The sequence below is a fragment of the Typopeltis vanoorti genome, chromosome 24 (genome assembly GCF_054136105.1).
Source record: "Typopeltis vanoorti isolate ZY-2024b chromosome 24, IOZ_Tvanoo_1.0, whole genome shotgun sequence".
Classification (NCBI taxonomy): Eukaryota; Metazoa; Arthropoda; class Arachnida; order Uropygi; family Thelyphonidae; genus Typopeltis; species Typopeltis vanoorti.
This window is the reverse complement of record NC_143572.1, coordinates 61,137,592-62,172,500: the sequence shown is the minus strand read 5'-3', so window position 1 is coordinate 62,172,500 and position 1,034,909 is coordinate 61,137,592. Positions and strand designations below refer to the sequence as shown.

Here is a 1,034,909-nt window from a genome sequence, read left to right as displayed (position 1 = left end):
TCATTCTGCAAGGACTGCATATCAGCAGCATTCATGATTACCCTGCCTATCTTTTCATCATCAGCAAATAACTGTATGTTGCTTGTCAAATCCTTCTCAATATCATTAATATACAGGTTGAATAACAGTGGACCAAGCACTGATCCTTGTGGTACACCACTGGTTACTTTAAACCTTGCAGACTCAGATCCCCCATATACCACTTTTTGATATCTGTCAGTCAGCCATCCTCTTATCTATGCTAATACTGTATAACCCAAACCCATTTTCTCCAATTTATGCAGCAGTCTGTCATGTTGTATTCTGTCAAACGCCTTAGCAAAATCCAAAAGGAACATGGTGTATCCATTCCCCTTGTCTAGTTCAATGGTAACATTGTCATAGAATGTGAGCAAGTTGCTAAAACATGACCTTCCCTTAGTAAACCCATGTTGCTCATTGCAAAGTAGAGATTCACTGTCAATCCATTTCTGAATGCGGGCCCTAACTAATTTTTCTAAAATCTTCACCACCACTCCTGAGATACTAATTGGTCGATAGTTGGATACATCCATCTTTGCACCACCCTTGTGCAATGGAATTACCATACATTCCTTCCATTCCTGCGGAATCTTCCCTGTTCTGAAACTCATATTACACATCCTGGTCAAAGGAATGGCCAATTCAGCTGAACACTCTTTTAGCACACGTGCTGATATCCCATCAGTCCCTATTGCTGAATTCTTATTCAGTTTGTGCAACAGCTCTAATACCTCGAACTCACACACCTGCTTTTTTTCGTCTACTGAAGAGGTAACAGTGAGCTGAATGTTGAGTTCACCAGGTTGATAGCTTTTACCAAAATGGGCACTCATTAACTGAACAACCTCTTTTGCATCTGTATCCCTCTCGCCATCTGAATTTAGAAGAGTTTTTCTTTTATATTCATTCTTTCTTTTACTTGCAGCATACCGATAGACTTCTTGTGGGTTGTCTTTAGCACGCAGAGCTAGTATCTTTTCATAATCTCTCTTTGCTTCCCGTACAACAGTTATGACTATTCTAGCCTGTTATAACGTTCACAACGGACATCATCCTTATGCAAACTGTATTCCTTCCACATCGTCCGTTTCTTACAAATCTCTTGCTTAATAAGTTCGAAGAATAAATATTCTATTTAGTCTTCGAACTCTCGGGACATATTCTGATATTGCGTCATTTAAGTATTATTTAAATGTTTCCCATGCAATGTCGATATTCTTTCCATCCAGCAACAGATCCCATTCCATTGAACTCAGTATACTCCTCAGTTGGTAATAATTTCCTACTTTGTAGTTCAGCATGTAACCTTTTCTGAATGGATCATTCATGAACTTAGTCACTTGCCAAGCGAGTACCGCATGATCACTGTCACCAACTGGAGGTTGAATAGTTACGTCTTTAACGGAAACGCCCTCTGACACTATAATCTAATCTAGCACTCTTTGACCTCGAGTTCCTTCTTTCACATGCTGCGTGAGGAAGTTGTTCCGCATCAGCTCAATAAATGCATTTTCACTCTTCTCATGAGATTCTACTTCTACCCAATCAATATTTGGTTAATTAAAGTCTCGCATTATGATTACTCTTTTCGCGCTCACCTTTTCTATTTGGTGATGCATTTCTTCATCACCAGCAACCGATCCACCAGGTCTGTAACAACACTCCCCTATGTAATTTGTCTTATTAGATTCCACCTCACACCAGAGGGCTTCAAACTCACTGCCACATGAAATATTGTTAGTAGTATTACTACAATCATAGGTCTCAACTCTAACTGGATTTAAGTCATCCGATATCATTACCAGCACGCCCCTCCTCTCCTACCCACTCTATCCTACCTAAAAATACTGTACCCATGACACTCGATACCAGTTAATAGCTCTGATTCTGATAGCTAGGTCTCACTAATGCCTACAATCTGAGGTCGCAGCATATTGACTAAGGCAACAAACTCTACCCCTTTGTTTCTGACACTCCTAGCATTCGTGTACAGACATAATAATCTACCTTCATGTTCTTTAGTATACCCTTGTTTGCAGTCCGCCTGACGCAATTGGATGACTTGCAGATCTCTATTCTTCTCTAGTGTCTTACACATATAGACATCTTTGCACACATATGATTGGTCGGAACCGGACGAACACAAACCCGAAATCGTTCTCACCTCGTCAGCATTCCCATGACAAGTCCTTGAGTTATATTATTAATTTTCGCTCCAGGAAAACTCGATGTTATGACTCTCTCATCTATAGCATGTTTTATTATCGAGTCACCTTACCAAATAACTTCTTCCTTTTCATTAACAACGTCACTTACCTGATTTTCGTTATTTTTTGACTTTCCTGTTTCCTTGCTTTGTTGTTTCTTATTTTCCTGTTCATTTTTCTTTTTCTCCCTGTGCTCATTTAAACGTCCCTCAATTTTTTGCAATTCCGGCGTTGTCTCTCTGATGATCTGATTCAACTTCGCTATTTTGGCGGTTAATTCATTTTCGTTAACCTCCTCCATGTGCACAATAACCTCGTTGGCAGGGCAAACCTTGTTCTCGCCTGCGGTGCTTTTTTATAGCATTACCGTTCGTGTCCTTTTTTGGTGCCATTTTAAAAGTATACTAAATATTAAAATGTCTTGATAAAATACGAAAATACTAAACTCTACCCTAATATACTACAAAACACTAATTTTCTAAGGAAAAACATGATAAAAACAGACAAAAATCACCAACTTTACAGAAGCACAAAATTGGCCGATCAACCACTATGTATCCTCGAACCAAAATGTATTAAAAATCAATAATATTATTTATTAAAATCAATAATATTAAAAATTTATAAAAATCAATTTTATAAATGTAAATATTTATAAAATCTGGATAATATTATTCACAAATTATTGTACACCATTTTTATTCTAATATAAATCTTAATAAATAATTTAGTAGTTGAAAAAGCGTTCGACGGATTCATTCAATCCAATACCCTTGGAGGGTAATGGATGGCAATGCTGTAGCTAATGAAGTTCTAACTGAGGCTCGGCTATTGCTGTTACCCTCCTGCCATGATCAGAGCTTTAATTGCTCAATAACCCCTTATCCCTACACTGTCCTCTACAGATAACGGGGAAGATGAAAAGCATTCTTGCCTCGCCCCTTTAAGCCAGTCCTTATAAGGACTAGCGTTCGACGAAAAGTAATATGCTCTTCGTCATCAATAATAATATGGAGGATAGGGGTCGTCAATTTGCGTAGAAGGAGTTCGTTATTTAAGGAACTACATAATTCATGTTGTATTCAATTACGGCCAAGAGAATCAGCCGACGTACTACAAGAAGGAAAATAAGTTGATCGTCTATCAATTGCTGAAATAGTAAAATAAATCAATAACATTAAACAGGTTTTTTGTTTTCAGGTATGACCGAATCAGCATAATATAATTAAATGACAATAACGCAGCCCAAGAAATTACAAAGCACAGCGTCGCGGTGATCTCAGTTTTTAGTGTAAAACTTCATAAAGTAGAGTTAGAAAGAAAACTAAAGAAGAACGATCAAGGGTGTTCAAAATAAGATAAGCTAAATTTATGATTATAGAAAGGATTATGTGGGCGAAATGATAGATCTTAAATTTTCAACTAAGTGCTGTCGATTTGACTGCGGAATAAATGAGTGCGTTGTTATGACAACTCCATCTGGAATCTTACTGACTGCCATGGTTTAGCATTAGTGTTTATAATATATGCATGAATGACTTTGTGATTTCCCATTTTATCAGTTTTTCTTTTTATTGTTAATTAATTAATTGATTTTTCGGTTTACGTGTTTTATGCGGGTCTGCTTGCATGGACGACATGCTTACGTAATATGCTGTTATCGCAATTAAATGTTTCTTTTTTATATTTAAAAAAATAAAAAACCGAACGTTTGACTTTTTTTTTTAAATTTAAACAAAAATGTTGAAATTTACATGAAATACGCTTTAACATTTTAGAATTTTGTCCTAATTCCTTGAGGAGTAGAACAATTGTAACTCATTTGATTAGAATCTATGATATTATTTATTTTATTAGATAAACTTGAGATCAAAATATTGCTCTCAAGTTTATAAATAAAGTGGTTTGTAATTTAAGGCTTGTTTTGGTAATCTTTCTCTTTTCATTCTTTCAACGTGTTCCATCCATTTGTGTTTATGTTTTTTTTTTTCTATTACTAATTCCTAGTTTAATTCTTTCATAATTTCTTCGTTTCTTTTGTGATCAAATAGAGTATATTTTGCAGTTTTTCTCATAAACTTCATTTCTGCTGTTGTTAATCTTTGTTTGTCTTTTTGTTTTATTGTCCAGATTTCGCTTCCATACATTAAGACCGGTAGGGTTAATGTATTGTATACTTTTAGTCTGGTTTGCTTTTGAACTAGGTTTGGTTTAAATATAGAGTTAATTACACCTGTTATTTTTAAATATTTTGCAATTTTTACGTTTATATCTTTTTCATTTTCATATGTGATCATACATCCTAGGTAGCTAAATGAATTCACCTGTTCTAAGATCTTGTTATCTATTATCATTTTAGTTCTTTTTTTTGATCTTGTGCTTTAAAGGCCATAGTTTTTAATTTTTCTGTTGCTATTATCATTCCATAATCTTTGGCTATCTCATTTAAATTTAAAATACCTTTCTGTAAGTTATCTTCAGAATTTCTAGTTATTATTTGGTCACCACAAAAAATAAAGTCTTTAAGTCCACAATAATTTGATGGAAAATTTTATTCAATTTTATTATTATTTCATTTAGGTAAACATTATAAAGAGTTGCTGAGAGTGGACACCTTTGTCTGACTCCTTGGTTTATATCTCTCGTATATGATAGCTCATGATTTAATCTTATTTGTGTTTGATTATTTTCATGTATCATTATGATAGCTTTTAGAATATGATTTGGCTTTTTTTTAATATGTTGAAAAAATGCTTCTTTTAACTTTATCAATATGCTTGCAAATGCTTTTTCAAAGTCAATAAATGTGATAAGTGTTTCTAAATCCATTTTGGAGTAACATTTATATCATTTATGTATACTAGTGCCAGAAGTATTAGGAACAAGAGAGAGGAGTTTTTAGCATTAATTAGTTCCTATGGACGAAAAATTATTCGTATTAGACAGACATGGCTCACTAAGGATTATGTAATTATAGGCAGGGAAAGTGAAAAATGAGGCCAATTCAAGGCACGAAACAATGAGGGGGCCACTGACATAAAATCTGCCCCTCATGCTTTCCCTTCTACTTATAGAAGATGAAAAAGCTAAAGAATTCGATGATTTAACGATGGTTCTAATAGATTTAATTTTCCTTCCTTTTTAATAAAATAATTTTACCAGGGAATATATTTTTATTATAATAAAATATACAATTCTATTTTCCATTCCGTTATATTAATTATTAGAAAACATACATGAAATACATATTACAATTAATTATATTTTTAATTATAATAATTGTTGTAATAGTTTTTTGCAACAATAAATATTTTATTAATTCTAATATCAAGATCATCTTAATCATTTTATCAATATGTTAGTTTCTCATTTATTTATACTTTCAATATTTTATTAGTAAATTTAATATATTAATTAGTAGAATACTCAATTCGTTTAATTTTTTTAAATAAATGAATAATTTTTTAATTTGTTTAAGCACCTTTTATATTTTCGTATGATTTATTCCTTAGGTAAAGGTTTTTGAGTGTTGTGTTATGTCATTTCATCGAAAAATCGATATTTTCGTATGATTCATTCCTTAGGTAAAGGTTTTTGAGTGTTGTGTCATTTGATCGAAAAATCGATAACAAGTGATAATCTTATTTATTTATATCGATAACAAGTGATAATTTTATTTATTTATACTTTCAATATTTTTGTTAGTAAATTTAATATATTAATTAGTAGTATATCTCAATTCGTTTAATTTTTTAAATTAAATGAATAATTTTTTAATTTGTTTAAACACCTTTTATATTTAAGTATGCTTCATTCCTTAGGTAAAGGTTTCTGAGTGTTGTCTTTTGATCGATAACAAGTGATGTTGTTTTTTTACTATATTTTTACTATATACGTACGTCTTTTTCAGTCAGATAATTAGAACGAGCGTTTGGCACACTTCTTAAAACCGCCCCTACAAAATTTCCTAGAATTATCAGTTTGGTGATATTACATTTCCTAGAATTAAATTATTTGTTTTATATTAATAGTTTTACGTTTATTGCATATGCTTCTCTATCTGCTTATGGATTTCAGACCTTTTCCCATTTTTCTTCTATAATGTTGTTAATTTGAAATCCCTGTTCTTAATATTGGTTTGCGTACTTTGAGGTCTGAGAATATTCCTTAATTATGATACTTCAGAAAAACATTTTTATTTCTCATATATGGCAAAACCGGTAGAATAATCATGTGTAATATTATAGCCTAATAAAAATCAATATCAGTTATTTAATTACTTTTCAGGTTGTATTAAATTCCAAGATTCTTATAATATTATGATGACGTTAATTTTACTTTATTCTCTTTGTAGATGTTAAAGAATTCTATTCTCCCAAAATGCTCTCTCTCTCTCTCTCTCTCTCTCTCTCTCTCTCTCTCTCTCTCTCTCTCTGTGTGTGTGTGTGTGTGTGTGTGTGTGTGTGTGTGTGTGTGTGTGTGTGTGTGTGTGTGTGTGTGTGTGTGTGTGTGTGTGTGTGTGTGTGTGTGTGTGTGTGTGTGTGTGTGTGTGTGTGTGTGTTTCATCTCCAAAAGATTCGAATGGCTTTTGCTTATTACTTACTATCAGTAAATGCTTGAACACTGGTAACTGGATTCCCAATGCTCTACAAAAGTAAAGGGAAGGGGTATCGAGTGGAGGAGTCTTCGTCACCAAACCAAAAAAGCTATATCACGAAACCAGTTTTGAAAGCAAATTTGGCAACAACTTGCTTCTTACCGTTGACATTAATCTGAAAATTCAGTGCAAATTCGGTCGAATGAGATAAAATGAATTTAGACACGAAGACTATTCTGCTCGCATTCGTACTTACACATCATTCAACCACTTTTCACGAAATTTAGAATGTCGTCGTCAAAGAACTCAGACAGTCTGTACTGCAGACCAGATTGGACCAACATGGAGGGTCGAGCTGACAGTAAAAGGAGATTAAAATAAAATGCGACAGTAACATGTACACGTCCAACCTTGAACCGATTGCGACAATTTATTCAAATATTACATCTCAAATAATTCATCAATCAAAGGAGTGCCCTTAGTACTCTTCATGCAGGATGTAAAGTGTAATTTGAAATCCGCCATCTGTTTGATTTTTTTTAATTTTTAAAATTCTCAAGAATGAAATTTTTCTTGAAAACACAAACCAATTACCAAAATTGGGAGAGGATCTTCGTATGGGACTTCAACTTTCATAACACAAACTGATATCCCGAGCTTCAGAGAACAAGCTGGAAGGGAAGCTCAATGATTTGCCATCATCCATAACCTAGAAGAAACAGTTAACCTACTAAACAGAATAACTGGAATGAAAGCCCGCATTCTCCATTCTGCTGCAAATCTGGACTGCTATCCAACTCTTGGTTCTCAAAGAAATGCACCTCTTCGTTCCATGATCAAACACGCAGCATGTAACCAATGGTTTAGTTTACCAACTAAGGCTTCTCGTTCAGCTTACGCAACAGACCGAAACAAGTTTAAAAAAGGTATTAGCGATTCAAAAGCCGATTTCACATGATGAAATGTAATAAACTTGTCTCTTGCTCAACTGGAAATCGAGAATTTCGGTCTCTCGCTAAGACGTTTGGGCATAATTTCTGCTATTTCACGTTCCTACTTCTCTTGAGTCCTGTTGCACTATGGTAACCTCGCCCAAGGAAAAGGAGGACCGCTTTGTTTCTGTTTTTTTCTGCAAATGTTTCTTAGAGAACTGGGGAAGGTCACCTTTTGATTTATTACAAACTAACCACTAAAGCCTCCTTCGAACTTGAACTAAACTGTCAGCAGGGAAATAGAATAAATTCGGTACTAACAAGGCCCATGATCCAGATGGAATTCCTCCAGTTGTTTCAAAACGTGTGTCCCGGAATCAATCCTACAATACTTATATAAGTTATCATATTCTACCTTCATCTTACCAACACATAGAGTGATCCTTACATCTCTCTCTCTCTCTCTCTCTCTCTCTCTCTGATTTCAAATCCTATGCAAACTTTTTTCGATCACAACACTTTTCATCCCCATTCCTCATTCGAGCTCTCAAATGTGACGAATTATTTCCATATACGCTGCATTAAGGTTTCTAACTCAGTGGCCCCGCATGTGTACAAACCGTACAAAACAGAGAACCGCATACATCCGGCAAATGTGATTGTCATGCAGAAAGAGGGACTTTGCATCCTCCTGTCTAGATGTCTCGCTAAAAGAGGATGCATACTGAAACCACGTTAGAACAAATCCATATGAGGCAAATTGTTAATTATCTTCTTGTTTGTTCATTATGAACGCTAACCAATTAACCTATAGTCGTATTTCTACTGGCGAAAGTTTGGAAATAGGTTATGATAGACATTAAGTAGCTCAACTCAACGATAAAGCACGCTACTCCTCATCAATTTAATTCCAAATTCTATGCTAGTTCTAAGTGCTGCATTTTCTACATTGTAATTATAAGAATAATTTGTTACATTATTTTTTTTTCATGTTACATAAGAGTATTATATTAATGATATTACCACATAATAATCAGTATCTTCTTTATTGTTGTATACTTTACTGACTGTTTTTATTACATAATCTGCTTCTTTGGTGATAAGGATTATGTGTGGTTGAGTGAGGCGAGTTAATCCCACCTACTTCAAAGCTTGGGTTAGCATTTGTGAAGAGAGTGGGATTTAGGCTTCACTATTTATTTTGTTTCTGCTATTTATGTATGGGATGTTGGCATTTGATGCTGGTGATTTGTGATGTGTATATTGGTGTTAATGGTTTCTTAACTTTGTTGGTATATTTTCCAGAGTTCGTTTTTTAATGTTCTGTAGTTATCTACGTGTTTTAACTTTCTTGGTAGGTTGTTGAATTGCGCGGGTATCTGATGTGATCTCACAAAAGAACCGAATGAGTTGTTGAAGGGTGTGGGGATGTAGAGAGTTGTTGTAGGTCGTTTATACGATATGTGTCTCTGTTGTTTCGATGGGTGATGTTGAAGTAATTCCTTGTTAATGTCATGTAGTGTTTCAGGTTTTTAATGCTCAGAATTCTGTGTATCGCCATGTGCTTGTCGGATATTGGATGTCGGATGCTGAATGTAAGGTGTCCAGATCACTGTTGACACGATTTTCCTGTGTAATGTTTCTAATTTAGTTAGGCGGCTGTTTGATGTGTTTACATAGACTGTTATTCCGTATCTGAATAGGGATTCGCAGATACCGTGATATAGGAGTTTTTTTATGTTGGATGGAATAATGTCTTTAAATTGGAAGAGTTTTGCTGCGATGATCCGGAGTTTCGTTTGTAGGTATTCTATATGTTTTGTCCATTTAAGGTCCATCTATATGGAAACCAAGGTATTGTGCATGTGTTACAGGTTTGATTTTGGGACATTGGCAGGTATTTTTGTTGTTAATGCAGCGGTCTGTGTGACAGTATATCGATAGTTGTGCCCGTTGATTAGAATTGCGTTTTGGTGAAGAATGTTGTGATTTCGTTTAGGTCTTGTTGTGCTTTGCAGAGAGCCGTGTTGATGTCTTTGTGGGTGCTAGTAGTGCAGTGTCATCTGCGTACTGAAATATTTGACTTCTTGCGGATATGTTATGAACATCGTTAATGTATATGTTGAATAGAGTGGGTGATAATATGGCACCTTGAGATACACCGTGTTTTACTTGTATACTCCGACTATGACATGTACCTATTTTTGTTACTTGGGTTCTGTTTGAGAGGTAGTTCTTGAACCATGTATGCAGTGTTCCTCTGATACCTATTTGGTGATTAGTATGTCATGTTCAAGTGTATCAAACGCTTTAGTTAAGTCAAGCAGTATAAGGACGGCGTACTTGTTTTTATCGGGAGCTTTGTTTATTGTGTCGGCGATGTCTTCTAATAAAGTAATGGTGCTTTTTGTTTTCTGAAAGCCATATTGGTTTTGTGAGATGATGTTGTACTTCTGTAAATAGTTCTGTAGTCTGGTGTGTGTGTTATTTTTTCTAGAATTTTTGAGATGACTGGTAGTGTAGCTATTGGTCTGTAGTTCTGAGTATCGTTTCTTTTTCCGTGTTTGTATATTGGAGTAATTACTGCAGTTTTTAGTTGTTGTGGAATAATGCCTGTATCGAATATTATGTTCAGGAGTTTCAAAAGTATTGGATTTATTTGTTCAAAGTGTGTTATAAGGTCTGTGAGTCTTATTCAAAAACGTCTTATTCAAAATTCGATAATGTGAGGCTTTTAGTTGTACGAGTGCTTCTTTCAATTCCTAAAAGAAGCACTCGTACAAGTTTTGTTACGGGTGGAAAATACACAGTTTCTTGTTGACTTTGTGTTAGTAGTTTTTTGTTGGTAGTTTGTCTTTTTTTTGAGTTGTATGATATTGTTTGTGAAAGCATGGTTGAATGAGTCTGCTAGTTCCTCTTGGTTTGTATCCTGACCGAAGCTTTTTGCAATAAAATCATGTGCTGAAGTTTTCTTTTTTCGAATTACTAATTCGTTGAGTGTAGCCCATGTTTGCTTAATGTTGTCATTATATTCCATGACGTTTTGGAAGTAGTAGTGTGTTTTTGCCCTACGAATTTTTGTTCTTGAATAATAATAATAATAATAATAATAACAATAATAATAATCAAATTCCTGATATACACCATCAAGGGGTGTACAGATATGATAGTACTACATGAAAAATTTACATCATTACTAACTTCCTATCTACAATTTTCCTCCAAATCAATTTGTTACCTGTCAAGACTCCAATATTATCAGATCTCATATTTCTACCTTCTAAGTCACTTTTTACTGTATCAACCCACCTATATCTTGGTCTTCCTCTGGGTCTTTTTCCTGCCAACTTGACTTGACAGACAACACTTGTTTTGCTAATCTTTCTTCTTTTATTCTGTTTAAGTGACCATACCACCTGAGATTAGCTCTGCTAATGAATTCATGGATGCTGATGATGTCAAGTTCTTTCCTAATATCCTCGTTTTTAATATGATATTGCCATTGATCTCATCTGTTCACGCCTCTAATCTTTCTCAGGACTCTCATATCTGCGGTCTCTAGTCTTTGGTCAAGTGTTTTACTTCTGACCCAGCTGTCAGATCCATAAGTTAAAACTGGTATGAACGCTGTCTTGTATACAGTTAATTTAGTGTTTTGGCTAATTTCTCTCTTATCCTTATACGTTTATTTAGTTGACTTCCTACCATACCAGCTTTGTTGATTCTGTTGTCTGTTTCCATATTTAATTTACCATCTTCACTAAACATCGTGCCTAAGTAGCTGAAATGTTTTACTTGTTTTTTATCTCCATTCACGATGAAGTGAATGTTGTCAATGTTTCTACCTATTTTCATTATCTTGTCTTGTTATTGCTGACCTTCATACCAAATCTATTACAACAGTCAGTCAATTTAGTCAGGGAATCTTGCAGACTTGTAGCGGATTTATTTAGAAGTATAACATCATCCGCATAAAGCAAAGAGCCGACATTAACATCTCCAATTTTGATATCAGGTTTAATACCACTTTCCTTCATAATGTGATCCATATGGATAATGAATAACAGAGGGGATGATGTACATCCTTGTCTGACACCAGATTTAACATTAAACCACCTTCCCGTACTTCCTTCAATTCTAACTGCTGACTTACAACTCAAATAAAGACTAAGTATTGCTTCATATAATGCCCCATTGACACCATATAACTGTATCGTTTCGAATAGCTACTCTCTTGGTACCTTGTCATATGCTTTTTCCATATCTACAAAACTTAAATGCAGATCTTTTTTATATTCCCATGAATTCTCAACTATCTTCCGTAAAGTGAAAATCTGACACTGACAGCCTCTATTTTGCCCGAATCCAGCTTATTCTTCACCAAGCTTCTCGCCAACAATCCTTCTCAACCGTTTCTCAAGTATACTTGTATGATATATGCAAGACAATACAGTACAAAATATAGTACCCATATTTTTATAAATGGGTACTATGAGAGCTCTACTCCAATCATCTATAATTCGTCGAGGCCTTCTGAACCATGCAGTGGTTTAGAAGGCCTGTAAGACTTTTACTCCATACTTCAGCTTTTCTGGTCGAATATCATCTACTCCTGCTGCCCTTCCACATTTCATGCTTTTGATGGCTTTTTCTACTTCAAGTATGGATGTGTATTCCTGACTGCATGCCTGGTCATTTTTTACCACTGTGCTGTCATCACTGCTTGTTTCATTTAGAAATTTTTAAGTAATTACTCCTAATATTGTACGATCATTTTTATTTTGGTTTAAGTCAATAAGAATATAATTTGATCGACTAAATCCCAAATTGCCAGCCTATCCTCGTTCGTTCAGTATCCAGGTAAATACCTAACAGGGTGCACCACGAGAAGATGAGGATTGGACATTAGGTCGGAAGGGCTGATCGGTTCACCGCATTCCTTTAAAGGCTATGTGGAGGTCTCCTCTCAGTTATATAGCTATGTATAACTGAGCTATATATAGCTCAAAACAAAGTGGATAGCGTCTACGCTTTCAAACTGACACACTGTACATTTATCTCCCACTCCCACTGGTGGCAAAGATGCTTATTGGTATCATTTAAGAGGTCTATACTTTTTATCAGCCGTTTAGATCTCAGTCCTGCTTATTGAAGGCTTGAAGTGGATTGAAACATTTCCTGTTTTACTTCCACCACTCTGCAGCAAGTGAACATTATTGAACCCTAAACAAGTACTATAAAATTACGTCCCTTCCTCGGTGGATTCACATGAAAAGATTTCTTTATGATATACACGTGATATCACACCCATTGTTTTACATATTATCCATTTCTTACTTTCTCTTTCGTGAGAAGTAAGGTTTGATCAGTATGTGACTGTTAATACTATCCTCACAAGTTCAACTGTTTGCTGCCAAATTTTCTTTTTACTTTTCATTTTCCATCACTCGTTTTTATACATTACAAAAAATTTTCACTAGGACTGAATATGAAAACGTCGGAAATGCTATGTTAACACATTTATAAGTAAGAAATTATTCGAAAATATAAAAGGTGTAGGAATATATTAGTAATTAACAAAACAAATTGCTTTCAAAAATTAATACTTATTTCAAATTTTTATGAAGCTTATTTAAGAAAATTGTTTAGTATATATACAAAATAATCAAAATAATTTAAATAAATAATGTGTGTCATGTAGTATGCTATAAACAATTACACTATATTAATTAAATAACGTTGGAGCTTTTGTAGCTCAGTGAAAGTCGTGTTTGCACTTCTCAACGCTAGATCGCCTGGAAAAAGAGAATCGCCAGTTCGATTATAGTTGCAGACTAGAGGCACTTTATCTAAGCCTATTTTCTACCGGTTCCCGAGTTAGCCGATCTCTGACAATGGCAAGCAGCTTTATTTTTTTTTTCACGGAAGCTCGGATTTTCATGTCCTGTAAACCCAAGAAAATTCACCGTAGAACCCACACTATTTCAGACATTAAAAATATTGTGTTAGGCACCACAAGATGGCAGCACTTGTTGAGTCGTCGCTTAGCGGCTGCATGCTTAAATTACTATAGCCTTGTGCAAGATATCTCTCATTGGCTACCAGTGGAGATTGAACTGCCATTAAGTCTCCAAAAAGTTAGATGGGGTAAAATTGACAAATGGGAATAATACCAGAGGGAATAAAAATAGTGTAGCGCGTGGACAAATAATAATAATAATAATAATAATAATAATAATAATAATAATAATAATCTATCATAAAAGCAAACTCTTTCAATAAATGGAATAGCAACAACTTTAAGGCAAATTTGGAAAATTGTGCGTATCCCTAAAAGTTCGTTGTAGTCACGATTGCATGTTGGATAACCCCAAGAGTCTAGCATGCTAAAAGACATTCCCTAATACTAAAGAAAGGGAAAGATGGTTTTTCGTGTTTACAGGAAGTAGACGGTGAAAACAGACTCATTGCAAACTAAGCAATCTCTGGCGGGGGAATAGTTTCACACAAGTGATCAAGTTGTTTTCTTCCCTAAATGTAAGCACAAACATCCATGGCAATGATAGGATTCGTGTACCCTTCCTCGATCGGAGAGTGGATACACTAAGCACCAGGGGCAAATTCTCCATGCTTGCTGCCCAAGCTTATTAATTGAGAAAGAAGTACTATTTATTTGTTAATAAATGCATGCATTTATAAGCATTCCTTTTAGGCTTTTATTTTTGTAGACAGAAGACGTTTTAAGCTTGCGCGGCAATAATTGAGCTTTGCGTTGTGTATCGAAGGCCGATGCTCGCTCGTCTAGTCAAAGCTATCTTGGCTTGCTCAGTTGTAGGAGCTTCTGTGCTTACTAGAGTATTCATTTATCCTTATAAGGGCTGGCTTAAAGGGGCGAAGCAAGAATGCTTTTCATCTTCCCCGTTATCTGTAGAGGACAGTGTAGGGATAAGGTGTTATTGAGCAATTAAAGCTCTGATCATGGCAGGAGGGTAAACGAGGCTTGGCTAACAGCAATAGCCAAGCCTCGTTTAGAACTTCATTAGCTACAGCATTGCCATCCATTACCCTCCAAGGGTAATGGATTGAAAATCAATCACCGCATCTCACGGTCGATTGGTTCCACGAGTTGCCGAGTATTCATATTCATTTACGACATTTACATTTATATATATATATATATATAAGAAATTTGTTTCAAAAGTAAAAGATGTTCTAAATTTATTCTTTCTTTCTTTCTTTCTTTCTTTCTTTAAAGATATAACTAAATATTTTTATTATGTTAAAACTTATATAAATCTTTAATTTATTTTGTTATAGTCTCACAATATATTTGACTAATAATATATTATAATAATAAATAATTATTGTGACTGTTGATCAGAGATAGCCTTCTCGATTTCAGTGCATAGTGAGAACGATGTAGTGAAACTGATTTCACTATAATGCCAAAAAATATTTGTCATTATAGTGAAATGAATACACATTTTAATCCTTAGAGGGATGTAGTAGAGGAATTGCAAATGGGCTGCATTCAATTGCCTAAAACTTCAAATTAGGGAACTCGACCCTTCTAAGGAGGATCGAGAACGGATGGATTAGGAATCGATGATATAATGCCATCTTGAAAAATTCTCCAAATAAAACTAGTTGAGTATTTCCTACCTTTTTAAGGAGTATAAAAGACAAATTTGATTTCTTGAAAAGATTGATTTAAGAGGGAGTTTAACATTAACTTGTTTAAAAGTTAAAGTCATAAAATGTATCAATTAATTCTGTTTCGGTAAATAATATTTATTGTAATATACTGTATGTTCTTTAAATTCTTTAATGGGAAAATAAAGGAGAATAATAACAATCCTCCCATTCCCCCCACATAAGGTGAAAAGAAAGCAACTGTCCAAGGTATCTATAAAATAGTGAAATAATCATAGACAGACGTTTACTCTTTTCCACACCACCTATGAAGTAGAGTAGGAGGCGCGTCTTTTTAGCGTGGGTATCCTCAGTAGGCATATTCCACGAATTAATAAATTTTAAAGTTTGGTAACAAAATAGGTAAACATCGCTTTTGTAGATATGATCTCACTCATTTCTAAATCATCAACGAAGTAATTCATCAACTTTTTTGTAGATGTAGTATTTCATCATATACACTATTCATTCTAGATGCGAAGCTCTTTCCATTTGGTTTTGCATTTTTCGATGGTTTTCATTTTTTTCCAAAACGATCCTGTTTCCAAATAGGACCATTGAGCAGATAGCAGGAGATATTCCTCAGAGAAATTTCCATTCTGTCTTTGAATTTAGCCTTAAGCTCGGTAAGGAAAGTCTTGTCCAGTTTATGCTAGGACAGCTTCGTTTTCAAGTTTCTGGAATAACCTCCGAAAACTTTCACTGGAAAGCCATAAAATCTATTGATGTGGCTACGCCAGATGTTGAAAAACCTGATGAAGCGAAGATCATGAAAGAAATTGTTTTTGTGTTACTTCAGAATTTGTGATATGTTTGACGTAAATATCTTTATAATTCATCTAAAGCACCTCATTTCAAATGCCAGCAACCTCTGTTCATCTTCTTTGGAGAGATTCCAAGTTTTACTTCCATACAGGAGTATCAATAAAATGTACTTTGGTTGTAATTGTAAGTTTGTAATCTGTCGTAGTGGTTTAGATTTCTGTAATGCTTATTATTGTTTTACAATTTTTGTTTGAATATCCTCTTGATCTTCAATCTTCATTAAACATCTTGACTAGGAATTTGAAATGCTTATCTTCTTCCATAGATGTTTCATCAAGTAGAATTTTTCAGTTTCTGCTACATCACTTCCTCGTCAGAGGCACGATATTTGCCATTGCTTTTGAAATATTTTTGTATGCGTATCGTTAATCCGTATGTTTGAAAAGTATGAACTAACTTGTGGCGACTTTCTGATGATCTGAATTGTTTTCTGCAAGCAGATCGATATCCTCAGCAACGTTTAAAAGATTTATTCTTCTAAATTTTATTCTTCCTCCTACTCTCATTCTAATATCACAGTAGTACCCCAGAACTTCATTTACAGCATTTTCGAGGAAACAGTTAACCAGTAAAGATGATAACTTGCGCACCTGTCTCACTCCGGGTTGTATTGGAAAGTAGTGCTATAGCTGCCCGCAGTTTTTGAATATACATCAAACAAATTGAGGCACATTACTTAGGTTGTATATATTTTTATTCAACAATATTGAGTGTAAATATATGTAACATGTTGTACATCTGTTCTTCCTGAATCCAGCCTGAGCATCGGAAAAACAACGTTGGTTAGAAAACAATCAGCGGACGTCATAGTGTGAGGAGCAAATAGCTACGGCACCCACTTTAATAAGATGCAGGACCGACTTTTGCTGAGATAGCTGCCGCAGTCTTACTGCACATACTTTCTACAAAAGTACGATATCGCGATCAATGGGTATTTTGGACCATTCTTCTTGTAGGCATGTAATAAGGCCCTGGACTGTTGTGGGGCCAACGTCCCTTGACCTCACCCGACGCTCTAACTCATCCCACGGATACTCAATAAGGTTGAGATCAGAGCTCTGAGGAGGTCAGTCAAGTGCGGCAACGTTCATGTCCACAAACGACGCAGTTACATCAGCAGCCGTATGACACGTTCGGAAAGGCTTAGGTTCGATACCCTTCCACGAACGTCTATCTGGTCTCTTTCGACTAAAGGTAATTTAACCGGTCTCATACGGAGGGAGTGGAATTTTTCATCCGAAAATTCGAGTTTTTCAAAACAGTTAAACCGGCCCCGTGAACACTCATATCTACACACGTAAAATACTTTCCCGTCCTCCCAGCCAACGTCAGGATCTGCGACTCATCGATTGGGATTGCTTAAAGTCGCATCATTTAAAATGGCCGACCTTAAATAGATGGGATAAGGCACAAAAAAACAACAACAGCATTTGTTTTTGATCGTACATGCAAAGTTTTCTAAAATATCCTTAATTTTCAGTTTATTTATATTGTATTAGTTTCTTTTGCTCCTTGATTCTGGTAAATATCTTGAATTATTTGTTGGAATGATTCAGCTAACGATTTTTTTTATTTTTTTTTTATTCCCCGTATACGGGGAGTAGGCGAGGACATTTAGCCCTATCTAACTTTTGGAGACTGAGTGGGCAGATCAATCTCCACTGGTACCAATCAGAGATAGATGGCCCAATGCTATCACGAATTAAGCGGTACTCAGTGAAGAGAGACGGCTCAAATGTGCAGCCATCTCGTGGTCCCTAACCCTAACACAATATATTTAATGTCTGAAATAATGTGGGTTCTACGGTCGATTTTCTTGAGTTTACAGGACGAAAAATCCGAGTTTCCGGGAGGAAAAACCTGCTTGCCCGTGCCAGAGATCGACTAACTCGGGAACCGGTCGAAAAAAGGCTTAGAAAAATTTCCTCTAGTCGCCGACTAGACTCGAAACCAAGACTTCCTTCGTGCGGCCAAGCGCGGTGGTTGGCAAACGCCACATCCACTGAGCTACACAGGCTCTGGAATGATTTGGAACGATTATTTAATAATCGTTCTAGGAATTCGATCCACTCAAGTGCAGACTATCCCTCCTACACAAATTTCTCCTACCATCAAACTCACACCACACATCCAAAAACCCGTCTTTTACACTCAGCCTGAACATTGAATGATTTGCTATCATTGCTGTTCCTAGTTAACTCATTGCTATCGCATCTCGGTAATAAACCAAACAGTTTTGAATTTTTCAGAAAACAGGACATTCAGTAAATTGTCAATGCTGTTTCTCATTGCAAATATGAAAAAAAAACCGTATAAATTATTTATAGAAAATTCTATATTAAAAACGTTCTGTATATCGGTGTCCTAAGCATCAGTTCTCCCTTCGCGCACGCAAAACAGATGAAACTCAGAAAACGAAAGCAGCAACTCATGACAAATTACAACGTACAATTCGATTGGTTGAAACAATATCCAATCACAGCCACTGAATTCTGGATGCTCTTTTCTCAGCGCGCACCTTGCCTTGAGTTATTACCGGTTTAAAACTACTCTCGCTGGCATAGTATACCATTTCTTAATTGGTGTTCTGTCTCTCCACCCTATTCCAATTTCTCTTATTAATTAAAACAAAACCTGTTCCATTGTACCACATCAAATGCCTTCCCTCACTCTATCAAAGCAATGTACAAATACCAACCACTGAATTAGAAGCCTTTATGCAGATATATATAAACGTCACTTACGTTAAGCCAAGTATTTATGCAAAATACTTGGTCACCTGCATCACCACATTTGTTCTAGACAACTATTTAAGAGAGCTGTTGATCAGCAACCGTCACTAGTGTTGATCTCAATGGGAGAAACAAGATATTTTGGAGTTCGATGAAGGGCTTGTTGTGGATGCCCGTGTGAAGATGTCTTGCCCACGATGTTGGAAACAGCGGAGATGACTGATTTCTTAAAAGGTGAGCTATCCAGATATTTAATCAATGGAAAAATCCCCTGATAATTTTCATGTATGTCGTCTTCGTTTAGGATTACTAACTATAAGACCTTGTTTTATTATTTATTTATTTATTTATTTATTGTTCCCATCCACGAGTGGTTATATGCAATCAGATAGTACACTTGTATCAAGGGAGAGCCAAGGATTTTTAAATATTATATTTACCAGGTGTTATTACTTCCTCTAGTTCAGGGGTCGCAAACTGGCTGCCCACTGGCCTGATACGGTCCGCGAAGGCTTAGTATCCGGCCCGCGATCTTAATGATTTCTTTTCTAAAAATCAATGTTTCTAACATCCTGCGGGGATTAAAACAGAAAAAATTCAAACTTTTAAATGTTTACTTATGACAGCTTTAAACAAAAGTAAAACTTATTAATACAATTCTTTGCACCATGTTTCTATCATCAAATGTTGGCAACACTGAATGGAAGTTACTTGTCACGCAGCCATTTTAAGCCACGTGATACAATGTCAATAAGTTACAGGTTACCATTGTAATATGGAACATAAGTATATGTGTTGAAGTTTAATCAAGCCATATTGAGGTTATAGATCTTTAATTTATATATTTGTTTATTGATGCAATGTGCTGTAAACTCAATTATCGAATATTACCTGCTGGGAATTCTTTAGTTGTTCATTAAAATGCTACAAACCTTGAGTGAATTTTCTTATGTAAATAACGAATATGAAAATTCGTCAGGTTTCTCAACACACCCCCATCCAGGGTTCTACTGGAATGCTAAGGTTTCTTGAAGGTTGACTCAGGAGGTTTAGTTAGGATTTCGTTCCAAGAGACAAAATAATTCTATAGTTTACATGCAGCGTCATCTTTTGAATGAGAAACATGTCACTGATGCATGCAAAAGGGTTCGTCCGAAATGACATTTCGTGCTGTACGTGATTGAGCAAATATGCGCATACGAGCTGTGTTACCAAGACAGTCTAAGAACCAAACAGAAAGCAGACAAATTGTATTTGCAAGTAGTAGAATGAGTGCAAAAGACAGGAATAAAAATTAATCAACAAAAGATAATAATTAATACCAAGCACAATCAGTTAATGAGTGAAAACTGGGAACCTTGAAATGGAAAAAGTGGAACATTTTAAATATTTAGCAGTGATGATCATGGTAGACAACCAAATGAGATGGTAGAAGTGCAGAATTTAATAAAAAAGGATAATTAACCTTTTTATCCTCTCTCAAATAACTTTATGCTTAAATATTTAAAAGCAACTGACCTCGTTTTGGTCTTCTTTGTCTCAATAACACTGTTTGTATAAATATGGTACTCCTGTGTTAGGATCAACTGGAATGGTGTATGTGTTCAGCTCTATTGAGGTAGAGGATTGTTCCAGTAGCTGACTTTTCACTGCTTACCCTTATTCTCTGATGAAACCAGTTGTCGCCTGAATTATTTCTTTATTTCTCTATAACATGATATCTGGTTAGGTTATGGCATCGTGATGTACGAACAGTTTCTAGGAGTCACCTAATCTCAAATGTGAGCACGTCCTCGTTCGTTCTGCATCCAGATCTGCATTTGCTAACACAAATAGAATTGGGCATTGTGATAAAAGTCTCAACTGATTCTCTAAATTCATTATAGACTGGGTGCTACGTCTCCTTCCAGTTATCTAGATTCCATCATCCAAAGAAGATTAGCTGAAGCAACAACGGTGATAAGTTGGTGTAAAAATCTAGTTTCCATGGAAAACAAATACTACAATCTCCACGTGAGACTGTCTCTCCTAACTAGTTGGAGAAAATCAATAAAGGATTTTGAGTTCTCGATTTTAGGCTTCGAAAGATTGGGTACAGCATAGACAGCAAAACCAGTTGTTCAAACACAAATAAAATTCCAACTCAGTCATCTAAGCATAAACGTAATGCATCATAATGAGTGAAAGCCTTGAAAAAATCGGCTCCTAAACTGCTTGAAATAAGCTTTTGTAGAGCATTCAGAAACGGTAACACGAAGTTCTCAGTTTAAACCTTTTATTTCCAATTTTCAAGATATTTTGAATTATTTTTAAATAATTATATCCGATAAAATGTTTTCGATTGTTCTGAATATAATTTATGGTCCATGAAAGCAAACGAAATTCGATTGATTTAACCTGTTTGCTGATGGTGTATCTTCTTTGAATGTTTAGTAACCCAAACGAATCCCCCAATGGAACCGAAAATGATATTCCATGGCCACTCTATGGAGAAAAAATGGCTGTCGTTTCACATCCGGCAATGAAGTTTCTTCATTGAGCGTGAAATCACCGCTTACTGAAGACCTGAAAGGCAGTTGGAAGAAAGACGAGACAATGCACCTTTTGACCGGAAAAAATTATCCGATCTTATACGGATGGAGGTATTTTCTCCAGGAAATTTGGGTTTTTCTTCCAGCATACAGGCAAATCGACCAAAGAACACATGCAGTAAACAGAGAAAACTGTTGGTGGGCAGGACATTTATTAGTGAGCATGTGTGGAGTATGAATTATATTAGCGGGCTCTGCATGGATGGAGGACTCTCTCTCTCTCTCTCTCTCTCTCTCTCTCTGTGTGTGTGTGTGTGTTGTGGAATTGTGGATTAAGTAGAATAGATGGTGGTTTGTGTGGGAGAGTTCACTGTCCTGCGATGAGGCATCACGTAATAATAATACTAATATTTGGAGGGATTTTTCAACTCGAGGCAAGCTACTCAGACTATGAAGAGGTCTTCTCATCCAGGCATCTCAGAATTTTTAACCCACACGAGATCTAAACAGGCTTCAGACTTCCAGTTTACAGAAATTGTAAGCTAATCGCAATGCTGAGCTCCTTGGATGGAATTGAAACACTCAAAGCTATGGTTTTGTGGTACGGTACTGACTTTATGGTTTTTGTTGCTAATTAACCAGAGTTCATTCTGGTATTGGTAATTCTGCACTACCGTTGATGCTTCATTCCATTGCATAAGACATCAGAAGTATCATTGCGGAAATTACCCATAAATCGTGATGCTTGAATGTATTTCGTGTTTAAGAATGGCGAGTTTCTCCTGAAAGAAATTAACCCTAAATTACTTCATGTATATTTTGAATGAAGTTTATTTTAAATTCGTTTATTCACATAATTCACAAATCGGATTCAATGAAAACTGAAATTTAGGAGTTACTGACATTTAATTTACGAAGTTCACTGAAGGAATATGCAAGAAAAAAGTGTTTATTAAAAAAGAATAGAAATGATTAGTAATTTCAAGTATACGCATTTAATATCGAGGAGTAAAATCATCAAAACTCCATACTTTTACACGGCGTGAAATATTTTAAACTACATAGTCTTAGTACCGCTGTTAGTTTGTAATAAAAAAAAGTAATAGATGAGTTCGATGACACATCAACCTTCGAAACCGAGGATACTCAGAGAATGTGCAATCCCAAACACAACTTTCTTCTCTCAATTCCAGACATGATTCGGGAGATGCAGTTCACAAAGTCAAACTCCTCAAATTGCAAGGGTTCATCTGCTGCTGTTTCTCACTTGAACAGCTATTTGGGGGGAGTAAAAATCTTCACATTTGTACTCCGGAGGAAAACTATAAATGTCGTTTATAAAGAGGACAGATTTTGATATAAGCGAGACATAACATTTGAGCTATAATGTGAATGAAATACTTTTATTATTGATTGACCCGACTGGTGTAAACTCACACCGTTTAAAGAACCACTATTTCGACTAGTTAAGATACTACTAACACTAAAGTACTTTACAAAATTTTATTCCGGTGATTATATACTCTTTTATTAAATTATATATCCTTAAGTTTAACCCACGGCGATCCTTCTATTAATTTATTTATAATTGTGTCCTAAAATGTTTAATTTTTTTATGTAGCTCCCACCCAAGAAACATTATTATTAACCTATGTTACATGCGTACCGCGGGTGTGCTAAGTAATTTTCCCTCTTATTAAATTACACGGTACGGCACAACAACAACAACAACATGCACACACACAAAAAAAAAAAAACAGTACTGAACTTCGAGACCCCCATCAATACACGCGGTATAATATAGCTGTAGCAATGGTGTTAACGTTGTGAGAAAAGACCTTTATTGTTGAGCATTATTTTCGTTCATACGGAGTTGGCAAATGCTTGAAGCCTACGAAAAGACCTTTATTGTTGAGCATTATTTTCGTTCATACGGAGTTGGCAAATGCTTGAAGCCTACGACATATTTGTGAGTAGTTTGTTCATCTTATCCGTAAGCGTGACCCAAGCAATAGTGTCATTATTGCCTTAATCGAGAGGTTCCGACGTACCGAAAGTGTTCTGCCGCAATGCAAAGGGAATTCGGGGACATCACAAACTGTTAACACAAATGAGAATTACGGGCGTGTGCTGGAGCAAGTGTTACGGTCTCCGAAACGCAGTCAACGCCGAACAGTGGTAAAACTTGAGATATCGAGGCGGTCAATTCAGAGAATACTTAAGGAGCTGTGTGCCTTTTCGTACGTCATTCAGGTGAGTAAGTATTTAAACAATGGATTACGCTGCACGATACTGCGCAAGCGTGCTGGCCAACATAAATGATGATTGGTCCTTCCTCCAGAATGTCTATTTCTCGGATGAAGCGCATTTCTGTCTATGCGGTCATGTAAACAGACGAATGTACAGGTTTCTTGAATTATTGAGACCTCAATTTGTCCAAGAAAAATCTCTTTGGTCACCGCATGGCATAATTGGGCCCAGGGTATTGAAGAGGGTGGCTTAACCGTGATCTTGGAATAGCGAGAGCTATACCGACAGCGAGTTAGTTCCGTTCACCCAGGATATGCATAAGATATTATTATTATTAGCAGAACGAAAAAAAAAAAAAATTAAAGTTGATTTAAGTAACTTTCCTACCGACAGTTTTCCTCCAAATTAATCTGTTATCTGTCAAGACTCTAATATTGTCGAAACCCATAATTTATAAGATCTAGGGCACTTATGACTACATCCATCCACATAGAGCTTCGTCTTCCTGTAAGTTTGGCTAACCTTTTCTCCCATTCCGTTCATGGGACCATACCATCTGAAATTAGTTCTGCTCATATATTCCTAAATGTGCAATGTCAAGTTTCTTCCTAATATCCCCTCCCCACAAACATGCGAATGTAAATATAACAGTCAGATATCAAAACGAGTTCCACGTAATCCATTTAGTGTGTATTTGTAAGCACTGATATATAATGTTTCAAATTAACACCCACAAACTAATTACGGTGTAAATATTGACAAATTCAAAATTAATAATAATAATAATAATAATAATAATAATAATAATAAATACATAAAATACATAAATAAATATGGAAGAAGGAAATAAAATTTCTCTTTAATTAAGAAACTTCATTTCAAATTTTTTCCCTGTAAATATTGAATGTACAAGTTGAAGCTATATCACAAATGTAAACGTCCGTCGATATCAGAAGACATACCAATTTAAAAATTAACTTATGATGTAATGTAGGTTGCGTGAGGAATTATAATTTTGCTTAATTTTTATAAAATAATAATATATTTCTCTAAGAAACTATAGCGTAGCTTATATGATACATAAATATTTTCAAATATTATTTAAAATATGATAAATTATTTTGAATATTCTAAATATACATTTTACGCCTTTTATTTTTGAATATCATAATATTACAAATAAATTACATGGTTCTATTGAAACCTAAATTTCCTTGTAATGGTACATTTGTCTTTAGCTCTTTGATAGACTTTTATGATAACAAATATGATAACAAATTTTTATTTATTTAAATAAAAATTCATTCGAAATTATCAGAACTGAACTAATTAGCAATGATACCGATCTATTTCGATTATCGTTTACTAGGTTACTTCCACGTAACAATATATCAGTTATTATTGGGAAATACTTGTATGTTGTTAGCTGTTGTATCACACTACTGGGAAAGGGCCTCTTCCTAATTTCTTTGAAGGTAGTCCTCGTCTTGTTCTTCCCTATCATCTCATGTTATCTCTCGACCTCATCTTCTGTCTTTCTATGGAATCCAAACTATAGTAAGGTCTGCTCATCTTTCATCTTGCACCATTGGTACCCCCCCCCCCAGTTCTATTTTAACCAAATGCCAGAACAATATTTTTCACGTGTGGAGGAAGATGAAACTGCGTATGCAAGGAAAGGCCGCTGAGTCCGACGAGGAGTTCAATAGATCGCAGTATGGTGTCTGCTCTTCTAAGCACGACGCCCAGACCGACATGTAAGTCGTCTGTGGACGATTTGGTGCCCACGGGTCACGCTTGAATGGTACGGTGCAAGAAGAAGCGACCGCATAGTCTAAAAGGCTACTTTCACGTTCGTTCTAATGGTGTCAACACCAGAGCTCGAACCGTAACTGTACGAAAGCAACTCTAGCGCTGTCTTTCAACGCGCGAGGCACGAACAGTATCGTTGCAGTGGCTAAACGGGATTCTGACTTAGAGGCATTCAGTTCATGCTTTAACCACAGTATGCCTATTACCCATAATCGCCACTACATATCATTTATAATTTTGCAGACCTGTATTGCTAGGATTATTGCTAGATTATTCGTCACCTCGCTAACGCCAGGTCGGATGCAGTCTCGGATTAGGCGAGTCGAACATTGCACCTTCCTACGATAGTAAAATTCGTCAAACCAGTTCCATTATCTCTCTTAACCTACCTTATATACTCACTTAACTATCTTACTACCAGCCCTTAAGTCTAGTAGCGTTTGTCCAAGAAGAGATATCTGATCTTGCGTGGAAATGTGGATATGATCAAAGGTCAGGGGAGATAATGTATGGTCCGTCTTGAGTGAAATAAGATAGGCCCATCTTTTGGTAGCAATAAAGATGAATAAATTCTTCGCCCTAGTCCAACATAGTAAGGAGATCAGTTGTATGGCATTAACTATGGAAGATCTTGAATTTTTACTGTTTGACCACTACAAGTTTTGTCATATGAATACGATGGGGTGTAGACATCAGCAAAACTATGAATTGGATATCTGGGTAGTGAGAGAAAGCTGTGTTTATGAAGGAGAAATAATACTGACCAAGTAATGAATTCGTAGAGTATTCCAGCATTGGTAGGAAAGAGAAGCAGCCACCATCATGACACGTAGTGAACAACCTGAGAGGAAATTGCCAATCTATCTGTCAAGCATGGAGTTATCAAACCATAAAATTGTAATAATGTAAGTTGGATCTCTAGTGCCAGGACCCATCAAATTCTCTGGAAATGTCTGGAGCTGATAATTGTGTTTCGTTGAACATTTCGTTAGCTTTAATCTCCTTGGATTGACGGTGTTTTCAAGAAGGTGCATCGTGCCGAAATCCATACTAGTAGTCACTATTTAAATGATAGCTTTTTAGGTGATATTGATGAGCTTCTTCACAAAATGACAGACGTTAATTGCATTCAATGGAGATGATAGTCTGGCCGATTGTCTTTTACTTCCTTTCTTTGAAAGGGTTAAATATAAGCTTCTATCAATGCTGTAGGGTAGATGCTTGATGAATATGAAAGATTATAAAGACGATTTAGGATTTGGAGCAAACGTTTTGAGGATAGCCGTTGTGAACGTGGTCAGGGCGAGAACCCTTGTGGGTATCAAGTCTATTCAGTATTATTCAAATTTATTTCTGACGAAACACTACAGAAAGCATGCAGTGAACTGTTGTTGAGAATGTGGTCTATTTTGCGTTTTCATTATCAATGCATGAGTTAGAAGAGAATGATTGTGCCAGTAGATCAAACATATCTTTGGATGTTAGAGCAGTAAATTCAGAATATGAGAAATGTGGAAACTTGAAGAGACAAGTTGCGTCCAATAGCCTTGGCAAAGTACCTAGGATTGATTAGCCTTTGAGCAGGAAGACTCGTTCTGTCTGCTTTTGGTGTATATACACCAAATATATACGTGTGTCGTTAAATGGGATGTGCGGAATTTATCTTGAGTTGTGTTTGCTTGATGACAAAACAAATTTGGTTCTTGGATTTTGATAAACAGACTGTCTTTCTCTTCTGAAGCAAAAAAAAATTAATCTTATATTCAGGGTTTCCTCTCTGTAAAGTTAAAAACGTTTTAGAAATTTGAACAACTAGCAATTCAAACAATAACTGGCGATGTTTAAGTAAAGCCGTCTCTAAAAATTCGGACGATCCCTAGGCTACTCAATTGTGGGCGAAAGACCGTCCATCTCAGTGATGGCCTTTCACCCATCAGCATCACCGAGCAGAACCGCTCAAATTCCGAAGAAAATCATTCACCGACAAAGCCCCTCTCCGGGCCGTGCCAGAAAACACTTTTCCCGGAGACTCAAATTGCTCCCTTAAAGCAAAAACCTTACGAGAGCGAACTCAAATTCTCGAATCTCTGCATCCATTTTAGTCGCCTTTTACGACACGCATGGATTTTCGTCGGCTTTATTCTTATCCCGGCAACCACAGGGGGAAACAAACAACTGGCAATAATACACCTTAACTTGCCTGCCAGACTTAATTAACGATAATAAATAATTAATTCGTAAGTTCTTAAAGGAACCTGGCGATGAACTGAGTCCTTGACTCTTTATCCCGTCATCTGAATGCAGAAAATCTGTGTGAATGGAGTTTATTGTGCTAAAAAGCTCTAGTCATGGCTGGGTAATGGCAATAGCCGAGCCTCAGTTAAAACTTCAGCATTGCCATTTGTTACACTGGAAGTCCTAAAAAGGACTTTTGGCCTCCTTAACTATGTAATTTTTCAAAAAAATAATTAATTCCTTATAGTCCTTATAAGGACTGGCTTAAAGGGGCGAAGCAAGAATGCTTTTCATCTTCCCCGTTATCGGTATCGGACAGTGTAGGGATAATAAGGTGTTATTGAGCTATTAAAGCTCTGATCATGGCAGGAGGGTAACAGCAATAGCCGAGCCTCAGTTGGAGCTTCATTGGCTACAGCATTGCATACATTACCCTCCGATGGTATTAAGTCGAGGTCAAATTCTCAGAATCCAAAATAATTAAGGAATTAATTTAAAATGATATAAATATAATTAAGGTATATGAAAACATCTTTTATTTTTTTATCAAACTATCGTAAAATTTGTATTATTATAATAAAATATTAAATTTTCATTAAAATTATTATTAAATTATGTAAATATCTACATAATTTAAAAAAACAAATAACGTTTCTCACGATATACATTTTCACTACAGTTATATAATGAAATACCCGCAATTGAATGTTTTCATTAAAAAAATCCAAACATAACTTCTGATTTGTTCACAGCGGATTCGGATTACACATTTCTTTCCCTGCAAAAGAAAATAGCATATACTAGAATCCCTTAATTATTTAAAGTAAAAAATATATGTACGATTGGACAATTCATGCTTTTAACATACCTGTGTCATTCCAGAATTTACACTGATTGATACGAAGTCCTTGACCAATTTTCTTCGTATTTAACACAAGCTCTAAGTATTCTCCCCCTTTTGTTGTGTACATGAGCCAGAATATATATTCTTGTTCTCACCTTTTGGTGATTCATTTGGATTCCTGAAGATAATATTTGTTATAATGATAACTTCAAGTAGACTTACATGCAGTAACAATATGCTTACAAGAGGGAAAAAAAAAACATTTGTTTATAAAATTTAATTCAGTATGTTTCGGCCAAATTTCAAACCAAATATTCGGTGCTTCGGCACATACCTATAACGAGTAAAAGATTTGTAACAGACAATTGAACCGAACGTTAAAGAGAATTGAGATAAATAACAGAAAAACGATTACAAAATCGATTTTAGGAACTGTTCTCCTAGATGCCGCTAGCATCGCCCATTAACAATTGGCTCACGTGATCATAACATGAAGGATCGGAGAGATGCCACTTATCCAGAATTGCATCAGAAGAGAGTTAAACTTGACTAGGATTGCACACCTACATATACTTCGCGGAATGTTTTCGACTTCAAAATTACAAAAGAAATTGAACCCTGGGCATAGAGAAAAGCGCTGATTTTTTTTAAAAATAATCTATTAAATTAAAATGAAGATTCTAAAGTAGGTTAACGTGAAAATAAATATTTAATTAAAATATTTTAAACAATATTTAAGTAAAAGATTTAAAGAAATAAATATTTTAATAAAATATTAATTCCATGTCCGTGAAAATCGGCATTATATTATTGTTTTTAATTCATAAATTAGCCCTTCAGCGCTCTAAGATATCACTCATTTAGTTTTTTTTTGTTTTTTGTTCTAATTCGAAATATTTTGTGGCCATAATGAACGCAAAATGATAAAGTCTTCCTGGCAAAACATATACTTCATTACAATGCCACACTGTTGTCATGGATATATTATAGCCACATAATTCTCTTTGCTGTTTGTAATGATATATGTAATAAATTTTATTAGAAGCTTCGGTTTTTCAGCCGAAGTTTCTAATACATACAAAAATCTAAAAGGGAAAAAAAAAGGATCGTGTGTATATTAAAATAACATTGATACCTACCCAGGTTGGCAAAGTTTGACCACAACCTCATCATACGACGTGAGAGGACAATTTAGTATTTCAGTTTTCCATTGACAACCAAGCCCAATAAAAAAAGCGATTTCATCAGTGTGCAATACTCCAGCCCATTTGGGATACGATCTAACGGATGGTCGGTGAGTGAACAAGTATTTGTATACGTTATTACCAGCAGTTGCATAGGCTTGAGCAAACCTATTAAGATTACAAGTAATATAAAAGTCTCCAAATATATCTCCAATAAGATCTCTGTTTCTAAATCCGTTGTTTAGATCGCATCCTTCGGTGTAGTATCGGATTATTGCCTGCTTGGAAACTGGATTGTGGTAGGGATCCATCATACCAACGATCTCTTGAAACTCTTCACGGCTTATCTCTTGATTTTCAACAAACTTGAACGTATTAGGGAAATCAGAGAACAGAAAAAGAGGTCCTCAAATTGGTTCCCAAGAAAACGTTTGTATGTTTGATGTTTCCCTTTTTGATCATCGCAATAGGATGTTCAGGAAGGAAGTTTCCGTCGACTACTGGTGCAAATGGATACTCAATCATGCCCTGAAATAAGGTGGCTTTGTCGATTATTTCTATTGGACCCTTGCTACGTAGGCAAGTGATTACTTCTTTAATTTGAGCAGATACGTCTGGACATCCAACAGCTTTGGCAAGTGCTAGTGATCTGCGAAAAGTTTCTTAAGAATCAAAAAGATCCCAAGAATCAGTGGCTGACCCACTTTGCATGATTCCTTGACTGAAATAATTTCTACTCCATGGAGACAGAAGATGAAAGTGGACGCTTGCAGATCCTGCACTATTTCCAAACAACGTAATATTTCCTCGGTTTCCACCAAAGAATTTTATGTAATTTCTAACCGAATTGATAGCCCATCAGTTGGTCAATGTTTCTAGGAGCATCTGGATGGGTTAAATTCTAAAGCAGATAGCCGATAATTAATTGCTACAAAAATAACTCTTTCTTCTGAGAATAGAATGTGATGGTCACATTCTTCTGAGAATAGAATGTGACCATCATAAAAGTTCATTGATCCGAAGATGAATCCCCCTTCGTGTATCCATAGCAACACTGCCGCATCCTTGGGACGAGGTACGGGTACCCAAATACTCAACTGCAGACAGTCTTCGCCAAGAGCAATTTTTTCGGTTGCCATGTTATCGAATCCTTGAACACAAGCGGATGGTTTACTTGTTGCATTGAAGATATTAGTCCATGGCTTCACTGGTAACGGGTGTCTTAAACGATTTTCCCCAAGTGGTGGTCGCGCATAGGGAATACCAAGGAATACATCAACTGGTTTGCGTGTGTTTATCCTGAATCCCCTCACTGGTCCCGTGTTTGTATAAATTGTTAAATCATCCAGAGTATTATAACCTGGTTGTCCCAATTCACACATCAAGAACAATACAGAAAAGGTGAACCACATATTCACATCCAACAGATTCGGTGCATCTGCAATCAAAACAGTAATAAATAAATAAATAATATATTTACATGTTTAATATTAAAGATTAATATAACAAAGAATATCATATAAAAATTCATTAAAGCTCATTATTAATATTTCTAACTATTTATTCTTTGTAAATAATACTTTAAAATCTACTTTCTAGCTAATTAGATAAAAAATCTAGAAAATATTAATAATTAACAATATTTAATTATTAGTTCATATTGATTGGAGAAATCTCTGACGAATAGTCGGAAGAATAGCATATACCCTTTAGTTTGAGAAACGGGTTCGAGTTAGTCCCGTATAGTCTAAGAGTCTTAGACTATACGGGACGCGAACCCGTTTTCTTATGCACTGTGGAACTGCAGCACTCCCAATTTTTCTAGATATATAAATATATTTATTAATTTATTTATATTTGCTTGTAATATTTAATTTTATCATCAACAATCCTATACAATTCTCTTATTTTGTATAAAAAATAATAAAAATTCATCTTGTAACACTTATCAGGACGCTAGCAGCATGTGTTTACCACAGTGTGATATTGCTACGCGCGCAAGCATATCCGCCATAGTGAGATGCGAGGTATTAGCGTAATGCGGCACTGTCCGTCGCGCAGTTACACTGTTGTTTATATGCAGTTTACGCCAGTACAGTGTTCGTAGTGTGCTTGTCGTGTTTATTCCGTCTCTTTAAATATTTGGACATTACAATTAAAGGATTTAATTGTAATGTCCAAAAATTGTAAATCCATTCCTTTAATTGCAATTAAAGGAATGGATTTTATTTTAAAGTAATTTTGAATTATATTAAACTGTATAATTTTATCGATAATAAACAATATTTTTTCATGTTTATTTATTTTTTTAAATTTTTACCATAATTATGATATATGATATATTTTATCCAAACACGTATACACTGTACTTACAGTGTGTATGTATGTATGTTTCTTCAGCACCCCCATGATTTCAAGCCACGAGCCGCCACTGTCTAAGACATAAGGAACATTTTAATTGTTTTTCAACAGCACGCGAGTCCAGCCGATCTTCTGTGAAGCGGCATAATTTTCTCTCACAGAAGTATGTTTATTTAATCCCCTATAGATAAGAACACATAAAACACATACAATTGAGATTTAGTAAATGAGCGAGAGAGAGAGAGAGAATATTTTGTGTTCTATTAATAATTAAGTCACGATATCCAAGTTGAGTGTTAGTAACAGACTGCTAAGACTAACAGCAATGTTCATAGAAGAAGAAAGAAGCATACACGTGTTTAGGACTACGCATACCTGTTCTTTCATCTCATATAGTTAACTCAGATTGTTTTCAACTGATACTGTTAGTAGCACAGATCATACAATTTGCACCACTAAGGAATTTTTAGTCTGAAAACAAGTAAAATGTGTCCTTAAAGTGTGATACCACACCATGAGAGGACAGTAGATATTTTGTCACGTTTATTTTATTGATTCCATATCTGAAAGGTTACAGAGTCATGGAAAAAGTTGCCGGATACAGTAAACTAAGGTTATTAAGCCAGTGTAACTATGTCTGTTAGTTATGTTTATAATCTAGATAGTTTCTGCTTTGCTCTACCACCCTGCAACGTCCATGATGGAACTACAACCAAATGGCCAGTCGATTTCTATAAAGGCTAGGACCTTAAAGTTTTTGGCAGTATTTGTTTCAATAGTCGAGAAAGTCGGCTAATAAAACCGGTCGGGGAATATTGTAAAAGTGCTCTCATAAAACTATCAGAGCCGCCCCTAAAAATGTGTTGTAGGCAACTAAAAAAATTTCTACTTACATTACTGAGCAATACACACCAGCCAAAACAGAACTCAATACAACAACACGTCATTCTTTTAAACAACTACAATAAATCAAAATAAAGTAGTTCACTTCAAAAATTATAAATCTTTGAAAATTTCAAGATTGATGTGAGGTATTTTTAAGCACTTGATAGCCTTCAATAAAGAAACGATGTAGAACTGCATGCAGAACACAGAACATGAATACCAGTGGGTTACACTTTAATGGGGTACATCAAAAATAGCATAATTTGGCGGGGTTAAGTGGTTTTCCTGATGAAACGAAGTTGCCTGCCAACAGTTTAAAAGGTGTATGTACATAAAACAAATTGAAATTTAGGCAAGTTTGTTGTTTATTGCACAGAAAAATGATTACTGATAAATTTAAAAAATTGGCTTGAATTAAAAAATTACCACGAATATCAATAAATAAATAAATAAATACCCATTGGGAGCCTTCTTTAATAATAACGACAAAGAAAACAATAACAAAAAAATGCCTTTATTTCCATGAATGCAATTACATAAATCACGAAGCATAGAAATATGAAAATCACAAAAACCGTTTTTGCTATTAGACACAATTACGTACAGATTATAAAAATAAGTATACGTATTACACTTAAGGACACGCATTTGAGGAAAAAGGACAAGCTTATAAGCTATTAAAGTCAAATATTAACATAAAAATACGAGAAGGGCATTGAAATTACTATTGAGAAGGATTGTTTCAAAAGTATGAAAAAATCAGTGTGTGTGTGTGTATACACCGAACTATTAAGTGCGATAAACCTATAAAGAAGAGAATATCATAGTTTCCACTAAATAAATCTAGAGAAGCAAATCTTATCTTATCTTCAAGTGTGCCAAGGTCAAATCATGCTACCAGCTTACATAATCAATTTTAATTCACCACATAATACGAAAGTAAGTACCTCATTACTTCACTGATAAGCTCAAAAATTATTTTAAACATTAAACTATTTTTAAGAACGGCATAAACAATAAAAACAATGATAAAATATGCGACATCATGATTCAAAAAATCAACACGTACTTAGAAGTAAGCCATAAGTAGCGCCCTCTAACAGATTTTCCGCACAACAGTCTTCTATTTACGTGATAATAATGTTTCAGTAACTCTGGAAATATGTAAATTATAATTGCTTTTGTATATATAAATATACGTATATATAAATAAATATAAATAAATAGATATAAATATAAATATTCCCAAGTGAAAGAAAAATATTGCTTCCTTATCCAGAATGGGCTAAAAAAGATATTAGATCTCAAAGTTCTATCGCGCCATCTAGTGTTGCTGGTTTGCTTTAATTATTTTAAAATATAATAAATCAGAGCCATTTTGCTAGATGATTTTGTGATCTGTCTGACTTGCGAATACACGAAACTCAAAGACATAACAAGGCAACAAGTATTGTTACAGTCTAAACTGAAGACAGTAGCTTCATCGTGCTAATAAACTTGTCATCTGTCAAAGAATTTTCACCAACAACAATTATTAGTTCCTATTTAATATGCTTTTAAGTATATTACTCGTGAACAATAATCTGGTAAACTAATCGAATACTTAAGGCTAATCCATTACTAATGAGTGGTCTTGGGGAGAACATTGGGGGTTGTTCTATTGGTTTTACATTCTTTGATGTGTGGATGTGATTTAAAATAACGAACTAATAAGGTTATCAAGCATATAATCTTTATATGGACTTTTTTAATTGAAGCTGAGTTAGCCGATCTCGTGCGGAGGTAGCAGGGTTTTTTCTCCCGGAAACTCGAGTTTTTCATCCCGCATACAGACAAATCGGCCCTTCGGAATACACGCAATTTACAGATAAAAAATACTAGCTGTGGTGGTGGTGGTAGTGGTTGTTGTGGGCAGTAGATGGCGTTGATGTAGGTGATTGGTAGTAGAGGTTATGTGTAGTAGTGGAGACGAGAGTTGTACAGTAGGTGTCCTCCCGCGATGAGTCTTCGGACTCTTTGGAGGTGTCACGAATAATAATAATAATAATAATAATCATAATAATAATAATGTGTTACACGTTAACAGTAATAAGTGTTATTACTGTTAACGACAGTAATAATTAATTAACAACATGAATAAATACCATTCCTCCACTGCTAACAAACAATGGTTGTTGAAACATCCTTTCAACAAAGCAAATCGTTTTTACCTTTTTGAAAAATTAAATAAAAAAAGCACATTTTCATGTGATTGCACTTAAGAAAGGTTTACAGCCTTTCTTAAGTGCAATCTTATTTTTCTATGATTGTCATACCTGACAACCATAGGTAGATGGGCCAAGGGCAATTCATATATGGGAAATTCATTATGTCTGCCTGTGGTCCAACCGCAAAGTACTTCCTGAGGCAATGTCCCAATGTATCAAGGCTGCTCTGAAAATTCATGGCCTAGTACGCAATTATTCGAGTAGTTCTTATAAACTGGTCACTTAGTGTATATTCAATATCCAAGGACACACTCACAAACGACTGACCATTAATGCCAACATACCTTAAACACGCGTAATATCTTCCTTTTTACAAAATCCACTTATGAACATCCTCATCTGTAATCATCATCTGTCGTACTATCGTAGTGAGCAGCTATTACAACTGTAATCACTGTTATTGACAACTTGTATAGTTCAAGGAAGTTGTACTTCTATGTAGAAGCGTGTTCTCTGTGAAGAAACCCTCCAAATATTAAACTTGTGCATATTATACTTTGTTCCTTACCTTCTGTGCCATTCCAAAAGTCACCTTATGTTCTTCGTAAACATCAGTATCGTTGATTGAATTATCTTCGTTTTTGTCTGTGTATAGATTTTGAAAATAATCTTTCCATTTATTCAATCAACGTTTGTTCCATTTATATTTTGTTTTAATTCTTTGAGTTTGTATTATTCTCCAGTTTCTTCTTTGAGTACCGCAAAAATCGTGTTCTAATTCTATCTGATATCTTCTTTCAGCCATAGTGTCCACTTTGATTGGTTTTGGTCCTAATCAGTTTACTCTTAATGCATCTTTTAATGTTTCATGGATAATGTCTTTAAAATTCTGTGAAGTTTTCTTTACTGTTTGTTTGTTTTTATCTTGTAATGTTTCCAGTTCATCTAACATTTTTTTCTGCTATAGATATCTTATACTTTCATTCTTGAGGAGTTCTATCTTGCATTTTGTTCCTCTTTGTATGTTGTGTTTTGTGTTATTCTTTCATGTCTTTGATATTTTCATTTTTCCGAGACCTAACTTATGGTAGAACTCCTACGTCAATAGTTTTTTGGCATAATTTCTCTATTAATTATAAGGTAATCAATTACAGTTCTTGTTCCTTTGCAATTTTTAAAAACACAATAGATAGGCGTTTACAGTTCTCTGTATATAGAAGAAAATATTTCTTACCGTTAGCTACACGTATAATTCTTTAAATCATAATATGTTAGAAATTAATCCGCTACCATGAAGATGTGTTCATCTAGCTTGTAGAAATACTTGATGCTGAAGAGATTTTGCATAATAATACGACTCTAGCTACATTAAAACCATATTCTTCTATAATATATAAATTTAACTGTTAATTTTTAATTTCATTGTTATTATTATTATACAAGAACTAAACTCTTTAAAGCAACAATACGAACTCTTAAACCAACATCAGTATAAAAATTATCTCCTCATAAATGGACTCCCGGAAATTGCTACGGAACAACTAAAAGACACCGTAATACAACTAAGCCAAAAAATTGGCTTAGTTGTATTACCACAAAAAAATAAAATAAAAGAGAAAGTAATCCCCGTCCTCCTCCAGTCGTGGTGCGACTCACTAACACCCCAACAAAAATTACACTTATAAAAGCTAGCAGGGTTAAAAAAAAACAATAGTCAAGGATCTGAAAGGAGACCACGACAATACCCCAATATACTTGTCCGAATACTTAACGCCATATTATCAGAAACTATTCTACCAAGCAAGGAAAGTAAAAATAGAAAACAATTACCAGTTTGTATGGATAAGAGAGAGCAAAATATTCCTTAAAATGACACAAGACAAAACCAATCCAAATAAAATCCGTAGAAGACCTCTACAGGCTGCCACATTAAAAGGAATATAGACGGCTCGTAAAGAAGAGAGTCAGATTGTCATTACAATTAAAATGGTCACAACTATTTATCCACTTATAGTCACATACCACTTGGTCTATATTTTTTTACCGAAACATTCTACGTTTCAGTATATATTTCGCACAATTTATTAATAAAAAAAATTGCATCTTTTATTTTTAAGTAAAATGTTTCATATATAAAATATATTTTTTTTAATTTCTAAAATTTTGATAAACCTTAAGACACTTTAAAAATATTGATATCATATTATTTATTATAAATAATACATGAATGAAGGTATCGGGGGGGTGAGACGTGTGTTGATTGATTCATTCAATCCAATACCTTGGAGAGTAATGGATGGCAATGCTGTAGCCAATGAAGTTCTAACTGGGGCTCGGCTATTGCTGTTACCCTCCTGCCATGATCAGAGTTTTAAATAGCTCAATAGCTCAAATTACTTAGGAAGTTTTTTTGATTGATTCATTCAATCCAATACCTTTAGAGGGTAACGGATGGCACTGCTGTAGCTAATGAAGTTCTAACTGAGGCTCGGCTATTGCTGTTACCCTCCTGCCATGATCAGAGCTTTAATAGCTCAATAACACCTTATCCCTACACTGTCCTCTACAGATAACGGGGAAGATGAAAAGCATTCTTGCTTCGCCCCTATAAGCCAGTCCTTATACGGACTTATAAGGAAATTACTTAGGAAACCTAGGTATTGGGAGTGGATCAATCGACCGTGAGATGCGGTGATTGATTCATTCAATCCAATACCCTTGGAGGGTAATGGATGGCAATGCTATAGCCAATGAAGTTCTAACTGAGGCTCGGCTATTGCTGTTACCCTCCTGCCATGATCAGAGCTTTAATAGCTCAATAACACCTTATCCCTATACACTGTCCTCTACAGATAACGGGGAAGATGAAAAGCATTCTTGCTTCGCCCCTTCAAGCCAGTCCTTATAAGGACTATATAAGGAAATTATTTATCGATTTTTCAGGGGAGGGCAATTATTTTTTTTATCGATCTGAAATAATTGATTGATTTTGCAAAATTCGGATCATCAATCTTTTTTCAGCAGATTATTTTTTTATTGTCATGTTATAATTTTTTTCCTTATTTCCAAATTTATTTTGTTTTGTTTTATTCCTTTATCCTTTTAATTAGCCTTTACTTCTTGCTATTCCATATTATGCTGTCCTTCTGTACAATTTTAATGTTTTTTAATAAAATAAAATATTATTCGATTTGTTCTATTTTTCTAGTGTATTTTTTCCTTTTAAGGGATAAAATTTTTCCTTAAATTCTGAAGAACCAAGTGCCCATTTTAGAAGCATCTACTGGATCGACAGGTATATCTATATATATCGAGTTTGGTCATTACCAGAATCTGATCGATACCCTGTCTATGAGCTGTGTATAATTTCCCATTTGAAGGGGGACTAGTTTCGTCTATGTCCTTAAGATTGAGTGGATATTTTCTGATTCTGAAGTAGTCATATACATTGGAAACACGAATAGATTTTATGATCCTAGGGAAAGGAGGAGAAATATAGGAACTGGTTCGAGATATGTAGACAAGCAGAAGAAAATAAAATCCAAACAAGGCATTCCCAACGTTGTATTCAAGGCCACTCTCTTTAAAAATCAAACAGCTATTGTTGAATTGACCTACATACAACTTCGTATACATACAGTGATTGCATATGGGGGTTGTATATTTTGGAAAATCCCTCTTTACTACCTTTTATTGTCGACAGCTGTGTTTTAATAAACCCTTCATTACCCTATTCAAAGTGCATTCCTATTGTTATTTGTCATTTCTGCCAGCCGGCTTGCATAGTTTAAGAACATCCAGGAAGTTCGATTTCTGAAACCAATACATACATTCAATATATGAAGTTGTGTTCGTTGGTAGAACACGAAATGGATATCTAAATCATGAATGTAAACGTTGTCACCTTGACTGACGTTTGAAGGTCGTGGAAAAATCGCCACTTTCAAGTACATGTGTGATTTACATCAATTATTCTCCAAGTCATCCAGCTGCATTTCACAAGAAGTTTCAGGAATTAATTTCTGCTGGATATCTGTTAATTATACTAATTATTATAATTATACATCACGTTGCTGATGTAATAAGAACCACAGTGATCTCACACCGGGCGGTGAAAATCATCTCGCACCTAACGAATTGTTAGCAAACACCCACGAGAGTGTGATTTTAACTCATAGTCTGTTGGTTGGACAATCCACTTTATCCACTGATAAAGTGCATTGTCCTTATTTAATAAAATCTGCTTGAAATGGAACTATTCAAACAGGTTTGAAATTTATGTTAAACATTTTATTAAAATGATATCTATGTTTTGTAAATTATAATACATTACATAATTCATACATATTTTTCGATCTTCTTTTAATAAATCAAGAATTTCATTCAAATATATGAATACACCATTTTGTTTTTTATATATATTTATAAATTTGAATTAAATTCTTCAATTTAATCATCCAAATTATTTTGCCACATTGCATTCAGATTCTATCATAATTACATGTTTCGTTACATATGATTAATGTGACCGATATATGGAATTAAGACTAAGGAACAGTCAAGAGGATTGATAGATGTGTTTCAGGATCTTTCTTTCCAATGAGATAATGTAATCTTACTTGAATGGTGTTTAAAATTTTACGTTTGAGAGTACATCAATGGAGATTGAAAAAAACATGTAATTTGAAAGAAAGAAACGGATAGAGGCAGGGTAGTCGCCAGATTAGATCGCGCCCAGAGGCAAACAATTTAATATCGCTCCTGATGGTTATAAGACAAAAATATAAGAAAATCTCCAATTGCTATTTTGTTTTTATTACAAGAAAAACACAATAAAACTGTTTATAAGCTCTTCTAAATTTAAATTATAAGCTATGACGGCCTCTGTCGATATAGTTGCCAGACCAACCAATCTTTCTTGGGTCATTGCTGTTCGTAAATAATTTTCAAGCTTGGAAAAACGTCTTTCCGCACTTGCTTATGCTAAAAGTTAGCGTAGCGATGGCGGCTACCGCAATATGGCTGAACATAACTTGATAGAGGTAACAAAAGGAGAGAGACATGCCTCCGTTGGCGGTTTTAGTTATTGATCCACCGGATATATTTCTAAAACAGTTCTTTGACTTTTCCTTTTTATGAGGGAAACTCGCAAAACAAGGAAACAAAAATACATTAAAAATCTTAAATAAATACTATAGAAGTTTATAATAGGAAACTAAAAGGATGGAAACCAGGAAAAGTAAATATACAACAAGACGCTATAAAATTGAAAACTCAAGAGAAACGAGATGAAGGAATACGTAGCGAGGGTATGGACACACACACACACACACACACAGGGTGTTTCAAAAGGGTGTATACAATGTTGCAGGAGATGGCCCTTCAAGGTGTTAGGAGGACCACCTTGATCTTGGCCTATACTGCCTGGGATCATTCAGGCCCCTACTTCGATTTAAACAAAAATAAAAATAAATAATTGTAATGAAAACTAACGCAATGAATATTGTGCAAAGATGTAAAAAGTCCCATCAAATCAATCTTGTTTACATAAAAGGCCAACTTTCAATTTTTCCTACTTCTATTCTCAACCTCGTTGGTTGTCTGTGCCATTTCCTTGATAACTGTTCTTCGCCTAAGATGCATTTCCCATGTTTCGTACGTCACACTTACTTTAAGTACGTGTGACGTACGACAGAAGTTTCCAAGATCTATGGATGTTTCGATGACCTCAGCAGTGGGAGGTTGGGTAATTCAATCTTTACCAGAACCACTTTGTGGTCTATCATTGGAATACCAACCGCTATATGTCTTACGATAACAATGTGTTCCTCTACATTACTGGAGATGCAGAAGCAGTCGAGTCTCGTACAGCCCCCCCCCTCCCCTTCGACGATGTCATATCGACACCGCATGGATTTCACCTCCTCCAGATGTCACTGAAGTTGATGTTTTGATGATTGAGTTGCAGTTCCTAAAGCTTAAGGTTCGATGCAAAAACCGTTATCCACATCCATTCTTATGAAGGCGGGATCCATTCTATTGAATGGATATGAATCCATTCTTTTATTTAAAAATTTTGCATCAAAATCAGGCTTGTTGTTTTAGGAATGAAATATGAACCATAGGTCTCCCTCTTATATATATACATATAAGAGAGAGAAAAGAATATTTTCAAGGAGACATCAAATTCGCTTGGATCTTCAACACCTTTTTAAATTCCATATAACTTAATTATACCTTTCTATGGAGCTTTTTCCGAAACCCTTATTACCTGTACATTGAGTGTACTGTTTGATTTATCGCTACTGTTGTATTGCCTTGCAGTACAACATAATCAATTATCAGTCGCTTTACAAGCACTCAAGCGCTTGACTTTCCAATTATCCTTGGATCCAATTATCCTTGGATTTCGTAACCGCAATTCATGGATCATGGATAAGGTGGTTAATCCTATGCCTATAGAATCTATAAATTGCGTGTGTTTCTACTGGTCGGTATGCATGGTTACAGGGTGACTTATTTTAAACGGAAAGGAACTCATAGAAAACTAGAAGACCAAAATCGGTAAACAAAAAAAACAAATTTTGCTTATATACGTGCAGTTATGTATTTTTAAAATAGGTGTCATTACGTATATATTTAATTAAGTACACTAACTTATTCCAAAAGAATTTTTCCCTTTGTGACAGGTAATAGGATTATCTTTTTCCATTTCCAATTCTTAACAAACCATGACGAGATGTTTTGATCCAAAAGTTTGCCGAACTACAATTAAACATCAGGTTAAGATATTAAATCTGTTGACTTGAATACATTAAAAGACACAATCAGCATATATATAAATAGTGTGTATCAGCAAATATATTCATGTTTGATTTTGCACATAAAATAATAATCCTTATGAATAAGCGATTAATTCACGAGATAGCGGAAGTGCATAATATTATTCTCTTAAATATTCTTCATTTATGAAAGCAAAACCTACAATCCAACCAAAATGAAAAAAACCTTTATATAATATTTCCCCATTATATATGAACATCACACTAACTAAAAAAGTTAGGAATTGGGTCCATCTGGATGGAAATTCAATCCGGATTGCATTGTGGCTATCTTTCATTCTTCGTCATTATTAGCAGCAATACGTGTCAATAGGTATGAGGTTATGAGTATCGGGGTGAATAGAAAGACCTACGAGGGTGGTCTGAAAAGTTCTCGGCCTAACAATGAAAAAACGAATTTATAATTTCAAAATTATTTTTAATTTTTAACCTAATCTCCCTTAAGACTAATACATTTATTTCAGCGATGCCCCAGCGCCATTACTCCGTCCCTGTAGGTTCTAAGTAAGATCTGCAAAATACCCCTCTGCAGCTGCAATCACCTCTTGATTCAAAGAAAAAAAGCTGACCAGCGAGGAAGAGTTTTAGTTTTGAGAAGAGATGGAAGTCATAGGGAGCCAAATCTGGGGAATAGAGTGGATGTTCCAACAATTCATAGTGCAGATCCCTTAATTTTCCTATTGCCAAAACACCTTTGTGGGCAGGTGCATTGTCCTGATGAAAGATTATTTTTTTCCTTCTGCAAACCGGGTCTTTTCTCACGAATTTTTTCTAGTCTGGTTAAAAGATCGGAATAATATTCCCAGGTTATTGTTTTACCCTTTCTCAACATAATTAATAAACAAAATGCCTTTAGCATCCCAAAACACCAATGCTATGACCTTTCCTGCTGATGGAACCGACTTTGCCTTCTTTGGCGCTGAACAACCGGCTTCTGTCCACTGTTTTGAATGCTGTTTGGATTCTGGTGTGTAATGGTGAATCCAAGTCTCATTCATAGTAATAAATCGACGCACAAAATCATTTTTATTCTTGTTAAAAACGGTCCTAGCACTGTTCAGAGATTGCCATGCGAGTGCGTTTTGGATCTGCTGTGAGCAAGCGCGGCACTCATCTTTCACAAAGCTTTTTCATTTGCAATTCTTCATGCAAAATATATCCCACAGGTTCTTTTGAAATGCCTACACTCTCGGAAATTTCACGTACTTTGACATTGATTTAACATTGATTCCTAGTGTTCTTTCTTGAGCAAAGAAAAACTAAAGATAATTTAAAAAGCGTATGGTTCTTAAATATAGACAAAATATCTCCGGGAAGTCACTATACACCCCTCACACAAATGTGATTTTGTTATTAGCAATCTTATCTAATACACCACCATTAATCACAAAACAAATGAAATTACGCCACCTTTTTGGCTTATTTGTAGTTTTTTTATCATAAAGTTGTTTATCGTTTCGATTTTTAGCAAATATTGCCATTTATTAAAAACGGTTCGACTGAAAACAAAGTTGAAATATCTGACAGCTTTTAGTAACGAATGTAAATGCCAATTTGTCAATAGCATCAGTAAAATCTGTGTATAACACAAATATTGTATGCATCCTAACGAATAAACAAAGGAGACAAAACGAATATATCGGATGTGTATGCATTTTGTAAAACACTCCTAATAACAGTGCCAAAATACAAAAATTCTTGTTATTTCAAATACTCGCTTTAGTGAGAAGGTCTCGTAGATGTGATGTCATACAAACAGACGTGTACATGCTAATAAAATTCGAACAGTAGAATACGTATTTCCCAGATTTCAGTCCACGTATGGACTGGCCCATTGTAAATGAATCGAGAGAAAAGCGGCGGGTGGATGACGAGAGGGGGGGATAAATACTGATCCGATCCACCAATTGGCTTCTTGTTTCAGTAGATGTAAAAAGGAAGTATTTTTACCATAAATTGTTATCATCCACGCTGGAATGATTTCATATTGCGTGATACAGAAGTAAACAGTCGACATCCTCTGTCTGGAACTTCGTCAACCACATCTTCTACAAGGTGAGTTTGATTTCTGTACATTTTGTTATCCTTGCTGTACCGCATAAAGTACTCAGAAGGTATAGAAAATAAAACAGTCGAGAAAAGCTAATTGCTTCTATGCTGTCATTTAATGCATCGATGGAGACTGTCCGTTTCTCAAACTTTTTAATGCCCTGCTTCCAAAAACAAGCTTTAACTACGTAAGTGTTATGATTTTTAAGAACATTTAGATATGCTAATGATATATGATTCAAGATACCCAGCAACAGTTTGTTATAGTTGTGTCCAGATAAGATGAAGTATTTTCGCGGGGATTGCTCAGGTATTTTCTCCCTTAATTTAACTCGCTGCATTCATCTGCAGAGCCAGTTCCATTTTCTTTTTTTTCGTATTCATGCCTACAATGCGGGTTTTACCAGAATTTGATTTCATATCAAAGGCTTGTTGTGTGATTTGGTTCGGAGAGAATGACATATTCTAGATAGATATAGAATGAATGAGAAACACTGTGGCAGCTGTTGTTTAACGTAATCTTGTCTTACATGTACAGTAAATGCAAAGATCACTGCACATTACTATGTCCTGTCCAGCATTTCATTTTCATATGTTTTATTATACATTTCTTAATTTGTATTTCTTCTTCTTCGTCTTCTTCTTTTTCTTCTTATTATTATTATTAGCAGTAATAGTACTAATAGCAGAAGTTTCCCCCAGATGACACAAAAAGTTTTGGATACGGCTATCTCAAAAACAAACTTTTAAACATCCCCTGGATTTTAATATCAAGGGACCAAGGGATGCGCATAGGATACTGGTTCCTTTATTTTTACGAAATCCCCATTGAGTGTTGGAGATTATATTGATCACTATTCTTTCCATAGATTTTTCTATTACTAATAGCGAGGATACGGGCCTGTAATTGTTGATCCATCGGATTTTTCTTCTTTTTTATATATATATATAATTGGGTTATCACTGCTGGTTTTAGATCTGGTGATATTTTACGTTTCTAAAAAATTAAGTTTAACTATTTTAGTATAACTGGCAATACGGCAGAATAGTGTAACAGTGATAACCCAATTACATTAATAAAAAGAAGAAAAATCCGATGGAATCAGCAATTACAGGCCTGTATCCTCGCTGTTAGTAATAGAAAAAAATCCAGGGAAAGAATAGTGATCAATATAATCTCCAACACCATGCCTTTTCACTATTTTTGTAAATGATCCGTCCCACCTACATCTACATAATCACATTTGCTAGTACGCTGATGACGCACTACTCATATCCGTACACAAAGACCCATCAATAGGGTTACAACATTTTTTTTCTCCCGGAAACTCGGGTTTTTCATCCCGCATACAGAAAAATCGGCCCTTCAGAACACACGCAATTTACAGACATAGAATATCAATTGTGGTGGAGGTGGGCAGTAGATGGCGTTGATGGAGATGATTCGTAGTAGAGGTTCGGTGTAGTGGTTGAGACAGTTGTATCAGTTGAGAAAGTTGAGAAAAACGCGTTGAGTCTTCGGACTCCTTGGAGGTGTCAGGAATAATAATAATAATGAATAATAATAATAACATATACGAACAGACATCATCACTGTTTGGCTCATGCGTAATTCTGTTGTAACAAATAGCAACAAATCTGAACTCATCATATTTGGAAACCCCTCGGATGGCTACAGGTCTTTCATACATATCACCGAAATGTCATGTCTCACATTGTCCTAAGAAAACTTAAACCTGTCCCTACCCTACAACCCAGGAAGTTGCAAACTTTAAATACTTAGGCCTGCACTTTGACTACAATGTGCAATGGAACACACATATTCATTATACACATAAAATACTGGGCATATTATTGTATTAAATGCGCTACGTACAAGACAAAATTCCTTCCAAATACTAGGAAAATTATTTACAAATCCTTAGGTGAGTCAAAAGTGAAATATGTAATATCGTGCTATGTCTCTGCACTGCAATACTTAATGAGAGACCAAAACGCATTAGAAAACAGGCTGATGGCAACAACAGCTCTTGAGTTTGCTCTGCATTTAGTTGAAACAGATGTCCTTTTCCTTGATGTTGATGGGTTAGACTTTCAGAAGGAAACTCCGTGCTGAAAACATTTCAAGCGAAATTTTCCTTTTGGGATTTGCATCTGCATGGATTTTGCTGGTCTTTAAACTCCCACATTGCGTGGGTTTCTGGGAATAACACCTAGTAGATTTGTATTTAGACCACCAGTTAGACTTTCTGAGTACGAGATGACAGAAGATGTCTGTCGTATTCTCTTCCCTAATATCCCTAGAAATCAACGATAGTTTTGGACTCAGCTATCAGTGACAATGAAGAGTGGATAAAAAAAACGTCTCCCTAATACTTTAGGAATAAAGGATCTAAATGGATTGGATTTTTTTATTTATTTTATTCATTTCTATAATACCAACATATTTCAAACTTCGATTTTTAAAAAACAAAAATTAGTATTTCGTGGTTCTAATAGCTGAGATATTTAATAGATGAAATGACTAAACTACTTTTTTCCCTCTTTTACTGTAGGGTATTTGTTACAAGTTCATGATGTTATTCTTTATTATTTTGAAGTTGTTTGCATTGTGGAATTTCGTTCATTGTACGCCTAGTCCAGAGGACGACGTGATCATCCAAACCAATAGTGGACCCGTGAAAGGTTTTACAGAAAAAACACCAACAGGTAAAGAAGTTGACGTTTTCTTAGGGATTCCTTATGCAAAACCACCTATTGGTGAAGATCGCTTTCTTAAACCTTCACCAGTCGAACCCTGGACTGATGTTTTGGATGCCACCAAACAACCGTTCGCTTGCATTCAAATATTTCTAAATAAGAAAACCAATGAAACATTCCCTCTAAGCGAGGACTGCTTGAAGCTCTCTATCTGGGTGCCAAATCCACGGCCAACTGGAGCAGCGGTTTTGCTATGGATACACGGAGGAGGCCTAGTTGTGGGATCTTCAAAAAAATACCCGGGACACATCTTGGCATCCGAAAACGGAGTGATAGTAGTAAGCATTCAGTATCGTTTGGCCGCTTTAGGATTTCTTTACTTAAACCATCCAGAAGCCGCTGGAAACATGGGACTGTTTGATCAGTTTCTGGCAATTAAATGGATTCGAGAAAACATAAAATATTTTGGCGGAAATCCAGCGAAAATTACTCTGTTTGGTGAAGGTGCTGGTGCTGCAAGTGTAAACTTCCATCTATTTTCTCCAGTGAGTATGGACCAGTTCCATCAAGGAATCATGCAGAGTTGGCGGTTTACAGAATCGTGGCCACTTTTAGACAATGCAGTAGCGGTAAAAAAAGGTTTGCAGCTCGCACAATCTGTCGGTTGTGATTCTTCCGATATAAACGAAGTTATTTCATGTCTACGTGAGTCCAATCCGATGGACTTAGTCAATAACGGTGAACTATTTGAGTCCGATATTGGTCCTGGATATGCTCCAATAATCGACAACGATTTCATTGTGGAGAATCCATCTGCTAAAGAATCCCTCGATTTTAAGAAAACAAATCTTATGCTAGGCACAAACATGCATCCAGGAGAATTTTTTCTTTTCATTTACTTCAATAATACTTTTCGTGCAGGAGAACATCTTCAAGTAAGCAGAGACGACTTTGAAGCCACCGTCAAAGTCCTGGATCCATACAATAATCCATGGTCAATGCAAGCCATTATCAAGTATTACACTCGCTGTATAGATCGCGATGATGGAATCAGAAACAGAGAGCTTGCCAGAGACATCATTGGGGATGCATTCACAACGTGCAAAAATATCGCATTTGCTCAGAAATATACGGAAGATGGCGACTCCGTTTATAAATATGTTTTCGATCATAGACCTCCAGTTAGTAAGTATCCCGAATGGGTGGGAGTGGCAGAGAAAGACGAAACTCCTTATGTGTTTGGATTTCCCCTGAAGCCAGAATATAACTATCTAGACGAGGATAAAACCCTTTCTCTTCGAATGATGACTTATTGGTCAAACTTTGCTAAGACAGGGTAAGTAAATGACGTTTTGGTTTTCATTTCCTTGAAATTGTGTTTATTTTGCTATTGTTGTTTTTAAACTATTGCTTCAAAGCGTACGCTCATGAAAATCATTCTACTTCAGCGATAATTATTATAATGACTTATCGCTTCCATTTCAGGGATCCCAACAAGTATCCCAATGGCAGTAATGTACCAATCTCGTGGCCGCGATACACCAAAGAGAACGAAGAATATTTGGTGCTTGCTCCCGTAGATGATACAGTGGGTTCTGGTCCTCATATGCATGAATGTGAATTTTGGAACAAATATCTTCCTGCCCTCATGAAATCCATCCAGAAGGCGTCTGATTTATCATCAGAAATAAAGGAATTCCTGTCTGAAGACCAAGAGGATGAATGTGATATGCAATCCAAGCTTACTTTCTGGTTTCCATCCCTATGATTGTCATGTATCAATTCAGATAACTTAGTGTGATTATTTTTATTCAGTACTTATCACCGAGAATTATTTTTAATAAATTCTTCATTATTATTTTGAGTCGTTTCTATGGCGTAATTTCTACACAATAAACATCTGTGACAAAGAAAAACTTTAAATCTATTAATGGTAGACAAGAATCCTTTTGTAACCTATGAGACAGAAAAATAAATAATTAATTTATAATATAAATATATTAATATATTTATATTAATATATAATCTAAATAGGAATTTGATTTTAAATTTCTGTCAAGTAATTTTGTACTGTGGGGTGTAATGCAAACTTAATACACCATTTTATTTATTGTATTTAAATCTTAAAGAACTTCAGCTGAATAGAGGCAGTGAGGAGGGTAATGGATGGCAATGCTATAGCCAATGAAGTTCTAACTGAGGCTTGGCTATTGCTGTTACCCTCCTGCCGTGATCAGAGCTTTAATAGCTCAATAACACCTTATCCCTACACTGTCCTCTACAGATAACGGGGAAGATGAAAAGCAATCTTGCCTCGCCCCTTTAAGCCAGTCCTTATAAGGACTATAAGGCAGTGAGAGATGCACTTGAAGCACACAGAAACAAATTATGGGAAGACAAGTTGGCCTCCATATCACCCGGTGATCAAACTCTCTGGAAACTGCTGAGAAATATCAAAAACAAAAATAAGCCTCTTTCCCCCTCTCAAATCTGATCTAGGCATTGTTCACTCAGATGCTGAAAAACCCGAAACCATAGTTAAAAATTTAGAAAAGCAGTGCAGCCTTTCGTACGATAAACTTCAATCATATTTATAAAATTCATTGCCACGTCATATACGTGCTAAAACGGTCTGATACCTGCACCAGCCAACTCACACCTACTTCTCCAGAAATGTATGACATTATACAAACCTCCTGTGCCTGACGGCATTCCTAATAAAGTTATTAAACTGCTGCCCCGAAAGGCCATTGTACATCTTACTATAATAATAAATGCCATGTTCAGATTTAAATACTTTCCCTCTACATGGAAGTTGGCAGACGTGGTCCCTATTTATAAGCCTAGCAAGGAGCAGCCTCAAAGTTATCGTCCAATAAGTCTGATTTCTAATTTGAGAAAAGAAAAAGTTATCCTTTCCAGAATTCAAGTTGCTGTAAACAAGTTAAATATCCTTCCTATAGAACAGTTTGGCTTTCGCCAGTTTCACAGCACTACTCAACAAATCCATAGACTAATTGAGTTCATTACGTGAAGCTACATTTGGCACCAATACACCGGAGCAGTTTTTCTTGACTTAGAAAAGGCTTTTGACAAGCTATGGTACTTTGGACTACTATACAAGTTGATTTTAGCCGGAATTCCATTGGATCTAGTCCACCTTAAAAGTCATTTCTTAGTGGTAGACGAATGCAAGTTAAACTAAATGATGTATTATCTACCCAGCGACGGATCCTGGCAGGAATGCCTCAAGGGTCCCTCCTGGCACCGATTTCTCGATTTACATGGCGGACATACCGCACAATCCAATGCCATCTATCATTGCTCTGTACGCTAGTACAGCAATACTAGCCAGATCTCTTAAACCGCATCTTCTCACCAAGAGACTGCAAGAAAACCTGCTGAAACTAGAGCATTGGTTCTTTAATGCTCTAGTTTTACTTGGAGATTGCAAGTAAACCTTCAAAAGAACACCGCCATGCTTTTCACTAAAAACTCAATATCTCCTAAAGAAGACATCTTCCTATTTAATATCAAAATTCCCTGGAAAGCAGAAGCCAAATATCTCGGTGTTCTGCTGGACAGAAAACTAATCTTCAACCCACATACAAAAGCCTCATGTACAAAAGGCATCAAAAGTCATAGCACAGCTCTACCCTCTTATCAATAAGAATAGTAAACTAGATACCAAAATATAATTGCTCCTCTATCAGTTGATGATTTGTCCCATTATTACTTACGTTCCCGGCCTGGAGCCACACTTCAAGCACAAATAAACTGCAGAGAGTTCAAAACAAATGCCTACGCATGATTTTAATGTCTTTCATGGTATATCAGAGATGTTCAACTTCATCGGGACCCAAACATCTCTTATATCTACTCTTTGTGCAGTCTTTAGCAGTAAAGTTCTCAAAATCGTCTTCACAAAAGCATTCGAAAAACATTTCGTTTTTGGAATGCTTTTATTTACGGAAAAATAAAATAAAATAAAAATTTTAGTAATTGATGGATTATGGCGTTCTGTAGACCGAGCAATAAGTATTGTTGACGCTGGGTTGTATGGAGCGCCCTCTCGCGATGAGTCCTTGCACTCCTTGGTTGTCTGATGCAATAATAATAAATAACTTACATTAGTAAATTATGCAAAATTAAACTGTTAAAAACGATTTTCGATGAAAAATACCAAAATTTAGAAAAAATGAAATTATTACTTACATCTAAGCTGGCCTGGTTGGTGGATTGAATGGTGGTGACGGAGAGTTGTAGAGTAGGCGCCCTCCCTTGATGAGTGTTTGGACTTCTTGTAGTTGTCAAGTATAATAATAATCTATCTGAAGTTTGGTTGTGTACTCAATCAAACTTCAGCAGTTCGTTCTCCAGCATTAGACAACGAACTCACTTTATTAATTTTGTATCGCTAAATCATGTATTATTAATAAAAGACTCAGCTTTAAAATCATTTTGCTAATTTTAATGCAAAATTTATTACTATTAAAAATAAGAAATGTGTGCTGGAACATATTAGGTTTAAGCTCTGTATTTCACAAAACCTAAAAATTAATTAACAGACTGTGTAGCTCAGTAGAAGTGGTCGAGTAGAATTTCTGGAGTTTATTTCTCGAGTTTGCTGTCATATATTTTGGGCTTCTAAGTGTGGTGGATGCAAACTCCATTTCTAGAACGTTATTACCCCAAATTTGTTTTAAATTATTTAAAATAAATATTTGGTAGATTTTCCCGAATATGTTGCATCTGATATTATATACTGAAGTTTTACTTTATCAAGATCCCAAATACATCCTTTAGCGTATAACAGTGTTATTACAAATGCATTTAAATCTCAAAAACTTCAATACACAATCCATGATTCAAATAAGAGATTTATGGGACGAGTGAAAACGTGCAAGCAACATTTTCTATTTCTACAGTGTCACATAGTCTTCTCAAAATTGTTATATTTTGATCTAAAAAAAAATCTGAGTCCGCGCGGTTAGCCTAGTGGCTGTGCGCCTCGCTACCATACGCCTGGGGAAGGAGTGTCCTAGGTTCGAAGATCCTTGAGCTCCTCACGTCGGAGACGTGAGGAGCTCAAGGATCTTCCTCGGCCATAGCCCATGGATGTGGACAGTAGGGTTTTTTCCCCAATTTATCCTGGGGGTTTTCATCCTTCAAAGCAGGCAAACCGGCCTTGAGAACTCAACACCACTGTGGACATAGGATACACCGGGCCGTAGGACTACCTTATCCTGTGAACGACTTGAGGTCCGATGGTTAACAAACCCTCGACACCGCAAGGAAAAAGAAGGTAAAAGGAGCATGAGATGAGATGAAAACAATCTGAAAAATGGTTTCGTAACAGAAGGGATCTGCAGAAGACAGACCTTTATACGATCGATTACATCGGCCACTATAAAGATCATTTGTCAGCCGTACCACAAACTACTTGCACAAAACAGTGACTAAATCTGCTCCATAATTCCAGATATGGTTGGGAATAAGAAACGGCAGTGGTGTTTGTGCCTTATTGTCATTCATAAGTCCACAAATCATCTGTAGAACTGAACTCAACTAGTGGCGATGACCAAGGATTTTCTGGGTTCCGATTGAGGTTATAACTGAAAGGGTTCTTTTCACTTCCCTGGAAATTAAAAGGCCCCAGACGATTAATTTGATTTTAAAGATGGTCGTATTTACGTTTTTTTGCACCATTTGTTCTGAATTGTCGCTGTTTTCTGATTTACTATTACTGGTATTAGTAATAGTAACCTATATTTCCTGCACACGAAAACACCCCCAAAAATACTATTCTATAAAGCATTATGTAAAAACATTTTAAGATATGCGCAGATTACACTTTGCACAAATTCTGCACAGATTGCAAACTTAGCAGATTGTTACAATCGTTCCCTGGGAACAAAGAGAAGAGTCCACACTTATACGTGCAGCAAGGACAGACCAGAAAATATTTAAGGTGGAACACTTATGGCACTGCACAGTCATGTTGAAACATTACCTCAGTTCAACCTACAGAGTAACCTGAATAACATATCAAATAACAAGACCACCGTCAACAAACTACATAACATATAAGTACAACAATCACTACGGCAAAGCCGCCCGAAACTTCTACGTACCTGACATGATAAACAAACTGCCGTTCGACGATAGAAACCCAGGGACCTACGGAGAGCTGAAACAGGCGCTATATTATAGCGAGAATGAAAATTAGAGAAATTACTCTCTCTCTCTCTCTCTCTCACACACACACGACAATAACAACCCTCTATCAAACACCATTACAAGATCACAAACACGCCATATTCCAATCCAACCCTCCTCCTCCTTGCAAAAACGTTAAACCATGTGCAAGTAATGATAGTTGGTGGGCGCGTGTACCCGCCTCTACACTTTAACCGGAAAAAAGTATTTATATATACAGAGTGGTTCAAAATTCCACGTACAAACTTTGAGGGGGGGTAGAGAACAGCAAAATCCACCATATTCACATAGGAAAGCATCACCGGAAACGCCACCGGAAGGTACTAACAGGGACACAAAGATACAGAAATAACACAAGGCAGTAAGTAGTTTTAAAAACTTTATGAGGCGTACCTGAACAGTTCAATAGTAGTTGGATACAGAATATGGTAAACGAGGTGCATGTCTGCCATCTTAGCGTTCGTAAAACGACGCATGTTCTTCGTATGACGTCGAAAGTTTGAATGAGGCAGCCCCAATTGCTCACCTGGAGCGGTGGCGAACAGCGCCACCTATCACTTTCGGGTGGCGTTTCCGGTCATGCTTTCCTATGTGAATATGGTTGATTTTGATGTTCTCTACACTCCCCCCCCTCAAAGTTTGTACGTGGAATTTGGTATACACATACACACACAGACACAGCAATCCCTCGATTAATACGCTCCGATTAGTGTGTCATTTTCTGTATACCCAAATTCGATTAGTGCGCCTATAAATACATCTTAAAATAAATGTTACAGATTTTAAAAATTTTCGATCTCTACATTTTTATGACTAACTATTTAAAAAAAAATCATTCACCTGGATGAAATAATTTAGTTACCGATTTAAAACATTTCGCAGAGTTATTTTTAATGGCATACTACACTATTTCCATGTACATTATGTTGCAAATTTACCGCCAACATTTATGTAGTCTGTTAATTACATACGATTTTGCTGATCTCGTGCCTCCTTTGCAATTGTTTTCCTGTCTGCGCGGTTAGCGTAGTGGCTTTGCGCTTCGCAACCATATGCTTGCCAAAGGAGTGTCCTAGGTTCGATTCCCGGTACCATGATTATTTGCAAATGCAAATAATCACGGTACCATCTACCATCATAAATAATTACTATTTGCAAATATTCTGTATATGTAAAGAGGATAATAAACTTTGTCAAAATTTCAAGCCCTCGAAGAGTAGGAGACATAGACGCATGTCCCACAAATAAATTACAAGGAATGACAAGAATACAGTAAAATGAATGGTGGCTCCATCTACGGGATTTATTTGAAACTTCATCTTGAACACGGATATAAGGAATGTGCTTGCAAAATTACTCAGATTCCTTCTTTTATTCTTATGTTAACTGTTGTATCCTGCTATTATATTTTACATTATAATTTAATGGCTAAAGCAACAATTTTAATGTGAAACATGAAATATTTTAATCTGAACGTCATTAATATTTAGTTGTCTAATTATATATTTTTAATAGTTAAGTAAAAATTGAAAATTAGAAATTTTAACATCTTAATGTATAGATTAGGCATGTCAAACTCGTTTACCTCCAAGAACCAAATTAAAAATTATACATCAAGCCGAGGGCCGCAACAGAAACAAAATCTGGAAATAAAGAGAAAACAGATTTTTCAATATTAACATTAGAGTATATAAGTACAAAATACAACCATGTTACAAAAATATGTCTACATATAAAATATAAAGGTTACATATTCAAATAAAATTATACATATCATTTTTTTTGAAGAAATTGACAACGTTTTTCATTAACGAAATCTTCAAAATTTGGTTGAATTTGTTGAGCTATAGTTAATTTCAAGATTGCTTGCACGTGCTGGTCTGTTGATCTCGATCTTTCGCAGTTTTATTATTCTTTAAAGTTGAAAATAGTTGTTGGCATAAATATGTGCTACCGAACATCGATAAAATACGCCTAATTGCACATAACACATTGGGGGTATCGATAAATAATTATAGAACTTTGGAATTCCAACATCCATATATTTTTGTTTCAGCACGGACATCACACTGAATTTCGATTAATTCCAACTGTTAATTGTCATCAACAGTTTCAACATCAATCGATAGAGGAGAAGTAAATGGGTGAACCTGATTTTCATATTTCTTAAAATCTAAAAATCTTTCGAATTCGTTTTCTAATAACTTAATTTGATTGACATATTCTGAAAATTTCAATTTCGGTGATTTTTGTAATAATGATTGACAACATTCAAAATAGGATAAATTTTCATTTTGAATTTTTTTTTTTTTTTGCCAAAGTAATAATTTCTGTTTGAAAATGTTAATATTGTCAAATAACATGGTAATTACTTGATGTTTGCCTTGTAGCTTAAGATTAAGGCGACTTGTAAACGTCAACTGAAAAAGCCAGGTCCTTTCTTTATCCATTGATCATTTTAAAATTCTAAAAAAAAAAAAAATGTTAATTTCGTCCTGCAATTCGAAGAATCTCTTTAACACTTTATGACTGGAAAGCCATCTAATTTCTGTATAATAAGGTAGATCGCTATATTCGCTTTCTATATCTTCTAGAATGTTACGAAATTGGCGATGATTAAGCCCACGTGCACGAATATAATTTGCAATTTTACTGACATTTTTAGGACATGTCCAGTATTTAAACCATAGTGCTTGCTGATGAAAATGCAATGAAAATGTTGAAAATTATTCTTAGCAGTGGTATTTCTAGATAAATTTACATTTTTAAATTTCTTTAATTGATCAGGACACAACACTTCAACTGCTTTAATAATACATTCGCGAATAAATTCTCCTTCAGTGAATGGTTTCGACTTGCTTGCAATTCAACGTGATTACAAATAACTAGTTTTTACCATAGCTCTATTATCTACAATAGACTTGGTAAAGACACTTTGTTGATTTTGAAGTGTCAACTTTAATTCTGACTATTTATCTTCACGAAGTTTCGCAACATATTTGTCATAGTTTTCTTTATATTCTATTCTTTGCAAACTGCAGTAGTTTCTACATATCAGGCATAATTTTTTTCCCTTGAATACAAAAATATTGTAACTCCCATTTTTCTTGAAAATGAGAATAATTAACCTGAAATAATGTTGGATTCAATATTCACTTAATTTGAATAATTTTGTATCGCCGGAGTGAAGCCTTTTGGCTCTCTTTTTCAATACTTCTTTATAATGTGGATATTGCTTCGAAATATTCCAGTGGATTAGTTGAAATCAGTATTTGTGCTGTTATGAAGGATGGCATAACTTAACCCTAAACGAACATCAGACGAATAACAACCAAAATTTGTTCACAAATGAGACAGTGTTTTCACAAACAATGCATAAGCGGGTTTACTTACGGATTAGCTATAAATAACAACTGATTTTCGCACTGTTCATTGAATTCACGCTTACTGTTACCTTCTCTTTTCTTTTACATTGTGATGGGTAACTGGATGTAAACACGAGGTTTAATTTTCGAAAAAGTACCCAACTGCAAATGTTCACAAAAGACGAACAAAGCGCAACTTCGTAACGCACGAGTATCAATTGTAAACCAACTGACAAAAATCTACGATGCACCGCTGTCGCTAACGTGGCGCCTCAGAATCAAACAAGTAAATGTGCAAAAGATGTGCACGAAACAAAAAATCGCTAAAAATTATTACGAAGTTTTAGCTTTTTTCTACAAATCGGTTTTTGGTTAATACGTTTGGCATAAATTGGCTTACTTTTTTATTGTTTATTATTTGTATTATAATAGAGTCCAATGTGCCCCTATTCCTTGATTCCTCGTTCCAGAGTGCCGTTTTCCACTAGTCAATTGTCCAGTTCACACGCTCTTTGCACCAGGCTAGACGAGCCACGTTGTTCGTTGTTGTGATGTTTGGCTTGTGTGCTGCTGCTGATCTTCCATGGAAACTCAGTAAATGGAGTTCTTTTCATACAGTATTAGTGCTCACCATGGTGTTACTGGCGTTCTGGAACTCATCACGGATTGTCTGTGCCGATTGTAGTCGGTTTTTGCCTGGCACCCGTTTTAACACCCTCCTGTCGCTCAGTCATTTCGGCGGCGCTCTCGGAGTTTTCCTGCACTATTGATGCTAGAACGCCTCCATTTGTTGATCACATCGCCAACCGTTGATTTTGGATGCTCCAATTGAGCGGCAATAGTACGTATGGACATGCCACCAATGTGACAGCCCACGATGACACCTCTCTCGAAGTTAATGAGTTCACGTCGTGTTGCTATTCCATCTGAATTCAACTGCAACGACGAAATACTACTTCCTACTAACAAACCGGGAATGTTCCATAATTTCAAATAACAGGGGTGTCCGAACAATTATTGGTGGATAGTGTATAAGGAAAACAATAATATTTTCCCATGTTTCTCTTGAAGTATCGTCGTTATGAAACTAAAAATATTTTTTACATTTGACATTGCATGTTCTAAGGGTGAAGCCAGAGGCTTTTTATACTTCCTGAGCTTTATATGCTCGCCCTGGCAGGGAATGGAGTTTACATATCTATATTGGAAATAAATATGGCTTTTGGTTTTTTGTGTTTGTAGAGATCAATTTCGTTGTAATTTGCAGCTTGCTGTACCAGTTCGTTCGGATGTGTAGATGTTTCTGAGAAGTACTTTGTTGCTAAGGATTGAAGGAAACAGAAGATATAAGGGATATTTCAATCCCGATGAAGTCGAATTATCTCTGACAAACCACAGAGCATTTAGAATCATACGTAGACAACTAAAAATATACGTTTTTTGCGTTTGCTATTTCAGAAGTGCATATAATATTTTAAATAAGCAAATAATAATAATAATAATAATAATAATAATAATAATAATAATAATAATAATAATAATAATAATATTTTACTTACATAATTTTGTTTATTTTAACTTTTTTCTGATTATTTTCGTTTTTAATCTTCCGAATCCTGAAATTTTCCTCATAAAAGGCAAAAAATGCAGAATGTAGATCTTCATTTGAAAAATTGTTTCATTAATGAGAACACTTTGAGAGTGATCTTTCCCATGATGCATATGTATGAAATTATTCTTATGCATCGTGGGAAGGGTCACTACTCTAACTGTTTTCGATCTTTATTGAGGTGAAAAAATAAAGGAGGTGCTCATCATAGGCCTAGAGTAGTTAGTATAGGGGTGCAAGAGAGCCTGATAGTATTAGGAGAAAGAAAGACAGATAGATAGATAGCATGAGAGACAGAGAAAAGGCCTCAGCTCTTTTATAGCATCATACAGCCAAAGGCTATCAGTTTTCCATTTTCCCCAATCTCATATAGATGAACAACCAAAAGACCAATTGAAATTAAAGCTCAAAGATGACTGATACCGAGAATGTCAGTCCCAGAGGGTTAGCCCCATCTGGGTTAACTGCCTTGAGTTGGCCTTCTCTGCCTGGGACTGCTCTCCAGTCATCCCTGCAATTGACTATAAGACCAAATTGAATTCAGGATGGAACTATTTAAAAAACCTCTCATAGCAAGAATAGAGAGAATTTTATCTCCCCCTGGTGAATATTACATAATCTGGATGTTCTAATCTAGTGATAAATTAATTATCTCCTGGAATGCTTCTTTCTAAATACAAAACACGTCTGACTGAACAATAAAATTTCCACAATACAATATTATAAAGCATTTGGATGTCCTATTGCTGGTTTTCAAATCCATGTTTCTTTCCAACCTTCCATAAATGGTATTTTTAATTCATTAATTATAAAAATCAAAATTCTCTTCCCATTGCTGAGAGGGTGGGTATTGTATAAAAATAACTTGTTCTGTTGTAAGTAATGGAATGCCCAACACATTACATAATCTGTTCCAAACACGCAGGGCAATAGGGCAGCTGTAGAATGCATGTTCTACTGTTTCCAATCGGTAACAGATGTCACGGATTGGATCTCCGATGTTAAATTGCTTCCATTTGATGATATTGACTGGAAGGTGTCCATATGCAATTCTCCAAACAAGATCCCTCCTGTTAAGGTATCCTTAAAACTTCAATAAGTTATGAAACAAAGTGTTATTGTTGTGAGTACCAAACTGTAGAAGTTGGCGATGAAAAACATTAAAGATTTCTTTAGACCAAATTTTACTTTTTTTATAATGAAAAGAATGTCATTTCCAGAGTGTTTTAGCAATCTTAGAGTTAAGCACAGAGTGTCGTAGTATTCAGGAATAATCTCAGATTTTGGACGTTTATCATCATTAACTCCAAACAGGGGAAGATGAAAACTCAAGCTGTACCGGAGAAGGTCTGCACATGTGTGATTAGTCTACAATATTTTATGGATTTTAGAAGCTGTATTGCTTAAATAGCAGAACTGTAAGATTGGAAGTCCAAATCCTCCAGCTTCTTTGATAGTTGAAGAAATTCCTTTTTGACTTCTTTGTATTATCGGCTAGACCAAAAACTTGCAGAGGTTCTATATAATTGTTTTTCTTCAGTTTCTCTGATGTCTGTAAAATTTATTATATACAACTGAGCAGCGAAGATTATGGTTCTGAGTACTATGACTTTATAAGAAAAGGAAAAGGGCCTATTTTTCAGTCCTCTAACATTTCAAAGTTCTTGTACGTGGATGGTCTGAAACATTCTCGGCCTAACAATGAACAATTGAATTTATAATTTCACATAACCTCCCATAAGACTAATAAATTTATTCCAGCGATGCTCCAGCGCCATCATTCCATCCCTGTAGCGATTCTCAGTAAGATCTGCAAAATACCCCTCTACAGCTGCAATTACCTATTGATTCAAAGAAAAACGCAACCAGCAAGGACGAGTTTTAGTTTTTGGAAGAGACAGAAGTCAGAGGGAGCCAAATCTGGGGAATAGGGTGGATGTTCCAACAATTCATAGTGCAGATCCCTTAATTTTCCCATTGCCAAAACACCTTTGTGGGAAGGTGCATTCTCCTGATGAAAGATGATTTTTTTCTTCTGCAAACCGGGTCTTTTTTCACGAATTTTTTCGTCTAATCTGGTTAAAAGATCGAAATAATATTCCCCGGTTAGTGTTGTAAAGGATAACTTTTCAAGATAATTAATAAGAAAAATGCCTTTAGCATCACAAAACACCGATGTCATGAGCTTTCCTGCTGATGGAACCGACAATTTTTTTTTTGGCGCTGAACAACTGGCTTCTGTCCACTGTTTTGACTGCTGTTTGGATTCTGGTGTGTAATATCGAATCCAATCTTATCCATAGTAATAAATCGACGAAATAAAAATCAGTTTATTCTTAATCAAACGCTCCAAGCACTGTTCAGAGATTTTCATGGGAGTGCGTTTTTGATCTGTTGTGAGCACGCGCGGCACCCATCTTGCGCAAAGCTTTTTCAAGTGCAATTCTTCATGCAAAATATATTCTACACATCCTTTTGAAATTCCTATAGTCTCCGCAGTTTCACGGTTTGACTCGCCGGCAATCAAATACCATATCGTTCAGTTGATCAATGATTTCTGGTGTTGATCCCACTCTCCAGGTTTTGGACATCCTTGACGTGGATCAACTTCAAGGCTGGTAAGGTCACGTTTAAACTCATTTCTTAATTGCCGAAAACGAAGGACACGACTGCCCATAAACTTTTATGAACTTCGAATGAATTTCTTTTGGCGTTAAACCTTCTTTTACAAAGAATTTTATAACTGCACGATACTCAATTTTTATCCATTTTAAGGGATACTGACAACACTTTTGCTTCAAACAGCTGTATAAAACAAACTACTTGATGGAATGACTTGAAAGTTCACATGGATGCTTATGACAGATGTACCAACGTAGAAAAAAACATCTTGCCGATACTGTTGCCATCTATGACCGAGGGCGAGAAAATTTTCACACCACCTTGTATATTCTTGGACTGGTAATGCTAATTAAGTGGAGAAGGGAATTGCAAGTATAATGAGGGGACCTCTCTTAGTGGTTAAGCCAAAAGGAATGCCTCCAAGATCCCACTCTCCATAAACTTTTAATTTTATCTTGTCTGCATTAATAATTAATTCCCTGGAAGTCCTAAAAAGGACTGTTTCTAAGTCATCATCTAATCCTCTCACCTCATATAAATATAGTCCTTATAAGGACTGGCTTAAAGGGGCGAAGCAAGAATGCTTTTCATCTTCCCCGTTATCTGTAGAGGATAGTGTAGGGATAAGGTGTTATTGAGCTATTAAAGCTCTGATCATGGCAGGAGGGTAACAGCAATAGCTGAGCCGCAGATAGAACTTCATTGGCTACAGCATTGCCATCCATTGCCCTCCAAGGGTACTGGATTGAATGAATCAATCACCGACTGTTTAAGTAAAGGGGATATCTCAAAAATACGGACGATCTCTAGGCCACTCCATATTGGGCGAAAGACCGTCCATATCTCAGCGTTGGTTCCACTCAGTGACGGGCTCCCCGACCACCGAGCAGAACCGCTCAAATTCCGAAGAAAATAATTCACCGACAAAGCCCCTCAGCGGGCCGTGCCGGAGAACACTTTCTCCGGAGACTCAAATTGCTCCCTTAAGTCAAAAACCTCAAGAGAGCAAACTCTCGAAACTCATTACCCAAGGGAGTAACAGCAACAGCCGAACCTCAGTTAAACTTCATTGGTTCAGCGTTGCCATCCGTTACCCTCCAAGGGTATTAATGAATCAATCACCGCATCTCACGGTCGATTGATTCAAGAACCCACCCTTTAAATATAAATATAATATAATCCTTACTCCTTATAAGGACTGGCTAAAAAGGGGCGAAGCAAGAATGCTTTTCATATTCCCCGTTATCTGTAGAGGACAGTGTAGGGATAAGGTGTTATTGAGCTAATAAAGCTCTGATCATGACAGGAGGGTAACAGCAATAGCCGAGCCTCAGTTAGAACTTCATTGGCAACAGCATTGCCATCCATTACCCTCCAAGAGTATTGGATTGAATGAATGAATCACCGACTGTTTAAGTAAAGGTGATATCTCAAAAAATCGGACGATCTCTAGGCCACTCATTCGTGGGCGAAAGACCGTCCAAATCTCCGCGTTGGTTCTACTCAGTGAAACTCGACCACCGAGCAGAACCGCTCATTCCGAAGAAAATAATTCACCGGCAAGTACCCCTCAGCGGGCCGTGCCGAAGAACACTTTCCCCGGAGACTCAAATTGCTCCCTTAGGGCAAAACCAAAGAGCGAACTCATCACCCAGGATAACAGCAACAGCAGAACCAAAGTTAAACTTCATTGGTTCAGCATTGCATCCGTTACCCTTCATGGGTATCTCATATAATCTCATATAAAATTAATCACCGCATCTCACGGTCGATTGATTTTTTCCCTTCCTGCTAATATTATATAGTCCTTATAAGGACTGGCTTAAAGGGGCGAAGCAAGAATGCTTTTCATCTTCCCCGTTATCTGTAGAGGACAGTGTAGGGATGAGGTGTTATTAAGCTATTAAAGCTCTGATCATGGCAGGAGGGTAACAGCAATAGCTGAGCCTCAGCTAGACTTCATTGGCTACAGCATTGCCTTCCATTACCCTCCAAGGATATTAATTACCGACCGCTTCTCGCTAAATATTATATAAAAAAATAGTTCTTAAAAGAACTGGGAGATGGACCGAGTCCTTGAATCTTTATCCCGTCATCTGAATGAAGAAAATCTGTGTGGATGAGGTGTTATTGAGCTAAAAGCTCTAGTCATGGCTGGGTAACGGCAATAGCCGAGACTCAGTTAAAACTTCATTGGCTACAGCATTGCCATTTGTTACCCTGGAAGTCCTAAAAAGGACTTGAGATACTGATCACCATCAGTCATGAGTCCTAAATAGTCCTTATAAGGACTGGCTTAAAGGGGCGAAGCAAGAATGCTTTTCGTATTCCTCGTTATCTGTAGAGGACAGTGTAGGGATGAGGTGTTATTAAGCTATTAAAGCTCTGATCATGGCAGGAGGGTAACAGCAATAGCTGAGCCTCAGCTAGACTTCATTGGCTACAGCATTGCCTTCCATTACCCTCCAAGGATATTAATTACCGACCGCTTCTCGCTAAATATTATATAAAAAAATAGTTCTTAAAAGAACTGGGAGATGGACCGAGTCCTTGAATCTTTATCCCGTCATCTGAATGAAGAAAATCTGTGTGGATGAGGTGTTATTGAGCTAAAAGCTCTAGTCATGGCTGGGTAACGGCAATAGCCGAGACTCAGTTAAAACTTCATTGGCTACAGCATTGCCATTTGTTACCCTGGAAGTCCTAAAAAGGACTTGAGATACTGATCACCATCAGTCATGAGTCCTAAATAGTCCTTATAAGGACTGGCTTAAAGGGGCGAAGCAAGAATGCTTTTCGTATTCCTCGTTATCTGTAGAGGATAGTGTAGGGATAGGGTGTTATTGAGCTATTAAAGCTCTGATCATGGCAGGAGGGTAACAGCAATAGCCGAGTCTCAGTTAGAACTTCATTGGCTACAGCATTGCCATCGATTACCCTCCAAGGGTATTGGATTGAATGAATCAATCACCGCATCTCACGGTCGATTGATTCTTAGTTCTTAAAAGAACTGGGCGATGGACTGAGTCCTTGACTCTTTATCCCGTCATCTGAATGAAGAAAATCTGTGTGGATGAGATGTCATTGAGCTAAAAAGCTCTAGTCATGGCTGGGTAACGGCAATAGCCGAGCCTCAGTTAAAACTTCATTGACTGTAGCATTGCCATTTGTTACCCTGGAAGTCCTAAAAAGGACTTTAACCTCGATTGATTCTCCCCCTCAACCGAGTCCTAAATAATAATTCAAGGTAAATCTTATATAAAGAATAAAAAGGTGTATATCAAATTATTATCATTAAAATTATTTGAATTAGAGATAAATTTATATACAAAAAGGAAAATTGAAAAAAAACGTTACGTACAAACTTTGTTTATACGTAAACAAAGACAATAACACGAAAACGAAAATAATTGGCTAGGTTAATTTAATTCTTCCTCCCTTTTTAAGCGTTTTCGTATATTAAAAAATAAACGCCCCCTGTATCTGTAGAAAGTGTCGTCACCTAGTTACAAAGTAAATTATTCTAGCTAAAAATTATATTTTTGTTTCCAAACTTTCTTTAGAATACCAAAAAGTCACAATGTCATTTGGGTTTATTTAAAATTTGAAATTGAGAGGAAATAATTTATATAGTTTTCATATATTATATTTTACTCCAATTTTTTTTTTTTGGTGTACGAAAATTAGTGGAAAATGGTGTACGAATATTAGTGGAAAATTTTCGTACACCATTTTTATTCTAATAAAAATTTGAATAAATGAATAAGTAGTTCAGATGGAAGAATAAGGAACTTAATTAATTTTATATATATTCGGTTACGATGAAGAGGATCAGCCGCCTTATTACATGAAGGATAATAAGCTTATCTTCAATAAATGGCTGAAATAGTAAAATAAATAAATAACATTAAATAGGTTTTTCATTTTCAGGTAAGACCGAATCAGCATAATACAATTAAATGACAATAACGCAGCCAAAGAAATTGCAAAGCACAACGTCGAGGTGATCTCAGTTTTTAGTGTAAAACTTCATGAAAAAAAGAGTAAGAAAAAAAATTAAAGAACAATCAAGGATGTTCAAAATAAGATTATCTAAATTTAAGGTTATAGAAAGGATTATGCGGGCTAAATGATATAGATCTTAAATTTCCAACTAAGTGTTATTGATTTGAGTGTGGAATAAATGAGTGTATCGTTATGAAAACTCCTACTGGCATCTTACTGACTACCATGTTTAGCAATATGTACACAAATAAACAACTGTGTGATTTGCCATTTCATTAGTTTTTCTTTTTTTTTATTAATTAATTCTTTGTTTTTTTTTCGGCTTTACGTGTTTTATGCGGGTTTACTTGCATGGACGATTTGCTTACATAGTACGCTGCTATTACATTTAAAAAAAAAAAAAAAAAACGATGGTCTCACTTTTTTCTTCGAAATTTAAACAAAAATGATGAACATTTGCAAGAAATATGCTTTAACATTGTAGAATTTTGTCCTAATTCCTTGAGTAGTTGTACCTCATTTTATTAGATTCTATGATATTATTTATTTTATCCGATAAACTTGACACCAAAATATTGGTTAGCCTTAAATTAACTTCAAAGGCGCTTCACGATTTTCATTTTTTTTTGTTCGAAAATATTCTCTGTTTGCAATAATGTCCGGTCTTCCTATGGTAAGGCTTACAAATGTCAAAAGCGGAGAAATTATTAGAATAATTAGTTATTCATATTCTACATTTTTGTATAATAAATGTGTGATGAAAGTTCAAAATTCTTTGATGCAAAATAACTATTCGAAATACCTATCAAGGCAGCGAAGAAAGGATTTTAAGTAATTAAGTTATGTTTTATTCGTTTATTTATTTTAGGAATGACCGTAACTTCCCTTGAATAAGGATGTTCCGAATCGACAAATTAAAGCTAACAAAATAGATTTCAGAAACCATTTTGAAATGCTGGAAGCATCTAGATAAGACACAATCATTGCCATTAAGTGACCTCCGTAATCTCAGATCACGACAACAGATAACGTATCTTCTGATAGAATGCATTCAAATATTGCGTTCAATCCACATAATAAGCAGCCCAGTCTTACCGCTGTGGAATTAGTTGATATTCCACCTCATCACAAAATATCAGCGTTATGCGAAGATGGTGAAAGAATCAATAAACGTTTTGCGTGTGGGGATGCTGAGAAAAAAAAGAAAGAATGGAAGAGGTACTAACGAAGAGAAAGTAATGCCCGTCAACAGTGAGAGCAAAAGTGGAATTTTGTATGGCGATTCTATAATAAGAGTGCTTCGTATGGGAATGAAGAAATGATGTTTTCCAAGTGTAAAGATTAATGATGTTAGTAATGCTCTTGGCGTGCAAAAGGATAAAGTGAAAAAGTGAATTGTTTTGGAAGGTACAAATGATCTGAAGGGAGAAAAGTATGGTATGAGGGAAGACATGAAAAAGTTACTGGCTGTAGCAAAAAGGGAAGAGTGAAGTGTAAAGAAAGAGAGTTCGTTGATGCTGCATGATAGAGCTGAGTTGCGAAGAAGAATTATCATTGCAAGTGACTTAATGTATAGGTTGTGTAAGAGGAAATGAATGAATGAGTGCAGTTTCTGGATGTGGGGGAATGCGTTTCATGGCAGAAAACAGCTTTAAACAGAGATGGTTTGCACTTAAATGGATTTGGTGTTAGGAGACTAGAAAATTAAAATTAAAAAAAATGCTGCTGCCTGTAGCAAGTTGAGATATGCTGAGAAACTAGAGTTGTTAGCGAAGAAGCAGGTGAAGGCGCATGCAAGAATACCCATAAAGCAAACAAGTGTATGTGGGTAAGAAAATGAAGACGTTTGTCTCTGAGGCAGTAAATAAGAATAAGACTGCGAGTACAAAGCATCATTTTAATTATGGGACAATGAAGTCATCATCATCATCATGCTTGTCAAGGATTTAAGCCTAGAGTGGTGTTCCGGCCTTAGAAGTCATCGTTGAATCTCTTTGACGACGTCCTGGTTTTCTTTTTTCCTGATGGTTTGCAATTTAAGGCTTCTTTTGGTAATCTTTCTGTTTTCATTCTTTCAACGTGTTCCATCGATGATTACTGGTTTATTTCTTTCATAATTTCTTCGTTTCTTTTGTGATCAAATAACGTATACTTTGCAGTTTTTCTCTTAAACTTCATTTCTGCTGTTATTAATCTTCGTTTGTCTTTTTGTTTTATTGCCCAGATTTCGCTTCCATACATTAAGAGTGGTAGGGCTAATGTATTGTATACTTTTAGTGTGGTTTGTTTTTGAACTAGGTTTGGTTTAAATATAGAGTTAATTACACCTGTTATTTTTAAATATTTTGCAAATTTTACGTTTATATCTTTTTCATATGTAATCATACATCCTACGTAATTAAATGAATTCACCTGTTCTAAAATTTTGTTATCTATTACTATTTTAGGTCTCACTGGATCTTGTCCTTTAAAGGCAATCGTTTTTTTTTTTATTTTTCTGTTGCTATTATCATACCATAATCTTTGACCATCTCATTTAGATCTAAAATAGCTTTCTGTAAGTTATCTTCAGAATTTGTAATTATTATTCGGTCATCAGCAAAAAGTAAAGTGTTTAAGTTCGCAGTAGGAGAAAGTTTATCTTGATGGAAATTTTTATTCCATTTTATTATTATTTCATTTAGATAAATATTAAAAAGAGTTGCTGAAAGGGGACTTGTCGTACTCTTTGGTTTATCTCTCTCAAATATGATAGTTCATAATTTAATCTTATTTTTATTTGATTATTTTCATGTATAAATAACTTATGATAGCTTTTAAATTTCTTATGATAGCTTTTGGAATATTATTTGGTATTTCTCTTTATTTTAATATGTTAAATAAAATAATTTTAACTTTGTCAAATGCTTTTTCAAAGTCGATAAATGCAATATGTGTTTCTAAATTGTATTCTCTTCTTTTCTCTGTTATTAATTTTAGGCAAAAGGCTGGGTCTATACATGACCGTTCTTTTCTAAATTCATTTTGGAGTGACGTTTATGTCATTAATGTATACTATTACCAGAATATTAGGAACAAGAAAGAGGAGTTTTTAGCATTAGTTAGTTATTATTGGCGAAAAAGTATTCGTATTAATGAGACATGGCTCACTAAGGATTATGTAATTATGAGCAGGGAAAGTGATGATAATCGCATTTCTAGGGCTGATAGAGCAAATACGATGAGGGGAGGGGAAAGGGTCATAATTATGCGCAGGCGCTGAAGTCACTAGATGGGGCCCTCGAAAAATGAGGCCAATTCAAGGGCACAAAACAATGAGGGGCCACTGAACACTCTAGCGCCTCGGGGATCCGCTGGCCTCGGGAAAAGTGTAAGTACGGGCCTGGGGAGGGGGTATTATTGATGATTTCAGATGACTTGCAGCTTAAAAGAATGCTGGCACAACAGGAAGTCAGTAATACAGAAAACAGTGTTTTAAGACTGCTGTGAAATACAAGTAAACATGACAAAGAAAATAATAAAAAAACATGATAACATAAAATTGCATCAGCTTTTCCTTCTACTTATAGAAGATGAAAAAGCTGAAGAATTCAATGATTTAACGATGGTTCTAAAAGATTTAATTTTCTTTCCTTGTTTGTTAAATAACTTTACCAGGGGATATATTTTTATTATAATAAAATATACAATTCTATTTCCCATTCCGTTATATTAATTATTAGAAGGTATACATGAAATAATAATCAAAAGTAATTAGATTTTTAATTATAATAATTATTGTAATAGTATTAATAATTTTTTTTATTAATTCTAATATCAAGATTATATTAATCATTGTATTGATAATATTAGTTTCCCATTTATTTATATATTGTTTTAATATTTTATTAGTAAATTTAATATTTTAATTAATATTTTATGTTAATTTGTTTAATTTTATTAAATAAATTAATTATTTTTAATTTGTTTAAACACCTTTTATTTTTTAGTATGATTCCTCCTTTAGGCAAATCTTTTAGAGTGTTATGCTGTGTCTTTTGATTGATAGATGAGACTGAACGACTTTTTAGTGAGATAAGATATAACAATAACAAAGTAGAAGCATATTGCACGGTCCTTAAAATCGACCCCACAAAATTTCATAGAATTATCAGTTTGGTGATATTATTGCGTACTAAAAAATATTTATTTTTACAATTGTTAATTCTACCTAACTTATAGGGATGTGTTTAGTCATAAGGTTATTTCTAGGAATCGAAGAAATACATGTCAATTATGTGTCTGAGAGACAGAATTTTATTTCATTGTTTTGAGAATCAAAAAAAAAAGCGTAAATTTATCTTCTTAGTTTACGTTTATTGCATATGCTTCGCTATCTGCTGATGGATTTTAGTATTGAGGCTTTTTCTTCTATAGTGTTGTTAAATTCAAGTCCGTCGGATCTTAATATTGGTTTGAGTACTTTGAGGTCTGAGAAGATTCCTGAATTTGTTACGATACTTCAGAAAAACATTTTTAATTCTCATATATGGCGTGACCAGGTCCAATAATCTCGCACTCAAGTCCCCTCCATCACAGGTTGCGAAATTATTGGACCTGCCCATTGGATCAGAAGTGCTATTTATACGTGTTTAGAATCTATTTCATTCCTTCTATATGATTATTTTCCCTTTCAATCTATATCTCCATAGTTGAATCCCCGAAAATATTCATTTGGCCTTCGTTCATTCTGCAACTTTGCTGATGTATGTCTTCAAGATTATTCCTGGGACCTCACGGCCTGCAGCAGAAAGCAGTCGTATATTTTGGGATTTCGGGAACTGGAGTTGGACATTTGAAAAGTGGGAGTTGCCCTAAGTCCTGAGAAGGTGTGTCCCCTAATTTATGATTGAATTTCATTGAAGTTCGCAGCATTTTTTTTCAAGAATGCAGGGAATGAGTATTTATGTAGACATTATAAATTATAATGAAAAAGACCAAAGTATAAAGCCCATAACTGAAGACATTTCCTTAAGCAATACTTAAGACAGTGTGGAAATTTCTTTATAGAATATTTCAAACTTTACATGTGGTTTTCCAGTTAAAAAAAGGTTTTAGACATATTACATTGCTACCAAGGGTAGAACAGAGGTTCTTTTTTAGGACATGCAAGACAATCACAGATTACCATGTATACCGGGCCGCGAAGTTGTAGCTCTTACGTGGAAAGTGAGATCTTTTCAATCTGCATCAAGCAACTGAAAGAACTGATACAGTGACAGAGCATGTCATCTGACACTATAAAATGGAATTTTTCAAGATAGTGGTTTTTCTCACTGAGCGAAGAAATTTATCTCCTATCGCAAGACAATCACAGATTACCATGTATAGCGGGCCGCGAAGTTGTAGCTCTTACGTGGAAAGTGAGATCTTTTCAATCTGCATCAAGCAACTGAAAGAACTGATACAGTGACAGAGCATGTCATCTGACACTATAAAATGGAATTTTTCAAGATATATTAGAGTCCATACGAATAGTGGTTTTTCTCACTGAGCGAAGAAATTTATCTCCTATCGCAAGACAATCACAGATTACCATGTATAGCGGGCCTCGAAGTTGTAGCTCTTACGTGGAAAGTGAGATCTTTTCAATCTGCATCAAGCAACTGAAAGAACTGATACAGTGACAGAGCATGTCATCTGACACTATAATCAAATCTAAAATCCAATACTCTTTAACCTCGAGTTCCTTATATTACATGCTGCTTGAGAATATTGTCTAGCAAACAGCTCAATACATTCAGTTTCATTCTTCTCATGGGATTCTATTGCTACCCAATCAATATTTGGATAATGAAAGTCTCCCATGATGATTACTCTTTAGGTGCTCATCTTTTCCATTTGGCGATGCACGTCTTCATCACTAGCAACCGATCCACCAGGTCTTAACAACACCCCCACCATGTAATTGATCTTGATAGATTCCATCTCACATCCAGATGGCTTCAAATTCATACCACATAAAATGCTGTTACAAGTATAACGATGACAGGTCTCAGCACTAATTGGATTCAAGTCATCCGATATCATTAACAGCATTTCCTCCTCTCCTATCCTTTATCCTTCCTAAAAATACTGTACCCTTTACACTCGATACCTACAATCTGAGGTCCCAACGTATGAACCAAGGCGATGTCATTCGTAAGATCGTCACAATTAGGGTACATTATTGGGTATCTACATCAAAAAAAAAAAAATCAGCTAACGCCTTTTTATTCCCCTATCTAACTTTTGGAGACTGAGTGGGCAGTTCAATCTCCACTGGTATCCAATCAGAGGTAGCTGGGATACCCAAGGTTATCACTAAGTGGCACGCAGTGAAGAGAGACGGCTCTACAGGTGCCGCCATCTCGTGGTCCCTAACACGCGTATTTAATGTCTGAAATAATTTGGATTCTATGGTCGATTTTCTTGAGTTTACGGGACGAAAAACCCGAGTTTTCGGGAGGGAAAACCGCTTGCCCGTGCCAGAGATCGACTAATTCGGGAACCTGTCGAAAAAAGGCTTAGAAAAATTTCCTCCAGTCGCCGACTAGACTCGAAACCAAGTCTTCCTTCGTGCGGCCAAGCGCCGTGCTATGCAAACGCCACATCCACTGAGCTACACAGGCTCTCATTAGATTCCATAATACTCTATTAGAATTCTGTGAAAATGACGCATCTGAAAATATAATCAAAAAACAAAAATATAATTGTTAAAATGTTTATTTTTTTATATCAAAAAGGAAATGGATTTTGAAGCGCATATTAAATTGGTCATCTCTACAAAATATTCTGGCGAAGTCTTTCAACGCGTCACGAAGAGAAAAAGCAAATTCTTTTCTGGCAATGGGGACATTTGAATTTGCTTCCTTCGTCAGTCCCGTGCAAACTGAATACTTCCGTCTGAAACATGAGAAAAATGGAAAATTGTTAAATTAACATTTAGACACATTTTAACATTTCTCTTTAGATGTTGTGGCTTGAATTTATTCAGAAATACCTACCTCCCCTTCTTTATCCGTAGAATGTACGGCATGAAACCACTTCCTCACTAAAGGACTCAGCAGTTGGGATTTTACTTGAGTTTTCTCTCCTGCGTATATACAAATAATGAAAAAACAAACAAATTAAAATGGCGTTAATTTTTTTAATTACAGCTCATTGTATCTATTTTTTTAATATTTTTATTTCAATAATTGTGCTATGAAACCTCACGTATAGCGCATGCGTTCTACAGAACTTTCCCGCATCGCTTTCCACGAGATTTAAAGTGCGATATTATATATCAGAGCAAATTAAAAAATATTTCATGAGCAAAAGAAAATTATGAATCAAAGACGGAAAATTCCATAAACAAATCAATTTTATTAACGAATAAAATTCAGTAGAATTTTATTCCTTCATAAAGTACACCCGTATGATTAGAAGTTAAAACATACTGTCTCAAATATCTTCTCAAAAATGTCGATAGTTAGAAAGAAATCTTTTACTGTAAAATATAACACAATAGAGGGAGCTGCATGCAGTGATTTACAAAATACTGTACTCTAAATATAAATGAACAATGGTAACTCATTTTAATTTAAGATGGTCCACTTTCATTAATATAAAATATTATCTTAAATATATAAAATAATTTTCTATAAAACATTAATGCATCAGTAAAATCATTTTTTATTTAATATTAATATACTAATAATATTTTAGCCCTAAATTTTTATATTGATTATATTGATTATATGATACACCATTTCATAAGACGATCAGGTATACAATCAGAATTATGATTTAGCACATATCGTAATTTTTAATGTAACTATTTAGTAAAATCAAAGCTGAGTGCAAAAATGTTAATTAATTGTACTTACTTTTACACAAACTGAACACATAGCCTAACGCAATTGTAGCTACGAAACTAAACACATAAATCCACATGTACGATACTTGGTAGACTACAAAATCAGCTCTGCAAAAAAAAAATAAATAAATAAAATAATATTTCGTGTGCTGATTGTTTATTATAAAATATTTAATTTCATTTTTAAAAATAAATTATCGACAATTGCTTCAAAAATTTGATTTTTAAAAATTCATTGCGAACTAGAAATTTCGGGTATTAAAAAAAGACTTATAAATTTAATGTTTTTATTTATTTATGTATTTATTTATTTTTAACTTGAACTACACGAGAGGTTATTAACCTCTATAGTAATTAGCACAGTGGGCCGGTTGAGGATTTTGTTAATGGTTTTCTATTTTTACTTTTTTAAATATTCCATATGCACATCAACCCTAGGGACGGATGTGCATCTGGGTGGTGAACGGGGATACAAAGGTCTTGATATCATTATTTGAGAGAGAATACGAATTACTCATAGAAGCTGTACGTACCTGTTTTGGTCAGGGGAAGAATCGGTAATATTGTTGAAACTCAATTCGGTTTCATTGCTGCATCCTCCGGTGTGTAAAGGCAAAGGGGGCGTCCTCACTTTTAAAATCAGTCGTCCAAACCCTACCCAACTGCTTAAGATTACGGCAATTGCAGCCCCTATCAGAGTTCCCTATTGGACACAAAATATGCGCTTCAGTAAGTCAACATCAGTTGTTTACTTCTCATAAAATTCACATCTATAGGTTAAATAAGCTTAGTTAAAATTATACTGTTCATAACGCGATATTAACACACTAAAAATAATTCCATGTTTTTTATACATTTTTTTAATCTTTCATTTTTAAATAGTATGTTTCCTTTGCGCAAAAAAGTATTGAGGTAAATACCTGATATGCAATTCTTTGATTATACGAGACTGAGGAAATAATGTATAGCTGGATTTAGCTATGTTTTGAACATGACAGTATACGGTCTTCCTTTTAAATATTCATGCATTTTTACGAATATTTTTTATGCTTCATTATTTGTTTGCCATTATTAATCTTCAGATTTATCGGAATATAATAGTTAATCAAAAATATTTAGCACAGAATTTCTGTAAAAAAAAAAAAAAAAACCTTCATGCCACCTACTGGAAAAGGGCAGTAGCTTCTGTCAGCTGGTGACTTGATCTAAATCCCAAGTATGTTTTAACTTCTGCCGAACTGAAACGGATGTGTTAAAGGAGCCATGTGTATACATAAACTCGTGTTGTCAATTTGGTAAAATGTCCGCAGAAACAAACTAAATCATTCAAATAAGCATTGTAGAACGATTCTAATCGATTTTATATACGGTCAAGACAAAGTTGATTGTTCATTGAAGCTTCGGATCAGGTACATCAGAAGTTTCTTTTCCAAGGTGAAACTATCACTAAGACGTCAACATACCGCACTCTTCAACACCTTCGAGATACATTTCTTAGGAAACTGTCCCCAAAACTATCTTCCAACATCTGATTTCTGAACTACACAATGAACCATGCAAAGCATCTTTGAGTGTCCAAGAATTCTTAATTAAACAATCACAACTCTTTGGTTCTCTCCCCCAATCCACCTTACAGACATATTTTTGATCTGCGATTTCTTCCTCTTCTTACAGGCTACACAGTTCCATGAAAGAAGAAACAATTTCAAGGCTTCGGGAATAAGCCATTCTGAAAGAAGCTAATCAGACATGCATACACTTTCAAGGAGATAAAATGAAGTAATTTAAATGCACTTAATCGCCTTGAAAAAAATTCTGTCCATAATATTTTTCGTTCCTCCTCGTAATCAGATTATTTAATTATCTGAATTAATTAATTTAATTTAATTATGAATTCAATATAAGTTATGAATGCAATTCATTTGTGGGGTTGTTAGAATGCTGTTTCCATGACAACAGAAATTATTCTTCAAGCATTTTATTCTAAGCTGATCATTAGTGCTTATATAATAGTAGCTGTTACATATTACTGATACCTTCTGAGTGGCTCTGACTGTAAATAAACCAAGGGTGAACATGCCAGCAATGGGAACCACTATCGTACTATTCAGTATAATCAGGGCCTGGTAGATTCCCCCAAACTGGTTGAACAGGTATGCCAACAGGACAGTGATTACCCCGTAGAAGACGGCTATGAGACAGGTAAAAAAAAAAGAGTGAGATAATATGTACAGCCACAAACATTACTGCAAAACTAATACAATTAAAATAATATTAAGTTAAATACACAACATTTTCTTGTGGCAACATTTCTAGTACCATAATGCTAGACCACAAGAAGAAAAACCCATAAGTTAGATTTTAGTGGCCGAGTAGAGAAAGTTCCTGAGTTAGCCGATCTTCGAGTGCCACCGCCGGAACAAACTCAGGAACTTTTTTTTTTAACTAGACACTTGACTTTTAACGAAGGAACTCAGAAAATCGCCCATGGAACTGATATTCAAATGCCGTCAAAAGATGACGGCAGTTGCCTGCAGCACTAAATCCTGATTGTTTCAAAATCATCGGTAGTCATGCCCCCAGCTGTTGGACGTGGTTAAAATCAGCTAAGATCCACTGCCAATGATTATTTCTAAAAGTTTAGAATAAAAATATGATATTTAACGAATAACACAATTCAAAAATATAAGATAATCCAAAACTGATATAATTACCATAATTAAATAAAATACAAACATATGATAGAGATGTAAGATAACGATTGAGAAATACACAAATCTTACATACATATTCCTTTGGCGACCAGCAGTGTTGTGGATTGTGATCTCTTCACTCCTGGGAAGATGGGTTTGATGAAATCTTCTACAGTCAAAGCGCTCAAAGTGTTAATCAACGAAGACGATGTGCTCAACGTGCTGCTTAGCAACCCTCCCATGCACAATCCAACAAGTCCAGGCAGATTTGAAAACGCCTTAACTATGAAGTAGGGCAGAATCTGGAAATAAAATCTCTTGGCTTTAAAAACAAAACTATTGCGTTTCGAAATTAATTTAGTTTACTCGTTATCCATGCAATCACACAAAGAAGTCGATCTGTTTAAGACTTAGGATTATCTTACGTGAGTGGTCTGAAAAGTTCTCGGCTTCTACCATAGATTGCAACACTATCGTCAAGATTTTTTTTTTCTAAGTTGATGCATCTGTCAAACGCATCCGTGTGAAATTGCAAGTCATTCTATCAAGTATTTTTTTTATACAGCTGTCGCAAGCCAAAGTGTTGCCTGTATTCTTTGAAATGGATAAAATTGAGTATCGTGCGGTTATAAAATTCTCTCAAAAGGAGGTTTAACGCCAACAGAAATTCATTCGAAGTTCATTAAAGTTTATGGGCACTCGTCTCCTTAGTTTCCAACAATTAAGAAATGGACAGCCGAGTTTAAATGTAGCCGTACCAGCCTTGAAGACGATCCATGTGAAGGACGTCAAAAAAGTGTAATAACACCAGAAATCATTGATCAAGTGCACGATATGGTATTGGATGACCGGCGAGTCAAAGTTCGTGAAATTGCTGAGACTATAGACATTTCAAAAGAACGTGTAGGATATATTTTGCATGAATTGCAAATGAAACAGCTTTGCGCAAGATGGGTGCGCGCTTGCTCACAGCAGATCAAAAACACACTCGCATGAAAATCTCTGAACTGTGCTTGGAGCGTTTTAACACGAATAAAACTGATTTTGTGCGTCGATTTATTACTATGGATAAGACTTGGATTCGCCATTACACACCAGAATCCAAACAGCATTCAAAGCAGTGGACAGAAGCAGGTTGTTCAGCGCCAAAGAAGAAAAAGTGGTTTCCATCAGCAGGAAAGGTCATAGCATCGGTGTTTTGGGATGCTAAAGACATTTTATTTATTAATTAACTAGAAAAGAGTAAAACAATAACCGGGGAATATTATTCCGATGTTTTAACCAGACTAGACGAAAATATTCGTGAGAAAAGACCCGGTTTACAGAAGAAAAAAATCATCTTTCATCAGGACAGTGCACCAGCCCACAAAGGTGTTTTGGCAATGGGAAAATTAAGGGATTTGCACTACGAATTGTTGGAACATCCACCCTATTCCCCAGATTTGGCTCCCTTTGACTTCTGTCTCTTCCCAAAACTAAAACTTTCCTTGCTGGTCAGCGTTTATCTTCGAATCAAGAGATGATTGCAGCTGTAGAGGGGGGGGGGGGGGTAATCAGCAGATCTTACTGAGAACCACTACAGGGGCGGGATAATGGTGCTGGAGCATCGCTGGAATAAATGCATTAGTCTTAAGGGAGATTATGTTGAAAAATAAAAATAATTTTAAAATTATAAATTCGTTTTTCATTGTTAGGACGAGAACTTTTAGACCACCCTCGTATTTTGATCATAATAAGATAATCTACCTAAATGTATCATATTATGAGAATTTTTAGGCTATTAATAGACTCGTATATTTTCTCTGAACGAGTCATCTTAGACTCGTACAGGGAAAATGCTCGAATCTTCCATCATTTTATCATTTATCCAAGTGTAAGTAAACAATTTTTGTGTGTGAAGTCCCTTCACGATTAGTTTACTTGTATACAGAGGCTGTTGACTTCTCATTAATTGCCTAAGTATCCCGCAGTTCAAAAACATTATGGAAACTGCCACAACCCAGGCTTGTTTTGACCTTTATCGATATACCATTTTACTTTTTTATTTAGAAAATATATGACTTCCGCACTTAATTAACATTAGTATATTCCAAGATATGGTTCCTGCTGATGAGACCTCAAGAAAGATCGAAACTGGACTGGCATATTGCACTATAAAGAATGATTTTATAACTAAATACGAGCAACTAGAGCAATATGAAATGTACTTCTGTAAACCCATGCACATAAAGTCAACCTTGAACACAATCGAATAGTGACAGGGATATTTACGCTAAGTGACCACTTTATTAGGAGCATACCCATTTTCCTATATAGAGAGGTGTTCCAATAATATGGCCACCCATGTATATCTAGGGTAATTCGTGGAGTTCATGCTATTGCTATACTAGATAGACTAATGTCTCCTTTTCAAATTGTTAAAAAAAAGTATACTTCCTATACTGCAAAAAATGTGAACATTGTTCGCATATCATAGTATAATATAATAAATAAAGGGATGATTTAAGTGATAAAAATAACTGTCGAACAAATGACCCTCATATTTTTCTCGTATTTAAAATTCACATCTTCACACATGTGATGCTAAAAAACAAAAGAACCAACAGCATTACAAATGACATAGGGAAGTTAGTTTTATTTATAATTAAAATTATAAAAAAATTAAAGGTGTTACAGTAAACATTTTGCATTTTACTTCATTTCTTAAAATAATAAAAATAACTTAGTTTTTATAAAACTATTCATAAGATAATAATCGTTTATATAAAATAATTTAATTTTGTTATTTTAATATTTACATAAAAGTGTAATTGGATATTTTTGTTTCCCTACGTTAAATGCAGTGTGCCGTATACTATACTCGTAATTATATCTAGTTTTTATTCATCATCATCATAGTTTTTCTTGATCTTAATATTTTCTTGATCTTGATATGATACATGGGAAAAGGGAAACGATATTTACATTAAAAATTAAATATTGCAAATTATGATCTTCCCATTTTTTCTATCTTGAGCTAACTAATAGATGTTAGATGGAGTTTCAGAGTTCTGCCTATTGAGATGGTTTCACAAATGTATTACCAAAATTGTTTGCATGGTCTTCCTCTACTGCGATTGCCATCTTCTGGTTTGTACAGGATGAGGGATTCCAAAAAAAGGGTGAGACTTCAGGATGTCTGAGTTGATGTCCAAGCCATCTGAGTTGTATTTTTTTTTACTATACTGACAAGTAATTCTTAGCCAGATTTAGTACGACTGAGTTAGTGACACTTTCCATCCAGGGATCAGTCTGAGACATGTGGTTCCAAAGGAGTTAATTACATCTGTACTTTTTTGGTGCTTAGTGTCCAGGTTTGAGAACTACACAAGAAGATGGATCTACTGGTTGCATGGTATAGTCTTAATTTTGTCTTTAATGATATTAATGATGATTTCCAGATGGGGGAGTTTGTTATGAAAGACTAGAGCCAGCTGTTTACGTTTTCTAATATCATTTTCTATATTGCTGATGTAATATCCAATATATTGAAGTCCTTTACTGTTTCTAAGAGTTAATTGTTGATATGAAGGATAACGTTTTCATAACCTATTGAAAATACTTTGGTCTTTAGGATGTTGATCTGCAGACTAATAAGTTTAGCCTGTGCCTCTAGTAGACTAAAATGTTTTTGTGTGCATGTTGGTTCTGTATCAATAAGTACAACATCGTCAACAAAGCTAAGATCTGATGTTAAAACCAAGATCTTCTGTGTTGATGGTCTGGAAGATGTAGTCCAAGCATACCAAGAATAAATAAAGTGCTAGTACATCACCTTCCAGGACTCCTATTGCCAAATTTTTCAGAAATGGCTTCTGAAAAAGTTCTCCGTAGATAATAAGCCTTAAACACTGCAAGAACTCCCTGATCCATCGGTTGGATCAACGAAGTAGTGTTTGTAGGGAGAAACATGACCTTGAACTTGGTGAAGATCACCGCTATAAGACGGATGCCTTGGAGCATTATCAAGAATTAATAAAATTTTAAATTCTACATTTTCTTTCACACAATAGCTTTTTATTTCACTCGCATAACAGTTAATTAGGGCATCCTAAAAGTTTTTGTGTCATCCACAACTTCTTATTGCCCCGATAATGAACTGGGTGTATGCGTCCTAATGTTTTTGAAGATTCGTGGATTCTCACTGTGCCATTTCACAAATGGTTTCAGTTTATATTCAGCCACATTACCCGTAACAGAATCGTAACACGGACATTGTGAGCGTTGAAACTAAGTATAGATTTCAGTTTTTTGTGGATGAATGTCCGCTCGGGCATTTTTTTCCGAAACAAGGCCGTCTCATCCATAATAATTTTCCTCAGTAATAATTTTATTCAATTTCTCCACAAACTCCTTGGCAGCCTTCTCATCGGAACTTGCGGATTCATCATACATTTTCACATTATGGGCGCAAAACGCTGCTTGAATCTCATGAACCAACCGGAAGAAGTTGAATTCGTAGTCATAATCGGGTCCTGCTTTCTCCTTCAACATGTTGAAGAGACTTAGTGCCTTAGCGATTATGGTCACAGCGCTAAGGGCTTCTGGTTCAGGTCCTGTATCCATGATGCAAGTAGCTTTTCCATATGACCGATAGGACCTTGTCGTTGCTTTGTCACTATCGTCGATTTAATGGAAGCAGATCCTTTCCCAGCCTCTATGATTTTATCCTTATTTTTCAAAATGGTCGCCACTGTAGAATGAGACCATCGGAAGTCATTTGCGATCACCTTGGACGGCTTACCAGCTTCATGTTGCATTATAACAATCAACTTCGTTTTGCTCTCTTCTGTTTCTGTGATTCTTCACTAAATTTTTTGATTGTGCGTCTAGAGGCCATGTTGCACAAAACATCGCGAAATATTTAACGATAAATACACAAATAATCCACTTCTCAAACACAAAATCAACAGAGGAACTGGTGAAGACACGTGCCGACTGAGTTTGCCTCTGAAAGCACTGTTTGCCACTCTGAAAAACTTGTGTCTTGTTCGAAAGTATAGCCGAAAATGTTATTTATTCTCTTATGGCAGTGATGGCAGTGGTTCCCAACCTTTTTTCCACTTGTGTATTCCTTTTAAACCCATTTCTATAAATTGTACCCCTTGTTTTTACAATTGCTATTTTTAAATACTGACACTTTTGTTCAGTGCTTATCTCAATGTAAAATAGTGGAAATGAGATTTTTCCACCATTACTGATTATTTTTCGTGTACCCTGAATGGCCCAGCACGTACCCACCGGTTAGGAACTGATGCCTTATGGAAACACAGATGTATCTTCGAAAGGAGGTAACTCGAATGGACGTAAGTCGAGGGATGACTGTACATGCACACCATATCCCAATTACCCCCCCCTTTCTTTAAAAAGGTTCAACCGTGCTCATCTACACCTGGTTATCGATGGGTACTGAAACAAAACCACGAGACCACCGCCATCTATCATCTTCCTCAGAGAAGCTCAGGTTTATCTGAGGATTTTGCATCATCCTTGTACAGTATAACTATCATACATTCCTTCCATTCCTGTTGTATCATTCCTGAGCTGAGTTTCAAGTTACACAAACATGTGACAAGTCTAACCAATTCGGTTGAACATTCCTTTAGCAAACGTGCTGATATTTCATTTGTTTCTACTGACAAATTCTTATCCAGGATATGCAACAGCCCTTCAATCTCATGTTCATGCAACTCCAACTCTTCATTCAATGTAGAAATATCACGGTTCACCATGTTACATACACCTGGTTGATATATCTTAGCAAAGTGAGCACTCATTAACTGGACAATCCCATTAGCTTTCGTCACTAGAGTGCCATCTGTATTATTATTATTATATTATTATTATTTATAATAATAATAATAATAATATATTATTATTTTTATAATAATAATTATAGTTTTATTATTTTAATAAAATTTTGCTATAAATATTGTTTGGAAATTAAACATTTGTAAACAAAAAATTACAAATTTTCCATTCAGTTGTGTCCGAAGGTGTTAGATGTTATTTGTGAAATGGCAATTGATTACCTGATCCATTGCGAGTTTAGTACTGGGATTAGAAAGAGGATCACAGTCTTTGAAGTTGGCATATAAAACAATCCCGCTCAGGCAAATAGTCACAAAGATGGAATAGATAATTGCTGCACTTAGATACATAGCCCTAGGGGGTAAAAAGTGCTTTATTTCATAAGTGTAAAGTTGCAAGTACGTTATTTGATGTCTAATTGTTTTATTATGTATTTAGTCTGCAATTCAACACTTATTCCTACCTTTTTGAAGTAACGAGGTTTTTCGCCGATAGGTAGCGCTGAATCTGTGACGCATTAAGGACTACGTGTACAAAACCACTGACGAAATGAAAGCAAATGGTGTTCCACACTGTATGACGTACTGTAGGATCAACGCTAATTCTATAAATATAAATATATTGCATATATTTGAAGAGATTAGTGAACAAAAATGCTAATAAAAAAGCGAATTTGAAAAATTATGAAAGTAATTAATCTTTAACTATTTAAAAAGTGATAAAATATTTTTTTCAAAAGTTTTAATAATCGTACTAATATAATATTATTTTCAAAATTTTCTGTTATGTGAATGCCTGTTATTTTAAGATTAATAATGAAAGAGACAAGGTGGATTTCAAATAACATGTAGGCGCCATCTTTTGATCATAATAGTAAATAATATCCTATCAGTGTTTTTATATTTTATGTATGAAAAAGCTGATATAAATAATAATATTTGTAAAGACATTATTAACTTTATTATTCATATCTACTTATTTACATTATATACATGTGTACATATTAATAAACAAGTACTTTCACATAAGTTATACGCTTCTGCATTATAATTTTATGAACAATGAAAATTTACAATTTCACACTTTACAGTTCTGTACTAACCATCTGTACAATTCAGTACAATTTTATATCACTTTACTTCCACTTTAAGGATTAGCATATATTATTCATGTTGTTCGGTACGTTTTATGGATAGAATATTGGTGTTGGATGCCGAGTGATTTGTGAAGTGTATATAGGTGCTGATGCTATGTTAATTGTGTTGGTATAACTTCCACAGTTCGTGTTTTAACATTCTGTAATTGTCTAGGTGTTTTTAATTTTGTGGTAGGTTGTTGAGTAGCATTGGTATGAGATGTGATCTCACTGCAGAACCGTATGAGTTGTTGAAGGATCTAGGGATGTAAAGAGTTGTTGTGGATAATAATAATGATAATAATAATAATAATTTTAATTTTAAAATATCCTAAAATTTAAAGGATTATAAGAAGTGTACCTACTTTCCTAACTGAGTTCGACCTGTTTCTTCTGCCAATCTCCAAGCAGTTCCTAAACCTCCAACATCAAGACTTCCTTTAATGAACACAGCTAAAATCGTCATAATTATAAGTACAGATTGGAACACATCTGCCCAAATAACTACCTTCATTCCTCCCTAAGAAAAACAATGCCAACAATTAATCAAATCCAAAAAATTCACATCCTTATAAAAAAAGTGCCAGCTACATAAATAAATTCACTTTTATCGTGATGCCCTCTGGTGCACAAAATGCATGATTTCTCTTCTTGCAATAAGAACTATTAATATTTATTTAAATATTTCTCTACGGTATTTTAATAATAATATTATAATATATTTTTTTTAATTTTAATGGCATATATATTTATATAATATTTTTAAAATATCTATTTAGAAAAAATATTAATTTTATCTAGTTATTTTCATATTAACTACGTTTTGATGCACAATTAATTTTGCAATGAATTAGTTATTGTCTTTTATTATTAATAAAATCTCAATATATGTCATTGTTATTATTTATTAATATTAATCAACAATAATATTAATAATAAGTAATTAATTTGTTATTAATAACTATTTTTAATATGGGTTTAGAATAATAAAAATTAAAATTATGAGATATAACTTTGAATTTTTATACAAAACCTGAGAACTCACCAGGAAACTATAAAAAGTGCAAACGATTCCAACAGTTGAAACAGACGTCCATAAGGAGAGTTTCGTAAGCACTTCCAGAGCTAGAGCTGGTGCATAGATCACCACAGCATTATACGCCATCTAGTGGTCAATAACGAAATTAGTATAAAAGAAGTAGACAAAATTCAGTCATTTAATTTATAAGTCATGGAACGATGAGACAGTTTTTACGAGTATAGAATTTTAAAAGTATTAATTTAAAGTACTGATCTGCTTTGGCTCAAAATTTCTCTAGCAAATCAATCCCTGCCCATTTCATATGCTCCATCTATCGCTCTCTCTCTCTAAAGTAAAACTCGACTTTCTGCAGTCAAAATACCCAAATAGTGAGGTCATCCTTCTCTGGGACTTCAATGTCCATAACTCATATTGGCTCCGCTTCTTCAGTTTCACCGATGAATCACGAAAGGATGATGAAGTGTTTGCCATTAGCAATGACTTATCTCAGATCATTAGTCTTCCTATAAGAATACCTGCAGTCCCTTGCCAACACACTTGACCTCTTCCTAACACACTATCCTTCCAGTTATACTGTGGTTGTTGGTTCTCCTCTTGTCAGCTCGGACCACAACCTCATACAAGTCTCTTTTGCCACAGAACAACCTTCACCCATCAGTTCACAGTCTCGTGTCCTTTGGTACTACAGGGATGCCAACTGGGAGCACCTCCGTGACTTCTGTTCCTCCTTGCCATGGTCCGACTACTGCTTCAGTTGTTCTGATACATCTTCTCAGACCAAATAACAGAAATCATTCTCACAAGAATGAAGGATTTCTTCACTTACACTCCAAATTCTCAGCCACCATCCAAGCCTTGGTTCTCAATAAAGTGTGCCAAAGTTGTAAAAGGAAAAAACCTCTGCTTTTTTAAAAAATAATAACTAATTTAATGCAAAATTAAGTGTGCGTCGAAACTTACTAATATAAAAATAACTACAACCTCAAGACCAAAACTCCAGCTACCCATTTTACCTACACTGCACCTCGCAACAGTTGTAGTAGAATCGTCACCAAATCCAAGTCAGCCTCTGAAAGAGCCAAATGCCACAAACTCGTCTCCTGCTCAAAAGGCAGTCCCTCCTTCAAGTCCCTTGCCAAGGACATTGAGCGCAACTTCTGCCTACCCAAGCGTCCACCACTCTCACATCTGTAGTTACCCCACCTAAAGACAAGGCAAACTTACTGGCATCACTCTACTTTTGCAATTGCTGCGAATTGGAATGATGACATGAAAAAACTTCCCATTACTCTATCAGAACGACTCCCTTCATGTTGCCCATAGTCTATCGACAAATATAAATCCGGAGAATCTTTAATAACTTGGACACAAACAAGGCATCTGGTCCTGATGCTAATTGTGTTGTTTTTTAACCTACTAGTATTGTGTTAAAAAATTGTGACCCAGAACTAACACCCGACCTGCATTGCCTCTTCAATCTATCCTATTCAACTGGCATCTACCCTACAACCTGAAAACAGTTCGGCATCCAACCCATCCCAAAAAATGGGCTTAAAGTCCACCAACGAACTACCGTCCAGTTGTTCTCTCTGAGATTATGCAAGTCATCAACAACTCTCCAACCACCTAGATTCATACCAACTAATCAGTGACTAGTAGTGGATTACGACACTCGATAGATATATCTGATGTTCTTGCTTTCACCATCCACCTCTGGACTCAGGCCATGGAGAAGCTCACGTGGTTGTCCTCGACATTTCAGATGCATTTGATCTGGTTTGGCACAGGGCCTACTGAACAGACTGCCATCATATGGTCTGCCTTCCTCACTGTGCAACCGGATCGCAAATCCCTCTTGTATATGTATATAAATGACCTGCTTCCTCAGACTTCCAATCCTGTCCATAGCTTTGCCGATGACTGTACGCTCCATTCTTCCTTTTCATTCGACAGTATTAGAATCCTTAAGATATACCGTGACTAGGGACCTGAACTCACATCTCCTAACTATATCCCAGTTGGACAAGGACAATCTTGTAAAATTCAAGTTTCTTTCCTTGGAGCAGGTCAGTCCCACTGGGACTGACAGTCGGAGGACTCGTCAGTTGGAGGCGCAGGTCAGTGGGACTGAACTGCACCTCCGATCTTTCCTGACACAACCACATTTCGACTAAAACCTCGGCGTACTTTTTCACACAAGACACTACTTCACACTTTCACAGATGCTAACTCTATACAAATCCCAAATCTGCCCAGCCACTGAATAGTTTTCCCATATTTGAGATGGTGCACCAAACTCCTCTCTAAGATTGCTTGATTCTATCCAGAGAGGGCAATGGGCTAATTAATGACCCCTCTCTCACAAACCCACTTCAGTCCCACTCACAGACGTTCAGTTTTTGCCGTGTGTCGTTTTTACAGATACTTTCATGGATGGTGCTCTGCTGAATTGGTCACTATTATTCCTCCACTCTTCTCCAAAATCATTCAAACAAGAGCCACTGCTAACCAGCACCCTTTTACAGTCCATTTGAAACTCACCGGACCAAATTCACTGCCTCCTCTTTAATAATAATCGGTAATCGTCATTAAACTTGTTTTGTATTTTATATATATATATATATATATATTGTAGAAAGTATTTTACCATGAGTATAATAAATGTTAAAGATACCAAGATATTTTAAACCTGGTTTCAATCCATTTCCCAAGTCAGCAAACAGACAAACAAGTCAAGTTTTCGCATGCAAGTGTTGCAAGTCTAGCTGACCATGCACGTAGTGCAAGACCAAGGCAACTCATGGTATAAGTAGAATAAGCTCTGATCACTAATCTTAATATTTACCCTTAATGCAAAGCACATCTGCTGGAGGAGATGTATGATGCTTTGCATTAAAGGCAAGGGGCCACTACCCAGACCGGTTTCGACCTTTATTGAGGTCTCATCAGCGGGAGCCAGGTTAGAAATACGAAGATTTTAGTAATAGTAAAACCAGGTTTAAAATAGCTTGATATCTTTAACATTTATTTTACCCAAGGAGAAATTCTACATTTATACATTTATATCTCCTCCTGAGATTTTTATTTAATAAGTAAAATACTTATGGGCTCTGTATTACTAATATTAACAAATCCCCGTGTGGTTCCCGGAATAAGAATAGCATCAATATAGCTAATGCATGTCGTACGAGGCGACTAAAATTGGTACCCAGGGAGAGTAATGGATGGTAATGCTGTAGCCAATGAAGTTCTAACTGAGGCTCGGCTATTGCTGTTACTCTCCTACCATGATCAGAGCTTTAATTGCTCAATAACACCTTATCCCTACACTGTCCTCTACAGATAACGGGAATATGAAAAGCATTCTTGCTTCGCCCCTTTAAGCAAGTCCTTATAAGGATTGTACGAAGAAATCTTCGTATTTCTAGCCTGGCTCCCACTGATGAGACCTCAATAAATGTCGAAACCGGTGGGGGACTATTATGAGTTTGCTCTCTTAAGCTTTTTGCCTTAAGGGAGCAATTTGAGTCTCCGGGCAAAGTGTTTTCCGGCACGGCTAGGTGAGGGGCTTTGTCGGTGAATGCTTTTCTTCGGAATATGAGCGGTTCTGCTCGGTGATGGTGGTGGGTGGAAGGCCAACTCTGGGATGGACGGTCTTTCGCCCACAAGTGAGTGGCCTAGGGATCGTCCGAATTTTTAGAGACGGCTTTACTTATTCATAAGGTCGAAACCGGTCTGGGTAGAGCATCATACATCTCCTCCAGGAGATGTGCTTTGCATTAAGGGTAAATATTAAGATTAGTGATCAGAGCATATTCTACTTTTACCATGAGTTGCCTTGATCTTGCACTACGTGCAGGGTCAGCTAGAATTGCAGGCGTAAACTTGACTTATTGTTCTGTTTGCGGACTTGGGAAATGGAGTAAAACCAGGTTTAAAATAGTTTGGTATCTTTAACATATTATATATAAAAATTCAAACTGATCAAGAATTATAAGAAAATAGCTTGACGTATATTTATTATGTGATTGAAGGTAGTTCAACAGTTGGCTACGAGATGGCGCAGGTTTTAGCATTGATTGTCATAATAATACATGAAGAATAATCCGTTCCCGACCATTTTTCCGAATGCATATTTTTTATGAAAATATTTTTTATAGTTTTTACTTTCTTAATACCAAGTGTAGCCTTTAGTAACGTAGAGAATCATGACTGATAATCATTGATATGTGTCATGAATAGTTTCCCCATCGCTAAGTAATAGTTGGCTAGAAAATTAATTAAAATTCATGGAAAAAATGCAAGATCAACCTAAGATAATTTCATCAGAGCGAGGAGGGCGGAAACTACTCACTGCTAAATGAATATATTTACTACAAGAGTAAATCTAGTCTACAGGGTAAAATATATTGGGAGTGTAAAAAACTTAGAACGAAAGAAAGTTCGCCAGGAACTATTACAACTATGGATGGTCAAAATATAACAGTTGAAAAGGGGGGGGGGATCGAGCATCTCACTCCCATCGCCCCAAATAGAGAAGAAGCAGAGGCAGAGAATGTAAGAAAAAATTTAAAACGTATTGTCCAATAACATCCAGAGGTTCAACCAGCTCATATACTGCGAAATGAATTGCAGAGGGTGCCCTCGGGTATTTTAAGCTTTTTACCTGAACGAGAAAATTTAAAAACATCCATTAGAAGGAAAAGATTACATGATCAACCAGCCAATCCTGCATCACTTCAGGAGCTATTCCAGATTCCAGACAGATACACTAAAACTCTTCAGGGTGTAAAGTTTCTTCTGTATGATTCCTATGCCGACGACGAAAGTCATGAAATGGGGTTATTGTGTTTGGAACTGAAGAAAATCTACAGATTTTAATGAGCAGTTAAGAATGGTTTCTTGATGGTATGTTCAAAGTCTGCCTTAGTATTTTTGTGCAAATGTTTACTGTTCTGGGAGTACTAAGAAGGCCTGGAGTAAATCCAGAAGATGGCGACAGATGTATTCCATTAATTTACGCCTTATTAGCAAAAGAACAAAATTGCTACACTAAGATTTTGCATAGCATTTTGTCTTCAGCCAATGATTTTGCAATTGATGTTATGCAGCCAACTCGAATAATGTGTGACTTCGAATTGGCCATCATAAATAGCGTAAGTATTGTGTTTCCAAATTTCAACAGTATTTTGTTGTCTTTTCCACTTATCCTAATCTTTGTACAGAAGGATTGAGGTTGAGGGGCTACAAAAACCGTATAACAACCCTGAAGATCGTCGACTAAAGAACGAATTACATAAGCTACGGACTTTAGCGTTTGTCCTTATTGATGACGTTGTCGATGCCTTCAAGAATTGAGAGAAGGGGTCAGTGATGATATCTTAACAATTTTTGATTACTTCCATTAATTCAAAAAATTCAATAAATTCCTTCAAAAACCCCTTCGTTATCCACGTACTTTGTGGAACCAATGAGTCCACTATTCATAGTCAATAACGGACGAACAACCTGAATGAAGGGTTTCATAACCGCTTCCAGTAAGTAGTTGGAAAGCACCACCCCAGTTTGTATTCAGCTATAACAGAGTTACAAAAAAACCAAGCTGACTCTAAAACAATGCTACGTGAGTTCAGAATGGGTAGAATAGTAAAGGCAGCACCAAACAGCAAGTGAACGGTTGTTCTGAAGACGAGGATTAAAACCATTGTCTTAGATATAAAGAAGAGGACCGACGACTTGACTATCTCCGGTATATTGGATGCAATTTCACTTTTTAGTGAGTCAATAAATTCATGTGTCCTAAGTCTAAGTTTATTTATTTAAGCTTATCTATTTTAACATGAGTTGTATTAATATTTTAGATTCTGCTGTTTGGAATTGAACATTCGCAAAAATGTCCATTCGGAAAACTGGTCGGGAATCATTTTGTGGGCAATGCCTACGAAGTCACCTGGATCGGAAACGATTCAAAGGGAAACACCAACCAACCAAAGAATATATCTGTTTACCTCATGTAGCATTATGTTTACGTATGACGAAAGGAATATACATATCAGTAGGTTTCGTTCTAAGCAGGGGTCCCATTACTTATTCCAACGTAGTGCATAAAAGCTAAGAGAAGATTCCACGTTGGCTTAAAAACTTTGATAAAGGAATGTCTCTGGAATGTTAACTTTATCAAAGCATGCAACCCAGCCAGTACGCAAAGAATAAATTTTCCATTCAGGGCTATTACCGAATCTGAATTGTGTGTCACCGATCCCTTGTTAGCAGGCGAAAGCAAATACCAGCGTCATTATAACAAGTTTTACGGTATTATGTAGCTTGCATAAATAGAAAAATACGGAATGTTGCGTATAAAACGTCATAAACCAATGACAAACACGACAAACGAATTCTTAAAATCTAAAGACATATTTGTTAGTAATATAAATTTCGAAATTAAACTAAAGCATGAAGTTTCGTAAATTGGAGAGTTGTAATTCTATGAAAAGTGTACGTCAGAAAGTCCTGACTTGGCATTTTTGCAAGATCAATATTATTGCAGCAGATCACTATCGATATTCTTGTTAACAGGAGCCGTTGTTAAAAGGTAAACAGTGGGTAATAATTCAGCTCCTAAGATTAAAAGCTTTATAAAATATTTATATGAATATATAATACGCATGCAACTATGTACGGTACGTAATATATATATATATATATATGTTAATGATACCAAGCTATTTTAAACCTGGTTTTACTTCATTTCCCCAAGTAAGCAAACAGACAAATAAGTCAAGTTTCGCCTGCACGTAGTGCAAGTCTAGGCAACTCATTGTAAAGGTGGAATAAGCTCTGATCACTATTCTTAGTATTTACCCTTAATGTAAAGCACATCTCCTTGAGGAGATGTATGATGCTATGCATTAAAGGCAAGGGCCACTACCCAGACCCGTTTCGACCTTTATTGAGGTCTCATCAGTGGGAGTTTTACATCTATCTCTCATCCTGAGATTTTTATTTAATATAGTCAAAGCATCTTTTGGTAACTTGCTTTGGTAAAATACTTAAAAGCTCTGTATTACTTAAACCTTGGTATTTCTAAGCCTGGCTCCCACTGATGAGACCTCAATAAGGGTCGAACCTGGTCTGGGTACTGGCCCCTAGCCTTTAATGCATAGCATCATACATCTCCTCAAGGAGATGTGCTTTGCATTAAGGGTAAATACTAAGAATAGTGATCAGAGCTTATTCCACCTTTACTACGAGTTTCCTAGACTTGCACTACTTTTTGGGTCACCTAGACTTGCACTACGTGCAGGCGCAAACTTGACTTATTTGTCTGTTTGCTTACTTCGGAAATGGAGTAAAACCAGGTTTAAAATAGCTTGGTATTTTAAATTTTGATGTAACTAACGGAAAGAAATTTTACTTACTAAATGCTAATAACTGACCTTTAATCTCTTAAGTTATATTTAAGGGGAAAGACATAATAATTTTAAGTAAAGTAATGGATACGTAAAGGGAAATAAGATAGTTTAAAAATAATACATGTAATCAAATCCTTACCAGTAATACAACAGAAGAGACGCAGGCAGCGTATCTAGAGATATTTCCAAATCTCAGCTGCATGTACTGCAATGAAATGAATAACTTTATAAAGTGAACGTATTATGAACTGGATTGATATTTATACTTGGTAAAGAAGGCATTATAAATAAATTTGAAATTTTTGTATTTATCTGATCCCACGGAGATATTATTTATATAAGAGACACGCACAATTTTGTTATGTTTAACTTTTGCACCATTTGCAAATTTAAATATAAATTTTGAGCCTAAAAATAGAAAAAAAGGTAACTAATCTACAGCGATGTCATTCTGTATATATTTTTCTATTTCGTTTCGTTTTATTGTTGAATTTTAACTTTTTCTAAATTTTAGGCTTCATAAGTTTATATTCCAAAACCACGTTATCAATATATAAAAATGCAATAGGTCATCCTTATTATAATCACATTAGAACAAACCAACAATGAGTCACCTACCCGAAATATGCTGGGTGTTCCAATATCATAGAAGACAGGCAAAAAATAAAGTGCTCCAAGTACCATAGCAACAGAGAAGGTGATGGTTCCTACTACTATCTGAATCCCATACATGTACACTTCTGCCATCAAACCCATGATTCCCATAGCGGACCAAGCAGTAGCTACAGAAGAAAGCGCCACTGGAATAAAACTCATGTTCCTACTAGCAAGAAAATAACTGTCGGGGCTATTGGATTTGCCTTGAGTCAACTGATAATAGAGAGCCAGTACCACGGACATCACCAGAATCACTATAAGGAGAGCGTAGTCTGCAGGATGCAGCGTAGGAATGTCATCCATCTTAATATATACGTAGATGAGCAATTGGACCCTGGACAACTTCTTCGGTTCTCTTTAGGTCTATTAAGTCGGGAAAAAAAAGGATAGAAAAAAATCTTTAGTTAATTCATACTAGAATTAACTTAATCAGATTCTATCGATATTAATAATTAATAGACAAAATAGCGATTGGTACTTTAGGAACAAAACAGGAGCATCATGTGGCAATTCACAACTTACCTACGATTAGCAATTTTTGGTGAAGGTGTCCACCAGTGTGGGAACACTTTTTTTTTTATTATGATGAGACGTATGTAGATACTTGAATAACATAGCAAGTTAAGTGATGACACACGTACCGACTCATTATTTTTATTTATTTATTTTAATTACGAAATAATGTACTGTCTTAATCGGAGTTCGATAGAAGGCATTTAATATTTAGTACAGTGAGTATATCGCATAGGATGTGCTTATATGCATCCATTGACCCGAATATTGAAAGAAAGCGAGTGACTCAGCAATTGTACTCTTTCTACACCCCACCCATCCACATAAATATATTTTTAGTAACAGGTCAACTGTCGGCATGCAGTCATTTGGAGAAAAAATAATTGATGACATCCTCTTACATAGAACATTCATTTAGATTCTATACAGATAAGGAAAATTGCTTTATCAAATCTTAATGTGTGAAGATAATCTCTTGTTGAATCGCATTTATCACGCACACACACACACCAAGGGAGAAAGAGAATTTTATTGACAGGTACTGCAGAAGATTTTCACATATGTGAAAATAAAAACCTAAAAAAACCTGTTGGCTGGAAGCAGACAGATAGCGGTGGCGGTGTTCTAATGGATATCACTAGGCCCTCTCATCCCCGCTGAACACATCTTCACCTTGTCTTCCAACAAGACGAGGCTCATATGGTGAGAGCGTAGTTCGAAGAACATATCCAAGTATTCTGTGTACTCCCATTGGTCACCTAATTCTCCTGATTTGAATTCCATCGAACCTTTGTGAGATCATGCGGAACTCAACATCCGCCGATAGCCAGCAGTGTCTCGCCTAGTTGCTGATCTGATTATTCTGTTTAGTTGGTCTACATTATTCAGGGAAACATGAGTATTTAGGAAATGTGATTAGCAGCGATGAAAGATGCACAAGTGACATAAAGGCAAGAATAGCGACGAGAAGAGATGCCTTTAACAGAAAATGGAATTTATTCAGAAGTATAATGGATAGGCATTTAAATAAAATACTAATAAAATGTTACGTGTTTAGTGTTGTCTTATATGCAGCTGAAACCTGGACATTGAGAAAAAAAAAGAAATTAAAATTTTGGAAAGCTTCGAGATGTGGATTTGGAGAAGGATGGAAAAAATAAAATAGACAGGTAAAATAAATAATGAAGAGGTCTTAAAATGAGTAGAGGAAGGAAGGAATCTGTTAAAAAGGATAAAAAGAAGAAAGGGAAATTGGACTGGACATACTCTGCAGTGCCGTGAATAAAATTAGAGCTGTAGGCTTATCACTGATGTCCGTACTGGAATGAATTCATGTGTGTGTTAAAGGCAATTGAACAAGAGAATATCTTCATTAGGGTTTGATAAATCAATTTTCCTTATCTGTATAGAATCTAAAGAATCTATACAGATAAGGAAAATCGCTATGTAAGAGGGTGTCATAAAACTTTTTTTTTTCAAATGACTGCATTCCGAACTCTCGAGCTGTTAGTACAAATATATATATGACTTAGCAGATTTCGACTACTTCATAAAAAACTTCATCGATTACTTCATCAACAACATCCAAAACATCGCAATAAAAACATTTATTGCAGAGTTTATATTAAAAAAAAAAACCAAAACAGTCCTTGGAGCTGTTTATCATCCATCTCAGTTTATTTTTATCGGATTCCCACTCACAAAAGGTAGGTCTGAAATAGTCGTACATTAGTAACACGAGTGGGCTAAGAATTTTTTTTCTATTTTTATTAATTTTATAATTTTTTGTGGTTTTATTTATTTTTTACATATTCCGGAAACCATGACGTAGAGAGGAAACAGATTTGTTTCCAAGCCACTTCAGGCCTCCAGATTGGGAGAGGAAATTCATCTCTCTCCTAAATAAAAACACAAATAAAATATATTATCTAAAGATCAGTGTCATTGGGTCAAACTTTATGCATTCTTTTATTATTTCACCTCAGAAATTGACTTTAATATCTGGACATATTCAGTGGCTACAGAAAATTTACTGGAGGACTGAAATGACTTCAAAAAATGATTCATGCTTGATATCTTGATTCAGAAACAGGAGCAGTGGCGCATCCAGGGGGGAAAGGGGCCCTGCCTCCCCCCCTCCCCCCAAAAAAATAAAAAGGAAAAAACAGCAGAAAATTTTCCAAAAAATCTTTTCCTAATTAATTTTTTTTTAAAATTTACGTTGTGTCGTGTCTTCTATTTTTATACTAATTATAAATTAGCGGTGACATAAGGTGGTAATACCCTATAGCTCTCTGAAATCAAGATCAAGGCCGCTGTGAACGCAGCAACGCGAACGAAGTAGTGCACAGGCGGATTGAGCGTTGCTTCGTTTGCCTGAGCCAGGCCAGAGGAGATCACGGGTTTCATGTATTGGCGATCACTGAAGATGCTCACTCATTGGTGGTATGCAATGTGTAGTGTGTATTCTCAAATCGTCTACTCAACCCCCCCCCCCCAAGATTAAATCCTGAGTGCGCGACTGAGCAGGAGTACTTGACCCTTTCGTGATAATAAATCTGGTTTTAGAACCTTTCAGCATGGGATTTACATAAAAATAGTGAAAAAAAAAAAAAAATAAAAATTATGAGTTGCTGATATACATAGAATCCTATACAGCACATTCTCTTGTGTAATGATCTGTGGAGCTTCCATATTATAAAATCAGGTATACTTGAACTTGTAGAATGAAAACGTGATGAGGAAAACAAAGCAATCATCCACAACACAATTAAAGGAATTCAATTGGACATTGCTGAAGAAGATTGTGTGTTCCTCTCGTCTCCCATCACTCGATTTCCTCAACCCATTTGAACGAATCGGCAGCCATAGTTGTTCCGAGCTATGGCTGCCGATTCTGAAGCGAATTCAAGCCTCCATTGATCTCACACCGGACGATGAAATTAACATCCCATCATCCCAAACATTCATGCTGATCAATCGGCCAACTAGACCGATAATTTCTTCTACATCTTATGTATTTCATTTTGTCCATAATAGATTATGATGATGATAATGTGCAATCATAAAAATTAACCTTTTTCTTAAAGAAATTATGTTTTTTTTTACCTAAATAAAGTGAGATGTCTTTCTGCCTTCTCTTCTCTCTGTTGTTATTATTGTTTATATTGCTGTGATTGCATTTATTTCAACGAAGTACTTGTGATCCAATATATTATTGGACTACAAGTGGTATTGTCACCTTGGTGGAAGCAAAAAAAGTATAAATAAGTAAACTTAAATAATTATTTTAATTTGCAATAAGATTTTTTTACAATGTGCATTATACGGTAGCGATATCCTAGAAAAAAATTCCAAAACTGACCACCAGGGGCGTTGTAAACATCACATGCAATAGAAGGTGCCAGGAAGCAATACTACCTAAATAATTGCAATGCGCGAATTTCGTCGCCTGAAGAAATTTCGATGAACTCCACTATCTCCATGTGCTCTGCGACGAATGATTAATCATTTTGAAATACGGGATTCCTGGATGTTAAACCCGGAAGAACTCGCAAACCAATCAGTTCACAAAACCTGAGTGAATCTGCTACTGCCATTTTGGAGCAGGCCATGAATAACAGCGTTGGTTTCTGCAGTGCACGTGCAATATCAAGACAAATGGATGTAACTTACACAACTGTCGGGAGAATTCTACCGAAGATTCTGCATTTCTATCGATTCACGATAACCCTGACACAGGAGTTGCGCCCGCAGGATTTTGAAAATTGACTGACATTCGCTTCAACATTCCTTGCATGATTGGATTTGGACGTCGCATGGGATTGGATGATTTTTGTAAGGAGATGAGACTCATCTTCCAGAACGGAGCTGTGAATACGCATAATTGCCTAGTATGGACTTTTCAAAATCAGCATACAATCAAAAAACTTCCTTTGTATTCACCCAAAGTGACTTCTGGTGTAAGTTTACAGCTTTTAATTATTGGACCATTCTTCTTTGAGGACATTCGCCAGCTAGGTCCTGTAATCTACCTCAGTTACTGCCGAAAGGTATCGCGATGTGATAAACAATTTTGTTGTGTCACAACTACAGCAGGATTCAATCATTTTCATGCAGGATGGGGCCCCTCCACACATCAATCGATTCGTACTCAATGTTCTTTAAGAACATTTCATTCCCACTGCATGCCCTCCCCCTCATTTATCTGATTTGACACCCCCTGTGACTTCTGGTTCTGGGAACTTCTCAAAAACAGTGTTTATCAGGATCATCCTGATAACTTGCGCGGAAAAACAGCATAATGCAACATGTGCGAAACATCAGTCCAACTAACTGCGTTCTGCCGTCGAACACACTGTGCATTGGATGCAGTTTGTGGCATAGTGGGAAGGGCAGCACGTTGAACAGCATAGCTCGTGAATGCATAATAGAAGTGAATAAACATGTGTTATTTATGCTTGTGCCTTCTTACTCACGCACAAATAAAATTACTATATCTACATTGGGTACATCATACAGAGCTCCCTTGTGGTGAATTTTGGAACTAATTTTTCTCAGATATCGCCTCGACATGGCACACAATGTATTCCTAAAAAGTTTCGCATCACTGGGTGGCACTTGACAAAGTCTTAAACAGGGATATTTCACAAGAAAAAGTACCATCCCAGTTGTCCTCATCAGATATTTATCTTCTTTTTCTTCTTCCTATCCAGGTTCTAGGCCAAGTGGCCTGTTCTGGACTTAGTCCATCGTCTTCTTGTTCCCTCTATTCCTTGTTTCTCTAGGCTTATATGTTAAGATATTTTTTGGTAATCTTTCTCTCTGCATTCTTGCTGTATGATCTAGCCAGTATTTCCTATATTTAATCATTGAGTGTGTTATGGAATTAATTTTAAGATTTTTAATTATTTCACTATTTCTTTTTTTTTTTATCTAATAGGGTTAGTTTTTCTGTTTTTCTAAGGAATTTCATTTCTACTGCTTGAATTCTCTGTATATCTCTTTCTCCGAAGATCCATTTCTCACTTCCATATAATAGTGTAGGTTTGGTTATTGTTTTGTAGACTACAAATCTTGTATGTATTTCTGTACGTAGTTAAGCTTAACGGTTCTATTAATTACTCCAGTGACTTTTATAAAGTTTATCATCTTGAAATCAATATCTTGGAGTCCGCGAGGTTAGTCTAGTGGTTATGCGCTTCGCAACCATATGCTTGGGGAAAGAGTGTCCTAGGTTCGATTCCGTCGACGACGTGAGGAGCTTAAGGATCTTCCTCAGCAATAGCCAAGTTAGCCGGTCTTGGACAACAAGGTTTTTCCCCCAGTTTATCTGCGGTTTTTCATCCCGTAAGAAGGCAAACCAACCCCGTGAACACACACCGATTACAGTCAGGAATATCTAAGACAATCCCTCCAGCCATAGGTCTGAATTGTCAGCTATGCCGGTACCGAGCCCGGATAAAAATAGGGGGGATTGAGGTGGTGCCCTACCTCTCCGTAAAAGAGGATCACGGCCGTTGAATCACCGTACGAAATGAATAGCTTAGACACTATCGATATTATTTACACACTTTACGATCATGAGTCTCTTCTAGAGAGAATTATTATAATCATACCATCCCTCCAAATGATGAGTAAGGGAATTATAAATTTTATCGGTGTCTCACAGACACTGGAATTATTCATTAAGGAGCATTAGAAAGAGCTTTTTACATCCATTCTACATAGTGTGTGAACCGTTTTGCAATATTCAGAGCTCAGTGGAAGTATTGCATTTTAAATCGATGAAATTAAAATATGAAATATTAAAAATATGAAAATTGTGCCTACTAGTTTCATACAAACACCAAAATACCATTACGAGAAAAATAAATCAATTCATCCATTTATTTGTAAAATATTCTTTATAAATAAAAACTAACTAAAGTGTTCTCAAAGATCTCCCTAAAAATGTCAATGTTTTTCCTGCTATGTCAGCATGAAATTGTTTTTAAAAACAGGAACTATATTGAAGTATAATAATAAGTTTAAAATGGTATACTATCCAACTATTGTTATTGTGATTGTAAAAATACCTGAAAAGATTCAGAATAAAGATTGGAGGCAAACTTATGGCAAGTTCGGTTCGAGTCAAATGGAAGTTGTTTGTGCTGAAAGACACAACTGAAAATCATATGAACAAAGCTTACGATAAGGTACGTGGTATGTTTGTACATGCACAATTCAACATAAGAAAGGTTACACATTTTATCTGTTTGGGCATGTTTTAGGAATAAATGGCAAATAAAAATGTTAAGTCACATAATAAATAATAAAGCTGGCATTTATGCGAAGTTATTTGAATAAATTTATAAGACATAAAAGACAAAATATCTAAGAAGACCAGGCTATCAGTATGCAAGTTAGGCTTAAACAATTTTAACTTAGAGATGTAAGTTGACTTAGAAATAAAACAAATTATCAAAGATTAAAATTTATCAAAATATTGCAAGATTTACTAAAAGTATAATAGTAATAATAATAATTTGGCTCAATTCATTCTTAATTTAATTTTATCTTGAAATAATTATGTTAAGATCATTTATAATATCACACACCTTTAGTTTTATCACATGCTATTAAATCAAATTTTTAAATGCTTACCAGACAATCCATGTTGATATAATTATGCCAGTAAGTATATCTTATCTTAGTATATAACTTTAGAATCGCACACATTTAGTTTTACCACATACTATTTTACGTAAAAAATCCCAGACATGATAATCTGCTAAACTTAGCAAGTCAGTCGTTTTTTTTTCAGGATTTTTTCTCTTTCAACACACACTCACTATGCATTTACTGTATTCAGCATAATCTTGTTAGCAGACAGCGTTGGCAAAATCCCAATCCCTTTATTTAGCAACTTGGAAAGCAATGCTAAACATAAGGATTATATGGATGTACATTAGACATACAGTCTACTGCGTATTATCCATGAATTATACTCTTTTTTTTTGTTTTATCGAATCGGATATATATTTGCATCACCTCACATTGCAGTTAAACTTTAATTCGCAATTTATTCCCTGTATAACCAAGAGAATCCCCTGTAAGAAACTCTACTTCGTATTCCTACATGGAAATAATCTATGTCCATTTAAGCTAGAAAATTCGGAGGAGCCTTATTTTTGAATTAATAATATGCCAACGGCATACTGTTCAAGTATCCATTGTTTGTTGAGTATATAACCTCATATATTCTACCAACTATGAAGTGTTAGGAAATTGGTTTCAAGCCAGTCTTTTGACTTTGAATTCTGTTTGCTTCGATTAAGGTTCCACTCTGAAAAATGCTACTTTTCCGTTTCCCGATCATCTTACAGTTTCAGTTGTTGTTTTTTCCCAAGAGTCGAGTCCTATCCTTTTACTGTATTTTTTATGCAATTTTAAGTCGAAATTTCATTTTTAATTCATCACCTATTTTATTTATTTTTTAAGTTTTAGTTTTCTGCGTAATCTTTTAAAAGCAAACATTTATTTTTATTCAAAATTTTCTCAGTGAGATAAAGAATCAAGTAGAATCTTTTGGGAAAGAAATAGTATCATTATCTTAACTTAATCTGGCCTTACCAACAAGATTATTCTCTCTAATAACTCGAAAATGCCCAATACTTCTCGTCTAGACTTCTCCATGAATATATGGCCCACATTATTTCAATGTTCAAATTTTCATTTGAAATTTTGCCTACAGCTTACGTTAACTGGCTCCCACTCAAGGAATTTAATTTCTCATTTTGCGGTCAATATTTTAGCTATTCTCTCCTTTATTTGATCTTCAGTGCCCGAAAAAAAAAAATAATAATTTGGCACGATCTCAGAATTTTTTCCTTCTTATTAGCATTAACACCGTCGTACCATTTCGAGAATAATGCAGAAATAGTACGAACGTCATTTTTTGTTTGTTCCGAATCTTTTCCTTTGAATGCTTCTTCTATTTTGTAGAACTCGTTCCATATCTCGGTTTATTATAATGAAAACCAACGGATTTCTTTAACCGAGCAATGCTTAGCTTTTCTGATAGATTATTATGCAACCGTGTTTTCGACTACCATTTTTAGCTCATAAATTGTCAGCCATTCTTACCTAGTAAATACACACAACTCGATAGGGGAAGATTTGGATCACATTCCCGCGTATGGGTTTCCGCATTTCGCGTACGCAATGTGGAAATACTCCTACATTTCCAGATGATGACAGGACACTAAATACATCCCAAGTTTGCAATTTCTTACACACTACTTGGCAACAAGTCAACGGTCAGCTTGCATAGACAGGGGAGTGCATCGTGCTATGTAACACGTCGTGTGTTTCTAGCGTATAAATTGGAGGAATATGATGCTCCCGTGTAATTACAGGTGTGTCCGATTGGCTGCGATGAAATTTCAAGGGACCCTGCTCCCACAAAAAAAAGGGGAAAAAAACACTAGAAAAATTTCCAAAAATCTTTTCCTAATTAAAATTCATTTTTTTAATTTATGCTGTGTCGTGTCTTCTATTTCTATACTACTTATGAATTAGCGATCACTGCAGATGCTCAGTCATAGGTCGTATGCGATGCGAAGTGTGTATTCTCAAATCATCTACTCAACTCGCCCCCCCCCCCAACTATGAAATTCGGAGGTGGCGGTGTGATTGTATGGTCCTGTTTTGGCCTCGAACTACAAACACTGAACTCTGAGGGAGGGGGGGCGGTATGTAAACATTATAGACAATGCAGTGCTTACATACTCCCATAGAGTAAGATAGGGTTGAGATTAGAACTTTGTGGGGTTTCTACGGAACTGCCCATTGTCTCTTTCAGCAAGACAATGCACACAATTATCATAAGATTGCTGTAACTGTGTGGTTTGTGGATATGAATGTCACAATAATCAATATTATTTAATAAAAAAAAGGCTGGGGGATATAATTAAAAACATCAAGATAGTTGAAACGTTTACATAAGACCTTCAGCAAGTAAAATGTCTACGTAGATAAAATATTTACAATCTTTCTTTATTCCACAAATGGAATTTTCTACAAGTTACTGTTGGCTTCTCTCATACAATCATGCCGAAATTCTTGGAGTTTTACATGCGCCGAATGTTCATTGTTTAGGAGCATTCTGCGCATACAAAATTACCCTAATACAATGGGTTATTGTGGCAACCGAAATGCGTTATATAAGTAGGAATAATTACGCAGAAAAAGCTAATATAATATTTTATAAATTTAGAATATTTATATGTATTTTGAAAATATAAATAAACGAAATTTATTTTTCTATTTCTCTTACTTTTAAATTTAAATTTAAATTTATATAACCATGTTTTTTGTGTACCTATTCTGCTTAATCGAAAGTTGAAAGCGTTCCTGATGTTCTAGCAATTGTAATCCAATAACATTTAGGGCCAATGGTCAACTCACCTACATGCATTCCACATTATATTCCGAAACCATAGTTTCCTGTTTAAAGTGTTAGCAATAATACACTAAACTATTAAAATGGCAAAAATACTTGCATATAGCCACATTAAAACAATAAAATATAACGGTTAGAAAATCTACTTATCCCCATGGGCGCGTTGCTATGAGTTCACCTGTTGACTTACCTTGTGGTATCGAGATTAAAGCATTTGGAAATACGTGACTGAAATCAACAATTGTTTTCTCATTTAGTATCGAATCTGTAGTGACGTCAGTTTATCTAAGAAGCGCACGCAATAAGGCTGTTTTTTATGAGCACACATCGAATTTCAAACCAGCTATGTTCTTCTTATATATTTGACTCTAATATTGAAATTATGGCAGTCACTGATCAAATGTAGCAGCATTGACAATTGTTTGCACTGTGAATGAAAGGCACGCGAATAAAATAGACAAATAACTAGGCTTGTTGGTAAAACCACCAGCTGTGTTGTCGAAGTTCTTTTTTCAAAGACATTAAGACTAGCATGTTACTACCAACAATATTGGTGATAGCTAATGGATTATGAAAAAATAAAATAATAATTAATAGAATATTTTATCAATGACCGTTCTCTATATGGTCATGGATAAAATACACAAAATCATATTTTTCTCCGTTAGAAGAAAAACTATTTTAATAATCTTTCAATGTATAACATCGAATACTTTTTTGTCAATTACACAAATCAGACGTCATTCTTTCATGTTTCCATGGCAACAGTAGGTTCATGCGCAGTGTACTCAGCGCATGATTACATTGCTGCCTGAGATATTTAGTAAAATGATTATAAATTATTATAAAATATTTTCAAAAGTATGGCATTAATTCTCTTGAAGACGATGACTCGGTTTCTGATGAAGACTCAAGTTCAGAAGATGAAGATGTATGGTGATTCGAAAAATAAGACTATATATTATTATGTGTTCGTTTTTTTAATGCCTTGATGATTTTTTAAAGAATAATTGTTTTTTTTTATCTAATAAACGGATATTGCATGTATTACAATTTAAAATTTAAATAATAATAATAATAATATTTATAAGAAATATTTATATTTCTATTGCGAAGAAATATTTTTCTTCCAAATATTCGACATGAAAAATGTAACACGTCCAACACAACGGTGCGTGTTATAAGGCGAAAAATACGGTACTTAAAAAAAGAATTAATACAAAACAAGCATATTTCGTGAGACGGATTGCGTCAACAAAATGAATACGACAAATAGGAAGTTACATAAATAAAAATGGAATAAAAACAAAAAAGTAGGACATCCTTTCCCTGCAATTACTGTAGCAATCCCAGCATATTTATCATACGATAGCGATCACTGAGGAATTTTGGACCATTCTTCTTGTAGGCATGTAATGAGATTCTGGATGGACATCCCTTAACCTCACCCGTCGTTCCCATTCATCCCACACATGTTTAACCCTGCGGAACTCGCATCTGATCTGACAGATACATGCAAAATGTTTAATATAAATATTCTTACACAATTCAGTGTATTGCTTTTAGGTCATGAGCTGTGCATTCATATGTTACGAGTGATATTCCGCACTTTTTTTTTCTGTCAGTTTGGTTTAACACGTGTTATGCAAATGTGTGTGATATTTCATAGTAAATTGTATCTCAGAGATACCGCGACCTCCGATATCAGTATAGTATGATTTAGTCGTTGTTTTTTTATTCTTTGTTCAATAATTTCTAGATTGTAGCTAAAAAATAAATAAACTATCATGTATTACTGAAATAGAGAGCTAAAGGCTTATTTTTGTCATGCCTGTACTCTAGAAGATGTGCTTTACATTTATGAAAATACTACGGAGAGCGCTCTGGAGCTTGCTCCACCTTTACTACGAGTTGCCCATAAGGCACTTCTTACGCTTGCATCCGCCAAAACTTTTAGTTTCTATATATTCGGCACGAAACTCTTGTAGTTTCTATATTCGGCTATGAAATAATGTTGGATTTAATATTCATTTAATTTTTACCATCATATATCATTTTTGCAGTGTTTTTTCTTTATATTTTATTGCAGTTTAGCACATACTAGTAATGAATGTATCTCTCAGATATACCGCGTCGTACGCTGCAAAATTAACGATGCGAGCTCCAGATTGTTAATAGGGTTGAGATCAGCGTTCTGTGGGGGGCTAGTCGAGTGTGATGACGTTCATGTCCACAAACCACCCAGTTACAAAGCAGCGGCCTTTTCACATGGTGCACTATTTCGCGGAAGGAGACAGTGGTCAGTTCCGTAGAAACGCCACAAAGTAGGAAGGATTGCATTGTCCAAAATGTTCAGATACTTCTCGGAGTTTAATGTTTGTGATACCACAAACAGAGGTAAGAAGCCAAACCAGAAAAACATTCCTTCACACAACCACCTCCGGATTTCCTAGTTGTGGACAGATACACTGGTAAGAAACGTTCACCGGACATCCCCCACATCCCTACACTTCCATCTGCTCAGTAGAGGGTGTAGCGTTATTCGTCGTCCCATAACACAGCTTTCCAAGATTCCTACTGTACGCGTTCTTTGCACTGCTGAAGACGACGCTGTATGTTGGTTCGGATAATGTTAGGCTTGCATATTGCGATCCTACCATTCAAACCCACGTTTGAGTCTCGGTTCGGAATGTTGTTGTCGCGCAGATGCGCAGAACTCCGTATTTAACGTATCGACCGACAAATGGCGGTTTTTAGATGTTACCCTTTACATATTGGTGAGTGTGGTGGGTCGTCCACTCACCGATATGTAAAGGTAGCATTTGCAGTTGACTCCATACGCGTCCATCTGAAAACGGTATCGCTTATTGTTGACGATGGCCCAATTTGTGAACAGGCCTGCAACATTCCATGTTGTAGGCCTGTTTTATGTTTTTATGATTGATGATGTATTGAATCCTGAAGAATATTTATTTCAGTAAATGCCATAATAAAATGAATTTCAGTACATAAATCATTTGCCCCTGTCATGAAAGGTTTGCTTACGCTTGGATCAGCCGAAACTTTTATAATTTCTATATTCGGTACGAAACTCTTGTAGTTTCTCTATTCGGATTTGAAATAATGTTGGATTCAATATCTACTTAATTTGAATAATTTTGCATCGCCGAAGTGAAGCCTTTTTGGCTCTCTTTTTTAGTAATTCTTAGTGCCTTTTATGATGTGACACCTTTTTTTGGCAACTCGTATGGTAAAGTATAAGTTCTGCATCACTTCAACCTGAACATTTACATCTGGATCTAGGTCTGGCTCCCTCTTTGTTGACGAGGCCTCAACAAAGGTCGAAACCGTTCGGGTCTGTCTCCGAGAGGCTCTGCTTGGTATTGGGGTGAGTCTGACACCGGGTAGAGCCAATGCTGAGAAGTTCTTCTCGGTGACGGGGTCAGCCTGTCACTGAGTGGAACAACGCTGAGTTGGGCGATTTTTCGGGATCGTCTAATTTTTAGAGCCCGCTTCACCTATACAAAGGTCGAAACCGGTCTGGGTAGTGACTTCCCCCATAATGTATAGCATCATGCATGTCCGCTAGGAGATGTGTTTTGCATTATAGGAAATACTAAGGATAGTGATCGGAACTTGCTCCACCTTTACTAGGAGTTGCACCTGTCATGAAAGGTTTGCTTACGCTTGGATCCGCTGAAACTTTTATAGTTTCTATATTCGGTACGAAACTCTTGTAGTTTCTATATTCGGATTTGAAATAATGTTGGATTCAATATCCACTTACTTTGAATAATTTTGCATCGCCGAAGTGAAGCCTTTTGGCTCTCTTTTTCAGCATTTATTTACGTCAGCTATGCAGACAAAATTTTTGAATACTTCGGGTTTACGGTCATTAATCTACACCAATAAAAGTTATTCCATTTCGGCAAAAAGATTGTGAGGTTTACTTATCTCTGGCATTAACTGGTTAGCACTTTTAAATCTTTTTTTTAGCAACTGTAACAACAACAGTGCGAGGTAAGAGTAGCCTGAAGCCTCTCTCTGTGTTCGATATGCCATCATCATTAAATTTAATCATTTTAACCTGAGAGTGTAATAAGTTTACGTGTCTTCTTTTTACTGGAGCAACATCATCCATACTTTGAATTTTGCATGCCATTATCATCACCAAAGAAATAAAATAATAGCTAAAACAGCTTATACTTTACAGCGAAACATGAAAACAGAGAGATGTAGCAAGATTTGAGGTTTTTATTTTATACTTGTTACATAACTAGAAATCTCAATTCACTCCTGCACATTTTAAGGGGAAAAGAATCACTCCGATGCTAACAAAACTCAAGAATAATTAGCCATCACTGAAGTATGATCTCACGAAGATCGTTTAGTAAAATTATATATTTTAATTACCTAAAAATCACAGTTTTCTGTTGAAAACATTTGAAATTACATTTTAACTTTTTTTTTTCTAATTCGAGATTTATTTAAGCTGTTGATTAAAACCAAAAGGAATCTCTTGCTTAAAGTACAGTAAACCCTCGGTTTAACGGACCTCGATTTAACGGACAAAATTTCCGGTCCGTATGCAACATGTGAAAATTAACACCCATTTTAAAATGCCTTTAATCAATATTTGCTTATAATTAAATTAAATGTTATTTTTTGTTATTAATTTCCTGTTATTTTAAACAACTTTTGGCGAATAGGCGAATATGTTGGAAAAACACTGTAGTAATTTAGCCGACATAAATGAGCTACCGCTCATAAAACATGTTTGGCGAATGATTAGGACGTGATCACACCAATCGCACTTTTAGGGAGTTAATTATAAAAAAAACAGCAGAATTCAAAAGTTCAAAAAAAATCTTGATAGTTTTTTCAAAGCAGGATTGCCTAAACCAAGCGTCTCAACATCGAACATTAACTTCACATTAACTTATCTAAAAGTGTGAGTAAAACTTTTTTTTTGTTATTAGAATGCTAATATTGATAAAATTACAGTATAATGTTACAGATATTTTTATTTTAAAAAATTCGCGATTTAGCGGACTTTTGATTAATGGACACCCCTTAGTCCGTTAAATCGAGGGTTTACTGTATTGAGATTATTTATTTATTTGTTTTCAAGAGTAAAAACTTTCGAAAAAGATGAGCAAAAAACAGAGATGTGGTCCTGTGATAAATCTCTTTGTCTCATATTTGAAATTTGAACCATGTCCTGCCAAAATCAGTGAGCCTCAGAGATCTCATAACAGCTTTAAGTAAAATCCTTCTACCCCATCAAATTCCTGAATATTCCATCAAATATATGTGAAATGAACACGTGCAGACAAAGGAAAAATATATACTCATGAGTCAAAAATTACGACTCATGAGTATACTTCCCTCACTTCCACCAAAAAAAGTAGTTCCTAAATTCACCAATAGGGGCGCTATATGATGTACCAAATGTAGATGTAGTAATTGTTTTATGTGTGTAAGAAGGAGAAAAGTGACAAAAGCATAAGTGACACATTTGTATTCATTTCTATTATGCATTCACGGGCTGTGCTTCCCTTTCCAGTATGTCACAAGCTGCATCCTTTGCACGGTGCGTTCAACGGCAAGACGCAGTTGGTTGGGACTGATGTTTCGTCCATGTTACGTTTTGCTGTCTTTCATAATGATCGGGATGATATCCCGATAAACACTGTTTTGGAGAAGTTTCCAGGGCCAGAAGTCACAGGAGTGTCAAAGCAGGTGAACAAAGCAGCATGCATGGGAAACGCATGACTGGTCACTCTGGCTTCCGTAAATGTTCGCAAAGAACATTCAGTACGGAACGGCCGATGTGTGGAGAGGCCCCATCCTGCATGAAAATGACTGAATCCATGCACAGGCGCTGCTGTAGCTGTGGCCCGACAAAATTGTTTATCATATCGCGATACCTCTCCACAGTAACTGAGTAGGTCAAAGGAGTCGACTGGCGAATGTCCTCAAAGAAGAATGGTCCAATGATAAAAGCTGTAAACCAGCATGAGACAGTAGTTTTGGGTGAATGAAAAGGTATCTGTTAGATTGCGTGCTGGTTTTGAAGAGTCCATACTAGGCATCTGTGGATATCACAGCTCCGTTCAGGTGAAAGTGAGCCTCATCTCCCCACAAAATCATCCACCGCCATGCAATGTCCACCTCCACTGAATCAATGAATGGTAAAGCGAATGTTTGTCGACTTTCAAAGTCTCACGGGCAACACTTCTGTGTCAGGGTTATCTTGAATGGGTAGAAATGCAGAATCTTTCTTGACAGTTTTGTAAGGCACATCAATTTGGCTTGATATAGCACGTGCACTCCAGGAACCTACGCTGTCATTCATGGTCTGCTCCACAACGGTAGTAGCAACTTCATTCGCTTGATTTGGACTGATTTGTTTGCGACCTCTTCCAGGTCTAACTCCCAACGAGCCCGTTTCTTCAAACATGACCAGTCATTCATCGCACAGCACCTGCAAATAGTGGACCTCGTTGGCATTCGTTCAGCCAACGAAATTCGCGGATTCAGCAACATCACTACAGTTGTTTAGCTAGCACAGCTTCACGAGCAAAGCACGTTGGGGAAAGGTTAGTGCCATCACTGTGGATTGTATTAACAACCAGAACGAAGGGAAAATCCCCTGTCCATCTTTTTATACCCTCCTAGCATTTGCCGAGTTGTGATATGCAAATTCCAAGCATTTGATGTTTACAACGCCCCTGGTGGGTGAATTTTGGAACTACTTTTTTCTTAGATATCTCTTCCGCATGATGCACAATGTATTCACGCAAAGTTTCACATTATTTGGATTAAAGGATAGCGCGCCACAAGGCCTTAAACATAGCCACTTTAATTTTGATCTCCCTGTATTAACGTTAAGCGAACTATTAGCGTTCACGTTTTGTCGTCATCATTACCTAGAGATTCAATAACTGTTAACATTTTATTAGGATAAAGTTTCGTGTCTTATTTGATTGCCAACCTTGTTATGCATGAAGAAATACCATTTAAACGATGAGCGAAAAGTCGCCATGGAAACGGCTTACACAGTAAAAAAACAAGCACTTCACGCACTCCTGCACAATGTTGCAATTTTGATTTTATCTTATGTGTCATGAGCTCTAGTTGCCAATCGCACGTTAACATTAATAATACACGCACTTTTCGATTGTATCATGTTCGTGATCTGCAACATTAGAGAGACTTCTCCATTGTTGGAAATCTGAAAACATGATTTTAATTACGTTATTGATGGATTTGCTTTAGGAATTTTATCTGTGTATACAAAGGCTGTTTTTTACAGTCTCATATGGACACTTGACCACTAACCATTTATCTTGGTAATATTTAATAGTCATACGAGGGCAGCAGGGTTTTTACACCAAGTAACTTCGGTTTTTCATCCGCATACAAACAAATTAACCAGAGAACAATTAACTGACAATACTGCTTGTATTTGTTAACTGCTCATTTGGACGTTAGATGGCGCGGTGTGCAGATGATCGACACTAACGCAAAATGTACATGGATGATTACACAGCGTAAACAGTAGGTTGTGGCATGCAGTGCCCTCTACCGTAATGATTATTTATAAGTGTCATGTAATGAAAAGATAAAAACAGACGTTTGATAAACATTTTACAATATTCAGCTTCTAAAATACTGCAAAATGTTTGTTTTTATGGGGTTTGACGGTTAATATTGTCAATAGCTTTGACAAAAATACAAAGTAATGAACAAGTTTTTTTTTTTTTTCGCCATCCGCACTTATTGGTATTATACGTTCGTTTTAGTTATCATGTTACTTATTTTCGAGTAAAATCTAGCAACTAGCACATCTTTTGGGTGACAAATAATGCTGCCATCTGGGGATTAAGAGTATCATTTTCCATTTCACTATGGCAAAAATAAATCCGCTAACGCCTTTTATTCCCTATAAGGGCGTAGCGAGGCCTTTCGATAGCAAAGTACAGATAGCTGGCTCAAAACTATCTCTAATAAATGGCATCCGGCGAAGAGAGGAAGACAAGTGTCGCCATTTCGTGATCCAAAACCCTAACGCAGTATATTATTTGTCTGATAAAGTGTAGGTTCTGCAGTCAGTTTTGATGAATTTATCGGAGACAAAAAAAAATTGGTTTCGGCTAGGGTTTTTTTTGTCAAAAAAAAAACCGCTTAAAAAACATTAATAATCAGCTTTTAGATTTTTTTCATGACATGAAGGAAAATATGGATGATTAACTTTCATAGATAAGTGGATTTTTTTATTCATTCAATTAAATATTCACGCAATTAAAAAGTGATTTATGTTTCAATAAATGATCTTTCTTGAAAGATCATTTTTTGAAAATAAATAAAAAGCGAAATAAAAGCATTAATAATTAATCAATTACTTTTATCAATTTTATGAATAACAAAATGATCTCCAAAATTACTTTTTAAATGTTACTTTTTTGTTAAAAACGCAGAACATGACTGGTTTATGAATATGAAAAGCACTAATGCTTTTCATATTCCCCTTTGTCTTTGAGGGAAGTTCTTTGAGTGGAGTGTTATTGAGCTCTAGGTTCGCCCTGTAAGGGCATTGAGATTAGCGGCATTCAGCTGAGCGTAAGATTGATTTGCGTCTTTTATATTTGTAGTATTCCGCTTCATTGTAGTCCGAAGCTTGTTTGATCAGCGGGTTTGGATGATTACTTGCCTTGATGAAGAACTTTTCTTCTAGAGCGTGGAGAAGGGAGGAAATACAAGGAATGTGGACTTCTCTTTGAATCTGGGAGTTTTTTTGAAACACGGGGCGTCCAGAATCATCCTTGGGCATTTGTTCTGTATTCTGTGCAGTTTTTGAATATTTGTATTCGAGGTATGGCTCCAGGTAGGAGATGCGTAAGTGATGATTCGGGTATTACCATCTTATATATTAGTAGTTTCTTACGTACATCCAGCTTGCTTCTGCTGTTGGTCATGGGGGTATTGCTTTAGATGTCTTCAAACCAATATGTTTTTTGTGATTGCTGAATTGAAAGTTTTTTGTCAAGTATCATGCCAGGGTATTTAACTTCAGTCTGCCATGGAATCTTGACTCCTAATAGGTGTATGTTCTTCTTGCTCTGGATCTTCTTTCTGGAAAACATTATTGCTGAACTTCTGTGGGAGTTTACTTGTATCCTCCAGTCCATCAGCCACTTTTCTAGTATATGAATATTGCTTTGGAGTCTACTGATCCAGTCAGAGGCTGAGTGATCTTGCTAGTAGAGCAGTGGTGGTTGTAGTAGGGTTTGGGGGAATGTTAGCTATGTAAATTGAAAAAGGGGATAGAAGAGAGAGCCATGAGACACACCAGCCAGGATTTTGCGTCTAGTTGATGCAATTTCATTTATTTTGATTTGCATAAATCTGTCTTTGAGGTATGCATCTATTATTTTTATTAGCTTAATTGGCAGATTGAATTCTATAAGTTTATAAAACAGGCCCTCATGCCACACCTTGTCAAAAGCCTTTGCAACATCCATGAAGACTGCAGCTGTATGGAGATTCCAATTGCAGCCTTTTGTGATTTGTTCAACCAGTGTATGTATCTGTTGTACAGTATTATGGTCTTTGCGGATTGCAAATTGTTCATTTGGAATGATTCCTAACTTGTCCGTTTCATACATATTGAAGCCTTGTGAGTATAACTTTTCCAGCGACCTTACCAAGACAGGGTAGGAGACTGATAGGTCTGTAGCTTTCTGGGAGTTGGGGGTTCTTTCCAATCGTTTTGATAGGAATGATGTCGGCAGTCTTCCAGGTTGTGGGAAAGTGCTGAAATCTGAGAGTAGCGTTGATTATGTTGACTAAATGAATTATAGATTCTCTGGGTAGTAATTTGATGATTCTGTTGCTGATGCCATTTAAACCTGGAGCCATTTTGTTGTTCAGATGGGCTATAATACTTGTTATTTCTGTTGGAGAAGTAGGTGTGATTGGTTCTGAATTATCCTTTTGTTGTCCTAAGACTTGCTTGACACAGCGGTCAATTTTGTAGATAAGGTTGATGTTTAAATTTTCATAAGAGGGGTTACATTGTGTTTCCAAGTTATCTATTAGAGCTTTTTCTTTGTTTGTGTAGGCTATTCCTCTTCTTGGTCTGTATTGGGGGTATATAAGTTGCCTTTTAGTGCGAAGAGATCTCAAGAATTTCCAGATGGAGTTGTCCTCTGGGTTCAACTGGTCAGTTTGGTTTCCCAATCATGGTTTCTGCGCTTTTGAAGAGCTTCACGGACTTGCCAATTTAATCTGTTTTGTTTTGTTTTATGATTTTATCTTGTGGAACTCTGGTGTTGTGGTATCTTTTTCGAGCTTTGTTTTTTGCTCTTATTAGGTCCATGATTTCCTCGGGGAAGACGCCTGATTGGGTGAAAGACTGTAGTTTGGGTGACTGTTTATTGCTTTTTTTGATCTGACAGGTTAGGATGTTAACAGCAAAGTCTATCTCCTCTTTATTGTGAATAACAGGAGCTGGGCCGATGTGCTCTGGCAGAATTCTATAGAGTTTGTCCCAAAGTATAAATGGGTGCGGAGGAGTGAGTTGCTCGAACGTACCGAGCTTAAGCAGGATGGGGTTGTGGTCGGAAGACAGTTCGATTAGTGTTTCCAGCTGATACTGGTATCTAATGTTTCTGAGGATTACTATGTCAAGTGCGTCTGAGCTTCCACCTGGGCTGTGATGGGTGGGCTCAGTAGGTCCGGCTATAACTAGTGAGTTTTATGTTGAATAATTGTTTAGTGTACGACCTTTATTGTTGATTATGGAGCTGAACCAAGTTCTGTGTTTGGCATTGATGTCTCCAGCCATAATAATGGAGTCAGTAGAGCCGAGAATGGAGTCAAAATCAGATGCCAACAGTGGGATCCTAGGTGGGTTGTATGCGGCGTAGATTTTGATGCTGCTGATATTGTTAGTATGAACTTCAATACCTTTTATCTCAAGGTTCTTTGTTTGTGGGTTGGTTAGGATGTTATGGATTAAATAATTTTTGATGGTGTATACGGCTGTGCCTCCTCCACTTGCGGTAAGTCTGTCTGTTTTATACATCATGAAGCCCCGTCATTTAGGGCTATTAGCTGGCCTGAGATGTGTTTCATTTACTAAAACTATATCAGGATTGTATCTGTGAGTAAACTCTTGCAGTTCCAAGATTTTGTTGCTCAGACTATTTGCATTTGCATTTCACGCACTGATGATGAGGGATTTAGGCTTATATTTCCTTTTATTCATGATTGAGAGCTGTCAGAATTGAATGGGTACCTTACAGGAATCTTTTAGTGGAGGATGGCGAAGGATTTGTCATGCTGAATTCCTGTAACATGGTAGGTAGTGAGGCAGTTAATACCGATGTTAGATTGGAGCTTATTTGTTCATGAGATGGAATGGCCCTAGCTCGTGTGGCCTCGGCATAAGTTTTAGTCACTGCTGAAGTTTGTTTTCCTTCCTGAGTTGTCGAATTAGAGATTATTTGAACCAGTGGGAGGGGGACCTGTGCACCTGCCTTGAGTGTCGCTGCGGGGTGGTGGAAAGGCAGCTTTTTCTGAACCGCGGTTCTTTGGGTGTGCAATGCACCCCTTGTAGGTCAGGGTGAGGTCCTCCACAGTTAGCTGGCGTGGATCTTGGTTTGGTGCATGTGATAGTCTGGTAGCCCTCGCCGCATTTTAGACACCTGAAGTTGGCCTTGCATAGTTTTTGGGCATGGTCAAACCTTTTGCACCTATTGCACTGCCCAGCTGACAAGACTTTTTCCTTAGCTGCTCAGTAGAAATTCTGATGCCACAGATAGCAGTCAGTTCGTATATCTTTTTTTGCATCTTTTCAATCTCTACCAGCACCAGTGGCATAGGCTGTTTATCTGACCTGAGCATTCTGCTCACTTTGACTGGGGTCAGGCCCTGACTCATAAGGTTAGCGGTGATTTCTTCAGGGGGTGACACCTTCGATGACCCCACGAAGCACCACTTTCAAATTCTTTTCACTAGGTAAAACTTTCACTAGGTATGATAAGGAAGACTTTTGTTGTCCATTAGCTTTGCCATTTGTCTATAGTCAATTATGAGACAGGCTGGATTTTGATTCCTTCCTCCAACTTTTTAGCCCAGAAATATGAGAAGTTAGGTTCCCAAAAGGCTGATGAAACACTGGTCCATTTATCCATGTCTCTTAATATAACAGGGGAGGGACCTTTTAGGTGTTCCTCGGGACATCCGGTGTTGGTGAGTCTTCATCCATTTGGTCTTCTGTAGTTCCGGCTCTTTTGTTTGAATACTCCCCCTGTAAATTCTCCTTGTGTTACCTCCTCTTACTCCCCATCCTAATCGTTAGTTTGAGTGCACTGCTTTATAAAACTCGACCAGTCGGATTCAAGCTTGTCCATTACGAACTTCAGTACCTCTAGTGACTGCTCCTTATTAAGGATCCGGATCTGCTCCTTGATGTTTTCCATATCGAGGTGGCGTCTCCTGCCGGCTGGAACTGTTTGAGAGCAGTAAAGAATGTGGGAGTCTTCGCAGTGAAGTAAACCTTTTGGCCTACTAATTTAATCCCGCAGGGCTAGGGGCCTGTCAGCAAAACATCCTGTAGACTGAGGTGGTCTACTAGCAATGTTTAAACTTGTAATGCCCTACTAAATGGGGAAAGGAGTGTCAAGAACTCACTTGGCCACAGAGTGAAAACCTACCTCCCTAAAATACCATATATCCACCATTGGTCCTCGTTGCAAGTGGGGCCTACACGGCCATCAGACCTCTTGCATGTGTTTTTCATGAAAATAACTTATAGTTCTTATCGGATTTTCACATCTGGAACCATTCTTCTATTTTTTCATATGCACTGTATTCTTTTTTACAAGGTTTTTATTTACACGATTTTTGCTGGAACCAATCTACTATGTAAATGGAGAATTGGGTGTATTGCATATTATGAGCCTACAAATATCACTTGTTCTCGGTACTGAATACTACTCTTCCTTGATGTAGAGGTGACTGGGAATTCATAACCAAGCATAAAAAATACAGATGTGCACAGTTAAAAAAATTAATCTTTCGGTTTAAGTTTCTTAAACCACAATCAGTGTAACAAACTGGAATTGGGAAATTGAAATAATAGCAATGTAGGTGCATGAAGAATGGTATCTTTCTCATGTGCAGTGTCGAGAGAGCGAAGTAAATATAATAGTGTTAGGATCCGAAATAGGTGTGTGGGTATATGTAACTGTATTAAGAGAAACCCATATAAATATAAATTAGCGATAACAATTTCCCAAATTTTGGGCATAACAATCTCGTCATTGAGAATGAGGTTGAGACGGTACGCAACACTGTTTAAAAAGAAGATCTAATTTATGAGGGCAACTGTTCAGCATCATCCCAGAGAATCCTTTGGTTAGTATTGGTAACTGTATGTTAAGGCCAGATTTAGGACTTTTTTTTTTTTTTTTTGGATTCAATACAAATTGGTGTTCAGAAATGCGTTTAGTCACGGATGAGCCCTGTTTGACAGAAATTTAGAAGTGAAACGATTCCAAATAGCAGCAAAGGTTGTCTCCTATTCTTGGTAGATGGCAACAATAAGATTTCGTTTGGTTAATAGGTTTAAACATAGATGAATTATGAAATCTCTTAAGTCTACGAGAAACATTGAATCTTTGATATAAGGGATGGAAGTTCTATGGAAGTCCTCTTGTGGGAATGAATTCTTGAATATTTATTTTGAAAGAAGAATTGGTTCAACCAATTCTTTCAAAAAAAAATGGCTTTTCAAAACGAATTGTTATTATCTGATAAACCAAACTGGATTTTCTCCAGTAAATTAACGATAAAGGCACCATATTTCTTTTCTCTGTGTAGTTGGGAAGATCGTTGGTGGATAGAACATAGTTTATATTTTTATTTTTATTTTTTAAATTAACGTGTATATCATTCAGACGGCGAAGCTTCAAATCCGTAAGGAAGAGCACTTAGGCGAAGAACAACTTGAAAGGAATTAAAAAAAAAAAGTAGAATCCATTCTCTGAACATCGGTGTGATTCTTTAACAAAGCATCTTCAACAAAAACCAGTGCCTTGTATGTACTTCGTGATGATATTCTAGAGGTCTCTAATTCGTTTGCGTGACATACAAGATTAGTTTGGCCAATAACCACCTACAGACAACATAATACAGTAAAAGGAAATGTATAATGTATGCGTTATTATGCTCTTGTATTCATTGTGCGTTGCATTATGGGATCCTAAAGTAATTGGTGTGAAGTCATTAGCATGTATATACAAGTAAATATGTCATTAGCGTATATATACAGTCGTAAAGTTACTTCACATGCGAACTTTGTTTGCTTATACATGAATAAAGGATAAAATAAAGAATACAATTTCTTGGCATCTTTAATTTGTATTAAAATTAAAAAAATATTTTGAATATCTCTCTACAATTCAGAAAAAATTAGTAATAACAGAAGACACCTTTTTATTATTTGTATATAGAAATATGACTTATGCATTACTGTAATCAGCATTGTTTTTGGTGAAATGCGGTGATTGATTCAGTCAGCATTGTTTTGAGTTTTCCCTCTCATGATGTTTTGAGTTTTCCCTCTCATGAAATTTCTATATTTCTAAGTGTGACTGTTAACATGCATTCTACATTTCTATTTCTAAGTGTGACTGTTAACATGCATTCTACAGCTGCCACTTTGCACTACGCATTTGGTACAGATTATGTAATGTGTTGAGCATTCCACTATTTACAAAAGAACAGCTTATTTTTTTAAAATACCCACCACCTGTCAGCAATGGAAGACTTTTGATTTTTATAATTAATGAATTAAAATACCATTTATGAAAGGTTGGAAAGAAACATGGATTTGAAAACCAGCAATATGACATCCAAATGCTTTATAATACTGTATTGTGGAAATTTTATTGTTCAGTCAGACGTTTGTTGTATTTAGAAAAAAAGCATTCTGGGAGATATCAAATTTATGACTAGATGGTGTAGACCACCCACATTATGCAATATTCACCAGGAGAAGATAAAATTCTGTCTATTCTTGTTGTAAGAGGTTCATTAAATAGTTCCATCCTCTTAATTCCACGTGGTCTTATAGTCAATTGTATGTTTCCAATCATATATATTTCCAAATATATGATTGGAAAGAAATCTCAGGCAGAGAAAGCCAACTCAAGGCAGTTAACCGAGATGGGACAAACCACCTGAGCATATCAGTCATTTTTGAGCTTTAGTTTCAATTGGTCTTTTGGGTGTTCATCTATATGAGATTGGTCAAAGGAAAACTGATTGCCTTTGGCTATATGATGATATAAAAGAGCTGAGGCCTTTTCTCTATCTCTCATGCTATCTATCTATCTTTTTTTCTCCTAATACTATCAGGCTCTCTTGCACTTCTAGGCCTATGATGAGAACCACCTTTACTTTTTCACCTCTGAGTCTGACTCTTACTGATGCCAGTTTATTAATACTGAGTGAGAGTTTTTGCTCTCTTAAAGTTTCTGCCTTAGGATAGCTTTCGAACCCCCGGGAATTGATGTTTACCGGGATGGCCTCCATCAGGATAGTGTCGGTCGATGCTTTTCCCTGGAATATGAATGGTAGGGTGATCTGTCACTGAGTAGAACCACCGCTGAGTTAAGTGACCCTTCGGTTCACTCGTTGAGTTTTGAGTGATCTGAAGTTTGCTCCAAAGATACATTTTTGGAGAAGACCCTTTACTTAAGTGTCGTATATAGTGATTCCTACTGATGGCATTTATCAAAGCTTGTCATTGGGTTTTACTCAGTGGCAGGTTTTTACCTGTCAGTGGGTGGAACATTTCTGAGTTTCCTGTCCAGGAGTGATTCAGGTCAGGAGTAATGAGTTTAGAATCGATCCTTTAGGTCACTCAGTGAGATTTAGAGCAATCTTGTAGATCAATCAGTTTTTGGAGAAGCATTCCCGCATTTTAACATACCTCAATAAAGGTCGAAACCGGTTCTGGGATCCTTTCCATGATGCATAGCATTAGACATGTCCGTAAGAATATGTGCGTTGAATTATGGGATACTAAGGCAATTGATGTGAAGTGTTATTAAAAGGTGGCATGTTCCTTGTGAAAATTTGTTTTTTATTCCTCAGAACTTCCAACCACTCCAGAATAACACAATTTTTTTTCTCTTTTATGAAACCATTTCCGAATTTAGCTATCATTTCCATAGAAGTTGATGTCTCAAGTTCATATATTTATCATCTTGATGTTTCTCATCTTGTCATGTGTATAGTTGGAAATAGTTGTAACCAGGAAATTCACTTAGCTCAGGATTATCTATTATACTGCATGATAGCTGATCAATTAGATGAAATGCGAGAAATCAAATTCGGTAACTATGCCACTTCTGATCAAAAGTAAGTTGTCCTCTCTTACTAAAGTAAAGGAAATTATATAACAGAACAGCATCTAAACGATTGGCGAGTAAGTCAAACGGAATAATCTATTCTTTGAGAGGAAACCCATGACAACAAATTTCAGCAAGAGACACAGAACGCTCTAAGGGAGTCTGGCTTGAATCCCATAGCTTCTTGGAGACATTATGTAGCCTGGATGGAATGATAAAAACAATGACAAAGAAGCGAACCAGTTTAATACTTGCACTTAGCAGGTTTATTCGGATTTGACTAAACAAGGGCTGATTGTATGGGATACTGATTTAAATTAACCAAAGAAAGAGATGCATGGATGAAAAGTGAGCTTCTACATATCTTCTCTCATTGGATGCAGACAGTGATCAAGACGGCAGAAATGATCCACTAGCAATTGACCACTGATGGATTTGTTTTGTTTTTTTCACCCTACAAAGTGGAATTTGTTTAGTAGAATTCTCTATTTGTGTCTGAAACCATTTCATCCACTACAACTTCTTGACGACATTTGTTTACCTTGGAATGGTGACATAATTCCATCACCTATTGCTTTGGTGGACAGCACTGAAGAGCTGCTAGCAGAATCTGGATAAATATTGAATGATGTGGAATCAAGTACAGACGCAGTGGATAACATTTCTAATAATAAAGGCTGTTAAGCTAGCATTCATGTGTACAAGATACACAAAATTTAATCCAGGAATAGTAGAGCAATGTGCGGATATTCCATACTCCAATCTGCAACTCAAGTTTACTACTAAAGATGAGTAAAAGGGTATCCGATCTATATATTAGTACTGCCACCCAGAAAAGAGAAGGTAGACAAATATCTTTCTCTTATTCATTTAGAATTAGTTCTAATAACGATAGCAGGAACTAATACGTTTTGGTTATGTTATTAGACTAAAATCTAGTCGAAAATCAGATAATTTATATTAAGCTATAAAGTACATCAAATTTTAAAATGCATAGAGAATAAATTAAATATTTCATTGATTTTATTTTATTAAATAAGTATAAATATAACATAATAATTAAATAATATCATATTTTGTTTAGCTAAACACAGCTTCTTAATGTATAGTTTCAATTGACTTAATTTGAGTCTTAAATCGGGTTCAACATTCAACGTATTCCTGTACTTGTTTTTGATATAAATGAGAGAAGAAATCCCACATTCACAAAGGTAAGTAGTGTTGCAAACACCAACAGAAATTTTACAGCTTTTTATGGGGTCATTGGATATTCATTTCTTCTTGCAAACCAAAAGTCTGTTAAATCCATCCTCTTGATCGTTGGCCTGAGACTTCCGTCGGAGGAGGCTCGATCAGTTTATCTTTTTCCGAAGGAGTTAACATTTCTGGTAAGGTGTCATCAATGGAAAACGGCTCTCTAATCCAAAATTCTTAAGCCAGGTTTTCAGGGAAGTATTCCTTGAAAGCTGTGATTAGACTCCCAAGATGCTTCTTTATATTCACTGCCAGTTCGTTATGAAGAAGAATTTCATTCTCAGTTAAGAAAGCATCCAACAATGGAATGGAACACTATTTCCAGTCTCTATTTCTTTAATGATGAAGCCCGGTTTTTTTTTTTTTCTAAGAGCCGCAGTTTTATCCTGTACCAAGAATAAGGAAGTACCCGCACCCTGCAAGCTCGTGTTCAGATGGTTGAGGTGGCAAAATAAATCTGCCAGGTAAGTGGCTACCAGGCAAGTCACAGTTCATCAGTGAAATAATTCAAGTCAAAGTCTGATTAAATTCAAATTGAATTCTAATTAAATTCAAATTGAATTCTAATTAAATTCAATTTGAATTTAATTAGAATTTAATTTTGTATATTATTATACCAAAGTTTTTAATGATAATGTAAAATTTAATTGTTTTCATTTAGTTGCATGAAATATTTTAAGTAGAACTGTTAAATATTTGTGCATACATTTTTAATTCTCAACTCATGTTGCCAGTAAAAAAAAAATATGTTACTTTACCCTTTTATTTTATACTCTGTTTTCGTACTACCCGGCAGTGGCTCACGTTACGTACCACCAGTGGTACGTGAGCCACTGCCGGGCTCTACACGAACATTGGCTATTTCGGATGTTACTCAACAGCATTTTTGTGTTGATTCCCAACGCCGGCATATTATAGCTAAAGAAATCAAAGAAAGGCCTCCTGTTTTTAAGTTAGCATCTGGATCTCTATGTATTAAAAATCTTATTGTATTACAGAGCTTTGGTTATAAATAATAATAATAATAAACAGATGTACGACGCTTTTTCATGTATTTGCTATGATAGTGATATTTATGGTGTGGAGCAACATGGATGCTTATTAAATAAAGGATGGGTGGATATAATCTCCGAATTTATTTTAATAACTTCTCTTAATATTTTTTTCTTAATAATAATTTCAATAAGATCCATCGTAAGAACATATTAATTACTACATCCACTTCATAATTTTGATTTTATATTAATAATATTTGATTCAATAATTTTATTGGTGTTTTTAAACTTTCTCCAAAATATTTCTAGAATATCTAAAATTATTAAAGTGTTTATTGAAATTAAGAAGATAATTTCATTTTTTATTTAATTTTATATAATAATTGCGTAACTGATGAGGTAACTGTATATTGAAGCTTTGCATTCCAAAATTAAAATTAAAATCGCAAACAATAAATGTATAATAAATAATCGCAAAATACGAATGTGGAAGTAGAAAAATAGAAGGTCTAGGTTCTTTTAATAGCATGTAGTGAGCAAATGAATTAAGCCACCAATAGACATCGTAGGTCCATCACTGGTGACTGCTTTCAAGGAGAGATATGATTCATTGACGGAGCCTACATATACTTTGGTATCATGTGATGCTGCCATCTGGTGGTCATACTACTCATTAAATTAATCTAATTAAATTAATCGAATTATTAGTGGAATGGATGCGAGTTTTTGAACGTGTGGAGTGAGTTTGAGGGAAGATTAGATTTGTACAAGAAGGACGGCCTACACCTGAATGCGTTTGGTATCAGCAGTCTTGAAAAATGAATCACTGGTATAAGACCTAACATCGAGAGTCAGAAAAACTAAATTATAAAAGGAGGAATGCTAAGAATGTGAGTGTAAGAACAACAATGTTATATAACTGTGTTAATGACGGGAATGGGCTTTTCATGGAAATGCTGACAAGGCCAGAACGATTTCGACTTTGTGTTCGTCCGGTTCGGACCCATTAAATGTGTGCAACGATGTCTACATGTGTAAGACACTAGAGAAGAATAGAGATATGCAAGTTGTGCAACTGTGTCATGCAGACCGCAGATATCTCATTATGTCTGTACACGAATGCTAGGAGTATCAGAAACAAACGGGTAGAGTTTGTTGCATTGGTCAATATGTTAGGACATCACATTGTAGGAATTGGTGAGACCTGGCTATCAGAATCAGACCTACTAACTGGTATCGAGTATCAAGGGTACAATATTTTTAGGAAGGATAGAGAGGTTAAGCGGGTACTGCTAATGATATCGGATGGCTTGAATATAGTTCGAGTCGAGACCTATGATTTTGATACTACTACTATTAACAATATTTCATGTGGCAGCGAATTTGAAATCATCTGGTGTGAGGTGGAATCTAACAAGATCAATTACAAAGTGGAGTGTTGTTACAGACCTGGAGGATTGGTTATTAGACGAATAAATGCATCACCAAATAGAAAAGGTGAGCGTGAAAAGAGTAATTATAATGGGAAACTTTAATTATCTAAATATTGACTGGATAGCAGTAGAATCTCATGAGAAGAATGAAAATGCGTTTATTGAGGTGTTGCAGGACAACTTCCTCAAGCAGCACGTGACAGAAGGAACTCGAGGTCAAACAGTGTTAGATTCGATTATAGTGTCAGAGGGCGTTTCAGTTAAAGGTAACTATTCTGTCTTCGGTTAGTGACAGTTGATGACTCACTAGGGAAGTGACTAAGTTCATGAGTAGTCCATTAAGAAAAGGTTAACATGCTGAACCACAAAGCAGGAAATTATGACCAACTGAGGAGTATCCTGAATTCAGTGGAATGGTATCAGTTGCTGGATGGAATGAATATGGACAGCGCATGGGAAGCATTGAAACAATACTTAAATGATGCGATATCACAATATGTGTCCCGAGAGTTTGAAGAATAAATAGGGTAGGAGTCAAATGGATGTGTAATCTTATTAAGCAAGAGATTCGTAAGAAAAGGATGATGTGGAAGGAACACAGTTTGCATAAGGATGGTGTGCATTATGAAAATTATAAGCAGCCGGATAGAAAAGTCACAACTGTTATACGGAAAGCAAAGTCTGGGTATGAAAAGAAACTGGTTCTGCGTGGGCTAAAGATAACTCACAAGAATTCTTTCGATATGCTGTAAATAAAAGAAGGAATGAATATGAATGAATAACTCTTCTGAGTACAGATGAGGGTGACAAATGCAGAAGAGATTGTTTACCTAATGAGTGCCCATTTTGTTAAAAGCTATCTACTTTATGTACGCGAAATTGAGCTCACTGCTACCTCTTCACCGAATGAAGAAATTCAGGTGTGTGAGACCTAGATATTAGAGCTCTTGCGCAAATTGAATAAGAATTCAGCAATATGGACTAATGGGATATTAGCACGTGTGCTAAGAGTGTTCATCTGAACTATTATTCCTTTGACCAGGCTATATAATTTGATTCTCAGAACCGTAAAGATTCAGCATTAATCGAAAGAATGTATGGTAATTCCATTGCACAAGGGTGGTGCTAAGACCGGTGTATCCAACTATAGACCAATTAGTATCTCAGGAGTGGTGATGAAGGTTTTAGAAAAATTGGTTGGGGCTCATATTCAGAAATGGGTCGACAGTGAATCACCAGTTTGAAATGAACATGGGTTTACTAAGGGAAGGTCATGTTTTAGCAACTTGCTCGCATTCAATAATAACGTTACCACTGAGTTAGACAAGGGGAATGGATACACTATGACACCTTTGGATTTTGCTAAGGCTTTTGACAGAATACAGCATGGTAGACTGTTGCATAAATTGGAGAGAATGGATTAGAGTTATAGAATATTAACATAGACAAGAAGATGGCTGTGAATCTGCACTATTTAAGGTAACTAGTGGTGTACCACAAGGATCAGTCCTTTTGCCTCATTACAAGGCCTTGATAAGACCTCACTTGGACTACTGGGTGCAGATCTGGTCTACTGGTTTCCGTTGTGAATCTGATATAGTGAAGAGAGTGAGAAGCAGAGTATTAAAATGATATGAAGATTGTGGAATACTGATTATGAAGAGAGATTGAGAATTTGTGGATTACAGTCATTAGACCACAGGAGAAAGAGGGGGTGATATGATTGAGACTTACAAACTTCTAAAAGGGTCATACAGGATTTCAACTGATGGAATTTTTCAATTTATGGAGGGTGAGGAAAGGACAAGAGGGCATCCTTGAATGCTATCAAGAAGGGGTGAGGGCTATATTTTTCTCTCATAGGGTGGTGATTGATTGGAATGAATTGCCATTGGATACTGTGTGTGAAAGCAGTGCGAATGATTTCAAGAACAAGTATGATAACTGGTGCATGTAAAATGTTAACCCCTTCGATGAGTCCTGGAAATACGTTTTAAATAACCGACGCCAGTTGGTTTGTGCGTTAGTCACATTGCAAGTACTGGGTAGAATCAATATTACCAATGGAATTACTCTTGCATTCTTCAATTTAATTTTAAGCATTAATTTATTACCCATTAGAAAATATGACAACAGCGAGGTATGGTGTTATGTGCAATCTCATCCTCGGCTCATGCCTCTCCTAACAGTTGAATATGGTTGTATGCGTTGTGTTCCCATAAAGAGCTGAACTCAATAGTCAGATGTCATATTGCTCGTGATTCCACATTCCCTGTCAATGGTTCGACTGCATAGTCTCCCGAGATATTTTCCTTTAAAGCCAGTGAGCTTTTTTTTTTCTTATTCTCACCCTCTATAAAAGATGTGAATCATAGAGAAACGTAAACAGTGTCCCAATCTTGCTAGTTAAAATTACAGGTAATATGAAAATGGCACCATCGCATTTCTGTCGATTTATATACTGTAACGTTCACATGTGCGTTTATAAGGTATACATGTATCACGTGTATCTTATAAATATCCACCATGTGCCATTGACAGTATACAAATATATAAGAGATTCTAAGAATATATCTGTTTATTTCATATAGTATTATATTTATATATGACAGAATGAATTACACATATCAGTAGATTTCATTCTAAACAGGGCTCCCATTACTTATTTCAGCGTAGTGCATAAAATCCAAGAAAAGATTCGAAGTTGGTTGGCTTAAAAACTTTGCCAAAGGAATGTGTCTGTAATGTTAACTTTATCAAAGCCATGCGACCCAGCCACGACTAATAAAGTTTCCATTCAGGGCTATTTTCTGATTTTTTGAATTGTGTCACCGACCCCTGGTTAGCAGAAGAAAGCAAATAACAGTCATATTATAATAAGAGTTACGGTATTATGTAGCTTGCATGAATAGAGAAATACGGAATGTTGCGTATATAACATCATAAATCAATGACAAACACGACAAACGAATTCTTAAAAGCATTATCTAAATACAAGTTTGTCAGTAATATAAATTTCAAAATTTAACTAAAGCATGACGTTTCGTAAATTGTGGAGTTGCATGTTAATTGTGGAGTTGAATGTCATCAAAGACAGGAATGGATCATTACTAACAGAAAAGTTGGAAATCAAAAACAGATGGAAAGAATACTGTGAGGAACTGTACAGCAGAGTGGATAAAGAAAATGTGGAGTCCTCCCACCAAGAAAATTTTGATTTGGAACCTCCTCCACTTAGGCATGAAGTTGAAAGAGCAGTTAAGCAGCTCAACAGCAATAAGGCCCCAGGTGCAGATGAAATCCCAGCAGAGTTAATTAAGGCCACAGGAGATGGAGGGATAAGAGTGTTTCATAGATTGATTAAGGATATGGGAGAGAAGATCATGGCCTAGAGACTGGAAGAAGTCAGTTTTCATACCACTACACAAGAAAGGTGATATGAAGGTATGTAAGAATTATAGAACTATTAGTTTGATATCTCATGCAAGCAAAATTTTATTAAAGATCATGCTAAATAGGATTGAGGCCAAAGTTGAGGCAGAGATGCCCGAGGAACAAGCAGGTTTTAGGAAAGGTAAGGGCACCAGAGATCAGATCCTTTGCCTTAGACAGATCATAGAAAAATATAAAGAATTCAGACTCCCTCTGGTAATGTGTTTCTTAGACTACTCTAAAGCTTTTGACTGTGTTGAGCATGTGAAACTGTGAAACATGTGGAAGTAATGAAAAGAATGGGTTTTCCTCAACACACTATCAGGTTGATAGCCAACTTGTATAAGGAGCAAGAAGCCAGAGTAAAAACAGGTGTCGGATTGACTGACTGGCTTCAAGTTGGAAAAGGAGTTAGACAAGGTTGTTTACTTTCTCCTAACTTGTTTAGTATATATGCAGAGGACATCATGCGTGAAGCATTGGATGAGCTCAGGACAGGAATTACGATAGGCGGTAGATTGATCAGTAATCTGAGGTACGCCGATGATACAGTACTCCTTTGTAATGACATGGAAGAACTAGGACTAATTTTTGACAAAGTTAACAAGATCAGTAATAACAGAGGACTTCAACTCAATTCTAGCAAGACAAAGATCATGATTCTCAAAGGAAAAACAAACAAAGAAGCTCTTGAGAAACAAATGTATCTTAATGGAGAAAAAATTGAGGAAGTCAGCAAGTTTGAGTACCTGGGATCCATTATTAATGTGAAGAATTGCTGTTCAGAAGACTTCAGAAGAAGGTTAGGATTGGCTAAAACAACAGTCAGAGACCTGTCTAAAATCTGGAAGGATGGATCTATCTCCATGGGAACAAAGTTGAGGATTCTGGATGCAGTTATTTTTCCAACAGCGACTTATGGATGCGATACTTGGAACCTAAAGAAGTCAGATAAGAAACGGATATGTGCTTTTGAGATGTGGTGTTACACAGAAGGCTGTTGAGGATATCATACACTGAAAGGCGTACAAATGAATGGGTGTTAGAAAAGATTAGTAGTACTTTAAGGCTCCTTAAGGATATTGACAGAAGAAAGTTAAAATATTTTGGACACATAGAAAGGATGGAAGGAGGACTTCTCAGAACAGTAATAGAAGGTAAAGTTTCTGGAAAAAGAGGCAGGGGTAGCACATCAATGAGATGGATGGATGGCGTGTGTGGAGTGACTGATCTTCAGAGAGTTGAGGCTGCCAGAAGGGCAAACAACAGGACTACATGGCGAGGCCTAGTGTGGAACTTCATTGAGCACCGGAGTGACCATACGGCATCTGTAGATGCCCAGTGAACACAGATATTATTCCAGCAGATCTCTATCGATATTCGTGGTACAATATTCTTGTGTAAATAATGGATAATAATTCAGCTCTGAAAATTAAAAGCTTTATAAAATATTTATATGAACATATAATACGCATGCAAGTATGTACGTAATATCTGTATATATATATCAGTGGCTTGGCGTGCCCATTTATATATTTATATATATGACTACTACTATTAACTCGGAGGTTGGATATATTCATTTTAATATAAACTGACTAAAAATCCGAGTATTATAACAAATTGAGATTTATTTGAAAACGCAGCATGTTTCGTCGGGATTGACTTCATCAGGTGTTCAGAATATAGAAAGCTATTAAAAGAAGCTGAAAAAAAAAAAAACATTGAAACACTCTAAAGCTATAATATTCGACTGTAAATTACAGTTATTATGAACTTGAGCTATAGTCCGTGTTAAAGTTCTATTGTTGTACACTTGTGCGTGTGTGGAACCACGCAGTTGTTTATATATATATATATATCATATATTAGGGTTACCAAGTAATTTTATAAACTTGGTTATTTTACTCCTAATCCCAAGTAAGCAAACAGTTAAGTTAGCGCCTGGACGTAGTTCAATTCTAAAGGTGGTGCAACATCACGGCAACTCATTGTAAAGGTGGATAAAGTTCTGATCACTATTCTTAGTATTTTCCATAATGTAAACTTTCTAAATTTATAAAATTACTTGATAACTCTAATATACATTATTCTCAAGGTAAAAAAACTTATTTTCCTCTAAATCTCCTCCAGATATTCTTTTAAAATTAAAACACCTTGCATCAACTTGTATAGGTAAAGTTGATAAGGCTCTGTATTACTAAAACCTTGGTATGAAAGGAGTCTATTATTTAATATAATATATATATATATTTATTATATATATATATATATATATATATATAATATATATTTATTATATATATATATATATATATATAATATATATTTATTATATATATATATAATAAATATATATAATAAATATATATATATATATAATAAATTTTTTAACTTGGGGATATCGTATATTAAGATAACCAAGTTATTTTATAAATAAACTTGGTTATATAAACTCCTAATCCCAAGTATGCAAACAATTAAGTTTGCGCCTGAAACAAAGTTCAAGTCTGAAGATGGCACAACACCAGGGCAACTCATTGTAAAGGTGGGTAAAGAACTGATCACTATTCTTAGTATTTTCCCATAATGTAAAGCACATCTCACTAGAAGATGTATACGGCAATGCATTATGGGTGGGGTCACTACCCAGACTGGTTTCAACCTTTTTTTTGAGGTCTCCTCAGTGAGTAGCTAGACCGTAAGTACCAAGGTTATAGTAATACAGAGCCTTATCAACTTTACCTATACAAGTTGCAACATGGTGTTTTTATTTTTAATAAAAATCTCTGGAGGAGATATAGATGTAATAAATTTTTTTATGTGACCCCATCTTCAGACTTGAACTTTGTTTCAGGCGCAAACTTAATTGTTTGCCTACTTGGGATTAGGAGTAAAAATAACCAAGTTTATAAAATTACTTGGTTATATATATATATATATATATATATATATATATATATATATATATATATATATATATATATATATATATATATATATATACAGAGAGAGAGAGAGAGAGAGAGAGAGAGAGAGAGAGAGAGAGAGAGAGAGGTAAGACTTTGATTTAGTCGCAATTTAGGAATTGTAGTGATTTCTGAAAAAGAAAATACGTCATTGGATTTTAACAGTAGCTATCGCAGAAAGCTAACTTGTGGAAAACTTTTCCAGTTGCATTTCGATTGAGATTCACTCAGCGAAAAGTAAGGTTTCGCTATTAATTCTCAGTTTTAGTAATTGACCAACCCCGAATCAAAACCTACGAGACGTACGACGTAATTATGACTGACAGACAGCGACGCCCTGATAGAAACACTAGACAAAGGTCTGGCGCTTAGCCTACTAAAAAAATTTGAAGTGGAATGGCCAGGCTATTTGAACCTGTACTCCACAACGAGAGATGATGAGGAAAGCGAGGATACTGCTAATACAGAGGAAAAATTGGATTTGGTGGTCTCCAATTCCCACCCCCCAGGATCAAGGAGAGACCCACCCGCGAAAAAAATGCAAAACACAGTCGACAGAACCACACACAGATGAAGGTATGGAGGAAGACGGACACAACTCTGACCCTCCTGCCTCCACTAAAGAGAAATTGCCTCCAATTATCTTAAGAGAAAAGAATAGGTGGACAGAACTAAGGGACACTATGACTATTCTATAGCATACACTACAGCAAAGAATTTAGACGATGGCGTCAAAATCCAACCCGCCACTATAATGGACTACTGCAGATTCACAAAGGCGCTAGACAATAAAAGTGTGTACAATACCACACCTTCACTGTTGACTTCGAGAGGAGCCAGAAGGTGGTTCTCCGTGGAGTATCAGAGCACATACATACAGAAGACATAGCAGCCGATCTCTGCTACCAAGACCTACTACCCATCAAGGTCAGCAGAATGACCAGAGCAGACAAAAGTCGGATGCCACTCGTCTTAGTAGAGATCCACCAGGCATACAAAAACATATATGAATGACCTAACATCAATTTGCGGCCTAAAAATCAGCCCAGAACCACTAAGAAAAAGGACCTCATCAGGATAGTGCCACAGGTGCCAAAAGTATGGTTATGCCCAGAGATAATGTAAAGCAGAATACAAGTGCTTAAAATGCCGGGAGAACCACCCCACATATACCTGCACCAAGCCAAAATCCACCCCGGCTAAATGTGCAAACTGCGGGGGCCAGCATCCAGCAAACTGCAAAGGATGTATACAACACCCAAAAAACAGACTATCTGCTCCCTCTACTAATATACAAAAACCAGGAGCAGTAGCTCCAACTCCTCAACCCTCCAGAGGTCGACAAAACACGACACAAAACCAACTGCCGCAACCAGAAGCCCCGATCGAAGCAAACCACAAACGGCAGACAAGTCCTACGCAGATGAAGTCCGCTCAACAAAGGCCACTCAGAAGCAATACAACTCAAATTTAGCAGCCGTCATCACAAACTCCCTTGCAAATATGCTGCAAGACTTCGGCAAATCTAACCCCACATCGGACTCCAGAAAAAGATTTCTATAAAAAACCCAATCCATTCTAGCAGTTCTCATAAATGCATAAAAATAAAAGCACTCCAGTTTCCCTACAGATCATCGCTTGGAACGCGAACGGACTTAGAAACAAGATTCTGGAACTCCAAGAATTCGCAGTGTCCAAGAATTCAGCAAAGTCAGAGGATACCTCCTCCACAGAAACAACAGAATAAACTACAGAGGAGGTGGCACCGCAATTTTCATAAAAAACCACATCGATCACCACTCTGTAACCAGCCCCTCGACCAAAAATCTAGAGCTCACAGGAATAGTAGTACCCACTACCTCAGCTGGGAAACTAACACTTTACAATGAGTTGCCTTGGTGTTGCACCAATTTTAGACTTGAACTACGTTCAGGCGCAAACTTAACTGTTTGCTTACTTGGGATTAGGAGTAAAATAACCAAGTTTATAAAATTACTTCGTAACCCTAATATACATTATTCCCAATGTAAAAAAAAAACTTATTTACAACCCTAATATATATATATATATATATATTAGAGTTATCAAGTAATTTTATGAACTTGGTTATTTTACTCCTAATCCAAAGTAAGCAAACAGTAGTTTGCGCCTGAACGTAATTCAAGTCTAAAGGTGGTGCAACACCAAGGCAACTCATTGTAAAGGTGGGTAAAGCTCTGATCACTATTCTTAGTATGCCATTTCCATAATGTAAAGCACATCTCACTAAGAGATGTATAGTGCAATACATTATGGGTGGGGTCGCTACCCAGACCGTTTTCACCCTTTTTTGAGGTCCCCTCAGTGAGTAGCTATACCCTAAATACCAAGGTTATAGTAATACGAAGCCTTATCAACTTTACCTATACAAGTTAGCAATGAGTTGCCCTTGTGTTGCACTACCTTTAGACTTGAATTACGTTCAGGCGCAAACTTAACTGTTTGCTTACTTGGGATTAGGAGTAAAAATAACGAACCTTATAAAATTATTTGGTTATCCTAATATACAATATTTCCCAGTTAAAAATTCATTTTCATCTATAACTCCTCCAGAGATTTTAATTAAGAAATATAAAAACACCTTGTAGCAACTTGTATAGTTAAATTTGATAAGGCTCTGTATTACTAAAACTTTGGTATTGGAGGAGGCGGTAAAAAAGCCCTTTTTGGGACTTGCAGGGTAACAAATGGCAATGCTGTAGCCAATGAAGTTTTAACTGAGGCTCGACTATTGCCGTTACCCAGCCATGACTAGAGCTTTTTAGCTCAATAACACTCCATCCACACAGATTTTCTTCATTCAGATGACGGGATAAAGAGTCAAAGACTCAGTCCATCGCCCAGTTCTTTTAAGAACCTTGGTATTTAGTATCCTGTTATCCAGTTACTCACTGAGGAGACCTCAAAAAAGGTTGAAACCGGTCTAGGTAGTGACCCCACCCATAATGTATTACTAAAACTTTGGTATTGGAGGAGGCGGTAAAAAAGCCCTTTTTGGGACTTGCAGGGTAACAAATGGCAATGCTGTAGCCAATGAAGTTTTAACTGAGGCTCGACTATTGCCGTTACCCAGCCATGACTAGAGCTTTTTAGCTCAATAACACTCCATCCACACAGATTTTCTTCATTCAGATGACGGGATAAAGAGTCAAAGACTCAGTCCATCGCCCAGTTCTTTTAAGAACCTTGGTATTTAGTATCCTGTTATCCAGTTACTCACTGAGGAGACCTCAAAAAAGGTTGAAACCGGTCTAGGTAGTGACCCCACCCATAATATATTATATTGCAGTATACATCTCTTAGTGAGATGTGCTTTACATTATGAGAAATACTAAGAATGGTGATCAGAGCTTTGCCCACCTTTACAATGAGTTGTCCTGGTGTTGCACTACCTTTAGACTTGAACTACGTTTCAGGCGCAAACTTAACTGTTTGCTTACTTGGTATTAGGAGTAAAATAACCAAGTTTATAAAATTACTTGGTTATCCTAATATACATTATTCCCAAGGTAAAAAAAACGTATTTACATATATATATATATATATATGACCGTATGCATGGGCGTGCGCCCACAGAAAATTTTTATAATTATTGATTTAATTAAATTGCATCAATAAACGTCTTTTAGCATTTTTGATGTAATTATTTGTCGATGTAAACTATAAATAAATTTTCTATTTACATTGATTTTAATGATTTTTAATTAATTCTTGGAGAAAAAGTATTCAGAATTAATAGTTTTTTTAGCACAATTTCATATATTAAAAAATTGACCGTCATATTTTATTAAAAACAACTAATTAATTAATCCCAAAATCCTAAATTAAATTATTTCAGCAAAATAAAATCATAAAACTAACAAGTAAAATAATATTATTGATGTATGAAAATTTTGAGAGTGCATAGCACATCAGTGCTCATCCCTATTGGTCCAATGCAATTAATTGCAGGATAGGTTTTTGAATACTTCTGCATAGAGTGGGGAAACAATCTGCTTTAGGATTTATTATAAAACAACAATGAAGGAGAATGCTATCTTTGGTTGGCATATACGAAATACACAAAGATGAAAATATGTGAACTATCATTTATAAGACGTGAGAATAGGAAATGGAAGGAAAGAATAAGTGTGAGTAGAAATACTTTCATTTAATGGCAAACGAATAATTAATAATTATCATTTGTGATATTTGTATGTCCTTTAAATTGCTGGGTAGAGCGAATAGCACTAGTCTATAAAGTCTAGACATGAATAAGTGAATTTATGATGGCAAAATTAAAAAAAAAACTTATGAAGAGAGAGAGAGAGAGAGAGTATTGCAGGAATAAATATGGTTTGATGGAGCAGCAAATCACCTCGTAAAAATTTGTTGCATATGTTATGTACATTTCTCTGGTTTATGTATATTTCACTCCATTTTACAAGAATTTTATTTGGTTTACAGGGATTCAGTGTACATAACATCCAATCATTATCGGAAGTATCTACTCTTTCGGGATTCCTAAATTCATTAGTTTTTTTTTTTTTTTTTTAGTATCAGCGGTTCTTCTGTTCTTATGAATCTGACATGTGCTGGTATTTTGTTGTTGATCAACAACGTCTTATAATACACAGAATATTCATTTTTATTCACGAATAGATATTTTTTACTGTCTGTTGTTGCTGAAGACCAGAATAAAAATGTCGCTGTAGCGTTAAACAACTTTGCAACCTCAACAGATGCTATACTGCACAAGAAAAATGAAAAAAAAAATAGCATTTTTCTCCTAACATCCACTTTCAAATTTTCAGTTTCAGAAAATGTGTAACAGCTGTTTGTAATACAGCCATTGGACACAAAAAGCACTCAACTCATGACAAGTGACGACATTCAATTAAATTGGATGACACGATAACCAATCACACACACACACACACACACACACACATATATATAAGCAACATTTGCACAAAAGATGTGAATAAATTAAATGAAAAAAAAAAAAAATATATATATATATATGTGATTTTTCCTAATGTATTATTATCATGAGAATTCTAAAGCATGCACCATCTCGTAGCCAACTCTTGACCTACCTTCAATTACGTGACTAAGAAATATACGTCAAGCTATTTCCTTGTAATTCTTGATCAGTGTGAAAATACCTTTAAATTCTATAGTTGTAAAAACTCTCTCATCATTGCATGAGTTATAAATGAAATAACTGAATTTTGTCTACTTCTTTTATACTAATTTCGTTATTGACCACTAGATGGCGTATAATGCTGTGATGATCTACTCACCAGCTTTCGCTGTGGAAGTGCTTACAAAACTCTTTTTATGGAAGTCTGTTTCAACTGTTGGAATCGTTTGCACTTTTTATAGTTTCCTGGTGAGTTCTCAGTTTTTGTATAAAAATTCAAAGTTATATCTCATAATTTTAATTTATCTTATATCTCATTATAATAATTTATTTAAGTTTATTTGTTTAAGATTTATAATTTATTCATTAAGTTATATCTCGTTATTTTAATTTATTTAAATAATGAGATATAACTTAATTATAAAACAGAAAATAATATTATATTAGCATAATTATTTAAACTTTCAAAAAAAAGAGAAAGATTTTTATGACTTTTTAAATTTATCTCAGAATTATTATTCTGAACCTGTATTAAAATCTGTTATTAATAACTAATTCATTATTTATTAATAATAATTAATATTGTTGTTAATTAATATTAATAAATAATAACAATGCCAAATATTGATAATATTGATATTTTATTAATAATAAAGTATATAACTAATTCAATGGAAATTAATTGTGCGTCGAAACGTAGTTAATATAAAAATATTTAGATAAAATTAATATTTTTTCTAAATGGATAATTTATAAATATTATATGCCTTAAATAAATAAATTTATTTATTTATGAATGTATTTATTTATGAAATATCAATATTATTCATTAAATGTTGTAGAGAAATATTTAAATAAATATTAATAGTTCTTTTTGCAAGAAGTGAAATCATACATTTTGTGCACCAGAGGGAAGCACGATAAAACTGCATTTATTTATGTAGCTGACACTTTTTATAAGGATATGAATTTTTTAGTTTGATTAATTGTTGGCAGGGGCGAATGCTGGTCGTGAAATTCACGCTTGCTCTTGTTATCATTCAGGGAGTGAGAGGTGAATTACTGACAATTTAAAATTGTATACTGAAATTTATGTACATTTAATCATACAAATACAACATTTATTTTACAAATGATATTCTATCTTTTTCAATTTAGCTGCTTGAATACAAATTCTATCCTACGGTTCTTCTTTATGAACTGGTCAATAACATCGTCATAAAAAGTAGTTTGTAACTTAATTTTCCCAAGTAACACGCACACCTGTAAAGGCTGGTTGAAGCTCACTTGATAGAGCTACGTTGATTGTGTATGGCCTGTGATTTAAGCAACAGAGTCAGACGACGTGAAATGGCTATGCGCGCGTATGAAATCACAGTGTTGCGAGGACCTGGTAGCTCCTACAACCGAGCAAGCCAAGGTAGCTTTGACTAGCCGAGAAAGAATCGGCCTTCGATACACAACGCAAAGCTCAATTATTGCCGCGCAAGCTTAAAACGTCTTCTGTCTACAAAAATAAAAGCCTAAATGGAATGCTTATCAATGCATGCATTTATTAACAAATAAATATTACTCCTTTCCCAATTAATGAGCTTGCGCAGCAAGCATAGCAAGCATGGAGAATTCGCCCCTGATTGTTACCATTGTTTTTCTTAGGAATGAATGAAGGTTTGGGCAGATGTGTGCCAATGTATACTTATATTTTTCTGTGTTCATTGAAGGAAGTCTTGATATTGGAGGTTTGGAAATTGGCAGAAGAAACAGGGCCGAACTCAGCTGGAAAAGTAGGCAATGCATACTTCTTATAATCCATTAAATTTTAGGATATTTAAAAATTATTATTATTATTATTTTATTAGTATTATTGGTATCAGTTTTTTCTCACTTAAAATATAAAAGCACTGATGGGATATTGTTTACTATTATGATCAAAAGATGGCGCTTGCATGTTATTTGAAATTAAAATTGTATCTTTCATTATTAATCTTAAAATAACAGGCATTCACATAACAGAAAATTTTGAACATAATATTATATAAGAATAATTATTTAAACTTAAAAAGAGAGAGAGAGAGAGAGAGAGAGAGAAAGATTTTATGACTTTTTAAACCGTTAAAGACTTACTCTCATAAATTCGCTTTTTATTAGCATTTTTGTTCACTAAATTCTTTTTCAAATATATGCAATTTATTTACATAATTGGTGTTGATATTACTCCGTTTGCTTTTATTTCCTCAGTGGATTTGTACAAGTGGTGATTAATGCATCACAGATTCAGCGCTGCCTATCGGCAAAAAAAATCGTTACTTCAAAGTGATAGGACTAATTTTTAAATTACTCACTAAATATATAATAAAGCAATTAGAAATGAAGAAATACCCTTAAAATTTTACACTTATGAAATAAAATACTTTTCTTTCTAGGGCTATGCATCTAAGTGCAGCATTTGAACACTTTAAACACTGTTATTATTATTATTTATAATAATAATAAGTATTATTATAAATAATTATTATAAATATATAAATAATTATATAAATATTATATAAATAATTATAAATAATTATTATTATTTAAATAATAATAATAAGTAAGTGAATGAAGTATAGTTCAAGTAATTGTGTTCAATAATATAATTATATATAATAATTACACGTATACACTCGTAATTATGATATATGATTTACAGTACAGTGCATTTAACGAAGGTAAACAAAATGATCGAAGTACACTTCTATGTAAATAACAGGATATCAGAATTAAATAATTTTATATAAACAATTATGAACCTATTAGTAGTTGTAAAAGAACTACATTTTTTCTATTATTTTCAGTAATCAATTAAAAAAAAAGAAAATATTTTCTCTAACACCTTCAATTTTATTTAGTTTTACGTATTAATAAAGCCAACTTGTAGTTTCCGAAACTAGCTTCACACCATGGAGGATATTTATTTATTGGGAGTAAAGATTCCATGGCAGACTGAAGTTAAATATCTTGGAGTGATTCTTGATAGTAAACTCCTATTCAGCAAACATATTAGTTACATTACCTCTAAGACATCCAACGTCTTAGCACAGCTCTTCCCTATGATCAACAGAAAAAGTAAACTGGATATGCAAACAAAATTAACAATCTACAAGATGGCAATTAGACCGGTTATCACTTACGCATCCCCAGCTTGGAGCCACACCGCAAATTCAAACATTCTAAAACTTCAGAGATTACAGAATAAGAGCCTGAGGATGATTCTGGATGCCCCCTGGTACATAAGAAACACCCAGATCCATAGAGAAGTTAATATCCCTTATATCTCTTCCCTTCTCAAAAATCTAGCTGAGAAGTTCTTTACCAAGACAAGTAACCACCCAAACCCTTTAATCAAGGAAGCCTCGGAATATAATGAAGAAGAAATCAACAAATATAAAAGACCAAAGTCTATCTTAAGTTCAGCTGAACACAACTAACTTCACTGCCCTCAATGGGCGAGCATAAAGCTCACAAACACTCCATTTAAAGTCCTACCATTACAAGACAAAGGGGAATATAAAAAGCAATTTTGCTTCACCCATCTAGCCAGAAATGTTAATGTTAATGTCCGAAACTAGCGGGGGAAAGGATTGGATCAATAGACCGTGAGATGTGGCGATTCATTAATGCCCTTGGAGGTAATGGATGGCAACAATGCAATGCTGTACCAATGAAGTTTAACTGAGGTTCGGCTGTTGCTGTCTTGGGCGATGAGTTTTTGAGTTTGCTCTCTTAAGGTTTTTGCCTTAAGAGAGCACTTTGAGTCGCCGGGGAAGGTGTTCTCCGGCACGGCCCGCTGAGGAGCTTTGTCGGTGAAAATTATTTTATTCGGAATTTCAGCGGTTCTGCTCGGTGGTCGGGGAGCCCGTCACTGAGTGGAACCAACGCCGAGATTAGGACGGTCTTTCGCCCACTATGGAGTGGCCGAGAGATCGTCCGTATTTTTGAGATTTCACCTTTACTTACATAGTCGGCGATTCATTCATTAATGCCCTTGGAGGGTAACGGATGGCAATGCTGAACAATGAAGTTTAACTGAGGTTCGGCCGTTGCTGTTACCCGCTTGGATAATGAGTTTCGAGAGTTTGCTCTCTTGAGGTTTTTGCCTTAAGGGAGCAATTTGAGTCTCCGGGCAAAGTGTTCTCCGGCACGGCCCGGTGAGGGGCTTTGTCGGTGAATTATTTTCTTCGGAATTTGAGCGGTTCTGCTCGGTGGTGGGTTTCACTGAGTGGAACCAATGCGGACATTTGGACGGTTTTCGCCCACTATGGAGTGGCCTAGAGATCGTCCTTTTTTTTGAGATATCACCTTTACTTAAACAGTCGGTGATTGATTCATTCAATCCAATACCTTTGGATGGCAATGCTGTAGCCAATGAAGTTCTGACTGAAGCTCGGCTATTGCTGTTACCCTCCTGCCATGATCAGAGCTTTAATAGCTCAGTAACACCTTATCCCTACAGTGTCCTCTACATATAACGGGGAAGATGAAAAGCATTCTTGCTTCGCCCCTTTAAGCCAGTCCTTATAAGGACGCCAAAACTAGCTGTAGATAATTACAGATAAGTTTCTATGAATTTTTCAATCTTTTCATGTCCCTGAAACACATCACTTTATTTATCTATATTATAATATGTATCTATATTATAATATTAGGATATAATATGCATCTATATTATAATATGTATCCTAGATATTTTTGAGAAAGAAAGAGAACACTCCAGTATACATAATTACAAGTGAATCCGATTTACATAGCCTAAAAATATAAAACACTAACTTTTCACATCCTTAAGAATAAGATTAGAACTCATTTAAAAACTATATAATGGAGATCTCAAACATAGGCGAACATATCCAGTCAGACAACATAAACTTCAAGGTCTTTAACTCTTTGAAGAAATGGTTAGTCAACATTTCCACCAACACCAACTTCACTATCATACACACAAACATAAGAAGTATAAAAAAACACTGGCTTACATTGATAACACAGCTCAATTATATCATGATAAACATAGATGCACTAATACTGACCGAAGTTGCAATAAACGACACAGAAATTTACGCATACAACATAAATAATTATCAAACCTACAACTTATGTAGACCAAACAAAAAAGGTGGTGGCATTGTGGCATTTATCAAAGAAAAATACAATGTGACAGAAAAACAAACTCACTTCGAACATGCGGAAACACTAATTTTGGAACTCACAAATAGCCACAATAGTATCAAATACACAATAAACACAATATACAGACCCCCAGATAATAATCCACTCAGTTTTCTTCACGAGTTAGAAACGTGGCTAAGCGGCATCGAACCGTGTATAACACACAGGCTCAACCGAATAGGAGACATTAACATAAATACTCTTGACCACGCTTCCTCAACCACTAACACATATCTTGATATACTAAGTCAGTTCAACATAAACCCTACCATTAACTCCCCAACAAGAGAAGAAATACTCAATAACTCACTAACACAATCATGCATTGATTATATCAACATACGGGCTCCCATCCATACATATACATCATCAGTAATTAACGTAAAAATTGCCGATCACTACTTTGTCACAACTTCGTTCTATTACGTTTCCCCCCCCCTCCCACCACCACCACAGATGTCGACAAAACTCGATCATACTAAAGAGCATTGTCGATAACCAAGTAAAAAATACAGACTGGAATTCCCTACTTAAAATATTCCCTACTTTTTTGCCTCTATATTATGTATTTACAACACATGTTCTTCTAATATTAACAATGAAGATTATACAGAATTTTTTTTATAATTTTTTTTTTCAAAGTTTGGGAAAGAGTGATTATACAAACAAATTTCTGCATTTGTTTATAAGGATTACTTGTAGATGAGTGAGGCAAGTTAATCCCACCTACTTCGAAGCTTGGGTTAGCTTTTATGAAGAGAGAGGGATTTAGCCTTCACTATTTGTGTTGTTGCTACTGTTTATGTATGGGATGTAGGCATTGGATGCTAGTGATTTGTGATGTGTATATTAGTGTTAATGGTTTCTTAACTTTGTTGGTATATTTTCCTGAGTTTGTTTTTTAATGTTCTGTAGTTGTCTAGGTGTTTTAATTTTTTTGGTAGGTTCTTGAATTGCGGGTATCTGATGTGATCTAACAAAAGAACCATATGAGTTGTTGAAGGGTGTGGGGATGTAGAGAGTTGTTGTAGGTCGTGTTATACGATATGTGTCTCCGTCGTTTCGATAGGTGATGTTGAACTAATTCCTTGTTAATGTCATGTAGTGGTTCAGATTTTTAATGCTCAGAATTCTGTGTATCGCCATGTGCTTGTCAGATATTGTTTGTTGCGTGTAAGGTGTCCAGATTACTCTTGACACGATTTTCCTGTGTAATGTTTCTAATTTTGTTAGGTGGCTGTTTGATGTGTTTGCATAGACTGTTATTCCGTATCTGAGTAGGGATTCGCAGATACCGTGATATAAGAGTTTTTTATGTTGGGTTGAATAATGTCTTTAACTTGGAAGAGTTTTGCTGTGATGATCCGGAGTTTGGTGTGTAGGTATTCTATATGTTTTGTCCAATAATGTACCCTAATGAGAATCTATATAGATACCAAGGTATTTTGCGTGTATTACAGCTTTAATTTCGGAACATTGGCAGTATAGTATTTTTGTTGTTAATGCAGCGGTATGTGACAATGTATCGATAGTGATGCGGGGCGTATGATTCTTGGGCTGTGTATTATCAACATCTGTGTTTTGGTGCCGTTGATTAGAATTGCGTTTTGGTGGAAGTATGTTGTGATTTCGTTTAGGTCTTGTTGTGCTTCGCAGAGAGCTGTGTTAATGTCTGTGTGGATTACTAGTAGTGCAGTGTCATCTGCGTATTGAAATATTTGACTTCTTATGGATATGTCATGAACATCGTTAATGTATATGTTGAATAGAGTGGGTGATAATATGGCACCTTGGGGTACACCGTGTTTTACTTGTATACTCCGACTGTGACATGTACTATTTTCGTTACTTGTGTTCTGTTTGAGAGGTAGTTCTTGAACCATGTATGCAGTGTCCCTCTTATACCTATAGAATAATAATAATAATAAGAAGAAGAAGAAGAAGAAGAAGAAGAATAAGAAGAAGAAGAAGAAGAAGAAGAAGAAGAAGAAGAATAATAATAAACCTTTTAACAATTATATTGTTGTTTTTTGATCATATTTTAAAATGTGTTATTTTCGCAGAATTCTAATAGAGTATTATGGAATGGAATGCAGATACCCAATAATGTACCCTAATTATGACGATCTTGATAATGATATTTTACAACAAAAAGAAATGTTATTAAAATGTACCGTGAAACACTTGAAGAACGAGGAGTCACACAAGGAATCCAAAGTTGAATTGGAAATTGGTATGAATAATTACTTCTAGTTGTTGTTTTTTAGGTTGAAAGAACTAATGACAGAAATACAACACAATCTCGGATAATCACAAATCCATTGAAGTATCTGTAAACGAGGCACAAACCAGAAACTGAGTATTGGTGCTCTAAGGAATCAGTAAACGAAAAGTCCCGAATCAGTCTTATTGCTGTGTATTGAACATTTTTAGTATTTTTGAGAGCATTGTTATTCAAATCCCCGATAAAAATTCAAGTCCTAGAGGGGATTCGAACACATTCTTATCACCCATTGGAACCTCCGTAGCTCACTCAGTATAGACGAAGCCATTTGTTCGGAAAGACCTGGGTTCGATTCTCGTCAGTGACGTGAGGAACCTTTATCTGGTCTCTTTCAACTAAGGGTGAGTTAGTCGTTAAAATTACAACCTCTCAACTGACTTTTGTATTCCTGAAGACTATAACAAATCAAACAAATTTATTGTGTAAACTCACCGACATATGTATAGTTCCAGAAAAGTTACCAGTAAATGATCATGTTCAGTATTCCCAGACTCAACCAACTGAGACTAAAGAAGTTACTATTGTTATTATTATTTCTGAACCCTCTACGGATCCCCGGTAACTCATCTCAGAAGTCATTCCATAGATTTACATTGTTAATTTTCTGTGTTCGTAGATTTATTTACTGACGGGAATTGAAAATCCCCAAGCCTCTAGAAAGAATTGCTCGACCTGAGCGGGTTTGGAGATTAAACATCAAAATTGGAGTTTAAGATGGCTTTTAGTCTTTTATGTTTGAAGTAATCCGTTGCTTCGTTATTTGCAGCTAGTTGAACCAATTTGTTGAAAGTGTAAATATAGGGGGCATCTGTGTCTCGATGGAGTTGCCCATTTGTTACGTACCATGGAGCGTTTAGGATCATTCCTAAGCATTTATTTTGCACTCAGCGGTATGGCTCCAAGCCAGAGAAGAGCATAAGTGAGTATAGGACGAACCATTAGTTTGTAGATAAGTAGTTTGATTCTGGTTCCTGTTGATTAGAGGATAGAGTTGAGCAATGGCTTTTGATGCCTTTACACAGAGAGGCTTGATATGACAGCTGAAAGTTAGCCTTCTTTGCAGTAGTACACTAAGTTTTTTGGCTTCTGTTTGCCACGGGATTTTTGGGTTAAAAAGGAAGATGTCCCCCTTTAGGAAGCATCGGTCTTCTGGTGAATGGCTACGCTTTTCTGGGGACTCACCTGCAGTCTCCATTTGGAGAACCATTTTTCAATCAGTAGAAGGTTTTCTTGTAGATTTTTGATGGCAAGATGTGGCTGTAGAGATCTGGCTAATATTGCTGTATCACCCGCGTAGAGGATACTCTAGCCAAGATATGTTTCTGTGCCGAAACCGCATCGTTGATCTTGATTTGCATGCGCTTGTCAGAAAGGTATGATTTAATTAGGTGAACCATTTCCAATGGTATTCCAGTTGAGATCAGCTTATGCAGTAATCCTAAATGCCAAATCTTATCAAATGCAATGACTATGTGAAGGAAAACAGCCTCAGTGCATTGATGCCAATTGTATCCAATGGAGATGTATTCGAGTAATCTATGTATCTGTTATGTGGTACTATGGAATTGACGGAATCCAAACTGCTCTTTAGGAAGAATGTTTAACTTGTGTACGGAGGCTTGGAGTCTGGTAAGAATAACTTTCTTTGAAATTTTACCCAAATTTGAGATGAGGCTGATTGGCCTATAATTTTGAGGCAGGTGCGAATCTTTTCCGGTGCTTATGGATTGGAATCCACCACCTTCCAACAGGAGGGGAAATGTTTGAAACGAAGGATGGAATTCATTATGTTGGTCAGATGTACAATAGCGATACGAGGCAGCAGCTTTTTCACCTTACTGGTGATGCAGTCAGGTCCAGGAGCCTTTTTGGTTTTTTTAATTTCTTCATTATATCATATATTTCTGCTGATGGTGTGGGTGCAATTTGATTGGAGCAGGTTACAGAAGATTTTAATGAACATCTGCATCGGTAAGGATGAAGCCTAGATCTGTTTGGAGAGGGGGAAGGGATTTGTTTTTGTTTTTGATCTTTCTGATTAGATTCAAAATGCAGAGATTGTCAGGAGTGATAGAAATCAATCTTTCTTCCCAAAGTTGACTTCTATGTGCTTTAAAAGTCTCTCACTGCAGAACTGAGCCTATTCAGGATTCATTTGTCTTCTGGTGGGCGGGAATTGTGAAACCTTTTTTAGCCTTATTTTTCTCCTTGATCAGGTTCATCATATCTTCTGGCAAGTGGGTGGGCCTGAGGGCAGTTGTGGAAGTAGTGACTGCTGTAAAGGTTGTGCTAATTTGTTGGCTCAGGTCTTTAACAGCTGTTTCAATTGCTTCTTTGGATTTTATAAGTGGAACAGGACTTTATATTTCGGGTGTATACTTTGGTCAACCTTTCCCATGATATGAATGAGTGTGTGTGTGAGGGGGGAGACAGCTTTTCTTGTTTTCCCAACTGTAGCAGTATTGGATTGTGATCTGATGAAAGATCATTTAGTGTCATTAAACTGTACTGGAGTCTCACATTCTACAGCATGACTATGTCGAAGACATCAGCAGTGCCATACGTATTATGATGGGTATGTTCAGTGGGACCTGCCACAACCGCGTTGTTGGATCCTGCATTGTAAGCAAGTATGTGGCCGTTTCTGTTGACAGTTCAACTGTTCCGGATGGGATGCTTTGCGTTTAAGTCACCGGCAATGATGACAAGCTCTCTGATGCCCAAGATGACGTCAAAATCCGAAGACAGTAATGTTTTGAATGGAGGATTGTATACTGCATAGATTTTTAGACTACCAACCGAGCTCCTGAGAACTTCTACACCTGTAACCTCTAGATTAATAGTAGGTGGGATATTTACAGAGCGATGACTAATGTAATTCTTGATTAAAATGGCAGTGCCGCCGCCTCTGTGGGTCAGCCTGTCAGTTCTGTACAGATGATATCCCCATTTTGGGGTTGTCCGATAATCTCATATGCGTTTCACTTATCAAAACTACATCCGGTTGATGTCTTTGGGTGAACTCTTGGAGCTCCAAGACCTTATTTCTGAGGCCGTTCGCGTTTCACGCGATAATATGCGGTGAGTCTGGATTTAGTTTATTCCTGTTGATGAGTGAGCACAGTGAGGATGGTTTGTGTATCCTTTAGGAATCTTTTAGTAGAGGATGGTGTAGGGTTGGATCTGCTGAAGTCTAGTAGCATATTTGCCAGAGAAGAGGTGGTGGTGATAGCTGTCAGGTTTGTGTGTGGTACTGGCTGATCCTGTTCATGAGTTATCTGTTTAGAACGGACTACATCTGCATATGTCCTTGTCTGTCGTTGCTGAGTTGTTCTTTTAAAGGCCTTTCACTGCGGCAGATGGGTTTCTGACACTTCTGACAATTTTTGCTGGTCTTTGAGATTGAACCAATCTCAAAGAGTTCAATCCTTATATAAGGACTGGCTTAAAGGGGCGAAGCAAGATTGCTTTTCATCTTCCCCGTTATCTGTAGAGGACAGTGTAGGGATAAGGTGTTATTGAGCTATTATTAAAGCTCTGATCATGGCAGGAGGGTAACAGCAATAGCGGAGCCTCAGTTAGAACTTCATTGGCTACATTGGCTACAGCATTGCCATCCATTACCCTCCAAGGGTATTGGATTGAATGAATCAATCACCGCATCTCACGGTCGATTGATTCCTTCTCTCCCCCGCCCTTTCTTAGTTCTGCTATATAACCTAAATCATACTAAAAATATTAGGGTGTACAATTTAAAAATTAATCCTAAAAAAATGCTGAACTCAATATAAAAAGAAGAGAAAGAATATTGAATACTACCCTTGAGTTCATTCGTTAACATTAGTTTTAAATTGTACACACTTATGTTTTAGTATTATTAGGTTATTTATGTTTTGAAAAAAAATCTAATTTACACTTTAATTCTGACTTTATGATATTCTCTATATTATTCCCAGATTTCAGTTCTTGCTTCATGGTTTTTGCTATACTTTAATTTTTTATCATTTCTATATTTTTTTATTTATTTGTTATTATTTCCGTATTCTGAATTCATTCATTCATTATTTTATTTCATTGTTTTGTTATATTTCTACCTCAATGTTTTCTTTTTTACTTTTAGTTTTTAATATTTTATTCCAAAGAAAATTACAGAATTTTAAATTTCATATTTTTAACGACTTTCTTCAGATAGAAATAAACTGGATCGGGTATATTGTTCTTTTGATAACTAAAAGAAAATTTTAATAACATTTTACTAAACTATTTACCGTATTTCTTAAGATAAAATGAAAAAAAGAACGGTTATTATTATGTAATTTCTTTTCACACCTTTCATTTTTATATATAGAATATTATGTAAATGACCGCAACTTAATTGATTTCAGAATATATCAGATAATTCCATTGATTAGAAAGGTCAATACTGTAAAGCTGGATGATGACATTATCATATCACACTATTCTCATTATCATTATCTCATTAATATAGGGAAATAATGGTTTTTTTTCCTTTTAATAACTTAATTTAAAAGCAATTGTAGCCATGAAAAAAATATCTCATTAATATAGGGAAATAATGGTTTCCTTTTAATAACTTAATTTAAAGCAATTGTAGCCATGAAAAAAAATATTCTTGGGACCTTTATATAGTAAAATAATGGTTTACTTTTTATAACTTAATTTAAAGCAATTGCAGCCATGAAAAAAATATTCTGGGACTTTTATAGCAAAAACATTTGCTTGCTTAGTTAAATCTTAGAATCTACGTGAGCCTATTCTGAACAGAATACTACTCAGAAAATATAATAATTAAATAAAAAATTAACTGAATTGGCATGTTATCATACTAATAATGAAAATAAAATGATTGTAATAGTAGTTCATTAAAAAATAATTAGTTACGGTAAAATAGAAAAATTTATTATTATTATGTCATTTTCTTCCCACACCCTTTTTTATATATATAGAATATTATTTAAATGTTACAAGAACTTAAAATTGCACAATTTGTATTATTCTGCTTTTTCTTTATCGTAAGAGTGATGGTTTTAAAATGGCGTTTTGTCTAGTTCTCATACATATGATTCGCGATTCTGATATGATATTTGATATAAAATGTGATTTAATGAACTCAACAAATATATTTACTGGCAGTGAATAGTTCTACTGGTATAGTCAACCGGTTTGGTTCTTAAATAGGCTCATAAAAACTAATTCAGTAGGTAAGTTAACCTTTTTTCGAAACAACGGCGATACGCTAGGCTTACTGCCATCAGCATCGCCATTGTTTCATTGCATCAATTATTGTTTTAGAAACTATCTATTATCACAATACGGTAGAAATGGAAAACATGTCCTGTTCTCCAGAACAAAACGTGGGTCCAACCACAGATCTGCCGTACGAGGAACTCACCTTCAAACAGCTCCTGGCTATTTTTAAGCATATTGGAAATCTGCTACACACAAAATGGCCAGGTAAGGTAGTAGTTCATGAAATCCAAGAAGTTGATATGGACGACGCTCAACTTCTTGAACTACTCCAAGACAACGCTACTGAAAACACAACAACGGCTGAAGATCATTCCCGTACTGACCACACTGATTTTCAGGAGGTTCGCGCAAGCAAAAAGCGCAAAACTGCGACCTCCGAATCACCAATTATAGATGTCATGGAAGAGGATGGCTCTGCCCCAGACTCACCTACATCCGCAAGGGAAAAGATCCCCCCGATTATTCTGCGTGAGAAGAACAAATGGATGACTCTAAAGAACATAATGAACAACCTAAAGATCTCATATAACAATGCAAAGAATATCACAGATGGTGTCAAAATTCACCCTAAAACTGTCACAGACTATCGTAGGTTAACAACAGAATTAAATTCCAGAGGAATTCTGTACCATACTTTTTCACTCGGTTCGGAAAAAAATCTCAAGGTAGTGATTAGAGGCGTACCTGAGGATGTCTCCACCGACGAAATCATTACAGACCTGCACTCGAGTGATTTACCACCAATCAAGGTCAGCAGGGTGACCAGGAGGAACAAGACTCCAATGCCATTAGTGCTGATCGAGATCAGTCAAACCTATAAACACATATATGACTTGACAACCAGCTTTGGACTGAAAATCTCGGTAGAACCGTTAAGGAAGAGAGCTTCTACTGGGCAATTCCATAGATGTCAAAAGTTTGGGCATGCCCAGAAAATGTGTAGGGCTGAATTTAAATGTTTGAAGTGTGGGGTTGGTCACCCAACGAACGCCTGTTCTAAACCAAAATCTACCCAGGCCAAATGTGCCAATTGTGGCGGTCCTCACACATCCAACTACAGAGGATGTTTGTACAATCCACGTAACAGGAAATCTGAAGAGGGAACATTCTCTCCTTCCATCAGCTCGCCTACATCTGCGGCAACTTCACAGCCTCCTAAAGTTCAGAATAAAGACTCAGAAGCCCATCTGCTGAAAACTGAGGTCCTTCAAAAAACGACTCTAAATTGGCAGTCCAGGATATATGCGGATGTAACCCGCCCTAAACAGACACCCCTAGAACAGTCATCATCACGCCCAAATTTGACAGCTATCATTACGGCGTCCCTGGCAAATATGCTATTAGATTTCAGCAGATCTAATCCTTCACAAAGTTCTACTAACAGATTTCTAAAAGACACTCAAGTCATCATTTCAGCGCTCACTAATGAACGGTAAAAAATTAAAACCAGAAGCCCTAGAAATAATAGCCTGGAATGCAAACGGCTTAAGAAATAAGATCCTAGAACTCCAAAATTTTGCCCACAGACATCGGTCAGATGTTCTATTAATAAATGAAACGCATCTAAGACCAGCAGACAATCCCACATTTTATGGATATCAGTCGTATAGAACTGACAGATCAACCCACAGAGGTGGAGGCACGGCAATTTTCATCAAAAATTTTATCTCTCATCACTCCATAAACATTCCTACTACCTCCAATCTCTAGATCACTGGCATCGAGATTCTCACGAGCTCAGTAGGCAAATAAAAAATTTTTGCAGCATACCATCCACCTCAAAAAGCATTACTACCTTCTGATTTGAACACCATATTTGATACTGGAGAGCCTACCATTGTGGCAGGTGATTTAAATGCCAAGCATTCTACCTGGAATAGCCACTCCACTAACAAAAATGGACAGATACTACAGAACTATGCTGATCTCAACAACCTTCACGTAATAGGCCCTGCTGATCCCACCCATCACAACACCTATGGTAGGGCCGATGTATTGGACATAGCCATACTGCAGCACATCAGACTCCGATACAATTTAATGACAATCAACGATTTATCATCAGATCATAATCCAATACGGTTAAAATTAGGAAATCTTGAAAAATTATCCCCACCCCCTCACTCATTTATTCCTTGGGAAAGGCTCTCCAAGGTGCTTCCAAAATATATTGGTCCTATTTCCATCATTAAATCAAAAGAGGAAATTGACATAGCTGTCAAAAATCTAACAGAACAGATTACAGCAGCCTGTGCAGCAGTTACTACCCCTGCAACCACCCACAAATCCAACCACCTGCCTGAAGATACTATGAATCTGATTAGGGAAAAAAATAAGGCTAGAAAAAGACACCATAACACTAGTGCGCCACAAGATAAACGGATCTTAAATAGGTTAAATTCTGCAGTGAGAGATGCACTCGCAGCTCATAGAACTCAACTCTGGGAAGAAAAACTGACCTCCATCTCCACTGACAGCCACTCTGTATGGAATCTTATCCGAAAGATCAAGAACAAAAATAAACCTCTTTCCCCTCTGCAAACAGATTCAGGTCTCATCCACATTGATGCTGATAAAGCTGAGGCAATAGCGAAGCATCTTGAAAATCAATGCAAACCCGCATACGGTCACCTTGACATTAGTCATATCTACAAGATACACCGTAATGTCAGATATTCGCTCAAGTCTGCTCCCATACATTCTATTCAAATTACACCCACCTCACCTGCTGAAATATATGCTATTATTCAGAAATTCAAAAATAAAAAGGCTCCTGGACCCGACGGTATCTCCAACAAGTTATAAAACTTCTACCTCGCAAAGCTATTGTTCATTTGGCAAACATAATCAACTCCATACTTCACTACAAGTATTTCCCTTCCTACTGGAAATTGGCGTACATTGTTCCAATTCATAAACCTGGAAAGGATCCCACTTTGCCACAGAATTACAGACCAATCAGTCTCATCTCTAATCTCGGAAAAATTGCTGAGAAGGTAATTCTTACTAGGCTTCAAGATTCTGTACTCTGGTTAAACATCCTGCCTGAGGAGCAGTTTGGTTTCAGACAGTTGCATAGTACCACACAACAAATACACAGATTGGTGGAACATATCATTACAAGTTTTAACTGGCGTCAATGCACTGGGACTGTTTTCCTAGACTTAGCCAGTGCATTTGACAAGGTTTGGCATTATGGTTTACTATACAAGCTTATATCATCCGGTGTCCCAATCGGAATCATCCAACTCACAAGACGTACCTCTGCGATAGGCGCATGCAAGTGAGATTAAGTGGAGTAGTGTCCTCACAGAAACACATCTTGGCTGGAGTTCGACAAGGGTCCTTACTAGCACCAATCCTATTCTCCTTATACCTGCATGATATACCACACAACCCATTATCTTCAATTAAAGCTCTTTACGCTGATGACACAGCGATATTGGCCAGATCATTAAAGCCTCACTTAGCCATCAAGAAACTGCAAGAAAACCTACTGCAAATAGAACAATATTTTGCCAAATGGCGACTCCAGGTGAATCCTCAGAAGAGCGTAGCCGTCTTATTCTCTAGAAGATCAGTGCTTCCCAAAGAAGATATTCTCCTCTTTAACACAAAAATTCAGTGGAAAACAGAGATCAAGTATCTCGGTGTAGTAATGGACAGTAAACTGACTTTCAACTCCCATATCAAGACTCTCTGTGCAAACACATCCAAAACCATAGCCCAGCTCTATCCGCTAATAAACAGAAACAGTAAACTGAGCACCAGAATCAAACTTCTCATATACAAACTGATGGTCCGTCCAATACTCACCTATGCCTCACCGGCCTGGAGCCATACTTCAAACTCAAATATCATTAAATTACAACGCATTCAGAACAAGTGTCTTAGAATGATCCTGGGCGCTCCATGGTTCGTCCGAACTGTCCAACTGCACCGCGACACGGAGGTCCCCTATATCTACACCTTCATGCAGACTATAGCAACCAAATTCTTTTCAAAGGCAACTGTGCATCCTAACAGACTGATCCAACTGGCCGCTGACTATGATGCAATGGACTATTCTAAGCACAAAAGACCTAAAGCCATCCTCAACCCCCTCACTGAGGATTAATCTCCCAGCCCACTCAGGGCGAGCAATATAGCTCATAATGTTACTAGTAATTGCACAAATTTCGATTTTTCTCCTAGAAAAATTCTAAAAAAAAAAGTTTTTCGTGAGGCGAAACAGACAAATAGGTAACGCAGGCTTTTAACAGACGTGATGATGCTGTTGGCCTCAGTTACTACAGCATAATCTAAATAACAACGCCAATTTTCCAATGAATTACACACACATGCATAAGGTAATAAAAGGATTATTGCTCGGTTGAATTAAGTGTAAGCCGAAAAATCGTATGATCATATATATTTGCTTCTTTAGTGTTAATCCTAAACAACCCAACCGATCTCTCTCTCTCTCTCTCTCTCTCTCTCTCTCTCTCCCTCAATTTCAGTTCACTAGACACACTTCCACACCCATATTGACCCAGTTTGTTTAAGAAAAAACACGTATACGCCCAATAAAAATAATAAAATTTCCCTTAAAGTTATCAATATTTTAACAAAAATGACCTTGAAAAGAAAAGCTGGCCTCATTTCTCAGTGAGCCCATCTCATTTTCCTGCTCAGATGATTACAAATCCCCCACGCATGCCACCGTCAACAAACGTTTAACAATAACTCATCTCTGCTTGCGGGGAAACACTCCGATTCCACTTCACACGAAAGCGTTACTGATCTGTTCAACCATGAACTGCGATCACGCACCAGTCGTGTTTACTAACGCAACAGAGAAAAATCTCCAGCCGTTTTCCCACTAGAGGCCGCTAGTTGTAGGCAATGTCACAGCTAGATACTTTTTAATAAGAAGACGAGTGTTGTCGCTCAGTAGATACACAGTCATAATGACACAGATTCTTATCTATTAGCTATACTAGCGACACCTGCGGAGATTAATTATGCATTACTTTGAAATCTTAAATCTTTTGGGCTTTTTCAGTCTCAAGTATAACAAGACTAATCTGGCATTACTTGTAAAGTTCTTATAATTGTCTCTTTCCTTCTAGATGGAATTTCAAACACCTTTTTTTTTTTTAATTAAAATGTATGTGTTCTTCCGAGTGTGCTACAGAGGCGCCATCTCACTCAACATAACATTCTATACATTATATTAACTGTTGGGCGCATAATGTTCAGTAGAATTTATTTTAATTGAAAGATAATTTAAAAACGTATGTTAATTCATTCCAATCTTGTTGTGCATATGGTGGGCTCGTTTGTGTATATAGTGGGTAATAATATTTTGCAATTTGAGGGATTTCATGTTCTGTCCGAATATCGGTACTATGGTTGGCACACATTTCTGACAGGTAATGCCTGAATCAGATTAAGGCTTACCGCGAATTCCGATGGAGTGTAATTTTTTCAGTAATATTTGATTGGTGAGAGTATTGAATGTCTTTATTTTTTAATCTAACTTTATAATGATGAATTGGTTTTTAATTACTGATACCATCTACAAAGTGTCAATAATATCTTATAGTAACGTAACGATGCTTGTTTTTGTCTTTTTCAATTGTTTTTTTTTTAAGATTATGTTGTATTTCTGTCAGTAATTTTGCAATCTACCGTATATTATTATCTCTAGAGATTTTGACATGACAGGTAAATTGCCAATAGATCTATAGTTTTGTATGTCATTTTTTAATCCTGTTTGTAGAGAAGTGTAATTACTTCCTATTTTAGTTTTTTTGGGGATAATACCCGTATCGAATGTTGCATTGATCACTTTCAAAAGTACCGGCTGTACCTGGTCAAAATAGATTATAAAATCTGCTGTTGGAACTAGTTTTGGGGTTACTACTACTACTAATAATAATAATAATCAGTGGCGGCTCGTGGCTTGAAATTGGGGGTGATGCAACTTTCGAAATATACATACACACTGTAAGTACAGTGTATACTAGTGTACAGTGTTTGGATAAAATATCAAAATTATGGAAAAAATTAAAAAAAAAAAAAAAACATGATAAAATATTGTTTATGATCGACAAAATTATACAGTTTGGTATAATTCAAAATTGCTTAAAAATTACTGTCACAGAACTTATTTCTTGTGGTTGCATTTCTGAGGTCATAATTGTCAATAACCCTAATAATGTTCTAAAATAAAAACTATAACAAATGTTATGTCTTTAATTGTAATGTCTAAATATTTAAAGAGACGGAGTAAACACGTAAGCACTACGAACACTCTACTACTGGCGCAAACTGCATATAAACAACAGTGGAACTGTGCGACGGACAGTGCCGCATTACGCTAATAGCTCGCATCTCTCTATTATGATTTTGTACTGTAACGAGATTAATCTATTTAGTTTGTAGGGTGCACCGAAAGCATACGTTGTTATAGCGTATCTTAGTATATTTTGGCATAGTGCTTTGTATATTAATGTTTTTAGGCGTGTGGGAACGATGTCTTTTTATTACCTGTAGAGTTTGCCTGTTATCGTTCGGATTTTGTTGTGTAGATGGTTTATGTGGCTATTCCAGTTCATATCTGCATCGAAGTAAATTCCAAGGTATCGTATTGTTTCAATCTGGGTGATTATAGTGGTTTCGCTGTTCTGTGTGTTTTTTTATGTTGGACAGTGGATGTTGGATGGTTATATATTTGTTATCAACTGGTCGAGTAAGTGGATTTCTGAATATCATTAATTTTGTCTTAACTGAGTTTAGGTGTATGGAGTTTTTCGTTAGCCAGTCTGTGATCAGATTTATGTCAGTGTTGCATATTTGTTTGGGCTGTGATTACGTTATTATGGATGGATATTATAGCTGTATCGTCTGCGTATTGGAATATCTTACCTTTGAGTGGTAACTGATTAATATCGTGCGTGTAAATGTTGAATAGAGTTGGGGAGAGTACAGCTCCCTGTGGCACTCCACAGGTTACTGGTAGCTCTCTACTTCGGTTTGACCCGATACGTGTGATATGCTTTCTATTTTGGAGGTAGTTTGTAAACCACCTGTGCAGAGGCCCGTCTATTCTAACATACCTCAGCTTTTCTAACAAGGTTTGATATGTGAGTGTATCAAATGCTTTATTTAGATCAATAAAGACTACCATGCCAATTTTGTTTTTGTCTAAGGCGGTATTAATTAGGTTTGTAAAGTCTTCCAAGAGAGATGTTGTTCTCTTATTTTTCTGAAAACCATTTTGTGTTTTGGGGATAATATGAAAGGTCTCTGTATATGCTGTGAGTTTCTTCAGTACAATCCGCTCCATAATTTGATTGATAATCGGTAAAATGTTGCTATGGGGCTGTAATTGCTGATTAAATTTCTTTTTCCATGTTTATATATGGGCGTGATTATGGCGGCCTTTAGCTACTTGGTATCTATCCTGTTTTAAATATTTCGTTTATTAATTTTAGTAGGATAGGACCTAAGCTAGTTGCATGTTGCTTGATATCCTTTAGTCTTATATCATCAATTCCTGGGCCTTTGTTTGGTTTGATTTGATGTATTGCAGAGAGAAGTTCTGCTTCTTTTATCGTTGGGAACCATAATATCTGTTTTGATTGTTGTCCAAGTGGAGGATCACGTTTTGTGATTGGGGGAATATTTCTGTGCACTTCTTGGATGGAGTCTGCAAAGTATTGGTTAAAGTCATTTGCTAGTCGATAGATAGGTTTTGCGTCCTTCATGAAGCTGTGTTTTATGGTTTCGGAAGCGATGGTGTTGGGAGCTCAATCTAGCATCTCGTTGATCAGATGCCAGGTTTGTTTCATGTTGCTTTGTGCAGAGGTTAATTTGTCTCTGTAGTAGTTTCTTTTTGCATTTCTGATTTGTGTTGTAAGGCGATTCCTTGTTATCCTATATTCAGTTTTTAAAGCTGTGTTATTTGGATATAGCTTTAATTCTTTCCATAGAGCGTCCTTTTTGTGTATTTCTAGGATTAAGTTTTGTGTTATCCTAGGGTTTTTGGGTTGTGTTTGAGCGAATTCTGACTTTCTTTGCAACTTTCTTATATATTTCCTCCAATGTGAGTTCGATGTTGTTGTATAAGAGATCTGCTGAATCTGATGTCATGTGTTCCCAGTTGGTTTTTCTTATTTCGTGGTTGACTATTTCTTCGTCTATTATCGTTTTCTGTCGCTTTTCTTTGGGACATTGCATGGATATTGTCTTGGTGTGCAGGTTAAGAGCGGTGAAGTAATGGTCTGCTACTTTGCATTTTATGACTGATGCAGTGTAACTGTTTGGTGGTGCTCGGACGTTTATATGATCTAGACAGGAGGCAGTGATAGTTTTTCCGAATATTTCTTCTCTAGTACATGATGTTATTGTTGGTATTAGATTATACATGGATAGCGTGTCTAGGTATATATATATCACATTGTAGATTTCTTTGTTGTCTATTTATTATTTGTTTAGTATTTATTATATATATAATAATAATAAACATTAACCTTCATATATATATATATTTTTTTCTTTTTAAATCCTCATCAGAAAGACCAACTTGCTTACATCCTGAAAGAAATGCAAATCATTCAATATCCTGTCAATCCAAAATATTAACCAATAATTCATTCAGATTATGCACAATAATCCAAATGTGATGCTTGCATATTCTTTCTTTCTCTCTCTCTCACATCTTGCAGCATTGAAAATTCTTATAAATTGATGGTTAAAACAGTAGTTCATATGCAGAGTGAATTTTTAGGACTTGACCAAATAATGAAACGAATTTTTTTGGGCTATACTTCTAATTAATTCTCTTTGGAGAGAATAAAAGACATTACAAAAATTCTTTCTGTTTTCACAACAGGCAGTACAAAACACATTCAGGTGGTTCTGGATACCTTTTCTTTCGTTTAAGAACTGTCCATCCATCTTCTGCCACTGAGGTCTCTACTTTCGTGGTTGAACTTTCATCATTTGTTTCTTTTATGGAAAGGGTTTATAAAAGCACTGATACCTGAAAATCTGAAACCTCCTGATCATTCATGGCCATTTACTGCAACAGATAAACAGTTAGCTAACTGTGGTCGAGAAATTTCAAGAATTTTCTTTTCCACATCATCTTCTTTTCCTGTTTGACACCAGTTATAAAACTGGCAAAGGTTTTTTGCTATGCTATCATCTTCAGCAACAGTGTCAAATTCATTACACAAGATTTCAGCAATAAATTCTTCAACTTCATCTGAATATAAATCATCATTCTCTTGGAAGAATGTCTCTAAGGTGTCTACCATCTATATTTCCTTTTCATATGCATGAGGTCCACCCATTCCATGTTATATAGCAAGTTAACACAGTACGACTAGCCACGTGAAATACACATTCGTTTTCCATATTGATATTGTAATAATAATAATAATAATAATAATAATAATAGATAAAAGTTTATCTTTTGAATGATAGAGATGAACATTGCTTCGTCAACAATATATAGGCTAACTAAAATTTACAACGTAAGAAAGTAAAAATATAAAATCAATATATGACAATGATAATGTATAGTAGACATTTACCTAATGGCAACAGATGACAAACAGGAAATGAAGCTAGCGACCTTCAATATATGAGATATATCGATTTCGTCTGGCAGTTCAGAAATATTAACATCAAATCGATCTTGGACTTCATTCAAAATCTTGGCATCAGTCTCATCTGAAACAAATGTAATAGCCAATCCTTTGGTTCCAAAACGACCTGCTCTTGCAGTTCTATGCAGATCAGAATCTTCTGGCATATCATAACCGAATAAAACATTCACTCTTTCAATATCCATTCCTCGTCCTAATAAATTGGTCTCAACCAAAATACGCTTCTGAAAATCATTGAACTGCTGATAACGTGATAATCTTTCTTCTTGTGTCATTTCTCTGTGAATATCAATAGCAATATAATGTTGCTCCACTAATAACTGAGCCAATGCCTTACACCTTGGAACAGTCCGAACAAATATAACTACCTGATTAAATTCAAGTACATCTAAAATCTGAAAAAGTTTTCTGTTTTTTTTTCATTATCTTTTAGCTTGACTTAGTACTGCTGCAAACCATGAAGTGTAAGTTTGGCTTCATCATCCACATAAACTTCCATTGGATCTTGCGTAATGTTTTTGCACATAGACCGAATTTCCCTGCTTAGCGTTGCATTGAACATCACTACTTGCTTCTCATGTGGAGTGTTGGAAGATTTCTTGTACATCCCTGCGCATATCAAATTGTTCTAACATTTTGGCACACTCGTGTAAAATAAAATGCTTGGTGTGACGAAGGTTGAGTTTCTTGTTACTGACAAGTGCTAAAATTTCATCGTTACTTATGGTTAAGCTTCCAAAAGAATACAGCAACTTCAACAGTTACCATATGCTTAGAGAACCGCTCATACTGTTTAGAAATTTGAAATGTCAGTTCTCTGGTATGGCACATAACAAGCACCGACACCTGTCCATCAACAAGCTGCTGTAATGTTGCCAACGGCTGTTTTTCCCATGCCAGACTTTGCTTGACATATTATGTCCATCCCGAGAATGGCTTGAGGAATACATTCATGTTGAATTGGAATTTCTTTTAGCTTAGCTTCAAATATAATTTCTAACACAGAAATATGGCGCACACTTAACAGGAAAACAGGTAAATGAATAAAAATGCAATGCGAATAATAATAATAATAATAATAATAATAATAATAATAATAATAATAATAATAATAATAATAATAATAATAATAATAATAATAATGAGTGTATTGTTTTTATTAAGGTCTCGTTACAATTTCTGATGACATGAAAAGTGAATATTAAACGATGTAAAGTTAAGATTTCTTTTATATTTAGTTAACCTATTCAAACTTGCTGTGGGGAATACTGGTCGGATTGACTTCAAACTTTCACTGCTTCATACACCTTTTGAAGAAATGTTTAATGGTTGACTAAAGAAAATTTCATTTTTTCTAACCTGAAGAATTTTCTAGTCATTGGAAAGACTTGAAATTTGACATATGACGTGTCAGGCTAATTGCGTTGCGTCTTTTAAAGAGAAAGTTTTTGAAAATAATTAAACAAAGCTCAATAGAGTTGACTGAATTTCTTACAAGTCAATGCTTTGTATATCATTTTGCTAATACTGAAGAATGCAATGTCGAAACACACGGTAGACGTTTCAGTAGAATGTGGAAAGTGAGAAACTTACAAATACACTTAGGATATCATTAAGTAAGCGGTGAATTACGTAACTCAACAAATAGTATCCAGAAAACATAGGGAAGAAAATAATGATACGCGTAAAACTTCAAAAAAAAAAAAAAACCTCAGTAGGATATGCGTAAAGACGCATGTACCCTAAGGAATTTTTAAGGATTTTTCAAGTAAAGGTTAACAGGTCTCATACGTAGGAGGAGAATATTCATCCTTCAAAAGAGAAAACTGACTAGAAGAACATACACAATCAACAAACGTACGTGTGATACACAGATTTTGAAGTCTTCATTGATTCAGTTGTAATTTCAATTTACCGAACCACTGCCCACATCATCCCCCCCCCAAAAAAACAATGTAAAAAAGAACGAACAAGTTAAAAGTAAAAAAAGTCATAAATTTAGTTTAATCCTTTATCCAAGTGTAAGCAAACAAAGTTTTTCGCCCGAAGTATCCTTAGGACTGAGGCTCGTGGTAAAGATGGACCAAGCTCTCATCACTCCTTGTATCACTATCTGATATGAAAATACTTCAGGCGCAAACTTTGTTTGCTTACACTTGGATAAAAGATTCAACTAAATTTATTATAGTCTAACCATGTAGAAAAAAAACTTCCAGCAAAACAAAATCACCGATATGAATTTAAGTACCAGTTAGGACTTCAAAAAATGCTGTACATTTACGACATTTGTCGTAAACTGACTGCTATTTCGGATGCTGTCATCTACACATTGACACTCTCATGGAACTTGAGCACAGTTTAATTCAGAAGTATTTTAGCGACCTCAACATTATATTTAAAAAAAGTATCCAAAGTATTTTAATGGCGAGAAATTTAAACTTTTGGAAATTTAAAATTTTTTTCAATTTTAGAAAAGAATTTGAAAACCAGATAAATCAAATGAATAGAGTGCCTCACGGAATTAGACATGTCTTGGAACTCACAGATATTCATATCTATTCATCACTCACTGTTAATCAAGGGAGCTCGAAGAAGGAAAACTAGTTCAAAGATGAGATGCTGCCTCCTGTTGAGAGCAATATTCGCGTATGAAAGGAAGGGTGACTGTGATGAACGTCACTGGGTTAGTGTGTCAGATTACCTGCTGTCCCTCTGCTATTCACTTGGGTTGCTATAAATACTCAGCTAACGTCACTATCCGTAAAATCGCCACTGGAGAGCATTTTCTTCCATCGAACAGTTGAAGATATTACCGTTGATTTTACAAGGAGCTCTAGCAAGTTCTCGTAAGTACCTCTTTATTACATTATAGTTTGTTGATTCTTTTTAAGTGTGTACAGTAAAATATAATCACTTGTTTGGCAGAAGAAATGACAATTGGTTTTGCAATAATCTCGTAAAACACGGATAATTTTTTGGGGAGAAATGTGATGTCTCTATTATTTCATAACAGTTAGTCGTCTAAACGCTCTTGAGATATCAATATCGCGTTTTATTTGCATCAGATATGAGATTAAAATGTCCAAAGAAGAATTGGATTTTTAAGAATATCGACTGGATTTAAGTTATATGAATATAAAACAAATAAATTATTACATTGGTCTGCATATTTTATGGAGGTTTGAAAAGATTCGTCTGTCATTTAGCAATTTAGTTATTGAACAACATGCAAATGATGATAGCATGCATTCTGTTATATATTTGTTTTATAATATTAAAAATTTTATTTATTTAATGTATTTTGTCTTCAAAAATTTGAGAATCGTGTATTAACTTCTATAATGAAAAAACATTGTAGTTTAATAGGTAAAAAAAGGATAGGTCGAGCTAGAGTATACGTATTTTGAATATATGGTCTTTGTTTTATTTTCTATATTCAATTTTCAGCTGTGCATTATGTTACGAAGTCTTGTATAAATAGCCGAATACGTGTACTTTATGTATGTGGGAGTTTTGCAATCAAAAACTGTATGAAAACATTAAAATTAATATAAAAAATAATGTTATTTATACTTCTGGGTGAGACTTAGATCAAGATAACCTGTGACACCAGATGGATACACTTGTTGAGCAACTAAAAATATTAAATCTTTTCCTCGTGCCATTTGAGTTATGTTGACGTCAGTTTAGGTGGTGGAACAACTTCATCGCCTGGTGGTGTGAGAACCATAACCCCCTACTACTGGAGGACTAAAGTGACTTGAAAATGTTCTATTAATATATCCTTATTAAATGATTCTGGCGCATGTGGAATTCGATATTGACTCTTACCAGCCTGAAAACCCTAGAATGAACCAAAACAACTCATATAAAGCCAATTAAATGACCTAGTTAGGTGTTAAATTTGAAGGTTCATTTCGTACAAGTACCCCAGGAGGGTCAGCACGATGGCAGATAAATGTTTAAAAAAGAGGAATTATTAGTGCATAAAAAGGCTCATGGAACGATTAGCTAAAGAGCAAAATATTAAAAAAAATGTTTTCTCAGTAGGCATTTTGTAATAAGCATCGATTTTCTCCTGCTTTTAATTCATTGTCTTTGAATGCTTTCTAACTAATAATATGAGTAATACTCCTTTGGTCACTGTGCAGAAATCCTTAATATGATCCCAAAAAAGTATACCATTTGTGAAATCAGAATCAGAACAGCAAATTTAGGCATAGTAAGTTATTTGAATGCAAACTCTCCAAATACTCACATGATAATATCAATATCTATCAATATCTAATGAGATTTCCTACTACAGTTTACCTGTTGAGAGATTTTCTGCTGAAGTACAACAAGAAGTCAATCACATCATCACATTCTTTTAAATATTTTTATTTAAAAGCCCATCATAATCACAATCGTTCCACGGGTTTAATTATCTTGATATTTAATAAGCAAAATAAAAGGGTGTATTATTACGTTTTCTAAAAGAAATCAAATTTTCAAAGTAATTGATAAATATTTAATTGCTTTATATAGATTATTATAGTTTACAATAAATTGTATTTTTTTTAAACTTTTAAGGAAGATTAATTAAAGATTGAACGAATTTAGGTAGCAATTTCGTAAATTTAAAGAGATTTAACTCTTTTTTGAAACATTGTTTCACGCACTTTCCTGGTAACTTTTATATTTATGTTGTCGGTCTGTGGTTTGTTTAGCATTTTTTTTTACTCGTATATATTGGATGTCATCTGAAAGGTTAGCATGCCAACAACTTAAATTCTTAATGATTTTTTTTTAAGTATAAATTTTGCAACGTTTTTGGTGAGTATTTCTGAAATCCTTGCTGTTTCGGACAAGAGGAATCTTTATAAGGCGTTTCAACTAAAGGTAGCCGGTCTTTGACAGGGAAAGCAGGGTTATTTCTTAAGGAACTTAAGTTTTTAATCCGGCAAACTGGCAGGAGAACACACCTAATTGACAAATATAATGCATTATATTTGTCAATTAGGTGTCGATAAAGCCTTCGTGCGAAAAATAATTTCTTGTGAAAATGATCATTTTCACAAAAATGCGTGAATGAATCTGATTATCTTTTACGAGAAAAAGTACCATATAATTTCATCTGAAAATTTTGAAATTATTTAGATAATAGTGTGGAATAAATTTCCACATTCATTCCTGTGCTTAAAATAACGTAAGACTACTTCAGCTATCTAAAACATGTTTGCGTAGGTCTTGGAAACGTTGACTTAAAGGTCAACTGACTCCATTGTTATTCCAGTTTATTCAGTCTAATCTTGATCTGACATGCTAACGCGGTATAAACAATAGTATAGTTATGAAAACAATACATGATTAACATTTAAACATAGTGGACAGATTGCTTAGCGATCTCAGCGTCCTTCTGAATGACTCAGCTGTTTTTTCTATAAGTAGATGTAGATATAATCAACCGATGACAAGAATTGCAACAAATATATTCTTTGGCAAGTATATATCCTGCTTTCTGTGTATTTTCACGTTTGTTTTTCTGGGTATCACTATTAAATAATAAATAATATAACAGAATGTTAAATAAAACCGGATGAAAGAAAAATGTAATGAAATTGAGGATCTACAAAAAAAAAAAAAAAAACATGATGACGTCAATCTTTACAAAAAAAAATTAACGAATTCTCGGGATTGATGGCAAAACGACATCCTCTGCTACTTAAGACAAATGAAAGAGAGATAATCCTAGAAACATCTAAAAAAGAAACACGTTTGCGTTAAAATACATTGAAGCACTACTCTCTGGTAATGAACAAAACTTAACAAATTCAAGAAATATAGTCACAGGCCCACCTATCTTGAAGTAGTAATGGTGATCAAATTATCAAAAACTGGTAAAGTGTTTGAACCCGATGAACTACCAGCAGAAATTATTAAACTAATGAATGATAAAATTGTAAAATTATAAACCAAAGTCAGTTATTTATTTATGAAATGACTAACATAACTAATAAAGTGTTTGAACCCGATGAACTACCAGCAGAAATTATTCAACTAATGAATGATAAAATTATATTATAAACCAAAGTTAGTTATAAAATTATATAATAAAGTTATAAACCAAAGTCAGTTATTTATTTTTATTTTTATAAAGTGTTTGAACCCGATGAACTACCAGCAGAAATTATTCAAGTAATGAATGATAAAATTATATTATAAACCATTATAAACCAAAGTTAGTTATAAAATTATATAATAAAGTTATAAACCAAAGTCAGTTATTTATTTTTATTTTTATGAAATGACTTAACAATATAGTCCTTATGACTGGCTTAAACGGGCGAAGCAGGAAGTCCTTATCCTTATAAGGACTGGCTTAAAGGGGCGAAGCAAGAATGCTTTTCATCTTCCCCGTTATCTGTAGAGGACAGTGTAGGGATAAGGTATTATTGAGCTATTAAAGCTCTGATCATGGCAGGAGGGTAACAGCAATAGCCGAGCCTCAGTTAGAACTTCATTGGCTACAGCATTGCAATCCATTACCCTCCAAGGATATTAATCACCCCAATCCCGAAGCAGGAATTTCTTTGGTTTGATTATTTAAATATTTTTATAAGTAAAATAAAATGGTACATTATTACTTTTACTAAAAAAAAAAATCAAACTTTCAAAATAATAAATAAATATTAAATGATTCATATAGATTATTATAGTTTACATAAGTTTATAAGTATCATAAACAGAATTCATGATACTGGTAAACTACCCTCTGACTGGATGAACTCAATCTTTATATCATTGCTTAAAAAACAAAGACAAAAACTTTTGATGATTTTAAATTGATTAGTCTAATGTGCTAAACTCTCAAAATATTCCTAAAAAGTATTCATAACATAATATACGAAAAATGTGATTATATCATCAGTGAAACTCAGTTTAGTTTCAGAAATGGTCAAGGAACAAGAGAAGTACTTTTCTGCTTACCTGTCTTAGCACAAAGATGCAGAGAACTACAAACTGACCTTTATATTTGTTTTATTGATTTCGAAAAGGCTCTAGATAAGGTCCAACATAATAAACTCATAAACATCTTAGAACAACTAGGCCTAGTTGATAAGGATGTTGGAATCATTAAAAATCTCTACTGGAGATGGACTGCATCTGTCCTAACAGACAGCAACATCAAAATTGAAAGAGGACTGAGACAAGGATGTGTACTATCTCCACTTCTGTTTAACATCTACTCAGAACTCTTATTTCTCAAGGTCTTAGAACGAAGAAAGGAAGGAGTAATCATAAGCGACCAATTAATAAATAACTTACACTCTGCAGATGATACTGCTTTAATTGCAACAAATATTCAATATCTTCAACTACTTCTGGAATGTGTTAACAAAGAAAGTACAAAAATGGGCATAAAAATTAACACACGTACACAAAAAAAAAAAAAAATCGTGTGTTTTGTAAAATGTTACATATTACATTTTATGTTACATAAAATGTTATTATTAATTATTAATTAAATATTGAAATTCGAGTACGACTAAAAGAAGTTAAAACATGGACGTTAAAGGCAAATACAATCAAACACTGGAAGCCTTTGAAAGGTGGATTTTTAGAAGGATGGTTAAGATCACATGGACAGAAAAAGTGAAGAATGAAGAGGTACTAAGAAGGTTAAATAAAAACCGAGAATTAATCAGTATTGTGAACAGAAGAAAAACTACCTACTACTTAGGACATCTAATGAGAAACATTAATATAACATTCTCCGGATAACACTAGAAGGTAAAATCAATGGAAAGAAGAAATATATCATGGCAAGAGAGTATAAAAAACTGAAGTAAACTGATTAGCTCTTAATCAGCGCCACTGTAGAGAGAAGTAAATTTGCAAAGGTGGTCGCTGAACTCCATTAGGAAAAGTACTTAAAGAAAACAGATGCATAAAAAATTCATTTGGCCATTATGTTATGTCTGAGAGGGAAATCCTGATGTCTTCATGTTCTGACTAGCTAACACACGCCAACTGAAAATAGTTTTGAAAGTCTTCACATCCTGGAAGGGATCTGAATTTTTACAATCAAAGTTCACAATCATCCTTTGTAGAGGCTCTTTTTATATTGGCATAAGACGAAGAAAATTTTTTGTCTGGCAATTGCAAAGAAACCAGTTAGTTCGTTGGCTAGACTTTAACAAAGACCTTTCAAGTTTTTTGGGGGGCGTTTTTGGGCGAAACTCTGTGACACCTATGAATATAAGTGGAGTTCTTGTATAAAAATTCCACTCAGTTAGCCATTTATTCAAATGAAGTATTTAGGATCATGATGAAAAAAATTGCCAGTCAATCTTGATTTCTGATGGCAAAACAAGGAAAAAATAATTCCGAATCATACCGCGTAATAAATGTGTTCTGACTGGTTGCAATATACTTAAATTTCGTTTTTTTTTTGTGACATCCAACCACTAAAGCTTAGCACGTAGGAGAGGTATGAATTATTTTTTCTATTTTTTTATAAATTTGATGTAATCTTTACTTTTTATATACATAATTAAAACATTATTTAATTTCTTGCTAAAAAATAAAAATAAAATTTTTAAGCTGGTTTAAATCTTCAATAATTGGAGTAATATTCTAACACCTGAAATTGAAATCCATCATTCATTTATTATTAAGAGAAAAAAGCGAAATTGTGTGTGTGTGTGTGTGTGTGAACCTAATAGCACTTAGCTTTACTAAATACTGAATATTTCGATTTTGAGCAGCGTAACAAATACATACAAACAAATGCCTTTACCACTAAAAATAAAAGCAAGATACAATAAATCATTTTATTGTGTATTAATGGCAAGTATTATTTTTCATTCAGGAACCTCGCTGTTATATCCCATTATAGACTATGAAGCTTGTTTATGATTACCATTATTTTAAATGGTTTTCTAAAATATGATTTTATGGAATTCTATATAAATAGTAAGTCTGAATAGACTGTCATTTATTAATTAGAAACATATGAAATACAATTTAACACTCATTTGCCACAGCATCCGAAAATTAATTAATATTGTTCTCAACAATGTCATAGAGAGGTCTAGACTCAACGGTGTGTGTGTGTGTGTGTGTGTGTGTGTGTGTGTGTGTGTGTGTGTGTGTGTGTGTGTGTGTGTGTGTGTGTGTGTGTGTGTGTGTGTTCGTGCACGCGTAAGAGGACAAGAACATCAATCATCTGTATCTGGCAAGTCCATTACAAAAGCCATCGTGGCGTATCCTCTGGAAAGTTGTTTGAAAACTCATTCGACGTTTCCCTGCTCTGTAATGGTTACGAAGCATCTTTGGACCGGGGAATAAACTTTGCTTTAGGATGTGTGACTTTAGCCTTCCCGAACTTTCCTGTTTTTCCACTGCTATTAGCTAATTAAACGAAGCGGAAAGAAACACACATTGTATACGAGAGAATGTGTCGCATGATCACTCAGTCAACCTACAGCTCAGTTTTCCTCTTGTTTTCCTATCAAACGCCGTCAACAGTTGGGCGGTCTAGTAGCCGTGCATAAAATGTGTTAAATATTCGCAGTCTGCCTTTTCCTAGTTCCTCTACAAAAAATAAATAAAAAGACAAGAATTTTACGACTCAACTAACTCTTCAAAAATCTTTCTTGTGAGCTTCGCACATTTGACATCAGATGGCGCTGAAATCTCGCATCATCCCAGATGTGAGAACAACACTGGGTGCTTGGACGGATTTCTCATTTGTACAGAATGAATATTTGACAGTGATAAAGTATCACGAGAAAACCTGATTACTTGGATACTGAGGAAAGTTATATGTGACATATTTATGCCAAGAAAGACTGCGCTGTAGGTTTACGTATCAAACATTTTCATTATATTCTTCTACCGTCCACTTTTTTATTATTACCAAGTTTCTGTGTAATGCAAAAGTCGACTATTAATGAATTTAAGAAGAATTTTTAAGAAAGAAAAAAGAAATAAAAACAATAAACTCGTAATTTAATACCCAAGATTTGTCTTGCTTAGCGATTGGTGTAAAATTTCAAAACAATTCGAGAGATTGCTAAATTATTTATGACCAGTTTAAAGAAAAATCAAAGGAAGCATCAAATGCTCTGTATTTAGAATAATGGGTTATCATATGCATTCCTAGATCCTCAGTATAATAATTGAAAGTAAAATAAAATTCTAGAAAATTGGCTTTCTCTATAGGCAGTAATGAGAAGACTTGAAAGCAAAATCACTTCCGGAACTGTTGCTTTTGCAAGCGACTCTAATGCAAGTCATTTGAGAATGGTGCAAATTGAATGTTTTTTCCTTTTGAAAATCAAATTCTATGCCACTTGAAAATATCGGCTTGATTGAATGAATAGCGTCAATCTTCTCCAACCTACAGATCTGTGTATTCTAATCTCAGAGTGGCATGAATCCTGGGATATATCTTTAAGTAGTCAAAGATGATTTTCAAGCATCTCGCATCGCCAATAAACAGGATGCAGTCTTGCATTGGTGTCAAAAAGGGTTCTGTTCCATCGTTTAGCGTTTAGACTGTCCACTGTATTGATGTATTACGCGAATAAAATTCTGTGTCTTATGTGCAAGGAATTTATTATCAGATTCCAGGTTTGCTACTATATAATTAAAATTAAAAATAACTAAAAAGAAATTTGAAAAGATAACTAAAAGTGATTTAAATGGTAATTCATGCTTTTCATTATGAGTTATACTGCAGTATCGGTTGACTCGTGTCAATCCAGTGTATTTCTACCTACTTGCTAAGAAAGGTACAGTTGCTATTCCGGAAGCAGCTATTACGCCTGTTAATTGGATTCTTCTGACATTAATATCCACTAATAAATGAAAATCCATGTAAACAATGTGCTCTACAATGCTTATCACTCCATATTGGCTGTTTGACTTGTGTTTTGATTTCTGGCGTCAAAATACGAAAAAGATGTTTATTTTATTTATACCGGTGGTGTGTTGTGAGTACCTTCCAGCCACCAACATGTTATTCACACTCGTATTGTACAAAATAATGAATGTAACAAGCCAAGCGCAAAAGTATTTGCGACGCCTTCCGAAGAGGAAAACTAACACTCATATCTCGTTCAAAACTATGTCAATTGTATATGATATTGTGTGACAAGGCCCAAGTCTCATCTGCGCTTTGGTTTGCTTATCTGAAATGTATACATTATCTGCTGTAACGTAAGCGAGCCGTATTCCGGGTGGGTCCCAATTTGAGCCTTGATTCTGTTCATAGAATTGGTCTTGACGACGATGAGACAGTAGCATTGGCAAACCATTATTTTTTGTTTGAATGTGGCCTTAAGTTTGAGGTAAGTGACATTTTTATAATTAAAAATATAGCTTTGCTTTCTTTTAATAAAAAAATTTATTCATCACAGTATCATTCGATATTTTTAGGCCTAACTACTCGAATTTTGGTTGTGTTTAGCGTACTTCGTCAACTGTACTCAGTTACTGAATACGTACACCTCATTAGGTTGATCTGTTTCATAACAAACATATATTTTAACGTTATTTTAAGTTTCATTTTACTTGTCTTTGTTTACTGATTTTAATTACCTTCATGAAACATGCAACATTATAAAAAATGAATGAATATTTATCTTTATTTATGTAACATGATTAGTGTTTGAAACAACTATTTGATTAGATTTCTCTCTTTTAACAGGTGGCTATTAAAAGTATATACTAAAATAGATAAACCAAAGTGTCGTAAAAACAGTCGCATCTATACTTCAAATAATAAATTGCAGTGGATGCTTATGTAATATTGACTCTGTTGAATATGTTCATAGGTTAATATTTATTTATTTATTTTAAAATAAATAAATATAATTTTAAAAAATAAGAAGTAGCAAAACATAGCAGAGATTGGAACATAGCCCGATACTATTTTATTCGTTTAGTATAATCCAAGCGGCTTTGATTTTTTTTTCTTTTAAATTTCTGACCGAGTTGCACATATCAATAGGGTGTGGTCTCTGATTTGTCCTTGATCATACTTTTCTCCACACACATACTTCCGTTTAATGAGAATAACCCAATATTTTGTTTGCTTTAGTGCGGTAATAAATTGTTAATCTTCTTCTCTGTTTATTCTAAATTTGTTTAAAAAATGACCAGCAAAATGCTTACACAGACTGCAAATATTTCTATAGTCAATATTATTTTTTTTTTTTAAAAAGCAGCTTATTATACATTTTTTTCTGCACTAATTAACATTTCTTTGCTGTTGTGAAGCGAATATACAGTGAAGTGTGATCTGTTTTCTTTTATTTTCTTGGTTCTGACTATATTTTTATTTCTTCTCTGATAATTTCGGTATCTATATATTTAATTAAACATATAAAGACCGAAATAACATTTTTAAGAAATCATTTTTGGGTTTGATGACCATTTGGGTGGATTCTTTTTTTAGATAAAACAGAGAACAAATTATAAACTGACTGTACAGTTCGCATTAGTCGATCTTCAAAATGTCTGATATTTAGTTATAAACCACCAATTAGTTTTATGCCTACGGTAGGTAAATACATGTTCAACATTAATGTTGTTATTATTGTAATGTTGTTATCAAAAAACAAAACAAAACAAAACAAAAAAATTACGGGTCTCCCAAAAATATTATAAACATATTTAATATAATTTTTGGTGTTTTAAAACATTTGTTGATTTTTTTTATTTTTGAATATTTAAAATGTATTTCTTAAAATTAAAAAAAAATAATTTAAACTTCACTAGTTTATATAAAATGCTTATGGATTTTACTAAGATTTACCCAGACAGATACAGATTTGACATTAATGGATAAAAAAATGGCTAATATTATTAATGACTTAGTAAATATTAGTATTTGTTTCTTTGCAGAAAACATGTCCTGGCAAATTTATCTCTTCCTGCTACTATTTGTTTGCTACGTGCAAGTTCCATCAACCAAAACAGCTCTTATTCCAATTTTCTCAGAGAACAATCCCGTGGACCAAATCCTTCAAATTTTATTTGATCCTTCAGGACTGATAAGAATATTTGTTGCTATGGATCTTGGTAGAAGCATTGCTAGCAGTTGGAAGGACGTCATTCGCACGTTAGTTATGATGCCTTTCTTAGCCACTACGCATATAACCAGACATAAGAGGGCGCTGTCATACGATGAAGAGCAAAATATTAAATTGGATAAATTAGTAGATTTCCTGTATGAAACCTTAAAAGAATTAAATATTCTGTTTAGATCGGCAGCCATTGAGACAAGAAAAAAGCGAAGGCTGTTTTTTAAAAGATTACCTCTTATTGGTAAGTAAAATTAATTATTCAGTTCTAGATGCTTATCTTAAAAAAAAAAAAAAAAAAAAACGTAAAACAAGATTATCAGTATAGAGGTAAATAATAATAAAAAAAATAAAGATAATTTCTTTTTTTTTATTAATATTATGAATGTAAAATGTATAAAGAGTTAGTATTTAAATATAGTTTATGTGGAATTTTAATATATAGGAGTAAATAAAAAATGAAGGTAATTTATTTTTATTAAATGAATGAAGATTAAATGTATAAATATTTAATATTATTTTTCAGCATAGTCCCATCGCTTTTTCTAACATGTTAAATCCTCCTATGGTCTTCATAATACCATCTGAGAATTATTTAATTTTGTCACCATACAAAGAGAACTTTTAAGAGGAACAAAAAACATTCTAAAATTTTTCACTAACAGTGAAATCAAAAATTAAATTGACATGTCAGTCACTGTACTATCACAGGCAACTGGGAAATCACATTTAGCTTACTTACGTAAGAAGTATGATGATCTTGATTTTAAATATTTTTATTCTGCAAGAAAATCGCCTTAAGTTTTATTATTATTATTATTATTTGTATTAACTAATAATTAGCAACAGATTTTGTTTCATATACATTGCTTCATATTTTATTATCAGAAAATTGCCATACAGTTTGTTGACATATGTCAGGGCCGAATTTAGACTTGCTGAGGTCCTAAGTTATAAAAAACCCAGGGGGCCCCCTACTATTTTAAATTACATCAGCTGGTCTTTTTGTTTTTTTATTTGAGGCCCCAGCAGATTGCAAGGCCCTAAGCTGTAGTTTTTTTAGCTTATACGTAAATCCGGCACTGACATATGTACATATTGTTTATAAAATTTCTCCTATTTTGAATTTAAACATAAAATAAATAAATTTTCAAAATTAATTATTTGGCTTTTTCATTTTCAAATACTTAAATGCATTAAAGTTAATATACAGGGTGGCCATAAATTAACTTTCCCTCTTTGGAGGTATCTGTAGCTAAAACTAATACACGGAATGAGATCACATTTTATATTGAGACTTTCGAAGGCATGGGGAGATGAATTCCGCGAAAAAAAGATTTAGTACCAAAATTCTCCGATAGGAGAAATTTTGGCACTGGTGGAACCGAAAGCAGTCGAATATTTGCAGTAAACACAGGTAAAAAGGATTATGCAAATTTCATTGTGCGTACGTGAGAGCAGCGCCACCAATTCCACTTAAAAATGGATTGGGAATGTTCAGGCAATTATTCGAATGACTGACGAATTGTGCTCAGTATGCGTCCTACCTTGCCTCAGCGTGCTTTACTTGTTAAGTTGTTTTACCTTAAACAGTGCAATGCCGTAGCGGCCCTTCGGGAATTTTAAAGGCTTCATAACCTACGTGCAGGTCCTATGTCAGCTGTAGCACTGAAAGCCATGATTAAGAAGTTTGAAGAAACTGGTTCACTAGGAGTTAAACCTGGCAGAGCACTGAAAGCAGTGCAAGAAGAGACAGTAACAGACGTTGCTACTGCGGTGTTCGACGACACATGGACCAGTACTGGTCCAAGCGCTCGTACCATAGCTCTCAAACTTGATATGGCATATGGTACAGTCTGGAAAATCTTACGGAAAATGCTTCACTTCTATCCGTATAAGTTCAGTCGTGTGCAAGCACTAACTACCTTCGCGCTAACGTTTCTTGCCCGAATGGAGGTCGACAATGACTGGCCTTGGAGAATATTGTGGGGTGATGAGGCTCATTTTTATTTAAATGGGTCAGTCAACACTCACAACTGCAGAATTTGGACATCTGAACATCCGCAAGCGATCCAGCAAATACCACTGCATTCTCCAAAAGTAACCCTGTGGTGTGGCTTCACAGCCGATTTCATAATAGGACCATACATTTTTGAGGGTATTATCCCTGCAGGTCCTGTATTCTGCTCTATTACTGGAGAGATTTATCGACGAATGCTGGAAAATTTTGTCATTCCTGCATTTCAGCAAAGAAAATGTACGCCAGCATTTCAGTAATGAGAGGCTTATCAGTCAGTTCTTTCCGACGGCATGGCTGCCTGGACCCCCGGACATCACCCCATGTGACTTTTGGCTGTGGGGGTATTTGAAATCCATTGTGTATGTCGGTGGCGTTCCAAACTTGCATGTCTTCAAAGAGAACATAAAACGGGATGTTATGAGCATCCAATCCGACTCCTCACGCTCAGCTGTAGAACATGTCGCACATTGGATGCAATTTGTTGTACACAAGAAAGGTCAGCACATTGAAAATCGTGTATGTGGTCCAGGGAACCCTGATTCTGATGAATAAAACATTATTTCCTGTGAGTTCAATCACTACATTGTGGTTTTAGTTTAATTATTACAGTAATCCCTCGATTAGTGCGTCATTTTTTTCTCGATACCCAAATTCGATTAGTGCGCCTATATACATCTTAAAAATAAATGTTACAGATTTTAAAAATTTTCGATTTATACATTTTTATGGCTAGCTATTTTAAAAAATCACTCACTAGAATGAAATTTAGTTACCTATTTAAAACATTTTACAAAGTTATTTTTAATGGCCTACTACACTACTTCCATGTACATTATGTTCCAAAATTTACCGCCAATATTTATGTCGTCTGCTATAGTACGTCCACAGATTCGAGACCCTTCGACACTTCTGCGCATGTCACAAAAAAGGGAGAATCCATTCCGATAATAGGGTAATCAATCCGTCTTCTGGGATTAGTTGTTTATTACTATATGTCGGAAAATTAACTTCTCTTTTATGATCATTGTAGTTTTTAAAGTGGTCACTATTTCGCTTGTATAACAGTTGGGAAATTTTACGTGTTTTCGCGTGTTGGCGACCAATTATTACGTCTTTCATTTCTTTCTCCCCTTCAGCATGAATCGACTATTCTTGGCACCAAGACAAGTGAAGCTGTATAAGGGTGTGGGCGTACTATAATTACATAGCGCTTTGATGGTCGTATCTTGTGCCTCCTTTGCAATGTTGTATGAGTGTGTTTTTCTTACTTATTTTTATTTTAACGTATTTTCCCAAGCTTTAATCATGAGTAAAAGAATCAGTGAGCAAAAAAGTGGATGTGTGAAAAAGATTCGATGATGAAGAGAGAAGCAGTAAAATTGGCAGAAAAGTAGAAGAGACAATAGAGCCATACCGTCGGTTGTATGAAAAAAAAAAAAAAAAAAAAAATGCCGCCAAACTACATTAGCTCAATTCTTTGTTAAGAAGTAGAATAATAAATTTATATTCTGAATATGTTTTATTGTCTTTCAGCTTCATGGTTTTCCTTTAACTAGGCCCTGAGATATACCTTAATTCTTTTATTAAAAAAAATTAAGGTTTAAAAAATAAATTTCAGGAACGAATCATACTGTTTCCCATAGGTTATTATGTAATATATATATATTCGATTAGTGCGTTTTCGATTAATGCGCTTGTTTTAAAGAACGCATTAGGCGCACTAATCGAGGGATTGATGTATTCTTATTATTATTGTAACGCCACATATCCAGCTGGAATGAGTGACGCGGCTGTCGCTTACACCGTCGAAATGTTATTATTCCATTTTATCTGCCTTTAATGTAATTATCCGTTTGTTTTTGGCTCCAGAAGCGCCAGAATTTCCCCTATCGGCGAAGTTTGGTACTACATCTTTTTTTCGCAGAAATCATCTTCTCATGCCTTCAAAAGTCTCAAAATAAAATTTGGTCACATTCCGTTTATTGGTTTTAGCTATAGATGCCTCCAAAGAGGGAAAGTTATTTTATGGCCACCCTGTACAGTTAATAATAGTTAACTTTTCTCTACCTTTCTTTCTAAGTAAATATAAATATCTAATTTTTTATTTATTACTTAGAGTAGTTTGATTTGTTGCTGCTGAGGTGTTTAACCTCATTTTTAAAACACTGTATTTAAATAAATTAAATTATTCCTGCAAATAATTGAAATTAAATATTAGTAGATAAGAATAATGCTTGATCATCGTGTATTTCAATAGCTTTGGATTTAAAAGCCACTTTCAAAATTGCGCAATTTTTGTCCTTATAAGGACTGGCTTAAAGGGGCGAAGCAAGAATGCTTTTCATCTTCCCCGTTATCTGTCAAGGACAGTGTAGGGATAAGGTGTTATTGAGCTATTAAAGCTCTGATCATGGCAGGAGGGTAACAGCAATAGCCGAGCCTCAGTTAGAACTTCATTGGCTACAGCATTGCCATCCATTACCCTCCAAGGGTATTGGATTGAATGAATCTTCCTGCGCAATTTTTGAGTCCTTATAGTCCTTATAAGGACTTGCTTAAAGGGGCGAAGCAAGAATGCTTTTCATATTCCCCGTTATCTGTAAAGGACAGTGTAGGGATAAGGTGTTATTGAGCTATTAATTAAAGCTCTGATCATGGCAGGAGGGTAACAGCAATAGCCGAGCCTCAGTTAGAACTTCATTGGCTACAGCATTGCCATCCATTACCCTCCAAGGGTATTAGGGTATTGGATTGAATGAATCTTCCTGCGCAATTTTTGAAAATTGCAAGCAGCAATTTATTTTATAATTGTAGATAAATAAATTTACTGTATAATATAATCATTCATATTAAGTAATTAATTATTGAATATTGAAAATTTTTTTATTATTTATTTAAATGTAATTATTAAATATATGTTTTTATATTTATATTAATTAACTAAACAAATTCATCAACATTTAAATAGGAAAAGATGGAACTCAGTTTCGTTTTGTTTTGCATTTTATAATTTTTTTCTCTTTATTCTAGGCTGAAGGAACAGTAGCAAGAGATTCGAATATACGAATTAATTAATATTTATTTAAATGTAATTATTAAATATATGTTTTTATATTTATATTAATTAACTAAACAAATTCATCAACATTTAAATAGGAAAAGACGGAACTCAGTTTTGTTTTGCATTTTATAATTTTTTCCTCTTTATTCTAGGCTGAATGAACAGTAGCAGCAGATACGAATAGCAAATAATGAAGACAGCAGTTAATGTCTAGTGCAATAATATAACAGATCGCACACTATGACCAAGGCCATCATATACGAAGATGAATATTTACGAGCAGGTCAATCGACATTCGACATATAACGAAAACGAAGTTGAGTGGAACGAAAACCTGGACTGAAATAATGCTAGTGAATGTCTAAAAGCGGTTCCCGTAAATAATATGATATGTAAGTCTAGCTCAGTGGCTCCTTGGATGAGTTATGCACATTCCCGCAAGTAAGCCGAAAATATTTTCCCATCTGGGAGTGTTGGGGGGGATGCTACTCACATTTCTATAAGAAATATATTTAGAATGAAGAACAAGATGAGTCATGAAATCTGAAAACATGAATAACGAAAACAAATATATCTTTTTTTTTTGTTACATTTGAAAACGGTGAGGACTTGTTATCCAGTAGATTTTATGGAAAGAAGCATTTTTTCTTTTTTCTTTTTTTTGGAACCACTAATCTATCTTGAAGTATATATATCGCATATCTTGATTTAAAATAAATGCAGAAATTAAATTATATTGATTTAGACTTAAGGTACATTGAATTTTTAACTATATTTTTTATTTTATATTATGTTATATTTAACTAAATATAACACAAATATAATGTTATTTTGAATAATACCAAAAATAACAATAGACACCATATGGAATTTCAAATATTTATTATTTATATAGATGATATATATAGATAAAGAAAAAAGGAGAGTAATGGATGGCAATGCTGTAGCCAATGAAGTTCTGAGGCTGTTACTCTCCTGCCATGATCAGAGCTTTAATAGCTCAATAACACCTTATTCGTACACTGTTGGCTACAGATAACGGGGAAGATGAAAAACATTCTTGCTTCGCCCCTTTAAGCCAGTCCTAATATATATATATATATATATATATATATTTTTTTTTTTTTTTTAAGAACTTTTGCTAATTTATGTGAAACAGTACTTATGTAAGGAATAGATATATTGCTTTTGAATCTATTTGTTTCTTCTGAGTGATGTCTAGGAGGATTAAGAAGGAATTTGTTAATGATTTTCTTGGAATATCCATTAACTTCGAAAGAAGTTTTCAGATGGTTTATTTCTGTAAGCAGTTCATTTGGATCATCAAGAAGAGAACGGGCTCTATGTCCCAAGGTGGAAATTATTCCAAGCTTATGAGGAGGGAAATGATGGGACTGACTGTGCAGATATCTGTTGGTATGTGTGAGTTTTCTATATATCGATATTTTTAGTTTACCAGAAGAGCGAGTCAGTTTGACATCAAGAAAAGGCAAGGAATTATCTTATATTTAGTTTGTATATATAAAATAATATATACAAACAAAATCATGGACTGGCTATGGGTAATCCTTTATCTCCGGTTATTGCAAATATTCACTTAGAAGATTTTGAAACCAAGGCTATCTCTTCCTTTATTTTAACACCTAAAGTTTGGAAACGTTATGTGGATGACGTCTTCATTGTTTGGAGCCATGGACATGAATCCCTTATGGTTTTCCTCGAACATCTCAATAGCCGACATCAAAGTATTAAGTTTACTGCTGAGCTTGAAACGGATAATTCCTTGCCTTTTCTTGATGTCAAACTGACTCGCTCTTCTGGTAAACTAAAAATATCGATATATAGAAAACCCACACGTACCAACAGATATCTGCACAGTCAGTCCCATCATTTCCCTCCTCATAAGCTTGGAATAATTTCCACCTTGGGACATAGAGCCCGTTCTCTTCTTGATGATCCAAATGAACTGCTTACAGAAATAAACCATCTGAAAACTTCTTTCGAAGTTAATGGATATTCCAAGAAAATCATTAACAAATTCCTTCTTAATCCTCCTAGACATCACTCAGAAGAAACAAATAGATTCAAAAGCAATATATCTATTCCATATATATATATATATATATATGCCGCTTTAAGCCAGTCCTTATATTCGCCCCTTTATATATATATATATATATATATATATATATATATTCGCCCCTTTAAGCCAGTCCTTACATATATATATATATATATATATATATATATATATATATATATATATATATATATATATATATATATATATATTTATATATATAAGGACTGGCTTAAAGGGGCGAATATATATATATATATATATATATATATATAACACCTTATCCGTACACTGTTCTCTACAGATAACGAGGAAGATGAAAAGCATTCTTACTTCGCCCCTTTAAGCCAGTCCTTATATATATAAGGACTAAAAAAAATTCAATGTATGAAATCGTGATAGCATTAAGAAGAATAAGAATATTTGTATAAATCAAAATTTGTATGAAGATTTCAAAACTAAAGATTTTATTGAATGATACCATTCAAAAAGCTTGTTTTCTGTATAAAAAGCATATCCTGTTGTGCAGATTTTTCTTTTTAAAACAATAAATATATATTTATGTTGTGTAGTTATTTTTAACAGATTTTGTGTCGTATCAATTAAAGTCTTCCTGAAGGGGGGCGTGTTGATTGTTTTAAAAATTACCTTTCAATCTTACGAACTGTTACAGATTAAGTACTGACTTTTCCGTTCTAGTATTTACGCATATACATTCATAAATACCAACTGCAGACCCAAAAACACGTGTTTAAGCGTGACGAAAGAAATATTTCAATGTCGTTGATCCAAATACGTTTTATCGAACTTTCCGTGATTATTCCAGTTCCTGATGCTAAGTAGAACATTAAAATAAACTCCTCATTCAACCCACTTTTTCTCTTCTCTCAGCAGAAAGTTTACGGTCCTCCCCTCTGCAGGTATTTACCACTGTGGCCACACAACAGGGATTATGGATGCGACATTTCTATACTGATATCATATTTCACCGGTTAACTAGGTAACCTTTATCGATGCCCAATTACGCACGAAGAAGGTCAAGAAGAAATCAATTCACTTCAATTGGGTGCTCTACCAGCCACGTGAAATTATTATAGGAGTAATTGCATGTCGATTTATTTTTGTTTATCTTTCATTACCCGGAACCAGCGATACAAATAAGGACAGATTATTGGGCTGATGTATTCATTAAATAACCCTATATATATATATATATATATATATATATATATATATATATATATATATATATATATATATATATATATATATATATATATATATATATGTCAGGGGCGACTCGTGCATAGGAACTGCAGCACCCCCAGTTTTTCTCGATATATAAATATATTTATTAATTTATTTATATTTGCTTGTAATATTGAATTTTATCATCAACAAGCCTATACAATTCTCTTATTTTGTATAAAAAATAATAAAAATCCATCTTGTAGCACTTAGGAGGGCGAAGGACGCTAGCAGCACTGTGTTTTCCACAGTGTCATATTGCTACGCGCGCAAGCATATGCACGTCATAGTGAGATGCGAGTTATTAGCGTAATGCGGCACTGTCCGTCGCGCATTTCCACTGTTGTTTATATGCAGTTTGCGCCAGTAGTAGAGTGTTCGTGGTGCTTATCGTGTTTACTCCCTTTCTTTAAATATTTGGACAATACAATTAAAGACAACATTTGTTACAGTTTTTATTTTAGGACATGATTGGGGTTATGATAATGGATTTTATTTGTAAGTAATGTTGAATTATACTACACTGTGTAATTTTATCGATAATAAACAATATTTTTTCATGTTTAATTTTTTACCATAATTTTAATATTTTATCCAAACACGTAGACACTGTACTTACAGTGTGTGTATGTAAATTTCCAAAGTTGCAGCACTCGCACGATTTCAAGCCACGTACCGCTACTGGTAAAGATTGGCAAAGGTTGTAAGTTTTTAGCATAACCATATGTTAGATTACAGAATAGATCCATCTGGAACCCAAGCATCAGTTATATAGAGGATAAAGAACCATTTCCCTATCTCATGTAGTGTGCGACCAGTCAGCAATTTAGCAAAGTGATTGCAAAGTCAGGCAATGGACCAAATAATATGTGCTTCCTTCATAGACCTTTGAGAAATATCCGATCAAAAACATTAAAGATAAGAAGAGCAATCTCATGAAATTCTCCACATTTTTCCACTGTGTGCTCCTATGTTCAAAGATGGGTGACACTTGTAAGCAGATATCCCTTGTTGATGACAGTGGGAGAATATCCATACTGGTGATTGTCATCAAATTATTTCAGAGTCTAACTCGGGATAGTTGAGAGTCTTCATGATCGTCGAGAATCTTCAAATTAGCGTAGGATTTGAATGCTGATGGTTCTTTCCATTACTTTAAACAGATGTAAGATGATGAAACTAATTTAATAACATGCCATTATTATTGCCAAGATGACATTACGACTGATTCTGAAAAATCTATCGTAATATCTCCCACTGATTTGCCAAAATCTCTAACAGAGGTTTTCATTCTATTTTAAATCAGAATATTCTATATTTCCTATCACTATGCTAAGAAATAACTTCTTATTATGATGATTTCGAATGAATTTTCTAAACTTGTAAAATAAATAAATAAATAAAAATAAAAATAAATAACATTTAACTCATCAACGGAAATAGCAAGTCTACTCCAGAGGAACGATATATATGGCCTGAATGTCATATACGATGCATGGCATTTTAAATAAATATCATTTTAAAAAAGCTCGAATACTATAACAGTTTTAGATGCATACACATTGATTCATTTCTTCCAATCCATCCGTACGTATTAATGACTTGACTGAAAAGATTCCAAACTTAGTATCGAAAATAGTATTACATATTAAACAGAACATGAAACCAAAATATGTGTAGATTCAACGATTGGGCTAATAAACGATATCACTATACAAGGACGGTATTGTAAAATGCACTGTTATTATTTGTCTCTGATAATTTCCATACTTATTTATTAACATCACTTTTATGATGCTGCTGTCTGATGAACAAGCTGGAAAAAGGCAGCACAAAATGGTTCACGGAGCCTGTTTGCCTAGATTTCTAGATCAGATCTATTAAGCATCGATTTCCTATAGTCTAAGCCGTGGTTGCTTTTTTTTTAGTTTTATCTCCTATATATCTATTAGAGTAATTCATGATTGTAATAAATTCTTACTAATGTAGAATACGGAATATTATATACCCGTGTTCTACAGCATAAGATAGTATGAACATACAGTAAATTTAGAACTCATTAAAGTTCTTGAAATCCAAAGAAAGAAGAGTTCCAAAGTTCATATAGTTAGGTCATTCCAGCTAGGAAAATTTAGACCTTGAACAGGTCGGTGATGATCAATAAGCAATTCTCCAGGTCAAATCATTCCCGCCTTCTCGAGATGTAACTCATTTTCACCAAAAGGGACTTTGACTCCATCAGGGAGCAATCACGCTACCGAAGGACATCTTCCTACTTGGAGAAATTCATCTTCTAGGAGGAGATGACCGTCAACGCCCAGTAAAATACCACCTTGCTTATTGGAGGCTGATACTTTATTTGGTCCCCAGAGTACGTTTCGGTTTCTGTTCCCCCCCCCCCTTCAATGTTCTAACACGTATCCTTCAATGGCATTCCAAACATACTATTGAAATCCAGAGCATCCACCACTTTCTAAGGTGTGTCAGCAATGCAGTTCTGTAGGCGGGGCATCCTTCGGTTGGAAATACTAGGGTTCGAATCCCAGTCAGACAAACACATGCAATGTATAGATATAACACATTGACTTCGTAGTAGTCTCGCTTGCTTCAGCCGTAAATCAAAACAACTAACCAACCGTAGAATGTTTGTCTGATAGTATACTGAACCGAACCTGCTGTTAAGACGTTTATGAGGCTTCTTGATCAACAGGCATACTTTATACTCCAAGGGGTCTATGCTCTATGCATCGTGCATGGAGAGAAGCCATGCAGTGTTAGGTGAAGAACACTGTCTGTGTCACCTTATGGCATGGAGACCAGATGCTATCTTTATGGAAGATATAGTTGAGTATCTCCTCCCACTGCCTATCCCTCGTTTTCTCAAAATTGAAAAAACTTTATAAACATCTCTTGTACATTAGCTTCGCTAAATTTCGTGGCATAGTCATTAATTTAAACAGTCTAACAGATCTCAAAACCCGATCTTCTCTTTTTGGACTCAACCTCAAATTACTGCGATAACAACTATAGCCTCTTCACTGTTAAAACTACACTCGTATGATCCCTTCAGTGACAAGAGTGGCACTTGTGTTTATGTACGATCCGATATTCCTTGTCGGCGTGTGCCTAATTTTATATCTCCCCTTTTTAACCTTCTGTGGCTTAAAATGTTATTGCCTCATTGTGCATCATTCATCTCTACCGGTACCCTTCCTTGAATTCTAAAAATCACTAGAGATCTCCTGAATGCTTATCCTTCAAGCATGACTTCCTAAAATCCAAGTATCCCAACAGTAGAGTCATCTTCCTTGATAACCTCAATGTCCATAAATCCAACCGGCTCCCTTTTTTCAATTCCACTGAACAAGATGGAAGGTAAGCTCAGGTATTTGTTGTAAGCAATGTATTAAAGCAATTGTTCATCACCCAAGAATATCCAACAATCCTCGTCGCTCACCCACCATTAGTGAATGACTTGAGACAAACATTCCGATTTCATTCACAGCCTACACTTACAAAACCATATCAACAGGATCGTCTGAATTTGAAAGAGATAAATGTAAAAAATTCACCACCTGTGTCGCTGGCGGCCGTTTCTTCTGATCTCTTGCAAAAAGATGTGGGGCGCAATTCTGCTTATCTCTACTTCCCTATCTCCCCCGATGGTAGCATTGTAAACTTCACATAAAAATAAAACTGATGCAAAAAAAAACTCCTGCATGCAATTATCTTTGTATTCACCTCCTCCATAGAGGATCAAGGCAAATTACCTCCTTCTTTACCTGGAACGTTTCATAACATATCTTCTGTGGCTTTCGCCCAGAAACTTCTGAAGAATCTTGAACAATGTGGATAACAAAAGCTTTCCAGTCCTCACAGTTTCCAGCCAATAGTCCAAGATATGCCCTCTTGAAATAATAACTGTATACTATACTCAGGTGGCATCTGCCTCACAGCATGGAAGCAAGCCCATAACACAGTCAAGTCAATAATAATAATAAAAAAAACTTCGTCATCACTTGGAATAATCTCAACTAATTTGTGACCATCAGTATGGATTCAGCCAATCACAATTGTTAGCAGAACACCTTGCCTACATCACCCACCTCTGGACATTTGTAATCAAAAGTTTACAGAATCCTGTTCTAGTGAACGCGACATATCCTAGACATTTGGTAGGGTCAGACATCGAGGGATTCTCAACAAATTTGCCATCTTGTGGTTTGCCTACCTCCTTTTGTAACTACATTCTCAGTTTTCTCTCAGGTGCTACACGTAATGATGGAAAGTGTTCTCTCTTTTTAATGCAAGTGTTGCCCCAGGGCTCTGTTATTTCGCCCGCCCTCTTCTTCATATACAGAAGCGTCCTTTTATTACTTTCGACAGTTTTTTCGATGATAGCACCCACTAGTCATTCGAATCTTGTAGCGATCAAACAGCTTACGAGCTCGTAAGCTTTAGGGTACTTTAAGGGAGGCTTCATGGGGGAAGACTTCCCCATGGGTGTTTTCATTTGAAAGCAATCAGAGTTTTCCCTCAGAAAAATCGAGTTTTTATGCCACATATGGACAGATCGACCAGAGAACACACGCAACTAATAGACAAAAATTCTTATTATTGAACTATAGATGGCATAGCGCGTAGATGGTAGAGTGTGTACTGTTGAGATGTAGGATTAAATTTGCTACTATAGTAATTATTTTACACTGATTGTAATCATTTTAAATATATTATTATTATTTGCATTGAACTTCTAACAAAATGCAGTGATATTGTGTAATGTTAAGAAAAATTAAAATTTTAATAGTATAGTCATGTAATTTCTTTGAAGGATAATAAAAGGTTATTTAAAAATGGATTATTGTTATATTTTTAACGTGATGTTCCAAAAAATCTAATTCCATCTTATGGTCTGTCGAGTATGGATCTTGTATCCGACACAAATATGTTTTCTGTGTAAATAATCTGAAAACAATCTGGAAATCCACAGTCTACTGACTACATAGATCTACCTTATGAAGAACGTATTTCGATATAGGTCTCTGCCTTTTTTTTTTTCATAATGTACTTCCTAAGTTATAAAGAGAGAGAGAGACTTACATCGTATACTGAACATTCATTTTACATCTTCGTCCATAGTCTGGAACTACGTTAGAGAGTTCTGCAACATTCCTGAAGAGTTTAGATATCAAATTACACTTCGCTATTCCACAGAAAGTAGAATAATAACACCAGGAACACAAAAGCTGATAATCTTATCTGTTGTTGTATCTCGCCAAACATGGCATTCTCCTCTATTTGATCCGTGAAATCCTTTCCTTCGAAGTCACTTTTGTTGACGTATATATATATATATATATCCTATATCCTATATATATATATATATATATATATATCCTATATATATATATATATATATATATATATATATATATATATATATATATATATATATATATATATATATATATATATATATATATATCCTATATCCTATATATATATATATATATATATATGGAGTAAAACCAGGTTTAAAATTGCTTGGTATCTTTAACATAACATGCTTGGTATCTTTAACATAACATATATATATATATATATATATATATATATATATATATATATATATATATATATATATATATATATATATATAGGATATATATATATATATATATAGGAAATATATATATATATATATAATGAAAATTCTTCTTGAAGATTCTAATACCTATACACCTTTAGACAGAGATCCCACGTAATATATATATATATATATATATATATATAATATATATATTATATATATATATAATGAATATATAATGAAAATTCTTCTTGAAGATTCTAATACCTATATAATGAAAATTCTTCTTGAAGATTCTAATACCTATACACCTTTAGACAGAGATCCCACGTAATATATAGGAAATAAAAATCAGAAACACGGAACAGGATCCACATTCAAAATATAAAATCTCCTAAACAAGATTTTATTAACATTTCTTATAAAAAAAACTAAAAGGTGTTTTATAAAATTTTGAATGTAATTTCAAATATTAACCCTTAAAGCTATAATATAATTTTTTAATTATAATAATATATATATATATATATTTATTTAAATAAAATTATTAAGATTTTAATCGTCGTGTGATTTATGTCAATTTAAATACAGTATTCCTCCCCTTATCGGGGGGATATGTTCCGAGACATCCTGTGGATACCTGAAACCCCGGAAAGTACCGAACCCTATATATACTATGTATTTTCCTATACCTATGATAAAATTTAATTTATAAATAAGACACAGTAAGAGATTAACAACAATAAAGTTACGTGAATGGAATCTTAGCACCCTCAACACACGATTTTTTTTTTTTTTTTTAGGTTTCTCTTTGGCATATCCGATGGCCAACATCACTACTCTTTGGGGCCATTATTACGTAAAATAAGGGTTAGTTGAACACAAGCACTGTGATATACCACGACAGTCGATCTAATAACCGAGAACTACTCAGAACGACGCGCAATTCCAGATATTCCTGATTTTTGAAAAGGCCGCAAGGTGCGTGCAGCTTTCTCCACCTTTGCAACGAGTTGTCCTGGCGTTGAACTACCTCTGGGATCAGCAGACTTGTCTATTACGAAAAGAAAGAGCATACGGCTTCATTTCGGCGATGTAAAATTACATCGTTAAAGTGGATATTAGATCCAACGTTATTTCAGAGCAGATGTTTGTAAGTTGATCTGAGACCTTACGAGAATACAATCGGTGTGTGTGTGTGTGTGTGTGTGTGTGTGTGTGTGTGTGTGTGTGTGTGTGTGTGTGTGTGTGTGTGTGTGTGTGTGTGTGTGTGTGTGTGTGTGTGTGTGTGTGTGTGTGTGTGTGTAAAATAACCATTTCATATGGAGATGGCAGGGATTTGCTCCAGCAAAAAGCAATTGAATTAGAGAGACCCCGGTGTCTGATGTAAAGTCGCATTTTGGATATCCCTGCCCAAAAGCATTATCAATATGACATGCGATTGAATTTGAATGTATTAATGCTGGTAATTTCCTCCTTCCATAAATAGTTCTTCCACCATCTCCTGGACAATTCATATTTTAGATGCATACATCGGAAATAGCCCTACTAAACTATGCTGGAAAGAAATGATAATATATTATCCATTCGTATTCTCTCTCTCTCTTTCCCCATCAAGAGATGTGCCTGATCGGCCACAGTTGATAAATTATTAATGGCATTCATATACGGTTTATAGCTATCAGTCTTCAAACGATTCCTAGCAAAACATCCCACATACCATAACGCTACCAACTCTTGCCTGTTCCTGATGGGCTGTGACATCGAAGTGATTCCTATTCCGCTGGTTTTCATCTAATCCTTTGCCTGTTCATCAAGATGGCATAGCTGGAAACAAGATTCCTCCAAAAAGGGCAACTTTTTACCACTCTTCTATGGTTCAGTGAGGTCGCTCAGATGCAAACTGCAAAATGAGTTGTCAATGATTAGGCATAAGTCTGATCCGCCTATTTCCGGAGTCCATATGGAAGAACGTACGTTGGAGTGTGGTTTAGGGAATGCCATCGTTCGCTCCTTGGTTGAATTCCATCCAGTAGATCCACAATTCTTGTACAGCTGGTACAAGGCGGAAAACTCGCGCTTGCCATGATATGATCATCGATGATTGTAGACACTCACCATTGACTAAGTGACAGTTATTCTCCCCATTATCCCCCACTCTTCCGACAGCTTAACTACAGCACCTCGCAAAGTCTGTAATATTGTTAGTTTCCTAGACACTCCAACCAACTGGTATCCTACAATCATGTCTTTTGTGAAATCAGTCCAATGACGTTACTTTGTCCATGCATTTGACAAAACACCGTACAAAAAACTATTGCATAAATTGGAGCAAATGGCAATGAATATGAGGCTAATAACATGGATAGGGGGTTGGATGATCGATAGAATGGTATATGGTGCAGTGAATCTAGAAGAATGAGGGTGGCTAATAAACTACCCCAAGGTTTCTGTGCATGAATCACTTCTGTTCAATTTGTACATTAATGACATAGGGAAAGATATTCATTTGTTTGCTAATGACACAAAAGTATTGAGAGCGATAGGTGATAAAGGTGATGTAGATATCCTGCTGGATGATTTAAATAAACTGTATTTTGTGGACGAAGGATAAAGTTTTTCAATTTAATGTTGCAAAGTGTAAAGTTTTGTAATGTAATGTGTGCTCTTCGGGTTGAAAAGGTTACATACTATATATGACGGTGATGGTTCTGGATTGCAGGAAATTGATGAGGCTAGGGACTTCCGGGATGGACAGAAAGTTGAACTTCAGAAAGCCTATTGCAAAAGTTGATAAAATAACTCAGATGATTTACTTGGATGTTGAAGAACACTGTAGCCAGTAAAGATAGGATCCCTCTTTATAAGGCCGTGCAACTGTGCACAGATTTGGTTTCTTAACACAATGGCCAAGATGACAGAGTCTCTTCGGGATCAACAGGCAGAGGAGAGAATCTAAAGGCGAATGAGCAAGCTAGTGACAAGTCGTCTACTTCAAAAGGATCGAAACAAGTCTTTTAGTTATTACAGACATAACCAGGGCTCGAGAAATACGTCTGTCCACTCGTCAGTGGCGAGTAGATTTTTCCAGCTGATGAATACCTGTTGACTGGACTAAATGGAATATTTTTAAATAAGAAATAACGTTGTAAAGTAAATTAACGTTTGTTTAACTTTAACAAATACAGATGAACATGCGAAATATAATAGATTCTAGTAACAATAATAGTAACATGTTACTAATTATATTTTCTTTAAAAAATAATAATTAATGCTGTTTTTACTCTTATTTCTATCACTTCTACTTCCTGGAATGTTCTTACACAAGGAAAACGTTCTACAGTCATGCAGGACCACTAATCACTTTATTGAACTCCTATTGACTTATTGGGGATATCATTAAAAATAGGGGTTAGATCTTGAGCGAATACATTTTTTAGTGCCTAGTAGGATTTTGCGTAATTTGTCGAACCCCGAACATCAACATAAACAAATTATCTTACATTTTAAGAAAAAAAAAAAAAAAACATTCTTTTTTTTCTGGCTAGATGGGTGAAGCAAGAATGCTTTTGATATTCCCCGTTATCTGTAGAAGAAATTGTATGGATGGGGTAATATACAGCTATAAGCTTTGATCATGGCAGGAGGGTAACAGCAATAGCCCAGCCTCAGTTAAAACTTCACTGGCTGCATCATCGTCATCCATTACCCTCCCTGGATACCAATTTTAGTCGCCTCGTACAACATGCATGGGCTGGTATGTAAATAAAGCCCTTTCTAAAAATTAAGACGATTTCCTGGACCACTCCCTACGAGTAGCCGAAAGACCGTCCAACTCAGTGACGGGCTCCCCTCCCCACCACCACTGAGCAGAACCGCTCATATTCCAGGTAAAAGCATCCACCGACATGGCCCCTCACGAGCCGCGCCGGAGAAAACCCTCCCCAGAAACTGAAAATGTTCTCGCAGGGCAAACCCCCCCCCGAAATCTAAGCCCCCCCCCCACCTCACCGGGAAAAAAAATTCCGAAAGAAACCTAAGAGAGCAAAACTCTCGAAATTCTTCGTCCCATTTAAGTCGCCTCTTACGACATGCATGGGCTACAGTGGCACTATTATTAGCCATGGCCACCACACGTGGTAACCAACAGAACTTGGAACTTCTTTGGGAGATGGGCCTAGTCCTTGACTCTTCATCCCTTCATCTAATTTTAACATGTGTTTGAGGGGGATAATTGTGGGTAATTTACCTGCTCATGAGCATTGTAAATTATATATTAGCTTTCTCTTGTGATGGAGGATTTTTTTTTTTAATGTTTGAAGTGATCTGAGGGTTTGTAGTCCGCTGCCTGTCGAATTAGCTGATTTGAGTGATTATCTGTGGATGCGAAGAATTCTTCTGCAATGCCTATCATGTAAGTCTTCATATCTGGAAGGTTGGTGGCTTCTTGGTGTAACTGGAGGTTTCTGATGAACCAAGGGGCATTAAATGCCATTCTGAGGCATTTGTTCTGGATCGTCTGTAATCTGTTGATGTTTCTTTTAGTTGTGTGTCCCCAGGTTGGTGAGAAGTAAGTTACTTGAGGTTTTATGACATATTTGTAGAGAAGAATTTTGTTATTTATGTTTAGGAAGCTGTTCCTATTCAAAAGTGAATATAGCTGTGCTATGGTCTGACTTACTGGAGACACTATTTATGTGTGTCTTGAAATTTAGGCGTTTATCAAGATGAACTCCTACATGTTTATTAGAGTTGTGCCAAGGGATGATTTTTCCAAACATTTGTATGCTTGCGTTCGGTTCTGCTTTACGTCTGGTGAAAAGTACTGCAGAGCATTTTCCTGGGTTAATTGCGATACGCCATTTGGTGTACCAATTCTCTAATTCGTTGACTGCTCTCTGTAGCTTGTTTGTGGCCAAATGTGGATGGAGGGATCTGACTATGATAATTGTGTCATCGGCATAGAGGGCGGTGATGGATGGGGACAATTTGGGGAAATCTGTCATGTATATAGAGAAGAGTAGGGAAGATGGCAGAGTCTTGAGGGACTCCAGCTGTGATTCTCCTCTCTGTGGATCTGATTCCATTGAGTTTTATTTTAAATTTTCTGTTATTTAGGTATGATTTGATGGGTAGAATTAGTGGTAATGGGATTTCAACTTGGTGTAGCTTAAAAAGTAGACAATGTAGCAATACCTCGATTAATGCGCCTAATGCGTTCTTTAAAACAGGCGCATTAATCGAAAACGCACTAATCGAATATAATAACCTATGGGGAAAAGTATAATTCGTTCCTCAAATATCTTTTTTTTACCTTTAATTTTTTTTAAACGAATTAGGATATGTCTCAGAGCCTAGTTAATGAGGAAAACCATGAAGCTGAAAGACAATAAAACATATTCAGAATATGAATTTATTATTCTGCTTCTTAACAGAGAATTGAGCTAACGTAGTTTGGCGGTCATTCTGTTTCTTTTTTTTTTTTTTTCATACAACCGTCAGAAGCAGTAAAATTTGCAGAAATTTTACTGCTTCTCTCTCTCTTTATCAAGGTCAGCCTCTAAGCATTGCTGCTTAAGAACTTCGGTTGCATGAAAAATATTTCAGTTTGTTTCTGTGAAATCTCTTTAGGCTTGTCAGTGATTAAATTTTCTTTATATTCTTTGGGATCTTCCCGCTGTGCATCTAAATTTAGCAGGTCGGAATCGCTCAATTTCTCGGAATTAGATTTAATTGACTTAGATTCATTTGAAAAGCTTCTAAAATTATTGTGGAAGCACAATGTACTTCCAAACGTCTCGCATATTGCTCGCAGTAATTTCATTCGACTTTGCGACTTTATAATAAGGCTGAGAGTTCTCTGATTTGGCCAAAAATGTCTTGGAAGACGTTGACTTCCAAAAAGGCCGGTTTCATCGACATTAAATATTTCTTGTTCACAAAATAGCCTCCTTCTTCCGAAATTTTCTTCAAAATCTCTGGATAATTTGGAGCCCCTTATCTGCACTTGTAGCTTCGCCTGTGATTTGAACATTATTTAGGCTATTTCTCTTTTTGAAACGCTCAAATCATCCAAGCACTAACGCGGAATTCTTCTTCTATTCCATCATTGATAGCCCTTTCTTTCCAGGTTACAAAGAGACTTTTGATTTAATAAGGCCAGTATTTAGCGGGATGGATCCGTTTTAGATTACAATCTTCGATTCATGTAAAAAGAAGTCTCTCTAATTCAATCATTATAATACTTCGATTTCGAGTGCATGTATGATGAACTTGAAGCTGCCTTACCTTTATCTTTGTATTCAGTAGCTTTGATTAAAATTGCTCTTAGAGTTCATTCACCCATTTTTGTCCTATCTTTGCTCTGGACTCGTTTTTCTTTATTTCAAGTTTTTCTTCCAATGAGATTACTTTTCGAATCATTTTCACTGTTTTGCTCACTAATTCTTTTACTCATCGTGAAAGGTTGGAAAAATACTTTAAAATAAAAAAAAGTAAGGAAAGCAATTGCAAAGGAGGCACGAGATATGATCATCAAAATGCTATGTAATTAGCCGACGACATTAATTTAAGCGTTAAATTTGGAACATAGTGTAGATAGAAATAATGTAGTATGTCATTAAAAAATAACTTTGTAAAATATTTGAAATCCGTAGCTAAATTATTTCATCTTGGTGAGTGATTTTTTAAAATAGTTAGCCATAAAAAACGTATAGATAGAAAATTTTTAAAATCGGTAACATTTATTTTTAAGATGTATGTAGGCGCACTAATCGAATTTGGAAAAAAAAAAAAATGATGCACTAATCGGGGGCGCATTAATCGAGGGATTGCTGTATTGCCATATTCTATCAAATGTTTGTGTGATATCCAGGAAGACTGTTCCAGAATGTTGGTGCCATTCGTGCCTTTGTGTGATGTATTCAACGACTCTGTAAATTTGCAGCGTTGTGGAGAGATATTTCCTAAGTCGAATTTCTCGTCTTTATTGACGTGGTTGATATCTGCTGCCTCTTGAATCCGTGTGAGTATAGCCTTCTACTCATGATAGAAGTCTGATCGGTCTCTAATTCTCAGGAAACTGTGTATTTTTTTTTTCAGGTTTTGGAATTAGGAAGTCATTCGCAAGTTTCCATCCCTCTGGGAAATACTTTAGACGAAGGATGGCATTAGTGATGACTACCAGATGCATAATCCCTTTACGGGGGAGCAGCTTGAGCACCTTGTTCGTTATTCCATCCGAAACTGGAGTCTTTTTGTTGTTTAGTTTTCTTTTGATCTCCTATATTTCTGTTGGTGACACGGAATCGTTGTTGGATTGGAGTAAGGCGTTTTCAGTTATTTTACGCACTTGGGTGTGGATTTTTCTTATGAAGTTTAAATCTACATTGGTATAATTGGGGCTGCATTGTCTTTCTAAGCTGTCCGCAAATGCTTCTGCCTTTTCCTCATCACTATAGGCGACTCTATATTCACCTTAGATTGAAGGAAGCGTGTTACGTTTCGAACGAAGTGATCTCATCGTTCTCCACAATGACTGATCCTCTGTGTTTAAGTGATGTATTTTGTTATTCCAAAGGTTAGTTTCGGTGATCCTTTAGGGCATACCGAACCTGGTTTGTTGCTGTGTTAACTGCCTGCTTATCTGCTGGATCCATTGTTCTCTGATATTGTCTTCTTAATCTGTTTTTCCTCTCGGATAAGATGTCTTCTGTTTTCTGGGAATTTATTTGGTGGTGCACATTTGGTTATATTTGTTACCTGTGATATTGCTGTTAGTAATTGTTTTTCAAAGATTTTCACTGATTTTTTCTATACCTTCGGTGGTTGTTATATGTGGTACTGGGCCAAGGTTTTTCTGGAAGGCTGAGAGAAGTTGTTTCCAGTTTATAAAAGTGCTAGTGTTTTCCGTTAAATCTTGTGTGGTGCCTAGTTGTAATATGATGGGATTGTGATCAGAACTTAAGTCGTTGACTGCTTATATTTGAAAGCTGTATGCTATGTTTTTTTAATATAACTATATCGAGTACATCAGGACGTCCGGTTGCTCCGTAGTATGTGGGTTCTGTGGGTCCTATTACTGTTATATTTCGTGAAGTAGTATAAGAGTTGAGTATTTTTCCGTTGATATTTTAGTTTCTGATATTCCAGACTGAATGTTTGGCATTAAAATCTCCAGCTATGATTACTGCTCTGCCTGCATTTAGTATCACATCTAAGTCTGATTCAAGGAGTTTTATTTTTTATTTGGGGAAGGGAAGGGGGGGTTGTAGGCTGCGTATATCCTGATACTGCTTTTGGTTTACATATGTATTTCTATTCCTGTGGTTTCCATGGGTTCGGCTATTGAATTATGCTCTATGTTTCTTTTGACAAAGATAGCGGTACCTCCTCTTTGCATAGGATCTGTCTGTACGGTAAGTGCTATAGCTGTTGAGTCTGATCTTGTCACTTGAACGAAGGTGGATTCATTTATGAGGATGATGTCTGCTTTGGTTTCTGCTGCAAACTCCTGTAGTTCCTGTGTTGGATAGTCCGTTTGAGTTCCAGCTGACAATCTGTAATGATTTAGGTTTTCTATTAGCCTTATCCATTAAGGATTTCAATAATCAGTGACTGTGTGTGTGTCTTAAGATATCATTGGCTTCTTGAGTTGGGTAGGTTTGCCAGAGTTCAGCAAACATTTCAGCTGTGTGGCTTGTTATGTTTAGTAGGATAGGTCTGTTGGTTTGCTGTGACTGGTTTGGTTTTGGATCTTTTAGGTAGGTTGGTCTTGTAACTTCAGCATACGACCTTCCGTCCGTTGTGGAGACTGTGGTTTGATTGTAAAACGTGCGTTCTTGTATAGTTTTGCTGATCTTGAGTTGTGTCTTTTGGAAATACTGTACAGTCTCTGTAGTTTGCTGCGTATGGACCTCAACAATTTGCTGGTTGTGTGCGCGGCTTCTTACATTATGTTTTCCTCCACATTTCATACAACGAAATTCAGCGATGCTGCCTTGCAACATCGTTGTGCGTGCCCAAATTTTTGGCATCTCTGACACTGAATTGTAGTTGATTTATGCTTTAATGCCTCAACTTTTATGACTAGATCACAGATGGTCTGGAGATTGTATATTTGTTTTTGGTCTTTACTAATTTCCACTAGAATTAAGGGGTAGGGTGTTTTATTAGCTCTCCGCATTCTGCTGACTTTAATTGGGCTAAATCCCTTAAATTGGCGGTCTGCTGTGACTTCTTCTATCTGTGTGACATGGCAGGTTGTTGTCGTCTAGGAATTTGGTTATTTTTCTGTAGTCTGTCGATGTTTTCGGCTGTATACGTATTCCTTCTTCCGTGTTAGTAGCTTTCGTGAAGATTTCAGACCGTATGTCCAATGCTCTTTGGCCCTTAAGACGATTGGGGGGCACCCTTTCTTTAGGTTCATTATCTGGTTCTATCTCCGTTATTTTGGGTGCTTCTACAGTAGAGGGGATTTTCCTCTCCTGTTTGACTATTTGGAATTCTGTGTGCGTTTTTAATGACTGCTGGATGTTATCTTGGGATGTAACATTCTGTACATTTGGGGAGTGTCCTAATTCTGATTGAGTCAGCGTTATACTTTCATCACTTAAGTCACCTGTGATTGCTGTATGGGGGGGGGGGGAATGTATCAAACAGCTTTACTTTCCCCGACCAGTTGTCGCTTACTAATTTTCCTAGTCTTAGGAATTCTCTATATACCTCTTCGAATATGGTTTTCATTTAGAGTTTTGTCATGGTTGATAAGTGGTAATAATCTTGTTAGAATAAATATTGAGAAGCGGGTCCTAGAACCCAATGTAAATATCCCTTAGATCGAATCAATCTACCAGCATACAAAGCAAAAAATCAGTCTTAGTAATCGCTTTCATTACAACTATAGTTTTCTGAAGAATAGTACTTACCTAAAACATAAAAACTTTACATATACATATACAGTCAAATATACATCCAAACTTGAAAATTCTAACGATCAAGGATAATACTAAGAAAATCTCTTAAAAAGGAATCACCAACAAAAAATCTAGTAAAGATATGAAATTAATGAAGGTCATATTAAAAAATAAAAGGTGTAATTGAAAATTTTATAAATAATTTAAACTTTTTTAAATCATAAATAAAATTTTAGTATTTTTATTTGTATATAATTCATTACATGTTGTAGTAAATATATTTATTTTATATATTCCTTTCTAACACGTCATAAAAAATCTCAATTTTTAACAGTTCAACTTCCTTAAAGACAAACTGTATATCACTATTTTATTGCAGAACGTTCCATTTAACATTTTTAACAAATACCATCTTATCTGTGTCACCGAGATGGTCATGGTTTTTAGACGAACAAGTAGGATTGACCTCTTACGAAACATTCACCTCCAACATTCTATAGTTTTGATGACTCTCATCTAAACACTGAAAGTTCACAAAAGAAACCAATCCACGCCCTTTTCTTTATCCGCAAATTCCGTTACAAAAGTGTTTTATTTGATAAAAAATAAGATCCGTTTTCTCGACAAAACAGCATTTTCGCTTTTGCCTACCAGTAATGAATGCAGTGAAATCGTTCGTGTAATATCCATTCAGAGAACGAATGAATAAGTTTCTATGGGTCGTTTGGTATGAGATTCACTAATGAACATGAGAATCCTTCATAATAAATAAATAAATAATACAGAGAACGCTGAAGAATGAACTGTCATTCAGAATGGTTAATACTTATAAACAGGATACAGAGAACTATATATATAAGGTATGTCACTCTCTCCAACTTACCACAGTCGACATTATACGACAACAGCTTGTGACACAACAACTCGTAGAAAGGTAAGCGCAAAACTTTCATCTATTTGTATTTGTAGCGTGTGTTTCTGAAACCCCAACAACTAATATTTGTAGCGTGTGTTTCTGAAACCCCAACAACTAATATTTTAAATGGTTTTTTTTTTTTAGATTTCTAAATTGGAATGGAATTGTAACTTCTATTCCAATTTAGAAATATAGTAAAGATATAATATTAATAAAGATCATATTAAAAAATAAAAGGTGTAATACAAAATTCTATAAATAATTTAAACTTTTTTAAATCATAAAGGATTTTTTAGTACTTTTATTTGTATATAATTCTTTATATATTATAGTAAATATATTTATTTTATATATTTCTTTCTAACTTGGGTTTACAGGAATAAATTTACGGATGCAATATATTTTGACCTAGCTTATCTACTTTGCCTGCTATTCCAAACAAAATAATTTATTTATAATTGCAATTTACACAATAGTTTAGAATTTTTATACTACTTTTGTTTAGAATTTCTTGTTGAAACGCCATCATGTACGGCCAAACTCTTCTTGCGCTAACAACTGTTGTCCTAACCACCGCTGCGACTCATCAGCAGTCTATATACAAGACCAATCCGTTAGAAGAAGGTGAACGGGTTCTCACTTCGGCTGGTACCCAACTCCATAATCCATTAGCAAATCCCTTAACTTTGATGCTTCCCGTGATGATGACTGTGGGAGTGATCGCCTTGTTTCTTCCACTGCTTGGAACCTTATTTGCAGGGAATCCAGGACATTTAGCGTTTGGAAAAAAACGTTCATCTGATGAACCTGGATTTTCTGGTCAGAGGTTGGTGGAATTGATCTCTGCTGTAACTAAAGCATTCGAAGAGGCAAGCAAGAAGGATAAAAGTTAGGTAAGAGTATTTTATTGGGTTATAAAAGTCTGAATTGAATTGTTGCATTTGCATTTGTGTTTTTAAGGGCCAGGATATGTCTGTTTATCTAATTCAGGTTTTTTCTCTTTTTTTAAGATAAGATAACCCAGCAAGATGTGAAAAAATAGAAGCAGAATGAAGAATTAAATTTGTTATATATTTTCACGTTTTGAAGTAATTCCTGATACCTGTTTTATACCAACGATTTCAACAAAGTTATGTTATGTAATAATTTATTTAAATAGGTGCATGAATAAAATATCATTTACAATTTTTTTAATGTCAGCTATTATTTAAATAATATTTTATTAGATATAACTTATTAAAATATATATTTTAATATAGTATATTTATTAAAATATACCTTTTTCTTTATTAAAATATGTATTTTAGTAAAGAAAAGTCAAGATAAATAATAGTTTCAAAAGCGTACTGAAGTTTTAAATGGAACCCGTAAAAGGAAGGACATTCAACGGTTGCTAAGCAACCATGTATATGACATATATAGACATATATGAAGTATACAAAGCAATCATATTATCGGACGATTTTTCAATAGGATCTATTTCTCAAAAATATTCACTTAGCAACAGCTATTTAAAAACAGAAAATACGTTTTTTTCTTTTCTTTCTTTCTTTTCTTTTTTTTTTTTGCAAATGTATTTTGCTGGAATATATCTTTTCAAAATTGCATGTTTATCATTTATTAAATTCTCTTTCACTTATTAACCAATTAGTCCTTACGTATAGTTTGTTTTGAACATTTTAAAAAATATTATGAAATTGTCAGCTGCTTGACAATTCCAAAACAATCCCCAACGACTTCAAACCATATCATAAACAAACTATAGGAGAACATGCGAGTAAATACCAAGTAAATCTTGTTCTTCGAGCATGCAAAGATTGTATGTGACAATTATAGGAGAACATACCTATTCATACAGTTCCATGAAACCCATGATTACTTCTGTTTAACTGATGTATTTGATCTTCTATTTAAAAAATTAATAAACGTGACTGGATTTTCTATAAAAATAATAAAAAATAGAAAACTCTGACCTCGTATACCAATCGGAATCTGCCATGAAACCACTTAATAAGGTCAAAGCACCGTGTGGCAACTTGCAGATTGAGGGATCAATCGACCGTGAGATGCGGTGATTGATTTTATATGAGATGCCCATATAGGGTAACGGATGGCAATGCTGAACCAATGAAGTTTAACTGAGGTCGGCTGTTGCTGTTATCCTGGGTAAATGAGTTCGCTCTCTTAGGTTTTGCCCTAAGGGAGCACTTTGAGTCTCCGGGGAAAGTGTTCTCCGGCACGGCCCGCTGAGGGGTACTTGCCGGTGAATTATTTTCCTCGGAATATGAGAGGTTCTGCTCAGTGGTCGGGGAGCCCGTCACTGAGTGGAACCAATGCTGAGATTAGGACGGTCTTTCGCCCACTATGGAGTGGCCTAGAGATCGTCCGTATTTTTGAGATTTCACCTTTACTTACATAGTCGGTGATTGATGATTTTATATGAGAGATGCCCATATAGGGTAACGGATGGCAATGCTGAACCAATGAAGTTTAACTGAGGTTCGGCTGTTGCTGTTATCCTGGGTAAATGAGTTCGCTCTCTTAGGTTTTGCCCTAAGGGAGCACTTTGAGTCTCCGGGGAAAGTGTTCTCCGGCACGGCCCGCTGAGGGGTACTTGCCGGTGAATTATTTTCCTCGGAATATGAGCGGTTCTGCTCAGTGGTCGGGGAGCCCGTTACTGAGTGGAACCAACGCTGAGATTAGGACGGTTTTTCGCCCACTATGGAGTGGCCTAGAGACTAGAGATCGTCCGTATTTTTGAGATTTCACCTTTACTTACATAGTCGGTGACTGATTTTATATGAGATGCCCATATAGGGTAACGGATGGCAATGCTGAACCAATGAAGTTTAACTGAGGTTCGGCTGTTGCTGTTATCCTGGGTAAATGAGTTCGCTCTCTTAGGTTTTGCCCTAAGGGAGCACTTTGAGTCTCCGGGGAAAGTGTTCTCCGGCACGGCCCGCTGAGGGGTACTTGCCGGTGAATTATTTTCCTCGGAATATGAGCGGTTCTGCTCAGTGGTCGGGGAGCCCGTTACTGAGTGGAACCAACGCTGAGATTAGGACGGTCTTTCGCCCACTATGGAGTGGCCTAGAGACTAGAGATCGTCCGTATTTTTGAGATTTCACCTTTACTTACATAGTCGGTGACTGATTTTATATGAGATGCCCATATAGGGTAACGGATGGCAATGCTGAACCAATGAAGTTTAACTGAGGTTCGGCTGTTGCTGTTATCCTGGGTTAATGAGTTCGCTCCTTAGGTTTTGCCCTAAGGGAGCAATTGAGTCACCGGGGAAAGTGTTCTCCGGCACGGCCCGCTGAGAGGTACTTCCGGTGAATTATTTTCTTCGGAATGAGCGGTTCTGCTCGGTGGTCGAGTTTCACTGAGTCGAACCAACGCGGAGATTTGGACGGTCTTTCGCCCACGAATGAATGGCCTAGAGATTGTCCGATATTTTTGAGATATCACCTTTACTTAAACATTCGGTGATTGATTCATTCAATCCAATACCCTTGGGGGTAATGGATGGCAATGCTGTAGCCAATGAAGTTCTAACTGAGGCTCGGATATTGCTGTTACCCTCCTGCCGTGATCAGAGCTTTAATAGCTCAATAACACCTTATCCCTACACTGTCCTCTACAGATAACGGGGAAGATGAAAAGCATTCTGCTTAGCCCCTTTAAGCCAGTCCTTATAAGGATAAGGAGGCAACTTGCATAGGTAAAATCGATAAGCTCTGTATTACTTAAACCTTGGCATTTCAGGGTCTGCCTACTCACTGATGAGACCTCAATAAAGGTGGAAACCAGTCTGGGTAGTGAACCCCCACCCATAATGTATAACATCATACATCTCCTAGGAGATGTGTTTTACATTTATGGGAAATACTAAGGACAGTGATCATAACTTAATCCATCTTTACCACGAGTTGCGTTGGTGTTGCACCACCACCATAGGTCTTGAACCACGTTCAGGTGCAAACTTCACTTACTTGTCTGTTGGCTTACTTGGGAAAAAGGATTAAAACCAAGGTTATAAAATTAGTTGGTATCTTTAACACTTATGAGGTTGTTAGCAAATCTGGTTGAATAGAAGGAATTAAACGATATTATTAGACCATGAGGACACTATGAATAACTATACCTGACAGCTTAATTAATAAATAAACTAATTTAATAATAAATTAATCATTTAAATGTTTAACAAAAAAAATCCAATCATAAATCTCAGCATGTGGGTACTTTCAGCTACACGCTGCGAATATTTTTTCCACTTCTTAAAGATTTTCATGGAGTAAGCAGAAATTTATGTTGACAAGTCTACGATGTTTATATTTAAACACAGAGCCATAATTAACAAAAATTTTCCCATTGATGATATTGAATAAAGATATATCAGATCATGAATCATTAGTTCTTTTCTTGCGTTTATTCCTTTCAACCACGAACAGTCTCGCGTTTCGGAAATTTCAATGGCAATAAAACGAAATTTCTAAAAAAATCATTTATCGAACGATTTCTAAGAAAATTATTTACAGAAACCTCTCTAGATCCTCATAATGTAATAACAACATATTAAAAGAAAAATGGTGTCTAAAATATTACATCTATTTCTAGTGGGATATTTTTAAAATGCAAAATTTTAGAAAACTTTCATATTTTATTTTTTTTAGAAAATAAAATATAATCATTTTTTTATCAAAAAGATTGATATATTTCCATAAATAATTGTAGCTGAACTCCCCGAACTCGATATCATCTCGTTAGAAATAAAGTTGATAAATATTTTCATTTGTCGAAACCCCTTTTCTGTGTAAATTTTTATTTTTTTTATTTAAATAGGTCAAATTTTATTAAAAAACCGAATAAGAAACTCAAAGATTGGTATCAGAGAGTTTCATTTCGGTTTCAGAGAGTTTTATTTTTTTATTTTGATCCTATGAAATGAAATATAAATTAAATTAAAAATGGTAACTAAACAAGAAAACGAATGCAACGGATTCTTTATACTTTTGTTATAATCCAAATAATTTTAATTAAAAAAGTTAATGCTATATTATACAATTCAAACTGTATTTCCAGGAACATAACATAACCCCAGTTAATGACGGTGATTTGGGGGCGGGAATAAGATTAGGTTTCAGACGGCTCACTTAACCACAGATTCGAAGGAAACAATTAGGTCGGAAAATCGGGAGGGTTCTGTCGTACCCCGAACTTCGCAAACGTAAAATCAGCTGCCAGTTAATTGGCAGTGATTTTGGATATGAAAGCTAGAAATGATATCAAATCTACATTTTTTCTTCATTTTTCAAAGCTACAATGACATATATTGTTTGGGAATTAGATACATTTATTAAGAAAATCACAAGTGGTCCTTATCCTTATAAGGACTGGCTAAAGGGGCTAAGCAAGAATGCTTTTCATCTTCCCCGTTATCTGTATCGGACAGTGTAGGGATAAGGTGTTATTGAGCTATTAAAGCTCTAGATCATGGCAGGAGGGTAACAGCAATAGCCAAGCCTCAGTTAGAACTTCATTTGCTACAGCATTGCCATCCATTACCCTCCAAGGGTATTGGATTCAATGAATCAATCACCGCTTCTCATCTGCCGGTCGATTGATCTCTTCTTAATCACAAGTGGTCCTTATTGAGCAATTAAAGCTCTGATCATGGCAGGAGGGTAACAGCAATAGCCGAGCCTCAGTTAGAACTTCATTAGCTACAGCATTGCCATCCATTTTACCCTCCAAGGGTATTGGATTGAATGAATCCATAACCAATATCATCACAAGTGGCATCGCCTGTCTCCTCTTAATGTAATAATTTTATATAAAAAGAAAAATGGTGTATGAAATGTTACATCTACTTCTGATAAATTTTTAAAAATGAATAAAATTGAACAAAACTTATATATATATATATATATATATATATATATACATATACATATATATATATATACATATATATATATATGTACATATATATATATATACATATATATATATATATACATATATATATATATATACATATATATATATATATATATATATATATATATATATATATATATATATATATATATATATATATATATATATATATATATTATTATTATTATTATTATTATTATTATTCTCTTAGAAAATAGAAATGTAACTTATCCTTCTACAAAAAAGATTGATCTATTTTTACGAATAATTGAAACTCAATTACCGAACTTAAGTTATTGGTTACTGTTTTATAGAACGGTTTAGAAAAGCTATAGAAAAATTTATAGTTTGTTTTGGTTTCTCGTGTTTTTCACTGTTCATGCTATGCATATTTATTCTTCAGTCTAATCCACCCTCCCACTCACCCTCCTTTCATGTTTTTCTATTTCTCTTTAATCCACTTGATTACTTTGATCCGTGTAAAGTGTGGAATTATCTTATTTTGTAATCCCACCTTATGGTCTTTACATTTTGTACTTCTATTACCTAACTTTCCATTCAAATTACTAAACTATGAGAATTCTGTCTTTCTCCTACGCTCGCATTGGATTGATCTTCCCATCCCAACACCTTCGCTTACAAGAATCGAACAGTATAAATAGTGTTTTATTATTTTTTAAATATTTCATACTTATATTTTATTTTAAGATCTTTTACAAGAATTAATTGAATGTGAATTAGCCAATCTCGTACCAAGGTAGCAGGATTTCCCCCCTCCACCAGGGAAACTTGATTTTTTTTATCCGCATACAGCAAATCAGCCATAAGAACACACGCAATTAACAGACAACAATACCGTTGGTAGTAGTAGTAGTCGGTAGATGGCGTTAGGTGTTGATGGTACTGTGTCATTTGCTAGTACTTGGTGGAGGATTAAATAGGGGAGACAGTGAGCTGTCTAATAGTGGAGCAGAGCGCCCTCTTGCGATGTTTCCTTGAACTCAAGAGATGTGTCCCAATAATAATAATAATAATAATAATAATATCTTACTTTTTAGTTGGTTAATCAGCTGACAAGTAAACGATCACATTTTGGAACCATGCAATCTGAAGAGAATAACGCAGCTTTAAAAACTAAATATAAGATAACAAGGAATTTCCTTACAGCACAAATAAGAAATGCAAAGAGAAACTACTACAGAGATAAATTAAACTCTACACAAATCAACATGAAAGAAACTTGGCATCTGATCAACGAGATGCTAGATTGTGCTCCCAGCACCACTGCCTCTGAAACCATAAAACATAGCTTCATGAAAGACGCAAAACCTATCCAACAACTAGCAAATGACTTTAACCAATACTTTGCAGACTCCATACAAAAACTAAGCAGAAATATTCCCCCAATCACAAAACGTGATCCTTCACTTGGACCGCAGTCAAAACACATTATGGTTCCCAACCATAAAAGAAGCAGAACTTCTCTCTGTAATACATCAAATCAAACCAAACAAAGGCCCAGGAATTGAGGATATAAGACCTAAGGTTATCAAGCAACATGCAACTAGCTTAGGCCCTTTCCTACTAAAATTAATAAATAAATTATTTAAAACAGGACAGACACCAAGTATGCTAAAGACCGCCATAATCACACCCATATACAAATATGGAAAAAGAAATTTAATCAGCAATTACAGAACCCATAGCAACATTACCAATTATCAATCAAATTATGGAGCAGATCATACTGAAGAAACTTACAGCATATTCTCTGTATATGCTGTAAGTTTCTTATCTACATATTATCCCCAAATAGTATGTAGATAAGAAAAATAAGGGAACAGCATCTCTCTTGGAAGACTTTACAGACGTAATTAATACCGCCTTAGACAAAAATAAAATTGCCATGGTAGTCTTTATTGATCTAACTAAAGCATTTGATACACTCACACATCAAACCTTGTTAGAAAAGCTGAGGCATGTTGGAATAGACGGGTCTCTGCACAAGTGGTTTACAAACTACCTCCAAAATAGAAAGCATATCACACGTATCGGATCAAACCGAAGTAGACAGCTACCAGTAACCTGTGGAGTTCCACGGGGAGCTGTACTCTCCCCAACTCTATTTAACACTTACACGCACGATATTAATCAGCTACCTCTCAAAGGAAAGGTCTTCCAATACGCAGACGATACAGCAATAATATCCATCCATAATAACGCAATCATAGCCCAAACAAATATGCAACACTGACATAAATCTGCTCGTAGACTGGCTCACCAAAAACTCCACATATGTAAACTCAGATAAGTCAAAATTAATGATATTCAGAAATCCACTGACTCGACCAGTTAATAGGAAATATATAACCATCCAACATCCACTCTCAAACATAAAAAAACGCCCAAAACTGTAAAACCACTACAATCACTCAGGCTGAAACAAAACGATACTTTGGAATTTACTTCGATGCAGATATGAACTGGAATAGCCACGTAAACCATCTACACAAAAAACTCCGAAAAATAACTGGAAAACTCTACAGGTTAACACTTTCATTGCCAAGCTGAAAATTGGAATTTCGTGTGGTGGCTAAATTTTTTTAATTGTTTTATTTAGTTAGCGACGCCCACGCGATAACGCGTGATCGGTCGTTTGGTGAGAACCCGCGCGATGCGGGTTCTCACCAAACTAAATAGATTAATGTCGTTACAGTACAAAATGACAAAACTGATCTTTTGGGAACAAAGAGAAAATCACGACCTTATAAACATTGCAATGTCAGAACACAAAATACTGACAGCAAATCATTTATATCACTATGCAGCTTTGCTAAAACATTATTTCGATGCCAACTACAGGACAGTCGGAAATACCGTATAACAAGACCTCAGACTGCTAATAATATCACATATAAATACAATAATCACTACGGAAAGGCCACGCGAAACTTCTACATCCCAGACATGATAAACAAATTACCTTTTGAATACAGAAGCACTACAATAGCCTGAAAAGAGCTCTAAGGACATATTATGAACAAGAAACACGCACCCAAAATACCATACAAACTTAATGAAACACAATATGTGTGTATGTGTTTATCCTTGGAGTTCGCGAATTTCTGAATCAATGGCTGCAGTGGAAATCAAACGTATTAAACATAGGTTTGATTTCGTAACTTCCCAACACAGCAAACAAACCAATAAATAATAACTAACTGCTGTCGTCCTCGGATAAGGTACAAATAAGCTTCGAGGATGAAATCCGAGAAATTACATCTCATCCAAGATTTAAAAAAAAAAAAAAAAAAACAGAATTAAACATGTTGTAAATAGGTAATCACAATATTAATCATAATTTTGATTTAAAAAAAAATGATTAAATTTTTTAGAAAGAAAAATATGTAATTAAGTATCTATCATATGTAAACAAATGCAATGTATCATACGTAATAAAAAATATTTTTAAAAAATGATTATTATTATTAAATTATTGTTAATTTAATAAATTGTTATTAATATTATTTTGATATCAATATAATATTGATAATAATATTATATATTTAATGTTTCAATTTTATATTAATATAATTAATAATAAAATTATTATTACTTCCTTTCTGTTTTGGGGTTGATATGTGCAGAATTCTCAGGAAATTTTATGCAACATGTAAATCGCTGACGATCAAAATTTGGTCGAAATTGTTTGAACGATGCATTTTAAAAATGTCAGCAAAGAACCTCCCGACAGAGAGCGTTTCTGACGAGGTATTTCCTAAAAATAGTTAAACTGAAAAATAGTGTATGATTTCTGTTATTATTGTATTTCGAAGGATTCCAATTTCTGTTTCTGTACAAAATCAGTACGATTTTTGAGCAGGATAAAAAATTCAATTTCATATTAAAAAGAAGAGTGTAAGAAAGTTTTAAAACGAATCAAAATTGAACAGCTTCAACAAATTGAACGAAGGCTTGTAAACTAAAATATATTTGAGTTAATATAAACTAGTTATTTTAAATTGGGTATAATATAATATGAAATATACATAAAATATTACGATAAATTATAATTTAATCTATAATAAAAAATAATTTAAATATATATTAAATACTTTTAAAGAAGATAAAATATTTTTTATATATTTTAATTTTATTTAAAAACTACTAATACACCTTTTATAAATATGCATAATTACAATTAATGAGGAATAATTGTAATTATGAAATTACGAGAGTGAAAATTACGAGAGTGAAAAAGGAGGAATGGAATCAATCGACCGTGAGATGCGGTGATTGATTCATTCAATCCAATACCCTTGGAGGGTAATGGATGGCAATGCTGTAACCAATGAAGTTCCAACTGAGGCTCGGCTATTGCTGTTACCCTCCTGCCATGATCAGAGCTTTAATAGCTCAATAACACCTTATATACCTACACTGTCCTCTACAGATAACGGGGAAGATAAAAAGTATTATTGCTTCGCCCCTTTAAGCCAGTCCTTATAAGGATAAGGATAAATTACGAGGTGAGATGCGGTGATTGATTCATTCAATCCAATACCCTCGGAGGGTAATGGATGGCAGTGCTGTAGCCAATGAAGATCTAACTGAGGCTCGGCTATTGTTGTTACCCTCCTGCCATGATCAGAGCTTTAATTGCTCAATAACACCCTATCCTTACACTGTCCTCTACAGATAACGGGGAATATGAAAAGCATTTTTGCTTCGCCCTTTTAAGCCAGTCCTTATAAGGACTATAAGGATGAAATTACGAAAAGTGAAGAGCTGCCATCCGTTGAATTTTTTAGTCTTGGAATTTTAAAAAAAAAAAAAAGCGAAAATTAAACAAGAAATAATTTTAAAACATCTAAATATTAAACATGAGAAATTATTTTATTATTTTAAAAAATCTAAATATACTGTATATATATATATATATAATAATAAGAAAAAGTATTATTAATATTAAAATGTCATCCTTCTACCAGGAGATCCAAGTTAAAGCTGGCTACAGCATCGATTCTAACTTACTTAAGAAAATGTTCTACCTGCACGGTTTTGAGGGAAAAACTCGGAGAAAAATTCAAACCCAGTTATTCACAGTTGAGCCGTATATTGACTGACATCACTGTAATAACAACTGAAACAAGTTCATCTTCCTCTTCTAAAGAAGATGATTTTTCTTTTATGTAAAAATCATCTTAATTCTCAGTCCTTAAAAGGATTACTCGCGCTTCAACATATTATCAAACTTTATTAAATTATTGTTTTCATGACGAACATATGAACTGCATAAAATTTACTAGTAATAATAAAAATTAGCCATAACCACAACACGGCCCTCATTAATTTACTAATCGAGTACTTCTTCTTCTTGTTATTATTGTTGTTGTTGTTACCAGAAATCTCCAGGGACTCATCGATGGAGGGCCAAATGCCATCCCCAGCAGCTGTCATAAATTTTCTTGAATTCATTTACACTACTCTGCAATCAACATCTCCAAAGGCAAGCCCGCACCCCTGTACGAGAGAAAAATCGAACTCTGACTCCTTGACTCCATTTAATCTCAATTTCCATGGATGCCCTCTCATTCTTTACCCACCCTTCACAAACGAAAATTCTGTTTACTGTTGTTCTGTAAGACCCTTTTAGAAGTTTATAGATCTCTATTATATAGCCGTTGGTTTAGCTTCCACAGTTCTTGTTTTAACGTTCTGTAATTGTCTACGTGTTTTAAATTTTGTGGTAGGTTGTTGAGTAGCGTGGGTATGAGACGTGATCTCACTGCAGAACCGTATGAGTTGATGAAGGATCTTGGGGTGTAAAGAGTTGTGGTGGGTCGTGTTATGCGATCCTTTTCTCTGTTATTATGACAGTTTTTGTTGGAACAATTCCATAGTAGCAATAAAGGGTTTCAGATTTTTTATGCTCAGGATTTTGTGCATCGCCATATAGGATTCGGTTATTGGCTGTTGTATGTGGGATCTCTAAATCACTGTTGAAATAATTTTCCGATGTAATGTTTCTATTTTCGCAAGATGGCTGTTTGATGTGTTAGCATAGATTGTTATGCCATACCTGAGTAGCGATTTGCAGATACCGTGATATAGAAGTTTTCTTACGTTATATGGAATCATGTCTTTTACTTGGAAAAGTTTTGTTGTAATGATGAGGAGTTTAGTATGTAGGTATTCTATGTGTTTTATCCATTTGTAGATAATCTGTGTAAAGGTCATGGTATTTCGCATGTGTTACGGATGTGATTTCGGGATACTGGCAGCTCTTTTTATTGTAATGCAGTGGTATGGGTGACAGTGTAGCGATAGTGGTGTGGGACGCATTATTCTCGGATTATTTATAATTAATATATGCGTTTTGGTGCTAATGATTATAATTGTGTTTTGGTAGAAGTATGTTGTGATTTCATTTAGGTCTTGTTGTGCTTTGAAAATAGTGGGGTTGATGTTTTTGTGGACTATTGCGTATTGATATATTTTACTTCGTGTGGCCAAGTTGTGAATATCGTTAATGTATATGTTGAACAGGATAGGTGATAATATGGCGCCTTATGGCTGCACAGCCTGGGTGTAATGTATGCCAATTTTTGTCACTTGTGTTTTGTTTGATAGTTCCTGAACCAGGTATGCATTGTTCCTCTTATTCCGACTAAATATAGTTTGGTCAACAGTATGTCATGCCCAAGTGTATCAAAAACTTTGGTTAAATCAAGAAGTATAAGAACAGCGAACTTATTTTTCTCGACTGCAATGTTTATGGTGTCGGCAATATCCTCCAATAAGGTCGTGGATTTTTTTATTTTCTGGAAGAAGCCGTATTGTTTTTGTGATATAATGTTGTCCTTTTGTAAATAGTTCTGTAGTCTAGTGTGTGTTATTTTTTCGAGAATTTTGGAGATGACTGGTAGGTTAGCTTGGTCTGTAGTTCTGTGTATCGTTTATTTTGCCATGCTTGTAAATTGGCGTGATTATCACAGTTTTTAGTTGATGTGGAATAATGTCAGTGTCGAATGTTATGTTCATGAGTCTCAGAAATATAGGGTTTATTTATTAAAAGTGTGTTAAAATGTCTGTGAGTCTTATTTTGTCTATTCTTGGAGTGGTCTTTGGTTTTAGTTGTAAGAGGGCTTCCTTCAGTTCCTGTTTTGTTACTGGTGGAAAATACATAGTTTGGTGTTGACTTTGTGTTGGTAATTTTTTGTTGATCATTGGTAGGTTATCTTATTTGAGTTGTGTGCACGGTCGGCTCTAGGCTTAGACACAAGAGGCACCAGCCTAGAGGCGCAATGGCTTTGGGGCCCAACATCGTAAAAAAAAAAAAGTAATAATATTAAAGAGGACCAGAGAGTCGAAGTTGGTGGTACGAGCAGTTCCCCCAAAAATGCTCTATACGTACTTTTTTGGCAATAACTATAAACTGCTTTTAACGATAAAGAATTTTATGATGCCTATCTTGTCTTAATGCGTTGATAAAACTGGCCTAGTGGCACCACATACTTTCGAGCCGGCATTTGTTGTGTGATATGTTTGTGAGGGAGTAGTCGAATAGGTCTGCTAGTTCCTTTTAGTTCATATGCGATAAAATCTTCTGATGAAGTTTTCATTTTTCTAGTTAGTAATTCTTTAAGTTTAGCTCATGTTTGCTTCATATTGTGATTATATTCTATAATTTTGCCCTACGAATTTTTGCTGTTAGTTGATTTCTTGTGTTTTTATATAATCTTTGTAGGGGAGTGTTACTGGGTGACTTTTTTTAGTCTTTTCCATAGATTTTCCTTTACACTAATACTATTTACAATGTCGCCATTTATCCATGGATTATTGTCGGTTTGTTGCCTCGTTTGTGTAGGCTTTGTTGCTGTTTTGTATATTTCTGTGAACATTAGTTGGAGGTTCTCACGTAAAGTTACAGGATCATTTATTTTAAGTAGACAATTCCAGCTGTATTTTTTTACAAGATTGTCGACAATGCTCTTTAATATGATCGAGTTCTGTCAAGTTTTGTGGAGGAGGGGGGGGGACATAATGAAACGAGGTTGAGACAAAGTAGTGATCGGCAATTTTGAAGTTAATTACTGATTATGTATATGTATGGATGGGAGCCCGTATGCTGATATGGTCAATGCATGATTGTGTTAGTGAAATGTTGAATATTTCTTCTCTTGTTCGGGAGTTTATGGCAGGGTTTATGTTGTACTGGCTTAGTATATCAATAATAATAATAATAATAATAATAATAATAATAATAATAATAATAATAATAATAACTAATTGTGAGTTTATCATTCTTGATAAAATCTGGATGACAGTCATTATAGTGTGTAATTCATATTTACATTGAAGGATAATAATAATAATAATAAGAAGAAGAATTTGCGATATTTGCCATACAGCTCTTAAATTTCAACTTCCTATCTACAAAACTTATAAGATCTCTAGCCTGACCAGCAATAATCCTTCCTTCCAAAATTATTAAAACATTAATCCTAATGATATAAACTGCTATATCATCGTATATCAGCTAACACACATACATATACACATTTGTTATTATTAAAATAAAAAAAAAATCAGCTAACGCCTTTTTATTCCCGTATACGGGAGTAGGCGAGGCCATTTAGCCCTATCTAACTTTTGGAGACTGAGTGGGCAGTTCAATCTCCACTGGTACCCAATCAGAGACAGATGGCCCATGGCTATCACTAATTAAGCGGTACGCAGTGAAGAGAGACGGCTCAAATGTGCCGCCATCTCGTGGTCCCTAACCCTAACACAATATATTTAAGTCTGAAATAATGTGGGTTCTACGGTCGCTTTTCTTGAGTTTACAGGACGAAAAACCCGAGTTTCCGGGAGGAAAAACCTGCTCGCCCGTGCCAGAGATCGACTAACTCGGGAACCGGTCGAAAAAAGGCTTAGAAAAATTTCCTCTAGTCGCCGACTAGACTCGAAACCAAGCCTTCCTTCGTGCGGCCAAGCGCGGTGGTATGCAAACGCCACATCCACTGAGCTACACAGGCTCTTTGTTATTATTAAATGTTATCATTTTTATTTACCCTCCTCTCACAGCGTTCACCGTTTTTTCTTAAAGCTATTCACACTGCCTTTATCTACAACGCTTAGGAGAAGATTGTTCCCTAGAAATTTCACCATAATAATAAATAACGAACTCCTTATATTGCATCTAACTTCTACGTTATCTTGCTCTCAAAAAGGTTTAGTTAAGTGCTAGAATGAATGTCATTATGTTTATTATGAACTAAGTTAAGTCTCTTCTTTTCTTGTTAATTAAGCACAACAAATAACAGTTTACCAACTAAGTGTCATAAGTTTTCTATTTAATCCATTTACGATCGTATTCCGGGTGACCAAAGTAGAAAACCAAAATAAGACTTGTATAGCAGTATCAAAACGTTTTCTTTCTGCGGGCGAAGCTACTTTTAGTAAAGTCGACAATCTGCTGTGCTTACCTACTAATTTTACTAATATGATCCTGAACTTAGTATGTAAAGAATTATGAAATTTGAATAACTTAAAAAAACTATTATCGTTACTATTAATTTACATGAATTAATTCTGTTTACTGTAACAAAATGGAAGCAGTACTAGTACTGAAACTTTTGTATTATGTTTCAGTTCTTTTTAGATTCTTTTTCAAAGAAACACAAAAGTGGATAAGTAAAACTTTGAAAAAGAATTTTAAAAAAAATATTGTTTAAAACATATATTTAAGGCTAGAATGAATTTTGACCATAATTTATTTACATTACATTCGAGCAGTGGCTAGGAAAACGAATATTAGTTAATACTTGAAATCCGCTATCCTGCAATTTCTTACTCAAAAAGGGGAAAAAAAAGTGAACTCGTGACATTTTCGTTCTTTAAAACAATTTTGTTGTCTAAACAGAACAGCAAATACATATACATAGTATCTATCAGCAGTAGTAACTAACAATAACAATCACTTCTTAAAGTTCTTAAAAGAACTGGGCGATGGACTGAGTCCTTGACTCTTTATCCCGTCATCTGAATGAAGTAAATCTGTGTGGATGGAGTGTTATTGAGCTAAAAAGCTCTAGTCATGGCTGGGTAACGGCAATAGCCGAGCCTCAGTTAAAACTTCATTGGCTATAGCATTGCCATTTGTCACCCTGGAAGTCCTAAAAAGGACTTTTCCGGGAATCAGGTGTTCATTCCCGCTCCAATAACAATCACGTCCGTTCGCGTAACTTGAAAAAGAAGGAATATATAAATAATAAAAAGGATGTCTATATTTTTGCTATTTTTTTCATTTTTTTTAAAATTTTAATAAAATATTTAATTTTCTTTAGAAAACAAATTATTGTTACGTTATTATTTTTAATATTTTTATTACTTCCTTCAAATACCAAGTTTTATTAAAACTGGCGTACATTTTTCAATGTTATAAATATAAAACGAATATAAATGTGTGAGAAATTATAAATAAAAATTAACTGATCACTGAACAATCTCCTGAATTCGGAGAATGTAACATTCTTAGTTCCAACTGCGATAATCTTATATTTCAAAGAAAATTGCTATAATTGATATTGTTACCAATTTTCATTATTTTTCTCTCACTCAACATACAAATTAGTCTCGGTAGATGATTCTCAAGCCTTCGGAGTAGTGAAGTAGAGCGACATCTAGCGAGCATGAAATGTTTATTGACTATTTAATAGCTGAAAAAAAAAAAAAAAGATGTATTTTCATGTAATTCGAATGTAACTAGGGATAGATATCTAACCTTAACTGTACATAAACATAATCTTGTAGAATTATTTCAATTGAAGTGGTGCTACGCATCTTGCCTTGTTATTTTTCAGATCTAGTTTACGTTGCACAGTGAATTTTCTGACTGTACTAGTACTGTCAAGAACATCTTAATTAAATAAAAATACCAACAATAATATTTCAATGCAACTTGTTTCTCCTCCTGCTATTAAAATCATAATCCCATTTCATCAAATGAACTCGCGAGGTCATTTTCTCACAAATAGGACAATATGATTATCATAAAATGACAAGAACAATACCAGTGATGTAAAAAACAAGAAATAAAAACCGTTAGGATGTAAAGCCACACAAAAGGATTGACAGCATTAATTCAATCGAGACACCCACCAGTATTTGAACTTTATTTTTGTTGAAGATCATGTGAACGTAGGTAACTAGGACGTACTTTAGGGTAAGGTCGGAATAGCGACTCCTACTGGATGTTGAAATGTATTAAAATTCATTCGTAAATTATTAAACGTGTCTGTTTATTCTTCAGAACCTTATAGCCTCTTCCCTGTTTTAAACATTGAACGCCAGAACAAATTGTAGTAAGATTTTCGTTAATAAAATAAAGCCATACCAACCTAGTAAATGGAAGGTGGGAATGAACTACCATCTAAAAAAAAAGTATGGAATTATGATAATTTTTAATGAGAAGGGAAAACGAGTTATATAACCAGAAGGGAATTTATTCCCCTTAGATCAGTATTTCCCAACGTTTTTTGGATCATGCCCCATCTCAACGCCTCAAAGATTTTGATACCCCCCCCCCTAGCATAATAGTCAGCCAAGTTCTGAAAAAGTATAATATAAATATGTACTTAAGTATAAAGAGCTAATAAGCTTCATTTCGGCAACGAAAACATTACTTAAATTAAGGGGACATTAAATCCCACATAGTTTTAAAACCGAATAAGAAACTCAAAGATTGGAATCAGAAAGTTTCTTGCCGAATATAGTAAACTATAAAGTATCGGCGATCACTTAGCGTGAGCTAATGCAAGACCTTTGCAACGAGTCGTCCGGTATTGTACTAGGGTCACTTGCATTAGCTCACGCTAGTGATCGCCGATACTTTATAGTTTACTATATTCGGCAAGAAACTCTCTGATTCCAATCTTTGAGTTTCTTATTCGGTTTTAAAACTATGTGGGATTTAATATCCCCTTAATTAAAGTAATAAATATGTACTTTAAATAAAAAAGGAACGTAGGTAAAACTGTTTTTAATTTGACTTTCTTCAATGAATATAAATTTTATATTACACTTCGTATATTATAAAACATAAATCGAACTGAACTCTGGAAAATAAAATCCAAATGAATGCGATCCTTGAGCTTAATGTCTGCTGCAAAAGAGTTTTTATTTGAGATACTAATTTAGTCATTTTCAATCTCAAATCCCCATGGTTTGTAATATAATATCCAGATGATTTCTTTTTTTTTCAGCAGCAAGTCATTTACAGCACTAAAGCCACATTCAACTAAATATGACGACGGGAAGGGCAACATTTTTTTTTTTTTTTTGCAAAAAAAAAAAAAAAAAAAAAGTTGAATTTTGGAATTTCGTTTCTGCCTCGTCAGAAAGCCATGCCATTGTTCATTTTATGTTAAATAAACTTCTAATAGACTCATTATTTTGTTTTTCTGAGAGTTCTTCTTGATACTGTATTTATGTTGACTGCTATGCTAGTGTGGTCAGCTTTTTTTCTCGGAAAGTCAGGGTTGCAACATCGACAATTTATCGCGGACAAATAGATGTTTTTTGTTTGAGTATATCGGTGATGAGGTAACGAATGTGACGTCATTTTCTAATTTCCCCAAAAATATTCAAATTACCCCCCTTCCCCCCCTCCCCCCTCTGGGGCGTACGCCTCACGTTGGGAAACACTGCCTTAGATTGTTCAGTCTAAAATTCGACATTCATTATTATGTCCAATCGTATATTACTTTTGTAACCAGATAAAAACCTAATAATAAGATAAAAAAGAAAACGTGATTTGGAAAGTAAGAGTTGTAAAAAAAGAGAAGAAAAAACAAGTTGAAAAAACTACCCAGATTAACTTAATCTTTCTTAATAATCCAAGAAATTGATAAAAACAATTTCAAGAAAGCGTATGTTGGAGTTCAAGGAGATTTGTGGCACACATTTGGAGAAGGACATAACGATACAATGTCAGTAGGCTAATACGGTGAGTGATCACCTATTCGGAGGTCATGAAGAGCAGGTCACCCGAGCATAAATTACTCTTCGAGAAGGTGCACAAACACGCGAATGAACAAATCTATTGAAGATCCACACGCATCTTGGCCAACAAATATACACATAAAAAAAAAAAAAAAACTGTCCCACTGTAGATGTCCTGCTCATAGATGGCGCTAGTTCCGCTCTATTAATTCAGTTACGTTTTTGAATCAACACGACGATCTTTGAATGGATCCTGTTCCATGACTAGCTTCTCACTCACGCCCAACCTCTGGTCTAATTATTCCTATGGCATCCACACCCTCCTTGACAAAGAAGACTCTTGTTGAACGAAGATTCTATGCTCTGCCTGTACCCACACACAACAAAAAATATCATTTATGAAAATTTTAAATAAAAATTTGGTAGTCATTTTTTTATCTATTATGATTCTGTTGTGTGTGTGTGGCCTACTTAGCTGTATGGTGGAGGGAAACAAATGGAAAAACCGTGAAAAAGATAAGGGGGGGCGGGATGATTTAAAGGTGCATAAATCCCAGTCTGGCCAACAGTATCTCCAATACGTTGGTGATCACCTTGTGTGTGGAAATAGTGATCCGTTGCTACAGACAGGAGTTACTTGCAGTTCAAAGGTAAGATTTGTAGCGTTACAATTTACACAGAATTTGATGAGTAGAAGTTACTGCACCTGTTTTACTGGTAGCAGCACGATAGCAAATTTTTTGCATTGGCTTCTATGTATGGTATTCATGCTATGATTAATATCTTATAGCGAGTAAATATATTAATGGCTAAATTGCAAGTTAATAGGATGTGACTCAATTAAGTAAGTTTCTTAGTATACTTAACTCAAGAAGAAATATATACGTTAATATTTACGATAGTTATTAACAAGTTTTGGTTGGAATTGTGACTGAAGCAGTTAAGATAATGAGGCCGGGATCTTATACATGTGTGTAGAATCCATGCTTTTTATTCGCGGGAGGGGGGAGTTGCCTCTAGAAACTTTGGGTTTCTTGAAAAGCCATTATCTTTTTTCCTCGGGTCATAGAATCGAACCAATGCCTTTCTATCTTGTTTAAATCACTATATTCGGCAGGTGGGTTGATAGAGTCGTAAAAAAAGTTGATAGTACCCCTGAATACAAACAATGTCAAGTTATATCTTTCATCTTAACATCTTCATTTTAATATCATTGATGTCATCTATTCAATCCTTTAATTTTTCTCAGAACTCGCATATCTGTGGTCTTCAATCTTTCGTCTAGTACAGTATTTCTAACCCATTTCGCAGATCCCTAATTTAAAACCAGTTTGAACACTGTCTTGTATACTGCTAGTTCAGTGTTTTGGCTCATTCCTCTTTTATTCATTATAAATTTGTTCAATTTAGTTAAAGAATCCTGGAGACCTGCACTGAATGTGTTGAGGAACACAACATCATCTTCATAGACCAAAGTACTAAGTTTAATATCTCTAATTCTAATATCAAGTTTGATGCTACTTTCATAATGCAATCCATATACTGTAGATGATGAATATAGCGGGGGTAATGTTGTCTTATCCCAATTTTATATCAAATCATCTTTCTAACTGCTGATTGACAACTTAATATAGACTTAAATATTAAATATCGCGCTGTATATTGTTCCATTTACTCTTGTCTTATAACCTTTTTGAGATCCGCAAAAATTACACACAGATCCTTCTTATATTCCCATGAGTATTATATACTGTGTATATAATTATCTAGTAACGAAGCAGTGTTGAAGTTTGGGTTTATTAAAAATTGTTATTTATTTCTTTATCATATATCATATATATATATATATATATAGAATTATCGCAAATAAGTATAGAATATAATATTTCAAATCGAAATGCATCATAAACATCGCATAATATTAAGACACTTAGGTTTATTTCCATTCACTTATTCACAAGTTTCACACGAGATGGCAGCACAATCTTAGTTGCAATTTAGAACCAACTTTTGGTTATTACTGTTTAGTAATACAGGCGGGAGGGAAATCTTTAATAATTATTAAATAAAAATATTTTAGGTGTTTTATAACTCCATCTTTTATAGTTTATATTTTTTAGGTTGTCAAAGATCTTTAATTATTTCCACCCTATATATTTTTGAAAATTTAATATTTTATATTGATATGTAGTTTATAATTCCAAATAATATAGAATTCTTTAAAAATTTATTTCACTATTCATAACTACTGTTGGCTAGAGCACTTATAAGAAGGAAATAAGACATCCACTTATTAATTCTCATAAATTTTTCCTTTAACTCACGTGATTCAAATTTTACATCTTAATTGCGATCTTGCTTATCATGTTGAATACAATAAGGGAGCGATAGTAAATACCTTTTTATATCCGTATTTTTTTAAATATTTAATTACATTTTAAAAACAATAATATTAACTGAGCCAATTGAAATAAAACCAAATTATGACGGCAATCATAGCAGCGTTATATCCAAATTAAAACTCAATCCTAATGCAATTTTTTTCACTTTAAACATAACGCTTTTCAGTGATTGTTTGCTTTAGATGTTTGGTTTCCTGATGTTAATTCCTTCCTATTGTGTGTTACTATGTCTTTATCCATGAGGGAAGCGCTGAAAAGTAATTTTTTTTGGGGGGGGGGAAGACATTTTCTTGTATAATGACCTCTGAGGTGCTTGACGGAATCTTCAAAGTTAATATAAGTTTATAAGTCACTCACACAGATAGAACTGGAGTGTTTTGTTGACAGAACCAGTCCTCACTGCGGCCTTGACACCAAGGGATTTTCTCTTCGATGTCCAGTTTAAGGGAAAAAAGACAAATCCGATGAAGCTAAGTCCGGTTACGCAGTGGGTGGTCCAATACAGTAAAACCAAGAGGGAAGATTATTTGCTTGTCATGCACCTCTATCACGCTGCATGTTGTCTTGTTGGGGGAAGAAATGGAGGAGGTAAATGAGACTGCACAGTCTTAGGATGCACTTCACCTTCGATTTTTTGTTATTCCAAGTATATTTTTGTTGTTTTAAGTAAATTTGTTGTTCCAATGCATAGCTCAGAGTTAATGGATACCAGTGAATGTGATTTTGAATGCCGTATACCATTCCTGTTCAGGAAAGCATTGCGAGGTTTATATAGCGAATATGTACAGCCCAACATGAACAGTACAGTTCTCTATAAATTGATCCCATTAAACAACTTTATTTGCTTATGAATGCAGTTTAGTTAGTTCCTCCTCCCCCGTTTCTGAATGCAGAGAGTTAATGGCTGTATACTTTTTTTTCAGGGCTGTCGCCAGATTAGATCGCGCCCTGAGGCAAACAGTTAAATATCGCCCCTGATGGATTATAACACAAAAATATAAGAAAATCTCCAATTGCTATTTTGTTTTTATTACGAGAAAAACATTAATACAAAACAATTACATAATAATATTAATTAAATGTTTGCCCTATGGGGATATCAGATGATAAAACTGCTTTTAAGCTCTTCTAAATTTAAATTATAAGCAATGTCCGCCTCTAACGATATAGTTGCTAGACCAGCCAATCTCTCTACGATCATTGCTGTTCGCGAATAATTTTTAATCAGTTTAAGTTCGGAAAAATTTCTTTCCGCACTTGCTATGCTAACAGGAATTGTTAGCGTAGCGACGGCGCCTAACCACAATATGGCTTAACGAGCGCCGTGAGGTAGGCTGCCTCTATGCTACACACTGTCGACGGTGCTGCTTTTTTTTCCATACCTGTGGCGTCCTGTCCGGGATCACTTTGCTGCTATAATTCAGAGGCCTCTAGCGGTAGAAATGTGAAACCCCTCCTAAACACCGGAAAGTCTAATAAATGAGTTCTTAGTTTATAGTGTTATGTAAGTTTTTCTTTAAAAAAATAACAACAAAACGGAGCAATTGTTTCTCAGCATCTCCTGGAACACATTTTATTTCTTTTCCTTGTTATTGTCAATTTAATGCTCTTTCCTATTTGCAGGATGAAGCTCAACCCATTTTCCTGTTTAACCATCGCCTTGCTTATTCACACGACTCTTGCCACTGTCTCGCCGGCCACCAACTATTATGACAAACCCAAGGAGACCAATGATCTTCGACCCTCATCATCCAGACTTGCAAAAGAAGATTACTTTCTTCATCACCATGGCTATCCTCACGGACACCACCACCACGATTATGGGTATGGCTTCTTCCCACCGTACGGCCATGGAGGTGGAGGGTTTGACCTTCTCAGTCTCCTGTTACCAATGCTGTTGTTAGGAGTCGGATTGTTGCCTTTGTTGAGCATGCTCTTCACCGTGTTCGTTAACACTAGCGGAGCTGCTCAGATCCCTACCGTCACTACGACTGCCGGCCGTAGACGTCGACACATGAACGGTAACATCAGTATCACCGATACAATCCTGGATTTATGGGGAAAGGTGGAAAAAGCCTTCGAGACCTACAAAAAAGAATAATGACTACCTCGGATAAATAATAGAAGTTTCCCATACATGAGGCTGCTTGGAAAAAGGCCTAGAATATGCTAAAATAAAAAAAGGAAACGTCAATTAGAAATTGTGTGAAGAATACCACAACATTTCAATATCAAATGAAGTATTCACGTTAAAAATAGAAATGTATGTATATATATATATTTCAGTGTGATTAATTGATAGTATCTCTCAATGTATTTAAGGAGAGCATATTTTTAAGTGATTAAAGAACTTGTATGAAAATTCAAAGTCTTCTGTAATTTAGAAAACGTTCAGTATTTTTGTTCTGTTTAAAATTATCAATATATGCATTGTATAAGTGATTTCTGAAATGGGAACAAACAGCGTCCTCTAGCGGTCCATTATCAGTTATCAATTAAGAAAAAAATTCCAAAATTATTTCACGATATCTTTATCTAATGATTAAACATAAATTAGCTGTAGATTATATAGTATTATAGTAAATTATAATAATAATTAAATTGTAATAATTTAAAGAAGTATAAATTCAGTTTAATTTGAAATTTAATAACATTCGAAATGCTGTAATATACTTACGTAACCTTACATTTATTATAATTTATTGGATACACACCAGATGGCAGAACTGTTGTTCGCAGCACTGGAGCCGATCGATTAACAATTAAATGCCAGGAGATTTAAAAAAATGTACATTTAAAAATTTCGTTATGTAAAAATATTCATATTTATTAGATATTATTTAATGTTCGTAACTCTTAAATTCCTAAATAATTGTTTTTTAAAGGTTAATTTAAAGGTTAACATTAAATATACTTAAGCCATTGAGAAAATGGATCTGTGTTTAGAATAAAGAGTATTGTATCGAGATCGAAAATGTTATACAATTCAGATAATCATTTTAAGAAAAATAAATATTTAAATATTAAAACTGACAGTCTTGGGCTTGAGTCGCGATGTTTAATTGATTTAAAACATTAAATACGATTACAAGAACTCCTAGGTTATACTCTATTAATATTAAAAATTAATACAGCTAATTAAGTTAGTCATATTACTTTTTCTTCTCTCTCTCCATTGCCAGTTTTGTTTATTATTTAATTTGTTGATATCTCCAAACAAACTCTGCAAGTTTGTAACAGCCCGATTTACTTATAATACACGGAAGTGCTGGTCACGTGGTGTGTATTACTGTATTCTGAAATGAGCAAATTTCAAAAATGCAGATTTTAGGAATTTCTTCGTTTGTTATTACTTTTGTTTGGCACAGATAAGAAGACTTCAAGTTAGTTAATTAATTAATGTCATAATAATATCGAAATATTGGAATAGGTTTAATTATATCGCATGATTAAGCATTATGCCACCTTATTTCTGAATAACTTCTCAAAATATGAAGCCAAATTTTCAATTTTATTTTTATTTTATTTTATTTTTTTAATTTCGCATTTTTCGCAACTGATCTTTTGCTAGAATTATTTTAGGTAAATGATCACAGTCCTATCATAAATTATATATTTATAATAAATCAGCTTCATATAATAAACAAATGTATAAACGATATGAGAGAATAATTTAAAATATTTTCGGATTTAGCTTATTCTCTTTTTGGTCTCCACACTGATATTTATGACGAGTAACACCTAGCCTCATCCATGACCTTGATAGAACTAAACAGGAAAGGTATAAACCAACTGAAATAATACGTGGTTAAATTTGGGTCACATATATTATGCGACAATGATACAGCGTTGTTGTTTACGATATTACATTGCAGTATACAAAACTCACCTACGTATTTCGTAAAAAGTACGAAATTTAAAACTTATAATTTTTAAAATAAAAATCTATACTTGTTATTTTACTTTTCGTTTAGTTTGTATACTATCAAAAAATTGTAAGAACACCTTAGTTTTACTATAAAACACATGCTATGAAAACTATAGGTCAATATTGTTTTTAGAAAAGCGTAGGGAGCGCAAAAAGTTTTTTTTTTTTTAAATAACAAAAAAAGGGGACATTTCCTTAAAAAGTTTGAAAGCTTGCATAATAAATACGTCATGGAAGTTTAATTTGAATCTCGGTTCACTATCTCATATTATAAAAATATATTTGTTTATTTTTAAATTTCAAATGAATAGAAAATCCATTACACTACGATATTGATTTTTCTCTAAATTAAGTTATATATTTCTGCCATGTTCGTATGTAACTGTACAATATATTGAAATTTAGTTTTAAATTTCGATTACATTTATATCCCTTTACATTTAAATTTTAAATGTCTGCCTTCGTCAAGAAAATTCAGTTTCTGTTATTCATGTTTATCTTTACTCCAAATGAAAGCTGGTCCTTTTATTTTGGAGGATTATCAAAAACTGTTAAATACGTTTTAGTATTTATATTTTACTGATTTTTGCTCATTTCATTTATTTTCAAGAGTTAAATGAAGACGTATACTACATACTCGAATAGTATTACATATAACATTCTTTTCTCATATTGATTTATTTAGTGCAAACTTTTGTTTAAAAAAAAAAAAAAAAAAACATGTTTAAGCATATCATAGCACCACATAAATAAATATTTTCGTGCATTAATGAAGAAAATTAAATATTATTTCTTCGTAGATTGATGTTGTAATTTACATATTAAATACTTACATATTAAGTTTTAATATGCAAAGATTGTAAACTTGATTATTTTTTAAGGTTTAGTTTATTAAATTTGCTACGAATCATTTATCAATTAACAGCAGACAGAAGCAGACGATAGGTAGCAAATGCTTACTGTGCTTTTATTATGGCTCATAGAGGGCGCTTATACAATGCATAAGAACGATGTATTTTAAATGTACTGTATTTATAAAACTATTACATAAAAATGAGAACGTTTTTAGAGTGTACCATGTATGAAAATAGAAAATAGAATAAAGACTTTCGATTTGCAGTTGGCTGTTTATTTGTGTTAAGATGATAGATACGATAAATCTATTCTAGTAAATGATTTTAAATGTTTATATATCAAGTATAAACCCGTTTGTTCAGATGTAATTCACACAGCGCCATTTTGATTTTGTTCATTGCTTATTATGGAAGCTGAGGTGGAGATTCTAGGGTGCATTAAACCTAAAAAAAAACAAAAAAAAACGTAAGTATTTGCGAGAGAAGAGGGTTGAATACGACAATAACCATTTAGAAGTTTTGTACTTTGGTTTTCAGCATAAAGGGAAGTGTAGTTGGATAGGTCACCAGCGTCCTAATGGCACCATAATTATCCTTAAGTGTTATTAACGTCGATGTCATTTTACGCCGGACTAAGTAAGAAAATTTTCACAAAAGTAGGCGGAACTGGATTATTTGTATCAAAAAGGCGTTGTCAAATTCTCCTGCGAAAAAAAAAAAAAAAAAAAACCAAAGGACTACCGAATTTTAATGAGACTAAATTGTCTTTTCATTGTTAAACGGTGGCCATCAAAGCATCACAAACTATATTCACGTGATAAAAGCCGATTTCTCCAGAATGACTCAGAACACCAGAGAACCCATTTCTAGAAGAAACGTGGGCATCATTCCATGACACCACTAAGTTCTGCAAAACATCAGTTTGTGTGACGTAACTACACATACAGTATATTAGAAAATATCCCAACAGGCTTAGAGTGAACTTTTTTCTTTCTTATTACAAAGTTGCTATGGTATTAAGAATTTAAACAGTGGCATCCATTCTTACACACCCACTCAGACTACCATCATCATCAAACAATGCTCAGGTCTTTGGTGAGTAGATTTCTAATTCACTTAGTATAAGAAATTTATATCTAACTGTAATGATTTGTTTTCCCTTATCATTTAGTAAGAATCTTCTTTCTCATAAAAGTTTTTGTTAAAGAAACTTCTTAAATATTGCTGTTATGTCAAACGTTGTCATAGACAAATTCTAAATAATTCTGAGTATATGGATCTGATAATTGTCATTATTTGCATGTGCACGTTTCATTAAGTGGACTAAGCCTATTTTGTGATGGTAATACATTGATGTCGACAGCGTGAGTACACTTGGTCTGAAGCAACAGGTCTGAAGTGAATTTAAGAAAATTACAATTGTGTTTTGACTCTTGTATGACTCGCGTCTAATACTATGATTCAACAAAGAAAAAATCTCTGGTGAACTACCACATTTCTAGAATTTTAGAATGAGGTGATATCGCATTTTTTTCTTGTACATGAAAATGAAGGTAAGTCAATTAACTAACCTAAATTTAGTATCATTGCTGATCAGAATGGACAGTCTTCTAGAAAAATTAATTACTTATATAATTACTATATAATTAGTAACAGACTAATTGCAATCTCACAATCTTAATCAATTACTGTATATAATGTTTCAAATGAGACAGACGAGTCTCTACGCAGTCTGACTCATTGCTGGGTTTCACCTACTTTACAGAATACAATACTACTTGAGCTTGAACCGATTCAAAGCTGGGATATTTACCACAGTAATGCAATCCAATCACTCACCATTCTCCAAGCAAAAATCTTCCTCTAACTTCTCTGCTCACGAGACAGTTTTATAAAAATCCATGGATGATAGCCCGTTCACTGAACACTTAACTAACCTGTGCAGTTTCTTCCATACATCTGTTTAATATATTAAGTGCCTCTTAACGACCAATGTCTAGATCGTATCATCTCTCCGTGAAATCCCATTCTTTCGATCTGTCTTTATAATCTCCATTTCACAATCAATACAATTTATTATCTCGCCCGCTCAGCGTTTCTTTATCCGTTGAATATTGAACGGATACCACGCACAGCAGAATTCCAGATGCTACCTGATGAAAATAATATGACGTTTTTACCATGAATCAGTAACTATCTTTATATGGCAATAATTCACGGAGATATTCATAATTTTTCGATATTTATATCCGTTCTCCCCCGCGGTTAGCCTAGTGGCTTTGCGCTTCGCAATCATATACCAACGTTATTATTATTATTATATAAGGTGCCTCCATGAAGTCAAAAGACTCATCGCGAGAGCCCAACATTGACATACTAACCGTTATTCACATAATACCTGTCTTACTTCCCCTTAAACTCATTCACAACCACCTCTGGCAACGCATTCCACTCATTTACAACCCTCCAAGCAAAAAAATCTAGTCCTAACATCCTTGTTAACCATACTCTTACACAATCTCCAGGGATGACCCCCTCGTTCTCTCCCTTCCTGCACTAATTAGATTTTCATAATATTTTTATTCTTATACAATGAAAGTAATATATTTATTGATCGGTGGGTAATTTCAGTTTCGTTGTATTTATTCATTTTAACCCGATTCGAAAATCCTGCTCAAATTACATAACCAAACATGTAAACCACTCAAACCACTTCAGGCTTTCAATGAGCAGTACTATAGTCTCACATCAGACCACGAAATTCATCTCTTACTAAAAACAATTACAAATATCCGTGCCCATTGCGAGTTTCGAATCTGCAGCTCATTGGGGGGGGGGGGGGGGGGGGGGTACGTGTCTATTCGGCTGTTAACGTCCTGATATTTGTGATTACAGTTTATTTTTGAACGTTTCACAAGAGAAGTAATTAATTACTTATTTCACTTTGGGAGCATGTATCTATCTATCTATCTATTTTTTTTTTTTTTCATTAAAGAAGACTAAATATAAAATTTAAAATTTCTTAGTATTATAAAATTATTTATAATACTAAGTATTATAAAATACTTAGTATTATAAAATTTCTTAGTATTATAAAAGTATTGGAGGAAAAGGTAAAGACCAGGATTGCACACCCACAGATGGCAATTTAGCTTATGCTGATATATATATAATGATGATAGGATTTACGTAATTTAATTATCATTTTCTTTAATATAATTACTCAAAAGTGCACCTATGATCTTAAACTAGCTCTGTAAACGATAGCAGCGTATGCAGGAAAAGTGGAGTCATTTTCAAAATACACGTGCATTCAATAACTGAAACACGGCACTTTCTGAATTTGTTCAGATAAAAAAATATATCGCACCTGGATGGAAGTCTAAATGCGCAGAACAGAAAAATAGTGAACGGTTAGAAGAATAAATTTCCTTAAATATTGGGCCCTTTCTCCTTAACTATTCCAACTAATATTTATAGTTAACTATAAATATTAGTTGGATATAACTATTCTCCCTAAATATTCTTAAATATGTTGATCTTTCTCCCTCACCATCCTATCCCAGTTCTGTAACAATTGATATTCAATCTACAGAGCTTGTAGTAAGACAGAATATTAATAACTTTATACGGAATAAAAATTTTCAGAAAGCTAAATATAATTGAAATATTAAATAATATATAAAATATTTCTTACATTTTTTTTAATTTTTAAAAGAAGTTTTCTTTAAATATTTCTTATGTGGGAAATATTTCTTTTCTTTTTTTTTTTTTTTTCACATATATCCGCGAAGAATTTTCCCCGCGATGAATTGTCTCTGGACACAATTAAACTAAGATCCTCCAGTTAGCCAAATCAAATTCAGAAAAGTTCAATACCAGAAACTGTACCAGGTGGATGAGTAACAAGGAAAAGTAGTTGTGCGTTTTTGTCATAAATTTCTGCACAGCCAAGCATGATGAGCAGAAGCATTGTAGTGATGTGAAGTCCAAGTTTCAACGTACCGCTTTTCAGGTAGTTTTAGTCGCACATATTCCTATAGCCATTAGAAATGTTTTGTTTTTTTCACAGTTTTACTCTTAGAAATGAATTCATAATGGACAGAGAGTCAAATAAATGAACAAATCATATCTTATTTCTGATTTCATGTATTCTTACTGTCCAGTGGATATGTGTTGTCAAATGTTTCAAAGCTTTTCGTATTCACTAAAGCTATGATCCCCTGCGACTTTGTTTTTCTTAAAACCAAGTCCAATATCACCAGTACAATATCTTTCTTTTGTCCATTAAGGAAAGATTTTATGGCTGATACGATGAACTCCAAAGTTTCCATGGATAAATTTAACTAGGAATTATTTTTAAGATTTACGTTTCGATAATTTCTATATTATAAATTTGAAACATTTTAAACCCCTATGGGCCAGTTAGTAAAACTAAAATATAATCAGAATTCCTCTCGGAGATCGCCCAAAAAAAAAAAAAAAAAAAAAAAAAAAAGAATTTTTCCATAAAAATAAATGAACAAATAATAAAAAATATTTTAAAAAACTATCTGTAAGTTTACTACTGAACCATTACACATTACTCGGGTAAATAAATGCAGATATGTAGATATTAGTGAGTCAAATACGAGACAAATCATCCGCTTAAAAAGAGATATTTCAGTCAGGGCCGACTGTAGAGAGAATGCTGTGCATGAGGGCGCCGCTACGAAGAGAGCCCCGCCGCCGGGGCACGGTTCATAAGTTAATTTTTAAGAAACAAAATTTTTATCATAAAAACAAAAAATACTTAGAATGACCAACATTAAAATAAATAAGGCCGGATACACCGAATAAAAGTAAAGTCTAAAAAGAATTGTATATTGCCGCCTCTTTGATCAGCCGGCTGTTTACAATTTTGCAGCGAGAGCAGGCTAAATGCTTGCCTGCAGAATGTTATGTATACTATAGTGTATCTAAAGTGAAACGGTGAACGGTTTTTATGTGCAGAAACGAATTTTCGTACAAAACATTTGTTGCTAATTAACCAGTTATATGGTACGCATCTCAGTAGGCTACTGACAGTAGCGCAGTGCGGACTATTATTCGTCTCTGTGTCGTGTTGTGTAATAATTTCTTGTGGGTATAAAATAGAAACGGAATCAAAAATTAAAAAAAAAAGTTATCCGGTGCACAAAATTGTAAGCGTCATGCTGCGAAAGAAGCAGATGTTAAGAAACAAACGTACTCTTAATAAATTTGATAAAATATTAAAATATTCTGATGCAGATTGTAACCAACTCGATACATCAGAAATCAGAGTTGAAGAACCGTGCACATCATCCAGTTTTCATGAAAGTACTATTTCAAGTGTTGAACAAGATAACAAGACGCATGATTTAAGTGAAAAAATAGGAGAAGATTTAGTTGTAGTTGACCACGAAACTAACACATTGTTAGTCTCCGTAAATTTAGAAGATCCAGGTGAATGGTGAAATATTGATGAAAAATTACGAGTTGTTTTAATTGAAATGGGGCCTGTTCAAAAGAAAAATATAATATATCTCAGAGATACATATAGTCGTAAATTTGGCGACACATATTATAATAGAAAAATGGAAAACTGGGAGCTCGTGCCAAGAACATGGCTCATTTATTCCGAAACTTTAAAATCTGTTTTTTGCTTTTGTTGCAAACTTTTCGCACCTACTGAATCAAGTAGTCTTGTAGAAGGTTATAACGATTGGAGAAATGTAAGTACAACTTTGCATAGACATGAGATTAGTTTAACTCACATGGAAAATTTCTTAAAATGGAAGGAACTTGATAAAAATTTAAAAAACAAAACTACTATTGATTGCCAGAGTCAAAGCATGTATGAAATGGAAAAGAAACATTGGACGAGTGTTTTAGAACGCTTGATTGAAATTATAAAATTCCTTGGTAGCCAAATTTAGCTTTTCGCGGATCATCTGATAAATTATATGAAAGGAATAACGGCAATTTTTTAAATTAGTCGAACTGTTTGCGAAGTTTGATCCCGTTGTGGAAAATCACGTTGAATGGGCCCTACAACGAAACAATAGAGTACACTATTTGAGTAAAGACAGTCAAATTGAAATATGAGAAACTTTAAGTAACGCAATCAGGGATACAATTTTATTATCAATTCGAAAATCTAAATATTATTCCATAATTTTAGACTGCACACCTGATGCAAGTAAAACAGAACAAATGACCATTATTATTCGCTTTGTTTCCTGTGACAATGGAATTGCCAAGATCAGGGAAAACTTTTTAGGCTTTGCAGATATATCAGATTCCACAGGACGTGGTTTATGTGCAACAATAATGGAACAACTGGAAAAATGGAACATTCCCATTGAAGAACATGCGAGGTCAAGGGTATGACAATGGGGCAAATATGAAAGGGAAAAAATGGGCTCCAAAATTTGCTTTTGAACAAAATTTCTCGAGCTTTTTACATGCCATGTGCTGCCCATACTCTAAATTTAATCATTAACGATGCAGCCAAAATGAATGCAGATATAATTAGTTTATTTGCAATTATTCAAGAAATATGCAATCTCTTTTCATTCTCTTACAAACGTTGGGCAATCCTTTTAAAGTTCGTAAAAAAATTAACATTGAAAAAAGCCATCAGAAATGCGATGGGAAATTAAAATTAATGCAATCCGCTCTCTACAATATCAGTTAGGAGAAATTAAGATGCACTTTTTGAAATTTTAAATAATGAAAATTTTAATAAAGAAACTCAGCATGAAGCACAAACATTATGTGCTAAAATAAAGGACTACACATTTATTTGTTCTCTTATAACTTGGCATGATTTACTTAACAGAATAAACCCTGTGATTAAATGCTTCAAGATAAAAATATGAACATTACACTTGCTTTAGAATCTATCGAAAACTTAAAAATATTCTTACAAGAGTATTGATCAGATACAAATTTTAAAGAAGTTCTAAAAACGGCAAAAGAACTGAATGAAGAGGCGGATGGAGAACAAGAATTTAAAACTGGTACGGAAATTCGACGACGAAAGAAGACACGACAATTTGACTTCGAGCATCATGTCGAAACGCCACAATCGCCAGAAGATAAATTTAGAGTGAATGTGTTTTATACACTTCTAGACGTTGCAATGTGTTCGTTAATAGAACGTTCTGAACAACTAAAAATATATTATGATAATTTCAATTTATTGTGTAGATTACTACAAATTAATAACGAAGATTTACGAAACAATTGTGACGATTTAGAAATTCTCTTGAAGGACGGCGACAATAAAGACGTAAATGCAATAGAACTATATGACGAGTTATGTACTTTCCGGGATATTTTTCGGAAGGAAAATTTAAATATTCTAAACCCTTTCGATATTCTTAATTTTATTGTGTCCATTAATTTATCTTTCCCTAACTTTTCAATTGCTTTAAGAATACTATTAACCTCACCTGTTAGTGTAGCGAACGGTGAACGTTCCTTTTCCAAGTTGAAATTGATTAAAACCTACTTAAGAACAAGTATGTCAAAAAAGGCTTGTTAATTTGTTTTTTTAACGATTATCCAGCTTAGTCAACACCCCCCCCCCCATGGTTCGTTATATTTAGCGAACCAACGTGTGGCTGTTCTGTCAAAATTTATTTAAGAAATTTCAAATAATTTAAATTTTTATTATCGTAAAAGAACCACACACACCCCCAGATCGTTACAGGGGCGCTTAGATAGAAATTACATGGGGGCAGCAAAGACCGCGTGTTACGTGGATACGAAGTTTGTTAGTACAACCCCCAGCCGGCCTGCCGCTGAAAGGGAAATTTATTTTTTGACTGTAGCAGCGTGTGTTCATGGGGCTGGTTTGCCTGTTTACGGGATGAAAAACCCCAGATAAACTGGGGAAAAAAACCCTGCTGTCCACGCCCAAAACCGGCTAACTTGGCTATGGTTGAGAAAGATCCTTAAGCTCCTCACGTCGTCGACGGGAATCGAACCCAGGACACTCCTTCCCCAGGCATATGGTTGCAAAGCGCATAGCCACTAAGCTATGCAGATAATATACTTAATATTGAAAAACATTTGCAATTAAAAAAAAAACCTAATGTTTTCATAAAATATCCAAAAATATTCCTATTTTAATTTTTATAGACCAATAATATACCTACATTTAAAATATATATTTGAAATGTAAGTATATTTTTATCAAAATCCTAAATATAAATGATTATATTTTAAATCATTTAAGGAAGGTTGCAAATTATTCTAACACCTTTTAAGAAATTATATCATATTTATATGTATATCTGCTAAGTAACCATGATTTAATTTTGACGATGATTAATTCATTCAATCAAATATCCTTGGAGGGTAATGGATGGCAATGCTGTAGCCAAAGAAGTTCTAACTGAGGCTTGGCTATTGTTGTTACCCTCCTGCCATGATCAGAGCTTTAATAGCTCAATAACACCTTATCCCTACAGTGTCCTCTACAGATAACGGGGAAGATGAAAAGCATTCCTGCTTCGCCCCTTTAAGCCAGTCCTTATAAGGACTATAAGGATGATTTAATTTTCCTGTGCGGATAGTTTCTTCGAATATTTTCTAATAGTTATTTTTATTTTTAGGAAAGCCGATAATGAAAATAAATCTTGAATTAATTGAATTATATTATATTTATATCATTATATAAATTTATATTTATTTGCAATTTAAAAAACCGCAATGTTCTCATAAAATATCCAAAAATTATCGCTATTCTAATATTATAGAACATTTAGCATATATATTTGAAATATAAGTATATTTTTAATCAAAAATTCGAAATATAAATGATTATATCTTAAATTATTTAAGGAAAATTGCAAATTATTCTAACACCTTTTAAGAAATTATATAATATACGATATAATACACTGACTTCAGAGCTTAGTTGAAATAGAAATTATTTCAAATAGAAATTGAACAACTAACTATAAAATAAAATAACGTCATTTTTCAGAAGTGAGTAAACGAAAAAAAAAGTTGCAGACGGGTTTATTTTGATTTTAGATGTCAACAGAGACTTAATAAATTGATCCATTTTTACGTGCATCAAGTTAGACCATACTTCAACTGGTTCACCTCGATCAAATTTAACTGATGATATTTCCTCATATTCTTGGGACTTCACATGAGTCACTCACATTTATGAATGTAGAATTGAATCCTAATCCTTCTCCTGTGGCCACCTCCTCTTTGAGTTGGTTGCAGCTAATTACTAGGAAAATATGGCGTAAGGTGGTTTCCCATTGCCTTCCTTGACATAAGCATTTTTTATGACTGTAGCCATGTATTCGCGGGACCGGTTTGCCTGTTTTGAGGGGTGAAAATCTTCACAGGGAGAAAAAAACTTCTACCTCCGTATGAGACCGGTTAACTCACCTTTAGTCGAAGGAGTCTTGTAGAAATGAATAAATTTGATAAAAACAAAGTTAAGCATTCATGGTGCATGACATATTTTTTGCAAGTTTAAGATTAAAATTTTAAAGTAAGAGTTCAGAATCAATGTTCTTTGTGAGTGTATGTGTGCAAAATTTAATGAATATTTAAGTAAATACAATGTGCCTTTTTGACTTTTTTTTCATTGCAGTGTCTTCTAACATTGTTACTCTTGCTTCAATCAAACAACAGCGAACGATTAGAACACCAAGAAACTCCTCATCATTCTCCCACCATGACCAACCAACAGATAGCGTTGATGACTTATTTTATGGCCACTTTACCGGCTGGGTTGATGATAACGTTGGCCGCTATGTCTTTAATGATGATTCCAATGATTCTCCAGGATAATAGGAGAACGGAAAACATGTTCAGACGAGAAAAAATGTGGATGGAAGATCTTCCTCCACATTACATGGAGGAGCGGATAATGAGCATACCGTATAAGGTCAAGAAAGCAAAGCGAATGTAATTAAAAAAAAAAATTCAACTCGAAAATATGGGTGTGATGTAATTTTTGAATATTTATTATTACGTGTAATTTATGTCAATATGTTTATCTAAAAATAAATTATTTATCTCTTCTAAAATATATGTGCTCTCTTGGAATACCACATCACAGATGTATCTTAAAAAGTAACTAGTGTTGTCAACTCCAAAAAATATCGTTGAATGAAAAGTATAAACGTTAGTTAAATGTGTTAGTGTTAATGCTTTATATTAACGCTAATACATATAAGAATGTTTTGGTAAAGAGTTTGACCTTTTAAGACGTCTAAAACATTATGAAACTTCTTTATTATTTTTTTCTCTGATGAATTATTAGTTATCGAACAATAAATAGATTTTCCTGTTTTCATAAGATACAATAGTTTAATATTAAAGCGATTGCATCTTATGAAAATCAATCTCACTGTCTGCAAATCGGTAGGCAGCTGGTTACCATCTTTCATCATCGCAGAGTAAGTGCATTTCTGAGGCGTGCTAGACGAACGGCAGTGTGTAATTAATTCTTAGCAACACTTGGTTGAATGTACTTTTATGCGTTCTACGCTCATTTCGCTGATGTTGTGGAGTTTTGGAAGCATCTTTGACACTGTTGTTTCTAGAATGATTTTAACCAATACATCTCATTCGGTCTGCAATAGTTTGTTTTTTTTATTACCAAAACGTTTACTACTATTATCCTTGCTTTTTAAACTCTATAAGCATAAAAAAAAGTAACGCCTGACGCAAGAAGTGAAATACATTCTAACTTAATATGTTTGAGTTAGTTGTAATTCTCTCAATCACATGAGGAGTCGATATCCTATAAACTTTGAGGTCTTTGAGGACACTGTTCACGTCCCCAATCCTAACGATGAGGTAAATATATTATAAAATCCATGCATTTTTATGTATTATGCAATATTAAACAGTCTGCGGTAGATATATTATATATTTTACAGATCCTTGGTAGACTTGGGAATATTTTGAAACAGAACTTGTCCATAAATTGACCAACAGTTATGGAATTATGGAAGGATTGTAGTGCTGTAACAATGGTAAAGGGGGTCTAATGTATTAAGAGGGAGACTTATTGCTGTCTGTGCTACAAATAAATGAAGTTGTTTGTTTCTTTTTTAATACATGAGTATTGCTTCTTAAAGTCCAGACTTTAAGAAAATCCTTACCCCATGGACAGTTTAAAGAGTAGCACTTCGCGCCTTAATCTAAATCTATACATACATCTATTATTCCAGAAAAAAAAAGTGAATATAAATCTGATAATATTCATGTACAATAAAAAAGAAAGAAAATTAATACTTGCATTGAACTGGAATTGTGTGTTCTTCGGTTAGAAAGATTTACCCTCTGAATCAGGAACATTTATAAGACCAGAACCACCATCTTGTTCTAGAGATAAGGATAATGCCAGAAATAAAACTGGATGAAATGAGTTCTGTTTTTGCTACAAATGAGACACGATTGAGACGAGGCCATCGGAACACTAAAAGAATGACTTGGATATGAGTATTTAGGATCGTAAAGGTAGGTAATTCTAGGATTTTTTTTTTCTTACTTGTACTGTACAAGTTCGAAAAATTAGTAAAACTGTGTATTGGATGTGTGTCCAGTTGAAGAAGGTGGCTATATAGAAATCAGCGTGTTCCTCCCAGCAATAGTTGCAATTTTTGAAGCTAAAGGCCATCCCTCTATTCAATAGTAACGTACTTTCATTTGTTACTTGAACATGATGAGGAGATTTTTTGTCTATTTTTTCATTCGTCCCTCTCGAAGTCATATTTGGATTTGGTAATTTTTTTATGACAATTAAGCTAAGTTTGTGTTTCAAGCCATTTGCCATATGCTAAAAATCTCCGGTGGATTACATTATCAAATTTGTTGTAAAACAAGTGCACAAGAATATAAAAATTTGGAGAGAATTATGTTTGTAATTTTGGTGACTCGATCACAGAAAATGTTTGGATATGTGGAATAAAAACAGTGGCCTGAATCATGCAAAAAAGTTGTGGAAGTTCTAGAGTTCGTTCAGCTTGGAGCTTTATTGTAGGGCCAAAGGACACAAGACATTAACAATAAATTGGAACTGAATTTCCCAGAGAACAAATTCCAGGATTTTTAGACCATAATCTCGTATAAAGTTTCGATGTAATCTCGTGTTCTTTGCCAATAAAATGCGTATGTGGTGGCTTTCATAATTTATGTTCTTAATCCCAAAGGGAACAAACTGCTCCCGCTCTCATCCAGATGGCGCTATCGAAACAAAACGTTAATCTTCTGACATTGGTCTTCCCTTCAATTCCCACGCAGATGACCAAACGAATCATCTTCGCTTATAGAAGGTGATTTACGATAGAAAAAGAACACTACACTGCATATCGTTAATATTTCAACAGAAAGAAGTCCGATAAATCTTCAATAATTTAGATAAGTTTTCTTGCTCATATGGTAGAAGATGTAATCCGAAAATAACACCGATCCTATATCTCTACTCTCTTTCGTGGACTAAAATCAAACTGTCATCATCTTATACAAAAGAGAATGATGAAAGTAATCAACAGTCAACTTCTTCAATACTTTGATGGCTCACCAGCTCATCGACATCTAGTGTCGATGTACGGATTTCTTCCATCTCTATTACACAAGATGTTCTAGCTCACCTCTGGACACAGGCAATGAAACGGTTTTAAGTTTGGTCTCTTCTGATATTTCTTAGGCACGGAAGTGCCATCTTACAATGTACCTTCCTCTCTTTGTTATTGGAGAACAGTTTCCTCTCTGGTTATTCACTGTTTGTTTTATGTCTTCTTCTTCTTCTTCTTCTTCTTCTTCTTCTTCTTCTTCTTCTTCTTCTCCTTCTTCAGATATCCTCCTTACTATACCAATAACGGATCGCTTTAACATTCTGTTCTTTCACCTACTTTCTTTTATTTCTCACTGACCTAAAATGTTGTCTACAGTTTGAATGAGAATATTATAATGAGAATATATTCCATTGTTCTTTTTCAGTTAACAAATTTTGCATCGTGCAGTTCTGAAATATTCTTTATGTCAAGATTTTCGATAACTAATACAAAAACTGGCTGCTTTGCAAGATTTTGAAGATATCATGAGGGTTTTTCTTCTTGTTCTGACTTACACTACTAGCTTTTTCAGGCATAAACACATGGCAAAACTGTAGCCATCTCACACAGAAAAAAAAGATTGTCGTCCTTTTCCATTTGTTCTCAAAAACATTACTCTTCTCACCTGCACAGATTGTTAATTCGCTTAAGTTTGAAACACTGTCTCATATTTCAAATGTGCTCCAAAAATGGCCTGAAATTTCTTGAGGTCATCTCGAAAAGAACATTCTACTTACTATCTTTCTTCTCTCAGATACTAATCTGATCACCTTCTCATAGACTTTCTTCGTTTCTTCCTTGAACTTTTTCAGTATTCATTTTCATAGACATGGATAGATGTCGTTTAACCGAACTTGCAACTGTCATTCCTCCAATTTGTTTTAAAAATGGAAAATACACGACCAGCTATCCATCATCCATTTAACGTCAAGCTTCAAACCTACCAACCTAACTCCTTGTCCTCCTCTTTCAGCTTAGTACGACAGAAGCACACGAAACAACAGAGTCTTCGTAGATCGGTTGGCGCTGATGATGATTTTTGATTGGAAAGCCCTGGATTCGAATTTTGTGTGTGTGTGTGTGTGTGTGTGTGTGTGTGTGTGTGTGTGTGTGTGTGTGTGTGTGTGTGTGTGTGTGTGTGTGTGTGTGTGTGTGTGTGTGTGTGTGTGTGTGTGTGTGTGTGTGTGTGTTTCTACCGAATTTCTTTATTTTTTTATCTCACCCCTCATATCATGTGCTAAAGATTCTGCAGCCTATAGTGTATGGGATGAAGATACATGCATATACAAATGTCGCTTGTTTTTGTAAAAAAAAAAAAAAAAAAACCTCCAAATATTTAATGTAACTGATAAACATTTGAAACACTATGACCATGATTTTAAATCGTCTTATTTGTAGGTTCAATGTTTTATCATGACCAAGTAATGTGGCTTTATAGAAATCTAATTAACTGTGACTGGACTGGTAATACTGTTAATGTGGTTTGTGACATCTGCTAAATGCATGTTTTTGTCGGTTTTTCGATTTAAAAAAAAAAAAGACGAGTTTGCGAGAGCAAAAATTCCTTCAATCTCTGTATGAAACTGGCTAATTCCGTATTTTATCCAAATTAAGAAATTATTCAAAATTAAGAAATCAATATTTTAAACATCCCCTCTGTCTAATCATACATTCACTGGGAGGAGGTCTAAACTGTCTCTCTGAAGCTTTATTTCCATGTTGGTTTGCGTAACTGATGAATTTTGAAGAATATGACAAATCTTTTTTTTTTTTTTTTTTTTTTTAGGACATTTTATGGGCTGGTGCTCAAAATATTATTGATGCATTAACTTACGCCGCTGACGAGTTACAGACGTATGAATGCTTTGAGTTCTGATTGGTTTATTCAGAATTAGCCGTCAATGACTTCATTCGACAGATTTAGCAAAAGTTAGTGATTGGTGGAAGCCTGTTCGTGAAGACAAGGTACCGGCAGTTTCGCCACGGCAACCGCGGGTTACTCAACCGATTACCTCCTGTGCATAAGACCACCCCCAATTTTTGGTCTAAAAATTTTAGAAAAAAAGTATCGTCTTATACACGGAAAAATACGAGGGGCGTAGTTACCATTGAGTAATGGAATATCATTTTTTTCCCTTTTTTTCAATATAACTGATCGCGATTTTTTATTAATAAAACAGTTATTAAATGCAATGCATTCAAATATGATAAACTTCAAAAAAAAATTACTACTACTACTAATACTATTAATAGTAATAATAATAATAATAAATAAAAAATATCTTTGGGATATTTTTTTAATTCGGCACAATAATAAAATAATAGATGGCATTAAGACAGTTTTATTTATTTATCTTTTTTTCTTTTTTTTTTCTTTTTTTTTGCTGAATACCACCTGACAGATATGCACACTATATACTGCTGTTTCGATGTAAAATAACAACAACAACAAAAAAAAATAATAAATCATAATTTTCCTAAAATTTATATTGCAAGTAATATTTATTCTTATAATTTTTATATTATTAGAGAAATTATGGAAATTAAGCATAAAAAACGTATTGATAAATATTGACCATATGCAAATATTTTAACATTCTTTGCCTACCAGTTTCGCCAGCAAACTGTCTAGCTTTTTCAAGGCGTTGAAGAAAAATTATAAAAAATACTAGTAAATGCAAATTGTAAGGAACATTAAAACGTTGTAAACACTCTAGTAGCTAAGGTTGCACGTTCGCGTGACAGAGACTAAGTGGACTTATTGTTCTTAATCATTATCACGCATGCGTGTTTGTTGCAAACGCATAATGTAATTACTAGCTAGCTGTAGTTCAGATGGATTTAGAGAGAGGATCAGATTTTTCCATGAACTGTTAAGAATAGTACCCTGGTTTCTGCTGAGGTTTGTGCCAGTTTTTAACACTACTGCGGCTTCCTTGAATAAACGATGTCTATACTCGTCGTCTAAATATAGCATGGAGCTATTTTGCCACTCATCGTGTGGTTAGCGGGAAGAAATACTTCTGTCGTGGTTTAGATCACCAATGTGCTCTCTCTCTGTCTGATCTCCAAACTCCGTGAAATTTGTCCGATGTAGGCGAGACCACAGGAGCAAGAAATGTAATATACTCCTGGATATTTGTAGAATGGCACCTTGTCTTTTGGTGATCCTAAAAAATATTTGATGCTGGTGGTTGGTTTGAAGATCACTCTGATGTTGTGGGCTTTTAGTATTCTGTCTGGTCTCTACACTCCGTGAAGTTTGTCCGATGTAGGCAAGACCACAGGAGCAAGGAATGTAATATACTCCTGGATATTTGTAGAATGGCACCTTATCTTTTGGGGATCCTGAATATTCTGGCTATTTGATAAGAAATTGACTTGATGAAGGGAATCACTACAGTAGAAATGTGGTGGGAGTTTAGTTTTTCTTGTTTGGGGTTGTCACAGTATAGATATTTTTTGATGTTCGGAGGGTATCCATTTTGTGATAATGTTTTGGCTATTAGTGAGATTACAGTCTGTGTATCCTCCTCTTCTGATATAAACTTACGGAGTTTGGAGATCAGACAGAGACGTTGATGATCTAAACCAGTGCTTCCCATACTTCTGGATGTCAGGGCCCCCTTTGCAAAAATTAATATATTACACGCCCCTCCCCTCGAAAAAAAATCGTCATAGAGAGATATATTATTGTAATATTTATTGTATATATATTCAATACAAAACATACACAGCGAATATTGCAAAAATCAAATGCATATATTACATTTTTTGCCTCTTACCGTTTGGTTCTGAAGACGATGCGGGGCTGTTCTGGTAAAATATGAAATACTGTCCTTTTTTTTTAGTCTGTTTCTGATTCTTCTGATTGTTCGCGGGATTTTTTTTTTAATTTTTAATCAGCCACTTATCCATCTCAGGGTTAATTTTTTAACGTAGAATAGATCAAATAATAACACCACTTACCGATACTGGCACACCACAGACTGATAACATGAAATTAGTGAATATTACCTGAATATGGGAATCCCCATACCAGGGACATTTTTCTCTTTTGTGACTTTTCTCCCTTTACGATAATTAAGCCTAACGCGAAACAGACAGCAAAGGCTGGTCATAAAAACGTGCATATGATTGGTGCGGTATTAACAAAAGATCGCGGGTTCTACCGAAAGATAAAAGCATAGCTGACAATTGAGTTGAAATGCTAACTCTCATCAACCGAATTCCATATGTGAAACTGCCATAACATTCATTATATATATATATTGCTTAGTTTTAACACTTTTACGAATTTTAACACGTTCGGTTGAATTTTATTGCTCCCTTGGGAAATCGAACTCACACACATCTAATTAATAACAATAATTTTTAGTTAGATACTGTGTTTGCCCATGCAACATATGGTTTTGTTTCAGTCTATACAGCATGGTTTCTGTATGAGGGGACATGTGATTCATTAATTACTGCATTTTTATCCCAGTTGTCTCTAATTGCACTATTTGTTGAGAAATATATTACACAGACTCCTCATACCTTATTCACTGGCATAATAATAGTACTTGTTTTTATTGCCTCTGCAGTATAGTGTCTGTTACGGAGGGCGTGTTGTTTACCACTGCAAGCGAGTTACTATCTCCGCACATGAACTTGTTTAAGCTTTTTTCATGTGTGAAGTATATGCGAAACTTTTATTGGTAACAGAAAACTAGCTCGGATGGCAGTGATAATATAAAACGAGTTTTGATATGTATATAAAGTCAATATCAACAGTCCCTGATTATGAACGCGTGATGAAAGGGACAGGAAGATTTGGAGCTTCCCTGGAGAGCATTCGAAGTAAATACAATTAACCACTGATTTGAAATGAAACATATCAATAAGCAATATTTACTAATATTCATTAAGCGCCGAAATATGCAGGAAGCAAAGTTTGTCAACCAACGCCAATGTGTGAATTTTTCCATTAAAATATAAAAAATAACAAAAAAGAAATAATAAAAGTTAAATACGTTTCTTTTAAAATAAAAAAAAATCTACTTAGTCTTAAAACATTTTAAATTTATTTTCATTATTTCACTGCCCCCTCAACAAAACCTATGGCCCCCAAGGGGGCCGCGGCCCACAGTTTGGGAAGCGCTGATCTAAACCACAGCAGAAGTATTTCTTCCGGCTAACCACACGATAGAGTGGCAAAATAGTTTCATGCTATATCAGGATGACGACTACAGACATCGTTTATTCAAGGAAGCTGCAGTAGTGTTAAAAACTGGTGCAAACCTCAACAGAAACTAGGGTACTTTTCTGAACAGTTCGTAGAAAAACCTAATCCTCTCTCTAAATACATCTGAACTACAGCTAGCTAGTAATCACATTATGAGTTTACAACAAACACGCATGCGTGATAAAGATTAAGAACAATAAGTCCACTCAGTCTCTGTCACGTGAACGTGCAACCTTAGCTACTAGAGTGCTTACAACATTTTAACGTTCCTTTCAATTTTCATTTACTAGTATTTTTTATACTTTTCCGTCAACGTCTTGAAAAAGCCAGACAGTTTGCTGGCGAAACTGGTAGGCAAAGAGTGTTAAAATATTTGTATATGGTCAGCATTTAACAATACGTTTTTATGCTTAACTTTCAAACGGCCAAATATGTCTAATTTGAACAGAAATTATGGAAATTTTAAAGTTTTTGAGTTATGATTTTTAAAGTAATTTATTTATATAATAGAAATTATATAAAAGAGATAAGATGTGTAACGTAGATTAGATGCTAGTTAAGTTGTTAGGACGCTTCAGCAAAAAGATATAATGATGTATGTTCTTTGAGCTGTGACTTTATACGACAAAAGCTATACAAAAGAACGCCAAGATGAATGAACGATGCTGAATTAGATTACCGATATAGAAAATAGTTCTTTAAAGTCCTAAAAGTCTTTAAAGGACTGGCTTAAAGGGGAGAAGCAAGAATGCTTTTCATATTCCCCGTTATCTGTAGAGGACAGTGTAGGGATAAGGTGTTATTGAGCTAGTAAAGCTCTGATCATGGCAGGAGGGTAACAGCAATAACTGAGCCTCGATCAAAACTTCATTGGCTACAGCATTGCCAACCATTACCCTCCAAATGTATTAATCACCACATTTCATGGTCGATTCCTCTCCTGATTCCTAGTTCTTTACCATTAACCTTTAACGTTACTGACAGGATGGGTGAAGCACAAGTGCTTTTCATATTCCCCTTTATCTGTAATGAGAGTTGTTTGGGAATGGGAGGTTTGTGAGCAATTAAGATCGCCCTCTCGGGACAGTTGTGTTAGCTATGATCAGTTGAGAGAAGAATAGCCTTCAGTCTTTTGTGTTTCTAGTAATCAGCTTCATTGTAATTGACAGCTTGTACGATTAGTGGGTTTGAATGTGAACTTGACTTCACGAAAAACCTTTCTGCAAGATCACGAAGAAGGGAGGAGATATATGGAGTGCCCGTTCTCTCGGTGAATCTGTGAATTTCTGATGAACCATGGTGCATCCAGGATCATCCTAAGGCATTTATTTTGGATTCTCTGCAATTTTTCTTGAAGTGTGACTCCATGCTGGTAAGGCGTAGGTAATGACTGTACGTATTACCATCCGGTAAACTAGCAATTTATTATGTAAGTTCAATTTGCTCTTGCGGTTGACCAATGGGTAGAGCTGTGCTATTACTTTGGAAGATTTGGAGCCAATGAGACTGATGTGCTTGTTAAAAAGGAGTTTCTTATCCATTAATCCATTGGTCTCTGATTGCCATGGGATCTTACGACCAGAGAGCAGGATATCTTCTTTAATGCAGACCTTTCTCCTAGAAAACAGCATTGCTGAGCTTTTGAGGGGATTCACTTGAATCCTGCAATTGGTGAACCAGTTTGCTAGCTCATTGATACTTCCTTGAAGTCTGGTGATTGCTAGGCGATAGCTGAGCGACCTTGCTAGAATAGCGGTGTCGTTGGCATAAAGGGCAGTAGTGGGTGTTCTTGAATTGAAAGGAATATCTGCTACGTAAGTTGTGAAAAGTGAACCCTGAGGTACTCCAGGGTTCTCTTTTCACAACTCTTTGATGACACAATTCCGTTGAGTTTTACTTGCATGCATCTTTCACTAATATACGAGTATATGAGTTTCACTGATTTAATTGGGATATTGTTTTCAATTAGTTTGAAGATAACGCTTTGATGCCAGACCTTATCAAAGGCCTTGGCAACATCTAAAAATGCAGGAGCAGTGTGAAGGTGCCAGTTAAAACCATGGGTGATATGTTCTGTTAGTCGGTGACTTTGTTGTACTGTGTTGTGAGCTTTGCGAAACCTAAATTGCTAATTTGGAATTATTTTCTGTTTGCCCACGGCTGATTGTAGTCTTGATAGGATGACCTTTTCTGTTACTTTACCGAGGCAGGAAAGAAGACTGATGGGCCTGTAGCTTTGGGGAAGCTGTGGGTTATTAACAGGCTTTTTCAGAGGTATAACGACAACGATTTTTCAATCTGTGGGAAAGTACTGGAATCTTAAAATGGAATTGGTCATATTAACCAGGTGAATTATGGCTTTCCGTGGGAGTAGCTTTATTATTCTATTGGTAATGCCGTTAGGGCCAGGAGCCTTTTTGTTCTTCAGATGGGAAATAATATTGATTATTTCTGTTGGAGATGTGGGGATGATGGTTTCTGAATCATCCTTAGGCTGTCTTAATGCTTTTCTAACTTTACGATGAACTTGATAAATGAGATTGATATTTAAGTTTACATAAGATGGGCTGCATTGATTTTCCAGATTGTCAATTAGGGCTTCTACTTTTTCTTCACCTGAGTGTGCAATTCCAAAATTGGTCTTCAAAGGGAGAAGGGGTTGTCTTTTGTTACGAAGAGATTTTACAAATTTCCACATGGAGTTATCTTCTGGTTTGATTTCCATGAGTTTGGATTCCCATTTGGAATTCTTGTGTATCTGGAGGGCTTCTCGAACCGGTCTGTTTAGGTTGTTTAAGGTTGTTTTGTCCTGCGGGACTCTAGTGTTGTGATATCGCTTTCTGGCTTTGTTTTTGGCCCTAATCAGTCCATTATCTCTTCTGGGATCCAGTTGGAAGCGTGGAAGACAGTGGTTTGAGTGACTGATGCTATTGCTGTGTTGATTTGCCTAGTTAAGTTGCTTACAGCTTGGTCTATGTCTTCTTTTTTACGAATGACAGGGGGGGTTGACCGATGTGGACTGGGTGAACCTTAGAGAGCTTGTCCCGTGGTAAGAAAGAATGATGGGGAGAGATGATCTTGAAGTCCTAGCTTGAGCAGGATGGAATTATGATCTGAGTTAAGCTCTTCTAATGTCTCCAGCTGGTATTGATATTTGATGTTTCTGAGGATAACTATGTCTAATACATCAGAACTTCCTGATGGGCTGTAGTGGGTGGGCTCAGTGGGTCCAGCTACTATTGATGAGTTGAGTGACGTGTAGTTGAATAAGGTACGGCCTTTGGAGTTGACTGACGAACTGAACCAAGCTGTATGTTTGGTTCAGTTCGTCAATGCATTGTGGCTCCAATAATTTTTAATAAAAGTAGCTGTGCCGCCTCTACTAGAGTTAAGTCTGTCTGTCCTATATAGAATATAACCTCTTAGTCTTGGGTTGTTTGATGGTCTGAGGTGGGATTCACTGATCAAGATTATGTCTAGATTGTATCTCTTTGCGAATTCTTGCAGCTCAAGAATTTTATTTGTTAAGCCTTTGGCATTCCCTGCTGTTATCATGAAGGAATTCGGTTTAAATTTTTTAAGCATTATAGAGAGCTGTTAATATGGATTGGGTTTCTAGATAAAATCTCTTTCTGGAAGATGGTGAGATACTTGCTTTGCTGAATCCATGCAGCATTGTTGCAAGTGAAGAGGTTAGAGCTGATGTGAGTTTGGAGCTTGTTTGCTCTTGCGATGAAGGAGTCTGAGTTCTTACCGCTTCCGCATATGATTTGGACATGGCTGAAGGTCGAGTGCCTTCCTGTGCTGCCGAATGTGAGGTATTCTGATCTGGAGGGCGACCTGCTTGGAGGAGTGTGGTTCGTTCATGTTGATCCACGGTTTTTTGGATGGAAAAGGCATTCCTTGTAATTAGCGGGATGTGGTCCTCTACAGTTGGCACACACAGGCATGTGTGGATCTGGGCTTGCTGCAGGAGTTGGTTTTTGGTGACCTTCACCGCATTTTGGGAATCTGTAGGCAGCTCTGCACAGTTCTTGGGCGTGCTCGAACCTTTTGCATCTGTGGCACTGCCCTGCCGATGCCTTCTTCCTTAGAGGTTCGGTTGTAATTTTATGCTTACAAATGTCAGTTACTTCATAGATTTGTGTATTGGAGATGTCGATCAACACCAGCCAGTGGCATTGGTCTTTTATCTAACCTCAGCATCATACTGAATCTGATTGGGGTCAATCCTTGACTGATGAGGTCAGCTGTGATGCCCTCAGCCACTCCTCTTAAAACCACTTTTAGATTCTTCTCGCTTGCTAGTGCAAAGGTGTGGAAGGACAATTTAGAGTTGTCCAGCATTTTCTCATCGTGCGATAATCTGTGACACTGGTAGGATGAATCTTTACACCCTCGTCAGTATTTCTTGCCCAGGAGAAATTGATATTTTGTTCCCCTAGAGATCTTGAGACTGAGGTCCATTTATCTTTATCTCGAAGGATAACTGGAGGGACCTTTTCTTTTCTATCTTGGGTAACTTGATTTTCGTGAGTTGTTACACTTCCGATGTTCTGCGTCTTTTATTAGATTGTTCTTCCTGCGAATAATCGAACTGTCGGGGAATCTTTGTAGGTGTAACAGGTGTAAAGTCCCCTTCGGTGTCCACATCATCGTCTTCGGTGTCATTTACTTGAGTGAAGAGATTCTAGCAACCAGGATATTCCGTTTCAAATTTCTTTAGAATGAATTTGAGAATGTCAAGTGACATATCTTTGTTTAAATGAATGGCTAGTTCTTTAACAGCAACGTTACTGGCTTGCTGGGTGAAGAATAAAATGCCTTTTGTTTTCCCCTTTGTCTGTGTCGAGAAGCTTCATGGGGGGGGGGGGTTTGTAAGCCTTATGCTCGCACTTTGTGAACTATGGAGTTCTAGTTCTTTAATAACAACAACAACAACAACAACGTTACTGGCTTGCTGGGTGAAGCATAAAATGTTTTTTGTTTTCCCTTTTATCTGTGTCGAGAAGCTTGATGGAGGGGGGGGGTGAGTCTTATGCTCGCACTTTGTGAACTATGGAGTTAGCTCTGTTCTGCTGAGAGCAGGATTGCCTTGGGTCTTTTATGTTTGTGATAGTCATGTTCACTATAACTGGAAGCTTGTCTGATTAATGGGTTGAGATGAAAGTCTGCCTTGCTGAAGAACTTTTCCGCATGGTCATGAAGGAGAGAATGGATGTCTGGGGTTCCGGTTTCTCTGTGGATCTGCGTGTTTCTGACGAACCATGGGGCGTCGAAGATCCTCCCCAGGCATTTGTTTTGTATCCTCTGTAGTTTCAGGATGTTAGATTTGGATGTGTGACTCCATGCTGGGGATGCATATGTGATTACTGGTCGTATTACCATCTGATATAGTAGCAGCTTGTTGCGTGTATCCAATTTGCTGTTGCGGTGATCAGGGGATAGAGTTGGGCTATGGTTCTGGATGTCTTTGTGCCTATGAGCTTGATGTGGCTGTTGAAATTTAGCTTTTTGTCTAGCTGTACTCCAAGGTATTTGGTTTCTGTCTGCCATGGTATCATTTTTCCGAGGAGTTGAATGTCATCTTGGATGAAGGCTTTGCGTCTGGTGAATAGTATAGCTGAGCTTTTGATGGGGTTTGTTTCTATCCTCCAGTCCGAGAACCATTTCTCTAGCTTTGTAATGGTGTCCTGGAGACGACTGATCGCCGTGTGGGCTAGTTCTTTAGTCCTAATAAGAACTGGGCGATGGACTGAGTCCTTGATTCTTTATCCCGTCATCTGAATGAAGAAAATCTCTGTGGATGGATTGTTATTGAGCTAAAAGCTCTAGTCATGGCTGAGTAACAGCAATAGCCTAGCATCAGTTAAAACTTCATTGGCTATAGCATTGCCATCCGCTACCTTGGAAGTCCTAAAAAGGCCTCATCGTCCGGCTAGTTCTTTAAAATTCTGTTTTTTTTTGGGCTTATATTCAGAGCTTAGTTGAGAATTGAAAAGGTGTCCTTGGTGAGGGTGATAACAATTCATCGAATTTCAAGTCGGTTATACGTTGCATACAATTATAGATATTGTGTTTTAAAATTACTATTTGTGTTATGTAATTTATTCTAAATTGTATTATTTTAAACTGTTTATTTGATGCATTAAAGTGCTCAGAAAATGTTTAAGTCGAATTTTTACGGTTACAATTAGAATGTTTAAGCTTAGAATTAAAAGTTTAAACTTAGAACATAATTTCTAAAGTTTGCATTAAATATTCATATAAATTGAGTCGTTGACAAATATTTTGAGCATTAAACGTCTAACTGCATAATCATATTTCCATCTTACAAGTAGCTGTCATGCAACCCACCTATGATAGTTTGGATTTCGAAAGATCGTTTTCCCCTGAAAGACTTTTTAAAGTTAAATGTACACAAATAAGTAACTGAATGAAATTAAAAGAATTAGGAGTGTTTGAAGGTCATTTAAATTGAGTATTCTGTTTCAATGCCCGTTCTTAAAGGGTGATTTCATATATATTATAAAAATTCAAGTCTCTACTAATGCAGATTTGTGAATAAATAATAGAAACTCAAGAAACTTACATTACTGGTAATACAAACTAAAGAATTCTAGTCTCTATGAATATTTTTTGAAATGCGCAGAATACGTTGCGCACAATACAACATGAAAAAAATTTGCATTCATTCGATCATTTTTATTGGCTATAAAAATGGATTCTGGCATTTATTGGTCATACATTCTTTCAGGAAGAAATGAAGGATTAAGCTGGAGAGAGGGGTTATTTTGCTTTTCGTTCTGCCGGAGTTTCCGCTGCTCGTAATGTCACAAATTCCAATCATAAACACAATTCAACATTTCAATGAACTGTTGAATGGTGTTTATGTTTATTCTCATAATTCTTTGTAAAAACAACGGCAGATTTAAAAACATAAAATTATATCCGGATTTTTATTTGAAGACGTAACGTCTATAAACTAAAGTCACCGGGTCATGAAAGATGGGTCAACAGTTGTTAAGAAATCATTTGTTTCATGGAAGTGTCGCTTGTATGGTATGCGGAACAGATAGTAGAGCAACGAATTCTAACGCTAACACCCTTTAGTACGTGTATGCATCATGCTGTGAGCAAAGCATTGTGGGAATATTTACTAGTCCTCTGCTAACATCGCTGTAATGAATTACAATGCAGCCTAATTAAGTTTCTCTTTACAATGAAGCTATTTTACTTATCATTTCGGGTGCCAATTTATATTTATAATCGATTCTATGCAACTTGTGCTGGTTTGTTTAACTAGACTATTCATTTGTTAATAAGTGTTGAATTAAAAATCTGTGACGTATTATAAAGAAGGGAAGATATATTTACAATAATGTGGTATAATAAAGAAAGTAATAATATTTGTAGAAAAATTAAGCATTTTAAAACTTATTTCTTATGTTTATAAATATTTTACATAAATATTAGAAATAATATTGACTTTTGAATAGTTTAAAATATATTTAAATAGTGTAATACACCATTTCATTTTTTATATACAAAAAGTAGGTAAATATGCAGCCATAAAAATGCTAGAAAGTGTAGAATTTAAATTTATGTTTTTCTCGCTGAAACATTTTTCAGAATACATTGTAGGTATTAAAGGTATTTTGTTAGTGAAAATTAAAATGTTCGTTCATTTGAAAAACATCTAATTGTGTGATTTATGTGATTTATGATTTATATATATATATATATATATGATTATATGTGCTTCAACTCGGTTGTTGTGATACATTTAAAAAAAAGTATATATATATATATATATATATATATATCCTTATCCTTATAAGGACTGGCTTAAAGGGGCGAAGCAAGAATGCTTTTCATCTTCCCCGTTATCTGTAGAGGACAGTGTAGGATTAGGTGTTATTGAGCTAATAAAGCTCTGATCATGGCAGTAGGGTAACAGCAATAGCCGAGCCTCAGTTAGAACTTCATTGGCTACAGCATTGCCATCCATTACCCTCCAAGGGTATTAATCACCGCATCTCTCCATCCAACCTTTCATATATATATTTATTTATTTATTTATATAAATCATACAATTAGATGTTTTACAAATGAACGAACATTTTAATTTTCATTAACAAAATACCTTTAATACTTACTAGGTATTCTGAAAAATATTTCAGCGAGAAAAACATAAATTTAAATTCTACACTTTCCATGAAAGCATTTTTATAGTCCTTATAAGGACTGGCTTAAAGGGGCGAAGCAAGAATGCTTTTCATCTTCCCCGTTATCTGTAGAGGACAGTGTAGGAATAAGGTGTTATTGAGCTATCAAAGTTAAAGCTCTAATCATGGCAGGAGGGTAACAGCAATAGCCGAGCCTCAGTTAAAACTTCATTGGCTACAGCATTGCCATCCATTACCCTCCAAGGATGTTGGATTGAATGAATCAATCACCGACTATGTAAGTAAAGGTGAAATCTCAAAAATACGGACGATCTCTAGGCCACTCCATAGTGGGCGAAAGACCGTTCTAATCTCAGCGTTGGTTCCACTCAGCGACGGGCTCCCCGACCACTGAGCAGAACCGCTCATATTCCGAGGAAAATAATTCACCGGCAAGTACCCCTCAGCGGGCCGTGCCGGAGAACACCTTCCCCGGAGACTCAAAGTGCTCCCTTAGGGCAAATCCTAAGAGAGCGAACTCATTTACCCAGGATAACAGCAACAGCCGAACCTCAGTTAAACTTCATTGGTTCAGCATTGCCATCCGTTACCCTATATGGGCATCTCATATAAAATCAATCGACTATGTAAGTAAAGGTTCAATCTCAAAAATATCGGACGATCTCTAGGCCACTCATTCGTGGGCGAAAGACCGTGCAAATCTCAGCGTTGGTTCTACTCAGTGAAACTCGATTACCGAGCAGAACCGCTCAAATTCCGAGGAAAATAATTCACCGACAAAGCCCCTCAGCGGGCCGTGCCGGAGAACACCTTCCCCGGAGACTCAAAGTGCTCCCTTAAGGCAAAAACCTTAAGAGAGCGAACTCAAAAACTCATCGCCCAAGTGGGTAACAGCAACAGCCAAACCTCAGTTAAACTTCATTGGTACAGCTTTGCGTTGCTATCCATCACCCACAAGGGCATTAATGAACCAATCGACCGCATCTCACGGTCGATTGATTGTTTCCAAAGCATTTTTATAGTCCTTATAGTCCTTATATAGTCCTCATAAGGACTGGCTTAAGGGGCGAAGCAAGAATGCTTTTCATATTCCCCGTTATCTGTAGCGGACAGTGTAGGGATAAGGTTTATGAGCTATTATTAAAGCTCTGATCATGGCCGGAGGGTAACAACAATAGCCGAGCCTCAGTTAGAGCTTCATTAGCTACAGCATTGCTATCCATTACCCTCCAAGGGTATTAGGTATTGTCCAGCTTTTTTATGGCTGCATATTTAGCTAACCTGCTTTTTGTATATAAAAAATGAAATGGTGTATTGCACTATTTAAATGTATTTTAAACTATTCAAAAGTCAATATTATTTCTAATTTTTATGTAAAATATTTATAAACATAAGAAATACGTTTTAAAATGCTTAATTTTTCTACAATATTATTAGTTTCTTTATTATACCACATTATTGTAAATATATCTTCTTAGTATGAGAATGGAAGACCCTTAAGATCAAAGTCCTTTTTAGGACTTCCAGAGTAACGAATGGCAATGCTGTAGCCAATGAGGTTTTAACTGAAGCTCGGCTATTGCCGTTACTCAGCCATGACTAGAGCGTTTAGCTCAATAATATCCCATCCACACAGATTTTCTTCATTCAGATGACGGGATAAAAAGTCAATGACTCAGTCTATCTTCCAGTTCTTTTAAGAACCTTGGTATTTAGGGTCTAGCTACTCACTGAGGAGACATAAAAAAAGGTTGAAACAGTTCTGGGTAGTGACCCCACTCATAATGTATTTCAGTATACATCTTCTGGTGAAACGTGCTTTACATTATGGGAAATACTAAGAATAGTGATCAGAGCTTTACCCACCTTTACAATGAGTTGCCCCCTGGTGTTGTACCATCTTTAGACTTGAACTATGTTTCAGGCGCAAACTTAACTGTTTGCTTACTTGGGATTAGGAGTTAAATAACGAAGCTTATAAAATTACTTGGTAACCGTAATATATATATATATATATGTGTGTGTGTGTGTGTGTGATTTGCATATATATATAGTAAATTTTTATATTTTTATACAGTATGTTTTATGCGAGGTTCATATAATTACAGATTACTATATATATATATATATGTAAATCACACACACACACACACACACACACACAAATATATATATATATATATATATATATATATATATATATATATATATATATATATATATATATATATATATATATATATATATATATATATATTTAGAGTTGTCCTGGTGTTGTACCATCTTTAGACTTGAACTATGTTTCAGGCGCAAACTTAACGGTTTGCTTACTTGGGATTAGGAGTTAAATAACCAAGCTTATAAAATTAATTGGTAACCCTAATATATATATATATATGTGTGTGTGTGTGTGTGTGTGTGTGTGTGTGTGTGTGTGTGTGTGTGTGTGTGTGTGTGTGTGTGTGTGTGTGATTTGCATATATATATATAGTAAATTTTTATATTTTTATACAGTATGTTTTATGGGAGGTTCATATAATTACAGAATACTATGTGTGTGTGTGTGTATGGTGATCAGCTTTTACTCGGTTGTTGTACATTTGAAAAAAATATATTTAATGAAAACCGAGATAACATATAAAGATTTTAATGATGAATACTACTAGTTTCGGCATATAGTAGCCTTCTTCAGGTATTTATAAAGGAAAAGAATACTAATAAACATTGAATTATCTAAACAAACTGGAAATTACAGGTACAAATTGCCTCACATAATCGATACATAAAAACGTTGATACATAAACGATACATAACAACGTTTTTATGTATCGATTTTGTGAGGCAATTTGTACCTGTAATTTCAGTTTGTTTAGATAATTCAATGTTTATTAGTATTCTTTTCCTTTATAAATACCTGAAGAAGGCTACTATATGCCGAAACTAGTAGTATTCATCATTAAAATCTTTATGTGTTATCTCGGTTTTCTAGTCATTAAATCTATTTTTTTCATATATATATATATATATAGTATGTTTTATGCGAGGTTAATATAATTACAGAATATTATATATAGGCTTATGTAATATGTATATATATTTCTATAGTACATTTCATACAGTGTATTACAGAATATATCTCATCTTTTTTTGTGTTAGATTCAATGGTATATCACGGCCAAACTGTATTTCAGTTCATGAGGAATAAAATCAACTCGTTCTACATTCTTTATACCTCATTAATGATATTTTATTTTTTGTTGTAAAATCTTTCGATCTTCAACACAACTACACAGAAATTTCGCCCCTCTTCATGATTATCTCTCTGACCCTTTAGCGGATGTTACGGCATCCTGCACCAGTTAATTTATTGGAAAGCGTCGTTTTTCCTTCCGGGTTGAGAAGACTGGAAAAGCGACCAGGTTACACTTTCTGCTAATCTGTGGAGCAGCACAAATTACTGTGCAATTTTGTTGGAATTCTCTGCTCTTCCCCTGTGGGTTTCACTCGTGAACTATTGCATTCTACCGTGTTGTATGTCGTTGTTTGCTTTCTGGGTTTCCATTCCTTCTATCTTTGGGTGGCTTCGTTCTTGTTGCCACTACTGTCATACTTTGCGTGTTGTAATATACGACTGTAGACGCCGTATGATCTTCATGCACTGTCTCTAAGGTGAGGTCACTCGGTGAAACGTCTAAGGAAATAGGAAGTCTTAGCTGGAGCTATTAAAAAAAAAAAAAAGGATTTAAAAAAAGTGCTCGGATATCCAAGCAGTCACCGGAACAAAGATAATTCTACGCGTTCTCGGATTTTTTTGAAAATCATTACTATAGTGTTAAGGAAGAAAAAAAAACTGTTACAGAGCATAGATAAGAATGATGCGAATAAATAACACTCGCAATGTAGTTAAAAATGGGATAGTAAATAAAGGATGAGAGGGGATTAAGATAGAGAGAATATATAAAAATGGCAATTGAATTAATTTATTTTTTATTTATTCGTATGGCGGTTTCCCTTTTTCCTCCCTCCGTCCCTTAGAACGGGCTGAGTCCTCCTAATTAGAGATTTAGTATGTATTTTATGACTGTAGATCCGTGTGTGTGTGTGTGTGTGTTAAGGCTGGTTTGCCTGTTCTGAGGGACGAAAAATTTGAGTTTCCGGGTGAAAATAAAATCCTTACCAACGTATGAGACTGGCTAACTCACCTTTAGTTCAAAGAGACCAGATAAAGGTTCCTCACGTCACTGAGGGGAATCGAACCCAGGTTTTTCCGACCAAAGGGCTTCGTCTATAACGACTGAGCAACGGAGGCTCTATATTTTGTGACGTTGGCAGATAGGAGAGAAAGAGTATTGAATATATATTAAAAAAATTATAAAAATTCCAAAAATAGCCAAAAAATACCGAGAAATTAATTTGCCTGAAATTTCTTAGTAACTAATTGGCTTCCGAGCCTCCATAGCTCAGCTGGTATCGACAGAGATCTTTGATTGACCTTGGTTCGAATCTATGACGAGAAGAACGTTGATCATGGTTTTTCCGTCAAAGGTGAGTTAGCTGATCTCATACGAAGATGGAAGTTTTTTTTTTTTACTTCTGGAAACTCGCATGGGACCGGTTCGCCTGGAAACAGACGAACCAGTCCCCATGAACATGCATATATGCAGACACAGATACTTCTAGACAAGGAAGGCAATGGAAAACTACCTTGTTATATTAATAATTCCCTAGTAAAATAGCATTGCTACCCCACTAACACGCAGTGGACGGCAGTCATCATTTTAATTATTAAAAATAAATTTTCCTCTTTAATTCGAAATCCTGACTCGAGAAACCAATTTTTTCGAGCCATTTCAAGTCTCCAGTAAGCAGGTAGATCGTGTTCCATCGGGAGACGAACTTCATCTCCCGCCTGAAAACTTTCACAAACATCGATGCCCACGGAGGGATTGGAGAACGTGCATGTTATGCAATCCAGGTAAAATTGCAGTCACCCACCCACTTTCTCAGCTTCTGGTTCACCACTTATTAGGAGTATTTACTAAGCATATAGATATAGATATAGTGATTAGCGTACTTGCTCTCCAGCCAGCAGGCTGCGGGTTCAAATCACTCCTTGGGCATGCATGTTTATGAAAGTCTTTAGGTGGGAGATGAATTTCTTCTCCCGTTAGAAGACGATCTGCTTGCTTACTGGAGACTTGTAATGGTTCAAAAAAAGTTCCATCTCTTTAAGTGAGAGATGGATTTCATTACAATACTGGAGACGTAGAATGCTTCAAAAAAAAAGTTCCATCTCTTTAAGTGAGAGATGGATTTCATTACAATAGGATGTCATGTTTATTTGACATCCAACAATCTTTTAACTAAGTCAAGAAACTTAAAAAAAGCTAACGTAAAGTAAACCCTTGCATCTAGTAAACGCAAGACGCAAGACGTTGCTGACTATAAGGGCGAAGCAAAATGCTTTTTTATTCCCTGCTATCTGATAAGGATTACTGTGTGAGGAAAAGTTTATGAGCTAAGAGCTCTGCCTGAGTGGGTGCGATTCAGAGATCTTCATTTGGAAGTAGGATGGCCTTCGGTCTCCTATATTTTGAGAAGTCTGTTTCATCATAATTTGCTGCTTGTTGCACTAATTCATTTGGATGTGAAGAGGACACTGAGAAGAACTTCACTGCTGAAGACTGCAGGAAAGAATAGATGTAGGGGATATTTGTATCCCGGTGAAGTTGGACATTTCTGACGTACCATGGTGCGTTTAATATCATGCGGAGACATTTGTTTTGCACTTTCTGTAGTTTGAGGATATTTGTACTTGAGGTGTGACTCCAGGCTGGGGATGCGTAAGTGATAATGGGTCGAATCAACAGTTGATAAAGGAGCAGTTTTATTTTGGTATCCAGCTTGCTATTCCTATTGATAAGAGGGTAAAGCTGTGCAATGACTCTTGATGCTTTTGAACATGAGGCTTTTATATGTGAACTGAAAGTTAGTTTTCTGTCCAGCAGTACACCCAGATATTTGGCTTCTGCTTTCCAGGGAATCTTGGTATTAAATAGGAAGAACATCTAGTAAAGTCCTTATAGTCCTTATAAGGACTGGCTTAAAGGGGCGAAGCAAGAATGCTTTTCATCTTCCCCGTTATCTGTAGAGGACAGTGTAGGTATAAGGTGTTATTGAGCTATTAAATTAAAGCTCTGATCATGGCAGGAGGGTAACAGCAATAGCCGTGCCTCAGTTAGAACCTCATTGGCTACAGCATTGCCATCCATTACCCTCCAAGGGTATTGGATTGAATGAATCAATCACCGCATCTCACGGTCGATTGAATCTCATCCTACATCTAGTAAAAATACTCAAAACTAAATTATATATTAAAAGTATATAAGTTAAAAATAAGTAGATTTATAATAATTGTATTCTAACTTTCTTTCCACTTATTATATTTTAATAAAGTATATTTTTTCATAGAAAATTATAAATAACATAAATTATTTTATATAAATATTAATAGTTCTCTTGAGAAAATAGAAACATCAACAATCGTAAATTCAGCTCCGAAATATTTGAAACTATTTTTGTAAACTAAGAAGAGTGTGCTAGTATGTAGGACATAATTGAAATTTCTGAGTGCTTATCCACTCAGCTTAAATATTTATATTATTTATTTATTTTATATACATATTTTATATACTTCTTATACATATTATATTCGAACATTTATAATACAGCAATCCCTCGATTAATGCGCCCCCGATTAGTGCGTCATTTTTTTTCGATTAGTGCGCCTCTAAAATTTGATCAGTGCGCATATAAATACATCTTAAAAATAAATGTTACAGATTTTAAAAATTTTCGATCTGTACATTTTTATGGCAAACTATTTTAAAAAATCACTCACCAGGATGAAATAATTTAGTTACCGATTTGAAACATTTTACAGAGTTATTTTTTAATGGCAACGCTATTTCCATGTACACTATGTTCCAAATTTACCGCCAAAATGTATGTCGTCTGCTTTACATAGCATTTTGTTGATCATATCTCGTGCAATTGTTTTCCGTACTTTTTTTATTTTAAATTATTTTCCTAACCTTTAATCACGAGTAAAAGAATTAGCGAGCAAAAAACAGAAGTGTGAAAATGATTCGAAAAGTAATCTGATTGGAAGAAAAACTTGAAATAATAAAGAAAAATGAACAAGGCGAGTCCAGAGCAAAAGATAGGACAAGAATACAAAAATGGGTGTTCTTATCCTATCTTTGTTTGAATTAGAGAGACTTCTTTTTACATGGATCGAAGATTGTAACCAAAACCGGATCCATCCCGCTAAACACTGGCCTTATTAAATCAAAACCATTGTCTCTTTGTAACCTGGAAAGAAAGGCTATCAATGATGGAAAAGAAGAAGAATTCCGCGTTAGTGCTGGGTGATATGATTCTATAAATATAAAGATGTCTGGCTAACTTTATTAAACCTTTAAGCTATTTTAATTAACTTTCAGCTAATGAAAGCACTATATACTGTTAAATTCCCCTTGTTCAATAGTGAATCATTCATACTATTCCTGTGTTTTAACTTTATGTATCTCATGTCAGAAAATGCTCTCTCGCATAAATACTTCCACATATTAAAATAATTTTTAATCCTAAAAATCTTATATGTTTGGGTATTTCTCAGTGAAGAAATGTTTAAACAATTCTTATCTCCAGTGTCTGATAAAACTGTAATAAGTTGATCTGCTTGAAATTAGTGTAATTCCGTTTGATTAATGGGGTTTGTGATCTCAATGTCCACATTCATTGGTTTACTGAACAGACGTATGCGTAATTTGAGTGCATCAAATTGTTTACATAAAATTCATTATATATATATATATATATATATATATATGCTAAAGATACCAAGCAATTTTAAACCTGGTTTTACTCCATTTCCCAAGTAAGCAAACAGACTAAAAGTCAAGTTTGCGCCTGCAATTGATGCAAGTCTAACTGATCCCACAGGTAGTGCAGGACCAGGACAACTCGTGGTAAAAATACTTTCTACATATATATATATATATATATATATATATATATATATATATATATATATATATATATATATATATATATATATATATAGTAATTGTGAGATAATAATAATAATAATAATTGAGAGTGAATTATTATTATTATTTTACAGCTAAAATTCGTATGAAATTTCGAATCATAAAGTTCGGCGTGAACGTTAGCGATGTTTACATCTCCCATGACTATCATTGGAACTTTAGCCATGCTAATTGTCATTTAAGTGGAGACAGCTATGGACTCTGGTATTTCCTACCTTAATCTCATTGGAATTCGGCACATCTCTGCAAAAAAGTGAGACGTAGGCTTTGGCTAGCTTATAGGTCAGATGATCCACTCTTGCATTCTGCTACGTACTTTGAATGCATATGTTGGTTTTTAGTTTATACATTAGTTCTTGGGTGACTTCATCACTAATTTACCAATGGAATGGACTTTAAACATATCATTATCACTCCAGGAGTGACCGGTTCTTCTTGGTTTGCAACTCCATAGCAAGAAGTGTAAATCTTATCTTCCATTTTGTGTTGAGAATGGCAACAGATCTTTCAGAACTGACTGGTCAAGTCCAGGATAAACTGATTTAAACATGATCCAAAAGTCCATAGAACTTTCTTCCCTATCACCAGCTTTAGCTGCCAGATCCTCAACTCAACATATTTATATCTTCACACACACACACACACACACACACACACACACACACATATATATATATATATATATATATACTGTATATATATATATATATATATATATAGAGAGAGAGAGAGAGAGAGAGAGAGAGAGAGAGAGAGAGAGAGAGAGAGAGAGAATCAAAAGGTAAACTACTTGACAGTCACTATCGTGCCAGTAGGTTTTTACTTTTCTGTACATTCAAGAGGCTTCAAGTAATTTGTCCTTCGACTGCCACCATAGCAGGAAAAATGTTTCGTGTATTCACTTCCCATTTTTTCATAGAAAACTTTAAACATGTGTCCATTCAAAAGACATTTTCATTAAAATGCAAGAATATCTTGTTGAATGGCATGGCAATTTTTGCAGGAAAAAAATGGTTTTGGATGTATTACGAATATTCGGAAACGGTTTACAAATGAAATCTCCCAGTTAACCGCCAAACCAGCTTTGGGATATTCACACGTCTGTTAATGCATAGATGCGAAGTTTCCATTGAGATTGATATAAGATTTGGTTACTATGAGAATAGCATGAATATGAGGCATAAATTATCTGATATATTTCACCGCATAAATAATACTAGTTATGTATTAGTATTAGTAACTATTATAGTAAAACAATTAATTTTAATTCTATTAAATCCAATTTAATATCTGTCTTTCATTACAGGTGTGCGGTAGGATGGCGTTGAGTACAGATTAAGTGAAAGAGTTGTGTTTTGATTTGAATGCTGCCTTCGGCGATGAGTCCTTTGGAGGTGTCACATAATAACAGCCAGCCTGTCTGGCCGCGTGGTTAGCGTATCTGTTCTCCAGCCAAAAAGCTGCGGGTTCGAATCCTGCCATGGGCATGGATGTTTGTGATTGTCTGTGAAAATACTAGTGGTGGTGGTCAGCGGTAGATGGCGTTGGTGTAGATGATTAAGGTAGTTGCAGTTGGTGGAGAGACGGAGAGTTGTAGAGTAGGTGAGTCTTTGGACTCCCTGGAGGTGTTGTGTAATAAAAATAATAACATCGGTACTGACGCAGTCAGAATTTGCTCCACCTTGGTATTGCACTACTTAAAAACTAACACTTTTACGGTTGAGAGTACAGTATTTTAGACGTTTATTTATTCAATGTATTTTTAGAGTTTTATTGAGCTGACCGCGCTGTTTTGAATTTCTTACTTCTATTCAAAGAACCGGGGATATATGCATCTCGTGTGTTTGCTATCACTGCAGATTGAAATCGTTATTTTTCGAACAGATTCTTAAAATGTTATATGGTTAGTATTTACTTGATGGTCTAGTTATTTAAAAGTATAGATGTGGTCATTTAAGGTCGATTCTCTTAATTCCCTCCGCAAAAAAGGCTAAAAACTCGCTAAGCGATCATCATTTTAAGTGGTTTAAGTCTAATTAGCGTTAGTGTAAGGAGCTTTAACTACCTTTGTTCTATCCGCATTGTGCTTAACTAGTTCAAAACAGGATAGTTGGTGGCAAAGGTGGATCAAGCTTCCGACTTCAGCTTTTTCTTTTGGCTTAGTTTCCTCTAATAATTTTTCTTTGTCTTTACGTCGTTGCTAATTTTTAAGTCACTGTATAGTTTAATTTGAACATTATCCGATTTTATGAACTAAAAATATGGGATGTGAAACTACTTGTGTGGTAGTAAAAGGATATTTTTGATCAGAACAGTATTAGGATAATTTAATAGAGTAACTTAAATGATCACGTTTGGGATAAGAAAATATTTAGGGATAAGGATTCATTTTAGGATTTAGGGAAAAAAATAGGATTTAGGATCATGTTTGGAATTTAAAAAATGTAGATTTAAAATTCATCGAGACAGGTTAAAAATTGAAATACGTTGTGCATAAATTTCTCATATTATATATTTAATGTAGAATGAGAGTATTAGACAGGTGGTGTGAATGATATATGACCTCCCACGATGAGTTATTTACTCCCTGGGGGTCTCTGATGATGATAGTAATAATATTAGGACCTGTCACTCTTAACACGCCTGAGATTGGAGTTAAGGCTGACCACAAAACCTGAAAGAAAAATGCAGTGAAATAAGGCCTCGCTACAAAATCCCCAAAGCAAAATGAACGAAGATATCTAACACACCACAGAAATGGGAATAAATTCATCAAATAGGATACCTGGTAACGAACTGTAGTCAATGGTACCTTTGGCTAATTTGGTGGTACAAAAGATCGTGCGGTCCAGTTGTTCTACTCCACTTCCACATGCCATTACTAAAAAAAAAATTGGAAACATAGCATTACTTTTCGTGAGACGAAATTTTCAATAACGCCAGTTCTAATCTAGAGAACTTTAGCTTTATCAAATTTCATCTTCAGCTGGGAACTCTTCGCTGTTTTTGACTGAGAGCAACTGGTGAAAATCTTATATCGCTGTATGTTGGGAATGGCAACAAGTCTTTCAGAACTGAGCTGTTAGGTTCCAGGAAAAGCTGATTAAATTGCAATTCAAAATTCCTTGGAAGTTTTCTCTATACCAACTTTTGCACAGATTCTCTAACTTTTCTGATGAAAGATTTATATTCGACCTCTTCATACAGACCAAGTTTCTAAATGAATTTCCGATCCTTGAATCCAGTTTCTTGAAAATATATCCCAACTAGCAAATGATGGAAACTATAGGTATGCTTTGAAGTCTTCAACAATTTGCGATCAATTTCTTCCTGAAACATAAACAGAATTGGCATGCATTGTGAAATCAAAGAGTCAAACTCTCCTTGGTTATGATAGAATAGAAATAAAATAGACCAAAAACAAAACAAAAGCACGTTTTTTAAATAATGCTTCACTCATACATGAACCATCCTAAATGAGTATTTTTATACCATTTCTGATAATAAAATTATAATACTGACATTGACTCTTCAGGTAAAATGTCATTTTTGGAGAAAAAAAATGATAAGGAAAGGAAGAATAACTGTAATTAGCTGATGGAAGGTGTCAACAGACTGCTAAACCACGGAAGTGAAACCATCGAGTTCTCCTGCTTCAATTATAACGGTTTCCTATAACGCTGACCTCATCATTAAAATGCGATAGCCTTTCGAGGAAAGATGTCATATTTTCAAAATGGCAAATCACGCTTTTGAAATCGTAAATAAAGTCTATAGAATAAAATATAATTTTTATTAATTGATTAAAATAAATAGTTAATAATCAAACATGACAGAAAATATTCCCGTGATTTCAAAAGCGGCTTTTAAAAACGAAATGGAAACATTGTAATTGTAATTATATTTCGATGGATGTGATAAAAACGACATCAGAAATTATTGGAATGCAAAAATCAAAATGCTGTTTGAACGAAAGCTTTTAAACACATCAGAGTAACTGAATTACAATGAGTATGTTCAGTAACTCCTTCCAAAAACTCATTTAATATGATTACAATACAGTACATAATAAACATGTAACCCAATTTTTGAGATAGATAGAGATATTTAATTGGATTTCTTATCCTACCAAATACAATCTCATTCTTAAGTTCTTAAAAGAACTGGGCGATGGACTGAGTCCTTGACTCTTTATCCCGTCATCTGAATGAAGAAAATCTGTGTGGATGGAGTGTTATTGAGCTAAAAGCTCTAGTCATGGCTGGGTAACGGCAATAGCAGAGCCTCAGTTAAAACTTCATTGGCTACAGCATTGCCATTTGTTACCCTGGAAGTTCTAAAAAGGACTTCCTTGTCTAAAGCCTCATTCTCATCACCTTCCTTATCCTCATAAGGACTGGCTTAAAAGGGAGAAGCAAGAATGCTTTTCATCTTCCCCGTTATCTGTAGAGGACAGTGTAGTTATAGGGTGTTATTGGGCTATTAAAGCTCTGATCATGGCAGGAGGGTAACAGCAATAGCCTAGCCTCAGTTAGAACTTCATTGGCTACAGCATTGCCATCCATTACCCTCCAAGGGTATTAATCACCGCATCTCACGGTCGATCAATCCTACTCTTAACGCATAACGGTACTGACTTGATGGGTGAAGCATAAATGCTTTTCATATTCCCCTCCATCTGAAAAGGAAAGTTCTTTGGGTGGAGAATTATTGAGCGTTAAGCTCTCCCTGAAAGGGCAGTGAGATTAACTGTGTTCAGTTGAGCATAGAATTGATTTGGGTCTCTTGTATTTGCAGAAATCTGCTTCATTATAGTCTGAAGCTTGCTTGATCAGTGGGTTCGGATGTTTAATTGTCTTATTGAAGAACTTTTCAGCTAGGTCATGAAGAAGAGTTGTGATATAGGGAATGCTGACGTCTCTGTGAATTTGGGAGTTTCTGATAAACCATGGAGCATTTAAACTCATTCTCAGACATTTATTTTGTATTCTCTGCAGCTTCTGAATATTTGTCTTCGAAGTGTGACTCCACGCAGGAGATGCATAAGTTATGACTGGGCGTATTACTATCTTGTATATGAGCAGTTTGTTCTGAGTATCTAATTTACTTTTTCTGTTGATCATGGGGTAGAGCTGCGCTATTGCTTTAGACGTCTTTGAATTTATGTGTTCTATATGGTTGGTGAATTGCAGTCTTTTATCCAGAATTACTCCAAGCTATTTGACTGTATTCTGCCATGGGACTTTAACACCTAGTAAATGTATATCTTCCTTGATTTGAGGCTTTTTACTAGTGAACAGTATGGCTGAGCTCTTCTGTGGATTGGTTTGAATTCTCCAGTCCATAAACCATCTTTCCAGCGTGTGAATGCTGCTTTGGAGTCTCTTAATAGCCAGTTTTGGGCTGAGAGATCTTGCTAATAATGCAGTGTCATCAGCATATAATGCAGTGATTGTTGAGCTTGGGTTTTGAGGGATATCAGCAATATAGATAGAAAACAGCAAGGGGCGGAGAGTGAGCCCTGCGGTACTCCCGCCAGAACCTTGCGTCTGGTTGATACAGTTTCATTTATTTTGACTTGCATGTACCTATCTCTGAGGTAAGAGTGAATTATTTTAACTAGATTAGTAGGCATATTGAATGTGATGAGCTTGTAGAGAAGACCTTGATGCCACACCTTTTCAAAAGCCTTTGCAGCATCTAAAAAGACTGCAGCTGTATGAAGATTCCGGTTGAAGCCTTCGGAAATGTATTCGATCAGCCTGTGGATCTGCTGAACGGTGGAGTGGTTTTTTCTGAATCCAAATTGCTCATTTGGGATTATATGTAGTTGGTCCGTTTGTGATTGAAGTCTAGTAAGGACTACTTTTTCTGCAATCTTTCCAAGGTTAGACAGAAGACTGATAGGTCTGTAGTTTTCAGGGAGTTGAGCGTTTTTTCCCATCTTTTTGATTGGTGTGACATCTGCTATTTTCCATGTTAAAGGGAAATACTGGAATCTGAGGATGGCATTAATTATGTTGACTAGATGTACAATGGCTTTTTTGGGGAGTAGTTTAATTATTCTGTTTGTAATTCCATCTGGGCCTGGAGCTTTATTGTTGTTCAGGTGGGTTATAATGTTTATAACTTCTGTTGGAGAAGTGGATGTGAGAGATTCTAGATCATCTTTTTGTTCTGTTATGGCCTGCCTAACTCGGCGGTGAATCTTGTAGATAAGATTGATGATCAAATTTTCATATGAGGGGTTGCATTGACTTTCCAAGCTGTCAGTTAGAGCCTCTGCTTTTTCCCCATCATTGTGAGCTATTCCTTTCGAGGTTTGAATTGGGAGAAAAAGTTGCCTTTTGGTGCGGAAGGTTCTCAGAAACTTCCATATGGAGTTGTCCTCAGGGTTTAATTTTGTTAGCCTAGATTCCCACTCTTGGTTTCGATGTGGCTGGGAGGCTTCATGTACTTGTCTGTTTAATTTGTTCAAATTTGCTTTATCTTGAGGGGCTCTTGTGTTACTTTTATAAGGACTGACTTGAAGGGGCGAAGCAATAATGCTTTTCATCTTCCACGTTATCTGTAAAGGACTATGTAGGGATAAGGTGTTATTGAGCTATTAAAGCTCTGATCATGGCAGGAGGGTAACAGCAATAGGCGAGCCTCAGTTAGAACTTCATTAGCTACAGCATTGCCATCCATTACCCTCCAAGGGTATTAATCACCGCATCTCTCTTGTGTTACTCTTAAGTTCTTAAAAGAACTGGGCGATGGACTGAGAACTTGACTCTTTATCCCGTCATCTGAATGAAGAAAATCTGTGTGGATGGGGTTTATTGAGCTAAAAAGCTCTAGTCATGGCTGGGTAACGGCAATAGCCGAGCCTCAGTTAAAACTTCATTGGCTACAGCATTTCCATTTGTTACCCTGGAAGTCTTAAAAAGGACTTTTTTTTCATCAATCACCACCGTGTTACCCTTATAGTCTTTATAAGGACTGGCTTAAAGGGGCGAAGCAAGAATGCTTTTCATATTCCCCGTTATCTGTAGAGGACAGTGTAAGGATAAGGTGTTATTGAGCAATTAAAGCTCTGATCATGGCAGGAGGGTAACATCAATAGCCGAGCCTCAGTTAGAACTTCATTGCCATCCATTACCCTCCAAGAGTATTGGATTGAATGAATCAATCACCGCATCTCACGGTCGATTGTTCCAATACCCGTGTTACCCTTAAGGCGATAAAAATAATATAAATTATTGAATTGTATTAAAATAATAGGTGTATTTATAATTATATAAATATTTATTTTGAAATATGAAAAAATAAAAACAAATTAAATTTTATAAAGTTTTATAACAATTGCAAAAGTTTATATAATAAATATTTTAGTATTTTATGGAAATTACAATAGTAACGAGAGAAAAAAAAAAAAAAAAAAACGATGCGTATTGACACTGATATTCTTGCGATGATCGTTATAGTCAATATTTTTTATACGTACATACAATAAGCATTTTGTGTAACATTGCACCTTATATTTTACAGAGTTCAGCATTAAGTTCTGCAATTCCTATATTAGATTTCAATTAAAAAATTTTAATAATACTTTTTTGCCTTTATATTATGTATTTACAACACATGTTCTTCTAATATTAACAATGAAGATTATACAGAATTTTTTGTATAATTTTTTATTTTTTTATTTTATTTTTATTTTATTTTTTAAAGTTTGAGAAAGAGTGATTATACATACAAATTTCTTCATTTGCTTATAAGGATTACTTGCAGATGAGTGAGCCAAGTTAATCCCACCTACTTCGAAGCTTGGGTTAGCTTTTATGACGAGAGTGGGATTTAGCCTTCACTATTTGTGTTGTTGTTACTGTTTATGTATGGGATGTAGGGATTGGATGCTAGCGATTTGTGATGAGTATATTAGTGTTAATGGTTTCATAACTTTGTTCGTATATTTTCCAGAGTTCGTTTTTTAATGTTCTCTAGTTATCTACGTGTTTTAACTTTCTTGGTAGGTTGTTGAGTTGCGTGGGTATCTGATGTGATCTCACAAAAGAACCGTATGAGTTGTTGAAGGGTGTGGGGATGTAGAGAGTTGTTGTAGGTCGTGTTATACGATATGTGTCTCTGTTGTTTCGATAGGTAATGTTGAAGTAATTCCTTGTTAATGTCATGTAGTGTTTCAAGTTTTTAATGCTCAGAATTCTGTGTATCGCCATGTGCTTGTCGGATATGGGTTGTTGCGTGTAAGGTGTCCAGATCACTGTTGACACGATTTTCCTGTGTAGTGTTTCTAATTTTGTATGGTGGCTGTTTGATGTATTTGCATAGACTGTTATTCCGTATCTGAGTAGGGATTCGCAGATACCGTGATAGAAGTTTTTTTATGTTGGGTGGAATAATGTCTTTAACTTGGAAGAGTTTTGCTGCGATGATCCGGAGTTTGGTGTGTAGGTATTCTATATGTTTTGTCCATTTAAGTGGGAATCTATATAGAGACCGAGGTATTTTGCGTGTGTTACAGGTTTGATTTCGGAACATTGGCAGGTATTTTTGTTGTTAATGCAGCGATGTGTGTGTGACAATGTATCGATAGTGATGCAGGGCGTATGATTCTCGGGTTGTGTATTATAAACGTCTGTGTTTTGGTGCCGTTGATTAGAATTGCGTTTTGGTGGAAGTATGCTGTGATTTCGTTTAGGTCTTGATGTGCTTTGCAGAGAGCTGTGTTAATGTCTGTGTGGATTGCTAGTAGTGCAGTGTCATCTGCGTATTGAAATATTTCTTATGGATATGTTATGAACATATGTTATGAATATGTTATGAAAAACTTCTTATGGATATGTTATGAACATCGTTAATGTATATGTTGAATAGAGTGGGTGATAATATGGCACCTTGAGGTACACCGTGTTTTACTTGTATACTCCGACTGTGACATGTACCTATTTTTGTTACTTGTGTTCTGTTTGAGTGGTAGTTTTTGAACCATGTATGCAGTGTTCCTCTGATACCTATTGAGTATAGTTTGGTAAGTAGTATGTCATGTTCAAGTGTGTCAAATGCTTTGGTTAGGTCCAGCAATATAAGGAAGGCGTACTTGTTTTTGTCGAGAGCTTTGTTTATTGTGTCGGCGATGTCTTCTAATAAAGTAATGGTGCTTTTTGTTTTCTGAAAGTCGTATTGGTTTTGTGAGATGATGTGATGTTGTACTTCTGTAAATAGTTCTGTAGTCTGGTGTGTGTTATTTTTTCTAGAATTTTTGAGATGACTGGTAGTGTAGCTATTGGTCTGTAGTTCTGAGTATCGTTTCTTTTGCCGTGTTTGTATATTGGCGTAATTATTGCAGTTTTTAGTTGTTGTGGAATAATGCCTATGTCGAATATTATGTTCACGAGTTTCAAAAGTATTGGATTTATTTGTTCAAAGTATGTTATAAGGTCTGTTAGTCTTATTTTGTCTATTCTTGGAGTGGTCTTTGGTTTTAGTTTTAGGATTGCTTCTTTCAGTTCCTGTTTTGTTATGGGTGGAAATACACCGTTTGTTATTGGCTTTGTGTCGGTAGTTTGTCTTTTTTGAGTTGTGTGATGTTGTTTGTGAAATCATGGTTGAATGAGTCTGCTAGTTCCTCTTGGTTTGTGTCCTGACCGAAGCTTTTTGCAATAAAATCTTGTGTTGAAGTTTTCTTTTTTCGGGTTACTAATTCGTTGAGTGTAGCCCATGTTTGCTTAATGTTGTCGTTATATTCCATGAATTTTTGGAAGTAGTAGCGTCTTTTTGCCCTGCGAATTTTTGTTGTTAGATTATTACTTGTGTTTTTGTATAAGGTTTGTAAATGTGTGTTACTGGGTGACGTTTTAAGTTTTTTTCCATAGATTTTCTTTTTCAGTAATAGCATTTAGCATGTCGTCATTTATCCATGGATTGTTGTATGTTTGTTGCTTCGTTTGTCTATGTTTGTTGCTTCGTTTGTGTAGGTTTTGTTGCTTTTTTGTATATTTCTGTGAACTTTAGTTGAAAATTCTCGTATAATGTTACAGGATCGTTTATTTTAAGTAGGGAATTCCAGAGTGATCGGCAATTTTTACATTAATTACTGATGATGTATATGTATGGATGGGAGCCCGTATATTGATATGGTCAATGCATGATTGTGTTAGTGAGTTACTGAGTATTTCTTCTCTTGTTGGGGAGTTAATGTTAGGGTTTATGTTGTACTGACTTACTATATCAAAATATGTGTTAGTGGTTGAAGAAGCGTGATCTAGAGTATTTATGTTAATGTCTCCTATTAGGATGAGCCTGTGTGTTGTACGCGGTTCGATGCCGCTTATCCATGTTTCTAACTCGTGAAGAAAACTGAGTGGATTATTATCTGGGGGTCTGTATATTGTATTTATTGTGTGTGTGTATTTGATACTATTGTGGATATTTGTGAGTTCCAAAATTAGTGTTTCCGCATGTTCGAAGTGAGTTTGTTTTTCTGTCACATTGTATTTTTCTTTGATAAATGCCACAATGCCACTTCCTCTTTTGTTTGGTCTGCATAAGTTGTAGGTTTGATAATTATTTATGTTGTATGCGTAAATTTCTGTGTCGTTTATTGCAACTTCGGTCAGTATTAGCGCATCTATGTTTATCATGGTATAATTGAGCTGTGTTATCAATGCAAGCCAGTGTTTTTGTATGCTTCTTATGTTTGTGTGTATGATAGTGAAGTTGGTGTTGGGGGAAATGTTGTCTGACCATTTCTTCAAAGAGTCAAAGACCTTGAAGTTTATGTTGTCTGACTGGATATGTTCGCCTATATTTGAGATCTCCATTATATAGTTTTTAAATGAGGTCTAATCTTATTCTTAAGGCTGTAAAGAGTTAGTGTTTTATATTGGTAGGCTGTGTAAGTCGGATTCACTTGTAATTATGTGTACTCGAGTGTTTTCATTCTTTCTCAAAAATATCTCGGAATTCTTTGTCCACAGAAACTTGTAGTCTTTCTCTGTTTTTGTCTTCCTTGTTTGGTATAGAAGATTTTTGAAGTATGGAGTCTAGTGTTCCGTTATATAGATTGGTGTTGGGAGTTTCTTATCAGTTAGGATCGTTGTTGTCGGCCTTGTTTTCTTGCTTGCTGTAAGAATGGAGTTTTCAAATTTCTGTTGTTAAAACGAGCGATGATTGGTGGCGGTCTCTCTTTATTTTTTTTGTGGGCCTCGGTTGATATAGGTGATATCTGTGGTTGCGATTTGAATTCCAATTTTGCTGCCGATCAGTTGCATTATGTTGCTTAAGTCTTCTGTATTTTCTTTCGTTATTCCCTCAATTCGAAGTTCTTTATTTCTTTCTTTTTGTAGTATGTGTTCCATTTGACACTTGAGTGTGTTTACTTCTTTCCGCAATTCTTGATTTTCGCGTTGGAGTGTTTCTTGCGTTTCTATCGCTACCGTTAATTTCGTCTTTATTTCTCGCACGGTTCCTAACATTTCTTCAGAGGTCTCGTTATTGAACCGTATGTAATGTTCATACTCCTCGAATTTTTTGTTAATTTGTTCCATGTGTGCATTTAATAAGTCTTTCACCATTAGTTTAAATGAATCAAAGTTATCTGTAATTTTAGGATCCGGAAGCGGCTTACCTTGATGTGCGTCGCTACTTTTCTTTGGTGTCTGGTTTTTGTTCTTCGTTTTCTCACGGCACTGTTGACATCGCCATTCGGTCCGTTTCACAGCTCCTTTTGCTTTCCACGTGCATTCTGAGATCCCTGAACAGTGGAAGTGTTGTTTTTTTGTTACATCCGGAACAATGCGGCCCGTCCCCCTTCATCGCTTAATGGCTTATTGCATTTGTTACAGCTCATTTTGCTTGAACTTCGCTGTCTCGGTGACCTTTAGCCTTTCTTCCCGTTAACGACTATAGTCCGGCTTTTAAAATGGCGACGTCCTTTGTTCTTCGTTGGCTGGTGACTGCAGTACACTCTATGAACTTCCAACACTGAAAATTTGAATCTTACTTATCCGATTTTGGTAATTTGAACGTCCCTGTCTTCAGCGTGACTAGTAGAATTAAATAGTAGCACTTTCAAGTTAGAAACATGATGGGAAGATGGGAAGCGTGATGTGAAGATTATTTTGACTCTTGACTTATAACCATTTCTGTTCAAAATCTTACATCTCCTTTTGACAACCTTTATGCAGAGAGAGGCGTTTGATGTTCTTTTTATAACCTCTTCCGAGATAATGTTTTGTTAATAAGCGAAAATTCAAAATCAACTTAAGAATAATTTTCGCAGCACAATTTGGAAAACAAAGCAGAGACCTCAGTGCTTCAAATGACTTCAGGAAAGATCTCATCGACCTTACCTTTTTCATCATCTGGCCAAATAGTCAAATGCTGTTACGTAAATGTTATTCTTCAGAGACAATGTGTGAGAACCACTCCCTATTATTTTATAAATATAATTTCTAAAACTGTATTGAAAACTGTTTTGTAATATTACACGTTGAATCCAGACGCTGAGATAGCCAACTAAATAAATTAGCTCAAAAAGAGTGTATGGGAACCTTTTCTATTTCTTGGTAACCAAATGTTAACAACAACGAATTTCTTTGTTTAAACTTTTTTCCATAATTCTTTGAATCACATTTCTGTATGGTGGTGATTACTTATCGTCTGTACTTTAAAATTCTTTCTTTTCTTTTTTTTTTTCTTTTTTTTTTTTTGAGGGTGTGGTTATTCTTTCCGATCTGTAATGAAAATCTTTTTAGATGATACTGGTAACAAAAGCAAATCTACATTTCTTTCATTAGTCTCTTTCCATTTAATTCTTGAATAAAAAGAGTCACAGTTTTAATTTTAATTTATCCCAAGTAATTATTTCGGATCATAACATAACATAACATCATGGCCAGCAGGGTGAACCAAGATGCTTTTATTCTCCGATGTCTGATAGGGAGGACGAACTGAAGGGAAGATTTATGAGCTGTGAGCTCGCCCTGTGTGTGTGTGGGGGGGGGGGGGGGAACGGAGATTAGTCATTGTCGCTAGTATTTAGGATGGCATTTGGCCTCTTGTATTTGAAGAGGTCAGTTTCGTCATGGTTTGCTGCCTGTTTAACTAGATCGTTGGGGGTGTGTAGAGATCTTTCAGAATTTTTCCGCTGTAGTTAGTAGGAAGGAGTAGATGTAAGGGATGTTTGTATCTCTATGCAGTTGGACGTTCCTTACAAACCACGGTGTATCCAAGATCATGCGCAAACAGTTATTTTGCACTCTCTGTAGTCTGAGGATGTTGGTGTTGGATGTGTGGCTCCAGGCTGGAGATGCATGTCACTATGGGGCGGATCGTTAGCAGGTAGAGGAGTACTTTGATTCTGGTATTTAGCTTGCTTTTTCTATTTATTAGAGGGTAAAGTTGTGCGATGGATTTAGATGCCTTCGTGCATAAGGCTTTGATGTATGGGTTGAACGTTAATCTTTTGTCCAGAATTACTCCAAGATATTTTGTTTCTGTTTGCCAGGGGATTTTGGTGTTGAATAGATAAAGGTCCCCCTTGGGAGTTGCCAATCTTCTGGTGAAAAGTATCGCTATACTCTTTTGGGGATTCACTTGTAATCTCCATTTGGAGAACCATTATTCTAGTTTTAGCAGGTTTTCTTGCAGTTTTTCAGTAACGAGATGTGGTTGTAGAGATCTGGCAAGTACTGCTGTGTCATCGGCATAGAGTGCTAAGATGGATGACATTGGGTTGTGTGGGATGTCTGCCATATATATCAGGAATAAGATCGGTGCCAGTAGGGAACCTTGGGGAACTCCCGCAGAGATCCGTCGCTGACTGGAAACTGTACCGTTTAATTTGACTTGTATGTGTCTGTCCTGCATGTAAGATTTAATTAGGTGGACGATTCTTGATGGTATGCCTGCTGAGATGAGTTTGTGTAGTAATCAAAAGCTTTCGCAATGTCGAGAAAAACTGCTCCAGTGTGATGGTGCCAATTGTAGCCGGTGGTGATGTACTCAATTATCCTATGAATTTGTTGAGTAGTACTGTGATATTGTCTAAAGCCAAATTGTTCCTTAGGAAGGATATTTAATTCGTTTACTGATGCTTGGAGTTTAGAGAGGATGATTTTTTTCGGCAATTTTGCCTAAGTTTGAGATTAGGCTGATGGGTCGATAGCTTTCAGGCAGGTGTGGATCTTTACCTGGTTTATGCACTGGGGCCACATCTGCGACTTTCCAATCGCTGGGGAAATAGTTAAATCGGAATATGGCATTGATTATGGTGGTGAGATGTACGACAGCTCTTCGGGGCAGCAGTTTAATTATTCTATTTGTTATGCCATCTGGGCCAGTGGCTTTTTTATTCTTTAGCTTCTTTAGAACTTCATAGATTTCCGCTGGTGAGGTGTTTGCAGGTTTGTTGTTGCAGGTGTCGGTAAGTTTTAGTGCATGTCTGACATGGAGGTGGATTTTATAGACATGCTTGATGTCCAAATTGTCGTATGTAGGGCTACACTGTTTTTCTGGGTTCTTTGCTATCTCTTCAGCTTTTTCTGTGTCCGTGTGTACTAGGCCCCAGTCTGACTTGAGTGGGGGAAGCGATTTGTTTTTGTTTCTGAGCCTTCTTAATATGTTCCAGATGGAGTGTTCGCCGGGTGATACTAAGGCTAGTTTGGCTTTCCATGTTTCGTTCCTGTGAGCTTTAAGTGCTTCTCTAACTTCATTTTTCAATTTGTTGAGGATCTTTTTATCATGAGGTGCACGTTGTGGTACCTTTTCCTCTTTGTTTTTGTCCCTAATTAAATCCATGATGTCTTCGGGTAGTCGGTTTGGCTTAAGAGTGGTTTTGGTAGAGGTGACAACCTTTATGGCTATGTTGATTTGCTGAGTCAGGCTTTTGAGAGCATTTTCAATTTCTTTTATGTTTTTGATGTGAGGGACAGGTCCAATGTATTCCGATAGTACTTCTGGTAGTTTTTCCCATGAGATGAAGGAGTAGGGGGGTGGGGAAGGCAGCAGTTGTTCTTGCTTTCCCAGCTGGAGCAGGATTGGATTGTGATCGGATGTCAGCTCGTTTAAAGAGTCTAGGCTATTCTGTAACTTAATATTTTATATATATATATATATATATATATATATATATATATATATATATGCTGTAACTTAATATGTAACTTAATATAACTTAATATATATATATATATTAAGCATATATGCTGTATATATGCTGTAACTTAATATATAAACTATATATATATATATATATATATATATAGTTTTATGAAGAATTAAATGACTAGAACCGAGATTTAAGTAAAAAGGTTTTAATATAAACACACTACTGGTTTCGGCCTGTAACAGCCTTCTTCAGGTGATATTATAAAAGAAAAAACACTAAACATTGAGAGTTAAAAGACTATGAACAACACAGACAGTCTTTATACATAATTAGCATGAAAACGTTGTAGTTGTATTTGAAGCTGTTCTTTCGTTTGTTGCATTGTTGGGAGAGTGCGTGTTTGCTGCATCACGTGAACGCCAGTACATGATTACAGCTGAATGACTATCTGGGAGGTTGTAGCTTAAGTTGTTATTTAGATGAACAGGATTGAAGATGATTTCTCTAGATTCCACAATTTTTATCTCTATTTCGTCACTGCAACGGAAGATGTTAGTAGATTTTTCCCAGCAAACTTTGTGACTTTGGTTATCATCATTAGGATTAGCCGAGAAAAGGATATGACTTGATAATGCACTCGCTCGCTGTCTCTTGTGAGTAATGTCTCTCATGTGTTCTTCCATACGCATTTCGACAGATTTGTCTGTCTGCCCGAAATAAGGAATATCGCAGTCACATAATATTTTATATACACCAGGGTATTTGAGTTGATGATGACAAAGTTTTGGGTGGCTAATTAAGGAAAGAATGTTAGTAGATTAAAAATCTACTAACATCTTCCGTTGCAGTGACGAAATAGAGAGAAAACTTGTGGAATCTAGAGAAATCATCTTCAATCCTGTTCATCTAAATAACAACTTAAGCTACAACCTCCCAGATAGTCATTCAGCTGTAATCATGTACTGACGTACACGTGATGCAGCAAGCACGCACTCTCCCAACAATGCAACAAACGAAAGAACAGCTTCAAATACAACTACAACGTTTTCATGCTAATTATGTATAAAGACTGTCTGTGTTGTTCATAGTCTTTTAACCCTCAATGTTTAGTGTTTTTTCTTTTATAATGTCACCTGAAGAAGGCTGTTACAGGCCGAAACTAGTAGTGTGTTTATATTAAAACCTTTTTACTTAAATCTCGGTTCTAGTCATTTAATTCTTCATAAAATTATGTATGTTAACCGAGTCAATGATCATCCTGTCATATATATATATATATATAATATATATATATATATATATATATATATATATATATATATATATATATATATATATATATATATATATATATATATATATATGCTGTAATATATAATATATATATATGCTGTAATATATAATATATAACCGAGTCAATGATCATCCTGTCATATATATATATATATATAATATATATATATATATGCTGTAATTTAATATGTAACTTAATATATATATATATATACAGGGTGTTCGGGATAAATTTGACATATTTATAATTAATTATATTTTTCCGTAAGTTACATGTATTAACACACACTTCTCTTCATTTAAAAGTTTGGACCCTTCTTCATTCATATACAAGATGTCAGAAAGGATGGATAGCTGGAACCCACCTGAATCATGGAAGAGAATAACTTGTATCATGATGATTCGTGCCCGCCATCAAAATAAGGATATTACGACTGCTGCCCAATGCTCCCTGAATACAGTAAAAACAATCAGGCATGAACTAGAGACTTGCAATGGTGACTACGAGGATGTAGCAAGAAGAAAGATCCCTAGCAGACGATCTGATTGCGTTCGTACAGCAGAATTCCTCGCAAATCTGCAGGAACAGGTGTTGAAGAACCCTGGCATTGGAATTCGGGCTTTGTTCGTGGAGTTGCTAACTGTAGTCAAGCCCTGGATAACAAGGGTAGCCAATGGTAGGCCGTATGTATGGCAGCAGGATTCGGCCCCTTGCCACACCTCTGGGAAAAGTCAAAAATGGTTGTCTGAAAATTTCTACGACTTCACCAGTCCAAATGTTTGGCCTCCAAACTCCCCAGACCTTAACCCCATGGATTATTTTGTATGGGGCGCAGTTGAAAAAGACACCAATCGCACTTCCAGTAATACAAAAGCCCAGTTAATGGATAAAATTAAAACAGTTTTTGCGGCCCTTCCCAGGGAGACTGTAGCATCAGCTTGTTCGAGGTTCCGAAGCAGAATTGAAGCTGTGATCGATGCTAATGGTGGTTATTTTGAGTAAATCTTGTTGATAGTATTGTAATTAACTCTGCCTGTAATGTTTTTTTGTCAATTCATTAAATTTAATAGATACAAAGAAGATTTTCTTTTTCCTTACGAAACTGTCAAATTTATCCCGAACACCCTGTATATATATTTCAGACCACTGCGTAGTAACGTTATTTTCTAGATAAAATATCTCAATTCAATTACTGTGTTTAATAGTATTGAGCAATTTCTTAATTTTTTTTATTTATCTGCACTAAAAAATATTGTAATATTAATGATTTTAATAATTATATATTTTGTTATTAAATTTATCTGTCATTATCTTCATATTATTATTGTTGGTATAAGGTTACACAGTAATAATATATATTGCTATTTTCACTACAAAAACAAATTACGTCATCTTCCACGTTATTGTAATCAATCTACTGTCGTTTGTACATTATGGTAGTTATGGCTATTCATTCACTGATCTCAGAACAATATAAATATCTTTTGGGAGCTTTTTATATGTTGTATTTATAGTTTGTGCAATAGAGATATAAAGTTTTTAGTATGAGTTTATAACTTTTTAATGGCATAACAACAGCAGAACCAATAACAACCATTTTCGGCTTCACAAAAACGGGCTCTTTCTACGACATGTTCCATGACAGTAGTCAATGTTTTTGAATGCACTGTTCTAATTTCTGCACGAAAGTTCTCCTTCAGCAGTTGGATTGTTTACACATTTCTGACGACTCCCAACTTCTCCCCATAGGAAGAAGTTGGGAGTCATCAGAACTGAGAACGTGATGGCCAATTAACTAGAGATCTAAATTAAATATGCTTTAGGAGTGTTTGTGCATTAACAATTGTTGGTTCGTTGTTGGGTTGTGAATTTTTCCATGATTAATTTCCCAAATGTTCCTTAGAATACCTGAAAAAAATAAAATAAAATGAAAAATAATCATTCTCTCTCCTTGGACATTGAAAACATATCCTTGTTGTTCTTCCCACATCGCCAGTCCATGTACATTCTAGTGAAATAATCCTATATGCAACCTGCCCCTCCCACTTGCGTCATCTGCAAAACAACTGCATGTTTTCTTTTAAATCAGATGCTGTGTCATTATATAATTTAACTGGCAGGTGTTCCGGCATAGGAACTTGCGACTCTCCATTTGTTACATTTCCTCTGCAATACTCTGCTTCCTCTACACGCAAGAGGATGATAGATATCGTTTAGAATTCCCTGTCTCTCCAATCCATATCACCAATCTGTTAGCAAATTTCCTCGACATTTAAATACTAAATTATAATGTTATCAAATGTCTTTGAAAAAGAAATATCACAGTATAAAAATCATCCATCTTCAATACTGTTTTCACCTTATTATAAAATGTATTCAAAGGATAAAAGCCAACTTAACTCTAAACTTCGATTTTGTTTTATATATTAAATATAAAAATAGCAAAGCTTATTAGGTAATGAAGCTACCCCTTTTGTCGAGCCATCGACTAAGTTAAATGCCGTTTTGCGCTGTTTATCAACTGACGACGATTTTTACGAAACGGCCAGACACCTTCATGTTGCTGGTCCAGTGTATATTTCATTGGTTTTCGCTCCTCTCTGGTCTACATATTTCTATTTTTTATTTATTTTAGTTCTAAATTTTCGAAATCGACAATCCATTGGATTCATCATTTTTCTTGTTTACAGATTGTACTTTGATTTCATTTTCGACTGTCGAATATTTAAGTTCACTTAATTGAATTTCATTTTGAATTTTTCCATACTACAGGCTGGCCTGGTTGACCGAGTGGTTAGCGTATCCGCTCTACAGCCCAAAAACTGTCTGATTCGAAAAGTAACCTAACTCGATCGTAGAACCACGCTAGTGGTGGTGGAGTAGTGGTGTTAAGGACGTTAGTTTTACTAGGTAAAGATTTTACTGCCAGTCTCCTTTATTATATTATAATTTAATTCTTTCTTGCCACATTTCTCGTTTTCATAGCCTATGCTTTATTTCATGATGCAAATTGCTGACCACCTTTTTGTTTAAACCTCCTCCAACGTATTCTTAGGCACGGGAATATCATTACTAATGCACTTCACGCCAACTCTGTTCTACACTCTCGGAAGATAACTACGAAATCAAGTACTATATGTATATATATATATATATATATATATATATACACATGAAAATCCCCAAGTTAAAAATTCATTTTCATGTATATATATATATATATATATATATACATGAAAATGAATTTTTAACTTGGGGATATTGTATATTAGGATAACCAAGTAATATATATATACATATACATATAGTACTTGATTTCGTAGTTATCTTCCGAGAGTGTAGAACAGAGTTGGTGTGAAGTGCATGAGTAATGATATTCCCGTGCCTAAGAATATTTTGGAGGAGATTTAAACAAAAAGGTGGTCAGCAATTTGCATCATGAAATAAAGAATAGGCTATGAAAACGAGGTGTATTTAAGTAAAGACCTCTCTAAAAATTTAGACGAGCCCTAGACCACTCAATATAGTGTAGTGGCCGAAAAACCGTCCAACTCAGCGTTGTTCCACTCAGTGACAGGTGCAGGCTCACCCCACCACCTGCCAGAGCCATAATCTCAGCGGTGGCCCTACTCAGAGACAGGCAAAACTTATTCAATTGGTAAGAAAACAACTTACCTCGAAACTTCGATTTTTTTTTATATATTTGTAATTTGTAATAATATTATATGAAATATTTAAAGGTGCATTATAATTTTATCTAAAATTTCGAATTTTTTAAAAAAATACAATTTTTTCTACAGTAAATACATAAATAATAACATTTTCATAATTATTTTAATTACTTTTATTATTATTTAGGAATATATTTTACGTAACATTTCATAAAGTAAAAATAGGGCGAGAAAAAAAAAAACGATTTCAGAATTTAGGGACAGTCCTTACATGAAACCTTATTATTTTCCTAAATTATTATCCTATTTCAATAAAAATAAATTTGTATGAAATAATTTTCCAAGTGCATTTTAGTAAAAAAATATATGAATTTTATCCTAATAATACTACTAATAATAATAATAAATTCTTGCTCAAGCTCTGATATTATGTACGTAGGCTGTTCAATAAGTAATAAGACTATATTTATACAGAAAACAGATGACCTTTAATCGTCATCATTTACATGGTCTTTTTCGAAGTAACTACCGTGAGACGCGATGCATTTGTCCCAACGTTGCGTCCACTTCTTAAACACATGTGAGAGTCCGTTTTTTGAGAGTTCTTTCAAAACCACCTCCGCAGCTTTTACACATGCTTTGTTGCTTTCGAAATGGCGGCCTCTTAGTGGTTTCTTGAGCTGAGGAAACAGCCAGAAATCGCACGGTGCGAGATCAGGAATGTGTGAAGGGGGTGGTAGGATATCTGTGTTGTTCTTCTGTAAAACGTCCACTACACAACCAGCAATATGTGGCCTTGCATTATCGTGGTGCAATAAGAAGCCATTCTTCAGCAATGGACGCTTCCTTTTGACGTGCTTGATGATAATCGCTGCTGTGTCGATCATGTCTCTGTGATGGACGTTGAAGGTCTTTCCTCACGTTCAAGATCTTCCACATTTTGCCTTCCTTCCTTAAAAGTTTTATGCCAGCGAAAAACACTTGCCCTCGACATTGCTTCATCGTGGAAATCTTAGCGTATCATGTTAAAAGTGTGCGATGCCGATTTTTGCAAACGCACACAAAATTTAATCGCATAACGCTGTTCCAAGGATGCTTCCATTTCGAAGACTGGTCGCGCCTCGTAGGAGCGCCGATGAGCACTTACGTTTAGTCACGTGACACTCTGGCACATCAACCCGTATACGCCATCTATCAACCTCTTTTGTTAATACATACAGCAACATTTCTTTATTCCACAGAAATTAATATTGTGATGAGTGGTTTCGTCACAGTAAAATTAGTCTTATTACGTATTGAACAGCCCACGTATATCAGGGCTTTGATATTCAAATGGTTTTAATGGGAAAACTTAATATATTTACATAACATGCTAATTTCTTTAAAAAATTATATTAAAATTATACTTTAATATTAAATTAAATGATTTATTTTGTTAAAAATTCATAGATCTTTGCTTATGCAAATATTTCAGATCATACCATTAGTCTTAGAAGGCAATCAGCAGACAACTTTGAATATTGAATATACGGCGCTATAACATTAAAGCGGAATAAGTGTAATAATACACAAGAATACTTTCCATTTATCCATCCATTCATTGGACATCATCATCAGATACCATATACTTTCTCAGATACTCAGACATCATCAGATACAATAACTTTCTCCTTGTTTCTCAGCAATTTCGTTGTAGATATTTCCTCCAAGAACTATAGCTTTGGTCTTGCTAGGATTAAGCTGAAATCCTCTGTTCTTGGTGATCTCGTCAAGGATTCATCCTATTTCTTGATTGTCATCACAAAAGACTACTGTGTCATCAGCGTATCTCAGATTACTGCTGACTCTATCCATAGAGTGTTAATAATAATAGTAATGTTACGATAATAGTACTATCATAGTATCCTGCACTCTCCTTGAGAGTACTTATCATATGGTGATGATGATGATTATGATGATAAATCATCATAACTATTTATTAGGTTCTTTTCTAACATTTTAATTGACTTTTCACTCTAAAAAGATAAAGTACACAAAAATGCGAATACTTTGGGGCAAAGTTTCCTTCGCGAAATCCTACATATGGGAAAGTATAAATACTCCCGAATTTAGTAACCAATTTTTCCTCATCTGATAATATGTCTTCTGATGAGTATAAAATGCCTTTTTCAAATGTTTTCCAGATTCTTATTTTGTCTTTTTTTTCCTGAATTACGTGCACGCTAGTTAGACAAAAAAAAAAAAAAAGGGGGGGGGGGGAACTTTACCTCCATATTGTGTAAGTCTTCGAGTGTCTTATAAGTTTTATGTATGGAATCTTTTTTCCACTTCGAAATACTAATTAAGGATTAGTAACGATTATAGAATTATAGAATCTTGTAGTTCGCATTTTGATGGATATGGCCTGCGATTGAAACAGCTATCCCTAATGCTTTTTTTTTATAAGAGAGAATCTCCAATGTCTTTTTATTCTCCAAAAAGGAGCGTCCATTGAAACACTCAGAAGCCAGTTAGCAACCGGTCTTCTTTAAGTTTAAATTTAACTTGTAACTGTTTCAAATAATTAGTTCTATAGTTAATGAATTCATTCCAAGTTCATAAAAGTTTATAAGCACTCTTCTCCTTCGTTTTCGACAATTAACAAATGAGCTGCCGAGTTTAAACATAGCCGTACCAGCCTTGAAGATGATCCACGTGAAGGACGTCCAAAATGTGCAACAACACCAGAAATTATTGATCAAGTGCACGATATGACATTGGATGACCGGCGAGTAAAAGTGCGTGAAATTGCTGAGACTATTAGGCATTTCAAAAGAACGCGTAGGATATATTTTGAGTGAAGAATTGCATATGAAAAAGCTTTGCGCAAGATGAGTGCTGAGCTTGTTCACAGCAGATCAAAAACGCACTAACATGAAAATTGCTGAACAGTGCTTGGAGCGTTTTAACAAGAACAAAACTGATTTTGTGCGTCGATTTATTACTATGGATGAGACTTGGATTCATTATTACATACCAGAATCCAAACACAGTGGCCAGAAGCCGATTGTTCAGCACCAAATAAGAAATAGACAAATAAGAGATTTGAAGAAATTTCTTCATCATAACAAAACCGGACAATTGACATTCATGTCTTTAGGGGTGAAGCAAGATGCTTTTCATATTCCCCGCTATCTGTTGTGGTTACAGTAAGGGTAAATTTTACGAGCAGTTTGCTCGCCCTGAATGGGCATGGAGATTATGCATCGTTATAGGAGGCTAATATAGCTTTTGGTCTTCTATATTTGAATATGTCCGTTGCCTCGTATGCTGCAACTTGCTGAACCAAATTGTTGGGATGTGTGGACGTCTTTAGGAAAAACTTGGATGCTAAGGATTGCAGAAAAGAGAACATATAGGGAATATTTGTGTCTCTATGAAGTTGATTGTTTCTAACATACCACGGGGTGTTCAGAATCATTTTCAAGCACTTGTTCTGCACTCGTTGTATCTTGATAATGTTAGTATTAGAGCTGTGACCCCTCGCCGGAGAGGCATAGGTGATTATAGGACGAATCGTCATCTGGTATAGTTGCAATTTGATTCTGTTGCTGAGCTTGCTATTTCTATTAATTAGCGGATAGATCTGAGCTATGGCTTTAGATGCCTTTGTGCACGCAGACTTGATGTGTTGGTTGAAAGATAGCTTTTTGTCGAGAATTACACCCAGGTAATTTGTTTCTGTCTGCCAGGGAATTTTAGTATTGAATAGTAACACATCTCCTGCAGGAGACATTTGCCTTTTTGAGAAACGAACGGCTCAGCTTTTCAGAGGATTGACTTCCAATCTGCACTTGGAGAACCAACCCTCCAGCTTTAGAAGGTTTTCTTGAAGTTTTCTGGTAATGAAATGGGGTCTGAGAGATCTGGTTAGTATTGCCGTATCGTCCGCAGGGCCAAAATGGAAGTCATCGGATTGTGTGGGATGTCTGATATGTATACAGAAAACAGTAATGGAGCCAGTAGAGATCCCTGCTGCACTCCAGCAAAGATATGGCGCTGGGACGATGTAGAACCGCTGATTTTAACTTGTATTGATCTATTCTGAAGATATGAACGGATTAGATGAACCATTTTTAGTGAGATACCGGCTGAGATAAGTTTGTGCAGGAGTCCAAAATGCCAGATTTTGTCAAATGCTTTAGATAGGTCTAGAAATACCGCTCCTGTGCACTGGCGCCAGTTGTAGCTGGTGGTGATATATTTCACAATTCTGTGGATTTGCTGGGTAGTACTGTGGTGTTGTCGAAATCCAAACTGTTCTTTAGGGAGGATGTTTAGGTCATTTACTGAGGTTTGGAGTCGTGAGAGGATGACCTTCTCTGCAACCTTACCCAGATTGGAGATGAGACTGATTGGACGATAATTCTGCGGTAAGTGTGGGTCTTTGCCTGGCTTATGTATTGGAATCACATCAGCCATTTTCCAGGTGGAAGGAAAATAGTGAAGTCTTAAGATTGCATTTATTATACTGGTCAGGTGCACTACAGCTTTTTGAGGCAACAGCTTGATCACCCTGTTTGAGATGCCGTCTGGTCCAGGAGCTTTATTGTTCTTAAGTTTTTTAATAATATCATATAATTCAACAGGTGATATGGGTGCAATATGGTCAGCACTGGTATCTGGGAAATTTAATACATGCCTGACCTGTCTGTGGATTTTGTACAAGTGATTGAAATCTAAGTTGTCATAAGAAGGTTTGCACTACTCCTCTAGATTCTTTAGTATGGCTTCTGCCTTATCTGCACCTGTGTGGACTAGCCCCTGGTTTGAGATTATGGGGGGGAGGGATCTGTTTTTATTTTTGATGTTTCTCAGTAATCCCCAGATAGATAGGTGAGATAGAGGCTAACTTTTTATCACAAACTTAGTTTCTATGAGTTTTAAGTGCATCTCGTACTGCTCCATTCAGTCTATTAAGCACTGTCTTGTCCTGAGGAGCGCGAGTGTAACGAAATCTCTTCCTAGCTCTGTTCTTCTCTCTGATCAGGTCCATTATATCCTCAGGCAAACGACCAGGCTTGGAGCCAGGTTTGTGGAAGGTTGCAACCGTTATAGCGGACTTAATCTGTTGGATGAGGCTATTCACTGCAGATTCCACATCTTCTGGTGTGCATATGTGAGGGACGGGTCCAATTTGATCCCTAAGCGCTTTAGACAATCTGTCCCATTGTAGAATTGGGTCGTGATCCTACGACAGCTCGTTTAGTGATTTAAGGCTGTACTGTAGTTAAATGTCTTGCAGGATAACTATATCCAGGATGTCAGCAGTGCCAGACGTACTAAGATGATTTGGTTCGGTAGGTCCAGCCACAACAGCATAGTTTGATCCTGTGTAGCTGAAAAGGATGCGACCATTTTTATTGATAGATTTACTGTTCCAAGCAGGATGTTTTGCATTGAAATCTCCAGCGATGACGACCAGTCCTTTTACTTCAAGGATGGCATCCAGATCTGAGGTCAATAATGTCTTTAATGGAGGGTTGTAAGCAGAAAAAATTTTAAGGTTTCCAATTGAGTTTGTGAGGACATTAATTCCTGTGATTTCGAGGTTGGTGGTTGTAGGGTTGGTTATTGAATGATGCCTGATATAGTTTTTGATAAGGTTGGCGGTACCTCCACCTCTATACCCAAGTCTGTCGTTTCTGTAAATCTGATACCCTCTGATATTTAGGGTGTCAGCAGGCCTCAGGTGAGTTTCATTGATTAAAAATATATCTGGGTTGTATCTATTATTGAATTCCTGGATTTCTAACAGTTTATTTGTGATACTGTTGGCATTCCAAGCAATATTCCTAAGAGAATCTGGGGCGATTTTTTTCCTATGCATCAGAGAGTGCAGATAATATGGATTGGGTTTGCTGTAAGAATCTTTTTGTAACACTTAGTGATGGATTTGAGTTGGTGAAATCCTGCGGCATGTTTGCAAGAGAAGAGGTGATAACAGCTGATAGATTTGAATGTGGATGATTCAGGTTCTGGGTTTGTACTATCTGTTTGGAGCGGACCACATCAGCATATGTTCTCGCTTGATGTTGAAGATTCATTTTCTTAAGGGACTCAGTTAATGATGGGCGAGCACTTGTTGTCATGATCTCACTCTTGGAGGATTGAGTTTCAGGAACTCTCGCACTAGATGACTAGGTAGATTGATGATTTGGATCGTTCTATCTGTTTTTGGGGTGATGTATACACCCTCTATAATTAGCAGGGTGAGGATCCCCACAATTAGCGCACTTAGCCGGGGTGGATTTTGGCTTGGCACAGGTGTTTTGCATCTGAACTGAGCTTTGCATAGCTTCTGGGAATGGCCAAATTTTTGGCATCTGTGGCACTGCCCAGAAGCTGCGTTCTTTCTCAATGGTTCTGGGGTGATTTTGAGTCCACAGATTGATTTTAGATTATAGATGTCTTTGTAAATGTTACGAATTTCTACTAAGACTAAATAAGATCAAATAAGAGGCATAGGCCTCTTATTTGATCTAAACATTCTAGTGACCTTTATGGGAAGTAGTATCCTAAGAACCATCATGGCTAACTTATTTATAAGTTAGCCATGATGGTTCTTAGTGTTGTCCATCTCTGCTTTTCCCTTAGGATAATCGGTGGCACCTTTTAATTGGGGGAGGCAGAGGGATCTGAAATGGGAACATCCTCGTCCATACCAACATCGTTTGTTGGCTCAGCAGAGTGAGTTTTTCTCTTCTTACGAGCGTGGATTTCTCCTTGATCAGAAGGATTTGAGGTAGAGACAACTAGATTGAGTTTTTCCTCCATTTGAGGAGAGTCTTCATTTTCCTCACCGTCGACTTCAGGTGAAGAATATACGTTTAAGTAGCTGGGCCAGTCCCGTTCAAACTTTTTGAGAAGCTTTCTAATAAAAGTGAGTGCTAGCCTTTTATCGAGTGACTCGATAATGATGTCGGGGTCGATCATGCTAGCAGGCCATGTCAGCTTGAACTTCTTTTGGAGTTTATCAATAAGTACAAGAGCCGGCTCTTTGTCGAGCAAATCGGTGAATACGTCTAGGTCAGGTACGCTCATATCGTTTTAACTGCGTATGAGCGTTGATAAAAATCCCGCAAGTGTAAAGACCTGCCAGCAGAAATTTTGTAGAATATCCAGCAGCCGCAAAGGACTGCCAGCAATACCAAGCGTAGGCTAAAGAAAGCAATAGCAACAATTAAATTGCATCTAATCAAAGTCTTACCTTGATATTTCACAAAATGAAGAACGCTTCGAATTCATTCATTCACAATCGCCGAAGCGGGTAAAACCAAATCATCTTAACTATTAACTACTCTACAGCAACAAGTACCACCATTCTGCCTCTATATACCTTCAAATTTATTTTACACGCTGTCTATCCTACAAGTAGATGCAGAACTGCATTAATATTGACCTGGCAATTTGAAGCTAGTGCGCGCATATAGATATAGATAATATAGATAACAGATTGACGTGCGGAAAGCAACAGTCCTTATCCTTATAAGTACTGGCTTAAAGGGGCGAAGCAAGAATGCTTTTCATCTTCCCCGTTATCTGTAGAGGACAGTGTAGGGATAAGGTGTTATTGAGCTATTAAAGCTCTGATCATGGCAGGAGGGTAACAGCAATAACCGAGCCTCAGTTAGAACTTCATTGGCTACAGCACTGCCATCTATTACCCTCCAAGGGTATTAATCTTCAACAAAACAGAAGTCCTTATAGTCCTTATAAGGACTGGCTTAAAGGGGCGAAGCAAGAATGCTTTTCATCTTCCCCGTTATCTGTAGAGGACAGTGTAGGGATAAGGTGTTATTTAACAATTAAAGCTCTGATCATGGCAGAAGGGTAACAGCAATAGCCTAGCCTCAGTTAGAACTTCATTGGCTACAGCATAGCCATCCATTACCCTCCAAGGGTATTGGATTGAATGAACCAATCACCGCATCTCACGGTCGATTGATTCAGTCCACCCCTTCAACAAAACAGAAGATAGTCCTTATAGTCCTTATAAGGACTGGCTTAAAGGGGCGAAGCAAGAATGCTTTTCATCTTCCCCGTTATCTGTAGAGGACAGTGTAGGGATAAGGTGTTATTGAGCTATTATTAAAGCTCAGATCATGGCAGGAGGGTAACAGCAATAGCCGAGCCTCAGTTAGAGCTTCACTGGCTACAGCATTGCCATCCATTACCCTCCAAGGGTATTGGATTGAATGAATCAGTCCAAAACAGAAGATACGTTAATGATCTGATCATAAATATCAATTTTATGTAGTATTTCGGAAGGTGCGTATTTTAATAAGCTCTCAAAACTTTTGAAATTTTATAAAGAATTTATATAAAATCTTACTATTTTATATAAATTAATAATGGATATATATTTATTATCATGTTTTAAATAAATTATGAATATTTATTTAAAAATAACAAATAATAGAAAGTTAATAATGTAATACTATCATTAGTATCCTGTAGCTTGTTGGTACTCGAATAGTTTTAGTGATAACGAAAACTATTGGTATTCCAATTTAATATTCATAATGCATATGAAAATTAAAATAAAATCTTATAAAACACAATTATAGTATTTAAGACGGAAGGGGGAGAATTTAAAAAATAAATTAGTTCTAAATAAAAAAATTTGATAGAACAAAGTAATAGTTTTAATTAATGTAGCCTACATTAAATGTAACCTATTAATTATGTAACCAATGTAACCATCATTATGTAACCCATTAATGTAACCCACATTGAAGAATGAAATTCGAAACATAAAATTCAAAAATTTACCCCAAAATAATTAGATTTATTAATAATATTTTAATCCCAAAAACAGAAATAAAAAAAATACTACTTGAATGTGCGATCGGCTAGCTCACTTTCAATTGAAAAGTCCATATATAACGATTCCTCTCGTAGTGATGAGATCAAACTAACTGAGTCCTTTACCAATCGAAGGATCCATTGTCTGATGTTTCTTTTTATAATACGGAGGGGTAGTTGGAAGATTATCACTATTGATATGATTATTAAGAAATAAATGTAGCAAAAATCGATTAATGATAATTATTAATTTAATGTTAATTAATAACGTAAGAATAATAAACAATAACAGTGAGGGATCTAAAAGTTGCTAAATCTCTTGATTATGTCGCATTCTTGATGCGCCTGTTGTTTCTTACAGATCAAAATGCTATCATGCTTCTTTTAAATGCATGAAGAAAATATGGAGAAGATGACGGCTTTCTTATGTTTCGCCGTCTAAAGCTGGTCGACTGAACATCTCGACAATATGATTGATATTCATCAATGATTTCTTCAGCAAAAAATGAGATTCGTTTTAGTATCATATTAGATAAAAGTGTGGTATCATGTAGTCCTATGCTCCATTTGAAATCAATTTTATGTTTTTATTTTAATATGTTCAATAAGTTTTTACTTCGATTATATTTATTCATTTTCCAACCGGTCTCATACGGAGGTGGCAGGTTTTGCCATCCTTTCCTTTCTGGTTAATTACCACCATCATCAGATTCCTGACACGTACCCTCAGAGGATGTATAGGATATTACGATAGTACAACATGAAGAAGTTAGATGATGACTGACTTCCGGTCAACAATCTTTTTCCAAATTAATCTATTATTTGTCAAGATATGTTTTTATTTTTCATCATCGTCCATTGTGTTCCACGTTTGTGTTTTTTTAAAAAAACATTGCCTAATAATTGTTTTATAATTCGCTTCGAGAGAATTTTAAAATATAAATTCTTTGTAATTCATTTGTAGGTGCCTTCCAAATTCCACATATTATATTATTATTATTTATTTATTTATTATTATTATTTTATTTATTTTTATTTTTTGGTTAGATGGGTGAAGCAAGAAAGCTTTCCATATTCCTCGTTATCTGTAGAATAAAATGTAGGGATAGGTTAATATAGCGCTACAAGCTCTGATCATGGCAGGAGGGTAACAGCAATAGCCGAGTCTTAGTTAAAACTTCATTGGCTACAGAATTGCCATCCATTACCTCCCTGGGTACCCATTTTAGTCGCCTCGTACGACATGTATGAGCTACAGTGGGGCTATTCTTATCCCGGCCACCACACGGGTTACATATTATATATATATCGATTTCCTCTCATTGAAATCGATTTCTGCGGAAATCTGCGCATTTCTGTTCCCAGATGACGTTGCTTTCCGCTGTAGCTTCGTTTCCGCCATCACGGTGAGTGACTTGCACGCTTGCAGCAGTGATGTAGTGATGAGCGATACCGTGATTTTTCAATCCAAGTACAAATTAATATACCGTGAAGTTTTCATATCAGTAATTTTAAACTCTCAGTAGCCCGTGGCACCCGCAACGTGTTATGATGTGATTTCGCATTCACAGCGCTGTATTGAAATCGTGAACAAGGATCATACACAAATTGTGAAATCTCATTCACACTTCTACTAAGCAACAGTTGTTACTCGTGAATATTAGATATCAGTGAATAAACCACAGTTCGTGAAATATCGCTTCACTAGCTTGCAGTGTTGGTGTTCGTAGTCGCAATTCAGAAGCACGTGGTATATTGAAGAATTGCTGCTATGCAATTTAGCGTGTGATAGTTCCAGTTGCGGTGGTGGATGATCCATGTTAGTAACATGGAGAAAAAAGACAGAAAATGTATTTCGGTAGAAAAAAAGATGGCAATTCTGCGACGTGTAGATTGGCATGCCGGAACACGTGTGCAATTAGCAAAAGATCTTAAGAGTCTCCGTGTCCACTTTGAATACGATAGTAAAAAACAGGTCAAACATTGATTGAACTCGATGCAAAGCAATCTGGCGCTATGTCAAAAATACGAAAATATATCCGGACATCGACATACGATGAATTGAATGAACTTGTGGAGGAGTGGTTGTTTTTACGAGAGCGTCGGGTATTCCAGTCGATGGTACTATACCCCGAGCGAAAGCCTTTGAATTTGCTGCGAGGTTGGGGATTAATGGTTTTACCGCGTCAAATGGATGGTTTGATCGTTTCACGATTTGTCACAATATTGTGTATAATCAAGTGTGTGGAGAAAGTGATAGTGTTGCAGGGGAAACTGTAAACCAGTGGAAACATGAACTAAAGAATATTATTCAGGACTACGAACCGAAAAATATTTTCAATGTTGATGAAACTGGGCTCTTTTATAACATTCTACCAAGTAAAATGTGTTTTAAAGGAGACAAGTGTCACAGTGGAAAACTCAGCAAGCAGAGGGTAACTGTTTTGTTCATGGTCAATGCTGATGGATCAGAAAAATTACCTCCACTGGTAAATGCAAAAAGCCAATGTGTTTTAAGAATGTGAAAAATCTGCCTACTAAGTAGGATGCCAACAGCATAACACGGATGACCAGCAGCATCTTCACATCTACCATGAATGCTAAAATGGAGGCAAATCACCGCAAAATACTACTACTGCTAGACAAATGTCCTGCATACCCTGAAGATCTGCAGCTCAGAAACATTAGATTAGTATTCTTTTTCCCTAATTGTACAAGTGAGCTTCAGCCATTAGATCTGGGCATCATCCATGCATTTAAATGGAAATACAGAAAATTGCTTGTTGAAAAAGCTGTGTTTATGCATGATAATGATATGGACCCAAAACAAATGACCATATCAATCCTCGATATAGTCATTTGGCCACATGCATTATGTGACCAAATCATGGTTGCATTGCATGTTATTCCTGAAACCATATCCAACAGTTTCCGAAAGGCAGGAGTTACGTTTGTGGAAGAGGAGGAATAACTACAGGAGGAAGAAGAAGATATGTCAGAGTTCAACAATTGGTATGTGATGGATGAGTCTTCCTCATTTCAAGACTATGTTGATGCTGGTGTGATCACGTGAATGGTACCAAGTGTAGAAGACATCCTTTCCAACCACCTTGGTAAAGAAGAAGAGGAAGAAGTGGTTGAAGAAGACTGTGATCAAGAACCTACCGTCCCTACTAGTAAAGAAGCAATGGAAGCTATCTCTGTTTTGAGGCGATAGATTGCAAGTGCATCAGGAGACGATGAAGCATTTAATGCCTTATACACTGTGGAGAAGGGGAACAATCAACAATTAAAGATTTTTTTAAATAGATAAATGTAAGTAATTGTAAATTCATTTATTTTCAGTTATTATATTTTGTAATCTAGTATGTAGAGTCACATACTAGAGTAAGTCATCTTTTAGCCTTTTTTTTAAATGTTTTTTACATTTCCTGCTATTTACACTTTTTTCCATCAGTCCCCTGGAAAGTGTAAAAAAGGGATTTTACTGTATACAGTTTCTAAGTTCAAAGCATATTTTTCTTTAAATACCTAAAAAAAAGTAGAAAATATTCTTCTGTTTCATAAATATATTATACTTCATAAAAAATTATATTCTAATTTTAATTCTTTACCCAAGTCCATGCAAACTTTGTTCGCTTACTCTTCGGTAAAGAATTAAAACGATAATATAATTTTTGCGAAATGAATTGTAACAATAAGATGTATAAATGTTCCATTTCCTGTGTCCTTCCATTTGTTTTAATCATGCTTCGAGCACAGTAAAAGAGGAAGCAAGAAACGCAGTTATGCAGAGGCTAAAGAAGTAATAGGTAGGAAGTAGAAGATTTTAGGATAAAGGATTGAATGACCAACTGTTAACAGGCATAATTGAATGAAAATTATTTATAATGTTAACAGGCATAATTGAATAAAAATTATTTATAAAATACCAATTATTCCAGAAACCGTTGAAACAATACAGAAAAGATTTATTCATTATGAATATATATTTCTTTCCACTAACATGGAAATGTATGTTAATACTTAAAGTTCTTAAAAGAACTGGGCGATGGACTGAGTCCTTGACTCTTTATCCCGTCATCTGAATGAAGAGAATCTGTATGGATGGGGTGTTATTGAGCTAAAAAAGCTCTAGTCATGGCTGGGTAACGGCAATAGCCGAGCCTCAGTTAAAACTTCATTGGCTACAGCATTGCCATTTGTTACCCTGGAAGTCCTAAAAAGGACTTTTTTAGGCTCGAAATATCCAATCTGTTTTTATACAATTCACTTCAGACATTTACTAATTTACTATATTTTATAATAGAAATGGTGCATAGTGGTATTTTAAATATATCTAAAAATATTAAAGAAATCTTTAAAAAAATTTAATTATTTCAAAGGAATATTATACTTTACAAAATATTCTTATTATCTAAAGACATAATTATTTAAATTTTCTTAAATAGCATGTTTCAAATCTTTCGAAAGAGTAATAGGAAGCCATTTGAAAACTCTCTAAAGATACAGTATTTTTTCAGGGAATTTAAAGAAAGAGTCATATTCAGTATTTTAAAATACTTTAATCAATCTTTTTAACCATATAAGCCTCCTAGAAATACCTTTAAGAAGTCGAGTGTTTTGCATGCCTTCATTCCATACTGAAATGAATCCCTGAAAATCACTGTACCGTATATAACACCCTACTGATCCATTCGATTATTGTCTGGGTAGCACCAGCTGTGTGTTCGTGTACTGAATATATTAACTTATCTGATAATCATAACCAGGATGAGGAAAAACGTTGGTTGCAGTTTGTTTCCGCATGTGTTTATGATAACCTAGCCTAGGTCGGGATGAGTAAAACTGATTGGACTCTCCCTGGAGGGAGGATGACCTTGAACCAAGGACCAGATTAGAACATCAGAGACACCTGGCGAGTGTATTCCATAATATTTTTTGTTTATTTTTTAATCCAAAATATTTAGGGAAAGAAAGGAGGTCAAGTGTCCTGTGCTAACATCGTACTGCCCTTGAAGTTCAAGGTCAATTGAATATTTCTTATGATGATGATGCAGCAGCAAAACCAGCATCTGTGATCATATTACTATCATTTTTTCGATTAAAAGTAATTTAGAGTTAAAATCATGAAAAATGAATAAAATTAATATTGGTTTTTGACGATGAAACACATGTTTAAAGATGTGATACTACCTCTATTAGGGGTGCGGCATTACTGTTCAACACTATTGCATTACAGGCATGTGTACCGAAACGCCCTAATAAAGTATGAGCACGCGTAAGTAAACCCAACCATCAGGCTACCACTAGTTGCCTCTGACCTACGGGGTTGTTTAGGAAACTCCGCTATTTTACGGAGAGATGAGCCTAACGGTTCTTCCGCATGACTTCAGTTATCGGACAGGTTTGCAGTAAGCTTTAGGGTCAGAGAAACGCTATCAGGCACTGGTTGGAGCTAGGAGGGATGAAGGGGGGACCGAAAAAAGGGGGGACCGTGTTGCTAAATATAGAATGGCCTTGCGGACACCAAAATCTTTGTTTCTGACGAAAGGATATAAGGTAGCAACACCTCCCCTCCTAGGTAACATTCCATCATCATCAGGGGCCATAATACCTGTCGCCAGACGAGCACCAGATACGGCACTGTTCTTAAAAGTTCAAATGCCCGGATGGAGGTTTAGTTTGTGTCTTCCACCAGCTGGCGTGTTGGTATTGGTATAAATAGATTTCAGCCATTTTGGAAGCTGTTTATTATCTATTCGGTGTGGTGTTTAAAGCAACTGCATAGTTCTATTTTTTTTTATTTAACAAAAGGTAAGCATTCTTTCTGTTTTCTTTATGATATTCATTAAATAAGGTCATATATGTATAAGAGTGTTCCTGAATTGAAATTTTAAATGCAGTGTTTATTTTATTTTATCTTTCTTTTTCTTTTCCCTTCATTTGTTTTGCGATTTGTAATTAAATTGACTGCATTGTATATGGAACACTTGGTTTATAGCAGACGATAAGTTAATGAGAATGCGCACCCTGCCGGTAGATGTTTGCTGTCTCGTTAGATTACATAAAATAAAATTTCTGAATGCTTTTACCGTCAGTTTCGAAAGGAGAAATATATGCACACTGCGATTAAAAAAATAAAACACTGAAATGTTGTAGTAATGCGAAAACCTCTGAAAAATCACGAGTTTTAAAAATGTGAAAAGTCCATTTTTTTTAAGTAAGCATATAAATCGAATTCAATATTTTGTGCGTCTTCTAAGTTCAAGTTGAACTAATTAAGTGATAAACAATGAGTTTAATTTTAATCTAGATCAGAGAAATTGTCAGCAGATATGCTGCATGTATAATAATTATTCTTACGCTATATACATTGCATTAAATTGTTAAATATATTATTAAACTAGAATTACTTTATACACCGGTTTATTAAAATGCTGTACAGTTATTATTTAATTATAATATTATAAATTGTAACCAATTATTTCAAAATGATTTTAAATGTACTACGAAAATCGGTTATGTTGCTATTTCAAACAGCAGTTGCTTCTTATTCGACGTGTAATATTGATTTCGCTACTTAACGTGGGAATGAGACATGCTAGTTAGGGACAGGTTTGCATCCTTCCCAAATATAATCAGCCCATTAACCGCATAATTATAATATGTTTGCATTTAATAAGGTCACCTAATTCTTTCAGAACCACACTTGTACACACAACATTGAAGCGGAACTTAAAGAAAGATCACCAGTAGCGATAATGGCAGATTTGGCACGTCATTTTAAGAAATTAAAAAAAAAAAAAAAAAAAAAAACCCTCAAAACTGCATCGAGGAGTTTGTAAGAGTAGGCTGTTACCGGAAAACGTTCATGCAAGAATGCAGTTAGAGGATAACTTGACTTTGTAATCCAGATTAGTCAGTGTGTAGGTGTGTGTTTCTGCCAGAGGAGTATTAAGAGGATGTTTATTTTTTCAATAAATAAGGACAATAACAACAACAACAACAAAAAAGAGACCAAATTTCCAAAGATATGTCATTCACCTTAGTCCAACAGAACAACATTTTTAGGCCTAAGAAAATCGTATCGAAAATCTGATGACTAAATTGTTGTACGTATAGACACTGGCCAGTTTATCTCTTTGAAAATAGATTCTACACACGGCCACATGTTACACCATTTCTGCTACCTGATTCAAAGGTCAAACTTCAAGTGGAATTTTCCATATAATGTTAACATCATCGAATTTAAAAGCATGCCCATTGGCTCTGATTTTCTACCATCATTAAATACGCTTGGAAACAACACATGCAGGAGCTAATTGTGGTCAAATCCTTTCAGAAGGCGTGTCATACATATTCGAGAGTTTACTCCAATCCCAAATAATTCTGGATTTTTTATGGTTCACGCTAAACGTGTCAAATCTTTTTGTTCGTTTGACTGAAGAAGCTTAATTATAATAACGTCCAAAGTTGGGATTATGTAGCACTGGATTCATTAAGTTATAAGAGTATCATTATGTAAATCGGATGAGATGCATTGTTTTTATGATAATTGTAATATTGAAATGTCGTATCACCCGAATCGGTGTTGCAAAAGTTAGTATCCGATGCCGACAGAGAGAAGCCCGATAGTTTGAAATACAGTACAGTACAGGAAATGTCAGGAGACCAAACTTCAGTGTTTGATTCTTTGAGTGATTTTAAGTGATTCATGATTCATCTGATAGTAGCTGAAGCTCTGACTACACGTGTGCGTATCTTCCACCCATGGAAAGATCGCAAACCTATAATACATCATTACCGTGGATGAGCTAAAAAAAGTTTTATCATCTTTTTATTACTTCTTTATTATTTTGTTTTTGTTTTTATTTTCTTTTAGATAGCCCTGGAAGTCTGCTCTAGAGAGCAAACATCGAACATTATCAAGCCAATTCAGGCCTCCAATAATTTGGACAGCAGTCTCACACCGGGCGATGAAGTTCATCTCCGATCTAAACACATCCAGAAACACCAATGCTCATAGCGAGAGTCGAACCCTCGGCCTGTTAAGTAAAGAGGGTTATACTAACCACTGGGCTAACCAAGCCAGCATATGGACTATTGAATGGATAGATCGTATTTAATTTTGTATTTTTGCTGAAAATGTGCCGACCTTACTAACGAGGAGTACGCTGATATTCTCTTCATTTAACGTTTTTGTAACTGCAACAAGAGAGCTGTTGTTCAAGATTATCGACAGGGATTTCTCTACTGTACTGTCTCTAAAGGACAACTTTTCAGTGATGTACAACTCGAAATTGGATTATTTAGTGATATCTGACGATAATCATCTAGTTCCAAATGCCGCGCTTCGAGAACTACAAAGACAAACATGGAACTTGACAAATATCCTCATAGCAAACAGTTTTTGGCGCCCTCTATAACAGTTTTAGTTCGTCCTAAAACTGTTATAGAGGGCGCCAAGTAAAGACCGTTTTCATCCGTACCATTTTCAGGCACATTTAATTCACCAATGAATCAACATTTACTTAAGATGAAGTCAATAATACTCGTATTATTGACTTCATTTTTGTATTATTATTTTGCCGGTTTTTGGTAAATGCATGGCGTTGACTTGTTAGGACCAATTCATGGGACTACCTTTTCAACAATCACTTGTGATGTGATGTCATGCATACTGTTTTTATATAAGAAATTCATTCAATTTGTCTCTGAAATAATATTGCAACTTATATTTCAGTTTAATTTTAAAATTTAATCTTTAAAAACTTAAAATTTTATTAAATAAAAAAATAATACTTAAAACACCCTTAAATGTTTATTATAATTTTGGTACAATATTTCTGATTGATTTATTTCATTCGTAAATAAGATGCGGTGATTGATTCATTCAATCCAATACCCTTGGAGGGTAATGGATGGCAATGCTGTAGCCAATGAAGTTCTAACTGAGGCTTAGCTATTGCTATTACCCTCCTGCCATGATCAGAGCTTTAATTTAATAACTCAATAACACCTCATCCCTACACTGTCCTCTACAGATAACGGGGAATATGAAAAGCATTCTTGCTTCGCCCCTTTAAGCCAGTCCTTATAAGGACTTCATTCGTAGATTACTAAACTAGAAGTAACTCTTCTCAGAGCTTAATTGATATTATATTACGTTATTTCTTATATTATATTATAAACTAGAAGTAACTCTTTTAAGAGCTTAATTGATATTATATTATATTATTTCTTCGTGTTATATTATAAACTATAAGTAATTCTTTTAAGAGCTTAATTGATATTATATTATATTATATTATATTATATTATATTATATTATATTATATTATATTATATTATATTATATTATATTATTTCTTCATATACTTGATTTTCCAACCTCACAGTAAGTTTTAAGATGATAATAAATATTCGTAGACATCTAAACTAGAAGTAACTTTTCTAAGAGCTTAATTGGTATTATTTTTTCATATACTTGATTTTCCAACCTCACAGTAAGTTTTAAGATGATAATAAACTTTAATTTTAATTTTTAAATATGAACACACATGGTTACTGACTGTGTATTGTGGATACCCGAAATTAAACCGTTATAAATCTCCATAGATGTTAACATAATTCACTTTTGTGCATCTATAAAATTTTTTGTGCGATAGTTTTTGATGGAGGTGATGTCAAGCATACTGTTTTTATATAAGAAATTTATTAAATTTATCTCTGAAATAATAATGCAACATATATTTTAATATAGGTTTAAGATTTATTCTTTAAATAATTTAATATTTTATTAAATTAAAAAAATAATATTTCAAACACCTTTAAATATTTATTATAATTTTGATACAATTATTTATGACCGGTTCATTTAAAAAACAGAACAAGGGTGAGAACCACCAATCCTTTGGAGGGTAATGGATGGCAATGCTGTAGCCAATGAAGTTCTAGCTGAGGCTCGCTATTGCTGTTATCCTCCTGCCATGATCAGAGCTTTAATTTAATTTAATAGCTCAATAACACCTTATCCCTACACTGTCCTCTACAGATAACGGGGAAGATGAAAAGCATTCTTGCTTCGCCCCTTTAAGCCAGTCCTTATCCTTATATATATATATTTCAAACACCTTTAAATATTTATTATAATTTTGATACAATTATTTATGACCGGTTCATTTAAAAAACAGAACAAGGGTGAGAACCACCAATCCTTTGGAGGGTAATGGATGGCAATGCTGTAGCCAATGAAGTTCTAGCTGAGGCTCGCTATTGCTGTTATCCTCCTGCCATGATCAGAGCTTTAATTTAATAGCTCAATAACACCTTATCCCTACACTGTCCTCTACAGATAACGGGGAAGATGAAAAGCATTCTTGCTTCGCCCCTTTAAGCCAGTCCTTATATATAAGGAATTTAAAAAACAATTAAATAAATATTTAGCTGTTTTTGAAAAGCAGTATACTACTTTTTCTCTTTATGTTTGTTGAATGAATATGAATATAATAATATTTATTTAAAAATAATAATATAATAATATTTATTTAAAAAACATTTAGCTGTTTTTGAAAAGTGGTATTTGCTCCTTTTTTTCGTTATGTTTGTTGAAAGATGATTTCTATTTTAAGTGTTCCCAATGAACTTGGCTGTTTACTGACAAATATTCAACTTGAACTTTTAGCTTTCAGAGTTTTCAATAGCAACAAAACATCTGATATAACGGAACCATAAAGCTCAACCCTGTTTTCATTTTCTATCAGAAAAGCATAAACTACTACCAATATCATTTTTCTGTAGCATTCAATAGGAACAGTTGTTTACCAATAAATCAATCCAAATTGTTCCTGTACTTGGGAAAATTCCTAGCATGTTAACCACTTCGGGTGATGGACTTTTCAAGACAAAAATTAATTTGACAAATGACCAATTAAATTATTTATCCCATAACAAGTATTATTATTCAGTATTATTATTCAACAATGATTTATTTGGAATTTATTTATTCTGAAGTTCGATATGATTTCAGTAATAAAAAAGGTTGTTACTTCATAAAAGTAGAAACATTTTCGGAATTTAAAAAAAAAAGTAACTTTTTTGTTGTAAACTTTAAATGAATAAAGTTATTGAGTTGTAAACTCAATAACTTTATTTCACTCAATAACTTATTATAACCTACATCAAACAATCAATCATCTACGCTATTTAAGCCATCAACTACACACACTATATCATCCACCATCTACGCTACTTTTCTGAATCTGCTTGCCTCTTCTTGCTTGAATCTGTATAGCAACTATAGAGGAAAAAATGTAAACTATATAGGATTCATTGAAAGGAATAACAGCTTATGTTTTTGAGCTAATTAAAAATTCAGAAACAAGAGTAGATAGATGCCTCAAACCCGGATCTAGCGCATATGCAAGTTCATGGTTTCAAATAGTTCTTGGTGATTGTTGGCATGAGGCTTGATGTGCTGAATGACTAATGATCCTGGTTCCTGGTCAGACTGCCATGCAAGCGACCTACTTTATACCCCATCCCTGAAGCAAGGAGACAGAAGCTCGTCTTAGAGATAAAGGGACCTAGGAAATCGGGGAGGGGGGAACTATGCCATTGCATGATTTTTTATAGAGACTTGAGCAATGAGTCCTGACATATCTCTTCGACGCCTTTAATGCATTCACATTCTTGAAGAAAATCTTTTTTATTTTGTATTTAGGTACTTTCCAAGATACTTAATCTCCAATAAGAGTTTTATTCGTCCTAGGCTTAGTTATTACATGACAAGACGCTGGCTACATAAAGTGTACTGACGTGTTTTTGAAATGATTAGATTTGGAGTCTTTACTAAAATTTTCAGTCTTATAAAGAAACAAAAAAGTGGTAAAATTATATGGTAAAATAATCGCACTTTGACAATATGGAATTTTATAAAGTTTCGGCTAATTTAGGATGTTCAAAAAGAGATGATATCCATATAGTTCGCTCAGCACCGTCGACAGGGTGTAGCACAGAGACAGCCTGCCTCACGGCGCGGCTTAATAAGGGTGCTCGTTCAGCCATGTTGTGGTAGGCGCCGTCGCTACGTTAACAATTCCTGCTTGTGTAGCAAGTGGGGAAAAAAGTTTTTCCAAGCTTAAACTGATTGAAAATTATTTGCGAACAGCAATGACCCAAGAAAGATTGGTTGGTCTAGCAACTATATTGATAGAGGGGGACCTAGCTTATAATTTAAATTTAGAAGAGCTTATAAATAGTTTTATTGTGAGATATCCCCGTAGAACAAACATCTAATTAATATTATTATGTAATCGTTTTGCATTAATGTTTCTCCTGTAATAAAAAAAATAACAATTGGAGATTTTCTTATATTTTTGTCTTGTAATCCATCAGGGGCAATATTTAACTGTTTGCCTCAGGGCGCGATCTAATCTGGCGACTACCCTGGGTTCACTATTGGTTTTAATCGATTTTCAGTACTTGATTTTTCAACTTAACAGTAAGTTTTAAGATGATACTAATCATATCAAAATATGATCACACCTGGTTACTGCCTGCTTATCTATTGATGCCCGATATTAAGCCATTATACATCTCCGCAGGCAGTACTTGCCAATTTACCTTTAGACTTATAAATGTCGCTTTTGTGTATCTATAAAATAGTTTTGTGTGATAGTTTTTGATGGATATTATTTACATACTGTTTTTATACATGGAGTAGAATTTAATGAAAGATGGTACTTAGAATTTCTATGAAAAAGCTTATGTGAAATATTGGATTATTAAGAAAGACAGAAAGCGAATTGATCATTTGAATTATGAGCGTGGAGAAAACCATTAAGAATTCCAGGAACTGCAAGAATAACCAAGAAGAAGAATCATTTGTGATGAATCATTTGAAATAGCAATTATGTTGGGGAAGATTGTGGGCATGAGAAGAAAGCCTGCAGAAGAGTTGAATGGACAACATAAAAGAACTTACTAACTTGAACTTAATTGCTGAAAGAAAGGACAAGAGGCTGACTGGGATGGAGAGCTTTTGTTCAAAAGATCACCAAGAATCGAAATCGATTGGATAGAACGATGCATATAACCGTTGTGATGACAACGACAATATGAAAATTTGTTGACTGGTTTTACCGTAGATTTCAACTTATCATTTAATGCCAAAAAAAATAAAATTATGGCATACTTTGTTGCCCAAGTGGCTAGCATATCTGCTCCCCACCAGGCTGCGGGTTCGAATCCTGCAATAGGCTTGAATGTATTTCCCAAAGTATTTCCCACTCATTGGAGATTTGAATTATCTTGAAATATAATGAAGTGGATACAAATCCTTTTGATGTTTATCTACCAGTAAGCGAAACTCTAAGAACTGGGACTAAGATCTATGAGTTTCTTACCGAAAAACTATCGGCAAATCCAAGTGTAAGTAACCACTTGGTAGTACAACACCAAGGCAACTCGTATCAAAGGTGGAGCAAGCTCCCTCACTATCCTTGATATTTTTTCTCATAATGTAAATAAAAACACAGCCCCTAGGGGATGTAATACTGTAATTGAGGAGCGGTCACTACTCAGACCGGTTTCAACCTTTTTTGAGGTCTCATCAGTGAGTAGGTACACCTGGAAGATAATAACAAGGTTTAAGTGAAAAGAATTTACATACCTTCACTATACGAATGCTATAAAGGTGTGCCTGTGTGTTATAATATAGAATAAAAGCCAAAAGGCTATTTTTCTGGCAACCTTAATAATAATGAAGAGGATACAAATCCTTTGATGTTTATCTGCCAGAAAGATTCTATTATAACATAGAATAAAAGCCTTTTGGCTTTTATTCTATGTTATAATACACAGGCACACACCTTTATGGCATTCGTATAGTGAAGGTATGTAAGTTCTTTTCACTTAAACCTTGTTATCTTCCAGGTCTACCTATTCACTGATGAGACCTCAAAAAATGTTGAAACCGGTCTGGGTAGTGACCTCTCCTCATAATGTAATGACAGTATTACATCCCCCAGGGGCTGTGTTTTTACATTATGAGAAAATATCGAGGATAGTGAGGGAGCTTACTCCACCTTCGATACGAGTTGCCTTGGTGTTGTACTACCAAGTGGTTACTTACACTTGGATTTGCCGATAGTTTTTCGGTATGAAACTCATAGATCTTAGTCCTAGTTCTTAGAGTGTCGCTTACTGGCAGATAAACATCAAAGGATTTTATCCCCTTCATTATTATTAAGGTTGCCAGAAAAATAGCCTTTTGGCTTTTATTCTATGTCTTGAAATATTTTCGGTGTTGGTGTCTCTAGAGAAGGATTTAAGGATTATTTTGAAAATAAAAAATAAAATAAAAAACATAGTCTACTCATACACTAATGTGCTATAGGTTTTAAGCCTTTCGTGAGCGGAAGTCGTATTTGCATGCAATTCCTCCCCCCCCCCTCAAAATTATACTGATATTATAGCTGGTTTAACAATTAAAAGTTCCTTGTATTCTACACCGAAATATCGAACTTAGAATCCCCGTAGGATACAAGAACTTTTATACGGGTTCTCCAGTCGAAGGTGAGATAGCTTGTTTCATAACTGAGGTACAAAGGTATTGTTATTTACAGACATTACCTTTGCCTTGTAACCACAGTAGCTTTTGCATAATCTAAATAACAGCCAGCCATCAGAAAAAATTAAATAAAATGATGAATATGAATTATTCGAGTTTTGTTACATAAACTGGCAGATTAGCTAGAAACAACTTCATTTAACTTAACTGCATAGACGATGTATAGATGTGTGAACTAATAATAATAATAATTTGATTGGATTGGAAACTCGTTACCATGGTGATGTTAGAAAATAACCACTTAAAACCGTTTGCGTTTGAATGCCCTTATTTGGATCTTTTTTTTTTTTTTTTTTTTAGCAAAAATGTTTATTTCATAAAACTAGTTAGGTGCCTGAACGAACTTTTTTTTTTCTTTACTATCAAGTTGTTCTATGTGGTTTAATACATATCACAATAAATGTATTATGATATTAATGAGAGAAACAAGTCAGAGCAATTTAAATATTGGAAATATTTAAACCGAAAATTTGCACGTATCCTAATATAATTTCTTTCCAGAATTGATAATGTACATCGAATTAGTTGAAATTTTGCAATTGTCGTTTGGCATTATTATTACATTTTCTCTTACTATAATCATTAACGAGAATTTCTTTCCATGTTTATTTATTTATTTTCATTGTAGCCCTACCATCATGAAGATCTCTTCTTGCCATCTTATCCTTCTAGCTCTATGCACCATCGTCTGGATATGGCCTGTTCTCAGTTCATCTGATCGACAACATAAAGCGACCTCTGACCTCCAAAGCTTCAACGAAATCCCTCGCAAGAAACAATCTGTTCTGAATCGAATGGGCCCCAACATGGCTCTGTTTCGGCCGATCATGCGAGTACTAGGAATGCTGGGATTGCCGATTTTGCCTCTGCTGGTTATTCGTCAACTTCTTGGTCTTCCAGCGGCCGGAGGTGGATTGGGAGGTGGTTTAGGTAATGGATTAGCTGGTCTTATAGGTGGAGGAGGTGGAGGTGGTGGTGGTCTGGCTGGACTAGGTCTCGGTGGTCTTCGACCCCTTGGAGGTTTGCGACCGCTAGGTGGCGGGGGAGGTCTACGTCCATTGGGCAACCTTTTACCAGGACTCGGTGGAGCCGCTAGTAATGTTAATGCGGCAACTGCTGCTGGAACAGCAGGGGCAACAGGAGGTGGAGCTACTTTTTTTTTAACTAAACGGTCAATTCATGAACATGCACAAGGGTTCTTGGAAGCCACTAGTCGTCTGGTAACCACCTTGTTGAAGTTCGAGAAGATCTTCAAAAAGTATGAGATTAGCAATTCCGGTTGTCAACATCTACTTTTGTGTGAAGTGCACAGAAAAGGAATCAGTCCAACTTTTGGATCGTTCATGGAGAAGCTCATCCAGGTGTTTGGGTAAGAATCCAGTTTATTTGTGATTTTTTTAATAATTGCAGATTTACTAAAAAAAGAAAAAATAGAAAGAAATAAACTTTTCAAAATTATGATATATTTTTTTTTCTTTTCCAGAGTTGATACCAGACTACAGCGTTCCAGCATCAAACCGGGTACAAAATCAGTGTTACTCGAACTTCTAAAAGCTGCTCGAGATGGACTGAATCAGAGGAACTGCTTTGACATTTATTCCCAATGTCCTAGTGCCTCTAACGCAGTCTCTAGGCATAAGAATGGTTGATTTATCTACACATGCTCTATTTTAACAGAATGCGTCATCAATACATCACTAGTTACGTATGTTAGTGTTATTCCCAATGTCCTAGTGCCTCTAACGCAGTCTCTAGGCATAAGAATGGTTGATTTATCTACACATGCTCTATTTTAACAGAATGCGTCATCAATACATCACTAGTTACGTATGTTGGGCTCATATTTCGTTGCTAGGCGACCGTTGCCAAGCAAATTCTGTAGATAACAAAATCGTCTGTTAATGTCATATAGGTGTTATTCTAAAGATATTGGAGTTCCTTGTTAAATACTAACTTAAATTTGAAGTATAAAAAAATGGAAGATGTGTTTTTATAAAATATTTAAAGCGTTTTTCTCTTGTGACATATGAAATGATAATTTTGCACCTTTTTTGTGCTATATAATCTCAAAATACTGCTAGTCACAAATGGAATTCGTTAACATGAATTATTTTTTACACAAGTTTTCCCTAAGGAGTAATATCGTTCCTATTTCGTTCCAATAAATATATAAAATAACATAACTTGGACAATACTGAAAATATATTGTCATTTTTGCTCATTTGTGGATTAGTTAAATAAAAATCCTTAAAATTAGAAAGAATCAATGACAATTCCGATATCCTGTTTATCTTTCAATCATATTGCTTAACAAATAATTGTTTTTAGTGTATATTGTCATTGTTGTTTATTGTGCATTAAATCGTGAAAATTGTAATCTTTCAGGTCATTCAGGTCTTATTGTGGGGTTGTTTATTTACCCTCTACGGAAGTATATTGTAAATAATGACAAAATAACATAAATTCGGATACTCTGCATGTAAATGTGGTTTAACTAATAAAATACATACTGTACACATATTTCGTATTTGATATGGATAATATACATATAGTTTAAGACACAAAAACATTTTATTTTGCCAATTCCCTGATAATAATCCTTAACAAAAATTTTATTTTTATTGTATATTATTTTATTAAAACAAATATCGCTCATTCTTTGATATTAACCCATAATAAAGCTTATTTATGGGTTTATTATATTATTTTATATACTACTGCGACAATGGCCACAATTTCATTGTATGTTTTGATTTTTAAATTTCTAGAGAAACTTAACTAATTTAAAATTGGTTTTCCACTGCCTCGTAAAATATATCGGTTTTCTTTTTCTTTGTTTTTCTTTTTACATTTAAGTTAATAGTTACAGTTAGTAGATGAAATTATTTATAGTAACTGCTGTTCAAGCATTTCGTTGTCTCTCAACTTCCCAAATATCACTAGAAGGAACACATTGCTCAATGGAAGATGAAATACCATAATCAATGTTATGTTTACATAGATGCGTAAAAGCTAGTATTCATTTCTCTTTATAAAATAAATTAGTTTCGTTTTCTGATTGATTAAATCGGGTATGATATTGTTTCATTAGCAACAGCAGATTTGCTTGAATGTATCAGATGGCAGAGTACCCAAGATTAATCAGCAAAGTATGGAACAAATCGTTTGGATCTCCTGGTCCATTGCAATGACTGAATCTTCATAGAGTGGCATAGAAAGTAAAACAGCTCTACATGCGACGCAATTCGATGAAGTTTGCATTCCAGGGCCAATCTGGGTGTACAAGGATTCGGTTTTCATTAATCATAATGAGAGCTTATCCAAAGATTTATGGGATAAGTTGGAGAAAAGTAGGCGGAATGGTTCAAAAATATCCTTTCCTCTTCTTCTTCTTCTTCTTAAGCTGAATTTAAAGTTGTTCTTAGTGGATAAGGATAGTACAATTTTGCTGAATGTCATATAAGACAATGTTTGAACTCCATAATTTTTATGCAGGATGGAGCTGGCCACACGTTGAACGTTTGGATCTCCTGGTTTAACTAATAAAATCAGTCATCATCAGGGTTATCAGTCAGTTCTTTCCGACGGCATGGCTGCCTGGACCCCCGGACATCATTCCATGTGACTTTTGGCTGTAGGAGTTTTTGAAATCCGTTGTGTATGTTGTTCCCAACTTGCATGTCTTGAAAGAGAACATAAAACGGGCTGTGACGAACATCCAATCCGACTTCTTACGCTCAGCTGTAGACTAAGTCGCATACCGGATGCAATTTGTTGTACACAAGAAAGGTTCGCACATAGAAAATCGTGTATGTAGTCCAGGGGACCCTAATTCTGATGAATAAAACATTATTTCCTGTGAGTTCAATCACTACATTAATTTCTGTGTCTCTCGCAAGTTGTTGTTTTAGTTTTATTATAATTCTTATTATCATTGTAACGCGCCACATATCCAGCTGGAATGAGTGACGCTGCTGTCGCTTACACTGTCGAAATGTTATTATTTCATTTTATCTGCCTTTAATGTAATTATCCGCTTGTTTTCGGCTACCCCAGCGGCAAAATTTCCCCTATCGGCGACTTTTGGTACTTTTTTTTTTTTTTCGCGGAAATCATCTCTCCATGCCTTCAAAAGTATCAATATAAAATTTGGTCTTCTTCACAGCACTTAAGCCTCAACGCACGTAAAACCAAGTATAAAATTTCTTGGTATCTTTAACATATATACAGTATATGACATAACATGGGAAATATGACATAAGGAGTAGGTGGAGAAGGTATTTTAATGGATTGTTGAATGAAGGGTTTCCGAAAGAAGACGTGAAACAGGAAATACCTAATATGGGAGTAATTAACAAAGTCAGCACTTGAAGTAGAGGCAGCCTTAAAGAAAATGAAACGTCATAAATCTTTAGGGCCAGATGGAGTCCCAGCAGAAATTTTAAAGATAATGGGAAAGACAGGACTTGATTGGTTGGTTAAACTTTTTAATAATTGAAAAAAGGAAAGATGTCAGATTCTTGGTGACAAAGCTATTTGATACCAATTTATAAAAATAAAGGAGATATTCAAGATTGTATAAACCACAAAGGTATCAAGCTCATGAGTCACACGATGAAGGTTTGGGAGAAAGTCATAGAGAAACGAATTGGGATGGAAACTTCAGTGTCAGAAGATCAGTTTGGCTTTATGCCCGGAAAGTTAACAACAGAACCAATTTGTGGCATACGACAACTAATGGAGAATTATACAGAAAGAAGAATCGACTTGCACATGATATTCATAGATCTTGAGAAAGCATACAATAGAGTTCCAAGAGAAGTGCTCTGGAGAGCAGTCCAAAGAAAACCAGTCCCATTTAACTATATCTGCATCATTCAAGATATGTACAATGAAGCGGTAGCATTTGTAAGAAGGTCTTGTGGTGACAGTGAATATTTCCCAGTGAGAGTTGAGCTACACCAGGGCTCTGCCCTTAGTCCATATTTGTTTCCATGATATTAGATGATCTTACTGAATTGTTGCAGAGAGAGGCGTCATGGTGTATGATGTTTGAAGACGATGTACTTGTAGTTTTGATTGAGCATACAAGAGAGAGAGGAGAGAGAGGTTAATTCAAGATTGGAGGAGGGGAGGAAGGCCTTGGAATGTAACAGATTAAGACTGAGTAGGACAAAAACCAGAATATATGGAGTGCTGTTTTAGTGGAGGAAGAAATGATGAAGAGAATACCTTAGTAAGGATCGAAAACTATATTTTGGAGGGGAAAGAAAAGTTTAGGTATTTAGGTTCAGTGTTACAGAGAGATGGTGAAATTAATGAAGTTGTGGCCAGAGCAGGCCCTAGGAATTTAATCGCCCCGTGCAATAGCATATTTTGTCGCCCCTTCTCTCTAAAAAATTCTTAATGACGTCTTAAAAGCCACGATGTTAAGCTAGTCTTCAACATGTCTGATCATAATCCTAAATAGCATTAGTTAATGAAAATTCATGAGTTAATAAAAAATGATCATAAACTATATTTTTTACAGAAAGAGAGAGACAATTAACCCTTTATGTGGAATTTTGCTCTGAAAATGTACATCTGCATTATTATTATTATTACGTAACACCTCCAGGGAGTCCAAAGACTCATCGAAGGAGGGCACTTACTCTAGAACTCTGTGTCCACCACTCAATCCACCAACTACAACGAACCCCCAACTAAACCAACACCATCTACTGCCCACCACCACTAGTATTTCCACAGACAATCACAAACATCCATGCCCACGGTGGGATTCGAACCCGCAGCCTTTTGGCTGGACAGCGGATACGCTAACCACTCGGCCAACGTGGCCAGCCAAAAAAAAAAAACAAACTAAAAAAAAAAAAAAAAAAAGATATTTTGAGATATTCTAAATATCGAGTTTTATTTTTTTTTCAATGGGTAATCAAGTGAAGACGAGTAGTATACTCGTCAAACGCAGAGTAAATGCACCTGCTATAGATTTTAATTAACTTACAACAAAGTGGCAATTATTAAAAGTTAGTTTATTTGAAAAATCAATAATTTTACGGATTTTTTGGTCTCGCCGGCGGACCTTTCATTACGATTTCCAGTCTTTCGGCATCACTTAAAGAGGGATTCCATCTTACTTTTGAAAAGGAAGATGTTAAATCAGTTTAACATCTTTTATCGAACATATTGGAATGTTAAAATTATTTGAAAAGCCAAATCCTAATTACTGTATCAAAAAAGTATAATTAACAATCACTGCGCAACTGTATTTATGCATTTTGATTCTATTTCTGTAATTGGCTAACTCTTAACCAATTATCTCATTATGATCGTTTGGTCTCATCGGTTAAATGAGGTTTACCCTAAGGTCAAGGTCAACTCACGGCCAACAGGAATCAGAAATAAATGAAGACAGGTGTTCTCCTATTGCCACGTCGTCTGATATTAACACTGACAGTGCGATAATAAACGCAAAATAATGCTACATTATTTTAAATGATTATGATTTTTAAAAAATATTCAGTACAATGAAGTTTTATTATGTAAAAATTTAACTAACGACTTCCTGAGGTTTGGGTGCAACAAAGGAGTAAATGTCTCTTTTATGATTTATTTTTCGTACAGTTTAGGCCAATTTTGCCGTCCCCAGTTATTACCAGAGACCGCTGAATCTGGTAAAAATTCTCACAAGCAGTCCCCGACTTAAATAATTCGAACATACACAAATTTTTCTGAAAGGACTATGAAAAACTCGACATCTTAAACACTCTACTTACTGCAACTCGCAAACGCCATCTAACAGCGGTAATTTGCAAATAGGACGGCGCATGCGTGCGTTTACCTTATTATTGAACATGGATGTATTGTGTATATTTGTACGCATGCGTTTTCATAATTTTTAGTGAATGGAAAATGGAAACTCACAAGAATTGATTTAGAGATGAAAATGGAAATTATAGAAAATAAAAGGAATAAAAAAAAAACGTATTTAGTACTTATCTGATAATTATCTTTAGAAAAATTCTGGTGCAGAATATGTCTTGCAGCATATTTAGAAGTTTTCGAAGTTGATTTTGTGTCGCAGCAGGTTAAAGTCGTTTTTACAATAAGTGCCCGTATGTGCTATTTGTACAAATAGCACATACGGGAGCCTTATTGTATCACAAATTTGCATAATTTGTGATACATCAGTATCGTAACGATCCCCTAAGGAATCAGGGACTATCTGCACATATTTAACAATAATAATAATAATAATAATAATAATAATAATAATAATAATAATAACAGTTTTATATACAAGAAACCTACGAAGAGCTGGAGGTTGTAGTGGTCATTTAGTAGGAAGGTCGTTCTAGAGAATACACGCAATGAAATGAAAGAGGCGCATGTTCAATGGGATTAGAATCTGACTATGAATCTATGCTCAGTATATGGTGCTTGTTATTATGTAATTTCTAATTTTATCTTTTGCTCTGTTGTGAAAAAGGTGTGAATTGAAGCAGGCAGTCTGTGAGATAAAGATTAGAAAGTGGGTTGTCTGTTAGCAGAACTGTCCTCTTCTGGATAGTGTTAAAAATCTTTAGAGAGGTTTTTGGTGGACCATCCTAAATGCAAGAAACTAATATATACTACATTAGTATCGTGGATGATGACTAAGGATTAGCTAATCCTGATTTAGAGATCAAACATGAACTTTTTTTTCTAAATCACTTCAGCAATTAGCAGATAGTGGGGTGGACTCATACTGATTTATTTAACAGTGCTTTTATGTCGATTAAACGTACATATTTCGCGAGTATTCAGTCATTCTTAAACACTGTCTTCATAATTCTCTATAAACGTTTGCCGTCACTGAGTGAGACAACATATGCGATCCAATAGTCTTCGAACCGACATCGAAAATCTTCAAGAACAGTTTATTTCAGCTCTTCCTCCAAAGAATGGTGTACTCCAAGTGAATCCGTCAGAGGGTCAAGCAAGTATAACCAGAGGAGGGGGATGGGGTGGACAGGATTGGGAAGTTCGGTCCATCCAAATGTTGCAATTACATTCCATGTGTAATCGACGCCGTTATCCTGAACTTTCCGACGTAAATCCTTAAAAGAAGACGTCGGCAAACTTGCAGGAGAATGCAATTTCGATTCCAGACATATCGTCAAATGCCATCATATCGGACCCATAAACAAAAAAAAAAAAAAAGGACGGAACGAACTATCCACGTCTCGTGAAAGTGACCTGCGACTCACCAATAAACACAACTAAATTTATAAAAGCGATAATCAACAAGCTAATGTACACTTTCCCCCAGTCGTTCATATGTGCTCGACCTGATTTAACCTTTGCCCGGAGAGAACAAAGACGCCAACTCCCAAAACAACTAGAAGAAAAACGCCAGAATGGAGTCAGCATTTGGGCAATAGACTATAGACAATCCAAACTAGTACAAAAACCAAGGGACGCCACTAGCAGCCACCAAGAACACCAGCATGCAGGCGCTGCATAGGAAACGTGCAGGACCCTTAGGGTCAAATCCATGCCCTACAGAACCTTGCATATCCACTTCACCAACATCCGTGGCCTCAACTCTAACCTCAACAGCATCCACTATAACCTGCAGTCCAACAAAACCCACCTACTTTTTTTAACTGAAACCCAAATCTCACCTCCCCCCATTCATCTCAACCTTCCTAACTATACACTATTTAACTCCTTTCGACCCAAGGGTGGCGTCTGTACATATATTCGCTCTGACATACCCTGCCAGAGAACAACTAGCTTGGAATCGCCCAACTTCGACCTTCTTTGGCTGAATACATCCCTCCCCCACTCAGTCAAATTCATCTGCTGTCTCTATCGCTCTCCTAACACCACCAATCACTCAGAGCTCTTTCATTTCCTCTCCTTAAAAGTTGATTTTCTCCAGTCCCACTCCCCAAACAGCGAAAAAAATCATCCTCCTGGGTGATTTCAACGTCCACATCACCAATTGGCTTTCCTCTTCCAGTCATACAGACCCTGCAAGCGGAGATGCTGAAACATTTGTAGTCCTAATGACTTCACGCAAATTGTTCTAACCGACCAGAATACCAGATAACCCAAACCACTCCCCAAATACCGTAGCTCTCTTCCTTACTAATGACTCCTCCAAATATGCAGTAAATGTAGTAAGACCCCTGGGTAATTCTGAACACAACTTAGTGCTTATCTCCTCCCCCATGCAATAATACCTACACAGTTACTCCCACACAAGAGTAGTTTGGCATTATACTAGTGCTAAATCGGACAGTCTCCGAAACAACTATGCTTCATTTCCATGGGTAGACTATTGTTTCCGGTCTTCCAGTCCAGACATATGCACCGAACGCATCACCAAAGTGATCCTCACTGGCATGAAAGCATACATTCCCCACACTACTCAGACCTGCCATCCACTAACTAAACTCTGGTTCTCCAAAGAATGTTCCAAGGCAGTACAAATGAAAAATCAGGTACCACAACAAGCTCAAATCAAGAACCCCATCCTCATTCAATGCCTACACTGAAGCCCGAAACAAATGCAAGAAAACTATCAATACTTCCAAAACAGATTTTGAACTGGCAAAAAGCAGGAAGCTTGCAGCCTGTCCAAACGGAAGCCGCCTTTTGGTCCCTTGCCAAGGTAATTGGCCGTAACTTTTGCCCTACACTATTCCCACCTTTATCATATCCAGATGGCTCATTTCCAACATCACCCATAGAAAAGGCTAACCTCCTGGCATCACACTTTGCCTCCAATGCACACATAACTGACAATGACAAATGTCCTCCAGTCATTCCAACTGCCCAACATACAATGTCCCCTATATCCTTTTGCCAAAAAGACATCACAAACCTGCTGTCTAAATTAGACACTAAAAAGTCTCCTGGCCCAGACGGAATTCCTCCAATTATTCTGAAGGTCTGTGCATCTGAACAAACTCCTATCCTATGTCACCTGTACACACTCTCTTACTCCACTGGTATATATAAAACCTGGAAACTGGCCTATATTCAACCCATTCCTAAAAAGGGTGACAAATCACTGCCATCTAACTACCGCCCTATCTCGCTCACTTCAGTCCTATCTAAAGTAATGGAGAAAATCATCAACTGTCAAATCCTAATCTACCTTGAAGGTACCCGGCTATTAAGCGACCACCAGTACGGATTCCGCCAAAGCCGTTCAACAGGAGATCTACTCTCATACATCACCCATCACTGGACAAGCGCTATGGAGAAATTCGGCGAATCCCAAGTAGCTGCACTTGATATCTCCAAAGACTTTGACCGAGTCTTGCACAAAGGCTTACTAAGCAAACTCCCATCATATGGACTGCTTCAGGACTTCTGCAGATGGATTGCCAGCTTCCTGTCTGGACGCACACTATGTGTCATGGTAGACGATTCCCTATCCTCTCACCATCCAACTAATGCCGGGGTCCATCAAGGCTCAGTTCTCTCACCGACCCTCTTCCTTCTATATATCAATTCAGTTGACCTCTAACCCAGTTTTGCAGATGACAGCACACTACATTCCTCCCTTTCATTTGACAAACCCTACACAACTGAACTCAACCCACAGAACATCCATCACCACTGCACTTAATTCCGACTTTCAAACCATCTTCCGATGGGGCTCAGACAACCTCGTCAAGTACAACGCTAGTAAAACCCAGTTCTGTCTTATTTCTCACAAAAAAGAACCATTTCCCCCCCCAGCATTGTTTTCGATGACACTCAAATTCACAGACAAGACGAAATTTCTCTTCTCGGAATTACCCTGACATCATGCCTCTCCTGGCATAAACACATCGCAACCATTGCATCCTCAGCTTCCAAAAAACTAGGCTTCCTCTTAAGACGCTACTTCACCTCGAAACAGCTGTTAACACTATACAAGTCACAAATCCGCCCAGCTCTCGAATACTGCTCTCACATCTGGAGTGGAGCTCAAAAAACTCCCTCAAAATGCTTGACTCAACACAGAGGAGAGCATTTAGACTAATAAATGACCCATCCCTCACCAACTCGCTTCCCCCCACTTTCACATAGACGTTGGTCTCTGCGATCTGTATATTCTATAAATACTTTCACGGGAAAGGTTCATCTGAAACAGCATCAATAATTCCCCACCCTGTACCAAGCCCATTGGAACATGTACAGCTGCAGCCCAACATCCTTTTACAGTACACCTCGAAACCCACAGAACAAGTTTCTTCTCCTCCTCATTCATCACTGCTACTGCAGTACTGTGGAGCAGTCTTCCTCCTGGCGTATTTCCCAAGGAATACAGTATACAGGCGTTCAACTCAAATGTAAACAAGTTTCTCCTTTCACAACCCATCACCCATATACGCTACTAACGTACCATACATTGACCAGCCAACCTCCTGTATATGGGCCCAACATAAAAAAAAAAAAAAAAAGTGTGGAAACTAGTGTGAGTTCGTGTCCGGACAGTTCATCGCTGACGATTCATCGCGGAGAAAATTCATCGTGAAAACTATTCATTGCGAGAAAAATTCATCACGGAGGAAAATTCATCGCGAGGAAAAAATCATCGCGGAGACTATTCATCGCTGGAAATTTAATCGTGGGGAAAATTAATCGCACGAAAATTCATCGCGGATATATGTGAAAAAAAATTTTTTTTTTAAAAACATTTAAGTATAAAGTTATTCATATTCTTTCTTACTACAGGCTCTGTAGATTGAATATTAATTGTTACAAAACTGGGATAGGATGGTGAGGGAGAAAGGGCACCATATTAAATAATATTTAGGGAGAATAGTTATATCCAACTAACTGCTGATTAAGGTTTATTTTCTTGATCCTGAGAATTAGTAATAATATTTTTGGTTTACATATCAAGTGTTGATCCATTTTAGTAAGTTAACCAATTATTTTCAACTAGTTGATGCAATAAACTCTCCTACCTACTTATTGTCAAAACATCTCTCGAAACTCTTACAACAACACATCCATAACTCAGAGAGTTACATTAAAAACTCCGAACATTTTGTGGAAAAGCTAAAAATCATCAACATATCGGATAATGATCTTCTAGCCAGCCTAGATGTCACCTCTCTCTTTACCAACGTTCCTGTAGTGGAAGTCATTGACATCTTAAGTACCTTGTTCCCACAAGATATAACCTCGTTGTTTGCTCACTGCCTAAATTCTAACTACTTTTCGTGGAAAAATAAGATCTACTAACAATTAACAGGCTTGGCGATGGGGAGCCCACTCTTACCTTCATGTGCTGACCTCTTTATGGAAGACTTAGAAAATAAAACTTATCCCAAATTATTCCCAAACCTAAAATTTGGTTCAGATATGTGGACGATATCTTCATCGTGTGGAACAACAACAAAAATGACTTATGTCTTTCTCAAAAAGATCAACTCCTTCCATCATTCTATTAAATTTACTCTGGAACTTGAAAGAGAAAAAGAACTACCGTTTTTAGACATCTTAATTTAAAAAAAAAAAAAAATTGATGGCAGTATAAATCTATCGGTGTGCAGAAAACCGACCAATACAGGTCGCTACCTACATTTCAGCTCCTCTCACCACATCCCACATAAACTCAGCATTGTACACATGTTAAAGAAAAGAGCGATTCGCATCACAGCAGACAATGAGACCCTTCAAGATGAGTTAACATTAATTTCCAACAATCTGTACTTGAACGGCTATCCAAGAAGACTAGTCATTAAAGTCCTTTTCAATATATAAAAACTATTACAATTCCGTTTGTAAATGGCATCTCCTACAAGCTCGCCAGCCTCCTCAAACAACACAAAATAAGAGTAACATTTAAACCAATAGAATCTATTCGTAAACTACTAAGATCTCCAAAAGACAACCACCCTTTCTATAAATATGCTGGAGTTTATAATATTCCATGCTCGTGTGGCTCAAGTTACATCGGACAGACTTCGAGAAGCCTTGAAATCAAGCAAAAAGAGCACATTGGCTATGTCAAAAACAACAGACAGGACATTTCTGGCCTATCGTCTCATTTCTCTACAACTAACCATGTCATCGAGTGGGACAAAAGTTGTTCCCTTTACTTAGAGGAAGATTACCATTCAAGAATTTTCAAAGAAGAAGCCACAGTTGCCCGTTCTAACTGTCAACCTTAACAGAAATCAAGGCTTAATACTCCCAGAGATATGGAAAATCCTAATCAAACCTTTAAAAACAAAAGAAATGAACTTTAATACAAACTACAGAAAGTTCTTGAGCAACAGCTAGCTAATCTTGTTCACGCGATACGTGTTTCACGCACGTTCGATACTATTTTATTTGTAATTATTCTAGTCAGTTTTTTACAGTTGTTCTTGTCACTTTTATAGTTACACATAATTGTGAGATTGTTTCAGCCTATATGTAAGTGCCCTGAAGACGCCAACAGTTAAAGTTTAGCGAAACTAGTTGGTTAACTTAATAAAATTGATCAACACTTGATCTGTAAACCAAAAATATTATTACTAACTGCTGATTATTGTCAGATTTCTGCCAACAATCAGCAGTTAGGTTCTGATGATAAGCACCAATTAGTTCGCTGAACGCACGCTGCCACCCTTCGCATGAGTTGTTTGTCTTTGGTAACCCTTCCAGAGCAGCATGGTAACAATTCCAAAAGGCACGGGGAAAGCGAGGTGGACGACGAAGTGATCGACGATCAGGTTTGCCAATCCAGGTATCTTCTACGTAATTCAGAACAGACTGAGCTTCAGTAGGATCACATAACACTTCAAAAGTACCTACAACATTTGTAGATGGCACAAAGGCAATTGCCTATCATGCGCATTTTTATTGCAAATTCGAAATCAGCAGGAATCACGTTATCGTTTATAATGCCATGAATTGTGTACAGCTGCTCAAAAAGAGGTGGAGTAGTTTTAAAAGTGCCATCTGCATACCATGTTGTTGATTGCGACAGTAACTACAGATTTCGTTTAGTAGAAAATATCAGCAATCTGTTGCGGCCATCGTTGATGCAAAAGGATCTCTTCATTTCCATTGGTGATTTTATATATTGGAGGAATAATTAAATCACTTAACGAATTTGGATTTGGTGGCACCTGTCCTGCTTGATTTTGGGTTCTTCGAATAGACTTCTTTACAGAGGCATTGCTTGGCATTTGGCCGATGACGGCAGGAGATATTTTTGTGTATGCTTCCGTGATAATTCGATGAATCCCATCGTTAGTTGTACGGGCTCGATCTTTAATCTCATTAAGTAGCTTCAACCCGTGCCATGTTATCCGCATGATTATGTTGGTTAATTCGTTTGATAATGTCTCCAGCTGTACGCGCATGGCAATGCATTTTTTCAAACTGATCACATTCCCAAAAAATCTTTTCTTTATTTTCTTTGTCTTTTATAAATAAATGACCATTATCATCACTGAATTTACTCTTCATCTTCTCGCTTAAAATAAATTCCAGAGGCATCGTGCAATAATTGTAATTAATTTATAAATTGGTTCTTAAACTTCGAACTTTTAAACATTTACCAAAAGAAAAAAATGTCGGGGATCGGACTTCTGAGAACACGTGACGTAAAACTGTTTAATTTGAAATTTCCAGTGCAGAACTTCTTTCAAATACGTAAGTAGGAATATATTCACAGTAGTAGCTCCAACAGTGGTTAAAAAATGTCATTTGCTGCTTTTGCGAACTCACACACATCTAATTAATAACAATAGTTTTTAGTAAGATACTGTGTTTGCCATATGGTTTTGATTGAGTCTATCATACAGAAACAGTACAGTTTCTGTATGATGGGACATGTGATTCATTCATTAGTGTCTTTTTTATCCAAGTTATCTCTAATTACACTATTTGTTGAGAAATATATTACACAGACTGCTCATACCTTATTCACTGACATAATAAAAGTAATTGTTTTTCTTGCCTCTGCAATACAGTGGCTATTGGGGAGGGCGGTTGATTAGCGGTAGCAGTTACTATCGCCTCAACGTGCGCGTGTTTAAGCTTTTTTTCATATGCGAGGTATATGCGAAACTTTTAATTTCTTTTTCCGAAAAGTAAAATCAGGCATGGTGCGAGTTATACGCGAGGACGAGTTATATTCGAGTAAGTATTTCAACAATGGATAAGTACTAAGATGAAAAGCCAAACGGCTATTTTTCTGGCGAGGTTGATAAGTAAAGGGGATAAAAATCCCTTATTGTTTTTCAGCCAGTAAGCGTTTTATCAACCTCGCCAGAAAAATAGCCGTTTGGCTTTTCATCTTAGTTATAATATAATATAATATATGGGCACACCTTTCTGGCATTCGTATAGTGATGGTATGTAAGTTCTTTTCACTTAAACTTTGATATCGTCCAGGTCTAGCTACTCACTAATGAGACCTCAAAAAAGGTTGAAACCGGTCTGGGTAGTGACCTCTCCTCATAATGTAAAGCAGTATTACATCTCCTAGGAGCTGTGTGTTTTTACATTATGAGAAAATATCAAGAATAGTGAGGGACCTTGCTCCACCTTTGCAACGAGTTGCCTTGGTGTGGCACTACCAAGTGGTCACTTACGCTTGGATCCGCCGACAGTTCGTCGGCATGAAACGTTCAGATCGTAGTTTTCGATCTTAGTTCGCTTACTGGCTGAAAAACAATAAGGGATTTTTATCCCCTTAACTAACGGATAAGTACATTGTACCTTCTTCTTTAACCCTGCGGAAGTCGCGATAGAAAATTGCAGCTTAGGTCGCATTTATCCGAGAGATACATTCATTACTAGCATGTGCTGAAATGCGATAAAAAAATAAAATAAAATAAAAAACACTACAAATATATTGTATGCCCACAAATTCGAGACCCTTCGACACTTCTTCGCATGTTAACAGGAGCAGAATCCATTCCGATAATAGGGTAATCAGTCCGTATTGTGGGATGAGTTGTTTATTATTACACGTCGGAAAATTAACTCCTGTTTTATGATCATTGTAGTTTTTAAAATGGTAACTATTTTGCTTGTATAACAGTTGGGAAATTTTATCTATAAAGTACGTGATTTCGCGTGTTGGCGACCAATTCGTACGTCCTTCATTTATTTCTCCCCTTCAGCATGAATCGGCTATTCTTGGCAAGACGCCAAGCAGAGATTTACAGACTGTGGGGGAACTATTCAGATACAATATAGAAATTATTGAAAAAAAAAAAAAAGATAGAAACAAAAAAAAAACTAAACCAATACAATACTGACATCGGAGTTCGCGGTATCTCTCAGATACAATTTATTATCAAATATCACGCACCTTTACATAACACTTGTTAAACCAAATTGACTTGAATTTTCTAGCGAATAACGCGTTCAGCGAATTTTTTCTGCAATGATTTTTCCTGCGATGAATTTTCCTCTCGATGAATTTTCCCCGCGATCAATTTTTCGCGCGATGTCCGCGCAGCGATGAATCGTCGGCGATCCATGAATCGTGTGTTTAGGTATTTTCATGGAAGAGGACCTCCGTCTTGTCTGACACAGCGTCTAATTGTGTTCATGTGAACATTATCACATTTCTATACACATTTTTCAAACTGTTATGAATCTCCATCGAACTCACATCTTTCGTAGTTAGAAACTCAATAACTATTCTGCTTGCTTAGTAAGTACATTTATAATGAACACGGATTAAATTCTTATAATGGTTTAGAATATATCTGAAAGGATTTCGTTGAGATTATAAAGCTTTAATAGTATTCAGATTATCCAACATTCCTTGAAGAGAAAGAAGAGTACTTTCTCAGAGATCATTCTGCTTGGTGCTGTTATAGCGTGGAAGGACTCGAAGTCGACAGCTTATGCGGCTTCCACCAAAATCGCCTTTTGTCTTATTAAGTATGGCCTCTATTCTGTGTTTCATTGATATTCAACTGAGTGTCTGAAATGAATGTATCAGCGTGTACGAACGTTCCTCTGGAATGTTCGTACATGCTGTCAGAGCGTGTTGTTGCAGATTGGATGGTAGCACCTTGATGCTGGGAAGTGCTCGTTCCACCTCATCACAAAATCCACTATTGGGTTGAAGTCTGGGGACTTAGCTGGTCATGTTGTTAGCCTTTGTTGCATGGCACTGCAAGAAGTACCCATTGTCGATGGGTAACTTCGGCATATGATTAACGACTATGTTAAGATAGGCTCTGACATTCAGACGGTGTTCGACTAGTATCAGGAGACATAACATTTACCAAGAAAACATTCTCCACACCATTTACACCCCTCTTCCATCATCCTGAGCTGTTGCGACTTGGCAGGAAGGGTCCATGTTGTTGCCGCCAATTCTGCTTCAGCCATTAGCACAAACCGGGACTTGTTACACCAGGTGAACATTTTTCCAGTCTTGAGCTTTTCAGTGTTGGTGGTCATGTGCCCGCATCTTCTTGTTCTTAGCCAACGGCATTGAGAGTCGGGATGGTCATCTGCTTCTGTACCCCATCTGTTGTGACAGCGTGCGATGAACTCTGCACTCGGAGATGATTTCCTGTTCACCATTGTTGTACTGAGCTGTGCTTTGACTAGTTGTGGCCTTCGTGTTACGTTTCACAATCCTTTCCGTTCATCTCTGATTGCGTGCATCAGTAAGCTGTTTCTGTCCAACAGGACTACTGTTGGTTTGAAGTTGTCTGACTATTACACTATTCTTAGTACACCTTAAACACCGTTGTGAGTGAAAAGGCCAGAAGAATAGATATTTGTCAGATACTGGCACCAACGATCATACCACTTTCAAAGTCACTTAAGTCACCCCTTTTTATTTATTCTAATGTATATAAAAACCATCGGATGCCTGTTTATAGCAAACTGCAGCCACATTACTCAACATCTTCAGGAAGAACGGTCTATTTTCTTAAATGGGAATGTGTTCCTAATAAAATGACCCAGTGTATACTAACTGCCCGAACGGATCGGCTGTACAATAGTTTTTGCTGAAATTCGAGGTTTGGTTTAAATAGCAGATCCTTCTGGTAATATACAACATTTTACTTAATCTTTCTACTGCAAATGTTAATGAAGTGAATGTGGAAATATTTTATTGTTTCCTTTTCGTAGACAGTATTGAAGAAGTGTTAACACAGCCATCAAAGACCTGTCTTTAAAGTTCAGCTCAGCTGCACAGCGAGGGATGATAGACTTTTGAATATGTTCCACATACAAAAAAGCACCCGGTCTATTGGCAACAACATGGCTCCTCCACAATGCTCTACTTAATTTCTAACCCCCCCCCCCCCTCTGGATACAGTCGCAAAGGTTACGGTGCATCAGAATTCGTTATTGCTATAGCCTGCTGCCACATAAACTTTGCGACCGTACTGGGCAGAGAGTGTGGGGGGGGGGGGGGGGTACTGATAGTGTGTGGACGGTACCATCAAGAACATTATGGCCGGATGATTTTAGGTGCTGTCCTGCATATTAACCAGTGACCAACCTGCGGAACCACTTAACTGCTGTATTTTCTCTCCCACTGCATGTATATAACAACAGATGGAAGAGATAAAGTTCCCCTGTCTGTAATGAGGAAAGTGATGACAGCTCATTTGGCAATGATTATGTGATACATAATAGGTTTTTTTTTTTTTTTGCCATTTTCTCCAAATAGGAAAGTACCCCTTTGAAGGGAGAATGTTAGTGGTGTTTTCCAGAGCTCCTTTGATGGAAAGAGTCACATTAAAAGCGTGAAGATGGGGTTGACTATTATCCAGGAGCGATTATATGTTACTTCTAGTATTCCATTCTAGCTATTCTTCTAACTTACTGACGGGAATGAATTGGATTCACAGAGTATGGTTTTCCTGTGCATTATCCAACAATGTGCCATCACCTAAAAATAAAAAACCAATTTGAGAATGAAGTGAGAAATCTTGTGTTACTTCCTCCGCATATATACACAGAAACTTAAATCTTTGCATTATCTTGTATACCTTTCAACGTAGGAGGAATACTATTTCCAGATCATCATCAATTATTGCGAAACTTCGTATGAGCGTCATAAAAGAACATTAAGAATACACCTAACTTGTTATGTGCAACATTATTGTTTCTTACAACGACTCTGCCCATCCATGATCGTTACAGCACTATCTACAAAATAAATGCATTAGGACAAGCAGGTCTTTTGACATCGAGATACATAGAATTAGTTTGATCTCATTCTGTGAAAAATCAAAGAAAACCATAAGTTATTGTACTCCAAGGATACGACCATTATTGGTAATTCATGTGTTGAAAGAAAATTGAAATTAAGAAGGTTTTTTCCAAAGTTACTTTCAGGAAGGACTAGAAATTATGACAATTTTTTTTTATAAACAATGCAAGTTTTTTTTTTTTTTTTTTTTTGTTCTGCATTTAAATTTTCGAAATCAGTTTTGAGAAGTTCATAATTTGTTTTCAGCAATTATAACATTTAAAAAGAGGCAAACACGAAAAGTGAAATATGCTGTTAATAATTATTGTGGACAATCTTGGAGTATTTGTTTAGAAGTCTTAGGTAAGGAATATAAACTTAGAGTGAAATAGAAAATCGGGATTAAACTGAACGACAGAGACAATTAATCACATTAGGCATTATATTATATCTGTTAATCATGTATTCTTTCGCCTCTTTGTCTTGTTTTATGGGGTGAAATTTCGTAAAGATAAAACAGACAAGTAATCTTCATTTTAAAAGCCTCTACAAAGGTTTCTTGCTCATGAACTGGATTCCAACACAGAGCTTTCCAACCAATAGATAACGTAGTAAAACATTTCATAGCTTTTTTTCCTACAGGGAAGGATATTAATGAAATGAAATTAGCCTAATAATTAAAACATAAAAAAATATTGGCGCTTCTGTAACTCAGTTGGTTTCAACAGAGCCCTTTGGTTGGAAAGACCCGGATTCACATCCCGTATATACTGCGAGGAATCTTTCAATCAAAGGTGAGTTAGCCAGTCTCAAATGGAGGTCGAGTTTATTCCTACAGATATCTTCCATTGGGTTGAGGGTAAACATACACAAATAAAAATACAGATGATAAATATGGCGAAGGTAGTAAAATACACTGCATGATACTGGGAAAAAAATGAATAAAGGCAAGAGTAAAACAAAGAATGATAAGTAATGAAAGCCTGTTACAAAATCTGAAATAAGGATATTCATAATAAACCCTTGCACCCCTTTACGCCCAACTTCAGGTGCAAAACGGCAACAAAGGTTCCGCGCATCCTAACTCGGATTCAAACCTGCATTGTTACAACCAAAGGGTATCGTCATACCCAACGGGGTTAAGTAGGCTCAGCATAAATGAAAGAATCGTATTAAGATCATACTGAGATATAAAAATGGATATTTTAGTCACCCACGCTGGTTTTTAGAGGTCTGAAGTTGTTAGAAAAAGTTTTTCAAGTTTGGTTTCTAAATCAGGGTAAGAAATTTATCTAACCCTTGGTCCATTCCCCATGCTGAAATGTGCCATAAATACGATCTTTCACTGGTTAGATTTTTCACTTAAAAAAAAAAAAAAAGTGAAAATCCATGATGTTAGCAAGGAACTTGACATTGTTAGTATACTTTTAGGGAATATGTTACCAAAGGAAGGTTAAAATGTATATGATGAATCTATGTGTGATTAATTTTGAGGATAATATGAACCTTTACATCCCATGAGGGTACATATCGGGAAATAATAATAATCAATATCATAATGAGGGTAAAACCGAAGTGGGGAAAAAAACTTTGCAATTCTGATTTTAGTTCGGAACCCCAATCCAATTACGAATTTATTGCATTCGCTTTCTTTTCATTAAATACAGTTTCCGAAATAATTTTTGTAATAGCACTTTATGCGTACATGAAATTAATTAATTAAATAATTAATTAAAAAAACCCTGCATAAGGGCCACATGATTTTGTTCGGCCTGCCACTGTTATAATTTTGTTTGCTAAGTGCGTCACTCTTTGAAAACCCATGAATACGAAATTATCTAGTGTAAAAATTAATTGAAAAAAAAAAAAAACCCATAAAGCCTGCAAATTCTAATGACTAGCTTAAACCTATACTTTCTCTCCCTCTCTCCATTTTCCTTTAGTGCCTCCTTAGCGCAGCCATCCTTTGAAAACGATGTGATATTTATCCTTTGTTTGAAAGCCCTAATTTCGAATATCTTTAGAAATCTTTAGAAACCTCGTGAGCTTTTTAATTAAAAGTTAGTCATTCTCATACAGAATTGATGAGAGTTGTTCGTCTGGAAAATTTGTATTTTTTCATCTCATAAAACAGGCGAACCAATCCAAGAACGCTTGCATAATTAACAAGATCAATACACCCTTTCTTTCTCTGCACATGTCCATGCAATGCCGTGTCCTTAACTCAACGTTTAGGGAATAAAATGAAAATGCACACTTTAATTGTTCATATTAATAAAATAATTCAATTAATAAACAGAGTTTACTGGTTGAGAGAGTATCTTGATCCGTCCCCTATTTTTTGTTCTCAATTTAGTTTTGAGCGCAACCTGGTGTCATATCCATCCTTCTCTTTTGAAAAACTAACCATGAACTTTGTTTAACATTATTATGAAAGCAGAAAACGAGCCAGGAACTCTCAACTATCTATTGGGAGCTTGAGAATTCTTGAACAACAAGCTCTTTAAAATAAATATAAGCAGATATACTCTCTCTATTTTTTTCATATGTTTATTTATACATACGTGTGTGTGTGTGTGTGTGTGTGTGTGTGTGTGTGTGTGTGTGTGTGTGTGTGTGTGTGTGTGTGTGTGTGTGTGTGTGTGTGTGTGTGTGTGTGTGTGTGTGTGTGTGCGCGCGCGCGTGTGTGTGTGTAAACAAAACTATTCATTAAAAATCGCTTATAGGAAAAACTATGCAAACCGGAAGTCATCACCCTTCCATGCATGAATGTCTGCACCTGTTACGGTGTGTCCGCAAAATCGTAGAGGTCATTGTCGCAGGTGGGAAATCAAGGAAAGGGCAGTGCCAAAGACGGAGGGAGTTCAAGGTTAGGTGGTTAAACGCCATAATTCTATTTTTATCATATTCTTCCGGGAGAGGGCTCTTGTGTCGAGCACAGATTAAACCGAAGTCACTGGTTGCCACGCAACGTACCAACAGATGGGAAGCTAATGACCAGGGACAAATAAGGGACGAGGGGAGGTTACTGATGAGGGTGGAAGGTCTTTTTTTTTTTTTAAGCACTTCCGCTTCTATATATATAAAGCTTTTGGTTCGACCTTGTTTATATTAGAGTCTTTTATCAAATCTCACGCTTTTCCTGCATCTTTTATATCTTTACTGACGGAAAAGAGTAGGAGGTCACAAGTAAGGTGAAGAAAAACCCGACGTTGTAAACAGGTATGTAGTCTTCGCTAAGGAAGTTTCGGAATGCCTTTTTAATGATCTTTATGACCTAACTATGTTAAGTTAAATGTACGAACAGTAATTTCTACAAAACGATCTGTTTACTAAACACTAATATGTGCTGTTGCCATTGGCAACCAAACCAAACTTGTATATTAATTAGCAGTTCAACTGAAATCCACCCAAATATGTTGGTTATGACAGAATTTACAACAGAGTGGTGGCGCTGCAGTAACAGCAGCTATACTAATTACGTAGATTATAATTTATAAATGATATTTTTATTACTAAAACGTCATAAAAAGTATTCGAATTGTCGAGCTAGTATGTGCTGTTGCCATTGGCAACCAAACCAAAATTGTATATTAATCAGTAGTTCAATTGAAATCAACACATAAATATGTTGGACAGAATTTACACAGAGTGGTGGCGCTGCAATAACAACAACTATAATAATTATGTATATTATAAATTATATTTTTATTGCTAAAACGTCATGAAAAATATTCGAAATATCGAGTTATGATGCTGTTATAACAATTAGGTTGACCGACATGAATATGCTGATAATTAACGCATACGGTCATTTGGTTGTCATGGCAACGTCATAGTTGTGCATTGCAAGTACTGTATTTTATTATTTTTAACTTTATTTTTACTGATGGTATGCATGCAAACTTTGGAAATATTTTTTACATATTTTTATCTTTAATCATTATTAATCAGTACATTCCAAATTCAAAACGTTCTGATGCTTTAACTATTTTATTACAGGATGGCATCTCTGGGAATCCAACTTTTATATATAATGTTGATCTTTGGAATGCGCCAAGTGGTTCCTTCCGTTTGTACCCGGGTGTATAGTGAAGGTGAAACGAGAGAAATGCGTTATGATCATTTGGGCTTGGATTACCTATCTCGACAGCTTTCGACTGGATTGGAAACTCTCGGTGAGATGGTTGTGCTTGGATTGTTAGGGATTCCAGTTCTTGGACTTTTAACAGTAGGCGGTCTATCCATGGCAAATTTTCTGGGTCTTAATTTAGGTCGCTTAGGAGGATCTCAATCTAGCACAGGCTCTGGAAAACGAAGCAAACGGGACATTGTCGAAAGAGCTGGTCGAGCGTTGCTGCATGCGAAAAATATCTTCGAAACTCTCATCACACTAGAAGACGCATTCAAAAAATATGGCATTGTAGATTCTGAATGCCAGCTGCGGGCAGTGTGTGAAGTCCATAAAGATGGAAAGCGATTTGGTCCCTTTGCAGAAGACATCGAAAACATAATGAGGTAAGATAATATTCTTTGTAGAGTAGTAGATATAGGTCGTTATTCAACAAAGACATGAACGTGTGATCGAAGTGATATGCATAACCAGGAAAACATACGATTCTGGATCAAAGTATTTCCGCATAACAAGAGACGTTGAAGGTGAATACATCTTCTAATGGTTAATGCCAAAAGATTTTTTATAAATCTTTTAAATAATTAATTTACTTACTTTATTGTAGGATCTCGTATGCTGCGCCCTATGGTAAAATACATAACATAAGTACAGAACAAGCACCTGTATTCTATTTGTCACACAATGGGTTTTATTAAGGGAAAACACGAAAAATTAATTATATTGATTTCATTAGTGTGTGTGTGTGTGTGTGTGTTGCTTAGCTCTTGACTCTGGAAGAAAAAGTCCCCCAAAAAAAAATTAAATAGAAAAATAAAATAAAAATTACATTAAAACGTGTGTAAAACAAACAGTACAACATGGAATAAAAACTAGTGCCTAAAACAGCGTAAAATTCAATAAAGAGGGGGGAAAGCATATAAAAACAAGGAAACAAACTGAGTAGGAAATGTGGTCTAGCTCGTAATGGACGAGGGAGTGTTTTGATATTCAATGATCCATCTCAATGGACTCTACTTTTTATTATTTTCACCAGGAGGTTTCAGGTCAGCCGAAGCCTACAAACCTCCTCATTGTGTTACATGTAAAACAGCACCACTTTAACACTACTTTCATCCATCACAGCAACACAGCCAATAATAGCAAAATCGTACAAGAAAATATTATTATTATTATTATTATTATTATTATTATTATTATTATTATTATTATTATTATTATTAAGAGAGACCTCCAGGGAGTCAGAGACTTATCGAGGGAGGCCACATACTACACAAACCGCTATCATACTTATTCTTGAATTCATTCGCTCTGCTTGCACACACACAACATAAAATGGCAATCCATTCTAATCACGCACCACCCTCTGAGAGAAAAATCTAGCCCTCCCCTTCTTAGCGGCATTCATTCTCAGCTTCCAAGGATCTTGTCCTTTCCCCACCCTCCATAAATTGAAAAATTCCATCAATTGAAATCATGTATGACCCTTCCAGAAATTTGTAAGTCACAATCATATCACCCCTCTTTCACCTGTTTGCTAGTGTCTGCAGTCCACAAATTTTCGATCTGTCTTCGTAATCAGTATTCCACAATCCTGATATCATTTTAACACTCCTTTCTACTCTCTCCAATATATCAGAATCACAACGGAAACCAGACCTGCGCACGGTAGTCCAAATGAGGTCTTATGAAGGCCTTGTAAAGAAGCAAAATGATATCCTTATCGTTACATGTGAACGTTCGTTTCAGCATTACAATTATCTTTTCAGTTGTATTTGAAATCTTTGCCACATAGTCCCTGAACTTCAACTTGCTATCTACTAACACTCCACTATCCCTAGTCTCAGAGTTTCTTTTAGCCTAATCCCACCAATATAATATGACATTGGATATCTAATCGCACCGAAGTGAATGAATTTATATTTACTGACATTGAACTGATACACATTTTCTCATGCCCATAATTCCAACCTATTCAAATCTTTCTGCAAGTACTGCATATCAGCAGCATTCCTGATTACTTGCCTATTTGAATCATCAGTAAATAGCTGTATGTCGCCTGTCAAATCCTCCCCGTTGTCATTAATGTACAGATTGAATTACAGTGGACCAAGCACTGACCTTGTGGTACACCACTTTTTACTTAAATATTGCAGACTCACATCCCCCGTAGACCACTGTTTGATATCTATCAGTCAGCCATCCTCTTATCCATGCTAATATTGTATAACTCAAACTCATTTTCTCCAATTTATACAACAGTCTATCATGCTGCATTCTGTCAAAAGCCTTAGCAAAATCCAAAAGTATAATGGTGTATCCATTTCCCTTCTCTAGTTTAATGGTAACATTGTTATAGAATGTGAGCAAGTTGCTAAAACATAACCTTTCCTTAGTAAACCCATGTTGTTCACTGTAAAGTAGATATTCACTGTGAACCCATTTCTGAATGCGAGCCCTAACCATTTTTTTTTTCAAAATCTTCACCGCCTCTCCCAAGATACTAATTGAGTTGATAGTTGGGTACATCGGTCTCTGTACCACCCTTGTGCAAAAAATATTCAATACTAAATTAAAATATTTTCTGTATGTTTGAAGCCAAGACTTTACATGCTTGGAATGAAAACCCTCTTTGCATTGGTGGCAGATGGAGAAAGCCCTTGCTCATCATATGCTTCCTGTGACTCTAAAAGACATTTAATAACGCCTGTACAGTCTTCTCCTGTGCGTCTGTTGTTATAATTATAGTGTGGATAATTCTAATAAAGGACAACTCGACTTTGATTTATCACGAAGATCACTGAACATTTTGAACCGCAGTAATATCCCAAGAATATATAGATGTGGTCAGAATCTCTAAGGGCTAATCAACATTGGCACCATACGTCTTGTTTTGCTTGGAGATTATGGGCAACAGTACTCTTTTTCCTCTGGGATACAGCATAGACGTTATACTTTACGCTACGGGATGCCTGTTGAACATGGACTAACACATATGTATATGTATGTATGCGACTGAGAATTCTTTGCTTCTCAAAAGCAAAATAAATTAAATATTAAATATAAATATAAATATTCACATTCACATTCAGCAGTTTACCCCGGAACGAGTAGCCATCATAATATCATTATTATCCTTATAGTCCTTATAAGGACTGGCTTAAAGGGGCGAAGCAAGAATGCTTTTCATCTTCCCCGTTATCTGTAGAGGTCAGTGTATGGATAAGGTATTATTGAGCAATTAAAGCTCTGATCGTGGCAGGAGGGTAACAGCAATAGCCGAGCCTCAGTTAGAACTTCATTGGCTACAGCATTGCCATCCATTACCCTCCAAGAGTATTGGATTGAATGAATCAATCCTCATTATTATCATTACTGAATTTAGATCTTCATACAATAGTATTATAAAAAATTAAAGGTGTCTAATTTTTATTTTTAAGTTTGCAAAAGCTTTAAAAACTTTAAATAATTTATGGCAAAATTAACACATCAAATATTTGTATAAATAATATACTATATATTTCTTATAAAAATTATTGAAATTTTTTTTTATAAAAATAACGATGTGTGATTACAATGAACACCAAGTTAAAGAATTCCGATAATTGAGACCGCCGCACTGAGTTGCTTGGAATTATAGGCAAAAAAACTACAGAGATGAGGCCAGTATAGTATATCTGTGACCTGCATGTATTCTTCAGGACTCATTTTTTTTTGTTGGGGGGGGGAATAAAAGATCCCTTTTTCGAAGGGAAACTTATCATTCTCCTGCAATCGTTTAATTCTGCATCTAATGAAAAGCTATTATAAAGGTCTAAAACGCAAAAATATTTTTTTGTAAAAAAAATTACTTTTATAGATTCCTTTGTTTTATTTGTATTGTTACTTTTGTAATTTGCTGAATTTTTATTATACCTTTTCCCTCAGGATGCAGAAGGATTTACAAGATCGTGAATCACTACCTATAGCAAGATTCATATTTACTAATTATGCCGATGCAGCAGATTGGGGAATTCAGAAGGAGGACTGTGAAAAGGTGTATAGCAAGTGTCCCCATTTCATTGAAAATTTAGTGAATAAGGACGAAGACGAACAAAGGTTTGAGCAAAATAAGTGACATCTTAAAAACACTACAATCTCCATGTATTTCGGGTATGATTAGTTTGAAGTTTAAAGTGCAGGGATACCTCTCCCAAAATCTCACTACTCTGACCTGAATCACTGGTTCGAATTTGTAGCTCAAGTCGTTCCACTTGAGTTACAAACTCGAACAGAACATCAAGTTGTAAACAATATAAAAAACTTAACATCCAAAATTTCCTTGAATATTCTTTTACAACCTTTTCCACATTATATTATTGATAGAAAATATTTAAATAAAATAAAGGTGTTTGAGTAAATTTTGCATTAAAACTTTTCAATTTTAAAATATTTAGTAATTCTTCCTGATTCAAAATAAATTTATAATTTGAATTTTTTTTTATAAATGATAAAATAGATATAATATAAACCATGAGAATATCTAGGAAAAGCCTCTATATATAAAAACAAAAATACTTTTCCTGGATTCATATATTAATTTCTTGTATATTTGTTAATTTATTATAATGTAACTGTCAAATGTGTTTTTTGTTTCTGACTGCTGTATATATTGTAATAAATTCATTTTGATTTATTGTGTATTTTATTGGCTCAGCAATGGCAATACAAAAAGAAATTCACTTCGTTGCTGTTGTGTTGTTCTGCTCAATGACGTAGCTGTGATTTTGGGATTCTTCCTCAGAAAGTCTTTCATGAGCTAACCGAAAACTTTCATTTATTTCTTTAGGGGATTTCATTGGGGCTACTGAAGTTTCTAAACCTTCCGCATTACGGAATTTTGTAGCGTGGTAGTTACGCCACCGGTTCTGTCCAATTTTCTTCTCAATATCTCTGCTGTTGCATTCTCCATATAAACGCACACAAGTGGTAGCCCTTTTTCCTTGTTTCCAAGCCTCGTACAAAGAAGAATAGGTCGATTCGCCAAGGATATTCTCCGTTTGTAAATCAGGCTCTGGAGAACTGCCAAAAGAAAATATACATATCAGAGTGGATTTGCTAATTCAGGTTAAACTTGAGCGCGATAAAGAATAGACCTAAACGCGGTTAAGCAAATATTATCTTATTTTGAAAAGTATGACTAGAGCAGGCGATAAAGACGCCCTCTATAAATTATTAAGTATGTCTAGAGCAGCCAATAAAGTACATATTGAAGACGCCCTCTATAAATTATTACATATTCAGTATTAGAAATCCAAACTGAAATTTTAACTGACTTTACAGGACCAAAATTAATGAATTAATTATACATTAAACTTAATTAAATTTTCAGAACCGAAATATATGAAATATATTCATTAAATTACAGAGTTAGAAAATAATACGCTACAATAACTTCAAATTTTATATTTTTAATTTCTAAGCGTAATTCTCAGCTTGTCGATAGAAAACATACCAGATCCTGTACAGGTAATTAGTTTTGTTATTATTATAGTCATATAATATGAAAAATTCGAAAATTCAAAGAGCAATTTAATCTTATTTTAAAACACATTCTAAGAACAAAATGACAGATGGAATATGACTGCTCCCTTGAGAATGTAAATTTCAAAATAAATAAATAAATAAATAATAAAAAAATAGTACAAATTAAAATTTATAAATTTGATGGCTTTCTATATTAAATAAAAGCTTAATAAAAATAAATAAAATAATAATAATAATAATTGTTTATAATAAAACAGCTCAATTTTATTTCAGATAAACATGCCACATTAAGTAAAGAGAAATAAACATAAAAAATTATCTCTGTGTGTGAGACACTTCAGATTAAATTATTTCAAAATGATTTAATAAACAACAACAACAAAAATAGATCAACAAAAGGCAGAAAGGATTGAACTCTTACCTAAACAAGTGCCGAAGCACGTGCCAAGACAACCCAAATTTTTTAGGTAAAATAGGATTGGAACGCATTTCACAAACGGCTCTCTCCAAGCAGGTGAAATCTGTTATTCCCAGCTGATGAAAAAGGCGAATAATCTGTTTTGCTGGGTGACCTTGAGCAGGCCTTTCACTTACGGGAAAACTGTAATTATTGGCCAACATCTTGTATTGCGAGTCGTATTCGTTTTCAAACCTAAGAGTATTGCAATATATAAAAGTTTAATAACAAAAAAAAATATATAATAATAATTTTATAATAAACGATCAATCAAATAAAATATTGACTATAATTGTTTACATCCCGGCACACCTTTCTTCTATTTATATAATACATATAAAAATTTCGGTGCACATGTGTGATGATGGTGAGATTCCGTGGCTTCCCTTCTTCTAGATCTAGCAGTGAAGTTCTTTACCAAGACTAGCAACCACCCAAACCCGTTGATCAAGGAAGCTTCGGAACATAATGAAGCGGAAAGCTACAAATATAAAAGGCCAAAATATATTTAAGTACAGCTGAACACAGCTGATTTCACTGCCCTCACTGGGCGAGCATGTGGCTCATAAACACTCCATTCAAAGTTTTTCATTTCAGATAAAGGGGAATACGAAAAGCAATTTTGCTTCACCTATCTAGCCAGAAATGTTATTTGTTGTTGATGATGATGATATATATCACATCAGTGCCCATTATACTCGTATATACGGGTGATTATAAAATAACGTGTTCAGAGCCCTCTAGCGAGTAATGTATTGGACGAAACACACCAATATTCGGTAGACGTACACAGTGAAACATGGGATTCGATTTAACGAAAAAAAAAAGTACCAAAAGTCGCCAACAGAGGAAATTTTGGCGCTGCCAAATTAATTTTAGTAGGTGTTACTAATGAATGACTAAATGGCAAATGAGAGACAGCACACATTAATTTCATGACGTTTATTGTTAATTACAAATGAGGTTCAATATGACCACCATTCTCATGTTCCAGGAACTGCATACGGTGCACGACATTTTCCACAGTGGCTCGCAACATATCGGAATTGACGGAATATTAGGTACATGTCCTTGATATACACAATGCTTTTAAGAAATCTCCACAGCCAAAAGTCACAAGGATTGAGATCAGGCGATCTTGGTGGCCATGGCGTGGGAAATGCACCACTAATGATTCTTCTGTCAGAGAAATGTTGTCACAAAACACGCTGTACCTGAAGTCCGATGTGGGGTGGTGCGACCATCTTCATGCAGGATTCCACCATCCTAAATGAAGATGGTCGAATAGAGATATCCTCTTTGCTGCAGTTGTGGAACCACAAAGTTCTGTAGCATATTGGCATACCCGTTAGCATTGACGGAACACGTCACTGGTCCATTTTGGCGATTTTCCTCGTAAAAGTATGGACCGATGATAAAAGATGCCGTAAATCCGCACAATGTGACTTTGTGAGAGTGGATAGGCATCTGCAGACACACGTGCGGATTAGTTGCAACCCAAAAGCGACAGTTGCGTGTGTTAATATCGCCGTTCAAATAAAAGTGCGCTTCGTCACTCCATAAAATGTGCCATGGCCATGCATCATCCACTTCCATGCGCGCTAAGAATCTCAAAGATAAGTCGATTCGTGTGTTCGCATCATCAAGGTGCAATTCTTGAACATGACTGATTTCATAGGGGTAAAACTTCAACATCTGATGTAGGATTTTCCACACCATTGTGTATGCGATCTCCGTTTGCCGGGATATTGCTCGTGCACTGCTGGTACCCTGCACATTCGTCATCTCTTGTTTCACAATAGCAGTTGCAACTTGTTGGTGATTGATTGGTTTGCATCCCCTGCCTACCTGCACTGCTAGAGTTCCAGTAGTTTCAAATCGCCGAATCAGTTACGCTAATCGGTCCTTTTCGTAAATTTTTCATACGCCGAAAATCATGAAGACAAGCACTGGCATTATTGTTCTGCTGATAACAGAGTTTAACTAACACAGCATGCTCACGTAAGGTAAGAGGCATCGAAAAGCAGTTCGTCTACGAATGATAAGAAATCTCATAGGCTTTCCTTTTATTGCATGATCGCTCACAAGAAACGCGATAATGCAAATTAATGCATTTTACTCGGGAAACAGCGCCAAAATTACCCCTTTTGGGGGCTTTTGGTACTATTGTTTTTTGTTAAATCGAATCCCCATGTTCCACTGTGTATGTCTACCGACTATTGGTGTGTTTTGTCCAATACATTACTCGCTAGAGGGCTCTGAACACTTGACGTTATTTTATAATCACCGGGTATATATATATATTTATATATACTGACTATAACCGAGACTAGAATAACAATTAAATTTATTCAAAACGCAACATGTTTCATCGGATTGTCCGACTTCTTCAGGCGTGGGAACAAAGAAAGCAAGTAAACACTATAAGAAACATCGTATCACTATAAAACGACTATTACAAAATCAATTAGCTTTGAACTGTAGCTACAGTCCGTGTTGATGTTCTATTATTAAGTAGCCGCGTGCGTCTGATTTCACGCGTGTGCCAATATCGGATAGCAGAGCTGAAAGAGTCCTGTAGATTATAGCTGAGGTTATTATTTATGTGATGAGGGTCCATAACAATTTCCTTAGACTCGACTATGCGTCGCTCCACCTCGTCACGGCATATATGAAGGTTTGAGGTTGTTGTCCAGTTTATCTCATGTTGACGGCCTCCATCATTTGTGTTTACTGAAAACAGTACATGGCTTGACAGGGCACTTGCTCTAGTTCTTTTGTAGGCAATGTCTCTCTGATGTTCTTCTAGACGTAGGAGGATGGATTTTTCAGTTTGGCCATAGTATTGCTTCCTGCAGTCACACGTGATTTTGTACACTCCTGGGAATTGTAGATGGTTGTGAGCTTGTTTGTATTTGCTTAAAATCGATCTTAGTTTAGGAAGTGTAGAGAAACAGGTTTTTATGTTGAATTTTCTTAAAATTCTTCTTAGTTTCGGGGAGAGCGAGCTGATATATGGTAAGGAGATATAACCTTTTGGATTGTCTTGTGTTTCTGAGTTGTTTTGATGGCGGTGGTATAGATGCTTATTAATAGTTTTCGACGAGTAGCCATTACTTGTGAAGGTTCTTTGTAGATGTCGTAGTTCATTTTTTAGCTCTTCGTCATTTGACAGTATAGATCTAGCACGATGTGCTAGGATTGAGATGATACCCACTTTCTGTGCAGGATAGTGATGTGAGGACGCATGCAGGCATCTATCTGTGTGTGTAGATTTTCTAAAGATTGATATTTTAATAGAATCAGATGACTTAGTAAGTCTTACGTCCAGAAAGGGAAGAGATCCATTTTCTTCAACCTCCATTGTTAATTTAATATCTTGGTGGAAGTGGTTTAAATGATTTTAAAAAGACTGAAGGTTATCGGTGCCATGGTCCCAGATAAGAAATATGTCATCCACAAATCTTAGCCAAATTTTTGGTTTAAGAGGCTGAGGAGATTGCCTTTTGTTCAAAATCTTCAAAAAAGATGTTAGCTAACAGGAGACAGGGGGCTTCCCATTGCCAATCCTTTATTTTGTTTGAAGATTTTCTTTTCATATTGAAAGTAGCCTGAGTGAACGCAATGTGATAGCATGGAAAACATCTTTTTTGAAATTTTGTTCTTTAAAATATCGAGAACCTCTTGAATTGAACCTCTTGTAAAACATACGCTTGCCGCTCGCTCTTTACATCCACTCATCCCAAGGTTATATGGTCTCCCAAAGATCCACAAGGAAAACTACCCACTGAGATCAATAGTAGATAGTATTGACTCGCCTACCTACAGCTTATCTAAGTTTCTGGCTTCATCTTTAAAATGTTTCACAGGAAATTCTTCTTCATATATCAAAAACTCAACAGATTTCGTCTCGAAAATCAAAAATTTCAAACTCCAGCCTTCAGATATCATGGTGAGCTTTGACGTGGTGGCTCTCTTTACAAACGTACCAATTCAAGAGGTTTTCGATATTTTAAAGAACAAAATTTCAAAAAAGATGTTTTCCATTCTATCACATTGCGTTATAACAATGTTACCATTAAATTAGACAAGAGGGAATAGATACACCATGGTACTTTAGGATTTTGCTAAGACTTTTTACAGAATACAGCATGGTAGACTGTTGCATAAATTGGAGAAAATGGGTTTGGGTTATAGAATATTAGCATGGATAACAGGATGGCTGACTGATAGATATCAAAAAGTGGTATACTGGGATGTGAGTCGCAAGATTTAAGGTAACTAATGGTGTACTACACGGATCAGCGCTTGGTCCACTCTTATTCAATCTGTACATTAATGATATTGTGAAGGATTTGAAAAGCGACATACAAATATTTGCTGATGATGTAAAGATAGGTAGGGTGCTGCTGATATGCAGTACTTGCAGAATGATTTGAATAGGCTGGAATTGTGGGCATGGGAAAATAGATGTCAGTTCAATGTCAGTAAATGTAAAGTCGTTCACTTTGGCATGATTAGATATCCAATGTCGTATTATATTGGAGGGATTCGGCTAGAAGAAACAGGTAAGGCTCGGGATCTTGGAGTGTTAATAGATAGGGAGTTGAAGTTCAGGGTCCATGTTTCAAAGATTGCAAATACAACTCAAAAGATAATTGAAATGCTGAAACGAACGTTGACATGTAAAGATAAGGATGTTGTTTTGCTTCTTTACTAGGCCTTGATGACCTCACTTGGACTATTATGCGCAGGTCTGGTCTCCTAGTTTCCGTTTTGATTCTGATAGGAGAGAGTGCAAAGGAGAGTTAAAAAATGAGATCAGAATTGTGGAATACTGATTATGAAGACAGATTGAGAATTTGTAGACTGTAGACACTAGCAAACAGGAGGAAGTGGGGAGATAGAATTGAGACTTCTGAAAGGGTCATACAGAATTGCAATTGATGGAATTTTCAATGTATGAGGATGGGGAAAGGACGAGAGGGCATCCTTGGAAGCTGAGATGAAGGCCGCTAAGTAATGGGTGAGGGCTACATTTTTCTGTACTCCCTGGAGGTTTCCCCTAATGATAATGATGATAATGATAATAATAATAATAATAATAATAATAATAATAATAATAATAATAATAATAATAATAATATATATATATATATATATATATATATTAGGTAAGAGATGAAACTTGCTGAACTTGAACTTGATTTCATGCAGCAGGATAGATGCTAGTCGAGTAGGGTCGATTGTATACTCGATATATATGACAACTGTTATTTCTGAAGGACAAATTTGACGACATCTAAAGAGATGCCATCGGTATATCCACGCAAATATCCAAGCTATTCAATACTATACTGATGTATTTTTAGAGAAAAATTAGAGAATGCATGCAGCGAACTACTATTAGTATAGCCGGAGAAAATTTGCTTTGTCACATGTGCAGAAGGTGCAGAAAAGACTGATGCCAGGAAGTCAGCCTTATGTTTTGGGTGATATTATCTTGTAAAAGCTAAGGAATGGAAAAAAGTTGCGCTCCGAGAGAAAGAAGTCAGTGTTTTATTAGTAATGATGACTTCTTCATAAAGGAGTTATTGAAACCATTAGATGTGAAGTACATTTGAAGCGTTGTACTTCCTGAAGTAATGAGGCCCCAATAGAGCTCAGGAAGTAAGCACGCTGAATCAAAGTTTTGATAGTGCCAGGATTTATCATATTTACAAGGTTACAGGACTTCTGTTATTGTTCATCTCAAGAAGAAGTAAATCATCATAATTCCATCTCCTTTATCGAGTATCTGAAAAGACTATATTTATACAGAAAACAGATTACCTTTAATCGTCATGATTTACATGGTCTTTTTCGAAGTAGCTACCGCGAGACGCGATGCATTTGTCCCAACGTTGCGTCCACTTCTTAAACACACGTGAGAGTACGTTTTTTGAGAGTTCTTTCAAAACCGCCTTCGCAGCTTTTACACATGCTTTGTTGCTTTCGAAATGGCAGCCTCTTAGTGGTTTCTTGAGCTGAGGAAACAGCCAGAAATCGCACGGTGCGAGATCAGGACTGTATGGAGGGTGTGGTAGAATATCTGTGTTGTTCTTCTGCAAAACGTCCACTACACAACCAGCAATATGTGGCCTTGCATTATCGTGGTGCAATAAGAAGCCGTTTTTCAGCAATGGACGGTTCCTTTTGACGTGCTGTACCATTGTCCGTAAAACATCCGCATAGTATGAGCCATTTACAGTAGTATTCCCGGGTTCTACAGCGTGTTGGTAAACAATGCCTTCGTAGTCAAAAAACATTATGGTCATAACTTTGCCAGCCGATTTTACAGTTTTTGCTTTCTTGGGGGTAGGCGAAGACGGATGCTTCCATTCACTGCTTTGTTGTTTCATTGTAGGGTCATAGTGATACAACCAAGCTTCATCTGCTGTAATGATGGGTTTTAAGAAGTTGTCGCCTTCTTGTTCCAGTCTTTCTTTCCATTCTGTGCACACATCCACTCGATGCTGCATTTACTCCGGTGTCAAGAATTTGGGAATCCATCGGGCGCAAACACGTTCCAGTCCCAAATGTTTAGCTATGATTGAGTAAACACTTCCCACAGAAATATTCAGGACAACATGCAGCTGGCGTACTGTAATTCTGCGATCCTCCTTGATGATAATCGCTGCTGTGTTTTATCGTTGTCTCTGTGATGGACGTTGAAGGTCTTCCCTCACGTTCAAGATCTTCCACATTTTGCCTTCCTTCCTTAAAAGTTTTATGCCAGCGAAACACACTTGCCCTCGACATTTGCTTCATCGTGGAAAGCTTAGCGTATCATGTTAAAAGTGTTCGATGCCGATTTTTGCAAACGCACACAAAATTTAATCGCATAACGCTGTTCCAAGAACGCTTCCATTTTGGCGACTGGTCGCGGCCGTAGGCGCGCAGAAACAAGCTTGCGTTTAGTCACGTGACACTCTGGCACATCAGCCCGTATACGCCATCTATCAACCTCTTTTTTTAATACAGACAGCAACATTTCTTTATTCCACAGAAATTAATATTGTGATGAGTAGTTTCGCGACAGTAAAATTAGTCTTATTACTTATTGAACAGCCCTCGTACATAGGCATCTCAATGCTCAAGTAGCTTTTCGAACTACCTGCAAAATTTTGTTGTTTCTTTTGTCAGCAAAGGATAAACTTTTTCCTTCGAACTCTCTGGGTGTCTACCAAATTGCTTGCTTCCATGGTCTACAATATTTTGATCAGTCCCGAAGAATATAACAGTTACATCAAGTATCGTGAACCAGAGCAGTCTGGCTTAGCAAAACATTATCTCCTCGAAACACAGAGTCTTTTGGAAGAAAACTAAGCACCTGTGCAAAAACATATATATTACAGAAAGGCTATACATGGAAATTTGCGAGGATAGACTGCGTTTATCCCCTTATGAGAGTTTTAGATTTTCTTTAGAGTTCATTTCGTACTGTTAAGGTACGATCGCTTTGCCAATGAAATGAAGCATTATTGGGATGCCACTGCTTCCCAATCCGCACCATTCAGGACTGACGTTCGATTCTCAGACGATCTATGTACTAGTCAAGGTTTCGTACCTAGAAGAGCAGAAATCGGACTGATTTTAGTTTTATTAATTAATATTGGTATTAGACCTTGATGTGGTGTGAGCCCGACAATGTCTGCTCAGGCGGGTGTGGGGATACTCACAAGACCCCAGCTGTCAGACTGTGTTGCTGAGTGGATCCCATTGGGGGAACAGGTATGTGTATTAAGGCTCCAGATGAAAAACCATGATTTGGCTGTGGTGCAAGCCATGCACCTAATCTGGAGTCAGAATACTCTGCCTTCCTAGAGGAAGTGGATGCTGCTTTGGACAGGGTGGCAGACATGGAATCAGTCCTGCAAATAGGTGACTTCAATGCACATGTTGGAACAGATGACCAGACATGGAGGAGTGTGGTTGGGAGGAACGGTGCCGCTGACTTTAACGCGAATGGGTTGAAATTATTGGACTTCTGCTGTATTAACAGCTTGTCCATAATGAATACCTTCTTCCAGCACCGAGAAGTCCATAAGCATACCTGGTACAGGGATACACTAGGACAAAAGTCTCTGATTGACTTCTTTATAGTCTCAGCAGACCTATTTTCCTCAGTGTTGGACGTTCGTGTGAGAAGAGGGGCAGAATTGTCAACTGACCACCACCTTGTTGTGTGCACTCTACGGCTTCAGAAACCAGATGCTACCATCAATGTTGGTAGGCCTAAGCAGCTGCGTGAAATATATACTGCGTGAAATGGGAGACATTGGAAAATGAGGCTGTGAGGAAGAATTTTGCAGATGACATTTCCTCCAGGTTCAAAGAGATTCCCAAGCATACTGCAGATGTTGAGGAGGAATGGAAGCTGTTCAGAACAGCTGTCATTGCCTCTGCACTCTCATGTTGTGGCAGAAAGCGACTTGGAGTGGCAACGGGCAGTGAGAAAAGGACATCTTGGTGGAACCAAGAAGTCCGAAAAACTGTCCGGGCAAAAAAGGAGTCCTACCTAACATGGCTTAGAGTCAGATCACCTGAGATGCGTTTGAAGTATGCTGAGGCACGAAAAGCTGCTGCTAAGGCAGTAAAGATAGCAAAGCAGAAGGCTCGGGAATCCTTTGGAGAAAGATTAGACTCATCCTATGTAAATGCAAACAAAGTATTCTGGCAGACCATCCGCCGCCTTCGAGGGAGGAAATCGTGCACAGCAAGGGCAATTAAGGCCTCTGATGGTGCACTTTTAACAACTGAGAAGGATATCCTCCACAGATGGAGGGAATACTTTGAGAGCATTCTTAACCCGGGTGGCCCAGCAGTTGTGGACATCCAAGAGGTGCAGATCGAGGCAATGACTAGTCTCACAGCAGAAGAGGTCAATTTAGCAATAAAATCGCTAAAATCGGGCAAGTCTGCTGGCGATGATGAAATTCCGCCCGAAATGCTAAAAGCCTTAAATCGAGACGGTGCTCTCTGACTGACTCGAGTGTGTCAGGCAGCTTGGATATCTGGGCGAGCACCAAAGCAATGGCAGACAGGCATAATAATACCAGTCTTTAAGAAGGGAGACCAGAAGGACTGCAGTAACTATCGTGGCATCTCTGCTCAGCCTGCCTGGGAAAGTGTATGCTAAGTGCTTGGAAAGACGGTGCAGGAGCATAGTTGAGTCAAAGTTCCAGGAAGAACAATGTGGCTTTCGTCCTGGTAGAAGCACAACTGACCAAATCTTCACTTTAAGGCAAGTCTTTGAGAAATCTTGGGAATATGCCAAGAATGTCTACACATGTTTTGTGGACTTGGAGAAGGCATATGACCGAGTTCCTCGGGATAAGCTTTGGCAAGTAGTACAGGAGTATGGAGTGGATGGTCAACTATTAGCTGCCATCAAGTCCCTGTATGAATGCCCAGAGTTTTGTGTCAGGGTAAACAGCACAAAGTCTGAACCTTTCACAGTCTCTGTTGGCCTCTGCCAAGGGGTGTGTTCTGTCACCCCCTCCTTTTCATAATATTTATGGACTGGATTGATAATCACAGCCGAGACAGTGAGTGTGTCAGAATTTGAAAATGTAGCATTGGACGTCTGCTTTTTGCAGATGACCTAGTTCTGCATAGCTCTTCCACAGATGACCTCCAGCAGACCCTGATTAGGTTTGTAGCTGTTTGTGCAGACGCCGGAATGAAGATTAGTGTGGCCAAAACTGAAACATTTGTGGTCTCAAGACAACCATCCCAGTGCACCCTAAATGTAAGTGGAGTCCCAATGAGACAGGTGGAGAAATTTAAATACCTTGGGTCCATATTCACGAATGATGGGAAATGGGACGTAAAGCTAGATACTCGAATTGGCTTAGCAAGCTCAATATTGCGGGAGCTTGGCCTTTCGGTAGTATCGAAGCGGGAGTTAAGCCAGAAGGCAAAGCTGGCTGTCTTCAATACAGTCTATGTCCCCATCCTCACCTATGGTCATGAGAGTTGGGTGATGACCGAAAGAATGCGGACACGAATCCAAACGGCTGAAATGAGGTTCCTTCGAGGGGTTGCGGGGCTGACAAAACTCGACAGAGTCAGAAGCTCTGCAATTCGGAAAACCCTCAATACTCAACCGCTGCTTCTCCATGTTGAGAGATCACAGTTATGCTGGTACGGACACCTTGTCAGAATGCCACAAGAGAGGCTCCTGAGCAGGCCCTCTTTGCCAAGGCAGAGGGTGGGAGGCCACGTGGAATGCCAAGGACTCGCTGGATAGATTATATCCAAAACCTTGGATGGACACGTTTGGGAATCCAACCAGAACATCTGAGCTTGGTGGCAGAGGATCGTGACCATTGGAAGTTCCTCTTGCAGCTGTTGCCCACACAACCCAATTAGGAAGAGTGGGCCTTGAAGATGTATGTATGTATTAGACCTTGATATTACGTTTGTTAATTTTTTTATGTTTATTAATTTTTTTCCATTAATTTTTATTCTATTTTCATTAAATAATTAAAATTATTTAGCAATTATTTCTTATTCTATTTCTTATTATTTTTTTTTACATTATCCTATTTGGACTTAGTATTATGTGGCCTTTATTGATCTATTAAATTATTGACGTAATATTTATTGTTGAACTTTTCTGTTATGTGCGCATGTGTTGTTCCAACCGATTCGCGCTGAGCATGCCTATGAAACAATAGCGCAATTTCTGTACGTCTACTGCGTTCCTATTGTTAAACATATTCCGAAATAAAACCCAAGTAATAGGTAATATTCTAAGTAACAACTAATATTATAATATCCATATCTATATCTTAATATAATATCCTGAGATACATCCTAGAATGTATCTTAGGATACTCAACTTGCCTTTTTGTTCCACCACCTAGAAGACCAATGAGGGATGACAGGTCTCCTCCTCCACCCAAAGAGCTAATAATCGATTGCAAATTTCCACTTCCAAGGGAACTTATAATGGATTGCAAGTTCAGTCCACCTGCAGCTCCTCCTCCTCCTTCTCCTCCTGCAGCACTACCTCCAGCTAAGCCGGCTAGTGCTTGAAGTGGTCCTTTCTTGATGCGAAAGATGGAAATGATGAAGGGAGCAGTTAGCGCCACGATTTCCACAACCAATATACCGATAATAGCAAAAGGGACAACCAGATTGATGGGCAGCTGAATCAAAGAATTTTCATATTTTCCACTGCTCACCACATCACCAGATTTCACTTTAGGAGCTTCGGAAGTGGAATTGTGATGAGTTGACCTACAAGTCATGCACAGACTAGACATGATGATCAGAGGGATCAGTCGGAAAGAGGAAACTCCAGCATGCTTTGCCATGACCTTAATGAAAAAAGGAAACATAAATAAAATATTATATATATATATATATATATATATATATATAGAGAGAGAGAGAGAGAGAGAGAGAGCCTCTGCTACTAATGGCTCAGTTAAGTAAGTTTGAGCGCGGTTAGTAGTTGGAAGGAGACCAATCGTTCGATGCTGTCGGCACACTCTCCCTCGATGAGTCTTTGGACTCCCTGGAGGTGTCAAAATAATAATAATAATAATATATCATCATCATACGTATCAAAGATTTAGGCCTAGTATGGCCTGTTCCAGCCTTAGAAGTCATCGTTGAATTGTTTAAGAGGATGTCCTGGTTTTCTTTTTCCTAATGGCTTGTACTTTAAGGCTTGTTTTGGTAATCTTTCTGTTTTCATTCTTTGAACGTGTTCCATCCGTTCATGTTTATATTTTTTAATTTTTTCTATTACTGGTTCTTGGTTTAATTCTTTCATAATTTCTTCGTTTCTTTTGTCATCAAATAGGGTATAAGTTGCAGTTTTTCTCATAAACTTCATTTCTGCTGTTGTTAATCTTTGTCTTTTTGTTTTATTGTCCAGATTTCGCTTCCATACATTAAGACTGGTAGGGCTAATGTATTGTATACTTTTAGCCTGGTTTGTTTTTGAACTAGGTTTGGTTTAAATATAGAGGTTAATTACTCCTGTTATTTTTAAATATTTTGCAATTTTTATGTTTATATCTTTTTCATTTTCATAAGTGATCATACATCCTAGGTAGTTAAATGAATTCACCTGTTCTAAGATCTTGTTATCTAATACTATTTTAGTTCTTGCTGGATCTTGTCCTTTAAAGGCCATAGTTTTTGATTTTTCCGTTGATATTATCATACCATAATCTTTGGATATCTCATTTAGATGTAAAATAGCTTTCTGTAAGTTTTCTTCAGAATTTGTAATTATTATTTGGTCGTCTGCAAAGAGGAGAGTGTTTAAGTTAACTGTAGGTGAAAGTTTAATTCCTTGATGTAAATTTTTACTCCATTTTATTATTATTTCATTTAAGTAGATATTAAAAAGAGTTGCTGAGAGGGGACATCCCTGTCGGACCTCTTGGTTTATCTCTCTTGTATATGATAGCTCGTGATTTAATCTTATTTGTATTTGATTATTTTCATATATACTTGTGACAGCTTTTAGGATATTATTTGGTATTTGTCTTTCTTTTAATATGTTAAATAATATGTTTCTTTTAACTTTGTCAAATGCTTTTTCAATGTCAATAAATGCAATATGTGTTTCTAAATTATATTCTCTTCTTTTCTCTATTATTAATTTTAGGCAGAAGGCTGGGTCTATACATGATCGTCCTTTTCTAAATCCATTTTGTACCTCTAGAATAAAGTTTTTGGAATATATCATTAGTTTGTTATTTAAGATTCTGCTATATATTTTGTAACATTAATTTAGTATACTGATACCTCTATAGTTTTTAGGGTCATCTCTATTACCTTTCTTAAAGATAGGAATCACAATTGCTTTTTTCCATTCTATTGGGGGGGATACCAGTTGAGTAAATTTTATTTAAAAATAATTGGAGTCTTCCTTTGAATCTTGTTCCTGCGTATTTATATAGTTCTGAACCTAGCTTATCTTCTCCAGGTGATTTTCCGTTTCTTATTTCTTTTAGGCTGATTTCTAATTCTTCTTCAGTTATTTCCTTTTCATTTTCGTTAATTGTTTGCCAGTTGTCTTTTTTAAAATATTTGTCTGTCCACAGTTCCGCGTAGTAATTTAGAAATTCTTCTAATTTCAATTCAGTGTTTAATTTTATGTTTTCTTTGGTATCTGCATTTAGGTGTTTCAAAATCTTATATACATTGGGTCTTCTTATTTTATATAAATCATGTTCTAAATTAGAAACAAATTTATTCCATGATTCTCTGTCTTTTTCTGACTTCTCTTTTAGCTATGGCTCTTATTCTTTTATATTCTATTTCATCTTCTAATCTTTTACTGCTTAACCATTTGTGATAGGCTTCTTTTTTCTTTTTGATTATTTCTTTGATTGTATCATCCCAGATCTTCAGTTTTTTCTTTTATTGAATTTTTTGGTCTTTCCTAAGCTTTCATTTGCTGCTGCATTTAGTATCGTTTTTATATTAAGCCATTCTATTTCTATTTCTTCATTTTGTTTTATTTTATCTAGATACTGGTTAATTCTTTGTTCATATAGCCATTGTACATTTGTGTCATTCATTAGTCTAGTTTTATAAACAAATGTTTCAAATTTTTCTTGCTGTTCTTGTTACTTGTAGCCATTTAGGTGGTAATCTTAATTTTATTTTAACAAGGAAGTGGTCACTGCTTATTTCATATCCTCTGTGAACTCTAACATCTAGTGAAAATTTTGATGTCTTTTCATTTAATATGAAGTAATCTAATATCGATTTCCATCCTCTTGCTGCCCAAGTATATTTATGTATGTCTTTATGTTTATAGAAGGAATTCATTATTTTTAGGTTATTATAAACTACAAAGTCAATCAATTTTTTACCATTTCTGTTTAGAGTGTGTTCTCCATGTATTCCTATATTATTATTAATTTTCGTGTTTCCAATTCTTGCATTTAAGTCTCCTGCTAAAATTATGTAATCATTTTTATTTATTTTATTATATATGTTTTATAGCTGATTATAAAAATCAATATTATCCTGTTCTCTTCCTTCTTCTGGGGCATATAAACCAATTATTGTTAAATAGCCTCTATCTATTTTTATTCTAGCTTCCATTATTCTTTCATTCCATAATTTATAATGTTTTAACTGTTTTGAAAGGGAGTTATGAATCCAAATCATGACTCCTGCTTGTGCTCTTTGGTCTCTGTCGACTCCACTGTATATCACATTAAAATTTTCAGTTCTCATAGTTCCTTTTAATTTCTTTTTTGTTTCAGTGATTACTGCTATTTTAAAATTTCTTTCATTTAATAACTGGTCTAATTCTATTTCTTTTATATGCTATTCCTCTTACATTCCGGTTTGCTATGTGTATTATATTTTGTCGTTTCCATTTTCGTTTTCCCTTTTCCATTCCAGGGTCGTTTCCCATAGATTCAATCCGATTATCTTTTTCTGTCAGCTTACAAGTATGGTTATGTTCTCCATGTCAGGGGACTAGCCTGACGATGGAATAGTTCAGTGGTAGGGCTGCTACCTTAAAGCTTCTGAACTCGCCTTCTTCCGAATTTAAACCCATAGGAGGAATAGGGTATATTGAAGGGGAAAGGGTAGATTATAGAAGAAATATAGTAAGGTTTATAGAGAGGACATAGTTGTAAGGCCAGAAATGAAAAGACCCCATGGCCCTCGAGTACTCTAATAGCACAAGGGTCATAAAGTAAGAAGAGTTGGCTGATAAGGCCTTATAGGAAACATTAAAGTAAGTGGGTCTTCCTCAAAGTAGAAGAAGGAGAGGATAGATCCAGCTAGGGGTCCATGGGAGTGCCGCTTCCCTTACAATCAAGATGATTGCCCCTTATGGCCCTGTTGGTCCACGAGTCCTTATTCAGTATATTCGGACCACCCCACCATATATATATATATATATATATATATATATAACTTGGGTATATTGTATATTAGGTATATTAGGTATATTAGGTATATTAGGTATATTAGGTATATTAGGTATATTGTATATTGTATATTGTATATTTGTATATTGTATATTGTATATTGTATATTGTATATTGTATAACCAAGCATATAAAATTGCTTGGTTATCCTAATATACAATATACCCAAGTTAAAAATTTATTCCCATCAATATCTCCTCCAGAGATTTTTATTAAAACTTAATACACCTTGTTGCAACTTATATAGGTAAAGTTGATAAGGCTTTGTATTACTAAAACCTTGGTATTTAGGGTCTAGCTACTCACTGAGGAGACCTCAAAAAAGGTCGAAACCGGTCTGGGTAGTGACCCCACCCATAATGCATTGCAGTATACATCTTCTAGTGAGATGTGCTTTACATTATGGGAAAATACTAAGAATAGTGATCAAAGCTTTAACCACCTTTACAATGAGCTGCCCTGGTGTTGTACCATCTTTAGACTTGAACTTTGTTTCAGGCGCAAACTTAATTGTTTGCATACTTGGGATTAGGAGCTAAAATAACCAAGCATATAAAATTGCTTGGTTATCCTAATATCCTAATCAATATTTTCCTACATCAATGCTTTCATCGTCCTTCCAACATTCATTGAAGTGTTTATTTCTCTTTCCTCTTCGTTTTTTTTTTCCTTTACGCTTGTCTTCTTTTGACCTCCTCTGTTCCTTTTCAAATGTCCTGACCCAAACTGCCCTTCTTCTTCTTTCTCAACCTTCTTTTCTTTCACATATGCCCTGTAGGCTGTTTTTCTTAGCGATCACTGTCGGTTCCGGGATGCAATATTTCTTCTGTTCAGTCCTCACATAATCCCTCTCTATGCTTATCGAGGCATTTTCGTTGGCTGAAGTTCTCCTTTTCGCTGTAAGGTGTCTTCGCCTGTCCATTTCGTTCTATTGCAGCCTTTTCTATTACTTTCTTTAATCTCCTCTTTTCACATTATTGTTGAGAATTACGCTGTTCTTGTTTGTCCGTCGACTTGCTAATTCCTGTCTTCCGAAATGCCTTTCACACGCACAAATTGTTCCTCCTCAAGTAACCGGGGGGGGGGGGGGTTGAATATCTTTCCTTTCCACAGGTTCTAAGACCGAATTTTAATGTCTTATGGTATCGCATTTTAAACATTCTTCGCCTTGTAGCATATCATATCTTGTGATAACTGAGTACTTGCCTATCACGAAAATATTTCGTGATAGGCAAGATTGTCTTTCCACTGCACATTTTGTATGCTCATCACCTTCCTGTAATTTCCTACTTTTCAGGGGAATTATTTCTCCTTTATTTTTATTTATTTAATTCTCGTCTTGAAGCACGCTTCATAAGACATCAGTGGCAGCTCGTGGCTTGAAATAGTGAGGGTGCTGCAACTTTCGAAATATAGATACACACTGTAAGTACAGTGTATACGTGTTTGGATAAAATATCAAAATTAGGGTAAAAATTTAAAAAAAAAAAACATTAAACATGAAAAAATATTGTTTATTATTGATAAAACGATACAGTTTGTAATTTGAATTATACCAAAATTATATTTTGGTATAATTCAAAATTACTTAAAAATAAAATATATTCTTCTTGTTTTGTTTCATGAAAAAATATTGTTTATTATCGATAAAATTATAGTTTAGTATAATTCAAAATTACTTTAAAATAAAATCTATTCATTTAATTATAATTAAAGGAATGGATTTACAATTTTTGGATATTACAATTAAATCCTTTAATTGTAATGTCCAAATATTTAAATAGACGGAGTAAACACGATAAGCACTACGAACACTCTACTACTGGCGCAAACTGCATATAAACAACAGTGGAACTACACGACAGACAGTGCCGCATTACGCTAATAGCTCCCATCTCACTATGACGTGCATATGCTTGCACGCGTAGCAATATGACACTGTGGTAAACATGGTGCTGCTAGCGCCCTCCTAAGTGCTACAAGATGGATTTTTATTATTTTTTATACAAAATAAGAGAATTGTATAGGATTGTTGATGATAAAATTAAATATTACAAGCGGATATAAATAAATTAATAAATATATTTATATATCGAGAAAAATTAGGGGTGCTGCAGTTCTGAAGTGCCTATGCACGAGCCTCCCCTGTAAGACACTCAAATAATCGGTCATATTCTTGCTATTAACTTTCAAATTTACCAAGTCACTCTGTCACTGCCATATTAGAACTATCTCAAGTTTAAAACCTCAAAATGCTATCCAACTGCCTATCCAAGGATCGTAACCACCTCACAATAAGCTGACGGTTTATATGAAGAGAGGATGTTGACTTCTTTTTTTATCCTGCAGACTTTCATCCTTTAATACACGTATGTCGTGAATGTCTCTCCGGATTTCCAGAGAGGAAATCCGGAGAGACATTCACGCAGACATTCATGCAGAGTTTCTGGATTATGTAGCCTTTAACCAACCCGTGGTACTAATACTAATGTAAATTTACAACCTTTGTGGGTGGAATTTGCATTTGATAGTATGTTATGTCGCTTGAATGGGTGAATTTTTACAAAGATTTATGGCATGCTACTTTGAATGTTTTAGATTGAATGTTAATTGTAAAATCAGTATTTGTCTTAATGATAATGTATAGTGCCTGTGGGAAGGAGTCGCGTTGAATACAGTCACTTCGAATGTCTCCAATTTACCCTAATAGTCGTTACATATAGCACAAAGCTATTTGTTTTTCTTGTATTTACACTACGCTGTCTGATGGAGAAGGGATATTTATCGCTATACAGACGTTTTCATTGGTCTACGAAAAGAACAGGCGTAGTGAGAAAAACTCTGTTTATTTCTATGAATAAAAATTTTAAAAAATAATAAAATAAAAGTATTAATAAAACACCATTAAAAAATCCTTTAGGGGATTGCTAAGGAAAGGTTGAGAAACCCTGGTCTCGACTAACTATGAAAATCTCGACACACATGAAAATCTCAAGTTTTATCTCCTTCATGCTCCAAGGATCAAAGATGCGGCCAGTGCAGTCATACATCAAAGATCTAAAGGTCATTTAGACCATTATAACTTGATAAAATTGCAAAATTTTGCCAATTTTGTTTAATAGATAACCCTGTGATAGAATTCCTCGACAGTGATGCTATCCGCTTTCATTATTCGAAATTTTTTTTTTTACAATGATATTACAGCGAAAAAAAAAAAATTTATAAATAAAAATGCCTTTATCCCAGAATATACTCTAAAAATGGATCGTACTTATAGCTGAAGAAGATTTTGTCTTGATTGTGTGCATTCGTTGTACTAATAATGATAATAAGACATCACTCTTACATGGTAAAAAAGAAATTTAATTCTTCGTTTTTAGAAATGAATTGAGCACGTGATCGTTCGGACATGCGCACTTATGTAGGTCAATTTCTCACACTACCAAAAAAATAAAAAATAAATAAATAAAAAATCAGGTGACAGATAATGGTGTACAAAGTCAATTGTTTAGATACAACTACAACCTTTGTTGCACAGCGGATATAAATCTTTCAGGATGCAAATAGTCACCGGAAGTGAATGCACGCTATCCAATTCACTCAACTTGACAATTACTAAAAGACAGTGCACCAACCACATGGAACCGGTTGTTTTTACGACAAAAAAAGGGGGGGGGAGAAGAATGGGGGCGTGTCTACTCTAAACTTGGCATTGAAGTGTGTCGACATCTTGACCCAACAACCCTTAGAAAGACATTATGTATCCGACCACAGCAAACCACTAGAAATAACATTTTTTTAAAGGTAACTCTTCATACACACCGTGAAATTTAAAGTATTAACCGATATAATTAAACTATACACTTTGTCTTTTCAACAAAAAGAGATAAAAACTAACACATAATAAAGTACAAGATTGAGTAATCTGGAGGGGAAGAGTAGAGAAATACATTTCTTTGTTATGCTTTCAAATCTATTTTAAATTAGTCTGACACCAGGAGAAATTAGAAATATTCATATGACTTCAGTATGATCACATTGGGAATATACTCAGACATAACTGAATTTACATTGATTCAAGTAGAATACGAAATTGATCTCAGCAGTGAATTATCAAAAAAAAGACGACATTACAGAAGTCGACACGATATGTTCGTAAATATGTTCACATGATATCGGTACGGCGTATAATCCCTTCAAATGGCTGATCAAGCCTGCCTGACAACGAGGAACCATGCCCGATATAAGGGTGTCTATATAATTCTGTGGCAACAAATCCCATTCTTCCACCAGAGCTGCCTTTAACTCACAGTGATCAAGGCGATGGCTGTGGTCGTGCAATGTGACGCCCAAGGGCGTTTCACACATTTTCGATCGGATTTAGGTCTAGTGATCGTGCTGGAGACGGTGATTCTTGGATATCGTCAGTTTCAAGATACTCCTTCACTGTTCCTCCTTCACCACACAAATAGGGTTTGGAGATTTGTTCTCTGAACCTCTCAGATAAGGTATCCCTATAAAAAAATGAAAAGGTGTGCAGTCATTGATTATTAATCCATCCCGAAGGAGAATATTGCTTCCATATGGGCGTTAGAGGGATGGTACCGAATTCCTCGTTTTATCTCTCCAGATCAAATCTGAAATCCGGCTGTACTAAAACGGACTCATCATAGAAAAGAACTTTACCCCATTTGTCAGGGCACGAAGTTGCATGTTCACGACACCAGTTTCTGTACTGACTTGTAGTTAATGGGACACAAACCACTGGATTCCTATCGAATAGTTCAAGGGGACTATTCGATAGGAATCCAGTGGTTTGTGTCCCAAGCATTCTTAGTCCAGTTGGAAATGTTTTCACGTGGCTGCGAGACAGTTTACTGGACAGAACAAAATATGATTCCTTCTTGCTTTTAGAGCTAAACTGCAGTCTGTTTTGGAACTATTACCAACCCCTATTGTAATAGTTCCTATCTCCCGAAGCCGAATCCATACTGCCGAGTCACTTTGTGACACATTCAGCCAAAGTGTCACCAAGCATCATGTTGTCCAATGGCTTGCCATCTCAAAGAATCATCTAAATGATGGTAATTTACCATCCTGAAGATACTAAAGATGTGGTTAACCTGGTGAGCAAGCCAGAAAACGGAAATGAAGTGATATGATTACAACCTGTTTTTATAAGCATGAGTAATTTGCGTTGTGTACGGACCTGTTGAGGGGTAGATCAATTTCTATTGAATCTTCAGAATTTGCAATTCAGAATACCCCATTACATCAAATATTCGCCCTTCAGAGACGCTGTTAGAAATAAAATGTTGATTAAAAACATTTTGTTCTCTTATGTCGATTAGTGTATATAGTGCTAGGGAGACCATGAGATGGCAGCAGATGTCTACCATACTCCTCCCGAATGCCTTTGAAAATCACAGATAGCCTTTGATCAGCCGTCAATGCTGGCTTAGAATGGATTTTGGCTGCCCACCAGTCTTAAAAATTTAGTAGAACTAAATTTTTAAGACTGGGGGATTGGTGGGTCTCTGCCAGGGAGTAGACGAGACCGTTTAGCCCTTGGCGGAATAAAATGCGTTAGTAGATTATAGCGAGTTACTTCGACTGACCTTAAGAGACTTTCAGAGCTAATCAATTTGTTGTCTAAACAACAGTGGTTGTTGGCCTTATCAAAAATAAAAAATAAAAATAAAAACTTTCAATGTCTTCAAGAGTTTCTTCCAAACTTCCTTTAGAATTGTTCCTACGACTTCATTCCAGATACGATCACTTTTCATAGCATCCACCATGCTGAATTTTTACCACTTGGATTCTTAAACTAACTTCGGCATCACCTGCCTTTATCAGTTTTTCGAATGTTTAGCAAAGGTAATAATGCCAGACTGTGATTTAACTTCTTTCTACATCTGTAGTGATTTTGCATAAAATTTTATGCAAAATACAGTATTTTGCATAAAATACTGTATTTTGTGACATAAAACTTTATGCGAAATCCACATGAAGATTTCTTTCATCACGACAAGAATCGATTGCAGGTTTTATCCAATCGAAAGGCACAATGTTCTGCTGTTCTTCCAACTGAGCTACGGTGACGCTAAATTATTTGGATAAAAATAAACTACATCCAGTCAGTTATTAGAAATTATGCATACTAGTTAAAAATGGTTTATTCTGCGTTGTATGCTGTGTCTCAGTCGGTCGGAAAACTCCCATTGAAGAATATTTATCCCGATCGCCTCGCTTCTGTAGCAAGACAAAATGTCTTGTCATAATCATAATGAAAATTTTCATACCCCTATTAAAAGCAAGGAGTTATAAAACAAGCTGTCGAGCGAGGTCTACTGCATTTTGTCTTACAGGCTTCTCTATGTAATTAGAGCCAACAAAGCTTATAGTCCCTAAGTTTCTTTGCAAATTCATTGAAAAATAAGAATACGGCGAACAGCACCAACTATTCTGATGTGAACAACATTGTAGTTGTTATTAATTCTGATGAGAACTAATAAAAACATAAAGTAAAAAATAAATAAATAAAACGTGATAAAAAATACAGACCAAACAAGTTTTATAATCTAAAAATATCTCATAAAATTTAGGATGCGCACAGAATATTGATGACCAGTTTTAAAGAGCATATAGTTATCAATTTAAAATCGGCACAAACTTCAGTTCAAAAGAAGCAATAAACAAAGCAATAAAAAAAAATAACAAAGCAAAAAAGAAGAAGCAAGTACAATCGTTGCACCTCTGGTGGCTAACTTACGAACTACGCAGCATTCATATTTCACTAAAATAATAATAATAATAAAAGTGTTTTCCGTGTTTCATATATGTACAGTATATAAAACACGATATTTGTCTTGTTGACATTCATTTGGAAGCATGAAGTTCGTTTAGAAATTAATCAGCATTTAGAAAAAAATAAACAAAAGGTAGATACATTTAGCAAGGTTCACTGAAGAGTATTTATCTCAATAATACAGAGAAATATTTTGGAATGGGAGCAAAACCTGCTATTGCTATATTAATCCGAAATTTATTTCTTTTTTTTTGGGGGGGGGGATACTTGCAATAATAAAATTCATCTTCGTTGTATAAAGGCTTTGAATTTATTTCATTACGAAATCGAGATTTTTTACCCCCTTCAGTGAGTCTAGTGAAAAAATAATGTTAAGAAAAGTAATGATGTTACCGCACAAACTTGCTATAAACCTGCTCTGTTTTGAATATGAGGATATAAAATTGAGTTTGATGGGTTACAGACTACTCTTCTGGTGTAGTGCGTAACTTCATATTTATCTTGTAAACGTCATCGTTTGATTATCCGTGAAGGTAGAGTAGCAGTCGTAAAAGCTGCATTTGTTGATCAGTGAAGAATAACAAACGCATTCTTTGTAATTTATAATGAATATTTCATTATCAATTACAAAGTATTTATAATGTATGTATCAGTATTTAAAAAATAATATATAATAATAAAAAGTAGGATTAAGATATGAAATATAAAAATATTAAATTTCTCATTATTCAAAAAAAAAGCCGCTATTTTATTTTTTATAATATAAAAATAAAATAACGGCAAAATAAATATTTTGCTTTGTTGGTTATTTTTAATACAATTGCTGGATTAAGATAAAAACACGAAGAATGGTTATTGTTAATGAGCTGGACTGTCTGGCCTTTAAAACTAATTTTATGAGCGGATGAGAAATGATCCACAAGTGATTATATCACAATTCATCTAGATTCTAAGACTGAGACAACAGTGTTCCGCATGTATGTGTTCCATAAGATTCGGCTCGGTAGGGTGGGGGGGGACGTTTCAGGAGAGCATTTGGTCATGGGGACGAGCTTTACTGAAAGACTATCACATGCTATATGTGGTCAAACAGTAGTCATAAGGAATGCTTGTGAGGTTTCACAACAATCAAGAAGAGTTGCAACCCATCTTCCTCCCCCCCCCCTCAGTAATCGGCTTCACGATCATGACACCATCAATTTGAATCGCTGAAGCATCCAATTTGAGCATGAGTGCTAGACCCAAATTCCCCTGCTTTCGTCTTGTCTTTCGATCTTCACGATAGTTGATTATCACATTCTTTATATTTATAAAGAATATTTATAATTTAGATAATAATATTATCTTATAAATTTAGATAATATTTAGATAAATATTTATTCATCATATTTAAACCGTGTGATGAATAATTGCCTAACTTAATTTAAACGGATATTAATTATACTATTAATATCTTTAAGTTAGATACTAGAAATTATTGTTTTTTTTTATTCCTTTATTGTGTACAAGGAATACCCAAATACGAACTATTAATAACCAAACTGAATTTAATCTAAACAAAAATGCATTGCACTCCAGTCTTATGAGCTGTGATGTAGCCCTGGGGTAAGAGAAACTGCTCACCCTTAGTTTTTATCGATATTGGAATATTTCGATATTTCAGGCTTTGAAAAAATTCATCCAGTTCTATCATACAAAGCGCGTGCATGCGTGCGCACGCGCACATACTAAAATACTGTATTATTGGAAACTAGATTTTATGGTCAATTTTAAATAGCTATTGAAATTTTAACTTTTATTATTTTATTGTTATTTAGTTAATGTTATTTATTGGTTTATTGCGTCCCCTTCCTTCCGTCTTCCCTTTGCTGGTATATTTGCAGCAAAGGTCAATGACCGGAGATTCAACGCATCATCAGTATTCGCTGTCTCCCCGCTACCCGAACTCAAGGTGAGCGACTCTCGAAAAGAGAAAACTGTACAATAATCGCGACTACTCGAATTAACTTCCGCGTTTGAAATCAGCTGGCCGAAGACGTACGAGGTGACTGACGTCAAAATGCCATATCATTAATAAATACGAATAATAAGAAAATAAATAAATAGGCAAATAAAAAAAAAAAAAAGATTCCAGGGTGACATGCATGAGTTAGGACTGTTAAGGAGCCGACTGTAAACATCAGTTAAACACGCATCGCTGACCAAATAGGCGGAAAAATGAAGGCGACAACGGCAAAGAAGGGAAGGTTAATATTAGGTAATGACACAAATCACTTCCCCACAACCGCTGTGTTGTTCCGCTTTAATTATTTTTCAAGTTCAAGGGATCTATATTTAAAAAAAAAATAATAGTAATAAATTATTTAAAATAACTAGAATCGCGATAATAATATACACACTTGCAGTGTTTCCTTTGTGAAATTGTTTAATCGATACACCCACAGTTGACGACACGAAGCTACAAATACCACTAAATTAACTTTAATAATACGTTTGCATTACACAGCGACACCTGCCAAATCCATACGATATTAAAATCAAAGTCAGAAATGATGTTTTTAATAAAAACAGCACCCTCTAGCGATATTAATATTATTTTATTATTTAATGTATTTATAAAAAAAATAGCAATAAATTACTTAAAATAATTAGAATCGCGATAACAATATACACACTTGCAGTGTTTTCTTTGTGAAAGTGTTTAATCAATACATCCAAAGTTGACGAATAATACGAAGCTACAAATACCACTAAACCAACTTTGATTTAATAATACGTTTGCATTACACAGCGACACCTGCCAGGACTAAATACGATATTCAAAACATCATCAGAAATTATCCTAAAATTCCTAGTAAATAAATAAAAACAACGCCCTCCATCGATTAAATTCAATATTATTAATTATAGAATAAATAACTGTGAGGAATTATGTTCATCATAACTTTCAGCTCAGTTATTAAAAATATTATGTAGATCTGTGTAATTTTCATTTAGAAAGAGCATATATGTGGAAGCAAAAAAGCGGTTATTATGATAAGCTGAGATGGCAGCGTAAAGCATTACCACGGCCAGAGGCATAGCTAGAGGGGAGAGGAGGGGAAGGTCCGCCCCGGGCTGCACTTTGAACCTTTTTGAACTTTTGCAGTTAAAATACAGTCTCGAGAACTCATTTCCAAATATTGTAATACTACTGCGAATTTTTCTCATAATTGCTGCAAGTGTTGTTAGTGATGAGAGGAGTTTTTCTAAATAAAATTGATTAAGAATTACCTACATTATTATAAAATAGACTTCGCCAATGTCATCGACGATTTTGCTAACAGAAAAGCAAGAAAAATAACATTTTAGAATGTCGAAATTAAAGTTTTACTTCAAAAAAAATAAACATAGTATTTTAATTTATTTCCCTATATGTCGTTTTTACTTTTTGTAGTATTTTTGGTGTGTACTGAGAGGAGCGACAAACTCACGGTCCGCCCCATGCAGCAAAACTTCAAAAAGATTACAAGATGTGTATTTCGTTGACAGAATTAAACTTCACGAAATTGTTGAGGCTAGGAATTTGGAGGTAATTGTAAACAGGTTCAGAGAACACATTGAAAAAAAATGGCCAAAATAGTTAATCGGATTGCTTGATAGTTAAAGAACGCACCGACAAGTACAGTAAAGTAAGGAAACTGTTATCTCTCATTAATAAGCATTGGTGGATCAGATCTGGACTACTGTGCAGGGATCTGGATTCCGTGGAGATCAGGAAGTGGTAAAGAAGATCCAAAGAAGAGTTACCAAGTTTATACTATGCTTTCTATTTTTTGTGGTGTTTGAGTTGGTGGGTTAAAATTCAGTTGTAAGCCAGAAAATAGGGGATATGACGAAAAAAATATAAATAACTAAAAATGTTTTATAGTATTCATATAGAAGTAGTTTACCCGTACATGACAGGAGAGAATAATAGGGGTGGGGTGTAAATCCTGTTGTGTAGTGAAACCTGTGGAGTATTCATAACTATTATACATTATACTATGCTTCTGTGTGATCCGTCTGTTCAACCCACACAAATCTGGCCTTGCCCAACATGGAGTTAGAAACCCTAACCGTAGGATCCAATGGAAAAACACTAAGCTTCTTAAATACATGACCGCTCGTATAAATAAAGTGCTAAAGCCTTACGTCACAGACCCAATCTTAACAGCAATGACACTATCCCAAAGGTCTGGGAAATTATTATCCTCAATTGTATAAAATAAATTTATCAGATATATTTTAATTTACAACCGAGTATTTTAGTCTTCAAACACGCTACTTTACGCATAGAGGGATTCCAATATAAGCATGCGCACTAACTGTTCCTTTGAATGTAATTCCTGGCATTGTTTGTAATAACTGTACTGATGATGGTATTAAGACACTTAAGACGAAATATCTACATATTATTAAAATTTAATTACTGTGGTATACGTGTGAATTTTTAGTTTAAGTGAGTGTATTTTTAGAAAGGGTGTGAGGACTAGATTTTTTGCTTGCAGAGTGATGAGTTAGTAAAACGGGCTTCCAGTGGAGGTCGTGGGGGCTTTGTCATTGAGTGGGTTCGGAAGAAGTACAGTGGATGTTGTGTGAGTGGTGGTTGGTGTGAACCTCCCGCGAAGAATCTTTGACTCCGTGAAGAGGATTGAGAAATAATAATAATAATGATAATAAAATTAAGTGGATATTGAATCCCACATTATTTCTTAGCCGAATAAGAAACTCAAAGATAGGAAATCTAAGAGTTTCATGCAGAATATAGAAAACTATAAACGTTGGGGCTAGTCCAAGCATAAGCCAACACTACAATGTTGGGGCAACTCGTAAAAAAGGTGGCGTAAGCTTCGATCACTGTCCTTAGTATTTTCCCATAATGTAAAACACAACACCTAGAAAGTGTATGCTGTTCTACATTATGAGAGGGAAATTACGGGAAAATTAGGAGAAAATACTAAGGACAGTGATCGGAGCTTACTCAAACTTTGCTACGAGTTGCCCTAGCATTGTACCAGGTGTTGGCATGAAACTCAGATTTCCTGGCTTTGAGTTTCTTATTCGGCTAAGAAATAATGTGGGATTCAATATCCACTTAATTTTAATAATTTTGCTTTGCCGAAATGAAGCCTGTTGGCTCTTATCTCAGTAATAATAATAATAGTTTTTTTTCATATATTATACTAATAATAATGATCTCTTTCAAATAACGGTTTATTTTAAAACGTATGGAATAAAAAACCTTTCAATTTGTTTTTCTCTCTCGAGTTTTATATATATGGACATAACAAATTACGAAACTCCGTATTTCTTATAATTTCTGCTATCAAATAGAATATATGGTAATGCATTTTATTCCATAAAGAGAATATGCAAGACCATTTAGCCCTAACATTTCAGAACTGGGGTAGCCAATCACAGAATGCTGGCCCAAGACTCAGTGATTTTTAATTGTCATCCGAGAAAGAGAGTAGGCAAGATATCTATTGCCATTTCATGTTCCCTAGCCATTAACACCACATGTTATTGCGCGTAACGTGTAATAATATGAGTTGTACCATTGTTTTTCTTCAGTTGCAAGATTAAAAACCAAAGTATCCGGGCAAAACCCAACTTGCTCGTTCCAAATATCGGGAACTAGTCGAAGAAAGATTTAGAAGAAGGAATTAATATTTTCCAGTCGGAGACCAGAATCGAACTTAAAACGATCTTTCTTCTGATGGCCTAGCTTTATAGATGCAAACGTCATTTGTCATTTCCCAAGACTATATATGGGATATATATAATCCTGGTATTTTTTTCGAAGAGCGATAGGAAAATCCAATATAATTTCGACATATTTGGAAATATGTTTGTAATATATTAGTATTTTCTTAATATATCAGTACTGAATCATTTTTCCAAATATGTCGAAATTATATTGGATTTTCCTAATATAATATTAGAAAATGTATGGTTTCATGGAAAATTCGTCTGGTGATCAAATATCGATTATTCTTAAATGGCAAAACTTCAATGCATTCTCTCTCTCAGATTTGAAATCAGAGAAGCTACATAAAAAATTTCAGAAATAGCATATAGTTTATACACTACATTTTCCCAAAACTACACTGCAGTAAATTAAAGAAGTTGTGGACTTGGGGTTAACAGTGAACAGAGAATTGAAGTTCCATATTGCACAAAGGATCGAAATAGTTCTTTAAATTGTCTAATTGTTGAAGAAAACACTGACAGTATAGATAAGGGGGGGGGGAGTATTATTTCTCTTTAGAATGCTTTGATAAGGCCACTTGGGCGAGATTTCTTAGAAAGATAGAAATGATAAAGAAGAAGGCGACCAATGGTGAATAATAGGCAGAACATTAAGTGGGGTAGGTTAAAGGTTTATGAGTTACAAAAAAAATGGCTTTTTTCAGCCAGTAAAAAAAAGGCACTGTTTTATTATTTCTTAATGAATATATATATATATATATATATTTTATAAATCAATGTATTATTTAAGAAATAATGCAAATGATTATTGTAATAATTTTAAAAGAACGCTTAACCACATTGAAACATTTAGGAAAAGAGGGGACTTTATAAGAGATTTCAGAAGGTTAAACCAGTCCTACTTAACATTTTTTGTGCCGATCGAAATAAACTATCAAACAGCAAAAACCGGGCTTGGGAGTGGCTATCAGGTTAGGTGATGCCTACCTGTTGGTTGTTTTTTGCGACCTACTTGCAAAATGTTGAAAGTTTATTTTTCACTAGGTTAGACTATAATAAATTTAGTTTAATCCTTTATCCCAGTGAGAGCAAACAAAGTTTGCGCCTGAAAATATCTTCAGGACTGAATATATAGTGTTGTACTATCTTACCTGGGTAAGTAGTACAACACCAGGCAACTCGTTGTAAAGGTGGAGCAAGCTACCCAGTTAAGATAGTACAACACTATATATTCAGTCCTGAAGATATTTTCAGGCGCAAACTTTGTTTGCTCTCACTGGGATAAAGGATTAAACTAACTTTATTATTATTATTACTATTTGCAAAACAATAATAATAATAATAATATTTTAATAATAATGATAATTTATTGATTGCTAAAATATTTATACATACAATAAACATCTTGTGTGACATTTCACTTTATAATTTTACAGAGTTCAGCACTAAGTACTCCAATTTCTACATTGGATTTCAATTAAAAATTTTAATAATACTTTTTTCCCTTTATATTATGTATTTACAACATATGTTCTTCTAATATTAACAATGAAGATTATACAGAATTTTTTGTATAATGTTTTTTTTTTTTTCAAAGTTTGAGAAAGAGTGATTATACAAACAAATTTCTGCATTTGTTTATAAGGCTTACTTGTAGATGAGTGAGGCAAGTTAATCCCAGCTACTTCGAAGCTTGGGTTAGCTTTTATGAAGAGAGTGGGATTTAGCCTTCACTATTTATGTTGTTGCTACTGTTTATGTATGGGATGTGGCATTGGATGTTAGTGATTTGTGATTTGTATATTAGTGTTAACGGTATCTTAACTTTGTTGGTGTATTTTCCAGAGTTCGTTTTTTAATGTTCTGTAGTTATCTACGTGTTTTAACTTTCTTGGTAGGTTATTGAGTTGCGTGGGTATCTGATGTGATCTCACAAAAGAACCGTATGAGTTGTTGAAGGGTGTGGGGATGTAGAGAGTTGTTGTAGGTCGTGTTATACGATATGTGTCTCTGTTGTTTCGATAGGTGATGTTGAAGTAATTCCTTGTTAATGTCATGTAGTGTTTCGGGTTTTTGATGCTCAGAATTCTGTGTATCGCCATGTGCTTGTCGGATTTGTGTGTTGCGTGTAAGGTGTCCAGATCACTGTTGGCACGATTTTCCTGTGTAGTGTTTCTAATTTTGTTAGATGGCTGTTTGATGTATTTGCATAGACTGTTATTCCGTATCTGAGTAGGGATTCGCAGATACCGTGACATAGAAGTTTTTTTATGTTGGGTGGAATAATGTCTTTAACTTGGAACAGTTTTGCTGCGATGACCGGAGTTTGGTGTGTAGGTATTCTATATGTTTTGTCCATTTAAGGTGGGAATCTATATAGAGACCGAGGTATTTTGCGTGTATTACAGGTTTAATTTAGGAACATTGGCAGGTATTTTTGTTGTTAATGCAGCGGTATGTGTGACAATGTATCGATAGTGATGCGGGCGTATGATTCTTGGGTTGTGTATTATCAACATCTGTGTTTTGGTGCCATTGATTAGAATTGCGTTTTGGTAGAAGTATGTTGTGATTTCATTTAGTTCTTGTTGTGGTTTGCAGAGAGCTGTGTGGAATGCTATGTCATCTGAATATTGATATATTTGACTTCTTATGGATATGTTATGAACATCGTTAATGTATATATCATATTATAAAGCAAATATAAGTACATGGCAATTCTACATTGCGAGTTTATGCAGAATATTAATTTTCTGCATAAACTAATAAATAATAATAATGATAATAAAACATTACGAATTACTAGTTTCCTATGAATTTTAATCAAGTATCTGTCTTCTACCTTTCCCTAACAAACAAACTTCCTTTCAAAACTGTTTAAAACAGTTTTGAAAGGAAGCACGTGGCGCCATCTATGAAAACATATTGGAATTTTAACAATACAGCGTTTTATTATTATTGTTATTCGTGTGTGTGTGTGTGTGTGTGTGTGTGTGTGTGTGTGTGTGTGTGTGTGAATTTGTAAATTTTAAAACAAAAATAAATAAATAAAATAAAAACTAACAATAAAAATTCTTGTTCTAACTGCTAGTTGATGCTTTTATTTTCTTAATAGTACAATATGTTTAAATCGTGAAAAGATCGATAGATATTTAAATTTTATTCATATAATTTAGTATTCACTAATTAATATGTCGTTTTCTTGTTCCTTTTAACCCTATACATATATTTTTAGATTTCCAATATAGATATGCGAGAGCTATAAATAAAAGCGGAGAATAAAATAAAATATATTCGCAAAGTATAGCATAAGCAAAACTGTTGAAATCATTTTTGTTATATTAGATGTTCACAGCTACAAAATCCATAAGCACACAAGTTTAAATTACCTTTTTTTTTCGTTTCATAAATAACGATGATAATAATAGCAATAATAATACAGTACTAAATGAGAAATTAAATACCACATTCCAATTTTTAGCATAATATAATAACGTGATTTATATCCTAACCTTTAGCTGATATAACGATACTATCCAGAGCATAAGCTGTCAGACGAACACAGTATCACTTACCACAATGTAATCCTTAGCAGACGACACTCACAGCCTGCAATGAAATAAACTCACTGCGGTGTGTCAATATTAGCACTTGATCTAATGATGTGATGTTTCACAATGATATTCACAGAAACAAATGATCCAAAATATCTTCCTTTTGGCCTGGATTTCAGCGCATTATTGGTGCGTATCGACATTGTCTCCTCTGTTTCGAGTTCTTGATTTTCTCAATGATCCCTTTAACCCATGGTGTCACCCTTGACCTCTTCAAGGAATGCAGTGAAGCATAAAGTATCGATCTCCACCTTAAACAGGAAGATAGTGACAGAAAATTTCAATTTATTACGGTATTGGAGGTTTACAATACTTTGTCATTAGGTCAATGTAGCAACATGTCAAGCTTGATAAAATTCAAATTAGTCAGTATACACTTATGATTTTTTTTTAAATTAATCTTACCAAAATACTGAAAATGCATATAATATGAACGGGGAAGGGGCATAGGTCACTTCGGATAGATTAATTAACAAGAGTGATTATGAGTTTTAGCTATTTTTTTTTTTTATGTCAGTTCCACCCGCGATAGGTTTATGAAAATGTATAATACATTCGTACCATGGGTAGATGAGGATTTTTTTTATATTTTTTATTTATTTTTTACATAGTTTCATGTAATTCATGTAATCCCCCACTTAAAGTTAGCACAGACATTAAAAAGAGAATTAAAAGCAAATGTTTATAGCACAATGTCGCAGCGATAAATGGTTATTATTATTATTATTTTACGGTATCCACATGGAGTCTGGAGACTCATCGTATGAGACCAAAATTAACCATTATACACACAAATCCTATACCTCTCCTTGAATCCACTCACTCGCTTTCCACGCAAAAAATCTGGCCCGCACACCCCTACTAGCTACACTCTTACACAACTTCCACGGATGGCTCCTAGTTCTCTGACTATTTATCATATATTGAAAAATTTCATGCACCAATTTTATAAAACCCATTTAATATCTTATAAGTTTCTACCATGTCTCCTCTTGATAGGTGGAAACCTATCAACTAATCTTTGCGACCCATACACTTTCACTCTATCCTCGTAGGGAGTATTCCACAGCCCTGTCACCATCTTGGTCACTCGACTCTGAATCCTCTCTACCACATCCTGGTTCCCAAGAAACACAGGTAACCAAATCTACTTGTGGCCGTAGATACTCTTTTTCTAACCAAGTTTTGAAACATTTCCCCTGCATCAACCCTATGAAATCCCTAAGTAACATATTTCTATCATACCCTCTTTTTCGCCTATTAACCAACTTCCTTTGAGCACATTCTCAATCTATCCTCATAAGAAAAATTCCACAAATCATTCACCATCTTCGTCGCTTGTCACTGAATCCTCTCGACCACTTCCTCAAGAAACCAAAGAGATCAGACTTGAGCACAATAATTCAGATGTGGCCGTATCAAGACTTTATAAAGAGGAACGATAACTTCCTTATCTCTGCTTTTAGTGTCAAGAAATCTTATGGGTTACCTTAGCAATCTTAAGGTCTACCACCACCACTCCTAAATATCTAGCTTCACTTATTTACTGGAATACAATTCCATCAGTGTGCCACATAGTTTGTAATCGATTTGTCCCAAAATGCATAACACTTTTCCACATTGAACTGACATCCATTATCTTTCATCCATAATGACAGCGTATTTAAATCATCCTGCAAGCTCTCCACATCGCTTTGATTAACTGTACCTAAATTTCGAATAAGCAAACAACTGAAGATCCCCTTTCAGATTATTTCCTATATCATTCATGTACAAATTAAACAGTAGTAGTCCTAGCACAGAACTTTGCGGTGCACCACTAGTCACCTGCTTTCTCCTGGATTCTGCTCCTCCATATATTACTTTTTGATATCTTTCCAGCAGCCACCCTCTTATCCACATAACCAGTGTCATATCCATCCCCTTTTGTTCTAATTTTGGTAAAAGAGTTCCATGTGGTATTCAGTCAAATGTCTTTGGTAAATCTAGCAGGATCATCGTGTAGCCATTTCCTTTATCCATTTTCAATTTATTTATAAAGAGCCTCCGTAGCTCAGTCGGTTAGACGAAGACGTGGGTTCGATTCCCGTCCACATCGTGAGGAACCTTTATCTGATATCTTTCGACTAAAGGTGAGTTAGCCAGTCTCATACGGAAGTGGAGGGATTTTCATTCTTCGGAACAAGCAAACATGCCCATGAACACACTTGGATCTACATTCAAAAATAATATTTAAAATCCCTCATTAGAGGGCTCGACCGGTCCTAAAGGATGGATGAGGAAGAATTGGAGGAATCCCACACGACAACAATTTCATTATAAAAATTTAAGCAGATTACTAAGGTAAGACCTACCCTTCACAAAACCATGTTGTGCGTTATAAAGTGTCACATTCTTCTCCAAGATCTTAACTACCACTACTGGGATAACGATTGTCTATAATTTGCTACTTCCATCTTGGAACCTATCAGAACTGACTTACACACCCTAGTCAGAGGCGTTGCCAGTTCTCTTGCACATTCTCTCCCCAAACGGGACCTGATAACCCATCTTATCTTACATCTATATATTTCATATTACATTTAGATTCTGTAATATCCTAAGACCCTCCAATTCATCCATGTAACTCAACTTTACGTAATCTAATTTCGCCTTCCTTCACATGCTGGCCACCTTTCTTGCCTGTTCATAATCCTTGTACTGTTCATGAGTTTGCTGGCCACCTTTCTTATATACCCTCCACGACAATTTATTTTTATTTTATTTTCTGCAGCTCATGCTTAATGATACTACTCATCCATTTAATTCCTCCCTTATTTACCCTCCTTACCTTAAATCTAATTTAATATTGTTTTCTTTAGATTCCCCTTAACTATCTCCCATGACTAACATTCATTCCTTTCAAGGTTTTATGGCATGGCATAGCTTCAAGCTCAATCCTAAGTTTGTTATAGGTAATCACTTCCCTGAAAATACTAAACCTTTCAAATTCTATTCCTAAAACTTCTTCACCTGCCGTTAGCCAAGTCTCCCTAATGCCTATAACTTTTGGCGAGGTTGCACTAACCAGTGCCAAATATTCCCCTTTGTGTTCCTAATACTTCTGGGATTACTATACATAAATTGCAGCGCCCCCCCCCAACCAATTTTACTTCCTGAATTTGCCATATTCAATAATTTTGCTTGAGTCTAGGATTCTATACTTGGTCATTCTCACATTCACTTGCCTCATGGGTGCCCTCACTCATTCGCCACCCTAATTGCTTAAGTTATACTGAATTTTCGCTTCAGCAGACTCGGTGAAGAAAGCTTTCCATCTCTCTCTCTAACACCAAAACCATTTTGGTTCAGTCTGTCATTATACAAATCCTTCTTAGCTGTGTAGCTCAGTGGATGTGGCGTTTGCCAACCACCGCGCTTGGCCGCACGAAGGAAGACTTGGTTTCGAGTCTAGTCGGCGACTAGAGGAAATTTTTCTAAGCCTTTTTTCGACCGGTTCCCGAGTTAGTCGATCTCTGGCACGGGGAAGCAGGTTTTTCCTCCCGGAAACTCGGGTTTTTCGTCCTGTAAACTCAAGAAAATCGACCGTAGAACCCACATTATTTTTCAGACATTAAATATATTGTGTTAGGGTTAGGGACCATGAGATGGCGGCACATTTGAGCCGTCTCTCTTCACTGAGTACCGCTTAATTCGTGATAGCCTTGGGGCATCTATCTCTGATTGGTACCAGTGGAGATTGAACTGCCCACTCAGTCTCCAAAAGTTAGATAAGGCTAAATGGCCTCGCCTACTCCCCGTATACGGGGAATAAAAAGGCGTTAGCTGATTTTTTTTTTTTTTTCTTTTCGTCAAACAGTTCACAAATCCTATGCCACTTCTTCTGCACAACCAACGTATTGATTCGTTTGCTATCAACGTCCTCCTCTATTACCATGGCTGGAGACTTATACTTTTCATCTTCTATAGACTGTACAGAAGGTGCAAAGAGCGTGTACACCCACTTTGAACCACTGAAGATGCTGCATGTTGGTTTGGGTAATGTGTAACCTGCATTTTGCATTGCTACCATGGAAACCCACGTTGTGAGACTCGATTCTGAATGTGCATATTCCTGTTCCAATCGATATCCAGAACTCCTCATTTAATATTTCGATCGAGGAATGGGGGTTTTTACATATCGTTTCGTAGCACCCCTATGGTCACGTTCGGCTAGTCTAGTGGGTAGTCCGGGTAATACTTGCAGTTGACTCCCTGCGATTCCATCTCAGTATGATATGACTGTTCACCTGGAATGGCCCAATTTGTGAACAGTCTGCCAAACGGATAGGCCTGCAACATGGCATCCTATCACGATGCCTCTTTTCAACTTCATTTCTCTTCTTGCATTTCACCTGGATACAGTTGCACTCACTTGGGAGCATCATTTTCCTCCTACTACGTGTATCGGCTACAAACACGTAACTCGTTACATGGCACGATGCACCTTGCTCATGGGGTGTCCATTACATTTTTTTTCCAAGCAGTGTGTACACACACACACACATTATATCTGCAATTGTCACTTGTTTTATGATTATGTGGAAAGAATCTTGGAAATATGATTTTTAAAAAAAAAGGCATCGTCCCGAAGCATGTCAGGGGATGCCGAGAATTCGGCATCCCGTTGCAGCCAATGGGATAATGTGATAACCTACACCAGTGGGATTCTCAATCCTGTGTCTGCAGAGCTATTTGCATTCGCCAGTTGTCAATTATTAAATATGGAAAAAATAAAATTAAAACTGGAAAATATACGTTTTCTCCTAGTAATATTTATTGAAATCATAAGATATGTTAACATTTATGTTATATTACAAACCAGTGCCAATTTTAGGCGCATGTTTTATGTATTTAAGATTCTTTAGTGAGATATGTGTGTGTGTGTGTGTGTGTGTGTTAGTTGAGAGTTTAACAAAATCGTACCAACCTGGTGCGAACGTTAAGGATGTAAGCGAGTCAATTAGAATGCAAAAGCAGCGGATGAAAGAATTGATAGTGGTAGCAGGTACAAATGATTTGAAAGGAGACAAAATGGCTATAAGTGAGGATGTGAAGGAATTGAAGGGTAGCAAAAGAGAAGAGTGAGAGTTAGGATGGTGAGTCTGTTTCCGCGGTATGACAGTGAAGAGTATAGGAGGAGGGCCATAATTGCAAATGACTTTATATGTAAATTATGCAGGATGAGTGGTGTGGAATTTGTGGATGTGTGGAGTAAGTTCGATGGGCGAAAGGTGTTATACAAGATGGATGGTTTACATTTGAATGGATTTGGTGTACGGAGACTTGAAAAGGTGTTGTCGAATGTAGTGGAAGTGGATGTGGAGAATCAGGGAAACTAGAGTTATTAAGGGGGTGAAGTAGATATGCAGACTTTAGGGAGACAGTTGAGTGTATGAATGTGTGTAATATGCCCAAGCGAGTACGAAAGACTACGAATCAAAATGGGATAGTTAGTATAAGGCATCAAAATAAGGAGGGGGACAGGGCTTCTGCAATTCATGTATACTAATGCCAGAAGTATTAGGAACAAGAAGGAAGAATTTTTGGCCTTGGTTGGCACTTCCAGGCCACAGGTTATTGGCATTAGTAAAACATGGCTGACAGAAGATGATATAGCCAGTGGGATTGAATGCGAGGGGTATTGTGTGGCAGGAGTGACAGAGAATAAATTGGGGGGGGGGTGTTATTGATGATAGCTGATGAGCTACAGCCAAGGAGAATTGAAGGGGAACTGCAGGATAGAGAAAAGAGCACATTTGAGGCTATTTGGTGTGAGATTGAAACTAACAGAACAAAATATACAGTTGGGTGCTGCTATAGACCAGGTGATGGAATAGATGGTGGAGATAGTATGCATAATCAAATAGAAGAAATGAGTGGATGGAGAATAATTATTATGGGTGATTTCAACTATGGTAACATTGATTGGAAGGAGGAGAGGACACATGGGAAGAAGTGGATTTTATGCAATTATTAAGGGATAACTATCTGCAACAGCATGTAATGGAAAATACTAGGGGTCAGAGAGTGCTTGACCTAGTAATTGCATCTGAGAATTTGGCTGTAAGATGAATGAAGATGACCACATTGCCACCAATTGGTGAGAGTGATCATAGGGTCTTGACTAGGGAGGTGGCTAAAGGTGTGGAATTTACAATTAAGACAGGGTACATGTGGAATTATCACACTGGTATGACAAGCTTAGGAGTTTGATTGGATCAGTGCCATGGCATGTAAAACTGCAAGGGCTAGATGTTGATAATGCATGGGAGTCGGTTAGGAAGTGTTTGCAGGAGGCAATGGCTGACTGTATACCTAGAGTATGAATAATAAATCAAGTAGAGGTTAAATGGATGAATAACACCATTAAGCTTGAGCTGAAAAAAAAAAAAAAAAAAAAAAAAAAAAAAAAAAAAAACTATGGAGGGAATTTAAGGAGAAAGGTGACTGGCAGGCACATGAATGGTATAAAGCGCAGGCCAGAAGGGTAACGAGTGTGGTAGGAAAAGCAGAAACGGATTATGAAAGAACATTAGCCTTGTGTCGTACATGAAGCGGCTAAAGAATTGTCAGTGCCCTTGACCATTTTGTTTAATTTGAGTCTTGGGTCTGGGTTAGTCCCGAGGGGAAAATAGTTCCACTGCATAAAGGAGGTTCCAAGACTGCTGTTGTAAATTACCGACTGATTAGCATATCAGGAATCGTTGTCAAGGTCTTGGAGAAATTAGTCAAGAGAAGAATACAGGATTGATGTAAATGGAGATACTGTATGGGGGACCACATGGTTTTGTGAAGGGTAGATCACACCTCAGTAACTTGCTCACGTTTTATAACACAGTGACGGCTGAACTGGATAAGGTTAATGGGTTTAGTGATTCTACTGGACCTTGCTAAGGCCTTTGAAAGGCTACATGGAATTCTAATCAGTAAACTGCAGCATATGGGGATGGATATAGGGTTGGTGAGATGGATAGGAGGGTGGTTGATGGAGATATGAGAGAGTGGCTTATTCAGGAGTAGAGTCCAAAAGACAGCTTGTGACTAGTGGTGTGGCACATGGTTCTGTTCTTGGACCACTACTTTTCAATTTGTTCATTAACGATATAGGAAAGGATCTGAGAGGAAGTGTTCACTTGTTTGCTGATGATGCAAAGTTGGGTAGAGCAATGTCAAAAGTTTGCAAGATGATTTGGATAGTTTGGAGGACTGGGCTAAGGAAAATGGATGTCAATTTAATGTGGCAAAGTGTAAGGTAATGCATTTAGGGGTGAAAAGATTAGCAGCAGTATATCACATTGGTGGAACCATAATCCAGGAGATTGATGAGGCCAGGGATTTGGGAGTGTTGGTGGATAGGGAGTTGAAGTTTACGGGGCACATCGCAAAAGTGGCTAAATCAGCTCATGAAATCACTTGGTTGCTGAAAAATACTTTAACAAGCAGAGACAAACAAGTTATTGTTCCTCTGCATCGAGCCTTGATAAGACCCCATCTAGACTACTGTGCCCAGATATGGGCACCAGGGTTTCTTCTTGATGGGGAGGCAGTGGAGAGGACCAGAGGCGAGTGACCAAGATGATAAGCAGGTCTATGGAATGAACCTTATGATAACAGGTTGAAGATTTGTGGGTTGCAAAAATTGGTTGATAGGCAGAAAAGGGGTGATATGATTGAGACATTCAAATTACTGAAGGGTTTCTATAAGATTAATTCGGAAGATATTTTTGAGAATAGGACTGGTGGTGGGAGGACTAGGGGCCATACATGGAAGCTGGGAAAGAATGTGGTTAACAAGGGTGTTAGGTTTTTTACTTGGAGAGTGGTGAATGAGTGGAATAAGCTGCCAGAGTCTGTTGTGGGTGCTATGACTGTGAATGAGTTCAAGATGAGGCATGATAGATACTGTGTGAATGTCGAATATTGTTCTTGACATGATGTTAGGGCCTTCATCAATGAGTCTGTCAACTTCCTTGGAGTTGCCGAAATAATAATATTTAGTCTACTGGCAACAGTGCACTTGAGGGATGTCACCATTTCACAGGTGTTGTTGGCACGCTTTGACCACACATTGTTTCTCGTGTTTAAAAATTTGCCCCAAAATGAGTAATCCAAATAAAAAACAATGAACCTATAAAAACAAACAAACCTGAAAAATCTGGATTGGCTCAGCACTGGATTGAAACTAACCACAACATCTTTTGGTCAAAAACTCGCCTCTTACATAGATCCCGTTATGAATTTGAACGTTTATTCAAAGAAAGTGTAGAGGCCTTACTCCATCGTCCTAACCTGAATCGGAATGACTGTATATCTATATCAAAAATCTGGGAGTCTAATCGGGATAACTCATTAATTCATATTAATTTTGTTTTTTAATATTATTAATTAATATCTTTATTTCAATCATGTCTCTGCTTAAAAATATTCTCTTTAATACTTAGTGATATAACACATCACATGGCTTGTTCTATTTTTAAATCATCTATTGTTAGCATTCCACCTTGTGTTTTTTTTTTTAAAAATTGTTCTTGTAGTGCCACTGAAGATGGTCTGCTATTTCCAGACCGAAATATTTGGTTAATTAAATATCTTTCTTGTGTTTACGTGCATATGTTATTCAATGAAACTATAAATTCAACGATTGGGAAGACTTGTTTTATCCAGAGCGAAGAGAAATGTTTTTGCTTATTATACGATGGTTTAATTGTTGTATAATAAATGCCACGTGTATTTATCCTACTTTCATAGTTGTGTTAATTATTATCATTTGATATGATAAGCAAGTATACATTTTCAGAGAAAAAAATATTGGTGCCCACCACTCTCTTTCCAATCTTGAATGCACCCACAACCACAACCAGTTTAGGAACTCCCTGGCTTACATATTGGCATCAGTTATAAGCCAAATTGGAGAAAAATGTTGCAAGCTCATTTTCTTCAAAGTGTCTTCAAAATGGAGACAGAATTTGACTCAGGTAGGGTTGTGCAATTGGCATGGCAACGCAAGACTATCGCATTAAGTATCTAATTTTAAAGAAGTGTGTCGATAAAACACATAAATGCTACAAGACTATATTCCCTTAATTGAAGGAAGTACTCATAAAAGAACATCTCGCCACCAGCGATTTCTGCTTTGCTCCGATTTAACACAACAAAAGAAAGGCTCCTGAAGGGAATACAAAACTTGCATAAATGTTGCACAGCAGTCATAAGGTAGAATGGAGATTAAATTGAAGGCCCATAACTGAATCTTGCAAGGAGTACAAATAAAAGAAACTGTATCTAAGTGTACAAGTTTTTTTAATTAAAAAAAATGTTGCGTAAAAAAAAAAATTTATTCGATATTAATCAACTTAAATGACGTATGCCATAATGTAGATAACCAGATTTCGTTTTGGCTGTGCCCTAAATTACTGGCATAACCACCAGAATCCACATTAATTGCCAAAAGTATTCTAATTACTTCTATCATGAGGTGAGGGTGATACTTGTGTTTTTGTAGTCTAATATTACCATTTCTGAAAATTCTAATGGCATTGCATTCTTATGTATGAAGCTTGATTTCTTGCAATATTACTTAGAGGGGCATTATCTTTCTTTATAACTTTTATGTCCAAATACAATTGACCCAGTTGAAGGAGACGATCTATTTGTTGTAAGCAATGAGCTAAAGCAAATCGTTCATCTACCAACCAGAACAAGATGAGACCAACTTTTCCATTCCCAAACACTTGACATTTTTTAAACTATTCTCCTTCCATGATCTAACTACTGTGTTCTTCAGATCCTGATAACAAAGATTATCCACGTTGGAATGATCTTCATTTCCCACTATTCAAAATTTATCCAAACCAAGTTTCTCAAACATGTGCCAGGGCAGTCTTAGCAAAGGGGGGAAGGCTGTAAATGGCTTGAAGGATGCCTTTAGGCAACCCTTACAAAAGCTGTTGAATGCAATTTCTGTCAACTTCACCTAGATTAAGCTTCTCCTGAACTAATAAATTAATTCCATTCCAAAACAGGAGAATCTATCACTGACCTTGATCTCACATCAGTGTCACTTAATGCAATGTAGATCAAGTCAACTTCTTCAACACCAAGAAAATTGTCTATTAAACAAATACAAAACACAACTGTTTTTATATCACAAAAAACACCTCCCCTCCCATATTTCATAATGCACTGCTTAAGACCAGATCTCACTTGTTAAATTCCTTGAATTTCACCTCTACAGTATCTTCAGTTTCAAAAACACTAGGAATCCTTTTTTTTGCACAATACATTACTTCATCTCACAAATCCACCCAACCTGTGAATATTGATCTTATGTTTGGTGGTGCACTTAAGACCCCTCTAAATATTTCAATGCTTATTTACTGCAATCCCTACTCTCACTTTCCAGCGACTGTCTCCCAGATGAAGTTTCTATGAGTGCAGAACTGGCAACCATGTTCCCAATATCTGCTAAACTTACAGTAATATGACCAACAGCTGCTCAACATCCTTTTTAATACAGTTGAATTTTTATTCACCAAACCTTTTTCCATTCATCTATCACTCCACCTACCTTGGTTCCGTAGAGTTGAAATAAATTCCGAAGAACAAATCCTTTTTGATCCTTAGACAAACACCTACAATAAACTCCCAAATGAAATCTAATCAATAACCTCAGAATATGCTTTGTCCAATTATGATTCTAATATATTATGACAAGTATATATATACCATGTTATACGAGTCCCCATAGATACAGTCCCTGGATTTTGCAGTGATGCAAATTTAATTTTCTAGTAACCAGCATGGCTGCAGCTCTTGGTTACACATAAAAAAATAAATAAATAAAATATTGTAAAAAACTTGCTAACTTATTTTAAACATTTGTATAGACTATGAAAACTATATGATAAGGTATTCTATCCTATTTGTATGTATAAGAAAAATATTTTTCATTTATAACAAATAATCAGTCCAAAATAAATGTCAAAACCAACAGAAAATGTTAATAGGATACTTGAATTGTATATTTATAAATATTATGTATATGTGACAAGAATAATAATAACAAACATTGTCAAATGCATGAAAACAGGAGCATGTCATTAAATATGAATATTAAAAAAATTTCATATTTAATAATTTCCAACATTAATCAAGGTATATTAACAACAGATATGAAAATTACATCCATTATTTTTGAAATGCATAATGTATTTGATATGCTATATATATTTTGACTTGACAAAAAATATCCTTTATCTTTTTAAAATGAGCATAGTTTTGCAAAATTCTTGCCGATTTTTACTGTTTATCTAGCAAAATAAATGGTTCAATTTGCCAAGCTTATTTTTTTGGAGCGAACAAGAGTGCACTAAACAAAGAAATTGCTAAAGTATTTTTCAATCCAGTGAGTGTACAAAAACATCTATGATAATATAACCCAAAATGTTTGGACAAATCTTTTTTATTTTTACTAGTTTTTTTTTACACTTGTGTTGTTATACCCTTGATGGATACATCATAACACGTATTCTGCGTCCCATTGCTTTAGCAGGAAGATTTCTCTTGAACTTGGCTCGGACAACACCACTGTTACCGTGAGGTCTGGTTACTTTACCCCAAATGACTCTTAGCTTAGTGAAAGTATCCTTCTTGCCTGGAACTCTAGTCTTGCTGAAAATAAAATAAATATATTATTAAACTTTTACCTGATTCAATATTTAGGACAGTCTGTTCTACATCAAAATAAGTTTAAGCACGGGATCTAATAAGCATGAAAAATGGATCAAACAATTTACAATTACTATTTAGTAATTTTTATTTTTACAAAATGTATAAATTTTTTAATTAAAAAAATTTCTTTCATAAGTTAGAATTTGCTTCCATTGTTAACTTAAATAGTTAACATTCAGCAAGTTCATGTTTAGATTTGAGTATCATAGCTAATGCTTCTCTTCATTGATTACTACTGCCCATAAACAGTTGACTCACTATAACAAAACAAACTTGTAGGGAGCATAGAAAAAGTTTGTTACGGTGGAGAGTTTGCTATAAAGAAAAATAAGATGAGGTTAAAATTGTTATAGGACCCACCATTAGAAAATACTGAGAATTATAGGACCTGCAGAAATTTAACTAGTAAAATACTGCATTGAGAGAAAAGGCTACCAGAAAACCAAATTGAAAAAAATTTTAAATAATACAATAACTCAAAGGTTCCTCAGATGCAATGGGATATACTTAAAAGATATAAACCACAAACTTGAATGAGAGAATGAAATTGAGGAATTCAGACAATATTTTGAGAGATTACTAAACAAGTCATCACTACCAGATGGAAGCTTTACATACCAGAGGTACCATCTCTGAAGTTGAGAATGTTATTAAAGCAGTAAAAAATAATAATGCAAGTAGTGAAAATAAAAATAAAATAACAGCATAACTTCTAATACTTCTAAAAACTGGAGCAACATCCTTAAACAACTAAGACTTAATGAACTCATCAAGCTGATGTCAAAAAAAGAAATTCCAGTTAAATGGAATACAGCATTACTATTTTTTTTCAGGAGATTCTATGATAACCAGTAATTATAGAAGTATCTCTCTCTCTCTCTCTCTCTGACACTTGCAACAAAATACTGTCTACACTGATCTAGAAAAGAATTAATACTAGGGGTTTCTGAAAAGTAAGTTAGCCCCCCTCTTTTTTTGAGCATGTCTAATAATAGGAAGCTGAAATTAATACACCACAAAATAAGTGAACATCCTTGTCCAAAGAAAAATCAGTTTATCAGTACTAGTACTGGAGAAGTCTATGCCTGCACCTGGTAACCGACATTGCACCACCTGATGAACTTCCTCATCAGTAGTAAAATGACTTCTGGAAAGGTGTTTCTTGAGAAGATCAGACAAATGGAAGTCTGAAGGCACTAAGGCTAAACTGTAAGGGTAAATGTAGAGTTTCCCAACTATTAAGGCTTAACCACTCATGAATGTTGTGCACAGTATTGAGTAGCATTGTTGTGGACCAAAATCATGCCGCTTGTCAGAAGTCCTGGTCATTTGGGTTGAATGTTGGATTTTTCAGCGTGTCCAATGTTGTACAGTAAACTCTACATTGATTGTTCCATCGGCAAGAAGTCCAACAGAACATTGTGGCAATCCTAGAACATGATGGCCATGATTTTCAGACAGTGGTAACAGTTTTGAATTTTTTGTGCACAGGAAATTGTGGATGTTTCCAAGTCATGGAATCTTGTTTACTCTCCAGGGTAATGTGGTGAACCTACGTTTCATCTCCTGTAACTAGACAAGCAAGAAAATCCTAGCCTTTATCGTCGTATCACAATAGATTCTCCAGACACATTCCAATGTGTGTTGCCTCATGCTCCTCTGATAATTGTCAGGGCATGCAGTTAGAGCACACCTTTTGTAAGCCAAGGATATTGCGAACAATTTCATAAACAGTGGGCTTATGCAATTTCCTGCAGTTTCACTTGCCAGTCTTCAAGAACGATCACCTTAATGCACTTGTCACCTGTCTTGCTCGATGTCGAACTTCAATGTCAACATGGCCTGCTTTAAATTCACTGCACAAAAGCATACCTGCTTCTTTGACATCACCTTTTTACCATACACAGCAACCAATTCATGGTGAATGTTACTAGAAGCCCCGTTTGCTTACAAGAAATGAATAACTTCACGAATACCTGTTTTGGACCATATCTGCATAGCAGCTGCCATCTTGCAAATAGAATTAGCTGTGAGGCGACAGTAGCACCATACTGCAATGGCAGTCTTTTAGAACGTTATTAATGAGTCTAACTGTCCATCATTTTTTATTTTATTTTATTATCATGGAAAAAAATGTGTTAACTTACCTTTCAAAACCCCTTGTGTGTGTGTGTGCACACGCTTCAAAATCATAGAAGAGTATCAGTGTGCAATGGAAAAAAACTTCTGCAAGGGAAAGTCGATAACTGATCATATTTTCAAGATCTCAAGTGTTAGAAAAAAATTTGATAAAGAATTGCACTGAGTATTTGTGGACTATACACAAGCATATGACAGTATACATCAAAATGCACTACAGGATACGATAAGTACAGCTTGGTAATCACCATACCCTTGGCAAGGTACATTTCCTCCAGGAATATTCATAGTTCTGAAATAAGATCTGGACTCTGCCAAGGAGATGCTCTCTCACCAACCCTGTTCAATCTAGCACTGAAAAAAGTCATTAGAGACCTAAATGAATAAAGGAGGATGGAAACAAATGGGAACAACATCCTGTTGGCTCGTGCTGATGAAGCTGCTGTCTTTCGAGACTCATCAGGATGTTATACAAACAAACTACATCTAATTTAATCAACGCAAGGTGTTGTCATAAACCAGGAAAAAACTAAATATATGTGTATTTCATGTATCCATGAAGACCGATCCCACCTGGTTGGTGATAATTATTAATTATATTTTTGAGCAAGTGGACAATTTTATCTATCTGAAAGCCAATATTAATGATCAAAATTATATGCATAAGGTATAGAGGAGAGAATTGTGAAGGCCAATCACAGATATTTTGAGATTTGACAACTCTTGAAGTCTAGAATATTATCAAAAAAATCCAGACCATTTAAGCTATCTATGACCAATATTAACTTATGGTTATGAAACATGGTCAATGAAGGGAGACAACGGAAAACATCACATTTGAAAGAAGAGTAGTGAGAAAAATTATAAGATAATAAACAGGAAATGAGAAGAGATTAGTCATTACTAACATAAACGTGATCTAACATAAAGATGTGCAAAAATTCATGTGAAGAGATGACAAGAAATAAGAAAAGTCTCATTTACTGTCATTGCTGATAATATCTTCATGTTTGGTTCAAGATACAAGAGTGTGAAAACAACCAAACCTTAGAGTCTCAGTGACAAACTCAAGAAAACACCAAATCTGCAAGGAGAGAAAAATAAGAACACCATGAGTACTAGAAAAGGAATGAAAGATGACATGAAAACTGAAAATAAGGCTATCCTAGATATCAGGAGTAATTATTTTGAAAGACTGTTAAACAAATCAAGTAGTGACAGAACCGTAAATTTCCAAGAATGAAAAAAAGAAATATCAATACTTGAAGTAAAAAATGCCATCAAAAACTTGAAATGTGAAAAGGCAGCTAGAGTGAATGATATTCAACCAGAAATGATCAAATATGGATGTAAAAAAGTTTTGCAGTAACTATGCTGTATAATTCAGAGGGCCTGGTCAGAAGATCAAATTCCAGAGACTGGAATAGGCTCTCATAATTCCCCCATCTATAAAATATGGGAATAGAGTTGAATGTGAGAATTACAGAGGAATTTCTCTACTAAGTATTCCAGGTAATATTTATGCAAGCATACTTGAGAAGAGGCTGAAAAAAACTGTGGAAGAGAAACTTGAACAAACTGGGTTCAGGGCAAACAGTAGTTGTTAAGATCAGATTTGCACTTCATAACAAACAGAAATCATGGGAATATAACAGTTCTATACTTAAGTTTTGCTCAACAAGATACCCAAAGAAGTTTTTCAAAATGTTTACAATTATTTGGATAAATAGAGCAATGTGTAGACTATATTTAACTTGTAAATCATCAGTTACAATTGAAGAAATATGGGAAGCTAGTTTGATTGAAATTAGGTGCACATCATCTCCACTCTTATCATCTATGGATTACATTATGAAGGAAAGTGGCATCAAACTTGATATAAGAATTGGAGATATGAAACCTTAATTATTTGCTTTATGCAGATGTTATACTCCTAAAAACATCCAGTAAAAGCCCCCAGGATTCTCTGACTAAGTTGAATAGCAGCTGAAACAAATTTGGCACAGTAATCAGCAATAAAAAAGAACCAATACCATGAAAATAATCAGGAACACAAAAAACTTCAGCTGTATTCTCAAGAGAGAACCTACAGAACAGATATTTAGACTTTTTTTTTTTAAGCAAAGATGGCAAATTATATTAGGAAATAGACAGAACAAAAAAGTTGGTATGGTGGAGAGCCAGGTTAATAAATTTATATGGAATAAGAGAGAAATTAGCCAAAACACTAAACTAGCAGTATATAAGATGTCAAACCACTTTTAAGTTATGGTTAGGTTAGAAATTAAGCATTTGATCAAAGCTTTAGTGTCTAATTTCTCATCATCAAATTCCTGCCATGTACCCTCAAGGAGTGTAGAGGATATGATAGTACTACATGAAAAAAATTACATCATTACTAACTTCCTATCTACAATTTTCCTCCAAATCCGTCTGTTACTTGTAAAGACTCCAACATCATCAGATCTTATATTTCTATCATCTAAGGCACTTTGTAACGTATCAATCCACCCATATCTTGGTATTCCTCTGGGTCGTTTTGTTGCCAACCTGGCAGAGAACAATTGTTTTGCTAATCTTTCTTTCTTTCTTTGCCCATTCTGTTTAAGTGACCATACCACCTGAGATTAGCTCTGTTAACGCATTCCTGGATGCTGACAATGTCAAGTTCTTTCCTAATATCCTCGTTTTTAATATGATATTGCCATCTGTTCACGCCTATAATCTTTCTCAGGACTCTCATATCTGCGGTCTTTATTCTTTGATCAAGTGTTTTACTTCTGACCCAGCTCTCAGATCCATAAGTTAAAACTGGTTTGAACACTGTCTTGTATACAGCTAATTTAGTGTTCCGACTAATTTCTCTCTCTTATTCCATATGAATTTATTCAACTGACTTCCTACCATACCAGCTTTGTTGATTCTGTTGTCTATTTCTATATTTAATTTACCATCTTTAGTAAAAATCGTACCTAAGTAGCTGAAATGTTTTACTTGTTCCACAGGTTCTCCATTCACAACACAGTTGACATTTTCAATGATTCTGCCTATTTTCATTGTCTTTGTCTTTTTATTGCTGACCTTCATACCATATCTATTACAACAGCTATTCAATTTAGTCAGAGAATCTTGCAGACTTGTAGCGGATTTATTTATAAGTATAACATCATCCGCATGAGCTGACATTAACATCTCCAATTTTGATATGTTTAATACCACTTTCCTTCATAATGTGATCCATATAGATAATGTACATCCTTGTCTCACACCAGATTAAACATTAAGCATCTTCCTGTACTTCCTTCAATTCTAACTGCTGATTACAACTCAAATAAAGACTAAGTTTTGCTTGATATAATGCCCCATGGACACCATATAACTGTAGCGTATTGAATAGCTTCTCTCTTGACACCTTGTCATATGTATTTTCCCAAATCGACAAAACTTAATACAGATCTTTGTTATATTCCCATGCTTTCTCGACTATTTGTCGTAAAGTGAAGATCTGATCCTGACAGCCTCTATTTGGCCTGAATCCAGCTTGTTCTTCACCCAGCTTTTCTTCCACAATTCTTCTCAACTGTTTCTCAAGTATACTTGCATAGATCTTGCCAGGAACACTTAATAGGGAAATACCTCTGTAATTCTCACATTCAGTTTTATTTCCCTTTTTTATATATGGGTACTATGAGAGCTCTACTCCAATCATCGGGAATTCATCCCTCTTTCCAGGCTTTCTGAACTATGCAGTGCAGCCACTGTAAGACTTTTATACCATCATACGTCAGCATTTCTGGTCGAATATCATCTACTCCTGCTGCCTTTCCACATTTCAAGCCTCTGATGGTTTTTTCTACTTCAAGTATGGATATGTATTCCTGACTGCATGCCTGGTCAGTGTTTTTTTACCAGTGTGCTGTCATCACTGCTTGTTTCATTTAGCAGTTTTTCAAAGTAATTACTCCATACTTCAAGGATATTTTTTTCTCCCATTTTCATGTCACCTTTATCATCTCTAACTCCTTTTACAGCACTCTTTCCTCCATTCCTAAGTTTCTTCAACAACCTCCAGAATACTTTGCCACCTTCTTGATATTTATTTTCTATATTCTTGCCAAAGTCCTCTCATGACTTTTGTTTAGCTAGTTTTACACAGTGTTTAGCATTCTTACATTTGTCTCTGTATTCTCTAAGCACACAAGCTGACTTATTTGCCAGGAACTTTTGATATAATTTCTTCTTTTCCTTCACCGCCTCTTTAACTTTCTGTGTCCACCATGCAGTTATAATTTTTCTATCCTTGCAGACAACTTCACCACATGCCTCTCTAGCTGAATCAATCGGTGCCTTCTTCAAGGCTTGCCACTGAATCTCCAAGGTTTGATTCCTGTTCCCAAACTCTTTCATTTTTTCTTCAATAATCTTTGTGTGTTTTAGTCTACAGTTCACATCTGAGAGCTGCTCAACTTTTATTCGCTTTAAAACTTTCTTACATGTTATTCTTTTCAATATGAAATTCAATTTTATCCTGCTCAAGACTAAATAGTGATCACTTCCAATTTCAAATCCTCTGTACACTCTGGTGTCCTGCACCAGGAAGAAAACATCACTATCAACAATAACATAGTCAATGAGACTTTTCTTATTCCTTGCCTCTTTTCTCCATGTGAATTTGTGCACATTTTTATGTTGGAACATGGTGTTAGTAATAACCAGTCCACGTTCTGAGCAGAAATCCAACAGATATTTGCCATTATTATTAGCTTTGCTCTTTTCTCCAAATTTTCCCAAAATATTTTTGTATGTCTCACAATCATTTCCTACTCTGCTATTTAGATCCCCAACAAGGACCAACTTTTCCTGTTTCATTGTGTCAGTTGCTTTCTCTAAAGCCTCAAAACATTCCTCCACTTCTACCTTAGTAGAACCTTCTGTGGGACCATAGGCACAAATAAGTCTCATTGTCCAGTTCCCCATTCTCATATTTGCCCACATTACTCTACTTGAGACTGACTACCATTCAAGAAGATTAGCCTCGTATTTTGTGTTGAATACTATGGCTACTCCTTCTTTTCCTTGATTGTCATTGCCTGAATATAACATTTTGTATTTATTACTCAGAAAGATCTCACCAGTTTTTGTCTTTTTTTGTTTCAGTCACCCCTATTATGTTGATCTGGTACGTTATGTACAACAATTCAGAAATGCTGATAAATATAGTTTGACCACAGATGAGAGAATTCTCATCTGTGGTCGAACAAACTGTGCATGCAGAAGGCGAATCCATTCATAATTGTAATCAATCCGTTTCAAGGGATGAATGTTTAGTATTGCACGTCAGAAAATTAGTTTTTCTTTTATAAAAATTCTAGTTTTTAAAGGAGGTAACTATTTTCCTTGTACAACATTTGGAAATTTTTATATAAAGCATGCAATTTCATGTTGGTGACAAATTTGTAGATCCCTTATTCTCCCCCCCCCCCCCCCCAACATGAATTGACTCTTCTTGGCACTCTGTCAGCTACGGTTCGCTCAACTAGACTAATTTGGAGGATACATTACAGGAAACTGATGATATTTATCAACTTGAAAATGAAAAGTCAAAAAACATTGCCTCTGAGATATTTTCTATATGATGAAAAGACTAAATAAATATTAAATAAAAATTCTACTGAAAAACTTGAAACTGGAATGCCATATATACACATATACAATCAGTCCTTGACTTAAAATACAGTTTCGTTCCTAATTCCATTTCAAGTCTGAAATAACTATATGAACCACAAGGATAAGCCTAAATGTTAAAATGCATAGGCCTGCCCATTTTAAAACTAATTTTGAACTTTGTTTATAGCAAAACAATACAATGTAAAATTTATAATATAAAATTACCATGTACAATACTGTAATGATAGTTGATTGATTTGGATTTAATGCCAAAGTAACTCAGGCAATGAGCACAGTGTAATATGTCTGTTAATTACATGTGTTCTAATGGTCAATTTGCCTATTTTACAGGATGAAAAAAACCCTGCCAACCCTGTATGAGAGGCTAATTCGCATTCAGTTGATAAGCCCTAATAAAGGACTATAATAAAAATGGAAATAATCAGCCAAAAACGTATGGAGCAAGAGATATGCTTTAAAGCTGCTGCTGCTTTATTAACTGTATGACTAATCGAAGAAGGAAGCAGATGTCATCATCAACAAATTCTTCAAATTCAGTGATTGCAATAGTGTTCTAAGGATGGTTCATTTGGCAGATACATAACTTGTGGAAGATCAAGGCTCATGTTTAGCAGTTTAGATGACAGCACGAGTGAACTTTTTTAAAAATGTGTACATTAAGTACGACTTATTCTGCATAGTCGTTGTTTTGCCATGAAAAGTTTCTTTAAACAACTCAAGGAATCAGTAATATTATTTATTTAAGGCCATACATTCCAATTTAAATATTACAGGCCATCAATCAATCAGTGGTGACAATAGTTAATTACAAAGTAGAATACAAACAATGGATTGATTTGAAAAAGTAAGAGCCATGTGATGTTATACATAAAGGAATGCAATGGTATACTGAGGAAATATTACAGTATTAATTATTTGTTACCTATTTAAAAAAAAAATTATTGATGTGTGATTAGAACATGACTTTCCCATATCTTAGCGAGGCATTTTCTTTAAATAAATGTTCAGATTTATACTGACATCAATGAAGTAAGAGTGTTTCAGACCATCGGATATTGTGGTATCTATTCTGTGCTGTGCCAAGCCAGATTTGCTGTTGCTAATATAAGATTGGTGTTCTTGTATTTTCTTTCTACAGAGCATAGTTTCTCCAAAGAATGAGAACAGCCACAATGAACTTGGTAGAACTCTGGACAAATGGGACATTCTTTTCTACAGAGCTTTTTTAAATAACGAAACCTGTGGGGCGATCATCATTAAAAGAAACACACGTATAAACCACTGTGGTTTATACGTGTGTTTCTTTTAATGTTTTCTACAGAGCATCCAGTCCAATCTTATACCAGCAACAGTAAATCTGAGAAATTTGGCTTCACACAGCATGGAATAGATATAGACCATAACATTGTACGGTTTGAAACAACTTACTTCATCAATGTCGGTATAAATCTGAACATTTGTTTAAAGAAAGCACTGAGGCCTTACTTCATCATCCAAAGTTAAAACTTTCTGATGATCTGAACTTTCATCAGAAAGACTGCTTCTCTCTATCTAAAATATTGGATAGTCTTATTCTAATCACACATCAATAATATTTTTTTTTTAAATAGCTACTGAATAATTAATATTGCAATGTTTCCTAAGTTATACCTTTGCGCTGTTTTATGTATAACATCACTCAGCTCTTACTTTTTCAAATCAATCCACTGTTTACATTCTACTTGTAATTGGCTGTCACCATTGATGATAACCTGTAATATATGGCTTTAAATAAATAGTATTACTTATTCCTGGTGTTTTTCGTATATTGCATAAATTTGTCTGTACAAGCAATTACATAATTCTGTCAAATGTGCCCATCTCTCCATATTGAGGCTCATTTTCTCAAACAACCAAACTGTCATATTAACAGAAATGCCTCTGCCATGTTTTTCACTGTTTTTTTTTTTTTTTGGGGGGGGGGGGACTTTTTGTTCATCTAGTATTTATTTCTCTCTTCAACTTCTTGTGCAGCTCACTCTATAAAGTCTTCATTTGAGAACTCTTCTTCCACAGTTTTTTGTTGCCAACTCTCTAGCTATCAGAACTATCTTATCACTAATCTCTTGAAAGGCTCTGTCAAATCCTGTAAATGCATGAACATATTTTCAGCAACTTCTTCCAAATGCTATCCATACACTGTACTGCTGTCATGCTTCAGTCCTTGCTGCACCTGCATTCTTTGTACATAAGATATATCTTCAAAAGTCTCTGAAGGATTTGACGCACTCAGCAGCACCTGAGTATTTCTTAAAATAAATATTTTACTAAATAGCTTACCCATTTTAAGGTCTCAACACTGTCATAAATAATCCATTCTTAATTAAAATCAAGAATCAAACTTGGCATAAATTTGATTTGATAAGGGAATCTGATACTGTACAATTAAAAATCATTACTCCATTATAGGTAATGACAAATATTTTAACTGGGTACAGCAAGTCACCATGCTATACTGTTTCAAGGAACTCATGGCATTTACCCACAAATAATATTCCATTACAGAAAACTGTGGGTGTGTGGTAAGCACACCACATATTGTTGGCATTTTCCCTTTGAGCTTTATTGAAAAGGAATAGTAGGAAATTTTTTTTTTTTTCCAAGAAACTTTCAGTGCTACATGTAATATATTATTACATAATTACAGCTGAATGATATCAGACTTTTAATTATAATGGAAAATTAAAGTGAGACTTACTTCTTGGCTCTATAAACGAAAGCACACCGTTTTCCAAGGTAAAAATCTGTCTCTTTCCTAGAAACAACTCCTTCGATCTTTAAAAGGGCAGTATTTTCATGTTGATTGCGCAGTCCTCTCTTGTAGCCAACAAACACTGCTTTACAATACAATCTATGCACAAATAAAAAAATAATGATTATAAAACCAATCTCGTTAATATAAGAAAAACTAACAAAAAGTCAACAATAAATAAAGGTGAGGGAATTAATGAAACTAAGGTAAAATTCAATTCAGTAAAGAAATTGAGAGATTTAAAATATTAACTTAGCAGTTATACTTAAGAAGTTCAGACAGTATAACTTTTATAAGACCAGCTCATGAGGAACAAAAATTACATCTTTATATAGTGAGGAAAAAAACCGATGCCTCTTCTAAGGCCACCTGGCTTAGTTCCCTTCACAAAGGAGGGATGAAGTTCTTCGCAACACAGATGGAATTTAATCCAAGTGTTTTCCCAATCAATGACATTTTGTTTTAAATAGCTAGCTCACCCAAGAAAGGTTGGGAAATGAAAACACGTTAAACTGAATGGCGTGGCTCAACAATTGGATAAGCCGTGACCTACTCTTACCAATAATAAAACCAACAATAAAAATAATCTAGAACTCCTGCTCTACAGACTTTTTTATGGCACTTCAGGTAATGAAAATCATGTGACAAAGGCTTTTATAAATCCACACGACAGATTTAAACACAGATAAAGTTGCAAAGCAGAGCTCAATCCAACTGAGCAAAGATATACATCTTCTTTTCCATGCACAAGCACACTTCTTGCAAAACAATTATATATACTGGTGTTCAAAAGCTAAGGACGAACTACATTCCTATCTGTTTATAAAAAAATATTCATGACTACAGCCAAATGTGGACAAATTTATTGCCAGTATACTAATAAATTATATTACACAAAAAAGGTGTTATAAATTTCAAACTAAACTGCAGCATGTTTTTTGGCTAAAGTTACAAATTTCCTAAGGATGTAATTAAGGAATTAATGTACAGTGCTTCCAGAAAACTATGCAAAGAGACATTTCAGAATGGAACACGTCCACCGTGAACTGTGATGCAGCTCTCACAATGTCATACCATGATTAGCAGCAAGTGATTCAGGAGTTCTTGAAGCAAACTAGCCCACTTCTCCTTCAGAGCAAGGATAAGGTCTTGTGCGTTTGTTTTCTGGAGGGAAATTTCGAGTAGCAATGTACCTCCCTATTGCATCCCAAACATGTTCTATGGGGTTGAGATCTGGGGAGCACGCTGACTACTCGATTAATAAATCCTTGGTCTCCAGAAATATCTCCACTGCTTACATATGATGTAGTGTGGCAATGTCATCCATAAAAATGATCTCTTTATCTACAGCATCACAGAACAATTGAAGATGATGTTGAAGAACTTCATTGCAACATTGCATAGTCTCTTTTTCCAGAGCTTGTAGCTCAGTGCATCCATTAAGCATGCCTCCCCACACCACGACCCTAACAATGTCATATTTATCCCTTATAAGAATATCCTCGCAATGGTAAGCAATACCACTTTCACGCAAGATCAAGTGTTGTCTAGAATCAGAGGAAAGACTAGCACAATTCACCTGTAGAGAGTACATTAGCCCATTCGTGTCTTAACTGAAAACATACCCTGTGATGAGCTGTTGATAAAGGAACACAGACATCTTCCCACAATTTATCAAGATATTCACATATCTGTGCTTGAATGGAACCAACTTGCAAGATGACCTGCTGTAGTGCATTGATTACGTTTTGCTGTTATAACAAAAAATCTGTCTTCATGCTCCATGGTAGAGCGAGGGAGACCTTTAGCAAACATCTGGAATATTCTTTTGGTTTGAAATGCTGTCCAGAGCCTGGATACAATGTTATGCGAGATTCCAAACTCTCTCTGGCAATATCAGAAATTTTAAACTCAAAGAATTCCTCAACATTTCAACAGTACCATGGGAATTGGCACAAACAAGCAGTATTTCATTTCGAATTATGAATTTTACCCACAGTGGTTTACTTGAAACTGCCTCCCATTTTATTTATGTGTTTATCTTTACATTTGGACTGCTATAGTTATGCCTTCCTTTCCTTGTTCCTTATTGAATGAATACATCTTAGTTATTTCTGTAATTTCTGTGTTAGTCCATGTCTTTACTAATGATGCTTCTTAGTTTAATGATACTATCTTCAATTCTTTTAACGATGTTTCAGTGGCTGACTTTTTGCTATTCACACCATTTGCTGAAGAAAACAGCAGGTGATCTCTGAACACATATGCAACACTGAAACTGAATAATTGAACTGAACAATACAGAACACAAATTGTGTATTCTGTGGCTTAAACCATTAATAGGTGACAGAAGGGAAAGTGATGATTAGACGTTGGGTTAGATGCCAGCTCTCCACATTACTTATAAGGTACATAACTGGAAGACTTTCCAGTTATGTAGCTTTAGTAATTCTTAAATGCATATTATTGTTAATACAATATAATTAGATGCTGATAAAATTAATTAGAAAAAAAATAATAATAATAAAAAAGGATGCAGCACATGTTTTGGGTGAGTAACATAAGGTTATGCATTTACTAATTTCCCATTTTGAATTTGGACCTATTGCTACTTGAAATTGCCTTCCACTCACTCAGCAAAATGTGATGTCAACCACACAAGAGAAATTACAAAACCTCTCACACAACAGTGCCATGTGAAAGTAAGTGATCAGGTAAAAAGAATCTGTTGAGTACTTGCAGAGCTAAAGGTGTAGTAAATGGGGAATGCTATTCCAAACAGAGGCAGACAGAAGATGACATGAAAGGTTGTGCAGCAGTGAGTTCAGAGCTGAAACTTAAGTGGATGTTAACTATAAGTTGCTCGTATTCTTGTATTCTTATATGATTAGAGGCAAGTGAAAGAATGGTAATAGTCAGTTATGCAGCACCCATGAAAATACATATAAAAAAAAAGCCACGCAGAAACAGAGATGTGAGAAAGCAAATGGATGGGGTTTGTCATTGATAGGGCATCTATTAAATGGACTGCCTCTTCCGGATAGCACAGAGCATTTTCACTCTTCATGTGAGAACAGTATTGTAGGGTCTATCAGATTTAGGATTTACAGTTGACTCTTGATATGGCAAACACCACTTACCACAAACTTACTATAACAAACTCCTGAAAAGTCCCAAACAAAGCCCTAGAAATAAAATTCACTGCAGCAAAAATTTACTGTATTATCAAAAGTATGTGAGAGTACGATATAATTTAGTTCCCAGAAAGAGATAGGATTGCATTTTGATAGCAGTGAAATTTGCTAATTTTTCTTTACATTTGGGAATAGTGAGATCAGTGCCTAAGATACTGTTTACAGAAAGTCTTAAAGATCATTTCAGTGCTACTAAGTTTGTTTAATCAAGAAGAATGGAGTTTACTATATTGAGCATAATACAGGCAGAATTTGAGGTTAGTGTGAGATCACTAACCTAAGAAGGCCTCCCTACTAGACCTAATTAAATGCCTTAGATATATCAGGAGCAACTAGTTTCTCTAAACATTTCCAAAGCTTGTGTCCAAAGGTGTGTAAATTCAGCTAGGTCTGCTATGGAGTAAAGTAGTAGAATACATATTGGTGATTGCTTATCAATAACTGACCTATTACTTTTCAGTATTGAGGTGAGGATAATAGGATGATAGTCTAATGCAGTGATTCCCAAACTGTGTGCTGCGGTGCCCTGGGGAGCCACGGCTTCCTCACAGGAGTGCTGTGGTTACAAAATTTTCATAATTTTATTTCCATTTTCAATCCAATGTGATAGGATGTGACATCTAGCAGACCTGGTACAAACCAGTAACTCACTTAGTAATAACTCTTTGCAGAAGCTCTACAAATGGTTACTAGATGGTGCTTTACAATAATTAAGTTTCTCTAACTTTCTCGGTACTCTGTGTTCGTATATAAATAGCTGTCATTTTCGAGCGGTCTTAGTGTTGAATTAGTTTTCGGAGATTGTATCAACTGAATATTGTTGTGATTTAGTCAAGTGAAGTTTTTGAAGTATTTCTTCTCGTATGTATTTTTAAAAATGGATCGGTTTTTACTAAACAGTAATAAGCGTTGTGAGAGAGAAAATAAAGAGGGCACACCGTCAAATAGTGGCAAGAGTGTGAAGAAGCATAAATATCGAAAATATGATGACAGTTATTTGGACTTTGGTTTTATGTCGACAGAAGTCAATAGTGAAGGGAGGCCACAGTGCGTACTGTGTATGACAGTTTTGGCACCAGAGTGCATGCTACCTAGTAAGTTGAAACGTCATTTAGAAACCAATCCTCCCAGCATGGTTAGTACATCTCGTGATTACTTTACCAGAAAGTTAAGAGTTAAATCAACAAAAAGGTAGTTTTTATAAGCAGGCATCAATACTAAGCAATGCTTTGCTAACATTTTACAAGGTGGCACATAGAGTTGCAAAATATAAGAAGCCTCATACCATCGCAGAAGAACTCATTCTACCGATTGCTGTAGATATGGTGAACATTATAATCGGTGAGTCTGCTGGGAAGCTGCTTTCAAAAGCGCCTTTGTCCAATAACAATAACACCAATATTAGTCGCAGAATACAGCACAAAGGAGGACCTTTGCAGCTGGATGTCGGTCACTATGATAAAAACTAAGTATCGTGAGAAAATCAACGTGGAGAAGGAAATGAGGGTGGCCATGTCCAGATTGATTCCAAGATTTGAGAAAATGTGCGGTGATCAACAGGCTCATCCATCCCATATAAAAACTACCTTTTTGTTGATTTAACTCTTAACTTTCTGGTAAAGTAGTCACGAGATGTACTAACCATGCTAGGAGGATTGGTTTCTAAATGACGTTTCAACTTACTAGGTGAATTTGTTCAATTACTTTTTTTTGTGATCTTAAATATGTGTTTTATTTATTTTTACCTAACCCTTTAATTTTAAAAAATAATTTGCTATTTCGCCAAGTGTACTTGTTAGAATTTGACAAAGGGCACCTTGGGAAAACCTGGATTCAGCAAGGTCGCTGAGAATCAAAAAAGTTTGGGAACCACTTGTTGGGTGACTTTTATCTCCATTTAAGCATTATGGTGGATAAGGTCATGATGCCAGATGATTATGACCACGTATAGGCAAACACAGGATAGGTGTTTATTCTGGAGCGCATATTTTTAGTACAGATGGAGTGATACTATCAGAACCAGGAGGCATACAATGAGTTGTCTATGGTAATGCTGTATTCTTATGACTTTACCATAGAAACCCACTTCTGTATAGACTTGGTAAGCTGTGCGGAAGTGGGAGGGAAAAAATGGATGCTGAGAGGTTGTCTTATTTTTAGACAATGATGACATTGCACCATCTAGATGTGAGAGGCAGAAGAATAGAAAGGCACAAGTTCTGGCCAATAGAACTTAGAACCAGAAGGTTCAACTCAGGAGTAAAATATTTTTTATATTTTGCACTTAACAAGGATTGTTGGTTGGTCAATTGGCTGGTTTGTGGTTTACTGGTGCAAGAACAACAAAGGTCATACTTGCCATTATAAGATTAGGAATTAGGATTAAGAAATAAGATTATAAGGAAGTAAAAAATAAAAAAAGCTAAATGTACAAGATAACAAAAAAAATTTTTTAAATTGAGCAGTGCCACATAAAGTGCATTATTTATTAATTTTAAGATTAATTTAACAAATAAATTATTAGTTACATTATAAGTTAAAAATTTAATGCATCTCATCAAGTGTAATTTAAAATTTGCAGAGTTTATACAGTTTGGCCAGATTAGTAAAAACTAGATTTTCCTCTCTCTCTCAAGAAGCACTGGCACTCCACCAGAGAATAGTATACCGTCGTCGTCATCTGAGCAATTCAGGAATAGGCTTTTTATGTCCTGTTCCTGCTCTGCAGATGAAGTTGATCTTTCAACCTTAATCTTGACGGACTGCAGCGTCTTCTTCCTGTGGGTTTATATTCATATGCTAATTTGAATCCTATTGTTATTTCCTTTTATGTGGTGTAGCCAATTTTGCTGATATTCTTCTATTTCTTGTATAATGTTTTATGTATCTAATTGTTCTCTTATTTCTGTGTTTTTCTTTTTATCTAACATAGTGAGTCCCAGGAGAGGTCTTAGAAACTTCATCTGTGCTGCTTCCAGTCTTTGTTTTAGAATTCCAAGTTTCACTTCAAAATTTGAGAGATGGTTTAGAGGTCATATTATGTAATCTTAAATAGTATACTGTATTTACTCAAATATAACTCGCACTTTTTCCCCCAAATTTAAAGTTAAAAAATCGTGTTTATAAATGCAGGGATTTTCAGAAAAAAACTAAATTGATGTTTATAATTAAATCCTCAGTATTCATTATAATTTATTATAACTGCTCACATTATTTATAAAATGAATGCATTTAAATATTAATTATCAATGTTATTTATGCAATTGGCCACTCATCTTCATCACAGGATATATTTGAATCTTTAGCAACAATGCATCTGAAATTAGATTAAAACAGTTTCACTATTGCTTGTCCTTTTATCATTTCAGAATCAAAAACTTTGAGTTTAAAACCAGCAATATAACTTGAACTCCATATTTCAAGCAAAATTACCAGTAATTTGCAACATTATGAACAATCCTTTATGAATGACTAATTAGAAGTGAAAGCAGAGTGCAAAACGGATTACAATGGTAGGCCAGAAGAAATGGTGCAGCTATGAAGACATGCAGATGATTGGTGCAGTATTAACAAAAAATCACGTGACTCAACAACAAAGACAAGCCGACGATTGATATGTTGAAATGCTGACTCTCTTCAACCGAATTCCAAAATATCTGAAACTGCTATACCAAAATTCACTATGTATTTCTTAAAATTGTAAACTTTTTTGTGTGTGAGATGTATGCAAAACTTTTTAATTTCTATTTTCATAAAGTAAAATCAGGGGTGTGAGATATACACGAGGGCAAGTTATATTCGAGTAAATACAGTATAGTAAGATGAGTGTTACACTGTTCATACATAGTTGGATTATCAACCCTCGATAGATAAAAATCGTATGATTATCTATGCAAAGTCTAGCAAGTCAACTTCCTCTCCTACGTTTCTACAGACCAAACTATAATGCATTACTTCAGGCTTAATCTAATGCAATTTTTTTGTCATCACTTCCTTCATACAGAAAATATATTTCCTGTATGAAATGTAGAACAATACAGAAATATTTTGAGAACATTTAGAGAAAAAAGCAAAGCTAATAATAGTGGCAAATACATGTTGGATTTCTGCTCAGGACATGGACTGATTATTACTAACACAACATTCCAACATAAAAATGTACACAAATTCACATGGAGAGAAGAGGCAAGGAATAAGAAAAGTCTCATTGACTATGTTATTGTCGATAGTGATGTTTTCTCCCTGGTGCAGGACACCAGAGTGTATAGAGGATTTGAAATTAAAAATGATCACCATTTAGTCTCTTGAGCAAGATAAAATTGAATTTCATAATGAAAAGAAGAACATGTAAGAAAGTTTTGAAGTGAATAAAAGTGGAGCAGCTCTCAGATGTGAACTGTCGACTAAAATACATAAACATTATTCAAGAAAAAATGAAAGTTTGAGAACAGGAACTAAACCTTGGAGATTCAGTGGCAAGTCCTGAAGAAAACAATGACTGATTCAGCCCGACAAGCATGTTGTGAGGTTGTCTGCAAAAATAGAAAAATCAGAACTCAATTGCAGACACAGGAAGTTAAAGAGGCAGTGAAGGAAGAGAAGAAAGCATATCAAAAGTTCCTAGCAAATAAGTCAGCTCGTGCTCTTAGAGAATACAGAAACAAATGTAAAAAAGCTGAACACTGTGTAAAACTAGCTAAACGAAAGTCATGGGAAGACCACAGAAAATAAATATCAAGGTGGTAAAATATCCTAGACGCTGTTGAAAAAGCTCAGAAATGGAGGAAAGAGTGCTGTAAAAGAAATTAGAGATGATAAAGGTGACATGGAAACTGGAGAAACAGATATCCTTGATAGTTAAGATAAAAAGCCAAACGGCTAGTTTTCTGGCAACTTAATGACATGTAATGACAGTATTACATCTCCTAGGAGCTGTGTTTTACATTATGAGAGGATATCAAGAATAGTGAGGGAGCTTGCTCCACCTTTGCCTACGAATTGCCTTCGCTGATAGTTTTTTCGGCATGAAACTCATAGATCGTAGTTCTCGATCTTGAGTTTCACTTACTGGCTATATAACAACATAGGATTTTTATCCACTTAATTTTTAGATATCTTTGATGTATGGAGTAATTACTTAATGAAACAATCACTGACAGCACAGTGGTAAAAAACACATACGATCAGGAATACATATCCATACTTGAAGTTGAAAAAGCCATCAAAAGGCTGAAATGTGGAAAAGCAGCAGGTGTAGATATTTGACCAGAAATGCTCAGGTATGGAGGTATAAGTCTTGTAGTGGCTGCACTGCATAGTTCAGAAGGCCTGGACAGGGAGATGAATTTCAGATGATTGGAGTAGAGCTCGTATATATAAAAAGTGAAATAAAACTGAATGTGAGAATTACAGAGATATTTCCCTACTGAGTGTTTCTGGTAAGATTTATGCAAGTATACTCGAGAAACAGTTGAGAAGGATTGCAGAAGGGAAACCTTGTGAAGAACAAGCTGGATTCAGTCCAAACAGAGGCTGTCAGGATCAGACTTTCACTTTACAACAAATAGTTGAGAAATCATGGGAATATAACAAAGATCTGTATTTAAGTTTTGTAGATCTGGAAAAGATATATGACAAGGTGCCAAGAGAGAAGCTATTCAAAATGCTTCAGTTATATGGTGTCAGTGGGGCATTATATCAAGCAATACTTAGTCTTTATTGGAATTGTAAGTCAGCAGTTAGAATTGAAGGAAGTATAGGAAGGTGGTTTAATGTTAAATCTGGTGTGAGACAAGGATGTACATTATCCCCTCTGTTATTCATTATCTATATGGATCACATTATGAAGGAAAGTGGTATTAAACTTGATATTGTTGGATCTTGAATGAAAAGATTTCCTTAAAGAAATAATTTATTCAGGATTCAACAAGTTTTAGCTAAACAACAACGAAAATGCTTGTATATAGGTAAAGATACAAATTGTTTAATGAATCATATGCTAGTACTATTTTATGTAATATTACTTAAAAGTAAACGATGTCAATTTTTTTTTGTAAGAATTTATAATGGAAAAAGTATTCTCGAGTTCGGGATCTTGTCGAGAGCGTGTAGTTATTCACGGCCATCATTTTGAGATGTCGTAAGGAAGGAATCGACAAGGAGATTATCGGCAGCAATCCGAGCAAGCTTGAAGGATATGACCACCATATACGTCCATGTGGATTGATCCAAGCCATGCTGTGTCTAGTCCATGATGGGAAAGAAAGGCAGAATAATGAAGTCCAAGCCTAGCCTGTAAGACAATTGTCTAGGAGAAGACTGGACATTCCGTGGGATGAAGTAAGGATAAGATGACAGAATGAATATATTTCCAGGAATATGGTAATGTTAAAGCCTTTTGTAATTCTTTGTTAAGAAAGCGAGGAATATTGTAATATAGAAGAAAAGAGATGTTATGTTTCAAAACTCTATACTTGTAGGAAAAGGACTATAGCGAACTTTGGATAGCAGTGTTTTAAGTCTTAGGGCTATTTCTCAAGTAATTAACTGAATGAATTATAGTTTGAATTGTTGTGAGTAATGATCTACAAAATTACCGATGTGATTGAATTAATTTGAGAGAATGTGTAGACTAGTAAGGATATTTGAAGGATGCCTTAACAAATTTTGTGCTATGGAATTAACATATGCTTAAATTGTTGTGTAAAATACAGTTGCTATGGTTAACCTTTTTACTTAGGATACCTATATCCCAATTGAGTTTATTCTTGTAAATGTGTAACCTTAGAATTTAATGTATCTTGAATATCTTAACCTGGTTTGTGCCTTGAATTGAATCCAATGCACCGCTTGCTAATATCTGAATCTGAGCGAGATAGAATTGTTTGACAGAGACCACGACTGCAAACTAAAGTAAATTAAGTGACATAGATAAAACTGAGATAAGAAACAATTAGTAAATTGATTAGCTTAGTGTATTTTCTGAGGGTTACTCCTTGGTTAAGAGGAATTTCTAACCTAGGGATCTGGCTGGTGCAGCTTGATGAAATAAATATTGCCAGAACCTGATTTAGGAGGTGACTCCAGAGTGTTATTACTGAGGATAGGGCTTTATTCAGAGGTCTACCCTATGTTAATTAATTAATATACTGAATTATTCTTAGAATCGGCCAATTGTCTGGATAGATTTTACAGTAAATGCGAGAGAGCAGTTATGATAATTTCATGAGTATAGACCAGTGTTTTAGAACTATTGGTTATAACGATCACAGTTACAGCGAATTCACGTTTATAACGAATAATTTTGAAGGTATATTTGAATTATATTTGATTTAATGAATGTATTTCATGTTTATTACAAATTCGTTTTACAGGAATAACGAACGAATAATACACATTAGTCGTTCTTTACTGACATTTCGTACATATGCATTTTCTGGTTGTGGAAAAATGTCGGGAGTTAAATGGAAAATTTTATCGGTTTCCAAAAAAGTAGAAATTATATGAGAGGTGGAAAGTGGCCAATCAAATCTGATAGTAGCAAAGAAGTATGGTTTGTCCCCATCTACAATATCAACGATTTGGAAGAATCGCGAGTTGACTCTGAAAGCTTTTGAAAACAATTTATCGCAGTGTAAAAAACTTAAAAAGTGTAATAAAAGTGACGTTCACGAGGCACTTCTTTCGTGGTTTAAAGTACAAAGAACCGCTGGCTTACCTATTAGTGGACCTATTTTGAAAGTTGAAGCCGAAAAATTTGCTGTTCAACTTGGTTATAGCGATTTTAAATGCAACAATGGGTGGATTGATCGCTTTAAGAACAGAAACAATACTGTCTACGCAAAAGTAAGTGGCGAGGCATTGTCCATTGACAAAAACGTTGTTTCTGACTGGATCAAGAATGTATGGCCAGACATCAAACGAAGGTATGGATACAACAACATTTATAATGCAGACGAAGCAGGGTTTTTTTTTATAATTTAATGCCCGAAAAACTTTTCAATTTAAAAACAAAAAGTGCATTGGCGGAAAACTTATCAAAAATAGACTCACAGCTTTAGTTTGTGCGAACAACACTGATAGCGATAAAAGAAAGCTTCTTGTAATTGGAAAATCGGCAAAGCCTAGATGCTTTAAAAACATAAAGAAACTTCCTGTTGATTATACAGTGAATAAGAAGGCCTGGATGACATCTTCAATTTTCGAAAATGAAATTCGCAAGTGGGATAAAAATTTTCGTAGTGAAAACCGGAAAATTTTGTTATTGATAGACAACTGTCCTGCCCATCCTGTAGTGGCTAATTTAACAAACATAAAACTTGTTTTTTTGCCACCGAATGTGACATCTGTCTTGCAACCACTTGATCAAGGCATAATTAAATGTTTTAAATCCCATTTTCATTGTCTGTTAGTCTTGAAACTGATAGAATGCAGAGAAAAATCCGTGGAAAATGCTTATGCTTACGACTCGAAGATCAGTGCACTTCAACGCAATACGTTTAATGAGTGATGCTTGGAATTTGGTGTCATCGTCTACGATACAAAACTGTTTTAAGAAAGCTGGTCTTGCGGAATACGAGTGCGAATCTGAAGAGGATAACTTACCGTTATCAGCGTAGTTAAAAGCGCGAAACTTGAACAATTTTGAAACATGCGCAGAGATTGATGATTTTATAGACATTGATAATGGCGTTGCAACTTCGGGTATACCGACAGACGCTGACATCTTAAAACAAATCTCTCATACACCAGAAGATAATAGTAGTAGTGACTCCGAGGAAGAAAATAGCAATGATGAAAAAACCGTAACCTGGTGTGAAGCAGAAAGTGCTTTACATATTTTAACAAGATTTATGGAATCGCGATCTGTAAGTTCAGATGACACATGCAAGCATCTTAGTGGTATAAGGAACAATTTCAAACGTATGAAATATGTGTCTTGTGCAAAGCAAAGCACGCTTGATGATTTTTTATGTAAAAATGTGAAGTTTTAAAAATAAATTTTTGTTCTTTATATGTATGTATGCACATGTGTATTTATGTTACCCAATATACCTATGCTGAGAAAAATCTGAAAACATTTTTAATTCGCTCAAATTATGACCTTCTTGGATATAACAAATAACGGTTATTATGAACAAATATATGCGGTCCCGTGGAATTCTTTATAACCGAGTTCTACTGTATATAGTTAAAGTGATAACACTACACGGTGATAATTTAAGACTAATAAAATAGGAACAATAAAAATATAAAATTAAGGAATTGTCACGACATAATAATATCAAAATTAGAGATGTTAATCTCAGCTCTCTGCTTTATGCAGATGATGTTATACTTCTAAATAAATCCACTACAAATCTGCAAGATTCCCTGACTAAAGTGATTAACTGTTGTAATAGTTATGGTATGAAAGTCAGCCTTAAAAAGACAAAGACAATGAAAATAAGCAGAAACGTTGAAAATATCAACTGCATCGTGAATGGAGAACCTATAAAACAAGTAAAAAACATTTCAGCTACTTAGGCACAATTTTTACTGAAGATGGTAAATTAAATATAGAAATAGACAACAGAATCAGCAAAGCTGGTATGGTAGGAAGTCAATTGAATAAATTCATATGGAATAAGAGAGAAATTAGTCGGAACACTAAATTAGCTGTATACAAGACAGTGTTCAAACCAGTTTTAACTTATGGATCTGACAGCTGGGTCAGAAGTGAAACACTTGACCAAAGACTAGAGACCGCAGATATGAGAATCCTGAGAAAGATTAGAGGTGTGAACAGATGGCATCAATGGTAATATCATATTAAAAATTAAAAATGAGGATATTAGGAAAGAACTTGACATTGTCAGCATCCAGGAATGTGTAGGAAGAGTTAATCTCAGGTGTATGGTCACTTAAACAGAATGGGAGAGGAAAGATTAGCAAAACAAGTGTTCTCTGCCATGCTGACAGGAAAAGATCCAGAGGAAGACCAAGACATAGGTGGATTGATACAGTAAAAAGTTCCTTAGAAGACAGAAATATACGATCTAATAATGCTGGAGTCTTGACAGATATTCATTGAGTTCATTAAATGAGGTTACTTTGGTGGAAAAAGGTGTCACACTTAAGACAAAAACCTTGGGGAAACATCTTCTCTTATAGGCATGGCTTGAAGATTCAGAACGAATGTATTTCAAATAACAGGAAAATGACAGTTGGGACTTAGATTACAGAAGTCTTTTAATATGCCGTATCTCTATGCTATTATAAGATTTTTCATGTCAAAGAATGTTGACATTTAAGGAATCCATCTCTTATACATGTTTCTAAAAAAAAAAAAAAAAGTCCAGTGTCAAATGGTATATATGAGAGCCACAATGTGTTTGAAAATCACCACTTTCTAAATATTAGAAGTCTGGTATCCAGCAAGAATTATTTCAGTTATCTGGTTGGAGAAATGTTTAGATTAGGAGAAAAGAAACAGTAATCAGACCATGGAAGAGAGGCACAGAAATCATGAAAATCAGCCAAGCGCAGTGCCAAATGGCAATCTCCTGGATTCCTTTGCCTCTCTTCCACAGCCTCATTAATGTTTCTGTTCTCCTGATCCAAAAACCTGCTCCAAACTGAATAAATGAAATAAGCCTCATTAATGGAATGAATGTCTTCATTCCTTGTTCCACATAAAACTTGTGATCACTACTGAGCCTGGTTCTTCAAGGTAGAGTGGATGAGAGAATGTCAACCTGTAGAAGAGGGAACATGGTCAAGATTATGACTGATGTGAAGAGGAGAACATCAGCAGTATATTTGAAGAGAAAGAGAGGTCCCACTGCAAGCAGTAATGTTTGTGAATATCTGAGTGGGGTTAGATCATTATCATGCATTTTTGAGAACTTACGTTGCTTAAAATAAGTTCTAGGTTTGGTTCTCTAAAGTAAGATTTTCCTGATTATCTAACTCATGTCAAATTTTTTTTTGTGGGTGGGATTCATATTGAAAAAAATAAATAAAATTAATATTCTCCACATTTATTTTCAATACTACCACTTGCTAAAGGCATTTTTTAGAAGTGGAATGACATGAATATCAAGCAGAACTAACTATAGTCAAAATGATTACAGAACAGTTAACTGTCAAAGCTGTACCTTTATGTCAAGCATTACATTACCCTTAGTCTCTTAAATATTTGTTCGTAACGTTTTTAATATTGCAATTAACATCCATTGGTGGTTTTAGTTTCACTAAAAATCTTGTCTGTAGAATAAGTGTAGTACTATAAACAAATAAAGTAATAAAAGACAACTTTTTTTTTTATTCTAAAGTGTGGTCAACTCTCACTATAGCAAACACCATAACAAACTCAGTGAATTTTTTAAAGCAAACTATTTGCTATAATACTATACCAGTAATTTCTACAATCTGCTCTAACGAATGTTATTCAAGACAGGTTGAGATCTACTGCAATTTTTTAATGTGAATGTCATCCACAGAAAAAGGTAAATGTATGTACATTTGGGTATAAAGTCATATCCCGACTTACGCGAATCCGGAGTTATGCGGTTTCATATATGTACGTATTCCTGTCCCGCTTCACCACTAGTCGTATCTTTCCGGCGCCGGCCGCATTCACCAGTGTTGCACATGCTGTGAACAAGCACTAATGTGTTTCGCGCGGTCTCCATTCATACACGATTTTTATAGTTTACTAACCTTGCAATTGTTTAATGTTATGTTCTTGATAAAAATTTTATCACATAAAAAATAATAATGTCGTCCAAAGGAAGTAAGTCCGATTCTTCTACAGCTAGCAAGAAAAGAAAAACATTAACTTTGGAAACAAAACTCAACATTATTAAGGATTTTGACAGCAGAATGAAAATTTGTGAGCTAGCAAAGAAGTTTGATCTACAGGAATCCACAGTAAGAACAATCATAAAAGAAAGGTTTACAGATTTTGGAGGACATAGATTCTAACGAGGAACGAATTGTAGCCACAAGGTAAGGAATAAAAAAATCATTAGCTTGCTATGAAGAAATTTTGCATGACAAGAAAAAGACATTATGCCGTCAGACAAATCTATTAGATTTTATGAAACCATTGACATCGAAATAACTTTAATTTTTTTTTTTACATACGAAAAACTACAATTATGATTATATTTCTTAAAAATGATAGGTGTTTTTGTAAACCTTTGGTCCCAGGTCCCAATTAACTAATATTTTGTATGTTTGAATGCAAAATTATACCCGAGTTACGCAAATTCGACTTATGCGCTTTTTGTTGGTCCCACCTACCGCATAACTTCGGGGTATGAGTGTATTTGGGTTAGATAATAAGGAACCTTACTTCAGAAACCAAACATTCAGAAAGAACATTCCTACTAGTGAAATTTTGATTAATACTACTAATCAAAACCATTATACATCAAAACAGTACTTATTAGCTAAAACTTTATTACATGACTACTATCACCATATACAGAAGGGAGAATCATAAAATAAAAGAATACCTTCCAGGCTTCAGAAGTTCTCTGTTTTTAGAGATTTCTGGTGGTTGCTCCTTTTGATCCTTCTTCTCCTTTTTCTTCTCTGCTTTTACATCTGACATGTTGATAACTAACTACTAAAAGAAATAAATTATATATATAAACACACACTATTCAGAAGGTTAATTATATAAGATCATCAAAAAACTTATCAAGAGAAGCAGTTTTTAATTATTTGTTACTAAATCAAAGGATGTGATTTATTCTCCTGCAGTCAGATATAACCACTGACTGCATGCTTGGGAAAATTAGTATGATGATATTCACTTATTGCATATAAAATAAACCAACAAAGTTGCACCTTCAAGAATCCACAATTCCAATTCTGTCTGGAGAACACAGGGGCATGCTCGTGCATGCACGCGCACACATATGCATACTTTTTAAAGCTATATTATGAGTGGGCTGCAGTTCAGAGTTGTTGCAGTCTAAAATATGCATATACACCAATAATGAGCAACAATACATGGGTGTGTAATGTTGTGACTGATTGGCTATTTGATTGGCATTATCAATTAGTGAAACAAAGTAGAAATGTTCCTTCTGCAAACTGACAATAAAATGGGTGTTCGTGGTGATTTTTTACTGCGATTTTCCAAGGTGGATTTTTTTTTCACCAGTTGCAATGAGTGAAATTTTATGTCTATTAGCAAGTATGTACTAAGGAGTAAAGCATTGAACACGCAAGATAACATCAAATTCCTGATATGACAGGAATTGTGTCATAACTGTTATGTCGCATTCAGAAATGGATTGACAGAGAATCCCTATTTTGCAACAAACATGGGTTTACTAAGGGAAGGTCATGCTTTAGCAACTTGCTCACATTCTATTATAACATTACCCTGAGTTAGACAAGGGGAATGGATATACCATGATACTTATGAATTTTGCTAAGGCTTTTGAAAGAATACAGCATGGAAGACTGTTGCATAAATTGGATATGAGATTGGGTTATAAACTATTGGCATGGATAAAAGGATGGCTGACAGACTGACATAAAAAGTGGTATATGGGGGTCTGAATAAGGTAACGAGTGATGTGCCTCAAGGACCATTTTTAATCAATCCTTGGTCAATTTTTATTCAATCTGTATGCTAATGACAATGGGAAGGATTTGACATGCGACATACAGCTATATGCTGATGCAAAGAGAGGTAGGGTAATCAGGGGTGCTTCTGATATTCAGTTTGCAGAAGGATCTGAATAGGCTGGAATCATGGACATGTGAAAATGGTATCAGTTCAATGTTAATAAATGTAAGGTATGATTTGATATCCAATATCATATTATGTTGGTGTGAATTATGCTAGGAAAAACTGATCAGGATAGGGCTCTTGGAGTTTTAGTAGATAGAAGTTGAAGATCAAGAGTCATATAGCAAAGATTGCAAATACAACTCAAAAGATAATTGCAGTGCTGAAATGAACATTCACATATAAGGATAAGGAAGTCATTTTGTCTCTTTACAAGGCCTCACTTGAACTACTGTGCATGGGCTGATCAGTAGAGAGTCAAAACGATATCAGGATTGTGAAATACTGATTATGAAGACAGACTGAGAATTCGTAGGCTGCAGACACTAGCAAACAGGAGAAAGAGGGATGATATGGATTGAGATTTATAAACTTCTGAAAGTGTTATGCAGAATTTCAGTAGATGGAATTTTTCATTTATAGAGAGCAGGGCTAGATTTTTCTCTCATAGAGTGGTGCATAATTGGAATGGATTACTGTTAGATGTTGTGTGTGTGAATGAGCTCAAGAACAGGTATGACATCTCACACTGATTTCCTGACTCTGGAGGTCTCTCTTAATGTACAGTATTTTAGGAAGGCTATAAATTATACTGTCTAACACATATGTCTCTACTAAATGTCTAGTAACTCAACTTTTATGCCACCTTGAAGCTACTCATCTAATAAATAACTCTCCATATCAGCTTCTGCCACTATGATCAACCTCACCCACATTTGAAAAATGCCAAGAAAAGTGTATTCTCAAATTGGTTGGTCTTAATATTTCTTAAGCATCTGATAGAATTTCATACACATACTTATGAAATTAGCTCCCATCCAATGTCATATTACATGTGACAGTGGATGGATTTGTATCATGAAACTATGACACTAATGCTGGAGTTCCACAAGATTCCATTCTTTCACCTACCTGTTCCTTATATATATAGAAGCTGCAGTTTCTTGATGTGGTATATCTCTAAACAGTGAAACTAGATAAAGGAAACCATCATTGCAGACTCCTGAAGATCTTTAATTTTTTCTTTTAATTTTTTTATAGTCTTGCTGATAACAGTACAGCACATGGCATCCCTTTCTCATTTGATACTTTGATATATGAATCACCAAAACCTCTACAATAACTTCTCAATTTTAAAACTTACCTTTAATTCTAATCGCCAAATCATTCTTTAATCGATTTAATTCATTTCAATTGTGTCTTATTTCTTGCAAAAAAATAATCCTTTTCTTTCAGTTTTATTTCTGACAGCACCCAAACTGGATAAGATAAGATTCATACTGGGATAACTAATTTCCAATCTTCTTTATAAGTATGAAGAAACTTAAAGAAGTTCTGTGTTTGTTCTCAAGAGCAGTTTCTAGATCTACTCTTAAACCAAAAGAGTGGGTTTTCGTCTGTTCTTGTTCTGACTCAATTACAAGATCTAAAATCCTCAATTTCAGTACCCTAAAGGTACTGATTAGATACCTAAGGATTTTGGATCTTTCTAAGCTGTAGCTTTTTATTGACACATTTTATCAACCATGAATATGAATATTTTTAACTAATTATATGAAGAGCCAAAGGCTTCAATTCGGCAACATGAACTTATTTAAGTTAAGGGATATTACATCCCATATTGTTTCTTAGCCGAATATAGAAACTATATAAAGTTTGGCGATTCCAAGCATAAGCAAATATCTGGATAGTGCAACACCTGACCCATTTGGTAGTGCAAACTGAGACAACTCATAGTAAAGGTGGAGCAAGCTCCGATCACTATTCTCGGTATTTACCCATAATGTGAACTTAGCTCCTAGGAGCTGTATTACTGTTCTACATTATGAGAGAAGGTCACTACCCAGACCGGTTTCAACCTTTATTGAGGATTTACTGATATCTTGGTATTGAGGTTAATACCAAGTTTGTAGCAAACAGAACTTACATCCCTTCTATGAGAATTGCCATGAATGTGTCTCATGAGTTGCCTCAGTTTGCACTACCAAATAGGTCAGGTGTTGCTATCCAGGTATTTGCTTATGCTTGGAATTGCTGAACTTTATATAGTTTCTATATTCGGCATGAAACTCTTTTGAGTTTCTTATTTGGCTAAGAAACAATATGGGATGTAATAAGTTAAGGGTAACTTAAATAAGTTCATGTTGCCGAATTGAAGCCTTTGGCTCTTCATATAATTAGTAATTTATTAGGACACCTTCTTGGCAATTCTCATAGAATCTCATAGTTTCAACTCTGGTCATGTCCCAAAGGAGTGGAAGGAGGGCAAAATAGTTCTGCTGTATAAAGGAGGCTCCAAGATTGCAGTATCAAATTATAGACCAAAGAGTGGTGGTAAAGGTGTTGGAAAAGTTGGTGAAAGAGAGAATTCAGGAACGGGCAAATGAGAATGTGACAGTCTATAGTGGCTTTGTGAAGGGCAGTGGTTTTCAACCTTTTTTATCATATGGCACACTAAAACTAATTACTAAAATGCTACGGCACACCATTCAAGTATTAAGAAATATATCGACTGTTTCAAATAAAGACAAAACCTATCGTAACCCTCTTTATGAACCAACCCTCTTTTTGAAACATCTCTTTGAAATCCCATTTATTTATGATAGTAATTATTTATTAATTTTTTCTAATATACATACATATAACATAAATGTATTTTTTAAAGCAATGACACCTGAGGTTGGCGTTGTTTTAGTATGTCCCTTGTATCAGTTCGGATTGTAGATAGGCATACGCTCAAATCTTCTTCCAAGGTTTCAAGCTGCAAGTTATTGTTGTTGTTTAGTGTTCATTGCAGAAAAGCTAGCTTCACACAACTATGAAGTGGAGAAAGGAAGTGCTTCAATTGCCTTTCGTGTGTGTGATAATGGGATATTCACTTCGAAGAGACAACCAGAATGAAATAGTATCTGTCGAATGTTTAAATTTTAATCCTCTGTCATTCCTTATTTCCATTAGCTTGTCGTCTTCTGCAGTGTTTAAATTTGCCAACTGACATGCACTTAAGACAAATGAATCTCTTACCCAATCTAAGGATGATATATCAAGTGAGAGAAAATATTTTTCAATATTTTTGCTAAGCAATATTAAACTTTTTATAAGATTTTATAAGAATTATAAGATTTTATCTGGTCTGCAACCTTCTGTCAGATCAAACATTTCTGCTGTGTTTTCTCTTCTGGCTCTTGCTTTCAAACAAAAACTTACTCTTCAAACAAAGAGTAAGCTTTTGTTTGAAAACGTTAATTTTGTTGATGCAAGTAAGAATATTTTCATGCTTTCTTTGTATACTTTTATTAAGAGTGTTCAGAGCTCTCTTCATTTTGTTAGGAACCATTGCTTCATTAGATTGAGTTTTCATCACATACAACATATATGGGACATGCTGGATTATCTTCACTTGAAATAAAGCCAAATGACAAATAATCTCCATTGTACTGGCAGACAATGGTCACTTATTTTGGATTTGTTAGTAAAAGAATAGCTAATCTGTGCACTAAACAGGTACTTGTACTAATCCCAAGTTCATAACATAGACCAATAATGCTGCAAGTTTTCCACCAGTCCAACTTGAAGAGATCCCACTTAGAACATGCTTGAATTTTAAGAAAGCTAACCGGAAACAGTTCTCAAGAGAATTAGACATAAACTTGCCCAACATTTCATCCAGACCAGAAAATTATGAAAAGTTCATCAAGGTCTGCTACCAGGCACATCCCAAGAGATTGTAGAACAAAACATGGAAATATATGAAAGATATTGTTACCTTATAGCAACACTGTCAAAAAAAAAAAGAAGTTGACAATGGGCAGAGAAAATTAAAAGCTTAGATATAAATGCAAACCAAATTGCATTGAAACAATCTTACATATCTATAATAATAATTATGATTATATTATACCAATATAATCATAAATTTTCTTTCATTGTTAACAGTTCCATTCAATGCAACATAAACATTATGACTCCTCATATATTTTGTAGGTAAAATGTGCAAAAGAAACTTCTTTTACATCAATTTTTATTCCTTTATATCAAAATCTTGTGGCACACTGCCTGAAAATTGCTGATGAAGGATAGTCATGTTTAATAACTCACTTCTTTTTTTATGACCCACAGCTTGGCTGGGAATGACTATATATGATACTGCTGGATTTTATAACAGGATATCACATGGAATGAAGTAGGAATGAATATGATGCTCTAATATGGATATGATAAGCAGAATCCAGAAGAAAAGTGTAGTGGTGTGCTACAAAGCTGTGCTTGGACCAATCCTGTTTAATTTATATTCATTTATTATTAATACTATTTATTAATTAATATTAATATATTTAATTTATAATTTATATTAGAAAATGATATAAGGAAAATAATCAGATGTTTGCTGATGATACAAAATTGGTAGTATAACAGTTAATCAAGGTGAAGAGAGCTGGTAAGAGCTTCAGTAACTATGATGGCAGTATGGATAAAAGATAATGGGTACCAGTTTAATATGGGAAAGTGTAAAGTTATGCAGTATGGGATAAAAAGATTACAAGCTGCGTACAACATTGATGGATAAGCAAGTAGAGAGGGCATATTGCAAAGATGACCAAGACAATTTACAGGATTACTTGATTACAGAAAAACACGCTAACAAGCAAATATGAGAATGTTACAGTTTATAAGGCCCTGATATGGCCACCTCCAGATCATGCAGGTCTGCTTTCCTAAGTTTCATGGAATAAGAAAATTCAGCTAAAAAAAAAAAAAAAAGCTAAAAACTCAATTTATGACAAATTGAGGCAAAAGTTATTAAAAGGGTTTAAAGGACTGATGGGAGAAGAACAAAAGGTCATCCTAGAAATTGGGTAAGAGTGAAGATGTGAGGATTATATATTTTGCTTGGAGAGTGGTGAAGTAATTAAGTACCAGCAAAGTACTCTTAAGTACTTTGCTGGTCAATGGGTGTTCAAGGAGAGGTATGATATATGGTGTGGATAGCATGGGTCTCTCAACGAGTATTCGCTCCATGATGGTTCACATGCAATAATAATAATACCAGATATGCAGTCAGGGTTTCTGTGTTGTGTTTTAATACTCAAGATTGTTTTGTAGCAAAATGCATAACTTGTACATCAATATACCCATAACAAAACTTACCAGAACAGCCCGCATCGTCTTCAGAACCAAACGGTAAGAGGCAAAAAATGTAATATATGCATTTGATTTTTGCAATATTTGCTGTGTATGTTTTGTACTGAATATAAATACAATAAATATTATAATAATATATCTCTCTATTATGATTTTTTTTTCGAGGGGGGGGGGGGCCGTGAAATATTTTAATTTTTGCAAAGGGGACCTTGACATCCAGAAGTTTTGGAAGCACTGCCCTAAAGGATGGTATGGAGAAGACAATGGTTATAGATTATCTTTATTCTTGGGATGTAAAAACTACATGGTTTGTCAAACAAACAGGATGGAGTATGCTATCTTCAAGCTTTGCCACAAAGATCCTGCATTGGTGGCAAAGATTGAAGAGACGCCCATCATGACAGGCAGTAAACAACCAGGGAGCTAAGCAAGCCGTACCAAAACATGACCGAAAGCCATGGAGATGCCTAGGATGACAGGATGTTTCTCCAAACCTTTTCACAGCACAAATCCAGGGATGGGTAATGGTAGGCTACAAGGTAGCTGTGTATCTAGATTGGTGGAATCCATACTGGTGGTTGCTAATCTTGGTTTTATAAAATAAGCAGAAAAAATTTCCAGTAGAAGCGTATCACTTTACTGTTTCTTGTATACCACACTCCTCTAACAACTACTAACAGAGAATCGCATTACTTTGCATAGACCATCACTCTCTTCTGGACTAATCATAAAAAAAAAACAAAAAAAAAAACTGCTATTTCCATACAAGATACAACAGAAAATGCTTCGCTAGAGTGCGAAGCCGTTTCACTTTCTATATATTTTCACTTACTATATACTCTGTAAATTATATTAAAGATATAAAACTCCTTACTAGTACACTATCAAACTGATATTATGCAAAACTGCAGACAATCATTTCGTCTCATTCATCTATTCGCATATAAAACCAGAAAATATTAGAATGGAAACGTCTCCTCCCTCAAAAACACATCATGAACACTTTTTATAAGAAAGTGACTGTTTCACTCAGAACCTACAATGAAGATATATTAAATCTGTCTTAAGGCCGCAGTACACGGTTATTAGCTCTGTACACGTACAACATAATCCATTTCAATCAAACAAAATTAAAAGTAAAATCCATTATAAATTGTCATTGGCTACTTAACACATAAATGCAAACAGTAACTTATATATACTACTTACATAACTTTTCAAAATTATAATATTATACCAAAATTTATAAACAAATCAAGTACAAAATCATACCTTCTCCAGCAACACAACGGGAACATGTGGAATGATGGGTAATTTAGTTATATTTTCTACCGCTAGATGAAAATTCTAACAAAATATTACCAGATGTGTATATAATGAACGTTATTTCTTACTTCATTAAAATAAATTTTTAATAAAGAATTTTAATATTTTAATAGCACGTTATTAAAATAAATGCAGTGGTATCTCGCTAATCCGAACTAATAAAAACCGCGATCGTTCGGAGTAGCGAAAAGTTCGGATTAGTGAATTTTCTCCCAAGAGACAACAATAACTAGAGTTTAAGACAAAAATAATCAGATTCTAATGGTACATCAATTTAATTCTGTAAATAAATGAAGTAATTGATAGAAAAATTGCTAATCTACTGTAATATAAAAATTAAAAAATAATACAGTACACAAGTTTATTTTAGAAAAAAAAATTAGTTTGTGTGTACCTGTAATGTTGAGGATTCTGATTTAATTAAATTGCATAGTTCAGTACATAACTTAATTTACGTAAAAAAATATCACTTTTTTGTACATAACACAAAAAAAAAAAAAATTCACAAAATAACACCAAAAAAAAGTTTTTGATTTCTTTGTAAAAAAGTCACTGGTTTTCTTTTGCTTCTTAGAAACTAAACTTTTTTCGAATGCTTCTTCTCGGAGCTGCATTAGCAATAAAATTTTGTGGAATGGCGTATCATTCAGCTTAGCCCATTCTATACACACATTAAAACTGTCAACTGCCTCTCCATGTTTTACTTTTTTTTCCTTCTAGTTCTTTATTGTCATCATCGTGTTCTAATTCATTCTATAGCGTCATATTTATAATTTCAGCATCTGATTTGATTTCGAATTCACTTTCGGTTCTACCTATAATCCATTCCGTAACATCTGTTTGTGAAATTTCAACATCTGGATTTATATTTTTAACCAAATTATGCACGTTTTTAATTTCCGCTTTTTTGTGTATCACCGTAGTTATCTTCGTAAATTCTAGAAGGCCACAGTTTTATCCATGACTCTAGACAGCGGTGATTCATGCCGACAATATAGTACGTACTGTACAGTATAAAAAAGCAAACGTGAACACACAATAAATCAAAATAGACCTACAGTGTAACCGTACAATCGACAGTATGAAAAAAAAACTACTGTACTGTAATAATAATAAAATAAATAATAATGATTAAAATAATAATTATTAAATAAAAATAGTAGTACACAAAATATAATAATACGTAATAAAACCTTTTTTTTCTTTAAAACCACAGTTCGGATTACTGGAGGGTTCGGACTAAAGAGGTTCGGATTAGCGAGATGCTACTGTACTAATCAGGAGCAACTTTTTAACTTTTTTTTTATTGGAGCTTAACATTCTTGTGATCCACTTTTTTTTGTCAGATAATATTAATAATGTCAGATAATTTTTTTGTGAGATAATGAGTTCAAGAAGGGGTATGATAGATATTGTTTTGATAGTTTGGGTCTCCCGCGATGAGTCTTCTGACTCCATGGAGATGCCCATATAATAATAATAATAATAATAATAATAATAATAATACCCAAGCAGCATGTGACAGAAGGAACTCGAAGTCGAAGAGTTTATAGTGTCAGAGGTGGGGGGTTGAATTAAAAGACGTACGAGTAACTATTCTGCCTCCGGTTGGACAGTGATAATGCGGCACTCACTTGGGAAGTGTAAAAGTTTATGAATGTTCCATTCAGAAAAGGTTACATGTTGAACTACAAAGCAGGAAATTATGACCATATGAAGGGCATGCTAAGTTCTATGCCATGGTATCAGTTATTGGATGGGAAGGATATCGACAGTGCATAGAAGTGTTTAAAAAATACTTAAATGATGTGATATCAAAATGTGTCCCGAAGGTTTGAAGAATAAATAGGGTAGGAGTCAAATGGACGAGTAATCTTATGAAGCAAGAGTTTCGTAAGAAAAGGCTAATTTGGAGGGAATACCGTGTGAATGAGAATGATGTCCGCTATGAAAATTATAAGCAGCAGGCCAGAAGAGTCATAACTGTTGTACATAAAACTAAGTCTGAATATGGAAAGAACTGTATCTGCAACCTAAAGACAATCCCAAATCAATATGCTCAAGTAAAAGAAAGAATGAATTTGAAAGAATAACTCTACTGAATGCAGATAGTATGTGGGTGATTGATGTAGAAGCGATAGTTCAACTAATGAGCAGCCAATAACCCTCTTATGAAAAACGCATATGTATATAAGGAGAAATTACTACAGCTCTTGCACAAACTGAATAAAAATTCTGCAATAAGAAATGATGAGATATTAGCATGGATGCTAAAAGAGAGTTCAGCTGAACTGGCTATATAATTTGAGCCTAAGAACAGGGACGATTTCACAGAAGTGGAAAGAATGTATGATAATCCCATTCCACAAGGGTGGTGGAAAGATCGATGTATCCAATTATCGGGCAATCAGTATCTCACGAGTAGTGGTGGTGATGATTTTGGAAAAGTTGGTCAAGGCTTGCATTCAGAAATGGGTTGACAGAGCATCTCTACTTTGCGATGAACAAATGTTAACTAAGGAAAGATGATATTTTATCAACTTGTTTGCATTCTGTAATGTTACCATTGAAATAGACAAAGAGAATGGATACACCATGACACTTTTGAATTTTGCTAAGGCTATTGACAGAATACAGTATGGTAGACTGTTGCATAAATTGGAGAAAATGAGTTATACAATATTTGCATGGATAAGAGGATGGCTGACTGACAGATATCAAAAAGTGGCATACGGGGGGGTGAATCTGAAAGAGTCAAAGTAACCAGTGGTGTGGCTCAAGGATCAGTCCTTGATCTACTGTTATTCAATATTGCAGCCTACCTAACGATTTGGCATGCAACATACAGCTATTTGATGATGATGATGCAAAAATAGGTAGGTAGGTCTGCTCTCCTGGATTCCATGGTGATTCTGATATACAGTGGAGAGAGAGTGAGAGAATATGAGAGAGCAAAGGAGAATGTCAAAAATTATATCAGGATTGTGGAATACAGATTATGAAGAGATTGGGAATTTGTTGGCTGCAGACACTAGCAAACAGAAGAAAGAGGAGTGATATGATTGAGACTGACAAACTTCTAAAAGTTTCTAAAAGTAGATGGAATTTTTCATTATATGGAGGATGAGGAAAGGATGCAAGGGCATCCATGAAATTGAGAATAAATGCTGTCAGGAAGGGGGTTAGGGCTAAATTTTTCTCTCATAGAGTAGTGCTTGATTTGAATGGATTGTCGTTGGATGTTTTGTGTGCAAGTAGCGAATTGAATTAAAGAACAGATATGACCCCTGGAAGATCGGAAAAATTATAGCACACAAGTGCGGTCATCTTATCCAAAAGTCTAATATGTTTTTTTTTTAAATCAACCCAGCACATAAATAAATCACGACCTGATATGAGTGTGTCATATGTAGGCTCAAGTGACTGGAGAGAAGAAATGTGTCTGCTATTTTGCTTCTTGAAGAATTGGAGGGGAAAAAAGTATGGCAAATTCCACAGTCGACGTTTTAAGTTAAGAGATTAAAAAGCTGATTTTCCTGGAGGGAAAACCTTATTTCTCTGTGTCAAACATCGACTATCTAGGGAACTGGTCTACGAAAGTTGTAGAAAAATTTCACTAACTCGACGATGTGAACTGAATATATAACAATCTTTCTTTGAGATGTCTAGCGCTATAGCAGAAAAATGCACTAAAAATAGAAATCAGAATTGGAATAATACAACTACGAGTGTCGTTGGTGTCTTATGGCAACGTTCCTAGTCCCATCATCATCTTCCTATCTTGTATTAGGCCTCGAGGCCTGTTACAGTCTCATTCCATTCTTCTTATTGTCTTCCAACTGATCTCTTCCCCACGGATTTGTATTCAAGGATTTTTTCACAGTAAAACCATTTAAATGCAATCTGTCTCTCTTTTATACAGTTCCATCCATTCTTTGAATTTCTAAGAAATAAGCTTATTTCTAAGAATTATTCCTAAGCACTCGTTTCTTTCCATACATCCCTCTGGAATATTATTCATTATCTTTGAAATATGTTAACACACTGTCATGGGTACATCATTTAAAAGATTAGGTTAATTACACTCTTGTAACATACATAATGTCGAAGACTAAAGTAAAAATATATCACCCGATAATTCGTCCATTTGTTACCTGCTGATGTGAAACATGGATATTTATTTATTTTTTTTAAATAAGAACTGCCCACTCAGTCTCCAAAAGTTAGATAGGGCTAAATGGCCTCGCCTACTCCACGTATACGGGAATAAAAAGGCGTTAGCTGATCTCATAACGAAATCTATGGTGCGATCATAATTAAAAGAAACACACGTTTTAACTGCAGTGAAAATTATTTAATTGTAAATATTTCATCCTAAGTATCTTAGGACATCATCAGTACAGTAGTTTAAAACAATAATAGGATAACATACAGTTAGGACGCATGATTACAATAGAATCTCATTAAACGTGCGTAACGTGTTACAAAAAAAAAAAAAAAAAATTAATTATTTAACACAATTTTGTATGAAAATTTCCCATACTTTAGGAACAGTAAGAACGTCGTTGCGGTTTAAGTTAAGTCTGTGTAGTAGGGCTTCAGAACTTTCTTTGTATAAACGTTCATTATTATTATTATTATTATTATTATTATTATTATTATTATTATTATTATTATTATTATTATTATTATTATTATTATTATTATTATTATTATTATTATTATTATTATTATTATTATTATTATTATTATTATTATTATTATTATTATTATTATTATTATTTTGTAACACGTTACGCACGTTTAATGAGATTCTATAGGATATTGTTATCCTATTATTGTTTTAAACTGCTGTACTGATGATGTCCTAAGATACTTAGGATGAAATATTTACAAGTAAATAATTTTCACTGTGGTTAATACGTGTGTTTCTTTTAATTATGGATATTTATGGCAAGAGTGGAGAAACTTGATTTCTGCGTTTTTAAGGAAAATCCTTAGAAAAATATTTCGAGCAATGAATGATAACAGTCTCTGGAGAATTTGATGTTATCATGAGTTAATTGTATATGAACTTTATTGAATAGAACATTGAAGAATGTGACTGAATATTTATGTATCTTATGTTTTGCTGGTCGTAGTAATGGTTTTACCAGTAATAATCTATTAATTTTTGTTACATGTCAATATTGTAGTCATAGTGTTGAGCTATGAGTAATTTTAAAAGAATTGAATGAATTTTCTTACTTGTTACTTATATGAATTAGTCGCTTTGCTAGGCCTCTCCAACGTTGCGTTACTTCTAGACGTAGTTGATATCTGATTTTGGTGATTTGAGCATTACAGTACAGTATTTGTTTTTTAGAAGATTGCTTAAAAAAATCAGCTAACGCCTTTTATTCCCTTATAAGGAGTAGGCGTGGCCTTTATACCTATCTGGATTTTAGAGACTAAGTGGGCAGTTTAATCTCCACCGGTAGCCAATGAGAGATAGCTGGCCCATGTCTATCTCTAATTACAAGCTGCCACTGATGAAGAGGCTGGCAAAAAAGTGCTGCCAGCTCTTGGTACCTAACCATAACAGAATATATTACTATCTGAAAAAATGTGGGTAGTATATGATACTACGATCGATTTTCTTGAGTTTACGGAACGAAAAGCCAAAGTTACCGGGAGAAAAAATCCGCTTGCCCCTGCCAGAGAACGACTAACTAGGGAACCGGTCGAAGAAAGGCTCAGAAAAAGTTCCTCCAGTCGGTGACTAGACTTGAACCTGTCCCAGTTTATAGCGACCAAGCGCTGAGAACACAAGCGCCATTCCCACTGAGCTACACAGGCTTGATAAGATTGCTTTAGAGGAACCAATTAATTAGATTTAACTGAAAAAAATGGGATCCTAGTAATTTGTTTCAAACGGACTAATCATCAGCCGAATATGTTAGCTGTATTTGCTGATTTATTTTCTAACTCTAGCATACGAAACATTATTGTTTGAGGGTTTTAGCCTAAAGGCTCAAAAAGGATAATGTTGTCTTCGCGAGTCCGTGCTTGTTTTAGGTTATTTATGGAAAATCCTTGTAAACAATCAAAAAAAATCAGCTAACGTATTTATTCCCGTATAGGGAGTAGATGAGGCCATTTTATCCGTATCTAACATTTGGAGACTTAGTGGGCAGTTCCCACTTGTAGCCAAACAGAGATAGCTGGCCGAAAGCTATTACTATTAAGCGGCACGCAATGAAGAGACGACTAACAAGTGCCAACATCTCGTGGTACCTAATCCTACTACAATAGTTTTTAATATCTGAAAATAGTGTTGGTTCTACAGTCGATTTTCTTCAGTTTACGGGAGGAAAAATCCGAGTATCTTGGAGAAAAATCCCCCTTGCCTATGCCAGATATCGACTAACTCGGGAACCGTTAGAAAAAGTTCCTCTAATCGTCGACTAGAATCAGGCCCGTTTCTACATTTTAGGGACCGTGTGCAAAATGGAAAAGCAGGGCCTCTGAAAGTTAGTAACATTTATGGAAATTTTAAATAGAAGACTATCTTGTTAATTAATTAATTAAATCAAATATGAAAAATATTTATGCCCATAAATAAACAAGTATGTTATCTAGCATCAATTTAAGGGAAAAAATTAGTTAAAAAAATAAATGTGTTTTTATGTACATGATATATTATTTTATTATGTAAGTACACGTTATCATATAAATACGCCAGAACAATGATTTATTTAATAATATAAATAATAATATAAAAATATAAAAAAAATGCGTTTTTACTATAAAGAATGAAATATATGTATAAAAACTTATAAGATTTAAAAGAAATCTTAATATATTAAATTTTATTTAACCTAATGCGCTTATCAATAAAATCATTTATAACGCTATCAAAATTCAAATTTTTTGTAATTTCATGATCTATAGATATTATTGCCAGGGAAGACAAAGTAATATTTGGAAAAATATCCGACAAATTATTTGCAATTATGAATTTTAAAATATTAATGGGTGCATCTTCTGGAACAATATTTCTAAAAATAATTAATTCATTGTAAAATTCAGATTCATCAATATCTGTATTTAATTTTTGATGCAGCTGCTTGCAGCAAAATTTTAATTCATTTTCTGTCCTTTTTCTTATTAATTTCATACCATAAAGAAATCCAAATGATTTTTCGTGAATTTCATACAATTCAAATCTTTTTTTGACGGATTGTAGAGCAGTATCTAAAATTACAAAAATGAAATTTATCCTAAAATTATAAGAGCCTGTGTAGCTCAGCAGAAGTGGCGTTTGCACTCTACAGCGCTTGACCGCACGAAGAAAGGATTTGGTGGTTCAAATCTAGTCGCCAACTAGAGGAAAATTTTCTAAGCCTTTTTTCGACCGGTTCCCGAGTTAGTCGATCTCTGGCACGGGCAAGCGGGTTTTTCCTCCCGGAAACTCGGGTTTTTCGTCCCGTAAACTCAAGAAAATCGACCGTAGAACCCACATTATTTTCAGACATTAAATATATTGTGTTAAGGTTAGGGACCACGAGATGGCGGCACATTTGAGCCGTCTCTCTTCACTGTGTACTGCTTAATTAGTGATAGCCTTGGGCCATCTATCTCCGATTGGTACCAGTGGAGATTGAACTGCCCACTCAGTCTCCAAAAGTTAGATAGGGCTAAATGACCTCGCCTACTCCCGTATACGGGAATAAAAAAGGTGTTAGCTGATTTTTTTTTTTTTCCTAAAATTATCTTTCTTATCACCTATATGTGATTCATCAGGCATTTCATAATCAAAAATTACTTTCCTTCGACGTACTCGGCTTTCTTTAAATTTAATTTCTATTCTAATAGATTTGACAGTTCTTTAGCAATCTCCAAACAGCTATGAAATCCTAATATTCTCTGCTCTTCAAAGTACTGCACTAATTCTTTAATATGCTTAGTTACTACGTCAATGGGAATTTTTGCATTTTGTAATACTTTACTTACTAAATTAACTTTTGACAAAAGCTCATACCAAATTACAAGGCTTAGTATAAACTCAATTGAATCTATTTGTTCATATATTGAAACCACTTCTACTTTGATGGTGTTATATGATGCAGTTTTAGATAATTCTTTTAGTGTATTTAAAAATGTTATACGATATTGTTATATATCTTAGAGTAGTTTTAAATACTAATGCTCTAGCGCTACGATCTTAAAATTTATTCCCTATACCAATTACTGTTTATCCTAATGTTATTTCATCGAACAATAGAACGGCACGGGACTCTGTGCCACCGCACAGTTCGCACACCCATGAATACGGCTCTGACTAGAATCGAACGCATGACGCTCTTTCTTCGGGCGGATTAGCCTAAAGAAAAACTTTAGCACTGCGGAGTGTAAACACCACTTTCACTGAGCTATACGGCTCTCCTCCATATAAACATCTCATCTCTGACTCATATGATATTCACCTTTTCGAAAGCAATTGTAAGCTTCATGTACTTGTACAATGGTGAAGTAAATGTTTCACAAAACCAGCTTTCTGCGCTTTGAAAAACAGCTGAGAGCCTAACTACTAACGGTTTAATTGAGGTCATAGGCCAACGATGGAGTGCTTCTGACCTTGTGCAATAGGGGATCATCAAGAGTCTCTGTGTATCTATACTGTGTGTTGTATAGAAATAGAAGACACGACACAATATAAATAGAAAAAAATGAATTTTAATTCGGAAAAGATTTTTGGAAAATTTTCTAGTGTTTTTTTTTTCTTTTTCTTTGGATGGGCCAGGGCCCATTGCCCCCTCTCTGGGAATGCCACTGGGGAGGAGTATTGCCGATGACAGCTGAAGAGCTGCAACCAAAAAAAAAGTAGTATACCAAGAAGACACCAGTGTGAATGAATGGTAATTTATTTGGGTGGTGTGAAATAACGGCCGACGGAGCAAAATATACAGTTGGTTGTTGTTATAGGGCAGGAGAATCGAGGAGTTATGTGGAAGATATGGATCAGCAAATTAGCGCAATGAGTGAAGGTCGAATATTATGCGGGATTTTAACTACGAAGTTGGCGAATGGAAAGAGGAAAGATCACAAGGCCAGAGGGAAATATAATTTATACAACCGTCTAAGAGATAATAACTTGAAACAGCATGTAGCTGAAAGGACTCGTGGAGTGAGAGTGTTGGATCTGGTCATAGGTTCAGAAGATTCATAAGTGAGTTGTCCACGTTATCTCTGATTAGTGAAAGTGATTATGCAGTATTAACTTGGCAGGCTGCAATATTTGTCGATTTTTTGCCTTAAGAAGGGATATATGTGGAACAACATGGGTAGGTGATAATAACAAGCTTCGGAGACAGCTTGCAGTTGTTTTATGGCATAAGAATCTGCAGAAGAAGGACGTTAACAGTGCATGGAAGACAGTCAACAAGTAGTAAGGAAGACAAAATCAGATTATAAAAAGACCTTAAACAAGCAAATCAAAGGAAATTCTGTCGCCAAGTAGAAAGTTAAAAGAAGAATGATTTGGACAGACAACTTAAGTGGTGCTTATGGTAGAGGTGACCGAGTCAGATGTAATAGTAGAGTTATTGAGTGATCACCATTCAAAAGTCTATCACCCGGGTGAATATACTTCTGAATCCTCTGTAGCAAAAACTGATATGATAGTTGATGTTAATGAATCTCAGAAACTTAGAAGATTGATGAATTTAAATGCAAATACTGCTATGGATTTGGATAGGATATCTGTTTTGGTATCAAAGGAATTGTCAATGCCTTACCAGGCTGTTGAACTTAAGTCTCAGCTCTGATAAAGCCCCTTGGAAGTGAAAAGAAGGTAACGTAGTTCCTTTACATAAAGAAAATAGAGTGGATTCAGCGTTCGATTTTCTCGAGTTCACATGACTCAAAACCCGAGTTTCCGGACGAAAAAGCCTGCTTCCCTATGCCAAAGGTCACCAACACAGGATCATGGGTCAAAGATAGAAAAAGTTCCTCCAGTCGGCGACTAGACTTGAAATTAAGTGCATCTTCGGGCAGCCTTGTGCAGAGGATGCCAACACCACTTCCACTAAACTACACAGGCCTTCAAAAATTCTGTAAAAATTTAAAAACGGAGATTACATTAACAAATTTGAAAAAATTGTTAATTGTTAATCCATCTGAGCAATGTACACTCGTGCAGAGTGTACATTGCTCAGATGGATCAGATGGTGACTAATATAGTGACCACCTCGTTTACGAAACTAGTGCATTCGAACAATTGATTTCAGTCCTGATATGACGAAGAGTACTCTGGTGGTCAAAAGCTAAGGACGAACAACATTTTTACCCATACATGAAAAAATATTCATGAATAAAGTCAAACGTGGATATAAAGTAATTGCCAGCATACTAATAAATTATATTACACAAAAAATGTGCTATGTATTTCGTACAAAATAAATTGCCTTACGTTTTTCGAAAAAGTTACACCATACTAAGAACATACTTAAAGAATTAGTGTACAGTGCTTACAGAAAACTATGCGGAGAAACACTTCATTATGGAATGTGACCTAAATTGCAATGCAGCTCTCAAAACCATGTACCATGCTTAGCACTAAGTACATGTATTTCAGGTGTTCTTAAAGCAAACTGGTCCACTCCTCCATCAGAGCTAGGATAAGGGCTGTTGTTTGTTTTCTGGAGGGCAATTTCGAGGAATTGTGTCTCCCTATTGCGTCCCAAACGTACTCTGTGGAATTAAGATGTGGGGAGCTTACTGACCACTCGATACAATTAATATCCTCGGTGTCCAGAAGTATCTCCACTGCTCGTGTATAATGTGGTGTGGCATTGTTTTCGATAAATATGAATTCTCCGCCAACAGCACTACGGAACAATCGAACACGACGTTGAATAATTTCATTGCAATGTCCACATCATGACTCCAGAACTGCAATATCTATCCCTTTTAAGAACATCCTCGCTATGTTACGCAGTACCACTATCACGCCAAATCAAGTGTCGTCTAGAATTGGAAGAAAGACTAAGGCCACTATGTAAAGTGTACATTAGCCCATTGCTGTCTTGTCCAATTTTAATGGATACAACATCACTAAAAACATGCTCTACGATGAGCTGTAAATAAAATGAAACTACAAGCGTTCGGGCGTACAGGCCTAATTTGCCAGACGTAGTGGAGATATCTGCCTACCTGTGCTTGAATGGAGCCGAATAGCAAGCAATCCTGCAGTAGTGCGTCGATTACGCGTTGCTGTTATACCCAAAAATCCGTCTTCGTGCTCCGCGACAGAGCGAGGGCGACTCCTAGCGAACATTCGGAACACATTCCATTGGTTTGAAACGCTTTCCAGAGCCTGGATACAACGCGATTTAAGATTCCAAACTCTATGAAAATATTAGTAATTTTGCGGCTTTCTTCCAGGTTTCCAAAATTTCTTCCGTGTGTGCAATAATCTAGATGACGTCTAGGAGACATTAGAAGGTATCCAATTTTGCAACTTTATTCCTTTACTAAAAGTTCTTCCTTCAAACATAATTCACTTAGTGCAGACTTTTACTCTGTTGAGTGTTACCACAAGAGTTTCAAACATTTGAATTTTAATGTATACCAGTGGCGGCCGTACATAACCACTGCGACACTGCAGCATCACAAGGAAAGTCAGCTACTGGAACAAATCTGAAAACAAATCCCCAACTCAACATCACCAGAGTTAAAGATCAGTACTATCAACATAAGAAGCCTGAACGGCAAAGAAATGGAGCTAGCTGAGGAATTAGATAAGTACCAGATCGGCATAATGGGGGTGACTGAAACAAAAAGAGTGCTGTATGGAGACTCGTTAGTACGAGGTGTGTTAGTAGAGGATTTGACAAAATCGTACCAATCTGGTGCGAACATAAAGGATGTAACTGAGTCTATTAGAGAGCAAAAGGAAAGGGTGAAAGAAATGATTGTTGTGGCAGGTACGAATGATTTGAAAGGAGATAAAATGGAAATGATGGAAGACCTGAATGAATTGTTTGAGGTAGCAAAAGAAAAGAGTGAGAGAGTTAGAATGATTAGTCTTTTGCCACGGTATGACAGTGAAATGTTTAAAAGGAGGGCCATAATTACAAATGACTTTATGCGTGGGTTATGTATGACGAGTGGTGTGGAATTTGTGGACGTGTGGAGTGAGTTTGATGGGCGAAAGGATCTATATAAGATGGATGGCTTGCATTTGAATGGTTACGGTGTAAGAAGACTTGAGAAAGTGTTGCTGAATGTAGTGGATGTGCAAATTCAGGGAAACTAGATTTTTTAAGGGGGGGGGGAGTAGATATACAGTCCTTAGGGAGGCAGTTGAATGTAAGAATGAATATAATATGCTAGAGCAAATAAGGACAACAAACCAGAGTGGGATGGTTAATATAAGGCATCAAGGTAGGGTTGGGGCTAATGGGGGTCTTAAATTCATGTACACTAATACTAGGAGTATTAGGAACAAGAAGGAAGAGATTTTGGCCATGGTTGGCACTTCCAGACCACAGGTTATTGGTATTAGTGAATCATGGCTAACTGTAGATGATATAGCTAGTGGGATTGAATGTGATGGGTATAGTGTGTTCAGGAATGACAGGGAGAATAAAATGGGGGGGGTATTGTTGATGATAGCTGATGAGCTGCAGCCAAGGAGAATAGAAGTTGAATTGCAGGATAGAGAAAAGAGCACATTTGAGGCTATTTGGTGTGAGATTGTGGCTAGCAGAATTAAATATACAATTGGGTGCTGCTATAGACCAGGTGATGGAATAGGTGGTGGTGACAGTATGCACAAGCAAATAGAAGAAATGAGTGGAAGGAGGGTGATTATTATGGGAGATTTCAACTATGGTAGCATTGATTGGAGTGAGGAGAGGACACATGGGAGGAAGGAAATGGATTTTATGCGGTTATTAAGGGATAACTATCTGCGACAGCATGTAATGGAAAATACTAGGGTCAGAGAGTGCTTGACCTAGTAATTACATCTGAGGATTTGGCTGTAACAAATATGACCAAATTGCCACCAATCGGTGAGAGTGATCACAGGGTCTTCACTTGGGAGGTGGCTAAAGGTGTAGAATTTTCAATTAAGTAATTTTCAATATGGTAAATTCAACATAGAAATAGACAACGGAATCAGCAAAGCTGGTATGGTGGGAAGTCAATTGAATAAATTCATATGGAATAAGAGAGAATTAGTCGGAACACTAAATTAGCTGTATACAAGACAGTGTTCAAACTAGTTTTAACTTATGGATCTGAGAGCTGGGTCAGAAGTAAAACACTTTACCAAAGACTAGAGACTGCAGATATGAGAGTTCTGAGAAAGATTATAGGCGTGAACAGATGGCATCAATGGCAATGTCATATTAAAAATGAGGATATTAGGAAAGAACTTGACATTTTCAATATCCAGGAATCCGTTAGCAGAGCTAATCTGAGGTGGTATGGTCACTTAAATAGAATGGGAGAGGAAAGATTAACAAAACAAGTGTTCTCTGGCAGGCTGGCTGCAAAACGACCCAGAGGAAGACCAAGATATAGGTGGATTGATACGGAACAAAGTGCCTTAGACGATAGAAATATAAGTTCTGATAATGTTGGAGTCTTGACAAGTAACAGACTGATTTGGAGGAAAATTATAGATAGGAAGTTAGTAATGATGTAATTTTTTCATATAGTACTATCGTATCCTATACACTCCTTGAGGCGACATGGCAGGAATTTGATGATGATGATGATGATGATGATGACGCTTTAGATAATGAAACAAATGCACTGAGATCTAATGCTAATATTCGTTTGCGCTTATCATTGCACGTTACTTCATCCCACACCGCTCAAACGGCAGTGTATCTTTAGTATGCTTACGCGCGTTATTTCTGTGAGATATGAAACGTTTATTATTGGCGCGTGTGCGTGGTGAACTATTTTTTTGTAAATCTTATTTTATTTTGTTAAAATAACATATAGCTATTTATTTATTATAGATATGAGGCTGAATTATAACGAGTGTCACTGTTGAAAATATGAAAAGGATTATATTTTTTCAATTATAGTTACATGAAACAAATATACTGCGATCTAACGCTGATATTCGTTTTGGCTTGTCATTGCTATTGATACGAAACTTTCATTATTGGTGTTTGTTCTTGGTGATGATGAAATATTTTTAATAAACAATTTTTAATATGTAAATTTATTTATTAATAAATTCGTTATTGATTAGGAAAAAAAAGTTTTTTTTTTCTTTTTTTGTATATGCAGCACCCCCACTTAAAATTTTCACCGGTCGCCACTGATGTATATGTACTTTCCACTCGAAATTTTCAGTTATGTAAATTGCTACTAGCTGATTCGTCTGAATTTGCAGTTGTAACCTTCAGAAATAGTGTTCGTCCTTAGGTTTTGCACACTATTGTATTATTGGTCATGATTGCCACTGTGATAAACGTCTGTTACTGATGATCTGCCTGTTATCTGCAGCCTTGTTTCCTTTGATCCCAATGTGACTTGGAATCCGACAAAAGTTTATATCTAAGTGCAGCTGCCATAACTGAGGAAATGTTGAATTCGAAAGTCCTGGTTATTTCTGCAGCTCCAGACATATTATTGCCTGCAAAAAACTTCATGAATCTGTATATGTAATGCACTTTTGGTAGTGGATGTAATAAAATTTAAAGAAAGCTCTATCGCATACAGATAAGCAGTGAAGTCGTTATATTTCATTGGGATTAGAGCAGATATTAAGTTACCTGGAAGACAGTTCAAAATCTTTTGATTTTGAACCATCCGTGTAGACCAGGTCAAAATCACAGTATACCCTTCTAAGTGACTGCAAAAGCTGATGGTAGACAACAATGGTGTGGAATGTTTGGACTGCCTGCAAAGAGAGAGAGAGAGAGAGAGAGAGAGAGAGAGGGATGTATGAATGCCACAGTGATAGTATATTATATAGGGCTATGCCAAGTTGCCTTTACTCGAAAATTTTTTGTAGTGATTTTATTCGTAAAACAGTTTCGTATGGCAGTCTGTTGTACAGATTCTCCCATCGTGGATAAAAAATAGTTGGCCATATAGGTCTGTTAGAGATTTTATTTTTTATAGCGTATATAGAGAACTGTTTACTCGAAGTGATAAAGGTAGTTCATTTGCTTCAATGTACAGACTAGGATCGGTAAATATTTCGAAATTCTCCAGCTTCAGTTCTTATGGAGTGATGGTGAACAGGATCCAACCGTCATAGGGTCTATAGGAGCAGTATAGTTTTTGGAGCCATGATCAAGTTGCAATAATTTAATCAGTGTCTAGTACAACTAAAGCAAAGAACATCTGTCAGCACATAAGGAGTGTAAAAATATTCATTGGTTTACGACACTTATCTCGAACTGCCTTATGTGAGGACAAGAACTAATCGGAAATCTGGATTTCTTGTGTAAATGGATAAAAGTACGTCCTCGTCTGGGATGAAGTCCATGTCTGCACCAAAAATCCACACAAACTGTCTCCTGCTGTGAAAATCTGAGCCCATTGCAAGTGCCAATTTTGAAAGATGGTCAACTGCTTGCTGCAGTGGTGTTTCCATGACTTTCACATTACGTGAATGACAAGATGGTAACATCAACCACGTAGAGGACATTATCACTGTTGGATGAAGTTGTTCGGTTATTGAGTCAACCTTAATTTCAAAAAGGGTGACATTTAAAACTGAATGTTGTGGGACTGCCTCGAGTCGGGAGAGAGCAGTAACCACTCCGACTTGGAAGATTCATTTGGATAAAAAGTTTATGAAGAGAGGAAAATTCTCTCCGAAACCAGAAGTTCTGTAGGTCTTTCAATATTCTGAATCTGTATGCAATGATGTAAATTTTTCCATATCAAAGATAACCGATAAGTGCTCACATTTTAGGAAAGCATCTCGAATGGACGCTTCCAACTGGACTAAATGATAGGTTGTGGAATATTTATGATAGTCATATTTCATCAGAAAAAAAAAATCAGCTAACGCCTTTATATTCTCCACTGGTATCCAATCAGAGACAGATGGCCCAAGGCTATCACTAATTAAGCGGTACGCAGTGAAGAGAGACGGCTCAAATGTGCCGCCATCTCGTGGTCCCTAACCCTAACACAATATATTTAATGTCCGAAATAATGTGGGTTCTACGGTCAATTTTCTTGAGTTTACAGGACGAAAAACTCGAGTTTCCGGGAGGAAAAACCTGCTTGCCCGTGCCAGAGATCGACTAACTCGGGAACCGGTCGAAAAAAAGCTCAGAAAAATTTCTTCTAGTCGCCGACTAGACTCGAAACCAAGTCTTCCTTCGTGCGGCCAAGCGCCGTGGTTGGCAAACGCCACATCCACTGAGCTACACAGGCTCGTCATATTTCATTCCGATAAAAAAAAAAAAAAAAAAGGTTATTTCCCTTCAGAAAGCTTAAAAGTGAGTTAACCATTTTTTCCAGAATTTTACACAAGCAGCTGATCCTTGGCAGTTGAATGGTATTTAAGAAAAGCAACTTTCATTTCTTTTTTTCGTGAACGACTTATATTCTCCAGTACCGATCGAAGAAAACAGAATTTGTTCTTATAACATAAATTGAAAGTCAAACGGCTATTTTTCTGGCATCCTTAATAATAATTAAGGGGATACAAATCCCTTGTTCAACTGCCAGTAAGCAAAACTCTAAGATCGAGAACTACGAATCTATGAGTTTCATATATACCGAGAAACTATCGGCGAATCCAAGTGTAAATGACCACTTGGTAGTACAACAACAAGGCAAAGGTGGAGCAAGATCCCTCAGTATCCTTCATATTTTCTCATAATGTAAAAACACAGCCCTTAGGGGATGTAATACTGTAATTACATTATGAGGAGAGGTCACTACCCAGACCAGTTTCAACCTTTTTTGAGGTCTCATCAGTGAGTAGGTAGACCCGGAAGATAACAAGGTTTAAGTGAAAAGAAGACCAGTTTCAACCTCAAAAAAGGTTGAAACCGGTCTGGGTAGTGACCTCTCCTCATAATGTAATTACAGTATTACATCTCCTAGGGGCTGTGTGTTTACATTATAAGAAAATATGAAGGATAGTGAGGGATCTTGCTCCACCTTTGCTTCGAGTTGCGTTGGTGTTGTACCACCAAGTGGTCATTTACACTTGGATTCGCCGATAGTTTTTCGGTATATATGAAACTCATAGATTCGTAGTTCTCGATCTTAGAGTTTTGCTTACTGGCAGTTGAACAACAAGGGATTTGTATCCCCTTAATTATAATTAGAATTTGTTCTTTTTCTGTTTTTCATTTTTGGGGAAGGAACTTGGGGAGATAAGCATTATCTTCTTATCTCCCAAGGTAAAGCTATTTCAGCAAATATTTATCCGAAAACAAATCATAACATTCTGGGATGCTGTAGCTATGGGAAAGCAGGACAGGCATGCTTCATAGTCATACTAACGTTTTTTTTTTTTTTTTTTTTTTTACGGTTGCCTTCACAGCATAAGAGGGTTTACCAGATGTAATTGCAATACTTGATCTCTTTGTGATAAGTGACACATTGATTTTATTTTTTGGATCTCCTTTACATATTTCTACCTTTGATAGGTGTGGAAGTACACAGAGCAGTCTCTCGCAATTAGAGAATTTCGAGGTTTCACTCTTATATCATTTGTTCTTGTGATCTTTATGGTTAACAGTGCCCAAATTGGCAGTTTGAGAATGACCATTCTTCTGACATTTAAAGCAGCTCAAAGGGTTTGGGATATAAAGCCTCACTAGGCCTTTGACATATATAATTAAAGTCTCAGTTAAGAAAAGATCGCCGTAAGTTCGATTCTCGTCGACGATGGAATTTTTACTAAGCCTTTATTTGACCAGTTCCCGAGTTAGTTGATCTCTGGCACGGGCAAGAAGAATTTTTTCTCCTGGAAACTATTTTTTTGTTCCCTTAAATTGAACTGTAGAACCCACACTATTTTCAGACAGTAAACAGTGTTAGGATTAAGGACCATGAGATGGCAGAACTTGTCAGCCATCTCTCTTCACCAATGCCATGTACATAATTAGTGATAGTCTTGGTCCAGCTATCACCGACTGGCTACCGGTGGAGATTGAACTGCCCACTCAGTCTCCAAAAGTTAGACATGACTAAAACAGCCTTGCCTACTCCCTATACAACAATAAAAGGTGTTAGGTGAGTTTATATATATATATATAGTATCAAAGAAATTAGTCCTTCAACCATTGTTGTTCAAGCCATACATTAAATGATATTGGGAAGCACCTGTCTGATATTCAATTGTATAAATTATATGAAAAGAATATAAGTATAAAATAATGCCTAATGGCATGATGAGATTTACAACAGCATATTGTACTGGTGGGTTATCCTTGGAGGTCATAGACTTGGGATAGAATTATGGTAGATAAGATGAAGTTCAGTGGTCACATAGTAAAAACAAAATTGCCAATACAACTTAGTTTCAGTATTGCAATAATCCTCTAACACTGACATGTAAGGATAAGTAAATTATTTTTGCCTCTTTGCAAGGTCTTGATGACTTCACTACTGTGTACAGATTGGGCCTCCCTGGTTTCAAGGGGATAAAGAAGCTGTGGAAATGGCACAATGAAGAGTTATAAAGATATCAGAATTATGCAATATGACAGACAGAGTATGTGGATTGCAGACACTGGTGCAAAGGATGATATGATAGAAGCCTATAAACTTCTGAAAGTTTCAAAAGATCAACTGATGAAATTTTTCCTTATATGAGAAGTAGAGAGAGGACAAGGGGCATCTGTCGAAGGTTCAGTTCATGCACAGTTAAGAAAGGAGAAAGAGCTAAATTTTTATTTCACAGGACAGTAAAAATTTGCCTATTGAAGTGATGAGTGCATGTGAATGAGCTTAACAGAATGTATGACAGCTGGTGTGGCTTTTCTTGAATCTCTAATAATAATAATATTGGGCTATTAACCACCCGACATATATATATATGTCCAGGTTACCATGGATGCAAAGTGCATATTAAAATTGTAATACCGTTGATATTACATTGAAATATATGATGGATACGAAGTGTAGAGGAGTGATGTATTTTATTTTATCCATATTGACGGCGATGTGGTTAATGGACTTATGATCAATACAGTTGTGGTTGACTTGACCAGCTCTCCTGGTCAAGTCAACCACAACTTCATGAGGTTTGGGCAGTTCTTCCAAAATGCTCTGGCATTATCAGTGACTATTCCTGATATCAAAGGCTACTTTTGCTGACAGATCAGCTGGGCAGTTGATGACTGATTGCCCAGTGAAACAACACCACCACCACCAGCTTATTGGGGATTTGAACCTAATGTCATATTCATATTTGATTACCAGAGCAGGGATCAGACTGCTGTCCACCTCCAATATCTAAACATACTATAGATATATATATATAGAGAGAGAGAGAGAGCTTCCCCCAATTCAAGGGTAAAGCAGTTCTGCAGGTTGGCCACTAGAGAGTACATCAGACCAAACCTGATCGCTTGGTGTTATTTACACTGCCAGACTGCTGGAGGGAGGATTAGTTGTATGTGGGAGGGATACTGTTGATAAAGGTGAATGTAAGCATCCAAAATGTTTTCTGCATCAGCTTCCAAATTGGCAACAAACACCAACTTAAATTATGTACATGATCACCGACAACACATACAAAATTCGGTTTTACACTGAACCCAAAATTACTGTTATAACAATCACAGTCCTTCTGCCATAAGGGTCATACATATTTCTTGCAGATCTCAAATCTCTCTCCTCTTTTTTATTTTTTGTGGTTTAAGATTCTTTCTTCATCGCATGCATTTGACATATCTATTGTTCACCAAATTTTGAAACTTGATTTTCTGTAAACCTTAAGAGTGAAGATCTTTTCCCTGAGTGATATTAATGACCACTGTTTTGGCTGGTTCCTTTTTTCAATTCCACTGACCAAACTGGAAACTATTTGCTTTTTCTGCAAACAATGACTTAGCACTGTCCACCCTACCAACAAGAATAACAAACAATTCTCCTTCTGAGATAACTCTTGGTAATTTGGATCATAACCTCATGCAAGTTTCACCTGTAATGAACACCTTCCTCCCAACAGCTATTCACCACGTCATATAGTTTGGTAATGTAAAGTTGGAAGATCTCAATTTTTTTTTTTTTTACTCCTTTTGGTCAGATTACTGTTCTGTCCAGATTCTTGTTACAATCATATTTACTGAAATTACTCATCCTGGAACGATGGCCTTCAATCAGGACCATTGTGACCCACTAAGCAACTAAGGCAATGCCTAGGAGTGGCAAAAACCAGCAAAATTGTATCTCAGCAATAACTTTTTTTTAATAACATATTTTCTTAAATTTAGCAGCTGCAAAATACTGCCTTGCCAAGGGGCAGTTTATATCCTATAACAGCAGTCCTGCCTTCATTTCCCAACTCCAATCAAACTTCCTGTTCAATATCCACACCATGGCTTGCCAAGAAGTGTGCCAAATAGTGCACTATAAGCAAGCAGAGAAACTCAAGCTGCATTCACAGCCTACACTGAAGCCTTCAAATCATTAACAAAGTTAAGGGTCTGAAAAAAGCTAAATGTAGAAAACTCATTGTCTTGTGCACATGGCAGTTGTGCTTTCTGGTACTTTAAAAAGTTTACTGGTTGCAATTTCTGTCCATTTGGGCTCCTACCTCTCTCTCTCTAACCTAGATGAACTATTGCTGCATGACCGAAAGATAACACTGATCTTCAGGTATCATTCTTCTTGTTGAACTCAGATTCGGAAATTTTAGCAACTGCTTCTCTCTCACCCTTTCATAGTAAAAAATAAAAATCAAAAAAATATTTTATTGAAATTATTTACTTTTCATTTAAATATTTCCAAATTTGTACTTTATCATCATCATGCTGTTTATTTCATCCATGTTTCACCCTTGTTGTACCAGCTGCACAGTTAATTCTCAGCCACGTTTGAAACTGAAGGACAAGGGTCTTAGGAGTCCAATCATGTTGTCACCAAATTTGCAATATTCTGAATGCTGAGACAGCTTCTTTTAACTGAATATATAAATATAAAATTAATTGTAGAAATCCTGTTTCCACCTCTGCAGAACTAACAGCAACAGTATTGATGAAGTTTTTTCCCCGTTTGCACAATTATTGGAATCTCATGGTTGTGGTGATATTTTTAGAACATTATTCAAAGTTGCAGAAATCACTAATGTTCATGTTCAATGAGATAATCATTTAAAATTGCAGATCTTTTTCTTAAACTGACAGAATATCATCCTTGCAGTGCCACTTTTGTGAAGTATCTATTTTGGTTCCAAATTATACAAAAAAAAAACAATCTAAACTTATGTAACCTGTGGCAGAAGTAATCATAATTTCATTTGTGCTGTGTGATGTTTTTATCACTGTAACTGATACTGAAGGAATATTGATATCTGTCTAGTATCCAAAAGAATTAAAGACTAGTTCGCCAAATTAGGAAATTCTATAAGTTCATACAAACTTGCTAAATTCCATCATTGCCTCTAAAACAAAAAAGACCTGGAACATTGCATTGCATGCCTCCTGTGGTATTCTGCAAAAACACACGAAGAATCTTGAATAACTAAAAGGCCTCTGGTCCTGACAGTATCCTACCAATTGTGCTCTCAAACTAATACCTCTTATCATTTCTACACCTATTCTACCATCAAACTATCGACTTATTGCACTCAGCTCAGTGCTGAAGTAATGGAGAAAGACATCAACACTCGACTTCTTCAATAACTGAGAAACTTATTTAATTAGTGACCACCAATATGGATTATTCTTGTTCAGATTCAAGCCATATCTTAAGTGCAAAATTAAAAATATAATTTAAATGTTTGCAGGAAAGTTTATCTGGTTATTCCTAACTGGTAAAAAAAACTTAATTTTTGATACTAGTCAGAAATGACTGGTTATTATTATTATTACGTGACAACTCCAGGGAGTCCAAACACTCATCAAGGGAGGGCATCTACTCTACAACTGCCTCCACTACTCACTCAATCCACCAACTACAATGAACTGTAACGACACCGCCATCCACCACCACTTTCACAGACAATCACAAACACCCATGGTGGGATTCAAACCCGCAGCCTTTTGGCTGGAGAGCAGATACACTAACCACTCGCCAACCAGGCCAGCATATTATTAAACATTTATATGCATGGTATTTTTAATGAATTTTTTTTAATAGTTTTAACTGTTTAGATACTAAATATTATTAAATATATACTATATGCACGGTTCTGGAATTTATGATAAAAGATTGCAAGTTGTAATTTTGATTATTTTAAATCATATTTCTAGGAATAAAAATATTTCCCCTTTATTCCCAAACTATTATAAAATCATGAAATAATACAGTACACATTTTATTTCAAATCACATTACTTTAATAATAAGACCACAAAAGGTCTAGCAGTACATGGACTTTACACATCCACATGGCTCATTGGGTAAACATCCAGCAGTGTATGTATATAAAACGTATATTACATGACCACCTCAGCATTTGTGAGGAAGGCAGCAATGGCATGATTTTATAAAAAAACTAAACAGTGAAGGTGCTAGTCACCTACGTAAGCTCAAACTCACGCATGAAGACGAACACACGCTGGCTGTAACAGGCATACAAGATTAAGGGTGATGAAATTTGTGAACATTAACTACAAAAAACGTGCACAGCTTAACATGCTATCAGGGAGATTGTTATCATAGTAAAAACATGGAAGCTCAGGATGGCAATGTTTTTTTTTTCTTTCTCCTTGAAAAGTAAAGATCATGTTGCAAGACTTGAATAGTAACACTATTTTACACAAGCATTTTTTTTAAAAAAAAAAAAAACATGCATTGTCATCATTTGTGCATATCACCAAAACACTTTACAAAAAGAAATGCATATGCATAGAATCACCCTACAAACAACAAACACCCTTCGAAGGATGCAAGAGTTCAATGTTTTGCAACATGACCTTTCGATATTTCAAAACTTTTACGACTCATAAGAGTACCAATGTACCAGTTAGTAGAAAGCTTAACTGTTCAAATTTGAGTATTAAAAGAAGTTTTCTAGAATAAGTATATACTTGAAATGAACTGACCTAACTAATGAAACATGGAAAGTGCTACAAAATTCTTCAAAGTAATAATTACATTGGCACTACTTTGTGATGTTCATTATAAACTACAATGGCAAAATTTAACTGTGAAAACATCTCTGCACCACTAAAAAAGTTGCACTTACAAAGCCTGAGGCCACAAGTAAATGGCACTTACTTAAGGTAAAACCTCAACTATACATAAAGTTGGGCTTATCAAACTAATCTTAGTATTTTTCTTTATGTGTATTTTTTTCTTTTTTTTTTCTTTTTTTTACATGAAGATAATGCAAATGTGGCATATAGAACCTCTTTGGTTATTATCATCATTTCTACATAAAGTGAGAGGATCAGAATGTGCATTTTTCACTAAATGAATTGCTATATGGGCTGGACTCTAGAATGGACTATAGTATATTCGTAGTAATGAATGATGGCCAACATGAATATGATCCACATCTGACAATAGACAATTCCCCCCCCCTCCCTTTTTCCTGCTAGGTACTGAAACATGTTTAATACATCCCCCTCCCCTCCCCTATTCACAAAGCCTCAGCTTAACACTGTTAGTATACAAATAAGGTACCAATAAAACCTTACCAAATACAATTTACAATTTGCATAAATACATTTATAAAATAATACAATGCAAATTCTATCATCACTTAGACAATACACAAATTAACTCGGTAAAATTAGCCTAACACGATTTGAAAATAAACTAGGATATTTAACAGTGTAAAAAAATTTTTTTTTTAAATTTTTTTTTAAAAAAGGACTTCGATAACAATGGCTGTGTCTGAATTTTCTTCAAGTTATCACAAAACAAAAGCTCCTATCACTAAGTTTCTTTGGATAGTTTACCTGTATACAACTGAAATTTCATCAACTCGAAGAATTACAGTACACACACACACACACACACATACAGAAACTAAACTATTTACAAAAACAAAATGCTGTAACATGTCAGCAATTGAGCAACTATAACACAAGGTTGCCATCTGATGGTCCAGCAGAAGAACCACAAAGTTTCCTCTGTCTTTGCCTAATGACTCGGAGTTACAGCAAGGGATAAATAGAAGCCATTTACCAAAGTAAGTCCCCATTATTCTTCAGAACTTGCTACCAGTTATTTAACCCTGGCTTGTTAAGAGTCATGAAGTATATTTGACAAGATGAGCCACCTTTGGCAGAAGAGAAAAACACCTAAAAAATTAAACCAATTAATAAGGTGATTACAATGACATTTAAAATTACTCCTAAAAATATTAACTTGAACAAGTACAGTGCTATGATGTTCCCTAACTAACACTGATAACAGTTTTCTGTTATATAAATTAAGTAGATATTAAATCTAATTAATTTATATATTCCAGCAAGCACTCTGGTCAATTTTCGCATGAAACTTTTATAGTTTATGTATTCGGCTTTGAAATGATGTTGGATTTAATATCCACTTAATTTATATAATTTTGCATCGCCAAAGTGAAGCCTTTTGGCTCTTTATTTTAGCAAAAAATTTTCTGCTATTTACTTAGTTGAATATGTTTTATGCACTCCAACATACGTGCATTCTGATTTTTATTTCACTGATGGCAGAAAAAATAATTAAAAACATTAAGTCCATGTAGGTTTTCATCCTTCCAATATGTTCAAAAACCAGCTGAATGATCCTTGGTTTGGGTATAGATAAGCATTGATCAGGAATAATTATAAAATTCTGGAAAATGAATAATGCTCAGAGAGAAAATAGCTATCACTTATATTTAACTAAAGTTTCATGAATCGTTATCAGTGATATGAATGATATTAATATCAATCATATATCAATAATATTATTATCTGGAATTAGCAAATAGCTTCAAACTTAACAAGCCAATAAGGATAATGGCAAGTACATAAACAACATTAAGTTTGATTGGCTGTTGATATGAAGATTCATGTGGATATCCTTGCATTAATAAATTATATTAATCAGAAATATTAAAGTAACAGCAATTATAAACATAATAAATCAAGCAAAAAATTCATATAAAAAAAGTCACTATATAAAATTCCAATGGGAACATTGTATGGTATCGATACAAATGATCCAATTTGGTAATTAATAATGACAAAAACCTACAGTTCTAAATCGAAGTTCAAAAATAGCTCAATGTTACATTTGAAAGGAAGAAGTACTAAGAGACATACTAGCAAGAAGTACCATTTTTACAAAGAATTCTTGGTGTCAGTTCAGTTCAATTTGAATCAACATTTTTTTTTTACATTTTTTCAATAGCAATTGTTTGCAGATGATGTTAAACTAGGGAACATAATAGCAGAGAACTAATGCAATGTGACTATAAGAAGATTTCACCAGGCTGGACAGAGTTTTGAATAGACAGTTGTTCATGTTGCCAATTGTAATCACTTTTGCCAGAGGAGATGGATTTAGTATATCATGATGAAATATTGCATGAGGAAGTTGAGGAGACAAGGGAGCTGGACAAGTTAGTGAGCAGGGAGTCAAGTTCAGGAGCCACACTGAAACAACCACTGAACTTAACTCCCTACTCACCAACTGTAAAAGTTATTGAGTGAATTCTTACCATAATGCAAGGGACACATGCTACTTATTTGAGCATATGATCCTTGTAGAAAATTCCAGTAAGAAATAGAGAATTTTTTTTATCATCATACAGGGCAGAGTTAATAATGGATTTCTGCTTAGGATGGACTAGTTATTAATAACATAAGTTATTAATAATAGGGTAATATATAGTCCCACAGAAGGTTCTACTATGTTAAAAGTGGAGGAATTTTTTGATGTTAGAAAAAGCAACTGACACAATGAAAAAGGAAAAGTTGGTCCTTGTTGGGGATCTAAATAGCAGAGTAGGAAATGATCGTGAGACATACAAAAATATTTTGGGAAAATTGGGAGAAAAGAGCAAAGCTAATAATAATGGCAAATATCTGTTGGATTTCTGCTCAGGACATGGACTGGTTATTACTAACACCATGTTCCAACATAAAAATGTGCACAAATTCACATGGAGAGAAGAGGCAAGGAATAAGAAAAGTCTCAATGACTATGTTATTGTTGATAGTAATGTTTTCTCTCTGGTGCAGGACACCAGAGTGTACAGAGGATTCGAAATTGGAAGTGATCACGATTTAGTCTTGAGCAGGATAAAATTGAATTTCATATTGAAAAGAAAGTTTTAAAGTGAATAAAAGTTGAGCAGCTCTCAGATGTGAACTGTAGACTAAAATACACAAATTGATCGATTCTGCCAGAGAGGTATGTGGTGAGGTTGTCTACAAGGATAAAAAAATCAGAACTCCCTGGTGGACACAGGAAATTAAAGAGGCAGTGAAGGAAAAGAAGAAAGCATATCAAAAGTTCCTGTCAAATAAGTCAGCTTGTGCTCTTAGAGAATACAGAGACAAATGCAAGAATGTTAAACACTGTGTAAAACTAGCTAAACAAAAGTCATGGGAGCACTTGAGCAAGAATATAGAAAATAAATATCAAGAAGGTGGCAAAGTATTCTGGAGGTTGTTGAAGAAGCTTAGGAATGGGGGAAAGAGTGCTGTTAAAGGAGTTAGAGATGATAAAGGTGACATGAAAACAGGAAAAAAAGATATCCTTGAAGTATGGAGTAATTACTTTGAAAAACTGCTAAATGAAACAAGTAGTGATGACAGCACAGTGGTAAAAAACAGTGACCAGGCATGCAGTCACGAATACATATCCATACTTGAAGTAGAAAAAGCCATCAAAGGCTTAAAATGTGGAAAGGCAGCAGGAGTAGATGATATTCGACCAGAAATGCTGAAGTACGGTGGTATAAAAGTCTTACAATGGCTGCACTGCATAGTTCAGAAAGCCTGGACAGAGGGACGAATTCCCGATGATTGGAGTAGAGCTCTGATAGTACCCATATATCAAAAGGGAAATAAAACTGAATGTGAGAATTACAGAGGTATTTCCCTACTGAGTGTTCATGGCAAGATCTATGCAAGTATACTTGAGAAACGGTTGAGAAGAATTGTGGAAGAAAAGCTTGGTGAAGAACAAGCTGGATTCAGGCCAAATAAAGGCTGTCAGGATCAGATCTTCACTTTACGACAAATAGTCGAGAAAGCATGGGAATATAACAAATATCTGTATTTAAGTATTGTCGATTTGGAAAAGGCATATGACAAGGTGCCAAGAGAGAAGCTATTCAATACTCTACATTTATATGGCATCAATGGGGCATTATATCAAGCAATACTTAGTCTTTATTTCAGTTGTAAGTCAGCAGTTAGAATTGAAGGAAATACAGGAAAATGGTTTAATGTTAAATCTGGTGTGAGACAAGGATGTACATCATCCCCTCTGTTATTCATTATCTATATGGATCACATTATGAAGGAAAGTGGTATTAAACATGATATCAAAATTGGAGATGTTAATGTCAGCTCTTTGCTTTATGCGGATGATGTTATACTTCTAAATAAATCCGCTACAAGTCTGCAAGATTCTCTGACTAAATTGAATAACTGTTGTAATAGATATGGTATGAAGGTCAGCAATAAAAAGACAAAGACAATGAAAACAGGCAGAATTGTTGAAAATGTCAACTGTGTTGTGAATGGAGAACCTGTGGAATAAGTAAAATCTTTCAGCTACTTAGGCACGATTTTTACTGAAGATGGTAAATTAAATATAGAAATAGACAACAGAATCAGCAAAGCTGGTATGGTGGGAAGTCAATTGAATAAATTCATATGGAATAAGAGAGAAATTACTCGGAACACTAAATTAGCTGTATACAAGACAGTATTCAAACCGGTTTTAACTTATGGTTCTGAGAGCTAGGTCAGAAGTAAAACACTTGGCTAGAGACCGCAGATATGAGAGTCCTGAGAAAGATTATAGGTGTGAACAGATGGCATCAATGGCAATATCATATTAAAAACGAGGATATTAGGAAAGAACTTGACATATCTGATCACAACTCAACTGTATGAGTTGTGATCAGAACACAGATAGCTCAATAGGACAAGAAATTGTTAAGAAAACATTAGATGGTCCATAATGAGGCAGTGTGCTTCTTTGCAGGAACTGTTCTTACTATCTTATAGGTTCAATCTCACTATAAGAAAGATGTAAGATTAATAAACAATAGAAGAAAGAGATTAATTTTGGCAGCTCTCTGTCTAATTTGTGTGTAAAAGTTATTATTATGAAGGTATTTCCTGAGAGTCAGAAGACTCATTGCAGGAGACCATTATTCACGCAATATCAATCGTACCTCTTCTTATACTCAGTCGCTGACAAGGCACTCACAACCACCTCTGGCAACCCATTTCACTCATTCACAACCTCTCTAAGCAAAATATCTAGTTCTAACATCATTGCTAACCACACTCTTACACAATTTCCATGGATGATCCATTGTTCTCTCCTTTCCTGACACATACTGAATAACACTTCTGTGTCAATCCTGCAAAACCTCTTTAATAACTTATATAATTCTATCATGTCTAATCTTCTTTTCCATATCAGCTAATTTTTTTGAAGCTGACAGACCATCAATCTATTCTCATAAGGAGCATTCCATACACCTAAAACAATATCTGTCACTTGCTTGTGGATCCTCTCCACCACTTCAAGTTGATGAAATCTGCACACTGTAGTTCTGATATGACCTTAGTAAGCCTTATAAAAAGGAACAACAACCTCTCTATCCCTATTTGTTATTAAGCAACTGCATAATTTGGTGTTCTGTTTTGGCTACCTTTACAATATGTCCTCTACACTTCGCCTCCCTGTCTACAATTACCTCAATTCCCTGGTCTTAGGTTTGCTGCAGTTCAGTTCTATCAATATAGTACACAGCTTGTGGTATTTTTCCCCCCATCACTTTACAGTTAGCTATATTAAACTGCCCATACTGCTAGTCTCTAAGCCATCCTGCAGGATCCCTACACCACCTTCATTTGCTATTGTTCTTCCAAGTTCTGCATCATCATGAAACAACTGAATACTTCCCATCAAATCATTTCCTATATCATTGCCATACAAATTAAACACTAGAGGAGGACCAAATACTGATTAGTGGTGTACTACTCAACTTCTCCATAAACTATTCCTTGTTATCTGTCAGATTCATATCCATCTCAATTTGTTCCAATTTATGCACAGTTCTATATGGAATCCTGTAAAATGTCAGTGCAAAGTCCAGGAGTATCACTGAGTAGCCATATCCTTAATCCAACTCCGCTGTCACTTTATTATAAAAAGTAAGCAAGTTGTCAAGGCAAGACCTATCCTTCACAAAACCATGTTGTTCCTTATCAAGTATATCATATTTCTATCCACCCAGTCCTGAATTTTGTCTTCCACCAATTTCTCCAATACCTTAACCACCACTCCTGAGATGCTGATCAGCCTATAATTTGCTACTTCTGTTTTGGCATCTCCTTTATGCAATGGGACTATTTTGCTCTCCTTCTGCTGCATTGGCACATTCCCAATACCGAGGCTTAAATTAAACAGCTTAGTCAGGGAAGTTGAACATCTCCCCCCATAAACTCTCAGGACTCTTGCTGACATACTTTCTCAAAATTTTCAATGAGCATTCTTTTCTTATACAGCCTCTAATCTCTTGAATCTACCAACAAGTCGGGATTTTTCTAATTTTAAAAAGGACTTCAACACCCCCCCAACAACGTCTTCAAGGTTTGGTTCTAGTTTTCAAACTATTTTTTTCTTGAATACTATTTGCATGTTTGAGTCTACAGTTTACTGATTCTTTTAAAAACTTATGTACATGCTTTACTTTTCAATATGATATTCATTTTTATCCTGCTAAAAACTTAACAGGGATCACTTCCTATTTCAAATCCTCTGTATATTTATACTCTTATCTGAAACTAGTGTGAAGATATTATCAACAATACCAGTCAGTAAGACTTATTTCTTGTGTTCTCTCTCTCTCTCTCTATGTGAATTTACACACATCTTTATTTTGGAACATTACGTTTTGTAATGACTCAGCCATGTCTTATTAGAAAGTGTCAATGCCCTTTTCTCCAAACATTTCTAATATGGTTGGTATTCAATTTCTACTCTGCTACTGAGATTTCAAAAACAAGAATCAGATTTGGCATTTTTTCTTTATGTTAGTTCTCTTCTCTGACTTAACCTCTTCTACTTGTTCCTTAATAGAACCTTTCATGGGGCTATAGGCACAAATAAGGCTTACTGTCCAATGATCCATTTTGCACAATTACCTCACTTCTTTTTGTCCATATTATTATTATGATGATTCAAGCCTTCATCACTACTTGCAATTACCTGCTATTCAAACTTATCTCTGTGTTTAGTGTTGAATATTATTGTCAATCGTTCATTTCCCTGATTGCAACTACACAAATATTAAATCTTACAGTTACTGTTTAGCAGTATTTTTTCTTGTTTCAGTCACCTTCATTTTAAGATCAATTATGTGACTTGTTACTTCTCCAATTCTACACCTTCCCACACACTCCACTCCATGACACTTCTTATATCAATGATGTATATTCAATTCAGCTGAGGGTGAATTTGCTGCAGTAACCGATTTTTCACTAGTTCCCTGATGACTAAGTGAAGACCTGTTTAACCAGGGGATGATCAGTTAACAAGACAAGACAGTTAATCATTTTTGTTTGAGCCAATTTAGTTAGCTATAAGTTCTGAAATTGCTGACATTCTAGCTTATTTGGTATCTAGGTGGATATCTAACAGTGGGATGCTTCCAAAAAAAAAGGTGAGGATTGGACATTGAGACAGCTGTTGTGGTCTGCTCTCCACATTCCTTATAGGCTATGAAGAGGTCTCTTTCCAGTTATCTACAAATGACTTAACTGATTCCTTACATTGGTAATTTTATATATAATATAAGCAACTCATTCTGGGTTTTAGAACTCTTTATGATAAACAATATTTAAGTGTTTTATTTCATGAAATTGCATTTCTCAAGATTCAGATTCAATCATATAGTATAAGAATAAGAATAGCAGTCTTACCTTATCATTCCTTTCACATAAAAATTTCAGCCTTTGTGCTTTTTTATGCATGAAGACTCCATCTAGATGACCTGTCTCTACATTTCTAATTTCTATGGCTTTATTTCCCCAGCCCATGATCTGACCAGTTCCAATATATGCTAGAACATTAACCAGAAATAAAAATAGTATATAAAAATTGCTTTAATTTAACAGACATTAAATTATATAATTTTAAAATACAAAACATCAAATTTTGGATATAAAAATAAATGTAAAGATAAATCAAAAATACAGCCTTACTTAGGTAGGTAGGTAGGGTGAATTAAATCAGTGATTGTAAGTCAATGTCATCTATCACTGGCCTGTTTGGAATCTATAAGATATATCTAACACACAAGATCTGTACTACATATTCCCAGTTTATATATATATATAGAAAGAGAGAGAGAAGATGGTTTTGGTTATATATATATATATATATATATATATATATAACCATCTTCTATCCACGATTTTAACATATGATAGGATGCACAAGCTTCTAAATTTAAAAACTATAGAAAAGATCACTGCTGTGTTTGAAAACATTCATCTTTAGGATATAACATTCATAGAACCAGATAAATTCTAACCAAGAAAAAGTTCTGCAAGAGATTTGATTTCAGCCTAGAGAAAGTGAAGAGTGTTATACATCAGAAAATATAGTAGGTTATTATTATTATTACATGATGCCTCCAGGGAATCCAAGGGACTCATCGAGGGAGGGTACCTACTCTCCAACTCTGTCTCCATCACTCAATCCACCAACTACAACGAACCACAACTACCATCATCACCTACACCATCTACCGATCACGACCACTGATATTTTCATAGACAATCACAAACATCCATGACCATGGCAGGATTCAAACCTGCAGCCTTTTGGCTGGAGAGCAGATAGCTAACCACTTGGCCAATCAGGTCAGCAAAAAAATGTCTTAACATAAAAAAAAAAAAATCAATAAAGAATATACATGAAAGCAGTCTTGATGACGTAATCAAGACTTCTTTCATGTCACATGCATTATGCATCAACATGAGGTCATAGGTTTTGAATAGAGAAGAAACTTAGTGAAATTTTCTTGAAGCTTGTCAAAAAATAAATTCAAACCAACCCACCTGTGTTACCAAAGGGAAAATCCCTATCCAGAGCTTTCTTACAATTCACCCAAGCATTCATGGCACCCTAAAATACACATGGATGTTAAGTCTAAGTGAACATCTTTGCTGATCAAGTGCACCCACTTAGCAACCTTTTCCCTGAAGTGGAATTATTTCAGGATTAATCAGAATTCCAGTTCCATTCCTAGTGTAAATCCAACTACGTAGTAGGATCATCCAGAGATGTATAATCAGTTACAGAAAAATCTTGTGGATCCACTGACAAAAAAGCCACAAATCAAGTGTAGGTATTTAATTGCCACTTAGGTGTCTAATGTTCTCTTTGTACATGTGCATGTTGAAAAGGAAGGACTAGAGAATGGGCTACTGTGAGGGACTGTCCAGTGATCAAAGATGATTCTCTACTTAGGTAGTAGTAAATAAGTCTGGAATGTGCAGTGCAGTAATTGTAAGCTCTGAAAGAAATTTACTGAAGGATATCCAGGCATCTGATTAATTGAACATACATATTACATAAATGTGGAAATTACTAAGTGAAGAAAACTGGGGTGGGGGTATAAAGAGGATCCAATGGCAGAATTATCTAGCAAATTATTAGAGAATAAATGTTTTCAGATTGAAGCAGTAAATAATTTTAGCCACAATTTGGATAAAAAATAGCTAGCTTTTGGCAGATAAGGATTCTAATAAGCAGGATCCTTTGCTTAAATATTGAACATGGTTTCCATTATCAGTGTTGGCATTAAAATCTAAGTCAATTTTATATTAAGAGGTCAGGAATATTTTATCTAGATTACATCTTAAGACTGACTCAAGTTCATCTGGAACTATTTAAGAAATGTTATACCCTGTTTTTTATATTTTCTTCATAACATTCTCTTTTGCAGAAGCTCCTGTATAATTCTATGATTCATCCATTTAACCTCTATTTTATTTATCCCCCTAATGTTAGGAATACAATCTGATGTTGCCATAAGTAACTGATTCTAGGACCAAGTCCCAGGCACTACTGATTTCTCTCCTCTTCAACTGATTTTGCCACTGCATATCACCAATCTGTTTGCTTAATTTATCAGTTTCCCTGCTCTGTAATTCCACTCATCTCTTTTGTTATGTGAAGCTCGTATACTTGCCTAACCATTCTTCACATCAAACTCACATGATCACTCTCCCTAATTGGTGGCACTGTAGTCTTCCAAATCCAACACTTGTATTCCATGTGTTGCTTCAACTATATGCTGCATACAGTAGTTGTCCCTAAGTAGCTAAAGGAATTCAATCTCTTTACATGTTATTGCCTACTTCCATAGTTAGTCACCTTATTATCAATTTCCTACTGCTCAACAGTTTCATTTCATCTGAACATTTGATGTTCAGATAAAATGAGGAAATTTTTTTTATTATCATCTCCCTTTGCATTTCTTGGCCTGTAGCAACATCCCACTAAATATCTAAGATTTGTTCTTACCTCAACCTCACACCAAATGAACTCAAAGCCATATATCATTACTGCTTTCTTCAAGTTCCATATTGAGAGGATACAACTTTTCTGAAATCATCAATAATACCCCACTTCCTCTTGTGTTTTCTATCTTTTTTGAAAAATACTATAAACCATCATATTCTATTCCCACAAGTACATCATCCTCTTTTAACCACATCACACTAACACAATTGATTTCTTAAATGACTACCTGTATTACAGCCACAACTCTGCACCCTTATTCCTTGCATCAGTGTATAGGTGCAGTAGCTTCTCTCTGGTTTCCCTTTCCTTCCCACAATTCCTTACTCAGACTTTAAACTCACTCACTCAAACACTTTAAGTTGCTACTCTCACTCACTCAGTGAGTGAGTGAGAGTAGCAACTTATTCCACTCACTCTTTCTTACCATCAGCAGCAAACATCTCTCTCTCTCTCTCCTGCCTTCACATTTATCCACATACTCAAGTCCTCTCTTTCTGCACATTCTAGGTATCATGCTATTTATGATCATTACTTTTGAGTTCAGAGGGAAGTAATCTTTCTTTATAAGATAATAATATGATCATATCTGGACTACTGTGCATAGATCTGATCATCATATTTATTGGGATGAGGAAGTAGTGGACAGGATCCAGAGGTGAGTGACTAAGATGGCGACTTAACTGTGAAATGCTTCTCATGAAAAATGATTGAAAGTTTTTGGGTTACAAAGTTTGGGCAGAAAAGCAATATGATAGAAACACATGTTCCTAAGGGATTTTATAAGATTAATGAAGACATTTTTCAACAGATAAAAGAGCATAGAGAGGGGTCACCTATGGAAACTGTAAGAGTATGGTTAATAATGGCATGACTAGATTCTTTGCTTGGAATGGTAAGAAAGAGTGAGTGGAGTAGGTTGCCAGATGCTCTGTCAGTGAAAGAGTTTAAAAAGAGGTACGATGGGCAGTATGAGAATGAAGGATGTGGGCTTTTTATGAGTCTTTGGACTATGAAGATACCCACGTAATATTATTATTAATTACGTCAGGACTACTGTTTTTTTGTTATTGTATGTCCTTCCTTCAACTTAATAATGATACTTTAGCTATATGATAAAAAAATTAACTTCCCATTAAAATCAAAATAAATTGTAAATCACTGCAATAAGTTTTACATCACATTTTATATTGTATTTTTAAAAAACACTTTATTAAACTGGAAAATTCCAATTACTGTATATAAACTTATTTCTATAATGAAGTTTACAAAGTGTGAAATCACATTTAATCAAAATCAATGGAACTGAATTATCATTTGAGTGAAATCATATGTTAGAGATTCATGGCACTTTTTCAAGCTACTTCAGCCCTTTAAGGGTAGTGCTGTGCATGATTTAAATTTATCTAAACATACAGACATACACAAACATCCATATCCATGGTGGGATTTAAATGCATAAGCCATTCTTTGGCAAGAGACAGAGAGTATGCTATCTGATTTTCTAACAGTGCTGCTAGCTTTGACTAATTTACCGATCACACCATTTAAAGTTTATGAAATGAATTTTAGTAAAAATGCTATCTACCAACTTTCATCAAAATTTATGTAATGGTACAGTATATGACACTAGATTATAGAGAGACAAAGAGATGAAGAGCTAGACTCAAGATATTCTCATGCACGTCATACTAACACTATAAAGAATACTAATAACATAAACTCAACTTCCAGTATGTATTTTATTATTTTTTTAAGTACACTTTAGAAAAATTTTAATTACTTGTCTAACTCACCAACTGATGTTGGCATTTCTCCCCATTGAAGAACGATGTTTTTGCTGACTTTTCCATATGTGTTCACATAAACACCCTCATCTAAAAGCAGAATAACAATTTTAAAGTGCATTTTAATCAAAGTATCAAATTAACAGTCATGATGGAATTAGATCACATAAATTGAACTAAAAGTGCAAACCAACAGAAACAAATTAAAACAACAATTAGTTGACTATTCAAAACTAAAAATTTAATGAATTAAGATTATTATTATTATTTTTTTGGTAACTTCCATGGAATTAACAGACTCATCATGGTAGGCCCTCTCAACAAGCAGCATGTCGATCATAATGAGATCTGAAGTTATTTTCACTACCAGCATTCACAATGTACTCCAGCAATGCATTCTACTCAGCAACAACTCTTCATGCAAAAAATCTACTCCTCACATCCTTTTTCATTACTCTTGTTCTTCCCATCTTAACATCCACTCTTTTAATAATTCCTTTTGTATTGATCTGATAAAATCCCTTAACTAACATGAAGGTCTCTATCATAGCTCCTCTTTTCTCTTATCCACCAAACTCTGTAATCCACATTCCTTCAAATACTCTTCACAACCACCACTCCAGAGCCCTGATATCACTTTGGTCATTTGTCTTTGGACCTACTCTAGTGTTTCCACATCACAATGAAAACCTGGCGACTAAATCTGAGCACAATAGTCCATATGTGGTCTGACCAATGCCTTATACAGAGGCGGCAGCACCACCTTTTTATTCCTCAATGTACTTTTTATCATAGCAAGGATATGATGTGCAGTCTTTGCAACACTTGCAATGTGCCTTTGGAAGTTCAGTCTACTGTCTATTATCAATCCAAGATCCTGAATCTCATCCACCTGAAGTACAGCTCCACCAATACAGTATGTAGCCTTATACTCTGTATCCCAAAGTGTAAGCCCTTGCATATATTAAGATTAAAACTGCAACTTTGCTCATCTGTCCAACTTAAGTCTATTTAAAAACAGCTGCATCCAAAATCCTCAAGTTTGTTCCTGTGGAGATAGATCCATCCTTTCAGATTTTAGATAATGGATCCCAGATACTTGAACTTGCTGGTTTTTCAGAAGCTTCCTTGACTATTTCTTTTGAGAACTATAATCTTTGTCTTGAAGATTAAGCTGAACCTCTCTGTTCTTACTGATCTTGTTAACTTTATCAAGTATTTTTCCTACTTCTTCCTTAGATTACTGATCAATCTACCACCTATCCTAATTCTTGTCTTAAGCTCATCCAATGCTACATGCATGATTGTCCTCAGCACAGATACTAAATAGGTGAGGAGAAAGTAGGCATCCTTGCCTAACTTCCTTTCCAACCTGAAGTCAGTTAATCCAACACCTGTTCTTACTGTGACTTTTTGCTCCTTGTACAAGTTAGCGATCAACCTGATAGTATGTTGAGGAAAACACATTCTTTTCATTACTTCCCACAGTTGCTGAACACAGTCAAAAGCTTTAGAGTAGTCCATGAAACACATATTACCATAGGGAGTCTAAATTCGTACACTTTTCTATGATCTGTCTAAGGCAAAGAATCTGATCTCTGGTACCCTTATTTTTCCTAAACCTGCTTGTTCCTCCAACATATTTGCCTCAACCCTACTTTAGAATAATCTTTAGTAAAATCTTGCTTGCATGAAAGATTAATAATTCTATAGTACTTGCAATCCTTCATATCTCCCTTCTTATGTACTGGTATGAAACCAGCTTCTTCCAGTTTCCAGGCCATGATCCTGTCTTCCATAATCAATCTCAAATGACCTTAATTCTGCTAGGATTCCATCTGCACCTGAGGCCTTATTGCTATTAAGTACACTTTATAGTACTAACTGAAGGAGGTACCAAATCAAAATTTTCCTGGTGAGAGGGCTCCTCCAAATTTTCCTTATCCTCTCTGCTGTATAATTCCTCACAGTATTCTTTCCATTTGCTTTTGATTTCCAGTTCTTCGGTTAGTACTGCTCCATTCCCGTCTTTGGTGGCATTCAATTTGAGCTTAAACTTGTGCTTTAGGTCACGAACTAAACAACATCTTTTCCTAATTGTGCTTCCTCACCTGGAACTCTATCTCTTCACATTTATTAGTATAAAATTTTTTCTTCTCCTGCCTGATGGCTCTTCTGACTTCTCTATGCAATCACTTATATTCTTCACTCCCTATCTCTCTAATCGCCTTCTTTTGATTAGATCCCATGTTGAATCTGATATCCATGGGTCTCTTCGTCTTCTTATTGGGCCAAGATACTTCTTGCTGTATCCTGTATTATAACCTATGATTCCTTCCCAAAGCATCACCAGTGAGTTTTCCTCACTAGTCTCCAAAAGATCATCCAACCGAGTTGATGTTTCTTCTGTGAACCCACTAGGAATTACTCTGACATCCAGGAGAAGTATGAACATCAGAGATGCTTGTCTTCCACCACTGGATGTAATCAATCTGTTGCTTGAAATATCAATATTAGACGTCCAAGTATAAGTCCATCATGAGTATTTCTGGAAGCAAGTACTGGTAATAACTAATTTGTTAGCATGGGCAAATTCCAACAGTCTTTCACCATGGGTTTTATGTTCGCCAAGACCAAACATGCCACACTCAGGCCTAACTTCATACCCTTTCCGACGTTTGTATTCAAGTCTCCTAAGATGTAAAGCACATCTCTCCTTGATAGGTAGTGAAAAACAGCTTGTAAGTTTTCATAGAATTCCTTATTCTCTTCATCAGGTCTATCTGTGTGGGGTGCATAAACTACTATGATTGAAACATTGGTAGGACAAGCCTTAGGTCTAATACAAAGTATACTGTCATTAATGGGATTATAAACAAAAAGAGCTCTTGCCTGAACTGTCTTCAGTATCACAGCTACTCTGATGTTTTGAGTCACTTCCCGAATAAACAACTAGCTTACCAACCTGTCTTTTGAAGTAATCTTCTCCATTCCGTCTGGTCTCTGCCATTCCCATGATGTTAATTTTATATCCCTCCATATCTTTACAGACAATATCAAGAGTACCCATCATAGGCCAATACATTACCTGTGCCTATGTAAAGTTCCCCTTCTAAGATTAATCCTGTCTTCTGTATTTCTTGTTCACAATATCACTGACTTTTGTTGGAGACTGTAATATACTTCTTGAAAAGGATCCTCTGCCTAAGCCCTGAATGCAGCTCTGATTATTCTACATGACAACTGATGCATCATAAGATGTATTATAAGGCACAATCATATTAACATTTTGGAGTGACGTCACTGCAAGAAAAAAATGGCAGGGTTGCAGAAGCCCTTTCCACATATCTGAAAGGGTTTCCCAATTCATCCCATGTTGCCCAGGTGGGTTGGGACTTCAGCCTACTAGGTGAGACAAATATCTAGGAGAAAAGGCACTCTCACTGCATAAGACAAACTAGAAAAAATTCATCCCTATCCCCTCACATACTACAATAGTATTTGGGGAGGGGGGGAAAGGGGCAAGAAAAAAGAAAGAAGGGGAGGAACCAGTCTACAGATAATATAATAGATGCATATTACATAAAGTTAGGCATATTCCAGCATCAGGTACCTCGGGTTTGCCACTCTCGTACTCACTAAAGTGAGCTCTTGAGGAAGGTCATATACAACTGGAGTTTGTAAAATCTACAGAGCAATAGTGTGGGCAGGGGATTAGACAGAATCTTTTGATTTGTTTATGTAAATCAAAAGTTTTAGTTGCAGTAGTATTGCAAAGTAGCAGTCACTGGTTCAAACAGTGTAAAGAAAACAGATGATAAAGCAGTTAGTTTAGTAAGCTTGAAATTTGGCTGTGAAGAGACACTGAACTACAGATTCTTGTATAGGCTTAGAGAAAAGTAGATGAATGATAGAAGCCAGTTCAGCAGAATGCTCTGGAAATACTTTAGAAAAAGGTGTAAGGTAGGAAGGACATGTCTATAAAAAAAATTCTTAAGAGAGAAGATTATTTTTAACCAGATTGCATAAATATTACACTTTAAGCATTTCTGGAAACATCCTGAGACCGTTCTGTGGATAACTTCAAGCATTTTTAGAAAGGTTTATGCTACACTACCTCAAATGTAAGAACAGAATTCTAATGTATGGAAAATTGTGGTTTGCAAAAAACAAAAGCTGTGCAGTAAAAAATGGTTTTTTGAATGTAACATTATACAGATTTTTGGAGGTGATGGATATGACCATGGCATGAAAGGCTGGAAATGTCATCCCAAAAAGAGAAATTATCAAAAGTCAGTGAGAGTGAAGTAAGATCTTTTTTGTGAGAAATGAAAGAGGACTGTGTTTTGGCAGCAGTGAAGTCGATGAAGTTGTATCCATCCCACTGAAGACCAACATGGGGATCAATGCTCAAGGTATTTTAAGGCAGTCATGAAAAATTTTCAAGTTTGGAACGTTAGCACAAAGATTTATGAAATGAATAGACAGAAAGGAGTACAGCGTTATAAGTAAAACTATAGATGGAATTTGAGGTAAGTGAAAAGATCACTTACATATATTATCATCATCAGACCTGATTAGAATCATTCGACTCATCATGAGAGGTCCCATGACTATGCATTCACTGTCTCTGCACTCACTACACTTTCAGGCAATGCATTCCTATCACCTACTACTTTCCATGCAAAAAATTTTCTCTTCACCCTTGATCACACTCTCCTTATACCGCTTCCAGGGATGGCCTTCCTTCCTTCTCAACCTGTCTCCAGCCATTCTATGAAAACTCTTATCCACATTAATCTGGTAATTACCCCTTACCAAGTTATGTGCAACGAGCATCCCCTTCCATCTACTAGGATCTGCAATTTGCCTTCCCTCAATCTGTCCTCATACTCCACATTCCAGAGACCTGAAACTGATTTAGTCAATTATCTCTGAATCCTCTCCAACAACTCATCATTCTTTTGAAAACTAGGAAACCAAATATGTGCACAGTAATCCATATTGAGATCTGATCAAAGCCTTGCACAATGGAAAAATATAGGTGGAAGAGTGTGAGTAAAAGTATACACTCTAAGGCTTTGTATTCTGAATTGCAAAAAAGAAGCTTCAGAGATAAATATTCAAACAGCATATGATGGTAAAAGAATGAAGAAAGGAAATTTTGAATCACAAAAGCTAAGCGAAATCAGAGATTTGGCATTTCTTGCATGAAATGCCAGATCTGTGACATAAGGAATAATCATGTAATATATAGTTCAAATAATTATGGTGCATTATGTTTGCAATGACCAGCAGGCTTTGTTAGAAAAAGAAGGTTAGTCTGGTAAGTATGGTGGACACTGTTTATAATAATGGTCCCAAATGTTGGTGAACTGAATACTGAAATTTTTTAAAATGAATTTTTGAAAGTATGGATTTTTAATTTTTATGACATGATAGAAGTTTCTTTAAATTTTTTTAACACTGTTACTGTAATTATTTGGGATGTCTTTCATGGTTAGTGATAGTGAACAGCTAATTAACAAGAATAGAAAGCATGCAGCATGAGGTAAAAGACTTGCACACATCTCCAGAGATGTATTTGGTCTCCTGGACACTGCATTATCTGAAATGACTTCCTTCAGGCAGCAAGATTATTCAATAGCTAGTGAGTAAGTCTGTGGAAGAATTATTAACATTAGGTTCAGTCCTATGAGCAAGCTATCATCTGCCTGCAAAACAGCTTTACTGCTGTACCCTAGAATGGGTAGAGCAGTCAAAGGCGTCATCTCTGTAGCATGTAAATGAGAATGGAGGTGGGGAGGGGGAAAGGATTAAGATATCCTTTTAGAGACCAAATTTGGCAACAGCCACTTATGGAAAATAAGAAGACCAGCATAATTAAAAGAGAACAACATTGAAGCACAGACATAAGGTTTAATAACACTTGATTTAAATCAAATATTTCATTCTGAATATAATAAATCATTGTCAGTGAACAGGCCAATTTAACAACATTGAATATCAACACTGGATTTCAAAAGATATGAGCTAATGTGATACAGTGCAGTAGATTGAATGGTGTGATCCAAAAGGAAAAAACAACAATTGCTTGCACTAATGAGGATAAGAATCCCTCCAAATTTTAGATAAAGAAAGACAATCTAAAGTTTAAGTTAGGGCAATATAGTGGTGCTTGAGAACTTTAAACAAATGGAAGCGCATATGGAATTCATCCCACCATTCATCTCAAATGAAATAAAACAAGCATTAAAACAAATAAAAAATGTCCTGATGAAGACCTAATTCACATAGAATTAATTACATGAGGGGAAACAACATAATTCACCATGTCACAAATTTACTAAATCTATGCCTAGAAGACGGAAAGATACCAGAAAACTGGAAAAATGCTACTCTGATACTGTTATTTAACAAAGGAGACAAAGAAGAAGTAAAGAACTATAGACCAATTAGTATTCTCTCTAATCTGTACAAAATTATCAAAAGTAATGACACAAAGGTTAACCCCCAAGTTCTAGACTCAAACCAACCAGCAGAACAAGCAGGATTCCATAGTCTTTAATACAATTGATCATATTCATGCAATAAAACAAATAGAAAAAGCAGAGGAAAACCAATTGCCTCTGTTTAACCTTTATTGATTATGAAAAAGCATTTGATTCCATCAAAACTAATGCAATAATCAAAACATTCCAGAATCAGGGAGTTCCTGGAGAATATATGGACCTCCTCCAGGAAATATACTCTACTGCAACAGCAACAATCCGACTTCACATGAGTAGCAATAAAATATCAATTGAAAAAGGTGTCCGACAAGGAGACTCTCTATCACCCCAAATCTTTACAGCAGTCCTTCAAGAAATATTTAATAATATAAACTGGACAAACCTTGGTATAAAAATTAATAACTGAAACTTAACACACCTAAGATATGCAGATGATATAATTTTTGCAAACACTCCAGAAGCCCTTAATATAATGATAGAAGATCTACATCATGAAAGCAGAAAAGTTGGTCTAAAAATAAATAGAGAAAAAACTAAAATTATGTTTAATCATTTTGTAACACCATAAAACATAATAACAGAAAACAATTTCTTTGAAAGAGTTTCTTCATATACATATTTAGGTCATCTCATTGATCTAAACTGTGGCTTCCAAAAGGAAATAAACAGAAGAGTTCAACTTGCCTGGAGTGCATTCAGAAATTTGAAAAGCATTTTTCAAAATAATGATATCCCACTCTGTTTAAAAGGGAAGACATTTAACCAGTGTATACTTCCAGTCATCACATATGGTTGTGAAACTTATCTCTACCAAAATACCCAAAGCACTGACAAATAAACTAACAACAACTCAAAGAAAAATGGAGAGGCTGATGCTAGGCATCACATTAAAAGACAAAAAGCCAGACTTGTATCACTGACATCATTCTTCACCACAAGTGACTAAAATAGAAATCTGCTGGACATTTATCCAGAAGAGAAGATGAGGAATGGACCACCATACTAATGAACTGGATTCCAAAAGAAGGAAAATGAGGATGTCCTAAAAGAAGGTGGAGTGATTGTCAAATTCTGCTGGAAAAAATTGGTCAACCATTGCCAAGACCAGAGAAAGGTAAAAGGAACTGGAGGAGGCCTTCATCCAGCAGTGGACAGAAAATGGCTGAAAAGAAGAAGTGGTGCTTGAGCAACTCTAAACAAATGCTCAAATTTAAAACAGCAACAAACTTATCTCTACCAAAATACCAAAAGCACTGACAAATAAACTAACAACAACTCAAAAAAAAATGGAGAGACTGATGCTAGGCATCACATTAAAAGACAAAAAGCCAGACTTGTATCACTGACATCATTCTTCACCACAAGTGACTAAAATAGAAATCTGCTGGACATCTATCCAGAAGAGAAGATGAGGGATGGACCACCATACTAATGAACTGGATTCCAAAAGAAGGAAAATGAGGATGTCCTAAAAGAAGGTGGAGTGATTGTCAAATTCTGCTGGGAAAAATTGGTCAACCATTGCCAAGACCAGAGAAAGGTGGAAGGAACTGGAGGAGGCCTTCATCCAGCAGTGGACAGAAAATGGCTGAAAAGAAGAAGTGGTGCTTGAGCAACTTTAAACAAATGCTCAAATTTAAAACAGCAATGGTGGTCAGTGATCAGTGTCAACTCCATGCTGTGCTAGACTAGACTTCTCAGACTTTTTATAGATGACATAAGATTGTATGACCATTAATATTATGTGATCTATAAAAGGCCTGAGAAGTATTTTCTTAACAGAACATCCTGTTTGTCCAAAGAGAGAGAGTTATTACAAAGAAGTTGATAAACACCTGGGAAAGACAGAAGACTATCTTTGGAAGGTAACAAAGAGTTTGCTGAGGGAAAAATATGGACACTAAATTATATTTCTTCAGAATGTCTGAAACTGGTTTAGAGATTCACTGCAACACAAAGAAATGGGTCTCTCTCTAAGGTTCAGGGTTCTTAGAAATAAGGTTTTAAGAGTGAGGAGATGTACTGAATATTCCATGGGAAGAAGCCGTTCTGCTGCATAACACATATTGGATGTTCTCAAGTCATAGTTTTAGATCACAAGGACTGGAACAACATGAACTCTATTTAGCAAAGTTATGATGATGTCCATTTTTTGAGAAGGTTGATGTCTGAATCCTGCAGTACATAATAGTCAGTTCAGGTAGGTTATTGATAAACAGAAGTTACTACACCAGAAGATGCAGGAAAGAAGGATATTCAAGAAAGCTAATTTTCCATTTTCATGGTGAAGTTGATTTTGGTAAGAAAAGAATGAGGGCAGGGCATCTTCAGGAAAAGGCTACATGGTGAAAGATGAATTTCATTGCCCAGTATGAGACCACTGCCCCATTTTTAGAGGCCTGAAGTGGCTTGACAAAGTTCCATGTTGAGTCTCTCTAAAGCAGGGTTTCCATTATCATCATTACTGGTTCTAACAGTCACTTAAGTGCCCATGACGTCCAAGTATCCTTGGATTTTGTAACCATAATTTGAGGATAAGGGGTTAACCTTATGTCTATAAGTATTCCTTTGTTTGTGAATTGCATGTGTTCTACTGGCCAGTTTGTCTGGTTATGGGATGAAAACCCCAAGTTTCTCGGAGGGAAAATCCTGCCATCTCTGTATAAGACCGACTAACTTACCTCCAATTGAAAAGCAATGATAAAGGTTCCACACAATGTAAATATAAAGAAAATAAACAATAACAAATAATAAAATACAACAAAATTCCTTAGCCTGGCTACAGTGCTGATGCATTACAGATTTACAACCTTTCGTGAGTGGGAGACATAAAAAAAAATACATAGCATACTCAAAACAATCATTGAAGTTATATGGAAGAGAATAAGGAGTCTACTAGATGTTGGAAGTTTATTTTGCACTTTGTTAGACTATAATAAATTTAGTTTAATCCTTTATCCAAGTGTAAGCAAACGAAGTTTATGCCTGAAAATATCTTCAGGACTGAGGTAAGGTGGTACATCTTACTACAAAACGCAAACTTTGTTTGCTTACATTTGGATAAAGGATTAAACTAAATTTATTATAGTCTAACCAAGTGCAAAATAAACTTCCAACATCTTTCTCTAAATCCAGAGTAATTTAATAATACGGTGGCACACCGGTTGGCAACTCGTATAGGTAAATATTACCTCTCCATTGATTTTGCCTTGGTATCACCACTCTGGGTCTGTCTCCCACTGACGAGATCTCAATAAAGATCGAAATCTGTCTGGGTAGTGGCCCTTCCCTTAATGCATGGCAGTATGCATGTCTGCAGTGAGACAAAAAGTGATGAGAGCTTGGTTCACCTTTGCTACGAGTTGCCAAAGGATGTACCACCTTACCTCAGCCCTGAAGATATTTTCAGGTGCAAACTTTGTTTGCTTACACTTGGATAAAGGATTAAACTAAATTTATTAGAGTCTACTAGATGCTTAAGAATCTAGTAGACTCCTTATGGTAGAAATTTGCTAAGGCAAGAGAAATAGGGGATCCCAATGGTAGTACCTATGATCGGTTTATAAATTTTGTTTTTGTAGACAATGACAAAATACCAGAGCAAAGGATGAAATCAAACAATTTGACAATGTCTGGTGCCAATGCCAATGATAACAACTGAAGAATTTCAATAAGTGGTATGTTCACGGGGACAATGTCAGTTTTACAACTAAACACTGATATTAGTCAGTGTTTAGTTGTAAAAAAAAAATGCTTCAAACAGTATTTATGTGTTTTCTACAGTAGATTGCAAGGTGTGATCCAAATCACACCTTGAAATCTGCTATACTGTATTCTGTATAGAACACAGCCTGTATCTTTTGATATCTATTGTTAGTATTCTACCTTGCTGAACTGACAGTTTGTTATACAGAGATTGAAATTTTTGATTTAATAGTGTGTTATTAAACCTCTTGTCCTTACATGTTTCAGAATGTTTTACTACGTCACAAGTGCAGTTAATAAGTATGTTGTAATCACAAACATTTGTAAACAGAATATAATCTTTTCAAGAACTTAGTATTTATGATATTCAAAAAATTTCATTCAATCAGTTTACAACTAAATTAATGAAAAAATTAAGGTGCCACTTGACCTACAAATCACCAAACACAATTTGCTGATAATGATAATAACACTATAATAAGTACAATCAAATAGGTTCTAATAATACACTTAATATTCCCTAGGAATAAAACACAAATTAGGTGTAGCAGATATATCATCAATAAATATCCATCAGAATTGCTATTAGAACTTTTTTTTTTTTTTTTGTCAAAATTCAGAATTTATTTTTATTCTTTTAGTGAAGCCAAGAGTCAAAAAATTTAGTATACCACAAGTGGCTTGAAACCAAAACTCCAGCTTCACATTCAGTCTACATTTCAGCACACAACATCTGCAAAAAGACTATCAGCAAAATCCATATCATACTTTGAAAATGCCAAATATAGAAACCACTTTTGCTCAAATGACAGTTGATCCTTCTGGTCCTTCAGTGACCTTGAAATCAATGGGAACAACTTTTGCCCACAACACTCACATCCAGTTGGTACTATTGTAACATCACTTAAAGGCAAGACCGACTTCCTGGCATCCTTCTCCTCCTACATTACCAAGAATAGTTCAATGCGGATCTACTCTGGTCTTTAATCAGAATGACATCAGAAAGAATTTTAAATTCACATAAGTCTTCTCATCCTGATGGTACTCCCCTCACCCCTTTTGCTCTTAAAATTTGTTTATGTTACTTTATCAGATCTACAAAACAAATACATATCAGTGCTATATTCTCATGATTTCTCAACTATTTATCTTAAAGTGAAAATCTGATTCTGACAATCTCTGTCTAGCCTGACCCAGCTTGTTCTTCTCCAAGCTTCTGCAAATTTTCTTAGTCGTTTCTCAAGAATAAGGGCCATAATAGCGAATGACTTAATGAGTAGGTTATGCAAGAGTTATAATGTGGAGTTTGTTGATGTGTGGAGTAAGTTTAATGGGTGAAGGATTTACACAACAAGGACGGTTTGCATCTGAATGGAATTTGTGTTCAGAGTCTGGAAAGGTGTTGCTGAATAAGTTGGATGTGCAAAATCAGGGAAAACTAGAGCTTAGGGGAGAAGCTGTTGAATGAGTATGCAGATATCAGTGAGGCAGCTGAGTATAAGAGTGTGCATTAGCCTGAAACAATTACATGACTTGCTGTTCTGAATGTAACTAACTGTTTCTACTATCATGCTGCCTTTTGACATCTACAGAAAGAAAAACTTTTAATTAATTAAGCATAGTAAGAAGATCAGAAGAGAATGAATAAATAGAAGAGATGGTGAGATTTTTTGTGTTGTGGAGTAGGGTGTGTGCCCTCCCAACGATGAGTCCAAAGCCTCCTTGGAGGTGTCGTAATAATAATAATAGATTAAAGCTAATGAGAATTAAAGATGGTACTGAAGGTATTTGTGGAGTGCAGTCAACCCTCTATGGGCTAATCAGCATGAACTGCATGAACATGTTCATGCAATTACACTAATGGTTATTAATCACTAATTGTTACATAATGAAGTTTTGTTTCTGAGAAGTTTGAATTTACACCTTTTTCCCTTCAGTGTTATTATTAATAAACAATCACATTAATGGAAGAACAAGAGTTTCTGACTCCTTGTTAGTCTTAATCTAGGAGTAAACGTTATTTTAATATTCATTTCTTAATTCACAAAATATGGTTAAAAGTCATGAGCTAAATAAGATGCATTTACAGGAAAACATATAAAACTGGTAATAAAATTCAGTTAATTTTACTTACTATCATAGCACAAAAGGAGAAGCATCCCTTTTGAATTTGGAAGGGTAACAATGGCATGAGGAATAATGGAACCTTGGGACTAAATAATAAATGTAATTAATTATATATTGTTTCAAATGAAACAAATTTTTGAAAGCAACTTATAATGTCAGCAAACAAAATAAATATTTCCTTTGAATATCAAACTATATAATCTTAATGGCAAAGGAGTTTTGCCTCTGACCTACTAGGTATTACATATATAACTCAAACATCTAACAAGATGAAGTCTTAAAAAGTATATTTCATACATCAAAATTAGAGTTATGTATTAAAATACCAATTTGATATTATTTTAAAATATAACTTGCAAAAATTGACTGATCTCATTTCCAGGGGATATAAAATAAGAAATGACTGACATGCTATAACAAACTACTGAATATCTCCAACCAAATCTCCATAGGTGCAATGATGTGATAACCAAAATTTACAACAGCAAATTATTCACTATAATAAACTTCTTCTGTAGACCCTTTGAGTTTTTTATGCTGACAGTTAACTGGTGTGTTGAGTGGAATAGAAACACATATCTAGCTAAAAATGAAGCATACTAAAGTTTTGAAAAGAATCAAACCAAACAACTATCTATCAAATGCAAACTGTAGATTTAAATAAGAAAATATTACTAATTATAAAGATTCCATCCCCACAGAGGAGAGCAGGTTGCTTAATGATCCATCCCTTACCAATTCCCTTCTTTCATTTAAGCATTCAGTTTCTACTTTATTACTGTTAATCAGGATTGTCATTGGTAATTTCCCCATCCTCTCCTTCAAATCTGTTAAAAGTTGTTTAAAAGATACTTGTGCCATTGGAGGTTTTTCAATTAACACGGATAAACACAAGGGATAAGTAAGAATGTTTATTTAAGGTCATATATTTCAGCCTGAATATTATAGGCCATCATCAGTGGTGGTGACAATGCTAATTACAAAATGGAATGCAAACAATGGATGATTTGAAAAAGTAAGAGTCATGCGATGTTATACACAAAACATGCACTGGTATGACTGAGGAAATATTGCAATATTGAAAATTCATTAGCTCTTAAAAAAATTACTGATTAAAATAAGCCTTTCCCATATCTCAGACAGAGATAGGCAGTCATTCCAATTTAAGTTTGGACAGAAGTAAAGCCTCATTACTTTCTCTGAACAAACATTTAAATTTCTACTGACACTGATGAAGCAAGCATGATTCAGGCCATGGGAAATTGTAGTGTGTATCTATTCCATGCTGTGCCAAGCCAGATTTTTCAGATTTACAGTTGTATTCTCTTTCCCAGTGTCCAAAGTAAGAATGATGAAGAACAAAGTAAGTAAGAATGAGGAGAGCTAAAGGACACCATTTATCTTTTGAAGATGGAAACCATGCTGATAATTTGTTGATAGGAAGAAAAGTAACCACTGAATTGTATTTCTTAAGAATTTTGGAAATGGGTTCTGAGATGCCAGAAATATAAGGAATCAGAACTAGATGTACTGTTTCTTTGTTATATGAGCTGGGACTATAGGAATTAAAAAGCTGTTGCACAATTCTTTCTGAGAACACATCGAGTCTTCTCAGAAAGAACGGTACAATAAATATTTATAAATCTGTCTTCTGTGATGGATGGTGAGCTGATTGCTGTTGAATGTAGCTTCCAGTGAAAGTAGGTTTTTAATAAACGGAAATAATTAATTCATCTGATGGTAAATGAAGAAGTAGAATATCTAAAAAGGTCAATTTGCTGTTTTTTTTTATTATTCATAGTAAATTTAATTCGTAGATGTAGGTTGTTTATATTCAATAAAAAAAGTAGGCAATGTGTCTTCGTTATGAGACCAGATAGCAAAAACATGTATATAATGAATCCAAAATGAATGCTGAGGGTGTATGGACGAAAACACAATGTCTTCTCAATGTTCTAAATAAAAGTTAGCAAGTGCGGGGGAGAGTGGACTTCCCATTGTGGTTCTTTCAACTACTGTAAACTTTATTCTGACAAATAAAATATCCAGCATGCATAACGAAATCGAACAGTTTCACTATATCCCGTGGAAATGCTTCTGAAATTAGATGTAGTGTATCCTTAAGAGGAATATTTATGAAGAGAGATACTATATCAAGCTAACCATTATAGCAGTGGGTTGTAGGGAAACATTTTTTACTTTATCTAGAAAATCAGAAGAATTTTTAATAAATGAGTGTGAGTTGCCAATCTATGCAGTCAACTACTGAATAGAGAGAAATGTCCTTTTTGTGTATATTGGATAAACCATAAAACCTGGGGGTTCTAACAAAAATAACTACTAAGCAGAATCCATAACAACAATAGAGTTCCCCTTGTCAGAATTAGTAATAATGAGATGAATATTGTATCTCAAGGATCGTAATGCTTTCATTTCAGCTAAAGTGATGTTTGTAGCTGGAAGCTTGGATTTCAGTAGGACAAAATCCAAGCTTCCAGGACAGATGAAATTTCCAAATGAAGTTTATTAGCATCTTCACTAGATAGAGTGAATGAGTTCCATTCGATGCTGAAGAGGAAATCTAAGTAAGGTATCCTTTTAGGAACTATTGAGAAATCATGTCCTTTTAAAAGAATAAGGGTTTTACTTTTGGTTAACAGGCATCCTGATATGTTTACTACCCAATTTTCTGGAACAGTATGAGGTGTGCTTTGCTTCTTGACAAGGGAATTGAATTTACAATCTAAATGTTGGCTGGTCATCAAATGAATGGCATAGAGAACATTTAGCAATATTGGAAAGTTGAGGGTCTACAGCAGAACTAATAAAATTCCAGAGATCAGAAATACGATGTATATTAATAGCTAGTTCATATTTAGCAGCTTGTAGTTGATTGTAGATGAGCGACAGGCTTGAGTTGAAATAGATATGAGCACCAGGAGATATTTTTTTAATTTGATTTTTTATGTAGCAAAGACATCAAAGGTCATACTGCACCAGGACACAGGTCACAGCAGAACATATGGTAATTGGTTAGTAGGACAATCACAAACATCTATGCCCTTGGCAGGATTCGAACCCACAGCCTCTTTGCTGGAGAGCGGATATACTAACCATCCAGCCAACAAACACCAGGGGATATGATCGATTCCTTCAGCTTGGTAAGTTTGGAATAATCTTGAGTAATTACTTTCGTGCTATCAAAAGTCTACTTTCACTGGATGCTACATTCAGCTCGTTATTGAAAAAACTTAATAAAATAAAACTTTATTGTGACATGCTTATATTATTTGTTCTACACCTGAACGGCAGAAACTGTTAAGCATCAAATGATATATGAAACTTAATGGCTTCTCAGAAAGGACTATGCAACAGCAGCATTTTAATTCCTATAATCCTAGTTCAAGTAACAAAGAAACAGTACCGTGAGTTCCAATTCATTACATTTCAGCTCGTTATTGAAAAAACTTAATAAAATAAAACTTTATTGTGACATGCTTATTATTTGTTCTACACCTGAACTATTACAGCAGAAACTTTTAAGCATCAAATGATATATGAAACTTAATGGCTTCTCAGAAAGGACTATGCAACAGCAGCATTTTAATTCCTATAATCCTAGTTCAAGTAACAAAGAAACAGTACTCAGAACCCATTTCCAGAATTCATAAGAAATACAATTTAGTGACTACTTTTCTCTTCCTGTCAAGAAATTATCAGTATGGTTTCCATTTTCAAAAGATAAATGGTCTCCTCTAGCTCTCCTTGGCATCTACCAAGTTCCTCATGACTGTCATCGTTCTCACTCTGGAGAAACTGGATGCTCTGTGGAAAAGAGAATGCAAGAACACCAGTCTTACATTAGAAACAGTACATCTGAAAATATGGCTTGGCACAGCATAGAATAGATAGAGACCACAATAGCCTATGGTCTGAAATATGCTTACTTCATCAGTATCGGTATAAATTTAAATGTTTGTCCAAAGAAAGTGCTGAGGCTTTACTTCACTGTATGAACTTCGGTACTACTGCCTATCTCTATCTAAGATATGGGAAAGTGTTATTTTAATCACACATCAATAATGATATGGGAAAGTGTTATTTTAATCACACATCAATAATTTTTTTTAAGAACTAATGAATTATCAATATTGCAATATTTCCTCAGTTATACCATTGCATTTTTTATGCCTAACATCACATGACTCTTACTTCTCAAATCATCCATTGTTTGCATTCTATTTTGTAATTAACTGTTGTTACCACTGATGATGGCCTGTAATATTCAGGCTGAAATATATGACCTTAAATAAATATTGTTATATTTATTTAAGGTTTTTGTGTTTTTACGTGTTAATTGAAGAAATCTGTTAAAATATGTGTAGCAACTATCAACTCTCTTTTGCAGTTCCACTTTGAACTCACAGAATAACTTTTTTTCTTCCTTTTTTGTTAATTTGGAACACTTTTCCCTGGGTATAATCTTCAAATGTAATGTTAACAAGTTTCTTCTTTTATCTGACCTTTCTATCCATGAAGGAAGGTACTAACACACCATATGTTGAATACTCGTCTATATTAAAATGAAATGAGATTAACAATGTACCAAGAAACTTTATCAATTTCTTTTGCATTCTTCCAGGAAAGCTTCTTTATGGTACTTATGTTCCGTACACCCAGTGAAATGTCTTCTGGAGAAATGAGATATCCAACTATAAAAAATTCTTTATGCTGTCCAAGAGGGGCTTGGCTAATCAATGTTCTCTCTCTCACAGACCTCACTTCAGCAACTGTCTCAGTCCATTTTGTGTATTTTCTATAGGCACTGTTCTACTGAAATAGCATTCAACCCCCCCCCCCCTCCACCACCACCAACCCCATTTCCAAACATACACTTCTGCTAAGCCAACAGTAAATAAAGCTGTCCCAAACATCCATTTCACAGCCTGAATGTCAACCTGGCTTATTCCAACTACCTGTTCTCTGGACCCTTCTGTATGAAGTATTGCTCTCATGTCTAGCTGTTCAAAATTAATAGATTCCCAAAAAGTGTGGGACTGCTATAAAAATAAAATAATTTATCATCATTATCAATTTCCTGATATGTACCCTCAAGGAATGTTCAGGCTGCTATAATAGCTACTTGCACTCTGTCACTGCTTGTTAATATCAAATATCAATTTAAAAATTTTCTTGTTTCATAACACACTACTATTTGGAAATAAGGTGAAGACTAATATTTCAGTCACAGATAGGAATTTTGGCTTAAGTCGATTTACACAATGAAAGGATTTATATAATTTTAATGTCATTTTCTTTAATATAATTACTTGAAGGTGCATATATAGTCTTAACCTAGTTCTGTAAAAATAATAGCCTTTAAAATCTCTTTACTATGGTAAGAAAAGCGAAGTCAGTTGCAAAATACATGAGTGCCTTATAACTGAAAGCAATCCACCAGAATTAGTTCAGTAAAAATAAATAAAATTTAAAAAAAATATATATATATATTTATTTATTTATAAATCACATTTGGATGAGTGTCTTAAGTGCACAAAAAATAGTGAAAGGTTATAAAAATAAATAAACATTCTTGAATTCGATGCTCCCACTCCACAACAGCCTATCACGGTATCGTAAAAAATCAACATACTCTTCCACAGAGCCTGTAATTTCAACATCAGACAAGAAGATAAACTCTTTAATTGGAAGGCAGTTTCAAATAGTTATGTAAGCAAACTTTAAAATGGAGAAATGGACAATGAAAATTATTTACATCTTTGGCCCCACAAAAGGTTCCCCTAAGGAAGAAGTGAAGGAATTTCTGGAGTCATCAGAGCAGACAGCTGACATAAAGAAAATGGGAAAAGTGGTTTTGGTTGGAAATCTAAAGAAAGGCAAGAAATGATTCTCACCAGGCATATAAAATGTGTTGGGAACATTTTGAGAAAAGGGAAAGACTAATAATGGTAAGTACCAGCAGGTACTTACTTACCAGTAGGTCTGTATCTGCTCATGATAAAGGCTAGTCATTACTAACACCATGTCTAACATACTAACACTAGTCTGATGTGCACAAGTTCATGTGAAGAAAAGATACAAGAAATAAGAAAAGCTTCACTGACTATGTTACTACTGATTGTGATATGTTCACACTGCTTCAGGATATAAGAGTATACACAAGATTGGAAACTGAAAACAATCATCACTTACTTTTAAGTAAGATAAAGATCACTATCACATATAATTACCTTGAATAACCTAAATTATTATTATTCTACAGGTACCTCAATGGAGTCTGAAGATTTAATGTGGAAGCTATCCACACAATCTATCATACTTTGCCTTGAATCTATTAACATACAAAGCACTCACAACTGATTCTTTCAACCCATTCTACTCATTCACAAATCTCCAAGCAAAAAATCTAATCCTCATACCCCCTATTAACCACACACCTTTATTCAACTTCCAGAGATCACCTTTTGTTCTAACCCCTCTAGAACAAGTACTGAAACATTTCCCCTGCATCAATCCTATAAAACCCTTTAAGTAACTTAAGCGTTTCTATTATTATTATTATTATTACATGACCCCTCCAAAGACTCATCGAGGGAGGGCACCCACTCCACAACTCTCCATCTCCACCAATTACAACAAACCGCATCTACATCAAAGCCATCTATCGTCCGCCATCACCAGTACTGTTTTCACAGACAATCACAAACATCCATGCCCACTGCAGGATTCGAACCCGCAGCCTTTTGGCTGGAGAGCGGATACGCTAACCACTCTCGGCCAACCAGGCCAGCAAATCCTATCCCCTTTTTTTTCTTCTATCAACCAAATTCTGCAATCCACACATCCTCAATCCTCCTCATAGGGATCATTCCACAGACCACTCACCATCTTGGTCGCTCATCTCTGAATCTTCTCCACCATTATCATTTCACAAGAAATAGTGAGAAATCATAGGAATATAAGAAAGATCTGTACTTAAGTTTTGCTCGACAAAATTTGTCTAAAGAAAAAGTTTTAAAACATTACAGTTATATGGCATAAATAGAACATTATAGAGAGGAATATTTTGTTTATATTTAACTTGTAAATCAGCAGTTAGAATTGAAGGAAATACAGGAAGATGGTTTGAAGTGAAATCAGGTATAAGACATGGGTATACATTATCTCCACTTTTATTCATAATTTTTATGGATCACATTATGAAAGAACGTAGCTTTAAACCTGATATTTGATTCTGAGAGATTAATCTTAGCTCTTTGCTTTATGCAGATGATGCACTTCTAAAATCATGAAGTGAAAAAAAAAAAAAAAAAGAAGACATAATTGAATTATGACTGCAACAAATTTGGAATGAAAAAAAAGACAAAAACTATAAAAATAGGAATTTCAACTATTTAGGCACAGTTTTTAGTGAAGACAGCAAATTAAATTTTGAAATAGACAACAGAATAAGAAAAGCTGGTATGGTGAGATAACCAAATGAATACATTTATATGGAATAAGAGAGAAATTAGCCCCCCCTCCAAAAAAAATGTATAATACAAGGCAATATTCAAATCACAGATGTATGTGAGAGATGGGTTAGAAAAAAGTATTTGATCAAAGATTAGAGACTACAGATATGAGAGTACAGGTATCCCTTGCTTAATGCGGGATTTGATTAAAGCAGCGAAATTAACTGCAGAAATCCCTTGATATACGCTGCAAGAGTTTTGATTAATGTGCCTTTAAATTTACCATGCAAAAACATGCAAGCATCGTGCCGTGAGCATGATGACGTTATTCCTCCCAAGCAGCCGTGCTCCCAGAGCCCGGGTGCCAGCCAGTTACTTCACTCCTAGCATTAAGAGTGGGTGTATTACAAGCTCCAGTTGTTCTGCTGTACGTATTTACAAATTATGTTCTTCGTAATTTTACAGCCCATTAATCATATCGAAGAATAAGAGCAATCCCACAATCAGGTCATTAAGTATGAGAGTACAGGTATCCCTTGCTTAACGCGGGATTTGATTAAAGCAGCGAAATTAACTGCAGAAATCCCTTGATATATGCTGCAAGAGTTTTGATTAATGTGCCTTTAAATTTACCATGCAAAAACATGCAAGCATCGTGCTGTGAGCATGATGACGTCATTCCTCCCAAGCAGCCGTGATCCCAGAGCCCGAGTGCCAGTCAGTTACTTCACTCCTAGCATTAAGAGTGGGTGTATTACAAGCTCCAGTTGTTCTGCTGTACGTATTTACAAATTATGTTCTTCGTAATTTTACAGTCCATTAATCATATCGAAGAATAAGAGCAATCCCACAACCAGGTCATTAAGTGAAAAAAAGAAGAGGAAAGTAATTACCTTTGATACAAAACTTGATATAATTAAAAGATTTAAACGTGGTGAAAGTAAAAGTAAGATCGGAAGCGAATTTGGCTTTAACGAGTCTACAATACAGACTATTTTATCCAAAGCTGATGAGTACTGCGAGCAAGATAAAGTTGCATCTACATCTGCAAGTATGCAATGCACACATAGCTGGAGTGCTATAATGGTTGAAATGGAAGATCTGTTGATTATTTGGCTGGAAGACTGCAATGAAAAGAGAATTCCAATTAGTGCCTATAATATCACGGCCAAAGCTATAAGCCTGTTTTCAAGACTTAAAGAGACTAAATATAAAGAAGACAATTCAAAATTCGCAGCTAGCAAAGGCTGGCTTGAAATTTTTAAATCTAGGGTTGGACTAAGAAAGTGAAAATAACAGGTGATGCTGCAAGTGCCGATGAAGATGCTGCATCCACATTTCCTACTGATCTGCAGAAAATTATCAAAGAAAATGATTACGATTACCGCCAAATTTCAATGTAGATGAAACTGGTCTTATTGGAAAAAATGCCATCTAGAACTTTTATATCAAAAAAAGAAGCAGCACAGCATGGCTATAAAGTATCAAAAGATCGCTTAACTGCTATTCTTGGAGGGAATGCTAATGGAGATTTTAAATTGAAGCCACTACTTGTCTGTCGAACTCAGAACTCAAGGACTTTAAAAGGATGTAACGAGAACTCTTTACCTGTAATTTGGCGGGCGAATTAGAAGGCTTTGGTCACCCAAAGTCTATTCGAAGATTGATTTAAGTCTTATTTTGCCTGGCAGTTAAAGTTTATTGCAAGAGAAATAACTTAGCTTTCAAAGATCTTTTGCTTTTAGGTAACACATCTGGTCATTCAAATTCTATTAATGATCTGCGTGAGAATGTGAAAATTTTATTTTTCCCACCAAATACGACATCATTGCTACAACTTATGGACATGGGGATCATTGCAACTTTCAAATCCCATTTTCTTAAAAAGACATTCTCAAAGGCAGTAGAAACAACAACGGAAGAAAATACGATTACGCTTCAAGAATTTTGGAAAAAATTTAACATTAAACATGCAATTGAAAACATTCATGACTCGTGGGAGCAAGCATCTTCTAGCTGCATGAAAGCTGTTTGGAAAAACCTTTTGTCAGAATGCACTAATGACTTGGGTTGTTTTCAAAATCCTGTGAACAATGTGGTTGAAGAAATCGTCGCAATTGGTAAAGACCTTAGTTTTGATGGTGTCGATGCAGAAGATGTTAAATAATTATTGGATTCAAATTCAAAAGATTTCAGTGACAACGATCTTCTTGAAATTGAACAATGCACATATGAAGACAACGAACAAATGGAATGTGAAGATGAGATTCCAAAGGAGATAACAGTCAAAGAACTGGATGGAATATTTTGCAGTTTAGAATTGCTTGCAGCAAGTAATGGATATGGATCCAGAAGTTAATCGAAGAATGCTTGTTTGCCGATGTCTGGAGAGTCATTTTGCTTGTTATCGTAGAATTTGTGTCGATAAGAAAAAAAAACTAAAACTGTTCAAATGACTCTTGATAACTTCTTTTGATACAAAAAATTGCAGTAACTAATGTAGGTACAAGTATTTATTAAACATTTACTTGGCATTCATTTTTTTATCTTCCCTAAATAGTACCATATAAGACGAACTATTAGTACAGTAATCGATCATGGACGAATTGTACTTTTTACCAATGATTATTATATTTGATTAACGCGATTTTGATATATGCGGTAACATCGAGGGATTAATATACTGTGTTAATCAAGGGATACTTGTATAGAGAAAAATTAGAGGCATGAACAGATGGCAACAATGGTAGAATCATATTAAAAATGAAGATATTAGAAAGGAAATTGACATTGTTAGCATATGTCAAATAAATGTAATAATTAGTATTTATATAATGAAATGAGGAGATAAAAATATCACAAAAAATCGTTGAAGTATTTAACAATAAATAAAAATAATCATTTAATGAAATAAAATTTCAAGTGTAGTGATGGAGAAAAATTTTAAAATGGAAAAAACTTCTTTGTATCCATGATCCCACTTAGGAACCAATTATGAAGTGCAAAAGAATACCAACTAATCATTGATATGATAAAAAGATCTATGTTGCTGCATCATATCTTAGTTTATTTATAAGTTCCTGGATTGAATTTTTGTATTATTTGTCAGTTTTTTTTATTTTAATGGAATCTTCAAATTGCATGGTGAATTGGTACATAAGTCAGCATAATGGAATAAATAATAAAATTAAAGATTCCAAGAAATTATAAACTTGTGTAATCCTTTATCCAAGTACAGTATAAGCAAATAAAGTTAGCAGATATCATGAAGGTTGAAGTATTTTCATGACTAAGCTACTTGTATATAAAGGCTAGCGATTTCACATTCATTGCTTTAGTATTCCATAATGTAAAACATACATCCTTTTGAGTGTGTATAACGTTATGCATTATGGGAAGGGCCACTACATGGTTACAAAACTTTGAACAACTAGCTTTAATCCAGAGTATTTTAATATGGCACTACATCTTTTCACTACTTGTAGATGGAAAATATATGAGTTCTGCATTACTTCAACTTTGGTATCTCTTCTGGGTGTGGTTCCCACTGATGAAATCTCAATAAAGGTCAAAACCAGTCTGAGTAGTGGCACTTCTCATAATGCATAGCATTATACACACCAGAAAGGATGTGTGTTTTGAATTACAAGATATTAAGGCATTTAATGTGAAGTCACCAGCTTCTATATACAGGTAGCCTTGTTGTGAAGATTCTTCACATGCAAACTTTGCTTGCTTACACTTGGATAAAGGATTAAACAAGAATATAATTTCTTGGCATCTTTAATTTAATTTATAACCAAGTGAAAAAACTTTCAACGAAATAAATAATTATTAACTAATAAATTACATGAAATGTTTTATTAGCATAAAATTTTCATTTTAATATCTAGTGAATTGTCAGTATGACTTTCATATTAAACAAGTACAACAGATAACCAGAAGCCAGAATGAAAGCATGTGAGTTACATGTATATGTCATTACAGAGTGACATGGTTTAAAATACACTTCTGTTCAGATTTGTACAATGAAGCAAAGTTTCATAACTTTCTTTGTATAAATTGCAAGAGACAATTGCTTTTGTGAACAATTGCTTAGTCTTTATCCAAAATATGTTGTGTTTGGTGGAAATGGTGTGTTCTGTTAGTCCAGACTGTTCCAGTTCATGGAATTTAACATAACTGATATGTTCATCATGATGAACAACCACCAACCTACCTGTTTAGTAAAGGTTTGATAATCCACACCAGAATGGTATTTAATACTCTTAGGCTAGGCAAAAGTTTATCCTTTGCAGAGCAAAAAAAACAGACATCCTTTTTAATAGGACAAAAGGACACCCGAAAGCCAACAGATCTAAGCAATTTAGTTATTCTTTCAGAAAAATCCTTAACATAAGGGATGGTAGTATGACTGCAGTCCATCACTCGGAGCTAGACCCAGGAAGATACTATTTCCATAATGCAAAGTAATATATATGTCTGAAAGGAAATGTATATTTTGCATTATGGCACATTAAGCAATTGATGTGAAGTCAATATCTTCTATATACAAATAGCTTAGATGAAAACACCATGTGCAAACTTTGCTTATGCTTGGAATTAGGATTAAAACAAGAACATAATTTCTTGTCTATCATAATTTACTTAATAACCAAGTGAAAAAAAAAGTATCTCTGATCCAGAGTATTTTAAAAATATGGTGATATGCAATTTTACTGCTTGATATGGAATATGTGACTTCTTCATTGATTTAACTTCAGTTTCAATCATGAGAATCACTGTAATTCAGTTGGTTTTGATGGAGCTCTGGAAACACCTAGGTTCTAATCTAGGACACGAGGAACCATTATCAAGTCTTTTTCATTTAAAGCTGAGTTAGCCAATCTCATAACTAGAGAGTTTTCCCATTCCTGAATCTCCATTTTTTTTTTGTCCCACAAAGCAGGTAAACTGGCTTCATGAAACACACACATCTACAAATATAGGATACTAAATGCCACCTTACATTTCTACTGCATATTATGGATCTCAGGTAGAGATCCATGATAGCCAACCTCTTTGATGGATATGAATCTCTTGACAGGACATGCATGGTGGGCATGGTCTAGTTTACCACAATGCAGAGAAAGTTGAAGATTTTGCCGACAGCTTAGTCAATGGGTGTAGTCCAAACTACACACATCCATATCTAGACTTCATCATTAAAGTACACACTTGTATACATCGTATGCTACAATACAGGACATAGTCATCTTTGTCAAGCACAATATAGAACACAATGAAGTTGTAAATCCCACCACTATTGACACAGAAATCAAGGGAGGTTCCAAACTGCAAATGCAGGCTCCCTGAAAATTTACTCCGTATATAACTTTCCAAACAAACATTTACTAGAAAGAGAAATCTGAAGCACACAGCCGGTAATAATAGAAATACAAACTAAAATGGTAGAATTTTAACAATTTTGCTGCCACCAGGAACATGCGATTTTAGGACTTCCAGAACCCATATAATACAATGCAGAAGGATTTCATGATGTCTTTGCATAGCAACACTATAAAATGTTCCACACCGGTATCAAATAAACGCAATTGATGACATCGGCTCTGACCACAACCCAGTTTTATTCCAAATGGGCCCATAATATGAAAATATTCCAGATCAGTTCCCCCAACTGTTGATGGACAAAACCACTGTAGATAAATCGATTGGCCCAGTTCCAAACATCGACTCAAATGGGGGGGAAAATGACTACTCAATTTTGAGCTTGAAAAGCAACTAACTACATTAACAGCTGCAGGGCCCGCAGATGTGGGCCTACATTGCAGGCAGGTGCCACTATAAGGTGGGCGACGTTTCGAAGTGTTAGTATGAAGTTTCATTCTTTCTTTAAATTTTTGTAAAGGAATTAATTAATAATAATTAGGTAAGTCAATATAATTGCTGCAAATTTACATATTATGCATAAAAATAGATCAGATTTTCTCCCACTAAGAACGCGCTTTCTTAGGCAGCAAGCGCACTGCTTCGCTTGGCTCAGAGCAGCCCCGTGCAACGACCCTATCCAGTAATGTATTTTCTATGGGACCATAGAGTCTCATTCCGCTGAAGAGCTAGTAGTCGTTTGGCCTGGTTCAACCGGTGCAGAGCATGTAGAACTCTGTGAAATCGTCATGTCACCAACGTAAGTAATTCTAACCAGGTGTAATGTGATATAGGATTTTAAGATTGAAAACTATAATGGCCCGTTTCATGGGGATGGTTTCTATTTTGAAATGAAAACAATAAAATTCAATTACATTTACTCTGGTTACTGTTGATAAGTAGTAGATATCATTTACTGCCATGTTGATTTCGCCGCTGGAATTCCTGCAAGCAGTGAGCGTTCGTTTTCGAAACTTAAATTAATTAAGACTTATTTAAGAACAAGTATGTTACAAACAAGGATTGAAAGTCTAGCATTAATAGCTATTGAAAATGATATATGTGAAAACTTAGACATTAAGAATATTATAAGATAATTTTGTTAATATCAAAACTAGGAAATTTAAATTTTAATTAATAAAATGTTTTCAAGAACAAATGTGTAATTTAATTTCTTTCTTGCAAATTCGTTCAACAGGATTATGATAAAAATAAAAATAAATAAATAAATTGCTATTTGTTTGGGGCACCCATTTCAGCTTTGCAGGCAAGCAATGTCCAGCTTATCACCAGCCCTGAACAGCTGCCCCTTCATGCACAAACTATGACTGACTTCTGGATGACATTAAAAACATCATCCATGAAAAGAACAGAGATGGGAGTCAATACCACAGAATGCTGAGAAATGCTTCACAGGGCCCATAAAACTTCCCATTAATTCACAGTGGATATGGTCTTGTTTACCATAATGCTGAGAGAGTTGAAGCTTTTGCTGACAGCCTAGTCAGTGCATGTAGTCTACACAGAGGTGGAGAGAGAGAGAGAGATCTAGACTTCAACTGTAAAGTACATACCTGGCTATGTTGTATGCTAAAATGCAGATTACCAAACCCTATTCAACTGATCCCTCTCCTCACTGAGGCACACAAAATTATCATCACACTTAATAGGAAAGCCCAGATGGAATTTCTAACAAAATTATCAACATCACATAAAATCATAAAGCACACTGTCATTTACTAGTGCAATATTAAGATATCACTACTTCCCAGCACGATGGATGGAAGCTCAATCCCAAGAACAGGAAAAGCAGCACTATTCTCCCAAAACTATCACCCTGCTCTTCTACTCAGGAAAAATAGTTGCGAGGATAATGCTAACAAAACTGCAGAAAGTCATTGAAGAATTAAATCTCATCCCTGATGAGCAATCTGAATTCTGGGAGAACCACTTCAATGAAAAACAAGTTCTCAAGAGTCACGGAAATCATCAGCATAGGGTATAACATGAGATAGCACACACACAGGCCAATATTTTTGGATGTTGCCAAAGTATTCTACAAAATATGGCTGAATGGGCTTCTTTTAAAATTCCTGGAGCTCAAATTTGCCAAATCCTACCTCAGTGATCACAAACTCTGAAGCTGCAGGGAACATGATGGTGTAGACACAAAATCACAGCAGGTACCCTCTCCTCCCTGTTGTCATCTCTGCTCTTTGACATCTATGTGGCTGGCATTCCATGCATAGCTGCCACCACAATGGCTCTATACACAAATGATACTGCAATAACGATGTACATGTGCTCCTTCTGACTTCAAAACATGATCTCCAAACTAGAACAATGGTTAAAAAAAAAAAAAATGATATCAATGCAGAAAACAGCACTAATATTTATAAGACAAATATCCCCTGCCCCTGGAGGGTGAAGTGGTCATGTTTGGTACCCCATTCCATGGTAACCAGTAGCCAAATACTTAGAGGTACAACTAGATAAAAGACTTCGCTTCATGAATCAGAGTCTTAATAGATTGCAGTATGGTGGCTGCTCTTCTAAGCATGACACCAAAACCAGTATCTAGGTCATCTGTGGATGATTTGGTGAGACAGCAATCAGTGGCTACATAATCTTGAACAGCTGCCTTAATGTTTCCATTCTGGTAGCCTCATCAACAGAGCAATCACACTGTAACAGCATGAAAGCAACTTAGATAGTGCTATTAATGTGTGAGGCATGAATGGTACTGTTGCAGTGGCTAGACATGATTCTAATTTATAGGCATTCAGTCATCACATTGTATTAAAAACAAAGATGTTCAGTTCTCAATGTATGTGTAGTGTATGAGCCCAAAAGCATTCAGTTCCTTCTTTTACTGCAGTATGGCCTATGAAATATTAGTCATAATTGCTCTAGATTATTTATAACCTTGTTAATGCCAGTTCAGGGCCTGCCATGGATGCAAGCCAAACATTGCACATTAATCTATGTGCAATCAGCTACTTCCTAATTGATTCTATTCCTTAAGCCTATTAAGGATTAAGGCTTATCCATAGCATATCTGCAGTAGGTCCAAGTTTGAAGGACTGGCTCTGAGGACTGGGCCAGTTGGGCTGAAGTCCAAAGTGAGTATGGTATTGACACAGCTGTGTGCAGTGCCAGTGGACAGAAATTGAAACTGGAGTGAGAGTGTGTATTAAATGTTTCAAAAGTGAGCACCTATTAGGTGACAAGAACAGAGCAAATGTTAGCAGAATGTACAGTATCGACAGTAGGATGAAAAATGTTGGAATTAACGTTGAATGCATGGCTGTGGAAATAGAGGAGAATGAGATGGACATAAATAAAAAAATAGTGTTCTCGAATTTTTATCCTCCACAGGACAAAGTGAAAAATGGCAGCAGAGCTGAGAAGAGGAAGAAGCAGGTGGTCTGAAGTAATAATAAAGACCAAGCAAACAAATGAGAAAAATGAGAAAAAAAAAAAAAAATCAGCTAATGCCTTTTTATTCCCATATATATAGGGAGTAGGTAAGGCCGATTTTAGCTCTATCTAACTTTTGGAGACTGAGTGGGCAGTTCAATCTCCACTGGTACCCAATCAGAGATAGCTGGCCCAAGGCTATCACTAATTAAGCGGCACGCAGTGAAGAGTGACAGCTCAACAAGTGCCACCATCTCGTGGTCCCTAACACTCGTATTTAATGTCTGAAACAATGTGGGTTCTACGGTCGATTTTCTTGAGTTTACGGGACAAAAAACCCACTTGCCTGTGCCAGAGATCGACTAACTCAGGAACCGATTGAAAAAAGGCTTAGAAATATTTCCTCTAGTCGCCGACTAGACTCAAAATCAAGTCTTCCTTCTTGCAGCCAAGCGCTGTGGTATGCAAACGCCAGATCCACTGAGCTACAAAGAAAAATGAGTTAAGGAGAAAATTATCTACAGAGACTCAATGATCAGGAGAGTACTTAATGAAAGCAAATGAAAACAATATCGTGTTTCCCTGGTGCAGAAATTCACTATCTTAATCATGCCATCTGGATGCAAAGAAAAGTAATGTGAAAGAACTGATTGTCTTTGGTTGGCACAAATTATTTGAGATTTTTGTGGGAAGATATAAAGGAGTTGTTAGAAGAAACAAAACTGAAGAGTGGGAAGGTGAAGACTCCTGCCATGCTATGATAGAGGCAAACTGAGGAAGAGGGCAATGGTAGCAAATGAATCGATATGTAGGTTGTGCAGAAGGAATGATGTAGGATTTGTAGATCTGTAGTCTGTGGTTGATGGAAACAAGGATTTCTATAAAGCTGATGGACAACATCTAAATGGTTTTGGCATTAGGTGTCTAGAGAGAGAGAGAGAGCTTTGTTCACTGAGCATGATGAAGTGCAAATTCAGGAAAACTTAAGCAATTAGGATGAAGAACAGGAGATTTTGTGTGAAAGTACTTATGAAGTGAGTGAGCATAAGAATGACCAAGTGCAGAATCTAGTCTCTGAAACAAAAATATTGAATAGGGTAATCTATTCAGTAAGTAAAGGTGGGGCGGATGCTACAGTTTCTATATAAATACCAGAAGTATCAGGAACACGAAGGACTTTTTGGTGTTGGTTAGTGCAACCTCACCAAAAGTTATAGGCATTAGTGAAACATGGTTAACAGCAGATGTAGTTTCAGGGATAGAATGTGATGGGTTTAGCATTTTCAGGGAAGAAAGGATGGGGGAATGGAGGGATACTGCTAATTATAGTGGATGAAGTGCAGCCAAAAAGAATAGGAGATAGGCTGGAGGGTGGCTGTTCATTTGAAGCAGTCTGGTGTGAGATCAATACCAGTAAGACAAAATATACAGTTGGTTGTTGCTATAGACCAGGAGACTCCACGGATGATTTTGAAGACATGACAGGTTGAGTGATTATGGGCATGAGAGTATTGGACCTGGTCATATGATCAGAAGAGCTATCCATAACCAAGGTGGCCACATTGCCTCTGATTGGCAAAAGTGACCATGTGGCCTTGTAAAACATGAAGAATAATCTGTCAAGAAAGGTTATATATGGAACTACAAGGCAGATAATTATGACAAGCTTAGGAGGAAGCTCAAATTTGTGCCATGGCATAAAATACTGCAAGAGAAGGATGTTAGTGGTACATGGAAGATAGTTAACAGTCATTTAGAGGAAGAAATATTAAATTGTATACCTAAAGTAGGGGTGCTTAAGGGTCAAAGCTGTATAACTAAGAGGAGATCTCCACATAGCCTTTAAAGGAATGCGGAGAACTGACCAGGGCTTCTTACCAAATGTCCAAATCCTCACCTTCTCGTGGTGCACCCTGTTGAGTATCTACTTGGATACTGAACAAACGAGGATGGGCTAGCAATTTGGGATTTAGCCGACCAAATTGTATTCTTATTGGTTAAACCAAAATAAAAAATGATGGTACAACATGACAAAATTTCATGCCGGCTAGGGCGTCGCCCGGTTAAATAAGGCCCCCGTTGTTTTCGACAGGGAACCAGGGCGAACAGCGAAAAGTCAGCTACTGGAACAAATCTGAAAACAAACCCCAACTCAACATCACCAGAGTTAAAGATCGGTACTATCAACGTAAGAAGCCTGAATGGCAAAGAAATGGAACTAGCTGAGGAATTAGATAAGTACCAGATCGACATAACAGGGGTGACTGAAACAAAAAAGACCAAACTGGTGAGATCTTTCTGAGCAATAAATACAAAATGTTATATTCAGGAAATGACAATCAAGGAAAAGAAGGAGTAGCCATAGTATTCAACACAAAATACGAGGCTAATCTTCTTGAATGGCAGTCAGTCTCAAGTAGAGTAATGTGGCCAAATATGACAATGGGTAACTGGACAATAAGACTTATTTGTGCCTATGGTCCCACAGAAGGTTCTACTAAGGTAGAAGTGTAGGAATTTTTTGACGCTTTAGAAAAAGCAACTGACACAATGAAAAAGGAAAAGTTGGTCCTTGTTGGGGATCTAAATAGCAGAGTAGGAAATGATTGTGAGACATACAAAAATATTTTGGGAAAATTTGGAGAAAAGAGCAAAGCTAATAATAATGGCAAATATCTGTTGGATTTCTGCTCAGGACATGGACTGGTTATTACTAACACCATGTTCCAACATAAAAATGTGCACAAATTCACATGGAGAGAAGAGGCTAGGAATAAGAAAAGTCTCATTGACTATGTTATTGTTGATAGTGATGTTTTCTCCCTGGTGCAGGACACCAGAGTGTACAGAGGATTAGAAATTGGAAGCGATCACTATTTAGTCTTGAGCAGGATAAAATTGAATTTCATATTGAAAAGAATAACATGTAAGAAAGTTTTAAAGCGAATAAAAGTTGAGCAGCTCTCAGATGTGAACTGTTCAATAATAAAATAATAAAATAAAATAAAACTTTTCAATAATCTTTCTTTTCAATACAGAAAGATTATTGAAAAGAAAATGAAAGAGTTTGAGAACAGGAATCAAATCTTGGAGATTCAGTGGCAAACTCTGAAGAAAACATTGATTGATTCTGCCAGAAAGGCATGTGGTGAGGTTGTGTGCAAGGATAAAAAAATCAGAACTCCCTGGTGGACACAGGAAGTTAAAGAGGCAGTGAAGGAAAAGAAGAAAGCATATCAAAAGTTCCTGGCAAATAAGTCAGCTTTTACTCTTACAGAATACAGACAAATGTAAGAAAGCTAAACAGTGTGTAAAACTAGCTAAACAAAAGTCATGGGAGGATTTTGGCAAGAATATAGAAAATAAATATCAAGAAGGTGGCAAAACATTCTGGAGGTTGTTGAAGAAGCTTAGGAATGGAGGAAAGTGTGCTGTTAAAGGAGTTAGAGAAGATAAAGGTGACATGAAAACAGGAGAAAAAGATATCCTTGAAGTATGGAGTAATTACTTTGAAAAAATGCTAAATGAAACAAGCAGTGATGACAGCACAGTGATAAAAAATACTGACCAGGCATGCAGTCAGGAATACATATCCATACTTGAAGTAGAAAAAGCCATCAAAGGCTTGAAATGTGGAAAGGCAGCAGGAGTAGATGATATTCGACCGGAAATGCTGAAGTATGGTGGTATAAAAGTCTTACAGTGGCTGCACTGCATAGTTCAGAAGGCCTTGACAGAGGGAAGAATTCCCGATGATTGGAGTAGAGCTCTCATAGTACCCATATATAAAAAGGGAAATAAAACTGAATGTGAGAATTACAGAGGTATTTCACTACTGAGTGTTCCTGGCAAGATCTATGCAAGTATACTTGAGAAACGGTCGAGAAGAATTGTGGAAGAAAAGCTTGGTGAAGAACAAGCTGGATTCAGGCCAAATAGAGGCTGTCAGGATCAGATCTTCACTTTACGACAAATAGTCGAGAAAGCATGGGAATATAACAAAGATCTGTATTTAAGTTTTGTCGATTTGGAAAAGGCATATGACAAGGTGCCAAGAGAGAAGCTATTCAATACGCTGCAGTTATATGGTGTCAATGGAGCATTATATGAAGCAATACTTAGTCTTTATTTGAGTTGTAAGTCAGTAGTTAGAATTGAAGGAAGTACAGGAAGATGGTTTAATGTTAAATCTGGTGTGAGACAAGGATGTACATTATCCTCTCTGTTATTCATTATCTATATGGATCACATTATGAAGGAAAGTGGTATTAAACCTGATATCAAAATTGGAGATGTTAATGTCAGCTCTTCGCTTTATGCGGATGATGTTATACTTCTAAATAAATCCGCTACAAGATTCTCTGACTAAATTGAATAGCTGTTGTAATAGATATGGTATGAAGGTCAGCAATAAAAAGACAAAGACAATGAAAATATGCAGAATCATTGAAAATGTCAACTGTGTTTTGAATGGAGAACCTGTGGAATAAGTAAAACATTTCAGCTACTTGGGCACGATTTTTACTGAAGATGGTAAATTAAATATAGAAATAGACAACAGAATCAGCAAAGCTGGTATGGTAGGAAGTCAATTGAATAAATTCATATGGAATAAGAGAGAAATTAGTCGCAACATTAAATTAGCTGTATACAAGACTGTGTTCAAACCAGTTTTAACTTATAGGATCTGAGAGCTGGGTCAGAAGTAATACACTTGACCAAAGACTAGAGACCGCAGATATGAGAGTCCTGAGAAAGATTAGAGGTGTGAACAGATGGCATCAATGGCAATATCATATTAAAAATGAGGATATTAGGAAAGAACTTGACAGTGTCAGCATCCAGGAATGCCTTAGCAGAGCTAATCTCAGGTGGTATGGTCACTTAAATAGAATGGGAGAGGAAAGATTAGCAAAACGAGTGTTCTCTGCCAGGTTGGCAGGAAAACGACCCAGAGGAAGACCAAGATATAGGTGGATTGATACGGTACAAAGTGCCTTAGACGATAGAAATATAAGATCTGATAATGTTGGAGTCTTGACAAGTAACAGACTGATTTGGAGGAAAATTGTAGATAGGAAGTTAGTAATGATGTAATTTTTTCATGTAGTACTGTCATATCCTGTACATCCCTTGAGGGTACATGGCAGGAATTTGATGATGATGATGATACCTAAAGTAAGGAGGGTTAATCAGGTAGGAGTTAGATGGAGGAGTAAGAATGAGCTGCTAAATAAAAAAAAAAAAAAAAATGCTGTGGAGGATATGATATATATATATATAAGGAGAAAAGTGACCAGCAAACTCATTGGCGGATGTACTACATCCACCAATATGAATTGGAGGTTCTTAGGATATTGCAAAATCTTGATGTAAATACAGCTATGGGATATCAGCACGAGTTTTGTAGATCGTGCAAGGGATTGGAAAGAGGGCAAAATAATTCCTTTGCATAAGAGAGGTTCTAAGGCTGCAGTAGCAAAATTATAGAACCAATTAGTATCCCAGTCATGGTGGTAAAAGTAGAAAAATTGGAAAAATTGATTAAAAAGAGAATTCAAGAACGGGTGGATGAAAAATATTATACTACTGTATAAAGGGCTTTGTGAAGGGTTGGTCATGCCTTAGTAATTTACTAACATTTTATAATAAAGTAACAGCTGATTTGGATTTTACAAGATGATTCTGCTGGATTTTACAAAGGCATTTGACAGATATCACATGGAACTCTGTTACATGAATTAGAACAAATGGGGATGGATATGACACTGGTTATGTGGATCAGAGGGTGGCTACTGGACAGATATCAAAAAAGTGGTATATGGAGGGACAGAATCAAGGAGAAAACAGGTGACTAGTGGTATTCACTAGTCACCTGTTTTCACCCAAGCACTGAACCCAAGGTTCCAGCACTGAACCTTGGGTATTCACCCAAGGTTCAGTGCTGGAACCACTACTGTTTATTTTATGTAAATGATATAGGAAATAACCTGACAAGAAATTCAGTTGTTTGCTCATGATGCGTAATTAGGCAGACTAACAGTTAATACAGTTAATCAAAGTGATGCGGAGATTGCAGGATGATTTAAATAGGCTATCAAGTATGGGTATCATTATCATTAAAAGATCATGTGTATCAAAAGATAATGGGTAATATGGAGAAATGTAAAGTTATGCATTTTGAGATAAATAGATTACAAGCTGTGGACCACATTGATGGAACTGCACTCTAGGAAATTGACGAAGCAAGAGATTTGAGGGTGATGGTAGACAGAGAGTTAAAGTTTAGAGGATATATTGCTAAAGTTGTCCATGAGAATATGTGGCTACTGAAGAACACACTAACCAGTAGAGATAAGGAAGTTGTTATAAGGCCTTGATAAGTCCACATCTGAATTACTGTGTTGGTCTCCTGGGGATGAGGAAGCAGTGGAGAAGATTTAAAGGCAACTGATCAAGATGGTGAGTGGTCTATGGAACATTCCCCATGAGGATAGATTAAGGGTGTGTGGATTGCAAAAGTTGATTGATAGGAGGAAAAGAGGGGATATGATAGAAACATTTAAGTTGCTTAAAGGGTTTTATAGGATAGATTAAATATATCCTATAAAGTTATGCAGTTAAAATTATCCAGTTAAAGTAATGCAGGGGAAATGTTTCAGCAGTCGGCTAGAGGGTCCAGAACAAGAGGTCATCCCTAGAAGTTGAATAAGGGTATGGTTAGTAGGGGTATGAAGACTAGAATTTTTGCTTGTGAATGATTGGAATGGGTTGCCAGAGTCAGTTGCGAGTGCTTTTTCTATTGCTGGGGTCAAGGAGAGATATGATAGATTGTGTGGATAGTTTGGGTCTTCTGTAATGAGTCTTTGGACTCCATGGAAGTGCCTGTACAATAATAAAATCTTGGCACATTATGGTTTCATATTATGACAGTTAAAGTAATGTTGCCAAGTTTAGTAAGATACAACAAATTCCATATCTTTTTTACAGTGAAAAAAAAAAAAAAAAAAAAAAAAAAATATATATATATATATATATATATATATATATATATATATATAGCTAGTGGATTAAATAAATGCAAATTGTTGCACATATACCAAAATGAGAAATTAATGCTGTATTTTAATTTCTACTTAAGAAAAATTAAAGGTATTCAGAAAACTAGATGTTATTTCTTAGTGAGAGACACCAACTATACATTGACATCAAAATATATACTTACATGAGTAGGAAGATATACATCATAAACAGCACCAGAATCCAAATCAACAGCATGGAAACCTTCAGTTGAACCAAATATGACTTTTAACCTTATTCCCTCCTCTACTGTCATATCTACTAATAGAGGTTTATGGACTAAGTCAGGAAAAGACTTGAAAGCCATAAATTTATGATAAGGTTTGGGCGCCCATGCATAGATTTCAACACTTTCTCGAAGGGCAATCACCAGGAACTTAATCCTTTCATACTTGACTGTAAAGAAATGAAAGTATATAATAAACTTATGATGGTAAATTAAGAATAGTTATTTTGTTAGCTGTATTATCTGCAGTTTAAATGCAAGCAGTGTGTTAATTTTAGTTAGTTTTAATGTGGTTATAACAACATATTTCATGCATAAACAAAAATTTTCATGCTATTTTAAAATAAAACAAAAATGTCATGCCTTATTTCAAAAAATAAAAATCAGATATTTTCTTTCTTTATTGAGTACATTGTGAGCATAAGATTAATTCTAAATTGCGGGTAACACTTTATTGTTCTTACTTTTAGTTTTAAAAATAACTCCCCAACCCCCTCCTCATCCTTCTAAATCTGTTATAACGCACAGCTGCAAATTTGTCTAATTTCTTGATTATACTACTATTGTATCAATCAAATTTTCATGTTGACAATCCAGTTTCCTTCTTTCCCAGTAGTAAAATGTAATTCTTTCAATCTCAAAATATTATTCAATATAAACGGAATAAAATGAGTAGTCCTATCATTAATGCTCAATTGAGTTTGTTGAGGAACTCTGGTTCTGTCTTACCTCAAAAAATGTGGCATTCTCATTTATAAAACTATCAAAAAGTATGATAAAACAATAGTACAGCTAATGATTACCTCCTATGCTATGAATACTAGCTACTTAAACTAAGGTGATTTTTGTATTTATTTTATAAAATACTGTTCTCCTATTACACCAAATGAGAATAAATCCAATTAAAAATTAATATTTGATAATTTTTGCTGCAAGGAAATAGGTCATCAAGTGAACAGTATCACTAGTAATGAAAAACAGAATGACTAGTTAAAGATTAAATACGCTATTAATCAATATAAATAAGCAAATCAATGATTCAAGTTCATTAATCTAGGACTGCTTCAGTAAAATAATGTAATTGAAATGATTTATAATAACTGAATGAGTATGTTTCAAAGTCCCAAAGTGCTCTGACTAACAATATCAATTAGGATGAAATACTGTCCTACCTACCAAGTAACAGTTTATTTTTAACATACACAAAGAATAATCATTTCATTTTATACTGCTATCAGCATCACTATAAACAATATGCTTACAAGACTGATAACACCAAAGTAGGTTCTTATAATTAAATTAATATTAGAATTGAATTAGCATTTTTTTTGTAATGATTATTTATCTAACAGCATATTTCTAATAATACAGACACAGTACAGACTATGAATGGATGTATACAATATCAATTTACAGTCTGAACTAAGCAATAAACTTTCAGATAATATTCCAAGCACTGTATTTTTAAATTATTATTATTATTTATATGGGCACTCCATGGAGTCAAAAGACTGATTGTAGGAATCCCAATCTATATATTAACACAATACCTATCATACATCTCCTTAAACCTATTCACTGTTGGGGCACTCACAACCACTTCTGGCAATCTATTCCACTCATTTACCACTCTCCAAGAAAAGAACCTAACTACACTTGGTCCACACACCCTCACTAACTACACTCTTAGACTGCTTCTGAATGTAATACGTTTAGTTTAATCCTTTATCCAAGTGTGAGCAAAACAAAGTTTGCGTCTGAAAGTATCTTCAGGACTGGGGTAAGGTAGTGCAACACCAGGCAACTCATTGCAAAGGTGGAGAAAGTTCTCATCACTCCTATCTCAGTATCTCCCATAATGCAAAGCACATCTCCTTGCGGATATGTGTAATGCTATGCATTAAGGCAAGGGCCACTACCCATACCGGTTTTGACCTTTATTGAGGTCTCATCAGTGGGAGCCAGGCCCAGTAGTGGAGATAAAGGCAGAAGCAATGAGAGGTCTTCCTAACCTATAGGAGTTGCCAAAGGGTGTGCAACCTTATTATTAAATTACTCTGGATTCAGAGAAAGATGTTGGGAGTTTATTTTTCACTTGCTTAGTCTATAATAAGTTTAGTTTAATCCTTTATCCAAGTGTGAGCAAAACAAAGTTTGCGCCTGAAAGTATCTTCAGGACTGGGGTAAGGTAGTGCAACACCAGGCAACTCGTTGCAAAGGTGGAGAAACACGTGGATGAAGTCAACATGTGGGTGAATCATAGCCTTATATAAGCAAGGTTATTATCCAAGGGATAATAACCTTGCTTATTTTTCTCAGCATCCAAATAATCCTCTGAGCTATTCTGCCAATTCTTGCAATATGTCCTCTGAATTTCAAATATCTTTTCACCATCATCCCCAGATCCCTAGCCTCAATTTCCTGTAAACTAGTAACATCAATATAATACGAAGTGTGTAATCTTTTCATCCCAAAGTGCATTATCTTACATTTTATAACACTGAATTGACAATCACTGTATTTGGCCCAGACTTCCAATTTATTTAAATTATCATGTAAGATATCTACACATTTATCAACTATTATTCTCCCTAGTTTTGCATCATCGACAAACAACTGAATACCTCCCTTCAAATCTTCTGCTATGTTATTAATATAAATAATATAGTAGAGCCCTTGGGCACAGTCGCCCTCATTCACCTTAATTCCACACATAGAAATAAGGCATCAAAGGACATCGTACATGCGAGGCAAATCAAAGACTCTGGAGGAAGGGTATTAAGGAGGGATGTGGATATAAGAAACAGATGGAGAATATATACTTTGAAGGGCTTTTGAATGAAGAAAATGCACGGACTCACAGAGAAGATGGGATGGGGAGCCTTATGAGGAGATGGTGCAGAACATTAGTAGAGTGGAAGTGAAGGAGGCTATAAAGAGGATGAAGAATGGAAAATCTGTGGACCCTGACAGGATCCCAGTGGAGGCATGGAAGGTACTGGGGAAAGAGGGAATTGACCTGCTGTGGGACCTGTTTAATAAAAGTTTGTCAACAGGAAAATATACCTGAGGAATGGAGGGAAGTACTCTTGTCTCCATCTACAAGAATAAAGGGATGCACAAGACTAAGAATTACAGAGGAATAAAGTTGATGTCATACACGATGAAAATCCTAGAGAGGGATTAGATAGTTCTTGATGAGAAACTGAGGAAGGAGGCGGAGATTACAAAAGGAGCAATTTGGCTTCATGCCTGGTCGATCGACAACAGATGCTATCTTTGGGTTACGGCAGATGATGGAAAGTTTTGAGAGAAGCAACGGGAACTATATCTGGTATTTATTGATCTGAAAAAAGCATATGATAGAGTGCCAAGGCAAGAAGTCTGGAGGTGTCTAAGGGAGAAGGTACCAGAGAAATATGTCAGGCTGGTGCAGGGGATGTACAGAAATGTGAAGACAAGAGTTCGGACCTGCGTGGGAGAGACAAAGTTTTCCGGTGACAGTTGGCTTGCTTCAAGGGTCAGCATTAAGTCCGTTCCTGTTTAATATTGTTTTGGAGGTAGTGACGGAGGAGGTGAGAGAAGATGTGCCTTGGACTATGTTGTATGCAGATGACATCGTGCTGTGTGCAGAATCAAGAGAAGAAGTGGCAGCTAAACTGAAAAGTTGGAGGAAAGTACTGGAAGAGAGAGGTATGAGAGTGAGCAGAAGTAAGACAGAGTATGTGTTGCAAAGTGGATGGCAGCCAGCAGACAGATCTGGAGCTGGAAGGAAATGTCATCAGAAAAGTCAGCGACTTTAGATACTTAGGTTCAACAATGAAAGAGGATGGTGAGGCTGAGAAGGAAGTGGGATGCAGGAACTGGAGAGAGAGAGAGATGGCTGGAGTGCTATGCGATAAGAGGGTGCCGATCAATCAAAAAGGCAAAATCTACAGGACAGTAGTGAGACCAGCTATGACATATGCTATGGAAACTGTGGCCCTGAGAAAAAATAACATCAGCAGGATGGAGGTAGCGGAGATGAGAATCCTTAGGTGGATGCGTGGTGTGACCAGAAAGGATCGTCTGAGAAATGACTATGTAAGGGGAACGGTGAATGTTATGAACTTAGGAGCAAAGATGCAGGAGGCAAGGTAGAGATGGTTTGGTCATGATGAGGAGGGAAGAAGATCATGCAGATGGATGTCCAGGCAGCCAAAGAAGAGATGGAGAGAGAGGAGGAGGACTTGAGGATGAAGAACTTGGATGTGGCTACAGCCCAAGAGAGGAGGTTGTGGAGGAGACTCACTACAAACAGTGACCCTACTTAAGTGGGACAAGCTGCAGAAGAAGAATTCACCTTGATTCAACTCTACCCTCTGATATCTATCATCCCACAGGCATCCATGCCAGCAGCATCATATCCATTCCCATTTGCTACAAAATTAAAATTAAATTAAAAGACAATATTGGTAGAGGAAATTAGATATGCCATTTGTTTGCAGTGTTTCTCCAATGCAAACACATATGGCTGAAATATTGTGGAACACATTATCCTGCAAAATTCTACACTGCCTAGTGAGCAGGAATGCTTTCTATTGAAACTAAATGCAATATCTTGGTTTGAGAATATACAACTAACCAATTATTAAGAGAATTTGTATATTTGGATAGTATATTAAACTACTAAAGGGTAAATACAGTGATCACTCAATTATTGACCATTCAATAAACCGATCCTTGAATATGTTCCAAATAACCTTTAATAACAACAACAAAAAAAAAACATTTAATTAACCAACAAACTGAAGGTAGCAATGACTGAAGAACCCTTATAGTGCATTCAGAGGTGCCTGTTACATATGGCATAGAAATTTTGAGGTAGAACCATGTACCTTACACATTATTCTACATATTCTCCATGAAGTGTTATAACACTTGTTACAACACTGCTGCATTATTTGCAATCCACTGAGGAAAAAAAGTCTTCCCCTTGTTGCACAAACCAGTCATCAGCTGAAGATATGACTTCATCATCTGTGGTCAATTTTGTTCATTTCATGGGCTCCATTAAATTTGGAAATATTCAGATAGGACCAAGTCTGGCAAATAGGGTGGACGAGGCAGACATTGAAAACCCATTGTGTATTGTCTGTTGGGTTTCATGAGTAGTGTGAGCAGATGCACTGCTCTGCAAAAGAAGCATACCTTTGCTCAGTTTCCTGCAGCATTTTTCCTTCAATTCCTTCAGAGTTGAATAAACTGCTGCTGCTGCTGTAACGGTTTCACCTTTGCTGCTTCTGTAACAGTTTTTTCTTTGGTCATGGAGAAACTTTGTGTCTTCACTCCACTGACTGTTGTTTGGTCTCTGGTTCATAGTGATGAAGCTATGTATCATCAAACAGTCACAATATGAGCCAATACATTTGCACCATTTCTCAAAATGACCCCAAATCCCTTGAGATGACAGCACATGTTCTCTTTTTTGGTTGACATTCAAATATTTGTGGATCCCCTTTACTGAGAGCTTCTGCATGTACAGATGTTGGTAGATAATTATTCCAGCTTGTTCCCTGGATATCCCAGAGTCTTTGCAATGTTTTTGGCTGGTATTTGTCTATCATCAAGGGCATGCACACTGCATCGATGTTTTCAAGTGTGATCACTGTGAAAGGTCTACCTAAACTGGGGGCATCTCTTATCTCAGGATACCCATTTTTAAACTAAAATGTTAAAATGTTGGATATGCTGGGCACAGTCCCCTAAAGTCTCAAAGTTTGGTGAATCTCAGTTGTAGAACGTTTCTTGCAGCAGAAAAAACTTGATGACCTGCACCTGTGTGTCTTCAAATTTCTTTAAACTCTGACATGTCTCCTTATATATCCTAAAAGAAAAAGAGCAAATTATTGCAATTTGATGAAACATTGGGGTTAAAGGGTTTTAAGATATATTCTTTCTTGTGGTTATATCAGTTGCTTTAATATCATTTTGTTCTAGGTGTTTATCAGAACATTTCAGCCCCTCGTACTTGATTCTGTTGGCAAAGTGAGTCAAATGATCATACATTATAAATTCTTGTCAACAGATTTAATTATTCTGGATTTTTGGGAGGAATGATAAGCAAATGAGTGGTATGCATAGCATCTAGAGAAGGATGTTCTCTGGTACTGATGTGGAGAAAGAACTCTCAATTTCTCAATGGATGTAAACATTTAGTAAGGATAATGCACCTTGTGATTCCTTTTCAAAACAAATTTTACTGGCCTGTACACAATTCATTTTTTGTAGAAATGCATGTAGCTCTTGATCTATGTTTCCAAATGGCAAAAATATAATTAACATGAACAATAAGGTTCAATGTTCCTGTATTCTCTGCTCTTGTTTAGTAAGAAAAGAGAATACACGACCCATCTCGGTTCTGCTTCTTTATAAACTTTATTCTTCCAAATGAAATATCCACATTTGACAACAAACCTGGATATTTCTACAAAAATTAATCACTTTAGGATCAAACTGAATTTGATCCTGGATGACTGATTTGAAAACGTGAAAAGAAATCAGTGTTAATCTTTCTAGACATTTACCTCCAAAATCAGTCTACTGCAAAACCACTTTTTCTGGATTATACATACACCAGTCCTCTGCTTATCATTCATCTCAAAAACACAGAATAATTAAATATCTATTGATAAGAGTTCATGATGACAGGTGGTCTTCAGAAGCATTTCTTAAACTGGAAATCTCATCTATTAAACCATCTCAAACCAAAAATGACCATTCTCCTCTCTCTCACACACACCAAATTGAAACGAAATCCACACAGCTCCCATGCCATACAAAAGATGCAAGGGTTCTCAAGAAATTTCAGCTCACTGTCATCTTCACCCCTATCAAGAAAAATTTCCAGCTATTGCCTCCCTTGTTGCTACCAGGCATTTATCAAATCCAGTACTGTTATATCCCGTCCTATTTTTGTCAAACAGGCCATTCAGAATAATATTGAATTGCTTCACTAGTGTCTTCAGATATGAATGTTCATTTAAAGGCTCTGAAATTCTGTTACCTTGTCCAAATCTTAATCACAATGATTACAACTACCCAATCCGAAAGTTTGGGAGCTTGTAATTTGTGTTAAATAGTTTCTGCATCAAATTCCTAATAGAATTATTGTTTAATATATATATATATATATATATATATATATATATAAATAAAAAGATAAGCTGAAATTTGAAACTTTTTTTGTCTTACCAGCCTGGAACTCGAGGGGTTGGGTACCATAGGCGCCAGAGCCCCCCCCAGTATATATATATATATATATAAAAACTACTGTTACAGCACATTTATTGTCTGACTGCTAGATTCAAATTTCCCAGTGCTCTTAGCTTTAGGAACAATAGAGAAATTTTCTGACAATGTTTTGTGATACTAAAAAATTAAATGGTAACTTTTAGTTGCTTACATCAACAAATTTAATGTTATGTATAAGTGATTTCAGTTAAGTTATGGAAATTCATTAGGTAGAATACTAATCCTTTCACTATTTTTGAAAATCACCAGAGTAAAAAGGTAGAATTTGCCAGCATGAGCAACCGGCTGAGAAGATAGCATCTTCACTTGTCACCTTAGAGAATGGATTTGAACTATAGACTATTTCTATTGTCTGGTGTACATGCAAGTCTTGCTTACTGAAGACATGAAATGGCTTTTTTTTTTTTTGTAGGGGGGGGGGGGGTACATTATTTGGTTTATAGAGCAGGTTCCAGAATATCTATTCCTGAACTTATCCATGATACTGATCTACCATAGGTTTACATTTTTGTGAGTGGAGTGCCATTGAAATTTTTTAAAATCAGAATTTTATTTTATTATGTTGCTCACTACCCACAAAGATTATTTACAAACCTATAGTACAGTTTTGTGTATTATTTATACTTAGACAGATACTAGGAAAAAAATGGGAATATAATCTGCAGGTCCATATTTTATTTGTAGACCTTAGAAAAGCATCTGACAGCATTCATAAAGAAGAACTTTGGGGAATATTAGATGAGCTAAGAATACCTCATAAGACAGTACGTCTAATCAAAATTTGCACCACTGACAGCTAAAGTGCTGTACTAGCAAATGAAATCAGATCTGAACCTTTTGATATTAAGACAGGATTAAAACAAGGAGATGCCTTTCGCCTATCCTTTTTAATTTAGCATTAGAAAAATACGTTCGAGAAATTGTAAAAGATAACATAAACAAAACAGTAATATTAAGATATGAAGATGATATATGCCTGGTTGGAGAATATAATGAAGACATTAGAACATTTAGAAAACTCAAAGTTGCAGCTGAGAAACTAATATTACAAATTAACCAGGATAAAACTGAATATTTAAATGTATGCAGAAATCACAATCAATGGGGAAAATGACAATTTGACAATTGATAACCTGAAATTTAAAAGTGCCTCTTCCTTCAAATATCTTAGAACACTGATTACTCAAGATAATAAAATTAGCACAGAAATAAAAGCTAGAACACATACCTCCAATAGATCTTATCATTCACTACATCATTTATTATCTTCCAAAATTCTATCAAGTGGAGTTAAAAAGAAATATAGAAGACAATTATTAGACCTGTTGTTTCGTATGGAGCAAAAACCTGGAGAATAACAGACCAAGAAGCAAAAGAACTGCATATCTTTGAAAATAAAATTCTCGGAAAAGCCTATGGACCGGTAAGCGATAATACAATAGGTGAATGGAGAAAAAGACATAACCAAGAATTATACGAACTCTATAGATCCCCACTTGTAGCTGATAAAATTTGAGCAAGCAGATTGAAATGCATTGAACATGTGGAAAGAATGGATGAGGAGAGAATGGCTAAACAATCAAGATGAAGCTTTATGGAAAGTGATCTATTATTATTATTACGTAACACCTCCAGGGAGTCCAAAGACTGATCGAAGGAGGGCACCTGCTCTACAACTCAATCAACCAACAATGAACCGCAATTACCATCATCTACACCAATGCCATCTACTGCCCATCATTACCACTAGTATTTTCACAAACAATCACAAACATCTTAGTCAACCTATAGTACATTAGTACTGTGTATGGGTTGGGAAACGAAAAACACATAAGTGAGAACTGTTCCACAATACAGCAGTAGCAGGGATGAAGGAGGAAGAAAAACTTGTTCCATGGGTTTTAAATTGTACTGTGAAAGGATGTTGGGCGGCAGCCACGCGTGTTCCAACGGACTTAGTTCTGAGTGAAGGAATTATTGATGCTATTTCATGTGAACATTTGTTATGTAAACATCTATAGAATACACACATGGCAGAAATTAAATGTATGTGCAAAAGTGGGTGGAGTGAGGTGGTAAGAGATGGGTTATTAATCGATCTAATTTCGCTCTTCTGTATTGAGTCAAGCATTATGATTTTAAACCTCTTAGGAGGCCCCACCCCAAGTGCAAGAGCAGTTTTCAACAGCTGGGCAGATTTGTAATTTGTATAAGGTTAACAGCTGTTCAGAAGTGAAGTAACGTCTTTTGCTCAAGACGTTACTTCACCTCTGAACAGCTGTTCGTCAGTGGAGTAGGAGTAAGAGCATATACGGTGACATAGGACAGGAGTCAGTTCTAGTGCACAAACCTTCTTGGAGAATACTTTTCTGGTCTCCTTCTGGTGAAAGGACATAGGGGACATTGAGTATTAGGCATCTGGAATGGTTGGAGAAAATTTACCATGGTCAATTATGTGTGCATTGGAGGAAAAGTGTGAAGCCAGGAGATTGGAAGGGTCACCAGTGAAAAGAGATCTAGGGTGTTTGGGGTTATCTGCATTCTGGTTGGCATGTGAACAATTTTTGTAAGGTCATTGTGATGACAAACATTTTAGCTCCTCTGCCTGCTTGATCTGTATATTAAAATCTCCAAGGAGAATGATTTTGCTGTTAGGGAAGTGGAACTGGAGAAGACCAATGTTAAAGGAGAGGAAATTAAAGCACTCAGAGTGATTAGTGGCATTGGGGGACTGATAGAGAGACAGCAAATAAATTTGACTGAGTGGGGTAAGGAGATTTTCAATCAAAGAAAATCAAAGACAGGCAATTCTAGGTTAGATGCTCTCTGGCATGGTATGTCAGAGAGGATATATGTATAGATACCATGCTTGAGACAAAAGGAATCGGAGTGCATATTTGGGAAAGTTGAGATGAATAGTGCTGGGAGAGGGCGAGAGATGAGATTTGGGTTTCTGCCAGAAAGGTGGAGTTTGGTAGTGGACATTAAGGTTGAAGTTGAAGCCGGATATTGGCGAAGTGGATATGCAAGGCTCTGTGGGACATGTATTTGACTGAAAGGGACGTGCATGTTTCCTATTCGATGCCACTTGATTTCTGCACCAGCTTTCCTTGTTTGTAGTCAATGACCCAAATACTGTCTACGTTTTGGAATTTTTATTCAAGTTGTTTTCAAAGTTGGTGTCCACTTTCTCTGGATGAAACTTAGGTCAAACCAAGCTGGTGTGTACAATTGGGAGAAAGTGCCTTTGAACTTGTTAATCAATGTTATTAGTTTTGATGTGCTTGTGTTTTGCAAGTCACTTTCATGAGATGTGGGAAATTCGTTCCATCCTTTCTTTTATTCATGGATCTGAAAACAATGGCACTTGATATTTCTGGGATCAAAGTTGCATTCTCCTGCTAATTTACTGATGTAATCTTTTAGCGATTTATCAGTTTCCACCAGAAAGTTCAGAATACCGGCATGAAATTTGTTTTCAGCCTTGACTGAGTCATGTTCCGCTGATACAATTAGGTTGTGAAGTTCGTTAGCATTGCTGGGGTACACTTGCATTGTAGTACTGATTGTCAAGCAGTTTGAGTTTGGGTTCCAGCATTCAGATTTTGAAGGATAAAGTTTTGTCCATAGTGTTAAGGTACTGTTGAAGGCTTTCAACTCATTTTTACTCATGTTCAGAAGCTGCTTTAGGATGGTTGAGGTCAATAGTTTCTGTGCTGACTCCTCTATTTTTGTGCAGGAAGCATACACTCAGTGGCAACAGCAATTACACATTACACCTTTTTTTCTTATTGGTAATATCAATTTTGCAACTGCAGCACTGTATATTAAAGTTGGATTTGTCAGTGATCGATGGCGATGCACTGGTGAGACCCAAGGTGCTCTCTGCCATTGTTACCACCATCTTTGCTTTACACGGTAAGCATAGTGAGCACTTGCAAGCAGTTATATTTAAATGAACAGATAACTGACTTCATGCATAAAGTACTTATGGGTTGCGTATTAGTAATCGGCTCCTTAGCACCCGCTGTTGTGATTTACTTTTATTGAATAATTCAGGGAAAAAACATTTGTAATAATGATAAAATGAGGGAGCAAAGGTTTAGAGTAACTCGTTCTCAGGTGCCACCTGAATTATCCCATTATTGGTTATATTTGTATGATGGTCATCCACATCTCATAGCAGTTTCAGTCTGAAATAATAAGCATTTCCTTATTAGTTTCCAGAATATGTTTAGCTGAGATGTCAATGAGCCTTTCAAGCACATTCCATTTTATATAACTAGAGAGTTTAGATTTTAAATTTGTAGTTAGATTGTGGGCATTACTAAGTTTCTGCAGTTCATTTGAGTTTGCTCCCTAAGTACTGCTTTCTCTGTGTGGGCATAGATCTGGAGATCTTTAGTCAAAGTAAATTTCTTTTTTAGACTGATTCAGTTAGGAATAAGATGCTGTCTAAACACCTTTTTAAAAAAACTAGTTGATTGATCAAAAGTGAAGCATGCATCTTTAGCTTACACAATGATTGCACCACTTGTGAGTTAGATTTCCATGGATTATGAGAATCCTTTCTTTGATAGCTACATGGTGATCAACATTTTTGATAATAAATTATGGAGACAATTATCGCTGCTAAAATGCTAACTTCAATTTAATGATGTATGTATTCTCCACAGTGCAGTAGGGGCAGTATTTGGCAAATGAAGCTAAAAGAAATCCTAAGGAGTTTTTTTTTTTCCTTCTCTGTCCAGTAGAAGAAAGAATGATTATGGAAGGATGATGTTCATCAGTGATAATGATACAATTACAACCACCAAGGAGGATGTAGTAGAGATGTTAAATGAGCAATAATGAATGTAAATAGTAAATGTGACAATGCACAACTTGGGAGCAGTGAGAAGAGCCATTGATGGTGTGAGCTGAAGGTATATGAGGAATTGATTAAATTAGATGTCAATAAGGCCATACGACATGATGGTGTACCATCACCATGTGTCTTGAGGGAATGTTCCAGAGTTAACAACAGCTTTAACTTACCTCCTTAACATAAGTTTTACATTGGCCCAAGTTATGAAGCAGTCGAAAAAGGGAAAAATTGTTTTGCTTCACAAGACGGGTTGGGTGGGGGGGGGGGGTGATAAGACTAAGGCTTCGAATTATAGGCTGATCTGCTTGTCTCAAGTTGTGGTCAAAGTTTCAGAGAGGCTAATGAGGACTAAGATTCAAAACTGGGGTGAGAGCAGCAGAATTATCTTTGATGGTTAGCATGGTTTTGCTAAAGGAAGATGGTGTTTTAGTAATCTACTTACTTACTTATAAAAAGGTGATAAATGGATTGGCCAAGGTGAATACATACATAACAAGCTGGTAATTAAATTGAAACAAGTTGTGTATGGGGGACTGACATCACAGAAGAGTAAAGTCACTAGTGTTGTGCCTGAGGGGTATATTTTGGGGATGCTGTTCAATTTGTATACAAATGATATAGATAGGGTTTGAATGATGACATATGATTGAATGATGACAGATGATGCAAAATTGAGAAGGATATGAGCAACAGAACAGATGTAGTAGCCTTGCAGGATTGACATCCCCCTGTCTGAGGATGTCAATTCAATGTAGCAAAGTGTAAGGTTTTGAAATCTGGGAAGCAAAGATGGGATACAGAGTATAAAATTGGCGAGGAAGTGGAGGATATGAAAGATCTCAGGATGATGGTAGATAGCAACCTGAGATTTCAGAGGCATTTTGCTAAAATTGTCAAGACATCACAGTAGATTATGGCAATGACAATGATCTGGAGAACACTGAAATGTAGGTGTTGGAGAGAGCAGAGATAATGGACTAAGTTGGTTTCTAGTGTCTGGAATATGAAGCATGAGGAGAGATTGAGAGAATTCAAATTGCAGAGCCTAATGAAGAAGGAGAGAGGGGACATTATAAGATGGTAAAAGGTAATTATCAGATTAATGTGGATGACATTTTTCATAGAATGGCTGGAGACAGGGGGTGAACAAGAGGCAATTCCTGGAAACTATTATAAGGGGAGGGGGGTGCACAAGGTGGTGAGGAGCAAATTTTTTGCATGAAGAGCGGGGAGTGATTGGAATGCAGTGCCTGAAAGCATGTGAATGCATTTATGTCAAGGAATGATGATCTGTGCATGTCAGACTCCTGCAATGCATCTCTTGACTCCATGAAGGTAGATGATAATATATATACAAAGAGAAAAGTAACACGGGGGGGGGGGGGACTGGAAAATTTTAACAAACACCTAGATCAAAAATGATATTAAAGCAACTGATATAACCACAACAAAGAACATACTACTAGCAGAGTTATGAAGGTAACTTATGTTCTTATATCCTTGCATATTCTTTCTCATGTAATAGAATGTGAAGGGTTTAGTATTTTCAGTGAAGATAAAGATGACAGGATGGGGGGGGTAGAGATACTGCTGATGATAGCATATAAATTACAGCTGAAAAAAAAAAAAAAAAGGAGGGTGGCTGTTCATTTAGAGCAGCCTGGTGTGAGATCAAGGCCAGTAAGACAAAATATAGGGTTGGTTGCTGCTATAGGACAAAGGGGGGGGGGTCCCAGGGAGGATTTGGAAGACATGCATCAGCAAATTAGTATAATGAGTGCAGGTCGAGTGATTACTACGGGAGACAACTATAATGATACAGATTGGAAAGAAAAGATCACATCACAGGAAGGAAATGGAATTTATATACCTACTGAGAGAGAGAGAGAATACTTCAGATAACATGTGATGGAGGAGACTCAAAGTACAAAAGTACTGGACCTGGTCACAGGATCAGAAGAGCTATCCATAACAAAGGTGGCCACATTGCTTCTGATTGGCAAAAGTGACCATGCAGTCTTGACTTGGGAGATCATAAAACATGAGGAATATTCTGTTAAGAAAGGGTATATGTAGAATTACGAGGCATATGATTATGACACGCTTAGGAGGAAGCTTAAATTTGTGCCATTGCACAAAACATTGCAAGGGAAAGATGTTAGTAGTGCATGGGAGATGAGGATCATCTAGAGCAGTGTTTCTCAAAGTGTGGTATGCGGACCCCGGGGGTCCGCGAAAGGTCTTGGGGGGGGGGGGGGGTCCGTGGCAATTTTCGGCTATGCATCATTAACGCATGGAATAAAATTTAAGTTTGAGATCGTAAAAACATTGCTATTGTATCACTGAATAAGGCACAGAGACATCTGCAGGCTGTGTAATATGTTTCTCAACAAATAGTGCAATTAGAGACAACTGGGTAAAAATGGAACTAACGAATCGCATGACCCCTCCCACATAAAATGCTGTATAGTAGACAATCAAAACCATATGGTGCACCGGCAACATATGGTTTTGTTTGAGTGAATGTGTTAAAACTAAGAAATATATAATGAATGTGTTTCGGATATTATATAAGGAATTCGGTTGAAGAGAATTAGCATTTCAACTGAACTGTCAGCTTGCTTTTGTCAATTAGTAGCGCGATCTTTTGTTAATACTGCACCAATCATATGGACGTCTTCATAGCTGCTTTATCTCTACTGGCCTACCATTGCTGTCTGTTTCGAGTTCTGCTTTCACTAGCCATTTGTTGAAGGACTGTTCGTTAAATACTTAACGAACAGTCTTTTTTTTTTAGCTTTCAAATTCTTAAGTATGGATCACTGGTTAAAGACTGGATTTTTAAAATGTGCAAAAGAGAGGAACATAGTAGATACAAGTAGTTGTCAGCAACAAGAAAATGTTGATATTGTATCTGGATCAAGTGAAATTGATAAGTGTGTGTCGTCTGACATCTCTAAAGAACCAACTAGGAAGAAGATGAGAAAACTTCGTAAGTATGATATAAATTACTTGAAATGTGGATTGTCATGGACGGGAAATGAAGAGGAACCTATTCCATTATGTGTAATTTGCAGTGAAACTTTAAAAAATGAAAGCATGAAACCATGTAATTTAAATCGCCGTTTGGAATCGAAACATAATGAATGCAAGGACAAACCTGTCGAATTTTTTCAAAATAAACTAAAAAATTTAAAAGAATCTCAAAAAGTGATGCTGATCGTGTCGGGAGGTTAAAACATGAAGGCTTTAGAAGCTTCATATCGTGTGTCGCTATTAATAGCAAAAACTGGTGCAGCGGAAACAATTGGTGAAACTTTGGTCAAGCCTGCAGCAAGAATAATAGCGGAAATTATGATTGGAGATAATGCAAAAAGATCTTTTGATAGGATTTGTCTTTCAAATAGTACTGTTCATCGAAGAATCACTGAAATGGCTGAAAATATATAACGAACATTGTTATCTGATATACGTAAGAGTCGTTATTATGCGTTGCAGGTAGATGAATCCACCAACATTACAAATTTTGCAAATATTCTAGTGTTCGTTAGGTACGAAAAAAATCAAAAAATTCATGACGACCTTTTATATTGCCAACCCTAGGCAGAACATACAACAGGAGAAGAAATATTCAACAGCATAAATACCTTTATGCATCAAAACAAGCTTGATTGGAAAAGTTGTGTTGGAATAAGCACGGAGCGAAATCCATGGTCGGATCTAAAAAAGGCTTGTTTCAAGGATTCAAGCTTGCACCAAATGCAAAGTCGACACACTGCTGCATACACAGGGAGGCTTTGGCTATACATATGATGTCTACAGACCTAAGAAAAGTTCTTGATGAAGCTGTAAAAATCATAAATTATATTAAAGGCCGTCCTCTAAATGCCAGACTTTTCTCTCAACTTTGCAAAGAAATGGGAAGCAACTATACACAACTTCTTTTCCATACCGATGTTCGTTGGCTTTCTTGTGGGAAAGTTCTTACTCGTTTATTTAAACTTCGGAATGAACTACAAGTTTTTCTTGATGAAAAGTTTGAATTGAAAAAGTATTTACATAATTGGAAATGGCTCAGTCAATTAGCATACCTGGCAGATATATTTACTGTATTAAAGCCTTAATTTATCTTTACAAGGCAAGGAATTCTATATTTCATGTCCAAGATAAAGTGAACACCATGTTGGCAAAAGCGGGTTGGTAAGAGAATTTGACGCGTTTCCATCGCTTCATGAATTGCTTGCAAGTTCAAATGAACAAACTGATGATGATGTGATACTATCATGCAGCATTTAAAAAGCTTACAAATGAATCTAGAAAAGTATTTCCCTGAATTGGACATTAATATTGAGTGGATAAGATACCCTTTCAATAAAAACATTTATGCCAAAGGGTCTATCGTCAATAGAAGAAGAACAACTTTTAGAACTAGCTTCTGATGGTTTCCTAAAAAATAAATACAGTGAGAATACATTATCATTTTGGCTACAAATACAGAATGAATTTCCTGAATTAACAGATAAAGCTCTATGGTTCATTTTTCTATTTCCAAGTTCATATCTGTGCGAAGTTGGATTTTCGGCCCTTGTAGATATTAAGACGAAGAAGAGGAATCGCATTATAGATGTCGAACCGCATCTGAGATTGAAATTAACAACTATAGAGCCAAATTTTGCTGAAATTTTATCTCACCATAAGCAATTTCACTCCTCTCATTGATGATAAATTATTACAAGTAAGTAAAACTTTATAGTATCTTTATAAAGTTTGTTCTATTAAAAATAAATCATATTTTTTGTTTACATGAACATATAAATTCAAATAAAATAGATATTTATTTTTTTAATATTTTAAATTAATTTATTAATTTTAATTAATTTATTAATTTTAATTAATTTATTAATTTTAATTAATTTATTAATTTTAATTAATTTATTCATTTTAATTAATTTATTTGTAATTTATTTTTGAATTAATTAATTAGGGATACTTGGTAATAATGAAAATTTAAGAAGGGATCTGCAGATATCTGAAGTTTGAGAAACACTGATCTAGAAGAAGTTATATTAAACAGTATGAGTTAAGGAGGGTTAATCAGGTAGGAGTTGGATGGAAGAGTAATATCATTAAGCACGAGCTGCAGAAGAAGAAAATGCTGTGGAGGGTATATAAAGAGAAAGGTGACCAGCAAACTCAAACAGTACAAGGCTCAGGCAAGAAAAGTGACCAGCATGATAAGGAAGGAAAAATCAGATTACGAGAAGAAACTAGCCAAGCAGGCCAAGGGAAATCGCAGAGTTATTTCTCATGTGGCAAGTAAGAGGAAGAATGAGTATGGAAGAATAACCTTAATGAGTGCTGATGATCATGAGGTGACAGAAGCAGATAAAATAGTTGAGTTCTTAGTGACACCTTGTGGCAGTATATCATCCATCCAAGTGATGTTAATGCTATGCCATATGTGATAGAGACTTATATGGAAACAGACATGGATGAACTGGAGGTTCTTGTGATATTGGAATCTCAATGTAAATACAGCTGTGGGATTAGATGGGATATCAGCTCATATTTTGAGGGAATATACAAGGGAAATGGAAGTATCTCTGACTAGATTCGTTAAATCTGAGCTCTGGTAGAGTTCCAAGGGAGTGAAAAGAGGCAAAATAATTCTCTTTCAAATCAGTATCTCAGGAGTGGTGGTAAAAGTACTGGAAAAATTAATCAAAAAAAGAATTCAGGAATGGGTGGATAGGAATTTGATACTCTATGAGGGGAAACATGGTTTTGTGAAGAGTTGATCGTGCCTTAGTAATTAACTAACTTTTTTATAATGGAGTGACAGCTGAGGTGGATAACGGAAATGGCTACACAATGATTCTGATGGATTTTGCAAAGGTTTTTGACCAAATTCCACATGAACTCTTATGCAAATTAGAACAAATGCAGATGGATGTCTAGCAGCCACCCTCTGATGTGGATAAGAGGATGGCTGCTGGACAGATATCAAAAAGTTATATACAGATGAGCAGAATCCAAGCAAAAGCTGGTGACTAATGGTGTTCCCCCTAGGTTCAGTGCTAGTACCAGTACAGTTTAATTTGTACATAACTGATATAAGCATGAAAGCAAATATTCAGTTATTTGCTGATGATGCAAAATTTGATAGATTAATAGTGAATCAAGACAATTTGGAGAGCTTGCAGGATGATTTAAATAGGCTATCAGTATGGGCAAAAGATAATGGGTATCAGTTTAATGTGGAAAAATGTAAAAGTATGCATTTTGTGATAAACAGTTTACAAGCTGTGTACCACATTGATGGAACTGTACTCCAGTAAATAGATAGGGATTTAGCGGTGGTAATAGTCAGAGAGTCGAAGTTCAAAAGAAATATTGCTAATGTTGCTTGGCTCTTGAAGAACACACAAGTAAAGATAAGAAAGTTGTTATTCCTCTTCATAAGGCTTTGATATGTCCACATTTGGATTACTGTGCTTAGGTCTAGTCTCCTGGGTTTCTTGTGATGAGGAAGTGGTGGAGAGGATTTGCATGCAAGCAATCAAGATGGTGAGTGGTCTGTAGAAGTTGGCTGATAGTTGAAAATGAGGGGCTATGATAGAAACATTTAAGTTACTTAAAGGGTTTTATAATACTGATGCAGGGGAAATGTTTCAGCACTTTACCAGAGGAGGAAGAACAAAAGATCATCCCTGGATATTGAGTAAAAGTGTGGTGAGTAAGGGTGTGAGGACTAGATTTTTTACCTGGAGAGTTGTGAATGAATGGAATAGGTTGCGAGAGTCAGTTGTTAGTGCTGTCAGTAGTGTTAGTGCTTGTAAACTGTTAATGGGTTCAAGGAGAGGTATGATAGATTGTGTGGATAAATTATATTTCCCGTAATGAGTCTTCAATTGGAGGGGTGCTCCTACAATTATAATAATGATAAAATGTTTATAAATAATGACTGTAGTAAAAATATCATTAAAATTTTTCATGATACTATTACACATAATAAAAATAATATAGATTACAGTAAAACCATAGCTATTCTGCTCATTAAAGGGATATCAAAATAAATAGAATACTACACCATTACAACCTTAATACTAATTTTAAATCACCTTCAAAATGGAAAAAACATATTCGACTCACCTGGCATATACTAAATCCAGTGTGCCTATAACCTATCTCATATTAGTGCAACTGGAGGCACAATTTGAATCCATAAAAAACACAAACAAGATATCAAATTTAACAATTATGATAAATTGAGCCTCTCTGATCATTCTCTTAACCCCCTATACCAAAGTGATTGGAAAAGAACCAGTTCCTTATATTGTATAAAAACTTGTATAAATACATATTTAAGAAAGCCTGTGAAATTTTGATCAACCATTCTAATGTAAACAGTATGTGTGTGTATAGTCCTTATCATCATATTGTTTGGTAGGAGTAGCAGTATGCTACTCAATGAGGAAAGTGATTATGGAAAAACTCCACCTCTGAGACCAGCTAACTCACCTTTAGTTGAAAAGACCTGATAAAGGTGCCTTGCATCACGGACGAGAATCAAACCTAGGTCTTTCTGACCAAAGGCTCTTATAAACAATAATGATGGCCTCAAAATCCCAAGAATATGGATGGCTGACATGCAGACCATAAAACTTTTATTTTAATTCCTCCAGAAATCTCTCCTTATATTGGCCACCATTGATATACTTTTTTAGTTCTAATTTTGTCTGTGAGTAATCTAGTCAAACAAATAAGACTAAGATTAATGCAGTAATTTTTATTTTCACCAGAGGTGTCAGATCATTAGTGTTAGGCATTGACAAAGTGTGCCTTTAGCTTATGTGTACCATAGTATAGCTAGGTAGGTCTCTGTGTATATATGTAATTTTTATTTTAACCAGAGATGTCAGATCATTAGTGTTAGGCATTGATATCATTAGTGTCAGATCATTAGTGTTGGCAGGGCCGGCAGAAGTGGGCATTCAGAGCATGCGGGCACCGCTACGAAAGGAGGGGCACAAACGGGGCACACACAGGGCCAGATTGTTACAGGAGAGCTCAGATAGAAATTGCATGCGGGCAGCAAAGACCCTAGCGCTGCCACTGAGTGTTAGTATTGCATCATAGGCTCTGTGTATATGTGTACACTCTAGATGGCCTTGATATGAAGTCAAAACATCAGGTAATTATTCAGTTTATACTAAATTAAAGCTAATACCCTAACATGTTAGTTGCATCCTTGATTTATTAAAATTAATGCAGATCACCATGTAATTGAAAAAAAAAAGTAACCTTTTCATGTAGTACAATCATAATAATCTGGACACCCCATGAGGGTACATATCAGGAATTTGTGGACATCTTCAGCAACTTGTTAAACAAAATATTCAAGAAAAGCCATCTTGAATTGGATCTATGACACAATTTTCTACAATTTTAATTCAGTCAATTAACATAAGTGATCAAGCAACAATTACAAGGTTACTACAAATATTCTTTGTTATTATAAAACTTCATTATCCAGTTACAGCAGTTTTGCTCCCCCTCCTCTAAGTGCATAAATGGTATATAAATTCCACAAGTTATTTTATAAATATTTAATCAATAAGCTTGAATGGCTGGCCAAGTGGTTAGCATATCCACTTTTCAACTGCTTTTTCCACTTTTTTTTTTTAATCTATGAAGAATTTCTGGCTCAGGTTGGTTTGCAATATTGTTCATATAATCTACAAGACAGTTAATTAAATGAGGGGGGGGGGGGGGAAATCCAGAAAACAGCATCCATAAAAGTCAAAATTTTGAAAGGAGTTCATTTAATTACATGCCGAATACTTAAGTGCAAAGGACTAGTTGGAACTGACTGATGCAACTAACATTATGAGGCCAGTATCTTATATATGTTAACTGCACGTATATCCCAGTTGGCATATATGGCATCTTTTGTAAGTGGGAAAACCTGACTTCTGGGATGAAAAATCCTGCCACCTTCGTATGAGACTGACTCTCACCATTAGCCAAAACATCCTTATAAAAGTGTCAACAGGATTCAAATCCTGGTCTGTCCAACTAATGGGGAAATATCTTCCTATATCTTATCCTACAACTGTGCTAGGAGGCACCCCCCCAAAAAAAAAGGGACTAATTTTTAAAGTTTTATTTCATAGTTCTATGGTAAGCCATTCTCTTACATTCAGATGAATGCAATAAATCCTTCATAATGGTAAACAACTATGATATCCCAGCACTAAACATTTTAAATGCTTAATGTTATCACACTAAAAAAGAAGAAAGTAACCAAAAAAAAAAAGGGGGGGAGACATTATTATAAAAAAAAAGGCAATTAATAAACAACTTTGAATTAAAAACATTCAAATTTTTGAATTAGTTTAGAGATAGGTCAATACAGTGTCACTCATTATATAACAAAATATTGGCAGTTTGCAAAATAAGAACACTAAATAAAATGTGACATTGTATTAGAGATACTGCTGACAATTTAGAGAGAAAGAGAGAGAAAAAAAAAAAAAAAAACTTTGAATAACCAACATAATCCAGAGTTCATTAAAAAAAAAAAAAAAAAAAAAAAAAAAAAAAAAAAAAAAAAAAAAAAAAGTTGTCATTTGAATGATGTCACTTTGCAAAATTAACCATTTCACTTCATTTTCACATTAAACATAATGTTTGTGTCATTTCAAATCTAATTTTGGTAACTAAAATGGTTTAATTGAATTAAAACCTCAACTGCATGAGAGATTCTGTATACCAAAATCTGTCTAGCCAGAGCAGAGTTGCTGTTCATGTAAACATACAAAACAAATAGGTGCTTACACATGTTGCAAAATACACCTAAAAATAGATAAGCATGAACTCAAAACGTTACTTAAAATTAAGAGCAAATAAAATTGCAATAAACTAAAATACTTTTTTTTGCAATAATTTTGCAATGAGTGGAAAACAGGAATTTTTGAAAGGCATACTAAATGCATATTGATAGCTTGCTATCAATAGAAATAATTCCCTTTCATGCAGTTTAATATTTATTGCTTTCTGTAACCTTCACTTACTGATTTTGGACTCCCCCCCACTAATTGCAGTTATATAAAAACAGCCATCACTGCTTAAGTTTGTTATACTAAGGATGACACCTCATTTCAAGAAAGCAAGAACTTATGTGATCTTTAGATCTAACTGAACTTGAGAAAACTCCCCACGCCCACCCCACCAGTATCATTAGTTAATTCTCAAGCAACGGTCACAGAAGCTTCTTTCAAGTATTCTGTTTCCAATGTTAACTTATGTTTAACAATCAGTGCCAAATTATAAAATTTTCAATGAAGTTCTCTAGTTTGTGCTGCTGCTATGCTTTAGCTCGCATATGTGTGATAAGTGAGAATGAAACCATCACTGATCAAATGCTATTTAAGAATAAGAAGAATGTCTGCAGTAAGTATTTTTGTTACTGCTTAAAACAATAGGTACCTATTATAGACCTATAATTAATACCTACAGTTTTAAGCTATTCAAGATTGAAAAGTATGATAATTAACATACGTCAATCATAACAAATTCTGTGATTATTTCTTAAGAAAAAAATTACTGTAGTAAACTTAAAGAGAAAAAAGTTCACATAAACAAAATGCTAGTTGAACTGATTTTTGAATGAGATGCTTCTTTAATAAATGAAAATCAGATATTTTAAACACAAATAAACAAAGCAGAAACTTTTTGCAAAGTTTTATAAGAAAGAAAGGAAGTATACAGAACACAAGTAATTAAACATTTCTCCAAAAGTGATAATGCTATGATCCAGATACAAGCCAAAAATTAAAAGATATAGAAGTGTGCAAGAAATAAGCAGGTTTTTTTTTTTTACATTATGAAAATTATGGAAACAAGCAGTATTATGGAAATTATGGAATTAATAAAAAATAATTTATTATAGAAAATTATGGAAATAAGCAGTATTAGTAAACAGTTTGTCATAAAAATTAACTCATACAGTTTGAATGCTTTATTCACATTATTAGTTTTCAATCATTCTTTGCCACTGTTTTAAGTCAATAGCAGTTGCTACCATTATGAAAATAGGACATCACTGATTCAGTAGGCCAAGAGACAATGTTAAGTCTCGCCACATAAAGGAACTACAGTAGCACAGGATAACAAATTGTTACACTTACCACTTGTAAGTTCTTTTACAAGTTCTTTTTAAAACATGAACATTCCAAAAATTCGATTGTTAGTAAGTAATTGGTATTCGGTATAGCTATTTAGTGATTATAGCTGTACTAGGTACATGGTAGAGTTCATTATCTCATTAATTAAACCACTATAATAATAATGTAATTTACAAGGTGCTGGAGGGGGGGGAGGGAAGACATCATGTACAATGGATCAACTCGAGGAACTTCCATGAAGCAAGGAATCAACTCAAGGAACTTCAATGAAGCAAGGAAATCTTCAGAACAACCTGTTTTCTATTTGTATCCCATAATCTGCTATCTTTCTGATCAATTGCAGCAAACAGATGACCTGAAGAAGGATGTGCTCAATAAGAGAAGTTGCTGATGGACAAAGAGTGGAAAAAGGGGAATCAAAGGGAAGGCAAAGCAATGACAGGATTCTATAATTGGACTGCTGCTGTTAATTTGGTTAATTCACTTGATGAGGTCAAACATTATCATCTTGTAGGATGTCTCCCCTATTATACCTTCATACAGAAGAACATAGGGAGGTCCACTGCAGGTGCGATAGAACCTGGTCTCTATAAGTTGCAGAATTCATGGTTCTGCAAGCACATTTGGTGTAGGAATAGGAGTATATACAAACTACCAGTTGCCTAGCATACAAACCACCTTTGCGAAGCCTTCTGTGTAGAGTGGAAGCAGATACTCATGTTCCTGTAGCTGATGTGAGGTCAAATCATAGCTGATTCAGGGTAGCATTTCTGTTTTGGTGAGCAGATAATCAGAGATATCAGTGATCCACTGCAGCTCAACTAGAAATCTTGTCGCCTTCCTTCACTATGCACTCATGCTCATAGAAACTGCATCATCTTACATAAATATAATTTTTAGTAGTTAAATGGTCATTTTCATTGATTTATCATTAGATATTTCGTTGTACTGCATCATCCATCATTCCCACGAGTTTCTGTATAATATAATTGTTGCTGCTATTATATCAGAATGTTTTATACTATAAATAGACAGCAAGAGCTAGTTTTCACATTTTCATGCTGAGATCACTATGGCTAGTTAACATGCAGTCCACACCCTGCAGAAAAAGTGTGATTCAAGCTTTGAATAGAGAAGGCTATTCCTCTCGTGAGATAGCTAAAAGGGTGTCCAGTAGTTAATCTACTGTGATACAGCTGTCCAAGGTGAAGGAAACCGGATCTCCTGAAAGGAAGGAGACAGGAAGAAAGTCACTGTCTACACCATGCCAAGTTCTAAAGTGGCTCTACTTCAAAAATTGCCTTGTGTCGTCCAGAGAACTGAAATGGAAATGGGAAGAATGGGAGTTGTGGCAAACTCTGTAACTGTCAGGAGAAGACTCATTCGACAGGGACTGATAGCCAGGCATCCTAAAAAGAAGCCCTTGTTAACAAAAAAAAAAAAGAGATTGGATTGGTTAAATTAGTGCAAAGAGTATGTCAATTGGACCCCTGATCAGCAGAAAAAAAAATTTTTTTCTAATGAGAAAAAAGTTTAACCTGCAGGGAGCTGATGGCAGACAGTTTGAAGATGATCAAGTGAAAAATTCAGTTGACCGTCTAGTGTTAACAGTCAAATTCGTAGCCAGTCAGATGATCTGGAGCTGCATGTCATATCATGGTGCTGGTCTCCTGCATTTCACAAAAGGTTCAGTGAATGCACATGTGTACCAGAAAATTTTAGAAGAATTGCTGCTTACTATCAGAGACCACTTTACTGTAATGATGAACTGCATGTTTCAGGATAGCTCTGTCCCCTTGCCATAGAACAAAATGTGTAAGTAATGCTATTATAACCCTAAAATGTACCATACAAATTGAGTTTAGTACTTAAAAAAGCTTTAGAGTTGGTTGCAGGTTAATAAGTGGCTCAATGAACACTCGATTCAGTGATTACCATGCTAAGAAACAGCCCAGATCTCAAACCCATTGAGAATTTGTGGTAACAAATACACAAGAAGTCAAAAACACTTTGGGATCTCCAAGAAGCTATTATCAGGGAATGGAACCATGAATTGACAGTTGCATCCATCAGAAAACTGATTTGTCAATGCCCAGTCGATGTTGTAATAAGGGCAAGAGAAGGACCCACAAAGTATTAAAACAGCAAAAAAAAGTGATTATTTAGTTTTGAATGTTAGTAAAGCTCAATTTTGATACTGGTATTTGTTTTTCCAGTGAAAATACCATTGTCCACTGCAATTTGAAATATTTACAAATTTGTTGTCATTTCCTAATTATATCATATCTTGTACTAAAAAGAGTCAAATATTCATCAAAAATAAAAATGTTATATTGCCTTCTTTATTATTTGTGACCTATTGTATTATTATCCCTTTTCAAATAGGCATTCAAATTTAATTACTAAAAACATGGTTACAGGAGGTGATGCAGTTTCTATGAACATGAGCATATCACTGGAAAGCTGTTTGCGACTATTGGAATTGGTTCCACAGTGTGTGTATGTGTGTGTGAACCCTAGAACAATTCACATGCAGCCATCTGGCTATCTCTGTCTGCATTTGACAGGCTTCTAGTGTTATATAGCTTGCAGCATGAATTCATTGGTGAAAAAATTTCTTGCAGTCATATCCAAGAATTTTGCTACCATAATGATAGTTATGAGGATCGGCTGAGGGAATGTGGACTGCAGAGTTTGGTGGATAGAAGAAGGAGAGGTGATATGATTGAGACTTTTAAACTTTGAGAGGTGGTTACAGGGTAGACACTAAGGAGTTCTTTTGCTTGGTTGAACAGCAGGGAAGGAGTGATGACAGGAGGCCATCCCTGGAAGTTACGAAAGGAAACTTTGAGCAAGAGGGCGAGGAATGGTTTCTTTGCATGGAGGGTGGTTGAACCATGGAATGCATTGCTTGATGGAGTGGTGAGAGTGAGAACGGTCAATGAGTTTAAGGAGTGGTACGATAGACTTTGTGTTTCTTAGGGTATGGAGGACTGAATAATAATAATAAACATGGAGGCCTGAATAATAATAATAAAATGTCCTGTTCTCGCTCCACACATGAAATGGAAGACCACTCCAAAAATGCCTACTTTATGCCATGATTCATTTTCATATACCACACATTTGATTATGATAACCAGACTCAGCATTACTAAGTACATAATGTACACCTGACTTTCATATGTTTTTATACTCCCCCTCTAAGTTATCGCAATTGAAACCAGTGTATTAGTGAGTTTGATAAACTAATTATAATTTTTTCACTTGGTGTTGTTTATGTCATGAAGCTTCTCTATACAGATAAAAGAATAATTTGTTAGAGAAGGAGGATTGACATAGTAGTCAATATTTCTTAGCATAGTAGTGATGCTACTGGACTGACTGAGATATTCTGGTAAGGTTTTACAGCAAGAATCCTCCATATATGTGTGTGTTCACAGAAATGAAAACTATTTTCTATGGCAGTGTCAAGAATCTTTACACCACAAATATGGCCAAATACAAGAATTTGTTTTGAAATATTCCAAACATGGCTTCATGAATCAAGTGTGAAGTAAAAACAGTATTATAATTCAAAACAGTTGTTTCATAAACACTATAACACTGTTTGTGAGAAAAATAGCACAAAAATTTGAACAGTTCATTTATGTTATTACCCTACTAATGAAATTAATGCTAACACCAAAAAATGTTATTGACAGGCATCCTGCATGCCATAAAGTGTGGTCCACGGCCATAAGAAATTTCTTTTTAAGTCTATAAATTTTCAGATAGAGTTTGGGATAAATATTAAAAATCCTTATGATTAAAAAGTTCTTTTGTATAATTCGTTTAATTTTGACCTCATAAAATCATAAAAGCAGTCATTTTGCCAACATAGTAAACTAAGAAATGTGTCCAGAAATCCTATCCTAATATTTTTCTGATTTAATTTTCTACTGAAAAATATTAAACCAGCATATGAAGGCTCATCTCGTGTGGTAAAATATGACCTATTAATAAAGCACGCATATGGAAAATACTAGTGGATCATGCCGAGTCCAAGCTTTTTCCAAGTGAGCCATGGTTTGAAAAGTTTGAGAAATCCTGCTCTAAAGCACAAAATCAAAGCTTTGTTTAAATAAGGAAATGATTAGAATGGTCATAAAAAGGTGCATTTTGTCAAGTTTAATCATTCAACACAATGGTTTCAGGAGTGGATGAATGAGTGTCCAAGAAAGGATTAAGATAGTCAAGGGTGTGAAGGTGGCATTTAGCCTGGGGTTGAGGTGTAATATCAGTGATGATAGAGAGGAAGAAGCAGCAGAGAGTATGGAGGGGTCAGTAGGTCTTAGCTCGTTTCTAGTTCTATAACTCTAAATGAGCTAATGTGCAAATGTCAGAAGCATTAGTACAGTTCATTTGCTCCAAAATTGTTAGATGTATGAAAAAGTGAGACGTGGTTGGATGAGGATGACATTCTGACAGGAATAGAGATGGAGGGATAAGTATTTTTTTCGTGAAGACAGGGTAGAAAGGAAGAAGAAGTGCTGTTAATGATGGCAGAGGGGCTCTGCCATTCTAAGGTAGAGATGCAAAGAGCAAACAGTAGCAGTGGTTTTGAATCAGTATGGTATGAAGTGGAGGTGGACAGGATGAAATGTTTAGTAAGGTGTTACATAGACCTGGTGGTAACGTGGTGACAATGAGAAAGAAATGTACAGACAAAAATGAAGAGACATGCCTGGAACCAGAGAGAATCAATTTCTTGAGTTTCTGAGGGATTAATTTACATAGTACATAGCATATTATACATAAGGATTGAGGGTCTTGGATTCGATTATCTCATCACAGGATGTTATTTGTAAATAAAGTAGCAAATCTTCCTTCAGTTGGCGAAAGTGACCATGAAAAGTTTGATTACTTGGGTGGTTCCAGCCATATCAGGGATGTATGTGGAACTACTTTAAGGCTCATGATTATGAAAAACTCAAGAGGCAGCTTGCAGATATATCAAGAAATGAGGAATTGGATGGGAAGGAAATCAATACTGATTGGTCTCTAGTCACATACACAACAATATATTTACATTTTGCAAAGGCCTTTGATAGATTGCCACATGACAAGCTGGTAATTAAGTTGGAACTGATGGGATTGGATGGTAGATCAGTGTGTTGGACTGAATTGGTCATCTGATAGTTATCAGCAGGTTGTGCATAAGGGGAGGGGGAGTGATATCCCATAAAAGTAAAGTCAATAGTGGTGTGTCCCACAGGTGGGTTTGGTTTTGTTGCTCAATCTGTATATAAATGACAGTGGGAAGGACTTGAATGATATACAGTTGTTTGCAGATGATGCACAGTTGGGGAGATCTATGAGGAGTAGAATGAATGTTACAGTTTTGTAAGATATTTGCAGAGCATAAGATTAGCAATGATATCTTAGAGGAGATGGAGGTGATGAGGATGACGATTTATTGTTTTAATGGAAAAAGGACAGTAAAGGTCATACTGCACCATATCAAAGGTTATAGCAATACACAAGGTAAGACAATCGCAGCAGGATTTGAACCCACGGCCTGTTGGTTGGAGAGTGGGTACATTAACCACTTAGTTAACCAGGCTGGTAGAGGAAACGAAAGATCTAGGGTGATGGATAGGGACCTGAAATTTGAGAGGCATTTTGCTAAACTGTGAGGACAGCACAGCAGATTATGATAATGATGCAGAGAACACTGAAAGACATGCAGAAGTAAGGATATTATGATTCCATTGCACAAGACCTTGATCAGACTACTGCATAGATTTGGTCACCTGGTTTTCAAAAGGATGAGTTGTTGGAGAGGGTTCAGAGATGACTAACAAAGTTGGTTTCAGGTCTCTGGAATGATACTGAGGGAATGCAAATTACAGAACCTAGTGGATAGAAGGGGGAAGGGGAAGGACATGATCGGGATATAAGTTAGTAAAGGATAATTACCAGATTAATGTGGATGAAATTTTTTCATAGAATTACTGGAGATGGGGACGAACAAGAGGTCATCCCTGGAAGCTGTATAAGAAGGTGTGAGCAAGAGGGGTGAGGAGTAGGTTTTTTGCATAGAGAATGGTGGGTGATTGGAATGCATTGCCTAAAAGTGTGGTGAGTGAGATAAAGTGAATGCATTTAAGTCAAGGTATGACGAGCTGTGTGTGTGTGTGTGTGTGTGTGTGTGTGTGTGTGTGTGTGTGTGTAAGAGAGAGAGAGAGAGACTGTGCACCCTCCTCCAATGAGTTTCTGGATTCCATGGAGATCTGATGATGATAATACCACATGAACCAGAGCACATTTTAGGCCTATGTACTGTGTGTGCATGTACACACGAACACTGGCCTAATTTTTGCCATTAAAAATGGTTTGATCAGAATCCAAACTGACGTGACTTACAAATTAAACATAGATTTGCAATGCCAAATTTTAATACAATTCCATCCAGCCAAAATAGTATCAGTATCAAATATCAATAGAAATAGCAAATAAAATTCCATTCAGTCAAAGTGGAATTATTTAACCTGAATTTGAAAGCTGTCAAATTTTGCCCAAAACAGGGTCCAACTGAACCATAACTTGCATTAGATGAAATTTAATTAAATATAATATTTCAGAAAGTCAATAAAACCGAGTTGTCTTATAAATTTTATTGCTTGCCAAATTTTGACCTTCAAATGGTCTGATTTGTTGATTTATTATTATTATTATTTTAAAAAGAGAGATGACTTTACAAATTTTTCTAAGGATTCTGAATAATGAATTTCAATAAAATCTGGCTAGCCAGAGCTGAGGAATAACATCCATACATATACATACAAGAGCCTCTGTAAATCAGTCAGTATAGACTAAGCCCTTTGGTAGGAAAGATTTGGGTCGATTCTCGACCATGATGCAAGGAACCTTTATCTGGTCTCTTTTGACTAAAGGTTTAGCCAGTCTCATATGGAAGTAGAGGGTTTTTTCACCCAGAAACTCTGGTTTTTCATCCCTTGGAACAGGCAAAACTGGCCCCTTGAACACACAGATTACAGCAATGAATACTTACAACAATGTGAAAGAGATAGGATCCTCACCACATTATCAATATGCCTGTGGTCAACCAAGTCACATCATTGTAATCAACCTCCAACAGAGACGTCACATGATGATGATACATACAAATGGATAAAATGTAACAGGTGCTAGTACATTTTGGAAAGCGAAACTAAATAAAAGATGAACAGTAACACACCTTAAACTGTAATCTTTTAAAAGAATTGCACTACAGAAGATCTTCTAAGAAGGTAAACAAAAACCAGTTATCTGAACAAAAGTTGAATTGTGACTAAAATACCAAATAACCATGCAAAAGAACAGCAAAAAGTTTATCAGCATATATTTAAGCAGCAATAGAAAGCAATTAATATTAACCAAAGTATAAATTACACAAATAATATCTAAAATATATGTAATTTAGATCTCAGTATAAATACCATATTTATATATAAAGAAATATTTTGTAACTTAAAAGTAGACTAAATTATCTAAAAGAACAAATGTGCAAGAAATATGTTTAAATAAAATAAATGGTTTATCCAGCTTTTCAAAAGGCTGCATTAACAAAATACTTTACATTAGGTAGGCAAAAACTACTTGTACTGTTTTAAAATATTAGAATACAAATTTATGCATAGCAAGAAAGCAGAAAGACAACAGTGTTCAATTTTCAAACATAAACTGCAAGAGAAATGAAACATTCGTTTAAAATTATGTTTACTGAGAAATTATATCTTGCACTATAATCTCAGAAATTATTAATGCTCATTATATAACTGTTGTTGATTACATGAGAACATAACTAACAATTACTCAAGTCAAAAATTAATTTTAATTAAATCAAATTCATTTGCAATGAAAGTTTATTATGTCTGAATAAAACTTATAGATACTTGCTATAGGTAACTAAACAGCAAAATATTTTATTATTATCCCAAGACCCCATGGGGTCAAAGATTTATCTAGGAGGTCCTTTTATCATACACACAACTCATCATACTGCACCTTAAACACACTCAAATTCTCTGAAGATACTACACTCTCAGGCAAGCCATTCCAATAATTCACAACTCTGCATGCAAAAAACCTGCTTCTCACTCCCCTGCTCACACCCTCTTTATACAGTTTCCAGGGATGATCTCTGGTTCTCCCCTGATCTCCCACTAAAGTAATTATTCTATATCACTAGAACAGCATATTGATCTTACTGAATTTGCACTTTATTCAGAAAAGAAAGTTTTATGTAAGTTTAATAAGTGTAAGAATTAATACTGTAAACCATGGAAAATCAATCTTTTAAAATAGGATAGAATGATATAGACTAACTGCAGTCATAATTCTGCTAAGCAGTTGTAACATGCTAGATCAGGGTTTCCCAAATTGTGTTCCGTGGAAGATGAATAAGTGTTAATTCCACGAGAAGTTCTCTTGGAATTTGTTATTTTAGTTTTCTAAGCATTTTTCATGAATAAATATTTTATATTGGAAATATTCTGAGGAGAATAATATTCATGAATATTTTGAAAAGCTCAGACCCAGAATGCCTAATAACATCTGTGTAGCAAATGTTAGTGACCAAACCGTGTATTTTTAAATGTGGAAGTATTCATGAATTATCGTTAATTTTCACACATCGAAATATTTCAACAATCAGGAAAGAGAATACCGCTGTTTATGACCAATCATAAAAATTGCCTGCAAGCCAATTACAACAATGGGTGGTGTATCCTTTGCTCTCAAAACTGAACTAAATAACATCTGTGTTGCAAATGTTAGTGGCCAATCAGCAAGGAAGTATAAAGAAAATTTTTCCACTAAAATTGAAGATCAAGGTAGTCTGTATCCGGTTCTCAAATCTAGTAATACTGAATACTTTCTTTGCAAGTTCGTATTGTAGGGTGAAGGTTTCGAAACTGTAGTGCTGCGATTTTTTAAAAGTAATAGGCCTGCAGATTTAAATTTTAATATGAATAAGAGACAAGGGACTTTGTTTAATTTTGGTATTAAGAAATCTCTTATTGAAGGTGTTTGTGATGCAACAGATAGCGAGTCATCCACCACCAGCCTACAAAGCGATCTCCAGGATGTACAAAAGGAGGGAAAAACTACCAGCTCACAAGAGAAAGAGTCTGGATTCACTCATAAGTACTTATATTATAAATTTTTGGTGATCAGAATGAGATATGTCAATGAAAATCAGCACAAATTAATTTAACGATCAATTATTAGCTAATAATAAAAATAAGCTACATTAACAATTAATTAATACATTACTAAATAACCAAGGTGTTCCGTGAAAATTTCAGGATTTGTGAAGTGTTCCGTCATCGGAAAACGCTGTGCTAGATTATGGACTGAAAGTGATTTTATTTTCTGTAGTGGATCAATATTGTTTTACGTGCTTTCTCTTTCCTTTTCCTTATTTCTGGTGACTTTTTTTTCTTAGTTGGTAATTTATATATTATTTTACAAACTTTTCACAGCAATTTGAAGCACAAATTGGAGCCTCAAATTGAGGAGGGTAGCAATTTTGATATGTCTTTTACTACATACAAACATATAAGACCCCAACAAGCTAATTTGGTATTTTTTATCAAAGAATAGGATGCAATATTTTCTTTAGTGTAGCAATTTATGACTAGTACATATCATTTGTAGTCCTTTCCTTAGGATGGCTTCTGTAATAGGCTTCATCTGTTGTTTTTAAGGTACAATGATTCCCTGTCTGTGTAGCATGAGGTAATTCAAACATTATCAAATTCCTGATATTTATCCTCAAGAGGACAGGATATTAAAATTGTACTACATGAAAAGTTTACATTATTACTAATTTCTAAATGACAATTTTCTTCCAAATTAATCTGCTATCTGTTAGGACTAATACTGTTGGATCTTATATTTCAGTTCAAAGGCATTTCTTGCTGGTTCAATCCACCCAGATCTTGGTCTTCCTCTGAGTCTTTTTCCTGCCATCCCAGTAAAAAAATCTGTTTTGCTAACCTTTTCTCTCCCATTCTATTTAAGTGACCATATACAATTTCCCAAATGTTAATAATGTCAAATTCCTCATTTCTTGTTTTTAATATGATTTTGCCATTGCTTCCACTCTACATTTCCCTAAACTAACCCATCTCTCAGATCCATAAGTTAAAACTGGTTTGAATACTGTTGTATACAGCTAGTTTTGTGTTTCATTAAATTCTGATTCCACATAAATTTATTCATTTGACTCTCAATCACACCACTTTTGCTAATTCTGTTATCTATTTTTCATACTTAATTTGCCATCACTAAAACTGCTGAAATTTGTGCCTAAACAGCTGAAATATTTTACTTGTCCTATATGTTTCCTAATGCTGATTTTCATACCAAAAGTATAACAACATCTTCATGAAGTAACTGAGATGGATATTTCGAATTTTGGTATCAGGCCTAATGCCACTTTTCTTCATAATGTGATCCATATAGATGATGAATGACAGTGGGGATAATGTACACCTTCGTCTCACACCTGATTTAACATCAAATCATCTGTATCCCCAACCCCTTCAATCCCAACTGCTTACTTATTCATATAGACAACACAGCATGATATAATGTCCCATTTACACAATATTATTGGAGCATTTAGAACAGTTTTCCTCTCGGTGCTTTTTCATATGCCTTTTCCATACCCATAAAATTTAAATATAGATCCTTGTTATATTCCTATGAATTCTCAACAATTGTCTTAAAGGTGAAAATCTGATCCTGACACCCCTATTTGCCTGAATCCAGCTTATTCTTCTCCAAGTCTCCATTACACTATTTTTCTCAAGTAGGCTTGCACAAATCTTACTCATAAGACTCGGTAGAGAAATTCTTCTGTAATTCTTACACTGACTTATTTTCCTTTTTACTTCACTCGCGTGTGTGCACTGCAGCAAATATAATCCTTTATACCTCCATATTTGAGTATTTCTGTTCAAATATATACACTCTACATCTGAGATTTGATGGCTTTTCTATCATTCCCGATTACATTTCACTCGAACATTTTCTACAGTTGTTCTCACTTCTTGTTACTGTGCTACTATGAATGTTGTAGTTATACTTTTTGATGCACTTATTTTACATCCACACATATGAACCTTCCATGAAGAATTTCTCCTTATGTCACAAAAACCATAATTATTAAACTTTCAGAAAATGACAATCTCTGTTATAACAACTTAGTCTGTTAATTACAATGCTTAACACTATATTACACATCATCATACAGAATTCACATAAAGAATATTCTGCAAAGTTTTCCAACTGAGAGATATGTTCTTTCAATTTAAATTTTAAAAGTAGCTCCTCATGTGAAAATATTGTTCGGATGTTCACAGTTGCAAAGAACTCAAAGTGTGTTGTTCCTAACTACCATAAAAAGGTAAGAGATATTCATTCTTTCAGTATAAAAGAAAAATGATGGCAAATTCATATGAACTTTGTACAACAGAGTGTAATGTTGAACTGAGAAATTAATAAATTATAAGTTCTTATAAGCAGCATTGAGCTCAGTTAGTACTTGGGAGGGTGACCATCTGAGAATACAGAATACCATTGGCAGCTAACCACCCTGCCACCATTGGCAGAGTGGTTAGCATATCCGCTCTCCAGCCAAAAGACTGCGGGTTCAAATCCTGCCATGGGCATGGATGTTTGTGATCGTCTCTGGAAGTACTAGTAGTGGTGGTCGGCAGTAGATGGTGTTGGTAGATGCGGTCAGTTGGTGGATTGAGTGGTGGAGACAGAGTTGTAGAGCAGGTGCCCTCCCTCGATGAGTCTTTGGCTCCCTGGAGGTGTCGATTAATAATAATAATAACATAGATAAGTTTTAGTTAAAGGTAAAGACTATTATAGCCTTTGTAACATAAGGAGAAATCCTTCACAGAAGAAAGTTCATATGTGGATATGCAACTGGGCAATATTTCTCTGCGGTAAATAAAGTGAGTTAACTTATTAGTTAAGCAATCAGTTGATTAATTATGGTAAATTACATCAGATATATTGTTTTCTATGGCAGTACATGAATAGTTATTATTATTATTATTATTATTCAGGCCTCCATGGAGTCAAAAAGACTCATCTTGGGAGGTCCTTTCTAAGAAACACAAGTCCATCAAGACTCATTGAGGGAGGTCCCTCCTAGGAAACACAAAATCTATCATACCACTCCTTAAACGCATTGACCATTCTTGATCTCACCACTCCATCAGGCAATGCATTCCATGGTTCAACCACCCTCCATGCAAAGAAACCACTCCTCACCCTCTTTCTCACAGTTTCCTTTCGTAACTTCCAGGGATGGCCTCTTGTCATGATTCCTTCCTGCTGTTCAACCAAACGAAGGAACTCCCCAGTGTCAACCCTGTAATCACCTCTCAACAGTTTAAAAGTCTCTATCATATCGCCTCTCCTTCTTCTATCCACCAAACTTTGCAGTCCACACTCTCTCAGCCAATCCTCATAACTAACATTGTACAGTCCTGACACCATCTTTGTTATCTGCCTTTGTACCCTTTTCACAGTTAATTTATGTTTGACTTTATTTGAAGTTCCATAACGATATGCTTAGTGCAGTGTTATCTGAAGCCTAATTTAAGTTCTATGGTCATTTCAATCTCTTGAAATTTGAATTTATTAATGGTTTAATTATGTGCTGTATACATCAAATATTTACATTAAATTGGATTATTGATAAGTTTGTTTAGCATTAACTGAGTCTTATTGAAATCTGAACAACGTTATACTCTTATCTTAGTATTTGCCTCAAGAGAAACCCGCTTTTTTTTTTATCAATCAGGAGATGAATCAGCTAGTCCTAACACTTACTGAAGTCTTCTCGTGCCTTTTGTTAGCCACTTTTATATGGTGCTTCACTTTCTTACATTTTTTCTTGTATCCACTCAGAGCACATGCTGACTTTACATGCTAGGAATTATCAATACATTTTTTTTTTTCCTTAACTGCCTCTAACTTCTTGAGTCCATCATGGAATACTGATTTTTCTATTTTTACAGGCACTTCACCATATGCCTCTCTAGATGAATCAATGTTTTCTGCAGTGTCTTGTCAATGAATCTCTTAAGTTTCTTTCTTTCTCTCTCTGTTTCTTGTTTTAAACTCTTATATTTTTTCTTCAATAATATTTGTGAATTTGCAATCTACAGTCCACTGATGTAAGCTGCTTAACTTGGATTCTTTTTAAAACTTTCTTGCATTTCTATTTTTAATATGATATTCAATTTCAATATCCCCTCCATACTCTCGTGTCCTAAACCACTCTGCAGGCATTGCTATTAACAATAACTTTGTAAACAACTTATTTATTGTGTCTTCTCTCCATGTGAATTTATGCACATCTGTGTTGGAACATGGTGTTAGTATTCCATGTCTTGAACATATATCCAGCAAGCACTTACAATTATTACCTTGCTCTTTCCTCCAAATTTTCTCAAAATATTTCTATATCTCTGGCAATCATTTCCTACTCTGCTATTTAGATCTTCAAAAAGAACCAACTTTTCCTCTTTCTTTGGGTCAGCTGCCTTCTTTAATGACTCAAAAATTTCTGGAGCTTCTTTCTCAGTGCAACTTTCTATGGGACCATAGACATAAATGAGTTTCCCCTTTTGATGTATTCCCACATTATTTTACTTGATATTGCCTATCATTCAAGAGGATTATTCTTGTGTTCAGTGTTGAACACTTATAGCTACTCATGTCATTCCCTGATTGTTACTGTCTGAATAGAATATCTTGTATTTGTTATTTAAAGAAATTACTACTGTTTTTGTCTTCTTTGTTCCAGTGACAAATGACCAATTATGTCAATAATTGGTCATTTGATACTTCTCCAATTCTTCTGCCAGTTCAACTTTTCCATTGATGATCCTTATGTTGATGGTACCAATTTTGAATTCTGCTATTGTGATTTGGAGTTTCTTCTAGCAGCTGACTTCAATGTTCAACCATTGTTCTGTGATGAATACAGTGATGAACTATTGTAGGTTTTTTCAGTTGGTTATAAATTAAACAAAAATGCCAAGAAATTATATTCTTATTTAATCCTTTATCCAAGAGCAAGCAAACAAAGTTTCCACATGAAGTATCTTCATGAGTGGACTACTTGTATATAGAGGCTAATGACTTCACAGCAATTGCCTTAGTATCCCTTAATGCAAAGCATACATCCTTTCAGGTGAGTATAATGCTATGCATTAAAGGAAGGGCAAACTGGTTTCAGCACTTATTGAGATCTCATGAGTGAAAGCCAGATCCAGAAGAGATAAAGGTTGAAATAATGCAGAAGTCATATATCCCATATAGAAGCAGTGAAAATGTGTAACACTGTATATTATTAAAATATGCTGGATTACAGCAAGTTGTAGAAAGTTTTTTTGCTTGGTTATAAATTGAATTTAAAAATGCCAAGAAATTATTCAATCCTTCACCCAAGTTTAGTAAGCAAACAAAATTTGCACCTTGATGACTAGGCTACTTGCATATAGAACGAATGACTTCATGTTAATTGCTTTAGTATTCCATAACAAGTGTGTGTACATGTGAAGGGTATGATAATACATCATTTTGGATGGAAAGGCCAGTGAGGCCAGAACAGGCAAATGCTTAATCCTTGAAGAGTCCTTAGTATCCCATAATGCATTGCATTATGGGATACTAAAACAATTAATGTAAAGTGACTAGCGTCTATACAAGGTGCTATCAAAAAGAAACTGGACTAGACTAATAAGATCTTTACAATTTACCCAATTTAAATTTGAACTCAACCTCCTTCAAGTTCATGCAACAAACCTACTGCTTTTGCCATGCTCCAAATATTTCCTGGAAGTCTTTTTTTTTGTTGAAGCACATCACTGCATACGATTCATCTTGGATCTCCTTAATGGTGTCAAACTGCTCCCCCCCCCCCCAGCTTCTTGTGGTTTCCAAAAATGTCATTTTTGGAAACAAAAAGAAGTCACAAGGAACCAAATCTGGCAAGTAAGGAGGATGTGGGATGACTCCCATGCTGCTAGCTGCCAAAACTCTCACGTTGTTAAGCCACTGTGGGAGGAAGAGTTGTGGTGGAGGAGTCAGCTGCAACTTCACCACAGTTCCAGTCTTTTGCAACAAATGTCTTCTCTCAACCACCTTAAAACATTGCAGAAGAATTCTGCATCGACCATCTGAGACAAATTCTTGGTGCACAATCCCATTAATGTAGAAAAAGACAATAAACATGCTCTTTGTTGCACTCTTGACTTGCCCTGCCTTCTTCGGTCTTGTGGACTCTTCCACTGTGACGATTGTTGTTTTGTTTCCAGGTTGTAGCCGTAAATCCAAGTCTCATTCTCTGTGATGACCCTTCAGATAAAGGTTGGTTCATCAATAGTCTTTTGACAAATATCTTGACAGACATTGATCCTTCTGGTCAGAGGTGGAGAACGAACTTGGCAGCAACACGATGCATGTTCAAAAATCTTGTGATAATTCCTTGAGTAGCTCTGTGTGAAATCCCAACTTGGTCAGCAACTTCCTGGATGGTGATGCATCATTGTGCATGGATGATATGTCAAATGTTTTCTGCATTTTTGTGGGTTGTGCTGGTGGAGAGTCATCTTTCACTGCCCTCTAAAAATGCAAGTGCCACTCAAAACACTGAGTTCAGCTAATGACTTCATTTTCATATGCCTTACAAAGTAATTCAAGGGACTCTGTGGCAGATTTCCCCAGTTTTATGCAAAATTTACATTTGTCCTTTGTTCTAATTTTATGTTCATGGTGAAATCATAAACTGGCACAAACAAAATAATGCGCATTACACGAGTTCCAGTGCACACAACTCAATGCGACATGGCAGGATGACTCAACAATGTCTATGCCAGACACCATGAGACCATAACCCGATCCATCTCCAAGTATCTGGCATAGTCCGGCTTCTTTTTGAAAGTGCCTAATATACACTTTTTAAAAGTGCCTAGTCATGAAGATACTTCATGTGCAAACTTTGTTAGCCTATGCTTGGATAAAGGATTAAACAAAAATATAATTCTTTTTGCATTTTTAATTTAAATATAACAGTGAAAAATCTTTCTACAACTTGCTTCAATCCAGAGTATTTTTAATAATTAAATAGAATGGGAGAGGAAAGATTAGCAAAACAAGTGTTCTCTGGCCAGGTTGGCAGGAAAACGACCCAGAGGAAGACCAAGATATAGGTGGATTGATACGGTACAAAGTGCCTTAGACGATAGAAATATAAGATCTGATAATGTTGGAGTCTTGACAAGTAACAGACTGATTTGGAGGAAAATTGTAGATAGGAAGTTAGTAATGATGTAATTTTTTCATGTAGTACTGTCATATCCTGTACACCCCTTGAGGGTACATGGCAGGAATTTGATGATGATGATGATGGTGTTACACCTTTTCAATACTTGTATATGGGATATATATGAAATGTACATTACTTCAACCTTAAACAAAGTGCAAATTTTGTTTAAGGTTGGATTAAGAATTAATTCAAAAGAACACTTGGATTAAGAATTAAAAAAGAATATAATTTCTTGGCATTTTTAGTTTAGTGAGGACCTTGTTTAACCAGACAATGCCTGAGCTGGCAAGAAATTCCATTATGTTGCACCACCATTCTGTTTCGGCTTAAGTCAGCAAGAATATAATTTGGTTTACTAAATCCCAAATTTCCAGCTCATTCTCGTTATTTGAATATTCATGTAGGTATCCACTAACAGGATGCACCATTAGAAGGTGAGGAGTGGATATCAAGTGAGAAGCTCCAGTTGGTTTCTCCTTATTTCTTAAAATGCTATATGGTCTCCTCTCAGTTATCTAGATTTGACCCTCAGGCAATCCTTGCTTACCAATATCTTCGTTTAAATGAACTTCCCACAAAGATTAGTGAACAGTTCTCATCTCCAAGGAAGTGCTATATGTACTTAAAGAAAACTGGATTTTCTTCATTGCTAATATTGATATGCAGTAATCTACTATTTACAATCATGATGAGAATGCAATTTGCAATTCTGATAATTGAAAGATCGGATAAGTGAAGTATAATTACATGGTGTTCCATCACAATTCAATTAACATATATGGATTGTTTAAAGGCTTGTTGTTTTGAAGATCAGATAAATAGTTGTTTACTGTATTTGAGAAACTGGTCTAAGTCCTCTATGACATTTTGCTCAAATTACTGAAGACAACAAGTACTAGCCTCTAGAACTCTGTGTAAATTAAGTGGAAGAAGAAAGATCTTATTGTAAATCAATGGCACATAGGTATCTGGCAGAATTTTCTCTTGTGAAAGATGAACCATTCACATTTCACAAGTATAAATGCACTTTATGTTTAAGGTTAATGAGAACACCTATGGATATGCTTTTCATTTTTTCTATGAATGTGTGCAAAATTTCTCTGTATAATACTAGTTTGTTACCAATTAAGATGGATGTGACAAACTTTGTTTCCATAGAAATAAGTAATGCTTATGTATAATAATCAGCCCATGTTTCAACTGACACTCTTAAAGATATCATCAATAAATGTTCTGAGTAAATGACATTAAGAAGAATATATGATAAGTAATATTACACATTAATATACTATGCACGAAAGCTTTACTGACAAACAATGCTTTGTAAACAACTAAGATATAGTGTAAAGTATTCTGGCAGTATATAATTATTAAAAACACCACACGTAAGTCCACAGTAATAACTGTATTACTGTGGACTTATGTGTTGTTTTTAATAATTATACTATGCCACAGGTCCCTCTAAAAATAATGGCAGCATATAAGTTGATAAAGCAATAAATTACAAGTCTCAAAGCAGAATGTAAATTGCCAATCATGAGAACACAAGCTGAGACTGGACAATAAACGTAAGAACAGCTTAAGTTAATATGCAAGATGATCAATGAGATGCAAAATAATGAATGAAGCTTATAACAATCTATATGAGAAAAATATCTGTTATAGAATATAATACTAAGTTATTGTAAAAAATTAATTAAAAGATTTATCAACTCTATAAAAATAGAATACGTAACATAGTGCTGTGCAGAAATAAAAATTCTTTTACTAATGGTTTAGTACCATGTGTAGGTTTTACAACCTTTCATGTGTGAGAGTTAGATTTAAAAAAAAAAAAAAAAAAAAATGGAAGGAGGAGGAAGAAATTTTGTACAATGGGTAATAAATGTGTTTCAAAAACAAAAGCTATAGTGTTTTGCATTTCACATAGAAACTTAGGGACAAAATTAATTTTTCAGATTTTTTTTGGGAGGAGGGGTCTATTACTCTTCCTGGTCAAAAGGATAAAATGTAAATAATGAAGCTGAAAGAGCTAAAAAAAAAAAGCAATCCCACACATACAAGAGGGTGTTCAACCTGCATTACATTAATACCATAAATGAGAAATTGGGAAGAGAAAACCTTTTTCACATTAGATTTGAAGCCTGCTGATTGTATACTAAGAAAGGCTGTCCAAAATACACCAGTAAAAGGAATCAATGAAGAGGAAGAATGTTTGTTCTATGGTTGAAATGGAAAACTGAATGAGTGGTGAGCAGCTGTAAGTGTTTTAACTGATACAGAATAGAGAGTAAGAATTACTGATGAAAATTCTGATAAAGAATAACTATGGAGTTATTTGTAGAGAGAAAAAAAAAACATACTAAGCAAAGTGAATTTGTAAGAGATTGGTCATTCTCTACCTAATTACTCACTTCTGTATTAAGTATTTTAGGGAGCTGAGTTCTAGGTAAACCATCACAAAAGTGAGACAGCATCCAATGGTGTCAGTGGATGTGTTGGCATATGCAAGGATGCTTGCATATGCCAACTACAGGCCTGATTTGTGATTTGCATTGAGCTAATAGCTGTTCAAAGATAAAGTAATGACTTGAATGAAAAAGAAAACCTAATTTCTCTTTATGTTGAGATAGGTTAGTATTATTGCAAGAGATATTACTGAGTTTTCCTAGTTGAAATTAACAAAATCACCAGAACCCCCATTGGGAAATAGCTTGGAGATTAAAATTGAGTGTTCAAGCATGTTTTGATTATTTTCAAGGGTATGCCATAGTAACTCTAAGAGATTTCTGAGAAATCTATAAAATTAATGAAGTATTTATTATTATTTTTTTTAATCTCTTGCTCTTTCTAGCAACCTTCTAAGGTAGTGGATGTGTTCAACAGTTTTTTTTTTACAAAAAAAAAATTGATTTACAGTGTGGCAGGTAGTAATGCAATTCCTCTCATTTTTTTTCTGAGCAGTTTAGATTGCTTTTTTGGGTATTGGTATTATTAGGCCTTCTCTCCATTGATGGAATGCTGGATGTAAGCTAGAGTTGTATAACAGATATTTAATAGTTGTTTCCAAAGCTCTTTTCCTCTGTGTTCAATAACCTCTGCTATTATATCATCCAATCTAGGTGCTTTCTCATTCTTTTGAGTTTTTATTGAAGTTTCAAATCCTTGCATTGTAAAATTGTTATACATAATGAGGAGTTATTTTTGATTATTATTTCTAGCAAAAGCACATGTAGTGAAGTTCACTAATGAATTATTCAACAGTTTTTCTAATGTCTTTAGGTAATGAATTTCATTACTATTGAAAAACCACTATCATCCTGCCAACTATAGGCTTGAAGTCACTAGGAAAAGTACTGTTTGAACTTTTTCAAGTCACAACTTTCCTTCTCTCATCTCTAGATGAGAGTTACAATTATCTAAATCCTAAGGCCAATCATAGTACTAATGTAAAAAAAATAGGCAAACAACCTCTATCAAGAATGGACTTCACTTAACTCCAACTGAAGGGATACAGGTTCAAATCACACACTAGAAAGGATGCTTGCATATGTCTTTTGGCAGTAATAGTTTTAACTGCCTGATACAAGACTGCCATCCTGTATATTGAAGGCCTGAAGTGCCTTGAAAAGATACATTTGGTCTCTAAAGTATATTAGTAATCATGGCTAGGCAACTAAAGTGCTATAATTAAGAGCTGAAAGTTTAGATTAAATTTTCACAAAGGTTGGAGTTTCTTTGTGAGAATTTAACTAAAAATGTGTTTTATATCCCACGATGAGTCTTTTGACTCCATGGAGGCCTGGATAGTAATATAAGCTATGTATTTTTTAAATACTGTTTTGAAAGCAAAAGTACAGTCCTAATGGCACCTCACTGATATTTATATTGTGGGATGTATTCTTTATAAAGCAGAAACAAAATGAATGACATTGAATAGAAAAACCAAAAAACTAAAGATTAAAGAAACCTTTTATTATAGGTAGGAATTTTTTTTCCCCACTTGGTAATAAAATATATTATACTTTACAAGAAATTGTATTCTTGTTTTAGCCCTTCAAGTGTAAGCAAACAAAGCTTGCATGTTAAATATCTTCACAATTAGTCTTATAAATAGGGCTGTTGAATTCACATCAATTCTTAGTATCCCAATGAAGCACACTTTCTTCTAGATGTATAATGCTAAGCATTGTGGTAAAGGCCACTATCCAGACTTGTTTCGACCTTTACTGAGGTCTCGTCAGTAGGAGCCCAATCAAGGAAGATACTATGGCTGAATCACTGCAGAAATCTGATTTTACATATACAAGTATTAAAATACCCTGGATCAGAGGAAGCTGTAGGTAGTTCTCTCCCCCCCCCCCCAATGGATTCTGAAGTATAGTATACTTGATAAGATGTCATGTTCTTGTTTTAATCGTTCCCAAGTGTCAGCAAGTTTTAGCATGAAATATCATTACAGTTAGCCTACTTGTAAATGGTGAATATATAAATTTGCCATAAATTGCATGTTCTAACCTGTCATCATGAGACAAGGCTCAATTCTACTGCTTCACTCAGTAGGAGTGGATGCAAGTTCAAATATAAAAGTTTTCTTACCCTTGGTTGGAAAATGTTGGAGTGCAAGAGTGAACAGTGAGTTAACATCAAGTTTCTTGTGAAACTGAAGAAATCCGTGACGGAAACTTTTCAATTATTGACTGAGGCTTATGGTGAACAATGCATGTCTTGTTTTTGAATGTGTTTTTGTGTGTTTTTGAATGGTACAAATGATTTTCGGAAGACAGGGAAAGCATGTAAAATGATGATCACCCAGGCTGCCCACACACAGCAGTTACCTGTGGAAACATGAAAAAAAAAGCGAGATGTGATCTGAAAAGACAGAAGGTTGGGTGTTCAAGTTGTAGCTGAGAAAGTTCATTTGGACAGGGAAAGTGTTTGACGCATTTTAACAGAAGAATTGAACATGAAAAAGGTTTGTGCACAAATAGTTCTGAAAATGTTGTCAGATGAACAAAAAGAATGCTGCAAGGAACTGTGTTTGGACCTTTTGCAATGCATTAACGATGAACCATATTTGTTGAATTCAATAATTACTTGGATGAAACTTGGATATTTACGTATGATCTGGAAACCAAGCAACAATCAATGCAGTGGAAGTCAGCAACATCTCCAAGACCAAAAAAAGCACGCACGAGTCGTTCAAAGCCACGTTCGATTGTTTTCTTTGATATCCTGGGTATTGTAATGGCAGAGTGGGTTCCCAGCTGCCAGACAGTAAATCAGCAGTATTATCTTGAAGCCTTGACAAAATTGCACGAACATGTGAGAAGGAAACGACCAGAATTGTGGAGAAACAGTTAGATTTTGCACCAATACAATGCGCCAGCCCAAAACATTTTGCTGTGAAGTAGGTTTTAGCTAATCACAATATCACTGTGCTTGAGCACCCACCCTATTCACCAGACCTGGCTCTCTGTGACTTCTACCTCTTCCCAAAGATCAAGTCAGTGCTCAAAGGAACCAATTTTTTGTCATTAGAAGATGTGAAAGCAAAAACGACAGAGATCCTAACAGCCTTTCAGAAAATGATCTGCAGAATTGCTTTGAACATTGGCACACTCAGGGTTTAATCTTGTGGATTGGGGGGGGGGGGGGGTTGAGTAGACGATTTGAGAATACACACCATCCATCGCATACGACCTATGACTGAGCATCTGCAATGATGGCCAATACATGATACTCGTGATCTCCTCTGGCCCAGCTCGAGCAAATGAAGTAGCGCTCGCTCTGCTTGAGCACTACTTCGTTCACCATGTGTTCACAGCAGCAGTGATTCCCGAAAGCTAGAGGGTATTCCCACCTTATGTGACTGCTAATTCATAAGTAGAATAGAAATAGAAGATACGACACAACATAAAAAAATGAATTTTAATTCGGAAAAGATTTTTGGACAATTTTCTTTTCTTTTTTTTTTTTTTGGGAGGGGGGGGTGCCAGGGCTCCTTGGCCACACCCCTCTGGGTGTGCCACTGCTTTGGCAGCATCATATGCAGCTGTGTGTCAACTCAGAAGGGAACTATTTTGAAGGAGTTTGTAGTTGATTTTCTCAATTATATTAAATAAAGAGATACATGCACAGTCTCATTTTTTCTGTGTCAGACCTCATACTTTATAACCAAGTTGAAAAAAAAATCCTAAAACTTTCTCTGATACAGAATATTTTTAATAATATGGTGATACATGTTTTATTATATGTATAATTTACCACTTTTAAGCACCTCTGTCATGCAAATTGGAAGAATAGCACATTGCACCTTTCGAGTGAAAAAGACCTCAGTTCAATTCTTACTGTGATGAGAGAAATTCTTACTGTGATAAAGAGTATACTTTATGTATACTCTTTCAATTGAAGGTGATTATCCAATCTCATACAAAGGTAGCAGGGCTATTTTCCCCTCCTGGAAACTCAGGTTTTTTTCATCCCATATACAAGCATATTGACCAAGAGAACATTCATAATTTACAGACAAAAAATACTATTGGTGGTGATGGGCAGTATATGAGTTATGTTGCATGCAAAAGTAGGTATGCTCCCAAAATGGGTCCTTGGAAGAGTCACACCATAATGCATGGAACGTATGACTTCTTGATTGATTCAATCCAACTTCCATAATGCAGAGTAATATACATGTCTGAAAAGATTTTTTTCCCTTTTTTTTTTTTTTTAAACAGCTGAAGGTTGTTGTATTCGGTGCTTTGCATTATTGGGATACTAAGGAAATTGATCTGACGGATGCTTTGATTATCACTCATGTTGATGTTTAGTGGAGAAAACAGGTCTAGAGATAATTAAATTTATTTAGCTAACAAATTATTAAGCCAATATTTTACCTTGGGTATCAAAAAATACAACTAAGCATGTGTACACAGCACAATAGCAGGAAGGCAAACACAGAGTTAATATGAAAAGCAGGACCCTTTGCTGTTAACTGGTGCCCTCTATAAGTGCAGTTATGGAATTACATAATATGCTTAAGGTCTCAAGATAATGGTCTCCCAGACTTTTGGGAGGTGAGGTGCGATCCTACCAGTTATGACTGTAGGATCACCCTTTTTTTTTTTTTAAAAATCAGCTAAGGATATAAGCAAATATGATAATTGCAGATGTTCTCTAGCTGGCCTGTTTATGTCTGTGGAGGGGAAGTGGGATTAATACAAAATTCTTTGATATTAAAACTGTCAAGTCAAATATGAGCATCACAGTTTCAGATAGTTTGATTACAACATAAGCACTAAAAACAAAGCTTTCATAGCCACTAATACATTACAGAAAAATAAGGATACGACTACAGGATAATAACTGGTTTCATAATCAAGTGACCAAAATATTTCAATATAGAACAAAGATAATGCACTTTGAATTAAAAGTATACATAATAACATTCAAATGTTTCAGCTAAGCTTTGGTTGAGAGATACTTTAAGATCAACCTTTTTTCATTTTTCTAAATATCTAGTAACTGCTTTTTTTTTTTTTTTCTTTTTTTCCCCCATTTCATTTTCTTAGTCTCCCCTCCTCTGCATCACTTTCCTGTCAGTACTGTAACTTGACAAGCAAATCTAGAGAAAATCACACTATCAAGAATATTGAGAAATGTTTTAATTTTTTTAAGTGCTACTATAGCGTCATGGTATGTTATCACTGTAAGTGTATTTATAAAACTTTGAATATTTCACATGTATTTAATATTGGTATTCTGAATAATAAAGCTATAACTGCAGTTATCTAAAAAAAAGGTATTTAACCATCAACCACATTCAAAATAATTTATATAACTAATATCCAAAATGCCTCGCAGTATAAATGAAAACTGCAGAAATAAGAGCATGATGAATGACTGCAAAGAATCAACAGTTCTTATCTGTAACTACTTATCTAAAAGAGACAATATATGAGTATACTGTTCTTTCAAAGTAACGTCCAGTTGTTATTTGTCATTACAACAATCACCTGTCCTCAATTTTATCTATGGAAACATTTGTGATACTTTTATTTTTAATTCAATGAGAATTCACTAAACAAAGGAATGGATATGAGTTATGTTAACACTGCATCAAAAATACTTTTGTAAACAGGAAAATGGCGAGAACTGCAGCATTCTAAAAAAGAATGCAACATTAGTTCTTCAGTTACCATTATATTAAAGCTCAAAAAGAACAGTTAACTGTATAATGAATCCACAAAATTTATTAAGTAGAAGGTGCTAACATAGTCTAATTTACAGCAAGAATTCAATTCAAGAATTTTAGGATAGTAACTTGTTGATTTTAATCTTTGAGATGAATAAGAATCGAAAATACAGATGGCTTAATACTGCCTACAACAATCATTTTTAGCACAGGTGCCACCTCCATTACAAGTCTTCATCACCAACTTCTGTAGCCTAGATATTGAAAAAATACTAATTTCTGTGACTTCCATAACGATTACCTCAAATTGTTTCCTCAAACACACCCTCCATCCCTTCGCCCAATACTACTCATTCAAGCCAATCTTTATTTTTGTTGTAAGATGATAACAATGAGATAGAACTTGTCAAGAAATTATATTCTTGTTTAATCCTTTATCCAAGTGTAAGCAAAGATTATGCACAAAGTATCTTCGCAAGGCCACTTGTATATAGAGGCTAGTGACTGCCTTAGTATCCTATAATGCACAGCACACATCCTTTTGGGTTTGTATTTTTTTTTCACTTGGTTATGGCAAGTTTAATTTATAACCAAGTGAAAAACCTTCAACACCAACATTGTGATTTTGACTGATTCACAGTGATTTATTTTTTATTTTACATATGATGATTGTACCCATGTCTATAACAGAACTGATAAAGGTTCCTGTGTCTAAAAGAAAGTGGACCAGCTTGATTGCAATGTTACACATGGAGACCTTTATAGCCAAAAATCTTCATATGCTTAGCTCTCATTCAGGAAAAGACTAAGCTTTACAAGAGGACATAGGAAACTGGCTGGACAAAGAAAACTGTTTCAAAAGGCTGTTTCAGATTTTAAAACTGATGAATTTAAGAATGTAAAGATAGAGGGAGATTGCTAGTGCTCATACTGCTGCATCTGAAGCTTTTCCAGAAGAATTTAAGGTTATACAGAGGGATAGCACTAAGCAGGTTCTTAATGAAGATGAAACAGATTATACTTAAAGAGTATGTAATCGTAAATGTATATTTTCATCCCTCAGAACAGGCAAACCGGCCCTGTGAACGCACACGCCTGCAGTCAAAAATACATCCCCCCTCCTCCCGGCTGCAGGCTGGCTGGGATTCTACTAACAAAGGCATATCTATGTAACACACAGACCCTGCATTGGAAGTGGGATAAACACACAGAGAAAGAAGAATACTACGTAATGCTTACCACTCTACCAACTATTTTTTCTTAGTCATATCAGCCCTCTGATAGGCAATTAAAATAACCTTAAGCAAGTATTGTCTACTATAGCAAATTTTTTCACTTACTTCATCTCAGACTCTCATCCTTTTGAAATGTCACTGCAATGGCACCAAATCATTTGACTTGGTCAAATGTTCAAAAGGTCAAATCATCAGCCCTCTGATAGGCAATTAAAATAACCTTAAGCAAGTATTGTCTACTATAGCAAATGTTTTTCACTTACTTCATCTCAGACTCGCATCCTTTTGAAATGTCACTGCAATGGCACCAAGTCAAATGATTTGGTGCCATTGCAGTGACATTTCAAATTTCCACTCTTCTTTCTGGCCTGATGACTATTTTTTACTGACACTTGTTCTAATTAAGTTACTAGAATAAAGGCTTCCAACTTCCATTACCACAGCATGGTTTTCTGACATGCCAGAAAAATTCCAATTTCATTTTCAGTCTACATTAAAAAACATAGAAAACTAACTATAATACAAATGCCAGTCAAGGAATTCAAGATACAACTCTGCAAATCTATGCTTCCACCTCTCTATCTAGATGGCATCAGCAAATCACCTGAACACAAAGCTGACCTCGTATCATTCTTCACCTCCAATTCCTAACAAGAGACCTGGCAAACTGACTATCAAGAAAGTTCTCTGGTCTTTCAACAGAAGGATATGAGAATTTTAATAAAGATATACCAAAAAGATACCTCTGATGACATTCTAACATGACAATTTGCATATGCTTTCCTACTAATCCTCCCTCCCCAACCCTTTTTATCTCAGTATGGAAATGGATGGATAATTGGGACCTACCTTGCAGCAAGAAAGCAAGCTCATACTTCAGTCCATTCCAAGAAAGTAAGATAAATGCACAGCTGCTAACACTAATGCCAAAATTCCTTATGTTGCCCAGAAGGCAATTCAGTTAAATGATTACTTCCTTCCCCCCCCCCATCCTCTCATGGACTCAATCTAATCACTACCTTAGACATTTGTTTCCATCATGCCTTTACTATAAGTAATTCTGTGGTCCACTGAACTGGCATTGACCACTTTTTATGGATTTTGAGGAACATGAAGAAATGAAAGTGGCAGGTTATAAACATCCATTCAGAGTGTAACTGGAGACCTAACTCCCCTTTCATTCTATTCCCTAGAAGACTTCCTCATCACCTGGAATAACCCCCAAGGAACCATTAATCTCAACTGTCAAAGATATCAGCAGGTTACTTTTCTCTTTTACTCCTTAGTTGCAGCCAGTCCATTCAGCCAAATGTATAGCATACATAATCTCAACCAAGAGACTGCTGGTTTGAATTGAACAGTGGTATGAACATCTGTAGAGGTCTTTAAGTGATAGACTATGTTTACTGCTTGGTGAGAGACCACTGCCCTGCTTGTTGAGACTTGAAGTAGCTTGGGAAAAAAGTACCATGTTTGGCTTGTAGAGTAGGATTTACAGATTATCTAACCCTTAGCCTACCAATGGTACTAATATATTGCAGATTTACAACTTTCATGTGGGATTCACATAAAGTTCTTGCATGCACACAACACTGAATTACTGTAAGTTTCACCTCTCAAAGATGAAAGTGATATGAAAAATGTAGCTTAACATATTTTTTAAAATTAAATATTTTACAGCTGTTCTTTTTTAATTTTTTTAATGTGGCCCACAAAAGGTTTCTATAAAACATAGCATATTTGTACTATGGGTGGCTTAAGGATTTTTTTAAAATATTTTTATTGGTTTTATTATTTTTTTTTTTGTATTTTTTAAAATTTATTTTTTACCAGGTCCAGAAACCTTGCTCTAGAGATCAAACATGGAACTTTTTCAAGCCACTTCAGGCCTCCAATAAACAGAGCAGTGGTCTCACACCAGGCAGTGAAATAATCTCCCTGGGTGCATGAATAAGATGCAGACAACTGTGCATTTCCTTAAGCACAATACAGAATAAAGTAAACTACATTTTATATCAAATATTTTAGGATTTTGTTCACCCTTTTTACACTTTTTAATATTTTGATTTATAATCTTGAAGACCAGATTATTACCATTTTTATTATCATTTCTGCAAGTTGTTATTCTTTCATTATATATGAGCTATACTACTAAATTACAGCTAAGTACATACACATAAGCATTCTGCTTTTATTTCCTTTCCTAAAAACTGATTTAGGAGATACTATACTTGATGCTTTTTTTTTTGGAGAGGGGGATAGTATTAAGTGTCAAATTGCACTTCATTACACGGGAATAAAAACTGTTCGATCATATGCCTCATAGTAATTATCTAGTTTAACGTATTTTTATGGAAATTTACTGTTTCTGGTATTTCGATTTTTTAAATTAAAGTAATTAAGACTAGTGAACTAATGATTGAGTACTAATAGCCTTACTGAAGCAAATAATAACAGGTATTTTCCAAAATTCATATATAACCTAAGGAAAAAAAAAAAAGACTACAACAAGTAAGTACACAGTATGCCACTCAATATTTTTTTCAAAACTTAAAAAACTTAAGTCTTTTGAAATAATCTGCAGAATTCAAAAATCTTATTATATAATCTTGAAGAAGCAAATTATTACCTATTTTGTAATTTATAAACAGTAAACTATTTATTAAGAAATGTTGAAAACAAAATAAAAGGTGAACTTAAGTTAGTGAAACCAGCAACAGAAATCAAACATGCAGTGTTTTCACACAACACAAAACAAAACAAAACAAAAACAAAACAAAAAAGCAAATAAATTGCAAGCATGAAATATAGCATAGCATGTGAGAAGATAATAAACTGTCAGCAGTATCCCATACGAGAGAAGGGTGTTTACCATTGCCACTCCAAATGCGAAATGTATTTTCCCAGTCCTTAAAGCCATGTTGGGGGATAGACCAGACCACTGGGTAGCAAGAAAAAAGGAGAACAGAAAATTGTAGAAACAGAAAGCTTGGAATTAGCTACTTAGCACAGGTGCCAAACTTGACTATTAAGTAGTTACTTAAAAATAATCTTAAACATGTAACTAGTTACAAATTTATATTACATGATTACAGAGGTTGGCACTCACTGACTCACTTAGGTATTAATGAAGTTCATTCAAGTTTAAAAATCCAAGAAAATTAAACATTTTCAGAATTATAACATTATTACTAAAATATTCTCATATTACCTGATAATAAAACAAGAAATACATCACAACCATATTAATAAAAAGATTATGAACTGTCATGCAGAATATTTTAGTAGCTTGAAAATGTTTTATTAACTATAAAAGTCATAAGCAATAACACTTGAGATTTAAAAAACATTTGTGGAGTTCATGCATTTCTTTAATACAGAAAACTGTCAAACCAATAAAAAAAAATTTGCATTGTTTTCTTCAATTTGATATAAAATATATTAATACATTAACTAATCATATACACATAAAATACGAAAACACTAGAAAAAGAAAATTTTAGAAACTGCCCTAGGATATATTTTTTTTGAGGGGGGGGGGGGTGTTCATTAAATAGTAAATGTGTACTCAGTTATTCTACAGGGGAAAAAATGTGTTATTACAGAAATCAGAATCTTTAAAAAAATGGTTTTATAGTTTACAGTTTATATGGAATGAGAAAAGGATTAATAATTAAAGAAAGCATTGCAAATGTACAACTCCTGTGTTCATATCTGATGAACACTTTGCTACTTTATACATAAGTAGCAAAGCCTTCATTCTGTTTGTGCTTTCAAACAAATAACATTTGAACTGGTATTTCAGATTTGAAAATAGGGTTCTTCCTTCCTTGAAGAAACTCTGGTTTTAAATTTGGCGACTCAAAACTGATTGCAAGAATATATGTAAATAAAGAGTTGTAATTTAAGAAACTTTGCACACTGATATAGCACATCATGGAAATGTACTCAACCATGAGAGATGGGGATCAGTTGCTTACTGTCTTCTGAAGAATGAAAAAGGTGTTAAGAGGATTTCTTTATTCTTTCTTTTATTATTTAAATAGGATTTGAGATGTTTAGAAAAGTTTTAAATATCTTCTTCTCTTCTCACCCTAATGGTTGGTGGGTAGTAATGCTACTTTACTAAGGAATAATAATTAAGAATAAGGTGACTAACATGCATCATAAAATATATATAACTCAATGGTTTCACATGTAAATAAAGAAATACATGTTTAATAGCTCCCAGATTCCATTTGTTTCAGAGACAGCCTGCCTCACAGCAAATTAAGTGAACAAATAATACTTAATTTAAAAACAGACACTATCTTAACTCTGATGTAAATATGCTTAACATTTGAAGAACATTAACAAGAACAGAAAGATGTACTATCATTCAGAGGTGGATTAAAAAAAAAAAAAAAAGTAAACTATATGTAAAACCATTTAAAACCATAAAAAGGTAATCACATTCCACATAATAAAAATTGGTACCTTCAGCATTTAAAATGTTTGTTACAATCTTCATGCTTTTGGATCTTAGCCTCTAATAGAGTAGACCAAAATAATGGTGACAAAAAAAGGACCTGGAAAATTCCTTGGAATAAAAATAGTGGTAGATAATCCATTGCTGACAGAAAAAAAAAAAGTAAATAATTTTCATGCGGATTTGAAGAACATGTGCTAAGTTTGTATAAAATCTTAGCAATTTTATAAGTTATTGAGACTTTTTTTTTTAGTTACCTAGAGTGGTCTACGTACATGATATAATTTTATATGTTGGGTACTATATCCATTACATTATTTCACAATGGACTTTTTTTTTTTTTTTATTAATATAATAATTATGCAAGCTCATTCAGCTTCAAGAATATCTTCAAGAGTAGAATTGTGATGCAAAGTATTATGCAGATATTTGCATGCAAAAGTAGGTCTCCTATAAACAGAAGTGAGTAGCCATGAGTTTCTAGTCATTAAAGTAAGAAGAGTGAGCTATTGGGTGTTTTTAGTTTCATGTATGATTGTGCATGGAATTCAACAGCTAAAAAAAATGCATTCATTCTGCTTCAATATTTGACAAGCTGCAATCAAAGGCATCTGCAGATTGAAGCTCTAAGGTTGTGAAAAGAGAATGAGAACAGCTCATCTTTGGGGTGTCACATGAAGTAATTTGCAAAAGCGAGAGAGAGAGAGATGCGATTATTCCATTGTCTTACTTTTATTTGTCCATATAAAATAACCAGAATTAATTGTGAAAGCAAACAGATTATTTATATTGTGAGAGAATTTCTAATCAAGAAACTTCCACATATGTGGTAACAGCATGTTTCTGAAAAGAGATATTAAAAGCTAGACCATAATTTTAGCATCAAGTAGTTTCAATCCTTATTTATTCTTAAATTCAGTTTATATAATGTCTGATTCAAGATGTAATTTTTCTTAGGATATCATAGAGAAATTGCCAGGTGGTGAATAGGAGAACCAATACAGTCCAGCAAAGGCTGTTTAGGAAAATCTGGGAAAATGCATAATCATACATGAACATTTGACATTCACAATTGGCTATGTATGAATGCAGCTTACGAGTCATTCCTGCCAGCCTTGTCTGTCAACAAAGGCAGTTGAATGGTTAATGAATTTGAGCATAAAATTATGATACAAATAACAATTCAGTCTGTATAATGGTTTACTCATATTTTATATATTCTATTCTTAAGATTGTTTTAAAATTTAATTAAATCTGCTCTGTACCCATAAGATAAATAACAAGGTGCCTGCATGTGTGCATATACACACATACACGTACATAGGTGGTATGGCATGATAACTGACAGTTTTATCTATTAGTGAAGTTATCACAAAAATCAATTTTGTCAAATAGCATGTTTGATTTACTGAGTTGATTTTTGGTGGGATCTCAGCTAAGGACAGTATAAGTTTATCTATAAGCAGGACATTTAATTTTCTATTATATTCGGCTGACTAAATTTTTCAGGAAATGACAACGTATACTAAAATATTAATTAAAAAACTTTAATCAATACCTTCCTATATTTCGACAATGTTACATTGCCATCTTCTGGGAACATAAAAACTATGACATGTGCATGCAGGCACTAACAACGAGCAAAGGCTGAAGAAGGCAAATGGCATTGGTCCTAGAGTCCTAAAGGTGTCCCCCTCCCCTAGTGGACTAAATTTGGCTGTCTTGACTGGAGGGCTGATATTCTAAGTATGCAAGCTTCCCAAATTGGGGCAGTCTCATGCAACCAAATTTGTTGAGATTTGAGAAGTTTTTTAGATCTGAGGCACAATCCAGGTATCTTGCATATCTATATTTGCTACGGTGTAGTAAAGCGGCTTTCTTCCAGTGTATTCTGTGATGGGTCTCTAGCATAAGGGATGCCAATTTCTTATGTGGCTTGTAACAAAGTAGTCAGGTCATATTTTTTAGGATTTTTGTGAGCTTTTCAGATGTGCCCCAGATATATGGAATGGTGATAGATTTAGTGTAATCTCTGCTAAGGGGGAGGGAGGGGTTGTAGCCGTTGGCTAACAAGGTGTTAAGGATATAGTTAAATTAAGTAGTTAGGGCATTGTTGTCTGAACAGATTAATTTACCCCTATTATACAGAGTTTTTATAATCTCATATTGTTGTGTGTGTGTGTGTGGGGGGGTGATTGTCGGTGAATGTATCTACCTGTATGGGTTTGTTTTCTGTAAATAGAGAAAGCCAAGGATCCATCAGGCTGGCATGTAATCAGATTGTCTAGAAAAGGTAGACTGTTGTTTTATTCCAAGGTGAACTGGATTCTGGGGTGTTGATTGTTTAAGTGTGTTAGGAAGTTGTGGAGTGTTTTTAAGCCATGTGGCCAAATAGAGAACATATTATCCATGTAGTGTAGCCAAAACAATTGATTCTTGTGGGGCTGAGTTTAAGACTTTTTCTTCAAAAGTCTCCATAAAGAAGTTTGTTTGGGATTGGGGGGGAGGGGAGAACCCATGGCTGTACCCTCTGTTTGTAGAATTTTCCCTGCCAAACGAAATAGCCCGAGTTCATGGTGAACTGAAATAGGACTGAGATATTTGGAGGATATCTCAGCCCTATTTCAGCTTAGATGAGATCTAAGGTATTTTTGAGTGGAATATTTGTGAATAAAGAGGAGACATCAAAACTGACCATTATGCCAGTGTGTTGGAGTGAGAGGTTCTCTATACTGGCTTTAAAGTGGGCTGAGTTTTTTATTTATTTATTTTTTTTTTTTATGTGTGATGGTGTGCTGCTAGTATAATGTGTGAGCACTTTGGCTAATTTGTATGTGGGAGAATCAATGCTATCAACAATGGGATGTAATGACATATTCTGCTTATGGATTTTTGGTAGTCCATATATTGGGGGGGGGGGGAATCTAGAGTTGAAAGGTTTTAATCTGCTAAAACCAATTTACTTATTTAAATCATCATGCAGGATATGTAAAGTTCGTGTATAGAGGCTTAAGTGCTATGAAGACATAATGTTGGAGGTTTAATGGATTTTTTACAACACTAAGAAAGGATTAAAAAGAATTTAATACTTCCTATATTTCGTCCTACTCACTAGGACATCTACGGGGATTACAAAAATAACTAATGTAACATTACACAAATAACAAACAATACTAAGCCCAACCACGTGGGTGACACTAAAGTCCTATCTAGGTAGAGCGCCCTCTAAGGGCAGTAGTAGGTGGCCTGGAATGTAAGGTGGGAACTCTGGTGATGAGTGTTTCCCAAATCTTCGGAAGCTTAATGCAACTGTATTTATTGAGATTTGGTTGGTTTTTGAGAGCTGCTGCTGCTTCTAAGAAAAGTCTCTCTTTCTTGAATGTGCTGTGGTGGAGCATGGTGGTTTTCTTCCATGATACCCTGTGGGTGGTGTCCAAAACATGGTCAGCCAAGCCTGAATGGCCATAGTTGTGTTTGAAGATGTACGACTTGTGTTCTTCTAGACGGATGGATGCTGATCTGCCTGTCTGTCCAAAGTACACCAGCTTACAGGAACAGGGTACTTTGTAAACTCCAGGCAGAGAGAGAGGAGGGAGCTGATCTTTCGTAGAACGGATAAGGGTAGCAAGTTTGCGGTGGGGCTTATATGCTGTGTGTAGGTTGTACTTTAGTATCTTGGCTATTTTTTCGGATGTGCCACGGATGTAGGGTATGATGATGGCATTTTTAAAATCTTGTTTACGAGAAGGACGGGGAACGGGGGAGGAGTTGATTATTTTTTTGATACTGTGATCGCTGTAGCCACAGTATAAAAAAAAAAAAAAAAATCAAAAAAATAATCAACTCCTCCCCCATTCCCCGTCCTTCTCGTAAACAAGATTTAAAAAAGGCCATCACCATACCCTACATCCGTGGCACATCTGAAAAAATTGCCAAGATACTAAAAAAGTACAACCTACACACAGCATATAAGCCCCACCGCAAACTTGCTACCCTTTCTACGAAAGATCAGCTCCCTCCTCTCTCTCTGCCTGGAGTTTACAAAGTACCCTGTTCCTGTAAGCTGGCGTACTTTGGACAGACAGGCAGATCAGCATCCATCCGTCTAGAAGAACACAAGTCGTACATCTTCAAACATAACTATGGCCATTCAGGCTTGGCTGACCATGTTTTGGACACCACCCACAGGGTATCATGGAAGAAAACCACCATGCTCCACCACAGCAAATTCAAGAAAGAGAGACTTTTCTTAGAAGCAGCAGCTCTCAAAAACCAACCAAATCTCAATAAATATGGTTGCATTAAGCTTCCGAAGATTTGGGAAACACTCATCACCAGAGTTCCCACCTTACATTCCAGGCCACCTACTACTGCCCTTAGAGGGCACTCTACCTAGATAGGACTTTAGTGTCACCCACGTGGTTGGGCTTAGTATTGTTTGTTATTTGTGTATATGTTACATTAATTGTTTTTGTAATCCCCGTAGATGTCCTAGTGACTAGGACGAAATATAGGAAGTATTAAATTCTATTTTAATTCTTTTTGGGTGTTGTAAAAAATCCATTAAGCCTCCAACATGATGTGTTATGTTACATTAGTTATTTTTGTAATCCCCGTAGATGTCCTAGTGACTAGGACGAAATATATAGGAAGTATTAAATTCTTTTTAATCCTTTCTTAGTGTTGTAAAAAATCCATTAAACCTCCAACATTATTAGGATATGTAAAGGTATACATCACATATTTATTATGGATTACCAAAGGCCCTAGTAGAGAGAGATACTCCACTAGTCACACATGCTTAAATTGTGACTTAAATTCACTGTCTCTGCACTCACACTTTCAGGCAATGCATTCTAATTATCTACTACTGTCCATGCAATACCCTCCTTATCAAGCTTTTAGAGATCACCTCTTGTTCTTCTCCTGTTTCCAACCACTCCATGAAGAATCTCATCTGCAATAATCCAGAAATTACTCCTTACCTATCTGTAAGCCTCGATTATGCTTTCACCCTCCCCACTTCTTCCTTTAATCCACAAGACTGCAAATTGCACTGTCTTTATTTGACCTCATATGCTCAACATCCCAAAAATAAGAAACCCCTTAGTCAATTGTCTTTGAATGGTTTTTAACATCTGATTATTTTGAAAACCTAGTGATGAAATCTGTGCAGTTTGATCAAAGCCTTATACAATGGAATCATAATATCCTTACTTCTACATGTCAGTGCCATAATCTGCTGTTCTACCCTCACAATTTTAACAAAATGTCCCTGGAATTTCATGTTCCTATCATTCTTCATTTCCTTCACCTCTTCTAAGATATCCCCAATCTTATACTCTGCAAATCCCAAATTTTAAAACCTTACACTTTACTATGCTGAACTGGCAGCCCCATTTATTTGCTCCTTCACCCAGTCTATTCAAATCCTCATGCAAGGCTACAACATCTGTTCTGCTCCTCATGATTCTTCACAATTTCACATAATCGGCAAGCAATTGTATCTCATCCCAGAAGCCCTTCCCAATACCATTTACATACAAATTAAATAATACAACATCCTTGCTGATACACAGACAGCCAGTCTTCAATCAAACATACTAATTAATATCCAACCCATCTTTTCCAATTTAATTGCCAGCTTGTCATGTGAAATCTTATTAAAAGCTTTTGGGAAATCTAAATAGACAACTGTGCATGCATCCCCCTTCACCATGTTATAAATAAGCAGATCACTACAATATGATCTTCCTGTAGAAACCTCATGCTGTGGCTCAAAGAGAATTCTGCTGCTGTCAATTGAGTTCTGAATTCTGGTTCACATTAGCCTCTGTAACATCCTGACCACAACTCCAGACAAGCAGATTGGCCTATAATTCAAAATCTTCAGTCATCACCCCTTTATGAAATGGAACGATTTTGCCCTCTTTCCTCTCCTTTGAAACTTGTTAACTCCCTGGAGCATTCCTTCAAGATGTGGTATTATACCATCCAGTCCTACAGCCTTAATAAAATCACATTAACTCAATTCCTCACATACCTCTGCTTGCACACCTACAGTGGCTCCTACTTCCCACTGCTCTCTAATTCTGCATTTTTGTTATATTTACAAGAATGAAATATCTTAATTTTGCCCATTTAACATCCTCCTCAATGGTTATCATTCTACCAATGTTACTAACCAATATCATTCTTCTGTAATCACTGTTTCTCTTACTTCCCTCACTGAAAAAAATCCCTAGGATTTCTTTTGGCCTCAATTAGCTAACTGCTGCTTATAAGCATGCTTACCAAGCAAGTCACTTTTCTTGTTTGCCGTTTGTATTCCTCATGCAACTGATTATTACCACTCATCTTGTGCTGTCTCTACAATGCCTTTTACTTCCAGACTGCATGCTGTATCTCTTCGAGTGATCCATTTCACACCTACGTTATTCAATCTCCTGACCTTTGGAATACATTCAGATATTGTCTCTGTCAGATAGTTCATGAGTAGGGACCAAGCAGTACTGATCTAATTATCACCCAATTCCTCATTTCATGATATAGCTGCAAAGCTATCTCCTGAGTTTTTCATAATCACCAGCTTTATAGTTCCCCATATCCCCCACTCTTGCAGAAGTCCTCATGTTAATATGAAGTGACCACCCAAGCGGCCATGGTAACTTTCACCAACTGGAGGAAGATTTAACACCTCATTTACAATAACATCTTCTGAATGAGATAATCAAACCCAAGACCCTTAATTCTCTTTTACCCTCTGTTATACCACCTAAGATAGCCATCCCACAAAAACTCAAGAAATTCATTCTCTTTGTCCTTAAAATGATGTCTCTGCATTCAAATCTATATTACCATAATTAAAATTGACCACAACGATTACCCTTTTCTTATTAGCTATATCAATTTGCCTATACATTTCCTTCTCACTGCTTTCCACATTACCAGGTCTATAGCAACACACAACTAAATATATTATCCTGCCACCTCACACTATACTTATCAAACTGCAGATATTAGATTAGATAAATTTATAACCCAATGGGTGTTTTAATGGGACAAGAATTTATTTACTAATGAAAAAACAACTTCTGTATAATGGAAATTTGTACTCCGTGCTAAATCTAAAGCAGAATTTCCAAATTTACGTAACTAGGGAATGGAATTTTTCAGTATAATTTTAATAACCCATCTTATACATATATGTAAGAATGTATATATACATTTAGTTTGATGAATTAAGTAGATTTGTAATACCAGTAAAAAAGATTACAGTCGAAATATCATTTTTACTGGGACTTGATTTTAGCAATATTAGTTAAGCAATGGTCTAAGCTGTATATTTCCTGTGTGCATATAAATTTGACTAAACAATAGTTAATCTACTTTAATTTCATTTATGGCTTATAATTCGATTGCTGATGTGCCAATATTTAAATTTTTATATATTCTAATGTGCTGGGTATATAGTATACTTCTAGTAGGCTTACATGGTTGATGAAGCATGTTAGAACCCAATATGTGGATTTTTTTTTTTTTTTTCTGATTACAAAAGGAATAAGAAATACAGAAAACCCATGTAGTGAAGCTTCCATTCCTTTTCTCAAAGAGAAGTTATGAAGCCTGCCAGTGAAAGTTTTCAAGGAAGCCGATAAACTAAAGCAGGAAGAAGTAGGCAATCAAACATCAACTCTGGAGAAACCAAACATTATATTTGCTTGACATTTGTAACTTCTTCGATTCTTGAAAATTTCATTAACTTTGTACTGGAGCAGAGTAAGCAAACCTTGATGCAATCTGCATCCAAGAACACAGGTGGAAAACAGATTTTGAATGGAACAAAGTTACATCAAGTTGTACAAAATGGACTGTCATATATACATCAGCAGACAAATCTAGTAATGGAGAAATCAGAATCATAGTCAACAAAAGGATCTATAGTCACATCTCATCCATCTCCAATAGAATAATGGCCATAACTTTAAATTTAAACCCAAAACAGCAACAATAACCAGTACCAATGATAACAATAACAACTACTGAGACTTCAGATGAAAACACTCAAGAATGCTTTCTACAGTCAACTCTCAGATTTCTCTACACTGTTCCAGTACACAATCTCTGCATCATAGGTAGAGATTTTAATGCGCAAATAGGATCAAATGTTTCAGGAATCACTCGCAACCTTGTCAATCTACAGAGCAAATTTCCAAACAAACCGGAAAGAAAATGGACCTGACATCCAAATGGAACAAAAGTGCAAACTGATCATCAATGGAAAGTGGATGGGATTAGTTTGAAAGTGCAGAGCATACAACAGTGTAGAACTAAACTCTGATCACAAAATAGTAAGCGTAAACTTCATCTCAGTGCTTTTAGATCTAAAACAAAATAATAAATATCTCTGAAATGGTCTGGGTCTTTCTTCCATACAAACTCAGTACAGAGAAGCAGTACAAAAACAAACTAATGGAAAGCCCAATACCTGAAGAATCACCTTAGCTTTGCTCATATTGTACAATCCATCCATGAAGTAGCAGCAAAAACTATGGTAGCCAAGACTTCATCTTCTCAAAGGATATGGGTAACACAAACCACTGAAGAAATCTCTTCTTATGTAGGATTTAATCTTATTCCATGGGACTGTAGGTCAATATTATTTCTTTTGTTTTTAATAGCTACACAAAAGTCATGGGAAGACTTTGGTAAAAACATAGAGGATAAATATCAGGAAGGTTCAAATTGTTCTGGAGGCATTGAAGAAGATTAAAAATGGAAGATAATCTAGATATCAGGAGTAATTACTTTAAAAGACTGCCAAATGAAACAAGTGATGGAACAATGGTAAGAGGAATGTAACCATTCCTCTTACCATTGTTTATTTCATATTTGAGTAGAAAAGCAATAAAAAAAATCTTAAGAAATGCAACTTTAGTGGATTATATTCAATAAGATATGCTCAAACATGAAAAAAACTATAAAAACTATAATAAATGCACTGCATAATTCAGGCCTGGTCAAAATTCCCTAATGAATGTTCCAGGCAAGATTTATGGAAAGTATACTTGTTAAGAGGCTAAGAATTTTTGTCCAAAGGAAATCTTGAAGAACATGTTCAATTCAGTCCAAACAGAAGTTTGTCAGGATCAGATTTTTACTTTGAGACAAACAGTTGAGAAATCACAGTAATATAAAGGCTCTATGAGTTTTATAAGGATTTGGTTCAGAACTTCAATTCAAAATGCTATCTGTATAAAGAAGACATTATATCAAGCAATACATAGTTTATATATAGTTATAAGTCTGTAGTTAGAATTAAAAAAAATACAAGAAGATGGTTTTGATCAAGATGTGAAATATTTAAAATAACAGGTGTAATAAACTCTACATTTAAATCTAACCCAGCTCAAAAACAATCTAGACTAAAAGTATATAATACATTAGCCCTACCAGTTCTATTGTATGGAAGTGAAATCTGGACAATAAAACAAAAAGACAAAGATTAATAACAGCTGAAATGAAGTTTATCAGAAAAACTGCAAAGTATACTCTATCTGATCACAAAAGAAATGAAGAAATTATGAAAGAATTAAACCATGAATCAGTAATAGAAAAAATAAAAAGATATAAACATAAATGGAATATGTTGAAAGAATGAAAACAGAAGAATTACCAAAAGAAGTATTAAATTACAAACCATTAGGAAAAAAGAAAAACAGGATGCCCTCTAAAAAGATTCAATGATGACTTCTAAGGTCAGAACAGGCCACTCCAAGCCTAAATCCTTGAAAAGCATGATAATGATGATGATGAGAAGAAGATGGTTTGATGTAAAATCAGATGTAAAGACAAGGTGCAAGCTATCTCCACTGTTCTTCATAATGTATACAGAGCACATTATGAAATAAAGTTGTATTAGTTCTGATATAAAAATTGGAGATATTAATCTCAGTTCTTCATGCAGACAGATACCCCCCAAAATAAATTCAGTACAAATCTGCAGGATTATTCACATAAAATAACTGCTGCAATAAATTTGGCATGAAAATGAATGATAAAAAGATGAACTATAAGCATATGTAGAAATACAGACACATCAGCTGCACATCCTGAATGGAGAGCCTATAGAACAAGTAAAATATTTCAGCTATTTAAGCACAATTTTTTAGTGAAGATAGCCAAGTAAATATAGATATAGACAACAGAATAAGGAAAGCTGGTATGGTGGAGGGTAAATTGAACAAATTTATATAAAATAAGATTAATAACAGCTAGATATAGAGAGACCACAGATATGAGAGTTTTGAGAAAAATTATCGCGTGGGAGGGTGAATAGATGATATCACAGGCAGAACCATATTAAAAATGAAATTAGGAAGGAACTTGATATGTTTAGCATTCAGGAATGTGAGCAGATCTAATCTAAAGTGGTATAGCCACTTAGACTAGTTGAGGAAAGGTTAACAAAACAGATATTCATTGCAGGATGGCAAGAAAAAAACCCACAGGAAGATCAAGATCCAACTGGATTGATACATTAAAAAGTGCCTCAGAAGACTGAAATATAAAATCGAATGATATGAAGTTCTGACAGATAACAGATTAATTTGGAGGAAAATTGTTGATAAGTATGTAAAAACTTTTCATGTAGTACTATCTTGTACCCCCCCCCACACACACACCATTTAAGGGTACATCAAGATTTTGATATTACAGGCATCTGATATACTTCTTTATCCTAATAAAACTGGAAATCATAGTAGCATTGACATTTTCAAGAATTTGATTAGGTAAACAAACCTTTTTTCGAATATAACTTACCATACATGAGTGTTTTCCAACTATCTTCACTGTAGAGGTTTGCAATGATAAACTCTGGAAGCATGTGAAAATGTGCAAACCATTCAGTTTATCATTTAAGTAAATTATGAAATATGTCTAGTAGCTCATATTTCATCCTTGGGTCATCTTCAGGAGGGAGAAGGTGAGAGAGAGAGAGAAATTGAACAAGAACACTTTTTTTTTTTTTTTTTTTTAAATGTAGTGTTAATGTGACATTTAGAATACAGCATGTTTATAGGACAGTTTCTTTAAGTCGCAGTTCCAAAAGTAGGAGGAATGCGCTGTTAAATTAATCATATTCCATCATATTAATTAATGAAAAGAAAAAGAGTGGATTAGCCAACATTCTGACAGCTTTATGCTTTTCAGTTAATAGGAAATCTATCTTTACAAAGTGATATTGCATTATCTTTCTGCACAGAAAAAAGCAGCTATTGGTAAAATGAATTAATTCAAATCACAAAATTTGTTCTAAACATATCAAACTACAAGAAGAATTCATTTTTTATTTAAAAAAATACAAAACAGATACAATATGTATAATAACATATCATCCTTTAATAAGACTATATTTTGACATCAATCTTAACTCAAAAAGGACTTCAAGAATAGGTTTATGGCATTTAACCTCCACATCACATTGGAAAAAAAAAAAAACAGTAAGAAAATTATTCATACTTTTTCTTCTTGACAATAAGGATAAACTACCTCTGCTCTAATTTCCAGGAGTTTATAGATCATATAACCTTTATAATAGCCAGATGCTCAACTCTAGATAGGTAAGGATCCAGGAACATAAAGATTACATGAAATATCTTAAAGAAAAATCAGAATTTTCTTCAATATGCATCTTTACTGATCTATAATATCTAAGAAAGCCAAACTAAGGTGTTACAACAGAAGTCAGTTCAAGTTTGGCAGGCTTTTTATATAAATATATGAAGAATTCTGCAACAGATCCAAATGTTAATCATGATTGCACTGATCTGTTGTATAGAACATGATAATTTAAATAGCTTTTTTATATATAATATACTGTTAAATAATACTCTTACTTGATTCACAGTGGATTACTAGTACAATCCTAATTACGCTGGAAGTTATATTAACATACTTATTCGATTTTTAAATGTAGTATTGCATTTTCATTCAGGTGCTCTTTAAGGATGTACCAGAAACAGATGAAATATAAATGCTAATAATATACATTTCTTTATTTATAATGCCCAGATAAAAAGTAGTCATATATTCTAAAATTCAAAACGTACTTGGTTTTACTGCAAAACTTTCCAACGTTCTTTTTGTTATTAAAAAAAGAGTTCATATAGATATATTTCTTTGGTGCTACTTCTGAAGATTTAATATATAATGTAGATTTCCACAGGTGTTCACATGTGGAAACAGATTTACTGTATTCCTTTCAAATTGGGAAAAGAAAGGCTTGGAGAAATTGTCAGAGGATGGGGTTTAGTAAATTGAAATGGGAGAATATATTTTAGGTCAGCTAACCCATCAGACACCATAATTGATTAAAAAAAAACCATAGAGAAGGAATGATACAACAACACCGCCATGTGACTGCCAAAGGTGTTCTACATATGTCCAAGTGAAGACAGAAAGCAAGGGTGTTACTAAAAAACACATTACAAATGAGAACTATGAACAATTATAATAGTTTTTTTACTTATAAATTAAACTTGCCAGGAAATTATATTCTTGTTTAATCCTTTAACACTATATACAAGTAACCTACTTGTCAAGATACTTCACTTGCAAACTTTTTTTTTTGCTTATTCTTGGATAAAAGTACATAAATACATTCTCTACCATTATTATGGCAAGTTAGGACTGGTAGACCATGCTTTGGAGACCCTTCACATAGATTTGTGAAGGGTCTCCAAACAACATATGTAAGTTTATGTGGTTTAGCAGTTTTTATAGAAAGCTTCTGGTATTGAGACCACATGTTTTTATATAAATAATGAGTTTAATAAAATTAACAAATATACCATGGCATAAAATTTCTAAGTTCTTACATCTACTAAAACCTTCACATCATCCCATGAAAAAAAACAGGCATTTATATGATTCAGTGCTCTTGTGACATTTGCTATATAGGTCAGAAGGAAAGGTTGAGGAAGATCTGCATGTTTGAATGCATAAAACACATTGAAAAAAAAGAAGACAACATAAATTGGTTTAACATCCCATACAAATAACAGAGGACATCAAGTAGTATCAAGTAGTATATCGATCATAACTATTTTACAAGAAAGTTCAAGTAAGCAACTAAAATGCTAAGAATCCCACACATGTAACAAAATTCAAGGCTTAATCCGACACCAATACTTTCATTAAATTTTAATGCCTTCATTAAAAATCTAACCAATGCTAAGGATATGACATGCACCAAGCTACAGAACATAACAGCAACAAATAGCATTGTTACAGCATGTATGCAGTAATAAAGACATCAACCAATTCAGCACTTAAGTGGTTGTTGGTTATTCAGAAACTGAAAGCCTGAAATAAGATAGTGCTCACATTTTTAAAAAAATTTCTCATGTAGCACTCCAAATCTGTAATATAATGAAGTGCATACTACCCATAGCAGCAAATTCCAGGAAATAAAAAGGGAAGAGATGCACTGATACTATATCTCAGTAAATGAACGAAATTCTAGATAAATATGCCCATGTTTATGAAATGTAGCCTCATCAGAAAGGTACATCTGTTCTCAGAACACAACACCATCAGTTGGTGATATCCTATGAAAACTTAACACCCAAGAATTGTTAAGTATAACATGATTAAGAAGATGGAAGCTATTTGTGATATAAATCTTAATTAATATTACAATCAAGTCTCCTAAAAATTACTCTTGAATACATTCAATATTTTTCTATATTCTTTGGTTTTAAGTGATGAGTCCACGGTAAAAATAAACTTATGCAATGAAAGAACAACATATAGGGCTCTCTGCTTCTTCCTCTATATTAATGATCTTCTCTACTTGAACTCTAATACTGTCCAGTTTTCATGACAGTACATGCCATTCCTTTTAATTTCTTTGATAAACCTTGTAGTGATCAGATAATTTAGGCTTTGAGAACTTCTATTACTTAAATTAAATTCACAAGGTTATTCTTACCTCATTGGAGAGCCACTGAATCTCATTTGTGTAACATGAAATAAATCTCAAATTGGATCAATATTAGAATACTGTTCTTACAGTTGGGGTTGTACACCAAAACTCTCCCTATGGATGCTTAATGTTATCCAAAAGGAGGGCCAGATGCTTAACAGATGGCTTCTCTCAGGTCATTTACTCTAGCTGTTCAAGAAAAATAGTATAGCAGCATATTTCTTCTTTCAACCTAATCACTTGTTCATACATGATGTGGGTGGGTGAAGCGATTGATAAACATATGAGAATTCCTGGGACTTGACTCTCATAAGTAAGATAAATTGATGGGCACTCAAAATTCTAACAAGATATAAACCCAATGGAAAACAATATTCAAAACTAGTTTATCAAAAATGTGAGGATCTAGTTTCCAGAACAAATATATACAATTCTACCAACATGTTATTATTATTATTATTTCCCAAGACCTTATGGAGTCAAAGACTCATCTAGGAGGTCCTTTTATCACACACACATCTCATCATACCATGTCTTAAACACACTCAAACTCCTTGCAGACACCACACTCTCAGGCAAGGCATTCCAATCATTCACAACTCTGCCTCTCACTCCCCTACTCACACCCTCTTTATACAGTTTCCAGGGATTACCTCTGGTTCTCCCCTGATCTCCCACTATTCTCTGTAGAACTTCTCCACCATTGATCACATTGAACAACCCCTTACCAACTTGTAGGTCTCTATCATATCTCCACTCTTCCTTCTCTCCGCCAGACTCTGCAAATTACATCTTCTCAATCTTTCCTCATACTCAACATTCCAGAGGTCAGAAACTACCTTAGTCAGTCGCCTTTGGACCCTTTCCAACATCTCTTCATCCTTCTGAAAACCCGATGACCAAATCTGGGCACAATAGTCCATGTGTAGCCTAATCAAAGCCTTATACAATGGAACAAGAATTTCCCTACTTCTAAACATCAGTGTCTTCTGCATCATTCCCAGAAGTCTTTGTGTTATCTTCACAATTTTGGCGATGTGTCCCCTAAATTTTAGATCCTTATCCACTATCACCCCCAGATCTCTTATTTCCTCTACCTCCAACAATATATTCTCACCAAGCATAAATTCTGCATCCCATCTTTGTTTTCCAAATTTTAAAACCTTACATTTTGCAACATTGAACTCGCATCTCCATTTGCTTGCCCAATCATTCAATTTATTCAAGTCTTCTTGCAAGGCCACAACATCTTCACTACCCTTTATAGTTCATCCCAACTTTGCATCATCTGCAAACAACTGAATATCTCCATCCAAATCTTCACCAATATCATTAATATACAAGTTAAATTGTAATGGCCCTAAAACAGACCCTTGAGGCTCTCCACTAGTGACTTTCCTTTTCCTAGATATCGCACCCCCATACACAACTTGTTGATACCTATCAGATAGCCAGTCTCCAATCCAATGCACTAATCTAATATCCAACCCCATCTGCTCTAGTTTGACTGTCAACTTATCATGAGGTACTCTATCAAAAGCCTTTGCGAAATCCAAGTATATTACTGTGTATCCTTCTCCTCCGTCCAAGAAAGCAGTCACTTTATTGTAATAAGTAAGTAGATTACTAAAACATGACCTCCCTTTAACCAATCCATGCTGTCCATCAAAGATTATACCATTGTTGTCAACCCAACTCTGGATCCTAATTCTCGCAAGCTTCTCCAACAACTTAACCACGACACCTGAAACAGAAATAGGCCTATAGTTTGATGCTTGAGGTCGATCACCTCCTTTATGAAGTGGCACAATCTTGCCCTCCTTCCACTCTTCAGGAACTTGATCAAGTGCAAGATTCATATTAAAAAAATATGTCAAGGCAGGTATCAACTCTTTGGCACATTCCTTCAGAATATGCAGTGATATATTATCAAGTCCCACAGCCTTATTTACATCTAGTTTACTCAACTCTTGCTCACTTACAGTCAGTCTCTCCTCCCCATCATCAACTGCTCTCAATCTCTCCATGAAGTCACATTCACAAGATTGAAAGATCTTTATGAACTGCTCATTAAGTATCTCCACCACACATTCTGCAACAGCTGTCTTTATACCATTTCCTCCAATCAATGTCATCCTTCCATAATCATTCTTTCTTTTGCTGGCTACATATCGAAAGAACTCTCTAGGATTCTTTTTGGCTTCATTAGCTAACTGCTGTTCATACCTCTCTTTAGCTACTCTCACCAACCAAGTCACCCTCCTTGCCCGGTCTTTGTAGACCTCATGAAATTGGTTATTTCCATTTCTCTTATGCTGCCTCCACAATGCCCTTTTTCTCTGTATCGCATGCTTAATCTCTTTATTCATCCATCTCACATCTACCTTATTTAACCTTCTCACCATTGGAATACATTTAGACATTGCATCTACTAAATAGTTTTTGAAAATCCCCCAAGTTGCATTGATCTCTTTTCCAGCTAACTCCTCATTCCATGCTATGCCCGCAAGCTGTCTCCTGAGCTCTTCATAATCACCCCCCCCCCCCTGTAGTTCCACATATACCCTTTTTTTCACAGGGATCCTTGCACTGCTGGCAACCACCCAGGTAATCACCTCATGGTCACTTTCACCAATTGGTGGATGATTTGACACCTCATTTATAATTACATCCTCTGATGTTAGCATTAAGTAATGTGGCTTTTCCTAAATTTAATCTTATAAGGATAGGCAATTAAATAGAATGGTAGGCAACACTGCCAGCTCCATATGAAACTGGTTTAAGTACATTTTATATGAAAAAGCTCTTATATAAATGTTCAGTTTGTTGATGCATGGAATTGTATAAGATTTGCATCTAAGTTGACTTGGTGTGAATAAACTGGAGAGATTGTTACTAGAAGAGTGTTGAATGATATGAACATGGGATCAAAGAAGTCAGAGGTAATCAGAAATGGTGGAACGTACAAGACTGAAGTATTTGTGAATAGAGAGGAGTAATGGTATGAGATCAGAATGTGAAAAAAGAAATGCAAGACAGACAGGGAAAAGGTGGTGGGGTGCAGTATAAAGGAGAGTGGATTCTAGAAGCAGTAATGAATGTATGTATGAGGTTACTCAGCAGAGGAATGAGATGACCTGAGGAGTATTTGAGTCAGAGAGAGAGAGAGAGAGAGAGAGAGAGATATGGGGTAAGGAGTTATAAAGGAGGGCAGGCAGGAGCAGGTATACAGAAGTCACAAGTGACAAGTGGTATGAGTAAGACTGGTTACAGATTAAAAAAATCGATTGCCATGCTTATTTATGAATGGTGGGAGTATCAGAAATAAGAGATATAAAATTATTGCATGATTGAGTTTAATCACTTGAAAACAGCTGGAATAAGATAAGTGAAATATGGTCAGGTGAAGATGATATCCTAATGAGAATAGAAATGCACTTTTGCTGTCTCTGATAAAGACAGCAAAAGTGCAGTGAGCAGAAATTGTCAAAGGTAGAACGTAACTCCCCAACTAGCCAGACGTCGAGCTAAATCTGGATACGAAGCTCTAAAACCCATTGAATAACATGGATAAGAAGTGCAATTTGGTGTCACTATTTTGGGGGTTAGAGAGCATCAAATCAAGTCATGTGGGACACAATCAAATGCTTTCTCCATGCCCAAGAAGGTCAAATGGACTGTCTTCCTTTTTCTCCCTGTGTCTTTCCATTAGTAGACGGATGGCATGGATTACATCTGTCATCCAACCTTTTACAAAGCCAAACTGATGTGGTGATATAGTAACTATGTCTCTGAAATGGGTATGATTATGCATTCAAAAATCTTCGGTGTGGCAGAGGAGCCAAATGGGGCAGTAGTTAGTGCCAACTAACTACTGCCCTATTAGTTAATGCAGACTAACTATTCGCTGTTTTCGGTCACGCCACTTTTGCTTCAAATGGGTACTGTAGTGCTAGTCTGCCAGTGAGATGGGATCTCATTTTCCTTGATGCATTTGTTGAACAGTCCTGTCAAAACCTCCATCCCCCCTTGTTATCCAAATGTTTCCCAGGCTTCTATGGGGATATCATCAGGCCCATTCACCTTGCAGTTTTTCATACCACAGATGGCATTTGCAACCTCAGTGGGTGTGATAAGTGGTACAACCTTAAGAACAGGGTCAGTAGTGGGAATTGGGGGATGTAGGTACCCTTTGTTACATATTGCATTAAAATAATAATGCCATCGTTGGAGGACGTCTGCTGGTTTTTGCAGTACCTTTTCTTTTGCATCTTTGACATGTATAATATGGCTGATGTCTGGATTTGGCTAGTCTGTATATATCATTAGCTTCTTCAAGTTAAAACAAGTTGCTGCAGAGTATCTTAAAAAAAATATCATTTTAGATTTGAAATTTTCTTCTTTGTGATACAAGAGCAAGCAAAAGAGACTAAAATTTCCAGGAAAGTTCAGTTCAAACACACAGACTCACATCTCCCATATACCACTTTTTGATATCTGTCAGTCAGTCAGCCATCCTCTTATCCATGCTGTATTCTGTCAAAAGCCTTAGCAAAATCTAATAGTATCATGGTGTATCCATACCCCTTGTCTAGTTCAATGGCAACATTATAATAGAATGTGAGCAAATTGCTAAAACATGACCTTCCCTTAGTAAACTCATGTTGTTCATTGCAAAGTAGAGATTCACTATCAACCCATTTCTGAATGCAAGCCCTAACCAATTGTTCAAAAATCTTCATCACCACTCTTGAGATACTAATTGGTCGATAGTTGATACATCAGTCTTTACACCACCGTCATGCAATGGAATTACCATACATTCTTTCCATTCCTGCAGAATCTTCCTGTTCTGAGACTCATAAAGGAATAGCCAGTTCAGATGAACACTCTTTTAACACATGTGCTGATATCCCATTAGTCCCTATTGCTGAATTATTCAGTTTCTGCAATAGCTCTAATACCTCATCCTCATACACCTGAGTTTCTTCATTCAGTGAAGAGATAGCAGTGAGCTCAATGTTGCATACACCAAGTTGATAACTTTTAACAAAATGGGCAATCATTAACTGAACAACCTTTTCTGTGTCTGTAACCCTCATGTCATTTAGAAGAGTTATTCTTTTATATTCATTCTTTCTTTTACTTGAAGCATATCAATAGAATTCTTGTGGGTTGTCTTTAGCATGCAGAGCCAGTTTCTTTTCATACTCAGACTTTGCTTTCCATACAACAGTTATAAGCAGCAGGCTAATTCTAGTCTGCTACTTATAACTTTCATAACAGACATCCTTATGCACACAGTATTCCTTCCACATCATCCTTTTCTTATGAATCTGTTGTGTAATCTTATTAAGCACCATCATGCAATGGAATTACCATATATTCTTTCCATTCCTGCAGAATCTTCCCTATTCTGAGATTCATTAAACAGCCTGGTCAAAGGAATAGCCAGTTCAGATGAACACTCTTTTAACACATGTGCTGATATCCCATTAGTCCCTATTGCTGAATTATTCAGTTTCTGCAATAGCTCTAATACCTCGTACTCATACACCTGAGTTTCTTCATTCAGTGAAGAGATAGCAGTGAGCTCAATGTTGCATACACCAGGTTAAAACTTAGTCACTTCCCAAGTGAGTACCACATGATCACCGTCATGTGGTATCTTAAAACTGGAGGCAGCATAGTTACGTCTTTAACTAAACACCCTCTGATATTATAATCAAATCTAACACTCTTTGATCTCGAGTTCTGTCACATGCTGCTTGAGGAAGTTGTCTTGCAGCAGCTCAATAATTTCAGTTTCATTTTCTCATGAGATTTTACTGCTACCCAATAAATATTTGGATAATTAAAGTCTCCCCTTATGATTATTCTTTTTGCACCCATTATCTCTATTTGGTAATGCATTTCTTCATCACTAGCAACTGATCCACTAGGTCTGTAACAACACCACATTATGTAATTGATCTAGTTAGATTCCACCTCACACCAGATGGCTTCAAATTTGCTGCAACATGAAATACTGTTACTAGTACTACAATCATTGGTCTCAACACTAACTGAATTCCAGTCATCCAATATCATTAGCAGCACACCTCCTCTCCTATCCTGTCTATCCTTCCTAAAAATACTATACACTTTACACTCTAATATCAGTTAGTATGTCTGATTCTGTTAGCCAGGTCTCACTAATGCCTACAATATGAGGTCCCAACATATCGACCATGCAACAAAACTCTACCCCTTTGTTTCTGATACTCCTAGCATCCATGTACAGACATAATAATCTACCTGCATGTTCTTTTGTATACTCTTGTCTGCATGACACAGTTGGACAACTTGCAGATCTCTATTCTTCTCTAGTCCTTATACATGTAGACATTTTTGCATATGTTTGATGGGTCTGAACTGGACAAACACTAAGTCAAAATCATTCTTTCCTAGTCAACATTTCAATGACAAAGCCAATTCCCATCATTAACACAATTATATAACATTGTCGCTCTTATTACACACATTCTCCATTCCTCCCTTTATAATTTAGCTTTTCTGACTCTCTGTGTTAGGTCTCATACCAGTTATTAGTTTTTCTAGACTCTTGATACCAAACACATTCAGGTGTAGAACATTCCTCTTATACAAATCCAATCTTTCCTCACTTCATACATCCAAAAACTCACATCCATTCCTTCTACACAGCCTACATATCAAATGGTTTGCCATCGGAGCCTTCTTCTTAATTCATTTTTATTGTATCGAGGTAAAATACTAACGATTTTCACTTTCTCACTCTTGCCTCTTCCAACAACCTTTTCATTTCTTCTCTCATACTGAACTTGTCGCCAGTTAAGTCATTAGTAACAACTACAATTACGATTTAACAGGAGACATGCAGTGATAAGCTGAAACTGTGAGCATGCAAAAATGGCTGTCAGTTCAATGTTAGTAAATGTAAAGTTACGTGTTTAATGAGATGATATCTAACAGAATATTAAAGTGATAGGATTATGCTGGAAGAAACTGACCAGGCTAGGAATCTTGGAGTTTTAGTAGTTGTGAATACAACTCAGGATAATTACAATGTTGAAACAAGCATTGGATATGACATGTAGGGAAAAGGAAGTCTGGTTGATGTCATATCGACTACAATGCACAGATCTAGTCTCTTGGTTTCCAAAGTTATGCAAATACAATGATAAGAGTGCAAAAGATTGTTAAATATGATACTGGGATTCTATAATGTAGATTATGAAAAGAGATTGAGAATTTGTGGATTGCAGACAGGAGAAAGAGGGATGATAAGATAGAGATCTAGAAACGTTTTAAAGGGTCATTACAAATGGATGGAATTTTTTCATTTTATGGAAGGTGGAGAGAGGAGAAAGGGCATCCATGGAAGATGAGAATGAATGCAACCAAGAAAGGGATGAGAGCTAGATTTTTCTCTCATAATGCAGTAGGTGACCAGAATGGCTTGCTTTAGAGGTTGTGAGTGCAGATAGTGCGAATGAATTCAAGAGAATGTTATGACAAGATGTTAGTGATATATAGCCTCCCTTGATGAGCATCTGACTCCCTGGAAGTTTTTTATTATAATAATAATACTTAGCTCTTGGAAAACGCTCACAGAAATTCTGCTGTCTTGTGGCAGATACACACACACACATACATGCACACAAGAGAGAGACCCTTAGTATCTGTTCTGATGTTAGCTTTTCTTTACATAATAAAAAATTATAAATGATTATTGGGATAATCATACAAAATTCATAATATACTATTACTGTATTAAAACTGATGACACAGAAGTTTTGATTTACATGTATGAAAGATTCAGCACGAGAGCATAAATGTAGGTTTTAAGAGATTTTCTAGCAATATAAAATTTCTGTTGTTTATCATAAGATTTAAAATTTTACTTTTGCTCTTGAATTCAAAATGATGCATTGAGAAAGTGAAGGACATACTTTAATCTTAGTTGACTAGTTTAAGTGATGATGTATGTTTTGTTTGGACTTCTTTTAATTGTTCTGTGAGAACAATTGATTTCACACATGTTTACTGATTTTATTATATATAGAGATATATGACCATACCACCTGATATTAGTCAAGTTCTTTCCTAATATCCTTTTTTTTTTTTTTTTTCAATATCATATTAAAAATGAGGATATTAGGAAAGACCTTGACACTGTCAGCATCGAGGAATGTGTTACCAGAGCTAATCTCAGGTGGTATGGTCACTTAAACAGAATGGGCGAGGAAAGATTAGCAAAACTAGTGTTCTCTGCAAGGTTGGCAGGAAAATGACCCAGCATAAAACCAAGATACAGGTGGATAGGTACTGTACAAAATGCCTTAGACGATAGAAATATAAGGTCTGAGAATGTTGGAGCCTTGACAAGTAACAGACTGATTTGGAGGAAAATTGTAGATAGGAAGTTAGTAATGATGTAAATTTTTCATGTAGTACTATCATATCCTGTACACCCCTTGAGGGTACATGGCAGGAATTTGATGATGATGATGATATATATATATATATATATATATATATATATCATTAGTTACATTGACTCGGTGATTAGATATGTTCATCTTTTTTTGACTGACTGAAACCGAGAAAATAGATAAGTTAATTTAATGAGGCACACAACACGTTTCGTCAAAACGACTTCTTCAGGTGTGGATAACACTTAAAACATATTAAAAACCATAAAAACACTGTGCCATTATAATAACAGACGTAAACTGAAGTTAAGTTTGAATTGTCATTATAGTCCGTTCTGTAGTTCTATTGTTGTGCAAATGCGAGTGTATGAGTTCACACGTACACGAGTATTTAATAGCAGAACTACACAAGTCAGGTAGACTATAACTGAAGTTGCTGTGAGAAGGGTCTAGGACAATTTCTTTGGGATTAACTATGCGCTGTTCCACTTCATCGTTTATATGTCATGATGAAGTGGAACAGTGCATAGTTGAATCCAAAGAATTTGTCCTAGACCCTTCTCACATCAACAGCAAACTCAGTTATAGTCTACCTCACATAGTTCTGCCATTAGATACTGGATTACGCGTGAACTCACATGCTCGCATTTGTACAACAATAAATAAATTCTGTGTGATGATACAGTGCCCCCCCAAACCTGGAGCCTGGATAAAATTTCGGGGGGGAGATGGTACGGTGTACCATCTTCCCCCCCCCCCCCCCGAAATTTTATCCAGGCTCCAGAACCGGATAAGGCTGACGAATCAGACCTATGGTTGGGTTAGTATTCCTGATTGTAATCCGTGTGTGTCCTCGGACCGGTTTGCCTGCTTGCGGGATGTAAAATACCAGATAAACTGCTGGAAAAAACCCTACTGTCCACGGCCAAGACCGGCTAACTTGGCTATGGCTGAGGAAGATCCTTGAGCTCCTCACGTCGTTGACGGGAATCGAACCTAGGACACCCCATCCCCAGGCATATGGTTGTGAAGCACAAAGCCACTAGGCTAACTGCGCGGACTGTACAACAATAGAACTACAGAACAGACTATAACGACAATTCAAACTTAACTTCAGTTTACAAGTCTGTTATTATAATGGTACATTTATATTTTTATGGTTTATTAATTTGCTTTAAGTGTTACCAAACCTGAAGAAGTCGTTTTGACGAAACATGTTGTGTACTCCATTAAATTAACTTATCTATTTTCTTGGTTTCAGTCAGTCAAAAAATGATGAATATATATATATATATATATATATATACATACACACACACACACACACACACAGCAAAACCCTGAAGTTACACGGTAGGTGGGACCAACAAAAACCACGTAATTCGAATTCACGTAACTCTGGGTATAATTTGCATGTAATTTATATATACAAACATACAATTGGTTTGTAAAAACACCTATATTTTTTAAGAAATATAATCATAATTGTAGTTTTTCATACATAAAAAAAAGAAAGTTATTTCGATGTCGATGGTTTCATAAAATCTAATAGATTCGTCTGACGGCATAATGTCTTTTTCTTGTCATGCAAAATATCTTCATAGCAGGATAATGATTTTTTTTATTCCTTGCCTTGTGGCTACAATTCATTCCTTGTTAGAATCTATGTCCTCCAAAATCTGTAAATCCTTCTTTCATGATTGTTCTTACTGTGGATTCCTGTAGATCGAACTTCTTTCCTAGCTCACAAATTTTCATTCTGTCTTCAAAATCCTTAATAATGTTGAGTTTTGTTTCCAAAGTCAATGTTTTTCTTTTCTTGCAAGCTGTAGAAGAATCGTACTTGCTTCTTTTGGATGACATTATTATTTTTTATGTGATAAATTTTTATCAAGAACATAACATTAAACAATCGCAAGGTTTGTAGACTATTAAAATCGTGTGTGAATGGAGACCGTGCGAAATACGTCAGTGCTTGTTCACAGCATGTGTGACACTGGCATATGCATCTGGCGCCTGAGAGATATGATTAGTAGTGAAGCGTGAAGCAGGACGGGAATACGTACATATAAGAAACTGCGCAACTCTGGATTCGCGTAAGTCGGGGTATGACTGTGTGTGTGTGTGTGTGTGTGTGTGTATATATTATAGTATTCAGAGAAAAGACATTCGACACAAATATATAAACAAAATTGCTTGTAGTAACAACTTCACATGATCTAAAATGACTGTTTCCCAGAACAAAATAATCTCTCAAATGAAGTTATCAAATATTTGTTAGTCTGATTTTTCAATTTAAGCAAAGTATCCTACACTGGCACAATAGCTTATGGGTAATATGTTTTTTTATTTATATGGAGCTTCCTCCCTTTTCTCCCCATCCCTATTGGGGCGAGTTGAGCCCCCTCATGGGGGGTTATTTATATATGGCTGTAGATCAGTGTGTGTTCACGGGGCCCGGTTTGCCTCCTTGCGGGATGAAACCCCCAGATAAACTGGGGGGAGGGGGGAACCCTGCTGTCCACACCCAAAACCGGCTAACTTGGCTATGGCAGAGGAAGATCCTTAAGCTCCTCACGTTGGCGATGGGAATCGAACCCAGGACACTTCTTCCCCAGGCATATGGTTGCAAAGCGCAAAGCCACTAGGCTAATCGCGCGGTCGGTAATATGTTGAGAACATATTACTCATAAGCTGGGATGACCAAACACCAGATTTAAATGTTTATCTTTTGGCCAGATGCATATGAAGTTAGATAAAACATCAGAGAGAAATGATATATATATATATATATATATATATATATATAATGTAGATTTATTTCTACATTTTATGTAGATTTATTTCTACATAAAATGTAGATTTATTTCTACCCTGCTGTCCACACCCAAAACCGGCTAACTTGGCTATGGCAGAGGAAGATCCTTAAGCTCCTCACGTTGGCGATGGGAATCGAACCCAGGACACTTCTTCCCCAGGCATATGGTTGCAAAGCGCAAAGCCACTAGGCTAATCGCGCGGTTGGTAATATGTTGAGAACATATTACTCATAAGCTGGGATGACCAAACACCAGAATTAAATGTTTATCTTTTGGCCAGATGCATATGAAGTTAGATAAAACATCAGAGAGAAATGATATATATATATATATATATAAAATGTAGATTTATTTCCTTTCAATGAATACTCCTTCTACAGGTATAACGCTTGTTCAACAGCAGAAGGAAACAATTTTTAAATGCATTATTCAATATTATTTAAAAATCCCCTTATCACTTAACAAAAAAAGTTTTTTTTTAACTAATAAAATTTTTAAAACATATGCAGCATCCCACATTTGAAATAGCATTTTGTATCTGTCATGCATGTCATTAAATCTTTTTTTTTTTTCTTTCCAAGTTTTTTGAGAAAAATATCGCAGAGAGTGCAACCATGCCTGACAAACAAGATGCTATTTCGAATGTAAGATACTGTGTATCTGAGTAGGAGAAGAGGAGGGGAGAGAATAACATCAAAGGCAATGTTACACAATTTCTAACTTTCTGTCCATTATATCCTGAAGGTAATTCAAACAAATAAAAATGTTAGTATATGGTCTTATTAAATCAACCATTTCGAGTAGGTGGAAGATGAATATTTCTAAAGAATTGGTCACTTTCAACAAATAGAGGTTTCCCTTGCTTAACGCGAGATTTGATTAATGAAGCTAAATTAATTGCGACAATCCTTTTATATACGCAGCAAGAGTTTAAATTAACGCACCTTTAAATTTACCATGCAGAAACATGCAAGCCTCGAGGAGTGCTTCCTGACCAAGAAAAAGAAAGTCGTGAACATTATGACATCATTCCTCCCATTAAGCATTAAGAGTGGACGTATTACAAGTTCCAATTGTTCTGCTGTATTTAAAAAACTACAGCAGAACTTTGCGTTTAGAAAATGCAACTGGTCATCCAAATTCTCTTAATGATCTGTGTGAGAATGTGAAAGTTTTATTTTTTCCACCAAATATATCATTGCTACAACCCATGGACATGGGAATCATTGCAACTTTCAAAACCTATTTTCTTAAAAAGATTCTCAAAGGCAGTAGAAACAACAATGGGGAGAAAATACGATTACGCTCCAAGAATTTTGGAAAAAGTTTAACATTAAACACGCAGTTGAAAACATTCATGACTCGTGGGAGCAAGTGTCTTCTAGCTGCATGAGAGCTGTTTGGAAAAACTTTTGCCAGAATGAGCTAATGACTCAGGTGGTTTTCAAAATCTTGTGAACAACGTGGTTGAAGAAATCGTTGCAATTGGTGAAGACCTTGGTTTTGATGGTGTTGATGCAGAAAATGTTAAATAATTACTGGATTCAAATTCAAAAGATTTCAGTGACAACAATCTTCATAAAATTGAACAACAATATGCATATGAAGACAACGAACAAATGAAATGTGAAAATGAGGTTCCAAAGGAGATAACAGTCAAAGAACTGGATGGAATATTTCGCAGTTTAGAATCACTTAAGCAGCAAGTAATGGATATGGATCTAGATGTTAATCGAAGAATGCTTGTTTGTCGAGGTTTAGAGAGTCATTTTGTTTGTTATCATAGAATTTATGCTGATAAGAAAAAAACTAAAACTCTTGATAACTTTTTTGATAAAAAATTGCAGTAACTAACGTAGGTACAAACATTTATTAAACATTTACTTTGCATTCTTTTTTTTATCTTTCCTAAAAGAGTACCATATAAAACGAATTATTAATACAGTAATCAATCATGGACGAATTGTAATTTTTACCATTGATTATTATATTTCATTAACATGATTCTGATATATGCAGTAACATCGAGGGATTAATTAATTGCATTAATCAAGAGATACCTGTACATCAATTTTTAAAATTCAGAAATCTTACAAATCTGCAGTACCAGCAAATAATAGTTTCATTTAATGTGCTTCAACTATTATCTTATTGAATTTTATAGAAATTAAATGCTCTTAAAATGCTCAACATACAAATCACACGTTCGAGACAAAACATGACCTTGACTAAACAAGCAATCGTATGATCTTTGTTACCAAGAAAACTCTTATTGAACACTATCACTATTCAAAATTGCTCTCTTCCAACAATTTAAGAAATTACCTCGAGGTATATTGCATACAATATCAAGAATTCTTCAAACAACACAAAAATAACTTTCTAGGAAATTCTGGCAAAACACATGGAAACTACCGAAGTACACTAAATATCGGAAGTTTAACTGATTTAAACAATGCAAATTATCTACTCATTGGCTGAGCAAAGTTAATGAAGTAACTATGAAGTTCACACAGCATTCAAACTTATGCTATGTATGAATTTTTTAGCACTAATTAAATTACTTACCTGTGTACTAAAATTATGACTGATTTTAACCTGGAGTATTAGCAAGCATGCCATCTATATGAGGTGCTACCTAAAAGTTTGGGAAATTTGAATAGTGCATGTAAACCATTGTAGTATGGCCCTTTGATGCTATAAGGGAATGAGCAGTACCTTTGCGAATCAGTATGCCAAAAGTCGACAAGCTGCATTCTTGAGTTACATGCATTTTTGTAATGTTGTGCTTTAATGGCTCAGCGATTTTCTTCTCCAACTAAAATAGAAGATTTTAAGGAATCCGCATCAAATTTTACTTCAAACTAAAAACTGCTGAGACAAAGCAGTTATCAGTGCAGTGGAAGATACTAAATTCTGTAGCAAAAAGTAGATCAAGTTTGTAGTAGCAATGTGATCAATGTTGATCTTTTTTTTGGACACCCAAGGCAATGTAAATAAAGCCCCCCCCCAATTCAAACTGTCAATGACAAGCTTTACTGTGAGGTTGAGAAGCAGCTAAAGGGGAGCATTTGGCACAAACATCCAGACAAGAACAACTGGGTTCTCCATCAATGTGATCATCTGCAATTATGACTTCCAAAAACACATGACAGTCATTCCCCATCTCCATGACCTTTTCTGTTCCTCAAGATGAAATATTATGGCTGAAAGGGCATTGTTTTGACACAACTGAGGAGATCTAGTCAGGATCACAGAACAGTGCTCACAGTCACACTTGAGGACTTCCAGGGATGCATGGAATCATAGAAACACCCAGCACCCAAGGTGACTACTTCGAATAACATAGTGGAGACTAGGAGTTAGGGCGAGTTTTTTTTTTTTTTTTTAAATAAAATTCTCCAAACTTTTGGGCTTGCACCTCATATATTGTGAATTTTTAAAAATGCATTGCTCATTCTTGCAATAGCAAAATTATTGCAATGCACATATATAAAAAAAACAATAGTATAATTGTGTTTATATGTGTGTGCGTGTGTGTGTGTGTGCATGCAATAACCTATTGCAAGAGTGAGCAATGCATTTTATTGTAAAAACCAAAAAATGCAGCAGGTTTTGAAATATTTTTCTTAATGTGTTACCCCTCCATATATAGTGGAGGGGCAGCACATTAAGAAACTGATATTGCAGTAACAATATCAGTTTCAAGGAAATAAAATAAATGAGATTAAGTGCTAGTAAACACATCTCAACTGTTACTATGTATAATGATAGGAATAATAAGGGAAACTGAATGAATTGTCAGATTTTTATTCAAGTTTTGTAGAATATTTGGAAGTGAGATGAAAGTATGAATAAAGAAAAGCTTTATTTCATGGAGCCACCAACTTGGGTTTCATTTAATTAATTCATTATATAGCAGTGACGAAAATAAATTAATGAAATATACTGCAACAATTTCAGTGTTTTTGCAGGATATGTTTTGGCTGTTATAATAAAGACAATCTGTCCAGAAAATAAGATGTAGAAACACTAAGATCATTCTACTAAGTTTCATTAACTTTTACTTCCTTCTTTGATAGCATGAATTGATTCAATTCCCAAGCTTTTTAATTGATACATCCACCATACAGAAGTTATATTAATATAGTTCATGTTTGCAGTTACTTATTCACAATTGAAAACATGTAATTCAAACTCATGCACTTTTGTTTGTACACATGCACAGTAAAACATTTAGATGGAAATCATTTTCAAAGAAAAGGAAATTTTTAAACTACTAAACATTCTTATATAATTTCTGGCAATTTAAAAAGTTTCTCCTTTTAACTCACTAGAAATACATCCCACATTTTGCAGTCTTCTAGATTGACAAATCCTTGATCACTTTTGAAATCCTTGAAACAATGGTTCAGTTAATATGCAGTAAGTTACATTGGTAACAGTGGGGTATGTGACATCTAACCTTTCAAACTTTGATAACATGTGAAAAACAATCATTTTGATGTCAATTATTTGCAAGTTAGGCAAGCATATATATTTCATTCTGCAGAAATTCATCTGGAAAAACATCAAGAAAATATTTCACTTAAAGAACCAAATAAATCTGGTTTAGCAAACCACGCATTATCTACAAAACACAGGATTCCTATTCTTTGGAACAAAAACAGTTTTACATTTTTTTTTAATTTTTTTATTTTCTTCTGGAAAGACTACAAAGAAAGCTGCAAAGCACATATTCACAATCCAAATCTTAACAAAAACAATTGCCTTAAACTTTTCAATTTTGGGAAGTTATACTAACTAATACTCACCATTCATGTGTTCCATAAATCATAATTAATTAATTTTATATTTAAAAATATTTTATAGCTGTACACCCCTTGAGGGTACAGGAATTTGATGATGACGATAATGATGAAATATTTTATTAACTAATTTATTGTAGCATAATTTATTTTTGGATATCTATTAATACAAATAGAGCTATTCTCCTGCAGCCAATAGTGCATGTAATATCATGCCCTTTCAATTGAACTGATGTTCTCTTTTATTTAATTGTTTTCCTGTAATAGTATTGATATTGTCATGCTATTAATAATGCTATAAAACAGCCAAAAATTCTACAAATAAAAATAATTAACATCAGCATTTCCATTATTAATTAGCCATAATGTATTTCAGACTATGTGAAGGGATCCACAGTAGAGAAAGTACCTGTTCAAGATGCTCATTGCATCATAAACCTGCTGGAGCTACATTCTCTGTGATTGGTTTTGTGTGTTGCATCCAAATTTCCTTTTAATACTGATATTTGAAAGATATGTACCTAGTTTGCTTTCGATATAGTTATGCTTAACTGTGTGTGTCTCTGCTATCCAACCAACAGACTATGGGTTGAAATCTGTATAATAGATGTTGTAAATATCTTTAGGCAGTAGATGAATTTCATTGTCTAGTGTTAGACATCCTTTATACTTATCTGTCATTTGAAGAGTTTGGATCAAATCTTTCCTTCTGACTAAGCTTCGTTGAAGAGCAGCCTACTTATATATGTAGACGAGAGAAAGGGAAAGAGTGACAGATAATGGACAGTAAGAAATAGTCATCACACTGAGGCAGGGGAAAAACTAGCTTAGAAAATCCTATAGATTAATATTATAGACTCAGCTATGTCTTGTTGATATAATTTATTCTTAAAATTTACAAAGTGAAACACCAATATAAAGCCTAATATGCAAAACTGCATGTCAAATATAATGAATATTAGTGAAGATTGCAATTTGCTACAATAAGGAAAAGGGAATGACAAAACTCTAATAAATGTGAGTATACAGTGATGGTGTAACTGATGACACTGTTGTTCACTTGAAGTTTTTGTGTGTGTGCCAAATTCAGATTTATATTAGAGAAAGGCTCACATTTAGTCAGGACCATTTTGAACTAGATATATAAGAAAACAATTATCACTATATGTATTCATGTTAGGTTTTTTTAATACTTTTTTTCTATATGCATGATGAATGCAAGGTTGTAAACCTATGAAATAATATGTAAACCTATGATACAGTGGTAATGTGAATAAGCTAAGAGTTAGATAATGTGAAGATCAAATGATATTTTCTGTGTTGTTTCAGGTGATGAATAAACAGACTGATGGGCTCGACATCAGGTGATAAGAATCAAACTGTTAAAATTTCATTACTTTATTTATTTTTTTTAATGATCTATATGATACAATATTTTTTTTTCAATAACATCTCATTAGAAAGACCTATATTTGAATCCTGTTAGAGAGAGAGAGAGAGAGAAAGATGTGATAAAACTAAGTCTTTATTGACCAAAGTTAACCAAGTTAACAAACAGGAAACGTCCACATAATTTCAGGGTACAGCCCAACTACACCTGGTTTTGAGTCTACCCCAGTGTAGCACGATAATACATTATAACAAAAGTAGAGAAAAGAGCACATCATGTAGAAGTGTACAGCTTTGGAAAATAACTACGTCTTACAATGTCATGATTGAATATAAATTATACTTTTAAATTATGTGTCCGTGTAATTAAGCTAATTATTAACTAGCCAAAATAAATTAGATATAAATATGATGTTTTATCAATTTCTTTGAAAATACCATAAAAAAGCAGTGAAAATTTTACTGGTGAAATTAGCAGTAAATGAATTTGGATGTACCAATTGAAATCAAGACTGAAAACTGTAAGAAATACTACACACAAAATAAGAAAACTTTCTCACCTATTTTGAAGTGTACAGCTCCTTGCAAATCACCAACATTAATCCATCCATTTCGCTTTTCAACTTGCTAGAAGGCAATTGATATGTATATATAACACACAACAAAGCTGAATATTTAACAATTTTCATAGCTAAGGAAGTCTCTTATTAGTTAGAGATCATTTGAAAAAGATACAAAATAACTACTAATTTTAGAGGATTCAATAAATTAAATTTATGATAGAATAATAATATAGGTAACCCTCTTATAACACGGATGTTAGGTTCCACAGAAATGCTGAGCTATATAAATCGCGTTATGCAAGACTCAGATCACATAAAAAAAGTAGGGTTATGTTCAGAAATTGTGTGTGTTTTTTTTTTTAAAGATTATATAATCAATGACATATCCAACAAAAGTATATTTTTATTTAACTCAGGTAATTCATGTAAGTTAATAAAACATATAAACTATGAAACAAATACATAGCATAAAATTATAAAAAAATATAAATCGTACTTAAACTTCATTGCATATAATGCATAAATGTTTTAGGCAAAATAAAATAAAGAGTGCATATTTTAATCGTCATCACTCTCTTCAAAACTAACATTTCTTAAATGTTCTTTATTTACAAGTTGCTGGACGTCATCATCACTTGAAATCTCTTGGATATCATTTGTATAATTCTCATTGCATACTTAAGCTGATTTAGTTATCAAGAAGTCAGTAATAAGACCTTGCTTATTAATTGCAATTTTTTATTAAGTTCATAATACGGAGCTAAACAAATATCCAATTGTCTCGTGAATTTTCCGGAACGCTCCATTGAGAGATCATTATCCATAAAATAACTTTCTTGCCAAGTTCAATCCTTCTGCTAATTTCTTTAAAATGAAATCTTCAACGGATTCATCACAATCAGAATCTTCGGAAGAACTTTCCCACCCATTTAGTTCGACGTCATCTATTAATTGTACCATTAATTGTACCAGTTCCTCCTCATTTAAATCTATTTCCCCATATAGATTTAAATTCATGTACTGCATAAGCACTGCGTTCAACAAGGAATACTACAATTTGTAGACCGTGTGAAACTGCGTTGTATAAGTACCACATTATACGAGGCTTACCTGTATTTATCAATTGCTGTTGCAATAACATACAAAATAGCAGGGATGAGAGACAGCAAAATAAGATAAATAAAAATAAGAAAAATGAACAGCCCATAACAGTACAGCTATCTTAATATATTAGCTCAAATAAGTCTAAATATCCAAGTATGACCAATTTTAAGGTCAAAACCAACATTTTATCTATGTATAAAAAAGTGAAGTAATTTTTTTTCTCAAAGTATTAACAAAAAGAGATAGTACAGTTGTCTGCCAATGAGTTAAGTCACTTTGAACAAATACTCCCTTGTTCATTTGTCATTCTCCTACAACTTGGTTCTTTCTCTTCCTTCAGGAACTGTATCCAACTAGTTCTCTGTCATGCTCAAAATGTTTTTCTTTGGGTGTTTTATTCAAAACACCTGAAAGCAACTACTGATAGAGTATCCATTGAACATATATTTAAACCACCTTTGATGCAGTACATGAGTATTTTAAAATCTGCTTCATGTTTTAAATAATTTTAAATTTGGTGATCGGTTTGGTGTTCAACACAATTTATTTTATTTAACCTTTTTAAGCACTGGCCTGATTGGTTAAGTAGTTAGCACATATGTTCTCTAAACAACAGTCCGAGGGTTTTGAATCTTGCCATATGCATGGATATTTGAGAACATCTTTAAGGTGGGAGATAAATTTCATTGCCAGGTGTAAGACCACCATCCTACTTATTAGAGACATTTTCATTTTCTAACTTTATACTGAAACAGTGCTACATACTATGGTCCCACATGTAGGACCAGAAGAGGTCTAGGCCCCAACAATATCCAGTGCTATCCAACTGCAGACCTGGGGGATTCGAGAAGTTATTCTCTGGTAAATCCTCCATGCTGCCAGTGTTCCCAGCAAGGCACACAAAGAGAGTATCTTAAAATCAGCCTGAGAGGGTCCACACAGTTTAATAACTCTGCTAACACCATACACCTTTAAAAGATGCAGTTGAAAAGGTAAATTTTGGTATGATGTGATGTTCTTCTTGAAGTAGCCATACCAAGTCTTGGTTTTCAGCATAGTAAGCAGCTTTCTAATAATGGAGGGTAGCAAGTGGTCACCCAGTCCACAACTTCTATGTCAATAATAACTAACTCATCTCCTCTTTACTACAGGGTGTTAGGCTTCCTTAATCCAAAATTCAGTGGGTTGATAAAATTCCATGTTTGATCTTTAAAGCAGGGATTCCTGTTGTAAAGAAAAAAACTGTGCTATGAAACTAAAAATAAATAAAAAATGCATAATAATAAAAAATAATAAATAATAAAATAAGTACAAGTTATAATGAATTAATTATAATTACTTATAATACATAAGTTATTATATAAATCATTTAATTATAAATTATAATTAAATAAGTTTTAAATTTTAAATTAAATTATAATTAGAAAAAATCCTTAGCCAACCCACTGCAAATGTGCTTTAAGGTTTAAAAAACTTTGTGGATGGGAGCCATGCTAAAAAAACCATTTCACATCAAATTTCTGTTTGATTCTCTTTTGGGTTGAGTTTCCTGGTTTTAGCAGAATATCAATTTTTTTTTTTTCATATTCTGTTTAATCTATTCATCCAGCCTATATTAAGTCAGTGCCTGAATGTTTCTGCGTTTAAGGTTAACTTCTCCAATATATGCATTTCTAGAGCAAGTAACTATGTTTATAGACAAGTGTTCTGTTTCTCTACCTATTTTCTCATTTACCTTTATTCATCTTCTTATGGTTAATTCTAATTTCTAAAAATTTTTACTTGTATCATTTAATATGGCATTTTATTTTCCAATTGCACATGACTTCTTTATCTTGTCCAAGATAAAGAAGTCATGTGCATATTTAATGAGATCAATATTTCTGGCTATTATTATTATTCTTGGTTCTTTTACTTTGAATTTAGTCATTTCTAAGAAAATATTAAACAAATGAAGTGAGATCATTCCTTCATCACTGCTCTAAACATTTGCTAATAAAGAAGTAATGGCCATTAACAGAAGCTATCAGTACAGCTTATTGACATGATTTCTCTGTATTCATTCAATCACTGCATGCACACAAATCAATAATGGTTTAAAAAAAATACTGCTTCTAATATATCATTACGTATTAAAATAACATCAGCTAGAGAAAGTATAAAAGGAAACAGTAAAATATTCAGTTAAGGATGTCTTTCACACAGCATGCATTTCACAATTATATGAGAGAGATGATAAACTAATACAAGGATATTTTATATATTATTAAAAACCATTTAATAGTGATTAATTCCCAGGTCTAAATGATTGAGGTTCTCACAGTAATATAAAGTTTTGCATCTCCACGAAGGGAGAAATTTAAACTTCCTGGAATATCCTAGTCTGCTTCTGGCAAACAATATGACTAGTCTCAGTGACACTGGAAGTGAGGCAAGATTCATCAGATTTCATGTAATCATGATGTTCTTGAAATCTCAGTAGAATTGCCTTGTTTGTATCAGCTGTCTTACTTTGGCAAGACCAAAACAAGACACAAACAAGGTATTGTAGATATACACCATGTAAGGAAAGAGGAGATAATTTGTTATGTGAAAGGTAGAAAAGTTTACAAAATAATTTGAAGGTAGTGTATAGATTAAAGCTACAAAGAACCCATGCTATTCACACCCTGATGTCTCTTTAAGGTACAGTAACTCTTTTCAATATGATTGTGGTCTGGATGAGAGGTGATTTTTAGTGAGGATTCTCTGAACATCAGCAATCATCTATTTATGTCTTAAGTTCTTCCAAGAGCAAGGATTGAACAGAACAGATGAATTCAGTGTACAAGAGTTTTGTAATGCATATGGATGATGTGAAGATGGATGCCAAAAGGCAAAAAATTATATGTTACTCATGGAAGTGAAGGTTATTCAAGCTTCAAGAAAAGGAGGGCTGCTTGGTTCACGTTGAAGGGTGAACTTGTTAGTTCTGCATGGAATTTATTTTATTTAAAAATTGTAGTAATTCAATCAGTGACTATACTGCAAAGATTCCATCCATAATCAATTTCCTGATATGTATCCACTACTACAATAGCACTACATGATTACCTTCACATTATTATTAATCTCCTATTAATCAACAATTTTCCTCCAAATGAGTATTACTTGTCAGCACTCCAATATTGTCATTATCTAACATTTCATTCTTCTAGGGGACTTCTGATTGAATCAATCAAACTAGACCTTGGTCTTCCTCTGGGTCTCTTTCCAGCCATCTTGGCATCAAATGACTGTTCTACTTACATTTCCTCACCCATTCTGTTAAAGTGGCCATACCACCTTAGATTAGATCTGCTCGCATATTCCTAAATTTTAACAATGTTCCTTTCTAATATCTTCATTTTTAATATGATTCTACCATTGATGCCATCTGTACACCCTTTTGATTTTTCTTAGAACTCTTATATCTGTGGTCTCTAGTCTTTGATCAAGTGCTTTCTTTCTAATGCAACTCTCAGATCCATAACTAGTTTGAACACCATCTTGTATACTGCTAGTTTCTCTCTTATTCCATACAAGGTATTGATGTTCCTGCCTATTTTCATAGTTTGGTCTTTTTATTGCCAAATTTGTTACAGATGTTCAATTTTAATGGAGAATCTTAGAGACTTGCAAGTCATCTGTTTAGAAGTACAATATCATCTAGTTAAAGCAAATAGCTAAGTTTGATATCTCCGATTCTAACAACAGAATTAGTTCCACTTTGTTTCAATAATGCTAATATACATCCTTGTCTTACCCCTGATTTTACATCAAACCATCTTCTAAAACTTAAATATAGACTATGTATGGCTCCATACAATGTTCCATTTATCCCACATAATTGTAGTGTTGTGAAAAGCATTTCCCTGAGTACCTTGTATGTCTTTTCCAGACCAATAAAACTTAAGTACAGATCCCTCTCATATTTCCATGATTTCTCAGTTATTTGTGGTAAAATGATGTCTACTTGGCCTGAACCCAACTTGTTCTTCTCCAAGTTTCTATTCTACAATTTTTCTCAACCTCTTCAAGTATGCTTGCATAAATCTTACCTGGAGTAGCACTTAGTAGAGAAACTCTTCTGTAATTATCACATTCAATACTATTCCTTTAAAAAAATAAATAAATAAAATTAAATTAAAAAATAGATGAGAACTATGAGAGCCCTACTCCAATTATCTGGAATTTAAATTTCTGACCAGGCCCACTGAATTATGCAAGTGCAGCCATTGCAAAACATTTATATCTCCATATTTGACCATTTCTGGTCAAATATCATCTACTCCAGCAGCCTTTCCACATTTCCAGTTTTTTGATGGCTTTTTCTATCAAATATTGATATGTATTCCTCTTGAAAATTTTCTACTATTGTTCTGTTTTAAAGTCTCCCAACGTAATTTCTCCAGACATCTAGGACATCCTTATCTTCAGTTTTCACATCACCTTTATCTCTGATTCCTTCTAGTGTATTTTTCCCTCCATTTCCAAGTTTTTTCAATAGACATTTTGCCACCTTCCTGAGATTTATTTTCTATATTTTTACTGAAATCTACCCATGACTTTTGTTAAGCTACTTTACACACAGCTTATCTCTCTTACATTTTTCTATGTATTCATTTAAGGCATCTGCTGAGTTATTTGCAAAGAATATGCTTTTTCATACTGAAAGCAAAGAGTCCAAGACTGCTTCTTTAACATCTTGTCGCCACCATGGTGGTAGTGTTATTTTTCTATCCTTGCAGACAACTTCACCAAATACCTCCCTAGCTGAATCAGTCAATGTTGTCTTCAGAGTTTGCCACTGAGACTCTAAGATTTGGTTCTTTTTTCAAAGTGTTTCATTTTTAATTTAATAATGTATGCGTAGGTGAATCTATAGTTTAAGTGCAAAAGTTGCTCAACTTTAATGCTTTTTAAATTTAAAACATTCTTACATACTGTTCTTTTAAATGTAATATTTATTTGTATCCTACTTAGAACTAAGTGATGGTCACTTACAAATTCAAATCCTCTGTACATGTATCCTGAATCAGCATAAAGATATCACTATCAACAATGACATAGTCAATGAGGCTTTTATTTCTTTTGTCTTCTCTCCACATGAATTTGTGCACATCCTTATGTTAGAACATGGTGTGGTAATGACTAGTCTGTATCCTGAGCAGAAATCCAGCAGATACTTAGCATTATTATTAGCTTTGTCCTTTTTTCCAAATTTTCCTAAAATGTTCCTATATGTTTTGTGGGATTTATTCCCTACTCTGTTATTTAGATCTCCAACAAGGATCACTTGTTCCATTTTCTTCATGTCAGCTGCTTACTCTAATTACTCACTATTCTTGTGAGTAATTAGAAAAACTCCTCCACTTCTTCCTTAGGAGACCATTCTCTGGGAACAGAGGCACAAACAAGTTTCATTGTCCATTCCCTATTTCGAAATTTGCTCCACATAAATGTACTTGAAACTTCCTTTCGATCACGAAGTTTATCTTCATGTCCAATGTTGAATGCTATCACTATTTATTCCTTTCTTGGATCATTACTGCCCTAAAATAACATCATATACTTATTATTTAATAAGATCAATTGTGTTTTTGTCTTCTTTGTCTCAGTTATGCCAATTATGTCCATGTGGTACTTTTCCATTTGTTCTGCAAGTTCGAGGAAAGGAATGTGGTGCTAAAAAGTTGCCTATTCCTTCAATGATCACAAATTTAAATAAGTTAATATCTTCTGGGAAATCTTGTAAGTAATGAAGAGTTTTCTTGAAGTAGTGAATAACTCCTTAATTTTATCTTTGAAATCAGTGCTATTTTAAATGTAAGATCAAGAGTCTACCATAAAATTTGCAAAGGAGACTAGAAAGATATTTAGCAAGGCAATCAAACTATAGGATGCAACAGATAATCATCTTTGTACATTTTAGGAAGACCATAAATAAAGACCAAAGATAAGCATTATCAAAACTATCACTGACACATCTCCTCTATCCAGTTAACACCCTTGGCAAATTTGTAATTAAGTGAATTTATAATGTGCCATTTCAATAACTGGTAAAATATCCTGCCACTGTTGCTCCTGGCAAACACTACAATGCCAAAGCATTCCTGTGATTAGGTCTCTATATAATCCCTTCTGCAGAACAAACTAAAAATAAAAATCACCATGACTACTAATAGATATAACAAAACATCTACTCAGAGAATTCTTGATATATATCATCCCTTAACCAGACCACAATCAGATGGAGAGTTGCCATATCCCTTTCTTGTTGGACGTTTAATGGAATATTTACAGCACTAGGAAAGGATTAAAAACTAATTTTAATGCTTCCAATATTTTGAATCAGTCATTGAGACACCTTCAGGGATTACAAATAACTCTTGTAACCCACACTCAAATACAACACAATACTAAGTGAAACACGTGGGTGACTTTAAAGTTTTATCTAGGTGGTGCACCCTTTATCTGCCGATAAAGGGTGCACCACCTAGATAAAAATTTGTAGTGGCCTAGGATGAAAAGTGGGACTGAATAATTAATGTTTCCCAAAATTTTGGGAAGTTTTATGCAACTGTATTTATTTAAATTTGGTTGATTTCTGAGTGGTGCTGCATATTCTAAAAACAGTCTTTCTTTTTTGAATATACTATGGTGGAGCATGGTTGTTATTCTCCAGAAGATCCTGTGGATTGTATCCAAAACATGGTCTGCAAGGCCAGATTGATTGACCATAGTCGTGATTACAGATGTATGATTTGTGTTCTTCTAAATGGATGGTTACTGATCTACCTGTCTGTGCAAAGTTAGTTAGCTTGCAGGAACAGGGTACTTTATATGTTACAAGCACTAAGTGGAGAGGAGAGCTAATCTTTGGTAGAATGGGATAGAACAGCTAGCTGCCTTTATCCATTCTACCAAAGATCAGCTCCCTCCTTTCTCAGTGCCTGGAGTATATAAAGCATCCTGTTCCTGCAAGCTGGCTAACTTCGGACAGACAGATAGATCAACAACCATCCATTTAGAAGAACACAAATGGAATTACCCAATAGGAAATGAATTACCATATAGAAATGTTTTGGAAGAATTTGGAGAAAAAGGCAAAGTGAATAATAATGGTAAGTGCATATATGCTAGATTTCTGTTTGGGAGAAGGATTAATCACTGCTTACACCATGTTCCAACATAAATGTGTGCACAAATTCATATGGAGAGAAGAAGACAAGAAATAAAGTCTCATTCACTATGTTATTGTTGACAGGGATATTAAACAGAAAGTGATCATTTGGTTTTGTGCAGGATAAAAACGAATATCATATTGAAAAGAAATGTGTATAAGAACATTTTAAAATGAATTTAAGTCAAGCAATTTTAGAGTAAACAAACTGTAGACAACTATATAAATATTATTCAATAAAAAAAATGGAATTTGAAAACAAGAACCTTTTGGAGTTTTAGTGAAAAACTGATTCATCCAAGGATACTTGTGATGAGATTGTTTGCAACAAGGTCAAATGTCAACTTCATGGTGGAGTGAAGTTAAAAAAAGTCCTGGAAAGGAAGAAAGTATATCAAAACTCAGGGCATCTGCTGACTTACTCAGCAGATGCCCTGAGAAAATATATACAAAAATGTAAGAAAGCTTTGTGTAGGTATAAACATTTCCTACTCTGTTGTTTATGTTTCCTAGGACCAGCTTGTCCTTTTCTTTATGTCAGCTGCCTTCACTGCTTACTTAAAATTCCATTTTCATAGAAACAAACATTAAGACAAGACTTTGATAAGAATATAGAAAACAAATATCATGAAGGATGTAAAATTCTTTTGATGGCTGCTGAAAAAGATGAGAAATGGAGAAAAGATAAACCACAAAAGAAATCAAAGATGGTAAAGGTAATGTAAAAAAACAGGACATTCATGACTGCAGTAATTACTTTGAAAGAGTGTTAAATGAAACAAACCGTGAAAGAATGAAGAAAGAAAATATTCAGGAGAAAAGTAATCAGAAATATAAATCTACACTTGAGATAGAAAAAGCCATTCAGAAATCTGGAATAGGAAGAAGCAGCTGAAGTAGATGATATTCGACAAGAAATGCCTGAAACAAGTAGGCATAACTTTTACAGTGGTGGCTGCACTACATAACCAAAAGCATCATTTGAAAGTCAAATTCCAGTTGATGGAAGTAGAATTTTCTCATAGTACCCATCTATAAAAAAGGAAAAAAAAGAACACAAGAATTGAGGAATTCTCTGCAAAGTGTTCCAGATAAGATTTATGCAAACATGTATTTCAGATAAGGCTAAGAAAAAATTGGGGAAAAGAAACCGAGAAGAACATGCTGAGTTCAGGCCAAATATCAGTTATCACAATCAGATTTTCACTTCATGACAGTTGAGAAATCATGCATCTGTATTTAAGTTTCGTAGATGCAGAAAACACATATGACAAAGTGAGGCACTTAAAAACACCACAGATTGATTGATGTAAAAGTCAGGTGCAAGACAAGGATGCACACTAAATCTGCTGTTATTCATCATTTATATATGGATTAACATTATGAAGGAAGATTACAATGAGCCTGCTTTAAAATTGGATGTTAATCTCAGCTCTACACTTTGTAGATGCTATACTCTAAATAAATCCAGTACAAGTCTGCAGGATTCCTTAAGTAAACTGAATAACAGTTAACAAATTTGGTGGGAAAATTAGCAATAATTTTCCCACCAAATTTTCCTGCCTATGAAAATAGGTAGAAACACTGAAAACATCACCTGTATCCTGAATAGGACACCTGCAGAACAAAGAAAAAACATTTCAACTATTTGCCACAATTTTTACAGAAGATAGCAATTAAATAAGAAAACAGATGATACAATAAGCAAAGCTGTTATAGCATGAAGTCAATAAATTTATATGGAAAACAGAGTAAAATTAGTCAAAACAGTAAACTAGATGTATAGAAAACAGCGTTCAAACCAACTTTAACTTGTGGATCTCAGAACTGAATGCGATTCTGTTACTGATGACATCAAAACAGAATCATATTAAAATTCAAGATATTAGGATATCTTGAATTTCAAAATATTACATATTAGGATATCTTGAATTATCACCCCAAAATGCATAACCTTACACTTTGCCACATTAAACTGAAATCCATTCTCCTTAGCCCAGTCTGCCAATTTATCCAAATCATCCTGCAAAATTCTGACACCATGTGTATTAACTATTGCTCTACCAACTTTGCATCATCGGCAAGCAACTGAACAGTTCCTCTCAGATCCTTTCTATATCTTTAATGAACAAATTAAATAGCAGTGGTCCAAGAACAGAGCCCTACAGCACACCACTAGTCACAGGTCTTCTGGACTCTACTCCTGAATAAACTACTCTCTGATATCTCTCCATCAACCACCCACCTATCCATCTCACCAACCTTTTATTCATCCCCATGTGCTGCAGTTTACAGATTAGGATTCCATGTGGTATCCTGTCAAAGGTCTTTGCAAAGTCCAACAGTATCACTGTAAAACTATTACCTTTATCCAGTTCAGCTGTCATTGTATTATAAAACATGAGCAAGTTACTGAGGCATGATTTACCCTTCACAAAACCATGCTTCCCCCCCTCCCCATACAGTATCCCATTTCCATCTATCCATTTCTGTATTTTGCTCTTGACCAACTTCTCCAATACTCTGCCAACAACTCCTGATATGCTGATCAGTCAGTAATTTGCTACAGCAGTCTTGGAGCCACCTCATTTATGCAATGGAACTATTTTCCCCCTCTCAGGAGTAACCTAGAGCTGAGATCTAGATTAAACAATATGGATAAAGGCACTGACAATTCTTTTGCTGTTTCACATACGACTCGAACTGGTATACCATCCAATCCCACAGATGTATTCACATTAAGGTTCTGTAATGTGCTATTCACCTCCATTTCATTCACCTCAGTTCCTGTATAAGCCATCGGTTCCCTCATTACAAAGCATTCACTTAGCAATTCTACTATTTCGACTGATTCAGTTATCTTCCCACCATCAGCATTCCTTAAAATCATTCTATTGTATACATTTTTCCTTTTACTTGCAGTATATCGAAAGAACTGTTTGAGATTATCTTTAGCTGGATTGCTAACTTCCTTTCATAATCTGCTTTTCCTTTTCTTACCACACTATCCTCGAATTCTAACTGCTGAATTAAATGGCAAACATAGGCTATGTATTGATCAATATAATGTACCAATTACATCATATAATTGTTGCAATTGAACAGTCTCGCTTGATACTGTTATGTACCTATTCTACATCTACAAAATTTAAATATAGATCCTGTTATATTTCCATGATTTCTCAACCATTTGTCTTAAGGTGAAAATCTAATCCTGACTATCTTATTTGGCTTGAACCCAGCATGTTCTTTTTCCAAGTTTCTCTTGGCAATTTTTCTTAGCCTCTTAAAAATGTGTGTATAAATCTTACTCATTACACTCAAGTTCTCTGCAATTCTAACTTTAGTTATCTTTATAGAGGGATACTATTATCGTTCCACTCCAATCATCTAGAATTTGACCTTGTGACCACTATCAAACTTTTATATTTCCATATTTGAACATTTCTGAAATATGAATATCATCTACTCTGAATGCCTTTCCATACTTCCAGTTTCTGATGCTTTTTCTACTAGTATTGATATGTATTCCTGATTGTATTCATCTTGACTATTTTACACTACTGTTCTATTATTTCTTGATTCATTTAGTAATCTTTCAAAATAATTACTCTAGGCATCTGAAATATCTTTATTCTTTACTTTATGCTACTTATCTCTGATTCCTTTTACAGTACTCTTTGCTGATTTTTTTCTAAAATGTTCTGCTACCTTCAAGATTTATCTTCTCTTCCAAAGCTTTTTTCATGACTATTCATTATAATACAGAATGAGTCACTAAAGGGGTCAAAGTTAGATAATTGAAAGGAGACCTCTACAAAATCTTTTAAAGAATTGTGTCAAATTAGACTTCTGACCTGATATCCAATCCTTACCTTTGTGTAGTGCACCCTGTTAGTAGATATCTATCTTGGTACTGAAAAAATAATTGCTTAAACCTAAACAGTGAGGATGCAACAATATAAAAAATAAATTTATTTTATTCTAATGATTTCTCTATTATATGCTTTAATATAAATATTGTTCTACTGTTGATCTATTTTGTTTAAATCGTTGTGGCTTCTCAAATAATTCAAATTATTTTAGTTAATACAAAAAATCATTCATACAAAATAGCTTGCATTGCCAATTGATGGATCAATGAATATTTCTCAAAGTGTGGATTCAATGTTCATTACATACACTGATGATAGAGGTGAGGAGATAACTGCAAGAGACTAGACATCAACATGGAATGATATGTTAATGATATTTAAGCAAACTGGAGTGGATGGGAAAATTCTCACTAGAGTGATATACACAAATGGGTACAAATGGAGTAGCAGAAAGTCAGAAGAGAGCCTTGTTTGATTAAAAGGTAGTCAATATTTTTGTGTCAAGTATACTGGTGTCCAAAACCTAAAGACAAACTACATTTTTACCTATATATGAAACTTTTTCATGACTACAGCCAAATGTAGAAGCAAATTGACTATTGCAATTTATTGCAAGCATTCTAATAAATAATATTACACAAAAAAATGTGTTATAAATTTTGTACAAATTACACGGAAATATGTTTTTCGCAAAAGTTACAAATATTTCCTAAGGACATAGTTAAGGAATTAACATAAAGAAAACTATGCAAAGAGACATTTCATTACAGAATATGTCCATCACAAACTGCAGTGCAGCTCTCATAACTTTGCATCATGCTAAGCACTAAGTGATTGGGGAGTTCTTGAGGCCAACTGGCCCACTCCTTTGGAGCAAGGATAACACATCTTATTTTGTGGAGGAGAATTTCAAGCATCAATATGTCTCCTTCTTTAACCTTTTATTTCTGTCTACTGCTGGACAAAGGTCTACCCCATGATTTTCCAGACCACTTGGTTTTCTGCCTCTCCCATCCATCTCACTCCTGCAATTTGTTCCAGTTCATCCCTCTACCTTCTTCTTCTTTGTCTTGCTCCATCCTTTGGTCTCCACTCTGTTGTTTTTCTAGTCCATCTCTCGTCACTGCATCTGGCAATATGGCCAGTCCATCTCCACTTAGTCTGCTTAATATATTTTACAATATCCATGACACCTGTTTGAGATCTTATCCAGGTATTTGTCTTCCTATCTCTTAATGTTATTTTTAGCATACTTCTCTCCATGCGATGTTATGCTGTTCTCAGCTTTTTGTTTAGGGCTTCTGCTAAATTCCATGTTTCTGCTCCGTATGTTAGGACAGGACTGGTCGAAAGCTTTCCTTTTTAGACTCATAGGGATGTCACTTCTGAACATGTCTCTCATTTTCCCGTAAGCCATCCATCCAAGGTGAATTATTCATTCAATCACTTTTCTTTAGCCATCCTCAAAGGATAACAATTGACCCAAATATACATATGAAGTAACTTGTTCTATTTCATGGTTTTCAACTTTGACAGTTCTATGGTTTATGTATTTATTCATCATTATTTTTGTTATTTCTCTATTTATTTTTAATCCAATTACTCTCGAGGCTTCATTTAGCTGATTTAGCCTTTCTTCCAGATCTTCAACATTATCTGCTATTAGGACAATATCATCTACAAATTTCAGATGATGTAGCCTTGCTTCATTTATGTTTATTCCTTTTGTTTCCCAATTAAGGCTTCTAAAGACTTCCTCTAGTGCAGCTGTAAATAATTTGGGAGATATGGTGTCGCCTTGCCGGATGCCTTTTTGTATTGGGAACTTTTCACCATTTTTATATAATTTAATTACAGAAGTTGCATTATTGTAAATATGTTTTAGTGTTTCAATATATGGTTTCGCAATTCCCTGGATTTCAAGTGCTTTTAGTGTTGCAGATGTTTTAACTGAATCAAATGCTTTTTCGTAGTCTATATAGGCCAGACATAAGGGTTTATTGTATTCAATTGATTTTTCAGTGAGCTGTCTTAATGTGTGAATATGGTCCAAAGTATTGTAATTCTTTCTAAATCCAGCTTGTTCACAGGATTGCACTCCCTCTAGTTTAGATTTTATTTTATTATTTATAATTTTTGTGAAGACTTTATATATGGTGGGGAGTAGGCTTATAGGTCTGTGGTTTTTAATTTCTTCCTTAGTGCCCCTTTTAAAATTTAACATTAGAAATGAATTATTCCAATTTTTCAGAATTTTTCTCTGTTTTAGGCATTTATTGAACAGTTTAGTCAGCTTTTTGATGACAGGGCTTCCTCCCAGTTTTAAGAAGTCTACCATAATTCCATCTTCTCCTGAGGCCTTTCCCACAGTGCCATTTCCACTTCACCTTGTAAGATCTCAGGGGCATCATGTTCTTTCTCACTTGAGTTATCCATAGATGATTCTTAGATGTCTCGGTCTTTGTCTTCATAGAGTTCAGTATAAAATTCCTGAATTCTTTTGATTATTGCATCTCTATTTTTTTTTATAAGTTCACCATTTTTTCCTCTTACAGCAGCCATTTCCTTTGTTCCAACTGATATGTTCATCTTAGGACCTTCATATTATAATTGTTTTCTATTGTTTCTTTAATTTTCCTAGTATTATACAATCTAATTTCATGTTTCATCCTTTTACGTATAGTTTTACAAATTTCTGCATATTCTATTTTATTGGTGTTATTCAAATCTCTTATTTTCTTCATCAGATTTAAGGTTTCCTGTCTTAGTTTTTCCGCTCTTTGGTGCCTTTTTACACGTATTTCTAGTGCATTTCAAGAGATTTTGCTAAGATTTCAATGGCATCATCGATGGTAGTAGTAGCTTTAAAATGAGCTAAAAAATGAACTTTTTTAGTTCATTTTTGAATGATTCTCTATAACAGCTTTTATTATGGTAGAGATTTTGTAGATTTACTAAATTGGACTTTCTTCTTATGAGCTTATTCCATTCCCATTTTTTGTTGATCCATACTTTTGCACTTACTGGTCTGTGGTCACTTCCTGTATTAAATCTATTAAGCACTTCAGTATTATTTATTATATATCTTCTGTTGGAGAGAATGAAATCTTTATCATTGTAAGTTTGTCTATTTGGGATTCTCAAGTCCATTTTCGGTTCATTTTCTTCTTGAAAATGCTGTTCACGATAAAGAGGTTATTTTCTTCTGCGAATTCAATAAGTTTTTCTCCTCTTTCATTTCTCTGTCCAAATCCAAATTTACCGATGGAGTTCAGATGGTCATCTCTGCTTCCAATCTTGGCATTATAGTCACCCATTATAATTATGTAGAATTTTTTAGAATTATTTAATGTGGATTCTAATGTTTCATAGAAATCTTCTCTGTCTTAATCTGGATGGTCCATAGTTGAGGCATATATTTGTATAATTTTCAGTTGGTATCTTTTATTTATGAAGAGACTTAGTTCAGCTATTCTTGATGTCTCCTTACTGCATCCCAAACATGTTCTATGGGGATGAGATCTGAGAAGTGCGCTGGACACTCGATTTGATTAATAACCTTGATTTCCAGACGTAGAAGAAGAAGAACTTGATAAACAACTAAACCAAGCTAACATAAAGATACGTATAGTAACAGAAACAAAGAAAAAATAAAAAGGTACAAAAGAAACAAACAACTATATACTAATCTACAGTGGGATAAAAAAAGAAGAAAGAGCAAAAGCAGGTATAATGATTATGGTACATAAATCCCTAAAGAACAATATTGTATATTACAACTATTTGAATGAAAGACTAATAAAAATTAGACTCAAGACATTAAGAGGCCACATAACAATAATTGGTGCATATGCACCAGAAGAGGGAAAAGAAGAAAACAGTAATATATTTTATAAAGAATTACAGTGGCATAGATAAAACAAACAAAACTGACTATTTACTGCTAGCAGGAGATTTAAATGGCAGAATAGGAAACAAAAAATACAAAACAAACATAGGTAAATTTGGCGAAGATACATGTAATCAAAATGGTCGCAGATTGCGTGATTTTGTCATTTATAATAATATGAGAATAATGAATTCAATGTTTAAACACAAGGAAATACATAAATATACTTGGTCAGCCAGAGGATACAAATCAGTAATTGACTACGTTATCACAAATTTTAAATTAGCGGAGTTAATTTTAGACATAAGAGCATATCGAGGCTTTGAATTAAACTCTGATCATTATATATCAGCAAAAATTTGTTTTAAACCAAAGTGGCTAAAAACACATAGAATTGAAAATTCTTACCAGCCAAGCTACAAAATTTCTTCATTACAGGATCCTCAAGTTAGACAATAATATCAAAAATGCACAAACTTAAAAACAGAAACCACACATGAATCAAGTGACACAGAAGATGAATGGGAAAATTTGAAACAAATTCTCAAAAAAGCAGCAACAGAAACCTTAGGAATAAAGCACAAATGGATTAGAAAAAGAGGACTACGAGACTGGAACAAAGAAATAGAAAATATAATAAAAACCAAAAAGGACAGTTACCAGAAATGGCTAAATTCCAAAACAATAGAAACAGAAATAGAGTATAAAAGAAATAGTGTAATTGCAAAACGAGAAGTAAGGAAAAAACATAGAGAAAAATAGAACAATTTTGTAACAGAATTAGAAAAGGATTTATTTAAGCCACAACCCAAAACTTATAAAGTAATAAAGTACATGAATAAAGAAATAAAAGAAAAGATAAAAAAAACAACAACAAAAGATTTTAAAAAATGGGTGACCTATTTCCAAAATCTCTGGACAGATGAGAACAATGAAATAAAATTTTATAAGACAAAGAATGACCTAATAGAAAATATCACAATGTTAGAACTGAAAAATATAATAAAGAAGATGAAAAATAGGAAAACCAGGAGAAGACAATATAAATATAGAAATATACAAAAATGCAGGTGAAAAATTTAATGAAAGACTTCTGAAATTTTTAATATGGTTTGAATGTCTGGAAAAACCCCTAACTCTTGAAAAAAAGCACTGGTTATCCCAATCTATAAAAAAGGAAATAAAGACAATTGCAATAATTATGGGGGAATTAGCCTGCTGAATACAGGATATAAAATATATGCAGGAATATTAAAAGAGAAACTAAGCAGCATCGTAGAAGACAAATTACTAGAAGAACAAAATGGTTTCCGAAAATGCCGATCCTGCATAGATCCAATTTTTACTTTAAAATTATTAATAGAAAAGATAAGAGAATTTCAAAAAGAAACACACATGGCCTTTATTGATTATGAAAAAGCCTTTGACAAAATTAGTAGACAAAAATTCTTTAAAATATTAACCGATTTAAACATACCAAACCAACTTTTACAATCTATTCAAGAAATATATACAGGAAATAAAATAGCAGTTAAATTAGAACACATCTCAGAATGGAAAGATATATCAAGAGGAGTACGACAAGGATGTACCCTCTCACCTCTGCTTTTCAATATATATATAAATGAAATATTAACAATCTGGAAACAGCATAACCCATTTGGTATAAAACAGCATAACCCAAATGACCCTGCAAATGAAGATAGATACACTACTATTTGCAGATGACCAAATAGTATTAGCTACATCAGAAGATGAATTACAAAGATCATTAAATGATATCTCAAAGCAATATAATATGACAATATCTAAAGAAAAAACAAAAATAATGGCATTCAAAGGAGAAAACCCAATAAGAAGTAAAACAGTGATAGATAATAAAATACTAGAACAAGTAAACACTTTCAGATACTTGGGATGTGATCTATCATACGAAGAAGAAAAAGACATAGACACTAAAATATCAAACTTTGTCAAAGTAAATGGCATAATAAATAATATATTTAAGCCATCCCTAGTACAAAAACACACTAGAATCAGACTATATAATGTCTTGTCAAAACCAACTCTACTATATGGATGCGAAACATGGACCATGAAAAGGAAAGATGAAAACGAATTCAAACAGCAGAAATGAAGTTCCTCAGAAAAACAGCTGGATATACCAAGTGGGACCACAAAACAAATGAAGAAATCATACAATCCCTGAAAATAAAACTAATTAATTACTAAATAAGACAGTATAAACAAAAATGGCTAGAATATTTAAATCGAATGGACAACAGCAGACTACCAAAAATATTATACAGATATAAAATAAGTGGAAAAAGAAGAATCAGAAGACCAAGAAAGAGATGGCATGAGACCGGAACAGGCCACTTGGCCTAAATTCCATGTTAGGAAGAAGAAGAAGAGATTTCCAGACGTATCTCTACTGCCTGTGTATGATGTGGTGTGGCAATGTCATCCATAAAAATGAATTCTTTGTCTATAGCACCATGGAACAATTGAATAGTGCATTAAAAAACTTCGTTACAATATTGTTCACCAGTCATAGTCCCTTTTTCCAGTACTTGTAGCTCGATGTGTCCATTAAGCATAATGCCTCCCTACACCATAACAGCACCATATCTATCCCTTTCAAGAATATTCTCACAATGTTAAGCAGTATCACCTTCACACTAGATGAAGTGTTGTCTAGAATCGGAGGAAAGACTAAAACAACTTTTATCTGTAAAGAGCAGCACATTAGCCCATTGATGTCTTGTCCAATTTTTATGGAAACACCACTGAAAATGTGCTCTATAATGAGTTGTGGATAAAGGGATGCAAACCACGGGTCTTTGGGCCCACGTACCTGTGCTTGAATGGAACCAACTCGCAAGCTGACCTGCTGTGGCATCGATTACATTTTGTTGTTATATCAAAAATCTGTCTTTATGCTCCATGGTAAAGCAAAGGCGATCTCTTAGCAAACGTCTGGAACATATTCCATTGGTTTTAAATGCTGCCCAGAGCCTGGACACGATGCTTTATGAGATTCCAAACTCTGGCAATATCAGGCCTTCAAGTTTTGCAATAATTCTTCCCCCACATGAAATCATCTAGATAATGTCTTTGAAACATTGCAAGACATTCAAGTTTGCAACTTATTCCATCATGAAAAGAGCCTCCTTCGAAAACAATTTGCTTAGTGCAGCTTTTGCCTTTTATCCTGTTGAGTGCTAACCATGTGAGTTCTCTACATGCAATTTGAATGTATACCTGCTTTGTACTCAAGTATCATTTCAGTACACATACAGATACTGACTGCAAAATGTCTCAGTGAGGATTTAAATAGTGCTGCAAATCCCAGTAAAGACTGTAAACGTTTGCTAAAACATTCAATCTGAATTCCCCTTTTTCAGGAATTATGCTGTCATATGGAATAAAAACATAACTAGCCAAGTATACAACTTGTCAGATGTAAATACAACAATATGCAAGATAGTGAGCAACAAAGAAGAAGAGGAATAGATCTATTTCTGACAGTCAGTAATCTTGGTTCATAAAGCATTGGAGGACTTTTGGAAGATATAGAGAAGGGGCATAAGCTACTAGCAAATATTTGGCATAGCAGTCAAAGGAGAAAATGCACATAAGGGTGATAGTAGGTCAGGCAGGATCTGATTATGTAAAACACACCCATGAAAGACTCTACACCTACAGTAAATCAGTACTAAACATGGAATTTTTCAAGCTACTAGTGGTGGTGGTGTCATAGTGCAAAATAATACTCTAATCTTCTATAATCTAAATAACAACAACAATAATAATTTATCACCTAAAGAAATTTACAAATATCCTTGCATCAACAGTCTAAGCTTGCGACTAATGCAAGAGTTAAAAACTTATTGAAGTTATTTACTGACTACAATGGTTATAAAGAAAGAATACTATTACTACCTCTAGTATTCTTTGTCATATAATCAATGTTCCAGCTAAGTAAACATGAAAAAATAAACTGGTTTAAATAATTTAGACAGCTTACACCATCAGTGCGAAGAATTTTGCTTTTCAGCCAAGACAAATAGTAGACCCTGACTCTAGATTTTTTGCCTGAAATTGTGACCAATATATTTTGACCCTCCAAGACTTCCATTTGTTGAAACCTCCGCCTCGATATCAACTGATAAACCTTGCCTTGGCCACTGCGGTCCAGCAACATAAGGCCATTTTCTGTTCCTATTAGCAAGTTTACGCCTAATGACAAAGTAAAAATTCAAACTACTTTTAGTATATAACTTTGTGAAACAGCATTATTTACAATGTTACCAATTCATAATTAAGCAGCAATAAAATTTTGATGTTAATTATTGAACATCCTATAACAACTGACTTACACTAACATGCAGAAATATTAAAAAAAAATTATATATATATATATATATATATATATATATTAAAATGAAGATAAATTATTTAATAAGTCTTTGCTTTTCATTATGTGGCTATTCTACATACAGGTTGTGCTTCAAATAGGCTATGATTTTCCAAGGAGATAAGTGAAATGGGCCAATAGATGGCTTTGTAAAGCACAGATTTAAACAGTGGCTTAAAATTATCACACACACACACACGGAGGATAGTTTAAGGTTGAAGCTAGAAACTGGAAGGAGACCCACCTCCACAAAGCCTATTAAGTAATGTGTAGAACCAATGGTGCAGCTGAACTAATGCAAAATCATCATCTTGTGGTGTCTGCCTGGATACTGAATGAATGAGGATGCACTGGCAATTTGATATTTAGCTGAATAAATATATTTACTGGCTTAAACCAAAGTACAGAATGATGAAACAATATAATGGAATTTCTGCTATCTGGGGTCACCAGGTTAAACAAGGCTTCTACAGTTTTCATCAGAGAACCAGAGTGAACAGCGAAAAGTCAGCTACTGAAACAAAGCTGACAAACTCCAAATCAGCAGAATTTAAGATTAGCATCATCACATAAAAAGGAATCAACAGAAAAGAAATGGAACTGGCAGAAGAACTAGTGAAGTGCCAAATTGACATATTTGGTGTTACTGAAACAAAGAAGACAAAAACCAGATGAGATTCTTCTACACAACCATTAAAAGACGTTATGTGCAGACAGTAACAATCATGGAAATGAAGGTGTTGCTACAGTATTCAACACTAAATACAAGGATAAGCTTCTTGAATGGTAGGCAATATCAAGCACAGTGATGTGGGGGGAAAGGGGGGGGGAATTGGAAAAGCAAGACTAATGTATGCCTATGGCATCACAGACCACAGTGCAGGGGAATTTTCAATGGAAAAGGTAGCTAACACAAAGAAAAAGTTGATCCTTGTTGGAGATCTAAACAGGAGAGTGGAAAATGAATACCAAACATACAGAAGTGTTCCATGAAGAAAAGAGCAGAGCTAATAATAATAATAATAGATAAGATACATGCTGGATTTCTTTTCAGAATATGGACTAGTCGTCACTAATAAAATGTTCCAGCAAAGATGTGCACAAATTCACATGGAGAGAAGACACAAGGAATAATACATTAAAGATACCGAGAAATTATATTCTTGGTTTAATCCTTCAAAAGATGACAAACTCCAAATCAGCAAAATTTAAGATTAGCATCATCACATAAAAAGGAATTTTATGTGATGATGATTTCATGACTTGGCTATTTGTATCAGCCAGAATAGGTCAAAAGCAGGGGATTCTAAATTTATCATTCTCTGGCAGGCAATATTAGAATACAAAGGCACAGGTGCCACCTTTGTGGTGATAGCATACAACGTATAGGAAATAGGAAGTGGTTAACATTTAGTTATAGAGGCTAATGACTTCACATCACTTGCCTTAGTATCCCATAATGCAAAGCACACATCCCCTTGAGTGTATATAATGCTATGTATTATGGGAAGAGCTACTACCCAGACCTGTTTCGAACTTTGGGTTCTCATCAGTGGGCACTATACTCAGAAGAGATACCAAGGTTGAAGTTTTATTTTATTTATTTTATGTTGAGCCCATATATACACACAAAAAAAAGTAATGCAGAATTCATGTATTTCCCACATGTAAATAGTGAAAAGGTGTATTACCTTATTATTAATTACTCTGGATTAAAGACAGATGTTGAAAGCTTTTTTTTAATTTGGTTAAACTATAAGTTAGTATTTCTTCTGAGTCTGGCTCCCTCTGATGGTAGTTTGTATCCTGGGGAGCAGAGAGTTTCAGCTTGCTGGCAGGTTTTTTCCTGTCATTGAGTGGAGCCAATGCTGAGTTTATTGGGGCAACTGAGTTGAATAGTGAGTCTTTAAGGCCACTTAGTGAGATATAGAGTGATCCTGTAGATCACTCTGTGTTTTTGGAGAGGTGTCCCTGCACTTTAATATACCACAATAAAGGTTAAAACTGGTTTGGGTAGTGGCCCTTCCCCATAATACTTAGCATTATACACACCCAAAAGGATATATGATTTGCATAATGGGATACTAAGGCAATCGATATGAAATCATTAGCCTCTATATGCAAGCAGCCTAGTCGCGAAGAAACTTCACATGCAAACTTTGTTCACACTTAGATAAAGGATTAAATCACGAATATAATTACTTGGCATCTTTAATTTATAGTTTAACCAAATGGAAAAAATCTTCAACATAAGGAATAAGAAATCTCATTGACTATGTTATTGCTGACAGCAATATCTTCATGCTAGGGCAAGACAAGAATTTTTTTAATATTTACTCCACACACAAGATTTTTTTTTTTTTTTTTTTTGATTTTTATGGCACAAAGACATCAAAGGTCATACTTTGCCAGGACACAGGCCACAGCAGTACATATGGTAACTAGTTAGTAGGACACTCACAAACATCCATGCTCTCGGTGGGATTCGAACCCACAGCCTCTTGGTTGGAGAGTGGATATGCTAACCACTCAGTCAACCAGGCTGGCCCTCACACAAGAGGTACAAGAACCTATAGCATATCAATGCCATGTGTGAGGTGTAGATAAGGGTTGAGAAAGAAGAAACCAATGAGGGAAGGGTCATCTATGTGCTGAATCGCTCTCTGAACAGCATCAAGAATTTTTAAGATGGTATTGGGTACACCACCTCAAATGTGTGTACAGTATTCTAAGGATGGGTAGATTTAGAATTTATATAGGATTAGTAGATAGGTGGGTGTAAAATAGCTTTTTGAGTGGGAAGGACTGCCTACTTTTTTAGAAGCTAAGAAAGCTACTGATGCAAAGTGTTTGTGCCAAGAGAGGTGGGAGGTAATGTTAGTCCAAGGACTTCTTTGGTTCAATTATTTCTTTTTTCAGTCTACTAATACCAAACATTTGTACAGAAAATATCACTGAAACAATGCTTACAGGCAGAAAGATTCACTCTAAATTCCACTTTAAATTCTTGTCCATTATCTAATTGTGGTTCTTCACAAAGTATGACAAGGCCATTCAGGAGAAGAATATACCATAACACAAATGGTTGTCATCAACATTTCATTTTTATTTTCTGCTTACAATAATGCTCAAAATAGTCAAAAACATTAGCAACACATCAAAATTGTTTCCAAAATCATTGAAAACAAGAAATTTACATCCTATTAAAGTGACAATCATGCTTTATGGTCTCCTAGCCAAACCTATGGGTCTTTATTTTATCCAATTCGGCATTTACTATTTTAACCTAATGTTTAACCATTGTCTTTTATCTACAGTAAAAGAAACTTTCCTTGTTCTTACTTTTCCTCAAATTCTTACATTAATCCTGTACAATGACCTGCTACCAGTGATCACATCATTCAGTGTTTCTTTGATGTTTTGTGATAAAGACTTTTCCCATTTTGTATTACCTTTTCAATACTCTCCTATTCTAGAGACATGTTTTGCTAACAAATAAGTAGGTGAGCTAATACCATCTAGGATAGGCCGAAGAGGAATATTAGGCTTGTGTACCTTGAACGTTCCACATAAACATGGAGTTATATTCCTCTTTAGCCTATTGTAGATGGTATTACTTTGCATACTTATTTGTTATCAAAACATCTGGCTAATCTTCTAAAGAAGCACATCAGACACACAGACTCCATTAAAAATTAACAACACTTTGTAGAAAAATTAGGAGAAATTTCTATCTCACCAACAGACATTGTCTAGATATTGTATCCTTATTCACAAACGTTCCTGTAGATGAAGTTATTGCATCTACAAATCCAAAACCGTCACTTTGGTGGAGATACATACATGATATATTTATAATCTGGAAACACAGTGTGGCTGAGTTACACTATTTTCTTTCAGCTAATAATTCCTTCCATGATAAAATTAAATTCACTTTAGAACTTGAAAATTAAAGAAAATTATCTTTCCCCGATGTTTTAATTATGAAAAAAGCAAAAGGAGACCTCTCTCTTAGTATATACCGTACGCCCACTCATACTTACATTACTTACATTTCTCTTCACTGCACCATATATTGCAAAAATTAGGTATTATATATACACCAAAAAAAAAAGGTGATCTCTATTATAGGAGATGAAGAAACACTAAAAGAAGAATTACATTATCTTCTCCAACTATTGGTGAACAATGGTAATTCTAAGAAAACTACTCCTATTCCATAACAGATCCCTGATATTCTCTAAAGAGCCTCGGTTTCCATCCTTATATTGGCAAACTTTCTGTCAAAATCACCAATCTCCTGACATGACACAGGAATGGGTTTTATGCACGTTGTGACCATACGAGCTCTGATATGTTCACCTAAGGACCACAACCCTTTCAACAAACATCCTGGAGTTTACAATATTCCATGTTCTTGTGGCCTTGCTTACATAGGACAAACATCGAGAAGTTTGGAAATTAGACAAATAGAGCATATTGAAGATGTTAATCATAAACAGAGAAAATAGCTCAGGCCTAGTTTTCCACTTCTCTCACACTCACTACAATAGTGAATGGGACAAGAGCTCTAAGCCTTACATAGAAGACAATTTCAATGCTTGCAACATCGAAGAGGCAACAATGGTTATCCACTCACAAGGCACTCTCAAAAACAAGGAATGATTTTATGTGATATCTGGAAATCAATTATTAGATCTTTCTACATGGCAGACCAACTTTTCTGCCAACTATCATCATGCATACCTACTGAACTGACCCATGCTTCCAAGCTCCATGTGGAAGCAAGAGTCTGTCATTGTCCAGTTTTTTTTTTTTACTTTTGTATACTGGTTTTAGTTATGTAATGGTTTATGTTTACCACTTATTGTTATTTTTTGTTCTTCCTAACCCAGAAGAAGCCACTAGCATATGTGGCGAAATTAATTGATTTAACTATCTATATTATCACAACCTATTAAACCCAGTGTTAGTTATCATTTGTCACATTCATTTTGTGGTTGAAAAATCTACCACTCAAAGAGATAAATTAGTATACAGCAAGTTTTTAACAAATTAAGTTAATCAAACCAGTATCTACATATAAATAGAATATATAGTTAGATGTATTGGTATAAATGAATTCTTCACATACACTACTGATGTGCTATAGGTTCTTGTACTTTTGTATTCTTGTACAAAAGTACAAGAACCTATAAGTTATAGGTTCTTGTACTTTTGTGTGTGGGATAAATATTTAAAAAAAAAAAAAAACTTGTTAAAATGTTAAAAAATTCATGCAAGATAATATCTGCTTAGGGGTAAATGATTCAGACAAATTAGTAATGTGCTGGCACTTCACCAAAACATGATGAATTATGAGACAGGTTGCATTTTCGGCACATAGATCCATCTTCAGCCCTCAGTAAGTAAGAATGTGTAAAGATGACCATAATCTATTCAGGGCTTATCAAGAATAACTTGCTCTCTTCTGTTTCTGCATTGAATAGACTGCCAATGTTTAATTTTAGGCTGTCTGTAGTCCATATATATGGGAATGTCAAGCAATGCTGAAAATGCATGAGCTGATCTGACATCTGACAGATGTATCTGCAGTCTCTTTTCCCATAATTCTAATATGCCTGGGAATCCAGCACAACCAAACATCAAAATTATCATCAAATTCCTGCCATGTACCCTCAAGGGGTGTACAGGATATGACAGTACTACATGAAAAAATTACATCATTACTAACTTCCTATCTACAATTTTCCTCCAAATCAGTCTGTTACTTGTCAAGACTCCAACATTATCAGATCTTATATTTCTATCGTCTAAGGCACTTTGTACCGTATCAATCCACCTATATCTTGGTCTTCCTCTGGGTCGTTTTCCTGCCAACCTTGCAGAGAACACTAGTTTTGCTAATCTTTCCTCGCCCATTCTGTTTAAGTGACCATACCATCTGAGATTAGCTCTGGTAACGCATTCCTGGATGCTGACAATGTCAAGTTCTTTCCTAATATCCTCATTTTTAATATGATATTGCCATTGATGCCATCTGTTCACACCTCTAATCTTTCTCAGGACTCACATATCTGCGGTCTCTAGTCTTTGGTCAAGTGTTTTACTTCTGACCCAGCTCTCAGATCCATAAGTTAAAACTGGTTTGAACACTGTCTTGTATACAGCCTAATTTAGTGTTCTGACTAATTTCTTTCTTATTCCATATGAATTTATTCAATTGACTTCCCACCATACCAGCTTTGCTGATTCTGTTGTCTATTTCTATATTTAATTTACCATCTTCAGTAAAAATCGTGCCTAAGTAGCTGAAATGTTTTACTTGTTCCACAGGTTCTCCATTCACAACACAGTTGACATTTTCAATGATTCTGCCTATTTTCATTGTCTTTGTCTTTTTATTGCTGACCTTCATACCATATCTATTACAACAGCGATTCAATTTAGTCAGAGAATCTTGCAGACTTGTAGCGGATTTATTTAGAAGTATAACATCATCCGCATAAAGCAGAGCTGATATTAACATCTCCAATTTTGATATCAGGTTTGATACCACATTCCTTCATAATGTGATCCATATAGATAATGAATAACAGAGGGGATAATGTACATCCTTGTCTCACAGTAGATTTAACATTAAACCATCTTCCTGTACTTCCTTCAATTCTAACTGATGACTTACAACTCAAATAAAGACTAAGTATTGCTTGATATAATGCCCCATTGACACCATATAACTGCAGCGTATTGAATAGCTTCTCTCTTGGCACCTTGTCATATGCCTTTTCGAAATCGACAAAACTTAAATACAGATCTTTGTTGTATTCCCATGCTTTCTCGACTATTTGTCGTAAAGTGAAGATCTGATCCTGACAGCCTCTATTTGGCCTGAATCCAGCTTGTTTTTCACCAAGCTTTTCTTCCACAATTCTTCTGAACCGTTTCTCAAGTATACTTGCATAGATCTTGCCAGGAACACTCAGTAGGGAAATACCTCTGTAATTCTCACATTCAGTTTTATTTCCCTTTTTATATATGGGTATTATGAGAGCTTTACTCCAATCATCAGGAATTCGTTCCTCTGTCCAAGCTTTCTGAACTATGCAGTGCAGCCACTGTAAGACTTTTATACCACCATACTTCAGCATTTCTGGTCGAATATCATCTACTCCTGCTGCCTTTCCACATTTCAAGCCTTTGATGGCTTTTTCTACTTCAAGTATGGATATGTATACCTGACTGCATGCCTGGTCAGTGTTTTTTTATCACTGTGCTGTCATCACTGCTTGTTTCATTTAGCAGTTTTTCAAAGTAATTACTCCATACTTCAAGGATATCTTTTACTCCTGTTTTCATGTCACCTTTATCATCTCTAACTCCTTTTACAGCATTCTTTCCTCCATTCCTAAGCTTCTTCAACAACCTCCAGAATATTTTGCCACCTTCTTGATATTTATTTTCTATATTCTTGCCAAAGTCCTCCCATGACTTTTGTTTAGCTAGTTTTACACACTGCTTAGCTTTCTTACATTTGTCTCTGTATTCTGTAAGAGTAAAAGCTGATTTATTTGCCAGGAACTTTTGATATGCTTTCTTCTTTTCCTTCACTGCCTCTTTAACTTCCTGTGTCCACCAGGGAGTTCTGATTTTTTTTATCCTTGCACATAACCTCACCACATGCCTCTCTGGCAGAATCAATCAATGTTTTCTTCAGAGTTTGCCACTGAATCTCCAAGGTTTGATTCCTGTTCTCAAAGTCTTTCATTTTCTTTTCAATAATCTTTCTGTATTTTAGTCTACAGTTCACATCTGAGAGCTGCTCAACTTTTATTCGCTTTAAAACTTTCTTACATGTTATTCTTTTCAATATGAAATTCAATTTTATCCTGCTCAAGACTAAATAGTGATAATTTCCAATTTCAAATCCTCTGTACACTCTGGTGTCCTGCACCAGGGAGAAAACATCACTATCAATAATAACATAGTCAATGAGACTTTTCTTATTCCTAGCTTCTTCTCTCCATGTGAATTTGTGCACATTTTTATGTTGGAACATGGTGTTAGTAATAGCCAGTCCATGTCCTGAGCAGAAATCCAACAGATATTTGCCATTATTATTAGCTTTGCTGTTTTCTCCAAATTTTCCCAAAATATTTTTGTATGTCTCACAAACATTTCCTACTCTGCTATTTAGATCCCAAACAAGGACCAACTTTTCCTTTTTCATTGTGTCAGTTGCTTTTTCTAAAGCCTCAAAAAATTCCTCCACTTCTACCTTAGTAGAGCCTTCTGTGGGACCATAGGCACAAATAAGTCTCACTGTTCAGTTCCCCATTCTCATATTTGCCCACATTACTCTACTTGAGACTGACTGCCATTCAAGAAGATTAGCCTCGTATTTTGTGTTGAATACTATGGCTACTCCTTCTTTTCCTTGATTGTCATTGCCTGAATATAACATTTTGTATTTATTGCTCAGAAAGATCTCACCAGTTTTGGTCTTTTTTGTTTCAGTCACCCCTATTATGTCGATCTGGTACATATCTAATTCCTCAGCTAGCGCCATTTCTTTGCCATTCAGGCTTCTTACGTTGATAGTACCGATCTTTAACTCTGGTGATGTTGAGTTGGGGTTTGTTTTCAGATTTGTTCCAGTAGCTGACTTTTCGCTGTTCGCCCTGGTTCCCTGGCGAAAACAACGGGGGCCTTGTTTAACCGGGCGATGCCCCAGCCGGCTTGAAATTTTTTCATGTTGTACCATCATTTTTTATTTTGGTTTAACCAATAAGAATACAATTTGGTCGGCTAAATCCCAAATTGCCATCCCATCCTCGTTCGTTCAGTATCAAAGTAGATATCCAACAGGGTGCACCACGAGAAGGTGAGGATTGGACATTAGGTCAGAAGCCCTGGTCGGTTCTCCGCATTCCTTTAAAGGCTATGTGGAGGTCTCCTCTCAGTTATATAGCTTTGACCCTTAAGCACCCCACGTCAAAATTAAGGGTCTTCAATTTTGTACAACAGTTGTATAATCTCACAAAGTACTGGATGCAGATTATACACAAGAAAAGAGTCAGCCTATAAAGAACTCAGTGAGTCTGCATAAATTTCATATGTTTCGTAACAGTTATCTTTTCTATGCACAAGTGAAAGCTGAATGACATACAGCTCTGTTATGTAATTACTGCAGTCAAACAGGATCTGGTTGGATACAGTAATATCAGGAAATACAGCAGCACAGCCAACTGAGGTCTCAGTACTTGAACCATCAGTATAGATGGGCAAGAAATCAGAGTGAGCTGCTTTGTGTGCATTAAACAACTGCAGGTAGACAAATGGAGTATGAGACTTCTGTAATTGACAAATTGTGAGGTTACAGGACCTGCCATGCCAATAGTTTCTATAATCTCTCTGACACACACACCAAAGGGATATATAGCAGTCTGATAATATTGAGCTTCCCAACACAGAGAAAAGATACTAGTCCACCTAGGATGCTCTAGAATTCTTAACTCAGGATCCACATGAAGAGTGTGTTTTCAGCAGAAGTGTACACAGGGAGTTTTTTCTGCTGAAAACTGAACTCATTACTAAGAGTCCATGGAGAGACATGAACTGCTGCTTGCTGAAATTGTCTTTCAATTACCTTCGTGTTGCAAGAGTGACAGTAAATTGTGAAGTCATCAATATATATAAAGCATTGCATACAGTGGGAAGAAGCTGTTCAGTGACTTAATTACAAGGCAAACAGGATGATCCAGAGAGATTAGCAAGTAAAAACATGTTAAAGATGTGGAAAAGAAAACACGACAGATTTGGAAACCAGCTTTCAATCACTAATTCCATTCTAGCTTTAGTAGTTGTACTGAAGGCAGAATGGAATCAATGGTTGAAAAATGGTTTAACATGGGATGTCATGTTATTTGAATTATATCCAAAAAAACTCTTCCAAAACTAAATGAAACTAGAACAGAATTGCAAAACTAACAGTTTTACCTTAGAATTATGTGCTCTATACCAAACATCTCAAGAATTTGAACATCGAGGAATCTAAGCTCATTTTTGGTAGTATGTTAGTGAATATTTCCCGTAGTTCAACTCACAATGCAATCCTTTGGGCTATCGCTCACTAGGAATTGCTTAACGTTAGGAGTTTGTAACCAAACTTAATCCTGAAAAACAGATACAAAAAAGTAGAAACCACTTTCTGAAAGGACATGACACAAATCAGGTAAAAAGTCGATAATTAGAACACTGAATGATCTCAACTCTTTTATAAAAGGTTAGGGATTACTGCAGGATTCAAAAAATGAGAAAAAGTTATAAGCAGTAGATTATAGCAAAGATGTTATTTTTCAAAATAGCTGCCAGACCAGGACAACCTTAAGTGAATGTATTAATAAAAGGCAAGTACAGGTGCTCTTGTGAAGGGTTCACCTTTCAGACCGTGTAATACCAGGCAACTCCAATATTGAAGGCAGAATTCTAATAAGATCTCTGGTACAAAACTTTTGACTTTCAACTATTTCTCATAAAAGAACAATGGAATTTTAATATCCTTTTATTTCAATAGCTTTATGACACCAAAGTGAGACATTTGGACTCTGTTCAAGTCAGCAAGTAATCATGCACAAATATATCAAAAATAAAATTGTAAACTGTAGTCTTCTGTTTATACCTTCTAACAAAAAAATAAAATTGATTTATAAAATGCATATTATTTGTAATATGCTCATAACCCAAAACATGCAACATACTACTACTATGTAGGGTCTCCTCTGGCCATGAGAGAACCATAGAAGTTGTCATGAGGTATTCTAGACCAACGAGACAGTATAACACCTTGGAGTCAGTGAATGAGTGAAGCACTGCATCAGCTGATGAATGTTATGTTCCACATGAGCCCACAAATGGGATTCAAATCAGAAGAATTAGACAGCCAAGAAAGCACACAGACTGCTTAAACATGTTCCTCGAATCATACTTATACAATGTGAGCAATGTGACACAGAACATTGTCTGGTGAGAATAGTTTAGATCTGTTGGGATACATTATCACCACACAGGGCAATACCTGGTCTGAAACAATCTCCTAGTAAGAATTAGTGGTCCAAGTGTGTTCAACAAGGATGAGAGAAGCCAGTGATGTCCATGAGAACTATCCCCATACCAGAATACTACAACCACCTGACTGTTTCCAGCCAACCATGCAGTCTGGATGACCAGAAACAGACTAAGTGGTCAAAGTTATGGCTCATGAGTGTACGATTCAATCAAAAACTAAAATTGTCAAATACAACAGTTCATGTGCAGGTACAAAATATTTTATTGGACAGAGAAACACCTATAATTACAACTGGCATATAATATGCACAATACAGTGTCAATATAAACAACATTTTTTTAAATAACGAATAAAAACAAGAGCAACATTCATCAAAACTAATAGAAATAATTCAACCATGCAATTTTAAACTAAGATTAGTGCTTGAGAACAATAATAATTATATATATAAAAATATTTTGAATTTTAAAAATATTGAACTTGCCCCATAATGCTGCACACAGAATTTCTGAGTTGAACCTCTTCTTATATTTGCGAATTTCTGGTGTATCCGGTGTGATTTCGTGTGATGTTGGAGTGACATTAACATTTATATGGGACTGCCTTTGTGGAGAGGGAGACGGCCCTCCACCAGCTCCAAAACCAAATGTCAGGAAGGAACGCTGCTTATATTGCAACTGAGGTGGTGTTTTATTTACAGCTTGGCGGTACTGAAAAAAGACAAAATACTTCTGATACAAAGATTCTCATTTTAATTTAATAATTGAAGGAAGACATTAAAACTGCAACATAATTTTAGACTTACACACACACACACACAAACAAATTTCTGTGAAGTAGGCTCAAGTGGGACAGAGGATACTAAGGCAGTACTGATATATTAGCTTCCAGCCAACAATTTTCCTCCAATCTGTTCTTTGTCAGCATTCCAATATTGTCAAGTCTTAATATTTCAGACTTTTAGAGCATTTCTAACAGTTTTAATCCACCTAGATCTTGACTAGGTGGATTAAAGGCAGGAGATTGCTGCCAGGAATGGCAGCAATCTCCTCATTAATTTTAATAATAACATTAAAAAAAGAAAATTAAGATATTCGGAAGTTCCATCCCAATACCTTAATTTTTAATAACTCTACCACTGATGCTATTTCTTCACTGACCTAATTTTTCTAAAAACCTCTCATATCTGTAATCTTTAGTCTCATGAATTGAATTCTCTGATCCACAAGTTAAAATTGGTTTGACCTGTCTAGTATATAGCTAATTTAGTATTCTGACTAATTTCTCTCTTATTCCATATAAATTTATTCAGTTGATCCTCCTCCACCACACCAACTTTGCTTATTCTGTTGTCCATTTCCATATTTAATCAGCCATCATCACTAAATATTGTGCCTAAATAGATTAAAAATGTTATACTCGTTCTATTGGTTCTCAATTCAGGAGGCAGCTTATAGCTTCAATGTTCCTGAATAAATTGAATAACCACTTTAACAAATTTGGCAAACCAATTTTAGCAAATCAAGGACTATGATTTATTACTGATTCTCATGCCAAATTTGTTAAAGCAGTTACTCAATTTAGTTAAGGAATCCTGCAGAGTTATACTGGATTTATTTAAGAGTATAACATCATCTGCATAAAGTAAAGAGATGCGATTAACTCCAATTTTGACAACAATTCAAAAATGCCACCTTCTTTTACCTATATATATCAGCCAACAAATTAGAAATATTTATGCAGATGTATGCAAATATCATTTATGAAGTGTATATGTAAAATACGTGTTCACATGTTCTAGGCAACAATTTAAAGAATGCTGGTCAGTAATTGTCAATAGTGTTGATCAAAGTGGGTCTTTTAAAGTTCGATAAAAAGCTTATTGTGGGTGCCAGTCTAGCTGGAGCAATGAATTTGAAAACAGTAGCAGAGATAACTGATTTCTCAAAAGGTGAAATATCTTGGGTGTTTAATCAATGGAAAAATAACCCAAATTGCTTGTCGAAAAGGCATAACTGTGGTTCCAAGACAGTGACACAGGCACGAGACTGTTGTCATTTTGTGAAGGCTTGTACACACAAATAGAACTTTCTGTGTGCAGCAACTGACCAAAGCATTTAATGAAGGCTGTTCCCAACCTATATCTCACCAAACTATCCACAGAGAACTGAAGAGTATTGGTATTGGTAGTCGCATGCCTATACGGAAACCAATGATTTCTGTGAAGTTTCTAATTCAGTGGTCAGTATGGGTACACTTATAAAAGCGCAGATAGTATGCACATCTGATTCTGCATCTGAATATAACTGCTGCATGGAACCCACAGGATGATGCATTGATTGTGCATGTTCAGATGTCTGAAGTAGATTACGCTTTTAAAAAAATAGCACCAAACATGCATTTGAAACGGTCTTTTGAAGAACAGAAAATTTTGTACATATTGTGGTGTTAAACTTGTTACAGAAAAACTGACAACCTATAAGGCTTTGAAAGCTAGCAAATATGATGTTCCATATCACCTCTCGTTGTCTGAATGCACTGGCTAAAAATTTGGTCAAACCGATATCAATGCAGTTTTTGATTTGACATATTTGTTGCCTTTAAACTTTCTGAACTCGAATGCACTTTTTTGCATAGAACAATTTTAAAAATAAAAAAAAGCAAAAATTCTATTAACAAGAGCATGGTTTATTTTGTAGATGTTTTAGACCACAGCTGTAACATGTCAAAGCTTAATATCAAAGTTCTTGAATTATGTAATTTAGATCACTCATTCAAAACAATAAAAACACCTACACATTAACTATAAATAGTGCACGTATAAATTTACTTACAAACACATGCTATTTGATTTGAAATAGAAATGATATAATAATAATTACTGTCATTGCATGAACACCTCCATGGAGTCCTAAGACTCATTGTGGGAGATCCACACTATCAACAGAATATATATCATACTTCTCCTTGAAACCATTAACAGACAAAGCACACACAACTGATTCAAGCGACTAATTCCATCTATTCACCATTCTCCAAGCAAAAAAATCTAGTCCTCACATCATTGCAAGCCACACTTTTACCCAACTTCCAGGGATGAACTCTTTTTCTGTCCCCTCTAGCTAAGGCTGAAACATTTTCCCTGTATCAATCCTACAAAATCCTTTAAGTAATTTAAATGTTCCTATAATATCACCTGCTCCGCTTTTTTGCCCATCAGCCAACTTTTACAACCCACATACCCTCGCTCTATCTTCATAGGAAGCATTCCACAGACCAATTACCATCTTAGTCATTCGCTTCTGGATCTACTCCACCAACTTCCTCATTCTCAAGAAACCTAGGTGATCAGACCTGAGTACAATAAGCCAGATGTGGTCATATCAAGATTTTATAAAGAGGAATTATAACTCCCCTATCTCTGCTTATTATAATGTGTTCTTCAATAAGCAAGTAATCGTGTAAGTTACCCTGGCTAAAACAGCCAGGGTAAACTACTACAACTCCCCAAATCTCTGACTTCAATTTCCTGGTGTACAGTTCCTTCAATGTAGTACACAACTTGTAATTTTTGTATCCCAAACTGCCTAATTTTACACTTTTCTACATTAAATCAACACCCATTATGTTCAGCCCATACTGTCAGCCTATCATTTATCATCAGCAAACAACTGATATCTTCGGAAATTGTTAATTCTTGACCACAAAGATTAATGAAAATTAACTATTATTTAGATATTCATCAAGTGTAGGTGAATAACAAATTTAATTACCAACTAGTTTTGCTGTCGGCTTCATCAGGGTACAATCAGGAAAGCAAAGAAACAAAAATTACAAGCTAAACGTTAACTGACAATTCTATTTCAATAACAAAATAGTAGTGCAAGTGAAACAATATTCATGTCGCAGAAACATGATTTACTTGTTAAGATGCATTTTGTAGTTTGCACTGAAGTTCATTTCTTGTGTGTTTATTGATCTAATTAAAGACTGCTGTCATCATCAACAGCTTTCTACAGTCCACTGATGGCTGAATGCCCCTCTCCATGTTTCTTCCATTCTGGTTATTCTTATGCTATAACATCTTGTTACCTCATCATCCCACAGCTGGTCTATCTGGTTTTCAATAACCAGTTTTGGTGTCCATTCTGTTTTCAGGCATTCTCATCACATATCCTGCATGGCATCACTTAATGCATTTCGTTACTAATGCAGTCACCTTTGTTTGCCTCCTTATCCAATAATTATTCTTCTAATCTAATGTTATTCCTAAAATGGCTATTACCACTAATTATCCAATTATTATCCTCCTTATCCAATAATTATTCTTCTAATCTAATGTTATTCCCAAAATGGCTATTACCACGTTTTTAGCCAATATCCATCCAATAATATAGATGAACCTATATTTAAGCCCATCTCTGAAAAAGAAGATGGGTCAACTATCAAACTATCATCTTATTGCCCCCCCCCCCCCCCCCATTCAGTCCTCTTCAAAACAGTAGAGTAGTTCTGTGGATAGTTTTTGGTACTGAGACCATATTGTAATATAAAGAGTTTATTAAAAAAATACAATTAAAAAAACCTGACAAGTTTCATGCGTTGTAAGACTTACATCATCAGGGGTAATGGTACATAAAAGTTTTACACAATAAAAGCCTACTGACGAATAATTACACATATTAGGTTCTTTTATAACTTTACAACTGTTAAACAGATTGATAAACCAGAATACAAATGATTTGTTACTGTGTGTGTGTTGGAACACTGCTAGTTGTTGTCACGTTCTGTGGTTCATGCATGCTATATCCTAGGTCCATGGCAGTTAAATTGTTGATGAAAGCAGACTACACTTGATGTAAAATCAAGCCTTGATTTTTATTGCACTGTGTAGGGATCCTAAGCATTTGTGCAACTTCTTTAAATTTTCTTGTGAAACAGTTATTTTCAATATATGACATTTTTGTCTGTTGCCAAAGTGCTTGATGGCCAGCAGTGGTTGTGTGGAATGCTAAACTTGATTTGTGCTCTCTTCTTTTTTTTTTTGACATCTTTTACATGTTCAGACATGCGAATCTCTCCCAATCTTCCTGTCTGGCCAACATAGCAAATGCCACAAAAGCAATGAATCTCATATGACTGGTTTTTTCATGAGATGATGTGGCAGTAGGAAGGGTATTAAGGAGGGATGTGGATATAAGAAACAGATAGAGAATATACTTTGAAGGGCTTTTGAATGAAGAAAATGCAAGGACTCACAGAGAAGATGGGGAGCCTTATGAGGGGATGGTGCAGAACATTAGTAGAGTGGATCTGAAGGAGGCCATAAAGAGGATGAAAAATGGAAAATTCATGGGCCCTGACAGGATCCCAGTGGAGGCATGGAAAGCACTGGGGGAAGAGGGAATTGACCTGCTGTGGGACCTGTTAATAAAAGTTTGTCAACAGGAAAATATACCTGAGGAATGGAGGGAAGTACTCTTGTCTCCATCTACAAGAGTAAAGGGGGATGCACAAGACTAAGAATTACAGAGGAATAAAGTTGATGTCCCACACAATGAAAATCCTAGAGATGTTCTTGATGGAAGACTGAGGAAAGAGGTGGAGATTGCAAAGGAGCAATTTGGCTTCATGCCTGGTCAATCGACAACAGATGCTATCTTTGGGTTAAGGCAGATGATGGAAAAGTTTCGAGAGAGGCAACAGGAGCTACATCTGGTATTTATTGATCTGGAAAAAGCATATGATACAGTGCCAAGGCAAGAAATCTGGAGGTGTTTGATGAGGGAGAAGAAGGTACTGGAGAAATATGTCAGGCTGGTGCAGGAGATGTACAGAAATGTGAAGACAAGAGTTCGGACCTGCGTGGGAGAGACAAAGTTTTCAAGTGACAGTTGGCTTGCATCAAGGGTCAGCAATGAGTCTGTTCCTGTTTAATATTGTGATGGAGGTGGTGAGAGAAGACGCGCCTTGGACTATGTTGTATGCAGATGACATTGTGCTGTGTGCAGAATCAAGAAAAGAAGTGGCAGCTAAACTGGAAAGTTGGAGGAAAGTACTGGAAGAGAGAGGTATGAGACTGAGCAGAAGTAAGACAGAGTATATGTGATGCTAAGTGGATGGCAGCCAGGAGACAGATCTGGAGCTAGAAGGAAATGTTATCAGGAAGGTCAGTGACTTTAGATACTTAGGTTCAACAATGAAAGAGGATGGCGAGGCTGAGAAGGAAGTGGGATGCAGGATGGAAGAACTGGAGAGAGATGGCTGGAGTACTATGCAATAAGAGGATGCCGATCAATCTAAAAGGCAAAATCTACAAGTCAGTAGTGAGACCAGCTATGACGTATGCTATGGAAACTGTGGCCCTGCAGAAAAATAACATCAGCAGGATGAAGGTAGCAGAGATGAGAATGCTTAGGTGGATGTGTGGTGTGACCAGAAAGGATTGTCTGAGAAATGGCCATATAAGGGGAATGGTGAAAGTTATGAACTTAGGAGCAAAGATACAGGATTCAAGGTTGAGATCGTTTGGTCATGTGATGAGAAGGAAGGAAGAGTATGTGGAATGAAAAATCATGCAGATGGATGTGCAGGGGAGGAGAAAGAGTGGCGGGCAAAGAAGAGATGGAGGGAGACGGTGGAGGAGACTCACTGCAAACAGCAACCCTACTTAAGTGGGACAAGTTGTAGAAGAAGGAGATGTGGCAGTTTTGGTGGATGTAGGAATTTTGACATTTTTTGTAAAAGTAAAAAAGCCACTTTTATGTTGTACCCACAGAGCAACATAGCCACTTTGTCCATGACATTTTTGATGTATTGCAGTGTTATTGCATTCTTAAAATCTTGTTTAAGCAAGGGAGTTGCAGGAGCTGTATTAAGAACTTTTTTGATTGTCTTGGGTGCAAAACCAAAGTGCAAGGTTCTGTGTCAGATGTGTAATGCTTAATTTCTCTTAATTGGTGTGCTAGATATACTGCATGCCCTGTCTCGTAAAGTTTTAATTATGCCTATCTTTTGCAATAGATGGTGGTATGAAGCAGCATTCAAAAATCTTCCCGTTGTGGTAGGTTTTCTATATACGGAGAAGGATAATCTTTTTTTCCTCATTTACTTCGACAATGATATCAATGAAATGTAATTTTTAGTGCTATTCTAGTTCAATAGTAAATTTTAAATTGTGATGTAAGTTGTTTAGATAATCTTTGAAAGCAATCAGCTCATCAACCATTCCCAACCAAATGACGAAACTATCATTGGCCTAATGTAGCCAAAACTTTTGGTCTTTTCTGATAGGTTTTTAATGCATTTGTTTCAACATTTTCCATAAACAGGTTAGCTAGAGCTGGAGAAAAAGGGGAAACCCATGACAATCGCTGCCTGGAGGACCACAAATTATGATCACCTATATGGATTCTGCCATTCTCATTCTACCTATCTCCTAGTCAAACTTATTCACTTTCTGGACACAAGCCATGAAAAGATTTAGTAACTAGCATGGTTACTACTGACATTTTCAAGCATTCAACTGAGTCTAGCATACAAGCCACACCAAGTTGCCATCTTACAGTTTGGCTTCAGCTCTTTCCAAATGAATTTTTATTTATTTCTCTTATTGTTCACTGCATGTAAGGGTGGATGGTATATTTTCTTTGGATCACTATCAATGCCAGAGTATCACACAGCTCTATGCTTTTACAAACTCCTTCTTGTGTCCATTTGAGACATCTCGAATGGTAGCAAATTCCTCTTCTTCACTGGATAAACTATCAACAACTGATCCAAGAGAAATTGTCAAGGTCAGGCATATGAAAGCTCTTCATTTTTTCTATCCTCCCATATGTTTTTCAATATTTACAGCTGGAAATTCCAAAATGCTTGTTACACTCAAATGATTCTAGTTTTGTGATCGCTATCTCCATATCATTCACCAGTGGAATGAGAAAAACCTAGCAAACTTCAGCACTACCAAAAGACAGTCCTGTCTTATATCTCATAAAAAGATCTCGCTTTTTTTTTTTAAGTTTTGATAACTCTTAAAATTCAAGTCAATCAAATTTCCCTTCTTGAACTGCCTTACACCTCTGGTCCTTCCTAGCACAAACTTTTCACATCCACAGTCTCCTCTGTTTCCCAAAAAACTGTCCATTCAAGACTTTTCTTCTCATCTGTACTATATAAATCCCTTATCAGCCCAAACTTAAAACACTGTTCTCACATTTGGAAAAATCCTTAACATCATATAAAAAAAAATGCCCATTAATAACCTCTCTTTCCTATTTATTGATTCATTCAAGCCTATTCAAGTTTGTGCTGTGGGCCTGTTCTACAGACCCACAGAAAACTCATTGTGTCTTTCATAAGTGACAACACAGACATGCAAACTGATGGGTTTGCATGTCTGTGTTCTCACTTATGAAAACATACAGCAAACCCATCAGTTATGAGCAAATTAACTCATAACATTAAGCAAGTTAGGGATATCACTGATCTTATAACTTGCTAAATTTTCTTTCATTTACTCCAATTTTCTCTTACATTTTTTGGAAGAAACTTTATATGCTTTATCAAAAGCTACAGATAATGTAATCCAATACTGCTTCCTGCTCCTTTCCTCAAACTTGAAACTATTACATGACAGAGTATGACAGGTTGAGTGACCTTTATATTTCAGAGCGCTATAAAAATAAAAATTAAAGCAAATGTGCATAAAAAAATTCAATATGCTGTTTACTGGAACCAGGTAATTTCTTCAACATGAAAAATTTAAAAACATGAAGAAACAATAGCACAATTTACATTTTCTTAATGAAAATGAAAAGAAAAAATAAGCTTAGAATAAAGATTTTTCAAATTATGCATCTATTTTGCTAAGCAATGAGAACATAAGATTTTGTTTTATCCTTGGAGAATGAGTTCTCTTTTCATACTCAAACGTGATCTATTATGGAATAATTAGCAATTAAAGATCAGGGAAAACAATTAAAATATTTTTAAAGCTCTTTTAACCCACAAATTGCTACTCACCTCTTCAGATGTGGACTTGTCTTGAGGCCTCTGTATGAGTATTTGCTGAGAAGAGTGCTGAGGCAAGAGATCTGGCAGTACTCCACTTGATCGTGGAGCAAGCATGCCAATATTTGCAGGCGAACTTTGAGAAGGCTCCATTCTTTGTATATGAGGCCTACCAACACCTTCCGCAGGAGAAGGCGTGTGGTGGTCTGACCGGTCTCGTTCTCTATCATTCTGGGGATACAGATTCAGCTTTAAAAAAATTATAAAAAAATACATATTTTCTTATATAAACATGAAATAAATTTACTAAAATACACTCTTAGAAATTAAAATAACAGCCACTATTTTTTTTAGTTCCATCACAAACAAGAGAGGAATTGTCAAAATTCAATTGTTTCAACCTTCCAGCCCATCAGCTTAAAGTAGCCAATTATTTAATTATACTTTCTGTGTGTTTTAAATTGCAATGCTTCAATTTCCATTAGGTAAACACAATATTAATGTAATACATCAAGATAAGACAAATGATAAAGCAAAAAAATGAAATAACACTAGAAAACTAGAAAAATGTCCTTTTAATTTGTGGGAATTTGGTGTTTTCAGTATCGAGACCACACATTTCTAAACATAGGCTTAATAAAAGAAACAATACCCGGCAAGTTTTATAAGTTCAGACTTACATCATCAGGGGTGCCAAAACTTATAGAAAAAATAAATTACACATAGCAGATGTTATTCAAAACATCTGCTTTATGCTAAGTGACCATAAAAAAACTACTGTATTAATTACTCTTTACACAGTGGAACAATGCTAGTTGTTGCTGTCATGTTCTGTGACATGGTGAGTGTCATATCTTAAGTCTGCAGTGGTTAGATTAGTACCCATTAGGGAAAGTTAAAGCTGCTATCAACCAAATGCAAGTGATCAAACGAAAATGCTCCCAAATTCCTGCCCTAAAGGATCCCACACAGGGACAGGCCTAAAAAAATATCATTTAATATTGAAGGTTTCTCCAGTGTCAAGTAAGATCTCATTGCAAATATTTGTAGAGATAGTGACTGCAATGTGCTCTGCCTGCAAGAAACTCACAGAGGGGAAGGTGCCACCAGATTTAGCATCTATGGCATGAAACTCAAAGAGATACTCCATGATAAATATGTTAAGGCAATATTTCCTAAAGAAAACTTAATTCCATCCTCCACTGATTCAACGAACAACAGAAACATAGATTATTACAATCACATTTAAAAATATCTCAATCACCTCAGTTTATAAACTGCCAGAAGAAGCTTTCTCCTTCCCCAACATCCTCCTCAGTAATAATGCATACATGACTAACGTTGTATCAGGTAACTTTAACAGCCATAGCATTAACTGGGATTACACAAAGTCCAACGAAGATGGAGAACTTGTTGAAAAATGGGCCAAAAACTTTCTCTAAACCTGATACATAATCCAAAACTCCCTACATCTTTCAACAGTGGCAGATAGAAGCGGATATATAATCCCAGCCACATATTTGTTAGCTCAGAAATATCCAACACTTGTGTTAAAAAAGTTTTAAATCCCATTCTACAAAACCAACTTAGACCTATAATGCTTCAATTCAACCCAGCCATTATGCCTAACACAATCTCTCACAGATGACAATTTAATTTCAAAAAAGCTAATTGAAAGGGTTTTATGGAAGATCTTGACCGCTCCATAGGACCAGTCCCTTCAAACCCTCAAGAGTATTCCCAATTCATAAAAATACTGAGGAAAATCACCACCAAACACACATCCCCGAGGATGCCACACAAACTACATTCTAAGCCTTGCCAGTGATATACAAGCCCAGGATGCTAATGACAACTTCACAACACCAACTCCTTCTCAGAGAATATCCATGCAGAAAAAAAATTATACGCCAAGATAGCAGAGGAAAGGCATTCCTCACGGAAAAAAGAAATAGTAGCCCTTGATGTGGCTCATAGCAGCAGAAAGGCATGGAACTTTATCAACAGAATTAGGAAGGATTTCACTAAGCCACATGTGCATCCACAGGTAACAGTTAATCAAATTGCTCACCAGTGCTGCTGAATGAACAATTCCCTAAAAAGCACAAAAAAATAAAAAATAAAAAAAATAAAAACTCCAAACGAGGAACAAAATATGATTAACTCAGATTTCATGATCACTGAACTCAACTCTGTCATAAACCTATCAAAACCTAGAAAATCTGCAGGGCTTGATGATATCTGTAAGGAACAAATTAAACATTTTGGATCCAGGACTAAAGAGTGGTTCTTAAACCTATACAACACTTGCCTCATGAACCCTAAGGATACCAACTATCTGGCGACATGCTAAAGTGGTGGCCTTCCTGAAACCAGGGAAAACTCAAACTGAAGCAAAAAATTACAGACCTATATCACTACTCAGCAACCTCTTTAAACACTATGAACGATTAATTTTGAATAGGCTACAACCCCTAATCAAACCCCATCTTATTGTTGAGCAGGCTGGTTTTAGACCAGGCAAATCCCATACATCAAAAATTCTCAACATCATTCAATATATAGAAAATGGTTATGAGCAAAATCTAGCCATATGAGCAGTCTTTGTAGACCTAACTGCAGCACATGATACCGTAAACCATCTCGCATTCAGAAATAAAATATACGGAATAACTAGAGACTACTGCATTGTCCTCCTGATCCAACCACTCTTGGAAAACAGACTTTTTTTTGTGGACCTGGGAGGGTAGAAAGGGCTGCTGGTATCCCCCAAAAAATGGCCTCCCCCAGGGAAGTGTGTTATCACCATTATTTTTCAACATCTACATCAATAATCTCCCCATCTTTCCAGGAACTAGAAATTTTATCTATGTCGATGACCTTGTCATAGCTACTCAATCAAAAAATTTCAAGTCCATTGAAACTACTTTATCACTTGCCTTAAATAGTCTAACCACATATTATAGCAGTAATCAATTAAAACCAAGCCCCTTGAAAACCCAGACTGGCCTTTTCCACTTTAACAGTAAGGAAGCCAACAGGAAGCTACGGATTTCTTGGGAAGGCTCTAATATAGAACATTTCTGGAACAAAATATACCTCTGTGTGAATTTTGATCACACTCTTCCATATAAAATACACATAGAAAAAACAAAGGCAAAAGTTAATGCAAGAAACAATATACTAAGACAGCTTACTTCCTCCAAATGGGGTGCAGACCCTAGAACATTGAGATCTTCTGCATTAGAGCTTTGCTATTCTGCCATGCTGAAAAACTTGACCAAGCACTGAATGAAAGCTGCCGCTTAATTACAGGATGCCTGAAACCAACACCAATAACAGACCTGTATACTTTGGCTGATATTGCACCCCCCCCCTTCAATTCGAAGATCTGCATTCTCAGCTGACGAACGAAGCAGACAAATGAATGATGAGCACCACCCACTATTTAGCCAGACTACAGTGCCCCAAAGACCAAGATCCCAACATAGCTTCTTAGCAACCACTGAACCAGCTAAAAACCCTCCAGAGACAAAACCTCAACAATGGTGTGCACTATACCCTAAGAATAATACTGGTATTCCAACAGCTGAAACATCTTCCACGTGGTGCCCACTTGGACTAGAATACTTGGAAAAGCCTCAACAGACTACGAACGACAGGTTGCCACAAACAAAACCTCGTCAAATGAGGCTACCTCAGTGGACCAGATAATTGAGAGTGCTGGACAACCCAGTCCATAGAACACCTTCTTTCTTTCCCCCCCTTCTTCAATCACCTTGCACAAAAGAGGCCCTTATATCCTGCACAAAAAGTGCAGTTGATTGCGCAAAATTCTAGAGGAACATCTGACCATATTTATTGTATATTGCTTAGCATTCTATAACAATGTTACCATTGAATTAAACAAGGGAAATAGATACACCATGATACTTTTGAATTTTGGTAAGGCTTTTGACAGAATACAGCATGGTAGACTGTTGCATAAATTGGAGAAAATGGGTTTGGGTTATACAATATTAGCATGGATAAGATGGCTGACTGACATATCAAAAAGTGATATATGGGGGATGTGAGTCTGCAAGATTTAAGGTAACAAGTGGTGTACCACAAGGATCAGTGCTTGGTCCACTGTTATTCAATCTGTACATTAATGATATTATTGGGAAGAATTTGACAAGGGACACACAGCTATTTGCTGATGATGCAAAGATAGGTAGGGTAATCAGGAATGCTGCTGATATGCAGAACTTGCAGAATGATTTGAATAGGCTAGAACAGTGGCATGGAAAAATGGGTGTCAGTTCGATGTGAGTAAATGTAAAGTCATTCATTTCGGCATGATTATATATCCAATGTCATATTATATTATATTATATTAGACGAAACTGATGAAGCTAGGGATCTTGAAGTGTTAATAGATAGGAAGTTGAAGTCCAGGGGCCATGTGGCAAAGATTGCAAATACAACTCAAATACAAAGATAATTGCAATGCTGAAATGAACATTCACATGGATGTTCATAAGGATGTTATTTTGCCTCTTTACAAGGCCTTGATAAGACCTCACTTGGACTATTGTGCACAGGTCTGGTCTGCTGATTCTGAATGTTGAGAAGAATTGTGTCAGAAAAACTTGGTGAAGGAGAGTGTTAAAAAAAAATAGAAAGGAGTGTTTTAAAAATGATATTAGGATTGTGGAATACTTATTATGAAGACAGATTGAGAATTTGTAGAATGCAGACACTAGCAAACAGGAGAAAGAGGGGTGATATGATTGAGACTGACAAACTTCTGAAAGGGTCATACAGGATTTCAATTGATGGAGGGTGGGGAAAGGACAAGAGGGCATCCTTGGAAGCTGAGAATGAAGGCTGCCAAGAAGGGTGTGAGGGCTAGATTTTTCTCTCAGAGGGTGGTGCATGATTGGAATGGATTGCCTTTGGATGTTGCAAGTGCAAGCAGTGTGAATGAATTCAAGAATAAGTATGATAGCTAGTGTGTGTGTGTGTGTGTGTGTGTAGTATGTGGCCTCCCTCGATGAATCGATGACTCCTTGGAGGTATCTCTTAATAATATAACTTATGTATAGTTTCTTTTTCCTTCATATTTTATTTATTATTCCCTGTATAAAATTGACTTACTAAATTTAAGCTGTTCTCATTTGTAATATATTCTAATTTGTGGTAAATAATGTTGTACCAGTTACTTACTACTGTACCACTTGTGTTTGGATACAAAATAATAATAAATGATTAGATTTTTGATGAAAGCAGATCAATCTTGGTGTAGAATTCTGAGGCTTCTTTAAACTTTCTTACAAAGCAATTATGATCAATCATTGATATTTCTGTTTCTTGCCAAACTACTTGGTAGAATGCATAAACTTGGGGCCCATAATCAAGCTTTGAAAGTACAAGTCCATGATAAATGCAGAGCAAGAAACATCAACCAGCATCCCATTCTGTAGAGTAGGAGTGTCCAACCTTTTAGCTTCCCTGAGCCACATTGGAAGAAGACAAGTTGTTTTGGACCACACATAAAATACACTAACACTAACGATAGCTGATGAGCAAAAAAATGTAGAATATATAGTTGACATATTTAAGTAATTTAAACTTCATTAATTCATGAATTTTTTATTATAAAAGTCAAGACAGCAATATGAAATGAGTGAGATGTTTGACATTGTTTTTGAGACACTAATGCTTCGATATTTGGTTCGATGGAAGTAGTTGCAATTGTCAGTGAGTTCTCAAGGTGCTCATCAGATATTTTGGTTCTAGTTTTATTCTTCGTGTGCTTCATCCTTGAAAATAGCTGCTCACAAATGTAGGTGCTTCCAAATAGCGATGACATGAATAAGGCATGATTGTGAAGCGAGGGATATTTTTCTCTGGGAAGATATATCTTATAGAAGTCCAGTAAAGAGACATGATCAAATTTTTCTTTAAGTTGAATGTCAGATGCAATGTCTATGCATTCCATTTGAAAATTGACAGGTAATATGTTTATGTTGACTGAAAATGGAGTCGCAAACATACCAAAAGATTGATTTTTCCAGAAATCTTGAAACCTGTTCTCAAATTCCTATATCAAATCGAAAAACAAGGCTGCATATTTTTCGTTGCTCACAGGACCGTGTTGTCAATGTGTCGAAATGCATAAAATTGTTTGCCTTAATTTGAGATTGCCACAGTTCAGTTTCATTTCGAACGCTGTTACAGTTTGAAACATTGTATTGATCAGTTTGTTTTCACCTTGAAGATGCATGTTTAACTTATTTAAATGAGCGGTCAAGTCAACTAAAAATGCCAAATCTGTGAATCAGTTTTCGACGTCAAGTTCTGGCACAAATTTTGTTTTTGATTCCATAAACGACTTGATTTCATTTCCAAATCATAAAATCTTTTCAACATTTTACCTCGACTTAACCATCTTACTTCTGAAAAGTAAATGATGTCCCCATAGTCAGCATCCATGAATTTAAGGAATTCCGAATTGGCGATGATTCAATCTCTTGGCCCTTATGAAATTTACAGCCTTGATGACAATCTGCATGACGTTATCCATCTTTAAAGCTTTTGTGCATAAATTTTCTTGGTGTACTATGCAGTGATATTTCATCATACGTAAATTTTGGGGGGCAATTGCATCGTCTTCTATTAATTTTACAATTCCGTCTCTTTTACCTATCATCGCTGGGGCACCATCAGTAGCTATACCAGATATGTTCACAATGGACAAAGAAAATCGCTTTAACATATTTTTCACTGCTTCATATAAATCTCTTGATTTAGTTGTGTCTTTTAATGGCACTAAAGAAGCCATTTCTTCAGTGATATTATATTCATCATCAATATTTCTAATAAAAATTGCATAATTGAGCTGTATTAGTACCATCAGTACTTTTGTCTATTGCCAAAGCATAAAATTTAAAATCAGCAGCTCTACTCTCCAAACCTTTTTCGATAGATTTTCCTATTTCATCAATTTGCCTGGATATAGCCTGGTGAAGCAAGCTGATTTTAGAAAAATCTCCTTTTTTTTTTTTTTTTTAATCAGGGCAAATTATATCTGCCACGCTTTCCATACATTGCTTAATAAACTCACCATCGTCATACGGTTTTGATTTTTTTTGCTATCAGGTTTGCAACCACATAACTAGCTTTTACAATAGAATCCATTTCAGTTGTTATTTTTTTAAAAAAACTTTGGTGAGATGATAGACTTTTTTTCAGTTCTGCTATTTTGCCTTTACGACACATTCCTTAATACACACTAAATTTCGAAGCATGTTTTTGCATGTAATGCTCTTTCAAATTGTAGTCTTTGAAAACTGGCACAAATTCCCTACAAATTAAGCAGATTGCCTTAGTGTTTGCCTGACAAAAAAGTAGTCATCTGTCCACTTTTCATTGAACAATCTTCCTTCTTCTATAATTTTTCTGGTTTGATTTTCTTTGGAGACGCTCTGGAAGCCATGCTGGAATTTAAAAAAAAAAAATAGATTGAAAATTTAGAAAGCAAGATTTAATAATAACCAAATCACCAAATTTTTACTACTAAAAAATTACTCGCCAAATCGCCACAAACAACGTAATGTCTGTACCTTTCTTCGGTGTCAGCACGACTGTTTACAAGTGCACATTGAAAGCCGTACCAGCGTACCCATGGCACACATAGAGAGACATCTATTGCATGGTAAAAGTAGGAAGCAAGAGCGCTAGCGCACCATTTATTATGTCGAGAAGTAACTACTCGCATGGGCGGCAATTTTGAATAAATACAATATTTGAGAATGATTTTATGAATCTCTCATTGCTAAAGAACGTGTTAAATTGATCGCTTATAAATTAATAAATTGTATTTGTAGTATAATTAATAGTATTTTTAGTCGCAATCTCATAAAGTTTTGTAAGTTTACGATTTTTTGTTGGGCCACATTCATATCCGTCCTGGGCCACGGGTTAGACAAGCCGGCTGTAGAGGATATTCAATGCTCTTTTACACTTATCCCAAAGATGCCAAATGTGTGTAAAGAAAGTTAGCTTTCTGTCAAAGATGGGTCCCAAAAACTTGGCCTCTGAAATAACAGGGATAATAGTTTGTCCCATTCTTAAATCAGGCTATGGGTGGAGAGTGTGTTTCTGGCAGAAAAGGATACACACACACACACACACACACACACACAGAGTTTTCTGCAGATAACCTGAACCCATGAAGTGACATGATTGATTGCTTGCTGAAGTTGCCTTTCAATAACCCTCATGCAGGAGTAACAGTAAACTGTGATTGATATAAAGGCAATTGCTACTGTTCAGTTGAGTTCACTATAATAGTGAAGAGGATCAACTTAAGACAGAGCCTTGAGGAACTCCTTTTCTTGATATGGCTGAGATAATGTGCTTCCCGCTTGGACTTGAAAGACACAGCTGGATAGAAAGTTCTTAATAAAAACAGGAAGATGTTCCCTCAGACAAAGATTAAATAGCTTTTTTAATGTCATATTTCCAGGCTATGTCATAGACTTTTCCATGCTGAAGAACACTGAAACTACATGTTCTCATTTCAGGAAAATGTTTCTAAACAGATCAAATGGTCATAACTGGTGTCTACAAAAGCCACAAAGACAGAGCAATGGGGTGATAATTGTTGTCCTGGGTTGGACCCTTGCTTGGCTTTGGGATAGCAATGACAACTGACTTATACCAAGATACCAGAAACTCTTCCTCTGTAAATATTCCATTGTATAGTAAGAGAAGGAGATTCAGAGAAGATGGTGGGAGGTATTTTATCATTTCATAATAGATTTGGAATGCCAGGATTGCCCAAGATGCTATATGAGCACCACAGCCAGCCTTGACCCTTGCAGGTAAGCCCACTAGCCTACTGATCTAGGTTGGGCCATCCAGGACATCCATCTTTCTGAAGCAGAGGCCAAAATAATGCAAGAATACAAGGATCATTCTTTCCGTACATCCATGGGCAGCACTGCATGGCAAACACAGCATTGGATCCCAGTGATAGCAGTCTGGAAGATAAGACAATAAAAAAGACTCATAAGTAGAGAGAGAAGAATACATGAAGAAAAGCAAAGAAAAAGAGGAAGAGTGTAAAGGGCTAGTACCATCACTGGGAGGTCTCCTCCACCACAAACAGGTGCCTCACATGGAGGGGGGGGGGTCTAGGAAGATTAGCATGTCTAAACACATAAAATACATTTATTTATGCTTATGGCTACATGGAAACTGGTAAGTGAAAAGTATAATCACAATTTCTAGAAACAAATAATGAAAATCTTAACATAAAAGTTCAATACATAAAAGGTTCAACATGTTTTCTAAGTCTTTCCTTTTTAAAAAAAAAAATATGAAGCAAAAGTAACTTGTCATAATTAAGCCAGGGACAATTATCGTCCTGCTGAACCAAGTATGACAAGGCTGCACGTTCTCAAACCCCTTCATAACATAAAAGTAGCTGTATCCGAGGTTTAAGTAGAGAGCAGTTGTGTCTTGGGTGAGAAAACTTGATCCATTAGAGGAGGCCCATTTCACACTGTATCATCATCTAACATGAGGAGGAGTTCTGCTGATACTATGGCAAGGACTATGAGAGTAACTACAAGAATAACGTCTCCATGGTGAGACGGGTCCGTGATCTTCTGTAAAACAACACAGGCCACCAAGTAGTTTAGCAAGAAAGTTTAAAGAAGCCTCAAAAATGCTCCAGATCCCCACACAAGGCTTAATCCTACACCAAGTTTGGTCTGCTTTCATAAAAAATCAAACAACTGCAGACCTGGGATATGACACGTTATGCCACAGACAGTGCTGCCAACAATTAACATTGATCCAATGCATATAAATGCATACATTTTTTCTCATCTTTTTTTAATATAATTTTTGGTAACAAATAACAAAACTTATTGGATTTTGCTGTTTATTTATTAAAACTCATATGCTTAGAAATGTGTGGTCTCAATAGACCACAAATTAACTAAAATACCTGCAAAACCAGAGAAGCATTCATATATTCATCTAGAATTTGCAATTACTCAAAATTTCAAAATACCTATTCACAGTACTAGTGTACTATAGGATGACAACTTCTCTATTTGAAAGGGTTCTCTATTTAAAAAAAAAAAAAAAAAAAAAAAAAATGGTCAGCTCATTTATAATTTCTCTCTCTCTTCCCTTTCTCTCTCTCTGCATATATATATATATATATATATATATATATATATATATATAAACTGGGCTGGTTAGCATATCTGCTCTGGGTTCAAATCCTGCTTAGGGCATGGATGTTTGTAATCGTCTTTCCAACTCTCTGCGGAAAGGACGTCTATGACTCTACCACATCCTCTAGCAATTGCAGTTGGTTCCCTGCTGAGTGGCCATAAAACCAGGCAAGAAATTAATAGACAAGTAATTCAGCAGCACCCACAGCGGTGTACTGGTTAAAGAGGGAACAGCCCCAACCAGACACCAGACTCGGCTTGCACTACCTTAAGGGTCATTTGCTGCAGTATCCAGGTATTTGTTTACGCTTGGAATCGCCGAACTTTATATAGTTTCTACTATATTCGGCATAAAACTCTTTGAGTTTCTTATTCGGCTAAGAAACAATATGGGATGTAATATCCCATAACTTAAACAAGTCATATGTCACCGAATTGAAGCCTTTGGCTCTTCATATATCTAATAATTTATTAGGACACCTCTCGGCAATACTCATAGAAGGGTTGTAAGTTCTGTTCGCTACAAACTTGATATTAACTAGGTCTACCTACTCACTGATGAGACCCCAATGAGGGTGGAAACCGATGCGGGGCAGATCTGGCTTTGAGAGGCTCCACTCAGAGACAGGTTTTTGCCTGTCTCTGAGTGGGGCCACCGCTGAGATGATGGATCTGCTTGGTGGTGGGGTGAGCCTGCCACTGGGTAGAGCCAATGCTGAGAAGTTCTTCTCGGTGATGGGGTGAGCCTGTCATCGAGTGGAACAACGCTGAGTTCGGCGATCTTTCGGGATCGTCTTATTTTTAGAGCCCGCTTCACCTATACATAAGGTTGAAACCGGTCTGGGTAGTGACCTTCTCTCATAATGTAGAACAGTAATACAGCTCCTAGGAGCTAAGTTCACATTATGGGTAAATATCAAGAATAGTGATCTGAACTTGCTCCACCTTTGACATGAGTTGCCTCTGCTTGCACTACCTTAAGGGTCAGTTGCTGCAGTATCCAGGTATTTGCTTACGCTTGGAATCGCTGAACTTTATATAGTTTCTGCTATATTCGGCATAAAACTCTTTGAGTTTCTTATTCGGCTAAGAAACAATATGGGATGTAATATCCCTTAACTTAAACCAGCTAAGTGATTAAACACACACACACACACACACACACACACACACACACACATATATATTGGGTCATTCATGGCTGGTAAGTGATATTGTTTGTTAGCCTCCTCCAATCATCTCAGTCTCTTGTTCTTGATGCCAGTTGAGAAAGGGAGGAATCTGTCCATTTTTTGATGTTATCAGTCCATTTTAATCGAGGTCGGGCCCCTAACCCTTGGACCCGGAATGATTCCTTCTAGTGCTTGCTTAAGGATGCCATTATTCCTCTCCACATATCCGAACCATTTCATCTGTCTTTTCTGATGACTGTCAGAATCTTAGGAAGGCCATACAACCGAGGGATAAGAGAATGAACGGATCTGAGCGAAAGGCAGATATTCCTTGGTAATTCTAACGTTGATTTTAGAAGATTGTTGGTCCTATAATGTAATTCAGCTGACTTTGTTTCAAAATCAAAAACCTAAAACTGGACAAATCAGACATGATGGTAAGTTTTAATGTAGTTTCGCTTTCACCAATAACCAACTCAGGAGGTTCTCACTCTTCTCAAGAATAAATTATCAAAGAAGCTCTTCGCTTTACTTACCCATTGTGTCAACTCAGGCTACTTCAGATTCGAAGACAAGAATCTACAAACAAAACACCGGTCTAGTCATGGGTAGTCCGCATTCCCAGGTGCTAGCAAACATGTTTCTTGAACACTTGGAGAAAAAGGCAATTTGTTTGGCCACACATGCGAACACGACCCAGACAACCTCAAAGTTTTCTTCATCATCATCAAATTTCTGACATGTACCCTCGAGTGGTGTACAGGATATGAAAAATTTGCATCATTACTAACTTCCTATCTACAATTTTCTTCCAAATCAGTCTGTTACTTGTCAAGACTCCAACATTATCAGATTTTATATTTCTATCGTCTAAGGCACTTTGTACTATATCAATCCATCTATATCTTGGTCTTCCTCTGGGTCGTTTTCCTGCTAAAATGGCAGAGAACACTTGTTTTGCCCGTTCAGAACACAGTTGCCATTTTCAACGATTCTACCTATTTTCATTGTCTTTTTTTTTTTTTTTATATTGCTGAACCTCCATACCATATCTATTACAACAGTTATTCGATTTAGTCAGGGAATCTTGCAAATTTGTAGCGGATTTATTTAGAAGTATGACATTTTCCGCATAAAGCAAACAGCTGACATTAACATCTCCAATTCTGATATCATGTTTAATACCATTTCTTTCATAATGTGATCCATATAGATAATGAATAACAGAGGGGATAATGTACATCCTTGTCTCACACCAGATTTAACATTAAGCCATCTTCCTGTACTTCCTTCAATTCTAACTGCTGACTTGCAACTCAAATAAAGATTAAGTATTGCTTGATATAATGCCCCATTGACACCATACAACTGTAGTCCAGATCGACAAGATTTAACATTAAGCCATCTTCCTGTACTTCCTTCAATTCTAACTGCTGACTTGCAACTCAAGTATTGACTAAGTAGTATACTAAGACTAAGTAGTGCTTGATATAATGCCCCATTGACACCATATAACTGTAGTCCAGATCGACAAAACTTAAATACAGATCTCTGTTATATTTCCATGCTTTCTCAACTAGTTGTCGTAAAGTGTAGATCTGATCCTGACAGCCTCTATTTGGCCTGAATAAAGCTTGTTCTTCACCAAGCTTTTCTTCCGCAATTCTTCTCAACCGTTTTTCAAGTATACTGGCATAAATCTTGCACAGAACACTCAGTAGAGAAATACCTCAAATTCTCACATTCAGTTTTATTTCACTTTTTATATATGGGTACTATTAGAGTTCTAGTCCAATCATCAGGAATTCGTCCCTCTGAACTATGCAGTGCAGCCACTGTAAGACTTTTATACCACCATACTTGAGTATTTCTGGTCGAATATCATCTACTCCTGCTGCCTTTCCACATTTCAAGCCTTTGATGGCTTTTTCTACTTCAAGTAGGGATATGTATTCCTGACTGTATGACTGTTCAGTGTTTTTTACCACTGTGCTATCAGTGCTTGTTTCATTTAAAAGTTTTTCGAAGTAATTACTCCATACTTCAAGTATATCTTTTTCTCCCGTTTTCATGTAATGTTTATCATCTCTAACTCCCTTTATCCATTTCTAAGCTTCTTCAACACCTCCAGAATATCTTGCCACCATCTTGATATTTATTTTCTATGTTCTAGCCAAAGTCCTCCATGACTTTTGTTTAGCTAGTTTTACACAGTGTTTAGCTTTCTTACATTTGTCTCTGTATTCTCTAAGAGCACAAGCTGACTTATTTACCAGGAACATTTGATATGCTTTCTTCTTTTCCTTCACTGCCTTTCTAACTTCCTGTGTCCACCATGGAGTTATAATTTTTTTTCTATCCTTGCAGACAACTTCACCACATGCCTCTCTGGCTGAATCAATCAGTTTTCTTCAAGGTTTGCCACTGAATCTCCAGAGTTTGATTCCTGTTTTCAAACTCTTTCATTTTTTCTTCTATAATCTTTGTATATTTTAGTCTACAGTTCACATTTAAGAGCTGTTCAACTGTTATTCGCTTTAAAACTTTCTTACATGTCATTCTTTTCAATATGAAATTCAATTTTATCCTGCTCAAGACTAAATAGTGATCGTTTCCAATTTCAAATCCTCTGTACACTCTGGTGTCCTGCACAAGGGAGAAAACATCACTATCAACAATAACATAGTCAATAAGACTTTTCTTATTCCTAGCCTCTTCTCTCCATGTGAATTTGTGCACATTTTTATGTTGGATCATGGTGTTAGTAATAACCAGTCAATATCCTGAGCAGAAATCCAACAGGTATTTACCATTATTATTAGCTTTGCTCTTTTCTCCAAATTTTACCAAAATATTTTTGTATGTCTGACAATCACTTCCTACTGTGCTATTCAGATCCCCAACAAGGACCAACTTTTCCTTTTTCATTGTGTCAGTAGCTCTCTCTAGAGTCTCAAAAAATTCCTCCACTTCTACCTTAGTAGAGCCTTCTGTGGGACCATACGCACAAATAAGTCTCATTGTCCAGTTCCCCGTTCTGATATTTGCCCACACCACTCTACTTGAGACTGCCTGCCATTCAAGAAAATTAGCCTCGTATTTAGTGTTGAATACTATGGCTACTCCTTCTTTTCCTTGATTGTCATTGCCTGAATATAACATTTTATATTTATTGCTCAGAAAAATCTCCCCAGTTTTTGTCTTTTTTTTGTTTCAGTCACCCCTATTATGTCGACCTGGTACTTATCTAATTCCTCAGCTAGCTCCTTTTCTTTGCCATTCAGGCTTCTTATGTTGATAGTACCGATCTTTAACTCTGGTGATGTTGAGTTGGGGTGTGATTTGGGGGGGGGGGGGGCTAAAGGGTTAAAGCTGTATAACTGAGAGGAGACCTCCACATAGCCTTTAAAGGAATGCATAGAACCGACCAGGGCTTCTGACCTAATGCCCAATCCTCATCTTCTCGTGGTGCACCCTGTTGGGTATCCACCTGGATACTGAGCGAACGAGGATGGTCTTGCAATTTGGGATTTAGTTGACCAAATTGTATTCTTATTGGCTTAAGCCAATATATAAAATGATGGTACAACATGAGAAAATTTCATGCCGGCTGGAGCATCGCCCAGTTAAATAAGGCCCCCGTTGTTTTTGCAGGGAACCAGGGCGAACAGCGAAAAGTCAGCTACTGGAACAAATCTGAAAGCACACCCCAACTCAAAGTTTTCTTAGATCATTCAAATAACTTTCATCACAACATCAAATTCGCCTCTGAGCTAGAAGTTAACAATTGTCTTTCTTTTTTAGACTTCAAGCTAACCAGGAGTACTGATAATATTAAAATTTCAATCTTCAGGAAACCAACACATACAGATAGATATCTTCACGCATCCTCTCACCACTTCCCTCCACAGAAATATGGCATTATATCTACTCTTGCACATCTGGCCAGATCCTTATTATCAGATCACGAAGAGTTTCAAAATGAACTTAATTTCCTCAAAAAGACCTTTGTCAATAATGGTTTCGCACCAAAAAGTATTGAGAAATTTCTTTTTCACCATCATCAACTAACTAATGAAGATTCTACCACCCCCCAGAGCATGCATCTCCTTACCTTACATTAGTTCCCTCTCCTCCATGTAGCCAAAAGAAAAACATCACCATCTTCAGTTCCCAGGAGTATACAAAATTGTTTGTAGTTGTGGTAAACCTTACTATGGATGAACTGAAAGTCTTGAAGAGCACAAAAGAGACATCTCTTATAATAGAATCCGAGCCCGTGCCCACACCACCAAGTCTTGTTCTCTGTAAACTCTGATAAAGGCCGCCAACACCAAATAGACTGGAATCAAATTTCTAATATTCACAAATGTTACGATGAATTGGAAAGACGTATCCTGGAGTCAAATGAAATCACCCTTGATTCTACCCACATGAATAACAACCTTAGCTATAATTTGCCAGATTCACATAGCTCTGCTGTTCAGTGCTGGCGTTCACACAAGATCACATGTAGCTAGAACTAAAATGCGGACTCCAATTTGAACTTAACTGTTTTTTTTTTTTTTTTTTTTTTTTTTTTTTTTTTTTTGGATAGCTCTGTTGTTATAGTGTGTAATGTTTCTGTCAGTCTTTTTTGTATATATCTTTGTACTTTGACACCTGACGAAGTTGGCTTAGACGAAACTAGTTGTGTCCGTATTAAACTTTTATTCTTAATTATCTCGGGGATTAAGTCATTAAAATTATTGATATATATATATATATATATATAAGTGTAAAAATGTTATTCTTTTAAATTTCATTAGGGGAGATTAGAAAAAACTTACTAAAAAAAGTTCTATAGGGGGCAATTACCAAAGAATAGTGTGGAGCTCAGAGACAAACTGTGGACCATATTGTGACTCAGTGTTATCTCAGAGCATATTCAGGAGACAAATTGAACTTTTTAAGTGCTACACCTGAAGCTATGAACTACCTGACCAATATGGATGTAACCGTTTAATTTTATTGGTTTTTAAAATTACTTTTAATTTTGTTAGTTTTTTAAAAGTGTTAGTTTTTTAAAAGTGTATTCTGCATGTTTTGATATTCATGCCATGCGAATAAATAAATAAATAAACTAAAGAATAGTTGCAAAATATTGAATTATGTGTAAACAGACATTATATTGAACAATACATACTCAATATTTGAGTTTTAATTCAGCAGTTAGAATTAAAGTACAGGAAGTTGATTTAAAATTAGCTATTCGACAAATGTGATACTTTCACCACCACTCCTATTATCATTTGATGTCAGGCATTAGGGGTGATATCAAAATAGGAGGTGTTAACTCAGTACTGTACTTACACAGATGACATTAAACCCAGTACAGGTCTGTAGGATTAACTGTAGGATCTTAACTAAAGTGAATAAATTATGTAACAAATTTGGTATGAAAATAGGCAAGAACATTGCACTCTCAGCTACATTCTGAATGGGAAACCAACAGAACAAACAAAACATTTCAGCTATTTAGGCACTTATTGAAGATGGCAAATTACCATATACGTTGGTGTTAAGATGATATTTGAAGTTAAAAAAAAAAAAAGGATCATTTTATCCTCTGGGTATAAAATCTGAACCTTTGAATGTTACGATGGAGAACACTGCCAATTGTCTGGCACCTGCAATAACGTATTGTGCAGCGGTGTTATTTTAGATGAATGTACTGTGTTCTAATAAGTTTTGGTATATTAATATATTATCATATAAAAATATTTGTATTTAATAAATGAAGTGTAGGCTCACAGTAGAACAAGTATGTACTTTTTTTCACTTAAATCCCAATAAACCTTACTGGCACAATCACATGAAATGCAATACACAAAACCAAAGACTAAAGACTGGAAATAAAAGTAACAAAAAATCTACCAACTGGCTCATATGGGAAAACATTCATGAATTGCATACAGTAAAGAAAATACCTGAGATGACTGCTATACCTACATTATATTAAAATGAAAGTAATGTGTAAGAAGCTGTGAGTGATAAGTGTAAAATTTGTGGTCATCATATGGCAAGAATAGCAAAATAAACATTTAAAAAAAAATTTGGGGATTGCCTTATATGCCCAGTCTCCTTGTACACTGGCATGTATGATAAATATGGAAATATGGAAACAGAATAAGTAAAGTGGGTATGGTAGGAAGTCAACAGGATAAATGTAGTGAAATAAGAAATTAGACAAAATACTCAGCTAGCTATTATTATTATTCTGTGACACCTCCTCCAAGGAGTTCAAGAATTCATCATAGGAGGGTACCCTACTCCACTCTGTCATACACCTATACAAAACATGGTGTTCAAACTAATTTTAACTTATGGATCAGGGATCTAGGATAAAAAAAAATAAAGTTGATCAAAAACTAAAGATTACAACATGATAATTCTGAGGAGAATTATTGAAGTGAAAGAATACATCAATGGCAGATTCATTAAAAATGGAGATATCAGGAAGGACAGTGTTAGCATTCAGGAACATGTGAACAAAGCTGAATGTTCACTTAAACATAATGGGGTGGAAAGGTTAGAAAGTTAATCACCTAACACCACAATAGTAGATAAAAGAACCAGAAAATATAGATGGATTAATTTCAAGTACACTAGCAGACCAAAATATAATATCTGACAAAATAATTTGGAAGAAAATTGTCAATAGGAAGTTAGTAATAATGTGAACTTCTAATGTGGTGCTACCAAGGTATCTGGTACAACCCTTGAGGATACATTTCAGGAATTGAAGGATGAACTGAGAAATCATAAGAATATAACAAGGATTGGTATTTGTTTTGACGAAGTGCTAAGAGAAAAGCTGTTCAAAATACTGCAATTATATGGGATAAAGGGTAGATTATATTGGTATGGAGGGTAGTAAAATGAATAAATTAATACTGAATAAGAAAGAGAAATTAGTCCAACAACTAAACTAAATGTATACAGGACAATGTTTAAATCAATTTTAACTTGATGTCAGAGCCATTAGAAATAATACAGCTGTTCAAATATGTAGAGGCTACAGATATGAGAGCCCTAAGAAAAATTAGGAGAGTGAAAAGTTGGCATCAGTAACAGCATCATATTAAAAATGAAAGTATCAGAGAGGAACTTGATATTGATAGCATTAAAGAATGTGTGCACAAAGTTAATTTTAGGTAGTATGATCACTTAAACAGCAGGAGAAAGAAAAGGTCAGCAAGAGTCATTTAATGTTTAGTGCCAAGGAGGAGAAAAAAAAAGAGGAAGATCAAGATTTAGATGGATTGATGCAGTTTGAAATGCCTTAGAAGACCAAAATAGAACATATGACAATATTAGTCCTGACAGACAAATCTGAAGGAAAACTGTTGCTTGGAAGTTAGTAATATGCTCCCCTTGAGAATACATAGCAGGAATTTGACAGCTTCCTTTCGTCAGGTTTCTGTATCAATAGTGGAGTACTCAAGAGCTCACTTTCTCTTATACACAAATGACTTCGCTTACTAATCTCAAATCCTACCTATACTTTTGCTAACAGTACACTCCATTTCTCTTCTTCATTCAAAAAACTTATAATGCTCAAATCGTTTAAGATTCAAGATCACCTTAGAAAGTGTGATCTCCCCACTATTCTCAATTGGGATGAAAATAATCTAGTGAAGTTTAATATTATAAAAGCACAATCCTGTCTCATTTCTCTGTAGAAATATATTGCTTCATTCTGCTTTATTTTTGATAATATTTCAAATACTAGTCAATATCAATTTTATTTTTTCAGGTTCACTTTTATCTAGCTTCTCCTGGCACAAAATCACATCCATAACCTTCTCAGCCAACAAAAAAATTGCAAATCCTCTTTAAATATGCTCATTTATATCTAGTAGAGGGTAATCAATCTACTTAACAGATAATCCTCTCTTACAGATTCCTCATATGGCTTTCTTTGTCACTCTGTTTTTGCATTACATCCTTTACAGATATTTTCATCAAGTGCTGCTCAACTGAACTATCCCCTCCCACACACACACACACACATTCCTCTATACATGTAAGAACAGAAATATCCATTACAGATTTCAGCTTTAAACTAATCAATCCAACATATTCTCTTCCTTCAGCCCATCAATTCTTTTTGAATAGTTCCCCCCCCCCTCATGAATACCCTAATTTTCATCAGTTCTTCACAAAACATTAACTGATTCCATCCTTTTCCCAAACTACTTGCCTACACATGATATCTGAATTGAAATTCATATATCCCACAAATTATCTAGCCAGAGATAGAACCACATGGTAAAGATTTGTACATAGGGGACTCAACCCAACATCTGACAGATAAGACAGAAGAATGAATTAAAGTTAAGAAATTAGTAATACAGTACTATTTTGTTCTTGGTTAAACATTTATTTTTGTATGTTGCGAGCAAGATGTTTTGAAATGTTATTTCTATCTTTGGCTACCAAACTCTTGCTTATATATTAAGTAAATTTATTAAAATCAGGTATTAGAATTTAATTGTGATTTTGTATGAGCTGTCAGAGGTTATGAAATGTTTGTGTTGTTTGTATCTAGACAAATGTTTACAAATACATCAGTTATGAGAAAAATGAAAGTCACTCCTATATTATCGAAAGTGATTAAATGAGCTTTCCTCAGTGCACAAAGGATTGTGAAATGGAGAATTGTTATAATTTCCATTACTTTTGTTTTGAAATTATAACTAAATACACTTTTCTGCACTGTGAAGAAAAGAACTTCACCATTTCAAGGTTAGCACTGAAAGAAGTAATGGTAGTTGCATTTCTGAGCATGAGTGAAAGCAAAAATATCAAACATTGCTAAACATTCAGCTGTTTGGGGAACAGGAAAGGAACACACAGTAGAAAACTGTAGATTTTCTATGTCTCTTCAATATGCAAAGATTGAAATTAGAAGAAAAGTTAGAAATGGATGACAGATATAATATAAAGGGATGAGCAGATTGGTTGGTTTATTGATGCAAGGACAGCAAAGGTCATACTGCACCACTGCAAAGGTTAAAGCAGTATACAAGGTATTAATAAACAGGAATAAATTAGTAAATAATATGTATGTACAACAATTAAGCAGTGCAGTATTTACATATAAATACAATTTATAATCAAATGTGTTCGTATAAATTAATTTTTTGTAAAACATTAAAAATGTAATGCAATTTGTCTGAGTCAGATAACATTCCAGGTGTATACAGCTGAGCTAGATAAGTAAAAATTTCATTCCTCTCTCCATGTGAAGTGATGGCACTCCACATTGAGAATATAACAAATGGTAAGATGCATGTTGCATTTTTCACACATAGGTGGGTCACCAGCTCTCAGTAAATAAGAATGTGCGAGATGACTGTGGCCTGAAGAGCCTAGCAAAAACAACTTCCTCTCTCCTGTTTCTACATTGACTAGAGTGCCAATGCTTAATTTCATGCAATTTTTGTCATGCTTCTTGCCATAATGATTGACACTAGGCAGTTAGCTTTGATCTTATAAACTGTCTGTAGTCTGTATATTGTACTATCCAACAGTATGTGGAGAAAAGTATAAGTTGATCTAGCAGCTGTATCTGAGGTCTCATTTCTCTTAATTCCAATGTGGCTGAGAATCCAGCACAACTGAACACAAAATTAAGGGTCTTCATTTTGTGAGTGTAGCACTTCACATAGCACTGGACGTGAATTATACACAGGAGAGAGCATAGTCTGTAAAGAACTCAGAGTCTATAAATGATACATTTATGGTAGCAGTTCTCTTTTATATACACAAGTGCAAGCTGAATGGAATGCAACTCTGCTGCATAATTACCACAGTCAAGTGGGATCTGGATAGAGATGGTAAAAACAGGAAACACAACAGCACAGCCAACAGATCGATCTCTGATCTTGAATCATCAGTACAGATGGGCAAGAAATCAGAGCAGGCTGCTCTGTGTGCATTAAACAATTGAAGGTCTGCAAATGATGGTGTATAAGAATAATTTTGTAGTTGACAAAATGAGAGAGTTGCAGGATGGAGTTCAAAACTGCCATAGAGGAATTCTGTTATGTTTGGTGAAGGTAATGTCAACATTTGTGCTAATAGCTTCCATAATCTCTTTAACAGGCATATCAAAAGAATGAATAAGTCCAATATGTGAGTTACTGGAACTCCCAACGTAGAGAAAAGATGCTAGTCCACATAGAATGCTTTGGGAGAGATTATTTTTAAGGCATAATTTAAAGACAACAACTGTTTCCATGTAAGTGATAGAGCCAGTTCATTTGCTTCAACATAAAAACTGAGCGGGCAATGTACAAAAGGCACCAGTAGCTATCTGTATAGCCTGATGATGAATGAGATCCAACCATTACAGGTTATTCTGCCTTGAGGAACAATAGCATAAGACCCATATCCAGCTTTGAACTTATAAGCGCACAATAAAGATAAAGCAACGATGATCAAGTCACACCACATTCAGAAGAGGATAGAGTGCAAAGGTGCTTCAATGGTCTTTCTTGCACTTTTCTCTTAGTTGAGGAATGTGTGCAAGGAATGTAAGTTTTCTGTCAAAGACGAGTCCCAAGAACTTGGCTTAGGTTACTGCTAGAATAAGAATTTGTCCTATTCAGAATGTGGGTGAAGAATGCATTTTCAACAGAAGCATACAGATACTTTTCTACTGAAAACCTAAACCCATCATAGAGACACATGATCAATTGCTTGAAGTTGTCTTTCAATTACCCTTGTGTTACGAGATTGACAATAAATTGTGAAATCATAAACATATAAAGTATTGCTTATAGTGAGAAAAACTGTTCAGTAAATGAATTAACTCAGATAGCAAAAAAGATTCCCACTTATTACAGAGCCTTGGAGAACAAACACCCTGTTCTTGAAAATATGGCCATGATAGCATACTTCCCACTCTGACTTGAAAAGTTCACCTGGAGAGAAAGTTTTTAATAAATGTGTCTTCTGAGACTTAGGTTATAGAAGTCTTTTAATATGCCATATCTCCAGACTGTGTCATGAGCTTTTTCCCATGTCAAAGAAAACTGAAACCAGATGTTTTTGCCTCAGAAATGCATCACTTATACAAATCTCTAAATGGACCAAATTGAATGATGTCTAAGAAAGCTACAATGCATACTGGAGAGAAGACCGTTCTGGAATTTCCTGGTTTGGGGATAGGAATGATAACTGACTTATGCCAAGAATCAGGAAACTCTTCTTCTACAAGTATTCTGTGTTAAGTAAGAGAAGGAGATCCACAGAAGATGATGGAAGATGTTTTATCATTTCATAATGGATGTCATCAGGCTCTAATACACCAGAGTGAGACAACAAAAGAGCTCTTTTTAGTTCCTCCTTAACAAATGACCAATTGTACAGCTTAAGCCCATTGATTTTATCCTACACAATTTTATCCTATAGGATTTTATCCTACACAATTTTTGCAATGGTTATTTGAATAACTGATGAGATATCTATTGAATCAAAGATTGTTTTTGACTCTGATGTCTCACATAACGTGCTCTTGCCCAATCACGCTTGAAAGCTATCAAGTCTGATGTGCTCGGGGTATCTATGAAATATACCCCACACTCTACATTGATGTTTTTTGACTACCAGACAATCTGGTTTCCACCAAGGCTTTGGATAGAGTGGAAATCGAGATTACAGTTTTGAAACTGAGGCTGTAGCTGTGTGGACAATGCAGTCTGTTACATACTTTACTGCTTTGTTGATATTCATTTGACTGATTCTGCCAGCATTAAATTTTGCAAGATGGGAAAAAGTATTCCAGTCAGCCTAATCCATTTTCCTTATGGGCATCCATGTAGGAGAACATGGCTTGTGTAATGACATTGTGCAAATACAAGGAAAATGATCCCTTCCATAGATGTCTTCGACATCCCACAGTGAAAAATGGCAGGAAACCAGACTAAGATTAATTTGTAGAATATGGGAGGGTAAGAATATAGAAGATATTATTGAGTTTGTTATTCAAAAGAGAGAGAGAGAGGTCATTATTGTCATGGATTCATTCGATGATACAACCTCTTTCATTTGTGTTGGCACTACCCCACAGAGTGCACGAAAGTCACCCATAAGAAGTATGGGTTCAGACAGTTGCAAGATAAGGTTATCAAGGTCGATTTCATTTAACTCCACACCCAGTGGTAAATAAACTGACCATACTATAATAAGAAATCCCATTGATAAGCAAACTGCTACTGTTTCCAGAGGTATTAAGCAGGACATGATGGAAAGGAGTATGACTACCCACTAGGATAACTATTCCTCCATGAGCAGACCATCCCCAGTTCTATGTTTGCATACAACAGTGAAATTCCTTAAGGTAGGGTCTTCACTGGATCTTAAATATGTTTCCTATAGACAGAAACAAAAGTTTGTGTTTCTGTAATAAAATCTTGATATCTTCAATATTCTAGTAAAACAATGACAGGTCTGTGGTAAAAATTTCATTAAAACATTTTTACCATGAAAAACCACAGAGCAAAACTGCAAGTTCAATTCTTGATTTTATCACTTATAAAGAAATGAAGTTCACTTTCAGTACTGAAAGTATTTCACAACATTGAAATTGGATAAAAAAATTCCACAAGAGTTAATAGTAAAATTCAATTATTTTTCTTTGTTTAATATCATGGCTTATAAATCAAGCAATTTTTTAGTTGTAATTTCCTAGAGTCAAAAAATCTTAAGTTTCCAGGAAGTAATAGATAGACTGAGAATCTTTGAAAGGAAAATATATGGACCAATAAAAGAAAATGGAATATGGAGAATTAGAAGAAATAATGAACTTGAACAACTAATTAGTGGCGAAGATACAGTACGATATATAAAGACACAAAGAATAGCGTGATTGGGGCACACAGAAAGAATGGAAAAAGATAGAGGAGTTAAAAAAATATTTGAATGGAAAGACTCTTAGGTAGACTAAGAAAAAGATGGATTGATGATGTACAAAAAGATTTGGCAACTTTAAAAGTTAAGAATTGGAAGAATATTGCACAGAAAAGAATGAAAAAAATTGTTTTGCAAGCTAAAACTCAAAGAGTTGTAGAGCTAGAAGAAGAAGATATTGACTTGTATTTGAAATATCAAAAATAGAAGATTTGAAAGAAACTAAGAGCCTCTTGAAAGCTAAAGTTTATTTGGGATACACATAGGATGAATATTTCATTATTCAGAGAGTATTTTACTATAGTCAGCTGTTAGCAATTGCTTTTAATGTCTACGAACATCATAGCATGACTTCTTGAAAGTAAGAATTTTTAAATACTACTACTATCAGATAAGCCTAAATATGGCCTCAAGAGTTCAAGGATCCAACGAAACTGCCCTGATTACCCAACTGATCAGTGTAATTACTCTTCAACACCATATGGGTTTGAATTATACTACTGATAGACTATGTTTTGAATGCCTTAAGATGAATGACTGAAGGCCTGAAAAGTATTCCAAGTTTGGCCTCCAGAGTATCTAATCCTGAGCCCTTCCCTGGTGCCAGTACTAATGTGATATAATTTAACAGCTTTTCATTGGTGGAAGTCACAATACAGCAGTATTAGATGTCAGTCAGTAGAAGCAGTTGTGTGCTAAATATGGTGGTGCTAGTACTCTTTCTGGAAAGATCCAACCAAAATTCACAGGGTTGGTCCTGTGAATGATGAAAACCCATCCAAACCCATACACTACCATATATTTAAAAGAAACTGGATGGCAAATTTAACAAGTTTATGAGGAGTTCTAGATCAAAAAGACAAACTGATGAAATTAAGGTATAATCTATTTCCCAAACTCTTCTTAGTACTTTAATGAATGAAATTAGGATAATATGACAGTTTTGAAATTTAAGACAATGAAACTAGTGTATTATGCCAATTAGTGTGTTTCTCCTGTCAATTTGTTTATTACTCTCTCTGTATGTGTACAAGGTAAGAAGCCAAGTGTCTAGGAGCAAATTTACTTCCCTCCATCTCTCTGATACTGGGGACTTCTATTTATGTTTTTATAAATGTTTCTTACACCCTAGACTTGATTTGAAGCTAGTTCTTCCAACCAAAGTACATATACCATTCTTCCATTGAAATAGGTTTGACACTACATATTCAACAGGTCATATCTGTTGAGAAAACACCAGACCTGAAACTATTCAGCTCCACTTTCTCATAAAAATCTTAAGGGGGAGCACCAGGTATGATAGTTTAACACAATAATTCATTACCAGTTTCCAATCAAGAATTTTTTTCCAAATCTTAAACTGTGTAATTCTGCCATATCTGCAATCCTATCAGTTCTTAAATTCATTTTCTAAAATATTTTTGACTGTATCAATCCATATGTATTTTGGTCTTAATCTTCTTCTTGGTCATTTACCTTTCATTTTTGTTAAATCACTTGTTTTGCTAATGTTAGACAGTTGGAAGTAATAAGCTATTGCAAGAGCTTGATTCGTATACAATGGGATCAGATGAGATATTGCAAGAAAGTTGGAGCAAGGAGGGAAATAACCAATTATAATAGACCAATAAGTATCAATGGAGAAGTTATTGTTAATTTTCAAGAGGCTAATTAGGATCTGCAACCAGAGATGTGTAAATAGCAACTAATGTTCTACAAACGATGGCACAACTTTGTTAAAGACTGATCTGTATTTGGCAATTTGCTTATATTTTATATGTGAATGCAGGGTTGAAAAGGGAAATGTATATACCATGATATGTTTGGATTTTGACAAGGCATTTGATATGATTCCACATTAGAAGTTGTTATTCAAAAGGAACAGTATGCAAAATAGGCTTGCATCATGGATAAGAGCGTGGCTGGATGGCATTATAATGCCATTCAGCAAGAGCAGGAAGATGACAAGTAGAGTACTGTCCAACCACAGATGAGAGACCCTCAGCTGGCAATGTGCCAAGAAGAGTCAATTCATGTTGAAGGGCAGAAAGGAATAACAATGTATGAATTTGTTACTAACACGTGAAATCACATGCTTTATACGTAAATTTTCCAGCTGTTGTACAAGCAAAATAGTTACCACTTTAAAAACTAGAATTTTCATAAAAGAAAAGCTAATTTTCCAACATATAATAATAAACACCCATCCCAAACGCATTGATTACCCTATTATCAGAATGGATTAGCCCCCTTCTGCTGAACAGAAGTGTCTAGGGGTCTCGAATCTGTGGTTGCACAATACCACATTATTCTGTACTTGGACAACTGTTGTTTAACTTGTATACTATTGACGCTGGAGTAGGTCTAGATAATGATATATAATTATTTGCTACTGATGCAAAGTTAGGAACAGTGATAAGGAACATTTCTAATACAGAATCCTTGCAAGTTGTTCTGAACAAACTAATTCTATGGATAAATGACAATGAATGTCAGTTCAATGTCACTAAGTGACAAGTTATGAATTTTGTACTGAAGATACTGAACGTAAAGTATTACATTAACAGTAATTTGCAACAAGCAGTCAAAATGAAGCTAGATACCCAGGGGTAATGGTGGAGTGAGAGTTATATCATCAAATCAGATAAATGCATTGTAGAAGAAAAAACACTAACTTGTAGAAATAAGCTACTCTTTGTCTGTACAAGGTTTCAGTATGACTACATAGTGACTACTGTGCTCAAATATTACATCTGGTTTAAGGAATTACGCCTATGAGGACAGAGAGATGAATGTGGTCTTGAAAATTTGAGTAAAAGATAGAAGAGAAATATGACAGAAGCATAAGTTAGTTGTGAAGTATGCAGGTAGCAGAGAGGTTGGCTGATGGGGCTTCTCCATTTTTTATTTTTTGGTAAAGTTTAACACCTCTCTTAGGTTAAATATAAGTAAATTTCTAAAGCTGCATGATAAAATCTATGAAACAGTAAAGTATAAACAGGCAACAAATAAGAGGAGTCAACTCATCATACCTTCAGATGACAATCACAGAAATGCGATCAGGACCAAGAGAGTGTCTAGACTAGACAAGATGCTGATGAACTCAGTGCTGCAAGTTTGTAACAGTGGATGATATTTATTGAATTCAATACTGAAAAACTGGAGAAATAATAAAAAGACAGAAGACTGGCTCTTACTACAGATAATGATAATGCAGGCAGAAACAAACTTATGCAAAAGTAGCAGAAGCAAATATGGACAAGAGTAATGGTCAAGAACCTAGCCTTTTCAAGGAGACTAAAAAGTAGGACAGCTATTGGTTGAAAATGAGACAAAATGCAATAAACCCTTTCAAAACAGGTCTGATGTGATTATTTGCATGCAACTGGTAGTAAAGAAAATTTGAGATTTTGATGAAGGCTACTTACAACATACTTCGCTTTTCTCTTGAACACTTCCTGAAGAAATGTAACTTGGATGAAGTCAAGGTTGAAGTGGAAATGTGGAAAAGATTACTTACTACAATATGAAGTGATATAGACATACTAAATTTCTACTGCCCATTTAATTTTACATTACTATTGCATTAACCAGAACTAACCAGCATTACTCATGTTTTATGACACAATCAATGTAACATACTGACAAGAATAACAACTAATTCATTGGCCTTGAAATTTATATTTTTTGGTAAATAAAACTGATGAGGTTCAGCAGGATGGCTTTATCTACACTTGCAAAGTATTGACATTTTTTTATATAAAAAATTTGACATAGAAGGCAAGGATGCATTTCTTGATACACATTTCCTTCAGATTATCATATATAATTTGCAGAAGCAAGCAGTTTTCAGGAATGATCAAATACATAATGTACTCTGTGTTTCCTGGAAGAAAATAAAATAACTGGACGAAATTTTTTGCACTATATAAACATGCTCACTTTTAAAATAATGCAAAATAAACCTTATTCATCATTGCAACAAAAAAAAAAAAAAAAAAAAAACATATGTCACTCCAGATGTTCCGTATGATCACTTTCACTCAGAGACGAGGAAAATAGTCAGATACTTCTTTCCATTAAAAAAAAAGCATAACCCAGTCATACCAGCACATTAGGTCTAAATTTCTCAAATGACAAATTTCAAATAATTTCAGCAAATGCAAAATTTTCACTGAAATGGAAACAGTTCCCTATTTTGGCAATAAGATTGTCATGTTTACAGATAATTGTAGTATTAATAACTGGTGTATCACTTTTCATTGAATGAAGTTTATCTTTGTTTTCAGCACCTGTAAAAATAGTAGTGCAAGGTACATTCAGCCTACCTCATTCAATACACTATCATTGCTAAATTTAATAATTTTAATCTTAGTATATAATGTAATATATTCATGGGTCTTTTTTTTTTTTTTTCATTGGAAGCAACTGTTTAATTTTATGTTTAATTTTTTTTAGTTTAATTTGTATGTGCCATTACCAAACAATAAAAGAAAATAGCTATGATCAGTTTATAACTCGCAGCAAAACACAAACACAGATGAAGAGAGAGCAATGGCGCTGTAAAATAACTGCAGTCATGAAAACTGTGCATTGATTGGCCATGAATTGTGGCATCATTCACTCATATGATGGGTGAATGATGCCACATTCACCCATCATATGAGTGAATGTGGCATCTTATAAATTGGCACTGGTCACATCTAAAACAGTTGTATGAGCAGATGATGACTTTGCATTTTATATATATAATGCAACATGCAGTTTATATAGTTTGAACAAACATAACCATAACTTTCCACTATTTACACAACATGCATTGAAAACCACCACAAAGTATTCAATTTTATGAACAGTGAAAAGGAAGGGGGGGGGGGGGTCCCCATTTTCAACCATGCTGTTATTCAATATGATGACACCTAATGTAATTTAAACATTGATTTTATGATGAGCATAAGTGTTTTAATACACCACATAATATAAATAATAAAGTAACATGTAAAAACCACAGCGAAATCTTTAATTAGTAAAAGGACAGATATTTCGTACTAAAATTAATAGTACATCTTCAGTATCTGTAACATTAATAGGAATGGAATACAGGCAAACATTCAGTGGATCACCTATTAAAATACAATTGTTACCGCGTGCTAGGAAATATTAGAAATAACAAATTTAATCTATTAAGATAAATGGTTTTTTACATAAGATAAAAATCACCCAGATCTTTGAGAGAGACATACAGTCATTTCTATTTAAATTCGGTGGGTGTAAGATAGTTTCACAACTTTCTTTGAATACGCATTCATATTTGAATCTGCATCTATGGAGGAGAACTGCTTTATCCCACTGGACACTATGAGTAGAGTCAAAACTGTGCTGCGCCAGACCAGACTTCAGAGGTTTGTTATAATCAATATAATATTGATGTTCTTTTATTCTTTTTTCCAAAGAACGGCCAGTTTGTCCAAAATAAGAGACATCGCATTCGCAAGGTATTTGGTAAACGCCAGCCAAAGATAGAGAAGACAGTTTATCCTTTGTAGAAGGTAATAAAGAAGAAATTTTGTTGATAGGAATATATGTTGGAATCAGTTGATACTTTTTCAGAATTCTTCCTATAGGTTCTGAGATTCCTGGAATGTACGGAATAGGAACTCTGCAGACTGTTGAAGAAACTGTAGGTGTTGGAACATAAGAGTCAAGTATCTGTTGGATTTGATTGGAGTTATAATCATTTGATTCCATTAACTTTTTAATGACAGAAAGTTCTTGTTCTAAGATTATTGGGGAAGAGCAAACTTTATGTGCTCTATGAATTAGAGATTTAAGAATGCCAATTTTTTGAGACGTGTGGTGCGCAGACTATTTGTGAATGTATCTACCAGTAAAAGTGGGTTTTCGAAATACGCTTGTAGAAAAAGTACCAGAAGACGTTCTAGTAAGGAGGATGTCCAAAAATGGTAAAGTACAGAGTTTTCTTTTTCCATAGTGAACTGGATGTGTGGGTGAAAGTTATTTATCCATTGTAGAAAAGTGGAAAGTTCATCTTCAGCATGTGGCCAAACAGCAAAAACATCATCGATGTAACAGTACCAAAGAGATGGTTGAGGATGAATGGATGAGAACATAGTATCTTCGAATTGTTTCAAATAGTAGTTTGCCAAAGGTGGAGACAGAGGGCTACCCATGGCAGTACCTTCAATTTGTGTGTAGATTTTGTTTTTCCAACTGAAATAACCTGAGTGGATGACATATTCGAATATCCTTGCGATATCTGGAGGGTAATCATCATATAATGAATTGACTGTGTCGGTTAATGGGATATTGGTGAACAGAGAAATGATGTCAAAACTGGCAAATATTTCAGAATCTGTAATTTTTATATACTTGATTTTTTCAAGAAAATCTGTCGAGATTTTTATATAGGATCTGGAATGACCAATGAGAGCACTTAAGAAATGTGATAATACTTTTGCAATCTGATAAGTTGGAGAGTCAATGCAATTTACGATAGGTCGCACAGGACAGCCTTCTTTATGGATTTTTGGGAGTCCATAAAGACAAGGACTACATTGCTTCCAAGGTAGGATGTATACTTTATCCATGTAGTTCGGATCCCAACTTATAACCTCATCAAGTAATTTATTTAGCTGTTTAATTTATGAATTAGTAGGATTATGTGTGATCTCCTGGTAGGTGGTGGTGTCTTCTAATAAGGCTGGATACTTTTGTCTCATAGTCAGTCTTATTCATAATTACAATAGCTTTTCCTTTATCAGCCTTAGAAATGGATATTGTATTATCTTTTCTTAAAGAAGTTAGACCTTTAATTGATAAATTGCATGGAGGTAATCTGCTTTTGAATAACGAAGTCGCAACTTCAAAACATAGTTTGTTGGCATCTTCACTAGGAAGTCCTGATAAATTGCGTTCTATATTATGTAAAAAATCAAGATAAGGAATGCATGAAGGAATAACAGCAAAATCAAGGCCCTTTGCTAAAGCACTGGTTTCAGCGGTGGATAATGGGCGATCGGAAATGTTTACAATCCATTTATTTGTAGACGTACTGTCAGAGGTAAGGTTTTTCTTTTGCTTGTTATATAAAGAGTTGTATTTTTGCATAAGATTTTGAAGATTTCTCTCATAAGACTGGGATAAGGATTGTTTTGATAAGCGAAGAACAATATCCAATAATTCTTCATTAAGAACAGCTGAAATGTCTTCGAGAACTGATATAGAATTGATATTAGAAGCTAATTCTTTTTTTATAGTATGAAGTTGATTACGAATTAAGGAAAAAAAGAAAAAAAAATCACATAATATAGTAAAATCACATAATAAACGCTTCTTACCAGAAGATCTACCAGAAAGATTTTACTATACATGTGAAGAAACTATGCTGAACTAGCTCTATACAGGTGTGAGTCTATGGTTCCACACAAAACTAAGGTTGCAGTCCCTGGTTGATGACGGAAACTTTGTTGTTTTTGTCCTTTCATAAATAGCATCATTGTGCTTTGCAGACCACACATAAAACTAACACTACTAAAGTTGATGCACTTTTGAATAACACTGTACATAACAGATAACATACATATATGAAAATCTATCCGAAAAATATGGCTGACTCATTCATTTATACACTAAAATCCATTGCATATTATTTCTTACTAATTAAATATATAGCATAGAGTCACAAAATTATTTTACGAAGTAAATTAAGATGTGCTAAAATGTTATTAAGTTGCTAATATGACACGAATTTTTAATTAACTGAAAATTTAGTTAAATAAGTAAATAACTTATGAAAGAATGAAACTATTTATAAAATCATTATGAATGACTAGTTGTACAAGATAATAGAATCTGTGTTATTTCAAACTAACTAAGAAAAAGCCTGTTGTTCCTGTTGTAATGCAGTTGAAAAAGATCATACTTAAATAATATTGGATATCATATTTGGTATCTCTTCTGGAATGTTGCAGTGATGTTCATTATTCATATACTAAGCTAAATATTGTTAGTCATATTAAGTTGGATATTGTTTCTATGAATATTGATTTTCAGAAAATAAATTAAGGAGTTTCAGAAATGAAATTCCTGTAAGTCTAAAACCTTTACATGTGGTCATTCCATTAGACTCTTATAGTAAACTTGAAGAGTCTAATGGAATAGTTTGTTGCATCAAGTATCAAATATTTTAAAGCGAGTTTCCTTTCAAACAGCACATGCTATGAGATTTTAGATGGGACATTTTTTTTTTTTTTTTTTTAGAAATTTATCATAGTGTGGTTCACAATAACTGTATTTGCTACAGAGACAGAGTTGACTAACAGAAACAATGTTTTTAGTTTAACTTTTAGTAATTCCATCAGTTATAGATAATGCAACACCCGAACAGGAAATGGTGCAGTATACTCTTATTCAGCTAATATTTTTTTTCTTTCTAATGTATTTATTTAATAACACTGCCCCAAACCTGTTTTTACATAATTTGTTCAAAATATAGGTAGTTTTATGTTTTCCTGCTTGTGGAAAAATTAGTATTCTAGCAAACCAGCAACAAGCAATATGTGGACATGCACAACTATACATGCATTTTAAAGAGATGATCAGTACAAATAATAACGGCCATGGAAATGTTTAATTGGAAAAAAATTCCATATGACAAAGTTGTTTGTCTTAAGAGGTCAATTTGGATGGCATAACTCACATTGTAGTAAAATATCACCATAAAACTTCAATGTCACTCATGAACTATCAACTATTTCATATTTTCTAGACATTCAGTAATTTTTAACAAAGTATTAAAATATTTCACTTTAGTCTTGATCGATGTGCAATTTTTCTAGTTACTTTCAGATTAAAAAATTCTACATTTTAAGAGCAGCATTCAAGTTAATAAAATATCATAGAATTATAATTTCCTAACCAGTAATGAAATATTTATTTCATTTTAATAATCTGACATCATATTACAGTTACAAGTTAATGTCATCAAAGCAGTTCATATTATTTTAAGGATTGCAGAATAATATTGCTAATGCTATGTTGGATGAAGAGTTAGAGGTTCATGAAAATGAGGTTGAAGAGCTTTTGCATAACCTGGATAAGAATTTGTCAATAGGGACAGATGGAATATCTGCCCGTTTGTTAAAGGAATGTTCAGCTGAATTGGCTAGGCCTTTCACACATTTGTATAACTTGAGTCTCAGCTCAGAAATGATACCGCAGGAATGTAATATAGTTCCATTGCACAAGGGTGGTGCAAAAACTGATGTGTCTAACTACCGACCTATTAGTATTTCTGGTGTGGTAATAAAGATTTTAGAGAAGTTAGTAAGAACTCGCATACAGAAATGGGTAGACAATCATTCTATACTCTGCAGGGAACAGCATGGATTTACTAAAGGAAGGTCATGTTTTAGCAATTTGTTCATATTTTATAACAATGTTACGGCCAAGCTGGATAAAGGAAATGGATACACTATGATAATGTTGGATTTTTCTAAGGCATTGGATAGGATACCACGCAATAGGCTGTTGCATAAACTGGAGATTATGGGATTGGAATATAATCTATTGACTTGGATCAGGGGATGGTTAACAGACAGATATCAAAAAGTGGTATACATATTACAGTTACAAGTTAATGTAACATAAAATACAGTGGATGTGAATCTCCCAGATTTAAGGTAACCAGTGGTGTACCTCAGGGTTCAGTCCTTGGGCCATTATTGTTCAATCTATACATTAATGACTTCAAGCAGGGTCTATCATCAGATTTGCAATTGTTTGCTGATGATGTGAAGATAGGCAGGGCAATCAGGGATGCTACTGATATTCAGCAATTACCAAAGGATTTTAATAGACTGGAAATCTGGGCAAATGAAAATGGTTCTCAGTTTAATGTTAGTAAGTGTAAAGTTATGCACTTTGGCATGATTAGAGATCCAGCAGCATATTATATTAGCGGGGTTATGCTACAAGAAACTGAAGAGGCAAGGGATCTTGGTGTATTGGTGGATAAGAATTTAAAGTTCAAAGGTCACATAGCAAAAGTTGCAAATGCAACTCAGAGGATAATTCTATGCTGAAGCGAACCTTGACATGTAAGGATAAGGAAGTAATGTTGCCTCTTTATAAAGCTTTGATAAGACCACACTTGGATTACTGTGCGCAGATTTGGTCTCCCGAGTTTCAAGGGGATAAAAAATCTGTGGAAAGGGTGCAAAGAAAAGTTACAAAGATTATATCCGGATTATGGGATTTAGATTATGAGGACAGATTGCGAGTATGTGGGTTACAGACTCACTCTGGTTAACAGGAGAAAGAGGGGTGATATGATAGAGGTCTATAAACTTTTGAATGGGTGTTATAGCATTTCAAATGATGAAATTTTTTGTTATATGGAAGGCGGGGAGAGAACACAGGGGCATCCATGGAAGTTATGGTTGTTCTCAGCCAAGAAAGGGGTAAGAGCTAGGTTTTTCTCTCAGAGAGCAGTGAGTGAGTGGAATAATTTGCCCTTAGGGGTACTGAGTGCATCTAGTGTAAATGAATTTAAGGGAAGGTATGATAGCTGGGTTGGGTAATTCAGCCTCCCTCGATGAGTCCTTGACTCCCTGGAGGTCTCAGATAATAATAATAATAATAATAATAATATGTAAAAGGAAGTAAGACTAAGCATTTTTTGTTGAATCAGCCAAAAAGAATGAAAAACTATGCAGATTACCAAAGTTTGAAGATCTAAAACTATTCTATAAATCATCCACAGCTGAGCAGTTTTCCTATGCATCACTTATCTAGGAAACTTAATTGTGTTTGAACCAATTCTTAGCTGGGCTGGTTGGCCAAGTGGTTAGCATATCCACTCTCCTGCCAAGATGCTGCGGGTTCAAATCCCGTCAAGGGAATGGATGTTTGTGATTGTCCTACTAACCAATTACCTTATGTACTGCTGTGCAGTATGACCCTTGATGACTTTATTTGCACCATAAAAAAAATCAAATTAAAAAACAATTCTTAACAAAGAAGATGTTAGAATGTTTTTGTATATGGTCTTTTTTCCAGTGAAGATTAGCATGGTTATCCATGTTTCAAGAGAATGAGCAGAGCTTGTTCAGCCCAGTCATGTAAAGCTGCTAAGGAAAATACACAACACTCATCACTAAAAGCTGCTTGTAGATCTTAAAATGCTAACCTAAGAATTAAGTTGAAATAATGGTGCAGATAACGGAAAAAAAATAAATCTACTGCTACAGCAAAGAAAAACTATCTTTGCAGAAGCAAGTTTGCTGCTGAAATTATTATTTTTTTTTTTAACATCAAATCTCATTATTAGCAAGTGCCACAAAAAAGTACTAAGTTATATATTTGTATGCAATTAACAGCATTTTTATTTTGCCACAGATTAGCAAGGATGAATAAATTTACCTTTAAATGTGTTATGAAGGAATGTGGTATTAAACCTGATATCAAAATTGGAGATGTTAATGTCAGCTCTTTGCTTTATGCGGATGATGTTATACTTCTAAATAAATCCGCTACAAGTCTGCAAGATTCTCTGACTAAATTGAATAGCTGTTGTAATAGATATGGTATGAAGGTCAGCAATAAAAAGACAAAGACAATGAAAATAGGCAGAATCATTGAAAATGTCAACTGTGTTGTGAATGGAGAACCTGTGGAACAAATAAAACATTTCAGCTACTTAGGCACAATTTTTACTGAAGATGGTAAACTAAATATAGAAATAGATAACAGCATCAGCAAAGCTGGTATCGTGGGAAGTCAATTGAATAAATTCATATGGAATAAGAAAGAAATTAGTCGGAACACTAAATTAGCTGTATACAAGACAGTGTTCAAACCAGTTTTAACTTATGGATCTGAGAGCTGGGTCAGAAGTAAAACACTTGACCAAAGACTAGAGACCGCAGATATGAGAGTCCTGAGAAAGATTAGAGGCGTGAACAGATGGCATCAATGGCAATATCATATTAAAAACGAGGATATTAGGAAAGAACTTGACATTGTCAGCATCCAGGAATGCGTTAGCAGAGCTAATCTCAGATGGTATGGTCACTTAAATAGAATGGGAGAGGAAAGATTAGCAAAACAAGTGTTCTCTGACAGGTTGGCAGGAAAACGACCCAGAGGAAGACCAAGATATAGGTGGATTGATATGGTACAAAGTGCCTTAGACGATAGAAATATAAGATCTGATAATGTTGGAGTCTTGACAAGTAACAGACTGATTTGGAGGAAAATTGTAGATAGGAAGTTAGTAATGATGTAATTTTTTCATGTAGTACTGTCATATCCTGTACACCCCTTGAGGGTACATGGCAGGAATTTGATGATGATGATGTGTATTAACTGGAATCTGATGGATAAGCTTTTGCTTTTCTACTGACAAGATGTTTAAATCTTGTTATAATATGGTATTTGCAAACTATCCAAATGAATAAAGAATTGAGCATAGAAATGTATGAAGAAAAATAAAACAAAAATAAATAAATAAGTAAAAGAAAAATAGCATTCAACAAAATAAGACAGTTTTGCAAAAAATGTGAAAAGGGTAAAAAGTGATACTAAGACTTATATGAAAATGGAAAGAAAAAGATTAAATGTTATTTGGCTCAGAGAGGATATCAAGAAGCATATACATCATACAGATATAGGAAAGTAACAGGTTCCAGCAAGCTGACAAACCAGAATAGGTCTAATGGTTTTGTATGTGTTGGAGGGAAAGGGTATGATTTTCCCATAAACCATCACATTAGTTTTAAAAAACAAATAGGGAAAAAAATCAAAAAAAGCAGAACCTCTTCAGAAACAGATATAAATATAAATATGCCTTGATACATATAAGACAGATGACATCTCAAAAATATGTTCACACCCTAAAAAATTAAATATAAGCCATGGTTATTTCGATGAAATCATGAAATAAGAAAGTCATAACATCAGCCCGGCTCTAACTTACATAGTTCAAGAGGATTTTTTTTTTGTTTTGTTTTGATAAAGTTCAATGCTAAAAAAAAAAGATGTGGAATTATGGTACCAAGAAAATATTAAGATGATTTTTTATTGGATTTTGGCACATATAGCTGATGTCATTTCTAGATATTTAAAACAGAATGAGTGAGTGTGTAATCTTCTAAAAAGGTCAACTTTCATATATACCATGCTTGAAGCTTAAAGGTTACTAAGAGATGAGGAAATACATTTTTTCATTACTGTAAAATTAAACTGGCATAAAATTTAATCTTTATTATTTTTTTTTAAAGAAACCATTAATCTTAGAAAGAAAATTAAGAAATTTATTTAAAAAATGCTGGATTATACACAATTCAGGATCGACCTGTCAAACTTATATTTTAAGTCATAAATTTAAAATGTATAGAAATCCCATACAAAATAATTTCTTTAACCTATAGTATATTAGTAGGTACTGTGGACAGGCTGAAGATTGAGAAGAAAGAACTAACATAATAATACTAGACTTGAAGGCCTACAGATTACACTTCAGGGAAAACATAAGAGGCAAGACTGTTCCAAAGGACAGCAGAAGAAGGAATGAATGAAGAGAAAGAACATTTTGTTCTGTGAGTTTGAAGGTTAAATTGAAAAAATGCTAAATAGCTTCTGGATGTTCTAACAGATTTAGAGGAGGAAATGTGGAAATTACTAAAACCATTTCTAATGAACAGTGACCATGGAAATATACAGAAAATCCAAGCAGGAAGTTGAATCAAACAGAAATGACCAGTATCAATCCTGTAATAATTTGTACAGTAATGTTACTGGGAATGATTGGGGACAAATGCAAAACTGGGGAAGGCAATAGCTAAAGGTGATGTAGAAATTCTACAGATCTATCATTTATACAATTTATCATTGATTTATGCAGATTTATCATTTGTATAAACATAAGTTTGTACAAATGATAAATTTGTACAAACAAAGCATCACAGAAAGAAGCTTCAGTATATCAAATTATGAAGTGTTAGGCATTTTAGGATGAAAAAACGAAGCTGTGTATTACACAAGCATGGAAAATGTGAGAAAACAAGGCATTACCTCTGGAAGCATAAGTATGTGGTTATGCAAGGGCATAAAGACTATCTCTTCTATACTGAGTTAAGTATATGTTCAGGAAGCTTTTGGGGAGTCCAACACAAATATGGCAACAGTACTCAATGGTCGAATGGATTTATGATTTATAAAAAATATGTTTAGAAGTAAATTAGAGCCTGGTGCAAAATAGAAGACCCAATTTCTTGGATACTGAAGTTAAAAAAAAAAAAAGTTTTTAACGAATGTCCATTTGTGTGATGCAAGATTTGTTCAAAGAGAAAGAAATGTGCAATGCATCATCACCAGAAAATCTGTAATTGGATTTACACTTCACTGAGATAAGCAAGAGTAGATGAAATAACAGCCTTGCACGATCCTAAGAATTAAATGCAAAGTTTCAGATAGAGATCATTCAACATCCTATATAATGTGCAACCCAAGAAATAGCAGTCCAATTTCTGAAAATGATTTGCAGGATGCCTGGTTAGCATATCTGCTCTCCAGCCAAAAGGCTGCAGGTTTGAATCCTGCTGTTGAGATGGATGTTTGTGATTGTCTGTGAAAATACTAGTGGGCAGTATATGGTGTTGGTGTAGATGATGATGTTAATTGCATGTCGTTGTAGTTGGTGATTCTGAGCGTTGGAGATGGAGAATAGGTACCCTCCCTTGATGAGTCTTTGGACTCCTTGGAGGTGTCACGTAATAATAATAATCTTTCACAAGTGAGGAGCAGAAGCAAGAAAATCCACCAATGTTCAACAATAGCAGAATCCATACTGGCTAATGTTTATTTGTTGAGTTTTCAGGTAGTATAGAAATTGAGTGTTAATGGTTTCTTTCACTGCTGTACAAATAACTGAACCAAGAGAACTTTGACAGTAATTTAATAGCATCATGTCTTATCAATCTGATTTCATAATATTAATTTGCAAACAAGGTGGCCCATTTTTATTTTCATGGCAAAAACTCGGTCATTTGACAAGAAATTCAAAAAAGTAAGAAGAAATCTGCAAATCAAATGCATCTTATTTGCAGTGTTAGGTTTTTTAAATAACCAAGAATGAACCATTAACAGCATTACCTATTTGATAGATCAACAGTAAAATGTTATGTTGCTAATTTACTATGATGGTAATATAGTCTTTATATAATTAATATAATAACTGTTTTTTTATGACATACCAAGAAGTTAGTACTGTAACACTGCATTCTAGGTTAATAAACTATGATAAGTGACAACTTTCACTTTCTTACATTCTTCCATATTCCGCCCAATTAATAGCTGAGTTTTCTTATGACATCGAATACTTTGCATTTATTAAATGTGATGGACAAAATATGGTATAACTAGTACTTCTCAAAAAACTTTTTTACTGCACTTCTTTCATGGTCATGTGATAATTTATATAGCACAGATTCAGGATTCACATGTATCTTATTTTGAAAGAATGAACTATAAGTGATTCTGGCAGTCAAAACTTAACTACAGTGTATCTGAAAGATACAATGATGAAATACAAATGAATGGCAATTTTTAGTGAAAATAAAGAATGACTTATGGGTGGGTACCTGCAAGAGACTGAATGTCCCATAATATGTAGACATTTTTAATATCCCATAATATGTAGACATTATCCAATAATGGGAAGCACATGTCCCATATACTTAAGTACAAATATATGATAAATTCCATGTAACATATGAATCCATGGAATTTTATAATCAATATTACATGGAAATTAATATGGACTGAAAAATCTATTTACTATAAATGCTGATTAGTAGCCTAATGTGACATATTTTTATTATTAAAAACATAACTCAAAATTTGTAATACATATTTAAAATAGATATGTTTTATAATTGTTTATCCTAAACAATGCTGCTATTAAACTGACAAATTCTTCAGAAATATTAAGTGCGGGTTAAGAAGAAAACTCTTTCTGCAACAAGATTGTTTGTCATATGTAGAAAGACTTAAAATTTAATGCTAACACTTGATACATTAATGATCATTAGAATAAATATTACTGTAGGTCTAGAAAATGTGAAAGTACTGTCAGGAAGTCTACTGGAAAAACTCACCAGTGACATTTTACCACTGCACCTATGGTTCTACTAGCCTCTTTCAGGAGCAAGACTAAGTTAATTATTATGCGAGATATTTTCCATGGCTGTCAAAACCATCCTAAAAAAGTAATACTCATAATCAAATATTGCCGAGCTTCTTCTTAAAAAGATTTTTAAAAAATGCAGTAAGACAGACAAACACTAGTTTTATTTTCAGCAGTAAAATGTTAGCCAATATTTCAGTTGGACATGCTCCATATTCTCCCATTAAAAAACTACACCCAAAAGAAAGTGGAAAAAGGGTCTAAGAAGAACAAAAGTATGAAATTGTTAATAAAAAAAGCACATGAAAATAATATTAGTGTTGATTAAAAAAACAAACAAAAAAAAACAGTAGAACTAAAGATATGCTGCTATGCAACATAAAACAGATTAGAGTTCTCCTAATGCCCAGTAAAAATCTAAATGACAATCTGCCTCAGTTTTGCACCTTAAGTTACTTTTATAACTGTTCCAAAGCATGACAGATGCTAAAGTTGTCATGAAAATTAACAAAACATTTCAAATGAGACTAAATGTTCAGGTGTATATTACAGAAATAACTGTTGTCACAAAGATAGCAATTTCACAAATTAGTGGTAAAAGCAACTGTAAATCTGGGCACATCAATTAGAGGCAGATAGGGCAAATATCGTTAAAAGAATGTTAGCCCATGCAGAATAATCATTTCAAATAAAAAATAAAACATACATAAATAATGAATATTAAAATAAAATCAAAGTAAAAAAAGTATTATTTAAATAAGAAATACAAAGAGAGAAAGAGAGAGATGAGGAGGAGGAGGGGAAGAGAGAGAAATAGAAAGGACAGAGATAGAGAGAATATGGCACCATTTCCAACCAACCTGACTGTCATTCCTAGAATGGTGTCGCTCCCTTTTCTGATGACCTGAATTATGACCATTAGGTGTAGAAACATAAAAAGATGAGAGAGATTTGTGTTTTGTAGATCTGTCCTTCTTGTCTGACTTCTGTTTGCTTTTATCTCTCCTTTCTACATGTTCTGATTCTCTTTTTGGTTGACTCTTCTCTAAATTTGTACTTTTTCTAGACCGACCACTTTCTCGTTCTTTATCTGTACTTTCTCTTTTCAGTTTTTCACTTTGTTGTTTATTGGAGTGGTTCTGTAATCACAAATTTAAGTCAAAATAATTCACAATAAGCACAGCGTTACTCTTTCTCTGGAAACAACCCAAAAATACATACATAAATATGCAATCATGGGGAAAAAAAAACTAACAAAAAAAAAGCTTCCAGCACAACGATCCTTTAACAAAGCATAAAAAAATTATTTGTCTGACAAATGGCAACAAAAAAAAAGAAAGAAAAAAAGTAAAATGGCTTTAAAAAACAGCAGAAATAAATTTATTCATAACTCAAGAATAACTATACATGCATTCATTTATATTAATAATCAGAAATGAATTATATGTAATAACTTAAACAGTTACTTTACACCACGAGAATGAATAACTGTATTTAAATCAACCATAAAAGAAATTACTAAAATAATTGAGCTAAACTTTCACCTAAAAAAATCAACTTCAGACCATGCAGATCAAACATACAAGTCTAAAAATAAAAGCCACTGCAGTTATAATGTGAAGCAATAGGTACCATAAGGTCTCATTAGTGAAGTTCCTCTAGACAACTGTTCTTATGTAAGGTAGCAATTCAATCCTCTCATTACTTGTTATAGTGATGAGAAATTTTATACAAGAGTTTTCAATTAAGTAATCATCCTATTTATTCATAGGCATTTTCAAGTAGCACCATTACTGCAAACGAAAGAACCTCAGTTTGAATCTGGTCTAAGTCACAAAGGTAAGTGCTAACATGGTTCTATCTTTTGAAGGTTTCTTCCATTAACAACTTTGATTACCACACAAAAGGAACAAAAAAAAAAAAAAAAAAAAGCCTGTGAATGTAAGATTTGAAGAATGTATAATCATTTCATTTTCCAAGCATGAATTTTCCCATGTCCTCCCTCCTCCCACCACCACCTACAATGAACTGTTAATGTCAGCATCCTGACAAATTTAAAATCTGCTCTCAGTTAGTATGTTCTAATAATTTCTCTACTGCCATTTATTGGCACTTTGATTTTTTTTAAATAGCTAAAATAAAAGCACAAGCACACCAAACACAGAAAACAATTTCTTCAATATCAGCAAAATTCTCTGACAATGACATTTTTAATATTCTTTCAACATCGTCAATATACTAGTTATCTATACTGTAACCATGAATTCAGCAAAAATTATTATTATTCAATAAGACTTGCAATAAAAATTTATATTCAAATTAATCTTTTACATTAGCTTGACTGTAATAAATAATAGCAATATACTTGATATCACAGCTTAAAATTACAATTTTAATTGCATCCTTTAAGTTAACAATGTACTATTCGTTTCTAAATAATCATTCTTGATTATATTATTAAAATCATGAAATGAGAAAATTTGATCACATATTTGGCTCTATAACTTTTCTTTTTGTTTTATATGCCAACTAAAATCTCAATCTCTTATCTCAAGAGCCTTAATACTAAATTCATTACATAGATTAAAAAAATATGAAACACAGATTTTTAAAAATACCAAATTATTAACTGCATTATTCTGTCACATATAGTGATCTCTGCTGTTTCAGGCTAGAAAAAATAGTTATCATATAAATATATATATTAATAAATTATAATATATCTTAAAATTTGATGATCTTACAGGGGAGGGGGTGAAACTTTTATAAATGTTCCGCATTTTCAGGGAAACAATTCTGTTGGCATCCTGAGAATTTGGTTTACACCTAATAGAACTAACAATGGATGACTGACTAGCCATTTTTTGCAAATAGCTTAACACAGTCAGGTGATTATGTTCAGGTGTTCTTGTATACAATGTTACATAGTGTCTTCCCTCATATTTACTGTCAATGTTAGCTTATAAACTATCTGTCACCAAAGATAACTGAAGATAGAAATCACTGGAATAAAGAAGTCTTCAGATCATCGTGCAAGTTCACAAATTTTAATTTAAAAAAATTCTGCTCTAAGGTTAAAGAAAGTGATATCCTTCTAAATAATAACAAAATTTAGCATTATCTACTTTTTAAGGTCAAATGAACAGTTATGGCTAAATAAACCGACTTTTCATAAACTAACAGAGTGTTAGGGATAGGGATGGCTAATTTATCACTAGAGTATGCAAAGCCTCAATTGTGTGCATTCAAACCAGTTTACCTGTTTGTGAAATGCAAAACCTACATATATTATCAAGGGGAAAAAACCTTGTTGCCTCCACAATCGTGCCTGAAAATCTAATAAAAATTTCTCTCAAAGATTTGAACCCAAGTAACTTTCCAAGCTATAAACAGCACAGCAGTTTCATAATTATTTGATTCAAGCAATGAAGCTCAAGAAGAGAAAGAGCAGCTGTAGTATTAATCATAACTGGGAGGAATCCAAGTCGCTATTTTCAAGGAGCAATTTGAAATGATTTCAATCCTTTCCTTTAGTATTACACAGTGATAGGAATAATTACTTTAATTTCCCGACATTTTGACCTTCATATTAAGGTCATCATCTGGAGTATACACACATATATATACAAAAATGCTATATGACATTTCAAACAGAATGCCAAAGTGACAATGATTTGTTCAACCATTATTCTACTGGCCTAACCTCTAGTGAAAAAAAAAAAAAAAACATCGAAGCTATATTCTATTTATAACATCAGAGAACAAATTCATATAAATAATTTTAATACAGCAAAACTGGTGGCCTAAAATCCTAGATTATTAGTCTTAATAAAAATTAACTCTTAGATCAAAAGATTATGTGGGTAGAATATGTGCCATCCATATTCTTAGGATTTTTAGACCACATTATTGTTAAGATTAGAGTGATTGATAAGAATTTCACAGGCCTATTTAAATTAATGCTCATACATGTTTTGGTGTGATGTAAGCAACAGGTGCCTTTCCAGTCAATTCTATGTAGAATATTCAGGTCCTGATCAGAAAGGCTATGATAAATATATCATAGTTATTAAATTTAATGTGCCATTTATGTTTCTTTTTTCAAATAGGAATTGCATGTCCTGTTTCATCTACATAGGGCAATTACAAGGGCAATGAATATGGTACACTCCAGGCCTGTGGAATTTTTTTTTTTTTTTATCAACCACCGTAATCTTAACAAGGTGGTCTAAAAATCCCAAGAATATGGATGGCACATTTTCTACCCACATAACATTTTGGTCTAAGAGTTAATTATAATTAGCACTGTAGTAATCTAGGATCTTAGCTTTAATATAACAAACAATAAATCAAAGATGCCAAGAAATTATATTCTTGGTTTAATCCTTTATCCAAGTGTAAGCAAACAAAGTTTGCGCATGAAGTTACTTACTTCACGACTGAGCTACTTGTATACAGAGGCAAATGACTTTGCATCAATTGCCTTAGTATCCCATAATGCAATGCACATATCCTTACAGACATGTTTAATGCATTATGGGAAGGGCCACTATTCAGATTTTTTGGTTTTGTCCTTTACTGAGGTCTCATCAGTGGGAGCCAGACCCAGAAACGATACCACGGTTAAAGTAGTGAAGAAGTCATATTTCCACATACAAGTAGCCAAAAGTGTCACACCTTATTACTAAAATAACGAATGATATCGTGAAATGACTTCCTGTGCAAGCTTTGTTTGTTTACACTTGGATAAAGCATGAAACCACGAATATAATTTCTTGGCATTTATAGTATAACCAACTGAAAAAACTTTCAACATCTATCTCTAATCCAGAGTATTTTAGTAATAAGGTGTGATACCTTTTGATTACTTGTATATGGAAATATGACTTCTACATTATTTCAACCTTGATATCTCTTCTGGATCTGGCTCTCACTGATGATAGCTTACTTCAATGGGAGTAGAAAGGTTCTGCTCGGTGGCTGGTCTTTGTCTGTCATTAAGTGGAGCCACCACTGAGTTTCCTGTTCTGGAGTGATTCAGGTCATGAGTGATGAGTTTAGTAATGATCTTGTAGATCACTCAGCATTTTTGGAGAGGTATCCCTGCACTTTAGCATATCCCAATGAAGGTCAAAACTGGTCTGGGTAATGGCACTTCCCATAATGCATAGCATCATACGTGTCCGTAAGGATATGTCCATTGCATTATTGGATATTACGGTAATTGATGTAAAGTCATTAGCCGCTATATACAAGTAGCCCAGTCATGAAGTGACTTCACACACAAATTTTGTTTGCTTACACTAAGATAAATGATGAGACAAGAACATAATTTCTTGGCATCTTTAATTTATAGTAAAATAAATGAAAAATCTTTCAATAAATAAAACTAAGACTTATGTTGCATTATTGATTAGGGCACCGATTTTGTGGTATTAAAAGTATTTATAGGAATTTGTTCTCCGATGTTATGAATAGGATATAGCTTTGATGTAATTCCCCCCAACAGAGGTCAGGCCAGTAGAATAGCAGTTGATCAAATCATTGTAACTTTGGCATACTGTCTGAAATGTAATATAGCTTATCTTTGCACATATATGTATACTCTAAATCGGTGGTTCTTAACTGGTGTTCCCTGGAAACCTTGTGTTCCGCGAACTGGTTACAAGTGTTCTGCCAGTGAAAGATGTCACATGACATAGTTCTAAGTGTAATTGGCTACTATGATCCTAACAACTGAAGACTGCTATCGTGTTGACTTCTAAACCAATAGAATATCGGTTTAATAGGCTCTATTAAAGAATTTGTTATCCTTGCAAAGAAAATAAACCCAAATATTATATCTACATACTGTTTTTTGCACAGAGAATCCCTAGTTTGAAAAACATTACCAGCAATATTAAAACCTGTTGTAATATTAGACCAAATTGTAATTATGATAAATTACATCAAGTGAAGACCTTTAAAGGATTGCCTTTTTTAAAACTTTGCATATCTATGGAAGCCAACTAAGAATATTTGCTTTTTGCACACTGAAATAAGATGGTTATCCATGGGTAAAGTGCTATCCCGAATTTTAGAACTTAAAAATGAATTATTGGCCTTTTTTTAAAAAAAAATGATGAAGGTACAGATGCTCTTGTAAAATGTCTTCAAAATGAATATTTGGTGTGCTAAAATGGCATATTTAGCCGATATTTTAAATTAAATATCAGCTAAATGTGCCATTAAATATCGGCTAAATATCGCTCCATAATAAAAATGTCGAATTATTTCCGTTATACCAGAATTATTTCCGTATTTCCCATCGATTTGCTTCTGTTATCATTCCTGCACCCTGTTAATACCCATTAGGGAAAGTTAAGCTGCTATCAACCAAACGCAAGTGATTGAACTAAAATGCTCCCAAATTTCTGCCTTAAAGGATCCTACCTGGGGCCAGGCCTAAAAATAATATCATTTAATATTAAAAGTTTCTCCAGTGTCAAGCAAGATCTCATCGCAAATATTTGCGGGGATAATGACTGTGATGTGTTCTACCTGCAAGAAACTCACAGAGGAGAAAGTGCTGCAAGACCTTACATCCATGGCATGAAACTCAAAGAAATACCCCACGATAAATATGGTAGTGCAATATTTACAAAAGAGAACTTGATCCCATCATCCATTGACTCAACAAACAACAGAAACATTGTGATTATTATAATCACATTTTAAAATATCTCAATCACCTCAGTCTACAAACCACCAGAAGAAGCTTTTTCTTCCCTGACATCCTCCTCAATCATAATGCATACATGACTAATGTTGTATTAGGTGACTTTAACAGTCATAGTGTTAACTGGGATTACACAAAGTCCAACGAAGATGGAGAACTTGTTGAAAAATGGACTGAAAACCTTTCACTAAATCTGATACATAATCCAAAACTCCCTGCTTCTTTCAACAGTGGCAGATGGAAGTGAGGCTATAACCCTGACCTTATATTTGTTAGCTCAAAAATATCCAACATTTGTGTTAAAAAGGTCTTAAATCACCTTAAATCTGATTCCACATACTCAACATAGACCTATAATGCTTCAATTCACCCCAGCAATTATGCCTAACACAGTTCCTTACAGACGACGATTTAATTTCCAAAAAGCTAATTGGAAGGGTTTCATGGAAAATCTTGACTGCTCCATAGAACAAGTTCCTCCAAACCCTCAAGAGTATCATGAATTCATAAAAATATTGAGGAAAATCTCCACCAAACATATTCCCTGAGGATGCCGCACAAACTACATTCCAGGCCTTTCCAGTGGCATGCAAGCCCAGTATGCTGATTACTTACAACTTTACAACACCAACCCCTTCTCAGAAGACACTATCCAAGCAGGAGAAAAATTATACTCCAAGATGGCAGAGGAAAGGCATTCCTCATGGAAAAAAGAAATAGAAGCCCTTGATATGACCCATAGTAGCAGAAAGGCATGGAACTTCATCAACAGAATTAGGAAGGATTTCGCTAACCATATGAGCATCCACAGGTAACAGCTGAATGGAAAATTCCCTAAAAAGCACACAAAAAAGAAGATACTTAAAACCCCAAGTGAGGAACAAAATATGATTAACTCAGATTTCACCATCACTGAACTCAACGCTGCCATAAACCTATTAAAACTTAGAAAATCTGCAGGCCTTGACGATGTCTGTAATGAACAGATTAAACATTTTGGAAACAGGTCTAAAGAGTGGTTATTAAACCTATATAACACTTGCCTCATGAACCCTAAGAATACCAACTATCTGGAGACATGCCAAAGTGGTGGCCTTTCTGAAACCAGGGAAAACTCCAACAGAAGCAAAATATTACAGACCTATATCACTACTCAGCAACCTCTTAAACCCTATGAACGATTAATTTTGAATAGGCTATAACCCCTAATCGAACCCCGTCCTATTGCCGAGCAGACTGGCTTTAGACCAAGCAAATCCTGCACATCACAAATTCTCAACCTCATTCAATATATAGAAAATGGTTATGAGCAAAAACTAGCCACAGGAGCAGTCTTCGTAGACCTAACTGCAGCATATGATACCATAAACCATCTCACACTCAGAAATAAAATATACAGAATAACTAGAGACTATCGCCTTGTCCTCCTGATCCAGTCACTCTTGGAAAACAGACGTTTTTACGTGGACCTGGGGGATAAGAAGAGCCACTGGCACCTCCAAAAAATGCCCCCCCCAGCAAGTGTGTTATCACCATTACTTTTCAACATCTATATCAATGATCCCCCATCATTCCAGGAACTAGAAATTTTATCTATGCTGATGACCTTGCCATAGCTACTCAATCAAAAAATTTCAAGTCCATTGAAACTACTCTATCACGTGCCTTAAATAGTCTAACCACATACTATACCAGCAATCAACTAAAACCAAACCCCTTGAAAACCCAGACTGGCCTTTTCCACCTTAACAATAAGGAAGCTACAGATATCTTGGGAAGGCTCTAAAATAGAACATTCCTGGAGCCCAATCTATCTCGGGGTGACTTTCGATCGCGCCCTCTCATATAAAACCCACATAGAAAAAACAAAGGCAAAAGTGAATGCAAGAAACAATATACTCAAAAGCTTACCTCCTCCAAATGAGGTGCAGACCCTAACACACTGAGATCTTCTGCCTTGGCCCTTTGCTATTCTTCTGCTGAATATGCCTGACCAGTATTGTCCAGATCCTGCCATGCTGAAAAACTTGATGCAGTATTGAATGAAAGCTGCCACTTAATTGCAGGATGCCTGAAACCAACAGAACTAAAAGACCTGTATACTTTGGCTGGTATTGCACCCCCTACAATTCAAAGATCTGCATTCTCAGCTGATGAAAGCAGCAGACAAATGAATGATGAACACCACCCACTATTCGGCCAGACCGCAGTGCCCCAAAGACTAAGATTCCGACATAGCTTCCTGGCAACTGTTGAACCACCTAAAAACCTCCCAGAGACAAGACTTCAACAATGGCTTGCACTATATCCTGAAAATAATACTGGTATTCCAATAGCCGAACATCTTCCACGTGGTGTCCACTTGGACTGGAATACTTGGAAAAGCCTCAAAAGACAGCGAACGATAGGATGCTGCAAACAAAATCTCATCAAATGGGGCCCCTTTCTTCCATCACCTTGCACAAAAGAAGACCTTATATCCTGCACAGAAAGAGCAGTTGATTGTGCAAGATAATGGAGGAACATCTGACCATATTTATTGTATGTAAGTTATGTATAGTTTCCTTTTTTTCATATTTAATTATTATTTCCCTGTACAATTCACCTACCAAATGTAAGCTGATCTCATTGTAATGTATCCCAATTTGTTGTAAATCATGTTGTACTATTTCTGCTTGGATACAAAATAAATAAAATTTCAGTTATAACAGAATTTTTAAAATTTATTGGAAGAAAAGATTTCAAGTTACTTTCCTTCCTTAAATAAACACAATTATAATTGGATACGAAAGCCATCTGGCACAGTAATTAACATCAAGTTGTGAATTTTCGTTACAAGAAGAACAACAATTAGTTACCTTGTCAACGCATCTTACTCTAAAAATGAAATTCCCTGAAATAACTCGAGGAATTTTGGATTTTCATCCAGCCGTATATAAGTTATGTATAGTTTCCTTTTTTTCATATTTAATTATTATTTCCCTGTACAATTCACCTACCAAATGTAAGCTGATCTCATTGTAATGTATCCTAATTTGTTGTAAATCATGTTGTAACACTTACTTTTTGTGTTTGTGTATACCCAGCTCTCTCTCACTGAAAATGTAGAATATGAAAACTTTAACAACACTGAAAATGTTAAAGTTTTCAACATCATATTTGTGTGAGCTTGGTTTCTCAATATTAACCCATATAGAAACTATAAAGTGTGAAAGACTTACTAATATAGACAAAGAGATAGACACATATTAGACCTGATATTGTTGAAATCTGCAAAAGCCAACAAGCTCAAGTATCGCATTAAAATAAGTTCCATTTTTATAAAAGGCAAGTCCATGCATATTTTTATTGTTAGTTTTATTACCCTAATGCTTTTGGTGTTCCCCAAATTTTTCTTATAATCAAAAGTATTCCATGACTTCGAAAAGGTTAAGAACCATTGTTCTAAATGATGACCTTAATGTGAAGGTCAAAATGTGGGGAAATTAAAGTAATTATTCCTAACACAGCTGTAGTCTCCATAATTTACCAACACGAACTGATTTCTAAATCGAAAATGTGACTTATCCATACTTATATTTTCAAGAACCAATAGAACAAAATTTAAACAAAAATAATGTAATTACTGGGGGGGGGGGGGGGGGAAAGGATCTGTAAAATCAGTCATCAGTAGCAAACATCAGCATAAAGATGAACTTACATTTACTTGGAGAGAAAAGAAGTCTTATGATTATGTTACTTAGTTTATACTAATGTAAAATGCAGGAAATATTGGTCTGCAGGTGAGTGAAGCCGAACAGTGATTACCATCACATGTTCAGAGTAAAATAAAAGTAATGTGCCAAGAAATGCTTAATGAATCTATGCTAAATAGTTTTAATATGTAAACTATAATATAAAATATTATGGAGACACAAGTGAAACAATTTAAAACAAAAATCAAAGAAAGCATTACATTAAACATACAAACTTATTGTTTTAATATTGACCATACTGTAATGCGAACAAATATCTTACATTCTTTGCTTACCAGTTTCGCTAGCAAACTGTCTAGCTTTTTCAGGGCGTTGACGGAAAAGCATAAAAAGACTAGTAAATGCAAATTGAAAGGAACATAAAAACGTTGTAAACAATCTAGTAGCTAAGGTTACATGTTCGTGTGACAGAGACCGAGAGGACTTATTGTTAAATTAAGGGGATAAAAATCCCTTATTATTTTACAGCCAGTATGTGAAACTCTGAGATCGAAAACTACGATATAAGAGTTTCATGCCAAAATTAGCCGTTTGGCTTTTTATCTTAGTTTATCTTGGGACTTATTGTTCTTATTCAGTATCAAGCATGCGTGTTTGCTGTAAACGCGTAATGTGATTACCGGCTAGCTGTAGTTCAGATGGATTTAGAGAGAGGATCAGGTTTTTCCACAAACTGTTCAGAAAAGTACCCTGATTTCTGTTGAGATTTCCACCGGTTATTAAGACTATTGTGGCTTCCTTGAATAAACGATGTCTATAGTCGTCATCCAAATATGGCATGGAGCTGTTTTGCCACTCTATCGTGTAGTTAGACGTACAGAAATGATGTGCTAAGCCAGAAGAAATACTTCTGTTGTGGTTTACATCACCAACACGTTCTTTTTGTCTGTCTCTAAACTCCGTGAAGTTTGTCCAATGTAGGCAAGACAACAGGAGCAAGGAATGTAATATACTCCTGGATATTTATAGAATGGCACCTTATCTTTTGGGGATCCTAAAACCTGTCTGATGCTGGTGGTTTGAAGACTACTCTGATGTTGTAGGCTCTTAGTATTCTGGCTATTTGATGAGAAATTGACCTGATGAAAGGGATCACTACAGTAGAATTGTGCTGGGAGCTTGATTCTTCTTGTCTGGGGTTGTCACCGTATAGACATTTTTTGATGATGTTCGGAGGATATTCATTTTGTGATAATGTGTTGGCTATTAGTGAGAGTTCAATTTGTGTATCCTCCTCTTCTGATATAAACTTTTGGGCTCTATTTTTCAACATATGGATAATGCTCAGTTTGTGTGTCCTGTGATGGTTTGAAGATATCTTCCAGTCTCTATAGGCTTTCTGTAAATAAATAATTTGACACTATTTGATTGTCTCTTTATCAAGATGTCTAAAAAATGCAGTTGGCTGTTGTTTTCCACTTAAAAGACAAACAAATTAAGAAATTCAATGAACTTTACAAGAAAAAAATATTGGACACAGAACAACCTCCTGGACGACAAAGTGATCTTTAATTTGTCAAATCATAGTCTCACAAAAAATGAATCCGACATTCTCAAAAAAGGTTTTAACGTTGCGATTATGCCCAAACACATTCCTAAAATGGATTTCATGTGTGGAATTGAAAAAGGCCTATATCCACTACCGCAAAACATAGCCAACACTATTAGATTCAAAAGTACCATAATCCTAGCCAAAGCCAAACAACTTATTCTCAACATGTCTCCTTATGATAGAAAGCAATCCTCAACTTGAAGAAAAACAAAGATATCATCATTACCAATGCTGATATGGGAAATTCAACAGTTATCCTTAACTCTAAAGACTATCATGATAAGTTAAACATATTACTATCAGACCAACTCTACCTATAAGATCCTAGACAGAGACCCCACCATAAAAAATCATAATGAAACAAACCAACTAATCAGAAATTGTAATATTTGGCCAGAAGAAGTGAAGAAAACACTAAACTCCTCACATCCCATCACTCCCAGACTATATGGGACACCTAAAATACATAAAAAGGTTCTACCTCTTCGTCCAATCGTTGATAGAAGGTCATCCCCAAATTACCTTTTGGCCAAGCATCTTGCAAACTCATTAAATAATAAAATAAGATCAACAGAATCCTATATCAAGAATAGTCAGCACTTTGTAAATAAACTCCAAGCCATTAAGACTGCACCAACAGACATGCTAGCAAGTCTAGATGTTGTATCCCTTTTCACCAATGTACCAGTAGAAGAGGTAATAAACATCATTCAAGACCTCTTTCCTCTAGGCATCACACAGATGTTTAAACACTGCCTTCAGCCTCATTTCTTCAAGGATAACAACACTATATACCAACAATTAGAAGGCCTAGCAACCTAAAATAGTTTGTGAATAAAATCAACTCAATACATAACAAGATAAAATTCACTCTGGAAGTGGAAAACAACAGTCAACTGCATTTTTTAGACATATTGATAAAGAGACAATGAAATAGTGTCAAATTATCTATTTACAGAAAGCCTACAGGCACTGGAAGATATCTTCATTATACTTCAAACCATCACAGGACACACAAACTGAGCATTATATGTTGAAAAATAGAGCCCAAAAGTTTATATCAGAAGAGGAGGATACACAGACTGAACTCTCACTAATAGCCAACACATTATCACAAAATGGATATCCTCTGAACATCATCAAAAAATATCTATATGGTGACAACCCCAGACAAGAAGAATCAAGCTCCCAGCACATTTCTACTGTAGTGATCCCTTTCATCAGGTCAATTTCTTATCAAATAGCCAGAATACTAAGAGCCTACAACATCAGAGTAGTCTTCAAACCAACCACCAGCAGAAAGGTTTTAGGATCCCCAAAAAGATAAGGTGCCATTCTACAAATATCCAGGAGTATATTACATTCCTTGCTCCTGTGGTCTTGCCTACATCGGACAAACTTCACGGAGTTTAGAGACCAGACAAAAAGAACATGTTGGTGATGTAAACCACAATAGAAGTATTTCTTCTGGCTTAGCACATCATTTCTGTACATCTAACCACACGATAGAGTGGCAAAACAGCTCCATGCCATATTTGGATGACGACTACAGACATCGTTTATTCAAGGAAGCCACAATAGTCTTAATAACCGGCAGAAACCTCAACAGAAATCAGGGTATTTTTCTGAACAGTTCGTGGAAAAACCTGATCCTCTCTCTAAATCCATCTCAACTGCAGCTAGCCAGTAATCACATTACGCGTTTACAACAAACACGCATGCCTGATAACGAATAAGAACAATAAGTCCTCTCAGTCTCTGTCACACGAACATGTAACCTTAGCTACTAGATTGTTTACAACATTTTTATGTTCCTTTCAATTTGGATTTACTAGTCTTTTTATTGTTTTCCATCAACGCCTTGAAAAAGCTAGACAGTTTGCTAGTGAAACTGGTAGGCAAAGAATGTAAGATGTTTGTACGCATTACAATATGATCAGTATTAAAACAATGTTTGTATGTTTAATTTTCAAACGACCAAATATGTTGAATGAAAACATTACATGTTAAATGGAGAAAGTAAGTGTTAGTAGTTAAGAAAAAAAAAAAAAAACATGATGGAAGGTTACAGAGTGTCAAAGATATTGGAATGGACAGAGGATGGCTAATCAAATGTGTGACATTGGAAAATGAGGAGGATAACTTGCATATAAAAGGTTACTAATATAACACTGGGAAGAGTGAACAAAATCCTGATGATTAATTCATGGAAGTGGGAAAGTTTTCAGGTGATTCAGCTAATTATTTCTTGCCTAACCCCATTTATTTTTATACTTCGCTTATATTCATATTTTGCAATATATGTTCTGTATATTGTAAATATACAGAACATATATTGTAAATACAGCTGACTCACTACAGCAAGTATTATAACCACAAAAATCAAAGTTGCCATAAGCATGCAGCTATTATAAAGAAAATTCACTATAGCAAACTATCCCTACTATAATAATCTAATTCTGTGGTCCACAAGTTGGTAATAGTGAGCATCAATCAACCTGAAGCTAATCAAATATGTATTTATTTTTTCAATGCTTTTATAATTCATTTATGTATTTACTTTTAGACAAATATAGGCATCACCATGTGATTATGTAATCCAACCATGCACTGGGTAATGAGGCAATCATAGGTTCCCACATCTTTACTTATTGTGAAGACACCTGGTAATTTTGTATACTCAAGGGCACTTTCCACTATGAGATAAGGAAAGGCACATATTACATATACCAGGATTACACTGTGACCAAAATTCTGAAGTCTAAGGCTGGTATGTTAATTATTCGCTTCATTAATTGTATAAACATTTTAGAGTACATTTTCTACTAAACTTTAATTTTATCCTTCTGGAATTTTTTTTTTTTTTCAATACAATAAAAACTAAATGGATACTAAAAGGTGCAATATCCATGCTCTCCTATACGAATAACTGTGCTGTGATAAAATTCAAACTATTTGGAATGCTGCAACAGATATATATATATATAAAATCATCATCCCAAACACACAAGTAGTGCATAACAGCTGTGTCCCCTCTCTGTGAGAGCTGACTATGCAGTTTTATGTGTTTCATTTTACAATATAATTTTAGGGTTTGAACTTTTTTTCCCCCTGAGTACCTAATTTATGCATTTTTCAGATCTTATCAAAGATTAAGGATATGTCTGTTCCACCAACTGCAGATAATCTTCCAAACAAATCTTTCTTTCTTTTTAGCCTATATTTAGCGCTCTTTTTGGTAGTAAATATATTCGAAACCTATGTTAATGCTGTTGAATTTCTCTCTGTATTACTTGATTATTTCATTTAATCTATAATTATCTGATTTTCCTGTGATAGTTTTCTCCATCCTTTCTCACTACACAACTGAAGGCCTACTTGGCCTTAACCAATGGTTTTCAAATGTCTTAAACAGATCCCCCCCCCCTGCTTTCAGAAAATAATATTGACCTATAGTTTTCTTACCATTGAGTATATTTTAGTAAACCTAAGATGTTCTTACATTTTTTAGATAGTACACAATCATGCTTCAAACAAGAAGTAAAATAGCACAGAGATATTTTAAAATTTCCAGCTTTTAAATTTCTGACTTGGTATATCAATGATAATAAAAATACTTAATGAGATTGCTGGGCTTGTTCTTCAGCAGACATTGGGAGTTTTGGAATATCAAGTATGTGGTGTGGGAATTGTGCTCAAAAATAAACAATTTACCCATGTTACATGCCTTTCAGAAGATATCACATATCCTCACAGTTTGAAAACCACTGGCCTGAACTATTTGTTCTCTTAACCCATTTGTCTTCAACTTCTTAGCTTCTATTCAAGTTTGCAAAATATACACTGAACATTTGGTAGCATGTGGCAGTGAATTTGAGCTGTGTAGAAGAAAGTGATTTTTAATTGGTGAATAGTCTGTTTTTTTCCCCGTTTTTCTACGTTTTTGAGTGCTAAATTGTTTCTCTGAATAGGAGTGTACTTCAGTGGTTGTTTTATGGAAGTTAGTTGCTGTCGTGATATAATATATTTTGGTTACCTTCGGAATCGAATGCATAATGGTGGAAGACAAAACGAAGCTAAGTTTTCATTACTGTATTTAGTTATATTTCATTTTATTTAGTGTACTTAAATGTTTTGTTTTGCTTGTAATTGTTTGTACTTTTTTTTCTATTTATTTAACGGAATTTATTAATTGAATAACGATTACGCTACTCGGCAGTAAGGAATGATGATGGATTCAGCAGCAGTCGCAAGTAGCGTATCATCAAGTCCTCTGCTATTTAAGAACTCAATTATTAGCAATATCATAAGGGACTTTGTGGCATGCAGTACTTGTGGCATGTATGCGTCTCGGGAATTAGATATGTGGCTTGTGAAAGAGAGCAGAGAGCGTATATGCGCAAAATGCAGGCAGTTGGAGGAAATAAGTGCATTAGAAATATCGATATCCGACTTCGTTGCTCCAGGAACTGGGAATGAACGTAGGAAGACAAGTAGTGTGATAGGAGAGAATGAAAAAAAGACATATATGAATGAGAAAATAATAGTTGATAGTGTGGAAGGTGTGAGTCACTATGAAAGTTTAGGAGATGGTTTTATTTGGGAGAGTGAATTTAGATTAAGAGTGACTGACCTGCAGAGGGAGATAGATGAGTTGAAAGAGGAGGTGGAATGTCTTGTGAATGAAAGCAGAAGTATGAAAGATAAGATTAGGAGAATGGAAGAGATAAATGCAAGGAGAATCAGAGTAGGAGAGAGAGAGAATTTAGGGAGCATGAGTGAGAGGTATGGGGGTGCAAGAAGAGGAGAGAATGGAAACAGTAGAAGAGAGGGAATGAGAGAGAGGTATGGGAATGCTAGCAGACGAGAGGATGGAAACAGTAGGAGAGACGAAATGAGAGAGGGATATGGAAGTGCTAGAAGTGGAGAAAATGGAAACAGTAGGAGAGAGGGAATGAGAGAGATGTATGGGAGTGCTAGAAGAGGAGAGAATGGAAACAGTAGGAGAGAGAGGTATGGGAATGCTAGAAGAGAGAATAGCAGTAGAGGAGAGGGAATGAGAGAGAGCTATGGGAATGAAAGAAGAGGAGAGAATGGAAACAATAGGAGAGAGGGAATGGTAAGAGGTATAATGTATGGCGACTCAATGATCCGTGGTGTTCAAGATAGGATGCATGAGGAGTGTTTGCCAGGAGGAACAATAGAAAGGGTGGCTATGGCAATTAAGAGAGGTGAAAGGGTGGATGAGATGATTGTGATGGTAGAAACGAATGACTTGAGTGGTAATGTAAGTCGGGCAGCGAGAGATATGAGATTTTTGCTTGAGACTGTACAGAAGAAGACAGAGAGAGGAAAAATAGTGTGCGTGTTGCCTAGGTATGATAATGATGAGCTGAGCAGAAGAGCGGTGATATTGAATGGCATAATAGCGAGAATGTGTGACAAGAAAGGACTGGTATATGTGGATGCTTGGAGTGCGTTTGAGGAAAGAGAGGAATTGTATGCGAGAGACCGTTTACATTTGAATGAGGAAGGACGTAGGCATCTGGAGAGATTGCTGTTCTGAAAGAGTCAGTGTATCCCAGGGAGGATGATAGCAGGGGTGGCCTCTTGTGGGAATGGATACTTGGGAGAAGGGAGACGATGTCAGGTAACACTGAGCCCAGTGGAGTCTAGAAGGGATAATGCTGGGTATAGAAACAATGGCATTTATATGCTTTATAATAATGCCAGGAGTATCCGGAATAAGGGAGAGGAATTGGTGGCGCAGATAGCATCAGCCTGGCCAAAAATTATTGGGATCACTGAAACGTGGTTGACAGAAGGGGATATAATAACAGGAATAGAAGTCGCTGGGTATAGCATTTTTCGTCAGGATAGGAGGGCAAAGCGTGGTGGTGGGGTACTGCTTATGATAAGTGATGACCTATGTCCTCTAAGAGTGGAGGCTTTGGAAGGAAGTGAGACAAATGATTTTGAGAGCATATGGTGTGAGGTAGAGGTAGGCAAGACAGGATATTTAGTGGGGTGTTGCTACAGACCCAGGAGCACGGAGGATGGGGATCAGGAGATGTTTAGACAGCTAAGTTTGGCAAGTGTAAGAAGAATGATTGTTATGGGAGATTTTAACTACAGTAGTATAAACTGGAGAGAGGAAGATGCATGTAGCAATAGTGGAATGGAATTTCTAGAATTCTTGAGGGACAAATGTCTTAGGCAACATGTATCAGAGGGAACAAGAGGTTCAAGAGTTTTAGATTTGGTTATAGCATCAGAAGAGTTGATAATAACTGAGATGACATCTCTCCCACCAGTTGGAGAGAGTGACCATATGGTTTTGACTTGGAAAATGAATAGACATGCAGGAGTATCAAAGAGACAGGAACTTATGTGGAATTATAATGCAGGTGATTATAATAGTCTTAGACATCAACTTCGGGAAGTTTCATGGAGGGAGGAATTGGAAGGCTGGGATATCGTTAGTGTGTAAGAAATTGTGAAAGGATATTTGTTAGCAGCAATGGTAAGTAGTATACCACGAGTGAAGAAGAGGACACAATTTGGAGTAAAGTGGATGACAAACGATATTAAACAGGAATTGCATGTGAAAAAGAGGCTATGGAAGAGATATAAGGAGACAGGTGAAGAGAGGATGCGTGAAGAATATAAGACACAGGCCAGAAGAGTGACTAGTGTGGTGAGGAAAGCGAGGCTGGAATATGAGGGGAGATTGGCCCTAAGATCCAAAGAAAATCCTAGGGAATTTTTTAGCTATGTGGCCAGTGGGAGGAGAAATGACTGTGGAAGAATGATATTGTGGGATAAAAATGGGAATAGAGTGACTGATGCAGAGGACATAATGGAATTGTTCAATGACCACTTTATTGGAGTATTTCATCCTGGAGGAGTCAGTTTTAATGCTAGAGGGACAGGGCAGGTTCAAGGTTTAGAGATACAGGAGGAGAGTGTGTTTCAGATACTGAGAACTCTGGATGTCAATAAAGCTTTTGAACTGGATGGTATTTCACCACGAGTTTTGAGAGAATGTGCTAGGGAACTGACAGTGCCTTTAACCTGGCTTTTCAATGAAAGTCTGGCTTCGGCAAAGGTGCCCAGGGAATGGAAGGAAGGTAAGATAGTGCCATTGCATAAGGGTGGTAACAGACTGGAAGTGTCTAATTATAGACCAGTCTGTGTGTCATCAGTAGTTAAGATCTTGGAGAAAGTAGTGAGGGACCGTATACAGCACTGGGCAGATGAGGGTAATGTTATCTGTGAGAGTCAACATGGATTTGTGAAAGGGCACTCTTGTTTTAGCAATATGCTAGCCTTTTATAATAAAGTTACAAGAACATTAGATGAGGGAAAGGCATATACTGCAATTTTCTTAGACTTAGCAAAGGCATTTGACAGGGTTCCACATGATAAGCTGATATTTAAGTTGCAACACATGGGTCTGGATGTCAGATTGGTCAACTGGATTCAGTATTGGCTGTCTGATAGGTATCAGAGAGTTGTGTATGGTGGAGCAGTTTCAAGGAGACAGAAAGTTACAAGTGAGGTCCCGCAGGGTTCAGTACTAGGACCTATATTGTTTAACCTTTATATCAATGACATTGCCAGTGGATTGCAAGGGGATATTCAGTTGTTTGCAGATGATGCGAAGCTGGGAAGGATTATTAGTAATAGTGCAGATGTGGTAGACCTGCAAGAGGAGTTGAATAAGCTAGATAGATGGGCAAAAGAATGGGGATGTCAGTTTAATGCAGCAAAACGTAAGGTCTTGAGGTTTGGGAAACATCGATGGGATGCTGCATACTCTATGGGAGGAGTTATACTGGAGGAAGTTGGGGAGACAAGAGATCTGGGGTTGATGATTGATAGAAACCTGAAGTTTAGGGGACATATTGCAAAGGTGGTGAAAGTAACACAGAGGACTGCTGCAATTATGAGAAGGACACTGACCTGCAGAGATAAGAGGGTTATCATTCCGTTGTATAAGTCTCTGATCAGACCACACTTGGATTATTGTTCTCAGATTGGTCCCCAGGATTTGAAGGGGATAAATTAACTGTGGAAAAGATACAAAGACAGATGACAAAGATGGTCTCAGGACTGTACAAGGATAGTTATGAGAATCGGCTGAGGGAATGTAGACTGCAGAGTTTGGTGGATAGAAGAAGGAGAGGTGATATGATTGAGACTTTTAAACTGTTGAGAGGTGGTTACAGGGTTGACACTGGGGAGTTCTTTCACTTGGTTGAAACAGCGGGAAGGAGTGATGACAAGAGGCCATCCCTGGAAGTTAAGAAAGGAAACTGTGAGCAAGAGGGTGAGGAGTGGTTTCTTTGCATGGAGGGTGGTTGAGCCGTGGAATGCATTGCCTGATAGAGTGGTGAGGGCGAGAACGGTCAATGAGTTTAAGGAGTGGTATGATAGACTTTGTGTTTCTTAGGGGGAACCTCCCCTCGATGAGTCTTGACAGACTTTATGTTCTTAGGAAGGACCTCCCACGATGAGTCTTTTGACTGCATGGAGGCCTGAATAATAATAATAATTTACTAATTCCTCTATAATTCTCCATTCAATATATCTTTAAATAGATTGGATTGCACCAATCATTTAGAATCTGACCCTCATGCAGTATAGCCATACTTCACTATACAAGAATGTTTGGATGAATGTCATACTTAAGTGGGTATCTACATTTCAGAATTTATTATTTTTTTTTTTTTTTTAAATGCTCATTATCTTCTTTTCACAAATCTAAAGCCAGGTAGTCTCTTTGTCTATCCAGTGTTTCATCAGTTTAACCTCCATTAAAGTAATCCCCCCCCCCATTGGCCATAATATCTATAGACGCCCAGCTAAATCTGGATATGAGTCTGTAATACCCATTGAATAACATGGATAAGAAGTGCAATTTGGTCTCATTATTTCATCCACCTCGGCCAATAGGGAGCTTAATCTATAATTCATTATCTCTTTCTGAATGTTATTATTACGAGCACTCCCAGGAGTCCTTAGACTCATCAAGGGAGGCCCTAAACATCATGTCAAGAACTATTCAGCATTCACACAGTATCCATCATACTTTGCTTTAACTCATTCACAGTCATGGAACCCACAACAGACTCTGGCAGCTTATTCCACTCATTCACCACTCTCCAAGTAAAAAAATCTAGTTCACCATCACACCTGTTCTGAAAAATTTCCTCTGAATTAATCTTGAAAAAAAACCCTCAATAATTTGAATGTCTCAATCATATCACCCCTCATCTGCCTATCAACCAGTGCCTGTAACCCACAAATCTTCAACCTATTCTTGTAAGGTTCATTCCATAGACCAGCAACCATCTTGGTCACTTGCCTCTGGATCCTCTCCATCCCCAAGAAATCTTGGTGCCCAGATTCGTGCACAGTAGTTAAGTTCGGGTCTTATCAAGGCTCGATAAAGAGGAACAATAACCTGTATATCAAGGTATACTTCAGTAACCAAGTGATCTGATAAGCTGCTTTAGCCAGTTTTGCTGTGTAACCAAAACTTTAACTTCCTATCCACCAACACTCCCAAGTCGCTGGCGTCAATCATTAAGACCACAGCCAATGAAAGGCGTAGATTTTCAAAAATTGCCAGTTCATTGGAATGGCCAACAAAAAAGCTTGGGTGACCATTGATATTTTCACTGAGTGGTTCCACAAACATTTTGTGCCAGAAGTTAGACACTATTTGAATGACAAATAGTGTCTAACTTCTGGCACAAAATCAAGGGTCTCGAATTTAAAGTGCATTTGATTATTGATAATGCACCCGGTCATCCTGCCACAGAACACCCAAATGTGCAATTTTTTTTTCTGCCAATACCACATCATTGCTACAACCTCTAGATCAGGGTATAATTGCGACTTTTAAAATATATTATGTCAGACGAAACAAGTACGTTTTGAACAAGCTAAATGATGATGAAACACTGTCAGTTATGGATGTGTGGAAAAAATTTTCAATTATCATCATCATCATCGAATTCCTGCCATGTACCCTCAAGGGATGTACAGGATATGATAGTATTACATGAAAAATTTACATCATTACTAACTTCCTATCTACAATTTTCCTCCAAATCAGTCTGTTACTTGTCAAGACTCCAATATTATCAGATCTTATATTTCTGTCGCCTAAGGCACTTTGTACTGTATCAATCCACCTATATCTTGGTCTTCCTCTGGGTCGTTTTCCTGCCAACCTGGCAGAGAACACTTATTTCGCCAATCTTTCCTTGCCCATTCTGTTTAAATGATCATACCACCTGAAATTAGCTTTGCTAACGCATTACTGGATGCTGACAATGTCAAGTTCTTTCATAATATCCTCATTTTTAATATATGATATTGCCATTGATGCCATCTGTTCACGCCTCTAATCTTTCTCAGGACTCTCATATCTGCAGTTTCTAGCCTTTGGTGAAGTGTTTTACTTCTGACCCAGCTTTCAGATCCATAAGTTAAAACTGGTTTGAACACTGTCTTGTATACAGGTAATTTAGTGTTCCGACTAATTTCTCTCTTATTCCATATGAATTTAATCAACTGACTTCCTACTATACCAGCTTTATTGATTCTGCTGTCTATTTCCATATTTAATTTACCATTTTCACTAAAAATCATGCCTAAGTAGGTGAAATGTTTTACTTGTTCCACAGGTTCTCCGTTCACAATGCAGTTGACATTTTCAACAATTCTGCCTATTTTCATTGTTTTTGTCTTTTTATTGCTGACATTCATATCATATCTATTACAACAGTTATTCAATTTAGTCAAGGAATTTTGCAGACTCGTAGTGGATTTATTGATAAGTATAACATCGTCCGCATAAAGCAAAGAGCTGACATTAACATCTCGAATTTTGATATCATGTTTAATACTACTTTCCTTCATAATGTGATCCATATAGATAATGAATAACAGAGGGGATAATGTACATCCTTGTCTCACACCAGATTTAACATTAAACCATCTTCCTGTACTTTCTTCAATTCTAACTGCTGACTTACAACTGAAATAAAGACTAAGTATTGCTAGATATAATGCTCCATTGACACCATATAACTGTAGCATAATGAATAGCTTCTCTTTTGGCACCTTATCATATGCCTTTTCCAGATCTACAAAACCAAATAGAAATCTTTGTTATATTCCCATGATTTCTCCACTATTTGTCATAATGTGAACATCTGATCCTGACACCTCTATTTTGCCAGAATCCAGCTTGTTCTTCACCAAGCTTTTCTTCCACAATTCTTCTCAACCATTTCTCAAGTATACTTGCATAGATCTTGCCAGGAACACTCAGTAGGGAAATACCTCTGTAATTCTCACATTCAGTTTTATTTCCCTTTTTATATATGGGTACAATGAGAGCTCTACTCCAATCATTGGGAATTCTTCCCTCTGTCCCGGCTTTCTGAACTATGCAGTGCAGCCACTTTAAGACTCTTATACCACCATACTTCAGCATTTCTGGTCGAATATTATCTACTCCTTCTGTCTTTCCACATTTCATGCCTTTGATGGCTTTTTCTACTTCAAGTATGGATATGTATTCCTAACTGTATGCCTGTTAAGTATTTTTTACCACTGTACTATCACTGCTTGTTTCATTTAGCAATTTCTCGAAGTAATTACTCCATAATTCAAGGATATCTTTTTCTCTGTTTTCATGTCATGTTTATCATCTCTAATGCCTTTTACAGTACTCTTTCCTCCAATTCTAAGCTTCATCAATAACCTCCAAAATATTTTGTCACCTTCTTGATATTTATTTTCTATGTTCTTGCCAAAGTCCTCCCATGACTTTTGTTTAGCTAGTTTTACACAGTATTTAGCTTTCTTACATTTGTCTCTGTATTCTCTAAGAGCACAAGCTGACTTATTTGACAGGAACTTATGATATGCTTTCTTCTTTTCCTTCACTGCTCTTCCTGTGTCCACCATGGAGTTCTGATTTTTTTCTATCCTTGCAGACAACCTCACCACATGCCTCTCTGGCTGAATCAACTTTTATTCCCTTTAAAACTTTCTTACATGTAATTCTTTTCAATATGAAATTCAATTTTATCCTGCTCAAGACTAAATAGTGATCACTTCCAATTTCAAATCCTCTGTACACTCTGGTGTCCTGCACCAGGGAGAAGACATCACTATCAACAATAACATAGTCAATGAGACTTTTCTTATTCCTAGCCTCTTCTCTCCATGTGAATTTGCGCACATTTTTTTTATGTTGGAACATGGTGTTAGTAATAACCAGTCCATGTCCTGAGCAGAAATCCAACAGGTATTTGCCATTATTATTAGCTTTGCTCTTTTCTCCAAATTTCCCAGTATATTTTTGTATGTCTGACAATCATTTCCTACTCGATTTAGATCCCTAACAAGGACCAACTTTTCCTTTTTCATTGTGTCAGATGCTTTCTCTAATGCATTAAAAAATTCCTCCACTTCTACCTTAGTATAACCTTTTGTGGGACCATAGGCACAAATAAGTCTCATTGTCCAGTTCCCCATTCTGATATTTGCCCACATCACTCTACTTGAGACTGCCTGCCATTCAAGAAGATTAGCCTCGTATTTAGTGTCGAATACAATGGCTACTCCTTCTTTTCCTTGATTGTCATTGCCTGAATATAACATTTTGTATTTATTGCTTAGAAAGATCTCGCCAGTTTGTCTTTTTTGTTTCAGTCACCCCTATTATGTCGATCTGGTACTTATCTAATTCCTCAGCTAGCTCCATTTCTTTGCCATTCAGGCTTCTTATGTTGATAGTACCGATCTTTAACTCTGCTGATGTTGAGTTGGGGTGTTTTTTCAATTTTTCAATTATGGATCAATACAATCCATAATTGAAAATTATGGATTGTATTGATCAGGTTTGATTATAGTTATATGAATTGATACCAGAAACTATGAATGCATGCTGGAAAGCTATTTGGAGTGCCTGTGTTAAAGAGAATGCTCCTGTTCCCTTCAATCATATTGCAGAATTCTCCAATATAATAAGTTTGGCATGTGAAATTTGTGGAGAAGGATTCGATGATCATACGTAGGCAGATATCGAAGAATTGTTAACTGATAAAGCTCTTAGCAAAGACGAAATAGTGGAGATTGTTTCTGAGACTCCTGAAAGCAAAGAAGTTAATGATAATGATCAAGATAATCCTACTTTTACTACTGATATTATTAAAGAAGGTCTTTAACCAGCCAGTAATTTAGGGAATTATTTTGCCCGACATGGTCCAAATGAAGAACGTGCTGGGAAGTTTTCACGTGAGCTTAAGTTGTTAATGTCTTCATACAGAGAATTATATCACGACTTATCTAAAGCATCAACACAGCAATTAATAACTGAGTTCATGCCTAAAACTACTGAAACAACCAGTCGTACTTTTGTTCAAGAGATGACAAGAACAATTCCACAAGTTGAGGTGGAAGTCGATGACGATAATACCATATCTAGTAGTTCTAGTGATATTACAGTCTCACGAAAAAACGAAAGCTTTCGCGTTTATTGTCAGAAACTGATAGCGAATAACATAATTTTTTTATAGAATCCTTAGCAAACAACTGAAATGAATATGTTTTTTTTTTAAAGTTATTAAAATTCATTACATGTATGTGTGTTCTCCATGAAATGTAAATAAAAATCTTATGATCCTAATGAATTTAATGTTTGTTTTTTTTTTCATTATTTTGCTTATATTTCAGGTTTTTGAACCAATCTTCACTTTTTCTATGGAGTCAGTAATTCTTTTTACGCGAATTCTATTTAAGCATAATTTTTAGGAACGAATCTATCATGTAAAAAGAGATTTAGGTGTGTGTGTCTGTGTGTATATATATATATATATATAAAATTTACAATGGTTCTATCATTGGTTACTTTCTTTAAGTAATCACTCTAGATGTTTGGAATATTTTTAGCCTTATCTTTGTTGTCTGATTCCTTATGTATTGCTGTATTTTTCATTTCCATGACTTTCCAGTGCCCTAAGAACAATCTTCCCTCTTCCTGATACCATCAATATATATTCCATTTGTAGTCTTAATATCTGATATATGGGGTGCTTAAGGGTCAAAGCTGTATAAGTGAGAGGAGACCTCCACATAGCCTTTAAAGGAATGCGGAGAACCGACCAGGGCTTCTGACCTAATGTCCAATCCTCACCTTCTCGTGGTGCACCCTGTTGGGTATCTACTTTGAAACTGAACGAACGAGGATGGGCTGGCAATTTGGGATTTAGCCGACCAAATTGTATTCTTATTGGTTAAACCAAAATAAAAAATGATGGTACAACATGACAAAATTTCATGCCGGCTGGGGCGTTGCCCGGTTAAACAAGGCCCCCGTTGTTTTCGCCAGGGAACCAGTGCGAACAGCGAAAAGTCAGCTACTGGAACAAATCTGAAAACAAACCCCAACTCAACATCACCAGAGTTAGAGATCGGTACTATCAACGTAAGAAGCCTGAATGGCAAAGAAATGGAGCTAGCTGAGGAATTAGATAAGTACCAGATCGACATAATAGGGGTGACTGAAACAAAAAAGACCAAAACTGGTGAGATATTTCTAAGCAATAAATACAAAATGTTATATTCAGGCAATGACAATCAAGGAAAAGAAGGAGTAGCCATAGTATTCAACACAAAATACGAGGCTAATCTTCTTGAATGGCAGTCAGTCTCAAGTAGAGTAATGTGGGCAAATATGAGAATGGGGAACTGGACAATAAGACTTATTTGTGCCTATGGTCCCACAGAAGGTTCTACTAAGGTAGAAGTGGAGGAAATTTTTGACTCTCTAGAAAAAGCAACTGACACAATGAAAAAGGAAAAGTTGGTCCTTGTTGGGGATCTAAATAGCAGAGCAGGAAATGATTGTGAGACATACAAAAATATTTTGGGAAAATTTGGAGAAAAGAGCAAAGCTAATAATAATGGCAAATATCTGTTGGATTTCTGCTCAGGACATGGACTGGTTATTACTAACACCATGTTCCAACATAAAAATATGCACAAATTCACATGGAGAGAAGAGGCTAGGAATAAGAAAAGTCTCATTGACTATGTTATTGATGATAGTGATGTCTTCTCCCTGTGCAGGACACCAGAGTGTACAGAGGATTTGAAATTGGAAGTGATCACTATTTAGTCTTGAGCAGGATAAAATTGAATTTCATATCGAAAAGAATAACATGTAAGAAAGTTTTAAAGCGAATAAAAGTTGAGCAGCTCTCAGATGTGAACTGTAGACTAAAATACAGAAAGATTATTGAAAAGAAAATGAAAGAGTTTGAGAACAGGAATCAAACCTTGGAGATTCATTGGCAAACTCTGAAGAAAACATTGATTGATTCTGCCAGAGAGGCATGTGGTGAGGTGGTGTGAAAGGATAGAGAAATCAGAGCTCCCTGGTGGACACAGGAAGTTGGGGAGGTGGTGAGGGAAGAGAAGAGGGCATATCAAAAGTTCCTGGCAAATAGGTCAGCTTTTGTTCTTGCAGAATACAGAGGCAAATGTGGGGGGGCTAAACAGTGTGTAAGGCTGGCTGAACGGGGGTCATGGGAGGACTTTGGCGGGAATATAGAAAATAAATATCAAGAGGGTGGCAAGATGTTCTGGAGGTTGTTGGGGAGGCTTAGGGGTGGAGGAGGGATTGCTGTGGGGGGAGTTGGAGATGATAGGGGTGACATGAGGGCAGGAGAGGGGGATATCCTTGAAGTATGGAGTGGTTGCTTTGAGGAACTGCTGAATGAAACGAGCAGTGATGACAGCACAGTGATAGGAAACACTGACCAGGCGTGCAGTCAGGAATACATATCCATACTTGAAGTAGAAAAAGCCATCAAAGGCTTGAAATGTGGAAAGGCAGCAGGAGTAGAAGATATTCGACCAGAAATGCTGAAGTATGGTGGTATAAAAGTCTTACAGTGGCTGCACTGCATAGTTCAGAAAGCCTGGACAGAGGGACGAATTCCCGATGATTGGAGTGGAGCTCTTATAGTGCCCATGTATAGAGGGGAAATGGGGCTGAATGTGGGAATTGCAGAGGTATTTCCCTACTGAGTGTTCCTGGCGGGATCTGTGCCGGTATGCTTGAGGAACGGTTGAGAGGAATTGTGGAGGGGGGGCTTGGTGAAGAGCAAGCTGGATTCAGGCCAAATAGAGGCTGTCAGGATCAGATCTTCACTTTACGACAAATGGTCGAGAGAACATGGGAATATAACGGGGATCTGTATTTAAGTTTTGTCGATTTGGGAGGGGCATATGACGGGGTGCCAAGAGAGAGGCTATTCAATGCGCTGCAGTTGTATGGTGTCAATGGGGCATTATATCAAGCAATACTTAGTCTTTATTTGAGTTGTAAGTCAGCAGTTAGAATTGAAGGAAGTACAGGAAGATGGTTTAATGTTAAATCTGGTGTGAGACAAGGATGTACATTATCCCCTCTGTTATTCATTATCTATATGGATCATATTATGAAGGAAAGTGGTATTAAACCTGATATCAAAATTGGAGATGTTAATGTCAGCTCTTTGCTTTATGCGGATGATGTTATACTTCTAAATAAATCCGCTACAAGTCTGCAAGATTCTCTGACTAAATTGAATAGCTGTTGTAATAGATATGGTATGAAGGTCAGCAATAAAAAGACAAAGACAATGAAAATAGGCAGAATCATTGAAAATGTCAACTGTGTTGTGAATGGAGAATCTGTGGAACAAGTAAAACATTTCATAGACAACAGAATCAGCAAAGCTGGTATGGTGGGAAGTCAATTGAATAAATTCATATGGAATAAGAGAGAAATTAGTCGGAACACTAAATTAGCTGTATACAAGACAGTGTTCAAACCAGTTTTAACTTATAGATCTGAGAGCTGGGTCAGAAGTAAAACACTTGACCAAAGACTAGAGACCGCAGATATGAGAGTCCTGAGAAAGATTAGAGGCGTGAACAGATGGTATCGATGGCAATATCATATTAAAAATGAGGATATTAGGAAAGAACTTGACATTGTCAGCATTCAGGAATGCATTAGCAGAGCTAATCTCAGGTGGTATGGTCACTTAAATAGAATGGGAGAGGAAAGATTAGCAAAACAAGTGTTCTCTGCCAGGTTGGCAGCAAAACGACCCAGAGGAAGACCAAGATATAGGTGGATTGATACGGTACAAAGTGCCTTAGACGATAGAAATATAAGATCTGATAATGTTGGAGTCTTGACTAGTAACAGACTGATTTGGAGGAAAATTGTAGATAGGAAGTTAGTAATGATGTAATTTTTTCATGTAGTACTGTCATATCCTGTACACCCCTTGAGGGTACATAGCAGGAATTTGATGATGATGATGATATCTGAGATATACAGGGTGTTCGGGATAAATTTGACATATTTATAATTAATTATATTTTTCCGTAAGTTACATGTATTAACACACACTTCTCTTCATTTAAAAGTTTGGACCCTTCTTCATTCATATACAAGATGTCAGAAAGGATGGATAGCTGGAACCCACCTGAATCATGGAAGAGAATAACTTGTATCATGATGATTCGTGCCCGCCATCAAAATAAGGATATTACGACTGCTGCCCAATGCTCCCTGAATACAGTAAAAACAATCAGGCATGAACTAGAGACTTGCAATGGTGACTACGAGGATGTAGCAAGAAGAAAGATCCCTAGCAGACGATCTGATTGCGTTCGTACAGCAGAATTCCTCGCAAATCTGCAGGAACAGGTGTTGAAGAACCCTGGCATTGGAATTCGGGCTTTGTTCGTGGAGTTGCTAACTGTAGTCAAGCCCTGGATAACAAGGGTAGCCAATGGTAGGCCGTATGTATGGCAGCAGGATTCGGCCCCTTGCCACACCTCTGGGAAAAGTCAAAAATGGTTGTCTGAAAATTTCTACGACTTCACCAGTCCAAATGTTTGGCCTCCAAACTCCCCAGACCTTAACCCCATGGATTATTTTGTATGGGGCGCAGTTGAAAAAGACACCAATCGCACTTCCAGTAATACAAAAGCCCAGTTAATGGATAAAATTAAAACAGTTTTTGCGGCCCTTCCCAGGGAGACTGTAGCATCAGCTTGTTCGAGGTTCCGAAGCAGAATTGAAGCTGTGATCGATGCTAATGGTGGTTATTTTGAGTAAATCTTGTTGATAGTATTGTAATTAACTCTGCCTGTAATGTTTTTTTGTCAATTCATTAAATTTAATAGATACAAAGAAGATTTTCTTTTTCCTTACGAAACTGTCAAATTTATCCCGAACACCCTGTATATATACTTTCAAAAGGTTATTAAGACTTCATGACTAGTTTCTAATTAGTTTTTTCTGAATTGTATATTATTTATCAGGTCTCTGATCTGATCAGCTGCCGATCTTCTAAAGCACTTCTAACTTCATCAGCTTAGCTAAATTCATTTCCCTCTGATCTTTTTCCTGATATTTTTCTTCAAACACTTGTTTTTCTTATCTTTCGTATCCCATTCTTTAAACTTGTATATCTACTTAGATTAGCTCTGCATATAAATATATATTCTTGAATAGTAATGTCAAGTTCTTAATTTCAAAAATTATATTTATTTAACAAGATTCCATTGTTGATGGCAACTATTCATTTCTGTTATTTTTCTCAAAACTGATATCTATGGTCTTCAGTCTAATTCAAATGTTTTATTTGTAATCCAGATCTCTTGTCATATGATCATATATATTACTTGCTAACCTGATCATTTGGCTTATTTTTCTTTCTTGTTCTATATACATTTATTCATCTTTTTTGGCCAACTGGTTAGTGTACTCACTTTGCAACTTGTGGATGTAGGTTGGAATAGGCATAGATGTTTGTGAATGTCCTTGGTGGGAGGTGACTGTCATAGCCTAGTGTAAGACCAAGTAATGTCTACCTGACACCAGAACTTGTGATTGAAAGGTTTCATGGTTGGTCACTAGAGCAGGCTTTCCAGATTATTTAAATAAATAAATAAAAATACACACATAAACAATAAATACAATGTAGCATAATGTTTACAATTATTCATGGGAGGAAGTTAAAAACTGGCTTCCCACAATACTGGCCTTATTTAATTTTCCATCCTCATCAAAAAGGTTAGAACATGTTGCTGTTAAAATAAAATAGCTGAAGTGTAACATTTTATCAGTTTGCTACTGAGACTAGCTGATGCTATCTATTTCCTACATATTTTAATAGTATTAGTCTTTATTACTGGCATTTATAACAAATTTTTCATGATAATTAATATAATTTGAAAGAAGCAATGTGAATATCAGGTTTAATACCACTTAGTTAATAATATGGTCCACACAGATTATAAATAATAGTTTTGATGGTATATATTTTTGCCTTGCACCTGAATTAACAGCAAACCATTTTCGTCTCATCATCCACTCTATTAATTTATACTTCACTGTAAGATGAATAATGCTATATAAGATTCCATTGAAAATAGAGAGTAATTCAGTGTTCTGAATAATTTTCATTTTAGTACTTCATGCTTGGTCTTAAAAAAATTCATAGATCATCTAATCTCATAGCAGCATGCTATAGTTTCAAAAACACCTTTTGCGAGTGGGATTGTCATTAAAAGAAATGCTTTTTCAGGAAAAAGATTTCTATATTCTCACTAGTTCTCCACTACTTGTCATAAAGTAAAAATCTCCGCTTAATGATTGCTGGTTGGTCTAAGTACAAGGTTTTTGCCCAGTTTTTTCACCCTTTCACAACTTTCTTACCTTTCTTCCTAAAGAAAGATTGCATAAATCCCTATCTGCTATAATATCTAGCAGGTAAATTCCATATACAACTCATATTGCTTATTTCCCATTTTATAAATTGATATGACAAGAGTTCTACTCCAGCCATCTGAGGTTCCAAACTTCTTTTATACATATACTACAATATTTCACATTCCTGGTGGCATTTTCCACCTCACAATTTCTGTGCCTCATTTCCTTGATCTTTGAGGCTTTCTAACTGAAAGGTCCAAAACAATAATCCAAAAATATGCACTGAATGTATCACTTACTTAATTCTTATTGACATGAAATATTTACTCTCCATCCAACTCTAAATTGCCATTCCTCATCTAAATCTTTATTTTCTTTTACTGCTTATAATCAAAGCTTGAAAGAGCTGCAAGGAAACTATTAACATATCCAAAACTGATTACAAAAGCAGGAAACTGCATCATGCCCAAATAAAAGAGAGGCTTTCTAGATTCTTGTCAAATGGCTATTGGTCATATTGCATCATCACCCCCATTATAAAGAAAACCCTGGCTTTAGACTTTTCCCTTCAAATGTGCACATAGCTGACCTTCATAAATGTTCCCCACACTCAACACACTCTCTGATCTTTTACCAGAAAGATATTAGAAGAATATTGAAATTAGAACCAAAAAAGTCTCATGGCACACATAAGAACTTAGTATTTCTCTGATTGATCTGAAGGTTTACACTCTGGAGCAGACTCCTGTTCCATTATCTTTTGTCTTCTTACTCCACTGGTGACTATCACAGCTTGAAAATTAACCTATGTGAAACTCATTCCAAAGAAGGTTTAATACCAATCCTTGCTATTAAACTATAACCTTTCACTAATCTCAGCTCTTCAAAGTAATAGACAGAACCATTAACACTCAACTCCAACACTACCTTAAAGGGCTTGCTTTCAACTAATAACTGATCATCAGTATGGATTATGCCACTGTTAATCAACAAGGGATCTGCTTAGCTATGTTTCACTTGATTCCAAGAGAAAAAAACTTTCAACAACTACATTTAATCCAGAGTATTTTAATAATAAGGCATAACACTTTTTTCACTATTTGTATATGGGAAATGGCTTCTGGGTATGGCTTCCACTGATAAGTCCCCAATAAAGGTTGAAGCCAATCCTGGTAGTGGTCTCTTCCATAATGCATAGCATGATACACATTCAAAAGAATGTTTGCTAGGCATTATGGGTTACTAAGGAAGTTAATGTGAAGTCACTAGCATCTATACACAAGTAGCCTAGTCACGAAGATACTACACACACAAACTTTGTTTGCTTACACTTAGATAAAGGAATAACAAGAATATAATTTCTTGGCATTTTTAATGTTACCGGTAATGACTGAATACGATATTTTCATACATAATTCTCTTCCATATTCTCTTGGTAAAAAAACATTTCAAATAAATGCTTCAAATAAAATATAATATTAAAAATATTTCATGTTATTCAGTAATGACTTCTCTTAAACTTCCATTCCAACAAACAGTTAAGGTTTATTGAAATCAGTGTATGTGTGGGGGGAAGTTAACATAGTTACACTTGGTAAAAACAAACCTCATTAGGAGGAGAGATTTTCAGCTGAAGGCAGCCAGTGTCATAAAAGGGCAGGATTATTACTTACTTAAATAGTATTTACTCCTAGAAAGAGGATTTTTCATCCTACAAGACAAACCAGCCAAAGAATTCACACAACTGACAAACATATAGACTTTGCAAATAGGATTAACTGGACTTGTAGTTAAAGCCAAAACCAAGCTACTTGGCTGTGACAAGACAGTGAGTCCAACATGTAAGGGGAAGATGAGATAAAAATTACTGCATATAAGACTGAGAAAAATTGCTATAGAGTTCACTTTATTATGGTTTTCTTCTTATTTAGTTTGCAATTTAAGATCAAAATTAAACATAATTCTTCAATTTCAACATGCTAAAGTACATGTAAAGAAATGGATACAACATCAAGAAATTGATACTTTAATGATCCTGGTAAATTTTTGTGTATTAAAATGAAATGCTTCTGCTTGAAATAAGTAATAATTCTAATTTTTGCTGAGAGGAGGGAGGTGGGGGAGAGTACAGGATGTTAATGACACAGATTCTCTTTTTTGAAATTTCAGGAGTTAGGTAACAGAAAGCTTTAGTATAAAATAAAATAAAATAAATAAAATTAATACTAATAACAAATCATTTTACAGAAATGCTTAAAATATTCTTACCCTCCTTACGACCAAAGTTCTGTCATTGGTTTCTTCCTCATCCGGTGTAGGAGGTAAAGGCCTATTTGGGGCTTGGCTAGAACCTGCTTCTGAAAATAATGGCAAAATTGCCACTGGGATTAGAATTGTTAATTTTCTCTTAATACATTAAAGAGTAACATAAAACTTCTCAATCATGCTTTGTCCATGCATTAATAGATTTTTCATGAGGACAACGTAACAATGCTCCACACAAGTACAAAAACAACATATCACCCAAATAATTTGAACATTATATTGATATCATTTTGTTAATCTTTGTTCACCATGGAATGTTACTTTAGTATCTCTGAACAGACTGCCTATTTCAGTGCAGAAACAATGTCTGATAATATCACCCTCAATCTGTAGTTGTGCAGTGGGTTCTCACTTCTTTTCCCTCCTATACATATAAGTCAAAAGGTAACAATATGAAGATCTGCGTGAGTAATTTAATGTTTAACATCATATTCTGAATACAATATACATTTTATTCAATGAGTTTTACATTGAAGTTTTTACACACACACACAAACAGAAAAAAAAACTTGTTTCATTCTTTGTATTAGTTCTCCTTATTAAACTTAAATTTCTTTCATTCTTAGAAGAGGAGCAATAAATTTCATCATCCATTTCCCTGATATATATCCTCAAGGGGTATTTTCATGCTATTGTGATAATGTACAGTTAATCAGGTAGTGCTATTATTAATCTCCTATTAACAATTTTCCTCCAAATTAGTCTATTACTTGTCAGCACTCCAATGTTGTTAAACTGAACATTTCAATCTTCTAAGGCACTTCTGACTGAATCAATCCACCTAGACCTTGGTCTTCCTCCTGGCATCTTGACATTAAACACTTGTTTTGGTAATATTTTCTCTCCCATTCTATTTAAGTGACCATACTACCTTAGATTAGCCCTGCTCACATATTCTTAAATGCAAACAGTGTCAAATTTTCCTAATGTCTTTATTTTTAATACGATTATGCCAGATGCCATCTATTCACTCCCCTAATTCTACTCAGAACCCTCATATCTGTGTTCTCTAGCCTTTAATCAAGTGCTTTATCTCTAATCCAACTGTCCAATTCATAACTTAAAACTTATTTTAACACCATCTTGTATACTACTAGTTTAGCGTTTGGGTTATTTCCAGATTTAACTTGCCATCTTCACTAAAACTGTGTCTAAAATAGCTAAAATATTTTACTTGTTCTATAGGCTCTCCATTCAGCAAACAGCTGAAGTTTGCTTGCTCCTGTCAATTTTCACTGGTCTTTTTATTGTGCATTTTCATGCCAAATGTGTTACGGCTGTTACTCAATTTAGTTAGAGAATCTGGAGACTTGCACTGGATGTATTTAGAAGTACAACATCATCTGCATAAAGCAAGAGATAAGTTTGATATCTGGAATTAAAATACCAGTTTTAATGCCACTTCATAATATGATTCATATAGATGATGAATGAGAGTGGAGATAATGTGCATCCTTGTCTGACACCTGATTTTATATCAAACCATCTTACTGTATTAAATTCTAACTGTTGATTTAAAAATTAAATATAAACTATGTATTGTCCTGTATAATGTTCCATTTACTCCATATAACTGTAGTGTTTTGAAAAGCTTTTTCCTGGGCACCTTGCAGTATGCCTTTTCCAGATGTACAAAACTTACGTACAGGTTCTTGTCATACTTTCATGATTTCTAAACTATTTGTTGTGAAATGAAAATTTGATTCTCTATTTGACCTAAATCCAGTTTATTCTTTTCCCAGTTTCTGTTCCACAATTTTTCTTGATCTCTTTTCAAGTATACCTGCATACCAGGAACATTTAGTAGAGAAATTCCTCTCTCACATTCAGCTTTATTCCCTTTTTTATAGATGGGTACCATGAGAACTCTACTCCAATCATCTGGAATTTGACCAGCTAACAGCCAACTGAATTATGCAGCGCAGCCATTGCAAAACTTTTATACCTCCATATTTAAGCATTTCTAGTCAAATATCATCTACTTCACTGGAGCAGATGTATATATTTAATATTTAATTGCAAAATTTAAGAAAAATATTTAATAATAATAAATATATAATAAATAATAAATAACAAGGAGATACATTATCCCCTCCTGTTATTCATTATCTATATGGATCAAATTATGAAGGAAAGTGGTATTAAACATGATATCAGAATTGGAGATGTTAATGTCAGCTCTTTGCTTTATGCGGACATGTTATACTTCAAAATAAATCCGCTACAAGTTTGCAAGATTCCCTGACTAAATTGAATAACTGTTGCAATAGATATGGTATGAAGATCAGCAATAAAAAGACAAAGACAATGAAAATAGGTAGAATCGTTGAAAATGTCAACTGTGTTGTGAACGGAGAATCTGTGGAACAAGTAAAACATTTCAGCTACTTAGGCATGATTTTTAGTGAAGATGGTAAATTAAATAGCAGGGTTTTTTCTCCCAGAAACTTGGGTTTTTCATCCCGCATACAGACAAATCGGCCCTTCAGAACACACGCAATTTACAGACATAGCATACTAGTTGTGGTGGTGGTGGTGGTGGAGAAGGTGGGCAGTAGATGACGTTGATGGAGATTCGTAATAGAGGTTCGGTGTAGTGGTTGAGACAGTTGTAGGTGTCCTCCTGCGATGAGTCTTCGAACTCCTTGGAGGTGTCAAAAATAATAATAATAATAATAATAATATGGAAATAGACAACAGAATCAACAAAGCTGGTATGGTAGGAAGTCAATTGAATAAATTCATATAGAATAAGAGAGAAATTAGTCGGAACACTAAATTAGCTGTATAAAAGACAGTGTTCAAACCAGTTTTAACTTATGGATCTGAGAGCTGGGTCAGAAGTAAAACGCTTGACCAAAGACTAGAGACCGGGATGAATCTTGTCTCCTCTTCTTTTTAATTGTTTTCTGGAATATGTCATAGATGAAGCTCTTCATGAATATGACACTGGAATAGTAGTTGGTGGACTAAGAATAAATAACTTACGTGTTGCAGATGATATTGATCTTCTGGCAGAAAGTGAAGAAGAATTACAAGAGATAACAGCAGCATTTTCAGAACATTAAAAAAAATATGGATTATACATAAACCTACAACAAACAAAAAACAATGATAACCTCAAAATCAGACATTGAATTCTTAAAGATACAAATTGGCAATAAACAAATTGAGAATGTAAACAAGTTCACTTATCTTGGAAGCACATTGAGTCAAGATGTCATTCAAAAACCGAATTGCTTAGGCAACCATGGTCCTACAGAAGTTAAAACCATTGTGGGGAGATAACAGAATAGCAATCATAACCAGATTAAGACTAATTGACACTTTGGTGAATTCTATCCTCTTCTATGGTTGTTAGGCATGGACTTGATTGAGGGAAGATGAGAGGAGGTTCCTGTCTTTTGAAATGAAAACTTACAGAAGACTTTCGAGAATTCCCTATACCGCTCAGAAACCAATGAAAATGTTCGAAAACTGATTGATTCAATAGATGGGAGAAGAAGGGAAAATATTCTGACAGCCATCAAAAGAAGACAGATGAAATGGTTCGGACATGTGGAGAGGGCTAAAGGCATTCCACAGCAAACACTAGAAGGAATCGTTCCGGGACCAAGGGTTAGGGGCCGACCTCAGTACATTTAGGACTACGGGAGAGAAGAAGAAGAATTAGTATAGAATTCCAGTAATCTGTTCACCAGATGTTGTAGTTGTTTTAGAATTTGATATAATGCCTTGTCATCTGCATATCTTATTGCAAATATCTGTCTACTCCAATCTTTATTCTTCTTCCAAATTCTCCAGTGCTTCTTTTAACATTGCTTCAGAATGCATGTTCAACAAAATTGGTGACAGAGAACAGCCTTGTCTTACCCCTCAATCCAATGATATCTGAGTCTGTTGTACCATATATGTCTCTCAGCATGGCAGGTTGTCCCATATATAGTGAAATAATTAGCCTTCTGTCTTTCCAATCTATACCAATCTTTTCCATTACTTCCCCCATCTTATCCCATTTTACAGAGTCAAAAGCTTTTTCAAAATCTACATAACAGATATTAACTTCTTTATTCACTTCCAGACTTCTTTCACTTACTATTCTTAAGAGTCCACTCGCATCTCTTGTTCCCCTACCCTTCCTGAAACCAAACTGATCGTCTCCAAGAAATTCTTCCACCTTAGATGCAATTCTTCAAGTAAGGATTCTCATAAGTATTTTTGATGTATGGGAAATGAGGCTTATTGTTCTAAAATCCTTGCAGTTCACTGCATTACTTTTCTTTGGTATAGGTATAAATATTAAGGTCATAAAATCTTTCTGTAATTCTCTTTGTTATAAATTAAATTTATTATTTTGGTTATTTCTTCAGTTCCTTTCTTCTAAAGTTGTTTCAGGAATTTTGCAGGTATTTCATCTATTCCTTTTGCCTTTCCACATTTTAGTTCTTTAATGGCCATTTCTACTTCTGTCTTCAAACTCTCTGGGCCTAGATTATCTTCATTTACCTTCTTCATATTTTCTAATGGCAACTCATTTGGTCTATTTTCCTTGTCATATAGATCTTCAATTATTCCTTCCATCTCATTAGGATTTTATTTTCTTCAGTTATGATTTCTCCACATTCTTATTTTCTATGCCTCTAGCTCAAATTCCATTTCTTTTGTGATTTATGCTTATTGCTTTTTCATACAAAAGATCATACCTTCCTGCTCTCTCATAATTTTCCATTTCTTCACATTGATTTTTAAGCCAATCTTCTCTACTTCTTTCTGCTTCCCTTCTCAATTTGTCATTCAGGGTCTATATTGTATTTTCTCTTCTGGGATGTCTTTATTTTTCCATTTTCTCCTTTCTTTCATTAGAGAAATCATCTCATTAGGTTATCCAAGGTTTTTTTTTATTCTTTTAGCTCTTACATATCCAATTTCTTCTTCTGCAATCTTCTTTATTTTCTCTTTAACTTGTTCCCATTTCTTTTCTGGATCTTCAGTTTTGACAAAACTTGTTTCCTCTTTATTCTTTCTCCAATTTATTTCCAAATTCCTTGGTATTTTTTAATTTCTCTAAGTGCCATTTTTTTCCTTTTTATAGCTTATTTTATTTTCTTTAGTTTCACATTTATTTCTATGAATAGTAGGTTGTGGTTCAGAGTAAATATCAACTCCAGGATATGTGCCTGCAATTATTACACTATTCTTGTATCTTTGCTTTACTATAATGTAATCAATTTGATACTTTTCTGTATCTCTTAGTTTTTTCCATGTGTATAGTCTTCTCTTAGATTTTTTTAAACCAAGTATTCATAATTATTAGCTTATTTTGTTTACAGAATTCCACTAACCTTTCCCCTCTCTCATCTCTATTACCTAGTCTGTATCTTCCTACTACACTCCCATCCTCTTCTTCTCCCACAACTCCATTCCATTCTGCCATTATAATCATATAGTCTTTTCTTTTATATGTGTGTGTGTGTGTGTGTGTGTGTGTGTGTGTGTGTGTGTGTGTGTGTGTGTGTGTGTGTGAAGTGTAAAACAAAACATCAAAAGTATTATGAAATAATAGTTATATTTTTCAATTTTAAGTGCTGGCTGTTAGTTTCAAACAAATAAGGAAAAAAACAGAGAATGCCAAATAATTAGTTCCCAAGATTGCTTATCTATAAACAAATCTTTTTTTCACTTGCTGTAACAATATATTTATATTTTAATTTATATGTGTCTTCATGTGTGCATACACGAGTGGATGAGGAAGATCTACCACAATAAAATAAAAATAATAACACCATATCATTAATAAAATGGATCTAATTATAGATGAACATGCTTTACAAAATCTTATACTGATTACATCTGTTTTCTTCCTGTTCTTCAATCAAAATATAGCATACATGAAGTGTTATCTGAAATAAACTGGGATTACTAATATTTGTGAGATCTGCAATATTCATTGTGATTGGCCGTGATCTTACCTCCATGAACAAGAGCTCTCAGTGTATCTGTATTGTAGCATTCTGGAGGTCTGTAAAATTAAAACAAAAAATTAGGAAAGTTCTGGAGAAGAAAGCATATTTTGAACACTAGCACAAATATAATCAAAAATTAAACAATACAATACAATACACCACCAGTGTATATTTAAAAGCCTGTTGTATAATGTAAGTAATTAAAAACCTTCCAGCTGAGTTATAACTCTTGCATTATTATATATATACTGACTACATTAGATGAAGTGAAAAGCTTAAATTATCCAGAGAAAAATATTATATGACAACCATATATAAATTTATAATTTGTAGTTAAGAATAATAATAAAATCTGAAATTCCACTTAGCTATGTGCACTATATTTTTGATATAGTTGTACTGTATTACAACATTTATTTATAAAAATAAATAAAATAAAATTTTTAACACTTTAAATAAAACAAAAAATGTAATATTTGGCCTGAATATTTTTCATTTTTATAAATCATGAATGAAATCAGAGTAATTGTCAATTATTATGAGAAGGAATAACTAGTTATAGCAATTGATGCCTTCTTGGTTGATTAATCATACCTCATTAACTCTTAAATGTTTAGATGGTAGACTATTCTTACTGCTCAAAGTGAGACCAACATTCTATTTAAATGAGTCTGAAGTGGCTTGAAAAAATACCATGTTCAGTGGTGGTCTCTTGGGTATGGGTTCCAGGTTATCTAACCCTTAATCCCACAATATGTATGTGTTATTAGTTTACAGCCTTTAATGAGAGAGAGAGAGAGAGAGAGAGAAAGAAAGGGGGAGGGAGGGAGGGAGGGATGAGGACATTATTTAGACATGCTAAGTAAATAAGTGACAGATCTATCAGCTGAATAAACATGTCATTATTTTTATCATATTAACTAAAAGAACCTGCATATAATTCATGAGCTGCACTTAATAAACCATTTAAATTTATAGAACAGTTTTCAAGTTCATTATGCTTTCATAACAATTTGTAAAAGCATCAAAAATTGGTATGACTCCTGAAAAAAAAAAAAAAATAATAATAATTGTCAATTACTGTGAGAAAAAAAAAACAATCAAAACCCAGGAAAAAGAATTATCACTTAACTATGGTAATGCTTTAGTCATTAGTAATTTGCAAGTTGAAATTCCCTTTACCCTGGTTTCTTTTCTTCTGTTTTTGACATGAAGGCTAAACTGTCTTTGATGAATCTAGTGGTAAGAAGATAATGCAGAATAAATAGATAAGAAAAGTTAAAAAATACAAGAAAAAAAAAGGAAACAAAATAAAATTAGACAAACTAATGAAAAAAAAAAGTCTTAATAAACAGCAAAGAATAGAGAAAGAAACAGATTGTTAATAAACTTTTTTTTAGCAAAAACAGTCAAGATCAGCAAAGTTATGTAATTATAGACAATTCCACCACCATTACTGATAGATAAGCTATAAATTAAAAAATAAAGAAACTAAAATTATAAACTAAAACAAATTATAATAAGAACAATGCAAGCATATGAAAGGATGGGTGTGTATAAACTGGTTAACCTGACAATGTTAAATGATAATCCTAACTTTGAATTACAGAATGATGTTAGCTGAAGTCCCTTCTCCTCTATTCTTTGCAGTTAATATGCTAATAGTAAAACCAAAAACTGTATGTAGAAGGGACATACCACTTATTTGCTATGAATTAAAAGTTTCGGCTGTAATGTGGATCATTACTTATTCGTTTTGTTTTTAAATGAATCATATTGTTTGTTTTGTTTTAGGATAATTTGGTAACAGTTGACAATTATTATGTGTATGTCATGTATGTATGTATGTATGTATGTGTGTGTGTGTATATATATATATATATATATATATATATATATCAAGTAAACTATAATCCACATGAAAAATGGGGATTCCACTAGACCTGCATCTATATAATTTCCCAACACTAATACATTTTTTTTTCTTTTCTTTTTCTTGTGTCCTACATTGTGTTGAGTCCCTAGTGAGTTTAGAATTATTTAATGCTGCTGGCTTGATAGATCCCCTCACCACCCTACTGGAATGATGTTTTTTTCCCATTCACAAAACATAAAGCATAGTAAAAAGCTGAATTAACATATGAAGTGCAAGTCATACACGTCATATACAGTTCCCTTCCTCAGTTTCTAAAAATCTCTCATTATGAATTGAAATAAATAGTTATGATGAAAAAATTATGTATCAAGTAAGGTCTCTGCACAACATGCAACTAAAGCAATATCAATATTAATAATTATTCAATTATTCTTATATGGAATTCATATAATTATTTTTGATGTTCAATAGGAAAAAACTAGCAAGAAAATCTTGTGCATTTAATTTAATTTAATGTTTTTTACCAAGTAATTAAATTTAATTACTTGGTAAGGTAATTAAATGTGCACTTTTTTTTTTAAATTTAAAACAAAAAGATAGAGAGAAAAAAAAACATTGCAGATCAAATTTAGTTGTGAAAAGACCACTGTTCCATGAAGAAAACATTTTATATTTGAGAAGAAATACATTTATCATTAGTATTGATGTTATATGGCATTTGAAGTAGCTATACTTTTATCACTGTTTATGCTAAAAATACCTAGGTGCATGCTTCTAAGTTTGTTATCACTTAGGAGCATGCAACTAAATTTAATTTCAGATTATAGCTTATTTTTGAAACTTTGAACAGTTTCAAAAATAAATTATAATTTGAAATATATGGTTTGAATCCCCCTCCTTAAAAAAAACTGTTGAACACCTATGTAATAATACCTGAACTCTGTTAATCATGATTGATATAATAGCATTCTAATGCTTTCTTCTTGTAATAGATATACTTTGTATACTTGTTCTATTTCTTGTTTTTTCTTATTTACTTGCTTTCTCCATTTTGCTAGTATTTCTATTTTAGAGAATACTAAATAACGATCTGAAAAAATTTCATCTCCTCTGTAAACATGTACATCTCTCATGCTTTGAGCTAGTTTCTGATTAATAAAGATATAATCAATCATAGTTCTTGTTCCTCTGCAATTCCAAGTATATTATATTATTATTATTATTTTGAAAAAAGCATTGGTTATTTAAAAATTATTGAAAGTACAGCAGTCTAAGAGTTCATGCAATTTCTCGATATTGTCCTAAGATATTGGGATAGGATTATTTCCAACTCTAGAATTAAGATCTCCTGCTATTAATATATAGTCATTTTTATTACATTTATTTAACTGCTTTTGTAGTTCCTCATAAAACTGTTTGGAATCCTCTTTCCTACCTTCTTCAGGGGTATATACTCCTATGATATTTAAGTAGCATCTATTTGTTCTTAATTTAACTGTTATAATTTGATCATTTGCAAAAGTGTACATTTATATTCTATTTTTCCATTTATTATCGATTAGCCCATACTACTAGAAGCTCTGATATGTTGGTCCATTCCACTATATAGCATAGTAAAACCATCTACATCTTTTGTTTCTGTTATCACAGCTATATTAATGTTTTTAGTTATATTACCAATTCTAATTCCCTTGTTGTTATGCTTCTCACATTCCACGTGGCTACTTTTAAAATGTCCAAGATTCCTAGTCATTTACCTTTGTTCTTTCTTGGTTGTTTTCCGTTGTTTCGGTCGAATGAATTTTTCCAGTTTACATCAATTTACATCTAAGTTATAGAAATTTTTTACTTGGTAAGGTAATTAATCTCTCTTAGTCTGGCCCCTACCTCTAATAACTTGTACTTGTTTTGATAAAACTCAATTTTTACTAGAATAAAACAATTTTCTTTCCATAGTCTTTTATGTTTGTTGACTGCATGAATAATCTGGCAAATTTATTTTGCAGAATGAAATAAACTGGATATGAGTTAAAACTCTGCTGTTACTTCCAATCAAAAGATTTTTTGAATGCATAATAAAGGAACGTTAAGTAAAATACATACAAAAATTAACTTAATACAACACCCTGCTTAATTTTTTAATTCCCTAAAAAGTAATCTTGATGTTTACTTTCTGCAAATAAACATCAGGCTACAAGATCATTTTAAAAAACCACCAAGGAGATGATGTGAACAAGAAAACATTCTATTGACACAACTTATCTACAATGAATGACGAGGGATTATTAGAATAAAAAAAAAATTACATTATGCCATAAAGTTTCATAACATAATTTCTTATTCTTTAGCTGAGATACCCTTGAGCACTGTATATGATATATTAGCACTAGTACAAATTACAGTGCAGATTAGAAAAAATAATATGACATCATCATCATAAAAACATTGTATAAGACCAACCATAATGTGTTCCACATCTGATAACTGGCCTTGTTACTATTAACTTAAAAACTGAAAACTTATCTAGAAAATTTTTTGTAAACAATACTGATCAAAGAAACATCATAAGCAAAAATTATTAAAGGCACCCACAAGAAATTGAAAAAAAAAAGAAGTCTGATTACAGCCACACCACAAATTCATTATTATATATTTAGTTTAATCCTTTATCCAAGCGTAAGCAAAGAAAGTTTGTGCCTGAAGTATCTTCAGGACTGGGGCAACTTGTGGTAAAGTTCTCATCAATTACCTTAGTATCTCCACAATGCAAAGCACATCTCCTTGCAGACATGTATAATGCTATGCATCAAGGGAAGGGTCACTATCCAGTCATATTTACCTAAAACTCGTATAAGTAAATATGACTTCTCCATTACTTCCACTTTGGTATCACAGCCACTGGATCTGGCTCCCACTGATGAGACCTCAATAAAGGTCGAAACCGGTCTAGGTAATCGCCCTTCCCTTGATGCATAGCATTATACATGTCCACAAGGAGATGTGCTTTGCATTATGGGAGATAATAAGGCAAGTGATGAGAACTTATACCACCTTTACCACGAGTAAAGTTAGTTTTATTTTTTATATGACTTAAGAATGTTCATCAGGTTTTTTTTTTTCAGTCTCTTTAAAAAGACTTCAAGTTTTGCAAGTTGAAATTGTGGATAAATAATGTTATTTTCAGTTCTGTGATCACATGGCTTACTGACTTTGTGATGGAAGAAGTTGGAAGTTTTTTTTCACTTGTTAAACTATAAATTATATATTTAGTTTAATCCTTTATCCAAGTGTAAGCAAACAAAGTTTGCACCTGAAGTATCTTCAGGACTGGGGCAAAAGGATTAAACTAAATATATAATTTATAGTTTAACCAAGTGAAAAAAAAACAAAAAAACTTCCAACTTCTTCCACCACAAATTCAGTAAGGCATGTGATCACAGAACTGAAAATAACATTATTTATCCATAATTCCAACTTTCAAAACCTGAAGTCTTTTTAAAGAGACTGAAAAAAAAAAACCTGATGAACATTCTTAAGTCATATAAAAAATAAAACTAAGCTCTCTAGATAATATTTCAAGCTGGCCAACTGAATCTGGTTCCAAATTAAACATTTTTTTTTAATACCCACGCCAAGACTGTATGGGATAGCTAAGGTCCACAAAGTGGGGAATCCCACTATACTCCATTCTGGGTGCTAAAAATTGTCCCACCTATAAACTAGATAAACACTTGGCATTCAAAGCTCAAAACCTATATCAGCAAGATATCATCTTACATAAAAATTCCACTCACTGTAATACCCCTACACAGAAGCTTCAATTAGAGGAGAACGATCTATCCTTTTTTTTTTTCTTTTTTTACAAACGTTTCAGTAAATGATGCACTTCTTCTTTCCAAAATTTATCTTCCTATCATATGCAAACTAAGCACCATCTTATATTGGGGTATTTTAGCTGGAACAAAGAGCTCCCCACTTTCACATATACTGCTAACTTATAGATGGAATCATTTGAATCTTTGGCACTTAATTCATTCTCACATACATACATACACAAGCTCAAAGTATGGTTGAGGTATATAAGATGTATTTGTCTGCATGACCCACAAACTCTAACTATTTAGATTTCCTCAACAACATCCAGCCCTGAATTGGTTTAACTGTGGAAGAGAAAAAGAGAGGCTATAACCTTCTTGGGTACTTTAATTTTCCATAAAATTCCAGAAACTTGGAATTTTCAAAACCTTCAACCTCCATGACAAAGTGAATTTTATCCTCAGGACCAACACTGCACTGTGCACACAAGGCTCTATTTATATCATTCTAACAAAATGGATACAACAGAGAAACTCTTGCCAAATTCCTTAAAAAATAAAAACATAGAGGATCAGATCAGTATACAAACTTCTGAACAAAGTTTCCTCCTTCCTGGGTGTCTACAGCATCCCCTATCAATGTAGAAGTCAATATTTCAGAGAGACACAAAAGGCTACCTTATTCAAAAAGATCACAAAAAATATGTCCAGTATGGACAACCAAAAAGTGGGCTAGCACAATGCCTTCAAGATGATTTCAGATGGAAGAAAGCCAAGCTAATTCACAGATCCCAGTTAACTGCAACAGAACTAATGGTGTGATCATTCATAGATTTTGGTGCATTACTCTATCTTCCCATCAGTGTCAATAACAAAAATTATCACATGAAGTGCACTGTTGTCCTCCATGCACATAACTGTTCTTGTTCTCAAGATCATTACATTCAATGTCTTTTCTGACAGTGTATTATTAAAGTGTACCTGATAATGTTAACCTGAGCTGGTGAAACATTGGCTTGTAAATAATTAATTCTGGTTAGTAAATTATATATTTGCATTCCAGTTTCATGTAGTTTTTTTGTTCTAGAAACTTCAACATGAAACAGCTGTGTATGCATTTGACACTAGCATGTTATGATTTACACTTTGTTCATGATATACTGCATAACTAATGAAAAATCAGAAATTAAACCATTCTATTTTTAATGCATAGGGTATAACAAAAAAGACAGCATACATAAATGGAATTGTTAATAAAAAACAAATATTTAATATTTTTTTAATTAACATCTTCATCAAAACTTTCACTGTTTTACATAAGCCTTCTAATTTGATTTTATTCGCAATGACTAATAAAAAGTAAAACCCAAGATTAGTTTTAATTTTCTAGGTTCTTCTTCTTATTGTGCTATCTTCTATCGAAGGTCAGCGACCATCTTGGCGAACAAACTGCGGTCTTGTGCTAATCTGAGCAGTTGTGCACTGCTCTTTCCTGTCCACATCTTGATGTTGTCAAACCATGATATTCTTTTTCTTCCTCTAGTTCCTTTGCCATCAATTCTTCCTACCAAAATAGTTTGTAGAAGTTGGTATTTGCTGTTTCTCATGATGTGGCCAAGATATGATGTTTTTCGTTTCTTGATTATTTGTACAAGATGTTTAGCTTTGCCAATGGATTTTAAGACCTCTTCATTGGTAATTTTTTCTGTCCATGATATCTTTAGCATTCTTCTGTATAGCCACATCTCAAAGGCTTTGATTTTCTTGATGGTTGTCACCTTCAATATCCATGTTTCAACTCCATAGAGCAGAATAGACCACACGTAACATTTCAGCATTCGGCATCTGACTTCCATGTTTAGGTCTTTATTGCAGAATAGTGTTCTCATTTTCATGAAGGACTGCCGTGCAACTTCAATCCTTGTCTTTATATCTATTTCTGGATCCCACCGTTCATTAAGCCAACAACCAAGATATTTATATCTTGACACTTGATCAATATTTTTCCCATTGAGTGTCAGTTTCATTGATGAGGCTGGATGTTTGCTGATGATCATGTATTTTGTCTTGTTGATGTTTATATTTATTCCCATTCTTTGGCTTTCTATGTATACTCTGTCAACGAGTTTTTGGAGATCCATAATGTTATCTGCAATTAGCACGGTGTCATCTGCATATCATAGGTTGTTAACAATCTTTCCATTTATTGTGATTCCCTCTGAACATGCTTCCAATGCTTTTTTAAAGATTACCTCTGCGTATATGTTGAACAGGAGTGGTGGGAGTACACATCCTTGTCTCACTCCTCTTTTGATGTTAATATCACTGGTGGTAATGTTGTCTAATTGAACGGTAGCTGACTGATTCCAATACAGATTTGTTATTAGTCTTATGTCTTGTTCGTCTAGCTTTGTTTGTTGAAGGACCTCTATTAAGTTAGTGTGTCTGACTTTGTCGAATGCTTTTTCAAAATCTATGAAACACACGAAGACAGATTTCTGTTTTTCTATGCATTTTTGTATCAATATTTGGGTACAGAAAAGGGCCTCTCTAGTACCAAAACCATTCCGAAAGCCGAATTGTGTTTCACTTAGAGTTTCTTCACTTTTTCTATAAATGCGATTCTGAATTACTTTCAAAAATATTTTTAATGTTTGGCTCATTAGACTAATAAGTCGGAAGTCACCACAGGAATTCGCTTTGGGATAGTGATAAATGTAGATTTGAGCCAATCTGATGGAAATTCATCACTTTCATATATTTCATTAAATAGTTTTTCAAGAAGTTTGATGTTATCTGGTTCTATTAATTTTAAAAATTCTGTTTGCACACCATCTGGTCCACTGGCTTTTCCTGTTTTACTTGTTCGTATAGCATTCTCTATTTCGCATTTCATGATTGCTGGTCCTTGAATGTTATCTTTGATATTTATAGGCTTCTGTCTAGTATCATTGAAAAGTTCTGTTACATATTTTATCCAAATCTGTGCTTTATTCTCTTCTTCTAGAACTATTTTTCCATTTTCATCTCTTAGAGACACTATTTGCTTTTTTTCCTCAGTTTTCCGGAAATTTCGTTGATTTTCTTATACAGATTGAAATTATCATGTTTCTTCTGAAGCAGTTCAATTTCAGTACATAAATTTTTCATCCAATTTTCCTTGGCTTCTTTTATTTTTTTCTTGATGATGTTATGTGTTTCTGTATACCTGGCTAGGTATACAGAAACAGATATATAGTTTTTGTACATTCTTCTTGTATCAATAAGAGAAAGAATCTCATCTGTCATCCATTCCTGTTGTTTTATATTATTCACATAACCTACTTCTTCAATACTTGTTGTTACGATGGCATTCTTTAAGCTATTCCAAAGAGATTCCACACTTTTATTTTCTTCTATGTTAATCTGTTGTAATCGCAGGTTAAGCTGTGTCTTGGCAGTTTTATTTATGTTCGGGTCTTTCAGTTTTTCTACATCAATTTTCTTTTTCTTCTTTTGTGATTTTTTAGCTGATTTTAATCTAAGACGTACTTCTGCAACTATGGGATTGTGGTCTGATGAGATATCTGCTACATGATAAGTCTTTGCACTCTTTATACTACTGTGGAATCTTTTATTTATCAGTATATAATCAATTTGATTTCGGACAATGTTATGTTGGTTATCTTGAGGCGATTTCCAAGTGTACAGTCTTCTGGGTGGAAGTTTAAACCAGGTATTTGCTATTGTTAGATCTTCTTCCTGACAGAACTGGACTAGGCGATCTCCTCTGTCATTTCTGGTGCCTAAGCCATGTTCGCCAACAATTTCTCCATCACCCCCTCTTCCTACTATTGCATTGAAGTCACCCATCACTATGTTTATATCATGTTTCTTTGTTAGGTTTTTAATCTCTTTTAGGTGTTCATAGAACTCTTCAACATCTTCTTCACTTTTGTCAGCTGTGGGTGCATAAGCTTGGATGATATTAATGTTAACGGGATTTCCCTTAAGTTGTAACAGCATTATCCTTTCAGAAAATGGAATCCAATTTAGTACTGATTTATTGATTTCTTCATCTACTATTACAGCTACACCATGTCGATGTTTCTTCTCATCATTCCCAGAGTAATATATTGTTGTATTATCTTGTTGACACTTTCCAGATCCTGGCCATCTTGCCTCGCAAATTCCCAAAATCCGGATGCCCAGCCTCTTCATTTCTCTTGTGGCATTTCTTAATTTGCCAGCTTCATACAGAGTTCTGACATTCCAAGTTGCAATTTTAAAAGTGGACACCATTTTGAGCCCGGAGATTCTTCGCACCCCTGTCCCATTTAAGGGACGCCGGGAACTTGGGGCCAATTGTCGCCATGGTGGTTGTTCTGGAGATACGGTAGAGCAGTAGTTTCTCCGTTTGCTTTCTGCTCCACAGTATTACAGACGTACACAATATAATCATATTGCCATCTGCAAATCTCTGATCACAAGCTTTTCCGTCATCATTTGGCTTCAACCTTGTGTCAGTACTGACAATGCTGCTTCCCAATGTCAGGGGCAGTGACCCCAGCAGGTACTTATTTAATGGCGGCACTACTCGCCATGTCACCGAGTTGTCATTGGGCTTTGTGAGGTTTTAAGCGAGACAGAGTTGCCACTTCTGCTCCCCCACGCCCTGATAGCTCAGTCGCTGTTGGTCCATGGCTGCTTATTTGCCAGATTGCTCTGCTTATATCGCAGCAGCCTCCATATCTGAAGGCCGTTCCCCGATCCGCCACCTGGGGACGCACCCGGTAGTAGTCAGCTCTGCCCCAGGCAGAGCTGACTACTACCGGATGCGTTTTTTTTATGCATAATAACCTTTCTAGGTTATTATGCATAAAAACTGTAATCAAAATGAGAGAACTGATTCTTAGTTTATACAGCTCGGAAAGAAGTCAATGGACACTCCCATGGGTAACGTGCATCGTGCCATGTAATGAGTCGCATGTTTGTAGCCAGTATAAATTGCAGGAATATGATGCTCCCAAGTCAGTGACACTGTGTCTGGATGAAATGACTGTGAGAAAGAAACTGACAGAGATTGAAATAGGCACTGTGATAGGATGTCATGTTTCAGGCCTATCTGTTTGGTAAACTGTTGATAAATTGGGCAATCCCAAGTCAACAATCAGTAATACCATACTGAAATGGAAGTGCAGGGAGTCAACTGCAATTGCTACCTGCAGAGGACAACCCACAACACTCACAGAACGTGAGTGGTAAGGGTGCTATGAAGGATAATATGTAAAAACTACAATTCATTGGGCAACAAACAATGCTGAATGAGGAGTTCTGGGCATCAACTGGAACACTAATCTGCATAAAAACATTCAGAACCAAGGTTCACAACATGTTTCCATGATAGGAATGCAATATGCAAGCTCCACATTACTCAAACCAATATGCAGCATTGTATTCAGTGGTGCAAAGAGCATGTACAGTGGGACGTGGAAGCTTGGAAAGTGTGTTGGACAGGTGTGGGCATGACAGATGTCCGATGAACATATCTTACCAGAGTGTGTAACCCTAACTATGAAATTCAGAGGTGGCAATGTGATAGTATGGTCTTGTTTTTCCTGGTTTTGCCTCAGACCTCTGTTTGTGGTGCCATGAAAATTGAACTCTGAGCAGTATCTGAATATTCTGGGCAATGCAATGCTTCCTACTTTGTGACATTTCTACAGAACTGACGGTTGTCTCTTTAAGCAAGACAATGCACCATGTCATACGGTTGCTGCTGCCATAACTGCATGGTTTGTGGACATGAACATTACCCCTTGGCTGGCAGTCACAGAGCTTTGATCCCTACTGAACATCTGTGGGATGTTCAGTAACATCAGATGAGATAAAGGGGGAGTTCATACTACAACAGTCCAGGATCTCGCTACATGCCTACAGGAAGAATGGTCCAAAATTCTCTTTGATTGCTATCATATGCTTGTGGATGGCATGTCCCATAGGATTGCTGCAGTCATCGCAGTGAAAGGAGGTCCTACATCTTATTAAGGTGGGCACTATGGTGTCTATTGACTTCTTTCTAAGCAGTGTATATTTTTATGATGGTAAGCCAAAGCTTTCAGTTATGAATAAATCAACTGTTTACAAGATACTTCTAACCAGATTTAGAAGTATCTTGTAATGTCCCTGGACATCCTCATAACCTTGCTGATGTAAGAACACCATTGGATGTCAAGGTTGTTTACATGTCCCCAAACACAACACCACTTTTTGCAACCGATGGATCAGGGGATTATATCAATCTTCAAAGCTATTACCTCCGTATAACATTTATGGAAATTGTAAGAGTCTTGGACACTTCAGGAAAAACTATTAAAGACTACTGGAGGACATTCGATATTTTGAAGAGCATTAACAACATCAAGGCAGCTTGGAACAAAGTGGCAGCAAAGTGTTTAAAAGGAGCATGGCAAAAACTTCATCCAGCATTTATGCATGACCTTCGAGGAATTAGAGCAAGAGGAGAATGCTATTGAAAACGTTATCAAGCTTACGCGAGAGGTGGGATTGCACAATATTACAGCTGAAGATGTGACAGAAGTCTTAGAGAGCCATGATAAACCGCTTTCCAATGAAGACTTAAAAGTATTAGCCGAACAATTAAGTCAACATCCAAATGAGGAGAAAGAAAATGAAGCAGGTCCTCTGAGAGATATAAAAAACAGCCAATTTATAGCGTATCCTTGCAAGCCTAGAGACATTGACTCTGCGAAATGGACCACGATTGGGAACGGAGTGCGAACGTAAAAAGTAGTGTAATCATATCTACTCGACCTTGCACTGCACTCCTTAAAGAAAGAAAAAGAAAATCTAGGCAGTTAACACTGGATACTTTTTTCAAAAAAAAATGCAGGTGATCTGAAACCAGGAACTTCAACATAGAAATATGTAATTTCTTTTCGAAGTTTCATATTTTTTGTATATAATTTTGTTTTGTTTTCGTTAATAATTTTATTTTAACAAATATATGCATATATTATCAAAGCTTTAAATATAATAATGTTACACATACTTCATGTGCATATTTTTTGACTGCGTGGAACATAACTTTGTACCTCCCATTAAAATTGGGTTCGTTTTATGCCCGTTTTTTCAGGAACGGAAGTGAGGCGTAAACCGGGGGCTGCCTGTACTTAAGTAAAATAGCTCAATATTTTACTTATGATATTTAATAAAATATCTTACAGTTGGCAAAATCTCATAAAGAAGTACTTGTTCAATCTAAAACTAAGATACTTTCTGTATAATACTATGTTTTTAAACATATGATCCCATATTAATATAAAGAGTTTATTAAAAAAAAAAAAAAAAACAATTAAAAAACCCGACAAGTTTTGTGCATCGTAAGACTTATATCAGGGGTAATGGTACATATACGTTTTACACAACAAAAGCTTATTGACAACAAAAGTATCTTAGTTTTAGATTGAACAAGTATTCATTTGTATTCTGATTTCTCAATTATTTAACAGTTGTAAAGTTATTAAAAACATCTAATATGCGTAATTAATTGTCAATAAGCTTCTGTCGTGTAAAACTTTTATGCCCCATTATCCCTGATGATGTAAGTCTTACGAAGTAAGAAACTTGTCAGGTTTTTTAATTGTTTATTTTTAATAAACTCTTTATATTAATATGTGATTATCTTGTTTTATATAATGATACTATCTTTTATTCTAGCTTTTTTTTTTGTTTTGTTTTTTTGTATATACTGTTTAATGCTGGTACATAATTCTCCCTGTTCTCCCACAAGAGTGAAACATTCTATAATGAAAAAAACAGTGAATTATGATCATGTGCCAACAGTCTCAAAAATGCTATTCAATAAGTCAAATGAAAAGCATACAGATTTCAATATGTGCATATAAAAAAAATAATAAATAAATAAAAAAACTTGTGTTACCTTAAAATAAAGATGCCAAAGAGGCAAAATAATTTAAAATTATAAAAACCAGTTCTTTGAAATTCAAACATCCATAACTAGTAAACTGGCAAACTATCACAATAATAACTGCAATTTGTATAACAATTCAAAAATTCTCTACACTGATGCTCAAAACATAAAAAGTTGTGTAGCATTTGTGTATTTTTTCTTGTTAAATTATAAACATAAAACAGCAGATGCTGAAGGACTCACAGAGGTCTTGGTGGATCCGATGCCAGTAGAGTGCCATCATTCCGTACCTGTCCTTCATCATCATCCTCGTCATCCGAATCAGATTCCACTGGTGGAGGCGGTGGTTGATCTGGTGAATTTCCGTTGATTCTCGAAGACTCACTAATTGCTGACACTGCAGATACCCTTCCTCCTACAGGACTATTTCCTCCAGTTATTCCTCCACTGCCAGCAACATTGCTTCCACTGGCAGCTAGTTCACTTAACTGTGCGGCAAGGATTTCTAAGTCCTGTAAAATATAAGGTTTTTAGTTAAGGACTTTTTCAACTTTTTTTCCTAAATCCAAGTATCTGAATCCTATATTCCAACTATATAACCCAATATTACTATATTTCACCTAAATCCAACTAAATCTGAACCACAGGTTGATTGTTTGAGAAACACAATCAACCTGTGGTTCAGATAAAACTATTATCAAAAAATTTCTCACAGGCACTGTACCTTGAAACTAGTCATACCAATGGGAGAAAAAAGTGAGTATTAACATACTCATGTCCTTTTTCATATATTCCTCTTCCAACTGAAAATCAGTTTTTATTAATTGTCCAGAAGAGTGTATAAAATGCATAAAATCAGTTAAAATGTCTCAGTAATTCATTTCTCAGAATTGTAGTTATGGAAGCTGACTGTATCAATTTAATGTTTAAATTACTAGTATATTCTACAGATACATCTCTGCAGCATATACTAGTAATATACCTCTGCAGTATTCTTGTCATCTGCATGCACACACATACTTGGAAAGACCTAGATTCAAATGCAATCAAGTTGAAAAGCTTTTACAAAGACCGAGTTAAGATTCATTCTCTACCCTTAACACACCAGTGCCATTTGTTGGAATTTGATTTCAAGTTCAACATAACATCTCAATCTCGTTTTGTCTACATGGCAATCGGCCATGGTTTGGATAGTAGATATCAAGATAATGTTTTTAGAGCTGCAGCATGACACTCCAGTACATGCATCACTGTGTTTTAATAGATGTTTGGCTGACTGTCTCAAATTAAATTTTGCAAACTGTGAAGAGAGTTTATGAAAAGCTGATATTCTTCAGTTAACAAAAGGTTAAGACATTTTATACTGGTTAATTATTTTTTTTAATTTATGAAGTGTCCAAGCAAGCAGTTCCTGTCATTTCTGCAATGTGTGATGCTCTATATAAGCCTGCAGTGTCTAAATGCATATCTTCAACAAAATTCCAACTGATATTATAGAATTGAAACTATTGTAATGATTATACTATACATATTTTTGGCCGCAAAATGTTAAAAAATATAAGCTTATTGAAAAACTAACCGTAGATTTTTAATTTGTACGTATGTTCATACAATATTGCCTACCGGTTTCGCTAGTAACTGAATAGCTTTTTAAACTTGCACAGTACAAAAAAATTGATAAATGGAAAAAACGGTTTAAGAATACAAAAAAATGTTTCTACCTGTAAGGTAGCTAAGGTAACATGTTCGTGTGACTTGTCTGTATGAAATAGTGACTTTCTACTCAGTATCACAAACACGCGTTACATGCAAACGCGTAATATGATTATTCGTATACTGTAGCTCTGTTAAACTGAGAGAATTAATTAGATTTTTCCAAGCATCGTTCAGTATGGCCTTTGATTTCTCTTTAGGTTTCTGCCTGTACATAGCACTACTGCCGCTTCTTTGAATAATCGATGTCTGTAATCATCAACTATGTAGGGCATAGAGCTGTAATCCCAGTCTATAGTGTGGTTCGAAGTTGAAAAGTGATGTGCTAAACTGGAGATGATCATTCTGTTGTGATTTATATCGCCAACATGTTCTTTCTGTCTTATTTCCAGGCTTCTCAAAGTTTGTCCAATGTAGGAAAGACTGCATGTGCATGGAATATTATACACACCTGGATATTTATAAAATGGAACACTGTCCTTAGGAGATCTCAGAACCTGTCTGATGCTAGTAGTTGGTTTAAAAACAACCCTGATGTCATGGGCTTTTAACAATCTCGCAATTTTGGGTGGAAATTAAACCCATAAAGGGGATGACTGCTGTTGAAATTTGCTGGCAGACTGTTCTTTCTTGTTGGTTATCTTTGTATAGAAATTTGTTGACGATGTTTCGAGGATAACCATTTTGCGATAGTGTTATAGCGATTTGGGACAGTTCTGTCTGAACTTCTTCGTCGTCGGAGATAAAGTTTCTGGCTCGATTTCTCGACATGTGAATGATGCTCTGTTTATGTGATCTATGATGGTTTGAAGAGTAATGTAGATATCGTCCAGTGTCCGTAAGTTTTTTGTAAATGGACAGTTTGAAATTGTTACCTTGTCTTTTAACTAGTATGTCCAAGAAGTGTAGTTGTTCGTTGTTTTCTACTTCTAGAGTAAATTTGATTTTATTGTGGAGTGAGTTGATTCTATTGACAAACATATGTAGGTTTTCCATGTTGTCCTGCCATATGATGAAGATATCATCCACATATCTCCACCATATTGAAGATTTAGGAGTAATGTTGGTGAAGATTTCATTTTCAAATTTCTCCATGAAAAGGTCTGCACATGGTGGTGACAGAGGGCTGCCAATGGCTAGGCCTTCTAATTGTTGGTATACCTTTTCTAACTTTTCAATCACTCCAAATTACATTCCTAAAATGGACTTTATGTGTGGAATTGAAAAAAGTCTCTACCTGCTACCACAAGCTGTAGCCAACGATATTAGATTCCAAAGCACGATTATCCTAGCAACAGCAAAACAACCAAAACTTAATACCACTCCATATGATAGGAAAGCTATTCGAAACTTGAGGAAGAACAAAGAAATAATAATTACTAAAGCGGACAAGGGGAATGCCACCGCTTGCTTTGCATTATGGGACACTAAGGCAGTTTAACATGAAATCATTTGGCTCCTCTGCAAACGAGCCTGGTGATGACCATACTTCACAAATTTTGTTTGCTTAGGCTCGGATAAAGGATTAAAACCATAATATCATTTGTCTAGTATTATGTAGCTAAAATGGTAGCATTTCAATCCCAAAACAGTGTTAACATTGTCATGAGCATTTTGTTTCATATAGCTTCATGAAAAGAAAGAACACACCTTAAAATTATTGCCAAATTTCCAAAAAATTCATTCTTGGAATCACAGACTTTTTTTTTGTTATGCTCAGTTTCTATGTTGTATAACTTAATACCATAGTTGTTAGTCCTCATATTTTTACTTGCTTGATTCTAAGCATTCTTCTCTTCAAATCTTCATAATATTTCTATTACAGTATTTTCCGGTGTATAAGACGCACTTTTTTACCTTAAAAATGGGGTACGTCTTATATAATGAAGGTAAAGATTGTTTCCTCTTTTCAAAGTCATATGCACTCCCTTTTATGTTCCAAGAATTTTGTAGGCGGTTAATGGTGCAATCAAATTGATGCGTGACCTTCACATGACTTCTAGTGCGTCATTGGCTAACAACGGAAAGTCCCTATTCAAGTTTCATAATATCTTATCCGAGTAATCAGTTACCGATGTTTATCAGTATTGAGTTGACGTGTTGAAATATTTTGTGTTCAGTTTGATATTTCCCCGTAGATTTTAGTGATGGAAAAAAACAGGCGACATTCATATACTTCAAGTTACAAATTGCAGGTTGTAAAATATGCAGAAGAACACGGGAATAGGGAAGAATGAATGCATGAACGAACTATTGTTAAATCTTTCTTGAAATGTGGAATTAACAACGCACTTGATGGAAGTGAAGATCATTTCTTATATGAAGATGATGATGAAGAACAAGAGGAAGAAGAGAAGAGTCAGATGACAGTGACATGGGTTTTGCAGGTTTCTGAAAGGTCAGTTTACTATTAAAAATTACTTATTATTTTATCCATTTTTTTTTAAAATCATACTTTAAAGTTTAGGTTTGGTCCCTGTTTTCAAACTCTTTCATTTTTCCTTCAATAATCTTTGTGTATTTTAGTCTGCAGTTCACATCTGAGAGCTGCTCAACTTTTATTCGCTTTAAAACTTTCTTACATGTAATTCTTTTCAATATGAAATTCAATTATATCCTGCTCAAGACTAAATAGTGATCACTTCCAATTTCAAATCCTCTGTACACTCTGGTGTCCCGCACCAGGGAGAAAACATCACTATCAACAATAATATAGTCAATGAGACTTTTCTTTAATGAGACCTTGCCTCTTCTCTCCATGTGAATTTGTGCACATAATTCAATTATTAAAATTGTATTAAATTTCTTAGGTGCATCTTATACCTCAGAAAATATCGTACTCTAAAGTCAGACAACCAAATTGTGCAGAACAGATGCAGTCTGACAAGGGTGTTGTAAATAGATTATCTCATTTTCCTACTTGTGGATGCCACTGAATGCCTTATCACTACTGCAATAATTCTTTGTTGTCTTAACTATTATGATCTGGATTCTTTATTTCTGTTATCTAAACATAATCGAAGCTCCATGAGATATATTTCTAAGCAAAACAGAAAAGTGATATCGTGAACATGGACAAGCATGAAGATATGTTATGGGTGGGGGGGGGGGGGAAAGATGAGGTCTGATAACCATCTAGAACAGTGGCAGCTCATCCATAAGGGCCACAGTCCCTCCAGTATAAAATGAAAATTCCTGTTTTATTATCGCCATTCTTAAATTTTTATATATTTATCTAAAAGCCTTTATTTTCTTGTCTGTAATGCAATACCACCATACTTCATATATCACCATACTTCAGCATTTCTGGTCGAACATCATCTACTCCTGTTGCCTTTCCACATTTCAACCCTTTGATGGCTTTTTCTACTTCAAGTATGGATATGTATTCTTGACTGCATTCCTGGTCAGTGTTTTTTTATCACTGTGCTGTCATCACTGCTTGTTTCATTTAGCAAATTTTCAAAGTAATTACTCCATACTTCAAGGATATCCTTTTCTCTTGTATTCATTTCACCATTATCATCTCTAACTCCTTTTACAGCACTCTTTCCTCAATTTCTAAGCTTCTTCAACAACCTCCAGAATATTTGGCACCTTCTTGATATTTATTTTCTATGTTCTTGTCAAAGTCCTCCCATGACTTTTGTTTAACTAGTTTTACACAGTGTTTTGCTTTCTTACATTTGTCTCTGTATTCTCTAAGAGCACAAGCTGACTTATTTGCCAGGAAAGTTTGATATGCTTTCTTCTTTTCCTTCACTGCCTCTTTAACTTCCTGTGTCCACCATGGAGTTCTGATTTTTCTATCCTTGCAGACAACTTCACCACATGCCTCTCTAGCTGAGTCAATCAGGGTTTTGTTCAAGGCTTGCCACTGAATCTCAAAGGTTTGGTCCCTGTTTTCAAACTCTTTCATTTTTCCTTCAATAATCTTTGTGTATTTTAGTCTGCAGTTCACATCTGAGAGCTGCTCAACTTTTATTCGCTTTAAAACTTTCTTACATGTAATTCTTTTCAATATGAAATTCAATTATATCCTGCTCAAGACTAAATAGTGATCACTTCCAATTTCAAATCCTCTGTACACTCTGGTGTCCCGCACCAGGGAGAAAACATCACTATCAACAATAATATAGTCAATGAGACTTTTCTTTAATGAGACCTTGCCTCTTCTCTCCATGTGAATTTGTGCACATTTTTATGTTGGAACATGGTGTTAGTAATAACCAGTCCATGTCCTGAGCAGAAATCCAACAGGTATTTGCCATTATTATTAGCTTTGCTCTTTTCTCCAAATTTTCCCAAAACATTTTTGTATGTCTGACAATCACTTCCTACTCTGCTATGTAGATCCCCAACAAGGACCAATTTTTCCTTTTTCATTGTGTCAGTAGCTCTCTAGTCTCAAAAAATTCCTCCACTTCTACCTTAGTAGAGCCTTCTGTGGGACCATACGCACAAATAAGTCTCATTGTCCAGTTCCCCATTCTGATATTTGCCCAAATCACTCTACTTGACACTGCCTGCCATTCAAGAAGATTAGCCTCGTATTTTGTGTTGAATACTATGGCTACTCCTTCTTTTCCTTGATTGTCATTGCCTGAATATAACATTTTGTATTTATTGCTCAGAAAGATCTCACCAGTTTTTGTCTTTTTTTGTTTCAGTCACCCCTATTATGTCGAACTGGTACTTATCTAATTCCTCCGCTAGCTCCATTTCTTTGCCATTCAGGCTTCTTATGTTGATAGTACCAATCTTTAACTCTGGTAATGTTGAGTTGGGGTGTGTTTTCAGATTTGCTCCAGTACTGATCTAACAAAAATAATATTAAAGCAACTGATATAACCACAAGAAAGAACATATCTTCAAACCCTGTAATCCTCATGTTCCATCAAATTGCAAAAATTTCTTCTTTTTCTTTTAGGATACATTAAGAAGATACGTCAGAGGTTTTGAAGAAATTTGAAAACACAGTGGTGCGGACCATCATCAAGTTTTTAATGCTTCAAGAAAAGTCTGCAACTGAGAATCACCAAACTTTTAATGAGACTTTTAGGGAACTGTGCCCCAGAATATCCAACATTTGCTAGATGGGTGGCCAAGTTTAAAACTGGGCATCCTGAGATAACAGATGCCCTTAGGAAGATCATACACAGCAATCACACCTGAAATTTTCGATGCAGTGCATGCCGTGATCCCTGATGATACGCAAATACCAGCCAAAAACATTGCAAAGACTATGGGAATATCCAGGGAATGAGTTAGGGTCATTATCCACTTACATCTGGACATGCAGAAGCTCTCAGAGAAGTGGTTCCCCAAATGTTTGAATGCCAACCAAAAGAGATAATGTGTGCTGTCATCTCAAGAGATTTTGGGTCATTTTAAGAAATCAGGTGCAAATTTTTTGGCTTGTATCGTGACTGTTTAAACATGGCTTCATCACTATGACCCAAAGACCAAACAGCAGTCAGTGGAACGAAGACACAAAGGTTCTCCATGAGCAAAGAAGTTCCAAATGCAAAAGTCAGCAGGGAAGGTTCTTGCCATTGTCTTTTGGGATAGGGATTATGTAATCCTTACCAAGTAACTCAAAAAATGTGAAACTGTTACAGCAGCAGCAGTTTATTCAACTCTAAAGGAACTGAAAGAGATATTGAAGGAAAAATGCTGTGGGAAACTGCTAACAAAACCCAACAGACAATACACAATGGGCTTTCAATGTCTGCTCATTGTGTATTGTGAGACCTGATTTGTCAGACCTCTCCCCATCTGACTATTTCCTATTTACAAATTTAAAGACTTGAAAGGAACAAATACCACAGATGAAGTCATATCTACAGCTGAGGACTGGTTTGTGCAACAAGGGGAAAGACTTTTTTCTCAGAGGATTGCAAATGATGCAGCAGCGTTGTAACAAGTGTATAACACTTTGAGGAGAAAATGTAGAATAATGTGTAAGTTATGTGATTCTACCTTAATTCCATCATGGAAATTATAACTATTCAGCATACCTAGTAATGTAAAAATTTTGTATTACACTGGCATATTATAATTATAACAGTAACTAATATTTTGAACCATAAATTATTTAAAACCAGAAGTTTCACAGCTTCTTCAGTTCAAATTCTAAACCAGCTGAACTGCTGCAGAAACCATATCACATGACGTGTGGAAAGGCTTATGTGTTCGTAACAAGTATATAACACCTTGTGGGGAATATGTAGAATAAAGTTACATGGTTCTACCTCAATTCCTTCATGGCGATTATCACAACTTTTCAGCATGTCCTTTTAATGAACAATATTCTTGTACAGCATATAGAATAGAAGGTATAGATTTCAAAATATATTTTAAAAAAAGCAACATGTAACTAAAACAGATATTAAAATACTGCAACTGACCTCAGGTCTCCTAACAGGTGGTTTAAACAAAGCTGCATTTCTACTAGGTGGCAATGCTGGTGGAGTTAACTGTTGATTTCTAGGTGGGGTTGCAGGCTTCCTTTCTTTCCTCTCTTCACCTGGAATTGGAGGAAGTGGCTTGCTAGGTGGGGGAGGGTCAGGCACAACTGTTGAATTAAAACTAAATTAAATTATATAATAAAAAACACAAAACAGAAGGAATTTTTAAATTTGAATTTATGTATCAGAATTTTTGATTTTAATCTCTATCAAATTAGCATATGATAGTGATAAAAAACAATCAAATCAAAATGGGCATTTATGAGAATTAAGTACCATCAATCATCAAGTAGCAATCTTTCCATTGTTAACAACCTACAACATGCAGATGACACCGTGCTAATTACAGATAACATCATGGATCTCCAAAAACTCATTGATGGAGTAAACATAGAAAGCCAAAGAATGGGAATAAATATAAACATCAACAAGATGAAATACATGGTCATCATTAAACATCCAACTTCATCAATGAAACTGACACTCAATGGGAAAACTATTGATCAAGTGTCATGGTATAAACACCAGTGGCATTGCGTGCCCATTTCGTGTGGTTTATGCAACCCACGCTGCTAAAACATTCACATCAATTTGACCGTATGATTGCAATTTTATTGATACATAAAAGTTTTGAGAGTGCATAGCGCATCAGCACTTATCTTAATTGGTCCAATGCAATTAATTGTAGGATAACTTTGAATACTTTAATTTATCAATTAATTGTAACCAAATCAGCATAGAGTGGGGGTGGGGCAATCTGTTTGTTTTAGGATTCATTAGAAAACAACAATCAATTAGAATGCTCTATTTGGTTGGTATATTTGAATTACTCAAAGGTGAAAATATGTGAACCATAAGACGTGAGAATGGGAAATGAAAGGAAAGAATAAGTGTGACTAGAAATACTTTCATTAATGGCAAATGAATTATTAATAATTAACATTTGTGATATGTGTGTCCCATAAATTGCTGGGCAGAGCAAATAGAATGTGATCCTATAAAGTCTAGACATGAATAAGTGAATTTATGATGCCATAATTAAAAAAAAATTAAAAAAAAAAGGATGAGAAGAGGAAAAGAGATTTGTTTGCAAAGTATAAATAACTAACCAATAATAAACAGCCACTAATACCAACATCATTTCAAAGCTGAATACAGAAACTATAAAAGTTTCATGTGAAAATTGACCAGAGAGCTTGCGTGAATACACCACAGCCATACTACGAGTTGCCCTAGCCAAATCTACTAGGAAAAGCACGAAATGCTAAAAGCGCCGTAAATTGCCTTCTATTTCCATTTTGATAGGTTTCACTAGTCTGATAGCTGTTTCAAACTCATTGGTTTTTGTCAGAGACTAGGCAGAAACCTAAGAGAGCAAAAACTCTCAGTACTAGTGAACTTGGCATCAGAGAGGTGTATTTTCCATAAGCAAACTCTCAGTTGATGCGTAAAGTATTTACGTGACATTAACAAATTTTAAGCAAAATTAACAAATGTTCATTTTAGAAATAAAATTCTACCATGGACGGACTAACATGCCATATAAGCTTTGTGAAAATGCTTAATATGCTCAATGCAGAAGCAGCATACGTACGCTAAAAGCTAGTACCTCCCAGGGAATAAAGGAACGACAGACACCCAGGTGCGAACATGCCAACATGTTAATATAATTTTAAATATGGAAAGCATAAAAGTCAAATGCACAATAGCTATGCTTCAAGTGCACTGTTTTTCTGAGAAACAAACGAAAGGTTTACGCTTCTTGGTGAGATTAGATTATCATTGGCAAATACTAGAGTGAGACAGGGATAATTTGAATTTTGATACGATTTTTAAATACAGCCATATATAATTCACACAGGAATCATTTGAGAAATTATTATTTTTCTGGACTGAATCAAAGAAAGGCTGAAATAACTTGTTTTACTTACTTTATTTATACACAAGTTCCAATCTGCTGTTTTTCTTTAGGAATCATAAAATTATCATTTTATGATTCCTAAAGAAATTCCTAAATGATGATTAATGAGAATTAATCATCATAAAATGAAGGTTTTTCCTTCAGTTCCATCATCAATGTCTTCTCAATAATGATTAAGCTTAGGCCGCACAGCCTTTCCTGTGTTTGTGTTCCTCTATAACACATATGTATTCTCTTCATAGCCGAAAAAGAACACTCGACTGTAGCAGCAGAGTAAAGTATTGACATGACAAGTTCTACTAACTTATAAATTTCCTTGAATGTAACCTGAAGTCGATTTTCTTGTATGAATTTTAATAGGTGATGTACTGGTTTCCTGGCAAATTCTTCAGAAGAAAATAGTACTTTCAGTTCATTTTTCAACGAATGTAGTCATAGAAATCCTTTTAAGTTTTCTAAAATACCATCAGAAAACATTTTTGCATACTGACAATATTTTTCACTACAAAGGAGTTGAAAAAATTTCAAAAGTGAAGAGTATCTTTCTTCTCCCAAGCACATGCAGTCGACTATTCCCTGGTATAATCAAAGGCACATGTTCTTCTCCATCTCTTCCAATCATTTTCATCTCTTAGGTCTCGACTCATCAACTGTATGCTTCCCCCTTTGATACAGAAACCCAAACGCCATCAAATCCATGTTCCCTGACATTCCTAAGTTGCTTCATAGTGTCATGTACTTTTTTAAAACAGTACAATATATCACAGGATAAAGATTGCAGTATATTATTCAAGATATCAGTATATAACTTAATAAAACAGAAAAAATTTCTAGCAACAAAATTGTTTGAAAATCTTGCAAGAAATGCAAAAAACCATGAGCTTTGATAGCATACACGTCCCGTTCCCCAGAATTCTCCACTGTGTTCAAAAAATTCAATGAGTTGATTTCTGTGATGTTTTACTGTGTTTGTTAAACAGGAAGTAAAGCTCCATCTGGTTGGTGCAACGGAGAGTAATTTTTAGCGACAAAATCTTGCAAAGCATTCATTCTTTTCAATGATTTAGAAAAATATGCCACCAATGCATTGATAGTTTGGAAAAACAAATCTACATTCCTTGATATTTGAGAGGCTTTGCTTCAGAACTAAGACTGCTGAAGGATATGCCTCAATAACTTTCTTCTGTAAGCCATTAATACAGCCACTCATTACACAGGCACCATCATAAGGTTGGCCGACTGACTTGTCCTTGATATTAAATTCCTCAACTCTGTTTATAACATGTTTAAAAAAACCATTAGACGTTCTATCATCACTCATGTGTGTAAATCTGATGAACATTTTGTGTATTTGCCCATTATGGACAAAACGGAAAGTGGTTGATAGCTTTGATATGCCTAAATAACTTTCTTCTGTAAGCCATTAATACAGCCACTCATTACACAGGCACCATCATACGGTTGGCCGACTGACTTGTCCTTGATATTAAATTCCTCAACTCTGTTTATAACAAGTTTAAAAAAAACCACTAGACGTTCTATCATCACTTACGTATGTAAATCCAATGAACATTCCACGTATTTGCCCATTATAGACAAAACGGAAAGTGGTTGATAGCTCCGATTTTGACATAACATCAGAGGTTTCATCCAGAATAATGGCCACAAATGTAGGGTAGCAATTTCTTTTATTTTTTTATAGCATCCTTAACCACATCAGATATAGCACTAATGATATCGTTTTGTTTTGTGGAAGAACTTCACTGAACAACAACAACCTCCAGAACATTTTGCCACCTTCCTCATATTCTTCTCCCTTCTACATGTTAGGCCTACTGGCCTGTTACAGAGCTATGTCGTACCAGTCCAAAGGATAAGGTGACTAGCCCTAAGCCTTCCAGTATATTCTATAGCTGTAGCTGCATGTGTTCATGGAGCCAGTTTGCCTGCTTGTGGGAGGAAAAAACCCTAATGTCCATGCCCAAGACTGGCTAACTTGGCTACATCTGAGAAAGACCTTAAGCTCCTCACGTTGGTGACAGGAATTGAACCCAGGTCACTCCTTTCCCAGGCATATGGTTGTGAAGCACACAGCCACTAGGCTAACAGTGAGGACCCTCCTCATATTTATTTTCTATATTCTTACAAAAGTCTTCCCATGACTTTTGCTTAGTTTACTCTTTCACACAGCTTAGCTCTCATACATGTTTTTTCTCTGTATTCTTTTAAAGCATCTGCCAACTTATTTGCTAGGAACTTTTGGTATGCTTTCTTCTTTTCCAGGACTGCTTCTTTAATTTCATGTGTCCATCATTGGGCTCTTATTTTTCAATCCTTACAGACAACTTCATCACATACCTCCAAAACCGAGCTAAATCAATCAATGTCTTCTTCAGAGTTTGCCACAGAGTTTGCCAGTGAAATTTGAAGCAGTTTTCAAACTGTTTTAAATTTTATTTAATAATGTTTGCATAGTTGAGTCTACAGTTTATCTGCAAAAGCTGTTCAACTTTAATTCTTTTTAAAATTTTCTTAAATATTGTTCTTTACAATGTGATATCCATTATTATCCTGCTTAGTACTAAGTAATGTTCACTTTCAATTTCAAATCCTCTGTGTGCTCTTGTATACTGAACCAGCATTATTACATCACTATCAACAATGATGTAGTCAATGAGGCTTTTCTTATTTCTTGTGTCTCTTCTCTCCATGTGAATTTGTGCACATCTTTATGTTGAAAAAGGGTGCTAGTAATGACGGGTTAGTGTCCTGAGCAGAAGTCTAGTAAATACTTACCATTATTATTAGCTTTGCCCTTTTATCCAAATTTTCCCAAAGTGTTCCTATATGCCTGGTGGGATTCATTTCTAATGTTTAGCATATCCATGAAGGATATCGTGCAGACTGTATGAAGGGAGAAAGGAGGACAGAAAAGACAACCACTGCTCTAGAGACAAAACGTGACATTTACCACATCAGACCTCCAACAAGCCGAGTACATCCAGCATGAATAATTTTAAGTGAAGGTATGATAGCTGGCATGGGTGATATATGGCCTCTCTCGAGTCCTTGACTCCCTGGAAGGTCTCTGATAAGATCAGAATGATGCATTGGACTCAGTCATAATAGAATAAAAGGGTATGCATACTGAGTTCTATCACTGCTGGCTATAAACAAGCAGCTCTAACTACAGGAATGACTGTAAATGGAAAAGACAGCCGAGCAGCATAACAGATCTAGCTTTCCACACGTTCCACATTAGCATGGTGTACAACATTGCAGGATGTCAATGTTGACTATGTGAGGAGTGTTTATTTTGCATATGTTAGGCTCTTTCATACCAGTGGAGGTTATACTAAAATTCTAAAGCTTACCCGAAGCATCGCTGCCAATAAAATGAATCCTTTTATGTTCGTAGTATCCACCAATGTGTAATGGTTATTTTTAGAATAAGATTACACTGGGTGTTTTAATGGACCAATGAATTTAATGATAAATTATGCCAACAAGTTTCACCAACTGGGCTGTTTGGCTTCTTCAGGGTATACAAAACGGTAAAGACAACTCAAAGTCGCTACTACATAGAACAAACATATAAAATATAACATAAATTAAAAAGATGTGTAACATCATATGCATGGAGAGTGTGTTTCATTAGTTATTGTGTGTGTGCACGCTCTGTAGTTTGCAGCAAAATTAAATTGTGGCAAGCTCAGCGATCTTATTAGGGTTTTTCATATGTCAGGCAGGATCATTCCTTGATTTTTGTTTAGGCTGCTTTCAGAACAGAGAACCACTGCGGCTTCTTTGAAATTGCGACGCCAGAAATCTTCTAGATAAGGCATGGAATTTTGTCCCATTCAATGGTGTTGCTTATGTTGAAGAAGTGGAGGGCTAATCCAGAACTATCTATGTTGTTTTTAACATCCCTGACGTGTTCCTTTTTTCAAGACTTCTTGATGTCTGACCTCATCATCAAATTCCTGCCATGTACCCTCAAGGGGTGTACAGGATATGACAGTACTACATGAAAAATTTACATCATTACTAACTTCCTATCTACAATTTTCCTCCAAATCAGTCTGTTACTTGTCAAGACTCCAACATTATCATATCTTATATTTCTATCGTCTAACGCACTTTGTACCGTATCAATCCACCTATAGTGGATTGATACGGTACAGATGTCTGACCTACATAGTTTAAACCACAAGAGCAAGGGATGTTGTATACTTCAGCGTATTTGAAGAAGGCATTGCTGTCTTTTGGTGACCTTAATGTGTTTTGGATCATCTTGATCAGTTTGAAAGTTACGCTAATTTCAAAAGGTTTGAAAAGTGTCGCAATCTTTTTTGACACTGTTTCTGATTAAGGGATGGCAATTGAGGATTTATATTGAGCCTTGGCAGATCGTTGTGTGGGGTTGCTATGAAGTATCTTTTTAATTAATTTTCTTGGATAGCCATTGTTTGCCAGGATCTGTGATATACGAGTTAATTCATCCTGGAGGTCTTTTTCTTCTGATATGATGCTGGTGGCTCTATTTGTGAACATGTGTATGATGCTAAGTTTTTGAGAAATGTGGTGTGTAGATGAGAAGTGAAGATAACGTCCAGTATGGGTTGGTTTACGGTAGACTTTAAGGTTGATGGGCCCATCTGCTTGTTTTTTAATTAGGGTATCTAAAAATAGTAGTTGTCTATTCTTCTCAAGTTCCAAGGTGAATTTCATTTTCTGATGGAAGGAATTTATATTTATTAGAAAGTCAAAAAGCGCTGTTTGTTTTAGTGTTTCTCCAAATTATAATAACATCATCAACATACCTCCACCAGGCTTAGTGTCTAATCGGGAAAGGATGTCATTTTCTAGTTTCTCCATGAATAGCATGGAGGAGATAGGGAACTGCCCATAGCCAGCCAGTTAGTTGTTCATATATAGTGCCATTCCATTTAAAGAAATTGAATTTGAGGCAATGACTGAAGAGGTTAGCAGTATCTTGAGGATACAGATTGTGTAAAATGTTGATAACTTCTTCTACCGGGATGTTGGTGAATAAATTAAGTTAGTGGCTAAACAAAATATACTCACAGTGTAATGGTTATTTCCAACATGACAGTGGGCAAGGTTAAGATATTGTTCAAAGACCATGAAGGTTACTTTACCATGCTCCACCCACTGGATCGCAACCCGAATGAGCATCTGCGGCATTTGGTATCAGATATAGATCTCTTGCAGTCTAATTTGGTTCAATGTTATAATCAAACATGCATGAGCTTAGAAACAACTAGCTTCTAACACTTCACAAATTAATATAACAATCCCAATGATTGGACTATTTTGAAGTACAGGAGGAGTGTTATACACACTCTTAAGTGAATCTATCTAATAAAGAGGCTACTCAGCATTTGTATATTCCAAGTCTACTGAGCTTGCTAATTTTTCACCAGGATGATTCTTAGAGAATAGTGTCTATACAAAACCATTTTCCTAAAAAACTAAGTAGTGAAGTACTTGGTTTCTGAAAATGATAAATAAGTATTATGAGAATAAATATATAAATAATAATACTTGTTATTTTCATAATACTTATAAATAAATTACACAGTAGATTATAACATTAAGTAAGGTGCTTGAAACCTATCATTCCAAAAACTATGAAAGTGATCCATTAGTGAAGCAAGTATATAATTGGATAAAGTTAAATTATATATATATATATATATATATATATATATATATATACTGACTATAACCGAGACTAGAATAACAATTAAATTTATTCAAAACACAACCTGTTTCATCGGATTGTCCGACTTCTTCAGGCATGGGAACATAGAAAGCAAGTAAACACTATAAGAAACATCGTATCACTATAAAACGACTATTATAAAATTCAGTTAGCTTTGAATTGTAGCTACAGTCCGTGTTGAAGTTCTATTGTTAAGTAGTTGCGTGCGTCTGATTTCACACGTGTATCGGAAGCAGAGCTGAAAGAGTCCGGTAGATTATAGCTAAGGTTATTATTTATGTGATGAGGGTCCATAACAATTTCCTTAGACTCGACTATGCGTCGCTCTACCTCATCACAGCATATATGAAGGTTTGGGGTTGTTGTCCAGTTTATCTCATGTTGACGACCTTCATCATTTGTGTTTACTGAAAACAGAACGTGGCTTGACTATATATATATATATATATATATAATTTTTCTAAAATTCTTGAAGTAAGAAAATTAAGCCAAAATTATATTAAAAAATATAACTATTCATTTCAATCTATACAGACCCTCTATAATGCAAAATGAAATAATGGAAGGGGTTGATAATTAGAAAAGAACTTGCCAGACAAATTTTACAAACCTATTAGCCTTTGTGGTGGCACTGGTGGTCGAGGCGGTGGAGCAGGAGTTTCAACAGAAGGAACTGTTTGTTGGACATTACTAGAACTAGGATGAGGTCCACTAGATGTTAGTGTTCCACTATCATCATGATAATTTCTTCTAAGGGTGGAATCTTGTTCAACTGCTTCTGATGAGCTGTTTAACAGTAATGAAATTGTTACTTATGTTTACTCACATGAGCAATGCTGCATATAACATATCTCCTGATATCAGTGTAGTTTTATACAGGTATATTAAATAAGAGGAATAACTTATCAATTATTTATGGAGTTTGTATTCTCTAATAATAACTTCATAATTTTTGATAGTGATAATGGTCAAATACAATAAAACAAAAATAGATTAAGATGGAATCAGGGATTTGGTAAATATCTCAAATACACAATCATTATATTTCATCCACCAAAGTGGATATTTGTACACAGATGATCAAGACAAAATAAATCTAATATGACCATGCATTGTTGCCAAATATATCTAAAAACTTGAAAATCTCTCTCTCTCTATTGTTTCCAAGAAACATTAAGGAATTCACTGTTCACCTTCCTCTACATGATGTTCAACCATCTGCAATTCAACTTATCCAAATAATAAACTCATCTTACTAAGTGAACTTCAATATCCACAACTCCGACTGGCTCCTTTTTCCAACATCACTGTCAATGCTATACAATAAGCAGAAGTTTTTGCTATAAGCAATGACCTAAAGCATATTATACTTCTGACTATCTCAAATTACTGATAACCCTCTTCATTCTCCAAATACTCTATTTTTAGCTAGTTCTTCCAGATACACCAGAGATGAACACTACTATTGATAACTCATGTCATAATCTTAGGCAAGTCTCCTCTCTCACAGAATGTCATTCCTTTAACCGTGCCCAACCTTGTGTCCTTTGGCATATAATGGCATCAAGTGGGATGACCCAAACACCTGCTCTGAGTGAGTTATAGAAATTATCCTCATCTGCATGAAGGCATTCATTCATTCATTCTATCCTAAATTCTCATAAACTTTCCCAACTTGGTTCAACAGAAAGTGTACTAAGGCAGTTAAAAACACTCAGCATAAAGAAAGTGACTTGCATCAAAAACCACAGTTTCATACTCAGAGGTAGTTCATTTTTAAAGAACAAGTTGTTTAGTATTCTTCTGATGTCTTTATGCCACCTGGTTCTGATGGCATCTCTCCAAATGGCTCAAATGTTGTGCTCAAAAACTAACACCTATCCTGTATCACCTCTAAAATCTTTTGTACTTGGCAGACACTTATCCCACCGCATGCAAGCATGTATCCTGAATATTCCAAACAGGGGGAGATAAAAGTCTGTCAAACTTCTGACCAATCAGCATCCTCTTAATCCTCTCTAAAAATAATGGAGAGAGAGAAAGTCATCAACAGTCAACTTCTCACACTACTTAGGGGCCAACCAGTTAATCAGTAACCATCAATATGGATTCTGTCAAAGAAGATCCATGGCTGAACTCTTAGCTTACATCACCCACCACTAAAAAAGTACCACGGAAAGCTTGGAGAAACATCTGCTGTCACTCTTGACATTTCCAGAGCTTCTGATCATGTCTGGCATCGAGATCTGCTAAACAAACTGCCATCCTTTGGTCTACTACCTTTATCTGTAATTGGGCAGCTAGCTTTCTCTGGTTGTTCACTGCAGGTCATGGTGGTTGGATCTCTCTTTCTCTTCTAGCTTTGCCAACAAAGCTAGAAGAGAAAGAGAGATCCACAGAGTGTCAGAGTGCCACAGGATGTTCTATCATTTACTTCCTTGTTTTAAACTACTCTGAAATCACCATTAACCATATTCCTGGTAACAGTGCACTCTATTCATTTGACAAATCATGCAGTGCTCATACATTCCTGATTCAAGATCTTCAATCAGTACCTTAGAGATTGATCTCTATAAGATCCTTCAATGGGGCAAGGACAATCTGGTCACCTTTAATGCCACTAAAACTCAGTCTTGCCTTCCCCCCCCCTCACACCTGGTGATTTGTGTATTTACTAAGAGTAACACACAAATCAAAACACAAAAACAGGATCACCCTGTTTAGACTGGGTGATCCAGATTTAAACTCAGATTACTCTCTAGGCATAAACACATCAAATTAATAACTTCTTCACTGCTAAAAAATTAGATATTCTCTTCCACTTAAGATGCTATTTTTCACTACCAGCCCAGGTGTGTTAAGTAGACAAATCCAAAATCTGCCCATCCTTAGAACATTACTTGCATTTTTGGAATGGTGCACCTAAAAACCTTAAAAATTCTTTATGGTCCAAAGGAGGGCAATTTGGCTCACAGATTACCCTCACAGCCCCCCCCCCCACCAGACTTACTTCAACTTCTACCTCAAAGATGTACTGTTTCTGCTAGCTTCCCTTTTCATTACAACTGCAACAACAGTGAACACATATCTCCTTTTCCTCTTTTATTCCACATACCTCTAGAACGGCCTTCCTCATTAAGTATTCCCAAATAACTACAACCAGAAAAATGCCAATAAATCTCTTTCCCAACCCTCACCTGTGCCCACATGTGACAGTGATGTGCTTATAGGTTCTTCCACCTCTCATGTACAGAATCAATAAAACAATGCTAAAGGAATTTTTTCATGATGAGATGGATTGCTAGAGGTAGTCACAAGACATGATCAGAAATATGTAACTAACAATGTGGGCTATTCAAGATGAGTCAGATTCTGTCTAAATGCACGTGTGTTAATAATAATAACGGTTATATTCAATAAAAAGTCTAGAAATATTTTCGTTCAACAGATGAGTCACTTGAGGGTTAAAAGCTAAATAACAAAAAGTAGCTCTCCAGAAACAGTATGTGGATAGCGACATCTAAATAGCCAGCTTGTATGGTATGGCCATGTAATGGGTAGCATTACAGTACTATATTAATGGCCTGTATGTTTAAAAACCTTATTTGGCAGGATTCACATGAGTGAATGCACTAACCAGGAGTTCTTATCTAATGTCCGATTCTCAATTTCTCATGGTGTATTATGTTTTTAAAACTCATCTGCCTTTGACACTAAACAAATGAGGGCAGATTAGAAATTTTGGACTCAGCTGACCAAATCTGATATCTGTGCTGACTTAAACCATAAACAAATATAATGGTAGAGATATTCCAGACTATTCCAGCTGACATATCAAATGATATGTCAGCTGGAATAGTCTGGCTTTAACAGTGAAAAATCAGTAACTGCAACAACTAACTCAGCAGAACTGAAGATAAGCACTATCAAAAGTGCTTTTATTGCAACAAAAAAGAAGTGAGGCTAGCTGAGGAATCACAGAAATACAATGTGAATATAATTGGAGTTGGTGAGGCAAAAAAGACAAATAGGCGAGATAGATACTTTAATGATTACAAAATGTTATCTCAGAGCAATAATGATCAGAGAAAGGAAAAACTATAATATTCAACACTAAAAAGGAAGATAAATTTCTTGAATGGCAGGTACTTTCAAATGATGATGAAGGCACATTTCAAAATGCAAAACTGGACAATAAGGATTTAGCAGAAAAAAAGTGGAGGAATGTTTTAAGTCTGTAAAAGATTACTAACCAGTTCCTGTTTGAAACCTGAATAATAATGCTAAATATCTACTAAATAGTTGTTCAGGACATGGAACAGTAATTACAAACATCATGTTGCATCACAAGGATGTACATAAAGCATAAATTCACATGGATACAAGAGCTACAAGATATTACTACCATGGAGACCTAAGACTCATGGTAGTAATATCTTGTGGTGGAAAACATCACTGTGAAAGCCAGAAGTGAATCATGGATATGAGACATATACAGTATGAGATATATATAGAATAAAGGATATGAAAGTATGATTGATATCGTGGTGATTTGAAACAGACAATTACCACCATTTAGTTTTGAGGGTGATAAAAACAATTATAATATTAAAAACAAAACCGAGCAGCTTTCAGTGATGAAATGTAAATATAAAAATATTATTGAAGAAAAAGTGAAAATGTTTTAAAGCAAGAATCATACCTCAGAGAACCAACAGAAAAATATTGATTGCCTTAGTCAGAAAAGCTTGAACTGAAGTTCTCCAAGAATAACAAAAGCAGAACTTCCTGATGGATTCCAGAAAAAGTTAGTATCCTTCTCAATTAAGACAGCAGGTTACCACAGTCATTATATAGAGACAAACAATAAAGAAAGCTAAGCTGTATCTGAAATCAGCTAAACAAGTCAGAACAAGCCTTTAGAAAAGCTTGAAAAATAACATACAGAAGATAAATATAATGAAGATGGCAAGAAGTTCTGGAAGCTATTGATAAAACTTAAAATGGAGACGTTTTCTAAAGGAATCAGATGATAAAGATAACTGAAGATAAAGATATCTTGGATGTCAGGAGTAATTACTTAAAAGATCATTAAATGAGTGAAATAACTCTGGTAGAAAATACTGAAGAAAATATAATCTGGAGTATCAGTGTTTTAGTTTAGGAAAAAAAATCCGAAAGAAACCTGTGAAGTGGAAAGGTAGATGGAACAGATATTTCATCAAAATGGAGTTTAAAGGTTCTACAGTGGTTATTGCATATTTCAGATGGCTTAGTCAGGTCAAATTCGAGACAATGGGTGTAAGAGTACTCATAATACCCATCCATAAAAATGGAAATAAAACAATGTGAAAATTATAAAGGAATTTTTGGGTGGAGTATTCTAGGCAAGCTTTATGCAAGCATGCTTGAGAAGAGGCTAAAAAAATTACTGAACAGAAACTTAAGGTTTCTTTTCAATTCTTATCTGATTTTTAAACAGTGCAGAAATCATAAGAATTTACACTTTATCTTGAAAAGGCATATATGATACGGTGACAAGAGAAAAGCTTGAAAAGAAAATCTTTACAAGTTTATGTTTAAAATGAACAATAACACAGCCTATACTGAATTTAGAAGTCAGTGTTAGAATTAAAGGATATAGAAGAAGATGATGTAAGATAAGAAGACAGTAACCTGATAAAAAGAGATACTCAACTCAACTCTTTACTTTATGCAGGATGTTATGCTCCTAAATAAACCCTATATATCAGGCCTGCTAAGTGAATAAGAGCTGTGTTGAGTTTGCCACGAAAATTAGTGACAAAGAGACAGTAAACTAGAAATTCTGAACTGCAGTCTCAATGGAGAACCTATAGAATAAATAAAACAGTTCAGGCACTGCTTTTAGACTACAGCAGCTATGGTGGATGCCAGAATAATTTTACATGGAATAAAAGAAATTAAAATGCCAGATTAACTTACTGATCTGAGTAACAACTGACTAAAGACTAGAGTGCATAAAATCTAGTTTACTCTAGAAAAAGAAAAATTCTTTCTAACTTGAATTACACAACACATCTGCAGAACAAAGCGCTCTTTCACAAACTTTTCCATCATTATTCCCTCTCAACACAGGGTATATAAACTTTAGTTAACAGTACCAATCTCGGTTGTAACCAGCCTTCCCTTACAGCTGAAGTTAACTTTGTGACACCTTATCTCTTGGCAGCAATTAAAAAAATAAAAAAATACTTATTTCTCAAAATGATCTCACATGCTGCTCAACATACAGAGATCCCTGTTATGCTATTCCCTATATATCAAAGGTACCACAAATACAGGGAACAGCACCAGCAGTTAGTTATAGTACCAAACTTCAAAAAGTGTGTGCGTATATATCATCATCATCAAATTCCTGACATGTACCCTCAAGGGGTGTACAGGATATGATAGTACTACATGAAAAATTTACATCATTACTAACTTCCTATCTACAATTTTCCTCCAAATCAATCTATTACTTGTCAAAACCCCAATATTATCATTATCAGATCTTATATTTCTATCGTCTAAGGAACATTGAACCATATCAATCCACCTATATCTTGGTCTTCCTCTGAGTCGTTTTCCTGCCAACCTGGCAGAGAACACTTGTTTTGCCAATCTTTCCTCACCCAATCTGTTTAAATGACCATACCACCTGAGATTAGCTATGCTAATGCATTCCTGGATGCCAACAATGTCAAGTTCTTTCATAATATCCTCATTTTTAATATGATATTGCCATTGATGCCATCTGTTCACGCCTCTAATCTTTCTCAGGACTCTCATATCTACGGTCTCTAGTCTCTGGTCAAGTGTTTTACTTCTGACCCAGTAGTCAGATCCGTAAGTTAAAACTGGTTTGAACACTGTCTTGTATACAGCTAATTTAGTGTTCCGACTAATTCTCTCTTATTACTTATGAATTTATTCAATTGACTTCCTACCATACCAGCTTTGTTGATTCTGTTGTCTATTTCTATATTTAATTTATCATCTTCAGTAAAAATCGTGCCTAAGTAGCTTAAATGTTTTACTTGTTTCACAGGTTCCCTGTTCACAACACAATTGACATTTTCAACAATTCTACCTATTTTCATTGTCTTTTTAATGCTGACCTTCATACAATATCTATTACAACAGTTATTCAATTTAGTCAGGGACTCTTGCAAACTTGTAGCAGATTTATTTATAAGTATAACATCGTGCACATAAAACAAAGAGCTGACATTAACATCTCCAATTCTGATATCATGTTTAATACCACTTTCCTTCATAATGTGATCCATATAGATAATGAATAACAGAGAGGATAATGTACATCCTTGTCTCACACCAGATTTAACATTAAACCATCTTCCTGTACTTTCATCAATTCTAACTGCCAACTTACAACTCAAATATAGACTAAGTATTGCTTGATATAATGCCCCATTGACACCATATTACTGTAGCGTATTGAATAGCTTCTCTCTTTCTTGACACCTTGTCATATGCCTTTTCCAGATCGACAAACTTTAATTAGATCTTTGTTATATTCCCATGCTTTCTTGACTATTTGTCGTAAAGTGAAGACCTGACAGCCTCTATTTGGTCTGAATCCAGCTTGTTCTTCAACAAGCTTTTCTTCCACAATTATTCTCAACCGTTTCTCAAGTATGCTTGCATAGATCTTGCCAGGAACACTCAGTAGGGAAATACCTCTGTAATTCTCACATTCAGTTTTATTTCACTTTTTATATATGGGTACTACTAGAGCTGTATTCCAATCATTGGGAATTCGTCCCTCTGTCCAGGCTTTCTGAACTATGCAGTGCAGCCATTGTAAGACTCTTATACCACCATACTTCAGCATTTCTGGTCGAATATCATCTACTCCTGCTGCCTTTCCACATTTCAAGCCTTTGATGGCTTTTTCTACTTCAAGTATGGATATGTATTCCTGACTGTATGCCTGTTGAGTGTTTTTTTTACCACTGTGCTATCACTGCTTGTTTCATTTAGCAATTTTTCTAAGTAATTACTCCATAATTCAAGGATATCTTTTTCTCCTGTTTTCATTTCACCTTTATCATCTCTAACTCCTTTTACAGCACTCTTTCCTCCATTCTTAAGATTCTTCAACAACCTCCAGAATATTTTGTCACCTTCTTGATATTTATTTTCTATGTTCTTGTCAAAGTCCTCCCATGACTTTTGTTTAGCTAGTTTTACACACTGTTTAGCTTTCTTACATTTGTCTCTGTATTCTCTACGAGCAAAAGCTGACCTATTTTCCAGGAACCTTTGATATCCTTTCTTCTATTCCTTCATTGCCTCTTTAACTTCCTGTGTCCACCATGGAATTCTCATTTTTCTATCCTTGCAGACAACCTCACCACATGCCTCTCTGGCTGAATCAATCAGGATTTTCTTCAAGGCCACTGAATCTCCAAGGTTTGGTCCCTGTTCTCAAACTCTTTCATTTTTTCTTCAATAATCTTTGTGTATTTTAGCCTACAGTTCACATCTGAGAGCTGCTCGACTTTTATTCGCTTTAAAACTTTCTTACATGTTATTCTTTTCAATACGAAATTCAATTTTATCCTGCTCAAGACTAAATAGTGATCACTTCTAATTTCAAATCCTCTGTACACTCTGGTGTCGAGCACCAGGGAGAAAACATCACTATCAACAATAATATAGTCAATGAGACTTTTCTTATTCCTTGCCTCTTCTATGTGAATTTGTGCACATTTTTATGTTGGAACATGGTGTTAATGATAACCAGTCCATGTCCTGAGCAGAAATCCAACAAACCTGAACTATGAGCAGAAATCACATAGTTCAGGTATTTGCCATTATTATTTTTTTGCTCTTTTCTCCAAATTTTCCCAATATATTTTTGTATGTCTGACAATCATTTCCTACTCTGCTATTTAGATCTCCAACAAGGACCAACTTTTCCTTTTTCATTGTGTCAGTTGCTTTTTCTAAAAGCATCAAAAAATTCCTCCACTTCTATCTTAGTAGAACCTTCTGTAGGACCACAGGCACAAATAAATCTCTTGTCCAATTCCCCATTCAGATATTTGTCCACATCACTCTACTTGTGATTGCCTGCCATTCAAGAAGATTAGCCTCGTATTTTGTGTTGAATACTATGGCTACTCCTTCTTTTCCTTGATTGTCATTTCCTGAATATAACATTTTGTATTTATTGTTCAGAAAGATCTCACCAGCTTTTGTCTTTTTTGTTTCAGTCACCCCCTATTATGTCGATCTGGTACTTATCTAATTCCTCCGCTAGTTCCATTTCTTTACCATTCAGGCTTCTTATGGATAGTACCGATCTTTAACTCTGGTGATGTTAAGTTGGGGTGTGCTTTCAGATTTGTTCGAGTAGCTGACTTTTTGCTGTTCGCCCTGGTTCCCTGGCGAAAACAATGGGGGCTTTGTTTAACCGGGCGACACCCCAGCCGGCATGAAATTTTGTCATGTTGTACCATAATTTTCTATATTGGTTTAAGCCAATAAGAATACAATTTGGTCGGCCAAATTGCCAGCCCATCCTCGTTCGTTCAGTATCCAGGTAGATACCCAACAGGGTACACCACGAGAAGGCGAGGATTAGACATTAGGTCAGAAGCCCTGGTCGGTTCTCCGCATTCCTTTAAAGGCTATGTGGAGGTCTCCTCAGAGTTATACAGCTTTGGCCCTTAAGCACTCCATGTGTGTGTGTGTGTGTGTATATATTGTCTATGCTCCTTTCAAAACTCCATATCAAGCTGGCTGATCTCATCTGCACCCCCTGAAGTCCATATCCCATCATTCTCAGTTCAAAAAACCCTGTACACACCTTGTTCTTGCAACTTGTTTTTGACTGAACTAGAAGATCTGACCTGTATATTTGAAAAATGCATAAGAAACATCCACTGCAGCAATCATGATCGGCCAGGTCTACCTGATCCGTGTCTGATACTATGAAAAGAATTGAATGGAAAAAGACAACCAGTCTTTATCCATTATGAAAGACTATTTTTTGAACCCAATATATGAAAGGCCTTTTTTTTCTCCTCCCTTTCAGAATTATCAGCAAATCTTAAAAATAAACCCAATTCCAATAAAACAAGCAACCTGCAAGTGCCCACAGAGAGCAGCACTCATAGGACTTTAGGCTTTCAATCTAGATTGACTTTTGTGCTGCATGCAGATTACGTTTCTCATATTTCTGTGTTGTGTTGCAAGGATAAAGAAGCTGTGGACATGGTGCAAAGAAAAGTTACAAAGATTATATATCAGGATTATGGAATTCAGATTATGAGGAAAGATTGCAAGTATGTGGACTGCAGGCTCTGGTTAATTGGAACAATATGAGTGATATGACAGAGGTCTACAAACTTCTAAATGAGTCTTATAGGACATCGTCTGATATTTTTCGTAATATGGAAAGAGCGAGAACACTGGCATCGATGGAAGTTAAGTTTGTTTGCAATTAAGTGAGGCAAAAGTTAGATTTTTCTCTGAGAGCAATGAATGAATAACAGTTTGGCTGTTGAAGTGGTAAATGCATCTAATGTGAATGAGTTTAAGGGAAGGTATGACAGCAGGTGATGTATAGCCTTTCCTTGATGAGTCTGACTCCCTGGAGGTCTTAGGATAATAATATTGCACCTCTCTAGATGTCACAGTAACAAACAAAATATTGATATAATTAAAACCTTTAGTCAATTATTTCAGGTGATGTATTCATTCCATTAAAACTTAATGTCATGTTCTATAGTTTTTTTACCTGAAGAATGCAGATAATAACCACTTAATTTTTTTTAATGTAATATCATCTGAATAAAACAGCTTAATATTTCCTAGTCTGGTGTCAGGTTTAATAGCACTTACATAAGGAAAGTACAGGTAGTCCTCGACTTACGACGGGTTCCATTCCAGCATCTCCGTCGTAAGTCGAGGACTTTTTTTAATTCTTAATTTGTTTGATTTCTGTTATAATATTTTCATAAATTAGGTTTCTATTTAACTTAAAACGGTTAAAATTGTATAAACTTTGTAAACATTTATAAATGATTTATTAGCACATATACATATACATTTACATATTACATAAATATGTAAATACAAAATTAAGAAAGAAAAATTTAAGAAAAAATACATAGACACATCAAATATCACCATTTTTGATTTGTGTTTATTTCAGATTTTTCTTGAAAATTTTGGCAGTTTCAAAATCGGAACTAGCAGCTTCTCCCATTATTCATATGTTATGTAAATTAAATCAGCTTTTGAATCGATAAAATCAACCTTTACTAGCATTAAATGTATGCTAAATATGTGTATTTAGCTTCTTGTTGTTTCCTTAAATTGTCAAATAGGCTGAGTGCTTTTGTTTGAATCATAAACAAACAGAGGAATATTCTTGTTGATTTGATCATCTATCCATATCATTAAAAGCTTTTCCATTTCATATATATTGGCCCTTCTCTTTTTTTTCGTTAAAATTCTACATTTCATATTAACTGCCCCTTCAGCTGCCTCCATTATTCTTGATTTATCTTTTATAATTGTTGAAACAGTTGAATGCGATAGTTTTTCTTCTCGTACTATTTCACCGACTTTCTTTCCTTTGTCATATGCTTTAATGACCTTCATTTTAACATCTAAACTTAAAGCTTTCCTCGCCTTCTTTTTTATGTTGAATTTTCATCAGTTGTATTACTTCTCTTACTGGACATGATAGAGTTACGAGATACAAAAATTGCAACGAGAGAAATGAACACTTTAACTGCTGATTAGCAACTAATGTGCCAAAGGCTATGATAAGTTAGAAGTGGGTGAATCATAGCAGTAGCTATGATTCACCCACTGTGTATTGGTGATAGGCTTTGCTTGTCAACTAATGGCGACACTGCAATGGTTATACAAAAGTCTTCTTTTTCTTCTTCCCTTTAGGTATTAGGCCTAGTGGCCTGTTATGGAGCTCTCTTTAGCCCCTTCTAAGCCATACCAGCCCCGAGGATAACGTGGCTAGCCCTATGTCTCCCGATGTGTCCTATGTCTTAGCTGAGTTTGTTCACGGGGCCAGTTTGCCTACTTGCAGGAGGAAAAACCCCAGATAAACTGGGGAGAAAACCCTGCGGTACACGTCCAAGACCAGCTAACTTGGCTATGCCTGAGAAGGATCTTTAAGCTCCTCACGTCGGCAACGGGAGTCGAACCTAGGACACTGCTTTCCCAGTCATATGGTTGTGAAGCACACAGCCACTCGGCTAACCATGCAGACGTATACAAAAGTAATGTGACATATGTATGTATATGCTGACGAAAAAGTTAAATTTTAGAATTTTTAATAATAATTTTTGACCGTCGTAAGTGAGAATAGTCGTAAATCAAGGACTACCTGTACTATGAAACCATATTAAACCACAAAAAAGAATTTATAAAAAAATAAAAATTCAACAAAAAAAGGCATCAAAAACCCATAAATTAAAAATTCTTGAAGCTTTCACATCCATTTAAAACATTTGTGGCCTTAGCAGTTACATAAATGATGTGCACCACCACTCATCCAAACAAAACTTTTTGTTGCAGAACTTCCAGCTGGTGACCTCAACTGCCCAAACTACACCTTACACAATTTCTTCTCCCACAAGGCTGGAGCTTGTGCATTCATCAGAAATGACATCCCATGCCAGAGAATACAAAGCCACAAACTCCCCCCCCCCACACACACCCAATTTGATCTACTCTTGATCATAATCTCTTAACCAAACTTTGTTGCATTCATTTGTCTCCATTTTCCAAACTTTGATCATGGGTTGAAATACCCAAAAAAGTGAGGTTGTAGTCAGCTCTTTTTGAAGATTGACATCTGTAACTCAAACCAGTTTCCTTTCTTTTATACCACTGATCAAACAGGTAGCAATGTTGAGATATTTGCCATCAGCAAGCACCTAAAACAGATAGTCTACCCACTTACTAGAATACAAAGACAACCCACCATCCTGCCAAGACTTCAGACCTCATAATAAAAATTTCTTCTTCAAAATACATACAAGATCTCCCTTGGTAACTCAGGCCACTATATATCCTTGAACAAGTTTCTCCTGCTTTGGAAAAACATTCACCCAGACATTCTCAAGTCTTGTATCCAACATTCCATCAAATGGAACATCAATGATTTCTACTCTTCCTTTCTGAAGTGCAACTATTGTTTCCATTTTCCAAACTTAAACTGCTGCTTAGAGAAAGCAACAAAAATAATCCTTACTGGAATGAAGGCTATTATCCCCATAATTCCACCAATATTCCTGACCACTATTCAAAGCCATAGGTCTTCAACTAATGTGCCAAGGCAATAAAAAGAAATTTAACATATTAAAGGCTCAAGACCAAACATGCAAGGAAAAATGGGATTTAAAACTGCTTCTATGGAGAAGCTGGCCATCATTCCAGAGAATACAGTGTTGTGTGAGACCTGACTTTTGAGGTTTAAGACATTTGATACAGTACTGATGTTCACTAACATTATTTTCTGAAGAATGGCCTGTCAGTCAAAAGTATGTTAGATTATGTCATCAATGTCTCGAAATCTAGATGCAGTCTCCAGATTTGGTAAACATCTAGAGGAAAAAATTTGTCTTATGTAGTTGGTAAGATATTAGAAACTTTGTTGATCAGAAAATCAGGTGAAACTTCTTCAAATTTGCCAACTGATGCAGAAATGTGCACATCTAAAGATCACGCCAACCTATACTAGCTTGCAACAGTGTGTGTGTGGGGGGGGGGGGGGGGGGGGGGACAGCCTTTCTTTCTGTCTAAATGGCCGTTGAGCCTTTTGGGCTTTCACATCCAGAAAAATTATAGCATCGCTCAAATGCATTGCTACTTTACTGGCATCACTCTCATACAACTGTTAGAGAGAGAGAGAGATGCCCAAGATAAAGCAATCCCACCACACACATACACAGCTTTATCAAACACTCTTTGCCCAGCACTACCCCTAGTTTTGTAAGAGAGAAATCAGTAGAGTCTTAAATAAACCAGACATCAAGTTACTACGTTAAAGAGCCAAGAGGCTATTTTTCCGGCGGCGTAAATTAAGTTAAGGGGATAATAAATCCCTCATTATTTTTTTTTAAAGCCAGATACGAAACTTGGAGATCGAAATCTATCGAAATCAAAGAGTTTCATGCTAAAGAACTATCAGCGAGTCCAGGCGTAAGTTACACCTGGACTCGCCGATAGTTCTTCGGCATGAAACTCTGATTTCGATCTCTGAGTTTCGTATCCAGCTTTAAAATAAAATAATGAGGGATTTATTATCCCCTTAACTTAATTCAGACATCAAGTTATTTGAACCTGATAGTGCTCCCCCATAGTGTACTAAAAATAATTGTGGTACAAAACTAACACCAATCCTACATCACCTCTTCAAATCTTTCCTGCTGAAGTGGCATATACCCTACAGCATGGAAATAAGCCTACATTTATTCCATTCCAAAAAAGATAATAAGTCAGCCAACAGACTACCATATAACTGCTCTTCAGTTCTCTCAAAAATCATGAAGGTCATCAAGAGACAACTTATTCACCTGAAGGCTTAATATGTAATTAGTGACCAACAACATGGAATCTACTTTTCAATCTAGCCTTTATCACCCATCCTTAGGCAGAACCCATGGAAAGTTTGAGAGAAATCTATTTGTTCACTCTTGACTGACATCTGATCGAGACGGCACAGAGGCCTGCTCAGCAACTGCATATAGTTTCTTCTCCTCAGATTTTCCCAGAAATATAGGACTACAACTTTGGCTCTATACTCTCAATCCTCCCTGCACATAAATGATCTCTCACTGACTTTGAATCCTATTCACGGCTTTGCTGATGAAACTCCATTCTTCTTATATCTGACACTCTTCTTACATTTACATTCTTCATTTGACAATCCTTGGCACCCAGTCGTCAGAGAACTCAGCATCTTCCATGATGACCTAAACTATGATCTCATTGCTATTCAATGAGGTTAGAATAACCTTGTGAACTTCAATGCTATCAAAATGCAGTCCTGTCTAATTTATCAAAGAAACATTTCAAACTCCTTCCACTGACATTTTTATTATATCCAGATCTCTCTTCAAAGGCTAATTTAACCCTCAACTTATTCTGAGACAAACATCTGTGGCATAGCTTCTGCAGCTCCACTTTTCCTCTCAAGAACTACTTCTCACCTGTACAAATTTTAATAATGAATAAATTCAAAATCTGCCCAACCATGGAACAATTTTCACAAATCTGGGGTAGTACACCCAAAACTTCCTCAAGATTGCTCAATGCTATACAGAAGCAGGCAATCTGATTAACTGATGATGCTTCTCACAAGTTAATTTCAATCACTCACATTCAGCTCCTTTGCTCTGCAGAACTGCCCACTAGCACTTCTTCATCTTCAATGTTTCTAATAAGAATAGATATCAGTTAACATCCACTTAGTGTCTGGCTTTAAAATTAACTTCTTGCTCCTGCTTGAGTGAAACACTGCACATTACTTTTTTAAAAATTAACAAATATTTTATAACCAAACTAACAATAACTCATTGGTATGTGTGCAAGTGAGAGAAAATACAATCTGTTAACCTGTAACAGCAACATAAAAAAGGTTCACATCAAATAGATTATCATTTAATATTTACATAAAATAATCTCTCAAACTATTGAGATAGAGAGGCAATAATTCCAATTGAAATTAGGAAGTTTAACAGGGTTTAGGCTATCTTTAAAAGACTGATTTTAAAAGTTTGAGACTCTGTAGTTCAATCAGTTTCAATGAAGTATGGTTTGAAAAAGAGGAGTGGTTCGAATTCTATATGGGATGCAAATAATTTATTTATATTGCAGACAGAATAACATCTGAAAAATTTCAACTTTTTTTTTTTGTTTCCTTACCAGCTGTGTGATTCTTATTCAATTTCTCATGCTGATTTCAAATATGCTTTTTTATTTCTTTCTATCACATACAATTTTTGAGAAACAAGTCTATGCATTTTTATGATGCAAACACTATTAACAATATCATACATGCAGAATGAAAGTCAACTAGAATGATTGTTCTCATGCCTTCAATTTATAAGATGAATTTCGTATTTCCCATTTCAGACCTCCAACAGTAATTAGCTAACATAGTATGACTCCACTTCCCCTTATACCTGTTGATGAAACCTCTTGCTAAGTTCATCCCTTACCGACCCGAGATTTTTTTGGAAAAGTCAGATTTGAGTCCAGAAAGTGCATTTGCAGAGACATCTTGCAGCCCATGTCATGATATGCTTGTGATTAGAAGAAACGATTTATTTGTAATCTGAAGATTTGTGGTAGCTCAAAAAGTTTTCTGCAACTAACTTAAAATGTGTCCATACATTAGCTTCCTTTTAGTTTAGAACTTGCTCAGATTTGGAATCATTCATTAACAATTTAATTTCTGGCAATGAAAAGGTCTTCCTTCACTTTCGCATCACTTATTTTTGGAAATTTTTGTTTCAAATAAACCCTGCTTCATTGCTTTCACAAAGTTTTTCATGAGTCCACGTTTGATGTGAAGTGGTGGCAAATAGATTTTTTCTGACTACCAATGTAGCATGTTTAACATTTTCTCCAGGCATGAAATATGTATGCAAAAGACATTGTTTAACAACATAATGAAACTGCTGGTCCTGCTGTCCCATTCACATAGGAATCAACAGTACTTAGTGTATCCTATCTGTAACCCAAGCAAAACAGCAATGACTTCAAGATCAACACACATGTTCCACTTGTAGACATAATGTTTTCCATGTACTGTTTTCATGTTTTTGTATGTTTCCTTCATAGTAACTGAATGGGCTAGTGGGATGAATGGATATAAATCCTACTGTGAAGAACAGCTATCAAACTGGATTTTGACGAATCAATAAAAAGTCTCCAATTAGACAGTGTGTGTTCAATGCCATATGACTCCATTAGTCCAGCTATGTTAAAACAAAAGGTCGGGTATCACTTTCAATGAAATAACTAATGTACCCACTTTCATGCTGTCTTAAATATGTGACCTTAATAGCTAGGGGATTCCATCTGTGCAGCTGTGATGCTAACAGTTCTGTGTGATCCTTTGTAAGATTAAGATCTCTTACAAGATCCTTCAATTCCTATTGGGCAATTAAGTATGGATCATCACTTTCAGCTCCAAAATCATGTTCTGTGTCAGATATTTCCTCTGTTTTTTTTCACCACAACTGTCAACGTTTGCAGGTGTTGGGTGTTTGGTACTGGCAAATTAACAGAATGAGGTACTGGTCACAAAGCCAATGCAACATGATACACAATGTGTTTCTTATTTTCTGATGAAAATTCTGAACTTTTGTAAGGCAGAAATAACAGTCAGTAAATTGATTAGTTGGCTCTCTCTCCAAATCATTGAAACAGCAAATGGCATGCAGGATCTGGTTCCTTTCAGCCAAGCCTGCAGATTAACCACACAACTTGCACAACACACATGCAGAGCCCAGTTTTTTCTTGATCACCTACCTTACAACCAAAATAACATTCACAGGCTTCCTAAATTAACTCAGTTAAGTGGTCTCTGCTTATTCTTCAGGGTGAGCTCACTATATAGCAAAACAAATTAGGAGAATTGATCCAAATGAGGCATTTTTCTGTCGCACAGAGAATATGACACAAGCTAAATCCAAGACACACACACACACACCAAATGGACTGTGTAGGCTAATGTGGAAACAATGTAATGTGTTGCATTATCTCTTCGTAAATAAACACAGTTGATGCAATAACAGCAGAATGATTGCATCACAACAGGCAACAATAGCTCATATACGCCTAGTGTTTTTCTCTGGAATGGTATGTGATAGAAAATTTTTTTAAATATATTTGAAATCAGCACTAAAAACTGATTCAGAAATACCTTTTCTTGCAAAAGAAACAATATATGTGTCAGACATTAAAAAGTTCTGGTAAAAGTTATAACCTCTACCAGAGCTTTTAATGGAAGTTGAGTTAATTGGTCTCAATACAGTTTTTCTGCAGGCCTATTTCCTGGAGGAAAATTGTATTGAGACCAATTAACTCAACTTCCATTAAAAACATGAAACTGACAGCTACAATATACACTATGTAGATATAATTAACCACCCTATCAGAATAATCAGATTTTATAGAAGTTACTTGGCTGTGACAGGCCATTAAGTCCAACATACAAGGAAAAACTGATTTAAAACTGCTTCTCTAGAGAAGCTGACCATCATTCTGAAGAATACTATGTCTGGTCTCAATACTGTATGCAAGACCTGACTTTTGAGGTGTAAGGCATTTATAGTACTGATGTTCACTAATCCTGTTTTTTACAGAATAGCCTGTATGTCCAAAATATGTTAGGTTACATCCACAAGGAATCTGACCGACACCGTCTACAGACAGAGGTAACATTCATCTTCTGTAGTTGGTAAGATATTTAGAAACTTTGTTGACTGGAAAATGTGGGTATCAGGTGAAACCTCTTCAAGATTTTGCTGATAAGTTCAGAAATGTCTGCAATATATGGGATTGAAACCCGAGTTCTATTGCAGTATTAACGGGTGTAGAAATGTGAGAGTAACCTATTATTCATTGAATTGACAAGCAACGTGGCCATATGATTTCATTAATGCTTGAAAAGTGGGAAATTACAGCTGTAAGGATGAAGGAGAGGAAAAAAATATTATGTGCTCTGTAATTAAGGATTTGGTAACTCCAATTGCCTGGGAGACATGATATGTAGAACTTTGTGTATATCTGCCAGTAAAGAGAGGTTTTCTATATATATGCTGGTGAATCAGGTACCTAGGTAAGTAGGATGTCCAAGAAGGACCAACTCCCAGAATTCTTTTTTTCCATAGTGAAACTGAATATATAGATGAAAATGGTTGATTTGATATAGAAAAGTGCATACTTCATTTTCAGAATGAGAATAAATGGCAAATACATCATCTGTATAGTGGACCCCAGAGCATAGATTTGGGGATGGTAGAAAAGAAAAAGCATCGTTTAGATCAGGGGTCGGCAAAGCGATGGCCCGCATGCAGCCCAAACGTTCATTTTTGGCAGCCCATGAAGGGTTGACCATATCATGTGTTCCATATGTTGAATTATTTAAATGATACATTTTATTCCAAAATGACTCTCAATCTATTTAGATTTTTTTTCAGCTGAAATATCCCTGTATTATAAATTAATCTTCACAACAACAGGAGTGAAATTTTCATACAGAAGGAAATAACATCAGCAAAAGTCAGCGAAGGATCATTTCAAAGCCAACTAAAATATCAGAAGATGGTAAGGAAATATGACTGGAGGAACTTTTTCTAAGCTTTTCTTGAGCTGGTTCCTGAGTTAGTCAATCTCTGGCATGGGCAAGCAGGTTTTTTTTTCCACCCAGAAACTTGGGTTTTTCATCCAATAAACTCAAGAAAATCGACTGTAGAACCCACATTATCTCAGACAAAAACATACCCTGTTAGGGTTAGGTACCAAGAGATGACAGCACTTGTTTACCAGTCTCTTCATCGATGTTGCTTATAATTAGTGATAGTCTTGGGCGAGCTATCTCTGATTGGTTACCAGTGGAGAGTGAACTGCCCACTCAACGTTTTGGTTTCCAAAAAGCTAGATAGGGTTAAAAGGCCTGTCTACTCCCTATAAGGGAATAAAAGGCTGCTTTTTTTTTCCTTAAAAGAGTATTGTGGAATTCTTCATAAATCGTCTAGCTGATGTACACTTAGATGAATAGAAACTCAGCCACTATATGTAAGAGTGAAATACAATTCACAATGGGTCTGACAAGATTGGAAGACAATATAAATGAGGAGTTCTCCCAAAGTTAGTGCATAGCTTGTTCACTATATTATCTTCCTAGCTTACAACTTCATTAAAGAGCTCATTCAGATGCCTAATCTGTGTTGCAGTAGGGTTATAATTTACTTCTTGATATGTAGATGTACATCCTCTAAAAGGAGGTCTAACTTTTGTTATAATTGCTTTCATTCATTACCACTATGGCTTTCTTTATCCACTTTGAAAATATACAGTTCTTTTTTCAGAGAGAGGATAATATGAAATTTAACAGTAGCTAAATTAGAAGGGAGTAACATGACATTAAATAATGAAGCAACAATTTCAAACAGAAAGGTCAACATCAACATTTCAAAAACCAAAAAGATTATATCCAATAATATCCATAAAAATTAAGATATAGAATGGCTTTAAAGACAATAAAAAAATCATGTCCTTTAACCGGCCAGGACATATATATACATCCAAGTTACCATGGATGCGAAGTACATATTAAAATTGTAATACCATTGATGTTACATTGAAATATATGATGGATATGAAACATATGAGGATGCATATTTGATCCATAATGGCCAGTAAGGTGGTTAACATGAGTTTCTGTATATCAGTCAAACTAGTGTCCAGAAATGCTCAATACCTATTTATTAGGAAAAAGGTAACTAGAGGCATATTGTCTCCTTGATATAACGTCATGTTTCTGACCGAGTCTGTGTAAATGTTTATCAAACAAGTGAATTAATGATTATTCAGAGGCAGGCAGAACGATATCCAGTAATTCCAATTCAGAATAGCAGAAATAACCAGTTAAAGATCAGAAATTGATAGTATATTAGATACTAACCACCTGAAGTTGGTTTCTTACCTAGGGGTGGCTGGCATAGTATTAATCATGAGCTTTGTGGAAGAAATGATTAGTGAACATCAGTACTACTTTGAATACCTCACAAGTTGGCTCTGATAACTTTGGTAATTGATACCAAACACAATGTGTATAAACAGTGCAACAATGCACACTAAATCATTAGTGTATTGTTTATACCATGACACACTATTATGAATAACCAACATCTAAGCCTTTCTAAATATATGTATATATGTATAATAACTTTTTTAACTAATAATTTTAACTAATAAAAATAATTTTTTATCCTTATATATATATATATATATATATATATATATATATATATATATATATCCATGTGTAAATGGTCAAATTCTTTAGTAGTTTACTTTTCCTAGCAGAAAAGTAATGATGTTCCAATGTCAAGATAGAGTTCTAAAAACAAGCTGTGGATGATTCATATTATATATAAGTCTTTATATAAGGCAAACAGAGAAATTCCACCTTGGTTCCATGTTTTGGCTAGCATCTTCTTCTTCGCCTTCACTACCACTATATCGATAATCTTCTTGTACTTCTCCTGTTAAGAATGACAAGTGAATATATTAAATTATTAAATGTTTAATTGAAAATATATAAAGAATGCTAAAAATTAAGAAAGCACTACAGTTAGTTAAAAATAGGTTAGCCATGGCAATAATTAGTAGTTTGACAGAATATACATGGCAGCTTTAATTAAGCAAAGAAAGCATGAGAAAGAATGGTTACTGGGGCATCTTTTAGAAGGTTTGTAATAAAAAGGGAAAATCATACATTCTGAGTGATTGTAGTTTCCACTGGTAACATTGGCAAATGTTTAGGAGAGATATCAGATTTTTTTTTTTTTTTTTTTTTTTTTTTTAACGAGTGGGCTATATTTTTTTTTTCTATTTTTATTAATTTCATTTTTCGCATTTTTTTAAATTTATTTTTAACAGTCTGGAAACCTTGCTATAGATATCAAGCATGAAATTTTCTTACAGTCACTTTAAAATAAGTGGGACAGTGGTTTCAGAACATATTCAGAACATTTTCCAGGCCATAGAATTCATCTACGATCTGCTATAAAATAGTCAAATCTCACTAGAAAGGGCATTATAATGCACTAATTTATTCTGATTATGCCTCAGAAGGGGCTGAAAACATTCTTCTAATGACATAATTCAAAACAGAGTTGGAACTTTTGTTTAGACCAACATAATGCAGAGTATGCTGAACTTTTGGTTTTTGCAGTCTAGCCAAATTTCAACAATTATTTGCTAACAATTTCATGCTGCTCGACCCTGTTAGTAGCACAGAATACATTCTTCTCCCCTCCCCGCCACAAGTGAATAGACAAAACATCAAATTAGATGAGCTAATGTACGCAGAGATTGAGCTGGGCTTACACATCCTTCACAGGTAACGCCAACCCTCTGTAGTATTAGCAATCATTAGGTGACTGATGAGTTTCACTGTTAAATATAATACCACTCCTTCACTTACTAGAAGCTTGAAGTGGACAAATACCATGTTTGAACTTTAGAGAAAATACCCAGATAATTTTTTCCATAGTTCTTCTAGGTGTGACATTAGTATTATAATGAATAATGCAGAGTTATCCTTTAATCAATACGTAGGTCACAGAGTATGTAATATGAGTGATGACCATAGAATTACATAAAGATATCATGGAGAGACCCAACTTATTCTTTTTGAAGACATAGCTTTAAAAACAGTCATTCAGCAGCTGATGAATAACTTTTTGGCAAAACATAAACCCTCCTAATGACAATGCATTAGGAGGGTTTAGGTTTTAGTACATCATACAATGCCAAGACATCGATTCAGAAGATTTATTATTATATGGGTATCTCCACAGAGTCAAAAGACTCATCACAGGAGACCTACATTAACCATTATTCAAACCATACCTATCATACCTCTCCTTAAACTTATTCACCATTGGGGCACTTAATGGCCTGAGTGGCTGATATATCTACTCTCTAGCCAAAAGGCTGCGGGTTCAAATTCTGCCATAGATACAGCTGTTTGTGATGGTTCTACGAACTCTGTGTGGAAAGGGCTGCAATCCTACCACTTCTAGCAGAAGGCTTCACTTTCAAAATCACGTGAGGTACAAGAGTTACCATATGGCATCCAATGACATCACGTATTAATAACTAATTAAGGGACACTAACAACTACCTATGGCAGTCCATTCCACTCATTCACCACTCTCTGAGCAAAGAACCTAGTCTGCACATCTTACTAACGACACTCTTACACACAACTTCCAGCAGTGAACCCCTTCTCCCCTACTCCTCATGTATTGAAAATTTTCTCTTGTATCAATCTTATAGAATTCCTTTATTAATCTATAAGTTGCTATCATGTCTCTTCTCCTCTGCCTGTCATCTAAACTCTGCAACCCACATACACCTTCAATCTATCTTCAATCATAGAGAATAACATTTAGATGATATTCATCATGTAGATGTATGGCTTAGTAATGAACCCATTACTATACTGTCAATTTTACCCATTTCAGCTCATTCTAAACAACAATGAAAAGTAATCAGAAGTTTACATGCTGAGAAAAAAAAAAAAAGAGAGAGAGAGAGATGTGGATCAGAAAGACAATTTTTCAGATCCTCATATACCAGTCATAGTTCTAAATGCAACTTTTATATCGCTAATCTAAAAAAAAAAAAATAAATAAATAAATAAATAAATAAATCACACCTACTTTTCCTAACAAACTGAAATTTCAGCTTCAAGAAACTACTAATTTTTTTTAATTGTGCTCTGACTCTTTTCATCTCAAACATGGTATCTGTGCATATTTTTGCTCTGATATGTCACATCAAATATGATTATATACATACAGCTATCTCAATGGAATCAGACTAGACTCTGACTGGACAATAGACTCAATTGCAGAAGATCCATTATTTGTGCAATAAATATCATACCTATCCTTAAACTCACTCACTGACAAAACACTCACAACCACCTCTGACAAAAATTCTATTCCTAACACCCTTGCACAATTTCCATGGGTGACCATTCGTTCTTCCCCTCTATCATGTACTGAAAAAAAGTCTTCGGTTAAATTAATGTTTCCTCTTTTTTGCCTACCAGTTAACTCTTGAAGCCTACAGATCATCAAGTCTATTCTCATAAGGAGCATTCCGCAGACCTGAAACAATGTCATGCACCTCTGGATCCTCTTGATTACTTTAACCACACAGAATTCAGGTGACCAAATCTGTCCAACAGTGGTCAAGATGGAACTTATTATTGCCTTATAAAGAGGAACAATAACTTCTCTATCCCTGCCTCTTAAAACTCACATAATAACACAAGAAAAGGATGAATAACATTTTAGATATAAGCAAAATATCAGGTTAAGGATTGCATCATTTCAAGTATATTCAAATGTGATAACTTTTTAAAAGTAGGCACTTTAAACTAATCCTCTGTGGTAATTTTTTTTTTTGCAAACACTTTAACAAAAAAAATAAGTAATGCACATTTTATTGATATACATATTAAAACAAGGCAAAATAGGATTTAATAATAATAATAAAAAAAAAATAAAATAAAAACCTTTATCCAAAAACAATCTCCTGACTTCTTGGAAATTCTCTACAGACCACTTACTTATTTGAATTATTTTAGTTGACCAAGACTGATCAGCATTTTTCAAATTTCAAAAGGACACCCTCCCTGCCCCACAGAGCTGCTGTGCTCTAACCTGGAGCATGTCATTGAAGACGGAAGAGTAAATGAATGTATTCCCCCCCCATTCCCTTTTGAATGTGGAAATTAATATTAATTTATTAATAACTTATCTCATCTCATTTTCCCTTTACCCTCTTTTACCTTACGGTGTCAAGGGTTTATTAATCATTGGACCTCAACCATTCACAGGATAAGGTGGTCAAGCCCTATGTCCTGTAGCGTTGAATTCTCAAGGCCAGTTTGCCTGTTTTGCAGGGTGAAAAACCCCGGGATAAACTGGAGAAAAAAAAAAACTACTGTCCATGTCCAAGACCGGCTAACTTGGCTATGGCTGAGGAAGATCCTTCAGCTCCTCAGTGAATATCACTGAATTTAACTACCGCATTTTTCAGACACACCTTTCTACATAGAAAAATCTACTGAAAATTGGGGTGCATCTTATGGTCCGAAGATAACATTAAAATACGAATCTTTACACTGTACTGAAGCTGTTAGCGAAGTTCAATTACTGGTGCAATATGTTAATAAAATTAGCTAGTATGCCACTGAAGGTAGGTACCTAAGTTATCTCACTGCATGTGGGTGAATCACCGATTTAGAGCATCAATAGTCATTAGTATGTAAACATATGCACTTTTGTACAGTTCATTTGAATAATTTTTTTATAAGTCATTAAAATTTTTATCTTAAAATTAGAAAAAATGAGTGTAAAACAAAAAAGACTTTCATATAACATGAGTTATAAATTAAATGTGATAAATTATGCAAAACAATATGGAAACAGAGCAGCAGAAAGACATTTTGGTCCACCACCAACAGAAAAAATGGTTCGTGAGTGGAGAAAACAAGAGGAACAATTAAAACTGCAATGTAAACACAAGAAAACATTCCATTCGCACCTAGAAAAATGACCAGAATTAGAATTACAAATGAAAAATTGGGTAACGAATCATCGAAACATGGGAATATCTGTTTCTACGAAAATGATCATTTTTGAAGCAAAACGATGGGCAACTGATAATGGAATTTTAGATTTTATTGAATCACCATCTTGGTGCTTTAGATTTATGAAAAGATACGGGTTATGCATGTGTACAAAAACCACTCTAGCCCAAAAAAATGCCGGCTGACTATGAAGCTAAAATTATAGAATTCCATAGATTTGTCATATCAGCGAGAAGGAAATTTAACTTTGAGCTTAATCAAATTGCCAACATGGATGAAGTGCCTCTAACTTTTGATGTTCCTTCAAATCAGACAGTAGATTCAAAAGGCACCAAATCAATAGTGATCAAAACAACAGGTCACAAAAAAACTCACTACACTGTAGTTTTAGCTTGTTGAGCGGACGGAACATAACTACTCCCCATGTTAATCTTCAAGATAAAAACATTACCGAGATGAAATTCCTCGTGGCATTATTATCCACATTCAAGATAAAGGCTGGATAGATGAAACAGGAATGATATTATGGATACAAAAGATATGGGCCAAACATCCAGGTGTGTTGTTTAAAAAGCCTGCGATGTTAGTGTGGCATCAATTCAGAGCACATAAAACAAAATCAACCAAGAAGCTTCTAAAAGAAATGAATACAGAATTAGCAGTCATTCCTGAAGGCCTTATAGGTCAATTACAACCCTTGGATGGGTCTATTAATAAACCATTCAAAATTTTTTGCAGGAAGAGTGGAACAAATGGTTGGCAAAGCCAAATCACGATGTTACAGCAATAGGACGTATGAAATGGCCAACAATTTCAGAAGTATGTACCTGGGTGAAAAATTCATGGAAAGCTGTGAAAGAAGAGATGATTATAAAGTCATTTAAGAAATGCAGGATAAGTAATGTGATGGATGGCACCGAAGATGACGCAGTTTTGAAGAGAGTGACAATAATAGTTCAGATGAAAGTAATACGAACGGTGACATTAATGAGGCTAGTGATAGTGCCGAGAGTGAAGATGAACTGAATATTGCTAATACAAATGATTGTAACAATAAATAAAAATTAAGAATTTATAAATACGATATTCATTTTTTGAGAAGATAGGTAGTTCTTGCCACATGCACTTAGAGATGGCAAAATATCACATACAAAGAGAGGATTTGAAATTTAAGGGGTCAGCAATAACAGTGAGCCCATGGCTGTTCCTTCAATTTATTTATGCTGTTTGCCATTTCAAGCTGAAATATCCTGAATTCAAAAAACTTAAATTTGGAAATTCAAAAAATACATCTTCAAGGGTCTCAATTAAAAGAAACATCAGTGAAGAGTGAGTTGATGTCAAATTGATCATGAAATTAGAAAAATCTATAGTTTTAAGTCTAATTCTTCATACCAAATTCAGTAGAATTTAAAACCTATTTCTGAACACCAATCTTATCTACAAATTCCAATGCCTTTTCAACAAAAGTGTTGAGGTTCTTCACTGTCCTGATCATAATCACAATGAGGGACTAGTCACATCTGAAATTTGGAGAGTTATTAGCAACTATTTGTTTTTTTTAGCTCCCCCCTCACTAAATGTGTAATGGTTTACAACTTGGTCTCCTTGTAACTACACAGGAAAAGAAAACTATTATTTGTTGTATAAAAAATTAAAACTAGGTTTTAATTTTTTATACAACACATGTAACCAAAACGCACGTAATTTCAGAGTATATTGTTAATATAATGTACACTCTGAGGCTAAGTGTTTAATTCAAATGATAGAGAAACTGATTAAATAAAAAAAATCTACTTCTGTACTTTCCAATACTACATATTCACATAAAGATCTGATTAATATATTTTGGTGTATAGATTATACATGAAGCTTTCTTAGAACTAATTCTCATACAGGAAACTTACAGGTATCAAAAGGAATAAATGGTTATAAAAGAAAGATTACTATACTGAATTTCTTTAGAACTGTGCTTTTACTATATAGCCAAAACGTTTTGGTAACTGATCATATAAATTTAATTAAATATAGTGGTATTTAATATAGTGGGAGCTTTAATGTATTATGAATACCAAGAAGCTAATCCTAGGATTGATATAAGTAACTGATCCTTATATCAATAGATAAATTAATATATTTATTAATTTATCTATTGATATAGATAAATTAATGTATTTATTAAGCAAATCTGATGATAAATCAATAAACAGTGTTGTGGACAGGAAGGTGACGATTTGCATTCAGCTGCCTTACCTCTTTTGTGTTTACGACATCTATCTATGTGGTCTTTTAGTTGTATCCGAACCTGCCTTTCTGTTGGTTGGTCCCTAATAAATGGATGCTTTAGCAGCTGGTCAGTGTATGGACGCTGCTGATAATCTTTCACAAGTACCGTTTCTATAAAACTATGAAATTTTTTGGACCATTTTCTTGATTTAAGTCGAGGGGGAGGATTACGTGGAATCAAGAACAAGGCTCTCATTGGATGCATATCACATAATGCTGAAAGAAAAGAAAATAAAGAAAAAATAAGATGCAATTACAAACCCAACAAAAACATATCTACAGTTTTTTTTAAAGAATGAACTACAATTCTAAGGATATTAAAAACATAAACTAGGCTCTTATCGTTTTCTGATATTGTGCATCAAATAATCACCCAACAACAACAACACCTGCCATGGATAAAAGCAGGTTTACCTTATGTCAATCACAGAAGAAATAAAGAAAAAATTTTGATTATGTTGTGGTTGGTGGGGAAAACTGTGCTGCTGGTGGCACAGTTTACCAGCATCAATGGACAGTAAATCCAGAGAATGGTTGCAGTAATATGTTCTTTATGTTTCAAGAGAGGGGTGGTAATAAAGAAGTAATTTCAGATGACCAACATGGCAGAAAATTCTAGATGCTGTTTAACAGAGCCTTCTGGATAGTTGGTAATCATTTCCTGCCAGGCTCGATTAACCAGCCTGAATGCTGTCTTCATGAGCATCTAGAATTTTTGAAAATAATACCATATTTCTGGAGACATTTGCAATTTATATATATATATATTTTTTTGAAATAATTAAATGACTAGAACCCAAGAGATAAAAACAGAAACAATAATTTATTTTAAATAAACTGCATAACTAGTTTTGTGTTCTTAGAAGACTTCATCAGATGCATTACATGACAGAAATGCAAACAAACATTGCGAGAGGAATATCTAAACGTTAAAATGCCAACATACTGATATTTGAAGGCATTCTGTGTGTCACTTTATTGGTGCATGCATGCATTCATGATCTCGCGAATGTCAAAGTACCTACAGAGTTCCAACTCTTTTAAAGGATAAATTATTGAAAAAAGTGATATCTTTATTAACCCATTGCATTAATTCTGGTTATTTCCAGTTTAAAGGTGCTATTTACAAACAGAACTTTGGATTAGCCATGGCAATCCTTTATCTCCCACACTGGTAAATTTATATTTAGAATCTTTTGAGGAAAAAAAGCTATTTCTTCATTCCCATTGAAACCTAGGTTGTGGAAAAGATATATAGATAATATTTTCTTAATCTGAAGTCATGGACCTGATTCCTTACAGAATTTCCTAGACCATCTCAACAATCAACACCCAAAATTTTAGTTTACTTCAGAATTAGAGATTGACGGCTCCTCCCATTCCTGGATGTCAAACTCACGTGTATCTGGAAAATTGAAAATCTCCATTTAAAGAAAGCCCACTCACACCAACAGATGTCTCCATGAAGTCCCACTATCTGTCTTAAAAAACTTATCTCTGTGCTAGGCAAACATGCTCACTCCCTCCTCTGTGAAGAGGAGGATATCAACAAAGAACTTCATTTTCTTCTTACAACCCTTCAGCAAAATGGTTATTTAAAACAGAAAACTACAACTTAATCCACCTCCTCACCATACTGAAGATAGAAATAATGAAGAAGGCTATATAGCTCTACCATATATCACTTCTGTTTTGCCTAAGTTAGCTAAAGTTCTCAAAAAATTTAACATCCAGACTTCTTTTCACTCCTCTACCCAAGTTCCATTCTTTATTCAATATGCCTAAACAAAAACATACCTTAAAATATCCTGCCGTTTAAGTGTTTGGTGCAACTGCAAGATGCCTTATTTTGGTCAGACAGAAAAAGTCATTAAGTTACGTCTAGAAGAACATAAGAGACACATCACATATGGCAGAACTAGAGCAAGTGCTCTGTTTAATCACATCCTCAATTCTGCTGACACTAATGACGAAAATGCTATCAATCACCCAGTCAATATAGAACAAATTGGAAAGCATCTTTCAATGCTATGACAAACTGGGAAAAAAAATTGTGGAATCTAAAGAAATCATCCTCAATCCAGTACATCCCAACACTAAACTCAGTTATAATCTTTCAGATTGTCACTGTGCTGCTATTTAACTTTGGCAGTTACAAGATGATGAGTACATGCATGTGCTCAACAATGAAGTGATACGCAGAAACAGTACCGTCGACAGGGTGTAGCATGGAGGAAGTCTGCCTCATAGCGTGGCTTAATAAGGGTGTTCGTTCAGTGATATTGTGGTAGGCGTTGTCGCTATGCTAACAATTCCTGTTAGCATAGCAAGTGCAGAAAGAAGTTTTTCAAAGCTTAAACTGATTAAAAATTATTTGCAAACAGCAATGACCCAAGAAAGATTGTTTTGGTCTAGCAACTATATCGTTAGAGGTGGACATAGCTTATAATTTAAATTTAGAAGAGCTTATAAACAGTTTTATTGTGTGATATCCCTGTAGAGCAAACATTTAATTAATATTATTATGTAATTGTTTTGCATTAATGTTTCTCTTGTAATAAAAACAAAATAGCAATTGGAGATTTTCTTATATTTTTGTCTTATAATCCATCAGGGGTGATATTTAATTGTTTGCCTCGGGGCACAATCTAATCTGGCAATGGCCCTGCACAGAATGCCTTCAAATGTTAATACGCTGGCATTATAATGTTTAGATATTCTCTCGCAATTATTTTTTTGTATTTCTCTTATGTAATGCACCCGATGAAGTCTTCTAAGAACACAAAACTAGTTGTGCAGTTTATTTAAAATAAAATATAATGTTTCTATTTTTATCTCTCAGTTTCTAGTCATGTAATCTACTTCAAAAATATGTCTCTCTATCGAGACAATCAACAATATCATTATATATATATATATATATATATATATATTAGCAGTTGGTTAGGGAACAAATACCATCTGAAGCAAAAGGGAAATGGCTTTTTTTTTTTTTTTGCATACTGAAGCAAAAAAATAAAGTGTATGTTTATGTCAGGAAAAATCTGCAGCTAGCAATCTGGGATTGAATAAATAATAATCTGTTTATTATTTTCTTTTTTGGCATGAAATAGCATGGGAATAGGGTTGGAGATTAAAATTGAATTTACAGTCTTGCTAGATAATCCTACAGATTTGTATATCACAAGGTTTTGGGAATGAAATTGTCATAAAAAAGCTGTGCGAGTTGGGCAGGTTGCAGATGAGAGATTGGGATATAGCCGAGTAGTTAAACAGAACTTTTTGGTACAAGCAATGCTGGAGAAACTGGATGATAAAAAAAGCATCATGTAGTGAGCAACCAACTCAAGAATAAACTAGACAACAAATTATAAATTGGCATGAAGACTAGAAGATGATGTTGGATCCTACTTCTTCTTAATCTGTACCTTGGATCCGACATGATTACTATTACGATGTTCTTAACTAGTTGATAAGTTGATTTCTAATTCAAATATAAAGAAAATTTATATTTAGAGACTACGCCACTTTATATCTGAATTAGTTCAAGAAGTGAAGATAAACCAACTCTCAACTATCTCTCCTTAATATGTTGTTATTATACGTATACTGGCCGAGTATATTTGACTTACTTAATTCACCCGCTTTGGTTCGAATATTTTATGAATGGTGCAGTAAAAGAGATTCAGGCAAAACACAACTTTAGATTAACAAAAACAAACATTTAATTTAGAATCACAATTTACACTTAAGTTCAAATCACTAAGTCAGATATTATAAACATTTTAGCTCTCACAAAATTCAATTAACTGATTGGTAAAATTCAAAGTCACAAAGTTCCTCAGTAATCGATTGCACAAATATCTCACAGTTTCTTGAGTTTCAAATACAACAAAAATTTCAGTAATACCTCTTCACAAACAAACACTTTTAAATTTACACTTTAGCTAACTTCCTCAATAGTTACTGTTAGTATAAGGAAATTCTAGGATGAAACTCTCACACTTCTCCGTATAGGAATATTATTAACGGTTGGAATAATCTTACCGATAATCTTTTTTCTTCACCTACTTATACGTAAACACTTTTTATAACTGTATACACTTAAACAGTATACGGCACTCATTAAATAAATTCTTCTTAGCAATAACTGAATTAATCATCGGTCACAATACACATAAACAAACGTTCTTGCATGAAATACTACTGATCACTTATGAATTAAGGCAATACACAATAATTCCTTAACTTGAGGTTTTACATGCACAGCTGTTCATTCTTCCTGCATTCATTTAATTCTTTAGGCAATATATTTCTAAGCACAGCTAATGGTAAACTTCAATTTTACAGCCTCTACTATTCGCTAATAACTCTGTACTTTGCTTCAAGGTTCTGTATGTCCTTGAAAGGTCGGCCCTGAAATAGAATCTCAACTCAAATATCACTAGTCTAATTAATAGTCTCTCAGCTGTTTTCCATAGCTATAATTGTTATTCTACAACTTATTAGCTAACTGCTTCTCGACTAGTAGACTTTATTAGCTGCTTGAGTGACTTGCCGACTCGCTATTATCGCACTGTGATTCCCGAATGCCCCAATTCCAACCTAATGCCAATTCTCTCCTTTCTATCTCTCTTAATTCCTCTAATCTCTCCTTAATTAATTAATAATTTCAGCATTCATCGCTTATATATTTGTTCTTCCCACCTAAATTATTCTCGTGATATCTTTCTAAAACTCATTTCAATAAACCTTCTCCTCACGTGGTGTTCATAACGTGCTCACTCGCTTACATACGTCTCCATGACAACAAAACAAAACATAATAAAATTAAGGTATTGCATAACGCTAAACTTCTACAAATAGGAATAAATAAAGAATATTTACATTTCAATTAATGCGCAGTTAAATTATCAAATACAAGTTCTTATAATATTAACATAATAATTAAAATAGCTTAATAATATTTAATAGTCTTTTCATTATTAATACATATTTGATTAAATAATTAAATATTATACAAAATTAAGGTAGTTATATGAATATTAAATTGTAAAATAAGTTGTTTACATTAAATAATATTTACAAGTCTAGCCTTTGTGATGGAAGGTCATGTTGGATTCTGAAGCAAATAATAATTACTTAAATCTCTATATATTCAGAATCCAACAGATGATATGATAACAGTAACTTTCTGCCAGACATGCTAGATATTTCCATGTTTTTTTTTTCCTCCTAATATTTCTACAGGATTTATTCAGAGGTAGATGGCATAAGCTAAAAGATCACCTATAGTGTGAAGAGTGAATTCATGCTGATTATTGTTGATGCACAAAATTCTTTCAGAGTATGAATGAGTTAGTTTTAATGAACTTCTGCATTATTTTTAGAGGACTACAGTGACAGAAACAGTGGCAACACTTAGTTGATAAATTCATCAAGTGACTGGAATGGATTAGACATGGCTGAAGACTAAGATTCTGTAATACAACAGAAAAACTCTGAAGCACAAATATTAAGGATAAAATAAAGGGATGACATCAGGACAACAAATTTTTTTAGTATCTGGGTTCCTTAAAGATTGCCTTGTAGTATCTCGCTAGTGGATTATAGAATCCACTGAATGTGAAATATCTCTATGAGATATTGAATGAAGAGTAATTTGTAATGATAACTATATATAAGATCTTGAAGTAGAAAGCTCTAGGGAATGTAATATACCTAATTTCTAAATAACAAAGCTGTAAGTTATGAAAGATGAATCATCAACTTACGTGGTTGTGACTCTGCCATCTCCAGTGCAGTAATTCCTAATGACCATAAGTCACTCTGTAGGAAGAAAAATAAATAAATAAAATATTATGAAAATGGACCATTACATATAGTTATAAAAATTTTATTAATGTGCCTACGTCTCTCTTTCACACACACACCACTTAACTGCAGTCTTCTCCGAAATAGACAGCTAATACACAAATGCAATGCATGCACTTTTCTCAGGTCTGGCTTTGCTTTCTATTGAACAATGATGCACTGTATATTTGTATTCACACATTATTAATTTAGTGTTAGTGTATACTGTGATAGAGTACAATCATGAAGAAAAAAGGAACAGAAGTCAAAAATGGAAACCTAATGAAAATTCACCAAAATTGAACCATGACCAATTAATATAACCATGAAGGATGCTGTCTGTATAAAGGAACATAAGGATCTGACTCTTAAACGTCAATAATAAAAAAAAAAAAAAGCATTGTAACTATCTCAAAACGTGACAAATGGGATGACAATTGTGCTCCAGATATTTAGCAGGAATAGCATGACTGAAGAAGATGGATTCTAATGCTTCACAGTTCATAATGTCCAAAGAGAAACAGATGGTGTTTTAGCTGTTTTCAAGAGATTTATGATAAAAAAGAAAGAAGCCACTGTTCAGTCATCTCTTGATTTCATACTGAAAATCAAATGACCAAATTGAACTTTCAATTTTTCTATTTTTTTCATACTTTTTATATTTATATATATATATATATATATATATTATATATATATATATATAGTTATTACTTTGCATTAATAATTCCATATAGAAATTTAATTTATATGAGCATCTTGCGAATGAAAACTAACAGAAATAACTTTTTAAAAAGTGTTAATGTACTATTGCATACACATACTGTAAACACATAAGCAACAGGATGTGATTAATGGGTAAGGTGGGTTAAATCAGACTTACATAAAGGTTTGCAGAACTGTTATACAAATCATGGTACTCATATGACTGTATATATATATATATATATATATATTACATGCATCATAATTATTGCCAAATTTCTATTGGACTAATAGTATAATAAATTTAGTTTAATCCTTTATCCAAGTGTGAGCAAACAAAGTTTGCGCCTGAAAGTATCTTCAGGACTGGGGTAAGGTGGTACAACACCAGGGCAACTCGTTGCAAAGGTGGAGCAAGCTACCAACACTCCTGTCTCGGTATCTCCTATAATGCAAAACACATCTCTTGCGGATACGTCTAATGTTATGCATTAAGGGAAGGGCCACTACCCAGACTAGTTTCGACCTTTATTGAGGTCTTTTCAGTGGGAGCGAGGCCCAAGTTGAGATTTCGACCTTTATTGAGGTCTTTTCAGTGGGAGCCAGGCCCAAATTGAGATACCAGGCAGAAGCATTAGCAGGTCATCTCTACCTATAGGAGTTGCCAAATGTTGTGCCACCATTTTTTAATAAATTACTCTGGATTTAGAGAAGGTGGTACAACACTAGGGCAACTCGTTGCAAAGGTGGAGCAAGCTACTAAGAATTTATAATGCATTGTTGCGTTTTGCACATTATTGTGTTATTCTGCATGTGCATTAACACATTATTGTGTTAATGCAAAACACTATAATGTGTTTTGCATTATAGGAGATACTGAGACAGGAGTGTTGGTAGCTTGCTCCACCTTTGCAATGAGTTGCCCTAGTGTTGTACCACATTACCCCAATCCTGAAGATACTTTCAGGCGCAAACTTTGTTTGCTCACACTTGGATAAAGGATTAAACTAAATTTATTATAGTCTAACCAAGTGAAAAATAAACTTTCAACATCTTGGACTAATAGTAGTTCTAACTGAGCCATTTTACTACATTACATCACTGCTGTACAAATTAAACTGTTCTACTTTGTTATTCAATCACAATGACCTTAGTAAGGGACAATGATAGCCATGCAACTGTTGAGAATTGTGCAAAATAAAATCATAGGTAAGGTTATCAAATTTCTATTATTATACAGAAAATATCACCTAAGTTTTTTTTTTTTGCTTGGTTAGTAAGTAAATTATACCAGGCTAATTATGTTTTAATCCTTTATCCAATCCATAAGTCTACATTTAAAGGATCTTCAACTAGGTTACCTGTATATAGATGCAAATGATTTCGTATCAGATTGCATTAATATTCTTGGGGAAAAAAAGGATGTAAAACAAGGATTTAAAACAAGTCTAGTATAATTTAGTTTGAAACCAAGCAAAAAAACTTTCTGCGACAATCTGTAATCCAGGTTGTTGTTTTTTTTCTGCTACTTGTATATGGAAAATATGACTTCTGCATTGATTTAGTTATCATTATCTCCATGAATCTAGCTTTCACTGATGACAGTTTAAAGACTCAAAACCAACCTTTAAACTGTCAAGTGACATTTCTCATAATCCATAAACAGGTAAGTAACATTTCTCATAATCCATAGCAATATACTCATCTGAAAGGAAGTGTTGTGAATTATTGGATACTAGGGCAATTAGATGTGAAGTCATCTGCCTACACACAAAGTAGCCCAGTTGTGAAGATGAATAAACTGTTTGCTTATGCTTGGATAAAATATAAAAACAAAAATTATTATTTCTTGTCTGGTATAATTTATATATAATTTACTTATTATGTGGTTTCTATCACATAACAAGAATAATACAAACTTAATTTAATACTAAAATTCAGTGATGCTTTCTCACCTTGAAGTGAGAAAGAGACTTGTCTTTATAAATAGTTTGTGTATTTGGGAGAGCAAGCTTATAGCTCTATATTTTTCTCATTGTCCTTTTAGAACAACAGTATTATGAGAGCATTGTTCCACCTGTTTGGTATATCTCTTTTTTTTAAAGCATTCGTTAAACAGATTTTTTAGTTCTTCTGTTAATATTTTTCCTGCTGGTTTCATTATTTCTATTGCAATTCCATCTCCTTTCATTTTATTATTACATGACACCGCCAGGGAGTCCAAAGACTCATCGAGGGAGGGCACCAACTCTACATTTCCACCACTCAATCCACCAACTACAACGAATCGCAACTACTCCAACACCATCTACCACCCACTGCCACAACTAATATTTCCACAGACAATCACAACAACCATGCCAATGGCAGGATTCGAACCCGCAGCCTTTTAGCTGGAGAGCGGATAAGCTAACCGCTTGGCCAACCAGGCGGGCATTATTTTTCAATTCTTTCATTGCTTGTTATGCATTTCTGGAATACCTTTTTCTTCTTCTTTTCTTCAGGCTTCCATATAATAGACAGTGTTTTCGACAGTGCTTGAGGTGTCATATATTTTTTTAAATAGTGAAGTGTAACACCAAGCAGTGGTCTTTCCATTTTTCTCTGAAAAATACTTTGCAGCCATTTCTGCTTTGCCTGTTTTATTTTTGATATTATCTAGTTTTATCTTCGTGTATTATTATTATTTCTTTGTTTTCTATGGCTGTTATTGCTATTTTCTATTTTCTTGTTATCTATTGTTTCTTCTATCATTTTTATCTTCCCTTTTCATCTTCTCTGATATTTTTTCAGATTTGTGTGTGTGTGAATTCCATTGTATTTCTTTTTAATTTCCCAATGAGTTGTCTTCTTTTCTCCGACAGATTTTCTGTTTTCTCTGATAAGTTCTCACGTGCACTTTCTATAATGATTAATAGATTTTGCTGTGTATTATCCATTTGTGGATTTCCATTTTTTTTTTTTTTTTTTTTTTTTTGATATAATTTTTTGTTGGCTATTAAAATATCATTATCTTCACTTTTTTTTTGTTTTCATGTATACCATTCTTTTCATCTAGTAAATTCTTTCTTCTCATTAGATCATTGGTATAAACTTAGTCATATATCTTTTCTCTACTACATCATAAACAGTTCTCTGATGTCTGCTCATCAAACAACATGTCCATATCATTCATGTCACCAGTTTTGTGTCCGTACCCATTCGCTCCACCTTAAACAACATTGATGAAATAAATTATATGACAAAACATACGAATTAAAAGGACACTGAATTTAAAACAGACAAGACACCTGGCTTAAATTTTATAACAGAAATCGCCACCCATCCCTCGATAATGTGGTTTGGAATATGACAAAAGACAAAATAAAATAAAGCAGAAATGAGATTTTTTGGAACTAAAAGATGTAAACAATTAGATTATATAAAGAAATGAAGATATTAGAAGAAAGATAATTACAGTTTAAATAAAAAAATAAAGGAACAGAGAGAGAGAGAGAAATTAAAAGAATATTTATATAGGATGGAAAGATGGAATTACCAAAAGAAGTCAATAAATATAAACAGAAGGGAAAAGGAAGAAAAAGGCAAATAGCAAGATGCAAAGACCACTGAAATGGAACAGTTACATGTGTAATCCTTGATGTGAAGAATTTAATAATATTCACAATTTACTAATATTTACAAACAATCCAATATTTCATCAAGCTTAAACTGTCATTATCAAGGAAGTGTGAACTTTTTTATATTTAATATAAATGAGTTCACAACAAAACAAAGCTAGAGATGTAGCCTACTGCTACATCTCTAGCTTTATGCATGTACAGTTGTTCACTCATAGTAGCAATTACGAGGGTGGTCTGAAAAGTTCTCGGCCTAACAATGAAACACAGATTTATAATTTCAAAATTATTTTTATTTTCCACCATAATCTCCCTTAAGACTAATACATTTATTCCAGCAATGCTTTAGTGCCATTATCTCGTCCCTGTAGTGGTTCTCAGTAAGATCTGAAAAACACCCCTCTACAGCTGCAATCACCTCTTGATTCGAAGAAAAATGCTGACCAGTGATGAAGAGTTTTAGTTTGGGGAAGAGACAGAATTCAGAGGGAGCCAAATCTGGAGAATAGAGTGCATGTTCCAACAATTCATAGTGCAGATCCCTTAATTTTGCCATTAACAAAACAAATTTGTGGGCAGGTACATTGTCCTGATGAAAGATCATTTTTTTTTCTTCTGCAAATTGAGTCTTTTCTCATGAATTTTTTCATCTAGTCTCATTAAAAGATCAGAATAATATTCCCCGGATATTGTTTTACCCTTTTCAAGATAATTAATAAACAAAATGCCCTTAGCACCCCAAAACACCGATGCCATGATCTTTCTTGCTGATGGAAACAACTTTGTCTTCTTTGGTGCTGAACAACCAGCTTCTGTCCACTGTTTTGACTGCTGTTTGGATTCTGGTGTGTAATGGTGAATCGAAGTCTCATCCATAGCAAAAAATCGACGCACAAAATCAGTTTTATTCTTGTTAAAATGCTCAAAGCACTGTTCAGAGATTTTAATGTGTGTGTGTTTTTGATCTGCTGTGAGCAAGTGCAGCATCCATCTTGCACAAAGCTTTTTCATTTGTAATTCTTCGTGCAAAATATATCCTACACGTTCTTTTGAAATGCCCTCTTTTGCCTGAATTTGGTGAATTCAGTGTGGTCAAGTTGTGCAACAGGTTTGTGACAACACTTAAATCCAGAGTATTTTAATAATAAGGTGGTACACCGTTTGGCCACCTGTATAGGTAAATAAGACTTCTCCATTGCTTCTGCCTTAGTATCACCACTTCTGGTTATAGCTCCTACTGACGAGATCTCAATAAAGGTCGAAACCGGTCTGGGTAGTGGCCCTTCCCTTAATGCATAGCATTACACATGTCTGCAAGGAGATGTGCTTTGCATTATGGGAGATACTGATGAGAGCTTGGTCCACCTTTACTACGAGTTGCCTCAGTCCTGAAGATACTTCAGGGCAACTTGGATAAAGGATTAAGCTAAATTTATTAGAGTAGAATTTTATTTGAAGTAAGCATCTTAATGACATTAAAAATTTCATTTGTAATCGAACAAACACTTATTTCATGTAATCGAAATTTTAGAAAAATGTTAAGACATTTGTTTTTAGTTAGATACTGTGTTTTGCAGTACAACAAACAATTTTGTTAGAGTCTATGCAGCATAGTTTCTGTGGGAGGGAATATGTTTCATTAGGCAGTGCCATTCTTTACCCTAGTTGTCTCTAATTGCACTAGTTGTTGACAAACATATTACATTGACTGCAAATGTCCCTGTACCGTATTCAGTGATATAATAAAACTACTTGTGTCTGCAGTATAGTGGCTGTTAGGGGAGGCATGTTGTTCACTATATAAGGACAGCTGCTTCCAGTTTTCAGAGTATACACATAGGGAGTAAAAATTGAAAGCGAAATATATATAAAAAAAAAAAAGAAATACACATAACAAGCACAATAAATTATAAACGATGATTTGCTCCTCTGTCAACCCAACACGTATTCCTGCTACCCACACTAATTCAGCTGATCAGCATTATTAGATAATAGGATAAGCCTTCCCTATAGTTATTTAGTGAGTTTGCAATGTATACAGTCTGTGTTTCATATTGGTTAGTATTTATATTTTGTAAACAAATCCCTTTCCATTGTATCAAATTGACACAATGAAAAAGGAAAAGTTGATCCTTGTTGGGGATCTAAATAGCAGAATATGAAATGATTGTCAGACATGCAAAAATATTTTGGGAAAATTTGGAGAAAAGAGCAAAGCTAATAATAATGGCAAATACCTGTTGGATTTCTGCTCAGGACATGGACTGGTTATTACTAACAGAATGTTCCAACATAAAAATGTGCACAAATTCACATGGAGAGAAGGGGCACGGAATAAGAAAGTCTCATTGACTATGTTATTGTTGATAGTGATATTTTCCCACTGGTGCAGGACACCAGAGTATACAGAGGATTTGAAATTGGAAGTGATCCCCATTTAGTCTTGAGCAGGATAAAATTGAATTTCATATTGAAAAGAAGAACATGTAAGAAAGGGTTAAAGAGAATAAAAGAATGCTGTTAAAGGAATTAGAGATGATAAAGGTGACATGAAAACAGGAGAAAAAGATATTCTTAAAGTATGGAGTAATTACTTTGAAAAACTGCTAAATGAAACAAGCAGTGATGATAGCATAGTGGTAAAAAACACTGACCAGGCATGCAGTCAGGAATACATATCCATACTTGAAGTAGAAAAAGCCATCAAAAGCCTGAGATGTAGATAGGTAGCAGAAGTAGATGATATTCGACCAGAAATGATCAAGTATGGAGCTATAAAAGTCGCACAGTGGCTGCTCTGCATAGTTCAGAAGGCCTGGACAGAGAGGCGAATTCCCGATGATTGGAGCAGAGTTCTCATAGTACCCATATATAAAAAAGAAAATAACACGGAATATGAGAAATACAGAGGCATTTCATTATTGAATGTTTCTAGTAAGATATATGCAAGTATACTTGTTGAGAAAAACGGTTGAGAAGGATTGTGGAAGAAAAGCTTGGTGAAGAACAAGCTGGATTCAGGCCAAATAGAGGCTGTCTGGATCAGATCTTCACTTTACGACAAATAGTCGAGAAAGCATGAGAATATAACAAAGGCATATGACAAGGTGCCAAGAGAGAAGCTATTCAATACGCTACAGTTATATAGTGTCCATGGGGCATTATATCAAGCAATATTTAGTCTTTATTTGAGTTGTAAGTCAACAGTTGGAATTGAAGGAAGTACAGGAAGATTGTTTAATGTTAAATCTGGTGTCAGACAAGGATGTACATTAGCCCCCCATATTCCAAGTTAGTCCTATACAGAGAGATCTTCAAACACCTGAGTAACATGTTGAACATACACACTTATTAAATCATTAAACAGCTATTAAATATTCCAATTATTCCATCAACAAATTATACCTGCAACATGAAAGGCACAACAAAAATTCTCAAAAATTACAGGACTTAGTCATACTTGCTGCTAAGTATACTTTAGTCATTGACATTATTTAATAACTTATACTGGCTCCAAATTTAATATTATTAATAAACACCTGTATTCAATAAAAGTATTCAACACATGCATTACCAAAAATTGAAACTCAAATCCAATTAACGAAAGCACTATACCACCTTGAAATATTATCTTTTGGACCACCTCTGCACAACTTTTAGAAGCAAGCTTCCTACCTCTGCAAGTTAAATCAGTGAACTAGATATCTGTAAAAATGATCACCTGATTCCCAGCAAATATAGATTATTAACTGTTTCTTATGTTGCTTCAAGTTACTGCAGAATTTCTGCATAATTAGGCCAAAATAGAGGGATTCCTTCCTTCAGACATCTGCATGAAACCAACTGATTATGACTAATTTTCAAACATAACGGGAGAATAATTGTAATAATGGACACAAAATTATACAGAAAGGGCTTGCAAATAATTCTGATTATTTGAAGGACTGATAATTGACAGATTATAATATAGAATTTTACCTGTAGACAAAAATTCCCTTACTACTGCTTACTTACTATTGAAGCTTATACCTGCTAAAGGTATCCTTCACCCAAACTTTCTTTTAGCCTCTGCTTAATCCAATGATGGAATCAATCAAAAGAGGCTTTCTCCTACCTTTTAACCCATTAACAATCTTCCTGTAACAATGTCCTCCATATAACTTTATATCCATATGTCTACTTCCTATAATGCAGTACATTGTCACCCCTCAATTAAATTATTTCCTTCTCGGTTTTTAGTGATTTTATTTCTATACCAACTATGTCACTAAAAAGCTCAGGCAAGATATCCTGAACATAAATAATTTCAATAGTATATCAATCAATTTACAGTTTAGAAAGAAAAGAGTGAGGAATGTTCCCAAACGATGCAACAAAACCAGATGAACTCTCTCTCTCTCCATTCCTAATCCCAAAGCAACCCAAAAAAGTGAATGAGTCATTATTAGTATACATATTAGTACTCATAAAATAGTTGTGTAAGCTTTGAATTTAAAGAAAAAGCAATAAGTTTGAAATCCCAGCATGTGCATCATTTATCCAAAAGAACCTGGAAGAGAGAAAAATGTTTACTTTGCAAAGATTCTAATTATGTAGTTGAACTAATACGAAGGCAACAGGCATACTAAAAACCACTCCATTAAGAAAAAATATCACAAAAAAGAAAAATTTTAAAAATGAGTGAAGTGGAAGGATGCTACTCACCATCAATCTGCCTATCCACAAACAGAGAATGAAAGACACACTTGCTAAACTTGTTAATCACCAGTTCAACTAAAAGTTTTAATCCTTTTCATTTCATTTACATGGTTGATTACTTGTTTAATAAAACAAGGTTATTTTTTTTTATTTACTTACTCTATTGTCATATGTTGCATCTGGATTTTCATCACAGGCAATAACTTCTGGAGCCATCCTTCAAAAAATGAACAGAAAATTTAGCTTCATTGAACATATGGTTTCTCTCAAACTAAATGACTATTACACTATAGTAACACATACATAAGAATAAGAACTTCGTTTTAGCCAAACATACCAATATGGTGTTCCTATAAAAGTGTTTCTCCTTCCTATAGTACGATCTAACTGTGCACTGACACCAAAGTCAACTAAAAAAAAAGGCAACAAATAAATTTATCAGCGAATAATTGATATTTTCAGGAAATGCTAAAATCACACACTAATATACAATTAATTCACTATAACAAACAGCATTACAACAAATTAACTTGCTATACCCAACTAGCAAATAAAAGTCCCAGCTGAAGTTCACACAAACAATGCTAAACTAAAGAATGTTTGCTACAACAAATCATTCATGTGATTATCCATGAGTAATCATAAAAAATCCATTATCCCAACTTCAGTTAACTGACTAACTCAATATGTAGAACCTGGATGAGCTAGCTTAGAGGTATCATTGATGGAAAAAGGGAAGGAAAAAAAGGTATTTTAGTTGTTTCTTTTTAATATAATTTCTTTTTTAAAAAAACATCCCTCTATTTAAAATAAAATGAATATTAAATTTTAAAACCTGCAAAATATTTGCATTGCATTTAGTTATGCCTTTTGTATCATCATATGCTATAAATAAATAAATATGCCTTTCATATAAAAATAGAGCTAATAAGGAAACAATTTCACTTGCACAAAAAAGTAATAGCATTGCGTATGCATGCATGCACAGGAGTCATCATATACTGTTTGTTTATTAAACTTACTACAACATATTACCATAGAGTCCTTGCATAAACTCCAATTGGTGTATGGTGAAGAGTTGCGCATTTTTTATACTTTTCCTCCAGGCAATTTTAAGTATTATCAGCTCTTTACAGAGATCGTGATACTTAAAATTGACAGTCTTCAAGGTACTAATTAAATACTATGAATAGGTGATAAGAGTATGAATACATGCAATAAAACATTTAAGCTACTGAAATAGATTATAGAATTGATTATAAGCAAGGCTGACATGGTAAGCCATGCAACACAAATTTACATTGCTCGATTAGATGGCCGTATGAATAGCACTTCCACTCTACAACCAATAAACATCATCATCAAATTCCTGCCATGTACCCTCAAGGGGTATACAGGATATGATAGTACTACATGAAAAATTTACATCATTACTAACTTCCTATGGCTACTCCTTCTTTTCCTTGATTGTCATTGACTGGATATAACATTTTGTATTTATTGCTCAGAAAGATCTCACCAGTTTTTGTCTTTTTTTGTTTCAGTCACCACTATTATGTCGCTCTGGTACATATCTAATTCCTCTGCTAGCTCCATTTCTTTGCCATTCAGGCTTCTTATGTTGATAATACCGATCTTTAACTCTGGTGATGTTGAGTTGGGGTTTGTTTTCCGATTTGTTCAAGTAGCTGACTTTTCGCTGTTCGCCCTGGTTCCCTGCCAAACACAACGGGGCCTTGTTTAACCAGGCGACGCCCCAGCCAGCATGAAATTTTGTCATGTTGTACCATCATTTTGTAATTTGGTTTAACCAATAGGAATACAATTTGGTCGACTAAATCCCAAATTGCCAGCCCATCCTTGTTCATTCAGTATCCAGGTAGATACCCAACAGGATGCACCACGAGAAGGTGAGGATTGGACATTAGGTCAGAAGCCCTGGTCAGTTCTCAGCATTCCTTTAAAGGCTATGTGGAGGTCTCCTCTCAGTTATACAGTTTTGAACCTTAAGCACCCAATCAACAACCAATAAACTATGGGCTCAAATCTCGCTAAGAAATGTTTGTGAATGTGTTTTAGGTAGTAGATGAATTTCCTCAAATGTGAAATGCATCATCATCAAATTCCTGCCATGTACCCTCAAGGGGTGTACAGGATATGATAGTACTACATGAAAAAAATTACATCATTACCAACTTCCTATCTACAATTTTCCTCCAAATCAGTCTGTTACTTGTCAAGACTCCAACATTATCAGATCTTATATTTCTATCGTCTAAGTCACTTTGTACCATATCAATCCACCTATATCTTGGTCTTCCTCTGGATCGTTTTGTTGCCAACCTGGCAGAGAACACTTGTTTTGCTAATCTTTCTTCGCCCATTCTGTTTAAGTGAGATTAGCTCTGCTAATGCATTCCTGGATGTTGACAATGTCAAGTTCTTTCCTAATATCCTTGTTTTTAATATGATATTGCCATTGATGCCATCTGTTCACACCTATAATCTTTCTCAGAACTCTCATATCTACGGTCTCTAGTCTTTGGTCAAGTGTTTTACTTCTGACCCAGCTCTCAGATCCATAAGTTAAAACTAGTTTGAACACTGTCATGTATACAGCTAATTTAGTGTTCCGACTAATTTCTCTCTTATTCCATATGAATTTATTCAATTGACTTCCTACCATACCAGTTTTGCTGATTCTGTTCTCTATTTCTATATTTAATTTACCATCTTCAGTAAAAATCGTGCCTAAGTAGCTGAAATGTTTCACTTGTTCCACAGGTTCTCCATTCACAACACAGTTGACATTTTCAATGATTCTGCCTATTTTCATTGTCTTTGTCTTTTTATTGTTGACCTTCATACCATATCTATTACAACAGCTATTTAATTTAGTCAGAGAATCTTGCAGACTTGTAGTGGATTTATTTAGAAGCATAACATCATCCGCATGTCAGCTCTTTGCTTTATGAGGATGATGTTATACATTAACATCTGCAATTTTGATATCATGTTTAATAGAACTTTCCTTCATAATGTGATCCATATAGATAATGAATAACAGAGGGAATAATGTACATCCTTGTATCACACCAGATTTAACATTAAACCATCTTCCTGTACTTCCTTCAATTCTAACTGCCAACTTAGAACTCAAATAAAGACTAAGTATTGCTTATAATGCCCCATTGACACCATATAACTGTAGCGTATTGAATAGCTTCTCTATGTTGGCATCTTGTCACATGCCTTGTCCAAATCGACAAAACTTAAATACAGATATCTGTTATATTCCCATGCTCTCTCGACTATTTGTCGTAAAGTGAAGATCTGATCCTGACAGCCTCTATTTGGCCTGAATCCAGCTTGTTCTTCACCAAGCTTTCCTTCCACAATTCTTCTCAACCGTTTTTTCTCAAGTATACTTGAATAGATCTTGCCAGGAACACTCAGTAGGGAAATACCTCTGTAATTCTCACATTCAGTTTTATTTCCCTTTTTATATATGGGTACTATGAGAGCTCTACTCCAATCATCAGAAATTTGTCTCTCTGTCCAGGCTTTCTGAACTATGCAGTGCAGCCACTGTGACACTCTGATACCACCATACTTCAGCATTTCTGGTCGAATATCATCTACTCCTGCTGCCTTTCCACATTTCAAGCCTTTGATGGCTTTTTCTACATCAAGTATTGATATATATTCCTGCCTGCATGCCTGGTCAGTGTTTTTTTACCACTGTGCTGTCATCACTGCTTGTTTCATTTAGCAGTTTATCAAAGTAATTACTCTATACTTCATGATATCTTTTTCTCCAGTTTTCATGTCACCTTTATCATCTCTAACTCCTTTTACAGCACGCTTTCCTCCATTCCTAAGCTTCTTCAACAACCTCCAAAATATTTTGCCACCTTCTTGATATTTATTTTCTATATTATTGCCAAAGTCCTCCCATGACTTTTGTTTAGCTAGTTTTACACAGTGTTTCGCATTCTTGCATTTGTCTCTGTATTCTCTAAGAACACAAGCTGACTTATTTGACAGGAACTTTTGATATGCTTTCTTATTTTCCTTCACTGCCTCTTTAACTTCCTGTGTCCACCAGGGAGTTCTGATTTTTTTATCCTTGCAGACAACCTCACCACATGCCTCTCTGGCTGAATCAGTCAATGTTTTCTTCAGAGTTTGCCACTGAATCTTCAAGGTTTGATTCCTGTTCTCAAACTCTTTAATTTTTTCTTCAATAATCTTTGTGTATATTAGTCTACAGTTCACATCTGAGAGCTGCTCGACTTTTATTCACTTTAAAATTTCTTACATGTTATTCTTTTCGATATGAAATTCAATTTTATCCTGCTCAAGACTAAATAGTGATCACTTCCAATTTCAAATCCTCTGTACACTCTGGTGTCCTGCACCAGGGAGAAAACATCACTATCAACAATAATATAGTCAATGAGACTTTTCTTATTCCTTGCTTCTTCTCTCCATGTGAATTTGTGTACATTTTTATGTTGGAACATGGTGTTAGTAATAACCAGTCCATGTCCTGAGCAGAAATCCAACAAGTATTTGCCATTACTATTAGTTTTGCTCTTTTCTCAAATTTTCCCAAAATCTTTTTGTATGTCTGACAATCATTTCATACTCTGCTATTTAGATCCTCAACAAGTCCAACTTTTCCTTTTTCATTGTGTCAGTTGCTTTTTCTAAAGCATCAAAAAATTCCTCCACTTCTACCTTAGTAGAACCTTCTGTGGGACCATAGGCACAAATAAGTCTCAATGTCCAGTTCCCCATTCTCATATTTGCCCACATTACTCTACTTGAGACTGACTGCCATTCAAGAAAATTAGCCTCGTATTTTGTGTTGAATAGTATGGCTACTCCTTCTTTTCCTTGATTGTCATTGCCTGAATATAACATTTTATATTTATTGCTCAGAAAGATCTCCCCAGTTTTTGTCTTTTTTTTGTTTCAATCACCCCTATTATGTCGACCTGGTACTTATCTAATTCCTCAGGCTTCTTATGTTGATAGTACCGATCTTTAACTCTGGTGATGTTGCGTTGGGGTTTGTTTTCAGATTTGTTCCAGTAGCTGACTTTTTGCTGTTCACCCTGGTTCCCTGGCGAAAACAACGGGGGCTTTGTTTAACTGGGGCGATGCCCCAGCCGACATGAAATTTTGTCATGTTGTACCATCATTTTTTATTTTTGTTTAACCAATAAGAATACAATTTGGTCGGCTAAATCCCAAATTGCCAGCCCATCCTCGTTCGTTCAGTATCCAAGTAGATACCCAACAGGGTGCACCACGAGAAGGTGAGGATTGTATATAAAGTCAGAAGCCCTGGTCGGTTCTCCGCGAATGCAGTCATGCTTATTGGAAACAGAAGGCTTTCTTCTGCTCAAATGGTAATCAAGATTTCTGATTCTTTTGCCAAGGTACAACTTTTCAGCCATTCATGTTTCTACTTCTTTCACATCCAGATGACACTATTATAACTTTACCCGACAAGACAGATTATCTCCTACTTTGCAAAAAATTACTCAATATATACACGGTCTTTCATTAAAAAAGATAAGAATCTCACATAGTTCAGATATCAAAAAGTATTCTGGTCCTAATAGACCCCTCTCCAATTGTGCTCCAGAATTAATGCTCATCCTATCATGTTTTTACAATCTTTCTTACCAATCTGACATCTACCATACTACATGGAAACGCCCTATATTCTTATGTTAAGAATCTGAAGATCACTCTTGATCTTCAGATTCTTAACATAATCAATTGTCTATACACTTTTCATCGAACATCTCCATGTTCGATGAAACTATACACATTTCTAGTGCCTCTGATTCACTTTGCCAAATACCTAATTACCAACTTGTGGCATACTGTCTAACTTTTGAAATTCAACTGTCAATTTCTCCCTCGTAGTTCACATGTCATTTCATACCACTTCCTTTCTATAGATTTACCCACAATGCTGAAAGCTGGAGAAACTACACAGCAGACCACTGAGCTTTACACTTTAAAAAATGTAGTTGTTATTTTGGATTTATAATCAAGCAAATGAGGCTATGATGGCAGCATAATATGAATGGAAATTATACGAGATTCTTCTAGACAGTTAGCCTATTTTACAGGATGAAAAAAACCAAGTTTGTGGGTGGAAAACCATAACAACTCTACATGAGACTCTTTCACAAGTGATTGTTCTCCTATTCATAAATAACCTCCCACTAACCTCAATTCTTATCTACTTTTGCTGCTGCAAGTATTTCTCTTTCCTCTATTTTTCATTTGGCATGCATTGCAGTCCTCATATATTCGAAGTTACAAGATTTTCCACAAATTAACTTGTGGAAATCTAGCTAGTATGACAGCACTACATAATTAAGTTTACATCGATGCTAATCTTGTATCAATAATTTCTATCCAAATTAGTCAATTACTTGTGAGCACTCCAATATGACTGCATCTAACATTTTGTTCTTCTAAGGCAGGTCTAACTAAATCAATCCATCTAGATCTTGGTCTTCCTCTGGGTCGCTTTCCTGCCATCTTGGCATCATATATCTGTTTTGCTAACCTTTCTTCTCCCATTCTATTTAAGTGATTATGCCAGTTTAGGTTAGCTCAGGTCATATAGTTTCTTTTACAATATCTTCTACCAAGAGTTTCAACATGGGTTCTCCTTAGCACTTTCAGTAGTAATAATTATTTTGAGCTATTAGGATGAATAAATTTATGATGAGGTAATTTTTGTAAATGAATTACTGCTTTCATTTTACTATTATTCTTTCATTCCTAATCACATGCACTTTTCATAATGAAAATAAAAGAAAGTTACCTAATTTTACTTCTGCGTTATCTGTAAGAAGCACATTTTGGCCTTTTATGTCTCTGTGAATAATTTTATTTGCATGAAGATGACTTAGTCCCTAAAAGTATAAAGAATAATATTCATTATTGAAAATGGAACATAAATAACCAATCTAAAGACAGAGAACATAGTTTGATAACTTCTTACACAGTTAGTATTTTCTTAAATAATCAATTTCTGTGGATGTGAACACAAGCAAAAGTATATACTGGGATATTTAAAAAAAAAAAAAAAAGAAAAAAAAAGAAAAGAAAGAAAGAAATAATTTTTACACAAACAATTATTCACACTACTTTTTCAGACTAGCTACAGACTAGACTGGTCAGGTGTCACAGCTGTGAGTTATCGACCAATCTTATTCAATGTATCATCCAAGCCCAAATTCAATGTACTATACCTCTGGTTTTATGCTAAACTGCTCCACCATTTGTAAATTAACAGGAGTATGAAGGTTGGATTTAGGTTTAATGTTAAAGTCAAAAACTGATTGGGGGAGGGATGGAAAGAAAGAAAGAAAAAAATCTGGAGATATTTGAAAACAAAGCCATTTTTATCTTCTTTTTCTGGTTACCTCTGTAAGTCACATTATTCAACAGTTTTCAAAGAAATTTGGAATATAGGCTACTAGTGAACAAATGAAGCATAAAACATAGCCTCTTCCAGTCAATTATCAAACTCCAAGCTTACTGTGAGGTGACCTTTCTGCCAAAAGAGACGTTAATAAAATCAGTAAGCATCCTCGATGCAAGCTGAAGGAAACATTTTAACTATATATACATCAGGTAGCAGATAGTTATAGTCTAGTGAAAGATCACAACCTTGCTTATTAGCTGCCTGAAGTGAGTGAAGCAAAATTTAGTCTCCAAAGCCTGGGTTATGGCTTTAAATCCCCTTCCCCCCTCTTTCACATGAAGAGGGGTGAGCAAAGTTACTGTATTTAAAAACCTGAAAATCACTTTCACATCCAGACCATATCCAAATACTATGCATAAGTCATTCCATTATAAAGATCGCACTTGTGACTATATGTGGTGAGGCATTCTCAAGGAATGCCTCACCACTGGTTTGAGGCCAAACCAGAAAAAACATACCGTCACATTGCCACCGTCGAATTCCATGGTTGGGGTTATGCACTCTGGTAAGCGACATTCACCAGGCATCTACAATACCCAATCCATCTGTTTGGCAGAGGATGTAGCATGATTTGACGCTCCGTAACACACCTTTACAAGCTTCCATGCCCCATTGTACACTTTTTGCACCACTGAAGACAATGCTATATGTTGGTTTGGGTAATGTGGGGCTTGCATATTGTGGCCATACCATGGAAACCCATGGTATGACAGATTCCTGTTCCAGTTGATGTCCGGAACTCCACATTCAACATGTCGGCCAACAAATGGCAATTTTTACATATTATCCATTGCAGTACCCTATGGTCACATTTGGTGAGTATGGTGGGTCATCCACTGCAGGTACCACTTACAGTTGACTCCCTACACTTCCATCTCAGTATGGTATCATTGACTGCTAACCTGGGATGGCCCAATTTGTCAACAATTTGCCAAACATGCTTGCAACATGGCATCCTATGACAATAGCTCTTTCAAACTCTGTCAGTTCCCTTCTTGCAGCCATTTCACCTAGACACAGTTGCTATGACTTGGTATTCCTCAAATTTATACCTGCTACAAACATGTGACTCATTACATGACATAATGCACCTTACCCATGGAGGTGTCCATTAACTTCTTTTCCAAGCAGAGTGTGTGTGTGTGTACACACACACATGAATATATATATATATATCCATACAATATCTACTACACCTCTCTATGAAGCCATGGACAAAGCACTCACAACTAACTCTGACAAACCATTCCACTCAACCTCTCTCCAAAAAAAAAAAAAAAAAAAAAAAAAAAAATCAGATCCTCATATCCTCATTAACCACACTCTTATGCAATTTCCAGGGATGCTTCTTGTTTTGTCCCTCTAGCCAAGTGCTAAAATATTTCTGCTGCATCAATTCTATAGTATCCATTTAGTAACATAAATTTTCTTTCATATTCCAAATTTTGCAACTACTAACTTTTGATCCAGTATCATAGAAGCAATTCACACACCACTCACCATTTTGATTGCTCACATCAAAGGATGATGTGAGTGATCCTGGATGAGTCTTCACTTCCTTATCCAAGAAAACCAGGTGATTAGAACTGGGCACAATAATACAGATAAGGACATAAAGACCTTATAAAGAAAAATGATAACTATCTCTGCTGGTTATTATGTTCAATACTATGAGATATCATAATAGGAGAATTGAGTAGTAGTGGAGAGGGCGAGATGTATTTAGCAAAGTAGAGTGTCATCCTGCGATGAGTCCTTGGACTCCATGGAGGTGTCATATAATATGTAATAATAATAATAATAATACCTTGACCACCTTAGAAATATGCACTCTGAACTTCAAGTCAATCTATCCCTGCCTCTTCCATAGCTATATCAATTTCCCACAGTACAGCTTCATCAATGTAGTACACAGACTGTAATCTTTTCATTCCAAAAGGCATAACTTCACACTTTTCAACATTAAACTGGCACCCATTATCCACAAACTATCAGCCTATTTAAATTATCTCGCAAGCTCTCTTCACTACCTTGATTAACTATCACACCACCACCTAATATTGCATCATCAGCCAACAACTGAAATTTTCTTTGAAATCATTTTCCGTATCATTTATGTGCATAATAAACATCAACAGTCCAAGCAAACCACTAGTTACCTGCTTTTCCCTGAATTCTGCTCCTCCATATTCTACTTTTTTGGTATCTGTCAATTAACTACACAATTCATAAGTGGTTTTTTAAATTATGCCCATCATAAATGCAAATATGAAAGTCTAGAATTTATAGGATCATGTATTCTTCACTCCACCCCCACATACTTATAACACAAGCATGAATATAATACACACATGTAAATTATTATAATCCATTTTACAGTACTTAGAAGAGAAAGAATAGGCTTTCAAACCTATTCTTTCTCTTCCTATTCATTCTATCTTTTAGTAAATCAAGTACAGTAACCAATAATCAAATATATCATTCACTTTAATTATTGTTTTTTAATATATTCTGAAAAAGAACATTAATTTTCACCCCCCCCCCAAACCACCCACCCACCCACCCACACAATGCAGAAGGATCAGTTACAATCAAAAAACAGTCACAAAAAGTGGTGTGTCCAATGAATCGAGGAATGAAATTGCCGATAATTTTGCTCACTTCACCAGATGTTAAGGTTCACAGCGACTGAGCTACTATCACCCTGATGTGAACATGTTAACTAATCTCTAATGCTGAGGTTGCTAATTTTCTCTATTCAAGCATCCTTCTTCAGGCTGATAATTCAAAAGAACTGATCATTTTATTATTATTTAAAGAGACCTCCAGGGAGTCAAGGACTCGTTGGGGAAGGCCACATAACATCCACACCAGCTTTCATACCTGTTCTCAATTTCATTCACTACTTGCACAAACATCATCTAATAGCAATCCATTCTAATCATGTACTACTCTACAAGAGAAAAATTTAGCTCTCAGCTCTCATGGACAGTATTTATTCTCAACTTCCAGGGATGCCCTCTCGTCCTTCCCTCACTCTCCATAAGATGAAAAATTCCATCTACTGGTAACATGTATGATACCTCATGAGCATATAAGTCTCAATCACATCATCTCTCTTTTTCCTGTTTGCTAATGTCTGCAGTCTAAAAAATCTCAATCTGTTTTCATAATCATAATAAATTAAGTTTAATCCTTTATCCAAGCGTGAGCAAACAAAGTTTGCACCTGAAAATATCTTCAGGACTGGGGTAAGGTAGTACAACTCTGGGATACTCATAGCAAAGGTTGACCAAACTAACATCACTACTATCTCAGTATCTCCCATAATGCAAAACACATCCCCTTGCGGATATGTATAATGTTATGCATTAAGGGAAAGGCCACTACCCAGACTAGTTTCGACCTTTATTGAGGTCTCTTCAGTGGGAGCCAGGCTCAGGAGTGGAGATACCAGGCAGAAGCAATGGCAAGGTCATCTTTACCTACAGGAGCAGTTTCTCTAAATCCAGAGTATTTTAATAAAAAGGTGGCACACCCGTTTGGCAACTCCTATAGGTAAAGATGACCTCGCCATTGCTTCTGCCTGATATCTCCACCCCTGGGCCTGGCTCCCACTGAAGAGACCTCAATAAAGGTCGAAACTAGTCTGGGTAGTAGCCCTTCTCTTAATGCATAACATTATACATATCTGCAAGGAGATGTGTTTTGCATTATGGGAGATACTGAGATAGGAGTGATGTTAGCTTGGTCCACCTTTGCTACGAGTTGCCCGGTGTTGTACTACCTTACCCCAGTCCTGAAGATATTTTCAGGTGCAAACTTTGTTTGCTCACACTTGGATAAAGGATTAAACTTAATTTATTATAGTCTAACCAAGTGAAAAATAAACTTTCAAAATGTTTTCATAATCAGTATTCCACAATCCTGATATCATTTTTAACAGACTTCTTTGCAGTCTCTCCACTGTATTAGAGACCTGTGCACAACAGTCCAAGCGAAGTCTTATCAAGGCCTCGTAAAGAGGCAAAATGACTTCCTTATCTTGGCATGCCATTGCAATTATCCTCTGAGTTATATTTACAAACTTTGCTATATAGAACTGGAATTTCAACTTACCATTTACTAGAACTCCAAGATCTCTGTTATGGTCAGTTTCTTCTAGCATAATCCCACCAATATAATATGACATTAGATATCTAATCATACCAAACTGCATGACTTTACATTTACTAATATTGAACTGACAGCCATTTTAACATGCCCACAATCCACAATTTCAGCCTATTTAAATCATTCTGCAAGAATAGCATATCAGCTGCATTCCTGATGACCCTGCCTATCTTTACATCATCAGTAAATAGCTGTGGATCACATGTCAAACCCTTCCCAAAGTCATTAATGTAAAGACTGAATAACAATGGACAAAGGACTAATCCTTGATGCACACCACTGGTTACATCGAATCTTGCCAATTCACATTCCAATACATGACTTTTTGAAATCTATCAGTCAACCATCCTCTTATCCATGCCAATAGTCTACAATCTAATCCTATGTTTTCCAATTTATGCAACAGTCTTCCATGTTGTATTCTGTCTAAAGCAGGGGTCGCCAAACTTCTTTGACCGTCGACCCCTTCAAGAGTTTCTTGACTTTTTATTGACCCCCTCTATTTTACTATTACGTAATTATAATACAAGTAAAAAAAGACGCTTATGTGAGTTTTTAGATTGTTTATTTTATAGTTACAGTGTTTATTGTATGTATAATATAGTATATATATTATTACATTGGCTTAACGTGAAAGGAATACATTTTTGTTTTTGATGTCATTCTTAACATTGCATATTTGATAGGAGGGATAAATAATATATAAAATATAAAATTTAATTTAGATAACAAAATAACAATAATACAATCTTCCTTATATATATGAAAATAAGACTTTTATTAACTTAGTATACAACTTACTAACGTTGTCAATGTGAAGGGTGTCCTTCGTGACTCTTGACAAGGTTAGCAATGTAGGATTCAAAATTACCCGTACAATGATGTCTTGTATTTTTCTATCAACCCCTAACAATGTTATATCGACCCCTGGAGGTCGATATCGACCACTTTGGCGATCACTGGTCTAAAGCCTTAGCAAAATCCCAAAGTATCATGGTGTATCCATTCCCCCTTGTCTAACTCAGTGGTAACATTATTATGGAATGTGAGCAAGTCATAAAATGTGACCTTCCTTAGTAAACTCATGCTGTTCATGTCAAAGTAGAGGTTTTCTGTCAGCCCATTTCTGAATGAGAACCCTAACCGACTTTTCAAAAATTTTCACCATCTTGAGATACCAATTGGTCACTAGTTAGATATATCGGTCTTTGCACCACTTGTGTGTAATCTTCCCTGTTCTGAAACAAAAATTACATAGCCTGTACAAAGGAATAGCCAGTTCAACTGAACATTCTTTTAGCATCAGTGTTCATATCCCATCGGTTCCTACTGCAGTTTGTGCAACAGCTCTAGTATATCTCCTTAATACGCCTGAGCTTTTTCCTCCATTGAAGAGGTAGCTTTTGAGCTCAATGTTGCATACATCAGGTAGATAGCTTTCAGCAAAATGGGCACTCATCAGTTGACAATCTCTTCATCACCCTCGCACCATCTGCATTCAGTAGAGTTATTCTTTCATATTCATTCTTTCTTTTACTTGCAGCATAACAATAGAATTCTTTGAGATTGTCTTTAGTGTGCAGAGCCAGTTTTTTTTCCATACTCAGACAGCCTTCTGTACAATAGTCGTGCCTCTTCTGGCCTGATTCTTATAACTGTCATAACTGACATCATCCTTATACACACATTATTCCTTCCATATCATCCTTTTCTTATGAATCTGTTGCTTAATCGGATTGCACATCCATTTCACTTCTACTCTATTTATTCTTTGAACTCTAGGGACACATTCTGATACCGCATCATTTTAAGTGTTTTTTTAAGCACTTCTCATCCAACAACTGATACTATGGTGCAGAATCCAGCATATTCATTGGTTGGACATGATTTTCTGCTTTGTACCTTTTCCTGAGTGAAACATTCATAAACTTAGTCATTTCAAGTGCACACAGCATGATCACTGTAACCAACCAACCAGAGTCAGAATAGTTATGTCTTTAACTAAATCCCCCCCCCCTTCCTCTGACACTATAATAAGATAACCTCAAGTTCCTTCTGTCATATGCTGCTTAAGGAAGTTGTCTCACAACAATTGAATAAATTCAGTTTCGTTCTTTTCATGCGATTCCAATACTACCCAATCATTGTTCAGATAAGTCCCCCCCCATTAAAGGTTACTCATTTTGTACCCATCGTCTTTATTTGGTACTGCATTATTTTGCCATTAGCAACAGATTAATTAAGTCTGTAACAACATCCCCACTATGTAATTGATCTGGTCAGACTCCACCTCACACCAGATGAAGTCACCAAACTCACTTCCACATGAAAAACTGTAATTAGTATTACTGTTACAGGCATCAACTCTAACCAGATTCAAGTCATACACTATCATTAGCTGCACATGTCCCTCCTCTCCTATTCTCTTTCTCTCTCTTTGTCCCTCCTAAAACTATTGTAACCTTTACACTCAATACTACTTAGTATGGCCGCTTCTGATACCCAGGTCTCACTAATGCCTACAATCTCAGGTCCCAAAGTATTGACCAAAGCAACAAACCTTAACCCTGTGTTTCTTATACTCCTAGCATTTGTGTATAGACAAGTTACCTGCATGCTTTTTTGCAGGCTTGCAGATTTCTGTTCTGATCTAGTGCCTTACTTATGGAGACATCACTCCACATGTTTGATAAGTCTGAACCAAATGAACACAAAATTGTTCTATCCTCAATCATTTCCATGATAAACATGGAACACTTGGTTTGCTAACCTCTCCTCTCCCATTCTGTTCAAGTGACCACCACCTCAGATAAGCTCTACCAACATATTCTTAAATGCTACCAATGTCAAATTCTCTCTTAATACCTTCATATTTAATGATTCTCCCTAATTTCACCTCCTTAATTTTTCTCAGAACTCTCATACTTGAATAAATGCACTGTTAAATAAAGACCATTCTGAATTTTCTTCACTTCTCTAAAAAGAAACTCTTGTTCTTTCCTTCTCTTCCTATGCTCTCATCTCATTCTCTGTATTGCTCACTGCCTCTCCCTGAGAATCCAAACTATAGTAAGGTTTGTCCATCTCTATCATACTGACTAAATGGCCAATCCAGTTCCATTTTAATTGTTTGGATTGTGAATAACAAATTTTATTTATCTGTAATATCTGCATTTTTTTTTTTTTTTTTTTTTTTTTTTTTTTTTTTTTTTTTTTTAACCTTCTATGCACTTTAAATAATTTCCAAAATGCTTTTTCCTGCCGTAAATTGTCCGATCTCATCTCCAGTAATTCCATGCTTTGCTTTGTACAAGATTTGTCGCAGACAGGTATATTATGACAATTCAATGTTAAATACTATCCAGCAAAGATGAGAATTTCAGCTATCCATCACAGTGTTTGTAAAATTCATTTCAATCCCATTGTTTGCTTTGGCTGTACTGTCAAAGTTGAACTGTGAAAGTAGTGAATAGCTGCAGCACATTTTAAGAATGAAAATAGTAGGAATTACTGATGCCAATGCTGACGAACACTAAACATGCAAATTTTGTAGAAAATACAAGCAGCAGAAATTGATCATTATGTGAAAGAGTGTGGAAGGTGAATGAAGGAATCATAAGCTAACTGATTTTTTTCTCTACAGTCAGTTTTTAGGGATACCACTCTCAAATGAGAGCACTGCATTTAACAAATGGAGGGATTTATTAAGAAAATCAGATGATATATCCCATTTCCCACTGAAAGAGGGAAGTTACAGATATCATTTTTTGAACAACTTAATAAGTTTTTTAATTTTAAGGTCTGGATGAATGGCTAATCTAGAAACAATTCATCAATGCTTCTATCCAGATTTTCTGGCTCAAGTCTTAGTTTTGCTTCTGTCATACTTAAAAATAATTCCTACCCTACATTTTTGAAGATTATTTCGGTTCCTCAATGCAAATTCTTATTTGACAATATGTATGTGGTCAGAATGTAATTTATTGAATTCATATATCTTTATGTGGTTTGGTAGAACAAACAGTTGATCCTTTGCTTACACTTGGATAAAGGATTAAACCAAATTTATTATAGCTTGATGTTTCATGAACAAAACTTATCAAGCAATGAGTTTTTTTTTTTTTAGTCTCTTATATGTTTCAAAATTACTTCTCAATATAGAGAATTAAGTTTAGATTTTATGCAGTATATGTTGCCATAACATTGCTACAATAAACTTTACAGATTAAAACACTGTCTTAACATTTTAAATGTATTAAAGCTAATATTTTCCTAGTACATCAGGTGTTATAGCATGGCTGAAGAAACAAACAATTATATATAATTTTGCTAAAATGGTAAAGCACTATTCTTCTTGTAGATCATTTTGGTCTGCAGTAAACTGTATAGCTCTTTTCTTTAGCATATGAATATGAAAAGGTTTTTGGGAGATGTGGTGTAAAAGAAAAGAGTTATACAGTTTACTATGGACCAAAATGATCTACAAGAAGAACTGACTACAATATCCAACAACCTATCCTTAAATGGCTACCCAAGAACACTCATCAACAAAATTCTCTTCTCTGACATACCACAAAGACAACGCGATGTCACCCAATATATCACTACTATAATTATTCCATAGGTTGGTACCATTTCCAAAAAACTGGCTCTCCTCCTGAAACTAGTCGGTAAAGCACTATCTTTCACTTGATGCAAAATATTCTATTTTCAGAGAATTAACAATGTCAGATTATTGTTTAAAACTTAGTATTTAACAATAATCTAAAAAAATTAAAAACTTAGTATTTATCTATATAATGGCAATTTATTATATTTCTGTAACACCATATACTATATAACTATAAAATTACCAAATTTAATTCAGACCAGAAAGAATGGTACAGATTGGAGGACAGAATGCTACACAAAAGATTGAAGTGGTAATCTCAAATATTTGAGTTTTTTTTTATTTATTAAAACATAAGTCAAGCATATATTGCATTCTGCAAGAAATCAGAAAAAAAATAATTTGTAAATAAAAGGAAAATTTCAACTTACTCTTAAAATTTCTCTACAGATATAAGCTATCCATTCTTCCTTAATAGGTTGTCCTTTTGTTGCTGTGAAAAAGTGAATGAATTATATATATATATATATATATATATATATATATATATATTTGCTATAAAATAGCAAGAATTAAATAAAAAGCATATCAAAGGAGTAATGTGCATACTTACATTTAACTAAGTCAGTAACAGATCCTGCTCCACAATACTCCATGACAAGCTGAAAAATCAAATGAACATTAGCAAACAGTTTGTAAAAGACTATCAAGTGGCATACAGGATACTATTGTAGCCCTGCACAATTGTGTATATATCACTAATTTCAAATCAATTTTTTTCCAAATTAATTCCAATTATTTTTTTATTACAAGAGACCTCCAGGAAGTCACATATGACATGGTGTTGAGTGATATCTTCTCTCAAATTCATTCACATCATCTGCACTCAACAAAGACAAGCCTATCCCAGTCTCAGAGTGCTATATATATCAGAGAAAACTCAGGTCTCAACCCCCTTCTTCTTGACTGTATGCATTCCAAATTTCCATGGATGCACACTTGTTCCCCACTCCATAAAATGAAAAATTCCATTTACTGGCAACCTGTATGATCCTTCAGAAGTTTGCAAATCTTTAATATCCACCCATCTTTACCTTGTTTGCTAGCACATGCAGTTCACAAATTCTCAATCTACATTCTATTCTATCACTTACTAAATAACTTAAGGAAATTACAAAGTACAATAGAATATACATTAAATTAAACTTTAATATATTTCCAATATTTCAGTAACGTCACATTGCCATCTTCAAAAGGAACTTACAATAAAGACATGTGCACGCAGGCACTAAACAAAGTAAATGAGAATGAAGCAAGGTAGCTATGGTTTTCCTAAAAGTCCTGATGGTGTCCTCTAGCGGGCTATGTAGGTATTCTTGGCCATTGGGCTGAAGGTCTCCTGATGTAAGCATCCCAAATTTGGGGCAGTCTCATGCAACCGAACTTGTTGAGGTTTGGCATGTTTCTAAGAGCTCCGGCTGAGTCCGTGAATACTCTTTCATATTTGAACTTGCTGGGAAATTTAGCTTGGATTAGCTCTAAGGTTTCTTTGAGTGGGACATTTGTGAATAAGGAGAGGACGTCAAAACTGACCATTATGTCAGTTTATATGGACTCTCAAAAATACATAAAGAAAATGTGCCATTACGTCCCATAGTGGATGGCATTGATTCCCCCACATACAAATTAGCAAACATTTGCCAAAGCACTCACACACTATACTGGCAACACACCATCACACATAAAAAACTCAGCCAGCTTCAAAGCCAGCATAGAAAACCTTACACTCCAACATACTGACATGATGGTCAGTTTTGATGCCTCCTCCTTATTCACAAATGTCCCACTCAAAGAAACCTTACAGCTAATCCAAGCTAAATTTCCTCCCGATATCTCAGCCCTATTTCAGTTCATAATGAACTCAGGCTATTTCGTTAGGCAAGGAAAATTCTACAAACAAATAGAGGGGACAGCCATGGGTTCACCACTCTCCCCACTCTTGGCCAACTTCTTTATGGAAACCTTTGAAGAGAAAGCTTTAAACTCTGCCCCACAAAAACCAACCATATGGCTTCAATACGTTGATGATGTGTTCGCTATTTGGCCACATAGGTCTGATACACTCCTCTCCTTCTTAACACACTTAAACAACCAACACCCCAGAATCAAGTTCACCCTGGAAAAAGAGGAAAACAACAGCCTCCCTTTCCTAGACACACTAGTCACCTGACAGCTTGATGGAACCTTGGTTTTTCTCAGTTTATAGAAAACCCACCCATACAGGCAGATACATTCACCAACAATCTCACCCCCCCACCTCAGAACAATATGGAGTTGTTAAGATACTATACAACAGGGCTAAACTAATCTGTTCAAATGACAATGCCCTAACCAATGAACTAAATCACATTCTCTACACTTTCTCAGCCAATGGCTACCCCCCCCAAAAAAAAAATCCAAAAAATATTGAAACCAGTAAACCACAAACCCCCTCCCCTTCACAACAAGAATTACTCTAAATCCATCCTCATTCCCTACATCCAAGGCACCTCGGAAAAAATTACCAAAATCTTAAAAAAACATGACTTGACTTCTTGTTACAGACCATATAGAAAATTGGCATTCCTTATCTGCTCCACTAAAGACCAACCACTCCCCCTAGACCTACCTGGTGTATACCAGGTCCCTTGCAGCTGCAAGTTGTCCTACTTTGGCCAAACAGGCAGGATAGCGAATATCAGAATTTCAGAACACAAGGACTACATCTGGTTTCACCAGTACAGCCACTCTGGTCTTGCAGACCATGCTCTGGATATACACCACAGAATAAGTTGGAAGAAACCACAATAATACACCGTAGCAAATTCAAATATGAAAGACTATTCATGGAATCAGCCTCACCCCTTAGAAACATGCCAAATCTCAACAAGTTTGGTTGCATGAGACTGCTCCAAATTTGGGAGGCTTACATGAGAAGACCTTCAGCCCAACGGCCAAGAATACCTACATAGCCCAGAGGGAGCACCATCAGGACTTTCAGTAAAACCATAGCTACCTCGCTTCGTTCTCATTTACTGTGTTTAGTGCCTGCGTGCACGTGTCTTTATTGTAAGTTCCTTTTGAAGATGGCAATGTGATGTTGCCGAAATATTTGAAATATATTAAAGTTTAATTTAATGTATATTCTATTGTACGTTGTAATTTCCTTAAGTTATTTAGTAAGCATTTATAACCAACGTTTAAGCCTTTCTATGAGAATTCTAATCTATCAGTGGCTTTAACAAGTACTTAAGTGCCTACAGCTTTCCAAGTATCCTTGGATTTCCTAACCGTAATACAAGGATAAGATGGTTACTCCTATGCCTCTAAGTATTCTTGTCTGTAAATTGCATGTGTTCTACTGCCCAGTTTGCCTGTTCTGAGGGATGAAAAACCAGATTTTCTGGTAGAAAGAAGACCCTTTACCTCCGTATGAGACCAGCTAACTCACCTTTAGCCGAAAGAGACTAGATAAAGGTTCCTCAAGTCACCTGACGGGAATCGAACCCAGGTCTTTCCAACCAAAAAAAAAAAGCTTTCGTCTATACTGACTGAGCTACGGAGGCTCTTTCTCAATCTACATTGCACAGTCTAATATAATCTTTAACACTCTCATTTGCACCCTTTCCACTGTCTTCATCATCTCGGAAACTAGGTCTGCACATAGCTGTCTAGATAAGGTCACATACAAAGCCTTGTATTGATGAAAAATGACTTCCTTATTCTTATTTATCAATGTTCATTTTAGAATTGCAATTATCCTCTGAGTTTTATTCACAATCTTTGCTATATGATCCTGAACTTCAATTTCCTATCTACTACAACTCCAAGATATGTAGCATGGTCAGTTTCTTCTAGCATAATCTCACCAATTTAATATACCATTGGATATCTAATTACAAAAATGCATAACATTACATTTACTAAACATTCGACTATTAGCCATTTTCACATGCCCTCTATTCCAGATTATTCAAATCATTCTGTAAAGTACACCATATCATTTGCATTGCTAATTACCCTGATTATATCTGCATCATCATCATCAAATAACTGTACAACTAGTGTTACATTCTTCCTAATATCATTAATGTAAAGAATGAATAACACTGGACCAAGGACTAATCCCTGCGTACTCTACATCCATGCTGACAACCAATCAGTTACTACTGCCCAATCCATATTCAGTTTATACAATAGCTGCAGTATCTCTTCTCTTCATACACCTAAGTTTCTTCCTCCAGTGAAAATGAAGCAATGAGTTCAATGTCCACACATTAAGTGGACAGCCTTCAACAAAATGGGCACCCATTAGCTGCACAATCTCTTCTGCATTTATCATTTGCATATCATGCAAGAATTCCCTTCCTGATGTGATTGCATAAATAGTAAATTACTATAATTATCATTTAACAGGTTACCAACATTCTCATATATTTTTTGTAACAGCATCAATCTATCCACATCAGTGGCACTTTCTTTTGCTGCCACTCACCAGATTCTAACTTTTCCTCTTCCATATAATTTTTGACCATACTTAGACCAGGGTGCCATAAATGCTCATATTAGAATGTCATGAGATTTTCTAAATATCAAATATATAATATTTCTGACAATTTTGCAATTAGAATATCCTGTAAAAGATAAAACATGAATTTATGTCACTGGATATACTTGGCACCATCCACTACATTGCTATTCCACCTTAATTAACACTCTCTTGCTTTTTCCTTCTCAGTCTGTTATTTCCAATGGATGGCACATATAGACATCACATTAAAATGAATGGAGTGTTTTTTTTTTAAAAAAGAAAGAAAGAAAGACACCATAAAATGTTTCAACGGGTGACAATGAATGATGGTGTGACTGTGATGCGTGTATACCATAAAAGATTGGGTGGTGTAAGTCAGTCCCAGAAGTCTCAATATTATCTAAGATAAGGGGAAAGAGGTGAAGTGGGATTGCTCTTGGATGAAATAAGAGATTGTATTTTGGTAGCATTGGAGTTGAGAAGGTTGTTCTTAGCCAAATGAAATATGGCAAGGAGATCAGTTTTTAAGGTATTCATTATGAAGGATCTACCAGCTTTAGATATTTGCACACTGAAAAGTTTGTCAAATGAAAAATAAAAATGGAGTGCTGCATGTTCGGCAAATCTATTTATAGGATTTGAAGTTAGGAAAAAGGGCATTTATGAATGGGAAGAAGAACACAGATGAAAGCAATGCCATGGAATTGAATACAGCAATCAGACATTTCACAACTTCCAGAGTTTAAAGATGGACGAGTTAGCAGGACAACATCCAATGTGAACTGAGAACAGCAATATAAATTATGAATGCTGAAGTCCCAAAGAAGATAGCCTCAATGTGTGGTTATCAGAATTTGGAAAGCCTCAGAGAGATACCAAATGAATGTGGCAAAAAAACTGGCATAAATCAGAGAGAGAAAGAGAGAGAGAGTTCAAAGTTTGACATGCTCACCCTAGCCCATCAGATTGACATAAGCAAAGGGCAGATGGGAAAGTGAATGTGGTCTCTCCTTGTAACAAAGAATCACATAGAATATAGTTGTTAAGGCTGGGTTATAAAAAAAAGGTCAAGTAGAGAGAAACAGCAGACATTAAAAGTCTATTCTTATTTCATGGCTGGAGAAAAATAGATACTTTGAAAAGTTAGAACAAAGCAGGTTTACACTGCTAATGGTGAATGTCATATATATTACAGATGAGACCACAGATATTAGTGAAGTGAATTCTTTTTTATGAATTTTTGTTTATTTAATTAATTTTTGAGCCAGAGTGTTATTATAACAACTTGCACAGTTCAATGCTCGGGAGAAGCTAAATAGAGTATGGAAGATGTAGTGTGGAGTGAAAGACTCACAGGTAGGTCTCCCACAGAGACATCATCTAGTCTCCTGCTAGCATATAGATTCAGTACAGAATCAATTTGCATACCACTATAGTTACAATCTAGCAGAGTATGTGGCAGCTGAATTATCTGCAAAATAGTCAAGTATGAGCCAATGCACATGGCAACAGCAACCTCAGGCCTACAAGTAAGCAAAGTGGTGACATTTTAACAGATAATGACAATCATTATAAATCTGGAAGTTTAGATGGCATTTTCTCCAATTAGGATATGTGCTTTTATGACGTCTGAACTGAACTACATCTTGAGATGACAAATTAACAGAATAACATTTGCAACCAGTGACTAACTAGTCTCATTCCTGGTTGGGAAAAAAAATTAATTAAAAATAAGATAAAGCCCATTATAACAATTAGTTGACTGCCTGAGTTCAGTTACTTTCAGTGATTGAGAACCTTTATGAATATATGAGAAGTAAATGTGTTGCAACTGCCCAGAGTCCTGCTTTTAATTCTAATTAAGATTGTAAAGGAGCTCTTAAGTCCCATCTACAGGATGAGAATAAATTGATAACCGCTTAGATTTGTACATATGGCTTAGAGCAGTACTAATTTTAATTTTCTAGCTCTACTTAAAAAAAAATTTTTTTTTTAAATTACGAAATACTAGAGAACTTATTCTAAACTGATCAAATGGTATTTGTATACCATTATAGGTACAATCTAGCAGAGTATGTGGCAGCTGAATTATCTATAAAATAGTCAAAATTCCAATTGTTTTTGAGGTCATTTTTGTAAGTTGGGGTTGATTAGTGGTTCAGATTCCTCTTTAAACTTCTATTCTAAAAAGGTATTATGCAGAAAATGGATGCCTTTCCAATTAATTCAATGGAAAATTTTCGAGATATGAACAGATTTCCCACAATTAATAAATCTGATGTGTAGGTATTAATATACTAAATGTAGAACATCCTGAGGGGATAAAAGGGGAAGCAGTTCCTTAGAAGAGCTAAATAAACTTTAGTTATGTGGAAGGTTACAAAAAGGGTACTACACTGATTATGAAGAACATTTTGCTTTTCTTTTACATATTCCTTTTGTGCAAGAGATGGTCTTCTCAATCTTTCTTTCTTTCTTTCTGGGTGTATTCTTGTAAAGAATTTTGTTGAACCGTTTTCTTTTATAACCATTTTTGTAATGAATATACCATTAACTGTAATACTTTTATTTTTAATACAACCTACTCATAAGAGCAGATAAAGCCTCTTCCTCTCCACCCAAAAGGTAATAATAATGCTTGTTTTTTTTTGTTTTTTTTTGTGTGTGTGATCAGTTATGATAGGAATTATATTCTTGTGTAAATAAGTTTATTTCAATTTAAGCTATCACTCAAACATCACAGAGGACAGCATAAGAACTTTCATAATGAATGAAACCAGTATAACAGATGGAAAAGTGGTGCCTAGTTTGTTTTTAATATACAAAAATATACTTTTTAATATCTTACCCATAATTTGTCATCTTTCCCAGGTGGACTTTTCTGGATAAAAGCACCATAATAAGTGGCTATATTTCGATGATGTGAATACTGAAAGAAATGTACATAGAAGAATGCATAATTAGCAATTAGTAACAAAACACATTTTATAATATATCACAGTCTTAAATTCTAGAATCAATGCATCTTTAGTACTGCGCTTAATGACTTCATTTTTTTTTTTTTTAATGTACAGAATAAACCTAAAATTTAATATGCATGATAGTTACCATATTAATTTTTTGTAAATGATAACTTTATAATTATTCGGTTCATCCTTAACATGCAAATAAGAATAATAAATAGATAAGTCAAAAGAATTATATAAAATAATTACAACTGATGTAATTATCTTATATAATGGAAATATTATGCCTTTAAAAAAAAAGGGCATTGGTGCTTGGTAGTAAAATATATTAAAACAAAACAGGACAATCATCTTGTCCTGTTTTGTTACTCATAACTTCAAACAAATCTAATGGAATGATTGCCTTTGTACAAATGATTTGAGAGATGAGAAGTATTCTATGAAGATCAAAAAGAATTGTTAGAAGAGACAAAACTGAAGAGCTAAAAGGTGAAGATTGTAAGTCTCCTATCACACCATGATAGAGGTGAAACGAGGAGGAGGAGACTGCTAGCTAATAAGTCTGTAAGTGGGTTGTGCAGAATGAATGATATAAGATTTCTGGATCTGTGGTCTGTGTTTGACAGAAAGAAGGAATGTACAATGCTGATGACTGCATCTGAATGGTTTTAGTGTTAGGTGTCTGGAGAGAGCTTTGTTCACTTGAGCATGCTGAGGCACAAATTCGGGAACACTTAAGCAATTAGGATGTGAAGGGGGTCAGTTTGCATGAAGGCACCCATGAGGTGAGTGAGTGAGTGAGAGAATGAGCAAGTGCAGAATCTAGTCTCTCAAACAAAAATATTAAATAGGGTAATCAATTCAGGAAGTAAAGGTAAGTGAGGACCTAAACGGAAGCTGCAGTTTCTTATATACTAATGCCAGATGTATTAGGAACAAGAGGGAGTAGTTTTTGGTATTGTTAGTGTAGTTACCAAAAGGTATAGGCATTAGTAAGATTTGACTAACAGCTGATGATGTAGTTACAGGGATAGAACGTGAAAGGTTTAGGTATTTTCAGGGAAGATAGAGAAGACATGATTGGGGGGAGGGGGGGGGTTACTGGTGATGACAGCTGATGAATTGCAGCCATAAAGAATAGGAGATAGATAGGAGGGTGATAGTTCATTTGAAGCAGTCTTGTGCGAGATTAAGGCCAGTAAGACAATCGGTTGCTGCTATAGACCAGGGAGTTCTACAGATGATCTGGAAGACATACACCAGCAAATTAGTACAATGAGTACAGGTTGAGTGATTATTATGGGAGACTTCAACTATGGAGATATAGACTAGAAGGAAGAAAAATCACATGGCAGGAAGGAAATGGAATTTATACACTTACTAAGAGATAATTACTTCAGAAATCATGTGATGGAGAGGACTAGGGGTATGAGTATTGGAACTGGTCATAAGATCAGAAGAGCTATCCATAATCAAGGTGAGCACATTGCCTCCAGTTGGATGAAGTGATATACGTGAGAGGTGTATTTGAAGGGGTTTATGTTAAAGTACAATGCAGGTGAATATGACAAGCTAAGGGAGAAGCATAAATCTGTGCCATGGCATAAAACACTGCAGGATAAGGATATTAATAGTGCATGGGAGATAGTTAAGGGTCATCTAGAGGAAGCAATATTAAACTGTATATCTGAGATAAGGAGAGCTAATCAGGGAAGAGTTAGTTGGATGAGTAATGTCATTAAGCACGAGCAGCAGAAGAATAAAATGCTGTGGAGGGCATATAAACAGAAAGGGGTGACCAGCAAACGCATGAACAGTACAAGCCTCAGCAAGAAAGGTGACCAGCATGGCAGGGAAGGCATATCAGATTATGTGAAGAATCTATCTGAGCAGGCCAGGGGAAATCCCAAAGAGTTCTTTTGTTATGTGGCAAGTATAAAGGGGCAGAATCAAGATGAAAACGGGTGAATAGCAATGTGCCACAAGGTTCAGTGTTGGGACCACTACTGTTTAATTTGTACATAAATGATATATGAAATAACCTGAAATGAAATATTCAGTTGTTAGCTGATAATGCAAAATTAGGTAGAGTAATAGATTTTTAGGTGCTGAGTTCAGATAAAAATAATAAAAAAATTCCATCACCCACCAATTTTATCCAATTTCTAATTTTACCATTTTTATTAGTAGTATTTGGATTTAAATTCAGAGCAATGGTATTTATTTTCATTCTTCTTTATTTACAGTTAATTAGTTGTATAAGTGCTTTTTATGGTAAATAAAGAAATTTCTACGAAACTTCTCATTCTTAAGATAGGAGAGTGAGGGAGGAATGCAGATAAAAGTGCAGGTGGCTACTTTGAATCTGATTCGCCGAGATACCAGATGACTTTCCTGTTGTCACAGACACATTTTCTTGTGTGATTCTTTAGTTGAACTTTAGTCGTTGACTACTAGGGTTATCATATTTCTGAAAGTGGCATATTTTCTAAGTTAGTGTGAAGATTTAATTTAATGTGTTTGTGGTTTTTTTAATGTTTTTACATAGTGTCATGTAATAGTGTTGATGTCATTCATTAAAATTCGTTTAACTGTGTTTTAAGTGGTGTTTGTAATGCCTTCAAGAGGTTGCAAAAATTCACCTAACATTTTCTGCTACATATGCGGGAGTTAGTGGTAAAAAAAATTAAAAAAGAAACATTACAGATTTCATGAAAAAGGTGTACTGTGCGTATTTTGGGATGAAACTTGGTGACTTAGATAAGCCATGGTCACCATATATAGTATGTTCCATTTGTGCAGAAGAACTTAGAAGGTGGTCGAAGCAAGAACAAAAATCTTTTAGTTTCGGAATTCCCGTGGTATGGCGGGAACCCCAAAACCATACCGATGACTGTTACTTCTGTTCTCTGAATGTTTGAGGTTTTAATATGAAAAATAAAAAAGACATTTCCTATCCTAATTTACCATCTGCAATACGACCAGTGGACCATGGTCCTGAAATACCCGTGCCAACACCACAAATTTTAGAAGAATCACTCAGCAGTGATTCAAACGAAGAAGTTGAAGATTTCAATGATGACAAATACAAAGATAGTAGCCCACCTGAGCTTTTTTCACGGACCATTTTAAATGACTTGGTCAGAGATTTGGATCTTCCTAAGGAATCTGCAGAACTGCTGGGCTTGAAACTAAATGAAAACAATTTGTTAGCCCCTGGCACTTCTTTCACATGGTTTAGATATAGAGAAAGATTTTCTTCCTTACTTTTCAGAGGAAGGTGATTTAGTTTACTGTAGTGATATTCCCAGACTGATAAGCAAATTCAACGTAAAATATGAAGTCATTGATTGGAGGTTGTTTATCGACTCCTCAAAAAGAAGCCTCAAAGCTGTGCTTCATAATTACAATAAGTATGCTTTAGTACCAGAAACACAGAAAGTGCTACTTCAGTACCAGTAGTATTTGAAAGAACGATACAAAAATTTAGCCTTCATTCTCAGCAAACTTAAGTACAATGATTATGGATGGACAGTTTGTGGTGATCTTAGTCATATCTATGATTTTGGGAGGAATGCAGATAAAAGAGAATACCCCAAATGCCTGTGCTTTTTGTGACTAAAGCTTGAAACTAAATGAAAAGAATTTGTTAGCCCATCACTTCTTTCTCATGGTTTAGATATAGAGAAAGAGATTTTCTTCCTTACTTTTCAGAGGAATGTGATTTAGTGGGACAGCCGAGATCGAGAGCATCATTGGATCAAGAAGGAATGGCCAGAAAGAGTCAAATTAGAACCCTGGAAGTAAAAATGTGTTACGTTAAACTTTGGTTGCTCAGTAAAAAATCCTTTTACCCCCGCTTCACATAAAGCTGGGATTGATGAAGCAATTTGTCAAGGCTTTGTAGAAAGAAAGAGAGTGTTTTAAATAAATCTCTGCAAAATTTCCAGGAATATCTACAGCAGAATTGAAAGAAGGTATTTTTATCGGTCCGGACATCAGGAAACTTATGAAGGATAAATTGTTTGAAGAAAAAATTGCAACTGTTGAAAAAGAAACTTAGAAACCTTTGAAAGAGGTGGTGACCAAATTTTTAGGAAATCATAAAGATCCCAACTATAAAATGATTGTGGAAGACATGCTAGAGAAATTCAAGGATTTGGGATGCTCCATGAGCTTAAAAGTGCACTTTCTTAACTCTCATTTAGGTACTTTTAGAGTACTTTTGTGAGTACGTTTAGAGTACTTTCCTGAGAATCTGGGAACTGTCAGCAAAGAGCAAGGAGAGCGATTCCACCAAGACATCAAGGTGATGGAAAGAAGGTACCAGGGCAGGTGGAATGTCAACATAATGGCGGACTACTGCTGGATGTTGCACAGAGACAACCAGAGAGAAGAATTTCACAGAAAAAGTTCAAAAAGAAGCTTTGAAGGAAAAAGACACCACAATGAAATATAAGGTACATACTAAAGATTAATCTTTAATTACTTAAAATTTTTTTTTCCCAATACCTTCATTCCAAAAATGTTTACAGAAAAATTTAAATACTGTTATTTCACTTAATATAATGCATTTTAAAGCTATTTTACTGTAATATTGAGATCCATTTGGAACAAGAAGAACATAAAAAAACTTCCCTTTCTTGATATAGTAGTCAATGAAAAAGATAATAAATTATCCTTCTCCATCTATAGAAAACCTACCAACACAGGAAGATTTCTTAATGCTGCCTCACACCACCACCCCTCGTAAAAAAAATTAATAGAAACCTTGAGTGACAGAGCTTATAATATTTAAAGCTTAACACAGATCCTCAAAAAAAATGGTTATGAACCTAAGACAATCAAAAAAAATCCTGAACACACTTCCTACAAGCATCTCACAAAAGCAAGATTTCAAGAATGCAATCACGCTTCCATACATCAAGAATGTTATAGACAAAATGGCCAAATTATTAAATAAACATAACATCAAAGTTGCTTTTCTACCATTGGAAAAAATTTCAAGATTTCTACATCCCCCCAAACCTCCACATCATCCCTTAAAAAAACCAGGTGTTTATAAAATTCATTGTTCCTGTGGCGTCTGCTATGTAGGCCAGATGAGAAGATCAGGGGAAATTTGTATGAACGAACACCAAAAAGATGTGCAGAAAAGATGAGAACACAAATCAGGCCTAGCATACCGTACAACTTCCACCGGCCATAATGTACTCTGGCAAAAAAACAAACATGTCTTACATTGAAAAAGACTGTTACATAAGGAAATTTAAAGAAGCGGCATACATGCTTAGAATTCCAACGCAATGCAACAAAAACCAGGGCCTAATTCTACACCAAGTTTGGTCAGCACTGATAAAAAAATATACCCAAATCAGACCTCGGACAATGTGAACAACAGAACGTGATTGTTCAAACTTAGCATTGCACTGAATCTGCATTCGGATATTTAATTTAATGAACAGCTAGACGGCCACAACTGCATAGAAAGAACTATTTTGAGTAATTTCTCATTTCTTGTGTTTAAACTTTTAGTTACCTTTGACTCCTGAAGATGTAAGTCAAACTACTTACGAAACTTGTCAGGTTTGTTTTTTATTGTTATCTTAATAAACATGTGATCCAATTACCGGAATCTTTCTTATGAACTGCTAAATCACAGAAACCTATGCCTAGAGACAGTAATTGTTTTCTCATTCAATGATGAAATGGATCTCAGAGTGCATGTTGAGGTATGCTAGAAACATTTCTAACATATCCCTGTTGATGGCCAAATGGAGAAAACATGTCATTAACATAGTATAGACATATTGTGAGTTTAGTGTGGTATTTTCAAAATGTTCCATATAAAGACTGACAAAGGGAGAAGAGAGCCATAACTAAGCTTTTAATCAGCTTGTAGTTTTCCCTGCCAGGTAAAATAGACAGAATGCATGGTGAAGATGAATAAAGCTGATATGTCTGCAGGATAGTCTGGATGAGTTGTGAAGTTTCATTTGGGCATATATTGGTGAATGAGGCTATATCAAAACTAACCATGAGGTCCTCAGTGTCTCTGAGGATCATATCCAACAAGCAAGATTTGATGTGCACAGTTTTTTTTTTTTTTTTGCATGGAAAGAGTGTCGACAATAATGGAAGACAGCTCTCTTTATAAGTGAGCGAACTCATACAGTCTACTATAAGGGTATGTTCTGTTTATGTATTTTTTTGATAACTCATAAATCCAGGGTAGCCTAGAATTATACAGTTGCTTTTAAATAGCTTCACGAGGCCAGAATATAAATTGGTCCAGTAATTTTTCTAGGGCTTATTTTGTTTGTTGGTTTTGATCTGGTTATTTTATCTAGCAAGGAAACCTACAAGCAGGTTGAAGACACAGCTATGGCCATCTCTTTTCCCCTTGTCAATCTTTACATGAAACATTGTGAGAACACTTCTCTTGATACTGTCCCCTCTCAAACTCACAATATGGCTATGTTACATTGATGTGTTCTTTATTTGGCCATGTGGCAGGGATATATTTGAAAAATTTTTAGCACACCTCAATAGGCAACACCTCAGATTCATTTCATCATTGAAAAGGAAAACAATAACTGTCTTCCCTTCCTGAACATTCTAGTTACATGACTACCAAAAAGATCATTAACTTTTCAATCTACAGAAAACTTACCCACATGGGTAGGTACATCCACCACCTACCACAACACCATCCCTCCCCAGCAGTATCCTGTTATCAAAACCTTAGCAAATAGAGCTAAAACTATATGCTCAGACCAAATTAGCCTCAGCAGAAATCAATCACATTCTGGACGTATTTTTAGCCAATGACTTTTCCCTTAACAAAACCAACGTAGATCTTGCTGCGCCCTCACTCCCAATGCAGACCACAAAAAATCAATTGCTGTTCCCAACATCTGGGGACCTCAGAAACAATTGCACACATTGTTAAAAATTATAACATAGAGACATCTTTCAGGCCTTTTCCAAAAAGCTACCCAAAGTTAATCATCTTGTTCCTAAGACAGGTTGGGCCACTCATGGATAGTGATTTGCCATTTTCTCCTCTCTTATGCAAGTACTCTCATCATCTGGCTTATGAAGTTTGAATCTCTAAAACCATAGCATATTAATCATAGTCTTCCTTTAGATACTTTTATTAGTCCCGGGGCAATCATAACCCACTAAGCAACTAAGGCAATGCCTATAAGCAGCAAGTTTGGAAAGTGGCAAACCCTAGCAAAATTGTATCTCAACCATAAGGGATCATATATGAAAGTCAGACAAATTATGTAAAAAGTGATGCAGTGTCTTGTTATTATATACAAATGAGTGGCTTTGTCAAGGCATAAAAGTGAGCATTCTGGAGTGGTTTTCCATTTCATGACTGGAATGAGAACAAGTAATTTTGTGATAATCCAAGAATTTTGCAATCTTGTATATGGCTGAAAGATATCATTTAACCAATAAAATCAGGTGGCAAGCCATCATAAGATAAGAGGTGGCAAAGTCAGGCAGAGGTAGCCAGATGGATGCATGCAAGTCATCTGTGATTCACAGACTGTACAAACCAAATCAGTGGTTTCCATATAGGCTTTGTGATACCAATCTTTTTTTTCAATTCCCTGCACATAATATGGTGAGATGGGTCAGGAACAGCCTTCAATAAATGCTTTGATGAACTGCTGCACATAGGAAGTCTGTTTGTCTGTGCAAGCCTTCTCAGACAATGACAATCTCATTCCTGACTTAGGTCCAGGTTACCTCTCTTGGACAAGCAATATGTGTATTATTTTTCCACTGATTAAACACCCACGGTATCTCACCTTTTGAGAAACTGGTCAGCTCTGCTGCTGTTTTCCAAATCATGGCTTCAACTAGAAGCCGACCTACAATAAGCCCTTGATCAAACTTTAGAAAAGCATTTGAACAAAACTATTGATGATTCCTAAGAGCATTCTTAAGTGGTTGCCTAAAATACATGGTGACATGTATGAACAAGTACTTTGCATATATGTTACATAAGTGACATTTATGTAAATCTGAATAAAGGTTTTTGGTGGCCAGTATATGTACATTGGGACTGGCCATCCAGTTCTTCAGACTTTAATCCTATTGAGCATGTCTGAGATGCTCTAGGTCCGGGTTTCTCAAACCTTTCCTACAATGGAACACTTCACAAATCCTGAAATTTTAATGGAACACCATGTTTAGAGTCGAGTATCATTGGTCTCATATTCAATGTAAAGCCAAGCGCAACACTATCGGCACAGCAGGCTGTACTGTATTACAAAAATGCAATTTTTGTAATACAATACAGCCACACACTACAGCACAGCGCATTGACCTTGCTTGTGACCGCATGTTTCCTAGAATAGATACCTCCATACTTCACTTGCACTTGGAGGTGCTGATAACTGCAGGTGGCTGAGTCAGGACCAGTGTGAGCTGGCCTTAACACAGCACAATCCACAAGCAAAGTGAGGAGTGTCTGATTTTCAAACATGTTTGAACTTGTCACAGCATTTTAAACCATTCCAGGCTCATTAATTTTGATAATTTTTCACAGAACACTTATTCACTTTACACAGAACACTAGTTCTGCAAAACTTAGTTTGGGAAATGCTGCTCTAGGTAGATATGCTTCTGCTCTCAATCTCTCCCCATCTGAGTTCTAGGACAGCGTTATAAACAGTATGATACATCGTGAACACTGTATTACTGTGAGGAGTGACCACATTCTTTATTAAGGCATTTTGACAATCTCATTTTCATCTTTTGTTCTTGGTCATTGTATTCATCTACCCATTTGTTACTGAATTTAACTATATATTTACAATTTCTGTGGGTGTTTCTTTCAACATCTCTGTCTTTCATATTACATTTCAACAAATTGCATAAAAAATCATCATACAGTTTTTGCATTATCATGATTATTTTCTTTTTATTACATAATTATGGAAAAACCAACGTATTTCAAATATATCTAGTGTCTTTTATCTTGGGGTGCTGAAGGGTCAAAGCCGTATAACTGAGAGAGAAGATCTCCACATAGCCTTTAAAGGAATGCAGAGAACTGACCAGGGCTTCTGACATGTCCAATCCTCACTTTCTCATGGTGCACCCTGTTAGGTATTGTTATTACATGACACCTCAAGGGAGTCCAATGACTCATCAAGGGAGGGCACCTACTCTACAACTCTGCCTCCACCACTCCATTCACCAACTCTAACAAACTGCAACCATCATCTACACCAATGCTATCTACCGCCCACAACCACTAGTATTTTCACAGACAAACATCCATGCCCACAGAAGATTCGAACAAGCAACCTTCTGGCTGGAGAGCAGATATGCTAACCACCCGGCCAATCATGGCGGTATCTACCTGGATACTGAACAAATGAAGATGGGCTGGCAATTTGGGATTTAGCCAACCAAATTGTATTCTTATTGACTTAAAATATAAAATGATGGTAATGATGGCACAACATGACAGAATTTCATGTCGGCTGGGGCTTAGCTCATTTATAAAAGCCCCCCCCCCATTGTTTTCGCAAGGGAACCATGGCAAACAGCGAAAAGTCAGCTACTGGAACAAATCCTAAAACACACCCCAACACAACAACAACTGAAACTGACATATGACTTGGAGTGTAAAAAAGAAATAAAGATCAGGATTGCAAAGGAAACAACAAATCTAAAGGCCATGGATAACATCTGGAAAAGTAAAGTGATCAGTCTGCAAACAAAATTAAGAATATTGGAAACATGCATCTTCAGCGGTGTACTCTATGGATCTGAAACGTGGGTAATAAATAAGAAATCAAGAAAAAGAATTTTGGCATTTGAAAGAACTTGTTATAGGAAGATTCTAAGAATAGGATGGGTACAGAAAATCACCAATGAAGAGCTCTATCAGAAGATACAACTAAAATAGAATCTAATGCAGAAGATTATAAAACGGAAGCTGCAATTATTTGGACACATCTGTAGAATGAGTGAGGACTGGAAGATAAAGACATTTATGTTTGGTATTTTGGATGGTTTAAACAGAAGAGGTAGAACATACAGAGAATGGATAGACGATATAAAAGACTGGTATGGAATGGGTGTACAAAAACTGCAACACTGTGCACTGGACAAAAAAAAGTGGAAGAAGATAGCAAAACAGGCATCAGACATCAACGGGCAGTGAGCCCATGATTCATGATGATGATGAACACAACATCAGAGTTCAGGATCAGTACCATCTACATAAGAAGCCTGAATGTCAAACAAATAGAGCTAGCTGAGGAATTAGATAAATACCAGATCGACATAATAGGGGTCAACTGAAACAAAAAAAGACAAAAACTGGTGAGATCTTTCTGAGCAATAAATACAAAATGTTATATTCAGGCAATGACAATCAAGGAAAAGAAGGAGTAGCCATAGTATTCAACACAAAATACGAGGCTAATCTTCTTGAATGGCATGCAGTCTCAAGTAGAGTGATGTGGGCAAATATCAGAATGGGAAACTGGACAATGAGATTTATTTGTGCACATGGTCCCACAAAAGGTTCTACTAAGATAGAAGTGGAGGAATTTTTTGAGGCTTTAGAGAAAGCAACTGACAATGAAAAAGGAAAAGTTGGTCCATGTTGAGGATCTAAATAGCAGAGTAAGAAATGATTCTCAGAAATATTTCGAAAAAATATTTTCTCAAATTTTTGTTACAAAAATATCTTGAGAAAATTTGGAGAAAAGAGCAAAGCTTATAATAGTGGCAATTGCTTGTTGGATTTCTGCTCAGGATGTGGACTGATTATTACTAACACAATGTTCCAACATAAAAATGTCCACAAATTCACATGGAGAAAAGAGACAAGGAATAAGAAAAGTCTTATTGACTATGTCATTGTTGATAGTGATGTTTTCTCCCTGGTGCAGGACACGAGAGTGTACTGAGGATTCGAAATTGGAAGTGAACTTTCATTTAGTCTTGAGCAGGATAAAATTGAATTTCATATTGAAAAGAATAACATGTAAGAAAGTTTTAAAGCGAATAAAAGTTGAGCAGCTCTTAGATGTGAACTGTAGACTAAAATACACAAAGATTATTCAAGAAAAATGAAAGAGTTTGAGAACAGGAACCAAACTTTGGAGATTCAGTGGCAAGCCCTAAAAAAAAACACTGACTGATTCAGCCAGAGGCATGTGATCAGGTTGTCTGCAAGGATAGAAAAATCAGAACTCCATGGTGGACACAGGAGGAGGCAGTGAAGGAAAAGAAGAAAGCATATCAAAAGTTTCTGGCAAATAAGTCAGCTTGTGCTCTTAGAGAATACAGAGACAAATGTAAGAAAGCTAAACACTGTAAAACTAGCTAAACAAAAGTCATGGGAGGACTTTGGCAAGAACATAGAAAATAAATATCAAGAAGGTGCCTAAATATTCTGGAGGTTGTTAAAGAAGATCAGAAATGCAGGAAAGACTGCTATGAAAGGAATTAAAGATGATAAAGGTGACGTGAAAACTGGGAAAAAAGATATCCCTGAAGTACGGAGTAATTACTTTGAAAAATTGCTAAAAAAAATAAGCAGTGAGAGCACAGTGGTAAAAAAACACTCGACAGGCATGCAGTCAGGAATACATATCCATACTTGAAGTAGAAAAAGCTAACAAAGGCTTGAAATGGGGAAAGGCAGCAGGAACAGATATTATTCGACCAGAAATGCTGAAGTATGATGGTATAAAAGTCTTATAGTGGCTGCACTGCATAGTTCAGAGGACAGAGGGATGAATTCCAGATGACTGGAGTAGAACCCTCATAGCACCCATATTTAAAAAAGGAAATAAAACTGAATGTGAGAATTACAGAGGTATTTCTCAACTGAGAATTCCTGGTAAGATTTATATAAGTATACTTGAGAAATGGTTGAGAAGGATTGTGGAAGAAAAGCTTGGTGAAGAACAAGCTGGATTTAGGCCAAATAGAGGCTGTCAGGATCAGATTTTCGCTTTGCGACAAATAGTTGAGAAATCATGGGAATATAACAAAGATCAGTATTTAAGTTTTGTAGATCTGGAAAAGGCATACGACTAGGTGGCAAGAGAAAAGCTATTCAAAACGCTACAGTTATATGGTGTTAATAGTGGTGAGCTATAAGGGGCTCCCGCAAGTCCCTTATAGCTCACCACTGGTTGTAATAGATCAGAGGTAGAGTTGCTATTGCAGTTATAGATAGATGTTCTGATACTATTACCAGATCCAACACTCTCAAACCCCTGGTTCCTTCCATCACGTGGTTTCAAGTAATTATCCCTTAGTAACTGTATAAATTCCATTTAATCCATATGTCCTTTCCTTCTTCCAATCACCATAGTTGAAGTCTCCCATGACAACTGCTTGGCCTGAACTCACAGCAGTGCTAATCTGCTGATACATGTCATCCTTATCTTCTTCTGGATCCTCCCAGGTCTACAGCAGCAACAGACAATACATTATGTCCTACTTGCTTTTATCTCACACCAGACAGCCCCAAATCAACCATTTCCATCAGGTCTACAATTTTCCTTAACTTTTATTTTTGTTGGTTGAAGTTCTTCAGCTATCATTAATAATACCCCTTCTCCTGTTCTATTTCTTCTATCTTCTCTGAAAATTTAATATCCATTACATTCTATCCTTGTAACTACATCATTCTTTGACAACCAGATCTTGCTGTTGCCAATAATGTTTGGCCAAGTTGAGCTGACCAATACTTAACACTCCTCTCCTTTATTTCTGATACTTTGGGCATTCCTGTACATGCATTTCAACATCCCAACAATTACCCTTACATAATGTCAATTTGCCTGTAAGTTGCATACAGTTTCTTTCTTCATATTCTTCATTCTTGGAATTTCGTAATAATTTTTTGGGGGAAGTTTTACTTCTTTTATGATTTAATCTGTAGCTGACTGTAGTTTGTAAGTCCAAGTTCAGTTTAGCACTTCTCCATATCCTTACTAATATAGTCATTACAGTTTTGGTAGAGGAGTCTTGAGAGATCTACTTATATTTGTGTACTGGTATAGGAAAAAAACATGGTATTTGCAACTACTACTTTATTTGTTTTTCAGAAATCCAATAAGTATTCTCTTTCATTTCTTTCATCTATGCCAAACATGAATAATTGGCATATCTTCAGAGTAATGGCCAACTTTAGCATGAAAATCATCTAAGCATTTCTCTATTAGGTTAGCATTTATCTCATTTTGTAATTTATGTCAAAATTCAATATTATCATTAGATGTGCAAAGTCAGTGCATATAAATAAATTTTATATATAGTCCTTTTCTTAACATCTTAATCACAAGATTGATTATTATTCTTAATGAGACTGGTTTGACTTCTTAGATATTTCTCAAGTAATTCTTTTCAAATCATTAGTGCTACTCCCTCTCTATACAAGTTATCTGTTCTTCCCAAGTAATATAATCTTACTTTCTTCAAATTAAAGATTTCTCCTCTTATACAATGAGTTATGGAAACATACCATGGACCATTTAAATTTATCCACTTCATTTTCCACTAGTGATAATTTTCCTATTTATTAGTAGAAATTAGACATTTTTCGCAGAGAAAGCATATATCATGCATGGCTCTGTGGGTTAGGATCAGGCATGCAAGCTTTCCTATATACAGTAGCATTATTTCTCATTTGGGTTAATGCTACTCTTCAAAAATTAAATGGCCTATTATGTAGCTGGCTAGCCCACTCTTCTGTCACATCTGCCTACAATTTGGGTAAAATCCAAGTAGAAAGCAGATTCCTACAGGCTGATAAGAATGTAATCTAACTGACATACAACAGAAAAGATATTTAAAAAAAAAAAAATTATTAATACAGGAATTTCCTGACTCACCTGATTTTTAAAAAAAGGCTTATTGAGTGATGCAGCTACTCCACTTCTACAAAGAGATGCAAAGTTAAATTTTTTTGCTAGTGTAATATACGGGGGGGGGGACTGAAAAGTTCTGATAAACACCTAGAACAAAAATGATCTTAAAGCAACCGATATAACCACAAGACAGATTCACATCTTAAGACCTTTTAACCAGTGGTGAGCCAATGGAAATTTTAACAAAGGGCTCGCATCAGTGAGCAAAAAAAGGGCCTGACTTAGCACTTATAATATTTATATTGTGACTTTGTAGAACTCCTGACAGATATGATAATTCCTGTAGGATATCAATCATTAATGCTAGATCTTTTAAAAATTCCAAATTGAGAAGTCAGTTTAAAAAGCCTGTATATTTATCGTTCGATGCAAAATGCTTGCATAAAGCTAGGTAATTTCTCCACAAAGCAAGAGCCATTCGTAAACTGCAAGCTGCCCATCGTGGTCCAAATACACGGCCAATCTTTAAAATTTCAATACCAAGGTCTTTTGCAATCGTATTTAATTCTCGTTAATTTTTTGGTGATTGATGATAAAAAACATATAATTTATCCATAAATATTTCAAAATGATTTATTTCTTTAATGTATTTTATCAAATCGTCTAATGCTAAGTGTAAACGATGAGTGCAATGCCAAATCACAATGTTGGGAAATTTTTGTAGAAATTTGATTGCAACACCTGATTTGTTTCCTAACATTACACTAGCTCCATCAGAACAAAATGCAATGAAATGATTTTTTATATAGTTATCAAAAAATCCGTATGAATTTAAGGTGGCAATTATAGTAGCATGTATACATTCTGGTGGTATTTTCTAGTTCTACAAGATTATTAAACAAGAAGAACAAGGGGCTCGCAAATTTGAGAAAAATTTAACAAAGGGCTCGTGGGAGCCCATTATAGCTCACTGCTGCCTTTAACCCCCATGTTTCATCAATTTGCAACAAATTGCTCTTTTTCTTTTAGGATATATATAAGAAGACACGTCAAAGGTTTTGAAGAAATTTGAAGACAGAGAGGAGTGAGGGCCACCATCAAGTTTTTAGTGCTGCAAGAAAAGTCCACAAATGAGATTCACTAAACTTTGTGTTAGACTTTATGGGACTGTGCCCCAGCATACCCAATAGTTGTCAGATGGGTGGCCAAGTTTAAAACTGGAAATTCTGAGATAACAGAGGCCCCTAAGTCAGGAAGACCTTCCGTAGCAATCACATATGAAAACATCAATGTAGTGCATGCTATGATCCTTGATGATGATAGACAAACACCGGCCAAAAACATTGCCAAGACTGGGGATATCCAGGGAAAGTTGGTGTCATTATCCACCAACATCTGAACATGCAGAAGCGCTCAGAAAAGTGGTTCCCCAAATGTTTGAATGCTGACCAAAAGACAGAACTGCTGTATTTTGGTCAGCATACATTCTGAGAAATCAGGTGCAAATTTCTTGGTTTGCGTTGTGACTGTTGATGAAACATGGCTTCATCACTATGACCCAGAGACTAAACAACAGTCAATGAAGTGGACACGCATAGGTTCTCCACAGCTGAAGAAGTTCCAAACCCAAAAGTCAACAGGAAAGGTTCTTGCCATTGTCTTTTGGGATAGGAATGGTGTAATCCTTACCAAATACTAAAAAAAAGGTGAAACTGTTACAGCAGCAGTTCATTCAACAGCTCTGAAGGAGATCCTGAAGAAAAAGCACTGTGAAAAACTGAACAGAGGCATGTTGATTTTGTAGTACAACACACCTGTCCACACTGCTCATGAAACCCAACAGGCATAAATAACTTGAGCTTTCAATTGCCTCACCAACCCTATTCTCCAGACCTGGCCCCATCTGACTATTTCCCATTCCCAAATTTAAAGAAACATTTGAAAGGAACAAAATTTACCACAGCTGAAGTCAAATCTGCAGCTGAGGACTGGTTTGGCAACAAGGGAAAGACTTTTTTTTCTCAGAGAATTACAAATGATGCAGCAGCATTGTAACAATTGTATAAACACTTTGTGGGGGAATATGTAAGTTACATGGTTCTACCTCAATTCCATCATGGAAATTATAACTTTTCAGCACACCCTTGTAATGTAAAAATTTTACATTACACTGTCATATTATAATTATAACAGTCACTAATATTTTGAACCATAAATTATTTAAAATTTATGATGATAAAATTTAAATTTATAAAATTTAAAATGGCCTCGCCTACTCCCGTATACACGAATAAAAAGGCGTTAGCTGATTTTTTTTTTTTTTTTAAATTATTTAAAACCAGAAGTTTCACAGTTTCTTCAGTTCAAATTCTAAACCAGCTGAACTGCTACAGAACCCTTATCACAAGACATGTGGGAAGGCTTATGTGTTCGTCATACATGTTGATTAGTTTAAGCAGTACAGATGAGAACACTGACTGATAAGAAAATAACTATTTATTAACTTATTGCTGATATTTCATTGGTATTCTATCCAGTATCTTCGGAGTACAAAATACTTTCCCCCGATATATTCGAACTATTTAAATTCACAGTACATGCATGTTATTTTTCATGGAAAGGGAAATATAAAAACAATTAGATGGGACAGCAATAGGCTCCCCCTTTTCTCTCCTCCCCCCTTAACCAACTTCTACAGAGAACACTTGAAAAAGCTAGCTATCAATACAGCCACCCCACAAATTGAGGCTTTGGTAAACTATGATGATGATGTGCTTGCTATTTGTCCACATGGCCCAGACACATTGGATACATTCTTAGTGCATTTAAATAGCCAACAACCAAAAATCCACTTTAGGATGGAACTGGAAGCTAATGACTTTCTTCCCTTGCTGGATACACTAATCACACATCTTCCAGGTGGTTGCTTATCATTCTCGGCTTATAGAAAACACACACATATAGGGAGATATTTACACAAACAATCACACCCTCACTCATCTCAGCAGTACAGTATCCTAAAAACACTAACCCACAGAGCTAGAACAATTTGTTCCAATGACATTGCTCTCACTGCTGAACTTACTCACTCACTCATGTCACACCTTCTTGGCCAGTGGCTATAATCATCATAAGATAACCAATAGCAAGGAAAATTCTACAAACAGATAGAGGCGACAACCATGGGTTCTCCACCTCTGACCAACTTCTTTATGGAGATCTTTGAAGAAAAAGCCTTAAACTCGGTCCCACATAAACCTGTTTGGCTATGCTATGTAGATGATGTGTTTGCTATTTGGCCACACTCCATAACTTCTTAACACACTTAAACAATCAACACCCCAGGATCCAGTTTACCTTGGAAAAGGAAAACAATAATGATCTCACTTTCCTGGCCACTCTGATTACATGCCAGTCTGCTAGATCCCTGGCTTTCACTGTTCACAGAAAACATATGCATACATGTAGATACATTCGCCAGCAATCACTCCTCCCTCACAACAATATGGGATTATAAAACCTCTATATGACAGGGCAAAAATAATCACTTCATATAACAATGCCCTAACTACTGAACTTAACCATATCCTTAACACCTTTTTATCCAATGGATACAACTCCAAAAAAAATATTAAAACCAGTTAATCACAACCTCCCTCCTCCCTTCGTAGCAGAGATTACTTTAAATCTATCACCATTCCATATATTTGGGGAACATCTGAAAAACTACATAAATGCTAAAAAAAAAAAAAATATCACCTCACAACTAGTTACAAACCACATAAAAAATTGCCATCTCTTATCTGCTCCACCAAAAACCAATCACTCTCCCCGTAGACCTACCTGGAGTATACCAGGACCCTTAAAGTTGCAAACTGTCCTACTATGGCCAAACAGGCAAGATAGCTAAATATCAGGATGTCTGAACATAAGGACTATATCCGGTTCCACCAATACAGCCACTCGGAACTTGCTGATCATGCTTTGGACACCAACCACAAAATAAGCTGGAAGAAAGCCTTTACTACAGCGCAGCAAGTATAAATATGAGAGATTATTCCTGGAATTAGCCTCAAATCTAAAATACTCCCCAAACCTGAACAAATTGGATGAATGAGACTGCCCCAAATATGGGAAGCTTGCATTCTAAGAACATCGGCCCAACAGACAATACAACCCAATTTAGCCCACTAGGGAGCACCTTCAGGAGTCTTGGACCGACTTCAGTTGTTTTCTTCAGCCATATTTGCTTGGTGTTAGTGCCTGCATGCACATATCATTATTTTGTGATCCCTGAAGATGGAAATGTAACACTACAGAAATATAGGAAGTATTAATTAAAGTTTTTACTTAATATTCTAGTACATGTTGTCTTTCCCTAAAATCTGACAGTTATTATTATTATTATTATTTCGGGCAACTCCAAGGAGTCGACAGACTCATCGAGGGAGGCCTTAACATCATGTCAAGAACAACTATTCGACATTCACACAGTATCTATCATACCTCACCTTGAACTCATTCACGGTCATAGCACCCACAACAGACTCTGCCAGCTTATTCCACTCATTCACCACTCTCCAAGTAAATAACCTAACTCTAACACCCATGCTAACCACATTCTTGCCCAGCTTCCATGTATGGCCCCTAGTCCTCTCACCACCAGTCCTATTCTCAAAAATATCTTCTGGATTAATCCTATAGAAACCCTTCAGTAATTTGAATGTCTCAATCATAACACCCCTTTTCCACCTATCAACCAATTTTTGCAACCCACAAATCTTCAACCTGTTCTCATAAGGTCCATTCCACAGACCTGCTATCATCTTGGTCACTTGTCTCCGGATTCTCTCTACCTCCTCCCCATCAAGAAGGAACCCTGGCGCTCATATCTGGGCACAGTAGTCTAGATGGGGTCTTATCAAGGCTCGATATAGTGGAACAATAACTTGTTTGTCTCTGCATGTTAAAGTATTTTTCAGCAACCAAATGATTTGACGAGCTGATTTAGCCACTTTTGCAATGTGCCCCCCTAAACTTCAACTCCCTATCCACCAACATTCCCAAATCCCTGGCCTCTTCAATCTCCTGGAGTATGATTCCACCAATGTCATATACTGCTGCTAATCTTTTCACCCCAAAATGCATAACCTTACACTTTGCCAAATTAAATTGACATCCATTCTCCTTAGTCCAGTCCTCCAAACTATTCAAATCATCTTGCAAGATTTTGACATCCTGTGCACTCACAATTGATCTACCCAACTTTGCATCATCAGCAAACAAGTGAACACTTCCTCTCAAATCCTTTCCTATATCGTTAATGAACAAATTGAAAAGACGTGGTCCAAGAACAGAACCTTGCAACACACCACTAGTCACAAGCTGTCTTTTGGACTCCACTCCTGAAAAAACCACTCTCTGGTATCTCTCCATCAACCACCCACCTATCCATCTCACCAACCCTATATCCATCCCCATCTGCTCTAGTTTACTGATTAGAGTTCCATGTAGTATCCTGTCAAAGGCCTTGGCAAGGTCAGTAGAATCACTGTAAACCCATTACCCTTATCCAGTTCAGCCGTCACCGTGTTATAAAACGTGAGCAAGTTACTGAGGCATGATCTACCCTTCACAAAACCATGTTGTCCCCCATACAGTATCCCATTTTCATCTATCCAATCCTGTATTCTTCTCTTGACTACGATTCCTGATATACTAATCAGTCAGTAATTTACAACATCAGTCTTGGAACCTCCTTTATGCAGTGGAACTATTTTCCCCTCTTTCCACACCCTCGGGACTAACCCAGACCTGAGACTCAAATTAAACAAAATGGTCAAGGGTACTGACAATTCTTTAGCTGCTTAAGGTATGACACAAGCTGGTATACCATCCAATCCCACAGATGTATTGACATTGAGGTTTTGCAATAGACTACTCACCTCCACTTCATTCACCACAATTCCTGTATGATCTATTGGTTCATTCATTTCTGTAATGTCACCACCTGGAAGATATATTCTTGCAAAGTGCTCACTCAGTAATTCAACTATATCAACTGATTCAGTTACCTCCCTACCATCGGCATTCTTTAAAATCATTCTGCCATATACATTTTTTTCTTTTACTTGCAACATATCGAAAAAAACTGTTTAGGATTCTCTTTAGCATGCATGGCCAATGTTCTTTCATAATCTTTTTTTGCTTTTCTTACCACAATCATTACCCTTCTGGCCTGCGCTTTATACCGTTCATGTGCCTGTCGGCCACCTTTCTCCTTAAATTCCCTCCATAGTTGTTTCTTTTTTTGCAGCTCAAGCTTAATGGTGTTATTCATCCATTTAACTCCTACTTGATTTATTATTCGGACTCTAGGTATACAGTCAGTCATTGCTTCATGATTCATTGGTAATACATAACACTTCCTATGTATTACCAATGTATAAGTTTATCTACAAGAACTTTCAATTTAAGCCAAACTACAGTTTATTTTTTCATGCTTCTGATATTAAGTAAATGGAAAATTCTAAACAACCAAAACAATTACTTAATGAAGTGGTGATGGTTTTAAACAATATTAACATGGAGGATATTTACATGGTACAGATCACCGAAATTGTATAGAGATGCAGTGAACAAGGGAAGCAGAAAAGTTTATAAATGAGTAGAATGCACTACTGAAGTTTGAATGAGTTCAAGGTTCAATGTGATAAAGGTGTAACTAGCTGAGTGAGGCCACTCACAAATATTGACTCAATAAGGATTTACTCAATTCTGTTTTCCTTCATTTTGCTATTAAAAATTATCTGAACAAAATTGAAACAACCTGATAAGTTTCAATAGAAAATCTAAATATCAATCGTTGTTAAATTCTATTTAGCCAGTGCAAAATACTTACTATTAGCTTGAATAATTTTGTCAATAAAAATGAAAGTCAAGCAAACTAAACCCAAGCAAATATTTTAGTTTTCATCTTAAACTAAGCAGCATTTCGGTTCTATCCAGCCAGAACAAAGTTAATTGCTACAGAGATTTTCAAAATGTATTATCCCTGCAAACTGTCTGATTAAAACAAATTGAGATGGCTCCAAATTTCTGTAAAGATTCCAAATACTAAATTTTAACAAATTCAGTCTATCCATGCTTTATGTATTAAGAGCCTGCTTAAAGATGAATACAAAAGGGGGGGGTGGAATCACCTCAGTTTTATGCATTCCGAAAAATGTCTAAAAAAAATTAGATTTCATTATCAGAGGAATCCAATCTACAGCTATTTCTCCCTATGTCCATAATTTTGTTATGAAAATTGTCCAAATGAAATTTGATCAGAATCCCAAAAACAACATTTCATTAGATGTCATCAAGCTGGAGAGGAATATCATCATTCTTTCATGGTCCAATTACAGTCCATTATCAAGCAGTCTTGAATGTAATCTAGTTTTAGTTCTCCCCTCCCCTCACTGCAAGTGGGAGAGGGGGAGAACTGAACTAGTTTGTTGATTTTGGAAGAAATATCAACTTCCATTGTCATTAAATCTGACACAATGAAAAACTAGCAGGGGGGAACTAAACTAGTTTGTTGATTTTGGAAGAAATATCAACTTCCATTGTCATTAAAACAGAGTTATGTAAACTATATTACTGACTAAATATATGTTGAAATATATGGGGGGGGGGGGTGCTTAAGTGTCAAAGCTATACAACTGAGAGGAGACCTCCACATGGCATTTAAAGGAATGCAGAGAACCGATCATGGCCATCTGATCTAATGCCCAACCCTCACCTTCTTGTAGTGCACCCTGTCAGGTATCTACCTGGATACTGAATCAACGAGAATGGGCTGGCAATTTGGGATTTAGCCAACCAAATTCTATTCTTATTGGCTTAAACCAAAATAAAAAATGATGGTACAACATGACAGAATTTCATGCTGGCTGAGGCATCACCTGGTTAAGGCCCCTATTGTTTTCACCAGGGAACCAGGGCAAACAGTGAAAATTCAGCTACTGGAACAAATCCTAAAACCCACACCAACTCAACACCACCAGAGTTCAAGAATGATACTATCAACATAAGAAGCCTGAATGGCAAAAAAAATGGAGCTAGCTGCGGAATTGGATAAGTTCCAGATCGACATAATAGGGATCACTGAAACAAAAAAAGGCAAAATCTGGTGAGATCTTTCTGAGCAATAAATACAAAATGTTATATTCAGGCAATGACAATCAAGGAAAAGAAGGGGTAGTCATAGTATTCAACACTAAATACGAGGCTAATCTTCTTGAATGGCAGGCAGTGTCAAGTAGAGTGATGTGGGCAAATATCAGAATGGGAACTGGACAATGAGACTTATTTGTGCCTATGGCCCCACAGAAGGTTCTACTAAGGTAGAAGTGGAGGAATTTTTTGAGGCTTTAGAGAAAACAACTGACACAATGTAAATGGAAAATTTGGTCCTTGCTGGGATCTAAATAGCAGAATAGGAAATGATTGTCAGACATACAAAAATATTTTGGGAAATGGAGAAAAGAGCAAATCTAATAATAATGACAAATACCTGTTGGATTTCTGCTCAGCACATGGAATGGTTATTACTAACACCATGTTCCAACATAAAAATGTGCAAAAATTCACATGGAGAGAGGAGGCAAGGAATAAGAAAAGTCTCATTGACTATGTTATTGTTGATAGTGATGTTTTCTCCCTGGTGCAGGACACCATAGCGTACAGAGGATTTGAAATTGGATGTGATCACTATTTAGTCTTCAGCAGGATAAAATTGAATTTCATACTGAAAAGAATGACGTGTAAGAAAGTTTTAAAGCGAATAAAAGTTGAGCAGCTCTCAGATGTGAACTGTAGATTAAAATACAGAAAGATTATTCAAGAAAAATGAAAGAGTTTGAGAACAGGAACCAAACCTTGGAGATTCAGTGGCAAGCATTGAAGAAAACCCTGATTGATTCAGCCAGAGAGGCATGTGATCAGGTTGTCTGCAAGGATAGAAAAATCAGAACTCCATGGTGGACACAGGAAGTTAAAGAGGCAGTGAAGGAAAAGAAGAAAGCATATCAAAAGTTTCTGGCAAATAAGTCAGCTTGTGCTCTTAGAGAATACAGAGACAAATGTAAGAAAGATAAACAGTGTGTAAAACTGGCTAAACAAAAGTCATGGGAGGACTTTGGCAAGAACATAGAAAATAAATATCAAGAAGGTGGTAAGATATTCTGAAGGTTGTTGAAGAAGCTTAGAAAAGGAGGATAGAGTGCTGTAAAAGGAGTTAGAGATGATAAAGGTGAAATCAAAACAGGAGAAAAAGATATCCTGGAAGTATGGAGTACTAAATTCGAAAAATTGCTAAATGAAACAAGCAGTGATAGCACAGCGGTAAAATACACTCAACAAGCATACAGTCAGGAATACATATCCATACTTGAAGTAGAAAAAGCCATCAAAGGCTTGAAATGTGGAAAGGCAGCAGGAGTTGATGACATTCGACGAGAAATGCTGAAGTATGATGGTATAAAAGTCTTACAGTGGCTGCACTGCATAGTTCAGAAGGCCTGGACAGAGGGACGAATTCCCGATGATTGGAGTAGAGCTCTCATAGTACCCATATATAAAAAGGGAAATAAAACTGAATGTGAGAATTAAAGAGGTATTTCCCTACTGAGTATTCCTGGCAAGATTTATGCAAGTATACTTGAGAAACGTTTGAGAAGAATTGTGGAAGAAAAGTTTGGTGAAGAACAAGCTGGATTCAGGAAAAATAGAGGCTGTCAGGTCAGATCTTCACTTTACTAGAAATAGTGGAGAAATCATGGGAATATAACAAAGATCTCTATTTGAGTTTTGTAGATCTGGAAAAGGTATATGATAAGGTGCCTAGAGAGAGAAGATATTCAACATGGTGTCAGTTATATGATGTCATTGGGGCATTTTATCAAGCAATACTTAGTCGTTATTTGAGTTGCACGTCAGCAGTTAGAATTGAAGGAAGTACAGGAAGGTGGTTTAATTTTAAATCTGGTATGAAACAAGGATATACATTATCTCCTCTGTTATTCATTATCTATATGGATAACATTATGAAGGAAAGTAGTATTAAACATGATATCAGAATTGGAGATGTTAATGTCAGTTCTTTGCTTTATGCAGACAAAATTTATACCTCTAAATAAATCTGCTACTAGTCTCCAAGATTCCCTGACTAAATTGAATAACTGTTGTAATAGATATAGTATGAAGGTCAGGAATAAAAAGACAAAGACAATGAAAATAGGTAGAATCGTTGAAAATGTCAACTGCATTGTGAACGGAGAACCTGTGGAACAAGTAAAACATTTCACCTACTTAGGCACGATTTTTAGTGATGATGGTAAATTAAATATGGAAATAGACAACAGAATCAACAAAGCTGGTATGGTAGGAAGTCAAATGAATAAATTCATATAGAATAAGAGAGAAATTAGTCGGAACACTAAATTTGCTGTATAGAAGACAGTGTTCATACCAGTTTTAACTTATGGTACTGAGAGCTGGGTCAGAAGTAAAACACTTGACCAAAGACTAGAGACCGCAGGTATGAGAGTCCTGAGAAAGATTAGAGGCGTGAACAGATGACACCAATGGCAATATCTTATTAAAAACGAGGAGATTAGGAAAGAACGTGACATTGTCGGTATCCAGGACTGCGTTAGCAGAGCTAATCTCTGGTGGTATGGTCACTTAAACAGAATGGACGAAGAAAGATTAGCAAAACAAGTGTTCTCTGCAGGTTGGCAGGAAAACGACCCAGAGGAAGACCAAGATATAGGTGGATTGATACGATATAAAGTGCCTTAGATGATAGAAATATAAGATCTGATAATGTTGGCGTTGTGACAAGTAACAGACTGATTTTGAGGAAAATTGTAGATAGGAAGTTAGTAATGATGTAAATTTTTCATGTAGTGCTATCATATCCTGTACACCCCTTGAGGATACATGTCAGGAATTTGATGATGATATATATTGAATTATCTTTTCTCTCTCTCTCTCTCACTCAATTTTTAAATACCTGTAAAAATTAGCAGAATTCAAATCTGAATAAAAATATGATTTAACATATATGGTTTCATTTTCTTAGATTTTATAAATTAGCCAAGTGCTCACAGTATGAAAATTACCCAACAAAAGCAAGCAAGAAATTAACAATAGATAAGTTAAAATAAAGAAACCCAGAATGTGTTCTGTCTAAAATGCTAACAGCATCTAAGATGAGCAAATTTACTAAAAGGCTTCATTATGGACTCAGGAAATAGCATGACATTATGAAATTATCTTTTAAGGAAATGCATAGAGATGTATTTTAATCTGAAGACCTTGACCTAAAAGTCATATAGCAAAGAAATTTATTAACAAATCAAACAATAAGCTAAAATAGCTTTGCAATCTTGGTAAAGAATAATTATTTTACATTTTAATATACAGAACTTAATTTCAGTAATAAAACATATAGCACAAAATAGAATTAATAAAGAAAATGGTCACAATATCAAAAGACATTTCATCTCTAACTGAATGTAGTGCATGTACCATTAAGTCTCTATACAAATAGGCTACAATATGCGTGCATGCACGCACACACTCACAGAGAGAGATTGACAAATGTTTACAAATTTGGAAAACATTTTTGGAAAACTCCTACTTCACTTATGAAGTGAAGTAGGAGTGCAAGCAATCAAACAATTAGAAAGTCATATGGCTAGAAGACATCAGAAATTTTTGCACTATTCTTAAATTACTCATCAAATTTTTGAGATTTTTCTTGAGATCCTGAACCAGTGTGAAGATATCACCATCAAGAAATAACCTAACTAATAATACTTTTATTTCTTTAACTTCTCTGCATTTGTGTGGACACTTATGTTGAAATATAGTACTGGCAATGATTAGTCCACGTCCTGAGAAGAAATCCAGTAGGTACTTACCATTATGATTAGTTTTCCTCTTTTCTCCAATTTTTTTCTAAACATTTCTGTATATTTTGTGTCCGTTTCTTACTCTGTTTAGATCTCCACTAAGGACCAGCCTTTTCTTTATAGGTGCTGCCTTCTCTAATTCATTGAAATGCTTCTTCCTTAGCACATTAGTATTAAGGAACTGCTACTAATACAAATTCTTCAATTATTATTTACTACACACATCAACATTGAAACAAAAGGGAAATAATTCTTAGTTGCTCAGTCAACTTTATTTCATTATAAATCATCATCAAATTCCTGCCAAGTACCCTCAAGGGGTGTACAGGATATGACAGTACTACATGAAAAAATTACATCATTACTAACTTCCTATCTACAATTTTCCTCCAAATCAGTCTGTTACTTGTCAAGACTCCAACATTATCAGATCTTATATTTCTATCGTCTAAGGCACTTTGTACCGTATCAATCCACCTATATCTTGGTCTTCCTCTGGGTTGTTTTCTTGCCAACCTGGCAGAGAACACTTGTTTTGCTAATCTTTCCTCTCCCATTCTATTTAAGTGACCATACCACCTGAGATTAGCTCTGCTAACGCATTCCTGGATGCTGACAATGTCAAGTTCTTTCCTATTATCCTCATTTTTAATATGATATTGCCATTGATGCCATCTGTTCACGCCTCTAATCTTTCTCAGGACTCTCATATCTGCGGTCTCTAGTCTTTGGTCAAGTGTTTTACTTCTGACCCAGCTCTCAGATCCATAAGTTAAAACTGGTTTGAACACTGTCTTGTATACAGCTAATTTAGTGTTCCGACTAATTTCTTTCTTATTCCATATGAATTTATTCAATTGACTTCCCACCATACTAGCTTTGTTGATTCTGTTGTCTATTTCTATATTTAATTTACCATCTTCAGTAAAAATCGTGCCTGAGTAGCTGAAATGTTTTACTTGTTCCACAGGTTCTCCATTCACAATACAGTTGACATTTTCAATGATTCTGCCTATTTTCATTGTCTTTGTCTTTTTATTGCTGACCTTCATAACATATCTATTACAACAGCTATTCAATTTAGTCAGAGAATCTTGCAGACTTGTAGCGGATTTATTTAGAAGTATAACATCATCCGCATAAAGCAAAGAGCTGACATTAACATCTCCAATTTTGATATCAGGTTTAATACCACATTCCTTCATAATATGATCCATATAGATAATGAATAACAGAGGGGATAATGTACATCCTTGTCTCACACCAGATTTAACATTAAACCATCTTCCTGTACTTCCTTCAATTCTAACTGCTGACTTACAACTCAAATAAAGACTAAGTATTGCTTGATATAATGCCCCATTGACACCATATAACTGCAGCGTATTGAATAGCTTCTCTCTTGGCACCTTATCATATGCCTTTTCCAAATCGACAAAACTTAAATACAGATCTTTGTTATATTCCCATGCTTTCTCGACTATTTGTCGTAAAGTGAAGATCTGATCCTGACAGCCTCTATTTGGCCTGAATCCAGCTTGTTTTTCCACAATTATTCTCAACCGTTTCTCAAGTATACTTGCATAGATCTTGCCAGGAACACTCAGTAGGGAAATACCTCTGTAATTCTCACATTCAGTTTTATTTCCCTTTTTATATATGGGTACTATGAGAGCTCTACTCCAATCATCGGGAATTCGTCCCTCTGTCCAGGCTTTCTGAACTATGCAGTGCAGCCAGTGTAAGACTCTTATACCACCATACTTCAGCATTTCTGGTCGAATATCATCTGCTCCTGCTGCCTTTCCACATTTCAAGCCTTTGATGGCTTTTTCTACTTCAAGTATGGATATGTATTCCTGACTGCATGCCTGGTCAGTGTTTTTTATCACTGTGCTGTCATCACTGCTTCTTTCATTTAGCAGTTTTTCAAAGTAATTACTCCATACTTCGAGGATATCTTTTTCTCCTGTTTTCATGTCACCTTTATCATCTCTAATTCCTTTTACAGCACTCTTTCCTCCATTCCTAAGCTTCTTCAACAACCTCCAGAATATTTTACCACCTTCTTGATATTTATTTTCTATATTCTTGCCAAAGTCCTCCCATGACTTTTGTTTAGCTAGTTTTACACACTGTTTAGCTTTCTTACATTTGTCTCTGTATTCTGCAAGAGTAAAAGCTGACTTATTTGCCAGGAACGTTTGATATGCTTTCTTCTTTTCCTTCACTGCCTCTTTAACTTCCTGTGTCCACCAGGGAGTTCTGATTTTTTTATCCTTGCACACAACCTCACCACATGCCTCTCTGGCAGAATCAATCAATGTTTTCTTCAGAGTTTGCCAATGAATCTCCAAGGTTTGATTCCTGTTCTCAAACTCTTTCATTTTCTTTTCAATAATCTTTCTGTATTTCAGTCTACAGTTCACATCTGAGAGCTGCTCAACTTTTATTCGCTTTAAAACTTTCTTACATATTATTCTTTTCAATATGAAATTCAATTTTATCCTGCTCAAGACAAAATAGTGATCACTTCCAATTTCAAATCCTCTGTACACTCTGGTGTCGTGCACCAGGGAGAAAACATCACTATCAACAATAACATAGTCAATGAGACTTTTCTTATTCCTAGCCTCTTCTCTCCATGTGAATTTGTGCACATTTTTATGTTGGAACATGGTGTTAGTAATAACCAGTCCATGTGCTGAGCAGAAATCCAACAGATATTTGCCATTATTATTAGCTTTGCTCTTTTCTCCAAATTTTCCCAAAATATTTTTGTATGTCTCGCAATCATTTCCTACTCTGCCATTTAGATCCCCAACAAGGACCAACTTTTCCTTTTTCATTGTGTCAGTTGCTTTTTCTAAAGCGTCAAAAAATTCCTCCACTTCTACCTTAGTAGAACCTTCTGTGGGACCATAGGCACAAATAAGTCTCATTGTCCAGTTCCCCATTCTCATATTTGCCCACATTACTCTACTTGAGACTGACTGCCATTCAAGAAGATTAGCCTCGTATTTTGTGTTGAATACTATGGCTACTCCTTCTTTTCCTTGATTGTTATTGCCTGAATATAACATTTTGTATTTATTGCTCAGAAAGATCTCACCAGTTTTGGTCTTTTTTGTTTCAGTCACCCCTATTATGTCGATCTGGTACTTATCTAATTCCTCAGCTAGCTCCATTTCTTTGCCATTCAGGCTTCTTACGTTGATAGTACCGATCTTTAACTCTGGTGATGTCGAGTTGGGGTTTGTTTTCGGATTTGTTCCAGTAGCTGACTTTTCGCTGTTCGCCCTGGTTCCCTGGCGAAAACAACGGGGGCCTTGTTTAACCGGGCGACGCCCCAGCCGGCATGAAATTTTGTCATGTTGTACCATCATTTTCTATTTTGGTTTAACCAATAAGAATACAATTTGGTCGGCTAAATCCCAAATTGCCAGCCCATCCTCGTTCGTTCAGTATCAAAGTAGATACCCAACAGGGTGCACCACAAGAAGGTGAGGATTGGACATTAGGTCAGAAGCCCTGGTCGGTTCTCCGCATTCCTTTAAAGGCTATGTGGAGGTCTCCTCTCAGTTATACAGCTTTGACCCTTAAGCACCCCCTCATTCATTATAAATAGATCCTATTAATACTATTATTTCAGTGTTGATGGCAGAGGGCTTGTCATAAGCAAGGTAGCCGCACTGCCTCTTAATGGCAAGAGTGATCAAGACGTCGACTTTGAAGATAGATATGCTTAGCACAATTTTCAATTAAGGCATATATAAAGATGAAGCTGCAGAGCAAGTGATAAATCAATGTTTTTTCAACTGATTGAAAGGAAATGATATTAGAAGTGTGGGAAAGTCAAAGGCTGTTTGCAAGAAGCAACATCAGACTATATACCCAATATGAAGCAAATCGATGGTTAATCAATTTGCCTATTTAGAGGGCAAACAGTTTAGTCTCCTGTGACATATAGTCTGCAAAAAAAAGTTTCAATGTTAATTGTTATCAATACATTATAACATCTGTGTAATTTTAGTTTAGTTGTGACTGAGTGTGGCATTTTTGCGTTTCATAGTTAATCAATTTCAAGCACTAATCTAGATTAACAGGTAATGAAGGGAAAAAAGGAAAAAAAAATGGTGGTAAAAACAAGATCATCCAAATACACGGCATGAAAATAAAGTATGTGGAGTGGTGTGGATTTCACCAAGATGGTTCACTGCTGGGAATGTAATATGTATGCATGGGCAAATATGGCAGATGTGTTTGTTGAGAGATTAAACAAGAGAAATGAGAGAATGAGGGTCTGTAGAAAGTAACATGTTAATGGATTGCAGCAGCAATTTGAATGGGAAAAAAAAGAATACCAGATGTGAGGCAAAATATGACGCTGCATGTAAGACTAAGAATGATAGCCAGAAGAGTGAGCATGGGCATATGAATCTGGATAATGCAATTGTGAATATGGAAATGATTAAAAAAGGAAAAGTAGGATTAATTAGGAAGCAGAAGCATGCCCAACTGAGAGAGCAATTGCTAGAATGAAAGGCTGGGATGCAGAGTATGCAAGTGATGGTAAAATTTTGGGAGAGGTGGAGTAGATGAGAGATCTGGGAGTGATGGTAGATAGAGACTTGAAGTATAATGGTCACATTGCTAACATTGTAAGACCATACCAACAAATTATGGCAATAATGAGGAGGACAGTGACATACAGAAACAAAGCCGTTGTGGTTCCCTTGTATATGGCTTTGATCAGGTCACACATGAACTACTGTGTACAGTAGTTCATGTGTGAACTACTGTGTACAGATTTGGTCACCTGATTTTCAGGCAGATGAAGATGTATTGGAGAAGGTCCAGAGAAGGTTTACTAAGTTAGTGTCAGGTTTATGGAATGTCAGATATGAGGAGAGATTGAGAGAATACAATTTACAGAGCCTTGTGAACAGAAGAGGAGATATGATTGAGACATAAATTGATGAGGGGTTGTTACAAGATTAACATGGAGAAAACATTTCATAGAGCAGAGGGAGACAAGGACAGAACTAGAGGCCATCCATGGAAGCTGTATAAAGAGGGTGTGAGCAGGGAAGCAAGAAGTATGTCCTTTGTGTGGAGAGTAATTGCCGAGTGGAATGCATTGCTTGAAAGTGGTATGGTGAGTGTGTGGAAATTTAATGAATTCAAGGCACAGTTCGATGATTTTTTTGGCATGAGAGAGTATAGACCTACCACAATGAATCCTTTGACTCCACGGAGGTTAGATGTTAATAATAATCAAGGAAGAGCTAGGAAAGAGCTAAGAAAAACGTTGCAGCAGAGAATAATGAAAAATCTGATCAGCAAGCTCATGAGCAATACAAAATAACGAAGCACACAAACATGACAAAAACAGTTAGGAAGACATCAGAATCATGAAGAAACTGACTGGGCAGACTAAAGTAAATTCCAGAGTTCTTTTACTATGTACAAAGTAAAAGAAAGATTATAGAAATTAGGCAGTATATGTTAGGGCATATTCTCTGGCTGGTGCATGTGTTCTGTGGGACAAAAACCATGTCAGCTCAAGGCAAACACACATTCAGTTGAAAAGTTGTATCAGCCAGAGAATATGCCCTAACATATACTGCCTAATTTCAACCAGACTCCCCTTTCCTGACATTAGAGTGTTGACATAAAATGTGAAGAAAGACTTGGTCAGGCTATTCTTGATTGTAATTAGGACCTGTTATAAGAGGTTTTCAGCTGGGGAGTCTTTGACAGTATAAATATCTTTTGAAACTTGGAAAGACATCTAACTAGCTACTGAACTTCAAATCTGATCAAATAGAGTGAACTAAGAACAATTTTGCAACCAGTCCAATAATGTGACAATCCCAAGCACTGATTATCAAGGAATCCACCTGCTCATGTCATGTGAATGTAAGCTTGTGAAAATAAAAAATAATATTTAATATAAGCTAAATGGTAGTTTCAAAGATAGTAATAAGCTTTAAAACATATGGGACTCCATGGGCAGTTTTAAGAATGTAATTTAATGTTAAACTGAAATTTTATCAAACTGCTATTGATTATAAATATCATCTAATATAGTACTGCAATTTTTATTATTCACAAATATCCATGTCCACAGTGAGATTTGAACCTGCATATATATGAACACCTTTCAGGTCAATGATGAACTTGCAAGACCACCAGGCACCTGAAGTGGCTTGGAAAAAATGTCCATGCCTAGTATATGGACCAAGGTTTCTAGGGTATCTAATGCTTAGCCAATTCACAGTACTAGTACAATATGATTACAACTTTTTGCAAGTAGGATTCACATAAAAACCATATGCAATTCGAACAGAGCATTGTCAATTAAAGAAATAAATATATCACAGTCCTCGCGAAGATATCCAAGGAGAGGAGATGGTAATTCTATTAAAAAAAGATAGTATTATTAGAAACAATTTCTAATATTTTTAGAAACTGTTAGAAATATCATTAATGGAGATGCCCACAAAGAGGAAATTAGAATTGGGTAACAAAATATTACTGGCAGTGGGTATCATGCTTTTCACATCTGCTACTGTCCAAATTTTCAATGCCCATACACACTTAAAGATTCTTTTTGCCACAAGGGCCTTTTTGAGATATGATACTGCCTGCCAGAGGTATGGGTAAATTAAAATCCCCTACTTTTGATCTCCTCTGGCTCAAGGTTTCTTCACACTCCTTTAGTAACATTCATTTATCATTCTCCAAACACCACTGACCTCTCCATGAAACTTGATATCAACAATTCTATCCCCCCCCCCCCTCCAAGTAATGTAGAAATGTTTTTACACTGGGAAATCAATATAAGTCCTTCTTCCATTTCAATAAGTTATACAGTCAATGTCATTGACTATAAGGAATATTAGCCTTACAAGTTCTGAATCACATACCCCATAATATTTTATTTTTTTTACCTATGGTACAACCAGAAATTATGACTTTGCAACAAAAAAACTATAAAAAAGCACATGAATGACTTAATGATTGTGTAGTTACAATTTAGCCAAGATAAGTTATAAATTTATGGCTAAAATGCTGATTTAACTATGCTGTAAGTTCCATCAATGTTTGAGCATGTTCAAGCATATACGTAATGTAGAATGGTGAACTTGTGTATGGTTGGTCTGCATCATCTCATTGGTGAGTCCATTAGTAGTAAGTCTTGGATAATTCAAGATGACTAACATTAAACCATCAGATGAAGAAATTATCTAGAAGTGAATTAATCTAGATAGAGGTCAAATATGAAATCATTCAAGAGGAAATACAAGCTGCTATGGCACTAGGAATCACTAGGTGGTGGATGAATTATCATCTGGTGATATATTACCACTTTATATTACTTATCACAAGCTTGAATAGACAAATTCCACTCTGGATGATACAGCAATAGCATGCCTTTCTTCTATTGCTTCCAGTATCTAATTGGGTCATTAATGGGTAGGTCAAATCAGGCCATACACCACATTGTGGTGTGTGGCCTGTCCTGCTGCAAAAGAATACCTTGAAGTCGGAAGAAACACAAACTATACCCACTACATGGTAGATTAGATAGCCTTCATTGCCCAATGAAATACAATCACCTGGTTTACTGGAGGCCTGAATTGGCAAAAGACATGTTTAGTATCCAGGTTCTGGCTTCTATTATTCCCATTCTTTATGCTGTATGAGATACCCTCAAGGATGTGCCACACATACTTAGACACACACGCATGCACACAGTCTCCTTCATTCTAAAGGTGATGCTGCAGACCAGATAGTGCACACAAAACATACAAACACTGGCAATAACCAATAACACTGCAATTAAATCTCTCAGAAGCCAATCCCAAAAAATGGCAGACAAAATTCAACATACAAATTATGCAGGAATTTCAAAAACTCACGTTCACAACCACTTCATCAATATCCATAACTAAACACCAGCATAAATGACATTCATCATCGTTTAGTTGTCCAGAATCAGACATCTTATCCTTGAGAGAAACACAAATTGCAGCTATTCAATGCCCATACACACTTAAAAGATTCCTTTTGCCACAAGGGCCTTTTTGAGATATGATACTGCCTGCCAGAGGTATGGGTAATTTAAAATCCCTTACTTTTTGATCTCCTCTGGCTCAAGGTTTCTTCGCACTCCTTTAGTAACATTCATTTATCATTCTCCAAACACCACTCTTCACCTTCCTCTCCATGAAACTTGATATCAACAATCCAGCTATCAAGGGATATATTGAATCTAATGTACTTATGGGTTCTTTAACCTCCCATGTATGGGATCAATAAAAATTAGTGATGTTTTACTTTTATGTCTAGCATCATAAAGAGACTGAATATTACAACTTTAAAATGGTTATTTTGCTGCTGCTGCTAGATAATATACCAGAGCAAAACTTGTGCTAATGCTTTAAGAAGCTTCTTGGTCAACTTTCACTGTTAGCATACCTGAAAAAGCCAAGTAGTGGGTAAGGACAGCACCATCAAGGCCATTTAGTAGGTTTTAGGAGAGTTCCTAATTTATGGTTTGTGGTGAATACTAGCTTATAGTTCGTGTTTTTGAAAATGTATTTGTAAGCCTTGTATGTGTTTTGGATGTATGGCAATTTGATGACTATGCGTGTCGGGAAGTCTGCTTTTGTTGTATTATTGTTAAGACGGCATTTTGCCGTAAAGTTCGCGTAATTTATTAGATGCGTGGGGTAGTTTCGATTTTTGAAAACATGTGTTAAATACTTGAGTTCAGTGTTAAGAAAAACACGAACTATAAGCTAGTATTCACCACAAACCATAAATTAGGAACTCTCCTGAAACCTACTAAATCTCTCACTCATAGAGAATTATTCGAACACCACAACGTAGTCTACAAATTTCCTTGTCAAAAAGACTGTGATGTCACCTACACGGGCTCTACAATTAGGTCGTTATGGACTAGACTACAAGAGCACTTCAGGGATTGCAATATTCCCATTCCAGAATATCTGAACACGAAAAAACATCGCAACATCAAAAAGAAAAACAAACCACAGAATACAGGGAAGACTGAAATTGCAGCTCAGGCCCTTGAACTAAAACACATTCCCCAAATTGACAAAGCCATAATCACTGACAAACAAGAAAACGAAACGACGCTTAGAATATCCGAAACTATTGCCATAAAATGTGATGGTAATTCTATCAACGTCCACCGCCCCTACCTAATTTACGAATGTTGGACGTTCCAAAACTTACAAATTAAGCCACACCTCCGGCCATTTAGCGACAACAAATGCCCAAATTTGACAGATACATCTTGCAGCCTTGACATAGCCCTACAGTCATTCCCGCAAAGTTTCGACGATGACCGAAACGGTCCACACCCCGTAATCCCTTGCCCCAGTTTCCACATAAGGATACCCTTCCCCTTCCTTCCCCCCCCTCCCCACAACAAAGTAATATATATATATATATATATATATATATATTTATATATATATTATTAATTGTAACCCGGGTTCCCAAACTTATTTCCCGTGTCCCAAGTACATCCCCATGTTCTTTCCCTCTCTTCCCCCCCCCTTCCACAAGAGCTTGGATTTAGAAGGCATCTTTAAACCAAAATCAAGGTATGTACATAATTTTTCAACATTTTTTATTCTGCCATAATTGCCTTCTACACTCGCCCGTAATGTCCTAAATTATATATATATATATATATATACCCCTTTTGAGTTATGTTAGCCAATGTATTAAATATAAGGGACACTCCTAAACAAAAACAGGCTAAAATATAGCCGTTAATTATATTAATAGTGTTTTAGAGGAGTAGCATGGGAATTTCCCAGAAATTATACTTATTCTATTTATTTATTTATTGTGGTGGAGTTAAAGGCATCAAGCCTTCTCTTCCACACCATCAGAAATACCAATACAAAATTACAAATTAATATAATACTTCCAACATATTAAAATATAATTCACATTAAGCTGATACGCAGTGCAAAACACACGGCACGTGATTTCATGAGCTAAAGAGTTCTGTTCTTCTACAATGTGTTGCAATGAATTCTCACTTTTACTTCTAATAATTGCTTCTACACTTTTATGAGATTTGGTATCTCTATGTTCATAAATTTTCTTTCTGAGTTGCTTTTGTTGGCATTGTTCAGACCCTTCCCCTTTAATACGTATTAATCTATTTACCCACTTTGGTGCTAAGTGAATACCCTGATGTGAAGAACTTGCACCTAGGATCTGTACTTCTACACATCTTATACACCCCCAAACCTCTGTCCTTACATAATAACCAATTGTATTTACCTTTGAATGCTATCCACTGGTCGAGTGTCCAGCAAAGGGAACGCAACTGTAATCTTTGACAAATCTGACTATCGTTCAAAGATTAACAACTTATTAAGTTCTGATACCTATTCTAGCCTAGAAAGTGATCCCACAAGAGGCCTTCATAACCGTTCTTCTGAAATCTACATCTGAACTTCCTAGACACACAAGACTATCTCTCTGCTCTCTCCATCCCCTCATTTGTACGGCCTGCCTAAGATCCACAAGGCTGATACTCCTTTAAGACCTATTGTGGAAGGTATTGACTCACCTACTTACAATCTGTCAAAATATCTTGCAGCTTCTTTAAAACATCTAGTTGGCAATTCCTCCTCCTTCATCAAAAACTCTGAAGATTTCATCTCAAAAATAAAAAATTTAAATCTCAAAGACTCTGACAGAATGGCGAGTTTTGACATCGTGTCTCTTTTTACCAATGTACCTACAGATGAAGTTCTGACTCTTCTTAAGGACAAGGTTTCTAAGAAAATATTTGCTCTACTAATGCACTGCATTAATTCCGGCTATTTCTGCTACAAAGATAAAATATATAAACAAACAAGCGGGTTAGCTATGGGCAGCCCTCTATCCCCAGTCTTAGCTAACATTTTTTTACAAGATTTTGAAGAGAGAGCTATTTCTATAGCTACTTTAAAACCTAAACTGTGGTTACGTTACATAGATGACATCTTCCTTATCTGGGAACATGGTTTAGAGGAACTACAAAACTTCCTAAACCATTTAAATAATCAATATCAGAATATTAAATTCACAATGGACCTAGAGATTGACAGCGTTCTCCCCTTCTTGGATCTAAAGATCAGTAGATTACCCAACTGTCTTAAATTTTCAATTTTTCGAAAAACCACCCACACTGATAGATATTTGCATGACTCTTCTCATCACTTCCCTCCTCAAAAACATGGCATCATCTCCACCCTTGCCCATCGTGCAAGATGTCTTACTTCCACAGAAGAAGACCTTCAAACAGAACTTAACTTCCTAAAAAACACCTTCTTAAACAATAGATATTCATCTCGTAACATCACTAAACGTTTGAGACCACGTCAACAATCTCGACAAGAAGATGAATCCAACCCTATCACTCACATACAGTTACCATTTATTAGCTCTCTTACCCCAAAACTATCTAGTATTATGAAGAAATTCAACATAAAGACCGACTATACAACTCTGCCAAAACTTCGTTCTTTTCTGAGTTGACCAAAACATAACCAACTGCATTTTTCTGGAGTTTATAAAGTTATGTGCGACTGTGGTTGACCTTATTTTGGTCAGACAGATAAATGTATTTCACTACATCTTGAGGAACATAGACGTGACATCTCCTACAGTAGAACATGAGTGAACATCCTTTCCAGTCATGTTCTTTTCTCTACCAACTCTAACCTCGAAGAATGTCAACGCCAGGTTGATTGGGACTGCACAACCAATTTATATATATCCAATGATGAATTTGAAAGACGAATTGTAGAACCAAAGAAATAGTTCTGGACCCTTCACACATGAACAATTTGCCTGATTCCCATAGTGCAGTAATCCAGTACTGGCGCTCTAAAATTAGCTGTCACTCACATTCAACTCATGCTAACAATAGCACGCGGTCACTGATTCAAATATGACTGTTACTATTCTTCTTCTTTTTATTAAGCTGGAAAGTCCATGTTTTTTACCTTGTTAGTTTTATAAGTTTTGTGTTATTTCTTACTCACCTGAAGAAGTCGGGACACCGATGAAAGTCGTGATTTATTAAAGTTTTGTGTTATACTTTCTCGGGTTCTAGTCAGTTAAATATTAACTTTATAAATATATATATAAAATTAAATCAACATTTATTATGACTACAAGAATAACTATATTGCTATTCTATTAAAACAGAACATTTTACTTGTATAAGTGGCAACCTTAACTAATGTGAAAACTTTTACGTATAAAATCATGTTCATATAAGTGTTTATCATCCAAAAATAAGGCAATAACAAAGTTAAAATATTAAATGAAAAGAACGGGTTGCAACCAACAAGTATACTGACTTAACCATTACCAGTATTATTCTATAAATTCAAATAGTTGTTCAACTACAAACTAAAACTACATAAAATGAAATTTAAAAAAAAAGAGCATTTCTACCTTTTTTAAGACATTAATTTCCAACTTAATTTCTTCCTCTTCATCCTAATAAAAATATAACAGAGATTTTAAAATCTAAGGTTTACATGTATGTGATTTTATGAATTATATAATATGTAAATAAAAAAAATTTTCCACACACACACACACATGTGCATGGGGGGGGATAATAAATTCTGATAAACACCTAGAACAAAAACAATATTAAAGCAATTGATATAACCACAAGAAAGAATATACTAGTAGAAGAGGTATGAAGGTAACTTATGTTCTTATATTCTTATATCTTCGTATGTTCTTTCTTGTGATTATATCAGTTGCTTGTCATTTTTGTTCTAGGTGTTTATCAGAATGTTTCATCCCCTTCCTTCGTATATCTGAGGAAGGGGCAATAAGATATATTAAACCTTGGTATGAACTACATTAAGAACACCGAAATCAACAAATTACTGAAACAAATTTCTGTTTTAACAAAGGGCAGGGGTTTTTTGTAATCAAATATTATTTCTATGAGTGATAACTATTGTGACAGAGCAGAATATATGATTATTTTTCTGGATTTTGTGATGACATTATATATGACAGTACCTTAGATACTGGTAATGAAATTAAGCAAAATGTACATCTTGGCAGCCTGAATGTATTAGAATGTTAGCCAATAGATATTAGTATGTGGAGAGAAGGGAATGAAAGAAATGTGCCATAGAGTTCTGCTCTGAAACTTGTTTATATTACCAACATAATCTTAGGTTATGAGAGATATTTTCAGCTTTTTGCAAATTATGCAAAATTGGGGAAGGTGATGCAAGTGATTCTGTAATAATGGGAAACTGGCTGGTGTAGTGGAGGAGATGAGCAGGGAAGTAAGTTCATGTGTAAGGTGTGTTTTGCATTTTAGCTCAGAAATTTGAATTCACTGTACTATATTATACTGTTAAAAGAATACACCAGGAGGTACAGGGAAACAAGAACTCCTAGGATAGTGGCAGATAAATGCCAAAATTGGGGTAGATATTTCAACATTGTGAAACCTCAAATTTTAAATTACTGGCATCATAATGACAAATTGAATAAATCCAAATGTGTGTATATTGTATAAAACAATGATCAGGCTACATCTGGGCTACCATGTATTCCAACAGATTCCATAGATTCCAACATTAGAATAGCTGGGAGATCAATACCAGGAGGATCTGGGGATGTATAACAAATTGTATCACTACTATTAAATACTAACTGTAAGGGTTGTAGAGCTTGGTAGCTTAGTCTCAATATCTGAAACATCCTGCTGATAAGATAAGATAAAAGGAGAGCTTACCAAACATATATGCTATATCATCCATTGATCATTATATCTCAAACTGGTGAATGATCATGAAGGTAACATAACAAAATATGATATAAAGCTCTTAAGCTTTAACTAAGAAAGGAAACTATAAGGTAGTTGATAATAAACTGAGAAGGCAGTTTGAGGCAGCACCTTGTCATGAGAAACTGAATGTAGAGAAATCTGCAGTTGATTAAAATTAGTCAAAAGGTATCTAAATGAGCTGTATCTGACTGCACACACAGATTTAGAATTAATTACAGAGCAGTTAAATGGATGAATAGCACTTTAAAGCAAGAGCTGAGTAAAAAAGAGAATATATTATGGATCTATATTGTGTGAAAAGTGATGATGAGACAGGTGTACAATAAAGACCAGGCAAGGACAATGGTAGCAACGTGAAAGAAGCAAAATCAGATTATGAAAAGTTTGCTGAATAGGCCAAAGGAAATATAGATATAAATAAATTAAACATTCTCATATATAGTAAGTAAAAGGAAGACTGACCATAGAAGAATAACCTTATTGAATGTGTATAATAGAAAAAGTCAGAAGTACACAAGAAATAGATGAACTGCTATATGCTGAGACTCATTAGTGGGTGGATACTGGGGAAAACAGAACTGGATAAAAGAATGGAGGTAGGTGAGTTAGAAATATTAAAGCTGATACAAGAGTTTGACTCAAATACTAGTAGAGTGGATGGAACAAAAGCACTGAAGAAAACCTACATAATTGCATTATACAAGAGTGGAGCCAAGACTAGTGAAGTAAATTATAGACTAATTAGTATTCGATGGCATGGTCATCAAGGTATAGGGAAAGGTGGTTAGGAATTGCATACAAATGTCATATACAAGGATCCTCTACAGAACTTCAAGTTCTATAATAGTGACAGGAGAGTTAGATAAAGGGAATGGATGGATATATGATGATGAAACACAAGATAATGGAGGAGGAGAAGGGAATAAGAAACTGGAATGTGAATACTGAAGCAATAATCCAAGACGAGAAATAAGCATATAAACAATGGAAAAATACAAAATCACTAAGCAAAAAATTATAACCACAAAAAAGCAATAGCAAAAAAGCATGCAAGAAAAGAATAGAGAAACATGGGATCACTTCATTGCAAGATTAGAAAGCAATCTTACAGTGAAGAAACTAACTACATGCAGAATTCTAAGAAACATGAATTATGAGTTGTAATTTTAAATAAGTTTGGTGAATTTTCGTATTTGTTTATACTATCCCAAATATCTAGGCCTAATTATACTAATACTGATTATGGTAATAGAGTTTTGAAGTATCTGTATCTTTTGTGAAGATTACTTTGGAGGAAACAGTTAAATGAATTTAAAATATGGAATCCTAGCAAATTTGTTTGAAATGGACTAATCATCAGCTCTGAATATGTTAGCAATATTTGTACAATTATTTTCTAGTGAAACTCAAGTGGATATAACATTATTGTGTGAAGACTTTAGACTAAAGGCTCATAAGATAGTGTTGTCTGCATCAAGTCCATTCTTTTTTTAGCTTATTTCTTGAAAATCCTTGGAAACATCTCATTGTAACTTTCATGCATATAGCATTCACTGATCTGAAAGCAAATGTAAGCTTTATGTACAATGGTGAAGTTAATGTTACACAGAACCAACTTTTGATGCTTTTAAAAGCAGCCAAGGACTTAATGGTGAAAGATTTAATTAAGGTCAAAGGCAAATACTGGAGTGTTTCTGATCTAGTACGGCAGAAGAATAATCATGAGTCTTTGCACTCTCATCAGTATTTATCAACTAGTGTTGAACGACAATCAAGTAGAGCAGTATTGATGTAGGTAAGGAAGAAAAAGAGGAATCTGCAAAAGATCATAACTTAAATCAGAGTAATGTTGGAGCCAGTTGTCAGATACCAGAGATCCAGTGTCATTATTTGAAGATAGCAGTATGGAAGTAAGGTCAGATGGTAGTGAATTTAAGAAGATATTATTGGCACAAACGCATATCCCCCAATCAAGTGAACATCATATCTCAGGAGTTCGCTCCATGTATACAGAATACAGCAACAGCTGATGTGTCACTGCTGTGTGATAAGCTGATAAGAGGGTGCAATCTACAGTAACAGAAATAGTTCCGATATCCAATAAGGGCTCATGTCATAGTCCTATATTAGCTCCAGCAATCACCAATTACTTATCCTTTTCTACTAATGCTGGATTATTCAACACTCAGTCTTTCCTTGGAGTACCAGGTTCTAGTGATAATGCACAATCTTTGATTACTTGTTCTATGCCATCCAAGGCATCCACATTATGAAATATCATAACAGGACATAAATGACATCAAGCTTGGTGTCTTGTCATTTGGTGGAGATTCTCCTGTGCCACCTGTTACTTTTTCTTCACATGACGCTCATAGTTCTAAGATAAAGGATAATACATATGGGTTGCCTGTACCTCATTCCAGTGAAAGTCGGTTCAATAAGCAGCAACTTCAGTCATAAGTGCTACCAAAAGGCATCTGGAATGAGTATGATGTTGGCACGGAGAAGGAAGAATCATCAACACTTGATTGCAAGTTGGTTCTCATGTTTATTCCGCTTTCTAAGTTGAAGAGGAGTGGTATACCAGTTAACTGTTCAACAAGCACTGATTCTGCTGATTCTTAAACTTTTATTAAAGATTGAGATTCCAGTAAGAAGATCTTGCCATTTTTCTCTGGCCCAAAAATGTCTGAACATCATATCCTGCAAGAGGAATTCAAAGTGTTCAGTAAGGAGGTGCAGGGTATAAAAGACTGAATTGAGTGCAATCAATAAGAAGATTAGGACCATTGAGATTACTTTAGCTGATGTATCTAGAATAGGATTAAGTGAGAGAGAATCTGGTGAATGAGGGAGTAATGAAGAGAATGGAGTCAAAAGAATGAAAGAACAAGAGATCGAGAGGAAATGAGATGTGAGAGCGAGGGAGTAAGAAAAAGAGTGATCAGGGAAAGTTGTGAAACTGGGAGAGCGATGCAGAAGAATGTAGAAAAGGAGGGAGTGAGAGATGCTTGTTTGGGTGTGAATGAAGTTTTAAGTGGTATAATATATATAGTGATTCAATGATTAAGGGTATGGAGAGCATAATGCCTGAGGAGTGTTTGTCTGGTGGTACAATAAACAGAGTAACTTTAGTGATTAGGGGGGGCAAGATGTAGACGAGATGATAGTGATGGTGGGCAACAAATGACCTGAGAGTTAGTGTTAATCAGGTGGCAAAGGATTTAAGAACAATGTTAGATATCACGAAGAAGAAAAAGGTCAAAGGGAAGATAGTGGGTGTGTGCTGTCTCCTTTTGATAATTATGAGTTAAGTAGAAGAGCAATAATTATGAATGATAGGATTGCAAGAATGTGAAAAAAAAAGAGGTCCAAAATATATTCATATTTGGAGTGTGTCTGAAGGCAAAAGATGGACTGCATCTGAACATGGAAGGTCATATGCGTTCGAAGAGGTTTGCTGTTTTCTGAGCAAGTTGAAGTATTTGAGCAGGGAAACCAGAATTGATAAGGTTGAAAGTAAGAGGGAGAAGCTTATGTGCGGTGATCCTTTATTGTGAAATAATTTGGAGAATAGAGCAGATGAAAATAGGTATGGGGCTATTGTGAATTCTGAAACTAGTAGAACATACATTGGTTGTAAAGGTAGTGCAAGAACTAAATGGAATCTACAGTTCGTGTATACTAATGCAAGAAGCATTCAAAATAAGAGGGAAGAGTTTTTGGAATTAGTCAGTGCAATTTCGCCAAGTTATAGGAATTAGGGAGACTTGGCTAACAGCAGAAGACGTGGTTATTGGAATTGAATACGATGGGTACAGTATTTTCAGGGAGGATAGAGAAGACAGAATGGAGGAGTACTGCTGATGATAGCAGAAGAGCTGCAGCCAAAAAAATGTAGAATATCAAGATAGACATGCGAATGGTAGTTCATTTCATGCTATCTGGTATGAAATAGTGGCCAACGGAACCAAATATACAGTTGGTTGCCGCTATAGGCTGGGGGGGGGGGGGGGAAGAGAAATACACAAAGGTTGATATAGAAAACATGCATCGGCAAATCAGTGCAATGAATGCTGGGTGAATAATTAATATGAAGGATTTTAACTACCTGATATCATCGACCGGAAAGAAGAAAGAGACTTGAAACAGCATATAACTGAAGGGACTTGTGGTATGAGAGTGTTGGATCCAGCCACAGGTTCAGAAGACCTATGCATAAGAAAGGTGTCCACGTTACATCCAATTGGTGAGAGTGATCATGCGGTATTGACGTGAAAGGTTGCAAAAATTTGTGGAACTCTCCCTTAAAAAGGGGGGTATATACAGAACGACAGGGCAAGTAAATATAACAAACTTCAGATGCAGCATACAGCTGTCGCATGGCATAAGAAATTGCAGGGGAAAGATGTTAGCAGTGCTTGGAATATAATCAACAGGAATTCGAAAGAAGCAATATTGGAATGTATTCATATGGTCAGGAAGATAAATAAAGTAGGTATTAGATGGATGAGTAGTAGTATTAGGTGTGATCTGCAAAAAAATAAAATGTTATGGAGGATTTATAAAGAGAAAGGTGATCAGCACACTCATGAGAAGCAAAGCTCAAGCTAGAAAGGTTACCAGAATAGTAAAGAAAACTAAATCAGATTATGAGAAGACCATAGTCAAGCAGGTCAAAGGAAATTCAAAAGAATTCATTCACTATGTGGCAAGTAAAAGGAAGAATGACTTTAGAAGGATAACTTTAGTGAATGTTGATGGTAGTGAGATGACTGAGCTGATGCAATAGTTACTGAGTAACCACTTTTCAGAAGTCTATCAACCGAGCAAGGATATTTCTGCCTTATGTAGCAATAACTCATATATGAGAATTGAAGTTAATGAATTGAAATTAGAACAAATGGAGATGGATTAAACTGGTGATGTGGATATGAGAATGGCTCATTGACAGATACCAAAAAGTAGTGTACGGAGGAGCAGAGTCTAGGATGAAGCAGGTGACTAGTGGTGTGCAGCAAGGCTCTATGCTTGGACCATTATTCTTAAATTTGTATATAAATGATGTAGGAAATGACTATATATACACTCTGTACTATAAAATGATAAGATGAAATTGGCAACGGATGTGATGTCGGCTAGAAACGGATGTATGCTGTTCCTACATCCGTTTGAAGTAGGAACAGCCTACTTCATGAAGGCAAAATTCCGATGACTCGAATTTTGTCTTCAAAATTCAAGGAGAACCGGCCTACCAGTCCGGAACATGGGGGGGATCCCCCTTTTGAAGACTCAACACTCACGGGGTACCCTGAGTGTCGAGTCATCAGAATTCAAGGAGAACCGGCCTACCAGTCCGGAACACGGGGATTGGGTGCTGTAGGCGTTGGGGGGGGGGGGGTCCCCTAGTGTGTGTGTGTGTGTGTGTAGTCATTTTATATATAATCATCTAGTCATGTTCATATATATGACTTAAAGAATGATTTAAATAAGCTGGCAGTACTGACAAAAAAAGATAATGGATGTCACTTCAATGTGAAAAAGTGTAAAGTTAATGCATTTATGTCAAAGACATAAATGCATTTATATATTTTCCGCATACTGTGTGAAATGTAATTTAGCTCGTCTCTGTATATATGTGTATACTCCAGATGACCTTAATATGAAGGTCTAAACGTCGGATAATTAAAATACAGGTAACCCTCGTATAACACGGTACTTATACAATACGGTTTTGATATAACGCGGTATACAAATTGTAGCATCCCTTGTTCAACGCGGTCTACAATTTCTAATAACCCTTTATTTTTTCATATTTTTCACCGCAAGACTTAAAAATCAGAGACTTAAATTTGTGTCTGCCTGTATCGCGCAAGTAGTTATAAGTATCAAATTTAGTTTTATTGCATCACTGAATAAGGTACTGTACAGAGGCTTTTGCAGTCTGTGTCATTCTCAACAAATAGTGCAATTAGAGACAGATGGAATAAAAACGGCACTAAGTAATAAATCACATGTCCCCTCTCACAGAAACTATGCTGTATAGACTTAAGCTAAACCATATGTTGCACTGAAACACAGTATCTAACTAAAAAGTATTGTTAGATTATCCAATTTTTCAATTATGAAATAAGTGTTTGTTTTATTGCATTTGAAATTCTCGATGTCATTATGACAGATCACAAAGGCTAACTTAAAATAAAAGCCTACCAAGAATTGAAACATGCCATATAATGAATGTGTGAGTTCGCCTGCCATCTCAAACGCAAACAAAAAGCCATAAAATTCAACTAAGGGTTGAAACGTTTGTGTTTGTTGAGCCAGTCAGTAATGAGAAGTTCCATCGGAACGATAAATGACACCCTGTTGTGAATGTGTTAAAACTAACAGTGAATGTTGTCATGACAGTTTCAGATGTTATGGAATTTGATTGAAGAGAATTAGCATTTCAACTCAACACTTGTCAGTTGCTTTTGTCTTTGGGTCACACGATCTTTTGTTAATACTGCACCAATCATATGCACGTTTTTAGCTGCTGTCTTGTGTAAAACAAAATTCAGCTTGTACGTATTGTAACAATTAAAAAAAAAAACTTGAATAATTTATAAGAGTATAAAAGGATATCACCTGTAAATCGTTGACATGCCAGAAAAATTCTCAGACGTGCCACCTCTGGCACGGATGCCATAGGTTGGCCATCTAGGGTTTACTGTATAAAGTGTTTATTGTTGAAAATTGTCTTCGTTTTCTGCCAGGAAAGCGCATTTAAAATCATAAGTGTGTTAATCTCAAGCTGAGCAGTTTATTTTCTGGTGAGTTACATACATATGAGAATATGAGAATTATACAAATGATATCCAAGAGATTTCAAGTGGTGACGACTTCCGGACACTTAAAGAAGATGTACGAAATGTTATTTCTGAAGACAGTAATGACTATAAAAATATGCGCTTTATTTTATTGTGTCTAAAACATTTATGCATTATGTGCAATGAAATTTATGTACAATTTGTAATTTTTATAATTTTATACTATGTATTTGTGTCATAGTTTATGTTTTCTTAACTTACATGAATTACCTGAATTAAATAAAAATATTGTTATTGTTGGATATGTCATTGTTGTTTATAATATAAAAAAAAAAAACGATTTCGGAACTTAACACTACTTTTTCTATGTGATCTAAGTCTCGTATAACGCGATTTATATAACGCAGCATTTCAGAGGAACCTAACATCCGAGTTATACGAGGGTTACCTGTAATTATTTATAAGACGGTTATAGTCTATAATTTGTGTAAAATGAATGCTGATCACCGTTTAACAATAAAGGAAAGGAGGCTGTAACATAATGTTTAGAGATTGTATAACATCTGATATCATATAAGAGATGAAATAGTCTGGCATGCATTGCATTGCATTGAACTTCCTAATGGAGGAAGGAGGGGGGGGAACAGTTAAGTGACAACTGCTGGAAGTACATCACTGGAAGTAAATTGCCAGCACATCCTTGTTTGTTCAGTATCCCGGTGGTTCTTAATGCTCTTGTCTTGCACTAATAATTTAATTAAATTTTTAATAACATTTTAAAAGCAACAATTAAATTTTAAAAAAAAATTAAATAAGCAATAACATTAAATTAAGATACAGATATTTTCATTACTGTCGACAGAGTATAGAATAGAGGCAGCCTGCCTCACGGCACAGATTAATAAGGGTGCTCGTTCAGCCATATTGCAGTAGGCACCGTCACTATGTTCCGTGTGATATTGCAGTAGCCATATTGCGGTAGGCACCACACTTGCTCACTAACAATTCCTGTTAGTGAGCAAGTGCGGAAAGAAGTTTTTCCAAGTTTAAACTGATTAAAAGTTATTTGCGAATAGCAATGACCCAAGAAAGATTGGTTGGTCGCAACTATATTGATAGAGGCAGACATAGCTTATAATTTAAATTTAGAAGAGCTTACTTATAAACAGTTTTATTGTGCGATATCCCTGTAGAGCAAACATTTAATTAATATTATTATGCAATTGTTTTGCATTAATGTTTCTCTTGTAATAAAAACAAAATAGAAATCGGAGATTTTCTTATATTTTTGTCTTATAATCCATCAGGGGTGGTATTTAATTGTTTGCTTCAGGGCATGATCTAATCTGGCAACAGCCCTGGATATTTTAATTTAATGTTAGTAGTAAAATTGTAAATTAGAACAGTTTTAAGAATGTTTGATAACAGTTGTTAATGATTAGGTCCAAATAGTACCATGTGACTGGCCAGAGAGCTGCAGAGAGGAAGCACTTTGTAACCTTCACTCATTTCTTTCTTGCATAAATTTTGCATTTACAGCAGCAAAGCAATGCCCAGTTATTCTCTTTTCATCCATCTTATTTAATGATTCAGGATAAATTCATCTACTTCTTCCTTTATAGAACCTCTATGGTCCGTAGGCACAAATAAAACTTGTCCAATTCCCTATATCTATTGTTGTTTGCACTCACCACTACTTGATATTACCTGCCATTCAAATTTATCTTAGTGTTTGATGTTGACTATTGTAAGCTTCTCCTTCCTTTCTTTGATAAAAATTGCCTTCTGTCAGTTCCACTTCTTTTCTGTTGATACTGTTGGGGGGGGGGGGGGGGGGGAATTGTCCTGTTTAATCAGGAGAAACCTCAGCCATACAAAACATTTCCTGTTATACTATGATATTTTTGGTTTGTGCCAGCACAGGGTGAGAGAGTGAAGATTGAATATTAGTTCAAGATGCTGTTGTCGCTTTTTGGCATTCCTTAAAAGGTGATGTGGCGGTTTCCTCTCAGTTATCCAGCTCTGACTTTTAAGCAACTTCTTTTTTTCATCAGTAGAGAACTGAGGATGACCCGAACTCTGAAGTAGTTGTTCATCATTGTGGATAACTAGACCCCATTCCATAAATGTCAAATTAATTTCACTTTCGACACACAGCATTTCACTTATGGATTTCCTATTGCATTATGTTCCATACATCACAGAATTGGGTTCTCTTATCTGACTCAGACTGAATCTTATTAATATTTTAACTCTTCATCTTCTCACATACATGTTATTATAATGGATAAACATTCCGTGGATAGTGTGAACACCAGTGTGAGGCTAGATTGCTGAATGAATGTGGACAATCCTGACTGCTGTCTTCTAAATAATAGAAGCAATAGTACCTAGCCCTTTGATATGACTTATTCCTTTGTATTTATTTTCTATCCCCCTTCTATTTTTCGTATAAGAAACTGAAGAGAACATTAGAGGCAATCACTTTGTGCTTTCTAATATACTCTCAGTGGAATATTGTAATTCTTAATAGATGTCATGGTGGAAATTAGAATAGTTTCCCAAAGCTTGCAGAATTTAATCCTTATGTAGACAGGGCAACCGAATACCTATTATTGCATAAAGTTTTCCTTTTCCCCATCCTGGACAAAAAATATTCTTGTTTACTACCTGTCCTTGTATTTTGGTTTATAACTGTCTCTGATTCCAAGGATTATAATATGGTGATACACCATTTTACTTATTGTATATGGAAAATAATTTCTTCATTGATTTCATCTCAGTATCTTCAAGGTGAGTTCACTGATGAGAACTCAGTAAAGGTCAAAACTGGTCTGGGTAGCCTTCTCATACTGCATAGCAATATACATGTCTAAAAGGGAGCATGCTGTGCACTATGGGATAATGAGGCAATTGATGTGAAATCAACAACCTCTATATACAATCCTGAAGATATTTCTTGCACAAAATTTATTTCCCTCTATGATTGGGAAAAGGATTAACAAGAATATAATTTCTTGTCAAGTACAATTTACATATATACAGATTGCATTGTATAGGTAGCTGCAGTTTCAGAAACATATTGATTTCTGTTCAATACAGAAAGATGGTGGAACTTTGAATATTCAGGACAGAATAGTATGAGATCGTATTTCTGCCAACATATGGCACATGCTTTAGATTTTGCATGCTCTTGAATATGGGATTGATACTGATTATATACATACAAACAAAAACTTTAGTCTCAAAATGAATCATACCAGTGTATATAATCTATAAACTATACAACCAGTATAAAAGTGGGGATAAAATGCTGAAAATGAATGATAATATAATTAACACCACTCATCCATTCTGGAACATGATGGAAGTGTAGTTACTGATTCAATGGTATTTGTAGACACTCTAGGTGAGAGGTTTGCTATAATATCAGCTTCATATCCTATCGAATTTTTGGCATTCAAGCAAAGAAAAGAAAATAACATTGTAACTTCTCATCGTGAGTGAGAACCATATAACAATCGCTAGAATGGAAGATTTCAAGCACCTCTTCAATACTGCATCATTATGAAAACTTCTAGTCTTAAGGAGGTGTTTACTTTAGAGTTATGGCATTGGAGTGAATTGGAAAAACTGTTGATAGATGGAAGTGCAGTGCAGTGTGTGATCCAAGCAAGAGATCAGAAGTAAGAACAAAGTCAAAGATCAGGAGAGTGGTACTGAAGAGACTGAAGTGCTTGGCAGTGGGAATAGTAGTAATGTGAATGGGAATACAAGAGAATCAGGGAAACAAGGGGGGGTGGCATAGGGAGAATGGATGATGGAAATATTAGCAAGTATGTGTATATATGGGGATCAGCATAGAAATGGAATAGATTGGGGATACAAGTGTGGTAGTTGAGACTCAGCGGATATATGCAGTAAGTGGTAATAAAGTTGATTGCGCAAGGACAAGTGTGGTGGTAAAAATCACAATCAAATAAGTGGCTTGGGTAGGACTTCTTATAAAACTAAAAGTGAATGGCAATGTTTGTTTATAAATGCCAGGAATATCAGAAATAAGGGAGATGAAATTGCTTCAGTGATTGAGTTTGTTTGCTCCAAAATCTGTGGAATAAGTGAAACATGGTTGAATGAAGATGATATCCTAATGGGAATAAAAATGGAAGGGTACAGGGATTTTTGCAAAGATAGAGGGGATAATAGGGGAGGTGGGGTGCTACTGATGATAGCAGGGGAATTATGTCGGCATAAGATTGGCATGAAAGAAGGAAATAATGGTTTTCAGGCAGTGTGGTGTGAGGTGGAATGACAGGAAGGGATATTTAGCCGGATGTTGCTATAGTCCAGGGAAAGTGGAGGAAAGTAATGAAGAAACATATAAGCAACTTGGATTAGTGAAGAAGTTATGGTAGTATAGTAGATTGGAATGAAGAGATAGCATTTGAGAATAAGGAAAATGGGTTTCTTGAGAGACAACTAGCATGGGTAGTATGTAAAGAAGGGCATGGGAGGATCAGGAGTTCTAGATCTAATCAGAGGATTTAGATTTCATCAGAGGATGTAACTGTGAGGGGGGGGGGGTTGCACTTTGCTCCAGTGGATAAGAGTAATCACCTGGGTTGTGGCTAGACCATATGAAGACTTATGTGAGGAAAGAATATATGTGGAAGTAATGCTGGTGATTAAGACAAGCTTAGGGGACAACTTGGAGCTATATCATGGAATGAGGAGTTGAGTGGAAAGGAAATAAATGCTGCTTAAAACTGATGAAGAAACAGCATCAATGTGTGAATGTATTCCAAAGGCGAGGCGGCTGAATATGGTAGGTGTCTAATGGATGAATGAGGGGATTAAGCATGAAATCTGGAAAAAAAGCACTTTGGAGGCAGCACAAGATGAATAACGTAATAATCAGTTGAATGAAGAGTATAAAGAGTAGGCCAGGAGAGTCACTCAGTTGGTAAGGACAACAAACATGAAGTAGGAGCAGAAATTAGCAAATCAAGCCCAAAAAAACCCTTGGGAGTTTTTTCAATATCTGGCAAGCAGAAAGAAGAATGATTATGATAAGATGATGTTAATGGATGAAAGCGGGAGATTGTTAACTGCTGCAGAGAATAAAGGCAACAGGACTTGATCTTTAAAAGGTACCTGTGGCATAACTATGAACAACAACTTACATGATAACCACAGTCATTAATTTTAATGAAAGTACAGATGTTTCATACTGAAAATAACAGTACATCAGTGTGTAGAAACAAGCAAATCAAAGAACGAGAATACAAGGCACATACAACAATCGGTTTACCAATTAAAAACGGTTATTGCAAGTTAGAAATTAATATTAATAAATAATATTAAAACTATTTTTAATATTTACATAAAATGAGAATCTCCCAAACTTTTGGAGGAGAGAGAGAGTTGTTCCAATTCATGTTAGGTCGATGTAAATGGGATTTGCAGCTTTCTTTGAAAAGGCATTCATATTTAAAACTGCTTCTATGGAGAAGATCAGCTTCATTCTACCAGATATTGTATTTAGTGTCAATACTATACTGTGCCAAACCAGACTTTTGAGGTTTCACGTATTCAATGTAACACTGATGTACATTAATTCCCCCCCCCTCCCCCCACAGAACCACCTCTGCCCAAAGTATATCAAATTACATTCACAAGGAATCTGGTAAACACTAGCTAAAGATAGAGATGACAGTTTGTCTTCTGTAGATGGTAAGAGATGAAAAATTTTGTCAATAGAAAAATACATGGGAATACAGTGATACTTCTTCAAAATTCTACCAATAGGTTTAGAGATATCGAAATATAAGGAATTGAAACCCTATGGTGCATTAAAGAATCCTTAGTTGTTGAAACATAGGAGTTAATTATCTGCTGGTTTAGATGAGGATTATAACCATTTAATTCATTCATTCAAGTTTTGATAGTGACAAGTTCTTGTTTTAAGTCTGAGGGGCACACATTATGTGCTCTATTAATTAAAGACTTGATAACATTTTTTTCAGAGGTGTGATTGAACGCTCTTTTGATGAATGTATCTGCCAGTAAAGGTAGGTTTTTGATAAACACTGGTTGGCAAAGTACCGCAGGCTGTGCAAATAAGAAGGATATCTAACAATGATGAACTACCAACATTTGATAGACTACCATACCAAACAGCAAAAACAACATCAACATAATGAAACCCAAGACATCTCTCTTTGGTTTTGCTATGTTGATGATGTTGGGGATAAATGGATGAGAACAAGGTATCTTCCAGATGGTTCAAAATATACTTTGACAAAGGTGGAGACAGAAGGCTACCTAAGGTAGTGCTTTAAACATGTCTATACATCTTGTTTTTCAAGCTGAAATATCCTGCTTGTATAACAAATTCAAAAATATTCACAACACCAGGAGGAAGATCATTACATAGTAAACTAATAGTGTTAGATAACAGAATGCTGGTAAATAGGAAAACAATGTCAAAGCTGACTAACATATCTGACCTTTCTATTTGAAAATTCTCGATTTTTTTTGAGAAAATGTGAAAAATTATTGATAAATGAATTACTAAAATAAAGAGCCAAAAAGGCTTCAGTTTGGTGATGTAAAGTTATATAAAGTCAAGTGGATATTAGATCCATCATTATTTTAAAGTCGAATGTAGAAACTATGAAAGTTTTGTAAAGTAAAGTTGATCAGAGAACTTACAGGAATACATTCCCTGGCATTCACGAGTTGCCTTAGTACAGACCTTAGCGAAACCTAATCAAAATGGACCAATAAAAGGCCAATATATAGATGTTTGGGCAGCACTTATATCTTCTATGTGGTCCATACTAAGGCAACTCGTGAATGCTGGGGAATGTGTTCCCGTAAGCTCTCTGGTCAACTTACCTTACGAAACTTTCACAGTTTCTCCATTCAGCTTTGAAATAATGCTGGATCTAATATTGACTTCACTTATATATCTTGATAAATGATCTCAATTGTCCGATATTAGCAGTTAATAAACATGAAATACTTTGGGCAGAAAAGCCGTTCTGCGGAAAAAAGAATTAGTGAACATCAACATTACATTGAATATGTGAAACCTCAAAGTCTGATCTGGCAAAGCATAGTATTGATACTATACAAAGCAAGTGTTTTTAATTGATAAATTGATTGCTGTATGTATCTTGTATTCCTGTTCTTTGATTTGTTTGTTTATAAAATGAGATGATGTACAGTTATTTTCAGTACAAAATATCTGTACTTTCATGAAAGTTAATTGTGGTTACTATGTAATTTGTTGTTTTTATAGGACTTGATGACATATCACCAAGTGTCTTAAAGGAATGTTGCAAGGAGTTAGCATTAGCCTTAGACTACTTGTTTAACAAGAGTCTTGCAACAGCACAAGTCCCAACAGAGTGAAATGAGGGTAAAATCATTCCCCAAAGATGGTGATAGAGCTAAGGCTACAAAGTATAGGCTGATCTGTATACCTAAGGTTGTGGTAAAGGTATTTGAGAGGTTGATGAGAGATGGGATACAAAAATAGGTTGGTAACAGTAGTATTCTTTGCACTTGTCAGCATGAGTTTGTTAAAGGGATGTTGTGTTTTATCAACTTGATATAACATAACACGGTAATGAATGTAGGGATATGTGATGAGATGTGTGTGAGATAAAAGGACCTCCTAGATGAGTCTTTGACTCCATGAGGTCTTGTTTAATAATAATAATAATATGCATAAACAGCAGATTTTGTATACTTAGATTTTGCAAAGGCTTTTGAAAGATTGCCACACCACTAATTGGTAACTAAACGGAAGCAGATGGAATAATAGATTAGTGAGTTGGATAAGCAACTAGATCTCAGATAGGTATCAGCTAGTTGTGTATGAGGGTGAAGTATTTGCTTGCCTATGCTGGAGATCCACTAAATCGCAGTACCAGCTGGAAAAAAAGTTCCTCTAATTGGCATCTAGTTACTCGATCTAGTTACTGAACCAACAACAGTTTTTCTTTCTAATGAAAGAAACTATTAGCCGCCATCAAGTCCCTGTATGAATGCCCGGAGTTTTGTGTCAGAGTAAACAGCACAAAGTCTGAACCTTTCACAGTCGCCATTGGTCTCTTCCAAGGGTGTGTTCTGTCACCCCTCCTTTTCATAATATTTATGGACTGGATTGATAGGCACAGCCAAAGCAGTGAGTGTGTCAGAATTAGAGGATGTAGCATTGGACGTCTGCTTTTTGCAGATGACCTAGTTCTGCTTAGCTATTCCACAGATGACCTCCAGCAGACCATGGATAGGTTTGTAGCTGTTTGTGGAGAAGCTGGGATGAAGATCAGTATGGCCAAAATGGAAACATTTGTGGTCTCAAGTCAGCCATCCCAGTGCACTCTACATGTGAGTGGGACTCCACTCTATTATTTAGAAGACAGCAGTCTGGATTGTCCACAATCTAGCAATCTAGCCTCACACTGGTGTTCACACTATCCATGGAATATTTATCCATTATAATAACATGTATGTGAGAAGATGAAGAGTTAAAATATTAATAAGATTCAGTCTGAGTCAGATAAGAGAACCCAATTCTCTGAGGTATGGAACATAATGCAATATGGGGTCTAGTTATCCACAATGATGAACAACTTCTTCACAGTTCGGGTCATCCTCAGTTCTCTACTGATGAAAAAAAAGAAGTTGCTTAAAAGTCAGAGCTGGATAACTGAGAGGAAACTGCCACATCGCCTTTTAAGCAATGCCAAAAAGCGACAAGAGCATCTTGAACTATATCACAAGCACAACATTGCGGGAGCTTGGTTATTCGGAAGTATTGAAGCAGGAGTTAAGCCAGAAGGCAAAGCTGGCTGTCTTCAATACAGTTTAAGCCCCCATTCTCACCTATGGTTATGATATCTGGGTAATGACCGAAAGAATGCAGACACGAATCCAAGCAGCTGAAATGAGGTTCCTTCGAGGGGGTTGTGGGGCCGACAAGACTCAACAGAGTCAGAAGCTCTGCAATTCAGGAAACTCTCAATACTCAACCACTGCTGCTCCATGTTGAGAAATCACAACTACGATGGTACGGGCACCTGATCAGTAGCCACAAGAGGCTCTCCCCAGCAGGCCCTCTTTGCCAAGTCAGAGGGTGGGAGGCCAAGGACTAGCTGGATAAATTATATCCAAAACCTTGTGTGGACATGTCTGGCAGTCCCACCAGAATACCTGAGCTTAGTGGCAGAGAATCGTGACCATTGGAAGTCCCTCTTGCAGCTTCTGCTCCCACAACCCAATTAGGAAAGGTGGGCCTTGAAGATAGATGGACGGATGGATGATGCTTTTGTGTTAAATCCAGGGACCTATATGATCAATTCTGTGGACCATCATGACAAATGTACCATCGAGGGAAATGATCAAGTTGCATTTTCAATACACGAGTTCAAAAAAGCTCTAATTATTTGGAGCAGTGAAAATGGCACCATGCATGGCATCTAAACAGCAACTGCGGCACATCCTAAAAAAATAGTATATAAACATTACCTGTAAGAAAACCAAAAGAAAAAAAAAGAAAAAAGTCCAATGAACTGATCGCACACTATGTTAACACTGGAGTAAGTGATACTGAAAATTATTTTCCATAGTGTGAGGAATCGTATGACTATATATGTGAAATGCTGGTTTTGTTGACACTGTTAAGAATGAACTAAGCTGCATTTACAGAACAGAATGTATCAATGCAATCGGAGATCACCAATAAATCAATTATAAAATATTCTTGCCTTTGTGTGCCCCCTGCTTAGAGGTCCTGAACCTACTCCCATGAATAAAAAAAACATAGAAATCCTTCTAATGTTGAAACTGTACAGAGGCAATAACATTTTCTCATTCACCTGCAAGATCAGGTGAAATACAGTACAAACACTAGAAAATGTTTACCACAATTTCTGAAAGATTCTTCTAAACAGACTAACTCTGGATTTTTCAATTTGGAAAACGTCATAGTATTCATTAATAGCAGCAATACGATTTCTATCACTGCCGATTTGGTTGGCTGAGTGGATAGCTTCTTCACTCTTCAACCAGAAGAGTTTGAAAGGTTTGAATGGCCTTCATACCCTATCCAGCAGTAATGTGTTGTAGGTTTACATAAAATCATACAATTGTACATTAGAAAAAGTGAGGGACATAATGAATTCAATGCACAAAAAATAAGCTGTATAGTATGCTATAAGAACAACAAAAGCAATGGCAAGTTATAATGAATAAGCAACTTTGTTTCTAGGTTCCAGGCGACACATGCAGTATAAGGAAGCCAATACATTGTGTGTTTCACTGAGGGTGGAATGCAAGCCCCTGATGTAACATGAATTGTAAATTCTTCAAAAACACTTTGCCAAGTACATTTATTTTACCACTGAAAACAATATTCTTCTCCCATAGTCCTAAATGAACCATTGGGTCATTCATGGCTGGTAGGTGATACTCTTTGCTAGCCTCCTCCAGTTGTCTCGGTCTCTTGATGTCAGTTGAGAAAGGGAGGAATTTGTCCATTTTTTGATGTTATCAGTCCATTTTAATCGAGGTCGGCCCCTAACCCTTAATCCCGGAATGATTCCTTCTAGTGCTTGCTTTGGAATGCCATCGGCCCTCTCCACATGTCCGAACCATTTCATCTGTCTTCTTCTGATGACTGTCAGAATATTTTCCCTTTTTCTCCCATCTATTGAATCAATCAGTTTTCGGACATTTTCATTGGTTTCGTGAGCAGTATAGGGAATTCTCAAAAGTCTTCTGTAAGTTTTCATTTCGAAAGACAGGAGTCTCCTCTCATCTTCCTTCAATAAAGTCCAGGCCTCACAACCATACAAGAGGACAGAATTCACCAAGGGTTGTGATTGCTATTCTGTTATCTCCCCACAATGGTTTTGACTTCTGTAGGGCCACGGTTGCCTTAGCAATTCGGTATTTAATGTCGGTTTTGAACGACCATCTTGACTCAACTTGCTTCCTAGATAAGTGAACTTTTTTGCATTCTCAATTTGCTTATTGCCAATTTGTATCTTTAAGAATTAAATGTCTGATTTTGAGGTTATCATTGTTTTTGTTTTTTGTAGGTTTATGTATAATGCATATTTTTTTAAATGTTCCGAAACCACGGCTGGTTATCTCTTGTAATTCTTCTTCACTTTCTGCCAAAAGATCGATATCGTCAGTAAAACTTGAGTTATTTATTCTTAGTCCGCCAACTACTATTCCAGTGTCATATTCATAAAGAGCTTCATCATTGACATATTCCAGAAAACAATTAAAAAGAAGAGGGGAGAAGATGCATCCCTGTCTTATCCCCCATTCTGCCCGGAACGGTTCACTGCTATAATTTTTAATTTCAATTCTCATATCAGATGAGGAATAAAGAGATTTAATAATCCTAATGATTTTGTTGTCGATACCATAATGTTCTAAAATTTTCCATAATGCCTCGTGGCATATTGAGTCAAAAGCTTTTTGAGGTCTAAAAAGTTGTGACAGATTATTTTGTTATGTTCTATGTATTTTTCGCCTAGTATGTGTATTGTAAAAATATGGTCAATTGTACTTCTGGACTTCCGGAAAGCTGCTTGTTCATCTGATAGCCTGCTTTCTATTTTCTTTTCGATTCTTAACAATAGTATTTTTAACAGGATTTTGCTTGGATGACTAATAAGGCATAATGTTCTATAGTTGCTACATTTATTGCTGTTTCCCTTTTTAGGAATAGGTACAAAGACAGAAGTCCAACAATCAGAAGGCCAAGTCACTGTGTTCCATACGTCCTGGAAAACAATATAGTCATTTTTAATTTTTTTTTTAAAAAAGCATAAAGATAATTTTATAACTCAAAATTCTACTACACTCCCAAAGTTATATCCTTACAGTCAGGGCCGTCGCCAGATTAGATTGTGCTCTGAGGTAAACAATTAAATATTGTCCGTGATGAATTATAAGACAAAAATATAAGAAAATCTTGAATTGCTATTTTGTTTTTATTACAAGAGAAACATTAATGCAAAATGATTACATAATAATATTAATGAAATGTTTGCTCTACGGAGATATCGAACAATAAAACTGTTTCTAGCTCATCTAAATTTAAATTATAAGCCATGTCTGCCTCTATCGATATAGTTGCTAGACCAACTAATCTTTCTTGGGTCAATGCTGTTCACAAATAACTTTTAATCAGTTTAAGCTTGGAAAAACTTCTTTCCACATTTGCTACGCTAACAGGAATTGTTAGCATAGCGACAGCACCTACCGCCATATGGCTGAACAAGCGCCCTTATTAAGCTGTGCCGTGAGGCAGGCTGCCTCTATGCTACATCCTATCGACGGTACTGCTTACAGCGGCCTGTCCTAGTACAAAATATATACAAAAAATATACAAAAAAGTTAAGGACCTTTTTGAGAGAATTCGAAAATGACAATATATATATATTCTATATATATATAAAAAGATAAGCCAAAATTTGAAATGTTTTTATGTCACGTTTTTTGTCTTACCAGCTCTTACCGCTTTACCAGCCGGGAACTCATAGGGTTGGGTGGCGTAGGAGCCAGGGGGGGGGGGATCCCCCAGTATATATATATATATATATATATATATATATATATATATATATTTATAAAAAAGATATTTAATGTCTAACAAACCAAGAATAAGTTAGAAAACTTTAATGATACAACTAGTTTCGGCTTATTATGGCCTTCATCAGGTATCTTTGTAGTTAGAAAAAACAATAATAAAAGATTGAAGATATTAAGAAAACTGAGAAGCACAGGTTAATTGTATTAGATAATTAAAAATAAAAAATGTTGTATTAAAATTCCAGTTGTTCTATTTACGTGCCATTGTTTATTGTATGCGTGCTAGTAGACTCTCGAGAACACCAGTATTGAACAACAGCAGTATGGCTCTCAGGGATGTTATAGCTCAAATTACTGTTCAAATGTTCAGGTTTAAGGACGATCTCCCTTGATTCCACTATCTTTCTTTCAAATTCATCCTTGCAACAGAAAATGTTTTCAGATATATCCCAGGAAACTGAGTGACCTTGAAAATTATCATGAGGATTGTTAGAGAAGAGAACACGGCTGGATAAGGCACTAGCATTTGATCCTTTATAGGAGATGTCTCTTTTATGCTCCTCCATGCAAAGTTCAACCGATTTATTAGTTTGACCGTAATAAGGAACATTACAGTCACACCATAGTTTATATACGCCAGGATATTTTAGATTATGATGCTTAGGTTTATTGTGACTTATCTCCAACCTACAAACTATCAAAATATCTTGCAAAATATCTCACGTCTTTTTCTAATAAGTCTTCATCGTTCATCAACAACACCTTAGATTTTGTATCTAATATTAAAGATTTATCCATCAACAAGGATGATATTATAGCCAGTTTAGATATTATTTCATTATTCACAAATGTACCAACTGAAGAAGTATTAATATTATTAAAGGATAAATTATCCAAAAAATGTTCAGTTTATTAAAGCATGGCGTTCAATCTGGCTACTTCTGAAATCAAGATACAATCTATAAACAGAATCAGGGCTTGGCGATGGGGAACTCTTTATCCCTCATTCTGGCGAATATTTTCCTAGAGGACTTTGAAACAAGAGCTTCTTCCTCTTCATTTAAACCAAAAGTTTGGAAACGTTATATAGATGACGTTTTTATTATATGGAGTCATGGTGAAAACTCTCACGAATTTTCTTCATCATCTAAATAACCAGCATCCAAATATAAAATTCACGGCACAACTAGAACATGATAACTCCCTTCTTTTCCTGGATATAAAACTCTCACACTGTTCTGGAAAATTTAGAATCTCTATGTACAGAAAATCAATGCATACTAATAGATATCTTCACAGTCTTTCTCATCATTTTCCACCACAGAAACTCTGAACTATTTCCACTTTAGGACACAGCTCACTCTATTTTAAACGATCCAGATGAGCTTCAAAAAGAAATTAATCACCTCTCACATATTTTTGAACAAAATGGATATCATAAAAGAACAATTAAGAAATTTCTTATGGATCCTCCTAGGCACATCAATACAGAAACTACCAATTTTAAAGGTAACACCTCAATCCCATAAATCAGTTCAGTCTTCCAAAAATTGGCAAAAGTTCTTCAAAAGTACAACATCAGGACGTTATTCACCACTTTTCCAAAAATCAGAATTTAAGCCATCCTAAACCTAAGCATCATAATCTAAAATATCCTGGCATATATAAACTATGGTGTGATAATGTTCCTTATTACGGTCAAACTAATAAATCTGTTGAACTTCGCATGGAGGAGCATAAAAGAGACATCGCCTATAAAAGATCAAATGCTAGTGCCTTATCCAGCCATGTTCTCTTCTCTAACAATCCTCATGATAATTTTCAAGGTCACTCAGTTTCCTGGGATAGATCTGAAAACATTTTCCATTGCAAGGAGGAATTTGAAAGAAAGATAGTGGAATCAAGGGAGACCGTCCATAATCCTGAACATTTGAACAGTAATTTGAGCTATAACATCCCTGAGAGCCATACTGCTGTTGTTCAGTACTGGCATTCTCGAGAGTCTACTACCATGCATACAATAAACAATGGCACGTAAATAGAACAACTGGAATTTTAACACTTTTTTATTTTTAATTATCTAATACAATTAACCTGTACTTCTCAGTTTTCTTAATATCTTCAAGTCTTTTATTATTGTTTCTTCTACATACAAAGATACCTGATGAAGGCCATAATAAGCCGAAACTAGTTGTATCATTAAAGTTTTCTAACTTATTCTCGGTTTGTTAGTCATTAAATATCTTTTTTTAAATGTATCACAGTAACTAAGTCGATGCTCATGAATACATACATACATACATACATACATATATATATATATATATATATATAGACATTTGCTATGAAGGTGGTTTATCATCTTGATATGACCAATTGAAAAAATCCTACAGTTTCCCAAAATAAAATGCGAAGTTTGTTAAAATGTGAAGTACCGTTACCAAACACAAAGTTTGGCAATGTTATATTCAACAGTTCTCAAAATAAGGTAAAAACTACACAAAACAGTGGGGAAGGAAAAGGAAGTTGACTGAGACAATCAGAATTTGAGATCCAAATTTTCATTGTTATAAGTTTGGCAGGGTAGTTCAGGAGTTCCCAAGATGTAACTCAAAACTGCATAAACCAATGGTATAAATTATCTCCAAGGTTTCAAGCAGCCCGTGATTTTCCTCTAGTGGAACGTGGACGGTATATCACTAGCATATCGAAGAGTAGAAGGGAAGTTTTCTCCATGCCTATCAGAAAGAACCAATTATGTTATCAAAAGTTAACTAAGCTTATGGTTATTTCCTATTCTGGGAAAGCTTTCGATGACAATCATCGGTAATAGTTCAAGCAAGAAAAAGTAAACAATTTCAAAACTGTGGGAATATACACTCATCCCCAACCTTTTCATTTTCCTGTTCAACGTCTGAACAAAATGACACTTTGGTCCAACATTTGTCGTAGTAGTCCTATGCTCTATCCATTGAACTGGTACAAATGATTCACTGAATGGATGAAAGTTTGACTAAAGTCATACACAGTCAACAGTAGAAGAAACAGAACACCAGACAGGAGGGGGGAAAAAAGTCATTTTATTATATTCGGTTGTTAAAACAAAATACATAAGTGTCTATTAGCAGGACTTGACAGATACACTCGCCCAGTCACACATGACGAATAGCTGCAGACTGGACAAAAATATTTTTTAGTTAAAAAAAAAAAAAACTTTCTGAATGAAATCATTTTAATTCAAGAAAACACAACTGTAGCACCACTAATCATTTTATGAAACTCCTAGTGACTTAGTGGGGACATAGGATATATGATATTGAATAAATATTTTAAAAAAATAATAAATAAGGTGTGTGGGGGTGAGGAGCACAGGTTTGCATAATTTGCCGAGCTTTATATTTTGCCCATTCGTTAAGAAATTATTCCTGGATGGGTTTTATTACAAATTTTGGAATTCCTAATCTGTTGAGCCATCTCGATTTTCTGTGGGACCATTTCCAGAGGACAGAAAAGGGGAAAATGTGCCAAAATGAATTATATTAATTACACTCTTGATAAATAAGACTCAATAAAATTTGATTCAGAATGTTCACCAGAAGAAGTTAGTTTGTTCGACCAGATCATTTTTAATGTCAAAAAGTTAAGCTTGTTAACCGATTTTATCCGAAATTTAAGTTAATCGATAATTACATACATACCTCTAGTGGAATAAAAGAGGACCAGAGAGCAAAAGCAGGAGTATTAATCATGATTCACAAATCTCTTAAAGACAACACCAATAACTATAAATACTGGAATGAAAGAATATTGCAACTCGGATTGAAACTTCGTAGAGGATATCTCACAGTTCTCAGATTATACGCTCCAGAGGAGGGGAGAAAAGAAGAAAGTTCGGACTTCTATAACCAACTCCAAAATATAACAGAGAAAAAAAAAATGACATGTTATTACTGCTGGGTGATTTACATGCGCACATAGGCAATATGAAAATCCAAAATCATGTCGGAACTTTTGGAGAATTAGCAAAAACTAGAAACGGCCAAAGAATATTCAATTTCTCTATCTATAATAATCTACAAATAATGAATACAATGTTCAAAAACAAAGACGTTCATAAATTCACATGGTCAGCAAGAGGATCAAAATCTATTATAGACTATACAATAGCAAATAATAAATTAAGTAGATTCATTTTTGATGTTAGAGTCTTCCGAGATTTTGAAATTGAATCAGATCATTATTTATGTGTGACATCAATATGGTTCCCCCCCCCCCCCAAGATGGATCAAGTACCAGTATCCATTATACAACAGAGAAATTGGGTTGCAAGTCAGTTCATTATCTGACTCCAATAAAAGAAAACTATATCAGTAAAAAATAAATGAAAAATTACAGCAATTACCCTCAGATGAATCTATTAATGAAAAGTGGAATCATCTCTGCAATATTTTAGGAGATTCAGCCCGAGAAATCATGGGAATGAAAAAACAATGGAAAAGAAAAAGGTCTTAGTAACTGGGACCCAGAAATCAGGAAAATCATAGATGGAAAAAAAAAAAAAAAACGAAGACCTATAAAAACTGGTTAAGCACAAACAAAATATAGGATGAAATTTAATATAAATACAAAAGAGCAATAGCAAAAAGAGAAACACATAAAAGACAGGGTTCTGGAACAATTTCATTACCAATAGAAAACAATATTGATAAACCTCAAACACAAACATATAAATTTATAAGATATGTGAATATCCTTAGAGAACTCCCCAAGATCAATACCATACATTTGGAGGACTAGCTTAAATACTATAAAGAATTATGGACAATTGATAACAACACACTCTCAGAACCATTATCTGCAAATAATTCAACAGGCTCCTTTACCCTTGAAGATTTAGTCAACACTTAAAGAATGCAAGAACCATAGAAGCCCAGGAGAAGACGGTATTCAATATGGAACTTTTCAAAATCTGAATCACTGAACATAAATGCAGGTATCTCACAAGGATGTAGTCTATCATCATTCTCTTTAATATCTATATTAATAATATTATAAGAGAGTGGAAGGAAACAACCAGTTTTGGCATTCATGTAAATGATTACACCAACACTGATATTTTATTCGCCGACGATAAGATTCTAATTGAAAATAGCGATGATTCACTATAGCGAGCAGCCTTTTCATTAAATGAAATAGCAAAAACATACAATATGAAAATCTCTATAAAAAAACACAAAGTCATGGCATTTAAAGGCTGAGATCCAATTAGAAGCAAAATTTGCATCAACGATGATATTATAGAACAAGTTAATACATTCAAATATCTAGGTTACGACTTATCTTATGAAAGAGACAAAGACATGCAACATAAAATAACCAATTATATAGGAATAACAAAAACTATCAAATCAGATATTCAATCCAAATTTAATAAGCAAGAAAACAAGAACAGGAATCCATAACTCAATGGCAAGACCTAACCTAACATATGGTTCAGAAGCCTGGACTATAACTCAAACAGATAGAAAAATACTAAGCTCTGAAATGAGATTCATGTGCAAAACAGTTGGATATAATAGACTAGACTTCAAAAGAGAATGAAATTGAGGTGATATCTGTTTTAGACTACATCGATCTTTACAGAGTGTGATGGAGACAACATACAGAAAAAATGAGTGAAGGAAGACTTCCAAGAGATACGAAGATATTGACTTCAAGGAAGAAGGAATAGAAGGCAGCCTTTGAAAAGATGGGAAGAGACCATAACAGGCCACTAGGCCTATTACTGGAAAGGAAAACGCTAAATTGGCTACAGTCAAGAAAGGGGTAAAAGCTAGGTTTTTCTCTAACAGAGCAGTGAATGAGTGGAATAGTTTGCCTTTAGGATTAGTGAATGCATCTAGTGTGAATGAATTTAAAGGAAGGTATAACAGCTGGTTTGGGTGATTTATACTCTCTCTCGGTGAATCCTTGACTCCCTGGAGGTGTTATATGCACCAGTTATGTGCGCCAGTAGTGTCCGGCATCTGTGTGCAAAACTTTAGTTGGTGCCCCTATACCCAGTAGCACTCTAGTAGTGTCCGGCGCCTGTGTGCAAAACTTTAGTTGGCGCCCCTATCTCCCCCCCCCTCCAATAAAAAAATCAATTTAAAAAAAAACTTTTTTTTTTTTTTTTTTTAAAGTACTTCCTCCTCTTTGGAGCCTTTACCATCCTGGCACCTGTGTGGGTCGCGCACATTGCACATATGGCCGGTGCACCCGTGCTTATATGATGATGATGATGATAATAATAAAACGAGTTAATTGATATTAAATAACTACACAGTAGCAAGACGGAAATTAATGAAATTTGACACTAGGATGGCTATTAAATTTGTAGAGTCGTTTCTATTTCAAAAGGCATTTCAATAGCTGCTTGAGAAAGTCTCATGTTTGGTAGGTAGACCAATTTTTCGGAGATCGTCTAAACCGGAGCCCACCTACGGTACCACTCTACAATAAGTGAAAACCTTCTGTGAGTGGGATTCACATTTTTATAAATGTCCTAATGGAATTGTTTGCCTTCCATGTTTGTCGTTAAACATATTTACGATGAAGAAATTCAAATATAAATATCTGGAGTAACATAAATAAATGCTTGAAATGCTATGACAATTGATACATACATACTGTTATATCCTTGCTTTGATTTTTTTTAATGAAATGTTTGTACCGTTTTGTGATATGTGTATTACTTAAATTCTTCGCAAAATAAAATCCAAGAATGTGACAAAAATGCACTAACGATAAGGAACTATAAGTTAAAGCAGCAGAAACTTCAGACTTAGGCTGCAAATAACTATCACTCACGAGATAATTCCCCTCCGAAGACCTAATTTCTAGATTTGTGGTTTTTCAAGCCACAGCCGTTTTCGTTTATAATTACGATAAATGTGACATCGAATATGCTTCAGAAAGGATATTAAGAATAAAAACGAACAGCATACAAATCACAGCTGTTTGGGGAACGTTTGTTGATGAGAATGACAATCACGTGAGCGATAAGCAGATTCCTGCGGAAGACCAAAGCGGCCCCGTGCACCACGAAGGTCACTAGTCCCTATATGGAAATACAAAGTGAAATTAAATATCGCAAACAGCGAGGTTAGTGACCCCGAAGGATAACTACGCACTTTGATGGTACACGTGCCCGTGATCGTCTGCCTGAAACGCCTTTAACTGCTGCTATTCAATTTTTCTAAAATAGATAAAATCCAGAAAAATTTCCACCAAGCTAACTGTTATGAGGTTAAAAAACTCAACAGCTCTACACATTGATCGATCCCAAGGGTATCGTAAAGTATACTTTCTAGTGCTCTGATTTGGTCATTAACAGATGGAAGCGTTATCAGAATATCTTCATGATTTAAGAACTGTTTGTAAGGTAAGGTAGTGGGCAATTTCATTTTATAACGGAAGGATTTGCAAATATGATTACGAGAAATCACATTAATAAAAATAACGAAAAATATATTCTTGACTTCCTTTTGAATGTGACGAAAGTGAAAATGGTGAAGGCAAGTTATGATTCGGTGATATGAAAATTTGTATTACATTTATTACTCTAAAATATGTTTAAAAACCTTGTAACGAAGTACTTTTAAAACTTTATTTATATAAGAGCATTTAAGAGTACATTTACTCATATTACTAGTTACATGGTATTATCCCCCCACACACTTCTATTTTAACATTAAATAAGGGAAATTATTTGAGCCAACCACAAAAAGATGCGTTTTATAATAAGAGTTCTTTGCACATTACCTAGCACAAATGACCCTGAAGTTCTCTCTCTCTCTCTCTCTTTTTTTTTTTTAAACTAAAAGCACTGTAGAAGTTTAGCATTTCAGACAATTCTGTATTGTTTCGAGTCGTTTTGTTACTAAGATTGGTGTGATAGACCACAACTGAAATGATATTTAGTAGAGATTCTAAATTTTATACAAGTTATGAGCATCATTCCCACTATACTAGAGATTACTTGACGAGTTGACGTTTTAACATAATATATTCTATCAGTAGCTTTATTTCAAATTACGACAATGTAGACGATCCCTCATTCACTTTACATAATCATGTAAGTTTTAGCTTAGCTACTAGAGAAGTTTTCATTATTTTCTTCGTTTTCTAAACGAACTTTTTTTTGTCGTACGCACCAGTGAAAAAAAAAAAAAGAATTTTTGCAACAATACCTTAAGAATGTTTTAAAGAAAAGTATCCAGTATCCCGTTGAGTACGATGTACTGAATACTGGATATTGAGGGGAAAACCTTGTGTGTGTGTGTGTGTGTGTGTGTGTAAAATAAAAACTCGGGTTAGATAGTAATTACTAAGGATTTTTTTTTTCATTTATCATCCCAAAGATTTGGTATAACATTTATCCAGAAGAAAAATTTCGTTCAACTTTATGACAGTAGCTCCATTTCAATACGCTGATAAATGTCCTCCTCACCAAACAACGTTCGTCGAAGCAGCAGGGTTGTGGTGAAATGCAATCGTGCAGAACAATAACACTAGTTATAGTGGATATCGTATTTTTATCATTGCGTGTGTGAGAGCGTGCGCGTTTCTATATTATCATATTGCGCAACACTCGCAAATTTTCTATTTCATTCACTTAAACTACGTGTAAGATTGTTTCAAGAAATGCTCAACTGAAAAAAAAGATCATGGAATTCATCTTTCACTTAGTATTAAGCATTTTTATTTTACTTATATGGGATAAAGTACACCGTACTGAACGGGATACTGGATATTGAGGGAAAAATCTTATAAATGAGTCAACAATTAAAAATACTGCCTAGTTACACTACATCTCAATGATATAAAATGTCTATTATTAAAGTTTATGCAAAATACTAAGTACATGTCTCAACCAACGTATGTTTAAGGGGGATGGTGGGTGATAGAAGAGGAAAGCAGTATATCTTATCATGAAAATTATTTACAAGTAGTCTTAGATGTGCGTGCATCTCGGGTGAGTAATCAGGTAATCCGTGTGGTTTATCGACAAACGTGAGGAACAAAAAGTTCACTAGAATTTGGAATCGTAGCTGATTTTTAAGTGATAACATTAATCGTGTGCAACACGGCCAAAATACTCTAAAAAGTTCCCAGAAAATCATTTTTGAGGCAAAAAAAAAAAAAAAAATCAGCGAACCAGAAAAACTAGGGTGTCTTGCAGCAGGATTGCAAATACGCTTCACCACTTCAGTACCCATGACATAAACCATAGGATTACTTCATGCATAAATGATCCTGGGACATGGGAAGAGGAGTGGAAATTATGCTAACGAGAATAACTGAACAGGTGTTTTCTCACAGGGCTATCCAAATCCTTCAAACTAAAAAAATTCTGCATGCCACAATGAACACACACAAAGATCAATGCAAAATTCGAGTCAAATGGTTTGCAAAAAGTTCGAAGTCTGGTTACAGAGAGCAGTTTCCGGATTGTAAACCATACTTTTCTGCGATATAATAGTTCAGTCTTACAACCTTTCGTAGGTGGGATTCATAAAAATAAAAGTTCCATTCTATCATAAAATGCGATAGTGCACGAAAAGAAATAAAGGAATATTATGAACAGCAAGTCACATAAAACCAAAACGTTATAAAATGTAAATAAAGAATTTAATCAAAATAAATACCCCGACATAAATTCCCTACAATTACATGTAGCAACAGCTTAAAAATCCAACATTTGACAGCACGGCCGGTACTGATATATGCCTGCACAAAATACCCATCAGGATGTGAGGCGAATTTACGGCATGCCAGAAGTGTCAAGTAAGGCATTAATTGTTTGTATGCTACTGAAATACGTAAAATGGATATAAATACAGTCTCTAATTTTGAAGAAATATATTTCACATTTGACGTCCGTAGACGCCGTATAGACACTGCCGTACCTCACATGGTTTTGGCAATTATGTCTTCTGCTAGAAGTGATAGGGTCTCAGATTCCCTTTCCATACAAAGTTTGTATGACAATCACAAACATCTATGCCCATGGCGGGATTCGAACCCGCAGCTTCTTGGCTGGAGACCGAACACGCTAACCACTCGGCCTATTCTATCATAAAATGCGATAGTGCACGAAAAATAAAAGGAATATTATAAACAGCAAGTCACATAAAACTGAAACGTTATAAAATGTAAATGAAGAATTTAATCAAGATGAATACCCTGACATAAATTCCCTCCATATATGCCATTATATATTTTCATAGTAGTGTAGGAAAATAAAATCGCCGAGGCCATTAAGTCTCGGAAAAATTATCATTTCTAAGTTTTGCCAACACAAATTTATAGCAAAAAAATCTGGATTTTCCGCTTCCAGTTCAGAAGGGAAGAGCTAAAGATAGAAAGTTGCTGTATTATAAGAAATTACATGATTACACTAAACAATTATGAGCTCAGCACTCTTTTATACAATTTTACATGCACCACAATTCAAAACTGCCCAGAGTTCGATCGCGATCTTCCTCGCGAGAAGCACGATATCTGTGACAAATTTGGGTATTCAAAGAGCTATATAAGGGTGGCAACTTTTGCAAATATCCAACAACTAAGCTAAATGAAAAGTTAGATGAGAGAGGAGATTTAGAAAATTCGACGTTTTTTAAGGGTTCAATACTCTTGTCAGAAGTATGCTTAGGTGCCTTTTGCAAAATTCATACGCCTTCAATAAATTATGTCCGTTCGTCCGTAAGCAAGCAATTCCGGAAACGTCGCCTGATGGTTTCTTTCAGTGGAATTTTGTATTTGAAGTAGATAACTTTTTGAGCCACCCCAATTTTTGGTTCAACCGGTTGATTTGCACGAGCCATATCGGGATAAAATGAAGCGAAATTATACTGCATCAGTTCTACCATGCCTGTGTAGAACTCAACATTTTGGATTTGCGATATATACGTAGTATAAGAGTCAGTCTGGTTCTACTGTAGTTTCAATAGATCAGAATGGACTGTTATTAGTAATTCCAAATTGGCTTATCGGAATTTAATGAAAGTTGATTTACACATATACATCAATCCCGAGAGAGAGATTGCAAAACCTATTTTTTTTTTAATAATAATAATAATATAAAATAAAGTTCTTGGGGAAAACAAAGTCAGGAGAGCTAGTCGAAAGAACAGAAGTAAACAGAATTAACAAGTAGGATGAAAATGGTTCTGAAGCTGAACGGTATATGGATGTTGGTCAGAAGCTACTCATGATTGACAGTTTTACTAAAAGTTGACGTTCAGTCAACTTTTAGTAAAAGTGACAGACCAGCGCCCATCATTTCTGATGTTAAAGGCATCCAGCATAAACGATATTCATAAATACTGAAGTAAATCGATAACAGGTGTCCTCTATCAAGTTGAGTGTCCACTTCCGGATAGCAGTAATCATCCAAAAAAAACTCTGAAGACAGTAATCTAAGGGCGGACAGATTTGAAATATGTAGTCTTAGAGTTGTCGACTAAGTAGAATCTTGCACGGTAAATGGCAATCAAGCATGAAGTGATGGATGTGATGAGTTTATGTCAGAAAAACCTACAAGTAAATTTCTGCCCATGAAAAAAAAAAATCTCATATTGGAGCAGATCTGAATATTATCTAAAGGTAATAGGAAGTGGAGGGAGATTTGTGTGTATGTAAAAAGATAGGACTGTGTTGGTCCTGCTGAAATTGACTATGCTGATCCCGTTCACTGAACGACAGGGAGATCAGATCATTAAGGGCGATAATCTTACAGTGGAGTGTACTGTCTTCAGCAATGATAGGCTTTAAACTCATTGGCTACTCCGAAACCGATGGGAAAATCCAACAGGAATCTATCTCTCTATCTACCAACATGAATATTCTGTCACTTTGACAGAATGACAATTGCAAAGTGCGGGATGCAGACCATAAGATGGATACTGTTACTTGTTAAGTATGTCTCTACTCTGGAAATAATTAAACAAGTTTCTCCAAACTTTTCCATAATTCGTGTCCAAAAGGTTGTATATATATATATATAAAAACATATTAGCTAAAAAAAAAATCTGTTTTAGAGCAAGAGTGGCAAAATTCATAATAGTGCAGCCTACAATGAAGTTGGCTGCTGATTACCTTTTCCATTATTTTCAAGAGAAATCAGGCGAAAGCTATGGGATGACAGCTTGATGGGCGACTTTTTTTTTTTTTTTTTTTAAAGGGTTCAATACTACTTATATGCTTGTAGGGGAAATGTAAGACAAGTATGATAGATTGTAAAATACAGTAGAGTAGGGTTTCCCAAACTGTGTTCCGCGAGAAGTTCTCCTGGAATTTGTCATTTTAGTTTTCTAAGCATTTTTCAAGAATAAATATTTTATAGTGGAAATATTCTGAGGAGAATAATATTCGTGAATATGTCGAAAAGCTCAGACCCTGAACGCCTAATAACATCTGTGTAGCAAATGTTAGTGACCAAGCCGTGTATTTTTAAACGTGGAAGTATTCATGAATTATCGTTAATTTTCACACTAAATCTTTCAACAATCGGGAAAGAGAATACCGCTGTTTATGACCGATCATAAAAATTGCCTGAAAGCGGATTACAACAATGGCGGCGTATCCTCTGTTCTCAAAACTGAAAGAAATAACATCTGTGTTGCAAATGTTAGCGACCAATCAGCATGGAAGTATAAAGAAAATTTTTCCACTAAAATTGAATATCAAGGCAGCCTGTATCCGGTTCTCAAATCTAATAATACTGAATAGTTTCTTCGTAAGTTTGTATTGTAGGGTGAAAGTTTCGAAACCATAGTGGCGTGATTTTTTAAAAGTAATAGTCCGGCAGATTTAAATTCTAATATGAATAAGAAACAATGGACTTTGTTTAATTTCGGTATTAAGAAATCTCTTATTGAAGGTGTTTGTGACGCAACAGATAGTGAGTAGTCCACCACCAGCCTACAAAGCGATCTCCAGGATGTACAAAAGGAGGGGAAAACTACCAGCACACAGGAGAAAAAAGTCTGCATTCACTCGTAAGTACTTATAATAATATCATAAATTTTTGTTGATCAGAATGGGATATGTCAATGAAAATCAGCACAAATTAATTTAATGATGTTTATGTTTAATTGATCTTTAATTATTAATTAATAATCAATTATTAATTGATAATAAAAATCAGCTAAATTAACGATTAATTAATACATTACAACATGACCAAGGTATTCCGTGAAATTTTCAGGATTTGCGAAGTGTTCTCTAGTAGGAAAAGCTGCAGTAGAGAATGGGTGTTAATTCTAGAGCACTATAAGGAAGATACCATGAGGATCTGCAAACCTATCCAAGCTATTAAGCATACTTCTGACAAGAGTCTCGAAAGATATATGTAGTAAGGAAACATGTTCTTGGTAAAGTGGAATGTGATTTGTCTTTTTTTTTTTTTTTTTCATCTATACAAAAGCTGAAGAAAACTGATGGCAGGGAGTTAGGATGCTAGTATAATAACATCGTCCTTTCTTTGGGTAACACTATGCTACCATCTGGATACGAGAGAGATCGAAGAACGGAACGACAAGAGTTACGTTCAAGGGTCAAGTGTAGTGATGATCCAAAAGCAAGTTTTCTGCATTTAACTTTTTAAATGCTGGAATATGATTTTTTTTTTTTCAGCTGTTGCAAGCTGGCAAAGCCTGAATAGATTCTATTACATTCCTCAAGTTAGTTTTTTTTTTTATTAATAATAACCCAGACAGCTTTAGTACACTTCTTGGAGAATCAAAGCCAGGAGAGCTGTAACAACCAGCTTAATGAGGGTTGAATAGCATCGTTCCATTATGGATTATTTCATTTATTCAGTAAACGATGTGGTTCGGATTAGAAAGCAGTAATAAGATTATGTAAAAGAGGAGTACAAATCATAAAATCATCCCATTTAGTACTCTTCTAATGCTAAACGGGCACGAAACTGCAGTTGGCCAGATGAAAGCCTTTTGTAAAAAAAAAAAGAAAACATGAGCAAGGTTATGGTTTGAGTAATTCTGAGGAGAGATAATAGTGCCTTAGTATTTTAAAAAGGTGTGCTGAAAAGATGGTAAGGATTATCTAGTATTCTGGTGAACAAATAATTTGCTAGATCATTACTAACAGCGAATACTTCAACATCCCTCCCAGTTTGATCACTGGAATTGGAAGGAAAGCCATTTGCAAGGAAGATGGACTCTACTGTTTGGGTAACTCGAATGCAGAAAAATCAAGCCTCGGATATAAATAAAAGGTCACATAATAAAAAAAAACATAAATAAATAATAAGCTAACGCCTTTTTATTCCCGTATAGAGTAGGCGAGGCCGTTTTAGCCTAACTTTTGGAGACTGAGTGGGCAGTTCAATCTCCACTGGTACCCAATCAGAGATAGCTGGGCCAAAGCTATCACGAATTAAGCGGCACGCAGTGAAGAGAGACGGCTCAATAAGTGCCACCATCTCGTGGTCCTTAACCCTAACGCAATATATTTAATGTCTGATATAATGTGAGTTCTACGGTCGATTTTCTTGAGTTTCCGGGACGAAAAACCCGAGTTTCCGGGAGAAAAAACCTGCTTGCCCGTGCCAGAGATGGACTATCTTGGAAACAGGTCGAAAAAAGGCTTTGAAAAATTTTCTCTAGTCGCCGACTAGATTCGGAACCAAGTCTTCCTTCGTGCGGTCAAGCGCTGTGGTGTGCAAAGGTCTCATAAGATATCAAAATGTGGAAAGTGAGTGAAAATTAATGCAACAAAGTATTAGCAATATGTTGAGTCTGAGCAGATCAGACAGAGAATTCTAGGTGAATTCACTGACACGGGATGTCCCTGGCCGATGAACAAACCAAACACAAGTCAGCTCCCTCACCGATCTGCCTGCTTTATGAAAGAAAAACCTGCTACACCCATGTGAGAGTGATTAAATAATCTTCAACTGAAAAGCTTTAATAGTTTTCCGTTGATTCATTTAATAATAGCTTTCTCGAGTCGTGAGAAAGCCATAACTCTGATCAATCTGTAGAAGAGATAAAAACCAATCTTCCTTGGAAAAAATTAGGATGAAATGAAACATTTTTAATGGAGAAAACATTTATCTTTTCAAAGACTTGAAATCTGTAGAGATTTCGATAATATTGCAACTGAATGGCAGTGGAAAGACAATTAACAAATATCTCAAGTTCTTTGAATATATACAGAAAAGTCATTTAAAGTTTCAACGTTAGTAAAATTTATGAGCATTAAAAATTACTTCTCATGTTTCATAAAGCTTTAAAAAGGAAAAAAAATTAAATATCCGTCTATAAAGTTATTTAGCACACGCCATCTATCAGATTCTACGAGATAGAAGTAAAAAGCTTGATATGCTGAATGAACGCCCAACGCCTTCTTATGGTTTTGAATTATCAACAAGGCTTGTTAGCATACATTATTCATAAGATGAGCACGTAGTTCTGATATTGGGAGTTTCGAGATGTTTTTGTAATTCTAATTCATGCTTTTTTAATGAACACTATTGTCTAACATATCTGGCAATTTTGTAAGGATCTGTAAATTTCTACATAATACTCTATGGAAAGTTTTATAATTTCGTAATTAAAGAAAAAAAAATCCTAAATTCCCCCAAAAATTATCTAATTTTACATACTCTATAAGTCAGCGCTTCCCAAACTGGGAGCCGTAAGTTTTAATGAGAGGAGCCGTGAAATAATGAAAACAAATTTAAAATGTTTTAAGACTAAGTAGTTCTTTTTTTTATCTTAAAAGAAATGTATTTAATTTTTATTATTTCTTTTTTGTTATTTTTTATATTTTAATGGAAAAAAATGGTGTTGGTTCACAAATTTTGCTTCCTGCGTATTTCGGCGCTTCATTAATATTTACTAATATTAATGAATATTAGTAAATATATGCTTATTCATATAAGTTTCAAAGGCACTGATAAGAAGCACAAAAAACTTACAAATGCATAACTTTGAATATAAATACAATAAATACTATAATAATACTGTATATATATATATATATATATATATATATATATATATATATATATATATATATATATATATATATATATATCTGCATTATTACGATTTTTTTTCGATGGGGGGGGCATGAAATATTTTAAATTTTTCCAAAGGGGGTCTTTACATCCATAAGTTTGGGAAGCACTGCTCTAAGTGAAACTGAAATACCCAAGTTATAAATGATAGTATTTATTTGAGAACAAGAAGTAACAGCGCTTCTTGACAAAAAAACTGTGCACTAAAACGAAATTATTAAGTACCTCTAATATTAATGTTTCATTTACGAATCCGTAAACTAATTCCGTTTCATTTTGTCTCCAACAGTATGGAAATAAAAGTTCGTTCATTCCAACTAGGACCTTCTCCTAATTAAAAAGATAAATATGGAAGAAAGAAAAAAAATTTTCGGCTGACCCGTTGAAAAGGTCAGTATTAATATTAGTATTATGACAGCTACTGCTCTTTTACCCGAAAAATCAAAACCACTTGTGCCACTGGAAGTAGTGTTGATCTACATTGTTTACAGAGGTGTTAGTTTTGGATGTTCGGAATGGTGCTTTATTTATTTTACTTTACTTTTTGTAGTTATGTATCAGAACATTTGTTGTATTGTGAGTACGTTTCGTAGTGGTTGTTGAGTAATCAGTTTTGAATGATTTTGTTTCCCAAGGGATGATATATTTTGGTTACACATAATTTAAAAGATTAAATTAGCATTCAAGGAGTGCAAGCCAGAGGTGTCTGGTGATATACTGTTGGTTCTTGATAGCAGTGTTCGTGGTAATTTATTATTAGCACATTAACTCTTCCGGAGTTTTGACTTATCGATAGAGGTTTATACTATTCCCAATTTAATAATTTAACAGAGACTAAATCATGGAATTCAAGCCACCACTTCAGATCTACAGTAAGCAGATAGGTGGTATCACACAGTGCAATGAAATTCATTTCCCCTAAAGACAAATATTCGAATCCTGGCTACGAAGGAATTCGAATCAGATCCTATTAGGTGGTGAGAGGATACGCTAACCACTCCGCCAACCAGACCGGCAAAAATTAACATATCAAAATAACACAAACATATTTAAGTGTTTTATATCTTAGTTTATTATGCAATTTTATTTCTGTTATAATTTCCTCTGATAAATTATGTGAAAATAAGAGTTCGCAAATCCTAGTGCTATCATTTTTGATATCTATATAACCAAAGATTGCTACGCTACATAATTCTTGTTAATCTTGCCGTTGTCAGCGTTGTTTATGTTGATGGCACTGCTGGTGTTTCTTCACTTGTAGGTGTTCGTTTGTATTTCCACTCTTAATGTTTGTTTTAAGATTCCTCCTGATGGTAATGCTGGTATTTCCTCACTTGAAGGTTTTCCTTGAACTGTTTCTAATATTTCCGATATGGACTAATTCTCTCGACATGTTACCTGTCTCGCCACAAAACACATACGGTGTCTGTGTTAGTTGTTTCATTTTATAAGTGGGTGTGAATATTGTTATCGTTGTGCGATTTGTATATAGTATGGCATTTTTGAGCTTAAAGTTACTTATCTCCATGGTGCAGTACCACGTGATCGGATAATGCTGAGCACGTGACACGTCCCATGGTTTTGATTTCTCGATTATTGGAGAACAGCAGCAGTCGAACCAAAATGTCCAAACAAAAGATTCAATCAGCTGAAGTAAACTAAATATTAAAAGTTAACGAACATTTTTAAGAAACTTATTAAAGATGATCTTGTCCTATAAATGAATGATTTGATTTTAGTACCTAACCACAAAACGACCGACATTGGAAGATTGTCATATGATACCTAATATGGATATAATCTACAATACAATATATGGTAGGCAATACTTGTATTGTATAAGCTACAAGTACTGTACAGCGTAATATGAATGAATTATTTAATACACCTCGCCGGTGACCGTCAGATAGTTGCTATGCTTATTAGAAAAATAATTTCAAAATTAATATCAATTCGTAATAACGGGAGGGGGGGGGAGCGCTTTGTCTTAAAGACAGCAACTGTTATAATATTTAAGATCTAGAAAAACCTAAAATTTGTAAATTGCATGCTATACTAGTACATTTTTAAATTAAAAAACGAACCTCTATAAACTTAACTATACAACCTCATCAAGTATCTCGTTTCAAATATCCATACCTTACGCAGTAAGGTATAAAGTGTCAAGTTTTAATCTAGTACCCAGGAATTTAGCAATTCGCAGAGTTCATAGAGAAGTCATCCCAGAAAGACAAATGTCTGGCTAGATCTCGACTAGTGTTATGGAATTTGATCATCATTAATTAAGGGATCTTTCCGAAGTCAAATGTCAAGACTACCCTACAAAGATTACACTAAAAAGTATAATAGCTAATAATATAAGCTTCTGTTATCCACTATAATAAATCCGGTATAATCACATTATTAGCAAATTTATTTATTCAGCTCTGAAAAAGCCTGGTAATAACCCACAACTTCCTCAAAGCTGCAGGCCTATCAGTCTTCTTTCCTGTCTTGGCAAAGTAACAGAAAATGTCATCCTATCAAGACTACAATCAGCAGTGAATAAACAGAAAATAATCCCAAATGAGCAATTTGGGTTTCGCAAAGCTCACAACACAGTACAACAAATTCACCGACTAACAGAACATATCACCCATGGTTTTAACTGGCACCTTCACACTGCTGCTATATTTTTAGATGCTGCCAAGGCCTTTGATAAGGTCTGGCATCAAAGCCTTATCTTCAAACTAATTGAAAACAATATCCCAATTAAATTAGTGAAACTCATATACTCGTATATTAGTGAAAGATACATGCAAGTGAAACTCAACGGAATTGTGTCATCAAGGCGCAAAATTCTGGGGGGGGGGGGGTACCTCATGGTTCTCTTCTGGCCCCAATACTTTTCACAACTTACATAGCAGATATTCCTCTCAATTCAAGAACAACCACTACGCCCCTTTATGCCGACGACACCGCTATTCTAGTAAGATCGCTCAGCCCTCGCCTAGCAATCACCAGACTCCAAGGAAGTATCAATGGGCTAGCAAACTGGTTCACCAACTGGAGGATTCAAGTGAACCCCCTCAAAGGCTCAGCCATGTTGTTTTCTAAGAGAAAGGTATGCAATAAAGAGGACATCCTGCTCTCTGGTCATAAGATCCCATGGCAATCAGAGACCAAATATCTTGGGGTATTAATAGATAAGAAACTCCTTTTTAACAAGTACATCAATCTCATTGGCTCCAAATCTTCCAAAGTAATAGCACAGCTCTACCCATTGATCAACCGCAAGAGCAAATTGAACTTACATAATAAATTGCTACTTTACCGGATGGTAATACATCGTCATTACCTACGCCTCACCAGCATGATGGAGTCACACTTCAAGATCAAACATTTAAAAATTGCAGAGAATCCAAAATAAATGCTTTGGGATGATCCTGGATGCACCGTGGTTCATCAGAAATTCACAGATTCACTGAGAAATCGGCATTCCATACATCTCCCTTCTTCGTGATCTTGCAGAAAACTTCGTGAAGTCAAGTTCACATTCGAACCCACTGATCATACAAGCTGTCAATTACAATGAAACTGATTACTACAAACACAAAAGACCGAAGGCTATTCTTCTGTCAACTGATCATAGCTAACAGAACTGTCCCCAGAGGGCAATCTTAACTGCTCAAAAATCTCCATTCCCAAACAACTCTTATTACAGATAAAGGGGAATATGAAAAGCACTAGTGCTTCACCCATCCTGTCAGTAACGTTAATGGTAATGCTAATTTCCAATAGCGTACTTCATCAGGAAATAAAATTAAATATTAATCTGAAAACATAAAAGAAAAATTATTGTAAATGTATTTGTTATCCAGTCACAGTTTGCCTACTTCAGAGAAAAAAAAAAAAGAAGAAGTAGTTTTCAGTAGGAAAACTATTGCCACATCAGTATGAGATGTCCACTTAACATACAATACAAACTAAAAATTAATGCGTACAATGTGCACCATGTTTTTATTGCTGATTTTCAATGAGTTATTAATAAGTAACATTCACCATTTATGATTAAAATAAGCGATTTAATATAACTTGTTCAATTGGGAACCTATGGAGATGGACTCTGCTTCTACAGCAGAAGAAAGATCGTTATAAGTTTGATTCGTCCAAATAGAAACTTTTTCATTCCCCCCCCCCCCCCAGATGGTTCCCAGGCTAAGCCTATCACTAGTACAGGCAAATAGATGTTTCCCTCCTGTAAACTTGGGATCTTAACCACTTTACAAGATAACTGACCACAGAACTTGATTTCATATGATATATAGTGCTAGAGACCATGAGAAAGCAGCAATTGCCTCTGCTGTGCTCTCCTTCCTACATGTCTTTGGGTCACTGACAGTTTTGGGCCTGCTCTCAATGATGGCCAAGGTTGGAGATAGACTGGCTATCAATCTTAAAAAAAAAAAAGTTACAGTAGGTTGGAAAATTGTTGTAGTTGTTAAATCATACAGGTTTTAAGAGGGAAAAATAATTCCAGTACACAAAAGGAAACTGCAAAACTGTGCGACCTCTAGCATATTAGTGCTGGGGGGGGGGGGGGTTGGAATGGACAAAAAACTGTCAACAGTGGATAAGAGGGTGGCTGATAGACAGTAGGATAGGTGGAGTTAAATCAAAGAGAAGACAGGTGAGCAGTTGTGTGCCACAAGGCTCTGCATTTGAGCCACTGCTGTTCAAAGCATACTGGGGAAAATGTCCAGTTTGCTGATGAAAAGCAAACTGGACATTCGGCCCTTAAACTGAGGAGAGAGCAATAGTCGATAAAGGGAATAGTAGAGATCCTGTATGATGATCTAAATAAACTGGGAATTTGGGTAAAGGAATAACTGCTGCCAATTCAATGCATTAAGATGTAAATTTATGAAGTCTGGAATGTACACAAATGCTAGGAGTATCAGAAACAAAGGGTTAGACTTTGTTGCCTTGCTCAATATGTTGGGACCTCATACTGTAGGCATTAGTGAAACCTGGCTACCAGAAGCAGACATGCTAACTTGTACTGAATACAGTGGTGGCTTGTACTACAGAGGTGCTGCAGTGTCGCACACTGCGACACCGAAGGAAAAAACGAAAAAATTAAATTTTGTTTGTTTATAAATAATAACAATGCTTACAACATTATATAAATGCAATATAACATGTTAAAGGAAAAAACGAAAAAATTAAATTTTGTTTGTGTTTATAAATAATAACAATGCTTACAACATTATATAAATGCAATATAACATGTTAAAGGTTACAGCTTATGTTTTGACATTGATTGAATAATTAATAATTGGAATTGTTCAATTAACGCTTTAGATTATGAAGCAAATGCACTGCGATCTAACGCAGTGTCGGAATTATCAAGTTCGGCCAATTGCAGCTAGACTCGCCAATATTCGTTTGCACTTGCCACTGCATGCAACAAGTGAATCCGACACTGCTCGTTGAGCAGTGTCACTACAGATAAATTGCATGCTTGCGAGCGTTATTTCTGTGAGATATGAAACTTTTATTATTGGTGCTTGTTCGTGGTGAGGGCGAAATATTTTTGATAAATCTTATTTTATTCCGTTAAAATAACATGTTTATTACAGATACAAGGCTGAATTATGATGAGTGTCACTGTTGAAAATATGAAAATAATTATATTTTTTAAATTATTGTTACACGAAACAAATACACTGCAATCTAACGCAGTGTCGGAATTATTGTGTTCGGCAATTGCAGCTAGACTCGCCGATATTTGTTTGCACTTGTCACTGTATGTAACAATGAGCAGTGTCGCTACAGATAAATTGTATGCTCGCGCACATTATTTCTGTGAGATACAAAACTTTTATTATTGGTGTGTGTGTTCATGGTGAGGGTGAAATATTTTTAATAAAGCAATTTTTTAATATATAAATTTATTTATTAATAAATTGGTTACTAATTAGGAAAAAATGAATTATTTATCTTATTTTGTATATGCAGCACCCCCACTTAAAATTTTCACTGGCTGCCACTGATTGAGTATAAAGATTATAGTATTTTTAGGAAGGACAGACAGGGTAGGAGAAGAGGGGGGGGTGATGCTAATGATATCAGATGATTTGAATCCAGTAGAGTTAATACCTATGATTACAATACTAGTAACTATAGCAGTGAGTTTTCAAAGCCATTTGGTTGAGTCTAACAAGATCAAATACATAGTTGACTTGTTACAGACCTAATGGATCAGTTGTCAGTGTTGAAGATGGGTGATCATAACAAGGGACTTTAGTCATCCAAACATTGGCTGGATAGCTGTGAAATCTCATAAGAAGAATGAAACTGAATTTATTCAGCTATTGTGAGATGGTTTTCTCAAGTAGCATGCGACAGAACTTGAAGTCGAAGAATGTTAGATCTCAATATAGTGTCAGAGGGGATTTTAGTTAAAGATGTAACTATTCTGCCCCCAGCTGGTGACAGAGATAATGTAGTATTCACTTGAGAAGTGGCTCAATTTATGAATGTTTTCAATTCAGAAAATGTCATACGCTAAACTACAAAGCAGGAAATTATGAACCATCTGGGAAGTAAGCTAAGTTCTATGTAAAGGTATCAGTTGTTAGATAGGAAGAACATCAAGAGTGGATAAAAAATAGATAAATAATGCAATATCAGAATATATTTCCCTAGAGCTCAAAGAATAAATAAGGTAGGAATGAAATGGATATATAATCTAATTAATCAAGAGAGTCGTAAGAAAAAGATGATGTGGAAAGACCACCATGTGCATAAGGATGAAAATTATGAAAAATTATGTCAGTTATGAAAATTATAAACAGCAATCCAGAAGAATCACAACTATTGTATAGAAAGCTAAAGCTGGGTATGAAAAGACAACCTAAAAGAATTCTATCTTATACTGTAAGTAAAGGAAAGAAAAAAATATGAAAGAATAGCTCTACTCAATGCAGATGGTATGCAGGTAACTGATGCAGAAGAGATGGTTCAACTAATGAGTGGCTATTTTGCTAAAAGCTATTAACATGGTGTATGCGACGTTCAGCTTACTGCTACCTCTTTACTGTATGAAAAAACTCAGGTGTATGAGGAGGAGTTATTAGAGCTGTTGCACAAACTGAATAAGAGTTTGGCAATAAGGACTGATGATATATCAGCTAACTGGCTATTCCTTTCACCAGGCTATATAATTTGAGTCTCAGAACAGGGAAGATTCCACAGGAGTGGAAAGAATGTACAGCAATCCCACTACAGTCATAAAGAATGATGTATCCAACTATCAACTTATCAGTATCGCTGGAGTGGTGGTGAAGAATTTTGAAAAGTTAGTTAGGGCTCACATACAGAAATGGGTTGACAGAGAAACTATAATTTGCAATGAATGGGTTCACAAAGGGAAGGCCATATTTGAGCAACTTGCTCACATTCTATAATGATGATGCTTTTGGATTTTACTAAGACTTTGGACAGAATATTGTTGCAAAAACTGGAGAAAATGGGAGTGGATCAAAACAATGACATGGATAAAGGGATATCTGACTGACAGATATCAAAAAGTGGTATGTGGTGGGTATAAGTCTGCAAGATTTAAGGGATAACCAGTGGTGTGCCATAAGGATCAGTCCTTGGTCCATTGTTCATTCTGTAAATTAATGACATTGGAAGAATTTGACATGCAACATACAGCTACTTGCTGATGATGCTAAGATAGCTAAGGTAATCAGGAGTGCAGCTGATATGCAGTACTTACTTGCAAAATGATTTGAATAGGCTGGAATAGTGGGCATATGAAAATGGCTATCAGTTTTTCAGAAGGATGAGGAGATGTTGGAAAGGGTCCAAAGGCGACTGACTAAGGTAGTTTCTGACCTCTGGAATGTCAAGTATGAGGAAAGATTGAGGAAATGCAATTTGCAGAGTTGGTGGACAGAAGGAAGAGGGGAGATATGATAGAGACCTACAAGTTGGTAAGGGGTTGTTATAGGATCAATGCTGGAGAAGTTCTACAGAAAATAGTGGGAGATTGGGAGAGAACCAGAGGTCATTCCTGGAAACTGTATAAAGAAGGTGTGAGTAGGGGAGTGAGAGGCAGGTTTTTTTTCATGCAGAGTTGTAAATGATTGGAATCCTTTGCCTGAAAAGGTGGTGTCTGCAGGGAGTTTGAATGTGTTCAAAGCATGGTATGATGAGCCGTGTGTGTGATAAAAGGACCTTCCAGATGAGTCTTTGACTCCATGAGGTCTTGGATAGTAGTAATAATAATAATAGTTCAATGTTAGTAAATGTATGCATGCACTTTGGTGTGATTAGATATCCAATGTCGTAATATTATAATATTGATGGGATTACAATAGAAGAAACTTATCAGGCAAGGGACCTTGGAGTTTTAGTAGACATGAAGTTGAAGTTCAAGGGCTATGTAAAACTCGATGTAGCTTAGAAATACCAAAGTGCTTTACATTGATTTTTACAGAGGTCAAGTCTCATGAGAACTGTTACAAAAATAACCTTGTTTGTCTCTATGTATTTTATGTTAAAGATGAATGTAAATAACCCTATGGGAATTGATTGTATTTACTGTTTTACCTAAAGTTTCTAGAATGTCAAAGGCAATGCTTTGCCATCGGAACTTTGTATAATAGCTATGTATAAGAGCACAAAAAAGTTGTGCTCTTATACATAGCTGGGTTTTCTCTCCCCTTCCCCATGACATTCTGATCACTTACACTGATACCATTTCCCTGAGTGAAGACACTCTCACATCCCCCTATCCATGATCTCTTCAATCCTCACTATTCCTCTCACTCAAATACAATCCATCAGTGTTCAGTTCCTTCTGAAATCTCTCCCACACATTCTAACATTCAACACTGTTCACAATTGCTGCTCACATCCCAAGCTTATGATCACAGCCAGGCGATAGACTTCCATTCTGCCTTCTTCTTCTTCAACCTTTTGGTTCTGTCCACTGCTGGACGAAGGTCTCCCCCATGATTTTCCAGCTCACTCGGTTTTCTGCCTCTCCCATCCATCACACTCCTGCAATTTGTTCCAGTTCATCCCTCCACCTTCTTCTCGGTCTTTCTCTTTGTCTTCCTCCATCCATTGGTCTCCATTCTGTTGTTTTTCTAGTCCATCTCCACTTAGCCTGTTTAATGTATTTTACAATATCCATGACACCTGTTTGAGATCTTATCCAGATATTTGTTTTCCTATCTCTTAATGTTATTTTTAGCATACTTCCCTCCATGCGATGTTGTGTTGTTTCTCAGCTTTTTGTTTAGGGCTTCTGTTAAAATCCATGTTTCTTCTCCATATGTTAGGACAGGACGTATGCACTGGTCAAAAGCTTTCCTTTTTTTAGACTCATAGGAATGTCACTTCTGAATATGTCTCTCATTTTCCCATAAGCCATCCATCTAAGTTGAATTCTTCGTTCAATCTCTTTTCTTTGGCACTCCTCAAAGGATAACAATTGGCCCAAATATACATATGAAGTAACTTGTTCTATTTCATGGTTTTCAACTTTGACAGTTCTATGGTTAATATGTTTATTCATCTTTATTTTTTATTTTTTCTCTATTTATTTTTAATACAATTACTCTGGAGGCTTCATTTAACCTTTCTTCCAGATCGTCAAGATTATCTGCTATTAGGACAATATCATCTGCAAATTTCAGATGATGCAGCCTTTCTCCATTTATGTTTATTCCTTTTGTTTCCCAATCAAGGCTTCTAAAATCTTCCTCTAGTGCAGCTGTAAATAATTTGGGAGATATGGTGGTGCCTTGCCAGATGCCTTTTTGTATTGGGAACTTTTCACTGTTTTTATATAATTTAATTACAGAAGTTGCATTATTGTAAATCTGTTTTACCATTCTGCCTTACTACTTCCAAATACCACATGGCATTTATATTGCTTATTAATTCATTTGAATCCATCAACACAATTTCCTGCATTTTTTAATTCTTAACTTTGCAATATTCCCCATGCATACACTTAATACTAACTTAATCCCACATCCTTCACAAGAGTCACCATACAGTATACCTTCCCTTATGTCACTTTTCAATCTTTTCCTGACCTCACTCCTCATGTTAATTTTTTTTATACTATCACTTTCCCTCAGTCTCTTCCTGAAATCCTCTCTGATTTCATTTACTTCACACATTCAATCCTATTTCTTGCACATTCTCCTCACTCTTTTAGCATTTTTATTCTTTTCATGAATTGCACTGCCATTTTTCTCACTTATCCATTGAATTAATAACACTGATTACTTGTAATTTGTTACTTTTTCACCTAGAATTGATAATGGATGAGCCAAATGAATTCTAGATTTGACAAAATTTCAGCATAAGTTGGTATATATTTTTAAGTTTAACTATGTTTTTCAGGCAGTCTACTAAGAAAAATTACAAGAAATAGTCTAAACTTCAAGAATGACAGAAATCACTCATATCTAAATGTACATCTCGCTACTTCAGAAACAAAAAACACCCAGGGGAAAAAAAATCAAATTTATTTTAAAGATCCCTTGATAAAATGCCAAATGCATGATGCACTACCACAATTTGTCCACTCCCACTACAAATTTTTACTTCTGTTTTTAATTTGACAGCACTTGCCTAATGTTACTCTCCAAAGTAGATGAATGAATGGAAATGTTAACTAAAAAGAAATTGCATTGCATGACATCTAATGAAATAAAGAAAATATTCACCCTTTGTGCACCTAAACTATTGAAAAATTATAAATTTGTAAATATTTCATTTTCCTGTGAATCTCCTCAAAAAGACCTCACATATTCCCCAAGAGCATGCATGCCACTACTCTAGTGGATAATCATGTGCTTTTAAATACAATTTAATTGAATCATGTGCTTGAAATTTTAAGTTCCACAAATATTATTTAGGGTGCTATTATTATTCAATAATGTTTATTTTATATATGAACTGTATTTTTCATGTACATATAAATTAAATTTTATGTCCAAGTCAATAAACAACTGATGTTTTCAAATTATTTGGGGTGCAAATTTTCATAAATCACTCCATAGAAGAAAGAATGCAAAACACAATAGTGCTGTGTAAGATATTCATAACTTATTTCAACAGTATTACAACATCAAACAAAAGTTTATAAAAAGAAGTCTATTAACTAGCTTATATTTTGCTGGACAAAGAGAAAAATGTTACAATTTGAAATCCAGAGAAATAAAAACTAGTTGATAACTTTTTATAATTTATTTTGGTCTGGTGTTATAATATAACACCAAATAGTTAAGTTCTGAATAACTTCCAACACATAAGCCTGTCAACTAGATTGCATAAGATATGTTACATCCTTATACTACCCCACCTCTCTAGGATAGTCCTGGTTTCAATTATTATTCTTTTTGTCTGTTATGGATGTGCAATGTGTATTCATGGACCAGTCTGCATGTATTGATGGAAAAAGTTCTAATAAAGTTCCACCCATCTCTAATGATGGGGAGGAGAGAACCAACTTTCTTTCTAAAGTAAGGACATGTTTCAAAACTACTGTTATGTATATTAATGCAAACATGCACAAACTGCACAATTCATCCATCAGTAAACGAAAATGGGTGGCTAATAGAACGATACCCCCTCCCCCCAAGCATACACTTTACTTGTGAAACAATCATTCCAATAAAACAATGTAGTGGCTAATTCAACCCAGCGAAATGGAGACACGGTCATATTTGGAGCAGGCCTATCAAGAAATGATGCAGCTGTTCAATCTATGATCACCGCGAACGTCAATAATACACGTAATCAGTTCGTTACTTCCCTAGTCTTGTCATCCAATACGACTTTATCACAAGGCACGAAAGTGTAGTGACAGCTCCGCTTGTTTTCTCTAGTTTTCTCCTTTGCAGAAAACTATTTCATCAACCGCACAGCTGGAATAGGGAATGATGCAACAATCTAAAAATAGCAGGGAATGAATGAGTCGTTGCGCAGTAACGCAAAAGGAAAATGCTTTTGGTTTCCAATATGATAATATGGACATTGTGATTTTTACCAAATTAGTTAAAACAATATTTCTGGATTAACAATTACACGACTCTAATAATTAAAATATTAAATAATTTGAAGTTTGGAAGAATTTACAAAAAATAAGTATCTGCTTTCCAGTAGCGAGAATTCAGTCATAAATATCTGCATCGTCCCAGAACTGCTATTTTAACATTAATAAGGAGTGATGCATTATTAGAATATTGCAAAGTTACAATTTATATCGCTTGAGTAAATTTGTCAACAATTTCCCACTGTGTAATCCGAAATTCCAGAATCTAAAAAATACTCTATGCCGATTTCAAATAAACTAAAAACAAGAAAGAGAGATGTTTTGATGTATACGTCAGCCGCTCAAGCAGTTGATACAAAAATAAACATTTATACAAACATGATTTTTACTGAGCTGAATGAAGAGTTTTAAAAACAATATGTTATGCAAGAAAATGCAAAGCGTGATCACAACAACAAATATTTAAAATGTGATGCCTAAGTATTATGAATGCGTCTAAACTACTTGAACGCGATTTAGTATGTTGGTGAAGCAAATATTTCTTAGCGTGACGATTACAAATACGAATCGTATATGCACGTTTTCCAACTTTATAAAATGAACAAGAAAACTGCATGCTGCAATTACGTATAATTTAGTTTAAGGGGGAAATGAAGAAAATATTTCAGAAACTATTGACTTTAATACTATTTAATATTTTACATAAAAACAACGTATGGAATTTACTGTTGTTAAAGTGCACTTGTTTTTAACGCCATTATAACAGGTAATGCGGTGAATATAATATTAATTGCAACGGACTCTATTTCTGATATCATGTTTAATATGAACTCAGATAATAACAGACAGAGGCTATGTTTCTAAATATGCTGGGGGGGGGGGGGGCCAAATTCTTAAATCCGAATCACAAGAACACCTGCGGCTTTTTTTTTAATAAAATCTAGCACATGGCCAACCTGACTACATGATACCACACAATTTTAAGTTTATAATGCCAAATTGCCTTAATCGTAAATGTAAATTGAGCCGAAGGGCATGAAGAAATGACGTCCGTTCACCGAGAACAAAGAACGAGCTTACAATAAAGTACCGCAAGTGGAATGTCCGGCATTACTCAATTACTAATCCAAGTATAAAAGGCTTAACGAACACTGAAGGATTCCAGATGAAATATTTCGACTTATACCGTGCATCAGTACCAAATGCGACAAATTTTAATCAATACTTTAACACGCGATAAACAGGACCGTACTCACTTTTCCCAATAAACTAGAGCGCTTTGGGGCCCTTAAATTGGTCCTAATTTTTCAGGGGCCCCAGCTAGAGCCTCGTGTGCTTGTGTATATGTGCGGCCCTGGCGATAAATTATCGTATTCTCTTTTTTTTCCCACGAATAGAAACGCTAACAGCAGGCCGATTCCCTTCCCCTGCCGTTTCAGTTACATTCTTTAACCAGAAGTAAAGGCAGTTTTTCCACGTTGGCCAAAATCCACTTTGTCTATCGCAAAGAACCGACATTACAAAAACAGCTTCCCAATTGGCTGGCTATCCTTATCTCCTTTCCCTACTGCAGATGGTCAGGAGAGAGAGAAAGGAAACGGATCGCTTCCGTTTTATTATTCTACTTTTAATGCTGATTTGTCAAAGGATATACCACGTATGCAACGGTGAGGATGTGTTAATGTGATCTTTACGAACACCTCAAAAGTCAAAATACTGAAAATAACATGCCACAAATATACTGATTTTTTGCTCCCTTTAAGCAAACTAAAATTTTCCATAATTATATGCTTTTAATAGCGCTGATTCGGTTTATCTTCGTTTCCCTCAACTACTGTTCTGAAATCAAGAAAAATCTCATTCATTCTTCTCTGTCTTTCACCCAGAAACAAGTTTCTAGATTGATTCCCGTGTTAAATACGCTAGAGCTTGTCGTATGACAAAAGACAGAGTAGCGAAAAATAAGATATGATTTTTGCCCTTCACCTCTCCGTTATAATAAAGTAAACCTTTCTCAGAAGCCGACTCTTTATTAGACAAAAACTAGTTGTTTTTGCACATCGGAAATTAAAGGGGATTCGCGCAGAAGGTCGGCACAAATTTAGTTGTCTGTTGAACTCTGTAGAAAGAGACAAAAGAGAATTATGGGCTCCGACAATAACTACAAAGGCGGAGTTTGTCCTTGAGATGTCATTTGTTCTATTAGTGGCCGTCTGTCGGTGCGCTGAAGCGCAGCATTTTGGAGGCTTGTCAGTTGGTAAAAGTTTGCACTATAAACTTGTCGAGGAAGCAAACACGACATATTGGCACTTTTTATGCCTACATTTTGCTCAACGGTATATGAATCACTAAAGGACTGCCAATTCTTGCACATGAATAATGTGCCCAACTATTATGATGGGGAATGCTTCGGATGGCAGAAAAATGATAAATACATCATCAATGCCAACTAAATAACAACTAGTCCCTAGTTTATTATTCGCGGATTGATTTTTTTTTGTTTGTTCCTGTCATAAAGAAGGGAGAAATATTAAATGACATGGCATTTGTTTGCAAAATCGGTCAGCTATTCTAGCAATGCAATATAGCTAATACAATTCTTTAAAATACTGACGCAATCACTCTTCGTAATGAACATTTGCTAAGTGGCAGTGTAAAAATGAAGTGTTTATATTAGAACACTATTTACTTAGTTGCTTAATCGGCAGATGCTTACACCAGAATTCACAACACTGTCGGGGAGTGGGTGAAAGTAGAAGTGTACCTCAGCCAGATTATGGCTGAGGTACACTTTAAATGGATAAAGAATAGAGAATCGGTGAAGATCTGAGAATAGCGTTGCGAGTTACGTGGCCTAGACAACTTCCTGTGACGGGGCAAAGCATTATCGATCAATTGCAAGCCAAACACGCACTACGACTATCTCCGACTGCAGCTATTTGTTCAAGGACAGGGAACTTTTCAAACGTCAGCAACCGCCGTGGGTAAGCCTCCCACTCCATTTACTAAAGGCTGCGGACAACAACGCGCTGCTGGCCTATTAACACCTACGTGGAGTCTTCCGACGCCTACGGTCGAAGACAAACCCTAACTCGTACCTTGTAAATTCAAGAAACCTGACAGATTAATTCTCGAGAATCCTCAAAATGTTCATTCTTGCATAAGAAAACCTGCAAAAGCCATTTAAGAGTATCGTGAACTTCGCTTAAGGTAGAGAGAGTGAAGTGCACAGTCAATGGTATTAATTACAACAAAATTGGGAGTCAGTTTGTGATTGAAAATTAAAACCGTAATTCGTCTGATTTCCTCTTATAATAGTAACCAGCTGCCCGGGTTATTATGCTGGGATAAAATAAATTTAATTTCATGTAAAAAAGCAGAAAAACGGACGAGTAACTTCTGTAAAGCAGATCTACCAATTACTCTACTATAAATAAACGAGAATCGAGATTTGAGGTGTGGGCTGAATTACACCCAATGCAGGCTAAGAACCACGAGACCTGGCATTTTAGTGTTGTATTGCGTTGTTCTTGCAGATTTGTGGGATGATAAACTACCATACGAGACTGGCTGAAAAGCCTTAAGTTTATCCCGTCACAGACGAAGTTCGAACCAAGGTCTTGCCAACCGGAGGGGAAAATGCTGCGAACATCCTGCGCTGTGACGACGCATCGCAAAAGGTTGAACTAATGAACTGAACAAGAAAATATCGCCATCGTAAAATGCATTCTTGAAGTGACCCCATTCAATGTACACCATTGGCGTACATAACTAAACAATTGTTTTCCATCAGACCACTCTTGCCATTAAAGTGGTCCGGTTGACAACAGAATTGAGATTGTTTTAGTAGAGATACTAATGCCAAATATCGTTAATGAGTTAAAAAAAAAGTAGCCCAATTATAGCTGGGAAAAAATCGTTTGTCGATTAATCTCGAACCTAAGACTGAAAACTACTGTTCTATAACGTATGCATCGTCATCGTGAACATATGCCTATGACATTATATGTTCACGGGTATTAGAGGCTATTCAAAATTCGAATGGTAACACTCCGTTAAAATTGAAATGTGGTATAAAGATTGGTTTCTGAAACACAGGCCAGTTTTCTCCCTTTTTCGCACTACAAATGTTCGAATCGAAACCAAAATTTCTCTGAGCGGACATCTAATGTGCATTTTAAATATCTAATTTTATGAAATCCTCCCATTCAGTTGGAATGAGATTATTGGTACATCTAATTTCGAAACACAGCAGCGTTGCAATTGATTCGACAAAATATTTGCAAGAATTCCAAATGTCGAATTTTCTTCTGGGTAGAGTACAGGAATAACTTGTGTACACGCAACGCGTCTACAAGTCGCTGTGCATTTTGTGAACAGCGCCTTAAAAATGCATGGCCCTCCTTGTTAGATATCTTACAATTCCAGAATAATCGAACTACTAAAAAAAAGCTGAATTCTATTTTATACGTTTTTTTTTTTTTTTTTTAAATTTCGAATGGGAGAATTAGGGGAACCTATTACAGTAATGTTGATGCAATTACACTTCTCACTCTACGTCTCACATTTCTACATTTTACGTTACACCATTGGCGTACCCAGACGGGGTACTTATACCACTCATTCCCTCCAAAGAAAAAGGGAAAAAAAACACTAGAAAATTTTCCAAAAATCCTTCTCTAATTAATATTCTTTTTTTTTTTAATTTATGTTGTGTCGTGTCTTCTATTTCCATACTACTTATGAATTAGCGATCATTGCAGATGATCATAGGTCGTATGCGTTGCGTAGTGTGTATTCTCAACTCGGGCCCCCACTCCAAGATTAAATCCTGAGTGCGCTACTGCGTTACACACATCTGGTATATACTTAGAGCAGCAAAACATGTCCAGCGATAAAAAAAAAAAAAAAAAGCTTATTCGTGATGTTTACAAAACATCTGAAATTCTAGGCAAGTAAATTCAATAATAAAGCATTGCTAAATGAACTGTCATCCGAAGAATGCATTAACGAAGCAAGAAACTATCTTCACATAAAAGTCAGCGTTTCCAATTCGACGAAGTAACTAAAGACTTGTTCGAGTAGCAGGAAATAATTGTCAATTAAGCCATTTGCAGAATATGCGACGGTTGGTCGAAAATATCCAGACAAACCATAACGGCTATAATTATCATATTCCCCCCAAAGTCACCTTCAATGTCAATGTACTTTGGCCAGTGGGTCATTGTGTTATTCATGTAAGTCTCGAAGTGTTAGTCCCACTGTTTTTACCTGCATGGCGCTGTCATATTGATACCTACGCATCTCAATTCTGAGAACTGGTGAAAACTACGTATGGTGCTAATTACCGAGTATAAGATGGTAGTAGCAATAAAAATAAATGAAACTATCGAACGGCTTTCCAGAAAAAAAGGCAATGCGAGATTTCGCTGATGAACGAGCTAAATTCCAAGTTACAACACTTGAAAACAGATTTTTCGCTCTTTACTCCGAACATTTTATTGATGTTTGTCAGCAACAATTTTGTTCGAGACCGAATTGTCGGTGGATAATTTGTATACTAAGCACTAAGCAAATATCTCTTTTGATTACTTTGTTACCAAACCCACTTAAAATCCGCATATCGATGTAACTCCACTACTCAACATCCATTTTTTTTGCGGCATCATCCTCAACTGGCATTAGTTTATGAAATAATATGTTCGGTCTTGATCGTGTACTTCTTTATTCAGAGCCAGCTAGAAAAACTTTTTTTTTTCTAGAGATAGAAAGAACATTTCCAAGACTGTAGCGATGAACTGCATTTTAAGATCATTCCAATTAATGGATACTGCTTTTACACGTTTCGATACCTTCATTCTCTGATAATCGATGAATATGTACTATGCGCAAAAGAAGGATGAGACAGTGGGGGTAATTAGGATAGAAACCATTCAAGCAAGGAACAGAACAAAACGAGTAGCAAATAGACCCCTCGGTGTCAGCCACAGTTCTAGCATCTGATTTCGCTTATCTTCAGGGTGGAAAGACACGCAGCAATCGTGAGGGAACCGGTTGTGGGCATTTGTTACCCTGACGTGAAGTGGAGCGTTTCGTTAATTTCGTAACGAGTCCCGACAATGTCGTACAGTTACATTATTCTTGGTCCTTTTCGAAAAAGTGGCTAACGATATTACGCGTTTATAAAACGAGTAGTTAAGGTTTCATTAAACCACGATTGAGTCAATATCATGAGGTGCCGTATAGAGAAGGGGAAAGTTGCCCTATTTGCTTTTCGTGTTGTTGGAACAGATGTCCCAGTATGAATATACAAGAACACTGCAAAGCTACATTGGCATACTTGTGTGTTAGGCGAAACCCAGCGGACGCACGTGACAGTACTTATACCACTCTTTCCGGCCATCCCCCTGTTTCCAAAAGAACAATCCCGCACGTAACCTGTGACAACGCAGCCGGTTTATCGACGCCCAGACAACAGACAGCTGACTGATCGCCAATTTTTTTCCCTTTCTTTCCCCTCCTCTAGGAAAGTTACAGTGCGCGCGCACATATATAAGTACAGTATATTCTTCCCGAGTAAGGTGCTAGTTAAGAAGGATTGATGGTGACGGTTAAGAAGGAAGAAAAGCTTACCTCCGTGACGTCCATGATCTTAATGGCGGCCAACTGCCCGGTCTTTGTGTGACGACCCTGCAAAGAAATGAATTCCTGTCAGTCAAAAAGAATATACTTATGAATAAAAAGCTTTGTAAGCTGTGTTATATTAATAAACCAATTGTTTTCTATAATATAAATATCACTTACTGCAGATGAACTTTTACATTCTTTCATATTTATATTTCCTTATCGACACAAGAAGCCAGGATAAGAAGGTTACCATTTTTTTTAACTTTTTTTATACTTTTTTGTCAATCGTATAAAAAAAAGTTAAAAAAATGGTAAAAAAATGTATATCGGCTAGTTAGTTGTATATTTTTATTAATCTCAATGGAGTTCCAGGACTGAGTCCTGGAACTCCACTGAGATTAATAAAAATCCCAGAAAATAAGAGAATGACTTTAGTGCAACTCTGACCTGTTGGTCTAGTTGTCTGAGCTTTACGTAAATCGAATAAAAACGATCTACCGCGATTATCAGTAAACATGATGGTAATGGTGGCTCAATAAGATTATCAATGTTGTTACGTTAATCATGTGATTACAGCTGCATGTAATATATTATTAATTTTTAGTCTGTTTTTAAATAATGCAACCGTAATAGAGGTCAGCAAAATACAGAACATTAGACTCGTACAAGGCGATTAAACAAAATCTTACCACTTAATACAGAAATGACTAAACTAGCCAATAAAGGCAAAATAAATAAAATAATGGATAATTCCTGCTCATGTGCAAGTATAAACTATTTCGGCTGTTTACTTCTGTTGTACGCTTAATTTATATACTAATGAAATTTAATGACTAAAATTATTAGACAATTCTTTACGTTGGTCATAAAATGAAAACGTAACTAGGGAGAAATATTCTCATCACAAATGTTTTTAAGGCATATGTAGTTTTATAATTCATCACGCACACAGTGGAGGTCTATGGAAAATGTTTTTAAGCAATCCTAAAAAGCATAGACATTATATGTGAATAACATTATTATTACTATTACGTGAGACCTCCAAGGACTCATCGAGGGAGGGCATACTACTCTACAACTTTCCTCTCCAATACTTAATCCACCAAATACCATCTACTGTTCAACACCACCACCACTAGTATTTTTCTGTCTGTAAATTGAGTGTGTTCTCAAGGTCAATTTGTCTGTACGCGAGATTAAAAATCCGAGTTTCCCCGAGGGGGAAAAAAAAAAACTTATCTCCGTATGAGATCGGCTAACTCGCCATCAGCTGAAAAATTTACGAAACTCTTTCAAGTTATTAAAATAAATTCGTATGTGTGTATCTATTAACTGCACTTCTTTGCTTATTGACGTCCACTTTGATTGGATGCATCGAGCTGTCTTTCTGGTTGACTGAATGCAAAGCACACACCCACTCTCCAAAGCCACCAGGCTGTGGGTTCGAATCCCATCCGATAGTATTGGACATTTGTATTGTCTTATTATGTGAAAATGGCATCTGTGACCATGCCACTTCTTCCAGCAGAGACTTTACTTCCAAAATACTCTGGAAATACAGGAGTGAACGTAGGGCAGTGGCGTTAAACCTTTTTTACTACGCGGGCTACTTTTCTATAAAAAGTTATTCGGCGATCTACTCTCTTATATAGATCACATTCCCCCAACCTGATATCTGATTACGCACAAATAAACAACTAAAAAAAAATACACAACTGAAAACTTCGTGTATTTAAAAATTTATTTATCACTTAATTATTTTAATACAACAAATATTTTAATACAAAAAAAAATATATATATATATATATTGGAATAAAATATTTCTCTATTTTGGAAAACCAAAGTTAGAAAAAACAACAGATTGATTACAAACTCACAAGTTACAGGAAATGCTGGTTGATTTACAAAAAAAAAAAAAAAAAAAAAGTGAATGTGAAATTTGGCATTGTTTGGACCTCGCAATATTTTCATAGTCAAGTTGATATGAAGAAGTGGCCAATCGCAGACAATCATTTGTAATTTGGTTTCTTAATTGATTTTTTATGACAGTCATATTTGAAAAAGTGGATTCTAACAAGTATATCGATCCGAAACACGACAGAATTTTTCACGCAATATCGGTTAATATTGGGAAGTTTTCCTGTGCATACTTCCAAATGACTTCATTGTTTATTGATTTTAAATGTAAACTATTCCGAATGTTTATTATCTCAAGTTCTACTTCAGCTTGGTTTATATCAAACAGTAATTTTATTTGAAATTTCTGTGATGTTCAAGTTTTCTTGAAATGGATTATTGATAAAAGATGCAATCGTTTCAGTTTTATTAAAATCTTTAAATCTTGAATTTATTTCTTCCTCAACTAATTCTATTTCACGAATAAATTCTTTTAAATCATAGCGAAGCATTTCTTGATTTTGTTCAAAAAAGTTTAATAAATATGGGAGATGACTAAATTCGCGGTCATTTATATTTTTCTTTAATAAAAGTAAGTATTGTTGGAAAGTTTTTATTGAACTTAACATGTCAATTAAATTTTTATCTCTACCTTGTAACTCTAAATTTAAATTGCTTAATTTCGTACAGAAATCTACTATCTACTAAAAATGATAAGTGTAACAACCATCTTTTATCACTCAATTGTGGATAAATATCTCCTTTTTCATCAAGAAAAATATTTTATATCGTTAATTAATACAAGAAATCTTTCTAAAAATTGACTTCTGCTGAGCCAGCGAACATTATTGTACAACAGAAGTTCCCTATCATCATCTGCCTGTAATTTAAATAACCGTCGTTGCAGGGCTTTTCCTCGAACAGAATTTACAATTTTAAATGTAATATCCAAAACATCTTTTACTACACAGTACTTGTTGGTGAATAATACAGTGGCACGTTAAAAAATCTGGATATTTGTCATCGTTTTTACATAATGAAATGAAGACTGATTTATTATCTATCATTGCAGGAGCACCATCAGTAGCAATAGACACAAGTTTAAAAAGCGGAAGTTTGTGTTGTTTCACAAATTCATCAAATGCCGAAAAAATGTCTTCTCCCCTAGTCCTTCCCAATAATGGTATAATTTTCAAAAGCTCTTCTTTACTTGAATAATCTTGAAATACCAAGCGAATAAATACCATTAACCGAGCAATATCAGTGAAGTGGTTTGATTCATCAAATTGTAATGAAAACGCAATACAGTGGTGAATGTCTGACATTAACCTAGCCCGGAAACTTTTCTCCGGCAATTGGAACTCTTCCTTTCCGCAATTTGAAACCTTGTCTGCAGCCTAGAAGTAGGCTCTCTCCTTTCTGGAAGCGTGAAACTCCTCTCTCAAGCAACGTCTCTCTGGACCGGGCTCCCACCTCTCTGACAGCAATTCTGGAACCGGAATCCCTTCTGCTTGCTTCAGTCCCTTTTTATTAGGCCTTCTCTGAGACCTCGCATAAAGTTTGGCAACCCCCAAAGAATCGCTGCGAGTCTTTCATCTTAAGTTTCAAGTTCGGCACGGCTTTTGTTCTCCTCCGCTTTCTTTTGATTGTAAGTTGCCGGCAATCGGAAAGTTGTTTGAATTCTTTCTGACTGACTTCGGAGATGTTTACACTTAGAGCCTGCAAGCCTTTCTCATACATACAAGTTTCAATAACAATTCTTCTAATGCGGCCATGTACAGCTTCGGCGACAAAAACATTGCCTTTGTTTGTAACACTCTAACATATTCTTATTAAAGCAGTATATACAGTTAGCTTCAAAAGTATTATTTACAAAAACATCTAATACAAACTATACCGAGACAAACAAAAAGTTTATTTTTTTACAATATTCACATGGCACTTAACCTAAGTAAACAATCGATGCAAATGTGCTTTGGAATATTTAATATTTAATCTGCAATCGAGTTTTTACACTTTGCTTATAATCGTATTCACTCGGCTCGCTGTTTGACTTCCACTGATCCAAATTAATTAATTTACACGGACTTATAAGAAAATTATTGATTTGACAATTTTAACAAAAAATAAATAAACAATAGCAATACACTTAAAGCGAATTAAACATAATACAAAATAATGATAAATAAAATATTATGTTTTCAGTTTTAATTAAATTTGTAGTAAGGAGGAATACACAAGAGATCGACCAAAAATCGCTCCGCGATCGACGGGTTGAACAACCCTGACGTCTAATATAAGAAGTCAAAAACTTTTCTTTCCCTCTACGTTGTAAACATGCGAAATAAAAATCCCAAGTGTTTTCTCAAGACTTACTCCAAAAAAAAAGAAAAAAAAAAAACTTGAATTTGGTACATGACTGCACTTTGCCTTGGAAATAAAACTGGAGATGGTATTTTAACAGCACTAAAATATCGTCTCCAGTGCCAGAAATTCACTGAACTGGTATAACAATAGTAATCGCTAATTTTGAACCATTTCATAATTTAACTGACATGGCTCAACAAACTTTGGTCATAATTTCAAATTTCGCCAAAATCCGTCCTGTGGAAATGTTATATTTATGACCAGATCAAAGTGAACAATTCGTAGGTATACAATGTAACGAAACATTTAATATAAATTTCCGTCTCTCTATGAATTTAAAAAAACGTTGGACAACAAGCGCATGTAAGGGATAAATTGAAAAACCCAGAAAGAGTGACATGGATTAAAATTCCAAGGCAAAACTACTTTTTCCTAGAAAACATGAAAAATAATTAATTAGAGCCCAGAAAATACTGAAAAAAAATAACACTGATTCGAATTGTATTGTCGGATCAGTGTTATTTTATAACTTCCATTAGTGGGTTTCATTAACTTCGGTTGGAAAACTCGACAAATGGAATAAAGACCAGGATAACGACTCAAGGTAAGATATAACGTGTGTAATTCAGATCTTTTATCCCATCCACTTTTGACTTGTTTTCATTTCGTGTCAATTTCACAATACTTGTAATTAACTAGCATTTGTTATTTTAACATGTCACTTCCTTTGGTTGTATTTGTAAATGAAGAAGTTGAGTTTTCTGCTGAATATTATAGACTCATTGTCATACGTTAAACAAGCACAGTGAATCAGTATCAACAGTATAAAATACAACAATCTTAGATATGCTGATGATACCATTCTAATAGCAGAAACCAGAAACAAATTAATCAAATTACTGCAGCTACTAATTGAAGGTAAAGAGTTTGGATTAGATATAAATGCAAAAAAAAAATTATGAAAATCTCAAAAGAAAACAGATCCGAGCCAGAAATATTCATAAATAATATGAAAATTGAACATACAACAGAATACAAATATTTAGGTACCTACTTTACTGCAGATGGAAAGCAAGATAAAGAAATAAAAATAAGAACAGTCATAGCTAAAGATGCCTTCTGGAAAAATGAAGATCTGCTCAGAAGTTTTGTGGTATCGAGACAAAGAAAAGATGATAAGAACATTAGTGTGGCCAGTTTTCACATATGGAAGTGAGAACTGGATACTCAAGAAGACAGTAAGACAGCAGATAATGGCCTTTAAAATGTCGTGATATAGGAGAGCTCTGAAAATCTCATGGACGGAACATGTGACAAATACAAATGTCCCACAGAGAATGAGAACACAGAGATCTTTATGGAAATGAATCAGGAAATGATCCAGAGAAGGGTGAGATTGGCAGGACAGAGGATACTACAGTTTTAGAAGGAAAAAATTATGGGAAAAGGATCAAGAAGTAAAAAAACGAAGGACATGGCTTGACGATATAAGATCATGGACAGGTTCACATGGTATGCAGAAACAAAAAGGAAAGCCACCAACAGAGAGAACTGACGGACATGGTGCTGCACCCTCTCACTGAGGAAGCTACGTGAAGAGAGAGAGAGAAACAAGCACAATGCCACTAAGTATTATTAGTTCGCAAAACAGTCAAAGCCTCTCAGAAGAACACATGCAGTTAAGACAAAACATCGACTTCATAGCCATAACTGCTTCGGCCATAAATCTAAAACAATCAAACACTGCTATTTTTCAGTGTGGATAAGGACCAAGTGGTCAACTCAAATGTCATTAAAAAAAAAGTCTCCTGTTTCATTTTTCGAAAATAAAAAAAAAAAGCTCCCTTCACCTCTCCTTACCTATGATAATACCTAGATCTCAAAACAAAAGCAAATTTCAGTTCCTAAGCTGACTTTACACACTGGTCTTTCCTGGAACCGATACATCACATCAATAGTCTGAAGCCTTAATTTAATACGATCTATTTCAGTCCATACATTTTTCTTTGTGCATTTTCGTACAGGGATTCCAGAGGAGATCTGACCGTTTTTGAACTGGGTTGTCAGAAATTAGGTAGGAATCTATGATATACTGTATGTACAATTTTTCAATATTCGTGAACTCGCTTTGAAAAGGTATCACTAAAAAAATGCAATTAATTATTTTATGATTAAAGGCCTCGTGTTGGGGTAAGTAGATATGCATAATATATTACATCTGAAATCTATCTTTATAAATATATCAAAGCAATTTGTAGAACATAAGGATAAGTAGCACGTAAAGAATCAAAGCGATGAAGTGTTCTATCAGCAAGTAATGTTAACAAGCGGTCGATAAGCGTCACAATTTAAAAGTATTTCCACTGCACTTAATCATTAACTTGAAAAAATTCGATCAATGAGGAAACATTGGAGGGGAAAGAAACAAGCCGCCCAAAATACTGCTGGAGTGTCATCTGGTCAAGGAATGGATCCAAGTATATATATTTACATGTTCAAGTTTCCTAAATTTTAAAATCGGACATAATTGCTGTTTTACAATTTTATGTTATGATTACTATCTGAGACCTCCATAGAATCAATGGATGCCATACATCACTCATGCTAGCAGTCATATTTTTTCTTAAACTCATTCACATTAGATGTACTCACCACTTCAACAGGCAAACTGTTCCAACTCGCTTACTGCTCTGTGAGAGAAAAATCTAGCTCTTACCTATTTGTTAATCGCGAACCAATTTAACTTCCATGGATTCCCTCCGTGTGCTTCCCATTTTCCATATCATGAAAAATTTCATCAAACGGTACTCCATAACACCCATTCAGAAATTTATAGACTTCAATCGTATCAATCCCCTCCCCTCCATCTTCTGTTAACCAATCTATAGACAATATATTTGCAATATGTCCTCATAATCCTTATAAGGATTTCTTTACACCTTTTCTAGGATCTTTATCTCTCTGAACCCAAGAGAACCCTTATATGTCAATGTTCGTTTCAACATCACAATTATCCTCGGGAATGTATTTGCAGTTTTTGCTATGTGACCTCTCAACTTCAAATTCCCATCCACCTATAATGCTAAGATACCTAGCCTCATCTGTTTCTTGAAGCATATAGAAATTTCATCACGTCAAGTGTATAACTTTATACCTACTAACATGGAATTGACTGCAGTTATTATTTACCCACATTTCCAGTCTATCCAAATCATTCTGTAAGTGATGGATATCAATAACATCTCTGATTGTCCTGCATTTCTGTGCATCATCAGCAAAACTGAACATCTACTGTCAGATCCTTCCCTGTATCATTAATGTATATACTGAACAACAATGGTCCAAGGACAAAGATATTTAAGGTATACCACTGGTCACCTTAAATATAACAAATTCAGACCCACCGTATATCATTCTCATGCATCTCTAACTGTTCATCCAATGTAGTAGTAGCACTGTGCATCATGCTTAGATACACCTGGTTGATATGTCTTAGAAAATTGAGCACTCATTAATTAAACAATCTCACCAGCTTCTAGAGTACCATCTGCATTCAGTAAAGTTATTCTTCCACATTCATTCTTTCTTTTATTTGCGGCATAACGATAAAATTCTTTCGGACTACCTTTAAGCCTGCACAGCCAATTTTACCAAAGATAATATTATACTGAGTTGGTCATAATTTAAGTCTTTGTAGTTCCGCATGTAACATGTCCTAATTGTAACATTTACAGTATATAATTATCTACTTCCCAAGAAAGCTCGGCATTAATATATGCTTAACTAATTAGTATACTTTTCTAGAAGTAAATGTCTCAAATACAGTTTAGATTTAGTTTCGTAACTTGATGGAAATAATTTTCCAATCTATTCAATGAAAAAGTTATTGATGCTATTAAAATGTTAAACTAATAAACCAACTGGCGAACTGCAACTTTATAGTTTATCAAAAAATCTCAGTATCCCACTTCAGAGCATCAAGAAAACATTCCCGAAGTTAAATAAAATAAATTCAAGAGTTATTGCGGTCCAAATGTTGTTGTTTTCACACCCACCTTTAGTAGGTGGAAAAAGATTGTCTGCATGTTCTAGTGGAACAACAAATTTCTTCACAATTATAAAGGAAAATATTCCTTAAATTATCATTTAGTTGATTTGAGAGAGAGAGAAAAAAAATTTTGGTAATACACAAGCAAACTTCTTTTTTGAAGACTCGAGCTCATGAACAATCTGACATTTACTATATGGCACAAAACAGAGCAACTCGGCTCACTCGCATCTAATCAATTCCATGAATTTTTGTTATATGAATGTGTATAATTCCCTATTCATTAATGAATAAATAAATGAATAAATCAAGATGATGAAGAAGAAAAGAGAGAGAGCAAAGCAGAAAATCCAGTTCCAAACTGGACTACAGAAGAACATAAATTAATCTGCAATACATAACAAATGACACCGTTGACGTCAAACCATTATGTGAGTCTGACTTCAGTACTTTTTGGTTGCAACATTTTTTTTTTTAATCTAGTATTCATAAAATCGATGGATACTCAAACTAAGAAAGAATATTAAAATTTTGTTTATTATACTACGATATTAAAATACATATATAGTACTGAAACCCAATATATATTCTATCAATGATGTACCCCCCCCCTTCTCCAATATGCTTTCGAATTTGGGGCGGATTGTGTTCAGTATTATTATTACTGAAACAGTTGAATTCGTAAGTTGAAGTGCAATTCTACTCACGATGGGTTGCTATCTACAAGCGAGCGCATTTAGTACTGTGGGTGGGCGACTGATTAGGTCATCCAGATATAAAATTCACTTTTCCCCACAAGTCACTTCCAGCTCCAAATAAGCAGGGTAGTGGTCTCACACAAAACGAAAATCATCTATTACCTAGTCTTTTACAAACATCCATGCCCAACTGAATGTAATCCCACTCCCTACTGGTTGGCGAGCAGAGATACTATTCTCTAAGACAAAGGTGAACCTTTCGGACAGCATTTTAATGCAGGCCGCATTAAAAATTTCAATGAAGCCCGCGGGTCACTAAGCTATACTGCGGTATTTAGAATTGCAAGATGCTTTCCAGATTCACAAGGACCGCTGTGCATTTGATACTTTACATAAAATACTATAAAAATAAACAAACTCAGCTTTAAGAGGGTAGGTAGGAGTCGGGTTCATGATAAGTAAATACAATCAATAATTGAAATTAATGAAGAAAATTCATTTTTTACAATGTCAATAGGCAACTTGGCAATGTTTATCCTTGACCAGCTTGTCGATGTTGGAAATTGCTATGCGCAGAGTATTTTCGCGATGTTGGTCCGTAATTTGAGTTCTTGTCTTGGACTTCACATGCTTCATTCTGGAGAAGAGCTGCACACATAAATATGTGCTTCCTAACAAAGCATGCCGGCGAAGATTAGGGAATGCGTCCTCAGAAATGTAGTCTGTAAACTGTAAGCAAGGGCACATTGAATAATTTTTCTCTCAAAGAAGAGTTGTTTTGCAGTTCAAGCAGCTCCATTCGTACTGAGCCTGGCATTTCGGCAGCATTGACACTGAATGGCATTGAAAATAAATCTAAAGAAGACTTGGTTACGAAAATCACTAAATCTCTCTTCGAACTCACTTCGCAACACTGCTAATTTTGTAATGTGTTCATCAGGAGAAGGAACAGTTGGACTCAGCGAGAAGCTGAAAATGAGTTGTCTTTTTTTTGCGAGTTGTGTCTCGCAAAGTTTGAGCTGGCCACAAACAGAATGTGCACCAGTTGATCTCTGGATTGTAGCTGCGTATTTAGGTCATTCATATGCAGCGAGATGTCGGTCACAAAGGCAAAGTCTGTCATCCACTTCGGATCATTGAATTCCGCAATCGCTTCCCCTTGGTTTGCATGAACTGCTGTATTTCGCTCCTTAAGTCAAAGACTTAAGGAGCAATGCACATCACTATAATAAACCACGTCGCCGTGATCCGCTTCGCACTCTTGGGTCAAGAACTCTTGGAATTGATAATGATTCAATCGACAGTCACAATAACTTTCATGACATTCTTAAATCCAATAGTTTTCGCGCACAAATTCTCCTGGTGGATTAAACAGTGGTAATGGACGAAATCTTTTCCTTCTAGTGCCCATTCTTTCCGTAGCAGCATAACGAAACCCTTCATTCTTTCCCACCATAGCAGGGTGTACCATCAATTACCACACCCACGAGGTTGGTTAAGCTGAGGTCGAAACGCTGGAGCGTTTTCTTGGCGGCTTCTAGAATATCAATGCCTTTCGTCGTTCCCTTCATAGGTACGAGTGCTAACAGTTCTTCTGTCACAGTGAATTGTTGATCAATGCCACGGACAAAGATAGCCAGTTGTGCTCTCATCTAAAGCAAGTGAATATGACGTAAATTCGGATGACCATTTTTTTTTTTTTTCAAGTTCCTTCAATGTCACTAGCAGGTTCTTCGACACGTCGTGCTAGTTACACCAGACAAACTCGGTTTTTTAAATGCTTCCTTATTATTTGGGCACAGAATTTCCCCATCAGCGATGAGACACTCTTTCACAAACTCGCCATCCAAGAAGGCCTTTTGATTTTCTTAGCAGTTTTTTTCGGCTATTACATAACTTACTTTGAAGCAAGCTTCGCTCTCTTCCCTCTGCCTTTTAAACGTACTCTGCTGGCATTTTAAATCAATTTGCAGACGGTTCACTTTGTCCACACGAAGCTGCCCTTGAAGGTGATCGAAATTACACGCATGCTTTTTTGTCTCATAGTGTCGATTTATGTTGTATTCTTTTGATACTGACACTGACTCACGACAAATTAAACACACTGGCTTATCAAAGGGATAAAAATTCTATGCTGATATATAGCCAGTAAGTGAAACTCAAGATTGAGAACTACGATCTATGAGTTTCAATGCCGAAAAACTATCGGCGAAGTCAATTCGAAGCAAAGGTGGAGCAAGCTCCCTCACTATTCTTGATATTCTCTCATAATGTAAAACACAGCTCCTAGGAGATAGGATCGTTTGGCTTTTCATTTTAATTACAAAATATAAGCACACCTTTCTGGTATTCGTATAGTGAAGGCATGCAAGTTCTTTTCACTAAGCTTTGATATCTTCCAGGTCTACCTACTCACTGATGAAACCTCAAAAAAGGTTGAAACTGGTCTGTGTAGTGACCTCTCCTCATAATGTAATGACAGTATTACATCTCCTAGGAGCTGTGTTTTACATTATGAGAGAATATCAAGAATAGTGAGGGAGCTTGCTCCACTTTTGCTTCGAATTGCCTTCGCCGATAGTTTTTCGGCATTGAAACTCATAGATTGTAGTTCTCGATCTTGGGTTTCACTTACTGGCTATATATCAACATAGGATTTTTATCCCTTTAATATCTATTAAATTGCCAGAAAACTAGCCGTTTGGCTTTTCATTTTAATCACTGGCTTATCGTCGATCGGCACAAAAAAAGTACAAATTGGTCCACTTTTCATTAAAAATCCGACAGGAATCACTTGATTTACGCTTTTTACTCGTAGACGCCATAGTGATGGAAGGTGAACCCAAAAAAATGATCCAAAATGGCCGTGTAACGGTTATTATTCACTGAATATATCTCTCACTAATGAAAAAAGTCTAGCAATATTAAACCACAATAGGCTATGGCTGACACGACGAACCTACGTGCGCTTATACACGAATATCACACTGTTCACGACTGACTGACTGAGGATGAGATTCTCTTGTATTTATATGAAAATAACGAAGTATCGAGAACCTTCGAGATGTATCTGGAAGGCACTAGAGAGTGCACTCGAACGAACTACTGCTTCAGCCATCTACCTGCGACGATAATACTAGTACTTAAGTACCGCTTGGCGCTGGTAGATGGCTGAAGAAGCATGTCTATTTAATATTTATTTTTATAGGATTTTATGTTAAGCATCAAATGCACAGCGTTGCTTGTGAATCTGGGAAGCATCTTACAATTCTAAATACCGCAGTATGGCTTAGTGGCCCGCGGGCTTCATTGAAATTTTTTATTTAATCGCGTTTTAATGTTAAGGAGTTATTTTTTCAAAATGGCCGGCAGGCCACGGCAAAGAGCTCCGCGGGCCACAGGTGGCCCGCGGCCATGCGTTGAATACCCCCGCTCTAAGGCAACCAAGGCCGGCAAGTTGTGCAAATCAATAACTCGGCCGCGTTTCAAAAAGCTTAAATTCCTCGCGTCCTTCTTCCAACTGCTCCACAGCATCGTCTTTAAATACAGTTTCTTTTAACGCTGTAGCAAAATATATCCGATTTAGTACTGTTGCGTGACAATCAGGAACAGATTTTAAAACTTTTCGCAGGGATGGTGCAGCAGATACAATATTAAATATACAATCTTACAAAAGAGACACACAAAGAAGAAAAAAAAATGAAAAAAAAATTAGACAAATCCCAGAGAGTCCATCATTAGAATTAAGGATAAAGGTAGGATGCCGATAATCAGAAGTGTCAGTTAAAGTTACCAAGAGCAAGCTATGGCTACCGTGACGTCACCTATTACCGTGTGGTCAAAAGCTAGAGGAGGTCAGGCACGCAAAGGACAGCAACTGTCAATTGAACAGGGCGGTTTTTAGATGCCAACTCTTAATGTGATTAACACACGCAAAAACATTTGAGAACGCAATGAGAAAAGTAATAATCACCAGCGTATGAAAATGCTAAGTGGAGTACATATTTCTCGTGAACTATTTATGAATTCGAAAGTGAAAAGGAATCCTGAATTTTTCTAACAGTCCAGTCCAGCTCATTTCGTTGCATAATTATGAATAATCATTGTTAATTCCTGAATTAGGACATTTCGGTATTTGTTAACATACTAAACAACGCTAAGAATAAAATAAAATGCAAAGTCGCCAAACCACAGAACTATCTAGGAAAGTTATTTATAATTGCCCTTGAAGAGTGGGCTAATTAGCCATATATTGTGCAATGCTTGTGGTTAAAAATATATCTCGTGAAATCTGAAAAGAGTTGTATTGTAAGGAATGGCAAACAGTGAAAATGCTGCCGCAGAATGATATAGCATGTAGTCTATGATTAAAGAATTCTGAATTAAGACTATGCAAGTAACATAACATGACATGAAATTAATATTAATGACAATTCTACCCAAGAAAGTTGAAATCCTATTATACAGCAGTACCATGGACATTGGCAAACAGCTAAAGAAATCTTGCCCTCTCTCTCATTTCACAACATCAAACTACTGAACCAAAGTCTCCGTTTTAAGCAGGAAGTGATAAATTAGGATGGAAATGTGAGTCACAATTGCAAGAAAGTTTAATAGGAAGGAAATATGTGCATAAGTAATTGGAATGTGGATATTAGAAAAGACTGATTAAATCAGTGGTTCTTAGCCGGTGTTCCGCGAACTGATTACAAGTGTTCAGCAGGTGAAAGATGTCACATGACACAGTTCTGAGAATTGGCTACTCTGAATAAAAATGTCGAGGGAATTATTTCCGTTATAACAGAACAATTAACAATACTGGAAGAAAAGATTTCAAGTTATTTTCCTTCCTTAAATACACGCAATTATGACTGGATACGACCATTTGGCACAGTTAATACATCGAGTTGTGAATTTTCGTTACAAGAACAACAATTAGTTAAGAACACGTACCTTGTCAACAGATCGTACTCTAAAAATGAAATTCTCTTAAATAACTCGAGGAATTGCGTGGTATTCTTTCTTGACTATTATGTATATAAACTATTACACTTTTTTTATAATGTTAGTTAGTCAAGTGGCTTTTAATTTATCGTCCTACATGTTTCGCCAATTTTTCTATCGGCATCTTCAGGGAATATCAATTAGTAAGCTATATGAAGGTAACAGACTAGGTTATAACTGATGGTTCTAATTCATACAAAAATTAGTATTGTGCGAGACAATGCGCGTGTCTCGGGAACATGATTTATTGTTATGACTCATGATGTAATTGGCGTGAAAGTTCATTTCTTTGATGTTAAATGATCTGATTCAAGCTTTCCAAATTTCTGGTAGGGTTAGACCTTGATTCTTGTTTAGGTTTCCAGTTGTGCGGGCGACTGTAGCTGCTTCCTTGAAGGTTCTTGAATGGTAGTTATCTTCTATATAGGGCATAACGCTTTTATCTCACTCAATGAGATGGTTGGTAGAGGCAAAATGGCAAGGAAGGCCTGAAATGTCTTGTCTGTTGTTTCTGACACACCCTATGTGTTCTTTCTTTCTTTCTCGTTTCGAAGCTTCTAGAGGTCTGACCTACGTAACTAATACCACATGAACAAGGTATATTATATACTCCAGAGTACTTATAGAATGGATGAGGGTCTTTCGGTGATCTTAAAAATTTCCGAATAGTGTTGACCGGCTTGAATGCTACTCTGATATTATTGGTTTTAGAAGGTTAGCCAATTTTTTGGAAATGCTGCTGACAAATGGAATAGTAATAGTACTGATGTATTGGATCATCACGTTGTCTTTGTCTTTATACCATTACGTCCAATAGTTGATGGAATCTATTCTCCTACTTACCAACTGTCCAAGTACCTTGCAAAGATTTTACAACAACACATTCACATCTCGGATACTTATATTAAAAACTCACAATATTTTATAGAAAAATTTAAAAACATCCCTATCCATGAAGATGATATACTAGCAAGCCCAGACATTACATCTCTGTTTACAAACATTCCAGTTATTGAAGTCATCAACATCTTAGACAACTTGTTCCCAAGAAACATCACTACTTTGTTCAATCACTGTTTAACTTCTATTTCATTTGGCCAAAATGAAATAGTTAGAAGTTAGAAAATAGTTGGGGGCTACCCATGGCTCCTCCTTGTGCTGACTTATTCATGGAAGATCTAGAGGATAAAATCTTATCCCAAATCATTGCAAAACCAAAAACGTGTTACAGATATGTTGATGATATCTTTCTCATTTGGAATCATACGAAAGAAGAACTAATGGATTACCTCAACCAAATCAATAGTTTCCACCATACCATCAAATTCACATTAGAAATTGAAAAAGATGGAAAACTGCCATTCCTAGACATCCTAATAAAGAAACAAACCAATAATAGTATCAACCTCTCTGTATATAGAAAACCTACGAATACTGGACGTTACCTCCATTTCGACTCGTCTCATCATATTTCCCAGAAACTTAGCATTATCCATATGCTCAAGAAAAGAGCTATACAGTACACAACAGACCAAGATTACCACAAACGAATTAACTACGATATCCAGAGAGCAAAAGTTAAGAATACTAAATGGTTATCCAAAAAGACTCTGCAACAAGATTCTCTTTACTGATATACCACAAAGACAACGTCATGACGTCCAATACATCAGTACTATTACTATTCCATTTGTCAGCAGCATTTCCAAAAAATTGGCTAACCTTCTAAAACCACATAATATCAGAGTAGCATTCAAGCCGGTCAACACTATTCGGAAATTTTTAAGATCACCGAAAGACCCTCATCCATTCTATAAGTAATGGAGTATATAATATACCTTGCTCATGTGGTATTAGTTACATAGGTCAGACCTCTAGAAGCTTCGAAACGAGAAAGAAAGAAAGAACACATAGGGTATGTCAGAAACAACAGACAAGACATTTCAGGCATTTCTTGCCATTTTGCCTCTACCAACCATCTCATTGAGTGGGATAAAAGCGTTATGCCCTATATAGAAGATAACTACCATTCAAGAACCTTCAAGGAAGCAGCTACAGTCGCCCGCACAACTGGAAACCTAAACAAGAATCAAGGTCTAACCCTACCAGAAATTTGGAAAGCTTTAATCAGATCATTTAGCATCAAAGAAATGAACTTTCACTCCAATTACATCATGAGTCATAACAAATAAATTACGTTCCCGAGACACGCGCATTGTCTCGCACAATACTAATTTTTGTATGAATTAGAACCATCAGTAATAACCTAGTCTGTTACCTTCATATAGGTTACTAATTTGTATTCCCTAAAGATGCCGATAGAAAAATTGACGAAACATGTAGGATGATAAATTAAAAGCCACTTGACTAACATTATAAAAAAAAGTGTAATAGTTTATAAACTCTTGAGTAATTTTGTATTTTGGTCCAAGCCGAATACCCAGCTCTCTCTCTCTCTCTCTACACAAGAGCACTGAAATTTTCGTTACAGTTTTGAACATCATATTTGCGTGAGCTCGGTTTCTCAATATTAACCCGTATAAAAACTAAAAAGCATGAAAGACTTGCTAATATAGACAAAGAGATGAGGTCGTTCAATCTGTATTGAACGACCCTGTCAGGCATAATCAATACACAGAACTATTCTTCCCCCCCCCCCTTTTTAGCTTTGAGCAAACCAAATACTACTGTGTGCCTAAAAATATTCCATTTGTTCCGTTGAATATCACATATTAGACCTGATATTGTTAAAACTTGCAAAAGCCAACAAGCTCAAGCATAGCATTAAAATAAGTTCCATTTTTATGTCCATGCATGGATATAAAAATATCCAGGCAAGTCCATGCATATTTTTGTTAGTTTTATGACCCTAATGTTTTTGGTGTTCCCCAAATTTTTCTTATAATCAAAAGTGTTCCGTGACTTTGAAAAGGTTAAGAACCACTGACTTAAATGCTCCAACAACAATGGTAAGTGGAAAACATGACCACAGCAGTGCATTGTATTTTCTCTGCAAACAATTTTATATTGTGTTTCATGTCTAAGGCAGCTCCGCTATAAGAATGCTACAATATCTATATTTTGAAATCTAAATGAAAGAAATAGTTTTCTAAAAAAAAAAAAAAAAAGCATAACGAAATCTGAAATGCTATTTTTGTTTTATGTACATTAACAATTCAGCCAACCGAGCAGTGATGCATTATGGTATTTTAGGGATCCTGATTTATACAGCACTAAGTCGGTATAGACGAAGCCCTTTGGTCGCAAAGACATGGGTTCGATTCCCGTCTATGAAGTGAGGAATCTTTATCTGGTCTGTTTCGGCTAAAGGTGAGTTAGCCGGTCTAATATGGAAGAGGGGGGGAGTATTCTTTTTTCACCCGGAAAATCGGGTTTTTCGTCTCTCAGAACAGACAAACCGACCCCGTGAGCACACACGGATTTACAACCATGAATATTACTTACGACAATATGTGGAAGAGATAGGGTCGTCACCACATGTCGTTACGCCCGTAGTTAACCATGAGTCACAGCTTTGTTAACATCACGTCAACCTCCTAGGATAGGAGACGGCGCATGAATGAGATAATAAAAATAATGGAAATTAGAAATTTTAATGCTTAATGTAATTTAGTTTAATCTAGCTTAATTTAACGTAATCTCATTTTGTTTATTACACATTATGGCGATGTTTAGAATGCAAATGAAATTCAGCCTTTTAAGAATTGGGGCTTGAATTACAATATAATGCAAGCAACTCTTGAAACTCGTCAGAAGAAAGCCACATTTTGCATGTATGAATTGAGCATTCGTTATCTAACAGAAGAAATTTACTTCTCTTAAACTCACGTGTGTCAAAAACAGATTACTAAAGTACTGACAGACAGTCCAAGGCTGGCATTATTTTTATTAGTAATGTTGTTGTTGTGGCTGATGTTGCCATTGTGTTTCTAGACTTCCGGAGAAGTATTTAAATTCTGAATAATTAAAACAACCTCCGGCTTGGTCAGTGCTTGGCTGACTTATTACTTATCTTCGGCCGAATGGCGACCTGGAGAGGTGTGTGCGCGTGACGCACGCGCGCGCGTACACGTTTGGCCCGAATGTGCAGAGATTTCTCGGAAAATTAAACAATAAGAAACAACTTTTTCTAAATTTAGTTGAAATCGCATGAACGATAATATTTAGAGGGGAGTTGTTTTTTTTTTGCATCATTAAAGCGCTTCGATTTTTTAATTAATTGTATATTTGGTTTCGCATTTTACGTGCTTGTATAGAATCAATCAACAAAACGTCGTTATTGGTCCATTACTTTATTCAACTGCAAATGGGGCCACAGTAGGTCGAATATGAGCCTTCATAATTCTTGTAATATGAATAGTCCAATAGTGATGATAGGTATACAGTTCAAGAGTTGTGACTTAGGAAAAGAGCAAGCAACTTTTAAACAATACGAGTCATATTCTCCGGTATCGCGTCCATCCATTACAGCAAACTATATCGTAGGCTTCTTGTGTTGAAGGTACTCTCAATTAGTAACCCAAATTTATTAACGAAAATTCATTAAATTAAATGAATTGCTTTTTTATGTTAATGAATACGAATTCTTGTTCGATTTCTTTTAAAGATGGTCATCTTATAAAATATCTTAAACATCTTATAGAATATGATATGGTAAAATATGATCGACGATCAGTATCTAGACTCCATGAAGATGCTGTAAAGTAATAATAATAATAATAAAATAATTTAAATTCGAATCCAAATTTTAATTTCAATCAAAGAATGTTAAAGTCACGTCATCATGTTGTAAGCTATTTATCCATTTTGCGTTCTCAGGAAGTATGTCTTCTTTTATGGAGAAAAACTGTCATCTACACGTAAAACCGAACTTGTCTTGGGGGGGGGGGGGGATGTCGAAAAAATTGCTCTTATCACAGACGAGAAATGGTAATTTCCCAAGGAAATTGTCCTTATGTTCCCATAAGAGCAGTTCCTTTATGAGCGAGGAAGGCACTAATTAATGAGAAAGTTCAGAAATTTTAAACGAGACGAACAAATATGAAGATAAGCAAGCAAAGTGGGCGACATGGTATTCAATAAGATAAACAGTTAAAATACACTTCGAAATGAAGATCAGCCTGCCTCGAGAAACGCCCCTTGAATTCTCGAGTCGGCCACAAAAAAATTACACTGGAAGAACCTCCCAACTGGTTTAGCGAAAAGGAGAACGACCCTGTCAGGCATAATCAATACACAGAACTATTCTTCCCCCCCCTTTTTTAGCTTTGAGCAAACCAAATACTACCGTGTGCCTAAAAATATTCCATTTGTTCCGTTGAATTCCTGACACTCCAATGCAACCGTCATCTAGCATGACGTCATGCATGATTGCAACACCATAACGCAACTTGCAGTTCAGGTATGTGATGACAACTAGAATGACACATTAAAAAACAAAGTAAATCGTATTAAAATCCGTGACTCTTCGAATAACTATAAAAACGCTGGAAATTAGTAAAGTACAATATAAATTTAAGAGGATCTGCATTGCTAACCTACCAAATCACTAAGACGGCCATAAAAAACACAAAAGGAAAAAGCCATTAGAGAAAGAATAAGTAGAAAGCAACGACACGTTATATATATATTGCCAGGTAATCGCAGATAGATGCAACGTGTCACCTACGATCGATCGTCGATAGCATCGCTACCAAGTTCGATGCAGCACCCTAGGGGTGCTCGACTGTACTACCATAGGGGACAGACGAATTCACAGGCTGCAGCGCTCAACTTGTGAAAAGCATCAAATTCGCTTCTAGCGTATCCCATGTGGCCGGACGGCAGCTGGAATCTAAAAAGCATACCATTGTCAACTCGGTGATACTACGGAGGATGTACAAGCATCATTAGAATTTTGTTTCCATCAGGAAACCAACAACAATACCGGGAACGGTTTTCTCCCTCGCACACCACCATTACAGAATTGCTTTTCACTACTCAATAGCAAAAATAAATCTGTATTGCCGGTCCTGATTTCAATTCGGACAACTGTCGCGAAATTTCTGTTATGTAATAATGAAATGTCCCACGTTAAATTAAAATCATCAAAAAATCCTGCTACCATGTTTCAAAATATGAAAAAGAAAAACTACCATTCGGGCAGAGACCAAAAATTTTAAAAAAACAATAATTTAATATTTTAATTAAACGGTTAATATCAAGTTCATAACTAGAATCCATTGGGATGAATATTGGGAGATGTTAAAGTGCCACAACTTACAAATGTCTGAATTTTTCGAGTAAACTGTCAGGTTTGAAGAAGGAAGCCTAACAACCAAACTCAGTTCACGAAAAAAAGGCTTTAGAATTGAGCATTTTCCTCCGCTGCTATGAAAACTGAGGTTAATAGCTAAATCACCCCAAAATTAGCGAATGACTGGACAAACAAATATCTCAAAAAATGCGAAGAAGACATGAGTCGGTAATTACTAACACCTTTAAGCATGTGCAAAATTTACGTCTACATGAAATGTGACGTTTCGCCGAGTTTTTAAAATCTCGTTTAACTTCTTCCTCGCAAGCTTCCGATTGTATTCACATCCGGCGAGTTCCCTTGGTAAAGAAAACGCACTCATTACAGCAATAAAAATTATACCTTAACTGCAAATTCAATAGGAGACCAGGACGCAGTGGAAATAGTTCAAGACAGGAAATACGATAAATGTCGATTCTTGCATAATACAGAAAAGCAGGTTTCATGTAGCACACCCAGCAGACTAGATTTATGATTCTACTGTTAACAATTCACTGTCGTTGTTTAAAAGGAAGTGGGGGGGAAAAAAAAAAAAGCAAAAAAGTTCCATCCGTGGTTTGCTCCATTCCTTTCGTTGAAGTCACACACAGCCACACCCGTGAAACTAGAGTGTGATACTCGCCAAAAAAGACGCCACGCTAAACGACATAACATGAAGCTGAACAACAGCTTGCTGTATTGCATGAAAGTGAGGGAGAAAGAACTCATCCACACACGCGCGATTCACTTGGGGTTAAGGATGCTTTAAAAACAAAGTGACAAAGTTGCTTTTGTACTGCGTTCACATCCAGAAAGCAGTGCATCCCCCCCCTTTTTTTTTAAGTATAATACTACTAGCTAAGACAGGCCACTCCATGTACCGCTAACTGGCCAAATGATACAGCAGTTTATTATTGTGTTATTAACAATACCGCTTTCTAATTTATTCGTTTTCCAATGGATTAAATTAGGCAATAAAAAGCAACCAGTCTGGTATCGCAGAGAGTAAAAAAAAAAAAAAAAATACAATAACAGAAAAAAGTCTACGAGTGACGCGTCATGATTTTCCTCTGCAGTCATGATGTCATAAAGGGAACTGCATGGACTCGCTACGCTACATTCATAATAAGCAACGAAGAGAGTGAATGGAAGTTGAAGCAAACAGCTGAATCGATAAAATGGATTGAAATTTCTTCGTCTAGAAGAGTGAGTGTACAGAAGGCGGCTAGCAAGAAATACTGCAGCCCAAAATGAAAACAATGTACATACACCCAACAAAACCACGTGACCTCAATTCCTAAAATACATTCGTATTAAATTCAGAAGTGCGCTTTATTTACAATCAAGCCAAATCAGACAGTTTTATTTATTTTTAATTTTACTGGAAAGTTCTTCGATTGATCTCAACTCCTTTAGGTAGGCTCACTTGTACATTCCATTCCTTAAACGTCTGTTAATTTCCTAGTTTTATTTTTCTTTCCGAAATAATATTGAAATATTAACATTTCAATGAACGGCATAGTCAATTAATGATTTCCATGTTTTGATCTGTTTGAATATACACAGAAGCACAAAATATCATCCCAATCTTAACCTCTGACAAATGGGTGTAAAGTTACTACAAGGAGAAAAAAAAAAAAAAGGGGGGGGGTGACGGGAATAAATGCTTACGAAATACAGTTCTGTTTTACACGCTTATATGCATCAGACAGGTTAGTGAGGGAATTTCTTGTAATCGATCCTGCTGACGTGCTTAAAAAATGGCAGAATTACCGTGATATCTAATCAAACCAATGACTAAAAATAGAGGACGTAGTCTTTTTCGGAATCTTGCACGTTACGGTTCGCCTTCGTAGCTAGTCTTATTATTTTTTTTTGATTCTCGTCAGGGAATTTAAGTTTTAGCTTCATTTATTTTTTTTTTCAATATTGATTTTTCTCTCTTTTCCTCCGAGGCCTATATTTATCTGCTTCTTTCCATCCTATATAAACGCTGTTTTCATTTTTCTCTCTATTCTGTGATCTTTTCTAATGATCTAATTTTGTACATCCCTGTTTTACTCTGATCTTCAACAGTTCATATTTCTGAAAACATATAATATAAAGTCATATTTATTTACTTTAACAGCACATTGCCGTGTCATTTTTGTGACACGGCAGCAGGCCATTATCTGATGACACGAAGTAAACAGATATCTTGGTAAGAAAATACCATTAACGTCACTTACTCGCCAAGCTAGGAGAAATCGATATGCTGCCAACAAAGTCGAACGGTATACCATTTAATGAAAGGGCGGTTTCATCGTACGAAAATTTTCTGGCGTGCAATGCTGAAGAAAATGTTTAAAAATTACCAGATTTTTGTCCTCTCAACTAATTCTGTACAATGGAACTAGATAGCTTTCTGAAGTCAGGAAGCTACTTATCCCAAAAGCAATCCAATGTGCATTAAAAAAAAAAAAAATGAACTAATGGGCTCAAATTTCGTGACCATCATCAAGACACAATAACGCGGAACACAAAACTTCTGCTCAAGCTGTACTGGAAGGTTATAGAGTACGTTCTATCTGGGTTGCTATCTAACTGGCTCAAAGTAATTTACTTTTGGTCCAGCGTTCCAAGTCATGACCTCTTTCTTGTTCCACCGAAGTGTCCTCAATCTGATATGACACCAGATTGTCTGGATAAACAATTTAACGCGCACAGGGAATCCCTCATATTTGTCTTAAAGCAATCAAAAAAAAAAACGTTACTATGTGTTGTAGGATATGATTAACAGAAAACATGTACCACTAAATAGTAAGGATAAATATTCCGCACGAAGTTTTTGATAGCAACTAAAATTACTTTTAAGTTTCGACAACTACATTTTGCATTTCCGTTGAAACACCATAAGGAGTTGACCAAAAAATACAATTAACATAACAATACCGTCCCAACCTTTAGTCGGAAAGACCTGGGTTCGATTCCCGTTCATGACGTGAGGAACCTTGGTTGTCCCTTTCGATTAAAGATGAGTTAGCCGGTCTCATACGGAAGTAGAGGGAACTCGGGTTTTCCGGGAGAAAACCGGCCAGTAGAACACACGCAATTTACACACAAGAATACTTGGAGGTATAGGGGTAACCGACTTATCCTTGTATTATGGCTAGGAAATCCAAGGATATTTGGAAGGCTATGGGTGCTTATGCCTGTTAAAGCCACTGATGGACAGATGGAGTCCATCTGCACTTTCACTAAGAGTGAGTGGTCGTTATCAAAAAAATCGGGGCTTTTTCTGGAGAGGCAGAGAACTATCACTATCTCGTGGTCCTGAACCCTAGCACACTTGTAGTACTGTCGCTGTTACTGTCTGGAACAACGAGTAAGGTCAATTCGCGGGATACTGGGTTAAAAACCTGAGTTTCTGGGAGAAAAGTGTCTGTACTGGCCTAAAAAAGGCTAAAAATTACTCCAATCGGCGACTAGAATCGCACCTATAACAGTCTTTCTTTGGACGGCCCAAGTGCCATAGGTGCAATCGTCATTTCCACAGATGCTGATTCGTACCTTTCTGAATTTTCGACCACTGGCTAAAATGTTACCAGGCCATTACATCCAACTGCTAGGGACACATTCTCCACTTCTCCTAATCGAGTTTTCTCTATTTCTACAATTTATGCTTGTGTGTGTGTGCGCGCGCACACACGGATCAAGTTTGAGAAACTTATGTTAACATAAACATTCAAAATGGTAAGTGCTGTATGATATGCATTAAACCTAATTATTAAGTAAGGTAGAGTCAGTTAAAGCTTTAAATGAAGTTTCTTCTGCTAAGTAAACAGATAGCCGAATACACTTCTATACTATCCTACTAAAAGTTAAGGGCTATATCTCTGCTTGCAGGGAAATGAATTGTGAGTATGCAAATAGGCAAATTGTAGCCTCAAAAGGAATTTGATTCCTTTTCAGGCTACTACTAAAAGTCATTTCGATATTTTAGGTTGAATAATTAGTAATCAGGAAGAATTAACGTGTTTCATTATGTAATGAGTTCAACGTCATTTGGAGAAAATGACTGTACACTGAAATAAGTAGCAATAAAAAATTCCGAAGGAGTCAACAGATGCCTACGTGAAATACTGACTGACTGGCAGTAGCCGATGCTACTTGAAAAAGCTCGTTAATTCCACTATAAGACCTTACAGTAGCATGTTTGGAGATGCGAAAAGCAATACGAGCATGTAGAGGAAAGAGAGAGAGAGATGCAGCCCAGAATCCATTAAGAATGAATGCACATCGTCGACTGGTATAGGCCAAGGCACACAAAATGTAGACCGTGAAACAAATTAAAATTATCCTGCGAAGAAATGAGTCACACCACACATTATTCTAGTTAGTGGAAGTGTTTGGCTGTAGAGAGCTTTAAAATAAAAAATAAAAATAATAAAACTTTTGCGCTGTTGTTCGAACGATGGGAAATCATAAAGGTATAGAATTGCTTTTCAAAATATAGATTAGCTTCCACGTGCCACTGCAAGACAAGTCACAAGGGGAAATCGCTATTTGTCCAAAAGAACGCAAGTATAAACATTGTATCAAATTTACGGTACTGACCCTCACACACCTTCCAATGATAATTGGAAAGCGCGTGAGGGTCAGTAGCGTGAATGTCAAAATCAGAACATCAGTGGTCAGCACAAATCTAGCATTTATGGGATGAATGGTCGAATGGAACTCAAAATTAGGTCGAAACCAAGATGGCATATTAGTCTTAGTTACCAATGCTTCCAACTTTTAAGTTTATTACCTCCAAAAGACTGGACCAATGTTATTAATTTTTATCAATAAAAAACGTTACTTATACATACCACGTGATTTCAGGCAGGACAGCGTGCACTGAGTATCGCGAAGAATATTTCGTGCATCTCGATTTCATTTTCTGACGGTGTGATTTTTAGGTGCTGATATGCTACATGTCTAAAAACGTTTCCTTCGATCAGCATTCATTACACCGAATCTGGTTTAAGACGTCTGATTGGCATGTACAAGTTTAACTGTTCACTCATATATACTGGACCGAATCTACAAGTGATCGGGGATCAGAAAATGCTTGTCCCGTTGCTTCAAGTAGCAAGCGAGTCATTGAGAAACTATAGTATTGTTAAGCGTGACTGTTTTTCACTTTCACACGGTGTTTTTAAACGTTTAAAATACATTTCCATTAAATATGAATCCATTTATGACGTTTTCTCGAGTAAAGCGGAAGTAGATAAGAAAATTTACTTTTTTTTTTTTTTTTTTTTTTTAATGGCCAACTGTGGAGCACCCCTTCCTTGCACAATAAAAGCAATCATCTATAGAGATATACCTCAGCAGAAACTCGTCGGTGTTCATTTATAACGGATTGTCTTTGAACGAAATAGAACTTGGGTCCATCTACTGATAGTCACGTACAGCGAGAACTTGAGAAAAATGTGAGTAGATTCGTATTTTATGTGATGGGAAGCAGCTTCTCTCAAAATATGCCACTACCATTACTTCTCCATTTCTAAATCTCGCCATAAGTATGAAATTATCGTTAAGATCGCACATTTTTTTTCAAAGAAAATCGTGAAAAGAACAACTAACAAAAATAGCATGTTCTCTCTCTTGCTCAGAAAGACCAAATCTGAAAGCAGAGAAAGGTTTTTAGAAGGCGAGTGCGCAGTGCATTTTAGCAGTCAACGAAGAAAGGATAAACACTAAATCGTGGTCTGATGAGACAGTCTGCATAAACAAGAGCTTCGAGTCAACTCGATATTATTCAATCCAAAACAAGATCTCTTAACCCCCCCCCCCATACAAGGATAATTTCCTCCCTTAACAAGTACGTACCCCAGATCAAACGCTTGAAATAATACAAAACTTGTTGGAGCTATATTTTACGGATACTTATTACTAGAATTTTGGGGGTGTCGACAAACATTCTATTTTTGGTTCATATGGCATCAAATCTGAGAGAGAGAGAGAGTGTGTGTGTGTGTGTGTGTGTGCGCGCGCGGAGGGGGTTTCAGAGTTTCTGAAGGTTTTTTTTTTTTTTTTTTAAATCACGGGTGGATTCTGCCTAAAGAGTCTTTTCAACTACACTTTTTAACAGTCATGGGAGACGAGAGACAGAGCATCTACACAATGACATTTATTGATGTCCTTGGTGAACGTAGAAATTGTGCAGCTCCTAAAAACTGCAAGACGGGTTCCTTTCTTCCACGTGCTGAAAATTAACTCTATTCCACGCTCCCCAGGGAGCGTTAGAGGACCTGTTTTCAGCTTCATAAAACTGCACATGCAAGGGGGAAAGGTGTACTTTAAGGGAACCGGATATGGCGTCGGAAACAGCTGCACTATCTTATCACAAAATGCTACATTTCGCAGTAATGGCCCCTTCTCCCTCCCCTCACCCCAGATGAACACCTTGAAGGGAACAAGAGTTTGCTGCATGAAAAACTACTGCTTTATGTGTTACTATAAGCCACGACTGTAAGGTTAGCTTTTGACGTCCACTTACATTTCAAAAAATACTTTTCCCCTATACATTTTCAATGTTTACATTCTGTGATCAAATATGTGATTAAAACGAGCAAAATAAATTTGTTCTTTTAAGTCACATATATATTCCGCACATTAAACATTTAATGAACATCGTCACTAAATTGTACACGACTCCTAAAAGAATCCCCCTTTCCTGCCTATACAAAAAAACCCGCGACAAAAAATAGGGATCGGATATCGTACCTGAGAGTTGCAATGAAATCTTCCAATGCTTTCTTTTCTTCGTAATGCTCGAATTAAATTATTGTTGTGTGGATCATTTTTATGTTACTCCTGCCCATAACAGGCTCATAACCTATAAGATATCCCAGACCATGGATGCTAAAGGTTGGATAATATGGAAAATCAAACATGGCCCATTTTTCAAACCTATTTCCAATGGTTTTGAAAAATCAATGCTGGCCTCAAGGAGTAGATGTAAAATCAAAGAGAAGCACGTGATCGATAGTGAGCGTCATAGAACTCTGTACTCAATGATATTGGTGTTGATTTGAAAAATAATATCCAGTTATTTGCCGATGATGCTAAAGTTACTCACAGCAACAGCAAATAAAAGTAGAGTTCCTAGAGAATAACTAATAAATTTGATTTATGGCCAAAGGATAATGGTTACCAGTTCAATGTGGCAAAGTAAATTTGTGAGTTCTGTGCTGGATAAAAAGCTGTATTTACGAAATAATGATGGATTTAATATCCACTTTACTTATATAATAATGCAAGCTGTATATTATATTGATAGGGTTGCACTACTAGAAACGGATGAGGCCCTGGATTAAGAGTGACAGTGGACAGAGAATTGAATTGAAGCTCGGGGCACTAAAGCACTTGGAGAGAGGGGGAAAAGAAAGTGGGGGAGGGCAACAACTGGAAGTTGTGTTAGCAAGGACTTTTTTTCCCCCCTTTTCTTTTGTATGGAGAATGGTGGACGAGTGGAGGAACTGGCAGTGGGTTGCTGTGAGTACTCAGTCAATGAACAAGGTTAAGGAGAAGTGTGAACTCCACGAGGATGTCCGGTTCAAACGACTGACACAATGGGATTTGAACCCATACTACACTGGTTGTGAGAAGCAGACGCTCTACCTCTCTGTTGACTATGTTAACAAATGATACCTTCTACCTACTTACCGGCTGGTAAATAAAATTTAAGACGGCTCAACTACTACTTTTTTTCTTTTTTTTTTGTATTGGCTGAATTACATACAGTATATTGCAAAAATTGTACAATTTTTAGTACTACAGTAACGAATCAAACCAAAGTATAAAAGAACACACGCTAATTACCTATAGCTGTGTACAATACCGGAGATGGAGAGTGCTTAAAAGTTAAATTTCCAGTGAATGGTTTGTCATATTAGTCTTCAGTCAGCTCGTCGCATCTATGGCTAACATTAGAAAGATAAAACATGAAGAAAATCAAGAAACAGTCAGACCACAAACTGATGGGAAGTAATAGGGTTCATAATATCTACAGATACAGAGGTTTGTGTCAGAAATTACCTGCTGAGATTCCTAGCCTTGGATTTCAAGAGAGAGGTGCTGCATACAAGCCAAACTAATCCTAACGAGTGCTCCAATCTCTGATGAAACGTGTGATGCAGAGTCGCGTAACTGGGCAACAAACAGTGGAAAGTATTAGTATGGAATGGCAATTCATGATTTTTTTTTTCCCCTCCGAATTACACGAATACGTACGAGCATGAAGCTGCCAGGGAAATGTATAGTGCATTTGTTAAGTAGGCGTTAAGGACACATTCTGGTTTGAAACATATTTCATGTCGCAATGCCTATAAAAATAGCTACCAAATGTTATTCTGGAAATGTCAGGCAATTCAAAGAATGCATAGTATCATACATATTCGCAAGGAGTTGTGCTTTGCATTATGGGAGATACTAAAGAAAGTGATCAAAACTTACTTCCACCTTTACCAAGAGTTGCCTCAGACCTGAAAATACTTCAGGCGCAAACTTGACTTACCTGCTTGTTTGCTTACTTCGAAAAAGGGAAACCAAGTTTATAAAATTGCTTGGTATCTTTAACACACACACACACACACACACACACACACACACACACACACACACACACACACACGTTAAAGATACCAAGCAATTTTATAAGCTAGGTTTAAATCCTTTTTCCCAAGTAAGCAAACAGACAAGTCAAGTTTGCGCCTGCACATAGTGCAAGTCTAAGGCAACTCGTGGTAAAGGTGGAGTAAGCTCCGATCACTTTCCTTAGTATTTTCCCCTAATGCAAAGCACATCCCCTTGTTGAGATGCATGATGCTATGCATTAAAGCAAGGGTCACTACCCAGAACGGTTTCGACCTTTATTGAGGTCTCATCAGTGGGAGCCAGACCTAAAAATGCCAAAGTTGCATTTTTGTATTGGCATTCTTGGTGAACGCCATTCATTATCATAAGTCCAGAATAGTTCTTGGTATGTACACTGACATTATTTTGTTTTTCTTGATTTGGATATTAAAATGCCCCAGTTGACTGGACATATTTTAATACTATATCCTAAATACCAAATTTCGTTAATTTCCATCAATCCATGGAGAAATCTGGTCTCATCCGTGTGTGTGTGTGTGTGTGTGTGTGTGTGTGTGTGTGTGTGTGTGTGTGTGTGTGTACGCGCGCGCGCACACACACACACACACAAGGCACCATGTATTTTCCGGTACTTATTTCGTGTTTAGGTATATTCCACAAAATATATGAGTGCCTATTTTGGATTTTTATTTTTCCCTCGATCGTCGGATCCGTCCTTACGCAATTTACTCCGCGTGGCTAGTCGAATTTTGATGAAATCTCGTATTTTGAATCCTTAGAAATTAAAAAATTTTCTCAGACCACTAAATTTTTTTTTTTTTTTTCCATCGATGCATTTACAAACACACAAAAGAGCATAACATGTCGCATTATATGCAAAAACTCCTTTCTGGCTGACTTAAATATCAAATTTAATGAAATTTGATATTTAAGATGGCTTAAAAGTCGAGTTAGTCGATCTCTGGCATGGGCAAGCAGGTTTTTCCTCCCGGAAACTCGGGTTTTTCGTCCTGTAAACTCAAGAAAATCGACCGTAGAACCCACATTATTTCAGACATTAAATATATTGTGTTAGGGTTAGGGACCACGAGATGGCGGCACATTTGATCCGTCTCTCTTCACTGTGAACCACTTAATTTGTGATAGCCTTGGGCCATCTATCTCTGATTGGTACCAGTGGAGATTGAACTGCCCACTCAGTCTCCAAAAGTTAGATCGGGCTAAATGGCCTCTCCTCCTCCCCGTATACGGGAATAAAAAGGCGTTAGTTGATTTTTTTTTTTTTTTAGATGGCTTAAAATTTGTGAAATTGTTTCAATCGTACTGTGCAGTTGCAAAAATTAGGCAAAACAAAGTATGTCTAAAGGAAATAAGCCATGAACAAGTGGACAAATCAACTTCACACTTGTTTCACCCTACCGCAGACAAGACAGTTCTAACGAAAATGACAGAAATACCAATATTTGAAAATTGAACTCTGAAGTATTCTGAATCTGCAGTGTGTGTAAATCATAAGTCTGCAAAAGTATAATGGTTATTTCGCGAATGCTGCAGTGCAGCAGCTCTAGACTGATTGGTGGCCAACTTCGTTCTTCTAGTTCTCCACTACTATAGCTTAATAGCAAAAATGGTACAAAATGATAATTTTTCCATGAGTGTTAGATTGTGTCTGAAAGAGTCAGAGTGAAGAACGAAGTTGGCTATTAAAATTCCCCAGTCAACTGGGGAATTTTAATATTTCAGACATTAAATATATTGTGTTAGGGTTAGGGACCTGGGGAATTTTATTTGGATATAAAACTTGATTTGGATATTAAAATTCCCCAGTCAACTGGGGAATTTTAATATCCAAATCAAGAAAAACAACAAAAGTATGTCAGTGTACATATCAAGAACTATTCTGGACTCACGATAATGAATGGCGTTCACCAACAATACAAAAATGCAAATTTTTATGACAATCTGAAAGCATTTTCTTGCTTGTATTATAGAAAGATTAAAACTTGCAAGATTATTATACCATGTCTATGATGCTCGAGGTGATTTCCATCAATCCATGGACGTATTGCTGCTCTTTCAACACCCCCCACCCTTTATTCCCAAAACACCTTGAAGGACTTAGGAGAGCTTTGCAGGAGCAAGGGCTATTACCAACTGAGCTCCTGAACCATAAACAGTGTGAAATATTGTTGTGGGGGGGGGGGGATGATCACATTCCTTTCTGAAGCACTTTGAAATCTCATTTTGAACTCTTGTTTTTGACCATCGTCTTCATGTATCCCATTTGTTGCTGAATTAAGCTATTTATTTACAATTTTTGTGGGAGTTTTTTCTATATCTCATATCATACTACTTTTCACCAAATCACATCAAAATTCGCCAAATGGCAATCAGTTCTATACCAGTGTATTTCAGGAATGTAACAGTTTTCAGATTATTTTGCTTTTTAAGTGAAAAGAAATTCGGTCTAACAGTTATGCATGTTCTGGTGTAAAACCTACGAGGTTAAAACCTCACAACCTAGTCAATAACGAAGGCAAAAACTGATAAAACAACGACAAATACCTCTAACATTTTCAAAAATATAATCAAATTTAAGTTACTTTCCGAGTACAGTAGTTGCGCATTTAAACAATACCATTCCGTAATACAGGAAGTAAAACCTTGAACTCTCTCTCTCATTTATTTAGGAAGTGAAAAAGAAATCAGACAGGTTTCTTTCACAAGATTGGCACAGTGACCCGAAATAACGTTAAGCAGGGTATCCTGGAAGATCCATTCAGCTCTGAGAACAGAATAAAGTTTGTTTTCGATTTTTTTTTAATCTAATTGCTGTTGGTAGAAGTGTGGATTCAATTTCTTTCACTTTCTGCCATCAGGTCATCTTTTCGCATGGACACACAGACCCCCACTCCCAATTCAAGATCCCAGAAAACAATTACAGGAAATATTTCTCATGGGTGCACAACACTACAGCTTTCAAAATTTTGTTTGATCCACCCCTTGATTTAATTGTGATCCCCTCTAACCAGGTAAAACACAACAAAAGCTGAAAAAACTAATACTATTATGCTAATTATAAGAAGCACGTTAGCTGGGTGTGGCCATGCGATGCCAACACTCTTGGGAGGCCATTCGAATTGGGTAAGCGGACGGTTTTCAAAAGAACTTCAAGGCAACATCAGGATGGCTTGTTTTTCTGCGTTGCTTCTAACGTCACAACAGACCTAGACCTCGTTCCGTTTAGAAAATACCCTGTGTGTAGCGGCTGCTTAGAGGTCGTTGACGTTACAATGCTAATAACCGCAGGCATTCTCACGTGTAGACCCTCTCGCTTCATTATAATATTGCCACAGAGAGAGAGAGATACGGCATAAATCATCTGTGACGTCACGTTTGCTGCAGCTGTGCGTTAACTGAGCAGGAGCAGGCGAGAATTCTTGAGCTTCCTGTCTTGAATTATTCTTTAACGACGTAACACAAAGATGAGGCCTTACATTGGCAAAGATAGGTGCTTTTCTTTTCTTTCAAGGTTTAATTTCTTTGTCATTATAAATAGGGTTGTTATGCAAGGTTGTTTTTGTCGGATAACTATTTACATCTTTCCGGAGACACGAGGAAATCCTCAAAAAAGTCTTTTGAAGCTCTGGAGAGAATTAAGTCGGCCTGCATACGTTTTTGCTGTTCAATTTAACAAAGCTAGTGACTAAAAAGAACTCGTTTTACAAAATTATGAAGGCGCGTGGCAATACATAATATATGAATGATGGTTTAATAAAACGAACACCACTAATACTATGAAATGTGAACAAAATCAAAATAATAACAAATTACATATTAAAAGTAAATATGGTGTTTCTAAATAACCAAACTATGGACAGTACAAAAGCAATGTTATCCTCGCTGAGAGCAATCGACGTACCGGACCACATGACATAAAAGCCAAAGCATGTAGCATTTAACGTCGAGACTAAAAATACTTCCAACGCTCTAGTGAACATGGCCTAGTAAAAGTTATCCTTGGCACGTGGTAACGACTGCAATGGTTGAGTGAACAGCAGAAGAGTGCAGGAGTAAAGTTCTGCCATATTGCGGATTTTCTTTTTCTTTTTTTTTTTCTTCTTGAAGCGTAGCAGATACCAACAAGGCTATTATTCTTTTGTACATACTATTTATACTTGCAGATCTGAATCGAGAAGAGACTGAAATGAATGATTCCTCTGCACGTTTCAGATGAGGATTTTTTTTTATATAATTCAGTTAAACTAATTACATTTTATTCACGACTAAGTATGAAAAATCTATGAGATCGAAATAGACCATTCTTCATGCTACAGCGAAAACCTGTGACTTGTCCTACACACGAGCAACAAAGAAGCCACGAATATTTAAGTACGAAGAATAACCAAATGCTTGCGGTACAAGAAACCACTCTTCCAGGTACGCATGCAAGACCGCTCTTGCGTTAAACGAAATCACAATAACTTCAGAAACAACCCCACCAGTCTTGTCCTAGCACCACGTTTGACTTTGCATTCACACACAAAAACTCTACAGATAAAAAGTCTACCAATTGAGCACACATTAATACGGAACAAAATGTTGCTAAATTAGCACAAAGATGACTTAAAGGACGATAATTAGTTATCAAAGGACAGCCAATGGAGATAAAACCTTGTAATAAAAGGCGCGTTTTTATTCCAGTAATACATTGTTGCTTTGATGATATGACCTTGTCCGAGTACAAGAGAGAGTCTCCAATTCTTTTATGACAAGCGGACAGGATAAGATTTAGCTGATTTAGAAACCGAGTTCCTATTAACAACTAAGGAAATAATTAGGCAATTATAAATGTGTTTCATAACCGCATGCCTGTATGTATAATAATAACATTCATTATCATAATTGCATCGAGGCAATTTTTCCAATAAAAAAAAAAGTCCGACAAATCGAATTTCAAACAGTCGACAAAGTATTAATAGGTAGTATATCCAAGCCAGTATGGAATTATACTATCAGTTCGAATCGTTTTGTAAATAAAATTTTTCAATAGTATCATTAAAACCAAATGCCATATTATAGTGTACATCTTATATTCTATTAAATTCCACCCAGCAATGTAGGAATTATTGTAAAATAGAATTTCGATACATTTTCTGCCTGCATATGGTCGAATGAAACGAAAAGTGAGTTCGACAAATTTTTGTAAGGGTTCCAACGTTCAGTAAATTTCGTTCAGCAACAGTCCACGAGTCCTTGCCCCATGAAAAAGGATAACTACGCATTTGCGGAGTGCACCTAAAAATGATTTCAGGTGCAAAACGAAAAAACCTAAAAGCATTGAAAACAGTTATATGTAAGTTACACAGCTCCCCAATTCTTCCACTTCAGCTTGCCAGCCGTAGTATCATACATTATCAGAATCTTTCGAAACTGGTATACCAGTTTCAGAGCTACACCTGCTAAGTTGAACATCCTACTAAGAATAGATCGCTGACTGCCCAACAGTGGCGCCACCAGGAAAGGGGGGGGGGGGGCCTACATGATCTCCAGACTACTGCAAAATAAAAACAAACCATAGTACGTATTTATTTAAGTCAGATCTTATACTCATTAAAAAATAAATCTGTGGGGCAAAAAAGTTTAGGCACTGTAACCACAGTGTAAAAGACTCGAGGCCCGAAAACTTTAATGTACTGGTGACTGAAACTCATGAGACTACTGTTAACATTTCAAATTCAAAGGATATTTAAACGAGGAGGGGGAAGCAAAGGCCTACAGATATTGTTTATCTTAATACTTGTTTGCAACTTGTGCACGACCTTCGAAAGTCATAAGTATTTATATTAACACTTTTCTGACTTTCATAGTGAAGGAACATTGGTTCCTACTTGCTCTCGTAAATAGCTGGGATTTGCCAGTCAAGGATGTAACTGACACTTCTTATGCGAGCTCAATGAAAACATACAGATTGGGCTAAAAAAATAAAAATAAAGAAAGAAACAATGCAAGAAAATTTAATAATGAAGAAACAAACAGTGGCTTTGGCATTTCCCGTGTAGAAAACTTTAAGACTTAACTTTTAGTCCTAGGCGTTCGTGATTCTTGAAGAGGATGAAGTCTAATAATTTTGGCTCTGCTTAATGCTTACTTCCATTTATGATATTTGCAAAAGAAGTATTGGCCATTAACCAAATACTGATGCCAAAATGATAATGCCCCTTGTTACTGGACAGAAAAGAAACTACGGCAGTGACCAGCAGATGACCGGCACAGAATTGTGCTCTTCACCTGTCTTATTCCATTGACTGGCCGAGATTATAGCGTGCCTGCTCTCCAACCAACAAGCTCTAGGTTCAAATCACGCCGTGTGAATCAGTGTTTGTGAATGTCTTTATGGTAAGATTTCCCAAATGAGTAGATCCATTCGAAAGAAGGTTGATGTGTTCTAAGGGGTCGACTAGCAAATGATATAAAAAAATAAAAAAATTTACTTTAAAATGCAACTATGAACACTAGTTTTGTAAACAAACCACGCATAATTATCCCATTACAAAAGACACGCAACGTCTCCTGCCATTTTTAAGAGTTAACATAAGTTTACGAGACTAACATAAGTTTTGGCAATACATAATCAAACTTGTCTTTTTTTGAAGATGTTCATGAACCATCTGATATTTACTTTTCGGCACAAAACAGAGCAATACTAAGTTGCTCTGTTTTGGCATGATGAACATAAGTTACTTATAAAACCAAATAATTATTAAATAAATTACCACGAACAGTTACTTATTATTTTATATTTTTAATAAATATTTCTTACAAATCCATTAAAGTTAAAATCGTGCATTTTTAGACGAAGAGATCAGTGAGGGAGAATGCTTTTATGAAAGGGGTCAGCAGGTAAAAATGTTGAGGAATCCTGTTTACGTAATCGATGAAATTTATCACAGGGTGCGAGCATACTACCTTGCGTATTACAGCTTAAGAAGTGAATCAGTGTTTGTGAATGTTTGATATCGTTTCCGTATTGCCAAATCCATAGCTCACGCACAGTACGTAGAACTGTAAATACAGGTGTACCTATGTGTAGGGACTAGCAAATGCTATATAAGCTTTGCTTTCTTGTATCTTATTTTATCCTAATATTGAATATTGCACCAAGCTAATTATTGCCGAGTAAGACGTTTTGCACCACGGACCATTTTAAGTGAATATAGCCAATATCTGATTAAGTATTTTTTTTTATATATTTTTTTCGCAGCTGAAGGCACTGAAAAAAAAAAAAAAAAAAAATTGGTAATGCTCCTATACTAAACTATTAGGATTGTCCGTTAATTCAAGTAAAGCTCCTGTTGAGGACGGGTATGGTTAGGAGAGGAAATTTGATTAATGTATATGATAAGAGGGAAGTGAGCGATTTAAGAGTTAAGTAACAATTTTTCCTAACATCTCCAAATTATTTAAATCACTTTTCACGACAAACAATCACACGAATCAGAATGCTCGAGGAAGTAAGTATTCAGCTTCTCTTTCTTAAAAAATAAATAAATGTACAATTTTTACCGACTTCCACCAATGAAAGGTTGTAAACCTATAGTACAAAGAATAGGATAAGGATTTTTTTAATAAAAAAATTCGGAAACTTCGCTCGAAAGACCAAACATGAAACTTTTTCAAGTCTCCAATAGCACACATCGCTGATCTCATACCCGGACAACGAAATTCATCTCCCACTTAAAAATAATCCCAATCCATGTCCATGAAGAAATTCGGATCCGCAGCATGTTGGATGGGGAGTGAACTCCCCAGTCAGTGTCAGCTAGCTTATCTCAGGTTAACTGATGACCATGGTTTATTAATTTTTCTTTAATTTTCAAATTTTAATCACTGGATTGACAGTGTAAAGCGCGGTATGAGCAAGTTGATGTATACCCCAAACATTGTAGTCAGATATCAAATTTCATAAAAATTGGAATATCATTTTAACAAAGAAATGAAAGTGTTTTATTCACAACATAAAATATATTGTAAAATTTTATTCTAATTGTACATACAATTAGAATAAAACAACAGAGGAAACATGGGAGAGATTTCATTAACTGCTGCTTAAAGAGGCATAATCAAGTTTTCTAAAATCAGTTACCCATAATAAACCTCATATGTCTTCATAAGAAAAGTGCTGTAATTATAATAATGGCAAATGAGATAAAGAATGGAATTGCGAGTATGAATTTGCAGATTTAATAAATCTGATGCTATCTTCCTAGTAAACTATATTCACTGTAGAATCACCTTATCAAGGATTAGACATTTACCTGTTCCAACTTCAGTGATATCTGCATCTTTCCCTTTGGTATATATTTATCCAGTTCTTTTGGTAGCTGATATCTTTCCACCCTATTTAAATATTCTTTCCATTTCTCTTCATATTCATTGTAGAATGACAAGCCGAAAGCTTGTAAAACTATAGCACGTTATTACCGTGCTTGGTTAAGGATTAGATAACCTGAGAATCATGTTCTAAAGACAAAGCCACCACTTCAGACTTCAAATGAAATTCATTCAAGCATAATCTTCTTCTAATTCGTAGTTCATATGGAATTTCAAGCAAAACAGAAAATATGCTGAATAAATACACCCATGTATATAAAAAAGGGAGAGGTAATGCAAGGAAGTACACGTCATCCTTTTTTAAGCCTAATAATTAAGAAAGATTAAGTATTTGGTTGTTGTTATTATGGTGTTAGCCCGTGTACGACTCAAATGTCAGTATTTGGTGTTCTTTTTCCTTTCTGGTTCTCCGGTTTCTCCCTTTAAAACATAAAATATCCTGAAAAACAAGTTAATTGAAAGAATGTTGTAGCCAGGAAGGCAGAGAGAGAAAGAGAGAGAGAGAGAGAGAGAAGAATAACGTTGATATAAAGCCCTTTTGAGGGGTGGTTGGTTCGTACGTCAGCTGAGTTCGTGAGATAGGCTAGTAGTATTTGCCTTGAGAAATGAACATTACAATAACCAGGCTACGTTCGTGAAATTGATCCTACCTTCAAGTTCAGTCGCTGATCCAGTCTTCGTCAGCGAAAATGCAGCTGCTGGTAATGAGTTATTAAACCACTACGAGCAAAAATGCACTAAGAGAAACATACGTGATACAGTTATCACTATTTCTTTTATATCACTAATGGAGATACCAGTAATGATGCCGGTGTTTATTGTGAGGTATTAATAGCGGCCATCGAATCATTTTTCACTCACAAAAACCTAAGGTGATAAATAACACTCGTCTAAGCAAGCACGGAGGGGAATGTCAGCAGAGGAAACCCACCGAAAAATATATTAAAAGTTAAGATCATATCATTAGTCATTAAGATTATTAAATGCATATTCATAATCGTATTAAGTAAAATAATTTTTATATTAACAAAAATAGTAAAAAAATATTTGTTTTTTTCTAAGAAAGGCTTTTTCACCAATCGTTATAGTACGCCCACAGGTACGAGGCCCTTCGACACTTCTGCGCATGTCAAAAGAAGGAGAATCCATTTCGATAATAGGATAATCAATCCGTATTGTGGAATGAGTGTTTATTATTACACGTCGGGAAATTAACTTCTCTTTTATGATCATTATAGTTTTTAAAGTGGTAACTATTTTGCTTGCATAACAGTTGGAAAATTTTACGTATAAAGCACGTGATTTCGCGTGTTGGTGACCAATTCGTACATCGCCTTATTTCTTCCTCCCCTTCAACATGAATTGACTCTTCTCGGCAGTCTGCCAACGGGAGCTCTCGCTTCTGTGGTCGGACTATATTTGGTGTGTAATTCTCAGGTGGGGAGGGAAAGGCGTGTGTGTTGGGGTGTGGTCTGAAAATCCAGAAAACAGTTCCGTAATTTACGAACGATCCCGATATTTTTAAGAAATGATCATGTCGCGATACGAAGTTTAAAATCGTTTCGATTTTATCTGCAATATTTGATAACCACTCAACAATGGATTCTATATCACTTCAGTTACAAATTTATATCTCCCATGAAAATAAAATATTACAAAGGGGACAGGAAATCCGTGCAAACAAAACTGCAGAGCGATGCATGGGATTTAATTTACGACGATTAAGATAATTCAGCGAAAGGCATATAATGCTATCCTAAAGCCTCAAGCAAAATGCTGAGGAGTGATATCTCCTTCGCCAATCACATGAAGCCATTTAAAAGCAATTTCTGTTCAAGGTTAAGCTACATATAATACAGCCTACTGAAGTTTAGTACTATACTTTAGTACAGTACAATAAAATAAATTTACAAAACAAGCAATAATTTACTTTCCTTAATTGATGAAAAAAGGTGACTAACCTGGTCAATGGGAAATATCCCTGACTTCAATCGCTTTCACATAATTAGTTTAGTAATGGTTAATGCAATACACGTACACTAAAACAGTGACCTTTATACTAGGAGACAAAAAAAAAAAGGAAAAAAACCTTAATTATAAGGAATGGATCATGCAATTGACATTACTTGTGAACCTGTTTTTCTTGCACATGAGGACAGGACAAGGATGCTTTAGTGTAGCGCCGTAAGGAGACGGCTCAGAATTGTCCGAATTTAAATACCCGTTTTTCCACTAACTACATCAGGAGACGTAGCCAACAGCACAGTAACTTGTCTGACGAAGTCCATAAAATGTCCCTTCTACCTGAATGAACCAGAAGACATGAGATAGCGAACACCTAAACAAAAACTGAATAAGTCAAGCGTTACAAACTTGGTTAAACACAAACAGATCCCCATTTAGACGCTCCCCAGGGTGTAACAGCTGAGGTTCAGCTGATGGGATAAGACCACCTACTTAACTGCATGTCCTAAGTGTTTCTTCAAGGACAATGGTTCCGTGGAAACCTTAGTACGCATACAAATAGCAGACAAACGTTAATTTGCCTCAAACTGTAGCACAGTAAATATGATGACGGTTCTGCTGAGTCATCAATATAAATTTTAGCGATGTTTTAAAACACATTCTTTGGAGATTTCTCACATAGGTTGGCAATTTCGTGTTCTCTTTAATTTCAAATCGACCATCACAGCAAAATAGAAGTAAGTTTTCCCAAAACAAGATGTCACAATTAGCATAACGACATTAACAAGGCCGATTCTGAAGTTTCACCGTGGATATGTGAAATGAAATTTTCAGATATCAGCAATCGATTCAAAATACAGCATTTTCGAACAAATAATTATGCTGTGAGATACAAAGAGACTCAAGGAGTGTTTTTCTTTTCTTTTTTTCATCTTAAGGATGATACAACAGACGGTTTTAGGAATCTTAGCACCGGAACATGTAAACATCGTCTCGTACAAAGCCAGTTTCCGTAAGAGCGTTCACACTAACAATTCTCTTCCGTACCAGATCAAAGTGTGCAATCAACTATAATTTATGGGCTCTTAAAAGAAATGGAGCCAAAGAAAGAAGTCGTGCATTGTGTATAGCCATCTGTGAGAGATGCGGTTGTGTGTTATACGTCTTCTACAATTGTAATATAGATACGACCTGTTGCAGCCACCATTTTTATAGCGCCGTTTGATGAATTTGTTCTGCCTTTTGAGATTACTGCAAAACAAACCTTCAAAGCGAGCCATTCCTCGAAGTCTCAAATTGGTCACTGTTATAAATGGAAAAATTCTATCAATATGCAACAGTGATGGAAACATCACTGTTGCATATTGATAGAAAAATTCGTAGTGTTAAATATTTTCTTAATACTAAATTGCATATATAACATGCAATTAAGTATTAAGAAAATATTTAACATTCCAAATTTTTCCATCAATGAAAGTGTTCGCAATTTCAATGCTATAAAGTTTCGTTCGGGATTTTCTATTGCAGAAGCGCTAGAATGATTATCAAGTTGGTGATCCCATTCACAGAAAAGGAAATTAACAATTCTATCGCAAAGTAAGGTAATGTTTTTCATCTGATGTAGTTCCCAAACATGGGTAGGCTGCAAGAAAGAAAACTAAATGTGGCAATTGGGGACAATATATGTGTGTGTGTGTGTGTGTGTGTGTGTGTGTGTGTGTGTGTGTGTGTAAGTTGGAAAACACCAGAATTCGAATTTTCTGCGACAAAAGAAAAATTTTCTGTTATTGTCAGCAGGCCAGTGAGTAACTGACATGAGCCAAAAATAGACTAATCCTATTTTCTCTTAAAAAAAGATAAATGAAAGAACTGAAAAATGGCTGTGTTCATATATAGTTTTTATAGTTAAAAAAAAAATCCAAAACAGCAAAGGAAAAAATGCTGATAAAAACCCCTGCAATATCTGATAATTATATTGCCTTACTGTTCTGAGAGCCATAAACTAGCGCGCTAAAACGTACGATATTTTCAAATGAAAATGATGAGTCGATTAGGAATTATTTAAACACTTCATTGCTAAGTATATCCCACCTTTAATTCTACTTCCAAACTCTAAATGTGAGAAACGAGCCGAACTTAGCCAGTAAGACATTATAGCAGCTTTTCGACTGTTGTAAAAAACTACACCTGGTTCGTGTCAAGTTCTTGAATCTTGTTTATATCTCACCGTAAAAATGGAGTACCCCTGCCTGAAGGAGGGAGTAAGTAGCTAAATATATAACTTTTCGCCTATGTGGTGTGTAGCTGCAGTTTAGTTCAATGAATAACTTCCTTGGAGACAAAACCCCCCTAGTTTACAGAACCAAGAAATAAAATAAAACACAAAAGCGCACTGAACTAACTTAAATAATAGTACTTTTTAATTGGTATTCATGGAAATACGAAAAAGAACCTGCACAAAATGACTAAAAGAATACTAGTTCTTTATAACGTATGCAATACATTATATTAAAAATCCATTCGTGCGGGGGGGGGGGGGGCAAAATTACAGACTGTAGCTTTGAGAGAGGGATCGGAATGAAATACTACTGTAAAAGATGAATCGTGCTAGAAGTATAGTTTAAAAGATGCACAGTAAGCGTGTGATGTGCTTTGTCCTATAACTTATTTTTATTTATGATTATTTACTCTTTTTTTCAGTTCAGTCATTTGCCCTCCTCCGCATATCAGTTGCAAAAGTCAGTCCACAGACCGATTCCAAAGTGACGAACAAAAAAAAAAAAAAAAAAAAAAAAAAAAAAAAAAAAAAAACCGCGAACCCATCCTCATTCCAGATTTGGGTAATTTAAAATGAATACAAGCATTTAAGGTCAGGAAGCAAGTGTGTTATGTTTATAAAAACTGCTCTTAGACGATATGTCGATATCATCCGCAAAACACTTAGAATTAGTTTAGTCTTTATGCTGACCAAAGACGAAACGCATCACTTCGTGCAGAAGTTACCAGCATAAATAACTACCCACAGGAACCGCTGCTAAACGGAAGAGGTTTTCTCAGAATGAACGGCTGTTTTAATAATCGTCCACTTAAAAAGTATCCAAGGTCTGATAAACACGCCGAGGCAAGGAGTGGCAGCCTAAAGTCAAAAAGGCGTTTTGCTTGCCTTCTAGTTGAAAACGTCGCACGTGTAAGGCAGAGTCCAGATTTCAGCAGCAAAATAAATAGAATAAGGGCTGAGATAAGTACTTTCGGATGTGTCACGAAAGTAACACTGAAAGGTGGGAGAGGCTACGACGTATAGTATTTCATATATAATTATTTTTCAAACTGATTTTTGCTGCATCGTTCTCTCTAACTCTGAAAATTAATTTTCACCCATTAACGCACGACATTAGTTAACGTACTTAATTTTTTTTTTCTTTCACAATTTTTATCTGCAAAATTGGCATCAGACTTAATTAGAACTATACGAAAAAAAACAATGATATTCAAATACAAGAGGACGTAAGAGCAAATAAAGATCAAAGGATATAAGTTGGAAGAGGTTAGAAACTTTTTTTAATTCGCATATATAATCATAACCAACAGTCGAAACAAGTGCAATATTTGTTCCGTCTTGCATTTACTCGTGCGATTTACACACTATGTAGTCAGTATTTAATCACAATGTAGTCACAGAACGTGTTCTAGTTTTTTGGTCGCCCAAAACGAAAACCTCTATTTGTGATCTTTTGCATTGCATTTTTTACTTCAAAATTAAAATATATTATTTTTCATGAAACCTCTTTTCTACTAATGTAGTCCTATTCAAGTTTAATACAATAAGAAATCAGTACTGTAATTTTGGAATACCATCCCAAGTATGCACTTGCTATACTGATGCTGGCCCTGACTGTATTCCTCTTCTACAAAGTTTTCTGAGTCATCAGATTCGTGCCCGTTTGTAACCAATATAGGAGACAACTTAAATTCCCCAATTGCCGCATTAATATAGAAAATTCCCTTGAAGTTTCCTACTTGATAACTGATCTAGATCGACAAACAAGTGTAAACACTTGGAGGTCACCAAATTATTTTTTTTTTACTCCTCATGCTAAGTGGTGAAATAATTAAAAAAAAAACTGCATGCAATTTGCTGTCATATTTTGTGTATACCACAGTTTCTATTTCTCCAAACATTCAGATGATTTCAGTAATCAATGGCAATACTTCTAACATCGTACAATGAGCAGGTTACAAAGATTATGCTAAATCAGTCACTAAGTCTATTGACAACTACGTGAGAATGCAGTAAAACGCTCTTGCCTTCCTTACGCTATTTAGCTGTATAAATGCCAATTATCACGCATTCTTCAACAGTAATCTGCCCCAGAATTTTACAAAAAGAGAACAGCGTAATTTATGGCAATTATCTCTTTGCATTAATGCCACGAAGGAGCGAGTTTCGTGCCAGTTTGCAAACGTCACGCAATGTGTCCATATTGTTATTATGGCGCAAGTGAAGGTGGAGAGAGGTGGAACAGAAAAAATAGGTCTGGAGACTACTAAGCTAAACGCAATTTGAACAGATGGTGTTCTTGACTTATCCATTTCATTTTAAATCTTAAAAGAAATATCCCTCTCAGATTTTCTCTGGACACCAACCTCTCCGAAAGGATGTCAAGGACTAGAAGTATCCCTCTTCAGGCTAATTAGTAACAGTAGTAATGAAGGCCGTATGAATAAATAAATCTTTTAACGTCCTTTATTCTCCTACAAAGGGAGTACCGCGAGGACTTTTAGCCTGAACTACCTTTTTTGAAGATCGACAGGTAGCCAATTTTATCCTCAGTCGTCACTGATAACTTGGCCTAAGGCTGTAAATGATTTTATAGACACTGAAGAAAATACAATGGATCGCTGTTGCCACTCATGGTCACAAATACTATATTTTACTGTCTGAAACCGTGCGAGTTCTAAAGTCGATTTTCTTGAGTTGCTGGATTAAGACTTGCTTAGATGAGCTTATGTGTCAGTTACATACGAGTTAGTTAACTCGTAAGTTAACTTAAAAGCTTAATGTGAGACGGGTATGGTTTCTGTTCATATACATTTCAGGCAGCCAGGCGTTTTCCAGCACTAACCTATGCAATTATTAACACAGTAATCCTATTTTAAATCGATGGAGATGGTATAAAATTACATCAAATTAGTACATACTCATTTAAATGCGTATTCTACTTAGAAGCCTCTATCTAACATTATTATCTCACATTAAGCTTTTAAGTTAACTTACGAGTTAACTAACCCGTATGTAACTGACACATAAGCTCATCTAAGCAAGTCTTAATCCAGCAACTCAAGAAAATCAACTTTAGAACTCGCACGATTTCAGATAGTAAAATATAGTATTTGGGACAATGAGTGGCAACAGCGATCCATTGTATTTTCTTCAGTGTCTATAAAATCATTTACAGCCTTAGGCCAAGTTATCAGTGACGGCTGAGGATGAAATTGGCTACCTGTCGATCTTCAAAAAAGGTAGTTCAGGCTAAACGTCCGCGCGGTACTCCCTTTGTAGGAGAATAAAGGACGTTAAAAGATTTATTTATTCATACGGCCTTCATTACTACTGTTACTAATTAGCCTGAAGAGGAATACTTCTAGTCCTTGACATCCTTTCGGAGAGGTTGGTGTCCAGAGAGAATCTGAGAGGGATATTTCTTTTAAGACTTAAAATAAAATGTTATTATTGCATGTCAAACATGTAATAATAACCAAATATTTCGGGGAGGTGGGGGGGGGGGGGGAATACATGCAATATTTTTTGCAATTATTTCTTATTTCATCATCCTACCAAGGAATTTAGGTCCAGTGACTTATATATTCTTTCGTGGTCCTTGTAGATCTGAAAGAAATGGGGGCATAATGGATGCTCTAAGAGATGTATCATAAATCAACTGAACGGCCCTCTACTGAACAGCATCAAGAAATTTTAGGAAGGTCTTACGTGTACCCCAAATACCAGAGCAGTATTCCCAGGTTGATCGTATTTGAGATTATTACAGTGCAAGTAAGTAACAGTATCGTCTCGAGCAGAAGAATGTTTTTTTTTTTTTTTTTTGAAGCTGGCGATGCTATGGAAGTGATATGTTTGTGCCCGAAAAAGCTTGAAGTAAGAATCAATCTGAGAAGAGAATGAGAAAGTGTTCAAGCACTTATTATAGACTATCTTGAAGCCTGAGATGTCATAGTTTTGCTTATGATACATGACGATTTACAGTTGCTTACTTGCACTGTGGTCAAAGAGAGTAGGTCGTTTATTTAAATCAGAAAGAGGGTGAGTGAAATGACGGAGCCCTGAGGGACACCGACAAGAAAGTCTGAAGAGATAACATAATTCACCAGGATGCATATGGATTGATAGGAGAGAAAACTGGCAAGCCAATTATAAGGATGAAAGCAGCCTAACTTGATGAGAAGCCCTCAATGCTAGATCCCATCACAAGCCTTGTCGGTGTCAGAGAAATGGCATAGGTTTGTTCAAACCTTTCCATGGAATGGATCCAGAGGTTCGTGAAGTAGGCCAGGAGATCTGTGGATCTAGATTAGCGAAATCCATACTGGTGGTCATTAATTAGAACAGAAGATTACATGCTAATAAAAACTTAAAATTGTATTTTTCTCATCACAATTCACGCTAATTCGTTTACCTCATTAAAATTTCACCCCTTTATGTTTTTGTGCATGCCTAAATGCATAATTAAAAAACAGATTCCACTGCTGTATGGCTAATGCACAAAACTAATAAATACAATTTAGGGAGAGAGCATATGTTACGATTTATAAAAAAAAAAAAGTTATTTTTACTACTTGTATTTTTTATTTACATTAACTAATAATATATAAAGCATTATTTTTCTTTTACAATTACTAATAATGTAAACAAAGCATTATTTTTTGTTTACATTTACTAATAATGCTGTTTGTTTTCATATCTACCATTCTAACACTAAACATAACTGAATTTAGTAAATACCTAATCTTATTTCGCTTTCATGTTAACACGTTCGCGATCACCGAGTTTTAAGAAATCGTTGCCAGACTTGCACTTATTTTTTTGTTTTTAACTTTTTTGATATATAAAATCAGTTAACAAAACCGAGTTTGTATTATATATGCATGCATATATTTCACATGTGACGATAAGTTTGTGACCACAAATAACGTTTATTCTTTCGGCCTACACCTTACAAAAGCTCAAGTAGAATATGTGTGTCGTGTAGTCGTGAACGTGTTAATTTTATTAAGAGTAGGTTGACACCCTACCTCCATTTACGTAAAAGAAAAACAATTTTTCCCCCTCCTCCAGTTAACACTGGAAAATTCTGTTTATGTCGAAGATCCCTCCATCCATCCCACCTCACCGCCATCTAAATTGCTTGCCGAATGACGCACCTTACGCGAAATCACTTGCTTCAAAATGCACTCAACACTAATAGAAGAATCCAGATTAACACAAGTTAGCACCATTTAGACGAACAGGAAGTTAACCTCCGGACAAGCTAACTGCTACTCCACACTTAAGGCAGATTATCGTCAGTCCCTCTTGTAAATTAGTTTAGTGCACAGGTGTCAAACATAGATTCACATTCTGTGGAAAAAATGTAGGTGTAACAGTTGCTAACGATACATTTTCTGAATGAAAGTGGATCGTTAGTGCCAGCAAACGACAGACGAGACCTTCAAATAGTGCATCCTTTAAACATCTAATGAAACCAAGAACAATTAGGTCCATGCACTATTTCCATAATGATATCTTCAATTTCTACAATGAAAAGAATGAAAAATAAGTCAAGGTATAAAGAAAGACTAGTTATATTAATTAAGCAACGGCAAAAGTGCCCTAGCGATGCGTGGTGTATACAAGATTCTCATTTGGATGACTTTTGTATACATGTACATTATAATGTATAAAACGAAATACAATTAAAAACAAAATAATTAGAATGGAAGAGTTTCAATGGAAGAATTGGTAAAGCGCCACGTTTACCGTCAAGTTTGCTCACAACGGAGGATAACGGATATTACAAATAAGATCAATTTACTAAAATGTGACAATGAAATGGAGGCATAAAACTTTCAGTGAATTTCACTTAGTAATACAAGATCCAAGGAAAGGGGAAAGATGTAATTTTAGCAATGTAATGAAATAATTTAAGAAAATACTGAAAGATACATTTACGTTCACATAATTAAGGTTCATTCTCAACAACTTCTCGTATCATGTTTCGGCTCAGTTACGAATACATTGTCATCCCTACCTTCTTAAAAATATAACCCGGTATTGTCCTTTTAATTACTCTTAATATATATTAAAAATGTTATGTTAGTCAAGCCCAAATTAGCGTTCGATGTTTTTCGAAAGTAGGGTAACTTCGTCACCGTTTAGTGATTGTTTTAAATTAGGAGGGGCATGAAATAAAGGTTTCAGAAATTTTCCGTATTAATAAAAAGTTAATATTCACTTTACCCTATACATGGAACTAATGTGCTATAGGTTATTCCTCTGATGTGCAAGATCGATATCAAAACGAGAAAGGATTCCCACTAACCCATGTATCAATTATAATTTAGTGGAGATATATAGAGTTGTCAATTCATTTTTTATTGACATCTTTTTAACTTGAGATGAACGATTTTTCACTAACAGCCGAATCGGCCAACGAGATATGGTACCGAGGAAATAGTGTGAAGCAATAAAACTCCTCTTAAACACCGATCGCATTGAGTAATAAGAAATAAAGTATGCTAAATGGGTTGTCGTCTGGCGTTTCTCTGCACTTCAGTCGGTCGTGTTGTTCAACATTCCGAAGAATCTTGTTATTTCAATGGTTAGTACAAGATCTGTAAAGAATAAGCTTATAGGTTAGCACTGCATATTCAGTGACTTGTAAATGAAGATGTACTGATCTTAAAATGCTGCATATATTCGAAAATCGATTATACATGGTCTCAAACTTCTTTTTTCCACTATGAAAAAAAATTCTTGCAATTCCTTAACAAAAATAGAAGTTATACTATGACACAGCAAATATAATGCGAACCGTACTTAATACAGCCAGAGTTCTGAATTTGCAACTATAATTGCTAGATCGACTTGCAAAAGAGTATATTGATATCTTAACAGACAAGGCAAGATTAATGTGCATAAAACAAAAATCATAACATCGCAAAAAGAAAGAAAAATGGGTAAGATACAGACTATCTACCTCACTTTTGTTTCAAAAACTGACAGGAAATGCAACAGAAAATAGCAGGAAGACAGCTTTCCCAACAGGAAATAAGCATTCACTGAAACAGATCCTTAAGTCTGAGAAATTTTATGGCGCTCCAGAAACGAGCTAAATTAATTTTCGAGGAAAAATAATTGACTGGGGATTTCTCGAGTTCTGCAATTAAAGCATTAGCAGTGCAGACTTCTTTAGCGGCAGAAAGATGGTAATGAAGTACAGTGCCTGAACGTAAAAAAGAAATCTGAATTAAGAGCAAAGCTCTGACAGTAAATACACTTGGCCTTTAGAGGAATTCTTACCATGCAATAATTAAAACTGACGCCAATAAACTACCTTAATTGCCAGATCAACAAGATAATGATTACAATATGGATCTGAAAAATCGCGTACTCATGCAAAGTAATATTAAAATGAAGACAAATTTCACTAGCTCACGTAAACTTTAGTGTAGGTGTGTACATGCGCGCGCACACGCACACACACAACGACTTTCTTAGAGCAAAACGGATAGTTTTTTCCCTTCCCCTCTGGCATCTGTTCGATTTTCGGATATGTTCCCCACTAGATGGTGCATTCTGGATAAACGCCTAAGGACAAAAAATCCAACCGCACAGGAATTTTAAGCAAAAGAGCTACAATTCTATGCCTGCAGTATAACAACTGCACTTTGGAATATACATGACGTGTTTGAGGCATTTTATTTATTTTTATTTTTTTTTCAATTCAAGTTCCATTCGGGCATATATTTCACACTTGAATTAAAAAAAAAAACTCCCTTCGAGATTTCGAATTATTTACTCAATGATGCCAAATAATTTTACACACTAATTTCAGCAGCAAAAACATAAAATAATACTATGTGGTGTTAATGTTATGATATATTTAAATCATTATTGTGCATCGGATTCATTATAACTAATTAATAACGGAATCACTTACGTTAATTTAAATCTTTTTATTTCTGGAATTTTCGCTTATGTTTCATTATTTTTTAGCCATTTTCAATAGGATTATTGGAAAAATAATCATAAAAAAAGAGAATATCAATTCAATTGAAACGCGTGACATTATATGCATTATCAGCTGCAGGAGAATAGCTCGACCTAGATTAGTAGGCAATCAAAAATAATTACAACAAAATAAAATCTTTTTCAATATAAATATTAATTAATTACAATTTACGAAACACGTGAATGGTGAGTATTAGTCAGAATAACTTCCCAACATTGAAAAGTTTAAGGCGATAATTTTTTGTTAAGGTTTGGATTGTGTGCTTCACAGCTTTCGCTGTACAGTCTTTCTAGAAGAAGAAAATAACTTATGTAATACTTTTGTTTTGTTCCACTGAATCCTGGATTTTATAAATAATGCGTGGTTTGCTAAACCAGATTTACTAAGTGTCTTAAGTGAAATATGGAGATATCAAAGGAGATGGAAACTTTAGGCAGTGGTACTTGACATTTCAAAAGCATCTGAAATAGATTTAATATACAAACTTGATTCGTTTATAGTCTACCGTTTGTATTTTTTAGTATATTAATCTAAGAAAAAATACTGAAAAGTACAAATGAAGAAGTTCAACACTTAAACTAAAAATATTCATAGTTGCAAAGCTGAAACGATATTTTAAGTTCTAGTTGCTCAATCCAAAGTCACAAATCAATAGAACAGTTGCAATTCGGAACTTATGAGTGGGTAAACTGGAACTAAAACTTACATGCTGAGAGGACAGCTCAGATATATTTACCTTCTTTCAAGCCTAACTCGTCAAGAATAACCCGCAAGAAACTAAAAATATTCCACATGAATGCAGATCCAATTATATCCTATAGTTTCCTCAGACTGGACCGAGGTGGATACAGATCGTTTCACTTCATTAGAAAAATGAGGAATCAGGTTGGAGGGTGATAAATGAGTAGCCCAATAAAGTATGGTAATATGATCTTCAATCGCCAATCTGGCGGTCCAGTGGGCTTATACTCACCAATGTTCCCTTTAAGCTGAGCGCGTGCACATCTGTCAAAAAAGGAGTGTACATGCCTAGTTAACTGTGTGCACAAAAGTTTTTGCTTTCAGAATTTCTAATTTAGTCACTTTTTGAACGTACTATAAAATTTGAATTCTATGATAAATCATGCTTGCTACTTAATTTAGTATTTTTTGCAGTGTGTCTCCACTCCAATATTACTTTAACCCATTCCAACTTATACACTCTAATGCATGGGTGCCCAACCCATGCCTGGGTTGGGCACCCATGGTTTGGGCTTGCCTGGGCCACACTGAATAAAGAGGAATTGTCTTGGGCCGCATGTAAAATGTATAATATAGTTAATGTAAAAGTGACAAAAACCATTTTATTTATTTTTTTATTATAACATTAAAAAAGAGGGTAGCATAAACACAAAACTAGTGAGATATTTGGCCTTGTTTATGTAAAACCAATGCATCAATGTATGGTTCGATGTAAGTGGTTGCAATTCGTAGTGAGCTCTCAAGGTTCTCGTCAGAAATTTTTGATCTAACTTTACTCTTCGTATGCTTCATTCTTGAAAACAGTTGTTCACAAATTTTTCTGAAATCTTGAAACCTATTCTCAAATTCCTGTATCAAAACATAAAGAAAGACGGCATAATTTTCGCATCACATAATAATGTTAAAAGTTTAAGATCTCATGGGGCCGCATTACTAACGGTCCAGGGCAGCACGCGGATTGGACACCCCCCCCCCAAGCTCTAAGGAATTACGTACTTTTAAGCATGCAGAACTGAAAGTGACGTAAGCTAGAGTGTCTATTGTCTAACAATACAGTCACCTGAAATAGTGCAACGGTGATGGATTTCTTGGGCTCATTCAGGGTAACTAAATGTGCAAATTTATATTTCAGGAGTGGATTCGCATTATAAAAAAAAAAACGAACTGCTCAAGAATGACCTGTCTTATGACACATTATCTTGCTCGAAGTTAAAAAAGTCCCGCTGGATAAACTGCAAGCATTCATTACTGCCGATACCAAAGGACCTAAATGTGCTCCAACACTTCCCAGAGCTGGATTTAAAAGAGGTCCCATCAATGAGTACATTTTAAATTATCTGAAGCGAAGGCCCCAGTAATGTGAGGCTCTAAGATACAGTTTGTCCAGCTTATACATAAATCCGCACTTCCCCACACTACAACTACTCGCTTGTGGTATGTAAGGAACTCAAGATTATAGGCTTGTGAATGAAATAGCCTCCGTTTGTAATAAGGTCCACCCATTGGCAAGTTCGATATGATCCCTTGCAAACCACTCTACATTGCACTGACAGTGGCCAAGCTAGTTGGTGAACCACTGTGTATACTCCAAGTCCGAATAGGCTGGCAGTTTCTGTAATACTTTTATTGGCCATTTTGCGCCGACTATCATACCACATTCATAGTACTTAAGGTCATCTTGGAATGATATCGCCATGAATTGCGCTAGCACCCAAATAATCCCCGTTCTCATTTACCTGCTTTACACAGACAGCCTGGCGCTCTTTCTCTCTCGAGAGAGAGATGGATTCTGTGTTCCAAGTTCATATTGCGCGATACAGGATAAGTGCTCCATAATCAAAAAAAACAGGAAATGTAATGCACAAAGAGTAGCTATATTCCCAGAATTATTCTAACACTGTGCGAAAGCCGCGGTCAATTGCGTTCTCTTCCTAGAATTTGTGACACACAAGGCATAACACTTTTAAGAAAGAAAGCTACGTGGTTCTTCCAGTAGTTCATTTAATCAAGAAATTTTCGAATGTTTAGTTATTTTTGATAAGATTTTAATATACACTTCATTTATGTTTCTTGGGTATACAGACAATATATTCAAAGTATTTTCTTAAAATACCAAACAGACATTAGGATAAAAGGGGTAACATCTTTGGTTTGATGGTAAACCTTCAGATATGAGGGACGAATCGTGATTTTTCAGAAAGCATACTAATCATCCGTTACTGATGAGTAGGTTACTGATTGTTCTCGAAATCATGGCAAGTTCGACTCCGCCAGTATAGAATGGCGAGTGAATAGCGTCTCAACTCTACGACCCATGTGTTGCGAGCTCGAATCTCACTCTGTGTAAGTATAGATGCTTGTGAATGAAGGTCTAGTTCATTCACTTGGTGGGAGACCACTATCCTGCATACTGGACACCTAAATCGACTTGGAAAAGTTCCATGTTTAGTTCCAAAAAAGCAGAGTCATAACGCTTAGCCAATTCACCCACGGCAGCTAATATAGGTTTACAACCTTTCTTGGGCGGGATTACATACAAGTTAAGTGTTATTTATTTATGTTTTTGAAGATCAATTTCAATTGAAAGGACTATTCATTCCTCTCCATGTCGAATTTTCTTAGCAACTACTGTAGGTCATCCATTAACTAATTGCATAGTTCGTCATTATCTGTTCAAGGCTTTTACTACAATACCGCTTGCTATTGTTGATTTCTGATTGCTGCTGAGTTTGAATGGTCTTCACTAATATACTCGCAAGTATGGCTTGCCTGACGAAGTACAAAATTCTAGATATAACCCTCCTTTTAGAAATTCTCAATATCACCAACTTTCAGGCGGTGGTTATGATAACTTCCTTTACTGGAACGGGGGAATACAACATGAACAACTGTCTCTCAAGGACCGCATTTTCCATTAAAGAAACTGATTTCATCTCTTACTTTCAAACACGCCGAGATCTCCAGATAAGATTCTGCTCCTTGAAATACATAATTTTGCATCTCTCTCGTAAACGTATTCATGCAGCTTCCTCATCCAAAAAGCTTTTTTCACTGAGAAATAGAGTTACAGACTACAGAACAGAATACACGTAAACGTATAATTATCACCTTTCATTGTTTCAGTGAAAAAAATAATAAAATAAATAAACGAAAAAAGTCCAAATTTAACAAAATCCAGGAGTTCGAATGCTAAATTTATATGCATGGGTCATTTCAAAAGTCTCCAGGCTGTGAACATACCTCCAAACATTCAGCAAAATACATTTAAGTCTTCAATATTATATTTATTCTGCATTATCACAGTGACCCAAAGTTTTAAATATTTTCTTCTTCCCAGCAACCTTCTGTTTGTGTTGATAAGTATGTCGCTTTAGCAGAAAGCTCATCAACAGCAGTGCAGCGTTTTCTCACGGAGTGGTTCTTCCAACTTAGGGACCAGGTAGAAGTTTCAGCCTCATGTTGGGCTTGTACGGGAGGGAGGAGGGGTATCATGAGGAAGCGCTTGCGATCCTCATTTGTTCATAAGATCAGATACTTCACGTGAAGTATGCGACCTCACATGTAAAATGAAGATTCAGGGTGCGAATTTTTGGGCACAGTGTTATGCAGAAACTTTGTTGTGCTGTTATAGATAATCATGTAAGTATTCTCTTATTATCACTTCATTAGCTTAAACTTTCGATTGTTATTTCAGACTTTTTTTTTTTTTTTTTCCTTCTTGACGAAGGGAGGTCATATTTCCAGTGTAATGGCTGACTTCAGTTCTGGTTTAAAATGTATTGTTTCGTCTATAGTAACAATTCTATTCACAAACCATCCAGTTATCAACGACGCTGCAGTTCTGAAATCCTCTTGAGAGGTGTTTGCTGGTCTTCTAACAGTGCACTTCAAAACTAGAGCCAGATTTCTGACAACAGATGTCGGATGGGATGCCTGCTTTGCAGGCTGTTCATAATAGGCACCGATGTTCCATTAGTAGCTGTCGACAGTGTCATTCTTAGATTGTTTTAATGTTTGTTCAACGGATCTTCATAGAAGCAAGATCCGTGACGCCGTGCTGCAATCCACTGAACCATCTCTACAAACTCAAGTCGTTTTCTTTTTATTCAAATAAGGTTTCAATTTGATGTACAAATGCTAGTTATCGCGCAATCACACCTGAATCAGATTCTTCCTTCATTCTGATGTCCCATTTCGCGGAACAAGAACACAGATAACACAACATTTTTGAGGTGAAGGTTGCAAAACATTTGAAATTACCGTCGTAAACAGCATTCTACAAGTATTTTGTTGATGAAATGGAAACGTGCTATCTCCACAATGTACATGCCATCTGCACATTATTGCTCAACTGTCAAGTCCAATGGCATAACTACAATTTTAGGGCTCCTTCGCGGATGTATTCGAACCTGGAGACTTACAATATATTTGGTGGGTATGCTTTTGTATCAGTCTGTTCCGATAAGTGACAAAAGTGCCAAGGCAAGGCTAGGCTTGTCTGACAAAGAGATCACTAACCGTTCAGCTAACTTCAATTTTAAAACTGTTAATCGAAAAGAACATCAAAATAATAATCTGGGTTTATTATACCTGGCTATTAGAAGAATGGCGCTATAGTAAATAAGCACCAGATTAACATTACTGATATAGAGAGACAAAAAACAAAACAAAAAAAAAACGACTCCATACATCTTTCTTCTGGTGAAAATTCAGCAAATGAAGAAATTAGTCGCGATTTCCCGATAAATAGTGCCCTAATTTAGAGACAGCAAAATATTATTTATTATTAATTTAAAAAAATGGAGAAGCACGCTCAGATTTCTTGCAAGTACTGTATAAATCAAATGATATTTGGTCACACGTAAGCTAAAAAAAAAAAAAAAGACATTTTACAATATTTGCTTTATACAAGAGGGGGACAGAGGGGAAAATAGTACAGAGGCACCCTAAACCAGCGCTTCCCAAACTGTGGGCCGCGGACCCTTGGGGGCCGTGAAATAATGAAAACAAATTAAAATCTTTTAAGACTAAGTAGATTTTTTTTATCTTAAAAGAAACGTATTTAATTATTTTTTTTAATATTTTAATGGGGAAAAAAATCACACATTGGTGCGGGTTCACAAATTTTTCTTCCTGCGTATTTCGGCGCTTAATGAATATTAGTAAATATGCTTATTCATATACGTTTCATTTCAAAGCAGAAATCTAAGAATTGCAGTTTCAAATATTTCACCTGATATCGGTGTAGCAGTACTGAAACACATAACATTAAATTGTTATTCAACTTCTTTTATGTTTTTAATTCTTTCTTTATTACTAATCGTTTATGTTCATGTGCTTGTACTGCAAATGTACAATAACAATATATCTATCTGTATAAAAATATGAGATAATGTGCCATGTCAAATGTGTATGTAAGATGCTAAAAATGTAATATTTGCATCTGATTTTTGCAATATTCGCTGTGTATGTTTTGTATTGAATATAAATACAATAAATATTATAATAATATATGTCTATATTACGATTTTTTTTCGAGGGGGACCATGAAATATATTTTTTTCCAAAGGGGGCTCTGACATCCAGAAGTTTGGGAAGCACTGCCCTAAACAACAAACTGAGAACCCTCGGTGTTAAGATCTCCGAAAATCGTGACCCCGCATCTGGTTGAAGTTGAATAAATAACCTACAATTTTGTAGCTATTATACATGGGGAACTTCTCTGCTGGAGACACGGTTGAAATGTAACCATATACGTGCGGACGGATAACTAGAGGGAATGCATCCGTGAACACCATTAAAAAATGAACTATATGTACACGTGGCTTAACGCCGAGTTCAACAGGTGCAATCTCTCTCTCTCTCTCTCTCTCTCTCCCTTTTTTTAAACCCAGCCCCTTTCCTGCAATATAGTCACGAAAAGTGTGTCCTTGTATTTATCCAATGATACTGGAGGTCTCTTATCGACAAGCTCACTTGGGGCTGCGTTGGGTAGTACTGGTTGAGTTGTTAGTTATCTAGGGAAGTTTATGATCGCACGGTGATAAAAAAAATAAAAAAAAAACGACTTGTGTGAAAATTAATACGTAACAAGCATACATAATTTATTAATCTGAATACAAAGGCATGTCTATTGCAGTATAAGTACAATCATTTAAATAATACATGAGATTTGTAATCACCAGTTGGTGTGAAAGAACTTTTATTAATGAATTAACTGGCCTTCCAAACGTCTCTTGCACTAGTGAAACAGAAGGAAGTTAGAAGTCACATCCATCCAACCAAGACTCCGAAGTGGCGGTGACTTGTGCAGTGATAAGTGAAAGAGGAATAATACGTCCTATACTTTCATTTAAAACGGATTAAAATTTGGATTGGATTCCTGGCTTACTTTTCCAGACTCTATACCCAATCCGAAAGTCGCACACTTGAAAATCGTTCCACTTAGCGTGTTCCAAATTGCAGGTAAATGATAACGGAAATCTAACCAAGGTTCCTAAGAAAAGATATCGTTTCTCAAATCATAATCCGATTAGCACGGAGTCGCTCAAGGGCAATGATCCGTCGAGAGTTTAAATGTGCAAAGAAGGTCAAACAGTTTGAGTGTATACTTTTGTAGCAGTTATGTATGAGGCTTGAGATGCCATATTTCTAAATTATAATTATCCATGTTCAGATTTTAAAATGACGATCTTCTTTCCTCTATGTACAGTGATTTCGGCTTCATCATGAAAATAGTAACGAAGCTTGATACTTATTTTTAGCATCCTTTCCCCTTAAATGTATGGGGTTATTTGACATGTTTGCCTCAGTATGAGGTCACACGTCAGCGAGTAGGGAGTGACTTCTGGCGACCACACATGGGAAGGGTAATTTTTTTTTTTTTTTTTTTTGCTTAATTTGTGCGGTTACTGGAGGGGAAAAGGTTCTGGCACAATTAACAGTATGATCAAAACTACTACTCTAAACTTATTTTCCCACATATAGTTATCACAATACACTTATTTGGGGGGGGGGGGGAAACTAATCTGTTTGCCTCCATAAATATATTGTGAAAAGTAATCCTCGAGCTAAAACCAGTTTTCAAACATACATCAGCGCGACAATACTTGGGATGAGATTTGAAAACAAAATCCTATCATGCATATTAACTATATGATAATCTATGAGAGTTTTGTTGTATTTAAATGATATGGGGAGGAATATGATCTCGCGTGCTATCTATATTCATTATTTGAATCAAAGATGAGAAACGACGCACTTTGCAAGCTTTCAAACACACGAATATCCTGCGGGGAGGGGGGGGGGAAATAAGGTTGATTTTCCTATATAAATATCCTGGAGGGGATAAGGCGAATTTTCTTAACGGAACCTTATCACATAAACAATAGAACTATAGGATTCTTTAGGCTAGTTAGAAAATAAAGAATCATCCTTGAAAGACTTGTAAATAGCGAAGTGAGATTATTTCGAAGAAAATTAGTCAGATAGCAGCTGGACAGAATAGGATATGCAAGTGTGCATGTGTGTGTAACCAATATGGACAATTGGAGGCATCCGTTGATAAGGATGGTAGGAAAACAGTAAATACGTCAAAGGGCAGCAAACGAGGCAGTACGTTATGTGGACTATGGTCAAGGCTACAAAGACCACAACGGAAAGAAATGCAAGCACAAAGTCCATTTTTACACACTCAGAATATATAAACCAGAAACGGCGACTTTTCATATCGGTAGAGAAAGACGACTGCTTCATTATATGAAAACTTAACTCTGCTCGGGATAACCTTCAACATGACAAGTAATATACACTGAAGAGTTCATTATCTGCAGCTAACAAACAATGAGATAAGAGATATAGACGAAAAGAAACAAATTAACCCAGCATGCAAGCGCGCACTTCCATTAAAGACCTGATAAAATCAGGATAACAATCCTATTCTCTTTCAAAGTAACAATCATATCATAAAAAATGAAAAATAAACATCCTTTGAGTCACCCTTCAAGGGACGCGCCAACCAATGCAATAGCAGGATGAGGAAATACGGCTGAAGTCTGTAGATTAACTAGCATTCCTGCAGTCCTAGTTATTGTCCAGGTCCGGACGTGATAAAGAGATTCATACTTCCTCTTTCTCCCCCCCCCACGCATATGTGATGAAGGACGCAATGATATACAGTAACTGGATACAGCACATTAATCTAGGTCCTGGTACTCTCTCGCACAGTGCACAAAAAGTAAAAATATTTCTAACGTGGCCCATATTATCATTTTAGCTACTTAAATGCAAAGTAGAGCTGCTGAAGCAGCAACTCAACTAAATCCAAATACAATTGGATTTATAACAATCTCAGGAAGCTGCAACATTATTTCGGAGCTTTGAATTCAAAGTCATGATAATACTGTGTCTGTATATCGGAACTGTTAAAATCCTCCAAACCATTAATACTCATTAACCGAATTACTTATTATACCTTTTAGCTGCTCCCTACTCCCACAACCAAGAACGTATCATTTTGGGAAGGAGGTGCATTTTTGAAACTGACCTACACAATAAAGAGTACAATAATAGCATCTGTGATTTTTTTTTTTTCATTTTATCACTCTATAATTATTGCCACAATATTGCATATAATACTCTAATCTATCTGTAGGTGGAGAAATATCCGTGTAAGAATTATGTCACAATAGACGCAGCGTAAAAATAACGGTCCCATTTCTTCAAACAGTTACTGCAGGCAATGACGCCACCCAAACCTATCAGAGATAATGGATGAGTACGCTATCTCAAATTTTAAACATTACGGTAATTTGCAACACCTGCTACCATAATTCTGTGTTATATACGCTTATATTTTTTCTGTATCTTACTTGTATTTACTTCCAAATGCTGCCGCTATCATTACTTTAAACTGCTAAATAGCATTTTTGTCTCCTGAAACGATGTCAAAGGAAAAGGAAAGGGGGAGGGGGAATAATTTAAGACATTCCTAATTCAAGTTATTCACTGCGCGTTAAGTGCTAAAGAAAAAAGAAAAAAATCAAACATTTATTTTCTTTGACTTAACAGGCAATCCAAAAGAGAATTTCTACTAACACAGTAAACTCGTGAAAAACGGTGGAGAGAGACTTCCACTTAGGGGAGAAACATAAATGTATACTAACTGAACAGAAGTTCCACCCTCATCGAAATATAAATACAATTTATAAAATTGCAAAATATTTTTTTAAAATACTTATAATGTGATGTCTTGTTTAGTGTGAATAGCTATGATTCTCTTCATTGGCAAAAACGCAATTTTTTGCTTAAATATAAAGAGCCAACCGGCTTCATTTCGGCGATATAAACACTATTTAAATTAAGGGAATATTAAATCCCGCATTGTTTTTAAAAAGAATAAGAAACTCGGAGATTGGAATCAGAAAGTTTCATGCCGAATATAGTAAACTATAAAAATATCGGCGAATACTAGCGTGAGCTAATGCAAGTAGTCCTAGTACGTAGTACAATACCGGGCAACTCGTTACAAAGGTAAGTAATAACATCATACATTTCCTAGGAAGTGTGTGTTTACATTATGGAAAATACCAAAGAATAGCGATCAGAACTTTACTCACCTTTGTAACGAGTTGCCCGGTATTGTACTACGTACTAGGACTACTTGCATTAGCTCACGCTAGTATTCGCCGATATTTTTTATAGTTTACTATATTCGGCATGAAACTCTCTGATTCCAATCTCTGAGTTTCTTATTCGGTTTTAAAACAATGTGGGATTTAATATCCCCTTAATTTAAATAACGTAATTTTTTTTTCCAATTTCGATTAAATTTAGGCGACAACAACACAACCGACTCCATAAATTTAAGTTTTTTTATGAATCGGAAATCCAATGATTGTTTAATCATTGAATTTCCGATTTATATAAAAAAAAAAAAAAAAAGCGTTCAGTTTAAACTAAAAGAAGAGAAAGAAAAACAAACCATTCCGATAAAAATGAAGCAAAAACGTCTTTGCATAAAACTATGCCAAGAACCACTACGTAAGCTGGAAATTGTGAATCTTTCGACTTTATATCATTCCCATAATTGGAACAGATTTATATAAAAATATTTCACACAGTCAACTTTGCGTTTTCTAAATTTAAATTTTAGTAGATCAAAAACTAACATTTTCTTTTCATAAGAATAAGAAAAAATATAATTGAGTATAAGGTACGTTATGGAAACACTGAAAATTGCTAATTATAATTTCCTTTAACTAATTAAAGATATTTGAAAGATATTAGAAAAGTGCCTGTTTCTAAGGTCCATATTTGTTTTAAATGTAAATTCTAAACAACAAACAGTAACATATAATAAAAAGACTGATCTCGTGCGATTTGTTTTAGGTTTAATAAGGAGCAACCTTCACACAGAGTTTGAACGTAACTAATGAAGCCTCTAAAATAGAAAGAATAATTTGGAAGACCATGACCTCTTTAACCACAACATACAATAATGTGGAGAATGCAACTGATTCTTCATATACAAGACATTACAGTACAGTGTCAAAGTTTGCTTAATATTCATAAACATTGCAGAATGTCGATTTTTCTATAAATTGAGGTGGGGGGGCGAGAAAAATTGGTTTATTCTCCGCAGAACACAAACAAATCCAATGCTTAACAAGGTAAGTTGTAACTTAAAGAAATTTCGAACTACAAATAAAGAAATAATTCAGCTAATCATAAAAAGGGCATGTCACATACCATTCTTTCATATTGACGTCATTCAGAGGGTTGGTTTAATTGTCATTTGTGACAATTTAGCACCATTTCAAGAAGTTTTTTTTCTTAAAAAAATGGTGTAGTTGAAAGCACTTAAGTGAGTTAAGAAAAAAACAGTTCAGATCCTAAATGTAAACTAAACAACTGTCTGGTTCGCCCAGCGAATAGAATGCTCTCCAAACTAGGTTCGAATTCCACTGTAATATGGATGTTTGTGAATGTCTTTTGGCGACAGATGAATTTCAATATGTATGAGACCACCACTCTACTTATTGGAGACCTGAAGTGACTACTTAAACATTACGAGGGGTCTCTAAGAGTAGGGTTATTCAAACACAGTACTAATGTAATTGGAGTTTATAACCTTGGGGGAAATGATACACACACAAATCAAAATTAAATTCCACATATTCAGAGCGGAGGTTCTTAATCAAAGCTGCAGTTAAGGTTATTGATGATCTCAGTACCATCCAACAGTGGTGGAGCATACCACTGTTGGTATAACAGTGTAACCAACAGTGGTGGAGCATACCAATGGCATAAACGGGCAACAGCATTTTAGTCTACTTTCTGGTATGAAAAAAAGGCTCATCATATCACCAGCACTTTGACGGTCTGTCCTTCCTCACCCGAATTTTCAAAACCCATGAAACTGATATGGGTGAAACTTATTATTATATTTATCTAATTCCTATTGCAAAGTGCTGCTGCCGCATGTTATGGAAAAAAAACATGATACTGAACGAAACCGTGTTTTTTCTCTCCCATACATAATATTAATACATTCATTTAGCACCCCAAAAAATGCCTGCATGTGTGCTTATTATTTTATTATCTATGTTGATTGCAAGACTCTACAGTGGCATGTGTGGTACTACTTTTCAATTATCTAGACTTACCGTATTAACTATTTCATTAAGCAATTAATATGATTAACTTTAAGTCTCCCATCTATTGTACGATTTTCAAAACTGACTACTCGTACGTTCACCGGAGGCGAGAAAAAAAAAAAAAAAAATGGCAGCAAACGACTTCATTACGGATAGTTCGAGTGATTCACTTATTTGTGCATCGTATCATACCCCCCAACCATCACGCGAAAATGTCTTGTTTCTAATAACTGGTAAAATACCAGTATAAATCGGTTCTCATCAGTTACTGCTCTTGAAAATCTGCTTTACACTCCATCTGGCCAATTGTCCTTTTAATAGTAGAGTCCACATCTGTGTGCAGTAAGTGTTTCAAGTACGACCTCATCAAAAGTTACCTTATATTATTGCAAAACTATATGAGAAGAAAAAAAAAAGTTGCAGAAATTTTTATTTCTACTGAGCTTAAAATTTTGCAACAGATTGTTTCGTGCAGGCGTAATAATACATTTCCTGCAAAATTGTATTGTTACACCTGTACTGTATTATCTCTGGTTCACAGGATAACCACAGCAGAAATTGTGTCACAGCAATACGGTTTGTATGGATAAATGTGAACGCAAAGTTAAGAATTTCGCCATAGTCTCGGATAATCATTAACCTTTTTTTTTTTTTAATTTCTGATGCAGCTCATTTAATTTTTTTCTTCCTCTTGGATGCTATTATGCTAAAAATTTTTACCAGTAAAAATAAGTTATGGCAAACGTCACCTCCTGAAGACTTAAAAGTCCCCCGGCTACAAATATGCATTCTACATTGCAATACCAGTATTATATATAATTCATCGGTATAGTTTTGTAGTTTTTTCCTAACTTGTTTTATATAAGTGTATCAGGGACAGTTTATACAGTTAAAGACAACGAAACGAGAAAATATTAAAATCCGGAATGATTTTTTTACTATGCTAGAGGACAGAACAGAAAATAAACCTTATCTAAGATAAACGTATCTACTTATCTGAGATAAAAAAAATTAATTAAATAAATAAAAAATAAGTAAGCAGTAATGTGGTTAAGTAGGTCAAGCATAAAAAGTGACATCATAAAATGTGTTCATAAAGCATGAATTCCAGTTGGATAAAATGAAATGGCATTACCGGAAGATGATGAAAAGATTCACCTACTGCATATGAGGAAATCAGAATGTATTTTCATCCAGAAATCCGCCAATTTTAGAAAAGCAGTCAAAATAGGTTCGAATCCTAGTTTGGCATGGATGCTTAGGAAAAGTGGTACACTTCGATTTACTCCGCTTTTTTTTTAATCGAGGGGTTGAACAAGATCGCGTTTTTTCATTATTATGAAATTTATTCACTTGCTCTTAACAGCGAAGTCACAGTAACAGAAAGCCTTTCTTCTTCTAAACTGCTTGATGGAGTTGAACAAAGTATAGTAACAGTAATTCTTGTTTATCAATTGAATTTAATTTTCGTCCTCTTCGAAAACAGTATTTGTTATATGCACTTTTTTCACTTTTGTATATTCTTTGAGTTCTGAAAGCAACATACCAAGACAAAGAGGATCATGTGACTAATTTAAATTAGCAATGTTTTTTTTTCTTTCAAATTTTTACTGAAAAACTTAAATTGGATAACGAAGTGTAGTGAGTGGATAACGTAGCACATTTTTTTAGGAATTGTATCCGCAGCAACTAATGAATGCAGTATGTCTAAGCTGTGTTTTGGTCTATTGTATTCTACAAAATAGCCTGGCGAGATTATAAACATTGTGCTGTATATTTTGATTCTGTAGTTAAATAAATTTAAAAGTCGTAAAAATGAAATTTCAAAAATTCCTTTGAAAGCCATACTTTTAGGGTGTTAATTAAAGTGAAAGCCATTCAAATCCAAATCGTTATTTTTTGCAGAAAATTTGCTAAACATTCGTGATTTGTTCATTTTAACTTTTTAGCTCTCAATTAGAAACATACTGAAGAAGCTTAGTGCGTTTAAATACGCGGAACACATCCCCCCCCACCCTGTGAACCCATCCAAGAGAAGTTGTAAAACCTTAGTTATGATGTGCTTATAGATCCCTCGGCCTCTAGTGTATAGAATCTACATATATATATAAATATATATATATATATATATATATAAATAAAAATCCGGGAGCCCTGTTCTTACTTCAAAGTAGCTGCTTAATGATTCGTCGACAAGCAGGCTAGTTGTCCCACACTGGACGATGAAACCCATTTACTATCTAAAGTCGCAAATAATATATAAACATTCCCTCTAAGGAATTATGCAGTTACAACAGCGTACTTGTATCAGTCACCAGTGTCATACAAGCATACCTATAATTAAGAAGGCGTTGACCGGAATTCGTAGAAAGTGATAGTCCTAATATACAAGGAAATGTCATTAACAAATAAACTGGTTTAATGAGTTGTGCTTAAATCTTTTAACACGAAACAGGAAAAATGTCCCAATTAGCTGTGCAGACTATAAAAATTACAAATTCCTAGAATGGATGCATTTACTTAATTCATGACTAATTGTCTATTTAAAAATAAACTTTCAAACATGTCTCAGTTGAAAAATGAATACTGTGTAATTTCCATCATCGCATATCTAGACTTGCTTTATCCCCATACTATTTTGTGCAATTTTCATCAAGAATGAACTCATCTAACTATAAAGTAACTCATTAGTTACTGCAAAGAAAACAGTACATTTACTACCGACTATAGTATGTTCGTCTGTTAATTGTGTATATTTCTGATCGAAAAAATCCTACTTCCATATAAGACCAACTAACTCACATTCAACGGATAAAGCAGCCCATATAAAGATTCGTCCTCATGATGAGAATCGAACCAAGTCTTATCCAATCGAAGGGCACATGTCCCATTGTTCCTCCAACTGCGTAATAACGTATCTTCAAATATCTTTATTTCTACTCTGAAAACTAGGAATGAATATTGTACTACAATATTAAACAACAAGAATTCAAAATACATGTGTGTGTGTGTGTGTGTGTGTGTGTGTGTGTGTGTGTGTGTATCAGCTGAACTCCGAAGAACAATATGCAATAGGAGAAATAAAATATAACATCCGTACTGAGATAAACAAAACATTGACCGTCGATAATATTCAGATTTTTTATGGCTTCACATGAAAACCAGCATTTATACGACTAACTATATATCTAGGCAGTAATTTCGGCACCGTCCCGATAGAGTAAGCCTTACGAACTTTACGATCATCTCAGTAAATCCTTCCTAATATGCTTTTACAAATATCCTAGGCAGGCAGACAGACAGCGAAAGAGAAAAGAGGTCTGATAATTATCGATAAACTCGGCACGCTCCGCCAATAGAAGGCGGGACCGAAGTTGGTGCAAGCTTGCCGCGGCAGTCCAAGGTCACTGAACCTCAGGCAGAGGCTACAGACCCATTGTTGCTGGCAGACGTGAACACCATGCCGAAGATGAAAGGTCACGGGGCTTCCGTTGTCGGAATGAGAAATGATTACGGACACGTTAAGAAGTAAAATATCACACTGTTATCTGCTAACTTTCAGGCTACTTAAAAGGCCAATTGAACTGAAGTCCGTACGAAGTCAGGAACCAATACAACTACCGAGTGGTGTTGCAGTTTTGCGTTGACTGAATTCTGCGAATCTTTCCAACATAGTAATAAATAAAGTTTCAGCCAATTCTTTTAGGATTCGTGATATTCCTAACCATTTCAGAAGTGCACTTCAACTTAGAAGCTAAGCGCAGTCTTAATGTATATATATATATATATATATGTCTAGCGTTGTAATATTTTGCCAGTTAGGTCTCATTATACGAGATTGCAATGAGTATAATCATTCTCGGAAAAGTTATAGACCATAATGGGCAAGATGCAGAAAGATAGGATCCAACTGAATAAATTGCGTACAGTTGTGAAAAAATGAATATACAGTCATCATAGTTTATTCATAATATGATACAATGTGAAAAGAGATTTACATAAAAAATTGAAGCTTGCAAATTGTGGTCTTTCAAGTCTCTCTATCTTGAGCTAACCGGTAGATGTCAGCTGGAGTTTTACAGTATAGGTGTAAAATGACAAGATTAACAATGTAATCTGATGTTAATGTACTAACTGAAATTACATATTAACTGCCATCTTCATTATTGATACTATCCCTCTTTATAAAGCAATTATCTGAATGCATCTGGACTACTGAGTATGACTGTCTGGGTTTCCGAGAAATGCAGGAACAGTAATGTAGACGGTAGTGCCTAAAATTATATCAGAACTGTAGAATGTCGAATACAAAAGAAATTAAGTCTTGGAGTGAAGAAGACTGGACATTCCATAATGTCCAGGAACTCCAAGGCGGCATCGATTAATAAAAATTAGAAAAAGAAACTAGCGAAGGGATTTTACAGGGAAGAATTTTCGATATATGGCACAGAGAAAGAATGAGTGTTCATCCTTGGAAGGTTAGAAAGTATTTAAAAAAGCAGTACTGAGCACTTTTTTTTTTTTATTGAGCAGAATGTGTTAACTAAGGAAATCATGAGTGCACAGACGGTGAATGCCCGTTTCATCTCATGAAGCAGACTGGGAGCACCACGATATCCATGAACGGCATGGAGATATCGATTAATAATAGCGGAGTTCAATTTACACATAAAATCCTAAATGACACTTCTGACTCAGGTGACGATTTTTTTTTTTTTTTTTTTTTTTTTGCACAACCTGCGCAAAATTTTTCCCTCTCCAATGCATGACCAATTTACACTCTCAACAACTTGATCATTTAATCAGTTCTAACTTCGAATATATTGCAGGTCACTTCTCCTCTAAGTATATCGGGTAACAATCGTGCAAGTGTCCTCGCCCACAGAACGCCCTTCTTTCGACCATTCTAAAAGTCGTGTCCTTCGATACTACAGAAGTATCAAGGATAGAACACGTGATATTCTGTTCCTTTCCATGGTCAGACTAATGCTTCCACTCTTGATCACCTGATTCGAGCAAGTCAAGTTATTCTTGCTGGAATGAAGGCCTTCGTTCCCCACTCTGTTCAAACTTCTCGTCCACTTACAGCGTTGGCTTAACAATAGGTGTATGCCAAGAGTCTTAAAGGCAGGGAGCATGCTGCGATGGCACTTAAGACAACAAATCCGATTGTGAAATAGTAAAACGCAGAAAACTCATAAGAAAGCCAATGCGCGCAACTCGTGTTCATCTATACTTCCACTTCTCTCTCTCTCTCACACACACACACACACACACACACACAGATGCACCGCTATAACATTTAAGTAGAAAGCTGAGCTCCTGGCATCCTTCTCCTGCACAGATGAGCATGGCATATCATGCTCTATCGTACTAGAAAACATACACGCATGCCTTTTGTGGTCTTTCGACAGAAAGACGACAAAATAATTTTTTAAATTGCCAGACATCGAAAGTCTTTTTTTTGTATTGCACAAGTTGGGTTTAATCGCAAGAACCGACTTTTGTCCTATATCTTTCCTTTACTGGCATCTATTCCAAAAGAAATGACAAATTAAGCCCATTCCATCAAAGAGAGAGAAAAAATCATGCTAAAATCACATTCTCTGTCCTCATCTCACATGCTGTATAGGTATAATGGGAAGATTTGAAGAAATCTGTGCTGCTGAACATTAATCTTAACAATTCAAAATAATTTGATCAGGCCTGGTCAAAGTGATCCATTGGTCTAGCTTCCACTCGTGGACTTCTCCACCAATGCAGGCATTTCCTAGGGATCTGTTCTATTGCTAGAACTTTGTCCTAATACACACGACCTCTTTCACTGACAAACCATTTTCACAGTTCTGTTGATAGTATACTCCATCATTCGACAACCTTGCAGTGCACAAACATCCAAGCTTCAAGATCTTGGTGCTTAAACATATGCTTCATGCTGTTTTCTTCAATGGAACGAGAATAACCTAGTAACTTTCAAATGCTGCTAAAACATAATCCTGACTTTTTCTCTCGCAAAAAAAAATTCAATTCGCCTTCTCTTGAAACAAGGTGTTCAAAATCTCAATATGAACACATACGACTAAGACATTCTACGATACAGCAATAAATCACAACTTGTTACTGAACGTACGTGGGTGGTCTGAAAAGTTCTCGACTTAACAATGAAAAAATGAATTCATAACTTCAAAATTATTTTTATTTTTCAACATAATCTCCCGTATGCTGCAGCGCCATTATCCCGTCCCTGTAGTGGTTCTCAGTAAGATCTGCAAAATACCCCTCTACGGCTGCAATCATCTCTTGATTCGAGGGGGGAAAAAAAAAGGTGACCAGCGAGGAAGAGTTAGTTTTGAGAAGAGACAGAAGTCAGAGGGGACCAAATCTGGGGAATAGGGTGGATGTTCTAACAATTCATAGTGCAGATCCCTTAAATTTTCCCATTGACAAAAACACCTTTGTGGGCGAGTGCATTGTTCTGAAGAAAGATTTTTTTTTTCTTCTGCAAACCTGGTCTTTTCTCACGAATTTTTTCGTTTAGTCTGGTTAAAAGATCGGAATAATATTCCCAGGTTATTGTTTTACCCTTTTCAAGATAATTAATAAATAAAATGCCTTTAGCATCCCAAAACACCGATGCCATGACCTTGTGTTCTTTGACGCTGAACAACCGGCTTCTGTCCACTGTTTGGATTCTGGTGTGTAATGGTGAATCCAAGTCTCATCCATAGTAATAAATCGACGCACAAAATCAGTTTTATTCTTGTTAAAACGCTCCAAGCACTGATGAAATGCCTATAGTCACAGCAATTTCATGCACTTTGACTCGCCGGTCATCCAATACCATATCGTGCACTTGATCAGTGATTTCTGGTGTTGTTACACTTTTTGGACGTCCTTCACGTGGATCATCTTCAATTAAACTCGGCAGCCCATTTCTTAATTGTAGAAAACGAAGAAGAAGAGTGCCAATAAACTTTTATGAACTTCGAACGAATTTCTTTTGGCGTTAAACCATCTTTTACAAAGAATTTTATAACCGCGCGATGCTCAATTTTATCCATTTCAAAGGATACAGACAACACTTTGGCTTGCGACATATAAAAAAACTACTTGATAGAATGACTTGCAATTTCACATGGATGCTTATGACAGATGTACCAACTTAGAAAAAAAAAAAAAAATCTTGCCGATAGTGTTGCTATTTATGGCCGAGGGCGAGAACTTTTCAGACCACCCACGTATAATGGCTGATCACCTTGCAAATGCTTTATCTTTATAAAAGAGCACATACAAACCACTGATTTACACACACACTGTGTTCATAAAATTCATATTCGAGGTGCTTACGATTTCATTTATTGTTCGAATTCCTAAACTACAAATATATAAATAAAGTTTCAAATTCGGTTTGGATATTCTCAAATAGAGATTAAGCAAATAATCTGCTTAAAGTAAATGATCATTCATGAATTTGCGCATAATATATATTATACGGCGGTTAAAAAAAAAAAAAAAAAAATGTACATAGTACTGCGCTAACATATGTGAATAAGTTATCTGAACATTACACCCCTTATCAGTCACCCCTCGCTTGGAAAACTAAACCTTCAAAAGCATGTCACTGAAGGTTTAACTTCTCCGCTTTACCTCTAACAGTTGGCATAACCGAGACTATAGCGTGCATTCATTTTAAGGGGAATTCTTAGGACGCTGAAAATTGCTAATCTCCCAAATGCTGTGCAAATGTGAAAGATGTTTTATCTATTTGCCAAATCGCAACTCATTGTTTGATGCAAAACAGATCCACCTCCCTTCCACATCTGAACAAAGTCAAGATAATTATAAGTGTTAATAAAATAAATTAAAAAAAAAGCTGGAGAAAAAGCTGAATGATAGCATTAGATGTATAACAATTACTGAACAAATTTTTAACAGTTACGGCGATAGCAATTCACCCCCTAGTGCAGCAAGAACTCTCTGTAAATCGAATTCTGGATTTCAAAGCAATGAGTCATTCGCCGTTTGAGTCATGCAGTATGTCTCCAGTTTTGCAATGTCAACGACGACTACGTATCGTCGAGGGTCTGCTTGTGCAGAGGTTTTATGTGCCAAGATTTTTTAAATTAACAAAAACTGGGAAATTATTCAGTGATTGTAAAAGTTTACTAAAAATACAAATGCTCTTAATTTTTTACCAAGCATAAATAATTAATGCAATAATTAATTATATCACGCAGGACGTGCTTCAAGTCTAAGTGAAAGGGGGGTGACGGTTTCAGTACCATACACAAACATGGAAATATAAGCGTTCCTATTCCTCGGCATTCATCCACACCATATGAACCAAAAACATGCGAGTGCTTGATGCCGAGGTCATAAGCCTTGACAATTTACTGACAATACGAACTGTGATTAATTATTCCTGAATTGAGTTTTACATTTTTTGAAATGCGATTATATCGTTAGATTTCTTCAGAGAAGGGGACTTGGGAATCGGAAAAGTCGTCCAGTGCCAAACTGAGAAAAAGAAGTCCAACATTCCAGTTTGAATCAAATTCTTACATGAACAAAACAGAGTAAGCAAGAGCACCGTCATAGTGGAGAAACTATCCTCCGGTATACCAACTTCTTGAAGGATGTCTCCAACCTTCAGGAAGATTTCTATAGCAGTATTTTTGAAACTTATCTATATGCAGGAGCCTCCGTAGCTCAGTCGGTATAAACGAAGTCCTTTGGTTGGAAAGACCTGGGTTCGATTCCCGTTTGTGACGTCAGGAACCTTTATCTAGTTTCTTTCGACTAAAGGTGAGTTAGCCGGTCTCACAGCGTTGGAGAGTTTTACACCCAGTAACTCGGGTTTTTCATTCCTCAAAAACAGGCAAACAGGTCCCGTAAACACACATGGCTGCAGTCATAAAATATACTATGGCAAGGAAGGCAACCAACTTGCTCATTATTATTTCCCTATATATATAGCGATAGCTATATGCTACCATATAGTAGCATATAGCTATCGCTGAGGGAATAGGATAGGATCTATACGCACGAGTATTTCTGAAGGTTTTTTTTTCCCCCAATCGATGGAAATCACACAACACATCTTATCAGGTATCACGTCTCAATTAAGAAGACTTCCAATTAGGAATAAATCATAACCCCCAGTGGATTCTGCTCTCCTCTTCCTATATAGCTTGTAGTGGAGCTCCGTATTAAATTCAGTAATGTCACCTAGTAATCGGCCTGATAATTGCTAGGTGACAAAAAAATCATATCTCGTATAAGGTTGGATCATGGGCCTACCAATGCAATAACCTTTGTTGACGATTGCATTTATAACCTGCTGTGACTGTTACTAACTTGGAAATAAATGTTTGTCAGGATCGGATTCTTCTCTGCTCTAATCAACAGTTAGGCCATGGGTTAGAATACTATAGTCGCATGGATGTTGGAGAATGTCTATGGTAGTATATTTTCATTAGAGCTCAACTGATGGGAGACCACCGTCTATCGTCATCCAGAGGTGGGTAATGTACGCGAAAATATCTGCTACGGATCTTGATTGGTGGAGTTCACACTGGTCACTGATTAGCTGGTAGTTCTCCAAGTGATGAAGTTGACAGTTGATTAGTTTCATTACTTCGGACAGCAGCGTAAAGGGAGTTGTTTGATGATGAAAGAGGGAAAAAGTTGGAGGACAAAGATTTGGATGAACTGATGCAGTGCCTTATGGGAGCAAAATCTGACAAATAGTTTAATTTGAAAGACAACTGTTGATAGAATCCTCTACATCAGTTTCTTAAAATATGTTCATCAGAACCCAAGGGTTCTGCGAAACACTTATAGACAATCTGCACGGTATACAGGAGCATTTGTAACTCGTATTAGATGTCGTTTCTGAAAAGACCTTTAGTGAATGGTGAAAACATTTTTTTTTTATTAAGCTAATTTATTACTAAAATAGTTATTTATTGTATTAATATTGTTTATATGTTTTCTTGAATAAAATATTTTGCGGGTAACGGTTCACTGTCATTAATTTTCGTTAAAAATTACCCTTCCGGAAATTTTCATAGATTCGCAAAAGAAAAAATATGTTTATGTCCTGTTATGCAATCTTAAAAAGTTTAACAATGCTCTACACCTTTTGACGGCACAGGTCAAGAATTTAAGATGAAATTAGTACTAATCTCAGTGTTAAGGGAGAGATATGCTACTGGGCAGTATTTTTCATTTTTTAAACTACCGTGCATTTTTAAAAATAGCTCTATGAGAATGAATGAGGCCAGCAGGAGAATGTGATCACAAAACGCACACTTGTTTGTTTGTTGACATTTCTTTTATACCGCTTGTGCTGCGTCAAAAAGCTTTGATTCCATTTAAACAAAGGTCGTTCGGTTTCTTGGTGCTCAATGTTATATTCATCGTGAAACTTTTCAGTGAATACTTTCCCCTATTCCGAACTGCTTTGACTTGATTTCCTTCTGAATACCAGTTAAATGCAATGTTTCAAGTGTTTTTTTTTTCGGAATGCAAAATACAGATAAAAGGTTAGTTTTATAGAGCAAACAATTATGAAAAATTAAAAACGAGTAAATTCTTAATAGACAAATCCAGATTTACGATTCAGCGTCGCTCATTCTAACGACAGCTATTTCAAAACCAGTTTCCAAGCTTTTCGGCAGGTTCCTTAAACTCTGTTTCAGCTTATTCCCATACTAACTTTGGAAATGTTTCCAATCATGAAAGTGTTTCACAGTATCATTCTATCCTGACTTCATTCATTACCACAATGTCTTCTACAACAATTTTACATTGGCTTGCTTTACTTAATATGTATTTTTTCACTGAAACTAATCTGATTTAAACCAAACTGAGATGATGGCTCGAATTACTTTTGTATTTTATACAGTACTTTCTTACAACAGGAAGTGCCTGTTAAGTGTATGATCCAGACCTAATAAGAACAAGAACGCTGCAATATTTTAGGTAAAGTGTCAATTCTTAGAACTCGTGATGAACGTAGATATAGAGTAAGTTCTTAAAAGTGTTTATTTATATCTGATGAAACAATAAAATAAAATAACCTAACAATTACCTACAAACACTGAATGTAAATATTCACATGTGAAATTCACGTACTCATGCGCCAGTTTTTCCAGGAGGGAAAATTCCTGTTGTCTCCCTCTGCCAAAGACAGAAGGAGACAACAAGAAAAAAGAAAAATTTTAATTCAGGTCTCATATCAAGCACTTAGGGTCGTTAGATTATGAAACTAGTTCATTCCATTCATACTTTTCTTATTTTTGCTTTTCTTTCTCTCTCGCACATACACACAAAACGATAACAGAAATAACGCCTCGAAGTCATTCATCTGCGTAAGTAAAAGTCGGATCTGAATGGGTGAGGTGGCTCGGAATTTCGACCCAAGGCTGTTAACAGTTTCTTTTCTGTTAATTGCGTGTAATCTTCTAGCTGGTTGGCCTATTTCTAGTGTTGAAAGCCCTCCACACCTCAGTATGAGACCATCTCACTTTCAAGTGAAAAGCCTTTAAAAGGTTCTTCGCGTTCTCCACGTGGAAAAAAAAAAAGTCCTAATTCATAATGAAGCAACATATTTTTGCACGGAAATCCAGCTCCAAATTGACAAGAACCCAATATGAAAGCAGTTACTATAATTTATTATTATGGTGAATTCAATTTATTTAATTCACTTTTGTCACTGTTAGATAACGTTGAGCTCAAATTCCAAAATTTTAAGAATGACATTATCAAAGTAATATGTATTAATTACGGTAAGATCGCACTTAGCAAGCGCGTTAATTTTTAAAAAAGCACGTCAAATTTCAAGTTAAGTGGAACGCAGAAGCGTTTGGATTTAATACAACCCACAACCACTTATCATTGACACTTCACATCATTCGTCAGTACGTAAACACGTATTATACAGGAAGACCTGTAAGTGGGGAGGGACTAGAAAGTTCTGATAAACACCTAGAACAAAAATGATATTACAGCAACTGATATAACCACAAGAAAGAACATACGAGGATATAAGAATATAAGTTACCTTCATAACTCTGCTACTACCAGTATGTTCTTTGTTATGGTTATATCATTTTTGTTCTAAGTGTTTATCAGAACTCCCCCCCCCCCCTCATATCAGCAAATAAAAATTAATCTGTGGTTGATTAGTTGGTTGATTTGTGGTTTTATGGAGCAAGGACAGCAAAGCCTATATTGCGTCATGACACAGGTCACAGTACAGAGCATTAATAAATAAATAGCTATAAGGAGATAATACTTACACTTTATATACACTTTCTCTGTCACTGTTCATCAAAATATCTCTTCAAATAAATGTAAATTCCTCCGAAATAAAAAAATAAATGTGAGAGGTCAGAAACAACCACAATTTCCTTCCTCTATAAAGATGTTGTTCATTAATTCTTTAAATCACAAATGATAATACCGTTTACAAATGATGCTTAATTTGAAAGAAACTTTCTCTCACACAAAACCAATAGTCTAAAAACTGATTATATGTAATTATTAGGCTAGTACTCTGTCACTTTTTCAGTTATACACAGGAATAATCTTGTTTCTTAAATGATTCTTTTGTCATTTATTGGAGCCCACAAAAATGACCTCATTTTAACTGCATGGTCTGTTCCTTTGTTTTATGCTATGGTCTTTCTCTTAGGTACAACTCGATATGATGCTCACTGTAACAGTAAGTGAAATTATGATGATGCTGAACAGCCCATTTTTCTATCCACTGCAGGATGAAGGCCTACCCCATCGAGGGAGGTTTGGGTCTACTACTCCCATTTATGCTATGGTCTTTCTCTTAGGTACAACTCGATATGATGCTCACTGTAACAGTAAGTGAAATTATGATGATGCTGAACAGCCCATTTTTCTATCCACTGCAGGATGAAGGCCTACCCCATCGAGGGAGGTTTGGGTCTACTACTCCCATGATGATCCAGTCCATATCGGAAGAGTATCCATACTTGGGTGAATGGATGTATGAAGGTAGAAGACAATCACAAATATCCATACCTATGCAGGATGAGAACCCACAGCCTCTTGGCTGGAGGCTGTGGGTTCTCATCCTGGCCAATCAGGCTGGCAAATGAAATATAAGCAATATTAAATGTTTAAGTTTTTTTGTACATAGCTATGATAACTATAATAAAACTAATGCCAAGCAGTGACATAGCTGGGGGGGGGGGTCTGCCCTGGGCGGCACTTTGAACCTACCCTATACGTCGTTTTTACTTTTTTGTAGTATTTTTGCTGTATTGAGAGGGGTGGCAAACTCAGGGACTGTCCCGGGTAGCAAAGCTATAGCAATGCCACTGATGCCAAGTATTAATGTACGTTGTTTATAAGGCCTTGATACAACCCTATCATCACTACTGCACCCAGATCTGATCACCTGGATTCCTTTGAGATGTACAAGAGGTGGAAAGGATCCAGAGACAGATGAACAAGATGGTGGCAGATCTATGAGATGCTTCTTATAAGGAGAGATTGAAGATTTGTGAGTTACAGGAATTGGCAGATAGGAGGAAAAGGGGGGGGATAGAATAGAAACATAAGTTACTTAATGGTTGTTAAAGAACTGACACAGATTAAATTTTACACTAGATGATTAGTATGGAGAGAACTAGGGCACACCCCTGGAAATTAAGAAAGAGTTTAGTTAGTAAAGGAGTGAGGACTAGAGTTTTCGCTTGGAGAGTTGCGAATGAGCGGAATGGGTTGGTAGTCAGTTGTGAGTGCTGTGACAGTGAATAACTTCGAAGCAAAGTATGACAGGTATTGTGCAAATGATGGTTAGTATTTGGTTTCTGGATTGTTAGTGGACCTCCCACGATGAGTCTATGGACTCCATGGAGGTGTCCATAACAATAATTAAAATAACATTTACACATTTTTTTAATTACAGGGTTTTGGAAGGGAAAAAAAAAATCAATAAATCCTATTTTGAAAGGGTAAATGCAACAAATTTGCCTCCTGTTCTAATGGCAGTTGAAACTTCTTGATTTTAGCCAAAGCCATCAGGAGCAATTTCTGCCCATCCACACTTTTACATCCAGATGGCATTATTATAACATTACCCCAAGACATGGCTGATATACAGCCATCATCCTTCTCTTCCAATTCCTGCACCAATGACTATAGTAAACTACTCTCTCCCAAACTCTTACCAAGAACTACTCGTTCTATGCCACCTCTAGTTTTCAGCCAGAAAGAAATCAGAAGAATCCAGAATATATTGGACATGAACAAAATATCTGATCCTGATGGCATGGCATACCACCTATTGTGCAAAATAACTTGATCACTAGAGTTAAACACCTGCCTTATCCTACATCACCTCTTTAATCTTCCATACTCAACTAGCATCTAAAATACAGCATGGAAACAAGCTTACATTTAGCCCATTCCAAAGGAGTCAAGTCTGCCAACTACATTTTTTTTTTAATTACAGGGTTTTGAAAAAAAAAAATTAATAAATCCTATTTTGAAAGGGTAAATGCAACAATTGCTCTCACTCCCATTCTCTCAAACTATGAAGAATGATCATCAACTGTCAAATTTCACACCAGCTGGAGGTTCACCATTTAATGACCAGCAATGATTCTGCCATTCTTGATCTACGTCTGATCTAGCATTCATCTCCCACCTCTGGACTTAAAGACATGGAATGGTTTGGAGGAACTCATATGGTTGCTCTACATTTCTAAGAAATCTGACTGGGTCTGCTCATCAAACTACTATCCTATAGTCTGCCATAAACCTTTTGCAAATGGGTCATCAAACTTTCTCTCACTCCATGTTATGGTAGATGGTTCCTCTCCTCAGACTTCCCCTCCAATACATAAGTACACTTTCCCCATATCTCTATACACTTTTATCCATTCTCTTCCTCTCAATTTCTCAATCCTAACCATAGATATGCTGATGACAGCACATGTCAGTCTTCCCTCTCATGTGACAAACATTGTAGTGCCCAATCATAAGTCTCAAGATCCTCCATAACCAAATGCCTTGGACTCTGATCGCCACACTATTCTTCAATGGAGTGAGGTTTACTTTTTAATTTATATGTCACTAAAACACAATCCTGTATAATTTCACATAAAAGAGCTCATGTCATTCCCCTTATTTTGGATAATTCAGATATAGAAACAATCAAAATTTTCTTCTTGGAATGACCTGCACCTCCAATCTTTCTTGGAACAAAACCATCTCAGCCATAGCCTCTACACCAAAAAAGTATACTTTTTGGTCTATAACAAACATTTTCTTTCTTCTTACCCACACTCTGCAATTATGTGGTGTAGGTCTTGTGGCCTTTCATTTATAGGATAAGTCTTTTTCCACCTAAAGATTAGTTGATTTTCCTGGATGTCAGCGTATGATGTTCCGTAAGTATCCACATATGGGATACTGCATCCACATTCAAAGTGATGCACCCAAAGCCTCAATAGCACTACTTGATGCTATTCGGAAGAGGGTAATTAGAATGATAATCTCCATTTCGCAGTATCGCTCCAGTCTCTCAGAGACATTCAGTTTCTAAGAGACTGGAGTGATACTAATAAGCCTCTTCTAAGATACTTTCATGGTCATTTGTCTGTTGAAATTGTCCATCATTCCTTCACTTGCTTCAAAAAGCAAGTGGATGAATTATTATACTTTAAATCCAAACTTCAAAGTTACCAAACCAAATTTCTCCTGTTTCATTCCATCTACCTCTGTCCTCTGGTAGAGTCTCAAATGTCTTCCCAAAGACTACAACCTTCAACAATCAAAAAACATTAACAAACATTTTCTTTCTTCTTACTCACACTCTGCAATTATGTGCTGTAAGTCTTGTGGCCTTTCATTTATAGGATAAAAGTCTTTTTCCACCTAAATATTAGTTGGTTTTCCTGGATGTCACAGTATGTTGTTCCGTAAGTAATATTATTTAGATGGATGATTAAAAATTGTGATTACTTGATAACAAACCTTAAAGAGAGAGAGATGGGGGAGTGGAGTGATCTTCTGATTAAATTGATATTAATACACTGTTATGTTTATATAGTTCTTGCAGATGTGAAATTAAGCCATCTTTGATGCATAAAGGTTTTTTTTGAACTCAAAATGTTGCTATAGTGAAAAGGACATATGTTAACCAGAACAAAGTTCTAGAAAACGGTTTCTTTCATACCATTTCCAAATAGGCTTGCTGGTGGTGCAATCTGAGTGATGAAAATAATTTTATTCTTGGGGGTGGGGAACCATAATTTTTCAAAGCTGAAATTTTAATTATTTGCTGGATTCAAACCCACATTTTATATCCATGGTATAAAAAGCATGACTATGAGTTGATTTTAAAGCATGCAGCTGAAGCTTCACTTTTCATCTTTAAAAGCTGAAGTGAAAAGGACATATAAAGGGTGAAAATAACAAGTGTGCATAGCTTGCTAACTTATATTAATTTAAGCCAAAAGAATACATCTAAAGCAGAGCCCTCCCTTCCAATAACAAAATGACTATACAACAGTTATGAAACTTTTATTTAACTGCAATGAAATTCTTTGAATGAACATGATGTTTTAAAAAATAAAGTTTAAATCCACTGTAATGACATAATAAATTACTAAGAAAAACTTCTATCAAGGTAATGAGAAGAGAGAAGATTTCTTTTTTATACTACATTAATTTTTGTTTCACATTTGCAAGAAATACTTAGGGACTAAGTATTTCTTGAGAAATACTTAATAATCATCCACAAAGATCAGGTTATTCTTTTATGTTCACTCACCAACAGGTTTATTGCTAATTTGCAGCTGCAAATTCAGTGAGAGTAAGTTGATGCAGAATTTAACATTCTTTGTTCTATAGATTTATTATTATTATGGATCCCACAATGAGTCTGACTCCATGAAGTCAGACTCATTGTGGGATGCCCACCCAACCAGCAACATCTCCACCTTAATGAGCTTTGAAGTTACTTACACTACCTGCATTCACATTGCACTCTGGCAATGCATTCCACTCACCGACAATTCTCCATATAAAAAAAACCTACTCACACCCTTCTTCACCACATCTTTATACAACTTCCAGGACGGATTCTTGTTCTTCCCATCTTAACATCCACTTTTTATAATTCCTTCTGTATTAATCTGATAGAATTCCTTAACTAACTTGAAGGTCTCTATCATATCTCCTTTTTTTCCTCTATCTACCCACTTCTGTAATTCACATTCCCTGAAACACTTGTCATAACTTACACTCCAAAGTCCTGATATCACATGGTCATTCATCTATGGACCGTCTCTAGTGTTTCCACCTCACAATGAAAACTAGGTGACCAAATCTGAGCACAACAGTCCATATGTGGTCAACTGAGAAAAAGAAAAACAACTTATAATATATATATATAAACCCAGTTTCATGGAGGGGAGATCAAAGCAATACTATGGATCCATTCTTAGTATTGCTTACATTTTTTTAATTAATCAAAATAACCAAAAAAGGTAGTAATTAAAATCCAGCTAAACGCAATGCACCTTAAATCTCCAACTGAATGTGATTTCTGTATTGAATCAGAATACCAATACTACTAAACCAACATGAAGTGATTTCTAAAGTGGTTGTACTAAAATAATAGAAATGGCTGCATTTAAGTTTTCTTGTCTGATCAAAACCCTTATCATAACAGATATTCCAAATTACCAACTAATATCACTTTTATAAACACCTACAGTTATATTAACTTTCTATGAAAGGACACACACTAGCCTTGTCAGAGGTCCTTGGCCTGGTTCACTGAAACTGGTTTTCCCACACCAATGCCCTGCAGAATTATAGCTAACAGTGACATACAGAATCCTTTATATGAATTGCACTACTAACACAGCCAAATTAATTTCAATTTTATGTTGAACTGTGCACATGACAGAGCTCTTCATGACACACAATATATACCATGAAGAAAAAATTTAGACAAGAAATTACAGTAATTAGTTAATTACTGCAGAAGCTTATAATAATAAATTATAAGATGCTTTCAGAGCAGATTAAGCTCATTTTCTGTAAATGGAAAATATTTATGAGATATCATAAATTAAATGCCTTTATCAAAATGGCCTTTCTTTATAATACAATTTAACCATCCAAACTGTTATAGAGAATCTAAAAACTCAGACATCTGTATAAAAAAAGCATATTCAGCAATTAACTGGGTGGATTACACACATGGAAAGACCTAGATGTAATTCTCATCTAAGATATAAGGAACATTTATAAGGACTTTTCAGTTAAAAGGTGGATTAGCCCATCTGATATGGAGGTGGCACGCTTTACCTGTGAGGGGCATATACTAAGCTGGTCATAAATTATTCTGCCTAATGCAAAAACTGATGAAATGAAACTATGGAGGGAATGTTTTTAATATAACTGGTAACTGGTAATTAATTTACGGAATTAACAACGCATATAAAGTAAATTAATTAAAGATAACTTTAATGAATCACTTCTATATTTCGACAATGTCACATTGTCATCTTCAGGAACATAAAGATATGGTATGTGCACTACAGGAACTAACAAAGCAAATGAGGAAGAAATTAAGACACTAATTTTGTTCCTAAAGTCCTAATGGTGCCCTCTTGCGGGCTAATTTGGTAGTCTTGGCCGTTGGGCTGAAGTTCTCATAATGAAAGTCTCTCAAATGCCCGCAAGAGGGCACCATTAGGACTTTAGGAACAAAATTAGTGTCTTAATTTCTTCCTCATTTGCTTTGTTAGTTCCTGTAGTGCACATACCATATCTTTATGTTCCTGAAGATGACAATGTGACATTGTCGAAATATAGAAGTGATTCATTAAAGTTATCTTTAATTAATTTACTTTATATGCGTTGTTAATTCCGTAAATTAATTACCAGTTTTTAATATATCTATTTTATATGGGGGGGGGGGGGAATCAATCGAGTGATAACAGATACACAATTTACCAAATATTACCTTTACAAATAAGAACAGCAACATGAAAGGATATTCAAACAAGTGCATTATATAAAAAGAATTTCAATTATGCACTTCTATATTATGTGAACTATTTGAAATAGAAGTGCATACTACATGTGACTAAGAATATATAAATAAACCATTCTTTTCCAGCCTTGTCAGTATATACAATAAGATTTGTCATAAATCCATAATCTTGTTAAAATCTGTTTCAAGTTGTTTTTATTTTCAGTACTATAGTAGCACACAGCGAAGTTCTAGTTATTATGCTCAGACATAATGCCTACAGACACCCAACTATTCTGCAGCCAAATGGAAAATAAAACAAATAATCATTTACGAGTACTTAAGGAAAAAGACAGGGTTCTCACCAAAAATACTGAAGAATTATTATTAAAGAAGCAAGAATTATAGTTGAAGAGTAGGAATGACCTGCCAAAAAATAAAACTGAATATGCTGAAACTCAAAGTTATAAGAGTCAAAAATGACATGCAGAATGCCAACATTGCATTAATAAAAGATACTGTGGAAAACAATACTAACTTTAAAATAGCAAAAGACGAGATGTATGTGACAAGACGAGATGTTGGCAAGAGATGAATCAACCAACTATAAATGAAAAAAGGAGAAACCCACTTGTTTGTGGATTCTCTTTTGGTGAGCCAGTGGATGAAGGGGTATAAGGGTTATTTGACAACTCTTTAAAGACAGGCTGTTGATTCACTATATTGTCCAATTAACTTTATCTCTGACAAAAAAAAAAAAAAAAAAAGCTTAAAGAACATGCCACCAAACAAATACGAGAACCATTTTGGGAATTAAAAAACACGCAGGTCACAAAAAAAGGAATGCTATTGAAAGAGTCAAATAATTCAAGTGGTGGAGGACAAACCATGCAATCAGGTTGAAAGATGAACAATCTTTACTATGGTTTGAATGCCCAGAGTCAGCAAAAGATAAAGAGGAAGACAGAAGATGAGGTGGAGAAATGATATATGAAATAGCAAGAAACAAATGGATGAGGATGGCCCAGAGAGAAAGACAATACTGGAGATATTTGGAAGAAATCTTTAACTAGCAGTAAGATGCATAGAGCTCTGGGCATGAACTTTATCCTATAAAGATAAAATGTACCCCCCTCCCCCCCCAAAAAAAATTTCTGATTAACTTTCAGTTCTACCATAAATATTAGTCAGATAGTCAGTATCTATTGAATATTCATTGAAAGTGAGTAGACAGCTAAATAAAATATGCAATCCCTATATAGTCAGAGAGCACCTATTGACAAAAATCAAGACTGCTTGTTAATCTACATCACAGCTAACTGGACTCAGAAATATGATAGCAATTTGCTAAAAAATAATCTATTAAGAAAATGTGATACAAAAGGAAGTATAATAACTAAAAAAAAAAAAAATCCCTTTTTCATTTTGTTTTTATCCATACAGCAAATTAGTAAACTCAATAATGAAATGAAACAGTGATGACATCCCTTGTCAAAAGAATGCTGTCTCTACTAAACAAAGCTCACATGTAAGAAAATGTAAACATTTCATCATGTTATCTGATGCAAGTATTAATGTCAATATTAAAAAATCTATTTAAAAATTTAGAAAGTGAATTTGGAGGGTTTGGGGAGGGGGGGTATACTGAATACATCAGAAAATGCAGTAAACAATTTTGCTAATTTTTTTTTAGCAAAATTGTTTTTATTTTCACCAATAATGAATTTCACAAATTCATTAACAAAAAAGGTTATAATTCAAAAATTACGAAACAAGAAACTGAGTGGCTTAGAAAGTTGTTTAAAAAAAATTCTTGACAGTAAGCAAGTTTCTGTGTGTCTAGGAACAAGACTTTTAGAAAACAAAATATATACAAGTGTAAAAGCAGTCAGAAATTAAAGTTGTAATATAAATGCAAAACTATTGAGAGGAAGAAAAACTTTAAAAATGGAAGTAGAAGTACTACAAATAAATTGAAAGTGATAATTCACAATAAACTGAAGATAAGGTGGAATGGTCACTTAAAAAGAATGGAAAAGGAACAAGACCAAAATAGAAGATCTGATAATACTGAAGTCCTTACAGATCACAGATTAATTTCGAGAAAAATTGTCAATAGGACTATCAATAATATCCCGCACATATCAGGAATTTGATGATGAACCTGAAGATAATGGTAGTTTCATAACTAAAATAATTTTATTATTTTTGATATTTTGCCAAAGTCAAATTGATGTTGTTAGAGAACAATAGACAAAGTATATATGTGTGCATGCAGGCACCACATGAGTAAGAAAAACTAATATGAAGACACAAGGGTGATTTGTTCTTGGCAGTTGGTCTCACTGAGAATGAGCATTCCCCCCCATAGACTTGAGGAAGTTATATGCATCTAAATTTGCTCAAGTTTGGACTGTTTATTTTAGGGCACAGATAGATTTTCTAAAACAGTCTCATACTTGTCTCTGCTCCTGTGAAGTAAAGTGGCCTTCTTTCAGCAGATTTTATGATAGGTATCTAAAGTATGGTGTGCAAGCCAGAGCAGTCAGTAGTAATTCCAGGTGCAGTTTGTCTTCAGAGAGATTCTGATGTTGACTGTTTTGCCCATCTAAGCATAGCAGGAAAAGCTTACAGCTACAGGGTACTTCACAGAAATGAGGGAAAAAGATATTCTACATGTCTGGAATAATTACATAAAAAATTATTGAGATAAAACATGACAGAAGAAGCATAAAAATATCTGGGAGAAATGCAGCAGCATATATAAATATATGAAGTAGAAAAAGCAGTCTGAAACCTAAAAGTGATATTCAACCCAAAATACAGGATAACCAGCAAGTTTAATGGCAAGTAACATTGCATATTTCAGAATACAGGTCCTCTCTCTCTCTCTCTCTCTTCCCCTCTTCTTTATCCCCATAAGTAGATAGTTTGCAGGTCAAGAACTGTTTTCAAATCCAATTTTTTTCTCTCTTGAATTGATATATATTAATCATACAAGAATGTATACAATAAACATTTCTTCGTAACCATGCATTTTGTCATCATCATCAAATTCCTGATATATACCTTCAAGGGGTGTACAGGATATGATAGTACTACATGAAAAATTTACACCATTACTAACTTCCTATCTACAATTTTCCTCCAAATCAGTCTGTTACTTGTCAAGACTCCAACATTATCAGATCTTATATTTCTATCATCTAAGGCACTTTGTACCGTATCAATCCACCTATATCTTGATCTTCTTCTAGGCCTTTTTCCTGCCAACCTGACAGAAAACACTTGTTTTGCTAATCTTTCCTCTCCCATTCTGCTTAAGTAAAACTATACCACCAGAGATTAGCTCTGCAAATGCATTCCTGGATGTTGACAATATCAAGTTCTTTCCTAATATCCTCATTTTTAATATGATATTGCCATTGATGCCATCTGTTTATGCCCCTAATCTTTCTCAGGACTCTCATATCTGCAGTCTCTAGTTTTTGGTCAAGTATTTTACTTCTAACCCAGCCCCTCAGATCCATAAGTTAAAATTGGTTTGAACACTCTTGTATATAGCTAATTTAGTGTTTTGGCTAATTTCTCTCTTATTCCATATAAATTTATTCAGTTGACTTTCCACTATACCAGCTTTGTTGATTCTGTTGTCAATTTCCATATTTAATTTACCATCTTCGCTAAAAATCGTGCCTAAGTAGCTGAAATGTTTTATTTGTTTTATAGGTTCTCCATTCACAATGCAGTTGATATTTTCAATGTTTCAGCCTATTTTCATTGTTTTTGTCTTTTTAATGCTGACTCTCATACCATATCTATTACAACAGTTATTCAATTTAGTCAGGGAATCTTGCGGACTCGTAGCAGATTTATTTAGAAGTATAACATTAGTATAACAGAAGTATAACTGAGATTAACAGGTTTAATACCACTTTCCTTCATAATGTGATCCATATAGATAATGAATAACAGAGGGGATAATGTACATCCTTGTCTGACACCAGATTTAACATTAAACCACCTTCCTATACTTCCTTCAATTCTAACTGCTGACTTTCAACTCAAAGACTAAGTATCGCTTGATATCCATGTGTAGAGGCTTAAGCACTGTGAGGACATCATATTGGAGGCTTAATGGATTTTTTACAACACTCAGAAAGGATTAAAACAGAATTTAATACTTCCTATATTTCGAGTCACTGACACATCTTCAGGGATTACGAAAAAAAAAGAATGTAACATAAACACAAATAACAAACAATACTAAGCCCAACCACGTGGGTGACACTAAAGTCCTAACTAGGTGGAGTGCCCTCTAAAGGTGGTTGTAGGTGGCCTGGAATGTAGGGTGGGACCTCTTGTGATAAGTGTTTCCCAAATCTTAGGAAGCTTAATGCAATTGTATTTATTAAGATTTGGTTGATTTCTGAGAGCTGCTGCTGATTCTAAGAATAGTCTCTCTCTTTTGAATTTGCTGTGTGGAGCATGGCGTTTTTTTCCCAGGAGATCCTATGGTTTGTATCCAAGACACAGTCAGCAAGGCCTGACTGATCATAGTCATGGTTGCAGATGTATGACTTGTGTTCCTCCAGGTAGATGGTTTCTAATCTGCCTGAAACTTGCTACCCTTATCCGTTGTACAAAAGATCAACTCACTCCCTCTCAGTTCCTGGAGTTTATAAAATACCCTGTTCCTGTAAGCTGGCATACTTTGGACAGACAGGCAGATCAGCAACCATCCACCTGGAGGAACACAAGTCATACATCTGCAACCACGACTACGGTCAGTCAGGCATTGTTGACCATGTCTTGGATACAACCTATAGGATCTCATGGAAAAAACCACCATGCTCCACCACAGCAAATTCAAAAAAAGAGAGACTATTCTTAGAATCAGCAGCAGCTCTCAGAAATCAACCAAATCTTAATAAATACAGTTGCATTAAGCTTCCTAAGATTTGGGAAACACTTATAACTAGAGGTCCCACCCTACATTCCAGGATACCTACAACCACCTTTAGAGGGCACTCCACCTAGTTAGGACTTTAGTGTCACCCACATGGTTGGGCTTAGTATTGTTTGTTATTTGTGTTTATGTTACATTCTTTTTTTTTGTAATCACTGAAGATGTGTCAGTGACTGAGACGAAATATAGGAAGTATTAAATTCTGTTTTAATCCTTTTGAATGTTGTAAAAAATCCATTAAGCCTCCAACATGATATTGCTTGATATAATACCCCATTAACACCATATAACCGTAGCGTTTTGAATAGCTTTTCTCTTGCCACCTAGTCATATGCCTTTTCCGGATCTACAAAACTTAAATACAGATCTTTGTTATATTCCCATGCTTTCCCAACTATTTGTCATAAAGTGAAGATCTGATCCTGACAGCCTCTATTTGGCCTGAATCCGGCTTTTTCTTCACCAAGCTTTTCTTCCACAATCCTTCTCAACAAGTATTCTTGCATATATCTTACCAGGAATGCTCAGTAATGAAATGCCTCTAATTCTCACATTCACTTTTATTTCCCTTTTTATATATGGGTACTATGAGAACTCTGCTCCAATCATCTGGAATTCGTCCCTCTGTCCAAGCCTTCTGAACTATGCAGTGCAGCCACTGTAAGACTTTTATACCTCCATACTTGAGCATTTCTGGTCGAATATTATCTACTCCTGCTGCCTTTCCACATTTCAGGCTTTTGATGACTTTTTCTACTTCAAGTATGGATATGTCTTCCTGACTGCATGCCTGGTCAGTGTTTTTTACCACTGTGCTGTTATCACAGCTTATTTCATTTAGCAATGTATTTTGTTAAGACACAAATTTCAAGCAAAAGCACAACCATTCCACAGGATTTACTATATATCCTAAGCAAGAGTTCTTGCTACATCACATTTTCAGGCAATTGTTAAAAAAACTGCCCATGATGGAATAAATTCACAAGGCCAAATTATACCATATACTTTTAAAATATATTTAACTATTAACCGTTTCATGTTTACAGGCAGAAAACAAGCACCTGAAGAAAACAACCAATGCATATATCATAATTCATACTCCACATATATGTTCAGCTTATGAATATATGTATTTACACTTATAACTTATCTTCTCCTTTATCACCATTTTCTTACATCATTTTATAACTGTCATGTTGATTCAGCTGTTAGAATCCATGAATATAAATCAATAAGTGTATCCTCAGTAAACCAACCTTCAATTATTCCAATATCAAATTGATTTTCCACTGTGGTTGGATAACTGAGGAATCAGGTAAATCAAATTTGCATAAAACACGAATTTTGTCATAAAATTTAATTGAAATATCCAGGTTGGGAGGAGCACATTCCTGTATTAACCCAGTGACTATCAACAAAATTTTAAGGTGCAATATGAAATACAACACACTAAAAATATAAATAAATAAATAAATAATAAAACAATAGTTTCCAGTAGAAAAAAACTCAAATCTGGGGGAGAGAGAGAGAGAGATTATCTTTGTGAGGGCATTCTTTCGCAAAATAGCCCTATACACATCTGATGTGGAGTGCCTTCCTTAATCATCTCCATAAGCATCATTTGGGAAACTGTTTAGTACTATAAAAATCAGCAGAAGCAGTATTTTCAGTTATGTCAAGCAAACTATTCCAAACTTATTGGGAATTTCATTTCTTGCCAAGGTTCCTAAGATATGAAATCTTTATGTTACATACTTCTGGCTGCTAATGTAAGCACAAGCTAACAGGTATATTTTGTGGTTATAAAATTTGTTCAAGGGTGGTTCTATGTTTTTAGGAAGAAAAGTGGAACATATTGATGAAATGATCCTAGCCACTATTCAATACTATTTCAATACATACTAGGAGGACAGCAGTTAAGCTGACAGGCATTCATTTCATCCTTTCCATAAATGGCACTTTGGGTGCAAGTTGTATGCAAAGCTTATAGATGCACACTCTTCAGCATCCTTTACCATAGCGACTGAAGAATAGTGAAAGCTTGGATACATTCACTTCAAAACAACTGACATAATTTTTTCATATCTTCCTAATGCATCTATTTTTGAAAAGGATGAAATGAATGCATGTCAGCTTAACTGCTGACAGTCATTTCTTAGCCATAGCACTCCTGAGGAAGTAGAATATTTGCCTGACATAATGAAAAAGAGCAAAACACTTCACAAACGCACAACATAGAATGCCCATTTGCTGTATTACATTAAAATATGAGCAATTTTGTTTGTCTAACCAATATCATTCCTGAAGTTAAATTTTTTAATGACTTAAATACAGTCAACTCTCACCACAGAAACCAAGGAAAATCTCAGGAAAAGTGACTTATAGAACAAGATGTCTGTCACACAGTATGCAAAAGCTAGCAATGAGCTATGAATTGCTATTTTTTTCTATTAAGTAGGAGATTTTTATCAATGGAAACCTCACTAGAACAAATATTTTCTAGATTTCCTGCATCATGACCTAGGAATTCATTTCAAACCAAATAAATTTTTGGACACTTCAAAAACCTAGGAATTCATTTCAAACCAAATAAATTTTTGGACACTTCAAAAACCAAGAATATGCCAAAATTAATAAATATACTAACAAAAATGCATGTACAAGAAAACCACACAGAACAAGTCTTGAAGTTACTTAAATTCACTCCTAAATAAAATAAAAGTTGTGCACCAAACTATAAACGTCAGTTAAATTTCCTTAATAAATCTTGTAACTTAATCAGCAGATTACAATTGACCAATTTTCGTAACTAGCGCAATACAACTCATAATTCTATTGATATCCATTAAAAATCTGGATGAGTAAAGCAGTGAACTATAATCCAATAACAGCCTTACCCAATTTATGAACAGTATCAATTCTTTTCTCCTATGAATGCAACTTTTTAAATTACAATTTTCTGAATTCTGTTTGTCTAACTAATAGAATTCATGAACTTAAGTTTTCTAATGACTAAATTACAGTCAACTCTCACTACAGTGAATATCATTATAACAAATTCCATTAAAAAAAAATTGAAGTTCCAACTAAAGCTCCTCCTGGCTATAATTCTATTCTGAAGGAAATTTGTTGCAGTGGCCAGTTTGCTATAGCAAACTACTCATGCACTCCCAACAGGTTCTCTATAGTGAGAGTTGACTCGGCACACATTTCCTTATGTTCAATAACTGTAAAGATTGTCCAACCAATTATATCCATTTAATATTATCTTTGTACTAAATCATGTATAACTACATTTGCTCACATTAAATTTTAAATCCCCTTTCATTATCCACTCTTAAGATGAGCTTGTAAATAACTGAGGTTATATGAGTAATTGGCCACTATCCAGATTTGCATTAACAAAAAATTTTAGTATATAAACCTAAATCATTTACAGATACAGACAAAACAATACAAGTTTTCTATAAATTAATGGGATGGGTTCTGATATTGTATATCTCTTCAAAAGCATTAAGTAGAACAATGAGGTTGGTAGCATTGAAATAACAGAATTCAAGTAGTTCAGGAATTTCAACCTAACTTAATTCTAACCTCTGTCTTTTGTAATCCTATTCAATTATTTCTGTATGAAAAGCATGTCAAAACACTACATGCAACTACAAATAAATAAAATATCCATAGCCTAAAAAGAAATGAAGAAAAGAATTATCAAATGGAGATAGCAAAAAACATCAAGAATGTGACAAACCACCCAAGCATTAATTTATAAAACAACATTTAATTCTCTCTCTCTCACACACACACACACACACACAGCTTTCTACACGCAGCTTTCAACAAAGTGTATCACAAAAACTGCACAAGAATAAACATTAAGAATTTCTATATAAAAATGATGCAGGCCCTGACATTGTCTAGAACATAGAAAGTAGAAAATTTAAAATACAGAGCAATTTAAAATGTACAATACAGAAAAAATAGATTAAACATAAAAAAAAAAAAAAGATCAATGTGAGGTGTCTTCCCCCTCCCTCCCCTCAAAAAAAAAAAAATACTGCAAACTGCACAGCTGGAGGTCATAGTCAAGGAAAACCAAGGAAAAGATAGAATGAGCTAGAACAGGCCACCGGGTCTAAAATCCCTGGAAGAATGATTTTTGATCAAACTTTCAGAGATGTGTTTGGCATGCTATCCCAAATGTGAAAACAGTATTCTAAGCCTAGAGAGATTTAGATTTTTACAGAGCTAGTTCTTAAACAGGTAAAAAAAAACTGTCTTGGGTAGAAAGAGGGGACAAATTTTGAAGACTCAGGAAACAGATGTTTTTGTGTCAGGAACAGCTGAAGGTTTATGTCATTCCAAGAAGTGAAATAATTTTCTGGGAAGATCTAGGTAACAACAAAGATTAAGAGGTGAAGTGAGATCTCTCCTAAATGATGAATACAGGGGTTAGTAGCATGAAGTTAACAATGTTGCCTCATTCGACTGAAGAATAGCAAGGAGATCAATTTTAAATGTATTAGTCATGAAAAATTTCGAATCTTGGATAGTTTGAGCAAGTAGCTGAAATAAAATTATAGATAGAACAAAATCAGTAAGAGAAGGATATTAAAGAAAAATAGCTTCTACCAAATAGTTTTTTTAAAGAAACAAACTACTTTAGGTAACTTCAAAGCTATTTTCAGAGTATGTATAAAGACAGAATATTTACATACAACTTAATATAATGTTGTTGTTAACCTGTCTTCAATAACGTAATTGGACCACACCTACTGAATTCCCATTCAGTGTGTCACAAAATATTTTTCAAGCGAAAAAAAAAAATAATAATAAAGAAAGAAAAAATAAAGAAAATAAAAAAATTTTAAAAAATACGTGAAAGATCAACCTCATCTGCAGAGCAGGAACAGGAATAAAAAGCCTATACCTAAATTTGTTCAGATGACAAACGAAAAAAAATAAAAAAAAAAATACGCCAGAAAAGCTAAATGCTTCATTAAATGCACTTACCTTATAAACTTGACCATAAGTACCATTTCCAACCACTTCAATCAGCTCAAATATTCCAGCTGGATCCTGAAGGGATAAAAATATATAACTGAGAAAACTATTTCTATGCATAATATCATCAAAATAGATTATATTTTTGTAGTGTAAATGTACATGCACTAATATTTTTAATAAACATATTGTAAAAGATTGACAGTGGTGGCTAATGAAACATTTTACCAATGAATGAATATAATGAAATAGCATAAAAATTAATGAAACAGCAAAATTATGTCACTATAAACAAAATACACAAATCACACTATATATGCTGGATGAAGTATCAATCATTGACTTTAAAATTTTTTGCTTGTTTGTTCAATATGTATAACCCGTGGATACCTGAAACCATGGATAGTACAGAACCCTATATATACTATGTTTTTTCCTATACATACATACGATAAAGTTTAATTTATAAATTAGGCACAGTAAGAGATTAACAACAATAGTTACAATAATACAATAGAATAATTACAACAATATACTGCAATAAGTTATATTAATCGAATCTTAATCATCAGCATACATTTTTTTTTTATTATTTTATGAAGTTGAGAACGTTCACCTTTTCACTTAAAAGGAAGCTCTTTATGCTTCTCTTCGGCATATTCAAATTACCAGCATCACTACTCTTGTGCTTTGGGGCCATTATTAAGTAAAATAAGGGTTGCTTGTACACAATAACTGCAATACCACGACAGTCAATCTGATAACCGAGAAATACTCAGAACAATGAGCAATTTAAAACTTATAAAATGTTGATTTCTGGAATTTTCCATTTAATATTTTTGGAATGGGTTGACCACGGATAACTGAAACCGTGGATGGGGGTGCTACTGTATACTACGAGCACATTCTGTAGATAGATTTAACCTAGGTGTAAATTCAAAAAAGTGGACCTAATCAAAACAGCCAAACCTCAATAACAATGATGAGATGAAGATCAAAATTGTGATCTACATTTCTCTTTTCACCTCAGGAAACTTAACAATGATTCCATTAATGTTACAAGGTAAAGATCTAACGAAATGCTCGACCAGGTAAGTTTTATTTGCTATAATACTGGTGAAAATTTAAAGCATACATTTTGGTAATTATTAGTGAGTGGAGGTTAGTAGATTTTGTCCCAATTGGTGCTATACAGCCAACAAAGGCAAAATAAGTACAAGAACAACTACACATACCAGACACTGAATTAGAAACCTTTATATGCAGATGTACATAAACATCACTTAAGCGTATATGCAAAATACTTAGTCAGGTGCATCACCATGTATTCTAGCCAACTAGTTAAGAATGTTGCTAGTCAATAATCATCAATAGTGTTGATCACAATGGGAAAAACAGAGGATCTTTCAGAGTTTGATAAAGTGCTTATTGTGGGTGCCTGTCTGGCTGGAGACACGATTCTGAAAACTGCAGAGCCGGCTGGTTTTTCAAAAGGTCATATATCCCCAGTGTTTAATAAGCAAAAAAATAACCTGCATTGTTTGTCTGATGAGGTAACAGTGGTCCAAAGAGAGAGTCTGTCAGGGATGAGATCACCATCAGAGAAGGCTTGTACAGATAAACAGAACTTCCTGTGTGCAGCAATTGACCAAAAGCATTTAATGAAGGCTGTTCCCAACCCATATCTCACTGAACTATGCACAGGGAATTGAAGAGGATTGGTATTGGCAGTGATTTGCAGAAATCATTGGAAACCAATGATTTCTGCAAAGAACCAAAGAGCCCCATGATGCAACAAATTCAGCTTGCCTTGTAAACACAACTCAAGGTTCTGGAGGTGGAGGTCATGGTGTGGGACATATTGTGTTGGTAGGAACAGGTTCCCTGATATTGCTGGAAGATCTGGTGTCCTCCAAGGAATATTTGAGCATTGTTGCTGATTAAGTCTATCCTGCAATGTTCGCTTTTTATCCAGCAGGTGATGGTTGTTTCATGAACAGTGATGCTATAGGTCCATTGTGCAAGAATTGTTCAGCAAGCATGACAGCGACTTCCACCATCCTCCCTGGACACCACAGAGCCAGGATCTGAATCCCGTTGAGAATGTATTAGGCATGTTAGAAAAACAAATCCAGGAGTCCTCTTCTGTCAAATTTGAACCAGTTAAAGGACTGTTCTGGTGAATGCCTAGTATGCTGCAGACAGAGATGTAATCCAACACTTTGTGGAATCTGTGCCAAACCCCATATGTGCGTTAATTCCTGTAGGTCCCAACATGGTATTAAATAAGTTTCTAATTTAGTGGCTGATATGTGTAGATGCAAGACATAAAAATCCAACATGCTGAGTAGTTTAAACTTTTGAAGATGGTTCATTCTTAAAAGTGTAGCATACATGTGGAAGACGTGTTTGTCAGGAGATTGAACAATAGAAGTTGAGAAGATATTAATCTGCAGAGGATGTGATATTTGGAGTGAGAGAATGAGAGTAGAGAATATAAATTGTGAACAGAGAAGAGACTGAAATAGCAAACGCAAGCATGGTGGAACAGAAGAGCATGATCGAATAAGCAAAAGTGGGCATAATTACTGGAAGGAAAGAGGCCATGACTGGCTGGGCAAAAGTGTGTATAACTTTTGCCAATACAAAACAGTGCAACTGACTGCTGGAAGGCAAGAGTTGAAGAATGAGATGATTAAGTGAGAAACGATGAAGTATATGCATAATGAGATTAGGCACTTGGTGAATATAAAAGTATTAAGTGAAGTGGAAGTTGACAGGATTAGATATTTCATTTGATGTTGATAAAGGCCAGGGAATTGGAAACAAAGAAATGTATAAGTCAATGTATAGTCAAATTAGTTTAGTGAGCAAAGAGGAGAAGGCTGATGATTATGGGTTATTTTAATTATGGTAATATTATTATTATTATTATGTGATACCTCCAAGGAGTCCAGGGAGTCATCAAGGGAGGGCGCTCTACCCTACTTTGCTAAATACATCTCATCCTCTCCAATACTACTTAATTCTCCAACTATGACAGTACTACCATCAACGCCATCTATCGCCCATCATCACCAACAACAGTATTTTTTCTCTGTAAATTGCATGTGTTCGGCCGATTTGTCTGTGCGCAGGATGAAAAACCCAAGTTTCTGGGAGACAAAACTTTGCTACCACCGTATGAGATTGGCTAACTCACCTTCAACTGAAAAAGCACATATAAGGATTCCCCTCGTCACTTTGAGAATCGAACCCAGGTCTTTTCCAATCGAAGGGCGCAATGTTCCGCTATTCTTCCAATTGTGCAACGGCAATATTGAGGGAAATGAAAAGATAACATCACTAGAATTAAATCAGAGGAGGTGCTAATTCTCTTGCACATTCTCATAACACATGGACATATATGCATCTAACCTTATTTGTTTGCATTAAGGTTCTGCAGTATACTAAGCACCTCTATTTCTCATCCTAAGCATCTCTATTCTCCCATCAGTCAGTGACACATCTCGAGGGATAACTATCTTAGGCAACATGTAGCAAAAGATACACAAGGATCAAAAGCCTTAGATCTGATCACATCAGAGGATATGATTTAGCTCTATCTTCATCTAGGTGGTGAAATGACCATAAGGTGGTAGCACCTGGGTCATATGAAAACTTCTGTGAGGAAAGGATACATGCAGAACTACAAGGACAGACTATGAAAAAAAAATAGTAGTTATAAAAATGAGAGAGAATTATTCTGAAAGACAGATTGTGTTTGTGCACTGATCAAGAGCTATTTAACAGCATTTGGAGAAAAGAGATAGTAGTGGGTAAGCAGGAGGTATATGAGGAATTAAGTACACTATGTTAATAATGCAGTAAGACTTCATATTATTATTATTATTATTAAACAAGACCTCATGGAGTCAAAGACTCATCTAGGAGGTCCTTTTATCTCACACACATCTCATCATACCGGGTCTTAAACACATTCAAACTCCTTGCAGACACCACACTCTCAGGCAAGGCATTCCAATCATTCACAACTCTGTACGAAAAAAACCTGCCTCTCACTCCCCTACTTGCACCCTCTTTATACAGTTTCCAGGGATGACCTCTGGTTCTCCCCTGATCTCCCACTATTCTCTGTAGAACTTCTCCACCATTGATCCTATAACAACCCCTTACCAACTTGTAGGTCTCTATCATATCTCCCCTCTTCCTTCTCTCCACTAGACTCTGCAAATTACATCTTTTCAATCTTTCCTCATACTCGACATTCCAGAGGTCAGAAACTACCTTAGTCGCCTTTGGACCCTTTCCAACATCTCCTCATCGTTCTGAAAACCAGGTGACCAAATATGGGCACAATAGTCCACGTGTGGCCTAATCAAAGCCTTATACAATGGAACAAGAATCTCCCTACTTCTACATGTCAGTGTCCTCCTCATCATTCCCAGAAGTCTTTGTGTCGTCTTCACAATTTTGGCGATGTGCCCCCTAAATTTCAGATCCTTATCCACTATCACTCCCAGACCTCTTATTTCCTCTACTTCCAACGATATATTCTCACCAAGCATAAATCCTGCATCCCATCTTTGTTTTCCAAATTTTAAAACCTTACATTTTGCAACATTGAACTCACATCCCCATTTGCTTGCCCAATCACTCAATTTATTCAAGTCTTCTTCCAAGGCCACAACATCTTCACTACTCTTTATGGTTCGTCCCAACTTTGCATCATTTGCAAACAACTGAATATCTCCATCCAAATCTTCGCCAATATCATTAATATACAAGTTAAATAGTAATGGCCCTAAAACAGATCCCTGAGGCACTCCACTAGTGACTTTCCTTTTCCTGGATACTGCACCCCCATACACAACTTGTTGATACCTATCAGATAGCCAGTCTCCAATCCAATGCACTAATCTAATATCCAACCCCATCTGCTCTAGTTTGACTGTCAACTTATCATGAGGTACTCTATCAAAAGCTTTTGCGAAATCCAAATATATTACTGTGTATCCTTCTCCTCTGTCCAAGGAAGCAGTCACTTTATTGTAATAAGTAAGTAGATTACTAAAACACGATCTCCCTTTAGCAAATCCATGCTGTCCATCAAAGATTATACCATTGTTGTCAACCCAACTCTGGATCCTAGTTCTCACAAGCTTCTCCAACAACTTAACCACAACACCTGACACACAGATAGGCCTATAGTTTGATGCTTGAGTTCGATCACCTCCTTTATGAAGTGGCACAATCTTGCCCTCCTTCCACTCTTTAGGGACTTGACCAAGTGCAAGACTCGTATTAAAAAAATATGTCAAGGTAGGTGTCAACTCTCTGGCACATTCCTTCAGAATACGCGGTGATATATTATCAAGTCCCACAGCCTTATTTACATCTAGTTTACTCAACTCCCACTATGACATGACTTGAGAGAATGCTCCAGAACAAGCTGGTAACTAAATTGGAACAGATGAAACTGGATAAGAGGATAGTGAGATGGTTGGTTGGGTCATTGGGCTGTCAGATATATATAAACAGGTTATGTATAAGGGAGCAGTGTCCCAAAAGAGGAAAGTCTATAGTAGTGTGCCACAAAGGTCTGTTTTGGAACAATTATGCAATACAGTGGAGGAGACAAGAGGGTCGTGAATGCTGGATCAAATCATCGCATTGGTCATCACACTTGGAGATGGTGTGGCTAAATTTTCTGTTAAGAGGTATATGTGGAATTACAGCTGGCGATTATCACAAACTGGGAAGTCACCTTTCAGCAGTGCCATAGCATACAAATTTGGAAGGGAGATATGCTGATGATGCATGATTGTCAAGGGGTGTTTAAAGAAATCAGTATCAGAGAATAAATCAAGTAGGAGTAAGATGGATGAATACCATTATTAGGCAGGAATTACAGGTAAATAAAAAGGTTGTGGAGGAAGTAGAAAGAAAAAGGTGATCAGCATACCCATGAGCAGCACAAGGCACAGACAAGGAAGGCGACCTGTATGGTAAGGAAGGCTAAAGTTAATTCTGAGAGGAAGCTAGCTGATGAGTCCAAAAGAAATCCTAAGGAGTCTTTCACTATGTGGCAAGTAAAAGGAGGAATAACTATGGAAGGATTACTTTTAAAAGTGTTGATGGCAGGAAAGTAACATAAGCAAATCAAATAGCTGAGTTACAAGGTGATCATTTTGTAAAGGTGTACCATCTTGGTTGTGATATTGCAATGCTAGATGTGTCACTGACTGATGGGAGAATAGAGATGCTTAGGATAAGAAATAGAGGTGCTTAGTATACTGCAGAACCTTAATGCAAACAAATAAGGTTAGATGCATATATGTCCATGTGTTATGAGAATGTGCAAGAGAATTAGCACCTCCTCTAACCAAGCTGTTTAATTTAAGCCTCAGTTCTGGGGCTAAAATTAAAGGTTCCAATTTAACTTAAGGAAATAAGGGGGAAATATTTCTACTGCATAAAGAAGACTCCAAGAAGGAAGTAACAAATTATAGGCCAATGAGTATACAAGAAGTGGTGGTTAAGGTTTTGGAGAAGTTGGTAAAAATTAAATTCAGGAATGGGTAGACAGAAATATGACACTTTATAAAGGGCAACATTGTTTTGTGAGGGGTAGGCCTTAGTAATTTACTTACTTTCTAAGAAAGTAACAGTGTAGTTGGATAAAGGAAATTTCAGTGATACTGATGGATTTTGCAAAGGTATTTGACAGGATTCCACATGGAACTCTGTTGCATAAATTGGAGAATATGAATGGATTTGAAGCTGGTGATTTGATTAGAGGATAGCTGATGGGCAGATATCAAAGAGTGGTTTATGGAGGAGTTGAGTCCAGGAGAAAGCAGGTGACCATTGGTGTACCTCAGGGATCAGCACTTGGTCCTCTGTTTAATTTGTATGTTAATGATACTAGAAATAATTTGAGGAAATATTCACTTGTTTGCTATAATGCAAAACTGGGAAGAGCGATGATATGGCTGCCAGTTTAATGTGGCTAAGTGTAAGGTGATGCACTTTGGGAGGATGAGATCACATGTTGTGTATTATATTGATGAAATTGAACTGCAAGAAGTTGAGGAGGCAAGGGATTTGGGGATTGTGGACAGAAAATGGGAGTTTAGAGGGTATACTGTAAAGGAGGCCAACACAGCACATCAAACTATATGGTTGTTGAAGTACAAACATACAGACAACAGGGATAGGGAAGTTACTGTCCCATTTTATAAGGCATAATAAAGCCATCTAGACTACTGTGCACAGATGTGGTCAACTGGTTTCCTTAGTGACGAAGTAATGGAGAAGATATGCAAGTAACAGATTGTGGCAGGTTTGTGGAATGTTTCCTAAGAGAATATTTTATAGGTCTGTGTGTGCTCCAAAAACTAGCCAATAGGTGTAAGAGAGGAGATACGAAAGGGATTTATTATTAAATGGATTTTATAGGACTGACACTGATGACTTTTTCAGTACGGTGCAGGAGAGGAACGAGGGATCACTCTGGAAATTGTGTAAGAGTGTGATTAAGAAGGGTGTTAGGAACAGATTTTTTGCTTGGAGGGTGGTGAATGGGTGGAATGCATTTACAGAAGTGGTTGTGAATGCTTCATCTGTGAATGAGTTTTATGAGAAGTATGATATGTATTGTGTGTCAATATAGGGTCTCTGCAGATGTTTTCAGAAAATGTACAAAGTTGGGAACAATTATGAGGAGTGCGAAGGGAACCTGGAGAGTTCTGATGAACAAGTGTGGTGCATTGTATCCCAAGGTGCATATAATTTTTTTTTTGGGGGGGGGGGGATATGAGGCACTTTAAGTTCCAATTACTTTTTCTTTTTACTCGTATATTTTTACTGCCCTATTATCGCAAATAAGTACAGTCTATTCTATAATTAACATTTCGATAACAAAAAATCTATATGGAGTTTTAACAAAATGTCTCTTGAAATGTATAGAATGAGTTCTGTTATGGCCATGTCTGGTTGATGGCATGACCACATGGTCTACACTTGACAGCTAAAAATAAACATAGAATCGAATTTCACCAAACTAACTTCTTCCAAAACAATTTCATTTTTTTTATTACTGAAAATTTAAATTTCATAATTTTGGTTTTGACTGTATGTATATTGAAGTCATAACTAAAAATGTACTTAATAATTAAAAATGTTTCACATGTTTGCAATTTATTATAATGCAAATGTTAAAAAATAAATACTTTATAATTATTCATGTTTGAATGAAATATTGTATCTCCTCCCAAATTGCCTTTTCCTGAAAGAGATATGATATGCCAGTGTTTACTAAAATATTAAGAGTACATAAGTACTGAAAGTTTGGGAAAAACCAACCTATAAGGATGTCCACAGCAACTGAAAAGAACTAGTGCTTGTTCAAATCAGAGACGTTAGCAAAATTGCTGCCAGATTAGTACTGACAAGGAGAGATAATTTCACCACCTGGGAAAATTAAGGTAGTGCTGGAAGCATAATTTTTTATGACTTTGTTGCAGATAAGAGCCTCTCCATTTCCCTAACTGAAGACTATGGATGTGAGAATTTTATTGTGGTACAGATTTTTTGGGTAGATTATTTTCATTATCCAGTGTGAAATCACCATCTTGGTAAAGACTACCAATCCAGCTTGAAAAGTGCATTTAATTTCTAGCCAGATTTGTCAACCTAGTACTACCAACATTAAACTGGTTACTTAATCACTTGCCCACTCAGTATATTTGGACTGTATGGGCAAGTGAGTAAAGAATATATTACCTGGTATATTTTTGCCTTCAGCACTTGTTGGCCTAATCACTAGTTTAGTCTTACTGACTTAGCTTAAAAAATTTACTACTTGTAAGCTTTTGTGAAAAACATATATGATGTGTTTGCTGAAGCTAAATTTATTGTCTATCACTAGCTACCTCTAGAATTTCCCTGCTTAGGAATACCATTATAGATTGTTTTAATTCCTTAACAAAATGAAAGAACTTTTGACTTGGTGGTATTGAATGCAACTTTCCTCTCATGTGCCCAACTTCCTGAGTCCATCATGAAATTTTAGATTTTTTATTTTCACAGGCAGTTTCACCACGTGCACCCCTATCTGAGTAAATTTTTTTTTTTTATTCAGATTATGTCAATGAGAGTAAGATTAGATTAGGGGCACGCCAGTAGTGTCTGGCGCCTGTGTGCGAAACTTTAGTGGCACAACTATACCCAGTAGTGTCTGGCACTTATGTGCAAAACTCCCCCCCCCCCCTCTCCAATAAAAAAATCACTTTAAAAAAACGTTTTTTTAAAAGTATTTCCTCCTTTTTGGTGCCTTTACTATCCTGGTGCCTGTGTGCATTGCACACATTGCACATATGGCCGGCGCACCCCTGGATTAGATATCTTGTTTTCAAAATTTCACTCTCTCCAACAATATTTAAGGTGACAGTTCAACATATATAAGCTTTGATTCTTTTTTAAAAGTTCCTTACACATTATTTTCAAAGTAAGTTATATTTATTCTGCTTAAAACTAGATGGTGATCAATTCCTATTTCAAATCTTTTCTCCTTGTGTATCCTTGTCCTCCAGTTTGAATATCGCCAATACTGTAACTGATAAAATTTCTCATAAGGATTCTCCATGTCAGAATTTCATGCACACCTTTATATGAGAACATGGTATTAGTAATGGATAGACTATTTCATGAAGAGAAATAAAGCAAATATAATTTTTATTAGCCATCTTCTTTACACTTTCCACAACAGGTTTACAATTCCATCTCTACTCTGTTCAAAGTATCAAACAAGAACCAGTTTTATTTTTATTTCAGCTATCTTATCTAATGATCAAATAATTCACCATCATCACAGTAGAACCATAGGTACAAATAAGTCTCATTTTCCTTTGTCTACATCACTTCATGAATGCCTGCCATTTCTGGTTTATCTCTGTGTTTAGTGTTAAATTCTACAGCTACTCTTTCCTTTCCCTAATCCCTATTGCTTGGATAAATCAATTATTTGGAAGTATCTCACCTGGGAGTTTTCTTCATCTCTGTAACATTAATGATATCAATATGGCATCCACTGATGCTCATATCATTCCCGTATCTGACTTTTCATATTTCCTTGCAATTCTCTAACCAGAATAAGGGTCCATTTTTAACTAGACAATGTCCTAGCTAGCATAAACTAATATTCAGATATGTTTGCTGGCAAATTGTTCCACTGCCAGCCCATCCTCATTCATTCAGTATATAGGTGGATAGCTAATGGGACCACAATAAGCGAGAATTTATGGTCAGAAGACCTGATATGTTCTCCATATTATGTATAGGCACTTGGAAGTCCCCCCCCCCCTCCCATTATCTAAGCTTTCATTATGAAGCAATTTCTTTTAGTTTTTTTTTTTTTTGTACCTTATCACATGCTTTTTCAGCTCTACAAAATTTGTATTCAACATGTTACAAGAATTTTATTTTTCCATCCCAAATGCAATCTTTTCTTTTTAAGTGAAGTTTTGTTAGAAGTTATTTTTCTTTGTACAAAATAGCAGTGGTGGCTCATCCATAAGGGCTGCAAGGTTGCAGCCCCTCCAGTATAAAATGAAAGTTCCTGCTTTATTATCGCTGTTCTTAAATTTTTATATATTTATCTAAAAACCATTATTTTCTTGTTTGTAATACAATACCGCTCGATAGTATTTTATATAATTCATTTTGTAGCAATAGTTGTATTTTGCAATAGTCAATGTGCTGTGCGGGCTAGGGCTAGTATCAGTACTAGCTAGTATACTCAATGCTGGAGCTGCATTCAATGCAGACCGCACCAAACTGCTACCTAATAGGGATAACGTAGTGATGATAATGCATGATTTATTTGTAGTTTGGGCTAGTAGCATTGCAGCCTAAAATACATTGCTACTACACGAGCACAAACAACATCATCGTTGCTGTTGTAGGCAAATATTGTGCAGCTTTTCTTTTTTCTATTTAATTCTAGCATTTAATTTATATCTTTGTAGAAATGAACGAAGTGAAGAATTCTGTTAAATATTGTTAAATTGTTATATTTTAGTTTTTATTAATGATATAATTTTTTCAATCCATATTGATTTTTTTTTTTACTTTTATTGCTACAGTCCCACCACTACAAATTCTTACAAGTCGCCATTGTAAAATAGTGATACATCATTACATATACCTGCTGCATAGCTCTCAGTATCTACTGATCTCACTCCCACTGATGAGACTTCAAGGTCAAAACCAGTGAAGTTGGCAATTCCTCACAATATTGGCTATAACCTCTCATCATAATGCAGTGTATTCATTATAGTAAGATATTATGGGTTATTGGGCAAAAGTTGAAAGAGTGTAAATTGAAAAATTCAGCTAGAATGGAAAAAAGAGTGAATATAATACTTAATTTAGTGAAGGATTTTACTGCATAAGAAATTAACATAAAAGGAATTATATGTGGAAGGTAAGAGGAAAGAAGTAGAATTCAGTGGATAGGTGATATAGGCATTTAACTTAGTGACAGATTTTACTGCAGAAGGAATTATTATATACCAAGTGGAAGGTGAGGAGAAAAGAATGAGAAATCATCAATGGAAGTTCTCTAAAGATGTGGTGAAGAGTGTGTGTGTATATATATATACACATATATACTCTCTCTCTCTCTCTCTATATATATATATATAGAGAGAGAGAAAATGACAAATAAGTGGAATGCCAGAATGTGTTATGAACACTAGGAGAGTAGATGAGTTTAAGATTCAACATAATAGATATGGTGCTAGCTGAGCCCCCAAGATGAGTATTTTTGGATACAGAGCAACTTGTATGTAGAAAGTAACTCTTCATCAAGTAGCCGAGGTTATAGCAAGCTCTCACGCATTTGTTTGCTTATGCTTAGGGTAAAATACAGAAAGAATCTAATTTGTCAAGTATTAATATACAGTATAGCATTCTTCTTTCATTATCCTTCAAATAACCAAACCTTCTATTTAAGTCCATGAATATGCTAACATGTCAACTGACATCTGAAATGGCAGAACATAACCATACATTCAACTTAACTGCATTTTTGGACCTGCAGATCGATTTTTTAAAAAACAGCATTCCTTGTTGGATTCAGTTGATTTTAAACTATTTATCCTGAAGAAAAAGGGATTATGAAAATCCCTATTTGATTTGAACCAATTTTTGCTCCTATTTCTGTTTGATAAGCTTTCAATTTTTCAACATATTTGCATATATCTTATCTGGAGCACCGTTCATCTCATTGTATAGGCAAATACAATAAGATTCCTTTTCAAATCACCTGAAATTGAACTTTTTGAATTATACAAATTAACCACTCAATTTTTTTTGTATTTCAGCATTTTTGATGAAATATCCAGATGTCTTTCTTTCCCTATTTCAGATTTCTAAAACCACCTTGAATACTAAAGTGTGCTTGTGAGTGCATCGATCCTGGACGCACGGATAAAGTACTGGGGGGGGGGGGGGGATGTAATTATAATACACTATAATTAGAATATGGTATGAATGTGGACATAAGATAGCAACACAACTTAAATATTGACCAGATGTCTTTCTTTCCCTATTTCAGATTTCTAAAACCACCTTGAATACTAAAGTGTGCTTGTGAGTGCATCGATCCTGGACACACGGATAAAGTACTGGGGGGGGGATGTAATTATAATACACTATAATTAGAATATGGTATGAATGTGGACATAAGATAGCAACACAACTTAAATATTGACCATTCAGAAGTTAATAACTGAGCAAGGTATCTTGCTTGCTCAGTTAATAGGAATAAGATTTGGGGGGAGGGACAGCAATCTTCACTTATCTATAAAAATCAAATTATAAATGTCAAGCAGCAATATCAAAATAGACAGTCACCTTAGCACTTCATTTAAGCTATTAAAGAGCTTATTGCAATCCAGTCTTCGGGACTAACTAAATTGAATAACTGAAGTAACAAATTTTTGTATGAAAATCAGCAATAAGAAAAACTATGCAAACAGGCTAGAACATTAAAAATATTTACATTCCCAATGGAGAATACCAGCAGAAATTAGCCAAAATACTAAACACTTTCAATATACAAGACAGTTCAAATTTTAACTTGTGGATTTAAAGGTTCAGTTAGAAATATATTATCAAAGACTAGAGACTTTAAAGTCATAAAGAAAAATGTAAGGAATGAACAGATCACATCCATGGAAGAAATCGTTACAAAAGAACTTGACATTGGCATTCAAGAATATGCTAGCAGAGCTAATTTAAAGTAGTATAATCAATCAACCAAAAAAGAGATAGGAAAAATTGTTCAATAATGGGGAGAGGGGGATAGGTGGATTGATAGTTAGCACGGCCCCTATATAGAATGAAATCTGACAATACATTGGAGATATGACAATATAAGATTAATTTGGAAAATAATTGTCGACAGGAACTAGTAAGGATATAAACAATTGTGCAGCATGGAGGTATTTTTTCTCATAATATCCTGTATACAACTCTTGAATGTGCAGATCAGGGGTTTGATGATCATTCTTTAACATGTTCATGAAAAGCACACCACAAATTGTGTCAGTCAGTGCTTTCCCATAGAGCAAAATGCAACAAATTGCCCCACTTGCAGTTTGCCATCTGTTAAGCCGGAGGTCTTCAACGCATGCCCTGCAGGCCACAGGTGGCCTGCAGCCATGCGTTGATTTAGTGATTTTCATAACCAACAGTCTTCTTTAGATTTATTTTCAATGCTATTCAGAGTCAATGCTGCCAAAATGCCAGGCTCAGTACAAATGGAGCTGCCTGAACTCCAAAACAACTCTTCTTTGAGGGAAAAATTATTCAATGTGCCCTTGCTTACATTTTACAAAGACTATATTTCTGAGGATGCATTCCCTAATTGTCGCTGGCATGCTTTGAAGATGTGTGCTTGGTTAGGAAGCACATACTTATGCGAGCAGTTCTTTTATAGAATGAAGTATGTGAAGTCCAAGACAAGAACTCAGATTATGGACCAATATCTCGAGAATACTCTGCACATAGCAACTTCCAACATTGATAAGCTGGTGAAGGAAAAACATTGCCACATTGCCCATTGACATTGTAAAAAATGAATGTTTTCTTCATTAAATTATCTTTTTTCAAGTATTGATTGTATTTACTTATCATGAACCCGACTCCTACCTACACTTTTAAAGCTGAGTTTGTTCATTTTTATAGGATCTTATGTAACGTATCAAATGCACAGCATTCCTTGTGAATCTGGAAAGCATCTTACAATTCTAAATATCACAGTATAGCTTAGTGGCCCACTGGCTTCATTGAAATTTTTAATGTAGCCCGCACTGTCTGAAAGGTTGAAGGCTCTCTTCTAACATCACAAACAAAGTGATGTTAGAAGAGAAGACCTTTGAGAAGACGAAAAATATAAGCAATTATAAAATTTAATTCCTAAAAACATATAGGTATATATGAAAAGAATTCAAAATTAGTTTTACACAAAAATTGTACTAAAAACCTTAAAATTTTTACGTCATATATATTGCCAAATGTGTAAAAATTTACCTACCTGCACATCCACAGCAGAATGGATATACTCAAATCAAGTGAGCTCCCACAAGGTTCACATCGAGCTATGCAAAGCATAGCTCGATGTGAACATGTTAAGGAAGAGTACTCAAACTTGATGAACTCATGGAACATTTTTAAAAATTACCAGTTTTGCAAAGTAATGTTGTTAACTATTCTATAGCTAGCTAATCTTCATAGATGCATCAAGTGTGATATAGATTTTTTGTTTAATGTTAAGAAACTATGTTCTAGTTCAGTTATGTAGGAGCAGTTATTTTACAGCAACCTCATTTGAATCATTTATAAAGAGAGGTCACATTCATACAGTAAAAATACCACATCGAATCTTGAACTCATTCATACTATCAAAGTTCACCATGCATTCAGGAAATGCTTCAATAATGAAATACATGAGTTTATACTGGAATATTTAAAATAATTATTTTATATATTTAAAAAAAAAAAAAAATTTATTTTTTGAGATAAGGACTGATCTTCAATCCTTATCTCAAACAGCTAACAGGACTCCTTTCAAATCTGCAAAAATTCTTTTCAGTGCCAAGCCTCCAACATCCTAATATCTCTTTGTTTGAATTTAAAGCAATGAAATCACTGAAGAATAATAATTTAATTACAAGGGCTGTTGTTGTTTATCAAGATTGAAAGAATATGAGAGAAAAATGTATTACTTCAAGACTATTCACAACTTACAAAATTCCCACATCTGATCCTACCTGTAGTCAAATAAACAGACATTTTTTTTTTTTTTAAATCTATGTTTCTACTTGGAATGAAGATCAAAAGATAAAAAAACTTAAAACCTTCTTTGGCCATCCCAAAGTTCATAAACCAGGTATTCCATTAAGATCATCTGACTTATATTTCTAAATTATGATCTAATTTACTCACTACTTCAACTAGAAGAACTGCTACTTTATATATATGTATACATAAAAAAATACTTTGGATTTTAAAAATAAAATTTCAGATCTTCATTGGGATGGTTCAGATATTATGATCAGTCTAGATGTTTCCTTGTTTACTAATGTTCCTTTATCTAACAGCATTGGATTATGTCAACAAGAATTTCTTTCAGATACTGTTAAACTATTTGATTTTGTAATACATTCTGGTTATTTCTCCTTTAAAAACAAGTTATATCAACAAATCAAAGGATAATGATTCTTATTTTTAGAGGGACCTGTGGCATAGTTATAATTATTAAAAACAATTAACTCCACAGTAATAACTTTAATTAATAAATAAGGTAGATATTTCGTACTAAAACTAATAGTACATCTTCAGTGTTACAAACAGATAGGAATAGAATACAAGTAATGAACATTCGGTGGATCACCTATTAAAATACAATGTTGTTGCGAGCTAGGAAATGAAAGAAATTAATAAATAATTAATATTTAAGATAATTAGTTTTTTAATGATTACATAAAATAAAAGTCTCCCAGATCTTCAAGAGAGAGGCAATCATTTCAATTTAAATTCGGTCGGTGTAAAAAAGCTTCACAACTTTTTTTAAAGAGGCGTTCATATTTGAACCTGCATCTAAGAAGGAGAATAGCTTTATCCCACTGGATATTATAGGTAGTGGTAATACTGTGTTGTACTAGACTAGTCTGAAGTTTGTTGTAAAATATAATATTGATGTTCTTTAATTCTTTTTTCCACAGAACAGCCAGTTTGTCCAAAATAAGAAACATTTTGTTTCTTATTTCACAAGGAATTTTGTAAACGCCAGCCAAAGACAGAGATGACAGTTTATCTTTTGTAGAAGCAATAAGGAAGAAATTTTATTGATACAAAATTCCTTGTGAATGCGATGTTTCTTATTTTGGACAAACTGGCCGTTCTGTGGAAAAAAGAATTAAAGAACATCAATATTATATTGATTACAACAAACCTCAGAAATCTAGTCTAGCACAACACGGTATTACCACTACCCAAAATATGCAGTGGGATAAAGCTATTCTCCTTCATAGACGCAAGTTCAAATATGAAAGCCTCTTTAAAGAAAGCTGTGAAGCTTTTTTACACCGACTGAATTTAAATCAAAATGATTGCTTCTCTCTCTTGAAGATCTGGGAGACTTTTATTTTATGTAATCATTAAAAACTAATTATCTTAAATATTAATTATTTATTAATTTCTTTCATTTCCTAGCTCACGACAACATTGTATTTTAATAGGTGATCCACCGAATGTTCGTTACTTGTATTCTATTCCTATCTGTTTGTAACACTGAAGATGTGCTATTAGTTTTAGTATGAATAGCTACCTTATTTATTAATTAAAGTTATTACTGTGGACTTGCATGTTGTTTTTAATAACAAATGAAAGGAGCAATGGGTAACCCTATTTCTTGTGCTACTGCCAACTTCTTCAAGGAACACTGAACAATTTATTTTTGATAATATTTCTACCAGATCTACTCACTGGTTCAGATATGCGAGTGATATTTTTGCAATTTGGAATGACTCTTCCTCTGAGTTACAGCAGTTTCTTTCCAAATTAAAGGCACTTCATCCCAGGATCCAATTCACCCTAGAAGAAGTAGATAAGCAGTTAGCCTTTTTTAGATCTTTTAATTCTTTGTCAACCAGTAGCCTACATTTCTCAGTTTTTCAGAAGACACATACAAGCTATTATATCCATGTTGAATCTCATCACCATCCCAGTCAAAAGGCTGGAACTATTAAAACAGTACATCAGCCCATTCCTTATGTTCTTCTGACGAACTGTTACAGAAAGAATTCCAACATATTAATGCCACCCTTTTATCTAGTGGTTTTAAGGATTCTTTCATCAAAAGACTTAATTATGGTATCTCTACCTCTTCAAATACAGAAGAAACAATTCACATTCCTATCCCTTATGTGCAAGGCATTAGTGAATATATAATGAAAGTTTTAAAACTATTGACTATCTTTATTGCCTTTTGCCCCATCAGAAAAATCTCCACCTTTCTCGCTTCTCCTAAGGACAAGCTTCCACCTCTCAATTATCCATGTGTCTACCAGATTTCTTGCTCTTGTGAGTTAGAACATAAGTCTTATGTTTTTTACAAGGGGGTTTTTACAAGATTAATTCAGAGGAAATTATTCAGAACAGTGTGGTGGTGGGAGAACTAGGGGTCATCCATGGAAACTGAGCAAGAGTGTAGTTAGCAAGGGTGTTAGAACTAGGTTTTTTACTTGGAGAGTGGTGAATGAGTGGAATAAGCTGCCAGAGTCTGTTGAGGGTGCCATGACTGTGAATGAGTTCAAAGCAACGTATGATAGATACTGTGCGAATGCTGAATAATTCTTGACATGATGTTTAGGACCTCCCTCATGAGTCTAATTATTACAGGCAACTCCAAGGAGTTGCCCATAACAATAATAATATTAAATACCATAAGCCTCAATAATCTGGACTTGCAAAGCATGTTATCAACACTAAATAGAGTTCATTGGAATAAGACAAGAGTTCTTCATAAAAGTCAATTCCTTATAGAATGACTTTATAAAGAAATGTGAAACTTTACTTCACTCTCCTAACTTAAACAGATACAATGGTCTACGTCTTTCCCCTTTGCAGGAAATGGTACTTTTTAGACCAGCTAATCTTTGCTAACTTTGTCTAAATATATATTTCTTTTTAAATAAGTTAAGAAGTTTACTGATCTTTTTAGTTATCTTGCATTAGCTACTTAGATGGTGGTTTTTAGAATTGTCTGTTAATGTTCAATTGCCATTTTGTGATCTTGTACTGACAATTATGGTAATTATGTCTATGATACTTAGGTGAAAATTTTACACTAATCAAGTATTTTACATGAGCTTTACTCCAGTGTTATAATTATTTTAAATTCTGGCAATGCATTCCACTCACTAACCCACTCTCAGTATAAAAATAAATCCATTCCTCACTCCCCTCTTCATAATACCTTTACTGAACTTAAAGGAAATTTCTTAAGTGTACATTATTCAGAGTAAGGAATTCCTGGAAAAAATTTAAATTATGGAAGGTGGTGGGCGAGTCTCGACTCCATGAAGGTCTAGTGTTAATAATAAACTAGATGTAATTAGATGGAAAGAATCTCCCTTCAGCCACAATTTGAATCTGAAAATACCTGTTTAGTGACATGTCCAATATATTCAAGGCATATGTTTGGCAATGCAGAGGGTTGAACTAAACTTAACAGTAATAACTATATGCAACAGACTAAATGCAAGAAGTTGTTTGGAGGAAATTCATGCTCCCAGCATTTATTTACCACATTGCCAATGGATAACGAGGAATTTAGGAACGTAATCTAGGATGGTTGCAAACCATTTTGTTTTCAAAATTAGTTACTGTTTGATATAAGGTTATTACTGCAACACCTTCAAGGACTCCCTGCACAACTCATTAAGACATTGACTCATTAAAACTACTCTCTTAATCCATCTACACACAATGCCACCTGCCACTCACCAACAGAATTTTTAGTCTATATATTATGTGTGTTCTATGATCAATTTGCCTGTATATGGGATGAAAAATCAGAGTTCCTGAGATAGAGAAAACCCTGCTACCTCTTATGAGGTCAGCTAACTCAACGTCAACTGAAGAAACTCACAAAGATTGTTCTCATCATGAGAAATAAACTCTGGTCTTTTTTACCAACTGAAGGGCAATGATCCTTCATTCTTCCAACTGTGCAACAGGAGTAACAAAGATATTTCACAAAAAATTCATATTAAGCATAGGAATTAATAATAACAGGCCTATTTGACAAACTGTCAGAACTGTAGCACACTTCAGTAGCATGGATCAGTTAAGGATTAAATAATCTAGTAACTTGGCTTTAAACAAGTATTTAAACCACTTCAGGCCTAAGAAGGAGAATGATAGTCTACAAACAGATGACTTTCATCTGTTTCAGTAGAATTCAAACCACAGCTCTTAAAAATAAGAGATTAAGTTTTATAATTTAAAAGTAATTTATCATCTGAACTCTAATCATAAAAATGATTCTGTGAGGATACTCCAGATTTTAATTGTTATAAGAACCTTCCATGGAGTCAATCATGGTAGGTCTCACTCAGCAAGCAACATTTATTATGCTTAATGTTAAACTCATTCACACTCCAAGAATTCTTAATACATTTTGCTCACTTGCAACTCTCCATGCAAAAATTATTCCTTGCTCCTCAATTTCACACCACTTTATCACGACTTCTACCTTCTCACCTACTGCATATAATCTCTTTATATTAATCTGATAAAATTATCTCATTAACTTAAATGCCTATCATACCATTTTTCTATAAAAATTTTCAATTTATATTCCCTTTATCTCTCAGCACAACCAATATTTCAGTACTTCAGTTCCTCTGTAATTAAACTAAATCAGTTATTATGTAATTTAAATACCTCTTCCCATAACTAACATTTCAGAGTCCGGAATTGCTTTAGTCATTTGTATCTGGACCTTTTCCAGTTTTCATATCACAATGGAAACTAGGCTATTAAATTGGTGTACAGCAGTCCATGTGTGGTTTAACTGTGTTAAGTAGTACAACCACCCCTTATCTATACTTGGCACTGTGCTTATCACTGCAGCAAAGCTCTATGCAATTTTTGCAACACCTGCAATGTGCCAGGTGAACCTTGGTCCTCTGTCAGCTATCACCCACATGTATTGAATCTCATTCACATCCTAAAGAACAGTTCTGCCAATATATACAATTGTCAATATATACCTATACATTTGAACTTAAGATTAAAACAAACTGCAACAATCTGAGAAGGCTAAAAGTAACTCTTCCAGAAAGAAAGTGAAATCAGCGTTACTTCTTATAAAAAAGAACATCACAATATAAGAAAATTGAAAATTTTGTTGTAACATATGAATCAGAATCATCTTATCATGGTTTCAGGCCAAGTGCTTGTTCTGGTCTTATGTCACTGTCCTCTTGGTCTTTCAATTGTTATTTCCATTTTACATTACTGTTCCATGGTAATCTCCATGAAGTCCAATGACTCACTGAAGAACACCCACACTATACCTCTCCTTGAACACACTGACAAAGCACAAAGAACAGACTGCTAACCCATTCAACAATCTCCAAGCAAAAAATACAGTCTTCACATTCTTACTATTGACAGCCTTACTCAATTTCCAGAGATGACCCTCTTCTTATGCCTCATCTAGCTAAGTGCTCATATTTAGCTCTGCATCAATCCTATAAAACTCATCATCATCATCAAATTCCTGCCATGTACCCTCAAGGGGTGTACAGGATATGATAGTACTACATGAAAAAAATTACATTATTACTAACTTCCTATCTATAATTTTCCTCCAAATTAGTCTGTTACTTGTCAAGACTCCAACATTATCAGATCTTATATTTCTATCGTCTAAGACACTTTGTACCGTATCAATCCACCTATATCTTGGTCTTCCTCTGGGTCGTTCTGCTGCCAACCTGGCAGAGAACACTTGTTTTGCTAATCTTTCTTCGCCCATTCTATTTAAGTGACCATACCACCTGAGATTAGCTCTGATAACACATTCCTGGATGTTGACAATGTCAAGTTCTTTCCTAATATCCTCGTTTTTAATATGATATTGCCATTAATGCCATCTGTTCACACCTATAATCTTTCTCAGGACTCTCATATCTGTGGTCTCTAGTCTTTGGTCAAGTGTTTTACTTCTGATCCAGCTCTCAAATCCATAAGTTAAAACTGGTTGAACACTGTCTTGTATACAGCTAATTTAGTGTTCCAACTAATTTCTCTCTTATTCCATATGAATTTATTCAATTGACTTCCTACCATACCAGCTTTGCTGATTCTGTTGTCTATTTCTATATTTAATTTACCATCTTCAGTAAAAATCGTGCCTAAGTAGCTGAAATGTTTCACTTGTTCCACAGGTTCTGCATTCACAACACAGTTGACATTTTCAATGATTCTGCCTGTTTTCATTGTCATTGACTTTTTATTGCTGACCTTCATACCATATCAATTACAACAGCTATTCAATTTAGTCAGAGAATCTTGCAGACTTGTAGCGGATTTATTAGGAAGTATAACATCATCTGCATAAAGCAAAGAGCTGACATTAACATCTCCAATTTTGATATCATGTTTAATACCACTTTCCTTCATAATGTGATCCATATAGATAATGAATAACAGAGGGGATAATGTACATCCCTGTCTCACACCAGATTTAACATTAAACCATCTTCCTGTACTTCCTTCAATTCTAACTGCTGACTTACAACTCAAATAAAGACTAAGTATTGCTTGATATAATGCCCCATTGACACCATATAACTGTAGCGTATTGAATAGCTTCTCTCTTGGCACCTTGTCATATGCCTTTTCCAGATCGATAAAACTTAAATACAGATCTCTGTTATATTCCCATGCTTTCTCGACTATTTGTCGTAAAGTGAAGATCTGATCCTGACAGCCTCTAATTGGCCTGAATCCAGCTTATTCTTCACCAAGCTTTTCTTCTACAATTGTTCTCAACCGTTTCTCAAGTATACTTACATAGATCTTGCCAGGAACACTCAGTAGAGAAATACCTCTGTAATTCTAACATTCAGTTTTATTTCCCTTTTTATATATGGGTACTATGAGAGCTCTACTGCAATCATCGGGAATTCGTCCCTCTGTCCAGGCTTTCTGAACTATGCAGTGCAGCCACTGTAAGACTCTTATACCACCATACTTCAGCATTTCTGGTCGAATATCATCTACTCCTGCTGCCTTTCCACATTTCAAGCCTTTGATGGCTTTTTCTACTTCAAGTACGCATACGTATTCCTGACCATGCCAGATCAGTGTTTTTTTACCACTGTGCTGTCATCACTGCTTGTTTCATTTAGCAGTTTTTCAAAGTAATTACTCCATACTTCAAGGATATCCTTTTCTCTCATTTTCATGTCACCTTTATCATCTCTAACTCCTTTTACAGCACTCTTTCCTCCATTCCTAAGCTTCTTCAATAACCTCCAGAATATTTTGCCACCCTCTTGATATTTATTTTCTATATTCTTGCCAAAGTCATCCCATGACTTTTATTTAGCTAGCTTTACACAGTGTTTAGCATTCTTGCATTTGTCTCTGTATTCTCTAAGAGCACAAGCTGGCTTATTTGCCTGGAACTTTTGATATGCTTTCTTCTTTTCCTTCACTGCCTCTTTAACTTCCTGTGTCGACCATGCAGTTCTAATTTTTCTATCCTTGCAGACAACTTCACCACAGGGTTTTCTTCAGAGTTTGCCACTAAATCTCCAAGGTTTGATTCCTGTTCTCAAACTCTTTCATTTTTTCTTCAATAATCTTTGTGTATTTTAGTCTACAGTTCACATCTGAGAGCTGCTCAACTTTTATTAGCTTTAAAACTTTCTTACATGTTATTCTTTTCAATATGAAATTCAATTTTATCCTGCTCAAGACTAAATAGTGATCACTTCCAATTTCTAATCCTCTGTACACTCTGGTGTCCTGCACCAGGAAGAAAACATTACTATTAACAATAACATAGTCAATGAGACTTTTCTTATTCCTTGCCTCTTCTCTCCATGTGAATTTGTGCACATTTTTATGTTGGAACATGGTGTTAGTAATAACCAGTCCATGTCCTGAGCAGAAATCCAACAAATATTTGCCATTATTATTAGCTTTGCTCTTTTCTCCAAATTTTCCCAAAATATTTTTGTATGTCTCACAATCATTTCCTACTCTGCTATATAGATCCCTAACAAGGATCAACTTTTCCTTTTTCATTGTGTCAGTTGCTTTTTCTAAAGCCTCAAAAAATCCCTCCACTTCTACCTTAGTAGAACCTTCTGTGGGACCAAAGGCACAAATAAGTCTCATTGTCCAGTTCCCCATTCTCATATTTGCCCACATTACTCTACTTGAAACTGACTGCCATTCAAGAAGATTAGCCTCGTATTTTGTGTTGAATAGTATGGCTACTGCTTCTTTTCCTTGATTGTCATTGCCTGAATATAACATTTTGTATTTATTGCTCAGAAAGATCTCACCAGTTTTTGTCTTTTTTGTTTCAACTTTATGCAAGAATTATAAAATTCACAAACAACTAAAAATTTTAAATTTGAAAAATAAGAACTGTACACTGCAATGGATAACAGCCCATGTAAATACCGAAAGCAATGAAATAGCAGACAGACTAGCCAAAAAAGCAAGATACCTCAAAAATTACACTCACCAACTGATGCTAACTCTGTTGCCAAAATAAGATTGGTAAAACGAACTATCAAGAAGAGGAATGAAATCAGCAGAATTAATGAAAATAGAGAAATAACCACAGTCTTCACGAGACTAAGGACAGAACATTTTAAAAGGCATGAAAATTCAGGCAGACTGTAGTAGAAGCTTTGAAACATGCGAGAACTATCCAGGAGTTGAATTAACATCTGCCAATATCTATTTATCACCAGCAATTGCTGCTGCTCCACAGAAAATTTACAATAACCCTAGAAAAAAGCTCTACTCCAAAGTTCAACAAATTGCCAAAGCAGTTCTACAGATTGACGGTCATATCTAGAAGCTGTTCAATGGATTCGACAACAGCACAGCATTGTATCAAACAATTATTCTGGTTAACCTTTTTTTTTTTATTGTTGTTTTCGTATTTTAATCTCATCTATATATATATATATATATTAACTAGATTAATAGTTTTAGATAAGCTACATCTGTGTCTAACATGTTGATTAATTTATTCAAAAAAAAAATCAGCTAACGCCTTTTTTTTTTTTTTGATTAATTTATTACCTAACTGTATTTTGTATCTTTATATAAAAATTTTATATAGCTTATACCAAAATGTAAAGGATATTCTTATTTTTTCATTATATTGCATAAATTTATCTGTATTTCATCAAAAGCTTTCTCATAATCTATAAAGAACTGATGAGTCTCTAAATTAAGTTCTTTTTTTTTAATTTTCTGTTTTTTTCAAATTTGTTTTAACACATAAATATTGTCTATACACGATCTTCCATGTTTGAAACCATTTTGTTCCATTGAGAGTAGATGGCTTACAATATTTCTAAGTCTTTTATTCAGAATGTTGTAACCTGTATTTAATACTGATTCCTCTGTAATTTCTACAATCATCTCCTTTCTTAAATATAAGATATAACGTTAGCTTTTCACCAATCTGATGGAACTTCACATTTTCTCCAAGTTATTTATTAAATTTAAGAATCTGTGATATAAATATTCTCCACCCTATTTCCAAAGCTCTGTATTTATGTCATCTAATCCAGTTGGATTTTCTATTTTATTTTAATTAAGTAATTTTTTTTTTGACACCTTTATTGCTTCTATATCAATATTTTATTATTGTTTTCAGTTATTAAACTTTGGGTCATATATAAATTTTTATGTTTTACCATTGTTTCTCTTCTAGTATGTTGATTTCTGCTGTATCGCTCTCTTCATTGTTTAATTTCCTTAATATTTTGTAAGCTATGTTTTGTCTTTCATGCATGTGTTCTATTTTATTAATAAATCTGTCCCAAGAATCTTAATGAGCTTTCTGTACAATGATTTTAGGCTTTTTTTGTTTTTGTATATTTCTTTTGTTTCCTTTGTAAGTTTTGAAGGAATTATTTGAATGTACTTGTTTTTCTGTTATTGCATTTTCTATATCTGTTCCAAATGTTTAATGTTTCTGTTTAATATTTTATTTTTCTTCAAGTACTTCAGAGGCTGCTTTATAAATGATCTTTATTAAAGTTTTATATTTTTCTTCCATATCTTCATTGATTTTTGGCTTCTTTTAGGTAATCTGTTAATCATGATTGATGTAACATTCTAATGATTTCTTCTTGTAATAGATATACTTTATATACTTGCTCTAGTTCTAGTTTTGTTTTGCTTTTATTAACTTCCTTTCTCCTTTGTTTCCTTTCTCTTTTACTTCCTTTGTTAGTATTTTTATTTTAGAAACTATTAAATAATGATCTGAAAAATTTTATTTCCTCTGAAATCATGTACATGTTTTACATGTGGAACTAGTTTCTGATTAGTAATGATATAATGAATTATAGATCTTGTTCCTCTGCCAATCCAATTATATTTTTTTTTTTTTTGAAAAAAAAAAAGTATCAGTTAATTTAAAATTAGTGAAAATGCCACTAATTTTTAATAGTTCTTGACCATTGTTATTCATGCAAATTTCTCCATATTGTCCTAAGACATTTGGGACTGGATTATTATCAGTTCAAGTTATTAAGATCCCTTGCTATTAATATAGTCATTTTTATTACATTTATTTAACTGATTTTGTAGTTTCTCATAAAATTGTTCAGAGTCCTCTTTTCTACTTTCTTCAGGGACATATACCCATATGATATTTAAGTAGCTTCTATTTGTTTTAAATTTAACTGTCTTAATTCAATCATTTATAAAATTGGACTTTCATATTCTATTTTTCCAATTATTGATTAAAATGGCTGCTCACCTAGAAACTAATATGTTGGTAAACTCTACTATATAACATATTAAAACCATCTTTTGTTAACTTTAACTTAAGTTCATCAGACACAAACAATGGAGACAACTAGTAACCTCTACAATTCAACTTATCCAGTAGTATTTGAATCACATTACGGAATTACTAATAAAAAGAAATGTTAAAATTTATATGTTCGATTTACGTATGCTAGTAAATGATTTAAAATATTATATTTAAGCCTATTTTGCCTGTTTCTGATTTAAAATAATTTGTTTCACACAAAATTCTGAGTAGCTCAGCTGATACTGATGCCCTTTGATTGGAAAGATGTGGATTTGAACCCAACTAGGAAGTTAAGAATATAAGTTTTTGAACTGCAAATAGGTGTCTCATAAGGTCAAGGTTTTTTCCTCCCAAAAATAGGCATTTTTCATCCTGAAAGAAACTGGCAAGAGCATACACACAGTGACACACAACAGCTATGATTAACCATACTATAATAGTTTTCTTTAGATTTGCATGAAGCTAAGTTACTTGACTGTGTGACAGGCACTGAACCCAACATGTTAAAGAGAAGATGAGACTTATGTAGCAAATGATATTTGTAACTAAATACTGCAAATGCTTATTAATGCCATGACCTGATAATTATTGTCTTTGACTTATATATGCAGATTTACAAATTTAAGGCTGCAGTTCTTTGCAGGTGAACAATTGCTATGTTCTTCATGCTGAAACAAAGCAAGAGTAACCAGAATCCAGGATATGCATATAGCAGTTTAATATCAAAAAGGCTCTGAAATGAAGTAAAATAAATAAATAAAGCTGCTCTTTTTTTTATTTATTTTTTACAAGTCTGAATCCACTGAAAAGTGTAACAAAGTTTCAACTCCACTTGATTCAACCATACTATTTTCCAAGTTTCCATCTCTATATTAATATGAAAGAACAAATTAGCTATTACAATCATTTAATTCTCTGCAAAGTATTTGCTATTACTTGTGTAAACAGAATCACCTTCGTGAAATAAACAGAAGAATAAGAGGTTTATGTAGTTCAGCATCATTTAGCTTTTTAAAAATTAAAAAATAAGAACAAATTTAAAAAAAAATTAGAAAATAAGCTTACTGAAGATGATTATTGTTGGTTTTTTGAATCTATATCTATATATATATATATATATATATATATATATATATTAAAAAAAGGATAGAATTTTATAGGATTAATGCAAAGAAAATATTTCAGCACTTGATTAGAAGGGCCAAAACAAGAACCATTTCTGGAAATTGAGCAAGAGTTTGGTTAACAAGGAGGCAAGGACTAGATTTTTCACTTGTAAAGTCGTGAATGAGTCTGTTACAAGTGCTTTGTTAGTCAATGAGTTCAAGGAGGGGTTCAAGAGATATCCTGCATCTTCTGTGACGAGTCTTCTCACTCTCTATACAATAATATTACACAATACCTCTGCAATGTCCCAGGACCCAACATGGGAGGCCCTTTACACCATACAACAACATGAATCTGCCATCTATGCGACTATGCAGTATTTTTGCCTAATGTATGTTCTCTAGCCAGCTTGTCTGCTTTGCAGAATTTAAAAAAAAAAAAAAAAAGTTTCTGTAGTAGAGGGATGGGAAATGCTACCTTTGCATAAGACAAACTAACTTGCTGCCAATTGAAAAACCCCATATTTTTCTCGATTTGTTTTCAAAAGACAAACCCTTTGATGACAGAAGAAAGTGTTTAATGGGTTTTCAGAAACCACAACATGAAGTGTTAGTTTCAAGAAATACAGTAAAATATTATGCATTGTGTATCCCATTCATAATGTTCTACTGCAGTAGAACATTATGAATAGGATACACAATGCATAATATTCAACAACAGAACATTGAATGCGATACACTACACAAAAGATATTTGTAAAATCAAAATGGCCAACTATATATAATACACTGAGCTGGATAACTTAATTTTAAGATGTTGCGACAAATATTAGATACGCTTTAACATTCAGCAATGATATGAGAATTTGTTTCATATGACAAACATTTTCCAGTTGGGGAGGGAGTGACACGAGACTGACATCACTTGGGCGTGGGGAAGCAGACAATGACCATCACGCTCATGTACTCCAAAACACTGTTTCACACCATGGAGAAAGGTAACGAAACTGTATCATCAGTAAATTTATTAAAGTCTGACTTTAGCAACATCATCACGAGTCTACATTTGCCGATTGCTTGTTATAATACTGCTACTAAGAAACAGAGCTGATAAGCTTTGAACATATATTAGCCTTCACCTTTAACCCCCCCCCCACACACCAAAAAAAAAAGAGTCAAGATCCACTATGAGATCCACTACTGTGGCATAAACTAAAAACTTACAGCTACCATTATGTTCTGTATTTTACAGATATGTCACTAGTATCCTCATCTCCGAATTAAAATGGACAAAAAAAAAAAAAAAAACACGTGTAACAAAGAATGTCGACATTTGTCTTCTCAGAATCATCGCAGACAAGAAAAATGACGCATTTCCCGAATCCACAATGCTCTCAACATGTGTATATAAGTGTCAATGGGCGACAGCAGTCGATATTTTAAAATGTAAGCGTTCGTTCGTTACAAATTCAAGATCAGAGATTGCGATACTATCATAATATAAAGTGAAAAGATAATAAATATGCAATAAAACAGTTACCTTTAAACTATTCAAATCAATATCATCCAAACTACAATTTACACTAGGCTGAGTGAGCGCCATGATGACCAGACGATTAAAAACACAAGTAAAACGCCAGTTCTGAACGTGACGCCAGACGCTGACGGCCTTACAGTGCTACTGCTGAAATCGTAATCCAGCGGAAAATTCCTTGGAATTCACAAATTCACTCCGAATTCTCAGAATACAAAATGTTGTGATAAACTGGGTTCACAAATATCTTTAATGGAAGATACAAGCATCCGTCCATGGCGAAGATATATACAATTTTTAAGACACCATATCAAACAAGCATGCATCACAAACATGCTCCAACAGTACACCACGCTACTCTCCACTGAAAGATCGTTTTACAATCCCTCGACACCTGAAGGAACAAAACCTTGAACGTCCATCTATCCTCCCCAGCTGTGAGTGGTGGAGCTTATCCTCTAACTGTACTCTCGTTTATAATTTGCAAACATATCTCTTTCGTAGCGACATCTATTGACTTAAAATTAACTTTCAAGTTTCTATTTACTTTGAGCAGAAACAGACTTTCAACTTTGTTAGAATAAAAAAATTAGCATTAAAGAAAGAAAATTTTATAAAACAGAAGTTTGAAAATCGAACTGTGTTTTACTTTATTAAATAAAATAATTTCACAAATAGCACGTCATGTGTAGAAATTTTCAAATATAAGTACCGTATTTATAAATACTGGATGGAAAGATGCATAGAAGAAATAAGTCTGAATTACTTCTTTGGACATCAAAATTTAGCGTTACTTAAAAGCACTGTATTCTCGTAAGCTTTTCGTCACTTTCGAAAAAAGTTTTATTCAAAGTAAACATTGTTTTGTATTTCATCATAAAACAGCACTGGATATTATTTACCTTTTCTGTAAATATTGTCGAAGAAGTGAACAGAAGTATTTTATTATTATTATTCCTGATACCTCCAAGGAGTCCGAAGACTCATCGCGGGAGGACACCTACAATTGTCTCTACGCCTAATCTCTACTACGAATCAACGCCATCTACCGCCCACCTCCAACACCACCACAACTAGTATTTTTTGTCTGTAAATTGTGTGTGTTCTGAAGTATATGTTTTATTATTAAATATATAGCCGAATGGCTTCCATTAAGCATAATTAAGATATTAAAATGGAAGATATTATGGATCCAGCCATATTTTATAGCCGAATATAAAAAAAATTAAGAACGTTACGAAATATACCGGATAGATTAGAAGAATATAACCTTCGATATCAGAGTTGCCTTGATATGCACTACTTGAAAGACAAGAGTTCTACCCAGGAACTGGTATGACTATAAAATATAACTAGATCCATTATATCCTCTATTTTATTATCTTAATAATGCCAAATTGAAGCCTTTTGATTCTATATTTTTTGTAATTTGTTTATGCACCTACTGAGAACTCAGTTATGATGAAGTTAACTTTTTGACATAGAATTACTACCGTACTTGGCTATTACTGTTACCCTCCTGCCGTGATCAGAGCTTTAATAGCTCAATAACACCTTATCCCTACACTGTCCTCTACAGATAATGGGGAAGATGCAAAGATTTTTTTTTTGTTTCGCCACTTTAAGCCAGTCCTTATAAGGATAAGGATTACCGTACTTGTGTTTTGTTGATTAATACCCTTGGAGGGTAATGGATGGCAATACTGTAGCCAATGAAGTTCTAACTGAGGCTTGGCTATTGCTGTTACCCTCCTGCCATGAACAGAGCTTTAATAGCTCAATAACACCTTATCCCTACACTTCCTCTACAGATAACGGGGAAGATGAAAAGCATTCTTGCTTCGCCCCTTTCAGCCAGTCCTTATAATGACTATAAGGATTACCGTACTGGGTAGGCGAGAGTAAAAGCAATGATGTCTGACGTGCCGGATTTTGATAGTTGATATAAAATGTGATTCAAGAAATTTTGACTAGTAAATTTACTAGTAGTAAATAGTTTTACTACTATAATCAATCGGTTAAATTTTCAAACACGTCCAAAGAATCAGCTAAGTAGGTATCAACAAATTTCAAAACAAGGGCGATACGCTAGGCCTACTGCCATTAGTATCGCCAATGTTTTCATTGCTTCATTTACTTCATTAGAAACTGTCTACTTATTATTGTGGAAAGGGGAAAGTCATGTTCTGCTCTATAGAATAGGGCTTGGATCTAACCATGGATGCACTGTACGAAGAACTTAATTTTAAACAGCTTCTGGCAACATTTAAACACGTAGCCAATCTGCTTCACACAAAATGGCCAGGAAAAGTTGTAGTTCATGAAATAAAAGAAGTTGATACAGATGACTCTCAACTCTTAGAACTTCTTCAAGACAGCGCTATCGAAATAGCAACAACTGATGAGGATAATCCCCCTTACTGACCACACCGATTATCAGGAGGTTCGCGCTCACAAAAAACGCAAAACTGCAGCCTCTGAACCACCCAATGCGGATGAAATGGAAGAAGATGGCCCTGTCCCGGACTCTCCTACCGATTATTCTGCGTGAAAAGAATAAATGGATGTCGCTAAGGACTACGATGTACAACTTACAGTTCTCATACAGCTAAACGAAGAATGTCACAGACGGTATTAAAATCCAACCCAGGACAGTAATGGATTATCGACGGTTAAACTCTGAATTGAATACCAGAGGTATTCAGTACCACACTTTTTCACTAGGATCAGAAAAAACCTCAAGGTAGTGATTACAGGTGTATCTGAAGATGTTTCCACAGAAGAAATCACTGCAGATCTACACCAGCAAGATTTACCACCCTTAAAGGTCAGCAGAATGACCAGGAGAGATAGGACTCCAATGCCACTGGTATTAGTAGAGATCAGTTAAACCTACAAGCACATACTGTATATGATCTGACGACCATCTGTGGACTGAAAATCACTATAGAACCATTAAGAAAAAGAGCTTCAACGGGGCAATGCCACAGATGTCAGAAGTTTGGTCACACCCAGAAAATTTGCAAGGCTGAATTTAAATGCTTAAAATGTGGGGTCAGCAACAAATACATGCTCTAAGCCAAAATCCACCCCGGCTAAATGTGCCAACTGTGGCGGTCCTCACACTGCCAACTACAGAGGATGTGCGCACAATCCAAGAAATAGAAAACCAGAAGAAGGAACACACTCTTCCTCTCTTAGCACACCTACGTCAGAGACTACTTCACAGCCTCCTAAAGATCAACATAAAGGGTCAGAAGCCCTCTGCTGAAGTCAGAGACCCCTAAAAGAACAACTCAGAAACAACAATCTAGGAGATATGCGGATGTAACTCGTCCTAAATAGACATCCCTGGAACAGCCAACATCACATCCCAAATCTGACAGCTATCATTACATCCAAATCTGACAGCTTCCTTGGCAAATATGCTGTTGGATTTTAGCAGATCCAACCCCTCACCATGCTCTACAAATAGATTTCTAAAGGATACACAATTATCTCATTGTGTATCCTTTAGAAATTATCTCATATAAATTATCTCAGCGCTCACTCATGAACTGAAATAAAATAAAACCAGATTCTTTACAGATCATAGCATGGAATGCGAACGGATTAAGAGGTAGAATCATGGAGCTCCGGGAGTTCGCCCAAAGGCGTCAGCCAGATATATTCTTGATAAGTGAAACCCATCTCCGACCATCAGATAATCCCAAAAAAATGGATACCAGATGTACAGAACTGGCAGATTATCGTGCAGAGGAGGCGGCACTGCTATTTACACTAAAAATTACATCAATTATCACTCTATAAATATTCCATCCACCATTTATCTTGAGATTACAGGTATAGAAATTCCCACGTGCACGGTGGGCAACCTAAAGATATTCGCAGCATATAATCATCCTCAAAAAAACATTACTGTTTTCAGATCTGAATGCTGTGCTGATCAAAAGAGAGCCTGTCATCATGGTTGGCGACTTAAACACCAAGCATCCTATCTAGAATAGCCGTTCCACAAATAAAAATGGTAATATTCTCGCTAATTACTCTGGATCCAACAATGTGGTTGTGGCAGGCCCCACAGCGCCTACCCATCACAACACATACGGTCTAGCTAATGTACTAGACATAACTATTCTACAGAATGTAAGATATTGACTCTAAACGATCTTTCATCTGACCACAGTCCCATTCTATTAAAGCTGGGAAACCAGGATAACCTGTCTCCTCCCTCCCACTCATATATACCTTGGGATAAGCTATCCAAAGTATTCCCAAAATATATTGATCCTGTACCATTGATTAAATCCACAGAGGAAATTGAAACAGTTATGAAGGATCTAACTAAACAAATCAACACTGCCATTGCAGCAGTAACTATTTCCAGAACTACCCCCAGATCTAACCACTTGCCAGAAGACATAATGAACTTGATCAGAGAAAAGAACAGAGCAAGAAAAAGATATCACAACACACGCGAGCATCTCAAGATAAAAGAATCTTGAACAGATTCAACTCTGCAGTTAGAGATGCCCTCACAGCGCACAGAAATCAAATTTGGGAAGGAAAATTGAATTCTATCTCTCCTGACAATCATTCCATATGGAATCTTATCAAAAACATCAAGAATAAAAATAAACCTCTTCCTCCTCTCCAAACAGATACTGGCCTTATCCATACCGATGCAGACAAAGCCGAGGCAATAGTAACATCTCTAGAAAAGCAATGCAAACTCTCATATGATCATCTCGATTTCAATCACACATACAAGGCATCGACATGTCAGATCTTCGCTCAAACTTTCTGTCACATGCTCTAATCCAATTGCACCCACATCACCTGTAGAATTATACGACATCATCAAGAAGCTTAAAAACAAAAAGGCTCCTGGACCTGATGGAATCACAAACAGGGTGATAAAACTGCTACCCCACACAGCTAGAGTGCATCTGACTAACATTATAAACTCCATCTTACACTACAAATATTTTCCTTCCCACTGGAAACTAGCAGATGTAATCCCAATCCATAAACCTGGAAAAGACCCGCGATCACCTCAAAACTACAGACCAATTAGCCTCATCTCCAACCTAGGCAAAGTTTCCAAGAAAGTCATTCTCACTAGACTCCAAGAACTAGTGCACAAATTAAACATTCTTCCTGCGGAGCAATTTGGATTCCGACAATTTCACAGTAATACACAACAAGTATACAGATTGGTGGAATATGTTACCACGGGATTTCATAGGCGTCAATGCATTGGGGCTGTTTTCCTTGACATAGCCAGTGCATTCAACAAAGTCTGGCACTACAGCTTGCTATATAAAATGATAACATCTGGAATACCATTGGAAGTGATTCACCTGATCAGATCATACCTCTATGATAGGCGCATGCAAGGTAAGTTAAATGGCACACTATCATATAAAAACACATCTTGGCTAGTGTCCCACAAGGATCACTACTTGCACCAACTCTTTTCTCCATTTATATTTGTGACATTCCGCATAACCAACTGTCATCTATCAAAGCTTTATATGCGGATAATACAGCGATATTAGCCAGATCTTTAAAACCGCACCTATCAATCAAAATACTGCAGGAAAATCTACTGATAATTGAACAATATTTCACCAAATGGCGATTCAAAATAAATCCTCAGAAAAGCGTAGCCGTTCTGTTCGCCAGAAATTCAATGCTTCCTACTGGACACATTCTCCTGTTTAACACAGAAATCCCTTGGCAATCTGAGATCAAATATCTCGGCATATCGTTAGACAGAAAATTGACTTTCAGCTCCCATATCAAGTCTCAATGTTTAAAGACATCAAAAATCATTGCACAGCTCTATCCTCTAATAAACAGAAACAGCAAATTGAGCACCAGAATCAAACTACTTACATATAAATTGATGATTCGTCCTATACTCATCTATGCTTCTCCGGCTTGGAGTCATACTGCTAATACTGATATCCTCAAACTACAACCTGTGCAGAATAAATGTCTCAGAATAATCCTGAACGCACCATGGTTCATACGTACTGTGCGACTTCACCGGGACACAGAAGTACCCTATATATTTATACCGTCATGCAGACTATAGCAACTAAGTTCTTTTCAATAGCATCTGTGCATCCTAATAATCTAATTCAATTAGCTGAAAATTACGACGAAACAGATGACGCCAAGTATAAAAGACCAAAAGCTATTTTAAATTGCAACCTCAATGATTAATCCTCAGGCCCACTCACGGCGAGCAACAGGCTCATTAATATTTTCCCTCTCACAGTTTTCCTCATCGGACAGCGGGGAATATGAAAAGCATCTGCTTCACCCTTTAAGCCAATAAAGTTGAAAGTAGAACTACCGTACTGAGTTTTACTGTCTGCCTGATCTCAATTTCACTGACCTGACACCCGAAATGCGTGTCATGTCAGTGAAACCTAATTTAAGCTTTAACAAAAGATGGATATACTGGGAAGAGCTCGTGTCTTTTAAGTAGTGCAAACCAAGGCAACTCCGAAGCCGAAGATTATATTATCATACGTTCTGTCGAAATTTTTCGAAAGTTTCGTGTTTCCTTTTATATTTGGCTATAAAATATGTCTAAATCCATAATATCATCCATTTTGAAATGTGTTTTCTTATATTACAATGGTCAACAATTTTTTTTTCTTGTATAATGAACCCTGGGAATTTCCATAATTATATAAATATACGTATATCACAGTAAAAGTTATTTATTACTCAAATATTTCGTTTTGCGTATTGTAAGACATCATCAGAGTAAGTGAAAAACACAAATGATGAAATATGAAGACAAAAGAAACAGTAGAGCGATTTTGATACAATAGAATATCTCTCTACATGCAGTCCCGTATTAGTTAGGACAAAACACAATATTTGAATAGTGTATGTATATAAGAATTTTCCCAAATTTTAAGGATAGTAGGTGGGGGTCATTACAATCAAGGTTTTGCAGATGAATTAGAACATCAAAACTTTCCTTGAATTAACTTTTATATTTAAAGTATGTCTATTCAAACGTTCGATATTATCCGACTAGAACCCTTGGCTGGTGTTGCAAATCTCGTATTCAGTAAGGCCAGATTTTCGAGATATGGTAAACTGGATATGATTTTAATGCTCTGAAATATGTTTCTGTCAGATCCTCCTGTTCTAAAAATATTCAGTTAGCATCATTTGTAAAAGTTTGTCCTTTAGAGAAGGTAAGAGATTGCGAATTTGGTTCATAAGTCCTTATTATATGAAGCCGTTAATATAATTTATAAGGTATAAGAGTTCTTTGGACTACTCTGCAGTGATGTACAGGAAAGACTAGCCTCAACAAAGCCCTGATATCAACCCTATTGAACATCTGTGAGATGAAGTAGAGTGTCAGGTGAGGTCAAGGGACATCCACAACATTCCAGGATCTCACAACATGCCTACAGGAAGACGGGTTCAAAATTCCCATTAATCACTATCGTACGCTTGTGGAAAATATTATTATTATTAGTAGTAGTAGTAGTATTTGACATCTCCAGTGAGTCCAAAGACTCATCGAGGAGGGTACCTGCTCTACAACTCTGTCTCCACCAACTGACCACAACTACACCAATGCAATCTACCGCCAACCACCACACTAATTTTTCCACAGACAATCACAAACATCCATGGCCACACCGGCGGGATTCCAACCCACAGCCTTTTGTCTGTAAAGCGGATACGCTAACCACTTGGCCAGTCTGCCTGGCCGAGTGGTTAGCGTATATACCTCGTAGGATTGCTGCAGTCATTGAAGTGAAAGGAGATCCTACATCTTATTAAGGTGGGTGTCAAGGTCGTTTGTCCCTCACACTATCATGTCCATTGACTTCTTTCCAAGCAGTGTATAGTCTGGTTTGGAGGATGGGGGTTTGTTCCATTTCAGGAGTTCGGAGAGGTTTTTTTGCTATTGTTGTAGTATCCATTTTGTTGGAACAACAGAAATACGGCTTGTTGTTCCAATTGCAGTGGTGATCATGAGGACGTCGCTTTGACCTGGAAGCTAAAGTTCTCAAAAATTCCAAGATTCTGGGCATAAAGTGAAGTGACATAAAGATATTCACCTGTATGTTTGAGCTTATGGTAAACAGAATATATGAGAGATCCCTCGGTTTGTCTTGCAACGAAAGTATCCAAAAAGGAAAGAGTTCTTTCTTTTTCTTCTTCCATAGTGAAACTAACACGAGGATATTATAATAAATGTAAACAATCAGATAGATCCTGTGGGCGATGCAGCCAAATGGCAAAGATGGTCTATATACCTCAACCATACTTTGGACTTGAGGGGGGGGGGGCTGAATTAAGTGCTAAAGATTCAAATGATTCCATGAATAGCAATGGGGAGGGGTAAATGTAGTGAGCTCATTTGATGTATCGTCACTTTTTACAAATGTTCCAGTAGATAATACATTAGTTCTTTTGTCAAAAATGTATTCTCCTGACATTTGTAATCTCTTTAAGCACAGTCTTAAAACAGGGCATTTTAGTTGGAACAGCCAACTCCCCGTTACAATATCCTGCATTGCAAACTTATACATGGACTTATTTAAAATCTTTGGCACTTAATTTACCTCCCCCCTCAAGTCCAAAGTATGGTTGAGATATTTAGTTGATATCTTTGCCATTTAGCCGCATGGTCCAAAGGTCTATCTAACTTTTCACAGTTTCTCAATAATATCCATCATCGTGTTAGTTTCACTGTGGAAAAACAAAAAGATGAGCTCTTGCCTTCTTGGATACTCTAGTTACAAGTCAAGCGGATGACTTGACTTATAACTTGTGAACAAACAGAATCTCATATTTCAGTTTACCGTAAGCCCACACACAGGCAGGTGATCTTAGTGTGTGTTTTTGGTGTTTATAAATTATAATTTGATAAAATACATTACTAGTAAGTATGGCTTCAGTACGAAGGAAAATGGCGGCCAGTAATGATGGTTCGCCATCTTCTTTCAAGAACGGTAATGTAAAGGAGATGATTCAGTGTACTATCTGCGAAATGTACGCTTTGCGGAGTGCGGTCAGAGTGAGGTTAGATGACAATAAAGGAGTGAATGTGTGTAGAAAATGTAGGGAGAATGAGGAATTGAAGTGTATTTCGGATCGTGAGTGTGATATTTTTGTCAAACTTCAGAATGAAGAAAATAGGGATATGACAAGAAACGGCGAGGTTGTACCAGAGAATTGTGAGAGTGTGAATGTAGAAAGTGTGAATGATAGTATTAATGGTTTTACAGAGAATAAAAGAGATGAGATAGATGCAATGAGTGAGATCGCATTGTTGAATGGTGCGATACAAAGGGCAAAACAGCAGCTAAAACGCATATGTCGCAAAAGTCGACTGAATGAACCAACTAATAATAAAAAGTATGACAGGGAAAATAGGCGTTCGAGTGTGAACGTGAACAAAATGAAGGATAGAGTGCTGTATGGAGACTCGTTAGTACAAGGTATGTTAGTAGAGGATTTGACAAAATCATACCAACCTGGTGCGACCATAAAGGATGTAACTGAGTCTATTAGATAGCAAAAGGAAAGGGTGAAAGAAATGATTGTTGTGGCAGGTACGAATGATTTGAAAGGAGTAAATTGGAAATGATAGAAGACCTGAATGAATTGTTTGAGGTAGCAAAAGAAAATAGTGAGAGAGTTAGAATGATTAGTCTTTTGCCACGGTATGACAGTGAAATGTTTAAAAGGAGGCCATAATTGCAAAGGACTTTATGAGTGGGTTATGTATGACGAGTGGTGTGGAATTTGTGGATGTGTGGAGTGAGTTCGATGGGCGAGAGTATCTATATAAGATGGATGGCTTGCATTTGAATGGTTACGGTGTAAGGAGACTTGAGAAAGTGTTGCTGAATGAAATAAATTTGCAAATTCAGGGAAACTAGATTTATTAAGGGGGAAGGGTAGATATACAGTTCTTAGGGAGGCAGTTGAATGTATGAATGAGTATAATATACCCGAGCGAATAAGGACAACAAATCAGAGTGGGATAGTTAATATAAAGCATCAAGGTAGGGTTGGGGCTAATGGGGGTCTTAAATTCATGTACACTAATGCTAGGAGTATTAGGAACAAGAAGGAAGAGTTTTTGGCCATGGTTGGCACTTCCAGACCACAGGTTATTGGTATTAGTGAATCATGGTTGACTGTAGACGATATAGCTAGTGGGATTGAATGTGATGGGTATAGTGCGTTCAGGAATGACAGGGAGAATAAAATGGGGGGAAGGAGTATTGTTGATGATAGCTGATGAGCTACAGCCAAGGAGAATGTAAGTTGAATTGCAGGATAGAGAAAAGAGCACATTTGAGGCCATTTGGTGTGAGATTGTGGCTAGCAGAACAAAATATACAATTGGGTGCTGCTATAGACCAGGTGATGGAAGAGATGGTGGTGACAATATGCACAAGCAAATAGAAGAAATTAGTGGAAGGAGGGTAATTATTATGGAGATTTCAACTATGGTCGCATTGATTGAAGTGAGGAGAGGACACACGGGAGGAAGGAATTGGATTTTATGCGGTTATTAAGGGATAACTATCTGCGACAGCATGTAATGGAAAATACTAGGGGGTCAGAGAGTGCTTGACCTAGTAATTACATCTGAGGATTTGGCTCTCACAAATATGACCACATTGCCACCAATCGGTGAGAGTGATCATAGTGTCTTGACTTGGAAGGTGGCAAAAGGTGTGAAATTTTCAATTAAGACAAGGTACATGTGGAATTATCGGGCTGGAAAGTATGAAAAGCTTAGGAGTTTGATTGGTTCAGTGCCGTGGCATGTACAACTGCAAGGACTAGAAGTTGATAGTGCATGGGAGGCAGTTAAGAAGTGTTTGCGTGAAGCAATGGCTGACTGTATACCTAGAGTCCGAATAATAAATCAAGTAGGGGTTAAATGGATGAATAACACCATTAAGCTTGAGCTGCAAAAAAGAAACAACTATGAAGGGAATTTAAGGAGAAAGGCACCTGAACGGTATAAAGCGCAGGCCAGAAGGGTAACGAGTGTGGTAAGAAAAGCAAAAAAGGATTACGAAAGAACATTGACCATGCAGGCTAAAGAGAATCCTAAACAGTTTTTTATATATGTAGCAAGTAAAAGGAAAAATGTACATGGCAGAATGATTTTAAAGAATGCCGATGGTATGGAGGTAACTGAATCAATTGATATAGTTGAGTTACTGAGTGAGCACTTTGCAAGTATATATTATCCAGGTGGTGACATTGCAGAAACGAATAAACCAGTAGATTATACGGGAATTGTGGTGAATGAAGTGGAGGTGAGTAGTCTATTGCATAACCTCAATGTCAATACATCCGTGGGATTGGATGGCATACCAGCTAGTGTCGTACGAGAAGCAGCTAAAGAATTGTCAGTACCCTTGACCATTTTGTTTAATTTGAGTCTCAGGTCTGGGTTAGTCCCGAGGGGGTGGAAAGAGGGGAAAATAGTTCCACTGCATAAAGGTGGTTTCAAGGCTGCTGTTTTAAATTACCGACCGATTAGCATATCAGGAATCATTGTCAAGGTCTTAGAGAAATTAGTTAAGAAAAGAACAGGATTGGATAGATGAAAATGAGATATTGTATGGGGGACAACATGTTTTGTGAAGGGTAGATCATGCCTCAGTAACTTGCTCACGTTTTATAACACAGTGACGGCTGAACTGGATAGGGGTAATGGGTTTACAGTGATACTACTGTACCTTGCCAAGGCCTTTGTCAGGATACCACATGGAACCCTAATCAGTAAACTGGAGCAGATGGGGATAGATATAGGGTTGGTGAGATGGATAGGAGGGTGGTTGAAGGAGAGATACCAGAGAGTGGTTTATGCAGGAGTGGAGTCTAAAAGACGGCTTGTGACTAGTGGTGTGCCGCAGGGCTCTGTTCTTGGACCACTGCTTTTCAATTTGTTCATCAATATAGGAAAGGATTTGAGAGGAATTGTTCACTTGTTTGCTGATGATGCAAAGTTGGGTAGAGCGATTTTGAGTGCACAGGATGTCAAAATTTTACAGGATGATTTGGCTAGTTTGGAGGACTGGGCTAGGAAAAATAGATGTCAATTTAATGTGGCAAAGTGTAAGGTTACGCACTTTGGGGTGAAAAGAATAGCAACAATATATCGCATTGGTGGAACTGTACTGCAGGAGATTGATGAGGCCAGGGATTTGGGAGTGTTGTGGATACGGAATTGAAGTTTAGGCGGCACATTGCAAAAGTGACTAAATCAACTCATCAAATCACTTGTCTTCTGAAAAATACTTTAACATGCAGAGACAAACAAGTTGTTGTTGTTCCTCTGTATCGAGCCTTGATAAGACCCCATCTGGACTACTGTGCCCAGTTATGGGCACCAGGATTTCTTCGTGATGGGGAGGAAGTGGAGAGGATCCAGAGACGAGTGACCAAGATGATAGAAGGTCTGTGGAATGAACCTTATGAGAATAGGTTGAAGATTTGTGGGTTGCAGAGATTGGACGATAGGCTAAGGAGGAATGATATGATTGAGACATTCAAATTACTGAAGGGTTTCTATAGGATTAATCCAGAAGATATTTTTGAGAATAGGACTGGTGGTGGGAGGACTGGGGGCCATACATGGAAGCTGGGCAAGAATGTGGTTGGCATGGGTGTTAGAGCTAGGTTTTTTACTTGGAGAGTGGTGAATGAATGAGTGGAATAAGCTTCCAGAGTCTGTTGTGGGTGCTACGACCGTGAATGAGTTCAAGGCAAGGCATGATAGATACTGCGGCAATATCGAATAGTTGTTCTTGACATGATGTTAGGGCCTCCCTCGATGAGTCTGTCGACTCCTTGGAGTTGCCCGGAACAATAATAAATAATAATATGTACATATCACTTCACACCCTACTGTTCCAGGTACAGTACCGGTCCTGAGGATGAAATTCGCTTCGCCCTGAAGTCTAAAGTTCTGAAAATTCCAAGTTTCAGGGCAGGATGGCGCTAGTCACGTAATTCCAACAAAATGGATACAAAAAAACAAAAAAAAACTCTGCCAAACTAATAAAAAGAACAAATCACCATCCCCTACATCAGCAGCATCGCATGCCCATTTCGGCTGGGTGTGCTGTGGGTTATGCTACCAGCGTTACAAACTTCAGGTTAATTTGTCCATATGATTGTATTTTTATCGATGTATGAAAGTTTTAAGAGTGTATAACGCATCAGCAGTCATCTTAATTAATCCAATGCAATCGATTGGAATGTAACTTTGAATACGGTACTTTAATTTACCAATTAATGGTAATCAAATCTGTGTAGAATGGGGAACAATGTGTTTGTTTTAAGATATATTAGAAAAATATAACGGAGAATTCCATATTTGGTTGGTATATTTCAGTTACTCAAAGGTGTAAATATAATACTTTAAGTTGGAAGAGGAGGACGAGTCTTACCTCCATTGACTACAATCATACAATCCATAAATGCTCTGGCAGAAAACGGGACATTCAGTAGATCGTCAACACTGTTTCTCATTGTCAATATGGACAAAGAAGTTATCAATTATTTATAGAAAATTATATATAAAAACCTTGTCTATATCGGTGTCTAAACTCGGAAAACAAAAAGAACTCATGACAAATGACAACATTCAGTTGGATTGGTTCACACAATAACCAATCACTGCCACTGATTTCTGGGTGTTACTGGCTCAGCGCACACTCTTCTGAGTGGTTTAAAACCACTGGAACGTTAAGAATTAAGACTCTAAATAGAGCCTTATTAAGAATTTGACCTGGTGCGCCATCTATTCGTCTATTCAAAAGTGACCGCGCACCTTTGTAAACGCTCACCCTGGCTATTCACGAGAATGCGAGGCACTGTTTACACGTCGAAAAGTATCCTCTTCATGAAGCATTAGTATACTGTATTTAATTTTAGGAATCACGCGAAACCAAGAAACAAGTAGGGGTCTTTAACAGAAATGAATGCAAAAATATAATATCGGTGATTTTGCAATTCCATGGCTGTGCGGTGCACAGCCATGGAATATATGCCCCTGTTATGCATACACTATATCTATTTATCCAATATATATCTATCCAATCCACAACAGATAAACTAAGCTCCCTCCTGAAACGACACAGAATCGCAACTGTATATAAATCTGTAAACAAAATTGATAACTTCCTAAGATAGATCAAAGATTCCTTTATTCGGAGTATAGTGAAAGAAATCTATTGAATTTCCTTTAATCTGTTCAGCTAATTTCTTTTCATGTAAGATGCCATGAGATTTTCCTAATTTCATCGTCATGCCATGTCATCTTTTCCAGATGTTACAATACTCATATTTTAGGGGTTGCAGGCATTATACAAATATATTTTAATACACTTTGTGGTCCCACTAATTAATAGAACGGGGTATTAATATTGACGCGTGCAATATTACCGTCTCACCTAGAAAAGTAATTATTTGAAACTTCCCACCTGAAATCATTTACCAAACGAATCCGAGGATTGTTATCAAAATATAGAACCGTGACTAGAAAACTTCGAATCCTAAAAACCACTAGCCTGAATTTGTCCACGTTAAAAGCTTCCGAAAGTAAGCTTTAATGCACTTCATACAAAAAAAATTGACTCCATACGAAAAATAATAAACACCGAAATCGAACGAAGTAGCCTGCACGTTCTATTACTGTCACTGCTCAATGCTTCTGCTGCCATGAAGAGGAACATACAAGCATCTTTATCAAATATGGTGGATTCTAAAACAAGTGACGCTGACGAAATTTCTCCTCTGGAAGAAACCTCACCCATGCACCATGTAAAAGCAACACCAGAGAAGTAGACTTGGAGACCAGAAAAACAACAACAAAAACACCACAGCAAAGTAAAGAAGAAACACACACACACACACACACACACACACACACACACACACACACACACACACACACACACACACACACACACACACACAGAGCTGGAAAAACATTATTAAACAGCCAAATCTTAACCAACTATGGTTTCCCAGAGCTTTCAAACATTTATCATTTCTAGTGTATTAGATGTAGTTTCTGAAAGAAAAAATCTTCCTTGAATATAGAATTCAGCGAAACTGTATGTGTAGGAATGGTCTTGTTTGCAGAGTCACGTGACTCACCAGTTATTACTGCGCAATGGAGGCGTTAATATCATTAGAGTTATTTATTAAATTTATTTACCGATACAGAGTCAGAAGGAATATCAAGTAGGAGTAAGATGGATGAATAATATTGTTAATCAGGATTGTGGTGGAAGTATAAAGAAACTGCTGATGAGCGTTCCCATGACCAGTACAGGGTACAAGCAAAGAGAGTAACCTGTGTGGTAAGAAAAGCCAAAGCTAGTTATGAGAGGAAGCTAGCTGATGAGTTCAAAAGAAATCTTACGGAGTTCTTTCGCTATGTGGCAAATTAAAGGAAGAATAACCATGGAAGGATGACTTTAAAAAGTGTTGATGGGAGGGAAATTACAGAAGCAAATCAAATAGTTGATTTACTTAGTCATTTTGTAAAAGTGTAGCATCTTGGTTGTGATACTGCAGTTCCGAATGTGTCATTGACTGATGAGAGTCTTGAGATAGACGAAATAGAAGTGCTTAGAATATTACAGAAACTTAATGCTAACACTGCCACTAGGTTAGATGTCATATCGGCCATTGTGTTACTGGAATGTGTAAGAGAATTAGCACCTCCTCTAACCAGGCTGCTTAATTTAAGCCTCAGTTCAGGTAAAGTTTCAATAGAGTGGAAAGGCGGGGGAATAATTCCACTGCATAGGGGAGGCCCCAAGACAGAGGTAGCAAATTATAGACCAATCAGAATATCTGGAGTGGTGGTTAAGGTTTTGGAGAAATTGGTAAAAATTAGAATTCAGGACTGGATGGACAGCAATATGATACTTTATAAGGGGAAACATGGTTTTTGTGAAGGGTAGGTTTTACCTTAGTAACTTACTTACTTTCTATAATAAAGTAACAGTGGAGTTGGGTAAAGGAAATCCTTACTTAGTGATACTGATGGACTTTGCAAAGGCATTTGACGGGATTCCATACGGAACTCTGTTGCTTAAATTAGAGCAAATGGATATGGATCCGAAGCTGGTGATTTGGGTTAGATGGTGGCTGGTAGATAGATATCAAAATGTGGTTTATGGAGGAGCTGAGTGCAGGAGAAGGCAGGTGACTACCTCAGGGCTCATGCTAATATAAGGGGAAACATGGGTTTTGTGTCCTCTATTGTTTAATTTGTACATTAATGATATTGGAAATAATTTGAAAGGAAAGATCCACTTGTTTGCTGATGATGCAAAATTAGGAAGAGCGATAATCAATTCAGATGATGTAGATATCTTGCAGGATGACTTTAAAAGGCTGACGGTATGGGGTAAGGTAAATGGCTGTCAGTTTAACGTGGCTAAGTGTAAGGTGATGCACTTCTGGAGAATGAGATCACATGCTGTTTACTATATTAAAGGAACTGAACTGCAAGAAGTTAACGAGGCAAGGGAGTTGGGAGTTATTGTGAACAGTGAACTTAAGTTTAAAGGGCATATTTTAAAGGTTGCCAAAAACATCGCATCAAATTACATGGTTGTTGAAGAACACATTGAAAAGCAGGGATAAGGAAGTGATTGTTCCACTTTGCAAAGGTATTTATAAGACCGCATTTGGACTATTGCGCACGGATCTGGTTGCCTGGATTTCTAGGTGATGAAGAAATGGTGGAGTGGATTAAGAGGCGAGTTACAAAGATTGTCGCAGGTTTCTGGCATGGTTCCTACGAGGAACGATTGAAGGTCTGTGGGCTAAAAAAACTAGCTGATAGACGTAGGAGAGGAGATATGATAGAGGCATATAAATTATTAAAGGGTTTTATAGGATTGATATTGATGACTTTTTTAAGACTAGTGCAGGAAGGAAGAGAACGAGGGGCTATCCCTGGAGATTGTGTAAGAGTGTGGTTAAGAAGCGTGTTAGAGCTAGATTTTTTTGGCTTGGAGGGCTGTGGGTTGTGAATGTGTGGAATGGTTTGCCAGAGATGGTTGTGAATGCTTCGTCAGTGAATTAATTTAAGAAGTATGATAGGTATTGTGTGAATAATGGTTATTGTGTCAAAGTAGGGTCTACCGCGATATGTCTTTTGACTCCATGGAGACACCATAATAATAATAATACGAGTAAACAAGCAGTGAATCAGTCATGACTATGTTCAGTAATATTTATACATCCTGATTATGAAAAAATAATACCAAAGATTTGGAATAATGGTAACTTTATTGTAGTTTTTAAAAGGAGAGATAGCGAAGTTATTAAAAATTACCGTCCTATCAGTTTCCTATGAATAATACACAAAATATTTACGAAATCATTAACAACAGAATGCAAAACAAACTACATTTTTGGTAATCTCGATAACGCTGTATATGTCAGGGATGTTCAACCCGTCGATCGCGGATCGATTTTTGGTCGATCTCTTCTGTATTTCTCCTTACTTACAAATTTAATTAAAATTGAAAACATAATATTTTATTTGTCATTATTTTGCATTATTTTTAATTCGCTTTAAGTGTATCGTTATTGTTTATTTATTTTTCTTTAAAATTGTCAAATTAGTAATTTTCTTATAAGTCCGGGTAAATGAATTAATTTGGATCAGTGGAAGTCAAACAGCGAGCCAAGTGAGTACGATTATAAGGCAAAGTGTAAAAACTCGATTGTAGCTTAAATATTAAATATTCCAAAGCACATTACACCGATTTTTTACTTAGGGTAAGTCCCATGTGAATATTGTAAAAAAAATAAACTTTGTTTGTCTCGGTATAGTTGGTATTAGATGTTTTTCTAATAACTCTTTTGAAGCTAACTGTATATACCGCTTTAATAAGAATATATTAGAGTGTTAAAAATAAAGGCAATGTTTTGTAGCCGAAGCTGTACATGGCGGCATTAGAAGGATTGTTATTGAAACTTGTATGTATGAGAAAGGCTTGCAGGGGGAGAACAAAAGGCGTGCCGAACTTGAAACTTAAGATGAAAGACTCATATCGATTTTTTGGGGATTGCCAAACTTCATGCGAGGTCTCCGAGAAGGCCTAATAAATAGGGACTGAAGCAAGAAGAAGGGGTCCAGGTTCCAGAATTGCTGTCAGAGAGGAGTTCGCCCAGTCCAGAGTCGCTGCCAGAGAGGCTGCCCGGATCTACGTTGCTTGAGAGAGGAGTTTTCCGGCTTCCAGAAAGGAGCTTTACGGTTCGAGACGTCGCTAGAGAGAGACTACTTCTAGGCCGCAGACAAGGTTTCAAATTGCCGAAAGGAAGAGTTCCAATTGCCCGAGAAATGTTTCCAGGCCAGGTTAATGTCAGACATTCACCAGTGTGTTGCGTTTCCATTACAATTTGATGAATCAAACCACTTCATTGATATTGCTCAGTTAATGATATTTATTCGCATGGTATTTCAAGATTATTCAAGTAAAGAAGAACTTTTGAAAATTATACCATTATTGGGAAGGACTAGGGGAGAAGACATTTTTTCGGCATTTGATGAATTTGTGAAACAACACAAACTTCGGCTTTTTAAACTTGTGTCTATTACTACTGACGGTGCTTCTGCAATGATAGATAATAAATCAGGCTTCATTTCATTATGTAAAAACGATGATAAATATCCAGATTTTTTAACATTCCACTGCGTTATTCACCAACAAGTACTGCGTAGTAAAAGATTAAACAGAAAAGATGTTTTGGATATTACATTTAAAATTGTAAATTCTGTTCGAGGAAAAGCCCTGCAACGACGGTTATTTAAATTACAGGCAGATGATGATAGGGAACTTCTGTTGTACAATAATGTTCGCTGGCTCTGCACAAGTCAATTTTTAGAAAGATTTCTTGTATTAATTAACGATAGAAAAATTTTCTTGATGAAAAAGGAGATATTTATCCACAAATGAGTGAAAAGATGGTTGTTACACTTATTTTTACACTCATTTTTAGTAGATTTCTGTACGAAATTAAGCAATTTAAATTTAGAGTTACAAGGTAGAGATAAAAATTTAATTATCATGTTAAGTTCAATAAAAACTTTCCAACAATACTTACTTTTATTAAAGAAAAATATAAATGACCGTGAATTATGACATCTCCTATATTTATTGAAATTTTTTGAACAAAATCTAGAAATGCTTCGCTATGATTTAAAAGAATTTATTCGTGAAATAGAATTAATTGAGGAAGAAATAAATTAAAGATTTAAAGATTTTAATAAAACTGAAATGATTGTATTTTTTATCAATAATCCATTTCAAAAAAACTTGAACATCACAGAAGTTTCAAATAAAATTAGTGGGCTGTTATATAAACCAAGCCGAAGTAGAACATGAGATAATAAACATTCAGAATAGTTTACATTTAAAATTAATAAACAATGAAGCCATTTGGAAGTATGCACATGAAAAATTCCGAATATTAACTGATATTGCGCGAAAAATTCTGTCGTGTTTCCGATCGACATACTTGTCAGAATATGCTTTTTCAAATATGACCCAATTAAGAAACCAAATTACAAATGATCATTTGGATGATTTTCTGCGATTGGCCACTTCTTCCTATCAACTTGACTATGAAAATATTGCGAAGTCCAAACAATGCCAATTTCACATTAACTTCTTTTTTTTTTTTTTTTAATCAACCAGCATTTCATGTAACTTGTGAGTTTGTAATCAATGTGTTGTTTTTTCTAACTTTGATTTTCCAAATAGAGAAATAAATATTTTATTCCAATATATTTATTTTTTTGTTATTGTATTAAAATAATTTTATTTATTTATTCTTATGCAGTTTCCTCCCTCCCCCCCCGTACCTACTGGGGCGATTAATCCCCCTCATGGGGGGCGTTAAGTATTTATGGCCGTAGATCCGTATATGTTCACGGGGACGGTTTGCCTGGGATGAAAAACGCCAGATACACTTGCGAAAAAAAAACCCTACTGCCCGCGCCCAAGACCGGCTAACTTGGCTACGGCAGATCATCAAATTGATCACGTCACCGACGGGAATCGAACCTAGGACACTCCTACCCCAGTCCTAGGGCTTCGAAACGCGCAGCCACTAGGCTAACCGCGCGTACATTAAAATAATTCAGCTAAAGCTAACGCCTTTTTATTCCCGTATATGGGAGTAGGCGAGGTAATAAATAAATTTTTAAATACACAAATAAAGTTTTTAGTTGTGTATTTTTTTAAGTTGTTTATTTGTGCCTAATCAGATATCACGTTGGGGAACGTGATCTATATAAGAGAGTCGATCGCCGAATAACTTTTTTATAGAAAAGTAGCTCGTGTAGTAAAAAAGGTTGAACACCACTGGTATATGTATTAAAAAAAATCAATTTTAGCGAAAAATGAATACCAAAAATCCTTATAATAATAATAATAAGCTAACGCCTTTTATTTCCATGTAGAAGTTTAGGCGATACCTTCAAAACCTATCTATCCTTTAGAGACTGAGTAGGCAGTTCAATCTCCACTGAAAGCCGGTAGAATTCAACTGGTCGGATATCATTTGGAAAACAAAACATCCCCAAAGGAAACTTCCTCTGGCAACATAAGGATTTAAAAAAAAAAAAATAGCTAACGCCTTTTTATTCCCGTATACGGGAGTAGGCGAGGCCATTTAGCCCTATCTAACTTTTGGAGACTGAGTGGGCAGTTCAAGAATATGTTTGCAGTTCAGAAACTGCAAATATATCTCAGATTTATTTTTATGTAGCTGCCACCCACAAAAGGTTTTATATAAACTTATAGTGCATTAGTATTGTAGGTGGAATAAGGATTTTTTTTTTGTTGTTTTTGTTAATTATAAAAAAATTATATTTTTATTTATTTTTAACCATTTAGAACCCCTGCTATAGAGACCAAACTTGGAACTTTTTCAAGCGACTTCGGGAATCCAATAAGCAAGGTAGTGGTCTCACACCAGACAATGAAATTTACTTGCTAAAAGACAATCACAAACATCCATGCTCAGAGCAGGATTTGAACCCACAGCCTGTTGGTTGGAGATTGGATATGCTAACCGCTCTGCAAACCAGCTCGCAAAGTTGCATGCTGATTCAAATACCGTTGTGTGAGGAATGCCTCTTTAGAAGGCCATCATACTATTATTGAGTTCTGAGCGGAATAAAGCTTTTTAGGGGGGGTGCAAAGAAGATTATGTAGATTATGAGGACAGAACTTGTCTATAAACTTCTTGAAAAATACTATATGATACTGAGGATGGATTTTTGTTATATGGAAAGCAGGGATACCGTGCAAGTTGTGTACTGGGACAGTTTTTAAAGTTGTGAGCGCATCTATTATGATGAGTTTTATGATAAAAATGACATTTGGTACAGGTGATTTATGATCTCACTGGATGAGGCCTTAACTCCCTAGAAGCAGTGGCGTATTTAGGTATTTCACGCCCCTAGGCCCATAGAAAGTGCCGCCCCTCGTATTTAATGAACATGTTGATTTTCATGTATAACCTATTTATATCGTAAATTCTTAATATATATATATTATGACTCAACCAAAATATCCTAGAATATTTGAATATTCTATATCTTGCCGCTCGCTCCACAAAGGCACATCCTCTTAGTTCAGTGCCCTTGTAATATCGTTCTCAATTTGTAGAACTACCAAGTTGCTAAGCTTTTCTTCTGTCATAGTTCTTCTATGACAGAAGAAAGTACAGAAATAGTCCTTCAACCTTTTGAAGGCGGAAAACAATCGTTCAGCTGAGCAATTTGTTGCCATCTTACACAGAAAAATCGTAACAGCAGTGTTCAGATTGGGATATATACACTGTAGGACTTCCTGTCGGATTTTCTGTGAAAGTTGGAGGAATGTATTTATTTCTATGCCACTTGATTTCATGTGCGCTCTGACGTTCAGACATTCGTTTACAAATTCAGATTCAATATCAGTCGAAAAGTGTTCTTGAAGTTTTTTTGCCCCTTTTATGACGTCCTTTTCACATATCACATACATTGTTGTGAGAAACCGGAACTCCTTCAACAGATTTTCATACGACACTTTTCTTCGATTCATTTCGAATGAGAGACTGTGCAAAATTGTGTCATAAGTATCAGTTTTGAAACTGACTGATGAATTGGACTCGTCTTCATTTTCGTTACTTTCATCTGCGCTGTCGTAAAAAAACCTGGTGGACTTTTTCTTCCTCTTTTTCTCTTCCTCATACAAGTCAACTCCACTAAATTTCTTGCCCTGTTCTTCATAGAATTCATGGAGTAACTCTAGTTCTTTGAAATATTCTTCGAGGAACCCGTACAGTTCAAACATAGTTCCTATATCAATGTTTACATTTTATAATTTCTTGCTTGTGGCATTCATTCTTGCGAGAATATCACCATATAAGCAGATAATGATCCCTAACTCCAGAGACTGAAGTTGCCAAAGAATCCCGCTTGCTTCGCATCGCGTAACTTTCTTCTGGGTGGTGTCATTTTCAATTTCGGACATAGTGGAAATTATTTCCTTCCATCCCTCACGAAGACTCCGGCAGGCATAATCACGAGCTGACCAACGAGTAGGCGAAGGACGTTTGATTACTTTTGCAAAGGTTTCCAGGTGCTTTCTTAGAACACTCCACCAATATGTTGAAGATGTGAAAAATACGCACATTTTCTGAAAGACATCAAAAAATGCGGAAGGGTACCGACAGGATTCGGCAGCCAAGTAGCAATTAGAGACAGAGAATGTCCAGCGCACGGTGTGAATTCTGCCAATGGGTTTATTTCAAGAATTCTTGTTTGCAGTCATGTGTACTTACCTGATATGTCCAAAAAAAAAAAATCAGCTAACGCTTTTTTATTCCCGTAAATATAGGGAGTAGACGAGGCCGTTTTAGCCCTAACTTATGGAGACTGAGTGGGCAGTTCAATCTCCACTGGTACCCAATCAGAGATAGCTGGCCCAAGGCTATCACTAATTAACGGGCACGCCATCACACACAAGTGCCACCATCTCGTGGTTCCCAACCCTAACACCTGTATTTAATGTCTGAAATAATGTGAGTTCTACCGTCGATTTTCTTGAGTTTACGGGACGAAAACCCCGAGTTTCCGGGAGAAAAAAACCGCTTGCTCGTGCCAGAGATCGACTAACTCGGGAATCGGTCGAAAAAAGGCTTAGAAAAATTTCTCCTAGTCACCGAATAGATTCAAAACAATGTCTTCCTTCGTGCGGTTAAGCGCCGTGGTATGCAAACGTTACATCCACTGAGCTACCTGATATGTTACTAGCATTATCATATGCCTGCCCTCTGCAATTTGTTACATCAATTCCAAGCTCGTTTAGTGAAGTCAAAACCGCCTCTTGTAACTCTTCAGATTTGTGACTTACGTTATTAGGAATGGAATGCAAGAAACGCTCCACAGCAATTCTTGCGTTCCATGTTCTTTCACATATCGTACAACGAAGGACAACTGATCAACATAAGACAAGTCTGGTGTTGAGTCAACACTTATGGAATAGTACTAAGCTATTTTAAGTTCTTTTACAATAAATTGGATTACTTTCTCTCCCATTATTTTAATAAATTCATCATACGTGCCAAAGGATAGATAGGAAACGAAATCTTTTCCTTTTTGTTCCCGCTTTTGGCAATGTACTCAACAAGAAAGGGATCAAATTCACTAATTAACTCTAGACACATCATTATACACGAAAATGTCAACCTTTCCCCTCAAAGCAAGTCCTCTACTAGCCAATGTTTTTACAACTCTAACTACTCGTTTTAACACCGTCTTCCTGTACTTAATTTCTTCTTCCAGTTGCTGAGTTATTTGTAAGTTAATTCTCCCTGCTAGATTTTCGCTTTGTTTCCGAGCTATCAGACAGTTCATATGAGTAGTTGCTTTCTTGTGATGACTCACTCGTGCTTCTGAATTTTTACAGTCATTAAATCCACTGACAAAGTGATTATCGTCAGCTCCCCATCCACCAAAAAGGCGACAAGTCACACAGAAGATATTTCCGGTACTACGAGAGTAAACAAGAAAATCTCTTATTATTTTTTGCCATTAATCAGATTCCTCTGAATGAGTTTCTTAGAAACATGTCTTCCTTTGTCCCTTTGTCAGGATTTTATTTTTTATTTTTTTATCGCAATGCAGAAGTTACAGATGTCCGCCATCACCTCTACAGGTATTAATGGATATTCGTTTCTGAGGTGGTCCCAAACACTTCCGGTTTCCTGAGATTTGCGGACAAACTACTCCAACTTTTTATCAGGGCAGGGGTCACTCTAAAGTTGACTTTCACAGTTTTTTTTTTTTTTTTGTCAGGATAAGCTCTTTGTGATTTTGAAAGATCACTGTCTAAATTTTGTGGAAACCAGTTAACTGCGATATACTCGCGTGTTACGTCATTTAGAATCCACTCAGTTGGGTCATTACTCGCTATCACATGTGCTGCCAAATTGTTGGGATTTTTTGTAGGCACGTCATTTGAAACAGATTCAATTTCCGTCTCCTCAACCACTTCTTTTTCTAAATAACAATTACTATTAGCAGAACCGACGCAAAAAAAAAAAAAAAACTGTCCAGTTTTCTTGTCTTTGATACTAGTTCGTTAATTTTCCCTTCCTTTTGTTTTCTCCTCTTCTTATATTAACTACCACTAAGTCGCTTTCTACCGTCACTCGTGTTTTAAAATTTAAATAGTGATTTAAAACACAAAGGAAGTATCGGAATGATTTACACAATTTATAACTTTTTGAAAGCAAAACAATAAAACAGTATTAAGAGCCTGTGTGGCTCAGTAGAAATGGCGTTTGCACTCTACAGCACTTGACCGCACGAAAAAAGGATTTGGTGGTTCAAATCTAGTCGCCGACTAGAGGAACTTTTTCTAAGCCTTTTTTCTGCCGTTTCCCGAGTTACTCGATCTCTGGCACGGGCTAGCGGGTTTTTTCTCCCGGAAACTCGGGTTTTTCGTCCCGTAAACTCAAGAAAATCGACCGTAGAACCAACACTATTTTCAGACCTTAAAAATATTGTGTTTGGGTTAGAGACCACGAGATGGCGGCACTAGCTTGCCGCCTTCTTCACTGCGTACCGATGAATCAGTGATAGCCTTGGGCCAGCTATCTCTCTGATTAGCTACCGGTGGAGATTGAACTGCCCACTCAGTCTTCAAAAGTTAGATAGGGTAAACGGCCCCGCCTACTCCCTATACGGGAACAACATAGGCGTTAGCCGATTTTTTTTTTTTTTTTTTTTTGCAACATATCGAAAAAACTGTTTAGGATTCTCTTTAGCCTGCATGGCCAATGTTCTTTCGTAATCCTTTTTTGCTTTTCTTACCACACTCGTTACCCTTCTGGCATGCGATTTATACCATTGATGTGCCTGCCGGTCACCTTTCTCCTTAAATTCCCTCCATGGCTGTTTCTTTTTTTGCAGCTCAAGCTTAATGGTGTTATTCATCCATTTAACCCCTACTTGATTTATTATTCGGACTCTAGGTATACAGTCAATCATTCTTCATGCAAACACGTCTTAACTGCCTCCTATGCACTGTCAACTTCTAGTCCTTGCAGTTGTACATGCCATGGCACTGAACTAATCAAACTCCTAAGCTTGTCATACATTCCAGCCCGATAATTCCACATGTACCCTGTCTTAATTGTAAATTCCACACCTTTAGCCACCTCCCTCCCTCCACCTCCACCTCCCACCACACCCTATGATCACTCTCACCGATTGGTGGCAATGTGGTCATATTTGTTACAGCCAAATCCACAGATGTAATTACTAGGTCAAGCACTCTCTGACCCCTAGTATTTTCCATCACATGCTGCCGCAGATAGTTATCCTTTAATAACCACATAAAATCCAATTCCTTCCTCCCGTGTGTCCTTTCCTCACTCCAATCAATGCGACCATAGTTGAAATCTCCCATAATAATCACCCTCCTTCCACTCATTTCTTCTATTTGCTTGTGCATTCTGTCTCCACCATCTTTTCCATCACCTGGTCTATAGCAGCACCCAATTGTATATTTTGTTCTGCTAGCCACAATCTCACACCAAATGGCCTCAAATGTGCTCTTTTCTCTATCCTGCAATTCAACTTACATTCTCCTTGGCTGCAGCTCATCAGATATCATCAACAATACTCCTTCCCCCCATTTTATTCTCCCTGTCATTCCTGAACACACTATACCCATCACATTCAATCCCACTAGATATATCATCTACAGTCAACCATGATTCACTAATGCCAATAACCTGTGGTCTGGAAGTGCCAACCATGGCCAAAAACTCTTCCTTCTGGTTCCTAATACTCCTGGCATTAGTGTACATGAATTTAAGACCCCCATTAGCCCCATCCCTACCTTGATGCCTTATATTAACTATCCCACTCTGATTTGTTGTCCTTATTCGCTCGGGCATATTATACTCATTCATACATTCAACTGCCTCCCTAAGGTCTGTATATCTGCCCCCCCCCCCACCCCTTAATAAATATGCCAAACTATCTAGAACCATTTCCCCAATACCTCAGTATCGAGAACAAGAAAGAGGGGGAGATCAAGCTAAGCTCAGTTTTAAACAATATATTTCGTCTTCCAATAAGTCCGTTCTATAAAATAATTTCTTTAAATTAACAATGCATGTTTACCAACGCAAATGTGGGGTGTGGCAAAAGGAATACAATTGTATGGTCTTGCAACTTGTCATTTCTGTAAACAGCCAGAAACACTTTACCACATGATGATTGATAGTAAAAAAACAGAAATGTGGAGTCTTGTGAAACAATGGATGCCACAGAATCAAACAATAAGTGAAACTCTAATATTCTGGCTAAACGAGAAATCGTTAAGCAGAGTACAAACAATCATCATAATTATAACTATGTTTACTATTTTGACATGCAGATGTTACCCTATGTATGACAGAACAGATGGTGAAAATATCCAAACAAGGTTCCATAGATACCTCCACGATGTCATGAGGAACTCACTCCTTTTGAAAAAGATGAACGCAGAGGAATGAGGAATTCACTTCGCATCAAATTAATCAAGGCTACCTTTCAGATAACTAAACAGAAAAAACTTTTAAATATATATATATATATATATATATATATATGTGTGTGTGTGTGTGTGTGTGTGTGTGTGTGTGTGTGTGTGTGTGTGTGTGTGTGTGTGTGTGTGTGTGTGTGTGTGTGTGTGTGTGTGTGAGAGAGAGAGAGAGAGAGCATTAGTTAATAAGATAATTTCTGGAATTCTAAGTGAACTTGAAGAAATCAAAATGTGTAATCAAATAACGCTGTATTAAAATAGCTAACAATTAAATAGTTAATGACAGTATTCTAGTTGCCGACATGAGGTATTAAGAGTTAAAACCTTAATGTAACTAATGTAATTAGTGTCATGTAACTATTCACTGTTAATGAGTAAGATAAGTAAATTCACAAAATGAATTACTCGCAACAAATAGTAATACTAGGCTAACCATATTTCCTTGAGACAAAAACGGGACGCAATATTCTGCATTCATGAAAAAGATGATAAAAAAGTTTTATTACATAAAACATATTGAGCTTACCATTATTCTTCAGTGACAGAACCCATAGAAAAAAAATTAGGTAGACGTAGAGGGGGGTTGGGGGCTGCATTTCACCACAATCGTACCATGCTCTCCGATGAAGTGGTTCCAGGCAGAAAATTTCGGTCTTTCAACACCTTATGATAAAACTTCTCACACTCCATAACACAGGTTTGTCTTACAACTAACATAGCCCTCATTGTCTCAACACTTAATCTAGATTTCTCCTTTGACCACATCCTGTTCATAACAGAAAATTTTCTGTCAACAGGTGCTATACTTCCTGGAAGACAAAGAATAAACTCTACAATATTACAAAAGTCTTGAAAATCTAGGCGTTTTTCGCTAATTTTAGAAAAAAAATCTGTTCCCATCTATCAGATACAGGAATGTTTTCTTTATTCCATGTATCCAACTGTTTCACAATTATAGGTTTTATGAGGATTCACTTATCGAATACACGAGTTTCTTCTGTTTCTGTGTGTGTAATGAGTTCAAGTGGTTTCATAAAAATTCTCAACTACTTAAAAAAACTTAGCCTCATTAATTTCTCCTGAATCTACTAACATTTTCAGTCGTTTTTTGATATCAATATAGTAGTTACAAACCTTCACTTTTTCTGGACTCTAAATTGTTTAGGTTTTTGATGTTCATGGCTACTTCTTTAGCTGAAATATCATCTTTTTCAATTAAGTTAATGCATGTTTGGAACGTAGACACAATCTCTAGCAAATGATAACCATTTTCAAATAGGAATCTTCAAACAATTTTCGCAACATTGACAGAGCATTTTTTTGAGAAAGAAAATAAGAACGAAACCCATCAAACATGCTTAAAATTCTGTCAAATGATGAACCCAAGTACAAAAATCTTGTATTTCCATGCTCTAACAATTTAGCGTAATTGTTTCCTGCAAAGTCACAAAAGCTTTTTAGTTCTTCAACTCTGACTTGTGTATATATTGAATATATTACTTGAATATATTAATTGAATAATTACTTGAAAGTATTGTTAAAGGTAGCGAAAGAAAAGAGTGACAGAGTTAGAATGGTTAGTCTGTTGCCGCGGTATGACAGAGAGGAGTTTAGGAGGAGGGCCATAATCGCAAATGACATTATGCGTAGGTTATGCAGACGGTGTGGTGTGGAATTGGTGGACGTGTGGAATGAGTTTGAAGGGCGAAAGGACTTATACAAGATAGATGGCCTGCATTTGAATGGACTTGGTGTGCGGAGACTGGAAAGAGTGTTGCTGAATGAAGTGAAAATGGATGTGCAAAACCAGGGAAACTAGAACTACCAAGGAGGGGGGGGGGAATGGATATGCAGACATCAGTGAGACAGATGAGTGAAAGAATGTATATAATGTACCCGAGCCAGCACTAAGGACAAAAAATGGGAATGGGTCATTTAGAATAACGTATCAATATAGGGGTGGGACTAAGGGATCACTGCATTTCATGTATACTAATGCCAGGAGTATTAGGAACAAGAAGGAAGAATTTTTGTCCTTGATTGGCTCTTCCTGGCCACAGGTTATTGGCATTAGTGAAACATGGCTGACGGAAGAAGATATAGTTAGTGGGATAGAATGTATAGGTTATAGTGTGTTCAGGAGGGACAGAGAGAATAAAATGGCGGGAGGGGTATTATTAATGATAGCTGATGAACTGCAGCCAAGGAGAATTGAAGTTGTATCGCAGGATAGTGAAAGGAGCTCATTTGAGGCTATTTGGTGTGAGATTGAGACTGGCAGAATAAAATATACAGTTGGGTGCTGCTATAGACCAGGTGATGGAATAGATGGTGGAGATAGTATGGATAGGGAAATTGATGAAATGAGTGGAAGGAGGGTAGTTATTATGGGGGATTTCAACTATGGTAACATTAATTGGAAGGAGGAGAGGACACATGTGAGGAAGGAAAAGGATTTTTTTCAATTATTAAGGGATAACTATCTGAGACAGCATGTAATTGAAAATACTAGGGGTGTGAGAGTACTTGACCTGGTAATAGCATCTGAGAATTTGCCTGTAATGAATATGACCATGTTGCCACCTATTGGTGAGAGTGATCATAAGGTCTTGACCTGGGAGGTGGCTAAAGGTGTGGAATTTTGGATTAAGACAGGGTATATGTGGAATTACCGTGCTGGCAAGTATGACAAGCTTAGGAGATTGCTTGGATCAGTGCCATGGCATGTACAACTGCAAGGGCTGGACGTCGATAGAGCATGGGAAGTGGTCAAGGAGCATTTACAGGAGGTAATGGCTGATTGTATACCTAGGGTCCGAATAGTAAAACAAGTAGGGGTTAAATAAATGAATAACACCATTAAGCTTGAGCTGCAAAAAAAGAAACAACTGTGGAGGGAATTTAAAGAAAGGGGTGACCTGCAGGCACACGAACGGTATAAAGTGCAGGCCAGAAAGGTAACGAGTGTGGTAAAAAAAAGCAAAAGCGGATTATGAAAGGAAACAAGCTTTGCAAGCAAAAGAGAATCCAAAACAGTTCTTTCAATATGCTGCAAGCAAGAAAAAAACTGTACATGGCAAAATGATTTTAAGGAATGACGATGGTAAGGAGGTCACTTAATCAGTCGATATAGTGGAGTTACTGAGCGCGCACTTTGCAAAAGCATATCATACAGGTGGTGACATTAAAAAAGTGAAGGAACCATTAGTTTATACGGGAATAGTGATGAATGAAGTGGAGGTGACTAGTTTATTAGAGAACCTTAATGTGAACACATCTATGGAATTGGATGGTATATCGGCACGGGTCTTGCGTGAAGCGGCTAAAGAATTATCAATGCCCTTGACCATGTTGTTTAATCTGAGTCTCAGGTCTGGCTTAGTCCCGAAGGTGTGGAAAGAGGGGAAAATAGTTTCACTGCATAAAGGAGGATCCAAGACTACGGTTGCAAATTACCGACCGATCAGCATATCAGGAGTCGTTGTCAAGGTCTTAGAGAAAGTAGTCAAGGGGAAAAATACAGGAATGGATTGATGAAAACGAGATACTGTACAGGGGACAGCATGGCTTTGTGAAGGGTAGATCATGCTTCAGTAACTTGCTCAAGTTTTATAACAAGGTGACGGTTGAACTGGATAAGGGAAATGGGTTTACAATGATACTGCTGGACCTGGCAAAGGCGTTTGACAGGATACCACATGGAATACTAATCCGTAAACTACAACATATGGGAATGGATACAGGGTTGGTGAGATGGATAGGTGGTTGGTTGATGGAGAGATATCAAAGAGTAGTTTATTCAGGAGTAGAGTCCAAAAGACGGCCTGTGACTAGTGGTGTGCCGCAGGGTTCTGTTCTTGGACCACTGTTCATTAACGATATAGGGAAGGATCTAAGTGGAACAATTCATTTGTTCGCTGATGATGCAAAGTTGGGTAGGGCAATAGTGAATGCAGAAGATGTCAAAGTCTTGCAGGATGACTTAGATAGATTGGAGTTCTGGGCTAAGGAGAATGGATGTCAATTTAATGTGACAAAATGTAAGGTTATGCATTTTGGGGTGAAAAGATTAGCAGCAATATACCACATTGGTGGAACTGTAATCCAAGAGATTGATGAGGCCAGGGACTTGTGAGTGTTGGTGGATAAGGAGATGAAGTTTAGGGGGCACACTGCAAAAGTAGCTAAATCAGCTCATCAACTCACTTGGTTGTTGAAAAATACCTTGACGAGCAGAGACAAGCAAGTTATTGTACCTCTGTACCAAGCCTTGATAAGACCTCATCTCGATTACTGTGCCCAGATTTGGTCACCTCGGTTCCTTCTTGATGGGGAGGAGGTGGAGAGGATCCAGAGGCGAGTGACTAAGATGATAACTGGTCTATGGAATGAACCATATGAGAACAGGTTGAAGATTTGTGGGTTGCAGAAACTAGTTGATAGGCGGAGGAGGGGAGATATGATTGAGACATTCAAATTGCTAAAGGGATTCTATAGGATTAATTCAGAGGATATTTTTGAGACCAGGACTGGTGGTGGGAGAACTAGGGAACACCTATGGAAGCTGGGCAAGAGTGTGGTTAGCAGGGGTGTTAGAGCTGGGTTCTTTACTTTTAGAGTGGTAAATGAGTGGAATAAACTGCCAGAGTCTGTTGTGGGTGCTATGACGGTGAACGAGTTCAAGACAAGGTATGATAGATACTGTGAGAATGTAATCGCATAGTTGTGTGGACATGATGTTTAGGGCCTCCCTCGATGAGTCTAAGGACTCCTGGATTCGCCCGAAATAATAATAATAATAAAAAATAATAATAATATTGAAGTATTTGTATACTTTCACTGCAAAATATTCAATCTCAATTGGTAAACAGTCGACAGCAGCAGAATGCTGCAGCAGAACAGACGCCTCGTCTCAGACACGCAAGTGTTGCCAACATGTATTTTTTTTTCCTGAATAAATTACTGCAGATTTGATATTTAATATCGAACAAGCGATCCATGGTTATACAAATCACTGATATCCATGACTTTGATATACGATTATAGGTTATAACTAATCATTTATGGTTGACCAATATTAAAGTATATTTATAGTTTTTATTGAAAACGGGACAAATTGAAGTGTTTATTAAGACCACGGGAAATATGAGAAGAAAAAAAAAAACGGTGCTTTCCCGTTCTAAACGGTACGTATGGTCAGCCTAAGTAATATCCTTAAGCAGGTTAAAGCATATGTAAATCAATGATGTATTTATTTTTACTACTATGTACTTATTTGTTATTGGTTTAATAAAATATACTCAGTGGAAGTAGCGTCTGCCATCCACAACGATAGACTCCCCCCAGAAGAGAGACAGCTTCATAAGTTCAATATTCAATTCTAGTCGCCGACATGAGACTCTTTTACTAAATTGTCTTTCGACTGACGCCTGCGTTAGTCCATCTCTGACATAGGCAAGCGGGTTTTTCGTACCATAAACTCAAGAAAATTGACCGTTAAACCCACAGTATTTTCAGAAATTTACATAGTGTTAGAATTAGGTAAGGCCTGTGTAGCTCAGTGGAAGTGGCGCTTGCGTCCTCTGCGCTTGGTCGCTTGAAGTTAGACCTAGGTTCTAGTCTAGTCACTGACTGGAGGAACTTTTTCTAAGCCTATCTTCGACCGGTTCCCGAGTTAGTCGATCTTTGGCACAGGCAAGCGGGTTTTTCCTCCCGGAAACTCAGGTTTTCGTCCCATAAACTCAAGAAAATCGACCGTAGTACTCACATTATTTCAGACAGTGACATATCTTGTTAGGGTTAGGTACGAAGAGACGCAGCACTTGTTTGCCAGCCTCTTCATTGGCGGCTGCTATAATTAGTGATAGACATGGGCCGCTATCTCTGGTTGGCTACCGGTGGAGATTGCACTGCCCACTCAGTCTCCAAAAGCTAGATAGGGTATAAAGGCCTCGCCTACTCCCTATTAGGGAATAAAAGGCGTTAGTTGATTTTTGATTTTTTTTTAGAATTAGGTAACAGATAACAACACTTGTAAACCACCTCTCTTCAGCGGATGCCATGTATAATTAGTGATAGTCTTGAACCAGCTATCTCTGATTGGCTACCAGTGGACACTGAACTGCCACCTATCACTCACAGTTAATTTGCTTCCTAAAGGGGAATAAAGTGTGTTAGGTAATTTTTTTATAATTATTAGTGAATAAGTTGCAGAGTTATCAACAGAAATGACAGATTCTGAAAGCTCATGCAGCAAAGAATTAAAATGCTGAGATTAAAAGTGACAAATCCGAATTAATAAACAACATAAAACGAATTTACCTCACGTATATATTTTAATTAGTATAAAATTTTGGAATGAGTAACAAGGCTTCTTCAGTGACTTTCAAATTAAACAAGAGTAACCAGTATATTTAACTGAAGAATATGCAGGAACTGCATGTACATGATGCAGGGGGTTATGATCTAATTATATTAAGGTTCTAGGAAGATTAATTTTAAGATTTTAAAATAAATAAAAAAAATCAGGTAATGTCGTTTATTCGTGTATAGGGAGTAGGCGAGGCCGTTTTAGTTCTAACTTTTGACGACTGATGTCCATCTCCACTGATAGCCGATGAGAAATAGCTGGCTCAAGTGTATAACTAATTTTATCTGCATGCAGTGAAGAGACAGCTAACAAGTGCCGCCATAGAAACGTGATCCATAGCCCTATCACAATATTTTTAATGTCTGAAAATAGTGTAGGTTCCACGGTCGATATTCTTGAGGTTACAGGACGAAAAACCCGAGTTTCCGATGAAAAAACTCGCTTACCCGTGCCAGAGATCGACTAACTCGGGAACCGGTAGAAAAAAAGGCTTAGAAAATGTTCCTTTAGGCAGCAACCTAGACTGGTTTCTCAGTCTAGTTGCCCATGTCTTCCTTTGTGCAGTCAAGTGCCACTTCCACCGAGCTACACAGGCTTGATTATATAAAACAAATAAACATAATTAAATAAAATAAATTCATATATCTATATATAATTACATTTAAATTAATTGTGAAAAATATTTCCAATAAGTGGGATAATTTAAGTCCATCGTTTCTATTTAGATGCGGTTGTAGCCATTGTCGGTGCCAGGTTATTTTGCACCCTAGGCAAAGTTTACAAGTGGCGCCCCTTATTTCATAAACTAAAATGTTTCTAATTGACATTAAACAAAATAAAATTGTCTTTAAGATTAAATTAATAGTTTTTTTTTTTTATTTTTTTAAAAATTAATTTGAAAATTCTGTTATAATTCATTTACAAAAAAAAAGTTATAAAATACCGATATTTAATATTTTAAAATGCTAACGTTTTAAAATATTTATCTTAACTGAATTTTAAATAGGGGTAAGTTCAAATCCTTTAGGTAAGGAACAAAAAAGAACCAAGAGTTAAATAGTAAAATAGTGTGATGTGTGAGGGATAAGGAAAAAGAATCGATACCTAAATCATATATACGACTATTTAATTTTGATATTTTAGTAAAGTATGAATAAAACATAGCTTGAAGTTTTGTGCCCCTTCATGACTCACGCTCTAGGCGGTTGCCTAGTTTCCCTAAATGGTAGTGCCGACCAGCTCTGTATCACTATTTCGACGAGAGGGAGATTACAAGGAAACTATGATATATCTTTCAACATATGGTTGGGTAAAATCATTAGTAAGGAAGGTGGACTGGGAGTGATTTTTCCTTTCCTTTCCAAGAGCAGCAAATCATTGGAGCAAAGAGAATGTGTTCGATGTCCTAGTCTTAATGGTGCCAGATTTTAAAGATTTAGCATTTCAAAATATTAAATATCGGTATTTTATAACTTTTTTTTTTTTTGTAAATGAATTATAACAGAATTTTCAAATTAATTAAAAAAGAAAATAAAGAAACCCTATTAATTTAACCTTAAAGACAATTTTATTTTGTTTAATGTCAAATTGGAGCAAAGAGAATGTGTTCGATGTCCTAAAGTCTTAATGGTGCCAGATTTTTGAAAATTATGTGAAAGAAGATGAATATAAATTCCAATGTGTTTTCTTTCTGAATGCTGAGAAGTAAGTGAAGGCTACATCTCGTTTACGAATAGATCTAAATAGACAATCTAATTGTTCTCTCATTGATATCCCATCCTTTTGACACATGAAGGCCTGCACAGACACAGGGCTGTCTTAAGGACCCTGGGCAGTTGCCCAACGGGCCCATGCTGCCATATTGTTCATGAGATTTAGCAGAGTGTATAAATTACTCGACCTATCGCTGGAATACTGAGCTAAGAAAGAGAACTGAAGATGGAATAACTAAATATTTTTCTTACTCTACTATAAATAAAATGACTTCCTGAAGACTATTGACTTTAAGCCAATTATAAAGAAATTTCAATTTGTGTTGATTAACCATCGCTTTACAGCATGTTTTTCGCTTAAACACTGATTTTGTTAAAAGTACCCGTTTACATTTTTATTCGCATATGTGGGTGGTGGGCTCAATGTATTACTTTTCCCAAGGGCCTACAAAATACTGTTAAGACAGTACTGCACAGACACATGCCAAACTGCAAAAACATCAAGATATCTGTACATAAGCATTGCTTATGAAGGATGCTAGTCAGTATAAGCTGTTCATATATTTCCATAAAGTAGTTAGCTAGTGTTGGAGAAAGTGATGTACCCATTACTCTGCCCTCAATTTCTTGTTCAAGTTTATTTTGGCAAGTGAAGTAGCAATAATGAATGACAAAGTCAAATATGCTGGCAAATCTTACTCGAGGAAGTTGGTGTTTCATCTAACGGACCATTTGTGAATAAGTATACAATATCTTGGTTGAAAAGATCCCATGGCAAAGACGAAGCTCTGTGATAATTTTTCTTTAAAGTGAACTATTTTGGACAAATGAATAGCACTTTCCTGTGAAAGCCGAAAGTAATTTGGAAAGCTGCTTTGCAATTTTGTAACATGGAGAACCAATGCAGTCCACTATAGGACACAATGGAATATTTGTTTTGTGGATTTCTGGTAGTCCATATACAAACGAGGAGAATAACCATAGTCGCACCTCGATTTCTTCTTGGTTTCATCATCCCAATTAGAAACATTATCTATAGCAGTGTTTAATTTCCTAATCTGGATTTCAGTGTAATCATTAACAAGAGGACAATAAGTTGAGTAATCACGTAACATTAAAGTGAATTTTCTACAGTATTCATTCCTATCTTGAACTACTACTGCCTTCCTTTTGTTTTGTAATAAAATTCTTTCGGAGAGAGAGCCTTCATTTCTGAATAAGATAAATATTCAGAGCAGGAGGTTTGGCTTGGATAAGTATTTGTCTTATTTGAAACCGAAGCTGGTTACTGACAAATGAAGAAGTATCACGTAGCGCTTTATGTACTGTCAGAAAAAAAAAAAGTCCATTACTGAAATATTTGGTGATAACGTGAAATCTGGATTAAAAGCCCTTTTAATTCTTTAGTGAGAGGCCATCCTGAGATAGTCATTAATATCTTTTTTAGAGGATCTCCAATTGAAGACTAAGATAATTAAATGATTTTTTTTCTCCCAGCATAACGGCAAATATTTTCTTTGTAGGTACAGTTGAAATACGCTACACGATTTCTAATAAATCTGGGGGGGGGGGGGGAATGGGGCGGAACGTTAGGACTAGCCCATCATGAACACAATCTCTTCTGCATTATCACATACAAAATTTTCCTTCATACTCATTTCTTTTCCTACAGCACAACAGAATTATTTTAGGTTTTTCTTAGCTTGCACAACCACTTTCTTTTCATACTCAGCATTCTGTACAACAGTAACTCTTCTTGCCTACACCATATAATTTATAACTAACATCATCCTTATGCACACAGTATTCCTTACACATCATATTTTTCTAATGAATCTCCCGCTTAACACATCTATTTCACTCCTAATCTCCTTATTCTTGAAACTCTAGTGAATCATTCCGATATGCACCATTGAAGTATTTTTAAAATGTTTTTGATGCCCTGCCTATATCCTTCCTAACAATTTATGAATATCCATAAACTTAGCCACTTCCCAAGTCACCTGACTAATTTGTTAGGACCATTAGATATTTTTTTCTTTCCTGACACTGCTTCTAACTCCTTTAATCCATCATGAGGTTCTCATTTTGCTATCCTTGCAGAATTTGGTTAACTAAGTACTAAACTACCAGATTATCTCCTTTATCCAGGTCTTTTCTTCTCTCTTCCATCATCTATGTGGATGATCGAGGCTAAAACTCTTTCCATTTCTGTCTGGGGAAGTTTGAACAATTCTGTCCAGTTTGGTGTTGCTTGTTGTGATTTGGTTTTCAGGTCCTGTTTTATTTTGTCTATCCATCTAATTCTGGGCCACCCCTTTGGCTCCTTTACCTTCCATCGGTGCATACAAGGCTTTAGTTGGTAATCTTTCTGTTCCCATTTTGGTCACATGGCCGAACCATTGCAGTCTTCTTTCTTGGATTTTGCCTATTAGTGTTATTTCTCGTTTTAGTCATTTCCTTATATTTGTTTCTTAGTCTATCCAGCAGAGATACTCCAAGCAATCTTCTTAGCCAACCCATTTCAATAGTTAATTTTTTTCTCTTCAGCTTTTTTTGAGATTCCAGCAGTCACTTACATAGAGAAGTATTGGGAGGACAACTGTCTGGTAGATTCTTACTTTTGTTACTTGTTTGATGTCTCTTGACTTTCATATTTTATTTAGTTGTACAAAAGTTTGGAATGCTTGGCTAATTCGTCTGTTTATATCTTTTGTAATTTCACTGTTGTACTCAATTACTCCTCTGAGGTACGTGAAGTTTTCTACCTGATCATTGTTACTATCAATTTCAATTTTCAGATTAGTGTTTCTTTTTCCTATTTGCATAATTTTTGTTTTGTCTACATTTAGGTTTAATCCAAATTTTATACATTCGTCCTTTATTTTATCATAAATTCGTTGTAGATCTTCTTCTGTGCTTGCAAGTAATGCAATGTCGTCTGCAAATTTTAAGTTTCATCCAGTTAAGAAATGGATAATGTGTCAGAAGAATTGATTTTTCTGAATTTTCCTTACAGGTTATGCAGAAAACTTCAAAACAGCTGAAGTCAGGGACTGTAAGTCTGAGGCATATACATGGTTTCTTGAACCAAGTTCATTTTTCTGTTTTTGGTAATGCATTCCAACATGGAAAAAAATCAGTATTTTTGTAGGCTCTTAATTAGTTTCCAAACTTTAGGTTTTGAAAGCAAATATTATCTGTACTGGCCTTCAACAATGTAAATTTATTTCCCTTTCATTTGATTGTTTCTGATGAAAAGAAAGACTTGGGGACATTTTTTCCCCTTCATGATTACTGCATAAAACTCTACTTACATAAAATATAACTTTCTAGACACAAGTTACTAATAGCAGTGAGATGCTTTCTGTCTAAATGCTGACCAACAGTTCAAACAAGCTATAATGCCATAGCTATCTTTTAGATAATGCAATAACTAAGTAGCACATTCTAAGTGGTTTGTATCTTTGAAGTTCACTTTTGAAACTAATATTTATTCACATTCATTCCCTATATTATTTTGAATTATTTCATAAAAAATTCATTCTACATATGCCAAATTGACATTGAATCTGTTTCTTTTCTAACTTCCATCCTTCCCTACACCATCGTAATTAAGGATTCAAACCTGTCATGTTAACGATCAAATTAAATTAGTATCAATTATCCACCCAATCATACTCTGACATGACCACCTGTGCCACTCTTTCTAGTTCTGTTATAACCTAAACCCTAAGAAGCAGATAATTTCATTGCACAGTAAGACACCATCATTCTTAAAGGAGACAGAAAAACTTTCCAGAGAAGGATTGCTAACAAATTCTTGAGCCTATAATGATACTAACAAACTACAAGTTTTTCAAAACAGTGAACTGACAAAGAAGAATGAAGTGTGTAGATCCTTGACAAAACAAGTCAACAGATCTGGCATAATAAAAAAAAATTATTTTACTTAGCATAAAATAATTTAATACTAGAATAGAAAAAGTTAGTGTTTGTAAAATTCTAAAAAATGTTGTACTACTGTAGTATAGACAATTTTTTTTTTTGAAATTCTATATAAAAATGCTTTCAAATCCAGTCAGTCTGTCTGTCTGTCTGTTCATACCTCAAATTTTTCATATATCCAATTAACTGCAAACTCTGTTTTAGAATATTTCACTGTATTCATAATAAACTGCACTATGCTTTTCACTACAAGAAAATGATGCTTTAAAACATTAGTACATAGTAGTGATACATATGTGTGTGAGAGAGAGAATATTGAAGCCAAATGTGAACTGAGTCAGTGATAACCACTATTAAAGGTAAGTCCAAGCATTTAGTAAATATGCAATTCTAACTTTGTCTGACCAGTAATTAGTAGTACCCTCGCCCAATTGTCACAAGAATAATTACTATTAAGTAGTACTTGTATAAAGCAAAAGAGGGATGAGGATATATTTCACAATCATACAAAAATTGCAAAAAAAAATCAGTGATGAAAGAAACCATAAAAAAACAAAACATAATTAAAGAACATGTCAAAGAAATAACAGTAGCATCATCAATTTCCCAATATATAACCTAAAGGGGTATTCAGGTTAAAATTACAGTACTATATGATTAAGTTTACAATATTATTCATCTCCTATCAACAATTTCCCTCCAAGTTAGTCTATTACTTGCATACACTCTGATACTGTCATTTCTAATTGCATCAATCCACTGAAACCTTGATCTTTCCCTGGATCTTTTACCTGCCATCAAACACCGCTTTGCTGATCTTTCTTCACCCATTCTATTTAAGCAGCTATCTAATCTAATCCTGTGGCCACCTCTTTAAGAGGGTTGCAGCTGATGAACAGTCCGCTTCCATGCCTCTCTATCTCTTGCTTCTGTAAGATTCTTGCCCGTCCAATCTTTGATGTTGTCTTTCCATTGCAGTCAGGGTCTTCCTCTTTCCCTCCACCATCCTCTGCAATACTATTCTGGGAAGCTCTCCAGAAGAACCCCTCATCAAATGTCCTGCAAACACAATTTTTCTTCTTTGCAGCCATACAACCTTAGATTAGCTGTGCTTGCATATTTTTGAATGATAACAATGTCAGGCTCATTACTAATATCTTCATTTTTAATATGATTCTGCTGCCTGTTTACTTCCTTAATTTTTCTCAGAACTCTCATATCTGTGGTCTTTAATTTTTGATCAAGTGCTTTATTTCTAACCAAACTCTCAGATCTATAACTTAAAACTGACTGATCCAAACACTTCTGTATTTTGGCTAATTTCACTCTTCTTCCATTAAATTTATTCAACTGAATCCTCACCACACCAGCTTTGCTTATTCCATTGTCTATTTCCAAATCTTGCTATCTTCACTAAAAACAGTGCCCCAAATAGCTGAAATATTTTACTTTTCTATAGGTTCACCATTGAGAATGCAGCTGAAGTTTCTGATGTCCTACCCATTTTCATAGTTTTGTCTTTTTATTGCTGACTTTCATGTCATATTTATTACATGTTATGCAATTTAGTTAGAGCATCCTACAGACTTGCACTGGATGAGTTCAGGAGTATAACATCATCAACAAAAAGCAAAGAGCAGAGCTAAGTTTGATATGACCAATTTTAATATCAGGTTTAATTTCACTTTCTTTCAGAATGCAATCCATACAGATAAATAAGAGCAGAGATAATGTGCACCCTTGTATTATTCCTGATTTTACTTCAAACCATATTTCTGCATTCCCTTCAATTCTAACTGCTGACTTATAACTTAACTATAGACTAGGTATTGCTCTGTATAATGTTCCCTTTACCCCCACATAACTAGCATTTTGCAAATTCTGGATGGCTTGTAAAAAATTTTCTACTATTGTTTTGTCACTGCTTGCTTTGTTTAACAGTCCTTTAAATTACTCCAAACATCTAGGATATCATAATCAGCAGTTTTAGTGTCATCTTTATAATCTTTGATATTCCTTTTATAGTATTCTTTTCAATAGTTTAAATGTGTTATAAAATCAATTTATAACACATTTAAGTTTGTAATACTTGTTATCCACTCACAAGGCTAAGTTACATCATCTACTTAGCCAACAAGGCTAAGTAGATGACGTAATCTCCAACCAACAGGCTGTGTATTTGTATGACAAATATTTGTGAATTTCTTTGATTGGCATGAGAAAGTGACAACCTCTTATTGAAGGCATGAGCTTGCTTGAAAACATTCCATGTTTGACTCCAGAACAAGATGTCTGGATGACACAACCTTCAGCATTTTCACAGTACTAATATCTTGAAAAGTTTACAATGTTTTGTTGGCAAGGTTCACATAAATTATGTATGCGTGTCAATGCGGAGAGTAAGTTATATGTGTAACATACATTATGTTTTTATTTTAATTATTAATTAAAAAAAGGTCAGCACATGCCTCATAAAACTTTAATTCCAGAAGCCACACAAATACAGTAACAAAATAAAACTTTTGCCTCTACAAGGTGGCAATATTTAAGAAGCATTTCATAGTATTTAAGAGGCAAAAAAAAAAAAAAAAAAAAAAAAAAAAAAAAAACTATTCGCACTATGTCCTGCTGGTTACTCTTACAGTGGCAAGATAATTACATATTTATTCCAGTCTGCCACCCACATAAACAGTAATAATTAAACTGAGAAGAAAAGGGTAGGGAGAAAAAAATCATTTATAATGGATAATAAAATAATTAAAAAAATGTCATTATTCATTTCTACTTTGGCAAATCCTTCAAAATAAGAATATGCATACTGACATGAATGACTTGCATTTCTGCACAAAACCAAAATTTAACATGATGCAGAGACCTCCCAATTAAACAAGCATATGGGAAAGTGAATCCAGGAGAGCTTATATTCTGTAATATACACATAATGTTGAATATTTATAAGCCAAAAAATTCATCCTCTTCCAGAAAAATACCAATTTCAAAGTTTTTTTTTTTTTTTTTTTGTAATTAAAATATAAAAAAAGTCAGAGATAATGATACTATTAAATAGAAAATCAGTATAAAACATCATTGGCCACTTTTAGACTGTTTGAAGATTAATTCTGCTGGTATCTTAAGAATACTGGTAATAAATAAATAAAAATTCAGTAATAACTGAACTGTGACACACAGTACGTAGTTTTATAATAACAGAAACAATGAAAATGCCATATCTATATTAAGTGATAATTAAAGTAACTTCTATAGTATAAATCTATCATTTAATTTTAGGGAAAATTCCTTTTATAGCATATCGAAGCAAACATAACCTAATAATGAAGCTATAGACTGATTTGCTATTTGAATAGCCATTATATATAATTGAACATTATTAACACTACTGAACATTATTAATTATTGATATCAGAATATCAACAATTAAGGTCAGAGAGTCACAATAAAAGACTATTTTAACAGTCTTTCTGCATTACTTAAATATTTCATTTTACACAACAAATAAAATGAAATTTGCTCAAATTGAAATGACAATTTAAGTTTACGTATTTAAAAATGAAATTGCTTCCTGGAATCTCTTCCGCCAAATCCATTCTCTCACCATTCAACATATACCTTATTATTATATATAATTTAATGATAATGATCCTGCATCTAAATCTTTAAAATTTCTAAAGTACAAAGGGGAGGAAAAATGAGGTATAAGATCTGTGAATGGCACATACAAGTGCTATCACAGGCTACTTTGTTCATTTTTTTGTCCTGACCACGATGCAGGACAAGTAGTCAATCACAGCACATCTCATCTGAGAAAGCATGCAGAATGTTAATTGAGGTTCTGTTTATGAGCAAAGCTTTCGAGATATGCATTAAGGGGAGTAAAGAGAAAAAACCACTTACAGTCCTCATCTGCAAAAACAGTCAGAATGTAACAGATTTTTTATGTTTAACATGCCCTTAAAAGGAAATGAAAGG

At 35.4% G+C, this 1,034,909-nt stretch overlaps 5 protein-coding genes and 1 pseudogene across 12 annotated transcripts; 1 reads left to right on the top strand and 5 right to left on the bottom strand.

Annotated features, from left to right (window-relative positions):
* Positions 1-30,737: 30,737 nt before the first annotated feature.
* On the bottom strand, positions 30,738-31,244 carry LOC150093285 (acetylcholinesterase-like). The gene has a single exon (XM_090414191.1). The coding sequence runs from the start codon at positions 31,242-31,244 to the stop codon at positions 30,738-30,740; it is 507 nt and encodes a 168-aa protein (XP_090270317.1).
* A 15,538-nt stretch (positions 31,245-46,782) lies between these two features.
* On the top strand, positions 46,783-48,674 carry LOC150093284 (acetylcholinesterase-like). Its single transcript, XM_090414190.1, has 2 exons — positions 46,783-48,242; positions 48,392-48,674. The coding sequence occupies exons 1-2, from the start codon at positions 46,783-46,785 to the stop codon at positions 48,672-48,674; spliced, it is 1,743 nt and encodes a 580-aa protein (XP_090270316.1).
* A 22,827-nt stretch (positions 48,675-71,501) lies between these two features.
* LOC150093283 (putative sodium-dependent multivitamin transporter) lies at positions 71,502-101,596 on the bottom strand. Of its 4 annotated transcripts, none has more exons than XM_090413914.1 (13): positions 101,543-101,596; positions 91,356-91,757; positions 90,877-90,942; positions 83,329-83,448; positions 82,649-82,803; positions 81,612-81,752; positions 81,370-81,502; positions 75,393-75,600; positions 74,642-74,796; positions 73,139-73,308; positions 72,616-72,713; positions 71,752-71,840; positions 71,502-71,650 (listed from the first exon to the last, which is right to left on the bottom strand). In XM_090413914.1, exons 2-13 carry the CDS (start codon positions 91,695-91,697, stop codon positions 71,561-71,563), a joined length of 1,767 nt encoding a protein of 588 aa, XP_090270040.1. In that variant the 5' UTR covers positions 91,698-91,757; positions 101,543-101,596; the 3' UTR covers positions 71,502-71,560. The 4 variants fall into 4 exon arrangements, with proteins under 4 accessions (XP_090270040.1, XP_090270038.1, XP_090270039.1 ...); XM_090413912.1 differs by lacking the exon at positions 101,543-101,596 and adding an exon at positions 101,358-101,497; XM_090413913.1 differs by lacking the exon at positions 101,543-101,596 and adding an exon at positions 98,553-98,674.
* Positions 101,597-155,409: 53,813 nt separating this feature from the next.
* On the bottom strand, positions 155,410-193,335 carry LOC150093282 (spliceosome RNA helicase DDX39B pseudogene; annotated as a pseudogene).
* A 175,760-nt stretch (positions 193,336-369,095) lies between these two features.
* On the bottom strand, positions 369,096-403,429 carry RpL35A (ribosomal protein L35A). Its single transcript, XM_090413728.1, has 4 exons — positions 403,404-403,429; positions 395,698-395,810; positions 379,947-380,099; positions 369,096-369,322 (listed from the first exon to the last, which is right to left on the bottom strand). Exons 2-4 carry the CDS (start codon positions 395,793-395,795, stop codon positions 369,148-369,150), a joined length of 426 nt encoding a protein of 141 aa, XP_090269854.1. The 5' UTR covers positions 395,796-395,810; positions 403,404-403,429; the 3' UTR covers positions 369,096-369,147.
* Positions 403,430-425,935: 22,506 nt separating this feature from the next.
* msn (serine/threonine-protein kinase msn) lies at positions 425,936-992,150 on the bottom strand. Of its 5 annotated transcripts, none has more exons than XM_090413541.1 (30): positions 991,732-992,150; positions 962,922-962,987; positions 871,926-871,982; positions 816,319-816,363; positions 777,854-777,934; positions 771,049-771,097; positions 770,867-770,928; positions 760,988-761,078; positions 754,463-754,535; positions 754,285-754,342; positions 745,024-745,078; positions 739,217-739,465; positions 732,758-732,833; positions 712,130-712,305; positions 703,790-703,956; positions 695,910-696,178; positions 683,225-683,278; positions 682,049-682,098; positions 676,023-676,108; positions 642,777-643,055; positions 601,349-601,585; positions 592,809-593,034; positions 580,867-581,078; positions 560,762-560,828; positions 527,144-527,212; positions 475,005-475,255; positions 451,465-451,543; positions 439,123-439,203; positions 434,716-434,855; positions 425,936-427,872 (listed from the first exon to the last, which is right to left on the bottom strand). In XM_090413541.1, the coding sequence occupies exons 1-30, from the start codon at positions 991,792-991,794 to the stop codon at positions 427,789-427,791; spliced, it is 3,552 nt and encodes a 1,183-aa protein (XP_090269667.1). In that variant the 5' UTR covers positions 991,795-992,150; the 3' UTR covers positions 425,936-427,788. The 5 variants fall into 5 exon arrangements, with proteins under 5 accessions (XP_090269667.1, XP_090269668.1, XP_090269669.1 ...); XM_090413542.1 differs by having other exon boundaries at positions 676,023-676,105; XM_090413543.1 differs by lacking the exon at positions 527,144-527,212.
* Between the last annotated feature and the right edge of the window lie 42,759 nt (positions 992,151-1,034,909).

Coding starts and splice junctions, on each gene's coding strand:
- LOC150093285 (XM_090414191.1), bottom strand. CDS start 31,244: ATGTGTGAATTGGGACAACCAGGTTATAATACTCTGGATGATTTAACA.
- LOC150093284 (XM_090414190.1), top strand. CDS start 46,783: ATGTTATTCTTTATTATTTTGAAGTTGTTTGCATTGTGGAATTTCGTT. Junction 48,243..48,391: donor TCAAACTTTGCTAAGACAGG/GTAAGTAAATGA, acceptor CTTCCATTTCAG/GGATCCCAACAAGTATCCCA.
- LOC150093283 (XM_090413914.1), bottom strand. CDS start 91,697: ATGGATGACATTCCTACGCTGCATCCTGCAGACTACGCTCTCCTTATA. Junction 81,503..81,611: donor AACCTCGTTACTTCAAAAAG/GTAGGAATAAGT, acceptor TTTACCCCCTAG/GGCTATGTATCTAAGTGCAG. Junction 74,797..75,392: donor GCTGGTCGCCAAAGGAATAT/GTATGTAAGATT, acceptor CCTGTCTCATAG/CCGTCTTCTACGGGGTAATC.
- RpL35A (XM_090413728.1), bottom strand. CDS start 395,795: ATGTCAGATGTAAAAGCAGAGAAGAAAAAGGAGAAGAAGGATCAAAAG. Junction 380,100..395,697: donor GAACTTCTGAAGCCTGGAAG/GTATTCTTTTAT, acceptor ATTTGTGCATAG/ATTGTATTGTAAAGCAGTGT. Junction 369,323..379,946: donor TTCGTTTATAGAGCCAAGAA/GTAAGTCTCACT, acceptor TTTTATTTTCAG/CAAGACTAGAGTTCCAGGCA.
- msn (XM_090413541.1), bottom strand. CDS start 991,794: ATGGCGCTCACTCAGCCTAGTGTAAATTGTAGTTTGGATGATATTGAT. Junction 732,834..739,216: donor ATGTCGTAAACACAAAAGAG/GTAAGGCAGCTG, acceptor CATTCTTAACAG/GAGAAGTACAAGAAGATTAT. Junction 682,099..683,224: donor ACAGAAGAAAAGAAACCAGG/GTAAAGGGAATT, acceptor TTAATTTTACAG/ACCTCCAGAATGCTACAATA.